Source organism: Mustela putorius, unplaced genomic scaffold (genome assembly GCF_011764305.1).
Source record: "Mustela putorius furo isolate JIRA1106 unplaced genomic scaffold, ASM1176430v1.1 tig00001130_pilon_pilon_pilon, whole genome shotgun sequence".
Taxonomy (NCBI): Eukaryota; Metazoa; Chordata; class Mammalia; order Carnivora; family Mustelidae; genus Mustela; species Mustela putorius.
In genome coordinates, this window is record NW_025421584.1 from 309,466 (window position 1) to 1,462,898 (window position 1,153,433).

General features: G+C 40.9%; 5 protein-coding genes and 4 long non-coding RNA genes across 26 annotated transcripts; 3 read left to right on the top strand and 6 right to left on the bottom strand.

The window, feature by feature from the left end:
* Positions 1-9,411: 9,411 nt before the first annotated feature.
* On the bottom strand, positions 9,412-194,924 carry ODAD2 (outer dynein arm docking complex subunit 2). Of its 3 annotated transcripts, none has more exons than XM_045087408.1 (20): positions 194,864-194,924; positions 190,932-191,194; positions 184,799-184,956; positions 182,460-182,652; positions 181,508-181,614; positions 181,191-181,327; positions 178,540-178,656; positions 165,680-165,882; positions 164,042-164,140; positions 161,018-161,165; positions 143,580-143,726; positions 142,971-143,180; positions 139,334-139,576; positions 138,893-139,003; positions 136,734-136,888; positions 134,926-135,168; positions 93,608-93,722; positions 61,207-61,395; positions 59,688-59,909; positions 9,412-9,790 (listed from the first exon to the last, which is right to left on the bottom strand). In XM_045087408.1, exons 2-20 carry the CDS (start codon positions 191,153-191,155, stop codon positions 9,677-9,679), a joined length of 3,135 nt encoding a protein of 1,044 aa, XP_044943343.1. In that variant the 5' UTR covers positions 191,156-191,194; positions 194,864-194,924; the 3' UTR covers positions 9,412-9,676. The 3 variants fall into 3 exon arrangements, with proteins under 3 accessions (XP_044943343.1, XP_044943342.1, XP_044943344.1); XM_045087407.1 differs by lacking the exon at positions 194,864-194,924 and adding an exon at positions 193,999-194,129; XM_045087409.1 differs by lacking the exons at positions 181,191-181,327; positions 181,508-181,614; positions 182,460-182,652; ... (1 more) ...; positions 190,932-191,194; positions 194,864-194,924 and adding an exon at positions 178,876-178,968.
* A 111-nt stretch (positions 194,925-195,035) lies between these two features.
* On the top strand, positions 195,036-292,006 carry LOC106004373. The gene is made up of 6 exons (XR_006608801.1): positions 195,036-195,201; positions 273,353-273,415; positions 274,270-274,401; positions 275,765-275,824; positions 279,602-279,802; positions 290,089-292,006. It is a non-coding gene; the product is annotated as an uncharacterized LOC106004373 (long non-coding RNA).
* On the bottom strand, positions 276,527-564,443 carry MPP7 (MAGUK p55 scaffold protein 7). 4 transcript variants are annotated; one of them, XM_045087411.1, is made up of 21 exons: positions 564,223-564,443; positions 522,933-523,043; positions 489,611-489,772; positions 447,908-448,026; positions 389,434-389,511; positions 386,921-387,001; positions 377,798-377,929; positions 362,065-362,146; positions 361,404-361,489; positions 358,629-358,703; positions 357,956-358,152; positions 357,410-357,474; positions 350,172-350,192; positions 350,052-350,063; positions 349,016-349,057; positions 326,836-327,006; positions 297,244-297,324; positions 282,799-282,892; positions 281,653-281,761; positions 279,946-280,089; positions 276,527-279,485 (listed from the first exon to the last, which is right to left on the bottom strand). In XM_045087411.1, exons 3-21 carry the CDS (start codon positions 489,645-489,647, stop codon positions 279,306-279,308), a joined length of 1,806 nt encoding a protein of 601 aa, XP_044943346.1. In that variant the 5' UTR covers positions 489,648-489,772; positions 522,933-523,043; positions 564,223-564,443; the 3' UTR covers positions 276,527-279,305. The 4 variants fall into 4 exon arrangements, with proteins under 4 accessions (XP_044943346.1, XP_044943345.1, XP_004779408.1 ...); XM_045087410.1 differs by lacking the exon at positions 522,933-523,043; XM_004779351.3 differs by lacking the exons at positions 349,016-349,057; positions 350,052-350,063; positions 350,172-350,192; positions 522,933-523,043.
* A 3,147-nt stretch (positions 564,444-567,590) lies between these two features.
* LOC123394001 lies at positions 567,591-575,549 on the bottom strand. 2 transcript variants are annotated; one of them, XR_006608803.1, is made up of 4 exons: positions 575,413-575,549; positions 572,056-572,256; positions 571,153-571,258; positions 567,591-568,444 (listed from the first exon to the last, which is right to left on the bottom strand). It is a non-coding gene; the product is annotated as an uncharacterized LOC123394001 (long non-coding RNA). The 2 variants fall into 2 exon arrangements; XR_006608802.1 differs by lacking the exon at positions 575,413-575,549 and having other exon boundaries at positions 572,056-573,269.
* Positions 575,550-575,562: 13 nt separating this feature from the next.
* LOC101676413 lies at positions 575,563-580,249 on the bottom strand. The gene is made up of 3 exons (XR_001177340.2): positions 579,897-580,249; positions 577,801-577,865; positions 575,563-577,052 (listed from the first exon to the last, which is right to left on the bottom strand). It is a non-coding gene; the product is annotated as an uncharacterized LOC101676413 (long non-coding RNA).
* A 102,602-nt stretch (positions 580,250-682,851) lies between these two features.
* On the bottom strand, positions 682,852-683,600 carry LOC101675829 (60S ribosomal protein L10a). The gene has a single exon (XM_013049357.2). The coding sequence runs from the start codon at positions 683,550-683,552 to the stop codon at positions 682,899-682,901; it is 654 nt and encodes a 217-aa protein (XP_012904811.1). The 5' UTR covers positions 683,553-683,600; the 3' UTR covers positions 682,852-682,898.
* Positions 683,601-754,056: 70,456 nt separating this feature from the next.
* On the top strand, positions 754,057-838,418 carry WAC (WW domain containing adaptor with coiled-coil). 10 transcript variants are annotated; one of them, XM_004779353.3, is made up of 14 exons: positions 754,057-754,155; positions 755,816-755,852; positions 757,447-757,642; positions 799,745-799,851; positions 806,755-806,870; positions 807,319-807,431; positions 811,677-811,985; positions 825,566-825,811; positions 827,234-827,356; positions 828,252-828,400; positions 831,810-831,928; positions 833,399-833,585; positions 834,687-834,814; positions 836,953-838,418. In XM_004779353.3, exons 3-14 carry the CDS (start codon positions 757,504-757,506, stop codon positions 837,020-837,022), a joined length of 1,806 nt encoding a protein of 601 aa, XP_004779410.2. In that variant the 5' UTR covers positions 754,057-754,155; positions 755,816-755,852; positions 757,447-757,503; the 3' UTR covers positions 837,023-838,418. The 10 variants fall into 10 exon arrangements, with proteins under 10 accessions (XP_004779410.2, XP_012904807.1, XP_044943353.1 ...); XM_013049353.2 differs by having other exon boundaries at positions 754,062-754,155; positions 757,429-757,642; XM_045087418.1 differs by lacking the exon at positions 754,057-754,155 and adding an exon at positions 754,663-754,796 and having other exon boundaries at positions 757,429-757,642.
* Positions 838,419-874,483: 36,065 nt separating this feature from the next.
* BAMBI (BMP and activin membrane bound inhibitor) lies at positions 874,484-879,509 on the top strand. Its single transcript, XM_004779350.3, has 3 exons — positions 874,484-874,613; positions 877,811-878,098; positions 878,543-879,509. The coding sequence occupies exons 1-3, from the start codon at positions 874,538-874,540 to the stop codon at positions 878,959-878,961; spliced, it is 783 nt and encodes a 260-aa protein (XP_004779407.1). The 5' UTR covers positions 874,484-874,537; the 3' UTR covers positions 878,962-879,509.
* Positions 879,510-1,088,738: 209,229 nt separating this feature from the next.
* On the bottom strand, positions 1,088,739-1,096,957 carry LOC101675327. Of its 3 annotated transcripts, none has more exons than XR_001177338.2 (5): positions 1,096,602-1,096,956; positions 1,095,368-1,095,525; positions 1,095,227-1,095,277; positions 1,094,884-1,095,068; positions 1,088,739-1,089,869 (listed from the first exon to the last, which is right to left on the bottom strand). It is a non-coding gene; the product is annotated as an uncharacterized LOC101675327 (long non-coding RNA). The 3 variants fall into 3 exon arrangements; XR_006608804.1 differs by lacking the exon at positions 1,088,739-1,089,869 and adding an exon at positions 1,093,901-1,094,527 and having other exon boundaries at positions 1,096,602-1,096,957; XR_201283.3 differs by lacking the exon at positions 1,088,739-1,089,869 and having other exon boundaries at positions 1,093,901-1,095,068; positions 1,096,602-1,096,952.
* Positions 1,096,958-1,153,433: the final 56,476 nt, after the last annotated feature.

The following is a 1,153,433-nucleotide window of genomic DNA, read 5'->3' on the forward strand; positions in this document are numbered from 1 at the left end:
ATTAAACTTAAAGACAGGCTGAGTGTGATAAACCAAACAGCAGACCAAATACTGCCTGGTTCCACTTCTGTGACATTCGTAGAGCTGTCAGATTCATAGAGACAGAGAGTAGAATGGAGATTCTCAGGGGCTGGGGGAGGGAGGAGGAAGAGTTACTGTGTAATGGGGGTAGCATTTCAGTTTGGGTTTCTGGAGATGGATGGTGGTGATGGTCACACAACAGTGTGAATGAACTTAATGCCAGGAGACCGTACGTTGAAAATGGCTACACTGGTACATTTTATGTCATGTATATTTTATCACAATAAAAAAAAAACACTTAAAAATAACTGTACCTGTGACATCTGTGTGGTTCAGTGGGTTTAGCATCTGCCTTCGGTCAGGTCCTGATGCCAGGGTCCTGGGATCGAGTCCCACATCGGGCTCCCTGCTCAGTAGAGTCTTCTCCCTCTCCCTCGGCCCCTCTGTTCCCCCTGCAAGCTCTCTCTCAAAGAAAATCTTCTAAAAAGATAACTGTACCCCAAATATAATGCTGACTATAGCCTTCTAGATGAATTGCACTGAAATTCATACAAACTAGAATTTTAAAAGTCATCATGCCAGTAGAAAGAGCATGACTCTGAGAAATCTGTCAAGAGGGAAAGCAGCATTCAGACAAGACAGCCAATGATCTGACATAAACCAAAGAAATAATGAAAACTCATATAAATGAACACCAGTATTGATGAAAGAAACCCTTTAGCCTAACCAAGTGCGTAGGCTAAGACTTATCCAACATGGTACCCCCTTGACTTTATAGGACTAGTGAGCCCTTGAATTGTAGCTGGTCTGAATTGAACTGTGCTGCAAGTGTAAAATACACATCGACTTCAAAGATTTAGTGAAAAAGAAAAGGTGATGTATCTCAATTTTTATATTGATTAAATGTTTAAAGGAGAATATTTTGGATGCATTGGTTTAAACAGATTAAAATTAATTTCACCTGTTTTAACATTTTTAAATAAGACTACTGGAAATTTTATTTTATTCATGTATTTATGTTTTCATTACTTTTTTTTAAAGTTTACTTATTTGTTTATTTAAGTAAATAAAGTCTACACCTTATGTGGGACACAAACTCATCACCCCAATATCAAGAGTCACATGCTCTTCCTACTGAGCCAGCCAGGCATCTGTCTTTGTTACTTTCTAATTGAGCTATAATTAACATACATTCATTAGTCTCAGAGGTACAACATAATGATCCAGTATTTGTATATATTGTGAAATGACCACCTCAATAAGTCTAGTTAACATCTGTCACCATACATGGTTACAGAAGAGTTTTTCTTGTTGTGAAAACTTTTACGATCTTCTCTCTTGGCAGCTTTCAAATATACAATACAGTATTTTTTTTTCATATACTTCTTTTTATTTTTTTATTTTTTAAATTTTATTTATTTTTTTAAAATTTTTTCAGTGTTCCAGAAATACAGTACTTTTAACTATAGTCACTATGTTGTACATCACATCCCATCATGACTCATTTTATAACCGAAAGTTTGTGCTTTTTGAATCCCTTCACCCATTTCACCCACACCCATTCTCCACTTCTGGAAATCGCCAGTCTGTTTTCTATCTATGAGCTTGGGCTTTTGTTTTGTTGTTTAGAGTCCCCATAGAAGTGAGAGCATATGGTATTTGTCTTTCTCCATCTGTCTTGCTTTACTTAGCATAATGCCCTCAAGGTCCATCCATATTGCCACAAATGGCAAGATTTCACTGTTTTTTTTTTTTTTTTATGGCTGAATAGTATTCTATTACACACACACACACACACACCCCATTTTCTTTATCCATTCATCCATCAATGGACAACTTAGCTTGGTTCCATATCTCAGCTATTATAAAAAATGCTGAAATGAACATGAGGGTGTGTTTATATTTTTGAATTAGTGTTTTTGTTTTCTTCAGATAAATACTCAGAAGTGGGATTGCTGATTCTAATTTTTTGAGAAAACCCCATATACTTTCCCAGTTTTTATTTCCACCAAAGAGCACGGGAGGGTTCCCTTCACATTCTCACCAGTATGTGTTATCTTTTTGAAACTATCTATTCTGATAGGTGTGAGCTAATATCTCATTGTGGTTTTGACTTGCATTTGCCTGATTGTGAGTGATGTTGAGCAGAAAATTTTAAAATACAGGGTGGCTTGTCTTTTATTTCTGTGGAACAGCACTGCTGTAGAAGTATACCAGGGCTCTTCCTAGGATAACAGAATAGAGGTAGAGTTCATTTCATGATCGTGGATTCATTCTCTAATGTATAAGGGACTGTTATTTGTAACTTTAAAGATTTTGTCAGTTCTGCCAATGTTTTCTTAACATTTTTTCTCATACTTGTTCCTTTCTATTCCTTTTTTTTCTTGTTTTTCTTAAATTTAAATTCAGTTAATTAACATATAATGTATTATTAGTTTCAGAGGTAGAGGTCAGTGATTCATCAATCTTGTATAATACCCAACACTAATTCCATCACGTGCCCTCCTTAATGTCCATCACCCATGTACACCATCCCCCTACCCGCCTTCCCCTCCAGCAACCCTCAGTTTACTTCCTATATTTAAGAGTCTCTTATGGTTTGTCTCCCTCTCTGATTTTGTCTTGTTTTATTTTTTCCTGTCTATTCCTATTCCTCAGTCTTGATCCTCTGCAGCTTTAAACTGGATCTTGTATAACAAATGTTTATTGGTTTGATTTCCTATCCTATAATCTATTTGCTATACCCTTACCAGATTAACTTTTAGGAAATCTTTGTGTAGCTATTTTTTTCTATGCTCAAAACCCAGTGACTACAGTCTGGGGAGTTTGCAGATTCTGGATTTCCCAAAGATTCTGCATCAGTCGGTTGGGGTGGGACCCAGACTTTGCATTGTAACAGGTACCCCAGATTGTTGTAAGCAGGGGGTCTGAGGAACAATAGCCTGTAGGATTAAGCTCAGATTCCTCAAAGCAAGTTTCAAGACTCTTTTTACCTTCATAATCTGGCTAATCCAATCTGTCTGAGGGAGAATGGTAAGAAAACCTAGAAAACCACTGGAAGAAAATAGGCTTCTGTTCTGAGTAGCTTTGATACTTGCCTAATTAAGGCAAGTGATTTGGCCCTGAAGACGTCTCCAGCACTGCTATCCTATAACCCTACACTTACCGTTATGATAATCTACCTCTCCAGCATAATTTTTCCAGGTTTCTATATGAATTTGAGGAAGTCAGCCTCTTCAGTACTGCATTTTGTAGTACTGCTATCATAATATGAATCTACACAGACCAAGATATTTTGACATGTGCCCTTTTGCACAAATTATTTTCTTTGGTTTTCTAGTGATTCATTCTAGGCATCTTTAGGGGGGTGCGATGGTCAGGATTTAATCAAATACGCTCCCATTCTAATAGATAAAGATTATGATGTTGCAGATTTGTAAACCATATCTCGTTCACAGAATCATTTTGGTTCTTCTGTGTGTTTGCTGTTACAGACTGTCTCCTAAAAATCCACATGTTGAAGCTCTTAACCTTTAATCTCAAAATATGGACATAGCCTTTTAAGGAGGTAATTGAGGTTGAATGAGGTTAGGGGGCAAGGCCCAAACCTACTGGACTAGGGTCCTTGTAAGAAGAGAAAGAGACACCAGAGACTGGTCTCTCTTTGCATGCACAGAGGAAAGGCCATATGAGGACATATGCATCTGTGTGCAAGCCAGAAAGAAAGGCCTCATCAGAAACCAACCTGCTGGCAGCCTGATCTTGCACTTCTAGCCCCTAGAACTGTGAGAAAATAAATGTCTGGTGTTTAAGCCACTGTGGTATTCTGTTATGGCAGCCTTAGCAGACTGATACCATAGCCAATATTTAAAGTTTGGGAGGATGCCTGTAAAAATCTGAATTTCTCTTGAGAAGTTGTAAAATTTAGCTAGAGATGAGCAGTAATTCGTCTGAGAGAACTTTCTAGTTCTCTAGTTTCCACCAGTCCCTTTGTCTCCTCGATGTGTAGGCTGAAGGTCAGTTGCCAGTTGTGTTTCTCTTACTTATTTTTTATTGTTTTAATTGTACTTCCAGTGTAGTTAGCACACAGTGTTATGTTAGTTTCAGGTGTACAATATAGTGATTCAGCACTTCTACACATCACCTGGTGCCCATCACGACAGGTGCCCTCCTTAATCCCCATCACCTATGTCCCCATCCCCCCAACCCACTTCATGTCTATATTTCAAAAACAACATATCTAGCTCTCTCTACTCATTTATGTTACTTGTCTAGCTCTTGTGAACACGTTGGTTTATAATTCCTAATGTAATAGATCTACTGAGGAAGGTCAGTTTTCTTTCCAGTAGTGAAAAGGGATTTGCGTTTAACTATGCACATATCTGAACTCCATTTTTTGATCTATAGTCACTCTCTGTGAGCAAGCCAACCAGCTATAGATTAAGCCTGTATGAACCATATGACATACACTAATATACCTTTCAATCGTTAAAAATAAATTGGGGCATAAATCTAAACTAATGACAAATCTTAACTCTGAACATCATGAGCCAATTATGTAATTTGCAAAGGATGTCTTTTTATCAACTAATCAGGGTGGCATGAACTGAAGAAAGAAAATCTCCCTTTGGTCTTGACAGATGCAAATAAAGAATAAATTATTTTTACTTGAAAATTTGAAAATAATAGAGTTATAAGGATTCCATCTGTTACATGATTTCAAGTCAGCCATGACAGTTGTGCATGGAAAACATATTGCAATGCTAACTTTGTATCTTGCATTTATAGAAATTAAAGTATAAAACTTTTTTAAGAGGCAGAAAATGTAATAACCATTTGTTAGAGAAGTGGGAACGGAAGCCGAAGACGTAGAGATTTGAATGCAGAGAAAAAAGGAAAACAATTGCTAGAGGGCAAGGAAATTAATCGAACAATTAGAGCATAAAAGAAGAGCACACAAAAGGGGAAATGAGAAGTCTTTCATAGTCTACTGTATTTACTTACTGGTGGGCATAATTTTGTTGGGAGTGTATTTCTATTAGATTTATACAGGAAAAATATATTAGTAAATTACAGTATTGTTTGTCTTAGGTATCTATAATAGAGTAAACAAAACAATGTTTTATGAAGCAATCTATCAATGACCTCTTGAGTTATTTCATTTATCTGCTTCCTACATGCTTGGAAAATAGAATTCATCTGCTTAATTTACAAAAACCAAGTAAGAAAATGTTCAGAATTTACTACGGGCCACCCCAGTATGTTTCAATTATACCATCCTGTTAATTAGCTGTAGTTGAGAGCTATTGCAAATATGCATTTTGCAGAAGAAAAATATTTTGATAGTGGTTTAGATGTTGAAGCTATAATTCTTATTTCATAAAAAAAAAATAAAAACAACCCTGCTCATTTATTTTATCTATGAGTTGTGTATTCCATTTGTTAACTGAGGATTTCTTTTTTAAAATTAGTATTAGGAAGAACGCCTGCCTTAGAAATATCCAAATAATAAAAAAGTAAAATTCACTGGGAGTGTTTTTATTGGAAAAAAAGTAATTCATGTTCTTGTGAACAGATTAGAAAACAGATGAGCAGAGAGAAAACAAAAACCATTCTTATTGTACCATTCAGATATAATCATTTGTTTAATCACAGTTTGGTATATTGAAATTGTATCTTCTTTCATTGTGACTAGCTACATGTGTATAATTTTCTAAAAATGTGCCCCCACTGTGTATATACTGCTTCAGAACCTGCTATCCAATTTAACAATATTTTACGAAAGGCCTTCTATGTCATTAGCTAGTATTCTACAACATAGTTTCATTATGTGGTTGGACCATAATTGAATTAACCAAAATTTCCCCTAACATTTGTACCATTATAAACAATGATGTGGTAAGGAGTCTTGTAGCATTAACTGGGTACCATCCAAAAGGCACACAAAATTATAAAGTTTTTGGTGTGCATTGCCAAATTGCTCTTGCAGAGTGATTGTACCCATTTAGATAGACCCTAGTATGATATGAGAGCCTCTATTTTGCCAATTCTGTATTTTAAATAAGATCATAAGTGGGAAGTACATAATACAGTGCCTGCATGTATTAGCATTATGTACAATTTGGTTCTTTTTCTACTCCAGTCTCCTTAAGAGACAGAATTCTACCTTCTACATTTGGGTACACGAGAAAGTATTCTTTGGGTGGGCATTTAGTGCATTTGAGTCACTGAGATTCTTAAATTAGTGGGTTTCCCTATTGTTTTTGCTGAATTGTAGGTATAAACATAGCCTATTCCATTCCCAAGTCTTCCATGGAATGAGATTAAACATCTTGATTATTTGGACTGTGAAATTACCTTTTAAACCTAATCCCATTAGGTCAAAGAAAAAAAAGATTTACTCAACGAATCTCGGTTGTCTGTTTATCAACAACTGAGATTTTCATTTTCCTACATGGAAATAATGGAGTGTTTTGGATCATAGTCTCTTAATTCCATGCAAAGGCTTAGAGAGGCATAATGATAATACCAAAGTCTATCAGAATAACAGGATTTGCAATGCCATTCCCCAAGGAAACCAACATTCTGTTAACTGTCAGAACCTAGGAAAGTCTTAAAAAGAAATGAGCATAAGGAATAACACAGAGAACATTGGGAGAAGCAGAGGAGAAGTGAGTTAGGGGAAGTCGGAGGGGGAGATGAACCATGAGAGACTATGGACTCTGAGAAACAAACTGTGGGTGTTGGAGGGAAGGGAGGTGGGGGTTTGTGAGAGCCTGGTGTAGGTATTAAGGAGGGCTCATATTGCATGGAGCACTGGGTGTGGTGCATAAACAATGAATCTTGGGACAATGAAAAACTATTAAATTAAAAAAAAAAGTTATTTTTAGTGCAAGTCATCTCGATAGTAGCAAAAGAACATTCACTATGAACAGCAAAATAGTCATGGCAAGGAATTCTAAAAGGAAGCCCTGCAAACCAAAGACAGTGGAAGATCAAAGAATATCTACTTAAAATTCCTTCCTCCTTAAACCCCTTTCAAATTGAAAACCCGGCTATCACCCAAGAGTATATTGGATTCCTAGGATGTCCTGGGGAAGAATAAAACCTAAAAAAGAACTGTTGCTGAAAACTTATAAGGAATTAAGTTTGCCAGCTTTAAATAACAGAAAATAAATTATAACACACAAAATCTTACAAAAAACTAATAAAAAAAAAAAGAAAGAAAAGTCAAGTTCTATCACAGCATGTAGTAACAAAGAGATGGTGTGTCTGTTCCCATGCTTGTTCTCGGGTAGCTCTGGGTGTTTTCACTATCTTTTCTTTTCTTTCTTTCTTTTTTTTTTTTTTTTTTTCAGATTCAGTTAGCCAACATATAGAACATCATTAGTTTCAGATGTAGGGTTCAATAATTCATCAGTTGCGTGTAACACCCAGTGCTGATCATATCATGTGCCCTCTTTAATACTTTCACTGTCTTTGACATTATTCTAGTGAGATCAGAGTTTTCTGTGTTGTTGTTTCTCTCTCTCTCTCTCTCTCTCTCACACACACACACACACACACACACACACAAACAGAGCCAAAAATTGCCCTTAACCTCAGGTTCTCTTTTGTGGTACCTAAAAATACTACCTTTCTGGTAGTATTTTTCTGGAGTTTAAAATTTAGAATTTAAAAAATTCTTAGGAACATACAAGATTATTTTCATGTTAATTTCCTTGATCTGTTTCCAAATGTCTAGTTTCCTTTCAAATGACACGTTGCTTTCCTTTTATGCATTTATTAATCATAAAAAACCATAAACCCCAGCTTCTTTCTGTGAAGCATATTATAAAGGAACAGTCATTCACTTGCAATTCTTTCTATGCTGCTGTTTTCTACCTGCTACTTCCTGTGGATCCTCGGACCCCATAATTCCAAGAAGATCTTGAAATCTTAAGACAGTGATAAAAGCTTCCTTTAATAAAAATATAACAATAATGTTTGCTCATTTTCTATGGCAGTCATAATTTGTGATTTCTTTTTTTTTTTAAAGATTTTATTTATTTATTTGACAGACAGAGATCCTAAGTAGGCAGAGAGGCAGGCAGAGAGAGAGAGGAGGAAGCAGGCTCCCTGCCGAGCAGAGAGCCCGATGTGGGGCTCCATCCCAGGACCCTGGGATCATGACCTGAGCTGAAGGCAGAGGCTTTAACCCACTGAGCCACCCAGGTGCCCCTAATTTGTGATTTCTGAGATGTACCTTTAATGTTCGTGAACCATGGTAAAACAGTTACTTTAACATTAGAAATATGTTGAAAGTTAAAGGATTTATACTATTATTTAAACTCAGTTCTTTTTGTTTTGTTTTGTTTTTTAAACTCAGTTCTTAATTAGAATTAATTACCTTGTTCCTATCATCTTATATAACCTCTTCTGGAAAAGCAGAGAAGATGAACTGGTGTTTTACAAAACCTTAAAATGCTCAGAAATGTCTAATCTTTTTATCAGAGAATCTATCAGTACTATAATTTTCATCCTGTACAGGCTTTTCATTTCATACAAATTATTTACATTTAATTCAATTAAGTTTATGATCCTCTGCAAATTATGACAAACATAGACAGTACTTAGTAATTTTTTAATGAAACCGCATAGACTGCTCTTCAAAGAATTAACCGAAATTGTCAGTTTATGGAACTGATGCATGCAAAGCTATTTTCCTGGCTAGTACTGGATACTTTTGGACAGTCAGTTCCCAAACATTTTAGCACACCGAGGTTACATAGGCGATTCTTTTAAGTGGCCTCTAATGTTTCCATAACCTGATAAAATGCTATTAATATTTTGTGGCCACTTTAAAAAAAGGTACTTGGTGTGCTAAAAGCAAGTTCAAAAATTCAAAGCAATTTTATGTGAAGTAATATTATCCTTAGAGCAGCATAAATTAATTCTTCAATAAAAGAGTTGGTCAGTCCTGTGAGGGAAATAAAACATAATTGTTTATGCTTTGTCAGTCTAAAAGTAAAGATCCCACTCATTGCTTATGTTTTTGTGATTTGCAGTATCTGGTACAGTGACAGTCACACATTATCTTCTCTAATGTTTGATAGGATGACCTCAGGATGATCTCTCTAGGTCCCGCTGCTTGACTCTAAATTCTATTTAATAACAGTTCGTGAAATCAGCACGTCTCCTTAGCGCTCTCCCGTGGGTTGCAAGTGATCAAACAGACAAAACCGTAATGACAGAGCAGTCAGATAGGTTTAACAGAAGGGGAATTCTTAAGACATTCTCGAATGACTGTTGAACTGCACACTGGGAAAGCCATATCTTTTATTAAAATCATCACAAATACAAAAGTATCCTCCCAAATAAGTATATGTATTGTACACATATATTCTCAAATTCTTGGAAAATTATCACAAATTTATTGGTTTTACATTTCTTTATATGGCATATCCCTAAAATATTAAACAGGACACAAATACCTATGCAATTTGTGGGTGAATAGCACCCTTTGACTTTTTAGTTCCTGTGTTTTCATCCAGACGTTTATCTGTTTGTAAAAAGCATTTGCTAGTCACTGCTTCCTGGTCTAGGCTCCCTGGCCATGGGACTGCCTGGTTCTCTGTCACGTAAAATTTGGTAGCTGTTAACATCTGATCACATTTCAAGTGTATCTTGCCTTTTCTGTAGCAAGAGCCAGTCTGCGTATGTTGGATATACAACCGGCAGCGGCTTCCTGGAGGTCCTGGTCTGGCGACCCAACCATATCCAGCAGAAGCTGTGACATGTAAAAGAGGATAAAAAGGGAAACAAGTATAAATTAATTAATTAAATTAACCTCAAGGCATAAAGTTAGGCTTTGAAAACAATTTTCAATATTAAATGTCTTTTAAAAGTTACCAAAAGAGAAAAAGCACAAGAAATTCCATTTAGGGAAATGCAAATATAAATGGTACTTAACCAGGTGCAGGGATTTCTCTTGAAACACTTACCTTTTTATTGGTTTGGAGCCGAGCTAGACCTGTTTCTCCCTCTTTTTTTTTTTTTTAAGATTTTATTTATTTATTTGACAGAGATCACAAGTAGGCAGAGAGAGAGGCAGGCAGAGAGAGAGAGAGGGAAGCAGGCTCCCCCCATGGCGGGGAGATAGCCCCGCTTGATTCCAGGGCTTGATCCCTGCTTGATGCAGGGCTTGATCCCAGGACCCTGGGATCATGACCGGAGCCAAAGGCAGAGGCTTAACCCACTGAGCCACCCAGGTGCCCCAGCACTTTTTTTGGGGGGTGGTCATCTAACTGCTCTGGATCCTGCTTTGAAATTTCTCTTGCATTCATTCTTTCTGGCTTTTCTGCCTCCAGGCCAAGCGAACAGCATACCATGCCTAGACTATTAGGGTGCACCCTTAGATTTAATTTCTCTGTATTTCAACCCACTTGATCATGTCACAACCTAATTATGTCAGTCCCCTAAATGCACTGACTCCCAGGGCTAAATAACTACAGCCCAGTCTGTTAACTTGTCCTTTAAAGGATATTTGTGCTCTGACCTCAGTTTACCTTTCTAGCCATGCATCTTTCTCTTGCTGTATCCTGTACTCCAAGGTCACACACTTCCTCATTTCTTTTGTTTTTGTTGATGCCATCCCTCTTCCTAAAAGTCTCTATCAGCCTCTTCTCTGACTTTCTAAATTTTATCCATCTTTCACAACCTAGTTAACTTTTCCACAAAGCCTCAATTGATTTCCCTCAAGTAAGATTACTGTATCTCCCTCATCAGAACTCTCCCAGCAGTTTACTCAAATGCCTGTTACTATCCTTGTATCTTCCCTTTTATTTTATTTTTTTCAATTTTTGTTCTTTCTTTATTTAAGTAATCTCTACACCCAACGAGGGACTCAAACTCATGACTCTGAGATCAAGAGTTGCATACTCTGCCACCTGAGCCAGCCGGGGCACTTCTATATCTTCTCTTTTAAACCCAGATATTTGGATTAATGTTTTCTGTCCTTTTGATTGTAAATTCTGAAATTTATAATACCATACTGTGCCTGATACACAGTGGATGCTAAATGTCATAAAAATGAATTAGAACTTTAAAAATCTATCACTTAAGATTCCGATGAGTGGGGCGCCTGGGTGGCTCAGTGGGTTAAGCCGCTGCCTTCGGCTCAGGTCATGATCTCAGGGTCCTGGGATTGAGTCCCGCATCGGGATCTCTGCTCAGCAGGGAGCCTGCTTCCTTCTCTCTCTCTCTGCCTGCCTCTCAGTGTACTTGTAATTTCTCTCTGTCAAATAAATAAATAAAAATCTTTAAAAAAAAAAAAAAAGATTCCGATGAGTGGTTCTGACAAAGGATTTGAACATTTGAGTTGTATATTTTCCACACAGTACCATTTGGGTACAAATGTTGATAGTGAAAGAAAAGGATGACTTGACAAGCAAAGACATATTGTAAAGAGAAATGTTGTGAAACCTCTTAAATATGGCGGGATTAGGGGTTGGACTTTCATTCTGTAGGAAAGGAAAAGAAGTTATTTAAGCACTTCAATCAGGAGAGTGGCATGGTCACGTTTGTATTTTAGAAAGATAACTTTCACAGCACCATGCAGAGTATGGAATGTAGAGAAAAGAACTGATGGATCCTGCAGCCCTTCAGGTCAGAGGTGATGAGGACTGTATACGGGAGGACCCAGGCATAGTGCAGCCAGAATGAATTTGAAGGACATTTGGGGGTTAAACCATTCAACAAATGGCCCAAGGATACCTGGTTATCCAAATAGAAGAAAATAAAGATGGCAATCTCTCATCATACACTTACATCATGTCCAGGTGGATTAATGGTTGAAATAAGGAAGGAAAAATATAAAACATTTGGAAGGTTATAGATAAGAAAACCCTGATAAAATTGAGTTACTGAAGTATGTCTGGTTTCTCAGGTCCTTGACCTCCTCATTGTCCATGATGTTCACCACCCATCCACACCCCACTTCCAGGGACACAGCCTGGTCCTTATTTTTCATCACTCTACCATTCCCATCTCCAAACTCTCTGACCACTGTTTCTTCTGTGATCTAGCCATTGAATAGCTCCTACTTGTCTTCTTCATGATCTCCACCAGTCCACTGGCCTGTATATTTTTTTCTCTAAGCATCTCCTGTCTTCTCCTCCTCAAGAACTGGTTTAGATTCCACAGACCATCTTTTCATTGGCATTCTCTTACCAGTGTCTTAAACCTCCTCATGACATCCATCTGGCAAAACTGTAACTGTAAATGTGCATAAATCCAGCTCTGTTTTCCTCCCATTCCACCACCAATAACTGAGCCCTCCTGGAGGCAGGCAGATGAATACAATATAAATCCAACCTCTACTCGATTTTCATCACTGCTCTACAGTTTAAATATATCTCTCTCTAAGTACGTCACTTTCTTACCCTTGTCAAGGCCTATTTCAAGTCTTCTTCATTCTTCTCCAATCTCCAACTCTTCCTTAAAGCTCCCATTCTCAACAGATAATGTGGAAGGGTTCCTTCATAAACTTGATAGAAGTCATCAGATAGGAATTACTCCAACCAAATCTGCAACACTATCTGCATCTTACCACACTTTTTTCTTCTTCCTTCCAGTCATAATGGATATTTCTTACTACCCGAGGTTCACCACACCACTTGTGTTCTCTATCCAGTCTCCTCTTTAGGACATTTTACAACCATGTACCAATTCCTTCTTACTTTATCTATAACCTCTCTCTTCTACTGATTCCTTCCTGTCATCATTTAAACCACGTCTTTGTATCTTAACCAACCCACTCCCCTGTTCCCACCACCACTGTGATTCCTTTTCCTTTCTTCATATCAGGATTTCTTTATTTTTTAAAAATTGTTATTAAGAGAGAAGGGGGGGGCAGTGGGAGGAGGAGACAGAATCTTAAGCAGGCTGCATGCTCAGTGTGGAGTCCCATGCAGGCCTCCATCTCACCACCCTGAGAGAGTGACCTGAGCAAAAATCAAAAGTGGATGCTTAACCAATTGAGCCACCTAGCCAGACATCTTTAAAGTGTTTTCTGGACTCTCTCTCCAGTCATAAGTTCTATTCAGCTCACTCCAGGTTGGCTTTTGACTTCATCTCTCCACTGAAACAGCCCTCTCGAGGTCATCAAAAACTTTCATCTTGCCAAGAACAGTAGACATTTTTTACTCATCTTATTTGACGCCTTAACAATGTTTGATATAACTGATCATTTTCTCCTTTTTGAAATGGTCTATGCCATTGGTTTCTTATATCACACTGTCCTTATACCCATGTGTCCTCATCTTTTGACTCTTCAGGGATGGTTCTTTCTCCTCCTCCCCTCCATAAATTGTTAAGCTCCTTAGAACAAATTCCTCTTCTGTCTTCATTCTGTTTTCTCTCCCTAAAGGGTTTCTTTCACTACCTGCCTTCAAGTATCATTTATATGGAGTCATCTTCTCAATTTATGTCTTCACCGTAGAACCTTCTTCTGGAGAGCACACCTCATATCCAGTTCTTCTTAGACATCTCCACTAGACAGCCTCAGAACTGTCTTGAATTTAATATGTTACAGGTGAAATTTCTTTTTTTTTTCTATCTAAACCTGGGATCCCCCCCCCCAATATTCTCCTGTATCAGTGAAGATATCACCACTTAGTTCCTCAAGCCAGAAATCTCCTCACCTCACACTCACTCCCACCTGCATTCCATCCAACAATTACCATATCTTTGCAATTCAACTGTCTACACTTACTCATTGTCACCACCCCTATAAAGCCTACAGCAGTCTCCCCACTGTCCTTGCACCCTCTCTTGCCTGGTCCCCAATCAATCATTCGTACTGCATCCAGAGTAGTGTCTTAAATTGTGAAGTTCACCAACAAGGGGCGAAATTCTGGAGAAGCAAAGGGAATAAGACATGATCAGTTTTCTGAGATTCAAGAAAGCAAATATTCTTTTCTGAGTAAGGGAATGAGGGCTGTTTGGGGGAGCTCCTGCCTTGGGAGTTTTGCATTGTTAAAGTAATTTAAAAAGGAGGCCATTAGACAAGATGGCTCGAAAGCTTTGATGGTTGATGTAAGCAAACCAAAATCTAACCCAGAGTCAACACACTTAAATCTAAGAAAATGAAACCTGAGGCCAACGAATTACAAATAGTCAACGAGCCTCTCCTATATATACGGCGACTGCTTACCTTACCTGCCAATCAAATAATTTCCTTGCTTTCCTTCTGTATGTTCTTTATTAAAAACCTTCCCCTAGCTCCTGGAGGTGGAGCACTCCTCACCACTTTCAGTTTGGTACTGCTGGTTTGAAGCCTGCCTCGGTTTACCTTTTAATAGCATTACTGAGTGTTTTGCTCAGTAACCGAAGTGTAAGATGGAGGAAATAGGTTGTAGGATTGTCGTTCATGTGAATAGCCTTGTAGTCTGAGCTGGGCTAGAAGCGAAGTACAAACAGAAGGCTACTGAGAATCTGGGAGATCGTCTGGAAAAATTAGAAAAGGAGATCTCCGTGAAGTGAGAAAACAACGTTAGCAGAATTGAAGCTCAAGAAGAAGTTGAAAAACAGGACATTAAAGTCCGCAAATGGATTATCTGGAGTTTAAGATAAAGATTTTATCTACAGATAAAGTTGTCTTGGTTATTGACAAGGTCCAGGATGTGACCATGGGAACATAGTCCATAGAAGATTCCTAGGCAATTTTATGCACACAAACATGCAGACACATACAACCCTATGAACACATTTATTTAACTTATATTCTCATTTTCTCTCTTTCTGCAGAAAGAGCAAAGGTAGAAAAATCATGAGAAGGAAGAACAGAGTAGCCAGCTCTCCTTGCTCTCTCCTTGGTGACTGTAACATGTGGCTTAGATGTCTCGGTATTGTAACTCACCCTTAAGTCCCTTTTCTAGCTTGCAACTTTTAACTCTTGATCTATAATTCCATATTTTTATCAACTTATTTGCTTATACCTCATTGTACTGTCCTATAAAAGCTGCTAAAGCAGATACAAAGCTTAGACTATTTCTTCTAAATATAGACTTAACATGGACTTTCACCCACCACTCTTTTTTCACACGTACACATTTTAGTTGTCTACCTCCCTCCTTATAACCTTCTGTCACTCTTGAGTATTGAGTATGAGCTATAAATGTGGAGATTTTGCTCCTTTGCATCATTACAAAATCGATAAAAAAGAGCAGTCCCACTCTTGACGCCAAGGGAGCCTGATATTAATACTTCTCCATTCTCAGATGGACCTCTTTTTTTCTTTCAATTCTGCTTTCCAAGCTTTAAATTGGTTCTTTAATCAAAACAAAACATTCCAATTTTTTGAGTAAATTACATAATCCCTTGAGGATTTTAGAAGAAATTATTAATAATTTCCCTTTACATAATGTATTTTCTTCTCCCTTCTCCCAAGTATATGATGATCCAAAAGAATTCATCAGTTCCCTCATTGATTCTATTGTTTTATAAATAGAGCATTAAACTCTTCCAACAGCCTGAGTCACTTTAATAGACAATATTTACCACTATATTAATTTTTTATTACAGACATGTCATTATAATGAGTAATGTGTGATTACCTGTATGCTTTTCTGGGCCCTGGATGAGGGAAGGCCTGAGGCTACATGAAAAGCTTGATTTCCACAAGCAGTTGGGATGAATTGGTTTTCTACTGTCTGAGTTCTCTGTATATGTTGTTCAGCAAGTTGGAGGAATATACATTGCCAGTTTCAACAACCCCAGCTAATGTCTACCCCACAAGGCCAGCCTGCCTTGCTTTGGCCCTGGTCCTTGGTCTCTCCTCCAGTAGATTCTGGAGGTATCTGTTGGTATTTTTTAAATCTAGCAAGAGGTGAAATAGAATTCTAGCTGTGAACCAACCCAGGCTATCTGAGCAGGGAACTAGACCCTTGCCTTATGCAGTTCAGCTGCTTTCTAGGAAAGGCAAACAGTAGTCAAGGAGTTGGGTTTTGAGGTCATAGCTCCTTGGATTTGTATCCTGACACTTCCACTCACTGGTTGGGTTACTGAACCTCTAAACCCGATCTTCTTCTAAGTTTAAGAGGATTACCTGCCTCTGAGGCTTCTTATGAAGATGAGTGAAATTATAATAGAGACCGTGAAAAAAATGTGTGAACACCTGTATTCATTGCTTCTTCCTGTCTTTACATCAGCAGCTTCCCCTGCTCTCCACTTCCCATTTTGTCTGACTGTTCCCGGAGCCTTGTTTGGATCTGACCATGCAGGGTGAGAGAGGAAAAACTGCAGAAGCACAGGCGGGGAGAATTCACACCAGAAAGGTGGAGGATTCCTTGTGGGAGAGAAAGAAACAACACGTAGAGGAGGAAGGTGGAGAGAGGGAAGAGCTTCCACCCTGTTTTTGAATAAAGTTTGGAAAAGTTGGAATGGGGGGGCTTATTTTAGGAGCAAGTTTAGGGTGAGACAGATGTACTGAGTATAAAAAAAGATAAGAGGATTTTAAAAGAAGTTTAACAGTGCACGATTGTGCTGTTTTCAAGAAAGTGCAACTAGGATTAAAATTGCTTTCAACTGCTCTTTGGTTGCCAGGCTTTTGTGTCTGACTGCATTTCCATGTCAGGACTAGACCACAAGGCCGCTTGGCTTCATATGGGTTATGCAGTTGAATCACAAAAACCCATGCTCCGCACAAAGTGAGAGCTCCATAAGTGGTATTCATTATCATGGTGATTATTTCGCCAGTTCTAAAGTCTGGTTCTGGCTTCTATTCCCTGGAGCCTAGCCCTGGTTAGTTTGGGAGGAATGAGGAAGCAGGAATTTGGGCCCTAAGGTCAGGCTAGCCCTGTCAGCATTTGCTGCAGTCCCCACCTCATCTCTGGTAGACCCCTATGGGCACCAATGGCCCAGGCCTCACTTGTCATCAGCCATTGCCACCACGCTTCACATGGTTCCCTTGGAAAGCAGCCCTTTGGCCTGATACCTGCCCAAACCGGACCTGCATTTTGCCCAGTATCCCTCAGATCTTGTTTTTGCTCTGTGGTTCCCCCTCCTCTGGTTTTCCAAGTCAGTTGCCTTTATCCCCAAACCCTTGATGCCAGTTATATAATTTCATATTACATAAACTAATGAACTGTGAGTGTGAAATGTACTAGTCATAATGTTTGGCAGGCTGTTGGCATCTCGGTGTTTCACAGCGAGCCTGTAGCATGTTGGCTCTGCCGGGAGTCAGCAAGATAAAGGTTGCAGAGGACAGGATCTCTTTTTTCATTCACATGCTTTACATTAGAACAGAATGTTAAATCAATGCAAGACCCTTTTTATGACTCTACTCTGTAAATGACTTTTTCTAGGACCTGAGAAACTTTTACCCCTGAACACAAGAAGAGGACTACCAAACTTTGGGGAATTAATTTAGCCTCAGTTTCTTACATGAACCACAAGGTTTCATTCTGTATCACGTGTAGTGGTTAGTAAATGTTTAATCTAAAAGCTCAACTAGTAGAACACAGCTGTCCAGTATCTTAAAGGCCTAAAGTAGAGGCAAGGGTGAAATTAAAAATAAATAAAAGGAGAAAAGGATGTCTTAGAACAGTACTTGTGGTAGGCAGTGAGAGTTTGGTAGGCAGTGAGAGTTTCTTCCTTTAATGTACCTGGAGTGACTCTCTGGCATCAGGCCTGTGAGTTACCTAACACACTCATACCATGTGAAATGATTTTATTAGCTACCAAGCCCAGTAGGTGCCAAGCACTGTGATTTATTCATCACTAGTTCATTTATCCTGCTCTACCCATTTTCCTTAGCCAGGAACATTCTCAATCAAGGGTATAGTGTTGGAAGTGTAGAATATTCTGTGTGCTCAGGGTATGAATGGCTTGATATTTGAGAAGCGCTCCTGAGACTCTCTTTTGGTGATGTTGCTTTCTGAATTTATTGGTTTTCCTGCTTTTTATTTATAGCTGTCAGTGAATGTTACTCATTGCTTTGTTAATACACCCAGAGGCTGTGTTGATAATGCTGCTTTACAAATTGAAAAAGGATGTGCTACTTGGCCAAACCACTATCTGAATAATGTGTACTATATATGTGTCTTGGTTTTGAATCAGACTCAGGATTATATGCTTTTGTTTTTCTTAAGAGCATAGTAAGCAAACCAAGGCACTCAGAGGAGTGTTTTAAAATGAACAGAAACATTCACATAATAGACACTTGGTGCAAAATTCTGCATTTGAGGGGCAGCTAACAGAAAATAAAGAGCAGCATGTGTTTTCCAATCACTAACACACGGGGCAAGGTGAGGGCAGTTTTTAATACTTTGCGATAATTACAGAAAAGGCACTTTTCTTGGGAAGGTGACATGCAAATTGGGTAGAAATGATCTGTAGACATTTTCCAACTATAAAAACATTTTTCATATTACAAGGGGGAAAAAACACCTCAGGTTTACCTTTTTGAAGTGTTTGTTCCTTTCAAAAACTTTCCTCTTTTTAATCTTTCCCTCCCCCAAACATACCCAAAGACCTTAAATTTATTGGGAGTTTCATACATACACTGAAGGAGAGCTAGCCCCCTTGCTTTCAAAGTTAATTGCATAGAGCACTTTAAAACATCATTCAAACACATTACTTTTTATAACGTTGGCGTGAACGAGGACAAGGGGAGGGGCACAAAGCATGGTTTGTGGATGAGGCTAACACGAATACTTCCTCCAGAGACAAAGGCTTTGATCTCGAGGCTCATGCCCTGACGACGCAGCTGTGACCTACGTTTCACATCCCTGGGAAGGTGAGATAAAGGTAGCATGGGGATTGCTGTCTGCATTCAATTTTTACTTTTATATCTAACAGTTCATGATTTTTTATAATATTTCAGTTGTATGAAAAATATGTACCCATTTGAGTGATAACAGATTTTCTTGTGGTTTGACTCAACATTGTTTGGGTGAACACAGACTGGAAATATGAATTTTAATTAGAGCCGGATGAGTTCGGAAATACCTGCATGCACACCAAGCTTAGCAGGTTTTCCAGAAAGATCTTGAGTTCCCAGAGCTCATTTGAACTGTGGACTGTTTTGCTGTTTTCCAGTTCACGGGGCACTGCGGTGTGGTTGTAGCACTGACGTGCAGCCCGGCAACACTTCGCACCGAGGCTGCCCTGCACAGTGGCTTCCCGGCTCTCCAGGTTGGCTGAGGCTCCACCGTGGTTTCTCTCACCGCCCGCCTTTGAGCCCCGGTAATTCATTTCATATGACAGCTCACCAGAGCCGTGGGCCTCAAAACACATTTTACATTTGCTGGTTGGGGCAAAACCTTTGATTCTGTTTGGTCAGTGAAGTGAATCAAGGGGCTTCCCTTTTAGTGGTGTCTGTCTGCCTCCAGGTGACAGGAGCGTGTGCCCTATTGACACCATCTGAGGTTCATGTCCGCAAAGCTTGAAAGCACGGCCTACTGGTTTGATCTGGTGGGGCCTCTGTGCAGATGCACGTTTACACTTGAGTAGGTTGGCCCTCGGGTTTTTCTTCCACGCTGTTTTTCCAGGAGCCTTCCAGTAAAGAGCTCTTGCGCCTGGACGTACGCGCGCACGCACCCGCGCACGCACCCACGCACGCACCCACGCACGCACCTATGCACGCGCATGCGCAGATACGAGTGCCGGACCTACAGTACTGGGAAGTAGTAAGGGGATGTATAATAAAGAGAACCCTAACCACCGTCTAAAGAATGCTAGAAATTCTAGAAATGGACAATGCCTTGATGACTGGCAGCATCAGGACATTGCGGGACCCTGCGCTCTTCGTCGGAGGAAAAGGAAACGGTAAATCTTCACGCGCCCTCCATGGAAGTTCGTGGTGTCCTTCGGAATGGCTTCAAGTTGCCCTTTGATGTTTTTCCCCCTATCAATTATAAAGAATATTTGTGTATATGGGAGTTCCATGGCTAAGAATGCTATAGAAATGGTAGGCTAGGAGTGGAGAAAAAGATTTGTGAGGATAGGGTTGTTTAGGATTGCATTTTGCTATTGGGTAGTTCAAAGTGACAATTCTCTGGAAGTAAAAAAAAAAAAAACAAAAACCAAATAGTATGTTCTTATGGATTATGGAGTGTAGTGACTGTGAGTGCGTGCTTTGAGTTCATAGTCTGGGTCTGAATCCTGGCTGCTTCTAACCGTGTATGACGTGTGGTGACTCTCTCCCTGACCCCCAGTTTTCTTATCAGTAAAATTAGGATTGCCCATAGTACCTTTCTTAACAGGATAGATGTGGGATTAAATGAAATAGTAAATGTAAAAGGATTGTTCCACATGCTCATGCACGATGATCGTTGTAGTTACCACCGTTGGTATTATCTGGTATTGGAGGTTGTTGTAGGGTAGGGAGAATAAAATAAAATTATTATTATTTTTCTGTCAGCTCACTTTGTCAGCTTGAGTTCCAATCAGATCGATTCAAATAAGCAATGTTGGTCTAGTTATATTGAGAATATTTTAAGAGAGGCTTGTCACATCCTGTGAAGTGAAAAAAACAAGGGAAGAAAGTACCACTAACACAACTCTGTATTCATGGTCATAGATTGATCAGTTCCTCAAATTACAGTTCCCTCCTGCTTCAGTCTCTAGTCCAGAAGGACATTAGCCCTGATGGGTAAATAAAGGCATGAAGTAGCTATTAATAAAGTTGAGATAAAAGCATTAGATATGGGATATGTTTGCAAGGGGGAAGAAGTTGGATGAATAGGGAAGTGGTTAGAATTCTAAATATTCACAAAAAGGTAAGGCTAAACTATATTATTTACTAATTTATATTATAGAGAACCAGAGTTCACTCACACCTACTTTGCTATTAGACTAATTGAATAAAACTACTCTACTTTCCTCTTGGAAAAGGTTATCCTATAAACTCATTTATGAGTCTGATCAGAATGCGGATGCTTTTTTGGTCAGGTTTTCTGCTTGTGTCTGTTGGGCTGGAAAATGTTGAAGTTAGAAAATTCAGTCTAAGCAAAGGAACATGGAGAAGACCATACAGAAATGAAATACACTCATAATATTTTAAATGACTAATATTAATCTCTTCCCCTGCCTGACTTTTCCAAGACCTGATAAGAAAAATATTTGCACCCGGGTTGTGCCTGCTCTCAGAGGAAGACAGTAAGTTGGGAAAAGATGGAGTATAGGATAAGGGCCAAGGGGAATGTAATGGGGAAGCCACCTATGATAATCCCATGTTTATTATTATCTATAATATTGTACATAAAGGAGGCAAAATTTTATCTGTAAGAATCTCAGATCAAGGGTTGGCTCACAATAACTGCTATTTGTTCGCCATTATTTTTCCAATAGAAAACATACTACAAGCACTGTCCACTTATCTTGATGCTCATAGCAAGTGGCACGTGACAAAACATGTCCAGCACTGTATTGGCTGGCATGATGTCCTCTCATGAAGAGGTCAGGTTGTTGCTACCCGTAGAGGCTGAGAGTCATGTGGGTGGCACCTCTATAAGGAATGGCAAGAGGCCCACAGGGGAAGGTCAGCAGGGAAGTCTCTCTGAGTCTCTATGAAATTCTGCTTCATTGGTAGGTTCTAAGAGTCCCTTCTGGATAAATGAGAGACAGGGCTCACAGCAGTTGGGACCCCTGGCAGGTTGTAATATGGACAGGTTACTATAGGTCCCACGGAAACATAGTAGAAGGAATAGACACTGTATTTTCTGCCTTGGGTTTCACTGTGGCTTTCTTCTGGTTATTGTAGTAGGTCAAAGAACTTTTGTGTGGTAAAATGATCTAGGACATAAAGCAGTCAGGAACTTCATCAATATGTGGTCAAAATAAAATCAAGTATGAGTTAGAATAACTCAACATTCTCTTTGAAGATTTAATGATATTGGCATAGTCACATCCCCCCGTAGCTTCATGAAATATGTGCAGAAAAGGTAAACTTAAGATTCACATGTCTTTTCTCTTACTGGATTAAGAGTTAGTCTAAATACAGAATTCTAGGTTAGAAGTAATTTTTGAAGAATTAGGAGAGGTGTTTTTTTAAATTTTTTATTTTTTATAAACATATATTTTTAATCCCAAGGGTACAGGTTTGTGAATCGCCAGGTTTACACACTTCACAGCACTCACCATAGCACATAACCCTCCCCAATGTCCATAACCCTAGCCCACTTCTCCCAACCCTCCTCTCCCCAGCAACCCTTAGTTTGTTTTGTGAGATTAAGAGTCACTTATAGTTTGTCTCCCTCCCAATCCTATCTTGTTTCATTTATTCTTCTCCTACCCCTTAAGCCCCCATGTTGCATCATCACTTCTTCATATCCGGGAGATCATATGATAGTTGTCTTTCTCCACTTGACTTATTTCACTAAGCATGATACCCTCTAGTTCCATCCAAGTTGTCACAAATGGCAACATAGTATTTTGGTGGCTGCATAGTATTCCATTGTGTATATATACCACATCTTCTTGATCCATTCATCTGTTGATGGACATCAAGGTTCTTTCCATAGTTTGGCTATTGTGGACATTGCTGCTATAAACATTCAGGTGCACGTGCCCCTTTAGATCACTACGTTTGTGTCTTTAGGGTAAATACCCAGTAGTGCAGTTGCTGGGTCATAGGGTAGTCCTATTTTCAACATTTTGAGGAACCTCCATGCTGTTTTCCAGAGTAGTTGCACCAGCTTGCATTCCCACCAACAGTGTAGGAGGGTCCCCCTTTCTCCGCATCCTCGCCAGCATCTGTCATTTCCTGACTTGTTAATTTTAGCCATTCTGACTGGTGTGAGGTGATATCTCATTGTGGTTTTGATTTGTATTTCCCTGATGCCAAGTGATATGGAACACTTTTTCATGTGTCTGTTGGCCATCTGGATGTCTTCTTTGCAGAAATGTCTGTTCATGTCCTCTGCCCATTTCTTGATTGGATTATTTATTCTTTGGGTGTTGAGTTTGCTAAGTTCTTTATAGATTTTGGACACTAGTCCTTTATCTGATATGTCTTTTGCAAATATCTTCTCCCATTCTGTCAGTTGTCTTTTGGTTTTGTTAACTGCTTCCTTTGCTGTGCACAAGCTATTGATCTTGATAAAATCCCAATAGTTCAGTTTTGCCCTTGCTTCCCTTGCCTTTAAATACAAACAATTATAAGAACATACTATGAGCAACTCTATGCCAACAAATTTGACAATCTGGAAGAATTAGAAGAGTTTTGAAGGCATTGCTCCATTTTCTTCTTACTTCCAGTGTTACTGTTGAGGAGGCCAAAGTGTTCCCAAGTTTTGGTTTCTCTTGCTCACTATCTTCTTTTTCTCTCCTTTCTCTTTTGAAGATTATAGAATCTTTTTATGAGTATTATACTTAATGTCCTAAAATTTTACAGTGCTATATCTTGTGATAGGTCTGCTTTTATCCATTTTATACAGGATACCTGATGCACGGTTTCAGTCTGGTAATTCATGCACTTCAATTCTGGGAAATTCTCTCAAATTATTTCATTTCATTTCCTCGTCTCCATTTTCTCAGTTACTCTTTGTGGAACTAATATTCTGAAGTTAGATCTTTTACACTGGTTCTCTCATTTTTATCTTTCCTATTTTCATCTCTACCTTTTTTCTCAACCTTCTGAAAGATTTCTTTTTTTGTCTTTTTAATTTTTATTTAAACTCTACTTAGTTAACATACAGTGCAATATTGGTTCCTGGAGTAGAATTCAGCAATTCATCACTTACATACAGCACCCAGTGCTCATCATAATAAGTACCCTCCTTAATCCCCATCACCCATCTAGCCCATTCCCCATCCACTTCCCTCCATCAATCCTTTGTTCTCTATGGTTGAGTTTATTATGGTTTGTTTTCTTCTCTCTTTTCCCATATATTCATATATTCATCTGTTTTGTTTCTTAAATTCACATATGAGTGAAGTCATATGGTATTTTTCTTTCTCTGACTGACTTATTTCACTTAGCATGCATAATACACTAGCTCTATCCACATCATTACAGATGGCAAGATTTCATTCTTTTTGATGGCTGAGTAATATTCCATTGCATATATATACCATCTCTTCTTTATCCATTCATCAGTTGATGGACATTTGGGCTCTTCCATAGTTTGGCTATTGTTTAAAATGTTGTTAAAAACATTGGGGTGCACACACCCCTTTGAATCTGTATTTTTTATATCCTTTAGGTAAATACCTAGTAGTGCAATTGCTGGATCATAGGGTAGTTCTATTTTTAACTTCTTGAGGAACATCCATACTATTTTCCAGAGTGACTGCACCAGTTCATATTCCCACCAACAGTGTAAGAGGGTTCTCCTTTCTTCAACATTATTGTTCCCTTGTTGTTAATTATTAATTAAAATGAGGTGGTAGCTCATCATGGTTTTGATTTGTATTTCCCTGATGATGAGTGATGTTGAGCATCTTTTCATGTGTGTGTTAGCCTTTTGGATGTTTTTGGAAAATGTCTATTTATGTCTTCTGCCTATTTCTTAACCGGATTATTTGTTTTTTGGGTGTTGAGTTTGATAAGTTCTTTATAGATTTTGGATACTAACCCTTTATCCAATATGTTATTTGCAAATATCTTCTCCCATTCTGTAGGCTGCCTTTTAGTTTTGTTGATTGTTTCCTTCACTGTGCAGAAGCTTCTTATCTTGATGAAGTCCCAAGAGTTCATTTTTTCTTTTGTTTCCCTTGTCTCTGGTGACATGTCTAGTAAGAAGTTGCTATGGCCAGTGGCAGAGAGGTTGCTGCCTGTGTTCTCCTCTAGGATTTTGATGGTTTCGGGTCTCACATTTAGGTCTTCTTTCCATTTTGAATCTATTTTTGTGTGTGGTGTAAGAAAGTGGTTCAGTTTAATTCTTCTGTATGTTGCTTTCGAGTTTCCAAACACCATGTGTTGAAGAAACTGTCTTTTTTCCATTGCATATTCTTTCCTGCTTTATTGAAGATTAGTTGACCGTAGAGTTGTGGGTCCATTTCTGGGTTTTCTTTTCTGTTCCATTGATCTATCTGTTTGTTTTTGTGCCAGTACCATACTGTCTTGATGACTACAGCTTTGTAATATAGCTTAAAGTCCAGAATTCTGATGCATCCATCTTTGCTTTGCTTTTTCAGGATTGTTTTGGGTATTCAGGGTCTTTTGTAGTTCCCTTAAAATTTTAAGATGTTTTGTTCTAGCTCTGTGAAAAATGCTGATGGTACTCTGAAAGAGATTGCATTAGATGTGTAGATTGCTTTGGGTAGTACAGACATTTTAACAATGTTTGTTCTTCCAATCCATGAGCATGGAATGTTTTTCCATTTCTTTGGTCTTCTTCAAATTCTTTCATTCATTTCCTCATTCTTTTCCTCTTTCTTTTATTAATGTGATGTATCTATCAGGTTGATTGATTTGTGAATATTGAACCAACCCTGCAGCCCAGGAATAAATCCCACTTGATTGTGGTGAATAATTCTTTTAATTTGCTTTTGGATTTGATTTGCTAGTATCTTGCTGAGAATTTCTGCATCCATTTTCATCAGGGATATTGGCCTGTAATTCTTTTTAATGGGGTTATATCTGGATTTGGAATCAAGGTAATGCTGGCTTCATAGAATGTGTTTGGAAGTTTTCCTTCCATTTCTGTTTTTTGGGAACAATTTGAGAAGAACAGGTATTAGCTCTCCTTTAAAAGTCTGGTAGAATTTGCCTGTGGAGCCATCTGGTCCTGGACTTCTGTTGGTTGGGAAATTTTTGATTACTGATTCAGTTTCTTTACTGGCTATGGATCTGTTCAAATTTTCTATTTCTTTCTCTTTCAGTTTTTGTAGTTTGTACATTCCTAGGAATTTATCATTTCTTCCATTTTGCCCAGTTTATTGGCATATAATTTTGCATAATATTCTAATTGTATTTCTGTGGTATTGTGATCTCTCCTCTTTCATTCATTATTTTATTTATTTGGGTCCTTTGTCTCTTCTTATTAATTCTTTCAAAGAACCAGCTCTTAGTTCCATTAATATGTTCTACTGGTTTTTTTTTTTTTAAATTCTGTATTGTTTATTTCTGCTCTAGTCCTTATTATTTTCCTTCTTCTGCTGGCTGTAGGCTTAGTTTGCTGTTCCTTTTTTAGCTCCTTAAGGTATAAGGTTAGGATGTGTATTTGAGACTGTTCTTGTTTCTTGAGGTAGGTGTGTACTGTAATATACTTCCCTCTTAGGATTACCTTTGCTATACCCTGAAGGTTTTGGACTGTCATGTTTTCATTTTCATTTGCTTCCATGTACTGTTTCATTTCTTCTCTAATTTCATTGTTAACTCATTCATTCTTTAGTAGGATGTTCTTTAAGCTTCATATATTTATGGTCTTTCCAAATTTTTTCTTGTGGTTGACTTCAAGTTTCATAGTATTGTGGTCTGAAAATATGCGTGGTATGTTCTCAATATTTTGTACTTGCTGAGGGCTGACTTGTGACCCAGTATGTGATAAATTCTGGAGAATGTTCTATGTGTGCCTGAAAATAATGTGTATTCATTCTGCTGCTTTAGGATGAAGTGTTCTGAATATATCTATTAAGTCTATCTGGTCCAGTGTGTCATTCAAAGCCATTGTTTCCTTGTTTATTTTGTGCTTAGATGATCTGTCCATTGCTTTTAGTGGAGTGTTAAAGTGCCCTACTATTATTGTATTATTATCAGTGGGTGTGTTATTAATTGACTTATATGTTTGGGTACTCTCATGTTGGGAGCATAATATTTTAAGATTTATTTATTTTAGAGAGAAAGCGAGAACAAGGGATTAAGGGGAGGAGCAGAGGGAGAGAATTCTCAAGCAGATTCCCTATTGCGCATGGAGTTTTATGTAGGACTTGATCCCATGACCCATGAAATCACAACCTAAGCCAAAACCAAGAGTTGGAGGCCTAACTAACTGTGCCACTCAGGCGCCCATATAATTGTTATATCTTCTTGAGGGATTGATGTCTCTTTAGAAATTTATCTTCCAGCTCTTCTATTCAGTTTGTGCTCCCTGAATGTTCTTTTTCTTATAGAACCCTGTTTGGTTTTATAGATGCAATAATGAACATTATTGTTCATTTTTGAACATAGAAGTAAACATCATCTATGTTCACTTCTATGTTCACTTCTTTTTCTTCTCTCTGCTACACTCTGCTTCTTCTGAGGACTGATTTGTTTCTATTTTTTTCAGTTTCTGTCTTCTTTGTTCAAAACATCCTTCATATATGACTTACTTGTTGGATGAATGGAAAGTTTGAGCACATAGGGCTTGTCGACTGTATATTTTACTGCAGGGTAATCTGTGTGGTCTCAGGGCTGCTCAGAGTTGTGCTCTCCATGAAGACAACAAATTAAAGGGGCCCAAAATGTAGATCTCACTTGCTCACCAATTCATGAATGCTTTTTAGGAGCTACATCTTCCTAGAAGAAGGGTGGCTTTTTCTTCCCACAAAAGTGGGAAATGTTATCTCCTTTTTAAGTCTAACACCAGCAAAGCTACATCTGTCCAGAAAGAACATCATTTTCTAATTCACACACAACAGTTTCCCATAAGCCATCAAAGACCCTGGAAAGGCTAGCTGGAATTCTCCCCAGGTCAATATCTTGAAATCTTTTGTGTTGAGCTAGTCAACTTCTCCAAGGAAGAGATTTTCAAACATAGAGTAAGGGACTGGTTTATAGGAGTTTGGGACTGAGTAAAGCCGATAGTCCATTCAGCTTTCAGTGGTCACTTAATCTCCCATCTTCAGTAGAATATCCCTAACTCACAGTGGCTGTTGTCCTGCAGTCAAGAGACCCTGTTTTATCTTCTCTGGGCATCTGCTGAGTTGGGAAGAGCAGTGACTCATGTGGAATTGGGAAGGGACCCTTTTACTCAGTCTTCCTCATTATAGCCTCCTTCCTGAACCATACCAACCAATTCCAGAGGCACTTAGGGCTACCAGGTCCTAATATTTTGAGACTTCCACATTGCACACTGGGTTTGTTCTCAGTTTCTCCCACTATTGGCTTTGCATTCTGATTCTTGAAGTCTGCTAGGCATTTGTCACTCTTCCACTGAATTTCAATTTATAAAATTTTGTTATTTTCTCCTCTCCAATTCTCCCTGTCTTTGTTGGTCCTTTTTTTTTTTTTTTTTTTCTTTTTAAGTCCCTTGAGTGTAATGTTAGATTTCAGAAGGAAGTAAAATTAGATTCAGGAGTTTAATCTGCTACTGTACTTGGGACCATCTTTAGGTTTTCTCCAGACTCCAGGAAAAATGCCCTGGCTACCAACTCTGGACACAATGCCTGCATTTAACATGGATTATCTCCCATGAAAAGAGTCTGAAAGTCTATGTGGTTGTCTGTGTTCTATTGTTAGATCAGGTTTGGTTTTTTAAAAATAGATTTTATTTATTTATTTGACAGGCAGAGATCTCAAGTTGGGGGAGAGGCAGGCAGAGAGAGAGAGGAGGAAGCATGCTCCCCGCTGAGCAGAGAGCCCAATGCTGGGCTTAATCCCAGGACCCTAAGATCATGACCAAAGGCAGAGGCTTTAACCCATGCAGGCACCTCTGTTAAACAGTTTTGTGAAAGAATATTTAGAAATAAATTTTCTGGACGGAGGTTGTATGTACACATATACATACATATATGAGTCTCTAGCTCAGATCATTCAGCTGCCTGCTTGACATATGCATTTGGATGTATACTAGGTTTCATATGAAGAGAGCTCAACTCCTAATCCTTTCTTCCAAAACTTGTTTTTCATGGCTTCCCCACCTCAGTCCATGTCAGCTCATCTCTCCAGTTGGTTGGGCCAGAAACCTTTGAGTATCCCTGATTTCTCTCTTTCTCTTACTGCCTTTGTCCAATCCATAAACAGATCCTATTGGCTTTACCTTCAAAATGTACCCAGAATCTGACCTCTTCTCTTTACCTCCACTGCTATGACCTGAGCCACCATCGTCTGCTTGGATTTAAGGATGAGGCCAAGTTTTTGATATGCAAGAAAACCTGGACCTGACTTTGAAAGGTACAACTTAGAGAAATCTAAGTCACTCAGATTGACAATTTGGGAGAGTCTTTCTTTTTTAAGAAGAAAATGCAGAGAAGAGAAGAAACAGTAAAGAGATCCTGGGATAATGAATGCCTAGTTCAGAAATGGCCACAGGACTTTTTATGAACTACCAAATGTAATACTTGAATTGGAAGTTGTTGGCATTGCTGCAATATATATTCCCTTCAATTGCTACAAATCTTTGGTTTTTTTAGTTAAGTAATTTTTTTTGTTTTGCATACAATGACCTTATAACAATGTACTTGTTTTGTTTGTTGTTTTCATCAAGGTAGAAGTTAGTGGGGAGGACAAGATAAAAGGGTGGAATTCCAAGTCTATGCCAGATCTCTATAATACAGGAACAAAATGCTTACAAGAGTGAAACAATCCATAATCTGCATCAAATCATCAGATGCTGAGTGATACATAGAATTCCCTCTAAATTAGACATTGTCCAGGGTATGGAAAGCAGGGGGACGTTTGAGCCAGTATTTCCTACATGGTTATGGGAATGGCAGCCTTAGCTCACATCTGAGCTACTGAATATGGTTTTGTTTTGGTTTTTGTAACATGAATAAACTGTATCTAACGATGACATCTCACCTCAAAATAAAAAAAAATTAAGTGTGATCCAAACAATAATGTCACCTGTAGCCTCAGAAATTGACCTCCTCAGTTCTATTGACTTTTATTCCTATGCCGTATCAACTAGTCACCTATTCTTGTGGTCATACCTGGGCCTTCCTAATACCAGCAGCTGTTTCATCTCTGCCTCTGATTGCCCTCTAGCAGAAGCTCCAGGTTCTGGAAGAGACAGGCTGGGATTGAGAACACAGGAGACACTTGTATATGCAGTCTCCCTCCTGTTGCCTACCTTCTGTGATCCACCGTGTCAGCTGCTTTTCTGTCTCTAGGTTTAGCTCTTTTTTCTCTACTGTTCTCCTATCATGCCAATACTACAGATTGAAATCCCAGATCTCAACCAGGATTCTGGGTAATGCACAAATGTTCATGATCTCTCATCTCAACTGGTTCTCCATTCTGGCAATACATGTAGATCTCTTTCTCATCAGCTTGCTTTCTCTGCAGCAGCTATTTAAAACTTTCTCTACTCTCCTCAAATTACCTAACTTACCACCTTCAGTTCCTTGCTCTCAGCCTGTGCCTTTGCCTCCTACTTGATGGGGAAAATAGAAATCACAAAAAGGGAAATTGCCCAACGCCCTGCCATCTCATGTACAGATTCCCACTGCAAGTGTACCCATCTTTTCCCCATTGCCATCTGTCATATACAAGGTGTGTCTCTCCTCCAGGCTAAACTCATCTCCATGCCCTCAAGCTCTGTGTTCCCCCACCTCTCTAGTCCTTTGGAAGCTTACTCCACCATCATTCCCACTCTGATATTTTCATTGTCTCCCCTCTCTTCCTGCTCTTGCCAATTAACACATAAGCACACTCCTGTCCCGCTGTCTCTGAACTTAAAACAAACAAAAGAAAAAAACAAACAAACCCAATTGCCTTTACTTCCCCTTTCAGCTATCATTCTTGCTCCCTTTTGTTCTCCACCAAACTTCTCAGAGTGGCCTCTCTTGCTGTCTTCATTTCCTCACCTCTTTTTCGGAGATCATTAGGAATTGCTTTGCTCCGAATCCAGTAAACACTTTTTTTTTTTTTTACTATCTTTCTTCCCTTTTCAGTTGATCATGTCCTTGCACTCAAAGTAATCTTTCTTCTTGACTTCCTTAAAATAGCACTTTCCTGATTTGTTTTGATTGTTTTCTCTTTAATACTCTAATTGCTTGTTTGGGGTTTTTGTTTGTTTGTTTGTTTATTTTTTTTGTTTCGTTTTGTGGAATCTTTCTCTGCCCATTGTGCTGTGACTTAGGATATCATATCAACTCTTTCATTTTTTCTTTTCTGTATTTACTCTCCAAAGGAAATGTTACCTACTCTCATTATTTTATTATTTTAAAAACCATAACAAGTGGATTAGCAAGAAAGAAGTGAGACAAGCAAAGGAGAAGAAGAGCCAACAAAGAGAATGGAGGAGGACCAGGAGACTGTGGAATCAAAGGAACTAAGGAAGGGTGGCACTTCATGAAGATGGTAGGCTCAATATTATAATGAGACTTGGGGAGAGCAAGTAATTTGAAAAGACTGCCTTGGATTTGGACACTTGGAAATCCTAGAGATTATCGATGGCGCAATCTCTGAATTTTTGAAGGTGAAAGCCAATGACAATCATCTGAAGAGTCGGGGACAGTGGGAGAAATGAGGATCTCCAGAGAATGATACTCCTCTGAAAGGTTGGGTTCCATAGGATGTGATCAGTTGATGGGGCATTAGGAAATGAGTAAGTAGGCAAGAAGACATTAAGATTGAATATGCAGAAGTTAGAAAGAATAGTCAATGTCAGAATTTCCAGTTTTTGGAGATAAAATGAGATAATGAGTACAGTGGGTGAGAACAGCTAGGAGAAGAAACCCTCAAAGACCAGAGAGATGTATAGACTGAATGTAGCTACAGTTAAGTTGTAGGTGTAGGACAGAAGTCAGAGTATTTTCTGCCAGTAACCTCAATTTTCTTTTTAATCTTGAAGACAAGATCATGTGAGTAATATCCCTATTTAATAGATAGGTCTGTAATTGATACAAGATCATGTGAGTAATATCCCTATTTAATAAATAGGTCTGTAATTGATAATTTCACATAGAGATATTTTAAAACATTAAGGATATGCACTATTTATAAGAAGATATTTACCTTAATTACCTAAAGAAATCTTCATTGGAAAGATTTTGTTTTGGTTTACAACTTTGCTCTAGGAAATGCTAAGAATTTATAAAAATCTGACATCAAACTATAAAATTAAATTTTGCCAAGCTAGGAAAAAATTTAAAATTGTTTAAAATAAAAAACAAGGCCAAGCATTATCTCAAAATGGATAAATTAAAATAGTTAATAATTTCCACAATATTCCTCAATACGAGAATCGGCCTGAATTATTAATGTTATATTGTTTGCATTTATATTTATCTCCAAAAACTGGCACATTAGTAGAAGGAATTCAAAACCAAAGACATGTTAATATATAAAATACTTTACTGGATATAGAATTCATCCCCTGTGGGAGCAAAAATGGAAAGATATCCAGAAGAGATGAAGCTAAAGAAGCGAGAAGAGGGGAGAAAAAAAGAAGAAAAAAAACTAAAAACCTTTAGTGAAACCACTTTCCCAAATTTTATTTTGATTTCTTTTCAGCTTCAAGAGCAGCTTAATATGGAAAAAATAAAGCAAAAGGCTGGAGAGAAGAACCACAGTTTTTCTTCTTCAATGTCAAAGAAATAGCTTTCCCTGCTCCTACTAAATTGGAACTAAGCTCTTAAGGATGAAAATAAATGACTAATTTCTTGGGAAATAACCTTAAATGAAAGATTCTTTTGGCCCAATGGTTGCTTTTCTTAAACTCCAGTTGACTTAACCTCATTCTCAAGGCCCCTTCTGCTCTTCCTTTCATTGCACCCTCCTGGTATCAAGTGTGCCTGAAAAGTCTGTTTCGTCACTTGCTACATCCTTGGGAAGTGTTTTCCTTTTCTGATACAATTTGTGGGAAGGAATAAGTCAAATGTGATTGTGCTTAATTACTTAATTTCTCTTTTAAAATCTTATTTCTAATGTTTAAAATTTTTAAAAATGCAAACTAAAAAATAGGACCATAAAATTTACAAAGTAATGTTTCCACCAACTCTGACAAAAGCCTTCATAATCCTTTAAAAGTTTTTTTAATATATACCTAAATATTAATTTTAGTCTTCTCTTTTTAGCTAAAATTATATGAAATGATGCTTCTTAGTGTCATCTGTGTAAGAACTTCCAACTCCAGTGAAAGAAACAGAACTAATTTTATAACAAAATGAGCTTTCTTCCTCTCTGGCAAAGATTGTGTTCAAAATCATACCCATCTCGCATGATTTTTTGCGAGGTTAGCTATTTAGAACTTTAGGGCTGGCCCTAAGCATAGTATGTAGGCCAGTGATTAAAATTTTGTTTTCAGCAGTGAAAATCTTTTCTTCCCCTACCCTCAAACATAACCTTAGCTATCAAATGAAATTCACATATACATAAATATATGTATATAAAATAAAATGGAACATCTGAAGAGAGAGTAAAGCATGGGTTCCTAGAACTCTGCCTATTTCTTTTTCTTCATATAGACTCTCATGGTACCTTCTTTGATTCTCTGATACACACAAAAACCCCTCATCTTCACGATAGGAAGAGGGCCAATCTTTGGTCTCCATGGCTCTCTATTTCCTAGAATTTCTCTCTCACTACAAAACACCTCAGTTGAGGAGTAACCTCAACTGGTGACATAAGTCCGCTCACAGTGTGTTCATTCCACACAGATCTGCCCAATCTACACTTACTCTTCCAAAAACTGCCCCAAACCACCACCTGCACCACAATCCCAAAAACTCAGTCCCTCCATTCCAATAGTCTCGGCTAGACATTTGGGAGAACACAGTTCAAACACGTAGCTACTGAGTTTTACATGATGGATAGCCTTGCTTACTCTTCCCAGATTCATAACTTTGTGTTTACAAATTTTAGAGAAATAATTTTTAAGCCAAATACTTAGTTTACAGAACTTCAAATTATACGCCAAAGCAATACATTTAGGCAGCACAAATAAAAGTGTTCCCTTTAGGAAAGTCTTCTGGGCCCTCCTGAAGTGGTATATGTAGAAAATGATTTATATGTTACATTAGCCTGTCTCAGTATCCTGAGAGAACTGGAATGGGTCACATCCTGAAGCCGGTTCCAGGACCGGCCCAGAGATCCTGATCAAATATTTTCATGAAGTCATTCCTTCAATCTTACTTTAAAATCTACTTGGACTGTGTTACTAAAGTAGCTCATTTGTATCAATACTTACTTTATGTTAACCCACACTCTTAAATATATATCTTACACTTCTGGAAAGATTTTACTTTTAAATCAATTTTTTCTCTATTACATCTCTTTGGATGTGATAAGCAGGTTGAGCAGGTCTTTGTCAGTCAGGCAGAGGTGTTGGTGATCACCTGTAATGTGATGTGAAAGACACTACAAGGAAGGCACAGTCTAGCCCTCGAGGAGTGTACAGGGTGAGGAGCAAGGTACGATGCAGCTTGTGGCCCAGGGGAGCAGCTCCCTCTCTGCCTTGTGGTGGAGGCCCCAGGAGACAGAGACAGATGACTGCCCAACTTTGTGGTGGTTGTTCCCAGTGACTCTGGATGGGTGTGGGGGAAGATCTCTGTCTTCACACACCAAAGCCCAGGCTGGACATAAGCGAGAGCTCAGGCAGGCTGTCTAAGATGATCATTACCTAGTCTCCACCAGAAATGGCATTCCCTCACCCATTCCACCATTACAGACCCAGGGGAGGCAGCGAGGATGGGTATCACTTGAGAAGGATGGGGCTAATGATAGCAGCTAACATTTCAACAAAGATTAGTGTTTACCAGGTCTCGGGTATTATTCAGAATGCCTTCTATATGCCAATTCATTTAATGCTTTCAACAAACACAGACATCCTAGAAACTTACAAGATTACTGGTCCACCTTCTGGGGCACTCGAGGAGCCCTAAGCACCTTTGGTGAATTACCAGAATACATGTGACTATCAAAGCTAATTTTTCCTCCTTGAGCTTTATGTCTTCACACAGGGTTAAAGGACTTACTTAATGCATTCCAAGTGGGGACACTCATAATGCGAATCTTACCCTCTCCATGATCAAAAGCTCTCATGTATCTCTTTTCAGTCTATCAGTTTCCACTGACATATGCCATTACTGTGAAAATTATCTTAATGAGCACTAAAGTTATAAGTGTAACTAACTAATAGTTTAAAAATTATTTCAGTAAAGTCAAGTGTATATGAAAAAAGTCTCATTGCAAAATGGTTTTCCTAACTTGGCAATGGCAGGTAAAATCTGTGATGAAATTTTTACCTCAGTGCAACAGACGAGCTTTCTCTCTTGCCCAGGAGTGCTTTTTGAAGTTTTTCATGTACCACAAAATACATAATAAGGGATAGTTAAATTCACTCTGAACCCCAGCTACAGGACCATGACATATTTGGAGGTGACTTTGAGGTGCATTCCCAAATATGGTGCAACGCTTTCTAAATTTCCAGTCTGATTTCCTGCTGCCAGTTGCTTCTGCCAAATGCTTCTGACAGTGCGGCCAGTTTGTGGTGTCCCTAAAAATCATCAGCAATTTAAAAACATTAGCGCCCGGCAATAGTCATACTTTGCAATGATTGCCTGTATTTATCACCTTACTTTTCCAGGGTACGAATGGAAAAAAAAAAAATCACAGAGAAAAATTAAACTTCTCTAGCAGTGGGGAAAATACAGAGTTGAAAAATCAAATGCCTGATAGGATCCCAGCCCCTTTCTGTATTGTTTAAAAAAAGAAAAAAAAAAAAAAACTGAGGCACTGGGCTGATGTGGCTACGGAGAAGAAAAATAGCATAAATATGTATCCCTCCTCAAATGCTACTTAGTTTGTCTGCACATTGGCAGAGTATTTTGATATTAGGATATTATGGTTATGTGGTAGTACTAAAAATGGGGAGACGTTCGTTGTTTCATTCAACAAATAGTCACTATATTCCGGTTGGCGGCGGGAACTGGGCTGGAAGTGCATAAGTACATGAGACAGGCCTGGCATCTGCCTTCAGGAATTCTATAGTCTCCTGAACAAACAGTGATGTCCATACAGAGGAGGGGAGGCAGTCTTAGGGGAGCACAGATGGATGCAGGGGTACGTGCAAACTTCCCCGAGGAGCAAGAGTGAATCTGAAGCCAAAGGATGGATGTGAGCAATGCAAAGCGTCATATGGGCCTTGGGAGAGCATTCCAGACACAGGAAGAAGAGGGGCGCCACCTACTAAGGATCTGTGGTTTGTACAGAGCACAGAGGTGCCAACAGAAGAGATGAGTAGCATTCAGCCCCCCGCTCTTCTCTCAACTTGTGTATCCTGACACTCTCTCCCAGTGTCTCCCACCCAAGACCGTGTTTCTCTCCACACGAGTAGCATGCTTAACCAGCCATCTCCTAGGAGTATGTTAACTTGGGTCCGGGATAAACTATTTTCACATAGAGACCCCCAAACATAGTGGTTTAAACAACCTAGAAGTTTGTTTCTGTTTATGCAGCACCGTAAGTGGCCCAGGATTAGTAACAGGGCTCTGCCACCTTCAGTGGGTTGGCTAATCTCTGAGTCCAGAGCTGCCCCGTGGTCTCTACCCTTCAGCCTTCAGGAATAGGGATGGGGCCTGAGGATATACATGCATCTCTTTATGTAGGGTGAGAAACACAAGTAGTGTGCATCACTTCTCACTTCTCCTTCATGACAACTTAGTCACACGGTCACACCAAGATTCAGGGGAGGCTGCGAGATGTATTCTGTGGCCGGAAGGCAGGTGGTATGCTAAAGCTGGCTTCAAAGAGTGGAGGAGGGCTGTCGGTGGGCGTGCAGCCGTCCATGCCACAATGGCAGTGGGGGAAGGGGGAGGGGCACAATGGCAGAGAGGCAGGCAGGAGTCCGATCCCATGAGGCCTTGTTCAGAGCAAAGGAGACCACATTAGTGTTTTTAAAAAGGGCTGCAGCAGATTTATGAGTACAGTATTTGTTCACAGAAAAGGCTTTGCAAAAAAAGCCTTTATTGATCAGGGCAGACACATGCCAAGGTTTTCCACAGCTTCTCCCACTTAATTATCACAAATCCTTGTTTACCAAGAACCCAAATTCACGTCCAAGGGACACATATCTGAGTCATATGGTCTCTGAAGAAATGGACTGTGAGCTTTTAACAGATAGTTGTGTGTAGACAGGGACAGAAACCTGAAGTATCCTGTGCTATTCAGCTTTATACAGTCAGTGACAGTAAAATGTGCTCTAAGTTTACATATAGTCAGCAGCTCCCAGCAGAACACACAAGCCACGGTGCAGAGGTGGCCACATCAGCACATTCGTATCTGCAGATACAAGTGTGGCCTCTGCACTGTTGTCAAGCCACAGGAGAGATGAACCACCTCGAGGGGGCATGGCCCTGCCCACAGCCTCTCTGGGGAGCATCAGATCCCACCACAGATACAGGACCATCCACATGGCATTCAGGCCAACACCCAAATTCTGTCTACACTGGAAACATCGGGGCCAAAGACTTAGCTGCTGTTTGAGTTGGTTCAGGATACAGGAACTGGACTTGAATCCAGGAAGGAGCATGTTAGAAAGCCTCCTGTCCCATACCCACAGCCTTGACTTGGTAGAGTTCTACTCTTGTGAGGACAGCAGCATTCTGACATACCCACTGTGAGGGAGGGTCTCTCTCTATATGTATAAATGTAAATGTGAATATAAATATATATATGTGTGTGTGTGTCTGTGTATATATGTATGTATGTGTATATTCTTGTCATTTTTATCCTCTTGGTAAGTATTTGAATTACATATTATCATCCTTATAGAACCACAGAGCCTGGGGAAGCTGGGTGCGTTGGCAGCTTCACCCATAGCCAGAATTCAAACCCAGTTATGTCTGCCACCAAACACATGCTCATTTCCCTGCCTCTTGTTTTGGTTATTTAATTAGTAGCTTTCTTCCTCAGTTTTAATCCATTTTCTAAATTGGATCAATGGACTCATTTGGGGACATCTGTCTAAATTAATGTATTATATATGTCTATAGTCTAAAATGATTTTTTCAAAACCTCCCTAAATTAACATGCAAATCACTGGCTATATCCTATTAAAAGTACATTGGAAAATTCTGATGTTCTTCTTTTAAAAAATGGCTTGTGGCAAGCTTTAGTGCCTATAGCCTGTCTGGACCCTTGTCTTAAAGCTTCATTATCAAATCATTCTATTTATGATAGGACATCATTTCTTTTAGGATTTCAATCAATGAGTATGAAAAATACAGATAAGTCGTGGTGGTGGTGGTGATTTAATTATTAATGTTATCAACTGATTAATACATAATTTCTGGTTAATAATCAATTATTAATTGAATTGGCAGAGCTAAAACTTCAAATGGAGCTAAAACACAGAGGACTGATTTAACAAAAGTCAAACCTCACCAGGAGAGTTAAGTGAATCAAAGCTAAGCCTCAAAACTAGGAAATGGGTCTTCTCTCCCTTTAGCCAACAGTTTTTGAGATGCGTCTGCATTGTTGCATGTGCCCGCAGCTTTTTCTTTCTCATTGCTGGGTAGTGTTCCATCGTATGAATGTACCTGTCTTTGTTCAGCCATTCACCTGTGGAGGGACATGTGGATTTTCTCTGTGTTTTGGTGAATAGGAAGAAAGCGGCTGTAAGTATTCACAGAGAGGTTTCTGTGGTACACATACGTTTTCATTTCTCTTGAATAGATACCTGGGAGCGGAGGGTTTGGGCCATATGGTAGGTGCATGTTTAATTTTGCAAGAAGCCAGTGAGCTGTTTCCCAAGGTGGCTGAATCATGTTATATCCTTAGTGTAGGAGCATTGTGTGGGTTCTGGTTCCTCCACATGCTTGTCAGCACTTAGTACTGTCAGGCTTTGGAATTTTCGCCATTCCGAAAGACATGTGCCAGTGTCTCAAGAGGTTTTGGTTTGCATTTCCCTGATGATTAGTGGTTTTGGTCTATCTTTGCTGAAGTGTCTATCAGACATTTTGCAAATTTTTCATTGAGTTGTGTATCTTGGTATTGAGTTGTAATAATTCTTTTTTTTTTAAAGATTTTATTTATTTGACAGAGATCACAAGTAGACAGAGAGGCAGACGGAGAGCAAGCAGGGGAAGCAGGCTCCCCAATGAACAAAGCCCAATGTGGGGCTCTATCCCCTGGGATCATGACCTGAGCCAAAGACAGAGTTGTAATAATTCTTTATGTAACTTGAATACAAGTCCACTGACAGATATGTAAAAGCACATATACATGTATGTAAAATCAAAGACTTTGTGCTCCAGTTTGGCAAAAGAGCTGGCTGAACCCAGTGATACCCAAGTCAGGATCTTGAGTACCCCACTTCCAGATCCAAACTCCTCCACTGTGAGGATTTCTGGGACTTGTACCAGCAAAACTGAGAGGACATTTTGGTGCAAGAAAAGTATATTCATCCAGATAGATATCCAGACCTACAACCATTGGTTGTCAACATGCCATTTCACCATAAAGGAAAGCAGTGTCTTTGCTGCCTCTCCTGGTCTCAGTAAGCACGCTGCATGTCCACCATGTGGCACTCCCAGACCTGGCCCTGGCTGATAGTGCAACACAACTTAGATGTGTTTCTACTTTTCTTTGGCAAAGATGTCAATTTTCAAAGAGATTTTCCTTTTCACTTCTCTCTATGCTAAATGGGGGTAAAAATGATCCAGTCAACATTCTTATAAGTAGTTGTACTGACAAGTGATCATCTGAGAAAAAAAAAATACCTTTAGGAATTTATTTTCGCAGAAATTTGATCAGATTTCCCCCCCAGTCACAAAAGTATCAACATTTGTAGTAGTCAGTGTGCATATTTTAAGTTACTTCTTACCATAAGCAGAGGTAAAAATACTAAGTCCCATGTCATAAAGAGACCGCCTCAAACTGCATGTCAGTTTTCATTGCCATACATGGAAAATTAGGGGTGCTTTTCTGATTTTTTCCCTCCTTGGGGATTCAGACTTTAAACTTGGGCTATAAAGAATAATAGCTTCAACGTTAAAAATATTTTTCTTACTTTTACTTATGGGTAACTAAAGACCTAGAGAATGAAGTGCTTTTTCCCAAAAGCATATTGCAAACTAGGACATTATAAACAAGTCTTGACTTGTTAACCATAAGGATAAGCCATTATGTTTGATCACTCCTGAACCACAGACATAGTTGCTTTGATTTTGATCTGTATAAGCTATAATTAATTTGATTTTAAAAATGTAACTTTTGTTTAGCACCTGTACTTTTAAATTTGTGTCCAAAGATATTTCAAAAAGACATCTTGCACCATGGCAATGGGTTAGAAAATACAGAGAACACAGCTCCTAAGAACCTAAGAGTTTTGTATTTTTTCTTTTAATAACAAAAACTGATTGATCCAGAAGGAAGTGAAAAAAAGGGAGCCTCAGAAGGGAATGTTAATGCATGCATATTTCTGGTACATTAAAGACTCTGACGTGCTAATTCAAACACTGTTTACTTTTTGTATATAACAGGATTGCTGTTTTCAAGTGAAAAACAGAAGATATTTTCTGAGTGCCAAAAACTACTCATTCATGCAGTCTGAAATACCATTATTATTATTATTAATTCTTACGTCTAGCATCTGTGAATAGCTTCTTATACGAGAAAACCATTTTGGGTCAGCCGAAGGCCAAAAATAATGAGCTGGCCTCCTGCCTCTGTGTATTGAGTCAAGTAGCTGCCAATGAATAAAACTGATATTTTTGTTGTTGTTCCTGGGATAAATTTCAGAAAATGAAAACAAACAGTTGTTGGTGCTTTTCATATATTTCCAGTGGAAAGAATATATTTTTCACAGGTTTAAAGACTGACTCCACTATAAGTAACCAAACAATTACGAGAAGCCACCCGGTGTATTTCTGTGGTTTAGCAAAAGGGCCAAGTCGGAAGGAAAAGACATTCCCGGCATTTTCTGAAGCTAGATAAATACAGAGAAGAAATATAGATGAAAGATGGAACTGCTCTCTACAGTCCCTGCCAGATTCCTCGACTTTTTGGCATACTGATTGAATTTGGCAAATGTAACCAGTAACAATCTTTTCCATTAAAAAGAGTAGCATATACTTTATTTTACCATACTGTTTGTGCATTTTTGACCCTCCAGAACTGTCTCTCTTTTTTAAAGAGTGATTCCTTCTGCAGAGTTGGCTGCAACTTCGTTTATTTGAAACGGATCATTTATCACCAAAAAAAAAAAAAAAAAAGCTGCAGGGCACAGCTACTGTTGAACAGCTCCAACCTACAGCTCGGCAGGAAAAGTGGCTTTTTCTGGGACCGAAAGATGCTTTACCATGTGCCAACAGCATCTCATGCCAACCTAATGCCTTGATATCCAAACCTGTGTAAATGTGAGGAATCCTGAACTGTACCATTTAGACAACATAAGATACCCGGTCCTGTCATTTTCTTGTATTTGTGATCAGAAAAGCTCTAATGTGGCCTGATGTTCCTAATTTTGGTAACATGATTATGTTAAGAAAAAGAGTACCTCTCCAGCCCCAAATCTAAATTTCATGGACTCCAACACTTCTTAACCCTAAAAGTTTTTTTTCTCATCTGGCAGTGATACAGAATTAAACTTATTCGGAGAGGTAAGTAGCAATCTCTGAAAATCTGATGCCGGGGAGCAAGGACCAATTCAGGGAAGAAAGGCTCCCACCTGGTAGGCCTCTTATTCAAACTCCGATGGAAATGACTTTTTTTTTTTTTTTTTTTTACCTTTCATTGGTTTCATCTACATTAAACAAAAATACAAGATTAGGGTGTCTACCTGTTGCTGTGAATTTCTGAATGCAATACAAAAGACATGTTTTGTTTTTTAAACAGCCAAAAATTCAAGCAGCCATTTTATAGTTGGCAGTGATGTGTGTACATTATTGCTCTAATGTTATTTGCCATCTCATACACCCTTTCTTAATCAGTAAGTAGCAGCTAATTTAAAGCAAGGGAAAAGCATTAGCTTGGTGAGAGTGCCAGGTAAACCCTGTGGTTTCAATTTAAAGTTTGGAACCAATAGTGACAGATATAAAAATGAGAATCTGTAATTTGCCAAGTTTAAAGTCCCAAAACCAACATGTGAACGCTTCACAGGTTTATACATCCATAAAATGAAGACTATTTTGCATAGATTCAAAATGCTGAGGGAGTGTTATTTTTTAAACTTAAGATGACAGTATAATAATAGACCTCATTTAATCACAAAGTATTTGACCAATAAATAAATAAATAAATAAATGCCAAAAGTCACTGTTTAAATTTCAGAATGTGAAATCCATACCAGCAGTTGGCAATAGGTAGTTCTGAAATATTTTCAACAAAAATTATAAATAATTACCTTTCACTTTTTATATTTACATCTATTTATCTTACAAAGTTTGCTTCATGAATGGGTTCTTTAATAATAATAATAATAATAATAAAATAGAGATAGCTAAAAGCAGTTAGCAAGAATTTATAATTTTAACAAATAAGGCACAATACTTTATGTGCTGCCGAAGCGAGCACAAGGTACAACACTTTAGAAATACTGGGCAGAATGACTTCTGTAGACCTTTAAAGGATTTTCAATAATAACCTCTCAACTAAAGTACATATAACTCTAAAAAACACTCTCAGAAACAGCATGATAATAAAAGACAGTGAATGTCAACTGACCTAACAGTTTCTCATGTTAGTTGGTCCAGAAATCAAAATCCTGGCTGGTCACATTAGTGCACACCTTTTACCTTGTCTTCCCAGCCCATCAGGGAGGCACTGGGCTATCCCTGTCCCTCACCCCCAGGGCAATCCTTGAAAGCCATTCTGTAAACAGCACACTCTTTCCTTGTCTACACTGGATGAGAAGTGGGTACTTTTCCTGAATGGGGCCAATCAGATTCCTTTCCCTGAAGTTTCTGAATTGAAGGTGGGAATAGTATGTGACCTCACTGGGGTGACTAGAGGGTGAAGCTGGGGGACACCGTGGAGAAAACCATGGAGAGAAACAGGGAAAGACAACTGACAGAGAAAGAATAAATTGAAATGGAGACAGAGGACAGATGAAAAAAGAAGAATGTGCTATAAAACCTGTGAAACTCTGTCCCAGCACTTCTTCTGGGCTCTGCTGCCTGCTTTCTTCTCTTCTTGCCTCCTTCGCTTCTCTCCCTCAGTCCTCCCTTTCCTTCCCACTCCCTTCCTTCCTTTTCCCTTTCTCTTTCTTTTTTTAAATCTCTCTCTCTTTTCCTTCCTTCCTTTCTCTCTTCCTTCCTCCCTCCCTCTCCCTCCCTCTGTTTCTCTCTCCCTTTTTCTTTCCTTCCCCAAGACAAAGCTAAGAGTCAGGTGCTCAGCTGACTGTGCCACCCAGGTGCTCCCATGGCTCTGCTGATTTCTTGCTCATGAGATCTGTCAACCATCTATGTATTCTCTTTGGTGCCCAAGCTTATTTGAGTTATGTTGCTTGCAATTTATTGTATTCTTATTGGTCCTGTACTCTATCTGTGGGACTTGGGACACATCACTTAGATTATTGAACTAAAACTTCCCAATCTTTAATATGGGTACAGTAATGCCTGTATCACAGGGTTATTGCAAAGACTAAACAAAATAAGAAATAAAGCACTTAGCCTAGCAGTGACCACTCAGCAATCGGCTGCTATTTTAAAAAGAGATTATCCTGTAATTTACAGTTTAGAAAATACATACTGCTATCTATAGTACATACTTGTTAGTCAAGGGCAAGCTCTGCAATATCTTATTACTAAGCTTAATATTCTAATATTTGTTGATTATTCATTTAATGGGTGATTCAAAATATTTGGTGAAATTTAAAATGAAAAGGGCTATTATCACTATGGTTATTTCCCTCTTCATAGTAGAAACCTTGGGGGGAAAAAAAGATTTGTGAATAAATCCATACTTCTTCCCGTTCCCTTATTCTCTCATCTAAACTATAATGAAGTCCTGTTGAGGCTGCCATGTTGTCCTGCACTGACAGCTCACCACCTTCCTAGGGAGCTTTTTGCTAACGCACTTTCTGACCTGCTCCCTGTGCACCTCCGAGAGTGATCTTCAAAAACAAAAATGGGACCATAGCACTGTTATCATTAAAATTTTTCAATGGCTTCTCAGTACAGTAGAACAAAATCTCAGTTCTTTATTGAGGTCTGGCACTGCCCCTGTAATCCAGGCCCCCACCTCGCCAGCTCTCCAGACAACTCTTGAGTCCCTCTCCCATTCTGCCACTCAGCCTGCACTACCTTGATCTTCTTGCAGGTCCTTGGAAACACTAAGCACATTCCCACCTTATGACCATAGCACATGCTTTCTGTAAATTCTTCTCCTGTCTTCATTCTTTGTATCTTAGTGTAGATGCACCTGCTCCAAGATGCTTTCTCTGACCTCCTGGTATAAAGTATGTTAACTCTCTGTTATTGTTCATCCAACCTCATTTGTATCCTTCATAGCAGTCCATACACTTAGTAATTATTTTGTCCATTTATTTGGTTTTGGCCTGTCCCTTCTTATGGTGCTTGAGAAAGCTATGAGTCCCTTGGTCCTCCTCTTTCTTCCTGAATTCTGGGAGGGATGACTAGGTCAAGTCCTGTGTGGAGAATCTATATGCTGTGTCTTTATTCTACCCCTTTGCAAAGGGATACCTTTGTGAAGAAGGAGTCATTTCCTGGATCAGCACTAATCATATGTGGTCATTCTTGGCTATATCTTCAAGAGGTCTTGTGCCCGTTAGCTGCATATTTTCCTCTGATTTTAGTAAGTGAATAACCAGTATATGGCATATGGGAATAAAGTAGGGTGGAATCACCTCTTTTCACAAAGAGTTATCAATATTCAAGCATTTGAAGGATTAATTTGCTAAAAGGGAAATTCAGAAGCATATAAAATTATCTTTAAATGGATTCTATAAAGCCATAGGCTATCTCCAGATAGATTAACTTAAAGTAAATTAAAAGATAATTTGCTGTGGCTAAGTCTTTAAATAAATTTAGATGGTAAACTGAAAGGGAAAGCCAAGTCAGTTAGTGATTAAAATTCTTAAAAAAAAAAAAAAAAGGTTTATTTATTTATTTGAGAGAGAAAGCAAGGGGAGAGGCAAACAAAAGAGGAAGAGAGAGAATCTCAAGTGCGCTCCATGGTGAGGGACGAGCCCCGCAGGGCTCAGTCTCAGAAACCTGAGATCAGTACCGGAGCTGAAATCAAGAGTTGGACACTTAATCAACTGAGCCACCCCTGCGCCAACTGATTAAAATTCTGAACAAAAAATATTTATCCAACTTTTACACTTAAATTTTCATCTGACATGAAATCAGTATGGTAAAAATAATCATTTAGTAATAATTATTAAAACCAATTATTGGTCAGTGCATAAGTCCACCAAAATCATGTCAAGACTGCTCCTTGCAACACTATTTTAATAGACCTAATTTATTCTCACTTTAATATATAGAAGATTATTTAGAAAGAGTCTTGTTCAAGTTATCCATTTTTAAGTTTCTCAGAATGTTGAAGATGTACTATATAATTTATAAACAATCTGCAATTACATGTAACATATTGTATATTCTCTAGAACAGATGAGAAACTAGTATCTAAAATAAATTAGAAAACAGTATCTAGAATAAATTAGAAACTGGTGTCATAGTTTAAATAATAAAAGGTTGAAGCCACTTATGGAATATTAAGACTTAGCAGGAACAAACATGCCTGCACACAAATCAGTGCAAAGATATGCCGAGGGTTAGGAAAGATAGAGCTGAATCAATAATAATTTACAAGTCACTCCAGTAATCTGAGTAAATATACAAAATTTGAATACAATTATGGTAGACGTTGTGGTGGTCAGAATCCAGGATATTAGAATAATGTCCCCTTGAAATATGAAGCAAGCAATATAAGGACAAATAAAAAGTTGCTTTACGCTCAAAGTAGAAGACTTACGGACTTTCTTTTCTAACTGGTGGTTTGGGATAATACTATGAAATAAATAAGGGTTAGAAAAGTTGTAGTGACCACATGTTCCGATCCCAAATCAGGAATTTTAGCAATTTATATAAAAAGTTTTATGAGGGTATGAAAATTAAATTACATTTATACATTTAGCATACATTTAGGGTCCATCTAAACTTTATAGAAAATGTTAAAACCATATCAAATTTGAATAGTTAATAAAGGCAGTCACAGAAGGAATATTTTAGCAGTATTCAATTCCTTTTTCTAAGTTTAAGTGTATTCCTTATCCAGAGCTTCTCAAACTTTACTATGAATATGAACTATCTGGGAGTCTTCTTAAAATGCAGATTCTGATCCAGTGGGTCTGGGGTGGAGTCTGAGGTTCAGAACTTCTAACAAAGCACCTTGGTGCTCCTGTTGCTGTCTGTCTGGGACCACATTTTGAATAGCAAGTCCTGAGCCCTTGGGCTGTTGGGAGAGACCAAAAACAAAAGGCCCCAGAGCAGTTGCCTCCAAGCCACAAGCAACTTTGTTCATTTATCCCAGTGTTCCCTAAAATATTCCATGCTTTCATGCTGACAGGGAAAAGATTAGGAAGCAGCATTGCAGAAGACAATCATATAACATAGATTTTGATACACTTTCACAGGTAACAGTTGGATTGGGTCTGGCATACTGGGTCAGGTCTTCCTATTTTCAAAGTTTACAGCTTTGAGGATAGTATTTTAAACAAGTTAACATGTCAATTGTCTTCTTTCACATATAGGAACTTACATTTTTTATAATATTAGCAGAAAGTTCTTGTTTTCTTTTATGAGGAGCAACGAAAGTGCTCTAGGGACTTTGTCTTCACACTCGCAGGGGTGCCGCAAAGCACAATTCTACAACTTTGTGCCCATGACAATTCCACAGGGGCCCAAGCCACCCTTCTGCTGTTCAGCATGACATCATACACTGGAACATTCTCCACGCAGAGTTGTATTTGTTAGGTGGATTAGTTTTCAATGCAATGGCTTAATCATCCTCTGGTGTTCTTTCATCTTTTCCTTTGAGAAGGTTGATTTTTGTTTCCCTTATATTCAATATCATGGACAAACTAATGTAAATGGCTCCTGGGGATCAGTGGCTCTTAAACTTTTGTGTGCTTCTCAGTTACCTTAGGAGCTTGGTTGAAATAGTTTCTTGGTTTTAGTCATAGAGACTCTGAGCCAGTCAATTTAGGGTATGGCCCAGCCACCTTTATTTATCTTTTTTCAAGCTCTGTATTGCTTTTGACAGGTGAATTGTAGACCACACCCTTTGAGAAACACTGCTGCATCAGACCAGAGTACATGAGCATGGCCAAGGAGTAACTATTGGGAATGTTCCATAATAAAGAGTATTGTGTAATGAGAGATGAAAGCTCTGACTTGTAAGAAGTTACAAGGTCTTAGCTTAGCATGAGCTTTTTGTCCCAGGTATCCGGTTTGAACTTAGGTTTTTAATTTAATTTCTTTAGCTAGGGGATTTTCTTTTCACTGTATAATAATTAATGGCATTTATAGTACCTAGAAGTCTGTCCTTTGGTGATGGGGGGTGTTTTTCGTATAAAAATAAGATACATGAAAGGTGGGTAGTTACAAAGATCTTAGACTTTTAGAATAGAGCTCATGTAAGTGGTAGTTATAGAAAATTGACATAGATTAGTGTAAAAGGCTTAAATTAAGCCAAAGCTCTTGTATTCAGGTTTTCTACTTTCAATTTTCTTAATTCTAAAAATGCAAATATATACATATATGTGTATATACATACACATACAAACATATACAACATAAATTGCCATTAAGATTAACTAATATATCACTACCTTTGGAAAATATAGCTACTCTTCTTAAAGTCCATGAAATAATAGAAATAATTGTTTTGAAAAAAAAATCACAAAATCATCTGGTTTTAACTTCATATACTATAACTCTTACTAGTAATGTTTAACGGGCATAAATCAAGAATACACAGAAGCTACAAACACAGCAAGCAAGGCTAGAAAATCCTGAAAACTAAGGAGAGAAAGAGAGCATTTGGGCTGCAGAAGGACCACAGCATTCCACCATAAAACAAGTACGATCTCTGCCAAGTCCTCTTCCCCCTGTGTGCTTTCCCAGACAGCTGCTCTGTCTCCTACAGCAGTTTCTCAACCAGGCTCAGTCTTCCAAACACAGCCTTACACACCAGCACCCACACCCACACACGCGCCATTAAGACCCTCCTGCTTTACCCTGCAGTGGGCGTTAAGAGAACAGACTATGGAACCAGATTTCTTGGGTTCTTTCCTTATGAGGGGTGATTCAGGGCAAATCACTTAATTTCTATGTAACTCAGTTTCCTTATCTGCAAAATGGAGATGATTCCCATCACACTGGAAAATGGAAAAGACTAAATAAAGGGATATGTGTGAATGTAGCTTTTGGAATGGTGGCTAGGCACTGAGGAAGCCGAATAAAATGAAAATAGTATTACTTTCATTATTATCTCTTTTGCTGTACTTACACGCAGCTCTGTTTTTCATCTTTTCTCGCCTTTAGCTTTCAAGAAAGGGAGGGAAATGTATTTTTCTGGGATGTGGCAGTGGTGACGTAGCCAAAGCATGAGATGGATTCATTATAGTGAAGCAGAGACAAGTATTCTATTAGCCCAGACCGTCCTAGACACATCTGATTTTTCCAAAGACTCCTTGGATATTTGAGAAGACTGAATCACCTCAAGGGCAAAAGCATTGCCTAGAGCTCTCCAAGGAAAACTTAAAAAGAAAAAAATAAGGTGGCTTTAAAGAATCATTCTTGTATCAGATTTTTAGAGGCACTACACTTATAAGATGCAAAGAATTAAGATTAAAATTCTTAATTCCTCCTGAAAAGATTATCTTATAAACCTTTCTGTCAAAGCCAAGTGCTAAATAAATATGAAAAAGATGACTCCTACTGTGTTCCATAAACAACTATTAAAGGGCAGCATGGCCTAGTACAGTAATTTTCAGTTCTTTCTAAAGCAGCAAAAAGCTGTTTTGAAACAAGATCCCATGCATAATTTAAATATATAAAATGGAAAAACTAGCTGGTCTAAGTAAAGTAAGTGACTGCCCCTCACACCAAGCATTGGCTTCTCCCTTTGCCTTGAGTACTAGGCCCTGATGTCTCCCAGGGGAACCCTCACAGTCCACAAGACATGGTTTGAAATTTGCTCATCGAGTGAAAACAGCCCTAAACTAGACATTACAATCATTTATGATGTTATGCCATGTGTTGATTGTGTGGTTTTTGGTACCTCACTGATCTCTGGGACTTAACATTCCTTGTCTGCAAAATGTGTGTTTAAAATGGATAACTCACCTCTATCTGCTCTCACTTTCCTTGAATTTATTGTATAAAGAAAGTAGGAAAAGAAAGTTAATTTTCTTCATGCCAAGACAGGGTAACAGGGAATGGATTTATCTTCCCATCTGAGACAAAAATGCTAAAATCTGTAAAGCAATGGGTTTTAAGACATTGGACATCAGGCAACTGTGATCCCCAAGAGAAGGAAAACTCCAGAGGTGAGTCTTATGATTGTCCCAGCCTACTGCCTGGAGCAAGTTGTAGCACAGAGAGAGGAAAGCCCAATGAAGTGCAGCAGCTCTCTGAGCTGGGAGGCCAAGCTTGGGGATCTGTGATGACTGGAGTCTTCAAGCAAGATTACTGGAGGGGCAAGAACTCTCTGAGCACCAAACTCTGGAGATTTGCTGTCAGTACCCCTGAAACTTCAGTGCAGATCAGACGAGCACTTGTGTGTGTGGAAACCACGGACGCAAGGACAGATCATCTGGAACAATCTCTGAAGCTCATACAGGTCCACTAATGCCTAATCTCACCACCCAGTCTGAAAGACTTCCTAATTCATGGGTTTCATGCAGAGTAACTGTGAGTCTCTTACCTCAGTAGTGGGTAAGAATTAGCTATACTCTAGTGTTGTTAACAAAACATGGAACTGAAAGGAGCAAACTGTTTGTGAGTAACATAATGGCATCCTAGGAAAAAACTCAAGAATATTTACAGAAACTATCTAGCACTTGACACATTAAAATTTGGTGTCTTCCAAGAAACAGACTCTTAACTATAGAGAACACACTGATGGTTAGCAGGAAGGAGATGGGAGGGTGGGGAGATGGGGGAGACAGGTGATGGGGATGGAGGAGGACACTTGCCGCGATGGGCACCGGGTGTTGTATGGAAGTGCTGAATCACTGCATTGTACACCTGAAACTAATACAACACTGTATGTTAACTACACTGGAATGAAAATGAAAAATAAAAAATCCTCCTCTGCCCCAAGGTCAGTGTCTGACATGACTCATGATAAAGAGAAAAATCAACCAACGGAAAGCAAACCAGAAACGACACTAGTTACTAGAACTGGATTTCATGAGCTACAGGAAAGACTCAGCATGTTTCGGAGAGACATGAAAGATATAGAAAGACTCAACTTTAATTTTGAGAGACGCAATTCTGCTGAGACGTAAAATAAAGGTAAATTGAACATGGAAAAAAATAAGATTTTCTGAACTTAAAGGCATAGAAATAAAAACATTCCAAATTGAAACAGAGCCATAAGGAGCTGTAGGAAAACATGAAGTAGCCAAATATAGGTGAAAACAGAGTTTCCAAAGGACAGTAGAAAGAGAAGACAGAGCAAATAGTTTTCTATTTGAAAAAAAAAAAAATGGCTCCACATTTTCCAAATTTGCTGAAAACTATAGCTTATCTAAGAAGTTCAATAAGCCCAAGCATAAGAAATATAAAGAAAATAGTATGAAGGTACATCATAATCAAATTGCTCAAAATCAGGGAAAGTGATAAAATTTCAGAAGCAGTAGTACAAAAAAATGACATACACGTTAACAAGCAGAAGAATGACAGCAGATTTCTTCTCAGAAACAACACAAGTGTGAATACAATGAAGCAACATGTTTTACCGAAGGGAAAAATGTCATCATAAAATTCTCTCTACCAAAAATATTTTTCAAACACAAAGCCTTTTCTAGACATACGAAAGATGAAAGAATTTGTCAATAGAGCTATACTAAAAGAAATTTTAAAAGTTCTTTGGGCAGAAAGAAAATGAGACCAGATGGAAATCTGAATCTACAGAAGGGAATAAATAGCACTTTTTCGTACTTATTTAAAGCTCTTTAATTGATAATTGATTATTTACAGCCAAAAACAAGAACAATATGGAATTTATAATACATTTTATATAATACATTATATAAAAAGCCAGGAAGACAAATGGAAGCTTAGTGCTGTAGGATTCTTTTTTTTTTTTTAATTTTTTTTTATAAACATATATTTTTATCCCCAGAGGTACAGGTCTGTGAATTGCCAGGTTTACACACTTCACAGCACTCACCAAAGCACATACCCTCCCCAATGTCCATAACCCCCCCCCCCTTCTCCCAACCCTCCTCCCCCCAGCAACCCTCAGTTTGTTTTTTGAGATTAAGAGTCACTTATGGTTTGTCTCCCTCCCAATCCCATCTTGTTTCATTTATTCTTCTCCTACCCACTTAAGCCCCCATGTTGCATCTCCACTTCCTCATATCAGGGAGATCATATGATAGTTGTCTTTCTCCGCTTGACTTATTTCGCTAAGCATGATACGCTCTAGTGCTGTATGATTCTTAAACTGTATGTTTCTGTGTGTAATAGAACTTGAAGATACACTGTGCTGAATTTTATATAGATATATACACATACACTGTAAACTCTAAAGCAAGCACTAAAGGAACAACAAAGAATCATAACTAACAAAAACTAAACAATAAATAATAAAAACAAAAAGGATAAAATAGAATGTTAAAAAAATTTTAATTAAGTCAAGGTGACAAAAAGAAACGAATAGATGGGGAAAAGAGGGAACAAATAAAATCACATTTAAAGCCAATCATGTCAGTAGCACATTAAATGTAAATAGTGTAGATACCCCATAACCTCCTTTCAAAAGGCAGAATTTGTGATTTGGATTTAAAAAAAAAAAAAAAAAAGCAAGTCCCTACTAAGTGCTGCCGATAGTTAATAAATAAAAATACACAAATGAGGTAAAAGTTTAGGAAGAACTATAGGATTTAGTATGCAATTTTAACCAAAAGAAAGGAGAAAAGGCAGATTTCAAAGCAAAGAATATGACAAGGGATGAAGGCGATTTCATACATATAAAGGTGTTGTCAAGAGGACATACTATTCCTAAATACTTATGCACTTAACAAAAGAGTTTCAAAATCCATGAAGATAAACTGATGAGATGGAACGGTGAGAAAAGTGGGTAAATCCACAGCAACTGGGGTATTTCTGTAGTATAGTGGTTAACACATTTGCCTCACAAAATAATAGAACAAGTAGTTACAAAATCAACAAAGATGTAAAATATTACTGAACAATATAAACCAACTTGGCCTTATTAAGCTTTATTCAACTACATCAGAAACTCTTTTTTTTTTTTTTCCAAGTGCATGTAGAACATCAATGGGTTAAACCATATTCTGGGTCACAGAACAAACGTCACATTAAAAAAGTAGTCAAGGATGGGGCACTGGGTGGCTCAGTGGGTTAAGCCTCTGCCTTTGGCTCAGGTCATGATCTCAGGGTCCCGGGATTGAGCCCAGCATCAGGCTCTCTGCTCAGCAGGGAGCCTGCTTCCCCCTCTCTCTCTGCCTGCATTTGATCTCTCTCTCTGTGTCAAATAAATAAAACCTTTTAAAAAAGAAAAAGATTTTAAAAAGTAGTCAAGGAGGGGGCCTGGGTGGCTCAGTTAGTTGTGCGTCTGCCTTTGGCTCAGGTCATGATCCCCAGGTCCTGGGGTTGAGCCCCACATCAGGCTCCTTGCCCAGTGTGGAGTCTGCTTCTCCCTCTGTGCCTCAACCCATTTGTGCTCTTGGCTTTCTCCCTCTCAAATAAGTAAATAAAATTAAAAAGAAATAGTCAAGTATATAATGTATGCTCTCTGACTACTGTGGAAGTAAATTAAAAATCAGTAACATAAAAGCCAATGAAAAATCCTCAAATACTTAAAAGCTAAATATAACACTTCTAAATAATGCACTTCTAAAGTATTTTTAACCAGGGACGCCTGGGTGGCTCAGTTGGTTAAGCAGCTGCCTTCGGTTCGGGTCATGATCCCAGCATCCTGGGATCGAGTCCCACTTCGGGCTCCTTGCTCGGCAGGGAGCCTGCTTCTGCCTCTGCCTCTGCCTGCCATTCTGTCTGCCTGTGCTCGCTCTCTCCCCCTCTCTCTTTCTGATAAATAAATAAAATCTTTAAAAAAAAAATAAAGTATTTTTAACCAAATGAAAATAAAAACGTAACTTACCAAAATTTCTGAGATGTAGCTAAAACAGTATTAGAAGGAAATTTATATGACTAAGAATCGTTTTTAGAAAAGATTAAGGTATCAAATCATGTTAGTTTCTACTTTAAGAAAGTAGACATAGAAGAACAAATGAAACCCCAAAGTAATCAAAAGAAAGGAAATAAGAAAGATCACAGTAGAAATCAGTGAAATAGAAAAAGAAAAAAATAAGGAAACAAAATCTAGTTAAGAAGATCAATAACATGGATAGATATCTAGCCACACTGATCAAGAGGAAACGAGAAGACAAAACTTACCAATAACAAGAGTGAAAAAAATGTCATAACTACAGATTATAAATATATATTAAGAGAATAAGGAATGTTATGAACAACTTTATGCCAATACATTTGACAATATAACTTAGATGAAATGAACTAACTCCTTGAAAGACACTACCAAAGCTCAGTCAAGAAGATAAAAACCTGAACAGCCCTATCTTGAGTAAAGAAATTGAATTTGAAGTTTAAAACCTCCTGAAAACAAAAATTTTGGGTTCAGGGGGCTTCACCTGTGATTTTTACCAAACATTTAAGGGAGAAATAATACTGGCACTATAAAGTTCTCCCAGAAAACTGAAGAGGAAGGAACACTTTGCAACTCATTTACTAAAGCATTACTGTGATAGCAAAACAAGAGACATTACAAGAAAAAAAATACTACAAATCAACATCCCTCAGAAACACAGGTGTAAAACTCCAAGCAACATTTTGGTACATTAGGGTCAACAATGTATAGAAAGGATAACACATTGTAACAAAGTAGGCTCATCCTAAGAATGCTGGGTTGGTTTCATTTAAAAACCAAATAAGTGTGATTCTCCATAATAACAAATTCTAAAAGAAAAATCATAATATAATCTCAATAGATAGAGTAAAAAGCATTCAATAGAATGCAGTATCCATTCCTGATTAAAAAAAAAAAATCTAATCAAAGTAGTAGAAGGGAACTTACCCAGCCTGATAAAAGTCACCTAACAGGGGTGCCTGGGTGGCTCAGTTGCTTAAATGTCCAACTCTTGATTTCAGCCTAGGTCTTAATCTCAGGGTGTTGTGAGTTCAGACCCCATGCTGGGAGCCTAAAGTATGGAGCTTAAAAACAAAAAGTTACCTAACAAAAACCTATACCCAACAGTAAACTGATTGGTAAAAGACCAAATGTATTACCTTCAAGATAAGGAATAAGACTGGGACATCTGCTCTTAATTGCTTTTTTCTCAGTATTGCATAGGAGTTTTTAGCCCATGCAATCAAGCAAGAAGAGTAAATAAAAGACATCCAGGTTAGAAAGGAAGGAAGACAAGTCCTACTTCATAGATGACACGATTGTTTATGTAAGACACTGGCAATCAACAATCTATTTTTGTATGGCTCAAAAAATGAATAATGGTTTTTACATTTTTGTACAGTTGTAAATGATAACAACAACAATAGAAGAAGAATCTGCAACAGAGACTTTATGTGGTCCATAAAGCCTAAAATATTTATTATCTGGCCCTTTAGAGAAAATGTTTGCTGACCCTGGCCTATATAGGAAATCTGCTGGAATCTCCAAAAGTCTACTAGATCAAATAAATGAATTTAGCAAGGTTGTAGGATATAAGATAAATACACAAAATCAATTAAGTTTCTATATATCAGTGAATAATCAGGAAATGGAAATTTTAAAATTAAATCTAAAGTAGCATCAAAAATATTTACATAGGAGTAAATGATAAAAGATGTACAAAAAAAACCCTATGTGACAAAAATCACATAATATTGCTGAAAAATTAACACATAAAAATAATGGATATTCCTTCTTTGTGATTCAGATGACAATAATATTAAGATAGCAATTTTCTCCTGTGATGTATAGATTTAATGCTCATCCCAATCAAAATCTCAGAAAGTATTTCTTGTAGAAATTAACAAATTGATTTAAAAATTCATATGGAAATGTAAAAAACTAGAAGAGCCAAAATAACTTTTTAAAAATATTTACTTATTCATGAGAAACAGAGAGAGAGAGAGAGAAAGGCAGAAGCAGAGGGAGAAACAGGCTCCCTGCAGAGCAGAAAGCCCAGAGACTAGATCCCAGGACCCTGGGATCATAACCTGAGCTGAAGACAGACGCATAACCAACTAAGCCACCCAGGCACCCCCAAAATAACTTTAAAGAAAAAGATAGGAACCCTGATACCACCTATCTTTATGGCTTATTATAAAGCTACAGTAATTAAGATAACGTGGTATTGGTGTAAATACAGATAAATGGAACAATGGAACAAAACATATATTCAACTATTTTTTTTTCAGGATTGCAAAAGAAATTCAGCAGGGAAAGGGCATTATTTCAATGAAGGATACTCATATGCTCCCCAAATGAACTGTAATTCATTCCTAGGATCATAAAAATTAACTCAAAATGGTTCATAGACTTAAATGTAAAACCAAAAGTTACAGAACTTCCAGAAGAAAACAAAGATCCTTGTGACCATGTGTTATGCAAATCTTTCTTAGACATAAACACCAAAAGCATGGTCCATTTAAAAAAAAAACCCACAATATTAATTGGACTTTATCTACTTTGGAGATGAAAATCATTATCCTGATCTGATCATGGCTTTGTGGTTATGCATATATATGGCACAATTTGTCACATCAACACTCTAGATATGTGCATGTGTATGTCAATTATAAAACTATTACATATTTTAAGTTAGAAATGAAATAAGGAAAACATTTGATGTGTATATAATATTAGAGTTAAAAATCGATCTCACTGGAATCCTTAAAAATCTTTCTCACTTTGAAGGATAAATGCAAAAACCCAAAAAAGTCAATCAGAAACATGTTTATATATGACTCTATATTTGGTATCAGAGTATAGTTACTGAAACCTAATAGTGCTAAGTAATTTAATGGCATATCACCAAGAGACTATCTCCAGCACTCCAGGGAATATCTGGACTGCAAGAAAAGTACACAAGACCATAAAGATGCAGAAAGAGTATTAATTAACAAAATACTATTGTTTGATCAAACAACAAGCATGTGGACTGCAGATAGACCCTGAAGGTTCTTGGGTGATCTCAGCCTCTGAAGTCCACTTACTTGGCTCAAAAGTGTTAGTGATATTTTTCTTTTTGGTGCCAGGCTTCAAAGACTATGGGGTGTGTATGCTCCTTGGGTTCATCTTCCCCACTCTCCCGAATGCTATTTCATGTGCTCAGTCTGGGAGGCTGCCAAGACAGCCTCTGCCATTCCACCCAATGTGAACTGTTCCTCTCTCTCTCCGTTGGACCCACTTCTGGTTGTATTTTCTGCAATCCCTTCAATTTCCTGCCTTCCAGAAAGTTATAAGGCCCTAATGTAGCTTTCACCTGCCTGGTATAGACATTTGCAAAACAAATCCAATGTCACCATGGGGAAGGGAACTTAATGCCTTTCATAGGTGCTCATCGTCTTTCTATCTGATCACTTTTTCTGTCTTAGGAAAGGGCTTGTCTTGCTCAGTTTTTCCTGCAACTTCATTCCCTCCTTGTATTACTTTCTTATGTTATGGCTTTGTTATAATTAGCAGTAACTTTGGTATATCTCCTAGAGTCCTCATGCTTTCAACAGAGTTGCAAACAGATCGGCATCCGTGTTCACAAGTCCGATCTGTGTAAAATCATAAAGAGGAAAAAGATTGCATTATTCCTCTCATGTCACATTTACTAGGGCAGGGGATTTATTAGTTCATATAGAAGAGAGCCCTACCTGGAAAGACTCTAACACCAGGATTATTTTTCAACATAACTGAATCAGGAAATCCTTGTTGCCTGCTTAGCAGCATTTAAACACAAACCCTTTGGAAACTTCCTCTTCCTCTGGATTCTAGAACTCCTGGGTAACCTGTTAACTTCCTGAAGTTACTCTGACAGCTCTTCCTCCTAGCCTACATGCTCTGCAAATGTAAAGGCAGACATTTCCCAGGCTTCTCTAAACTTTCTGCCAAAAACAACTTGTCCACCCTTGTTCATGATTTATTAGCTCTCACTGATACTTCCCAATCTTCCCTTCTCCTGCCTCTAGACTTGTGATGTCCAATAAGAAAGCCACTAGCCACTGGTGAGAACGTGAAATGTGGCCAGTCCAAATGGAGATTTGGACTGTATAAAACACAAATACTAGATAGATAGATAGATAATAGTTTATATAATATATATACACAGATAATAGTATACATAATAGTACTGATTATATATGTAACAGTATTGACTATATATAATAGTATTGATTATATGTATTATATATAATATTCATTATATATAATATATATAATAGTATTGATTAAATGTTGAAGTAAAAATATTTTGGATATATAGGGTTAAATAAAATATATCATGGAAATTAATTTCACCTGTTTCTTTTTATCTTTTTTGAAATTCTAGCTCCTAGAAAACTTAATATTAGATACGTGGGTTACATTACATTTGCACTGGACAGCCCTTCTCTAGACCTGAAATTCAAACTGACCATTTAAATCGAACACAGTAGAAAGTGAAACCAATCTATTCCAGACCCTCAAGCCTGCTTACTATTATTATGGAATAAACATCAGCTGGCACGAGACAGGTTGTGTAACATCAGCTGCTGCTGTCAAGGAAATTGTATAATGAAGGAACTAACTCTAGAATGAATTACTTATGACCTGGGTGACAGGATGACTCTGGTAATTGTCAGTGTTGCTTGTGGGTAGGTGCAGCGGGCTTGTACGTAGGACTGGGATATAACACTGGAAGCTTTCTACTAGGAAAGCACAGTAGCAATTAGGAATGAAAACAAACAGGGATCTGCCAAAATAGTGGATAGTTTGTAAGCATTTGGAGTCAGAAATGTTAGCAGTTACACGTTGTGACATACTCAGAACAGGTATTGTAACCATCCAAAGGTGCCAGATGTTCTCTTGCATGATCTTGGCTTCTGGAATCTTCTTCTTCACCCAGCCCCAAAGCTGGAGTCATTTTTGATTCAACCCTTTCCTTACTCCCCATAGCCAAGCACGACACCAAACCCTGTTTAATCCATTGACACCGACTTGCCACATCCACATTTCTTTCCTCCTTAAAGAACACCAGAGGATGGCTTAGTTGGTTAGTGTCTGACTCTTGATTTTGGCTCCAGTCATGATCTCAGGGTCCTAAGATCAAGCCCCATATCAGGGCTGGAGCCTGCTTAAGATTCTCTCCCTGCCTCTGCCTTCCTTCTTCTCCTGCTTGCATGCACTCTCTCTCTCTCTCAATAAATAAATGAATGAATGAATGGAAAGAAAAAAAAAAAGAAAAGAAGGAAAAAAGAAATGAAAAAACCAGAGAAAGGACACACAGGTCCATTTGCTGCCCCCACGGTCCCAAGAGGGAGAGCTCAGGATTAGGCTTGTCTTTATATTATGACAGAGTCATTTACAAAAAACAACATCCTGTTCTTTGTAGTTATTCGTCAGTAGAAATAGCAGGCAGTTAGGAAGGCAAACAGGGGAGATGGAGAGGCCCTAAAGAGACCTTAAGATGTTGGGGGAAAGGGCCTACGGCCGAACAAACCCAGTTTTCTTTCTTTGCTTTTCCTTTTCCTGTCCCCTCCCCCTGTCCATTTTGGTTGCCTTCTTTTTTTAGTACATATAAGATGTGTGGGTGGGTGAACAGAGTTTCATCACCTTTACATAGTAGCCTACAATTCCTAAGTGATTTTGGATTATCCATTGACTTGCCTTAGAAGAAATGATTCAGAATTACATGTGCAGCTGAGCTTTATGTCAATTAAACGATAAACCTTATTAAACTTTAAAACTTTGAGTAGCCTAGAAATTCTATTCTTAAACTAACTGGCAATTAAGCATATGTTGTATATCAGACGCTATATCAGGCTGCTTAATTGTTTTACAGTTTCATTTTTTTAAAGGCCCTACTGATGGAATGTTAGATTGGGCAAGTCCTGTTCAGGAAGAGAATGTATAGATATATTATAGTCTTTGTGCTTCTAGAAGCTCTCCTACCTGTGTGTTGATTAAAGGCAAAGAAAATCCTGATGCACAATTTTTTTGGAAAAAAAAAAGTGTCTTTGAATTGGTCCTTTGCTATTACAGTTAAGACCATCAAGTTGCCATCTAGCTGTTTCAGTCAGCTCCTTTGCTGTAGTTGTGCCTTTGTTATTTAAGTCCTAAGTAAATAAATTAAATAGACTTGTGAATGCCCCTGATTATTCATGCACTGTACATTTTTTTCAATCAAATTCAAATTATGGAGCAATTATTCAACTAAGTGTGTCTTATACTCTTCAGTTTAGAAAAAAATCGATCTCCAACTTTCCTGCTGCATACACCATGCTAACACATGGCTCAACAGCCGCCATGACCCAACAAAAAGGCAGTTTTGTGTGTCCAAATACTCCCCATCAGTGAAATCTTATTGCTATAGAAGTTTCTTTCCAACCACCATATACCTCATTTGGACTGAACCCCAAAGTCGATCAATCAACAGTACCTTTACTGCTCCATTCTCGTGCATGGTGATGCAGTTATCCGCATCTTCCGAGAGCTGGTACAAGGCTTGAGCTGTCGCTCGATGTACATTGGGGTCATTTGATTTCAGGTAACGCACTAATGGAGCCACTGCTTTGTACTCGCCGAAGGCCACTCTGTTTCTCCCCCACATACAGCAGCGTGAAATAGCTTCTGCTAGATGGCGCCTCAGTTTATCATTATTCTGCACAAAGGAAATGGATAGTGGTATATGCGTTGCAATGAACGTGTGAGGTCATGTTTCTGTGCGAGATGTTTATTACCCAATAAAAGGCCAAGGAGTCAAGGGAGAGCAGCTAGGAGGCTATTCAGGTGGTGTCTTGAAAGAAATGAGTATTTTGGTGGTTCCTAATTGGACCAAGGTTCAATCCCGAGTTTTCTTTTTATGACTTCAAATATTTTTAATTTCTTTTTATTGACTACTGAATGTAGTCAATACAGTCAAACATGATAAAGTGTCAAGCATTTGTTATTTGCTCAAGGCTTGATTTCCTTTGGAGAAGGGGCTGTAGGGAAAAAAATAGGTAAAAAATATTGGACATTCTTAAGGGAGCATTTCATCTGACTGGGATACATGCATTAATTCTACACCTTCACCCCAGGAATACTTCTACATCAGGAATACACCTTGGTTCCCAACAGGGAGAAGGCAGTGCAGCAAACAATGACATGCTTGAGTCTCCCATTTCCCTTTCTGTAGCCTTTGTCCAGACTATATCCTTTCTTTTTGTATGTAATTAACTTCTATGGGTAGAATATAACTAAATACGATACAGTTTTCTATTTGTTAATTGTATTGTTCTCTTGATTGAGGCAACAACTTGGTGTCCTTAACTGAATCTGGCAGTTATTCTTAGGAACTCAGTGTCAGACTGGCCCTAAAAAGTCTTCTAAACCAAGCATCCTTCCAGTGACTAAATTTCTGCTCTATGATTTTCCTGCCAAGAGGTAGCCCAAGCTGTGCTCAAATACTTCTCGTCATGGTGAAGTCATTATCTCTCAAGGCTGCTTATTCTATCTGGCACAGCTTTGGATAAATAATACATTGGTTACCAAAGTCTCCCAGCCCAAGAATGCCTTCAGTCCAAGCTTGCTAAGCCTGGGGAGGAGTTTTTAACTTCTATAGTTGGCATGAACAGTGCCAACTATATGAACAGGTGGTGATGGAAGAGGATAGTTAACACTTCTATAGTAACATTTATATTTGCCACCACTTTACGACTTGCCAGTAACAAATAAGAAACAGCCTCTGTTTTCTAAGGATCTTGCATATTAAATTGTACCGTTAGAATACACTTCCACGTTGACTGGTGTCAAAGAAATTAAATGAGGTGACCAAAATCTCATACCTCATAGGTCATGGATATTAAGCTTGAATCCAGGTCTCTGGACTCTAAGCTTATTGTTTTTACCACTACACCATGATATCTTATGATATCTTGTGATAAAACACATTTAAAATGAAAGGGTGTGTTACTTACTGTATTTGCTAGTTTGGACAATAAAGGGACAACTCCGTGATCTGTAATTACAGCTAAATTTTCTTGATCTTTTGCTATATTGGTAATAGCAGCACATACACTTGCCAAAACTTCTTTATTATCTGATTTCAGTAAATTGACAACAAGTTCCAAACCACCAACAAAGGAACGAACCATTTCTCCAGCATCCTAGAGAAAATTAAAAACAAAAGATGTCATCAAAAATAATTTTATGATCAGCGTTTTTTTTAAGCAAAAAGTAATGATAAGGCTGTGAGGTATACCCTTGGCATAAAAAACAAATTCAGTTTATTTATTATATGTGATTTCTATGCATGTATGTAGGTATATGTATACATGCACAATTCAGCTTCAACAGATATTTATTGAACTACTATTATGTGAGAGTTACTATGCTAACTGCTGGGGATATAGAAATTAGTAAAATACAGTTGTCTTATTATTTGTTGTAGTTCTGTTGTATAAAGTCATCACAAAAACTGAAATAGTAAATACTAAACCACTATTTCTAGGGGAAATGCAGCATTAGGTTCCTGTGAGCCTCTGGTCACAATTTGTCAACTGATCAATATATAAGCTTGTATTTTGTGTGTTTTTGCTTAAAGATGTCTTGTCTCAAATAATGTTAATTCATTAACATTGAACTCATAGACACCATACTATAAGTCATGCCTAAAGGGGGTTTATCTAACACCCGAACTTAGGAACACTATAGAGCACTTGGGTACTACATGCGTGTTCCATGTCAAATAGTGAAATCACCAACAAAACCCACAAAGATATGAAAAATTGGTTTTAAGTAGACTACAGAGTGGATGCTTATTAATAATATGAGAGCTAAAACGATAGAGTGTCATCTTTTTCAGCCCCAGCTGAGAACATGCATTTTGGATGACTCAAATTTTTCATCTCTGTGTGCATGTTCAAGAATGACCACAGAGGTGTTGTGAATATTGATTTGGGGATGACAAAGATTTTAGCAAGTAGGCAAAAATTCCCAAACCAAATACATGAAGAATATGGATTGATTGTGTATACTCTTGGGCGATTATGTTGCTTGCAGTCCAGTGGGCAGTGGGGGCATTAAGAAATACGTATAATGGGGACACCTGGGTGGCGCAGTCTGTTAAGTGACAGACTTAGTTTTGGCTCGGGTCATGATCTCAGGGTCATGAGATAGAGCCCTGCATTGTACTCCACACTCAGCGGGTAGTCTTCTCGAATTTCTCTCCCTGTGCCCCTCCTCCCATTATCTCTCTGAAATAAATAAATAAGTCTTTAAAAATAAAGAAATATGTATAATGAACAGCACACTAAGAGGAAAGATTCAAGGACGGCTCCCCAAGAGGATGTTTGTAAATGAAGTCTAAAAGGTGAGGAGTTACCAGTGTGAAGGGGGTTCAGGGTGGAGAAATCATCATGAAACAGACCTGAGAATGAGAGGAGGGAACTTTTTTTTCTCTTTCTTAGTGCAGAGTAGCATAAATAAGAAAGGGAGAAAAGGAGAAAATGAGACTTCCTGAGATCTTGATGGGTCTTCGCTGCATGCCTTGGTAGAAACTATGGAGTTCATTTTAAGGGCACAAGAAAGCCACTGAAAAGGTTTAAGTGTATGTGTAGTGGGGGGGGGGAGGGGATTTTATCAATTTTGTATCACCATAGATCTCTCAGAATTGGATTTGAGTTTGGGGCAAAGCCTGGTGCTGGGAACTCGGAGGCTATTTCATGAAGTTCAGATAAGAGGTGGTAGAAGTTTGGAAGGAGGTTACGGTCTAGACCTGCAGGAAAGGGTGTGGATTTGTGTGCTCTGACCGGAGTAGATAAGGACCAGTGACTCAATGATGAGTCCCCTGTTTCTGGTTTGACCTAATGGTGCTAATGTTGGAAAGAGAGGGTGTTGTTTTGTTTTCTTGGGATGAGAAAGGATGGTACTTGATATCAGGGGCCCAAATTGGATGAAGTGCCTGCACAACCTTTATGCGGAGACAGCCAGAAGGAAGTCAGCTGGATCTATGTGTTTGGAGCTCAGGAAAGGAAACCAGGATGGAGTCATAGATTTGGAAGTCGTCAGCATAAAGACTGTAACTGAAGTAATGCATGTGAGAGGTGGGGAGTGAGGGAAAAGCGGGCTCTCTGTGCCAGGGCTGCAAGTGTGGGCAGGAAAGGAACTTGTCAGAGGAACCTGAACACAGATTGTTGCTCGGAAATGCTCACCTCCCCTAATGTATGATGGTGGCTGGTGATGTCCAATTATTTGGCTCCATAGCTTTCTCAAGTAACAAAATTTAATATCTTTTGAATGCTAATTATATCTTGGGTACTTCGCATAAATTGTTAGATATTATTTCCATTTTATATTAAAAAAACTGAGGTATCAAAGATGTTGAACCACATAGACTGTATCCCTCAAGGGGCCATGTTATAGTAAACTTAGTGAACTTTGTAATCATAAATCTGAACATCTCATCCCCATAACCTCCAAATTCTTCCACTGCTCTCCCCTGCCCTTAGGATAAAATCCAAACTCCACATGATGTTTGTGCCTCTGGCTTCCTTGTCTCACCTTCTATGCCTTGATCCCCCTTCTCTAACCACACACACAAGCCCTAAGACAGGGTCTCCCCACCCCCAACCCTGGAGTTAATAATCAGAATTCCAACACTCATTTTCTGAGAATATGGCCCATTAAGTCTGGGGTAGGGCCTGTAATTTTTTTTTTTTTTTTAATTTAAAAAAATCTCTCCTGTGATTCTAAACTTCAGCTGGTATTGGTAACATTGCTTAAGCATCAGTCCTTCAAGTTCATGTCCTCAAACATGCACTTGCAGATCTCCATGTCTTTGCATATGGCTTTTTGGTCTATTCTCCCACTAGTTTGGGACTTTCCATGTGGTCTCAGCTACTGACTAGGGTACGATTCCCTTTAAGGAGCTTCCTTGAACTTCGAGAGTGGGTTGAGCTGTTCTATATTATAGTACTTCCTACTGTCTGCCATAGTGGCTTATTTATTTGCCTTTGACCTAGAACATACATTCCAGGAGGGCAGGGACACTTTTCTGTCTTGTTTATTGTTGTATGCCCAGTTTCTTTGAAAGTTTCTATGCCAGTTTCTAAAAACGACACTGACTTAATTTGTAAACTCACAGCTACAAAAGGAAGCTTTTGCCAAGGACCTAACAAGTCAAACCAAACCAAAGTTCTGGTGTATGGTGAATGATAGACCCCAGGCAGGCTCATCCCAAATATAAGTAGAAAGCATCTTCTCCACAACACGCTTCCTCTCCTGATTGCTATGGGAAGTGTGTGAGCAATATTACTGGTCCTTGATCTCAGTATCACATTTAAATACAATCTCTGCTAAGACAAACTTTTATATTCTGATGTATTAATAAAACTATTTTGAAAATATTTGCCATTTTCCCCTAAAATTCTACAATAAAACTTTTTATATAAAACAAAAGGAATGATACTTTCAATTGTATTCTACACTGCCACCTTACTACATTTCTGTACACTAGGATACAACCAAATCAAAAGATTGAAAGAGTTAATCTATTAACCTTCAGTCAAATAGCCCAAATAATTTAGTCCAAACGGCCCTTTTGAAGCACTTAGTGCTTAGCTGCTTAGCGGTAGTTGTTGTAGTACTCTTTCCATGTTGTAGGTAAGGAAAATCTTAGAGAAATTAATTAATATGTGACAAGTGAAATGAAAAATGGCAGAGAAGAATCTGAATCCATGTCTGTCTGACCCCAAAGCCACTCCACTATACTGCAGTTATGTGAATCCCGACCACACACTCGGCCCAGGTGAAATAAAAATCATAATTCTAACCATATTCTTGGTCCAGATGCACATGGATACTCAAAGGGAAAAAAATGGCTTTTAGAATTTCAGGGAACTTCAAAATGTAGCCCCTGAATTCCACTTTTCAGATGATGTTATTTGTGTCAGTAAGCTGTCAGTTAAGGAATTACAAAACAAATTCTTTTTCTCAAGAAAGACTGGAGAAATTGCAGGAAGATGATGGTGGCATATTCTTTGAATCTCCCTAAGAAAACAGAGGAATTAGTGGCAGTAAAATAAAAACACAGTAGGGGACAAGTTATCTTTATGGACCCTCAAGCACAAACAGATTGGGACAAACCACCAAAGCTACATGGTCTAAGAAATCAGAAGACTGCAGAGAGAAGGCAAAATGACTTGTGAAGGCTGTAGAACCAGGGAGCTCAGTATGCCATTAGGTTTCCCTGGAAAGCTCAGGAATAGCACAGTGGACTTACCAGGCTCTGATTAATGGATAAGACCAAAATGCCCTCAGGTTTGACAGTGCTGGAGCATTCTATGGTCTGAGTTCTCTGCATTCGCAGTACTACCAACTGAAGGCTCCTTCTGGGTTGAAGCCCCATACCAGAGAGGAACTCCTGGGAGTTGCATCCAAACAGAACAAGGCTAGGACAGTGGGATGAAGGAATGATAGAGTTCAGGTAAAAAGAAAGGAGAGGAGCAAACGAGTCTGAGTCTACTCTCCATCCTTGGGAAAATAACAGAAGTGGGATCTTGAGAAGCATGAAATTAGAAATGAAACTCTGGCCCACATCTCCCTCCTAAAACAACATGTGAACTTATTTCACTTAAAAATGAGCAAAACAAAAAGACCATGGTCAATTTCCATATAGAATTGTTATACGAAAAAGTATTAGCTGAAAGAAGATCACAGAAGCAATGGAAAGAAAATATCAATTAGAATTATCAAAGCTCATAAGTTAAGTGATTAATCAAGAAAAAAAAACAGTTTTTAAAGGCAGGTGAAACCCATCTACAAAGAGTTAGCAATGGAAGAAAAATTCATTTTGAAAATGAAAAGCAAATTAGAAGAAGTACAAAAATGAGCATACATAATGGGTAATATCTTTAAATAAATAGGATATGTGAAGAATCTGAAATGATGGGGAGAAAGCTAACAAAAAATTCAAAGACTAGGCAGAGAAAATAGCATGCATATAGTGAGTTCTTAAGAAGGAAACAGAGCAATAAAATAGAGCAAAATTTTAAAGCTATGATTCAAAACTCTCTCCTGAAATAAATAAAACCTGAGAGTATATTTAAAAGTCACCCTATATACCTGGGGTGCTAAGAATGTGCTAACATAGAGAAATATTCTAGTACAACTGCTGGACATTAATAAAAAAGAAAAAAATTATTTGCTCATCTAGGCAAAAAGACCAAGTTACTTGTCAGGGAAAGGATAAGATATTATCTTAAGCCTTTTCAGCAGCAGTGTTTTTATGCAGAGGGAAAGGGAGTAATGTATGTAAGCAACCTCAAGAGAAAATGTGAATCAATGTTCTAGTATCCAGCCCAAATGACCTTCAACTATTAAACTGTTATAAACATGGAAGACTTCAGGGGATGTGTTAACACAGGCCCTTCTGAGAAATCAACTCAAAATTGACTATCAGCTCTCCAAAGAGACTAGAAAGACATCAACAGAAGGATGGCAGTTTTCCTAAAATGCCCTTCTGGCTTCATTTCCTTCTGGATGAGGTTTAAATCATTAGCATGATTGAAGTATTTTCCCAGTTTGGCTCAACCTCACCCTCTGATCATGTTTCACATTGTACCCTCCTCCCCCACCCTTTTAAAAAGATTTTATTTATTTATTTGAAAGAGAGAGAATGAGAGAGAGAGAGAGAGGGAGAGCATGAAAAGAGGGAGGGTCAGAGGGAGAAGCAGGCTCCCTGCCAAGCAGGGAGCCTGATGTGGGACTGGATCCTGGGACTCCAGGATCATGAGCTAAGCTGAAGGCAGTGGCTTAACCAACTGAGCCACCCAGACACCCCCATTGTACGTTTTTATATAAACTATATTGCAGTCCCTAGGATTACTGGTGTTCCCTAAAGTGCCATGTTTTTGTACATCTTTGACTACATCATTTTCTTTACCTGGGTGCCCTTCTAAACTCCTAGAAATTCCTACTCAGTCCTGAACTGACTCCTTTTAATAGTAGCTTAAATAACATTTCCTCCATAAAATCCACACCCCTCCCCTTCTCAGTATGGTTCACTCCCTCCCCTGCACATTCCTATAGAGGTTTTTCTCTAAAATTCATTCCTTCATTCTCTCACATTTGCCAAGGCTTGATTTTGTTTGGGTGTCTAACTCTCACACAGAAGCACCTGCAAAAAGTGCTTCTATACCCCATAGGTAAAACTCGACTGGATTAAGCCTATCTCAGAAGTCTCATTCCCTCTACCATTGTTTGTTTAGTGGTGGACTAGATATGGCCCAATGATGGCCAGAGAGTTCTGAGATGATGTCTCCTAGGAATTTTCTAGAAGTTTAAGGACTAATCACAGGACACACTGATAATGGCAGAGCAGAAAAAAGAAAACAGCCTGGGTCTTTGATGACATTGTTGAGCTGTTGAATCAACCAGGCCCAAAATCTGCTTTGTCCATTTAAAACCAAAGGCAACCTGTAGCCACATTTTTCATTGTATTGTAATTGTTTTCTACTGGGTCCTTTCCCTATGAATTTGTAAGCTCTTCAAGAACAGAGCCGCTTGGTCTTGTTCTTTGACTCTCATTTGGAATATGGTCTGGTGTCTGTTACACAGTAGACTCCAATAAATGTTTGGTGAATTGTGAAAAAGTAAAAGTAATGAGGGACTATGACTTTAAGATCCTTGGCCACAGTCCCAAGTGCTAAAAAAAAAAAAAAAAGCATTAATTATGTATTAATAATGTAACTATGTAAAAGAAATATAAATGGTAAGGCCAATTCAACCCCATAGTCCAGTGACTTCCTGGTTGTCTCACTGTTTTATCAGTAGAGACAGTGAGTCACAGCACTGAGGACGTACTGGGAGAAGTAACAAAAGTGATCACATCTGCTTCTGCTCCAAGAACTTCCTAAGGTGCATGGTATGAGATAGAGGAAGCCAAAGTCGCAATGAGATCATGGGCATGGCTCACCGAGGTCTTGTAATGTTTACAATCTGGGACAGTGAAATGTTAGACTCAAGCCCACGGGTCCTGCCAAAGTTTGTTTATTTGTTTGGAAGGTGAGACATTTCTTTCTCTCTCTCTCTCTTTTAACTTTTTAGATTTAAAGATTCTAAACACATGACATCTTGCCTCACATAATTTCTATGGAAAGGGAGACAGTATATTTGAGGATGGAAAAAGTAATTATTCTGCCAAAACTGTCTTTCACTAATGCTAAACGACTGGGCATATTCAACACATTTTCCACCTTCTCACATATCTTAAAAACTAGTCTTTGCCAATTTGCCACTGGTGCGATACTGGTTGTGCACAATTCAAATTTTCATCTTTAATGCAAAACCCCCCAGATAGAATAATAATAGTAATAATAATGATAACAGTCCAGCGTTTTGCAGTTTACAAAGGCCTTCCACATAGGTATCTCTTCAGATCCTCACACCTCTGCCTTCGGGAGGCATGAAATCCCCATTTTACAGATGGGAAGGGTCAAGGTTTATGATAATTAGTAACTAAAACTAAAAATTAACCTTATGTTGCCTGATTTCTCATTTTCGCTCTATACTGTGTGCTTAGACTTGGAAGTGCCAACAATTCGATTTACCAGATTAGACCTAGTTTATAAACAGAAGACTCTTCACAATTTAGAGGGCTAATAGTACCAAAGAGATGAAGCTATTTTGCCAATGACAGTTCATGAGACAAACAAAAACAGTAACTGAAAGAGAGAATATGAAGCACCTTTATACTGTTATTCAAGTAAAGCTGGAATGGGTGAGTAAGTAGGAAAATGTGTCACATTCAAATTAACCAAAATCAAGTCAAATACACAAAATAGGACCAAAAATGTAAAGTAACAAAATACTTTTGGTTAAAATTCAACTAATAGGAAAATATTAAGTCCTTATTTACAGGTTGATGAATAAAACAGAAAATTGGATGTTTTGGCATAGAGCAATTAAACTAATGGGTATGAAATTCCTTCTTTTGCCTCCAGCGAAAAGAACTGGCAGTTTTCTGATGAGGTGAGATATACATAATGCAACTTTAAAGCACATACAAGGCAAGCGTAACATGACTTAAGAACAAAAATTTTTAACCAGAAGGGCTATAAAAACACTGTTTTATGCCATACAGAGACCATACAATGCATAATACAGTATTTGAAAAAGATTTAAATTTAGCACATTGCATATAAAAAATTCCAAAAATGCTACATTCACATTGGAACAGCATGTCAGAGAAACCAAAACTGAACTGGCAAATCTTGTCCTAAAAGTATATTCGTTCTATCAAATACTTTTAAAATTCTAAATACAACATATATACAGAAGAATAGACCGTTTGTCTAGCTCTATTACAGTAAGATCCTTGTTCTGTTTCTAGGAGTTAACAAGTCCCACAGCTTAAAACAAATTACTCATTTAGAACTATCTTACATTTTCAAATGTAGTTCTTCAAAAATCAGAGTTAGGATATCATTTATTACCTTTTTCATTCTGAACTGAAGGAAAAGTAAATTAATTTCAGGTAAAATAAATGAATCAATACTCATAGTGTAGACTTACATAGGTGAAAATGCATTGTACTTTGAAGGTGGCTTTATCAAATCGCAAAAAAAATAAAGAGAATAAATGTAATGGTTCTGATTTTCTTTACTTCTCTAGCCTAATTTAAGATAATTTTCTTAGGGGGCGCCTGGGTCGCTCAGTGGGTTAAAGCCTCTGCCTTCAGCTCAGGTCATGATCCCATGGTCCTGGGATCGAGCCCCACATCGGGCTCTCTGCTCAGCAGGGAGCCTGCTTCCTCCTCTCTTTCTCTGCCTGCCTCTCTGCGTACTGTGATCCCTGTCTGTAAAATAAATAAATAAAATCTTTTAAAAAAATTTAAAAAAAAAAGATAATTTTCTTAGGCATCATAGAGAACTGTGATTTTTTCCATTTTCCTATGTCCTGTGTTGATACCGTTTTAGATACAATATTCTGTTAATGAGGAGGTCTACATAGTGAGAAACTATTGTGTACCCAGAGGTTTAGAGTTAATTAAAAGACATTCTTAACCAATGATGTCTTTTTTTTTTTTAAAGATTTTATTGATTTATTTGACAGAGAGAACAGCGAGAGAAGGAGTACAAGCAGGGTGAGTGGAAGAGGGAGAAGAATGCTGCCCACCGAGCAGGGAGCCCGATGTGGGACTCTATCCCAGGACCCTGGGATCATGACCTGAGGAAGAAGGCAGATGCTTAATGACAGAGCCACCCAGTTGCCCCACCAATGCTGTCTTTGAAAAAAGCGTATAAATAGTACAAGGAGCTGAACAAATGTAAGTCATTTTATTATGAAATAGCTATTACATAGATCTGCGTGTGCCTATATCTATGCTTATATGTATATATATTGAATTTTTTTTTTGAATTGCTGGTCTACTCTTTTCATTTCATGGGTACAGGTCTGTGATTCATCAGCCTTACACAATTCACAGCGCTCACTACAGCACATACCTTCCCAATCAGTGTCCATGATCCAGCCACCCTATCCTTCTTAGCCACCTCCACTCCAGCAACCCTCATTTTGTTTCCTGACATTAAAAGTCTCCTATGATTTGTCTCAATCTCTGGTTTTGTCTTATTTCATTTTTCCTTCCCTTCCCCTATGATCCTCTGTCTTGTCTCTCCAATTCCTCATACAGTGAGGTCATACTATAGTTGTCTTTTTCTGATTGACTTATTTCATTCAGTGTAATACCCTCTAGTTCCATCCACATCATTGCAAATGACAACATTTCATTTTTTGATGACGGCATAATACTGATTGGCTATTGTGGACATTGCCTTTATAAACATTGGATGCATAAAGCCCTTTGGTTCACTACATTTGTATCTTTGGGGTGAATACCCAGCAATTGCTGGGTCATAGGTAGTAATATTTTCGACTTTTTGAGGAATTTCCATACTGTTTTCCAGAGTGTCTGCACCACCTTGCATTCCCAACAACACATCCTGGAAAACAGCTGTCATTTCCACAATTGTTAATTTTAGATCTTCTGACTGGTGTGAGTTGGTATCTCACTGTGGTTTTGATTTGTATTTCCCTGATGCCGAGTGATGTTGAGCACTTTGTCACCTGTTTGCCATTTGGATGACTTCTTTGCAGAAATGTCTGTTCATGTCCTCTGCCCATTTCCTGATTGGATTATTTGTTCTTTGAGTGTTGAGATTGATATGTTCTTTATAGATTTTGGATATTAGCCCTTTATCTGATATGTCATTTGCAAATATCTTCTCCCATTCTGTCAATTGTCTTTTGGTTTTGTTGACTGTTTCCTTTGCAGAGCAAAAGCTTTTAATCTTGATGAAGTCCTGATAGTTCATTTTTGCCCTTGCTCCCCTTGCCTTTGGCGATATTTCTAGGAAGAAGTTACTGAGGCTGAGGTTGAAGAGTTTGCTGCCTATGTTGTCCTCAAGGATTCTGACAAATTCCTATCTCACATTGAGGTCTTTCATCCATTTTGAGTCAATTTTTTGTATGTGGTGTAAGGAAATGATCCAGTTTCATTCTTCTGCATGAGGCTGTCCAATTTTTCCAACACCATTTGTTGAAGAGACTTTTTTTCTATTGCATATTCTTCCCTGCTTTGTTGAAGATTAGTTGACCGCAGAGTTGAGGGTCCATTTCTGGGCTCTCTATTCTGTTCCATTGATCTGCATATCTGTTTTTGTGCCAGTACCGTACTGTCTTGAGGATTACAGCTTTGTAGTAGAGCTTGGAGTCCGGAACAGTGATGCCACAAGCTTTGGTTTTCTTTTTCAACATTCTTCTAGCCATTTGGGGTCTTTTCTGGTTCCAAACAAATTTTAGGATTATGTGTCCCATTCCTATGAAAAAAGTTGATGGTGTTTTGATAGAGATTGCATTAACTGTATAGATTGCTCTATGTAGCATAAACATTTTTACAATATTGGTTCTTCCAATGGAATGTTTTTCCATTTCTTCATATCTTCCTCAATTTCCTTCATGAGTATTCTACAGTTTTCTGAGTACAGATTCTTTGCCTCTTTGGTTAGGCTTATTGCTAGGTATCTTATCATTTGGGGTGCGATTTAAATGGGATCAACTCCTTAATTTCTCTTCTCTCTTGCTGTTGGTGTATAGAAATGCAACTGCTTTCTGTGCATTGATTTTATATCCTGACATTTTAATGAATTCCGGTATGAGTTCTAGCAGTTTTGGAGTGGAGTCTTTTGGGTTTTCCACATAAAGTATCATATCATCTGCAAAGAGTGAGAGTTTGTCTTCTTTGCTGATTCATATGCCTTTTATTTCTTTTTGTTGTCTGATTGCTGAGGCTAGGACTTCTAGTACTGTGTTGAATAACAGTGGTGAGAGTGGCCATCCCTGCCTTAAGGGAAAAGCTATCAGTTTTTCTGCAGTGAGAATGATATTTGCTGTGAGTTTTTCATAGATGACTTTTATGATATTGAGGTATGTATGCTCTATCCCTACACTCTGAAGAGTTTTGATCAAGAAAGGATGCTGTACTTTGTCAGATGGTTTTTCTGCATCTATTCAGAGTATCATATGGTTCTTGTTCTTTCTTTTATTAATATATTGTATCATATTGACTGATTTGTGGATGTTGAACCAGTAAAGAATCCCACTTGGTCATGGTGAATAATTCTTTTAATATACTGTTGGATCCTATTGGCTAGTATTTTGGTGAAAATTTTTGCATCCATGTTCATCAGGGATATTGGTATATAATTCTTTTTGATGGCATCTTTGTCTGGTTTTGGGATCCAGGTAATGCTGGCCTCATAAAATGAATTTGGAAGTTTTGCATTTCTATTTGTTGAAACAGTTTCACAAGAATAGATATTAATTCTTCTTTAAATGTTTGGTAGGATTCCCCTGGGAAGCCATCTAGCTCTGGGTTCTTGTTTGTTGGGAGATTTCTTGATGACTGCTTCGATCTCCTTACTAGTTATGGGTCTGTTCAGGTTTTCTATTTCTTCCTGGTTCAGTTTTGGTAATTTATATATCTCTGGGAATGTATCCATTTCTTCCAGATTGTCAAATTTGCTGGTGTATAGATGCTCATAATATGTTCTTATAATTGTTTGTATTTCTTTGGTATTGGTTGTGATCTCTCCTCTTTCATTCATGATTTTATTAATTTGGGTCCTTTCTCTTTTCTTTTTGATAACTCTGGCCAGGACTTTATCAATTTTATTAAGTATTTCAAAGAAGAAGCTCCTGGTGTCTTTGATCTGTTCTACTGTTCTTTTGGTTTCTATTTCATTGGTTTCTGTTCTAATCTTTATTATTACTCTTCTTCTGCTGGGTTTAGGCTTTCTTTGCTGTCCTTTTTCCAGCTCCTGTGGGTGTAGGGTTAGGTTGTATACTTGAGATCTCTCTTGTTTCTTGAGAAAGTCTTGTATTGCTATATACTTTCTCTCAGGACTACCTTTGCTGCATCCCAAAGATTTTGAACAATTGTATTTTCATTTTCATATGTTTCCATGATTTTTAAAAATTCTTTAATTTCCTGGTTGACCTACTCATTCTTGAGTAGGATGCTTTTTAAACTCCATGTATTTTAGTTCTAATTTTCCTCTTGTGACTGAGTTCTAGTTTCAAGGTATTGTGGTCTGAAAACATGCAGGGGATGATCCCAATCTTTTGGTGCCAGTTGAGATATGATTTGTGACCCAGGATGTGATTTGTTCTGGTGAATGTTCCATGTGCACTAGAGAAGAATGTGTATTCTGTTGCTTTGGGATGGAATGTTCTGAATATATCTGTGAAGTTCATCTGGTCCAGTGTGTCATTTAAAGCCTTTATTTTCTTTTGCTTAAATGATCTGTCCATTTCAGTAAAGTGTTTGTTAAAGTCCCCTACTATTAATGTTTATTGTTGATGTGTTTCTTTGATTTTGTTATTAATTGGTTTATATAGTTGGCTGCTCCCATGTTAGGGGCATAGATATTTACAATTGTTAGATCTTCTTGTAGAGTGTGATATAGTGTCCTTCCACATCTCTTATTATAGTCTTTGGCTTAAAAGCTAATTTGTCTGATATAGGAATTGCCACCCCAGCTTTCCTTTGATGTCCATTAGCATGGTAAATTGTTTTCCACCCCCTTACTCTAAATCTGGAGGTGTCTTTGGGTCTAAAATGAGTTTCTTGTAGACAGCATTTTGGTGGGTCTTGTTTTTTCAACCATTCTGATACCATGTGTCTTTTGATTGGAATTTTGCTCATTTACACTCAGAGAAACTTTTGAAAGATATGAATTTAGTGCCATTGTATTGCCTATATAAGGTGACTATTACTGTATCTTGTCTCTCTTCCTTTCCAGTCTGTGTTACTTTTAGGTTCTCTCTTTGCTTAGAGGACCCCTTTCAATATTTCTTGTGGGGCTGGTTTGGTGTTTGCAAGTTCTTTTAGTTTTTGTTTTCCTGGAAGTTTTGTTTTGTTTTATTTTAATCTCTCCTTCTATTTTTCATGGCAGCCTAGCTGGATATAGTATTCTTGGCTCCATATTTTTCTTGTGTAGTGCTCTGAATATATCATGCCAGTTCTTTCTGGCCTGCCAGGTCTCTGTGGAGGTCTGCTGCCAGTCTAATGTTTCTACTGTTTTGGGTTACAGATCTTTTGTCTCAAGCTGCTTTCAGGATTTTATCCTTGTCTCTGAGATTTGTAAGTTTTACTATTAGATGTTGGGGTACTGACCTATTTTTATTGATATTGAGGGGGATTCTCTGTGCCTCCTGGATTTTTATGCCTGTTTCCTTCCCCAAATTAGGGAAGTTTTCTGGTATAATTTGCTTCAATATACCTTCTGCCACCCCTTTCTTTTTCTTCTGGGATCCCAATTATTCTAATACTATTTTGTCTTATGGTGTCACTTGTCTCGAATTCTCCCCCTCATAATCTAGTAGTTGTTTATTTCTCTTTTTCTTAACTTCTTTATTCTCCATCATTTGGTCTTCTGTATCACAAATTCTGTCTTCTGTCTCATTTATCCTAACAGTCAGAGCCTCCATTTTTTATTGCACCTCATTAATAGCTTTTTTCATTTTGACTTGGTTGTATTTTAGTTCTTTTATTACTCCAGAAAGGGATTCTTTAGTATCTTCCTTGCTTTTTCCCTCACACCCAGCAGTATCTTTATAATCATCATTCTGAACTCTAGTTCTGACATTTTATTAATATCCATATTAATTAGTTCCCTGGCAGTCAGTACTGCCTCTTGTTCTTTTTTTTAAGGTGGGTTTCTCCATTTTGTTATTTTGTCCAGAAAAGAATAGAAGAATGAGAGAACAAAATGCTAAAAGGGTAACAATGACCCCAGAAAAATATACACTACACAAATCAGAAGAGACCTGAAACTGGGGAGGGTGGTTGTGGGAGAAAGGAAAAAAAAGAAAGAAAGAAAGATGATCAGGATGGCGAAGAGAACAGAGCCACACACTAGAGTTTGGGTGTATTTTGGTCTTTTAGAAAAAACTGCCTCCCAAAAACTGAAAGAAAAACTTATATAAATATACAAAAATAAGGGTAAATATGACAAAGGGATGGAATATGACCATAATGATGAAAATTTAAAAATATTTTAAAGAATGAATTGGTAAATTGGTTGATAAAATAAAGAAAGAAAAAAGAAAGGGAGAATGTGATCTGGCAGGAGTCTAGAAAAAAGCCATACACTAGATTTAGGATATTTTGGTCTGTTAGAAGAAACTGTATCCCAAAATTTTGAGAGAAAGAAAGAAAGAAAGATAGATATGTGTGTGTGTGTATATCTATATCGATCTATCTATATATCTATATATATAAGGTTAAATACAATGAAGGGATAGAATATGACTGTAAAAATGAAAACTAAAAAAGATTTTAGGAAAGGAATTTATAAGATGTTGGCTAAAATAGGAAAGAAAATTTCAAGAAAAAATTAGAAAAATTAAAAATTAATTAAATTAATTAAAAAATTAAAAATTAAAAGAATTAACTTTGAAAGACTAAAGAACCATGGGGGAAACAAGAATTTTATGTGCTGTATTCCCATAGTGCTGAAGTTTTGCAGTTCTCATTCTCCCACTTGGCCACTAGAGCGACATCCATCCATGAAGCAGACTTCTACAAGTTCCAATTTTGTGCTCCGCTGTTCTGTCACTTGCTGGTAGCTTGCTGACAGAGGCTCCCCCGCACCATGGTCTGTCTTCCCAAATGTCACCCCTGATTCACTTCTCCACATGTCCTATGTTCCAGAAAGTGGTTGCTTTTCTGTTCATAGAATTGCTGCTCTTCTTTTCTTTTATCTCCTGTTGAGTTTGTAGGTGTCCAGAATGGTTTGATAACTCTAGCTAAATTCCTGGGACTAGACAAAATTTAGGTCTCCTACTCCTCTGCCATCTTGCTCCTCCCCCTACTTAATTTTTTAATATTAAATATATTGGGAACTTTTTCCCACTTGTACTCAATAACACACAAATTAAAATGAGTTAAGCAGTTTCAGGTCAAGATCCAGTCAGATGCCTCCAAAGAGCAAGTTGTGTTGACCAGCCTAAGAACAACACTTGAGACCATAATCTTGACAGAAAAAAAAGTCTAACTATATGAAATACTATACTCTAAAAGACCCAATAGTCTTCCATTTATGGAGAGCCTGTTTTCTAAAAGTTTACTTGTTGGGTCTATTATATCACACTTTTCTATAAATATGTGGTTAATATCTCAGTTTGACAAATAAGAATCCATTTAACTCATAATGAACCTAAAATATAACATACTAACTATAACCAATCCTCATTGTCATGCATGTTCTAATATTTGAAGCCAGATATCTTGTCTCTCTCATCTTCTGTGATGTGTATTTTTAACCAATTTTCACGTAAAATGATTTTCTTAGGTCTCCCTTCTCTGTTATCAAAGTTTCTCTTAAAACACACCCAGAGTTTAACACAATTCCAGATGTGGTCTGACTAGAGCAGAGCACATTGGAATTCTTATCTTTCATGAAGTAGACACATTACTTCTGCTAGTGTGGCCAACCACATGCACTATTGCAGGAATTACATTACCCTATTTGTTCACATTAAGCTTTGAAGTCAGTCCAAATACCTATATCTTTTCTAAGTGAATTATTACGCAGCCAGTACTCCCACATCCTGCATTTATGGGATTTCCAGCTTCCTTTTATTGCATAAATTGGATTGAACAATTTTTACATAAAATAGATAAGATTTGAGATGTAAATTTCACTTTGTAAAAGAAAATTTCTATGTAAAACTTAGAGAAACTAAGCAAGCCACCTGGCTATTTTGAGGTAACTAGTTTATCTACTAGTTAAGCATTCTTACATTTAAAAAAATTCCTTAGGGAGATATAAAATATAGTTTTTGAGGCAGTAGTTCTCACACTGTGTTGTACATTAGGATTCCAAAGGAAATTTTTAACTTTCTCTAAGCTCAGGTTGGACCTCATACCAATTAAATCAGAATTATCGTGGTGGGGATCCAGCATCCATAGATAGCTCTAGGTGGCCCCAATATACACCAAAGTTTGAGAACCACTGGTTTAAAAGTTTAAGTCATATGGTGAGAATACCTGGGGGCACATTCTAGTTTCATCATTATTAGCTATAAGACTTTGAGCAAGCTATGTAACTTTGCTAAGCTTCTCTTTCTTCATCTCTGAAATGGAGCTAATATCATTTCTCTCTTGAGGGTTGTTAAAAGGATACATATAAAACATATAACAAGGTGCTTGGCATATTATAATAGCTGTTCCTACTGTTATTATATTTTCTAATACTTTGATAGTTTGCACAACAAAATATCAAATTAAGGAATAACCACTTGGAATTTATTTGATTTCACAAGTCATTTACCCTTATGAATATATTCAATATACATAGCTTAGCAACACAATTAGTACATGTTCAGTCCTGTTTAAAACCCAAACAATGAGTTGGGTTTTACAGTACATTCTTGATTATTATTAGATAATAAATCTATGTTTATTTATATCATCAAAACCACTTTCATTCATGCATTCATTCATTTGGCAAATTAGGACCCTCAGAAATAGTAAGATATTATTTTATGTTGTGGGATTCAAAATAAATAATTTGGTTTCACATTATAATCACGTGGAGTAATTTTTTAAAAAGATTTATGTATTTATTTTAGAGACAGAGAGCAAAAGAAAGAGGTGCACATGTGGGGTGGGGCGTTGGGTAGAGGGAGAGGGAGAGAGAGAATCTCAAGCAGATTTCCTACTGAGGACAGAGCCCCGTCCTAGGATTTTGTGATCATGACCTGAGCTGAACTCAAGAGTCAGACACTTAACTGACTGAGCTACCTAGGCGCCCCACCTGGAGAGGTTTTTTTTTTTTTTAGCAGTATGAATGCCTAGACCTCAATTTCAATATATAGAATATATATAGAATGGGGAGGGGCTCTTGCATAAGAATATATTTTTTAAAACTCTTGAAGGTAAGGTGTATCTAGAATAGAGAATAATTGATGTGCACAAATCAGATTGTGTTGTTATTACTTACAGGGTCAGAGCATTGGTGGTGATCTCAAGTGCCCACATTTAGTTTAAAACTAGAGGAGAGAGGACACTTCTGGAATCTTCTCTAACAAGAATTAGAACACAAGCAAAATTCAGCAAAGGTAATTTTTTCAGAACTCTAGAATTTAATGAAAAGCTTATAACTCATCGTGTTTATGCAACAAAAATGGCTGAATCTCAGTAAGAACAGTGAGTTTCTGGCATTTAAAAACTTTCCCTATTCTCATCTCTCTCACTTCAGGTTAGTAGTAACCTTGAAACCATGCTTCTGGGAAAACCTTCAGCCTAGCAGCCATAGGAGGGTAAGAATGGGTTTGGAGCTCCTCCCAAAAACCCCCATTCCAACAGAATGGTTGCAATTTGCCTTGAAAGACAACTTCTAAGAAAAGCTCCTAAGGCTTGTCTTTACTTCAGGTCTCACTAAGGAAAGTCTTATTCTCAGGGCATGTCATTAAAAAGATCAGTGACGATTATTTAACATAAAACTTGTTTGAGATGGTAATATTAGTTGGGACAAATAAGAGGCTGGCTAAAACATAGTTAAAAGGAAAATATTAAAAATGGGATATCCACAGAGGATTTTGAAAAATTCCAACTTATTTGTAGGGATCTGAAATACCATAAATAAGTGCAGGGCTATGGGCATAGGCAGAAAAGAACTGAGATAGCCCTAAATGCTCACCTCTAGCTGACCTTGAGGCTCTACACGCAGAAATGAAGGGTAAAGCTGTAAATTATTGGAGTGTTTGATGTGTGCCATAAAGCACACACAGAACAACTCACCAAAGGATGAGAAACCTAATGGTGCAGGGAATTTAAGAAACTCTCTGTCAACTCATTAGCTGACCAATGAGGTAACTGAGCAGAAATCTCAGTGGCCACAATGACAAGAACACAGAGATTATAGAACTAGTCCAGGAAAATCACTAACAAACAAACAACAGCAAAAACAGCAACAAACAGCAAAAATACACCTCTAAGCTGGGGAACATCTGGAACATAGAGTTCCAGAGATTCTATATTATATTATATTATATTATATTATATTATATTATATTATTGTATTGTGAGACATACAAAGGAAGAAGAACATATACCACAAAATATAACCAAGGAAAGAAAACAGTCAATAAAACTGGACACTAAGGAAATCTGTACCAGCTTGGACTTAATAAAGACTTTAAATCAGCTATTAAAAATACATTCCAGGAACTAAAGGAAACCATACCTTAACAATAGAAGTTTGAGACCATATCCTGGGAAGTAGGGAATATTAATAAAGAGATTGATGTAGTGAAAAGAAGGGCCATGTGTACCCCAGTGTTTATAGCAGCAATGGCCACAGTCGCCAAACTGTGGAAAGAACCAAGATGCCCTTCAACGGAAAAATGGATAAGGAAGATGTGGTCCATATACACTATGGAGTATTATGCCTCCATCAGAAAGGATGAATACCCAACTTGTGTAGCAACATGGACGGGACTGGAAGAGATTATGCTGAGTGAAATAAGTCAAGCAGAGAGAGTCAATTATCATATGGTTTCACTTATTTGTGGAGCATAACAAATAGTATGGGGGACAAGGGGTGTTAGAGAGGAGAAGGGAGTTGGGGGAAATTGGAAGGAGAGGTGAACCATGAAAGACTATGGACTCTGAAAAACAATCTGAGGGGTTTGAAGTGGTGGGGGTGGGAGGTTGGGGGAACCAGGTGGTGGGTATTAGAGAGGGCACAGATTGCATGGAGCTGGGTGTGGTGCAAAAATAATGAATACTGTTATGCTGAAAATAAAAATAAATAAATAAATAAATAAATAAATAAAGAGATTGAAATAACATATAAAAAAAATTGTTAGAAATTTGGAGTTGAAAAGTATAATAATTGAGCATGCAGAAGACACTCAGTGAACTTGCAGATGGGCCAGATTATCCAATCTGAGGAAACAAAAGAAATGAATGAAGAAAAATGAACACATCCTCAGAGATCCGAGACACTAGCAAGCATACCATCATACATATATGAAAGTTTTGGAAAAAGAGGAGAGAGAGAAAGGGCAGAAAGAATACTTGAAGAAATAATGACAAACACTTCTCAAATTCGATGTAAAACTTTAACCTATATATTTATGTATCTTAATGAATTTCAAGTAGGATAAACTCAGATATACATACCTAATACATCATAATCAAATGATGAAGGAATATGAATATTTTATTTATTTTTATTTGTCAGAGAGAGAGAGAGAGAGAGAACACAAGCAGGGGGAGTGGCAGGCAGAGGGAGAAGCAAGCTCCCTGCTGAGCAGGGAGCCCAAAGTGGGACTCAGTCCAAGGACCCTGGGATCATGCGTGACCTGAGCTGGAGGCAGATGCTTAACTGACTGAGCCACCCAGGTGTCCCACCCTTATATGATTTTTTTTAAAAAGTCAACAAACTCAGACTAAAAGGAAACTATTTCAACATAATGAAAGCCACATAGAAAAAAACTCATAGCTCATATCATAATCAATGGTGAAAGACTGAAAATTTTTCTTCCAAGATCAGGAGCAACACAAGTATGCCTGTTTTCACCACTTCTATTTGAAATAATACTGGAAGTCCTAGCCAATTGGACTACCTGAGTCCAATTAGAAAAGAAAAAGAAATTTTATTTTTAAAAAATATTTACTTGAGAGAGAGAGAACACAAGAGTGTGTGTTCAAATGTGGGAAGCAGAGGGAAAGGGAGAAAATCTCAAACTCCATGCTGAGCCCCATGAGGGGCTTGATCTCACAATCCTGAGATCGAGACCTGAGCCAAAACGAAGAGTTGGACTTTTAAGCAACTTGCCACACAGGCACCCTAAGAAAAAGAAATTTTAAAATCCAAATTGGAAAGGAAGAAAAAAATTATCTCTGTTCACAAAAGACATGATCCTCTATGTAGAAAGCCCTAAATTCTACAATAAACTAGTAGAATAATTGAATTCAGCAACACTGTAGGTTACAAAATCAATATGTAAAAATCAGTTGTTTTTTTTTTAAATCAGTTGTTTTTATATACTAATAATGAACAATATGAAATGGAAATTAAGAAAACAGTACCAATTACAATAGCACCTAAAAGAATAAAATACTCAGGAATTAACTTTTAGCCAAAGATTTGCACTGAAAACTGTAAAACATTGCTAAAGAAATTAGATACAAATAAATGAAAAGATATCCATGATCATATATTGGAAGATGTAATACTGTTTAGATGTCAATACCACCCACAGTGATCTATAGATTCAAAGCAAGTGCTACCAAAAGCCCATTCTTTTGCATAAATAAATAGATTCGTCCTAAAATTTATATGGAATTTTAAGGGACCCTGAACTGCCAATACAATCTTGAAAAAGAAAGACAAGTTGGACTCCTCAGATGTCCTGATTTCAAAACTTACTACGAAGCTATGATAATTAAAGGAGTGAGGTACTGACATATAAACAGACATGTAGACCATAGAATAAAATAGAGACCCAGATACAAATCCTTAGGTATTTATTTTGTCGAATGGCTTTTGACAAGGTTGCCAAGACCGTTCAATGGGGGAAAGGACAGTTTTTCAACAAATAGTATTGTGAAAATTGGATATCTACATGCAAAAAGAATGAAGCTGGACCTTAACCTTTTACCATATTAAAAAAAAAAAAAATTAGAATGGGTAAAGGACCTGATATAAGGACCTGTTATAAGACTGAACGATAAAAATTCTAGGAGAAAAGAATCGAAAGGACAATGAAGCTAAAGTTATGAGCATGTTGAGTTCAGGTCTAGAAGCAGGATAATATAAGTATTCTGGGCACGGAACTCAGATCTATTTCACTTCTTAAAAATAGGAGTACACAAGGGCTTCCACATTCATGAAAGGAGGCAGGAAAACATTACTACTAACTACTGCCTGTGGCTACTTCTTTTTTTTTTTTTTTTAAAGATTTTATTTATTTGACAGAGAGAGATCACAGGTAGGCAGAGAGGCAAGCAGAGAGAGAGAGAGGAGGAAGCAGTCTCCCTGCCGAGCAGAGAGCCCAATGTAGGACTCGATCCCAGGACCCCGAGATCACGACCCGAGCTGAAGGCAGAGGCTTAACCCACTGTGCCATCCAGGTGTCCCTGTGGCTACTTCTTATATGATGATGTGTGTCTAGAGAAATGGAGGGATTTAAACTTGTGACTAGAAACTTGGGTCTCAGATGTCTGAGTCCGTGAATTTTGAGATGGTACAATATCTGATGGCAACAAAGTACAATGTGATCCTGGGAGTTTCTGGCTGAGGTGGACATAATGATGATCAATTTAATGGATGAGATCATTAATTTAATTAATAATTTAATAATATTTAATAAAATAATTTAATAAATTAATTTAATTTCATAATTAATAACTATACTTTCAAAATAAGATGGTTAAATGGTTTCACAAATAGCTAACTGTTGGCAGGATTTTGTACATGCCTGTTTAGAATAGGCTATACCTCAGCATTATCAACAATAGCCAAACTACAGAGAGAGACCAAATGTCCTTTGACTGATGAATGGATAGAGAATGGAATATTATTCAGCCATCAAAGAGAATGAAATCTTGCCATTTACAATGATGTGGATAGAGCTAGAGTGTATTATGCTAAGTGAAATAAGTCAGTCAGAAAAAGACAAATACCGTATGATCTCACTCATATGTGGAATTTAAGAAAGAAAATAGAGGAACATATGGGAATGGGGAGGAAAAAGAGAGAGGGAAACAAGCCACAAGAGAGTCTTAATGATAGAGAACAAATTGACAGGGCTGGGGGATGGGCTAGATGGGTGATGGGCATAAGGGTGTGTATGTAAGTGATGAATCACTGAATTCTACTCCAGAAACCCATATTGCCCTGTATGTTAACTAAAATTTAAATTAAAAAAAAAAAAAAGGTTATAGCTTTGGTTGTAACTTTCCATTTGGTGTATTAATACCTCTGTCAGTTCCATCCTTTCCGGGACCAGCAACCTGCCTTGCAGCCCTTTTTGGAGTAGGGTCTGAGAAGCACATGGAATGAGAGAGCAATAGTAGAGCAAGAGAAGAATCCAGGTGTAAGCAACAGATTTGACTTTAGATGATGGTTCTTCCAGCTGTATTCTGAAAATAAGCTGTTTAACACCCTCACTATTGTTTTGGTCCTTCATGTCCCCACTTGAAAATTTGGCATACAGAAAAGATATTTGTAATACGGTTCACTTTAATCTTTTAGGATTTTAAGAACTGGGGGCCAGATAAGTATATTTTGAACGATTTGGTGACTTAAAAATGATAGCAGACCCCAACGAAGCAGGCAGAACACAAACTCAGATAACTTTTAAAGAGATTTTAAATTAAAAAAAAAACAAAACAAAACAAAACAGTGCAGCCTGTTTGGCACATTGTTGGACAGCTCTACGTTCTAGGGCCCAAACCTGATCAAATCAAAGCTCACAAACTGTGCTTATGGCAGTATTCTTAAGTATGAAACTATACCCCTACACATGCCTTCTCCAGCTTCTCTTTGGCTTCCTGATTGGGCATGGGTCATTGGACGGCTGAAGTTAAACAAAGAGTGATGTCAGATTTCTGTCCTGTTTGATCAGCTGTGTTCTGTCACACCTGGAGTTAGGAAGCTGGCCTCATCCACACTCACGACTCAACATTCCTGGTTAAAATTACCTAAGCATGTATTCCAATCTCACAGAAAGTAACTTTTTCTCTTCTCTTTTGGGGAATCATTCTCAAATGTCTCTGATTAGCTGCTCTGCTTGGAGGAGATCCTTAGGCCACTGGTTTTGAAATTACTAGCAATTATTTTCCTCCAAGATCAAAATTCAGAAACAGACATTATTTTCTAAACAAGTAGCAAAATTAAGTTTAGGAAAGTTACAAAGCCAAATGATCTCATGGATATATTACTGATTTGGAAGACAGATTGAGTTTTCTTCTTAATTCTACAACTGGCTTACTATACATGCAGGGTATTTATTCTAAAATGAGAATACCCGTTTTCTATTTAATTTTTAAGTGGTGGTTATAACATAATATTTTAATATAATTTGCCTTATAAAAAGGCAAACAAACAACATAAAAATGCAATGATATTTTAAGAAAGAAAATGATTCTTACAAACGTTGGTAGAAGACAAGAAAGTAATTAGAAGTGATATATCAATTATATATTCTTCATATGAGTTTCTGTATTTTTCAATACCTTATTGTTCACAGAGCACAAATTTGAGCTGACTTTCTGCAGCAGAGTTTTGCTTCTTAAGAACAAAGAATTTAATGCATGGATTTTTGCCAGACTCAGCTGTTGCATTCTTTACATCACAAGTTTGTAATACTGAACACCTGTTCAACCAGTTTTTCCCAAAAAATGTGTTTGATCATTCAGCTTGAAAGGAACAGCTTTTCACTTCCATTTACAAATCTTTCACACTTTTCACAAAGTACTTAATTGTCTGCAACCATACTTGCGACTCATGAAATTTACTAAATAACATTACTATAGAAGTCATTAGGCTCTCTATCCTTTGTAGCAAGCTTAATTGGAAAAAAAAACCAAAACCCAAAAACAACAACCAACAACAAACTTTCCCTAAGCCTGACACAAAAAACTCCCCTTAAAATGGTACATGGTTAAATAAAATGACTTAGAAAAATATGCAGTGAATTTTTTGTGGTTAGTTCACTTTAGTTCAGCCTTCTGTTCCTCAGTTCTCGATAGATTGAAGAACACTAGGTAATTTTCTGGCACGCGATGCTTATTTTCTGTCTTAGTGTTTCAAGTTTTATATATGACCATAAAACTGATTCATATTTCACATTCTGATTTCCCAGTCATATAAAGAATGGGCAAATAATTATTAAGCTTACCAAACGTACCTTTTTCACCAAGCACATTTTCTTTACCATTGGGAAGCTTTTTTTACTATTTTTTTACTATTATAAAATAGTATAACTATTTTATACTAACCTTCTCAAAAATGAAGAACAATTTTATGCTTTCTAATTAAGACACTGGTCTAGTGGTGAAAGTGTCCAAACTCCTTACCACGAAGATCTCACATTCCATTTGTTTTATGTATCTAACAACTATAAGGCAGCAGCAATGCAAAATTACATTATGAATCTTTGTCTCAATGATCCCACAATTCGCTCTCATTCCCTTATCAGTAACTTTAAATATTCCTTTGTGAGAAAAGATGCAATACATTCACTAGGACTGATTTTCACATCTCATTTTCTTAACAGATAGATCTGAAAATGTGTTCTAATATACTTGCTGTTAAAAATATAAAAAAATGGGTAACATCTGTTTTGAACAGTTGACATTTCACCATATCCATGCCACATGGACTCAAACCTAGTGTGCTTAGGTTTCATGATGCCTGACAGACGTGGCAGGGACCCTGAAATAGCCATAATTTGTCTGAAGGCTTGGCTTGTGCTCTCTTCCCATTTGTGGTGCTCTTAGCCAAACTGACAATGGCTGATTTCTGCCGCATTTCTGTCAGTGCTGTTAATCCAGAAAGGAGGTTCTTTATTTCAGAATGGTGCCAAATCCTATCATTCATAAAAGTTAATCAGCCTAAATGACTTGCAAAACATCTTCTGTGAAAAAAAAATGTAGAAATCCTTTCTTAAAAATAAAAGGCAATCTTTCCTTGAAAGTTGAGTCATTAACTTACCTGTAAAGGGGAAGGGTGGGGAGGAGGAGGGAAGAATGGACCAAAATATCTGGCAAGATCTCTTCTGGTTCCATTATTTTACTGCAAGCTGGATGCCCAGCATATTAAAAAAAAATGTGTCCTGCCTCTATTCTCCTTCAGAACTTACAATCTCATTAGAAAACAACTTTAATTCACCTAAAAACAACTGCGTATCCAAACTGCTACTTGAAAATGCTAAATTGAATATAATTGAGTGGGATAAGTTTTGGATGGTGTTATAAAATAAGACACATGACACTCCAAGAGTTCCAAGTACACATAACCTCCCATACAGGCATTGACAAGTATCTTTACCCATATTATTTCAGCTAACCCAAAAGGCCGTTGATTATAAAATGTACAATTATTTTACATACCACTATGGAAAACAGTGCCCTTTAACTTATGACACAATGTCAATTATAAAACACTCCCTGACCTACTCGTTTGAATTTCTACCAATAGGTCAGAGGTAACTTTACTTTCTCTCTGTATGTGAAAGAACACTCTAGAAAGGCTCAATTGTTTTTTCTAACCTCATTCTGTAGTTTAACACTGGGAAACTTAATTGCTTAATGCTATGCATTCATGTTAAGATGACTTTAAAAAGGCATACAAAATGTAATGTATACCTACATAGGGTTTGGCGAACAATGCTAAATAATATTGTTGACTTAATGAAGTTATTTGATATGCCTGGAGATTAAGTGAAATCACTAACTTTTAATATTATTTAATTATATTACATTGATCTTAACTTTTAATTTTATTCTATTCATGTATTGTCACAAAACTCTTCCAAGCAAAAAACTCAAATGTAAGTGATTGAGAAGTATAAACCCAGTCCACTTGCTAATTATTAATAACTACAACATATTCCACTCGGGCATTATTTTTACTTTATAGTTTTCAGAGAACAGGTCTTCCACTTCTTTGATTTAGTTTATTCCTAAATATTTTATTATTTTTGGTACAATTGTGAATGGGTTTGTTTTCTGCTGCTTCATCACTGGTATATAGGAATACAACAGATTTCTGTACATTCATTTTATATACTGTGACTTTACTGAATTCATTTATCAGTTCTAGTAATTTTTTTTTTGTGGAATCTTTCTTAAAATTTGAATGCCTTTTATTTCTTTATATTGTCTAACTGCTGTGGCTAAGACTTCCAGTACCATGTTGAATAAAAGACATCCTTGTCTTGTTCCTGACCTTAGTGGAAGAGTGCTTAGTGTTTCAAATAAGCATGATGTTGGCTGTGGGCTTTTCATTTAAGGCCTTTATTATGTTGAAATATGTTCCCTCTAGACCTGCTTTGCAGAGAATTTATATCATGAATGGATGTTGTACTTTGTTGAATGTGAAAAAACATCTTTTAAAGTGATATGATTTTTATGCTTTCTCTTATTTATGTGACATATCACATTGATTATTTTGTGAATATTAGCCACCCTTGCATCCTAGGAATAAATCCCACTAGATCATGGCGTATGATTTTTAAAAATACATTGTTGGATTTGGTTTGTTAGTATTTTGTTGTATATTTTTGTATCTATTCTCATGAGAGATACTGGCCTGTTGTTCTTTTTGTGGTGTCTTCTTTTTTGTGGGGCCATACTTTTTAACTATTTAATGGAAACCATGGATTAAACCGTGGGAAACTGTGATTTACCAGTGGATCAGAGGTAACTTAATTTTCTCTCTATGTGAAAAGAATATTTTAGAAAAGCTTAAGTTAAAATTTTTGTTTCACTAACCTCATTCTTCTTTAACACTGGAAATCTGATTGCATAAAACATTATGATGTGGACATACAACAAAATACTATACAGCCAAGGAAACTAGACAGGGATATGGAAAGACATATGCAGAGAATAAGAGAGATGTTCACAATTCATTGTTAAGGAAAAAAACCCTGTCTAACTCTTAATGATGGTTAGCCCCAAGTACTGAAATTATGGGTATTTTTTTTCCCTTGCTTTTAATTATAAAACATTTTTAAATTGTGAGAATAAACTCATAAATCTCCTTGTTTTTATTTACTTTCTAAATTTTACATAGTGAACATGTAACCATACGTAACCATGTAAATCTTGAGGTTTACAGCTCTCTGTAGGGGTTGCCCTAAAGAAAACAACCCTCCATTATTTGTGTATCTTAGATTTGGGCTATCTAAAACAACAGCCACTAGCTACATGTGGCTATTTAAGTTCATTAAAGTTAATTTGAATAATTTAATTAAGTTAAAGCTTAATATAATTAAAAATTCAGTTCCTTAGTCATACTAGTTACATTTCAAGTGCTCAGTAGCCAGAGAGGGCTAATGGTTGCCATACTGAAGAGCACATTTCCATCATCACAGAAAGTTCTATTAGATAGAGCTATCTTAAATCATAAACTGGGATCTGTATATGTAAGGAGATGCTATTTTTCAATATTATAAATGTGCATTCTTCCTTTTGCCTTTCTGAGAACATGACCTTTTCTATACTCTACCCCTGAGATATCCTTCTACCTTGGGAAGATGAGTTTTGTTCTATAAAGATGCAAGGAGAGAGACCAATATAATATTCATTTACCCTGATCCTAGAAAAATAGGATTTTTCAAAAAGACAAAAGAGCCTTGCAAATCAGGCTATTTTCTTGAGGAAAGATGTTCTAAATTTCCTTCTAATTTCACAGGCCATACCTGATATATGAGACAAACAATCTTCAAAATTTTTGCTCACAGGAGTACCTGGGGGGCTCAGTTGGTTAAGCATCTGCCTCTGGCTCAGGTCCCAAGACCCTGGGATGGAACCCCATAACAGGCTCCCTGCTCAGTGGGGAGTCTGCTTCTCCCTCTCCCTCTGCCTGCTGCTACCTGCTTGTATTCTCTCTCACTCAATCTCTCTCCCGTAAATAAATAAAGTCTTCAAAAAAAATTTTTTTCTCACATATCCCAATGCACTTTTGAAAAGATATGTATCTCTCTATTGCAAATTGACATCTAAAACTGTTCACCATAAATTCAGTCCTAGAAGATATATTTTCTGACATATAGGTCATCAAAATGTTTACTTTGAATATTTAGTTAATTCAATTTATGAATATGTCTTCTATATTACCTAATCAGAAATACCAGTCCTCATTAAAATAATCATCCAAATTATACTTACTGTCAACTAGGAAAAGTCTGACTTAAATTTTTAAAATTTAGATAAAGGTATTAATCCAGATCTTTTTGACAATTTTCTGACTTTTAAATTCAGTGAGGACAGACAGACAGACTGGAGGTTGTTTATGTATATGTCACCTGAATGAAATAACACATTGCCGTTTTCAGTATTTATCGGAGTTCTCCTGGCTTGCTCTCAGTGGACTCACTCGTAGGAATTATGCATTCTAGGACTGTCCTTTTGGTTGGCACTCCACAAGTTTTTGTACACTACTCAGAGCAATGTGCTTGTAAAATTAAGGAATATTTAGAGCTCTTCCTTCCTTCCTCCCTCTTCCTCTTTCCTCCCTCCCTTCCTAGATCTGCTACACAAATACCCTCTCCCTCTCTCTCATACCTTTCCCATATTAATCATTCCCTTAAACCTGAGGTATCTTCTGGACTTCATACAGTCTCCTTTTAACAGCTGGTAAGAGCTTCTGGTAAGAACTACTAACCTTCTTTATATCTATTTCTGGTAAGAACTTCTAACTTTCTGGTAAGAACTACTAACTTCTGGTAAGAACTACTAACTTCTGGTAAGAACTTCTGGTAAGAACTACTAACCTTCTTTATATCTATTTCTGCCCTGAATTAATTTCTCACCCCACTGCCATCTGACTTAAATCCTTTCTTCTCAATTAAAATGTCTATGAACGATGACCCCGTTTCTCATATTTAATGTACTTGTTTCAATTTTCAAAGGTAAATGACCTCTGGGGCAAATCATATTTTTGAATATTACTACCCCCCCATTCTTGAATTTGTTTCCTTTCTTGGCTTTCTTGTCACCCTCTGTGATAGATATCTATCTTATCACTCTTTAGTCTTCTATGACTTCTCTTTGTCCTTCTCTTCTCACTCCCCACCCTCTGCCTGTCCTCTATTCTTCAGACTTCAGCTACTTCTGACATGCTGATAATCCTCACGTAGACATCTCTTGTCCTGAGTTCCTTCCAGATACCCAGGTTCGTATACTCAAATGACTGGATATCTCTACCTGGATGAAAACAAACCCACCATCTTTGCCTGACATCATGTTCTACTCATGTTTTGTAAAGTTATTATTTCTTAATTGTCAAAGTTAAAATACAACAATAAAAACAAAATTTCAAACTCTCTCTTGACCTTCTCACAGCCAACAACCAATCACTCACCAATATCTGAATCTACTTTACAAGCATTTTCTTTCCTTTTTATTTTTAGAGAAACAGAGTGGGGAAAGGGCAGAAGGGGAGAGAGAGAGAGAGAGATAGAATCTCCAGCAGGCTCCATGCCCAGGGTGGTTGATCTCCCAACCCAGAGATCATGACCTGAGCCGAAATCAAGAGTCGAAGCTTAACCAGTTGAACCACCCTGCACCCCTGCAATTATTTCTTATACTGACTCTTCCTCTTTGCCCACACTGCTGCTGTGTTAGGTCAGATTCTAATTATTTACACCTGGCCACTGCACAAGCCTAATTAATCACCCGCTCATATCTTCTAACTAATTAATCTGCTCACATCACTTCTTGTTTTAAAATTGTTCAGATGTTTGTGTTACCTAAATGATAATGCATAGAGTAGAGGAGTGTAGTTCTTGGTAAAAGTAGTGAGCAAGCAGATATCATGTCCCTGTATGGTGACTTGGACCAGTGGAGGCCTTGGGGCCAAGGGCTAAACAACACATATTGGGTTGTGTTTAGTGTGAGTGTGGTTCAGTTTAGGTTGCTGGCATTGTCAGATATTCAGGACAGAAATCCTGGGCAGGGATAATGAAAATGACAGTATTGGAATGTCTCTTACAGAATGTATTATAACAGGTAGTAATAGGTAAATAGGCAGATTTGTAGTTAAAATCCATAAGAATAAAGGACATAATTTACATATAATAACAGCACTGTGTAGAAATGTTCTCTATACACAAAATAGTATCTCACTGATGAAACAAAATTAAGTTCTGTATTTAAATTTAAATTTTCATGATGATTGAGAATGAACCAGTATCTATAACAACCTTCTCCAGGAAAAGAAAAGAACTTTAGTATGTATTTACCCAATACTTTACACTAATACATTTTTGGACTCATCTGGAAATTTAGATTCAGATTGTTACTGTGATAATACTATCTGCTTTATTTTTATTTTATGCCATTACTTTAAAATTCTTTCTTAAAAATTTTATAAAATTTGAGAGCCATATTAGCAACACAAATTTATATTTAACTATTAATTCCAGTGAGTTATTTGCTTCTTACTGTTTCTATAACTAATGTTATTCTCTTTTTTAAATCTTTTGTTTTGGTGGAAAATAGTCTAAATTTTTTTTTCCAGAAAAGTTTTATGGGGAATAAGCTTCCTGAGTCTTGACATTTCTGAAAGAAAAATGTCTTTATTCTGTCCTTACTCCACACTCATTTGAATGCTAGTTTTTATAGGATATAGAATTCCAGGATAAAAATACTTTCCTCTGAAGACAGTAAAGGATTTGTTCCATTTTCTTTTACAATTTATTGTGAATGATGTTAAATCTAATACCGGTATGATCCTAGTTCTTATGTAACTTTTTCCTTTCCTTTAATTTTCTGGAAATGTCAAATTTGAATTTATATCAAGGTATAGATAACTTTCTTTGTTTTTCGTGCTTGACACTAAGTAGATCTTCTCAATCTGAAGACTAGGATCTTTCTTCAACTCTTTAATTTACAGAAACTTTCCACATTTTTTTTTTAAACTATTTTTCTTCCTTCCAATTGCTTTCTTTCCTTTCATGTATTTTCTTGTCCTGTTTTCTTTTTACTTTTACTTTGCATTCTTAGTTATTTACTAGACTTTATCTTTGAGATAATTACTCAGTCAGACCTACTATTAGTCTCTTCTATTAAATTTATTGTATATTATTGATTCATTTATTGGTGTGGAGGTGTGGAGGGGGAGAGAGAGATATGCGTTTTATGATATTATATGACCATAGAATCATCCTGTTGTCCATCTTCCTGTAGGTTGACATTTGAGGTGTTTTTATTTTTACATTATAAAATATTGTTATGTTATATTTTATATTTATTTTGCTATTATAAAAATATTGTTCTATTGATTAATTTGTAATAGGTCTCCTCTATTATTAGTACATATAACAATTCACTTTTTACAAAAGATTATTTCAGTCACAAATACTTAGGATGATATTTAGAGTCATGTTAAATTGATTATAGGAGTAAAATCCTTTTAGATAAAAATATTCAACAGAGAAAAATATCTCTATCAACAAGGATCTGAAAAGGCAATTTCTAAATCAACAGAAAAAAATTTTAAAGAAAATAGAAAGAGGTTGAAAAGAGTTATTTACAGAAAATAATAAAGTTTACAAATGAAGAGCTAAAATTCTTCCAGTTCAATCTCTTTTTTGTCATGTAAAAATTTTATTTATGGATTTTATAGCTAGTCTTTACTGATAAAGAAAAGTGGGATTCATGAAATTATTTTCCTTTTTCAAGGTAACAAAGAACTTAGTTATCTTTCACTGTCAAATTTCAGGCAATTTTATGCTTCTTAAAGTAGCAGGTAAATACAATTTTCTGATCACCCAAGAGATAAGAACAGTCAACTTCTCTTCCTCTTGACTGGCATACCTGTTTCAGTTGCACCAGCCAGGTACAACTTGTTAAGCACTGCCACCTGAGCCCAGTTTCATTTGGCATTTAAAAACTAACCAGGAAAAGGAATTGCTCAAAAATTATTTTGGCACAAACATTCAACACTCTTTTCTACCACGTAGGGCAGACCAAAAGTAAGTCAAAAGCAAGTAGTGACTTGTGGTGACATTATTCAATATAGTATTAGAGATTCTAGAAGGGATTGATTTATAGTCTGTTCTTACCTTAGCATTTTGGATGCAGGGACAGAGGGCCCAAGCTGCACTGGCCTTCACATCTGGGTGAGGATTTTTCAACAGAGACCACAACAAACGAACTCCATCTAAGCGATCAATTATCCTGTTGTGAGACCAAAAAAGAAGTAAAAACTGTAATTAGTACGTAGAAATGAAAACTTAAATGGCCTATCTAGCCATACAATTCTAATTATTCTCCTTTTGACATTTTGACTTTAGACCTTCTTAAAAGATTTTATTTATTCATTTGAGACAGAAAGATACAGAGAGAAAGCATGAGTAGCAGACTCCTTGCTGGGCTGGGAGCCCAACACAGGGCTCCATCCCAGGACCTGGAGATCATGATCTGAGCCAAAGGCAGATGCTTAACCATCTCAGTGCCACCTCAGTGCCCCTTAGATTTTCTTTAAAAACTTCAACAACAGCAGGTGAGCCTGGGTGTCTCTGTCGGTTAAGTGGCTGACTTGGTTTCAGCTCAGTTCCTGATCTCAGGGTCTGAGTTCAGGCCCCATATTGGGTTCCATGCTGGGTGTGGAGCCAACTTAAAAAAACAAAAAACAAAAAAAACTCTAACAACAGCAGGAACAGAGGTGCTACTGAACTGTCAGCTCTCTGATTTCAGTTTTAATTTCATGACACCGAAAGCAAGCTCCATGATAATTACGATTCACATAAACTTAAAATCAAGTCATGTAATTTTTTAATTAGCTGTACACAGACTGTTACCTAAATGTCAAAATACTGGTTTCTTTCATATAGTAACATCTATATACTTTCCAAAACAAATATTTATGCCTCAAAATGTGAAGTTACATTTTTTATTTGGTCTATGTTTAATTGACTTACCTTACTGTATGACATATTTTAAACTCCTCCAGTCCTAATCTAGCATTAGGAATTAAAATCATTACACCACAGTGCACCCTTTGTTAGGCATGGATAACACGTAACTTGTTTTCCATGTGCTCCCTTCTCAGCAAGACTAACATTGCAGACTGTGTTATAATTACTTAAACACACTGTAATCAAAATATCTTCATGACTAGCTGAAAAATGAATTATCATCAGAGTCATCTCTACACCATCTGTCTTCTGTTTATATATCAATCAGTCCAGGGAGCATAACCTTGCATTAAGGTCCATTGAGTACACTTGCAGTTGAGAAGGTGGCCAAATGAAACTTAATATCCTTTACAAACATGGCTTTGTTCAGAAAGATATGTTAAACTGAAAGCAGATGAAAAATGATAAAGAGCATCAAAACTCCTTTGACTTTTAATCTCAGGTTGAGTTAAACACATGTAGTATTTAGCCACAGATAGAATAAATACTACTAGCTTAGAATGCCATTCAAATTCTTTCTTAAAAATTGACATAAAGACAACTACATTTCTTGATTATCTGAGATGAGTTTGCCAGGGGGAAAAATATGCTATTTCAAAGAGTCCAAGTATGAAATCAGCTTTGCATAACCTTATAAATTAGTTGGTAATGCAAATAACTTGTAGTAAGGTACAGATTGTCTCTTTAGAAAATGACTTTTAGTAAGAAAAAAACACACTGAGAAAGTATTTTAACTTGAAGTTTAACTAAATAACTTTCCAAATCTGAAGCTGTCAATATCAAGCTGAGAGAGAAAGTTTTATTTCTGAACTGATGGAAACTGTAAAGAATGATACTGAGCACTTCGTAATGAAGGATTTACTTTACAAAGGTCAACCACCTTACTGCTTTACATATAGTGCTGAAAGCATAATTGCTGATCTTGGATCTCTGTATTTTTTCACATGCAATTTCTCAATGAACAATAGGTCTGTCCTCCCTTCTTGCAAATGTAGCAGTAAAATTTGCATTAGTAATATTTAACTGTACAGAGTTGGATATAACTTCACAGTAGAGCAGAAGTCATTTGCATGGCACACATTTCCAGATTTTTTTTTTGAAGGGATAATTCAGTGTGGATCCACCTCACCCCAGGCAAAATTTCACAATTAACTTTAAAAATTCACTGTTGACTGTAAAACTACATCTACTGTTCACAGTCATCACCCCAAACCCTAGGCAACTAACTCATCGGATGCTTAGTTGTAACAGAGGAGGATTGTGACCCCATCAAAGATGCCTTAAAAGACTCAGCACAGCACAGAGTAATAAACTTAGATGAGGGAAACATGATTGGAAGACATTTGCTTACACAGGAGCTAACAAAATCGGGGGTAGCAAACTACGGGATTTAACTCTGTCCCTTCCATCTCCTTCATTCTCTGTATCAAGTTATTTACTGCTGACTTCATAATAAGCCAAGTATTGAGACACCTGGGTGGCTCAGTTGGTTGAGTGGCCAACTCTTGATTTCGGCTCAGGTCATGATCTTAGGGAGATGAGATCAAGATCTACAGTGGGGCCACACTCAGCACAGAGGCTGCTTGAGATCTTCTCTCCCTCTGTCCTCCCCCTGCTCACCTGTGTGTACTCTCTCTCAAATAAATAAACAAAATCTTTAAAGAAAAGAAAAGAAAGCCAGATAGTCTCCCCTTACTTCCCCCTTCCTCTTGCCAGCACCCTAGTTCTGGTCTTTATCACATCATGTCAGGATGGTGGTGGTAGAAATATCCTTGGATTCGCGTCTTCAGTTTCTCTCAGTTCTACCCATCCTATGATTTCCTGTGAAATTAATCTTCCTAAAGGGCCTTTGGAGCTTCTGTAGTAGCTCTTTGAGAGCAGGTCCCCAGGTATATTATATTCTCTCCATCACACCATCTGGCACATTCAATCAATGTTTGCAGTCCCGGGAGAAAATTTCCAATGGCTTCCCATTACCTGTGTGGTATTAAAACCCTGATTCCTGTGGGGGCATCTGGGTGGCTCAGTGGGTTAAGCTTCTCCCTTCAGCTCAGGTCATGATCTCAGAGTCCTGGGATTGAGCCCTGCATCAGGCTCTCTGTTTGGCAAGGAACCTTGTCCCCACCCCCATCTGCCTCTCTGCCTACTTGTGATCTCTGTCTGTCAAATAAATAAAATCTTTAAAAAACAAACAAACAAAACAACAACAACAACAATGACTCCTAAACTCAGTATTTTAACATTTTCAATGAGCTGGTTTTTCCTCCTCATTCCCAATATTCAGGCGTTTGCTCATAAATGCTAAGCATACAGAAATACTGGATAATCTGAAGGGGCACGTGCACCCGAATGTTTATAGCAGCAATGTCCACAATAGCCAAACTATGGAAAGAACCTAGATGTCCATCAACAGAAGAACAGATAAAGAAGACGTGGTATGTATATATATACAATGGAATGCTATGCAGCCATCAAAAGAAATGAAATCTTGCCATTTGTGACGACATGGATGGAACTAGAGGGTATTATGCTGAGCGAAGTAAGTCAATCAGAGAAAGACATTAATCATATGATCTCTCTGATATGAGGAAGTTGAGAGGCAACATGGAGGGTTTGGGGGGTAGGAAAAGAATAAATGAAACAAGATGGGATTGGGAGAGAGACAAACCATAAGAGACTCTTAATCTCACAAGACAAACTGAGGGTTTCCAGGGGTAGGGAAAGGGTGGTGGAGTTATGGACATTGGGGAGGGTATGTGCTATGAAGTGTGTAAACCTGGCGATTCATAGACCTGTACCCCTGGGGATAAAAATATATGTTTATAAAAAATAAAAAGGAATCATTTTAAACAGAAAAACCACCAACTCAAAACACAAACATGTGAAGCATATGGCACTTCACAGGCTGTAAAAAGACACTTGTTTGCAGTAGAAGAGCTGAAACAAGAGAGAGTCTAGTCTTGTTCACCGTCAGCTGGACAGCTGCATGAGAAGACTCAGATTTTTCCCTGCCCTGCACAGGTCTGTGAATAACAGCCAAAGTGCTCTATGTATCTATCTATGTATTGATTTGGAGTCTACCAATACATTTTTGCTGGGATATGAATTCACAAATACAGAATCTTCAAATACAGAGGATTTTAAGTATTTCAGGAAAGTACAGTCTAGTGGGAGACAAAGAAACCATTATATTTCATTATGATAAATGCTAAAATAGTTGGGTGCACGGAGTTCCATCAGAACACAAAGGGGAGACACTACTCATGGACTACAGAAATTCTCTCAAAATATAAGCCTTTCCCTATGCTGTTGCCCTCTTGCTGTAATAGTCCGTCTTGTAAGGTCTGTAACAAAACGTCTCCCATAGATCCTCTGCTTTCTCCCACCTTGAGCCTCTTTTGAGTTTTGCTGTTCCCCTTTCTGATATTCATGACACAGTGCTTTGCCTTGTAGCCATGTGTGTATGCTTACCTCCCCCTTAATTATTATTTTTTAAATTTTTTAAATTTTTAAAATTAAAAAAATTTTGATTTAAATTTAATTGGCCAACATATAGAACATCATTAGTTTCAGATGTAGTGTTCAATAATTCATCAGTTGTATATAACACCCAGAGTTTATCACATCCTGTGCCCTCCTTAATGCCTGTCACCTCCCCCCTTATTGTTATAATTATTGTGTCATTTCCTTGACTGCAGAACTCATGTACCACCTACTATACTTCCAGCATGCTACCACAGCCAGTGAATATTGGTTAAATGGACATGAAACAAGATAGACTTTGCTCCATGAATCAAAAATCTCTCCCACCACAAATACATTCATTTCTAACCTCATTTTTGCAAAGTACCTATTCAAGTTCTAAATCTAACCATTAGAGTAAGTCTTCACTTGAAGTCATCTTTAGTTGAAAGTGCATTTTCATAGAATTTCTTTATAATTCTATTGCTTTTTCATATACAACAATGGGCTTATAGGTGGCATTAATTAACACCCACTGTCCATTGCAACAGGTTTATCTCCTTTTGTATAGTTTTAAAAATCTGATTGGCATCTTGCTCTGAATTCACTTCCAGTAGTAGGTAAGCTCTTCCCATTTTTTTTATCAGTTGAATTTTACATTAATTCTTTGACATTATAAACAAAACTGAATTGTTTTCAAAACTTTCAATTTTATCATAGAAGTCAAACTGTGTGGCTGGCAGAATAATAGTTCTAGAAGGATGAATACATATTCATACTCTGGCTATTAAGCAAACCCAAACAAACCAAAAATGATGTAGCTGCTTGTTATCTTTCTCAGTTTTGTTGTTGTTGTTGTTATAATAACATTTGCTAAGATTGTTAAGAAGTCTGGCTAGCTTGCCTGCTCCTTGAGGACATATATATGAAGAAAAGTGAAGAGTTTGTGCCCACACAATAGGCACAGCCACAGTAGAGTTTCTTTTTGGCAATGTCAATGCAACTATTTTGAAACTATAATTTTATATCATTTCTAAAAATTTCACAATTTTCATTGAGAAGTTCACTGATAAATATTATTATCTGACAGTGATTCCCACTAAATGTGGTTAGCCTGGGAAAACATGATATTCTTACACCACATTAATGGATGCAGCTGAAATCTATACATTTTGAAGCCAAGTTGGCAACTCAGTAAAAATGGAAACATAAAAAGGATGTCAGAATGAAATGATCATCTCCATGAAAAGCTATAATTAGAAAAGAATTTTACTTTTTTATAATGATTCTCTACATTTTTATGATTACCTCTCTAGGTATTATGTTAAAGACTCTATGGGAGATCAAATTTGAAGGAAAGAAATAAGTGTGACAGCCTCTGGAAAGCTATGTCTCAGAATTTCTTGGCCCTCAAAGCACAGAATGATAATCTATCCTTTCATAGCTGTATAAACAATATGATTAGAAAAGTCCCAGAAACATTTTCTCAGAAAAAAAAATCACTCTTACAGTAAATATTAAAAGTGTGCCTATCAGGTACCAGCTAATTTTTGAGGCACTGGGGATTTTTCCACCTTGAAAGCAAACAGAAAATCCCTGCTTTCTTGGAACTAATATTCTTTTGGGAAAAGACATAGAATAAAAATGAAATCTGCACATTATATGAAATGTTGAAAGGTGACTGGAGAAAAATGAACCAGAAAAGTGTGGTGGGATGGAGCTAGGAGGGTGAAGGAGACTGTCCATGCAACAGTGACATGTGACAGTCACCCTGAAGGGGTGAGGAAAGCTAGCGTGGAGCTAAGATGGGTACTCTGGTCCTTGGGGGTAGTCCCTGGCACGGAGAACCATCTTTTTCAATCAACACTAAATGAAAGTTATGCAGTCATCATTGTATTCATCCAGTATTAGTATTGGATCTTAGAGAACATCTACTGTTGTAGATGAGAAAACGGAAGTAGAGTGCCTAACCAAGCCTGTATGATGTGTTGGTTGTATAAACAAATAAAACATAATTTATCTTTTCTTTCTTCTCTGAAAAAAATATGCATGATTTAGATGAGTTCTTTAAAGGCAGCTGAGGTATGGTTTACCCAAAACAGAGAGCAAAATGCACCAATGCAAATATTAATATTTATGGTCACCACAATGATGAGACACCCGTTCCACTCACTATAACTTGTTTTATAATGTCTTTTTAATTCAATATATGTAACAGAAATCCTATGTCAACGAATATGACATAGAATATGGATTTATAATAATCATTTTTAAATAAACATATAATGTATTTTTATCCCCAGGGGTACAGGTCTGTGAATCTCCAGGTTTACACATTTCACAGCACTCACCATAGCACATACCCTCCCCAATGTCCATATCCCCACCACCCTCTCCCGTCCCCCCTACCCCCAGCAACCCTCAGTCTGTTTTTTGAGATTGAGTCTTTTATGGTTTGTCTCCCTCCTGATCCCATCTTCTTTCATTTTTTCTTTTATAATAATCAGTTTTAATGACAAGATAGTATTGCTGTACTATAATATATTTGAACAATCCTTTATTAATTGAAATTAGGTTCCTTCTGGTTTTCATAATAATGGAATAAAAATAACATTGCAAAGGCCATCCTTGCATCCTTTTGCAATGCACTGATTATCTTCTGAGGACAAATACTGAGGAATGGAATTGCTCAGAAAAGATTCTATATATGTTAATTTTAATACAAAACAGAGTGTTCTCCATAAAATTTATGGCAGTTTGATTCCACATCCACAGATAATAAGAAAACTAGTTACCAGCATCAGTAACTAACCATTAAGAGCAAAAACTTCAATTTTTTGTCTTAATTTCTCTTCTCCTTGTCATTATGGAAAATCCCAAACATACTTAAGTTTTTAATGGTAAAATAAACACCAATAGACACAACATTCAAAACCTAATAAGTCTGTATCATCTATCAGTAGGTGTGTATTCATTTTTTCTAAACCATTTGCAAGTAAGTTAGAGCTAGAACAATTCACAACTCAAATTTTCATCTTTTAAAGTACGTATGACCTTTTATGCTATCATTGTACCACTGTTATACTTGAGAAACTTAAAAATAGTTCCGTAATTTAATCAAGTATCCAGTTCAGAGTCATTTCCAGTTGCTCCCAGAACATCCTTTAGAGCTTTATAAACAAATAAAACCTGGTTTCAAACAAGGATTGTGCCCTATATTTTTGATATGTCTTCTTAGTCTCTCTTATTATAGAACATTTATGACATTGACTTTTTAAATACATCAAGTGCTACAGAGTTTGTTTGCCTTCTCAAGGTATCATTAAATTTTTCCTTCTATTCTCTGTGTTTTCTCTGAATAGGAAATTAGAACTAAAATCTGACTTTGATTCAAATTACATATTTTGGGCACAATACATCACAGTTGATGTTATGTACCTCACATCACACAACACGTTCAGAGGCTCATAATATCAGTTGTCCCACTCAGTGATGCCAAGTTTGGTCATTTAATTACCCTGATAACCACTATGTATCTTCCTTATAAAGATATATCTTTCTATTTTCACTGAATAACAATCTGTGTGGTGACACTTTGTCATTCTAAGAAGGTCCTGTCCCAATAACATTTTCCCTACCTTAAAGTTTTGGCATCTATTAATTATCCTTGCCTAAAATAAGTACTTTATTGGGAATTATAGTGATTTTTGAATTTTGTATACTCTATTTATTAACTGGCATTCTATTATAAAGAAGAGCTTCCTCTCATCAACTGGGGGCTTAGTTATCCTATAGAAAGGCAGAATAAATGTTTAATTCTTTCCCTTTAGTTACTAATTTGTTCAGTAAGGAGTTACTATAATGGTCATTACCAGTGGAAGCAAAGGATATTTTTCTTTTCTCTTTCGTTCTTCTTCAGTATTTAAAATCCTATACAACTGGATCTATCAATTATTTCTTTAATGATTTTGATCTTTTACTTATGCAGTCCACATCCCAACATAATAAAACTGGAATATTTCTTTTGTTCTCTTATAACATTTTATTTATATTTAAATCTGTTAATTACCTGAAATTTCTATAAGAAGGAAGTAGGTGTCCAGCTTTTTTTTTTTTTTTACAATCACTATGATAATATCCCCAAATTTAAAAAATTTAAGTATAGTGGATCTTTCTCCTCAGGCAAAGAAAACAAAACCAAAAATGAATATTAGGACATTAAAAAGCTTTTGTACAACAAAGGAAACTATCAACAAAACAAAAAGGCAACCTACCAAATGGGAGAAAATGTATCAGATAAGGGATTAATATAAAAAATATTTAAAGAAATTTAAATCAACACCAAAAAGCCACAAATAATCTGATAAAAAGAAAAAATAGGCACAGTACCTGAATAGGCGTTTCTCCATAGGAGACAGCCAGATGGCCAAGAGACACATGAGAAGATACTCAATATCACTCATCATCAGAGAGATGCAAACCAAAACCACAATGACATATAACCTCATACCAGTCATAGTAACCTAAGTTTTCATATGTATCTATGTAGATATATATTGAGTGTATCTATTGTGTTCCATTAATCTGTCCATACCTTCACAATTAGTTGTTTTCTTTTATTTTGGGGGGAGGAGAGGGACAGAGGGAGAAGGAGAAAAAGAATCTTAAGTAGGCTCCATGCAGGTTGTTAAGACAACCCTGAGATTATGACCTGAGCCTAAATCAAGAGTCAGGTGCCTCTATTCATTTGTTTTTAATAGTACAAATATGAGTTCTAATGACTGAAAAATAATCTACCAAATGGGTACCCCTTCATTGTATAAAATAAGTTGTTTCCTGATTAAGAGGCACTTACATAATTTGATTAGGATAATGTATTTTTTAAATGTTTATAATAAATTCAAAAGAAAGAAAAGTCTGCAACCAGAGACAGGAAAACTATTTTAAAAAAGACTAAGTGGAAATGCTAGACTTGAAAACTCCAGTGAGAAATGAAGAATTTATTAGATGAGCTTAAGAACAAACTGGAAATAGCAGAGAAAGGAATCTTTGAACTTTAAGAAAAGGTATATCCAAACTGAAAAATAAGGAGAAAAAGTAAAAAAAAAAAAATAGAGTCCAATGTCTGTGGAATATTAAATGAAATGATATCTGTACAATTAGAGTTTTAGGAAGAGAAGAGAGAGCAAGAATGAGACCAAAGAATCTTTGTGAATAACTGAGATCTAAAACTGATGGAAGACATGAGTCCACAGGTCTGAGAAGCTCAGTGAACACTAAACAGAAAAAATACAAAGAAAACCACACCTTCAGCATGTCAAAATCAAACTGTTGAAATCCAAAGCTAAGGAGCATATCTCAAAACCAGCTAAAGAGGGGTGCCTGGGTGGCTCAGTGGGTTAAAGCCTCTCCCTTCGACTTAGGTCATGATCTCAGGGTCCTGGGATTGAGCCCCACATCGGGCTCTCTGCTCAGCAGGGAACCTGCTTCCCCCTCTCCCTCTCTCTGCCTGCCTCTCTGCCTACTTCTGATCTCTGTCTGTCAAACAAATAAATAAAATCTTTAAAAGAAAAAACAGCTAGGGGCACCTGGGTGGCTCAGTGGATTAAAGCCTCTGCCTTCGGCTCAGGTCATGATCCCAGAGTCCTGGGATTGAGCCCCGCATCGGGCTCTCTGCTCAGCAGGAGCCTCCTTCCTCCTCTCTCTCTCTCTGCCTGCCTCTCAGCCTACTTGTAATCTCTGCCTGTCAAATAAATAAATAAAATCTTTAAAGAAAGAAAGAAAAGAAAAGGAAAGGAAGGAAAAGAAAAAACAGCTAAAGAAAAAAAGATATATCAGGTATAGGGAATTTAAATAAAAACAAAAGCTGACTTCTCACAGAAACAATGAAAGCAAAAATACCAGAATAGCATTTATATTATGGTAGAAGAAAAATAGCTGTTCATCTAGACTTCTAAACTGAATAAAAATATCTTTCAAAAATAATGGTAAAACCCCTTCTGTGCCTCCTGAATAATTCAGCCCCCAAATCATTATGTGTGGGAGAACAATGAAAAAAGGTAAAAGTGTTTTAGTGGCTGCACATGAGGTGTTAGAGCCAAAGAAGATGAATAGGGAATCTCTAAGGATAGGGTAAAACAGGCATAGGTTATCTGAGCAACCTCTAGGTGTGCAACTCAATATGGGAAGATAGAACCCCAGCAGAAGGATAGCTCCCCTGAGCATCAGCCTGTTCTGTAATGATGAGCCTGAACAAGGTGAGGAGGGTAACAACACAGAGGAGCAGGCTGGCATGGGAATTGAGCAGGTTGAGAAATGAAAACATACAAGGGGAAGGTGACCTGGCATGAGGTACCAGTGCCTGAATAGGATAAAGAGAATATGCAGAAGTCTGGGCCATCCAGCATGTTGAATAGGAGCTAAAGCAGGGTGAGGATAGCAACTGCAAAGGGGACAAGAGAGGGTTGAACATGAAGGGCTGGTTACATACAGGGAAGCGGGTCTAATAAGTACAGATGAGAGTCAGTTTCTTACTGCCAATGGAGGAAATTACAAATACATAGAAAAAACTAGAAATAAATGGATAACCATGGTGGACAATTTGAACATCTCTTTCTCAAGAGTTGATAGAACAGGAAAAAAATGTGTAGAGATACAAAAGACTGAACAACACACTTAACCAATCTGACCTAAGCAACATTTTAAAGACACTACACCAAAAAAAAAACCTGTAGAATACACATTTTTTTCTCCCATGCAAACAGAATATTTACAAAAATGGACCATGTGGCCAGGCCATAAAACTAAATGTGATAAAGTTAAAATCTCAGAGAATATAATCTCTGACATGGTTTTAAAATAGAAATCAATAGTGATATAGCCTCTGGAAAATACCCCAATTTTTGGAAATTAGGCAACATTTGTAGGTAACCCCTGGGCCAAAGAGAATTCAGAAAGAAATTCAGGAAATATTTTAAATCAAATTAAAAGAAAACATCTGTGCAATGTGCTAAAATAGTCTGAGAGGGAAATATATAGCTTTAAATACATTGGCAAAAGAATGGACCTATAATATCAATTATCACAGCTTCTACATCAAGAGAGTAGAAAAAGCGGAGGAGTCAAGATGGCGGAGAAGTAGCAGGCTGAGACTACTTCAGCTAGCCGGACATCAGCTAGATAGCTTATCTAAAGATTGCAAACACCTGAAAATCCATCGGCAGATCGAAGAGAAGAAGAACAGCAATTCTGGAAACAGAAAACAACCACTTTCTGAAAGGTAGGACCAGCGGAGAAGTGAATCCAAAGCAACGGGAAGATAGACCCCGGGGGGAGGGGCCGGCTCCCGGCAAGCGGCGGAGCAACGGCGCACAAAATCAGGACTTTTAAAAGTCTGTTCCGCTGAGGGACATCGCTCCAGAGGCTACCCGGGGCAAAGCCCACACGGGGTCAGCGTGGCCTCAGGTCCCGCAGGGTCACAGAAGGATCGGGGGTGTCTGAGTGTCGCAGAGCTTGCGGGTATTGGAACGGGAAAGCCGGCTACAGAGACAGAGCTGACAGTAAGCTTGCAGCTCAGGGTGACCTTGAACCGGTCGCAGGCTCGGTGAGCTCGGAGCGCGGCCGGAGGTCAGGCAGACGGGAGTAACTGGGCATTGTTCTCTGAGGGCGCACTGAGGAGTGCGGCCCTGGGCTCTCGGCTCCTCCGGGCCGGAGACCAGGAGGCCGCCATTTGTATTCCCGTCCTCCGGAACTCTACAGAAAGTGCTTAGGGAACAAAAGCTCCTGAAAGCAAACCCAAGCGGATTACTCACCCCGGCCCCGGGTAAGGGCAGTGCAATTCCGCCTGGGGCAAAGACACTTGAGAATCACTACAACAGGCCCCTCCCCCAGAAGATCAACAAGAAATCCAGCCGAGACCAAGTTCACCTACCAAAGAGTGCGGTTTCAATACCAAGGAGAGCAGCAGAATTCCAGAGGAGGAGAAAGCCAAGCACGGAACTCCTGGCTTTTTTCCTGTGATTTTTTTTAGTCTTGCAGTTAATTTAATTTTTTCTTTTTCATTTTTTTTTTTCTCGCCTTCGGGTAAAATTTTTTTTTAACTGTTACCTTTTTCTTTTTTAACGATTTTTTACTAGTTTATCTAATACATATATTTTTTTCTTTTTTATATTTTTCTTAGGTGTTTTCTTTTTTTAAAAAATTCTTTTCTTTTTTTTTTCTTTCTTTTTTCTTTTTTTTTTTTTCTTTTTTCCTTTCTTCCTTTTAGAACCTCTTTTTATCCCCTTTCTCCCCCCTCACGATTTGGGATCTCTTCTAATTTGGTTAAAGCATATTTTCCCGGGGTTGTTGCCACCCTTTTAGTATTTTACTTGCCCCCCATATACTCTTCTCTGGACAAAATGACAAGACGGAAAAATTCAACACAAAAAAAAGAACAAGAGGCAGTACTGAAGGCTAGGGACCTAATCAATACAGACATTGGTAATATGTCAGATCTAGACTTCAGAATGACAATTCTCAAGGTTCTAGCTGGGCTCGAAAAAGGCATGGAAGATATTAGAGAAACCCTCTCGAGAGATATAAAAGCCCTTTCTGGAGAAATAAAAGAACTAAAATCTAACCAAGTTGAAATCAAAAAAGCTATTAATGAGGTGCAATAAAAAATGGAGGCTCTCACTGCTAGGATAAATGAGGCAGAAGAAAGAATTAGTGATCTAGAAGACCAAATGACAGAGAATAAAGAAGCTGAGCAAAAGAGGGACAAACAGATACTGGACCACGAGGGGAGAATTCGAGAGATAAGTGACACCATAAGACGAAACAACATTAGAATAATTGGGATTCCAGAAGAAGAAGAAAGAGAGAGGGGAGCAGAAGGTATACTAGAGAGAATTATTGGGGAGAATTTCCCCAATATGGCAAAGGGAACGAGCATCAAAATTCAGGAGGTTCAGAGAACACCCCTCAAAATCAATAAGAATCCACACCCCGTCACCTAATAGTAAAATTTACAAGTCTCAGTGACAAAGAGAAAATCCTGAAAGCAGCCCGGGAAAAGAAGTCTGTAACATACAATGGTAAAAATATTAGATTGGCAGCTGACTTATCCACAGAGACCTGGCAGGCCAGAAAGAGCTGGCATGATATTTTCAGAGCACTAAATGAGAAAAACATGCAGCCCAGAATACTATATCCAGCTAGGCTATCATTGAAAATAGAAGGAGAGATTAAAAGCTTTCAGGACAAACAACAACTGAAAGAATTTGCAAACACCAAACCAGCTCTACAGGAAATCTTGAAAGGGGTCCTCTAAGCAAAGAGAGAGCCTACAAGTGGTAGATCAGAAAGGAACAGAGACCATATACAGTAACAGTCACCTTACAGGCAAATCAATGGCACTAAATTCATATCTCTCAATAGTTACCCTGAATGTTAATGGGCTAAATGCCCCTGTCAAAAGACACAGGGTATCAGAATGGATAAAAAAACAAAACCCATCTATATGTTGCCTCCAAGAAAATCATTTTAAACCCGAAGACACCTCCAGATTTAAAGTGAGGGGGTGGAAAAGAATTTACCATGCTAATGGACATCAGAAGAAAGCAGGAGTGGCAATCCTTATATCAGATCAATTAGATTTTAAGCCAAAGACTATAATAAGAGATGAGGAAGGACACTATATCATACTCAAAGTGTCTGTCCAACAAGAAGATTTAATAATTTTAAATATCTATGCCCCCAACGTGGGAGCAGCCAACTATATAAACCAATTAATAACAAAATCAAAGAAACACATCAACAATAATACAATAATAGTAGGGGACTTTAACACTCCCCTCACTGAAATGGACAGATCATCCAAGCAAAAGATCAGCAAGGAAATAAAGGCCTTAAACGACACACTGGACCACATGGACATTACAGATATATTCAGAACATTTCATCCCAAAGCAACAGAATACACATTCTTCTCTAGTGCACATGGAACATTCTCCAGAATAGATCACATCCTGGGTCCTAAATCAGGACTCAACCGGTATCAAAAGATTGGGATCATTCCCTGCATATTTTCAGATCACAATGCTCTAAAGCTAGAACTCAACCACAAAAGGAAGTTTGAAAAGAACCAAAATACATGGAGACTAAACAGTATCCTTCTAAAGAATGAATGGGTCAACCGGGAAATTAAAGAAGAATTGAAAAAAATCATGGAAACAAATGATAATGAAAATACAACGGTTCAAAATCTGTGGGACACAACAAAGGCAGTCCTGAGAGGAAAATATATAGCGGTACAAGCCTTTCTCAAGAAACAAGAAAGGTCTCAGGTACACAATCTAACACTACACCCAAAGGAGCTGGAGAAAGAACAAGAAAGAAACCCTAAGCCTAGCAGGAGAAGAGAAATCATAAAGATCAGAGCAGAAATCAATGAAATAGAAACCAAAAAAACAATAGAACAAATCAACGAAAGTAGGAGCTGGTTCTTTAAAAGAATTAATAAAATTGATAAACCCCTGGCCAGACTTATCAAAAAGAAAAGAGAAAGGACCCTAATAAATAAAATCATGAATGAAAGAGGAGAGATCACAACTAACACCAAAGAAATACAAACTATTATAAGAACATACTATGAGCAACTCTACGGCAATAAATTTGACAATCTGGAAGAAATGGATGCACTCCTAGAAACATATAAACTACCACAACTGAACCAGGAAGAAATAGAAAGCCTGAACAGACCCATAACCAGTAAGGAGATTGAAACAGTCATTAAAAATCTCCAAACGAACAAAAGCCCAGGGCCAGACGGCTTCCCGGGGAAATTCTACCAAACATTTAAAGAAGAACTAATTCCTATTCTCCTGAAACTGTTCCAAAAAATAGAAATGGAAGGAAAACTTCCAAACTCATTTTATGAGGCCAGCATCACCTTGATCCCAAAACCAGACAAGGATCCCACCAAAAAAGAGAGCTATAGACCGATATCCTTGATGAACACAGATGCAAAAATACTCAACAAAATACTAGCCAATAGGATTCAACAGTACATTAAAAAGATTATTCACCACGACCAAGTGGGATTTATTCCAGGGCTGCAAGGTTGGTTCAACATCCGCAAATCAGTCAATGTGATACAACACATCAATAAAAGAAAGAACAAGAACCATATGATACTCTCAATAGATGCTGAAAAAGCATTTGACAAAGTACAGCATCCCTTCCTGATCAAAACTCTTCAAAGTGTAGGGATAGAGGGCACATACCTCAATATCATCAAAGCCATCTATGAAAAACCCACCGCAAATATCATTCTCAATGGAGAAAAACTGAAAGCTTTTCCACTAAGGTCAGGAACACGGCAGGGATGTCCATTATCACCACTGCTATTCGACATAGTACTAGAGGTCCTAGCCTCAGCAATCAGACAACAAAAGGAAATTAAAGGCATCCAAATCGGCAAAGAAGAAGTCAAATTATCACTCTTCGCAGATGATATGATACTATATGTGGAAAACCCAAAAGACTCCACTCCAAAACTGCTAGAACTTATACAGGAATTCAGTAAAGTGTCAGGATATAAAATCAATGCACAGAAATCAGTTGCATTTCTCTACACCAACAGCAAGACAGAAGAAAGGGAAATTAAGGAGTCAATCCCATTTACAATTGCACCCCAAACCATAAGATACCTAGGAATAAACCTAACCAAAGAGACACAGAATCTATACTCAGAAAACTATAAAGTACTCATGAAAGAAATTGAGGAAGACACAAAGAAATGGAAAAATGTTCCATGCTCCTGGATTGGAAGAATAAATATTGTGAAAATGTCTATGCTACCTAAAGCAATCTACACATTTAATGCAATTCCTATCAAAGTACCATCCATCTTTTTCAAAGAAATGGAACAAATAATTCTAAAATTTATATGGAACCAGAAAAGACCTCGAATAGCTAAAGGGATATTGAAAAAGAAAGCCAACGTTGGTGGCATCACAATCCCGGACTTCAAGCTCTATTACAAAGCTGTCATCATCAAGACAGCATGGTACTGGCACAAAAACAGACCCATAGAGCAATGGAACAGAATAGAGAGCCCAGAAATAGACTCTCAACTCTATGGTCAACTAATCTTCGACAAAGCAGGAAAGAATGTCCAATGGAAAAAAGACAGCCTTTTCAATAAATGGTGCTGGGAAAATTGGACAGCCACATGCAGAAAAATGAAATTGGACCATTTCCTTACACCACACACAAAAATAGACTCAAAATGGATGAAGGACCTCAATGTACGAAAGGAATCCATCAAAATCCTTGAGGAGAACACGGGCAGCAACCTCTTTGACCTCAGCCGCAGCAACATCTTCCTAGGAACAACGCCAAAGGCAAGGGAAGCAAGGGCAAAAATGAACTATTGGGATTTCATCAAGATCAAAAGCTTTTGCACAGCAAAGGAAACAGTTCACAAAATCAAAAGACAACTGACAGAATGGGAGAAGATATTTGCAAACGACATATCAGATAAAGGACTAGTGTCCAGAATCTATAAAGAACTTAGCAAACTCAACACCCAAAGAACAAATAATCCAATCAAGAAATGGGCAGAGGACATGAGCAGACATTTCTGCAAAGAAGACATCCAGATGGCCAACAGACACATGAAAAAGTGCTCCATATCACTCGGCATCAGGGAAATACAAATCAAAACCACAATGCGATATCACCTCTCACCAGTCAGAATGGCTAAAATCAACAAGTCAGGAAATGACAGATGCTGGCGAGGATGCGGAGAAAGGGGAACCCTCCTCCACTGTTGGTGGGAATGCAAGCTGGTGCAACCTCTCTGGAAAACAGCATGGAGGTTCCTCAAAATGTTGAAAATAGAACTGCCCTATAACCCAGCAATTGCACTATTGGGCATTTACCCTAAAGATACAAACGTAGTGATCCAAAGGGGCACGTGTACTCGAATGTTTATAGCAGCAATGTCCACAATAGCCAAACTATGGAAAGAACCTAGATGTCCATCAACAGATGAATGGATAAAGAAGATGTGGTATATATACACAATGGAATACTATGCAGCCATCAAAAGAAATGAAATCTTGCCATTTGCGACAACATGGATGGAACTAGAGCGTATCATGCTTAGTGAAATAAGTCAAGTGGAGAAAGACAACTATCATATGATCTCCCTGATATGAGGAAGTGGTGATGCAACATGGGGGCTTAAGTGGGTACGAGAAGAATAAATGAAAGAAGATGGGATTGGGAGGGAGACAAACCATAAGTGACTCTTAATCTCACAAAACAAACTGAGGGTTGTTGGGGGGAGGGGGTTTGGGAGAAGGGGGTGGTATTATGGACATTGGGGAGGGTATGTGTTTTGGTGAGTGCTGTGAAGTGTGTAAACCTGGTGATTCACAGACCTGTACCCCTGGGGATAAAAATATATGTTTATAAAAAATAAAAAAGTATATTAAAAAAAAAAAAGGCCATAAGTGAGAAACCCACATGTAACATTACATTAAACAATGAAAAGTTAACATATTTTCCTCTAAGATCAAGAGCAAGATAAGACTGCCCATGCTCACTACTCTTACTCAACATAGTACTGGAAGTCCTAGCTAGAGCAATTAGCCAAGATAAAGAAATAAAAGGCATCAAAATCAAAAAGGAAAAAGGAAAATTATTTTTCCAGTAAATGATATATCCTTATATCTAGAAAGTAATAAACAACTAAAAAATCTGTTAGAAGTAATTAACAAAGTCAGTACAGTTGCAATATATAAAAATCAACATATGGAAACAAGCTGTATTTTTACATACTAAGAATGCAACACCTGAAAAAGAAGTAAAATATATTTTACCATCACGATGATGTTGGAGGCTATGGCATGGTTGGAGTCGTGGATCAAACCAGGCCCTGACTTGTGTCTCCTTTAAAGTCTGGATGCCTTGATAAGGGGTTAAGGACAGGAAAGTTGAGTAACACTGAGGAAGGGTCTGTGCTATGTGTCGTGCACTTGCCTACGTGACTTCCCACATGCTCTCCCTACAGAAGGGAACAATGTGGTCAGGGTCATGAATTCTTAGTGGTCCTTGTTGTTCCTGTACCTCCCATAACCCACTCCATGGTTGATTGTCTTGCTAATGGCATTAGCCGTGACTACCTGGCATCACGAGGTTTGCTTGTAGTTAATGCGGTCATCTGACTAGATACTGATGTATTACTCCTTCTATTGTGGTCTGCCTTATAAATGATTGTAAGATGTGGAATAAAATTGGCACTGTTGGATATCCTCCTCAGTGCTCCTCTTGCCCCCCCCCAAAAAAAAAAAAAAGAGAGTAGAAAAAGCAGCAAAAACTTAAACCCAAGAAGAGTAAAATAAATAAAATAATAAAAATGAAATGAATCATACTAATAAAACACTAGAGCAATTATTCTTTACTTTTTATGTAAAGAGTGCATATTTTAGACTGTGTAAAAGAGTGCATATTTTAGACTGTGTAGACAACATATGATCTCTGTTGCATATTCTTGTTTTGTAAATATTTAAAAATGTAAAAACCATTTTTACCTCACGTTATTAAAAAAAATGAACCATGAGCTGCTTCAAAGACTGATCGAAAAAGAAACACAGAGAGAGAATGCAAATTACTATTATTACAGAACTTGTAAGTGATAAAATAATAGAAATAATAATACAAGGACATTATAAATTAGTACACCAATTAGCTAAACTTAAATGAAAACAAATATATCATTGAGAAAAACAAATTATCAAAATTGACCCAAGAAGACATGGAAAACCTAAAAATACCATATGTATTAAAGACATATAATTTACCTTTAACACTCAAAACAAATAAATCACCATCAACAAAAATCCTTTCCACAAAGAACTCCCAAGTCCACATGGTTTTGCTACTGAATTCTAGCAAACATTTAAGAAAGAAATAATCCTACACAAACTCTATTTGAAAATAGAAGGGAAAGACGATCTTTCAACTTGTTTTATAAGGCCAGCATAACCCATATACTAAAACTTGGCAAAAATATTACAAGAAGTTTATAAATCAGAATACCTCATCAACATAAACACAGAATACAAAGCACCAACTAGTAAAATCCAAGGACAGACAAAAAGGGTAATACAACATGATCAGAGTGATTTTACCCAAAAAATGGAGGGTTGACCTTCAAAAATCAATTCATATAATTCACCTGTTAAAGAACAAAGAAAGTTTATCTGATACTCTTAAAAGCTGCAGAAAAAGCATTTTACAAAATTCGAAACCCATTTATGGTTTAAAAAAACAAACAAACTTCAAAGTAAACTAGGAATAAACGGGACTTCCTCAATCTGATAAAAAGCATCTATGAAAACCAAATGGGGGCGTCTGGGTGGCTCAGTGGGTTGAGCCTCTGCCTTCAGCTCAGGTCATGATCCCAGGGTCCTGGGATCGAGCCTTGTGTCAGTCGGACTCTCTGCTCAGTGAGGAGCCTGCTTCCCCTTCTCTCTCTGCCAGCCTCTGTGCCTGCTTGTGATCTCTGTCAAATGAATAAATAAAATCTTAAAAAAAAAATTAAAAAAAAAGAAAGAAAACCAAATGTATGCTACAAATAGCATACATAATGGTAAGAAATTGAGTATTTTCTTCCCAAGATCAGGACAGCACACAGATGTCTAACCACTCACTTCACAGAGGTCCTGGCCTATGCAACAAAGATAAAGAAATAAAAGACATAAAGACTGGGGAGGGGAAGAGTAAACTGTCACTATTTGCAGATAACATAATTCTATATGTAAAAAACTTACAAAATCTATAAAAATTGTTAGAAAGAATGAAGTTAGCAAGGTTGTAAGAATACCCAAAGATACACTTGAATATATACAGGTGTATCAAACAATCACTTACATTTCCATTGTTTATAACAAATAGCTGGAAAATGAATTAAAAATAATTAGCAATCACAGAAGCATAAATAAGCAGGACCCTAGAAAAAAATGTCATGAAAAATATCTAAGACTTCTATTTTGATAGCTACAAAATATTGCTGAAATTAAAGAAGACCCAAGTAAATGGAGATGCATGCCATGTTAGTGGATTGGCAGTCTCAATGTTGCTAAGATTTCCATTCTATCTAAATTGATCTAGATAGTTTCCTAACAACATTTATTAAGTGTTACAATAACCTATAATTTTGAACAAAAATAAAAGTCAGACAAAACAAACACATACTATAGGCTTCCATTTGTTTCCAAATAGAGACAGCACAAAACTATACTCTATATGGAGGCATTCTCAAGAATAAAATTATGAAAACAAGGCAAGATAGGAATTGCCATAAAAGGCAAGAGAAGGGCGCTCTCCAGAGAGAAGAGAGGTCGCAGTGTGTACCCTACAGTAAGGAAGAATAGCCGGAGTTTTTAGGGTAATGACAAAATTCTACTTCTTGGCTTGGGCTGCAGTTATATGAATCTTCCCTTTTGAATAATTTAGAAATATGTACATCTGCATCATGTGCTTTCCTTTATAAATATTACATTTCACAAAATAAATGTTTAAAAATGTGTTTTAATTTCCATACACGTATATATTCTCTCTCTCACAGGAAATGGTACTGCACAACTCATTTAATTCAGCTATTAAACTAAGCACACATCACAGCTGGCTGGATGAAAGACATAATGTGGGTAAATAAAGTCCACATCATCCTCAAATTAAAAGCCCCTAGAGCTTGTTTTAAAATGAGAAAATGAAGACCTAGAAGATGAAATTATTCACATAATTACTTTGCATTTGTCATTTTGGTATCACAGGTAAATCCACGTGCTTTTAAAAGTATGCAGATGAGAAACAACAAAAAGAACGTGAAAGGAAGGAAAAATAGATAAAACATATGCTATTTTATGTCTTACATAAACCCTAAAAGGTCACAAAGACTGGTTCTGTGGTAAAAGAAATATCTGGGCAGCCACAAAGAGATTAAGTCTCTTTTGTATACAAACAAGCGTAGCTTTACTTTCCCTCCTCTTTTAAAAAGAACAAATAAACCCAATGTAAAAATAAAAAAAACTATGTGAATGCAACATAATTATGTTGAAACCACAGAAGACAGGAAATTTAGAGTTACAGATTCCATGGTAGGTTTTAATTCTATCCTTGTGTACATGTTTTATAAAAGAGTCTTTCATTACATGATCACATAACACTATACCATGTAACAATCAGTTCAGCAAATGTTTATTTTACAATGTGTGGAAGGAAAATATTTTATAGGATAAACTGTAGGCAATTAGTACATTATTGAAGTAGATTGTTATGTAAAATTTCTGAAAATCCTGGGCATTTACAAAATATTAATAGAAATATATTTTTTTTCTTATCTTCTAAAGAACATGAAATTCAACCTTTTTGTAGGCAGGCACTTATATTTGAAAGCTGGCCTTCAGATTTTAAGGTTATTCTGAAGTAATGAAAAGCTTAGGGCATTAGGATTTTAGCATGTTTTGAATTACATATGCCAGGCATTTTACATAAAAGAACAGTAGAGACTGAAGTAAATCATGACAACCCCTGAGTTCACAATAAATCCCTAGAGCAGCCCTTATTGTCACTACTAGAGTTTGCTAGGGCTCCTAACAATTCATATACCTTTTTTCAAAAGGAAGGAAAGGCATTTATCCTGCTGCCTTTCCTGTATTAACTATATTTCAGTTTTTTATTTTTTAACAAATTTATTTATTTATTAGACAGAAAGAGAGAGGGAGCATAAGCAGAGGGAGTGGAAGAGGGAGAGGGAGAAGCATGCTTCCCGCTGAGCAGGGAGCCAGGGATGAGGTGGGGCTCAATCCCAGGATTCTGGGATCATGACCTGAGCCAAAGGCAGATGCTTAATGACTGAGCCACCCAGGGCCCCTATATTTCAGTTTAACCAGATAGTTAGCAATCAACTCTGGGATAAACCTAATAAAAATATTATTTTATAAAGACTATCCCCCCAAATCTCAAGACCTCCAGAAAAAAGGTCAAATAACTTACAAAAACAAAAGAATCAGACTAGCATCAGACTTCAAAAAGAAAAGTTATGAAGCAGCACTTTTTTTTACTTCAATGAAAAAAGTGGAAATATAGATTTTATATCTAGCAAAGTTGTCTTTTGAGTATTTATAGGAAAATAGCTTCACTGGATATTCACATGTGCTTCTGCACAGCAAGGAAAAAATTAAGTGAGGAAGCAAGCTATGGAATGGGAGAAAGTATCTGCAAACCATAAATCTGATAAGGAGTTAAAATTCAGAATATATAAGGAGTTCATATAAGTCAGTAGCAAACAAACACCTTGATTAAAAAATTGGCAAAGGAATGGAACAGACATCTCTTCAGAGAAGACCTACAAACGGACAACCGGTATAGGAAAACATGTTCAGCATCACTAATCATCAGGGAAATGCAAACCCAAGCCACAATGAACTATTGTCTCATTCCTTGTAGAATGGTTATTCTGCAAAAGAGAAGAGATAAAAAAAATTGTTGGCAAGGATATGAAGAAAAGGGAACCCTTGCACAATGTTGGTGGGAATGTAGATTGGTACAGTAATTATGGAAAACTGTATAAAGGTTCCTCAAAAATGAAAAATAGAATTATTGTATGATCCAACAATCCCACTTCTGGGTATATATGCAGAAGAAATAAATTCAGTATCTCAAGAGATACCTGCACTGTCATGTTCGTTGCAGCATTATTCACAACAGCCAGGATATGGAAACAACCTAAGAGTCCCTTGACAGATGAATGGAAAGAAATTGTGAGTGTGTACACACACACACACACACACACACACACACAAAAACATAATGGAATATTATTTGGCCTTAAAACAGAAAGAAATACTGTAGTTTGTGATGTGGAAATTTGGAAGACATTATGCTTAGTGAAATAAGCCTGACACAGAAGGACAAATATTGCATGATATCACTTGTATATGGAATCTAAAAAAGTTGAAGTTAGATGTCCATTGATATATGGATGGATAAAGAGATGTAGTATATATGTACAATGGAGCGTTATTCAGCCATAGAAAGAATGAAGTCTTGCTATCTGCAACAACGTGGATGGAGTTAGACAGTATAACACTAAGCAAGATAAAAGACAAATAGCATTTGATTTCAGTCATATGTGGAATTTTAAGATACAAATGAACAAAGGGGGGAAAAGAGAGAGAGAGAGACAAACCAAGAAACAGACTCTTAGCTATCGAGAAAACAAACAGATGGCTACCAGAGGGGAGGTGGAAGGGGGGATGGGTGAAATAGGTGATGGGGATTAAAGAGTACACTTATTGTGGTGGGCACTGAATAATGTATAGAACTGTTGAATCACTATATTGTACACCTGAAACCAATATAACACTCACGGTCAGCTACACTGGAATTAAAATAAAAAACTTAAAAAAAAAAAAAGTTGAACTTAGAGGAACAGAGTAGAATGGTGGTTACCGGGGGTTGGGTGGAGGAAATGGGTCAAATGTACAATGTTTCAGTTATAAAGTGGATAAGTTCTAGAGATATAGTGTATAACATGATAAATATACTATTAATAATGTATATTTGAAATTTGCTAAGAGAATATATCTTGAATGTTCTCACCACATACCCCAAAACACTAGTAACTGTGAGGTAATACACTAGTTAGCTAGTTAGCTTGATTGTGGAATTTTTACACAAGGTATATTGTATCAAAATACCATGTTGTACATCTTAAATATACACAACTTAAAAAACTGTCAATTCTATCTCTAAAAACTTGAAAGAAGTGAAAATACTCAAACATTTAAGAACTTAGAGAATTCTGTCTGCACCCATGAGCCCTTTATGAAGATTCTACTACGGGATGGGTTCTCAACTAAAATATGACTAAAACTTCAGCAAAAAACTGGTGTATGTTTGTGTGTGTGTGCACATATGTGTGTATATATACACATACATATATGATTAAACAAGGGGGGCAAGGGGAAGGGTAGAATAATGTTCAAATGTTATATGTAATGATAAAGTAGAAATAATGCACTTAAAAATGGGATGAAAGGGGGTACCTGGGAGGCTTAGTCAGTTAAGCATCTGACTCTTGATCTCAGGGTTGTGAGTCTACTTAAAAAAGGGGGGATGGTAAGGAAAAGAAAGAGGGAAAGAGAAAAAACAGAATATGACCATTGACTACTATATAGATAAGAGGCGGGAGTTAAAAAATAACCAATAGGGGCACCTGGGTGGCTCAGTGGGTTAAAGCCTCTGCCTTTGGCTCGTGTCATGATCTCAGGGTCCTGGGATCGAGCCCCGCATCAGGCTCTCTGCTCATCGGGGAGCCTGTTTCCCCCTTTCTCTCTACCTGCCTCTCTGCCTACTTGGGAGCTCTCTCTCTGTGTCAAATAGGTCAATGAAATCTTTAAAAAAAAAAGTACACTTATTAAAAAAATAACCAATAAAAACTGAGAAACTTAATAGCAAATAACTATATAACAGAAAGTTAAAAGAGGGCAGTAGAAAAATGTATAGGTGGAAGACAATAACTAGAATAAAACAAAAATGAAAAGCTTAAGTAACAAAAATTAGAGAGCAAAGACCACAAATCTTATAAAGCAGAAGCAAATATAACAAAATGTAAATGATTATGAAATATTATTACATTGTTGAGACAAACATATCAGTCATATCAGTAAGTGTGACTACATTTAACTCATTAAAAGAACAAGTGTTCTGGGGCCCCTGGGTGGCTCAGTCCATTGAGTGTCCAACACGATGTCAAGGTTGTGAGACTGAGCCCCGTGTCAGACTCCCCACTGGGCATGGAGCCTGCTAAACCCCATTTGCATGCTCTCTCTCACTAAGAAACCAAACCAAACAAACAAACAAACAAACAACAAAAACAAGTATTCTTAATTTGGCTTGTGAAGCAAGGTCCATCCATATACTGTTTAAAAGGGAATATCTAAAAGAAAATGGGTCAAGAAAGACTAAAAATAAAGGGTTGACCAAGATATCCCAGGAAAATGCAAAAAGTTAGACAGCAGGACTAAAGATCCTGATATCAGACAAAGTCAAAATCAAGCCCAAACTCATTGAGACCTTGGAATATTAAAAGCCAAAATTCACAACTATTAAAAACACTTGTGTACCCAATTATATAGCACCTACCCTTAAGAAGTAAAAACTTCATGCGATGTGAGAAAATAAGATAGAAGCACACTAATGGCAAGAGGTTTTAAGACGCCATTTTTAATATAAGATCATATGCACAAAAAATGGCAAGTAGAGATAGAAGAGCTCAGTAACATAATAAAATCGATCTTTAGAATATACATCAAACTCTATTCCCTGTAAACAGGGAATATATTTTCATTACAAGTACCTATACAACCTATACATACTTTGTAAAAATTTTACTTTGTATTAACTCATAAAACATAAGTAACTTTTGTAAAAAGTAGAAATTGAAAAAATCAACACAGTCTGACCAAAACATGGTAGAAGTTTCTCCTGTTACCCAAAATTAGAGTGTTCCTATGAAACCACTCATTAGCCAAAAAGGTGTAGAGCAAAGAATTACTATTAATTTATATGAAAAAGTTTCTGAGTATTCTCAGATCCCAAAGTAACCTCTCTTAGGCTTTTGTGATTCCTTAGGACACATCTTGCTAACAGATGCCCCAAATTAATTGAGATGTGACAGAGATGTTCGTAAGACACAGTTCAAAGATATGATGGCTTGATGCTGAGATGCTGAGTGTGGTTCCTAGGGAAGAACTTTGACGCTGCAATTCTTACTGCTTGTGTAAGGGCTCACCAGGAAACAAATGCTAAATGTTATTTTTGTTTTCTACCTTTTTCCATAAAAGCAAAAATCTTCAGATTCCTTTTGATTAGTGAAAACAGGTACTAATGTAGGTCTTTCATAAACGTGAAGTGGCATCATGTTACCTTTCAAATAGTGGGTGATACCTATATAATGAGAAATAGCTAACCAAAACAAAAAAATAAAAATGTTCTTCTTTGTAGAATTACAAAAAAAAAAAAAACACAAAAAACAAACAAACAAACAAAAACTATTAATAAGTCCTGGGCTAAAATTAGGAAAATATAATCTGAAATAAAAGAATTTCTAAAAAAAAAAAAGATAATGAAATCACTTTATATCAGTAATACAAGGAATATTTAAAGCATATCAAAGAAAATTCATGTACAAATTACTTTTATTATTTAAACAAAGAATGAAAATAAATTACATAACTTCCCAGCTCAAAACATTAGGAAAAAACTACAAAATAAACCAAAAGAAAGCAATAAGGAATTAATAAAGATAAGAGATAAAAGAAATTTATGAGGCATAGAATGGTACATCTAATTAATAAACTATTTTAAAAAATAGAAACACTATACTAGACAACTAGATCAGGAAAATACTAGAAGGAAGATCATATATACAAAAGCAAAGAAATAAGTGGTGAATAACCATTGAAAAAAGTCAAAATTTAAAAATCATAAGGTATTACTTCATAGACTACTAACTCAAATAAATTTGATAGCACCATGAAATTCATCATTTTATAAGGAAATACAGATTGCCATAAATGACCATTAGAGTAGGGAACATAAATAGAATAGATTCTGTAGAAGAACTAGAGAAAGATAATAAGGAACTAAACACACACACGCGTGCGTGCACACACACACACACACACACACACACACATACAGAGTAGGGTCATATGATTGCATAGTAGACTTCCACTGAACCTTTAAAACTTAGCTGGTCCCATTGCTCAATAAATTATTCCAGAGTATTGAAATGAAAGAAAACTTCCTAACTCCTTTTGTGAAGCAAGTATAACATTGTTACCTAGAGTTTATAGGAAAAAAGAAAACAAAAAACAAACCCAAAGACCAATATCAGTCATGTCTTAAAATATTAAGAAACAAAAGTATATATCATACCAAGAAAACAGAACATTATAACCAAATGAAACTTATTTCTGGAATACAAGTTTGGTTCAGTGTTTGGAAACCCATTTAACAGCATTTACCATATTAGTAGATAAAAGGGAAAAATCATAATGAAGCATATAGAGCATAATCTCCATAAGTGTTTAAACAGCCTTTGACAAAATTCAATACTTTTCTGATTAAAAAAAAAAAATGAGTACTGTGAATTGTGTAAGACTGGTGATTCACAGACCTGTATCCCTGAAACAATACATTATCTGTTAATTTTAAAAAGTAATAAAATAAAAATTGATTTTAAGTTAAACTTAATATGATAAAATATACATACGTTAGTCCTCAAGACATTTTTTACTTACTTGAAAAATACTGGAGGCATTGCCACTAAAATCGGGAATAAATAGGGCAAAGAAGACCACTATCTATACCACGATCCAACATTATGCTAGGAAATTAGTTAACAAGAGAAATTTAAAGAATAAGAATTTATAAAGAAGAGGTAAAATTTTCTCTGGAATGCTCTAGAGCAGAGGTCAGCAGATTTCGTGGTAAAGGGCTAGATAGTATTTTAGTTTTTGTGGGTCATTTGGTCTCTGTCACAACTACTCAACACTGCCATTGTAGCATAAAAGCAGCTGAAAACAGTAATAAATGAATGAGCATGACTGAGATCTGGTAAAACTTTATTAAAAGATGGGATTTGGCCCAAGGGCTATATTGTGTCAACCACTGCACTTAGACAATTAACAATAAAATGAACTCAAATGAGAGAATTCTGTAAGGTAACAGCATATAGAATTAATATATAAACTTCAGTAGTGTTCATAGAGACAATAAATTGAGGGACAAAATGGCAGAATAAAAAACATGTATGCCATCAACAAAGACGATGAAATACGTAGGAATGACCCGCACAAAAATTAACAAAATCCACATGAAGGAAACTACTCTTCACAGTGAAAGAATGAAAGTTCAACAAATGAAGAGTTCCTATGATTTCACTATGGCTCTGGAGAATGACAAGGAAAGCTGGATGAGGGGTAAATGGGAAATCTCTGTACTCTGTACCCTCTTTCTTGCAACTCGTCCTTAAGTCTGGTGCTACGACAAAATAAAAGTTAAAAAGAAATATTTTTAAAAAGTGAAGTTCCTGACATGTAGAAATAAATCATATATATATGTGTGTGTGTGTATATATATATATATATACACATATATATATGTGTGTGTGTGTATATATATATATATATACATATATATATATGTATATTAAAGACTTTATTTATTTGACAGAGCGAGAGGGCACAGGCAGACAGAGCAGCAGAGGGAGAGGAAGAAGCAGGCTCCCCACTGAGCAGAGAGCCCGATGCGGGCCTTGATCCCAGGACCCTGGGATCATGACCTGAGCCGAAGGCAGAGGCTTAACCAACTGAGCCACCCAGGCGCCCCTAAATCATATATATTTCTTAAGTTTTTAGCTTCCATATTTTTTAGTTTGGAATTTTATAGTATTTTAATAGAAAATTACTTTCCCCAAAACTCAAGTGTTTTTTGCAATGTTGGTGTGATTTCATATACCTGAAAGCCAGATTACCTCCAGAAGAATTCTATATATTTAAAATAGATATTAAAAGTCAAGAAGAGAAAATTCAGCACAAATAAATCTACTTTTTCATGAACTTAGTGTGTCAGAATACCTATTGTTCCATTTTAGATCCTAGGGAAGGGCATAATCAATATGAAATTACTTATTTATTTTTAAGATTTTTATCTTCTTAGTTGACACAGAGAGAGAGAGAGAGAGAGCACAAGTAGGGGGAATAGCAGAGGGAGAGAAACAAGCAAGCTCCCCACCAAGCAAGGAGCCTGCTGCGGGGCTCGATCCCAGGACCCTAGGATCATAACCTGAGCCTAAGGCAGACACACTTAAGCACTGAGCCACTTGGGCACTCCCAATATGAAATGATTTATATTGAGTTTCTAGAAGCAATGAATTGAAGTATTGAAAAAAGTCAACAGAGCTTTAGGAAATCATTGGTTTCTTAAAAACCATTTTTGATTCAGTAGCTAAACTGTTATTATTAAGATCTTTCTGATTCTTGTTAAAAATATATATAAGGAGAACTGGGTATGCATTCTATTGTACAAAGTTAATAAAACTGTGAGTACATGTTTATCCCGCTATGTGACCTGAGTCTTAGCCACAGCCACAGACAAATCACTAAAACATAAAACTGCTAGTCGTTAAAATAAGTTCCTAACTTATGAATTACATAAGACTTAATGGGGGAGAGGTAATTGTTTGTCATTTCCTTACGCTTTAACGGAAAGCTCAAAGATGCAATAAATCCTGCAAATCTAGCAAGAACAGCCATGTCTGAAATATGATGCCAAGAGCAATGCTGTTTGGATTCTTACCAAACTCAAAATACTGTTTTCTGAAACTGCCTTAGTGCGTTTCTAAAAACATTTGTGGGAAAACCGTATTTACAAGTACAAACGGATCCATCGGCGACCTTGTTGCACAAGGAAGGACCATGTTGTCTTTCTCTTAGGAGGCCTTCTCAGAGAATTTGTCAATCTTGAACACTTTTTTCTTTGAAACACTTTCTTTGTTTTTTCAATACCTCGTTTAATTTTCTTCACAACTCTGACTGATCCATCTCAGTTTCTTTATAGGTACTTTGGTATGTTCCTTCTTCCTGAAAGACTGGATTCAACAGGCTTCTGTTCACTCTGCTTTCCCTTCTTCACAATCTTTCATGTACAGCCAGACTCCAGTTACCAAATATTATAACACTATGTCTGATCCGCATCTCTGTCCCGAGCTTTAGACACGAATATCCAACTGACTGGTTACCGTCACCACGTGAATGTGTCATGGGAACCTCCATGTCCTCCCAAACATACCTGAATTCACCATCCATCATTATGTAATAAATGTTGGTTGGGTGCTTACCTTGAGCCTAGGACTGCAGCTGGCACTATAATGATGAGCAAATTGACTTCATTTCTCCTCTAGTGAAGTTCATTCTTCCTTCACTAGCCCTGCACGCATATTCCCTATGTTGGTAAGTGATACCGTTATCCATCTAGTTGCCAAAGTTGGAAACCTTTATGCATATGATCTCAAAGTAACATACTGTACATCTTATACTTACACAATGTGACACATCAGATTTATTCAATTAAAAAAAAAAAAAAAGGATGCCTGGGTGGCTCAATGGGTTAAGCATCTGCCTTTGGTTCAGGTCAGGATCTCAGGGTCCTGGGATCCTGCTTCCTCCTCTCTCTCTGCCTGCCTTGCTGCCTACCTGTGATCTTTGTCAAATAAGTAAATAAAATCTTAAAAAAAAAAAAAAAAGAAACCTAAATATCATCCTGCGCTTCTTCTTTAATAACTCATGTTCAGTCATTGCCCCAGTTTTATTCATTCTTTCCCTTTATTTCTCTTTAATCTGTTGCTTTCTTTATTTTCTATTCTATTATATTCCACTGGCTTAGTTTAAGCCACCTTCACCTCTGGCCTGCAATGATCCCTTAACATGTCCCTTTGTCTCAGGTTTTACTTAAAACCCTTCATTAAACTCAATCAACTTTAAAATAAAAAACATATGTATTACCATGATACAAAAGCCTGAGTTATAACTGCCTATGTAAACATGTAAAATGTCAATGTCACACCCTCCAAGCTCCTAACTGCGGGTTGGAATTTAGAGTGAATTATTCACCAGGTAGGGGTCACTCTTCTCAATTTATAGCCAATTAAATAACATGATAAATTTGATGCAAAAAAAAAAACCACAGAAACAAGGAACGCATCTATAGATGAGTACAGACACTAGACAGTCTGGATTTAATTGTCTATTTACATATTATCATTTTAAATTGCTATTAATCAAAGCTACTGCTACATGACAAACACTGACCAACATTTACCCAGCACTTACTATGCATCAGGTCCTTGACACACACTGATTCGTATAATCATTACAACACCCCAATGAGACAGGTGTCCTTACCATTCCCAATTTTATCTATGCGGTAACCAAGGCACCAAGTAGTTTAATAATTTGCCAAAGGAAGCATTTGGTAAGTGGTAAGACTGGCATCTAAGCAATGGCTCCAGAACCAATGTTCTTTTTTTTTTTTTTTAAGATTTTATTTATTTATTTGACAGACAGAGATCACAAGTAGGCAGAGAGGCAGGCCCAAACCACTGAGCCACCCGGCACCCCCCAATATTCTTTTTTATTAAGATTTTTTTATTTGGGGGGAGGGCAGAGGGAGAGGGAGAGAAAGAATCTCAAGCAGACCCGCTGCTTAGCACGGGAGGTCTACTCAGGGCTCAATCTGGGGACCCTGAGATCATGACCTGAGCCGAAACCAAAGACTGGACGCTTCACTGACTGAACCACCCAGGCTCCCCTGGAATCTGTGTTGTTAATCAGTATACGATACAGAACAAAAGGGGATTGTGCAGGGTATTAAACAAGAACTGAGATTTTATAAAGATGATACATATTTGCCATATGGATTATATAGAAAAATAGAAAGGAAAAAAAAGAAATGATCACAAATCCTTCCATTCAGAAATAATAATCTTTGATAACTGATGTAAATGATTCTGGATCCTTGTTTATGTCTGAAGCTGGAGAACAGGATGGATGGGTAGATAAGAGAGGTAGAAAATGGATGGATAGATGATAAACAAATAGATAAGATGTTGTATATAGACCTCCTGATTCATTTATATGAAAGATGATAAAATTTGCACACTGATTCACCCACCTTGAATTTGTTTTTGTTTTTATTGTTGTCAGTTGTATTATTAAATTATTATTAGTAGCATCTATAAAATGTAGATGATTCCCCTAATGATAACTCCTCCATTATTTCTTAGTCTAATATTTAATTAAATTTCAGTGGTTTCCACTGATACCGTTTATCCATATATCCATATATCCATATATATATCCATATATACCATCAAGAAGATGTGGTATATATACACAATGGAATACTATGCAGCCATCAAAAGAAATGAAATCTTGCCATTTGCGACAACATGGATGGAACTAGAGCATATCATGCTTAGCGAAATAAGTCAAGCAGAGTAATTTCCTTTTTTTAAAAGATTTTATTTATTCATTTGACAGGCAGAGATCACAAGTAGGCAGAGAGGCAGGCAGAGAGAGAGAGGAAGAGAAGCAGGCCTCCTGCTGAGCAGAGGGCCCTATGCGGGGCTCGATCCCAGGACCCTGGGATCATGACCTGAGCCGAAAGCAGTGGCTTTAACCCACTGAGCCACCCAGGCACCCCGACGTTGAGTAATTTCTTGATTGACTTTCTGTAATTCGCAGTTTTTTCAAGAAGGGCTAGTATGGAACTCACTAATTCCTTGTGTGATTGAGAATGTGCTACTACCTTCATATTTGAAGAACAACTTGGATGTAACATTCTTGAGTAATAGTTTTCTATGTCAGAATGTTAATCTGAGGCATTTGATCCTCCCTTCAATGTCTTTTGACCTTTAAAGAAGTTGTGGAGAAGGGTGAAGACCTTCTGTCCTCATGGTTTGTTCTTTTGCCTAGCTATACTCACTTTCCCTTTCCTTTTGAAACGCAAGCAGATTTATCAGGATGCATTACTATTGGCCATTCTGTATCAATATTGCTGGGGTCTTTTTGGGTCTTCTGACCTACAGATTCACACAAAAATTTTTCTTCCATTCTTAACTTTAATTAAGATCATCGTCCATTGGTTCCAAACTCTTCTTAAAGAATACCCATTATGGGGACACCTGGGTGGCTCAGTTGGTTAAGCGGCTGCCTTCGGCTCAGGTCATGATCCCAGCGTCCTGGGATCGAGTCCCACATCAGGCTCCTTGCTTGGCGGGGAGCCTGCTTCTCTCTCTGCCTCTGTCTGCCTGTGCTTGCTCTTGCTTCTCTATGACAAATAAATAAAATCTTTAAAAAAAAAAAAAAAGAATACCCATTATGTTTAAGTTGGGTCTCCTTGAGTTCTGTATTTATCAACTCCTTTATTGTAATTTTAATATATTCTTCATTTTATGTTTCCTATATGCCACATGCCTGTGTTTGCGATTGTTTATCATACTTCTTTTGCATATATTCAGGCTTTAAGTTCAATAATTTTTTATTTCTCTTTTGAGCTCTGGCTACTAGCTTGTCACAACAATTTGTTATTTTATAAAGTCTTTTTGTAAAATTTGATGTGATTTCTTTTGGCTCTTTATTAAGAGGTAGTATACTGCCTTAATAGCCTTGTGATTGTGGGGAAATTATTTGTCTGAGTCTATCTGTTTCCTTTTATGATGGAATTACCTCAAAAACAATCCTATGAAAATCTGCAATTCTCTTTACCTTGTGAACACATCTCTTCCATTCAGTTTTGAGCATTCAAACAGTCAATCTGGCTTACTCCAGACCTCTAAAAATGTATAGCTTCATTGTGTTGCAATCCGGCAATCATCATCTCTAGTATCCCTTTCACTCCAAAGGGTCTCCAGCAGTCTCCTTGGGCTAGAAGACTGTTGTAGACAGTATAAAATGACAGGTCCACATGACTTTTCCTTAGGCTCCACTTCTGGTGTTTTGTAATGCAAAACTAGCTCTCTGATGGGAAATTTCTCACTTCTACCAAGGCCTATTCACTCCCCTAGTCTCTGCCATGAAGACAAAAGAAAAACGTTGGCTATGCATTTCATAGCCATGACACTTATTTGGGGGGAAATCTCAAGATACGAAGAGGCATGTGTTCGCTGTCAGCACATTACATGCAGATCAGTAATTTACCTACATTCTGAAAGTGTGTTTCACACATAAGGTTTGGAACTGTGGAGATTTCCTTGTTGTTGTTTTTTCCCCTATTTTTCTTCTTTTTTGTAGTTTTCATATTATTAAGCAGAAATCAAATGTTTTATAAAATTATTCAAACTACTACCATGTATTTACAAATAAATGCTGATTTACTGCCATTTCATCATCTACTCTAGCATTTGAAAATTACTTGTCTGTCTCCCCAACTCAGTCAAAAGTTCCTTGAGGCCTACTGTTTATTACTGAGTTGTTCTTTCATTACATTTTGTTGCTTTAAAACCTACATTAAGATTTGGAATAAGAAAAGCACGTAGCTGTTTTCTCAAGATTTTTCTTGAATGGGGTCAAGTGAAAAATCAATAAATATAATAATTTATAGTTATATTAAAAAGGGTTTGAAAGCTTGTTGTGAGGGGCACATGGGTGGCTCAGTGGGTTAAAGCCTCTGCCTTCAGCTCAGGTCATGATCTCCGGGTCCTGGGATCGAGCCCCAGATCAGGCTCTCTGCTCAGCAGGGAGCCTGCTTCCCTTCCTCTCTCTCTCTGCCTGCCTCTCTGCCTACTTGTGATCTCTGTCTGTCAAATAAATAAATAAAATCTTAAAAAAAAATAAAAAAGAAAGCTTGTTGTGAAAGTAATGTAATGATGAGATTTAGAAATAATTTGTGGGTGTCAACTAGATAACCTAGTAATGACTTATGTGGAAAACATTAAATCTGAGATATAGAATAGAAGAAGGGGCTTTTTTTTTTGCAAGAATGAATTCTAATCTATATATATGAAATGTGATATGTTTACTATTTATAATAGGAACAGAATAGAAAACCCAGAAATAAACCCACAATTTTGTGTTCAGTTAGTCTTTGACAAAGGAGGAAAGAATATGCAAAGGGAAAAACACAGTCTCTTCACCAAATGGTGTTGGGAGAGCTGGATAGTTACATGCAAAAGAATGAAACTGGACCACTTTCTTAAACTATATACAAAAGTAAACTCCAAATGGATGAAAAAACCTAAATGTGAGACCTGAAGCCATAAAAATTCTTGAAGAGAATGCAAGCAGTGATTTCTGACATCAGCCATAGCAACATTTTCTAGATATGTCTCCTGAGGCAAGGGAAATAAAAGCAAAAATAAACTATTGGGACCTCAGCAAAATAAAATCTTTTGCACAGCAAAGGAAACAATAAAACTAAAAGGCACCCTACTGAAAGAGAAGATGTTTGCAAATGACATATCCAATAAACAGTAAAGAAGATGCGGTTCATATATACAATGGAATATTACTCAGCCATCAGAAAGGATGAACACCCACCATTCACACCAACATGGATGGAATTAGAGGGGATTGTGTTAAGTGAAATAAGTCAAGCAGAGAAAGACAATTATCATATGGTCTCACTCATATGTGAAACATAAGGAATAGCGTAGAGTACCACAAGGGAAGGAAGGAAAAACTGAATGGGAAGAAATCAAAGGGAGACAAACCATGAGAGACTCTAGACTCTGGGAACCAAAGTGAAGGTTACAGAAGAGAGGGGAGTAGGAGGGTGGGGTAACCTGGTGATGGGTATTAAGGAGAGCATGTGTTGTGGTGAGCACTGGGTGTTATACACAACTAATGAATTGTTGAGCACTACATCAAAAACTAATGATGTACTACATGCCTTCTAACTGAATACAATTTTATACACACACACACACACACACACACACACACACACATATATATATATATATATAGAGAGAGAGAGAACTCAACAGTCAAAATTAAATAAATAAAATAACCTAATTTAGAAATAGGCAGAAGACATGAACAGATATTTCTCCAAAGAAGACATACAGATGGCCACCAGACTCATGAAAAGATGTTCGACATCACTCAGCATCAGCGAAATACAAATCAAAACCACATTGAGATACCATCTCATACCTGTCAGAATGGCTAAAATCAGAAATGAGAAAAAAATAAAAGGTGTTGGTAAGGATGTGGAGAAAAAGGAACACTCTTGCACTGTTAGTGGGAATGCGAACTGGAGCAGGCACTCTGCAAAACAGTATGGGGTCCCTCAAAAAAGTTAAAAATAGAACTACCCTGTGATCTAGGAATTACACTATTGGGTATTTACCCCCAAAATACAAAACCACTAATTCAAAGTGATACATGCACCTCTGTTTATTGTAGCATTGTTTACAGTAGCCAAACTACTGGAAGGAGCCTAAGTGTCCATCAATAGATGAATGGATAAAGAAGGAATGGTACACACACACACACACATACACACACACCCTGGAATATTATTCAGCCATAAAAAAACTAAAATTTTGCCATTTGCAATGATATTGATGGAGCTAGAGCATATAATGCTAAGTGAAATTAGAGAAAAATACCATATGACCTCACTCGTATGTAGAATTTAAGAAACAAAACAAGTAACAAAGGAAAAAGGAGAGAGAGAGAGAAAAACCAAGAAACAGACTCTTAACCATAGAGAACAATCTGACAGTGACCAAAGAGGAAGTGGGTGGGGGAGATGAGTGAAACAGCTGATGAGGATTAAGAAGGGCCCTTATCATGAACACAAGGTGATGTATGCAAGTGTTTGTTGAATTGCTACATTGTATACCTGACACTAATGTAACACTGTACATTAACTCTGCTGGAAGTAAAATTAAAAACTTAGTAAAAAAGAAATTAGTAATCATCAAGAGATAAAAAGATGATTTATGACACAGTCACACAGTGATACAGAAATCATACACTATTAACAAGGCAGACAATGGCAAAATATATATGAAATGTATGTAAAAAAACAAGCAAACATACCTCAAGGTGGCTTCTCAGGCAGAGCTCACTCCCATCCTAGGGCTTTTGTGTTCACTACTCCTTGTCAATGTGTTTTCATCCCTCAGGTGGTCTCATCTCAAAGGTCTTTTTTTTTTTTTTAAGATTTTATTTATTTTATTTGGCAGAGAGGAGATCACAAGTAGGCAGAGAGGCAGGCAGAGAGAGAGGGGGAAGCAGGCTCCCTGCTAAGCAGAGAGCCCGATGCGGGGCTCGATCCCAGGACCCTAAGATCCCAGGACCTGAGCCGAAGGCAGCGGCTTAATCCACTGAGCCACCCAGGCGCCCCTCATCTCTCAGGTCTTGATTCAGATAACCTCCCAGGGACTACTGTCCTCTCTCCCACTTTCTCCTTCCTCTTTCCACTGTAGCTAAAGTAACCACCTCCCACTCATTCACTCTCTTTCAGTCATGCTCTTTTCTTTTCTTTATAGCATTCAGCATTATCTGATATCATTTTATTTAAGAGTTTATAGTTTAGGGGTGCCTATAGTTTAGGCACCCCTAAACTCAGTGGGTTAAAGCCTCTTTCTGTGGGTACACTACTTTCAGTCGCTAGCACAAAAATGCTTGATAAATATTTGTTCAGTGAATAAGGAATAAACAATATAACTTTAGACATTTAACATTTGCAAGGAAAAGATGAAGCTTGAGAGGCAGGCTGGGGTCAGGAGGCAAATGTTCTGAATAGCAGGCTAAGGAACTTCAGTTTGTTTTTTGTTTATTTTTTGTTTTTTTTTTAATTTTAAAGATTTTTATTTATTTGACAGATCAGAAGTAGTCAGAGAGGCAGGCAGAGAGAGAGAGAGAGGAGGAAGCAGACTCCCCACTGAGCAGAGAGCCTGATGTGGGGCTAGATCCCAGGACCCTGAGACTATGACCTGAGCCGAAGGCAGAGGCTTTAACCCACTGAGCCACCCAGGCGCCCCTTCAGTTTGGTTTTTAAAGCTTGAGAGGTCACGGATGGTTCTTTAGAAAACAACCCTATAAGATCTACAGTTTAGAAGAATTAATTTCAGTGCCATTCAGGAAAGATCTGGAAGGGGAGAACTATGAGATGAGACCAAACAAGACTTGCTTCAGTAGTCCAGGTAGAAGGTGACAGAAGCTCAAATGAAGGCAGAGAGCCAGAGGATGCATTCAAAAAATGTTCAGAGGCAGTTGGTGGTGTTGGCAGACATGAGTGGACAAAAAGTAAGCAAGAGCCAAAGATCAAAAGATATATATAAAGCCATTTCTAACAAGTGATTATTATATGCTAATGAATGCTATGTGTGTGTGTGTGTGTGTGTGTGTGTGTGTTTAAAGATGAATACATTAGAAAATTGTTTTGTAGGCACAGTGGATGTTCTTCTCTTGGAAGTTATCCCAAGTAAGACTAGTGTTCCTTGGTGTCTGAAACACCAGAGCCTCAGGCTCCAGGAACCAAGTCGGAAGAGAGTTACAGAGGCCTTAGCACTTTGGTCCCAGACATGTGGTGAGATGGGACTCACATTAACAGAGCTCCAGGGCTGTCTTAGAGTTGCAGGCTTCCGGTAAAGAAAGGGGACCTGACCAAATACAAATGAGTCACAAAGGCCAGGAGAGTGGGCAGATGGAAGGAGGCATGACCAGAGACTACTGGCATCAGGTAGAAACTTCCTGTACCAATCAAATGGTGAAATAGATAGGAAAAGATACTTATCAGCAGGGCTGTATGTATGGTTCTGGGTATATGTCTGTGGGAACGGTGCTCCCTAGAGTTGTGCGGGTCACACACTGAAGAGTTGAATGAATGAGCCGAAGAGTTGAATGAATGAGCCAGTCAGAATGAAATGGTATAGGAGATATATAGGAGAATCATATCATATAAAGATTACAGGTGTGACTCCTGGATCCAATCAACCATCTCAAGAAACGCTGCTAGGACTGAAGGGGACAGAAATGGGATGAAATGAAGAAAGATTGTCAGATTCAGTCTATAGGACAGGCCAGTAGAGCCATCCAGCTGCCCAATAATGTGGTGTTATTTCTTACATAGCCAGGATTCCTGGGGGGCCAGGAATCAAGGGATGGAAATGAGAGTGGTACCTACTACTGACTCGCATCACTGGCGACCCACTAGCAAATGTTTTTTCTTCTTGTTCCTGTGACCTTACACTTTGCTGGTTTAGAGGTCTTGGTTCCAAAGCAGGGAATGCTTCCACCAGGAGACCCAACAACGATTCCAGTGAACTGCAAGTTAAACCTGCCTCCCAGCCACTTTGGCCTCCCCATGCCTCCAAACTAATAAGCAACAGAGAGAGTTACTGTGTTGGTTGGAGATTCTGATCCCAATTATCGAAGGGAAACTGGACTGCCACTGCACAATAGGGGTAAAGAACACTGTATCTGGAAAAGAGGAGATCCCTTAAGGCGTCTTAAGTATTACCATGCCCTGTGATTACAGTTGATGGAAAACTACAACAACCCCATCTAGGCAGGACTACTTATGGCCCAGACCCTCAGGAATGAAGGTTTGGGTTACCCCACCAGGTAAAGAACCACAATAAACTAAAGTGCTTGCTGAGAGCAAAGGGAATATTGAATGGGCAATGAAAGAGGGTACTTGTAAATACCAGCTATGACTCCATGGCCAGTTACAGAATGAGTATTGTAATTGTCATGAAGATTCCTTCCTTATTTTGTTATGAATATGTCTGTGTATATCTTTTTCCCCCTCTTTTATCCTTTTATCATGTAACTCAAGATATATTAACTTTATGTCATAGTTTTTAAGAATGGTCAACTTTACATCAGAGTATTTAAGTAACAGGACATCAAGGAGAAGAGTAAACATCATCTAAGAACTTTGCTTCCTCCTCTGGGAAAAGGGTTAGTGAGTTTTCAGTGACACACTGGATAGTTATCTAGTGTTAGGCAGGGATATGGCCTTATCATCTCTCTATAGAGATTAAGCATGGTTTAAGGAGATGCATGAATGGGGACCAAGTTGACAAAGGATGGATATGCGATGGTTAATGTTTATCTGTCAACTTCAACTGGTTTAAGGGCTGCCCAGACATTTGGTTACACTTTTGTTTGAGAGAGAGAAAGCACATGCCAGCAGGGCAGGGAGGGCCAGAGGGAGAGGGAGAGAGAGAATCCTAATCCACGCTGAGGAGGGGTCTCATGACCCTGAGGTTAAGACCTAAGCCAAGATCAAGAATCAGATACTCAACTCTCAGATGCACTCAGATACCCGTAGTCAAAAGTTAATTTGTATATTTCTGTGAAGGTGGCTTTTGGGATGAGATTGATACTTAAATTGGTGGACTTTGAATATAGCAGATTATCCTCCATAATGTAGGTGGGCCTCATCCAATCAGTTGAAGGCCTTAATAGAAAAGGGCTGGCTGCCTCTAAGCAAGAAGGAATTCTGCCAGCAGACTGCCTTTGACCTCAAAATGAAGCTCCTTCCTGAGTCTCCAGCCTGTCAGCCTCCCCCATCAGAAGGGGGAACTTTGTCAAGCCTCCACAATCATGTGAGCCAATTCCTTAAATCTGTCCCCCCTATGCCTCCCACCTTTCTCATCCTGTTGATTCTGGTTCTCTGGAGAACCCTCATGCAATAACTTTGGCCCATATGGTTCCTCCCTTTCTGGGCTTCATATATATATGAAGTATTAGTATATACTTCACACACACATATTTCTTATAAATATATGTAATCTATACACAAATACACGTTTATGTGTATGTGTGTGTGTGTGTGTATAAAATCTTGCTATTATGCTCAAGTTGTATAAAATTTAAGTCTTTTCTTCCTAATTAGAGAGGAATTTGCTCAAGGACCAAGATCACAGCTTAAAATCCTTTGTCTTCCTCCCTCATTGGTTTGCAGCTCTTGTTAGGTGCTCAAAATACGTTTGCTGAATTGAATTGAAAAACAAAGAAGATACTAGGGGAATGCTACCTAGTACTACCTAGGGTCTCAGTTAGAGAGAGAGAAAATTCTTCCTTAGGAAGCAGAGAAAAATTTTGTTGATTGTATGAAGGTTTCTGGGTGGGATATTAATTACTGGGAATGTTAAATCCTCCCGATATTAATTACTGCGAATGTTAAATTCTCCCAATAAGCCCAGTCTCAGCCCTCTAGCTCATCCAAGGGAACAATCTGGCTCTGTTAACTCATGATTGGTCAACTTGCGGTTATTTATATGGAAATCCACTTTACTTTCTCACCATTTGTGCATGCCAATTCTAAGTGATGACACTGTTCTATGACAACCTGTGTATTTCCCCTAAAACTCTCAAATAAAATCTTTCTGTGGCTAGGCTACTTACGCCATACTTTCGGGTTCTGCTGCACAAGCACCAACTGCTTTTGTGACGTTGACAAGAAGAGTTTGGTTTATTCCTACAAGGAGGTTCACAAGTGGTTGAATGCCACCACATTTCCGGACAAGGACTCGGTTTTCATATTCCTGACAACATTCCCCCAGTGCACCAACCACGTTCACAAGTACTTCTTCAGGCTGGTCAGTTAAAAGTCCCACCAACGTCTCAATGGCTTTGTATTCCCGAAACCTGTGCTCATCACAAGAAAAAGGGGGAGGAAAAGAGGAGAACAATATTACTTTTGGTGTAAAATTAGCTAATATTAATAGCACAAAATTGCTGAATGACAACTATACGCTCATTCAGTCCTTACAAAAACCCTATGATGCAGGTACTACTACAATCCCCACTATCAGAAAGCTAATTTGAAGCTTTGTAAATAGTGAAGCTGACATCGATATCCGGCCATCTGCACCTTTAATCTCTATATGGTACAGACTCTAAGAAAACTACAACTTCACATCAGTGTCAGTGATTCTACTATGCTATGGGTGTGCTCGCTTCGGCAGCACATATACTACTATGCTATGGGTGTTTCCTCATGTCACAGAAACTATTTAACAGGAACAAAACAACATAAGACTACTTTGTGTTAAATAAGACAATTTCTTGTTAGCATCATCACACTAAGGGGCTCCTGGAGGGCTCAGTCAATTGAGTGTCCAACTCTTCTTTTCAGGTCAGGTACTAATCTCAGGGTGATGAGATTGAGCCCCAAATTGGGCTCTGTTCTCAGAGGGGAGTCTGCTTGAGAGTTTCTCTCTCTCTCCCCCTTTGCCCTTCCTCCCACTCATGTGTACTCTTTCTTTCTCTCAAATAAACAAATAAATCTTTGAAAAAAAAATCATCACATTGAGACAAAGAGTTGCCTCAGAATATCCATCATTGAGTATGAGAACTCTAAAAGTACACAGGGATAAATTTGAATATTAAATAAATCTGGGGGTGCCTGGGTGGCTCAGTGGTTTAAGCCTCTGCCTTTGGCTCAGGTCATGATCTCAGGGTCCTGGGATCAAGACCCGCATCCGGCTCTCTGCTCGGCGAGGAGTCTGCTTCCTCCTCTCTCTCTCTGCCTGCCTCTCTGCCTACTTGTGATCTCTGTCTGTCAAATAAATAAATAAAATCTTAAAAAAAAATAAATCTGATGATCATAATGTTTACAAGTACTTTAAAAGTTAATGAAATCATTTGAAAATGGCTGTTCTTTAACAGATTAGTTAGCATTTCGCTGATTTATCTTGTTTATCTTTTAAAAAGGAATAAAGAGTGGAACCACTTCCATCTATAAAGATTCAGTGGGAAATTCATCCCTCATCTTCTTCAATTAGAGTTGCTTGTCATTTATATGGCTGCCCGTAAGTAAAAAGAGCCCATTTACACAGATAGATTACATGAGCAAGTCCCTTAGTACTTAGTACTGAGTGAGGCGCAAGAAACCATTGCCAGGTGGTGGGATGGGAAATAGAAGTCTTTCATTTAAAAAAAATACCTTAATCCTGCCAAATTAGTCTAGAATGTATGTGTATGAAAACTAGAGGTGTAGCATTAGGATTGACTCTATTAAAATAACATTACAGGAATGTGTTTCAGTGGCCATATTTTTTATGCATTTACACTTTATTTAGAAACATTTATATCTTAATGAGAGAAGACGTTAGTTGAAGGATACACAGTGTAGCTTCTGTGAGCTAAGAATACAGCTCTTCCTCAATGGCCATATTTTTATCACAGAATAACTGAATGGCTTCTCTTACTTGGTCACATTCTCTTTGCTGATGGAACATTTCCATATTGCCCCTGTGACCGCGGCCAACCGTTCTTTATTGTCAGTGTTATTGAGCAGACTGGCCAGGGGTTTAAGTCCTCCATGAAGTCTCACCAGGTCACGGGTTTCCTTATCTTCGGCACACTACGCAAAAAGTCAGGGCAGAGGCTGTCAGTGATGAGGGCATATCGAGCTTTCAGTGATTGCTAACGAGGCTGTCATTCTAGTGGCTATGAAACTTCTTTTCAGAGAGTATCATTTTCTGAAGGGGCCTCCAAGTAAAATATAATTCTTCTCTGTACTGGCAGCTCTCTGACAGTGTCTCTCTTCCCTTACATGATTTTGGCAATGTCTAGAAGTTTTTACATACTGAGAAATTCTGCCAAGCCATTCTGAGGTAGTGTGTGCTTTCACCAAGACAGAAAGAGAGGTTGGTAAGAGACCCAGAATGCCACATGCGTGGATGGAGGATTTCTGCAGTCATGCAACCCACAGTCTTAGGAAAATATAGTGAAGACACATGAGTGATAAAGCTTTCGTCTGATCTTCAATGACCCCCAAAAGCTAAGAGATGAGTATTTCCCTAATAGAGTTTCTATGCTCAGAGCAGTGAGTATATCAATAGCAAATGATATTATATTCACATATGTTTATCCATACATTTGTGTCATCCTTTGAAATAAATATGTACTGCACAGACATTCCCAGCTGACCACATTTCCCAGGTTACAGAGCAAAAAGATGATAAATTTAGTGTAGATATATTATCATCCGAGGCATACAGTGGTCTCTGAGGCCACATGATACAGGTGCATGTGATGCATCATCCCTGAGGGCCACCAGAAGAAATCCTCACTGGAATGCACCACAAGGCATCTGCCATGTTTATCTTCTATTTATGACTTTCGGTTTTGGTTCAGTTGCAACTTTTAAAAAATTAATCCCTATTTCCAACCAATCCTTTATAGTTACTCATACGGGGCATATATGCAAGTCAAGGCTATATATCCTCGTTATGAACTGAGTTCCGTTCCCTTAAAACTGATATATGTCGAATCATATAACCCCCATGCCTCAGAGTGTAACCATAATTGAAGATAAGGTCTTTAAAGAGGTAATTAAGGTTAAACAAGATCACTGAGGTAGGCTCTAATCCAATATGACTGGTGTCCTTAGAAGAAGAAAATACTAGGATACAGAGGAAGGAACATGTGGAGACAGAGGGAGAACAACATGTGAACGTGAAGATGGCCATCCATAAGCCAAGTGCTTAGAAGGAACCAATGCTGTTAACAGCTTGATCTCAAACTTGTAACCTCCAGAACTATAAGGAAATGAACTTCTGTTATTTAAGCCACCCAATGTGTGGTATTTTGCTATGACAGCCCTAGAAAACTAATACAATACTCTACTGACATGAACCTTTTTCTCTGACTCTGTCTTTTTGGGGTACCCTCACCGTGCATGTTTTAAAATGGATTCCTCTAGGAAACTTTCTCTGATAGGTAGAATCTAGAAACTTCCTCTGATGACCAATAACCAGCCATCTAATTTGTCAAAGCCATCTTTTCGTCTGTTTTCTCGTATACTATGAAATGCATAACTCACAGAAAGTTAATGAAGATTAAAATACATTAATAAAAGGATAAAACAGGAATACACATACACCCCCACACAAAAGCACACACTCAAGGGCAGGGATTGCATGGAGCACTGGGTGGGGTGCAAAAATAATGAATACTGTTATGCTGAAAATAAAAAATAAAAAAATAAAAAAATAAAAAATAAAAGCACACACTCCATCCATCTTGTTTTGGCAGAAGGTAAAGTTCCCAAGACCAGCATGTTTGAATAGGATAACTAAACAGCAATGTAAAGGCACCATGTATATATTTAGCTATTTTACACTAAGGAACTTGTTTGAGGAGACAAAGATATAGAAGTGGCTTCCAGAAATGTGAATAATCAAGACAAGTTGGAGCAGGTTTCTCTTTTACATATACAGGCATCTGTCATTAGCACAGAACAGTGGCTCACAGACCTGTATGTGTGGAAAAATCCCTTGGGGTTTCTTGTTAAAAATGAGGATTCCTGATTCCAATCCCCAGAGAATGAGACCTCACGTTAACTATCTAAAGTCCGCCGTACCTGATAGATGGCCATGGCACAGTGTTCCTGCAATTGTTCATTCTCACTATTTAGGTTCTTTACCAAATTTTCAATTATCCTTTCTGCTTTGATTGCAGCTCGGTAGTTTTCCTAGGAATACAAATTTAAATATTGACATGCATAATACATGAATAGAAGTATCTATATGTACTAATAATTATGCCAAACAAACTTTCTTAATAAACACTAAAGTCCAAGATTAACACAACTATATAGTAAGAGAATTTAGTCAGCATTTTCAGAAATACATCACACAGGTACCAATTTAATGTTCTATTAGTTTTAGCTTCTCTTTCTAAAAGACGACTGACTCTCAAAAAAAAAAAAATCCTTAGCAGTCATGATAACCTTAAGAATTGTTTTTCAGCTAAAGAAAGTTAAGGTAAATGAAAGCAAGGGAAGCAGAGCTGGCTTGAGTACCTCTGATGCACATTCTTGTAATGTCCCCACCACTGGAATTAGCATGTTCTCATGCGAAGTCTTCAGTAAGCCAGCCAACAAAGGAATGCCGCCAGCTTTACGAATGGCTTCTTTATTCGCATAACTCTTACTGCAGCTCCATAATGCCAGCGCCCCACAACGAGCTACTTCCACGTCTCTGGCATCATACAGACTTGACTGAGCCGGTTCTTGTGAATTGTGTGCACAGTCGAGTAGAGCGACCTACAAGAACAGATAATATATGATGTACATGGGAATCTTTAAAATAAAACAATGTACCCTGCAAATAGCTACAGGGCTGCTATCAGGCTAACCTCCATCAAACATAAGAATACTTTTATGGATTAGTTTTCATACTACACAGTAGTCAGTGAAAGCAAAGAAATAAACCCTTCAAAATACCTTCCTCCAGATTTGGGAGGCTTTATATTTCCTTCCTACAAGAAATTTAATCTCGCCAAGATTGTACTAATATAGCTGTAACATTGAGGTTAGGAAGAATTGTATACTACATCCTCAGCCCTGGTATCTCACAAAATGAGGCTCCCTAAAGCCATTAGGACTTTCTAATGAGAACGGAATGGCCTGTATATTCTCAAAACCATGGGACCTCTTCCGAGGTTATGGTTCTCTACCTGTACTACTGAAACCAACCGATCCACATGGCATAGCACCACAATCTTTTCTTTTCTTTCCAATAACCAAAGCCACCAGAGACCTTAAGGGAAAGGCAATTTGTATAGAAACAGCAGGATGTTAGGGTGCTCCACAGAGGAAATGAAGTCGGGGCTTCCAGGGCTGTTTTTATCCTATGCATGTCTACTCCATTCTTTTCCCTCTGCAGGCCAGGTTCCATGGATATGTCCACATAATCGTGACCACCAATCCTGAGTTTAGAAAAGAGTAGTCCAGACTGAGTAGAACCTCTGATTCCTAATTCCAAATTCCTGGGAGAGAAATCTGGTGGGACTGGCTTGAGTCAGGTGGATACTCCGCTGTACATTCATCATGTCAGGGACATATGTTTATTTATATTGATGTTCCTGCCACCTGTGTTTCTGTACTTGACATTTCAATAAATGTTTGAAATGGTTTTCAGTGAAAGAGTCAAGTACACCATACATCCAGAGGTATGTGGAAATGGCCACAGGGGTAACAACACTGAATCTTAAAATCTTTTCCTACCTGGATGTGTTCTCCACGCTTGCTCAGACACCCAAGTTTCTATTGGGTGTGTCTCTTCAGAGACTCAACCCCATCTAAGTGCCCAAACACTATGGCCACTATACCCCTTCCTGCTTGCTCTGATCTGACCTCCATTCCCTTGCTCTGATGTTGTAACCGGCTCACTGCTCTGTACTGAGTGACCTCCCTCACTTCCAGTTTTGGCTGGGGACTCATGTGTGTATGTCACCTACCCTCACTTAGTTAGCAAACCAAAAAAGGATCCCTAATCCTGGTCTTTCTCAGATGTGTTCTCAACCTAGCAATTATGAGTCTATTAATGCCTGATCCATTACCGTGCTTCCTGTTTCTAATTTAGCTATCATTTAAGATTATATTAAAACATGTGGCATTATCTAATGGACTAAGTAAGTGCAGTTGTCCAATTCTAGTTCCTTGAATGTGATATATAAGACTCCCATAAAAATAAATTTTAGTTTTAAGTTACATTATTCATTCTTATAATTTAATGTGAGAACTTCCATTAAACAGCCACATCAGTCAACCGTATGACTTCATTATTTAAGCAGAATACTGATAATCACTGTAATAATTACCTTTCCCCCAACATTTTATTATGAAAAAATTTCAAACATACACAAAGGCTAAAAGAACTATATGGTAATTATGCAGCAAATCATGTATTATACCACCTAGATTCTATAATTAACATTGTCATATCTGTTTTATCACATAGCTAACCATCTACTTATCCACCTACCCAGCCATAAGTCTGTCTTATTTTTGAAGCAAATAATTATATTCTATAGTACTCCATAGATTACATGTGGATTCAGAGGTCCCCAATTTACAATGGTTCAACTTATTTTTCAACTTCACCATGGTGTGAAAGTGGCATGCATTCAGTAGGAATCCTACTTGGAATTTCGATCTTTCAAGCTAGCAATATGCAGGTTACACTCTTGTGATGCTGGGCAGCGGCAGTGAGCCTCAGCTCTGTCAGCCACACCATCCCAAGGGTAAACACTGGTGCACTTACAGCCATCCTGCACCCATACAGCCATTCTGTTTTCACTTTCAGTACAGTTTTCCATAAGTCACAGGAGACATCAATACTTCATTATAAAATCAGCTTTGTGTTAGATGATTTTGCCCATGTTTAAGGCAAATACAGGTATTCTGAACACATTTACGGCAGGTAAGGTAATCCAGGATGTTCAGTAGATTAGCTGTATTAAATACATTTCTACTTATGATATTTTCAACTTCTAATGGGTTTATCGGGACATATAACTCCATTGTGAGTCAAGGAAGAGCTGTACACAGAATCTCTTAATTTCGGAAGACATGTCACTGTGTATGAATTCACCTCAAATGCATATTGATTCAATACATATTTATTAACCCTTCATATGTGTAAGATACTGGGCTACGTGTTGTGAATGACACTGAGATGAATAAGATATGTCTCTCCTCTTAAGGAGCTTTGAGCACAGAAGTGGAGACCGTCCAGTATGGTAAAAGCTGTAGGAGGAACATGGGATCTACTGTTCCTTCCAAAGGCGGATGAAAAGGCACTTCCATACTGCCCTGTATCTCCTTGACGTGAGTGTTGAGCAGAATGCTCACTTCTTTCTTTCAGGGATAGTTATTGATAGAACCATTTTTTTTAATGATATAGGTAACACTTATACAACATATTGGCAAATGTGGGAAATTATGGAGAAAAATTGATAGTTATTTCAGAGGAAAGTGAAAAACTGTGAGCTGTGAACAGTTTTGTGTATTTATTTCACATTTTTATAAAAAAGCTGTTACAGACTTATGAGGTAAGTCTCTGAAAATTTTGTTCATAGGTGTCAGTCAGTTTTTGATCCTGTCAGAGTTTTATATAATATTATTTATATGTTTATTCCTTGCCACTAAATATACTTTAAAAATGCAATGCTGATAGCTGACTACATGTTTCCTGGAGGCATTGTTCCTGGGACTTTCTGCTCTCATATTGTAAACACGCTGTTTTCAGTAACAATGAGATGACTAAGCATCTGCAGGTCTGATGGTCTCCTTGGGGGGCAGACCTCATAGTGAAGTCACCACGGCAGAGAAAATGGATGACCAGAGCCCTTTCTAACAGGGTCTCCACCCCCGCCCCCACTTTGCACGTGCCACACACAAATGTATTCCCACCAATGCGGTAGGTGCAAATTACATCTCTTTTTTAAACATATGTTTCTTTGAAAAAGAAGGTCAGACATGTTTTCTGGCCAGTTGCTAATGTAAATATACAACAATAATTTTCAAGGGCATTACACAAAAAGAAGGTTCCCAGAACACACATATTTAACATCCGGAAGAGGCCAGGAAGGACAGCAAGGAGGTGACATTTTGGTGGCGGGGGTGTGCTGGTGATGGTGCCAGCAGTACTCACCAGTTTGGTGATGCCCCCATGGCGTCTCACCGCCCGTCGGGCTCTTCTAAACTTGGCCACATTTGCGATTGTCTCAGCTGCCAGGCATTTCAGACTCTTATGTGGAGAATCAAGTATATTAACCATAATTGGTAAGCCCCCAAGGTCAACAATATTACGTCTGATTTGCGGATTATGACTGATTTCCTTCAGGATTTTTAATGAACCAATCTAATGAGAAAATAGAATTTAGAGGTGAAAATAAGGGCTTAATACATAACCAGTGCTAGAGTTCTAAAAATTCCAAGCTGGCCTCAAATCCTCCCCCAGTGACGTTTTTTTAAGGAAATACTTTCGATTCCCAGGTATTACCCATAGCCTCCTTACTTTTCTCCAATTATGCAGACAAACATTCATCATTTAAGAAGCACATACTAGTGGGAAAGAACCAAAAGATAAACAAGAACAGCCAAGAAGAGAAGAGCGGTGAATAGCCAAAGGAGCACGTTCTCAGTGAGACTAGCAGGCAAAGTCAAGAACGAGGCAGAAGTGACAGACACATATCAGTAAAAAAAGCAGCACGAGGAGGTATGGATGAGGTTCATCACCCGCATCACGTAAGCCACTCACCTTACACTTGACTTCGTCTGTATCAAGTAAATTTATCAAAACTTCAAGGCCTCCGACATCCCTGATCGCCAGCTGGCAGGTCTCCTGCGCTAAGTTGAAATCCTTCATTGAACACAACGCAATCACTGTAGCTGTCTGATTTCCTCCCTACAAAGAAGCCAAGCCACAAAAAGGTTAAATAAGATCGCGCATCCATTGAAATTTACTTAATGGCTATGAATCCACGAACTGGGAAATGTGTCTCCCCATACATGGTACGTTAAATTTTTTTAAGTTCTCTGAGTGGCTTATAATTTGTTAAATGAATCATGTAGAGTTGAAGCATGAAAAAGCTTTACAGAGTATCATAAAACATTATTCCAATTAAGAGTCAGTATTTAAAGGTGGTCTGTCTGCTTTACACAGCAAGGGCATTAGGCAGTATTAGTACGTTAAAGAGAGTCAAGGGGCAAGCCTTGAGAGACCCACGGAGGAATGTAAGTTTTATGTCGAGGTAACAGGCAGTCCCTGTAGTTCTTGAACAGAGTACTGTGCAGTCCAAACCATGTCTGGAAATGATTCTCACAGATGTGTGTGGAACAGTCTGGAACAGGGAAAACCTGGAGAAAGGGAAACCATGTGGGAAGTGGTACAGTGATCCCTCCTGGGACTGGGGAGTAAGTGGGAGAAGGGCCATGGGACTGGGAAGGGGGAGGTGATTCCATTAAGAACAGCAGATGACTCAGTGTGTGGATAAAGGGGAAAGAAAAAAAAAGAAGAAGAAGCCTTCAGTATCGAGAGCGCAATGCTGGCCCAATGTAGAGAATCACACAATCAACGTCTGCTTAGCAAATCACCAGATGTCAAGGGTAGTGGGGAATGGCTCCTTTAAGGTAAAACAATCTGGGAGATTTTTAAAAAATGAATGATGAATCAGTGAAACAGACCCGCCAGGAAATTATAATCAGAATTCACTTCAGGAGTTCTTGAGTGACGTCCACCCATCATTAATGTTTTGAAAACCTTCTGAAGGACACTGCATAGTACTTATTATTTCTCCTGCTTTTAAGACTGAATGGTAACTAAGAGTTCCAGTGTAAGTGCTGAAATAGTTCATAAGTCACAAGAGCAGGGGGCGCCTGGGTGGCTCAGTGGGTTAAGCCACTGCCTTTGACGCAGGTCATGATCTAAGGGTCCTGGGATTGAGCCCCATGTCAGGCTCTCAGCTCAGCGGGGAGCCTGCTCCCCCTGCCCCCCTGCCACCGCTTCTCTGCCTACTTGTGATCTCTCTGTCAAATAAATAAAATCTAAAAAAAAAAAAAAAAGACACAAGAGCACTATTTCTAATGGAGCTAAGAGTAAACTGTTTCTGTAAAAGGTGCTTATGAAAGACTGCCTTGGATCTTGACCTCAAAACATAGTATGAATGGCCCCAAATATATCTCTCTCTCCTTTTGGAGGAAAAGACACCTACAAATTATGTTTATTCTCGTTTGCTAATTATCACTTGATATTGTTATATCTATCATATACACATGTTCATAGATATAGTATATACACTTAAGACAAAAATGGAAATTATATTCAAGCTGCCCAAACCCCTCCTACATATCACACATGCACACATGCAAATCCTCTTGTGAATTCAACACAATGTGTTACTTTTAAAACAAGAAACTGAAGTGGGATTATTAGAGGGCAGGTATCAAAAAGATGAAAAAGTACAGACTTCAGCCTTCCTCTTAACCCTTCCAGAAAAGTCCCTCTACATCTCTAAAAATGTGCAGACACCACACTAATTTTCTTTCTGGGTAATCCAGGCTGTCCTCTGCATTCAAGATTAAGTTGAGAATGGCAAAAGCCTTCATTTTCTTATTTACATTGAAAATAATGAGTTTTGTTCTTGTAGCTTTTAATGACTTTTTCTCAATATTGAAAGAAATTTTTAACACTGCCAATTGTCCTACAGTTGGTTTTGAAACAAAAAATAGTAAGTCTTTCACTTATTACTTTCAATTTTATAATCTCCCTTGTTTGGGGGTACAGGACCCTCTCATAAACACACACAGTAGCACTTCTGGTGTCTTACTTTTAGAAAAACAGAAGACAGGTATTTCATAAACCATAGAGAAGAATCTAACTGCTAACCGAAATTCAAGAAAATAATATAGAAAAAAGAAAAAAAAATGAGAGAGAGCCAGAGAGCCAGAGAGAGACAATTATTTAACAAGGCCCTTTTGCGGAATTTCAATGGGTTAGAAGGAACCCAGAAATTCCCCTGGGGTACCCAAAAGAGCAGAGCTGGGCTCCCACATTAAAAGTTTAAAAGTGCAAACGCGGAGCTTCAGACAGAGTTCTTTAGGCAGTGGCTTCAGACTCAAGTGTGACTTGAAAGCGAGAAGACGTCAAAACATGTCATGCCTCACTCAAGCCAAGAGAGTCCACCCACGCATGTCAAACCCTGAAAGAGAATGTGCTGTCCCGACATTCTTAGTTCCACGTGATGGAGGACCTTCTTGACTGCTGTTCTTGCGTTGTATTTTCTTTGGTAGCATTTTTCTACTTACACATTCGGCACAGTCATTGTTTCCTATTTCATTTTGAGGGCTCTTAAATTTTTCTTTTCTAGATTATTTCTATCTTTCATACTTTATTTCATCATACGCATCATAACCAATGATACGACATTTTTAAAGAGTCTTGTGATTGTGGTAGATGCCCAAAAGGTAAGAGGTTATATTTTCCTGAGTTATCTCTAAGCCAATTTTGAAGCCAAAGGATGGAAATTTACATTTATCATTAAGAAGTTAGATCCTTACAGAAAAAAAAAAAATTCTGTAAATCATCAGCTTTTTCTGAAAATCTGGAAACATATTCATAGGCTTGAGAGATTTTTTTTAGAACAGTTTTATATTAGGGAAAGTTAGTTTTTCCACATTTCAGGATTTAGTTCTACTCTTGTCACTGACCACACTCCCCAAAGGATTATAAATCTTTCAGAATGAATACCAGGAGGATGGGAGCCAAAATATTCAACATACAGAGCCACAAATGTTAGCCAATTGCTATTCTTTAAATACCAGCTATGTCAAAGGATTTTCAAATGTTTGTTCTGCTTTGACCAGATGCCATAAACATCTTACTAAGGAGAAGCAGTGCAAATATGCTCATTTTTTCAATTAAATCTCCCCTGAGAATGTAATTAGTTGCCAATACTTATTTTCACATTTTATCACGTATTTGCATTTGTGAACTTTAAAGAGCTGGAGAAAACATAGTAAAATATTATTTTACTAGCTTCTGAAGGGTTTTGAAGAATGCTTCCAATAAGCTTTTCCACTTCTTAAATTAATACAAGTCTTCTGCTCGTTGTCTTCCGCCCCTGCTTCTCCTCAGACATCTCGAGGCTCTGTCAGCCTCCGGATACTTCGCAGTTTGCATTCCTTTCTAGGACCAGGAGGCTTATGTTCATTGTCAAAATCACGTTTCCAACACGCAAAAGTTGAATGAATGTTGCTTTCCTTCATTTTCCTCAAAATTTCTTTTAGAAAGAGAAGTTCAGTAGAGGACACTTTTCTAAATAATGTTTCTCATTGTTTTAAGTAAATCTTTGAAATAAAAAAGTATTACCATATCTGGTATATAGATTTAAACCTCCCTCCAGTCCCCTTACTGCTGACAACAGAGAAATAAACATTTACAAAGATGAGATGAAGAATGTATTTGAGACTAAATCAGGGAGCCAGCTGCCTCCAACCACTTCTTAATTCTTTTATTCAACAAATTTGCCCACTTATTATTCACTGAGTCTGATTCCAGCAACTAGAGACATCCTGGAGGATAAAAACAGACCTGGTCTTTGCCTTGTGGAGCTCATCAAGTTTTGTGGAGAAGAAAGATTTTAATTTTTGAAGCCCATCCAAATAAATGAAAAACACTGAGCAGTGCTATCCGGAGAGCAGCATGGGGCTATGGAAGCTTGCAGTAGGGGACTTTGGGCCTGGACCTCAGGAAAGTTTTCCCTGAGGAAAGCATGTCTGGACTGAGGTGTGGACAGAGTGGGAGCCTTCCCTGGAGGAAGAGGAGGGATGTGATGAAAGACATGCCAGTCAGAGGAAACAGTATGTGTAAAACCCCTGTGGAAGCGTGGAACGTGGCCTGTTTAAGACCTCACGAGGGCCAGTGTGGCGGAGACTCAGAGCATGGCAAATGGTCCAAGACCAGCTGAAAAACTAGGCGGGCAAAGGAATCTGCTGGGCCCATAGGCCAAGTGGAGGATTTTAAACTTTATTCAAGATTGATAGGAAATATTCAAGGATGTTGTTTTGGGGAAGTGGGGGAGGACTCACATGAGTTGAGCACATTTTTAAAAGATCATTCCAGCGGAAGAGCCTAGAGGGGGCAAGGAGGGGACAAATGGGTCATGTGGGGACCATGCAGGTCACTGCAGCCCTCCGGGCAAGAGGTAATTGGGATTAAGAGGTCAAGGTGACTCATTATGTATCACAAAGACTTCAAGTAATGTGCTTTAGAGAAGGATACTATAAAGCTAGCAGACAAAGCTCTGGTGGGCTACGTGCTCACAGGGCCATGATTCGGAGCTTCCCGTCAGAGTCCCATATGGTAACAGTGAGATAAGAAGGCAGGCAGAGGCACAATCCGGAGTGGGGACCCCTCTGTGCTCCCCACTGTCTGCAATCAAGGGGCAGCAGGTGAGACCCGGTGAGGTGACACAGCCATCACACAGCCATCCAGCTGGCTTTCAGTGTTCTCAGCGTTTTTTCCTCCAAACATGCCACTCTGAGAGCAAGAAAAGTGAAGGCCCGCCAGTGACTATTTATTGATGATGACAGAGGGCCTGGCACCCAGCACAGAGGTTGGCTTACAGATACTCTTCATCTCCCAGGGTCAGAGACAGTAAAAAGTCAATGCTCAAAGTGAGTTGCATATGACCACGTAAGTCAAGGTAGTAAAATGCATTGCTTTGCCTTCTGTTTATTTGCAAACCGACTTTATACTGATGATTCAGCACTCATAAACCTCAGACTCAAGCGATGAGACTCAAGAGGACTCCAGGAAAGAAAATGAGAAAATGCTGTGCCAGAAGAAAAAAGAAATTAGACTCAGACTGTTGCATTACAAGCTTGCTGAGAATTTTTATTGGGAATGGGTACGGAACAATGCAAGCATTCCCTACACATTCCTTTTAAATAGACATGGAACATTTACCGAAATAGATAATCTGCTGGAATGTCCTAGTCACTGCAATGAGGAAAAAGTTGTAGCAAATATGACTGTCTTCCTAAAAAATTCAGAAGAGTACACTGAATAATTATGATAATTAATAGAAGTAGCTCAATAAAGTGACTGGATATAAGGAAGACATTCAAAAATGAATAATTCCCCCAATATACTAAGAATGATAAATCAAAAGATGTAATTTGAAAAATATTCCTATGCCACTATTGGTAAAATAATAACAAAAATATCAAGGAGTAAATCTCACAAGAAATGTGTTGAAAATATATGGAAAAGAAGCTATTAATTTTTACTAAAATACATCAAAATTTAAAAATAAATGAATGGTCATACCGTGTTGCTGAATAGGATAATTGATGTTATTAAAATTTGCAGACCCACAACAATATGGTCAATTAATCTTTGACAACGCAGGAAAAAGTATCCAGTGGAAAAAAGACGGTCTCTTCAACAAATAGTGTTGGGAAAACTGGACAGCAACATGCAAAAGATTGAAAGTAGCCCACTTTTTTGCACCATCCACAGAAATAAATTCAAATGGATTAAAGACCTAAATGTGAGGCAGGAAACCATTAAAAATCCTAGAGGAGAACACAGACAGCAACATCTTTGACATCGACTGTAGGAACTTCTTACTAGATATGTCTCCCCAGGAAAGGGAAAGAAAAGCAAAAATAAACTATTGGAATTTCATAAAAATAAAAAGTTTCTGCACAGCAAAAGAAATAGTCAATAAAACTAGAAGTCAACCTATGGAATGGAAGAAGATTTTTGTAAGTGACATATCTGATAGAGTTAGTATCCAAAATCTATAAAGAACTTATAAAACTCAACACCCAAAAAACAAATAACCCAATTTAAAAATGGGCAGAAGATACAGACAGGCATTTCTCCAAGAAGACATCCAGATGGCCAACAGACACATGAAAAGGTGCTCAACATCACTCATCATCAGGAAATACAAATCAAAACTACAATGAAATACCACCTCACACCTGGCAGAATGGGTAAAATTAACAACACAGGAAACAACAGATGTTGGCGAAGATGTGGAGAAAGGGGAACCCTCTTACACTGTTGGTGAGAATGCAAGTTGGTGCAGCCACTCTGGAAAACAGTATGGGAGGTCCTCAGAAAGTTATAAATAGAACTACCCTATGATCCAGCAACTGCCCTACTAGATACTTACCCAAAGGATACAAAAATATGATCCAAAGGGGTACATGCTCCATTATCAACAACAGGCAAATTATGGAAAGAGCCCAAATGTCCATTGATTAATGAATAAAGACGTGGTGTGTGTGTGTGTGTGTGTATAATGAAATAAGTCAGAGAAAGATAAATACCATGTGATTTCACTCATATAAGCAATTTGAGAACAAAACAAATGAACATAGGGGAGGGAAAAGAAGGGAAAACTAAGAAACAGAGCCTTAACTAAGAGAATAAACTTACGGTTAACCGAGGGCAGTGGGAGGGAGAGAAGGGTTGAGTGGGGGATGGGCGTGTTGCGATGAGCTACTGGTGTTGTATGTAAGTGTTGATTCACTTAAGTAGTACACCTGAAACTAATATTACACCATGGTTAACTAACTGGAATTTAAATAAAAACTTGAAAAATATTACAATTTACCTAAAAGTAATTTATAAATTCATATAGACCGACCAAAATCCCCAACAGCATTTTTGAGGGTTTTTTTTTTTAATTCAATTTGCAACTTTTCTAAAAATGACCTGGAATGGAAAATATGCAAAAAGTAGTTTAAAAATTTTAAGAAAGCTCTCTGGCCGATCAAATATAAAATACACCGAAGTTACAGTAATTAAAACAGCATGGAACTGGCATGGGGAGCATTCAAATAACTCAATGTAATATAGATCCAGAAACAAACTCTCACATACGAGATGACAATACTTGATAAGGGTAATATCTCAGATCACTGAAAAAGTGGAGGAATGAATAATCTGTGTTGAAACAATGGACTCCCCATCAAAAAAAAAAAAAAAAAGAATAAGAAGAAGTAAAATTCGATCCCAACCTCACACTGTCCCTATGAAATAACATCAAGATGGATTCAGGATCTGAACATTTTTTTTTTTTTAAGCTATAAACCTACCAGGAAGAAATAGAAAATTTTTTGTTCTCTTAGAATGACTTCAGAAAAACCTTCCTAGCTCCTAAGACACAAAACTTTATAATAGAGCCATGAAGAAAAGTCAGTATAGTACAATGTACAGTTGTACAATGTACAATTTAAAAGTTTTCAAAGAGAAGAGTAGATAAAAAGACACGACAAACTAAGAGAAAATATTTGCAAATAATATAACAAAGGATTAATTTGCATTAAGAATCAAAAGACAACCACAGAAAAATAAGCGAGGTATACAATACAATGGCTATTAGACACATAAAAATATTTACCAACCTCACTAGTAATCAGGAATATGCAAATTCACACAAGATACATTCCCCGCCCAGTTGAAATTGACCAAAATAAAAAATAAAAAAAGACTGTAGGGTAGTGAGAATTTGTAACAGTGAATCTTATTTCTAGACAAACAATTTTAATACTCTGGAAAGATTTTAAAGACCATCGATGCCTAGACCTCATTTCAGACCAATTTGTTTAAAACCTCCACGAATGTGACCTGGGCATCAGGGTCTTTGTTTTGTTTTGTTTTTAGGAACCTGACTGATTTCACTCTGCATTCAAGGTTGAAAATCACTGATATTTATTAATTAAGTATAAATCGACATTTACTTTGTGTAAGGAGCCATCAAAATTTTTTATACAAACCAAGTCGGTTGGTTGATTACTTTTCATTATTTCCCTTTCAATTTAAAAGATTTTGGTGGAGTACTCAAACTTTGGTGTGCGTATATTTTTTTGTTTAAAATCCCTTTACTAAGGTGGAATTGATACACAAAAAATTTACATATTTATGTAACCAATTTAATGAGCTTGAGCATCTGCGTACACCTGTGAAACCATCTCCACAATCAAGGTAACAGACGCATCCATTACCTCCAAAAGTTTTCTTATGCTTCCTCCTTTTTGCGGTATTTACACTTACCATGCGATCAAATACCCTCTCACATATTTCAAATATACAATTCAATATTATTAACTATGCTGTGCAGCTTTCCAGAGCTTGTGAAACTAAAACTTTGCACCTATTTAACAACACCTCCCCATTAGAACTATCAAAATTTGAATGCCCATATTCTTTGACACAGGCAATTCCACTTCAGAGAATCTCTCCTACAGAAATAGGCTACATATCCAAAGAATATATAAAAAATATCTGCTGCAGCTATGTTGTAATAATAAAAGTCGATTTGGGGGACAAGGCAAAATGTTACCAGTAAGGGAACTGTTACAAGAGTTATTGACAGATACATATAGTAGCCTACTACGTGGTAATTAAAAGGACTGAGGCGGATATGGAAGATCACTGAGAAGACACGTATATACAATACAATAAGACATACAAAAATCAAAATGTCGCATAAGTAGTATGACTTCATTTTGTGTATAAAAATTATATATGTGTATGTATATACACAGAAACATCTGGAAGGGGGCTTTCCCTGTTATTCTTCTGCACGGCTTAAATTTTACCAAGGGCATATATTAATGTATTATTTTTATAAGATTTTACTGATTTAAATACAGGAAGGACTAGAAGAGGAACACATGCTTCTGCTAAGCCCTGCATGTCGCAGAAATATCAGGAGGCCACAGCCAGCCACATCCACCCAGAAGGCAGGAGCTGGGAAAGAAACTGCCGCCCTTGCTTGTGTGGAGTAGCACAGGCTAGTGGACCAAAAAGAAACCTGGAGCTTAATACTTTTCCTACAAATACACAACTTCTAATAATGAGTACAAGAGAAGTATATGCAGGAAGTAATATAAAACGAAAAGATCACTTATACCAAATCTGGTACCTTTTACTCCTGAACTCTTATATTTATAAATTCTTCAGTGTGCTTAGGCTTCTAGAAGAGGACATGAATATGTGTTTTTAAAATAAAAAGTAAAGCAGACTAGAGCATTATGTAAACTGGGACTAGGCAATGTGACTTTCCTACAATTTATTTAGCCTCTCAAATAAATTTGGGGGAAAGCATACTTTGAGGAACAAACTATAGTGTAGCTGCCAACACATCAGGGAACAAATTCCCCCAAAAGATTGAATACATTTTCAGAGTACATAAAACTGAACAGAATGCCACATAAAACTTAGATAGCAAAATTCTTTGCAACCAAAAATCATATGAGTAGCTGGATAGACAATATCATATCACTATACTCTAGCTGGACGAGCCCACAATATGCATTTATGAATGAATGAATGAATGAATGAGTTAAAGCTTCAGAAACCTCCCTTGAGATTTTTAATGTTATTTTTCTGTAGGTAAGTTGATGTGGTTGTACAATGCTAGCTAACGGTAGTATAAGCTGTTACGATTCAGTAGTGTTACTTTATCATACTTAGCCAATTCTCTTTGCCTTTCTCCACTCTTGTTTATGAGAGCCACAGGGCAAAAATAGTTTATATCTCAAAGACTAAAAAGCTTATTAGTTTATCTGTGGAGTATAGATTCCTCTGTGGAGATGAGGAGCCTCTCCATCACTTCCATTACCTCCTTTGTCATAAAAAAAAAGGGATAATTTTCTTTTGGGCCATATATAAACACACAAGTTACACACATCTCAAGTAATCCAAATTCTTAAAACGTGTTCATGACATACACTGCAGAATTTAAGAGTGCATTTGCATAAATGCAAACTCTACTAAGAAATTTTTTAGATGATGCAATTTAAAATATCTTACGATTTCTGACAGGCAGTGGTTTTGGGGATCTTTTTTTTTTCTTTTTAATACAAAACTCTCTTTTGTCATGGAGACATTTTCTTTTAAAGTTAACCCACATCAGTGCATTGTTTCATTGTTTCTCACGAAGGTGGGAGTAATTTTCCTTTCTAACTACTGGCGTTTATTTGAATATATAAACAGTGACCACTATTTTCCATTTTTGAAAGAGTCTGCTGAACACGACTAACACGGTCCTATCACCGTCTTCTCCAACTCTTTCATTTAGCAAAAGAGCAGATTCTCATACTGCCTTCCAGAAATGAACATTGAAGTCCTTTGTTAAGAAATGCTCCCTTTTGGGATGCCTGGGTGGCTCAGTTGGTTAAGCATCTGCCTTCAGCTCAGGTCATGATCCCAGGGTCCTTGGATAGAGTCCCATATCGGGCTCCTTGCTCAGAGGGGAGCCTGCTTCTCTCTCTGCCTCTGCCTGCCACTATGCCTGCTTGTGTGCTCTCTCTGACAAATAAACAAAATCTTAAAAAAAAAAAAAAAAAGAAAAGAAAAGAAAGAAAGAAAGAAATGCTCCCTTTATAATTAGTCTCTCACTCAAATGAAGAAAACCAAGTGAGAGAGAAAATAGGAGCACACAACAGCCAAGCCTGCAGGCCCTCTGGGCCCCGAGTTTCTTGACAGAGGGACAGAATAACCAGGCAACAGGCAGTAAAGATAGAAGCCTGGACACCAGCCTGGCCCGCAGCCGCCTCGCCTTCTGTGTGGCCCAGAGTGAACTATTTCTCAGCTTTTCCACCAATGAAACAAGGGTCACACTACCTGCTCCTCCATACCCAAAACCCGAGTAATGGGAAAGGAATTTAATTAACTGTAATTGATTGCAAAGTACATCAAATTCCTGCAGTGAAAAATCCTATAACTCCCAGTTACCACTTAGAAGAACTCCTTAACCAATTAAGATGGGTGTGTGTGTGTGTGTGTGTGTGTGTGTGTGTTTTTAATCAGTTCCTGAAAGATCATTAAGGAACTGAACACCACAAAAGGAGTCAAAGGTTTTAAAGTTTCAAAATGTCTCTGTGGTGAATCCCTTTCCAGAGGGGACATCCAAAACATGCCAAGGACAGAGCCCACAGTGTCTCTTGGGAAGTCTTGTGGAATTTCTGATGTGCGTCTTTGAGATGTCATGAAGTAGATGTCACAGCTAAGCGCGGGGTGGGAGAGGTTGCTGGGGAAGCCATCAAGTACCTTCACTTTTCATGGCCTGAGAAATCTGAATTTGTAGATCCCTAACAGAAGAATAACTAGCAAGACTCCTGGCACACATGCAAGGTGAAATCAACACCAGTGTTTCATGAGTTTGATCAAATACGACAACACAATTAGGCACTGCCCCTCACCAACACACGGTGGGTGGGGGAAGAGGATAAACGTGTGTCGACGCCCAGCTGCGATCACCCGCCGCCACTCAGCAGCCTACATTAGCCATTCTCCACTGAGTGACACGGGTCCGGGTCCGGACATCATCACCATCCCCCGGGGCTCGGGGATGAAAATCGCAGAGATCACAGACTCAGGAACGAAATCACATTTGGGAATTGGCAGTAAGAAGCGCATCGTTTCCCGATTTCATAGCTAGATCCCTAGGGTCTTAGTGTGTAGGAGCTTTCAGCTGGAAGGAAACTAAAAATGAACTTTTTTTTTTTTTTTGCTTCAAACTTTCCAGCTTAATTTTTTTTAATCAGTCTTTTTTATCTACTGGCTAGTTGCATAAAATTACCAAATAAAGTGTTACTTTCGCTAAGATTTTTTTTTTTTTTTTTTAAGGCTGATGAAGCAGTCTGTAAGATGGCAAACGAATACTTAAGGAAAGACTGCCTTCGGGATAACACTGGAATTCTGATCTAAAAATACTACCTTGGTTGCACTAACTCGAATGGGAGACAGCCGCTGTCCGAAGTGGTATAAAGAGGTTATATTCGGTCATGAATAAAAAGACAAAAACAAGCCCAGAGGCTCCACCCCCTCATTCATTTCCCTGCTTCTGAAGCAGTCCTTCGGTTTCTAATGAAGACCCTGCTCCTATTCTTCATTATGCATAATTCATGCCTCATATACTCAGTCCTTGATTTCTACCTACAGCACGGGCGTTTCTCTTTGGGTATTTCACTCTCTTCAAACTTAATGTGCCCCAAACCAAAGCCTCCTCATAAACTGGCCTGTTTTCTTTGCTAGCCATTTCTTTGCTGCTTCCAAGGACATCATCCTATTCCAGGACCCAGTGCAACCCCCTCACCCCCTCCCCTTGCTGGCTTTCTGTCTCTTCCCACTCTGACTCATTCTGCATACCACCTGCTGCTGGACTCTGCCTTCATCGTCCTGACGCCTGGCTGAGGTCTGATGAAAATCCCAGGTGTAGAAATAGGCCTCCTGTAGGGAGGAGACACACCTGGGAACACAGCCCTGGGGATTAACCCTAGATTCTTCCATCATTGCAGCCAGGAGTCAGGTAGAAGAGTGGCTGAATGAAGCACTTCAGGGCCAGACAGCTACAAGCTGCTGGCTAGTAATCTCCCATCTGAGCCTGGAGCTGATGTCAGAATAGGACTGACACCTTATCCTCAAGTGACAAGGAAATGCCTACAAGGGAGATAAGGCATGATTCTAGACCCACGCTCTGCCATCCCTCCAAACTACCTAAAATCTTGACCAACTGCATTCTGGGCATCACTCTATAATCTCCTCAATTTTCTCTCGGATTTATTTATCCTACAGTATTAAGTTCCATCCCCAACCCTCCTTCAACCTCCATAGAAATGGATTTCAGTAGGCTTGCAACCTTGTGTCCGGAAATTCATTCTTCAGTTTAATGACATGTACACTGTGTACGCGCTGTGATTGAAAGGCAGATCTACTTAGAGTTACAGCCTCTCAACATTTTCTCTCACTCTACTGAACAGAACCTATTTGTACTAATTTAGAATACTATAATACTTGTGACTAATCTACATTTCCAAACAAAATAAAATTCTGCAACTCTCTGATTTCACAAAGGCATTCTCCACATAATTGGTTGAGTAATGAGTAAAATGTCTGCGTTTTTACAAAAACTCACAGAATTAGTGTAGGGCACACATCTTAACAAACGATCTTCCCCGATCACTGGAATCGATCCAGAGCAAAACATTTTTAATTGCGAGAATTTAAAGCAGCCCTGGCCAGGGGGAGAAAATAATATTCACAGAAAGCTAGCAAATATAGCAACAAAACGGCATATCTACAAGAGAAAGGGAACAGGAGAAGGAGGAGAAAGAGTAAGAGAAAGTGGGGAAGACGTCAACAGCAGAAGGAAAGACTCTGGCTCAGAGGGAGGAAAAACAGTTCTCTAGGAGCTGAGCATGAAGAACAGCTCAGCCTCACCCCTTAGGAACCTACTCTCTCCCCCTCACACATTCTGAGCAGAGGATGGAGAAGTAGGCCTGTGCTCACTGGCTAGACACCCCGCAAGACACAGAAATGAGTTTAATATGGTCCTTCTATTCACGTAGCTGACGGGACAGACAAGCTGAACCATAAAGATAGCAGAAGGCAGAATGTAAGTGTTTCTCGCTAAGGAAGTTGAAAAGGTGGTTTATTGCTTCATTTAGAATTAGGGCACAGTGTCACCAGTCATTTGGGGGAACAGAAGTTGGAAGGTTGGTGAGTAAAAAATGCAAGGTCTTCATTAGTTTAAAAATTAAACTGTGTTCTAAAAATCCAGATTAAAAGAATATATATGTATATAAAACTTGTAAGTTGAAATGAATGTATGTCAAAGCCAAATAATTAAATACAAACTCCCTTTACTTACATGCCAAGATCTGAGCTCATAGCTTTGGATAAATAACAAGCTATAGTTCGTTGACCTGTTTGGGTATTAACGAGCTCATCAATTTTTTTTTTTTTTAAACAATCAGACATTGCTGTACTTGGAAAATGGTAAGTAGAAAGTCAGGTCAACATTAACATTTCTCTGCTAGTATAAGCCTACATTTAAGGCACAAGTTTGCAAATTAAAATGTCAGGTGTATTTATTTTGAGATTACCTGGAGACATTGAATTTTGCATTTCATAGACTTTTAATATCCTTTCGTGTCCCCACATAAAACATTTATCTGTGTCAAATAAGCTTGAAATCATTTGTAGATATACTTTTTCTTTTATTGGCTATGTTAAGAATATCTACCTGTGGGAACTATAATAATTCCAAGCAATTTACTGTCTGGCCAAAAGTATCACATTTGCACATGATTTATTGATGAGTAACTTGTGCAAGCTTAAGTAGCACTTCATCAATAAATGTTTTCCTTAGCTGTTCTGGGACAGAAATAGTGCATCCCTTTTTGGCTTCATATTAAATGGACTTATCCTAAATAGTTGAAAAACTCAAGACAGTTATTCAATAGTTAGGCTATTATGAGAAACTCTCATTGCCATGTTCACTGGGAGGATCTTATTAAGGATGTCATTCACTACCACACTCACTGTCTGCTTCATTAAGTCCTCGGGGAGAAAATTCTTTCTGCTCTTAGTCCCAGGATCAGTTACATGCGTTGGCAACTGGGCTATTTTTACCTTATGAGGGTAAGAGCCTTTCCCTCACTGTATTAACTCACTACAGTTCCCTCCTTTTATTGGTTACTAGAAAATTTAAAGCAAAAATTGAGGGCCAGATGTGCAAGTCAAGAAGACTCCACGCCATATGTTGTCTGCAGTAATAATTTGTAATAGAAGTCATAGTTATTGCTAACAAGTCTTGAGTACTTTCTGCAAAGCACTTAACGTGTGTTGGATTTTATTTGAAATTCATAATAATCCTAAAACATGAGAACTTTTATTTTTGCCACCTTGACCAGTGAGAAGACTGAAGCTTTGAGAGGTCAGTGAACTGCCCCAAGGCTGCTGAGCCAGTAAGAGGCCAGACCACGGACTCAAGCAGAGTGTTTCTAGCATGGAAGGTCATGCTTCTAACTGCTCTGTTAGTCTGCCGCCTGGCCCATCCCTGCTTCTTCCCCCATTGACTATTTCCTGTGACTAATGGAATAGAGTTAAGAGACCAGAATTCTTTGGATAAACACCAGGGCTCTTAACAATCTTCTTCCAAAAGGTGATGTCTGAGCCGCAGCACCCATCTGGCTCAAGGTGTTCCAAGGCTGGGTGGCAAAGTTTTCTAGTGCCATTTCTTGCCAGAGTGACATGTGCTTTATGAGAAAAGAGAGAATGGGAAGATCCACTGTTCAGTGAAGGAGCAGGGGTACCATTGGGAAGGTCTCCTGAGTCTGGACATTGGTGATAGGTGTGGTGGGTTCGGCCAGTGTTTTGACTGCATGGTTTGTAGGAGAAGATGCCTACCAGGGGGCTGTGTCTGACCATGGGGCCTGAACTGCAGCTTGTGCTCCTGCTAGAATTTCCAAATTCCCGATAGGTATGAATATTCAAGCTCCTGGAATAAGAAATCAAAATTCCCCCAAATTCTCAGGAATTCTTGAAATAATTAATTCCATGTCTTTTCTCAAATTTTATTTGTATGCTTTTAGGTAATAATGATGACCATAATAGTGAACATTTTCCATAATAATAAAAAGTAAATCATTTTTTTGTGATCAAGATGCTAAAAATTTCAGAGATTTTCTATTAAAAATTAAAAAAACCCTTAAATGTATCATTTGCAATAACATGTAAAAATGAACTCTACCTGATATCTGACAATACTAAAACAGGGCAAGATGACCACAAAATCCCAAGTCAAAGCCATTTTAAAATTGAAAGATGATCTAAAAATATTTACTATTTATAAGATATTATTATTATAAGATGAAATTTTAAAACAAAACATTAACTATCCCAATGGTCTTGATTTTTGTTTCACGACAAATATTCCAAACACACACAAAAAATTTCTTTTATTTTGCACTGACATTGGTCAAATTGTTAAGAAGCTTTCAAAAGTATAGCCAAGGGGGGCATTAGGATTTGCTTCATAGAAGCTCCTGTCCTTTTTTAACAATGTAAATATATTTTTTTAAGATTTTATTTATTTATTTGACAGAGAGAGATCACAAGTAGGCAGAGAGGCAGACAGAGAGAGGAGGAAGCCAGGCTCCCCACTGAGCAGAGAGCCCGATGCGGGACTCGATCCCAGGACCCTGAGATCATGACCTGAGCCGAAGGCAGTGGCTCAACCCACTGAGCCACCCAGGCACCCAACAATGTAAATATTTTATTTGCTTGCTCAGGTTCTGGTTTGGCCATTGACTATGTCACCATGGAGAATTAGAATACCTTTTCCCAATTTCCCAATTTCTTGACTAATTTTTCTTGGATTCAAGATTCAGGAAAACAGAATTTTTTCTGAGAAATGCAGGGAATTGCAGCTGGGGTCATGCTAAGAAAGGGGGCATATTTTTCTTGCAAAAGGAATTTTTCTCAGCTAGGCTGTGTCCCCTGCAGAGGGTGTTTGTTGAATTCACAAAAATGTGCATATAAACTATTTTACCTGTCAGCTTTGAAGGACCTCAAAGGCATCAGAAAAGTACCCTTCAGTAATTTAAGAGCCACATAATATCTTTACATATGCAAAGCCACTGGCAAATGCCCTTGGTTCATTTGATCAAAGACGTAGAAAAGCTGGAGGAATTATGAGGTAACTAAAAATGTTGTCTTTACAAGTACTTCTAAACTACAGCTTTAGACTTGGCCTACCTTAGACACCACCAGTATCAGTTATCCATTAATATTAATCTGGGTTTTGGCAAATCATTTCCCTTGCCCTGCTCATATTCAAGTCTTAAATACATTATATAGGCCATTATTATATAACATGTTTTCATACATGTTACATTGAGAGAAATGAAATGGAACTGATACATATCTTAAGCACCTACAATGTACCAAACATTATGCCACATCTTTCAAATATGTTTCCAACCCTAAAGAATTCCTATAGGGCAGGTATTAACTTTATTCCATAGGTTAAGAAAAATAAGGCTCAAAACCACAACCAATAGCCATACTGCTAGTAAGTGACACAGCCTAGAATTTAGTTGTAGTCCAGCTTCAAAAAAATCCAAGCTCTTGCCGCCACACTATACTACAAGTTGTAAAATGGTGGTTAAGTCAGTATCTGCTCACTACTGTGGCCCAGGGGAGAGGGCTGGTACCAGGCAGCCTGGCTGCAACATGAGAACTAACCTTGCTATCTTCAGGGTAATTGGACCTTCCCCCATGCACCTTATTTGAAAGAAACATAATAAACTTGGGAGCAGAATATACATTTTTGGCAGAAGAATTAAAATAATCATTGTAAACACAATACGAAAGGTCTGTCTTACCTTTAAATATTTCACCAGCTTCTGAATTTGCCAATATTCCGATGGCAAATCTGCATTTGCTTCCTGACGATGATCAGGTGGTTCTTCATCTTCCTCACTCTCTGAGGAGCTCTCACTGATAATCTCCTCAATCTTCTCAGCACTCTTACTAAGAGCAATAACAACCACCACATGTAATAAATATATTTATGCTACAACATGGATGTAGTTATAATCATTAATATTTCAGCAATATGAACATAAGCAATGAAAAAGATACCAACACCTGAGTTCTAGAAGATCTTTGGTAAGATCTAAGTGAGGAGATAAATGAACCCCTGTCTCTATATCAAGTACAGGTCATTATTATCGCTTTGCATGCAATAACTGTAAGGAAAATAGTAAGAAATGTACAAGGGCATCAAGTATTTGTCCAATGGCTGTGCTGTACAAAAGGGCAGCACCAGACATAGTGGCTAAATAACCTGGGTTATTTGTGTTTATATTTACTTAAATTTAGTTATTGAATTGTATTTGTATTTATTGACGTTTGCTTACTGAATTGAAACAATACAATTAAATATTGAGTTTCACCAGTTTTTAACATTCTCTGATTTTTAAAAAATTTCTCAAAGGTGCTGTGGCAGAGAGAGTCAGGCAGAATGGCACTGTTGTGCCATCTGCGCTACAGCGGGGAGAAATTGCAGTCCCGAACTGAAGTGCCTGTTCAATTCAGCAAGCTATGTGATGGGTGTCGGGGTAATGTATTCTCTGGTTCAACAAATGGCAGGAAATCGGTTAGAGAGCAAAATCTGGTAGATAAGGCTGACTTAAGAATCAGTGTAACGTAATTCAAAGGTATGAGATAGAAATATATTCTAAATTAACCTGTATTCCCTGGAGAATCTGTAAATGTACTTTCCCTTAGACTAAAAAGCTTCTGGAGTTAAGAGCAGAGTGCACTGAGTTTACCCCCCTTACCCCCACATCACATTAAAAAAAATCAGTACCCCAGAGGAAAGCTGTTCTCTTTTTCCATTGATGAATCTGTTGACCTATAACTTTAAATGGCTTTCCCTATTTTATAAGGTTCCCATCCTGTCCTGCCCCACAGCAACCATACATTCAGGAGGTAAAAAGAAGCAAACCTCAATATTTCTTTGAGCTAGCGACTCCACCTTAAGAAATACTTCTCTACCACATAATTATATCCCCTCAAGCAAGAAGAAACATGGAGAAGTTCTAATTTTTGTCAGAGTCATGGTTGTTGCTTGGATATACTACCCCTTTACCCTTATCTATCACTCTAGACTTCTCTGACTCACTAAAATTTGATTTAAAATTGAAACACTTATGGCCAAACATTTATTTCAGAAAAGATGAAGTAGATATACTTTTCCTTAATCCTCCCACTAAGTACATAAAAATCCTGGATATTGCATATAAAACAAACATGAGAGGGCTCTAACAGGTAGAAAGAAGAAGAAAGACTCTATCGAGATCTGCGGACTGGAGGAGCAACACAATGGTGAGTTACTTGGATTTTCTTTTTGTCTCATGTATCCCAGATTGGGTCCTGGAGAAGAGGGTGATGCAGAAACACCAGTGGGCACAGGAAAAAAACGACCTAAGAAAAGCCTGCTCTTTCTTCTCAGAGGACCAGAAAAAGAGCAACTTAATAAGAAAACTTTTAGGCAACAAATGATCTATTCTAGTCAACACCACAGAAAACACAGTGGCCTAACCCCACTTCTGCGAGCAATGGCCAAGCAGAGAGCTTGGTGTTCTAACTTTGTCAGACTACAGCAAAGCTCTCTAATCCCCATGTTGGGTGGTATCAGAGGAGGCCTAATGCCGAGTCAGGACTTTCACCAACCCCAACCCCCACTGACAAATTAACAGGGTGTTCCTCCCTCTCACAGACAGGGTGGTAACAACAGAGCTTGAACTTCCTTACCACTAAGAAATAATAAGGAGCCCCTCACCCACCTCCCCAAGTGTCAATGCAGGCCTACTTGAAAACTTGTAATTCCTTGTCTCACCTGAGGAGGCAGCACACACCTTATCCCACCAATGTGGTATCCCAGAAGGCCTGCTAAAACCCAAGATTTCAATAAGATCTAGAAGAACTAAGAGAATCATAGAATCTCAAAAATTGTTAAAAATTACCCATTCTCTTACCATGCTCCAAAATGGAATAGATTTAAAAAGACTTTCATGGTAGAGGGGGTTAGAGAGAATGGAGGGAGAAAAAGAAAATCACAGAATGAAAAACAAAGAATGAACAGAAAAATATATATATATATAATGACAAATTCAAGCCCTAAAATAATAATGACATTGAAGGTAAATGATCTAAATACACCAGTTGATAGAGTTTAGCTTAATAAACCAAAAAGAAAAAGGGAACCAACCAAATGCTACCTACAGGGAACTCATTTCAAATATAATGATATTATTAGTTTGAAGAAAAGGAGAAAAAAAAAAAGACCATGCAAGCAATCAAAGAAAGCAGAAGTGGCTCTATAATATTGGAGTAAGTCGACATCAATAAAAAGAAAAACGACAAGGGACATAGAGGGAAATTACATAATCATGGAGACGTATCAATCCCAAACATGTACACACCAAACAACAGAGTTGCAAAATGCATGAAGCTAAAATAGAACTAAAAGGAGAAACAGAAAAATTGCCATTATGGTTGGAGACTTCAGTACTACTCTCTCATTAATTTATGGAACAATTAGACTGAAAATAAGCTAGGAGATAGAAGAAACCAACACCACCAAGCAATGTGATTTAATTCACACTTCTAGAACACTCCAACAGCACCGGGTTATATCCATAGCTCCCTGTCTTTCAAAGAACTCTTCACTAAGAGGTTATCTTATAGGTTCATTTAAAGATTTTCAACATTATCATTTTTATAACCAGTAGCTGTCAGTACAGGTGTCTGAGGATCCTGCTCTAATGGAAAGAACACTAGTCTTGTGCATGTGAACTAGGCCAGGCTTTAAAGAAGGGCTCATGTTAACAGACACTTACCGGACTAACTGTGTTCTTCCTGCGGAAACAATTGGTCCAGACCTTTCAAGTTTTCCCCCGTGTCTTTCCTCTTGGGTGTCTCTCAGTACGTTTTTGTGACTGCAAATATATTAACTTTTTAAAATTAATTTATGTGGAGTAATAGGAAATTAAACATAGAAATATATACAAAGATCCCACTGTTTTCATGCACCCCAAGGATGTGTTTTCCTAATACAGAAAACTACACAAGTTCCAGCCCCATCTGACACCTGTGAGGCCCCTTCTGTCTTTCCAGCACAGCCATGTACTTTCTATAGTGGAGGAACTTTTCACCCCCCATTTCTTTTATGAGGAACAGGCGGCTGTCACTGTGCAGATCCGCCACTCTGAGCCTTCTACTCTCAGTGCTTCCTGCCCTGGGAGAGAGCTGCCTGGTCTCTTCCCGACTCCAACCAACTCCGCGGCAGTGCCTGGATCTGGTTGTCCAGCTGTTCCCAGGTTTAGCACAGGCCTTGGTACATCGCCATTAGGTAAATTCATAATTGAAAAATGTCAGCACCTGGGAAAGGGTATTTTAAAAATTCACCTCCCAGGTAACAGAGCAGCCCATTTATGTGTCATTTTCCCACTCCTTCAAATAGAGTCACAAAGATAAAACAGTTCAAGATTATGAGAATTAGAGGAGCGAGAGCATCTCTCTCCTCGGAACTTCTTCAAGCCTGCTCTCTGGGTTTGCTTGCAAAACATGATCAGCCTGCGGTTCTCAATCCCTGCAGGTGAGGGTCCCCTGTGACCAGCTGGAAGGCAGTTCTTTCTTTCTTTCTTTTTTAAATTTTATTTATTTATTTGACAGAGAGAAATCACAAGTAGACGGAGAGGCAGGCAGAGAGGGAAGCAGGCTCCCTGCTGAGCAGAGAGCCCGATGCGGGACTCGATCCCAGGACCCTGAGATTATGACCCAAGCCGAAGGCAGCGGCTCAACCCACTGAGCCACCCAGGCGCCCCAAAGATGGTTCTTTCTTAACCCAATCAGGTGACTGCATGGAACATTAAAAATGGGCTGAAACTTGTAAGCCTCTCTGCTAATTTAAAAAGTGCTCTTGATGTCACACTGGGTGTTAATCTGTGCATTGGCGCCTATTTATAGAGGGCCTAAATGGACCTAGTCTTGTATCTGTCAGACATTCATCAAATCAGTGTCCACTTCTCTTAGGCCTGTTGATTTTTGGAGGCTCTAGCTTTTCCATGGTATTTACTTAAAAGTTCTGTTAAAAGACACTGTCTCTCTCAAGACTTCCCTGATTAACTTCACATAATTTTAATCATTCTAAATTCTCCTAGAACTTACTTAATCAGGTCCCTACTGCTGTGTTTACATGGCCTGTGAGATTTCTCTGTGTCTTTTATCATCTTTTTCACGTGACATTTGCCCTGACTGAGTGAACTGGGTTCTGGTGCCCACATGTGACCCTCTTCGTGCCAAGTCCTTCTACCTGGAATATGAAGAGAAGCAGGGAGGGATCAACCTGTATTTTGGACGGAGATGTCAGTATCTCCTCTGTACGCTATTGCTCTGACATGAATCTAAGCTAAAAGTTAGGCAAACATGGTTACTGAGGATGTATCTGAAAACCCCTCGTGCAAATTTCTACATACTCTTTGAAATCGACAGTGGCCTTCCAGTTTAAACTTGGCTCTAATCTTTTGGTCATTTGATTCTTCCCAAAATTAATTTGGTTCTTCTCCAGCGCACTCTTGCCTGAAGCAGGAAGAGCTTTCTGAAGGGTGGGTTCTTCTTCCTTTTTAGGTGCCTCATTAAGCTCCTTTTCTTTGTCCCATTCTTCACTGAATCTAACATCCTTTATGTACAAAAAACAAAAATAATTTTTACAGTGATATCGCTTCTGAATTATCTGGTACTATCTGAAAATTAACACTGGTGATAACTTCAGAAAAGGAAGTCATTGACGCATCTAACTTGTGCTGTTTAAGACATACACTGGGGAACGGCCACCTTAGGATACTGGTTCCTGTTGGAGCTAGTCTGACAGAAATGTCATGTTCCTAAGCTTGCCTCTCCCTCCCCCTGCTGCAGCACATAAGGGTACAACAGCAGGGCTGGACCTATTCCTGCTCACCACCACCAGAAAAATCTAAACTCAGTGTATTGAAGGGGACACATCACGTACAAATGGTTGAAACCAAGGATAAAGAGAATATCTTGCCAGAGACAGAAAACACAGAGGGAGAAACAAAACAATTAAAAGAGACGTATCCAAAACAATGCAAGTCAAAAGAAAAGAGAATAAGACCTTTAAAGTATTAAAACAAAAGACCTGTCAACTCAAAATTCTAAACAGAGACCAAAAAAAAAAAAAAGCTTTCAAAAATAAAGACAAAATAAGACTTTTATTGATGAACAAAAGCAGAGAATTCACTGCCAGAAGGCCCACCCTAGAGAAATATCCATGAAGTTCTTCATTCAGAAGGAATATCATGCCACATCTACACAGAGAAATGAATATCTGTAGAAATTCTTTGAGCTGTTTTTGATCATTCTAAAATACAATTGACTCTCTAATGCGAAAATAGTGAGAAGGACCTGTGTTGTGATGAGCACTGGGTGTTATATGCAACTAATGAATCGTTGAACACTACATCAAAAACTAACGATGTGCTTTATGTTGGCTAATTGAACATAATAATAAAAAAGTTGTATCAATGTGTTGAGGAGTTAATACCATGCAAAAGTAAAATGCATGACAATAATGGCAAGGGAAGGGAGAGGCATTGAAGGTGCACCGTGTAAGGTTCTTAAACCAGTCATGAAACGGTAAGATAGCATTTAAAGTTGGACAGGATAAACTAGAGATATACATTAAATAACTGAGGGAAGCAACCATGAAACTTTTAAGAATATAACTGACAAAAAACATAAATAAAATAGAATCATTTCTAAAAGCTCAATTAATACCAAAAGGGCAAAAAAAGAGGAAAAAAGAACAAAGAACAAATGGGACAAATAAGAAAAGAAGACAGTAAATTTAAATTCAACTCTAACGGGGCACCTGGGCGGCTCAGTGGGTTAAAGCCTCTGCCTTCAGCTCAGATCATGATCTTGGGGTCCTGGGATCGAGCCCTGCATCGGGCTCTCTGCTCGCAGGGAGACTGTTTCCCTCTCTCTCTCTCTGCCTGCCTCTCTGCCTACTGGTGATTTCTGTCTGTCGAATAAATAAAATCTTTAAGAAAAAATAAATAAAAAATAAAATAAATTCAACTATCACTAATTACATTAAATAAAAATGATTTTAAAACTTCAGTTAAATCATCAGACTGGATGAAAAAGGAAAACCAAGTATTTGTGGTATTAAAAAACCCACTTTCCATGCAACCAACAATCAAAAAATGCAGGAGTGACTACATTAAAAATCAAACAAAATGGACTTCAAAACAAATCCTATCAGACCTGAAGAGGGAGATACATAACGACAGAGTCAATACAACTTTGTGTATTCACCAAACAATAGAATTTCAAAATACATAAAGCAAAAGTAAATCCAGAATTATGAGACTTCAAAACTCCTTGCTCAGTAATCAACAAAATAAGTACATAAAAAATTAATAATATAGAATACCTAAGTAATACTATCAACCAAATTGACAAAAGTTGATACAATGTACTACACAACAGCAACAGAACTTCCATTCTTCTCAAATGCACACAAAAAAAGAATCACCCAAAATGACCACATTCTGGGTATAAAACAAATATTCACAAAGCTAAAACAACTAAAATCATACAAAACATCTTCTCTTAATACAATGGAATTAAACTAGAAATCAGTAAAAGAAAGGTAACTGGAAAATCTTCAGATACATTAATTTGCATGAAAACATATCAAAATCTGTAGGATGTAGTTTAGGTAGTATTTATAAGGAAATTTACAGAATAAAACTTTATATAAGAAAAAATAAAGATCTCAAGACAATGGCTAATTAAGAGCTTAAAAATTAAGCAGTTAAATAAGAAGAGCAAATTAAACCTAAAAAAATCAGAAGGAAAAAATCATAAAGACCAGAAATAAAAAGGAAAGCAGCCAAACATAAAGGCAATCAATGAAACAAATAGCTGTTCTTTTAATAAAATTGATCACTTCAGGTGCTTGGGTGGCTCAGTTGTTAGGCTTCTGCCTCTGACTCAGGTCATGATCTCAGGGTCCTGGGATCAGCCCCCCATCGGGCTCCCTGCTCAGCAGGGAACATTTTTCTCTCTCTCCCACTCCCCCTGCTTGTGTTCCTTCTCTGTCTCTCTGCCTCTGTCAAATAAATAAATAAAATCTTTTTTAAAAGATCAATCACTTCTTTGCAGACTAATCAAAAATAAAAAGAGAGAAAACTCAAATGACCCATACTAGAAATGAAAGAGGGGTCATCACAAAAGATCTCCCAGACATTAAAGGATAATAATGGAATGTTGTATTTGAGGCCAATAAATTAGATAACTTAGGTAAAATGTATGAATTCATCAAAACACACAAACTACCAAAGCTTAACAAAAAAAAAAAAAAAAAAAGGAAATCTGAATAGTTATATATCAAAGAAATCAAATTCTCTGTATAAAAATACTCCAACAAGGAAAGCTCCAGGTACAGATGGGTTGACTGGCAAATTCTATCAAACATTTAAGAAAAATAATACCCAATCTACACAAAGAATTCCAAAAAGAAGAAAAATAAATAAATTATTTCCCAGTTCATTTTTTGAGGCCACATTGCCCAGATACCAAAACCAGACAAAGGTATTAGAAGATAACTACTAACCCATATCCTTCATGATTATAGATGCAAATATCCTCAGTAAAATATTACCAAATTTCATCCAGCAATACCAAGCAGGGTAAGCCATAAAGATCAAGTGGGATATTGATTGAATATCCCAGGGTTGAATGTTACTTCAAGACACAAAAATCAATGTAAATGGTCATCAACAGACAAAAGGATAATCATGTGATCATCTCAAGAGATGCAATAAAGTCATCACCTCCAAGTAGCAATGGGTTCATCTCCCATGGGTTAAGTGGAAACCCCATGGAAAAAAATGTAAGAAGGCACTCGCTCCCTCCCAGCCAGGGTAGAGTCAGAGTAGGTTTCATGGAAACTGAATTTCCACCCCTCTCCAATGGTGATGAGGCACCCTACACCACCAGAGTTGTCAATGGAAAATAAGTGAAGAACTCAGACTTCACAGAACCTCCAGACTCCGCCGCCAGTGAAGTGCCTAAGAAGGCCTGTTAAAAGATTTAAATAAAAACCAGAATTTCACAACATAAGGCCCCAAATGTCCAAGATAATAAAAGATCATTCATCCTACTAAGAACCAGGAAGATCACAACTTGAAGGAGAAAGGATGATGCACAGGTTAAAGCTTATACCAAGATGAAATAGATGTTGGAAAAATCTGATAAGAATTTAAAGCAGCCATCATATTTTATATGCTTCAGTGAGCAATTATGAAGACTTGAAACAAATAAAAAACTAGAAAGCCTCAACAATTAAACAGAAGATATGAAAAACAACCAAAAAGAAATTTCTGAAATGTATAAGCTAAAATAAAACTCACTGGGATAGGCCTAGCAATATGATGGAGAAGACAAAGGGGAAGAATCCATGAGCTTTCATGAAATTACCCAGTATGAATAAAAAGGGGGAAATTCATTGGAAAAAAAATGAAAAGAGCCTCAAGATCTGTGAGACTATAACAAAAATTCCAAAATTCATGTCATCAGAGTAACAGAAAGAAAGGAGGGAAAGAGTCAGACTAAAAATGTATTCTAACAAGATTTGAAATTTTCTCAACCGTGGTAAAAGACATAAATCTAAGATGCAAGAAGCTGAGGAAATCCTAAACAAATGAACTCAAAGAAATCCATGCCAAGACGCATGATGATAAAAGAAAAACTACAACAGCAGAAAAGAACAATGGAAAAGAATAAAAGTGTGGCTAAATACTTTCACTCTGCTCTTGAATTTTCTAAGTTTGATGGTTGAAGCAAAACAATGTCTCATACAGTTATCAATGTATATAGAAGAAATAAAGACAATTACAAGAGAGGGTAAGAGGATTTAAAGATTTTTATTTATTTATTTGACAGAGAGAGATCACAAGTAGGCAAAGAGGCAGGCAGAGAGAGAGGAGGAAGCAGGCTCCCCGTTGAGCAGAGAGTCCAACATGGGGCTCGATCCCAGGACCTTGGGACCATGACCTGAGCCGAAGGCAGAGGCTTAACCCACTGAGCCACCCAAACGCCCTGGGTAAGAGGATTTAAAAGGAGATATGATTTCCTTTTATTGGTACTAAAATTGTATTTTTTTCAGTCTCATCAGTATAATAGTATTAGAGCTTTTGCAACAAGTTTATGTTGAAAGAGAAATGACAAATTCTCACGGAGTATATTTGCAAAGGAAGAGTATGTTGACATTTTTTCTTTTTGTGACATATCAGGAGTTGCAAGGGATTGAGTCATGCAATTACTATTTGAAGGAGACATGGTTTCTATGCTTCACTCAAACTCGTATAATGTCAAACAGCAGATTATAATTAATTATGTTTGCATGATATGGTACAATATCCACAATAAACAAAGGCACAAAATCTATACAGAGAGGTATACCAAGACACTATGGATAAATTAAAGTAGAATTCTAAAAAATGTTCAAGTAATCTACTGAAATGCAGGGAAAAAAACAAAACAAAACAAAAACAAAAACTAAATGGAACAGAAACCAAAGTAAACTAGCAAGTGTAAACCCTAACATATCAATAATTAAATATAAATGATCTAAATACACCAGCAGATACATAAATAGAATTTCACAAATTTATTTTATTTTTAAGATTTTATTTATTTATTTGACAGAGATCACAACTAGGCAGAGAGGCAGGCAGAGAGAGAGGGGGGGAAGCTGAGCAGAGAGCCCGATGCAGGACTCAATCCCAGGACCCTGAGATCATGACCTGAGCTGAAGGCAGAAGCTTAACCCGCTGAGCCACCCAGGCACCCCACAAATTTATTTTATAAACAACTGAACTGAATGCAATCTACCAGAAACTCACTTCAAGTATAACAATATTGGTAGCTTGAAAGTAATAGGAGGAGTAAGATAGAACATGCAAACAGTAGTTAAAAGCAAGGTGGAGTGGCTATAAAAATATCCAATAAAAGTAGACTTCAGATAAAGAAAAATTACCAAGGAGAGAAAGGGACATCACATAATGATAAAGTGATCCGTCTATCAAGAAGATATAGCAATCTTAAATGCATATACAGAGCTGGAAAAACAAAAACAGAACTAAAAGAAAAATCCTACAAATCCACAATTACAGTTGAAACGTTTCAAAACCTCTCTCCAACAACTGCTAGAAAATCAGCAAAAATGTGGGAGACCTTAACATCAAAAACCACGTTTTAATCTACAAAGTAAAAATAAGAGAAGAAATAATAAATATCAAAGTGAAGTGGGGGGGGGGGAATCAATGAAACTAAAAGCTAAGTCTCTCGAGGAAATTGAGAAAATCAAGATACCTCTATCCAAATGGATCAAAAAAAAAAAAAAAAACAACACACACACCAATGACCAGTATCGACCAGTATCACAAATGAGAGAGGTAATAATAGCTACCAAAAATGAAAGGATAACTAGAACAAGGTTATGGCCATAAATTTGACAACTTAGATGAAATGGAGAATTTCCTTTAAAGAAGACCAGGGTGCCTGGCTGACTCAGATGGTAGAGCACATTGCTCTTAATATTGGAGTTTTATGTCCACACTGGGGGTCTCACACTGGGGGGTAGAGATTACTTAAATTAAAAAACAGAATTGTTAACATAGCAAAGGTTATGGGTATTTTATCCCAGTACAAAAAAATAAACAACGACAATCTATCAAAACACCCTCGAGAAGAAACAGATAACAGCATGGCTCTCACTATTAAAGACATTGAAATTTGTTGCTTAAAAACTTATCTACAAAGGACACTCCAGGCCCTGATGGCTTCACTACCAAACATGTAAGAAAGAAACAATATCAATTCTGCACAATCTCTACCAGAAATTGCAGAGGAAAAAAAACTACCCAACTCATTCTAGAAGGCCGGTATCACTCTGATAAGCAAAACCAAAGATATTAAGGAAAATTACAAACAAATAACCTTACGTAGATGTGAAACTTAAAATCTTAGCAAGTTAGATCCCATAAAATATAAGAAGGATACTATATCCTGAACAAATGAGATTTATTCTGGGAAGATAAGGTTAGTTTATGTTTGAAAACTCATCAATGTAATTTACTACATAAACTAAAAAAGAAAAAAAAAACACTATTATCTCAATAGGTAATCACTCAATAAAATCCAATATTCATTACTCTTTTGGGGCTTTATTTAAATTCAAGTTAGTTAACATATAGTGTCTTACTGATGTCAGGGTAGAAATAGGTGATTCATCAGTTGCATGTAACACCCGGTGCGCTCCTTAATGCCATCGCCCAGCTACCCCATTCCCACACCAGTCTCCCCTCCAGCAACCCTCAATTTGTTTTCTGCAGTTCAGATACTCTTAGGATTTGTCTCCTTCTCTGTTTTTATCCAATATACATTCCTAATAAAAGTTCTCAACAATATCAAATATCAAATAGATCAAATAATAATTTCGTCTGTGAGAAAGCTATAGTTAACATCATGCTTAATAGTAAGAAACCGAAAGGTTTCCCTTTTCCACTGGGAACAAGAGACTACTTCTATATAATTCTGTACTGGAGGTTCCAGCTAGTGCATTAAGGAAAGAAAAAAAAAAAAAAAGGAACTGAGTTTGGAAAGGAAGAGGCAAAATGATCTTTATACACAGACAATATGATCATCTACATAGGAAACCCTCTGGGATCCACAAAGCAGACACTAGAATTAATAAGTGTTTCAGAATATGAAAGCAATATATAAAAATCAAGTGTATTTTTATTTAATACAAACATATCACAAATTGAAATTTTAAAACTACCATTACTCATAGCCCTTGTTAAATAAACATTCAACAGAGTAAGTTTGAAGACTTAATGGGTTTTATGAATTGATTCATGAATCCAGCAGCATCCTGTCTAGCAAGCAAAGAAATGCTTCACAGAACTAAACAAAAGAAAGGTTTTTAAAGGCAGAGAGCATTAAAAAAAGGAATTTATTAGCAAGGAATGTATTGTTTAGGCAAGGGTAGGCAAGGGTACCCTCCTACAAAAAGCAGAAGGGATAAATCAGTAAATTTCTTCGTATGGACCAGGCAGCTGCAGTTGGTTGGTTATGGGTTATACTCCTGGGTGGCTGAAACTGCAGTTATTTAGGTATAAATAATATAATAATATATATATTATAAAATATAATATAATTCTTGGATGTTGACTTGGCCTAAGTGATGCCATTTTGAGCCTGTAGTTTTCTTTTTAACGCCTCTAAAATATGAAATACTTACAGGTAGGTTTCATAAGGGATGTGCAAGAGCTGTGCACTGAAAGTTACAAAATATTGCTGAGAAAATTAAAGACCTAAACAGATGGGAAGACATACTCTGCTCATAGATTGGAAACCTCAGTGCTGTCAAGACATTAGCTCTTTCCAAATTAAACTATAGACTAATCATAGTCTCAACCATAATTCTTTCAGGCTTTTCATGAAGAAATTGACAAACTGACCCTAACATTCTAATGGAGTTACAAAAGATGTAAAATACCCAAACAAGTTTGAAAAAGGAGAACATTGGAGAATTTATACTACCTGACTTCAAGATTTATTATAAAGCTACAGTAATCAGACATTGTGGTACTGGCATAAAAATAGACAAATCACTGGAACAGAAATACACCCACACAAATAGACAACTGATTTTTGAGAAAGGCATAAAGGTAATTCAATGGAGAAAGGATTTTTTTTCAACAAATGGCATTGGAAAAACTTGATATTAATATGTAAAAGAAAAAAACTTTGATCCATGCCTTATATCATGTACAAAAAATAAATTTTAAAAAGCCTAAATGTAAAACCTAATATTTGAAAACGTCTAGAAAAAGAAATTGGAGAAAACCTTTGTGACTCTGAGTTTGGCAAAGCTTTATCAGGTACAATGTTATAAAGAAAAAATTAGTAAGTTGGACTTCATCAAAATTAAGGACACTGGCTTTTTGGAAGACATGGGTTAGAGAATTAAATGACAAGCCACAAATTGGAAGAAAATACTTACAAGTCATATATCTGACAGAATATGTAAGCCAAGAGTATATATAAAGATCTTCCACAACTATCAAACAACCTAATAAAAAACTGGGCAAAAAATTGTAATAGACACATTATCACATATAATATAAGAGTGGCAAAATAAGCATATGAAAGAATGCATTCAAGAAATACAAATTAAAACCCAGTGGAATACCAGTACACACACCTATTAGAATGTCTAAATCGGAGGACTGACCATACCAATTATTGACAAATATGCAGAAGAACTGGAGTTCTCATACATTGCCAGTATGTATGTAAAATAATACAACCGCTTTGGAAAACCGTTTATGAATTGCTTAAGAAGTTAAAGATACAGCTACCCTATGACCTTGCTGTTTAACTCCTAGCTTTTACCCAAGAGAAAGGAAAACATAGGATAGGTAGAGAAAAACACCCAAAAACAAAATGTTGAAAATATGAGAGCTTAAATTTTAAAGATACATACAATGTCTTGAAGATAAGGTAAAAGAATATTTACAAAATGTGGGCAACAGAAAAGAAAATCAGAGAATGAGTCTCAGAGGCCCAACATTCAATTAGTGAGTTTCAAAAAGAGAGCAAAGAGAACAGAAAGGAAAGAATGATTAAAAATGTGATACCAAAAAAAGTATTTTTCTAGTTCTGAAGGACATATGTCGTCATTAATGAAAAACCAACAAAACCAGCACCAACCATATCATCATGAAAAGTACAGAACATCCTGAATAAGAGAAGATCCTAAAGACTTTTAGATGAGAAAAGTCAAAACAGACAGGCCACGTGGGGAAAAAATGCCTTTAAAATTCTAAGTAAAAGTTATTTTTGAACTATCATTATAGAAACAATAACTGAGAGAGAGAAATAAAGATATTTCACATGTTAACCTTCAATTTTTTCCCTGTTATATGCCTTCTTCACTCAGGAAGCTCCACCAAAAATTATGGGGTACACCAACAAAAGGAAAACTAAATGGAAGGGAACCTCCTCAAAATAATAAAGGTCATATATGAAAAGCCCACAGATAACATCACATTTAGTGGCAAAAGCCTGAAAGATTTTTCCCCTAATATCAGGAATAAGACAAGGAGCTAGCTTTCACTGCTTCTATTCAACACAGGCCTAAAAGGTATAGTAATTAGGCAAGAAAAAATTCTAAAAATATCCAAATTGAAAAAGAAGAAGTAAAACTATCTGTTTGCAGATGACATGATCTTATAGATAGAAAGAACTGAAGACTGGGGTACATGGGTGGTTCAGTCAAGTGTCTGACCCCTGATCTCAGTTATAAGTTCAAGCCCTGGGTTGGGCTCCATGTGGAGTCCACGTTAAAAAAAATATTATTTTAAAGATCATATTTATTTATTTGAGAGAGAGATTGAGAGAGAGAGAGAGTGCATGAGAGGGAGGGGGTGAAGCAAAATCTGCACTGAGCAGAGAGCCCAATGTGGGACTTGATCCCAGGACTCTGAGATCATGACCTGAGCCAAAGGCAGATGCTTAACCAACTGAGCCGGCCAGGAGCCCCAAAAAAGAAAAAGAGTAAATAAAAAGAAAGACTTAAAGATTTAAAAAAATGAGTTAATCAATGATTAACCTGCAAGATTTGATTTTGAATTTCACTTTCAAAAAAGCCAGATCTGATTTAAACACTCAAAAATCATTTCTCTTTCTCCACACTAGCTGTGAACAATTAGAACAGAAATTAAGGAAACAATTCTATTTATAATAGCATCAAAAAGAATGAAATGTTTAGAAATAAATTTAACCAAGGAGGCAAAGGCTTGACACAAAACTATAAAATACTGCTGAAAAAAAAATGAAAGGAGACAAAAACAAATGGAAAGACACTCCATGTTCATGACTGGAAAATTTAATATTAAGATGACAATGCTATACAAAGCATTCTACAAATTCAATATAATCTCTTATCAAAATCCCAATGCTGTTTTGTGCAGAAATGGTAAAACCAAACCTAAGATTTATATAGGAAGTAAACGGAGCCCAAATAGCTAAAACAGTCTAAAAAAACACCAACAAAGTCTGAGGATTTATACTTATCAATTTCAAAACTACCACAAAGATATAGTAGTCAAAATAGTATGGGACTTGTATAAGGATAGACAAGATAGAAGAGAACTGAGAGTCCAAATATAATCCCCTACATCTGTGGTAAATTGATTTGCAACATGGTTGCCAAGACCATTCAATGGGGAAAAGAACAATCCCTTCAACAAATGATGCTAGGAAAACAAAATATCTATAAGCAAAAGAATGAAACTCTATCCTTACTATACTCATACCATCTACAAAACTTAACTCAGAATAAATCAAAGACCTAAATTTAAGAGCAAAAACCATGAAATTTAAAAAAAAAAAAAAACACCAGGGACAAATCTTCATGACATTGGATTTGACAATGGTTTCCTAAGTACTGTACCAGAAATTCAGGCAACAAAAATATTTTCATTGGACTTCATCAAACTTAAAAATGTTTGTGGGTCAAAGGACACTATCAAGATGAGTGAAAAGACAACCCACAGAATGGGAGAAAATATTTGCAAATATTCTATCTGATAAGGGATTGATATTCACAATACATAAAGAATTCCTACAACTCAACAATGAAAAGACAACCCATTTTTTAAAATGGGCAAAGGAGGTAAATAGGCATTTCTTAAAAAAAAGAAAAACCCACAAATGCTTAATAAGCACATGAAAATATGCTTAACATCACTAATCATTAGGGAAACGCAAGTCAAAAGTACAATAGGATACCACACTTCATACTTACTAAGAGGTCTATAATAAACACACAAAGACACATACAGATAATAACAAGTATTGGTGAGAATGTGGAGAAACTGGAATCCTTGTACAGGAATATAAAATGGTCCAGTCTAGGCAGAAACAGTTTCGCAGTTCCTCTAAGAGTTAAACACAGAATTACCATATGACCCAGAAATTCCACCTCTAGGTATATACCCTCCAAAACTGAAACAGGAACTCAGATCCTTGTACGCCAATATTTATAGCATTTTTCACTGTAATCAAAAAGTGGAAACAAAGCAAGCGTCCACTGTAAATGAATAGATAAACAAAATGTGGTCATATCCCCAAGGAATGAAGTTCTGACACATGCTACAAAGATGGACCTGGAAAACATTATGCTAAATAAAATAAGCAAAACACCAAAGGACAAATATTGTATGATTCCACTTCTTGAGATACCTAGAAAAGGCAAATTTATAAAGACAGAGACTAGAGGTTCCTAGGAGCTGGGGAAGAAGGAAGTTACTGCTTAATCAGAACAGAGTTTTAGTTTGAGATGATGAAAAAAAATTGGAAATAGTAGTATTTGTTGCACATTATGAACATAATTAATGGCACTTGGTGATATACAAAGTGGTCAAAATGGCAAATTTAGTTTTGTATAGGTATTGTATGACAACAACAAAGAAAAACTGGAGTCCAGGAAATAGGTGATCAAACATCAGAAAATTAAAAAAAAAAAAAAAAAAAAAGGTCACAGCACAATGACAAAGAGAAGTTTTAGTACAAGAGCAGCAGCAGTATAGTAAGAAAATAGAATGCTCTGGAAGTGGCAGGGTCAGAAGGAAAGCAATGGACTGGGCAGATTATCTCATGCGGGGTTTGTGGAACTGACACGTCTTGACAATCAGCCTGGAGCTTAAGTGTATCACATTAGTATTTCTTGCATATTGTTTCTTACCCACATCAACTCCAATCAAAATTTTATTTCACAACTATATTAGCTGATTTCTTCATCCAACACGGATTCAAAAACCATGAAAGATACAAAGGAAGCCCAGTTCTTATGTATATGCAGTTGACACACTTATTGAGACAATCCAATTAGGTAGTGATCATGGGATGCCCAGAAAGGGTCAAAAATAATCAAAACATCTAGGCTTCATTAATGGGGCTGACTCCTTTGTTCTCAGTGTTATTAATTCAAAAGGGAAGATGAAAAGTGCTACTTAGGAAGCAATCTGAAATATTTTATACCTATTACCTAAAGAGAATCAGAAGTTTTCTGGAAGTACTCCACTTAAAATATTTCTTATTTTGTAAACTACTGTGAAAACATTCTAAAAATTAGAAGCAGAGGCAAAAAAAAAAAAAAAAAAAAAAAACCAGAATTACTCTCAACAGAAAGTTTAGTCAAGTGACATGAAATTTCAAAAGACTATAAACTTACCTGTTTAGACATATTTTCCAAGAATTTTGCTGATTTTTCTTTTAAAAATGTGACAAGGTCTTTATAAATTTCACTTTTTCTTTCATAATTAATTCCCCCCTCATCATCTGTTTTGCCCTTTGGGAGAGAAATTTTGGTGCTATCATTAGTTATTTACTGAACCTGATCAATACATCACAACCCAAGCCCACATACTGTTTTCTTCTATGAACAATCCATGTGGTAGTCTTTATACATCAAAAATACAGGCAAAACCCTTCCCTTTTAAAATTATCCATCTGTCTGTCCATCCATCCAACCATCCATCCCTCCATCCAGCATGCCTTTACTGAGTACCTCCTATATGCATGTAGGGCACTTTGCTAGTTAGCAAAGAATCAAGAGCTTTCTTCCCTCTGTACTCCCCTCATGCAAAAAAAGCATTCTGACTTCAAGAACCTCTGATGAAGTCATAAAAGACCCCAAGGTTAGAATGCCACCACAGAAAAGCCTCTGTTTGTCACACTCTGCTCTTGCTCTGTATGCAATGCCATTGCTGTAGGTGTATTTTCTAGACTTAGAGCCTCCATGTAACCATCTGTCCCTCCACCCTTTGTGTCTGTACCTCTTTCTTTTTGTCTCTTTCCTTTCCTCATTTTCATTTGCTTGCCCACCCTAACAGGGAAGATTTGGTTCTGCCTTAATCAAATGCATATATAAAAAACTGTAGTCTACTCTCTGTATACATAACCACATATATACAAAACATCATACATACCCATGTAACTCTCACGTGTTACACATTTTGTTGTAATTACTGAATAGTTTTGTGTTCCTTTCATTTTTGAAAATAAGAGGAGCGCTTAGAGATTTCCGAAACACAGTTATATGTAGGTCAATAGACTTTGATAGAAACGAAGTCTCCTTGCCCCACTCTAGAAAGTCAAAGTCTCTGATTTTCTAAACTGAAATTTCACTTTCTTAGACTATCAAAACAAACTGGAAGCAAAATCAGATTGAGGTTGTCTCCCTTCTCTGTGCAGACATAAGGCACAGTGTCCTTCTGAGAAGAAAAGCACAAGGCATGTCACAAGAGATGCCTGCTGGTCATTAAGAAAGTGGCACCAGGGGGCGCCTGGGTGGCTCAGTGGGTTAAGCCGCTGCCTTTGGCTCAGGTCAGGATCTCAGGGTCCTGGGATCGAGTCCCGCATGGGGCTCTCTGCTCAGCAGGGAGCCTGCTTCCTCCTCTCTCTCTGCCTGCCTCTCTGTCTGCTTGTGATCTCTGTCAAATAAATAAATAAAATCTTTAAAAAAAAAAGAAAAGAAAAGAAAAGAAAGTGGCACCAGTATTTTGACGACAAACCAAACCACGAGGTAGCCATGCTCCAAACAGTCCTCTGTGATAAAGGGTCCCCATTCAGGATTTGGGTTCTCCCTGCAGATGTTGCCTATGCGGCCCCAAATTACACTGAAGACACCAAGGGCAGGGTGTGGCCAAGGAGAAAGCCAGGCTCCTAGTTAAGTTCAGTGAGCAAGTATGAGCCTCAAAATTAAAATTTTTAATGTAGAAGGTTCAGAAGGCTCTCACTCTGCTTAGTGCTGCCCAGGGCTGGGAATCTGTCGCGCTGTTTCCCCTTTGCCAGCTTAGGTCAGCAGGAAGTAAAAGGGAGACTGAAAACCTGGAGGAGGAGGAAAGGGACATGCTGCCTCCTTCTTGCCTACTGTTCCTGTTAGCCTCAACCCAGCAGCGGCTCTTCCCCCCTGGCAGTGGCAGCTGCTGCTTCCAGTAGCAATAGCTGGCTCAAGTTCCCAGGGTTTTTTCCCTACACTCCCAGAACCTGCCTCATTAAGGTCCCTCAGAAATACCACTATAAGCTGACCAGGGCTCCATCTTCAAAGGTCTGGGTCTCAGCTCTGCCAGTTCTGCAAAGATCTTCCTGTGAGCCCCGAAGGCAGGAGCGCTAATGGGGCACTGCTCTCCTCAGAGGTCTGCGTGCCGGGCTCATGGAGACCTGCAGAGCTCCAAGGGGACCAGCACAGCCTGGAAGTGACCGTTCCTCACAGATATGGGTCCCAGTTCTGTAGGGAAGGGAGGGCCATCTCCCAAGGGACCATCACCAATGTAATCAGGGTCTACGGCTCAGAGGTCTAAGTCCCAGCTCTGCAAGGTCCATCTTCTGAGATCCTAAGGTTCCAGCACAGCCCAGTGACGCCGCCTCACTAGACATCTGGGTCCCAGCTTCAGAGGGCACTTTCTCCAAACTCCCACAATGTAATGCTTCCCCTTCCCTTTGTCCCTCCACTCTTAGGGTAAAAGCTATGGTTATGGCTCCTGTGTTACCTCGGGCCTCCTTTTCTTTCCCCTAATACTCATATAACTAATCAGTGAACTGACTGTTAAGGAGGTTTTCATTTTATAAAGTGGCGTGGGTCCCTCTGAAAGGCATTTCTTAGAAGACCGATTTAATGACCTACAATGGAGAACACTGGCACTAATTCTCAAACTATTTTGGATTTGCTCAGCAAACACAGAGCAAAGGGATCTGCGTCAATCCCACAGAACAGTATCGCATTTTCTGTGGTCGTTGGGATTCAGTGCTGGAGACGGGCCTGCGTTTAACAGAGACAGAGCTAAGCACCAAAGTCAACACGGTTCTTAAAAAATTACTTACACCATTTAAAAATACTCCTTCGGCACTACAGGTAATGCAGAGAGTTTCAACATCATGTGGTTTCACCACCACATAACAAATTTCCCCGTGAATCTGTCTCCAAGGTGGGGCTCGGCATCCATTTGAAAATTCATAATCTGAAACCAATCATCGATGAGTTAAGAGGAGCTCCAAAAATAAAATACGTTGGCTTTAAAAAAATAAATATGATTATATTTTCATTTTTTCAAATATTCAATCCTAATGTAGCCAGTGAAGCATTTATAAATGATCATTACTGTACATAACACACAACAAATTATGAGAATAATATGAACCTGAGGTGTAGTCGATAGATTCCAAGACGGTTTGTTCTCCTTTCCCTGAGAGATGTTTCAGCTGTTCTATATCGTTCTTAACAATTGCTGGGTTTAAACATATTTCTCTGAAATGAACAGTAAGAAATTCATTTTAACACTCTACAAGAGAATCCCCAGAAAACACATGAAAATATTTCATTTTGGGGAGGGGGTGTATTATTTTTTATAATTAAAACTGTAGTCAAAATTATACAACAACTAAAAGATTGCAGTTAGCTTTAAGCAGTGTTATAATCTTACAACACTCTCAAAACATCAAGAGATCAGTGATTCATATTTAACACAACATTAAATATACTCATTTAAATATTCACCTGATTTCTTAGTGGTAATACTAGAATACTAGGGGAAAAAATTAGAAAAATGAACAAGTTTTAAAATTTACAAACTCTACGTGATATCTGCATTACTATTTAATCATTTATCTGGTAGTCTGAAAATACCAAGGCTATTTCATGTCCTCAAAATCAGGTAAACGCCCACAGAAAGTTTTAGCAATGCTAACTGCAAATGTTTAAGTTTTCGAATTAGAGATACCCATGCAATAAACTAAAATCTTATTCCAATAGTATTTAATGTTAAGGGGCACCTGGTGGCTCAGTTGGTGAAGTGTTCGACTTGATTTTGGCTCAAATCATGATCTCAGGGTCCTGAGATCCTGCCCTGCATCAGGCTCCGAGCTTAGCAGGGAGTTCATGTAAATTCTCTGTCTCCTTCTCATCCCCCGCCCCCCGCATGCACACGAGCATGTTCTTTCTCTCTCTCAAAGAAATCTTAAGAAGAGATTAATGTTAAATCAGTCACAATAACTTCCATACTTTATTTTTTGTGTGTTTAAAAAAAAAAAAACAAATCTGAAAGCATTCTTTGTAACTAGTTGTTAGAGGTTTCTTTTCTCTAAAAGACTCACAATGAAATATGTTTCAGAGAATGATTCAGTAGGTGCAGATCCAGGTGCTTGAGCAGCACGCCAAGCTTCATCTTAATCTCACTTTCGGGATCTCCATCTTTGGTGATTTTATCAAGAATATTCACTACGGATGTGTCATCTTTCATCGCATTATAATCCAAACCCAGGATTTTTGTTACGGGATCTCTGTTAGCTGATCAAATAAGTAAATAAATAAAAATGACCCTCTTTGTCTTCTGTTGCAAGAAACATAAAGACTACAACATCCTCGGAAGCCCACCCAAATGTGCATCTTTCATTAAGCTTTTCTCTGATGGGTCCACTTTGAATTCAACTCTACTTTTCAGATTCTGCTCTATTTAGGAGCTTTTTTGTAGTCCTGGAGAGGCCCTGCCTCCTACTGCAGCACCAACTATCATCTAACGAGACAGAGAACAAGACATCCTTTTTTTTTAGTTGACTATGGAACACTGTGCAGAATGGGCATTCAATTAACATATTCAGGATTGATCTGAAGATAGAGAAATACTAGTCTTAGGAGAATCATCAGTAGAACTGTGTGTGTGAGTGTACATACGCGTGTGTGTGCACGTGCACCAGTGCTCAGTGTTCACAAATGCTTTCTTTCCAAAACTGCGTGTTTCTTTCAGTCAACAGATCTACTGCCAGCCTTTCCCACCTGTTCAAACTGCTTATATTTTCAGTGCCTTTTGATGTTCGAGTTGGAAAAACAAGTCTGGCCAGTACTTACACACATACCAAAGTTACACTGAAAAACTTCAATCCTAACTCACGATCGAGGCTGACATAGGTGTGAAAGTCCACCCTAGAGAGGCTGAAAACAGAATTTGGTAAAAGCCAAAGAATCATGACGTTGCAAGTGAGGAAGAAGGGGGGGAAGAAGGGAGCAAAGCCTTATTTGGGAAGGGGGAATTCAGGTAAGATAAAGTATGTGTGCATTTGGACAGGGAGGGAGAAAGGGCCTATGGGACTAGTCCAGAAAACTCAATCTGATTGATATGAAGAGAAGTGCATTAGCCCTGCAACAGGAAGGGGACTGTGGCACCAGGAAATAGCAGAAAAGACGTAGGGCCTCTTAGAAAAGCTCACAGGAGGGGAGGGTCGGGGGAAGGAGATCTAGGAATCACCCACTTCCTGAGCATCTCAACTTACCCTTACAGCAATCATTTCCTAAAGACTCATGAAAAAGGAAATGGAATTATTTGGGGGAAAGACAGAAACCTGACCTCCAAATTACCATGTACCATGGAATTTAGACCCAAAACTGAGAGTTGGACCTAGAACTCTTAAAGGACAAAACACAGCAGTGGATACACATTTAGCCAAACCAGATCTATAACAGCCAGTCTTTGTATTAGTTTCATATTTAAAATTGAATTTGATGCTAATAACAATCCCTTTGAATTCAGCTTTACTTTTAAGATTTCATTCCTCCTCAGCAGAGTAGCTATGATGTATAGATAGCCTAATAAAGAAGAGTAGGCAAGAGATAAGAAAAGGGTGCTGTCCTGAGGTTCACATCTTAATTTTTTTTTTTTTAAAGGATCATCTTGCCATGTCACAGGAATAGACACAGCGAAGAATGAGGGGAGGCGGGACCCAGGCACCTCATGTTTGGGACCTTCTAGTCACACGATTCCAAAGAAGCAAAACATGTAGATGACATCATTATCTACCGTTAGGTATTTCTAATCATAAGAAAAATTGAGAGTCTCATTACAGCAGGCAATTGATCAATTCCTTTTTCATGTTAGATGCTTAGACAATAATGAAATCTACATCCTTAATTAAGAGGAAAAACACTTCCCATTGAGTGAAAGAAACTATTCACAGAAGCCTATGTAGCCCACAGTGGAACGGGAGTGAGACCAATGAAAAGTGGGATTATTCTACACTATCTCTGCTACATTCACTGGAGAAGAAACACAGCACCATCCCTCCGAGCAGAGTAGAGGGGGTCCTCCAGGGATGCCCTTGCTTATCTGCCTTCTTTCCCATGTGGACCTCAAAGGCTACAGGCCGCCGGTCCTTCACAGAAGCTAGGAAGCCTCTCTTTAAACCACATGCTAAAATTAGAGAAATCTAGAAGCTTGCTAGTGGCAAAGTATTAGTCCTTTTCGTTTTAAAGTGGAAACTGGATATGAGTAGGACCTTCAGCCAAGAAAAATGAATGACATGTTTATGAAGTCGGACATAGGACTTTTAACCTTTTAGGTCACGGAACTTTTTCTAAGAGGCTGTAACAAATGACGACTCCTCCCAAGTTTGTGTTTCTAAAAGAAATCAAATCAAATCACAGACAGGAGCGGAGATATCACCTTCGATACAGGCCTGTGCTTCCTTCAGTTTTGTATCTTTGGCAGTAAGCAAGAAGCGGGACAGCTGCCCGAAGCTCCTGATCTTAATGTGAGGCACAGAGAGGAACAGCAAGGGCTGCCCATCTTTGTCAACTTCTTCTGATTTGACTGTTGTTTCACTAGGAAAATAAATTAAAAAAATACATGCATACATATATACATACATACACAAATTAATAAATAAATGTGTATTGAAAGCTTAAGATTACCTAGATGCTAGTGAAGTTAAATGCAAGACATTTTGACAGATTATTCCCAGATCTCATTAAAAAACACAAAATATAAATACTTCTGGTGAGAAACCCATCTCTTTTCCTACCTTGGCCACACTCAGACCCTTAAGTTCTCAGCCTTACTGGTGACCACAGAGAGCCATACAAGATATCCAGGAAGGAAAACTTCAGCAAGTTTCTGGAATACTTACATGAACTCAATCACAGTTTTTGTTTTTTGTTTTTCTAACAATGTGTTGGAGATCTTGTAAAAAAAAAAAAAATCACTGGTTCTACAGGACCATTCATGTTTTGGGGATTTCTAATGTTATATTATTTATAAAATTTACACCGCAGTAATTAGTGGTCAGGAATTTTCTTGGCTACTCTGTGTTTATGAAAAAAAAGCTATATAAAAAAAAAGAGGAAACAAACTAGATTCCCTCTGTGGACTGCTTTTCCCACTCTAAACCCCCTCATTTGGTTTACTTTAGGATAATAAGCAGTTTTTCTAAATGGACTTGTCCTGATCAGAAGTTACTGAGTCCCCTGGATTTGTGTTTCTGTCCATTTTAATTATTTTTTAGGTCGGCATTTAAAAGGTATTAAATGTTTTTATGGCAGTCATATTTTTGTAGGTTTCTACCACTTGCAACATTAACTAAACTGCCTAAGTTTTTATTATATATAGATATCCCTGGCAAAACTGTTCTCATCTTAAGACCTGACCTAACATACTTCACAGTGTAATGCAGATAAGCAGATGTGGAATTTTGCCGGTTCATCAGAAACAGTAAGCCTGACAGGCTTAGACTCAGATCTACTAAGAGCACTATTTCACTAGAAACGGAACTAGAGCATAGAGAATGTGGGGTGCAGAATGGTGGCTCCCCAAAGACGTCCATGTCCTAAACCCGAAACCCATAAATGTGTTGCCTCATGTGGCAAAAGGGCCTATGAAAATGGGTTAAGTTAAGGAGCTTGAGGTGGGAAGATTCTGAAATATGCAGGAGGGTCAAGTCAGAAGAGCCCACGTGACATGGAAGCAGAGGTCAGAGTTACACAGACCCAGGAGCCTGGGAACGTAGGTAGCCTCCAGAAGCTGGAAAAGGCAAGAATGGATTTTCCTCTAGCCCCCAGAAGGAACACAGCCCCGTGGACACCTTGATGTTAACCCTACAGATTCATTTTAGTCTTTCGCCTCCAGAACCATGAGTGATTAGATCTGCGTTGTTTTAAACCACTGAGTGTGTGATAATTTATTACAGCAGCAAAAGGAGGCTGAGACTTTTACCCACTGCTGTATGTGCAGTAACTTACATAGTAACTGCACATAGAAGGAGCTCAATAAAAAGAAGAGGAATAAATGAGTAAAAGATTTCTAGACTGACCAGTGCTGTGTGTTGGATACAGAATGTGTGTTTTCTCTAAAATGAAGCTTTTGGAAAAATGTCTAGAGGACCGAGGCGATTTCTTAAAGGTTTGTACCGGGCTGGCCATGCATGCTAAGTGGATGATGACAAGACTAAGTTATAAGCCGACTGAATGCCAACAATATCAAGCCACTGAACCCGAGAAGGTGAAACTCCTGGTGAGAAATGGGAGAAGTCAAGGGCACAGGACACAGATTTCATTGCTCCCACTGCTTGAAACCTGTAGCTCGCAGAGCACTAGGACCTGAACGCCAGCTATAAGGATACGGAAGAGCAGGTTTGTTTCTGGGTTCACAGTTTCTAATGCCCGAAGAAAGCACTCTGGAAAGAAAAATACAGCACCTGCCTCGTGAGGTCAAGATGAATGTGCTGTAAATGAAATCCACTGACCTGACCAAAAGACGTTTAAACTGGAATTGGGGAAGGCGGCTGAAAATACTAGAGCTCATACTATAAAGCGAGAGAGGAGGAGAATGTCTCACTTATTTCATCCCCAGTGCCTACTTTAGTGTCCGGAATACGGTAATTAATAAATGAGTCTAAATAGTAACAAGGGAAATGAAGCTATCGTTGAGAAACTAGTTAGTAATTCTCAGGAATGAAAGACAAAGAGCTCAGCTAACTAAAGTTATGGCCATTGATCTTAACAGCATGACATAGAAGTATCATCACAATATGGGGCATCTGGGTGGCTCAGTTGCTTGTGTCTGACTCTTGGTTTTGGCTGAGGGCGTGGTCTCAGGGTCATAAGTGCTGTCAGGCTCCGCGCTGAGTGCAGTCTACTTGTCCCTCTCCCTCTGCTTTTCCCCTGCTTGCTCATTCTCTTTCTCTCTCCAATAAATACATAAAATCTTTTAAAAAGAAGTTTTACCAAGACATAATAATTATTGATACAGTTTTAAGATCGGAGATCATGTAACTGAGCCTTCGTGACATTGATAAGAGAACTAGAACAAAAAGGCAAAAAGATCAAACAATGCCCATTACCAAGGAGTATGGGAAATAAGCATTAAAAGAGATGCCTGTGGAAATTTACAGAAGAATAAAAAAAGAAAACTAGAAACCAGAAAGGCACGAATTGAGAGGGAAGTGGGCAGGACCAGGGCCACTGCTCAGGGCCTGACTTCTCATCCACCCAGAAGTCCTACCAGAAGGGGACTTTATCCCAACTCAGAAATCACTGAGACAGGAGAGAGACATCAGCTGTCTGAAATACCACAAGATTAAAGCCGATATGATTCAAAAATCATAGTTCTCCCAAAGAAGGAGAGAAGAATACAGGTAGTAACATTTTCACTGAGTGATTCTGAACACTTACACGGTTTCTAAATTTCCCAAGGTCCAGTCTAATGAGTCAAAGCAACTCAACTCTGTGTGCCACCAACAGATGGTGTCAATCATTGGAGGGTGTCATCTGTCCTTAGCTTAGAGGGACTTAGGCTTCATTCTGAGGTACCTTAGAAAGATCAGTAATCTCATCCTGTCTGATGAGAACAAAAGCAATTGAAAATGGTAATACAAGGAGACCTAAGATTTCCATCAAAATGAAAGTGGAGCTATTTTCCCCAAAACATTGAATAAAGACGATGACAAGTGTTATTAAATGACAAAGAGCTGTACATTGGAAATGATTTTAAAGGAAAACAACGTGTCATCTAACGTGTGGAAAGTGACGTGTCTATCTACTCAACAATGACCCTCACAAAAGAAGATGGGCAATGAAATATAAAACCTTTCCAGTGCCGGATGAGTGGATTGGTTTCGACGTTAGATGCTTGTTAGACTAATTCAGGAGAAGGCTGATCACACTTTTACTGACTGTTACAAAGAGTGCATCTGGAGATGCACAACATCAAATGAGAAATCAGGCCATACGTATAAATACAAAAGACATCAACAGAAGGGCGTAGCTTGCTTCTTTCAACAGAATTTCCAAGCAGATATAACCAACTTGTTTTAGAACAAGAAGCTGAGAGAATATATATTCCCAAGAAGAAGAATTGGCCTAAATATTCTAAAATACCCAAGAACATTCTGGCTTTGGGAGAAACATACCCAGGGACTCCAAGCTCAAAGCTTTTATGATGACTAAGGTATCTGTATCTATGTGGACTTATAGACCTGAATCTTATTTGAAAGGATAGCAGTTTCCCTGCTTTAAATAAGTGAATATAAAGTGTTCTAAGGACCAACAGCTAAGCAAGAAGAGTGCATGTGGGCAAAGAATGAGGCAGCTGGGGCTCTTTTAATAATACATTCTTGGGGCATCAGGAAAGGGTGGTGGGGTTATGGACATTGGGGAGGGTATGAGCTATGGTGAGTGCTGTGAAGTGTGTAAACCTGGCAATTCACAGACCTGTACCCCTGGGGCTAATAATACATTATATGTTTATTAAAAATTTTAAAAATTAAAAAAAATAATAATCATACATTCTTCCAGCCATTGAAGGCATCTCTGGTCTATATCACTTGTTATATTACTAGACACAACATACCAAGTGGCTATGGGTTGCTAACAGTTCTTTGATTTGGGGAGTAGAGCAAGGAGAATGGTCAAGACTTGGATGTGTAAACATTTGGTATTTTCTACTAGTATCGAAATTTCAGCTGTATCCTTTGCTTTCTTCGGGACAATCAGTACCTACCTGTTTTCATCAAGCCACAAAGGGATGGTTTCCTTCAAATACAACAAGTGTTACTCTAAGATCCTTCTTTTCCCTTCTAACATCAGAGATATCAACCATAAAGGCCAGAAACAAGAACAATGGATAGAAAATGGATATATAGGCACAAGGAAAAGTTGCCCTGCCAATTTGACAGAAGGAAGATAATCAAGGGGCAGCTGGTTCAAAACACACATGGTGCCAAAATGTGGAGACATCCTGCTTAATAGGGACCAGTGTGTGTGAAGACTGGATGCAGAATTATAAGAATGGAAATAGAGCAAAAAAAAAAAAAAAATCAGACAAGGACAAAAAAAGAGAAATAGTGATTTAACTGAGGTGTGTGTAATAACCACCTAAGTAGGTCATAGATATGGTCATACATGTACTTGCAATGCAAAATAAGGACAGAGGCAAGATACAATGACAGTCATGATATTCCTCTGACATCTGCTTTAAATCCATCTTTGTGTTAAGTAGTTCCTATGTTTTTGAACTACAGGGTTTTGCAGATGAGTTCATCTTTCAAAGGTCAGGAAAAACGATGTGTGACACTAGACTGAACTAAAGTAGGAGCAATAAATAATGGCAAGCACTTTGGGAGGAAGTGACCGTAGGCACAGATAGATATAAAATACAATTAAAAAAAAAAAAGACACCAGGAAATTCAGAGAGAAGGTAATCATTAGGGCAGAACCAAAGCGCTCTTGAAATGCAATTCAAGAATGGCTTTTCAGTTCTAAGAATGAAATTCAGAGTTTATTCTCACAAATAACCCCAAAGGGAAAAAATGGAAAAGGCATTTCTAGGGAGCTGAGGCTGGTTAGTGACCTGTCTTGGATAAGGTCAGGCTTTAAAAGCTCACATGTGGGGGGCGCCTGGATGGCTCCTTGGGTTAAAGCCTCTGCCTTCGGCCTGGGTTATGATTCCAGGGTCCTGGGATACAGTCCCACATCGGGCTCTCTGCTCAGCAGGGGGCCTGCTTCCTCCTCTCTCTCTGCCTGCCTCTCTGCCTACTTGTGATCTGTATTTGTCAAATAAATAAATAAAATCTTTTAAAAAAATAAATAAAAGCTCACATGCAAAACCAGGGAGGAACACGGTGACAGAAAAGAAGCTCCTAGTGTCTGAAAGTAGAAAATAAACTGAAGCTGACCAGAACAACAGAAAAGATTTACATATGCATATGCAAATCAGTCTTTTATAATTATGATTACATTTACATAAATACATATATATTTTACCTATGTTCTTTGCAAGAGCTAAGTTGACAGCCCCCTGTTTGAGGTAGAGGTAGGATCTTTTTTAAAATCTCAGAGTTGGAAGGTTCTCATTTGAGGACAATACTAATTGTCAAAAATTTGTAGTAGTGAGCAGAATTTACCACTCTCTCTCCACCGCCCCAGGAATTAGGAGATTTAAATACCAGAGGGGATTTTGTCTCTATCCGAGATCACAAAACCAATGGCTACTTGCACCTGGAGGGTGGAATGGGTGAGCAGAACGCCCAACTATGAAGCAGAAGCTAATTCTGGGAGTGTGGTGACCTGGGGAAATGCATCCCATATCAAAAGAAATTCAGATAAAAATTTAAAAATTAGATGAATACTGTGTTGGCCAAACAAAATATCCTCAGATTCACCTGAGTGCCTCTCGTCCACCATCCCTGGGTCAGAATATTTCTTAGATTCACAGATGTTAAATAACTTGCCGGAAACCTACAAACCCATTAACAGAAATATGTACAATGACGATACTAGTTGCTAGAAGCGATTCACCGGCTTACCTGACTATATATCCCGATTCAAACGCTGAGGGGTCCAAGTTTGTTTTCCATTCAAGTGGTTCTACAAAAACATATTTTGCCTCTTGGGGATGTTTGTAGATAAAACTCTCCACGAAGATCATAATTTCTTTCAGTATCGCCTCATTGAGAGGAGTGATTTCCAAGGTTCTGGTTCCGTAACCTGCAGCAGTCCACTGCGCGGATTTCCTCAGAGCCACACCCATGGGATCCGTCAAGGCTCCGATCTGAGCTTAGCACACACACTGCAGGGGAATGGAAAGAGAAACAGAGGATCACAAGCCCCTTTTCCCCAGAACGGTTCTCATTTTCAAGCCTTTTATTTTCAAGCCATCCAACCCACATTCTGCTTATTAATTGTAGTGGCTGATTTTTTAATCTTCGAATTGCTCTTTAATGCAATAAAATAGTTCCTTGTTACTGAGCCAGATCTAAGGAAAAGTGATGGGCGGGGCGCTTGGGTTTTCCAATATCTGTCTGCCCTGAAGTTAAGTTACTTTCTCATTTCCCGGGGCCTAAGAGGGGAAATCCAAGTCACTGGGCAGCAAACAGAACTAGAGAACTCCAAGGGTGGAAGGAAGAACTGGAGGCTGGTCGCCTGGAGGCCTTTGGTCCGTAGGTGTGCGGGAGGCGGAGGTGGTGAACAGCACTCCTCCGAGCCAGGGCGGCTCATCGTTGAGAACCATGCTGTTAAACTGAACTCTGTTATTCTGACTTTTTTAAAAAATTCATTTTTATTTAAATTCAATTAACATATAATGTATTATTGCTTTCAGAGGTAGAGGTCAGTGATTCAGCAGTCTTCTATAAAACCCAGGGCGCATTACATCACCGGCCCTCCTTAATGTCTATCCTCTAGTTACCTCACCCCCACCCTCCCACCTCCAGCACTGACTTTCCTTTAAAAAGAAAATAGTATCTGTAACATTAAATAAGAGCCAAGTTAGAAAGCAAGTTCTCACTGTGAACATTCAATGCTTTGTCCCTTGATAGTCTATACTTTTTGCTTTTTAGGAATCATTAAAGCCCTCCTTCCAGAATATCAGGCCACTTATAAAGTCAAATATAGAATAGAATTAGCCTCCCCCCCCATCCCCCCCCCCCCCCGTCATTATGACTAAAGCTTAGAAGTACCAAGACTCTACAGAAATAACTTGGAGATGATGGGGTTTGCACTGTATTCAATCTTGATATCCAGTAACAGGACACCTAGATCAGTGGTTCTGCAGTACTCATAATACAGAAGTGTTATAAAAGACATTTCATTTTCAAAGTGATAAGAAGGGGACATCATTGACATTAATGATGAGGACCAAGCATGTAAGACGTCCAGCAATGTGCACGACAGAAAGAATTATGCCACAATCTCCAGGCATCTAGCAGGCGAAAAACTTCAGGTAAGTAATACCTGTGCTTAGAACCTAGCTCCACTTTACAGACAATCACAAAGTATTTTCCCCATAGTTTTGATATACACTGAATTTTCCGGATTGCAACTATCATGTAAGTCAAAGGAAGGTAGTACATACTTTGTTTTATATGGAAGTCTACCAAAAGGTCAGTGTTTTGGAAAAGCATGCCATTGATGGCCACGCTGATCACGCCATTTAAGTTTCAATGACATGTTTGTATCAGCCTACATCTGGAGCCACTGCATTCACAGTAGGTAATTCTATGTGAGGAGGGAGCCTCTGACTACTTCATTGCATATTCTAGTATAGTGGTACCTGAGCATTTCCATGCTGCTACTGTATTATGATGATTTACCTTTTAATTTTCCTTTATTTTACAGTCAGCATACTAACAGCATTTAAAACTGTGCATGTATGTAGAATTATTATCTAGGATTTTGATTTTGGAGTAGCAAAGTAGGCATTACAAGACATTTGTTATAAAAAATGATACTCCTCAGGGCTGAGAATGGCTGATATATGTGTATATAAATATGCATATATTTTTATATCTGTATATATATATATTTATGTCTGTATATATTGCTAGTAAAATAAGATGTATACAACTAGAATACAAACTTTTTTGTGCATTTATTCTAGTATTCCAGTAGTTTGTTTCTACTGCTTGATTCAGAACACAAAAGCATATATTGATCTTATATGTAACACTGTTGATTTGCCCAATATTATGAGAGTGCAAGGTAAGTACAAATAAGTTTATTGTGTAAGAAAGTCCTGGGTGCACAGTTCTGTTTTTAATCTTAACTATACCATTTGTTTCAATGGTTTTGTAAAACTATGGCGTTTGTATCATTTCCTTCTTGTACTATCTTAAAGGAAAATGTGGACGTACACAGATTACCCAAGAATGTAGCAGTGAACATCTCAGACAGCAACTTCCTGGGAGAACTTTAAAAAGAGCTAAGAAACGCAAAAAGGTCTTTTCATCATGATAAATTTTTATACAAAAGTAACTGTAAAAAAACTGTAACACTTTTGAATCATTTCAAACTGTTTCTCTAAATCTGGTAAACCAGGAGCTGCAAAAATGAACCAGTTTGATTTGAGAAGGCAGTTTAGCAGAAGGTCCAAGAAAATTTCAGGGGGGCCTAGGAGAATCCAGAAGGCATATAAAATATTATCGGGGGCGGGGGGGATAGAACAAAATCCCAAACAAGACAAGATAGGTTTAAAAAAAAAAAAAAGGCTTAAAAAAATACTTTGTAGGCTTAACTGAATAAATTTTAAAAAGAAAAAAGGGTAATCTAGTGTTTTTCATGCTAAGTCTAGGAAATTTCTAATGGTTTCATTTACCAAAGAACCAGAACTACAACATTTATTCCACTAATTCCAGAGGTGTTAAAAAATGGTCAGTATAATTCAGGTAAAAATACAAAACACTTTTTATCAAAACGGGTTGTTCCCCGGTTTCTCCCCACGGTCCACCCAGGTGTCCTTTTGGCCCAAGAACCATGGTTGCAACGAAAACATGTGAATACATAGTACATATCTTTCAGGTGCGATTGTTAAAAGTTTAATGATTAACAGGAAAAAAGTTTTTATGCATGTGTTTGCATAAATTGAAAATCACTTACATTCATTTTCTCTACGAATTCTCATTTTCTGTACTAATCAAATCGCTGTAAAGAATTTTTCTTTTTCAAGGGCTAGTGGCAAGCTTCCTGTTATCCTTAATAAAATGAAACCCGTCCGTGAATAATTTCTGTAACATTTGAGCAGAAGCAAACCCGAATTCTTTATGAGGCTCGGGGGAATGTGAGCCTCCACTCTGAGATCTAGAAATGCGGCTGGTAACATGGGCCGGGCGTCAGGGCGCACCCTGGCCTTGCGAGAATGATGAAGCTACAGAAAAAGTGACATTTCAGGAACTGGCATGAAGAGCGCTCTTAATCAAAGTACACTCAGCCCCTATGGGGAAACCCGCGCTGATGGCACCCACCAGGCGGGTGACGAGCGTTAGAACTGAGACTCCGTGTCTAGGGATGAGGGGTGAGGAGGACGGGCAGGAAGGGGCAGGCCACGAAGACGGGACAGCTAGAAGGAGGCACAGGCGCAAGGGCGGAGGAGAAAGGGGAAGAGAGGCAGGGAGTGGACCTGAGAAGCAGAGAGAACGGATAAGGAGGAGATGGGGTGCTGCAGGGGGATCGAGGGTGGGAGGGGGCTCGGGGGCGAAGGAGCAGGACGTGGCCGGGCAGGGGCCAGGTGTCGGCGGGGAGGCAGCGGCTCGGTGCGGGAGGGAAGGAGAAGGCGAGGGGACGGATCTCGGGCCCGAGGGGAAAAAAGCGAAGAGGCGGAGGAGACGCCCCCATCTCTCGAACCACGCGATAGGCTGCAAGCACCCCAGCGCGGGGCGAGCGCGAGCTGCGGGGCCCGGGGCCGCAGGAGCAGCGGCGAGTCCCCCCCCCGGGCGGCCGCCCTGCGCCCACCCGCCGCACTCACCTGCAGCGCCAGGCTCCGCGCCCCCTCCGCGCGCGGCCCGTTGCTAGGACGCCAGGTAAACACCCGGCGGCGCCGCGCGTCGCCGCTCCGCGGAGGGAAGCTCCGAGCCCGCCCACCGCGCCGCGCCCGCCGCGCAGCGGCGCCCAGAGCCCGCCCCGCCCGCAGCCGCGTGCGCCCCGGCCGCCCCGCGCTCCCGCACGCCCCGCCGCCGGCCCGGGGGACGCGCTGCCGCGCGGGGTTCCACCGACGCCCGCAGCCGCTGCTCCCCGCTGGCGCCCCCCTGGGAACCGTGCTTCCGACCTCCTCCTTCCAGGACGCGTCCTGACTCGCGCCACCAGGTGGGAAACGTTTACCTTCGCGAAGGCCCCCCCGCGGCGAGGGGCTTGAGCCGCAGATGAACGCGACGGAAAGCAAATAGCGTTCGGTAGAAACACCGTTTTATGTGCGTCCCCGCGTTTCTGGACAGGGGTTCTGCCGTGTTCCATACGGGGTTCTGTGTACCCTAAACCTTCACTGAGTTCGCAGAGTAACGCAGGGGCTCTCGCCGGACGTCTGGGGCCTCAGTGGGCTCCTCCGGAAAGCACCTGCGGTAGACAGACGCGAGGACTCCCTGCAGAAGCAGAAACTGATCTTCAGGGAAGATCAGGGAACTGACCCGAAATGAGAACGGTTCCCCCTGTTTTTAAATGCCTTTTACCTTTTACCAAGATGGCCTTAGCCTCACCTGTAGACACTTCTCCCAACAAGAGTCCCAGCTCTGAAAAACCAGAAGGGGCAGAAGGAGTGGAAAAAAGAAACTATTTGGAGAAAAAAAATAAATAAAAGCGAGCAAGAACAGTATACTGTCTTCAGGGGTAGAGTGTTTAGAGACGGGTCCTGGATCGTTTAGGGTGTTGGCGTGTTTAAGAACTAGAACTAGATTCTTTTTCTAAAGTCAAAGACACAGATACAAATGATTTTAAGTTATTACATGTTAGGGTATTGTCCTGGCTTAAAAGCAGAGCCTTTGCACAGACACACAGAGAAATGAAATAGATTAGGCTTTTGTTTGGAGTTTTCTTTTTTCTTTTGTTTTCTTTCTTTCTTTTCTTTTTTGTTGTCTTCTTCCTCCTCCTCCTCTTCTTCTTCTTCTTCTTTTTTGAGTGTAAAACTTGTTGGAAGTGGAATCATTTTGCCTAAAGTAGCCTCTGCCTCCAACAAAGCCTAGACTTGCAGTGAATCTGAAGGGAAGATTATATGCTAATAGGTATACAATCTGAAGGGAGCCCTTCCAGAAATGAACAGATGACACTCTGAGACAGCTGCAACACCGTATTTATAGAATGAGGCAGGTCACACATTGGTGAGGGTCAGAATCCACCCTTCAGAGGGTTGCTGAAACAGTCCTGGAGCAGAGAAATTTCTCTGGATGTTTTCTGTCACTTGCACATTTTAACCAGCTGTATTATGTGAGAGAGCATTACTGAGCCCGACGTAGAAATTAGTCAGAGATCTACAAATTCAGGACACCTGACCTTGATTTGCAAAGCTGGAGAAAGCCAGACCCACCAAGATCTGAGTAGCCGTGTCCTCATTTGTCAAATTCAGGCCAGGTGTTATGATCTACCATTGCTTAATCTGATGGCAAAATTTTAATTTATTAATCCTGAGTTGTGCAAGAAGGAAAGATCATGTAATAATATCTGTAGAATTCCCAGCTGGCTTCTTCCAGTTTTACCTTGCCTCGTTGGAGTTCTAAGTGGGCATGCCTCAGTTCTGGAGGCTGTGGACTGCCTAGACCCCAACCACCAACCATCCCCCTCCTCCATGCTCTGGGCTTAAATGACTACTTCTCAGAGAGTGCTGACCACCCAAACTAAAGAAGTCTCCCAGTAGGATTTGTCTTGACTAGTCTGTCTTACTGCCCGTTTGCTATCTCCACAGTAAGCTCCATGAAAGGGACCTTCCTGTCCTGCCTCAAGTCTCCATCTCTAAGATCTAGAAGAGTGACACATGGAAAGAGTAAAATTGGTGAATCCCCTAGACAAAGATCCCTTGCTACCTGGAATTCTTTGTTGAGCCAGGCACGGAAGGGTGAAGCTCGCATTTCCTCAGACATAGTTGATAGAACCCACGGGATGATTCTGAGTGGCTGTGTTCAGGAAAGAGCCTTCAACACCGAGAACCCAGCTAGGGGTTTGCTGCAGCCGAGGACCTCCTGGCACTGCCTTCCTAAAGTTTGGACATGGGACCCAGTTCTGCCCGCTGGAGCTTTACTCCTTTGGACAGAAAGTCTGTCAAGGATTCTGGGAAAGACTGGAGAGTAGTTGGCCCTTCCTGGCAGCTTTTCGTCAGCTACATATGCTCCCTGAGAAACCACCCACCCTGGCTCAGACCAGCTCAACTCCTCTGTAGAGTTCAGGCACAGATTCCGTGTTATAATCTGCAATGGCTGTCATAACAAGGCACCACACACTGGGTGGCTGAAGCCACAGAAATTTGTTGTCTCACAGTTTTGGAGGCTGGAAGTCCAAAATCAAGGTGTGAGCAGGGTTAGCTCCTTCTGAGGGCTGTAAGTGAGGGACCTATTCCAGGCTTCTCTCCTTGGCTTGTAGATGGCCATCTTCATGTCCACATGACTTCTCCCTGTACACCTGTCTCGGTGTGCAAACTTTTTGTAAATTTGCAAATTTTGTAAATCTATATTGGATTAGAGTACACGCTCATTATCTCATTCTAACATAATTCACTCTGTAAAAAGCCTAGTTTCTGGAAGGAGATACTGGGAATTCAACCTATGCATTGTAGGACTTCAGCCTAATTCAACACATAATATTACATAAACAAAAGCAGCTCTCCGGGGCCCATTCTTCTGTGTTGAAGTAGGGCCAACCGGTGTGAAGCAGCCAAGAGAAGCATGTACAGGCCTGCTTGAGTGTCCAGTACCTTAGTCACAAAGAGCCAACACAGGAGCAACTTCATAAGGCTTGTTGGAAAGTACCATCACTTACACTGTACAGTATTAGGGATAAGTCTCATTGAGGGGAAGGATTTTCTCTCCATGGAATTTTTCAAATTTCGACAGAAATTCTGATGACAGAAAATAGTTTGAAGTCTGAGGAAGTCCTAAGGACCAAATTTGCCAGATCCCGCCTTCCATTGTAAAGACCAGCCATCAGACAGCTTCAGTTGTCTTCCTGTGCACAAAGATAGCTCTCAGTGGATCACTTCTGACCAAGGTCCATGGTCTGGAAATGAAATGGCTCTTTCTCCTTAGATTCTCACTTTCTAGACCATCAATTTATTCCATTAATACTTGCTTTTGGCTCCCAACATGTGCCAGGCAGTCTTTTAGCAGATCTAGGGTGTCTAAATTTGGGTGTTGACCAAAAAATAAACAAACAAATAAATAAATAAAAATACTCCATTAAAGTCTATCGAGAATCTGGAATTGAAGGAAGGTCAGTGGCATGGAGCACAGTAAACAGTGGAAGCAGAGTGTAGGGCAGAAGAGGATGAACAGGTGGGCAAGATTACATAAAGTAGGTTTGAAGCCATGACAAAAGAGTTGGCTTTTATTCCAGGAGCAAATGAAAGTTGTTAGGAAGATTTTTTAAAAATTTTTTATTAACATAGAATGTATTATTTGCCCCAGGGGTACAGGTCTGTGAATCATCAGTCTTACACATTTCACAGCACTCACCATAGCACATACCCTCCCCAATGTCCAGAACCCAGCCACCCTATCCATCCCCCAACCCCAAGAAACCCTCAGTTTGTTTCATAAGTTTAAGAGTCTCTTATGATTTGTCTCTGTCCCGATCCCTTCTTGTTTCATTTTCTCCTTCCCTGCCCCTCCACAACCCCCAGCCCTGCCTCTCAAATTCCTCATATCAGAGAGATCATATGATAGTGGTCTTTTTCTGATTGACTCTTTTGTTCAGCATAATACCCTCTAGTTCCATCCATGTGGTTGCAAATGGCAAGGTTTCATTTCCCTTGATGGCTGCATAGTATTCCATTGTATATAATACCACATCTTTATCCAGTCATCTGTTGATGGACATCTAGGTTCTTTCCATTGTTTGGCTATTGTGGACATCGTTTCTATAAACAATGGGGTGCATATGCCCCTTCAGAACCCTACATTTGTATCTTTAGGGTAATACCCAGTAGTGGGATTGCTGGGTCATAGGGTAGCTTTATTTTCAACTTCGTGAGGAACCACCATACTGTTTTCCAGAGTGGCTGTACCAGCTTGCATTCCCACCAGCTGTGTAGGAGGGTTCCCCTTTCTCTGCATCCTCTCCAACACCTGTTGTTTCCTGACTTGTTAATTTTAGCCATTCTGACTGGTGTGAGGTGGTAGTTTTGATTCGTATTTCCCTGATGCCAGGAGATGTGGAACACTTTGTCATGGGTCTCTTGCAAGAAATTTGGTTGTCTTCTTTGCAGGAATGTCTGTTCATGTCCTCTACCCATTTCTTGATTGGATTATTTGTTCTTGGGTTGTTGAGTTTGATAAATTCTTTATAGATTTTGGATACTAGCCCTTTATCTGATAAGTCATTTGCACATATCTTCTCCCATTCTGTCAGTTGTCTTTTCTGGTTTTTTTTTTTTTTTTTGATGTTTTGGTTTTTTTGACTGTTTCCTTTGCTGTGCAAAAGATTTTGATCTTGATGAAGTCCCGATAGTTTATTTTTGCACTTGCTTCCCTTGCCTTTGGCAATGTTTCTAGAAAGAAGTTGTTGCTGCTGAGGTCAAAGAGGTTGCTGCCTGTGTTCTCCTCAAGGATTTTGGTGGATTCCTTTCCCACACTGAGGTCGTTCATCCATTTTGAGTCTTATTATTGTGTGTGGTGTAAGGAAATGGTCCATTTTCATTCTTCTGCATGTGGCTGTCCAATTTCACCAACACCCATTTGTTGAAGAGACTGTTTTTTTTCCACTGGACATTCTTTCCTGCGTTGTTGAAGATTAGTTGATCATAGAGTTAAGGGTCCATTTCTGGGATATCTATTCTGTTACATTGATCTATGTGTCTATTTTTGTGCCAGTACCATACTGTCCTGATGATTACAGCTTTGTCATAGAGCTTGAAGTCTGAAATTTTGATGTCACCAACTTTGGTTTTCTTTATCAGCATTCCTCTGGCTATTTGGGGTCTTTTTTGGTTCCATGTAAATTTTAGGATTATTTGTTCCATTTCTTTGAAAAAAAATGGATGGTATTTTGATAGGGATTGCATTAAATGTGTAGATTGCTTTAGGTAGCATCGACATTTTCACAATATTTATGGAATGTTTTTCCATTGCTTTGGGTCTTCCTCAATTTCTTTCATGAGTACTTTATAGTTTTTTGAGGACAGATTCTTTGCCTCTTTGGTTAGGTTTATTGCTAGGTATCTTATGCTTTGAGGTACAATTCAAATGAGATTGACTCCTTAATTTCTCTTTCTTCTGTCTTGCTGTTGGTATACGGAAATGCACCTGATTTCTGTGCACTGATTTTATATCCTGACACTTTACTGAATTCCTTTATGAGTTCTAGCAATTTTGGAGTGGAGTCTTTTGGGTTTTCCACATAAAGTGTCATATCATCTGCAAAGAGTAAGAATTTGACTTCTTCTTTCCTAATTCAGATGCCTTTTATTTCTTTTTGTTATCTGATCGCCAAGGCTAGGACTTGTAGTACTATGTTGAATTGCAGTGGTGATAGTGGACATCCCTGCTGTATTCCTGACCTTAGGGGAAAACCTCTCAGTTTTTCCCCATTATGAATGATATTCGCTGTGAGTTTTTCGTAGATGGCTTTGATGACATTTGGGTGTGTGCCCTCTATCCCTACTCTCTGAAGAGTTTTGATCAAGAATGGATGCTGTATTTTGTCAAATACTTTTTCAGCATCTATTGAGAGTAGCATATGGTTCTTGTTCTATCCTTTATTAATGTATTGTATCACATTGATTGATTTGTGGATGTTGAACCAACTTTGAGGCCCAGGAATAACTCCCACTTGGTCTTGGTGAATAATCCTTTTTAATGTACTGTTGCATCCAATTGGCTAGTATTTTGGTGAGAATTTTTTGCATCAGTGTTCATCAAGGATATTGGTCTCCTTTTTGATGGGGTCTTTCGTTTTGGGATCAAAGTAATGCTGGCCTCATAAAATGAGTTTAGCAGTTTTCCTTCCATTTCTATTTTTTGGAACAGTTTCAGGAGAATAGGTATTAATTCTTTAAATGTTTGTTAGAATTCCCCTGGGAAGCTGTCTGGCCCTGGGCTTTTGTTTTTTGGGAGATTTTTGATGACTACTTCAATCTCCTTACTGGTTATGGGTCTGTTCAGGTTTTCTGTTTCTTCTTGGTTCAGTTTTGGTAGTTTATATATCTCTGGGAATGCATATATTTCTTCCAAATTGTTAAATTTGCTGGTGTATAGTTGCTCATAATATGTTCTTATAATTGTTTGTATTTCTTTGGTGTTGGTTATGATCTCTCCTCTTTCATTCATGTTTTTTTTTTTTTTAATTTGAGTCCTTTCTCTTTTCTTTTTAATAACTCTGCCAGGGCTTTATCAATCTTATTAAGCATTTCAAAGAAGAAGCTCCTGGTGTCTTTGATCTGTTCTACTGTTCTTTTGGTTTCTATTTCATTGATTTCTGCTCTGATCTTTATTATTTCTCTTCTCCTCTGGGTTTAGGCTTTCTTAGCTGTCCTTTCTCCAGTTCCTTTAGGTATAGGGTTATGTTGTGTACTTGAGACCTTGTTTCATGAGAAAGGCTTGTGTTGGTATATATTTTCCTCTCAGGACTGCCTTTGCTGTGTCCCAAAGATTTTGAACAGTTGTGCTTTTGTTTTCATTTCTTTCCATGAATTGTTTAAATTCTTCTTTAATTTCCTGATTGATCCATTCATTCTTTAGTGGGATGCTCTTTAGCCTCCATGTGTTTGAATTATTTCCAACTTTCCTCTTGTGATTGAGTTCTAGTTTCCAAGCTTTGTGGTCTGAAAATATGCAGGGAATGATCCCAGTCTTTTGGTACTGGTTGAGATCGATATTTGACCCAGATTGTGATTTGTTCTGGAGAATGTTCCATATGCACTAGAGAAGAATGTTTATTCTGTTGCTTTGGGATGGAATGTTCTGAATATATCTGTGATGTCCATCTGTTCCAGTGTGCCATTTAAAGCCTTATTTCCTTGTTGGTCTTTTGCTTAGATGAACTGTCCAATTCAGTGAGGGGAGTGTTAAAGTCCCCTACTATTATTATGTTATTAATTACTATAATTAATTATTGATGTGTTTCTTTGATTTTGTCATTACTTGGTTTATATAGTTGGCAGCTCCCATGTTAGGGGCATAGATATTTACAATTGTTAGGTCTTCTTGTTGGACAAACCCTTTAAGTATGATACAGTGTCCTTCCTCATCTCTTATTATAGTCTTTGGCTTAAAATCTAATTTACCTGATATAAAGATTGCTGCCTCAGCTTTCTGTTAATGTCCATTAGAATGGTAAATGGTTTTTGACTCCCTCACTTTAAATCTGGAGGTGTCTTTGGGTCTAAAGTGAGTTCCTTGTAGACAGCATACCAATGGGTCTTCTTTATTTAGCCATTCTGATACCCTGTGTCTTTTGATTGAGGCATGTAGCCCATTAATATTCAAGGTAACTATTGAACAATATGAATTTAGCGCCCTTGTATTGCCTGTAAAGTGACTGTTACTGTAGATTGTCTCTGTTCTTTTCTGGTGTATTACTTTTAGGCTCTCTCTTTGCTTAGAGGACCCCTTTCAGTATTTCCTGTAGGGCTGGTTTGGTGTTTGCAAATTCTTTTAGTTTATGTTTGTCCTGAAAACTTTTTATCTCTCCTATTTTCAGTGGCAACCTAACTGGATATAGTATTCTTGGCTGTATATTTTTCCCCATTTAGTGCTCTGAATATATCATGCCAGTCCTTTCTGGCCTGACAGATCTCTGTGGATATGTCGGCTGCCAATCTAATATTTCTACCACTGTGATTTACAGACCTCTTGTCCCAAGCTGCTTTCAGGATTTTCACTAAGACTTGTAAGTTTTACTATTAGATGACAGGATGTGGACCTCTCTCTATTGATTTTGATAGGGGTTCTCTGTGCTTCCTGGACTTTGATGCTTGTTCCCTTTGCTGAATCAGGGAAATTCTCTGCTATAATTTGTTCCAATATGCCTTCTTCCCCCCCCTCTCTCTTTCATCTTTTTTGAGATCCCAATTGTAATATTGTTTTTTCTTATGGTATCACTTATCTCTCAAATTATCCCTATGTGGTCCAGCACTTGTTTGTCTCTTTTTTGCTGTGCTTCTTTATTCTCTATCATTGCGTCTTCTATATCACTAATTCTCTCTTCTGCCTCATTTATCCTAACAGTGAGAGCCTCTATTTTTTTATTGTACCTTATTAATAGCTTTTTAAAAATCTTAACTTGATTAGATTTTAGTTCTTTTGTTTCTCCAGAAAGGAATTTTATTTCTCCAGAAAGGGATTCTCTGATACCTTCCATGCTTTTTTTGAGCCCAGCTAGCACCTTGATAATCATCATTCTGAACTCTAGTTCTGACATAGTAGTAATGTCCGTATTGATTAGGTCCCTAGCCATTGGTCCTGCCTCTTGTTCTTTTTTTTTTTGTGTGGTGAATTTTTCCACATTGTCATTTTATCCAAATAAGAATAGATGAATGAGAGAACAGAATACTAAAAGAATGGCAAAGACCCAGAAAATTATATGCTAACCAAATCAGAAGAGACCTGAAACCAGGGGTAGAAGTGGAGGGGGGGGATAAAAAATAAATATAAATATATATTAAACTGTTGAATACAACAGAGATACCCACTTGCTTTTGGGTGTATTCTGGCTTCTTAGAAGAAACTACCTCCCAAAATTTTAAAGAAAGAAAAACATATATATACAAAAATAAGGGTAAACACGATGAAGGGATGGAATATGACTGTAAAGATGAAAATTAAAGGGGCACCTGGGTGGCTCAGAGGGTTAAGCCTCTGCCTTTGGATCAGGTCATGGTCTCAAGGTCCTGGGTTCGAGCTCTGCATCAGGCTCTCTGCTCAGCAGGGAGCCTGCTTCCCCCTTTCTCTCTGCCTGCCTCTCTCTCTGCCTACCTGTGATCTCTCTCTCTCTCTCTGTCTTTCAAATAAATAAATAAATAAAATCTTAAAGATGAAAATTAAAGATGATTTCAAAAAAAGGAATTGATAAGTTGGTTGGAAAAGGGGAAAAAAAAAAAAGAGGAGAGAATGTGATCAGGCTGGAGACCAGAACAAAGCCATGCACTAGTTTTAGGGTACATTTTGATCTATGAGAATAAATTGTATTCCAAAATTTTAAAGAAAAAAACCTATATGTATACAAAAAATAAGATTAAATACAATGAATGGATAAAACATGACTATAACAATGAAAATTTAAAGAGATTTTTAAAAAAATTTATTGATAAGATAAAATAGCTAAAAATGTTAAAAGAGGAAAGAGGAAAAGTAAAAAAAAATAGAATAAGAAAAAAATAAAATTAAATAATTTTAACTTTGAAAAACTAAAGGATCATGGGAAAAAAGTCATGAAATCTATGCATTGCTTTCCCCTAAATCTGGAGTTCCCAGTTCTCATTGATTGGTGAACTTGATCTTGGCTGGATGTTCTTGCTGATCTTCTGGGTTCTGTTGCTGTGATTCTCAAATGTCTTTGCCTGAGGTGGAATTGCACTGCCCTTGCCAGGGGTCAGGCTAAGTAATCTGCTCAGGTTTGCTCTCATAGCTTTTTTTACCTGAATGCTTTCTATACCACTTTGGAGGACAGGAATGAAGATGGCGGCCTCCCAGTCTCTGGCCTAGAGGAGCCGAGACCTTGGCCCCCATTCCTCAGTGCACCCTCGGAGAAAAGCAGTCAATTTCTCCTGTCTCCTTGGTCTCTGGCTGCACTCCGTGCTCACCCAGCCTGTGACCAAGCGTTTCTATCTCTGGCGCATGGCCTTGTTTGGAGTCTCCAAACCCAGCACATCCCTGCCGTGCCACTCCTCCCATGGGAGGAAGGTGAGTCTTCCTGGCTTTACTACTTGTGGAGTCCCTGCTCAAAGAGCAGTGGCTAGACTGTGCCCTCGGTCATGGTTTAAGGCAACCCTGAGCTGAGAGCCTGTCCTCAGTTCCATCTCTGCTGCTGGCTTCCCCCTTCCAATACCTGGGGGCCCTGCCACAATAAGGCACCCCTGGTCTTTCTGTGACCCCATGGGTCCTGAGACCACACTGTCCCCCCAAGGGCTCCACCCCCACTTAGCCTCTGGAGTGATGTTCCTCCATGGGGCAGACTTCTCAAAGTTCTGATTCTGTGCTCTGCTTTCCACTGCTTGCTGGGACCAACCCCTACCCCTGCAGTCTCTCTTTCCACCTATTGCCTTAGATTCACATCTCCACACACCCTACCTTCCAGAAAGTGGTTGATTTTCTATTCCTAGAATTGCTGCTCTTCTTCACTTCTATCTCCTGTTGCGTTTGTAGGTGTTCAGAATGGTTTGATAACTATCTAGCTGAACTTCTGGAACCTAATGATATTTTAGTCTCCTACTCCTCTGCCATCTTGCTTCCTCTCCCTGTAGTTCCTATTTTTAATGTTAAGTTAAAACAGATGCAATCCCCTGCCTAGAATAGGAGGATCTAGAGCGACTTCAAAATTTTCTTTTGTCTCCTCCATTTGCCCACATTTCCAATTCCTAGAGGATTTAAAAAAATATTTTTACTAACATAAAATGTATTATTTGTCTCAGGGGTACAGGTCTGTGATTCATCAGCTTTACACAATTCACAGCACTCAGCATTGCACATACCCTCCCCAATGTCCATCACCCAGCCTCCCCATCCCTCACACTCGCCTCCCCTCCAGTAACCCTCAGTTTGTTTCCTGAGATTAAGAGTCTCCTATGGTTTGTCTCCCTCTCTGGTTTCATCTTGTTTCATTTTTCCCTCCGTTCCCTATGATCCTCTAGCTTGTTTCTCAAATTCCTCATATCATTGGGATCATGTGATAATTGTTATTGGGGGATTTTAAGCAGGGTGTGACATGATCTGATTTGTGTTGTTAGCCATTCTGGCTATGTTGTGGAAGTAGGCTCTTAAAGTACCAGAGTTGAAGCCAAGAGACTATCAATCAGCCGTGTTGGGTCAAGTTCCCCAGGAGACAGACTCCAAGATGGAGAAATGCATGTGAACCATTTAGTGAGGAAAATGTGCAGGGAAATAAAGGCTGTGGGATTGGATGAGAGCAGCTGAATTGTAGCAGGGAGCTCTGGAGCTGGGGTGGTCCTGCAGAGTTTTTTCCATTCCAGGGGGCTGGACCTCTGTATTCCCACAGCAGCCCTTTGTTACTGGCCAGTCACTGGATTCAGGTTTTCAGCCCTTAAGTTAAGAGCTGTCTGCTGCAAACAATCCCCAGCAGGGGAGGACAAGCATGCCCTGGCCCTGGAGGAGTGGGATGGGGCTTAGGGTCTGGAGAGTCCACAGCACGCACTACGGTCCACCTCTTGCACAGGTGAGATTCACTGGCATTATGCAGTACATCTGGGAGCAGCTTCTCCGGGATTCTGGTGGGCTGCTTTCCCTGGGGAAACTTAACAAAAGGGAGAAATGAGAAAATTGCAGCCCCTGTCTGTGCAGCTGGTCTCGCAGCTACAACAGATACTCATCATCTCCCCTTCTCTTCTGCCTGTGCCAGATACCCCTCACCCTTCAGCAGGGCCTTGCTGATCTGGATGGCTTACCTGGTGGGTGATCGCTAGCTCTCCCTGCTAAGAGATCTGAGCCATTGGCATCAGCCCTTGTCCCGTGGTGGCTATTTTATTTGTGCCATTAGCATCAAAATTGGGCAAGGAAGTACCAAGCCATCCACAGGTGGACCACCCAAGTTCCAAACACATCCTTCCCTTACCCCACAGCAGCCCTGAGTCTTCCTATCCATCATGGTCGGTTGCTCTGACTGGGGTCATGCCTCCTTTACTTGCCTATTGGTCTCTTGCACAAAGTCATAAAGTTACCATGAGTTAAAGTTTAAGATTTACTTATTTATTTTAGAGAGATCCCAAGCAGGGGGAGGGGCAGAGAGAGAGAGAGAATCTCAAAAGACTCCCTAGTGAACAGGGAGCCCAAGATGGGGCTTGATCCCATGATCCTGAGATCATCACCTGTGCTGAAATCTAGACTCAGATGCTTAACCAACTGAGCCACCCAGGTGCCTCCCAAAAGCTAAAGTTTAATGTCCATTGCTAGAACATCCCCCCCCCCCCCCAGGAACCAGGACTTCTGAATGTACTGAGTCCAGCTCTGGAGTGACAGGAAGCACAAATTCCCCCAAGTGCTGGGTAAACATGGCCACTCCTCCTTCCCTCTCTGAATTCTAGAATCCATGCATTTGACCTCTGTGGGTCACCGTCCCATATCACGGCTGTTGATTTAGGGTATGCACTTCAGTATGGAGGACAGCACCCCATCCTTTTGAAGTATTCTCCAAAAGGCCACGTAGTTGTTCTGTTGGAATAGTTGTCCAAAGCCACTTTGGAGATTTTATGTGCTCTTCTACTGAACATATGGAGGCTGGAAGACCATCTCTAAGAAGAGATTTAGCAGAAGGCAGCAGGGATGGAGGCTCTGTGGGCCGGACAAAGATTTCCCTCTTGCTGTTGCTGTGTCTCCACTCTGTTAACAGCACGCACTGACACTAAACCTTTCACACCACACCTTCCTGGGAAGACTACCCAGGCCCTGGTGAGAGGTTGGGTACATTGGATTCCTTCCATTTTGAAGGGGGCAGAAAGAGTCCTCCTTACAAGGATCAGTACATACTCCAAATAGGGATTTGCCTTCCCTGCCTTGGCCAGAACCACAGTGCCTCAACCAGAACCACAATCAAAATGCCTCCATCATCAACATGGTGGTCCACACAACATTGCCTTGGAACAGGGGACTCGTTTGAGAGCAACAGAGAGGCAACAATAGGTTTATCACTGTGAAAGCCATTGCTCTCACCATGAACTGCATGACCTGGAGGCAGCCATCCTGATAGGATAGCGATGTGACCTGCTGACATTCCAACGAAGGTGCCAGTATGGCACAGCACCTCGAGGGGTCAGGTTTCCATCCTCCAGAATGTGGTTTATGCACTAAGTTAACAATCGACATGTAGCGCTGTTTTCTCTAGTAGCTGGAATTCTAGTTGTGCAAACCAAGGAGTGAACTTTCTCACCATAACCATCAAGGACCTACTTGTGGAGCTTGGGCTTCCCATTCCCACAGCCTTGGCATCTGCCAGTTAGAAGCCCTAGTTCTCATGGTGGGGAATTGCTTGCCTCAGGGAATACAGGGTGCCATTGAACTTGAAGCTGTGACTACCACCTGGCCACTTTGGGTCCTCATGCCAGTGAACCAATTAGAACAAAAATAAAAAGCAGGGACTTAATTATACTAGTTGGGTCATTGCTTGACCATAATTACTTCGGGGGCTAGGATGCTACCTTCACGAAGGAGAATGTTTATACCCCAGAGGACAAGGGTCTTGGCTCTTGGTACTTGGGCAGCTTTTAGTACCCCCATGGGTTGCAGTAGCTATGAATTGGAAATCATGCAACCACGGTCACATAAGACAACTAAGGGCTCAGAAGTAGAGGTCTGGGTCATCCCACCAGGCAAGCATCTCAGATCAGCCAAGGTGATAGCCATGGGACACTTGGAGTGCATGGTCAGCTTCTTGTTTCTACCCTATATTTTCTATTTCTTACCTGTAGTCCCACTCTAGCCCTTGAGGTGAGAAAGAAGAGGGAAGAGGCCAAGGAACCTTCAAAATTATCTCCCTGTCAGAAGCTAGCTTTGCATCCTCTGCATGAAGTCTAAACTGCCTCTTTCACTAGTGAGAGTTTTTCTCGGCTCTTCAAGAACCATAGACTGTTGGTGTCTTTCCCCTAGGGTGTTGCTCCCTCTCAGAACAAGTGTCTCCATTCTGGTTGTAGCTTCGGGAATCTAGCATTTCATACGTCTGTCTGCTGAGGTCTCATAGCTGTGGTTCCGCCTCTAGCCGAGTATTTCCGTCACCACACTCACATTATTTGCCAAAAAACTCGGGAAGTGCAGCTCAGTCCATCACAAGAGAAGTTTCCTCCACTCTGCTGCACTACCCAGCCTGTCTCTCACCTGCAGTCTTGTCCACTGTGTCCCCACATCCAGCTGCACGGGGCAAAGGATACAAGTTAGATCTCTAAGTGGTTTCCTTAAAGTCCTTTTCTCCCTCTCTGACTTGGGGTTGGGGGCAGGTGAATAGAGAAGAGATGGCCAGGACGACTCTCTCCGAAAAGCCCCTTCCTGGAAATCCACTCATTTCCCTTCTATAACTTCAGTGTGGGTGAGTCAGGTAATTGACTTTCCAGTTAGAGCCTTTACCATTTTACTTCTTGGCCTAGTTCCTCACTCTGGATCAATTGTCTATTATATCTTGAATCCCAATGTCTTGAATTAGTGAAACAGTTTTAACATATTATTTCTTAGGTATATGTACAGATTGTGGATGGTTACACAGCAGATCAATAATATACTTTGCCTTAAAAGGCGAGGAGGAATTAATCATTCTTTATTTATATACCTCTTTATCTTTTGATATAGTATGATGAACCTGTGTTCCTGTAGTAAAAAATCAGAATCATAAGAAACAACATAGGGCATAGAAGTAAATTCAAAATACATATACATACAAATCAATATTAGCCATTATTTTTCATATGTCAAATAACAACGTGTAATAATTATTTCATATATATCAAACAAAAGGACTTAGATTCTAAAGTAAAATTGTAGGATTGCCTTAAACATTCTGAAGCAACTTCATGGAGGAAAGGTGTTTTCGTTAATTTTTATCTTGTATTTACATGTGATGTAGTTGATTGACCTTTTGACTAGAAAATTTGAGGGCGAACATAAAATGACAGGGGAATCTCAAATCAAATTTGGGGGGATAAGGGAGAAGCAGGTTATAGCTTCAGTACTGTCAAAAAGAAAAAGAATAAACCTAGAGAGGCACATTCTCTTCTCAGTTTGGTCGACACCTCTAGAAATGATGAAAGCGGTCTATAGAATTAATTACCCCTATGTGCCATGTCACTAGCTTCCCAGGCAAACGTGTGCTTTATGTACCTCCCGAAAGCACACTAAGATCCATTGGGGACAGAGGAAGGGAGAGTAGGTAAAAAAAAAAAAAAAAAGTGAAACATGGAAACAAAATGTGGATAATGGAAAGCAGAGGAGTTGGAATGGCTTAGGAAAGAGGAAAAAGTGAAACCTAGTAGTCTGAAAGGGTCAAAGCCAATAAAAATAAAACATTTGCAAATAACAGACCCCGAAAAGACTCCGAACTAGGTAGCATCTCCGAAGTTGCAGAGTGGACTGAAAAGAGGAAGGCGGCTTGAAAGGCTTGGTGGAGTAGCCGGACCCCCGTATCCTTTTCCCCAATAGAAAGAGTCATAAGTCAGGGCTCCAGGAGCAGCCAAGAACTAAGTACAGATGGGCGCGCTGAATGCTGAGGCCATCTCTTCTCTTAGCCCCTTCTCCTGGCCGCCTTCCTCACAAGGGCGACCAGATCAGGCACAAGAACCGAGACTGACCAGCCTGATGACAAAAATCTACAGGCGTTGGCATTTAGGTGTCCTTACAGGCAAATGCGCAGGTGCTGAAGTAGGGAAAGTATGTAGGTGGCGGGGGGCAGGAGAGATGGGGAGAGAGTTCTACCCTCCTTCAGAGTAAAGAGTCACTAAAAATTTCTATAAGAAGAAAAACCAAGAAATAGCAGTTTAAACATGTTCTTTAGAAATCTGGGAATACTGGGCAGTACCAAAGACAAGTAAACGTTGTTGCCTATCACTGTGATTTTAAAGCAAATCACAATCAGGAGCTAATCAGCTTGTCAAGAAGAACCAGGGCCATCCGCTTGGTAGAAAGCTGATTCTCCATCTTCCAGGCTAGGCCAGTGATCACCCAGACTTAGAGACCTCCAGTGCTGATGAACACAGACCGTCAGAGGAGGTAAAGCTTCTGTGACAGTTGACAGTTGCCACCATAATGCCACATAACAGGTCACCCCAGAACTCAGTGGTCTACAGGTATTCTACTCACGCTCACAGCTGCAGGTTCAGTGGTATTTGGCTGGTCCAGGCTGAGCCTAACTGGCTCTGCCTCAGGCCACCTGCTTCTGGTCTCGATGTCAGGCTGTGAACCTGTAGGTCTAATTCTGGAACCCAGGCCGAGGAACAGTGGCTGCCTATTGCATGTTCTTGTCCCGGTGAATCACTTCCATGGACATTCCAAGTCTCTGACTACTTCATATCAAACGGATAGCCTGTTGACCCAATCAAGTCACAAGGCCAAGCACAAAGTCAACGGGCCGGCAGCTGTTACCTTCCCAGTATGAAACTGTAGCAAGGGTTGTATAAATGACGTAGTCCAGCAGAGTGAAGACATCACTGGAACTATCCAATCTGCCAGAACACCAACTTTACTTCTCACTCATTGTCCATCAAATGTATTCTAACTTTCGTCTTCATTCTCTTTATGTTATCAAGGTGGTGCAGTCACCTGTGATATCTCGGCTGCAAAACCAGAATTAATGGTTAATTGTTCTGATGCGCTTCTTTATTTTGGGGCAGTTATTCTAAACCTTTTTAATGTTTATGTAATTTTATTTCAAATCTTTCCTTTTTAACCTAAGCTCTCTCTCTTATGTGAGTAAGAATACAGAATCCTGTAGAAGTTGTTTAATCCCATTTTATGTCATGGAGCCCTTGGTCCCTTTTCTGGATTAAAAAAAAAAAAAAAACAAAAAAAACAGAAATTGAGAGCAAAGTAGACTGGAATGTAGGGAAGGTTATTTGATATAGAAAATATGTAGTCTAGCCAAGAAGTGATTACTCCAGAAATCCTCATGGAGAATAAAGGATTTAATGTGCGACTTGATATTTTGGAAAAACAAACTGAGGATTAATAATATCCGGGTGATGTCTCCCAAAAACACCAAAGGAAACAGCGAAGACGTCTTAAAAGAATGGCTTCCAGATGCCTAGTAAATCATGTGTCCCTAACAAACGAGAACATGGCTGAGGGAGGATATTACTTATTTTGAAAAGATACGCATTCTTTGGGTAACTAGTAGCATTTTGCACTTCGAATTTGTAATATTATGAAAGAGATAGAAGCCAAGAGCATCATCCTTTTCAAATAATGAAATGGTGGATAAATTATTTACAGCAAAAATCAGTTTTGCCATTCAGTGTGATTTGTTTGTTAGGAAAATAAATAAATCAGGGTTTTATGGTGAGGCGATCTGTCTATTTCATTGACTGGCCTATATCTCAAAGTCCTGTGAAATGGGAGAGGATGATTGAAAAGACAAAGTTAGAATAAGAAAACCAGGCTGGTGCCTTGCACATAGGTACATTTTCAGATCCGTAAGTTAGACTCTGGAATCTGGAAATTGATTTTTACAAACGGTCTACACCCCCATACTCTCTGGAAAAAGCTCATGTGTTCCCAGTTCGGAAACCACTTAGTTCATAGATAGAGCTCCCCAAATTTCTAATGCCCTTTGAGGTCTTAAATCGTTTCCTCTGATACACTCCAGTATGGATTCGCAGCAATCAAAATGTGCCAGAACCTATTAGCTTTCAGAGTTGGTATGATGAAGAGCATTTAGTAAGGTCACAGGCTTTGGTTTTTCATACTGAAATCTTCTTTCAATTTTCTCTGTGTTTATCTTATCCCGGTAATATTACCAGGCAAGTGTTTGTGTTTGACCTGTTTTTCTCTGCATCTTGTCACTGAATTGAAGACAACAGAAACAGCAACAGCAGCAGGAAAAAGAAACCAATGTCTAGGGACCACAAACATTGTAATCAGATATTACAAAAAGGAAGTAAGAATGTGTGCATTCTCTCTGAGGGATATTGCAGTTAACCAATTACATTTCCTATAGAGGATATTAAGCACAAATGGACCATCTCCCAATTTCTATGGACATTAAGTGCTTGAAGTACAAAAAAAAAAAAATTCTAAATGAACCAAATTAATCTTCTATTTCCTTCCTAACTGGCAAATTTGTTGAAAGTAGGAGGCAGAAGCATAGATTAATAAACCACATGCAATATATTGTCAGTTGTCATTTGAAGGAGCTGCTTTTTCCTCTGTCATACTAATTACCCAAGTGTTGCAATAACATCACAGGAACACTTGGGGATTAGGAAAGCCACGATGCTTTCCCTTTGCAGAAGTGTCTGTTGCCTTCGCTTCTGTAAACTTACTCTGACTTAGTTAAGTTTAGGTTCCAGTGTGAGAAACAAAGACTCTCAAAAACACTGGCTTACAGAAGGCAAATTTATGACAGCACGTCTGGAGTGAGCGGTGAGGGCCCGAGCAGTAGCTCTCCTCTGCGGAGTCCTGAGCGGCAGGCTCCCCCCTCATCATGCAGGGCCCACAAGTCCAAGATCGGCTCCATCGGCAGCCATCTTGACGGCATTCCAGCCGCAGGAAGGAGGAAAGGGGGAGGAAAAGGGGCAAGGGGCACATGCTGGCTTGCTCTTAAGGAAACTGCCACACTGCAGTTCTACTTAAGCTCATCCGCCCAAGTTAATCATATGGAAAATTTTGCCTTTGACCTTTTGAAGCTTTCTCAATAGGTACATAGAAATTTAAATTTGTTACATATTTTTTTCTTTCTTTCTTTTTTTAAAGATTTTATTTATTTATTTGACAGGCAGAGATCACAGGTAGGCAGAGTGACAGGCAGAGAGAGAGGGGGAAGCAGGCTCCCTGCTGAGCAGAGAGCCCGAAGTGGGGCTCGATCCCAGGACCCTGGGACCATGACCCGAGCTGAAGGCAGAGGCTTTAACCCACTGAGCTACCCCTGTTACATATTTTTTCTTAAGGTTTTACTCTTATCATTATGAAATGACCCTGTTTTTCTCTAGTAATGATTTTTATGTGATTTTTATGCAATTCTGGTTGCATCCAGACTTTGAATATGAAATCCCTTTCCTTCCATCTCCAGTACACTCTTTTTAGATCTTCCCTTAGGGAAGGTCTGCTAACGCGTAGCTCCCCTCAGTTTTTGATGGCCTGAGAATATCCCCATTTGGCTTCATGCAGCAAAGATTTTTTTCTAAAAATAGAGCTCTAGGTTCAAAATAGTTTTCCCTTTGCACATTGAATATACTGTTCCTCTGTCTCCTGGCTTCTTTTGTTGTCATCAGGGAATCAAAGTCAATTTGTTACCTCTTGGCAGTTAATATGTCTCGTTTAAATATCTTCTTTTTGGGCACCTGGATGGTTCAGTTGATTAAGCATCTGACTCTTGATTTCAGCTCAAGTCATGATCTCAGGGTTCTGATCTCAGCCCTCTGCGTCAGGCTCCATGCTGGGCGTGGAACTTGCTTGGGATGCGAGTCTCTCTCTCTCCCTCTGCCCTTCCTGGCCCTGCCTCTTTCCCTCTTAAAAAATAAAATAAAATAAAGATCTTAAATATATTGCAAAATATTCACCGTGGTAAGCGCAGTTAGCATTTGTCACCACACAAAGTTATAACAATATTAGTGACTGTGTTCCTTATACCATACTTTTTGTCCTTGTGACTTATTTCTTTTATAACTGGCGATTTGTACTTCTTATTCCCACCTATTTTGCATATTACTCTACCTCCCTTACCTTCTGGCAACCACCAGTTTTCTGTATTTATGAGTCTCTTTTTCCTTTTGTTTTGATCTTCTCTGTTTCTTTTGTTGATTCAACATATAAGTGAAATTGTATAGGATTATGTTTGACTTATTTCACTTAACGTAATACCCTCTTGGTCCAACCATGTCACAAGTGGCAAGATTTCATTCCTTTTTAAAGGCTTAGTAATATTCCATTGTTTGTATATAACATATCTTTGTTATACATTTATCAACATATAAGTTGCTTCCATATTTTGACTATTGTAAATAATGCTGCGAAGAACATAGGGATGCTTATAGCTTTTCAGTAATTAGTGTTTCCATTTTCTTTGGGTAAATACCCAGAAGTGGAATTACTGGATTATATGGTAGTTCTGCTTTTAATTTTTTAAGGAATCTCCATACAGTTTTTCATAGAGGTTGCATCAATTTACATTCCCCCCCCAACAGTGGACAAGGGTTCCCTTTTCTACATCCTTGCCAATAATTGTTATTTCTTGTCTTTTTTATTCTAGTCATTCTAACAGGTGCAGTGTGGTATCTTGTTTGTGGTTTTGATTTACATTTCCCTAATGATTAATGATGCTGAGCATCTTTTCATGTGTCTGTTGGCCATGTGTACATCTTTGTTGGAAAATGTCTTTTCTGGTTCTCCACCCACTGTTTTAATCAGATTGATTTTTAATCAGATTGTTTTAATCAGGGGTTCTTTAAACATTTTGGACATTAAACCCTTATTGCATATATCATTTGCAAATATCTTTTAAAAATATTTATTTATTTATTTATTTATTTATTTATTTGAGAGAGAGAGAGAGAGAGTGATAGAGCACAAACAGGGGAGTGGCAGGCAAAGGGAAAGAGAGAAGCAGGCTCCTCACTGAGCAAGGAGCCCAACGCAGAGCTTGATTCCAGGACCCTGGGATCGTAACCTGAGCTGAAGGCACATGCTTAACCCACTGAGCCACCCATGCACCCCTCATTTGCAAATATCTTCTCCTATTCAGTATATTGCCTTTTTGTTTCGTAGATGGTTTCCTTCACTGTGCAAAACCTTTTTATTTTGATGCAGTCCCAATAGTTTTTTTTTTTTTTAAGATTTTATTTATTTATTTGTCAGAGAGAATGAGCACAGGCAGAGGCAGAGGGAGAAGCAGGCCCCCTGCTGAGCAAAGAGTCCGATGTGGGACTCGATCCCAGGATACTGGGATCATGACCTGAGTGGAAGGCAGCTGCTTAACCAACTGAGCCACCCAGGCATCTCGCAGTCCCAATAGTTTATTTTTACTTTTGTTTCTCTTGCTTAGCTATAAAAACAGTGCTAAGACCAATACCTGAGAGTTTACTGTCTGTGTTTCCTTTTAGAAATTTTATGGCTTTAGGTCTTTCATTTAGGTCTTTAGTCCATTTTAAGTTTCTTTTTATGCATGGTATAAGAAAGTGGGTTAGTTTCATTTTTCTGAATGTAACTCTCAGTTTTCCCAGCATCAGTTATTGAAGAGACTGTCTTTCTCCATTATATATTTCCCCCTCCTTCATTGTAAATTAATTGACCATGTAATTGTGGATTTATTTCTGGGCTTTTTTATTCCATGGACTATGTATCTGATTTTGTGCCAGGACCATAATGTCTTGAATACGATAGCTTTGTAATATAGTTTCAATTCTGGGATTTTGATATGACCTTCTTTGTTCCTCTTAATATTGCTTTGGTTATTTGAAGTTTGTGGTTGCATACAAATTTTAGGAATATTTGTTCTAGTTCTGTGAAAAATGCTACTGTTATTATGATAGGGATTGTATTGGTCTGTAGATTGTTTTGGATAATATGGACATTTTTTTTAAAAACTAGATTCCACACCCAGTGTGTAGCCTAGTGTGGGGCTTGAACTCATGACCCTGAGATCCACACCTGAGCTGAGATCAAGAGCCAGACTCTTAAACCGACTGAGCCACCCAAGCACCCAGGTAGTATGGACATTTTAACAATATTGATTCATTCTGTCCATGAGCATGATGTATCTTTTAATTTATTTTTGTCATCTTTAATTTCTTTCATCAATGTCTTACAGTTTTCAGAATGTATGTCTTTCATCTACTGTTTAAATTTATTCCTAGGTATTTTATTCTTTTCGGATACAATTGTAAAGGGGATTATTTTCCTAATTTCTCTTTCTGATAGTTTATTATTAGTATAAGAAAAGCAGAAGATTCCTGAATATTAATTTATCCTAAACTTTACTGAATTCATGTATTCTTTTTTTTAATAGTTTTAAAAATATTTTATTTATTTATTTGCCTCTGTAGGCACAGAGGCAGGCAGAGAGAGAGGAGGAAGCAGGCTCCCTGATTAGCAGAGAGCCCCATGCAGGGCTCAATCCCAGGACCCTGGGATCATGACCTGAGCTGAAGGCAGAGGCTTAACCCACTGAGCCACCCAGGCACCCCATGAATTCATCTATTCTAATAGTTTTTTAAAGAGTCCTTGGGGTTTTCTATGTATAGTATCAGGTCATCTGCAAATATTGACAGTTTTAATTCTTCCTTACCTGTTTGGATGCCTTTTCTTTCTTTTTCTTGTCTGACTGTTGTGGCTAGGACTTCCAGAACTACATTGAATAAAAGTGATGAAAGTGGTCATCCTTGTCTTGTTCCCTATCTTAGGGGAAAACTCTCTTTTTCACCATTAAGTATAATGTTATCTGTGGTGTCATGTATGGCCTTTACTATGTTGATGTATGTTTCTTCTTTATGTACTTTGTTGAGAGTTTTTATGATGGGTGGATGTTGAATTTTGCCAGATGCTTTTTCTGTATCTATTGAGATAATAATATGATTTTTTTATTCTTCATTTTGTTAATGTGGTGTATCACAATGATTGATTTGTGGATATTGCACCATCTCGGCATCCCTGGAATAAATCTTACTTGGATGTGGTAAATGATCCTTTTAATGTATTTTTGAATTCAGTTTATTAATATTTGGTTGAGGATTTTTCTATCTGTGTTCATCAAGGGTATTGGTATTCAGTTTTTCATGTGCAGTAATGTCTTCATCTGGTTTTGGTAATGCTGCCCTTGTAGAATGGATTTGGAAGAATTCTGTCCTCTTCAATTTTTTTGCGATAGTTTGAGACAGAGAGGTATTAACTCTTACTTCACTCATGTATGATAGAATTTACCTGTGAAGCCATTTGGTCCTGGAGTTGTTTGCTGAGAGTTTTTTGATTTCCAGTTCAGTTTTGTTACTAGTAATCGGTCTGTCAGATTTTCCATTATTTCCTAATTCAGACTTGGAAGATTGCATATTTTTGGGAATTTATGATTTTATTCTAGATTGCCCAATATTTGGCATATAATTTTTTGTAGTTGTCTCTGTATTTCTGTGGTGTCAGTTTAACTTCTCCCCTTTCAGTTCTGATTTTATTTCAGTTCTCTCTATTTCTTATTGAGTCTGGCTTAAGATTTATAAATTTTGTTTCTCTTTTCTAAGAACTAGCTCTTAGCTTCATTGACCTTTTCTTTTGTATTTTTTAAGTCTCTTTTTCATTTATTCCTACTCTGATCTTTATTATTTCCTACCTTTTACTAACTTTGGGCTTTTCTGTTTTCCTTCTTCTAGTTCCTTTAAGTGTAAAGTTTGTTTGTTTATTTGAGACTTTTCCTTATGTAGGCCTGTATTATAATAAACTTCTCTCTTAGAACTGCTTTTGCTTTATCCCAAAGATATAGAACCATTGTTTTCATATTAATTCCTCTCCATGTATTTTTTTTTTACTTTTTCTTTGATTTTTTTCATTGATCTATTTGTTGTTTAATGGCTAATGTTTATTGTTCCATGTGTTTGTGTTTTTTCTAGTTTTTTTTCTTGTAATTGATTTCTAGTTTCATACCATTGTGGTTGGAAAATATACTTGATATGATTTCAGCCTTCTTTTCTTAATTACATTTTATTATTATTAATTTTTTATTTGAGAGATAAAATGAGAAAGAGAGCATAAGAAGGGGGAGGGTCAGAGGGAGAAACTGACTCCCTGCTGAGCATGGAGCCTGATCTGGACTCAATCCTGGGACTCCCAGATCACCATCTGAGCCAGAGACAGTTGCTTAACCAACTGAGCTACCCAGACACCCTGACTTCAGTCTTCTGAAATTTCAGACTTGTTTTGTGGTTTAACATGTGATCTATTCTGGAGAATGTTCCATGTGCACTTGAGAAGAATGTATAATCTACTTGCTGTTCTTGTCTGGAATGTTCTGTATATATCTGTTAAGTTCATCTGCCCTAATGTGTCATTCAAAACCACTTTTTCTTTATGGATTTTCTGTCTGTATGATCTATCCATTGATGTAAGAGAAGTGTTAAAGCCCCCTATCCTTACTGTCAATTCTGCTATGTCTGTTAATATTGGCTTTATTTATTTAGGTAATCCAATTTTGGGTGCATCTGTTATATCCCCTTGTAGGATTGATTGCTCATTCATCGTTATGTAATGCCCTTCTTTGTCTCCCGTAATAGTTTTTGCTTTAAAGTCCATTTCATCTGATCTAAGCACTGCTATGTCAGCTTTCCTTTTTCACCTCCATTTTCATGGAATATCTTTTTCTGTCCCTTCACTTTCAGTCTATATTTGTCTTTAGGTCTGAAATGAATCTCTTGTAGGCAGAATTAGAAGGGTCGGTCTCTCTCTCTCTCTCTCTCTCTCTTTAAATCCATTTAGTCACCCTGTGTCCTTTAATTGGAGCCTTTAATCCATGAATATACTGATAAATATGTACTTGCTACATATTATTTGTTCATTTTTTTGTAATTCTTTTGTAATTTCTTTCTCTCTTGCTCTCTTCTGTTGTGATATAATAACTTTATTGTTGTGTATGTATTTCTTTTTCTTTATTTTTTTGTGTATTATATGTTTTTGGATTGAAGTTCCTATTAACGTCTTATATTTATAGCAGTCTATGTTAAGTTGAAGGTTCCTTAAGTTTGAACACAGTCTAAAAGCACCAAATTTTACTCCATATCCCATGATTTGTGTATATATCATAACTTACACGTTTTTATTTCGTATAACCTTTGATGAGTTTCTTTATAATTGATTGTACTACTTGTATCTTTTGACCTTCATACTAGCTTTAAACATGACCTTACTGTATGTTTGCTTTACCAGTGTAATTTTTTCCTTTCATAGTTTTCTTCTAGTTCTGGCCTTTTTTTCCCCCCCACTTAGAGAAGTCCCTATAACCTTTCTGGTAAAACTAGTTTGGTAGTCATGTTTAACTTGTTTGCCTGGGAAACTTTATCTTTCCTTTGATTCCAAATAATAATCCTAATAGGTAGAGTATACTTGACAATAGGTTTTTTCCCTTTAACTCTTTCTGACCTGCAGACTTTCTGCAGAATTAGCTAATGGCCTTATAGGATTTCCCTTGTACATAACTGTTAGCTTTTCTCTTACTGCTTTTATGATTCCTTCTTTAATTATTGCCATTTTAATTATTATGTGTCTTGGTGTAGACCTCCTTGGGTTCATCTTGTTTAGGATTCTCTGTGCACCCTGGACCTGGATGTCTGTATCCTTCTCCAGATTAGACAAATTTCCAGCTATTATTTCTTCAAATAAATTTTTTGCCTTCTTTGTCTACTCCTCTGGGACCCTTAGAGTGCAAATATAATTGTGCTTGATATTGTCCTAGAGATCCCATTTTTAAAAATTCTTTTTAACTGTTCAGCTTGGAAAATTTCCACTACCTATCTTCCAGATTGCTGATCCACTGTTCTGCATCCTTTAATCTGCTATTGATTCCCTGTAGTGTATTTTTATTTCAGTTATTATAGCCTTTAGCTGTGCTGGGTTTTTTGTTTTGAGGAGGGGGTTGTATGTTATATCTCTTTGTTGAGGTTTTACTGAGTTCATCCACTCTGTCAATCTGGTATCTTTATGAACATTACTTTGAACTCTTTATCAGGGAGATTACTTATCTCCATTTCATTTCACTCTTCTTCTGAGGTTTTTTTTTTGTGTGTGTGTGTGTGTGTGTGTGTGTGCTTTTATTTGGAACATATTCCTTTGTCTCCTTATTTGTCTGAGTCTCTGTGTTTATTTCTGTGTATTAGGTAGGGCAGCTATGTCTCCTCCAGTAATGGCCTTATGTAGAAGGCATCCTGTGGTGTCCAGTAGAGCAATCACTCTGGTCACCAGAACCAGGTGCTCTACAGATGTTCTCCCTGTGGGCTGTGTGTGCCTTCCTGCTATGGCTGTGCAACCACTGCTGTAGGTATGCTAGTGGGCAGGGCTGGCCCTCAGCCTCATTGTCAGCTATGCCCAGCCGTGACTACTGTAGGCACACTGGTCGGGAAGGCTTATGGGTTCTACACGGGAATGCCAGAGCAGGGCAAGCAGTGCTAGCAAGGGAGATAGAGAGTATCAGAGCTGGCTCTCACAAGCTTCCCACCAGCTAGGCTGAAGGAGCTCAAGAAAAATGGCATCTGCTCCCAGAGAAAACTGCAGGTCCCCACCCCTCTGGCACATGTCCTAAAATTATTCAATAAATCTCTTTTATGTATAACCCAGCTGCTTTTCAAACTGGTGTCTCCATGCTGGGCCTGGGAGTAAGTGGTAGAACACACTGGCCCTTTAAGAGTGTAAGACTGAATTTCCTATAGCCCTGCCATCTCTCACAGTGAATCCCTGCTGATTTTCTGTCAAATATTGTGGAGCAGGTCCCCAAGGCTGGAGCTACCCAAGGGGACTTGATCTCCTTGCTCCTCCATACTGTGATTTCCCTCCTGGTTGTGGGAGCCCTCACTGGGGTTCGGCTCCAACCACGTCTCAGTCACTCTTACTCTTCTTGATGTGGCCTTCTCTTTATATCACTAGCTGTGGAAGATCTGTTCTGTTAGTGCTCAGGTTGTTTTCAAAGTGAGTTGTATTACATGTAGTTGTTGCTTTGTTTTGTCTGCTTGTGGGAGGAGGTGAATATCTATATTGCTTGTGGGAGGGAATACGTATATATGTATATGTATATATATACATACACACACACACACACACACACCAGAAACTGGGACTGCTATGGCAAAGACAATGTACACTTAAAAATATTTTTAGACATACTACATATGACTTTCTGAGGATTCTATCAATTTATAGCCTACCAATATATATAACCATGTCCTTGACAACACTGGATATCATCAATCTTTATTTTGTTGATCTGTTGAGAATCTTATTTAATCTGCTGATATCTTATGATTTAATGAGGCTGAACATTTTTGCTTACTTATGGTTTTCTCTTCTTTGTGATTGCTGTTTGTCTAATTAACCCATTTTCATAATCTTTTCTGGATCATTTTCCTGTCAATTTGTAGAATTTTTTTAATGTTATGAATTTTAATAATTGTCCTTTAAACATTTTATCCAGGAATAATTTTTTAAAATATAAATATGAACTAGTATAAATTAGAATCAAAATGTTTTCATAATAAATATTGTTCTTGTAGCAAATATATGCATTGTGTAATTGTTCTAAACAGTGAACATTGTGATCTTTCCCTCTATCAATTCTTTGCTATTCTCAAGTTTTATACTATGAGTATGATAGTGCTCTTTATGACTACTTTTAGAATTGATACTTTTTCATTTCCTGTCTCTAGTAATTACTCAAATTGAGTGCTTTACTTGCAATTTGTGGCTATTCAAATTGAAGCAAAAGAGCCTACCAGTGAGTAGTAATTGCATATTTTATTGTTGAGAAATTTAAATATAATTGCTTCCTCAATCTTTTTTTTAAAAAGTGTTGGAGATTTATTTACTCATAGTTATAATTAAGGAACTATTTCTAGTCAGATTTCTAATGCCTTACTAGAGCATTACTTATTTCCAGAGACTCTAATTTTTTTTTAATTTCAAGTGTTTAACATGTAATCAGTTTTCAACAGATAATTTCATCTTCATCATTTATTTAGAGCAGTTATATTTACATTTAACAATTATTGTTGGAGGGAGATTTTAGCATTGTTGGCATCTGAAAGTTTTACTAGTCTATATTTTACTATTTCGGAAAATGTGTTATTTCAATGACTACTGTAATCTGTTTCTTATAAAATTCATGTTTGACTTCCTCAATCAATTCTTTTGGGCTGTGAGTTTTTTGTAACTTATAGAGAAAGCCATTTTGTGATAACTATAAAACATTGTAGCTATTGGTGATTTTTTTAAATAGATCTTTATAATGTGAGAGGAATTGGTTGACTGTATAAATTGAAATAAGCTGAAAAATTATAAACATTTCCATTATCCCATAGGAATGCTTTCCTTAGTGGTAGAATACATATCATACAAAATTATTTAACATCGAATAGTTTTTTAAACTGCTTTGATTGCACAGCATTGATAATTGCCTTTTACTGCATGTTGCTTTAAATCAGGAACATTCAGGACTTCACATACTCAAGTTATATAAGCATTTAGAGGAGGAATGTGCAAATTGTCTTAAAAATCAAGCCTATACTTTGAGAAGTAAAATTGGTTAAGCCTCAGAGTTAAGAATCAGCATGACTTAGAAATTATATTTCTCAGGATTCTCCCAAAGACCTTGCTAATAAACATGCCAAACAAACTTAAGTTCATATGATTCAGGATTGATCCAAAAGTTAAAGTTAAAAGTCCACAATTTTGTATTTTGCTGAATATTAAATCAGTTAAAACATTCTTTAGTGTTTAATATTGAGTATTCTTTCTAATTGTTTCTACAACATATAATGTGACAAAAGTTTCTATTTTTTATATATCATATTCATTCAGCCATTCAAAATGAATGAAATAAGACAGGGTGGGAGGAGGTGATACTGAATTTTCATTCACAAATCTTTATGTAACTGGCCTGCAAGAACAAATGATTATACATAATTGGCTTTCTCAAAGTACTGATTAATAAGAACTATAAACCTGGAACTTCCTCAGTAAATTAAAGCTATTTGGCTGGTATGTTAAAAGTGATGTACTAGAGTCTATTAAACTGCTATAATCAGGTTATTTGGAACCTGAGCCCAGTCAAAGTTATCTACCTAAATTATCAGTCAAACCCTGGAATTCTCTAAATTTGGGATGCAAAGTATCATCAGCCATGGCCAGAAGAGAGCAAGTTCCAAATGGAAGACAACACAGCAAATGGAAGAAGAATTCAGGAGTATCTGTGTAGGAATCAGGTTAAGTCAAGAGTAGGAATTATACCAGCATACCAAGGGTAGAGGGAACTCCATGGGTATACATTTCTCCCAGCATCCTAGAAGACCAGAGATGTACTAGCATTGAAAAAAGAGAGAAAGAAGGCGTTACCTTGTAGTCTACCACTAGGTGAAATCTCTAGTTTCCCAGCAGAGTCTTGTTTTAAAATGTGTCCTATTCTTAGTAAAACTGGAAAGTTAACTTCTGTAACTGACCCTGAATTTTATAACAGATGTGTAAGTCACATTAAGTTTTGTGTGTGGAACACATAGCTATTTATGTATCATGAAGGTGATCATAGGTTTTTTTTTTAAAATCTTTTCATGATCTATGCTAAATATTTATTAGAGACAACTTCTAGTACTACTTATGATTCAGATATTTAACATGATTCATTTATTATTTGGCAGTCTAGTCAGTTCTATATTTTCCTTTGCAATCTAGTCAATTCTGTATTTTCCTTTGCAAAAGTAATTAACTTAGCTCTTAAGTCAGTACATAGAAAGTTCAATAAGGCACAAAATTCAATAAATAAAGCTACATTTTGGGAAAAAAACACCTTGGGGAGAAAGTATTATAGTCTTTCTTTTTCAGTATGACACTGGTTTAAACAAATATAGTATATCCATGTTAAGGACTATGATACATCTTTTAAAAAGATGTGAGAAAGAGCATACAGACTGATATATGAAAGCTCTAAAAGTATATTGTCTTTTAAAAAATCAGGATATGAAACAATCTTTCAGTAGTTTTCAGAGGGTGAAGGGCAAGCTGTCTACTAAACCAAAGACCCTAAAAAGAAAAGATGTCAGTGGAGAAGTAGTGTTGGTCCAAAGGCACAACTCAGCAACAAAGTCTCTGGGTGTTTATCAGCTTACAGAACACAGAGGAGGAAACAGTGCTTTTAAGAGATCTTCCTAACCTTCCCAGCCCAAGTGAGGTGGCCAAGTGATCTCCTTTTAGGAGATGCTGTCAGTCAAGTGGCTGACGTGATTGCCACAGCAGGTTGTCATAAAAGTAAGCAGATCTACCTCCACAGCCCGCCCTCCTCTTCCCCTGTTGTGACCCACATGGGGCAGTACCATGGCCAGGATGGGGGCAGACTGGGACCTGCCACAGAGGGAGGGTCTGGTGTATTCTGCCACGCTGTGCACTTTTCATTGCTTTGGCTTCATACATTCCTGTGTCTTGTGGAGAAGCCAGATGGACCCGATTTCTCTGGTGAGTTACCGTCAAACATGTGACCTGTGTTCTTTAGTTTCTTTCATTATATCCCTTTGAGATGCTGAAACATCAGCCCTGTACTTTAACAAATAGCACCTGGACTTTCTCATCTTGTTTCTTTCTGAAGCAATCGCAAAACACTTTAGTAAAAAAGATTTATGACAGCTCTTCTATTTTTTTCCGTTTTATATGTCTGCTAAATTCCATTTTTAAAACAGTTATGGAGAAAGCCACTGGTGGAATTGCAATGTCTAGAAATGTTAACTTCTCTGTAAAAATAAGGCCACTCAAATCTTGTTAAACTGATGTTGTATTCATTGTGCCTCTTAATGCTCACGTTCATTCCAAAGGACTTATAAAATGAAATCATCAAAAAGTTCCCAGCTGCACAAGTCTTTTGAAACTTTTCTATCGTAACAGAGTCTGTGTTACACATTACAAAAACACGCAAGGGGGCTTAAAGATAGTTTAACAAAAAGACTAGAAAGGGAGAATATCCAGGTGGCTTTTTAAGTGTGGAACATAATAAAATGGTGTTTGGAAAGTATTATGCCAAGATGTAATAACTAGAAAACAAGAAAGTCCATTTATAAGTTGAAGTGTAACTTTAAGTCATAAATAGAAGAAATGTTGAGAATGGGAAGGGGAGAAATAACATGAGCACTTATTAAATGTGAAACAAATAGACCAAAATCCTTTAGCTACGGAAGAGCAACAGGACAGTATATTTTGGACCCATCCTGAAGCTTTGTCCTGGGGCTTTGAGTTCTATATTATTTCAGTCTTCTCAGGGAAGGTAATCACTTGCATATTTAAAACAGAGAGCCCGATGCAGGAGATTGGTCACCCAGGGGGAAGGCAGAGCTGAAATGCCCAACTGCAGACTGGGACACAACCTGTAGATTAACACTGCCAGGAGGCCACGATTACCCCTGGACCAACCTGAGGAGTCAAAGGATGACGGTGATCACGGGGGAGCTGGAAATGTCTCAGCTATGGCCTCAGATGTTGCCAGGGACAGATAGGGAGCAGCAGAAATACTTGGCTTCTCCCTCTTGCCTCCCCCTATTTCCTGCGAGGGTCCTCACTGGCCATACCCAGCCTGGGGACCAGCCTGCAGGGCTCACCCTTCTTGCAGTGCAGAGCAAAGGAGGACTGAGGAATGGATCCCAGGGAAAATGGGCTTGGGCCCAGCACAAACGTTGTGTGCATTAGCAGAAGGACACTCTTCCTTCCTTATGTGCAGGTGAGAACGTCCCACTGGGAGGGACCCGCTTCACACCCTGTGATCACAGAACTCTCCTGCTGCACAGTTCCTTTGCTCAAAGCAAGTATGTTCAGCCCTGACTGTTCCTTGTGTCTTGACAGTATTGCTCTGCTGCATTACTTAAAGCAGTATTTCAGTTTGGCCATGCACATTTTTTAAAGGACCCATTTGACTTGTAGTCTGGGTGTCCTGCTGTAATGCATCCACTGGCCTTTGGGTAGAGCACGCTTTATAACAACATCAGAGGCAGGTTAAGTGGAAGTCCAGCTGGGCAGTTGTCCATGGCACCAACCTTTGAGGAGTACTAAGAGATCAATGGAGCATGAAAACATCTCTGGAAATGTCAGTATGTGGGGCAAAAAATACAACTAAGAAACAAAACAAAATAAAACAAAAAAACCAACTTGCATTCTTCAAAAATCCTCTAAAGAAGAAATGTATTTTATCTGGTTGAATTTTTTAATCCACTTGTAGACACTGCCTCTCCCCATTTCCCCAGTCAAAAGGCTGTTCTTTGTATTTGTTTGGAAACAAACAGAAAACTAAATCCAAACGGTAAAGGACCTCAGTTGGCTTATATAATTTAAAAAGAAGGCTCAGGGTAAACATCAGGCAAGTCTTGATCTACAGCCCAGTGATGTCCCCCAGTACCCTGCCTTCCCCTTGTTGGTATCATGGCTGTATTATGACCACCAGTGGCATGCCCACAAAGAGAGAGCGTTCTCTTCCCCGAACACCAGATCTTAAGGTCATCATTTATTGGCCAGGCCAGGGATTCTTTGGAAATACAATTTCCTTAAAAATGTTGGGTTTTATCCCATTCATCTGATATATAACCTAAGGTGTTTGAAATGTATATAGGAGGTGAGGGTGTTCAGGCCCAAGCTTATTTGCTTTTTTTTTTTTTTAAACGATTATTTATTTATTTATTTGACAGAGAGAGATCACAAGTAGGCACAGAGGCAGGCAGAGAGAGAGAGAGAGGCAGGCAGAAAGAGAGAAAGGGGAGGAAGCAGGCTCCCTGCTGAGCAGAGAGCCCGATGCGGGACTCGATCCCAGGACCCTGAGATCATGACCTGAGCCGAAGACAGCGGCTTAACCCACTGAGCCACCCAGGTGCCCCAGCTTATTTGCTTTTATAGGAAATTCCCACCTTCCTATTTTCTCTGGCACCAATTTCAGCTTGTGAAGGACAATTAAGCTTTTCTAACCTTGAAAAGCTTCAGATTATCAGGCCGCCAGACCCTATGGATAGTCAGGTCCATAGAACAGTATCTCCTGGCCAAGTCAGCAGAAGAAATCTCTTAACCATCATGGTAGAACTGCTTCTTGGTCAATTTAAATTCAAAAGGAAATATAAAAGGATAATAAATATTATAAACACTTTATTTTCACTCATCCATTCACTAATTCTTTGGTGTGAGGCCAAGGTCTTTTCTTCAAGTGTGGGTTTTTCTCATATAAACTTAATCCATAATGCATTGAGGCATCTAAGATTTACACTTTCTTTTTTAAGTAGAATGAGAATTCCACAAGAACCTTGTAAAGTATATGAGAGAAAAATCCTTTTAAATTTTACAATTTCCCCCAATTCTTACAGCTTGAGTGTAATTTTTAAGCAATTGACTTTTATCAAGTCATTCCAAAGTATTTAATTTAGTTTTCATAGGGAGAAAAAAAAGCCCATCTATTGTCATATTTATAGTTCATTGGTTTCTGTAATTCTATAATACTTAATTAAAGTATGTAATTGCAATAAGTGTAACTGGCATAAATAAGTTTAGGAAAAGAGACAAACTAGGTAGCCGTAAAACCCAATTGGTGGGAACAGCTCTGGTTGGTGGGTTAAGGTCAACACCCATAGCCACGAACATTCTGAGGACTACAGGCTTCTGTCAAGACATTTTATAGAAGAATGAATGTATTAATTGACCAAACAATCAGTTCATCAGAGGTTGGGTAACACAGCAACTATTATTTTATATTTCTTCTCTATTTTCAGAAAGGCTTACTTGCAGCCTAAGCTTGTATCATTCACATAAGACCTAACTCAAAGTTGGAATATATTGTCAAAAACTCCAAAATCCCGATTCATCCATCCATTCATTCATTCATTCATTCATTTAATATTTTTAATTTTTACTTTTTATTTATTTATTTTTTTTACCAGATATGTTACTGCTATAAGCCTTGTAGAAATGTGCCTAGAGTCCCAAAGTACAATAGGAAATATTTTAGCCTGGAATATATCTTCAAAATCTCCAAAATCTCAATTCATTCATTCATTCATTCATTCATTCATTATTTTTAATTTTTAATTAATTATTTATTTATTTTTAGATTGATTTCTTTTCAGCGTAACAGAATTCACTGGTTTTTTTACAAGATATGTTACTGCTGTAGCCTTGTAGAAATGTCTCAGAGTCCCAAAGTACAATAGGAAATATTTTAGCCAGTTGCAGCATAAAAATGTTGCCAACTTCCCTGTTTGGGATAGATTGAATCATCCTCATTAACTTCCAGCCTACCTTCTCAGCTTCATTTTAGAAGCTGAGTGTAACATCCCATTTTATGATAAATTCTGTGTGAGTTATACTTTTAATTGCAAGTAATAGAAGAGACTTACTCAAATGGGTTAATCAGCAAAGAAGATATATTGGTTCATGTAAAAAAAAAAAAAAAAAAAAAAAAAAAAAAAAAAAAAAAAAAAAAACTCCAGAGGATGAAACTAATGTAACATTCTATGTTAACTGTGTTTTAGAAAAAAAAAAAAGAAAGAAAGAAAACTCAGAGAATGAGCACATTTCAGGCAAATCTCAGAGATCCAGTATATAGTTGTGTAGATTGCCCACTGCTCAAAGCAGCATGGACAAGGAGGTAAGTGGGATCCGAGTTCAGCTTACCCACTCAGGCATGGAGCTGGATCTATTTGGAGAAGGGGGTGCCATTTTGTTTACATGAAGGAGCCTCTAATAGCAAAGCCATGCTCTTGCGGACCAAATTTGTTTTGTTTATCTACCCAGAGGTAATTTATGTTCTAATACTGGGAGCCTTGGAGGCTCAACAATGTCAGCCAAAAATTGGTTTATTTTTCCCTGTTATCCATTTTCTTACATCAGCAAGTGACATCCTTAGATTGGCTCTACTTGAGCTCACCAGATGAAGGCCAGCATCAGCCAAGTCATCCATTGTCTATATCAGTGGGAGAGTGAACTCCTCAGTCATTGAATATGTTAACCTCCATATTTGTTCAACCGGGGTCTTGTATCCATCACTAAGCCAATCACTGGGGCAGACATATTTAACATGTTGGCTAAAGGAGGATCTTTATCTGCCATTTTGATATTTTTCTTTTAAATGTCTTATGTCTCTTCTATTTCTCTATTTCTCCAGTAGTCCCTCTTTAATTTTAAATAAATTTTTTCTAGTATACCATTTTAATTTCCATGTAATTCTTTTAATAGACTTTTCCACTTAATTTCTTTTTGGTTTTCCTAGGGCTTACAATTCATATCTCAAGTTAAAGCAATCTAGCTCTGATTAATACCAGCTAATATACTTCTGTCTCTTCCCTCCGTCATGATATCGTTGTCATAGAAGTTAAGGTTTTATGTATTATAAACCCATCAACGGTTTTATTGCTTTATGTAGTCTTTAAATTTTTGACATAACTATAGATTTACAAGTGCTTATAAGAAATAGGGAAATTTTAGGTACCCTTTACACAATTTTCCTTTAAAACTATAGTCTGCATTTTTTAGGGATAAATGTCCAAGAATGCAATTGCTTGTTTGTATGGTAATTGCACATTTATTCTGTAAACTGCCGAACTGTCTTCCAAAACAATTGTACCATTTTACATTCCTATCAGCAATATATGGATAATCCTTTTTCTCTGTATCCTCACCAGTGTTTGATATTGTCACTCTCTTTTATTTTAGTCATTCTGATGGGTATGTAATGATATCTCATGTGGTTTTCATTTGTATTTGCATTGGCTAATGAGGTAAATTTTTTTCATTTATTTGTCCTTTATATGTCCTCTTGGGTGAAATATCACTTCATATCAATTGCCCACTTCATATTTGAATTGTTTGGGATTAAATTTCTTAATTTAAAAATTTAAATTTTTTAATAGACTTTATTTTTTAGAGGAGTTTTAGGTTCAAAATGAAATCAAGCTGAAAATACAGAGAGTTCTTCTATATTCCTTGCCGCTACACATGCCCAGGATCCCCCAGTATCAACATCTTCCAAAAGCGGGGTACATTTGTTACAATGAGTGAACCTACATTGATGCATCATAATTACCCAAAAGCCATAGACTACAAAGTCCAAGGTTCAGACCTGGTATTGTATATTCTATGGCTTTCAACAAATGTATGCGTAATGACATGTATGCACACTACGGTATCATACAAAGTAGTTTCAGTGTCCTAAAAGTCCTCGGTGCTCCCCCTACTCAACCCTTCCTCCCTGCTTACCATGGATTTTTTTTCTATTTTAACTCTCTCCATAGTTTTGCTTTTTCCAGAAAGTCATATAGTTGGGATCATACAGTATGTAGCCTTTTCATGTTTGCATCTTTCATTTAGTAATAAGCTGTTAAGTTTCCTCATGTCTTTTTATGGACTGATAACTTATTTCTTTATAGCACTGAATAGCATTCCATTGTCTGGGTGTATCACAGTTTGTTCATTTGCCTGCAGTTGTGAATTGAACTGCCATAAATACCTGTGTGAGGGTTTCTGTGTGACATTAGTTTTCAATTCATTTGGGTAAATACTGAAGAGTATGTTTGTTGGAGCATATGGTAGGAGTTTAGTTTTGTAAGAAACGCCCAACTGTCTTTCAAAGTGCCTCTGTCATTTTGCATTCCCATCAGCAGTGAATGAATGTTCTTGTTGCTCCATACCTTGCCAACGTCTGGTTTTCCTAGGGATTGGTGGTGTCAATGTTTTGAATGCCAATTATTCTAAGAGGTAGTTAGTAGTATCTCATTGTTGTTCTAATTTGCAGTTCCCTTATGACTTATTATAAGGAGCATTTTTTCATAGCTTATTTATCATCTCTGTATCTTCTTTGGTGAGGTGTCTGTTCAGGAATTTGCCCATTTTTTAAATCAGGTTTTTCAGTTTCAAGTTTCTTACACATTTTGAATAATAACCCATTACCAGATAAATCTTTTAAAATATTTTCTTCCAGCCAGTGGTTTATCTTCTCATTTTTTTTTGTCAGTGTCTTTTGCAGAGCAGAAGTTTTTGATAAAGTTCAGCTTATGAATTATTTTCTAGGTGATGCCTTTGGTTGTTTTTAATTTTTTTACTGTTGAATTTTGAGAATTTTTTACACATTCAAGACACTAGTCGTTAGTTATGTGGCTTGCAAAAATCATCTCCCACTCTTGTAACTTTTTTTTATACTCTTAGTGGGGTCTTATATAGAGCAAACTTTTAAAATTTAAAATTAGAAATCTAATTTAAAATAAGAAATTTAAAATTAGAAAGTGAAATCCACTTTGCCCAATTTCATTTTAGGGGTCATGGTTTTGGTGTCAAGTCTAAGAACTCACCAGATAACTGATTATTATCCTATTTTTTTTCCTCTAAATGTGTATGTAGTTTCATATTTTACATTAAAGGCTGATCCATTTTGATCAGTGTGAAGTATAAGATTTAGGTCAAGGTTTTTTTTCTTTTTTTCTCTCTTTTTCTTTTCTTTGCCCATAATGTCCAGCTGTTCCAGCACCTTGTGTTAAAAAGCTTATCTTTCCTTAATTGAATTGCTTTTTAAATTTTCTCTAAAATTAGTTGTGCATATTTTTATAAGTCTATTTCTGAGTTCTTTATTTTATACCATAAGTTTATGTGTCTGTCCTTCCAAAACTACCATATAGTCTTGATTACCATAACTCTAAAATAAGTTTTAAACCAGGTAGAGTAGGGACGCCTGGGTGGCTCAGTTGGTTAAGCAGCTGCCTTCGGCTCAGGTCATGATCCTGGCGTCCTGGGATCGAGTCCCGCATCGGGCTCCTTGCTTGGTGGGGAGCCTGCTTCTCCCTCTGCCTCTGCCTGCCATTCTATCTGCCTGTGCTCGCTCTCTCCCTCTCTCTCTCTGATAAATAAATAAAATCTTAAAAAAAAAAAAATAAAAAAATAAACCAGGTAGAGTAATTATTAATGCTTTATTCTTCTTTTTCCAAAAAGAAATCAGTTGTTTAAGTTCCTTGACTTTCCTTATAAATTTTGTAATCATTTTGTCTACAGTTACAAAAAGTCTTGCTGGAATTTTGGAATGACTTGCATTAAACCTGTAATTCAATTTAAGAAAAAACTGACGTCTTTATTATGTTAAGTCTTGCAGTCTTGAACCTGGTATGTTTCTCTACTTTTAGATTATTTTTTATTTCTTTCATCAGTGTTATATAGTTTTTGGCATACCAATACTGAACCAGTTTTGAAAGATTTATACCTAAGTATCTAATATATTGACTCTAAATGGCATTAGAACCTTAATTATTGTGTTTACATGCTCATTGTTGGTATATAGAAATATTCATATTTCTTCTTTCTCTTTCATAATATTTCTCTTTCATAATATTTCTTCTTTCTCTTATAACCTGTGTCATTTATTAATTCCTTTGGTTGTTCTGGTTCTTTCATCGAATCCTTGGGATATTCTATGCAGACAGTCATGTCATCTGTAAATAGATACTGCTTTATTTTTTCCTTTTACATGTGTACATCTTTTGTTTCCTTTTTTTGTCTTACTACTGAATAAAACTGCCAGCACTATGTTGAATGAATCACCAGAGCAGATATCCTCGCATGGTTCCAGATCTTAGAAGAAAAGATTCACTCTTTTATCATTAACTGTGATGTTAAATGAAGTTTTTATAATGTTCTTTATTGTTAGGATGTTCCCCCTCTCTTATTTTTCTGAGAGATTTTATTATAAATGGCTGTGGAATTTAATCAAATACTTTTTCTACATTAGTTGATATGATCATGTGAGTTTTCTATTTTAGTCTATTACTGTGGTGGTACATTGATTTGTGAAGATTGAACCAACCTTGCATCCTTGAAATAAATGCCACTTGGTCATGTGTACATGTATTTTTATATGTTGCTGAAATAATTAAAGATTTTTGTCTATAATCATGAGAGATACTCTTCTGTAGTATTTAATTGACTTTCTCTGGTTTTGATATCAAGGTATAATAAGAGATTAATACAGTGAATTGACAAGTGTTCCCTCTTTTTCTTTTTTTTTTTGGAAGAGATTTGTACCATTGGTATTAGTGTTTTACAGCATTTTTTAATGAAATGATCTGGTCCAGAGATTTCTTTCTTGACAGTTTTAAATTTTGAATTCCATTCTCTTAATAGTTATAAGGGATACTCAATTGTCTACTTTTTTTTTTTAGAGAGGGAGGGGTAGGGGCAAAGGGTGAGATAGAGAGATTCTTAAGCAGACTCCATGCCCAGCATGGAGCCTGAAGCTCAGTCTTAGAACCCTGAAATCATGACCTGAGCTGAAATCAAGAGTTGGATACTTGATTGACTGAGACACCCAGCTGTACCTCAATTGTCTATTTAATAATTGATGAATTGCATTTTTGGTTTTTGAAGAATTGATTTACCTAACTTGTCAAATTTACATATGTAAAATTATTCATAGTGTTCCTTTATTATCCTTTTGATGTCTGGAGGGCCTATGGTGATAGCTCCCTATTTCATTCCTCTCATTATTAACTCATGTCTTTACTCTTTTTTACCTTTCGTCAGTTTTATTGACCTTTTCAAAGATTACTATTGATCTTACTAAACTTTATTTGCTTTTCTTTATATATTTTTTGTTTCCAATTTTAGTGATTCCTCTTTAAACTTTATTATTTAAAAAAAAAACTATTATTTACCTCCTTGTATTTGCTTTGTGTTTCCTTTCCTCTTGTTTAGTTCTTAAAGCAAAATCTTAGATTATTAATTTGAGATTTTCCCTTTTTTCTAACATATGCATTAAGTGATACATATTTCCCTCTTGCACTGCTTCAGTTGCATCCCACATGTTTTGTTATATTCTATTTTTATTTTCATTCAGTTCAATGTATTTTCTTTAGTTTGTTTAGAAATGTGTTGTTTAGTCTTAAGTTTTTGGAGATTTTCTAGTTATCTTTTTGTTACTGATTTCTGTTTTGATTCTATTGTGATAAGAATATATTTTTATGATTTTAATTTTTTGAAATTTGTTTAAGTTTGTTTGGTAGCTCAGGATGTGATCTGTCTTGGTATATGTTTCATGGGTGCTTAAAAAGAGTGTGTATTCTGATATTGTTGGGTGTGAATACTCTAAAAATATGGATTATATCCTGGTGTTTGGTAGTATTTTCAGTTCTGTTACTTCTGTGTCTAGTTATTCTTTCAGTTGTTGGGAGAGGGACTTTGAAGTCTCCAACTGTAGTTGTGGAGTTGTCTACTTCTTCTTTCAGCTGTTTTAGTTTGACATCACCAGAGTCCTGTTTTTTAGGTCAGACATATTTTGGATTGTTTGGTGTTCTTGGTGCATTGATCTTTTTATCATTATGTAATATCCTTCTCTGTCTCTGCTAAAATTTTCTTTGCCCTGAAGTCTACTTTATCTGATATTAATTAAGCCACTCTTCTGTCATTCAATTAATATTTGTATTATATACGTTTTTCCATTCTTTCATTTTCATTCTACCTATATCATTACATGTACTGAAGTGAATTTTTGTTGACAGAATATAGTTAGGTCATGTTTTTTTTCAGTCCTCTCTGCTTTTTCTGGCCTTTCTGCAAGTTATTTGAACATGTTTTTTAATTTCATTTTAATTTATCTATAGGATTTTTGAGTGTATCTGTATGGGTTTTTAGTTGTCCTAGGTAATATGTTATATATACATAAGTTATCACAGTCTGCTGATGCCAACAATATACCAGTTCAAGTGAAATATAAAAACTCTTCACCTCCCTTACATCTATTTACTTTTAAAATAATTTCATTTTCTTATGTATTTTCTATATACATTTTCTTTTTATTTTTTATTCTATATACATTTAGAAACACATGAGAGAATGGTATAATTTTTGTTTTAAACACTAAATATGATTTAGAGAACTCAATAAGAAAAGCCTATTTATATATCTACACCTTTGCTTACTGTGTTTTTTCTTTCTTCCCGATGATTCAAAGTTCTTTAAGTGTTTCATTCTAATTAGAGAAATTTCTTTAGCTACATTTTTTTAGATTAACTCTCCTGTGACAAATTCTCTTAGTTTTCTTTAATTTGAAAACACCTTGGTTTCCCCCTTAATTCCTGAACTATATTTTTGCTCGTATAAGATCTGAGTTGAGAGTACTTTTCTTTCAACACTTGGAAAATATTTATCATTTCCTTCTGGCCTCATAGTTTCTGATGAGAAATGTATTGTTGCTGTAATCAGATGCCCACCTGTAAGTAATGTTTTGTTTTCCTCTGATTGCCTTCAAGATATATATATATATATATATATATACATATATATATATATATATATATTTATCTTTAGTTATATATATATATATGTCTTTAGTTTTATATATATATATTTGTCTTTAGTTTTCATCTTAGCATTGATTTCTGTGCCTGTTCCCTGTTTATGGTTTGCTTAGCTCTTGAACTATGTCTCTTAACAAATTTGGGGAGCTTGAGCCATTATTTGTTTGAATACTCTTTTTTTTTGAGATATTATTTATTTATTGGACAGACAGAGATCACAAGTAGGCAGAGAGGCAGGCAGAGAGAGAGGAGGAATCAGGCTCCCTGCTGAGCAGAGAGCCCAATGCGGGGCTAGGCAGAGACTTTAACCCACTGAGCCACCCAAGCACCCCAAGTCTGAGTACTTTTAAAATTGCACCTTCTTTTTCTTCTCTGGAATTCCAATAACTTATATTTAGATCTGTTGTTCTAAAATCTCTGAAGAGTTTTTCATTTTTTCCATACTACTTTCTCTGTTGTTTAGATTGGTTAATTTTTGTTTTATCATCCCCTTTGCTGATTCTTTTCTCTGTCCCTCCATTTGATTGTTGAATTTATCAACACTGACCTTTATATTTTTGGTTATATTTTATTTCTCTTATTTCAGTTCAATTTTTCTCTGTATATCCTGTCACATTTCTGTGACTTTTTATTTCCTTTCTTGGATTTTGTATTTTTTGTTTCCAGAATGTTTGTATTTGCTGTCAAAGCATTTTTATCATGACAACATTTCTAGCATCTCTTTCAGTGTTGTCACCTGTTGATTGTGTTTTTTCCATTATGTTTGAGACCTTCTTGGTTCTTGGTATTGTGATTTTTTAAATTAAAACTTGGACATTTAATATAAAAGACATTCTGGATCTTCTTTAAACCTTCTATTTTAATTGGTTTTCTCTGACACCACCTGGCAGAGAATGGGGTAGCACTACCTCATTATGGTTAAGTGTAGGTGGAAATCCCAGATTTCCCATGCAGTCTCCATTGTCCCCAATGAGTTATTCCTGGATAATGCTGTGTGGTGGGAATTCTAGTTCCCACTTGGTGTCCACAGACACAACTGGGGGGTGGCCTTGTTTACACTAAAAAATGGTGAAAATCCTAGCTCTCCACTAGCCTCCTCTGACCATATCCCAGCCGGGAGGGAAAAGAATGTTATGTTACTTCCCACTAGGGGGTGGAAGTTCAGGCTTCACACATTATCCACACTTGATACCACCTGGGCTTCATTACTGGCTGATGGAAAAGAAAGTCCTGGACCACCACTCAGCCTTTTCTTTTCCTTTCTTCTTCTTAATTTAATTTTATTTTTCAGTGTTCCAAGATTCATTGTTTATGCACCACATCCCATGCTCCATGCAATACATGCCCTCCTTAAAACCCACCACCAGGCTCACCCATTCCTCCACCCCACTCCCAATTCCCCCAATTCACTTTTCCTTTCTTTCTCCTAATGTCCTCCATGTTATTCCTTATGCTCCACAAGTAAGTGAAACTATATGATAATTGATTCTCTTTGCTTGACTTATTATCACTCAGCATAATCTCCTCCAGTCCCATCCATGTTGATAAAAAAAGTTGGGTAGTTGGGTATTCATCATTTCTGATGGAGGCATAATACTCCATTGTATATATGGACCATATCTTTATCCATTCATCTGTTGAAGGGCATCTTGGCTCTTTCCACAGGTTGGTGATTGTGGCCATTGCTGCTATGAATATTGGGGCACAGAAGGCCCTTCTTTTCACTACATCTGTATCTTTGTGTTAAATACCCAGTAGTGTAATTGCAGGGTCATAGGGTAATGCAATTTTTAGTTTCTTAAGGAATCTCCACATTGTTTTCCAAAGTGGCTGTACCAACTTGCATTCCCACTAACAGTGTAAGAGGATTCCCCTTTCTCCACATCCTCTCCAACACTTGTTGTTTACTGTCTTGTTAATTTTGGCCATTCTAACTGATGTAAGGTGGTATCTCAATGTGGTTTTGATTTGAATCTCCCTGTTGGCTAATAATGATGAACATTTTTTCATGTGTCTGTTAGCCATTTGGATGTCTTCTTTGGAGAAGTGTCTGTTCATGTCTTCTGCCCATTTTTGACATAATTATCTATTTTTTGAGTGTTGAGTTTGAAGAGTTCTTTATAGATCTTGGATATCAGCCCATTGTCTGTAGTGTCATTTGCAAATATCTTCTCCCATTCTGTGGGTTGCCTCTTTGTTTTGTTGACTGTTCCCTTTGCTATGCAGAAGCTTTTGATCTTGATGAAGTCCCAAAAGTTCATTTTCACATTTGTTTCCTTTGTCTTTAGCGACATGTCTTGAAAGAAGTTGCTGTGGCCATGTCGAAGAGGTTACTGCCTGTGTTCTCCTCCAGGATTTTGATAGATTCCTGCCTCATGTTGAGGTCTTTTATCTATTTCGAGTTTATCTTTGTGTATGGTATAAGAGAATGGTCGAGTTTCATTCTTCTACACATAACTGTCCAATTTTCCCAGCACTATTTATTGAAGAGACTATTTTTTTTCCACTGGATATTTTTTCCCTGCTTTGTTGAAGATTATTTGACCATAGAGTTGTAGTTCCATATCTGGGCTCACTACTCTGTTCCACTGGTCTATGTGTCTGTTTTTGTGCCAGTACCACGTTGTCTTGATGATCAGAGCTTTGTAATAAAGCTTGAAATCAGGCAACGTGATGCCCCTAGTTTTTATCTTCTTAAACATTTCCTTAGCAATTCGGGGTCTCTTCTGGTTCCATACAAATTTTAGGATTGTTTGTTCTAGCTCTTTGAAAAATGCCAGTGGAATTTTGATTGGGATGGCATTGAAAGTACAGATTGTTCTAGACAGTATAGACATTTTAACAATGTTTATTTTTCCAATCCATGAGCATGGAATGTTTTTCCATCTTTTTGTGTTTTCTTCAATTTCTTTCATGACTGTTCTATAGTTCCTTGAGTATAGATCCTTTACCTCTTTGGTAAGGTTTATTCCAATTTGTCTTATGGTTCTTGGTGCTATAGTAAATGGAATCAATTCTCTAATTTCCCTTTCTATATTTTCACTGTTAGTGTATAAGAAAGCAACTGATTTCTGTGCATTCATTTTGTATCCTGCCACATAACTGAATTGCTATATGAATTCTAGTAGTTTGGGGGTGGCGTCTTTTGGGTTTTCCACATAAAGTATCATGTCATCTGTGAAGAGAGAGGTTTGACTTCTTCTTTGCCAATTTGAACACATTTTATTTCTTTTTGTTGCTAGGACTTCTAGTACTCTCTTGAACAACAGTGGCAAGAGTGGGCATCCTTATCGTGTTCCTGATCTCAAAGGGAAGGCTGTGAGCTTTTCCCCACTGAGAATGATATTCGCTATGGGTTTTTCATAGATAGATTTTGTGAAGTTGAGGAATGTTCCCTCTATCCCTACTTTGAAGAGTCTTAATCAGGAATGGATGCTGTATTTTGTCAAATGCTTTTTCTGCATCAACTGAGAGGCCCATGTGGTTCTTCTCTCTTTTCTTATTGATTTGTTCTATCACATTGATTGATATGTGAATGTTGAACCACCCTTGCATCCCAGGGATAAACCCCACCTGGTCATATGGATAATCTTTTTAATGTACTGTTGGATCCTATTAGCTCGGATCTTGTTGAAAGCCTTGGCATCCATATTCATCAGGAATATTGGTCTGAAATTCTCCTTTTTGATGAGGTCTTTGCCTTGTTTGGGGATCAGGGTAATGCTGTCTTCATAGAAAGACTCTGGAAGGTTTCCTTCTGTTTCTATTTTTTGAAACAACTTCAGGAGAATAGGTATTATTTCTTCTTTGAAGATTTGGTAGAATTCCCCAGGGAATCCGTCAAATCCTGGACTCTTTTGGGATGTTTTTGATCACTGCTTCAGTCTCATTACTAGATATTGGTCTATTCAGGTTGTCAGTTTCTTCCTGTTTCAGTCTTGGAAGTTTATACGTTTCCAGGAATGCGTCCATTTCTTCTAGGTTGCTTAATTTATTGGCATATAACTGTTGATAATAATTTCTGATGATTGTTTCTATTTCCTTGGTGTTAGTAGTGATCTCTCCTCTTTTATTCATAATTTTATTAATTTGAGTCCTCTTTTCTTTTTGGTTAGTTTTGGCCAGTGGTTTATCAATCTTATTGATTCTTTTAAAGAACCAGCTTCAGTTTTGTCGATGTGTTCTACTATATCTCTGGTTTCTAACTCTTTGATCTCTGCTCTAATCTTGATTATTTCCCTTCTTGTGTATGGGGTTGGCTTAATTTGTTGTTGATTTTCCAGTTCATTAAGGTGTTAAGAGAGTTGGTGTATTTGGGATTTTTCCAGGTTTTTTGAAGGAGGCTTGAATGGTATGTATTCCCCCCTTAGGACTGTCTTTGTCATACCCCATAGGTTTTGGACCGCTGTGTCTTCTTTCTCATTGGTTTCCATGAATTATTTAAGTTATTCTTTGATTTCCTGGGTAGGCCAAACATTCTTGAGCAGAATGGTCTTTAGCTTCCAAGTGTTTGAATTCCTCCCCAAACTTTTCTTGTGGTTGAGTTCCAGTTTCGAAGCATTGTGGTCTGAGAATATGCAGGGAATAATCTCAGTCTTTTGGTATCAGTTGAGCCCTGATTTGTGACCCAGCATGTGTTCTACTCTGGAGAAAGTTTCATGTGCACTCAAGAAGAATGGTTATTCTGTTGTTTTAGGGTGGAATGTTCTATGGGTGGAATACATCTATGAGGTCTATCTGGTCCAATGTGTCATTCAAAGCTCTTGTTTCTTTATTGATTTTCTGCTTGGATGATCTGTCTGTTACTGAGAGTGGCATGTTCAGATCCCCTACAATTAATGTGGTCATATCAATATGGCTTTATTTTGATTAACAACAGTTGGCTTATGTAGTTGGTTTCTCCCATATTGGGGGCATAAATATTTAAATTGTTAGATCTTCTTGGTGGATAGACCTTTTTAAGAATGATGTAGTGTGCTTCTGTATCTCTGACTACAGTCTTAAGCTTAAAATCCAATTTGTCTGATATGAGAATCACTACCCCAGCTTTCTTTGGAGTCCTGTTGGCATGAAAGATGGTTCTCCATCCCTTCGCTTTCAGTCTGGATGTATCTTTAGGTTCCAAATTTGTCTCTTGTAGACAGCACGTGGACAGGTCCTGTCATTTTATCCAGTCTGCAACCCTGTGCCATTTTATGGGAGCATTTAAACCATTCATGTTGAGAGTGATTATTGAAAGATACGTTTTTATTGACATCATGTTGCCTGTGAAGTCCTTGTTTCTATAGATTACCTCTGTAAATTTCTGGTCTCTGTTACTCTTGGGTTCTTTCTTCTTTTGTAGACCACCCCCCCCCCTTAATATTTCTTGTAGTGCCAGCTTGGTGGTCACATACCCTTTTAAACTTTGCCAGTCTTGGAAGCTTTTTATCTTTCCATTCATTTTGAATGTCAGTCTTGCTGGATAAAGTATTCTTGGCTGCATATTCTTCTCATTTAGTGCCCTGAATATGTCTTTCCAGCCTTTTCTGGCTTGGTAGGTTTCTGTGGACACGTGTGATGTTATTCTGATGGTCCTTCCCCTTTACTTAAAGAATCTCTTTCCCCTAGCCCTTAAGACATCCTGTCTGAAATGATGATTTGTGAATTTCACAATTAAGTGTTTGGATGTCTTTCTAGACATTGATCTTGGGGGTGTCCTTTCTGCCTCTAGGACATGAAAACTTGTTCCATTCCCCAGATTAGGGAATTTTTCATCCAGAATTTGTTCAACTATATTTTCTAGTCTTCTCTCTTTCTCCACCCTCCCGGAGATCCCAATAATTCTTGATGTTGGAATATTTCATGGTGTCATTCATTTTCCTAATTCTGTTTTCATGGTTTCTAAGCTGTTTGTTCCAGTACTCCTCCTGATCTTTCTTTTCTATCAGTTTGTTTTCTAGATCACTATTCTATTTCTGCCTCAGTTACCCTAGCTGTTCGAGTATATTTAGATTAGATTGGATCTCATTGATAGCACTTTTAACTTTTTCTCAGGCAGCTTTTATTTCTGCCCTAATCGATTCCATGTTGTCATTAATGGTTTTCTCCAACTCAACCATTGCCTCAATAATTGTAACCCTGAATTCCCTTTCCAACATGCTGTTTATGTCCATACCCAATAGTTATGTGGCAGAGGGCACAGTTTCTGAATTTTTCCTCTGTTGGGTGTTCCTCCTTCTAGTCATTTTGGTGAGAGGTGTTTGAGGGGATGTATAGCTGAATATATCAACAATTATCCAGGCAAGGTGCACCCTGAAAGTTTCAGAGCAATCAGAAGTCACCACCAAAAAGAAAAAAAAAGAGAAAAAAGAGAGAAAAAGAAAAAAAAAAAGAGAAAACACAGCCAAAATGAGCTCCAAAAGTAAGATTTATAAGGTACATAAACAAAAATGAACAAACAAAAAGACTGACAAAAATAAGAGACAAGAAAAAAAAAAAAACGAAAAACCCAGCCAAAATGAACCCCAAGAATAAATAAGATTTATATAATACCAGAATAAAAACAAACACACAGAAATACTAACAGAAGAATAAGATGGGAGTATGTGGTTATAAATCCTCAGTGTGGGTGAGGAAGGTTATTTCAGTTCTTCCTGGGTGTATCTTGTCATCTTTGTTAAAGGACTCAACTTTCCAGAGATACAGGGAAATTAAAACTGGTTTATATATAGGGGTAGTATTGACTAGGGAAAAAGGATTACCTTGAAGCTTATATCTCTCCCTCTCTCTCTCTCTCTCTCTCTCTCTCTATATATATATATATATATATATATAGGAAAAGAAAAAGAAACTGGGTGTATGTATTTAAAAAGTTCAAGTTAAAAAGTTATTATGGAATATCTTGTATTAAAGCTCTAGTTGTAATGGTAAGTAGGTTAAAAAATTAAAAGAACAAGAATCATGAGAATGAATTAGAAAAAGAAAAAGAAAGAAAAGTTGTATCTATGAAATATACTGGTTTGGGGGCAATACCAGGATATTAACATATTGTTTTTCCCTCATGTTGGGGTTTTACAGTTTTGTGGGACCTCATGGTGGTTGTCCTCTTGTTCTTTTGACTTTCTTCTGGGGGAGGGACCTGCCGTATTGTTTTTCAGTCAGTCCTGCTTGGGCTGAGTCGTCCTACCCGCTATCAAGGGGCTTGGCTCTGTGGAAACCAGTTTTTCAGGCTTTTGTTCTCTAGACGTTTTTGATCTTTGGCAGCATTTTATGGTTTTTTGGCGGTTTAATGGAAAGTAAACTGTCCATACGCAGACCTAAGCCTCAGAGAGAAGCCTTGGTCTGCTCCCCATCCCTGGGTGGTCCAGAACATAGAGACTCCCCCTCTGCAAAACTCCACTAACACCATAGCCTCCCACAGGCAGTGCACACCCGCAGCCACTATCCCAATGGTTGCCAGAGGCCCCCGCTTGTCTCTGTACCCCCATGCCACTAAAACTGCAAGTGATATTGGTCCAGGAGAACCTGAACCCAAGTGGCTGCCATTGCTGAGACTGCTGTCTGGGGTCCATGCCCACACTGGGTGCACTCATCCCAGGTAGAGGTGCAGGTCGCAGAAGGCTGTGGGCCAAAGGACCCCAACCGGAGTTCACACCAGACTCTCTCAGACACCGGCAGGAGTGCCCCAGCCCAAGTGGTGGTGCAAGGAGGGGAAAGCCAGAGCTCAGGGACCATGGACTGGAGGCCCTGCTGGACTCTCTCTGGCATGGGTGGTTGTCAGTGGCGACCATCCTGGGACCGTGGGCTTAGGTCCATACCCATGACTGCCCAATTCCACCAGTTGCCCCTTGAGATCTTTTGCTGTTTTTGAGTGCTTTTAACCAGACTCCCAAGTTTATGCTGGTCCCTAACCACAGGGCATTTTCATATTGGGGTATTACTTTCCAATGTGTTACTTCTGGTGGCTCCCTCCCCTTTCTGTTTATCCTCTGATATCAGTCTGAGTGTTCCAACACCACTTTACCTCTCCACTGGTGTCATCTTAGAGATCCAGAAGTGTATAATCTTATATCTCAGGCCGATTTCATGGGTGTTCAGAGTGTTCTGGTAGATATTTATCTCACTTTCGGGGACCAGTTGAAACAGGGTCTCCTACTTCTCCGCCATCTTGCCCCTCCTCACTACTTAACCTTTTCTGACAACACCTTGGCAGGAGTGTTGGGGCACTCAGCCTTCTGAGTATAGAAGTCAGGACCCCTCACTTGAACTATGTTGGTATGGGTGGGAGTGGAGCCATAGTTTTTTCGATGGTGTTTAGCTGGAGTAAAGTGGTTATAATCTAAAAAGTTTCTATCTTGCTAGGCTTCTCCAATCCTGTTATGTCGGCAGTTGAGAGCAGGCTTAGGTTGAGGCTTTTTTTTTTTTTTTTTTTTTTTTTTTTGCCTTTGCTTATTGATGTTTCTGGATTGCTAGATTCTTCAGCTTCAAGTGTTGGATATATGAGGCAAAAAAGGAAAACCAAGGCTCTCACCACTTTGTCATATCAATTTGGATCATTTTTTATTTCTTCTTCTCATCTGATTGCTGTGGCTAGGATTTCCAGTACTATGTGGAATGAAAGTGGTGAGAGTGGGCACCCTTGTCTTGTTCCTCATCTTAGAGGAACAGCTTTCCCCTTTTGAGACATTGAAAATGCAATGTAAGGTAAGGTGCCAGTATGGAGCAGCACCTCGTGGGGTCAGATCTCCATCCTCCAAGACATGAAGTGCTGTTTTCTCTAACTAGCTGGAGCCAAAAGCAGAGTGAGCAACACTCTTCTGAGCTGGGCTGCACATCATTTAGAACCATGCTATTAAACTGAACTCTGTTATTCTCATTGTCTTTTAAAAAGATAACATTATCTGCAACATTGAATAAGAGCCAAGTTAGAAAGCAAGTTCTGACATTAATTGACTGTGAATATTCAAGGCTTTTTTCCTGATCGTCTATTACTTGTTTGCTTTCTCATTAAAGGGATCATTAAAGTCTTCCTTCCAGAATATTAGAATGGTTATAAAGTTAAATATAGAATAAAATTAGCTTTACCCCCATCATTATGACTAAAGCTCCAAAGTACCAAGACTCTACAGCAATGACTTGGAGATTTTTGCCTTTTGTACTGTATTCAGTCTTGATATCCAGTAACAGGACATCTAAACCAGTGGTTCTCAATGAGGCAGTACTCATAATACAGAAGTATTATAAAAGTATTTCATTTTCAAAATGATACAAAGGGACATCATTGACATTAATGATGAGGACCAAGAATGTCAGATGTCCTTGTTTCTTGATGTAGGCCTGTGTTGCTGTGAACATTCCTCTCAAAACTGCTTTTGCTGAATCTGTTAGATGTTGGAACATTGTCTTTGCATTTTCAATGTCTCAAGGTATTTTTTAATTTCCTCTTTGATTTCTTTGTTGACCCAGTGGTTGTTTAGTAACATATTTTTAGCCTTTATGTGTTTGTATTTTTTTTCCTCTTCATTGATTTTTAGTTTCGTATCATTGTGCTCAGAAAAGATGATGAACTTTCTTGAATTTATTGAGACACTGAGACATTTTGTTTTGTAAGTGGAGTGTTAAAGTTTCCTACTATGATTGTATTACTGTCAATTTCCCTTTTTATATCTCTTCATAGTTATTTTATATATTCAGGTGCCCCCATGATGGTGCATAGATATTTACAATCCTTATGTTTCTTGTTCGATATCTTTATCATTATGTAACATTCTTCTTTGTCTTGTCACAGTCTTTGTTTTAAAGTCTGTTTTGTCTGAATTGGTATCACTACCCCAGCTTTCTTTTTGTTTCCATTGCATATAGTACCTTTTTCCATCCCTTGACTTTCAGTGTGTGTTTATCTTTAGGTCTGAAGTTAGTCTCTTATAGGCAGCCTATAGATAGGTTTTGTTTGTTTGTCTGTTGTTTTTTCTTCTTTACCTGTTCAGTTACCCTAGATCTTTGATCAGAACATTTAGTTCATGTATATGTAAAGGAATTACTGATAGGTATGTACTTATTGCCATTTTGTTCATTGTTTTCTGGTTGTTTTTTTTATTACCTCTTCTCTTGCTATTCTCCATTGTTAATTTGATGACTTTCTTATTGTTATGTTTCAATTCTTTTCTGTTTATTTTTCGTATATCTAGTATAGGGTTTTTTTTGTAGTTAACATGAGGTTCATATATAACAACTTATGTGTGTAACAGTTTATATTGACAGTCACTTAAGTTTGAACACATTCTAAAAGCAGTATGTTTTTATTCCCCACCCCATTTTGTTTTGACGTCATATTCTACATATTTTTGATTTTGTATATTCCTTAATGCATTATTATATATGTAGTTCATTTTACTACTGTTGTCTCTTAATGTTCATAGTAACTTTATAAGTAGTTGATTCATTTACCTTTACTGTTAGTTTTTTTAAGTGGGATTTAAAAAAAAATTTTTTTTTATTTCCAATTATGGCCTTTCCCCCCCACCACTTAAAGAAGTCCCTTAACAGTTCTAGAAAGTTCAGTGTAGTGGTACCTTTTATTTTGTTGGGAAAACTATCTCTCCTTGAGTTGTGAATGATAATCTTGCCAAGAAGAATATTTGTGGTTGTAGGTTTTTTTCCTTTCAGCACTTTGAATATATAATTCCAGTCCCTTCAAGCCTACAACCTTTCTGCTGAAAATATAGATTTTGCCTTATAGATTTTGCCTTATACTGCTGCTTTTGAGTTTCTGTTTTTAATTTTTGACATTTTAGTTATTTGTGCCTTGGTGTGGACCTCTTTATTTTCATCTTGTTTGGGACTCTCTTCTTCCTGGACTTGGATGTCCGTTTCCTTTCTTAGGTAATGGAGGTTTTCTGCCTCTTTCCGTCTTTTTCTTCTGGGACTCCTGTAATGGAGTCCCAGATATCCTGCTTGATATTGTTCTAGAGGTCCCTTAAACTATTCTCACTTTTTAAAAAGATTTATTTATTTTTGAGAGAGAGAGAGAGTGTGTGTGTGTGTGTGTGTGAGCAAGGGAAGGGGCAGAAGAAGAAGGAGACAAGCTGACTCCCTGCTGAGTGCAGAGCCTGATGTGGGGCTCAACCACATAAACATGAGATCATGACCTGAGCTGAAATGAAGAGCCGGGTGCTCAGCCAGATGAGCTACCCAGGAGCCCCAACAATCCTCATTTTTAAAATTCTTTTTTCTTTCATCTTTCAGCGTGGCTGATTTCCATTACCCTGTCTTCCAGATTGCAGATCCATTCTTCCACATTTTCTAACCTGTTTTTGATTCCCTATAGTGTCTTTTTCATTTCAGTTACTGTATTCTTTAGCTCTGATTGGGCCTTTTTATGTTTTTTTAATCTGTTGTTGAAGTTCTCACTGGGTTTATCTATTCTCCTGAGTTTGGTGAGCATCTTATTATTTTGTACTCTTTGTCAGACTTATTGCTTATCTATTTCATTTAAGTCTTTTTCTGAGGTTTTTGTGTGTTCTTTCATTTGCAACACATTCCTGACTCCTCATTTGGCTGATTCTATGTGTTAATAAGTAAGCCAGCTATATCTCTTGGTCTTGAGTGAGTGGCCATATGTGGGGCCCAGAAGCACAATATCCTCTAGCCACTAGAACAAGACCCTCCAGGTATACCCTCTGCCTCTGTGTGTAGGCTCTGTGTGCTCTCCTGTTGTGGATGGGCCTCTACTGCTGCAAGCATGCTGGTGTGTGGGGCTGGCCCCCAGCCTGCCTGGTTTGTGTTGCTCACCCATGACTGTCACAAGCACAGTGGTGTGCAGGACTGGTTCCCCTACCCTACTCCAGGGCAAGAGCCATTTTGGAGTGGCACATGTCCAGTTGAGGCTATCTGTTGTGTGTGGCAGGATGAAAGCTGTTTTCAGAGCTGTTGGTCCCAGCTGAGGCCTCCTACTTGAATGTGGCAGGTTAGGAGTCACTATGGGAGGGCACCTACAGGAGCGGGCAGGTTGGGCTTGGCAGATCTGCAGGGGAATTCCAGGGCAGGGTGAGTGATACTAGTAAGGCAGATGGAGAGTATCAGAACTAGTACCTGCCAGGAGCACCTGGGTGGCTTAGTAGGTTGAGCATCTGCCTTTGGCTCATGTCATGATCCCAGGGTCCTGGAATTGAGCCCTGAGTTGGGATCCCTGCTGGGTAGGGAGCCTCCTTCTCCCTCGGTCCTTTCCCTTCCTTGTGTGCATGTTCTCTCTTTTTTTCTCTCTCTCTCAGAAAATAAAATAAAATAAGCTAGTACCTGCCAGCAATGGGTCAACTAGGCAGAATGAAGTTAAGAAAAATGGCAGCTGCCAGTGTTCCTAAACCTGGAGAGCGTCTCTACAGATTTCTGTCCCTTTGGCACATGGTGTAAAATCAGTCAATAGGTCTCCGTCTTGTATAGCTCAAGTATTTTTCAAACGGCTGTCTTCATGCTGAGTCTCAGAGCAAGTGAGTTTGTGCATGGGCCCTTTAGGAGTGGAGTCTCGATTTTCTTTAGTTTTCTAGCTCTCCCAGAATTAAGCCCCACTGATTTTCAAAGCCAGACATTTTGGCAGCTTGTCTTCCTGGTGAAAGTCCCCAGGACAGGTGGTGTTCATTGTGGGGCCTGAAACATCACAATAGTGGATTGTCATGTTGGGGGTGTTGGTCCCAATCAAACCATGTCTCTGCCTTTCCGACCCTTCTCAGTGTGTCTTTTTCTTTGTATATTTAACTGTGGAAAAAGCATTCTGCTGTCTTCACGTTGTTCTTAGAGATAGTTGCTCTGTATGTGGTTGCAGCCTTGGGGTGTATGTGGGAGGAGGTGAGCTCAGGATCTTTCCAGGATCTTTTTCCACTTCTCTATCTGATCAGGATCTTCTCTTGGTCATTTTACAGTCTGGCTATGATAATGTCCAGATATGGATCCCTGAGTTAATCTTACTTAGAGCTTGTTGAGCTTCTTGGATTTTTATTTTTTCATCAGATTTGGAACTTTAGAATATTCTTTCTGTCTCTTTCTCCAGTTCTTCTCAGTCCCCCTTTGTACTCATGCATCCTTGGTTATATTTTTTAGGACTCTGAAGCTCTGTTTATTTTTTCTTTTTTCTATCTGTTCTTTAGACTGGATAATCTCAACTGACCTTCTAGTTTGCTGATTCCTTCTTCTGTCAGCTCAAGTCTGCTGTTGACATCTTCTTGTGAATTTTTAACTTCAGCTATTGTTCTTTTTGGTACTTCACGAATTTCTATTATGTTCTTTTTTTAATAATTTCATAATTTCTGTCTCTTTAGTGGTCTTCTCTATTTGGTGAGATGTTCTTTAGTTCTTTAGATGTAGTTTTCTATAGTTCTCTGAACATATTTATGACAGTTTATTTAAAATTTTTGTCAGTTGGGTCCAATTTCTGGGCTTTGTCAGAGAAGGTTTCTACTAATTGCCTTTTGCATTTGTGTGGGAGGGAGAGGCATACTTTTATATTGTAATTTTTTGTTGTTGAAAATTGGACATTTAAAATAACAAAACATAGAGTCTCTGGAGATCAGATTCCCCATCCCCTCTCCAGGGTTTATTGTTGCTGTTTATTATTATTGTTGCTAGTTTTTATTTAGTGACTTTCCTTGACTAATTCTATAAAAATCTGTATTTTTTTTGTTGCATGTAACAAATGAAGTCTCTGTTCAGTTATCTTAATGTGCAGCAAATGACTGAACAGAGATTTCCTTAAATACCTTGAACTGCTAGGTCTGTCCTTTCCTGAGGGGGGTCTGTGTGTGGGGTAAGTTATCCATGCTATAGCATGCACGTTTTAACTATGCCTTACTCTTCCTTCCTGCTTGTGCAGTGCCTCCAGGTCAGCCAGAGGTGAAAGGTTAGGTCACCTCAGGCTTTTCCTGAGTATGTGCACAGCCCTGCACACGAATATGTCCTTCTAGAATTCCAGCAATCTCAGAGCTTTTCAAAGTCCCCTGTGAACATCTCATTTCCCAGTTTTTCCTTTTGAATTTTTGGTAACCTCTAATTAGCCCCAAATGGTATTGCTGCCTTAGGCAGTTGTTATGTTAAATAACCACCACTGATTGTATTCTACAGATGCCCTGGTGATAGGGCTGTTCACATTGAGTAAGCCCTCAATCAAGTTAAATAAAGACAAGATCCAGGAGCTATCAGGCACGTCGAAGAGTGACAATCATCGGTGAATTGGGCTTTAGGAGAGCTCCACTCCCATCCTGTGCCCTCTCCTGGGGCTGTAGGCTGCTGGTTTTCACTGTGATGGTGCAGCTGTTGACTTTGAGTTAAGGAGGAGCTGGGGCAAGGGTGATGGGGATGGGGTTGTTGGGTCCCCCAATAATGGGTCCATGGTCAAAAGAGCGAAACTGATACCAAGCAAAGGCTTTATTTCGTGCTAAGCATCAAGAATCAAACCGACTGTCAAATAGACGGGTTGGGGCCACCACTTACAAAGAGGGGCGACCTCTCTCTTCTTTACATACTAGCTTTTAAGGGCAAAGGCCATGTGGTTGGGCCTGGCCATGCACAGGTGACCAATGAGATTGTAACACAGAGAAAGCTGCACCATCTTGCTGGGTCACACATAAGTGAGCAATTGAATTACAGTTTACCCTATAGTAGATATTTGAACTAGCCTATCATGTTGGCCAGAATTGGCACCCAAAGGGCACCCAAAGGGCGGGGCCTATACTCCTTGGTAGCTAGGAGACAGTATGCGTTCCCACTGATTGAATACCTCCACCTGGCCTGACCCACCCTTGTATTTGGGCTTTGTTACCTGGGACTGGTTTCTGGGACTTGTTTTTAAGTAAGTTCCCTGAAGGGAGGGGGGCAGGGTCAGGATGGAGCTGCTCTGGCTAAATAGGCTCTTACAGGGTAAGTCCCAAAGCTTTTTATATTTACCTACATTCAGCTATTTTCCTTTAATAAACCCTCAAACTATTAAAATTCTTTGGTTAATATGAAATGTTTTAATGAAGTTAATGCTGAGCATTTCTGCCATTGTCTCACTGTGAATTTTCAGAGGTCCTTACCTCTACCCTCGAGAAATGCTTCACTTCAGTGTTATTTCAACGTGATTTACTCTGTTCCATCTCTCGCACTTCACAAGTCTCTCTCAGTAGTTGGCCTCCCTTCCCAGCTCAGAAGAAACTGAGTGGGAATTAACTGCAACCTCCTTGCTCTAACTTAGGAACTCACCATCCTCTTCCCGTCGTTATAGAAGAGATGTCCTTACTCCCAAATCAAACCCAGCACTGCTCTGCTAAACTTTCCAGTGGCTTTCCATCTCACTCAGAGCAAATCCAAAGCCCTTTCCATGGTCTAAGAGGAGTTCTAAAATACACTTACGATACTTATAAATACACTTATAAAATATACTTACTGGCTCTGTGATCTCATCTCCAGCCAACCTCCCCTTGCTCACACTCCTCCAGCTCATAGGTCTCCTTGCTATGCCTTTAGCAGTGAAATGTGCTCCCACCTCAGGGACTTTGTACTTACTGTTTTCTTTGTTTTGCTCACTTTGACCTTAGTGTCCACATGGTTCATGTCCTCAATTTCTTCAAGATTTGCTCAAATTATCAGAGAAATCTTCTCCAAGAACAAATGATTCTATCATCTTTTATCATATCAAGGTCTCTCTTTATTGGATATCTTCCCTTTCCTTCCTGTACCTTCAACTACAGATTTTAAGTGCTACATTCTATTCTTAAGATGAATCTTTTCTTTGCCCCCATTTTCCCTGCTAATTACCCTTCTTTGTCCTCTACTTCAAAGCTTAAATTTTGGAGATTTTTATAGTTTTTAAGATATTTTATACTTCCATCTTCCACTCTCTCACCTTGTACTCACTTCTTAACCCTCTACAACCTTACCTTTATGCCCGGCACCTCATTCAAATTGCTCAAGGTCACCAACAAGCCTCTTGCTGCCAGAAGCAATGGATGGTTTCACAGCCTAACATGACTTCACCTTTTGCCCTTATTTGGTATTAGTGGCCCCTCCCTCCTTTAAGTATTCACTCCAGGGACTCCAGTGACATTGTAGTCTCCTGATTCTCCTTTCATTGCTGCTATCACCCTGGGTCTCTTTTGCAGTTCCTTCTCTTCTGTCTGTCCCTTAAATGTAACTCTCAAAATTCCATCCCAGGCTTACCTTTATTGTCATTCTACATGCTCTCTGGGTGACTCTCCATCCTGGGATTCCCACTTGCATGCTGGTGGCTCCCAGATCTAAAACTCCAACCTGGTTCTTTGTCCAGAGTTCCAGGTCCATATATGTAGCTGTCACCTGGTCCCTGCACAGATGCCTTGGACTAAATATTTTAAAACTTGAATTCATGTTCCGCAGGCCCCTTTGCTAGTAGCTGCTCTCTCCTTTACCACCTATCCCAATAACACCATCATCTCTTGGTTTTAACTCCAAAATTGTCACCACCCTAATTTAGGCCAGCATTGTCTCTCATTAGCATTATTTTTCCCCATTTCCTCTGCTAAATCATTATCAGAGTTTATGAAGCCCAGCATGATACGACTCTTGCTTATTATCTCTTCACTTTCTTTTCCTCCACCTTTAAAAAAATAATTTTATTATTAATTATTTTTATTAACATATAATGTATTATTTGCCCCAGGGATACAGGTCCGTGAATCATCAGGCTTACACACGTAACAGCACTCACCATATCATATACCCTTCCCAATGTCCGTAACCCAACATCCCTCCATACCCCATCCCCCCAGTAACACTCAGTTTGTTTTGTGAGATTAAGAGTCTCTTATGGATTGTCTCCCTGCCAATCCCATCTTGTTTCATTTTTTCCTTCCCTATCCCCCAAGCCCCCCACTCTGCATCTCAAATTCCTCCTATCAGGGAAATCATATGATAATTATATTTCTCTGATTGATTTATTTTGCTCAGCATAATACCCTCTATCTATCTATCCATCCATGTCATTGCAGATGGCAAGATTTCATTTCTTTTGATGACTACATTGTATTCCATTGTATATATATACCACTTCTTCTTCATCCATTCATCTGTTGATGGACATCTAGGTTCTTCCTATAGTTTGGCTATTGTGGACGTTGTTGCTATAAACACTTGGGTGCACATGCCCCTTTGGATCCTTACATTTGTATCTTTAGGGTAGATACCCAATAGTGCGATTGCTGTGTCAGAGGGTAGCTCTATTTTCAACTTTTTGAGGAACTTCCATGCTGTTTTCCTGAGTGGCTGCACCAGCTTGCATTCCCACCAACAGCATAAGAGGGCTCCCCTTTCTCTGCATCCTCACCAACATCTGTCATTTTCTGACTTGTTAATTTTAGCCATTCTGACTGGTGTGAGGTGGTATCTCACTGTGGTTTTGATTTGTATTTCCCTGATGCCAACTGAGAGCACTTTTTCATGTATCTGTTGGCCATCTAGATGTCTTCTTTGCCAAAATATCTATTTATATCCTCTGCCCATTTCTTGACTGGATTATTTGGTCTTTGGGTGTTGAGTTTAAGCTTTTTATAGATTTTGGATACTAGCCCTCTTTATCTGATATGTCATTTGCAAATATCTTCTCCCATTCTGTCGGTTGTCTTTTGGTTTTGTTGACTGTTTCCTTTGCTATGCAAAAGCTTTTGATCTTGATGAAGTCCCAATAGTTCATTTTTGCCCTTGCTTCACTTGCCTCTGGCAATGTTCCTAGGAAGAAGTTGCTGTGGCTGAGGTCAAAGAGGTTGCTGCCTGTGTTCTCCTCAAGGATTTCGATGGATTCCTTTCTCACATTGAGGTCTTTCATCCATTTTGGGTCGTATTTTTGTGTGGTGTAAGGAAATGGTCCAGTTTCATTTTTCTGCATGTGGCTGTCCAGTTACACCAATACTCACTTGTTGAAAAGACTGTTGTTTTCCACTGGATGTTCTTTCCTGCTTTGTTGAAGATTAGTTGACCATAGAGTTGAGGGTCCATTTTGGGGCTCTCTGTTCTGTTCCATTGATCTGCGTGTCTGTTTTTGTGCCAGGACCATACCGTCTTGATGATTACAGCTTTGTCATAGAGCTTAAAGTCTGAAATTTTGATGTCAACAACTTTGGTTTTCTTTTTCAGCATTCCTCTGGTTATTTGAGATCTTTTTTGGTTCTATATACATTTTAGGATTATTTGTTACATTTATTTGGAAAAAATGGATGGGATTTTGATAGGGATTGCATTAAATGTGTAGATTGCTTTAGATGGCATAGACATTTTTACAATATTTGTTCTTCCAATCCATGAGCAAGGAACATTTTTCCATTGCTTTGGGTCTTCCTCAATTTCTTTCGTGAGAACTTTTTGGTTTTTTGAGTACAGATTCTTTGCCTCTTTGGTTAGGTTTATTCCTAGGTATCTTATGGTTTGGGGTGTAATTTAAATGAGACTGACTCCTTAATTTCTCTTTCTTCTGTCTTGCTGTTGGTATATGGAAGTGCAACTGATTTCTGTGCATTGATTTTATATCCTGACACTTTATTGAATTCCTTTATGAGTTCTAGCAATTTTGGAGTGGAGTCTTTTGGGTTTTCCACATAAAGTATCATATCATCTGCAAAGAGTGAGAATTTGACTTCTTCTTTCCCAATTCAGATGCATTTTATTTCTTTTGGATGTCTGATTGCCAAGGCTAGGACTTCTAGTACTATGTTGAATAGCAGTGGTGATAGTGGACATTCCTGCTGTATTCCTGACCTTAGGGGAAAATCTCTCAGTTTTCCCCAATTGAGAATGATATTCACTGTGGGTTTTTCGTAGATGGCTTTGATGACACTGAGGTATGTACCCTCTATCCCTACACTCTGATGAGTTTTGATCAAGAAAGGATGCTATCTTTTGTCAAATTCTTTTTAGCATCTATTGAAAGTATCATTTGGTTCTTGTTCTTTCTTTTATTAATGTATTGTGTCACATTGATTGATTTATGAATGTTGAACCAACTTTGAGGCCCAGGAATAAATCCCACTTAGTCATGGTGAATAATCCTTTTAGTGTACTATTGGATCCTATTGGCTGGTATTTTTGTGAGAATTTTTGCATCAGTGTTCATCAAGGATATTGGTCTGTAATTCTCCCTTTTGATGGGTTCTTTGGTTTTGGGATCAAGGTAATGCTGGCCTCATAAAATGCATTTGGAAGTATTCCTTCCATTTCTGTTTTTTGAAAAAGTTTTAGGAGAATAGGTATTAATTCTTCTTTAAATGTTTGTAGAATTTCCCTGGGAAGCCATGTGGCCCTGGGCTCTGGTTTATTAGGAGATTTTTGATGACTGCTTCAATCTACTTACTGGTTATGGGTTGAGACCTGATTTGTAACCTAGGATGTGATCTATTCTAGAGAATGTTTTATGTGCATTACAGAAGAATGTGTATTCTGTTGTTTTGGGATGGAATGTTCTGAATATATCTGTGATATCCATTTAGTCCAGTGTGTCATGTAAGGCCTTTATTTCCTTGTTAATCTTTTGCTTGGTGATTCTCCCCTGGATCAGCTGCTTATGGGGTCCCTACTCAAAGAGCAGTGGCCAGACTGTGCCTTGGATCATGGTTTAAGGTAACCCCAATCTGAAAGCTTACTCTTCAGCTCTGTGTCTGCTGCTGGCTTCCCTGCTCCAATACCTGGCAGCTCTGCCACACTCGAGACACCCCTGATTTTTTTGTGACCCCACAGGACCTGAGACCACACTGTCCCTGTGAGGACTACATTCCCGCTTAGCTTCTGGAGTGATGTCCCTCAGTGGAGCAGACTTCAAAGAAGTTCTGATTTTGTGCTCCGCTGCTCCACCACTTGCCAGGAACTGGCCCCTCCCCCCATGGTCTGTCTTCCCATAGCTTCAGATTTGCTTCTCCACAGGTCCTACCTTTCAGAAAGTGGTCAATTTTCTGTTCCTAGAATTGCTGCTGTTCTTCTCCTCCATCTCCTGTTGAGTTTGTACGTGTTCAGAATGGTTTCATACCTATTAGGCTGAACTCCTGGGATCTGATGTCATTTCAGTCTGCTACACCTCTGCCATCTTGCCTCCATTACCTATTTCTTCACTTTCATCTTGAGCCACAACACAAGTCATGCTGTGTTTCTTCACTCCTCTCATTCCTGAACTTTAGAGCAGTTCTCCCTCTCCTCTGGCTGAATCTTATGATTGTTTTCAGGTCTTGGTCTAGCTTTCCTTCCTCCAAGAAACATTTTCCAACTCCCCACATCTAGATTACATGCCTGTATTTGTGCCATATTATTATACAGGACTCTCTATTAAGCAGACTCTAATTGGGCAAGGGACAAAAGAGAGAAGTGATGAATCTATGGAACTGAAAACCCACTGGAGGTACATTATAAAAATCCCAGTAGAAGAATCCAGACCCTGTTCTTCAAAATAAAATGTTCAGATGTACTGGGGTGGCAATGACTAAGATCCACCAGCAGAACATGGAAAAGAGACCTCAGATATTTGGCCAGAGTGAGAATAACAGATTAGCAAGACTAGTGAAGGGGCCAGGATCCCAGGTGATGGGCAGAAGGAGCCAATCAGAGAACTACAAGTTCCAGGCACTTGATTTTGATTTAAAAATCTGGGGCAAGGGACGCCTGGGTGGCTCAGTGTGTTAAAACCTCTGCCTTTGGCTCAGGTCATGATACCAGGGTCCAGAGATCGTGTCCCACATCGGGCTCTCTGTGGGGAGCCTGCTTCCCCCTCTCTGCCTGCTTCTCTGCCTACTTGTAATCTCTATTCTGTCAAATAAATAAATAAAATCTTAAAAAAAAATCTGGGGCAAGAATGTCTTCCAGGTATCCACAAGGTGCTAAATCTCCATAATCACAATAATAAAAATCAAACCACAGATCCTATGCTCAGATTTGTCCTTATTTCTAGATCTAATAGATTAAGTCCAATAGGTCTTATGCATGGAATGGTTATCACTGAGTGACCAGCTCTCTTCCTCTTGCTGCTTGTGATGCATGCCTGACTAGAGAACCACACCTTAGTCAGAAAATGACTTTGTCCCTATCTGCCCACCATAGTACTAGATGGCTGCCTTATAGTTCATTCATCAACCACTAAAGATGACCCCACTTAGAGATGACCTTATCTTCCCTTAATGTGGAGATTAGAGATTAGACATTATTATTAGGATGGCAGAAAATCTATTCAAATATGAAATTAAGAAATTTGGAATTAAATTTGTACTAATTTACCTATGGGGTGTGTGTGTGTGTGTGTGTGTGTGTGTGTGTGTGTGTTTGAGAAGGCTTGCAAGTACACATTGATAAGAAATCAGCTTTTGGAAGTCATCCTCCCAACCAGTGTATTTTATTTTAAACTGTTAAATTAACTCAATGAAAACAGAAGACTGGATGAAATATCAGATGACAAGAATAGAAGATATCATTTGTAGGAATGCCAAAATTCACTGTCTACACTTCTTCAGTTGACTTAAAGAGCAGAAACCCACACATCAGGAGTATAACCAAAAAAAAAAAAAAAACACCTTTCATTGTGCCGCAGGCAAGCAGCCTGGAAGAATTCTTCAAAAACTCCAACTGTGAAGCAAGGTACTGTCATGTCATTTGAGTCCTTGCCACTCTGCTTTGTGCTTTGGCATTTCTCACCATCTTATTTCTAACTGCCTAAGCAGGTCTTTCATTCTATGTGGAAGAAGCGATGTTTCCCCAGCTTCACTTTACAGGACAAGCCAAATATATAATTAGAGACAGGCTCTGGAGAGCAGAGAATGGGTGTAGCAAGAATTTCCTCTTCTTGGGTAGCTGTACCCAAGTTGCCTGTGATCAAAGTGCAGTCCCAGGATTGGCAGCATCAGCCTCACTTGGGCTCATGTTAGAAATGAAAATGTCCAGACCCTCCCCCAGACTTACTGAATCGTACATTCTGACACAGAATCCAGAAATCTATTCTGACAGGCTCTCCAGGTAATTCTGATGCCACTACCATGGGGAACCACTCCCTTTGCTAATCTCACACATCCCAGGTCGGGGACAGAAAACAAGACCTCTGCTTGTCCAATTAGAGTAAATGTCAGGAATTTACCAGAAGCTCCCAGAAGACTCCTGTTCTTCCAGCTGTCTTGAAGACAGTTTCCTGTACAGCTGGCTTATAATCCCAAATGGAGAACCTGTCTGAGAATGAAGCCAACACATGGAAGAAAGCCCAGTGATCTGGGCCAAGCCCTTTGCCTCAAGGCAGAAAGAACCAGGTCCTGATAATGTTACTGGAGTCCAGACATCAAATAAGACTTCAAGCCAGCTCTACCATGGGCTATCCAGATACAAAATGGATTACCTTTTTACTGAAGCCAGTTTGGTCCAGGTATCTTGACACTTAAGACTGAAGGAATTCTGTGCCAGTCAGCAAAGATAAGCATTTTTTAAAAGCCACTAAACCGATGAGAACTCACTCTAAGCAGAGAACCTTGCCTCCTGAATTATGAAGAAAATTAAGGTCATTTGGACATTCTTATCAACATGGCCTTTCTCTTCACTCCGAGATGAGGAGGTAACTTCTCTGGAAGGTGACCTCATGCACCTTATCCTTGGTCCTTTATCGTCCCACATCTCCTAGGACTTTGCTCCTTAGGTCACTCCTTTTTCCTTCTATAGCCTCTCTTATATCCTTACTGTCATCAGTCTATGAATATGCCCAACTCTCTCAGCCTAAAAAATTCCTCTTTTGACACTAAGCTTTCTTGTGGTGTGGTCCAGCCACTTGACTGTCTTTCTCATTCAGACCTTGCAAGTGAATAAGATAGATTTACTGTTTTCATTGTGTCACCTCCCAGTGCATTTCAGTTTGACTTCTCCCTTTACCACTTGCCTGAAAATGCTTTAAGATTACCAATGGCCATACCATGCTGAATCCAATGGACATTGTACTAACCTGTCTTGAGTTCTCTTCTGTATTTTATATCATTGGTCATTCTTTCCTTCTTGATCTTTTCTACTTTTTGGCTTCTATGATACCACTCTCTTCTAATTCTCTTCACACATCTGGCTTCTCCATGTTCCTAGTAAACGGTGTAACCTGGCATTCTGTCCTTAGTACATTGTTCCTCTCCTTTTATATTCTCTTCATGGATGATGTCATCCATTCTCATGTTTCAACTAGCATCTATGTTCCATGGATTCAAGGATCTGGATACCTATCCCAAATCTCTCTCTAGACTTCAGACTCATACATCCAACTACCTACTGAATATTACATTGATGTTCTATAGTCTTCTGACATTCACCGTGTCCACTTAATGTCATTTGCTGTAAGGGACGTGCAAATCAAAACCACAGGGTGATACCACGTCACACATTAGGATGGCTAGTATCGAAAAAACAAAAACAAACCCCAAGAGAGACAACAAGTGTGGTAGATGTGGAGAAAGTGGAAAAATTGGAATCCTTCACATTGTTGATGAGGATAAAAAATGGTGCAGTTGTTATGGAAAGGAATGTGGAGGTTCCTTATAAAATTAAAAATAGAACTGCCATAGGACTTAATAATTCTACTTCTGGATATTTATCCAAAGGAATTGAAATCAGAATCTTAAAGAGATAGCTGCACACCCATGCTCATTGAGGCATTATTCACAGTAGCCAAGATGTGGGAACAACCTTAATGTCCATCAATGGAATAATGGATTTTTGGAAATGTGGTGCAGACATACAAGGGAGTATTTTTCAGCCTCAAAAAGGATAGAAATACTAGAACAAGTGGCAACATGTAGACATGCTAAGTGAAATAAGCCAATCACAAGACAAATACTGCACAATTCCACTTCCATGAGGCATCTAAAATAGTCAAATTCATTGAGGCAAAGAATAGAATGGTGGTTATCGGGGGCTGAGAGAAGTAAAAATGGAGAGTTGCTAATTAGTTGATATGAAATTTAAGTTTTTATTCCAAAAAGTAAAGAAGGAAGGAAGACTTCCAAATTCACTCCATAAGGCTAGTATCACCCTGATACCAAAACTAGATAACAACACTACAACAAAAGAGAACTACAGACCAATATCTCTGATGAACACAGATGCAAGAGTCCTCAACAAAATACTAGCAAACGGAATCCAACAATATAGTAAAAAAAAAAAAAAAAAAAAAAAATCATTCACCACAATCAAGTAGGTTTTATTCCTGGGATGCAAGCATGGCTCAATATTTGCAAATCAATCAATGCGATACATCACAACAAGAGAAAGGATAAAAACCATTTGATCATTTCAAGAGATGCAGAAAAAGCCCTTGACAAAGTACAATATCCATTTATGATAAAAAACCCTCAACAAAGTAGACTTCGAGGCAACATATCTCAACATAATAAAGGCCATCCATGAAAATTTGTGAAAATTTCACAGCTAATGTCATACTCAGTGGTGAAAAGTTGAGGGCTTTCCCCTTATTATCAGGAACAAGACAAGAATGCCCACTCTCACCACATTAGCCACAGCAATCAAATAAGAAATATAAGTCCTAACCAGAAAAATCAGACAAGGAAAAAGAAAAGGCATCCAAATGGGTAAGGAAGAAGGGAAACTCTCAGTATTTGCAGATAACATCATGCTCTGTATAGAAAACCCTGAACAGTCTACCAGTAAACTGATAAATGAACTCGGTAAGGTCATCAGATACAAAATCAATACATAGAAATCCATTGCATTTCTTTACACTAATAATAAAGTAGCAGAAAGAGAAATTAAAACACTCCCATTTATAGTTGCACCAAAAGCAGTACAAATACCTAGGAATGGATTTAAACAAGGAGGTGAAAACTGGACTGCACTCTGAAATCTCTGAGAGATTGACAAAAGAAATTGAAGGTGACACAAACAAATGGAAAGGTACTCCATGTTCTTGGTTAGAAAAGATATTGCTAAAACGTCCATACTGCCCAAAGCAATTACAGATTTAATGCAATCCCTATCAAAGTCCCAAGAACATTTTCCACAGAACTAGAACAAATAATTCTAAAAAATTGGGGGGACCACAAAAGCCCCCGAAAGCAGTGTTGGAAAGCCAAAGCAGTCTTGGAAAAAGAATGAAAGTGAAGGTATCACAATCCCAGATTTCAAAATATATGACACAGCTGTGGTAATCAAAACAGGTTGGTACTAGCACAGAGATCGCTAGGAAGCTGGTGGAGTAGGAGGGCCCTGGACTCACCTGTCTCCTGGGTATCCCTCTGTAATACTCACATAGGCGTAAATAACCCAAAGGGGACCTAAAGACTGGTAGAACAGACCCGCTAGCTAAATATAGGGAAGAGGCAAATCAGAGCAGGCAGGAAGGGTAGAGACACAGCACAGTTTAGTGCTGGATGGACTCACAGGACCTTCCTCACGAAAGGGGGCCAGCCGGGGGCTGGAAGGGGGAAAGAGAGACCCTCACACCAGGGGACCCCAGGCAGGGAAGACAAATCCTCATAACATTTGGCTTTGAAACCAAAGGGGCTGAATTTTGAATTTCATGAGTTCTTAGAACCAGCAGGGGTTAAAACCTGGAGTTTTAAAAATCAGCAGCTAGGCTCTCATAGAGACGGGAGGGTGACAGGAAGCAGAGTCCTTGCCCTTAAAGAGACAGCAGAACAAACAGCCAGTGGAGGTACTGGGTAGAACCAGAACCAGCCATTTGAACAATGCCTGGGGCATAGGGGAGAGAGAGTTGTTGACTCATCTCAGAGTGTGTCTAAGAGGGACAGACTCTAGCAACAAAGCAGGCAGGTGTCACTTCCCTCTCTTGCTGCTTGTGGCAACCAGTGCCAAGATTTGCCCCCTAACTTGCTTGCGTGGCTGTCCCCGGGCCCTGGAGCTCCGCTTCCATGGATCCACCCCTCTAGACTGGCCTGCTTCTGTTCTGGTGCTGCAGGGGCCTTCCGGCAGGGGACTGAGGGCCACAGACCTTGCTAACCCTACCCCTTCAGCCCCGGTGCACATTGTGGGCCTTCCCCTGACAAATGCTCTTGGTCAGATCCCATCAGAGCAGCACCACCCACCAGGCGGAGTGCAAACAGCCAGGCAGGGGTCAGACGACCCTAAAGTGAGTCCTGCCCCAGGGAGAGGGGGAAAAACCACACGCATCAGTCTGACTGTGGCCCTCGCAGCGAGCTGGGAGCAGGCATCTGGTCTGACTGGTAGGCCCTGCCCACCAGTAAAAGCTTCTCAGGGCGCGGCACAGTGAGAGTGCCCTGCAGCTTGGTGCTGCTTCATCTCTGGAAAATGCCTGGTCTGACTCAACTCAAGCCCAAGGCTTGCACAGTCCCTGGGAACGCAGACTGGGGCAGCCACTGTGCAAAACAGCGTGCAGGTGCCTCAAAACAATGCAAGTGGAAATAAATAAAATTGCCAGTAATTCTACTACTAGGTATTTATGCAAAGAAGAGGAAAACTAATTTGAAAAGATACATGTACCCCTATGTTTATTGCAGCATTATTTACCATAGCAAATTATGGAAGCAGCCCAAGCATCCATTGATAGACGAATGGATAAGGAAGAGGTGTGTACAATGGAGTAGTACTCAGTTATGAAAAGGAATGAAATCTTGCCATTTGCAAAAACATAGATGGTGCTAGAAAGTATAATGCTAAGTGGAATAAATCAACCAGAGAAAGACAAAAACCGCATGATTTCACTCACATGTGGACTTTAAGCAACAAAACAAAGAACAAAAGGATACAGACAGACTTTTAACCACCGAGAACGAACTGATGGTTGCCAGAGAGGAGGTGGGGTGGGGGGAAGGGGAGAACTAAATGATGGGGGTTAAAGAGGACACTTGCTGTGACGAGCACTGAGTCATGTGTGGAAGTGTTCAATCGCTACATTGTACACTTGACTCTAATGTAACAATTATACTGGAATTACAATTTTTAAAATTCCAGTTTTATAGGATAAATAAGTTTAGAGAAATCTTGTACCACCTTGTGCCTAGAGAGAATGATACTCTCTTGTACACTTAAAGATATATTAAGAAGGTCGACCTTATATTAAGTCTTGTCACCACATAAAACAAAAAGGGAGAGAGATGTTTGGATGCAGCTAAGAGATTTGGTAGAATTCAGCGGCAGAATGCATGTAGGAGGTGAACATCCTATTTCCTACTCCTGTATAACCCCCTAGCTCAGGGATGGGGCACAGCTGACGTCAGGGTTTAACACAGTGGTGCTTTGTGGCTCCCAATTCTGTAGGTCAGAAGCCCAGGCCTGGTGTGCTGAGTTCTCTGCTCAGGGTCTCAGAAGGCCAAAGTCAGGGTGTCAGCAGGGCTTACTGGCTCATCTCTTCTGGAGCTAGGGTCCATTTCCAAGTTCATGTGGTTGTGAGCAGGTTTCAGTCCTTGCAAGTGTAGGACGGCAGTCGCAGTTCTAGTTTTCTTGCTGTCAGCCAGGGGCTACTTTCTGCCCCTAGAAGCCACTTGCATTCGTTGACATGCGGTCCCCTCCATCCTCAGACCAGTGACAGAGACCGTCCTTAGTGTCAGATCCTTCTCACACACTTCAAATCTTTTTTTTTTTTTTTTTTTTTCATTCTTTTTTTCTTTTTTTCTCTTTCGGGAAGAGATTAGTCCCTTTTAAGGGCATGCCTGATTAGACCAGGCTCATCTCCTTTTCTTCAAGTCAGCTGATTGACTTAGTTACATGTACCAAATCCTCTTAGAGCAGCACCAAAATTGGTGCTCAGACAACTGGGAGAACGCGTATGTTCCCGTGTGTGGCGATTCCAAGGGTCATCTCAGAATTCTGCCCACTTCGGGGAAGAATCCGGAGGGTCTAGCTGGGCACATCTGAGGAACTGTGGAGCCATTAACTATGGCTGAGAATACAGAAGGTGGAAGAGTTTTGGTGGGATGGTGAGTTCAAGTTTGGATATATGAGGTGAAGAGTTTAAGAGAAAAAAAAAAAACTAAGTAATAGTTTGTATATAAGTATGTTTCCTGCCAGGTTTATAGGGGCTGAGCCCCCATAGTATTTTCTCATTTAGGAATTTTCGTCTATTGATGAAAAAGAAAAATGTTATAAAAAGGAAGTGTTCTTTAGGGACTATAGGGAGGAAAGAAGTGCACTTTAAAAAAATATTTTGTTCATCTCAGCTATCTGAAAGTTCTGAAGAGGATTCTCTAACTCATGATGGGTTATAAAATGTGCCCGAAAATGAAGGGCCAGGTTTTTATTCTCTAATAATTCTCGAGAGAACCTGGCCCTAAGTTTTCATTCCTGTTGGCATTTCTACCTCATAGCAGGAAATGGCAGTCTGCTGGGTAAGGGCTTTGCGTATTTCTGCCACCTGAAGATCTCCGTGTGGGGAGTTACAAGGCTAAATTTCCTTTTTCCTCAAGAAGCTCTCCATAAGTCGAAAATACCAGCTACACGGGGTCGCACGTCCAGAGCCTACCAAATGGTCTCCCATTGTCCAGCCAAATAAATCGCCATTGTGCCATTGTTTCTTCCACCTTCCTTCAAATTGCTGAGATGCCAAGCAGTGTGGGCGGGAGAGAGAGGCCCAGTGTAACCAAGCCTTCTCTGCCTTCATCCTACTGAGACCGGGATGCAGAGAAGACAGAGTTAAGGGCAGGTAAATACGATGAATCTAACCAATATTTCAGAGATATGTGTGACGGGCCAGAGAGATCCATGGATGGAAATGAAGGTCAAAATCTGGCCAATGGAGAGATCATAAAAGACATTTTATTCCAGGACTGGATTGCTTCATGTTGTGTTCTAGATGCCTGGCAGCGAGGTCTCTATGAATGGGATGGTTTTAGTCTTTCAAAATTTGGCTCATTTTTTATACAACTTTATCGAGATAAATGTTAATATTTAAAGTATAATTTGATCGGCTTGACAAATGTATATACCTATGAAATTATTACCACAATTAAAAATAATGAACATATCCATTTACCCCAAGAGTTTCCTCACACCTTTTATAACACCTCTCTTCCTTTCCATCTCCATACTCTGGAATCACTGAATGCTATCCGTATAAATTACTTGGAAATTTTCTATAAATGGAACTATATGTGACATTCTCTTTTCCTGTCTAGCTTCATTCATTCAGCATAATGGTTTTAAGATTCTTCCATATCCTTCCATGTATCATCCATTTACTCTTTTCTGTTCTGGAGTTCTCTTCCCTTTTATGGATATGTTAGAATTTAGTTCTCCTCTTGCCTCTTGATGGACATTGAGGTTTCCAGTTTGGGGCCATAATAAATAATACTTAGGTGGACATTAGTGAATCAATCTGTATGTGAACGTGTGCTTTTGTCTCCCTTCAGCGAAAACCTAGAAGTAGAATGACTACATTATATGATAAATTATGTTGAACTTCAGAAGCTGCAAAGTCATTTTCCAAAGCACCTTAGCATTTTTCCTTCCCTTCAGCAATGTATGAGCATTCCAGTAGTATAAATTAAATTAATGGCCGTACAGAAATTGTGGATTCGGTTTGCATTTCTCTGTTGGTGAGTGACGTCGAGCATCTTTTATGTGCTTACTGGCCATTTACATATTTTGTGAAGTGTTCACATTTTTTTGCTTTTTAAAAAAATTATTGAGTTCCAAGATGTCACAAGGGTTTAACCCAGAGAGTATCCTAACCAAATTTATGTTTTAGAAAAAGTACTCAAGCGGGGGGTATTGAGGATGACTCCCAGCAGAGCCGGATTGAAGAAGGGCCATTGGGGGAGACACTTGGCAGCCAAAGGATGCTGCCGTCCTTTGCAGTGCGTTAAGGGGAGATATCTCTGAGATAGAGCTGGCAGGTGCTGGGTACTGCTTTTACCTATGAGGGTTCATCAAGGAAATCCGACTCACTAGGAGTGAGGGTTTAGAATTCCAGGGGAAAACACCCACCACCAAATTCACAACCACATTTCTCTGTCGCCCTTACCGTGTGCCGAGCACAGTTCTGAGCGTTGTCAGAAATATTAACCAGGATTGACCCGCATAACAGTCCCAACGAGGTGGGCAATATTATTACCCACACTTTACAGAGGAGGAAACCGAGGCAGAGAGTGAAAAGGTGTCATGCCTGTAACACACACACACACACACACACACACACACCTCAGTCAGTGTGATTAAATGTATGGAAGACCAGGTGGTTTAAAGGGTAGAGAAACGTGGTTTTGGAATGAGACACTATTGGGCCTAGACGCTGTATGTACCACACACTGGCTGCATGACCGGCGACAAGTTTCTCAGACTCTGCATCTCTCTCTTCTGATTTGTAAAACAAGGATACTGCTTTTCCAGGAGACCGGTGCGAGCAGTCAATGAGGAAGCTTTTGCAAAGTTTCTAGAACAGACTGTGTGTCCAGTGAATGTTTGTGTTCGTCCTGTTTTCCAGTAGATGTAGCTATAGGAGCGAGGGAGATGGTTCTGGAAAGCCTGGAGAAAAGGATAGAGCGAAGAGGTAATAAGCCTAAGCAGTGCTCCCTTGGTGACAGTATCCGAGGCATAAAGGAAAGGAACTGGGAGAACACGTGCCGTGATGTTCACTGGAGATTGGGATTCCAAAACTGGGTGTGGCTGAAGGTCACGTCTTCCCAGCAAGGGCACGCAGGGAAAGTCTATTTTACCTCCTATGCTACTTTTTACACTCCAAAGCACTCTTAGGATCTACTGTGACCAAAGTCGAGATGTGATATTTGTGAGGCGTTTATTTACTTTGTAACACTTGAACTATAAATGTAGAATGTGCTCAACAAGAAAACAATTTGAATAATACAGACCGGGATGTACTAGGAATCGAGAATCTTTGGTACCTGCACGCCCACAGGTGCACCACCAGTACTGGTCAGTCTGGACCTTCCCAGATCTTTGTGTATGCCTTTGTACACAAGAATGTGGCACCCTTCATGTCAATATATACACACTCTTTAATATGTACATTATAATAATACAAAAAACCACATATTTTTAAATAGTGGTATAATAAAACTCTGTTATACCATTGTTTATCATTCTCTTACTGATGACAGGTTGATTATAATTTTTTCTATAATAAATTTGACTGTAGTTAACATTCCAGTGTAGGTAGGAGAATGCAAATGAAACTGTCTGATCTAAGGGCATGTGTATTTTAAATTGTGGTGTAGCTGCAAAATTGCCCTCCAAAAATAGATGAGCAGTTTGAAGCCCATAATAACTAATATGTATCGAATATTTACCAGATGCGAACACGATACTAAGGGCTTTACGGACAGCATCTCAACCAACTCTATTGGGTCCATCCTATCATTACTTTGACTGGGTAGATAAAGAAATGAAGGCCTGGGAAGGGTGAGTAAATTGAATGAGGTAACGTAGGTAGGAAGTCGTGTAGGGGTGATTTGAACCCAGGTCTTTGGTAGTGTCTATAAATCGTTTTGATTCTTTTACTTATCACTACGGGGTTGATTCATACCTTCCTCTTTCATCAACTCCTTTTCATCGCTAGAGTGCATTTTTGAATCCTTCTTCCTGGCAGAATATAGCATATAGGGGTGGTAAATAAGTCTAAGTTCTTGTATGTCGAAATGAGTTCATTTTATTGTCACTCTTGAATGATAGCCTGGAGGGAGCAGTGGCTGTTATAGAATTCTAGGTTCAGACCCATTTTTCCCACAGTACTTAATGGGTCCTTTTTCATCTGGTTCCGTGATGTACGTGAGATGCGTGATGCCCAACAGATTCCCTTTCCTCCCACCTTCTCACCCTCTGCCCCCTCTTTCTTCTCTTCGTCTCTGTCTTTCTCTAGTCATGGGATTCTTTCTCTATTGCTGAGTGTACAGATTTTCAACAGAAATATCTAGATCTGTGAATCTGAAGAGACCTTCTTTAATTTAGGTAGATAGATACTGGCTCTCTTGGATCTGTTTCCCACATCTCAATATTTTTTTCTGAATTTGCATCCCTATCTTTTTAAAGTTATGTTCTAGGGGTATCTATTAGCTCGATATCTGTCATTTTATTTATAACTTGATTAGATATTTTTTGAAAGTATTTCTGACCTTCAAGATGTCTTCTTCTTCGGTAGTCTGTTTCTAGCCGTAGTCTCTGTGGGGATGCTAGTTTATGCTGTTATGCACTGATCATATCACAATATAATATTAAATCAGGATGAGCACTGAAATTAAAAGAGTCTAAAATAGGTGGGATTTGAATGGCCAGTGCATCCAGTAATCAGCCCCATCATACTCGGTGGTCCCTTTCTGTAAGAGACATTTTGTATCGTCTCTTCTGCTGTCCTGACGTGTAATTCACAGATCGTGTAAACCTGCCGAATTAAGAGGAAACCCCACTGTAACATAAAGGAGAAATCCAGGGTAAGCAGTTGAGCACAGAGTATACATTTTGACATGTACACGCTCAGCGGCTCTTCTCTCAAGCGAGCGGTAGTCGGGGGCGCCTAGGTGGCGTGGCGGGTTGAGCGCCCAAGTCCTGGTTTTAGCTCAGGTCCTGATCTTAGGTCATGATCTCTGGATCAGGAGATGGAGCCCTGCGTCCGTTGGGCTCCACGCAGAGCTGGCTTAAAGACTTTCTCTCCCTCTCCCCCTACCCCTGCCACCCCATCCCCCAAGACTCTATCTGCCGTTCAAATAAGTAATTGTTTTTTAAAGGTAGCTGTCATTGAACACATGTACACACTCGCTGCACATGCCACAGCAAGGCGTTGGCACTGACGTGAGTCACAGGGGCCATGGGCGCTATTGGCGTTAATGACCCAAGGCTCCAGGACGGTGAAAAACTAATACTACAATCCGGGAAGAAAAAAAAAAAACAAAACGAAAAATACAACCTTCTTTTGATTTACATGGTAGTGCATTCCTGGAAAATGCCGTGTATATGCTAGCCTAGCCAAAACAGCACTCATGTCCTCATTGCCCAAGTCGCTTGAGCCAATGTTTATTTTTATTTTTTTCCTCAGCAAAGCTTTTAAGGCAACAAATGTTCCCGAGCTCAGTTTTCGTCCCGTTTCATAGATCGAGAGCTTCCCCGTTTTCCGAACAAGCTGCAGTTTCATTTTCATTTCCTCGGTGATCAGAATACTTACAAATTTTTCACAAAATTTTTCCAGGTGGCTCCCCTCCGCTTTGATTTCTATTTGTCGATCATTTTCAGTTCTGTGGGTCTGTGGCGATAAAATGTAATTTGAAGAATTTCAATATGTTGGGATTTAATGAGGTTTTCCTTGTGGCCTGTCAAGGATTGTGTTTCATAAACGCTGGTGGGGTCCTTCAGTAGAAGTGCAACGTCAGTTTGCAGGATAAAGCATTCTTTTCATGGCTGTGAGATCCGCCAGAGAAATTAAGACATGTGGACTTTCTACAACCATTTTTCTCCACAGTCTAAGAGAAGTGTTTCAAAAATAACCAAATAGGGCGCCTGGGTGGCTCAGTGGGTTAAGCCTCTGCCTTCAGCTCAGGTCATGATCTCAGGGTCCTGGGATCGAGTCCCGCATCGGGCTCTCTGCTCGGCAGGGAGCCTGCTTCCCCCTCTCTCTGCCTTCCTCTCTGACTACTTCTGATCTGTCTCTGTCAAAGAAAAAAATAAAATCTTTAAAAAAAATAACCAAATAATGTGGTTTTGTTGATTACGTTTCTCAAGGTTTTGCTTTATGTCTTCTGTCTGTGCTCTTCCTTTAGTGGCTTGTACCACTGTTTATTACAGGAGGACATTTGACCCAACTAATAAATTGAACTCAATTTTGATATTAATATTAATAATATTGCTATTATTATTAATATTATTATGTCCCTTGCTTTCTGTTTGCATCTGCCTGGCTTGTTGCCAGTCCTTTTACTTATACTATATAGATAGTTCATCTTTAACATTTACAGTAATTATATTCTATAGCCGCAGGGTTTTTTTGAAAAATGTTATTTATTCATTTGAGAGAGACAGAGACAGCACAAGCAGGGGGAGGGGGAGAGAGAGAGGGAGAAGCAGATTCTCCACTGAGCAGGGAGCCCAAAGCGGAACTTGATCTCAGGACCTTGGGATCATGACCTGAGCCAAAGGCAGATGCTTAATTGACTGAGCCACCCAGGTGTTCCCATAGCCATGGTTATTTAAATATATTCCTGTTTAGATATTTTATATGTTCACACACTACTGATTGGAGTGCCTGGAGCAGGGGTGCTTGGGTGGCTCAGTTGGCTAAGTTCTGACACTTGGTTTTGGCTCAGCTCATGATCTTAGAATCCCAGGATTGAGCCCTGCATCAGGCTCTGTGCTCAGCATGGATTCTGCTGGAGAGTCTCTCTCTCTCCCTCTCCTTCTCCCATTCATGGCACACATTCACTCTCTCTTGCTGAAATAGATAAAACCTTAAAAAAAAAAAAAAAAAAAGAAAAGAATGTGCCTGGGGCAGAGTAAAGACCCGACAGATGAAATCTTTGGTATTTCTTTTGCCCAAGTCAAGTAAAATAGGTATTACTTTGTTCAAAATGGTAGACCCACAAGCATGATAAATTTGTAAATCCAAAAAACATAAAAACAACTTGGTCCAAACTTTAAGGTTAAAATCTCATCCATGTTGTGGAGGAAAAAAGTGAAATCCAGGAAGAATAGAATTTAAATGTAGTCTCTTGGCTTTGGCCCACTCTATAGGTTCCAGAATTTTTTTTTTTTTTCAGATTAAAAAAAGTCCAGTGTAGTGACACACACGGTTACAGGTTATGGTTAGTTTCAGGTATTCAACAGTGATTTGACCCACTCGGTTCGTAAGGCTGTGCTCACCGCAAGTATAGCTACCATCTGTTACCACAGAACACTGTTATAATTCCACTGATTACATTTCCCATGCTGTGCCTTTCATCCCCGTGGCCTGTTCATTCCGTAACTAGAAGCCTGTATCTCGCTTCCTTCATTTTGCTCACACCTTCCACCCTGCTCTCTGGCAACTGTTGGTTCTATGTATTTATGGATCTATTACCTCATTATTATTTGTGATTTATTTTTAGATTCCATAAAACTGAAATCATATGGTATTTGTCTTTGCCTGACACACATCTCACTTAGCATAATACCCTGTAGGTCCATCTGTGTTGTCACAGGTAACAAGATCTCATTCTTTTTTATGGTTGAGTAATATTCCAGTGTGTGTGTGTGTGTGTGTGTGTGTGTACACATATATTGTTATCCACTCATGTATTGATGGACACTTGAGTTGCCTCCCTATTTTGGCTGTTGTAAATAATGCTGCAATAAACATAGGTGCATATATTTTTCTAAACTAGTGTTTTCATTTTCATTGAGTAAATACCCAGTAGTGGAATTACTGGGACCATAATATTTGGACTATATGGCATTTCTATTTTTACATTTTGAGGTATCGCCTTTCTGTTTTCCCACCACAGCTGCACTGATTTTTTAACATTCCCACCAACATTGCATAGGATTCCTTTTCCCCACATCCCCACCAACACTTGTTCTTTCTTGTCTTTTTGATTCTGGCCGTTCTTAGAGATGTAAGGTGGTATCACAATGGTATTGTGGTATTGATTGGTATTTCTCTTAATGATTAGTGATGTTGAGCATCTTTTCAAGTGTCTGTTGGCCATCTGTATGTCTTTGGAAAAATGTATATGTAAGTCCTCTTTCCATTTTTAATTGGATTACTTGTATTTTTGGTGTATAGTTGTAGAAGTTATTCATATGTTTTGGATTTTTAAAGAAGATTTTCTTTATTTATTTGTCAGAGAGAGAGCACACACAGGAAGAACAGCAGGCAAAGGGAGAAGCAGACCCCTACCTAAGCAGGGAGCCTGATGTGGGACTCGATCCCAGGATGCTGGGATCATGGCCTGAGCCAAAGGCAGACACCCAACCATCTGAGCCACCTAGGCATCCCTGTATTTTGAATATTAACCCCTTATCAGATATATCATTTGCAAACATTTTTTTTCCCATTTAGTAGGTTGCCTTTTTGTTTTGTTGATGGTTTCTTTTGATATGCAGAACTTTGTGTGTGTGTGTGTGTGGTACCAATAATTTATTTTTGCTTTTGTTTCCTTTGCCTGAGGAGACCAATCTAGAAAAATGCTGTTAAAACTGAGGTCAAAGAAATTGCTGCGTTTTCTTTTAGTTGTATGGTTTCCTATCTCACATTTAGGTCTTTAATTCGTTTTGAATTTATTTTTGTGCATGTTGTTAAGCGGTTCTTTTGCATGGAGCTGTCCAGTTTTCCCAGCACCACTGGCTGAAGAGACTGTTTTTTTTTTTTTTAAAGATTTTATTTATTCCTTTCACAGAGATGACAAGTAGGTAGAGAGGCGGGCAGAGAGAGGCAGGGTGGAGGGAAGTAGTCTCCCCACTAAGCAGAGAGCCCAATGTGGGACTTGATCCCAAGACCCTGGGATCACGACCTAAGCTGAAGGCAGAGGCTTTAAACCACTAAGCCACCCACGTGCCCCTGAAGAGACTGTTTTATCACCTTTGTATATTCATGCCTCTTTTGTTGTAGGTTAATGTGCCATGTAAGTGTGAGTATATTTCTGGGCTCTCTAGTTCTATAAAATCATTTTTTTCTACTTCTGTAAAAAAAAATGCTGTTGTTTTTTGATAGGGATTGCATTGAATCTGTAGTTTGCTTTGGACAGTGTGAACATTTTAACAATGTTAGTTCTTTCCAATTGTGCTATCTTCCATTTCTTTTGTCACTGTTTTATAGTTTTCCAACTACAGGTCTTTCACTCCTTGGTTAGGTTTATGCCTAGATATTTTAATTCTTTTTTGGTGCAACTGTCAGTGGAAATGTCTTAATCTCTCTGTTAGTTTGTTACTAGTGTTTAGAAACACAAACGATTTCTGAGTATTTTGTGTCCTGCATCTTTATTGAATTCATTTATTATTTCTCATAGGTTTTTTTTGTAGAGTGTTTAGGTTTTTCTATGTATAGTATCACATCATCTGCAAATAGTTTTACTTTCTTCCTTACCAATTTGGATGCCTTTTTTTTTTTTGCTGTGGCTAAGACTTCCTGTACTAAGTTGAATAAAAGTGGTGAGAATAGACATCCTTGTCTTGCTCCTGACCTTAGGGAAAAGTGCTTAGTTTTTCACCGTTGACTCTGATGTTAGCTGCGGGTTCTCATATAGACTTTATCCTTTTCAGGTATGTTCCCTCTAAACCCACTAGGAAGCGGGCGCCTGGGTGGCTCAGTGGGTTAAGCCGCTGCCTTCGGCTCAGGTCATGATCTCAGGGTCCTGAGATCGAGGCCCGCATCAGGCTCTCTGCTCAGCGGGGAGCCTGTTTCCTCCTCTCTCTCTGCCTGCCTCTCTGCCTGCTTGTGATCTCTCTCTCTGTCAAATAAATAAATAAAATCTTTAAACCCACTAGGAAGAAATTCAAGAGAGAGTTTTTAATAGGAATGGACTTTGAGTAGTAGTATCAAATGCTTTTCTGCATCTGTTGAGATGATCATGTTTTTTGTCATTCCAGGGTGTTTTCAAGTTCAATCACTGCGTCACTCAAGGGCACGTGCCGCTGAGAAGACCACCTTCGGTAAGTGAAAGCAGAGTGGGCGTGGCCTGAGTTCCTCATGGATGCTGCTTTCCCAGTGAACAGCCTACCAGTGACGGAAACCAGCAGAACCTCTGTATTTTTTTCACGGTGTGAGTTTAGGGTGTACAATGTGATTTAATACATGTATATATTGTGAGAGGGTTACCACAATAAGGTTAATATTTCCAACACCTCATAGAATTACCTTCTTTTTGGTGTATGTGGTGATAAAGTCTACTCTTAACTATACGCTATAATGTACCTGAGAGTTGTTAACGTATAACTGTTGCAGTATAACTTACATGGATTTAAGAGAAATGGCCCTTAATTGCATTAATGCCCTTTTTTTCTGCTACCACACTTCCTTCACAAATGCTTGCTCCCCTTACCCTCACTTACTACCAGGCCTGAGAGGCAAGGGATGGTGACTAGGGGATGGACACGTCTTGGAGGAGGAGCTGCAGAGAAGGATGCCCCCCCAGGAGCTCGGGGGAGCAGGGAGTGTTTTTGAAACCGCTGTGTACGCACGTGCTCCGACCAGGGCCAACCCCCGCCTCTTGATCCCCAGAATTTATCTCATTTATAACTGGAAGTTTGGACCCTTGACCAGCATCTCCCCATTTCCCTTACCCTCCAGGCCCAGGTAACTACAATTTTTCGTTCTGAGTTTGCCTTTTTCAGACGAGATCGGGCGCGTTCAGGGTGGTATGGCCATAGACCTGAGTGTGCCTTTTTCAGAATCCATATGTAAATGAGACCAAACAGTTATTGCCTTTCTCTTATTCCATTTAGGAGAAGACCCTCAGAGCCCATCAGTGTTGTTGCAACACGGAGAATCTCCTTCTTTTTCCTAGTTGAACAACACTGGTGTGTGTGCATTTCCATTCTTTATCCATTCATCTGCTGATGGACACTTGTTTCCTCGTCTGGCCTATCATGAGTAATGCTGCAATGAACCAGGAAGTCCAGACTTCATTTTCCTTCAGGTATATACTTAGAAGAAGTGGGCTTGCTGGATCATAATACAGTTGTTTTTAATTTCTTGTGGCCTCCATACAGTTTTCTGTAGTGTGTACACCAATTTATATTCCCGCCAACAGGCCATGAGAACCTTGAGTGTGTATTCAGCAGGTAGTGGACGGAGGTCCCAGGATTGATTCAACAATTTGATGCTATTATGGATTTAGGATCTTTTCTTTTGTCTACTCAGTCATTCTACAGACTGGCCTTTGGTATTCTGGTTTAAGGTTGGCATTATGGCAGTCACGTTGGCAAACATCACCAAATAATTGGGGTCGCGCCAACAGAAAGGATAGGGACGGGCATAAAAGATCTTTTACCACATGAAGTTTAATCTTTGACAAAGTAAATCAGGGGAACAACCCTTAGTCACAGCTTCTCCAACAGACATCACATGCCACTGGGCAGCATGACCAACTCAGGTTAATCCCCGCAAAGCGCAGACTGTCCCGATTCACCACTAAGGTCCAGGACTCGGGCGGCCTAAACCGAATTGCATATCACACTGCGCAGATTTGCTGCTGATAAACAGCCACTTTCTGTGGATTAACCAGTTCTTACAGGCAAGGTCTATCCGACTTCAAGCAGTAGAGTTTTGAGAAAATTATAAACTGTGCATGCATAAGAAGGGTAAACCTTCTCCAAGAGACCAAATCTCAGGTTTCCAGCTCTGGCTCAAGTGACAGCACCATTAGGAAGCGCGCCGCAGTGAAAATGGTGCGGGCGCGGGGAGGCGGACCCCGGTTCGCGTCCGGATTCCAGTGCTCGTGAGCCTTGGTCTCCTCAGCCGCGTGCTGAAGCCCCGCCCCTCCCTTCGAAGGTGTCTTTCAGGTAAGGGAGCTGTGGGGATTCAATGAGATAGCGAATGGAAACCAGACCGACGTCTGATGGTCAGGAAGTACAGTGGGGCGGCGGGGGTTGGCCCTGGTCGGAGCACGAGCATACACAGCAGTTTCAAAACCATTCCCTGCCCTCCCGGAGCTTGACGGTAAGGGGAGCATTTGTGAAGGAGGTGTGGTAACAGAATAAAGGGCATTAATGCAATTAAGGGACATTTCTCTTAAATCCATTTAAGTTACACTGCATACCAGTGGCTAAAATCTGTTCACTTCCCTATTGAGGATTACTTAATTAGGTCCTGATGTATCACTTGGAAGTAACGGATGCTTTTTACGTAATAGAACCTTCCTAGGAATTATTAGGAGACTTCCAGTGAGTTTGCTAATGGAGAACTGTTTATACGGGTGATCATTTATAGAGCGATTTTGAAATTGTGTGCTATGAGAATGATCACTGTAACACAGGAGTTACCAAATATTTCTGTCCCAGGGTTTTGTTCCAAGTACTTTCCATGGATCAGCTCTTCTGGGCCCACAACCATCCCATGAGGTAAGCAGAATTATTATGTCCATTTTCCTGCTCAGAGAGGTTAAAGGACTGTCTCAAGGCTGCAAAGCTGGTAATAGGCAAAACCAGAATTTGAACTCAGGAAGTGTGGCTCCAGATCCCAGGCTCCTGAGAGCTACCCTGTACAGTGTTTCAGCGGAAGCAGAGCTGGGGCTCATTGGCTCAACTGTTGAAGGAAGGGCCAGCGCTACTGAGCGCATGTACCTAAGCAGGAAGCCGTCTGTCCTCAGGTACAGCTAGATAAAAAAGCTGAGTTGTGCCTGACTGGAGTTCAGGAACAGGATGTGGAGAATGCTCTAGTTCCTGAGGGGGAACGATGGGCCCTGACTGTCCACCCCAGTCTTATTTCTCCTGGGGTCCCATGGGGAAAGCCCAGCTAGGGACCACCCTCAGGGTCTGGGCCAGGCTGGAGGTGGCTGTCACTTACTAACAGGCCTGAGGGGCAAGGGATGGTGACTAGGGGATGGACACGTCCTGGAGGAGGAGCTGCAGAGAAGGATGTCCCCCCAGGAGCTTGGGGACCAGCAGGTACCCCGAGGCCTGGCTGTGTCCACTGGACCAGAGGGATCCAGGGAGTGGGACCCTCGGGCAGAGAGAGGCCATCTCTTTAAATGGCTGCACTGTGTGGGTAGGAGCAGGACTGATGAAGTCCGTCTGTCCAACAACCTTGTTAAGACCAGTAACTTATTGATGGAAACAAATATGAAGTTTAATTTTAAACATGGCAAATTCAAATAAACCATTTGGTATCAGAGTAGAAAACAGAGTTTGTTCGACCATAAGAAACAATATCCTAAAGACCCAAGTGCAAGAACATTGTGCAAGTGCACATGTCCTCTGAAGGTACTTTATTAAGATCAAAGGTTTTCCATTACATTTATTTAGAAATCCTTAGCAGTCAAAAAGAAAATAAATAATAGAAATCTAGATCTTCAAGAAGTTTTTACTAACAGTTTTTGTAAATCTGTAAAGATTACAGGTTTGTCCATTTTAAATTATTACGATTCAGATACATTCAATCATTATATAATACCAGGAATGTCAGCCTTACAGCTATTGAGAACGTCTGTATGAGTAAGTAAAACAACAGGAAAAAATTTCAATTTCACCTTATTCTTTTTAATGGACTCCAGTGTAGTGATCATGGGAATACAGAATTTTCTAATCTTGGATTTTAAATATATGGACTTAAAAACAAACATTCCTCTTCTCTCAAATAGTGGCTGACACAGTCTTGGGAGCCGGCCGAGCTAGTACAGTGAGGGGCACCGTGTGCATCTCCTTGCTGAAGGAGGAGGGGGTCTGTCTGCAGACGCAAGTCTCGGGCCTTCTGCAGTAATTATCAGCGAGCCCCTGGCGCTGCCTTACTTGGTTTCTAGACATCAAAATGGCCGTGTAAGCATCACTTGCAAAGCCATGTATGTACCTAGTATTTCCCAAATTGCCAAGGGGCATATTTTCATTAAAAACAAACAAAAAAACCCTTGTTCAGTTCTAGTGTGAAAAGGGAGAGCGGTCTGGACACTTACATTTCATAGTAACACCCCATCGCTACCAACAGCCACAAGGACTCTGTTTCTACCCCATTCTGCTACCCTCTACCCTACCAGTAAAGAATTTGGACGCCAAAATTATTCAGGCAATTGCCTAGATAACTAATTACACGTTTCCCATTACTCTTTTTAGAGATTTTGATTTACAGGAGATTTTTAGCCAGCGTTCAAAGAGGAGTCTACTCTACCCAAACTCCGTGTAAGACTTGTATTTTCTTAGAGCAGCCCTATAACTAAGTACGGCAGCCCTCTTCCCCACTCTTTTTAAAAACTAAATGGCTTGCTATTGGGTTTATAAACTTAGAACTCACTGTTTGGATCATGTTAGGTAACACTTAATCTGACTGTTTAGTGTGCGTGTGTATCAAGGCCATTGCAGTAGTTTTTGTCTCTGTTTCTAACGTGAACTTTGACATGTCTGAAGGAAACCAAGCAGACAGCGCTACCAAATGCGTGGTGCGCATATAACACTTGTGGGTCGATCTGTGTATGAACAAAGGTCAAATATTTACATGGAATGTTGACCCTGACTTATAAAACTATTTTAAATTATGATATCTTTACATACAATTTATGAATAGCTCCATTTGAGAATTAAAAAAATATGCCTTTGAGAGATTTCATAAATATATAAAATTTCACTACATTCTATTTTTTCTTTAAACATGACCTCTAAACTCTCTTTACAAATCAACAAAAAATATTTTCGGTTTGAAAGTCACAGATGCAGTGATTTTTGAGGCAGGGTCTTAGTGCATACAAGAATGGCAGACATGTTCTCTTATACAACTTACGGCCCTCTCTAGTATCTTGAGCTATGCGATTTATTTGCTGAAGTTCAGGAGCAACAGGCAAAAATGAGAACCCATCTTAATATTTATAATACAGAGTCTTTCTTATAATTCTTTAAAAATGGTAAGATTAAGATGACCAGTGTTAAGAATTATTTTGATGATGAAGAGGTAAGTTAACATTACACAAAAAGTTTTCTAAAATACATCTTCGTGCAATTTAAAATATATCATCAGTTGCACATGTGAAAATTGATCACATTTTAACTGTATTGGTAACATGTAAAAACACCTGCTTTTGGAATAGGAATCACATTCTTATGATTTGTTGGATGGTGACTGCAGAAATCCTGTCGGATGATTTACAAATAAAAATGTCCTTTGTAATCATGACTTGCCCCAAGAGAATACCAACCTTACTTACAAAGACTAATTCCATTAAGGAAGGGTTTTAGTGACAAATATAATCATTTTAAAAAGTCTTACCTTCCCTCATTAAATATTTGAGACACTGATCTGTAGTCCTAAGAGGCCTTCTCAAGCTAGGACATGCAGGCCACTAAGGCAAATGTGTCATAATTCCTTAAATACACTGACTATATTGTAGATATGTAAGAAAAAGGTTGCGCTTTTAGAATAGTAAGAGGATGCCTTACTGTCAGCCCAGGTGAGCCCAGTGACCCATCCGAAGAACGGCAAAGCTGTCCTGTTTGCCTGGAGCTGCTCACGGCTGTGAAGGTCATACCTTCAGCTGTGAGCGTCCAGACTTGATGGAGGGACCACATCTGAGACCCAACGAAGCACAACTCCAGTATCAATTCCCTGGCTGTTTCTCCCAGAAAAGTCCAACCTCCTCTTGGAGATACAGCTGTATGTTAAAGACAACCAAACGGTTCAAAAGCTCTAAGATGGTACTATGCAAATTTTGATTCTGGATCTTCTACTCAAATACTGTGCTTGAAGTAAGGCTGGAGAAAGATACAAACAAAACCAACATTCAGTTTTAAAGCAAGACTGCACGTCTACAGCAGTGACATAGACTAACAAACCCTGCCACCGGGACAGTAACTGATTTCATCATGCACTCTACGAAACGCTGACCGTGGGAGTTTCCCTTAGTTACGAATGTAACCAGCTCACTGGAACCCAGTGGGCCTCTGTCTCTAATTTGTCAAAAGTTGTTTTCAGCTCATTGAATGCCACAGTGAGGTCATCATTTACTATGATTTTGTCAAAAAGATGACCATACTGATTTTCCATTATCTGTGCAGATTTAATCATTTCCTGAAAGTCTTCTTCCTGCAAAAGGAAATATTAAAAAAAAATTTTGGTTAACCAGGCAATTCTATCACTACATGGATGCAGACCTTTCCATAACTGGTTTATCAAATGCTATCCTGTGTTTTTTCTTTCAGCCGCAAATGAAAATGACCCTCTTGACCTGCAGGTTCTTCGGACATCATAACTTCATAACTCAACTGCTCACGCAAAGTTCCCACCTATCGTGAATTTCAGGATTATCACTCACTCATCATTACAGGAATATTTCAGTCAACAGAATAGGAAGATCTAGTCATAGAAGCACAGAAAGCCATTACCATGCAATCACTCAAAAGGTACGTACCTACATACAGTTCTGCTTTTATCGAGTTGTGGATCACACCATCTACTACACCATGTCTTCTGAAGGTAGTGGGGCTCCCGCATGCGTAATTTCAAGCACCACTTACATTTTCTTAATGAGCCTCACTGTACTTACTGTGAAAGGCTTTGCCGCCCCTTGGTCATCTCTGCTTGAAATAATCTTTGCATTTTTTCTTGTCTCCCTCAAGCGCTCTATTGATGGAGGCTTTATAAATATCACGTAGGGCTTAAATTCTAGGGTCCTTAAATGCTTCACTGTCTGCAAGGAAGAAAATAAGTTTTATTTCTTCATAAGGTCATGAGTGAATTTTATAGTAAAACCAAAGTTTCTTTCAAAGGAGAAAACTCCTTAAAATTAATTCCAGTAGCTCTTTCAATAGGTTATTCAATCAGTAGTTGCCAATTAAATGTCATAATTATATACCCCTGAAAACATGTTAACTTGCCTTTTAAGATGTTTTCAAATATTTTGAAATCTATCATAATTCATACTGAACAGAAGCAGCTAAAAATACCGTAAAACTGATTTTTAAATCAAATACTCAAAAGATGCTATGAGTTAAGTGTGTGTCTGCACAGGAAAATCTTCCAACCATCCCATCTAAGCCTCTTCCATATCTCACACAGGAGTCTGTCATTCTGTCTTGTATGCCATGCTATCCTTTGCAGTGTCCTAAAAGGACAAGCCTTCTGCTTTCCAGGAAGCTTGTCAGCATTCCCCTATCAAAATATCTTACATTATTTACACTATGCTGCTGAGGACTCACCTCCAGTTGAGGGGGAATGGTAAAAGGGTGGGAGTTGAGGGACCCTCTTGACCTATGTGTTAGGGCTCCCCCCAGAATGTGCGTACAAATCATAAACTCCCCTGAAAGGTTAGTGTGGGGGATGGGGCCAGAGGATCTGTATGTCCGGAGGGCTAGTGAGGCTCTGGGGACAGACAGCTGGACACACACCAAGGGAGCTGGACCCGACTAGACCCAGGGTTCCAGCAGAGAGACTGGGCACAAGTAGGAGTATCCTACACATGGCCGGTGCCTAAGGGAGGGGTCAGCTGCCCTTCTGATCCTTGGGACGCTTTCACTCCAGACTCATCTTCCTGAAGAGGAGTAAAGGGGCATCTCCAGGCCATCCTGGGTCTTGGAAGTTGTACACCCATCAGTGAGCCAGACACTGTGGCCCCTGGGTGACAAGGACAAAGCTGTGGGTTGGGTCTCTGCTGGAGCAGATGTAGTTCAGCAAGAATTGAATGGCTTCGCCCACTGGCATCCTCGGTCCCAAGCGTTCATAAGCATTCCCGGCCTCCCGGCGAGGATTCAGCCGACAGCTGCAGGAACAATCTCACTCAGCTCAGTTCCTGCGAAACGCCCCCCAATGCTATGCAGGGGGTGTGCACTTGTAGAATATGTAGAGAATCAAAATACAAGAGGGCCAAGAACCAAAATGCCCACTGTAAAAATTACAAGCACTTATAATCGTACTTAACACTTAAGAATACATGATACACGTAACAATGTATTTTTTTTTAATAAAAACTACACAGAAGAAATACCTAAGAGTCCTTGTACTTGGCAAATGCAGAACATAAACAAGAGTTACCAACAGGTCTTGAGGCTTCCCCTACTTCTCTAATATTATGGGTCTTTTCCCCCCCTCTCACCAGAGACCTCTCATATTACATTTAAAGGCTTTCATCACTAGGAAAGCCACTGTTAGGCCAAGAGTGAGCAGCCTTCAGATTTAGCCCCCGACTGAAAGGTTCCCGTGAAGTGTGGCAGCTCACACGGGCCAGAGGGCACTGAATAGCTCATTGTTCACTTACGTGAGGCTGAACATCCAACAAACAAACTTTGTTTTTAGCGAGGACAGACCGCACGGAGTCTATACTTGTGCCATAGTAGTTGTTTTTATATTCACCGTATTCAATAAACCTGTAGGAAATCAGATCTGCATCAGAGCCGTTCGTAAATTAATTACAGATATAACTGGAAAGACATAATTCAAATATATAAAAAGATTTTTGCTGAACATGTAATTTTTTTTTTTTACTGTGTTCAATAAAATAAGTAGGGCCAAGTCCTCCAGAATGTCAATTTTAAAAAATCTTGTATTTTACATTTTCAAATCAGTAACACTTGCTTGTATTACACTTAAGCAGAAAGAAAGTACTTCAGTCCAGCAGTACTGTTTTCCATCACCTCTTTTTCAGAACTAATGCAATGCAATAAAACAGTGAATAAGCCAAACAATAGAAACTACTGAAATTTCACTGCACGCTACAGAATAACCACACTCGGCTTTCCAGCGACAGGAGGAACTGCTTGGTGGCTAATGGAAGCAGGGCAGCCGATTACGTGCTATAAAAACACAATCGCTGTGCCAAACGCGGAAAAAAGCATTTTGATGTTTCAATAAAATCCCCAAATCCTGCATTAAAACACACACTGCTCCCTGATACCCGAAAATATTCAGGCTGGAGCAAATGGGGGACCTGCCGAGGTGGGGCGGTTAGAGCCGGCCGGAGGCCATGGTACAAGCAAGGCGACTAACAGCGTTTTAATTTGCTGAAGAGCCAGTGAGGGGGAGAGATGCGTGTAGAAGAGATGGTGGCACTAGGGATCTAGTACATCGTTGTTAGTTTTTTTAAAGAAAATTCTATTCAAATTCTGTGTTAAGATTCAAGGAGTGTGGTGGAAAGAGGCCACAATAACATATAAGCAACATTCCCTCATCCTTCAAAGTAACCCCTGCCCATTTAACTCATCAGAAACATAGCAGCTCTAGGTTATTAAAACATTACAGGTGAAGACTGGTAACACCTACTAACCAAATCCTCACCTTTTCATCTGTCTCAAATATTATAAAACTTAAAATTTATTTCAAACAGAAGGGAACCCTCATTTGCCTAAAACCAGGTAAGAGAGGCCCAGGCTTAAAAACAACAGTCATACAAAAACCTTCCACGTACTTGTTATTTTGTACATCTGTCTCAAACAAATGCTTGGAAATGAAAATATATTCCACACCATCGCTCTCCTGGCTTCTTCTTGCTCTGGTTGTGTCTGCGATTTAATTAAAAAGAGTTAACGAAAGTTGACATCAGCCATCCTAAGGAAGATACTAAAAAAGAAATAATCGTGTATTGAAGTATTTTTCAGAGCATCTGGGTGACTCAGTAGGTTAAGCATCTGCCTTCAGCTCAGGTCACGATCCCGAGTCCCGGGATCTAGTCCCACACATCGGGCTCCCTGCTCAGTGGAGAGCCTGCTTCTCCCTCTGCCCCTCACCCTGCTTGTGCTTGCTTATGCTCTCTCAAATATATAAAATATTAGGAAAAAAAAAGTATTTCTCATAAACCAGATTTAAAAACTTAGAAAAGAGCAAATTAGCTAATAAAGCGTCATTCCGATTTTCTACCAATAGGAAAGTACAGCACTGATGTGAATATGGATTCAAAATTAAATAGCTGTGTGTCTGTGCTATTCATTATTTTGAAGGCACTCTACTATGTTAAATAAAAATGGTATTTTAACCTTTGAACGAAAACTCCTGTCTTTTGCAAATAATATGCTTATTATCATATTTACTGATTGTTATTCACTAAGCAAGTTCAACGCCTACGAGGTTGTAAGGTAAACGCTGAAATTATTTTACTGTCTTCACACACAGCACATAGTGAGTATGTCATCAATGTTTTGTTTTACTGACTGAATTCGAAAACCTCTATGTGCTATTCATTCCTCCATTGCAAAATTATAAACACCTCAGAATATTCCTGAACTTCCAGACGTGCTGTAATGTTGCTGTCTGCTACTAAGTTATAATGGAGCAGAAAATACAGGGTTAACTATAAAAACATAACCAAACCATGCTGATTGAGGAAGTGCAAGTAGCCCATCTTTACTGCAGATTATAGCTAAAAACTCTGGGCCCAGCCAACTTTGCAAAGAAATTAAGCATGGAGACTGTGGAGAGGAATCAACCTGCAGGGCGCGGAGTTTTAACTTCTATTGCTTCTTAGCTTTGCCCGAGTATGGGAACATTTACAGAGCATCATGGTGTTCTGTGTGACTACATTTCCAGGAGGAGCCCTTTTTTGGTGAAAAGAACCAAGAAAAAACAAAAAAGCCCTTGCAAATTGAAGAGTATGGAGGTAATCCAGGAAGAGTGGTGAAGGAGATATTCTAAAGCGGAAGGGATCAATACCAGCTGAAGAATAATCCCTGAGCCATGCACTTGGCCAGTCAGACTCCAACTGACCCAGCAATGTTTTCAAACGCAAACTAAGATTAGAACAAGTCTCAGCCTAACCCGTGAATAAGAGACCCACAGAACACCCCCAAACCAAAGCAGAAAAGGCTTAGAGAACTGAGCTGAGATTTGAACCATGCACATGAGTATCAGACTTACCCCTGAGACACATGTGACAGGGAAGACCCAAACTAGTGTAGCAAAGACTTAACAGAATTGAACTCCAATTGAAACACAACTCACAGGAAATGGGACAGAACTTCTGTTGTAAATATAAAAAGGCGATTACTTGCTAAAACAAAAACTTTCTCCAAAATGTTGACTCCCCTCCAACACCTCCTGCTTTACTCATTTTCAGAGTGCTCAGAGAGCTGTCTCTGGCCCAGAGTTGTAAGTATAATCAGCAGTAGGATGGGCTATATCCAGGTTTTCACTTGCCAGGTTCGCACTGAAACTTCTCAGGGTTTTTGTTTGTTTTTAAAGTTAATCCTTTATTTTCTGCTCCACTGTAAGCAGGACCTAGAGTTGATAAAACGTTGCATTCATAACACCCCCAGTGCAACTTAAAAGAGTCAACAAATTTTGGCTAATTCTCAAGGGGAAAATGGCAGACGGCAACTCTGAATGATCCAGAAGTTAGAACTACTGGACAAAGACTTTAAGGCAACTATTTGTAACCGTGTTTTATAGGGTAAAGGAAAACACATCTGAAATGAATGAAAATATCAATTCTCAGAGAAATAGAAACTATAAACAAGAACCAAATGGAAAGTTTAGAAAAGAAATATACAGTATCTAACAGAAACAAGTTACTAGATGGGTAAGTTGCTAGAATGGGGAGGACAAAGAAAAAAGCTAAGGAACTTGAAGGTAGATCAATGGAAATTATAAAATCCGAGCAACAAAGGAAAAAAAAGATTGAAAAGATATAAATGGAACCCGAGGGATCTGTGTAGTGAGTAATCTGGATGCCAGAGAAGACAAAAAAGATATTGAGGCAAAAAAAAAAAAAAGTCTTTCAAGAAATAATGGCCCCAAATTGCTAAAATTTGGTGAAAGACGTACATTTCACATATTTCAGAAGCTCAACAAATCTCAAATAGATAAATTCAGAGAAAAACCATGCTAGACAGCAACAAAACCAGAGTACTAACAGCCAAAGATAAAGAAAAAAGTCTTGAAAGCATCTAGTAAAAATCAGTACAGTGCATATAAGGAATAATGATTTCTGTGACTACAGATTTATTATAAATCATAAAAACAAGGACTCAGTGAAATAATATCTACACTTAAAGTACTGAAAGATAAGAACTTCACCTAAAATATTGTTCAGGAGAAAAAGGCAAAACATCTTTTCAGAAGGAGAGAGACTAAGAGAATTCATCAGCATATCTGTTCTAAGAGAATATTCAAGGAAGGTTTTAGGCTAAAAGGAAATGTTAAGAAGGAAGTTTATATCTTTAAGGAATGAAGAAAGAACAAAAAGAATAGTTGAGTAGAAACAGAACTCTATTTTTTTCCCTCTTACATTCCATATATATGTATGTGTATATATATATATATAATATAAACATACTGTATATATAGATGCATATATGTATATGTGTATATATATATCTAATAGACATATTGTGTATATAAAATTATACAGACATGTTATATATATTATATATTAGACATTGATATGTCTATATATGATATATGTTATATATAACATATAATAAACATATATATATATATAAACTGATTTAGAAATTGTAATATCTAGTAGAGTTTTCAGTGTATGCAAACATAACCTTGTCAACTAGCACAAAAAGGATTAGGGAAAAAGACTCATATGATTGAAAGGTTTCTATATATTATGTGAAATGGCATGAAGTTAACTCTAGACTGTGACTGGTTAGACATTAAGCATATTGTAGTCCCTAGAGCACCCAGTAACAAATAATGCAAAGACGTATAAGCAGAGCACCAATAGGTAAATTGAAATGGAACATTAATAAACATTCAAATAATGAAAAAAAAAGGAGAAAAAAATAAAAAGCAAACCCGCCCCCAAAACCCAGGATAAATGAAAACATAATAGTAGCTTAAATTTAATCATTTCCACAATTCAATAAATGTTAACTGGTTTATATACTCAAATTAAAAGGCAGAGAGAACAGGTGAAAAAGCAAGACCCTACTACATGCTGTCTATAAGCTTGTAAGAAAGACACACTAAATATAAAGACACAAATAAGCTGAAAGTGAACAGATGGAAGACAGTGTATCTACCACGTAAACAATAAGGATAAGGCAGGGGCACCTGGGTGGCTCAGTGGGTTAAGCCTCTGCCTTCGGCCCAGGTCATGATCCCGGGGTCCTGGAATCCAGCCCCGCATCGGGCTCTCTCCTTGGTGGGGAGCCTGCTTCTCCCTCTCTCTCTCTCTCTGCCTGCCTCTCTGCCTACTTGTGACCTCTCTGTCTCTCTCTGTCAAATAAACAAATAAAATCTTTAAAAAAAAAAAAATTAAAAAAAAAAAAAAGAATGTGCCTTCAGCTCAGGTCATGGTCTCAGGGTCCTGGGATCGAGCTCCGCATTGGGCTCTCTGCTCGGCAGGAAGCCTGCTTCCCCCTCTCTCTCTACGTGCCTCTCTGCCTACTTGTGATCGCTCTGTCAAATAAATAAAATCTTAAAAAAAAAAACAAAACAGTAAGGATAAGGCAGCTAAAGTGGCTACTTCAGTATCAGACAAAAGAGACTTCAAGAAAAAGTATGATCAGAGATAAAGAAGAATGTTTCATAATAATAGACACTTAAAACAATGATAAATTTGTACACACAGTAACAAAACTTTAAAGTACATGAGGCAAAAATGGGCTTAAGTTAAATGGAGAAATGGACATGTTCACCATCAGAATACATTTTACTGATGGAACTAGACAAAATATCGGTAAGACACAGGATCTAAACATCACCAACCTTCAGGGGTCTATTTAATACCTGTCTAACATTGCATCCAGTAGCTGCAGAAAACACATGATTTTCAAGCATAGATGATGCATTTGTCAAAAGGTCGACCATATGCTGGTCTGTAAAAAGTCCCAGTCAATGTAAAAGAATCCAAATCATAAGGAGTAAATTCTCTAACCAAAAAATAACGAAAAATCCATAATAAGATATCTAGGAAAACCTCAAATATTAAATAACACACTTCCAAATAATTATGAATCAAAAATGGAACAATAAAAGTAAGCAAATACTGGGAAGTACACGACAAGGAAAATACAATCTATTAAAGTTACGGGATAGAGAAAGATAGTGCATAGCAGGAAACTTTGCCTTTACGTACTTCTATTAGAAAAGAAGACCTAAAATAAGTGACTGAAAGTTAATCTTAAAAATTGTGGGGCGCCTGGGTGGCTCAGTGGGTTAAAGCCTCTGCCTTCAGCTCAGGTCATGATCCCAGGGCCTGGGATCGAGCCCCGCATCGGGCTCTCTGCTCAGCGGGGAGCCTGCTTCCCCCACCCCCCATCTCTACCTGCCTCTGCCTCTTTGTGATCTCTCTCTCTGTCAAATAAATAAATAAAAATAAAATAAAATAAAATTGCAAGAGGGGTGCCTGAGTGGCTCAGTGGGTTAAACCTCTGCCTCCGGCTCAGATCATGATCCCAGGGTCCTGGGATCGAGCCCCGCATCAGGATCCCTGCTCAGCGGGGAGCCTGCTTCCCCCTCTCTCTCTGCCTGCCTCTCTGCCTACTCATGATCTCTGTCAAATAAATGAATAATATCTTTTTAAAAAATTGCTGGAAAGAAAAGATCAAAGTAAACTCAAGCCAAGGAGAAGTAAGAACAGAAATTAACAAAATAGAAAAAAATTAAGAAAAATGACAAAAATTTAAAATCTAATTACAGTGATTAAGAAAAAGAGAAAAAAAATCACCAATATAAATAATGAAATAGAAGTTATTACCAGAGATCCTAGCAACAACAAAAAGGATTAGAGGATATTATGCATACTTTATGCAACATATTTGCCAATTTAGATGACATGGATAAATTTCTTGAAAAGTATGAAGAATCAAAATTGAAACAAGAGGAGACAATATCTGAACAGCCCTGTATCTACTAAATAAATCCAATATATAAAGATTTTATTTATTTGAGAGAGCACACACAAGCAGGGGGAGGGCCAGGGAAAGAAGTGAACTTCCTGCTCATTGGATAGCCTGATGTGGGGTTTGATCCCCAGATCATGACCTGAGCCAAAGGCAGATGCCTGGCTGAGCCATCCAGGCGCCCCTGAATAAATCTGTTTTTCCAAACCTTCCCCAAAAGACTCCTGGCCTGGATGGCTGATGAAGTCTGTCCACCATAAAGAATGAAATAACACAAATCCTACAGCAACGTATTTTTGCATAAAGAGGAACTGCTGCTTAATTCATTTTATATTAGTATAACCCTAACAGCAAAATCTAACAAAGGCATTAGAAAACATTACAGACCAATCTCCATCATAAATTTAGGTGCAAAAGTCCTTAACAAAAATATCAGCAAGTCAATTTTGACAGTGTAATTTTTAGGGGCACCTGGGTGGCTCAGTGGGTTAAAGCCTCTGCCTTCGGCTCAGGTCATGATTCCAGGGTCCTGGGATGGAGCCCCGCATAGGGCTCTCTGCTCAGCAGGGAGCCTGCTTCCCCCCTCTCTCTCTGCCTGCCTCTCTGCATACTTGTGACCTCTCTCTCTCTGTCAAATAAATAAAAAATATCTTTTAAAAAATTTATTTTATAAAAAGATACAAGATCACAACCAAGTAGAGTTTCCTGAATAAGAGGTAGGCCAAACATTTGAAAATCAACGGAATTCACCATATTAACAGAAGGAAGGGCAATACATCATCATTTCAGTGTATCCAGAAAGAGCACTAGAAAAAGTTTCAACACCAATGCATGACAGAAAGTCTCCGCAAACAAGGAATTGCAGAGAATGCTTTCAAACAAATAACACGGCATCACTGATTCAACACCATACCTAATGGTAAAAGATGGGAGTTGTTTTCCCTTGAGATCAGGAACAAGGCAAGTCTGCTAAACAACACAAAAAAATAACCTGAAATGGATCAAGACCTAAATGTAAAATGTAAACTATAAAACTTCTAGAAAAAGCAGAATGTCTTTGTGACCCTGAGATAAAGGATTGTTAGAGCACCAAAAGCACAAAACATGAAATTACAGACTTTGTCGAAATTAAAAGCTTTTGGTTTTGAAAAACACTATTAAAAAAACGACAGGGTGGGATGCCTGGGTAGCTCAGTTGGTAAAACAGACGACTCTTGACTTTGGCTCAGGTCAGATCTCAGGACCCATGCCAGGCGCAGAGCCTGCTTAAGATCTTCTCTCTCCCTCTGCTCCTGCCCCACCTGGTATGCACACTCTTTGAAAAAGGAAAAAATAAAAAGGCAGTCCACAGACTGAGAAGAATATATGAATAACACATTCATCATAAAAGGGACACATATCCAGAATAAAGAATTCTCAAAACTCAGACAATACAATTTTGAATAGGCAAAATATTTGAATAAGCACTTCACCAAAGGAGGTGCATAAATGATGCTCGACATCATTAGTCATTAGTTAAATGCAAACAGAGACGCCTCTACAACATACAGGCACACCTTGTTTTGTTGTGCTTTGCCTTATGGTGCCTCACAGGTACTGTCTTCCGTTGTTTTGTTTTTAAAACAAATCGAAGATTTGTGGCAAGTCTAGCAGTGCCATTTTTCCAACAGCATTTGCTCATTTGTGTCTCTGTGTCACATTTTGGTAATTCTCACCATATTTCCAACTTTTGCATTATTATATCTGTTACGGCGACCTGCGATCAGTGGTCTTTGATGTTACTCTCATAGTTGTTTTGGGGTGCCATGACCTGCACCCACATGAGATCGTGAACTTAATCAACAAATGTGTGTGTTCGGACTGCTCCACTGACCAGCCATTTCCTCCATCTCTCCCCCTTCCCTCAGGCCTCCCCATGCCCTGAGACACAACAGTATTGAAATTAGGCCAATTCAGAATCCCACCATGGCTTCTAAGTGTTCAAGTGAAAGGAAGCGTCTCACATTCTCACCTTGAATCAGAAGCTGGACATGGTTAAGCTTAGCAAGGAAGGCGCGTGGCAAGCTGAAATTGGCTGCAAGCTCTCGCACAGTCAAGTTGTGAATGCAAAGAAAAATTCTTGGAATAAATTAAAAGTGCTACTCCAGTGAATGTACAAACAGCAAGAAAGTGAAAGGGCCTTGTTGCTGATGCGGAGAAAGCTCGAGTGGTCTGGAGAGACGGTGAAAGCAGCCATGACATTCTCCTAAGTGAAGGCCTGATCCAGAGCAAGACCCTCACTTGAGGCCCAGTTCTGGGAAGGCCGAGAGAGGTGAGGAAGCCCAGACGAAAAGCTGGAAGCGAGCAGAGGTTGGTTCAGGAGGTTTAAGGAAAGAAGCTGTCTCCGTAACAGAAGAGTGCACGGTGACTCAGCAAATGCTGACGTAGAAGCGGGAGCAAGTTATCCAGAAAGATCTAGCGAAGATCATTAATGAAGGTGGCTACACTAAGCAGATATTCACTTAAATTAAATAGAGATATTGGAAGAAGACTTTCATAGCCAGAGAGAAGTCAATGCCTCGCTTCAAGCTTCAAGGGACAGTCTGGCTTGTCAGGGGTGAATGTAGCTGATGACTTAAAGTTTGAAGCCAGTGCTCATGGACTCTTCTGAAAATCCCAGTGCCTTTAAGAATCATTCTGCCTGTGCTCTATAATTGGAATAACAAAGCCAGGATGACAGCACATCTGCTTACAACATGGCCTGCTGGGTATTTTAAGCCCGCTGTTCAAACCTAGTGCTCAGAAAGATTCCTTTTAAAAATGAGTACTCATTGACAGTGCACCTTGTCACCCAAGAACGCTGATGGAGACGTACAAGATTAATGTTACTTTCATGCCTGCTAACACAACATCCATTCTGCAGCCCACGGATCAAAGAGTAACTGTGACTTTTAATCCTTATTATTAAGAAATACATTTTTTTGCAAGGCTGTGATAGACCGTGATTCCTCTGATGGCTTCGGGTGAAGTAAATTGAAAACTGACTTATGGAAAGAAAACTTTCCTTTGGAAAGGATTCACCATTCTAGATGCCACTGAGAACATTTGGGATTCATGGGACGAGGTCAAAATATCAACATTAACAGTTTGGAAGAAGTTGACTTCAGTCCTCATGGATGACTTGGAGGCGTTCAAGACTTAAGTGGAGGAAGTCACTGCAGATGTGGTGGAAACAAGCACAAAAATTAGAATTTTAGAAGTGGAGCCTGAAGATGTGACTGAATCACTGCCATGTCATGATAAAATTTTAATGGATGAGGAGATGCTTCTTATGGATGAGCAAAGAAAGTGGTTTCTTGAGATGGTAACTGCGAAGGTTGCTGACAAAAAAAGATTTAAAATATCCCATAAATGGAGCTGATAAAGAAGTACAATGTTTGAGAGGCTTGAGTCCAATTTTGGAAGAAGTTCTGTGGGTAAAATACTATCAAACAGCACTGCTACAGAAAAACAGTTCATGAATGGAAGAGTTTACTGATGTGCCAAACCTCACTGTTGTCCTATTTTAGGAAGTTCCCATAGCCAATCGCCCCCCACCCCCGCCTTCAGCAGCCACTACCCTGATCAGTCAACAGCCAACCCCCTCAAGACCCTCCCCCAGCAAAAATATGACAACTCCCTGAAAGCTCAGAGGATGGTTAGCATTGTTTAACAATCAAGTATTTTGGGACGCCTGGGTGGCTCAGTTGGTTAAGCGGCTGCCTTCGGCTCAGGTCATGATCCCAGCGTCCTGGGATCGAGTCCCACATCGGGCTCCTTGCTCCGCAGGGAGCCTGCTTCTCCCTCTGCCACTCTGTCTGCCTGTGTGCTCTCTCTCTCTCTCACAAATAAATAAAATAAAAAAAAAAAAAAACAATCAAGTATTTTAAAATTAAGGTATGTACATTGTTCTCTCAGACATAATGCTATCGCACACTTGAGAGACTACAACATAAGCACAAATTTCATTTTTTCTAAAAATAATTTTTATATGTACTGGGAAGCCACAAAATTCATTTGAGCTGCTTCACTGTGCAGGATTCATTTTATTGTGGTGGTCGGGAACTGAACCCATAATATGCCTGAGATAGGTCTGTATCACACGGAGAAGATTCTGAAAGGCTGACTATACCAATTATCGACAAAGCTGTAAAAAATGAGATCTTGCACACAGAGCTAGTGGGTTGGAAAATGGTATAGCCATTTCAAAAATGGCTTGGTAGGTTCTTAAAAAATTAAATATGATCCAGCCATTCTATTACTCCTTATTTACCCAAAAGAAACAAAAACATATGTTCATCAGAATATCTAGCTTATGGGTTTATCTGTATTAACCAGAAATGGGGAGAAACCCCCAAGTATCCATCAGCAGGTAAATGAATGCATAAAGGAATTAGAGTATTTCCATACAGTGGAATACTACCAAGCAATGAAAAAGGATGAATTATTGATCTGTGAAACCATGTCAGTGAATATCAAACTCAACCTGGGTGAAATAAGCCAGGCAAAAAGAATGTGGGAACATACTGTATAATTTTATTTGTATAAAGTGCTAGAGGAGTCAAATCTATAGTTTCAGAGTGTAGATTCATGGTTGCCTGAAGCCAGGGGTAGAAGGATGGATTACAAAAGGCATGGGGAAATTTTTTTTAAGAAATGGAAATGTTCATTATGTTGATTGTGGTGATTTCATATGTATCTATGTATATTAAAATCAACCTAATTATACCTTTTAAATATGTGTAGCTTATTTATTTCAATTAAATGTTAATAACATAGAAAAGGAAAACTGAGGTAAGTGGGAAAAAACTCAATACAAGAAGTATTTATTTTATAAAACCTGATTAAATTATATCCAAAATTTAACTGACTTCTATTTAGTTACCAAGCATATTTTAATACAACATTCAGATCTCCTGAAACAGTTTTTCATATTTCTGCTGGTAAAACACCAAGAAATACCTTTTGCAGGAATAGCATGAAATACTAATAAATTTAATTCTATCATAAAAGCCAAGTATGAATTCCACAACAGAAATAGACTCTATTAAGTGTATAAAACATAATACACACCCAAGAGTTTGAATGATATTAAAATTAGTATGATGCCCTGCTTTGGAATTTAGGGTTAATATTCACTTATTACTTCTCTAACAGCTTCATTTTTGTGTACTGGTGTTCCTTTAGCAAATAGTAAGCTTCATAAAAATGTACTGTTGAAAATCAAAACTGAGAATTTGATGTGCATTAATTGGTCTCTGATGAACTGAGAAAAGGTTCAACTGAGGAAAAAACCTTTATTCGACTGTAATGGCACAACACTCTGAAAATGCAGTCCACAGTTTTAAGGATCACCGCCCTGACATACAGAGTCCCCTAGGGAGGGTTAAAAGTAGAACCACATCAAGTGGACAAGACATTTATGGCACTGCTAAACACATTTAAAAGAAAACATATCTACAGAGTGTTTGCTTTATCACGAACACCCCAAATTATCCAGGCCTGGCGTACTCTACCATTGAAAAATTTTAGTGTTAACTGCAGTGAGGGTCCACAGGAATCTCACAAACTCATTCTCAGTGAGGAATCCTGAATAAGGGACCTGAGAATTCTCAAGAGAAGGGAACTCAAAAGGAAAGATGGACATATTAACCACAATGCAGGCCACGATCTCCCTGTGGTTCACCGAGTACCCACTATGTCTACAGTGTAAGACAAACATCCAGCAAATATGAGACACACTCCAAACTCCGCCCTCTTCCCCTGCTTCTAACAAAATTCCCAAATAACTTCCATGGTGAGATAAGAAAAAAAAAATGTTTTTAAATTGGTACCTTCGTTTTTATATATATATTTTAGAAATCTCAACTGAGGTTTTTCTATGGACAAAGAAGTGTTACAGAACATGAGTTCCCTGAACCTATGAAAACATATAACTGTGATATATGCCTTCATGAGAAACCACAAAGTGATTAACAGGTGTGGTCGGCTATGAGTGCCCAAATTCCAGACCAGAAAGACTTTGGAATCTATCAAGTCTTTGACATCTACTGCAGTACTTTCTGCTAAGTACTTTATTTTAATTTACTGAGACAGCCTTTTGAAGGCCGGTTATATTAATAGTCACTTAAATTTTTTGATGATAAACTAAAGCTTTAAAACAGTGTTGATGCTGCTCATCGAGGATGAAAGTTGCCAGAGAAGCGAAGCAGCAGCAAAGAGACCTCGGCCAGCACGTTTTTTTAAAGTGACTTGGAATGTGTAACGTGGCAACATAGATATTTCGTAAAGATCATAAAATTGTTCTGCCATTTTAGCCCCAAAGAGGCAGTATTTACCTCACTTAGCTTCCCTTTAAATAATTTTTTTAAATTGCAGTGATTATAGAGTCACAGTAAGTTGCAAAAACAGCCAGAGAAGATCCCATGTAACCATCAGTCAGCTTTCTCCGAAAAAGAAAGATGTTCATCTTCCCTAATGGCGGTGCAGTCGAGACCAGCCCATCGACATGAGCAAAGCACAGCGAACTAAAGTACCAAGTAGTTCTTTTAACACTCAAAATCCTGAAGTGAGATACACGGAAAAGTTCACACCTAAGTGTGGTGAGTTTTCACAGATGGAACACACCTGCGTAAGCCGCCCCTCGGCACATGGTCCCGCTCCTGAACCAGTCTCTGGTTTCTGGGAGCACACGTTAGCCCTGCTCGTGTGGAGCTGGCAACCACAGGGCCATGGGCATATCTCTGTGTCTCCTCCACTCCCTGAAAAATTTGCCATCACGCCCCTCCCTACCCATCCACTGCTGCTAGGCACTGGGTCCTTTCCAGCGTGGGGCTGTTGCGAACAGGGTTTCTATGACTATCGGCTGCGGACAGGAGTAGAATCACGGGGTCGTGGGGTAGATGTTGGCTCAGCCTTAGCGAATACGTGGTAGATGCTTAGTTTTCCAGAGTGTGTGACATTAATTCACACCTCCTCCCGCAGTGTGTGAGAGTTCCACTGCGCTCCACTGTTTCCAACTTCCCCATTCTGGTGGAGATTTAGTGCATTTGGGGGAAAGACTGATAGCTAAACATGGAACAGAATACTGGTGGAGGAATCAAAGCAGTAATTTTTCTCTAGATAATAAAGAATCACCTGGAGTATTTTAAAAAGCAAAACAATCTAAAATTCCAACACCGTTCTTAAAATATATTCTTCTATAATTAATGGAATCATCCTGAGTTGATGCTATGGCTGTTATTTTCCAAAAATGTCTCGGGTTATGAGTCACTGGGGATACATAAAATAGATTTTCAGGCATTCTGTCAGGTTTCTTGAAGGAGGATGTCTTTGGAAAGGCCTTGGAATCTTTTCCTAAGAAGCCCCAGAGATTTTTATCATCAGGCGAGTCTGGAAAACACAGCTCTGTGGGGATCCTCTGACATTAACACCTGTTTAAAAGTGAATCTGAGTGGAAAATGACTCCTTCGGGGATTTCGTTGGAGAGTCCCAGGCCCAGAACTTTTCTGGATATTATCAATTTCTATAACAACCTCAGAGGCAAGTGTTGGATAGGTCGAGGCCCAAGTACGCTGCCCTAGGTCCTTGAATAACACCAAAACTATCATAAAGGCTTATGTCTGAGGGACAGTCTTATTGGTATTTATCAACTTCCAAATAAATCGATGTTCATGACGGACTGTGCGACAATAAAGAACATGCGTAGTTGGAAAAGACTGTGTAGTGTAGTCTTGGAGGAGGGACGTGAGAAGTGCAGTCATGGTGGGTGCGAGTATGACAAGGACAGCTCTGAGTAAGTCCCATACCCTTTCTCCCTGCTTCCCTCCTCTATGGCAGGTGGACGTCGCCCCCGTGGTTGGGACAATGAAATAAATCAAGGCAGATAAAGGAGATGAATACATGGCAGGAAATTCATACATGCATTTTTTCCCCTTTGTAGTGTTTCTTCACCTGCCAGGTGCTTTGTAACTGCTTCCCAGTAAGACAGACAATTGTTTTGTAAAATTCGCGAATTACCTGTATATTGCGAGTCAGCTTTTGCAAGAGAGGAGAATAATTAAAGTTAAAGAAAAAAAAAAAACGGGGAAAAAAACCACTGTTTAATTCCACATCTCCACATTTTTCCTTTCCTTTCATCTCTGTTGGTGGAAACCAACGGCCCTGTAATGTATGGCTGAAAATGACTATAAACAATAATTTGGAAAAATGCAGTAACAAGGAGTAACTTGAGGTAATAGAAAACTATAATTTTAAAATAAAGTTGAACTCTTTCAAAACTAGAGAACACTGCTCAGGGCCATACACAAACAGTTGTGTTTTTTGTTTTGTTTTTAACAGTACCAAAACCACTTGAAAAAGCCAACATTTCAATTTTAGCCTTTTAGACGGCTTTCTAACATCAACATATTAAGTAGTCAAATGGCATTTATTCTGGAGATCAAAATGCTTCCAGCATCACATTTCACTTGTAAGAAAGCCTATGAAAACTTCTTTTATAAAAATAGATCTAATTCTGTATACTGAAAAGAAACCCACCATATTTGGATTATATGGCCATGAAAGGCCCATTTAACACCATCTGCCAATTACTACATATAAAAAGTAATTAAGAAAGGCTTCTATTAGAAGAGGCCTCCTTTGGCTCTCTGTGGTTTGGGCCTTCTGATCTTAAACCTGGTGAAAACCTCTGGAAAACATTAGCACTTATTTTAGGAAGTCAAAGAGTCAGGCTTTTATTTAGGAGAAAATTTGTAAATACTAATTTAGTGTCATATGCGTATTAAAATTCACCATAAAAACTGAGAGTTAGAGAAGCTGTGATTAACAAATGTCCTGCCAACGGTCTCTGCATTCTGGGGCAACCCCTTCACTCCGTGCCTCAGTTTCCTCCACTCTCAAAGGCGGAGAGAGTCACCGCCCACTTGCTGTGGCTGCCGGTCGTCCGGAGGCTCAAGGCCGGGAGCCGCCGGGGGGTGGGGGGGGGGGGCCCACCCACGCTCCATCGGGGCGAGCGATCGCTACCGCGGGCGCAGGGGACTTACGGGGCACGGTCACTCCGTAGTGCTGGGTGTCGCTGATGAGCAGCTTTCGTTTCAGTTCATTCAGACCTACTCCCACGGGACCTGAAAAGCAGGAGAATACCGACGCGTTACGAAACAAAACACCGTAAGAACACGTCCATAATCCACCCGGGTCCGGGAGACAGAGAACACGGATCCCACTGGGCATCCCACGTGGAGAGCATCTCGGGTTCAGTCGGGCCTACAGAAAAGCTAGGTCTTCTGTTGCTTTTTTACTATGAACATTTAAATCCCTGCCTTTCCATTACAAAGGTGAGAAATACTGATGTTTTCGGTGAAACATAAGCACAACCGAATCTATCAACCAGAAGATCCTAAAAAGGTGTGTGCGCCCGAAGACGTCCAGGTGCGGGGTCTGGGCACCAGCTCTTTCCATCCCGGATGTTTTTAGAGCTTAATAAAAGAACATCTTGGAATGTTAACTTCATTTGATGATGCGCTTTAAATTTGCAAAACCGTCCGCCACGTGTACGTCGGTCAAGGTAACTCCCGGACCCTGGGCCTGCAGGGGGTCCCTCCGCGCGGGCCGCAGGTGTCCCTCAGCACCCGACGAGGTGCTGCGGCTGCTGCGGCGGACCACGGTGAACCCCGCCTCCAAAGACGGTCACTGGAGGCAGGGTTCACACAAAACGACGGGTGGAAAGCATCACACAAAACGACGATGAGAGGCAGGGCGAAACAAAAGCGGTTTCTGGGAGGGTCCCAAACAAGCCAGAAAGTCACAAGCCCCGAACGGTGTCTCACAACTCTGCCATCAGGGCCCATTTACGGTGCGGGCGCTGGGCAGAAGGCAGGCTGCGGCCCCGACGGCCTGGGTCAGAGCCCCCCACCCCACCCCCAGCTGCCCGGGTCTGAATGTGTGTCCCCCACCCCCAATTCACAAGTCACAATTCACAAGCCCAGTGCCCCAGCCCCAGCCGTGGAAGACGGGTCTTTCCGCGGGAGCCTAGGCCGCGAGGGTGGAGCCCCCGGGAAGGGCTCGGTGCACTTGTGGAAGAGCTTCCGGCACGTGGGGACCCCCAGCTGTGTGTGACCTGGCCAAGGGTCCTCGTGCGGCCGTGCTGGCTCCTTGACCGTCAAGTGCCCATCCTCCAGGACAGTGACAAGTCAATTCCCGGCGCGGACAGGCCACCCCAGCTGGGGTATGTCGTTCCGGCAGCCCTGGGAGCTACACCACCGACGAAGTTAACATCTTTGAACCTTGATTCGACTTCATGCTAATCTTGGAAGTAATCACTCCCCCTCTCTCAGGGAATCCATGAACCCAGGCCTTCGTGTTCATTCCCTCGCCTACTTCCTCTTCTGGGCTTTGAGAAGAACAAGGCTTTTGTTCTGGACAATGAGGAGCAGACGGGTGGCCGGAGAAGAGACTGGGGGCCTCCTGGGTGGAGGAAACGTGTGAGTGAAGATGAACGGAGAGTGAGGCTGTGCTTTCCTTGCTTTACTGACACTTTTAGGACTGTCCCTGTCCCCCTTTCTGGTCACTCACTAACACCTTCCATCTTTCCAGGAACTGCTGCCGAGTACCAACCCTGGCACTCCGCTGTCCCTTTTTACAGCGAATACTCTGGAATATCCCATTGATGCCCTGAGATGGAATTCAGAGCTAATGTCACACACGAGCCCTCCACATTAATAAAATAACCTCACTGTAATACGTGAAAGATAAAAAAAAAAAGTACTTATAACAAAGCAGTATGTACTTCAACATGTAAATCCTTGGACATGACTAGAAAACCTAATGACATCAGATGTTCGCACCCCCCCATACTAAGGCTGGATTTGAGAGTATTAAGCTCAGGAACCATCCTGATGAGGAAGTACCTGAAAACGGAAGTCCAAAGGTGCAGGAAAGTAGGAGAATAAACCTCAGCAAATGGACAGGAAGGACAAGGGAAACCTTCTGGAATACGGTAAAGGCAGGGGGAAACAGCCTCCACTGAAAGAGATAACAGGTCAAGACTATCGAAGTGAAGAAAATGATACTTTTGCAAATGGCCCTCACTTTAGATGGAAGTATAGTATAAAAATATAGGGGATGAGACAATGCTTCGCTGTCCCAGCTGGCAGACCTCTTGTCTTCAGCCTACACTGAACTGTTTGGTCTCAGAATGTCTATTACAAACATTTAAGAGAGAGTATGTGGGATGCAGAAATGGCGTGTCTACATTCCTGGCCCCCTCAGCCATTTGGACTTTAAAACAGAGTCAATGCCCATATGCTTCCCAGTAGGCAGCGCTGCCCCTGTCAAAAGTCATTGTTCTGAGACATGAGCCCCGGCTCTTGTCATTCTCTGTACTTCAATTCCTGCCATGGCCTTGGGTGACTCAGCATCCACGTGACGACCCTTGCAGGCTGCCGGCCTCCTCAGCTTCCCCACACCTGCTCACGAGCCACTTCCACCCCCCATCACCAGCAGCCAGAGGGCCTTCTAAGGAGCTCTCCTGATCCTGTTGCTCCCTTGCTTAACATTCTTGGAAGCGTAGTTTCCAGAGGCTCTTCCGAAAAAAATTAAAATTGTCCCGTGGTTACCCAGGCTCCACATGACCTGGTCCTTGCGTTGTCCTCCTGCCTTAAAGCATTTGCCCAAGTTCCCTCCTTCATCTGGAGCCTCAGTGAGTTCTGCTATGTCAGAGCTTGGCTCAAACACATCTTCCTCAATCAAGTCTAAAAAACTGCCCTGACCCTGTCAACCTTGTTTCTCATCTTTAGGTTTTCAGAGCCACCCATACATCTTCCTATCTTACAAGTCGCAATTCAACAACTGGGTAATACACTGCTTCATGGCCTGTCTTTCCCACTAGACAGAGGCGCCATGAGGGCAGGAATCCTATTATGTCACTTACATCCCCAGAAGGCAAGCCTCAATAAAAATCCGTGGAATGAGTGCAACGTGTAGTGTCACACCATCACCACCTCATCCACTCCAGAGAACACAGAGGCCAGCAAGTAGAAAGGTCTTCGAAGTCCTTTCTAGAAACTTCTATATCTAAACCCATCTAGACCATCATCTAGATGCTTCTCTGCAGTCATAGTCTCTTACGCCTTCTCTCGGAGATCAGTCTTCCTGAATCTTTACCTTTTATAGCTGGCTCATTTCTATCAGCATTTTAAACGAATAAATTCTCTCCTACCTTAAAACAACAACAAACTTCCCTTCCCCTTAAGATGTCCCTCAGCCACTGCTCCCTCCTGTCCCTGCCACCCTGGGTCTGGCTTCTGCCACTTGTCACGGGCATCTCACATTCTGCCTCTAGTGCCTACAGAGTCAAACAGCAGTTATCTGACACACCACGGTTTCCATGCAGCAGACACGTATTACAAGGTTAACACAAACCACTGCTAATTCTCTGGGATTGATCTCATCACCCTGAGATCACGATCTGAGGTGAAACCAAGAACCGGATGCTTAACTGACTGAGCCCCCCCCACCCGCCCCCGGTGCCTCTACATGTGCTAATTCATGTTTGTTGTTTCAGCTTAGGTACATTTTAGGGAATCTGCTCTAATGCTTTAAAGATGGGTTTAGTACCAAGTTCATGCGTTCCCTTTGCTCCCAATTCAAAGTACCAATCACACTATGCTCTGTTTACCTGTCTCTGTCCTCCGACAGACTGGAGCTCTGTGGAAGCAGGGCCGTCACCTGCTTGTTCACCAGCTGGTAAAGGGCAGGCACTCGTTAGTTAGTTTTATTCATTTCAATTACACTCAGTAATTGTACTGTTCTGGAGGTAAAACTATCTGCTGAATGACCGAAGGCATGGGAGCTGCACGTACTTAACGGCATCTGCATCTAGAAAGTCTGGACATGATGCTGAGGGACTGTGCTCTTGGTCCCTAAGAGGATTTGGTGGAGCTTTCATTTGAACTTGGCTCTCGGGATCTTAAAGGACAGAGAAGCAGCGGGGATGGTGATGATTCGGCTGTGGACCAGCACGTTTCAGGGAAGGGAATCTACCGCCCACGTCTGAGAAGGCCTGCAGCGTAACAGAGGGGCCAAGGCGAGCGTGCCTTGTGAGTGCAGACACGGCAAGGCACGACTCGGGACCACGAGGAGAAACGAGATCTCGGGGAGAGGGGAGGGAAGCGACGTAGCCTTGACCAACGGCGAAATGCCAGGCACCCTATGGGGTGCATGTATCTGATCTACTCTGAAGGTACCACAAATATTTAAAGTGCTCCAACTTACTCTTCAATAGAAAACGAAAAAGAAAAACAAGAATTACAAATGGAGCTGTGTGCTCTGTACAGATGCAGACTCCGTTATACACACGCGAAGAAAAAGACAGAAGCGAATAAAACACTCAAACTTAAAGAGCATGTCCGGGCCTGCCGTGCCCACTTCCAGTCCCAGCACCCAGGTCTAAAAGCGTGACATGAATTTCCTTATTTTTTTTTTTAGCAGGTCTCGGCTCTGGAGTGCTTCCCAGAGTGCAAGATACTTGCTGAGTGAGAGTCTAGCTTTTTTTTTTTGTTTTCTTTTTTTCATTCTTCTACTACCCAATGCCAAAAAACACAATGATTTATTTTAACTCTGGAAGAAAAAACTAGGTGTGTTTGAATTGGGGGAGGGGGCCGTATGCTGTCTCTAACAGGATACCCTGACATTCTGACTGTATTCAGTTTTACCCCTTTATATGATCTCTCTGTGGAGTGAGTTTGCTTCACTGCACACTCATGGGGTACGCCAAGAATGTTCAGTGGCAAAAGATTTTGTCTGAAAAATTTTTACTAGCTTTGAGGTCATCATCTTCAAAGGTGGGAGTTTTCTTACAAAAAAGGTTAAAATAGGGATACGGTTTCCATTATTATTTTTTTTTTTTTTTTAGATTTTATTTATTTGTCAGAGACAGAGTGTGAGACAAAGCACAAGCAGGGGAAGCAGCAGGCAGAGGAGGCAGCAGACTCCCCTCATTGGGCTGAGCAGGGAGCCCGATGCGGGACTCAGTCCCAGAAAACTGGGATCCTGACCTGGGCTGAAGGCAGCCGCCTCACCTCCTGAGCCACCCAGGCCGCAATGCAGTTTCCATTTCTTACTACAAAGTTATCCTGAGCGCCTCCAAACAGCATTTTCCCTGACAAGCTCTTGGACCAATTCTGTCATCCACACTGGTGAAGTTCTAGAATTGTTCTTTTTGGATCTTAATCTTAAGATCACCACCTCGCTCATACCCTTGCTCTCCTGTGAATAGGTGCAAGTTCACGGCCCTTTCGGGTGGCTGCTCTGGGTTTAGGGTACAGGGTCCGTTCACACCGCGGGCCACTTTCGGGATGCAGACTGAGTGAGGCTCCTTCTGCAAGGGGAGAGACTCGCTTCCATACAGCAGCTGTTGCCACAACTGGTGAAGTACACACACGTATGTATTTAAGTTGTTTTCAGTTGTGCTTGTTAATACTTAAAGAGAAAGATGATAATCTAAATAGCACATATTTAAATCACAGACAATAGGCTTTGGAAAAAGAGAAATGACGACACACCAAGGTTTCCATGCGGCAGACGTGCACTACAAGGTTAACATAAACCATCACTAATTCTCTAAAGATCCCTGCGAGGAAGACAGCTCCGTCCTCATCTTACAGACGAGAAATCGGACCATGAGAGGTGAAGGAATTTCCCTAAGGTTACACACATCTGAAGTGTGCCTCAGGGCGTGTTCAAAAGCCTTGTTGGACTCAAAAAGGTCTGAGTTCTTCCCATCCTGCCTTTTATCCAAAGAATGTCCAGGAACTGTCTGATGTTGCCTATGACCTGTGGCTTCAGTCCTTCACCCCGTTTCCAAGCCACCCCACACCTTGGACAGTAAGGACAACCTGTGCTTGTGGATTACAGAGAGATCGCAGCTACAAAAGTGGAAGTCAGATCTGGGGATCTCCAAGCTCGTTCTGTGCAGAACCTCGGAAAAGCCGATATGGAACTGACTGAAGACAACATATGCTAGGCCTGGCAGACATACACACAGCGTGCGTGCCAGCATTCTAGATTCGGGGCAAAGGAAATCAAATACAATGATGATAGGTAAGTCAAAGCCAAAAAAAAAAAAAAAAGGCACCTTAAAAAAACATTTTTGAGTTCATTAATTTGAAATTCAGGCAGTGAACTAAAATTAATGTTTTGCTAGCTTGAAAGTAACACAGAAGCATGTTTCTATTCAAACCAAAACACGTAAATAAGTAGATTTCTTTTTTTTTAATTCCATAAGAATTTATAAAATCAACTTTGTGTGCAAATTCCAGAAAGAAAAAAGCCATTAATTCCCATTAGTTGATGTTCTTGTAAAAACTGTACCAATTAGATAATTAAGATAACTAGGAAAGCATATTTTTTAAAAGCTTTTGTACATTTCATTAGTAACATTTCCTGAAAGTAAGCAAATGTGTTGTGTGTGATATTATATAAAGGTTCGTTCATTTCAGCCAAAGAAATACAGTCCATTTAGGGAGTCAATAGTGATGCTGTTAAAGTTTCTGTTTAAAACTTTACACGTAAGGATTCACAGACCTGTACCCCTGGAGATAAAAATATATGTTTATAAAAAATAAAAAATTAAAAAAAAAAACTTTACACGTAAGGAAATATTCACATTAAACTAAATGCAAAAATGCCTTCATTTTTATCTTTAAAAAAAGATTTTTTATCTTAAAAAGATTTTGATCTTAAAAAGAAGATTTTTTAAAAATCTATATGCAAATTTGTTTATGTACAGAGGAGAATTAACACATAAACGCCTTTGCCCCAAATGACCTCTACCTCCGTTGACATTACTGACACATTATCCATGTAATTCTAAGACACTGAATGTTTTCACGGTTGTATTTTCAGATTTTCTTCTTTTTATTCCATTTCATAACAATCTTGAGGGATGGAAAACAAGAAATAGGTTTTTACTGCTATGCTAGCACAATATATTTTAAAACTTAATTCATACAGTTGACGCACAGAAGTTTCTCGTTCTATAGACACGCTCCCTCCAAAAAAATCTGCTTTCTGAATCTGAAACAGACATATACAATTAAAAATAAAAATAACTGAAATGAGTGGAAAAAGCACTGAAGAAAGAAAACCAGTGCCCACAGCAGCAGTCTGAAACTGTAGGTACAGGGAAAGAATGCTCGAAAATATGGGCATAGTATTCTCATACAAAAAAAAAAAGAAAAGAAAAAAGAAGAAAAAAGAAATTTATGGACATACTCTGTGGTATTGTACTTGAAGTTTCAACCGTCTACTTATTTATGTTAGTACAGACCCTGAGTGAATACCTACCAGAGCAACAATGTCCTGCTACTGTGAAAATTATCTGATTGAAGTCAATGAAATGTGATATATTTTATTTATTTTTATTTCTGAAAGAGAGAAAAACAGAGAAAACCCCTGAGTGGGGCAGAGAGAGAAGGGAGAACTGGAGGCAGGCTGCACGCCCAGCACGGAGCCTGACGTGGGGCTCAACCTCGGAACCCTGATAGCATGACCTGAGCTGAAATCAAGAGTTAGACGTTTAACTGACTGAGCCACCCAGGCGCCCCGGAAATGTGTTTTTTTTTTTTTTGAAGACACTCATGTAGTCTTCAAAAAAAAAAAAAACCCAAAAAAACTATAGTAAAGTGAGTTTTATTTGTAAATGTCCTGCACAGTGTTTAGTTGTATTTTTTGGTTAAGCCTGATAAGGATCAAAATGAATTTAATAATGTAAATATAGATGAGTGGTACCTTCCACAGGAAAGGACAATCGTGCCAAAGATTACTGTGCTACTCATCAGTTACCAAAGAAGCTTCTCCGAAAGAGGTAGATACAGGTAGAGGAGATTGGCCAAATTAGTCTTAACACACGACGCATTCATGTAACAGAACACATTTAATAAAACCCATTCTTGTTTGGCTTTCTGGGCAGCATTCAGTTACATACGGGAGAGAAATCTATGGCTCTGACCGAGTACTATTCGCTTTTGCTCATGATCTTTGTACATCCTGACACAGACATAAAAATGGTGTACTTTGTGAAAGTTCCTCGCATGGATGCGGTTTTTACTATGTGTTTACCTCCAGTGGGCCTGTCCTGCTTAACATGAAAATTCTTCCACATTTTCCCCCAGACACTTTTATAGTATTGGCCAGACTTGTTCCTCTTACTATCCAGAGAAAAATATCAAAATTGCTGGAGTCTGCACTCAATATCCAAACAGCTTCTGTTACCTGAAAAAACACACTTACTCACTTGATTTATTACAAGACAAATCAAATGAAATCTCTAGGTATCCTTCAGCTCTGACACGTTATAAAAAGTCTACTTATCCTATTGTAGCACTACTATTTTAGTTGCTCTAGGCATAAAATAAAAACCACCATGCTATTATATTTGACTCACAATCTTACTATGATCACAATAGTGGGTGGCTGGATTTTGTGCTGGAGAGTGACAAATTTGTTTATAAAACTAAATTTAAAGTTCCCTTGAAATCAAACTGTATAGAAAAGATAGCAACTTAGCAGTTTGCAACAAGACCTACCAGAGTTCAGGGCTGTTGCTTTCCTAATGGAAGAAAAATCCTATTAATGAAGCATCAGCTTGTATGCAAATGTCAAAAAAAAAAAAAAAAGGAAAAAGGAAAAAAGGGTGGGAAGCTTGCTCACAGAGCATCATTTTTTCCAAAGTAGCTACGGACACCAGACTTCCACAGACTGACTCAAATTCTCATCTCCCCTCTATTTCAGGGGCATGACAAGTCAAAAAAATGAAAAGGTCAAAATAAACCCATTCCTAAGTTTTCTGAAGCTAAGGAGGAGAGAATACGGGTAACTTTCTTCAGAGTCTGTTCAAAAATGTGACCTTTTCACCAACGCTACCACAATCTGATTCGAAATCCTGATTCCTCTGAATCTGCCCTGCTGTTCCTGTCTTTCCCAGCATTTACCACCCTCGAGAACTGTACGACTGACTTTATATTACTAATTTATATTAAATCTGTTTTTCTATGTCCTCCCATTAGAAGGTAAACACCACAAGGGCAGAAACACTCGTGTTGTGTGCGAAGGGACCCATGTGCCTAGGACAGTGCCTGGCCACGGTTTGCGTGCCATAAAAATCAGCTGAATGAACTTAATTGTGGTTTATGCCCAGAAATTAAGCCCAAGTATAAACATTTAAGATACGCCAGTGGCATAAAAAAGCCAACTGTGATTCTAATAAAGATCATTTTTAACCTCCTGTATACAAGGATTATAATTTTAAATCCAGCACACGTTCATAAATCCAATTATGACTTTTGGGTTTACAGTTGTCTATATAAAATCCTCTAGCACAGACTCTAATTCCTACAAGCCTTCAATCAAAGTTCACCCAAAGTTATGAGAATTTTAATAAACATATTAACATTTATATTCCATTCTGAGGGCTTGTCTCTCTGCTTTATGTGCAAGACTTTTTGTTCTGCCATCGTTTTATGGAAAAATGATGACAGTCTCACAAAGGTCTGTTTACCCAGACCGACTCTACAAAGCAGTCTTCAGACAGCATATGAGATTCGGCACCACCGAGGGCAGAATCGTACTTAATGCTCGAGCTGGAAATGTGAAATATATAGAAAGATTTATTATTAGTTTCCTCTTATGCCTCATAACCAGACAGAACAAGTCACAAATTGTCTGAATATGCACATGATGAATTTTGCTCTTCTATTGGCTTAAGCTGTGAAGTGTTTTAGTAGGTCTTTAAACACCAAAGCTTTCTCTCCACTCCCTCCCCTACAAACACACAGACACATTATTTGGCTTCATTACTTTCCTTTTTAAAAAGTCAGGTCTCACTAAAGATAAAATTTATGCAGAAAAACGTACTAAGTGCCTGACATTTGGTTTTAACATACTTTTGGGAAAATACTTTTAAATGCAGAAAGGAGTAGAACAGAAAATGTCACTACACTATTTTTTGGTGGCAGAAATGTGGCTTTGGAAGAGTACCTTTAAAAATTGAAGAGAAAAAATTAAATACTTGTGAGCAAGGCTCGAAGTTCACAATCGTCAAAGTTTTGCTAAGTTAACAGCTTGGCCTGTTTTAATTTCTTGAACGTTAAGTCCAAGGATAAAAAGCGTGCAATGTTACGGTAAGAATGCAGAGCAAATAATACTGTGCAGCGCTTTAGCAATATTTACCTTACAGTTTCAAGGCAAATACCATTATTCCCAATGGCTTTGAAAACAGTGAGAAAAACAAACGAGGCTTGAGAAGGACCAGGCTGCTTACACTCTACCCCTTCCATCTTCGCACACATGTGGGAGCCAAGGCACTGCTTCCTTAGCATAGGATTTCTAACATCATGACCAGTTAAGTCAGGAACAATCCAAAATTTCTAAAATTTGAATCCACTGCTTGGTTACCTCTTGTAGATGATAAACTGCTGAACCATCTAGTTTAGCTTCTACGTGTTTCAGAGACTGAAAAAATAAGCAGAAGCCCACCCATATGTGAATATTTCATGTTTCTCTTGTTAGTATTTTTAGTTAACAATGTTGAAAAGAGACAAAGACCCCAAATGGAGTCACTTTTGCTAAGCCCACATCGTCAGATCCAGACTTAATACCTGACCTAATCAGCTGCAACCTCTCCCAGGAGTGGACTCTTAAACCAGTCAATGTAGGATGACCTGCTCAGTACCAGAAGGTAATCTGTCTGAGAGACCCCTGCCATCCCCCAAAGGAAGGTGACCATGCTTGAAACAATCCACACTTTTCTAGCAACTTGTTTTGCTCCTGCTGCCTATAGAGGTCTTCCATTTTGTGCAGCTCTTTGGAGTTCTGTCACCTAGATGGGATGCTGTCCAATGCACGGAATCACTGAATGAAGTCAGTAAGATCTTAAAGATTTACTCATTGTATTTTGTTATTTAACAGATTTTGTGGCAATGGTAGGCTCTGAAGGAAACTTCTGACACCTCTGGAGATGATGAGAAACACAGGTATCTGGGGAGATCTGTGAACCCTTCAAGTTCTCTGTTTCTCTCGTGGTTTTTGAGGGCCATGGGTAAGCTCCCCCCGGCTGGGCTCCGTTCTCTTTGCATCAAACTCCTGATCTAATTGGCTTTCCAATCCAAGACTTAGTGGGTTAGCTAGGTCTGGCAGATGGTTCTGCCCCAAACTCTAGTCCTAGCCTGTATTTAATCTAGTCTCCCGCTGCTGGGGTCTGCTGGTTCTTCCACAGTTCCACCTTGGGAATGGCTGGTGGGTACAACTAAGCCTCTTCTTTTTCTGGCCCGTCTGTCATCACATCTCTTTGCCTACTGCTGGTGCAGTAACATGCGCATCCTTGTCTGGCTGGTTTCTCAGAAGCCAAAAAACCACAAACTTGGTGGTGGACACGGATCAGTACTTAATAGCTGTTAGCGTGTTCAACACCTAACTCTGAGACTCTCAGGTTAGGATAGGATGGTCATGGAATAGGTTAGACTGACCCCAGGTCACCTGTAAACCTCAAGAAAATTTCTTGCACAGGGAGGGATGCTGTAAAAACACCATGCGATCCTCAAGCCAGTGGCACATCCCTCTGAGGTATGAGTTTGGCTCAAGGAGACCCAATGGCTTAGCTAAAGAAGTGAGATTCCGAGATTCCAAAGAGCTGAGTGTGCCACATCCCAGCACACCTGCTTATTCTATGTCTAAAGAACTATGGTCCCAGAAGCAACAGACAGCCACAAAATGGCAGTTCTTACTAAAGACAACCCAGAATTACAATGGCCATTATGGTGGCGCATTCCAGTTGGATGAGACTGTTCACTTAGGAAGTGCGCTTGAAAGCAAAGGTCCCCAAATCAAACAAACAGAATGGGAATACCTATCTTAACTGGTACGGAGAAGCTTCCAAAAGGCTTCAAGATGCCAAAATAGATTCATTGAAAAATTCATAGCAAAAGGCTAATGAAGAATTAAAGACACAGAGGTCCCTATCACAAAAGACAGACAGACTGACATAAGGCCTACTGCTCCCCTCTCCCCTCCTTTACCGCAGCACTCATGTCCTACTAACTCTCTATCCGAACTGCCCTTCCACTCTGAAGAGACTTACACAATTATATTTTAAAATAAAATCCCCCAAAGCTGCAGGAGATCCTCCTCAGGCATCTTTCACCCCTTGGTCAAAAACCAAACCAAAGTAAGGTCCGCAGCTAAAGAATTTCCTACACTTAAGGAGAAACCCCAGAAGTTTTCTGAAGAATTGTGTCATCATCACGGACTATGACTCCAGGCTGCCGGATCTTTGGGCACGTTCTGGTGGGACCAGATGAAGCCCGAAAATGTACACGAGAAGCAGAATGGCACAACCCCAAGGATGATATTTGAGATCTTCATCACGCTCCCATAATGGACCAGGAAAAAATTGCAAAATAGCAACGAATGTTTTAAAAGCCATTTCTAGAGTCTTTGCTGCCCACATTGATGGGCCTATGATCCAAACATGCCAATAAGATGAATCTGACAGGTTCTAAGCCCGTGTGCAAGCTCTCTTCCTACGGCTTCTAGGTTATACCCTATTTGTAAATCTTCTATGATTAGTGGATTGATAAATAAGACAAACAGGATGGGAGGCCATTGATTTGACTAAACTTGTGACTCTAGCTCATGATGACTTTGAAACAAGACCAAAATCAAAAGTCCACCAAGTTATTAGCCTCACAACTACAAAAGCTATGAGCTAGGCACCCGAATACCTGACAGCCCCCCACCCCACCCCCACCTGCCATTACACCCTCTTAGGAGTCTCATCAAAACACTAGATCAGGGCCCCTGGGTGGCTCAGTTGTTTAAGTGTCTGCCTTCAGTTCAGGTCATGATCCTGGGGTCCTGGGATCAAGTCCCACAAATGTTGGGTTCCCTGCTCAGTGGGGAGTCTGCTTCTTCCCTCTCCCGATGCCCCTTCTCCCCACTTGTGCACTCGTGCTTTCTCTTTCTCTCAAATAACAAATATTCTAAAAGAAAAACTAAAAACACTGGGCCAGCAGTCGATGTCTCATTTTTATTCAACTAGGGCAATTCTCTACTTTAAACCCAACTCTCATAGGACAACAAATCCCTTAGAGTGAAAAAGAAGTTTCTGTAGTGGGGTATCTAAAAAAATTGAGAGTTTCTAGCTCAACCTGCAGTACAGAGGACTCTGGGACCTTTTACTGAAAAAGTTTGTGTGGGATTTTTTGTTTGTTTTGCTACATAATATAGTACCAGTTGCCTTGTTAGGTAAAGATCTCCTTTCTAAAACTGAAAGGGCTAATGTTTTCCCTCCAATGGAAACCTCACCTTAGAACCTCCTGACCAATCTGAACCTTATCTTTTATGTCCCTTATAACTTGTCCCTGATACAGAAAAGAAACCATTCCAGCAAAAGATCCCTGATTTATCTGAGGTGCCTGAGAACCTGTGGGCTACTTCTAATACTGACATTGAGAGAATAGAGTACAGGGCCTATAAAAATTCAGACAGACACAAGTAAACCTCTTCCAAAACTGCCTCCATATCCACGAAGCCTGAGGCCATGCAAGACCTCACACCAACAAGACCTTAATCCCTACTCAGGGCTAATCATTCCCCCAGGCACCCCCTGTGACTGCTAGACTGGAAACCTGACAGGCAGGTTGGCGAATTATTAATAAGATAGTTATTCCCCATTTCCCAGTTGCTCTAAACCCAACAACTTTTTGTCACAAGCTTCACGGAGTCAAGATGGTTCGCTGCTATAGTTCAGCCTTCTTCAGCATCCCTGGAGACCCCCAAGAGCTAACATCTATTTGCCTTGCTTTGGAACAATCAACACTATACCTGGACAGTCATCTCTCACAGGCTCAGTGGGGCCCCATCTTACTCTCCCCAAGTGCTCCAGCAAGGTTTAGATCCCCTAGAGTTCCCTGGGAAACTGAGCCTTCTAGAGTATGTAGATGACCTCTCGCTCTGCCCAATGACCCAACAGGTGTCCATCAAAGATTCCATTTATTTGCCTCAACAGCTGAAAAAGGACAACTCTAAGGAACTACAATCATCTCTAGATCTTGTTCATTACCGAGGCCATAATCTAGGAGTTAACGGAGTCTGCTATCTCCAAAAAAGAAGTAAACTGATCCAACAATGTCCTAAGCCCACAGCTAAGCAACAACTTCACTGATTCCTAGGCCTAGCTGGCTACTGCAGACTCTGGGCTCCTAATTTTCCTCGACTGATTTCCCCAGTCTATGAACTTACTGAACTTTCAGTCCCTGAGCCCTTCCTTGGGCAGATAAACACAAGTAGGCCTTTATAAGACTAAAACAAGCCCAGAAAGAATTGCCAGTCCCAGGACTACCTAACGATTCAAAACTTTTCGCCTTATTTGTGCATGAAAGAGGTAGGCAAGCCCTGGGAACAACCACTCAAGAACACAGTGAACACAGACCTACCACCTCTAAGAGGACCCGACTCGATTCGGTTATCTGAGGTCATGCTAACTGTCTTAAGGCTACAGTTAATAGAAGCTTCCACAGATTCAACCCTAGGAAACGACATTCATTTACAAACTCCCTAAGTTGTCTAAAGTTTTCATTCTGAATGGACTGTTTTTCTCTGCAAGCAGACTCACTTCCTGTAAGATCCTTCTGCTTTTGCCACCCCATCTGCATCTTCAATGTTGCAATGTTCTTAATCCTGACACGTTACTACCCCTGCCTGACAAGGGTGAGCCCCATGACTAGGAGGCAACCCGTTTTGTGACACATCCTGATTTAGGAGCTACCTCCTTTGACTAACCCTGATCTAATTTGTCCGTTGATGGGTCATCCTGTAAAAATGAGAAAGGGAACTCCAGGCTGACAAAAACACTGTTTCTACCCAAAATGAAGTCCTTGGGAGAGGAAACCTCCCACAAGCTAAACTGGCCCAACAAACAGAGCTCCATGCCCTCACCCAAGTACACCCGTTATCGAAAGGACTGTTCATAGTCATACAGATAGCCAGTATGCCTTTGGGATCATCCATGATTTGAGGATGTTATGGGAAAAGAATAGTTTTCTTATGTCCACGGGGACCCCAATCAAAAATGGACAAATACAAGGCCTTCTTACTGCTATGCTTTTACCTTGCAAAATTGCTGTCATCAAAATTGAGGCCCACACTAAAAATGGAACCTGGTATCAGAGAAATGCCCTAGCTGACTTTCATGGAATGGCAGCACAACTGAACCTGTGAAGTTTGAGGCACGTGTGGACAAAGTCCACTTTGCTTCTGCAAAAAAATCACCTCTTGTTGCGAGACGTTAGCCTTCACGATGTCTATAACACAGAACAGTGTGCTCCTGAATCAGAGAAATGAAGACGAGCAAACAATGGTTATAAACTCAACGAATGGTTGGGGCGATGGGAAAACTAAGATGGCTACCAGGTCCTTCCCTGTTCCCTGGCACAGCCCATTTTTCAGTTTTGGCATTCCTTTACCAACTATGGTGCAACAAAGATGACTCAGATTATGAACTGACCTTGGTGGGGAGCCTGGTGACTGGGTGTTCTGGAAATGTCATCAGAGGAAGACAACTCCGTAATCCCATTGGAAGGGACCTTACCAAAGGCTCCTGACTACTGACATTGCTATGAAACTAGAAAGCACTGGATGCTGCTTACATATCTCACAGCTAGAGAACCCTCCACCTGACATCTGGTCTCGTACAGATGCTGGAGATGTCTAATTAAAACGATGAAGAAAGGGAGCTGACATCATTGTCTGCTTCCACCCGAGATGCCAGATCGAGACTTCATACTTCGACTAAACATGAAACCCTCTCTTCTTCTCTTTCTTTCTTTTACTCCGTCACTGGCCTGGAAAAGTAGCACCATCAGCTGTATCTCCCGGGTCACTGCTAAGGGGGGCAGCCCTTTGTTTTGATGGATTTTGTCATCAAAAACTCTGATCTGCCCATGATGCTAGAGATCCCCTGGTCCTCTCTGTGACCAGTTTCTCAGGAGAGAGTGCCAATGAGGCCCGATCAGGAATCCCACCTTAACTCCTGAAAGCACTGCAAAATCTGCAGAAATGACAGGTGCGCAACGGGAATTCTCAGACTCTGCAGCCAAGCCTGCTTCTGATGAGAGCACGGCCCCGAGCATCTTTCAGCTGAATAAGGAGGTGTCTGTTCTGGGGCCAACACCACCTGCTACCCTCGGATGACGCTTCTGGGGAAGCTGAACTCAGCAATGCAGGATCAGCAAAGAAGCCTCTTGGCTCAAGGAAGTGACGCCTTCAACAGGGACATTTTGGCTTCTTTGACTTTGATGGATTTGTGTCTTAGGGAGCACGGCTCAAAGTGCGCTCCAGACACCGGGAGTTATCCTGCTTATACAGTCACAGGACTCTCCCTGGTGCGCCGTGTTCTCTCCAAGGCGTTAAATGCATGTTCGCAGTCACTAAGCAACAAGCAAATGATCTCCCTCAGATCAGAGTGCCAGAAAAGAAACAAAGACAATGGCCAACTTTAAGAAAAAATGTGACCCTTTAGTCATGACCTGTCAATACCACAGAGACTCAAGCAAAAAATGTCACAACCTGTCATTACCACACAGAGGATCGAACAAAATCTGAGAATGTGAGAGCATCAGCTTGGAGTGGGGCTAGTGCCTTAAAGTTTGATCACATCCCCCAGTTAAGCTGAGAGTCTGATCAAAAGAAGTAAATTTTAAAAAAGAGACCACAGGCCCCAGATGGAGTCACTTGTGCTAACGCCACGTCACCAAGCCAATCATAATACCTCACTTAGTTTCTACTACTTCCAGGAGTGGACTCTTTTTTTTTTTTTAAACATTTCCTTCCTTCCCTTCTCCTTCCCCTTTCTCCTTTCCTTCTCTTCCCCATTCCTTCCCTTCCCATATTTGTGAAAGAGGAAGAGGGCACATGCGTCTGAATGGGGGGAGGGCAGAGGGGAAGAGAGAAGGAGAGAGAAAAGAATCTCAAGCAGACTCCATGCTGAGCATGGGGCCCAACACAGAGCTTGATCCCATGACCTCCGAGATCATGATGTGAGCTGAAACCAAGAGTCAGATGCTAAACCAACTGAGCCACCCACGTATCCCCCTCTAGAATTGGACTCTTAACCTAGTCCATCTGGAATTACCTGGTCAGCACCACCTGGATGACAGATCCCTGAGGTCCCCTAAACGGAAGTGACCTTGCCACAAGGACAATCCAGTCTTTCTAGCAACTTCCTTTTCCCATCGCCACTGCCTGTAAAAGTCTTTCATTTTGTACCACTTTTTGGAGTTCCTTTCTATCTGCTAGATGGGATGCTGCCCAACCCATGAATCAGTGAATAAAGCCAGTAAAATATTTAAAACTTAGTTCACTTTTGTTTTTTAACAAGACGGCAGAGCGACTTTTTATTAAAACCTTGCTAGGTGCCAGGAATTGGTCTACGTATTCGCAAATATCATTCATTTAGCCCTCAAACAAACCCGGAAAGCAGGGGGTCTTCTTATCCTCGTTTTTCAGAAGAAGAAACTGAAGGCCAGAGAAAATATAAAACGTGTAGCTATCACATGCTTACGAAGAACAGAGCAGGAGTAGATTGTACCTTTTCCTTCCCCAAAGGCCATTTATGACCATTTGCACAATCCCACTTTACAGGATATAATAAGATGGAGATTTTTCTAGGCAATGAACACTAAACTCCTGATACTTCAGCCATGCCATATACAAGCAGAAAGATTTTCTGAGCAAAGGCCACATGGAAAAAGAAAAGAGCTTTGAAGAAGGACAGTTATATACAATGACCTTGGCTGTCACTGGACAGTGCTATGGAATGCCACACTCCACCAAAGGCCACAGCAAGGGTAAGGGTAGGAGTAAATAATTAAAATTACATTATACCAGCAACTGCTCCCGGGCAAGAAAATGTAAGGGGCTCAAGAATTTCAAATAGGATTATTTTTTCCTATAAAAATAAGAAATTAGTTGATCACAACAGATAAACCAAGCCTAAAATATCACTGTGCAAATTCTGAACAGCAGATTAAGACAAAAAACAAAAATTTCAAAACCATCCTTACAGCACATGCATGACACAGCACAAAACTGGTATAAGTGGAAAAATCAAAATAAACTGCACCCAGTTCACAACCACTAACAAAGTGAGGTGATGGCAGCAGAACCCATTCAGACTCAGCAACAACACCCCCCACCCCCGCCCCAGGGCACAAACAGGCGCGCCCCACCACACCTGCACAGAACCAGCAGCAACAGGTGAAAAGCAAAACGCACTCTCTGATCAACCTGGGCTACAGCAGCATCTGGCCCTGCCTCAAGCTACACTGATCAGAAACCATGCATGGACAAAATCCCCAGGTGACTGGAATGGTGTTAAGGTTTGAAAAGTCCCTAGAGAAAGGGCTGGAGGCTGAGGGGAGAGGAAGGGCTCTTCTGTCTGAATATTCTAAGACTGCCTCCGTCTAGACCATCAAGAAGCTCCTGAGAGGCTGGGGCGCCTGGCTGGTTAAGTGTCTGACTCTTTTGATTTTGACTCAGGTCATGATCTCGGGGTCATGAGGTTGAGCCCCGAGTCGAGCTTCGTGCTCAAGGGGGAATCTGCTTGAGATTCTCTCTCTCCCTCTCCACCCCTCCTCATGCTACCCGGATACTTTCTCTCTTGAAAATAAATAAATACATTTTGTAAGAACCACCCCAAAGCCTAAAACAAAAAACAAAACAAAAAAAACCAAAAAAAAAAAAACAAACAAAAAAAACCCCCAAAACAAACAAAACAAAAACAACCTGAGAGGCAATCTCTGCAGCCTGAAGAGAGCGCAGACAGTAAGACAGTAAGATCAAGCCCAGAGCCCTTCCCCGGTAGCGGGGAGTTGCCCCAGGTGGGTTACTGAACATGTGAATGGATTTGAGGGGGAAAAGGCCAGGAAAAGCAACCAGGACACTCTGGGAAGAGTTGGCACATTTTAAGGAGAGGGAAGGTGAAACAGGAGCGCCGTGAGCCCAGAGGGTCTCTGCCCGCACAGCCCGCTGACCTGACCCAGGGAGGCCCACAGACGAAGCATCCAGCTCAAGGCCCTGAAGGTGGGCGGGATATACATGAACAGCGGATGCTTCGGGTGGGCTCAGATCTCAATTTTCACCAAATATGGAGGTATTGGGGTAGGACACTGAATGGACGGGTCCTAAATCCAAGAGAAAAAATGAAAAGTAGGATATTTAAATCCAGCCAATGGTGCTGGCACAGCCCTGATTTTCCCGACTGAAGCAACATTCCCCAGTGAGATGAGAAAGACTTCAAGGAGGGTTTGAACCACCTCCGCTTTGACCTCAATCTATGTTCTTCTTTCCAGCTTCTCTCTTAACTCAAGCAAAGGACCCCGTGGGCCAAGCATCCCATGACGGGAACCCAAACTCCCCCCGGAAGCAGTAAGGATGCCCTGAGCCAGCAAGACCCCACAGGAGTGGCCCCACGACAATACACCCCGACCTTCACTGGCCGCCGCACGGACCCACCGAGCTGTCCTACTCTTCCTTACGTAAACCTAGAAGTATTTCCAATGCTTTGGAGACTGTTTCTGAGACACAAGTCCGCTGACTTCAGGTGCTGGCCTCACTCGAATCTAATTCCTTTCTTGTTTCACCAGTGCTGGTCTCTGTGTGGATTCTGTCAACAGCGAGCGGCTGCACCCGGTGTGTCTGAGACCCCCAGAGCCGGGTGGCCACACTGTACTTCTGACTGGTCCAGCTCCCACGGGCCTCCCCAGGACAGAGCACTTGGCCGCAGGCTCACGGTCTAGTTCCCGAGCCAGGGGCTGCGGCAGGTCAGTCAGCTACTCCTGGCTAGTCCATCCCGGGCGGGGAGTACAGGAAGGAAGTCCTCTGCGGCTGCCAAAACCTGTTTCGTTTCGAGGACTGTCTTTCTTTCCCTGAACTGGCATCAACAGCCTTGACCGCATTTGGTGAAGCCGAGAAACGACTAAGCAGCAGGAGCAGACCCCAGAGATTTGGCTCCTGGTAAGTCTTGCTGATAAATGCACACCAGCTCCCGCCCTTGTCCTCGTGTTCCCTGCTGTTGGGTACTTCTGAACTTCGTAACCCATCTGCTCAGGCTTGTGCAGCCTGAGTTGTGACTATGGGTCCCTGTCAATTGTGAAGGGACCGCTGGAAAAAAGAGCAGATGAGAGGTAAAAGGGAAGCCAGCGTCCACATCTGGGGAGACCGCCACCAAGTTTGTGTGTACAAGATAGAATGCTCTTATCCCCTCCCCGAGCGCCCTAGAGAAAATATTGGCTGACTGGTCTCCTTTTAGTTGTAAGCCTATGACTAAGAAGAAAATGAATTTTCATTGTAACACCGCCTGACATGAGTATGTTACGCTCAGAGGAAAGATGGCCACTGAATGGCTCTCGGATTCCTTCCTCCCATTTTGCTGCCTCTAAACAGGGGGTTTGGCTTTGCTCTCTTAGCTTGTCTAGGAAGCCGTGTGGTGTAGTCGGTGGATACCCCCCACTTTGGGGGAAGAACAAATGCTAACAGGTACTCTGGGCTTCATGGAGTCACAGCTGTGCTGCTTCTGGGTCCTTCCTGAACCTCTGCCTAGGAAGACTCCTTCTGTTCCCAAAGGAAGCCCATGAAGACCTATTGTGAATTTATGGTGCACAGTGCTGAAAAGCAACCAGAGAAAACAGCTCTTTTGCAGGAGGGAGAGACAGGACATGGAGATAAAGGAACTTTAAATTCACCATCAGCCTTGCTGGTGGTACCCTGACACTTCCACCTCTGCCTTCCCCTCCTCCTGTCTCTGCAGCATCAGCTGCGTGGTTCCCGTGGATGGCCCCTACCCCAGCCTTGATGCCTCCAAAGCCACCAGCTCCTATGCCTCTTATCCTCACTATCGAGGATCAAAGACCACCCTTAGCTGTTGAGCTACTTCCTTAGGAGGTTCAGAGAGAAGCACGAAGGGTTCTTGAGGCTCCTCCGGACTTAAACTGCCCACTTCAGATCCTTCCACAGAAGCCCCAAGTGACACGGACCAGGGGGAACAAACTGATTAACTTTTTAGTGGACTTGGATGCCACATATTGGGGATTAAAGCTAATTCAGGATGGGCAGCTTAATTCAAACAGACACGTCTTTAGAGTTATCAGCATTAAATATAAAACTTGTGTTCTACCAAGGTTTACTAAAGGTCACATTGTATACCCAGGTTTACTGAAGGGTATCTCTACTGCAATCTGTCAGCAAAAAGAGGACTTAAAACGATGGTTAATTTGATCTATCTCATGCAGTTTTCATGGGTAAGTGTTAAGAGCAAGTAGGCTGAATGTTAAAAAAAGGTGTATAACTTTCAGAATCTTTGTTACGCTAAAATTCGAAGTTTTGCTCGGTTAAATGATATGTTGGTTTGAACCCCCTGGATTATCTACGTCTTTTCCAAATAAGAAAAACTACTGAAATCTTTATTAATGAATATAGGTTTATCTGCTTTGGGCTTCCGATGATAGAGAAACTGAAGATAAATTTGGGGCTGCCAGCAAACACATTTTATGCTTAGTCAAAAGACTGTATTATGAAAAAACACGTTTCCAGAAATTATGAAATATACTCATTAATTTCCAACCTGAAGAATTCTGATGTAGCAGTTCACAATTGCTTACCACCTGGTTTTTAGTAGAAATTAAAGTTTCTAAGCATGAAGAATTCTGATAAATATAACTGAAACTATTAGAAAAAAGGGAAGCTACTCCATATACAAGGGAAATAAGATGTATTTTTGATAAGAAAGGTAAAGGTACGAGGAATGGGAATACATTTTTGTTGAGGAAAAGAGAAAGTAATTTTGTCCTAAAATGGTAGTGGTTAGAAGGCTTTGGACATCTGATTGAAAAAGGAAGGTATAGAAGGTTTGTGAAGGGGAATCTTTGGAAAATAAGTTTATAAACAGTCAGGACTAACACTGGAATGAATGAGTTTTAAAAGTATACCTGTATAAGACTGAAATTTAGCTTTTCTGTCTGTTAAGATAAAATTTTCTTGGATTGTTGGTCTGCTCTGTAAGAAATTGTAACCAGAGTTCTTGGTTTTGTTTTTGTTTCTTTTTAATCTCTTCAGAAAACCAAAGTTTCTATGTCTTGTCTTTTTTAGGTCTTTGATTACTTAAGAAAGTTAAAGCTTCTCAATTTTAAAGGAGCTAAGATTTGCTCACAACTAGGTCACCTTCTCATTACAACCTTGATCAGACGGATAAAGACTGTTTTATAACCGACTATAATCCTATTTACATATGTGCTTTAAAACCTTCCGAGATTTTTACAAACTTCCCAAGCTTCATATTCTAAACAAAGTCTTCTTGACTAATTAAGCTTATTTATTAAGTTACATGGTAGTTAAGTTAGATGGGAAGCACTGTCATACAAATGATGCTAAGCTTTTTTAGGTTATATTGTATGGGTAAATGCTATAACTGTTGTAGAAATTATATGATAGATATTACATATACCATATATATCATACATTGTATCTTATATAATATATATATATAATTATATGTCCCTACAATTTTACTATGTCTCGGTATGTGGCTGGAATGGCAAAATCGCTCCTCAAAAGCCAGAGCTCACCCTATTCCATGGGGCTAGCTATGGAAATAAGGCCCTCCCTTCCTTACGATGGAACTGGACAAGGCACTTATGGATGCCGGTATCTCCTGGGAAGTCTGCCACTTATCAGTGATGCCTCATAACCGGGATATTATTGAAGCTAGACATTGGGCAGTGAGGGCTTCTTGATGATTCTATCCCTTGCCATATATATGTCCCAGAAGCCAGCTCTGTTGATGCAGAATTAACAGAGACTTAAACCAACCATTCAGTGGCCATCTTTAATCAAATCAGTACACAGTCACTCTGCTAAATGAGGAAACCACATGAATTCAAAAAGTCATCCTTCAAAACCAGATGGCCATTGGTATTTTGACTGCAGCCCAAGGAGGAACCTGTGCTCTCATTAAAACAGACTGTTGTAATATATATTCCAAATTACTCAAAGAACGTGTCTGAAGCCATGAAAGACTCAAGTAGACACATCATTGCTATAGATGCCATGGTTCTAGATCCTTTTAGCAGTTGACTTAATTGAGTTCTTTCCAAATGGAAATATACTCTGCTCGGCACTGTTATGCTTCTTGTCCTTTTCTCTTTGATTGTGGTTTGACTTTTTCTATTTGTGAAACAGGAGCCTGTGCCACTCATACCAGCATGGAGATGCCTTACTACCTTACTCTGCATCTCAGGAGAGACTCAAGCAGTGAAATTCCCCCACCCTGTCAAAATCCTCCATTCCAAAATCCCTATGTCATCCCTGGTCAGTAGGAAGTAACTGCAGAAGAAATGACCACTGTCCCTTTTCCCTCCATAGAAATGGAATGGTGTTTTGACAGTGGGGATCTGAAAGAGGACTTTACTTCCTTTAAAAAAAAAAATGCGTGGCCAATTTGGGGCTTGAACTCATGATCCTTAGATCAAGACCTGAGTTGAGATCAAAAGTTGGTCATTTAACTGACTGAACAACCCAGGTGCCCCAATTTCACCTCCATTTGTCCTACATTAAAAAAAAATAAATTTATGAGAGAAAGAGATAGAGAGAGTGTGAGATTGTGAGTGTGTGTGTGTGTGTGTGTGTGTGCGCGTGTGCACGCACGAATAGGGTAAGGGGCAGAAGGAGAGAGAAAATCTCAAGCAGATTCCCTGTTGAGCCTAGAGCCAGATGTGGGGTTCGGTCCCATAACCCTGAAATTAAAACCTGAGACAAAATCAAGATGCTCCACTGATTGAGCCACCCAGGCGCCTCTAAACTCATCTTTTGACTAAGGCAAAGCACCCCATGATGGGAACCCACACTACCCCTCAAGCAATAAGGATGCCTTGATGCCAGCCAGGCCCCGCATGACTGACCTGAAGACATTGACTGACCTCGTCTTCACTGTGCACTGACCTGTGTCCCACTACATTTTTCTTACATAAACCTAGAAGTTTTTCCAGCACTCTGGAGACAGGCTTTGAGATGTCAGTTCACTGTCCTCCCAGTGCTGGCCTCACTGAAATAAATTATTTTCCTGCTTCACCACCACTCTCTCTCTGCCTCTGGATTTTGTCAGTGTAAGTGGCCAAATCTGGTCTGTTTGGGACTCATGGAGCCAGGTGCTCTTGCACCGTGGGCTCCAGTTATAGAAGGTTCTGGTCTTGGGAGTATTCAGGTCTGAATCAGCTCTACAACTTCGCAGCTGCACAAGCTTGGGCAAAGTAACTCACTTCTCCTTTTTGTGCTTCAGTTTCTTCTTCTGGAGGATGATACAAGCTTTTACCTCACTCTCATGCCAAGGACTAGATGAAATACTACATGCGTAGCTCTTAACTCAATGTGTGGTACTCAATACACACTGGTTACTGTTATGACACAGGAGAGAGGAAGCACGGGACCCACTTGAGAAAAGACAGAGTTAAAAACTCAGCTGAGACTGTCTGAAAGCAGTTAGGAACAGCAGAGGGTAATGAAAATTATTGTTAGATATTACTGGTAGAGAAATCTAAGTAGTAAAAAGGGATATTTGGTTGTTATTGAAATAATGCAATTATTTACTTAAGACTGGAAAACTCCAAAGAGTAAGGAAACATGAGTGGGGGAGATGCTCATCGCAGAGGAACTGGGAATCTTCACTGGCCTTAACGAAAGGGTCAACATTCAGCATCTCCAGTTTAGGAATATCTTGAGGGCAACCCTCCTTCTGGGAGATAAAGGGTAAAATCTCTGCTGAGAACCAGGCCTCAGAAACTTAAGGAATTCCAAGCAGGAGACAGAGAAAGAATAGTCACTGCAGTATGAGTGACATCACAGGGCTTAAAAAAAAAGCTACAGGATCCTGCTGGGAGTGTAAAAATACAGTGAGAAGTGCAAGCAGCAGAATGTCTGTCAGAAAGTAAGGCATGAGGCCCACAGGACAGAGTCCATATTCAATCCACTATCAGGTGCCAGGAACCCAAAGATCAATAGGCAAAGGGGATTTAGGGCAACTTAAACGCAATTAACCTCTTCACTGAAGATTTCAGCCAGGTGAATTTTAATTCAGTGACTGTGGACCCAAACAACAAGCACTTATGGAAAGCTACAGCCAAAATACCTGTGATCACCTGTGACTTGGGGCTGACAATGGAATGCTGTGTTACATATTTTCAGGAGCCTGATTTTACTAAAAGGTAGTCTAGAAGGTGCTGTGGTATTCTGTCCTGATAACCCTTTAAAACTCTGAGCAGGAGACACGAGAGTCAGGGTAACAGCACTCAATTTTGAGAAGGCTGATTAAGATATACCAGTGACGAAGGGCAAATTGTATCTGGGACAGGAGTTTAAAGCTTTGAGGAGGTCTAGCTCCACTCTGGTGGGATAAGCACACTACAGCCTGTCTCCCACACTGATCACCATTACAACCTCTGGCCAGCACACAAAAAGCAACATAAAAATGTGCAGACTCTGAAAAAGCAAATGAAAGCAGGCAGAGTATAAAAGGATGTCAGATGTGGAGAGACGACCCCCAAAGTGATGAAGTTTCCCTGTTTCTCTTTCTTTGTTCTTAGGCTTTGCCGGAGGATGACTATCCATTCAGAGACGGCAGTGGACTGTGCTAAGACCCCACAAAAGTGGTGGGCTCACTCCTAAGATGTTCATACATGAGACAAATCCAAAACAGCATAACTAAGATTAAAACCACTGTGTAAGTGTCTGACACAAATGCCACATGCAAGAAATACACTCAAAACAGCACAGCAAAGTCTTGAAAACTGAACTAAGGCAAACAGAATAAGCCTAATCAGGCTGACAGTCTGCTAAAAAATGGAACATTTTTCCAGAGGAATATAGTAAGATCCAAAGTCTATACAAAGTAATGTTCAGAATGTCTAGGATACAGAACAAAGTTATTCAACACACACAGATGATGGATTCTAAAAAAAATAAAAATAAAATAAATTGACAGATGCCAACCACAAGATAAGCCTAACACTGGAATATCATTGGATAAACAATTGTAAGGGCCTATTTAGCCAGAGCAGCTCCACCCTACCCTGCCCCCCAACCCCAACCCCAGGGAACTTACTTAAAAACAAGTCCCAGAAACCAGTCCCAGGTAACCAAGCCCAAATACAAGGGTGGGTCAGGCCAAGTGGAGGTAGCCAATCAGTGGGGGCGCATACTGTCTCCCTAGCTACCAAGGAGTATGGGCTCCGCCCTTTGGGTGCCCTTTGGGCACCAATTCTGACCAAGGCGATAGGCTAGTTCAAATATCTACTATAGGGTAAACTGTAATTCAATTGGTCACTTATGTGTGACCTAACAGGACTGTGCAGCTTTCTCAGTATTACAATCTCATTGGTCACCTGTGTGTGGCCAGGCCCAACCACATGGCTTTTGCCCTTAAAAGCTAGTCTGTAAGGCAGAGAGTCGTCGCCTCTTTGCAAGAGATGGCCCTGGTCAATCAGTTTGATTCTCGATGCTTGGCACGAAATAAAGCTTTGCTTGACCTTCACTTTGTGTCAGTCTTGCTCCTTTGACCATGGACCCATTATTGGGGGACCCAACACAGTAGTTATCTTAACTAAGCTTCATGAGGCAAAACTAAACACACTTGAAATGAATGTAAAAATTAAGCTCTTACTTGAACTTGATAAAAAAAAAAAAACAATGAAAAAAGTTAGCAATTTCACAATAGAAAAAAAATACAATATCTGAAAGATAATTATTTGGCCAGCAGGAAACAGAGCAACACAGTGATGATGAAGGAGAGAGTCAGAGATCTTGAAGACAGACCAAATGAAATTGTCAAATTTGAAAAACAAAACCACTGAAAAAACAAAAATCAGAGCCTTAGGATCCTGTGAGACAATACTAAAGGGTCTAACACATGTGCTACCACAGTCCCAGAAGTGGAGGGGAAAGAGATTAGGGGGGAAAAAAAATCTTTGAAAAAATTATGGCCAAAAGTTTCCAAAATTTGGTGAAAGTCATAAATATTTAGATTTCAGATGTTAAGTAAACCCAGGCACATTAAACTCAAAGCACAAATAGATACATCATAATCCAACTTCTGAAAATCAAAGATTAAAAAACACTCAAAATCAATTAGAGAGAAATTACATTCAGAGGTAAAGCAAAAAAGTCATCAGATATATAAAAAATCAAATAAGAAAACAGATACCAAAAGAAGGCAGGAAAGAACAGAGAAACAAAATACAAAGGGACAAACAGAAAATAAATAGTAGGCCTAAAATAAAAATAATAGACCTAAATTCAACCATATCAATAGTTTATATTGATATAAATAGTCCATACATACCAATTAAAGATGTAGATTATTAGACTGGACAACTACAAGACCCAAGACTATGCTATCTGTAAAAAACAAACAACCCCACTTTAATAATAAACACATAGCTGGGTTAAAGTAAAAGGACAGGAAAAGATGTAGCATGCAAACAATAAGCAAAGGAAAACTTAGTGGCTATGTTATATATCACACAAAGCAGATTTCAGAACAATGAATATTACCAGGGATAAAAGAGGACATCACATAATAAGAAGGTCAACTCCTTGAGAAAACATAATACTCCCAAATGTACATATACTCAACAACAGAGTTTCTAAATGTCTTAAAAGCTAACTGATGTGAAAAGAGAAATAGACAAATCTATAACGACCGAGAATTTAACACTCCTCTCCCAACAATTAACAGAATAAGTGGACAAAAAATTAGTAAGAATATGGAAGACCTAAATAACATCATCAACAAACTTGACTTAAATAGCATACACCAAACACTCCATTCAGTAACAGCAGACTACACATTTTTTTTAAGTGCACACAGAACACCCAATGACATGGACCGTGTCCTGGTCAAAAAACAAAGTAACAAACAAAAATCTGATAAATTTAAAAGAATTGAAATCATACAAAGCATACTGTCTGACCATAATGAAATTAAGCAAGAAATCAATAACAGAAAGATATTTGGATAATCCTCAAGTATTTGGAAATTAAATAACACAATCTAAAGAACTTGAGGATCAAAGAAATCACAAAGGGAATTAGAAAGTATTCTTATTTGAGTGAAATGGTATAAAAATACAACAGATCAAAATTTGCTGGTTGCAGTGCTTAGAGGGAAACTGAAATTTATGCCTAATAACACTTAGATTTTTTTAAGTGTTTCTAGTCAATAGTCTAAGATTTAACTTTATAAAACTAGAAAAAAAGAAAAATAAGTCCAAAGTAAGCAGAACAAGGAAATAATAAAGAACACAAATCAGCAAAATTGAGAAAAGAAAAAAACAATTTCAATATACAAGTGGTCTTATAAAAGATCAATAAATTTAGAAAAAGGCAGGTAGACTCTATGAAGGCCAGCAATGATCCCCATCCTCCTGTTTTTTATACCTTTGTGCAATTCACTCTCCTTGATTGTGAGTAAAATCTGTGATTTGCTTCTAATCAACAGAATATGGAATGGTTTGTTCCTTTGCCTTCTCAGTTTATACACTCCAATGAAGCAAGCTACCACGCTGCAGAGGCCCACATCACAAGGAACTGAGGGTGGATTACTTGAAGTAGATCCTTCAATGGTCTAACATTCAAACTGAGAAACCTACCTGTGGTCAAGACTTGAGAAGCCTTATAAGAGATCCTGAAGCAGAGGACCCAGCCAAGTCAAGCCAGAATGCTCTAAATTCTAACCTGCAGAAACTTTCAAATAATAAGTATGTGCTATTTTAAAGTCACTAAGTTTGTAGTAAACTGGAGCAGATTATGAAGACTTAAACTTTGAATCCTACAGAATTCCACACGAGAACTCTAAGAACTTATTATGGAGCAATATACACCTGATTTAAGAGTGAAGACACAAATTATCAATAACAGGAAGGAAAGTGGAGACAATACTCCAGAACTTACATAGAGTTAAAGGATAATAAGTGAATATTGTGAACAACTTTATGCTTATACAATTGGCAACTTAGGTGAAATGGACAAATTCTTTCAAAGACACAAACTGCCAAAGCTCATTCAAGAAGACCGGCTAACGACATGGATGAAATGCATTGTGCTGAGCAAAATAAGTCAATCAGAGAAAGACAAGTATCATATGATATCCCTGATATGAGGAAGTTGAGAGGCAAAGTGGGGAGCTTGGGGGTTAGGGAAGGAAAAAATGAAACAAGATGGGATTGGGAGGGGACAAACCATAAGTGACTCTTAATCTCACCAAACAAACTGAGGGTTGCTGGGGGGAGGGAGGTTGGGAGAAGGGGGTGGGATTATGGACATTGGAGAGCATATGTGCTATGGTGAGTGCTGTGAAGTGTGTAAACCTGGCGATTCGCAGACCTGTACCCCTGGGGCTAATAATACATAATATGTTTATTTAAAAATTTTAAAATTTAAAAAAGATTTTCTTTGGTTTGAAATCTTCAAGCACCATGCTCTTTGAAGTTAAATTCTTCCTATCTCGCTTTCATCAGAATTAACCCAAAAGGCACACTTACCAACCAGGACTACAAGCCGGTATTTTTCGTTCGTTTGCCGCCGATACGGCGTCACTTCCTCGTATGTGGGCACATCAGCGGTGTCGTACTGGTCACTCTTCTTGCATTCATACATGGACTTATTTGTTTTCTTATCTTTCCTACTAAGACGAAAACTTCTCCTAAAACCAGCTGCAAAAAACCATATATATATATGCATTTTTAGTAATAAGAATTACAGAAAGAAACCTCCCAAAACACAAAAATGAAAAAACCCTCAAAAGGTGATTGGATTTTTGTCACAAGTACATTTAGTATGAAAAAACACACAGATACTACACAATTTCACTAAAGCAACAATTTATAAGAAAATTCTTGAACATTTATTTTTATAGTTGTAATAATATTGTATTTGGTTCCAAACCATAGAGTTCTCAGAAATCAATGAGTAAAATAATTGTGTAATAAAGCCAAATAAGTTGGAAATCATTTATCATGGACTGACTGAACACAGTTGATAAGAGAAAGTTAAAAGCACTAAAGAAACATTTAAAATATAAATGCTGAATTCCCTCATTCAAAAATACTGGAATATATTGGATTGTAAGCACAACCTAACAACATACCTGTGGCACAGACAAGCACCTATTATTAAATAAAAAGGAAACTAATTTAGGGAGAGCTCAGTGTCACACACACCAAACAGGGATCGGGCCAACAGAAGAGCAAGTTCTTTGACTTTTACAAGATTCCAGCATTGGGGGGCAGGGGCAGTAAATGACCATGTCCAGGTTCTTCTTCTCCTATGGAAAAGTCCATGGTTTTACAATTCGAAGCCTACTGAATTTTAGGAATAAGATTCATAGTCTCAAGTGTGTACTCTTATCAACAGATCATATGATCTTTTCCTAAAATAACTGTACAAGTACTTCAATAAATTTAAGTGCTTAAAGCTCAAGGCTGTCATTAAACACATGGGCTTAAAAAGCTAAGGCAAATGTTCTTGTTCCCAGTCAACCCCCATTTCATTCTACTTGCTCTTCATGTTGTTGCGTTGTTTGGGACTTATTTCCTTTCTAGAACAGTGATGTTTATCACACACAGCATGATTTCATCCATACAACACAGTATAAATTCGGTAAGATGTGAGTCAGTTCTTGACCTAACCCTCAAAATCCAGACTTTAAGGAAAACTGTTCTACCTACTGAAATATTATATATATTCATATCAGCTCCATGGTACAAAACAAAATGCAAGTACATTTTTAAGTATATAAAAATATATTCCCTTGGAAAAGAGAATATATTTGTTTGGGTATTGATATCATCAATCAGAGATTTCCCTAAACTCAGACCAAGAATCGCCTCTTTGGGTCCCTTTCTTTCTAGAAAGAAATGCAAGTATGTATTTAAGAAATTAAGCATTTAAGAAACTACCAGGATTTAAAATAAAGGCCAATATTAAAAGCAATGATCAGTAACCCTGGAGTCATAACACTCAATTTATGGATTCATAAATTCATATGGATTCAGTTTAATAGAAATCAGCCAAGATATTAAGAAGGGGGTGATAAGGGTGCCTGGGTGGCTCAGTGGGTTAAGCTGCTGCCTTCGGCTCAGGTCATGATCTCAGGGTCCTGGGATCGAGTCCCGCATCGGGCTCTCTGCTCAGCAGGGAGCCTGCTTCCTCCTCTCTCTCTCTGCCTGCCTCTCTGCCTACTTGTGATCTCTCTCTGTCAAATAAATAAATAAAATCTTAAAAAAAAAAAAAAAGAAGAAGAAGGGGGTGAAATGTTCACCTGATAATAGAGCTCTACGGCCCACCATGAATCATTCTGACGTTGAGCAGGTACTCAGATTATTTGAAGGAAAAGATTTACAAAGGATTTGGGACAAGAGTCCATCACTCTCAAGCTTTCGTATCAAAGGCAGAAGGCAAAGAGGAAAAGGCAAACAGGGCAGGGAATAAAGCACTGGTATCTCTCCAAGGACGAGACGCAGATATAGCAAATGAGGAATGTGCGGACCTGGCCCTAGGATGAGGAAGTGTCTATTCCAAAGCCACTCATGCAGGCAGAGTTCAAACTTCTCTATAAAGGGTCAAAGGGAAGCTGATTATTACTAATCTCTTGTTGTATTTTTTTTAGGACATTGGGGAATTAGTATTAATCTCTTATATTTTTTCGGATATTGGGAAAGACTCATGAGAACGTAGGAAAAGGGTTCCTTTACATGGGAGTCCTCGCAATGCTACGCCGGAAGTGGGGGAATCCCTACAACTGCTCCCAGTGCTTGAGTGACATGCTTCTCAGACAACTCTCGTACCAATTTGCAGAAATCAGTGATGACATCCTGACCCCGCCCCAGCTCTGTCACCTGTGACGGCTGGCCCACCCAGGAATGCAGCAGTAGATGGCGTCGGGTGTAGCGCACAGACTACACGCCAGCTCTCCTAACTCCTTGATGCTGCTATTCCAGCGTTTCTCACTTCAGGTTCCCACAGTTCTTGTCTCGTGGAAGGCAGTTATAGGGTAAGTGGGTGGAACTGGAAATTTCCTCATGATTATTCTTTGCACAGGGAGAGGAGGGTTTCCCTCAAGTCCCTACAAACTTACGACCCAGGAATGAATCTAACCAGGACAGAAATGTTTCATTCACAGCAAATGAAGTCCAGAAGGAAAAACCTGAAAATTTCTGAGCCACGAATCCCAGCTAAGTCCTGAATTTCAGTAAAGTGTTTACCTGATTGCATTTTTACAATTAACTGACGTTTTTGCTTTCATTATAAACAATAAAGAAATAGTAGGAGAAAGTATAGGTAATCGGATTTCTGATGTGAGATTCTCTGGACATCAAAGATGGGGACTATGGTCTCACAGGACGGTTTGGTGATGATACTTGCTGTCCAGGGCTTGGTACAGAACAGGTGATTGATAAAAGTCTTATAAATTCAAGTAATATAAAAAAGCAATTAACAAAACCCCACTTCACCCCTGTCACATCTTCATACTGTAAATTTCAACAAAGAAAGAAGGGCACATTTGCTATTTTCACAAGAGAAAATTCTAAGGGGCAGGCGTAATTACAAAACACGGCGTACGCAAAGGCAGAGAGCTAAAGGGAGCTCTGGAGACCATCCTGGCCTGCAGCGTCCTTGCTCCCTGGCCGCACAGATGGTACAGATGCCACCTGCCCATGCACGGTGACACGGTCCTGATCTCATTCCCACCAGTTTTCTAGGTGACGATGACTGAGCAACTGGAATTCCCACAGGTTGTGAAGGTTCAGCATCCTGACCCAGAATCCTCACAAAAACAAGGAGAAATGGCAGGTCACCACACCACGCCTATTAGAGCAGCAGTACCGAGTGTTAAAAATTGAAGGCCGGGGCGCCTGGGTGGCTCAGTGGGTTAAGCCTCTGCCTTCGGCTCAGGTCATGATCCCAGGGTCCTGGGATCGAGCCCCGCATTGGGCTCTCTGCTCGGCAGGGAGCCTGCTTCCTCCTCTCTCTCTGCCTGCCTCTCTACCTACTTTTGATCTCTATCTGTCAAATAAATAAATAAAAATCTTAAAAAAAAAAAAAATCGAAGGCCAGGCACGTCTGGGTGGCTCAGTCGGCTAAGCAACTGGGTTTTGGCTCAGATCTTATCTGAGAGTCACGCGATCCAGCACCGCATCGGGCTCTGCACTCAGCATGGAATCTGCTTGAGATTCTCTCCCCCTTCCTCTGCTCCTGCTCACTCTCTAAAAGAAATAAATAAAATCTTAAAAAAAAGAAACAAACAAACAAAAAAAACCCAACTTTGTTTTTGAGGACCAGAGGTGGCGAAGTCTGGGTCAGCGTCTAGATTCTGACACCTACTAGCTGTATGAGATTTGCCGACATTTAAAAAACTCCTCTAAGGCTCACTTCTCAACTTTAAAATGAGGATAAGAGTATCGACCTTAGGAGGTTGTTAAAAGATTAAACAAAGAATTCACATAAAGCATTTGGCCCAGTACCGGGCAGGTGGTAAATACCTACATATATTAGCTGTAGATTAGTACTTGATTATGTCTCCAACTAACTGAAAGCACCGGGAAGGCAGGAACTTCTACCTCCCTATACTCCCACCGCACACAGTCTAGCAAAAAAGGGAAAAACAAGGGGCTTGTTCATAAGGGTTTAAATGGCTGTTAGAGAAGAATATTTAAATATAAAGACTAGTATTAAAATTACAGCCAGGTTTAAATGTTAAATATTAAAAGTACCTATTAAAGTAGTAAAGCATTTTAACAAAACACGACAGAAAAATTTAGTATGCCCTATCTTTTCGCTATCCCCCGCTACAAGATACTCTAAGGTTATGTGTTCTATCTTGTACAATATTTACATGTAAATAGCCCCCTTCCCTCATGTCTTCTTGATTATGACCATGTGCTCTCCTGATCCACAGACACCTGTCTACTTTCCATATTTATAGCGCTCCATACACATAAATATACAGGATAAAACAAATTTTCCAACCCAGAGGAACCAATAAAACAGCCAGAACAGAGGATACAACAAAAGGCACAAAATTCAGAGTACATGCTTGTGACGGTTTCTCAAACCCAAACAAGCTATTTTCCTAGAATCTATCCTCCCCAGGACGTCAGGGGTGAGGGCTTGTTTGGCACACTGTTCAAGGCTCTGATTTTCAAACGTGGGTCCCATAATGAGCTACGTGCCAGCACACACCTTAGTAAGTAAGGTTAAAGGAAACTTAATTCTGTGTCTGGAAGGGGCAATTTCTTCCCTTCAGCTTTTATGTGGTTCTCTTATTAAAAGGAAGGTTTAAAAATATACACTTACAAGGAGAGTATGTATGCAAAGGGTTCGTTCAGGTACCTGCGAATAAACAACGTAGGACCTACTGAACCCGCGTTCATTTTCAACACGCAAGTCTTAGCAAGAGCTGGCTTTAAAAAAGTAAGGGGAAAGGAACGGTAACGAGGAATCTGGAATAAGAGAACGGTTTTACACAAAATATATTTTTCCTTATATTTCACATTTTTGTAATTTATAATTGGCTCAACATTTTTATGGACAGGCTTTTTCCAGCGAGCTTACCCACAGCTGTTAGAGATTTGCGTGTTTTAAAGGAACAACACGTTTACTTTACTACAATAGTAAAGGGACTCTAGAGTAGGACTGCAGCCGCAGGTCAGGCCCCTGATCACAAGGAGACACTTCTTATCTCGTATTTTCCAGTAGAAATCATTTATGATCCCTTATTAACTTAGCACATAATTGCAACACTTTATTTAAATAATTTTTTACTATAAAGAGAAACACTTAAGTTGCCTGGTGTTTGCTCCTTATTTCAAGAAGATCGCAATAAACATCCCCGAACATTCCCTTTATTCCATCTCGTGGACTATTAGGATAAATTGCCAGAAGCTAGACAGATCTGGTCCAAATGCTTCTCAGATCAGTGAATACCAATGTACATTTCCACCAGCAGAAAGTACGATTTCCCATATATTACACCAGTCTCTCATAAAGACATTTATAATTGCTTTGAAATCTTCAGAGATTTAAAAGTGAAAAACCTGTATGCCATTTCACCCTCACTGTTACAGAGGCTGGCCTTTTTTTTCAAGCTTATTATCCATTTGCATTTCTTATTTCCTTTGTAAATTGCTGCTTATTACATTTTGATCACTTTCTGAGTATGGTCTTCATAAATATATACACATACACATATCTTGTAAGGTCACAGCCCTTGGCCCTAAGTTATTGCAAACACTTTTTAAGATTTTCAATTTTCCATTTAGAAGAAATTTAAAATGTTTATGTAGTTGAGTCTGTTTCTTTCTTTTGTGATTTCTTTCACTGTTTTTAGGACTTTCCTATCCTTGGGTCTGATAAATATTCACCTATATTTTCTTAAGTTAGAAAAAAAAATGGGTTGCATGGCTTTACACTTACTTTTTTTTTTTTTTAATCCCATCTGGAATTACTCAGCTGTAATCATGAGATCAAGCTTGTGAGGTGAGGCTGTAACTTTATATTTTTCTAAGTAATTAACCAATGGTCCCAAAAATACTTACTGAATAATCCTTTCACTCCTTTATGTTGATACATACTTTGTACTGAAGTACCAGATGGCTTATTATTATGACAAGAAAGAAAGAAAGAAAGAAAGAAAGAAAGAAAGAAAGAAAGAAAAAGAAAGGGAGCCAAAAATGTGATTCTTGGTCTGAGTTTAGAGAATTCTCTTACTGATGATATCAATACCAAAACAACAGAAGTTATGATGGTGGTGGTTGATAAGTATTGAGAACTTATGAGATAACAGACACCCGCTGAAGCCTTTATGTGGTTTAATTCATTTACCTCCCATAGCAACCCAATGGGGGAGGCAGAATACTCCATAGGCTTAAGTGGTCCTTCTCTTAGTGATATAGGTCACTCAGAAAGACAAATATCGTATGATTTCACTCATATGTGGGATTTAAGAAACGAAACACATGAAATGGGGGGGAGGAAGAGAGGCAAACCATAAAACAGACTCTTAAGGATAGAGAACAAACTTAGGGTTGATGGAGGGGTGGTGCATGGGGGACAAGCAAGATGGGGGGTAGGTATTAATGTTGTGATGGATCACTAAAGTCTACTCCTCAAACTAATACTGCGCTATATGCTAACTGGAATCTAAATAAAAACTTGAAACAAAACAAGACAAAAGTGATTACCAAGGCTGTGGTTGAAATACTACATGATGAAAGAAGCAAGGTTGAAATACTGTTCCAAATATATAGATGTAGAACAGAAGAAGTGATGAGCCTTCTGTTACTTTATGTAGTAAGGAAATGAGAAAAGATGAACCAGCAGTGTATTTTGGGGTTTAAAAATTATAAGCTCCTTTCTGTTGGAGACTTTTTTTCAGATATAATTAAATGCATTTTTGATCCTCTTCTGTATTCAAGATGATGTGTACAATCTGAAAATATATACAATGGTGTCTCTGCTCCCCAAAAGCTACCGATCTATTAGAGGACATGGAAATATGCCCAAATACTTATAATAGAAGGGGTTTCACAACACAGGCTCATGACTAGAACTAAGATTTTTAGCAAGTTCTCTAATTTGACAATGACATTTCTATTAAGTGAAAAAAAAATTAAACTCAGCAAGTTGTGACTCGGTCATTTACAAAGCTACTTGACTTTATCCAGAGATTATAAATCTTAATGCTTATATATGTAAATTAAGAGTCATTTGTTATTAAAATAAGTTTCATACTGTAGATTAAGTAATATACCTATCCTATAGTTTCAAATATTAGTGATGTTTTAACAGCAAAAGAAGAAAAAACTTGAAGTATCTAACATGTACATAAATATGGGAATGATTAAATTATGCAACTTTTTCAAAGAAATGAGGTTAAGCCATTAAAATTATAATTCTAAAACTACAGAGCACCATAAAATACATTTGATATAATAATAAATGGAAAAAACTGGACAGAATGCAATAGTCATACCTATGAGTTTTACTTTTTTACTAATATAAAAGTTGGTATGGATACAAAATTGTGGAAGAAATAGCATGAAGACAGACAATGGTTGTGTTAGGGAGAGAGGGAGGTGAACAATTATTATTGTTCTATTTTTCAAACTTTCTGTAATGTTAATTTTAAAATTTGAAAAAAAGTCCACAAAACACAGTTCATAATATATGAACAATCAAATGAACTCCACTACGGACAGATGTATTTGTGTGTCATACCAATAGGTAAGACAAAATACGTTTGACTATGTCTTAGAGGCAGGGTCAGTCTTCTATATTTTGAAATAATTATGGTAACAGAGTACATTTTTATATTCTCAAGAGTTAGAAATAGCCAATAAGTTAAAATATTAAATTTTTTTAAATCATAAATTGTTATTATATTCATTGGCTCCCATAAATTAGTAACTTAAGTGTGAATTTACAATATAAATATTTATCATTTTAATAGCCTTACTTTTTCATAAAACTTTAAGACACTTAAGATGGCATTTTATTAAAAAACACATGATCATTTATTTTATGTCCAAACATGTTCATTACCACAAAAGGCCCTCCAACAGAATCAAGGCTACTCATCACCAACACTAACACAGCCCCAGAAATCACACACGTGAACAAGTAAAGTGACATCTGCCTTTCTGTTAATTCAAAGAAAAGAAATACAACTATGTTACCACTCACAATTTTCAAGTGGGACAGTTTCAGTCTTTGGTTACATAAAGTAACCAATTTGGTCTAAAAACATCAGATATTATATATCCTCAATGTTCTCAATAATAATGATCTTGTAATGTTTAAATATAGATGTTTGTAGAATGGGAAAAATATTTCAGTGAAATTGTTTGAATCATAAAATAGCAATATTGATCACAGGCACTTTAAAACTTAGAGATTTATGGAAGGATCTAAAGTTCCTAATTTTTAACAAAATACATTTATTTGATACCAACTCAATCAAGAAAACTGCTTACTTTCTTAAAAGGAGATAAAAACACTTCAATTCTTTTTTCTCTCCTTAAATACATGAAAATGTGGATTCTTTTTCTTTTTTTAACTTGGAAGAACTACCAAACATTGTGTAAAAATCATATTTTGCATCTTAAAACACTGGATTAATTTGATGAAGCTAATATTTACTAGTTCAATAGGTACCTCAGTTACAAGGAAGAAAATATTTTAATGTAAACGAAATTTTTAAGAAGATTAAAAAACTCATGTAGCCATTAATAAAAACTAAGCAGCTGGAAATTATTATACAGTGTTAGGCTCATGCCAACATAACATTGAAAATTTCCATTAAAATAAACATTTTTAATATAATGCCCATGTTGCTGTAATAAGTCATAATGGACATGTAAAAACTATGGGAACATGGTCCTAAGATAAAATTATTATTGAAATGATGGTTCCACAGTACTCCAATCATAAAATTGTCCCCAAAGACAACTAAGGATAATTGAGACCAAACAAATAATCAGATAAAAATCTTGGGAGGAGGTTTAAATTGAAAAGCAATACCAATACAAAACTATAAAAGTAACAGAAATCTAAAGAAGCTGGGTTAGTCAGCTTCTTGTATTCATCTTATAAAACACTGTCAGGGGGGAAAAAATCATCACAGACACAGGAACATTACCGTGAATTACATTAACCAACTTTACATATGCTAATTTTGTGTATAAAGTGGAACAAGGCTTTTGAATAAACAAATAATTTATCTCTGAAATGTTACAGGTTTCAAGATGCCCTCAAAAAAACTTAAAGAAATGTTCAAACACCATAAATATCCTTTAATCATTCAGCTCATCTCAAGCTAAAAATAAAAATAGAAACTCAAAAGTGCCTAGTGAAATCATGGAAGCTAATATAAGATATCAATTTGCAATTTCCAAGAAAAAAACTACTTAGGTCTTAAAAAGTTTTCCTGATACCACTGACAATTTCTTTTTAAAGCATAGCACAGGATTACCATAAAAAAGGAGAAACCACATGAGAATTTCATTTTCTGCCAGTCAGCTAATAAAGAATTGAGTTTTTACTTACACTTTCAAAATTATGAGAAAATACGGTACGCACACATAGAATTACATATAAAAAATACAGTTCTAAAAAGAGGGGAAGATTGGATTTTAAAATTGTAATATATTTTTTTTAAGTTGTGTCTATGCAACCAAAAATTCTCCAAGCAGGAATGGTTTCTTTCTGTCAGAGAAAATATTTCCAAGTAGTATTCCAGACATGTTGAGATTATGCAGAGTTCTTGTTCAAGAAAGAACCTGTACCATTTTTAAAAGAATGCTTCTAAATGTTCTCTTTGTATAAATTTTACTTTTTGGAAGAATATTAAGGCAGTATATTTTGACATAGCTACTTACCTACAAAACATTCCTTAATAAAATGACTCAATAATAGAGCAAATGGGAATTTCTACTAGATATATAAAATAGTGTAACTTGTTGAGAATCAATGGTGCTTAACACACAGAAAAGGATTAGGAAAAAAAAAACACACAGATATAGAGAAAGGTAAATAATAACATTTGAAAGAACAGCGAATGGGCACTTTTGTTTATATTGAACTTTATGGTAAACACTTCAGTTAAATAGAAAGAACAGTCTTCACTTACATAAGTCCCAAAACTGATCTTGTTTTAAAAGAATGCATGAAGGACTCCAGCAAGGGCAGAAGTGGAGAAAGTGTTGAGTTTTCAGGAAACCATTTGCAAGACGTTATGTTCGAAGACAGATGCCTGATAAGCAGTGCTTTGTTAATTGATTAAAGCAAGATTTTGATAATGAATTAACCAGAGGAAAAACATGCTGTAACTCTTGCCAATGTAAAAAGAAAAGTAATTCTTCACATGAACTATTTCGTACTGCGTGAGGAAAAAGGAGAGAATCTTCACAACTGGCTACTGTACTGAACAACTGTATGAAAGCCAGCACGCACACACACACACACACACACACACACACACACACACCCATATGCACATATACACGCACACCAGGAACTCCCACATGAGCCACCAAAGCTAAATGAAATTTTCAAGAGCTCATAGAAGGAAATGAATCACTCCTGCTAATTTACATACTCATATAAATATATATGGTTGGACAATCTTTACATATCTAGGCAGCCCTTGACTTACACAGATTCGACTTTAAAAAGGTCCTGTTTTTGCACTTCACAGTTACAGGATACTACCTACTTATCTTTGTATTACTGTCGTAAAATCGTATGTAATTAACACAACTTACACTGCCAACTCAGTGTGCCTTTTCCTTCCTTCAAGTAACAGCCCAATCTCTCTCCTTTTTTTAAAAAATATTTATTTGACAGAGAGCGATCAGAAGTAGGCAAAGCAGCAGGCAGAGAGAGAGGGGGAAGCAGGCTGCCCGCCGAGCAGAGAACCCAATGCAGGGCTCGATCCCAGGACCCTGAGATCATGACCCAAGCCGAAGGCAGAGGCCCAACCCACTGAGCCCAGTCTCTTTACTGATGAACAGACCCTTGAGAAATGCACCATGCTACACATCAACAAGAATCCTACCACAGAGTGAACATTCGTATCAGTGATTAAATACAGTTTTACGTTATAATTCTTACATAAACAGACATTCAATTCTTGGAGTATTAGGGGCGCCTGCGTGGCTCAGTGGGTTAAGCACCGGCCTCGGCTCAGGTCCTGGTCCCAGGGTCCTGGTACTGAACCCCACGTCAGGCTCCCTGCTCATCAGGGAGCCTGTTTCTCCCTCTCTTCCCTGTTCCTGTTCTGTCTCTCACTATCTTTCTCTCTCTCTAATAAATAAGTAAAATCTTTCAAAAAAAAAAAAAAAAAGGAAGCCTCTCTTTTTTTATTTCCTAAGAAAAGATTCTTGGACTATTATAATGTTACTTCTTTTGAAAGTCAAATTAGATCATTTTGACGTGGGTTGTCAGAAACGGTCATGAGGTTAAGGGCTACTTACATATGCTGTTTCATGTTTGATTTTATGCACATCAAAGAAAGTGAAAATCATCAAATATACTCACTGAGCTACTGGTCTGATTTAGATCAGCAGCGGTCCTGAAACTACTAGTAGACCCTGGGCGGCCCCATTTTTTTGGGTTCAAGGGTACCGTGTGTGTGCAGGGTACATCACTTCCCCTCTTCCTCTCCCTCTGTGGGCCCCCAAGATACAGAATCAGAAGGTGGATGAGGGCTGCAAGAGTAAGTTTCTAAAATAAGCCAGAATCTCAGAAATGCTTAACAGTTCTTGGAAAAGCCCTCAGGAGAAGGTTACATTTCTGGAAACTCTCTTGACTATTTTCCAGAGCTTTCCTAGAACTGGATAAAGGGGCCATGTGCCGAGGATGGCTATAGATCCATTCTGTGCATGTGGATATTCTTTAAAATCTGCAGCACCACAATGTATGTGTGAAAATAGTGGTATCTGTCAGGATTTGATGTGTACCAGGACACCACGGTCATTTGTATGATATGCAGTTAAGTGACTAAAATGTTACAAAACCATTTTTATTGACTTGAATTGTTTAAATGACTTCTTTTAGTAGAGAAGCAATTGATATGAAAGACATTATCAAATCTCCCAAGAGTAAATATGTCTTCAATGCTATAATTACCACAGGCATACTCAGAGTAGGAGAATATGACTGAGCCATAGTGCTCAGATATCTGATCAAACATTATTCTAGATGTTTCTGTGAAGGTATTTTTCTGGATCAGATTAACCTTTACATCAGTGAATTTTGAATAAAGAAGGTTACCCTCTAGAATGTGGGTGGGCCTCATCTAATCCCATGAAGAAAAAAACAATTAATCTCCCCTAAAAAAAGTGATTCCCCGCCAGATGGCCTTTGAACTCAAACTACAATTCGTCCCTGGGTCTCCAGCCTGCTGGGCTTTCCTGCAGATTTTGACTTACCAACATTCCACCATCATGTGAACCAACTCCTTAGACTCGTGTGTGTGTGTGTGTGTGTGTGTGTACACAGTTGTGTGAGTAATACAGAGGATTGGAGGGAAATGTTAAAATTTGAGAATAAACTAGCATTTCATAGTTAGCATAGAAATTTTAGTATCTCTTAGGATAGAGAAAATTAATAAAAAGCATTTTTTTTATTCTTTGAAAGGATCAACAAAACTGACAAACCTTTAACATACACAGACCAATAAAAAAAGAGAAGACCCAAATTATTAATTTAGGAATGAGAGAGGGGACACCATTACCAAGAAGAAACAAAAAGATTGTAACAGAGACTACTATGAACAGCTGGATGCCAGCAAATTGGATAATCAAAATCCAACAGACAAATTACTAGAGATGTACTACTAAAACTGAAAATCTGAATAAACCTTTAATAAGTAAAAGGATTGAGTCAGCAGTCAAAAAACTTCCCACAAAGAAAAGCCCTATATGAGATGGTTTCACTGGTGAATTCTAGCAGAAGTTTAGAGAACAATTAACACAATCAAAGTTTACAAATGCTTCCCAAAAAAGAGCAGGAACACCTCCCACCTCATCATATGAGGCCAGTATTACTCTGATACCAAAATCAGGCAAAGATATCACTAGAAAAAGAAAATCTAAAGACCAACATCCTTATTCCTCAAAATACTAGCAACCCAAATTCAGCAACATATATAAAGGATTAGACACCACAAGCAAGTGGCATTTATCTTAGAAATACAAGGTTGGGTCAATACAGAAAAATCAATCAATGTTATACGCCACATTATTGGTAGAATGAGGAAAAAAGCCACATGCAGAAAAAGGATTTCTCTATACAAGATAAAGTACTCTTTAAACAGAGATGGTTTCACCACTTCCTTTCCTATCTGGAAACTTCTATTTCTTTCCCTTGCCCAATTGCTCTGGCTTGCACTTCCAGGACTATGGTACCTTAAGTGACAAGAATGTCACTTGGTTTCTGGTCGTGAGGAGAAAGTTTTCAGGCTCTCACTATTAAGTACGCTGTTAACTTTTGGGTTTTAGTTCATGCCCTTTGTCAGGTTGAGGAAATTCCCCTCTATTCTTAGGTTAAGTTTTTATCACCAAAGGGTATTGCAAATGCTTTTCAACCCAGTCAAGGTACCAACCGTTTGGCAAGGTTGCTGGTAACATCCACACTGCTAAATCAAAGGTCAGCTTTCATTCCTCATCTTATTTGATCACTCTTTCCCTTCCTAAAACTTTACTTTTATTGGCTCCTAGAAGAATCACACCTGTACATTTTTTTCTACTTCACTTTGGGTTCTTTTCTTGCCCAAATCTACACCCACTCCCTGGTGATCTCATCCAGATTCCTAACTTTAAGTGTGATCTAACTCTGACAACTTCTAAATCAATAGCCTGAACTCAAAGCTGCCTACCCAGCTGCCTATTTAACACCTCTACATACGTATCATAAACTCAGTATATCCCAAACAGGTTCCCTGATCTCCCCCCTCAAACTTCTACTTCCATCTCAGGAAATGGCCACTTCACCCTTGCAGTTTTTGAAGTCCAAAAATGGTGTTTGACTCTCCAACTTGCCTCAAAATCTTGTGAGTCTTACCAGTAAAATGTATTCAGAATCTCACCTATTATCACTACCTCCACCAAGAATATTTTATTTCAAGCCACAATCATTTCTTGTCTGGATTCCCATATAGCTCCATGTTTCAGTCTTTGCTCCCTTATGGTTCCCTTCTCAAAAGACCAGCTGAGTAAACCTTAAAAATACGTCAGGTCACGTTGTTGCTCTGCTCAGAACCCTTCAATGATTTCAAATCTCACACATTATTATGAGCCCAAGAATCCCCTCTCTCCCCGTCCTCTCCACAACCATTCTATTACCTTGCCAACCTCGAATCCTATCAATTTCTCTCCTGTTCACACAGGTGTCCTTCCTGATTCTTGGAGGCATCAGGGTCCTGTCTCAGGGCCTTTGCACATGCATGTCCCATTCCTTGGAATTCTCATTCCTCAAGAGGCTCCTTCTCAGGTTTTTACTTAAATACAACCTCTTCAAAGAGGTCTTCATTAACCCCCTTAGAGATATTTGATATCCTGTTTCCCCAACTCCTCCATCACCCCATTCCTGTTTTACTTTACTTCTTAGCATTTATTATCACCTAAGATCTTATATAATTTACTTAGTTGTTGGTCCAAACCTACACCAAATATGGAAGCTGTATGAAAGGGTATTTGTTTTCATCTTTGTTGAAACCCCAGTGTCTAGAGCAGTCTAGAACATGAAAGGCATTCAAAAAATAGTAGGGAAAACTTCAGAAATATTAATATAAGACAGTTATATTCTGTACATACTAGAAGAAACAGCTAACCAGAGCTAATGTGTTGTCTCTTGAGGGAAAAGGTGGGACTGGAAAGGGAAGGGAAAGGGGAAGGTATACTTGTTTGGAGCTGCAAGACTCGCAAATACTGTTTGACTTTCCAAACAATTTATTAAATAAAGCCATATGAAACTGCTGGCATTCTGTTGCTTTCTGACCTACAGAACAGGAGTATGAAGCAATTTCATATGCTTAACCTAATGCATATGTTATTTTAATAAAAAAAAAAAATATTTGAGCCTAGGTGGCTCAGTGAGTTAAGCCTCTGCCTTGGGCTCAGGTCATGATCTCAGAGTCCTGGGATCGAGCCCCGCATCGGGCTCTCTGCTCAGCAGGGAGCCTGCTTCCTCCTCTCTCTGCCTGCCTCTCTGCCTACTTGTGACCTCTGTCAAATAAATAAATAAAATCTTAAAAATATATATTAGGGCACCTGGTTGGCTCAGTCAGTTAAGCATCTACCTTTGGCTCAGCTCATGCTCCCACATTGGGCTCTCCACTCAGCAGGGAGTCTGCTTCTCCTTCTTCCTACTTTCACTCTCTCTCAAATAAATAAAAATCTTCTAAAAAATTAAAAATTAGAATTATTTCAAAAATTTTTGTACAGGGAACACAAAAGAAAACTCAGAAGACAAAGGAAACAATTCACAGATGTGGTAATGTAAATACTGAAATATTTATACGCTGTGAATCTTGGAATAAAGGTAAAAACCCAAGCAAAAGAACAGGAAAGATATGCCCAACAGGGAGAACTAATATTCATGGCATAGAAAGAGCTCATCAAACTAACAAGAGACAGATAAAGAACTTGATAGGAAAAAAGGCAAAGATAGAAGTTGAAGGGCAAAAAAGGAGAAAAACCAAGAAAAAGTCACAGCATCATACTCACAGTATATTTTAAGGTTGTATACCAAATAATACTTCTACCATAAAACAGTTTGTCATTTATGTCAGCATATTACTTATGAGACCTCTTTTAAAAATCCACTCTTTTTTTTTCTTTCTTTTTTTTTTTTTTAAAGATTCCATCTATTTATTTGACAGACAGAGATCACAAGCAGGCAGAGAGGCAGGCAGAGAGAGAGAGAAGGAAGCAGGCTCCCTGCTGAGCAGAGAGCCCGATGCGGGACTCGATCCCAGGACCCCGAGACCACGACCTGAGGCGAAGGCAGTGGTTCAACCCACTGAGCCACCCAGGCGCCCTTAAAAATCCACTCTTAACTACAGAGAATACACTGATGGTTACCAGAGGGGAGGCAGTCGGGCCGTGGGTGAAACAGGTGACAGGGGTTAAGGAGGGGACTTGCTGTGACGAGCACAGGATGATATATGTGTTGAATCACTATACTGTACACCTGAAACTATTATTACATTGTATGTTAACTAGCTGGAAGGTAAATATAAACTTTAAAAAGAAAGAAAAATAAATAAAAAATAAAAATCCACTTGGTGTTATACGCAAGTAATGAATCATCAAACAATACATCACAAACAAATGATGTACTATATGTTGGCTAACTGAACATAAAAAAACAAAACAAAACAAAACACAAAATCCAGGAGCATTTTGAGGATTTGGCTTTTGAGGAAAACAGAATTCCACATGACATTCCATTTGTTCAATATATTTATAACAAAGTAATAATGTAACAAAGTACTAATATAATAGTATAATCATGTAATTTAAATTATATATAAAATAATCAGAGAGTATGATCAAACCGGGTTATCCCGTAAAAGACAGTTTCAAATCTGTGGTCATTGAATTTGAAGTGTTTCTTGAAAAGAAGAAACTTACCAGAAACAAGCTTAGTTTATGAAGCCTATTTTTTCATGCCCTTTTTAAAAACAAAGTCTTTTTTGTTACATGCTTCTTTTCTCAGACACCTTGCTAGACTCCCTTAACTCTCAACTCCTAGCTCAATGAACTTCACGGTCCATGGACCTATGGCAGTCTCCCGCTACACGTGTCAAAATAAACATTTAGAATGTTTAGAATGAAATGCTGTCATGACGTCATCTATTAAAACACACTGACCAGGTTTTTCCTCTTTGCCACAGGAAAGGACAATTTTCTCTCAGAGTGGAAGTTGAATGGAATGTATGGCTACAATCTGTACTCAGGGCTTGCAAATTCAAAAGCCTACAGAAGTCAGACAGGTGGAAAAAATCTTATCAATTGCCTTACACAAATATATTTTACACAAAAGTTAGTCCTCAGGGAAATAGTCATAACATTTGTCTGAAATACTCTTTGGTCACTTTTATTTCCCCTCACTGGAGAACATGGAGGCCAAGAAATACCTCCCTGTTATAAAACAAACACCAACACAGCGATTAGGAGAACGTCTACCAACATCCCCGTCAGCGCCAGCAAGACGATGAGGGGTGGAGACTGCGAGGAACCAGAGACCTTGGGCTCCACTGACAGAGTCGGTTCTAACTTAACTCCAGCAAATTATTAACACTGGGAAACGAAGCCCTCAGTTAGTCTTCTGTTTTGTCAAAGGAGTCAGAAATTTTTATGTAAAATTTACCAAATTTGTGGGACTAACAAAAATATGTATCTTTTGTCCAAACATGGTCTGAAGCTTGTCGGTGTGTGACCAGGTTGGATATGACTCATTGAGTGGTTCATAATATTCCCATTTTACCTAGGAGGTACCCTAGTTTCCTCTGTGACTGGGTGTTCAGTATGGTCCTCCGGGAGCACAAAGCCCACTCTGCCTTTTCCAAAAAATTATCATGGGTCATAGGGAATCTGCATGTTTAATCTCCCCTGCTAATGCCAAGTTCTTTACTCTAAAGCACTCCTGTTGTCTCAATCCCATCCAATGTAGTCTGCTGTGGCTTTATTCAACCAATTACTTTTGATTTCATGACTTTCAAACCTCGGGACACCTGGATGGCATATTCGGTTCAGCGTCTGGCTCCTGACTACAGCTCAGGTCATGATCTCAGGGTCGTAAGATCAAGCCCCATGTCAGGCTCTGAGGTTAGGCATGGAGCTTGCTTAAGATACTCTCTCTCTCTTTCTCCCTCTGCCGCTCCCCCCAACCTCTGCTCTAAAACAAAAAATCATGAAGATATTCAGTCCTTTACCATCAGTTTCACCATCTCTGTCTACAGAATGGATCCCATTTTCCTGTCCCACTAAAATATTTCTACTCTCAACTATAAAACCAGCTTTGAACTTGATCACTATCTTCCTTTCCCTGTCTGCTCTCACTCTTCAACACCTTGCCATCTGGCTTCCAGTAAAGCTGTTTGAGAAACAGCTATCAGTTATCAGTGACTCCAGATAACAATGGAGTTCTTACCAGATCCAATGGCATTTCACCCTATAATTTTCCTATAATTTCCTATAATTTTTCACCTTCCAGGAAGCCAGGCCATATTGTAGTCTCAGGGTTCCAGAGTGCAACAGAGAATGTAACAAAGAGCACATGCATCACCTCACCCAATCTCAAATATGCCTTATGCTCTCCAACAGTCACCTCTCTCCGTGTTACTGCTTCTACCTTCATGCCCCGCTGCTAAACTATAATCTCACCTAACCCTTGGTGCCCGGATCTCATGTCATTCCTTGTAGGACTGGATCATTAACTGTGTCAGGCTGGGGGGCTGTCCCCTCAACTCCTGAATTACAGCATTTATATGACTCTCATCAGATACTGCTTTAAGCCACAGTTACTTGGATATACACTCGCCATTTAACTGACCCAGTATACACCCTGGAAGTCGGGGAGAGTAGGTACCTCTCTATTTTAGAGAGCGGTAGAAGCTTATAGTAAAGTCAGTCCATCTCTTCACATCTCCCTAAATCCAAACTCCTGAACAGTCGCCTCACACACATATGCTGGCTTGGCCACGAGGCTGGTTTTGGCCAATGAGACATCAGCTTCACCAGCACTAACATACTCGAAATTGTTTTTTTCTGTTGCTCCCTGGAACTCTGAGATGAGTTATGAGCGAGCGTACTGGAGGATGAAAAACTATAGGACACAGAAACAGTTTTACTTCAGGTAAGCATCCCACCCACCAAACCAACCACAGGCTAGCCCAACTACCACTCTGATTCATCAAGCTGACAGAGCACAGCAGAGCCGCTCAGCTGACCACAGACTCAGGAAAAGAAACATTTGCTCCCTGAAGTCATTAAAGTTTCTGGGGGTATACCAAAGCTGCTAGGACTCATAGAGGAATTTAGTGAAGTGTCAGGATATAGAATCGGTGCACAGAAATCAGTTGCATTTCTATACACAATAGCAAGACAGAAGAAAGAGAAACTAAGGAGTCAATCCCACTTACAATTGCAAAACCATAAGATACCTAGGAATCAATCTAACCAAAGAGACAAAGAATCTATACTCAGAAAACTACAGATTACTCATGAAAGAAATTGAGGAAGACACAAAAAAATGGAAGAGCGTTCCATGCTCATGGATTGGAAGAAAAAATATTGTGAAAATGTCTATGTTAACTAGAGCAATTACAGATTTAACGCAATCCCTATCAAAACATCTTTTTTTTTAAATAAGAAATGGAACAAATAATCCTAAAATTTATATGGAACCAGGAAAGAGCCCAAATAGCCAGAAGAATGTTGAAAAAGAAAATCAAGGCTGGTGGCATCACAATTCCGGACTTCGAGCTCTATTACAAAGCTGTAATCATCAAGACAGTATGGTACTGGCAAAAAACAGAAACAAAGATCAATGGAACCGAATAGAGAAAACAGAAATGGACCCTCAACTCTATGGTCAACTAATCTTCGACAAAGCAGGAAAGAATGTACAATGGAAAAAAGTCTCTTCAACAAAGGATGTTGGGAAAATTGGACAGCCACATGCAGAAAAATGAAACCGGATCATTTCCTTACACCACACAGAAAAATAGACTCCAAATGGATGAAAGACCTCAATGTGAGATAGGAATCCCTCCAAATCCTTGAGATGAACACAGGCAGCAATTTCTTCAACCTCAGCCACAGCAACTTTTTCCTAGAAACATAGCCAAAGGCAAGGGAAGGACAAAAATGAACTATTGGGACTTCATCAAGATCAAAAGCTTTTGCACAGCAAAGGAAACAGTCAACAAAACCAAAAGACAACCGACATAATGGGAGAAGATATTTGCAAATGACGTAACATATAAAAGGCTAGTGTCCAAAATCCATAAAGAAATTATCAAACTCAACACCCAAAGAACAAATAATCCAGTCAGGAAATGGGCAGAAGACATGAGCAGACATTTCTGCAAAGAAGACATCCAAGTGACCAACAGAAACATGACAAAGTGCTCAATATCACTGGGCATCAGGGAAATACAAATCAAAACCACAGTGAGATACCACCTCACACCAATCAGAGTGGCTAAAATTAACAGGAAATGACAGATGCTGGTGAGGGTGAAAAGAAAGGGGAACCCTCCTACACTGTTGGTAGGAATGCAAGCTGGTGCAGCCACTCTGGAAAACAGTATAGAGGTTCCCTACAAAGTTGAAAATAGAGCTACCCTATGACCTAGCAACTGCACTACTGGGTATTTACCCCAATGATACAATGTAGTGATTCAAAAGGGCACGTGCACCTGAATGTTTACAGCAGCAATGTCCACAACAGCCAAACTATGGAAAGAACCCAGATGTCCATCAAGAGATGAATGGATAAAGATAAATGAGTTCTGGATGATTCCACACACACTGGAATATTATGCATCCATCAAAAAAAACCCCACAAAATCTTGCCATTTGCAATGACTTGGATGGAACTAGAGGGCATTATGCTGAGTGAAATAAGTCAATTAGAGAAAGACATTAACATAAGATCTCACTGCTATGAGGAACTTGAGAAACAAGGCAGAGGATCATAGGGGAAGGGAGGGAAAAGTGAAATAAGACAAAACCAGAGAGGGAGACAAACCATAAGAGACTCTTCATCTCAGGAAACAAACTGAGGGTTGCTGGAGGGGAGGGCATGGGAAGGATGGGGTGGCTGGGGGCTGGACACTGGGGAGGGTATGTGCTATGATGAGCGCTGTGAATTGTGTAAGACGGATGAATCACCGACCTGTACCCCTGAAACAAATAATACATCCTGTGTGAATTAAAAATAAATAAATAAAATGCAAACAGTTTCAAAAAATAAAAACACAAAGTTTCTGAGGGTCTAAGGAGAGGTGTGTTAAGCGATACAGAGTATCAGGCACACTGTACTGTTCTGAAATGAGTAAAGAATTAATGGAAGTTTAACCTCTCCTTGACCATCCGATTATAATTTTTCTAGCCTAAAAACTAGAATGTTCTACATTTCTGCATGGGGTTTGTTTTGTAGAATACAACACAAAAGGTATACTTTATCTTTGACAGCATGCTGTCAAAGATAAAGTATAGGCTTCATACATGCACAGATGTGAATGTGAAACTTGGGAGGCCCCATTCTCTACCTGTAGATTTGGAGATAATTCCTGCTAATTTTCTGACACTCAGTTTCCTTTCTGTAAAGTGGGAAAAAAAAATCCCCACCAATCTTACAGGAGTAGAGATAATATATATTAACTACCAAATACTATATCTGGCCAATTTCTTCAATAACCAAGAGATATCATATACATAAATACTAATCTAAAAATAAGGAGGTTGAAGCGGTTCTCTCTCAACCTGTGTTTCTATGCTATGACCCAGCACTCGTACAGGCGGGGACATGGTCACGGCAAGGGTGGGGAAGGTCTGAAGTGGGAGGCAGCTGACGAGAATTCTGATGCATTTAACAGCTTCTAGATACCTTGGTTTGGGTTTGTAACATCCCTTGGCCACTCTGGGAATGTCTCCTGGTGAAACAGAACAGCATGGCAATCACAGGCTTCATTATATTTGGGGATGTTCAGTCAATGGTTACACAAAGAGGCGCCATGTGATTAACCCATCATCAGGGAACAAAACCAAAAATGTTGGAAGAAGTTGTTTAGCTTTGGCTAATTAACAGCTAATCAGATAACTGAGAAAAGTGCAGACACGGTTAACTGAGTCAAATGACTTCGCCACAAACACTTTTCCTCTTCTACCCAAAAACAGATGAATGATTTACAAAAACAGAGCATCTGGGAAGCTTCTGGAACAACAACATGAAAGCACACTATGAATTCCTTTATGTTCAAGCCATGGAGCCTGTTTAACATAAAGGTTCATGCTACACACACACCCCCATCCCCACCAAACACGAGAGCATGCTAGTGCAAACACGCTCACTTAAGGTAAAACAACATCCTGGTTTTGGAGAAAGCAACAGAAAGAAAGAAATCCTCTTCCACGACCAGTTGCTCACCTATATACGTTCCACTGTGGTTACCAGCATATTCAGCATCTTCTGGATGGAGTATAAAAGCATACAGAACAAAAGCCAAGAAATAAAGCAGAACAGTTAGAAGCCCAGCCACAGATGCAAAAAATAAATTACTTAAAACAATTATGTAAAGCACAGCATAGAACAGCCCTCACAACGCCACTCTTAAACATAAAACGTTTTGTTTTACATTTAAGCTTCAAGTGATGTTTTAAGACATCATGCAATTTTGTGTTTCAGCCTCCTTCAGGGGTTCCTTGATGCAGTTCCAAGAAAATTGTAAAAGATCTGCCTGCACTGTTTATACTTTCCGTAGTTAAGAAAATTACAACACTTGATCCCCCAAAGTCAATTTGTTTTTGTAAATCAGGCTCTTTGATAATATGTAAAATATAGCACTGACTTTAGATTAGACAAAGACGTTGAGATTAAGATACATCCTTGCTTTGGAGGGGAAGAAATTCTGTGTTGGGAAGGAATCAAGGCATACTAGTTCTCTTTTTGTTTGGTTTTTGAAAAAAATGAACGGACGAAAACATTTTAAAATAAACAATGTGTTATTAATTATTCCTTGGAGTTAAGTGAAAACTGGGTTATGCATATCTTAAAAATTTAATTGAAGTAGTGGGTACTTATTACTATAGATCCCTTATCTTCACATAAATATGTTTCTGGAACTATTAGCACAGCATGTGCTGAAATCAAATAGTTGAGAAGATTCCCCTGACATCTTTATGTTAAACAAAGAATGCCGATAGATCTGAATAACATTGAGACTACCGACAGAGACAAAACCAATGTATTATCAGATTACTTTCCTTATTTCTGCTATATGAAGCAAAAACAGTACAGTTCTCAAACAGAGTCCAACCATGAGTTTTGGTACTGTAACATCAAGATGGAAGCTTGGATATATAATAATCTTCTATAAACTACTTGCTATATTCAATTTAACCCACACATAGTTGTACTAAAATAAAATTAGTAGACTGGGGCAGGGAAACTTTTATACATGTACCTTTAATTTCCTCTGAGAAGCACAAAGAAAATGAGAAAGGAAATGATTAAATGTGCAGAAAATACAATTAAAAGGAGGAAGAAGATGCATCTGAGGGAGGAAAAAAAAAAATCTACCTACCACACTCAACTGTTTCCTCATCTTAGAAAAGCCAAAGGGGAAAAAGAAATGTATTTTAAATATTTCAAAATTATTAGTCAACAAACAGAATTCATGATAAACTACGTTTTAGACTGCACTGTAGTCCTGGTCTGAAAAGAATACGTACACTAAAGCAGTAAAAGCGCAAAGCCTTCATTCAGCTTATTAAATGCCCAAATGGGAAAAATAATAAGGAAAAAAAAATTTCCAAAGTAATACCTTCAATGGGGGATTATTTTCATAGGACATTTCTGTTTATAAACTAATCTGTTTAACACTTAGAATATATATTTAGAAACAACCCTTAAAATGCCCTTAAAATGTCTCAATATCCTGTAAATTTAACAGTATTATCAATTTATTACACATATGAAATGAGTCAGGAAGAGCCCCTTTACTTCATTCTGGCTACAGTATTAATAAGAGGTATTTTAAAGAATAATTCTAAAAATCACTAATTGCTACTAATAGGAAAGAAATTTAAGAGTTCCATGTGACTGAGGACACTCGCCTTCAGTTAAAGGTGGAAAAAGAATTGGCAATTCAATAGAAGCAAAGTCGAACCACAAGTCAAGGTAGAACACATTTTGCTATGAGACTTTGGAGAACAAATAGAGCTGATCGGGACAGTTTTCCGCTCACTCCTCTCTCCAAACTATAGAGTGGCAGTCAAAGAAAACACTTAGGAGAGTGTGTGCACCACCACTGTAGTTTTCTTTTTCAAATACCTATGGGTCCTCCAACTGGATTGGATCTATTTGAACATATTCTATTGATATTGAATAGAATACTGAAATAGAATATTGAACATATTCTATTCAAATAGGATCTATTTGAAATATTCGCAAAAATGACAAGCAAAATCGTTATTATTTGGGCTCGTATTGAGCATCACCCAAGCTGTGAATTTATTTACACTCATTACCTTCATAGCTTTGAAATGCTACGTCCATCTAAAACAAATTAGCAGAAAAAGCACAATGAACTATGTGATACGGATTAGCCGAGCGAAGCAATCAGGCTTAGGAAAAATAATACGAGCAGAGTCTGCAATCGCAGACACCCCACCACAAAGCGGGTTATTAAACAGAAGGTGTATTTTCTGAAGGAACAACAGGATTGAATGAGTGTTGCACCCTGATTAAAGAACCAGTGTCAAGTCCAACAGATTTTATCATCTGATTAAAAAGCCATGTCTCTCACACACACGTGCATAAGAACAAAAATTAAAACACCAAGGTCAACCCACAATAAAAACAAACATCTCCATGTCACAAATAGTATGGCATGTTCCCTATTCTAATAATCTAATAAAAGGTGGTGAATATGCTGTGTACATTCTCAGAAGAGTGTTTCTTCCATGCTCTAAGTAGGAAGAGAAGCTCTTTTTTGTGCGATAACCCACATGCATATCTACCTCCAAGCCAGCAGCAAGCTTCATGGACAGCTGCAAGGAAAAGCAAAGAGCACTTTTCCTTACACTTAGCAAGTCTGAACAAAGAGGAAAACATAGAAAAGGTTGATTTCAGAGACATTTGGGACAACTGCACGATTCTGAACTATATTCTTAACGAAGGCACTGTTCTGTGTACACTAAATGCATAAACGCACTGAATTCTCGCACCGCTCCACGAAGCCAGTACTGTTCCCTCCGTGTCACAGATGGCAACCAGAGGGACAGAGAAACGAAGCACTCTGAAACAGGGGCCCACACGATCTGGCTTCAGAGTTTGCGTTTTTAAGTACCATGCTATACAATCAAGCCAAAATCACTCTTTAGTTACTCTAACTGTATGCTAGGAAATACAAGTTGGGGGGGGGGGGGGGGGGGGAGTCAAAAAAGTTAATTTCAAGCTTCCTGTCTGCTCTCCATACCCTCCCAGCACACCAGCCTCTTGTCTCTTCCCCCACAGCCTGACCCTCCCCGGCCTAAAAGGAGTTCACTCTCCAATCTTCAAGCACTGACGAGCAAGACAGGAAAACTACAGAACCACAGAAGAGAAGCCAAGAAGGTCACAGAGAGTAATTGTGGCTGTCTTCAGAGAACGGAGTGGTGATGCTTCGGCAAGATGAGCCCCATGCAAGAGGGCAGGGGGAGATTCTCCATGCTGCTGGCTGCCAGCTCCTCTGAGCAGGGCAACGTCAGATACTCTGGACAGTTGGAGACATTGTGTCTTTATAGGTGTGTGATCGCATTTACAGGGTCAAAGCTGTGCTTTCTTCTGCCTCCCTCTACCCACATCAATCTTCCTAAAAGTCTGCCATAACCTGTGACCACAGAGTACACCCTTAATAGTTAATCAGCCCTTTCTTACCTGCATAGCATTGGGTTCCCAAGACAAAGGCAAGAGACAGTATGGCTTGGAACCCTTCAAATGGAAAAGCGAAAAGCTGTACCTTCTGAGAGTGTTCTAGAAAGAGTATCTTCAATTTATATAAGAAGAACACAGTCGACTGAGATGAAAAGTGAGCAATAATAATTAGGCCATCACCTCAACCATCTCCTGACATAAACAGTCAGACATACAGTTTACAGCCTAATTCATCTGCACCTCTGTCCACACAAACTCTGAACTTTGGCATTTTCCAAAGAATATCAGTAAATATTGGGGTCGGGGGGCTACTTTCAGTATTTTTTAAAACCCCCTATGTTTCTGTTAACACAAAACCCCACCAATATTAAGAAATATTTGACAGAGTTTTAGGCATACAAATTTAATATAAGAACATAAGCAACCTACTTGTTAATTTCTTAATTAACTTTATATATGAGCACACTAAATAATTACTGTTTAAGGGGCACCTGGGTGGCTCAGTGGGTGAAAGTCTCTGCTTTCAGCTCAGGTCATGATCCCAGGGTACTGGGATCGGGCTCTCTGCTCAGCAGGGAGCCTGCTTCCTCCTCTCTTTCCACCTGCCTGTCTGCCTACTTGTGATCTTTGTCTGTCAAATAAAAAATAAATAAATCTTTAAAAAAAAAAATTACTGGTTAAGATGCCAGGAGAAAGGAGCTTACTCAGTTTGAATAGTTGTAACAGCCTAGAACATTGTATATATATTATTCTCAAATGCTTGGCCTTCCAAAACATTGACACCATGAAGAGTGAATTTGCTCATTCCGTGTTTAAACTGTACTGTTGGTAGATTGTGATCTTCAACCCACGAAATGCTTGTCTTTGAGTGGACTTGGTTATATGCTGCTTGAATGGACACCTCTGGCTCCAGTTAAATATTTTCTCTTGTACCCATACGACAGCAGTGACATTTGGTTAAAACAGATTCTAAGATACAGTATTTTGTATTTTTACCTTCAAATCTTTAAAAAAAAAATCATACCTTCAGGATTTTTTTTTAATTACAAAAATTCTGTAAGAACTGTTTTGTAAAAGAAAAATTTTTAATGGATATTATTCAATCAGCAGTATGAGATCTTTTAAGGTATTTATACTTCAATAACTAAAAAAAGAAACTAAGCACCATAAACAAAAATCATACCGGAATCTTCTCCTGTAACATACACTACTTGAATAAGAGGAGGTTTTTCTGCAAACCCTGTAAACTAGATTTAAAATGTTATATACTGTTGAAGTCTAAGTTACTAATGTTTGTATTATTAGGAAGACAAAAACTTATAAAGTTTAATTTCAACAGAAACGGAACAAAAGCATTTTAATTAATCAAAGAAAATCATATTTCTTTTTGAAGGCTAGGTAAGATCATATTGCTTTATATATGCAACTGAACTATAAAAAAATAAGCTTTTGGCAGAAAAATCACAGAGTACTTTCAGTAATATCGACACAAAAATTGCAAGCTGCCAAATGGCTGTCCTTAAAACTTCTATACGTTACTTAAGACAGGCTTTAAACTAATTTCCAAAACACTTAACCTGTGTCTTTCATGTAAAAATCTAAAAGTCGGTCATGTCAAAGAGAACTGATCAGACTTCTAGGCTGTTCTGTCTCTATTACTAAGGTAAATCCATTATGTGAGAGCCTCTCATCGGATGATGGAGAAAGGGAGGGAACACAGAATTCTATTACCAATTTCTTTGTTGGAGGAGGAAGTGGGGAAGAGTCCCCTCTACCAAGCTTCTAAGATTCATTTACGCTTTAGTTTTAAGAGTGCATATTTTTAAGGAATGTTTAATTACAAGAGGCAGATTATTTTGTTCGAGAAGCCTATTTTCTCAATCTGTATCAGATATGCCAAGATTCTTGAGGAGAGGAAATAACCAAGCATTAAGATGAATACCACAGTTTGGCGTAAAGATGCCAGTTTTAAAGCCTGAAGATGTCAGTTTTATGGCTCCTGTCTTTATCTACCATGGAGTCAGGATCTATAGCTCGATTCCACATAAATGCCTTCTCCAGTCCTTTCTGACTTTGATCTTGACATTGACTGAACCCTTAAATTTCCAGAGCTTTTCCTCCATGCGAACTTGAGTTATGATGATATACCGTGAGTCAAATAAAGAGTAAGACCACAGTAATGCAGGCAATTATTCTCTGAAAGAAGTTAACTGGCTAATATGATACATATTATTATCTGATTGAAGTCATTATTCTAAATTCACCGTTTAACACAATCTCATAGGTTTTAAGCGCACTTGTACAATTTAGTGCCAAAAATTATCAATATGACTATTTTATAATAAATTTATAAAACACCAGCATGACAGAATTATTTCTCTTTTAAAATATTTACATTAAATTAGAAACGTTTCTTAAAACCTAGTTTATGAATTATTATTCAAAGTCATATAAATAAAAGATTTTATGTTAACTTTCTGTTTTTCTTCATAATGTTATTCTGTAGTTTAGCAAAGGACAAGATGGATGTCCTATCCTAAAAATCTTCTAGGTACCAATTGAAGTCCAGAAAGTGTTGGGTTAGATGGCCTTTATAGTTTACAAGGGTAGTTATGTAAAGAATCACTATCAGATACACAGATTACAGAACAAAGTGAACAAAGTGCTTTTAAATGACCTTAAAAATATTCAGAACCAGTATAATAATTTTTGCAAAACTTTGGAGTTCAGGGGTTTAGGAGAAAACATTAAAAAAAAAAAACTTCAAATGGAACTCTGATTATTTGACAATAAAAGTACTAACTTTCTATTTAAGTTTCATAGACACAGACTGTCTCTCTGAATAAGGCCACATTTACTACACACTAGTGATCTGGATAATGTTGACCCGATTTGTTTTTATTTAAAAATAGAGAACATCCCTATATGAGAACCACCAATACACGAATGTCCATGAATTAAGTCTAATTAAAAAAAAAAAATAGAAAAGAAGGAAAGGAAGGAAGTGTGGATGGGAATCAGTAAACATTCCTAAATCGTCTTCAAGAGGCAGCAGAAACAAAACAAAACAAAAAAACAAACAGAAAACAAAAAACCCTAAAACATCCAGATAAGGACATGTTAGTAATTTTGGAATATTTTTCAGAGTCAAATATTAAAGACTATCACATAAAAACTCCTCATATTACCAGACAAACATTGCCCATTATAATTAAAAGCCCACAAACACTCCTTCTGACATTCACACACATTTATACTGCAACTAGTTTTAGGAGAGCTGTTAGAAAGACAATATACACATTTTATGTAGGTTTTTTTTTTTTTTTTTTTTTAAGAAACACATTTAGGGACGCCTGGGTGGCTCAGTTGGTTAAGCAGCTGCCTTCGGCTCAGGTCATGATCCCAGCGTCCTGGGATCGAGTCCCACATCGGGCTCCTTGCTCAGCAGGGAGCCTGCTTCTCCCTCTGCCTCTGCCTGCCATTCTGTCTGCCTGTGCTCTCTCTCTCCCCCCCTCTCTCTCTGATAAATAAATAAAAAATCTTTAAAAAAAAAAAAAAAAGAAACACATTTATAAAAACAAGTAAATGAAAATTCACAATTCTACCAACTGGACATCTCTAAGTGGCCTAAGACTCAAACAAATTGGGAGTAGGATTCAGATTCGAATAGAATCACACTGATTTCCTTCTCGTGTGACACACATTGTAACCCCCAGGCACCAAATGTGTAAAGAAGCCTGCAGGACCCCAATTTAGAAATCCCTCCAAGGGCCAGGGAGGTGGCCGCCGCGGAGGCTCTGCCAGCAAAAACTCATCGCAACTTAGGAACGATGCAACCTCTGGTTAAACTGTGCACTTTCCGATGTCACAATCCATGCGGCATTCTATGACAAGGGGGTTTTCCTTCGGCCCAGACTCAACGGAGCAAGAACAAGCAGGCTTTTGAATCAGTGCTCCACCTGAAGTATCCGCTTGCTTGTGAGATTTATACTATACTCGACCGTAGTTTGGCTCTCTTAAACTGTAATTGCTGCGCGATACGCGCCGACAAACTGACAGAAATAACAGGAGATGTGAAAAATGCGACAATACTAAAACCAGATGTTGGGGTAAGATTCCAGCACCATTTTACTTGTGCGTTCGTCTTTTAATGGACAATCTCTGTACTGAAAACAAAAGGCTTTTTTTTTTTTTTAACTCTTAAAAATACCTAGAAACCATGAAATGTTTAGGGAGATGGAGGAGGAAATTTATGGGATGGGGACTTGACAGGGCTGAGGGGGCGGGGCGTAGAGGGGAAGCTGAGACAACAGGAGTGTGAAGGAGGAAAAGAAGGCAGCCCGACCCGCACTATCTTTCTCTCAGTAACCCTACCTCCTCCTTTTCCTGCACTTGTTTTGTTTTAATCCTTTCTTGTAACAACTCCAAACAGGCGTGTTGAAGGTCAGAGTTACTCTGATTTCTGGACAAGCAAGGAGCTAAGAACAAGAACAACTCTTCTCAGGCCCAAGTGCCTTTGTGCCCAGGAAAGTAGCAGATTTCCTTCCCCTGATTTTACCAAGAAGTGTCTTACCCGAACCTTCTAGGTTTGGAGGAATAAAAGCGTTGCATTTGAGGTTACATTTATAAGAACACCCACGTTCAGAAGTCAAGAAGGGTAGCCTTGCTAGTTAGCTGCTTAAAGTGTGAGTCATGGGTTTATTACAAACAACCACAAACACCCCCTTTCTTCAAAAGATTCGCTTAAATATTCTACTGCGCGTTTCTTATTTGGTTGCCGTGAAATGATGATCCGAAAGCCATCACAAGGCACCACGAGCTCTCGTCCTCCCACAAACACCTGCTTTAATAGTCAAAAATAAACAGCGAGATTTAGTTACTCTGCATTTTTATGAACAAACTTACATGATTTCCTGTTGGAAACTTTCAAGGGCTGAACTAGTATTTCTGGTCGTCTCAGAGCCAATCTCCTGGGGGAAAAAGAAAGTCAATGCCTATCAATTTTCAGTACAGATCCAAGATTAATATAACACCAAAATATTAAAAGTCCCAAGGGAGGGGGGAACAGGAAGCCAGGGGGTAAAAATGAACACAATGCAATCTATTCAAATTAAAAAATAAATCCCCTCCTTTTCAAATTTTTATAAGTCATCCCCACTCCAAAATCACTCTTCTTTCCCCACCATCTTTCACATCAATAGAGTTTCAGACATTAATGTGCTATTTTTCCAGTTGCTTCATCACAAAAACCGAATATGACCGGGTCCTGTCGTATTATTTTTGGTCATTATTCATCCTTAGTTAGACAAAACAGAAATCCAAACCTGAGGGATAAAGGATTCTAAAGCAAGGTTTTAGTGCTCCTTTTATCACAACTCTCTTCCACTGCTATTTTGCAGAGAACAAAAGGTCATTTGAAGAGAGACCACTATTCGCGCGCCAGCAGCTCACCTTTCCTGGAAATGCTTTGAGGGAATCAAGCCTGCCCTGGGATTGGCATCATCCGCGTGCTTTGCCTGCCACCACGTTGCATCATCCTGGCTCATAATCTGAAGAATATCTCCCTTTTTGAAAGAAAGCCCAGCTTCCTTACATGGAATTGCTTTATCCTCATTAGGGTCATAGTCAAAGAGGGCTTTGATAAACATCTGGAAGAGAGTTTCATTTAAAAGGAATAAATATTAAATAAATAAATAAATAAATGGGAAAGGGCCAAGATTCTTCTTTGATTTAAGGATACTTTTTTTTTTTAAAGAAAAAAGAATAATTTTTATTTTATTTTTTAAAAAAGATTTTATTTATTTATTTATGAGAGAGAGAGAGAGAGAGAGAGAGCATGAGAGCATCAAGGGGGAGGAGGGAAGGCAGAGGGAGAAGCAGGCTCCCCGCTGAGCAGAGAGCCCGTTGTGGGACACGATCCCAGGACTCTGGGATCAAGACCCGAGCAGAAGACAGATGCTTAACCGACTGAGCCAAACAGGTGTCCCCCCCCCCAAAAAAATGACTTTTTCTCAAAAAGAGAATATGAAAATGAATTCACTGTGACAACGAGGATGGGAAAACATTAGCACCCGCCACCGCCAATAAAACAAAAACAAAAAAGGATTTTTTAAGGAATGATTACCTTGCCTTCTTTAGATGGAGTCTCCTCTTTGATGCTGGGTATAATCTTAAAGGTAATTGCTCCCTGAGACTGAGCCTGGTAACAGAGGAAAGACTTATCAGAGAACTTCTAGAGCCCAGGAGAAGGAAAGCAAAATAGATAGAAAAGGGAATGATGCTGAAAATTTATAAGCTTGAGGTTTCTACTCTTAGATAAACCAAACTGAGAAAACTATTTTTGTAGAAATTCCTGCAATATGAGAAAGCACTTGAGCTCAAGTAAGTTAAAAAACACGAAACGCTAAATGCACTTGACCTTCAGTGCACTTTCAAAATGTATCCGCATCCATGCTAAGCTACTTCAAAACAGAAGCACAGAATCTGCAGACTGCCTGATACAGACAATATTAAGGATGATGTGCAAAGTTCAGATGATACATTTTAGTAGTGGCATCCATGTTTTTAGGAATACCTGTACTGTCAGCAATGCAGTTGTATAATTCACTATATAATACACACACACACACACACTCACTCACTCACTCACACACACACACAATTAGCTGCAATGCTCAGCAGAAAAAAATAACGAGCATTCACTGCTATTAGTGAGTAAAATGCCAAATGTAATAGGTTAATTAAAAGACAAAAAGATTAACTATTAATTTAATTAAAGCAAGCAACAACAATACAGGCCATTCTTTTGCGACCGTCTCAGACCAGAGCAGATGTCCCTTTCATACCCTCTCATGTCTTTCTCGGTTTCTTTTTAGCATTTCTCCTAACCGTACGAAGTAATCATTTATATGGTTATTTCTTAGTATCTGTTATCCCTGCTAAATTCTAAGCTCCACGAAAGCACTAAGTATCTGGCACATACTGGAGAGGAAGGAAGGAAAAAAGAAAAGAGGAAGATGCCATCAGGCAGAGGAGAGGAAGGACACAGGAAGGAGAGGGTAGGGGAAGAGAGAGAGAGAGACAAGGGAGACTGGGTACTATCTCTGAGGTGCACTATCGTAAACCAGGGCTCTGTTCTGGGGGCAGCTGAGAGGAAGCCCTGATTTGTATTGTTTGTCAACGTCCATGGGCCACAGCCAACTTCCATTTACCAGTGGAAGCCCCTGAAAGCCCAGCTGGGAAAAGCTGCAGAGAAATCAGCTCTTGCAAATGTAAGGCAGCAGCACCAGGACAGAGACTCCAGTAAAAAGGGGGTTTAACAGTGTAAGTATCAAAATTTTCGAGCAGGAGTGATTTCAAACAGGTAATATCACTGTTATTACTTATCATAAAATAACAGACAAATCTTAAGAATTCAAAGAATACTGAACTGCAATGGGGAAAGAAAGCAAGTCTTCTCTATAATCTTTTCCCATTCTACAATGTGTGTGTGTGTGTGTGTGTGCGCGCATGCGTGCATGTGTTAATGTGTTCAAAGCCCTTAGAACAGTATCATTAAGCGCTCGACCACTGTAAGAATTACTAGGATTACAAGTCATATAGATCTACCAGCCATTGTGATTGCCATCATGTGGATGAGTGATTAGTCAATCAGTGCAACCCTCTTGCTATTTCTAAGTATTTTGTACAATCTTGCTCATATAGTACGCTTGCCAAATTATTTCCCATGGGTTAATTCCCAACAACTGAACTTCTTGATTAAAGGGTATGCAAATTTAAAATTCGAATGGTAGACAGCCATCTCATAAGATCTACTAAATTCATCCCACCACTGGAAACATATGAGTAGGGCTACATGCCCAGACTCTAGCCATTATCAGGCTTTCAAATCCCTCTAATCCAGTATTTTTCAGACCTCATGTTTTCTTTTGTAAACCTTTCTATAAATATTTTTTCTCTGATGTTTGTGAACTTTTTACACATTAAAATACCTCCTATCATATATATGGACAATATTTTTCCTAAGTGTCATGTGGTCTTTCAGGTAACATATGGCATCTTTTTCCATACAGAAAGTTTTCAATTCCTGCCATCACCTCAGTTATCTTTCTATTTGAATTTCACATCAAGTTTAAAAAGTCTTCCTTTACTTTTAAATATTTTAAAAAGTCAAATTCATTGGGATTTGTTTTGGGTATAGTGTAAAATAGGCACTTTCTTTTTTATAACTGAATCATCAATGTATCCAGTACCATTTATGAAATGACTTCCTGGTTTTCCCATGGATTTAAAATGCCATCTTAATCACATACTAAATATTCATATATACGGCGGTCTGCTGGAAGATACGAAACTCTTTCTCTGTATGTTTACATTTTCATACATTAAAAGCAACAAGTCTCCCTCATTTTATCCTTACAAATGAACTGGAAAATTAATACTGCCAAGGCCTCAAATAATTTTGTTCTGTTTTAGATTTCACGAGGCATCTAAATCAGTCTCACTGTTTTAGATACCTAGAAAGCATAGCCAAGAGTCTGCCCATGTCCATGGGAGAAGGAAAAAGAAAAATTCATCACGAGTAACAGAGTAGATGCCGTCTCTTAAGTGCCTATTTGAGACAGGCCCTGAAATAAACTCTTTATATACATGAGTCATTTAATCCTCAAAACACTGAGGCCATGAGGTATTTAACCTCTTCTTGCTCTCATTCCGTAAATGAAAACGCCAGCACAATGCAGAGAGTACGGTAATTTCCAAGGACTTACAGGGATTAAGTAATAAAGCTGGGATTACAGCTCTGGACAGCTAAATCCAAATTCTGCATTTGTAACCAAGTCTGAAACATACTAATTCAATTTCATTTTTATTGCAAGTTTAAAATACATTTTCAGCTTACCAAAATCTGAATTATTTCCTCGGGCCTTTTATCCTCGACTGGAATCCCATTCACTTCCCTAAGTTCATCACCAACATGTATAAGACCTGAGAAGTAGCAAATTGGATAAATTAGCTGAGTTACCTATGAAAGAACCGCAATTCTCAACTGTGTCCATACTCCGAGCATTGTTTGGTGCCCCGAATACATGAGGACACTTTTAGGCTTCTCTGGTTTCAGATTCCGTGCCTCTAAACAGCAATGAATCAAAGACTACCACGTTATAATGCTGCCAAAGAAATAACATCAGCAGCGCAGCCTTTGTCTAGAAACGTGTATTATTTTCACCTAACAAAAGAATTTTTATCTTGTTTTAAAGGCTGCACACATGCAGTCATCCTTTTCGAATCAGGAACACTTGAAACAGACTCTAATATCACTCTGGAAGCCCATGTAAACGGAGATTGTAAAGTTGAGTGAGATGTATCATGTATTTCAACAGGTTTTCACAGTTCAGCACAGAGCAAAGTATCTTACTGTTTTGATGTATTACATCAAAAAATCGTTATCCTCTTAATTACATGTTGGAAATGTTGCCCATGAAATGCAGCATGACTTGTTCACGTGGCTGGTGCTGAAACCCTTACCACTTCTCTCCCTCTTTTTTTAAAAAAATGCTTACCACTTCTATCCGCAGCGCCTCCTCTCATGATTCTAGCCACAACGATGGCTCCAGTCTGCTCGTCTTTCTTAATGGTAGCTCCCTTTGAAGGAAAACAAAAAAAAAAGTACCTGTGGGTAAAGGTGTGCACTGGGTGGCAGGAAAGGGAGCCGAAATAAGGACATTTATCCGGAAAAAGTGAAAACAATTACACAAAAATTAAAGGTACGAGGCAGGAGGAACAGACACCATGCCCCTCATCGTACAAACATTCCTGACTTGGAAAGATTTTCTATCAGACACAACCTCTCCAGTTTTCAGCACCATTTAAGGATTTTTCAAGTCTTTAACCTCTTCAACACAATGAAAAATACAAATATCTTTTTTTCCATTATAATGCCTTGTATTTGAATATGATTTGTTTTTGCCCCCTGACAGCATCTGCTCATCTCACTTTGTCTTTCTAATACCCCATGAAGAAGGTGGGCTCCACTGAGATTAAGTGAATACAAAAATCTCCTATAAACTAGAAAACTGAAACCCAGATCAACTGGCTTTTAGTTTCAGGATCCTTCATTACACTACTATGGTAAAAGAACTCAGCCATAATGACAAAAAAAGAGAAAAATTAAACTCCGAAATTAGTCATGTTTCTTGCCTAGTGGTAAGATAAACTAATGGAGAGAAGATCTGTTACTCCAAGGTCTTCACGTACTAGGACTGCACTTGGTACAAAGAGAACCAACATTCTGGCAGAAGATTAGGAAACAATTTCAAAAAGGATCCAGAAAGTCTTCACTTATGGATGTTCAGAAGCAAATTAACTGAATGTTGCTTTATAAGAACATCAGGCACAAATGGTTACTTTGAACACCTTTTTATGACTTTCCTTCGAAGAAACTGGCATCGGTGTAGGAAAGCATTCTACAATGGCAACACACATCGAAAAAGATGCACGTTAGATCATGGCAGAATTCACTGGAAAAAGAAAGTCGCATTTTTCTCACGTCAATACACACGTGTGTATCATTAAAAAAGGTATGTAAACAAAATTAGGAATACATTTATAATAAATATATTTTCTATGACAACTATCAGATACCTAATAATGGTTAAAAAAATCAAATACTTAAGTGATCAGATTTTGTGACATTTTTCTTCACCAAGCATGTGGTCATGTCCAAAGATTTAAATGAGCATCTCTCCACAATCGTAAACACCAGACCCATAAAGACCCGTCATTAACTTACTGTTAATGGTAAGTTCTGCTTTTCTTTAAAGTTTACTTACAGCCAAGATCACCAGAAATGTATTATTTTTTTTTTCTCCTAAATGTATTTTTTTTTAATTTTTTTTATTTTTTATAAACATATATTTTTATCCCCAGGGGTACAGGTCTGTGAATCACCAGGTTTACACACTTCACAGCACTCACCAAAGCACATACCCTCCCCAATGTCCATAATCCCACCCCCTTCTCCCAAACCCCCTCCCCCCGGCAACCCTCAGTTTGTTTTGTGAGATTAAAAGTCACTTATGGTTTGTCTCCCTCCCAATCCCATCTTGTTTCATTTATTCTTCTCCTACCCACTTAAGCCTCCATGTTGCATCACCACTTCCTCATATCAGGGAGATCATATGATAGTTGCCTTTCTCTGCTTGACTTATTTCGCTAAGCATGATACGCTCTAGTTCCATCCATGTTGTTGCAAATGGCAAGATTTCATTTCTTTTGATGGCTGCATAGTATTCCATTGTGTATATATACCACATCTTCTTGATCCATTCATCTGTTGATGGACATCTAGGTTCTTTCCATAGTTTGGCTATTGTGGACATTGCTGCTATAAACATTCGGGCGCATGTGTCCCTTTGGATCACTACATTTGTATCTTTAGGGTAAATACCCAATAGTGCAATTGCTGGGTCATAGGGCAGTTCTATTTTCAACATTTTGAGGAACCTCCATGCTGTTTTCCAGAGTGGCTGCACCAGCTTGCATTCCCACCAACAGTGTAGGAGGGTTCCCCTTTCTCCGCATCCTCGCCAGCATCTGTCATTTCCTGACTTGTTGATTTTAGCCATTCTGACTGGTGTGAGGTGATATCTCATTGTGGTTTTGATTTGTATTTCCCTGATGCCGAGTGATATGGAGCACTTTTTCATGTGTCTGTTCGCCATCTGGATGTCTTCTTTGCAGAAATGTCTGTTCATGTCTTCTGCCCATTTCTTGATTGGATTATTTGTTCTTTGGGTGTTGAGTTTGCTAAGTTCTTTATAGATTCTGGACACTAGTCCTTTATCTGATATGTCGTTTGCAAATATCTTCTGCCATTCTGTCAGTTGTCTTTTGATTTTGTTAACTGTTTCCTTTGCTGTGCAAAAGCTTTTGATCTTGATGAAATCCCAGTAGTTCATTTTTCTAATAAAACTAGTGTGATTACACAAACTTTCATTTGCCTTAACAATATCTCAAATCCTCCCATCAGAGTATGACTAATGGCAGAAGGGTCTGGTAACCTAATTTAAGATTAATTACCCATTTTTTCAGAGCATTCTTTTCCCCCCTTACTTTTCTGTTTTTAATTGAGGTAAAATTGGTATGCAACATTATTATGACTTTCAGGTATACGCCATTACAATTTGACATATGTATGGACTACAGAGATCACTAGTAGAAGTCCAGTTACCACCCATCACTATATGACCCCATTCACCCATTTTGTCCCCCAACCAACCTTCTGGTAGCTACCAATCAGTTGTCTGTATCTACGAGTTTGTTTTATTTGTTCATTTGCTTTTTTCTAGATTTCACAGATGAATAGAATTATATGGTATTTGTCATCCTCTAACTTCTTTCACTTAGCATAGCACCTTCAAGATCTCTCCATGTCCTTTTTAATGGTGGGGTAATACTCTGCGGTATATACGTACACACCATATCTCCTTCACCTGTTTGTCTACTACTGGACATTTAGGTTCTTTTCAGGTCTTGGTTATTATATATAATGGCACAATGAATATAGGGGAGCATGTATCTTTTTTTTCTTTTTAGAGTTTATTTTTTTAGTAGGGGGAGAGAGAGAAAGAGAGAGAGAGATATTATTATCATTTCTTTCTCCATTGTATGTTATTGGCTCTTTTGTTGCAAATTAACTGTCCATACTATGTGTGGGTTTAATTTTGGGCTCTCAGTTCAGTTCCATTGGTCAGTGTATCTGTTTTTATGCCCATACCAAATTGTTTTGATTACTATAGTTGTATGATTTCAAATCAAGGAGCATGAGGCCTCATACTTTGTTCTTCTTTCTCAAGATTACTGTGGACATTTGGGATCTTCTGTGGTTCCATACAAATTTTAGAATTGTTCTAGTTCCCTGAAAAATGCCCATGGAATTTTGAGAGGGGACTGCATTGAATCTGTAGATTGTTTTAGGTAGTCTGGACATTTTAACAACATTAATTCTTCCAATCCATGACCATGAACTATCTTTCCATTTATTTGTGTCTTCTTTTTCATCAATTTCATGGTTTTCCATACACAGATTTTTCACTTCCTTGGTTAAATTTATTCCTGAGTATTTTATTTGTTTTGGAGATTGTTTTCTTAATTGTTTTTCTGATAATTCATTATTCATGTATAGAAATGCCATATTTCTGTTGTGATAATTTTGTATCCCTGTACTTCACTAAATCCATTTATTAGTTCTAACAGTTTTGTTGCAGTCTTTGGACTTTCTACAAATAATATTATGTTAATATAATATTGTGCAAATAGTTATAGTTTTAGTTCTTCCTCCCCTGGATGGTTCCTACTTCTTTTTCTTGCTTTATTGCTATGCCTAGGACTTCCAGTACTGTGTTAAGCAAAAGTAGCAATAGGGTGTAATCCTCTTCTTGTTTCTGATTTTAGAGGAAAAATTGCCAGCTTTTTACCGTTGAGTATGATGTTAGCTGTGGGTCTGTCATATATGGCCTTTATTATCTCCCCTCACTTCATTGAGTTTGGATCATATAAATGGATGTTGAATTTTCTCAAATGATTTTTCTGCATCTACTAAGATCATATGATTTTTATCCTTTATTTTGTCAATGTGGTATGTCATGTTGATTGATCTATGGACATTGAACCATTCTTGATTCCCTAGACTAAATCCCACTTGATCGTGGTTTATGATCGATTTAATGTATTACTGAACTCAGTTTGCTAATATTTTGATGAGAATTTTTTCATCAGTGTCATTAATGATATTGGCCCATAACTTTGAGTATATGTGGTATTCTTATCTAGTTTTGGTATTAGGGTAAAGCTTTAAAACTCATCAAGTGCTCCCTCCCCTTCAATTTTTTGTAAGAGTTTTAAAAGTATGTATATTCAATCTTTGAATGTTTGATAATCTGTGAAACCATCTGGTCCTAGACTTTTACTGGGAAATTCTGATTATTAATTCAATATCCTTGCTAGTAATTGGTCTATACAGATTTTCTAGTTCTTTATCACTTGGTCTTAGAAAATTTTTTATGTTTCTAGGAATTTATCCATTTCTTCTAGGCTGTCCAGTTTGTTGGCATATAATTGTTCATAGTTTCATGATTCTTTGTATTTCTGTGGTGTTAGTTGGATCTCCTCTTTCATTTCTGATTTTATTTGAATCCTCTCTCTTGATGAGTCTGGCCAAAGGTTTGTCAACTTGCTTTATCTTTTCAAAGAACCAGCTCTTAGTTTCATTGACCTTTTCTATCGTTTTGTCTCTTTCCTTTATTCCTGCTCTGATCTTTAGTATTTCTTTCCTTCTACCAACTATGGGCTTCCTTTTTGTGTAAAATTAGATTATTTAAGATTTACTTGAGGTAGGCCTGTACTGCTATGAATTTCCCTTTTAGAATCACTTTCACAGATTTAAAATATTTGGATTTGTGGTGTTCCTATTTTCATTTCTATCCCTAGGTACTTCTTCACTTCTTATTTGGTTTCTTCAGTGATCCACTGATTGCTGAACAGCATGCTGTCTGATCTCTATATTGGGAGTTTTCCCAATTTTCTTCTTAAAATTGATTTCTAGTTTTATACCATTGTGGGTGAAGATGTTTGATATTTCATCTTCTTGAATTTGAGACTAGTTTTGTGGCCTAACATGATCTACCCTGGAGAATGTTCCATGTGCAGTTCAGAAGAATGTGTATTCTGTTCTTTTTTGATGGAATGTTCTGTACATATCTATTAAGTCCATCTGGTCTAATGTATTGTTCAAAGCCACGGTTTCCTCATGGAGTTTCTGTTTGGAAGATGTATCCACACTTACTGATGTAAGTGTGATTTTAAAAGTTTCCTACTATTATTGTATTACTGTCAATTTCTCCCTTTAGGTCTGTAATATTTGCTTTATTATATGCCTCTATATTTTGTGCATATATATTTATAAATGTTATGTCTTCTTGTTGGATTGAACTTTTTCACTACATAACACCCTTTTTCATTAACTATAGTTTTTGTTTTAAAGTCTATTTTGTCTGTTCTAAGTATAGCTATGCCAGCTTTTTGTTTCCATTTGCATAGAGTATCTTTCTCCATTCTTTCAGTTTATGTATGTCCTTACTTCTGAAGTGAGCCTCTTAAAGAGAGCATATGGATTTTTTTTTTTTAATCCACTCAACCACTGTCTTTGACTGGAATATTAAGTTCATTTAAAGTAATTACTGATAGGTACATACATACTCAATGCCATTTTGTTAATTGTCTTCGGGCTGTTTTCACGGTTCCCATCTGTTTTTCTTTTCTCTCTCTTCCCTTGCGATTCAATGATTTCCTTTTAAATTGTTTAGATTCCTTTCTCATTTTCTTTTGTGTATTCAGTATAAATTTTGCTTTGTGGTTATTGTGAAGTCCACCTATAACTTCCCGTGTATATAGTGGTCTGTTTTGAGTAGACAGCAACTTAACTTGAACATATTTTAAAACTTTACATTTTTTTTCTTCCTGCCTCCCTTGTTTTATATTTCTTATGTCACACTTTATACCTCTTTATTTTGCACCTCCCCTTAACTAATTACTTTAGTTTTAGTCAATTTTATTATTTTTGTAAGTAAACTTGCCTTATTAGCAGTTGATCCAATATCTTTACCATATATTTACCTTTTCCAGTGACATTTTTACTTTCATACACTTTCTTATTATTAGTGCCATTTCTTTTTCAATTTAGGGAAGTCCCTTTAACATTTCTGATAGAGCCAGTTTAATGATGATGAACTGTTTCTGCTTTTGCTTATATGTAAAAATTTTAATCTCTCCTTCAAATCTGAGTACTAAACCTACCAGTAGAGACATCTAGGTTAGAAGTTTTCTCCTTTAGCGCTTTGAATATGTCATGCCACTCTCTTCTGGCCTGCTAAGTTTCTGCTGAAAAATCTGCTGATAGTCTTACTTGACACAGTAAGTTGTTTGCAGCTTTTTGAGATTCTCTCTTTTACTTTTTTAATTATAATGTGTCCTGGTATGGATCTCTTTGGGTTCACCTTATTTGGAACTCTCTGGAATTCATGGAGCTCTAGATCTATTTTCTTATCCAGATTAGAAAAGTTTTCAGCCATTATTTTTTTCAAATAAGCTTTCTGGCCCTGTCTACTTTGTATTTGGAACCCTATAATGTGAATGTTATTCCATCTGACATTGATTCAAAGGTTCCTTAAATTATCTTCACTTTTTTTCATTCATTATTTTCTTTTTTGCTGCTCTGAGTGGCTTCTATTGTTTTTTCTTCCAGCATGCTGATCTGATCTTTGGCTTCATCCAGTCTGTTGAATTGCTCTAGTGTATTTTTCAGTTCAATTACTGTATTGTTCAGCTATGTACTTTCTGTTGGGAATTTTGTTATATTTTCTCTTTGTTGAGGATCTGTGTTTATCCAATTTTTTTCTGACTTCAGTGAGCATCTTTATGACCATTCCACTTTGAATTACCAGATATGTTGCTTCTTTCCATTTCATCAATGTCATTTTCTAATGTTTTGTCATGTTTTATTTGGAACATTTTATGTCTCATTTTTGCCTGATTCTCTGTGTTTATTTCTATGTACTAGGTAAATCAATCACTTCTCCTAGTATTGCAAGAGTGACCTTTCAAAGGAGATGTCATATGGCCTAGAAACTCAATCCCCTCTGACCAGCGCTAGGGGCTCAAGAAGCATCCCCTGTATGGGATGCATGAATCTTATGTCACACAGTAGATGTAACCCTGCCACATGTGATGCAGCAGTGTGGTGGGCTAGTGCCCAGCCTGGCTGTAATGCATGGCTGCCCTGAGCGGCACGAGGCTACACTGTGGCAAAGGGGTGGGCAGGGCTGTTGGCTGGCCCAGCTGGGACCCACAGTTGCAGTGTTGGGTTGGCAGGATTCTCAGCTGGCCACATCCTGCATCTCTAGCAGGTTAGAGGTCTAGTTCCCAAATGACTCCCACCCTCACCAACTTTAACAAGGTAGATAAGGTCACAAATACGGCACCTGCCAGTGTCTCCATTCCTGGGAAAAGTTCCAAAAGTTTTCTGCCTCTCTGACAAGCACTTTAAGATTAGTAAGTGGGTCTCCTTCATATATAGTCTAGGTGCTTTTCAAATTAGAATTTTCCCACTGAGTCCCTGGGTGAATGAGTCTACACATGAACCCTTAAGAGCCAGTTCTCCATTCCCTGTAGTTCCATGGTTTTCTTGAACATAATCTCTGTTTGTTTTCAAAGTCTGGCATTTATGGTCCTCATCTCTCTCATGTATGATCTAAGGGTTTGGGGTGCCTGATGTGGAACACAAACCCCTCACTCAGAGAAAACTTCTGTATTTTTTAGATTCTCCTTCACTGTGGATCACTGAACATACAGTGGATTGTTTCTGGCAAGATGGCCCTCTCCTATCCATCTCAATGCTGTCCTTTCTGCCCTTTATTTTAGAGGTTCTGTTCATCCAGTTTGCTGGTCTTTTTCAAATTATTCTATATGCAGTTGTGCATTTGTTGTATATATGGGAGAGAGGGTTGGAGTTCAGGATCTTCCTACACGCCCTCTTGAACCCAAATCCCTATTTATTCATATTTTATAGATGAGAAAGTAATCACAAATGGCTCTAATTTGTCTAAGATCAGAAAATTAGTGTGCAGTGAAGTCAGGACTTATCTAAGGCAAACTCATCAGAATTGCTTATTTTTAATCTTAACTATTATTTAATACTGCTTACCCTGTAGCTTTCCATAACCTTTACTCATAAATTTATAAGTTCATTGCCCTTGCAGTAGTTTATCTATGATGGAGATCAACAATTCCTTCCCTTTTTGTATGTGCATGCCATATTCCCATATCAAGTGGCAAAAATGGTTTTAAGTCATTTAAGGCTATGAGAAGAATTGCAGCTGCCTCCTAGGCCTCTTGAAATACTGGCTCTTTGGGAAGTCAGATACCATAAGAAATCATGACTCCTGCCATGCTGTGAGTCAGCTCACACTAGCCAAATGGAGGTACCACCTAGGAGATGACTGATCAGCCCCCAACTTCTCAGCCATCCCAACCCAGGCATTAATCCTAGGAATGAAATTCATAGACAATCCAGTCTCAACCACCACCTAACTGTACATGTGAGGGACTCTAAATAAGAATCACCTAAAAAAATAAATAAATAAAAATAAAAAAAATTAAAAAATAAAATAAAAAAAATAAAAAATAAAAATAAATAAAAAAAAATAAGAACCACCCACTGAGCCTATCAAACTCTAAAACTACAAAATATAATAATATATTATTGTCTTAGCCACAAAATTTGGGGTGATTTATAACACAGAATTAGGTAACTGGCATAAATCTCTTTCTTCACTAGAAATTATACTATTTTTCAATGTTGGACCATTCAGTTTGTTGTGCTTACTGCTAGTCCCCCCACCCCCGCTTTTTTAAAAAAAATATTTTATTTATTTACTTGAGAGAGAAAGAGAGCACACAAGCAGAGGGAGGGTCAGAGAAAGAGGGAGAAGCAGATTCCCTGCCGAGCAGTGAACCCGATGTGGGGCTCAATCCCAGGACCCCAGGATCATGACCTGAGCCCAAGGCAGACTTAACTGACTGAGCCACCCAGGCACCCCTTACTGCTAGTCCTTTTGACTTATTCTGTGACTCAGTGAAGTTGACAAATATTTACTGAGAACCTACTCTGTGCCAGGTTCTTTTTGAAGAGCTTGTAATACAGTCATGAAACAAACTAAGAATTTCTGGCCCCTTGTGGAGCTTACATCTAACAAGAGAGAACAATAAAAGATGAAATAATGAGATATAAGGGGCGTTAAAAAGTGGCCAACACCATGGGTATGAGAAAGGGCAAGGTGAGAAAGATCGGGAGTGCCAGGGCAGGAAGAAGAAAAACAGTGGAAAGACACGCCTCAATGAGAAAATGTCACTGAGTAAAGAAAAAAAAAAAAAAAAAGGAGAAGAAGGGGGGCAGTGTCTAGGTCCACCATTCAGCATTGTGAGACAGAGCCCTAAAAGAGGCTTTGTGCTGACCACGGAGCCTGCTTAATAGTCTCTCTCTTTGGGGCACCTGGGTGGCTCAGTGGGTTAAAGACTCTGCCTTTTGCTCAAGTCATGATCCCAGTGTCCTGAGATTGAGCCCTGCATCAGGCTCTCTGCTCAGCGGGGAGCCTGCTTCCTCCTCTCTCTGCCTGCCTCTCTGCCTACTTGTGGTCTCTGTCTGTCAAATAAATTAAAAAAAAAAATCCTCTCTCTTCCTCTCTCTGTCCCTCCCCGTCTCTTTCTTTAAAAAAAAAGAGAGAGAGAGAGATGGGAGTTAACCAAAGAGAAAGAACAGATGAAAATAGCATAAAAGTGCTGAGATGGGGCTATGAATAGAATGATCCAGAAAAGCAAAAAAACGCAGTGTGGCTGGACTAAAGAAAGAAGGGAAAAGCAGTAGGAACTGAGGCCAGATGGTTAACAGAGAGCCAGATCATGTAGATCCTTGTGAGGACTCTGGATTTTAATCTGAAAGAAACAGGGAGAACCTGAACAGCAGAACCGCTATAATCCAACAGCCTCACTCTGAGACCTATTGTCTAAGGGTGAAGGACTGTAAAAGCTAAAGTAAAGAAACAAACTGGAGGTTGTTAAAATACTCCAGGGCCAAAATGAAGGAGGCTTGGATCTGACTGGCAGGAGGAGAAGTGATGAATAGTCTGGATGTTATTGGCAGAGCCAAAAGTATTCCCAACGGACCCAAAAATGGGACATCAAAGAAGAAAGGTATCAAAGACTGACTCTGGGTTTTGGCTGAGCAGTGAGGAAGATGGGATTGTAATCAACTAAGAGGAGGAATCCTAGAAGGGGAATGGATTTGGGGGTAAGATCAGTTTACTTCTGGACATGTCAAGACAGAGATGTCCATCAGACATTCCAATGGAGATATCAAGTACACAGATGGACATACAAATTTAGAACTCAGAAAAAAGATCTGAGAGAAAAACAGACCTGGGAGTCACTGACACACAGATTACTTTTAAAGCCATGGGCTGGATGAAATCATTTCTAGACTACGTAGATAAAGAAGAGCACGCCAACACTGAAGGGTTACTCTGCTGGAGATAGGAATCTTGAAACAGAACTGCTTGCTATCTGCTGATTTTACCTTATCCCTCGAGGGTGAACTACAGACTCGGAGAAATCACCTCTCACTTTCTACATGACACCTGCACTTGACTCAATCTTCATTTTGATCCCTTCATTCTTAAAGAGTTCTACTTCTATATTGCTTCCCAAACCTCTTTTATCACAGTTGTTGGACGCATTCCCAGTGGAACGTAGTTGCATGAAAATCAAAACTCAATAAAAGAGAGCACATGACATGTCCTATTATACAAAAGTCTACAAAGGCAAAAATGAATTAAAATTGTATCAAATGTTTTAGTTCTTCCATATTCTCTTATGTAGGTATTCTAAGCTTATTCCATATGATTTTGGAGAGAGAGATAAAGGGCACACACACAAGCTGGGGAGGGGCAGAGAGGGCAGGGGAGAATCTCAAGCAGGCTTCACGCTCAGCACAGGGCCCTACACAGGGCTTGATCTCATCAACCCTGAGATCATGACCTGAACCAAAATCAAAGTTGGACACAGAACCGACTGAGCCCCCCAGGCATCCCATTATTCTCTAATTCTGCTTAAATGTGTCTTGTTACTGCTGTAAATCAGTTTACAAAAGAGGACTCCTGAGACTGGGCTATCATGATGTTCTACATAAAGACTGCATCTCCTACAAGACTGCCAATATTCTAAGACCTCCTCCTTCAGCTGGTAGCACAGGTGATTTCAGGTTGAACCTTTGAAATCAACATGATTTTAAGTATCATCTACCAAACACTTACATCAAGAATACTGGAGACATTTTTTAAAAATCTAGATTCCAGGCCCCCTATGAAACCTACTGATGCAGACTTTCTAGGGGATAGAAGCTGGGAAGTCTGCATTTTAGGTAATCACCTCAGGCAGTTCTTCGGATACTGAAGTTTGAGCACCGCAGTTCTGAAGGAAGAAAGGACAACCCATGCCAGAAACTGAATTCAGGATCATAATCCACTCACTAACAGAATGTCATTTTCTTAAGCTTGTTTAAAAATTAGTATTTATTATTATTTCTCTATAAAACGGATACAAATTATTCTACCATCATGGGGAGGGAGGACAGGTCTGCTCCCGGCATCCTGACCAGTGTCTTTCCTCTCCTCTTCTCCATTCATTTAACCATCGCTTCCCTCAAACTATCTCCCTCTCACCTTTCCATGGCAAATACCTGCATGATCTGTGTTCACTGCCTCTTTTCCCTGCAAATGGCCCTCTCCTTCAATAACTATCATCTAGAGCTCCTACCATGTCATCATTCTGTGAAACAGTCACATAATGTGTGGTAATGCATTAAAAACTTACAAAGCATTTCAAATACATTATGCTAGGGGATATTCAAAACACTCTTGTAGAGGCATATCTCCTGATGATCTAATAAGAAAGCTGGGGATGAGAGGCTAAATGACTTTTTCCTATAAGGATACAGAGCAAATATGTGATACCATAAAGCTTCCCATTTAGGTCATCTAATGCAAGCTTGGTATTTTTTTCACTGCATTATAACTCAGTCTAACAAACAAAATTATATTTTTTAAAAAGGTTTATTTATTTGAGAGAGAGTGTGTGTGGCAGGAGTGAGTGAGTGGGTGGGAGAGGGGCAGAGGGAGAAGGAGAGAATCCTCAAGTAGACTCCCTCCCCGAGCACAGAGCCTGATGCAGGACACAATCCCAGGACCCTGAGACCATGATCTAAGCTGAAATCAAGAGTCAGATCCTTAACCAAGTGAGACATCAGGCGCCCCCAAAATTACATTTTTTAAAGATTTTATTTATTTGACAGACAGAGATCACAAGTAGGCAGAGAGGCAGGCAAAGAGAGAGAGAGAGAGAGAGAGAGAGGAGGAAGCAGGCTCCCCACTGAGCAGAGAACCCGATGTGGGGCTCCATCCCAGGACCCTGGGATCACGACCTGAGCCGAAGGCAGAGGCTTCAACCCACTGAGCCACCCAGGTGCCCCCAAAATTACACTCTTAAATAACACTGATAAACCAACTCCCTGATTGCTAAATCTTATGGCCTTTCCTCCTGAATCATTTGCCAAACATTTATTATCCATCCAATCACTAGAATTTTATTTCAGCTTGGCGTCCCTCATTTCAACTATTTGATTCTTAACTGCTTGGATTCATTCTCCTAAGGATGCCTCAGACTCATTCTTCTCCCAGTGTCGTCTTCTCCCCCAACCCTCTACCCCTTTGGTGGTTGTGGCTTTTCCAATAACCTCTCCGAATGACAAATGACATTTGACAAATACAAAATGACAAGCTTGTTGAAAATGACTATTTTCTCCTTTTCTGACTAGTTCATTTTTTAAACTTTAAGTTTATTCATACAATACTCTTACTTTACAATAGCTGCCAAACTAAAAATAATACAATAATTATACATTTGGATGAAAAAAATTTCAAGACAAGTAATTTGCCTTCCTTGACCTCATATTCCAAGGTTGAAATGACATCCGAAATCTTAATACTGTTTTCAGGAATCCTAACAAATAATTTGGGGGAGTTCTCCATCCCATGTAGATGTTGTTTTCTATTTGCGGTTTTTTGTTTTGTTTTGTTTTTTAAATACAGCTCCTTGAACAAAAAAGATGCGAATTGTGGCTTACTAGGAAGACAAAGGACCAGTGACTAAAATAATTTTTTTTTAAGTAAAATAACTTAAAAGCACTTGAAATTGCCTTATATATGGAATATCAGTATAAAAAATAAACCTAGCATGCGAAGAAGTTAGCTGCATAAGTTTGGGGAAAAACTTTGATTATTAATTTACTTTTAAATAATGGAGAAATAGAGGGAAAAAAATTTTAATTTATGTAAAAATAGGCAAAAACCAGAATAAGAATAATGGATAAAAATGCAATGGAATTAAAATTTTTAAACACCCCACATAAGAGGGAGTAGAGAGAAAATGAAAAAATAGAAAGAAAATGCTCTTAAGCATACAAAATTGCCAAATTATATCATGATACAGGAATAAGAAACTGAACAATTCCAAGAAATATTTAAGGTATCTCCAGAATATACAAATGTTACAAATCCAGAAAAAATTCTCGTGCTTAAGAGAAATGATTTTTAAATTTTACTTATCTATCTACCTACCTATTTATTTATTTAGCATGGGGAGGCAGAGGAAGAAAGTGAGAGAGAGAAGGAATCCTAAGCAGGCTCCATGACTCTGAGATTATGACCTGAGCCAAAGTCAAGAGTCAGATACTCAACTGACTGAGCCAGGCTCCCCAAGAAATAATTAGTTTTTAAACAACTTAATGTAATTGTTAAGTTGTAATTAACAATTTCTAGCCTCTTCTTAGCACCTGCATAGTCCCACAGGCTCTGTCTAACCATAGGGAAACTCGAAATTTTTATTCCCATGCCTTTCCTTCTATTCTTGCTAACCAAACGTACAGTACTTCTCCCCCCTAAATAACATCCTGGGGTAGTTTTTACTTCTATAAACTTTAAGAAGCTAACCGACAAAGGGTGATGATGTCCACGTTAGGGCTAATTACTTCCGTGGTTACATACACACTAGCTAACGCACGTGGTATGTTCAGGAACAAAGTATGATAACACCACTTCAGGGTATTCTGTATAATTCATTCAATTGCTTGTTAGATGGAAACTGATTTTCAGCAGGCACAGTTAAAACTTTTGAAACATCTCAGTGCAGTGTACCCTAATTTCTCTGACAAACATCTGGAAGATTTAATTCGATCAGGAGAGGCTTGGGACTTACACGTCGCTGATGAGGGTTTAAATGTTAGCTCACCAAACCAACACACCCAAAACCTTGCTGAGGAAACTACGACTGATCCAAGAAATGATTACTAAGGAATTACTGAACTCCTTTCGATTATCTAAGAGCCTGAATTTATCAAAACAAAAAATGCACTTTTTATTGAGGGATACACAGAAGCCACCAAGAATTAGTCACTTCAGGGTGATAGGCCCTGAGGTAGATCTTTCTATATCCAAACTACATACTGTTTGGCCTTACTAAGTAAGTCACCTTCATAATAAATACCAAGAGATATTTAGGCTACCAGTACAGAGCTTATAACCACAGATGAAAAGCATAAATTATTATCGACATTAAATACAAAAATGTCTTAAGTAGACAAAATGAGCCACAACACACTTAAAATCAACTGCTAGACAATAACATTTACTTTTCTTCTGAACGTAGTTTCATCAAAATATGGATGCACTCTGTACTCATAGTCTACTGCTGTGACAAATGTGCCATACAAAGGTAGTGACTTAAAACAACCCAAATAAATTATCTTATAGTTCGGGAGGTCAAAATGAGTCTGGGGCTAAAATCAAGGTGTCAGCAGGGCTGTGTTCCTTCTGGAGGATCTAGGAGAGAATCTGATCCTTGAGCTTTTTCCAGTTTCTAGAAACTTCTGGCATTCCTTGGCTCATGGCAACATCAACCTTTGCTTTAAATCATTACCTCTTGTGACTCTGCCTCCCTGCCTCCCCTTTCCACTTTGGTAAAAATCCTTGTGATGACAGAAGGCCCACCATCTAAACCAGGATACTTTTCCCATCTCAAGATTCTTATCAAATCATGACAAGTCCCTTTGATATTTAAAGTAATATTTCACAGGTTCTGAAGGCTAGGACATGACATCACTGGGCATCATTCTGCCCAACATAACCCCCTTGATGTAATCTGACATTGTATAAATTCTAGTGCTAAAATAAATGGGGATATTTACATTTTGAAATAATAGACATTTGATAAATTTTGTCTCTTTACTTTAAAATAAATCATCTCTCTAGAAGAGCCATAAGCAATTATTTTTGGTTGCACCTTTTAAACTTTAATCAGCTGTGACTGGCACATTATGCTTTCTTTTATAAATGTCAAAATCCCATCTTACAAATTATTGCTATTTATAACCAAGAAAATGCATGCCATTTTATTTGGTTTTTTCCCCATTTTTCTAAATAATGTTTTTTAGACATGTATACTCTGTTTTCAAGTTTAACAACACAGGAAAGTTGTGCTACAAAGAGAGGAATAAATGGTATGTCCCCATCAGGTTTGGTTTTATCATGATATCTACTCATATCTAAGCACAAAATGTAGACCACAACTCACCAGGGGTTCTCTATTTTTGACCAGACGAATGATTTTTACTGAGTCTTCTTCATCATCGATATCATCCGGCATTGGTGGTAATACAGGATCGTAATTCTTCTGAGCCACAGTATCATGTACAGAGAGCAAAGCCTAGCAAAGTCAACATTGGGGAAAAAATTAATCAAATATAAAATCCCAAGCACATTCAACTATAAAGAAAATCAAACGTATTATAATTTTGAACTTAACAATCATAACAGAAAACTATTTGAAAAGGAGGCTCTTACGGGGTGCCTGGGTGGCTCAGTGGGTTAAAGCCTCTGCCTTTGGCTCAGGTCATGATCCCAGGGTCATGGGATCAAGCCCCCAGTCTGACTCTCTGCTCAGCATCAGAAACTAATGATGTACTATATGTTGACTAACTGAACATAAGAAAAAATTTAAATTTAACAACAACAACAAAAAGAAATAAAAAGAAACCCAAGATTAGATACATATTATAGTGAAACTACAGAATGCCAAAGACAGAAGATCTTAAAAATACAAGGGAAAAAAAAAAAAAAAACCAACAACTGAGAGCTGACTGATTAGCAGCAATGGAAACCAGAAGCCAGTGAAATATCTTGAAAGTGCTTAGAAAAAAAATAACAGCCCAGAAGTATGTATTAGCAAAAATACCATTCAGGAATGAGGATGAGAGCCAAGATGAAGTTAATAGAGACCCCACTGGAAAAAAGACAGAAAACCTAAAAATGAAAAAATAAAAGATGCAGCAGTGGTTTTGGAAGATACTGGACATCAGAACAATGAAGGATAGTGTTCCTGAGAGACAGGAAACAAATGTGAGAGTCATGAGCCCAGAGCTTCCTGGCCATGTAGGGGAAGAAGGTACCCAGGCAGAACCCAGTGGCCTCCCTAAGGTGAGACAATACAGTGAGGGATGCTGGGAGGTCAAGGCACTAAAGTTCTCAGGGGAGAGTATGGAAGAGAAGATGGTGGGACAGGTACAGGGCTTTGGAGATACGTAGGAGGTCCCCTTTGAGTCTTCAGCCAAGGCATATGCATATTAAAAAAATTACCAGAAACAATTAATGCAGTGGTTATCAGCTGAGAACAATTTTACTCCCCTGTAGCCACTTGGCAATGTCTGGAAACAGTTCAGATTGTCACAGAGTGGAAGATGCTGCTGCCATTTGGTGCAGAGGCCAGGGATGGTTCTAAACCTCTGACAGCATACAAGGCAGTTCCCTGCCTTCCTGGCCCTGTCCGCCCAATAATTTCCAGCTCCATATTGCCAATAGTTACAAGGTTAAGAAACACTGCCTTACAGGTAACAATTCCCAAAGCTCACACAGAGCAGGAATAACTTGTGCTTCCTTCAGTCAGAGGAGAAAAGCTTGGCCTTCACAGGGCATTCAGAACAGTTAACAAAGGGATATTGCCTTAATAGTAGGAAATACTTAATCCAAGATTAAACAACGCTAAGATCTCATCTAACAAAGCTTAAAAGCAAGTCTCTGAAGGATCAAAGTATTTCCACATAATTATATAACAGAAAAACAACCCTCAAGAATATCATCTATAAAAATATGAAAATATCACTCAAAGTAAAACTCATAACTGAGAGTAAATCAATTACTGACAGAAGTTATGAGGCATGTGAAGACAGAAGAAAACTACTCATAATGAAGAACAATGTAACATCATAGAACTAAACCCTGAAAATTACACAGATGGAAGAATTATTTAAAACCAAATCCTGAAATTACAGATAGACTGCAGACAAGGAAATTAAAATAATTACTGTAACTGTATCCCCAATGCTTAAAAACACTAGAAATTAGATTTGCCATATATATGGAAGATACAAACTTCTAGTGATAAAAGATACAAACTTCTAGTGATAAAAGACATAATGTATGAAATTTTTTAAAAAGCACACTGAATGAAATTAACACCTAGAGTTAAAACAATTTATAAACTCTCCAAAATGAAAACACAAAGAGAAAATAGAGTAAGAAATTGTAAACAGAACATTATTGGGCTACGGGACAACTTATATACACCTACCTGGCATCTCCAAAGAAAGGAGAGGTGCTAAAAAATATATGAAGAAATATGGCAGAAAATATTCCAAATTTGATAACGGGGGGGAAAAAAGCCCCTAGGTCCAAGAAGTTCAACATATCCAAGTACAAAAAAACAAACAAACAAAAAAAACAAGAAGAAGTAACATCAAATTGCTTAAAACCTCTGGGAAAGAAAAAAATCTTAAAATCAGCCAAAGAAAAAATGATTAAAATCACAACACACATCAGAAACAATGTGAACTACAAGATAAAAGAGCAACATCTTTTAAATATGTAAAGAAAACTGACAACCTAAAATTCTATACCCAGCAAAAATATCTTTTAATAATGAAGGGATAGAGAAGACTTTATGAAGACCTACAAAAGTTGAAGGAATTTATCACCAGAGAGACTTGCACTACAAAAAATGGTATATGAAGTCTTTCAGACAGGAAGACAGGAATGATAGTGGATGGATATAGATCTATAAAGAGTTGAATGAAGGACATCAGAAATGCTCACTACCTGGATATCTATGATAAGCTACCTTGGACATAGTTAAGACTCTTAGAGATCGCCAACAAACATCTTTTAAAATAGAGTGATTATTATAGTTGATAGGCAATATTAACAACAGCAGCTATGTATTTTTCCTCCTTAGCTTTATATTGATCTCCATGTCTGGATCCTAAAATACATTTTTAAGATTCATAGATATTGAGTTTCTAATTCTTAATAGTTTTGCTTTACAAATATTGTTGGTTAGCAACACTTCTATTTTGGACAACTAAAAGTAACTTTGTATTCTATTTGCCTGTTTTAACTGTGATGAATTTGTTCTTCAATATACAGATTGTCTTTTTGAAAGACAACACACCTAAATAAGAAAATTGAATTTCCATATGCCATAACCACCCCAATCACAACTGATGGGTTTACCTGTTGCCTAGAAGACTATAAAGGAAATTGAACACTAGGCCTTGTAACTCATCAGGCACACAGCCTTTCATTGCTCTGGACCCCCTGGAGTCAATTCTATGTTCTAAGAATCTGTCAAGTCCACAGAATTAAGTGTCTAACTTATAAGAATGAGTAACACTGATTTATTCCTCCAGAAGGAAGCTTCACTTTTCCCTTTTGCATGCTTAAACAAAGTCTCATCCATTCTACATGCTCAGGCAATGAGTAATTTCTGGTAAATGCACGTTTTGCAAAGCTGATAAACTACGACAAATCTTTTTATTTTATTGCCTTTTAAAACCCCACCAAATTTTCCCTTTCTAAATTGTAATACCATGTTCTAGAGATGATGCCACTTCACTGTTTTATCAAAAAGCGAGCCTGTGAATGGTGATTCACAGAGGCTGATTTGCCTTTAATGGGGCCATGTGACGCTTAGGAGTGGTTCTTATTATTATCGACTCTCTTTGCTTCCTGTAGAAACAAAGTCTCAGTAGAGATCCACATCCTTTCATCAGCTCCCCAAAGGCCACCATCTCCATTGCTGCAGGAAGCTCCTACACCCTATCTCATCTACTGAGGCCTTCTGCTATTCACTACCCTACTTCCTTTTTCTCACCATCTGTTGTTTCTTTGATTCTTCATTACTTTTCCTGGACTTTAAGATTTAGACAATAAGACTAGATTTAATAAACATTATTGAGTAATAAGAGTAATTATTGTTTGCATATGGCAACTGACAAATACACAGATTTTTTTTAAATGTTTGTTTGCTTATTTATTTATTTGGGGTGGGGAGAGAGAGCACACCCACAAGTGAGTTCAGAGGGAGAGCGAAACAGAATCTCAAGCAAACTCTGCACTGAGTCCAGAGCCCAAAGCAGGGCTCCATCTAAAAACCCTGAGATCGTGAGCTAAGCCAAAACCAAGAGTCAGATGCCTAACTGAATGAGCAACCCAGGCATCCCTCCATTCAGAGATTTAATGACTGGATGTAAGCTTTAACTCTTATAGTGGTTACAAAATGACAAGCATTTCCTAGCTGTTGGAGACTTGAAGGTGGCAAGCTCTATAGGGAAAGTGTTGACATATATTCCTGGGGTGATCAATTAACAAAACTGAAAAAGAATATTAATTAAATAGGGCTTGTGAGGACACAGGGGAAAGGACCTTCTCACGCACACCTGTGGGCACTGTACACTGAGAGGACCTGTCCAGATTATGGCAAAGGGCAAGCTGGCAATCACTATCAAAATTTTAAATTACAGATATTTTAATTCAGCAACTTATTGACTCAATAAAATTCTGAAATATGTGAGATGTGAATTATAGTGCTATTTAAAAAACAAAAAAATAAAAGCAGAGTTATCTAACTTATCTCTTAGAGGTGGACAATTATGTTGCTTCAAAGACAAGTCCACAAAATATCACAGTGTTAAAAATCCACAAAATAAAACAAAACAAAAAGTAGTACATTCTATTTATAATGGAAAAAATGCAGGAGCCCCTGGGTGACTAAGCTGGCTAAACATCCGAATCTTGATCAGCTCAGGTCATGATCTCAGGATTGCGGGATTGAAGCCCGTGTCGGGCTACATGCTCAGTAGAGGGTCTGCTTGAGATTCTATCTCTCCCTCTCCCTCTGCCCTTACCCCCCCCCCCCAGATCTCTCTTAATCTTTTGTTTGTTTGTTCTTGGAGAGAGAGAGTGAGAGAGAGCATAAGCAGGGTGCAGGGAGAGGGAGAGACAGGAGCCCAATAAGAAACTGGAACCCAGGATCCAAACTGAAGATTAACATCATGCCATATATGTAAGGACCTTCTATTTTGACTGTGAAACATGGGTCATCTTCCCAAACAGAGCAATGAAAATAGGAACTTCTACTTTCTCCATAGTTTGACCTAAAAATACAATTATGCATTACCAAGAAAATTTATTTTATTTGGTTTATCAAATCACTTTGTAAAAAGTAAAATTAAAATCAAAGTAATAAATGATTACAACCTTATTAAAGACAAATGTAGATTGTTTATATAAATAAGTAATTCCTTCTAACCACATTCATGGATTTTTTTTTTTTTTACTTCCTGTGTGTGTGTGTGTGTGTGTGTGTCTGTCTGTCTGTCTTCCTGAGGTTGTGTGAATATTTCTTCTCTACCCCATGATTAGGGTTCAATTCCTTTACACTCAAATCATTAATTTATTTGGAATTCATTGTATATTACATATAATATGCATTCTACATAGGGTATATTATTTTTTCTCAATAATTAACCACGTGTGCCAATACCATGTATTGAAGCCACATCCAGTTCCACCCATTCCCCACTTCCATCCATCCCTCACATCCTTCACTAAGGCCATAACCATGTTTCACCTGAATTACTTCCACCGGCTTCCAGATGGCCTCCCACCCTACCACCACCCCTCCACTCCAAGAATCTGTGTACTAGAGCAACTGTGTCATTTGCCTACTTAAATCCTTTCAATGACTTTCCACTGCTCTTAGCTTCCCTATGGCCCTGCAATTGCACTCCTAGATATTTACCCCAAAGATACAGATGTAGTGAAAAGAAGGGCCACCTGTACCCCAATGTTCATAGCAGCAATGGCCACAGTTGCCAAACTGTGGAAAGAACCAAGATGCCCTTCAGTGGTTGAACGGATAAGGAAGATATGGTCCATATATACAATGGAGTATTATGCCTCCATCAGAAAGGATGAACACCCAACTTTTGTATCAACAGGGACGGGACCGGAGAAGATTATGAAATAAGTCAAGCAGAAAGAGTCAGTAAACATATGGTTTCGCTTATTTGTGGAGCATAAGGAATAACACGGAGGACATGGGGAGATGGAGAGGAGAAGGGAGTTGGGGGAAATCGGAGGAGAGAAACCATGAGAAACTGTGGACTCTGAGAAGCAAACTGAGGGTTTTGGAGGGGAGGGGAGAAGGGTGGGGGGTTGGGTGAGCCTGGTGGTGGGTATTAAGGAGGGCACATATTGCATGGAGCACAGGATGTGGTGCGTAAACAATGACTCTTGGAACACCGAAAAAAATTAAATAAAATTTTTAAAAAAAATTTCAAATTAAAGTTTTTCAAAAAGGAATTTGCAGATCTGTGGGATACACATATTGCCCTTCTCATAGTGGATATATATTTGGTTGTATGTATCTCTGTGTGTTTACAAAAAAAATCATTATTATTTTGGACGTACACCTCAGGTTCCTTTTCACTATCGTGAACTGAATATTTTAAAAGGAACAGCCATCTTTAACAAGTCAATAATTACTTCCCTTGTCCACTAAAAATTCAAAACCAGTATTCAAGCTAACACCCTGGAGTTACACTTTCCATATTTAAACTGTCAGTTCAACTTGTAATTCATGTGTACCTGTCATATTCTACTACACCTTGCTTCTGCTTTCAGAGAAAAAAAAAGAAAAGCAAACATTTTAGTTTACTAAATGACTTCTTAAAGTAACTGCCTAAAAAAAAAAAAAAAAAGGTGAAATTCAAGTTGATGGTAGTTAATATAATTGATTTCAAGGAAAGCAGTGCTAAATGTTAGGTTATTTAGGTCCCTAAAGGGAAGAAAGATTGCTGTTCCCAAGACTGGTAACTAGAAATTGTCATTGCCAACTGCGACGTCAGGCATCTACAATCTTACCCACTTCCCACACATCACTCCCTGAAAATACATCTTTCATAATGGCTTCTCACCCATTCTCTTATCCCATGGCTACATAAACATAAAAAGTTTTTTTTGTTTTGTTTTGTTTTAAAGATTTTATTTATTTATTTGACAGACAGAGATCACAAGTAGGCAGAGAGGCAGGCAGAGAGAGAGGAAGGGAAGCAGGCTCCCTGCTGAGCAGAGAGCCAGACACAGGGCTGGATCCCAAGACCCAGGACCCAGGATCACGACCTGAGCCGAAGGCAGAGGCTTTAACTCGCTGAGCCACCCAGGTGCCCCAAACAGAAAAAGTTTAAAAAGTATTTATCTAAAATATTTTCAGCATAACAAAGTTTCAGGCTTTAATTATAAGGTTATATCCAAGAGTGCTAAATAAAATAAAAAATCATACCCCCCTCTCGAGCCAAATACCAGCTTCCACCCAGAATAACCTCTATTAGCTACTCCACTCCAAACATTCTTTAAAAAGAATACCAAAATCATGTTGTTTTGTTAGAAACCTTCTTCAATTCCTAATACGCAAACCAAGGTGGTGCTCTCAAGGAGTTTAACAAGTTGCTCAGAGCTAAGCTCACCATTCTTTGGTTCACATCAACTTCTCATGTGTACTCTGAGATGAAATGAAGACATTTCAGAACTTTCTCTAGCTATGACTCTCTTACTCTAAGCTCTTTAATTTCAAGCAACTATTTTGCTCTAAGTTGACCCTTATTCTTTTAGAACTAAAATCCAACCAATCTCCTCTGTACCAGTGTAAGTCAGTTACTCTAAATTACTAATTATAGCTCATTTATTAATTGACAGCACTCACTTTACTTCTAAGGATTAGGAATTAAAGCTGGTTCATGTTTTCAGTTCATCTTTTATTTAATACTATCTTTTTTGACCATCAATTGAAGCCATTATAGCACAGTTGCAAAGGAGATTTTTCAAGGAAGGCAGAAATCAATTTTTGCATCTAGACAGAAATATTCATCTGAGAGCCTAGATATGTTTAATAGAAACTGTCATAAGATAATTGATCATTCTGGGGTGCCTGGGTGGCTCAGTCAGTTGAGCCTCCATCTCTTGGTTTCAGTTCGGGTCATAATCTCAGGGTTGTGAGATTGAGCACCAAGTTGGGCTCTGTACTCAACAGGGAGTCTGCTGGAGAGTCTCCCTCTTCCTCCACCCCTCCCCCCAACTTGCACGCTCTCAAATAAATAAATCTTTAAAAAAAAGAAAAAGATAAAAAAAAAGATAACTGATCATTTGAATTACATAATCCACATATAATTCATTCATGGAATAATACCTCACATGTAACTGTGAAACAGTATCAAGTCCAAAATGTACAGGTTATAGGATTTAGTGCATTAATGAATTTAGAATTAGTAGGAAATGTTTGAAATGACTTCTGCTGACCAAGCACCTTTAGAGGAAAGATAAATGATATGCCTGGAAGAAAAAATGGCAAGGAAGGGATGAAACAGGTGAAGGAGATGAAGAGATTTTTCAGTTATAAAATATGTAAGACACAGGAATGTAATATACCACAGAGGGGAAAAAAAAAGTCAGTAATACTGTAACAACTTTGTATGACAGCAGACAGTAACTAGACTAATGGCAGTGACCATTTTGCAATGCATATAAATATCAGACCACTATGCTGTACACCTGAAACTAATACAATGTTGTTACGTCAACTATTCTTCAATAAAAAAATGGCAAGGAGAGGGGTCCCTGGGGGGCTCAGTGGGTTAAGCCTCTGCCTTCACTCAGGTCAGGATCTCAGGGTCCTGGGATCGAGCCCCGCATCAGGCTGTCTGCTCAGCAGGGAGCCTGCTTCCCCCTTCTCTCTATGCCTGTCTCTCTGCCTATCTATGATCTCTGTCAAATAAATAAATATTTTTTTAAAAAATGGCAAGGAGAATTGAAATCTGCCCACCAGGATTTTACTAGCCTTTTACACTGGAAAACTGCTCTGCTCTGCAAAATGGTAGTCTATATTAAAACATGAATCAGTAGAGGGAGAGGAGATGGGGAGAGCAAAGAGGAAAGATGAAATGATCATATAGCAAAATAGATCCAGGTGTCAAATATATTGGAATACCACTCAACAATGAAATAAAATGAACCTAAACAAAATCACTAATAGCTTGTATTCTGTACTCTTATCCTCATTTAAAAAGAAATTGACCTTGACATGACATTACATTCAACAACTTAAACCCTGAGCTGCCCAACTAAAGTCATCTGTAGTTGGTCCCGTTATCATCAAAAACTCAACTTTTTTTCCTTAATGGAATTTAGGTTATTAAAATACTACACACTGTTTGAAAATACATTCACTTGAAAATTGATGCTCAAAATAAAATTCATCTGAAGTCTCAGAAAGTGGCCCTTCTGGAAGGTATTTCTTACACGTCCTCACCTTCACATTGGGTTTTGACAGTAGTTTCAACAGCTCTCTGATCTCACTGTTTAATGGCTTGTTCTGAAGCTCTTCGGCCAGCTGCAAGGGAGATCACATGGACAGAGAGAACATTTAGCAAGAGTCTTGTGTAGTTCCACGTGTAACAACTGAGAATCTATGTTGCCACTTTCCAGTGATTAAGGAGAAGTCGGCATGAAAGAAAACAGACGATCAATCACTGCTCCTCTTTTCAGGTCCCTGGTAGCCCAGATCCCAGACCGGGATCTTGGCTGAGTATAATTCAAAAAATCCTATCAGCCAGCTCACCTTCTCTGATTTATGGCAATGAGGGTAAATCCCAGCACTTCATCTGAAGGAAAGGTCTTTTGCATGCAAACAAAGGACTACTTGTGAAAAGGATTGGATCAGGCTTTGCCACGATTTTTTAAAAAGAGAGAAAGAAAGAAAAAGGAAAAAAAAATGAAAGAAAAAATAAGTTTCTGAATGAGGTGGTGAAATCCAAAGGGTTTCCAAAAACCCACAGTAGCTTGCTGTTTAGAGCTGGAGGAAAAAAGAAGCAGAATGCCTCTGATAGAGCAAATGCTCTGAAACTTTTATTATGTTTACCTACACAGACTAAAAAATCCGTTACTTATAAACCAGGTTCATCACAAAATGACTTACAATAGGTTGACAAGTACTCTGGGGACAGAAAGGCTGACTATATTCTACTGTAACGATCAAGCATTTTTGCTGGTTTTAGTAAAGAAAGGATTGGAACTTTGAACATGCCTCATGTTCCTAAGAAGAGGTCTTCCTATCAACACTCTATTCCATTTTAGGCTATAGTAAAGATCATATAATTTCCTTAGAAGAAAAACAAGACCAAATAGAAAAAGGAATTACAATTGTGAAGTATGCAGTACAGAATTCAAAATATATGCATATATTTTCATTTAAAAACCCTTCGTAAAACACTGCATGAAATTTCTATTTGCTCCTATGGTTTCTACCAAGCTAAAAATAATCGTTCTTGTCTCTGGAGAAGGACTTTTCTCTAAAAGAAGGACATCATAGAATTATACTCCAAAACAAAACCTGATAAAATGGATATATTCATTGGTTATAATTCAAAAAGTGATTTTACTTTTCCAAGGTAAAATTTTTGTTTTTCAAGGTAAAATAATCGTTATATAATTGTTAACTTAAAAAAAGTCACAAAAGGCTCTTTGCATTCTTTAGTCGCTTGGTAACAATATTTTTTTAATTTAAATATATTGCTCTGATGAAATTAGAACATGCTACATTTTACCCTCTTTATAGAACAGTCTCTAATTTTTTAAAAAAGCAATATTGTCATCATATAATTGGGCCTCAATCACACTGGAAAGTAACAAATATTTCCCCAAACCCTCAACAGTAAATGTTTTTAAAGTGATAAATTTTAAGACTTTCTCAAGGGCCAATCGCAGCTTACTAGAACTCTCTCTATACCTTCACTCCCCTTCACTTCAAAAATTCTGGTTACTTCATAAATTCCTCATAAAACACAAATTGAAACATCCCTATAACTTGTAATCTCTGAATAAAACTGGAAGGGAGACAGGGGACTGAACAAATAAACCACTTAGAGATAGATTCCATGTGCTGTATTATCTAAATTAAAATAAAAAACATATATTAAGAAAATCAACTCCCGAAGATGGTCAGTTTTTTTTTCTTTTTTTTTCAATTCTAGGGCCCCGATATTTTACTAAACTGCACAATGGCCTGTTTTATCATAATCACAGATAAGCTACAGGGGATCGTTAAAACCCACCTTCACACGAGACCCATTTCTCGTCTGGCTCAGTGTCCTTTATAGTTTATCCAGGTGTGTTTCCAATTCATCCGAGTTTGAACGTTCACAGTAAGAATCAGCAAGGTAGTTCCTCCCCCAGATTGAAAATAAAATTATAGCTACAGGAAATTAACTACTCCATCAATGCCAACTGCTGCTAAAATTTATTTTTTGGTTATGAAGGTAATTTGGAAAGGTCTAATATCCATAAATCATTACTGTGCTTTATAATCCATTTTAAAAACAATCCTTTCTTTTTATGTACTTCAGAAGGCCTCGTTCCTATACTGGTATCTGTAATTTTTTAGCACTGTCAGCAATAGACCTATCTCATTTGTCTTTATTTCTCCAAAGCATTCCTCTTGCCTGTGACTTTCTCAGAACACTCCTAGCTGACAGCTTCTCTCTCTCTTTCTCCCTGGAGAGTTGCAGGCTAAAATTTCTAGTACGGAGTTACCCAGGGAGAATGAGAGGGTTAGTTATCTCCAGGCAAAATTTTTAGCGCAGGAGAGTGAATGAAAATCAGCCTAGTATCCGCAGAAGCTCTGTGATGACAGGCCTTCTGGAAACATTTGCAGTTTCTCCTGGTTTTCGCTCCTAGGATCGCACGCATCGGTCTGCGCCAGGATGAGCTCTGCCCGGGCCAGGCCTGGGGGAGCTGGTCCTGGGGAGCTCAGGAAAGCACACTTACGTCATCGGCCAAGACCGCTGCGCCGTGGAGGATGGGCACGGGGTTCTGCTTCTCGTAGTAGTGGAGTTTTTCGTGAATCTGGAAGAAACGCAAATGAATATAAGTTCACCTGCTAGCCAACAGCAAGATATTTGAAGATTTTTATCGCCGCAAATAAAAACTGATTCCAAAGAAAAATTCTATGTTACTATAAACCTATAGAGGACAAATGTGCGTGTGTAATTCACGTACGAGCCAGTGTTTCTAAGGCGATGTCAAATGGGGGGGCAAGGGGAAATCGTTATCAAAGTGAACCCACAGAAGACGTAAACCTTTGTTTTTCCCCTGAATAATTGTTAGTTTTATAAAACCCGTCATTTCTAAAACATAGCGTTTCAATACTTTAAGTTAAAGGTTGTAGTTTATATTCCTGCTAAACACATAAATTATGATTAAAGCCAAGTGATAAGCCGGCACCCCATCCTGACAGGTTGGTACCTGACCACCATCAAGAACATGGGAGCTGGTGCGCTCTGGGAACGCCTTTCCTAGCACGCTGTTCTTTTTAGACTTTTTTTTTCCCTTTATTGTCAACCTTCCCCCACAAATTCAAACTTCTAAGAAACAAAGGGATTGCTTATAGAGACATAACTGTGTCGCTGAAATAATTTTCTGCACTGTAAAACAAGAATAAAATTATATTATCAAATAAAATGTGATCCTTCCTTTCCCATCATCCCCCTCAAAAACACAAAGGCAAGAATATATCATAATACATTATAAGACAAACAGAGTTCCTTAAAAAAAAAAACTAGTATTATCATTAAGAAATGCAAGATGCTTAAAAAAAAAAAAAAGAAATGCAAGATGCTTTGACAAATGTGAAACTGTTGGCTCTTAAGTTTTATCCATTTCAACTCTTACATAGCTGCCCTTAAAATGTTATACTAGAAAACTTTCTTGACCCTCTTATTTATAATTGAAAAAATTACCCCCACTATATATTGAAACAACTCAGAATTTCCAGTTTTTAACAGGTATCACATAATACACTCACAGGTATCAAGTAATGAACTCTTTAATTAAACTCAAAGCCTAACCAAACTCTCTTGTAAAAAGTCTGGAAGATAGATTTTATTTTGATTAGCCAGATGCTATTGCTAAGAGAGGATTCTATTACCTCTTTGGCAACCTGGCCCTCAATGCAAAGTATCAGGGAAAGAATTTTGACACTTATGATATTACCAGAATTATCAGGGCCACATTTTTACTTAAAATCTTGGAACCTTCCAACATTAATCACCACAGGGTAATAAACCAATCTTTAAAGAATACAAGCTTTAAAAGGAGCAAGATTTGATGTGAGAAACTATTAAAAGTATAATTTAAAACAAAACTATCCAACTTGAGAGCTAAATTAATTTTGCTTGAGACATTATCAAAAATTAGATCACCCCAACAAATACTATCATAGAATACTGAGCTTAGCCTCTCCTACCACTCTTTTAGCTTTCTGATTTCAACATCCGCTTCCCTGCAACAGGAAGCATGGAGGCTCATACTTATTAGGTACCTACCAAGGGTCTGTGTTCCCTACATACTAGTGACCGGAAAGAGAAAAAAAAATAGTGATCGGTACTATCAGTAATATAGTCTTCAGTGAGTTTTGTATTTTAATCCCTTGCCTGCCTCTCAGACTTCCATCTCAGCTGCCTTCTTCACTGACCTCATTCACTGCTGGTGAGCAGGACAGAGAGGAGGCTTGGCGGGTACATGGTAAGTAATGCTGGCTGTTCCCAATGGCTACACGATTAGGGGTGGTTCCTCTCCACACACCCCCTGCCCCTGTATTTTTTCTTTTTAGCATTTCTTAATTTGTCCAAACTAATTTATATTGAGGCCATACTGTAATTACAATTTAAAACTATATGCCCCAAATTAAGCGTCTTCTGAGCATCTTTTAAAACAATGAGCCCCTCTTTCCACCTCATCTTCTTTAGATCTTCATCCAAGAGATCTGAGAGCATAACCCTACCCTGCCCACCTGGGGACTTTGTATTATATCAAGAGTTTTTAGGGAACATAGGGTGGCTCAGTTAAGCATCTGCCTTGGGCTCAGGTCATGATCTCAGGGTCCTTGGGTCGAGTCCAATATTGGACTCCCTACTCAGGGGGGTAGTCAGCTTCTCTCTCTCACTCTCCCTGTGTACTTTCCTTCTCTCTCTCAAATAAATAAGATCTTTAAAAAAAAAAAAAAGTTTGGGGGCACCTGGGTGGCTCAGTGGGTTAAAGCCTCTGCTTTGGTTCAGGTCACGAACTCAAGATCCTGGGATCGAGCCCTGCATCGGGCTCTCTGCTCAGCACGGAGCCTGCTTCCTCCTCTCTCTCTCTGCCTATCTCTCTACCTACTTGTGATCTCTGTCAAATAAATAAATAAAATCTAAAATAAAATAAAATAAAGGGGTGCCTGGGTGGCTCAGTGGGTTAAAGCCTCTGCCTTCGGCTCAGGTCATGATCCCGGGGTCATGGGATCGAGCCCCGCATCGGGCTCTCTGCTCAGCGGGGAGCCTGCTTCCCCTCTCTCTCTCTGCCTGCCTCTCTGTCTACTTGTGATTTCTGTCTCAAATAAATAAATAAATAAATAAATAATCTTTAAAAAAAATAAATAAAATAAAATAAAAGTTTTAAATGTTCTAGAATTTCTAAATGCTAGTAACCCTGCGTTGATTCATGTTTTGCTTCAGGACATAAGTTTAAATATTAAGTTGGTAGGAAAGTAAAAATTACTCTAAGTAATTTTGAAATGTTGACAGTTTCCATAATCAGTGACTTTTACTGGCATTTATAATATCCAGGAAGAAAATTAAAAACAAAAATGATTTTTAAATTCTAACAGAACAGGTAACACATATAAACTTCACTCCAAGGTCGTCCAACAGAACTCTTTGTGATGTTGAAAACGTTCTGTACCTGTTTGTCCAAGATGGTCAGACACTAGCCACGTGTGTCTACCAAGCACGTGAACTGTGGCTAGCTTACTGAAGGAACTGTATTTTTAATTTTATTTTTTTATTACTTCAAATTTAAACACCCTCATGAAGCTTGTGGCTTTCATATTCAATAACATGGCAAAACTCTATGTTAAATGTTCTGTAACTTGCCTTTACTCACCAGAAAACTTTATTCTGATATAGCCTGGCCAATTTCCCTGAAGGTCACCTTTTCGAACCCATCGGACAAATACGCAACCAAAGACACAGCATCTAATTACTAAATATCATGTATTGCCAAACCTGCAAAATCTCATTTGACTAAACACTTCCCTTTGCAAAGTCAACTGTGTAATAAAAGAATACTTCATTTTTCTCCCCGGAACAAAAAGAGAAGAGCAAAATGCAAGGAGTTGCCAAAAGAAAGGAGACAGAAGTAAAGAAGACTGGAGAGACAGGAGACTGAAGAGACAATTTCATACGATAGCAAAATAGGCAATTATTCAGAAATAAGCTCCTAAAAAAAATGGCATGCTAAAATATTTAGAATACACTAGTAAGAAAAGAGAACATTTCAAAAGAGCCATTTACGCTCCACTAAACTATGTGTTCGTAAGGGTTTGTTTTCTAGAATTACACTCATATCAGGAAATAAAAATTTTATACGCTACTGGCACTAAGGACTAGGTATCTAGTCAACCATAAAGTCAGAAAAGAAATAATAGGCTTCTCTCTTCCTCTTTTCATCTTTGTTTTCCATTCATGTGCTACTTCTAATAATAAGAAATGCCAAAAGTTGTTTTCATGTGTTTTTTTAAGTTTTGTTTTAAAGTCCAGTTAACTGAAAATATAGTATTAGTTTGAGGTGTACAGTACAGTGATCCGGCACTTCCATACGTCACCCAGTGCTCGTCAAAGCAAACCCCCTCCTTAATGCCCATTACCTATGTCACCCATTCCCCCTCTCCCTCGGGTCACCATCAGATTGTTCTCTATAGTTAAGAGTCTGTTTCTTGGTTTGCCTCTTTCTCTTTTTTTCTTTCGTTCATTTGTTTTGTTTCTTAAATTCCACGTATGAGTAAGATCCTATGGTATTTGTCTTTCTCTGACTGACTTCTTTCACTTAGCATAGTGCTCTCTAGCTCTGTCCACGTCACTGCAAATGGCAAGATTTCATTCTATTTTTACGGCTGAGTAGTATGCCATAGTATATAAACACACCACCCCTTCCCATTCATTCTTTCCCATTCTAAAAATTTTGAAATGTTCTAATTATTAATGGTCCATTTTAAACACTTAAAAAATTTACAAAAAATAAAATATGATAAACTGCAACCCACACCAAAATTAAATAGGTATTAGCCTTGTATATTTGCTTCAAATATCTTATAAAATAATTTATTAGTGGTAAGGCTAAAGACCCACACTCTTTCCTCTCTGCCAAGAAAAAAAAAATAAGTTGGAACTGCCAAATAAGATTTCCATATGTGTTTTCATCTTTTTAAACATATATGTATTGATAAACAATATAAGCTATTTTTGAAAGTACATAAATGCACTGTTCCCCCAACACCTGGGCTTTTCATTCAATACCACATTGAGAAATCTAGCTCCATACATGTAGATATGGTTCATTCATTTTAACAGGTGAATAATATTCTGTCATACTAATTAACAGTATCTGACATATCATTTTTTTTTTTTAACTGAGAAACAGGTGTTTGTTTCTGCTCTTTGCTGCCGAATATCCTTCCACACCACTCCTCCCTATGTTGTGATAGATACCTAATGGTGTTCGAAGGTTTCCTGAGCTCCCAGACCTTGCCAACACTTGGTGTTATCAGACATCTTGCTAATCAGATGGAAAGAAAATGGAAGCGCCGTACAGTTTTCCTTCATATCTTCTCCAATCTCTGACCGATGTTTTCACAATGGTTCTAGAGACAGAGACCGTTGCTCCCAACCTCAGTTCTCCTTGTCCACAGTATCTGAACCATAGCTACAAAGCATCTGCCTAGTGAAGAGCTACATTTCCTCCCACTTCTACCCTCCTCCCCTCTCCCTGAGGCTCCGGTAACACAGGACAGGAGCTGTCAAACACGATGTGTAAGTTGTAAGTGCCACTTCCTGGTGGAGGCTTTTATGAAACTGGCATGCTTCCTTCATACTCTCCCCTCCACCAGCTGCATGCAGACCATGGCAAGGCCTTAAGAGACAGCAAAGCCACCAGATGGAAGGACCTGGGTCCCCAAAACACCTTATGGAGGAGAGCAGTGCATCAACCTGACATTCCCTCTAAACGATCACTGAGCAGGAAATCAACTTCTATTGTACTTATGCTGTGACAATTTTGGGGGACTAATTGTCAATTGTCCATCCTACCTTATAAAACACAGTAGCCCTGGGCAAAAAGAAGTTATTTTAACATGGCCAAATATATCCCGATTTTTCTATAAGACCGTGCATTTTGTTTCTTAAGAAAACATTCTGTATCCTAATAAAGAGATTCTGGTGTGACTTCTCTAAAATTTTATAGTTTCACTTGGTATACTTAAGTATTGACTCACACCTACAAGAGCTCTAACTTAATCTTTTTCCAGAAGGACAGCACCATTTGATCTTCTCCCACTGATATGTAATATTACTTATTTATCAAACTTCCACACACAAGTATCTATACCTGGGCTCTCTATTTTGTTCCTTGATTTATCTGAATCCAATATTGTTACTATATTTTTATCTACACTCTTGACATTTAGAGTAAGGAAGAACTTCTTAGCCCTTCATTTTTCCACAAGGCTTTTGGGATAAGCTCTTCAGCTATCTGTATTCCATGAATAACCAAGTTGGAACATCTTAACCACATTCTCTCTCTGCATTCTGGAAGTTTCCTGAAATCTATCTTCCAAATCACTTTGCTCTAGTAAACGGCACCTCTCTAAAGAGCTGTCCACAGAAGCTTTCTGAGTGTGTGTTTTTTTCAAATGACTATACATCTTACTTTTATAATTCAGTATGGCTCTTTTTACGAATCTGTTTTTTTCCTAGCACCCAGTGTTTTTTCAACTTAAAATTAACACCTTCTTTTAAGACTAGTATCATTTAAGCAACCTTATTTTACAGGCTCTAAGACTGTATTACACAGAGTGTTTGGCTTTTAATCTTGTCATCTGCAGAGCCTGAGGCTAGACTGTATTCTCAAATGTTCTGTATCCTAGAGCTGTGCATAAATCTTCAGTTGGGTGTTATATGAAGGAGTCCTAGGCTGACGGACTATCTTTTCAGAAATACTTTCCATTTGCTTCTGATGGATAAGTCTGCCATATCACCAGCCACTACACTAATTTCACAGTTTGGGATTCCTGGACCATGTGGATTCAAACTCCAACTGTAGGAGAGATCTTGGGAAAATGGTGAAGAGGCTCCCACACTCACCTCTCACAGACACATCAATGCTACAACTACATAAGATGCAACTCACCCTGAAAACCACCTAAAGACTGGCAAAACAGATCTTCCACAGCTCAACAGCTAAAGGGGAAGCCAGTCAGGAAGGGGAACAGACATGGTTGGGAAGCAAACCCTCAACCCCATGACCCACCAGCAGGAGGGATATTACAAGTATAAAGATCCTCTCTTTGAGAAAAGAGGGAATCAGACCCATATCAAGCACCCCTGCAGTGGGGGACCTGCACTGACAACACTGGGAATATGAGCCTCCAAACCCCCCCGTGACACTCGGTTTGAAAACTGGCACTGGTTAATTGTGGGAGCACTGAAAATCCGGACCTAACTCCAGGCGAGCCAGAGGGCTATGGGGAACCAAGACCCCACTCTTAAAGGCCCAGTGCACTATACTGCTTAGTCTGAGACCCAGCCCAGAGGCAGCAGTTTGAAAAGCACCTGGGTTATACATGAAGGAAATTTATTGACTAATTTTATGGCGTGTGCTGGAGGAGCAGGGACTTCTACGCGTTTTCTCCACAACAGCGGTGCTGGCGGAAGCCATTTCTCTTGCCTTCTTCCAGCCAGCAGGCCAGACGCTTGAGTGAGCCAGTTCTGACAGTCTCCATCTACCTCGCCAGCACAGCGTGCTCTGCCATGGTGTTCCCTGAGAACCCACCCCACCCCACCCCAACCTGCCCACTCTAGTAAGTGCCCCTCTAAAGCTGGTCTGGATTTGACATACAAGGTGGGCAGCCTCAGTGAGTACCAGCAACCCTCTGAAGCAACTCCTGTCCCAGAGAAATGGGGTCAGCCTTGCGTACCCATATGCCTAAAGCAACTGAGCCAGGACTCTCAGCCAGCTGTGCTGGAAGCTATCCCTGCCCACCAGCAGGACTACAGCAGCCACAGCCCAGTCCTTACAGGGGGCAGATGGGGCAGATGCTGCCCACATGAGGACACTCCACAAGTGCCTGGTACTGGTGACCAAAGGGAGCTGTGCTTCAGGACCTACATGATGCCTTCTGCATAAGGCCATTACCTTCAAGACCAGGACACATAGCTACCTACCTACGAGGTAGGTCTCAGACAAAATGAGGAGACAAAGGAACATGCTCCAAACAAGAAAAAGATAAAAGTTGAGAAAGAGAACTAAAAGAAACAGAGAAAATGCATCTACCTAATAAATGGTTCAAAGTAATGGTCATTAAGATACTCACCAGACTCGAGAGGGAGGTAGATGAGCTCAGTGAGAAGTTCAACAAAAGATAGAGAATGTTAAAAGAGCTGAGAAATACAATAACTGAAATGAGAAATACATTACAGGGAAGCAAGAGCAGATGGGAAAATGCAGAAACACAGATCAGTGATCTGGAAGACAGGGAAATAGAAAGCTCCCAAGCTGAAGGGTAAAAGTGAAAAAAGAGTTTTGAAAAATGAAGACAGGTTAAGGGTCCTCTGTGACAAACTCAAGCATAATATTTACATTCTAGGGGTCATAGGAGGAGAAGACAGAAGGGACAGAGAACTTTTTTGAAGAAATAATAGCTGAAAACATCCTTAAGCTAGGGAAAGAAACAAACATCCAGGTCCACGAAGCACAGAAGCCTCAAACAAGATAAACCAAGGGATGTTCAAAAACATCTAGTGATTAAAAGGCCAAAAATTAAAGATGAAAAGGTTCTTAAAAGCAGCAGGAGTAAAGCAAATAATTACATACAAGGGAAGTGCCATTAGGCCATCAGCTGATATTCAGTAGAAATTCTCCAAGCCAGAAGAGAGTTACAGAATATATTTAAAGTGCTAAAAAGAAAAAAACCTACAACCAAGAATACCCTACCCAGTAAGGTTATTAAAAATTGAAGAGATAGTTTCCCAAACAAAAGTTGAAGGAGCTCGTCACCACTAAACAAGTCTTACAGGAAATATTAAAAGGACTTCTGAAAATGGAAATGAAATGATCATAACTAGGAAATTATGAAAGGAGAAAATTTCACTGGGGAAGGCAAATATACTAAAAGCAGAAAATCACTTATAAAGCTATTATGAAGGTTAAAAGACAACAGTAGTGAGATCAATTGTATCTACAAATATTAGCTAACAGATAAATTAAAAATAAAAGACATAAAATAAATATATAAAAAATTAAAAGTGATCTATGACATCAAATATACAAAAGACGAAGTGGGGAGCCAGAATGTGTTCAAACTTAAATGATCATCAACTTAACATAGACTGCTCCATACATAGCATGTTCTAGTTGAAACTCAAGGTATCCACAAAGCAAAAACCTATTACAGATACACACAAAAAAATAAAAAGAATGGGATCCAAGTATAACAGTAGAGAAAGCCATCGGATCACACAGGTAGAGAGGGCAAGATAAGAAGGAGCAAAGAACTAAAAAAAAAAAAAAGAAAGAAAGAAAAAGAAAACCCAGAAAATAACAAAATGGCAATAAGTACATACCTATCAACAATTACTTGAGATATAAATGGTCTAAATGCCCCAATCAAAACACATATGGTGACTGGATTAAACACACACACACACACACACACACAGATACACACACACACACACCCATCTATGTCCTGCCTACAAAAGACTCATTTCAGACCTAAAGACACATATAGACTGAAAGTGAAGGGACAGAAAAAGATATTCTAAGCAAATGGAAGAAAAAAAGGCTGGGGTAGCAATACTTAGACAAAACAGACATTAAGACAAAGATGTAACAGGAGACAAAAGCACATGTAACAATAAAAGGATCAATCCAACAAGAGGATATAACAATTTAAATATTTATGTACCTAAGACAGAAGCACATAAATATGTAAAGCAAATACTGAGACATAAAAGGAGAAACCGACAGTAATACCATTATACTAGAGGACTTTAATACCCCAATTATATCAATGGATATATCACTCAGACAGAAAACCCATAAAGAAACAGTGGCTCTGAATGACACATTATACCACATGGATTTAACAGATATATACAGAACATTCCATCCAAAAGCAGTAAAATACACATTCTTTTCAGGAGCACATGGAACATTCTCCCAAACTGATCACATGTTAAGCCACGAAACAAGTCTCAAGAAGTTCAAGAAGACTGAAATCAAACCAAGTGTTTTTTCTGACCATAATGCTATGAAACTAGAAATCCACTACAAGAAAAAACTGGGGGGAAAAACCCCACAAACATGTGTAGGCTAAACAACCAATAGGTCAACAAAGAAACTAAGGAGGAAATAAAAAAAAAATACCTGGAGACAAATGAAAATGAAATGCAGTGGATCAAAATCTTCGGCAAAAGTAGTTCGAAGAAGGAGTTTATAGACTACCTCAAGAAATAAGAAAAAGCTCAAATAAACAACCTAATCTTACACCTAAAAGGGCTAGAAAAAGAAGAACAAACAAAGCCCAATGCCAGCAGAAGGAAGGAAATAATAAAGATCAGGGTGGAAATAAATGAAATAGAGTTAAAAGAACAAAGAAAAGATTGATGAAACTAAACATGTTCTTTGGAAAAATTGATAAAACTTTGGTCAGACTCATCAAGGAAAAAAAGAGAAAGAAGTTGAATAAAATAAGAAATGAAAGAGAACCTACAACTGACACTACAGAAATAAAAAATTTTAAGAAACTATTATGAAAAATTATGCTCCAAGAAATTGGACAATCTTGAAAAAAAATGGATAAATTACTAGAAACATAGAACCTTCCAAGACTGAATTAGGAAGAAACAGAAGATCTGAAGAGACAAATTACTAGTAATGAAATTGAACCAGTAATAATAATAATAATAACAACAAAAACAAACAAGTACCAAAATCCAAAACCAAACAACTTCAAAGGTGAATTCGACCAATTATTTAGTTTCAAGTTTTTATTTAAATTCTAGTTAGTTAACATATAGTGTAATAATGGTTTCAGGAGTAGGATTTAGTGATTCATCATTTACACACAACACCTGTTGCTCATCACAATTAGTACTCCTTAATACCCATTTCCGCCACCCACCTCCCTTCCAGAAACCCTGTTTATTCTCTACAGTTGAGTCTCCTATGGTTTGCATCCCTTTTTTTTTCCTTCCCCTATGTTCATCTGTTTTGTTTCTTCAATTCCCTATATAAGTGAAATCATACAGTATTGTCTTTTTCTGACTTATTTCACTTAGCGTGATACACTCTAGTTCCATCCACGTTGTTGCAAATGGCAAGATTTCATTCTTTCTGACAGCTGATATTCCACTCTATATATACATACATACCGCATCTTTACCATTCATCAGTCATTGGACATTTGGGCTCGTTCCATAATCTGACTACTGTTGATAATGCTGTATAAACATTGGGGTGCATGTGCCCCTTCAAATAAGTATGTTTGTATCCTTTGAGTAAATACCTAGTAGTGCAATTGCTAGGTCATAGGGTAAACTCTATTTTCAACTTTTTGAGGAACCTCCATACTAATTTCCAGAGTGGCTGCACCAGTTTGCAATTCCTACCTATAGTGCAATAGGGTTCCCCTTTCTCCGCATCCTCACCAACACCTGTTGTTTCCTTTGTTACTTTTAGCCATTCTGACAGGTGTGAGGTGGTGTCTCATCATAATTTTGATTTGCATTTCCCTGATGGGTGATATTGAGCATCTTTTCATGTGTCTGTTAGACATGGAAAAATGTCTATTCCTGTCTTCTGCCCATTTCTTAACAGGGTTGTTTTTTGGGTGTTGAGTTTGGTAAGTTCTTTATAGATTTTGGATACTAATCCTCTATCAGATATGTCATTTGAAAATATCTTCTCCCATTCCATAGGTTGCCTTTTAGTTTTCTTGTTTCTTTCACAAACTTTTTATCTTAACAAAGTCTCAATAGTTCATTTTCGCTTTTGTTTCCCTTGCCTACAAGGGTGTCTAGGAAGAAGTTGCTAGAGCCAGTGTCAAAGAGGTTGCTCCCTGTGTTCCCCTCTAGGATTACTGACAGTTTCCGGTCTCATATTTAGATCTTTCACCTATTTTGAATTTATTTTTGTGTATGGTGAAAGAAGGTGGTCTAGTTTCATTTTTTTTCTTTGCATATGGCTAGCTGTCCAGTTTTCCCAACACTGTTTGTTCAAGAGATTGTCTTTTTTCCATTGGGTATTCTTTCTTTCTTTGTCAAAGATTAGTGGACCATATAGTTGTGGGTTTTACTGATCACTTAATTAAGAGTTAATACATATCCTTCCCAAAATGTTCCCAAAAAGTGAAGAGGAAGGAATGCTTCCAAACTCATTCTACAAGGACATTATCTTAATAACAAAACCAGACAAAGACACTATAAGAAAGGAAAATTACATGCCAATATTCCTGAATATAGATGCAAAAATGTTCAACAAAATATCAGCAAACCAAATGCAACAATATATTAATGGGATCATTCATCATGATCAAGTGGGACTAATTCTAGGGATCAAAGGATGGCTCAATATCCTCAATTCAACATGACATATCACATTAAAAATGAAGGGCAAAAATCATATGATCTTCCCAAGAGATGTGAAAAAAGCATTTGACAAAACTCAACATGCATTAGTCATAAAAACTCTCAACAAAGTGGATACAGACAGAACTCAACTGAAAATAATACAGGCCATGTGTGACAAACCCACAGCTAACAATATACTCAACAGTAAAAAAATAAAAGCTGTTCCTCTAAGATCAAGAACAAGACATGGAGGCCCACACTCTTGTCACTTTTATGCAACATAGTGCTGGAAGTCCTAGCCACAGCAATCGGACAAGAAACAAAAATTAAAGGCACCCGAACTGGTAAGGAAGAAGTAAAACTGTCACTATTTGTGGATGACATGATGCTATATATAGAAACCCCAATGGCTCCACCAAAAAACCTACAAAAAGACAAAACAACAACAACAAAACTATTAAAATGGGGCACCTGGCTGGCTCAGTAGGAGGAGGGAGTGATTCTGGATCTCAGGATCATGAGTTCAAACCCCACACTGTGAATACAGATTACTTAAATAAATAAACTTTAAAAAAAAACTATTAGAATAAATGAATTCAGTAAAGTTACAGGGCATAAAACTATATATTCAGAAATCTGTTGTGTTTTTATACATTAATAACAAACTGTCAAAGAAATTAAGAAAACAATCCCATTTACAACAACAAAAACCTAGAAATAAATTAAACCAAGGAGGTAAAAGACCTATATTCTGAAAACTATAGGACACTGGTGAAAGAAAGATACAAGTAAACGAATGAAGATACAAGTAAATGGAAATATATTTTGTGCTCATGGATTAAAAGAATTAATATTGTTAAAATGTTCATACTGCCCAAAGCAATCTACAGATTCAATGCAATCCCTATCAAAATACCAATACTATTTTTCATAGAACTAGAATAATCCTAAAGTTTTCATGGAACAATGAAAGATCCAGAATAGCCAAAGCTATCTTCAGAAAGAACTAAGCTGGAGGTATCACAATCCCAGATTTCATACTATACTACAAAGCTATAGGAACCAAAACAATATGGTACTAGCATAAAAAATGGACCCAAAGATCAATATAACAGCCCAGAAATAAACCCATGCATATAGGGTCAACTAATCAATAGCAAAGAAGGCAAAATATACAATGGGGAAAAGAGAATAATAAATTAATTACATTTTTAAATAAATAAATAAACAAACAAATAATATTGGGAAAACTGGACAGCCACATGCAGAAGAATGAAACTGGACCACTTCCCTGCACCATACACAAATGTTAACTCAAAGCAGATTAAAGACCTGAATTAACAAATGAAACCATAAAATTCCTAAAAGAAAATATAGGCAGAAAATTCTGGCACCATTTTTCTGGGTATGCTCCTTAAGCATACGAAACAAAAGCAAAAATAAACAAGTCGAACTACATCAAACTAAAAATTTTCTTCTACACAGCAAAAGAAACCATGAACTAAATGAAAAGGCAACTTCCTGCATGGGAGAAATGATTGGCAAAGGATATGTGCAGTAAGGGGTTAATATCCAAAATATTTAAAGAACTCATACAACTCAACACCACAAACCAATCTCATCTAAAAATGGGCAAGGAACCTATCTAGGCTTTTTTTTTTTTCTTTTAAGGAGACATCCAGATGGCTAATGGACACATGAAAAGATGCTCCACGTCACTCATCACCAGGGAGATGCAAATCGAAGCCACAATAAGATATCCCCTCACACCTGTAAGGATGGCTATCCCCAAAAAGACAAGAAATAAGTGTTGCCAAGGACATGGAGTACAGGGGACCCCTGTGCTCTGTTTAGTGGGAATGCACACTGGTGCAGCCACTATGGAAAACAGTGTAGAAGTTTCTTAAAAATGCTTAAATAGAACTACTGTATGATCTAGCAATTCCACTTCTGGACTTTATCTGAGGAAAATGAAAACACTAATCTGGAAAAGGCATAGGTACCCCTAATTTTATTATAGCATTATTTCCAACAGCCAAAATATGAAAGCAACCTATGGTTCCATCAACTGATGCATGGATAAAGAAAATACAGTGTGTACGCAAACACACACACAGAGTAATATTATTCAGCCATTAAAATAAGTTAAAATCTTGCCATTTGTGACAACATCGACAGACCTAGAGGGTACTATGCTAAGTGAAGTCAGTCAGTCTGGGAAAAACAAATGCCAGAGGATTTCACTTTTATCTGGAATATACAAAACAAAACAAGCAAACAGAAACAGACTAAAAAACACAAAGAAATTGTTTTGTGGGGGGTGGGGATTTTTGGAAAAAAAGGTGAAGGGCATTTGAGATAAAAACTTCCAGGTATGAAATAAATAAGTTTGGGGGTGGAAAGTACACGATACAGAATACAGTCAGTAACACTGTAATAACACTGTACGGACAGACGGTAACTATGCCCACTGTGGTGAGTGCTGCGTAATGTACGTAATAGTCAAATCACTAGAATGTACACCTGAAACAATCACACGCATCTCAACTACATTTCACTTAAAAATAAAAAATCGTTTCAAAAAGGCCCACATACACCATGCCATGGACCAACCAGTTTGTGGTTACAAATTCTGAAACTAGACTCTTCAAGAAAGCTTCTACCTAATCCTAAGAAAAGATAACCCAAATTCCTGGCCATCTCTCTAGAGAGGTAGTGGGTATTTTTCTCAACTTCCCATTCACGAACAGAGTAACCCTAGAAAAGGAGCCACTTTCTGTATGTGTCTCGGTAGTAACCACCCCCTTTACCTCGCCTAAATGTCAGGAGAGCATCATCCCCTCTCCAACTCCCCTCCAATCTCTGGGCAACCGCTCCAACACACAGCAGCATAAAGTTAAGCAGTTCCCAGAATTTACTTTTCTACCATTCTCCATCAAGTGGCTTTCCCTTACTCTCTTAGAGATTAGTTATGCATTTAAAAGAATGTTTGCATCTCAGTATTTACTGTAGGAAGTAGAAGGCTGGGTTGATTTTTATTTTTTAAGATTTTATTTATTTATTTAACAGACAGAGATCAGAAGTAGGCAGAGAGGCAGGCACAGAGAGGGGGAAGCAGGCTCCCCGCTGAGCAGAGCGCCCGATGGGGACTGGATCCCAGGACTCTGAGATCATGACCCAAGCCAAAGGCAGAGGCTTTAACCCACTGAGCCACCCAGGAGCCCCCTGGGTTAATTATTTAAATGTAAACTAATTCTGGCTCCTTGCACACTATTATGATAAAAGGGGGGGTGGGAATCGCTTTTTACTTGCAGGAGGAGATTCTAGGTACCTTTACATTTGAGACTCCATGAATTAGATGCATTTGGCTTGGGAGATCCATTTTGGCCTGTGTTTCTACCTGATCAGGATATGTCTTTTTAAAGTTGAAAATAATGGTTCCTCTAGTTTAGAATAACTCTTCCAGGGGTAGAGCAGAGATCCTTGTAACGCTTTGGTCTCTAGACCCTCTTCTGAATGATGTAGAATATAGAAGCGTACTTGCACTCACAAGCACAGTTAAAAAACAGAACTTTGAGGTTCTAACTTTGCTCAAAGGACACAGCCAAGGGTGGGGGGGGGGTGTAATAGGAAACTGGTACTCTGTCTGCAATTTAGGCCACAGTGTTTGCAGCATCTCCACAGAGATCAATTAAGGGACATGGCTATATAGTATTTATAAGCGCCAGTAAAAGTAGAAGTAAAGCACTTTTTAGGCTCAAGTTAAATGATCAAAACCAACAAACCATCAACCTTTTGATTTTTGGTTGCATATGCAGGGATTCCACTTGAAATCCTGTCCCAGAACCTTTCCCACAGATCCTACTACTTTAATTCCTCGAATGATATTCTGAAAGTAGCCAGGACACTAACTGTGTCTTTGTAACATATTTTTATAATTTCAGAAAAACTGAACCGGAATATTCCAACCCAGAAGCACCTGAACTGTCCTATTTTGAAATAACCTAGTATATGTACATACATCTTTCACTCTCCTCATTGTACGAGGATCAGATTTGTCTTGAAAAAAATAAATAAGTAAATAAATAAATAAGACAACACAGCCTGAATTCAATAACTACTGAAGAACTGGTGAAGTTTTGTCGGGGCGATGGTGGACATAAACCACAAATGGCAAGGAGGCTGCTTCGATGTCACCTAACTTGGACAGGTTTCGACATACAAGTAGCAATCAACTGTCTGTTAAAATTACATTTACAAAATTTACCTTTTAAGAAAAGCACTGTACATCTATGCTCAAGTAGAGAATACACATTTCTGAGGGACACTGAACAAAATGAAATCCTCCCCTCCTTGATACTAGAGTTTAAAGGAAAGTCTTTTTGTAACAAAAGAGGAAGGAACAGTCTTTAAAAAAAAGTAGCAAGTTGCGTATCTTGGGTCGATGCCTAGGAGTCGTGGATGGCTCTCGGCAGATCACGCCTTCCTGCCAACTGTACAGAAATTGTTTGCGTAGATTTTTTTCTAGGAAAGTAATCCAAAACATTCACCTAGAACAGTCAAAAGGGTCTGTGATGCGCAGAAAGATTAAAACTATTATTTTAGGTTTCCATATACAGATGGGTGATTCATGCCAAGAACAAGGAAAAGTCGGGGGATGAAACCCAAGGCTGAGTTTGGGCTTCCCTCGGTTTTCCCTGCAGAGATGGGAGGAGTGGTGTGGGGTCGGAGTCTAGAAAGAGGAAGCCAGTTAAGCGGATGTTGCTCTAATGGTAAGAAATTCCAAAGGACTTTTCACTGCTCAGTGCAGGTTACTTGCGGCATTCCTCAGGCTTTCCCTTCATTTTTGTAGCAGGTCCAATGGACTCCGACTCCGCTAGCGGCCACTACTACTTCCATCCCCAAGTTACTGTGAAATAGGATCCGTTCCTTCCCACTGCTCCTCTCCGGGCTGTCCCACTGTCCCCCCAAAGCAAACAGGTCTATCATGTTTAAGGGATTTGACTGCTACCCACATGGGAAAGGACAAAGAAAAATAAGCATGAATCATTTATAACCTTCTCACAGCGTCTCAAAATGAAGCATCAGTATAATTTATGAAGAGACTTTAACTCAAATATATCTGAGTTTGAATCCCAGTTCTGCCATTAGACAGATTTGCCTTTAAAAAAGAAAACCTATATTCTTCACTTAACTTCTGCAATGGACTAAATGTTTATATTCCCCCCCCAAATTCTTATGGTGAAACATTCCTCCAATGTGATGGTATAAGAATGTGGGTGATTAGGTCATGAGAGGTGATTAGGTCATGAGAGCAGAGCGCTCGTGAATGGGATTAGTGATTAGGTGATTAGGTCATGAGAGCAGAGCGCTCGTGAATGGGATTAGTGCCCTATAAAAGAGACCCCAAGGGCTCCCTCCTCCCTTCCACCATGTAAAGACAAGCAAAAAGCAGTGAACCAGGAAGCAGGCTGTCACCAGACACCAAATCTGGGGGCACCTTGATCTTGGACTTCCCAGCCTCCAGCACTGTGGGAAATGCACTTCTATTGCTTAACAGCTTTTTGTTACACCAAACCAAAAGGACTAAGAAAATTTCATAAACTTCAGTTTCCTCATATTTAGAATGGGATAATAATAGCACCTACCAATGACATTATTGTGAGAACTCCATAAAGTCACACTATAAGAGATCCACGCTCTCTAGAGAATACTCAGTGAGGGGCAGTATGTGTCTTGGCTCTCCCTAAGCCCCTCTATCGATATTCCTAGGAAAAGGAGATATTAGTCCCCCCTTAACTATATCACATTGCACATACAGGACCACATTGATGCTTAGAGAGAAAATTTAAAAAAAGAATTGGTACATTTATGCTCAAGTAGAGAATACACATTTCTGAGAGACACTGAGCAAAATGAAATCCTCCCCTCCTTGATGCTTTTTCAAAAACAGCCAAAGTAAAAGAAACACCTGAAAAGGACCTGAATGAAGGCAGGAAGTGGCTGAAGGGTCGAGAAAGACTGGATGGACAGAGAAAAGGCAGAAGCTGATTCTGACAACAGCAACGGGCAAATGCGGAGGAGAGTGCGAGATCAAGCTAAGAACATCACAATGAAATTTCAAGGCAGAGTGTGGTTTGTGATGAAAATTCTAGGTCTATGCATTTATTAATATGTGCAAAAAGGACCTGTCTTAAAGCAGCCAAACACTCTGGCTGCCCTCTTCCCAAAGGAGAGAGTTCTCTCTTTAGAAGGAAGAATGAAATCCTCACACAAGAAAAAGTGTGCTACAGCTAGACGGAAGGATTCTTAGGAAAAAAGAAAACCACCAGAATTACTTAAAATGTTGTCAGGTCTCATCTCCGTACAGGAATCTAAGGACCATTTGTCCACGACCTTAAACTCTGTTAAAGTTCATGAGGAGACACATAATTTTGAGATGATAGGATCCAATGAGGGAATGAAGAGTGCATTTCAATGTGACCACATGGAAAACAGGTGTTGGCCAGGAACCAGATTTCACTCATGGAGGAAACACCAAGCAATCACAAATGGTTGTCAATTTTTTATTCAAGTCCTCCAATGGCTTGCCCTTGCACCCAAGACTAAGGACAGGCTTGCGAATGCACACTGAAATTCAAGACAGCTCTAGGATTCCTCACGACCTAGCCCCTACAGGGTTCCAAGTTCCAACCACAGGGCCTAATGTTAATTCCTCAAGCCTACAGGGCCTCTCCAACATGAAGGCATTCTCTCTGTTTGCAATGTGTCTGCAATATGCCTCAGTTTGGGGGGCGCATACATTCATCTTTGGGTCTCAACTCAAATGGCATTTATACAAAGAAGTATTCCCTAACAGCCCTATCCAATCAAAATTAGCAGTCCCCCACTGTTCATTTGGATGTCTTCCTATTCTTTTGTCACTCTTATCAGATGCCGTATTTGTAGATTTATTATCTTTATCTGCTTTTAACCATCCCCACTAGAGAATGAATTTCACACGCTAGGGACAATGTCCCTGGAGTTAATAATACACCCCTTACTCATAGCCCAACACCTCACATAAAATAGAAGCCCTAATTACTGATTAGTGGATATATGAATCTTGTAATTCTAGCCAGCCAGTTGCATTCTGGAATCACAGCTTAAGAGGACAGCGAGTGTAACTGTTTCTTTCTTCCTGTCCTCAAACTGATGATGGCTATGCCCAAACTGAAAATAGTGTTAAGTCCCACATTCTAAAGAAAACTTCCAACAATTGGAAATATACCTGTTTTGAGCTTAAGAGATGAGGAAGATGTAACCATCAACCACCCTATCATCTCATCTACCACATCCCTGTGTGTATGTATATAGTATATGTATGCGTGTGCGTATGAAAAGGAGAAAAGGTTGTCTTATCAAGATAGAAAAAGAGAAACTGAAAGTAGTGTCTATAGCTTAGTGAAGAATAGAATAATAAGGGCAAGTCTCTAGAAGAATCCTTCCTAGAGAAGGGGAGTGCAGATTAGACAACTGAAAAGACACTCTCCAGCTCCGGCAGCAGACTAGCAATATACCCCCATGTCTATCTCATCAGAGGGAGAGAAGGAAATGAGCAGAATAACAGAATAAAGAAAGAGAGAAGCAGAGGACAGACTCTTGCTTGGTTGGCCAACAGAGAATGGTTGAGTGTCCTAGGGGTGCAGTGGACCCCGCTAAAGGTAGTTGGGCTTAGGCTGCCTTGATTATAATCCAGCCAAGAGCCAGCCCCCAACAGCACTGTCAAAGGCGTCAGGCGGCACCCACTGTGCACCCAGGAGAGATGCAACATTTGTGCATTTAACACAAAGAGGTAAGGGTGCCAGTAAGTGCTGACCTGAGAAGTAACAATGTGGAGAATTAGGTCTCTTTCCCTTTTTGTTTCTTCCAGCCCCATCACCCTGCAAGAGCTGTAACTCCAAGAACACCGGCCCATCTTCCAAGGTGTGTGGAGTGCTGGGGCTGGAGGACGACCAGGGGATGAAAGAACACACTATGTCCTATGACCGCCAACTCCACTACCCCTCGCTAGTGCTCAGGAAGGTAAAAGATGAGATTTAAATTAGACGTGACAAAGGAGTCTTGAATTAGAAGTTCTCAGGATCCCTTCATCCCCTTAAAATTCACGGAGAATCTCAAGGAGTTCTTCATGTGGGTTACACTTACTGATATGCGTAGCACTGAAATTAAAACTAAGAATTCTTTTTTTCAAAATTTGTCAATTCATTTAAAATATGAAGGGGCACCTGGGTGGCTCAGTAGGTTAAGCATCTGACTCTTGATTTCAGCTCAGGTCAAGATCTCAGGGTCCTGTGATCGAGCCCCATGTGGGGCTCCCCGCTCAGTGGGAAGTGGGCTTCAGGGTTCTCTCTTTCCCTCTGCCCCTCCCCCTGCTTGCTCTCACTTTCTCCCTAATCAATCAATCAATCAATCAAATGTTGTGTTAAAATAACATGACCTACACAAAATTCATTGTGCAGAATAAGAATTTTAGAAAGAAGAGTTATATTGTTTTACAAATCTGTAAATATCTTTAGAAAACAGCTGAATTTTCTTTGGCTCTTTCCTTGGCAGTTGATCTGTTGGGGTATGTTGCTTTGGGTAATTGAAGAGAGTAAATGAAGAGAATCAGGCCTCACACAGACTTATAGTTGGAAGAGGGAGTCAGATTTTAATAGTCTTTTTAGCTTACTGTATTTGCTACCACTACATCAAAACTCTACAGGCAGTAGTGCTTTTTGAGAGCCAAGTTGCAATGCGCCTTATCTGTAAGCCCTCCCTCCTCTGTTAAGAGTACCATCACGGTCTCTTTTGCACTGTACATGGCGCTCTCACCATTTTGCAAAATCATGCATTGGTCATTGGAAAATAGTTCTTAAATCAGTTTACACAGTGTGATACAATAACAAAAAAGTCCCACTTGTTAATATCACCAGCGATCTCATCCAAACAAGACTTTCAGTACCGGGAAACTGGCAATCTCAAAATGGCAGATACAGGTTTCCCAAAATTCTCACAACTGCTTCAAACCTTGAATTTCATCATTGGCAACAATATGGTTGGCGGCTATCTTTGAAGGGACCCACTCATTTTGCTCACATTTGAGGAAATGTCTTCCCACCCGGATAAACATAGGTTCTAGGTCAGTCATTCTAAGTCAAAAAGGTCACCTATGAAGAAAGGTATCTGGTTTCCTTCCTCAATCATGCAATCCAGTAACTGCTTTGTCCTCAGGGCAGAACTGTGATGCACAGCAAAGCAATTTCCAAATACGTCGCATTTCTTCTATGATCCAAAAAAAGGGTTTGAGAGTAAAAACACAGGGTGCTCAGCACTTAGAGGTTTAATGCTTTATTGTTTTTACTGCTTCATTAAGCATATTCTTAATTAACACTGGTATCTGTTTGTTCATTACTGGAGCGCTTGCTGGCGAACAGGATGACCCAGTAACCCAGTACCACTCTGGGGCCAGCACCTGGTGTGTGAGTGCGCGAGCACTTCTCTCTACCCACCGTGGCTTTTCTCTAACGGTGCACACGTCAAACCACTGGGGGGAAAAAAGCAAATATCATAATATTGCTAGGAAAGTAGCTGTGGTCTTGCAGACACATGAAATTGTCTCCGGGACCTCAGGGGTCCACAGACATACTTTGAGAACCACCACTCTATCCAGACTCTGAGTGCATGTAGTAAATGAAAGGAAATCCAACATTTCATTGTGGCTGCAGCCCTCACAGTGAAATCGTGACTCTCGCATGAGAACAGTCACACTTCTTACCTTCTGGACACTTCCCTTAGTCTAGCATTTTACCTGAAACCACAAGTCTAGCTTTGTGCTACTGTTACTCTCCGAACCAGGTGATGCCTTGCTATAAAAGGTGATGACGAGGGGCGCCTGGGTGAGTCTGCCTTCGGCTCTGGCCATGATCCCCAGGTCCTGGGATCGAGCCCCGCTTCAGGCTCCCTGCTTGGCGGGGAGACTGCTTCCCTTCTCCTCCCTGTACTCTGTCCCGCTATCTCTGTTTCTGTCTCTCTCAAATAAATAAATAAAAAGTTAAAAAAAGAAAAAGGTAAGAAAAAGACTAGTACACTTCTAAAGAATTAACTTCAATAGAGACACACAATAGGTTTTTAGCATTTCAGGAAACAAAACTTTGCCCAGTTCCTTCATGTTTTACTGGTCCTATTTTTTTTTCAAAGTTCTGCCTTCCGTGCCTTTCACGTGGCTTGACGGCGACAACTGTTAGTACATTTAAAACCTAAAGCAATTTATAACAGTGTCTCAGACCAAGTGCCTTTGGCATCAGCCCAGGACTGCCGGAACCATCTCGTATCTATTGCACCATTTCAAAACTGTTCTTGCCTTCACACATTTATACAAGTTTTTCAACTTTAGAGTTTTTACTTTTACATATTTTTATGCTTTAAAAATGCTATTCCACTTTTTTGCTTTGTATAATAACATGAAGAGTTATTTGCTTCTACTCCTACTATTACAGCTGGGACATTTTAATGCACTTTAATTGTATCTGCAATTGTTGCAAATCTAACTGCCATTGAAGCATATCTCAAAAATGGCATTCTTGACTTCCCTAAGTTTTATATAAAACACAGCTAACCTTTCCCCTCCTATTTCTGGCAGAGTTACTGAAAATGTTTGTCTTTCTATGAAAAATGTTTTTCACGGTGAATTCCTTTTTTTAATAGAAAAACAGTGCTTCTGTTATATAGGAGGTTCTGCAGACATGAGTAATCAGACAATAATAAATAATCTCCTCGTCAGTAAGAAACAAAAAGTTATAATGACTTTGCTTATAAGAAGAGGGTCCCTAGGTGGGCAGAGGAAACTCAGATCAAAATCAACTATTTTTATCTTGTTTCAAAACAAAATTTCCTACCATCTCAAAGTTAAACATCCTAGGCTTCTTAAGTATAAGCTAAAATATTTGCAATTTATCTCTAATTTTTAAAAATAAGAAAGAAACCTCAATTTTCTAAGATTATTGCCCCAACTTTTCACTCTAGTAAGTCTTTAGAATCATAGGAGTATATGTTAAAACTGTACAAAGATTTGAAGAGTCAAGGAATAGAAATGACAGCTACAGTGAACTGAAGTGAATGAAATCACCCCAGGAGAATGTACTGTGCACAGTTGGAGAAGAGAAGTGGCCGAGGATAAGGCCAGGGGACCTCCAACATTAAAGGATGGCTCAGTCAGAAGAGCATGAGACTCCTGATCTTGGGGTTGTGAATTCAAGCCCCATGCTGGGTGTAGAGATTGCTAAAAAAAAAAAAAAAAAATTAAAAAAAATAGGGGCACCTGAGTGGCTCAGTGAGTTAAGTCTCTGCCTTTGGCTTAGGTCATGACCTCAGGATCCTGGGATCGAGCCCTGCATTGGGCTCTCTGCTCAGCGGGGAGCCTGCCCCACCCCCCCGCCTGCCTACTGTGATCTCTCTCTGTCAAATAAATAAATAAAATCTTTTAAAAAATTAGATAAAACAATGCAAAATAAGTAACTTTTTTAAAAAGGGCAGGTAGAGAGGTGCCTACAAGAGAGAAGGTCGAGAGGGGTTGGGGAAACCTGGAAAACTCTGGTGTCTTGGACTCCACGGAAGAGTATTTTAAGGCTATCTATCAAGAGACAAACTGAAGGAATTCCAGAATCGAACTAGGACCTCTTCACATGGTTTGATAACTATCCACCCTCAGACTTTACTTTGTGGGACTGCTTGGTAATTAAAGGGGGTGTGGCAAGTAGAGGCTCCTAACAGGGGAAGACAGAGAAGGCACGCGGTCACTGGGCAATGACAGGCTTCCATTACAAAACCGGCAGGGCCAGGGAGGGCAGAGTAGGGAAGAGCACAACCCAAGACCCTGGGCATACCTTCAACTTCCCACTAGGATCTCCGGCTCCAAATGAACTTGGGTCATAGTCTCCAGCTGCAGAGACGACAGGAGATGTGCCGAGAAGGGGTGGGTGTGAGAGCTGAGGGACTCCCTCCCCCCTCCCCCGCCCCACCACCCAAAGACACCCGCATCCAAATCCCAGAACCCGGGCCCTGTTGCCCCTTGCATGGTACAGGGACTCTGCAGTGTGATTAAGCTAAGGATACTGAGATATGGGAACACTGTCGTGGATTATTCAGGTGGTCCCAATGTTATCACAGGGGTCCACGTAACAGAGATGCAGGGAAATTAGAGGACTGCTATGGGGGAATACAAGCACACAGAGAAAAGCAAAACAAAAGAAAAAAAAAACAATGTGGTGTGAGCCACCAACCAAGGACAGCCTCTGGAAGGACAGAAGAAACAATGGATTCTCCTCTAGAGAGTCTAGAACGAACAGCCCTGTGGACACCTAAATGTTAGCTCAGGGAGACTTCTCCGCACCAGACTGTGAAATAACGAATTTGTGGGGTTTTTTTTCTTTAAAAAAAAAAAAAAAAGATTTATTTATTTTAGAGAGAGAGAATGAGCGACGGGGTAAGAGAGCACGCATGTCCAAGTGGGGGTTAGAGAGATAGAATATCAAACAGACTCCCCACTGAGCATGGAGCCCAACGTGGGGCTCAAACTCACAACCCTGAGTCAAAACCAAGAGCTGGAGACTTAACTGACTGAGCCACCCAAGTGCCCCTAAATTTGTGTTCTTTTAAGCCAACAGGATTGTTGTAACTTGTTTTAACAGCAGTAGGAAGGTAACACAGAACACAGACTTAAGAAATTCATGAACTGTTTTAGTGTGGCAGACCGCAGCATTTACCCCTAATATTTACTCACCAAAGGAAACAAAGCATCCCAGGTTTTAGAAAAATCTCCCTGCCCACCAAGCACCTCAACCACTCATCCTAGGAAGCCACCACCTGCCATCCCATGGACACTTGTCAAACTAGACCCCATATTTATAAATGAAGGTTCTACCCAATAAATGAGGAAAAATCAAAGAAGGGTAAGGAAATAAAAGAATCTGGGGAAGGAAAAAAAAGAAAGAAAAAGATTTGGAAGAAATGATCCCCAACGGATTACATTAAAAATGAGTCCTACTCTACATTAAATGGACCAATGACTTTGGCCTCAAAACTTTTAAAGGCGGCCATTATCAGTTCATCACACCAAATACAAAGGAACATGGGCATGACGTTCTCCAAAAATAATTCTGACGAGTACAGACTCTGGTCATACTGATCAAAATGAAAGCATACCTCAGAATTTAGTTTCCCGCAAGGTCCCAAAGGTGTTTATCTTCCAGGCAAACCAACAAAATCGTTTCATTAAAAATCTGACTTTAGACCATTTAGGTGAATATCTCAGTAACACCAGGTTCTCCTTCAGTTTCGCTGATTTTGGGGCTTCACGACTGAACTTTAAATAGTTTCCTGGGACTTGCTTTTTATCTACCTCCCCAACATTATGTTTTAAAGATTACCCATTTTGTTCCATGTCCCACACGGTTTTTTTCTCTGCAGCATAAATACTTCATTGTGCAAAAGAAAAGCACAAATCATAGGACAATTTTCCCATAATGGGTATCTGCATTAGTTCCAGTTTTTCTATTAAGAACTCTGCTGCTATAAACATTCTTGTAAACATTCCCTAGTACACATATGCAAGGGGCTCCCTAAGGTATATTCCTATGAGAAAAAAATTGGATCATGGAGTCTGGTTATTTTTAACTTGGTTAGTTCATATCAAATTGTTTTCCAGGATGGTGGTATCTATTCACACCCCCACAAGCAAAATGTAGAACGATCCACACGTGCATCCATACGTGATACTAACAGATTTCTTCATTTTTGCCCATCTCTCCAAGTCTACTTTTGTGTAACATTTTAAAAGCCCATTTCACTTTACTTTGGTTTTTACCCCTCGTGGATCAGAAAGAATACCTAGCTCAGAGTGGTATTAATTCACTCTCATGCTTATTGGATTATATTGGATTTTATTGTACCAGCTCTACAAGTTGGCTGGTTTTACCCATTTTCTGTTGATTTTTTTTTTAACTTTTATAGATACTCTTTATATTTTCAGAAAATTAAATCTTTGTGAGTTATAAGGATTATGATTATCTTCTTTTAGTTTATTGCTCATCTTTTCACTTATTCATGGGATACTTGGATGAACTCAAGTCCTTCGTTCTGATATAATCAAATTTTTAATTTGAACAGAATAGTCTCCCATCGCCTCTTCGAAAAATCCTGAAGGTTTGCTTTGCATACTGAGATTTATCACCCACTGAAAACGGATTTTCACTAGGAAGTGACGTTCCTAAGTAGAAATCACGGTTTCTGTAAGTTTCTGTAGAAATCCAGATCCCCTCTTTATTTGGATACACTATTTGTCATCGTCGCTCTTGCTCTGTCCTCTCCAAGGCAGTCTCTTTCATTCTATTTTCTGGAAGAATCTGTAGAAGACTGGAAGGATCTGTTCCTTGAGGGTTTGGAGGAAGGCAACAAAAAAGCCTTCTGAGCCCGTTTTCTTTATCTAATTTGGACTGCATCACCTTCCTGACAATTTTGTCAGACAAGAAATCTGGGCAATCAATTCCAGAAGCTCTTACATTTCACCTAAGTGTTCAGATCAAGTGCCCTCGAGTGATTCATAGCATTCTCTTTTTCATCTCTGCCAACTCTGTAGCTATGTCCCCTTTGCACTGCTAATATACTTTACTTGCACTTTCTTTCCCTTTTTCCCCCTCAGCCGATTTAGCCATAGGACTATTTCATAAATCCTTCAAAAAAACAACTTCCGGCCTCATTAGTCCCCTATTTTCCACAGATACTTGCTCTTCTCTTCACAACGTCCTTCCTTCAACTTTGACTATTCTGTTGTTCTTTTAAAACATATGCTGACTGCTAAGCTCATTATTTTTATTCTTTCTTATTCTTCCTTAAAATAAGCCTTTAAGGCATTTTATGTGTCTCCTTAAAAACAGTTCATGTTTTACTTCATTCTGCAACTTTTGATTGAAATATCAGCATTCTCTTTTAAGGAGATTTTAACTCTCGTTATTTGTTTGGCCCATGAGCTGTAGAACGGTGCAGGTATTTTTAAATTTAAAATATATGGTCTGTCCTATTTCTAACTTCTACCTTAAATGCGCTGGGGTCTGGGTGGATTATTTTGCCTATTTTCTCTCTGCTCTTTGGTGGGGGTCCTGGAGCCGGGCTCCCTTGCCGGTGATCTCTGTTAGAGTTGCCAGTGGAAGCCAATTTCCATAATAACCAATCTAAGTTCCTTTCTTTGGTTTCTTGCAGCCCTCCAACATGTATGGAAGCAAATCTATCTGTCAAATTGCCTCTGAATTACTCACCATGGCTTCCATTCTCCTAAAATGACTCTGATAACAGGCTGGAGAATGTAGTGTGTGGGATACCTAGTCTATGGGATACCTTGTATCTGACCTTTGCTGAGACCCACTTTATGGATTTTTAGATGATTTTTATGTACGTTCCATGTGTTGAAATCCTCCTGTGATCACGCATTTGTTGACCGATCTCTGTTTAATAAACTAATGACCTTCTCTATCTCCAATAATGCTGCTGCTCTCCAAGTCTACTTTTGTGTGGTATTTTAAAAGCCCTCTTCACTTTTCTTTGGTTTGGTCTTTGCTCTAGTGATCATTTTCTATCTTCTTACTTTAATCCTTTTCATGACCTTATATGTTAGGTATGTTTTTTACAAATAGTATATATCACAATTTGGGTTTTTTTGAACAGTATCTGTGGTTTTTTTTTTAAACTCATAAGTTTAGGGGCACCTGGGTAGCTCAGTCGTTAAAGTGTCTACCTCTGGCTCAGGTACTGACCAAGGAATCATGACCTGAATCGAAAGCAGATGCTCAGCCACTCAGCCACCCAGGCGCCCCAGGATTTTAGTTTTACATCTAACTTTCTTTCTATTTATATTACTTTTTTTTTTTTTTGCCTTCACCTTTATATTGACTACCTCATTTTTCATGGGGTTTTTTTTTTCCTCCCATCAACCAATGGTTTGAAATTTACCAACTCTATGACATAAAGGGCCGCCTTGAATTTTTCCATGCATATTTAACTTAAGAAAGCTAAACACTATCTTAGACTCCCTCACAAACACTACAGGGACTTTAGAACTTTAAATCCCATCACTTACCTCTAACTCAATGAGTTTTGAGTTCCACTGTGGCACTCACGATATTCTGGCTCTGCCTTTATCTTAATCAAATCTGACTTTTTCAAAATTAGTTTACGCACACAATATTATTTTTATTTGATCATCGGGCCTTTTTGGATCCCAGGTCATCCATTCGGGATTTTTTTCCCCCTTCAGTTCACCATTCCCTTCAATTCATTCCTTTACTGCAACCTCCCATTGGCCAACTCTTCTGGTTCCAGTTATGTTTATTTTTTATTTCACCTTGGTTCTTAAAAATAGTTCTGCCTAAATATGCCGAGACTGACAGTACTTTGTTTACAGCACTTCTTTGAAGATTTGCTTTACTACCTTTGGCCTTACATTTTTGCTTTTGAGAAGTTTGCTCACATTCAAATTGCTGTTCTTTGTTCTTTCTCTCTGGATAGTTTTAAGATCTGCACTTTCCCACTAGGGCTCTATGAGCTCATAATGGTGCATGTATGCATAGAGATATATACTTTTTTTTAATGTATATAAACATATTTTTTCATATTTAAAACTTAGCTGATATTAATTTCGGGGTATGTTGTACTTCCTGAATCTGTGAGGTCACAGTTTTCCTGCAATTTTAGAAAACTTGTAGCTACTGTCTCTCTTAAGTCACTGCTCCTTCTCCCACTGTTGACTTTTGCTTCTCCAGCTGAGCATACGTTGGCCTTTCTCAATCTAGCCTGCACACCTCTTAGTAATTATTTTGCATTCTCCATCACTCTTTACTATGATAGAAATACATAGCGAAATGTATAATTATAGATATGTATCTTTCCGCTTTCTTGCTACTTTTAGATACATTTTAAACAAGTGTTTATTTTTAAAAAATTTATTCATCAAGAGATAGAACACAAGTGGGGATGGGGCAGAGGGAAAGACAATCCTCAAGCAGATTCTCAGTTGAGCGTGGAGCCCAACATGGGGCTGGATCCAGGACCCTGAGATCATGACCTGAGCCAAAACCAAGAGTCGGATGCTTTATCGACTGAGCCACCCAGGCGCCCCTAGATATATTTTAAAATTCACTAATTCTCCTGAGCTGTATCTAATTTGCAATTTAAGCCATTCAATCTACCGAGGTTTCATTTCAACAATGACAGTTTCAGAAGTTCCATTTTCCACCTAAATCTGCTTCTTCATGTCTAGTAATCACTAAATGCAGCTCCTCTTGGCCACAGTATCCTTTAGATCTTTATTCATTTCCTCCCTTTCAGTTTCTGACTCAGATAATAGCTTTAGAAAGGTATTCTCTAATATCAATTATATAGAATAGTTATATAATAAGAACCTGATCATTCGACGTGGATTTAAACAACTTCAGCATTCCACCATGATTCCAAAAGATAAAATAAGTTATAAAAAAATCTGAGACTGTCATATTATATATAAAAATCTAAGTTAATCAGAGTTTACTTGGCATCGAGTAATGTGCCCCATCAGCGAAGGTATCTTTGCTGGTATCTGGGAGGGAGAGAAGACAAATATAATACTTCCTTGAAGTTTATAGTACACTAGATGGAGAGACTGACAGATACTAAGCACCTGATAATAATTAATTAATTATAGTTGTTTTAACTTGCTTTTAACTGGTTTTCTCCAAAAAAGAAACAGATGTGAACAAAAGCAAAGGGAAATTAATGTTCATGAAACCCAAAAGCAGTGAAGTAAGGAAAAGCTTTGCAGACCTACCTCAACCTTTCCTTCCTTTTTAATTTTAAGCTCAGAATCCTATGCTGTGGGAAAATCAATTTTCCTTATGGTTTTATATTTTTAATAACTGAAGAAAAAAAAATGGTTGGGAGACTTAGTGGCAAAAAGTGCAGGAGGCCAAATTGTAAGTAAGGTCAATGGCATTTCAAGGAAGGCCCGAGATTTTTTTTTTTTTTAAGTTTTTTAAAAAGAGTTTATTTATTTGAGAGCGAGAGCACGCATGCACAAAGAGAGAGCACATGAGTGGTGGGAGTAGGCAGAGGGTGAGGGAGAAGCAGACTCTGCACTGATGAGGGAGCCCAATAGGGAACATGATCCAAGGACCCCAGAATCATGACCTGGGCCAAAGGCAGACTCGTAACAGACTGAGCCACCCAGGTGCCCCGGGAGGCCAGAGATTTTAAAAAGTACGTCATCTCACTGGCCAGATACTAGCATGTAGCTGGGGCTTCTCTACAAGTATACTGAAGCTTTTCACAAGTATGATGCTGCAAGAGTCTGCTTGGGACCGAGCTTTTGAAGCATCCCACATTTTAAATCTGGCAGGTGAAGTATTTTACAGAATCCTCAGATAAGTGAATTATGGCACTGGGCGCACAGTGTCTCTGTAAGTCTGGATTATGATCTCAAACACTTGCATTGCATGTCTGTAGTTCATTCTCTCTACACTCGTTCTATACAGCCAACTTTCTGTAGTTCGGTATTGTCTTTCCTTTCTGGTTTGTCTCATTTCTTGCGCCTGTCATGTTCCAGAAGGAGGTCTGCGGGAACGAGCATAAAGGCAGGATGGCCAGCCCCTCTGTGTCACTCAGCGGTTCCAGAACTAAACAGCTTTCCTTCTAGGTGGCTTCACCACCCCCGCAATCCTTAGAGCCCTTGCCTGGCTGCAATCTGTAATTTTGCCAAAGCGGCAATCATCGCCATGCCAGCGGCACAAGCCAGCGTGTGCGAACGTCTCTGCAAATCACACAGCCTGCCGGGACAACGATGACACAATGTACTTGCACTGGCTCGCGGAGAGGGTGACGTCACTGACTTTGGCAGCGCGGCTTCGTGCAGTTGCAAGCCACCGAATCAACCTGGCCTGTGAGTTTCTAGAACATATTTCCCCAAAATATAAGTCAGGCCCTCAACATACTGGGGATATTTTTCCAGTATAGTGGAAATAAATCACTTGCTACAATTTGTGATTTAGAAACAGATATGATTGGAACTGTAGGAAAAACCTAAAAAAACAAAAAAAGAAAAAAAAAAAGCTAGACATTATTCAATCCTCTCCCACTCTGATGTATACAGAAACGTTTAAAAAGCTCTATGCAGCATATGTATAGCTCTTACCTCATCCTAGACCCTTGCTCGCCCTAAATGTAACACATGCTGGATTTCTACTTCTGCCAAAGTAGCTACTGTCGAGGTATCAAGATTCTATTATGCCAATTCGGATTATGTGGGTCTAACAAATATTTACCAATGAGACGCGGCAGAAAGTTGCTTTCCCGGCTAAGATGAAATAATGCTTTTCAACAAGTTCCAATGGAGAAAAATAAATCTAATAAAACATTAACAAAGCTTCAAAAAAGGCCTTTCTGAGTTATAGAAATTATACCAATTACACTCCAGATTGCTCCTCACATATATTATCCTCACATATATTAATTATACACGTTTGGCCAAAAATGGAATTAAACTAGTAATAAATTAGACTCCTCCTCTGTATTTTTCTTTTAATCGCTACCAAATTTAATACTTTATTCAAAGAGTTATTTCATTTAATGCCTGAATATGGCATTTTGTTTTTTTAAAAAGATTTGAGAGAGCGTGTGCACAAGTGCGCGTGCATGCAAGTAGGGGGAGGGGCAGAAGGAGAGGGAGAAGCAGGTTCCCCACTGAGCAGGGAGCCCAACATGGGGCTGGATCCATCAGGACCTGAGCCAAAGGCAGGCGCTTAACTGACTGACTAAACCACCCAGGCGCCCCTCCCCCCGCTTTTTTTTTTTTTAATATTTGGCATTTTCTAATTATTACTACTAATTACAACACCAACAAACACTGAGTGCTTACTACAGCCAAACAGTGTCTCAAGGTACTTCATGTGGATTCGCCACTTTAATGTTTTCAGTAGTCCTATAAGCATAATGATTTCACACAGTATGAACTCTCTGAATATCATTAGGCTCAGTTGAGAGGAAATAAAATTTTTGTATTATTTTTAAATAAATATAAGCCAAGGGGAGCCAACACAGTGGTGGAAGTACCCTTCCAAAATGAGAGTGATGCCAGACAGGGAGAACCAATGTAAGCATAAGCAGGGCAGGAACCCTGGAAGTATGAAAGTCAAGGTTCAGATTCAATACAGGAGGGAAGCAGAAAAGGCTTATCTTATAAAATAATAAAATTATAACTATACAGAGAGGGCCATTTAAAAAAAAAATTCACGGTAACAGATAAGGAAGCAACAGGAGGCAAAAATCTAAAAGATACACTCACACATTACCAGCCCTTAGACAGCAGCGACCTCCTCTTATTCTGGAACACTCATTCCATTCAAACACGGAGAGCGATTAGAGAAACAAAAAGGATGAGTAGCATACAGAAACATGACATGACCAAAAAGCAGATGAAAACTGTAACCTAACATTTTTAAAGGAGTTAATGGAAGTAAAGAAAATACTGGAAGCTATTTAAAAATAGCATGATCAGAATTGGAAAAGGCTCAGTAATGAGATGATTAGAAAACAGGATGATAAATAGAGAGTTGGAACATACTAGAAATTTTTTTTAGTAATGGAGATTAAACTGGAAGCAACACTGAGGAGCAAAGACATGAGAAGTTACAGTAGGGGAAACAGATGATAGAGTAAGGAAATAAAACTCAAATTAAGTAGCAATGAAAGCAAATTCATGGGGAAAGAGCCCCATTATTAATTACAATGCCCACTCAACAATGCATTCGAGGTCCTGCATTGAACAACAGGGACAAATAATATATAGATTAGATAGTACAAGGATTGCAATGGAAAAAATAAAACTGCTATTATTTACAAACAAGAAAATGTACAGAAAAACGAAATCATTTTTCTTTTTTTAAATATTTTATTTATTCATTTGACAGAGAGAGAGAGAGATCACAAGTAGGCAAAGAGGCAGAGAGAGAGGGGGATACAGGCTCCCCGCTGAGCAGAGAGCCCGATGCGGGGCTCAATGCCAGGACCCTGGGATCATGACCCGAGCCGAAGGCAGAGGCTCAACCCACTGAGCACCGAGGTGCCCCTGAAATCCTATTTCTAAGAGAATTTAGCAAATTGCAGGGTACGAGGACACTAGACTTCATCAATACAGTGCAGTTCTAGGAAGCAAGAACAAACAATCAAAAAATAGAATTTTGATTCCTAAGGAAAAACTCTTAATGAGAGAGATGGAGGCTATATCAAAGAAAGTTATAAAACATCGAAGAGAGAAACTGAAAACCTAAATAAAGGAAAAGCTATACCATACTTGTGAATTTTAAGACTCTGTATAGTCAAGATAACCAACAGCCATTCCACCTAAATTGAACTATGACTCTAATGCAGTAACAGTCAAACCCAAACAGATTTTCCTGTAATCAAGACAGTAGTACTGACTTAAGGACACAACAACAGAAGGGAGGAGAAAGTCCATGCATATACGGACACAAGATGAATGAGGAAGTTAGTACTGCAGAGCTGTGGGGGACTTTCCTTAAATGGATTCCTACATCACACCAAATACTCCGATCAATTCAAGGTAGATTAGACACCTATATAGAAAGTGTGAAATTATAAGGCTTGCAGAAGTTAATACAGAAAAATATTGTCAGGATTTTGAAGTACACAGAGTTTTTCTAAATGAGGACACAGAAAGCACTGATCAGAAAGGAACAGATTAAAAAACTTTAATTATTAATGATTAATAGTTTGATTAAATTAATAATTAATAAACACGTCCACATGTTACAAACAGGAACTTCTGATCATCAAGACTTTATTTAGAAGAAAAGCCACAGAGGGGTAGAAGATATCTATAATTTATATAACCAACCAAGTGCATGAGCCACAATCCAGCACTAGGAAACCCCTAGACGGAATTCCTATAAATCCATGAGAAGGAGACAATCTCAAGGAAAACTGAGCAGAACCTTGGACAAGCACTTCCTTACAAGGTTACCCCAATGGCCAACAAACATACAAAAGTGTGCTCAATCATATTACTCATCCTGGATTCCAAATTTAAAACACAAGAAAATAGCAGAGCAACCCACCAAAGTGTGTGGAAAAAGCAAAAAAACAAAAATTCCTACTGTGCTATGGGCTAGTAAGCATGTGGAAGAGTGACTGTCGATGCTGCTGGTGGGGATGTACACTGAGCAAATACTTGGAACAATACCCTATCATGTAGCACCAGTATATACTACGTAGAAATACGTAGAGATGGGTGCCCGGGTAGCTCAGTCGGTTAAGCATCTGCCTTCGGCTCAGGTCATGATGCCAGGGTCCGAGGATCAAGCCCCGCTTCAGGCTCCCTGCTCAGCGGGAAGTCTGCTTCTCCCTCTGCCTCTGCCTGAGGCTCCCCACTGCTGTGCACTGGCTCTCTCTGTCAAATAAATAAAAAATCTTTTATATATATATAGATAGATGTAGATACAGATATAAATATAGAGATATATATAGATATAAATAAAGATATAGAGATATATCTATAGAGATAGAGAGATATCTATCTCTATATCTATTAAAGATATAGATATCTCTATATCTATCTAGCTCTAGATCTAGATCTATCTGTATATATATATCTATATATCTTTATCTATATCTATATCTATCTATCTATCTATATATATATATATAAAACACAAATAGCCAGTGAAAACCCTATGTCCCAACAGTTCCATTCCCTAATTGACACGAAATGTGGACACGTCCACATATAAACCAAAGACCCACGAAGCAATCTATACAGCAGTGGCATTATCCACAACAGTCCAAAATCAGAAACAGTCAAAATGTGCACAGGACAGTTGAACAGATGAATTGCGATACACGTACAGAATGACGGACCCCAGGGCAACAAAACCGAATGAGCTAATCACAACATGAGTGAATCCTGTAAACACTGTTTGAGTAAAAGAAGACAGCCACGGACAAACACGCACGGCATGTTCTATTTAAACTTCCAAGAACAGGCAAAAACTATTCATAAAGTTTAAAGGCAGAATAATGGCTCACCCCTGGGAAGGAGAATTGGGGAGGGAGAACACCCGAGAAGGGCACGGAAGAGTATTTGAGAGGAGGAAGATGGAATTTAAATGCTACCGTGAAGTAGCAGAATGTGGGTGTATATGATTAAAAGTGCACAGTGAGGGGCTCCTGGGTGGCTCAGTCGTTAAACGTCTGCCTTCGGCTCAGGTCATGATCCCAGGGTCCTGGGATCAAGCCCCGAGTCAGTCTCCCTGCTCTGCAGGAGGCCTGCTTCTCCATCTCCCACTCCCCCTGCTTGTGTTCCCTCTCTTGCTGTGTCTCTCTTTGTCAAATAAATAAATAATCTTAAAAAAAATAAAATAAAATAAAAGCCCCAATTGAGTATCTGTACTATCTGGAAGAGCCAGCAGGAGAATTGACACGGAGAAATGTTCTTTACAGATCTGAACATCAGAAGAAAATACCCTCCCCTACGAACATCAAGACAAAAACATCTATAAAGGGAAAAAGTTTTATTGCCAATGGACTTAGGAACACCTTAGCCAGGAATTGAATGAGTAACATACCTGTGACATTCAAAAAGCAACTGGAAACCCAGGATTTTCATTTCTGACAAACTGACCCTCTGATATTAGTAAAAAGACCACACACACACACACACACACACACACCGCTAGAACTCTGAGAAAACTGTTCTCGTGAGCCTTACCCACAAAAAGCAACTAGACAATGAATTTCTGAAACAGAGCAGCTCTTGGATAAGGGGCTGTTACTAGACAAGGACTGATGGTTGCCAAGCAACACACTCAACCAAGACCACAGGGGGCGCGTGGGGGTAAGATACAGATCCAGAAATTGAGCTTGAACACAAGAACCAAAAATTAGGAAGAGGAGGGGGAGAGAATATATGGAAAATAAAATGAGCTCATTGGTTACCTTCCTGGTACTAACTAGAAGTAAAAGATACTACATGAGGCTGGAAGTTGGAAAGAACAGGAGAAAGGAGTTTCTATGCCTCACCTGTTAGGAGTCAGTAGAAAGGATTGTCAGCCCGAATATCAAGGAAGGGATCAAAACTTCCCAGAGCCGGAGCAAACTCAGGAACCAACTTGATGGGTCTCCACGGGCCCAGGTAATTTGAGCATCAGGAAGAATGACTCTAATGGACACAGCAAGCCTATCAAAATCCCTGAGTTCATGACAATACAAAAAAAAAAAAAAAAAGCTAAAAAATACATATATATATTACTAACTTTATATAATATATATATATTATTGATTACTAACATATATATATAAGTTACTAATTGGGAAAATGCTGGAGTACCAAAAGAGTATTCTGATAATTAGTAAGTTAAAAGAAAGATTCAAGCATTTATCTTACTGCATTCTGTCAACTGTATCTCAAAGTAACCTCAGAGAGTCGAGAAGGAAGCCTTCTAACTATAAGAAACAATTAAATGATAGTATAAGCAGCTGATAATTTACAATAATGCCACTAAAACACAGGCTCCGAAACTTTAGTGTTTAATAACAGAGGAATCTCTTCTTCATCCTAAAATGCATTTAGATAATTTTTTAAAAAATAATTAAAATTGTGGAAATGAGCTCAGAAGAGTAATCTCTAGAGTTTCTAGAAAAAAGAATTAGAACGAACTGGGAGACCATGTAGGAAAGAGCCAATTTGGCCAGGAGGACACTGTGACCCTCGGGGCTCCGAGCTGCCGGGCGGGAGGGCTCCGAACCCCTGAACACTGACAGGGGCTCTTCTCCTTTCACACACCCGACCCCCACCCCTGGCAACAGATCCCGAAGCCGCAGGAAAGACGGCCGGTGCTCTACCATTTACAACCTCTCCTCCCACAACCAACAGTAACTGTGTTTCCACCCCTTCCCTCAAAAGCTAGGTTTCTCAATATTGGCACTGCTGACATTTGAGGCTGAATAACTTGTCATTATGGGGGGGCTGTCCTGTACATTACAGGATGTGTAACAGTGTCCCTGAGGTCTCCGAGCATTCCAAAATCACCCCTTTCCCCCTCCACCCTGTCCAATACCCCCACCCCCCTATTTGAAAACCACCGTTCTAAGGCCCCCAGTCACCACGCCCTGCCTCGCCACAAGGAACTTCCAATCAGCCTTTTATCACCTCCCTGCTAGATACAGCAGATGACCAAGAGTTAAGGGACATCTGACAAAAGCCTTCAAAGGATAAACACCAAGCGAACAGAAAAGAAGTCCCAGAGTAAATAAGCACTGTGAATGAAAAAGAATGCAAAATTTAAAAGCAAAACCACAGAACTGAGAATCCATCGAGGAGTAGAACAGCTTCATGGTAAATGCACAGAAACAACCCGAGTTGGGCCCGGTGGGGGGGGGGGGCAAGGTTCGCTCCACCACATAAGTAGTCGCATAACCTTAGTCAAAGCCATGAACAAGTCAAAGCCTTGTTCTTCTCATCTACACAGTGGGGAGGAAGATTAGTACTTATCTCTTAGGGTTCCCAGAAGTACTCAACAAGGTATTTAGAACTCTGAAAAGGACATAGCACCATATAAAGGAATCAATAAATAAGGGGTTTCTTTGTTTAGTTTAATTATTCTTAAAAACATTTGAGATTGTATCCATGAAATAAGACTGGGATGCTATGAAAAAGGAACAGACACACTCCAGCCCCACCGCCCCCCCCACAAAAAAATTCTGAATTAAAATTATGATAGCACATTCTTTAAAAATTAAATAGACACATGAAAGCTGAGGCAATCTCTCAGCAAAATGGGAAGGGAAAAAAAAAAGAATAGCCTACTATACCAGAAAGCTCAATATGCACCTGAAAGAATTTCTAGAAAGAGCGGAGGTAAGAAAGTTATTAAGGAAATGACAACTGAAGAACGCAAGTGTCCAAACCAAAAAGGCCCACAGGATCCCACCACTGCAATGACTACTATAGTGACCGGGTGTGTAGGGACAACCCCCAACACTGACACTTACTGAGAAATTTGTGCCTCACCCTTTGCGTACCTGATCTTCTTACACAACCTTCACATCTTGAGCCAGCTGAGGAGTCACTTCTTAACTGAGCCAACCCCAGACTGCGGGCAAACACTCCCCACCCATCCCCATTCTAAGTCCTAAGCGCCGCATACCTGATTTTATCTCAGCCGTAATTTTACACTCATTTCAGTGTTATAGGAGTACGGATTCCAAGAGTCATGTGGCTGAGGGTCCCCATGCCTGTTTTTTGCCACCATATCCCCCTCATGTAACACAAGTACAGTATGCACATAAGTAGTTTCTATACAAAAGGGCTATATAATAAAATCACTGATTCCTCGGAAATGTAATACATTATCATTCATACATACATCTGCTACACAAAGTGCTCTGTTCTTTCCATGACATAAGAAAATCTCACAGATTTTTTCATATTGTTTTGGCCTCAGTTTCATCAGTGGCATAACTGACAAGTTCCTTCAAGGAAGTCTCAGATTTCCTAAAGGAATGAGCACCATCTAGTGGAAGGACCCAAAATTTAAAAAGAAGCTTGCAGCAATTTTCTCAATTGACTAATAAGCACAGGACAGTGACCTAGCACGTATTTATTCAAATTAGAAATCCAAGATGTGTATCACTTTGGTCAACTAATGACAGTCAAGTTTTTAATCTTCTGTGTAACTTATAACATACCAATTTAAATGAAATTTATAAATATAATTTACTGTTAAAAGTTGTCAGTGAAGACCATTTAATGTAGCTTTGAACTAAACACAAATGACAATGAGGGGGGAAAAGCAATTATAGTTGCAATACTCCCAACGTGCAAAAGAAAGTGAAGTTACAATTGAGACGCTCACTGTACATGAAATACGCTATTTGGTACATTACAGGCTCTTTTGATGAGGAAAAGTTTTTATCAGAAGATATGGGGGGGGGGGGCTGTATGTTATACTTTGATACTGAAAGCCTTTGCTTGTGAAGTCAAAATAAGCTCATGAAATTCAGTAAGGAAACAAGGGAATCTTAAAGTAATATAGATATACTGCCTTCCGTTTCATTAGTGCTGAGAGAGAACACGAAAGGGACAAGGTCCGACCCAAGATGGCACACTCCAACGCTATTCCATCACCCCAGAAAAATCACGTCAAACAGTGAGATCTGGGCCAGCCTTTCTCAGGCCTCACCAGGGCAGTTAGGAGGGAAGTACATGGCTACGGAAAAAGTGCACATAAAAAACACAGTTTTGACAAGAAAATAAATACGAACTTTTTACAGTGCAAACTCTCAGACCAAGAGCCACCACTTAAAAATAACAACATGGAATGTTAATGACTGCATCTGTTCTAACTTCTACATCACTGAGCTACCCTGTCAGGAAAACAAGTAAAATAGAACATAGTGAAGGCACTCGCTAGGATTAAATAGGGAAACTATGGTCACGACCAACCCGCAAAGGTCAGTGGTGTGTGACGATGAAGATTTATTTTCTCACTCGTACTGTGTGGCCACCGCAGGTCGTCTGGGAACTCTGCTCCTCGTTTCTGCGCTCCTAGACCCTGGAGGGAGAGCTTCTGTCACCTGGAACATCACCAGTGACCAGTGGGGAGGGCATGTGGAGCAGGGAGGCAAACAGCTCACTGGCTCTCAGGAAATACCTGGGTGGCTCAGTCTGTTAAATGTCTGCCGCTCCACTCAGGTCATGATCCCAGGGTCCTGGGATCAAGTCCCGCATCAGACTCCTTGCTCTGCGGGGAGCCTGCTTCTCCCTCTGCCTGCTTGGGCGCTCACTCTCGCTCTGACAAATAAATGAATAAATGAAATCTTAAAAGAAAAAAAAAAGCACACTGGCTCTTCAAGGCTTCTTTCTGCCTTGCAGTGACACACTTCACATCTGCTCCCATTTTACTGACTGACAAGTCACGTGCTATAAGTGACATAACCTTGTATGTGTCTGTGAACAGCAATTATCAGAGAGCATATGGCAGGATGGATGGACACAACCACATATAAAATACTTCCTGATTCACAGTAAATCATTTCAAAGTAATTTTATGTTATATACACAAAAGCCTATGATCTCACTTTTAGATTTTTTTACAATAAATTTGCACTAATGTCTTGATTCCTAGAATTATACTAAAGTATTTTCAAATATCTTGAAACTCTTAAAAGTAGTTCATTTGAAATGTTAAAAGACTTCCCAAATATTTTATGTGACGAATTATAAAATCAATCCAATTCAATTTTTTTTTCCTTTATAGGACACTATTTACAAATCATGACCACCAGAGAACACTCATAAGTCCTACTACCTTTACTGACATGTAGAAATACTAACAATAACTTTCATTTTTAAACAGGTAGATAAAAAAGATCTTCCTTTATTGTCCTCTATCTGTAATAAACACAATGCAATTTAGGCAACCATTGGAGTTAACTGAAAGTGATTTTTTAAAAACTATCAACTATTGGGGTGCCTGGGTGGCTCAATGGGTTAAAGCCTGAGCCTTCAGCTCAGCTCATAATCCTAGGGTCTTGGGATCGAGCCCCACATGGGGCTCTCTGCTCAGTGGGGAGCCTGCTCCCTGACCCCCGCCTGCCTCTCTGCCTACTTGTGATCTCTGTCAAATAAATAAATAAAATCTTTTAAAAAATCAGCTATTTATGAAAAACCGTAAGAGCACAATACACAAATCCAATGAGATGTGAACACCTATTCCTATGGCCACAGAGAGCACTCAGGTATTTGTGAAATGAAGGGAAACAAACTGGGCAAGACAGACCCTGGAAGGGAAGGGTCCCAGCCGCTAACAGCAATCTTCCTTGAACACTTGCTACACTTCTAGGCAATGACGACTATATAGGGATGAACCACATACATCCTGCCTAAAGAACTATACTCAGTGAACACCCTAGAGCCATCATTGTAGCAGGTGCCAAAAATATGACATAGATGCTTACAACCAAATGGGAATATTAGATCCATGTAGACACTCCCAGAGGACCTCTCTAGAGCCAGCATATGAAAAAGTAAAGCAGACCTCAGAGTGGGCTGGGGATTATATACACCTGAGACCCTAATACATGCTCTCCCTAAAAATGCACTGAGCTAAGGATTCTCTACTGGACAGTGGCCTATCAGGATGCTTCTGTTTTATGCATTTAAGACAAAGAGAATCTGTGTCTATATATGCTTTAACATAATAAATTATAAGAGTAGACAGAACACAGACCGGACGATAATTGGAATACATATAAACAAAGATCCAGTAGCAGAACACCAGGAATTCCAACAAATCAACCAGAAAAAGACAAATAACCAAGGAACAGAAAACAGGCAAAGGATGTAAAAAGGCATTAAAAAAAAGAAATAGAGCAGCCCATAAACATACATTCAACCTCTAATAGTCAAATAAATATAAACTAAAAGGAGAGAGCATTTCAAATTGATCCTGTTGGCAAAAATTAAAATCTAACAATTCCAAGTGTTGACACGGGCATGAAGCAACTGGGACTCTAATCCTACTGGTGGGAGTGTAATAGGGTACAGTCTTAGAGGAGAAATGGGGCAACATCTAAAAAAGTGTGAGATGTGCATCTCTGTGGCCCAGCGACCCCATTCTCTGGTGGCCTATCTACAGAAGCAGACCCATACATGTACGAGGACAATCTACACATGGGCTGCTTACTGCTTTGTTTGTAACAGTGACATAGAGAAAAGGTGACTTCCAGAAGAAGGAATCTTATACCACAGGACACCTTTCAATGCAAATATCTATGGCCAGGAGAAGTAATCTGTGACCTAGTCCTAGAACACCATGTAACAATGAAAATGAATGGATCAAAACCATTTGCATAACCATAAATATATCTCAAAATATGTAACAAAATATTAAGTAAAAGGTTGCAGAAAGATAAATGTGTTAAGTATGAATCGAGGATGCCTGGGTGCCTCGGTGGGTTAAGCCTCTGCCTTTGGCTCAGGTCATGATTTCAGGGTCCTGGGATGAAGGTCCACATGGGGCTCTCTGCTCAGTGGGAAGCCTGCCTTCCCCCTACACCTGCCTCTCTGCCTACTTGTGATTTCTCTGTCAAATAAAGAAAAGCTTTTTTTTTAAACGTATAAACCAAATTATAAACAATTTTAAAACATACAAAATAATATCTCCTATTTTGGGGGGAATACAAACTCCAGACGACTACGGCCAGTGAGGGAAAGGAGTGTGACTAAGAAGGGATACTCAGGCTTCAAACGAATTGAATATTCATTCCTAAGCTGTATGGTGAATATGAGGGAGTTCAATATCTGTTACCTGCTTTTTTTTTTTTTAATTTTATTTATTTATTTGACAGAGAGAAATCACAAGTAGATGGAGAGGCAGACAGAGAGAGAGAGAGAGAGGGAAGCAGGCTCCCTGCTGAGCAGAGAGCCCGATGCGGGACTCGATCCCAGGACCCTGAGATCATGACCTGAGCCGAAGGCAGCGGCTTAACCCACTGAGCCACCCACGCGCCCCTGTTACCTGCCTTTTTAAGGCCCCAATATTCTGTAACCTTTCTTTAAATGAAGGAAAAGTTAACCCTAACACCTATTGCCAACTTAAGAATGTTTTCAAGAATTTCAAATCACAGGCCGTTGATTTTCATTACAATGTTGCAGAGTGAGAGCAAGGAAACAAGGACCGGAGCAAAAGTTTATTAAGGCAAGAAAGTATCTTCCTGAAAAAATAACAGACATGTAGCCAAAGGTTTACTGAAAAGCACCAATCCAGGGACAGAGCAGTGCCTGCAGCTAACCAAAAGAAGGAAAAATGGAGGATGGTGCTTAGGACAGTAATACCAATGATGTACCAGACGGTTTAAACCATGTCTCTTATACCAACTCATTTACTCCTAATAACAAGCATGCAAGGTAGGGCTACTATTATCACCATTTCATATACAGGAACAGGAGGTGCTGTGAGGTGAAATAATGTGGTATTATTATCTTACTGTCAGCATGATATTCTCGGCACAGCCAGAATCTGAGTCCAAGCAATGTGGCTCCCTAGCCCCAGCCCTGAACTCCTACCACAGATGTGTGTCCCCAAGAAGGGAGAGCCCGGGTGTCCGGACACACGAATGCTCCTCAGTACAGCGGAGGAGTACGAATACTCCTCCTTAATGACAGCTGCTCATCATTAAGGCACTCCAAGAGAGGTGACCACACACAATGAGAACGAAATGCCACAGAATGAAAGAAAAGGAGACAGAAGAAAAAAAGAGAAGAGGCAGCAAAAGGTCCCAACTTGATCTGGATGAAGAAACAAAGGTGTCCTGAGGTTACAGGGCTCCTCCCTCTAGAAAGTACCTTTAGCTCCTTTAGCCACATACTGGACTTGCTCTTTATTCATTCAATGATCACTCGCTGAGTATCTAAAGCACCAAACTGAACTTCAGGGAATATGACTCCATCCCTCGCCTGCAAACCAAATGGAGTGGATGCCAAAAGCTTATGTATAATTCTATTCCAGATTTTGGGACATATATTCCTGAAATACTGTTTAAAATGTGGGCAGATCTCCAAACCAGCCTATAAAAGCATGTTTAGATCTACCCTGTGAGGGGTGCCTGGGTGGCTCCATCAGTTAAGCAGCTGCCTTTGGCTCAGGTCATGATGTCAGGGTCCTGGGATCAAGCCCTGCGTTGGGCTCCCTGCTCAGCAGGGAGTCTGTTTCTCCCTCTCCCTGTGCCCCTCCCCCAGCTTGTGCTCCCTCTCACTCACCCTAAAATATATATTTTTTAAGTCTCTCCTGTGAAATTCTACCTGAACCTTGAGTTTCCTTCCACCAGAACTTGCGCTCTTACACTCGTTTTCATACAACTCAGAGACACGTGGACCTAGCCTCCTCACAACCTGCCACATCCCATTCCATCATGTCCCTGAGGAACGGGCCGCTCCCTTTTTTTATCCGGGTCCACAACGAATTGTGGTAAATGTACTTTGAGAACCAGTTCAGAATGTCCTAATAGGACCACGCTCATGGCCCAAACACCTTCCGGGCAACAGGACACGAGCCACCAGTGCCTGCCGCGGCATTAGAGCAAGGGTTCCAAGCACTGCCCAGCCCTCAGGCTGAGGTGAGAAAGGGAGACAGGCCAGGCCACCGCTACTGCCAGCCAGAGCTCAGCCAGCCAGTCACTTCCACACACGTGCAGGCACCTGCACCATGATTTGGCGAAACCTAGTCAAGTGGGAGATGCCCATCTCCATGGCCCAGCAAACCCACTGGTAGATAGAAGAGCTGAAGAAGCAGGCTAGTTCCCTACTAGAATTCCTAGTCTCTGGAAGTGGACAACAACAGGAATCACCTCCACAAGGGACATGGAAAAATGACTGCCTGCCTGACTCTACCCGTTCTAGTGAACGAACGGTTCGTAGCTGTTCCAAGGCAGGAAACTCCCCGTTTCTGTAGAGGAGGCAGACTCCCTGCTATTCAATGTGGAAGAAGCACAAATTTAAGGGAATCATTCTGAAACTAAGCCTATTTGAATAATCATTTATATCTCACAGTACCTTCCAGAAGGCACTGATCTATTGTGCTGAACACAGAGGACAGTGGTAGGACACAGCCTCACCGAGCCCTCACTTCAGGACATCTTGAAGAGAAACGGAGTATTTCCCATTACAACCTAGCTCTGAGTCACTCACCCCCGGCCCACGCAAATCTCTAAGAAGAGCTACATATGGCCTCTGTTTTGAGAGTATGAATTACAAAGGCAACAATTTACTCAGGGCCTCAGGAATGCCTATCTTCGGCAGACTTTGCATGTTTCTGGGCCGGAAAAAAATGTAAACTATAACGTAAGAAATAACTTTGTCTGGCTCCTTCAGCTGGCTGAACAATTACCTTTGATTGGCCAAGGAGCGTTACCAGCTGCTGATACCCAGGTCTCTACTGTCAGACCAGGTGGCCATGGATCATTGGCAGCGTCTGGCTGTCTTTTCCTTTTCCTCCCACCCAAGGCAAACAGTACTGCAGAGGCGAGTAACATAAGCTCCCCAACGGGTTTACTCTCTGAACCTAACACCACCTCTCCCCTCTCAAACAGCACAATTTGTCTCTAATGAGCCCTGTACCCACAAGTATCTTATAAAATAGTCTTTCAGCTTTGAATCTGATTTACTACTATGTAAATATCACCTTCCCCTCCCCCACCCGCCCACTATGATGCTTTTCATTGCTTCTGAATTCAAAGAGGAACCCAAAGGGCTACAGAAAATAAGTTTATAAAACCACTGCTCAAAACATGATCGCTTGTTTTTTTATAGCTTGACTGTATCAATTTATCCTGGAAATAGCTCCTTTCCGAGAAGTCCCATGGTACTAATTATTGAGAAAACTGGAATTATTAAGAGATTAAGGTCACACGTTACCTTCAAGTTGGTTTTGCATTTTCTAGAGTTTCCAGGTTGGAATTTTTTTAAGTATGTTCTTGTTCACAGGTTGCCTTCTGAACATCTGTTCAAGACTTATTTTTAGACCCGGACTAAGACAACCTTCACTTTTAAAATTCCACCTAAATCACAAACATTAAAAACTTAACAAATTCACGTTAACACGGAGATTTAAAATGAAGTCCCGCTAATTTATCCACCGTATCTTCCTCCCACCGATCAAGTACTCTGTCCATGCCTTCATGTGTTTCGTTAAAAACAAAACTTCAGGACATCTTTAAAAAAGAGAAACTGAATATCTCCAGTATAATTTGGTAGGGAGCGGTTATTCAAAATACCTGAAGACCTCTTTACAAATCAGTAGTAAAATAACCACCAAACAAAAAGTGGACAAAGCGAGATTTTCAGTTTCAGCTCAGATAATTAAGGAGAACAAAAGTCACAGAGCGAACAGTCCCTTGGAAATCAGAAAGAACAGGGGAAGAGAGGGATTCATGGCCAAGAGCAGCTTAGCAGAAAGAGAAGCTGCTGGAGCCCGGAAACTCGTACGAAACCTCCACCAGGAACTCTGATGACTTAATGGTGGCTGAATGTGGACTAGTTCGATAGTTTAAAAACTCCTAAGCCCCAGTCCTAGGGGAGGCTGCGGCGGTTTTCCTCCTACCAACTTCTCAGGGTGAAGAGGAAAAATCTCCTACTGTTTCAAATAGGAGATTAGAGAAACAACCATTTGGAAATACACAGGCCAAGAGCTTTTTCCACAACAGAGGCCTGCCCTCTAAGAGAGGCTGCTTTAAATAGAGCCCTATTTGACCTGGGGAAAGACTAGTGAGGTGAACTCCAGCCTCTGGTAGCCTGCCTGTCCCAAGTAAGGAAAGAAAGGAAAAGCCAAGTGGCTAAGAAATGCTTCTGAAGGTCATCAGAGCCCAGGGACTCAAGCCCACTAAATAACAGACACTTAATCATCAAGATCACAGAACAACTCACCACCTCCAGGGCTCCAGTGAAATAACAGTGGTTATGACTGAGAGCTGCATGCCACAGACTCAGAGAGGTCCTAAGTAAAGCCAGAGAAGGAGGCGGAGGAGGGAAGAGCCATGAAGGTTTGCAAACCCTCTGACCCTCACAGCTACAGCAAACAGCCCAGCCTGTAGCCAGATTAACATTAAAAACTCACTAAAAGCCTAATTCCTATTACCCAATACCTATGTCCCACTTTCAACAACAAAAAATTACAAGACATGATAAGAGAGAAAGAGTCTGAAGAGATAAAACAACCATCAGAACCAGACTCAGAAAGGACACAGATTTATGGAATCGGAAAACAGGGAGAGTAAAATAAGTATGATTAATATGCTAATGGCACTAATGGAAAAAGTGGACATCTGAGAGCCAGTGTATAATGTAAGCAGAGCGATGGAAACTCAGAGAATGAAAGTGAAGTGCTAGAAATCAAGAACACTGCACCAGGAATGAAGAATGCCTTTGATGTGCTCATCAGTGGACTGGACATGGCCAAGGAAAAAAATCAGTAAGATTAAAAATATGTTCATGGAAATTCCCAAAACTGAAATGCAAAAGGGAACAAAATATCCAAGAACTGTGGAATAATAATACAAAGGTATAACAAACACATAATGGAAACACCAGAAGAACAAAGAGAAAAAGGAAAAGAAGTACTCAAAGTAATAACAGCTGAGAATTCTCCAATATTAGTGATAAAACCCCAGACCACAGATCCAGGAAGCTCAGAGAACACCAAAGAGAATAAATGCAAAAAAGATCTACACCTTGCATTAATAGTCAAACAGCAAAAACCAAAAATAAAGATACTGAAAAGAGCCAGGGTGGGGGGTGGGATGCACAGAACACCTTGCCTACAGAGGACAAGGGTAAGAAATACATCAGATGCCTCATCAGAAATCATGCAAGCAAGAAAAAAGTGGCTGGGGAAAAAAAACACGTGTTAAAAGAAAAACCCACCACCCTAGAATTCGGCAGCTGGTGAAACTGAACTTCAAAAGTGAAAAAGAAATAAAAACAGAACAGTTAAACATAGGGCACCTGGGTGGCTCAGTTGGTTAAGCAAATTCCTTTGGCTCAGATCATGATCCCAGAGTCTTGGGATTGAATCCCACACTGGGCTCCCTGCTCAGCAAAGGATCTGCTTCTCCCTCTGACCTTCCCCCTCTCATGCTTTCTCTCTTAAATACATAAATAAAATCTTTTAAAAAAAAATAAAAGAACAGTTAAAAACAAATTCAAGGAATTTGTTGCCCAGTAGACCTGTCTTACAAGTATTTAAAGCAGATCTTCAGAGAGAAGGAAAATAATATAGATCAGGCACTCACAGAAGGAATAAGTAAACATAAAATAAAACTGGGGCACCTGGGTGGCTCAGTAGATTAAGGAACCAACTCTTGATTTCAGCTCAGGTCATGGTCTCAGGGTCCTGGAATCCAGCCCTCAGCACTCAGCTGTGAGTCTACTTGAAGATTCTCTCTCCCTCTCCCTTGGCCCCTTGCCACCATGCTCTCACTCTCTCTCTAAAATAAATAAATAAATCTTTAAAAAAAAAACACACAAATATAAAATTAAGTCTCTTATTTTTCTTATTCTTAAATGACCAGATAACTGTTCAAAATAGTAAGAATAGCAATGTGTTGAGTTATTAAAGAATATGGGTAAGTGAAATGAATTAAAACAATGTTATAAAGGACAGGAAAATAAGAATTGAATATATTCTCTTATAAGACACTGTACAATTTGTGAAAAGATATGATGTTATTTGAAAGTGGACCTACATCAGTTATAAATGAAGGTAGCAAATGCTACTTCTGGAAATACCTTTGTAAAACCTTTGTAGAAAGCATATGGAATAGGGGTGCCTGGGTGGCTCAGTTGGTTAAACATCTGCCTTTGGCTCAGGTCATGATGCCAGAGTCCTAGGACTGAGCTCCATGCTGGGCTTCTTGCCCTTCCGCCTGCTCCTGTTCTCTCTCTCTCTTTCAAATGATTAAATAAATAAATAAATAAACAAACAAAATCTTTTTTAAGAGTATATGCATATGCTAAGATAGAATAAATGGAATAATATAAAATGTTCATCTAAAAGCAGAGAAGGAAGAGAAAGAAAGGGTGATAAAATTTTAAAAAGAACAAGTGTAATGAGTGAAAATCAGTTGCGAACATGGTGAATATTAACCCAACTACAACAACAATTATTTTAAATGCAAATGGTCTAAATACGCCAATTAAAACAAGAGACTGTGATAGATAAAAAGAAGATCCAACTATATGTTGTCTACAAGAAATCCACTTTAAAAATAAACACACACAGGGGCGCCTGGATGGCTCAGTGGGTTAAGCCGCTGCCTTCGGCTCAGGTCATGATCTCAGGGTCCTGGGATCGAGTCCCGCATCGGGCTCTCTGCTCAGCGGGGAGCCTGCTTCCTCCTCTCTCTCTGCCTGCCTCTCTGCCTACTTGTGATCTGTCAAATAAATAAATAAAATCTTTAAAAATAAAATAAAATGGAAAAAAAATAAATAAAAATAAACACACACAGGTAGATGAAAAGTAAAGGAACGGAGAAAAGTCATGCTCACACTTACCAAAAGGAAGCTGAAGAACCCGCATCAATTTCACACAAAGCAGATGGCAGAACAAGGAAAATTATCAGAGATAAAAGAGGGTATTACATAATGAAAAAGGGGTCAATTCTTTGAGAGATTGCATAACAATCCTTAATGTGTTCATATGTACCTCACAAGAGAGTGTAAAATACATGAGACAAGGGGGCACCTGGGTGGCTCAGTGGTTTAAAGCCTCTGCCTTTGGCTCAGGTCATGATCCCAGAATCCTGGGATCGAGCCCCACATCAGGCTCTCTGCTTAGCAGAGAGCCTGCTTCCTCCTCTCTCTCTCTCTCTGCCTGCCTCTCTGCCTACTTGCAGTCTCTGTCTGTCGAATAAATAAATAAAATCTTTAAAAAAAAAATACATGAGACAAAACTCATAAAATAACAAGGGGAAATGGATAAACACATCATCTTTCTCAGAAACCTTAATACCCTTCTACATTGTAACCGACAGATCCACCAGGCAGAAAATCACTGGAGAAAAAAGTTGAACAAAACAGCACCAACCAACTGGACCTAACACTTAGAACAATAAAAGTATACACAGTCTTTCCAAACTCACACAGAACTAGACAGACCACATCCTGGGCCATAAAATACACCTTAACAATCTAAAAAATTGAAGTCAATTGAGAGAAATGAAGTGTTGAGAGAAACTGAAGTATTGAGAAAAATTGAAGTATTGAGAGAAATTTTTAAATTTTTTTAAGAAATTTTTAAATATTTTGAATTAAATAAAAACACAACTTATCAAAATTTGTGGGATGCTGCAAAAGAGTGGTTAGAGAAAATTCAAGCACTGAAGGCATATGTAAAATAAAAAATGAGAGAGAGAGAGAGAAAGAACTAGAATCAGTAACTTAAGCTTCTACCTTAGGAAACTAGAGCAAGAAAAGCCAAGAGAAGAAAATAAAGAATAAAATAGGTATCAATGGAATTAAAACAGGAAGAGTTGTTTAGGCGTCCAACTCTTGGTTTCAGCTCAGGTCATGATTTGGGGGTCATGGGATGGAGCCCAATGTCAGGCTCCATGCTCAGTGCAGGGTCTGCTTGAGATCCTCTCTCTCTCTTCCTCTCCTTCTCCCCCTTCCCCTGCTTGTACTGTTGGGGGGATGGAGGGAGGGAGGGAGGGAAGGAGGAAGGAAAGAAGGAAGGAAGGAAGGGGAGGGGTGGGGAAGGGCAACAACTGAGAAAGAACAACAAAATCAAAAGCTGGTTCTTTGAAAAGATTAATAAAACTGATAAACCTACAGCCAGGCTAGCCAAAAAAAAAAAAAAAAAAAAAAAAGACACAAATTATTAATATCAAAAATGAAAAAGGAGTCATCACTATGGAGCCTATGGAGATTTAAAAAAGATAATGAACAATTCTATGCCCTCAAATTTGATAACTTATATGATATGCACCAATTCCTTGAAAGACACAAGGGACAAAGACTCTCATAAAAAGAGAAATAGGTGATCTAAATAGACCTACATCTAACAGAGAAATTAAATCAACAATTAGTAACCTTCCAAAACAGCAAGGACTGAGTGAGCTCCGATGGTTTCACTGGCAAACTTAAGGGAAAAAATTATACCAATTCTCAAACTCTTCCAGAAAAAATAAAACCCAGGGCGCGCTTCCTAACTCATTCTATGAGGCCTGCCTTACCCTACTATCAAAACCAGATGAAGACATTACAAGAAAGGAAAATTACAGACTAGTATCTCCTATGAACAGAGATGCAAAAATCTTCAATAAAATATCAGCAAATCAAATCCAACAACATACAATATGAATTATATACAAAATCCAATGGGTTTTTTTTTCCAAGAATGCAAATCCTGGTTTAATATTCAGAAGTATTACTGTAATCCATCTCTCCAACAGGATAAAAAATACGTATGTGTGATCATATCAACAGATGCAAAAAAAAAAAAATCCAATACTCACTCATGATAAAAATTCTCAGGAAACACAGGTGACTGCCTCAATTTGATAAAGAATATATATAAAATACCTAGAGCTAACATCATACTTAATGGTGAAAAACTAGATTCTTTCCCCCACAAGATACGTAACCAGACAAGGATGTCCCTTCTCACCACTTTAACTAGAAGTGCTAGCTAATGCTCTAAGACAGGAAAAGGAAATAAAAGCTATACATACTGGGAAGGAAGAAGTAAAGCTGCCTTTGTTCACAGACAACATGATTATCTAAATTAAAATCCCATAGAATCAACTAGGAAAACTCCAGGAACTACTACTAAGTGATAGCAAGGATTTAGGATGCAAACCTAACATACCAAAATCAAGTACTTTTCTATATTCCTGTGGTCGATGAAAGAGAGGCATAAGCAAAACAAACTCCAAAGGCCAAAGATGTTGTAAGACTGAAGAAAAGGGCTGACAAGTCCAGGTTGACAAGAAATGGTTTATTAAGGGGACTTATGGACAGAAGCGTGTCTTGGGAGGCTGAAAGCTGAGCAGATCTCCATGACCCCACTTCCAACCAGTAAGACCTGCTTTTTTGGCCCAAGAACTTGGGGATTAAGTAAGTGCTGGGAGACCACCCGGGAGGGAATGTTTGAAAATCATAATCATATCTCCAGAGCAGATGAAGGACATTAAGGGTGTACTTAAGGGCTAGGCCAAAAGAAAGAATATGGGAGGGAGCTGTGCTCCCGAAGATGCTGGGTCACAGGGAGCGGTCATCATGGTGGGTCTGTCCAAGATGGCAGTGTTGACACTGCCACTGGTGAACAATTGGAATTTGAACTTAAAAACAGTTTTTACTAGTGCCAAAAACAAAATTTAGGTATAAATCTAATAAGATGTGTATAAAATCTAAATAAGTACAAAACTCTGATGAAAGAAATCAAAGATGATCTCAATAAAGAGAAACTCCCATGTTTACAGACAAGAATACATAATATGGTTAATATGACAGTTCTTCTCAAATTTATACATTTGAGGGGCACCTGCATGGCTCAGTGGGTTAAAGCCTCCGCCTTCAGTTCAGGTTATGATCCCAGGGTCCTGGGATCAAGCCCCACATTGGGCTCTCTGCTCAGCAGGGAGCCTGCTTCCTCCTCTCTCTGCCTGCCTCTCTGCCTACTTGTAATCTCTGTCTGTCAAATAAATAAATAAAATCTTAAAAAAAAATTATATATTCGACCCAATTCCAATCAAAATCCTAGCAAGTTACCATGTACATATGACAAGCAGATTCTCAAGTTCACATGAAGAAGCAAAAAACCCAGAACAGCTGACACAATACTGCGAAAAACGAAGTCAAAGGACTGATCCCTGCAAACTTCAAGACTTCCTGTAAAGCTACAGTAATGAAGACACAGTAGCGTCGGTGAAAGCACAGACATATAGATCAACAGAACACAACAGAGCCCAGAGTAAAACCCACACAATTACCATCAAATGGCCTTTGACAAAGGAGCAAAGACAGCTCAGCGAAGAAAGGCTAGTCTTTTCAAACACGGATGCTGGAACAACTGGATATTCACATGTAAAACTCTGAATCTAGACACAGAAACCCCTTTTCACAAAAACTAACTCAAAGTAGGACACCTACATGGCTCAGTCAGTTGAGTGAGTGCCTTCAGCTCAGGTCATGATCCTGGAGTCCTGAGATTGAGTCCTGCTTTGGGCTCCCTGCTCAGCAGGAGGTCTGCTTCTCCCTCTGACCTTCCCACTCTCATGCTCTCTCATTCTCTCTCTCTCCCCCCAAATAAATAAATAAAACCTTAAAAAAAGTTTTAACTCAAAGTAGACCACAGAACTAAATATAAATATAAAACTGTACAACTCCTAGGAGATAACAGAGGAAAAAATGTAGGTGACCTTGAGCATGGCAGTGACTTTTTCTATGCAACTCCAAAAACTCAATGAGAAATTGTTAAGCTGGATGTTATTAAAATGAGAAACTTCTGCTCTGTGAGAGAAAATGTTAAGAGAATGAAGAGACAAGCCAAGACTAGAATAAAATATCTTCAGAACACATATCTGATAAAGGACTCATATCCAAAAACACAAAAAACCGTTAAAACTCAACAACTAATGCCACTCAGTTAAAAAAAAGAAAGTGGGCAAAAAATTCTCAAAGACACTTCTGTAAATCTAAGACTTTTCTTAAAAATAGGCTATTATTGGGGCACCTGGGTGGCTCAGTAGGTTAAAGCCTCTGCCTTCAGCTCAGGTCATGATCTCAGGGTCTTGGGATCGAGCCCCACATCAGGCTCTCTGCTCAGCAGGGAATCTGCTTCCTCCTCTCTCTCTGCCTGCCTCTCTGCCTACTTGTCATCTCTGTCTGTCAAATAAATAAATAAAATCTTTAAAAAAAAAATAGGCTATTATTTCAAAGGAATCCAATGAGCAAAAAAATGGGCAAAGAATCCAAACAGACATTTTGCATCAAATGTCAACTGATGATCAGTTGACACTTCATCGATCATCAGGGAAATGCAAACCACAGCAACAAGGAGGTACCGTGTCACATCTTCTATAAAGGGGAGAATAACAAACCCAGGTAAAACCAAGTGTTAGCAGCACGGCTTGGTGGCTCAGTCCGTTAAGCAGCCATCTCTGGATTTTGACACCGGTCATGACCATGGTCACGGTCGTCAGATTGAACCCCAGTCAGGTTCTGTGCCCATGAGGAGTCTGCTTGAGTTCCCCTCCCCTGCTCCCCACCATCACCTGTCCCCTGCTTCTGTGCACAGTCTCTCTAAAATAAATAAATAAATTCTTAAAAAAAAAAAAGTGTTACCAAGGATACAGAAATCAGAAGCCTCATACATTGCTGGCGGGAATGTCCAATTGTAGAGCCACATTAGGATACTGTTTCCAGGTGCCCAGCAATTCCACCCACCCCCAGGCATGTACCCCCCAGAACTGAAATCATGTCCACATAAAACCCTGTATGTGAATGTTCTCTGCAGCATCATTCAGAACAGGCAATAGGTGGAAACAACCCAAAGGTCCAATACTGAATAAAAAGATACCCAAAACTGGTATATCCAGAAATACTACTGGGCCATAAAAAGGTATGAAGTACCGACACGTGTTATCACGTGGATTTGCGAAGTGACAGAAACCAGTCCCAAACAAATCCACATATTGTGTGACCCCATGTCCATGAACTGTGCACAATGGATAACACAGAGAGACAGAGAGCAGATGAGTGGTCGCTTCGGGCCGGAGTGAGGAAGGGTGCAAGGAAGCAGAGATTAGGGAATGACAGCTACATGGTAGAGGGGGTTTTCTGGAACACGAAAAATGAAGTTATTCCAAAATTACAGTGACGGTCGCACCACGCTGTTGAGATACCTAAAACCACTGCACGTGTACTTCAGATGGGTAAACCACTTGATACGGATCTCAATAAAGCTCTCACAAAACCCATTACTGTCTAAATACTGATGGCACCCCACTTAGACTCCCCAGATTTCACAAAGAGAAATATAAATACAGCATAGTTCATACTTGCACTCCCCCCCCCCAAAAAAAGGATTATTTACCTTAAATTCAAATTAAACTGGGCCTGGAGCCTACTTTAAAAAATAAAGGGGGGGGGGGGAGTTAAAATTACATAACTAAATAGGATAAGGGTCTGATTTGAGCATTACCATGACTCCTTTAAGACTGAAATCACAGAAATACAGTAATTAAACCACATCAAGAGAACGTTCTTGAAAATAATCAGCTTGAGTCTTGTTGAAATACTTCAGAATCCCCAAAACAGGGATAAAATACGAGCTGCTACTTTTTTTTCTCCTGCCCATACACATAAATACGATTATTCAAAAGGGTAAAGAAAACATAGGCAACTACTGAAGAAGTACTAAAAACTTGATACTCTTATCCTGATAATCCAACACAATTGTGAAATACGAACAAAAATGTGAGGAAACAGAAGTACCAACCTTATTTAAAATAAATAACTACATCTTTATGCCGTATCTTCTTCTAAAATAAACCGGATTACAAAAATACAAACAACACAAAGGAATAAAATCAAGAAATCTCGACAGGAAAAAACACCAGGGTAGAAGACGAATTTAGAAATGAGGCTGAAACACAAACTGGACGCTTCGTGGTTGTGCATATGTGCAAATGATGGGTCCAAAACGTGGCTTTCTACTTACTGATCACATTCACTGTGTTACATGAATACTGATAAGCCTTGTCTTGCCATTCCTTACAGATGACATTTCTCAGGTCTTCTATTTATACCATCTTTCTTTGGGTCCCTCTGAAATCTCATGCTCATGGTTTTTTGCTTTTATTTTTTTGTTTGTTTGTTTTTAGACTTTTTTTATCTGTTCATTTGAAAGAGAGAGCATAAGCACAGGGAAGGGAGAAGCAGACTCCTTGCTGAGCAGGGAGCTCAACGTGGGGCCCAAGCCCAGGACCCTGGGATCATGTGAAGGCAGATGCTTAACCGACTGAGCCACCCAGGAGCCCCTCTTGCTCTCGGTTTTGATTACTCAACTCTTCAATTCAGAAATGTCTTTAAAAAAAAATATATCCACAGCTAACACTCTCTAGAACCATAGTATTTCCTTTCCAGTGACAAGCTCATAACTGCAGTCTGCCTGCCAGAATGTGGCACACATCCTACGGCGGCATGTCATAGCTGTCACACACTCTAATCCCAACTGCCCCTCCTTAAGTATATGTAACATCAGACCAGAAAGTTACGAGCATTTAAAACCATGATGGGGCGTCCAGGTAGTTCATTCGGTTGAGCATCCAACTCTTGGTTTCAGCTCAGGTCATGATTTCAAGGTGGTGAGATCAAGCCCTGCATCAGGCTCCGCACTCAGTGGGCGTCTCTTTGAGGTGGTCTCTCCCCTGCCCCTCCACCTGGCTCAGACTTACTCTTTCTTAAATAAATCTTAAGAAACAAAACAAACAAATTAAAAAAAAAAACAAAACCCTGATGATTTAACAACCACTTTTATTTTTAAATCATAAACTAAGGTAATTAATTGTGAAAATTCTGTGCTAGAATAAAATCAAGTTTTGCCTTCACCCATCTTTCAATCACACACCAGCAGCTTCAACTGCCGGCAAGAGAGTCTAACATCAAAGCACCCTCTGATTCACTCTGAAACATCTTTTCCAATTCCTTTTGCTCTACCAAGATTTATGTACAAAAGCTGGAGGCTTCTCTCCTCCAACCTTCAATAGAAGCACTTGGAATAAAGTTAAGAGGATTGTTCCAGCTGCTTAAAGTGCGATCCCATGCGCTTGCCTCCTGGAGGCATTTTGGACTTTACATTTTGAAAATGAATAGAATGGGTCAGTCAAAGGACACAGTTGACGTCTGCTTGTGATCGAAGCTTGGAGTGGGGAGAATGAGTAAGAAACAGAACGGACTAGAGGGACACAGTAAACCTTATTTTAAAAGTACATTTGACAGCAATTACTGAAAGATAACTTGCAACAGTTCACATGCTACCGTGCTATTTAAATTGTAGCAACATCAATTTATTTATTCACTGCTTTTCTAAAACCACATACCAGTAACTGTATGCTTCCTGACCACTGACTATTTGCATTTACTTTGAAAAACCACCTATGCTTTTAAAACTCAAGAACTAGCGTAACTAAAAATTTTTTTTAAAAAACATTAGTGTTCTTTGACTGGAAAGAACACCCATCTCTGTCACTACTTTTTGGCCCTTCACATGCTATGATAATTAATTTTTTTCAATACTTAATGCCTGCTTATATTTGCCTAACCTACATTAACTATCAAAGAACTGAGATCTTCACTATTTTATCTGGAACTCACAAACAACCGTGTCAAAAGACATTGTAATTTCTCTCTTTTAGGAAGGAAACAGACAGTAGCCACATTACAAAAACAGAAACACACATGTGTGCATTGTTTGGGGCATTTTTATTTAATGACTAAGGGGTGACAATGTCATTTGAAACACATTTTATTCCTTCTAGATCAAACCCATTGGAACAAATCCAGAGCTAGACAACTTCCATACATTCAACATAAGAATGTGTTCGTGATTGCTTCAGTAAATTCTGAACTTCATCAATTATCATCTCAAGCCACTTCTTTTTTATTTTTATTTTTCTTAAGATTTTATTTATTTATTTGACAGAGAGCAAGAGAGCACAAGCGGGGGGAACAGTGGAGGGAGAAGGAAAAGCAGGCTCCCCTGCAGAGCAGGGAGCCCAATGTGGGGCTCAATCCCAGGACCCTGAGATCATGACGTGAGCTGAAGGCAGACACTTAACCACCTGAGCCTCCCAGACGCCCCTAAACCAATTCTAACACATCCCAACAGAGCAACTAAACAACCAAAAAATTTTCAGAACACAAAGAGGCCTTGGCAAGGATATAAAAACTAACTAAAGGCTCTAGTCTTTACATGTATTGCTAGGAAAATGTCACATCTCAACATTTTCATTTCTTGAGAGTTGCTCAAGGCATATGAATTTCAGTAAATCTGACAAGGTGGGGGGGATATCGTAAGAATCCTTCTATCCTGTGAAGCAACAGCACCCCAGAAGTGGCTCATTTTCAAACACACCCATCCGTAACAGACGGACAACCGTGTAACGCACTTAGCTGACCTAAGTGTCGGTCCACACAGCGCCAAGGCACCAGAGGTGTCCACCTCCTACATACTCAAGCTAAGGCTCACCATTATTTTTTTCAGCTTGAGTTAAATGAAAGAAAATGCATTTCATATTTCCAGAAGCAAAAGTGGCATAGTTTCCAGGAAGCTTCTTGTTCTCATTTTACTATTTTAAGAGTTCTGATCTCTCCCAGCATGACTGTGTGACAAGATCTCATTTCTGGTGGCTGATCATTTCCACGGCATGATGCTTTACCAAAACCGTCTGCAGAAGCTTGTTTTGATTCGTATTTTACTTCAGCGTATTTATACACAAAATGCCATCTCCATGGCGTTGTGCCAAGAAAGACATAGCTAGCTTGGATTTCAGTTGACTTCGTTAAAGGAAATTATTTTAAATTAATGTGGCCATTGAACTGCTGCCATCCTTAACCTCAGAAAATACAGTCCTTCTCATTTTTGCCGTGAACATTTATTTAAGTTAAATTCCAGCTCGTGAACGTTGACCATAGGGCGTCTAAACCTTCCTGCTACTATTTCATAGTCTTCTTCTAAACAAGGGCAGGCCCATGCCGGCCGCATTAGTACGCCCAGCCAGATCACCACCATTAAGTGAAATCATCTATGTATTTTTGGTGGAATCTTTAACAACTTCCACGCCCGTCAGGGAAATGGAACAAGGCTGTTTTGTTTTCAGACAGCAACAATTTGATCTCTGGTTTACTAGATGGCGCTCAAAATATTTTTCCATATGTTTTTCCGCAAAGAGAATCTGACATCAGCGTGGTTTACCTTTACCAGTGAATGCAGGCTTTTTTCACCAAACATATCCCAGAGGAAGGTCAGGTCTTCCTGGCTATCCACATGTGGCTGCAGCTGGGCTGGCAGAGCAGCCAACAGCTCATACAGACCTATAAAATGAAAATAAAACACAAAGCGTAATCTCAGAGTGAGCTCATTAATTTCGCTGAAGGTGTGTGTAAATGGCGGCTGCAACGTGTCGTTTTTACTGGATCTGTATTCTGGGCCATCAAGTAAAACACATCTCTCAAGCAGAAAATGAACCTTTTTGATTTTTTTAAATCCCAAACAAATTAAGTATTAAGAAGCTAGTTTTTACCTTTCGGTTGTCAACATTCTACCAGGCATCTGAGTTTACATCACCCGAGACACAAAATGTGTACAAGCTTTCAGAAAAAGAAGAAGAAAGCATACATTCCTTTCCTTAATCGTTATTACATTTCCCTCGATGTTTGCCAAAGAGTGAAATGAGTCATGAATAGGAAAAACTTCCTTAGAAGAGCAGAAAATTGATAGAGTGGCCCATTAAAAAAGGTTTTGTGGTTTCCAAATAGTTCCTAATAATATACAGCTTCGAAAACATTTGCGTTATCTAACATCCAAAATCAAAGTCTTAAACCATCCTTGGTGTTGTTTTAAAAACAGGTGTCGCCTGTTTTTAAAACAACAATGGGGCACCTGGGTGACTCAGACGGTTAAGCGTCTGCCTTCGACTCAGGTCATGGTCCCACAGGGTCCTGGGATCCAGCCCCGCATCAGGCGGGGAGCCTGCCTCTCCCTCTTACCGCTCCCCCTGCTTGTGCTCACTCAGTCAAACAAATAAATAAAATCTTTAAATTAATCAAGCAAGCAACACAGAATGGAGTTTAAACTGGACTCTAATCTGGGCATACGTGATACCCTCTGAAAGAGTTGGGGGAAAGACGTGGGTTACTTGAGGGCCTCCTCACTAGAAACTTCCTTGGGGTAGACAGTAGCGCCGTGTTCCACAGTAGCCTACTGCATAAACCATCCATCTCCTTCAGGAGCCGTCAGACTCCAGTCCAAGAAAAGTTGCGACAGTGCCTGCCAGGGACTCTTCAGGGAGGTGACCTGGCAGGAGTCAGTATCAACTCTTAGCACATGTTTCACTTTCCAGGGGGATTACATGAGGTAAAAAGGACAAAATTCCTTTTATTTCTGTCTGCTGTCTACAAAAACACCAAGACCTCCTGGGATCTACAACACACGGAGCTGTTGTTATTCCTGAGCTGAGTAAGTGCTGTTGTTCATCGGAGGGACAGTTTTACGGGATATTTAACCAGCAAAGAACCGTAGACTATGGCCTGTGGATTAGTGTGTCTATTATCTTCCGAAAGCATTATCAAATTCTGATAATCACTGATAATTCACAACCAAATGTATCAGCTCTTACTTGGAAAGTTGGATCTGTAACGTGAGAGGTTAGATTAAACGCAAACATTCCTGGGCCTGCATTTGGCCAAAAAGAACCATAATACTCTAGGAAAAAAAAAAAAAATTCTCCCTATTACATTCTTAAGTATTCTTGATGGCTTTTATTTATTCCCTTAAAACCCTGGCATTTTGCCTAAACTAGCTTTTATTTATAATTTCGTAAAAACATTTTTTAAGGTGTCCCAGCCTCATTCAATGTATAATAATACAGGTCTCACTTTACTCACATACATACACACACACACTTAAAGTAATGACAACTGCCAACATCAGTGGTTAAGGTCAGAGGTTCAAGTTGAAAATGATGTAGAAAGAAGGTAGAGTTTCACTATTTTATTACTGATTTCAGGAGCAGTAAAAATAACTCCTTATTCCTTGGTAATATGATTAATTAATGATACTAATTCAACTATAATATCATTTATGAGGTATAGTCTTTGGGGGGGGGTTAAATGAGGTAATATAGTAGAACAGCCCTGGCTCATGGTAGTCGGTTTCAGATGTAACATGGTGAGCTTCAGCCGTTGTTGTTACTAATGTTATTATCACTTCTATTATTTTATTAAATATTTATCTATTTATTTTAGAGAAGGGGAGGTAGGCCCAGAGGGAGAGAGAGAGTCTTAAGCAGACTAAGCGCTGAACATGGAACCCAATGCAGGACTCAATCTCACAACCCCTGCGAACATGACCTGAGATGAAACCAAGAGTTGGATGGTCATCCGACGGCACCACTCAGGTGCTCCTGTCATTACTATGATTGAAAAAGCAGAAGTCTGAGTCGAACAGACCTAGATTCAAACCAGGTTAACACTTCAGTTATTTGACATAACTTGACCTGTTGAAAAGGAAACGATCATCTGCACAGGTAATAAAACTGAAGAGAAAAGAAAACACACAAACATGTACGTATTCACAAATAATTGCCTGTGACACAGGGGAAACCTGAGAAAGAGTAATGGAATGCATCAGTGACAACAACGAGCCCCTTGTCATTACTATAGTTACACCAAGATGTTAGTTACCATTGGAGGAAGCAGGGTCAAGGGTACACGGGATCTGTATGATTTCTTACAACACATAAATCCACAATTATCTCAAAATACAATTAAAACCAAAGGAGACATTGTGGTAAATAGGACTTGTTACGAATTCAAGGGAACGATGCCCATAGTGGCACTGAGCCCTATGGCTAGCACAGAACAGGCATTTGATTAAAATATGCGTATATGTTCTTCTTTTCTTAATATGTCTCCTCTGGAATGAAAACCCCACTGCAATGGTACAAAGTCAAAACAACAGCTTAGCAAATACATTCCACTGGACCCAATACCATACGCAGAAAGAAAACCACCCTCATCTTTTACATATGGAAGGTGTTAACTTTATCCAAGTACCGCTGAACTTTATGGAAATAAACCATATGATGCTTACATTACAATAATAATTTCTCTGTTAGCAGTGGCTCATAAACTGAGTTTTCTGGGCTTTCCTAGCTTTATGCAATCCTAATTTGTACGTCACCCTCGTTTGGCACCCATGTGATGACAGCAGTCACTTCTCCTGAGCTCCCACATCTGGTAGCTACACCAAAGCCAGAAGAGACAGGACAATGCCAATCAGAAATGAAAAGAGGCTGAGGAGAGTTAGGAGGGCAGGCAAATGGCTTCAATGGAGGTAACATGGACCATCACTTCCTCTCCAGGGCATCAGAAAGGCCCCAGAAACCAGCTCAGTCCATGGCTAAAACCAGGTCCCTGTTCTCAGAGGTGCTTTTTATGTCCAGTTCCTAGGGCTCCAACAGTGAACACCACTAGGAAATCCAAATGTTTCTGGTTCTTGATGTTCAGAGAGTAAGTCATGAGAGTTTAGCTAACAAGGGATATCTTGAACAATCTTACCTACACCTACTTAATCTTACCTAAATCTGAGCAAGAGCTGGGACTACACTCCTCTGCAGTCATTCAACTTCACGAGTGCTCCATTCCAGTGCACCATTATGGTACCTATCTAAAGGTCTAAGACAGATCAGCCATGATCCCTGTCCTCAGGATGTCACAGTGTAGAGGACAAGCACAGACGGGTTGGTTGGAAGTATAGAGCAGGGCCAGACAGCATGGCGAGGCAAGGTAAGTGGTCAGTTCCTCTACAGGAGGAAGAAGACATCAGGGAAGGCTTCAGCAGAGAATCACACCTGAGTTGTGTCTTGAAAGCTTCTGCTCCTAAGAATCAGCATTTATGAGTTCTTCCGTTCCGAGCACTTCCTCAGCTCCTCTATACAAGCAAGTGTAGAATATGCCACCTCCTCTAGCCTGGAGGTCTTATACCTTGGATAACACAGAATACATAGCCTATCTGCCCAAAGAGAAAGCAAGCCTGTTTATAATGGTGTCCTATTTGGGGCAACTGGGTGGCACAGTCAGTTAAGGGATTGAATCTTGGTTCCAGCTCAGGTTGTGATCTCAGGATCAGGAGATCCAGCCCCGCATCAGGCTGTGTGCTCAGTGCAGAGTCTGCTTGAGATTCTCTCTCCCTTTCGCCCCTCCTCTGCCTGCTGTCATGTGCATGCACTCACTCTCTCTCTCTAAAATAAGTAAGTCTTTAAAAAAAAATAATGATCTCCTATTTGTCCAAGTAAAGATTCAAAATGTATATTCCTCCAAGTAAAATAAACAGATGTTTAGGGTGTGGACAAAATATTCAAACAGCAAATTAATTTTCAGGGATGCTGAAGAAATGTCCATGCCTGTTTATAGTTGTTAAACTTTAATTTGGTTAGGAACATACACTCTGAATTACCTATTAAGTACAAATATCAAAATTTAGATTTGGGGGTTGTCCCACTTGCACATTACATGCAACCACTTTATTTAAATTCTTCACAATGACTTATCCTGACTACCACCTGTAGAGGTGGAAGACATCATTTTTAATTCTAGTTATTTGAGATACAACACTTTTTCAAATGCATGGGAGATGCTTTCAGTAAGAATCTGGGTAAAGCTGGTTGCTTTTCCACTGGTTCTACACCTCCGTGTTTTTATCTCCACAACAAAACCACTTACCTACTAACTCTCTAAGCATCTCTAACATTCGCAGGTTTTTAACCCCTCTCCAAGAAATATTAACCTGGTGTAAACTTCCTTTTCTCTTTAAAAACAACAACAACAATCCTGTCAGATGATCTCTCAGTGACTCCAAGAACAGGAATCTGGGTTATAGGAAAATAACTGGGACTTCTCCAATCAACACATTTTTGTGTAAGTAACAGAGAAAACCGTCTATAAGAAATTTCGTAAGGGCTTGACTATAAGGCAGCTCCCTCTTCTCTGAGAGGTCATTTTAATAGTAGAAAAGAAATTTCACCTTCTATTTGGGGAGACACGATACAAGACACTGTCAAAGACACACACAAAAAAATTATCTCGTAAAAATGTTCCAGTAGGGAAAAAGGCAGTACTTCTGTATTAGGGATTTTATACACAGAGAGAAAAGGCAACAACAGCAAAACTAAAATACAACAAGGTTTGTTTAACAAGAATTATGACAAGTTAAAGAAGAGAACAATCAGTAAAGATCAAAGCAGGCTACGCGAAAGTTGGCAGGACATGAGCTAGGGTCTGGAGGAAGGAACCCAGGGCCTGGAAGGGTACGCAGCATTGTGGAGGACACTTAAGATGAAAAGTCACCAATAATCCTGCAAATGTATAGATTTTTAAAGGCACTAAAACTCTGCAAAGCTGAAGAAAAGACTAGGAAGTACTCAACCCCAAATTTCTGTTTCGTATGTTTGTCTCAGTCATGGTCCAATCCAGAGACAAGAGCTGTGCAGTAATCTGAACCAGGCAAGTTTAATATAAATCTGTAATGGAGATTATCTATACAGCGGTAAGGCAAATTCTCAAGAATACCTAGGGCTAAAGGAGAAGACCCAAAGGGAGACAACAGCAGAGGAGGAGCGCCCTCCCCAACACTAGGATTCTCAGCTCATTTGAGGTGGTGTGATTACGACCCACCAGACAGTTCGATCTCCAAGCCCAGAGCCTGCCCACTGTCACCGGACCAACAGGAAACACCCTTCCAGGGTACCGGTGTGCAGAAAACCATGGCTGGGACCAATGCTTCACCGGGGTATCGGTGGGGAGAGCCTGGGCAGCTGGAAACCGCCGCCAGGACTAGAAAGCCAAAATAATCCCTGCCGGTGGGCAGAAAAGTGTTAAAGGGACTGGCAAACAGAAATCACCCCGCTTTGGGGTGTTGGCTGGTCAAGACTGGGAAGGTGACTTCTGGGGTGCCTGAGAGACCCACCAGGAACTTCCGTAGAGGGGTGTCGCTGAAATTCAGGAGGAAACTGTCCACTAGGCTGCCACCAGAACTCAAAGGGGGCGTCAGCACCACCAGATGCCTCCCACATGTGCTGCTGCCAATCCAACGGGAAGAACAGAAACAAGCGGAAAACACCAGAACAAGGAAGGGCTACCTCTTCCTCCTGCAGCGGGCCACTAGTGACCTCCCATGACAAAGCCTGGGGTCATGCCTGATGCAAAGAAGAATAATGAAAGGGCCAAGCTTAACTTTCACAGAGCAGGCAGAAAGATATGGATTTGGAGCAGAGAGACGAAGAAAGGACACTTGGCCGCATCTTCTATACGTAGATGTAAGTGTGTGCGAGCGCCGGGTGGCTGCGGGGGTGGGGGGGAGGCGCATGTTCTCCTCTTTCGGGGAGGAAAGATGTCGCCTTTCTGCTTTCCGCTTTTATCCTGGTGTGGCTTTCTGTTGTTTGGCAGTGGGGACACAATGAGAAATATTTAATCATTGGTTAGTGAAGGTAAAGGGGTTACTAATACGGATTTTCAAAGAGAAATCGTATTACATCAAAGGCCTTGCATTTCCAATGTTTGCCGATTTTAACAGTACACTAAGCCTGGACCCAACAGCTCGGTTCGAGGATGTTCAGGAGTCAAAGTTCTAAGTTCAAAGGAGACAAAGGAAGAACGCTCATCCTAGCCACAGAGCACTAACTTCACCCTCCTCAAAAATGCCTCGTGTTTATAAAAGAGGGCAGAGAGAGAATGCTGTTTTCGAACAATTTAAAAAATAAAAATGCCTAAAACTAGGAAGACAATACAAAGTACAGAGAGCAACACTTTAGGAACTAAGGGGAGTGTTTAGAGCCAAGAGGAGCTAAATGCAGAGAGATGCACAGGTGCTTTAAGATTCTTAAATTGGTCACTGAAGCCTGCCATTTAGGAACCAAGTATTGTGCTCCACTCTCCCCTTCCCAAGAATGTCAGATGGCAAACGCTGGCTGTCTGAAATCATGAAAAATCATGTACTGATGAGAATATCCGAATACAGACTAACGCTCACTCCGCAAGCCAGTCCACTAAACCATCGCATATGCAGACCATGATCTTAACTCCATGGACTCACTCAAAGTTAACTGTGCCACAGTTGGCTTCTCTGCAGCCCTACTACACCGAAAACAAACATATGTCATTCTCCTTAAACCTAAATGCTTCCTCCCCACTTCCAACAACTTATGGTTGGAGTATGTTCTGGAGGCTTTTTGAGACCTGGACCATGCAAGTGACAGAGGGTCAGTGGTTGTGTTTCACACGCAGACTGAAATACTTTTGACACTTTAGCAATTTGGTTTTTTTTGCTGGGTGTGTGTGTGTGTGCACGCGTGTGTGTGTTTTAGTAAGTATAGTACTGTAAAACTAAAGCCATAATTCTATAATAATCTTATTATCTTGATATAAGATATATGTTCTGTAACAAGCCAATGATCTGACCGCGGTTTGGGGAAGGTAGACAACAATGACCTAATCCATAAGGAAATGGAACCATGTTGAATAAACAATTCACCCAATGTTATAATCAGAAGATTATTAGGAGTTGTTCTCTTCTGGGATTAAGATTTCATTACTTCGGGGCACCAAGGTAGCTCAGTGGGTTAAAGCCTCTGCCTTCAGCTCAGATCATGATCCCAGGGTCCTGGGATGGAGCCCCGCATCGGGCTCTTTGCTCAGCAGCGAGCCTGCTTCCTCCTCTCTCCCTCTCTGCCTGCTCTCTGCCTGGTTGTGATCTCTCTCTGTCAAATAAATAGATTTTTAAAAATCTTAAAAAAAAAAAAAAGATTTCATTACTTCATAAGATTACTCAAATTACTGGACTTTGGATAATAATTTTATTCTTTTAATATTTTTTTAATTTTAGAGTGAGAGAGAACGTATAAGCATGGGCAGGGCCAGAGGGAGGGAATCTCCAGCAGACTCCTCACGGACCCCAATGCAGGGGTCCATCTCAGAACCTTGAGATCCTGACCTGAGCCAAAATCAAGAGTCGGCCACTTAACAAACCGAGCCACCCAGGTGCCTACAGTCATTTCAACTGTAGGTAAAGAGAGATTCCCACCATCACAGTGAAACCCTCTATAGTTTTCACCTTGCCTAAAAAAGCTAGTTATTAAAAATTACGCCTATTTCTATTCTCTCTCCCATTCTTAATCTTTCCTTCCTACCACCAACTAATAAAGCTTCCTAAAATCATATTAATAATTATTACCAGATGCCAGTGCTAGTAGTAAGCCTACCTAATGCTTACGGAGCTAAGGGAAGTGCTCTGCAGGTTACCTCACCTCCTGCTCTACTTAAGTAGGTTCCATTACTACCTCCATTTTACAGGAGGAAACACATGGAGCCAAGTAAGTGGCACATTCAGGACTTAACCTCAGCTCTGCCTATGCTTCTGTATTAATCCCAACATTTCAATCTCCTACTCAAAAACCTTCAAGAGCTTCCTTAAAGAGAAAAGTTGAGGGCCTAACCTGATTAGCATTACAGATGGATCAAATATATCAAATGTAAACTAGCAGAACATTTCATAGAATATTTTGGCATGTTGCAGTTAAAGGTTTTTCTTCACATACAAAGAAACTTAAAAACTATAACTTGCCATCATTGATAGACTTTATAACAATTAAAATTTTCACACATCAAAAAAAAAAAAGAAGTTTGCAAAGAAACTACTAAAAATTATTTGCACCCAGCAAGTGATTGATATTTACAATGAGAGATGGATAAATTGACAGAAAAGTGGGGAAAAAAGTCAAACAAAACATTTCCTCCTACCAATTTAGGAAATAAATTTGCAAACACCCAGGGGTGCCTGGCTAGCTCAGTATGGGGAGCGCCTCTTGATCTCGAGGTCGTGAGTTTGAGTCCCACACTGGATGTAGAGATCAAATTAATTAATTAAAAAATAAATAAAATTACAAATACCCAGTCTTGGCAAAGGTATGGGAAAACAAGCCCGGCAGTCATTCGCTGAGATACATATTCATTCACTCAATGAGAATTTATCGACCACCTGAGTTGAAATGTGCCAGACGCTGATCAATGAGTTTGGATGGATCAGTGAACCAAAAAGACAGAGATCGCTACCTTTATGGAGCTGGTGCTGTAGGGGGAAGACAAGCAGTAAGCACTGGAAGTAGACCATACGGTATGGTGGACGGCGGCGAGTACTAACAGAAAAAGACAAAGCAGAGGCACCTGGGTAGCTCAGTCACTTGAGCACCCAACTCCTGGTTTTGGCTCAGGTTATGATGTCAGGGTCATGCGATCGAGCCCCACATTGGGCTCTGCCCTCAGCACAGAGCCTGCTTGAGATTCTCTCTCCCCTCCACGTTCTTTGCCCCTCCCCCCAGCTTATGCTCTCTAAATAAACAAATATTTTTTAAGAAGAAAGAAAAAGGAGAGTGGTTTAACGCCAATCCATTTCTGGGCCACTGGCATACGGCAATAACAAATTAGAAGGAGTCTGGGTGCGCTCCAGTGAGGAAGTGACAAATGAGCAAAGACTTGAAGTGATGGAGTTAGCCATGTGAATATCGTGAGGGACAAGCATTCCAGGCAGAGCGATCGACGATATAAAAACCCAGACCCCTATGAGACAGGGCATGCCTGCAGTATCTGAGGAAGGGCCAGAAGTCCAGCATGACTCAAGCAAAGCGGGGGAAGAAGGAGAGATGTAAGAACTGATATAATCAAGGGGGCACCGGGGTGGCTCAGTGGGTTAAAGCCTCTGCCTTCGGCTCCGGTCATGATCCCAAGGTCCTGGGATCGAGCCCCACATCGGCTGTCTGCTCAGCAGGGAGCCTGCTTCCTCCTCTCTCTCTGCCTGCCTCTCAGCCTACTTGTGATCTCTATCTGTCAAATAAATAAATAAAATCTTTAAAAAAAAAAAAAAAGAATTGATATAATCAGGGACCAGATCATGTAGAGTTTCATAGCACAAACATTGCAAAGAATTTAACTTTTACTTTAGGGGGAAAGAACCATTGCAGGGCTCTGAGTGAAGGAGTAACATGATCTTAACATTTTAAAAACATCACTCCAGCTGCTGAATTGAGAAGAGACAGCAGGGGAGCAAGGGCAGAGAACCATGTCCAAGGGTCAATGCATGATCCAGACACACGATGATGAGGGCCTGCACCCAAGCAGCAGCCAGTGGAAGTTATGGAAGTACTCCAATCCTGGAAATATTTCGAAGCGAGAGCTACTTATGAATTTCTGTCTGAATAAGGGGTATGGAAAAAAGAAAAAAGAATCACGTATCTCTCTAAGACTATTTGAAGTTGCCATCAGTGTGACAGGGAAGTTCAGTGTTGAACACGTTAAGTTCAAGGTCTCTATTCAGTATCCGGGTGGAGATGCAGCGGGAAGCTGGTACAGGAGTCAGGAGCTCAGCAGATCTAGACTGAGCAGCCGTTGGCATATGGAGTGTATTTAAAGCTATGAACCTAAAGAAGAGCCTCAAGGTCACGAGTATAGACATAAAAGAGGAGCCAAGGACTGAGGCCTTGGGTCTCCACTGTTAGATGTGGAGGATTCAAGCAGCCGATAAGCACTCAGAACAGCATCAGGAGGGTATCATCTAGGAAACCAAATGTGGCAAGGAAGAATGAAGGATCCAGATGTCAAATGTCACTGATGGCCATGCAGAGTAGAGTCCAGTCGGGATGGGGAACCCCCCATTGGATTTAGCAACATGGAGCTTATGAATTCTGGCATCGTGATGAGTGAGGAAGCCTGGATGAGGAGCCCTAAAAACAGAGACATGTTGGAAAAAGCAAATACAGACAACTCCTACAAGCACGGACAATCCTGACGGTCTCTCACCAGAGAGAACCGATGTTTGTACGGAATGGGGAGTAAAGAGGTTTTCAAGATGGGGAAAGAAAACAGCCCAGTGTATTTGTGCAGTAATGGCACTGATCCACGACAGACAAACTTTGACAACGTAAGAGACGGAGGAATCTGCCGCTGGAGCTCCGTCCCACGGCAGACGGGGACCGACAGCATTAGATCGAAGTGCGCCTGGTTCTCCCATGGTTCCAAGCAGGCAGGCAGAACACAGTGGAAATGGTACAGGGAACATGTGGCAAGTCACCTTGTGACCTCGGCTGTATTTTCAGTAAACTCTGAAGCAGTGGTCACCTGCTGAGAGTCGGGGAAGGGAAGAAAATGTTCGCATCTGAAAGAAAAGGCTGAAAGAGGCATGGGGAGAAGGGAAAAATGAGTAAAGCAGGGAAGTCATAAATTGGTGTACGTTATTGGCAATATGGAAATGGAAGGCCTGCGTTCCCTTTGATCCAGGGATCCCTCATTTATTCACTCACGCCTTGTACTTCCAGGGAGCCCCGAGGGCCAAATGCAGGACTGACCCCCCACTGGTATCCGTGTGTCATTTAGGAAGAGAAACCAGAACAGGAAGCACTTACTTTCATTTTTGCTGCATACATTTCTGCACTGCTTTGGTTTTTACAAAATCGATTATTACTTTCATAATTTTAAAAATTTCACTTGTGGGTAATAATCTGACATAAGCCTTGCCCCAGCCCTAGAGCTCACGACTTCTCCTGGAATTCCCTTCCAGCCACAGAGGACGGCTACTGGCTCTCCCCTGAAAGTCTGACTCCATCCATGCAATCGTAGCCCCATTCACTCAATAATTAACTTTCTGGTGACAGCTACTGCTGTCTTATTTCCCTCTTTGAGGACTCCGGAGATTATCTGAAAGACAAAACAATCGTGGTAACATACTTACCTCCAAGGTTCATGAGCAGACTTAACATAACATACTTCACAGTATTTCAGGTGGCGTGTGTAGGAAGCGGGCAAACTCCCGAGACCCTCTGCGTTTCTAGATGCCACCTGTTCGCCTCCGACCTCACTCTACAAATACTAGGTGCTGGCCACGTGCCAGGCACTGATAAGGAGGGGGCTACACAGCTGAGGGGAAGGGAAAAGGCAAATAGATTCATCCCCAAGGTGTGGTGTAGGCAACTCCGGGGAAAACAAAAAGCAACCTTGTAACTGTGACACGCGCTTTAATGAAGGCAGGGGACGAAGGCGCCTTGGAAGTTGAAACCATGGGAGATGAACGACGTTCCCCTGATGGAGTGACCAGTTTGCTGAACTGCAGGAAGCACACACATTAACTAAGAGGGCAGAAAAGTCTTGTAGGAGAAGAACCACACCTATGAAGGCCGGGGGGGCGGGGGAGAGTTGGATGCTTGGACTCCAGAGCCAAATGACAGAACTACAAACTCCGCCTCTGCCACTGATAATTAACATTTCTTTTTTTTTTTTAAGACTTTATTTATTTATTTGACAGAGAGAAATCACAAGTAGATGGAGAGGCAGGCAGAGAGAGAGAGGAGGAAGCAGGCTCCCTGCTGAGCAGAGAGCCCGATGCGGGACTCGATCCCAGGACTCTGAGATCATGACCTGAGCCGAAGGCAGCGGCTTAACCCACTGAGCCACCCAGGCGCCCAATAATTAACATTTCTGTGCAGCCATTTTTACTCTGTAGACAGAGGAGCACTAACCTTGCAGGACTGCAGTGAGGTTAAATGAGTTCTCTGAAAAGCTTAGAATGACTCCTCACTTGGCTGTTAAATGTATGTATGCGCTTTTTAAATAAAAATAAATTCTTCTTTATTTTTAAATAAAAATAAATTCTCTCTCCTGTGAGAGAATCTCAAGCAAACTCCCCACTGCGTGCAGAGCCTAATCTCAGGACCCTGAGATCATGCCCTGAGCTTAACTGAGCCACCTCAGCACCCTATGGTTGTTTTCTTAAAACAGATCTCGCAAAATTTTAAGCCTTTTAACATCAGATCTCCCTGTAGTTTTTAAAGAATTATTGATATGGTTAACATAATTCATAAGAAAAGTGTCAAGAACTCTTGCTTGATTTGTATTTACAGTTTAAGTGATTAAAACTTGACAAAACTTTAATCTTCCATTTCAAGGTTATACAGTTATATAGAAAAACAAAAGATTCTGAGAGTTGAAACTTAACAAGGAGAGCCTTCACACAAAAATAACATTCTCAGAAAACAAACTGCATCAGTCAGAAACGTACACCAACAAGTCACATTACCATTTGGTATAGACCCACTTCAAAAAATTCACCTTTGTAATAAAAATTACTTTCTGGGGGCACCTGGATGGCTCAGTGGGTTAAGCCTCTGCCTTCGGCTCAGGTCATGATCTCAGGGTCCTGGGATCGAGCCGTGCATCGGGCTCTCTGCTCGGCAGGGAGCCTGCTCCACCCCCCACCCCACCCCACCCCACCTGCCTCTCTGCCTACTTGTGACCTCTGTCTGTCAAATAAATAAAATCTTTTTTAAAAAATTACTTTCTGAACCTTTAAGATAGATGAAAGAGGGGAATAGGAAGTAAAGATGAAAAAGAAACCCGGAAACATATTTCTTTCCTACACAGACAAGAATAAAAAGTCATGGTGCTTTGGAAAAGAGGAAAATCAGCAGAGCTGTCACATTTGTCAAACAACAGAGACCTATCTTCTCATCAGGAAAACTGTCAAGGACAGACACACCGTCTGGACTACATCAAAACCAATCCAGGGGCAAAGAAAAAATAAAAGCCTCCAACTTATCCAACAGTTTGTGGCTCAGAAAACCTGAAGAGAATGAGGCCGACAGAGGATGTGAGTGAACTCTGATTTTGCTAACTTGTACTGGATGGAAGAGGGTTGCTATCTGCTAATGTAGACCTCGAGCTAAATGAAAATGATAATGCTTAATGCAATCCCGAGCGACTGGAGGGCCTTATCGAAGGGAGGAGCCGGTGTTGCTACTCCGACTGTTCGCTTCCCAACAGTCCGGAGAACATCCCAACAGTCCGCCTGGAGACATGGCTGCCGTTCATCTGAGAGGATGGAGAAGATGGGAAGGTGCTGGGGGGAGGAATGTGGCTGGGGGGAGGGGAGAATATTCAGCAGTAGAGGAAGGAACCTGCAGATTAAAGGATCAATAGGTTACGAAGACTGTCCACACCTTTGGAAAACCATGTCCCCACGCACCTGAGTAACAAAGCCAAGTATGGAAGGAAGAAATGCAACTTCATGGTGCCATGTTAGGGGGAGCTGATGACCCAACATTCGGTGAGGCAGATATGTACAAGGCTGACTAAACACCACTGATCTGAGTGGGCAAAGGAGATCCCATTTTAAGCAAACTACTGAATCAGAAACCTATGTTAGGTATCCACAGAACATGAGGGCACTAACGAGAAAGAACTAATACAAAATGTTCTCCAAGAATCTGGCCCATACCTTGGGCAGTGATACCTCCTCGCATGCAAACCAACCCAGCATTAGAATCAGCAACACTATACCCAAACACACGGTACAGTGTGTGTGTGTACACACATCAGGAGATTCTAATTCAGGATAAAAATGTGCTAAATAGAGGTAAAGTTTGTGCTAAGAAAAATTAAAAGGCTAGAATTAAAACAAAAAACCAAGCACAGAAAATTTATAACAAGTCATACTCATTTTGAATACCCATGGAATTGGCTGAGTTAAATTTGTAAATTCAAATAAATAAATTGTAGATATTAAGTACTCTCCATACGAAAAAAAAAAAAAATGACTCCCAACCTGAGAAATGTTTTAACCAAAATAGAGAACTTCACACATTCCTTTCCTCGACTTTTAGAGAAATACATTTATGCCACAATCAAGGTAAGGCACTAAGATACATATTGGAGCTACTCTGAAAATTCAAGGAAAAAGATGACCAAGTATAGATCATAGATCCATCTCTATAAACTATTTCATAACTATTTAATAGCTTATAGAGGGCATTGTTCTTGAGGGCAATTCATTTTTCTCTTGCTTTTTCACTGTATTTGAATAAACATAAGTTTATGCTATTAAACCAAAGACAATAAATTTAAAGCTAAAACGTGACATTAATCATCAAGAACATGTCTTAAATGTGAAATTGTACAAAAATACAGAAGTGTAAAGTGAAAAAATTTCCCAGTTCCAGAAAACTGCTTCTGTAAAAATGTAATATTCTGTACAGGACAGTAGTAGTTCCTAGGAGAGTAAGTGGCTCAGAATTTGATGAAAGTGTTCCCGCAGTGAACAATTCACTCTTCCTGCAGATTCCAGATGCTCCGCATTCCTGACATCAGAACGGAAAAATTTACTGTTAGTCTAGAGAAATTTAATATCACCATTCTTGTCATATCCTTCATAGCTTCATTATTAGAACAAGTCTGGGGAAGCCATAAACCTATGTTAAATGATAAAAAAGATGTTCTCTATGTTCAGTCATATTAGATCGTATAAGTAACCAAAATATTTAGAAATCCTATAGAAAAGGACTTGAGAACAAGAAAAACATATTTATTTGGTATTTTTCTTAGTTCTGATATTTGCATTCTGTACAGTATAGCCAGGCACAGGACCAAAACATTTAACTATAACCAAGGGCTAATAAACACTAAAGGACATATATCGACGCCCAGAGCAACACTATAAAATTTTATTATATTAATAAAATGGGATACACCAAGCTTTAAATTTTCCACTTTGTCAAAGGTAAAGTAATCAGCACTATTCGGTGCCATTCATAACAGGATTCAACTTTTCTCATTTAAAGTATGTTTCATTTCCAAGAGGGCCTATACTGAAGTACTTTCATACACCCCAGACAGAAGCATTCTCTTTCTTTCACGCTCCCCCAACTGCAAATAACTTGCTAAGGCCTTTGGGAAGCTCTGTTTTATATATGCAAAACAATTTAAATACTTGTAATAGTACAGTTTGTTAGCGACATTTTATACAATTACCCGAAAGTCCGTAATATCAGGGATGAGGTGCATCCACCTGTACGTAACCCCCATTTTTAAAAGCTACCTCTAAGCTTTGAACATATTCCAACATGTAATTAGCTCTGTGTTCGCAGTCTGGGACCCACAGAGGGTCTTCCCCCCTATCAAAGCAAGAGTGATAAGACAGCTGACTCTGCGACAAGATTGGTGTGACCTGCACGGGCCCACTTATTCCCGGATTTTTGAATTTTTAATTAATTAATTAATTAATTTAGCAGCACACTACTGTAAATGCATTTTCTCTTATGGCTTTCTCAACAACATTTTCTTTTCCCTAGCTAAGAATACAGTACAGAACACATACAACACACAAAGTATGTTAACTGGCTGTTTGTGTTATCGGTAAGGCTTCTGCTCAACCGTAGGCTATTAGTGAAGTTTTTGGAGAGTCAAAAGTTACACAGATTCTTTTAAACTGTGTTGGGGAGAGGCTCTGGGGAGGAGCTGGTGCCCCAACCCCCATTAAGGGTCACCTGTACTTTGATCCTTGAAAGTACTCAACCACAAGATAAAGCCATAGCAAAATCAAAATTCCCTCGAAAACGCTTATGAATTATGGCTTATAATGGTCTTTCAGAAAAATGAATTCCATTTACACTACATTTACCCAGTTAAAGAGCCTCCTAGCCTGGAACAGTAGGTATTAAAGGTAAAGTACTACTAATATTTGCTTTATTGTAGTTAAGAACACGATAGGATTTATTTTCATTGATTTCAATATCTATAATATTGTACCACTACTTATTAAATTTAAATTTAATAAAATCTTTTAAATTTAATAAATTTAAATAAATTTAATAAAAATGAAATTTAATAAAACTTATTAAATTTAAAATTTAAATCAATTTTATTAAAATTAAACCTAACATGTAGGGGCGCCTGGGTGGCTCAGTGGATTAAGCCGCTGCCTTCGGCTCAGGTCATGATCTCAGGGTCCTGGGATCGAGTCCCGCATCGGGCTCTCTGCTCAGCAGGGAGCCTGCTTCCCCCTCTGTCTCTGCCTGCCTCTCTGCCTACTTGTGATCTCTCTCTCTGTCAAATAAAATAAATAAAATCTTAAAAAAAAATTAAAAAACAACCAAAAAAAACCCCTAACATGTAGTTAAGCCAAGCCAAACAGAGTTTATCTGGATTTCCACTTTCCCTGCAGAGCAGCAACTTAAATCTTACCTCTCATCATCCTACATTCAGGGTATTAATGGTACGTAACGGACAGACTGACAGGCACTACTAGCCTTAATGAGAAGAAAAGCAACAGCAAGAGAAACCAAGTAAACACAAGAGGACCCGCTGGTTGTACATGTGGTGCTATGGACAGAGAAACAGGTGTTTCTCATAGGATGACAACAGTCAAAAGAGATGAAGAATGAGTTCTTAGCACCCATCTTGTGCCACCACGATCTGTAATGACATAAAGTACAAGCACCCAGAACAGGGATGCCCCGGAAGCTGGAGGAGTAACTTCCGTCCTCTCCATCATTTCCTCGCAGGAGCTCGTTAGTTGAATCAACAAGCAATCAAGTGAAGGAAAAGCTCCTGGAGGTGTTCAGAATGATTTATAATGGCTTTCTTCTCAGTACGCTTCTGAAATACCCTTCAGGATATTGCCCCCAAAACAATCTGCTACACAAAAATAACAAAAGTTGTGCTACGAAACTTCTTCACATGATCAAAATTGTATAAAAACTTCTTGTTTCATGAGGACAAGATGTGGCAGGTTCCAGAGTTCCCAATTTATGTTAACTATGGCATGAATTTTAATAATAAATGGAATGACCTAACTTTATTTTTTGTGTTTTCTTTTTAAGCGAAAAGTAGTAAATTGGTGGTTCACAACTGTTGACCACATACCTAAATGCTTCCTAGCCTTTCAATTCACATGATTTTAAACAGCTTGAAATTTTGTTCCTTATAGAAATCATAACCATCAGAGGTAAAATCCCTCAAAAACACTGGCCAGTTAGGTCTGCTAAAACATAACAGAATATCTGGAAAGAGATCTACTATAGATCTAGATCTATACTATAGTAGGTCTAGTACAGACCTAGAATTGATAAAGGTACCATTGCAAAGTCATTTAAACAGTGAAAATTTATTCTACTAGAAGTGCTGAATCTCTACATTACCATTCAAGAAAAAAATGAAATAAATCAACTAGTATTCCTACATAATGAAGCCAATCCCAAATTATCTCTCTACATGCAAACTGCATTATAAAAATTCAGTCTAAGAGACAGCTGCTATTACAAAAAAATCCTTGCATAATATTTACAGGGGTGATTTTTCCACAATCCTCACTTCTCAAGAAGCAGCAAAGCAAGATACAGAGGCCTTAGGTCCCATATCTTAACACATGTCCACTTCAGTTTCCTGAACAGCATTTAAAAATTCAGGAGGTTCAAATGCACTACACTGGAAAGAGAAGTTTAATATTTAATGTGAGTTCTGGCAAATAAAATATATTTTTTTAATTTTATCAATTTCAATGGCCCTGTAGGAGAGCTATTTAATTACATCTTAATGGCACGAAACCACCTTCTTAATTTCTACTGTAACTTGAAGAACATCTTTACTGTAACTGCTTACCATGAACCCCTCAACTTCTCAGAGTCATGTCTTCTGAATGACACATTCAGCGAGCAATATGAAGTTTATATTACCAGAGAGAAAAGAATTTATAGGTAAGCTAGGAATGCCTATCAAAAACTGAAGTGAGGTCCCATGACTAAGTGTTTAGCAGAGTTTCAAAAGTCACCAGAATGGGTGAAAGTTCATTTCTGTGGAACTCATTAGCTGTCTCCAGCTCATTTTCCTAAGGAAAATTATGTCTTTAGGAGAAATTTCTAAGTTTCTGCCATGTAAAATAATTTTATGTCTAAATCCTCTTCGTCCCTTAATTCCCAGATCAAGTGCCCCTCCACCTTCTACCCCAAAAGCTGGCACTAAACTCCTCTGACTCTGAACTTCATCTCACTTCATCCACCTCCCCTTCCCTGTAATAAGGAGCACAGTCTGGCTTGTTCTTGAAACACTGTGCTCCGTTCTGTAGGCATCTCCATAGAGAGGATGTCTGTCCCGCAACCTGCCGGCATGTGGGTGCTTAGTAAACACTTGCGGAGCTGATAATGAACTAATTCATAAATAAATATGCCTTCCCATAAGAACCAAGTACTGGCCTGGCATGAAGAATTTCTTAATTCAAAAAATATGATGGCTCTGGAAGTCACGGGAGCACACTGGGAAGCTCAGGCGGACACATATATATGCATAATGTATGAATACGCTAGTCTCCAAAAATGTTCCTGATGCTAAAATGCATCCTGTCATAGATTTTAATTTAAAGTGCTGCATAAGTGACTCTTAATCTCACAAAACAAACTGAGGGTTGCTGGGGGGAGGGGGTTTGGGAGAAGGGGGTGGGATTATGGACATTGGGGAGGGTGTGTGCTTTGGTGAGTGCTGTGAAGTGTGTAAACCTGGTGATTCACAGACCTGTACCCCGGGGGATAAAAATATGTTTATAAAAAATAAAAAATTAATTAAAAATTTAAAAAAAAAGTGCATGCTTCTACCTACGTGTCTTGATAATATTAGCATTTTTAGGGCTTTTTCAAAAAGGCATATTTTCTTTCAAAATGCAATTTGCATGCAGAAGTCTTAAAGAGACAGCCTCTCGTGTGCATTGAGGGACTGCCTCTCAGAAGGCATGTGACTGATGTGATTCATATGAATTCTCAAAGTGATGTCTGGTTTGCATTTTGATCTGAATATATAGCTAGTTATAATCCCAGTTATATATATAATAATCATATATAATCCCAGTTTAGAATTAGGAATGTATAAGAATTACAATTTTCCTCGATCAAATGCTGGTTTTGGCTTTTTGAAAATGCTTAAAGATAACCCCTTACTAGATTTTTTTTTTGGGGGGGGGGTCAAAGTCCTCTGAGCCCTCTTTTTTACTAGACCTGGACCTTGGTCCCTTGTCCTGTCTTTGGTGGGCCTCATCTAGGTTTTGTTCTTGTTTATTTTTGAGAAAAGAATATTTTACATTGAGCAATTCTGAACAACAGGGATCTGAAATCTTGAAATCAAGACAATCCTTGGGGTGCTTGGGTGGCTCAGTCATTAAACATCTGCCTTTGGCTCTGGTCATGATCCCGGGGTCCGCATCAGGCTCCCTGCTCAGCAGGAAGTCTGCTTCTCCCTCTCCTACTCCCCCTGCTTGTGTTCCCTTGCTCACTGTGTCTCTGTCAAATAAATAAAATCTTTAAAAAAAAAAAAAAAAAAGACAATCCTTAATAAATCCATAGGTCACTCAAACTGTCAATAAACCTTTTTAGGACTAAACCCTAAGAATATGCTCAGATTTAAAAAAAAAAAAAAAAAAAGCAAGTTGCCTTTTGGGACAATGAAGAGTATTAACACAAACCCAGCAATTTGGCTAATTTTAATCAGCATCATATGCACACAAACATATAAAGAAAACTGGGCTATAAAAATAGCCTCCTGGGGCGCCTGGGTGGCTCAGTGGGTTAAGCCGCTGCCTTCGGCTCAGGTCATGATCTCAGGGTCCTGGGATCGAGTCCCGCATCGGGCTCTCTGCTCAGCAGGGAGCCTGCTTCCTCCTCTCTCTCTCTGCCTGCCTCTCTGCCTACTTGTAATCTCTCTCTGTCAAATAAATAAATAAAATCTTTAAAAAAAAAAAAAATAGCCTCCTGATGTACCTACTCTTATTTCCTAAGAAGACCAGCAAGAAATATTCCCTTTAATTTAAATGTCATTTAATGTGGCATGTTCTCCCAATCAAGAAGCTGCTGTGAGACCAAGGAGAGACACTTTTCAAATTGCTAACTGAGCTCCAAGCCTCAGAGGAAACAGTGCAAAAGAACAGATTAATTCTTTTCTTTTCTTTTAAACTGATTGATTTTGATTGAACAGATTAATTCTTGTTTCCTAAGGTGCAGACCACTGAGCATTACAGGGTCCAGTGGTCTCTCATGAGGCCTACTGGTAGTTTCCACTGGCAACTCAGCACTATTGAAGGAAAGAAAAATCAAGTAAGATTTTGTTCAGCTGGGTTTGAATTTGCAAGAGGATTATGATGTCTGCATGAGTATTTCATAAGGCTGTGCCAGGGCTGCCAAGGCTATGCTTGTTGGAGTTCTTTATTAACTTCCACAGCATTTGCTGATCACCCTTGTATTTGGAAAATTTACACTACACAACTATATCAAGTCGTACACTCAATTAACTAAAATAGAAGAAAGACTTAAGATGAGTTCATAGAAGTCTTATCATTGACAAGAGTAATACAGGGGTACCTGGGGGACTCTGTCGCTTAAGCATCTGACTTGGTTTTGGCTGAGGTCATGATCTCAGGGTCATGAGATGGAGCCCTGCATCAGGCTCTGTGCTCAGTGGGGAGTCTGCTCAAGATTTCCTCTCCTGCTCCTTCTACCTTCCCCCAACTCCCTCTTGGTCTAAAACAAAATAAATTAAAAAAAATTAAAAAAAAAGAAAGAAAAGAAAATACTAAAAAAACATAGGGATTCCCATCTTCTGAATAATTATGATCTAAGCCCAAACATTAAAAAGTTATAGGAAAAAAGACATTTGATATTCACCAATAAACTGATAGTGTAAATAACAGCTCTCATTTAAACATTCCTTCCCACCTAACCCGTGCTAGGTATACGGTCATTGGTTTTTATCTTGGATGCCATAAACGTCACTGCAAAAATACAGGACTTCGCTAGGCTGGCGGAAGTAATGCTGAGGAGCTGCTCAACCCTGAGCAATGACTGTGGTGACTGAAAGAGGTCTGAAAGAGGTCTGCTAATCAACAACTGAGAAAAATATAACACACAGACAATACATTTCACTTCCAAAGGGAACAATGAGAATACCAAATTTTAAAAATGAACAAAACGCAAATACTACTGAAGAAACTAAAGACTTCAAATATTTTTCTTAAAATGCTCTTTTTTATTATCCCACTGCAAAAGTCAAAAAGCTATTATAAAATGTAGTCGGCAATATTAGGACAACAAAGGAATACGCCAGCAGGATGGATTACATTTATGCTAAGAATTAGCACAGTTATAACTAGAACCTACAATGTTCTTAATTACATTTAAAATATGATCACAATTTATATTTCCTTTTCTAGATAAAGTTCTGATGGCTTTCCCACCCCACCATTTTCTTGATCTTGTCATACTCTATTTAATGTGAATTTTAATTGGCCCTTACCTGCTATCTATTATTAATAAATAAGATGGACCTCAGAATAACAACATCAATATAGAAAGTTAACGGGATTTCAACCTTAATTGATAGTGAATGCTACCTATGCTAGAAGTGGAACTAAAAATGCACTTATTTCACAAAGACAACCAAAAAATAAGCCACCAAAACAAAGTCAGAATACAAAGCCTAATAATAAGCATTAGGTTTTATTTAACCTGAGAGGTAACTTCCCCTATCCCCAGTGCTTTGCGAGTTAAGAAATGCTGATAAACAGGGTCATGAAGCCACCAAAGTTTTCTAATAATTTTTAAACTAAGGACCCTGACTTCTTTTGCCAACTGTTTTCAGATAAACCACAAACTAACGCTAGAGGATAAAAACTGATAGTCACTAGGAAGTGGTGATGCAACATGGGGGCTTAAGTGGGTAGAAGAAGAATCAATGAAACAAGATGGAATTGGGAGGGAGACAAACCATAAGTGACTCTTAATCTCACAAAACAAACTGAGGGTTGCTGGGCGGAGGGGGGGTTGGGAGAAGGGGGTGGGATTATGGACATTGGGGAGGGTATGTGCTTTGGTGAGTGCTGTGAAGTGTGTAAACCTGGTGATTCACAGACCTGTACCCCCTGGGGATAAAAATATATGTTTGTAAAAAATAAAAAATTAAATAAAAAAAATTTTTAAAAATTAAAAAAAAAACGGATAGTCACTAAAAACAGAAATGGAAACAATACTAGGACAACCAAATTTCTACATGTGAAAGAATTAACTCAAATCCCTATCTCACACCATACACAAAAATTAACTCAAATTTTACATATTTTTAAAGATTTTATTTAATTATTTGTCAGAGAGAGAGCTTGCATAAGCAGGGGAAGCAGCAGGCAGAGGGAGAAGCAGGCTCCCCACTGAGCAGGGAGCTTGATCCAAGGACCCCGGGATCATGGCCTGAGCCAAAGGCAGATGCTTAACTGACTGAGCCACCCAGGTGTCCCTTAACTCAAATTTTAAGTCAAGGGATAACCCCTCATAGCCCTGGATTCGGCAACAGATTTTTAGATATGCCACCAAGAGCATAAGCAACAAAAGATAAAATGGACACTGATCTTCATCAAAATTATAATTTTTGTACAAAGGATATTATAAGGAAAGTAAAAAGATAACCTACACAATGGGGAAAAAATTGGAGGCTGAAAATCTGATAAGGGTTTAATATCCAAAATATATAAAGAACTCTAAAATTCAACAACAAAATGGCAATTTAATAATAAAAAGAAAATGGGCAAAGGACTTTAACAGACATTTCTCCGAGTAAGATACACAGATGGTCAAAGAGCACATGAAAAGATGCTCAACATCACTGGTCATTAGGGAAATGCAAATCAAAACCACAATGAAGTTTTATTTCACACCTACTAGAATGGATATAATCAAAAATTACAGAATGTAGTAAGGAGTGATAAGGATATGGCGAAATCAGAACCCTCCTACAATGCTGGTAGGAATGTAAAATGGGGCAGACTCCATGGAAACATTTTGATGGTTTCTCACGAAGCTAATACAGAATTATTATATAAGCAGGAACTTCAGCTCCTCGGTATATACCCAGAAGACCTGAAATTGGGGGCTGAAAACAGATACTCGTGCAGAAATGTACACTGCAGCATTACTCACAAAAGGTGGAAACACACAAGGGTCCATCAACAGATAAATGAATAAACACACACTGTGGAATATTATTCAACCATAAAGGAGAATGAAATTCTGACATGCTATAACATAGATGAAACTTGAAAACATTACATGAAGTGGTATAGTTACAAAATGACAAATATTGTGTAATTCCACTTCCAGGAAATATTTAAAACAGTTTAAATCTAGGGACAAAGTAGAATGGAAGTTGTCTGCAGCTGGGGGTTGGGGAACAAGTGAACTTACTGCTTAGGAGACACAAAATTTCTGTTGGACTGATGAAAAGCTTTTCGAAATAGACAGGGTGATGTTTACATGACATTTTGAATATATCTAATGCCACTAAACTGTACAACTAAAATAGTAAAAATGGCAAATGTTATATTCTATGTATTCTACCTTAAAGAAAAACTTAAAAAGTATATGTACATTCTGAGACATTGCTCTCCTTATAGCTAAAACAGAAATCACACTACTGCCATTAAGATTATAAAGCAAGTCTCAAAATGAAAAACAAATACTACATAATGAACGAAAATTACTGGCTAAATTCCTATACAAAACTGCTGCATATACAAAGTTCTGTACAATGCCATGAGATACAAAGTACTCAGCAACTTCTTTACATAGCATTTGTGTAAAGACCAAGATATAATCACAATGACATGATGTATGAAATCTAATGACCACAGTATAGCCAAAAGAATTTAATGTATGTATCCCCCTCTATAAATGGTGTAGTCTGATTTATCTACTTCTTTGGTGTATAAACTGTTAACTGTCTCCAATTAACAGTGTTTACTGAAGGTGACTTTTGTACTGAAGTATACTTCAGTACAAAGTATCCTACTGTTATTACCTGTTGTAATAAATAAAGGCATGCATTTGAAAAACAAAAAAAAAGAAATGCCTGCTGGACCTTTTTTTTTTTTTTAAAGATTTTATTTATTTATTTGACAGAGAGAGATAGAGAGGGAACACAGCAGGGGGAATGGGAGAGGTAGAAGCAGGCCTCCCCCTGAGCAGGGAGCCAGATGCAGGGCTGGATCCCAGGACTCTGGTCTGGGATCATGACTTAATGCCCAGGTGCCCCTGGACTTTTTTTAACAGCAAGAGCATGCAAGATAGAAGAGTAACCGCTAACATATAGTATGAGAGCAGATATTCACCTTACAAATAAACTAATAGCACAGAAGTAGAAACACACCGTGAAATGTGTTTCACTGTGAAAAAATGCCACTGAGTGATTTTTCTATTTAACACTGAAAAATCCATACTACATGCAGAAGACTTTTTCACCTCATACAGAAATACCTAATCAGCAGTACCAAGGACAAGAATAAGAGTCCTGATTCAATTTAAGGAACACAAGCTCTGTGTACTACCAAAAAAATAAAAAAGAAAAGAAAGAAAAAGAAAAAATTGTAACCAAATGCTAATTTACACACCACTTTTCGTTCACACAGAACAGCTAGCTGTCAGCCACATGCCTAATGATCCTGATTTGCTGTAGAAAAGAACTGCAGAAATAAAAATATGGTCAATTCAAACTTGCAGAGTATACTTAATTTTGGAAACAATTTGAAGACTGCACGTTGAAGACTTTGCTTTTCCACAATGAAATAAGGAAATAAGGAAAAATAATTCACCTTTTAAATGAAAGATGAGAACAAAACATTTGTAGGACACTGGCAAGGCCAATAAAGTCCATTTTTGGTTATTTGAAAAGGATTCAGTTGGGTGGTTGGGTTATGGACATTGGGGAAGGTATGTGTTATGGTGAGTGGTGTGAAGTATAAACCTGGCGATTCACAGACCTGTACCCCTGGGACAAGCAGAGAGCCGGATGCAGGGCTTGATCCCAGGATGCTGGGATCGTGACCTGAGCCGAAGGCAGAGGCTTTAACCCACTGAGCCACCCAGGCACCCCTCAAAACCTTTCTTAATTTGAATCTCTTGCTCTAAGGATCAAAGTTCATGATTTTGATGGTGGAAATAAGGTTAACCAGATTTCCTAAGACAGGCCAACTGTACAGACAGTTTGAATGCTGGCCAAACATTTTTAAAAGAACTAAACAGAACTTATTTTTAAAAATATATGTATGGATGTATTGAAGTCTTAAAAACAGCCAGAGAAAGAACATGGTTTGAAAGATTACTTCGGAAATGAGATCCTGACAGCTGACTTCTAAATACCAACTTTAAAGATATAATTTCATCATCATCTTTCATTATGCTGAAAACAAATGAATCAGTAACAATAGCCAACCAAGCATTCTTTGCTTAGTAAAAATACCTTCCAAGATAGAGGCAAACAGGGAGGTAATTCAAGATAGTGACATAAAAAACCATGAACTCCCCTCCCCCCAGCAGACTCAATAAAGCTACAGCTGCATCTAAAACAACTACCTCTGAGAAGAACCTGGAAACTAGCTGGACAGCTGCTCCACAACAAAGGATAAGAAACCACACTGAGACAGTTAAGAGAGAAAACGACACACTCCCACTAAAAACCCCAACCCCCATGTGAAAGCCCACAGAGGAAGGGGGCTCACAAATACAGAACTCCTCCCTGGGGAGGGATCTGTGCTACACCTCAGGCACCCTAACCCTTAGGACCTGTACCAGAAAGACAGCCCCACAAACATCTGGCTTTGAAAACCAATGGCTCTTACATCCAGGAGAATCATAGGGCTGAGGTGAATAGAGTCCGCTCTTGCAGGACTCCCACTCAGGCTCATTTAACTCAGGACCCAGTGTAAAAGTATCAGTCTGAAAAGAGCCTAGACCATATGTGAAGGAGTTTCATTTGCAAATCTTAAAGCATACACCAGAAGGGCAAAAGCCTACTCAGATTCCCTCCAACAACAGATACTCTGGAGGGTGCCATTTTTATGTTCTTTCTCTACCTTGCTATTGCCAATGTTGGCAGGAGCTATTTTTGCATTCTCAAAAAATTGTGCATTCTAAGACCTCCTCCCCCTCCACACAGTGCCACAGCTCTGCCAGAAGCAGCAGGCCAGTGCCCTGACCCCTACTGATACTCCCACTCCCAGAGGCCCCCATTCAGCAGGTGCATGCAACCCACACAGGGGATGCCTACTGAGTAGAAGACTCTGGTGGCCAGGGTGGATTGTGTTTCTGAGCCCCACAGGTCTAAAATAATTGGAGAGACAGAAAGAGACAATGAAAAATGAAGGCAAAGTTAAATAATCAGAATGATCACCCAGACAAGAACACCCCTTCAAGACTGGAAGAGATAGCTCTTTCACCTAACACAAAGACTAATACAAAGACAGGCAAAATGAGGAAACACAAACATGTTCCCAATGAAAGACCAGGATTAAACCCTGGGGCAGGGAGGGAAAAAAAGAACTTTAATGAAATGGAGTTAAATGATTTCCCTAATAGAAAGTTCAAAGAAATAGTCATAAACATGCTCACTGAACTCAGGAAAAGAATGGATGAACACAGAGAGGACTTAAAAAGATAGAAAATACATGACAGTAGCAAAGAGAAGTCCTAGAGCTAAAGAATAATTTAAAAAATACACTAGAGGGATTCAAAAACAGAACAGGTAAAGCAGAAGAAAGAATCAGTAATCTGGAAGAAATGGCAGCAAAAAGGATAAGAAGAAAAAATAATTTTAAAAAGTGAAAATAACTTAGGGCCTTTAGGACACCATCAAGCAGAACAGCAATTGCTTATAGGAATGTAGCAGAAGACCGAGGAAAAAAGGCAGAAAACTTATTTGAAGAAACAATGGCTAAAAACTTCCCTAACCTAAACAAGGAAACAAATTTTCAGATCCAGGAAGCCCAGAGAAATCCAAACAAGATAAAACAAAACAAACAAAATCCATACCAAAACACATTCTGATTAAAATGGAAAAAGTTGAGAGAGTATCTTTTTTTTTTTTTTTTTAATTTATTTGACAGACAAGAGATCACAAGTAGGCAGAGAGGCAGGCAGAGAGAGAGGAAGGGAAGTAGGCTCCCCGCCAAGCAGAGAGCAAGTAGCAGGGCTTGATCCCAGGACCCTGGGATCATGACCTGAGCTGAAGGCAGAGGCTTTAACCCACTGAGCCACCCAGGCACCTCTTGAGAGAGTATCTTGAAAGCAACAAGAGAAAAACTTGTTATATACAAGGAAACTTCTATAAGACTATTTCTTAGCAGAAACTTTAGATGTATTATACCATCCACTCTGGCAAGCAAAAAGCTGAAATCAAAAACTTCCAACTGAGATTAATCTATCCAGTAAGGTTATCATTCAGAATTGAAAGAGGAGGTTCCCAGATAAGCAAAAGCTAAAAGGGTTCATAACCACTAAACTGTCTCTACAAAAAATACTAAAGGAACTTCTTTAGGCTGAAAAGAAAGGAAACTAACTAACAATAAGAAAACATGAAAGTAGAAATCTCACTGCAAAGGTAAATATATAGTAAAGGAAGCAGATTAATCACATATAAAGCTAGCATGAAGGTTAAAAGAAAAAAGAACTAAATATAACTAACCACCATAACTAGAGATAGGCAAAATTTTAAAAATGTAAAAATTACATCAAAAACATAAAATATGGGGAAGGATGGAAAGTAAAAATGCAGTTTTAGAATTTAGCATTCAAATTTAATTTGCTACCAACTTAAAGGAGACCATAATATATGTGCTTTTACATGTGAGCTTCACAGTAACAAAGAGCAAAACTTATGGTAAATATGCAAAAGATAATGAAAAAGGAATCTAAACATTACAGTCATCACACCACAAGAGAAAAAAAAGAGAAAAAGAAAGGAACAAAGAGAAACTACAAAGTAGCCAAAAACAAACAACAAACTGAATATAAGGATATACCTACCAATAATTACTCTAAGTGTAAATGGACTAAATTCTCCAATTAAAAGATACAGAGTGGCTGAATGGATAAAAAACAAAACCCACCTATAGGCTGTCTACAAGATACTCATTTCAGAGGTAAGGACTAATGTGTGCAGACTAAAAGTGAAGGGACAGAAAAAGAGATTTCATGCAAATGGATCCAGAAGAAAGCTCAGCAGCTATATTTATATCAGAAAAAAACAGACTTTGAAACAAAGTCTGTAATAAAATACAAAGATGGGAATTACCTAATAATAAAGGAGATCAATCCAACAAGAAGATACAACATTTGCAAATGTTTACTTATAACACAGAAGCACCTAAATATATGAATTAAATGTCTGTATACATTCTGGAGAAATTGACAGCAATACACAACAGTAGGGAACTTTAATACTTATGTCAATGAATAAATCATCCAGACAGAAAAATCATTTTTTAAAAAAAATTATCTTTAAATGGCATATTAGAGCAGATGGACTTAACAGACCTATACAGAACATTCTACCCAAAAGGAGAATATACATTCTTCTCAGGTGCATATGAAACAATCTCCAGGATAGACCATATAGGAGGCCACAAAACAAATCTCAATAAATTTAAGATGGAAATTTATTAAGCATCTCTTCTGGCCACAATGGAATGAAGTTAAAAATGAAGTACAAGAAGGAAATGTGATTTTTCCCAAGTACATGAAGATTAAACATCTGAACAACCAATAGATCAACAAAGAAATCAAAAAGAATTTTTCAAAAGAATACCTTAATACAAATTTAAATGGAAATACAACATACCAAAAATCTATGGATACACACAAAAGCAGTTGTATAGGAACATCTATAGCAATACAGGCCTACATCAAGAAACAAGAAATGATATAACTTCACACCCAAAGCAACTAGAAAAAAAAGAGCCAGTAGTAGAAGGAAGGAAATAATAAATATCAGAGCAAAAATAAATGAGAAACTAAAAAGATAATAGAAAAGATCAATGAAACTAAGAGCTGGATCTCTGAGAAGATAAATTGGTAAAGACCAGAATGACTAAGGAAAAGGAGGACTAATACAAATAAAATCAGTAAAAAGAAAGGAGAAATTACAAGTGATACCAAAGAAATACATAGGATTTTAAGAGAATACTATAAACAATTATACACTAACCAACTAGACAACCTAGAAGGAACGGTAACTCCTAGAAACATACAATCTTCCAAGACTGGTCATGAACAAACAGAAAATCTTATTAGACCAATTACTAGTATGGACATTGAATCCATAATCAAAAAAATCTAAAATAAAAGAACAGATGACTTTCACTGGAAAGTTCTACCAAACATCCAAAGATTTGATATCTTATTATTCTCAAATTCTTCCCAAAAAATTGAATAAAAGAGAATGCTCCCAAACTCATTTTATGAGGCCAGTGTTACCCTGATACCAAAACCAGAAAAGAGGGGGAAAAAGTTAGCAGACCAAATTCAACAATACATCGAAGTATCATAAGTCATGATAAAGTGAGATTTACCCCAGGGATACAAAGATGGTTCAACATCTACAAAATCAATCAACCACCATTAACAAAATGAAGGATAAAAACCATATAATTATCTCAATAAATAAGGAAGTGCATTTAACAAAATTAACATCATTTATGGTTTAAAAAAAACAAACTCAACAAAGTGGGTATAGACAAAATGTACCTCAACATATAAGACCATACACGACAAGCCCACAGCTTGGATCATACTCAACAGGAAAAAGCTTCCCACTTTTAAGATTAGGAACAAGGCTAGGATGCCCAGCCTCACCACTTTTATTCAACACAGTATTGGAAATCTTAGCCACAGCAATCAATTAGGAAAAAGAAATTGGAATCCAAATTGTAAAGGAAGAAGTAAACCACCACTATTTGTGGATAACACAATTTTATACATAGAAAACCCTAAAGACTCCAGGAAAAAGATTGTTAGAATAAATGAATTCCGTAAAGTTGCATGTACAATAGTGATATATAAAATTCTGTTGCATTTGTGTCCACCAACAAAAAAAATATCAGGAAGAGAAATTAAGAAAACAAATGCCATTTAGAATTGCATTAAAAAAAATACCCAAGAATAAATTTCACCAAGGAGGTGAAGGATCTATACCCTGAAACCTAAAGGATGCTGAGAAGAGGTGACACAAATAAATGGAAATAAATTCTATGCTCATGGAATGAAAAACATTGCAAATTAACCAAAGCAATCTATAGACTCACTGCAATTCCTATCAAAATTCCAATGGCATTTTTCACAGAAACAAAACAGCCCCAATATTTGTATGGAACCACAAAAGATCCTGAATACCGAAAGCAAATCTTGAGAAAGAGGAACAAGTTGGGAGACATCACACCCCCCAATTTCAAGCGATAGTATCTAAAAACTAAAGGAATTAAAATGTATGGTATTAGCATAAAAAAACACACAGATCAGGGGGACAGAACAGAGAGTCCAGAAAAAAAGCCCAAGCATACATGGCCCATTACTTTATAACAAAAGAGGCAAAAATATTCAATGGGGAAAGGACAGTCTCTTCAATAAATGGTGCTGGGAAAACTAGACAGCTACATACAAAAGAATTAAACTGGACCACTACCTTACACCGTACATGGAAATTAACTCAAAATGGACCAAAGACTTGAATTAAAGACCTGAAATCATAGAACTCCTAAAGAAAACATGGGTGGTAAACTGTTTGACATCACTCTTGGAGATTTTTTTTTTTTTTAATATAATTCCAAAGGCAGTGGCAACAAAATGCAAAACTAAATAAATGGGACTACATAAAACTCAAAAGTTCCTGCACAGCAAAAAAAAACCATCAACAAAATAAAAGAGGCAATCTACTGAATGGGAGAAGAACTTGCAATTCATATCCAATAGGGGTTAACACCCAAAATATATTTTAAAAATTCATAAAGCTCAGTATCAACAAGAAACAAACAATTCAATTTTTTTAAAAAATGGGCAGAGGATCGGAATAGACATTTTTTTCCAAAGAAGACATACAGATCGCCAACAAGCACGTGAAAAGATGCTCAACATCACTAATCATCAGGGAAATGCAAATCAAAATCATAATAAGGTATCCTTTCACACCTGTGAAAATGGCTATTATCAAAAAGATAAGAAATAACAGGTGTTGACTATGGGCAACGGAGAGCCTTGCGCACTACTGGTGAGGTTATAAATTGGTGTAGCCACTACAGAAAACAAGTCTGGAAAAGAGTAAAAAAATTAAAAATAGAACTCGCATATGATCCAGCAATTCAACTTTTGGGTATTTATCCAAAGAAAAACTAATTCGGAAAGATACATGTGTCCCTATGTTCACTGCAGCATTATTTACAATAGTCAAGATGCGGAAATAACCAAAGTGAATGGAAAAAGAGTTACACACACACACACACACACACACACACACACACACACTCTAGAATAGTTCTCAGTCATAAAAAATAAATAAATCAATAAAATCTAGCTATTTGCAACTTGTATGAACCTTGAGGGCATTGTGCTAAGTGGAAAAAAGTCACACAGAGAAAGACAAGTACCATATGATTTCCCTTGTATCTGAAATCTAAAAAACAAACAAAAGTCAGAGATTCAGAGAATACACTGGTAGTTGCCAGAAGGCAAAGGGATAGGGAGGGTGGGTGAAATGGGTGAAGGGAATCAAGAAGTACAAACTTCCAGTTATAAAATGAACTCATGTACAGCAAGGTGACTAGAGTCAATAATACTGTATTTCAAATTTGGAAGTTTGCCTGAAGAAAATAAATCTTAAAAGTTCTCAGCACAAGAAAAAAAAAATGGTGTGACTTTGCATGAAGAGAGATGTTAACTAAATAAAACTTAATGTAGTGATCGTTCTGCCGTGTACACGAATGTCAAATCATTATGCTGTACACCTTATCTCGAGTATACTTTAATAAAATAAAAAGAAATGAAGAGAAATAAGAACATGTTCTGATATGCTGAAAGACATAGTTTGAGAGCCCTAAACCTTCAATTTAGTAGATTCTAAAGCTTTTTTTTTCTTTTACTTTAAACAGGTGAAACATAATCCTGTCTGAGAATGCTTGAGTTGTAAGATGGAGAGCAGAACAAACAAAATGGTCATACGTGAGGAACTCTACATGAATACTGACAATATAAAGCAAAATAAGAATGTCTTCAATGTTGTGGAGTGCTGTTGTTGTTTTTGGTTTTTTGTTTTTTGTTTTTTTCTGAGAGAGAGAATTAAAATACAAGACACAATAGCACTTAAGTTGGGAGGGAAGTATACAGAGTAGAAGTGTTCTAAGATTCCCTGGGATATTTTTCAGAAGACAATAAAGGTACAGATTAAGACAGGATTTTATAATAAAGGATTCATGTCGTAATTTCTAAGGTAGCCACTAGAAGAACATAATGTATTAACTTCAAAACTGTACATGGGGAAAACCAAAATGAAAAATGAAAACCTAGTCAATCCCAAAGAAGACATAACAGAAAAAGCAGCTTACAAATTTCAGGACAAGAAAACACAAAATACGTTAGATTCAGAATTTTAAAAATCAGACATTATAATTAAGTGTACTTAGCAAACTCTAGTTAAAAGCAAAAACTGTCCAACTTGTACCTCAGAAAGCTCCAACTTAAAGTAATTCATGAAAGCTCTAATACAGCAGGAATACAGAAAAGTTGACAATAAAAGGATAGGAAAAGATATACCATGCAAATGTTAACAGAAAAGATATTTACTTTTAAATAAAATGTATTAAAAAGTATAAATGTATTAACTCACAAGCAAAATAACAAATTTGTATTCAACAACAATTTTAAATATATACAACAAAAACTGAACCAAAGTGCAAGAAAAAAAACAGTCATAAAGGAAAACTTTTCACAATATTTCTCTTGGTAACTGAGAATAAACAAACAAAAACCAGTAAAAACAGTATTTGAATAACTTTACAAACCTGACCTACAGACAAAGACAGACAACTATACTCCATGACTGCAGAGTATGCCTTCTTTTTAGACACAGGATACTTAAAAATACTGATTATATAGCTGGCCATAAAGCCTAAACAAATTTCAGAGGGCTAGAATAATACAAATTAAGTCTTCTCACCTCAAAGCTATTAAGGTAGAAATCAGGAAAAAAGATAAATTAAAAATTCTTATTTGTAAATTCAAGAAAATTTTAAATAACCAATCACAAAATAATTCCAAGGTAATAAAACCAGGACCTAAGGAGAAATAGCCTTAAATGTTTACATGAAGAAAAGAAGGTTGAACATTTATGAATATTCCTAACTAGAAAAAGAGGGGCGCCTGGGTGGTTCAGTCAGTTAAGCAACTGCCTTCGGCTCAGGTCATGGTCCCAGGGTCCTGGAATTAAGTCCCACATCGGGCTCCCTGCTCTCCCCTCTCCTTCTGTCTGCCATGTGCTCTCTCTTTTCTCCCTAGAGAGAGAAAAAAATATCAAATAAATAAGAAAATCTTAAAAAAACTAGAAAAAGAATTTTTTTAAAAAAGAAAAATAAATGAAAAAAATGAAATAAAAATTAATACACCATAAAGAAAATTAATAAGGCCAAAGTTTTATATCTAAAAAGAATAATGAAATTGCCCAAACTCCAGCAATATTAAGGAAAGAAAGGACAATAAACACCAATATCAGAACCAAAAAGAAAAAAAATTAACATAGAAACTGCACATACATAATACTATAAGCAACTTTTTCAGTAATTTGAAATTTAGGTGAAATGGACCAAGTCTTAGAACAATATAAATCATTAAAACTAACTCAAGAAGAAATAAAAAGCCTGAACATTCCTGGAATCTTTAGAATAGTTACCCATATTCTTACCAAAAAGAAAGTGTCTGGGCCCAAGTAACCTAACAGGTTAAGTTCCCCTAAAGGACAAAGTAACTTCAGTTTTTCAAAAAATTGTCCACAGAGGAGTAAAGATTTCTCCCAACTCACTACCTGAGGCTAACATGATGTTGTGGAAATCTGATGAGAGAATGAGAAAGTAAAATTACAGGCTGAAGTCACTCACAGAAAGACATGTAACAGTTATAAAATATGTACCAATGAAATCCAGCAGAGTATATAAAAAGGGTAATAAATCTGAACAAATTGGGTTTCTCTCTAAAATATAAGTTGGTATAATGGTCAAAAATCCATTTCAAAAAAGTCAACAGCCAATGAAATTTGCTATGCTGAGATTCACAGGAAACAAATCACATGATTGTTATAATAAATAAATAAAATCACCTGACAATGTTCAATGGCTAGTCATTTAAAAAGTCATTTTGCAAACTAAAAATAAATGGTAACTTCCATAATCTAGTAAAGGGCATAGATGAAAAAATTCTAGAGCAAATAAGACAAAGAAGAAATGCTGAAATAATGTCTTTTGAGATCCAGAACTTTAAAAACAAAGATGTTCACAGTCACCACTGAAATTCGACGGAGTAATGAAGGTTCCAGGTGGTTACAAAGAAGAGGGAGGAAGAGTCTTTATTACATCATGGTGGGACAACTGGATACCCACATGGGAAAAATTACTATGAGCCCAACTTCACACCTTACAAAAACTAGAGTATCAAAATCAAACAAAAAACTAGAGTATCAAAATCAAAATGGAAAAGGGAATAACTTTTTGATCACAAGTTAAGAAACTATTTCATGAATACAGTTCAGAAATCACTAACCTAAAGGAAAATGGTGCTCAACTAGCAACTTCTGCATACATAATAGGGGAGGCCAGCACAAAGAATGAGAAGACAAGCCACAGAGCAAGAGAAGGGGGTTGTAACACACAGAACTACTCCAATTCGTACGCTATAATCCCATTTCTAAAGTTCAACAAGCATTTTAAACAAACATTTTGTTTTAATGTTTAAAACAAACATTTTGTTTTAATATTTTTAAGTTTTTTTTTTTTTTTAAATGTCCACCCATAAGGAGGTTGAGGAGATTGTGAATGGGAAGAAATATACAGGTTGGGGCACCTGGGTGGCTCAGCAGGTTAAAGCCTCTGTCTTCGGCTCAGGTCATGATCCCAGGGTCCTGGGATCAAGCCCCATATCGGGCTCTCTGCTCAGCAGGGAGCATGCTTCCCTTCCTCTCTCTCTGCCTGCCTCTCTGCCTTCTTGCAATCTCTGTCTATTAAATAAATAAAATCTTTAAAAAGAAAAAAGAAAAAAATATATATACAGGTTACTTTCAGGATGCTTGATTTTTTTTTAAGATTTTAATTTTATTTTTGCAGTGTTCCAAGATTGTTTATGCACCATGATTTCTTGAACCAGATGGTGATCTCTTAGCTATTGGCATTATAACCAGTTTTAAAACTGTCTTATAAAAGTTATGTGTATTTCTGTGTACAAAATACATATTAAATGATGTTTGAAAAAAATCACAATGAATTTATAAAACTAGAAATAACACAGGTACTATGCTCGAAAGGAATGATTCTGTAAGATTAACAACAGAATGGTACTATCAGAGGAATAAAAAACAAAGTCAACTCTCTAGTTGATCAAAGTGGTTTCCCATGAGGCATAGGTTAACAATTCTGATTCTGCTTCACATGTACACTGGAACTGATTATGTAAATGGATGGTAGATGGTCACAGCCAGGTTTCTCACTGTTAAGAATGGGAGTTTACAAAGAAGCAGGGGAAAGGACCTAAAATGACCCACTCGTTAATGAATCAGAGTTGACGACATCAATAAGAATTTATGTTTAGCCTAGTTACAGCTGATTGCACACAAAAATGTTTATAACGTGTGTATCTACATGGATTAGTGTACACGCGTGTATTTCTTTGCTCTGCCGGCTGAGAGCACCTAAAGTAACAACACTCTGGTAGCAATGGGCAAACCATCACCCAGATCCTGGGTCCTAATCCCATTCCCCAGGAAAAGGCACTAGGGCTCCCTGAGAAATGCAAGTCCAGGACTGGAGCACTATAAAAAGAGCCTGGGACACCTTGCAGTGTCAAAAGCAAGGAACTGTTAAAACTAAACAAGCAAGCCCACACTGATGGGAGCCGACTGAAAGGGCTCCCAACACCCAAAAATGGAACATTCTGAACAACAAAATAAATTTAGTATTGCATTATAACTCAAAATATCAATCAATATCCATGAGCCCACACTGATATCAATAAATGATTGATTAAATAAATGGTAGAAGAGAGACAAAATATGCCAAAGCTATTATACAGATAGTTTAGCTTCTAAAGGAGGGGAGCGTAACACACTACTCTAGTGGGGGCTGCACAGAGAGACCTCCTGGCATGCAGTACAGGACGGAAAGAATGGAAAAAGATGAACAGGAAAGGAGAATGGGAAGAGAGAGAAACTTGACAATGGAGAAACGGGACAAATACTGCTTTACCCTGTTGGCCAACATCAACAGTCACAGGTCAAGATGACAGTATATATTCCTACCCCTGATACAATAACAATGGTACTTTACATCAGACAAACTCCAAGAGAGGGGATTTCCACAACACACCTGACTAGTATTTGTAGAAGTGTCAAGGTCACCAAAGATAAGGAAAGTCTGAGAAACCTTCAGAGCCAAGGGGAGCCTAATGAAATTACACATACACACAATGAATTATATTATATTATATAATTATATATATAATATATATATATTATATATATATCATATTCCCTTTGTATTATATATATACAAAGGGAAAACAGAATATGTGAATAAAGTATAGACAGACTAGAGTTAATAATAGTGTATCAGTATTGATTCACTAACTGAAATGAATGTACCAAACTAAGGTAAGATGTTAATAATCAGCAAAAACAAGGTATAAGGTGTACTTGGGACTTTTTACTATCTTCATAATCTTTCTGTAAATCTGAAATTGCTCTGAAACATAAGGTCCATTAAAATTATTTTTTTTAAATCCAAGAAAGCCCAGAATGTATATGCAATATCGGTGTACAACAGAGGGGATATTACAATTTTATGTGGAAAGGACAAACTACTGAGTTAAGTGATTTGGAGACCACTGGCTATTCACGTGGGAAATAAAATTAGAATATGACTTCACTCCACATATAAATCACAGTTGGACTAAAATTCCAAAGGCATAAAAATTAACTATCTTCATTATCAGAAGAAAATCTTAGAGAACATCTTCATGACCTTGCAGTAGGTAGGAAAGCATGAGGGGCAAGAAAAACCATTAACCAGAGAGAAAAGATTGATTTGTACACATAAAAGTTATCAACTTCAATAAAAGAAATGATACTATTTAAGAACCAAAGGACAAACTGTTGACCAGTAAAAATGATGTTCAACCTAAAATGCTCCATAAGATACATTATACAAATAAAGACATTCTGTAAAAACGTTAAGAAAATGATAATCAGTAGAAAAAAGGAAAGGATATGAACTGACACATCAGAGGAACAAATGGCCATTCAACAAATGGAATTATGCTCAGTATCAATAGTAATGCACATTTAACACTTAAGATACCATGTTTTACCCATTTCTCCCATGGGGGAGAAGTATAAAGGCTTGTGGTATTGAAGCTCAGCAAGAACATGGGTGAAGGAATCTTTAAGGCACTGTCCACAGGACACTGAGTGCTTCAGTCACTCTGGGGGACAATTTGGCAACATCCATTCAAGGTTTACATCTTTTCTTCCAAAATATAACAAAAGGAGCAAATCCAAGTCTTTCGTCAACAGAAGTATGGTTCACTGAATTGTGATATTATGGAAGAGTATGCCTTGGTTTACTAGAATGAGGTAGAAAATAAATAAAATCCTAAAAACCGGGGGGGGGGGTGCCTGGGTGGCTCAGTGGGTTAAAGCCTCTGCCTTCAGCTCAGGTCATGATCCCAGGGTCCTGGGATCGAGTCCCTCATTGAGCCTCTGCTCAGCAGGGAGCCGGCTTCCCTCCCCACCCCCCCACCTACTTATGATCTCTGTCAAATAAATAAATAAAATCTTTAAAAAAGAAAAAAGAATGAGGTAGATAGATATACAGAGGTATGTACAGATAGAAAGTTATAAAGATACACACGTGTGCACACTCGCACACACATAGAAAGTTATAAAGATACACACGTGTGCACACTCGCACACACACACCCCCCAAGGAAATACAGTTCTGAGACATTACTTGATATAGGAAAGGACATTATAGAAAAACCCCGAGTATGACAGAATCTGATTAAAAAGTAAAGAACAAAACAACCTAAAAGAGTATTATTTCTGGACATCAATATAGAACTGCTGAACGTACAGAACGTTCTTGAAGGATATTCATCCAACGGAGAACGAAAAGGAGATTGGGGGCAGGGTAAGGTTGGGTAAAAACTCTCCTTCCTTTTTTATCTACACATCTTTGACAAGGAGGATGTTTTTATGGATTCCTTGTGTAATTAAACACTTTTTTCCTTCGTGAAATAAGTAGAAAGGGGAGAGGGAGAAATGGCCTACTAAGTTTTACACCGAAAGTATTTGGAAGTAGTTTCCCATGTTGAGTACTATGGGCACTGGAGTAGCTGTGAGCCACTCTCTCCTGCTGCATGAGCATCTGCTCTTCGGTTATGCTCTCCAGCTCAGTGCCCTGGAGAGAACATTGCTAAGCAACATTGTCTAGGGTGAGAAAGACCCCTGACTGGTAAACTGTATCTGGTCTGCAAGGAACTACAAGGGAACAGTAAGCATCTCCTGCGTGCACCACGCACTACAGCTTCCCTGAACGCTGGAGCTTCTCTTGCAACAGGCACATCTTCTTTGCTTGACTCTAACCCTGCTGGGACATATGGGTCAAAAAAGATCACAAAGCCAGGTGTGAGTCACATGGGCACTTGAGATTTGCACAATGTGAGCCAGTTACGTGGGGAAAGTCCTTTTCCAATTCTGAGTAGCCTCTGCTATTTTTATGAGTGACCCTTCGACTGCCCCCATGAACTACAAATACTCCATTTTATGAACTACAAATACTCCATTTTAATCATTCCTTGAGATAGCTGTAAGCAACAATATTTTGCATTCAATTAAATCGAGGCATTTTTGGCAAACAGCAAGGCATACAACTTACTCACTACACAACAGCAGTAAATTTATGGTTCAAATAAATTTCATCTATAATTTCCCAAACCACTATGGAAAGTTAAATCATTCATTTTATATAGTAGAACACAATGTGGGACTATATAAAAACTAAAACGAAGCAAAAAATTTTTTTCCAAAGGACCTGGCTTCCAAGCCAATGTCTTGAGAAAAAAAGAATTTTTATGTATTTGAAAATCAAAATCACTTCCTAAGAAAAACTAATCCTCAGTGTAAATTACAGTGGAAAAAATCATTACAGACGGATAAAGATGAGACAAAACTTGCCAAAAGGTAGGTACGGATATGCTTGAGAGAACAAGGAAGGGTAACTCCAAATTTGTGGCTCAGCTTTGTTAAAATTATGGTGCCAGTAACTGCCACATCGAAGACCGCCATCGCGCTGCTTACAGAACGGCACTGGCTTAAACCAAATTCAGGACAGTCAATGCAACACACAGAACATTTAGTCACACACTATGCCACTTCTTTTGAGGGGGTCTTAAAAATGCAAGGCACAGGGGCACCTGCGTGGCTCACTGGGTTAAAGCCTCTGTCTTCAGCTCCAGTCATGATCTCAGGGTCCTGGGATTGAGCCCCACATCAGGCTCTCTGCTCCCCAGGGAGCCTGCTTCCCTTCCTCTCTCTCTGCCTGCCTCTCTGCCTACTTGTGATCTCTGTCTGTCAAATAAATAAATAAAATATTAAAAAAAGAAAATGCAAGGCATAGCTCCTCATTCCTGCTCACATTCTGTTCTAATAATTCGGCAAAAGGTCCATGAATTTTTTTTTAAGTGCTGATTTTCACACTTATAAATACAGAAAACAAACTGATGGTTGCCAGAGGGGAGACGGCTGGGAAGATGGGCTAAATGGGGCAAGAGGCATGGGAGACGTAGGCGTCTAGTGATGGGATGAATGAGTCCCGGGAGCTTAAAGGCACAGCATAAGGAATACAGTCAATGACACTGTAACAGTGTTGGGTCGCAACGGATGGCAGCTACACTTGTGGGCCACACAGCATAACCTACAGAGAAGCCGAATCACTACTCTGTACACCTGAAACTAACGTAACATTGTGTGTTGACCAAACTTAAAAAAAAAAAAAATTAACTAATGAATTAAAATTTCTTTTAGATGAAAAATAAAAAGGCTGATCCTAGAATAAAACTTCCAAGGGGGCACCAACCTCCCTCACATACCTCCCTAAAACAGGTCAGGAGGACAGGATTCTGCACACACATACATATATACAGGAGTTTCTTCTCTTTCTTAGAACCCTTTATTCCAAGTACCACTAAATCTCGCCACTGATGATGAGGTGAACTATGTTTGTTTGTTTTAACTGAAACCCTTAACGACATATGTCAACTTCGGACTAGTTTTTTGACCTGTGGGGAGAGGAAGAAAGAAAATGCCAGAATGGTACAGAGACTGTGTTTCATTTCTTTTTGTTGTTGTTGTTTTGTTTTAAAGATTTTATTCAATTATTTGACAGAGACACAGCGAGAGAAGGAACACAAGCAGGGGGAGTGGGAGAGGGAGAAGCAGGCTTCCCACTGAGCAGAGAGCCTGATTTGGGGCTCGATCCCAGAACCCAGGGATCATGACCTGAGCTGAAGGCAGACGCTTAATAGCTGAGCCACCCAGGTGCCCTTGTTTGATTTCTTTAAAAAGTGAGGGGTCTGAAGTATGGCAGAAAAGTTCATACCTGTTATCAAATCTGAGTGAAGGATAATAAGACTATCACTGTATTTGGCACACTTTTTTGTATGCTTTAAAACATTCAATTGTTTTAAAAAAGCACTTTAAATGCATGGTAGTATTCCAAAAGGCAAGGCTGTAGAAGGGCATCATCACGAGCCACCAGGTCCTTTGACAACTCTTATCTCGGAAGGATGCGTCAGAGTTGATTTTGTGCCCCTCGCTCAGGTTACAGAAAAACAAGCCTGACCCATCTGTGATCCCTTAAAGCGATGCGGTTCTTCCCGGTGAACAAGAAAACTTCAGTAATGATGCACGGAAACCCGCCCCTCACGGGTTCACATACCTGCATCGCTCCCGGATCCTGTCGACAAGGCTGGCATGATGCACACCGCAGGCCGGGACAGCACACCCCAGACACCCGCCACTTAGAAAGCCACGGAGAATTCCAGTCCAGTGGCCTGCAGCCACGCTGTCGACCAAGATTTATATCTCAAGCAGGCCGTTTCTAAAAAAAGAAGAAAAACACTTTAAAAATAGTAATAGGGAGGCGACTAAATTGCAACGTTCTACAACTAATTCAGAGTTCTTATTCCAACACGCTTCACCAGTCTTCCAAATCTGTCTGCACGCTAGATGCACCTAGGGAAAAGGGTGAGAGTTTTTTATTTGGATGTGAAATTTCTAGTTAAAACCACGAAAGCTCCTCCTGCATGTATCAAGGCTTCCAGAAAGATTTTTGCAGTTGGTCTGAGGGCTGCTGAGTGCAGATTAAGAACGTAAAGAAGGTTTTGGGTTTTTTTTTTTAAGATTTTATTTATTTGACAGACAGAGATCACAAGCAGGCAGAGAGGCAGGCAGAGAGAGAGAGAGGAGGAAGCAGGCTCCCCGCTGAGCAGAGAGCCTGATCCGGGACTCGATTCCAGGACCCTGGGATCATGACCTGAGCTGAAGGCAGAGGCTTTAACCCACTGAGCCACCCAGGCGCCCCGTCAAGAAGGTTCTTCACGCCAGTGCTATTCTAAGATGCTCACAATCTATTACTGTGATTCCACACTATATTTCTTTTTTTTTTTTTAAAGATTTTATTTATTCATTTGACAGACAGAGATCTCAAGTATGCAGAGAGGCAGGCAGAGAGAGAGGAGGAAGCAGGCTCCCTGCCCACGCTATTTCTAATGCAGAACGGAGGCTCTGTCGATGGTCCATGACTTACAAACACACTTGTGATTTGTTAACTAGCTCATCCTAACATGCCACTGCCAAGTCCTCTAACTGAAACTGCCAATCACCTGGAGAAACTACTAGAATTGAAAATGTTAGGGAGTCGCAGAAGTGTTAGCAATCTAAACGAGGCCTCCCGGTCCATGCTTATACACAGAAGTCTGTTCTTTCAGTAAAAAGCTAAGCTTGATGCACTTCGAAAAAATAGCATTTTTTTTCAAAAGCTGTTTTAACTAACTACGGGTTATCCCACCATAAGCAGGAAGGCGCTGTTGTCTCCTATCGGAAGAGCAAGGACTCCAGAGTTTGGCCTAATCTTTCAACCTGCTAAACCGTGATCTTGGAGGATGTATTTGATCTTACTGCACCTTCACTTCCGTCTATACGAATGGAGATAACAACAATTTAGAATTGTTTGATAATTAAATACGCTAAGACTCACAACACACCGTCTGGCAGGTGACCAGCGAACAAGAAATGCTGGCTCTTGTGACTGGAGCTGTTTAATTGAGGCAATGAGATTATAAAATGAAAACATAAAAGAAAGTAGCGAGATTAAAATTTACGCTGGCCTGACACCTAGGAGAAGGCCATGTGGTTTAAATTTGGACCACTGCTGCCTAATAACGGAAAATACACTCCATTTACATTTTTTTTAGAAATCAGAAGACCCGCACAATGTGTTTAAGTCCATTTTTAATGCATTTTCCCCTAGTTCTCTATAAAGCAAATTCAGTAATTTAAAAGCATATTTTAACATATATTAACAAGAAAAACAGATATTATAAACACTCGAAAAACTGGCTCACTTCAACCCATAAAGTCCTTAAATTGCTGATTCATATTACAGAATAAGGAATAAAGGGCTTGCCAAATTTCACTTGAAAAAGTCTGAGCTGCAAAATTCTATTAAAACCTTCTAAATTAGCTTTTTAAGTATCAAAGCAAACGTTAGTATGAAAAAATTCACCAAAGTGACTATCTTGAACCAAACTAATGCAGTGGCCTGCATTTTGTTTCATATTACAAGGGTTGATAAAGTATGCAGAGAAGACTGTTAACTGAAAATATGAGGGCAGTTATTTTAAAAACCAAATAAACTCTAAATCACGAAGCTAAAAATAAGTGAGAAAGACAAAGTTTCATTAATGCCCATCTCTGAGGCTGTTTTCCCCAATAATTTTAAGAGGCAACTCTGCTTTGCTTTCATAAATTATTCTAACAATCAGGATTAAAATTCAACTCCATAAAAGTGTTCCTTAATTACAGTCTGTATGAAACAGACCATACATGATTTAAAGAAGGCACTCAGTAAGACTATTGTTTTGATGAGAAAAAAAAAAAAGAGGAAACAGTTGAAATTTGTAAAGCGTACGCACACTCCTTTCTACCATTAGGGCAATATGTATAAGCAAGTAGGTAGATAGTTATCGTGTGTGTGTATGTGTGTGTGTGTGTGTGTGTTACGTAGGTAATTTAAGCTCTTTAGGCCAAAAATCCTAATTTAAATAGTATAGATTGCTTAACTATAGAAATATTTGCACACCATGTCTACGCCATAGATACTAACCCCTTCTTCACACCTTAAAGATCTTACAGTGCTTCACTTTTATAAACCACAAACACCATATATAGTAAGTGATCTTATATCATTCTATTACTATTAAGACAACCTTACATCCCCACAGCAAAACATCCTTCTGAGTTGATATTGGTGCTGTACACATAAACCCATTTATGAAAGGCCTCGGCACTTCTCACTTTGTATTTTATGATGAACACTCAAGGTTAATTCTTTCCAAAGTCATATTACTTAAGAAATATATGCTACAGTGTAATTATCTCCTCAGAACATATCTATGTATACTAATAAAAAGCAAATGGTTTGATAAAATCCCAACCAGTAAAAAATGCTCACTATTTTGTGCAATGAAGCAGAGTTGCTGGGTTTAACTCTCAAACTGAGCTAAATTTTTGCAGTGATCATGTTATTTTCTTTGGCTAAATTTATTGAAAATACTTTGGAATTTGTCAGAACCCAGCTGTAATTATTACTGACTGTTGTATGGAATCGATTTACTACAACACCAAAATACCAGCTGTTACAGTACGTCCTGAGAGGGATTACCGAATATTCTTAAATTGAAGTTCAATCCATCTTTCCATAAAAAAGAGAGAGACCCAAACGCCAGGAACCCAACAGCGATATCAAGTGCACCTGAAACATTTACAATACCCAATAGAACTATTACAACCCTCCTTTAAAAAGGCTTATTTTTGAAATTTCATTATTCCAGTTGCACCTTGCTTCTATATATCACACAGTATCGGGTTCTTCTGGCATCGATCATGTGGAAACAGTGAAATATGTGAAGGTCTACAAGCTTACAATGTTCAGTTTCTACTGGCCTTGGGTAACCCTTAGGGCTCCCGTGGTACTCATGACATCTAATGGTCAACCATGGAAGTGCAAGTGTTTGTCGCAGAAAGTTTTGAGTTTTCAGTAAAGCAAAATGGTGTCATTGCACCCAGAGAAACAGCATATGCTGTTTCATATGCTGTTAAGAACTATTAAGTTCTTACACACAACTATTAAGAAATATACACTCTTCTTCCTCTCAATACTTCACTGTAACACCACTTCTGACACCAACGGCGGTGTTCCACACATCAGACAATTCTGCGGCACGAGCTGTGTCCTACAATTGAATTCAGTTCTGGCCCTCGCCACCTGCAGACGGCATCAGATCCCACAGGTTAAGGGCACAGCCCCACAAGACTGCCCCCACCCCCATGTCCATTGCAAGTTCAAGCGGTCACCTGTGCTTCTGATCAATTCACTATAAATCAGAGGTTCCCATGAATCCCTGCTTGATTTTTATTAATTTGGAAGAGCCACTCAGAGAACTCAGGAAAACATTTACTGACTAGATCACCGGTTTGTTACAAAAAGATGCAACTCCGGAATAGCCAGATAGAAGAGATACCAGGGCAAGTATGTGGGAAGGAGCACAGGGCCCCTGGGCCCACTCTCTTTCCTGGTGCATGACTCTCCACACCCCCCCCCACCACATCCCTTCTCCCACCTCCCCCCACCCACACCCTTCCCCCACCCCCCTGGCACCTCTACCCATTCACTAACCCACAAGCACTCTGAACTCTGTCCTTTTGGGGTTTTATGGACACTTCCTTATATAGGCATGACTGAGTCGATCCCTGGCCATCAGTGACTGACGCTGCCTCTAGCCCCTCACACATCTCCAGAGGTAGGACTGCAAGTTCAACTCTCTACCCAACGCTGGTCCACCGGCAACCAGTCTCCATTCTCAGCAGCTTTACAAAAGGCACTGGTGTTACCGCAATTGCAGGTATGACTGCAAGGGGCACATCACCAGTAACAAGATGACCTTTATTACTCTTATCACCTAGCGTTTTAGGAGCTCTGTGCCAAAAATGGGAGGCAAAACCAAATATAGCTTTCTTATCATACACTACAACATGACACAGACCCACAAAGTTTAAGCAGCTAAACAAGAAATCAATGCCGGACCTAGTTTCCAAACACATTTCCTCTCAATTTGACAGAATATGCAAGAACATGAAAAGATTTTTAAGATTTTATTTATGTATTTACAGAGAAAGAGAGAATATGAGAAGGGGGAGGGGTAGAGGGAGGAGGAGAGAACCTCAAGCAGATTCCACGCTGAGCACAGAGCCCTACATGGGGCTCAGTCTCAGGACCCTAAGATCACGACCTGAGCTGAAATCAAGAGTCAGACGCTCAGCGGACTGAGCCATCCAGGTGTCCCAAACATGAAAACTTTAAATTATCATATTTAAAAATCCTATTAATATGCTACTGTTTCAGGAGCCAGTAACTGCAGCCAGTAATCCAACCACAGGTTACTTCACCTGTTACAAGTATTCTAAGCTACACTTTCAAAATCGAATACAGCAATAAAATAACACAAAGAGTATACTTTTTCTAAAAAATTTATGATCCCAGGGTCCTAGGATCGAGTCCCACATCAGGCTTCTTGCTCAGCGGGGAGTCGGCTTCTCTGTCTGCTGCTTCCCCTCCTTATGCTGACAAAAATCTTTAGGAAAACCTCAAGATTTTTTTTAAAAGCTCGATATGAAAGATTTACAAGTTATATGTTAGCTAATGCAAGCAGCAAACCGGTATCTGTTAACATTATTGAAAACTTCATAAATCATACCTGTTAAGACAACAGAGGAGGCGACCCAGAGCTAAATGGCATAAATCCACTTGCCTAAAATGGTATTTATACCATTTACACCAGCAGCTCTCTGAGTGTGGTCTGCAGACCCCCAGTGGTCTCCCAGACCCTCTCAGAGGGGTTCATGAGGTCAGATTATTTTCATAAAAATACCGATATGCCATTTGCCTTTTGCACTGTGTCAACATCTGCACTGACGGTAAAAAGTAATGGTGGGAGAAACTGCTAGAACCAGACTGGAATTGTTCGTCCTTGCGCTCTTCCGTGCCAAGCCCTCACATTAAAACAGACGACGACAATGACAAGGGAGGAGGAGAAAGAGAAAAAATGTTCCCTCTAGAATGTTCTTAATCGAGTAAAAGATTCTTAAATCAAATTCCTATATAACTGCCTCTTCAGCATCCATCTTTTTAGTGTTCAGTGTGATGAAATGAGAAGTACACAGAGAGTGCTGTTGCCGTAAATGAAGTCATGTCTGTCTCAAAGAAAAACACCTGTGTGATCGTTACTGTAAACCAAACCAGTCGTTTTTCTCGTGGAAAACTATTTTTACTTAAAAGAACAACGGAAAGACAAGTTATTCAGCTATTCCCCTCACTTGAGTATTTGGGAAACATTTTCTTGAAAATGAATGAAATAAATCTGAGACTTTGGGGAAAAAACCTGACAGTATTCGTTGCTAACGATAGAATAGAAGCTTCGAGCAAAAAATGTAGTTGTATAAAACTCAGGTCCATGAGAGGCTGCCTCCTCGGCCTCACCTTGCGGGGGGCTGAGAAATGCAAACACACTAGAATCCAGTCCCCAGTTTGCATAGTTCCAGCAGCTTCCAACACACAAAGGCTCTTCTGAGATCAGTGGCGATATTAAGCCATGTGATTTTTTTTTTTTAAATAGTCTACATGCGGATTGTGAACCAATATTTTTTTAAATATCGATATGTGATATGAGAAAATCATGCACGAATAAAAGATTCATTCAAAGTGCAAGACGGAGCAATGGATTTCACAGTTGCTACATGATAAGTTAATTGGTACACTTTCAGATTCCACATTGCAACTCTCTTTAATAAACAACCATGCAACCAGTTTTGGTGTTGTATCAAAGAATCTCCACGATTCATTGAACAGGCCACCAACACACTCGGCCCTCTTCCACGTGCAGACCTGTGTCATTTTCTTCATAGCCACCACCCGAAACATACAGCAACAAATGGAAAGTATGCGCAGAATTGGAAATGGCGATCTACTAATCTAGGCACCGGAGAAATTTCCAATTTACCAAAGCTTTTGTTTTGGGAAACAAGTTATTTTTCATAGTAATGTTATTCTGGGGCACCCAGGTGGCTCAGGGAGTTAGATGTCCAACCCTTGATCTTGACTCAGGTCAGGATCACAAGGCCCCACCTCAGGCTCTGCGCTGGGCGTGGAGCCTGCTTAAGATTCTCTCCCTCATCTCTCTCAATCCACCTCTCTTTAAAAAAAAAAAAAAAATATATATATATATATATATATATATAAAATTTCTGTTAATAAGTAACAAGTTTAATATTGTTATTTTTTTTAAAGATTTTATTTATTTATTTGACAGAGATCACAGGCAGGCAGAGAAGCAGGCAGAGAGAGAGGGGAGGAAGCCGGCTCCCTGCTGAGCAGAGAGCCGATGTGGGGCTCGATCCCAAGACCCTGGGATCATGACCCCAGCCAAAGGCAGAGGCTTAACCCACTGAGCCACCCAGGCGCCCCTGTTATTTTATTTTTAAGTCATCCCTGCACCCAATGTGGGGCTGGGACTCACAACCCTGAGATCAAGAGTCACGTGCTCTGTTAACTAAGCCAGCCAGACATTCCTAATACCGTTATTTTTAAACGAATTGAAATAATCCTTTTCATGACTCAGTTTTAATTTCTAATATGGTAAACTTCAGCAAAATACATATAAATAAAATTCTTTGGAGTCCTTAATAATTTTTAAGAATGTAAAGATGTCCAGAGACCCTAAAAGTGGAAAGTACTATTCTATGCCAGGGAGAAGTACACATTTCCTGCAAAAGGAAGACAGTAACTATTTTAGCTTTTGTGGTCCCGATGGTCTCTGTCTCAAGGCAAGACATATATGAGTTTGGTTATGACCTTGTTCCTATAATATTTACAGAGACAGAGAGGGCAGAGTTCGCTGAGCACCATTCCAGGCCATGATACTCTATCTGCTGGTCCCTTAAAGATCTAAAAGTAGCATACTTTCCAGTAACATTTTTATTGATTATTTTTTAAATATTGAAAGGAAAGGAGTTTTTAAAAACAACTTCACCGTTTAATGTAGACATGTATGCAAAACAACTTATACAGGTTTTTAAACTATGCAGTTCCTAACCATACACAAAAATCACATTTGAATTTTGTCTATTCCAAGAATCCTAAAATCTGTGAGTACACCAAGAAAATTAAAACTTAAAACCGGCAACACGGTAGCTGCTATATGTAAGTAAATATGTTTTATACAACCAAACACAAAAAATCCTGGCTCTCAAGGAAAAGGGGAAAATTATGAAAGATTAAAAACACCCCACATTTCACCAACCCAAGAGGGTTCAATTATTGCATAACGCAAAACTCCTATTATCTCCTTTCTACAAATGGAAAGGAAAATACCAAAGCAAGAGAAAAAATAAAATTCCATTGATGGAATCCTATAAAACTCTGAAGACTTAAAAGAGGGGAAATGCTGCTTTATAACCCCCAGGTGAAGACACCCAAGCTTTAAAGCCATTAGGAAAGTCTGCAAGGAGACCTGGCACACTTGCCCGAAAGGGGCACTAACCTCACAGGTCAGGGTTGCTCTCGGTGAGGGTTCTCGGGGAGAAGGCACACACTGTCATGCCCGATCACTCAGGTTCCCCCACCTGGAAGCACGGGTATAATGAATGACATTCGCAAGCTAAGACCTCACTCTAGACTAGGCAAACCATCTACAGCAAATCAGTGCATCAAGACCCCAGGGTTTTCGCTCAGACCACCCTCAAGTAAAACCAGTGGCCTTTCTAGTGCTGTGCACTCCCCCGCCTCTCACAGTGGGACACTTCTTTTCTGATGATGACTTTTTTCCTTGTCTATGTTCTACCACCCACTACTAAAAAGTCTTGACTAGTCTTCAAGATTATACCATTAACCATCAATGGTTATTTGTGCCGTGTATTTTGGCACTCTCCTCTAACCGTTGGGAGCAGGGGAGAATGGGAACTTGGTCTTCTCCTTGACCAAGTCTCAACTAGATCCATCCCAGCATTCCATCAGCATTCCCTTAAGTCTCCCTATTGGAAAAACCAATCTTGTATCTACAACAACATAATTTTCTATTCTTCTTGAGCTTGGATCCCCCATGAGATTTTCCTAGGGATGGAACCCATATCATCATGTGCCCTTAAAAAGTACGTAACGAACCTCATTCAGAAGTCCTTCTTTGTGTGACCAGTCCCAACCCTCCAAGGGCTCCCTTTCCCTTCGATGTCAGAATAACCTCATTAGTTTACCTATGGGGAGAGAGCACTACCTAATGAGGAGAGCACAGATTGTGAAATGAGACAGACCAGCTCTGCCATACCGACCCCCTGGTCTTGGCCAGGCTATTTAATGAAATGAGATTAACTGTAATGACATAAGTAAAACACCCAACCTATAGCAGCCAATCAACAGATGACAGCTTTATTAGCACTCTTCGACCTCATTTTCATCACTCTACTTCTCATTTCCTCCAATCTAGCAAACTTTTCGAGGTTCTATAATGAAAGGAATACAGGCTTTGGTAAGAGACCAGCCTCCTGACTACGACGTACTACATGCTCCACTTACAAGGTATGAGACCTTGGGAAACCAATAAAACACCAATGTAAGTTATACATATGTGTGTGTACCTATATGTGATATATAAACATAGAAATACAAATATACATACATATATATTTATACATACACACTTATATATGTGTAAATATACATTTATATAAGTATAAATATATACATATATATATAAATGTTAGTGAAAAATAACATTGAGGGCATAGAGTTTCCCAGACATTAAGTTAAAAACTCAACGTGTATATATAGATAGATTTATAGATAAATATAATATTTGCTAGTGACAAATAACATTAATTGAGTGCATACAATTTCCCAGACATTGGGTTAAAAACTCATCATGCATGTTTTCATTTAATTCCTACAACAATCCTATAACGTAAGCACTATCGTAATTTTAAAGACAAGGACACTGAATTTTAAGCAACTTAAGCCCACAGCTTAAACGGATTCTCGTGCCAATATGTACGGATCTGATGCCCATTCCGCCAGTCACACTACCCAATGCTGCCCCTTAACTCTCTTATTTAACCTTTCCCATTCAGTCTTCTTAGCTGAATGGAAATACTAGAGGACTCACTCACTTTTTGTGATGGCTAAATGAACTCCATCTAAAGCACTAGAAACACACCAGATGCTCAGTGATTACCTCCCCGCTTTCCACAACCTCTCCTTTAATATCCTTGTTTTATTTTATGCTGTTTCTTTATAAGGAAACTACCCACTCCGTGTCCACAACCTCTAGGGTGCTCTTCAGTCCCCTGGTATCTTGCCTTCTCTGACTGACCACCCAAAACTTTAGGTAATTTCAGAAAACAATATTCCCAGGCTTCAATCCCTCGGTTTTGAACACTCAGGACTACACCACATCTTCGAAGACCATACCCTATTTATAGCCATAGATATTTCTGGAAAACTGTCACATCTGGCAAGGCAGCTAAGGATATTATTCCTCTATGTTCTGTAAACAAGGGACTCTGTTAGAAGTTCAAGAACGTGATTCAGACACTACTGAATCTTTCTTATTAACAAAATGTCACCATAGCACTGACTAGAATTTATAGTTAGTAATTTCAAAATTTCACAAAAAGCCTAAAAATAAACCAGCCAACAAAACAACCCTTATTAAAATTATCTATCACTTCCTATTCAAATTAAACACACACAGGGGTGCCTGCATGGCTGAGTCCATTATGCTTCTGCCTGCCGCTCAGGTCATGATCCCAGGATCCAGGAATCCAGCCCCGCATTAGGCTCCCTGCTCAGCGGGCAGCCAGCTTCTCCCTTTCCTTCTGCCCCTTCCCTGCTCGCGCTCTCTCTCCCAAATAAATAAAACCTTTAAAAGAAAAAAAATTAACATACCCCAAAACAGAATAAACTTGTGTTTATTAAAGAACTACATTTAACATCAAATTATAAGTTACCAAAAATAGCCCTTTACCAATAAGGCCTCTAATAGTAACACAGCTGTGATTATCCGTATAGGCATAGTGGGTAACACAGGTAAAATATCCTAACAGTGACTGGAGTTAAAAACCAAATGTGTACAGGGGCTGACATCAGCAAGACAGTGGAACAGAAAAACCCAGGCCCTTGTTTCCTTAGAAGAAGCTTAACAACAATACAAAGACCGAATGGTCTCAGACAACTCCAGAAACCAGTTAAGCAGCTGTATCAATCACCTAGGTGAGTAAAAGCCAAAAAGAGCCACAGTGAAGAGACCAGAGTTCACTGCATTTCCCTACCTTAATCCCCTTCTCTCATGCAATGAAGCACACTTAAGGGGGAAAAAACAACCAATACCTAGTTTCTCCCTATGGGAGGGGAAGAGAGAAGAGGAACATGCATTCAATGATTTGGCAAGCTAAAGGGGATGCCCAAAGAACTAGGTTTCTCTCTTGCCCGGCTATAATGCTCACAGGAAGGCAGCATCATCTGGAGGCTGCTTAGAAGAAGGTCGAGCACTGGGGCATGTGATAGCATCAGGGAGGCCTCATCGTCACAGGCAGATGCCAAAGAGAGGAAAGAGACTATGGCAGCTTAAGGAGAAAACAGAACTAAGCCTCAGAAACTACACACACAAGCCCAGAAAATATCTGTCCCCAGAAAGAGTTTGAGAGGTTCACAGGATCTTCAGCCAGCCTGACTAGTAAAGGTCTTAGACTCTGTGAAGCCAGTCAGTTAAGACTAGAAGAACTCAGTCTTCTCATACACCGAACCCTCAACAAAAGATCGATCAAAAAACCCACAAAGAAACAGGTAAAGATGGTTCAATCAAAGGAGCAAAATAAAGCACCACAACCAACCCTAAAGAAATGGAAAGCTATGAATTACCTGACAAATAATTTAAAATAATCCTTCTAAAGATGCTCAGTAAGCTAAAAGACAACACAAATAGATACCTAAATGAAATCAGAGAAACAATGCATGAACAAAATAATACCAACACAAAAATAGAAACTTCAATAAAAGGTAAAGAAACTTTGGAGTTGAAGAATACAACATTAAACTGAAAAATTCACTAGACAGATCCACCTTCAGACTTGATCAAGCAGAACAACAACAACAAAAAAAAATTAGCAAATTAGAAAACATCATGTGAAATTACTGAGTCAGAGGAATGAAAAAAAAAATGCAGGAAAGTAACGAGAGCCTATGAGCCATATAAGACACCACAGAAAGACTACATATGCATTAAGGAGACCCAGAAGGAAAGATAGGAAAGAAATAGAGCACCTATTTAAAGAAACAATGGCTGAAAATTTTCCAAATTTGAGGAAAAAATGGACATATATATTCAAGCAGCTAAATGAATTCCAATGAGGGTAAATGCAAAGAGACCCGCACGTTATAATTAAACTGTCAAAAATTACAGAAAAAAACGGTCTTGAAAGCAGCAAGAGAAAAGGGACTCATCATGTAAAAAGCAACATCTATGGACTAAAAGCCGATGTCTCTGTGGAAACTTTGCAGGTCAGAAGGCAGTGATATGGTATATTCAACATGCTTGAAAGAAAAGAACTGCCAACCAAGAATACTATATCTATAAACTTATCCTTTAAAGATGAAGGAGAAACTAAGACTTTCCCAGCCAGATAAGCAAGAGTCAACCACCATCAGATCTGCCCTTCAAAAAATACTAAAGGGAGGCTTTTAAGCTAAAACAACACAACACAAAACCATATGAAAATATAAAGCTCTCTGGTAAAGGCAAATATTTGGGCAAATATAGAATTCTATGACATTGTAATGTTGGTATATAAAGTCCTTTTTAAATTCTTTAATAGAATTTAAAAGGCAAAAGCATTAAAGTATAAATCTATGGTAAGAGACACACGATATAAGAAGGTGCGATTTGTGAAACCAGTAACAAAGTGGGGACATGGGGAGCAGAGATGAAAAGGAGTAGAGTTTTTGTATGCAATTAAAGTTATCAGTTTAAAATAGATTGTTAAAGCCTGAGCATGTTTTATGTAATCCCTATGGAAACCACACACACACACAAAATCTATAGAAAATACACAAAACCAATGTAAAGGGAATCAAAGCATGTGACTAGAAAGAAAAAAAAAAAAACACCTCATTAAAACACAAAGAAAAGGCAGTAATAAAGGAAACGAGGAGCAAAAAAATTACAAGACAGAAAACAATTAAGAAAATGGGAATTAAAAAACCTTCCTTTATCAGTAATTACTTTAAGTGTAGATGGAGTAAACTCCCTAATCAAAAGACATCGAGTAGCTGAATGGATTAAAGGGGAAACACACACCCAACCATATGCTGTCTACTAGAGACTCACTTTGGTAAAGATTCACACAGGCTGAAAATGAAAGGATGGAAAAAAGATATTGCATGCAAACGCTAACCAAAAGAGCGCAGAGTGGCCATATTAATAGACAAAATAGAATAATTCAAAAACTAACAAAACACAAAACAGGGCATTATATAACGACAAAAGGGTCCACTCACAAGAGGTTTGACAGTTGTAAATATGCACACACCTGACATCAGAACTCCTAAATATATGAAGCAAACACTGGCAGAATTGAAGGGTGAAACAGACATCAACACAGTAATATTAGAAGACTTCAATGTCATTACAACAGAAATAGAGAGAATGACCAGACAGAAAACCAAAAAGGAAACGGAGGACTTGAACAATACTATAAACCAAGTGCACCGAACCGTCAGAGACTGAACATTCTATTCAACAACAAAATACACATTTTTCTCAAGCACACATGGAACATTTTCCAGGACAGACCACATGTTAGACCACAAAACAAGTCTAAACAAATTTTAGAAGTCTGAATTCATACCAACTATCTTTTCTGACCTCAATGGAATGAAACCAGAAATCAAAAACAGAAGGAAAAATAAAAATCCACAAATATGTGGAAATTAAGCAACACACACTTAAACAACAGGGGGCCAAAGAATAAATCACAAAATAAATTAGAAAATATCTTCAGACAAATAAAAATGAATAGACAACATATTAAATCTTATGGGATATAATGAAGACAGTGCTAAGAGCGAAGTCTATAGCTGAAAACACATTTAAAAAAAAACGAAAAATCTAAATTCAATAAGCCAACTTTATAACTCAAAAACTAGAAAAAGAACAATGTTAGCAAAGAAAGGAAATTATTAGAGCAGAGCTATGAGAAAAAGAGAACAGATAATTAATGAAACAAAAGTTTTTTTCAAAAGATCAATGAAACTGACAAATGCTTAGCTAAGAATAAAAGATGACTTAAATAACTAAAATCAGAAGTGAAAAAAAGAGACATTATAACTAATGTCACAGAAATGAAAAGAATCATAACAGACTATTAACAACTATATACCGATAAGTTTGGTAACCTAGAATGGATAAATTCCTAGAAACATACAACCTACAAAGTGAACAACATAAATTTAAAATGCAAATAGACCAATATCTAATAAAGAGGCTGAAACAGTGATCAAAAACCTCCCAGCAAATTAAAGCCCAGGCCCAGATGACTTCACTAGAGAATTCTACTAAACATTTAAAGGATTAACAGCAAAGCTCCTCAAGCTCTTCTCCAAAATTGCAGAGCAAGGAACATTTCCAAGCTCATTCTGAAGCCAACATTACTCTGATAGCAAAGCCAAACAAAACACTACAAGAAAACTGTAGACCAAAATCCCTGATGAACAGCAATTTTAAAGTCCTTAAAAAAAAATACTAGCAAACCAAACTGAACAGCAAAAGAATTACACACTATTACCAAGTTGGATTTATCCTAGGGATGCAAGGATAGTTCAACATACGAAAATGTGATCTACGATGTCAAATGAATGAAGGACAAAACCACAAGAGATCATCTCAATTCAAGCAGAAAAACCGTTTGACTAAAACACCTTCCACAATTAAAACAAGAAACAAGAAACAGAAGGAAACTACCTCAATATCATAAAGGACATATATAAAAAGTTCACAGCTAACATCATACTCAATGGTCCAAAACTGAAAGCTTTTCTTCTAGAACAAAGCATGGACACCCACTCTCACTACTTCCATTCAACGTATCACTAGAAGGCATAATTGCTTTGCAATCTGGCAAGAAAAAAATAAATAAATAGAAGCCAGCCACATCAGAAAGCAAGAAGGAAAATTATCTCTATTCACAGATGACATTACATGATCTTATATGCAGAAAACCCCAAAGATTCCACATACAAATTATTAGACTTGACTAAACAAATTCAGCAAAGTGGCAGGATACAAAATCGACACAAAAAAAAAATCAACTGAGTTTTCAAACACAAACCATTAACAACCCTAAAAGGACTTTAAGAAAACACTCATATTGACAATAGCATCAAAAAGAATGAGATACTTAGGAAAAAACTCAACCAGGAAGGTCAAAGATTGAAAACCTGCAAATAAGTGCACAGATATCTGGGTTCACAAAATGGAAAACTTAAAATTGTTAAAAATGTCCATAGCACCCAAAGCAATCTACAGATTTATTATAACCCTTATTAAAAATCCTAATTTTTTTTTTTTTTTGCAGAAATGGAAGAACTGCCCTATAATTCATATGGGATCTCAATGAGATCTGAAAATCCAAAACAATATTAAAAAAGAAGAAAAAAAGTTCAAGGCCTCACAATTCCTGATTTCAAAACATATTACAAAGTTACGGTATCAAAACAATGTGGTACTGGTATAAAGACAGACATACAGACCAATGAAACAGAAATCAGAACCCAGGAAAAGAAATTCTCACACAGTTGAATGATCTTCAACCAAGGTGCCAGGACTACTCAGTAGGGAAAAGACAATCTCTTCCACAAGTGGTGTTGGCAAAACTGAATATTTACATGCAAAAGAACTATGTTGGATACTTAACAGACACCATATACAAAAATTAACATGAAATAAGACCTAAACATAAGATCTAAAACTACAGAACTCTTAAAAAGGAAACAGGGGAAAAGCTTCATGACATTGAATTTGGTAACGATTTCTTAGATAGGACACAAAAGCACAGGCAACAAAAGTAAACAAAAATAAATGGCATTACATAAAACCTTTAAAAAAAAACTTGTAAGAAACAAAGTAAGCAATCAGGGGCACCTGGGTGGTTCAGTGGGTTAAGCATCTGCCTTCGGCTCAGGTCAGGATCTCAGGGTCCTGGGATCCAGCTCTGCATCAGGCTCTCTGCTCAGCAGGGAGCCTGCTCCCTGCGCCACCGCCCCCCCCACTCCGCCACCTGCTGCTCTGCCTATTTGTAATCTCTCTCTCTCTCTCTCTCTTTCTCCATCAAATAAATAAATAAATCCTTTTTTTATATATAAAGGAAACAATCAACAGAATGAAAAGACAACCTACAGAATGGACAAAAATATCTGCATATCATTTATCTGATAAAAGGTAACCTTGACACTTGTGCTTGCCTGCTTTCTCTCTCTCTCCCTCAAATAAATAAAATCTTTTAAAAATAATCATTCTTGTAATTAAACTCACAATTAAACACTGTCAGAGAGCAGACACTAATACCACGGAATCAGATGATAAATTTGGGGTATAATAAAGGTTTCAACCATTGCTACCATTTTTAAATGACAACCCAATTGCTATACCGAAGTAGACAATGCAGTAAACATCATGACACCCATTTATTCTGGACAGTTTTCTAACTGTGGGTAGACAGAGATGCTACCCCACAATACTCCTATGATCTCTCCCCTTCAGGCATATGGGACCTGCCTGGACCAATAAGAAGAATAGTGTTTGTCACTCTCAGGAAGTCACATTTAAGAGCCACTGAGAGCATCTTACATGTCCTCTTTCCTGAGCAGTCCAATGTCCAAGAGAACAGCGCCTCCATCAGCTGAAGTCTGGACAGAGGACAACACGTGCCCCCCAGTGTGTACTGGACAGAGAGCATGACCCAGAAACGAACATCTGTGGTTTGAGTTGTTTGCTGCTAATCTATCCTGACATAGTGGCCAGTTGCAAAAATCAATGGTACAATTTTTAAATAATATAAATCATTTAGTCTAAGAATTTACATTGTTATTTACCAAATACTAATTAATACCGTGTGGTTCAACACAGTAGTTTCTAAAATTAGAGTCTCCTGAAAACATCTGCAATGAATCTGGGTATTTATAAACATGATATCACATTTACTCACTTGACAACAGAAATCATGCCAACTGTCTAGTTTTGTCAGTTTCTCAGGCCTAAAATAGGGCTATAAAAAACAAGCTTTCCAAAAATCAGTTTTTTTGAAGACTTTATTTTTTGAGAGAGAATAGAGATGGCGAGAAACAGAGAGGAGGGAACGGAGGGACCAGGAGAAGCAGACTCTCCACCGAGCAGGGAACCTGGTGCGGGGCTCGATCTCCGGATCCTGGGAGCATGACCTGAGCCAAAGGCAGACACTTAACCAACTGAGCCACCCAGGCACCCACAAAAATCAATTCTTATTTGTAAAATATTATTTAGAATGTCAACGTTAACTGTTATTTCCTTTTTTTATTTTTTTAATTTTTTATTTTTTATAAACATATATTTTTATCCCCAGGGGTACAGGTCTGTGAATCACCAGGTTTACACACTTCACAGCACTCACCAAAGCACATATCCTCCCCAATGTCCATAATCCCACCCTCTTCTCCCAAACCCCCTCCCCCCAGCAACCCTCAGTTTGTTTTGTGAGATTAAGAGTCACTTATGGTTTGTCTCCCTCCCAATCCCATCTTGTTTCATTTATTCTTCTCCTACCCACTTAAGCCCCCATGTTGCATCGCCACTTCCTCATATCAGGGAGATCATATGATAGTTGTCTTTCTCTGCTTGACTTATTTCACTAAGCATGATACGCTCTAGTTCCATCCATGTTGTCGCAAATGGCAAGATTTCATTTCTTTTGATGGCTGCATAGTATTCCATTGTGTATATATACCACATCTTCTTGATCCATTCATCTGTTGATGGACATCTAGGTTCTTTCCATCTACCACAACTGAACCAGGAAGAAATAGAAAGCCTGAACAGACCCATAACCAGTAAGGAGATTGAAACAGTCATTAAAAATCTCCAAACAAACAAAAGACCAGGGCCAGATGGCTTCCCGGGGGAATTCTACCAAACATTTAAAAAAGAACTAATTCCTATTCTCCTGAAACTGTTCCAAAAAATAGAAACGGAAGGAAAACTTCCAAACTCATTTTATGAGGCCAGCATCACCTTGATCCCAAAACCAGACAAGGATCCCACCAAAAAAGAGAGCTATAGACCAATATCCTTGATGAACACAGATGCGAAAATACTCAACAAAATAAGCCAATAGGATTCAACAGTACATCAAAAGGATTATTCACCACGACCAAGTGGGATTTATTCCAGGGCTGCAAGGTTGGTTCAACATCCGCAAATCAGTCAATGTGATACAACACATCAATAAAAGAAAGAACAAGAACCATATGATACTCTCAATAGATGCTGAAAAAGCATTTGACAAAGTACAGCATCCCTTCCTGATCAAAACTCTTCAAAGTGTAGGGATAGAGGGCACATACCTCAATATCATCAAAGCCATCTATGAAAAACCCACCACAAATATCATTCTCAATGGAGAAAAACTGAAAGCTTTTCCGCTAAGGTCAGGAACACGGCAGGGATGTCCATTATCACCACTGCTATTCAACATAATACTAGAGGTCCTAGCCTCAGCAATCAGACAACAAAAGGAAATTAAAGGCATCCAAATTGGCAAAGAAGAAGTCAAATTATCACTCTTCACAGATGATATAATACTATATGTGGAAAACCCAAAAGACTCCACTCCAAAACTGCTAGAACTTATACAGGAATTCAGTAAAGTGTCAGGATATAAAATCAATGCACAGAAATCAGTTGCATTTCTCTACACCAACAGCAAGACAGAAGAAAGAGAAATTAAGGAGTCAATCCCATTTACAATTGCACCCAAAACCATAAGATACCTAGGAATAAACCTAACCAAAGAGACACAGAACCTATACTCAGAAAACTATAGAGTACTCATGAAAGAAATTGAGGAAGACACAAAGAAATGGAAAAATGTTCCATGCTCCTGGATTGGAAGAATAAATATTGTGAAAATGTCTATGCTACCTAAAGCAATCTACACATTTAATGCAATTCCTATCAAAGTACCATCCATCTTTTTCAAAGAAATAGAACAAATAATTCTAAAATTTATATGGAACCAGAAAAGACCTCGAATAGCCAAAGGGATATTGAAAAAGAAAGCCAACGTTGGTGGCATCACGATTCCGGACTTCAAGCTCTATTACAAAACTGTCATCATCAAGACAGCATGGTACTGGCACAAAAACAGACACATAGATCAATGGAACAGAATAGAGAGCCCAGAAATAGACCCTCAACTCTATGGTCAACTCATCTTCGACAAAGCAGGAAAGAATGTCCAATGGAAAAAAGACAGCCTCTTCAATAAATGGTGCTGGGAAAATTGGACAGCCACATGCAGAAAAATGAAATTGGACCATTTCCTTACACCACACACAAATATAGACTCAAAATGGATGAAGGACCTCAATGTGCGAAAGGAATCCATCAAAATCCTTGAGGAGAACACAGGCAGCAACCTCTTTGACCTCAGCCGCAGCAACATCTTCCTAGGAACATCGCCAAAGGCAAGGGAAGCAAGGGCAAAAATGAACTACTGGGATTTCATCAAGATCAAAAGCTTTTGCACAGCAAAGGAAACAGTTAACAAAAACTGTTATTTCCTAATGAGGGACAGCACTAAAGAGGTAACCTAAACGTCATACCCAGTGGTGGTTAACGCATTATTTACATATGCATTTTTTAAAGCTATCACAGACAGTGATAAAAGAAGATATGCAACTCAAAAGCATCAGCCGTGTGTAATACAAACAACTTTAGATTAAATTTGGTTTTCCTCCACAGGAATCTCTCCTTACACTCTTAAAGGAAATCCTCACTTTCTTGCACAGGAGTTTATGTTGCTAACATACTCAGCTACTATAATGGTTTCCAAAACTGAAAATAAAAGGGAGTAAGTTCCTTAAAGAACAATTCAAAACCCTATTCTTATACGGAAAAATAGTAAATACTATATTAACTAAAAGGGAATCTGCTCTGTATTGGCCCTTCATAAATTACACGGTAGAGAATCTTGGCCTTGGAGTCTATTACACCCAAGGAAGCTTTGTGTTTCATTGTTCATATACCTTTGAATGCTCACTTCCTCAACTACGGCAATCTTTCAATTCCATTCATACTAGTTCTTGGAATCTACTGACCAGACTTTGCAAATCCTTAATTTGCATATCACAGCTCTGAAACGGATTACATTCATTTCCAGAGTGAAACAAATAAATGGAAAGGGGGAAAAGTTACCATTTCCAAAGTTTCCTGTGAAGATGGAACAAAAATTAAGTTGCCAAGGAAAGTAACACGCCAGTCATTGTTCAAAACCACAGGAAACGTTCACACAGGAGAACCTTCCACAGAACTGTGCAACGCCTTTGAGTGCATTCACAGACACAATGTCTTACACGCACGCACTCTGGAAAGATACGTACAATGCGACAGGGAGAAAACTTACTCTACGGTTCACTTAGGTCAAGAATTTTGAGGATTAGAGGAATCTGACTGAAAAGTCTGACTTAAAAAAAAAAAAAAAACAAAAAACAGTGTGTGCAGGAACAGAAAAAAAAAATTAAATTCCACATGGACGCCAGCTGTCGGTCACTTCCCAGTCACACACTCTTGAGACAGGCCACACAAGAAAAGGCAAGAGACACACTCTGTGCACATCGACACCGCTCAAATGGTCCAAGTTTCACAGGTCTTTCCCCAAATGGCATCTTAGTGGAGTCCTTGGGCCTCCGTTTTGGAAGTCTCCACCCAGACCCCCACACACACTTAATGTTGCCCAGGGCTTATCACAACCTGTGACGTGTACTTCATGTGTCTTGTATGTTGTTCTGTCCTTCCTAGTCGAACACAAGCCACAAGAGGGTAGGCTTTCACTGTGCTGCTCAATGCTGTGTGCCTACTGGTTGGATGAACGAGAGAATGAATGAGTGAACACTGGAATCTCCACCAATGTCAGCTATGATCTTAGCATAGCAGATGCTCTACGCCTTATCCCGGGTCCTGGTTGTCCTGCCCAGAGGAGGAAGACTTGCTGATCCCACTGATCGTACCGTACAACACTCAGTAGACCAAAGGTGGAGGAGGCAACTTCCCTAACTAATTAAAGACATTAAAGGCTGCCAGCTGTGTCCCGGGCCCTTTGGCATTTCCAGCTTCCTGCTCTCCCCACCACCAGTCTGCCTGCCTCCTTGGCACTCTCGGCCTCACACGTGGGTTGGATCACACCTGTGCTCGTCACACACCTGCTTTCTCCCACGCGCATCCACTGATCTGGGCCTTCGCACGGTTCAAGGGCCTTGGCAGGCCAGCTCCTCTATAATCACTGCTTTTTCCCTTCCTTTGGAAAGCCTGGCATAGACCACTGCCTCAGCCAAGAACACTGCCCACTGTCTACTCTTGTATTTGAAAAGGCTTTCTGATTAAAAAAGTTTTCAAAGTTTTTTTTAAGTTCTATTTAAAATTTAATAGCACTTACTGTATAACCATCGCCCCCCAAAAAATATATATATGTATGTATATATACATATATATGTGTGTGTGTATATCGATATATATATATGTATACATATCGATATATATACACATATATGTACATATATACATATATGTACATATATGTATACATATGTATACATATATGTACATGTGTACATATACATATATATGTACATATATATGTATATATACATATATATCGATATACACACACACACATATACATATATAACCACAAATTGGTCATTGTTAAACCAAGCCTTTGTCCTATGCAGCATCTTTTACTGATAAAACAGAATCCATTATCTTTACCCCCAAATGCTCCCTGAACATCTCTCCCCTGATGTCCTTATTTTGGAGGGAGGTTTGCTTAAGCAATTAGGGATGTGGAGTACAGAGCTCTGCGACTTACCTAAAACCCTTCAATAGACAGATGGGGGCGGGGGCAGAAGGAGAAAGGGACAGGAGCACAAGAGGCGCAGTGTTACCAATTGTTGGTTCTGAGGTGGGCACAGGGGTATTTCCGGTACTGTTCTACTTTTCTATATGTTTGGAATTTATGTGATTAAAAGCTTTCTCAAAAAGAAAAAAAAAGAAAGAAAAGAACAGAACATGCAAGTCTCCGGGCCTCTCCTATCTCAGAGCTGGGTGTCTCCTTCACACCGCACTCAGGGCACTTAGCAAATGCACTGATCCCGGAATTGGTCTGTCCCCGCTTCAACCCCCCTGCAGACTGCCGCCACCAGCATCTTTCTACGGAAACTGAATGAGGGCATCACTGTTCCAAGCGGAATTATCCGAGGACTCGACAGCCTTTCATGATAATTTAAACTCCCTATAACGACACCATGCCCTCTGTCCCCAACAGTTTTCTTTCACTGCCAAAATCACCCCAACACCCCCCCTCTCTCAAAGTTCCTATAAAACTAAGTGCAGATCCCTGAACACCCCATGTTATTTCACGCCGCTGCAGAACTCACTCGATCCGGTTCCTCTACTTGCTTCAACGTAGGGGCTGAATCGTACGTAGCTGCTGGTTTATTATCCCACCGCCTACCGCGGAGCAGGGTGAGAACAAAGGACCCCCGTGAGGGAAGAGAATGTCTAAATTGCCCATTTATTCGTTCTCTTATTCAAATTTGCATTCACTACCCAGCAATTCCTTTTGACATCAGCAGAGGGTGCCATAATTTCACTTTTGACAAGTAAATCACCATGCTAACAAAAGCAACTTTTAACACCAGATGCAGTGTTAAAGCCCTAAAAAATCTACCAAAATTTATCAAAGTCCTATGACTGGCATGGTACTACCAGGCTACAAAAGTTTATCAACCTATAAACATAGTTTAGAAACATACTTAGATTGGATTATCTTAAAATTAATTCCACTTCTAAAATTCTGAATCTGTACATCTAGATTTTCATTCTGTGGTTTTACCCGTGACCTTCAGGGCGTCAGGTAAGCTGCGGCACGTCTTACTTAGTGTATTCTGAAGCCAGGTGTCCTATACGAACTGTGATCACCGTTAGACCCATTCTCAATTCCAGGAAGCCAGCATCAGTTCTCATACATGCAGTCTCCCCATTAAGGTCCTCCATTGTCCAGACAATCTGCTACCAGTCATTGTTTTCTTTAACAGGCAATAAGTAAAAATGCAAGAAATCGGGTCTCTATGCCAAAGCATTAAGAGGCAACCAGACATGATTGTTTTCCAAGTCAGCAAAAATCATGTCTTACCAGTGATAACTCAACAGACACTTGGAGCTACCTGAAATCAGAAAAGGCAGAGGACATTAAAAAGTGAATAATCTGATAAGAAAAGTTTCCAAGTCCCACAAACCTGCCCGGCAGAAAGCCCCACTCACCCGATGGCTGCAAGTGTATTTGGTTTCCTAAAGAGAATCTCTTCTCATTTGCAGCTCTTTAGATATTTTTTATTTTTAGTAAATAATAATTATAATAATAACCCGACAAGAGGAAATGTACTAAAATGCCCAAGGGTGCTGCCAGTTTAAGAGCGACCGGGGAGAGTAGGATTTTATAGTATATAAAGGTTGCTGGAAAAACTCATGTGATTACCCAGATCAATGCAAAAAAGAAGAGACCTATAAAAAACCAGGACTCTACCTTCTCTACAGCCTAAGAAATTGGGCCAAACTGGAGGACTGGATTAATCAGAAAGAGGAAAAATAAGAAACCTGTGCTATCGCTACCTCAACATCAAGGAAACCTGTAAATATTGTAGAAAACAGGTCTGCTAATTACTTCCCCTTACCACTAGATAGGCTTCTATTAAGATTTACAATGGGGGCGCCGGGGTGGCTCAGTGGTTGGGCCGCTGCCCTTCGGCTCAGGTCATGATCTCAGGGTCCCACATCGGGGCTCTCTGCTCAGCAGGGAGCCTGCTTCCTCCTCTCTGCCTGCCTCTCTGCCTGCTTGTGATCTCTCTCTGTCAAATAAATAAATAAAAACTTTAAAAAAAAAAAAAAGATTTACAACAAAAAACTCTTCCTCCCTGATTTCTGCAACACTTACACCAAGTGAACCAACCAAGCAATTGTGTTCACTTGATGGCTCCAGACAGAATTTCCTATTAAAAACATTCTTTTACTAGGTCTTCTCCTTTATGAGTTATCTTCGGCTGCATTCTGATCTCTTTGGATTAAGAAAATATGACAAATGCCTCAAAAAGAGGTTTTTTTTTACTCTCCTCTAAACCGCCTTAGAACATTTCTAAAACTGTCAATTTCACCAACTAGCCAAGATTTCAAAGAGAAAAATCACAGCTGTCCAAATTCTGAAAATCTCGCTAAGCATGCCTTGTGGTTCAAGCGCTGTTTCTCTGCCCTAATCCTTGAAAGAGTAAATTGCCAGGTCGAGGAAAGACTAAAGAAAAGGATCTGATAAAAGGCCAGCATTCGGAAAGCAGTGACATTACTTTAACAAATGTCTCCGGGGGAGGGATTGCCTAAAACCATTGCACTTCTGGTCCTAAGTGCTCATTTTGCAAGGCTCTGGCAAATACAACTGACTCAATCAGTCCTGCATGACCCTGAGTTAGTAATTTCACCTTACCCTTCTTAGTATCAAGGATTCCTAGACTCACTCTACCTTAAGGAGTAAACAGAGAGACTAGAGATGATGACTTAAAACCTACCAGACAGAATGATCCCGAGTGGCAGTAGTAAGTATTATTATACAGACAGTCATAAAAGAGATCTACCTGGAAATGAAAACTTGGGCAGATTATACTGAATTGAGTAATCTTCTACCTGTCCTCTGAGTAAGTCTCCCAGCCACAAGCACAGGAATGGAGGAAGGGAAAAACAAGGTAAGACTTGCTATCTTACTCATCTCTGCAAAGTGCTGGCTATAAGTCAAGGCAGCCTGTCCAAACACACAAAACAATTTAATGACGATCTAAGAGAGAGCTGTTGGATTCATGCAATCAGGAAACCTGCCCAAAATTAAGGAATAAACTATTGGGGCCTCACATGTAATTGCTACTTTCTATGGATCTGAAGATGATTAAAGAATAGGAGCGGGGAGTGGGGGGAGGGGAAGGTTCCAGCAGGAAATCTGCAATCAAATACTACACACCTGCTTGCTGTAAAATGGCAACTAGAAATTACTGAATTTTCAGCATTTCTCCCTTTAATTCCCTAAATTTTCATTCACCTAATACAGTATAAAGGTACATTGGGAGAAAAAAAGATAGGAATGCATTTTTTTCTTAAGTCTGAAAATTTATTATTGAAATACTTTTTCCTAGTCAATTCTACAAATTTACAAAATTCTAATCACAGAGCTCACTGGATCAGAGCATCCTAATCCAGAAAAATAAAGGCACCGTCTCCTATTTGTGGGTTAAATAACTAGGAATATTTCTAGTAGTTGTTAGCTGAAGTACTGGGAGGAGGCAAGGGGAGGGGTGAGATAGTAAATATCACATCAAATTCAGGTACTTTACTTCTAAGACAAGTATCACTCTATAAAACTATTCTTTGGAGGGCGCCTGGGTGGCTCAGTGGGTTAAGCTGCTGCTGCCTTCGGCTCAGGTCATGATCTCAAGGTCCTGGGATCCAGCCCCGAGTTGGGCTCTCTGCTTGGCGGGGAGACTGCTTCCTCCTCCTCCCCTCTCTCTCTCTGTCTGCCTCTCTGCCTACTTGTGATCTCTGTCAAATAAATCAATAAAACCTTTAAAAAAAAAAAAAACTATTCTTTGGACTTCATGGAAGACCCTGGAAATGCTAGCCTCCGCAGAGACATGCACGGCTGATTTTCTCGCTCTGACAATCAGAAGCGTGACTACCTCCGGTCAGCTCAGGACACAAGGACTGTCAAAAGGGAGGGAGGTTCTGAAATTCAGGACACCTGGGGAAAGCATGTCTAGACAGGGAAGACTGGAGTGCAGTGGTGGCTCACGTGACAGGAAGCAGAGGTGACGGAGCAAAGAATCAGGGGCACATACAGCCACCCAGTAACTCCCCCAAGTGACAGACTCTGCAGGTGCTGCAGCTAAGGCATTAGGATTCCGGTCTTCCAGACCATTTCTGCCACTCCCAACACCTGAAAGCCCCCACCACATGGTTAGTTATCTTTAGAAGAAAAAACTATTGGGGTGCCTGGGTGATGCAGTCAGTTAAACATCCAAATCTTTGTTGCAGCTCAGGTCGTGATCTCAGGGTCATGAGATCGAGCCCTAAGTCGGGCTCCACACAGAGCAGGGAGCCTGCTCCCCCTCCATCAGCACCCCCTGCTTGTGCTCTCTCTCAAATAAATAAATCTTTACAAGAAAAATAAATAAAAGCAAAGCCTATTAATTCTAAGGATTCTGATAATAAGCAAATACACCAGAGAAATATTTTTCAGTCCAGATTTTACTCCTAGGAATTTTCACTATAGACATCACTTGCATGTGTTTGAAAATACAGAAGTACAAGAAAACTTACAAATCATCGCTGATGACCAAAAAGAGAAAAAAGAAAAAAGGTAATGACCTAAAATGTTCACCAATCAGGAAATGATTAAAAAAAAAAGAATGAAAAGCAGAGAGAGGGAAGAGGTTGGGACATAAAACGGAGATACATTTTTAGACTATACTATTTGTACTTTTTAAAATTCATCCGTACTGATTTCATTCTTACTTGCCTCATTAAAAACAAAGAATTACATGTTACAGCAATTTTTTGAACCTCAAATACCAAACCGTGGCCCACAATTCCATCCTGGGTCTCAAAGCCTATTTAAAGGATCATTGCACTTAATACATTTATATGAGCATCTAGGGGTCTTTCCCCTCCCTAGAAAACTACAAATTCTTAAGAACAAAGATAAATATATATTATCTTCCACAATGCCGGGCACAGAGATGTTCATTAAATGTACACTGAGCGCATAACTAAACAAAAACTCATCTGACCTAAGGCTACACGGGCCCTTGGCTAAAGTCATGACCAAGTCCTCTGAGCTAGGTCAGCCTGACCAATGAAAAGGGTAAAGATAGTTCTCAGAAACCGTATACATTTCAAAAACTTCCATAATCCCTTAGAAGATTCTAGGTTTCCGAGATCAAATTTATCCCTCACCAACACTTCCCATAGTAGATTAGAAACCAAATGACTCCTCTGGAGAGTCCATTTACACCGTGTTTAAAGGCAGCTAATACAGATCAGGGATTCAAGTCAGGGCACAGATTGTAAATAATATTATGTATCTGGTGTCTGGCAGGGAAATCAAGGCTTGGGTGATACAAATCAATCATATTTCCCTTATATTCTATAATTATGATCAGGAGACCAGAATATGAAGTATTAGGGAAGATGTTAATACAGAATTTGTATAAAACTCCCAAAAGAAACCTTCTCAGATTTTTTTCATGAGAAATGTAAGCTTGTTTCTATGAATGTAACTTTTTTTACATGTGGCTCTGCATGTATAGGGAATACATACTGATCGAGACAGAGGATTTCTTCAAATTTCTCATGGACCCCCATCAATAATAAACTTGTTCAGACATTGTCGTAAAACAGTTTAAATCATTTTCCCCATCATTCAGAAATTGTGAGAGGACTTCATATTTCTGATTTTTTCACTGATATATCCATTTCATGACGACGCATATAGATTTCAAATTCAATCCGACTTTTCATATCAGGTTGCTTAAAGTGACATTTTCCAAAGGCAAACTATGGAGACCATAAAACTCCCTGATTTTCAAAGGTGAAGGGGGGCGGAAGGGATAAATCACCAGAAAACAGGACTTGTCAGAGCTGTGAAACGATTGCCTGTAATCGACCTATAAACTGGGAACCCTGGCTGAAGACCATATGTCAGTGTGGGCTCATCAACTGTGACTAATACAACTTTCTGGCGGAATATGCTGGAAACAGAGGAGGCTATGCATGTGTGGGGCAGAGTATGTAAAGGCAATCTTTGCACCTTCCCCTCCATTTTGCTAGAAACCTAAATTTGCTCTGAAATAGTCGATCTTCAATTTTTTTAAGTATTTTTTCTTTAGACAGGCATAAATGCTTCATTTGCAAATCATTCTTTGTAGTATCTCCTGAACACCATTATAGTGAGCACTTGTAATCTAATTTTTCCTAAGTTTAATTTCTACTTTGAATTATCAATAAACATAATACATAATCTCCAGTTCCTGCAATTTTCTATTAAGTTCCTTAAGATGGTCCATCATGTATTTTTACTGAAACCATCTTTCAACTTAACACAACCATCTTCCTACAAACCTACAATGTGAGAAGCATTGGCCAAAAAAAACCCAAAAAACATTAACAACAAAAGTTCTTATATGCAAATTCTTGACGAAACCTTTCTTGTGGTCTGCTGACACTGAAGGTGTGAAACAGCAGAGACTAATACACTGATCTCATACTCACTAAGAATTTTTCGAAACTCAGTATTATGTTGGTGGTAGTTTGCAAATAACATCCTTCCAAGTGTCTTCAAGGATTCTGTAGAATGCTCTAAGTAAATCTTCGTCAGCGTCTGCTGATTTATCTTGAGATGAAACTTCTGATTTAATAACCTTCTGGAGAAACAGTCTCTACGTAATCTTATCAACAGGGCTACTAACAATATTACTCAGAAACAAAACATTTTAAATTTTCTTTTCTTCACTAGGTTCTAACAAAGTGTTCAAAATTTCCTGGCAGGCTGGCAAACGAAGCAATTCTGAATTCTATAATGTATCTGGACTTTAGTAAGGAATTGTGTGACCCTGTAACTAGCTGGTTGCATGAGTCATTCCAGGAGTTGTAACTGAATTCACGAAGGAATTTTGCTAATTTTGCCCTACCAGACCTTTAAAAAATTACAAATCTATGCAGCATAAGGTGGACATTGTGTTTAAAGGCACCAGAATAGTCTACTAGGTACCTCTAGTTCATCTAATAACATTCCATGCAAATGAGGTTTTCGGGTTAAGAAAGAATTATCAAGGTGCTCAAGTTCAAATGTGAGATCATCTTTTATTATATTACCTAATTAATGCCAAACTCTTAATTTTAAGCCTCTAAGTTTATCATGTTAATTTATCGCTTTCGGGCTTTAACTCAAAAGCTTTTCATTATGATGAGAGGATAAGTATCTCAAAGTTGAATCACTTAAAATATGCAGAATTTAAAGGGACTTTGGTATTTACAGTTTCAGAATATCATTTTTTCAACATATTTTTCAATGACCTTCATTTTAAGAATGTTTAAAATAATATATAAAATAGGGAAAGATAAACCATTCATTTTCATTTAACTTAATTACAATTCTGGAAACCTACATTATAAAATTACATTCTGTGTAATCAATACTTTGGGAAAATTACTTTTCTATGGCTTTGAGATTAATGGTCCCTTAAAATTTTTTAGGTCCCTTAATGAAATGAAATTCAATTTTTTTTTTTTTTTTTAAGAAATGAACAGTTTTGGGCGCCTGGGTGGCTCAGTGGGTTAAGCCGCTGCCTTCGGCTCAGGTCATGATCTCAGGGTCCTGGGATCGAGTCCTGCATCAGGCTCTCTGCTCGGCAGGGAGCCTGCTTCCTCCTCTCTCTCTCTGCCTGCTGCCTCTCTGCCTACTTGTGATCTCTGTCTGTCAAATAAATAAAATCTTTAAAAAAAAAAAAAAAGAAAGAAATGAACAGTTTTATTTCTTTAAAAAAAGTTCCTAAAACCTCATCAAAATCAGACTTTGGCTAACTGAACTTGTGAACTTCACAAGTCAAGCACAGTAACTGTAGCAGTTATGGAATTAACAGAATTCATGTGTCACTTAACATCACCTAATACCAAAGGAAAATGAGGAGGAAAAGAACTAGAAAAGCTGGATAAGTTTTTTGGTTTTTTGTTTTTTTAATGTCTGAAAGCTAAAGAAAAAAAAAAAACTTCCAAAGTGGGACCAGAATGACCAGATCTGGAAGAAAAGGGAAAAACCTGGAGATGTACCCACTATCCACACTGCCTTTGCCTGAACACACTCCCAACTCATAAGCAGCGGAGGTGAGAGGCTGAGAAGGTAGAACAAGGGTCAGAAATAGCCTCCGTCGGTCTAACGGGGCTGGGAAGACATGGACTGGAGTTCAGGGCGAGTAAAGCAGCTCGGACTTGGGTCAAGATTCCAGAGAGAAGAATCTGAGTCCGGCAATCCGAGCTACTTTTTGGCTCAAGTATTCGTGGATGCAAAAGCAAACAAAAGCCAGAGGAAGAGCAGTTGAACAGAACGCAGCTGCCAGGGGACTGAGAAGCTGAGCAGACATACAGTCGGTCTCCCCAGGCCCGGAAAATTAAAAAAAAAATGGAGTTTGGGACTAACAAGGCAGACACGCAGAGCTAAATCCCAGCAGCTTTCTGTTAGGAGCCCTAAAGGTATGTACCCAATTGAGATTTTGAAAGAACTCCAACCCATGGGACAAGGGAAAGCTGGAAAGACACAAGGCCTTCCAAAGGAGTCCTGGGCTCAAATGGATTTGACCTCTGGCTGCGTTAAGGTGACTGTCTCTATCTGGACAGCCTGGCACAAACTAAACTATCATCAGAGGCGCTTCAATTTCCCAAAATGACCAGTATTCACTCAAGAATTACTAGACTTGGGGGCGCCTGGGTGGCTCACCATTAAACGTCTGCCTTCGGTTCAGGCCATGATCCCAGGGTCCTGGGATGGAGCCCTTGCTCAGCAAGAAGCCTGCTTCTCCCTCTCCCACTCCCCCTGCCTGGGTTCCTTCTCTTGCTCGCTCGCTCTCTCTCTCACTGTCAAATAAATAAATAAATAATCTTTAAAAAAAAAAAAAAAAGAATTACTAGACTTGGAACACCTGGGTCAGTTAAGCAACTCCTGATTTCGGCTCAGCCCATGGTCTCAGGGTTGTGAGACAGGGCTCCGTGCTCAGTGAGTCTGCTTCTCTCCCTCTCCCTCCACCCCTCTCCCTACGCACACATGTGCGCACTCATGCACACACTCACTCTCAAAACTAAATAAATCTTTTTTAAAAATTACTAGCCTTTAAGAGCCGAGGTGTTCCTTCCACGCTCTCAGTCTCATGCTGCCTTTCCCGGCAAAGCCAATACCACCGAGATGACCGAAAGGTAAAACCAACCCCAAAACGGTCTTCTAGCTATTAGTCTGCAAGCGGGCCTGTACCTACAATGATCTGGTAAGCTCCACAGACGACAGGACAGTGAGCAAGAGGCTGTGTGTTATCACACACTAAGCAGCTAGCGGGAAATCAGAGCAGGCCCAGGAAACGTCGCCTCGGGACTTCTGATCGGCGGGGGCCCCTCACCTGTGCCCTCTCACCCTCCTCCCTGGTTCCCTTTTACTCTCTGCAGTCTCTCAGCTCAAAGTTAGAGAGCGAGCGACATGTCCCTAACGTACATCAGCAGTTCCCAAACCCCGGTCGTTCGTATCTCCGTCCTCCTAAGTTCGACGTGACACAAAAAACTCCTCTTAACATTTTTCTTAAATTGAGTTTGGTTTTTTAAAAAAAAACTTTGGACCCTTCTGAAGCCAAGAGTTTGAAGAGCTAGTTATGTTTTCCAGTGTATGTGAAAATAAAGGATCAGCATTTAACAAAAACTGTTTGGGGGCGCCTGGGTGGCTCAGTGGGTTAAGCGTCTGCCTTCAGCTCAGGTCATGAGCCCAGCGTCCTGGGATAAAGCTCCACATCAGGCTCCCGGCCTGCTGCTCCTCCAGCTTGTGAGCTCGCTCACTGTGTCAAATAAATAAATAACATCTTTTAAAACACACACACACACACACACACACACACACACAAATTGTTAAGAATAATGCTAAAATCACCCTGCGCTGTCTACACTTAGGAAACATTAGTTCTTTTACTAATTCTGTTAGCATTTGTTTGTATATTCTTTAAAAACTGTAAACACAGGGGGCGCCTGGGAGGCTCAGTGGGTTAAGCCTCTGTCTTCAGCTCGGGTAATGATCTCAGGGTCCTGGGATCGAGCCCTGCATTGGGCTCTCTGCTCAGCAGGGAGCCTGCTTTCCTCTCTCTCTCTGCCTGCCTCTCTGCCTACTTGTGATCTCTCTCTGTCAAATAAATAAAGTCTTAAAAAAAAAAAACTGTAAACACAGTAAATGTTTATAGCATTGTTATGTGACACATAGGTGTTGATTCCTTTTTCCAGCTGTGAATTAATACATGCTTTCTCACCTAAAAAGCAGTTACTTCTGGTGGCAATCCATTCTATTCCAATCTCCCTAGCTCTCCATAAAGGGCATGCTTTCTACATCCAGTTATTAACAACCTGAAACAATTATATGAATCTTACTCATGCCTATAGACAATTACAGATGGCTTCTCCCTTCAATCACCTGTCAAGATAGGGAAATCAAAAACATGAAAATACCAGATACCATATTTAATTATGGTCTCACCAAACATTATCTTTTTTTCTGATGCACTTAAGATGAAAAGAACCCATTGTTCTCATACATGATACATACAGGCTATGTAACTGGTACATTTGACTTCCATGCTGAGATTCATTTTATATGTCCAATTCCTTTTGGAGAAAGAATTTAAGTGATTTTTGCAAGTACCACTGCCAAAAAATTACCCCGGAAGGTTATTTTTTTAATTAGCCTAGTTTCTTACCAAAGCAAATTAATTTTATGCCAATTCAGCAAACCACAAAGCCAAATGCATACCCAATTCAATCATCTTTAATCTTTCAACTAAGAAAAATTGTCCTTATCTATTCTATCTCACTACTTCCCTGTCCAGAACAGAGCATTTTAGCAGCCAGAATAACATGCTCAAGAGCACAGCTGATCTTACACAGAGCTGAGAAACAGCTGTGAACACTTCCCTTATGAACAGAGCAGTGACACTGGACCCTGATTTGCAGAAGGCTCTACAAGTCACTCACTGGGTGCCCTCCCCATCAGCCCTGTGGCTTGCACTCTATTGGGCAGCGCTCTTTACAATGGAACAAGTTAAAGATCAGATTCAAAAGAGCCACCTGCTCTTTTGAGAGCAGAATGTAGTCAAGAGGGGCGCCTGGGTGGCTCAGAGAGTTAAGCCTCTGCCTTTACCTCAGGTCATGATCTCAGGTCCTGGGACTGAGCCCCACATCGGGCTCTCTGCTCAGCGAGGAGCCTGTTTCCCCACTCTCTCTGCCTGGCTCTCTGCCTACTTGTGATCTCTGTCTGTCAAATAAATAAATAAAATCTTAAAAAAAAAAAATAAAAGAATGTAGTCAGGAAATCACTGTCCCTCCTGTGATGTCCCGGAAATGGTCACACCTATACAATAAGTAACGAGACCAGGTCCAAGATGGTGTCGTTCATGCTAAGCCCCAACATGGGCAAACCAAAACTTAAGTTTCTATGCCTGGCTCTCCCCGAAGGCAGGCCTAGGTCAACCAGGCGGCACACATGACCTGACCCGGTTTCCTCGGAAGCAGGAAAGCAACCCTGCCTTAGCCAATCAGCAAAGGCCTCCGTGTGCCTTCCTTGTTCCTGCCCATCTTGGTCTGTGAAACCTCTTCAGAGCTCCTTTCTCTCTGCCCAATTCATGAGTCACTAAACAAAGCCAGTAAGAGCCTTAAAATGTATTCAGTTGAATTTTGTTAAGTCCAGGACCACCTGCAAAAAAGCCACAGCACCCGTTCACGGTCAACGGCACCTCCATCCCCCCCTCTCACCTCCGTGTCTGCTTCTCCTGCAGCGGTTCCTCCCTCAGGTGACGCCTGAATGTCAGAAACACTCCAGCGACAGTGACGGGGAACAGCTTCCAACTTGCTGAAGGACAGCGTCTGGTCAGGAGATACACAAATCAGTGTGTTCCTCCGCCCTGAGGGACAGGCTGTCCGTCTTCCTGTCGCTCCTTCCATTTGGCATTTCTGACTGAACGAGGAAACCAGGGTAAAACTAACAGTCCAGCTCAAAAGTCAACAGCAGGCATCGAACCAACGTGTCCTGGTCACAGGGCCTAACTCGGTGCCCTAAAAACAGTCATCTGCCTTTTGGGTTACTCTTCCGGCTTCACACATAATACTCTCCTTTCAGGAGCCACAGGCATGTTTGGATCACATGAGCACTGTGGGGCCTTCTGTCCTCAGGAACATCCACACAATATACAAAAAAGCCGCATCTAGTCTACGCAAGCCACGGAGCAAGAAGTCTGTTCGCGTACAGTTATAAAATCTTTATAAATTATAAAATATTTTCAAGAAAAATCAAATGTGCCACATGGAAAGGCTCCTACCAGCAGGCGGCAGCAGCTCTAGGATCTTAGACATTAGGGATGAGATGTGATGGGGCAGGGGAGGAGAGTCACGTGGTACAGACAAGGTGTCGCCATCGTTCTCCAAGTAAATAGCAAGAAAATGGCAAAACACGTGGGGGAGGGGTAGAATGGCCAGGAAAGAGGTAAAGGCCCAAAAGTGCCCATCTTGGTTCACCACTGTCCACTGGATCTTAAGAATATGGAGCCACATTTTTCCATCAATGCTTACTGGGATGAAAACTTAGATTGGCGCATGAGACTTATGCAGCAGATAGAGAAGGTCATGAAATCAACCCTGAAGTGTTCCCCTCCTTAGGACTTGGCTGTGAAGCAAGACCAAGGCAGCCAGAAAGGGGCGGGGGGACCCTGGAGCTGGCCCTTAAGCTGCAGACTAAAGAGGATGGGAGGTGAAGGGTCCAGATGACAAGTGTGGCCCAGCTCAGAGGCAGGGCTGCAGCAGAAGGAATGACAAAAACTCAGGCTCCCCTGAACGCTTTCTCAACTAGACCTGATTTCTGGACTTCCGTGTTGCTCTCTGCATTGTCCAATTTTAGCAAGAATCCTTATCTAGAACATCTCTCCATCCCCCAATACCTAACTGGGTTCATCCTCTACCATGCCCCAGGTGAGGTCTGATCGTGGCGGCCCGCCTTCAGAAGCAAGAATGCTGTTGGGTCAGTCGAGCCAGACTCTCCCCCGACCCCACCTCGATGTCTCCCCCTTTAGTAAGTCCCCATCCAGGGACCTCCACCCCATTCCTTGGCTATATAAACTGCCCCTGGCCGAGACTCCATTTCCTCTCCCACCGCAAGACCCGACTGCTGCGGCCACACAACCATCATGACGGCCTTCCCTTCAATAAAGCCTACCTCACTGTCAACAAAGCTTAAGAATAATTGTTCCTTTAAAGCTTGAGTATTTTTTTAAGAGGAGCAAGGAAAACATATGACCAATGTGGAAAGCTCAGGCATGTTTCAGGCAATGGTAGTAGGTTTTCAAGAGATGATTTATGTGACAAGGATGGAGAGAAGCAGAAAGTTCACGCTTAGCCCAGAAGCCTGACCATTAGCCTGCATCCTTCTGATAAGGATCAAATGTGCGCTGGTTGCTACATTCTCAAAGGCTCTGGTGACTGCCTATGTATCTCACTGTTATTATTGAGCTGAATGATAAGCACCAGAGAAATCTTGCCAAAGTACTTTTACAAGCAGAAATTCAAAGAAAACATTTATGATCTAACACTCTCCGCAGGTCTCCTCCCCCTTGGGCACCAAGCATATCACTGCCAGCGTCAAATAGCAAAAGCACAGTTCTTTCTGCCCCCAGGTCCGGTCCCGGTGATACTGAAATACACTTCCTAAGTCGCACCACACAACTTTGTGAGAACTGTGTCTTGCCCTTTGAGCTCCAGGACCCCACAGCAATATTGTGACTGATAATAAACATATATTTGGTCTTCTTCCTGATTCCTAGCACAGACCTCCAAAAACCCTTGGGATTTCCAAAGTGATAATAAGCAATAAAAGGGGGTGCCTGGGTGGCTCAGTGGGTTAAAGCCTCTGCCTTCAGCTCAGGTCATGATCCCAGGGTCCTGGGATCGAGCCCCACATCAGGCTCTCTGCTCAGCAGGGAGCCTGCTTCCTCCTCTGTCTGCTTCTCTACCTACTTGTGACCTCTGTCTGTCAAATAAATAAATAAAATCTTTAAAAAAAAAAAAAGCAATAAAAGCTTCTGTTATTCATAACAGTCCACACCCCTTTCAAACACACCTAAGATTATGTCAACGGGATGACTTCGAGAGAAGCCCTAAGTGTGGAGGGGAACCAACAAAGTGACTTGGGTTGGCACTCGTAGTCCCAACACTGACCTCCGAGGAGAAGGAGGGGCAGGAGACGGAGTCCTTCACCAAGGGCCAATGAAAGCCGCATGGACAGGGTTTAGAGAGTTTCCAGGTGGGTGGACCTATGGAGGGGGCGGGGGGATGCACCGGGAGAGAGCACAGAAGCTCCACGTCTCTTTCCCTGCACCTTGACCTATGCGTCGCTTCCACCTGGCTGCTCAGAGCTATAGCTTTTATAATCAACTGGTAATCTAGTAAGTAAAATTTTTCCTGAGTTTGGTGAACTACTCCAGCAAATTAATGGAACCTGAGGGAAGGGTGGCAGGAACCTCTGATTTATGGCTGCTGGGTCAGAAGAAAGGTCGACAACCTGAACCCCATCTGAAGGCGGGGAGCGGGGTGGGGGCTGAGGGGAGACTCCTGTGGGACTGACCTGGTGCTGCATCCAGGTAGTTTCAGAGCAGAGTTAGGGTGCAGTACCCCCAGCTGGTGGCACAGAATGGCTTCGTGTGTGAGCCCTGGACTCGAACCCAGATGCAGGGCTTCCGCCCCCAGAAAAGGCAGCTCCAGAGAAGACGGGGCTGCGGGGACCAAAGAAGAAGCCCCATCCTAGGGAGTACTGGGACTGGAGCAGCACCAGACGCTGGCCTGCTTAGCCAAGGAATAAGATGGTGAGGAAGTCCAGTGCTCCGCTCGAGACCACCAGAGCCCGGGGAACAGGCCTGATGGCACAGGCGGGGCTGCCCTTTGAAACTCCACCTGCCTGCTGCCGGCTGGGACAGCGGGATGAGAGCGGAGAGAAGACGGACACCGTCTGGGAGGGGTTTCTAAGCAGAACGGAATTTCAGATACAAAGCCAAGTACAGAGAGTCTAGCTGCAGAGCCCCACCCAGCATGGAGCTCTGCCGTCCCCAACAGCTTGAGCTGGCATATGGAAGTGGGAAGCAGAAGACACGTTAGGGAAACTGTTGATTACAGTTGGGATAAAATAAAAGGTAAATGTTGGAAGGAAAGTGGGAGATAAGATTAGAAAAGAATTGTCTCCATCGCCAGCCAGAGGAGTTGATGCGGGCGAAGGGGGAGCAGGAAGGAAAGGGCAGGTTCTAAACCGTGTCTGAGAGATTGATGCACTGGAACAAATGGTAGAAATGCCGTTATGTTCAGAAGTATAAGAAAGAAAAAAAAAAACACCACCACTTGGAAGACACCTTCTCTAGCAGGTTTATTAGTGTGGGGGTCGTGGGTGAGAAGGAGGAACCCAGTAGAGACATCTCTGCAGATTCTAAGTGGGAGGAGGGGTGGGAAACCACAGGGTCACGTGCTGTGAGGGGGTACTGAGTACACACAGCCCATCAGGAAGTGATGCAGAAAAAGAGGACGACAGATCCTTCCCGGATGTTCCCAACAGAGGTACTGGGTTTTCATTATCGGCATTCTTAAAGACAGGTACACCTGAGCTAACAGACTAGAGATGCAAAGAAGAAACCTGGGTAAATGACACACAAGGAGTACTTAAAGGGACAGAATCAGCAGCCCAGCTCACATCAAAATGTCTTTACACCTAAAAAATAAAATAAAATACATTCCACTCTGAATCTTTTTCTTCCAGAAAGTTTCTCAGCGTAAAATCCCTCTAACTTTCACAGTGTGTTAATGTATCTGCTCCACTGTCCAATAATCAAGAAATACAGGAGACCTTTTTTAACTTTATCAAGTCAAATCATAAATTTTAACACAAATTGTGTGTTGTAATGAAAATGTGATGAGCGGAACAAGTGTAGGAAGGAAAAGAATCAGTTTTCCAACTTTTCAGACCCACGTTTCATTGTATTTTTAACACATCAACACAACCACATCACCACTTGAGACATTCCAAGCTTAAGTACTTCCATGCTAAGTGATTTACAAGACCCAGCTGGCCTCCATTATGGCCCTCGGGAATCTAAAGGTTCAACCAATTGCCCAAGTGAATAAAGAGGCAAGGCAGTCGGGGCGTGTGGGTGGCTCTGTCGGTTAAGTGTCTGACTCTTGGTTTTGGCTCAGGTCACGCTCTCAGGGTCAGTGGAGCCCAGTTGGGCTCCCTGCTCAGAAAGAAGTCTGCTCTAGGATTCTCTCCCTCCGCCCCTCCCCCCACTCACACGCACGCTCTCTACAATAGGTAACTCTTAAAAAAATTTATTTTTTTCATTTAAAGACTTATAAAAGAGGCAAGGCAGGATCTGAACTGGGATCTGACAATCCCTTCAGCGTCGTCAGACTGCCAGCCTCTGTGTCCTCCCAGGACGCCCTGCACTTCCGGTCATCCTTACCCCTTCCTCGTAGTTCTTCTGTGAAGTCCAAAAGGTAGTACAGGGATAGCCCTCAGCACACAGAAGGTCCTCACTAGAAGCTGGTTTCCTCGGTTTCCTTTTGTAATCACTTTCTTAAAAACTTTGGTCTTCCTACTATGCAACAGTGCCTCTTCTCCGTCCCGGAGACCCCCTAAGTCTACCTCCAGCTGCACTGAAGATGTGGCATTACACATGTTGGCTTGTCTGCTAACAGGCCAGGCCTTTGCCCATTATCAATTTTGGGTCCCTAGTTTCCAGAGTGACCGCCACGTAGTAAGTGTTCAACAAATGGTTCTCATTTCAATTAATTCAGGTCAACATGCAATTCAAATGTGCTATCTGCATAGGTTACCTTAGATTTTAGGCTGAAGGCAACCCAGATATTCAATCCATAACAGGTGATCTGTTCTGCCACATCCATGAATTCAGAAGCCAGTGAACTACAGCCGAGTGGGCTGCCCCCAGTTCTCTAAATAGAGTTTTACTGGAACACACATAGCCACACGTACTCATCTGCATTCTGTCTACGTTCTTCTGTGTTAAAGGGGGAGAACTGAGTAGCTACAAAAGAGACCTAACAGCTCACCAAGTTTAATGTATTTACCATCTCACCCTTGACACAGAAACTTTGCAGACCTCTCTATTAGCTGGATCCACTGAGGAGTCAAATTTGAGAATATTTACCATGAGCTAATCACTACCTTCGGGTGCTGGGTATACTGTGGTGAACAAAAGAGATATGGCCCTTGCCTTCACAGAGCTGCTGAAGTACAAAAAAAACATACAAGGACTCAAATAAATGAATAACCAATAAACTCCTAACCGTGATAAACACAGTAAAGGAAAAGTGGGTTGGTTAATACCATGTGAAAGAAGAATGACTATGGTTGCGGGGGGACAGATCTTACGTTGGGTAAACGGGTGTTACAAAGAAAACCACAAGCCCAAAATGGCATCAGTTAGGCCAAGACCCTAAAATGGGGCTTAATTCCTAACCTAATGGCAGTTTCAACCTCTCTGAGAAATGCAGTCTTAGCTGGTCAGTCAGGAATTTCCAGGGGCGCCTGCATGGCTCAGTCAGTTAAGCGCCTGCCTTAGGCTCAGGCCATGATCCCAGGGTCCCAAGGGTCCCCTTCCTCGGGCTCCCCACTCAGTGGGGAATCTGCTTCTCCCTCTCCCTCTGCTCCTCCCCAGCCCTCTCTCCCTCTCTCAAATAAACAAATAAAATCTTAAAAAAGAAAAGAGAAAAAAGAAATTTTCCAATTAGGCCAATGGCCATACAGGCCCTCTCGATGCCACAAAGGAAGAGGTGCTTAGCTGCCTCGTAAGACCCCATCTTCCTCCCCCCAAGGGAAAACTACCTTGTCTGGAACCTTCCTGCGCCTTTGCTAATAACTATCTTCTCCACTTATAAAAACTCTCCATTTTGTACAAATCCTCAGAGCTCCCCTCTATTTGCTAGAAGGGATACTACCTGATTCTCAAATCATTTAATAAAGCCTACTAGATCCTGAAATTTACTCAAATTTTGTTTTTTAACAGGGGGGAAGTTTCTCTAAGGTGAAGTTAAATAGACCTCAATTAAGGGGGTGAGGAGGGGACAGTCAGGTCAGAGAGCACATTCTAGCCAAAGGTCCATCATGAGCTTAGGTTCGGAGGAAGACCACGGTACTGAAAGGACAGTGAGCCTGGAACATAATGAGCCAGAGAGAAATTCTGATAAAATCTGAAAGGAAACGTAGGCAGGTGTTGGATTATATTGCACCATGTAAGACATTTTATCACCTGTATTTCTACTGTCTGTATTTTAAAGTGTCTTAAAACCACTTATATTATAAAAACAGTTGGAAAAAGGTTGGGGGCTAATATTTCAGAGTCACACAACTATTCTCCCTTATTACTAATAATAGGGAACAAATCCATCTCTGATTACATCTGGCCTTTGCTCAAGAGTGAGGACTTTCTTTTCCTATAACTATCAGGACTTCCTCACACATTTTGATCACCTTTAATTATTGGCTCATAGTTATGATTCATAAAAATCATTAAAGCTCTCAAAAAAAAAAGCAACTATTGCAATGGCAATCATTTTTTTGAATTCCAGACTGATAGGTCTTGAATAGTAACGTCAAAGGTGTTCCCTAAAAACAAACCATGTTTAACTAATCTACATGATAAAAACACAAAAGTAATGCTTCCATTCAGGTAATACGTAAATATGGAAGGGCAGTATGACATCGAGACCAGTGTATTAAGATGAGACTTAGAGGCGCCTGGGTGGCTCAGCCGGTTGGGCATCTGCCTTAGGCTCAGGTCATGATCTCAGGGTCCTGGGATGGAGTCCCTGAGCCCCACATCGGGCTCCCTGCTCTGCAGGGAGGTTGCTACTCCCTCTCCCTCTGCTGTTCCCCCCTGCTTATGCTCTATCAAATAAATAAAGTCTTAAAAAAAAAAAAAAAGATGAGATTGAATTTTGTTACGAATTAACTCTGAAAACTTAAGATTTACTCTTATCAAAAATCAAGATTTTCTCAGTAACAAAAAATATTACTAACAAAAAATTGTTCTAAGCATCTCACCCATATAAACTCATTCAATCTCCATAAAAACACTATCCAATTGGCAAGGTTTTTCCGTAATTTTCAAATTAAGACTATTTAGGCTTAAGATGGGTTAAGTAGCTTGGCCAAGGTGGCTCAGCCCAGGGTCTTAACCACTGGGCACAATACCTCCCAGCAATGTCGTCACTCACACTCCGGTGCTTTCCTGAGAGGTGGGGTTCCAGCTGCTTTCCTGGATCCGTTCTTGGAAGCAGGGTATTATCCCCATGAGCTTTATTTGTGCCACAATAAAACAAAGACCGAGAAGGACGCTACTACAGGAAGAAAACACAAGCATGCCCTGATCTGTATTTCCACAACCATGCTGGCTTCCCCATGAGAGCCACGTGCAGTTACTGGGCAGCTCTTACTTGCCAGGCCAGTCGCAAGGAACTTGAACTTAGGAACTTCATTTGATATTCCTGACAAGCTATTACTAGACCTGATTCACAAAACAGAAAATGAGGTTAAGAGGTTCAGCATCTTATCCTAAAGCTCCTCTCCGGCTCCCAGCATGCTGTCTACAAGCCAAGGCAGTCTCCCCTGAGCTGCTGAGTCCATGGAGTCGGAGATTACATAAATACGACTTCATGTGTCTAAAACCTGGTTCATCTGACTGATTTAAGAGCTTTGTTGGAGGGACGAGAACCTACCATGTTGTTCTAATTCCATAGTTCAAGGGGAACCAATCCCTTCCCAAGAAAGTTCCGTGACAACAGGACTATGCCGGGTCCTCAGTGCCCAAAAAGCAGCTAGACTTCAGTTAACTGCTCAATAAATCGTGGTCAACTTTAACTGAATTTCATGAGCCTGGCTTACATGAGACCAACTCGGGCCCAAGTCCCCCCCTTCCTTAGATACTAAAGAACTAGAATCACGAAGCAAAGAAGTGAATCTGATGTCAGTCATAATAAAATCACCATCAACATAAAATCATGAATTATCCCATAGAAGTTGGTCTATACAATTTGAATATTTTAAAACTAGTAAGTGGTGCTTCGAATTGAAAAAAAAAAAAAATCAAATCCTTTTATTTCAAACTCTGATTCAGACTGCATAAGACTGTAATATTCAGAAAGGATGGAACCCCAGAAAGGAAGGAAACAGGAGTTGGACTTTGGGAATCCGGACTCTAGGGTTGGTTCTGGGGGTCTCCTAGTAACACAACATGGTCACAGACAGCCCTATGATCCCCAGGCCTGGTTTTCCCATAAGAAGGCTAAAGGGAGGAATCTGATGATCCAAGATCCAAGATCCCAAACAGCTTCTCCATTCAGTGACTCAAGGGAGTCACTGGGAGATGCCACTAGACTCTGTGATGGCCAGCGAAGCACATGATAAGCTCCAAGGATAAAGCGGTGTCTGCACTAGTCCTTGAGGGATGTGAAGACCTCAACCTGCATTAAGGATGAAGTTAAGGGACATCTCAGCCAAAAGTATCACTGACCATACCTTCATTTAGCAACAAGTCTAGGATTTTTCTCTAATGCTACATTCCCTATACATACATACATACATATATACACACATAGCTATCATCACAATACACAGGTAACCCAGCAGTCCAGACTTTAAATCATGTTTAAAAAATGTTCTTTTAATTTTAACAAAGAAAAAGAAACACCAAGGGTAGCAACCTGCACTTTCCTTCCTGGGCTGAGCGGAGTTGGGGAGGTTGGCGGCGGGAAGGATCTGTTTATAGGGCCCCGCTTCACGTGACTACCCTCCAGCCTGTTTTTCTTAAATGTTCAGGAGGAAATGAAAGTATTTGCTGTAGAAGATGTATAAAGATATGAAATGACCACAAGTTAGAAATGTCTCTGAGGAACCCACTGAATTGGAATTTATCAGAGAACACCAGCTGTTCTGTTTGGGCTCCTGGCTTAAAGAGTTTAAAGAGCTATCTGGGAGACCACAGTCCTTCGAAATAAGTGCATGTTACTTTTCCTCTTAGTGATGTTAAAAGCCACTGAGGATCTCCTCTTATGACTGCCCCCAACTCTGTTTTTTTGGATGTTTTATTACAACAGTAAGCTGAACTAAAGGCAGAATCATTTCACCTTGTCATGTACAAATTCTCCTTCACTGCTGGTAGGAATGCAAACCAGAAGAGCCCCTCTGGAAGACAGTCCAGCAGCTTCTTACAAAACTCAACACACTACTATTACACAAGCCAGCAATCACGCTCGTTGGTCGCTTCCCCAAGGGAGCTGAAAACTTACATCCCAGGGTTCTCTGCATCAGCTTTACGACCGCCCAAACCTTAAAGTGATCAAGACGTCATTCAGTGGGTAAATGGATTAATCAACCCTGGTACGTCTATAAGATGGAATCTTATTCAGCACTAAAAGAAATGGGCTATCAAGCTATGCAAATACATGGAGGAAAATTTTTAAGATTTATTTATTTGAGAGAGAGACAGCACACACGTGGGAAGGGCAGAGGGAGAAAGAGACTGTCTAGCAGACTCCGCAATGAGCACGCAGACCCCAGCGCAGACCCCAACGTGGCGGTCAATCCCACGACTCTGAGATCATGACCTGGGCCAAAACCAAGAGTCAGACGCTGAGCCAACGGCAGCATCCAGGAATCCCCACCAGGAGCAAACTTAAATGTGCATTACTAAGGGGAGGAAACCAATCGGAGCAGGCTACATACTGTGTAATTCCAACTACAGGCCGCTGTAAAAGAGTCAAAACTATGAAGACAGTAAAAAGATTACTGACTGCAGGGTTTCGGAGTGAACGGATAAGGAGGCAGAGCCCAGAGGGTCTGGAGAGCAGTGAGAATACCCTAATGAGGCCGTGATGATGTATACACGTCATCACACATTTGTCCAAACCCACAGGATGCGCAACACCAAGACCGAACCATAATGTGAACTACGGACCTTGGGTGATTATGACGTGTCACTGTTGGTTCATCAACAGTAGCAACGTACTAGTCTAGCAGGGGATGCTGGTGACAGGGAAGGCTCTGGTTCTGTGGGGGTTACAGAGTATATGGGATACTCGACACCTTTCCCCTCAATTTTGCTGTAAATCTGAAACTGCTCTTAAAAAAAAAAAAAAAAAAATGAGGTCTCACAAGTGTTTTCAATTGCATGTGCCTAATTCAAAAAGACACCAAAAAAGCTCACATAGGATTTCTAAGCAAAAAAGATTTAATCAAGATTTGAACTACGCCTCTTTGCAGATGTTCAGACTATCTTTCCGGAAGGAGCAGGGAAACTTTAGGAATATTTCATTTAAAGACAGATGACAGCCACAGACCATGGAGCCCTTCTGCTTTCACAGAGAAGGAAAAATATTAGGTGATGGGGCCAGGGATCTCTATCTAACACCTCTAGGGGATGTCCTGAGTTGGTCATGGTCACACCTACTATTATCACACCAACAATTCAATGAAAGTCTGTTGGCACGTCAGTAAAACAGGATGTAAGGATGCTGTACTGCTAATCTGACTTGATCCAAGAATATATTTAAAACTAATACAATGTATGCCCCGCATATCCTTTAAGCACTCCTCGCTAAACAGTGCTTCTTTCAAACAAGACTTTGATAAATATTGAATGGCAGGAAGCTTGTTTGTCCTCCCTTAGGGCCAAGTCTGGAGAGTAGCGAGACAAACACAAACCCACTTGCCTTAACAGGAAATCTAGGAGCAGAGCTGAGATTCCTCCGTAAAGCTGAGGGGCATTACAAGAATGCAGGCTTGAAGAAAAAGCCGACTCGCTGCACCTTTGGGGAAATGGAAATCTGTGAGGTCGAGACTCTCCTCTGAAAATGAGGCAGACTAAGGGATGATCAAAGTGTCCATGTTCTAGGACACAGAGCTCGCTCTTCAGTATCTAAGGCAGGAAAACACCCGAAGTGGAAATAACCAGACATCTTCAGCCAATCTAAAATGCACCTCCAGATTCACAACGTAGATCAGTGCTGCTGCTGCTGCTGCTGCTGCTACACAAACCAAGGATAATTATTTGTAAAACATCCTCCAAAATGTGTTTACACAGATGTAGCTAATGTGCAAACATGCAAGGTATACACATATATGGGCACCTTTCTGCAAGTATTTTACTTTAAAAAGTTTTATTATAGCTCTGTGTATATTAAATGTGTGTGTCTATTTATATACACATGTGTATGTAAACATAATAAACAGATATAATGTTAGGTATCAATAGTACTCAAATAATAAAAAGAAGTGATATATTTTGGAAATGTCATTTATCACCACTGAAAGGCTGAAAATATCTTCTCAAAAATAAGTTTGTTCCAGGTGCTCCTGGAACTGTTTTTAATGTTTTAATGTTTAATATTTTAAAATGTTTTTAAAGTCCACCAAATGGAACAATTAAAATGTCATTTTATGTCATTACAAAATTATACCCTATCATTCAGAACTGAAGGAGTAGTTTCCAAGACAAGGGAAATTAAAGGAGCTCCTTGCCACTAAACCAACCTTACAGAAAAGGTTAAAGGGCCTTCTTTAAGTGGAAAAGAGGCTGTAACTAGAAATAAGAAAATTAAGGCGGGAAAAAATCTCCCGGATAGAGGCAGATATATAGGAAAGACAGTGGATGAGTCACTTAAAACACTACTATAAAGGTTAAATGAGAAAAATAGTCAAATCACCTATAACGCCACTACGCGGTTAAGGGATACAAAAAAGGATGTAAAATATGATGTCAGGAACAGAAAATGTATATGGGGGAATAAAAATGCAGGACTTTTAGAATGCATTCCAACTTTAGCAACTATAGGCTTAAAACAGACTGCTGTATGTATAGGTAGATACATATGGGAAACTTAAAAACACAAACCAAAATCCCTAAAAGATATACAAAAACAAAAGAGAAAGGAACTCAAAATAACACTAAGGAAAACTGACAAAGCACAAGGGAAGAAACCAAAAGACAGAGAAGAACAACAAAAACAACCAGAAAACGATTAGCAGAACGGCAGCAAGTGCATACTTCCAGTAACCACCGGAAATGGGAAAGCTCCAATCACACGGCACAGAGAGACCGAACAGGTAAAAGAATGTCAGACCCAGGTACACTGCCTATGAGAGACTTGGTTCAGACCTAAAGACTCACAGACTGAAAGGGAAAGGATGGAAAAAAGATGTGCCACGCAAATGAACCCAAAAAGCAGGAGCAGCAACACTCTTACCAAACAAAAGAGACGACGTTAAAACAAAGATTATAAACAAAGGGCAAAGAAGGGCATTACAAGAGGAGACAACATCTGTGAACATGTGTGCACCCAGCCTAAGAACACCTACTCTAGATAAAGGGAGTATCTATTTGCTCATATTTGAACGGACATACAGGGAGAAGTCAAGAGCAATACAGTAACTTGGGGGACGCCAGGGCTCCACTTGCATCAAGGACAGACCAAACGGAACACGAACAAGGAAACGCTGGCCTTAAAAGACATGTTAGAGCAGATGGACTTAACAGATATTTACAGAACATCCCGTCCAAAAGCAGAATACACATTCCTCCCAAGTGCTCATGGAACATTCTCCAAGATAGAACACTTCTTTTTTTTTTTTTTTTTAAGATTTTATTTATTTATTTGACAGGTGGAGATCACAAGTAGGCAGAGGCAGGCAGAGAGAGAAAGGAAGGGAAACAGGCTTCCTGCTGAGCAGAGAGCCCGACACGGGGCTCAATCCCAGGACCCTGAGATCATGACCTGAGCTGAAGGCAGAGGCTTAACCCACTGAGCCACCCAGGCGCCCCAAGATAGAACACTTCTTAAGCAACAAAATAAGTTCCAACAGATTCAAGAGGCTGAAATTATATCAAACATCTTTTCTGACCACAACGGTATGAAACCAGAAACCAAGTATGAATAGAAAACTGCACAAAATAAATAAACGCAGGGAAACCAAACGACATGGTGCTAAACAACCAGAGGGCCAACTAAGAAATCAAAGGAGAGATAAAAAAATAATTGGAAACGAATGAAAATGGAAATACAACAGACCAAAATCTATGGACACAGCAAAATGTGAGAAGGAAGTTTATCGTGATACAGGCCTTCCTAAGAAACAAGATCTCTATCTCAAATAAACAGTCTAAGTTCAGACCTAAAGAACCAGGAAAAAAGAAAAAAGAAAAAAAAAAGAACAAATAAAGCCCAAAGTTAGTAGATGGAAATAATAAAGATCGCAGTGGAAATAAATGAAATAGTTTTAAAAAATTAGAAAAGATAATGGAGAATAAAAGCTGGTTCTCTGAAAAGATAAAAATTGATAAACCTGTAGCCAGAATCATCAAGAATAAAAGAAACATGGTCCCAATACAATCAAAAATGAAAAAGAAATTACAACTGACAACAAATACATAAGATCGTAACAGATTACTACAATTGTAGGCCAACAAATTGGAAAAACCAGAAGTGGGTAAATTCCTAAAAACACAGAGCCTTCTAAGACTGAATCATGAAAAAAAATAGAAAAAATGAATATACTGATTATGAGTAATAAAATTGAACCAGTGATTAAAAAAAAAAAGTCCAGGACCAGGTGAATTCTACCAAACAATTAAGAGTTAGTACCTATCTTACTCAAATTATTCCCAAAAAAAGTAATCAGGAAGGAATGCTTCCAAATTCCTTTTATGAGGCCAGCAGTAATGTGATACCAAAATCAGAAAAAGACAACATAAAAGAAGAAAATTACAGGCCAATAACCTTAATGAACACAGATGCAAAAATCCTGGGAAGGGTCCTGGGATCAAGCCCTGCATCTGGCTCTCTGCTCAGCAGGGAGCCTGCTCCCCGCCCCCCGCCTCCCCCCCCCCACTCTCGCTATCTGCCTTTCTGTCTACTTGTGATCTCTCTCTGTCAAATAAATAAAACCTTTTAAAAAAAATAAATTAAAAAAATATATTAGCAAACTAAACCCAACCATACATACATTAAAGGGTCATAAGCCATGATAAAATGGAATTTATTCCCGAGATGCAAAGATGGTTCAGCATCTATAAACCAATCAGTGTGATACAGCACATTAACAAAATGGAAGGATGAAAACCATATGATCATCTCAACAGATACAGAAAAAGCATTTGACAAAATTCAACATCTATTTCTGATAAAAACTCTCAGAGAAGCACGTGTAGAGGGAACATACCTCAACATAAAGGCCATATATGATAAACCCACAGCTATCATCATGCTCAATGGTGAAAGCTGAACGCCTTTTCTCTAAGATTAAAAATAAGACAAAGATGCCCACTCTCACCACTTTTATTCAAACATACTAGGAATTCCTAGCCACATCAATTAAGCAAGGAAAAGAAATAAGAGGCATCCAAATTGGTAAAGAAGAGGAAAACCATCACTATTCACAGGTGACACACTATATATATAGAAAACCCTTACAGATTCCACCAAAGAAATGATTAAAACTAGTAAATGAATTCAGTTAAGTCAAAGAATACAAAAATTAACATACAAAAATTGGCTGCGTTTCTATATACTAATAACAACCGATCAGAAAGGGAAATTAAGAAAACAATCCCATTTACAATTACATCAAGAAAATACTTAGGAATAAGACAGAGGTGAAACACCTATACTCTGAGAACTATGAGAGCGATGACAGAAACTGAAGACACAAATAAAAAGATGTATCACGCTCACGCATTGAAGAATACCGTTAAAATGTGCATACAACAGACTTGAAAACAGCCAAACCTGGGGATATCTCATCCCCCGATTTCAAACTATAAAACACAGCTATAGTGATCAAAATAGTATGGTACTGAAACAAAAAATACACTTGTAGATCAGCAGAACAGAACAGAGACCCCCAAAATAAACACATGCATCTATGGTCCGTTAATCCATAATAAAGGAGACAAGAATATACAAAGGGGAAAAGACACTTTTCAATAAACAGAGCTGCAAAAACTAGACAGGCACATGCAAAAGAGTGAAACACAATCACTCCCTTACACCTTGCAGAGAAATTAACTTAAAATGGATTAAAATACTTAAATGTAAGACCTGAAACCATAAATCTCCTAGAAGGAAACAGGCAGTAAGCTCTTTGATATTGGTCTTACCGACATTTTGGGGGGGCGGCGGGGGGGGGGGGGAATCAGTTGCCCCAGGCAAGAACAAAAAAAAAGCTAAATTAAATGAGATCACACCAAACTAAAACTCTTTTGCATAGCAAAGGAAACCATCAACAAAATAGAAAGACAGGGGCGCCTGGGTGGCTCAGTGGATTAAGCCGCTGCCTTCGGCTCAGGTCATGATCTCAGGATCCTGGGATCGAGTCCCGCATCGGGCTCTCTGCTCAGCAGGGAGCCTGCTTCCCTCTCTCTCTCTCTCTGGCTGCCTCTCTGTCTACTTGTGATTTCTCTCTGTCAAATAAATAAATCTTTAAAAAAAAAAAAAAAAAAAAATAGAAAGACAATCTACCAAATGGGAGAAGAGAGCTGCAAATCATACAGGCAAAATATATAAAGAACTTAACAAAACTCAACAGAAACAAACAAACAAAAACTGATTAAAAATGGGCAGAAGACTTTTCCCAAAGAAGACCTACAAGCTGTCAACAGGCACATGAAAAGATGCTCAACATCACCAATCATAAACAAAATGCAAATCAAAACTACAATGAGATATGACCTCACACTAGTCAGACTGGTTATTATCAAAACGAAAATAAAATAAAATAAGTTTTGGTGAGATGTAGAGAAAAGGGAACACTCTTATGTTAGTGGAAATGTTCACCGGTGCAGTCACTACAGAAAGCAGTATGGAGATTCCTCGAAAAACTAGAAGTAGAAGTACCCTCTGATCCAGCAATTCTACTTCTGGATATTTATCTAAAGAAAACAAAAACACCAATTCAAAGAGATACATGCACCCCTATGTTCAATGCAACACTATTTACAATGGCCAAGATATGGAAGCAACCTAAGTATATCAACAGATGACAGAAGAAGATGTAGACAGATAGACAGACAGATAAACACACACACACAATGGAATATTACTCAGCAATAAAAAAAAAAAAAAGAATGAGATCTCATCATTTGTGACAACATGGATGGATCTAGAGGCTATTATGCTAAGTCAGTCAGAGAAACACAAATCTGTATGATTTCTTACATGTGTCATCTAAAAAACCAAACAAATGAAGAAACAAAACAGACTCAAAAATCCAGGAACAAAGCACACAGGAGATAGGGAGTAAAGGGGCAGGTGAAACAGGTGAAGGAATTAAGAGATACAAACTTCCGGTTATCAAATAAATTAGTCAGGGGGAGGTAATGTTAAACATCAGGAATACTGTTGGTAATATTATAATCACTTTCTATGGTAACCGATGGTAACTAGACTTATCACAGAGACAACTTCACAATGTATCAGAAGAGCAAACCACGATGATGTACATCTGAAATGATGAGCATACTATATATCAACTATAGTTCAATTTTTTAAAAGTTAACCTATTTTTACTATATAATTATGTATAAAAATCTTTTTCTTTATATGATAACTTAATATACTCACAAAGATTTCTCTTTCACTAGTGCAAAAAAAAAAAGAAAAATTATCTGGTATTAATGGTTCAAAAGAAGTCTTGCTAGTCTAAATCTAAGAGAGACTGGTAAGCTCATGTGTTCTAAGTTAACCGGAAGGGGTGCCTGGGTAGCTCAGTCAGTTCAGTGTCTGCCTTCCACTCAGGTCATGATCCCAGGGTTCTGGGATCGAGTCCCACAATGGGCTCTCTGCTCAGCAGAAAGCCTGCTTCTCCCTCTCCCTCTGTCTGCTGCTCCACCTGCTTGAGCTCTCTCTCTCTCTTTGTGAATCAATCAATAAAATCCTAAAAAAAAAAAACCAACAACAAAAAACCTAAGTTAACCACGGAGTTTTTTCTGTCTTCTGGTACAATTACTAATGAATTCTAGCTCAAAAAACCAACAAAATTCACAGCTGAAGAACGATTAAAAGTATTCACATTAGTGTATTCTGTCACATTTCTTAGGCAACCTCTTTACTGATAAAGATTCAAGGTAACTGGAAACCTACATAAGCCATTACTCAGTAGCGCCTCTCCAATGGAAGAGAAAGCTCGATGAGATACGATATTCTTACCCACTCTTACACTTCACTCACCTACCACTACCGCAGTACTTAAGGGATAAGCATTCAGAGACTATGAAAGCAAAGAATTTTAAAAGTCTGTCTACTTTAAGATAAATGGCATCAAGAGCACAATCAAAAAATGCAAAGACATAAAAGAAATTTCTCTCCACCAGAACACAATTATTCTTGGCATTAACAACTGGAAGTTCTGCATTTGTTAGATCTCACAGATTTTTATTCTCATCCCTGTATGAATTATCAAAGCTATATATATCTCAGGATCTTGATTAGACAATACATTTATAGTCTAAGTTTCCCAAAGGAGTTTATTTTTAACATAAAATATTCTTCAACAATCAGAAGTATTTCACACATTTGACACCGTGGAAACAAAGGATATACAAAATCTCATAAAACACACCAATTTTCTAATGATCTAATAAACTAGAAGACTCTGGCTCTTGGAACCATGAAAACCAGTAAAACAGATTTATAGAACAATCACAGACATCCAGTGTTTACACAATGTCTACACCCAGAGACTGAAGCGTGACACTCTTGTATCACATGCCACGTAGGAGGCTGCCTGGAAAACCTGCTTCCTACTTCCTGCCCCCGAAACGTGAAGGAACCTAAACATCTTGAAAAATCAGCTAGCTTTGTCACCACCCTGTCCTAGTTTCCCATATGCCTTCAAATTCAACATCATAAATAAACCCCAACCACAGCTACCCTCAATGTTTATCTGTTAACCACATTTCATTCTGCTTTCATTCAATTTCTAGGTCCTTTGATGTGAGGTTCCCAGGACAGAAGCTGGATAATATGGCTCTTAGCATCAGCTCAGGGCCCAACATAATGCCCTTCAATAATGGGTATTCCATAAATCTTGACACAACAGCTAAAAAATCTTTATTAAAAAAATTCAGGTCCAGACTTAAGAGGCATCGTTGAACCTGAAAATGTTGTCACACAAATTCATCTGCAAGTGCCATCTGTAAACTGACATCTCCAGTTCCCTAACTTTACCCCACTCGCACCACAGTCAGGAGTCCTGTCCCAGACCGTGCAGGCATCTCAAACTCAACGTATTTTTTTTTAAAAAACGAGGGTTTTCTAGTTAGTTTCTTTTTCTTTCTTTTTTTTAAGATTTTATTTGTTTATTTGACAGACAGAGATCACAAGTAGACAGAGGCAGGCAGAGAGAGAGAGAGGGAAGCAGGCTCCCTGCTGAGCAGAGAGCCCAATATGGGGCTTGATCCCAGGACCCTGAGACCATGACCTGAGCCGAAGGCAGCGGCTTATCACACTGAGCCACCCAGGTGCCCCTCAAACTCAATGTATTTAAAAAGGAACCTCTCTTTCTGCTACTCCTTCCAAACGGATCTTCCGTCCCACGTCCTCTCTCAGGGAAAATCAGGACCAACCATCCAGATCTGATTACACAACAAGTTTATATTGTTAAAAGGTTAAACCAGAATACTTAGAGTAGCACCATATAAAGAACAATGAAATCTGGGTAAAAAGGATTAAGGCTTGATAGGATTAAGAATAACCGCCCTAAGACACCTCGGTGGCTCAGTTAAGTGACGACTCTTGGTTTCCACTCTTGGTTTCCACTTGGGTAGTGATTTCAGAGTCCTTGGATCCAGCCCCATGTTGGGCTCCCTGCCCAGCAAGGATCGTCAGTTTCTCTCTCTCTGCCAACCCCCCCACACCCCCTCCCCGACTTCAGCACGCAGGGACATGCTCTAAAATAAATATATCTTTAAAAAAAAAAAAAATACCAGCCCTAATATCTAACTGCACCAACTACCATGCTTTGTTCTCCAATTTAAAGCCTGCCACAGCCCTACAACCTAAATACTATCATGACTGCCTTGGTTTACCTATGAGGAAATGAAGTCTCAGATACATTCACAATTTTATATAAGATCCTAGAGTTGGTAACTGGCCAAAGTGGCTTTGAACAAAAATAGTCACTTCAGAGCCCCTAAAAATCCATGGGGAAGAAGTCCTCTTCAAAAATGAAGTCATGCAAGTAAGGTTCTAAAACTGGACACCAGGGTACGGGGCAAACTGAAGCCTGCATATTCAGCCAAGCAGCGGCCAGAGTATCGTAGGTCAAGGGTGAGCATCCCAGGACGAGACCAAGGGCAGGGAGGCTGGAGTACTAGAGATTAGTGTGGTACAGAATGGGAAGGGTAAAAACTTGGGCTCTCAGCATGAAACACAGGAGACATGCTGGGAATCAAAAGACTCCACAGGCCCTAATCTTAGATATACAAATGACAGTGGTGCCATAAGCAGGAACTGGGTATATGAAAAAGTGGAACCTGTTTTTCCACTTCTGATCTTTGAATAAGGTCAAGAGCAGCCACCCAAGTGAAAACACCCAAAAGACAGTGCCACGGAGGAGATCAGAGCTTGGTTAGTACAGGGCTGGACTTACACTGCTAATTAAATATTCATTTCATATTTACGTTTATTTCTTAAATCAAACGTGACACTATTTTAATATCGAAAACTAACAACTGCTACCCCCCCCCAAAAAAAATGGAGGCAGGGGGTACTTGCTAACACTTTCCCACTCAATGACAAGTTTCCCAAGGGGCCTAGCAACAGCTTTTCTGCATGTATTCATTCGTTCCAGCCAAACACTCTCTGCCACCTACTCACGTCCCTTGCAAACCATTTCACACCCACTGCAACATCTTTGCAGCATCTTTTCGGAACACAAAATATTGAGACTGTCTGCTAAAATGCATATGGAAATTTTAGCCAAAAACTGGGCTTTCAACTTATTAATGGTGTAAACTCTTAAAATGCTAAACAATTTAAGGCCCACAAACAGGAAAGAAATTGTATTCACTGTCAGGGAACCAATGAGAGAGCTACCTAAGCAACCAAATCCATAAAGAAGACCTCCGCAGACAATGCAAAAAAAATTAAAATTGAAAAGGTCATCGGGGGGCGCCTGGGTGGCTCAGTGGGTTGAGCCGCTGCCTTCGGCTCAGGTCATGATCTCAGGGTCCTGGGATCGAGTCCCACATCGGGCTCTCTGCTCAGCAGGGAGCCTGCTTCCTTCTGTCTCTCTCTGCCTGCCTCTCAGTGTACTTGTAATTTCTGTCAAATAAATAAATAAAATCTTTAAAAAAAAAAAAAAAAGAAAAGAAAAAAGAAAAGGTCATCGGGTAAATAAAAACTGAAAATACAATAAAGAAAAAAGGAAAATGTCCTCTGGTGTCTGTATCTATGGAACTAGATACCATCAAAACAAGACTTTTTTAAAAGCAAATAAAAGAAGATGGGCGGTATATGATTTCTGATTTCTGTTAATGGTCACTTTCCATCCCATATGCCCTTCAAATTATAGGAAAATCCACACATAAAGACATATTTAGAAAAAGATGGAAGGATTCGGTTACAATTTTTAAAAATGGGGGAGATGGAAGGATACGTACAAATTCATATTAGCAACTGCTTGTGCTCATCTGTGTTTTATTTCTTTCAATTAAAAAGAAAATCTGAAACAAGTATGCCAAAATGCTAACCTCTGTTAATTGGGATGAAGGTCATTTGGTATTTCTTATGTTTTCTTTGCTAGTCAGTATTTCTTCAATTTTAACCCAAATTGTTTAAAGGAAGGGGGGTGGAATTCAATTTTCTCACCCAATTAAAATACCACACGAACACAGCTGACGTACCACTCCAGGGTGAGCAGGGTGAGGGAAACTCACTTTCTTCACCAAGGAGCCAACTTCTATTTTGGACTCCTAACATAGTTCTGGAAATAGAAATGGCCTAACTAGAAACTCTAAACTCTGGCTCGATCTCCCCAAACTAACCTATGGAGTGGGGCTTAACCTTGGCAGAAACTAGAGAGGGGCCAGCTTTAGTGGAAGAAGAGAGGGACATACAAGATCCGAGAGAGGCTCCTGAATAAACCCCATGTCTCCCCTCGCACCCCAGACATGATCCTCATTCCCTCCTCCGACCCCATCCTCAAGAGATCTCGGCTCAGGTCACGACCCCTGGGTTGTGAGATCGAGCCTTGTGTTGGGCTACACAGTCAGCATGGAGTCTGCTTGAGGCTCTCTCTCTCCCTCTGCCCCACGTGTGCCCACGCGCGTGTGCCCTCTCCCTCTCTCTAAAATAAATAAATCTGAGACACACACACACACACACAAAATCCACACATTCACTCAACAACCATCCTACCACCAGGCCTCAGCATTTAAGAGCAAGGGCAGAACCCCTACCCTCAAAGGCACCGCTATTGATTCTTTGTCCTCTCAATTTCTTAGTCTTAAAAATGTGCCCGCCATCAAGTCCAAGAAAACTCAAGTCTCCCCTGTAGCTCAATAATCCCTTAGAATTATCATTACTGTTGTGAGCCCAGGAGAGCAGAATATGCCAAGTGGGACGAGGCGACCTGCACAGGCCAAACCCGTTGGCAGAGCTGGGCTCCCACGCTGTACCTAAAGCAAGAGGCAGGCCTGCCCCCAGCGGCTCCGGGCCCATGGAGATCTAAAGACAACCAGGGCAACACAGGCTCATACAGCCCGTAGCCCAATTTTTTTCTTTTTTTTTAAACCAACAAAAGATCCAGTTCAGCAACCACCAGACCCTTTAAAGTAAGAGGGCAAAAAATAAAATAAAAAGGTCCCATTCCTGGGCACCCACCCTACACATGCTGGTTTTAAGAGTAATGTTGCCAGTTACACATCAGGGAGGAAAATTCTATCTAACCGCGAATGTGCCTAAAGGAGGCCATTTCTAGTACTCCTGGCTCTAGATTATTAACAGCAATAGAACAATGGAATTTCTTAGAATCTAGACATCCAAAGGCAGGCTAAGGGCCACCAAGAGGAGGGTGTGACAACAGAGGCCGTGTGGAGGTAACAGGCAACCTCGGATGACAGGGTCAAACCAGGACCATCAGAGACAAATGGACATGTGCCTGTGAAGCAATCTGGATGTCAATCCCAGAGCAAACCTGTAGGTCTCTGAACACATCCTTATGTCCCGCCAGAGTAGAAGGTAGGTTAAAATGAGTAAAGAAAAATAACCACACATGGGGCCTGAATATAATAGGCTGTGAAGGTCCCACGGACCGATTTCGACTTAGGGTGGCACAGCCCAAGAGTCAAAAGCAAGACACTTGGGGCGCCTGGGTGGCTCAGTAGCTTAAGCATCTGCCTTTGGCTCAGGTCATGATCCCAGAGTCTGGGGATGGAGCCCCGCATCAGGCTCCCTGCTCAGTGGAGAGCCTGCTTCACACTCTGCCTCTCCCCGCACTCAAGTGTGCACACTCTCTCTCCAATAAATAAAATCTTAAAAAAAAGAAAAAAAGAAAAAAAAAAAGGACGCTGTCTGCTGAAAAACAAGAACCTACTAACGCTAATAAACCTAATGTTTATTAGCATTCCCTTAAAAGGAGGTACACAACCCAAATGTTTATAGCAGCAATGTTGACAATAGCCAAACGATGGAAAGAACCTAGATGTCCATCAACAGAATGAATGGGTAACGAAGATGTGGTATAGGGCACCTGGGTGGCTCAGTGGGTTAAGTAAGCCTCTGCCTTCAATTCAGGTCATGATCTCAGGCTCCTGGGATCGAGGCCAGCATCAGGTTCTCTGCTCAGCAGGAAGCCTGCTTCCCCTCTCTGTCTCCCTACTTGTGACCTCTCTCTGTCAAATAAATAAAATCTTTAAAAAAAAAAAAAGTTGTGATATATATACACACACACACACACACATACATACATACAGTAGAATACTATGCAGCCATCAAAAGAAATGAAATCTTGCCATTTGCGATGACGTGGATGGAACTAGAAGGTATTATGCTTAGCAAAATAAGTCAATTGGAGAAAGACAATTATCATATGAACTTCCTGATATGAATTTGAGAGACAGAGTCGGGAGTTTGGGGTACGGTAGGGAAGGAAAAAAATGAAACAAGACAGGATTGGGAGGAGACAAACCATAAGAGACTCTTAATCTCACAAAACAAACTAAGGGTTGCCAGGGTGAGAGGGGTAGGGCTGGGGTGGCAGGGTTATGGACATTGGGGAGGGTATGTGCTATGGTGAGTGCTGGTGAAGTGTGTAAGCCTGACGATTCACAGACCTGTACCCCTGGGGCTAATCAGACATTATAGTTACTAGTGGAACCATGATGTAATCTCTGCCATTATCACAGGCTGCATGCCTCACTGGGAATCAACGGGCCAAAGGAAAGAATACCACGCTACACTATGTCTGTTCTGGCCACTGTGACAGCCCACCTTCCAGTGAGTTCTAAACCCTTGGCTAATTCAACAGGGATTTGAGTCTAATCTACAATGGATAAGGAAATGTTCTACTCCAACCAATCTGTATACCACCTAAAAATGTCATTTTTTTCTTTAAAGATTTACTTATTTTAGAGAAAGAGCGCCCGAGCATGGGTAAGGAAGGACAGAGGGAGAGAGACAAAAACTCAAGCAGGTGCTGTACTGAACATGGGGCCTGATGCGGGGCCCGAACTCACGACCATGAGATCGCCATGGCATCATGACCTGAGCTGAAACCAAGAGTCTGACACTTCAGGGACTGGGCCGCCCAGGTGCCCCAGTGCTAGAGTTTTAGAGAAAAGAGCAGCTGAAATCAAACACACTAACTCTTATGACATTCCAACATCGAGGAGACATCAATGAGCAAATGCAAACTTGCTGCAGCAAATTAGGGCTCCGGTGGATCCACTGAACCAGAGCTCGCCGAGGCCCCAGCAGCTTGAAGTCACTCATGCAGAAAGGATAGCTGAAACCCAGATGATGGGCAGAGCTGCAACACCCAGGGTAAGGGGCAGGAATAAATGCGTCAAGGATTAAAGACACTCCCGCAGTTAAGGGACAGGAGCAAAAAAGAAACAAATGAAACAAGATGGGATTGGGAGGGAGACAAACCATAAGTGACTCTTAATCTCACAAAACAAACTGAGGGTTGCTGGGGGTGGGGGGGTTATGGACATTGGGGAGGGTATGTGCTATGGTGAGTGCTGTGAAGTGTGTAAACCTGGCGATTCACAGACCTGTACCCCTGGGGATAAAAATACATTATATGTTTATAAAAAATAAAATTAAAAATTAAAAATAAAAATAAAAGCTGGTGGCAGAAACCAACACAAAACCAGACTGAGGAGAAGAACAGAGCTTCCCAATATCCAATCATCAAATCCGTTCCATCACACCACCCAAAGCCTCTAGAATACTGACCCCTGTGCCTCGGCCCACCCCTCCTTCCAGCCCCTCCTCATTGCCCATCGGACCTTCCCACCTGACCCCCCCACCACCATACCAACATGGCGCATCATTGCCAATAGCCTTGTTTTTCAGCCTGAGGTACTTATTATGGAGGTTCAGGGGGCGCATAAAAAGGACCCGTCTTTCTGGAGCATCCTCTTTGAACAATGGAAAGTGGTACTTCATCGAGCGGATCAAACATAAAACCTCAGAACAACTTCATGCTCACCATGGGGGACTCTCCCTCAGACTTCTGGGCGAGCCGGTCACCCAGGGTGTGCCTCGGCAGACGCATTTCTAGCACACCGGCCAAAGCAGGTGAGACTCGTGCTTGTTCAGGTGAAAAGAAGGAGCCAGAGAGACTGAAGATGCGGGAGACAAATTCCAGAAAGAATTCGAATCCAAGGATCTGCTCACACGCACGGTCCAGTGCACAGAACAGCAAGCTGGAGTTTAAACCCCGGCTTCACCACCCCCTGATCGTGGGACTCCGGCAAAGTACTGAACGGCAGGACTCAGTTTTCCCCATTTGTAGGAGGAAAAAAGACAATTCTCCAAGGGCTGCGGTTAAGACAGGCCGTCAGGGAGCCCCGCTCAGCACTGCGCCGCGAAAGAGCCAAGGATCACCCGTTGGCAAAGGCAGCTACCGTCAATGGCAGCTAGGATCAGGTGAAAAACGACTGAGAGAGAGGTGGCCTGTCCCCATCCCAGTCACAGTCTCCCCAGGGGGATGTTTTAGGTTCCCTGTGTAAAAACCAGAGGAAATCCAATCACCCAGTTCTGGACCCCGCTGGAGATTAGAAACACCTAGAACAGAAGTCGAGTCAAGGGGCGCCTGGGTGGCTCAGTGGGTTAAAGCCTCTGCCTTAGGCTTGGGTCATGATCCCAGGGTCCTGGGATCGAGCCCCGCATCGGGCTCTCTGCTCAGAAGGGAGCCAGCTTCCCCTTCTCTCTCTCTCTCTCTCTCTGCCTACTTGTGATCTCTGTCAAATAGATAAATAATATCTTTAAAAAAAAAAAAAAAAAAAGAAGTCGGGTCAAGGTCACTTTACTAAACTGGGCTAACTGAGCAGAAGCCAGCAGTTAAGGGAGGAGTCGGGAGGTCGTGGCTAAGGAACCACGTCAACCAGGATACCACCCCGAAGTACGCCCCGGAGCCCCCGAAAAGCTGGAATTTGCGAACAACCCTACTGCTGCTCAGCAGGCCGTGAAGAAGGTCCCAGGAGGGGCCACAAACGAACACCAGGTGTATATAATCTGTGCGTGTGCAGTACTGCGTATCCGGCAATCACTCAAATTACGAGAAGGAATTCAGGAAGGGAGGAGCGGCTTAGAACAGGTCTGGCCTGAAGCAGAAGGACCTGTTTGACATCCCCACCGCGGCGGGAGTCTGCAGTTCACGACGAAAGGCCACTGCCTCCCGGGTTCTCGCCAGAACAGCAGCAGATGCTGCAGCTCCCTCTGACTCACCCTTCCCATAACCAGTTTCGCCTAGCACTGTCCTTTATCTCAAGAAAACTTCATTTTCCATCATCCATTTCTCGACATTATACATTTTAAAGAGGAAGTATTGTAATAAACACAACTTCTGTTTATCATTCAACCCACAAAATGCCAGGAAAAAATTTAGCTAGGGAAGGTCAACTTCTCACCTCCTCTATTCTACGGTGAACCCGGGGAGGCCGAGGACGCTTCATACACTTTCAGATGCGTGCTCAGAATACAACAGAGGATTGGTTAAAGGGTAACTGTATGCAATGAATACATTCTCAGAAGCAAGAAAAATCTTTTTTTTTTTTTTTAAAGAAATGTAGACTTCTTTTTTTTTTTTATGATTTTATTTATTTATTTGACAGACAGATCACAAGCAGGCAGAGAGGCAGGCAGAGAGAGAGAGAGAAGGAAGCAGGCTCCCTGCTGAGCAGAGAGCCCGATGTGGGGCTCGATCCCAGGACCCTGAGATCATGACCCGAGCCAAAGGCAGCGGCCTAACCCACTGAGCCACCCAGGCGCCCCAGAAGCAAGAAAAATCTTAATTTTTTAAAAAGATTTAAGAGAGAGAGGGGAAGTTCAGCAGGGAGAGGGCAAAGAGAGTGAGAGAATCTCAAGCCGACGCCCCGTTGAGCGCAGCCCCACGTGGGGCTCAATTTCATATCCCTGAGATCATGACGTGGGCCAAAATCAGGAGTTCCAGACGCTTAACCAAATGAGCCACCCAGGCGCCCCAAGACGAACAGCATTTTAATTTTTAAAAATTTCTCTTAATAGCATCAGTAAGTGTCTACCACATTTTTTTTATTTCAAATGAATTAAGTTACTTTCAGGATATAATAAAAGGGCTTCTTAATGGTTTCCTTTGGATTTACTTATTTCTAAAAATGAATGCAATTTTAGTTGGTGTTTCAAAGAGAAATGACTGAGACCAATTTAATCTACTCATCCTCAACAGACTTACTTTATAATCTCATGGACAAACTCACAATGTTGAAACTGATTTAAAACAAAAACAAAACAAAACAAAAAACAGGACACCTGGGTGGCTCAGTGGGTTAGGAGTCTGCCTTCAGCTCAGGCCATGATCCCAGGGTCCCAGAATCCAGTCCCGCACTGGGCTCTCTGCTCAGCCGGGAGTCTGCTTCTCCCTCTCCCTCTGCTGCTCCCCTCACTTGTGTGCTCACTCACTGTCAAATAAATTCATAAAATCTTTAAAAACAGAACAAAACAAAAAATTTAACCTGCCTTTTCTATACAATTATATCTCTAATAACTGATGAGGGAAATTTCCTCTTTATAAAAATACCCTATTAAATAAAGAAGGAAAACAGATCTAAAATATCACCATTTCACTAACAACTAATAAAACAAGAGATCTAGGTAATGATTCTCAATGACCAGGATCACCACAGAAGGAAAGACAATCAACACTGCCTGACTCCAGCTGGAAGTACACCTTACCACCCAGGAAGCAATTTTGCCAAAAAAAAAAAAAAAAAAAGAAAGAAAGAAAGAAAGAAAACTGAATCAAACCAAAATCTGATTACTATTTATAGGAAATAAAAGAAGAGAAGAGCAAGTTAAACCATTAACAAGTTAAAATTAAATTAAAAGATTAAAAGCATTACAACAGGTTACCACTTGTTATCATCCTTCCTAACGATGACATTACCAAACAAATATTTCTTGATAAATGTCCAGGACAGGTCTTCAACTTCTCTTTGTGATTATCTTCATCTTAAAAGATGTGGAAAGTAAACCACATGTTTATAGACATATTTATCGTGATAAGGCAGCAAAACTAACAGCTTCATGCAGGTCTGAAGATGCTGATCTCAGAAATATTTTCTTTCCTAGGGTTACCAAACTTTTCCTCACTTGGAAAAATACAGCACGGCTGAGCCAAGAAGTAGCAGGTCCCTGCTTCTAAGAAGATGGCTTTCGGAATAAGTAAGCGACAGAAAAGTTGGATCTGGCTGAGCAGCCTCAGAGGAGAGAGATCAATGTTAAGAACCTGGTCCTCGGGAAACCTGGGTGGTTCAGTGGGTTAAAGCCTCTGTCTTCGGCTCAGGTCATGGTCCCTGGGTCCTGGGATGGAGCCCTGCATCAGGCTGTCTGCTCGGCGGCGAGCCTGCTTCCCTTCCTCTCTCTCTGCCTGCCCCTCTGCCTACTTGTAAACTCTGTCAAATAAATAAAGTCTTTAAAAAAAAAAAAAAAAGAACTTGGTCTTCAATTGCACTGGCAAGAGATACAAAGAGCCAGCGGTTCTCAAGTGATCCTTAAACCCTGGGGGTCCTCAACAAGCTTTCGGTCCACCCATGAGGTCAAAATTATTTTTGTAATAATGGTGAAGAGGCGCCTGGGTGGCTCAGTCATTAAGCAGCTGCCCTTGGCTCAGGTCATGATCCCAGGGTCCTGGAATCGAACCCCACATGGGGCTCTCTGCTCAGCAGGAGACTGGCTTCCTCCCTCCCACTCCCTCTGCTTGTGTTCCTCTCTCACTGTACCTGTCAAATAAATAAAATCTTAAAAAAAAATAATTAAAATCATGCTGAGAGGTTACTTGTGATGTTCGCTGCACTGACATTTGTGCTGAGGATATAAAAGCAAGGCTGTCTAAAACTGCTGGCATCTTGGCAAGGGAAAAAAAAGTCAATGGTCCCAACCAGGCTGCCCTCCCCAGTATAAACTCAAGTGGGAAAAAAAGGCCAGCTTCACAGAAGAGTGTCCTTGAGGGAACGGTGAAAATTAATGATGATACTGAAATCGCAATTCTTGGATACAGTTCTTAATGTCTGTGACAAAATAGGAAGTCTAGGGAAGAAGGTATGCCATACACTGAAGGAGAATGGTTGTCTGATAGGAAAGGAGGAGCGCCATCTGTACGATTCGCAAGCTGAGCGAGAAGCCTTTTTTCCCCTGGAGTATCATTCTGATAGGAAATAACACCCGAAAGGCAAATGGAGTACTGAAGGCTGAGCATTTATTTGGCAGAACTTTTTTTTTTTTTTTTAACTGAATAAAGTGAACCTCTTGCTTCCAGGAAAACACCCAACCTATGTGTTGACCATAAGAAAATTCAAGCAAAAATTGGGTTTTTCAAAAAATTACATCTGCCACCAGGAACATGACAGCATTTTCAATAATCATCTTTCTGAAGGGATCATGGGTGATTTTAACAAATGTGACCTTTTCTAACGATATCACAAAAGGTGCCAACATTTGGGAGATTTAAATTCCATGAACCAATATTGTCCAAAACGTATATAAAGATTCAAAGTACAAAATAAGCCACTACAATTAAATTCCTAGAATGAGAAAAGTTTAACACGGGTTAAGATTCCAGTGTGCAATTGTATTTTTAAGGAATTGTTACTTACAAAGTTTTGGTGTGGTATCAAAGAGAATATCCATGATTACCTAAAAAGATCATTAAAACACTCCTCTCTTCCAACTACAGGTCTGTACAAGATTAAACTTCCTTCCTATATCCCAACCAAACAGCAAATCACAACAGACTGAACACAGAAACAGAAAAATCCAGCTGTCTTAGCAGACAAGTAGAGCTACAATCAAAAAGAACAAAATATGTAGGAATAAATGTAACCAAAGAGGTAAAAGATCTGTACTCAGAAAATGACAAGATACTGATGAAAGAAACTGAACAGGACACAAATGGAAAGATACCCCACGCTCACGAACTGGAAGACTATTGTTAAAATGCCCATACTACCCAAAGCAATCTACAAATTCAGTACAATCTCTATTACAATTCCAAAAGTATTCTTCACAGAAGACAAATATTCCTAAAATTTGTATGGAACCATGAAAGACCCCAAATAACCAAAACAATCTTGAGAAAGGAGAACAAAGCTGGAGGTATCATGATCACAGAGTTAAACTATCCTACAAAGCTACAGTAATCACAACAGTATAGTACTGACACAGAAACAGACGCTTAGATCAAAAGAATAGAATGAAGGGCGCCTGGGTGGCTCAGTGGGTTAAAGTCATGATCTCAGGGTCCTGGGATCGAGCCCCGCATTGGGCTCTCTACTCAGCGGGGAGCCTGCCTCCTCCTCTCTCTCTCTGCCTGCCTCTCTGCCTACTTGTGATCTCTCTCTCTGTCAAATAAATAAATAAAATCTTTAAAGGTAAGACCTGAAACTATAAAACTCCTAGAAGAAAACATGGGCAGTAATCTCTTAGACATCAGCTTTAGCAACATTTTTCTAGATATGTGTCCTCGGGCAAGGGAAACAAAAGCGATACCAAACTATTGGGACTCCATCAAAATAAAAAGCTGCTGCGCAGTGAAGGAAACCGTCGATGAAATGCAAAGACAACTTACTGAATGGGAGAAGATATATGCAAAGAATATATCTGATGAGTTCCTATCTAAAATATATAAAGAACTCACACGACACCAAAAAAAACCTACTTAACGGACTTAAAAATGGGCGGAGGACCCAATCAGACATTTTTCCGAAGAAGACATACAGATGGCCAATGGACACATGAAAAGATGCTCGACACCTTTAATCATCAGGGAAATGCTCATCAAAACCATGAGGAGATACTATCTCACCAGTCAGAAGGGCTAGTATCAAAAAGAAAAGAGGTAACACGTGTTGATAAAGATGTGGAGAAAAGAAAACCCTTGCGCACTGTTGGGGGGAATGCAAACTCATACAGCCACTGTGGGAAAGAGTATGGAGGTTCCTCAAAAAATTAAAAATAAAATAATACCATACGATCCAGTAATCCATTTGTGGGTATCCACCCAAAGCAAATGAAAACACTAATTCAAAAGGACATATGCACCTCTATTTTGACTGCAGCATTTTTTACAATAGCCAAGAAGCAGCCTAATGTCCATCAATAGATGAGAGAATGGCATACATGTAGAATGGAATCTTTTTTACTCAGCAGTAAAAAAAAAAAAAGAAAAAAAAAATTGTCATTCACAACACGGATGAACCTAGAGGGTATTGTGCTAAGTGAAATTGGAGAGAAAGACAAATACTTACATGGGAAAATACAAAAAGCAAAACAAATGAACAAAATGGACAAAGAACAAACCTAGCTGTGGGGGACGGGGGAGGGAGGTGATGGGTGAAACAGGTGAAGGGGATGAAGAGGTACAAAATTCCAGTCACAAAATAAATAAGCGATGAAAAGTACAGCACAGGGAAATCAGTCAATAACAACGTAATAACAATACAGTGACAGATGGTTACTACACTTACCCCGGTATTACATAATGGAGAGAACTGTCAAATGACTATCTTGTACACCTGAAACTAACACAGTAAGTCAATTATATTTCACTTTAGAAAAACAGTTACAAAAACATAAAATAATGCCTCTCTTTTCACTTACTTTGATATTTTTCATAAAGTGTTTTTATGTTTACATGTAATGGGATTATTTTCAGTGAGTTAATACTCTCAAATTTCGTGTTTGAATTTAATTTTTTTAAAGATTTTATTTATTTATTTATTTGTTTGTTTGTCAGAGATAACAGAGAGACAGGCGGCTCCCTGCTGAGCAGAGAGCCCGACATGGGGCTCAATCCCAGGACTCTGGGATCATGACCTGAGCCGAAGGCAGAGGCCTTAACCCACTGAGCCACCCAGGCGCCCCTCGTGTTTGAATTTCTAATACAGCAAATATTGTTAAATATCACCCACATAAAAAAAAGATCCTTAATTTTTCAGAGTATGAAGGACTGCAATCACATGTTTGAACACTGTAGCTCCAAAGATTACAGCCTCGGTCAAGGCTCTGATGTTCAAATGAACTTTCAGACACGACCTGAGCCTCTGATTTCCCTGATGAACAAAACACCTCAAGTCAGGAGTCCAGCAGGAGCCAACTGACAGACCATGACCACTAATCACCACACTCTTACAAGTCAAGGTCATAGAGAAGAGCAGCAGGGAGACTTCTGGGGTCCTACTAATGTTTCGTCTCTTCAGTCTGAATGCTGCTTAACAAGTGTTTTTGGTTTGGGATAATTCTGTGAGCTGCACACCTAAGATGTCTGCATATCCTAGTACACGCATTTTTCTAGGTATCTATGAGACTTCAATTTTCAAAAATTTCACAGTCTGGGTGGCTCCATTGGTGAAGTGTCTGACTTCGGCTCAGGTCATGATCTTGGGGTCCTGGGATCAAGCCCTGTGTCTGAGCTTTGCATTCAGAAGGGGAGTCTGCTTCTCCCTCTCCCTCTGCCCCTTCTCCCACTCGTGTGGACATGTGCAAACGTGCACTCTGCGCCCATGCTCTCTCCCCACCAAATAAATAAAAATCTTTTTAAAAAGTTCACACAGTATACAAACATGTGATGGCTTTCAACTAAGTTGAGTCACTACCCATCACTTACTTTGGAAAAGCCTGATTTAAAAAATTCAAATATGTAATTTAAAAACCTCAATATAAAAAAAAGTATATTTAGAATAAACGTAACAACTTCCCTAAACACAACTATAACTATTCAGAGTTTAGAGCTCTACATACCATCCATGACGGTTATCTTACCAAAATCTGAGAATTTAATAAGACTGCCCCCAAAGTATATTAAGTATAGACAGATTAACTGATAGATTTATATCAACAGACATACCTATCAACAAAGGGAAAAAAGGGGGGAAAAGGGGAAAAAATGTCACTCACAACAGAAACAAAAACTGAAGTACCTAGGAATTAATCTAACGAAGAAGACATAAGACAATGGAGAAAATATGTTTAAACTCTACTGAAAAAACAACTATCTTTAACACAGGTGTTAAAAACAAGAAAATGGGCACCTAAGTGGCTCATTCTGATAAGCATCTGCCTTCAGCTCAGGTCATGAACCCAGGGTCCTCGGATCTAGCCTAGGGCTACTTCCTGCTCACCGGGGAGCCGGGGAGCCGGCTTCTCCCTCTCCCACTACCCCTGCTTGTGCGCATGTGTGCACTCCGTCGAATAAAAAAAAAAAAACAAGCCCAACATAGAGTTACTTATGCTAAACCCCACATCACGAGAGACCATTTCAGCTCTCTCAGAAATGGAATCATAAACCAGTTCCTTAGGAACTTACCTGATCTACAGGAATGAGGTAACCTGCCTGACTCCTGTCCTCTGAAGGAAAGTGACCTTGCCACAGCCAGTCCACTTCTTTGCTACTAAAACTTCCCAATCCCACTTCCTTTTGTATGCAAAAGTCTTTCATGCCGTATCACTCCTTCCCATATCTCCTTTCTGTCTGCTGGTGACTGCCCAATTCATGAATCAACAAATAAAGCCAGTAAGATCTTTAAAATTGATTCAGTTGAACTTGTTTCTTAATGTATGGTTTAACCATGGTTCTAGATCACCAGAAGTGGTTCTAAAAAATACAACTGCTGCATCTCCACTCCCTCCAGAATATGATTCAGTTGATAGGGGGTAAACTGAGGCATGGGTTTCTAAAAGCTACTTTGTAAATTCTAATGTAAAGCAAGGAATGAAAACCACCAGGTTAAACATCTGAAAAAAATAAAGATGGGCCTCATACTTCTACATACCAATCACTATAAATAGGTTGTAGCAATAAAAGTGAAAATAAAAACCAGTGTGGAAGTAGAACAGGAAGAGACAGACTGTAAAAACATACCTTTGTTAACCAAGAATGCAAAATATGTCCTAAACAAAACCTAGATAGTGAAAAATGGATCTAATTATAACAAAATTATTCTGTTCAATAAAAGATTTCAAAGGAGAAACCCAATAAGTGGTAGGGGGAAAAAAAAGAAACCTAAAGACATTTGTGCCACATAAAATCCAACAAATTATCACCCAGAAGATACAAAAAAAAAAAAAATCCTGTAAATTAGGGGAGGAAAGGGATACAAAAATTTAATAGAAAAAGAGGCAAAGAATAAATAAATGGCAATTCACAAAAGGGGATTCCACACAGCTAATAAGCATCTGACAGGATACGCGCCCGCATCAGTAATTAGAGAACTGCAAATCAGAACAGTAATATATCACGTTGTGCCCAGTTCGCTCCATCTGTTGCATCAGATTGGAAAAAATTATAAGGTCAGAAAATATCAAGTGCTGGCAAGAATGTGGCAAACGACAGCTGGCAATAGTGTATATCAGCACAGCCATTCCAGAGAATAACCTGGCAAAATTAATGATGTACAAGCCCCAGAAAGGGTCGGATGGGGGGCGGGGGGAGGGGAAGAACAAGAATGGAACGGGGAGATGAAGGAGGAAGAGCAAGTGAAATTAACCGAGAGGCTTACATGGACCACAGCATCAGGACCACGGGCCACAAAGGGAGCATGAGCTCAAGCCTACACACCTGACCTGGGGAGGGAGTCCCCACCACACCTGGTCCTTCCTGGAACCAGCCTGTGCGAAATCCCTGCCCACCAGGTGCTGTATTCGGGCCCTGCCCTCACAGAGTTTGCAATCTAGTAAAGGAAACCGTATAAAGTAAACAAGTAACTTCGGAAGGTGGTGACAATGGAAGTAACGGGAATGGGTGCCAGCCAAAAGGCGGGCTCTTAGAGACCCGCAGAAGGAAAATTAACCAGGCACGCGGCCAAAGGTGGGGTAAGAATCTCCAGAAACTTCATTCAGGGTCTTCAGTCACCACAGGAAAAGTGAGATTTTCTAAAGATGACTTTCAGGTACTTCCTGTAACTGAACTCCCAGGAACAGCCCTGAAAATTCCCCGTTCTAGGGGAGCCTGGGTGGCTCAGTGGGTTAAAGCCTCTGCCTTCAGCTCAGGTATAATCTCAGGGTCCTGGGATAGAGCCCCACATGGGGCTCTCTGCCCAGCAAGGAGCCTGCTTCCCCCTCTCTGTGCCTGCCTCTCTGCCTACTTGTGATCTCTGTCTGTCAAATAAATAAATAAAATCTTAAAAAAAAATTTTTTTTTTTTGAAAAATTAGGGGCCGCTGGGTGGCTCAGTTATTAAGCATCTGCCTTCAGCTCAGGTCATGATCCCAGAGTCCCGGGATCGAGTCCTGCATCGGGCCCCCTGCTTGGCGGGAAGCCTGCTCTCCCTCTCCCACTCCCCCTGCTTGTGTTCCCTCTCTTGCTGTGTCTCTGTCAAATAAGATCTTTTTTTAAAAAATTTTTTTAATTAAAAGTTTCTAGCCTTTAGGAGCATAGCTCAACCTTATAAGATTCCAGACTTGATTTTTTAGGATTAAAAGACAACGTTTATTGCATGTTCGTCACCTAGCAGGCACTGTTCTATGAGCTTTTACACACATCTGAGTTTACTTAAGTACTCTACACAACATGATACTGTATTTCTACTTTAGAGAAGAACAGAGGTAAGAACGTGCCTGAAGTGGGGACAGAGCAGGGCTTCAAATCCAGATCTTCCAAACTTCAAAGCCTGTTTTCTTAACCATTCCCAATACTTATATTCCCCCTGGCATCTTTTCCGTGATTTTCTGAGTGTGGTCCCTGGGCCAGCAGCATCACCATTGTAACTTAACAGAAAGGCATGCTCAAAGGGGCCACCCCCAGACCCACTAAATCAGAAACTAAGAGTGGAAACAGCTGCCTATGTTTTAACAAGCCCTCCTGGTGAGCTGGAGGCACACAAAGGTTCAAGAACCACGGGTTTTCACACTGGATATATGTATGTTAAAGGGAAATGATCAACATTTTGGAAATTTCACAACATAAATGTTTGATTCTATGTTAAATGGCTAAAAAATCAAAATTATATTCACTCACTTTCTCAAGACCCAGCAACTCCTCCCCCAACCTGACAAAATGTCCAATGATTCAACCATCTAAAATATGAAATGTAAATAAAGGCCCCCACTCCTAGGGACTTTACTAGGAACTGGATTTAAAATTCCAAACATGAAAGAGCACAGAGGTCCAAACAGAATCTTCAGAAGTTGAATCAGAAGCCATATTAGGAAAAGGACAAAAATGTTTTGAGGAGCAGCAGCTGAAGCTTGACAAATCTGAGTCCATAGCTCTGTAAGCCTTTTTATCTCTGGCTCAACTCTAGATTTTTACAACACCCCTCCAACAAACTTCAACTGCCAAAAAAAAAAAGTTACAACTTTCAAAATATTTGTTTCTCAAGACTCAAACTGCTTTAAGTAAACATATATAGGCACCATCTTCCAAATACCCTTTTATCATGAGTCAAGCTAATCAGATATGCTAGTGCATAGAGACACTAATGCAAAAACGGCTCACACCTTCCCAACCCCTTACCTAGATTCCTCTACAGCATCCTGCCTGACTTTTCTCTATTCAAAGCAATATCGAGACCAGGCACCTTCTTTCCTACCCCAACTCAAGTCTTCAGTTTGAGTAATACAGCTCTATGTGTACTTAAATTTGAGATATATATATATATGTATATATATATATATGGTTCATATATATATATGAAGAAGCCACATATATATATATGGTTTTTTTTTTTTAAGATTTTATTTATTTGGAGAAGAGAGAGAGAGAAAGCATGAGACAGCATGAGTGCGGTGAGGGGCAGAGGGTGAAGCAGACTCCCTACTGAGCAGGAAACCAGACCAGTAGAGGCTCTATCCTGGGATTCTGGGATCATGACCTTAGCTAAAGGCACTTAGCCAGCTGAGTCACCCAGGCGCCCCTGTCCATTTCTATTCAACTTTTTTTTCAGGTACTGGAAGACAAGAGTATCAGAAGTATGTACAGATTCAAGCACCTACCACAATTTGAGAACCTACTGTATGTCAAATAACTCTTTTAAGCTATTCACTTGTATATTCAAATTATTAATTTCATAAAGTTCAGGATAGTACTTATTTTAAAGATTAAAAACATAAATTTGAAGATTGAAGAGTTAACTTGCCCAAGTCTGTACCATGGGATAGCTAGAAATCGGACCTAAATTGCATACTAACTTGATTCAAGTGGTCAAAGGTGCAAACAGCTCTGAGAAGCCCACACTCACGCAGTTTTTAATCGGCCTGGCTTTTTTTTTTTTTTTTTTTAAAGATACAGCATATGGCATGCATCTTTATGTTTTTGGTTTTTTTTATTTTTTTTATTTGACAGACAGAGATCACAAGTAGGCAGAGAGGCAGGCAGAGAGAGAGAGAGAGGAGGAAGCAGGCTTCCCGCTGAGCAGAGAGCCCGATGTGGGGCTCGATCCCAGGACCCTGGAATCATGACCTGAGCCAAAGGCAGAGGCTTTAACCCTCTGAGCCACCCAGGCGCCCTCGGCCTGGCTTCTTAAAACCATCCACCTTTCCGCGCCCAAGCTCACCTAAGAACTGGCAACACCGACAGGAGCCACCCTTCCAAAAGGAATAGCACCTATTTATTTTCCCTCTTCCAAATACCATCAAACCCACCCCCCCAACACACTCTTGGAACCACCCATGGTTCTGGAACAGCTAGGACTTCTCATCCCCCTTCTGTAACAGTAACAGCAATTAATGTAACAAACAAGCCTATTAGCCCTACAATCAGAGGGAGAATGTGCCCCGCTCCTTTAAGGTAAGCTGTTAATAATGTTCTCCTAAAGAGATTATGCGAGCTTTCAAGAAAGAAAAAATGAACTGCTACATGACTGAAAAAAAAATTTTTTTGTAACTTAAGTATTCACTCATATTCAAGATTTGAGTCATCTTGTTATATGTACCCACGTTATTCTACCACTTCTTTTGAGGAATCTGTAACCATCAAAAAGCAAAACATGAAACTATGCTCAAGGGTGCCTGGGTGGCTCAGTGGGTTAAAGCCTTTGCCTTCGGCTCATGATCCCAGCATCCTGGAATCAAGTCCCCCATGAGCAGGGAGCCTGCTTCCACCTCTCTCTGCCTGTCTCTCTGCCTGCTTGTGACCTCTGTCTGTCAAATAAATAAAATCTTTAAAAAAAAAAACAAAAAACAAAAAACAAAAAACTATGCTCAAATAGTTCATAGCTCATGAAAGATTTAAATAAAACACAGCCATTAAAAAAAAAAAAGTTCAATTGTGCATAAATAAGGACCAAAGATCCACATTCTGCTGTGGGTTCCTGATCACACGGAGAATCAGCTTTTTAGAAGTTATTTCTTTAAAATTACTGTGTCCTTTAAGTTAAGCTGTCCTTTCCTTCCAAATAACCTCACTTAATGAAACTGACCATTGCAATTCTGTCTGAATTGTAATTACAAGAGAAGCAGTTACAGTACACTTGTATCTTTGTCAATGAAATACTTATAATTAAGGAAAAAAATCTGATTGAACTCTCCTTTAAGTAGCACCCAGTGCACCACCTAGTGGAAGTTGGGTAACATTGTAATTAATTTTTTTTAAAGGACAGAAACCCTAGGTAAGAATTACAAATACAGTAAAAACAGCCTAAATCTCTTTCCAGTTTCCCACGCTGCAAGAGAGCTGTGTTCATAAGAGAGGACTCATTTCCTGTACAAACTAATAGGCTGATAAGGCTTTCTTAATGGAAATCCTTGGGCGTTAATCAAATGAAGACATTAATGCAAAAATAAATCCAAACAAATCAAAACAGAGATAGACAGGGGTTGTATAAGTGATGCCTTATATCCTACAAGAATAAGTTATGTCAAAATGGACATGTTATAGGCAACAGACGCATTTGTCATGAAAACGACTTCATGATTAGAACAGTTCCATTCAGTAATTCATAAGACATTTCCATATTCCTGATGACTAATAAGTTTAACATAACCTAGCAGTTCTCCAGAATTCCCCAAGCCCTGACACCATTCGAAGAGGTTCCTCCCAACTGGCCATCTAAGCCTGCTCTGCATTAACCCCCAAACTCCCTTGCTTGCACTGTTCTGAGGAATAAATGATTTTTACATTTTCAGCTTTTCTACTAAATTTATACTTTACCTTTCCCAAAAGGTCCTCAGCCATGACCAGAATACATCATGCTTCATTTTTATTTGCCTTATGTGTAGTAATTTCAGTTCAACTCAGAAAACAGCACTGAAATCCACTGCAAAGCTACAGATGCAAACAAAGAGAAGCTTCGGTTCTCTAATTTGGAAAACCTCCCAAAATTTAAAACAGAGATTTTCACATAGCACCACTAGGAATTTGTTTGTTTTGTTTTCCCTGTGTGAAAAATTACCTTTCTGGTGTGATTCAAAACTATGTCAGCAACCTCGAGGAGGAAAAAAAAACCAAAAACAAAAACCTAAGAGACACTATTTCTTTACTTAGAAAACACCATCTCCATCTGTGATTCTTGTACCACGTGATCGAACTGGTATACAGACGCTTACTTGATGGTGGGAACCTTAGTAGATCCTGGATTAAATCCATTTCGGGTACAGAATAAAGTAGGAGTCAGGTGACCTGGAGCAGAACTCTCTTCACCTCTAGGGCTTTCACTTTATGGACTTGTAGAGTAGGCATGATTATGTCCTACCTGCCTCCCAATAGGATTAAAAAACTGACAGCCTACGAGAGTCTCAATTAAAAGACCTAAATGGAAATAGAGGCATCCCCCGTTTTTCACCAGTTCACATTACACTACTTTGCTTTTACGACAGACCTTAGTATCTGGTTTCACTAACTGGGAGAAACGCACAGAGGTGTTTGTTCTGCATCAGCTGGAGAGGCAGCACACACCTGAACAGCAGGAGTGGCAGAGCCAAGCTCCTTCCCTGAGAACTCAACTCAGCGTCTCAGCAGCGAGCCCTGGCAGCTCTGACCTCTGTCTGAGCATCTGTGCTGTATCCTGACTTATTTTATGCATTCATTAGCAAAATGTTTATCCTAAGGTATCGGGAAAGCCTGGGGGGCGTGGCTGGAACACTAAAAAAAAATTTCCCATACACAGTAATAGTGGGGGTTTTTTGTTTTGTTGTTTTTTTGCTTTGCAGTACTCCAGTTTAGAAAAAATTTCATAGGAATGCTCTATTTTCAGAGAGCAGGGAAAACCTGTACTGGTTAGAACTGGAGTGCACCTAGAAGGGGAGAACACTGCTCCAAGAGTTCTCACTGTGCCATTACCGCCCCAAACCCAGTGACCTTCACCATTTCACTTGTTAACAAATCGTGAATGAAAACAAAGGTTATTAAGCTAGTCAAAGAGAAAGTAGTAATAATTCAAGGTGCAAATCAGGAATTAATTGCCTGGCTTGTCTACAAAGGATTACCTCCTGAGTACCAAGCAGGTGCATTCCCGAAACCTAAAACCCAGAAATTGTTTTTAGAGAAGCTTTTCTTTTTTCTTTTTTTTATTTGAATGCTAATGTTTAAAAAAAAAAAAATTAGAAGAAAAAAAAAATCACAATTCTACTCCCACCCTTGTCAGAGTGACAGAGACAAGGTTCCACCCCCACAACCCTTTCAAACCTGCGCAGGCATTCCTCATCAACATTCCTCCCCCCCCCCCCCCTGCTATCTCACCTTCCCCACTTCAGCCCAGACAAAGGTGAGTCACACTGCTGGGTCTACTTGTCACTTAAGGAAAGTCCCCAAACAAGTTCACGTTAAAGACTACTCTTAACTTAAAAAATAATAAATAACAGGTCAACAGTGTTAATGTGTAAATGGTACTGCAATGCGCCTGCCTCCAGAAAATATGTAATTAATAATACCCAAGACACCTTTCTGGCTTAAAAAAAAAAAAAAAAAAAAAAGCCACTCAGCTTATCCTCACTAATCAGTAGGTCCCTTTCCCTCGCGAGCCTGACTCTGACTCAACTCCGCAGTTTTCCTCCACCTGCACGTCCTAGCGCCCTCCATTGGGCCCGGCCGCCTCACTCCGAGTCCCCAGGGGGTCCCGCCGGCAGCTGCCCCCGCCCTTCCCCCTCGGGGTCCCCCGCCCGGCCCCGCCCCCACCTCCCCGCAAGGTGTCGCCGCCGCCGCCGCCGCCGCCGCGGGCTCCCGGGCGGAGGCGCCTTGAGGCGGGCGGGAGGCTCCGGGTGACGCGGCCCGGCTCGGCCCGGCAGCCGCCTGCGGGTGCAGTCGGGGGGGCAGACCCCACCGCCCGCGCCGCACCGGTGCTCCGACAGGGGCTGCAGCTACGGCACCCCATTACCTGCTCTGGGCAGCCGTGGCCCGCGGGAGGCGCGACCGCTCTGGTCCCTGCAGCCCCACGTCGGGAGGCAAAGAGACAGAGACCGCAGCCGCCGCAAAGGACAATCAGGAGCCAGCGGGCTCGGCACCGCCTCGGCGGGCGCAGAACACACGAGCCCAGCGGGAGCCCGGCCCCCACCTCCTGCCCAGTAAGTAACCGACTTGGCCCCCTCCCTCGGCGGGGCGGGGTCACGGCTGAAGGGGCGGGGAGGGGCAGGGCCGCACCGCCCACGAGGCGGGAGCTCCGCGGACGCTTCGTAAAAGGCGTGTGCTGATAGGCTGCGACAGGGGTAGGCGTCCCGGACTTGAAGGGAGCCTCGCCGGCAGAGCTTCCTCATTGGCCGGTAAGAGAAAACAAAGCGGAACTCTGATTGGTGAGAATTCTGTAGCTCCTCTCCCTCGGCCTTCAATCAACGGAAGCTCCGCCCCACACGCTCGTTCCCAGGTGGCTGCAGAATGGGCAGCTTTATGGACCTGAAACCTCTCTGAAGCGCAAAACCTGGGATAGTCGGGTTTCCTTGCCAGATGCGAGTGATTCTTTCATTCCCGGATGAACTTGATGAATAACAGCTAATCTTTAATATCGCTTGGCTTTAGGGAGGTCTCCTGGGTATTTTTTAAATGCTGCATAAAATTCAGAGGGAAATTGTCCTGTGCAAAGAAAAGGCATAAAGTGTTTTCAGTCTTGGCAAAATTATGCGTAACTTTCTTTTCGTTTTACCTGTGTTCCATATGGGGCATGCATTACTTAGAGTGCACCACGCGGTAATAGATTTATAGGAAAACTCCCGGACAGGAAGAATTTAGAATCCGAAGAACAAAATAAAGCATTAACAAAAGCCAAAACCAAAAAAGGTAGTATATGGAAAGAAATTCAGAGGGTACAAATTGGAAAACTCAACGAATGCAGGGAATTATAAGAAGAGGATGTGACAAAATTCCAAGATGTAACTTAGACTTTGGAAATTGAAAGTTGAGGGAGCAGGAGATAATGATCAATGACCCATGGTTAAGTAAGCTGAGCTCTCAGACCACAAAGCAAACCCCGTGTTCTCCTAGCCAGTTTAGAAGGGAGTGAAGTGTAACTCACCTGGGGACCACACTCCTTTAACTCTCTGGCTGCCTTACTATTCTGTTTGCTCTTCCTGCTATTCCCCTGAGGTTTTGAAATAGACTTTGGAAATAAAGCCCTTCCTCCAACAACTCCATAAATTATATAGGAGTGGGGAAAAAAAATGGGAATTGACAAAAAATCATACCTAAAGAAGGAAAAGAATATTAAGGTAAACATGAACTTGAAAAGGACAAGAAACTCAATACAAAGAATAGCGCAAATCCTCTTTTGTCTCTTTTTTCCTGAGAATAAGGTAAAACTCTTTGAAGGACAGTGACCTCATTATCTAACACTTTTTTTTAAAGATTTTATTTATTTATTTATTTATTTGTCAGAGAGAGAGTGCGGGAGAGCACAAGCAGGCAGAGTGGCAGGCAGAGGCAGAGAGAGAAGCAGGTTCCCCACTGAGCAAGGAGCCCGATGTGTGGCTCTGTCCCAGGACTCTGGGACCATGACCTGAGCTGAAGGCAGTGGCTTTATAGACTGAGCCACCCAGGCGTCCCTATCTAACACATTTTTAATAGAACCTTTATAATAAATGGAATCCTAAATGATAGTCTGAAAATAGGTGTCACAGCATACTCTGAGCAAGTAACTTAGTTTTAAGATCTAATTATGCTTAAATATGTAAGAAAAAAAAATAAGAACTTAACACTGTCCACTATGAACAAATTGGAAAGAAAACACTCCACATTTTTTCCCAATCGTGCCTAAAATTCCACCACTAACATTCTTTCTTTAGGATTGAGTGATTTATATCAAAAGTTATTCTTGTATTCATTTATGCAACAAATGTATAATAACATTAATCATCATATTCTAGGTCCTTCAATGAACTAGGCACTCTACTAAGCATTGTCCTGAATAAGGCAGACTGGAAGCTATTTATCCATAAAAGATGAACCAGCAAACGAACACATTTACAGAAAAGAATAAAGGCAGAGAATAAAAAAAGAGTGACCAAAGGGATGGAAGCACTACTTGAATTTGGAAAGGGAAAGAGAACTACTCTGGGGTGCCACTTAAATCAAAAAATGGTAGCTATGCACACTCGAGGGCAGCGGCATTCCTAGCAACAGGAAGAGCGAAGGCCCTAAAGGAGGAAGAAAAGTGATGTCGTAGGAACAGAGAAGACCTTTTTCAGAGTCACCAAAGAAGTGGGCCTTCATCCACCAAGCCAGTCTATCAGGCATAGATCTAGGAAACCAGCTAGTTTCAAGGGTTCCACTAGATGTGGAGGTCTAATAATGAGAATGACATGGACCCAGTTGGATCTACAAACTGTTACCTCACAGAGGATGGAGAAATCGAGGTGCTAAAGGGAACACAATCCAGAAGGGGCCAAGGAAATCATCCTGAAGGAAGTGAGTAGTCACCAAATCGGTAGGAGTCACCCCACTGAAAGGCTACAGGTTCTAGATCCAGGGAGCAACAAACGGAGGAACCTGGGACCATAGTCGGGTAGAAGGAAATCTAAGACAAAGCCTTGGAAACCACTGCATTTAAAAAAAAAAAAAAAAAAAATCAACTTTCCCCACATCAGAAGCTTGCCTAGCATGGATGAGCCCAGAATGTGGAAACAAAAATCCAATGAGAAACAGCATTCTGAAAGCATCAGAGTCGAGCAACGTAGAAGCAACACACTGATCATTTCACATCATCCTTACCTTTGTCTCTTAAACAACAGTCATTAAGCAGAGTGCACAGCCCCCTTTGAACTATGACATTCCTTTTGGAACTGTAATGAGTTAACAGTATTAATCCTATTCGTCCAGAATTAGGACAGAGCTGAAGCCCTTGGAGTTAGAGCTCTGTTCTACTAGTTCCCGCCTCTCCCCCTGCTTCTGGGCACGGCTTTCTCCTTACAGGTTGAACTCACACCATCCGCAGATGCCTATAGGAAGAGCGAGCCAGCCCCACTGTGGAGGGCCGGGGGACACTCAGGGGAACTGCGAAGTGTCTTGGTGGCAGCTGGCAGTGGCGGGTGAATCACAAGATGTGGCAACTAAATAAATTACAAAGTAAATAAAAATGTAACTGTTGAAATATATGGCACCATGCTTTAAAGCCACTGAAAAGTAATCTCTGTGTCCTAATAATAGAATTCAAAAATCAGGGTTGTTGTTTTTTTTTTAAGATTTTATTTATTTATTTGACAGAGGGAGAGAGAGAGAGAAAGAGAGAAAACACAAGCAAGGGGAATGGGAGAGGGAGAAGCAGGCTCTCCCCTGGGTAGGGAGCCTGACGTGGGGTTGGATCCCAGGACCCCAAGATCATGACCTGAGCCAAAGGCAGATGCTTAACTGACTGAGCCACCCAGGCGACCCTCAAAACTCAGTTCTAAAGACAGAGGAGTAACTTCGAGAATCCAAGGGCAGAAAGAAGTCAGTCCCCAAGAGGGCCAGGAGCTGGGACCTGAGAGACAAGAACTCGGCTACAGTTTCCTCCATCTCCAAACCTGCCTCTCTCTACTCTCCTGTTCTTCCCTGGAAAACAGCTTTCCTGGCTCCTAAGTCCAAGAGTGAAAATATAACCACCCCAGTGCCCCCCCATTCCTGACTAAATTAACCACCTTAGCCCGGTCCCAAATTCTAAGGAGAGAGTAAGAGTGGCCTGGCCTGGCCTCTCCCCCCACCCCCACCCCAGGTCTATCCCCCCACCCCCCCACTCCCCCACCCCCCCACCCCCATGATGAGGGAGGTGATAGGAGTGGGGAGGGTGGAGGCCGCCAACCTGGCTGCTGGGGCTCATCTCTGTTTACAGGCAGAGATTTCCCAGAGAACAGGCTCTGGACAGATTGCCAGAGAGGCTCGCATCCTGCCCCACCACGTTTTCTGTAGTCAGGCAGCGGGGCTCCATTTTCTGTTCAGTGACAGTCTTTGCCTGGCCTTTCACACCAACATGGAGACCTAATGGCCAAGGCCGATGTCTTCAACGGTGACTGCCAGCTCTCTTGGCATCTCTTTATTTCGGTTGGCTTCCAGACACCAAGTCCCCTCGTCTCTTCCAGTTTCAAGCTGCTGTTCCCATATAAGTCTTCTAATTCCCAATTTCCCTGTGTGACGTATACCTGTTGACACAGATTTCTTCAAAGAACAGAAGTACTGGCCAAGTTGGTGACTCTCTGTGAGAGCCGCACACAGAGCAAGCGCGTTGGCAGAAATAGAAAGCAAACCTCCACCTACCACTGTCCCTCCCATACCTATTCAGATGAAAATGTCCCATAACTTTTCTGATGGCTTTTAGGTAATAAAAAATCCTTTGATCAGTCAAGCCATAAAATACGGTTTGAAGTTCTTTTTTTTTTTTTTTTTTTTAAGATTTTATTTATTTAAGATTTTATTTATTTATTTATTTATTTTAAGATTTTATTTTTTAAGATCTTTATGAAGATCTCTCTCAGAGAGATCAGAGAGGCGGGCAGTGGGTGGGGGAGCAGGCTCCCTGCTGAGCAGAGAGCTCAATGTGGGGCTCCATCCCAGGACCCTGGGATCACGACCTGAGCCGAAGGCAGAGGCTTTAACCCACTGAGCCACCCAGGTGCCCCCATAAAATACGGTTTGAACTCAGAAACTGTACTGTGAATACCAATCCACTTTGCTCAACCACAAGCTTCATTCAGAGATAGGGCTTCCCTGCAGTCCCCCAGCTGGGGTCCCACGCAGGCGGACTGGGTCCTCCAGGAAAGGGGAAAGGAACCCCCTCCAAATTTATAACATAGGGATAAAGGAGGCCGAACTCACGCTCAAGTGTCCCTGCTGCAAGGAAACTGCTCTGGACCCGGCCAATGACCTAACCAAGCACTTGCTCTCTTGGGTGCTTTCTTTTCCTCTTTTTTTAAACAATTTTTTTAAGGGTCTTATTTATTTGAGACAGAGAGATAACATGGAGAGAGAGCATGAGCAGGGCAGAGGCAGAGGCAGAGGGAGAAGCAGACTCCCCCTAAGCCAAGAGCCTGATGCGGGGCTGGATCCCAGCACATTGCGATCATGACCTGAGCGAAAGGCAGACGCTTAACCGCTGAGCCACCCAGCGGCCCTCTTGGGTGCTTCCTAACCATCTTGACCAGAGCATCTCACTCTGCCTCTCCTGTCCTGGTCTATGCAGTTTGCTCCAGTTGCTACCTCCTCCCTTGGGGAACTTACTACAAATTCACCTATAGATCGCCTCTCCAGGAATAAATCCTCTGGGACAGGATCTATATGTCTGCAGCACAGCTCGCTCTCACCCAGTGGCTCTCTTCGGGTCCTCAAGAAACCTTCGCACATCCTGCGCTCCCCTCGATACTCAAACACACCCGACTCTCAGAGAACGTGGATCTTGAGGATTCTCTCTCCTCCTTCCTGGCTCACTCACTCAATCTCCTCTCTCTCTCTCTGGTACCTTCAGCCTCTCACTCTTAGATACCGTAGCCCAAAGTCAGGTACTCTCAGAACCAGAGAACACCAATCAAGTGGCCCTGGAGGCCCCCTGCTGCCCCTCCCCGACCAAATTAAGGAGGAAGACCTTGGACCAGAGGTTTGGTGGAACTCGGCCTTGCTTTCTTTGAAGAAAAATTCCTCCTAGAGCCTTCCCAAACTCCACTTCCGTTGCCCTTTAATGATCCTATTTTGAGTGAGGGACTTTTAGGAGTCAGCAAGGAGCTAAGATATTTCCTCTGAGATTTGCTTCCTGCTCGGGCGACTTGAGAAGTTGACATCTGCTGTCTCTTGGGGCCTCAATAAAAACTTGACTTTTACGTCTTGTCTGACTCACGCGAACCGGGAAAAACTGCTTTTGTTCATTAACACCAAGGACACAGGGCTAAGAAAACGTGTTCTCTAAAGTCACAGACTGCTGGAAACTTAGTTGAGTATCAGGGAGAATGAACTCCTCCACCCCAACTCCCCCCACCCCTACTGCCACGTGCCTGGGTGATGGGAGCCTGTGGGTCACTTTGACACAAAGAAGCAGCCTTGATTTTCAGCTGAGGTGCAGACTTTCAGGTAAAGGATTGGGAGACGCAGCACACCACCTTAATCCCCGATCTAGGACTCCAAGTTTGCCTTTCAGCCCAGACCTGATGTTAGTAAAAACATTACTAAATGTTACTCACAGCCTTGCTCTGCTTTGAGGTCATCATATCACTCTTTCATTTAGATCTTATGTAACGCCCAGCCTCCCTGCACACCCTATGATAACCTTGTCTCCTTTGTTTGGCGAGGCCCTCCGTGGGCCCCTTGGAGCACTCTCCCTTGCTACAAGTTCACCAGCCTAACTTAGACTTCGGCTTTGTCTTGGATGGTGTGTGACTGTTGGACTCTTGATCAACTCTTTCCAGATCACGTTACCAGCCCTCATCTCACTCTCCCAGGTTCTGTCTTCATAGCTGCATCTCCTTTTACCCTGGACCGGGTCATACAACCTTATCGCCACCACCAGCAAACTATCACCTGAGTCATCCAGAATCCTATAGCTACAATTGTGTCACGCTCAAAAAAACCATATACAGGGGCGCCTGGATGGCTCAGTCTGTTGAAGCATCCGATTCTGGATTTTGGCTCAAATCATGATCTCGGGGTCCTGGGATCAAGCTCCACATCGGGCTCTGAGCTCAGCAAGGAGTCGGCTTGAGGGCTTCTCTCTCTCTTCCCCTACCCCCAGTCGTGCACATGTTCTCTCTCTCTCAAATAAATAAATAAATCTTTTTTAAAAACCCATAAACATGTTCCTATATGGGAGCAATAACATCTATGGACTCTAGCAAAAGGAGAAATTATTAAAGGATATTAAAAGTACCTGAAAAACTTTTTCAACTCACAGAAACCCCGAGAAACGAATGCAGTCCTTCCTGCTGTTCTCCCCCGACACGTCCATAATTGACTAATTCGTTACAGCCGTGATCCTGAAAAGGAGGTAGAATACCTTTGGCTGTGTTTATGGGTGGAGGTTAAGAAACTCTGCTTTAGGGTGCCTGGGTGGCTCAGTGGGTTAAGCTGCTGCCTTCGGCTCAGGTCATGATCTCAGGGTCCTGGGATTGAGTCCCGCATCGGGCTCTCTGCTCAGCAGGGAGCCTGCTTCTCTCTGTCTCTCTGCCTGCCTCTCCGACTACTTGTGATTTCTCTCTGTCAAATAAATAAAATCTTTAAAAAAAAAAAAAAAAAGAAACTCTGCTTTAGCCCTCGCTCATCTAAAGGGCCCTTGATCAAAATTCTAAGGCCATAAGTTTGGGGAAATATTTTTTTCTCTTAGCTAAAAATACCAGCTTGACGTTGCTTATAAATGAAAGGGAAAAACTGGTCCCCGTGGTGACAGGGTGCTGTCTGACTCATTCTCTACGTTACTCCCGGTCGCATCCCCAGATCTGGCCCACAGTAAGTGTCCAGCAGACCTTGGCTACACTAATAAATTCAGAACTCATTTTAAAATGGGAGAGTTTTGATCCAGCAATCGTGGGAAGCAAGAAACATCCATCTAGATTATTAGGGGTGACTGTGCTCTGGTCTGTCCATATTTACTTAGCAATGCTTCAAGACTGGTTTCTGATGCAATCAGCAGTTGCCTGCTCCCTCAAGGACTTCTGTGCAGAAGCTGAGAGCCATGTAATAACTCCGAGGAGCCGGGGGGTGAGGAGTGACAGCAAGATATGTTGGGTGTGTGCACACTGAGCCCCAGTGATTCCGTGAAAGCCTTGGTACAAACCTGGAGATGGGCCTCAGCACAGCGTCATTCCATATGCGAAAAACCATCCAGGAGCCCTGGAATGATCGAGCTCTGATAATAGCTTATCATTAGGCTGAAAAGGAGACCTGCTGGTGTGCTAACCTCCGGAGTCTCAGCCCGTCTGATCTGTCCTCCGCTCGCTCAAGCCCAATGGGCCCTGAAATGTGTCTGATGCTCTCGCTGGGGATATAGGGAAAGAGACAGAGAGAGAGAGAGATGGACATGAATCCCTTCAAGTCTCTCCTACTGAACCAAGTAAGCCTCCATCCTCCCACACGCCCATGTCAGGAGTGCTGTCGGTCGGAAGGAGTCACTTTCCTGGTGCAAGAACCGACCCAAAGAACGAAGCCCGTGTGCACTCTGTGACCCGATCGGGGTAAGTATTTTGCATTCGGAAAGCAGGGCATCCATCCAAAAGTTGGCAGGAAAAAACCTCTTGTGCTTAAATGAGTTATGCACCACTTATATTTAATTAATCTCAGTCATCTCTGTACTTACCTCGCTGGGCTCACAAGGGAGCATTGGGAGCAAAATTGCTCTCGTGCTACTTGGATTCCCCAGAAACGACACCGTCATTCATTAATCAGCGCTGACCTAGAAAGCAGAAGCTCCCTCCTCTCACCACTTAAAACCTGACTCACTCTTCGTTGTGCAGCGAAGATTAAGACACATGGAAAAGAGAAGCAGTCGCGACACAGAAAGCCATAAAAACTGCGGCAGAAGAAACTGTTTAAGAATGTGCGACTCTGGGGTGCTCCCTGCACTCAGGGCCGCCATCAGCAAAGACAGGACTTGGGAGATCGGACTTTCCTGCTTGATTGCCTCTCTTAACTCTCCATGATTATACCTTTATCAAAAAATTCCTCACTCCCAGGTTTATGAGCAGGAAATAAAGGAACTTAATAAATAAGTCTCTGGTTCATGGAATAAATAAGTCTCTGGTTCTTAAATTCTAAGATTTAAGGAAGCCAGGTAACCAAGAGTATGTGTAGAGAAATGTACCAAATAATAATAAAGGACGCAAGATGTGTATAAGCTAGCTGAAGAATTGACAAAAGAGGTTAATGTCCTTACAGACAAGACTGCTATATGATATTCCTAATTTAAAGTTCTAGGGGTTTCTGGGTGGTTCAGTCAGTTGAGTGTTTGCCTTTGGCTCTGGTCATGGTCCCAGGGTCCTGGGATCTCACCCCATGTAGGGCTGCCTGCTCAGCGCCGAGCCTGCTTCTCTCTGTCCTCTGTCTCTCCCACAGCTCATGCTCTCTCTCTCTCTCTCTCTCTCAAATAGATAAACAAAGTCTTTAAATAAAAATAAAGTTCTAATAACACTCTGTAAAGAACTGAATAATAACTTCTTTAAACTTCTGAAAACAGCTTCTATGCTGTTAAGAATGGCGTAATGGTTGCCATTAACAAATGCCACATATTTTCATTTCCACACTATTGGGTTTGTTCTAGGAGCAGTCAATATTATTATGTGTTGAGAGGCACCTGGGTGTTTTAGTCAGTTAAGCATCCGATTCTTGAATTCAGCTCAGGGTCATGAGATCAAGCCTGACATCGGAATCCACACTCCATGTGGCAAAGCTGACTCACACTCTCCCACTCCCATATAGCAGCAACCCCCAAGGGCAGAGACTGTGCCCCCCTTAAGACTCTTAAGACTCTTAAGAGTCTCTCTCTGCCCCTCTCCCCCACTCACACGCTCAATTACCCCTCTCTCTCTCAAATAAATAAATAATTTTTTTAAAAGGCTTATTACTATGTGTTGGTATTTCATCTTACTAAAGACATTAATGACTGCCATTCAGTCAAGAAGCAATTATTGAGCACCCACTATATGCCAGTTATTGTGGTGAGTCCTGGGTTAGGGGAAAGGATAAGAAAATGTTTAAGGTGCAATTCATAGTCTCCAGAGGATTACAGGATTCTGATTTGTGCATTTGCAAATCATTGTTGCCACTGTGGGCATTTGCCTGAGCCCCTGTTCAACTCAAGTGTAACATGAATTAGACAAATGAATATGGACTCTAGCAAGGAACAAAAGAAAATAAGACAAACAGTGCATGAATGGAATTAATGGCATCAATTAATTGGAGTAGAATTGATGAAAGACATGGTGTCCTAGGAGTTCCAGTTCACATATTTCCTTAAAGGCAGTGAATTTAGAACAAAGTCCAGATGATTCTGAGAACGTGAACAAATTGTTGAAGATTCCCCAAAGGAGAGGATTATATAATAAGATTACAACCCTGAATGGCAGTCCCGGTTTAGCTCCCAAATCCAGTGGTATGACCTTGGACATCTTATCTACCTTTCTAAGGCTATTTCCTTACTGATAATATGTGTAGTTATTAATCTGCCCAAGAAGTCACAAACTACAGTCATGTTGGGTCAGCACAGATTTTGTAAAAATTTGGATTAGTTGCCAACCTTTCAAAATCAGGAGATTTCATGTAAACGTCCAATGTACTAGTGTGTGTGTGTATATATATATATATGTATATGTATATATTTAAAGAAACTACGGCAAAGCTGACCCACACTCCCATGTTGCAGCAACTGCCACAAGCAGACACCGCACCCCCGTTAGAGCTGCCATGTGCTTTGCAATCTGCCATGGACCACGGCCAACCTGCTTCACTCATCCTCTCGGCTACCTACCTGGCCTCTATAGGCATTTGAGTTTCTCTCTCCTGAAGTGGGTCATTTGTAAGGGGCTGTTGTTGTTGTTGTTGTTGAAAGCTGTTTGAACTGCTTCAATTTAATATAAATTTAAACTATCCGTTGTAGGGAGAAGAGACAGATCTCACATACAAAATTCCAAATAATACATGTAGAGGCTCCATGTTCGCAGAAGTGGCATATATTCTCATTCTAAGTGTGGGCTCTGCATGGTGACTGCCTTCCAAAGAGGTCAGTAAGTAAAGGGAGGGAAGGAAGAGTATCTCTGTAACTGAGAAACCTGATAACTGCTACCTGAGCCGGGTGACGAAGGCCAACATCAACAGTCATGATAATTCATGTTGACATTATTTATGGTCTCCCTCCCCAAATCCATAGCCTCAGTCTAATCATGAGAAAAACATCAGAGAAATCCCAAGAGAGGGACATTGTACAAAATACTTGACCGGTACTCCTCAAAGCTGTCAAGGTCAACAAAAACAAGACAAGTCTGAGACCATCACTACCAGAGGAAGCCAAGAAGATATAACAAGTCAATGTAATATGGTAGCCTAGATGGAATCCTGGCCCAGGAAAAAGACATGATGCATTAAATGAAGGAAATCTAATTAAACTGTGGACTTTAATTACCAAGTGTATGGATATTGTTACCTTAATTATAACGAATGTACCATACCAAAGCAAGAATGTTTCTACTAGGGGAAACTACAGGGCATATGGGAATGCTCTGTTCTATCTTCATATCTTCTCTATAAATCAGAAGTATTCTAAAAAAAAAAAAAAAAAGAAGTTACTTTTAGAATATTTTATATAAGCATGTGTATGTGTATATACATATATACAAAGGACATGGAAGTATCTCAAGGGATTGGTGGAAGATTTTGGACACTCAAGACTGGAAAAACCAGGTCAGGTTTCCCTACAGCACCACCTTTAGTGTGACTCAGCTCTGTCACGTCTCAGGCACCACATTTCTCAGTTCCACACTTTGCACTCTTCACAGACAGCCCATTGCTTCGGCCTGGGGAGGAGTCGAAGTCTGGAGCTACTCATCCTACCCAGCTACTCATCCTACCCCATCCTACCCAGGGTTCGTGTCGGAATCACAGCTGCCAAACTCGTGCCTGTGCATAGGAGACCATTTTCATAAAAGGAGGAAGAGCTGGGAGCCAGACAGGCCCCTCTCTGCTCTGCAGTTCCAGGTAAGATGGCAAAAGAGAAGAGGTTTAGCCAACAAAGTCAATGTCCTAAAACCCAAGGGCAGATATTCCACAGCAAAGGAGCAGCATCTTTGCCCTTTACACACACTAGAAAAATTCGGTGGCAATTACAAAATTTTATGAAATCAAGATTTACAAAAACTGCTTTCTGCAAAAAAATTGATTTTGTCCCCAAGGACTCAAGTTAACTCTCCTGACTTTTAACCACAGGGGCTCTTACTTTAAAAAAAAAAAAAAATTATATTTAGGGAAAGTCTACCAGTACTCACAGTAATTGGAAACTACGGATGTTTTGATACATTGATATGGTGGAAGGGAGACCAATCCAATGTAGGCCAGCTAGGAGTTTCACAGAATAGTTAGTGATTTAAGGATCACTGCCCTTAAACCAGCTCACATAGTCTGTGTCATGGCACCAAGTAGGAAAAGATGCCCTTCCTCAAGATGCTTCATTTCTGTTGGGAAACTATCATCATGGGCTGCTTTTGTTAGAACAAGACACTTCACAATCCTACCAGGATTTCATGAAAATAAAATTACAAATATGTGATACCTATGATGTGACCTTGGGTGCTTGTGTCCTGCAGAAGCTGTATAGCCATGTGCAGTCACTCTGGGTGCCACTGTCTGTTGTGAGCAAGTGTCAAAGTCTCTTACAGTCTTTTTAAGCTTGACCTTACTTTCATGTCTCGCTAGTCGCAAACCTTCCCCCACTCCCCGCGCCAGTGGAGTGAGCATTCCAACTGTCATGGGTAATCATTATTATATTTACCTTGGATTGAAATAGAGAATCTGACTCTTGGACTGATGCTACAATTGCACTTTCCTTAACCATCATGATGGGGATAAGAACGTCCATGGGGCTGGGGTGTTACAAACACTAAGTGAGAGGACATATCAAAGCTCGGAGCACAACGCCGGCCAGATCATGAGGCCTCCCTTGACACTGGGGTTCCTCCTTCCCGACTCACAAATCTTCCATGGCTCACCAGACCAGTCAGGAGTCTCTGTTGAAAGGCCTAGGGTTGTTTTTGCTCATTGAAGTGCTTTCAGATACATAGTTGCTCGTTTCTGTGTGCAGGAAGAGAGAATGGTTTTTACCTGCCTTGCTTCTGTGAAGTCAGATCCAAATTACACCATCTATAGACACGGTGTGGGTTTCCTCTTCACAAATGATATTGCAAGAAGCAGTTTATGACTTCTATGTGTTAGAGAACCAATTTCTAAATGGCATGTGATGAAGCTTCAGAAATTCATTTCAGAGAGGGGGGTGGGGTTATGGACATTGGGGAGGGTGTATGCTATGGTGAGTGCTGTGAAGTGTGTAAACCTGGCGATTCACAGACCTGTACCTCTGGGGCTAATAATACATTATATGTTTATAAAAAAAAATTAAAAATTAAAAAATAAAAGAAATTCATTTCGAAGAACTTTTTATCCTTAAAAAATATTTGCTTGCTTGATTTATCTACTCTGATTGAGATTACGTATCTTGAGTTAATGGTCTTATGAGTTACCTTGAAATAAAATTAAAACATAAATTCAGAACAATATTTAAATATGGAGAATTGAAAATGCCATTCATAAAAATATACATTTTCTCCATCTAAATTATTCTACCTGTGCCTTTCATTGTCTCAGGTAGGGAAACTGTATGTTTAAGGTACTGTGGGAGGCTTCTTACTTATATCCTCCAACCATACCTGGGTCATCTCTACATAAAGGGATGAGGCCACTGGAGGACAAAATATGAGAGATCAGCGTGAATTGGAGGAAGAGAAATGAGTTGAGCAAGAGAAATATACAGACTGACAAATACCTTGGAAGAGGGCCTTCCTCTTGGGGTTCAGGATGAATAAAATCTTTGAGGCAGCAACAAATTACCTATGTTTGGAGAAAAAGGAGGATTTGAGCTGGAACAGAAGATTTCTGTAGGGAAGGGTTGGAAAACAGTGAAATCACCTACATCACCAGGCTGAGATATTTGGACTAGATCTTAAGACCATTAGGGGTTGCCAGATATTTTTAGCTAGTGAGGAAAAAGGTATTTTAGGAAAACTTTATCTGATAGGAAAGAAAAAAGACTATTTCAAAATAAAATAATTGCAATTAATCTTATTTTATTTGTTATAATACTAGTGCAGAAGAGGACCCTTATAACAAGCCTACTTAAAAAAAATTATTGAAGTCACCAATTACTTATTGATACTGGGAAGGGGTCAAATTAAAATCATTGCAATGATTTAACACCCATTTCTCCCTCCATGCTCTTAATTATTCAGGGTGGGTCCCAAATCTTTGTTTCATGACTTATGACTTATAGTTTTAACTTTTCACAATTTAAAATATTTAATTTCCATCTCAAACCATCTGTTTCGGGGTGCCTGAGTGGCTCAGTGGGTTAAGCCTCTGGCTTCAGCTCAGGTCATAATCCCAGGGCCCTAGGATCGAGCCTGGCGTCGGGCTCTCTGCTCAGCGGGGAACCTGCTTCCTCCTCTCTCTGCCTGCTACTCTGCCTACTTGTGATCTCTGTCAAATTAATTAATTAATTTTTTAAAACCACCTGTTTCTCTGTTTTTGATTTTTTTTTTTTTAGCATGTTTTTTGTTTGATCGTTTTACTGTGGTTCATGGTAAAGGAGGGTCCCAGGAATGGCCTGTGGTGGGACTCTTCCCCTTCATGATAACTGAGAGGGCAATCCTAGGGAAGGCAGGGCTATGTACTCCAGGAGGAAGAGACCCGCCCTGAGATCTCAGGGCTCTGCCCCTTCTGAGATACTGTGCTCCGAGAAGCTTCCTCCCCACTCCTAGAGGACATGGGAAGCTCATCACTCCCGGAGTTTAACCCAGCCCAAAACTTGGATCTGGAAGGTCTGAAACCTTCGTGGTACAAGTAGAAACCAGAAAAAAGACCCGTCATTCAAACATGGAAGCAATTTTAAATACCACAAAAGCTAGAGACCAGGATATATCTTTGAGGCAGAATATTCTGGAAAACCAAGAAAAGGTTATAGATATGAAAATGAATGCCAACTGAGAAAAGATCTTTCTGTGCAATTGCTCCAAACATCTAACTTGCTCCAAGTTAAATATAAAGGTAATAGTAAAGACCTGTTAAGTATGTTACCTGGATTATGTCACTCAGTCCTCACAATAAATCCCATGGCGCTATATGTCACTATCACTACTTCACAGATAAGAAAACTGAGACTAGATATCAATGATAATAATCACTCAAATTTAGGCGATTAATAATTCACAGAACTGGGGATCAAACCTGTCTGCCTCACACCAAAGTCATACCCTTGTCTGTCACTCTCAACCCTGCAGATTAAATTTTCTTCACAAAGAAAGCTCAGTCCATTAAGCATCTACTCTTGGTTTTGGCTCACGTCTCAGGGTCCTGAGATCAAGCCTGGCGTGGGGCTCTACTCCCAGCCAGAAATCCGCTTGGGATTCTCTCTGCTCCTCCTCACTGTGCTCGCCTGTGCACACAGGCACTCTCTCCCTGTCTCTCCAAAATAAATCCTTTAAAAAACTATTTTTTTCTTCATAGACGTTTCTTAAAGAATTTATTTAGGGTCCCCTGGGTGGCTCAGTCAGGTAAGCATCTGCCTTCGGCTCAGGTCATGATCACAGCTTCCTGGGATTGAGACCCACATTGGGCTCCCTTCTCAGTGGAGAGCCTGCTTCTCCCTTTCTATCTTCGGCTTGTGTGGTCTCTCTCACTCTCTCTCTGTCAAATAAATAAATAAAATCTTTTAAAAAAAATTTATTTAGACTTCACTGTCCCTTCAACCCATTACTTGTTTTTGGAAGCATGTTTCTGTTTAGCTGTGAAGATACAGAAGACCAAAAAAAAAAAAAAAAAAAAAAAGAAAAAAAAAAGAAAAGAAGAAGAAAAAACCAAACCCACCTGCTTTTCTAAGAAACTTGGAGAGACCCTGGTTGCATTTTGTGCCAGCCGAGGGCCATGTGACAAAATGAATCACAGAGCCAGGGAGAACTCTAATCCTCCAAGTTTTGTAATAAGCCCTTCACGAAGGGACTTGAGAGCAATCTAGCAGGCAGCCGAGCCTGGAAAGGAGAATAAAAGTAGGAGAGAAGTGATGCGTGGAGACCTTGTGTTGACCAAAGTGGATGGGATAATTATAACCCATGTAAAAGCTGAAATGTCTTGTAGTCCCTGTCCTAAAGAAGTAGTATTAAACTAACCATAAGTTCAGAAGCTGAGCAATTAACATTCTTCTTTAAAAGAAATGCCCATGACTCAGTGGTAGGTAGGACAAAGGAGGCAAGAAGTTTTGCACAACAAAACTTTGAAAAATCCTCTCTTCCATCTCTAATAGCCATTTTATATTAAAACAAAAAAAAATGGTAGTCGGTCCCCAAAACTTTCTCTGTCATTGTCAGGTGTCCTTTGTGGATCTTATCTCTCCCTGTCACTGTCTCTTTCCTTCAGTTTCTACTCTGTGTCCTTTCCCATGGGTAAAAATTCTTCCTAGAACATATCCCTGTAACTTCTTCATTTTCTGTTAACTCAAATCCTATACTGTAAAATCCCAGGAACGAAGCTGGAATGGTTCGAATTCCCTTTAGCAGGTATGAGTGGAAAGCTATGACTCATATGCCAACATGACCTGATGAAATCTGGGTTACTCAGTTCTGTGTATCATCTGAAGATCTCCTTCTGCCTCCATTTCTCTGTCAAGAAGTCCCAACCAATGTATGGTGACTATGGTTAATAATACTGTGTTGCATATTTGAAAGTTGCTAAGAGAGTAAATCTTTTTTTTAAAGATTTTATTTATGTATGTATTTATTTGACAGAGACACAGTGAGAGAGGGAACACAAGCAGGGGGAGTGGGAGAGGGAGAAGCAGGCTTCCCTCAAAGTAGGGAGCCCGACGTGGGGTTTGATCTCAGGACATGATCAAATGTCCGGAGATCAGGTTTGTTCTCAGGACATTACATGAGCCAAAGGCAGACATGTAATGACTGAGCCACCCAGGCATGCCCAAGAGAGTAAATTTTAAAAGTTCTCATCACTAGAAAAAAAATTTTTGTAAGTATATGGTGACAGATGTTAACTAGACTTACTGTGATGATCATTTCACGATACAGTTGACCCTTGAACTATGCGGCTGTTAGGCACACTGACACCACACCCCCCACTCAAAAATCCACATTTAGACTTCCTGGGAAGATGAAAGAGTAGGAAAATCTTGAGCTCACCTTATCCCATGCATACAACTAGATAACACCCAGAACAATGTGAGTAACCTAGAACTCGGCCTGAAGACTGGCAGACCAAATTCTCCACAGCTAGTTGTGCAGAAGAGGCCACAACAAAGAGGATAGGAAAGGCAGACACATGGTCAGGAGTTAAACAGACCAGTGTGGGACTGTCTCCAGGAGGGAGGGACACTTCAGGTGCGGAAAGAAGAGTGAAACAGACCCAAGCACCAAGAATCCCACACTTGGAGAACACAAATCTCCATAACATTAGCCTTTGAAAACCAGAGGGGCCTAATTTCACAAGTTCTTTCAATCTGGGGGCTTAACATCTGGAACTTAAAAATCGCAGGCTCAGCTCTGAGACAGCCAGGAGGGTGACAGGAAACCAAATCCCTGCATAACCAACAGCCCCACAGAGACACACATCAAAGCAGGAGTTTAAAAAACACCTGGGGTATATGTGAAGGAGATTTACTTATAGATCTCGGAACATGTGCTGGAGGGACAAGGATCTTTAGGAGACTTCTCCAGGAAGAAAAGAGCTGGCTGGCTCCATTTCCCTACCCTGCCTCCCAGCCTAGATACATGGACACCTGTGGGAACCAGGGCAGCACCAACTTGCTCTATTTAGCTTGCTGACAGTGTGCTCTGCCCCCACATTCCCCTGCAGACATGCCCCCTCCAGCCAGGCCAGAACCTCTCCAAAGTATCTCCTGCCCCAGGGAAAGGAGATAACCACACACACCAGTCCGATGGTGGCCCTAGCTGTGGGCTGGAGGCGGACATCTGATCTGACTGGAGGCCCCACCCACCAACAGAAGCTTCTCAGGGGACAAAACAGGGAAAGTGCCCTGCAGGACCATGCCACTGCAGCCCTGGCAAACATTTGGTCTGACTCAACTCAAACCAGACTGGAACAAATCCTTCCCACAACAGGCAAGGAGACCAACTGCAAACAACTAGAGTGAAGGCAAACGTGACTCAGCCACAACAACAGGTTGCATACAACACACATAGGAGACACCCCTGAAACTCCAGGTTCTGAAGAACAGGGGTCATTGCCCTCCAGAGCACTACAGGATCTCTTCTTCATAAGGCCACCACTTTCAAGAGCAGGAGACATGGTTGACCTTCCTAACACTTAGAAACAGACAGAGACAAAATGAGAAGACAGAGGAATATGTCCCAAATGAAAGACCAGGACAAAAATCATAGCAAGAGAGTTAAATGAAATGGGGATAAGCAGTAGGCCTGATAGAGAATTTAAAGTAATGATCATAAAGATACTCCCTGAACTTGAGAAAAGAGTAGAGACCTCAGTAAGATCCTCAGCAAAGTTACACAACACATAAAAAAAAGAACCAATCAGAGAGGAAGAACTCAATAACTGAAACTAAAATTACACTAGAGGGGGTAAATAATAAGACTAGAGGAAGCAAAATGGGTCTGTGACCTGGAGGACAAAGTAATGGGAAAGCGATCAAGCCAAACAGAAGACAGGGAGGAAAATATAATAATCAAAAATGAAAATAGACTTAGGGAATTCATCAAGCATAATGTTTCACATTATAGAGATCCCAGAAGAAGAAGAAAGATAAAAGGGGGCAGAATATTTATTTGAGGAAATAACAGCTGAAAACTCCCTGAACCTGGGAAAAGAAACAGAAATCCAGATCTAGGAGGCACAGAGAGCTCCCAACAAAATCAACCAAAAGAAGCCCAAACCAAGATACATAGTAATCAAAATGGCAAAAAGTACTGATAAAGAGAGAATTAAAAGCAGAAAGAGTAAGCAATAACACACAAGGGAAACCCCACAAGGCTCCCAGATGATTTTGCAGCAAAAACTTTGTAGACCAGAAGGAAGTGACTTGATATATTCAAAGTGCTGAAAAACAAAAACAAAAACACCTGCAAACCTGGATATTCTATCCTGCAAAGTTCTCATTCAGAATAGAAGGAGACATAAAGAATTTCCCAGACAAACAAAAGTTAAAGGGATCCATGACCACTAAGCCAGCCCTACAAGAAATGTTAAGTTGGATTCTTTGAGTGGAAAGGAAAAACCCTTTCCTCTCTAAGAAAAGTAAGTATCACTTACTAAGAAAAGTAAGAAGCACAAAAGCAGTAAAATTAAGTGTACCTACAAAAATCAGTCAAGGGATTCACAAAATAAAAAAGATGTAAAATATAATACCATATACCTAAAACATGGGGAGAGGAATAAAGAATGGGTTCAAACTGAAGCAACTATTAATTTAATATAAACTGCTGTATGTATAAGATGCTATATGCAAACCTGATGGTAACAGAGGAGAGCAAGAGAAGAAAGGAACAAAGAAGAACTACAAAAACAACCATAAAATAATATGGCAATAAGTACATATTTATCTTTAATTATTCTGAATGTAAATGGACTAAATGCTCCAATCAAAATACACAGGGTCAGGGCACCCAGGTGGCTCAGTAGGTTAAGCATCCAAGTCTTAATTTCAGCTCAGGTCATGATCTCAGGGTTATGAGATCAAGCCCTGCGTCAGACTCCGTGCTGGGCATGGAACCTGCTTAAGATTCATTCTCTCTCTCTCTCTCTGTGTCTCCTCTGGGGGGGGGGACACAGAGTGATGGGCTGGATAAAAAATATAAGACCTATCTGTATGCTGCCTACAAGGGACTCATTTTAAATCTAAAGACACATACAGACTGAAAGTGAAGGGATGGAGGGGTTCCTGGGTGGCTTAGTCAGTTAAATGTCTGCCTTTGGCTCAGGTCATGATTCCAGGGACCAGGGATTGAACCCTGCATTGGGCTCCCTGCTCAGCAGGGAGTCTGCTTCTCCCTCTCCCTGTGTCCCTCCTCCCACTGGTGCATGCACGTGCTCTCTCTCTCTCTCTCACTTACTCTCTCTCTCTAATAAATAAATAAAAATCTAAAAAAAAATGAAGGAATGGAGAAGCACTTGTCATGTAAATAGGAGTGAAAAGAAAGCTGGAGTAGCAATATTATATCAGACAAAACACATTTTTTAAACAAAGACTAATAGGAGACCAAGGATAGTACCTAATGATAAAGGGAACAATCCAACAAGGAAGATAAAACAATTTTAAATATTTGTGTGCCCAACATGGGGCACCCAAATACATAAAACAGTTAATAACAAACATAAAGGTAGGAATCAATAGCAATACAATAACAGTAGGGAACTTGAACACCCCACTTACATCAATGGATAGATTATCCAAACAGAAGATCAATAAGGAAAAGTTGGCTTTGAATGACTTATTGGACCAGATGGCTCTAACAGATATATTCAGAACATTCCATCCCCAAAAAGCAGAATACACATTCTTTTCATGTGCCCATGGAACATTCCCCAGAATGGACTCAATCGTAAAAAAGAATGAAATCTTCCCATTGGCAACAACACGGATGGATCTAGAGAGTATAAAGGGAAATAAGTCCATCAGAGAAAGACAAGTACAGTATCATTTCACTCATATGTGGTGTTTAAGAAATAAAACAAATGAACAAAAAAAAAAAAAAAAAAGGAGACAAACCAAAAAACAGACTCTTAACTATAGAGAACATACTGATGGCTACCAGAAGGGAGGGGAGTTGCAGTGGGATGGGTGAGATAGGGGATGGGGATTAAGAGTGCACTTATTGGGGCACCTGGGTGGCTCAGTGGGTTAAAGCCTCTGCTTTCAGCTCAGGTCATGATCCCAGGGTCCTGGGATCGAGCCCCACGTCGGGCTCTCTGCTCAGCAGAGAACCTGCTTCCTCCTCTCTCTCTCTCTCTCTCTCTCTCTCTCTGCCTGCTTCTCTGCCTACTTGAGACTTCTGTCTGTCAAATAAATAAATAAAATCTTTAAAAAAAAAAAAGAGTGCACTTACTGTGATGAGCACTGAGTGCTGTGTAGAATTGTTGAATCACTATCTTTTGCCCCCAGGAATAGTAAAATCCTGTAGAGTAACTATACTGGAATTATTATTTTTTTTTAATCTTCATATAGCTATTGACTTCCCTGAAACTTTATTAATAGTCTACTGTTGACCAGAAGACTGATGGATAACACAAATAGTTATTAACACATATTCTGTATGTTATACATATTATATCCTGTTTTACCAAGAAAGTAAACTAGAGAAAAGAAAGTGTTATTAATAAAATCATAAGGAAGAGAAAATACATTTATAGTACTATACTGTATTTATAAAAAAAAAATCCATGTATAAGTGGACCCACACATTTCAAACCTATGTTACTCAAAGGTCAACTGTATATAGACATAAAATCACTACATTGAACACCAGAAGCTAATATAATGTTATATGTTAATTTTGCCTCAAATAAATCTTAACTCCCAGACAAAACTAGTTTTTGTCTTCCCCAAATACAAGTTCCAACCTTGAGAAGAACTGATGTTTTAAGAATTGTGAAATGGGGGCACCGGGGTGGCTCAGTCATTAAGCATCTGCTTTGGGCCTAGCTCATGATCCCAGGGTCCTGGGATCGAGTCCTGTGTTGGGCTCCCTGCTCAGCGGGGAGCCTGTTTCTCCATCTGCCTGCTGCTGCCCCTGCTTGTGCACTCTCTCTCTCTCTTTCTCACTATCAAATAAATAAAATCTTAAAAAGAGAGAGAGAGAGAGAATTGTGAAATGAGGGGCACCAGGTGGCTCAGTTGGTTAAGCATCAAACTCTTGCATTCTGCTCAGGTCATGATCTCAGGATTGTGGAATTGAGCCCCACATTGGGCTCCCCACTCAGCAGGGAGTCTGCTTATCTCTTTCTTCCTCTGCCCCTCCCCATGCTCACACATGCTCTCTATCTCTTTCTAAAATAAATAAGTAAATCTTCAAAAGAAAGAAAGAGAGAGAGAGAGAGAAAGGAATTATGAAATGACCAGGAGACAAGGGATGAAGAAATTTCATCTCCAGCCCAGGAGCTACATCAACCAGGGCTTGAGGACTTGGCTGCTGGATGGCTGGGGGCACTTTACCCCATCTCTCTAAGCCCTGCTGTCCTCATTTGCAAACTGGGATCTAGAGGTTCACGAAACAGATATTCACTGAATATCTCCTATATGCCATGTACATGTTGGGTTCAGGAGACAGACCATGAACCAAACAGAAAAAGAAATCTTGCCCTTGTAAGCATACATTCTGGTGGGATGATAACAGCCATATCTCCCTCTTAGGTTGTTTGAGAATTAAACAATAATAATGAACACATTTATGATGACTCTGTGCCAGGAAGAATTGTTAAGTACTTGGCACATTGTTTTAATTAAGGTTTCTTTGCTTTTTCTGTGCTGGAGTTCACTTGGGCAATCCAGTAGCGCCAACCAACTCCTTCTCAAAACAGCGTTTTTAAATGAATAAGAAAGTACACATGGGATAACCAGGGAAACAAAGTATGTGGAGACACAAAAGTTATATGGTAATAAAGTGCTTCTTTTTTAACATATTAAATGATGAGCTCTAGTGACAGGTTTAACAATACTGTAACTTTGAAAAACCAATGAGCTTAGATGTAATTAATACCCCTATTCAAGTTCACAGGCATCTGTAATGTCAATCCACTGGTTTGTAGACCCCAGGGTTAATTTAATCCTTGTTATAACTCTACAAAGTAGGTATTGTTATTATTATTCCATTTTTTTTTTAACGGATGAAGAAAATGATGTACCGGGAGGTTAAATGTCTTGCCAGTGGATATTAAGTTATGGGGCTGAGATCTGAGCCCATATTCTGGCTCCAAAGCCTGTGTTCTTACCACTACCCAGTGCATGGCTTAGCTCAGGGCTTGCCTCATGGTCAAGGTCAATAATATTAGCTGGTAGTTGGAAGCAGTAATTGCAATAAGTAGAAGCATTAGGAGGAGAGTATATCTAGGGGACAAAGAATAGATTGTACCAGCATTAAGAAAATCTTTAAAGGGAAAAATCTGGTAGGAAGCCATGAAATCTACTGTGTAGGATTCCGCGTATCCTGTTCTTCCAAGACCCATACAAATTTCATTTCTTTCTCTGCGTGATTACCCAATCCGGGACCCAATAGCTAAGACTTTGGAGGATGTGATAACATAGGGAAATGTTCTTGAGTCTACAACCATTTCTTCCTTTTAGTTGTATATCCCCCCTATCAGTTATTGGGTCTTTGCTACACTTCCAGTAGGCACTCTCCCCAAAAGACCCCGCGGACGTAAATCGGTGCTGCGGAATAAAAAGAACACTGTCGGTCTTTCAGAGGAGGGCTGCCCAGAATGAATGCAGCCGCAATTCTTCTCTGCTGACGTTTGCAAACGTGCAAAGTCAGAGGTCTGGATCCAATGTGGGTCCTTTGGGCACTATATAAATATTAATTAGCTGAAAGGTGTTGATAAGGTAAAGAAACTTACACTTCTCCAAATGGCGTCAGCCAACACTTCAGTTTCAGTGTTTTCAAGAAAAAGACCAACAATAGAGCCCAGATCCTTAGAAAGGCTTTCCTCCCGGGCTCGGTGACAGCCATCCCAGCTCTCTGTGACAGCGAGTCACCACCCACCCCCCGGCCCAGCCCCCAAAGGGGAATGGAGCAGAGTAAGATGATTCATCCCTTCTCCCAACTCTGCCTTGTAAAAGCATTTTTCTAATTGCCGGTCCACGGCCCATTTTTACTGTAACCGGCGCTCAGTTCCTTAACATTCCTCGGGCATGCTGTTCCCAAGAGCAAAGCAGAAAAGTGGCAGGAGGCGTCCTCGTCGCACCCCTGTAAATGCCACCTGATTCACCAGAGGGTTGGAGAACTCCAGCTCCCATGCTCTGTCTGTGCTGACATTCTGTTCGAGCCCAGAGGAAAGAAAAAGCATCAACACTCCGTTGCAAGAGATGGGTGCAGGGCTAGTGGTCACGAAGCCCAGAGCTCAGCCAGGGGGACCAAGGGTCTGGGGAGGACGTGGTGAGGTCACAGATGCCGGAGAGTCTCTGCACACATTCCTCCCCGGGCCACCGGCCTTGACTTGGGAAAACAGCCCATGTGACCCGCTGCACTGAAAAATACCACCGTGAACCTTCACAGATGGCTCCAGGCCGGGGGTAAAAATAGCTCCTCATACAGCACAGCCCAAACTGGGAGTCTGGGAGGCTTTGATTTCAGCTGGCCAAAAAGGTAAAAAATGTTTTCACTGAGCCATGAGAGGCTGCCTTATTTCAAATTCATTCAACTGTCCTCAGCAAAAGAATGAAAAATATTTGCAGATAGGGGGGGGAAAGTATTTGTCTTTTTTTTTTTTTCTTAAGATTTTTAAAATGTATTTGATAGAAAGAGACACAGCAAGAGAGAGAGGGAACACAAGCGGGGGGAATGGGAAAGGGAGAAGCAGGCTTCCAACTGAGCAGAGAACCAGATGCGGGGCTCGATCTCAGGACCTTGAGATCATGACCTAAGCCAAAGGCAGATGCTTAACCCACTGAGACTACCAGGTACTCCGGTATCTGTCTGTCTTATTTGACCATAGTGAGAAAACAGACAGACCAGCCTAGAAAGTCTTCAGTGCATGGACTCTTGGGAAGAGCCGAATAAAGAGAAAAATGAAAACCTGTGTTTTGTGTTCATTTTCAAAGACTTGGCTTTACAGAGTTAGTGGAGTCCTAATTGGTTTAATTACTTATTTTCAGCAAGTTGTTTCATCCATGTCCCCATTGTTCCACTGAGGTTTCTATTTTTACCCTTTGGGGGTGAATCACACTCTGACCACTTACAGACATGATTAGAACATGATTTTTCAAGTCAGAACCCAAGTGAAAGTTTGATTCCCAAACCAGAGCCTTGAGGCTCAGCACACTGGCAACCATTGTGCCCTGACATTATGTCGGCCTGTGTGCCCCAATTGTACCACAGAGTAGAGGTGATTGGAAGGGTTCCATGGACAAAAAATAGCTCAGATAATAACTCCTTACAAGATAAGAGGAAATAAATGGCATTTGACTTGGTGTTCCCTCAGTCCCCTGACCTGGTGAACAAGAAAATGCTTTTGTATCTTTCAGTTGTTGAAATTGATGCAATCAGTTTGCATCCAATCAGCAAAAGAAGTGTTTGTCTTCACGGACAGTGTTGTTCTGTCCTGAGAACCATGAATGCTTTTTCTTATTCAACTCAAAATTTCTAGTGCCTCATTAATATAATAGAGTCTTGATGCCTGGTTGATAAAAATTTCAGCTCTGTTGGATTTTCTTCTGAATTTTTTAATAAAAGGTAAAATTAAATCTGATTAGAACTTTCACCCACATGCAATATAAATAGGGTCAGTGTTCAAATTCACATCTTAAAATGTGTAGAGTAATTGTTCTTTTGGGTCCGACTTGCAGTTTTTAAAATTTGACTCCCTTGATATTGAACATAAATCCAAGTGTTGCCTTTTTCTCAGTGGGGCAGAATTTTAAATGACCTGGATTGAAGTGTATAAGTTTATAACAGCCCTGGTAGAATTCTTAGTTTTTTTCTGAGTGTCAGGAGCTTGTTCATAGTCAGTTCAGAGAAAAGAAATCTTGAGACTTTTCCTTAACCAGAGAGTGCTGTTTTGATTAAGAGTTGATTTCCATTCCAAATAGAGAAACTCATATTTTTTATCTTACTTGTCTATCTAACAGAAAAAGGTTTATATACTTTTCTCCTCCACTGGATGGATTTCCATGATTATAAATATAACTACGCATGTTTTCTTAGGATACCTTGCTCTTATCTTTTTAGCATTTACATTTTCTATATAGCTGGAATGGATTTTGGTAGGAAGTAGAAGTCTAGCTTTCTTTGATGGCTTTCCATTTGTCCAAATACAATATGGCACTGGTTTGAAATAGTTGTATTATATACTAAATTTACATATATATATATATGTATATATATATATACAGGCATCTCTTCTTCTCCATTATGGCTATTCTAGTTTTCACAGCTTTAGCCAATATATATTTTATATTTCCACATTGTTTTAGCCACTATAGTACATCACAATACATTTTATATTCATTATGCTACTATTAAAATGTATTATAAAGATACTGTTCATCTTTGCCATTCTTTTCCAAAATGGCTTTGGCTACTCCCTGAAACTCTTAATAATTTGTAGTTTCAAGTTTTCTTGCCTGCTCCCTCTCCTCTAATTAATTGGGATATCTTTTGATTTATTGATTAATTTAGATACTAGGAATACTCCAAAATGCTGCTTGTTCTAAAGCATACAAATCTTCAATATTCCTTGAATACTTCCTCATGATGTCTTCAGTTTGTTGTGTGACCCTCCTAGGATATTTTTTTGTTTTTTTTTTTAATTAGTTTAGTAAAGTACTGGTTTTTCCATATTACTTTAAAGACCAACTGCTTTAACGTATTTTTTACTATTTCTAAAAGTTTTTCAGCTGGATTTTCCTTAATAATGCAAAACTAAGTTATATTTGTAAAAAAAAAAAAGAAACATCAAAATATAGTTTATCAAGCTGTAGAGTCTGAAATGATGAGGTTTTGCTATAACAGAATATGGACATTTCTATACATCTTATTAAATTTAATAGCTTTACAGATTTTAACCTTGTCCAACAGGAACAAAATAAGTATCAGGTTTAGAGTGTATTCCCAGCTGACTAGCCAAAATTCTCTGATTATATCCACTTCCCTTCTCCCTTCTCTTTATTTTGGGTTGTCACTTTATGCAGTGAAAAGAGCAGTACTTCCTCTTTTCTGCCTAATTTTGGTGATATATGATAAATGAAACAATGAAACAAGGTACTAATAGCTTCCCAATAGACACTACACAGCATCCACCTAGCATACCTGACAGGACTCACCAATCAGAACAATGCCCACAGAATTTTAGTGTTGGTTAAGAATGGAGTAGTTTGGGGTGCCTGGGTGGCTCAGTGGGTTAAGCCTCTGCCTTTAGCTCAGGTCATGATCCCGGGGTCCTGGGATTGAGCCCCGCATCTGGCTCTCTGCTCAGCAGGGAATCTGCTTCCCCTCCACCCCCCGCCTGCCTCTCTGCCTACTTGTGATCTCTGTCAAATAAATAAGTAAAATCTTAAAAAAAAAGAAAAAAGAGAGAGAGTGGAGTAGTTTGTTTCATACTATCTTCACTTTTGATAACAATTAGTTGAAATCATTTTTAAAAATGATCTGAAGGCACTGGCAAATGACTGAAAGCAGGCAGGAAAGTGGAGGAAAGCTTCACACAATGTGAGGCAGCTGGAACTCAAGAAGAAAGCCACAGTCTTCTTGGATGGAGGTGTGCAAGATGGATTATGGGGCTGCTCATATGGTTGAATGTTGAGGGTTGGAATCCTGGAACAGAGGGAACCACAGAGGAGGAAGCCCTAAATCAGAATATAAACTCCTCTCCACCTCTCTGCTAATGGAAACTGTGCCTACATTGGGCAGGCTTCAAGAAGCCTACAGAAAGCAAAAGGTAGAAGGTCAAAAGAGCTAAGCAGAGACTCCAGCTGTGGCCCACTGTAGAGCAAACAATGTTTAGAAATTTTTTTTTTAAGATTTTGTTTATTTATTTAACAGAGAGAGATCACAGTAGACAGAGAGGCAGGTGGAGAGAGAGAGAGAGAGGGAAGCAGGCTCCCTACTGAGCAGAGAGCCTGATGCAGGACTTGATCCCAGGACCCTGAGATCATGACCTGAGTTGAAGGCAGCGGCTTAACCCACTGAGCCACCCAGGCACCCCAATGTTTAGAATTTTAAAACCTACCAAGTTAGAGGAGCTTGGTAAACATCTCAGAGTTATTCCAAAACCAGTGGGGGGGGGGGCTTGACTTACATGTAAACATGATGTCCCAGGACTGAGGGGTTGACCCTCAGAGTAAGGACAAAGCCCAAGTAGACCTGGCCTAAATACACATTAAGCCAAGCCTCCACTAGTTAAAGGAGATCAGTCAGGAATTTAGCTGCCTACCAGAACAAACAAATCAATACTCTTCAAGGAATATAATGGATTCCAAAGTGTAGACAATGTATCATGTACAATGTCTTTATAAGATTTAAAAATTACTATATATTTGAAGAAGCCGAGAGGTATAACCCAGAGTTAAGAGAAAAATCACAAAGATCATATTCTGAATGACCAAGATGTTGGAATGAACAAAGTTTAAGGCAGCTGTTATAAATATGTTCCAAGAAATAAGAGGGAAAGATGGTCATAATGGGTAAACAGGGAATCCCAGCAGAGAAATGGAAACTACATGTATTTTTAAACAACTGATTAGAAACTATATTTTATAAATATAAAAAAGAAGGAAGAGGAGGAGGAAATCCTAAAGCTGGCAAGTATGTGAAAGAAAATAAGTAATGAAAGAACTTTTCAGCTGGGCTTCACAGCAGATGAGGAGGCAGAAGAAAGGGTCTATGAATTTGGACACAAATTAATGGAAATTATCCAATCTGACCAAAAAAATCAAAGAAGAAATATCTGAAGAAAGACAAAAAAGACCTAAGAAAGTTAAGGGAAAAGTTATAGCTGGATAGTTTTTGAGGACTTCATCCAAATGGAGGGTTTCATCAATTCAGTTGGCAAACTGTCTCTCATGTCTCTCAAACATTCTCAAAGAGCTCTCTTCACACTACTTCCAGAAGACCTCACTTCCTGGATGAATAATTCAGGCCATGTCTCCACTTCCTTCCAACCCTGTGAATGACCCAATGGAAACTATCCTCAGTGAAGAGAAAAGGACCCGAGAAGCATATACATTTCCAGAGATGGCTTCCTGGTTTTATGAATGAAACTATCCCTCTACTTCCCCAATAAGGTAGGGCACTCTATAAAAAGTTGTTGAATGAAAGGTGTCTGGGTGGTTCAGTCAGTTAGGCATCTGGCTCCCAATCTCAGCTCTGGTCTTGATCTCAGGGTTTTGAGTTCAAGCCCTGCATTGGGCTCCTTGCTGGGCGTGGAGCCTATTTAAAAAAAAAAAAAAAAAAAAAAAGGTTGTTGAATGAATGATGGCATTGTCTGAAGGGGGGAATAAAAAACATGACAAATTGAGAGCACTACTGAGAAAGTGGCTCATTTTATTGACGACTGATTCATAGAAAATGGAGGTTTCAAAGAGTTCAAAGAATCATTGAAATAAGGCAGTAAAGGAACTGGGGGTGGAGGGAGGCTCTGCTCAAAGAGAGAGCAGAAGATTTGAGAAACAATACACTAACAGAGGACTTACAAGGCGTGGGGCTTGTCTAACCAGTTCCGGTTCTTTTCAATGAACATAGCACATCCATGCAGACTCCAGTACAGGAGCTTGTAAAACCAGCTAGCAAGCAACGCTTCTTCATCTCCAAAGCTACACTCTTGATTTCCTCCCCAAACCTGCTCCACCCCCATCTTAGCAAATGGTATCTCCAACTGCCTAGTCATGTCCTATCAGAAACCTGCACATATGTAACCTTTAGTCTTCTCTCTCCTCACCTCCGCATTCAGCCTTTCAGGAGCTGCTGGTTCTTCCATCTCCTCTGCTATCAGCCTGCTTCAGGCCGCCATCATCTTTGTCCTGAACTATTGAAATAGCTACTTATTAGATTTCCCAACACAAAACTTTTCTGTACTTACGCCAATTTGGAATTGTGTATTTTTTTAGTTGTTCATTTACCATCTTCCCACTAGAATAATAATTCTCCGAAGCCAGAACCAGAGCCATTTTGTTCAGTGCTGGTTACCTAGTTCGGGACCTTGCATATAGCAGGTGCTCAACAAATATTTGATAAATGAGTGAATGGATGGAACCATCTTGAGAGTTGCTTTAGACCTTCTCCCACTTACCAGCTCTGGATCCACTGGGCCTTGCCTTCAACCAATTTCCTTCTTCTCTTCCTCCCTACCCTAATCTCAAGGAAGTACAGCTATAAGGGTAAATTCCCAACATAAAATGTTGGGGAAGGTCTTTAGAAATGATTTGAAATAGGGGCGCCAGGGTGGATCAGTGGGTTAAAGCCTCTGCCTTCGGAGAGCCCACATTGGGCTCTCTGCTTATCAGGGAGCCTGCTTCCTCTTCTCTCTCTCTGCCTGCCTCTCTGCCTACTTGTGATCTCTGTCTGTCAAATAAATAAATAAAATCTTTAAAACAAATTTAAAAAAATGATTTGAAATAACATCAACTTAAAATCTTGATACGAATTACAAAGGAAGAAACTACATATTCAAGAGGAGAGGGCAATATTCAACCCCAGTAACTGGCCCTGTGCACCTGTCTTTTAGCAGATCAGCATGCAATGAAAATTATAATACAAGCTAAAGATGATATCCAACAAACTAATCTTCAGTTTGGAGTCTAAAAAAACAAAATAGTATCTTGACATAGAAAATTAGAACAATTATTATGTTCGTATTTCATCTCTTAGTATTACTGAGGTCACAGACACTAATTTCAGGTTTTAGACATTTGGAAATTATATGTTCAACCCTATTTAAGGGAATATGATGCTACTGACTCAGTGTTCATCGAGCAGGCACTTGCTGTGTTTACGCATCTGTGGTCCTAGTTGGGGTTACTCCACCAGTCCTTTCCTTGAGTTCCCTTTCTAGCCACCAGAAGACACTAGAAGTTTTTATTCTTAGAGAAATTAGATGAACTATAAATCTTAATTTCATTAGCACCATGTTTTAAACAGCTTGGATAATTTGGGGAGCACATATGTCAATTTGTGGTGTGTGTGTTTGTGTGTGTGTGTGTGTGTGTGTGAGATTAGCAAATTGCAAGTGGCTTACCTTGCTACTTCCTATTGCTAATTCCTATCCATTAGTATTGCTAATTCCTATCCATTCCCTAAGTGCTATCCTAACCACATTCCACCCGCCTTTCATTTAAATGGTTTATGATGTAAAATTAAAATTGGAAGGATATCATTTAATATTTTTTGAAGCATGGGAGTTTTGAAGTAATTATTTTACAGCTGACAGTTCATGCATATTTTGTAACCTAAATAGTAATTTAGGATATGACTAGTGTAAGCCTGTCAGAAAGAATTATAGCTAGAAAACCTTACAGTGTTTCTCACGTGTGTGTATACGATCAACATTTCTTATGCTCTTAAATTGTAGTGCATATTTTATAATATCACATTTAACTCGCAAATGAGCCTGCAAATGTATTAGCATTTGCTTTTACAGAGGAAGAAGGAGGGGCATATGGAGGGTAAGTACCAGGCCAAATGTCCAAAGCTGATACATCCACCCAAGATGTGAGCCTGTTTGCATCCGGATGCAAAGGCTATGCCCGTGGCACGGTTAGAGTTCTACTTTCAGTGCTCTGAAATGTACTTTTCTAATTCCTGAGTTCTGCGATTGTATGGCACCACTCAGCACACATTGTAAATTTGCAGCTGGAGTAAGTCCGCAGGTCAGAAGTAACAGGAAAGAGTTACCAGCAGCTCCAAGATGTTCCATTATGTAACATTATACATTTGCGAAACTAAAATAACACAGGAAATAATGTAACTAAGGTCTGGTAAAGATTTGGCCTTGCAAACAATTTTAATCTCCTTTCTTAGAATGTCATTTTTTCAAGCACTTTCAAAGAAGTCGTTTCCATTTGAAAAGAGACCCGTGGGGACACAGTTTTGAAAGAAATACATGTAGTGTCTTGAATTCTTTTCTTTTTTTTTAAGTCTATCTAGAAACAAAGGAAAAGCAGAGGGTTCCTCCCAAGCCTCTGAACTCAGCTATGCAAATAAAACTGGGGCTCAGAGAAACCTGCCTACGTTGGGGGGTGAGAGGGTTGGAGGGGGTGGTGGGGTCACCAGGGGGGAACGATGAAAGGAAATGAAAGCAGAATTCCTGAAACCAAGTTTTAGAACAACTGAAGAGAGGTCTGAGCAAAAGTTCCAATTCAAAGCACTAACCACAAGGAGAGAAGACAGAAGAAGACACACATAGTTGGGTTTTTTTTTTTTTTCCTCTCCCCTAAACCCTCAACCAACTGTTCACCACGACAACAGAACCCAGGATGAGACAACAGTGCTGGTATCTGATTGAAGCTGATGTTTTGTCTCTTTTTCTCTAGTTGCCAAGCAACATGTTCACCTCAAGGTTCTTTCCCGTTACCCTCAAGGTTTACATTCAGGTCTGCACTGCTGGGTACTTACGTGTTTTAAGACATACAATTCTATACCTTGGTAGAAATACAAATGTACAGGGGTTAAAGTGTTTTGTGAAATTCTAACATTCATGTTTTCTCTTTATGAACATCAATTTCTCCCCACCTTTTTCTCTTTACAAATATAAATATTTTGTCCAAATAGCTAGAACCTTGATAATAGGAATAATAGGAATAATTTCAAGTTCAAGATAAAGTGAGATTATGGTTCAAGATGGCAGACTGAACACACACATTTCTTTCTCACCTTTCCAAAATCTTATTGAAATGAAGTAATAAGCTTATATTAGTCACTTATGGTTGTATAGCAAATTATCCCCAAACTTGGAAGCTTAAAACAACGAACAGTTTTTGAATCCACAGTTTGTGTGGGCGTTAAGGAGCAGGTCAGCTAGGAGTGTCCGGCTCGGGGTCTCTCAGGAGGTTGTAACCAAGATGTCAGGGGTGGCTGGGCGCTGATGTCCTCTGAATGTAATGACTTAGAGGCTCCACTGTCAAGCTCACTCATGGCTTGGGGCAGGAAGCCTCAGTCCCTCACCATGTGGGCCCCTCTACAGGGCTGCTCCATGGTCCTCCCTTCTGGGTACCTGGCTTGCCTCCATGAGAGTGACCCAAAGGATAAAGGGCAAAGTGGAAGCCACCATGTCTTTTTTGACCTAGCCTTACAAGACACATGTCATCATTTCTGCCATCTTGGGTTGGTCACACAGATCAACACAGACCATCGTCACAGAGGACGATGTAGGGATGGGAACACCAGGGTGAGGGGTTCACTGGGGACTAACTGGAGGCTGGCGACCACAAAAAGATTAACCGCAAACATCAAAATAAAAAGGAAATTTTAGCCATCAGCAGATTATAGATACAAATGTATAGAGACTTTTGGGGGCATCTGGGGGGCTCAGTGGATTAAGCATCTGCTTTCAGCTCAGATCATGATCCCAGAGTCCCATGTCCAGCTTCCTGCTCAGCAGGGAGTCTGCTTCTCCCTCTCCTTCAGCCCCTCCCCCGACTTGTGCTCGCTCTCTTTCTCTCCCTCAAATAAATAAATAAAATCTTTAAAAAAGGAAAACCCAAATGTATAGATACTTTTTGAATGATAGAAAGGTAGTAAAACTATAGACTAATAGAGGAAAATTAAAAAATAATCCTGGGGGGTGCGCCTGGGTGGCTCAGCGGGTTAAGCCTCTGCCTTCAGCTCAGGTCATGATCCCGGGGTCCTGGGATCGAGCCCCACATCGGACTCTCTGCTCGGCAGGGAGCCTGCTTCCTCCCTCTCTCTGCCTGCCTCTCTGCCTGCTTGTGATCTCTCTCTGTCAAATAAATAAAGCCTTTAAAAAAAAAATAATCCTTGGGGCGCCTGGGTGGCTCAGTGGGTTGGGCAACTGCCTTCGTCTCAGGTCATGGTCCCGGACTTCTGGGATTGAGTCCCGCATTGGACTCTCAGTTCCTTGGGGAGTCGGCTTCTCCCTCTGAACTTCTCCTCTCTCATGCCCTCTCTCACTCATTCTCTCTCAAATAAATAAATAAATCTTAAAAAAATAATAATAATAATCCTGGATATAAAAACCTAGAGAAGTACACAGATTAAACTCAGAGGAAAACATATTGCCTTAGGTTATTATTAGAAAACACAGAATATGGGGAAATGTACTGACTAAATACTCAACTCAGATAATCATGAAAATTCATATTAATTTCAGGTTTTACCTGGCATAAGAGTTTTCAAAAGTACTATTGAACAGGGACGCCTGGGTGGCTTAGTCAGTTAAGCATCTGACTTCAGCTCAGGTCTTGATCCCAAGGTCCTGGGATTGAGTCCCACACTGGGCTCCATACTCAGTAGGGAGCCTGCATCTCCCTCTGCCTGCTGCTCCCCATGCTGTGTTCCCTCTCTCTGAAAAATAAACAAAAAAAATTTTTTTTAAAAGTACTTTTTAACAATAAAACCAAAAACTGTTTCTATAAAAAGACCACCAAAAAAATAAGCCAACCCCTAAGTTATCAGAAAAAATAAATCATCATTTTAAGCTATAATGTTTTGTGGTAGCTTGATACACAGCAATAGACAACTGAAATACACAGCATATAAACCTTGCCAATCTACGAGTTGTGACTGAGTCAACAACATCCTGGCAATTAGAATGATTGGCACATTTTTTTTTTTATAATGGACACCAAATAGTAACTATTTTAGGCTTTATGGGCCAAACAATCTCTGTGCAAATACTCATTTCTGCTGCTTAGCACAAAACCAGCTATAGACAAGATATAAATGAATTGAATGGCATTTTCCAATAAAACTTTATTTATAAAAACAGAAAGCACACTGGATTGCCTCATGGACTGCGGTTGTCAGACCCCCAATTAAAGCATCGCATTTCTCAGCCACAGGGTTTCATTCACAGAAGGGCACATTATACAATCAGACTTAATGAGACTCAATTCTAGGACTTTGTGAATCTGCTGAGAAGAGAAAATCACTGTTTTTTGCTGTGGTTGTCACCTAAACAAGGCAAGCTTGGGTGCGCTGCCAGCCATCTTGCTACGGTGAAGGGATCACAGCCTAGCCTTAAGGAACACGTGACCAAGCACTGAAAAGGGCAACCTGTTAATATTTGAAATCCTAGATCCAAGCGAGCCTGAAGAACATCTACCACTAGACTTTTCAAGTACTTGAGCCTATGTATATATTTTTATATACATAGTATATAGTATAAGTATAATTTACTTAAGTCTATTTGAGTTACTTGTCACCTGTAATCAAATAAGTCATTTACTTCTTTACTCCTTCTCTTACTCGACAAACATTGATCGAGTCCTCCTACACACCCGGCACTATGGCGCTGGAAACACTGTAGGGAAAGCATGATGAGGAAGGCTGAGGGAGATGTGAGGTAAGATTGGAGGGGTAGATGGGAAACTCATCAATGAGTTTGGATTTTTTTTTTTTTTTTGCAAAAGAAATCACATGAAATATATATATAGTAAGTTGCTAGGAGAGTAGATCTTAAAAATTATCATCACAAGAAAAAAAGTATAACTATGTATGGTGGTGGATATTAACTACACTGAGTGTGGTGATCATTTCACAATATATGTGGATATTGAATCGTTATATTGTACACCTGAAATTAATGTAACGTCCTATGTCTACATATATTCTGTGGCGGCTAGGGAAGGAGGAGGAATGGGAGCAGAGACTGCTGTATTCCGCGACCGTCCTAGCAGTCCAGGTAAGAGGGATTGGGGCCAGCAGGTGAAGCAAAGCGACCAGTGAGCAGTGATTGGATTTGGCATGCATTTTAAAAATAGAAAAAAAAACCCACTACTTACAGATGAGTTGTGTTGCAGAGGGGAAACCAAGAGAGGCATGCATTGTGATTTTTAAGTTGTGGTAGAAACAGTGATTGGTGCCACTAGCTGAGAAAGGAATGACCATAAAAGCCATGGATCTGGGGAAGAGGCTGAGAACTGAATGTGTGATTTCGGTTTGAGGTTGAAATGCCTATGGGATATCCAAGCAGATATAAGCATAATCATCTGAATACTGTAGATAGGAGTATGGCCAGGATGTAAACGGGGGAATCATCAGCAAATATGTTGTAGTCAGAGCCATGAATGGAATAGAAAGGAGGGTTGAAAAGTGAGCTCTGGGCATGCCTGTACAGTCCACATGTAGAGGCCAAAATGAGGAAGAGGAGCAAGCAAGTAAAGGAAACTAAAAGCCATCGCTGAGGATGTGGGAGCAAGACCAGAAGCGCATCGCATCCCAGATGCCAAGAAGAAGAAGGGATTCAAGGAGAGATAGTCAAGTCAAGTGTATTATAATACCAAGATGAAGACAAAGGATCGCCTGTTGGATTTAGCAAAATGGAGTCTCCAGTGACTTTGGCACGAGAGGTTTCAGTGGTGCTGGAGGTGGGGTCGGGGGACGAAAGAGGACAGGCCAGGAGGTAGAAACAATGAAGCCAGGCAAGTTTTTCAAGGAGCTATAAAGAGGTGTTTTCTTTAACTGTGAGATTGTGCCAGATGCTGCAAGGACTCTGGAATCCATATGGTCATAAAATTTTGGAAAGAAAACAGAGATTTGTAGAAAATGGAAGAATATTTTAAAACAGAAAATTTTACTAAGAACAGGCTGCTGAAGTTTCCTATTAGTGTGTAGGAAAGTATTCAAATGAAATGCCAGAGTTCTGACTAGTAGCTACAAGAAACCCAGAGCAAACATCATTCTTTTTTTTTTTTTAAGATTTATTTATTTATTCTAGAGATTAAGAGCATGAGCAGAAGAGGCAGAGGGAGAGGGAGAGAATCTTAAGCAGACCCCAAGCTGATCACAGAGCCTGACAATGGGGCTCGATCCCACAACCCTGGGATCACGACCTGAGCCAAAATCCAGAGTCAGATGTTTAACTGACGGCACTACCCAGGTACCCCTAGAAAACATCATTCTTAATGATAAAATAGAAATATTGAAGTAAGAATCAAATCAAGAGGGCGCCTGGGTGGCTCAGTGGGTTAGCCTCTGCCTTCAGCTCAGGTCATGATCTCAGGGTCCTGGGATTAAGCCCCGCATTGGACTCTCTGCTCAGCAGGGAGCCTGCTTCCCCTCTCTCTCTGCCTGTCTCTCTGCCTATTTAATTTCTCTCTTTCTCTCTGTGTCAAATAATTTTTTTTAAATCTTTAAAATATAAAAAAAAAAAGAATCAAATCAAGAATGCCAAGTAACACTACTTTATTCCACAATGTCCAAGAGTCTTAGCTCATGCAATAGATCCAAAAAATGAAAAGAGATGTAATTTTTGAAAAGAAGGGAGACTGTCCCCATTTATTTCCTTTAAGATCAGTGGTGTGATAATGAGTGTGAAACAACTAGGGTTCAGCACAAATGCTGGTTGATGCTCTCGTTTACAGGAGTGAGTAAAACAAAAGTGAAACAACTTGTCCTAACCATATTTGTTAGTCCATGATATGAACTACTGCTTGATGAAATCGAAAACAGTTTTTAAACATTGTCATTTTTTGGTGTTATTCACAATGTAATGACTAAGATATGATGCATTTTTCAGTTTAACCTCTACTATTGATATTTTTCTCCATTCCCTTAAGTCTAGACAATTAACAAACCACTAAATCAAGACCTGACTTGTAGCATTTGCTGATGTAAATGTTCCATGATTGCTTACAAGCTACCAATGTGAACTCATTCATCTTCATGTGAAGATGGTAGAGATAAACAGTAGCATGCTATTATAAAGAATTTCCATTGCATAGAAACATTAGAAATAAATAACTCGGGGCACCTGAGTGGCTCACTGGGTTGGGCCTCTGCCTTCAGCTGGGGTCGTGATCTCGGTGTCCTGGGATCGAGTCCTGCATCGGGCTCTCTGCTCGGCAGGGAGCCTACTTCCTTCTCTCCCTCTGCCTGCCTCTCTGCCTTCTTGTGACCTCTCTCTCTCTCTCCATCAAATACATAAATAAAAAATCTTAAAAAGAAAGAACTCTGGGGTGCCTGAGTGGCTCAGTCATTAAGTGTCTGCCTTTGGCTCAGGTCATGATCCCAGCACCCTAGGATGGAGCTCTGCATCGGGCTCCCTGCTTAGCAGGAAGCCTGCTTCCCCCTCTCCAACTCTCCCTGCGTCTGTTCTCTCTCTCACTTTGTCTCCCTCTGTCAAGTAAATAAATAAAATCTTAAAAAAAAAAAAAAGAACTTTAAGAGTAGAGATAAGTAAAATAATTAGGATACAATGAGTATTGGACATTATCTTTAATATAATCTATTTAACTATAAAGTCACACAACTTAATATTTAATAACAATTATGTTTAACAATCAATTTATAAATTTCCTGGATATCTAAAAAATGCACTCTCATGGGCTGGCATAAACCAGCGCTAGCTCATCATATAACTGTGTATCTAGAAAAGCAAAAAAAGTCAAGTGAAAAGCTAAGGGAACCAAAAAAGATTCAGTTAAGTAGGTTGGATACAAGATCAATGAACGTAGAGTAAAAACCATTGATTCACAATGTCAACAGGAACAATAAAATAATTAAGAAAAAGCCTAATACATAATGAGCAAGGCATACATTAAAAGATATGTAAAACTTTACAGGTTCACACTTTAAAAGACACCGATAAATTAAGAGGTATATCTTATTCCTACCTAGACATATTTAATATCATGAAGATTTAAGTTGTCTCCCAAAGTAATCTATACACTAATACAGTCTCAATAAAAATTTGAACAGGATCTTACACAGGCATTGGCAAGCTGATCCTGAAGTTTGTTGGAAGAGAAGGTGCCCATGAATGAATTTTTGAAAAAATTTGGCCTCCTAGATATAGAAACATTCTGTAAGACATTAGTAACTAAAATAATGAGATTCTGACCTAAGAATTATCAGATATATGGATGAAACAGAAGAAAGATTTCAAAATGTTTCATTTGTAATAGAAGTGTTGTAGTGTATGAGAAAGGAGGCAACTCAAATAAATAACCAATTATTTATCTTATGATTTACTAAAAAGTTTTAAAACTTCTTATCTCATATCAGAGAAAAAAAATTAATTCTAAATGCCTAAAAGAGGTTAATATTAAAGAAGAAAATAACTTTAAAGAAATACAAGAAGTTATTTTTGTTTTCCTAGCGTGAAAATATTTTCTTAGCAAGGCCAGAAGTGATAAATGAAAAGATGAACAGATTCTTAAAACTTTATAATTTTTGGATAAGAAGAAACCTGTAATTCAAATCAAAAATTAAGTTACAGACTGAGAAAAAATATTTGATATAATATAACACAGGATATGTACTAATTATATATCAAGAGGTCCTGGTGATAAATACTAGTAGTCTTTAACACAGCACTTACATCAATGGATGGATCATCCAGGCAGAAAATCAATAAAGGAAATACTACAAAACAGTTACATGCCAATGAGCTGGACAATCAAGAGGAAACTGGCAAATTTCTAAAAGCATACAGCTTTCCAAAACTGGTCCAGGAAGAAATAGAAAATCTGAACAGATAATTACTAGTAAACAACAACAACAACAACAAAAACCAAATCAGTAATTTAAAAACTACCAAAAAATAAAAATCCAGAACCGGATGGATTCACAGATGAATTCCACCATACATTAAAAAAAAAGAGTTAATACGGGGTGCCTGGGTGGCTCAGTGGATTCAGCCTCTGCCTTCAGCTCAGGTCATGATATCAGAGTCCTGGGATGGAGCCCCACATCAGACTATCTGCTCAGCAGGGAGCCTGCTTCACCCTCTCTCTCTCTGCCTGCTTCTCTGCCTACTTGTGGTCTTAGTCTGTCAAATAAATAAATAAATAAAAATCTTAAAAAAAAAAGAATTACTACCAATTCTCTTCAAACTATTCCAAAAAATAGAAGAGGAAGGAGATTTTCTAAATATGTTCTACAAGGCCAGCATTATCCTGATACCAAAACCAGACAAAGATACCACACAAAAAGAAAACTATAGTCCAATATACCTGATGAACATAGATACAAAAATCTTCAACAAAATCTAGAAACCACATTCAACGATACACCACAATCAAGCGGCGTTCATTTCAGAGACGAAAGGATGGTTCAGTATTCGCGGATCAGTCAATATGATATATCACTTCAAAAAAAGATAAAAATCATATAATCATCTCAATGGATGCAGAAGTTTGACGAAATTCAACATCTATTAATGATAAAAACTCTCAATTAGGTGCGTTTGGAGGGAAATACCTCAACATAATAAAGGCCACATATAAAAAACCCACAGTTGACATCAGACATAGTGGTGAAAACCTGAGAACTTGTCATTTATGATCAGGAACAAGACAAGGATGCCCACTCTTTCCACTTTTATTAAACATAATACTGGAAGTCCTAGCCACAGTGATCAGATAAGAAAAAGGAATAAGAGGATCTACATTGGTAAAGGAGTTCAACTGTAACTATTTGCACATGATACTGTACATAGATGACCCTAAAGACTACACCAAAAAAATTAGGAGAACTAATAAGTGAATTCAGTAAAGTTGCAGGATACAAAATAAATACTTAGAAATTGGTTATGTTTCTATACACTAATAATGAAGTAGCAGAAAGAGAAATTAAGAAAACAGTCCAATTTACAAACTGTGCTAAAGAGAACAAAATACCTAGAAATAAACTTAACCAAGAAGGTAAAAGACCTCTACTCTGAAAACTATAAAACACTGACGAAAGAAATTGAAGGTGACACGAACAAATGGAAAAATATTCATGCTCATGGATTGGAAGAATTATTATTGTTAAAATGTCCATACTGCCCAAAGCAATCTACAGAGTCAATGCAATTCCCATCAAATTACCAACAGCATTTTTATACAACTGTAACAGATAATCCTAAAATTTATATGGAACCACAAAAAGCCCCAATTTTGAGAAGGAAAAACAAAGCTGGAGGTATCACAATCACAGATTTCAAGGTATACTACAAAACAATAGTAATCAAAACAGTGCAGTACAGGCACAGAAACAAACACATAGATCAATAGAACAGAACAGAGAACCCAGACATAAACCCACACTTATATGGTCAATTAATCTATGATGAAGGAGGCAAGAATATAAATGCAGAAAAGAAAGTCTCTTCAACAAATGGTGTTGGGGAAATTGGACAGCCACATGCAAAAGAATGAAACTGGACCATTATCTTATACCATATACAAAAATAAATTCAAAATGGTTTAAAGACTTACACGTGAGACTTAAAACCATAAAAACCTTAAAAGAGAATATAGGTAGTAATTTCTTTGTCATCAACCTTAATGACATTTTCTAGATCTGTCTCAAAACAAAATCTGTCTCTCTAAAGAAAAATAAACTACTGAGAGTTTATCAAAATTAAAGCTTTTGCACAGCAAAAGGAAACTACCAAACAAAAAGGCAACCTACTGAATGGGAGAAAATATTTGCAAATGACAGACCCAATAAGGCGTTAATATCCAAAATACATAAATAACTTCTACAACTCAACACCAAAAAAAAAAAAACAAAACAAAACCCCAAATGATCCAATTTAAAAATGTGCAGAACACCTGAATAGACATTTTTCCAAAGAAGAAATATGGATGGCCAACAGGCACCTGAACAGATGCTCGAGATCACTAAGGATCCAGGAAATGCAGATCAAAACCACAAGGAGATATCATCGTACACCTGCCAGAATGGCTAAAATTAAAAAGACAAGAAATATTAAGTGTTGGTGAGGATGTAGAGAAGGAACCCTCGTGCACTGTTGGTGGAAACACAAGCGAGTGCAGCCACTGTGGAAAACAGCATGGAGGTTCCTCCAAAAATTAAAAATAGAATTACCACGTGATCCAATCATTCCACTACTTGGTATTTGCCCAAAGAAAACAAAACACCTGCTCCAAAAGACTTACACACCCTATGTTTATTGAAGCACTATTTATAACAGCCAAGATATGAAAGCAACCTGAGTGTCCGTCAATACAGGAATAAAGAAGATGATATATAAAATGGAAAAAAAGAAATATTGTGCATCCATAATATGGATGGACATAGAGGGTATTACTGTAAGTGAAATAAATCAGACAGAGAATACCATATGATTTCAATCATAGGCAAAGTCTAAAAAAACAAAACATGAATAAACATTGGTGATGGGCCAAATGGGTATGAGGAGTGGGAGATACAGGTTTCCAGTTACAGAGTGAATGAGTCACAGGAATAAAAGGCATAGCACTTTTATTATAAGTGCTATAATAAAACAATAAAACAATATTCCAATATTGTTTGTGTGGGGACAGACAGTGAACCTTCTGGAAAGCACAGCACATATAGTACACCCAAAACTAATGTAAGATGGTGTGCCACCAGCACTCAAATAAATAAATAAATAAACCAACAGATCAAGAGGTCCTATAAATCAATAAGAAAAAGATAATTAACTAAAAGGAAAATCCAAGCCATCTGCCCAACAGAACTAGCATGTGAGCTTTGGATGTCATCTGAATGTTTCCAGCAGCCATGCTCAAATTAGGGAAAGCAGCATGTCTATATTATAATTGAAAATATGATCCATATGAAAATGTTAGCAAGAGATTTTACACTCTTTTCCTTAGACTAAGTCTTCGGAATCTCTTGCGTATTTTTTACTAACGGCACATCTCAGCTGAGGCTGGCCACATGTCCAGAGCTTGACAGCCGTGTTTGGCTAGTGCCTGCCACTCCTGACTGCACAGGTCGAAGCAATTCACAAAAGCAATATAAATGGCCAAAAGACCAAACTCTGCCCCACCTCTAGCACCACGGGCGTGCCCATAAGAGAAACAAGTGGAGACCACACTTCACCCACCACACTGACAAACAAGGAAAGAACGGAAATTATTAGAAGCTAGTCCTAGGCACAAAGAATTCTATTACACGATCGCAACAGCAACAGGAAAAGGAGGAAAGAAACAAACAGGAGGGAGGGAACGAAACGGCTCAGGAAGCAGATGGGGGAAGCAGGCTAGAGTGCATTCGTGCACCAGAAACGGTACAGAGACTCCAAATAATTACTTGAACTATAGGTACTGATATGGAAAGCGCCTTAAAAAATAATAACAGAGAGAAACGAATTTGTGGAAATTTTTAGGTAATCGGATTTGTATAATATAAATCATTTTTTAGGTTGTGTATGTATATGTATTATATGCATATGTTTCTAAATGCATAGACCATTATCGGAAAGGATAATAACTCAAAATATTAATAGGTAGGGGGTGCCTGGTGTCTCAGTGGGTTAAAGCCTCTGCCTTCGGCTCAGGTCATGATCCCAGGGTCCTGGGATCGAGCCCCACATCGGGCTCTCTGCTCAGTGGGGAGCCTGCTTCCCTTCCTCCCTCTCTGCCTGCTTGTGATCTCTGTCGAATAAATAAATAAACTCTTTAAAAAATATATTTATAGGAGGGTCCTGCAATAGGGGATGGGGGGACGGGCTGGTTGATAGTGGAGAGAGAGAGTTTCTTTTACGTGAAGTGTAAATTTCTGCGGTAAGTACACGCTAGACTTGAAACTGGAGGAGGTTTTCTTTTTAGACATGGGAGACTCAATAAGCCACAATTAAGAATTCAAATTTCTCTAGCATCCATGTTCCACGGAGCTGGTTCTCTCAATTTTTCTTGTCCTTGAGAATGTGCTGAGGTCACTCTGGGGAGTGAGCGCTTGCAATATGTATTTTGACGGTTGTTGTAAATATTGCGTGATCAGTAGCTATTTTTTTTCATCATTCCGATCTAAATAGCTCTAAATAACATAATAAATAATAAATAGCTAATAATTAATAAATAATAAATAGTTTAAATATTATTAAACATAATAAATAATAAATAGCTCTAAATAACACTGAGAGTATTTCACTCCATCCAAATTTGGTATGTCCTTCGACAATCTTCATCCGGACAGATGCTGGAATGCAGCAGTGAGCACTGAGAGTATCAAGCTACCCAGACAGGAGCAAGAAGATTCAGTCCACTGAGCATCATCTGAGGAACAGAGAAGTAAACTGCAAACTTTGGTTTTCCTAACAGCAGAGCGAGGTTGGGGGTCTTCATGTCAGCAATCCAAACTGTTAATAAAAGGTGAGATTTAACTGGCGTGTACCTTTTGCTCTTCCTTCATCCTTCCTCGTTTCTTTTACTTCTTTGAGAGAGTGTGTACAAGCAGGGAGAGGGGCAGAGGGAGAAGCAGACGTCCCGCTGAGCAGGGAGCCCAGTGTGGGGCTCAATCCCAGGACCCTGAGATCGTGACCTGAGCTGAAGGCAGACAGATAACCGACTGAGCCACCCCGGCGTCCCTTTCATTTCTTGGAGCCTGGAATGAAGACATGTAATTTCCAAATGGCGACCGGAAGCCACAAGCTAAGGATAGTGTCAAAGTCCCCCAAATATCACCAGACAATCTGCTTAAGAAAGGGATGAAAGATTTACTAGAACTCATTGCAGGAAGGGAGAACAGAACCCTGCCAGCATCTCAGCAGCCATTCTCACTAAACTGTTGTTGGAAATGAGCTGTTGGCCCCAGAGAGCAGACTGTTGCCTCAAGTGTATGGATGTATGGAAATTTCCTGAAGCAATAGGGAAGTTACTTATTGGTCCCAGTCCTTTCCTTGAGCCAAGTATTCTAGAAACAAGACAAGGCATGCTTAGTTGGGCATTTCCGCGCTGAGTCTTTGTTGTCAAATGCTCATCTTTTAACCCAGCCGTGGTCATCAGCAGTCTCAGTTCTCATTCTTACTATCTATATGGCCGATTGTAGGTGGTTGCTGTTCTCAGTGGTGAGTGGGAGTCTAGAAGGAATCTGGGTACATTAAAACCGAACGGCTGAGCAAGCTCTGGAGTTCCCAGATTTCTTAGTATATGAAAAAAAATGTGTATTTAAGCCAATGTAGTTAAGTTTGCCTTACAGGCAGCAAAATTCAATTTGTAATTGATAAACCTTGAGAAGGAAGAGTGTTAAGAAGCCCCAGGCTCTTAAGGAATTTTCTGCAAAGAGAGAAGTGACCATGGGCCAAGGATGAGAGCCTTCTCAGCCATGCTAAGGAGAGTGATTGGGTTTGATCTGGGGCACGAGGGAGTCCCTTAAGAATTATGGGCCCAGGGGCACCTGGGTGGTTCAGTGGGTTGAGCCTCTGCCTTCGGCTCGGGTCATGATCCCAGAGTCCTGGGATCGAGTCCCACATCGGGCTCTCTGCTCTGCAGGGAGCCTGCTTCCTCCTCTCTCTCTGCCTGCCTTTCTGCCTACTTGTGATCTCTGTCAGATAAATAAAGAAAAAAATCTTTAAAAAAAAAAAAAAAAAAGAATTATGGGCCCAGCACGCTTCCGCTGCACCACTCTGCTCCTTAAGAATTAGTTAAAAAGTGACATGACCGGATCTGTGTTTTGGAAAACTCTGATGGCATTTTCGGGTATAAATCAGAGAGAAGCAAGACGGAAGTCAAGAAGACCCACTGCGGCGACAACCAAAAAAAAAGGACAAGAATCAGAGTTCCACCCCTCCCCCCACTTGTGCGGGCTCACTCTCTCTCATAAATGGGTGAAGAAATCTTTTAAAAGTATATATGTCCACAGTCTCTACATACTCTAAGTAAGCCAGACCGGAAGAATGACATATCCTACTTCTGCCTGCCATAGTCCTTCTTCAAATACACACACCATGTCTTTACCCTGTGTCCGTTCATTCTCTTACTCAACTGGGGTAACTCTGCACTGTCATTTTACCTTCCTAGCTCCAGCAACCATTTCGCATCTCAGTAAGAGGAAGACCTCCGTCTTTGTCCTTGGCCTGTGCGAGGGCACTGTGACAACGTTCCTCCAGCGGTCTTCCTCTTCTCTTTTAGAAACTCTTTAAGTAATAGATGGTCAGTTAGCCAACTCCTGAAATTCTTCTTCTCTCACGTCGGTTGACATCATGGGCTGTTGTGAAGCTGCCGCTTGGAATCATCCCATAGATCGCATGATGGGGATCTCTACAGCTGACCTCTTGGGAGCGCATTAGAAACAACAAATTGTCCTTTGAATTGTCCTATGGTCTGTCCCATTTTCCAGCCCCTTTTTTTTTTTTTTTAAACATCTGTTGAATTCCTTCTATCCATCTGGAACCGTAATGGAAGCAGCAGACACTAGACCAGTACTATTTCCTCTAACCTTTTGGACTCCCTGATATGCATGTCCTTCGTTCTCAGTTCCTCTCTGCATCATTTCCTCCGTGGCTGGCCCCTTGCCCAGCATGGTCCCTCCCTGTCCCAACCCTGTGCCTTCCTTCCTACACTGTACACACTGCTGCCCTCCCCAAGCTTCCAGATCTTTCTTCTCCAGTTTCATCCCCAATTCCTCAGTCACTTGCCTCCCTGACATCCCCAGTCCTCTCAGAACAGCTGTCAGCTCTCCGTCACATCACACCTTCCCTTTCCAAAATGAGTGGCATATTTTACTTTTTATAAAAATAGAACATGATGGACACCTGGGTGGTTCAGTGCGTTAATCCTCTGCCTTCGGCTCAGGTCATGATCTCAGGGTCCAAGGATCGAGCCCTGCATCGGGCTCTCTGCTTGGCAGGGAGCCCGCTTCCTCCCCCCCCCACGCCCGCCTCTCTACCTACTTGTGATCTCTGTCTGTCAAATAAATAAAATCTTTCTTTAAAAATAGAATATGAAAGAATAGGGGTTCCTGGGAGTCTCAGTCAGTTGAGCGTTCAACTCTTGGTTTCAGCTCAGGTCATGAGATCAAGCCTGCCTCTGCAAGATCAGTGGGATTCTCTCCTTCTCCCTCTGCCCCTCCCTCTCCATGCACACGCTCCCTCTCTCTCCCAAAGTAAATAAATAAATCTTTTAAAAAAGAGAAAATCTTATAAAAAAAAGATAAAAAAGAATATATATCATAAATATTCTATATTATGTACATATAATACATTTTAGATATAGGGATGCCTGGGTGGCTCAGCTGGTTAAGCATCAGCCTTCGCCTCAGGTTGTGATACCAGGGTCCTGGGATGGAGCCTTACATCCCGCTCCCTGCTCCACAGGGAACCTGCTCCTTCCATACTCCCTGCTTGTTCTCTCTCTCTCTCTCTGTCAAATAAATAAAATCTTTAATATGGGGTGCCTGGGTGGCTCAGTGGGTTAAGCCTCTGGGATCAAGCCCCGCATCAGGCTCTCTGCTTGGTGGGGAGCCTGCTTCCCCCCTTCTCTGCCAGCTGCTCTGCCTACTTCTGGTCTCTCTCTCTCTCTCTGAGTCAAATAAATAAATAAAATCTTTTAAAAAATCTTTAATATATATATGTGTGATATGCTTCTGTGAAACACACATTGAAAATATAAGAAAAATTAAAGATATTTTAAATCTTTGAATCCCAGACCAAAATATGCTTTATTGATAAACTCAATCATCAGTGTTTCAGTGAAATAGTAAGAGAAAACCATTCCCTTTGGTTAAAAAAACAGCCGAGGGCGCCTGGGTGGCTCAGTCGGTTAAGTGTCTGCCTTCTGCTCGGGTTGTAGCCCCGGGGTCCTGAGATTGAGCCCCACATCGGACTCCCTGCTCGGTGGAGAGCCTGCTTCTCCCTCTCCCTCTCCCCATGTTTGCTCTCTCTCTCTCTCTCTCTCTCTCTGTCTGTCACATAAATAAATAGAATCTTTAAAAAAAAAAGAAAAAAGAAAAGTTAGAAACAACAGCCAATATCTATACTATTTTGTATTTCTTTTTAAAGATTCTATTCATTTACCTGACAGAGATCATAAGTAGGTAGAGAGGCAGGCAGAGGGGTGTGGAGGGTAAGCTGGTTTCCTGCAGAGCAGAGAGCCCGATGCAGGGCTCAATTCCAGGACCCTGGGATCATGACCTGCACCGAAGGCAGAGGCTTTAACCCACTGAGCCACCCAGGCGCCCCTATACTATTTTGTATTATGCAGTATTTTTCTTTTCAGAATGACAAATTTGCTTTACTTTGCCCCCTAAAAGCCCCATTAATCTTTTGAAACCTTTTGTAGATAGATAACTAAATATTAATTAGATTATTTAAAAACAAACCCCAATAAAAACAAACATCAATCTGTTTTAATAAAGAATTCTCTAGTGGTCCCTGTGTGGCTCAGTTAGTTAAGCATCCAACTCTTAATTCTTGATTTTGGCTCAGATCATGATTGCAGGGTCCTGAGATGGAGCCCCACATCTGGCTCTGTGCTCAGTGGGGAGTCTGCTTCTCCTTCTTCTTTTACCCCTGCCCCCGGCTCTCTATCTCTCAAATAAGTAAATACACGTTAAAAAAATTCTCCAATAACGATTGGCCAATATCCAACAATAATTTGTTTTGTAGTTTAATTGATGATACCGTTTAAAGGTCCTCTATTTTCTTGTCAAAGTAAAAAATAAAATCCAATTAACTCAAGAATAAAAGAATAAAAACAGACCACAATCTGACAAACAGATCAATAGAACCAAATAGAAATTCTAGAAATAAAGCCGCACATACAGGGTCAATGGATTTTCAACAACAACAATAAAAACCTTCTAGAAGAAAATGTTCATGACCTTGGGCTAGACAATGTTTTCTTAGATAAAATCCATAAAAGAAAAAATTAATAAATTGGACTGCATAGAAATTAGGAACTTCTGTTCTTTGAAAGCCATTGTAATAGTAATATAAAGACAAACCCCAAACTGGAAGAAAACATTTGCAAACCATGTATCTGATAAAGGTCTCATATCCAGAAAATATAAGGAACTCTCAAAACTCAATAAAAAGAAAGTAAACATTACAGGGGTTTATTTTAAGATTTTATTTATTTATTTGACAGACATCACAAGTAGGCAGAGAGGCAGGCAGAAAGAGAGAGAGAGGAGGAAGCAGGCTCCCTGCTGAGCAGAGAGCCCAATGCGGGGCTTGATCCCAGGACCCTGGGATCATGACCTAAGCCGAAGGCAGAGGCTTTAACCCACTGAGCCACCCAGGCTCCCCAACATTACAGTTTTTAAAATAGGCAGAAGAGTTGAACAGACACTTCACCAAAGGAAATATATGAATGGCAAACAAACACACAGAAGACATTCAAATCCCAAGTCACTGGTAAAATGGAAATTAAAACCACAATGCGATACGACTGCCTGCTTACACGAAGGGTTGAAATTCAAGATCCAGGTCGTACCAAGTGCTGGAGCAGATGTGGAGTATGTGGAACTCACACATGCTGCTAGGGAGAATGCAAAACAGTACCACTGCTTTGGAAAACATCACATACAAATTGTCGATTTCTGGCTTGACTGGTAATAGCCTTAAATTGGAAACAACTCAAAGGTCCATCAATAGGTGAATGGATATATCGCGGTTATCTATGCAATGGGACATTGTCCAGCATTTAAAAGGAATGAACTATGGGTACACACAACAGCCAGGATGAATCCTAAAATAATGATACTGAATGAAAGAAATCAGACAAAGGAAGAGTACATACTGTAGGATTCTACTTACATAAAATTCTAGGGAATGCAAATTAATCTGTAATGACTAAAAAGCAGATCGGTGGTTGCCTGGGGAGTGAATGGACAGGGGCAGGAAGGAGAAACCTTAAGAGAAGGTGAGAAAACTTTGAAGGGTGGTGGATATATTCATTATCTTGACTGTGGTGATGACATCACTCATGTAAGCATGTATATATATGTGAAAAGGTATCAAATTGTATACTCTAGAATATATGAATATTATTTATCATAATATTCTTTATTCTTTATTTTTATTTATTTTATTTATTATTTGCTTATTTATTTTATTATTTATTATTTATTATTATTTATCATAATATTATTTATCATATATCAATTGCAACTATAATTAAGGTGTAAAAAAAATAGCCAGACAAGATGGTATCAGGAAGGAGACAAACCATAAGAGATCCTTAATCTCACAAAACCAGCTAAGGGTTGCTGCGGGGAGGGGGGGAGGGGGGACAGGGTGGTTGGGTTATGGACATTGGGGAAGGTGTGTGCTATGAAGTGTGTAAACCTGGTGATTCACAGACCTATACCCCTGGGGTTAATAATACATTATATGTTAATTTAAAAATTTTAAAAATTTAAAAAAATAGCCAGAGCACTTGTTAATATCATGTCATTTAATCCATCTAAGAAAGAAGTCTGTTATTGAACTCTATTTTTGCAATTAGTGTAATTTTTTTTTAAGATTTTATTTGTTTAATTGACAGAGAGAGACAGCGAGAGAGGGAACACGAGCAGGGGCAGTGGGAGAGGGAGAAGCAGGCTTCCTGCTGAGCAAGGGGACTGATGCGGGGCTGGATCCCAGGACCCTGAGATCATGACCTGAGCTGAAGGCAGACGTTAACGACTGAGCCACCTGGGCACCCCTTGTGTAATATTCTAAGTGAAAGCTTGTACGCTGATGATTTGTTTGACCTAATCATTTTGTTCATATGTAGTAAACAATGTCCTTAATCAGTATAAATAATTTTGATGCTGAAATGTTACTGTTCTGGCCTGTACTCTTTTCCTCTCTTTCCCCCTCCTCTTGTGCTCCTGAACTCTAGAATGTTGTCCGAATCTATTTATTTGATTTCATGCGTTCATTCAAATTTCGTGAAGGTCCTGTCATATTGCTTATACGTGTAAGGTCTGAGAGGACAAAGATGAGTCCAGCCATGAGTCTAAGGATTTATTGCCGGCATCGTGCTGTGTAAATAGCAGCTAATTTCAAAGAATACTTTATGTGGGTATTATCTTTGGAAGACGACATTGTATATTATCTGATTTTTGTATTTTTATTAGTCCACGGACATTCCTGTGACGATGAGGCAGGTATCAGACTCTTTACTGCAGGCAAAAGGACAACTACACCAGGGAGAATTAGGAGCGCTGACTTGGACCAATAGAATGCTGATGGGTTCCAGGACTCACCAACCACCCAAGGAGTCACACAGGGTCCCACACTGATGGCGCCCATCCTAGGTCCCTTGGGTAAGTGAGGAATAGTGGCGACCTCCATCTCTATTAGTTAGCGTTCTCCAGAGGACCAGAACCAAGAGGACATAGATACATAAATAGATAGATGATATAACATAGATATAGGAAAAATTAAATTATATATCATGTATATGGAGAGATTTGTGATAGGAATTGGCTCATGTAATTATAGAGGCCAAGAAGTCCCACCATCTGTGTCTGAGAAGCAGGTGCTGTAGGCCAGTCTGAGTCTGAAGGCCTGAGAACCAGGCAGCAGCCATGTCTGAGGGGAGGCAAAGATGAGGTCCTGACGTCAACAGAGAAAGCAAATTCATCCTTCTTTTACCTTTTTGTTCCCCTTAGGGGATTAGCGAATGCCCACCCACACTGGGAAGGGCCACGGGCTTTAGTCAGCTCATCCGTCCCAATGTTAATCTCTTCTGGAAGAGCCCTCACAGACACATCCAGAAATATTGCTCGTCCACTGTCTGGGCATCCCTTAATGCGGCCAAGTTGACACATGACATGAACCAGCACGCCATCAAGGCAGCAATCTGGAGGTCTGTAAATAAGGCGTGGGTAGTAGGCTACCCAGAGGCTATCATGGAAAATGGGGGAACTCCATACTCAGGACCAGTTTTCTGTGGGCAAAAGAGGGGGCTGTCCCAGAGCCCATGTGAGAGGGTCCTGCAACATGATTCATAAAATAGTCCAAAAGAAGAGTAAAATAGGGGCACCTGGGTGGCTCAGTCAGCCGTTAAGAATCTGCCTTCAGCTCAGGTCATGATCTCAGGGTCCTGGGATCAAGCCCCGCATCAGGCTCCCTGCTCAGTGGGAAGCCTGCTTCTCCCTCTCCCACTCCTCCTGCTTGTGTTCCCTCTCTTGCTGTCTCTTTCACTGTCAAATAAATAAATAAAATCTTTAAAAAGAAAAAAGAAAAGAAAATATACTGTCTTTTAACTACTGACATCATTGAATAATAAAACAAAAAATGAACAAGTAGCCAACTGAATGATTATAATTAAGAAACCTTTCCTAATACGAAGATTGCTGTGATGATTTCTTACACTAATTATTTTGAAAAGCTTAAATGAAACGAATAAAAAAAACCCTGAAAGTTGAAACAAAACCTAAATCTACTTGCAAGTATGAACCTCTCATGTAACTCAGCCTTGATTTATAAATAATACTGAAATATTTGCAAGCTGAAAATGCTTAAACCATGTTTTTAATAAATATTTTAACAGTGCAATTAAAAAAAAAATCCCAATGCAGGAGGCAAATATAGGGACATTAAAAGGGGTTTTATCCTAAGCCTTCCCGTGGGTCTCTGTAAAGGTTTAGGAAGACCCTGTTGCTGAACTAATGAACCCTGCAGACTTCTCAGTGTGTTTCAGTCTCAGGTTATGGGACACAAAATCCAGAACTTTCTCTCCCCTAATGCCTGCTGCGGGGGAGAGAAATTATGGAAGAAGGAGAAGTTAAAGGAGAAACTAAGGAAGGAGAATAAGGAAGAAAAAAGATAAGCAAGAAGTTGGTGGAGGAATCAAACGAAAAAGGTTGAGAAAAAAGGGAGAAGAAGAAGAAAGTAGGATGCAAACAACGTAGGAAGGAAACTGGAAACCCGGCTGTCTGCGTGGAGAGGTTTACACAAGATTTGCTTTTACCTTTACAGATGGGGACACGTGATCTGGGGCTTATCGAGTTTCCCTTTCATGAACACTGTTTAAAAAGCTAGAAAATCAGGGCTCCTGGGTGACTCAGCGGGTTAAGCCTCCAACCTGGGTTTTGGCTCAGGTCATGATCTCAGGGTCCGGAGATGGAGCCCTGTGCCGGGTTCCACGCTGGCTGTGGCGCCTGCTTCAGATTCTCGCTCTCTCTCTCTCTCCCTCTGCCCCTCCCCTCCCCTCCCATTACCCCCTCCTGCCACTCCTCTCCCTATGGCTCACACGCACGTTCCTCTCTTGCTCTCTAAAAATTAAAAAAAATAATAAAAATTAAAAAGTTTACAAATAAATAAATAAATAGAAATTCTTAGCAGTTTCCTTTACTTCCCTCTCTGCCTCTTCTTGCCCAGCCACAACATTAACCTCAAACTAGGTAGAGCAGGAAAAGAGAGGAATGAGAGAAGGAAGCAAAGGGATAATCTGGAAATTGCAGAGAGTCCCTAATGGGCGTTGGGTTCTCACAGAGAACCTCACCAGAACATTCTCCTGGAAGAGCTGAGCCTAATTGGAAACCCTCTTGTGACGTCAGCAGCTGAGACCACTGCCAGTTTCAAAAGTATAAGCCAAACGCATGTAGACACGTGGCCTCCTGGCTTTTGGGGCTGCCGTAACCTATCTGCTCTCCACAGGGGTTTTCCTTTGGAGAGCAAACTTCTTGCCAAACCGTCTTTCAGCCAAAAATCATTTTCCTCTAATTCACAGGAAAAAGAGGAAAACAGAATCCCACCCATCCTTTTCTGAACTGATTATTTTCCACTTGGAATTTAACGAGCTTTCCACAGTGAGGTCAAGTTGCTTGGTTCAGATAACAAAATCGCACTTTTGCTTCACACGAGACAATTCAGACTGATGTGGATCTCAGCTGTTTGGGGACGAAGCCCTTTGCATGACCAAAAAGAAGGAATGCCACTGTTACAAGTTAGATACAAGCTAGACTTGAAGTTCCCTCCAAATTTATCTGCCCATCACTGACAGAGGAATTCACAGTGAAAAGCTTAATATTCACTCAGGGTATTTCAGATACAAATCTGTATTTGAAACGTCTTCCTGTGGCTGGCCAGTGTTTCAGAACCTGCACTGAAAACATTAGAGAGAAGAGCGGTGATTCTGGGACAGATATCCATTACTGGCCCATATTACACACGTGGCAAACCTCCTGGGCAAAGCCACACCTCCCAGGGACATGGTACCAGGGGCATCTACCAAGTGGACAGATGTGAGCCCAGGCACCTGGTCATCACTGAGACTTCTGCCCTACAAGCAGCGACCGACAGACAAGACAGACAGAGAGAGGCCCAAGGGTAGAAATTCCTCTCTAGAGTTCCCACCAAGTGGGAGTTCTTTTTTTTTTTCTTTTTTTAAGATTTTATTTATTTATTTGAGAGAGAGCACAAGCAGCGGGAGTGGCAGGCAGAGGGAAAAGCAGGCTCCCTGCTAAGCAGGGAGCCTAATGTGGGACTTGACCCCAGGACCCTGGGATCATGACCTGAGCTGAAGGCAGAGGCTTTAACCCACTGAGGCACTCAGGAGCCCCTCAGGCACATATTTAATGAAAATACCCAAATCTGCAGGCACAATGACATTATCTTCTTTGGAAAAGAAGAGGAATAGTGAGCTTCTGCTTCCTGCCCACCTGAAGAGATACGCAGACCTAGTTCAAAGGGTCGGGGAATGGTAATGAAGGGTTTGGAGAGGAATAGGGCACACAAAGGAAAAATCTTGGCTCAGCCAAGGACAGGAGGCCAGGAGGCCAACAAACCAGGAGGCCTCTCTTCCACAGTGGGACTTGGGGTCTTGAAATAAAAATGATTACTTTTCAAATGATTACTTTTCAAATGATCATTATAAAACACAAACATTTTTCATTGATAAGCATGAGTATAATCTGACGAATTTGTAGTTTTGTAGACGAAGATGAACAGGTCAGGAAGTAGCCATGTTACATGGATCAATTGCGAGCAATTTTCATTTTGTTATATGTCTCATTAAGTCCTGGAAGATGGTGACACCAGTAAGAAGGGGACCAGAACAGATCCTGAAGCAACGCATGGGTCACCTTCACCTCTGTGCAGGGCCAAGGAGTAAAATTACATGCAAAAGAAAGAAAGGAAGAAAGAAAGAAGAAATCCCTATGAAACACCAGTGTCCTATTGCAGAAGGCAAGTTTACATGAGGAAAAAAGTTCATTCATTCAACAAGTATTTATTGAACACCTACTACGTGCTTAGTCAGATGGCTGAGGGTGTAACAAAGCCATCAAAACAATGTTCTCCTGTTTATGGGTCTTTGGTCTAGTGGAGGAAACACACAGTAAACAAATAAACAAGGCAGTGTTTGGTGGAGAGAAATAATATGAATAAAATTAAGTGGAGTAAGGTAAAAATGTGTAAGGGTGATGCTATTAAATAGAATGACCAATGAAGGAAGGACTCTGAATAAATGCCTTTCCAGGAGAGCCCTAAATGAAATAAGGAAGGGAGGCATGTGCTGGGTAAAGGAAACTGTGCAAAGGCCCTGAGGCAGCAGTTATATGCTTAAGGCAAGAAGCGTATGCAACAGGAAGTCTGCATGTGCTCCAGGCAAGAAGGCAAGCAGGGCTGGAGTGGAGTTAGTGAGGGTGAGTTCACCTCATCAGACCTCTCCCTTTCAGTAAAGGAACTGAACACAAAAGGGCTAATTACCTAATTAATTTGTAGCTTCTATCCCAAAGGATTATCAGTAACACACTTAGACAGCCCTGAGTGACTTATGTGAGTTCACCTCACTGGTCCGTGGTAGAATCAGGAGAAGTATAGGACTGCTGCTAATCCATCTGGCACCTTTGGGCCAATTAGGAAAATGTGTCTCTTCCTCTTGGAAAATGCCACTTCACACTGGCGTGCATGCATTGGCAGACCTTGCCTCCTCAGTCAGGTCCTCCTGGAGCTGGGCCCAACCTGTGCAGCAACACTCAGTGGCCCAGAATCAAGAGTTTCTTGCCTGGACCCTAACACCTCCCCTCATGATCAGATAATTTCACAAGACATTGGTTTTGTGTTTGAAGTTTTAGCAAATTCGACCTGAGAGCTCATTGTGCGGCTAGTACATGGCCATGTTTCTTGGACGCCCTTGGTCTATGCTGGAAATGGCTGACTCCGGGGAAAGATGGGTTTGCTTGACCACAGACGGAGGAGGAGCTGCTCCTCAGTTTCTGTTGCTGCTGTCACAAATTACCACACCCATCGTGGCTGGAAACAACATAAATGTATGACAGTTCTGGAGGCCGGAGGTCCTCAACTCAAGGTGTCAGCAGAGTCCCCTTCCCTCTGGAGGCCGCAGCGGAGAGCTCTTTTCCTTGTCTTTTCCAGCATCTAGAGGCCACCTGCATTCCTCGCTTTGTGACTCTATCTTCAGAGGCAGGAGCATAGCGTCTTCAAATTTTTCTTTCTCTCTTCCTCCCCCCCGTCACCCCTGCCTCCACTGTCACCTCCCCTCCTCTGACTCTGTCAGAGTGTCCTCTCATAGGACACTTGTGAATACATCGGGTCTGCATGGATAATCCAGGATAATCGCCCCATCTCGAGATCCTAAATTTAACCACTTCTGCAAAATTCCTTGGCCATGCTAAGCGACGTGGCAGTTTCCAGGAATTAGGACATGGACAGAGTTGCAGGGGCGTAATTCCATCCACCACAAGATATAATAAGGCAGTCCCATCACTGAGAAATCCCCTTGCCCTAGATGGTTCCTGGTCTTCAAACTTCCTTCAGAGACTCATTCTTCACCCCTGGAAGGCTTTCTGAGTTTTTAAGACTTCACTGGTAAGAGATAAATGGCCACTGGGAGATATGACAGGGTAAGCTTAATCTGTAGAGATTTCAGCAGGAGAAGGAAGACTGTGGGAAAATGATCTAAAAATATGAGGAGGGGGTGTTTGTGACCTGTAAGCAACAAGCCGTTACTTCCCAGTTTTTGCTAAAAGCCAACTTAGCCTCTGGAGAGAGCGCATTACTAGAAATCTCAAAGTCCAGGCTTTAGCTGTTAACCACCAAAATTGCCCTTTGTTTGTGCCTCGTTTTCCTCATTGTGAACTAAGAATCACAGCTGTCCTCCTGCACTGTGGCTTGGTGTGTGGATGACATTAAAAACCTGTCCATTAGGACAGGATGCCTGGGCGGCTCAGTCAGTTAAGCATCTGCCTTCAGCTCCAGTCCTGGTCCTGGTCCCGGGGTCCCGGGATCCCGGGATTGAGCCTCATGTCAGCTTCTCCCCTCAGCAGGGAGCCTCCCTCTTCCTCTGTCCCTCTGTGCCTGTTTCTTCAGGCTCTCAAACAAACACAATTTTTTTTTTATAAACATATATTTTTATCCCCGGGGGTACAGGTCTGTGAATCACCAGGTTTACACACTTCACAGCACTCACCAAAGCACATACCCTCCCCAATGTCCATAATCCTACCCCCTTCTCCCACCCCCCCCCCCCCCCCCCCCCCCCCCCCCCCGCAACCCTCAGTTTGTTTTGTGAGATTAAGAGTCACTTATGGTTTGTCTCCCTCCCAATCCCATCTTGTTTCATTTATTCTTCTCCTACCCACTTAAGCCCCCATGTTGCATCGCCACTTCCTCATATCAGGGAGATCATATGATAGTTGTCTTTCTCTGCTTGACTTATTTCACTAAGCATGATACGCTCTAGTTCCATCCATGTTGTCGCAAATGGCAAGATTTCATTTCTTTTGATGGCTGCATAGTATTCCATTGTGTATATATACCACATCTTCTTGATCCATTCATCTGTTGATGGACATCTAGGTTCTTACACAATTTTTAAAAAATAAAATAAAACCTATACACGGAAGCCCTTGGACAGGTGTAACACATGAGAAGAGCGAACACTCTTTTGATAAAGCTGCAACATGACCACTGGTAAGTGCTTTTTGACACAGGTACTCTCATCGCACCCACTGAACAGGTGAAGAGACCCCGGCTTGGGTCAGATAACCTGAGAGGGTCCCACAGTGAGGCGGCAGCACGACTGTGATGTGAACTTAATTCTAGAGTCTCTGCTTTTTATCTCAATAGATTATTCCGCGTGTGGGACAGCTGCGGGGCAACCGCAACCCGGCCCGGATCCCAGCGCTGGGCACGGCACTTGGCTGTGATTACAGAAAGGAGGCGGAAAAGATAAAGCCAAGCTGTCTTTAAAATTAGGAAAAGTGGTAATTTCAAGGCAAATGAGCTTTGCAAAGGGAATAATTGTAGTTGAGGGGTAAGCGCCATTTTAAACTTCAGGCATCTGTGATGCAATCAGCGGAGACCGGCCCTGCCTCCCCGCAACGCCCCTCCCACCTTCCTTCCCCGCCCCCCACTCTAGGGCAGATACTGCAATGGCCAGCTTTAGGCACCACACTTTATTTTGGCTTTTTTAAATAATTTTTTAAAGGTTTTATTATTTATTTATTTGCCAGCGAGAGAGAGCATGAGCACAAGCAGGGGGAGAGGCAGGCAGAGGGAGAAGCGGGCTCCCCGCTGAGCAGAGAGCCCAGTGCAGGACCCCATCCCAGGACCCTGAGATCATGACCTGAGCTGAAGGCAGTCGCTCAACAACTGAGGCAGCCAGGCATCCTTAGTTTGTTTTTAAGTTATTAAACACTCAAGACTTTAGAAGAGAAGAAAAGAAAAGAAAATCCCAAAGATATCAGAAGGAAGAAAGTAATCTGATTTATGAATGAACATATTAGAAACCAGGACATCACTCAAATTAACACATTCAAATGGGGCTCCTTTAATAAGAAAACGAGCCCCCTAAAATAGATGAATCCTGAAATTTCCACCAAGAAAAACACAAAAGAAAGAAGAAAAATTAATAAGAAAAAATACAAGAGAAACCACGGGCAGATTAAATAAATGAGACCATTATAAACAATACTTCAATCTAGGCAAATGTAATTTCCAAAAAAATTTTTTTTAAATTGACACTAGAAGAGATGCAAAACAGGAATAAACCCAGTAGGAATGTATTTCCCTGGCCTGGGTCCCATAAAAATCTTCCCATGAACATTTGAGAATGTCGCTCACATCTCTGCAGGCTGAACTCCTACCCCCTGCTTCCTCTTTTCTTTCAACCACCCCGCTTTCCCCGCAAGGACCCCTCCCGCTTCAGCCCTTCCTGTATCTCCACTCCCACTCCATCCACCCCAGCCCCGACCCCCTGCCCCCTGCACCACCCCACCCCTTGCACAACTCCGGCTCGATTCTGAACAAGCTTCCCTACAGCTTAATGTATTTTTAATTTGTTAATTAGTTGTAAACTCACTGTGTTAATCGTGAACAAAAGCCACGAAAGTCCCTGTTCTCAGATGACACATTTTGAGTGGGTGGGAGGCGGATCATTATTATAGCTCCCGAGGCATGAGGGGAGTGAAGAAAAATAAAGCGGGCCTTGAACCTCCCTGGTGCACGCTCGGCTTCCTGAATCGCTGATGAGTTGCAAGATGGATTTTCCTCTGCCTCTGTAGCTGGGTTTTTATTTTTTGTTTGTTTGTTTGTTTTTGTGTGTGTGTGTGTGTGTGTGTGTTTTAAGATTATCGGGCATGCTTTAGTCTGATGATCTAGGCTGAAAAGAGTGAAACATAGACATAGCAATACATTTAATTAATCCACATAACAAGCCGGTCAGGTAGATACTATAATGATATCATCACTTTTTTTTTCTCTTTCTCTTTCTTTTTTTTTTCTTTCTTTCTTTTTTTTAAACGGATGTAGACACTGAGCTGCAGAGATGAAGGGACTTCCTTCAGGTCTCAGGGCTAAGCAGTGGCTGACCTGACATGTGAAGCAGCCTGTGTGTCTCTGGAGTTCATGTTCTTAGTCTGTCCGCACTCCTGCCTGAGGTCACCTTACCCCAGCTCCCGCCACTCTGCTGCACCTGCGCCACTCTTTCCGCATCACAATTTTGGTGCAGTGTCTTTTCAGTCTTTGCTATATTCGTTCAAAAACCATCACTCTGGGCGCCTGGGTGGCTCAGTGGGTTAAGCTGCTGCCTTCGGCTCAGGTCCTGATCTCAGGGTCCTGGGATCGAGTCTGGCATCAGGCTCTCTGCTCAGCAGGGAGCCTGCTTCCTCCTCTCTCTCTCTGCCTGCCTCTCTGCCTATTTGTGATCTCTCTGTGTCAAATAAATAAATAAATAAATAAAATCTTTAAAAAAAAAAAAAAACACAAAACATCGCTCCGCTTTTCCAAGCCTCACCCCTGCTTCTCTGCCTTTCTCTTGCTCCTCCCAAGACCCTCTTTTGCCTCTATATATGCCCTTATTTTACCTTTTGAAAATAGAGATCAGAACCCTGCTGTGAAATTAACATGCTTTCTTTTTTGCCCTGCAGGGGGCACAGACCTTGGCCATCAGTTGTCTTGAGGTGTCTGTCCGTCTGGGAGGAGAGGAGGATCCTTACTAAAGGAACAGTAGCATAGGAGGGGCATAACCATCTTCTGACATGCAAAACATGACCGTGCCGCAGGAAGGTGGCCTTTACCCAGGCAGGCTCTGAAAGACCAACTCTTCGAAGTATAAGAAACAGTGTGTGGGGAAAGCCCTTGCCAACTGCAGGTGTCTCAGGGTTACGGGGAACTAGAGTCACAGACAGGAGAGTAGGACTTACCGGTCTGCAAGTAGAGCCAGGAGAGAAGAAAGAGAGCCCGGCAGCCGTCTGTGCTCACAGCCCCCTTCCCACGCTCCACCCCGAAAGAGGGCAAGGGTGTTGGAGGAATGGCCCTGGAGAACTCTGGAAGGCCACCCCTCCACGATGCTGCCCCAAGATACAGCTCAGCCACGTCAAGGAAGATTTAGCCGCTGTGAAAATCACCTTTTACAAGACCTTCCTTCTTCCTTGTTTCCCTCTCATTTCCTGTGTTAACTGTTCCCCCTCTACTTCCTCCTCTCATTCTTTACATGTGCATCTTCTCCAAAGTTCTGTCCTCACCGTTCCCCCCCCCCCGCCCCTTAGTGATCTCACTGTTTCTTATACTATTAATTGTCACCTCTGGGAAGAGGTCTTCCAATCCTCTCTGGGCTCCTGTATGTCTCTCCAAGCCCCTGAGTGTATTTCGACTCTTCTCTCTGCCTGTGATGACAGCTTGATACATTCAGAGCCACACATATTCCCTGTCATCTTCCAAACCACTCCTTCTGCCTTCCTACAAATGCTACTGACATCACCATTCTTCATGAATTTCCCTACATTCCATGCGAGGGAAAAGCCTCAGCTATCCCACACGTGTTTATAATAACTGAGTAGAGGACCTCACACACGTAAGAATCGCCATCTGCCAGATGCCGAGGGCTTTCCGTGTGTTAATTCCCTTACTCCTGGTAACGGGCCAGTGAAATTGTGACTATGATCGCTACCACTTTATAGCTATGGAAACTGAGGCACCAGGAGGCTGACGTCACACAGTTAGGAAAGGGCAGATGTCGGGATTCGAAACCAGGCAGCCGGTTCAGGAGTCGTTACTCTTCACCTCTGTACTATATCACTGCCCAGCACACTGCCAACAGAGGACGGATATCAGAAATGCATAATGGGGGCCCCTGGGTGGCTCAGTGGGTTAAAGCCTCTGCCCTTGGCTCAGGTCATGATCTCAGGGTCCTGGGATCGAGCCCCACATCAGGCTCTCTGCTCAGCAAGGAGCCTGCTTCCCCCTCTCTCTGCCTGCCTCTCTGCCTACTTGTGATCTCTGTCTGTCAAATAAATAAATAAAATCTTTTAAAAAATGCATAATGTCATCACAACTATGGAAAACAAATAAGCAAATGAATGATCTAAATAACTACATATAGAAAAAGGACTAGAATTGAAACGTGACCCTGGGTGCAGGGAGACCTAAGAGCAACTTTGCTTTCTACCCTCTTCTCTTCTGATTTTCCAAATTTCCTATTACAAGTATAATGTTCATAATGAAAGCATATCATATATGCAATATATAATTAATACATGATATACTTTATATTTCATTTTATTGGAGAGAAACAGAGAGTATGCAAGAGCAGGGCGGTGGGGCAGAGGGAGGGAAAAACAGACTTCCTGCTTAGTGGGGAGCCCTACGCAGGGCTCGATCCCAGGACCTTGGGATCATGACCTGAGCCCAAATAAAGAGTTGGACGCTCAACAACGGAGCCACCCAGGTGCCCCGAGATTTCATTATTAAATGAATTTTAAAATTGATTTGATTGCAACCCACTGAAACATGGAAAATGCAATCGCAGCATACCTCTCTCCTCCAAGAACAAAAAAATACCTTGTGGATCTCTAAGACACCTAAGTCTTCCATTCCGTCCCATGGTCTGGTTCTGGCTGTTATCTGCCATGATACAGTGACTTCTATGTGTATCACCATCCCACACACTAGATTAATTTTTTTAAGACAAAGTTTTCTATCACTTCCTTATTCAAGAGTTTTCTCCTTCTGTTACTCATAGAATTCAATTCAAGCTATGTAGACCAGCGTTAGACTTGCCCACAGCTTGCCCTAACCTTCTTCGTAGTCTTTTCTTCTGTTTTTTTCCTGATATGGTTCCTATGAGCCAATCAGCCCCAGGTCATTCCCTGCCTTGTGCTTCCTGAGCTCTCTCCAGGTCCCGAGGTAACCCTGACAGAAGGGAATCGGCAGCCTGAGGCCAGCGTCTGGGCTGGTTTGGAATTAGTGCCTGCTTCCCCCTGGTCAGTGTCCGCTCATCTGGTCTGATCTCCCCGGGCTCCTGGGCACTGCCTTGGCAGATCCCTTGGTGTTCAGCAACATTGGGAGCCAGGGAGCCGGGAGTGGGTCTCAGCATTGCCAGCTCTCCCAGATCAGCTCTGAGCCTAGTGTGTGGGCTTGTCCTGCTCTGTTCTCTTCTCTCTCTGTTCTGCTTATTTCTGCAACAGAAATGACGACCTCATGTTCTGCACAGCACTTGCCCGATTTACGCTGGATCCTGCCCAGCCCTCTTGACTTTTTTTTTTTTATTTTATTTATTTAGTGGACAGACAGAGATCACAAGTAGGCAGAAGGCAGGCGGAGAGAGAGAGGAGGAAGGAGGCTCCCTGCTGAGCAGAGACCCGATGCGGGTCTCTATCCCAGGACCCTGGGATCTGAGCCAAAGGCAGAGGCTTTAACCCACTGAGCCACCAAGGCGCCCCCCCTCTTGACTTCTACCTTGGACCAACAACTGAATTTCCCAGCACATTACTCTGCTCACTGAATTAGACCTCCCTTCTTTGAATCACCTGACCCACCTAAGACCCCTGGGTCCTGGGGATAGCATGACTTGACTTACTTAAGGGTCCCCACTGACCCCAAACTCTACTGTCTCACACCCTCTCTGCCAGACCTGCTCCATCATTCCACCAGCTTTAAGTTGCCAAAATTTCACATAAGGTACGGGGGTGGGGGAAATTCTTTCTGAGTTTTGACAGTTTCTGTCCAAAAAAATCTGTTCAATCTTGGGATGCCTGGGTGGCTCAGTTGGTTAAGCGGCTGCCTTCGGCTCAGGTCATGATCCCAGCGTCCTGGGATCGAGTCCCTCATCAGGCTCCTTGCTCGGTGGGGAGCCTGCTTCTCCCTCTGCCTCTGCCTGCCATTCTGTCTGCCTGTGCTCGCTCTCTCCCCCTCTCTCTCTGATAAAAAAAAAAAAAAAAAAATCTTAAAAAAAAAAATCCGTTCAATCTTTTCTGCCCCTTGAACCTTTAGTGACACTGTTCCTTCTGCCCATAAATCCCTGTGAAGGCTTATAGTCTCTACCCATCATTTTTGTGTGTGTGGTAAAATATGTATAATATAAAATTCACCATTTTAGCCATTTTTTAAAAGATTTTTTATTTATTTATTTGCCAGACAGAGATCACAAGTAGACAGAGAGAGACAGGAGGAAGCAGGCTCCCCGCTGAGCAGAGAGCCCGATACAGGGCTCAATCCCAGGACCCTGGGATTATGTCCTGAGCTGAAGGCAGAGGCTTTAACCCACTGAGCCATCCAGGCGCCCCATTTTAGCCATTTTTAAGTATATAGTTCAATAGCATTCACATCGTGAATTCACATAGAATTCACATCGTGTCCATCGTGAGAGCCATCACTCTATCCATTCCCAGAGGTTTTCATTGTTCCAGAAACTCAGTACCCATTAAATAATAACCCTCAACCCCATGCTTCCTCCCAGCGCCCTGGCCGGGACCACTCTCTCTGAATCTAACGCCTCTTCTAGGTACCTCAGGTGAATGGAATCATATACTATTTGCTACATTGACTATACTGAAATAGATACAATATCCATTTCATTTTTCATTTTTTTGAAGTATGATTTACATATGATATTACAACACTTCCATGTGTACCACATGGTGATTCAACACTTGTATGCATTGTGGACTGATAAAAAATATCCATTTTAAACACCATACCCTTGGGACGCCTGGGCGGCTCAGTCAGTTAAGCATCTGACTTTGGCTCAGGTTATGATCTCAGGGTCCTGGGATGGAGACCCCATCCCTCCCTCCCCTGTGTTACGCTCCCTGCCCAGGAGTCTGCTTTTTCCTCTCCCTCTACCCCTACACCCTCCTCATTTTTGCTCTCTCTCTCTCTTAAATAAATAAATAAATATTTAAAAATAAAATGCCACATCGTCTAGCAAGCCCCACTACATTATAAGCTTTGGAGAAAACACCATTTTCCTATCCCTAGGATGTCCAGCACAGAGCCTTTCACAAAGTAGGCACCCAGCAAATATTTAACGTACTTAATAGAAGAATGGGAAGTTAATGAGAGAGCATCATCATAAACACAAAAAAAGAATCCTTCACTTCTTCTACCTTTTCTCGGAAAGTAGCCAGTTTTTACTGACTAATTCCCACAATTTTGTTGTAAAAAACCTTCTTGAAGGAAGCACATGTACATTACCTATTGATCAGTTTGCCAAAAATAAAGAATCATTGAAATCATCTAGTTATCTAATGGGACTGTGAAGTTGAAATAAGCCAATGCTTTTGTCCAGAAAGAAAAATGGACCCTCGTGAGCGTTATTCCAAGAGTCTTACTTAACTGTGTAATCAGATATCTGATCTTCCAGATGATGGTCTGAATTCTCAGGCATCCTTCTAAGGAGCTACACACTCTGAGCAAAGTTTTTTTAACTGTGGAAAATGAAGAAGCCATGCCTTTACCCCGTGGAATTCAAAACCTTGCCTAATGTGCATGTTGCTCAACAAAGTGTCAGATTTTGCAAAACAAGCAATCCCTGGTAGCACTTCATGCACAAGTTTAACATTTTTAAAGGTGTATCAGAGAGTCAGCGGTAGGAAAGGAGAGGAGAAAAGCAATCAATACTGAAAATAACTGGAAATGTATCCTACTTCAGGTACCCTTGAATTCTAAGATTCCAATTCTGTAAATAGCCTTTCAGTTTAAAAAAAAAAAAAGTCAAAAACAATTCAAAGAGGAGTTCAAAAGATCTTGGGCAGGTGGAGCAGAGGAGACAGAGCTTCGTACTGGGATAGGCACTTCTGCCCGAACCCTACTATTGTTCCCAGGGTGGTATAATTATCTCAACAACTCCAGGTCAAGGCCAAACACTGACCGCTGCCTTTCTCGACAAATATATGGGACTGATATTTTTAGGTTCTCTTCCCCTAGGGCCAGCCACTGAACTCATTTATTGTAGCAGGCTGCCACCTGCTGGTTCCCTGCCAAGATTCCTGGGAAAGAAGGAGGGACCCTCAGAGCACCCTCTCCCGCCACCTCTCTCTCGCTCTCATCTGCCCCTCGGAGACCACAGTAAACTTGAAGAAGGAAGTGTGGAAGCCTTTTATCTCAGCACCCAGCAGGATAACTCAGCCTCTCAATACCAGAACAATTTTTTGAATAAATAAACGGTGCATTCTAAGACTACTGGGCGGCAAGAAAATCCTCCAGGACCCAGGGAATTCAGAAAACAAAGCTGGCTCTGGTTTCACCAGCATGGACTGGAGTTTCCAGAGAGACAAGGAGGGCACACAGGGAGCATGAGTCAAACCGGAGAAGACCACGTCGCCTTGCTACTCAATGGTGTTTTGTCGGCTAACTTGCCTATAAAATGGGATTAGCGGCAGGCTATGAGATTTTCCAGCTGGAATCCGGAATTTGTGACTGTCCTGAAGGAGTTCTGTGCAGTTAGGCTCATTCTGTGGGATTTAGGGACAGAAGTCAGGCTGGCTCTGTCCCATACAACAGCCACCAGCCCCCGGGGTTGGCGGTGGAGGGTGGGGGAGGCTGTGAGGCACTGGGACTGTGAGCGATCTGAATTGAGCAATGCTAAACCTGTACAATACCGGATTTCAAAGACTTAGTATGAAAAAAGAATGTAAAACATCTTGCTAATTATCTATATTGGTCTTATAGCAAAGTGATAATATTTTGGATAGATTGAATTAAAATACATTATTAAAATTAATTGCCTCTTTCATTTTTTAAATGTGGCTACTAGAAAAAAATTAGATTACAGATGTGGCTCAGTTATTTTTCTTCTCAGCAGCGCTGAGTTCCACAAATAATCGTGGCTCATGTTTCCTGAGCACTTACCAGGTAGAAAAGAAAGAAGAGAAGAGAAGACCTTGTAAGGATACTGTGCTAAGGGTTTTAGGCACATGGCTTTTTCACTTAATCCCAAGAGCCATATTAAAAATGTTTTATTATCGGTCCAATGTTACGTATCAGGAAACGGAGACTCAGAGAGAATAAGGAACATGGCTACACAGTTGGTGGCTTGCCATGTGTGGACTTGAATCCAGAAGCGTAAGAAGCCAAATCCAGAAAGATCTATTCCACAATAGGTCTCTCATTGGCCTGCCCTCTGTTGTGGTCCAATCCTCTCTCCTTCCCTGACCATATCTATGGCTTTGTATGTCATAGGCTTTTCTCCCCTCTATCAGACCACCTTGTTGTAAATTCTATAGTCAGGGAAAAAGAGGTCTCTCACCCTTGCATATTTTCCTAGGCCCATATTAAATAACAAATTTAGAGGTGGACTAGTATATAGAGGTAAAATTCTTTCCAACTACTGCTTCTAATTTTTGTCTATCTTGGCGTTCAGTGTCTCACGGTATAAAATTTTCAGACGTCATAAATCCTTGAGAAAGTGCTCTAAGAGGTTTTAGATGAAAACAGATTTTCCAGATTTGCCTGAAATTGTTTTAACTTTTTGCAAAGAAGGAAAATTCTGTTTATACAAAAGCACTAGGCAGAATTTCTGTGAGCCTCAAATCCTTCCGTTATTTGTGTATATGAGGACTGCATGTGTCTACACGCACATACACACGAGTCATTTATAATCACTCTTACAAGGAAATTAGGCTTTTGATCTTTTTAGTTTTGGTGAGGCAAATCTTAAATTTCTAAAACAACTCACACTGTTGTTTCTGGGATCATTGTTCAGGAACAAATAAATGTGTCCCATCACTTCCTGCTTTACCTCTAATCGGTTTTGGTTCTCTCCAGTTGGGAGTGGCCAAGAAATTTTTAGCAATGAACAGCAGAGCAAAATCCCAACAAACCCTATGATAAATAACCGTTTTGTGGTGTAGGCAAAAAAATAAAATAAAAACTAGCATTTAAAAGACACGGCCATGCATCCACCTGTCCAACGAGCCGTCCGTTTACCCACCCACGCTAGCATGGGGAATAGAGATGCCACAGTTAGCTTACCCGGGCCTCAGTGAACTTATATTCTTGCGAGAAAGGTAGCCCATAACCAGTCAACTAGTTAATCAAAACAACACATTGAGATGAGTCTCTCACAGAAGCGAATAGAGTGTGGCGACAGAGGGCCACCTGCTTTGAATGGAGTGGCCAAGGGAAGGATCTAGCTCAGGTGATGGCTGGTGAAGATAGCAGAGCAGGAGTCCAAGCAGAAGGAAACACCAGTGCTGTCCGGAGACTGCGGTTATAGGAAAGGAGTGGTGGATATGGATGGATACAAGGGAGCGAAGGCAAGCGTGCAGGAAACACACAGGGAGAAGCAGATCTCTCCCAAGTATGGGAGAGATCATCCAGGAACTTCAGCCCCAGTCAGGAGTTTGGGTTGTATCCAAAGCTATCCACAGAAAGCTACTGAGAGCTTCTAAGCAGAGGGGTGAAGCATGCAGGGTTTTTTGTTTTTGTTTTTAATATTTTATTTATTTATTTGACAGAGATCACAAATAGGCAGAGAGGCAGGCAGAGAGAGAGAGGGAAGCAGGCTCCCTGCTGAGCAGAGATCCGATGTGGGGCTCGATCCCATGACCCTGAGATCATGACCTAAGCAGAACGCAGAGGCTTAACCCACTGAGCCACCCAGGTGCCCCCAGGTTTGTACTTTTTAGAAGACTACTTTTCCTGCTGAGTGGAAAGGAGACGAGGCAGGATGCAAAGTCGGGGAGGTGTTTCCTGACTCAAGATTCCTTTACTTCCTGACATTACTATTCTCCAGGTTTGGTGGCTAACACTTTGTGTGTTTCGCCCAGATTCCCAAATGGTTCCATTCTTTTTTCAGGTTAAAACCTTTTCATTTCCTTTCTGGTTGTTTTTCAGTTGTATTTAGAGAGCGAGGGGGAGTGGCAAAGGGAGAAGGAGACTCTTAACCAGGCGCCACACACAGCGCAGAGCCCCACGCAGGGTCTTGATCTCACAACCTGGAGATCATGACCTGAGCCAAAATCACGAGCGGGTTGCTTAATGGACTGAGCCACCCAGGCGCTCCTTTCTTGTTATTTTTTAAAATTTAGATACAGTTGACATATAGCGTTACAATAACTACATGACAATTCAATATTTGTACATATTGTGGACTGATGACCACAGTAAGTCTAGTTAACATCCATCACCATACATAGAAATGTGTGTGTGTGTGTTATGAAAACCTTTAAGATCTACTCTCAGGGGTGCCTGGGTGGCTCAGTGGTTAAAGCCTCTGCCTTCGGCTCAGGTCATGATCCCAGGATCCTGGGATCGAGCCTCACATCCGGCTCTCTGCTCGGCAGGGAGCCTGCCTCCTCCTCTCTCTCTGCCTGCCTCTCTGCCTACTTGTGATCTGTCAAATAAATAAAAATCTTAAAAAAAAATCTACTTTCAGCAGTTTCCAAATCGACAATAAGATAATATGTTATTGGCTATAGACACTGCACTGGACATCACATCCCCAGGACTTATTTCTTTTATAGACGGGGTTTTGTACCTTTTAATCCACTTCACCATTTCTTCCCCCCCTCCGCACCCCACCCCCAGCTCTGTTTGTCAGCTTTCTGTTTGCTTATCTAGACTCTTAGATCTTGGATATGGAAGAATATTAATTAGATTAGGAAGAAAATTATTTCTTCCCTCAGAGCGTTCTAAACATCTGCAATAAAGAATAGCCTGGTGCCAGGTTTGCCTACAGCTCAAGGGCGCTGGCTTAGACCCAGCTTCTGCCTGGAGACACCTCTCCCCCCACTCACCCCACCCTCCCCCTCCAACCCAAACCTTCCGCATTTCAATGCTTCTTCCCTTCCAAGCTCCAGAGCTTCAAGCCCGAGCTCCACAGTAAAGGTCTTTTCGTAACAATGATGAAAGGCTGCGTGTGCCTCTGGGACAGAGGAGCTCAGGACTCCTGAGGACACGAGCCCACCAGGCTCGAGGTCAAGCACTGCCCCAAGGGGCCCCCTCCCTTAAATAGAGCGAACTCACAGGAGTCCCTTCAAAGGTCCCACTGGGGGTTACCCGGCTCCTCTGCCTTTCTCAAACAGCAGGCTGACCTGTTCCCGGGCTGCCCGTGCTCCCTTGGATTACTGCTCCCCCAGCAGTTTTTTAGGGCTGGCTGAGTCCCAGGATGGAGGGCAGCAACCCTCTCTCCAGGAGTGAAAATACCTCTCGACCTGGAGCTCTTCCGTTCGCCTCAACTTCCAAACCTGCTCTCCATCCTTCTCCGCCAGCCGGGCTCTGAGCCCCCCAGGGCAGCCTTGAGCAGACCGGCCACCTTCTGGCTTCCACCTGGGTTTGGCTCTGCCGACCCCGGCAGGAAATCAGAGGGACGGGAATGAAGTCAGTGTTTTTCTCCCCTCACTTCCTCCGTGCGGGGAGCCCTGGGTGGGCTGCACCCCTGGCCTGAAGCCCCTTCCACACCACTAGCTGTTTCGGCTCCTTCCCCATTCCCCTTCAGGCTCAAGGACAGTAACGGGAAGCTTGCTGTGACTGGTCCCCCGACTCCCTATTCCTCACCACCTTAGTCCCTTTCTTAAATGCGCCTACAATGATCCCAGTTTGAATGCGCCCTCTCTTTCCTGCTCAGACCCTGACAGATACAACCTTCCTCTGTAAGGGTCCCTCGGCCACTCCCACGGACAGGATGACCTTTAACTGAGCATGACCCATGCCTTGCCCCATCCCCTTCCTCCTTCCAGCAGGAGAGTCCTCCCCCACAGGACGGTATCCTAAAACCTCCACACCTGCAACCCTCCTACACCCTCCTTACGACCACCTGATTCACGCCCTCGAAGCACCTGTTGGGTGAGGCAGAAAATGAAGCAGCCAACGGCCACAGGCTGCCTGTGCTCCCTCTGTGCTCTCTCTCTGCCTGCTCGCCCTCCCGGACTATTCACAAAGGCAGGAATCAGTGTGGGGGTCACACACACGGACCCCTAACGCATAGCACTAATATACAAAGAGATGCAAACATGGTGAACCGTATTATTATCCAAGAATCGTAGCAGAAGCTAATTGAGTGTGCACCCTGTGGCCAGTGCTCGTGTTAGCGCTTTCCAGGTCTTAACTCACTCAGGGCTCACAACTTCTCTTAAGAGAAAGGGACTGGGGGTGCCTGGGTGGCTCAGTCGGTTAAGCGACTGCCTTCGCCTCAGGTCATGATCCCAGAGTCTTGGGATCGAGTCCCGAATCGCGCTCCCAGCTCCACGGAGAGTCTGCTTCTCCCTTGACTTCTCTCTCTCATTCTCTCTCTCTCTCTAATAAATAAAATCTAAAAAAGAGAGAGAGAGACGGGGGCTGTTATCATCCTCATTTCTTAGGTGAGAAAATCCAGACACAGAAGTTACACAGCTTACGCAAGTTTAAACAGCTCGTAAGTGGCAGATCAGGCCTTCAAACCTTAAACCACGCTAGTTGACCATAAAGCTAATGGTCTTAGCCACAATACTGTAAATAATTAAAGTCTGCTGTGAAATGTCAGTAAGCAATCCTGGCGCTCAGTGCTTACAGCTGGCTTATTTTGGTGTTCTTTATCATAAAACATGTTCGTAGGGAGGGAATAAAATAAATACTGGAGGGGCACCTGGGTGGCTCAGTGGGCTAAGCCTCTGCCTTTGACTCAGGTCGTGATCTCAGGGTCCTGGGATCGAGCCCCGCATTGGGCTCTCTGCTCAGCAGGGTGTCTGCTTCCCTTCTCTCTCTCTGCCTGCCTCTCTACCTACTTGTGATCTCTCTCTCTGTCAAATAGATAAATAAAATATTCTTTAAAAAAAAATAAATAAATAAATAAATAAATAAATACTGGAAACCTCCAGCAGAAAGAAAAAGTAGATGCGCAGGGTGTTGAAAACAGAACAAGAAGAAGTTTTAAAACACTGTCCAATCATCTGACATTAGAACATTAGGACAAAAGGCACACTTTGAAATCTTTTAATCGCTAAATTGGATAGCACACGATTAAATTTAAAATGGGTTGTTAAGGAAGATAGATGTCTTAGAATGCTTACCTTTAAAAGAGGGTGGGGCACCTGGGTGGCTCAGTGGGTTAAAGCCTCTGCCTTTGGCTCAGGTCCTGATCCCAGGGTCCTGGGATCAAGCCCCACATCGGGCTCTCTGCTCAGCAGGGAGCCTGCTTCCTTCTGTCTGTCTGCGTCTCTGCCTACTTGTCTGTCAAATAAATAAAATCTTTAAAAATAAAGTAAAAAAATAAAAAGAGGGTAGGGTGCCTGGGTGGCTCAGTGGGGAGGGTAGGGTGCCTGGGTGGCTCAGTGGGTTAAGCCTCTGCCTTGGGCTTAGGTTGTGATCTCAGGGTCCTGGGATTGAGTCCCACATCGGGATCTCTACTCAGTGGGGAGCCTGCTTCCTCCTCTCTCTCTCTACCTGCCTCTTTGCCTACTTGTGATCTCTCTGTTAAATAAATAAACTTTAAAAATCTTTTAATAAATAAATAAATAAATAGAGGGTATTAGGAGTTTCTGGGTGGTTCAGGCGGTTAATCACATCTGCCTTTGGCTCAGGTCATGATCCTGGAGATCCCGGATTGGGCCCACATCAGGCTCCCTGTTCGAAGGGCAGCCTGCTTCTCCCTCTGTCCCATACCCCACTTGTGTTCTCTCTCTCTCTCTCTCATTCTGTCTCTCTCTCAAATAAATAAATAAAATCTTAAAAAAAAACGAAAAGAGTAGGAGCCTGCCTGCTCAGCTCAGTCTGAACAACAAGCAACTCTTGATTTGCTTAACAAACAAACTCTTTTTTGCTTAACAAAAAAAAGTCAATAAATTTAAAAAGAGGGTATGTATTCATTTATAACAATGGTTCTCAAACGTTAGTGTGACAACCATTAGGAGCTTGTCACGTGAAGATTCCGGGGCCCCACATCAAACTTCTGAAAAAGAATCTCTAAGGCATTGTAGTGGACGAAATAATGGCCCCTAAAGGCATCCACGTCTTGATTCCCAGACCTGTGGACATGCTTCCTTATATGGCAAAGAGACATTGCCGATGTGGTTAAATTGAGTGAGCATCGTGGGATGAGACGATGATCCTGAATAATGTCCGCACAAGGGTCCTTATGTCGGCAGCTTCTAGAAACTGGAATAGGGGAGGAAACAGACTCTCCCCTAGATGGTCCAAAAAGCATGCATCCTGTCTGAGCCTTTCAGCTTCTGACCTCCAGAACTGTAGAGGCAATAAATTTCTGTTATTTAACACCACTAAGTCTGTGGTCATTTGTTACAGCAGCAATAGGAAACTGACATAACAGCCAATTCCGGAGTCTGCATTTGTAACAAGCTCTAGGCAACTCTGTTGCAAATGAACTTGAGCTCAGCCTACACAGGGGGCTCTGGCAACACCATAGGCCCGATCAGTGCTTCTTTCAGCCTTTCTTATTTAAAATGCGTCCCCCACTCCCTTTTGTAAAAATTTCAAATAATATTCTGGGTTTTTTTTTAATTTTAAAAACATGGGTCCGTAGCTTACCATGTATGTTAGTAACTGATAGGCATGAAATGAAGTGTGGTACAGTAGAGAAAGCCTGGCGTCTTAAGAGTCACTTGGACCCAGGACCCCATCTGTGCTGTGCAATCTTGTGTTAGTCCTTTTGCCTCCGTGAGCTTCAGTTGCAGACCTATTTGTGAGCTCTAGGGAGCATAACACCCCCAAATATGTATATTCAGAGGGCCAAGGCATAAGGGCAGGCACAGAATAGATGCTCAGGAAAGCGTCAGGTTCTCCCTGTCTCCCGTTTCTCCCTCCCTCCTTCCCCTCGTCCCACAGGGAGAAAGACAAAACGTCTAAGTTCTGCATCTTAGAATACTAAGAGTCTCTGTATGTGAATCTTCAGGGAACAGTTCATGATCAGTCTTTGTTTCTGCAGAAACCCCAAAAGAATAGGTGCTAACCGCTTCCCAAAGTGAGGCGCTACCTCACCGGCTGGAGCCTGCCAAGCTGATATTTAAAACCGGTTTGTTACTTTCATCCGGATCCCCTCTTGAGGGTGTAAAATACTTGCAGCTGGAGAGGAGACGAGATTTGTCGGGGGGTGCGGTGGGGGTTATAACTGATGTGCTGTGAACGTCCCCGATGGGAAGCTCATACATGTTCCCTGCAGATGGTGTCTCCTGCGTGTGCTGCGAAGACGGTCGGCAGACAAGAGCGGCGGGGCTGAAGCCGCCCGGGGCTGCGGGAACACGCGCGTTTGGGCAGTGACTGTGCGCCCTCTAGTGGCGCATTAGAGGACAGCGTTTTTCTGTAGGTCCGATGAGCGCCCGCCAGGCGGGGGGGCTGGGGGGTGGGTTTAAGTCCTGCAGGACAGCTTGACCTGGAGGGGCCAGGAGATCTCAGCAGAAAGAGAGTGGAACTATTCTCCCAGAATCAAAGACCTAGAGGATGTATTTTTGCTTTAATTTAAGAGAAAGGCTGATGAGAGATGCCCAGTGAGATGGGGAGGGGCTCTGAAGGACTGTGAGGTGACCCCACAAAGTGCGTGGAGAGGTGGTACCGGCCCGAGAGTGGAGAAGAAGAAAACTCTCCCTATATTGCACCCACGAGTCCTGCTTCTTCCATATAACGACTTTAAAAACAAATGTGTAAAGGGAAGGCTATACAATGTTTTTAAGACTTTTCAGAAAAAAATTATATTCTGAGAAACTGTTTTTGTAATTTCTGAAATAATATAAAGCCTCACGGCGCCTGGGTGGCTTGGTGGGTTGAGCATCTGCCTTCGACTTCAGGTTATGATCTCAGGGTCCTGGGACTGAGTCCCCCGTCAGGCCCTCTGCTCAGCAGGGAGCCTGCTTCTCCCTCTGCCTCTGCCTCTCCCGTGCTCATGCTCTCCCTCTCACACATAAATAAATAAAAATTTTAAATAATGTAAAGCTTATTCAATACCTACTAAAACATATAGAAACCATTTGTTCAGTTTTTGTGGACACATTCATATATCCTTTTCCTTTTCTCAGAAGGAAACGGCTCAAGTGTTTCTTGCTAATTTTAACAAGAACAGAAACTCCCTTAAAAAAAAAAAAAAAGAATGAAGTACAGGGACGCCTGGGTGGCTCAGTCCGTGACGAGTCTGGTTCTTGATCTGGCTTAGGCCATGATCTCGGGGTCCTGGGATTGAGCCCTGCGTCGGCCCCACGCTCATCACAGAGTCCGAGTGAGGATTCTCTCTCCCTCTCCTTTGGCCCTTCCTACTCGCTAAAATAAAATAATTGTTTAAAATCTTTAAAAAAAAATCACTGAGTACAAAGAAGTTTAAATAAAAAGTGAAAATGCCCTATAATCCCTGTAATCAGTGCTAAATACCAGTAGCATCTCGGAACACATTCTTTCAGACTTTCAAATTCAGAATTCTCAGAGTTATAAAAATACGCTGAGGAAGAATGTCCATCGATGTCCCTCTGAAACAAAGACGTGTCCTTAAGCCTCCCGGAGTACAACGCTGTGGGACAGCCTCTGTCCAGATACCACCTGGGAATGCAGGTTTATTATCTCACAGTTCCTTCCACACGGACAAGTGGGCTTGGGGCTCAGTCTTTCACTCAAGCTAGGACCCTGCCGTTTACTACTTGTGACCTTGGGCAAGCTATCTGATCTTTCCAGTCTTCATTTTTCTCATCTGTAAAATGGGAGTAATAATAAAAAATACTCAATCAGTTTGGGGCACGTTTGATGAGATGATATATATATATAGCTAACATTGTGTCTGGCCATCTAGCAGACTCTCAACGAATGTTGGCTTTTATAACTCGGCTGGGCTGTGGTCCTCTGCGTGCTTTCTGGACTTCTACAAGAGAAATTCAATTCCTGTTCCACATGAGACCTTCAAGTATTGGGTGATTTCCATCATGGCCTTTTCTCTCTCCTCTGAATGTTCACAAATTTGTCACTGTTCTTAAAATACGGCCCCTTGAGTGGGACCCAGTAACTAAGGCACATGCTGCGTGCTGAAGCCCATAGTAAATATTCGTGACTCCCACGTTCCGAATACCACTTCCAACCACAGATTCCTGAACCTTCTCCCGGGATCTGAGCCTATCCCTTTCTCTCTTTTTTGCAGTTGGTTTTGAAATCACATGCAACACTTTGGATCAATCTCTGTTCGTTTTCATGCTTAGACTTACTCCACTCTTCTTCGGGAACATGATTCTGTCGTAAAATGAAATGATAATTCTTTCCCACTCTGAGCTATCTACAACATTGTGATCACACCTTCCTTTTTTTTTTTTTCTTTTTAATTGGGGTGTAATCGACAGAACATAATATCAGTTTCAGGTATGCAACATCGTGATCTGATACTTGTACATATTATGAAATGACCATCACCATTGTCTAGTTAGCATCCAACACCTCACATTGTTACATTTTTTTCTTGTGATGAGAACTTTTAAGATCTATTCTCTTAGGCACTTTCAAATATATGATACAATATTACGTACAGCCACCACACAATACAGTACATCCCCATGACCTACTTATTTTATAACTGGACTTTTGTACCTTTTGATCCTGTCACCCATTTCGCCCCCTACCCCCTGCCCTAACCTCCTGCTTCTGGCAACCACCAACTTATTTCCTGTATCTATTAGCTTGTTTTTGTGTTTTGGTATTTTTTTTTAGATTCTACACATAAGTGAGATCTTACGGCATTTGTCTTTGTCTGACTTCTTTCATTTACCATAATGCCCTTAAGATCCATCTGTGTTGTCACAAATGGCAAGATTTCCTTCTTTCTATGGCTGATAGTCCAGTGTGTGTGTGTGTGTGTGTGTGTGTGTCTGTCTGTCTGTCTGTCTGTGTCTGTGTGTCTGTGTGTATTTTCTTTATCCATTCACCCACTGGTGTACATTTAGGCTGCTTCCATGTCCAGGCTATCGTCAATAATACTAAATAACCCGGGGGGTGCATACATCTTCTCCAGTTATAATTTTCATTTCCTTCGGGTAGATACCCAGAAGTGGATTTTCTGGATCATAAGGTAGTTCTATTTTTAATTTTTTGGGGAAACCCCCACAATGTTTTTCCACAGTGACTGCATCATACTATTTCCTTTTCTTAGCTTTGCAAATGGACTTTTCAACCACATGTTATATCTATTTTTCCAGGATTTGTATTATATTATTATATATAATATAATATTATATATTATATTATTATATATTTTTTTCCAGGATTTGAGCATAAGTTCACTGGACTTACATTTCTGGACTCTTTCTCTTCTTAAACAAAATTAGGGATGCTTGGGTGCCTCAGTCAGTTAAGCGTCTGTCTTTGGCTCAGGTCATGATCCCAGCATCCTTGGATCGGGCCCCACATCGGGTTCCCTGCTCAGTGGGGTGTCTGCTTCTCCCTTTCCCTCTGACTCTCCCCCCACTCATACTCTCTCTCTCAAATAAGTATATAAATCTTTAAAAAAGAATCAGAGTACTTGCCTCTGTTGGGCAACTTTTGAACCTCCCTGATCATTCAGAGATTATGTGTTTGGCAATGTGCCAGTGAATTCTTAGAGTAGCCAAGAGTGTTTGAAAAGTTCTCATCGTGAGAACTTGCTTGAAGCAAGGCTTTCTGAGCTCTGCCCTCATCCATCTGGAGTTCCATTTCTATTAATGAATCTACTTTCATTCTTCAGATACAGACACAAGATATTTCATTCATAGTTTCCTTATTTACTCAAATTTCTATGTAGGTATGAAGAGGTCATTTTATATATCATATTGTGAGATAATTGAATAATTGTATATTGGTCTCTGTCCTCAGTTCCTGGCACAGAGCTCCTAGAACCTTTGTGATTTCCAAAGTGACAAGAGCACTAAGAACATCTCTTGTTCTAAGATTTGGTCTTTGACCCCACCCCTGATGTGGGGCTCCTTAAGCTCTTATAAATTCCAAAGTGGTAAGAGCACTAGAAGCATCTTTTAAATTCCATTAAAAGTAATTTAATTTAATTGTGGGTGGGCTCCTGGGTGGGGAGTGGTCACCAGAAAGACTAAACCATGATTAGAGACTTGGACTCTTCAGCTGCCTGCCCATCGTCCACAGAGTGGGGAGGAGCTGGGCATGGAGTTAATAATTGATCGTGCCTACATGAGGAAGTCTCCTTAAAGTCCCAATAATAAATAGGAGGTTTGGAGAGCTTCCAGGCTGGCAAACACATCCAACACCAGGAGGGAGCTGTACCCCAATTCCACGGGGACGAAGTCCATCCTTTATGTTGAAAATGATGCATGTGGACCATACTTTCTTCCTCCTCCTTTAAGAGAGAAGTAGTGTCTCTATTGCTGTCTTCTGTCAGAGTATAATAAGGCCTACTGAATCTCTCACATCTTAATATATATTGCTTATAACAAAATTTTAAGGAAAAAAATCATTAAATATATACACTCTTTTTCTGGTTCATTCTGTCTTTGCAAGCTGGCTTATTGATTTATGCTGTGCAGACTCTCTGGCGTATAATGCTGGCTCTGGGGTCTTGAGTTTCTATGATACAGCGATACCAGCCGTACAGATAGACTAAACCAATCTCTCTGTTCTTTCCACATTCTTCCTGCTTTGTCGCCCACCTCCTTTTTCCCTTCCTTCTCTCTCTCTTCCTCTCTCATTCTTCCAAATCAAACTCCACGGAGAGACTCCGGCAGGAACCCCTCTGATCTAGTGCCCACCTGTTCAACAATTAGCCAACGATGCCCTAAGTTCCCCTTGTGAACTGGGAGGCGGGGGGAGGCAGGTGAGGACATTCACTGGGGACGGGCCAGACATCCCAGGAGTTGTCTGCTATGAGAGCACAGACACCTACATGTTCTTAACGCTCAAGATTTTTCATTGCATTGGACCAAGAAGAGAGCTTTCAAGAGTTTCACTAGTAATTCCTACAATGATCTAATTTCAAGGCCGATATCTTTTTGGACTGGTAGACACCAGGAATATTAAACAGTCAACACGTCTTCATTTTTTTCAAAAGATTTATTTATTTATTTGAGAGAGAGAGCACAAGCAGGGGGAGGGGCAGAGAAGGAGAGAGAGAGAGAGAATCTCAAGCAGACTCCTTGCTGAGCACCGAGTCCAATGACCCTGAGGTCACAACCTGAGCCCAAATCGAGAGGTGCCGCCCAGGCCCCCCATACGTCATCGGGTTGTCATTCATCATCCCAGATTGTGATTAAGTACATAAATGTAGTGATAAGTCAAAGTCCACATGTTTCCTTAAAAGCAAAATAATAAACCCCATAATTTTGGATGAACAAAAGTGGATTTCTTAGTTCTTGGAAAAAAACAAAAGCTTCAGCGTTTGTTAGGAAACTTGCAAGATTCTTGGCGTTCAGATTGCTTTTACGAAGCAATACAGGGATGAGTCAAGTATAACTGAATCAGGAGCATATGGATCCGATTCTCCCTTAAATATTCACGGGTATAAAAAGGAAGGGGAAAAGAATTTGCCAAATGTGTTACCAAAACAAAACACTTTCAAAATAACTTGAGACAGTCAACAGACCCCAAACACAGCTGTGTTCTCTTATGTCTAAAAAATGCATTTTCCTTTCAACGTCTTGATATGTTAATCTAATTTCTGTTGAGTGCCTCCAGCCCACGAGGCGTCTTCCCGAGCTCACCAAGTCTGACGAAAGGGCTTCCTATTTGGAAACACGAACTCTTAATGAAATGATTAGCATAATTCTCTTCTGGTTTTTCGCATCTATTTGAAATATGTTTTTTAAGTCTGTTCAGCAACAGGCATCGTTATCACTCCTGTTTCTGCAATGGATTTTTAGGGCTTTAACCCACTTAAGAGCAGTACGCTTCTTAGGGTTAATTTTGGTTATTATTATTATTATTATTATTATTTTAAGTAGGCTCCATGCCAAGCGTGAAGCTCTGTGCGGGCTTGAACTCCTGACTGTGAGATCAAGACCTGAGCTGAAATCAAGGGTAGACGCTTAACCGACTGAGCCACCCAGGCGCCCCGCCTCTGATTTGGTTTCAGCCGGAGAAGTGGTAGCCGGCAAGAGAGGCTGTGGCCTCGTCAGGAAGCAGCCCCCAGAGGAAGAAGCAGCACCCACACCAGGTCTGATGAAACGGAGTTTGCTGTGTTGTTTATCCACGCAATGCGGTGATCAGAGTTTAGCTTATTAGTGTTGCCTTTTTCTTTAATTTCTGAAACGTTAGATTTTCTCAGTTCGTCTGAGCCATGTTATGAGGTTCAGAATGTTTTTCGTCATTTGCACGTTTGTCTTTTAACACAGTCAGCTCTGATTGTGATCGTATCACACCGAATGATGTGTTTGTCTTTTAACACAGTCAGCTCTGATTGTGATCATATCACACCGAATGATCTAGCTCTTCGGAGATCAACCTGGACAACAGGGAGCTCACTCAGACAACGCTTCTGGAAAGGGAGTGGCTTACTCTGTTTGCTCACTGTGGTCACCAGAGTCCTGATAGCATCCGATAGTCAGGATCTGTCCAGACAAGTTTCAATACTCGTATTTCAGAGTGTTCCGTAACTCCAGGATTCATAAAGACAACAAAAGATAGGTTAGTCATAGCACACTCTTATGTTACATTTTATAATAACAATTGTTATAATTTTTGCTCTTCAAGAAACAAGAAGAAATTCGCATATCTAACTCTATCTAGCAGCCAGTGGAACTAGGGCATAAATTTCCAGCCCTGCCTTACTACAAAGCTGCTGGAACCCCTTAGTCAATGTGGCTAGGAGGACAGTTTTTCCTCTGGACAGAAATACTTTGGCTGTTTTTCCCTAGTTCTGCTGATGCTTATTTATTTGACAGAGAGAGAGAACACAAGCAGGGGGAGCAGCAGGTAGAGGGAGAAGCAGGCTTCCCGCTGAGCAAGGAGCCTGATGCCAGATTCAATCTCAGGACCCTGGGATCATGACCTGATCCGAAGGCAGATGCTTAACCAATGAAGCCACCCAGGTGTCCCTACGGAAATGCATTTAAGTAATCATCTTACTCTGGGACACTTTTCTCTTTCCATTGGAGAGACCCTGCATTCCGCTGGTTTACAATTTGAGTGCCATTTTCCTGTTCTGTTCTGCTGGGTTCTCCCTTCCTAGAGCAATAAAAATGGTGGTCATAGGAAGAATAACTTCTTGACCTAAAGGTAGATTTTTTTTTTTCCCTCCCTCAATACTCCCCTTGCTCTGCTTTTTAGCCTGTCAGGAAGTTCAAATCAATAAATATTTACAAGATGCCTATTATGTCCCAGGCACTGGGCTAGTTGCCAAGGCTATAAAGAGAAACGATACATGGTCCCTGGCTTCCAGGATTATATGACTTAACTGGGAAACAAGAAATATACAATTTGTACAACGTAGTGGCAGAATGCAGTGGGGTGATGGGTCCCGGGGAAAGGGGCGCTGAGCCCCCTGCGGGGTGGGAGACGGAGTGGGCTGGGAGTAGGGGAGGGGAGAGAGGAACGGTTAGTTCCCCACGACGGCTCTAAGAATAACCACAACCATTTACTCTCCTACAGTTCTGGAAGTCAGACGTCTGAAAGAGATTTCACTGGGTCAAAACCAAGGTCTTGAGAAGGCTACACCAGGGAGAATCCATTCTTCACCTATGCCGGCTTCTAGGGCTTTATTTCTTGCCTTGTTTGGCTCCTGGCCCCTTCCTCCATCGCCAAAGACAACTTCGTAGCATCTTCAAATTTTTCTCTTCTCCATTTTCGCATCACCTTTTTCTCCTGTGTAGTAAAATCTTCTATCTCCCTCTTATGTGATTGCTTTCAGTGGCCGCCAGATCACCTATGCCTGGGGGCCACCGTTCAGCCCGCCACAGGAGGTAACACAAAGAAGCTAGGAAAGGGTGTTACGACAGAAGGAGCAGCATAAGCAGGTGTGAACAGCACAACACAGTTCAGAGCATGTGGAAACTGCCGGCAATTTAGTGCTATTGGATCATCAAACTGCAAAGCCCAGAATGCCTGGGCAGGAAGGACGGGGCAGCAGGCAGAAGACGGCATGTGCTGGGCTAAGTCGCTTGGGGTTGATCTTGTGGGCTCTCGGGAGTCTTTGAAGGTTTATCAGTAAGCAATGATGTGGTCATATTGGCAATCAAGAGACATCATTCTGGAAGATCGATTCAAGCAGGTCAAGATGCAGGAGATAATGAGAGTCTGAACGGGAACAGAGATTAGGATGAGAAGACTTACTGGAAAAGTTCACTCTCCAGGTAAAATCAAGAGGAATAGTTATTAATTGGAGAGGGGGGTGAAAGACAGAGAGGAACTTGGCATGATCCCAAGCTTTTTGCCTGGTTAGACAATGGCACCATTAAAAATAATAAGTACAAGAGGAGAAACTGTGTCCACAGAACGGAACATGGGCATTTATCTTGAATTTGTACAATTTGAAGATAGCCTGTGGCCTCTCTTCCCGGGCTTCCCAGGCTTCTTGCCCTATGCAGTCACGGGGGACCCCACATGGAGAGGGACCTCACACTCTGCTGTCATCGCCTTGAACATCTCAATCATTTTTACCGGGGTAGGGGGCATATTTTTCTTTTGCACTGGGTCCCACAAATTATTTTGTCAGTTCTGCCTAAGACCCCAGAGTCAGAGAGAGATTTTCAGGGAAAGTTTTGCACAGGGCTTTCCTTAGGCAGAAATGTGGGTTCTAGCATCTCCCGGGTGGCACTGTCTGTTTTTCTCACTCCCCGTTAACCACTGCAAGCCTGGCTGGGCGCCATCCAAGTCCTGTACCCTAAATTATAGGGCTCTCGCATCAAACTTAGTGAATAAAAATCTCCCTGATTCAGGCTTTCCCTTCTCTACCAGCCGCAGCTCTGAGGCTCACCGATGTTAAATATTGGAGCCTGAGGGCTTTCCTAGGAGTCCATGTGGTAACTAGAAGAGCTCATTCTCATGGATTAAATGAATACTCAGGGCACCTCCCGCCAGAGGAGGGAAGGCTCAGATCTCTTTTGCGGTGAACTAGAGAGCTCCTAGAATTTTCAGTCTGAGACCCAGCCTTTTAGCTTCAGGTAAATATGTCCCAACCCTCCGCTGGGAACTCCTCCTGCAGAGAAATGTCTCCCAAATCTTGTTTTTCTTTCTGTGTTTACCTCCACAAAGCAGACGCGCCAATTTCCATTAGTTGACCTCACACCATTACTAGAGAAGTTTTTAGGTATCACTGGCACCTAGCCAAGAGCAAGATGCTGTAGGAAGTGACAGGTTTAGAGATGCCAGAGTGCAGTGAGACAGGGAGAGAGGAGGCCCTGTTGGCCAACTTCTCCCCACCATAATCTGTCTGGGTCCTGGGATCAAGTCCTGCATCAGGCTTCCTGTTTGGCTGGGGGTCTGCCTCTCCCCCTCCTTCCTGCTTAGGCTCTCTCTCGCTATCTCTCTATCAAATATATAAATTAAAATATTTTTTAAAAAAGTAAGGACACATATTCAGGATCTACTTGGTCTTAAATCCCCTACACCATCCAACCTCTCTAATGCCAAAGCCAGTTTACTTTTACTTTAAAAATATATATATTTACATGTGTGTGTTTTACAAAAGTAATATATTTCATATACAGAAAATAGAGAAAATAGTAAAAGAGCCCAAAGACAAACACTAAAAATCATCTTTAATCTTATCCTCAGCGATAAACCAGTATTAACTTTGGGTGAACAGCAGGCGTGTCCTTACAGTTTTTTAACTCACATATGTCAATGTGTTTATTCAAGCATTTATGCTTCTTGCTTTATTATGAGCATTCCTTCAAGTGCTGTGTTCTTCTACAAGATTCCTAAATTATAAGCTATAACTTATAAACTTACCAATTATTGTTATAAATTGCAACTGAAACCTGTTTCTAAAGGTGAAACATAGGTATTTTCTTTTTTAACTTCTGCTGGTAACACTGTGATGAGCACCGCCCCACCTCCGTGCAACCTCCGTGCACATCGGAACCCATACATCCGTCCCGGATTGTGTTCAAGGGTTGAGACTGTTGGATTAAAGAGTTTGTGCACTGTAAAAGCTTTTAACACAAACTTCTGAGTTGCCTTCCAGAAAATGTTACAATTTTATAACCCACTAGTAGTAAAGGAGGGAATGCCAATTTCCTCAACATTTTTTTAGTTGTCTCAATGGATGTTTCTATGATTTATTGATATGACTGAGCGTTTTGATTTGGGATTCTTTTGTGAATTGCTTGTTAAATCCCTTTTATTGTTCCTGTAGGAATATATTCTCTTACTGCTTACACTTTAATGTGCTTTAATATATACTATCTACTAATACTTGTAAGTCACTAATTTTATATATATATATATATACACACACACACATATATATGACTATATATATATGACTATATATGTGTGTATGTGTGTGTGTGTGTATATATATATATATATATATATATATATAACTAATCCCAACATTGTATCTATCTATCTTTTCACTCTGGCATATAGCAAATACTGTTTAATTGACAGAAGTTTAAAAATTTTATTTAGTTGAATCTATTATCTGTTTCCTTTATAATTTCTTCTTTTCATTCCTGAATTAAAAAAACAAAAACCTCAAATAAAAGGAAAGAATAATACCGTGAACATTTTGGAGAGAAAAAAATTTAAAAATTAGCTCAAGGAATTCTACTAGAATTCTGATCAAAACACAAAGAGATAGAAGGATGCCTGGGTGGCTCAGTAAGTTAAGCTTCTCACTCTTAATTTCAGCTTAGGTCATGATCTCCGGGTGGCGGAACTGAGCCCTGCCTCAGGCTCCGTGCTTGGCGTGGAGTCTGCTTGTCCTTCTCCCTCTGTTCCTCCCCTGTGGGCGCATGCTCTCTCTCTCTCTCTCTCTCTCTCAAATAAATAAAATCTTTAAAGAAAAAAAGACTCTGGGCGCCTGGGTGGCTCAGTGGGTTAAAGCCTCTGCCTTGGGTTCATGTCATGATCCCAGGGTCCTGGGATCGAGCCCTGCATCGGGTTCTCTGCTCAGTGGGGAGTCTGCTTCCTCCTCTCTCTCTGCCTGCTGCTCTGCCTACTTGTGATCTCTATCAAATAAATAAATAAAATTTTTTAAAAAATGCTATAAAGAAAAAAAGACTCTCCCTCCCTCCCTGCCCCTCCCCCCTAAAAAAAAACGAACACACACATACATAAAGAGGTAGAAATTATCAGGGAATTGCCATTGAAAAGGTAAGAGTGAAAGGAGAGGCTGGGTATTCCCAGGTGAGGTGGTAGGAGGGGTCACGGCAGAGTGGAGTGACCAGGAACTAGCTGGCGGGCAAGTGAGCTTTCCCTGAGCTCAGCTGGGAAGAGCCCTCCAGGGTACATGGTCTGTCCTCTACCCTGTCTTTCAGGGACCAACCCAGCAAAGCCTAAACGTTTATCTCCAGGAGCAGGGCTGTTTTCCAGGGGTGGAGGAGATGTGAAAACCTATACAGATTTTTCCTGGACACACAGATTCAGCTATATCACTGGGGAACAGAGAGAGAAACAAAGTATAGATGCCTTTTGAGAATTTTTTTTTTTTTTTTTAAGTAGGCAGCTCTACACCCAGCATGGAGCCCAACATGGGGCTTGAACTCATGACCCTGAGATCAAGACCCGAGCTGAGATTAAGAATCAGATGCCTAACTCACTGAGCCACCCAGGTGCCCCTAGAATTCTTTACTAGTTTTTGACCCTCCTTAATTTTGCTTTCATTACCTTAAAATTCAGGAGGCATTGTTCTGTCTGCTCCGTGTTTTGTATTGTTTTTTTTTTTTTTTAAGATTTTATTTATTTATTTGACAGACAGAAATTATAAGTAGGCAGAGAGGCAGGCAGAGGGAGAGGAGGAAACAGGCTCCCTGCTGAGCAGAAAGCCTGATGTGGGACTCAATCCCAGGACCCTGGGATCATGACCTGAGCGGAAGGCAGAGGCTTTAACCCACTGAGCCACCCAGGCGCCCCTGTTTTGTTTTTTTAATTACAGAAATCGGGAAGTACAGGTAAGCACGAAGATGTACCAATTAGTAATGATATGTTAGAAACTTCCGTATTTGCTGACTCTACTTCCCAAATCCAGCTTCGCATCATCAGCCTTACTCCCCCAATTCCTTTCATTTAAAGGAAAGAAAATAATGTATAAAAATAAAAAATACAAGGAAAATATAAAGGAAAGACATCAGAAATCAGGGCCAGAAGACAGGTTATCAGAAACCATAAAATCCCTTTTTTTTCTTCTTCTGTCCCCAACCCATGTTCTCCCCAGCACCCCACCCTCCCAAGAACCTTGAGCACCAGAGGGGGGTGTCTTCATGATACTTAAGCTGCATAAAGGGAATGGAATGAGCGGGATTCAGAGCTCAGAATGAGAACAGGGATCCGTGTGCGATCCCACATCAGTGTTCCTTCAGGAAAGAAAAGCTTCCGAGGAGCCAGGCCCAGGCAGATTATGGTGGGGAGAAGTTGGCCAGCAGGGCCTCCTCTCTCCCTGTCTCACTGCACTCTGGCATCTCTAAACCTGTCACTTCCTACAGCATCTTGCTCTTGGCTAGGTGCCAGTGATACCCAAAAACTTCTCTAGTAATGGTGTGAGGTCAACTAATGGAAATTGGTGCGTCTGCTTTGTGGAGGTAAACACAGAAAGAAAAACAAGATTTGGGAGACATTTCTCTGCAGGAGGAGTTCCCAGCGGAGGGTTGGGATATATTTACCTGAAGCTTAAAGGCTGGGTCTCGGACTGAAAATGGGGGGCAGGAGGGAAAGGATGAACCACTCAGAAAAATCAAGATCAGAGCAGGACCCGGGAACCGGGGGGTCCCATGCCTAAAACAGTTGAACTTACGGGAGAAGCCCAGATTTCTTTCTGCAGCCGGCCAGGGCCTTCCTAATCCGCTCCCTGGCTCACTGTTTCTCTCCACTCACTGCACGGCAATGCATCTCCGTTTTCAAAGTCTGTCGGAACAACTGGGCATCCTTTAGGAATTAACCAAATTATCGCCACTGCTGAGAGCCTCCGTGATTGCCTCTCTACAGGCATTCTGCCCTCTGCTGCGCTTTCCAAATACTAGGTATGTAGGTCAATTAATGCTTATCACTCTTTATGTCATTCTTCTTTTTTAAAAAAAAAAATTCTTTTAAAGATTTCATGTGTTTTTTGAGAGAGAGAGAGAGTGCACAAGCGGGTGGAAGTGCAGAAGCAGACTCCCCACCGAGGACGTGGGGTTCAATCCCAGGACCCAGGGGTCATGACCTGAACTGAAGGCAGACGCTTAACCGACTTGAGCTACCCAGGCGCCCCTCGTTCTTCCTTTGATCCGAGCTCAGCAACAGGCCCCCATGCTTTAGATTTGAGTATCCAGTCCCTGATATCATGCCTAGAAAGCAGTCGGGGGTCCAAGCGTTCTGGGTGAGTGAGGAGGCGAGGGGCACAGAAAGATTCTAGAAAAGGGAATCTTTTGCGACTGGATTTGATGAAAATTGTGATCCATGCCCTTGCTTTCATTTTCTTTTCCTTTCCTTCAAGGTGGTGACAGTGAGAGATTACTTAAGAGAAGGCCTGGCTCTTGAGTGACTCTGGGCGTTGATGGGGAAGACACCTGTAGTCCAGACGTGTTGGTACCTGTGGTGCAACAGCTCAGAGCAGCTGGGTGTGGCTTCCCCGGGAACGCCTTGCCCCAGTGCCAAAGGCCTTCCTACCCTCCACAAAAGCAGGCCGGGCAGACCATTCCCCAGAGCAGACCAGCTTGCACAATTCTTGAGAAGTAGCCCTGGAATGTGGTTCCTAAGCTACAAATCAGTGGTTCTCCACTAGAGATTTTGCTCCTTCCCTCCAAGAGATATTTGGAAAAGTCTGGAGATATTTCTGCTGTCATAACTAGCACATTGGGAGATGCGTCTGGCATCCCACGGATAGAGCCCCGGGTGCTACTAGACATCCTACGTGCACAGGACAGCCCCCCACAATGAAGGATTACGTAATCCCCGTATTAATTCTGAGATTGAGAAACTCCGCTCTCAGTAGTGATGTCATGGGAGAGGTCACCGATTCTGAGAAACATCATGCCTGAAACTCTGAGCTCAGAGCACCCCACCCAGGGACTCGGGATCAGCACACCCTAGAGCAGACTTCGGCACCTCCTCAGATACAGAGTCAGGTGACGGCATCACTCCAAACTGTCACGAGGGCCATACCTGCCCACTGTCCACTGTCTCCTTCACTCCCGCTTCTGGGGCCTCGCCTTACACTCCACTGAGGGTCCCTGGCCGTCAGGCTCAAGATCTCTCAGCGTTTGCCCTTCTCTTCCCAGTTCACTGGCAACAGCACCTACGCTGGCCTCTGCACCCTCAGTCTCCATGGCTAAGATCCTCATCTTGAACTAGAACTCATCGTCTCCTTGGGCTCCGCCAAGATCTTGTTCTACCAGTCAACCCCTCTCTTTTTGTCCAACCTCTCTCGAGTCTATGGTTCCCTCCCTTAGTCTAAAAATACACATGAGATTCTGCATCCTTTCTGAACAAATTAAAGAACGTTTTCTTCACCCAATGCCTCTCAAATTTTTTACCTCCCACCCCATTACCACCCAATTTATTTCATTTATCTAAATGTATATTCTTACTGTAAAAGATTGTCAAAAATTTGGAAAAAGCTCAAGTCTGTCTGTGATTCCCCCCCATACTAACCAGCAACAAAGTAACCACTAGTAATTAGTTTGGGTTTTCCTTCTAGAACTCTGTGCATTTATTCACTATAGAATACAAGATTTATTTTGTGAGGATTCATTCTCCCGAGAATGGCATTATTCTGCGCCACTGTTCCACAACTGTTTCCCCCATCCAGATCGACTTGTTATCTCAACACCATTCCTGTCCCTTTCTATGTGTTGTTGTTGTTGTTGTTGTTTTCCTTTTTCTTGCATTGCAAGGGTTGGAAATCTGGAAAGTATACTTCCCAGGCTCCCTTGCCAGCACATTCCCAGTTTAGCTTCCAAGAGTGCCAGGCTCTTGCTTGATATTTGGAAGGCGGAAGAGAAGCAGAGGCCATCACTGCTTTAGAAACAGGGGCAGGCTAGTGGGCAAATGTGGTTTTCTGGCATCCTCCTGGGAGGGGCCTATTTGGGTACCACAGGAAGCTAAGAACATCACCAACGTTTTCCTGTGATCCTGGGTCACCCTGATTTCCCAAGTGTTCGTATAGCCTTTCCTGACTTTGGCTCCTCCGGTCCTAATTTCAGCAGTTGTGTGAGCCTCCAGTACCTTAATGCAATGTTTTCCAGTTTAAGTGACCTGAATGATTTCTGTGTTCATCATTGAACCCTGACTGCTGGAGTACGGTGTTCAGAAGAGGTTTTAGGAAATAGACCCACAGGATGGGGCTCTAGGGTTAGGTATTTGATCTGGTTACATTCAAAGTCCACGCACAATGAAATACTGCCAGTCCGTGGCTTCGGGTAGGAAGCGCCTTTTCAAATTATCCCCTGCAGTTGCTTGGAATGAGGAGCATATTAAAAGGTGGGCTCTGGGGGCCACCCAGGTGGCTCAGTCAGTTGGACATCTGACTCTTGATCTCTCTGCTCAGGTCTTGATCTTAGGGTCATGAGTTCAAGCCTTGCATTGGAGTCCATGCTGGGTGTGGAGCCTACTTTAAAAAATTATAATAAAAATAAATAAATAGGGGCAACTGGGTGTCTCAGTTGGTTATGCATCTGCCTTTAGCTCAGGTCATGATCTCAGGGTCCTGGGATTGAGCCCCGCATTAGGCTTCCTGCTCAGCGGGAGTCTGCTTCTCCCTCTCCCTTTGCCCGTCCCCTGCTGCTTGTGTGCGCTTAGTGTATGCGCTCTCTCTCTCTCATAAATAAATAAAATCTCTAAAAAATGAATGAATGGGGGTGCCTGGGTGGCTCACTGGGTGCCTTAAGCCTCTGCCTTCAGCTCAGGTCATGGTCTCAGGGGTCTGGAATTGAGCCCTGCATCAGGCTCTCTGCTCAGGGCAGAGCCTGCTTCCCCCTTTCTCTCTCTCTGCCTGTTTCTCTGCCTACTTGTGATCTCTCTCTCTGTCAAATAAATAAGAACTTCAAAAAAATCAAAATGAATGAATGAATGACTAAAACAAAAGGTAGGCTTTGAGAGGCCAAGCAGCAGCCACAATACAGCAGTACGATGGAGACGAAGACAGACAGCCTTGTGCGCGGACTGGTCGCTGTGACTGCCCCCACAGTGAAAGGGGAAGAAAATGGCAAGCTCAGCGCTCGGGAATGTCTGCTAACGTCATGGTCAGAGGATTGCAGAGCTTCTGTGACGGCCCCAAAGGAACCCCTGGTCTCTTGCAACCACCAGGACAGTGTGTGTGAATGTCAGGCCCGGTGTCTTGGCCTTGGGATTGCAAAATTACAATCCACATTGATTGCACAGCTGCTCTGGGCCTTGTCTGCACTGAAGTTAAGGACTGTTCTGGAAAGAGTGGGAGCCTAGTGGTTACAAAGAATCTGAACAGAGTGGACCTGCTTATAGAAAGCAGCCCCTTTTCTCTGAAGGGAAACATCTTGTTGAAGACCATGCGGTGTCCTCATCTGAGAGAGTTTTCTGACAAGGAGACGCCACGGCATCCTTGAAACCTATGCTTCCACCTCCTAGGACCTCTCGACCCGTTACTAGAACCTTGGAAACTTTGGAAGACAAGTACAAATACTCGCCGTGAAGAGAGATGACGCTCTGAAGGATTTTGCGGATACGTGTGTGGAAACCAGAGGTAAATGTGAGGGGATGGATTCTAACAGTGACTGTGGCAGACTGTTCAGTACTTTCGTGCTTTCTGTTTCCTCACAACTAGACCACACTTCCGGGGTACCTGGGGGTTAGAAGTGGCCATGTGACTGAATTTTGGCCAGGGGCATATGGGCAGAAATAAGGACTATGCCTTCTAGGATGGCGCCATAAAAATGTCCCTCAGAATATTCCTCTGTTTTCCTTCATCCGTTGGCTGGATGCTTAGGTCCAGGGTGAGCTTAGAAACCATGGTGAAAGATTAGAGAGTCTCTGTCTGCGTGGAGCAGATGTACCCTCTCTTTTTTGGCTCACTGTATTTTACATGAAGTAAACAAAACAAAACAAAACAAAAAAACCTTGCGTTGTTAAGCCACTGAGATTACACCGTATGTAAGTTAAGTCTTTCCTTAACTTACATATACACTTAAGACTTTATCTTGGAGGGGCGCCTGGGCAGCTCAGTAGGTCAAGCGTCCAACTCTTGATTTTTGGCTCTGGTCATGATCTTGGGGTCATAAGATTGAGCCACGCGTCCGGCTCCAAGCTCAGTGGGGAGTCTGCGTCTCTCCTTCTCATTCTACCTCCTCCCCTGAAACACATGAGTGTATGCTCTCTCCCTCTCTCTCTAAAATAAATAAAAAAATCTTAAAAAACAAAAAACAATGTATCTTGGAAATCTTTCTTAGCCAGTACACAGATTGACTTCATTCCTTTAGGTACTACGTAATGTTTCACAACATAGACCTACAATCATTTATGTTACTATTTTTCTGTTTTTAGTTTTTTGCTATTAAAATGTTGGAATTAACACTTTTGTGCATGCCTCTTTATTTATAGCATTTCTTCATATCCAGACCTGGTACGGAGAAACGCAGTTGCTTCGAAAAACAGCAGGTTCGTGTTACTTTTTGGTTGATACTGCCATTTGTCTTCCAAATGTCTGTATAATCAGTCCTACCACCCACAGGACATGAGGGCAGCTGTTTCCCTGGCTTCTTGCCAACTTCAGTAATAGGAATAATATTTTGAGAATATTAAGCTAATGTGTTTTTCCTTTGAATGCCTTCCTTAAATCATATTCCTTTGCAGGCTTCCACCTCCAAGGCTGCTGCATGGGGCTTAATGCCCTAAGAAAGGGAAGGGGGGTATGGGGAAGGAAGTCATTAATCAAATCTGAATCTCACACCTGACTTTCCTGAATCAGAAACAAGTCTGTGAAGCCAGTTTGGCAATCTATTCATCTATTAATAGATTAAGAGTGCCCAGAAAGCTATGTTATCCATTAGCTTTTGCTGCATGACAAACAACCCCTGAAATTAGTGCTTTCGAGCACATTTATTTGCTCTTGATTTGACAGGCTGGCGATTCAAGTGGGCCTTGGCTAGGTGGCTTTCCTCTGCCCCATGTCCTGTCAATGAAGCTCACTCATGCATTTGGACCTTGGCTGGGAAACTAGGATGGCAGAGGCTCTCTCCCTGTGCTCTCAAACTCTAGAAGGCTGGGGCAGGATTGCACTTAGTGGAAAAAGGGTTTCTAGAAAGAAAAGAGGGCAACCCCAATGCCCAGGCACTTTTGAAGTTGCATTGGCCAAAGTTGTGCGGCCCAGCCCTATTTAAGAGGTGGAAAGATCTCTTGTTGGGAGGACCTGTAAGGGCACCCATAAAAACCACCATGCCCAACCTGAACACCCTCTCACAAGTCTCTACTCCAGACCTCCTAGTCCTCATTCTTTCAGTCCTTTCTCTTCAGGCTCTTGACCAGCCAACCAGGCCATTCAGCCTACCGTGAGCTCATATAAAGTCTCATCCTGGGCTACTTTTCTTCCCATGTAAAGTGGGTGATCAGGTGATTACTAAAAGCTCAACCCACTGGAAAAATATTTCCTTCAACACTCTCTTTTAAGGTTCCTATTGAAAATGACTGTGATGCATCTAATATCCATTTTGTCCATTTGCTAGTGGCACATCACAAAGCCAAGCCAATCCCTCTATAAACCAAGTCCAGGCTCTTCCCCCTCTTTCATCATCTCTTCCTTTGCCCTACGTAGCCAAACATGTGAGTTGAGGGAGACATGTTGGTGCAACTACCATGTGGAGGAGAGTGGGCTAACTTCTCGTGCATCTTAATGGTACCACTCAGACTCAGTCACTGACACAACATTTCCATCCTATTATGAATGCCACCGGCCTCCCTCTGTGACCGATGGGTTCAAGAGAACGCAGCTCATCATGAGCAGTTCCAGACACGTGGCCGCTTGATGCTTCCTGGTAAAGCATTCTGCCTTTACTGGGGCCCAGTAACACACCACAAATTATTTCTAGAAAGACAAAGGAGCTATTCCTCTGGAGCTTGCCATAAACTTCACATAGCATCTTTTCCCACCACTGGCCCTTCTAATACCATAGGGCCTGCCATGTGGAATGGCCCAAATGGCAAGGCTGCTTGTAGAGCAGAACACTTGAACCTGCTGCAGAACACTTTTCTGCACAAGGGTGCACTCCAAGCTGCCAGTCTTTTAGATCAGTCAGTACGTGACCTGGATCCAAGTGCCTAGGTGCAGAATGTGAAAAGGTCTACCAGGGATAGGACTTTCTACTCTGTGGTGAGAGATGCAAGATCCAGTCTTTTAATAAGGGATGTCCTGGTACAGTCCAACCCTTGGACACCCAAAATCTTTACCAAAGTAGCAGGTCTATAAATCTTCTTAGAGATAATCTCCTGCCCCATGGTGCACATGTGTCTTTACCAAGGCATCCTGCTGCTGGCACCTCTTTTTATCCTGTCCAAGCAGATGTCGTCAATGTGATAGAGTGACTTTATGATCTATAGGATGTTCATGGAATCCAGATCTCTTTGGACTATGACAGTCAGCAAGTGCATTAAATTAGCCATTTTCTTTTTCTGTAAATGTATATTGCCTATGTAGTATATAAATACATACTATAAAGCCATGTAATTACGAACTGTTTCAGATCTTCTTTTCTGATTGGGAAAAAAAGAGGGCATTTGACAAATCAATGGCTACATAACATGCACCTGAAACCATTCTAATCTTCCTTAGCAAAGACACCATGCTTGGCATGGCCGCTACACTTGAGGTTTGTAGTTGGTTTAGATTGTCACAGTCTACAGTAATTCCCCAGGATCCAGATTCTACAAGGACCATTCTGATAGATTAACTAGAGATCTGATAGGAGCCACCACAGCTCTTATGTTTCAGATCCTTAACATGGCACTAATCTCTGCCGTTCTACCCAGAATGCTATGTTGGTCTGGTTGCACTGTCCTGACCGGGGAATTCAGATCTATTTCAGAGACTTCCATATGACCTTCCCTACTGTAGTTGCTATTATGCCACAGGTCAAGCATGCAATATGGGGCTGACCCCAACAGCCCAGCATGTCTGCCCTACCTGTAGGTCAAGCACCCTACATTTTCTTTGTAGATCTCATCACACGTGACATTATTAAACTCAAACTTTGGTCAATCTGATGGAAGAAAAATAGTCTCTTTTGCTTGCACTTCCTCATTGTAAGGTTGACTCCATTTTTACATGACTATTGGCCTCTTTACAATCCTTTTCTGTGAATTGCATATAGACAGTCTTTGCCCCTTCTTGATTGGGTAGCACTTCTTTTTCTTATTGATCAGTAGTATTAATTACATTAAACAATGTAATTATTTAAGTAGTCATAGTTAATACATTAACGTATATTTATATTACCCAATATATTGATTGTGTCAGTCATATATCCATATAGACTAGTCCTTCCATATGTGTGGTTTCTTTCCTGCTTCCCATGGCTTCAATTATCCGTGGTCAAAGATGACCCTCCTTCTGATATATTGATAATTCCTGCTGATATATCTGTCAAAAGGTCAATAACAGCCTAATACCATGATACAATGCCTCCATCATTCACCTCACTTCATCTCATAAAGTAGACACTGTATCATCTTACATCATCACAAAAAGAAGGGTGAGTACAGTACAATATTTTTAGAGAGACAGAGGAGGACCACATTCACACATCTTTGATTACAGTATATTGTTAAGATTGTTCTATTTTATTATTAGTGATTGTTGTATAGTAAGTACCTAATTTAAAAATTAAATGTTATCATTGGGAAAAATATATATATATATAAATTCAGTATTATCCACAGTTTCAGACGTCCCAGACTGGGAGTCTTGGAATGTGTCCCTGCACATAGGAGGGATCACTGTAATGCGATGAATCACGTAATACAATGTATAAGTAATCTATACATTGTTAAAGAATCATGTATAGGGGCGCCTGGGTGGCTCAGTGGGTTAAGCCTCTACCTTCCGCTCAGGTCATGATCCCAGGGGCCTGGAATCGAGTCCCGCATAGGGCTCTCTGCTCAGCAGGGAGCCTGCTTCTCCTCATCTCTCTCTCTCTGTCTGTCTCTCTGCCTATTTGTGATCTCTCTCTCTGTCAAATAAATAAGTAAAATCTTTAAAAAAAAATCATGTATAGATTATTTAATGTGGACTATTTATAAAATGATTACATTAATTTACTAATATTAGCAGATATAAATTAATACTTAGTATAATTATATAGTTCTTTTAATTTAACTAATAGTAACATTAATAGATGCTTATTTTTAAGATTTTATTTCTTTATTTGAGAGACAGAGATCACAAGTAGGCAGAGAGGCGGGGGGGGGCGGTGGGGGAGGAAACAAGCTCCCCGCTGAGCAGAGAGTCCGATGCAGGGCTTGATCCCAGGACCCTGGGACCATGACCTGAGCTGAAAACAGAGGCTTTAACCCAGGTGCCCCTAATAGATGCTTTTAAAAATAGCATTATATTGATATTGTAGTAATGTATTAATATTACAAGTATTCATTGTTTTCCATTATATATGTTGCTAACTTTCTTTCATTAGAGTCAATGCTCATTGCTTTTATTTACCTAACTTCTCAATAATTTTTTTTTATATTTTAAAGATTTTTATTTATTTATTTGACAGAGAGAGAGATCACAAGTAGGTGGAGAGGCAGGCAGAGAGAGAGAGGAGGAAGCAGGCTTCCTGCTGAGCAAAGAGCCCAACGCAGGACTCAATCCCAGGACCCTGGGATCATGACCTGAGCCAAAGGCAGAGGCTTTAACCCACTGAGCCACCCAGGCGCCCAATTTTTAAACATTTTATTTATTTATTTGAGAGAGAGACTGAGCACACGTTGGGGGGAGGGGCAGAGAAAGAGGGAGAAGCAGACTCCCCATTGAGCAGGGAGCCCGATACGGGGCTCCATCCCGGGACCCTGAAATCATGAGATCATGACCTGAGCAGAAGGCAGACACTTAATTGACTGAACCACCCAGGCTCCCCGCTAACTTCTCCATATTTTAATGAACCCTTTATGATCTGGCTTCTAACTGTAAAACACAACAGAAATTTATCATACTAAAGTCTTAAATGACGTTCAAACGTTAAATCCAAAGATTGGTTTTTGATCTTGCTCTGACTTATTTGCAGCATTTTGCTCTTCCTGAAACTCCAGGCTTTCTAGCCTTCAAGCTCACGCTCTCCTGCTTTTCTTCCTGCCTCTCTGCCAATTATTCATCTCCCTGTCCCCAGGCTCTGCTTCTTTTGGCTTCCCCTTTAAGCATTTGCTTTGCTCTGTCTCCATTTCTGCCTTATGTTGCTGCGCCTCATGCTCTTTCTGGTAATTTCATCTAACCTCAGGTTTCCACACCGCTTACACTCTTGCAAACCGAATCTATTTCTGCATGCAAGACATGTCCATCAGCCATAGTTTTTTTCCCTAGATCTGGCTCTTTCTGGACTTCACCACTTCAACACCATATGAGCATATCCAGTTCAATGCGTCCAAAATGGAAATTTCACCCCTTCGCGGCCAACATTCTCGAATTCCCTTCCACTGGCTACATTCCTTGCCTCCTGTCACCTGCTATTCATTCTTCAACCCCCCGCAATCTGGCGTCTGCCCCCACGACTCGGTTAATTTCTTCCTTCATGAAGAACTGTTTTCCTTGCCTCTCTGATGCTATGCTGTCCTACTTTGGTTCTTAAATGCCCGGTTGCCCTTTCTTGGTATCACTTGTCGGCTTGTCCTCCTTGTCTTAACCTTATATATTGAAATGCCTTGAAGTATTTTGCTTCAGGTTTTTCCTTCATTTCTCCCACTGCAACAGAATCCCTTTCCTTGGCTCAAATTACATGCTAAGGACTTTGTAAGTTATATTTCCAGTCCAGGTCAAAATCCACACACATATAACTGGACTTCTGATCTGTCCCCCTCCCCCCAGTGCCAGCAAACCCGTTTGGTGCTCATGGCGTGCTCTCCACGCTGGTTCATCTGCTCCACGTTCCACTCTCGAGCCTTGCTTGCGAGTCAGTCTGGACCCTGTTCTTCTGGGTGGTCTCACTTTGTTATATTCTTGACTTCTTCTAATCCATTCTTCACACACCAGCTGCAGACTTTTATAGAAATGAAAATCCTTTTATGTTCTCTCCCAAAAACACTTTGATGCATTTAGATCAGGACCTTGCCATCAACATAACTTAAAATGCTGTGTCTGACTCCTAGCCTCTACCCACAGTCCAGCCTCTTCTAATGGTCCCTCTCCCTTGTTCGTTGAGTACCCTTTGGTTTCTTTATCCCAAAAAATTCCCTTCTGCTTTGCAGCTTTACCTAGGTCTGAGATGCTCTCCACTCAGTCACTGTTTGTGGAGAAAAATAGAGCTCCCCTCAGAAGTCCCTTTCTCAAGGTTGACTCCCTCAAGCAGGTTAGGTCTCACTCGTAGACTGTCTCCTGATTCTGAGCTTTCCCTCACATTTGTCACAGGTGTGATTAACTGTCCTAGTTTTCACAACTACGATGAATTAATTATGCAGTCATATTTTACCTAATATTAATAGTCCACAGTAGCCCGTGAACTTCACAAGGGCAGAGGCTGTCCGGTTCTCTCATGCTTGGCACAGTGTCTGGCACATTGGAAATCCTCAATAAACACTTATTAAATGAATGCATGTGCTTACTATAATGTCCCCTGAAACTTCCTTTTCCTGTTTTCTGTTCCCGAAGTGAAGACATCACCATCCACCAAGACCAGAGATCTCTGATTAATTCCTTCCATTTCTCTTCCATTTCCATACCCTGTATGGAGTCAGCTGTCAAATCCTAGCTAATCTGTTGCAGAAATACGTCCCAGGTCTGGTGTCTCTTTTCTCTCCTGCTACCACGTGCTGGTGGAGGCTGGCCTCACCCACCTGGGCTGCTGTAAGCCTCCCCACAGGCCTCCTGGGGCCTGGTCCCTCTCTCTGCATTCCATCCTCCAGAGTGTCCCTGTGAAGAGACCAGTGGAACTGAGCAACCTCCAGGTAGAGATGTTAGCTGCTTCTGTTCCGGGCAGATCGTTGTATTTGACGACTAAGAACGCCAGGGAAGGTTCCAGTATAGCTCCCTGGCATCATTGTCTGCCCCTGCCCTGCAAAACTCATGTTCTAACCACCCTGATGTCTTGCCATTTCCCAAAACACACCTTGCCTTTTTGTGGCTTCGTGACTTTGTGGCAGCCACTCTCTGTACTTCGAATACTTTCCTCTCCCCTTTTTGCATATCAAATATCTGCTAAACCATCAAAACTCGCTTGAAATTAATTCCCTCTTTGAATTATTTCCTTTTTCCGCCAGGAAGAGACAGATGTTTCCTTTCTCAGTCCCTACCGCTTGCTTGCTTGCTTCCATCCTTCCTTCCTTTCAATATTTTATTTATTTTAGAGAGAGCAAGCATGAAGGGGTAGAGAGAGGGAGAAAGAAACTGCACTAAGCATGGAGCCTGACTGGGGAAATGACCCCACGTCTGCGTGACCCCACGATTGTGAGATCATGACCTGAGCCGAAACTGCGTCAGCCTCTTAACCAACTGAGCCACTCAGGAGCCCCAGTCTCCACTGCTTTCAAAAAATCGCCTGATTTACTGTATTATCATGTTATTTTGTAGTTCTCTATTAACATGCCTGTGAAGGGGGCATATAATTTATAGTCACAATCCAATGTGTAGCAAAGGGAACTTTCTTTGCTTTCTGTAACAAAACTCAACTAACCATGGAGCCACAGAGCCATGCGTATCACGAAACACATATTGTCACCACTTTGGAGTCACCTCTGGATTAATCTACTCTTCTTTTTGTTTTGTTTTTTTAAGATTTTATTTATTTATTTGACAGAGAGAGAGAGATCACAAGTAGGCAGAGAGGCAGGCAGAGAGAGAGAGGGGGAAGCAGGCTCCCGCGGAACAGAGAGCCTGATGCGGGGCTCGATCCCAGGACCCCAAGATCATGAGCTGAGGCAAAGGCAGAGGCTTAACCCACTGAGCCACCCAGGTACCCCTAATCTACTCTTCTTGAGTAAACGTTCAGGCAGTTTTAAGATCTCATCCCTTTTGTTTCTGCTAACCTTTTTCTCTCCGTAGAATCGAAGTTTCCTGGTGACCCAGGTAACATCCTGACATTGAAGGAGGGAGTGTCTGGACCTTGTACCTTTCTCCAGTTCTCCTTGGCCTCTGAAGAGGAGGGGGAACTCTCACCATGGTTGGGGTGTCGAGGGCTGCCATTGGTGGCTGATATATATGGCCTCTGGTCAAACCATTGGGTTCACTCCCTTATTTTCATTCAGACCCTGTGTCCTGCTATAAGGGCCTACTTAGCCAGAGTGAATCCATCTCGGTTAAACAGTGATTTTGTTTAAACTGACCCTGCCCCCCCCCCCAACCAGGGGAACTTACTTAAAAGCAAGTCCGGGAAATCAGTAAAATATGGTCCACTTGTCCCTGATAACAGAGCCCAGAATACAAGGACGAGTCAGGTCAGGTGGAGACATCCAATCAGTAAAGCACACATACTATCTCCTAACTACCAAAGAATGCGGGCTCCGTCTTTTGTGCACCTTTTGGGTGCCTTTTGGGCGCCAATTCTGACCAAGGTGATAGGCTAGTTCAAATAGCGACTATAGGGTGAATTGTAATTCAATTGGCCACCCGAGTGTGACCTAGCATGACTATGCAATTTTCTCTCTGTGTTACAATCTCATTGGCCACCTGTGTGTGGCCAGGCCCAACCACATGGCCTTTGCTCTTTAAAAGTTAGTCTGTGAGGCTGGGAGGGGCCGCTCTCTCTGTAAGAGGTGGCCCCAACCGGTCAGTTTGATTGTCTGTGCTGGGGCGAAATAAAGCTTTGCTTGACCTTCGCTTTGTATCAGTCTCGCTTCTTTGATCACGGACCCTAGCCGCTGCCTCCTGGCATTTATACCTGCACTATCTCCCCCAGGGCTCTGGAGCTCTGACCTGTTTCCTTCATGTCACTGTGTGGGGTGCAGGATTCTTGTGGGCTGTTCTCGGGCCTAGCTGCTTGGATGACCCCATGAACCTATTGTTTTGTTACCCTGTGCTGGATGTGGGGCTTCCTTAGAGGTTAGCCAGCTGGGATGTACCTGGCTTGCAAGGCTCCTGTAAGCTTCTTGAACATCTAGGGTGTTTATGGCTCTCCTTTCCCAGGGGTTATTATCCTGGGAGGGGGAGTTTTAAACTTGAAGGTGGGAAGGGGCTCCTCGGGCACCCAACTTACTCTCACTTTAATTAGTCTCCCCAAGGTGCTCCCATGCGGCCCGGGAAGAACTGATTTCTTACTTCACGATAGGTATGATTTTTAATAGGCTAGATGCTCCAGTACTCTAGACTCTGGAGCCTTGATTTTCGAAGACATACATTTTCGCTCTGACCCAAATCTTACTTCTTGAAAATCAAAAGCGCTTGCCTCTCAGATGGATGTGTTAATGAAGGAGTTTAAAATTTTATTTCGAGGGGCGCCTGGCTGGCTCAGTCGGTTAAGCGTCTGCCTTTGGCTCAGGTCATGATCCCACAGCCCTGGGATGGAGCCCCGCATCAGGATCCCTGTTCAGCAAGGAATCTGCTTTTCTCTCTCCTTTTGTCCCTTGTGCTTGCTCACTCATTCTCTCTCTCTCTCTCTCTCTCCCTCCCTCTCAAATAAATAAATAAAATTGTATTTCAAAAGGCAAAGCTGACTAATGAGTGCTTCTAGCTAGCCTAGACCCACCCTTCCCCCAAGGACAAGGCAGAATAGAAAGCTACTGCTGCTTTCTTACTGGTAGGGGCATGGTAAGGTAAAAGAATAGAAAAACAATTTAAGAGCAAAACATTTCCCTACTGCATTTGTTTTCTCCACCAAACTATAAGCTTCCTGATGGTCTCCTACCTAGAGCTGGAATGTTCATAGAGGGCAGAAATCAGCAGTTCCGTGGGGGAAATTGACAGCAAGGGACAGAGTTCCAAAGCTGGGATAAGGCCTTGGCTGGCAAAAAGTTGTCATAAACCCATGGGTCATTCTCAAAACTCTCTTCTTTGGCTCTCCGCGCGAGAGAGCGGACATTTAAAATACTTATTTCCAGCCTTTCTTGCAGCTAGAGATCAGCGGTAAGACTTTGTCAGTGCGTGTCATTGCGTGACAACTTGGTAGGAAATACCTGGGCAAGTTTTTGCTTTCTGAATGGAAGAGCAGATGCAGCTAAGAGTCCTTCATCTTCCTTCCTGCCTTGCACAACTGGCAGAGCCTCCCACCCCCATTGCTCCCTGGTCTATGCCATAAGGACAATTATGGTGAGAAGAGCCAAGGGAAAGCCCTTTGAGTTCTTCCCCCCTGAAAATCATAAACAAAAAGCAACAGCACATCCCTGAGGAACTGCCAGAATTGATGCCTTCTTCAAAGCTTGGAAAGATCAAGTTATGTTCTTTCTATTAAATCCCTTTAAATTCAGCTATGGGGCCTTTGAGAAGAGAGGTCTTGGAAGATGACAGTGGATTATCCAAAGCCTCATTAGCTGGTATCTCTAATTAGAATTGCTCTTCTGGATATGATCTTTTACAGTAGCAAGTCAGCACAGGCCCAGGTACTTGGTATGCTGCTGTTAATCTAGAAAATGCTTTTCTGTTTCTGTTTGTTTGTTTCCCCTCCGACTCAATAAGCAGAGAAAACTAGCAGGGACAAGTAGTAACCTCACTTCCTCCCTGTCCTTATTCAAGGGAGTCCCCTGGGAACTTGATATTCCTACTGTCTATACAACATCCTTCAGGTCCACTGTTCTGATGACATTTATATGGATAGGACCTGGTGAGCTAGAATGAAGAACTTCCTCAGATGCCCAACTAGGATAAATGTCTGCTAAAGTGAGGGAGATAAACCCCATAAAAATACGGGCCCCCCAACCAGTAAGAAAGAGGCATAACGCTTGATGGGACATTGTAGATTTCAGGGGCTACTGCCTTCATCCATTTGGGTGGCTATAACAAAATACTAGAGCCTGGGACACTTATAAACAACAAATACCTATTTTTCATGGTTCTGGATGCTGGGAAGTCCAAGATCAAGGCATCAAGCGCGGCTGCATTCTGGTGAGAGCCCTCCTTCTGGTGCTTAGCCTGCACCTTCTTGTTGTGGCTTCCTATTATGGAAGGGGCGCAGGAGCTCTCAGGGATCTGTCTGGGACCCCTCATTCATGAGGTCTCCGCATCTCAGTAGCCCCACTTCTCAAAGGCCCTACCTCCTAATACCATCATCTTTGAGGGTTAGGATTTCAACACAAGAGATGAATGGGGCACAAACATTCAGACGGTAACAGCTACCTATATCACATTTACATGTCTTTCACGCAGCCCATATACTGTATAAACTTAAAGGTTGCCATCTTTGCATGTGACCCAGTACAAGAGAAGTCTATATGGAGCCGGAAGTTAACCATGATTGGGTAATAAGTTACAGATCAAAGTGATGGTCTGTTATGTTAGTTACAGTTACTGTTTAGAGAAAACAACTCCTCACTTGCCATTGAACCTTGGTGGGTACTGAACGCCTGACCATGGATCAGGAGGTGACCTTGTTTACAGAACTACTCATGACAAAATGGTTATTTCCAACGTACTTCTCCATATACTTGAGGCACCCAGAAGCACAAATGCAAGTAGCAGATATTTAACCCAAACCAAGCAGGTCCTGTAGACACAAATGAATTGCAGACATAAGTTGCTTCTATTTCCAGAAGACTCCTCCTGTCCACTTCAGTCTCCAAACACAGAGGACCTCATGGGCACTTTTACATCCAGTTGACTGATAGAGGACATTTCTGAACCTGGATTACAGGTGGGTCTGACTTGTCTGCTAACACCAGCTGAAAGACTGTTGACTGTAATGTTATAGCCTCATTATAGGATGTTGGTATGGACCTAGAACTAACAGTATATGGTGTTGATTTCCATAGAATGCTTGTGTCCCAGCAAAATTCATTTTCTGAAACCTAACCTCCCACTATGATGACATTTAGATTTGGGGCCTTTGAAACGTGGGTAGATCGTGAGGGCGGAGCCCTCAGGAATAGGATTCATGTTCTTACAGAAGAGAACTCAGAGAGCTTCTTCACCCCTCTTACCATGTGAGGTTACAATGAAAAGATGGCCATCTATGAACCAGAATGCAAGACTCACCAGATACCAAATTTGTCTGATTCCTTGACCTCAGACTTTCCTTAGACTTAGAACTGTGAGAAATACCTGTTTGTTGTTTAAGCCACCCAATACATGACATGTTGTTATAGCAGCCAGCATGGACCAACACACTGGTCTTCCCAAAGCCAGAGTGAAGGCGATGCTCATTGTTAGCGGATCCCATATCAGCACATTTGCCTACTTGCGATTTCTTTGTGACCACGACATCGACAGTGACCATACTCTCGCAGGCATCTGAGGACATGCACAGAGCGCTGAAACATTGGAGTTGCCCGGTGCATTTGTTGCCAGCTGAAACTGAACAAGGAATGCTGTCTTCTTGATTCAGCTCTCACACTGAACAAACGACCCTTTTGTGGCCTAAGTAGAACCACGTTTTTCACATTCTGTGCCTTTTGTTGGGATTTCACTGTTTGAAACAGCCCCCAAGCATAGTGCTGAAGCGTTGGCTAGCGTTCCTAAGCTCAGGAAGGCTGGGATGTGCCGTAGGGAGAAAAATGTGTGTGTAACAAGCTTTGTTCAGGCCTGAGTTACAGCCCTGTGTCTGAGGGTTCGGTGTTAAGGAATCAATAATATGGCTCATCCAAAAAAAGGGACAAGGAAGTTCTCTGATCTGTATGTCAGGCCACTCCAGAAAAGTGGCCTGGGTAGCATCTATAATGTGTGATGAAAACTACGCAAAGGGGCTACAACTGTGGATGTAGATTCAAAGATGACAACTAATTAAAAAAAAAAAAAAAAGAGCATCGTAGAAAGCATTGTAAGCCTGAAAGCCAAAGAAATGTACAGTCACAATGCCCAGGGTCAAGAAAATGTTACTTTTTTGGGCTACTGCCTCCTCACATATTTCAAAAAGCAATATAGCATGAAAAATGTGAACCTTGCATGAGGGGCAGGTTCTGCAGATCAAGAGGCTGTGGAAGAATTTTTAAAATGCCTGCTAAGTGTTATGTAGGAAAAGAATTATATGTAGAAGAACAGGTTTCCAATGCTGATGAAACTGACTTGTTTTCCAAGGATGTTGGCAAATGAATTCATAGAACGAGCGTTTTGGTTGATGAAAATGCTGTGACCAGAAGCTCGCAGGAACCTAACCATGTATTTCCCCTTGGAGTTTAGTATTGGCTAATTCGGGATTAGTGCTGACCTTACAGAACATAACTACCCTAAATACTGCGTGCCCCAAATATTTGACTGTATATGGATCGGAGAATCAAGAGGCAGGAGTGAGAGTAACACCCCTGCTTATGTGCTCAAGGACCCCCTCCAACAGTCTTGTTAAGATCTTCATCATCCTGGGCTCTAATGGTTTCAGAGTTAAATACCCCAAGGATGAATTTTTCTGCCAGGGGATACGAGGATATTCTCTCAAGTATTTTTAAGAAAGTCTATCGGTACTGCTATGTGTTTGTACTGTGGTGTGTTTGTGTGTGGGAGGGGTGTGTATAAGGGATGGGGTAAAAGAACATACAATGCCAGCTACAATGTACGTCACGACCTCTCATCTCTCACCTACCCTGAACTAGTTTCCATGCCCATTACTCAACTATATGGAAAGTGCTCATAAACTTCACCAATGCCCTTGGCGTTGAACCCCATCCATGTGTCTCCAACCTCAAACCTCCCTAATTCTCAAATGCTTTTGACTTAGTTGACTACTATCCTCTATCCAAACTCTTCTCTCCAGCTCTCTGATGCCCTATCTTCTTTCTACTTTTTCTCCTGTTACTACTCCCTTGTTAAGTGTCCTCAGCTTAAGCTCTCCTTCCTTGCTCAATTATTAATATTTGACATCTGATCCTCCTCCAAACTTGGTCCTGGGTCTTCTTCTCTTCACTATCTTCCGTATTTAAATATTCTCACCCCTCTAGTATCTTTATATACAGTTTATACGCTGCAACTCCCATTAATAGCTTCAGCTCAAATCTCTTCCCCTAACTCCAAAGTCCATATCCAACTGCATACCTAAGATCTCCACTTGCCTACCTCATAGATATCCTTAAAAGTCTACATGTACTCCTGACCATCACCCCACAGTGCTGGTATCATCTCCAATTGTGTCGCTGGTTCTCTCTTTATATTAAGAAACAGTAACACAGTCACGCAGGAAGCAAAATTAGAAACCTAGAAATTACTCTTCACTCCTCCATTTTGCTCATCTCTTGCCTCCAATTCAATCCTTCAGCAGATTTTACTTCCAAATATGTTTCAATTCCATCTGCTTCTCTCCATATCTACTATCCTGGGTGTCTACCATGAAGTGAAGTAGGTGGAGGTAGAAAAGCATCATGGACAGTTTCAAGCTTCCATAGTCCCAGATTTGTGATGCTAGAGAAAAGAGACATCTTCTCTCTACCAGCATTAACATATAAAATCCCAAAGAAGGAGTAAACAAGTTTGGGTCGTTTTCCAGTAATTTTGACCACAGGGAGGTGTGATATTGTCATTTTTCAGTTCTTGCTTCTATGTCCAACCCATGGCCAAGGATCCAAGGTGTGTGATTAAACCCCACCTAGAATCACATGGAGGAGAAAGGGCAGTTTCCCAACGTACAGTGGTGCTATTAGCAAAAGAGGGTGCCTGACAAAGAAAAACAAGTTTTGTAAAGAGAGAAGGCTAGTGGGGCACCTGGGTGGCTCAGTGGGGTAAGCGTCTGCTGTAGGCTCAGGTCATGATCCAAGGGTCCTGGGATCAAGTCCCACATCGGGTTTCCTACTCAGAGGGAAACCTGCTTCTCCCTCCCCCGCCCCCTGCTTGTATTCCTTCTCTTGCTGTCTCTCTCTCTTTGTTAAACAGATAAATAAAATCTTAAAAAAAAAAAAAAGGGTGAAGTCTGGTGTCAGGGCATATAACTGCCCTGTTTGTGCTTTGCTGTCCTGAGTACATTCTTCAGGCAGACCAGAACATGAAGTAATTGGTTCTCAAATGAATACTGTTATCATAATGCCTACATGCTTTGAGGATTTCCTAGAATAATACTGTATAGAATTTGGGTAAACTGGAGTCTTTTAGGGTTCTGAAAACATTCTATTACGTTTTGTTGAATTAATGAGTCTAGTAATAAGTACGAAATGTCAAGGTCTGTGGTTTTGGTTTTTTTTTTTTTTTCATTTTCTTGGGGTGCTTTCAGCTTTGGGATCCCCAGATTGGCAGGGTTCCAGAATATATATATCCCAGAATATATATATTCATGTGCATTCTGCTCCGCGAATTTATAATGTAAGTGCAGTTATGCATATGAAAAAATCCATAGCTGAAGATTAAACAGTAAGAGGTACATAAAAAGAGGTTAAGGAGGGTTTTCTTCTGCCCTATGTCAGATTTCCAAATATGCAGGGGAATTCAAATTAATCTAATCAAGTTAATATAATCCATTAAAATGCACATGTCTTCTTTCAACATCCTTTTTTCAAAAAGATTTTATTTGTTTATTTGAGAGACAGAGATAACGAGAGAGAGCACTAGGGTAGGGAGGAGAGGGAGAAGCAGGCTCCCCGCTGAGCTGGGAGCCTGACATAGGGCACTGATCCCACGACTCTGGGATCACGACCTGAGCTGAAGGCAGACCCTCAGGAGCCCCTCTTTCAACATCTTTCATGACTTGCCTGTGTGTGGTGGGTGTCAACTGGAATTTTGACTTCCCAAAACAAAAACAAAACAAGAAAAATGTAACAGCGTCAGAGAATCTAGTTCTTACCATTCGTGTTCTTCTTCTGAAAAACCAGCAGAGGGCGAACAAGATGGAAAATAAAGCCACTGGAACCGACTAGGCAGATGAGACCGGTTTTTCCTGTTTGCCCAAGTTCACATAGAACCTAAGTGGCAAAAATGATTCTTCAGTTAAGGACTTAGAAAGGAGTAAATGCATCCAGGAACACTAATTTGACTTAACCCTGGCCTTTTCAAGTTGTTTCTATAAGATTTTAGTCTGTGATAGAGATTAAATCCTTTGCAACCACGACTCATCCTGTCGTATAATTTCCTGGAGACCAATCCTGGAAAGGCAGGCACTCAGAAAATGTGTAAGGAAGGTAGAGAAAATCAACACATCTCTTCTTCTAATGACAGAATCACATACTTGTAGCAATTAGAACATAACTTCCCCTTAACACTTCAGTATTCACAATGTCTGTAGAATTTAAAAGGAAGAAAATCAAAGAAATAAAATGTACTTTATTTCATAGACCCTGGGTTCAAAATGAAGACACACAGAAGCATTACAGAAAGAAAAGAATAAGAATTTCATAAATCTCAATGTTAGAAAAATGTGAGATTGTTCTATTAAAAATTTAAAATATAGGGGTGCCTGGGTGGCTCAGTGGGTTAAAGACTCTGCCTTTGGCTCAGGTTATGGTCCCAGGGTCCTGGGATGGAGCCCCACATCAGGCTCTCTGCTCAGCAGGAGCCTGCTTCCTCCTCTCTCTCTCTGCCTGCCTCTCTGCCTACTTGTGACTCTCTCTTCCAAATAAATAAATAAAATCTTTAAAAATTTTTTTAAAATATATAATGTATGGCTTCTGCCCAATTTGGTTGCCTTATGGGTCTTTGGGGTAACATGCTCTTTATATTGGAACTCAATGTGTCAAAGATCAGTTACGGTGGTCTCCCCTTACTCACGGAGATTATGTTCCAAGACCCCCAGTCAGATCTCTGAAACCATGGATAGTATCAAATCCTATATATATACATGTTTTTTCCTATACACACATACCTATGATCAAGTATAATTTATAAATTAGGCAAAGTAAGAGATTAACAGTAACTAATAATAAAACAGAATAATTATTACAACACACTGTAAGAAAAGTTATATAACTGTGATCTCTCTCTCTCTCAAAACACCTTTTAAAAAAAAAAAAAAGATTTTATTAATTTATTTGATAGACAGAGATCACAAGTAGGCAGAGAGAGAGGGGGAAGTAGGCCCTCTGCTGAGTAGAAAGCCCAATGTGGGGTTCGATCCCAGGACCCTGGGATCATGACCTGAGCTGAAGACAGAGGCTTTAACCCACTGAACCACTCAGGTGCCCTCAAAACATCTTCTCTATGATACCCTTCTTGTTGTGATGATGTGAGATGATAAAATGCCTACATGATGGTTGAAGAGAAGTGGGTGATGTGGGCATGGCAACATGGTATTAGGTCACTATCGACCTTCCCATGAGATATCTGACAATATGTTAGAAAAAGGATCATCTGCTTCTGGACCCAGGTTGTCCTCAGGTAACAGAAATGGCAGAAAGTGCAATTATGGATAAGGGGAGAATAATGCACTTTCACATATTAGATGGAAAAGTTGTTTTCAATTTGAGCAAAAGTCTGAGGAAATGAACTGTCAGGTACCATGTTGGCTAGAGTGTAAAATGGTATGACTTTTGGAGAGCAATTAGGCAAATCTGTGTGAACATCCTACATGAACATTCTTATATACATAGTTTTGCACATTTTGCAGGTGTTTTTATAAGAGAGGAGTATATATGAGTATGCTCACCATAGCATTCTTTGTACTAGTTAAACTTCAAAAAGAACTCCAAACCCTACCAAGGACGTGATTGAGTAGGTTATGGACACAGGACACTTGCTATGCCCCAGTACTGTTCTTCATGCTTTATCTGCTTCCACTCATTTAATCCTTACAAAAAAACATTCTATTACAACACATTAAAATGTGATGAAGAAACTAAGACACAGAGAGGTGAAGTAATCTGGCCACATGCACACAGAACCTATTGGCAAAAATGAGTCACAAACCCAAGAGGTCTATGCTTTTAATCTCTGTACTCTACTGCTTCTCTTAAACTGTGCTGTTGTAAGAATTATGACAGTTTGTATTAACTAACCCAAGCTAGAGCTCTCCATAGGGAGCTACAAAGTCACTTAGCATGATCTCAAAGATGAATAGTCAGCAGAAGCTAGTTTTCCATGGAACTGCAATTGACTGCCTAAAAATTCTTAGGTAGTAATTCTTCAGACCTGGATCAGAATCAGCAATACAGAGTCACTTATCGACCTACCAACCCCTTGAATCAACAAATTTTATATCAACTGCTGATTCCAAACCAGACAGTTAGTTGGAGGTGGATCCGCATTTAAGTGCTGGCAAATGTAATTACCATAATGCCGATCTGATTGGGTGAACTATGCAACCCTTGCAACTTGATTCCCCAGTAGTATTGGAATTCCTTAATTAATGTAAACAGGAAATGAATATTCTACATTCATAAACAGTCTTTTTTTTCCCTTTTTTCCCCCATTAATGAGGCCATGGTGATGTTGAAAGTCGCCATTTTGAAAACTCTCTTTGCTGCAGCATGAAAGATGGTGGCTCTGGTAAGCTGACCAGTCCTGGCCCGTGTGCGGCTATGGAAGAGGTCACTTTCAGAGTGGGATAGCTCTGCCAGGTGAAAGTCTAATCTGCCTTTTTGTCGGGCAGCCTTCTCAATAGCACTCCTGTGTGCCTTATGTGATGTGCTCTGAAGTAAAATTGTTCTTCTCACACATTTTTAAAATTTATCCCTTGCTTTTCAGCCTTTGTTTTCACCCAACACATTCCTCCTATCTGGTTTTATTTTGTCTTAGCTTCTCCCCAAACAATCGAACAACAACTCCTGGAGTGTGGGAAAGAGTCCCAACACTAATGGGCATCTACTGAGTTTCAGGCACTGAGTAAGGTGTTTTTCATACATTTGTCACTTAATTTTCCTAACAACTCATCAAGATAGATCCTGTGACCCTCATTTTCCCGGGGAAAGAAAAAGTTCTGAGAAGCTCAATGTTAGCCTCAGGTCGTGCCACTTGCAAATGACAGAGCTGAGGTTTGACCCTGTGTCTGTCAGGCTCCGAAGTCTACACCCATTCCAATAAGCCACACTTCCTCACAAAAATGCATTTATATTTCTCATGTTTGTATCACTTGCTGTCTGGATCTCTCCATAGTTAATTCTTAGAATTTACAGAGCAATGAAGTCCAACAGGCAAATGTTAATCTAATCCCATGCCTTTTTCTAAGATCATGTTTAGGGTCTAAACAGAAAGCTGAGAAGTTTTCCAAACTTGAGGGCTTTCTTAGTACAAGGACTACAGCTTCATTCTTTTCCCATAAAGGAAGATTTATGTTACAGGATGGATTCTAAAACAAGAACATTAAAAAAAGAGTGGAGGTGGCAATAGTGGCTCAAGGCAGAGGGAGGGGGTGTTGAAATTTCGTTTCCCTGCACAGTACTTAATGTTCCAGAAACTCTTGTTTTGATCAATCTTCCTTTCCCTTGGAATGTGAATGATTTTTAACCTGCTGGTGGAACTCTGTTGATCTCAGGAAGGGAAGACCCACTAACACATTCTTAAACCAGGATGTGATAATATAAGCAGAAGGAAAGCAGGGCTCTGATGCTGACAACACGGTAACACTCACATGGCCATATATGTCCGCGTTCAGCATTTAAGACCAGGAAAAGGGCAGTAGGTCTCCTAAATGTAACAGAAGTGTAGAGACGTGTTTCTTGGAAAGCAATAATTACTAGTTCTTTAAAATACAAAACTCTCAGGGAAATCTAAATTTCTCAAGTTCTAAATGAAATCCTTATGACCAATCAATCACAGACAGGAGACTGTGGCTTGTAGTTTTACCATTATTGATGGACTGGTGGATCCCTATGTCTCTGCTGGGATATGAGCTTGACAAAAAACTCACAATAATGGTGGCTAAAGAGATTGGATTTTTTCAATTCCAAGACCATATTTTTTGCTTTGTCTTTTCCTTAAAAATAACTATTACCTTTCTTGTTGTTAATGGACATGATGAATGTTCACTGAGAAGATATCAAATTGAAAATTATCAAATAGAGGGATGCCTGGGTGGCTCAGTGGGTTAAGGCCTCTGCCCGTGGCTCGGGTCGTGATCCCAGGGTCCTGGGATCGAGCCCCACATCGGGCTTTCTGCTCAGCAGGGAGCCTGCTTCCTCTTCTCTCTCTGCCTGCCTCTCTGCCTACTTGGGATCTCTCTCTGTCAAATAAATAAATAAAATCTTTAAAAAAAGAAAGAAAGAAAGAAAAATTATCAAATAGAATAAAGATAAATACAAAAATTGCACTTAACACTACTACCTACAAATGACCACTCAACACTTTGGTGTTATCTCTCTAGGTCAATGTGTCTGTAAATATACTCATAGTATTTTGACTTACTTTTAGAAATTGGGATTGTGGCTTGGTGGTTTAAGCCTCTGCCTTCAGCTCAGGTTATGGTCTCAGGGTCCCATGTCAAGCTCTCTGTTCGGCAGGGAGCCTGCTTTCCCCCTCTCTCTGCCAGCCTCTCTGCCTACTTGTGATCTCTCTCCCTCTCTCTCTCAAATAAATAAATAAAATCTTAAAAAGAAAAAAAATTGGAATTATGTTGAGCATACTATTTTATTAGTAGCCTTTTCCACTTAATTTGTTTTGAACATTTTCTTATGTTCAGTACTTTCCTCTAATGTTAAAATAATTTATAATGGAAAAAATGGCAAAATAAAACTAAATGTTTCATTTTTATGGTGTGAACATCATCCATAAAGAAACAAACTTTGGGGTGCCTGGGTGGCTCAGTGGGTTAAGCTGCTGCCTTCGGCTCAGGTCGTGATCTCAGGGTCCTGGGATCAAGTCCCACATCGGGCTCTCTGCTCGGCTGCTCGGCAGGGAGCCTGTTTCCCTCTCTCTCTCTCTCTCTGCCAGCCTCTCTATCTACCTGTGATCTCTCTCTGTCAAATAAATAAATAAAATCTTTAAAAAAAAAAAAAAAAAGAAAAGAAAAGAAACAAACTTTGTCTGAGCACCATAATCTTGATGATATGAGTCAAGTTAATTCACCTCTGAACTATTTCACCAGCCTCAGGTACAAGATGAAGTCAAGTAACTCTTAATTGTCTAATTAAATTTCTCTGAAACCCCATCTCATCAGTTAAAGAATTTTTCTGCTCTTCAAGAGTCTTTTCTCTCATTATAACTCAAAGAACCCCAAGAATGCTGCAGGCAAGAGATCAGTTCTGGCTAGCAATGACTCAGGTAATAAAAAGCAGAAAGTTATGAATTAGCTAAGGGTTGCTAGCTGCTATAACAAACCCCCAAATTTGAGTGGTTTGATACAATATAAGGTTCTTTCTCATTTGCTTAGGAGTTCAAATGTATGGTCCTTGTTGGGAGGTAAATGGTGGGGAGGAGCTTTATTTTAGTCATCTTGAGCACTGATATCCAAACAACGAGAGGGAATATGCATGGAGGAGCAGATCCTCATGAGTCTACCACCACAACACGCTGGCCAGAAGTCATGACATGGTTATAGCTCACTGTCAGGCAGGCTAGGAAATGTGGTCCAACTTGTGCCCAGAAAGAAGAGAAATGAATCGGTATCTGCCACATTCTACTCTTGGCACCAAATACTCATTCGCAGTCTTTTTCCTACACCATAGAACACACCCACCTATCTCCCCAAGGGTGTTAGCAGAAAGCCCCTACATGCAGCTCATACTCCAGAACTTTGCTCTGATTTACAGTTTTCTTTTTCAGTTTTGGATGGGGCTCTTTGTGGCCTGGAGAGCTATGAACTAAGCTACAAATTATCTCACCTATATACATTCAACATAAAATGGTGGAACAGAGATATGTCAACCACAGTGAAAGCTCCCATTTGGAAATGTGAAGAATAACAGACAGCTATCGATTAATGACTCACGGCAGTGATGATATTTAGTGGGCAATCCTTGTGAAAACACCTGTCTTAGCAGTGGGAGAGGTTCCCTGATTAGACCCAGGTCTGCTAAATGGGAGGAACATCCATGTCCCTTGTTCTCACCTGGACTGGGCGTCAGGGAGAACATCCTCTTCAGAGGCTGTAGCAATCACACCCATCACTCATTGCCTTTGCAAATTTGGCCAGTCAAAAGATGTTTTAAAGTAGTAGGCTCCTTCTAGGTGAGATTCTTGGTGTGTTTGAACATGTAATTCCCTAAAAAAAAAAAAAAAAAAAAATGTAGCCAATCCTGGTCCATTTCTTTCTCAAAACCTAATTGTCAAGACTCTAATTTATTGGCTTTCTTACCTCCGTGTTTCTCTAACCCTTACCCTCATTGATCTTTGCAACAGGGTTGAATCCCTTTGTTCAATTAAGAAGTCATGGGCCTTTTTCTCCCAAAAAATGTTTTCCATCTTATTTGCTATTGGGGTCCCAAGGCAACAGGCTTTTCAACCCATGTCTTTCTTTTGTCATCATCAAAGCTTTATTGACCTTGCTGTCAATGCTCAGATGGCCTGGAGTGGTGTCTTCTGGATTCTTGTCTCATTTAGACAAGTCCCCTGGAATGGGACATCTTTCAATAAGGTTGTTTTCATTTATTTGGCCAAAATACTCGAAATGCCCACCAACTGGCACAAAGATAAATATTATACAGTGTCTGATTCTGGGAGGTCCAAAACCTCATTGGTAAACTGAAAGAATGCACGAGGAAGGAATGGGAGCACAACGAAGGAAGCACAGGTGTCTGGGAAGATCAGGAAATGTCTTTCAGAGGATGTGACGTTGGAATTAAGCTTGAAAACTAAGCCAAGGTTTTCCAGAAGTTCACAGGGGCAAAGGATTTTCCAGTCTGAATAAACAGTATGTGCAAGGTCGTAACAGCTAATTACAGGCAGCTTTTCTCTTTCTCTTGGCAATTTGCTCAAAGCTCAGATTTTAAGTACTGAGCACTCATAAATTTTGTTTTTTGACAGCAGTCTACCTCAATTCAGTGTCTCCATTGGTGTTTCTCCAATCTTGGAAGCTTTCCTTATACTCTTCTGCATAGGTTCTTCTATAATTTCTTTTTTTTTTTTTAAGATTTTATTTATTTATCTGACAGAGAGAGATCACAAGCAGGCAGAGAGGCAGGCAGAGAGAGAGGGGGAAGCAGGCTCCCCGTTGTGGGGCTTGATCCCAGGACCCTTAGTCCCTGACCTGAGCTGAAGGCAGAGGCTTAACCCACTGAGCTACCCAGGCACCCCATCTTCCATAATTTCTTAAGGGTTCTAATGGGTATAGATATTTATGCACCCTTGCCTGAAGAAGTGTCTTCCTGTGTCTGGGACTGTCAGCCGGCTCCATCAGGCAGGCCATTTTAAGAAAGAAGCATGCACAGCTGTGACATGGAAAGGTGTCTACCCAGATCAGTAGAATCAGCCTGGATAATCACTGAGGGTGATTGATGTTAAGACCAGATCACGCTTTCATCCAGCATTCTGCTTTGACTTTACCTATCTCCACTCCACTACCTTTTTTTTTTTTTTAGTTTATTTATTTATTTACATAATCTCTACTTCCAACATGGGGCTCAAACACCCAACCCCATGATCAGGAGTTGCATGCCCCTCCAGCTAAGCCAGCCAGGTGCCCTTACCTATCTCCACTCTCAGTGGTACAAAGTTGAGGAGAGCTCTTTTCCAGGATATTCTGTAAAATACCAATTGCCTAGAAAGGCCTGTCTCACTTCTAGTTATCTACATCTCCCCTTCACTGGAAGACATTTTGTCCATGTCTCTGTCCCCTCTCCTGTTACAACAGCAAGAATGGTGCTTTACAGCTCTTTTGAAGGAGAAAGAGTCTGAAAGAGAAATGGGTGAAAGGGGACAAAACATACAAACTTCTAGCTATAAAATAAGTCCTGGAGATATAATGTACAATACGGTTACTAAAGTTAATAATACTGCATCGCATATCTGAAAGTTGCTAAGAGAGTACCTTTTAAAAGTTTTCATCACATGAAAAAAACATGGTAATTACATACGATGGTAGACCTTAATTAGACTTATTGTAGTGATCATTTCACAATATATACAAATGTCAATTCTCTATGTTGTACACCTGAAACTAATATCATATATAAGTCAATTGTACCTCATCAAAAAAATGTGTTTTTAAAAAAGAGAAAGAATCCTGTAGATTGAGGACCTTTTGCAATTTCTGCCAGAAACATATTTTTCTCCCAAACACCCCCTCTGGCTAGTGTAGGCTCAGGTTTGACTACGAGGCTTTCACTTCTGAATGTTGTAGATGCATATTACCCTGATATATTTTTACCTATCTTTTTAAAAGTTTATTTATCTTCTTGTAGTAATTTCTACCCCCAATGTGGGGCCTGAACTCACAACCTAGATATCTAGAGTCTTGTGCTTTTCTGACTGAGCCACCCAGGTGCCCTTTTTTTAAACCTATTTTTAAGATGACAGAGGGAAGCTAGAGTATTTTATTTGCTTTTCAATGGATCTGGGTAAATTCTTAGAAGGAGATGAATTACTGAGCTGAAGTCAGGATCATTCGGGTACAAAGGACAGAGATTAAATTATGCCCGGAAAACAGAGACAAGGAGAGGCCTCAGATCCCAGGAACACAAGGAGAGTCGCTGGCAGGGCAGGGACCAGAGATTGCCATCCCATATTTTAGCTTCCAAAACCAATCTGCTTCCCTTTTCTAAATTTCCAAGAGAGGAAGGAGAGCATGCCAATTCACCTTTCCCACCAGGTCACCAGATTTTAGGTTTTAGGCCAGCCCGTGGATGACCCGTCCTGTCAGGTCTCCTCCCCTAGACAGCTAGCTATGGTCAGGTCCTGGAGAAGCCCTGTGGCTCTTGACCCGCAAGAGAAATGGGTGATGGAGACATCCCCAAATACATCTAATGGGTATGAGGAGAAGGGCAAAAATTCAGAGTTGTATTCTGGACCCAAAATGCCTACTTCCGGTGTTGGCTCCACCCCTTCCTTGCTGTGTGACCTTGAGCAAGTTACTTACTTGCTCTGTTCCTCAGCTTTTTTATTCTTAAAATAGGACATATAAATGGTATCTCCTCACAGGACTGGGGTAAGGATTAAATAAGACAGAGCAAAAAAGCACTCAAAGCTAGAAATGGCCTATCTGAATATCCAGTGGGTACTGCTATTATATTTTCCCCAGGAAAAGAGCACCTTCCTGGGCTCTAAGATTAATGCCATTAATATTCTCCCAAATATCAACACTACTATCATATATCACCCTCCACGGCTGGTTCAGCCTTCCTTTGTCGGTTTTTTACTTTATTACTGATTCATTTATTTATTGGATTTACAGTTCTTGAGCATCCGTTTACTACCTAAAAATAATTTTTTCCTCCCTAGTCTTGCTGGCATTTCTCCAACCTAAGCCCTTAATACTTCTCACTTGGATTGCTGCAATTAGCTCTCTGGTCTCCTTGGCTCCTGCATACCATAGCCAGATTAATTTTACTAACATCCCTTCTGATCATGTTATTCCCCAACTCAAAAGTTTTCAGTGTTCCCCTATTACTAGTATAAAGTCCACAGTTTGAAACTTGATACTTAGAACATTCTAAAGCTCAGAACTGATCTGCCATTGTAGGTTTATTTCCCACAGCTTCCTCGTATACAGATGAAACTGTTCAACTGGACTCTTCTTGTTTCTGGCTCCAGTGTAGCTCGTATTAAACTCTCCTACCTCTGGGCCTTTGCTCATGCTGTCCCATCCATCTGACATGCCTCATCCCTTGCTCCCTGAACCAGCAGCATCAGCATCACCCAGGAGTTTGTTAGAAATGTCATATTCATTGCCTACTGTATCAGAATCAGCATTTTAATAAGATCCTCCCGATGACTCATGTACATGTATTTTTCTTATATATTATGAGATAAAATATCTTGTATATTTATTATTAGCTTGTAAATAGATAAACCCACTACATCCCCTTTCCTGTTAACATTCTACCTTTGCCTCAGACCCCAGCTCAAGTAATATTGCCTCATCCAAGTGTCCTTGACTACTAGAGCTGAAAATAATCTCTTTAATATCTGAATTCCCATAGCTGCTTTCTGAATTCCTTGATTTCTCATGACTAAATTCTTTATACCTGCTTATGTAATTAGCACATACTTTTTTTTTAGCATGAACTAAGAATTTTGCAATTACTTTGCTACTGAAATATAATTGACATATAACAATATTATTTTCAACACACAACAAAATGATTCATTATTTGTATATAGTGTGAAATGATCACCGTAATAAGTCTAGTTTAAAATCCATCACCTCATTTAGTTACAAATTTTTTTCTTGTGATGAGAACTTTTAAGATCTACTCCTTCAGCAACATTCAAATACACAATATCATTAACTATGGTCTTCACACTGCATATTACATTTCCAGGGCTTATTTATTTTATCGCTGGAAGTTTATACCTTCGGATCCCCTTCACCCATGTTGATCACCACTCCCATCCCTTGCCTCCGGTCACTGCCAGTCTGTTCTCTGTATCTTTCAGTTCAGTTTTTTTCCCCTTTTTTCTTTTTTGTAGACTCCACAAACAACCAAGATCATATAGTATTTGTCTTTCTTTGTCTGACTTATCTCACTTAGCATAACGTTCTCATGATCCAACCATGTTGTCACAAATGGCAAGAGTTCAGTCTTTTTTTTTTTTTTAAGATTTTTATTTATTTATCTGACAGACAGAGATTACAAGTAAACAGAGAGGCAGGCAGAGAGAGAGGAGAAAGCAGGCTCCCTGCCAAGCAGAGAGCCCGATGCTGGGCTCGATCCCAGGACCCTGGGATCATGACCTGAGCTGAAGGCAGAGGCTTTAACCCACTGAGCCACCCAGGTGCCCCGAGTTTAGTCTTTTTTATGGCTGAAAAATATTGCTTTGTGTGTGTGTGTGCATTTCTGTGTGTATACACAAACACTATAGAATATTTTACGTATATATAACTTTTTCTTATCTCATAATTATATATAAACAATCCTTTCTTGATCTATTCATCCTCAATGGATGCAGATTGATTATATGTCTTGGCTATTGTAAATAATGTTGCAATAATCTTTTTGAGTTGATGTCTTTATTTCCTTGGATAAATACTCAGAAGTGGAGCTGCTCGATCATATGGTAGTTCTAGTTTTCATTTTTCAAGGAAGCGCTATACTGTCTTCCACAATGGCTGCACCAATTTACATTCCCATCAACAGCGCATGAGGGTTCCATCTTCCCCATCTTCTCACCAATAGTTATTTCTTCTCTTCTTGATAACAGCCATTCTAACATGTACGAAGTGATATCTCATTGTGTTTTTGAGCAATCTCTACACCCAACATGAGGCTTGAATTCATAACCCCCAAATTAAAAGTCACGTGCTCTACCAACTGAGCCACCTAGGTGCCCCTCATTGTGTTTTAGACTTGCATTTCCCTGATGATTACTGGTGTCAAGTTCCTTTTCATGTACTTGTTGGTCATATATGTGTCATCTTTGGAAAAATTTCTATTCAGATTCTCTGCCTATTTTTTAAATGGATTGTTTTTCTTTTGCTATGGGGTTGTGTAAATTCTTTATATATTTTGAGTGTTAACCGTTTATCAGATTATGAATTGCAAATATTTTCTCCTACTTGGTAGGGTGCCTTTTCACTTTTTTGATGATTTCCTTTGCTGTGCAGAAGCTTTTTATGTGATGTAGTCCTGCGCATTTATTTTTGCTTTTGTTTCCTTTGCTTTTGAAGTCAGGTCCAAAAAATCATTGCCAAGCCCAATGTCAAAGAACTGCTGCCTATAATTTCTTCCAGGAGTTTTATGGTTTCAGGCCTTGCAGTCAAGTCTTTAATCCATTTGAGTTAGTTTTTGTGTATGGCATAAGATAGCCGTCCAGTGTCATTCTTTTGCATGTGACTGTCCAGTTTTCCCAACACTTTTTATTGAAAAGATCATCCTTTTTCCTTGTATATTCTTGGCTCCTTTGTCATAAGTTAATTGACCTTATGTGCCTGATTTATTTCTGGGCTCTCTGTTCTTCTCCACTGATCTATGCATTGGTTTTAATGCTGATACCATACCATTTTGAACACTATAGCTTTGCAGGATAGTTTGAAATTAGGGAGACTGATGCCTCCAGCTTTGGTCTTTTTTCTCAAGATTCATACAGATTTTAAGATTGCAGTTTCATACAAATCTAAAGATTGTTTATCCCATTTCTGTGAAAAATGCCATTGGAATTTTGATAGGGATTGCACGGCATCTGTAGTGTGGACATTTTAACAATATTAAGTCTTCCAGTCCGTGAGCATGAATCTTTCCATGTATTTGTGTCTTCTTCCATTTCTTTCATCAATGTTTTATAGTTTTCACTGTATGGGTCTTTCACCTCCTTGGTTAAATTTAAAATTCTAGGTATTTTATTTTTTGATGCAATTGTAAATGTGATTATTTTAATTTATCATTTTGATAGTTTTTTATTCATGTATAGAAGTACATGTGATTTTTTTTTTTTTTTAACAGTAGCACTAGGATTTATTGAACTGTGCCTTAGTACAGGCGCTGGGGCTTGCCCATGGTGCTCTTGATGTACAAAGCCCGGACGTTCTGCCAATTCTTCTTGAGCAAGGACACCAGGAAATTGACTGCTAAGTGGATGTTGTACACGAGCTCATCATCTGTCATCTTCACATGGCCAACAGTCACTGCTAGACACAGCACCTTCTTCATCTGGAATTTGATGGTAGACTTCACTTCATCCACTTTGGCCACCATGTTCTCATTGTGGGTCAGCAAGGAAGGAAACTTGCCAGCCTTATTCAGGCCTGGGCCCAGGATTCGTGGGATCTGCTTGATCAGAGATTCTGAAGCCAAAAAGGCATCATACTTCTTGGCCAGCTTCTTGACTAACTTCTTATTCTTGTTGAGTTTCTTCAGCGCCTCAATGTCCATGTGGGGAATATCCACTGCCTTGGCCTCATCACAGTGCTGCTGGTCCCCCAAAACACACACGGAGAACTTGGGGCGGGGAGTGGACTTAAGCCTGACGGTGCCCGAGAAGCGTTTGTCCTTCTGAGGGTCGTAGTTCTTCAGGCTGATCTGCAGCTCCACCGTCTCCAAAAACTTCCGGCGCTTGCGCTGGTTCCCGTGCAGGACTTCCCGCACCGCCTCGTACAGGGTGTCGCGGGACACTTTGCTGCTCATGATTCTCGCGCCGCAGTAACCGGAAAAGAGGACATGTGATTTTTTTATATTGATTTTGTATCCTGCAAATATACCAAATTTCTTTATTCTAAAAGTTTTTTGGTGGAATCCTTAGGGTGATATAATATTTCATCTGCAAATAGTGCAAGTTTTACTTCCTCCTTTCTAATTTGAATAGCTTTTATTTCATTTTCTTACCTAATTGCTATGGCTAGGACTTCCAAAGCTCTGTTGAATAAAAGTGTTGAGAATGGGCATCTGTGTTTGAATTAGGATGTTTCAGCTTTTTACCACTGAGTATGACAGACTTGTTATATATGGCCTTTATTTTATTGAGGTAATTTCCCTCTACACTCACTTTGTTTAAAGTTTTTATCATAAATGGAATTTTGTCAAATTTTTTTCTGCATCTATTGAGATGGTCATGTGGGTTTTTTTTTTATTCTTTATTTTGTTAATGTGGTGATCAACTGATTTGTGGATGTTGAACCATTTTGCATCACTGGAATAAATCCCATTGATCATGGTTAATGATCTTAATGTATTGCTGTATTTGGTCTATTAATATTTTATTGAGGATTTTTACATCTATGTTCATCAGGGATATTGGCCTTTAATTTTCTTTTCTTATGGCATCCTTGTGTAAATGCCTTAGTTGACCACATAAAGTAAGTTTGGAAATGTTCCTTCCTCTTCTATTATTGGGGCGGGGGAGGAATAGTTTGAAAAGGATTGGTATTAAATCTTTGAATGTTTTGTAAAATTCACAGTGAAGTTGTCTGGTCCTGGACTTTTGTTTGTTTGGAGGTGATTGATTACTGATTCAATCTCCTTACAGATAATCAGTCTGTTCAGACTTTCTATTTCTTCATGATTCAGTCTTGATAGCTTGCATGTTTCTAGAAGTTTATCCATTTCTTCCAGATTGTTAAATTCATTGGCATATAATTATTCATAATAATCTATTATGATCCTTTGTATTTCTGTGATAACAGCAGAAATATCTAGTCTTTGATTCCAGATTTTTTTTTAAAGATTTTATTTATTTATTTGACAGACAGAGATTACAAGCAGACAGAGAGGCGGGCAGAGAGAGAGGATGAAGCAGGCTCCCAGCAGAGCAGAGAGCCCGACATGGGGCTCGATCCCAGGACCCTGGGATCATGACCTGAGCCGAAGGCAGAGGCTTTAACGCACTGAGCCACCCATGCACCCCTGATTCCAGATTTTTTTTGTGTTCTCTCTTTTCTTGGTGAGGCTAACTAAAGCTTTGTCAATTTTATCTTTTCCCAAATAACCAACTGCTCTTAACTTCATTGATCTTTTCTATTTTCTTCATAGTTTTTTCTCATCTATTACCACTCTGCTTTTTGTTATTTCCGTCCTTCTACTAACTTTGGGCTTCATTTGTTCTCCTTTTCTTAGTTTTTTGAGGGGTAAAGTTTTGTTTCTTTGAGATTTTTCTTGTGTATTCATGTAGGCATTTATCACTGTGAACTTCTCGGCTTTTTGTGTGTGTGTCCCATACATTTGATATGTTGCATTTCTATTTTCATTTGTCTCACGGTATTTTTTGGTTTCTCTTGATTTCTTCTTCTTTGACCCATTGGTTGCTCAATAACATGTTTAATCTCCACAAGATTTCTGAAATTTTTAGTTTTTTTCTTATAATTAATTTCTAGTTACATACGATTGTGTTCAAAGAAGATGCTTGATATGATTTCAATTTTCTTAAATGTATTAAGATTTGTTTTCTAGCCTAAGTACAATCCATCTGGAGGAATGTTTTGTGTGCACTTGGGAATATGTATTCCAGTACTTTTGGATAGAATGTTCTATAAATACCTGTTAGGTCAATCTAGTCTAACATGTCTTCTAAAATCAATGTTTTCTTATTAGATTTTCTGTCTGGATGATCTATCCATTGGTGTGAGTGGGGTATTAAAGTCTCCTACTATTATTTTACTGGTGTCAATTTCCCTCTTTAGGTTTGTTAATATATAACTAGACAGCAATACAATAATAGTAGGTGAATTTAAGAACATTTTAATGGGCATTTTCAAATATATACAAAAGTAGAAAAATATGAGCGCCTGGGTGGCTCAGTTGGTTAGGCAACTGCCTTCAGCTCAGGTCACGGTCTTGGAGTCCCGAGATCAAGTCCCGCATCAGGCTCCCAGCTCCATGGGGAGTCTGCTTCTCCCTCTGACCTTCTCGCCTCTCATGCTATCTCTCACTGTCTCTCTCTCAAATGAATAAATAAAAGATCTTTTTTAAAAAAAAAAGTAGAAAAATACAATAAGCCTCCCTTTATTTATCATTTAACTTCAACAATGATTAACAATTTGCCTATCTCTTTTTACCTATTTTTCTACTATACACACACATTTTTTCTGTAGTATTTACATTCTATAGTAAAGCATCTTATTTATTGATACTTTATTAATATCTCCAGAAGATGTGTTTTTTAAAAGGGAGCCACAATACCCTTATCACACACACAAAATAATAATTTTTAAAAATTCTTCCTTAGTTGGGGTGCCTGGGTGGCTCAGTGGATTAAGCCTCTTCCTTTGGCTCAGGTCATGATCTCAGCGTCCTGGGATCAAGCTCCACATTGGGCTCTCTGCTCAGCAGAGAGCCTGTTTCCCCCTCTCTCTCTGCCTGACTCTCAGCCTACTTGTGATCTCTCTGTCAAATAAATAAATAAAATCTTAAAAAAAAAAAAACTTCCCTTGTAAAATTCTGTTTCTTTTTCAAATATCCCCATTGTCTCATAAATATCTTTCATAGTTGTTTTATTCAAATCAGTATGCAAACAACATCCACCCTTTAAAATTGGCTTTGTCTACTTCCCATGCCACTTATTTGTTGAACAAACTGAACAAATAGATATATGTTCTACATATATGTGTTTAATGTATGTTTTTCAAAATAACTCTGGCTAGGGGCACCTGGGTGGCTCCGCCGGTTGGGCATCTGACTTCAGCAGGGGTCTTGATCCCAGGGTCCTGGGATCCATGCTCGCATCTAGCTCTCCACCCAGCCGGAAGTCTGAGTCTAAATAAACCGGAAGTCTGAGTCTAAATAAACAAACAAACAAAGAAAAATCACTGTGGCTAAACAAAAGGTGGCATATATCTACAATGGAATATTTTTCGGCCCTAAAAAAGGAAGGAAATTCTGTCACATGCCACGACATGGACGAACTTTGGCAACATTAGGCTAAGTGAAATAAGCCAGTCAAGAAAGGACAAATACCATGTGATTCCACTTACATGAGGTACACAGAGTCATCAGACTCACAGAGAGAGAAAGCAGAAGGGTGGTTGCCAGGGAGTTGGGGGAAGGGGAAAGGGGCTGCTGTTAATGGGTATAAACTTTCAGCTCTGCAAGATCTAAGTGTGGTGCTTGATTGCGCAAAGATGTGAACGTACTTAACACGGCTGAAAGGCACACCTAGAGATGGTTAAGACAGTGCCTGTTTATGTTATGTGCATTTTATCATCCTTCAAAAACATTTTTAAATCCCTGCTGTGCAGAGAATGGTTTGTAGCCAAGGCAAAGTGGAAGCGGGCTGACCAGCTGGGAGGACACTGCAGTGGGCCAGGTCAGATGACAGTGGCTTGGATTTTGGTGATAAGGGTGGAGGCAGTTAAAAAAAAAAAATCAGATTTGGGGTCCATTTAAAAAGGAGAAACAGGGGTGCCTGGGTGGCTCAGTCAGTTGAGCTTCTAACTCTCAGTTTTGGCTCAGGGCACAGACGCACGGGTCGTGGGACGGACCCCCATGTCAGGCTCCCTGCCCCGTAAGGAGTCCGCCTGAGGAGTCTCCTCCTTTGCCCTCTCTTCCACCCCCTCCCTGTCCCCCACCACTCTCGCCCTCTCTCTAAAATAAATAAATACATCTTTTAAAAAATTAAATAAAGGAAAAGGAGAAAGAGTAGGACCTGCTGGCGGGTTGGTGATTGAGTGTGAAGGAAAGGCGAGTGAGACAGAGGACTCCAAGGATTTGGGCCTGTTGAACTGAGCTCCCGGCGGTGCCGCTGAGTGCAGTGAGGCATCCTGGGGAGACAGCTTGGTTGTTCTCTTTGGAACCGGCGCTTATTCTGGATTTGGATTTGGTCTCCCTGGCTGTCGTCATGCGGCTGCCAGGACACTCTCTCTAGACTTGCTGGACAGCTGAGAGTCGTCATGGCCTCACACGACACTACAACTTCTGAGCAAGGAACTCACGTTATAGGGAAAAAGTAAGCCATGGGCAAATGCCCATGAGATTCCCTGATCCTGTTCTGTACCGGAACACCAGAAGCAGGAGGCTCGGTAGAGCGGGAATGGCCTATTGGCAGCCAGTTCCTGTGCCAGTTGGAGAAACACCTTGCCGAGAGGCAGCATATGGTCTCACAAGTGCTCCCGCTTCTCCCCAGCCGGGATGCACCTGGCCAGGACACGGAAGGTGGTCTTGGTGGTGAAGGCGACTTCTCAAGATCCTACCTACCGACATGACCAAAACCATTCGCCTCCTTTACTCAAGTTTCTGTTTGGGGGGTTTAGGCATCCAGAGAGACACATTTTCACCCAGAGACACAGCCTCCAAAAGAGGACAGGCTGGAATATTCTGTTAGCCAGCTCGGTAAACATTAAACCGGATCAGATTTTACCACAGTCTCCCATTATCAATGGGGGAGACGTTCCAAAACATGCGGCGGGGCCTCAAATTGCAGAGAGTACCAAACCATGTGTAGACTCTGAGTTTTATCTACACATACATACCTATGATAAGGTATAATTTATAAATTAGGCACCGTAAGAGATTAACAATTAATAATAAAAATAGAACAATTATAACAATATACTGTCATAAAAGTTATGTGAATGCAGTCTCTCTCTCTCTCTTTTAAAGATTTTATTTATTTATTTGAAAGAGAGAAGACACATGGAGAGAAGGAACACAAGCAAGGTGAGAGGAAGAAGCAGGCCTCCTGCTGAGCAGAGAGCCTAATGCAGGACTCGATCCCAGAACCCTGGGATCATGACCTGCTAAAGGCAGACACTTAACGAATGAGCCACCCATGCGCCCCAACAACCAAAACTTTAATAAACACCTTTTTCCTTAGGAATTCACATTGTGTTCATTTGTGTAAAGCCAAGACTCTCCCACTGGTCACACCCCAAATCAATAAAAGCCACTCACCTGGATGTGCAATGCACACTCCGAAGCTACACTTCTCATGTGCCTTCCAGTTAATGGTGACGCCCCACATTCTTGGACAGTAACAGGTACCCCTGTTGTAGTAAGAAAGGGCCTTTTCCAGCAAACGTCCTAAAAGAGAGTGGGTACCAATTACGCAGATCATAAACTCAGGTGCACAAGACATGTACATTTATTTTTTACAACACTGATTTTTGTCTGAGATAGCTCCTCATCCTCCAGGGTGGCAAAAGTGAGATCTTAGCTAATTCACATCACGATTTCTCAACAGGTCTACCGCCCTCCACCCCGACCTAGGACAGCATTTCACCTCTGGGAATGGGGGTCAGAGAAGACTTGCAAGATCATAGGAAGAGAAACCTGAACTCGGCTCCCTCTGAGAGTCCCAGGTGCTAGGACAGCACCCTCTTGGGTGCATGCTCCCTGCTAGGAGACACAGAGGGAAATAGGGAAATGTTCGGTGGCCCTGCTGCTCCCACTGGCCACAGGGCCCCGCACCTGACCACCCAGGGAGAGAGCCCACTGCTGCAGGCCCTGAGGTTCCTGAAGCCTTCGCTGACCAGCCCCTGCTTTGGAGGAGGATCCCACTTTCCAGTGCTTACCTGGGGGTCACTGCTAGCCCCTTTGCCAGGTGGAGCTGAGCGGTTGCCTTTCCTTTAAGAGAGCGAGGGATTCCATTGTGTATATATACCACATCTTCTTGATCCATTCATCTGTTGATGGACATATAGGTTCTTTCCATAGTTTGGCTATTGTGGACATTGCTGCTATAAACATTCGGGTGCACGTGCCCCTTTGGATCACTACGTTTGTATCTTTAGGGTAAATACCCAATAGCGCAATTGCTGGGTCATAGGGCAGTTCTATTTTCAACATTTTGAGGAACCTCCATGCTGTTTTCCAGAGTGGCTGCACCAGCTTGCATTCCCACCAACAGTGTAGGAGGGTTCCCCTTTCTCCGCATCCTCGCCAGCATCTGTCATTTCCTGACTTGTTTATTTTAGCCATTCTGACTGGTGTGAGGTGATATCTCATTGTGGTTTTGATTTTTATTTCCCTGATGCCGAGTGATATGGAGCACTTTTTCATGTGTCTGTTGGCCATCTGGATGTCTTCTTTGCAGAAATGTCTGTTCAGGCACATGCACCCGAATGTTTATAGCAGCAATGTCCACAATAGCCAAACTATGGAAAGAACCTAGATGTCCATCAACAGATGAATGGATCAAGAAGATGTGGTATATATACACAATGGAATACTATGCAGCCATCAAAAGAAATGAAATCTTGCCATTTGCGACAACATGGATGGAACTAGAGCGTATCATGCTTAGTGAAATAAGTCAAGCAGAGAAAGACAACTATCATATGATCTCCCTGATATGAGGAAGTGGTGATGCAACATGGGGGCTTAAGTGGGTAGGAGAAGAATAAATGAAAGAAGATGGGATTGGGAGGGAGACAAACCATAAGTGACTCTTAATCTCACAATACAAACTGAGGGTTGCTGGGGGGAGGGGGTTTGAGAGAAGGGGGTGGGATTATGGACATTGGGGAGGGTATGTGCTTTGGTGAGTGCTGTGAAGTGTGTAATCCTGGTGATTCACAGACCTGTAAATCATAAAAATATATGTTTATAAAAAATAAAAAATTAAAAAAAAAAAAAAAGAGAGCCCGCCTGCCCCACCAAGCCTTCCTTCCCGCCTCACTCCCCTCTGGGCCTCAGCCAGGGAAGGGGAGTAGGGTGAGCCTAGACTCTTGCTATTTTCAGGGTCTCTTCCAGCTTGCCCAAGTCCCACACCACTCTGAGCTTCTATCTAACAGTCCACTGTTCAATACTCCATTTCCCACGGACAGATTCAGGAGAAGCAGGAAGGCATTTGTTCTTCGGGAAACTTTGAAAGGTTGTCTCAGAGGCAAAAAAGAACAGAAATGGTATCCTTTTTAGGATGGGGGAGGCTTTTTCCCTCTGGCACTGGAAAGTGGGATCCTCCTCCAAAGCCGGGGCTGGTCTGCAGAGGCTTCAGGACCCTCAGGGCCTGCAGCAGTGGGCTCTCACCCTGGGTGGTCAGAGCTGGGGTACCCCAAGCCATGATGTGGAGCCAGGAACCACAAGCTACAAAGCTAGTCCAAACTACAAAGCAGGAAAAGGTCTTTCAAGAATTTTAAATTCTCCTTTTTTTGAAGATTTTTTCTTTTTTCTTTTCTTTCTTTTTTTTTAACGGAGAATGGGAAAGCACGAGCAAGGGAGCAGCGGGCAGAGGGAGAGGGAGACGCAGGCTCCTCGCAGAGCAGGGAGCCCGATACGGGGCTAAATTCCAGCACCCCAGGATCATGGTCTGAGCCAAAGGCAGTTGCTTAACTGACTGAGCCACCCTAGGCACCCTGAATTCTCTTTTTCTTACCCTTACATTTCTTCCTTTGCTGGCTGTTCTGCATAAACTCAGATGCTTTTTTTTTTTTTTTTCTCAAATTGGCCCACTGATACTTCTAGAACCACAGCGATTTCTGAGAAGCTTGCCTCAGCTCTACACAGCAGTTTTCTCATGTCCCGGAGTGACCTGCCCCAGATTCCATTCTATGGTTTGTCATCAGTCTGTAGGGCCAATGTATACTATGACCTTGGGCAATAGTTTAATCTCTCTGTGACTCTATTTTTTTCCATAAAATGGGACAAATAATATTATCTATGGCATAGTAACATGTGAAGTCCTTAGAACAAAGCATGTTAGAGTAGTCAATAAATTTTACTCTTGTATTATTATGACTATTACAAAGTGCATATGAATAAATATTATGTAATAAATATTATAAAATAAAATACAAAAAATAAATACAATTTATTTTTACATAAATGCATAAAATAAATACAAAAAATAAAATTTTTTAAAATGCAAAATAAAATAAAATATTACAAAATAAAATATTATGTGATAAATCTTATGCAATATTCGTAAAAATTATGAATATTACAAAGCCCATATGAATCCCTACATGCGGCAGAGGTAAGTCTTAGGTCACAACTCACAGAGGCAGAAACAGTATCTTGCTCTCTTTTTCTTTTTCTTTTATTTAAGATTTTATTTATTTATTTGATAGAGAGAGATCACAAGCAGGCAGAGAGGCAGGCAGAGAGAGAGAGAGAGAGAGGAAGCAGGCTCCCTGACAGGCAGAGAGTCTGATGAGGGGCTCAATCCCAGGACCCTGAGATTAGGACCTGAGCCGAAGGCAGAGGCTTAACCCACTGAGCCACCCAGGCACTCCTAACTTGCTTTATTTTTCTGTAAGTCTGTTTAGTTTCTATTTTGTATACCCCTTCCCCTGGGTAGCAGAAACTTCGTTCCAGTTAACTCAAAGTCTCTCTCTCTCTAGGGTTGTGTCTAACTTTTGGGCCTGGGTCCCAGGCCAGTGCTTCACCCAGGTGCCTACAGTGGAACTGACCTCCTCACGCATTCAACTTGGATCCAGTTCCCACTTCTTAGGAAGCGTGGGAGCAGAGAACACCTCTAGAAGAGGCCAACTTTCTTTGTAAGTTCAGAGGGAATTACAGGAGGGAGGGGGTTTGTGGTACGGTGAATTTTTGGAATCCTATCCAATTTTTTTTTCATTACAGCTACTTTATTTTTTACTCGATGGCCCTTTACCAGTCAAAGGAGACCATGAGGCAACCATTGTACATCCCAGGGAAGAGTTGTTACATCAGAGAAGCAGAGGAAATGCTTTTTGGAGGCTCAAACATCTGGATTTTTCAGTGTCAAAAGCCTGGCCTTGAAGGAGTTGCAGCATTAATTTTAGGCCAGAAACACTAGACTGGAAAGAATATGAGGTGATGGCAAAAGTCAGGTCTTGTAAGCCAAAATGAGATACAGCTTTGGTTGGTTGGAAGAGAGGAGAGTTAGAAAGGAAACAGGTAAATTAGATTCTGTGTGGGTAGGGAGAGCATAAAGTTTAGCATCCCAACTGGCTCACTTTTGAAAGTGAAAGGGAATGCTATTAATCCACTAGCTCCCCCTATCCACGGGGACACATTCCAAGACCCTCAGCGGATAGCTGAGACTGCTGATAGCACCAAAACTTATGTATACTATGCTTATTCCTACTACACATACATACCCACGATAAAGTTTAATTTAGAAAGTAGTTGCAATAAGAGATCAACAATAGCTAATAATAAAATAGAACAATTATAACAACACAGTATAATAAAAGTTAAGTGAATGAGGTCTCTGTGTGTGCCTCTCTCTCAAAAAATCTTATTGTACTGTACTTACCTTTCTTCTTCTTTTGATGACGAGATGTGACACAGCGTTAGGCCGCCATTGACTTTCTGATGATGGGTCAGGAGAAGGATCATTTTTTTCTGGGCCACGGTGGACCATGAGTAACTGAAACCAGGGAAAGCAAAGTCACAGATAATGGGAAACTATTGAATTATGCTGGGATCACAGACACAAACCAGGACTATCGAGGCAAACTAGCTCAGTCATAGATTCACCCTACATGTGGGTCACCCTCCCTATCCCCATACCTAGCCCAGGACCGAGTGGAGGTGAGGGTTTCCAGAAATTATCGATTTGCTTAGGGAATCTGAAAGAGAGCTCCGGTTCTTCTTTGATTATGAGAAAGCTCCCAGGGGTCAGACATGGCGAGGAAACAAGGCTACTTATTTTCTCTGCCCTAAAGAGGTCAGGGGTAGCTGAAAAAGAGCCAGGCCTGGCAAGGCCATGGGGTAGAGACACAAGGGTCAGGTGGGATGGAGCGCCCCAACAAGGGCCAAGACTAAAGACAGCGAGATAGTACACAACCTGCCCTCAAGCCATTCCCCCTAGGGCCCTCAGGCTCCCACCACAACCAAGCAACCTATTCTGGGAAATGAGAGGGCACCCCACACTACTGAGGTAACACATGGAATGGACAGACATCCTCTGAGACTTCGTTTCAGGAGCCAGGCAGAGCAGGGACTTGATACGGAAATGCTGTGGTTGTGAATATGGTACAAGTCTTGCATGTCTGAGTTGTGGCCTGAGGTTCACACCCACTTTATAATGACACAGAGAACCCGAAAGTTAGAATATCAAGTCCTGGGTGCCTGGGTGGCTCAGTTAGTTATGTGTCTGCCTTCAGCTTAGGTCATGATTCTAGAGTCCCAGATCATGTCCCTCATTGGGTTCCCTGCTCAGTGGGGAGTCTGCTTCTCCCTCTGACCTTACCCCTCCCCCACGCTCTCTCTCTCTCTCTCTCATTCACTCTCTTTCTCAAATAAATAAGTAAAATCTTTAAAAAAATTTTGTCGGGAAGCCTGGGTGGCTCAGTCAGCTGTGCGTCTGCCTTTGGCTCAGATCACGATCCCAGGGTCCTAGGATCAAATCCCACATCAGGCTCCTTGCTCAGCAGGAAGCCTGCCTCTCCCTCTGCCTGCTGTTCCCTCTGCTGGCACTCTCTCTTTCTGACAAATAAATAAATAAGATCTTAAAAAAATATATATGTCAGGTCCTAAAGACAGAAGTCTTGCAACTTTTAAATAAAATCCCCGTTTTAAAAAATACTGCCTTAGAGTCTAGTCTTCTAGGGCATTCTGTCATACAGACATGCAAATCTACAAACAGGAAAGGTCTGGCCTTTAGGGGAGGCACTTTGATATATAAACAAAATGAAACAAAAAAAATGCACTTAACCTTCAGCCCAGCGTTTTATTTCTCAGCATCTGCCTTAGAAAAATAATTGCCCACATAGTACACTGGAAAGAATGTGAAAGGATTTTCAGAGTTGTGTTGTTTATAATAGTGGAAAATTGGAAATACCCTTAATGTCAGTCAACAGGGTAGTGGTTAAATAAACAACTGCATCTTCACATTACTGAGCAGCAAGTTTTCAAAACATGTCAGATTTTATATTGTTCTGAAGTGGAAAAATCCTCAAAACAGAAATTTGAAAAGCAAGATATGGAATGATATGCACCGTATGGTTTTATTTATGTAAACGCACATGTATCAAATGGTTAACTCTGAGGCAGGGACTATAATTGGGAGATTGAAGGTTAAGGTAGATGTGTTCAGTTTGTGGGGATGGTTCAAATATTTTACAGCATGAATATATTCAGGTAATTTAACCATTTGTCTTTTAAAATTGCTGCCTTGTAGCAGATGGGAAACAGAGAGTACGAATGAGGATAATTTGAGGAAATTTTAACTAAGGGACCATTTGGAAAGTTACAGGTAGGGTTCAGGAGAACTACTTAGGAGATCATGTGGAAACAAGAAAGAGAAAGTTAGGTAGTGACATTTCCAGAAGGAGAACCGTGACCTGTGTTCAAAGGATACAGCCCATCAGAGGAGTTAGGAAATAAATCCCCTGACGTCATTCTCCTTCCCTCCAGTCACCTGCAGGAGCTGTCCACTGGCCAAAGCCAGAAATATTTGGCAATGTCTAGAGGCATTTTTGGTTGTCTCAGCTCAGTGGGAGGAGAGTGTGGTGTTCCTGGCATCAGTTGGGTTGAGGCCAGGAATGCTGCAAAACAGGACCGCCTCCTAAAATAAGAATTATCACACCCTAAGTGCCAATTGTACCAAAGTTGAGATATTCTGCCTCAAGACTTATCCATAAAATAGTTTTAATAATGCCAACCTGTTACAAGTTTTATGAGAACTAAACCATTTAATGTATACAAAGAACTTGCTGTATAGTATATGATAAGAATGAGAATAAGAAAAACAATGAAGAGGAATAATGAAGATGGATGGAAGAAGATGCTGAAGACAGAACTCTCGTTGCAATTGGGAATTGAGCATTTACTTGCCGGACACAGAAAGCCATCTTCTGTTTGGATTGCTGATCCTTAAAGTACAACATTGTAATAAGACCAGGCACTGGAGTCGTTATGTACCTGAAGTAAACCCCTCAGGGGCAAACCAGGATCAGCCAAGATCTTCAAACGGTCAATGTTGAGTTCACCCCTGTGAGAACAGAGAGGAAATGCTGTCAGGGTTCCGGTGGGAAGAGTCATGGGGTTGCGGGGAGGCCAGCTCTGTCCAATCCAACAAGATGGCGGCATCTGCTGTGCGTAACCCAGGGGTTGGCGGGAAGAGGCGGTGCCGCCTTTCATTTTAATAGTTGCAAAACACTAGGAACTCAAATCTGGCAGGGGGGAAAAATGGAAGTATTTATTGGCCAAATCAAAGTAACTCAATTTTTATTTATCTTTTCAATCTCTATGTAAGTCATTTTATGTTCATCATAGAGGGGAGGAAAAAGCCTGACCAAAAGAAAGAAGAGAGAAAGCACACATAGTCCTTCTGTTATTTTGGCATGACTTCCTTCCGTGTTTTTTCCTTTCTTTTTTTTTTTTTTTTTTTTTTCCTGTGCATGCAGGGCATTATGTATACCTTTGAAAATAAAATTGTTATGTCATTCAAAAACTTTGTAACATGCCTTTTAATTTAATAATACATTTAAAATAGTTGTAATGTCTTTAAGCATCCTTCTGTATTAACTCATCAAAATATAAACATCTTTTTTTTTCCTGATTACAAAAGGAATAAACACTAAATGTGAAAGAAATGCCAACAGTGTCTAGAAAAGAAAGGGAAGGGGGGGAAGTATTTGGGTTGGGAAACTGTGAGTTGAGTTGGCATGAGCAACTAAACAACAGAAGCCTCAGGGGCCGGACAGGCTCAAGAGCGTCATGAGGACACCAGGTGCTTTCCGTCTCTCCTCAGCTGTCTTTGGGGACCTCATCTGCAAGCCTGTTCTCCTGGGCATCACAAGATGGCTTCCTCTGTCAATCAGCACTGCATAGTCTCTTCTTACATCCCTCTCCTGGGGAATATCAATTTGTTCTTTAGGTCCAATGGCATCAACTTGTGTCATATGATCTCCCTGACCAACAACAGTCAGGGGGCAATCCTAATTGCTCAGGAACTAGGCCTGGTCAGATACAGAGCCCAGGGGTGGGGTCAGTTCTGAAGGGCATGACTATGTGAAGAGGGGTGCACACCTAAACCCTGTGGGAATTCTGTCAGGAAAGATGGAAGGGGAGTGTGTGTCAAGGGTGTTCACTTCAATATTCCCCTCTGGCTATCCAACATGCCTACACCCTTTCCCGTCTATCATTAAAAAAAAGAAAAAGAAAAAAAAAACATTTATTTATTTGTTTTAGAGAGACAGCATGAGCTGGGGGAGGGGCAGAAGGAGAGAGAGAGAGAGAGAGGATCCTCACGGAGACTTCCCGCTCAACAGGGAGCCCAACATGGGGCTCGACTCCATGACCCTGTGATCATGACCTGAGCTGAAATCAAGAGTTACCAACTGAGCCACCCAGGTGCCCCTCCCATCTAGTGGTTTTAAACAATAATCCCAGCTTCACAAAATGTCTGCAGCCCTTTTCTGAAGGGCTTCTGACTCCTGCATACATTTTAAGTCTGGGTCTCTGGGGGGGATCTGCAGACCTCTTCACTCTGTTATTTTAATCATATGTTGTGGTTCTGGTTGTGGAATTCAGGTAGGAATAGAAGGAATTTTCTGCAATTTTCTTCCAACAAACATCAGCTCATCTTTTTTCTGATGTGCTTTGAGCTCCACTCTTCCTTTTTTTTTTTCTTTTTTTCTTTTATGGGGTGTGGGGGTGGGCAGAATTATCACACAGACCCCAAGATGGGTTCTTTCTCACTTAGTCATTTTGACGTCATCACAGTTGTTCACAGGCCTGTGCCTCGCTCCCAAAACAATCCCCACGTGGTCTTTTGCTTATCTCCCTGCTTCCCTGAGCATGGCTTGCTTCTTCCCTGAGAAACATGATTTGGCTGGTTCTTGGAGCCCCATCATTTGTATAAAGGGGCCCCAAAGCTGCCTGAGGAGAGCAGGGAGGGCAGTGCTTCCATGAGCCATCAAAGCTGGGAACAATTTCCACATTCATTTTATTTTTTTTGTTGTATTGAAACCTTTGAGTAGAGGCTGGGTCCAAGGAACAGAGCGTCTACCTTGTCCCATGGATGGTGGTGGGTCTGGGGATTTGGTCTGTCTCCCTTCTTCTGCTGATCAAAGCTGGAGGCAGGGTCTTGCCAGGTGGTGTGAAAGTCATGTCTTGTGTGGCTGCCGGCACGTTCTTCCACCCAGCTCCCTCTGTCCCGGGCTGCCAGCCCCTCAGAGACATTTGCTGCTAAAAGCTTATTTCTGGACTCTCTCCCACCACTGTGGCCTTCGACTGATGTTTGGCTTTATGAGAAGGAAAAAGAGCCCCGAGTGGAACATTCCAGATCTTGTCTCTTGCCAACTCAAGCCCCTATTTCCTGTCCTTCCAAAGTGAGAATTATTTTTAGTGGGATTTTTAGAAATTCTGCCTCTTCTCACCACTTTGTGCATTTCACTCCAAAAAGGGAGTTGTCAGTTGATTCCCAGAATCTTATATCAAGTTAGGCTTAATTGTTTTGTATTTCTGGAGGTCTGTAATATGAGGTTAAGAAAATCCCCTAGATTCTTTGTTGGATGATGCTTTCCTTGCTGTATCTTGTTTTATTCATTCCAGTGAGCCTTGGAAGGAGATTTTTATAAACCCACTAATACACTGCTCTTTCTTGGATACTCCCAGAGCACGTTTGGTGGTTACACATCATCCCAATCACATGGGGAAAGCTGAATAAACTTCACCAATTTCCAACTGGCAACTGGTTAGGTGATTTCCAATTTTTCCATCACTATAAAAAAAAGTTACAAAAACCTTGTACATGATATTTGTGCATGTCTTTGATTATTTCATTAGTAAATGACCACATTTTCAAAATATGACAGGGAACTGAGCTCTATATGGCCCCTTCTTAGCATTGTCTTCATTTTTCCGTTAAGTGGTTCTAAATAAAAACCATCATAACACTCCTTGGCCATATTGTAGGTGCCTTTCAGCACTTTCTCTTCCCACCGGACCATATGTTGACCCAGATAAACTAACCCCAGTACCAGGAACATGATCGGTCTGCTAGGGATGCTCATTCTCCTCATTTCCACTCTCCTTCTGCAAACACTCTGAGTCCTTTATCATCCACAGCTTCTCTCCATGAACTTTCTACTTACTCGCTGGCATTTTCAGCTATTTTTCTCCACATACATCTGAAGTTTTCGGGTCCCTTTCTACCAAGGCTTTAGCTTGTGAAAATCAATGAGATAGAAGTAAAAGCCATCTGCTTCTTACCACTCTGCTCCTCAAAAGAAAATATCATATACACACACGCTCTCACACATGCTGAAATCCTGATGTACCACCGTCAATAAGGCAGAAACCAATAATCTTGTGTTTTATCAAACCATGAAGATCACCAGCACGAAAACTCTCAGAGGTGTTTGTTAAAATCCAAATTCCTGGGCTGTGCCTCCAGTTAACTGGATTAAAAATCTCTAGGGATAGAGGGGACCAGAAATTTATGTTTCATTGATTTCTCTAATGATTCTGGTACTTACTAATATAGGTCAACTTACAAGAATTCTTATATTAAAGCTCAACTCTGCATGAGCTGACACAGCAACTCCCTTTCTATCATGTTTTTTAAATAAAAATTCTATTAATCATGTGTCTAAATTGATGGTAGTACCAGGGAGCCTGGGAAGCTCAGTGGGTTGGACTTCTGACTCTTAATTTGGGCTCGGGCCATGAGGTCAGAGTCATGGGATCAAGCCCCACATGTGAGGCATAGATAGCCTGCTTGGGATTCTCTCCCTCTCTCTCTGCCCTTCACCCTGCCTCTCTCTCTCACTCTCTCTCTCTCTCAAAAATTAATTAGTTAGGGTGCCTGGGTGGCTCAGTGGGTTAATGCCTCTGCCTTCGGCTCAAGTCATGATCCCAGGGTCCTGGGATTGAGCCCTGCATTGGGCTCTCTGCTCAGCAGGGAGCCTGCTTCCCTTCCTCTATCTCTGCCTGCCTCTCTGCCTACTTGTGATCTCTGTCGAATAAATAAATAAAATCTTTTTTAAAAATTAATTGGTTAATCAACTAGTGGTAATACTGACACCATCTCCACAAATCCAAACAACCCTGGATGGTAGAGTTTACAAGAATCACCACATCTGGTACTCCTCTCCTTCCTACTTCCTTGCGTCTTGGTTGAGATCATGTGACCAATTCTGGCCACTGGGCTGTGAATAGGATTTAGATGAGTTCATACTGAGCCTTTGTATGGTGCCCGTGAAGCCATGTGCTAAGACTGAGGTATCATAAGATAGTGGAGCCAGTGTCAGCTTGAGTTTCTGAAGGTTTGTGGAACAAAACCGCTGTCAATCTTCAATGCAGCGTGAGCCAGAAATAAGTTATAGAGATTTTTAAGGTTATTTGTCATGCAGCCTAACCTAGTCCTATTCCGAACAATACTAAAACCCTTATTTCTGATTCGTCCATCAGTGTATTTTTTTAAGATTTTATTTATTTGAAAGAGAGAGAGAGAACTTGAGAGAGAGAGATCACAAGCAAGAGAGAGGGAGAGAGGGAAAAGGAGACCCCCCACCAAGGAGAGAGCCCAATGGAAGACTAGATCCCGGGACCCTAGGATCATGGCCTGAGCCGAAGGCAGATACTTAAGCGACTGAACCATCCAGGAACCCTCCATCAGTGTATCTGAGTGTCTTCTGATCATTTAAAATTTGGTTATAATAAGAAATCTCCAGTTCTATAAATCTGAGCTTTGTTCAAGTATTGACCTCCAAAAATCAATTTCTATCTTTATAAATGATTTTACCAATTTCAATTTGTGTAAATGAGAGAAAAATGTCTGTGGGTGATAGAAGGGTATTAGGAAACTTGATGACTTAGAAAAAGAAAGTGAGGTAAAGGGGTGCCTGGGTGGAGTCTGCTTCTCCCTCTGCCTTCGCCTCCCCCTGCTCATTCTCTCTCTCTCAAAGAAATAAAATCTTAACAAAATAAAAAAGGAAATGAGGTAAGAATGAGTCGGTCAGTGGTTGACCTGGAAAAAAAAACTCAGAACTTGCTCTGAGTTTTGACAACGATTCATTTTTGACAACAATTCATTTGTCTTCCTTTCTTCTTCTCCTCCCCCTCCCCCTCTTTCTTCTTCTTCTTCTTTACTTCTTCCTTACCACTAACCATGGTAGGAAACCTCAAATTTCTCTTCAGTCCAAAATGCATATGTACTATGATCACTCCATTTTATACAATATGCTAGAATTTTATATGTAACATCCTATAATATACATTTATCTTGCTGCACTATTAACGGTTCAATCCCACGGCCTGTGTGGTTTCTGATTGACTTACTCAGTTCTGGTTGTGGCTCAGTTCAGTCATATCTGCTGATATTTTAACTCAGGGCGAGTCTTAGAAACGGAGCCCCTGAAGTAGAAGGTAGAAGTGCTCTTCTGAATCCCTCAGCCCTATCCCCAGGTCTGTAAGACAGAGGAAAAGGACCTCGGATCCCTTTGCACCTCTTGACATGAGTTCTTTGATCTTGAGGCATCAGCAGCAGCAGCAGCTGACAAACATACAGGACAACGAAAAATGGGGACAGAGGGACAAAGAGGTGGTAAGAATTTCCTCGTGCTAGCCGTTCTCTTTTGGTCCTTCTTCATTTTCTTTTTCTTCTATTTGCCTTCCTTCTTTTCTGTGAGCATAATCTCTGGTTTCTACTTTCTGTTTGTCTTTGTCCTACTTCTCTGATCGTTTAGCATGTAACTTATTTAAATGTCGTGAGCATCATTTAGAATCTGACATGGTCTATGAACTCTCCCCTGGGAAAACTGCGCATAAACTCTATTTAGAGCCTCAAATTAAGTAAACTCTATAAGAAACAGATATTCTGCCCTCAACTAAAAGTCTCGAAATTCTCTCCTCCTACAGCATTCATCTGAAATCTATTTGCATTGTAAGACTCCACCCCTGGCATTTTCTTGGAATGTTTCAGTTGCATTTTCTGGGTCACAGATTCTTGATGGTTACTCAGAAAACTCCTCTCAGGAGTCAGGCTGGGGTGGTGGAAAGAGCATGAACTTCGGAACAGCCCGTGCCTGGATTAAATAGTGGCTTTCCTGCTTGTTAGCCGTGTGACAATGGAAAACATATGGGATTCCTTGCAGGTCCCTCACCTCATCTCTCATCGCTTGTCTTTCACACACAAGGTAAAATATGGAGTGAGGGTTATGGAACTCGTTTTGGCCTGCGGCTGTATCTCGCATTCTCTCTGGAATGAAGGGCGGCTCTTGGCACTCACTGTCACTCGCATGAAACTCAGTGGGAAACCTAAGACAACAAAAAAGTTGAAAAGCAGTATTTTCTCTCATAGGCAAGACAGAAATCATGCACATGAGGAGTGAGACTTAAGAGCTCAACCTGATGCCTCCAAAGGATTATTTCTTCCTTACCTTCTTTTTTTTTTTTTTTTTTAAGATTTTTTTTAATTTATTTGACAGACAGAGATCGCAAGCAGGCAGAGAAACAAGAGGAAGCAGGTTCCCTGCTGAGCAGAGAGCCCGATGTGGGGCTTGATCCCAGGACCCTGGGATCATGACCTGAGACGAAGGCAGAGGCTTTAACCCACTGAGCCACCCAGGTGCCCCTCTTCCTTACCTTCTTTTTTTTTTTTTAATTAATTAATTTATTTTCAGAAAAACAGTATTCATTATTTTTTCACCACACCCAGTGCTCCATGCAATCCATGCCCTCTATAATACCCACCACCTGGTACCCCAACCTCCCACCCCCCCTGCCACTTCAAACCCCTCAGATTGTTTTTCAGAGTCCATAGTCTCTCATGGTTCACCTCCCCTTCCAATTTACCCAACTCCCTTCTCCTCTCTAACACCCCTTGTCCTCCATGCTATTTGTCATGCTCCACAAATAAGTGAAACCATATGATAATTGACTCTCTCTGCTTGACTTATTTCACTCAGCATAATCTCTTCCAGTCCCGTCCATATTGCTACACAAGTTGGGTATTCATCCTTTCTGATGGAGGCATAATACTCCATAGTGTATATGGACCACATCTTCATATCCATTCGTCCATTGAAGGGCATCTTGGTTCTTTCCAGAGTTTGGTGACTGTGGCCATTGCTGCTATAAACATTGGGGTACAGATGGCCCTTCTTTTCACTACATCTGTATCTTTGGGGTAAATACCCAGGAGTGCAATGGCAGGGTCATAGGGAAGTTCTATTTTTAATTTCTTGAGGAATCTCCACACTGTTCTCCAAAGAGGCTGCACCAACTTGCATTCCCACCAACAGTGTAAGAGGGTTCCCCTTTCTCCACATCCTCTCCAACACATGTTGTTTCCTGTCTTGTTAATTTTGGCCATTCTAACAGGTGTAAGGTAGTATCTCAATGTGGTTTTAATTTGAATCTCCCTGAGGGCTAGTGATGATGAACATTTTTTCATGTGTCTGATAGCCATTTGTATGTCTTGATTGGAGAAGTGTCTGTTCATATTCTGCCCATTTTTTGATATGTTTGCCTGTTTCGTGTGTGTTGAGTTTGAGGAGTTCATTATAGATCCTGGATATCAACCTTTTGTCTGTACTGTCATTTGCAAATATCTTCTCCCTCTTCCTTACCTTCTTAATCTTTGGGAGATCCCTCCATAGGACTGATTTTCTGTCTCTCCATACTTCTTCTTATCATGTAACACTTGCTCTTCAGGATTCTTCTCTCTCATTACTTAAAAATTCTTTCTAAGTAGAAGAAAACCTTCTCATTTCAGCATGCTAGGCTTTAGTTCACCAAAGACTTTTCAGCTCCTCTAAATTTCCTATCTCACAAGTTATAAAGAAATCTGAATCCACACTCCTGTCTTCCGTACACACTAGTACCAACTGCTTTTGCATTGTATACACATAAAGCCACATTTGATTCTAGACAGACTATAGTTGGTGATGTATTATTATTACTCTGCCCTCAAAACCAAAAATTTCAAATAAGATATAGAATCAAAAATTCTTCTGTAAATATAAACAAGTCACAGAACCTGTAACACATTCTACTGTGCCTCTTTATAAAGCTCCACTCCAAAAGAAAACTTTAACGGGAATAGGAATACATTCTCTTTTCCTAACCTAAAAGAGTGATTTCTCCCAGATTTTAAATGATTTGGTCTTAATCTTCCATTTACCTCTGTGGGTTTAACACAAATCATTTCAGAACGTCAGAAGGTGGTACCGAGTTTGATATCCCTTCTCCAAAACGGTATTAGAAATTTCATGCAGGGGTTCCCACTGAGTGTGGAGAGGAAGTTTGAGAGCTGCACCCCATTCAAAGAGTGCTCAGCTCAGGGATCACTGGACAGAGGAGGGAGGAAAAAGAGAAGCAAAGACAATTATAGTTCCAGAAAAGTTGCCCCTTCCTCACCTTGGACCACATTTTCAGGTTTATCACAAAAGGACGGGAATCAGGACTTAAGTATGAGAACAGCAAAGGATTTGGTTGGTTGAAGCTTTAGGGCAGGTGTAACACTGGAGGAGGAGTAAATGCAGACATGAGGTCTGCCTTGGTCCCAGCTAGAAAGCCTTGTCCTGGGGAGGGGGTGGGGATTGGGGTCACCTGAGTTCCTTCCAGAGTTGTGTGACGAGTGGAAGAAACTTGGTGGGGAAGGGGCAGGAGGAAGGTTAAGCATAAACTTGCTTCTCTACTCTTCTTTGTCTGACAGCTATGGTCAGGTCTCACCTGGTAGCCATGGACCAGCTCTGCGGCACAGAGGCTTCTGTCTACACCACAGAGACTACCTTACCATAGGCTTCCATGAATTCACCCTTTCAGACTCACAATGCATGTGAGTCTTCTTGCAAAAGGACATCCTGATGATCTTGAACACTCTAGTACACTGCCCAAATATCCCTTAGGTGATGACCTTAGTCCCCCAGCTGTGGGAGGCTGCCCACAGACCGCTCTCTGCTATTGGCCTCCTGGGAAGTTGCCTCAGCTGAAGAGAAGAGCCTCACCCAAGGTTCTACACCCTTCCCAGTGGCCCATATCCAGTGACTCATTGACCTAAACTTTGACACAGATGGGGCAGCTCTGAGAAGCCATCACAAGTCCAGAGCTCTCCGTGGGGCCCACGGGAGATTCTGTGGAGACTGCATTCACCACAGCCCAGTTTTGCATCGGCCCAATCCCAGATTCCTTCCCTTCCTCTCCTTCCCTCAGATAAGTTGCCGGGATCATTCCTTAGTAAAGGTCCTGCCTGCTTGTCTGCGCCTCAGTCAGTTTCCTGACTGACACTGATGTTTGTGCTTCACTACACTGAAAACAGTAGGGGGCACGTTCAGAATTTTACAGAAAGCTCTGTCTTAAATAAGCTGCAATTTCTTGAGAGACTTCTGATTGTGGACTGTCAATAGTGAGCCAACCTTATAAAACAACTGGTGATAATTGTTTAGTTCCATGTTGAAAAGGATGACCTTTAAAATTTGAAGGCTTAGCCTTGAAGGCTTAGCAATAGGAAAGTGAACTTGGGAGTCTGAGGGGGTATGTCAGGGGTCCCTTACAAAGTCTCTCATATACTAATCAAGATGGAGGTCAGGGAACAGCCCTGGTCATGTGAACCCCGATACTTTGCCAGCCGTTTAAAAAAATTTTGAGTTGTCACTTAGTCTAACTCCTGTCTCCTCCTCCATGAGCAGGGGAGCGGAAGGGCACCCATTAGCACACTTCCCTCAGATAAAACAACACCTCCCAGCTGGCCCCAGCTCCCCTACAAAGACAGAAGGAAAAAACCTCCCAGCCCACAGGCGCCTGTGCTTGTATAGGAAGGAGGAGGAGGAAGGGAGATTGGGTGATTCCTGAGCAGTGACCCCTGGGGGCAGCACTGTTGGTGAACAGCAAAGATGGAACTAGAACGGGCAACTCCTTTACCCCCAGTAGAGAAAGCGAGAGGGAGGGGGAGGGGAAGGAATAAAGTGAGGAACAGGGAAGGAATTTTGAAAAAGCAAGAGCTGGGGGAAGCATGCAATGCAGGAAGCCCTCAGTTTGGGTAAAAACTGTCTATACTTCATGTCTGACTCTTTTGATAAAGTCCTGGTGTAACCAGAGGCATGTCAAGTAACAAAAAGCAAAAGGGTAGGTGCTAAGCCACTTTTTTTTTTAAGATTTTATTTATTTATTTGAGAGAGAGAACGAGCAAGTAGGGAAAGCAGCAGGCAGAGGGAGGGGGAGAAGCAGACTCCCCGCCGAGCAAGGAGCCTGATTCGGGGCTGGATCCCAGGATGCCAGAATCATGACCTGAGCTGAAGGCAGCCACTTAACAGACACCCCCCCACCCCCGGGGCGCCCTGATCCTTTTTTCTTTTCTTTTCTTTTCTTTTTTAACTTATTTTCTTGCTGATTGATTCCTTTCCACAGAAAGCAACTACTTAATATTGAGAAATAGCTAAAACTCTTCTGTAATATACTCTGGGGAAAGAAAAAAGAAGAGGAAGGAAAGCAGATACAATATTACCAAAAAAGCCCAGACAGTGTTAGCTTACACTGGAAACAGTTTGGTCTCTCAGAAGCAAAAGGAAGTTACAGGTTTCCACCGCTCTCCAAAAGTAAAGGGTTCCTAGGAAAACTTTTGTAAGCCAAAGGGAGTAGTAATGCAAAGAGCAACAACCATGCACGTGTATGGACATTTTGGGGGTGTTCCAGACTGCCAGAATCACCTCTTGTAGGCTTTTCCGACGTGATCTTAGGACACCTCTTGCTAATGGATGCACAAAATAAATCAAGAGAACAGCACAGGTGCTCACAGACACAGTTATAGCTTTGGCAGCTGGAGGCTCGGATGCCAAGTGGGGTCCCGGCGAAGGGCAGGCCTGCACCCGGGGTTCCCAGCGCCTCTCTGCCCCTCTCTCTCTAAGCTTCTTTGGATTCCTTTCAGTTAGCGAGAACAGGGACTAGCTAGATTCCGTCTTTTGTAAAAGCGATGTGGCAAAACATAAACTTTCCCATACAGGAAGAAATAGATGGCTAAATCAGACAGAAAAAAAGAAAACTCATTATACACAGAAAAAAATAAGCCACTTAAGAGAACTTATTGGGACAACTAGGCGGCTCAGTTGGTTAAGCAGCTGACTCTTGGTTTCCGCTCAGTTCATGATCTCAGGATCATCGGATCAAGTCCCATGTTGGGTTCTGTGTGTGGTCTGCCAGGAGTCTGCTTCTCTCTCTCCCTCTCCCTCTGCCCCTTCCACCACTCTCTCTCTCTCTCATTCATAAATAAATAAATCTTTTAAAAGAGAGAACTTTTTTTACATTTTATTCATTTGACACACAGAGATCGCAAGTAGACAGAGAGGCAGTCAGAGCGAGAGAGAGAAGCCGTCTCCCCGCTGAGCAGAGATCCCCGATGTGGGGCTCAATCCCAGGACCTTGGGATCATGACCTGAGCTGAAGGCAGAGGTTTTAACCCATTGAGCCACCCAGGTGCCCCAAGAGAGAGAACTTATTAAGAGCACATATGTTAGCACATTACTTTGGAAAGAAGTGGAAAATGTTATCATTTGGGTCTTCTCTATTTGCTCATGATCTTGTGCAGATCATAGGGCATTAGTAAATGGAGGGCATTGTAAGGGCTTTAGTAAAACAGCAGGCAGATGCTTCTGCTTTTTTTAAAAAAAATATTTTATTTATTTATTTGTCAGAGAGAGAGAGAGAGAGCACAAGCAGGGGAGAGGCAGGCAGAGGGAGCAGACTCCCCACTGAGCGAGGACTCTGAGGAGGGCTTGATTCCAGGACACTGGGATCATGACCTAAGCTGAAGGCAGACGCTTAACCAAGTAAGCCACCCAGGTGCCCCTGCTTCTGCTTATAATCAGCCCCAGCCCCCTCTGGCTAGGCCTATGACCACCCCCTTTCCAATCAGTGACTGAGGGGTTCACAGTGTTAAGTGTATGGAGATCACAGGAGAATTTATTAAGAGCCCCTCTAGAGTATGGTCTCTATATACACCTAGCAATTCAGGAAAACTGAGTAACAACTGAATTACAGTCTACACAGACTACAGTCTTTGTACAATGTGTGGCTACAACTCCTAATACAGTCACTAGGAACTTTGAATTGAAATCGTTAAAGGTAGAATATCTTTCTAAAAGAACCTTAACTCACTGAGTTTGGATGGAATATCATATCTCTTTATCAGTATTCTAAAGATTTGTTTTTTATTTTTAAAATTTTTTAAGTGAGAGATCACGTGTGGGGGTGGGGGATAAGGAGAGAGGAAGACTCTTAAACTGGCTCCACAAGTACTCTGTGCGAGCAGTTCATGTATTTTTCTATCTTTACACCCATTATGTCCACTCCAAAATGAAAGACTTTGAAAGGTGTGATGGTTTGAAAAATACATCCACAAATCTTTTTTGCGCCTTACCTCAGGAGGAAGAACTTAATTCTCTCCTTGAGTGTGAGCTGGATCTAGTCACTGACTTCTAGCGAATAGATTTTGGCAGAAATGATGGCACTTCTTTTTTTGTTGTTGTTTAAGTTTCTTTTTTTTTTTTTTTTAAGATTTTATTTGACAGAGAGAGAGAGATCACCAGTAAGCAGAGAGTCAGGAGGGGGCAGGGGGTGGTGGGGGAAGCAGGCTCCCTGCTGAGCAGAGACCTGATCCGAGGACCCTAAGATCATGACCTGAGCCGAAGGCAGTGGCTTAATCCACCGAGCCACCCAGGTGCCCCTGATGGCACTTCTTTATTTTTATTCTTTTTTAAATATTGTGTTTAAATATATATAATAGTGGCCATGTAACCATTTTTCAGCATATGGCTCAGTGTTCACTTTCACCTTGAGAGAGACCCAACCCAGAATCAGCCAGCAAAGCCATTCTCAGATTCTTGACTCAAGGGAACTGTGAGTGTAGTTGAGTGTAATGATCTTCCCGGTGTTGTGTAACCGACACCACCATCCACCTCCAGAACTTTCTCATCATCTCAAACTGAAACTCTATTCTCATTAAACAGCTCCCCACTCCCCTCCTGCCCCCAGCCTCTAGTGACCACCGTTCCTTCTTTCTCTGGGAGCTGGACTATTCCAGAGGAAGACTCTGACCAAACTTTCAGAGCAAACTTGTAGTGAAGTCAACATCACAGAACTAGCCCCGCAGGGGAACCTCAGTTCCAGTCAAGAATCCAGACACCCTGGGAGCTACTTCCCCACTGTGGGCTCTGAGGGGCACAGCCTTTGCTGGGGTTCACACCACAGAACAGATGCCCTCACCCTGCCCCTCAGCTACTCCGGCCTCAGAAAAATCAGATTTCTGCCTCTGCAGGGGCAGATTCCCTCCTCGCTAGTGTCTAGAGGGAGGACCACTCAAAGAGGTAGAATGGGGCAGAGGGAGCCAAACTAGAATATTCCCTACAGATGTGATGGATAAGGGTCGACAGTCAGGAATGAGAATGTTGCCGTCGCCGAGTCGCTGGGACAGACCCACTGTGTGGTGACCATTGTTCGAAGAGAAGTCAAAATGGGCAACTAAGGTACCCTGAGTAGCCGCTGTGTGGTTGGTACCAGATTATGAATTTTGTGTTGTATTTTACTTACTACAACCCTACGAAATAGGTATTATAATCCCCATTTTCAGGTGGGGAATCTGAGGCTCAGCCAGATTAAATAACTTGGGCAAGTTCCCATGACAGAGGGAGAAAAAAATATATATATATATAATGTATATATATTAAATTTGAAGAAAGATTTGTAGCAGGCATCTCCTTCTCCCAGGGCAAGAGACACTGCATTCTTAGTGCCACACAAGATAATGATGATAGTGAGAGTATGTGTTAGTGCTATCTTGGTCTCCGTTACGGACTAAATGTTTGAATCCCCCAACATTCTTTTGTGGAAGCCCTCAGCCCCTATGTGACTTTATTTGGAAATGAAGACTTTATGGAAGTAATTAAGATTCCATGAGGCAGTGGAGGGCAGAGGAATTGGAGAAAGTGGTCAAAAGGCACAAACTTTTAGTTATAAGGTAAATAAAGGATAGGAACGTGATGTACAACCTGATGACTAAAGCTGACCCTGCTGTGGATATGCAGGAAAGCTGTTGGGGAGGTAAATCCTAGGAATCCTCACCACAGGGAAAAAAAACATGAAAACACATCTTTCTTCCTTCCTTTCTTTATTTCCCCTTCCTTTCTTCTTTCCTTCTTTCCTTTTCTTCTCTCTCTCTTTCTTCCTCCCTCCCTCTCCCCTACCTTCCTTTCTATACAAGATGATGAATGTTAACTAAACTTATTGTGGTGATCATTTCACGGTATATGGAAGAAGAACATTATGCTATGTACCTTAAATTTCTACAGTGCTGCGTGTCAATTACATCTCAATAAAACTAGAAGGAAAAAAGATGAAATGAGATGCTAAGGTTGGGACTCTGATCTGACAGGATTAGTGGCTCCACTACTTTCTGACTCTGTGACTTAGGCCAGTGACCTCTGTGCCTATCAGGGAAAAATAATAGTGCCTATTTCATAGGCTTATTATGAGGATCAAACAAGTTGGTATTTGTGAAGCAAAGTCCCCAGCTCACGGGAAATATACAAGTGTGTGACAAATAAATAAGAAACGGAGAAGTCACATTCTGCTAGGAGAATAGGAGTCACCTAAGTGGTTTAAGTATGAAGTTTATTACTGGTAAGGTGGGACTTAAACAGCCTCTCAAGATAAGGAAGCTGGGATCGCATAAGGCATGGAATAGAGATTAAGACCAGCTCCTTATCTTCAATCCTTCAGTCCTGCAGGGGGCCAGTCCCAGAGAAAAACCGAAAACCACAGGCAAACACCCATGTCAGCTGTCTGCATCTGCAGATGTTCACACTGGCTTTGGAGAAGAGTCCCTGCTTACCTCCTGTCCCCCAGCACCTCTCAGATGTTTCCCTGGGCACAGGGGAGATTGGAAACCCAGGCTGAAACCCAGGCTGTCCACAACCCCTGGGAGAGTTCAGGAAGGCAGGGCCGGCACCAGGTCAAATTGATTTGGTTTCCTTCGCAATTCATTAGAAGCAGGAGGCTTTCACAACGAGATGCCACATCACGCCAGTCAGAACGGCTAAAATTAACCAGTCAGGAAACAACAGATGTTGGTGAGGGTGCAGAGAAAGGGGAACCCTCCTACACTGTTGGTGGGAATGCAAGCTGGTGCAGCCACTCTGGGAAACAGAGCTACCCTACAACCCAGCAATTGCTCTACCAGGAATATATCCAAAGGATACAAACAGTGATCTGAAGGGGCACCTGCACCCCAGTGTTTATAGCAGCAATGTCCACAATAGCCCAACTATGGAAAGAGCCCAGATGTCCATCAACAGATGAATGGATAAAGAAGATGTGGTATCTCTCTATCTATCTACTTACCTGCCTATCTATAGTGGAACATTACTATTTGGAATAATGTGAATGGAGCTAAGAGGGTATTATGCTAAACAAAATGAATCAACCAAAGAAAGACAAATATCACATGATTTCACTCATATGTAGAATTTAAGAAATAAAACAGAGGGAGGGAAGGAAAAACAAAATAAGATGAAAACAGAGAAGGAGGTAAAACCACGAGAGACTCTTACGATAGGAAACAAACTGAGGGTTGTTGGAGGGGAGGGTGGGAAGACGGGGTAACCGGGAGATGGGTGTTAAGGAGGGTACTTCGCAGGACGCCTGGGTGGCTCAGTGGGTTAAGCCACTGCCTTTGGCTCAGGTCATGATCCCAACGTCCTGGGATTGAGTCCCGCATCGGGCAGTTGTATGCAACTGATGAATCACTGAACTCTATCTCTGAAACTAATAATATATTATACATTAATTAATTTTAAACTAAAAAAAAAAAAAAGAAGTAAGAGGTTTTACTTGACTTCTGACTATCTTTGTATGTGCTTTGCCTTGATTTGTTATTCAACATCCAAAGAGCCCACAGAGGGGCGCCTGGGTGGCTCAGTTGGTTGAGCGTCTGCCTTTGGCTCACGTCTTGCTCTGCGGGGAGCCTGCTTCTCCCTCTCTCTCTCTCTCTGCCTACTTGTGATCTCTCTCTCTGTGTCAAATAAATAAATAAAATCTTAAAAAAAAAAAAAAGCAAAGAGCCCACAGAGATCTTCTGTCTAAAGGTATATTATCAATTCTTTAATGTAAGGAAAACCATAGTTTATACTTCTTTTACCTTTCCTTTGTGCCTTAAGAGAATTTTGCACTTGTGATGTGCTATGTATGTCCAGAAGTTTTTATTTATTGAAGGAAATAAACCTTTATAACCAAAGGACTATAAGCATTACAATTCAAGCAACAATAAATTCTTTCAGATAAAATTGGTATTTTTAAAAATCTGCTTTTACTTTTTTCCCCCATAATAACAGAATTTGTTATTAAAAATGCAGTCATTAAAACAAACAAACAAACCTATGGCATGTCATAAAGACAAAGAAGCCAGCCTAGTGGGGCACCCATAGGCCAAATCCAGAAAAATTTGAGCACCAAAATAATTAATAATATTAAAAAATCATTGGAAAAATAGTAATCAGTCCATACTGGTAATAATAGGTAATAACTAATAATAAAGAGAGAAATAAGTAACTGGGGATATAATACAGAGAAACAATAACTGGGGGTAAGGAGGACCCTGGCTCAGGGTTCATTGGTCAGCGTGAAAGTGTGCTGGAGTTGGACACTCATGTGGGGAAAGAATCATCAAAAGATGTTTAATCTAGGCATTTTGATGAGGAGTTTGGTCTTAAAGTGTCTCCGTTCAACATGCTTATTAGTTGCAAAAAGGGAAGAAAGAGCAATTAGACAATGGAGAAAGTGGACACCTTGCCTGGACACCAGGCCTGGTCGAAATCAACATTACCAATGGAGAACAGACGGGTGTCAGGTATGGCCAGAGGCGCTACGCTGAGAAAGGTACAACATCTGTGCAGTATTGTGGCCAAGAACGTACACGTGCATTTCATCATGAGGAACGCTAGTCAAACCCAAAGTGAAGAACATTCTATTTAAAAAAAAAAAAAAAGCGGGGGGGTGGATCTTCAAAAATGTCAAGGAAAGCTGTAGAAATGTTCTTGACTAAAGAGGCATGACAGCTCAATGCAATGTTACCCTAGCCTGGCTCCTCTATTGGAGGAAAAATCCTACAAAGGACGTTGTTGAGTTAACCAACAGCGCTGGATTCCAGTGCCCACCGCAGATTAGATTAGACAAAGGCTTTCTACGGTGTTAGGTTTACTGAGGGTAATACCTGTATGGTTGTTGGGAAATAAACACGGATGCATGTAGAGATAAAAAGCCTTCATGTCTGTCACTTACCCTCAAAATTTAGGAAAAAAAAATATAAGAAAGACAAAAATCAAGTGATAAAGGGAAGGTGGTAAAGTGTTAACAATGAGGGAACAGCACGGATGCCCTTAGTACTTGTCATATTCTTGCAACTTTTCTGCAAGTTTGAGATCGTTTCTATACAAACAAGGAAAACAAATTTTAAATCTATGTAAGCATTTTTCACTTCTGCCTAATTTTCATAGGACAAATTTCAAACAAATAAGAAATAGAAAGGAGGGACACCTGGCTGGCTCACCTCTGTCTTCGGCTCAGGTCATAACCCCAGGGTCCTGGGATCAAGCCCCACATATGTTCTTTAAAAAAAAAAAAAGAAAGAAAGAAAGAAATAGAAAGGAAACTATAACCAAATCCCATGTATCTATGTATGTACGTATGTATTTTTTAAAGATTTTATTTATTTATTTGACAACCAGATCACAAGGAGGCAGAGAGGCAGGCAGAGAGAGAGGAGGAGGAAGCAGGCTCTCTGCTGAGCAGAGAGCCCAATGAGGGGCTTGATTCCAGGACCCTGAGATCATGACCCGAGCCGAAGGCAGAGATTCAGCCCACTGAGCCACCCAAGTGTCCCCCATGTATTTATTTTTTACAAAAATATTTAATAAGAGATAAGGGTAAAGTAAGTTCCTGGACATCATCTGGAAACTTGGGAATCCTAGAGGTATGCTCTTTGATGGGCACCTGTGTTGTTAGCAAAAGGGAAAATGCAAAGTGATGGCTGGGAAGGATCTGCTTCTATCAGCCTCGAGGGCAAGGCTCTTGTCTGATCTCTGTTTTCTTCAGGGCCCACCACACTGCTCCCTGTAGAGCCCATGCTCAGTGGACTTTATTGTGTGGCTGAGTGGATTGATGACAAAAGGCTAACCTGGTCCCCAGAGCCCTATCAATCCCCAGCTAAGCTTTGGGACAGTGCTGTGGCTTCTAGGTTGCACACTATTCCTGCATGAGTTCATTCCAGTGCACAGGGAGAAGGAGAACTGGTCCCACAATTTTCCTTTTGGCTCTTCCAAGGGCTCTTCTAATCTGTGGGGCCTTGCTGAAGCTATTCAAGTTATCTAGACCTGGAATGTTCTTGTCTATGTTTCAGTCAACAGAGTTAACGGACTGCTATAATTCACACAAACTTTTTTCATTATTAGTTCTCCCTCCTTTTAATGAATGATACTTGGCCCTGAATTCAGAAATTATGCTTGGTTTTAAGTTATCCACGCAAAACAAAATAGTTAAATGATGATTTGGTCAGGGTTCTCTGGGAAGCAGATGCCGAGAAGGAATTGGATATGTAAGACACTTACTGGGGAAAACATCTGTGAGGGGTAACAGGGAGGGAGCAGGAGGTGACAGCGAGAACTCTTAGACGGTGAGGCAGGTCTGAGACCCATGAAGAAGACAGGGAAGGAGAAAAGGAAGAAGGTGGAAAGGGAGGAAAGAGGAAAGCCACAGCCTGCTTCTCGTTCTCAGAAAGTTTCAGCAAGGGTTAGAAGGGAACCCTTGAGCCAAACTCTCTCATCACTGGCACCTCCGTCTCCTTACTGTCTCTGCCATGTTCAGTCACTGGCCAGGAGCGGAACCTGAGAAGTGTGGCCGGCAGCTAGCGCTGGAGGCCTGTCATGCTTCCCGCAGTAGGAGATCTGAGAGGCATATCCCACTGGCTGCCACCGACAATAATTTGCGTGATTTAGGCTGAACCGCGCTCTGCTTTTACCTGAAACAGTGGTTTGTATGATCCAAGGCAAGTTTGGAGTTTCGGCCTTAATCGTCCATCTGGACTCTGCTGTCAGTGCTATGTTGCTTTGAACAGAGGCCGGGCATCCGAAGTAAAGACTGAGAAAAGGGATCCATGTTGTGCTGAAGACATTAAGCTATAGCTCTGTGGCAAAATAAGTTCTGGGGTGCCTGGGTGGCTCAGTGGGTTAAGCCTCTGCCTTCGGCTCAGGTCATGATCCCAGGGGCCTGGGATCGAGTCCCGAATAGGGCTCTCTGCTCAGCAGGGAGCCTGCTTCTCCTCATCTCTCTCTCTGTCTGTCTCTCTGCCTATTTGTGATATCTCTCTCTCTGTCAAATAAATAAAATCTTAAAAAAAAAAAAAAAGTTCTGCTTTCATTCCAAAATATATAGGTGCATTATTTTCCTTTTCCCTCAGAAAGACACTGATTCAAGATGTTGGATGCCTGTTGAATCCCAAAATCTAGAGGCTACCATTCCAAAGCCTCACTTATTTATTTATTTTAAATATTTATTTATGGGGTGCCGGGGTGGCTCAGATGGTTATGCACCTGCTTTTAGCTCAGGCCATGATCCCAGGGTCCTAGGATGTGGGGTTCCCTGCTCAGTGGGAAGCCTGCTTCTCCCTCTCTCTGCTGCTGCTGCTCCCCCTGCTTGTGCTCGCTTGCTCTCTCTCTCTCCCTGTCAGATAAATAAAACCTTTAGAAAAATAAAATAAAGCTTTGTTTATTTATTTGAGAAAGAGAGAGGGAAAGAAAGTAGGGGAAGGAGCAAGAGGCAAGGGAGGGAGAGAATCTTCAAGCAGTCTCCCTGCTAAGCGCAGAGCCCAAAGCAGACCCATGAGATCATGATCGGACCCCAAGCCTTATCCACCACGTATAGAGGATCTGAATTATTCCAGTGTGAGATGGAACTTTCTGACCTTACTCATAAGGACTAAGCAGCCCTAGATGCAAACCCCTAAGGTTCGGAATCCGGGAGACCATAGACCTCAAGAAACTAAGTCTACTTTTATGTGTTCATACTTTAAGATGATAATTTCTGTAATAAAAAAATTCACAAACAAATTGAATGTCAACTTACTCAAAAGTATAAGAGATTGTTAAAGAAATAACACAGTGATGACCCTATTATCAACACAGGCCTAAAATAGGATCCCAGAATAACTGCAAATTGGCTGTACTCACATGTCATCAATACCACTGAGAAATCCTCAGTTTTCATTACCTTTTTGACAACATGATGAGAATGAGAATGAACAGGACTTTCTGATTATTGATGTATTGCCCGCCGCTGCCATGCACAATCAAAGCCTGAAGTGAACACTATGTCAAGACTATGTTTTCACTATGTTTCCTATTTAGGACAAAGTATATCTTTAAAAAAGAAAACAACATCTGCTATTTTCTTATCTGGTAAATTTCATAGTTAGAGGTATTTCTAGATTATTCCTTTAAAGGTATTTAATCCTCTATTTAGCAAGGTTCATAGGGAGAGGTACTTCTGATCTTATAAATGTTTGGTTTAAATGCTTTTTGTTTTTCTTCAAGTTTTTTAAAATTATTTTTTATTTTATTTTTTCTTTTTTACAAATTATGGATCGTGACATGCATAATGCAGCAATCTTATCATTATTTTAAGGGAAAAGAACGCTTTATTCTTGACTTACCTTACATTAAATATGTAGGGAAAATTACTAAAATTATATGCTTAAGACCAAGTCTATGGAATTCTGGAAGAATGGGACATTGCGTATGTGCTCCACACCCTTTATCTCTTCCCCTGCCATGTGAAAAATTAATTATGGAGGTCTGATCATGTTGAAACGTTATTGAGGGGATTTTGATGGGGAAAGAAGGCAGTGAAGGGAAGGAAGCTTTGAGAGATAAGAAAATAGGAAATAGGCATGGTTATGTTACGGAGATTGTAAGGCCGCATTATGGAGTGATTTTATTTATATGTGTCTATTACCGCCTAAAGTCCTTTTTTCACTAACAGTTTACTGTGCTGTGTCCCATTCCCTAATTTAATACCTTCATGAGTCCAAGGCTTGGAGTCTGTGATAGTTGGGCTCTACAGCGTCGAGGTGGTCATTGTGTGGTTAACTCAGAGAAGCACCTACTCTTCAAAGTTCGGCTTGTGTCCAAGGCTACATCTTACCGTCACCAAACACCAGTCATGCTGATGATGAAGACAATGAGTTGGTTTTTTAATGAGATCGGGATAAAGATACCCTGTTTCTAGCCGTGTTATCTGAGACAAATCATTTAATGTTTGCGAGTCAGTTTCCTCATTACTAAAATGAAGGGGTCACACGAAGTATCTTTCAGTTTTCAATGTTTGTCTATGTATTTCATAGTTACCCTTTATTGTTAAGGTAGGTACTTGTTAGGGATTGATATTTTTGGAGAATAGTGTATAACTGTAGATATATTTAAAAATTCAATAACTGTGGGGCTCCTGGTTGGCTCAGTCACTTATGCCTCTGCCTGGAATCGAGCCCTGGGTTGAGCCCTGTGTGGAGCGCTCTCCCATCAACAGCGCCTTGAGCCTTGCCTTGAGCCCCATGAGGAGCTCAGGGAAGAGTCTGCTTCACCCTCTCCCTCTTCCCCCTTCCCTGCTCTTGTGTGCTCTCTCTCATACAAATAAATAAAATCTTTTTTAAAAATTCAGTAACTGCGGGACACCTGCATGATTCAGTCAATTGAGCAGCTGTCTTCAGCTCAGGCCGTGAACCCAGGATCCTAGGATCAAGCCCCATATCAGACTCCTACGCTCATCAGGGAGCCTGCTTCTCCCTCTGCCCTCTGCCTGAGGCTCCCCCTGCTTGTGCTCGCTCGCGCGCTCTCTCTCTCTGTGTCAAATAAATAAAATATTTTAAAAATTCAGTAACTGCTACTGCTATATAGAAAAGTAAGACATATTTGTTCAAAGTGGATGTTTCCATTTTGAAGTAGGCTGATAAGTTTATTTAACCACTGTGGACTCATTTAGACTCAGTTCAGAGTCCATATATTTTAATCTTACTCTGCCACTGGTTACTTTTTTTCTATATGACTTATTGATGACGTGAATATTCACAATCATCCAGGCTCTTCAGATCAGTTTCTCAACATGTAAATTTTTTTTTTTAAGATTTATTTATTTGTCAGAGAGAGAGCGAGCGAGAGCAAAATTTAGGAAAATTATTACAAAGTGTATATAAATGAAAATTATTACAAAGTGTATATTAATGTATCTTAACTGTGACAAGAGAAATGTGAACTATTGAGAGAGAATGTGGATATATCTGAAGTGAATTTCTTTTTATTTACATCATATTTATGGATTAAGAAGACAAGTCAAGATAAGCTTCCAGACGGGTAAAAAAAGTGAAAAATAGAAAATATGACTGCCCAGTTAAGAGACATGTAAGATCAATTCAAGAAGTCTAATGCAATTCTAGGAAGAGAAAAGAAAGGAAAAGGGAATAGATTAGTAACTAAAGATACAATAGAGAAAATCTCTCCAAGCTGAGATTGATAGGGCCATCAGGTGCCAAGCAGAATAAATTTTAGTAAGACTGACATTCCTCCTGTAATTTTATAAGAATGACAAAGAACTCTTGGAAGTTTTCTGATATAAAGAAAACAAAACAAACAATGGGTTAGAAGGCATAGAACCCATACTTTCAAATTTCTGAAAGACAGTGACTTTTATAGTCCAATTTTTATTGTACTCATCATTATATACATTTCAGTTCTTGGGTTCTTCTTATAAGTTTGTCATTCATAAAACCACCTGCATTTTCTCATATGCATGTTTTCTTAACTGAAGAATTGAAGGGCTCTGAAACTTAACTCCCTGGCCAAGTAGATTCTTTAAACATAGAAACATGTTTAACTTAAAACATAGAGCTTGGTGACGATTTAAATTGTATCTTTTTCTTCATTTCCAAAAACTTTGAATAGAATTTGGATTTACTTTTAAGAATTCATTTTTTTCCTAGGTATGAACTGTTCCAAATTGGCAAGATAAAGAGGACATACAGTCTTGCTTTGTGCTAATTGTGGACTTTGAACAAGGTCCTTAGGCACCACTCAATGCATAAAGCTCAGGCAACAAGTAACTTTTCCCCTTACCACTATTCAGAGCAAAGGTCAATTGGAAAGTAAGGGAAATGCTCAGGAGGAAAGAAGGAAGGAAGGAAGGAAGGAAGGAAGAAAGAAAGAAAGAAAGAAAAGAAAGGAAAGCAAGCATAAGCTAAATCTGTCTTGAAAGAATTTGCTGATTTCTGTAGACAGGAGGAGTGCAACAGCCACAGAGTAGGGTCAAAGACCCCACGTAAAATGAAAACCCTCAAGGGAGACCCCATAGTGGATAAACTGCAAATGATCCATCTCTAGAAAAAGGATATACAGTTAGCCGTTGAACACTTGTGGGTGTTAGGGATGCCAACCTCACATGTCATCAGAAATTTACCAAAACCTAATTTCTATTAGCCTATTGTTGGCTGGAAGCCTTACTGATGACATAAACATAACATAGACAGTCAGTTAACATGTATTTTCCATGCTACATATATGATATAAAGTAAGCTAGAGAAGGGTGGCTGGGTGGCTCAGTAGGTTAAAGCTTCTGCCTTGGGCTCAGGTCATGATCTCAGGATGCTGGGACCCAGGCCCACATCGGCCTCTCTGCTCTGCAGGGAGCCTGCTTCCCCCTCTCTCTGCCTGTTTCTCTGCCTACTTGCGATTTCTGTCAGTCAAATAAATAAATAAAATCTTAAAAAATAAAACAGTAAGCTAGAGCAAGGAAAATGTTACTAAGAAAGTCATAAGGAAGTACAGGGCTGTCCTGTATGTACTGAAAACAATCTGTGTCAAAGTGGACCCATACAGTTTAAACCCATGTTGTTCAAGGGCCAATTGTTCTTATACTAAAAAATTATTTCTTGTTTTCTGAAATTCAAATTTAACTGCTGTCCTATATTTTTATTTGCTAGCAGGCAACACTACCCTTCGAGTAAAACAGTGCTAGAGTTGGGCGCCTGGGTGGCTCAGTCGGTTAAGTGACTGCCTTCAGCTCTCCCAGGATCGAGTCCCACATTGGGCTCTCTGCTCAGCAGGGAGTCTCCTTTTCCCTCTGGCCTTCTCCCCTCTCATACGCTCTTTCTCTCTCTCTCTCTCTCATAAGGAAAAAAAAAAAAAGATAATGCTAGAACTTACCTCATTTGGCCTTGGCTCTGGCTGGAGGCAGGGAGGTAGGAAATTTCCCTGAGTTTCTTGCAACAAGCAGGTCCTCTTACGGTTTGAAGGCACAAATTCATACTACCTGTGAGTCCCTGGGTACCTGGAAGAAACAAATGCAAATCCATTCTGCAGGAATCCAACTTAAAACACAGACTTCAAAGAATTACAAGAGATAAATTTACAACAGTTCGCTCATAGAAAATACCAAACACATGAGGAAAACAGGCTATCATGGATGAGAGTTAACAGAAATAGTCATATTTATTTATTTATTTATTTCAAATAATAAATCAGAATCAGATTTGAAAGACTATAGGTGTTTAATTTTTCAGATTTGGAATATGAAGTAAGTAAGGTTAATTTGCATAAATAAGTAAAAGGGGTATTAGATGTTGACTAAGAAATGAGAGATTTGATTATTGAGTATATTCAAATTACTTAATTGGGTGAATCACTTAATTGTAGCTAGGTGTTGTTGTTGTTTTAAAGATTTTATTTATTTATTTGATGCAGAGAGAGAAAGAGAGAGAGAGAAAGTAAGAGCAGGAGTACAAGCAGGGGCAGTGGGAGAGAGAGAAGCAGGCTTCCCAATAAGCAGGGAGCCAGATGCGAGGCTCCATCCCAGGACCCTGGGATCATAACCTGAGCCAAAGGCAGATGCTTAAGGACTGAGCCACCCAGGCACCCCAGTGCTGTGGTATAACACTTGCTTTAAATTGTATTATTCTTTAAAATGTAAGATAAATTCATATAAAAAAGAAAGAAATGTTAAATTTATTTTAGTCTTCAAAAAGAAAAAAAGAAAAGGAATCCCCATATCGTTTGCTAAAGCCTTGTAACATTTTTTTATTTAGAAGATAGTAATTGGCATATACTCTTTGGTACTGGTGTTAGTTTTTGCTGTGTAACAAATCATCCCCCAAATGCTGTGTAACAAATCATCCCCCAAATGCTGTGTAACAAATCATCCCCCATCCCCCTCAGAGCAGAGTTTCATTGTTTGCTCACAATTATGTGGGTAAACAATTTGGGTCTCTTTTGCTCCAAGCAGGGTTGGCTTGACTCAGCTCACTCCATGTCATCTGAAGGGGCTGGATTGGTTGGGACGTCTGGGTGATGAGATGCCCTCTCACCATGGGCTCTTTAACTCTCTAGGAGACCGGCCTGGGCTCTTTCTGAGTAGGAATGGGCAGAATCCCTGAGAAAGGACAAACCTTTATGCATAAACTTCTCCAAGCCTTTCTTAAGTTGTATTTGCTAATGTCCCATTGGCCAAAGCAAGTCACATGGTCAAGCCCCGCTTTAAGAAGGGTGCCGTAGCCTGTCTCCCAAGGGGAGGAGCTGCAAAGCAGCCGGTAAAGGGGTATACATCCGCCTGCAGCGGAAAGAACCCATAGCTGTGTTTTGCTGTCAGCAATACATCGGAGTGGCTACAAACTGAGAGACCAGTAGGGGGTCAGTGTGCAGGGGCAGCTCAAAGAAGTAGGTTCCAGGGTGCAGTAAGGTTCATTCAAACATTCACTAAACCTTTACCGAGGACCCGGATAGTCGTGTGAGGAGCTCACGCTCTGCCCCCGGGATGTCGTTGGGATCGTGTCGTCTGTGCGGTTTGACTCCAGATCCATTTCACTGCTCTCCATGTAGGGTATGTCAACTAGCTGTCCATCCGGGCAAATCGTTAGTTACAAATTGTGTACAAAGGAGGTAAATAAGCCTGTGTGTTGCTTCAAGCCATTCAACTCTGGTCCCACAGTGCGCGGTCTTTCAGTTGTTTCCGGTTTCCATTCTAGTTCGCTTATTTCCACTGCCAGTCCAAGACCAGAGCCGTCTATTTATTTGGTTAGTTTAGATATATACCCTGACTGCTACTAAGATTTTGAAGCAGCTGCTAAATTTCTTTTTCTCAGTTCCCTTGGGTACCAGGGAAGCACATTCCTTTCTATCTGAGCCCTAAGTCTGGCTGCCCAGTGCAAGTGAAAAATGCACTCTTGATGGCCAAATAAACCCCTACCTAGTTTACCACGGATTCTTACAAAATGCTCTTAACTCTGCTTCCCTTTTTCCGGGAATATAGAGCTGGGTTTATCTCCTTTAAGCTGTTCTTGTTTTAAAAGGCTCACATCCACCCAGAAAGCATGGTTTCTCTGAAGCTTCCTATATTTCCATTCTTCTCCTAAACTGGCACCAGCCCACCTCAATGACACAAGACTCAGATCTCCATTTTCTTACAAAACATTGTTCTCTGGTTAAACTTTATCATATGCCCACTGCCAGGATATATTCCCAAATCTATACTAGTTTTCAAACAGAATTTGCAAAGACTATAGCTTTTCTTTAAAAATGTGATTATTCTTAATGCCAAAATTTTTATCAAAACATTTTCCAAATACAGAAACTCTTAGATTGTTGCTCTTCTGTAACGTAAGTACATACTATATATGTATTTTAAAACATACTCTCTGGGGCACCTGGGTGGCTCAGTGGGTTAAAGCCTATGCCTTTGGCTCAGGTCATGATCCCAGGGTCCTGGGATTGGGCTCCACATCAGGCTCTCTGCTCAGCAGGGAGCCTGCTTCCTCCTCTCTCTCTGTCTGCCTCTCTGCCTACTTGGAATCTCTGTCTGTCAAATAAATAAATAAAATCTTTAAAAATAAATAAATGCATATATAAATAAATAAAATATTTTAAAAAGGAGGGGGAGAAAAACACTCTTCTCAGAAAACAGTGAGATTTTTATCACAATCTGTTCCTTTCTACCTATCACTTCCTACTTTTGACTAGATCATAATCTTAGAGTTGGAGACAAAAATCTAGATGCATACTACCCTTAGCCTTTGTGTATTTATCTAATACAGCTATTCATTTTCAAAGCAGACTATAATTTAGGGGCTGTATAGACTTTTCAGGATTTCAGTAACCAGTGATTATGTTGCTGATTATGTTGACCAAGTTGTTGGTCAAGAGCAGTCCCTTTGGCTTAATCTCATCAAAGAAAAATTTGAAAAGCCAGCAGCTAAACCTAAGATTTTGTTTTAGCTGAACTGGAGGGAGAAGAGTCACAGAATACTTCTCCACAAAAGTACTTTGGTAAATTTCCTGGCAGGTCACAGTGTTCTGGGGCGGGTGACCTTGGGATGGCTTTACTGAGATGCCCTTTTTGAAAAAGCTTTGGGTACTGAAGAGAAAAAGGGAGTTGCAAGTTCTCAGTCACTGCTATCTTCTCTGTCCACCAGTGCTGCCACTGTCAGCGACCGCAGCTTTGTGGATTCCCATTTTGATAATGCAGGGAGGCTGTACTTGGTAGGAAGTGTCTGTCTGTCGATTCAGCCACAACCACAGAAAGTTCTATGGTATTATCTTCAAAGTCCTGATACTTAGTTTAGTTCGTTCAGTTTGCAGGGGAAAAAAAAAGTCACAAATTTGTTCAGGCCACTCTGTCTTTTGCCTATCACTCAGAATGGGTGAGAAACACTAAACTGCCCAATGTGATATGAAGATTTTGGGGCACAGAACTCCTGGATTCAAATTTTGTCTCTCTAGTTTTAACTAGCCATGTGTTCTCAGGCATATTATTAAAGATAATGCAAAATGCCTGCCATCACAGCTAAGCCAGCCCATGTGTGTAGACCCTTTACTATACACGTGTCATCTGTGCAGGTGTACCCCAGAGGTATTGCAGGCTTGGTTCCAGACCAGTGCAATAAAGGGAATATCAAAGCAAATCAAATGAATTTTTTTGGGTGCCCAGTGGATATGTGTCCACTCTACAGCAGTCTATTAAGTATACATTATCATCATGTCTAGAAAAACAATGTATATACCTTAATTTAAAAATAGTTTATTGCTGCACTACTTGGGTGGCTCAGCCAGTTAAGCCTCTGTCTTTGGCTCAGGTCATGATCTCACGGTCCTGGGATCGAGCCCCAGACTGGACGCCCTGCTCAATGGGGAATCAGCTTCTCCCTCTCCTTCTGTCCCTTCCCCAACTTGTGCTCACCAGCCCCCCCCCAAAATAAATAATTAAAAAATACTTCAGTGCTGAAAAATGCTAACTGCCATCTAAGCTTTCAGTGAGTCATCATCTTTCTGCCGATAGAGGGTCTTGCAGGGAGACTGATGGCTGCTGACTGATTTGGCAGCTAGCTGAAGGCTGGGGCGACCCGTGGAATTTCTTAAAATAAGACAGGAAAGTTTACCACATCAATGGACTCTTTCTTTCACAAATAATTTCCCTGTAGCATGCAATGCTGTTTGGTAGTATTTTACCCACAGTTGAACTTCTTTTCAAAATTGGAGTCAATTCTTTCCCACCCTGGTGCTGCCTTATCAACTTAGTTCATGTAAATTCTGAATCCTCTCTTGTCATTGCAACAGTCCTCAGACATCTTGCCCAGGAGTAGGTCCCACAGCAAGAAAACAATTTCTTTGCTACCCGTGAGAAACAATTTCTTATTTATCCAAGTTATGTCACAAGATTGCAGCAATCCAGTCCCATCTTCAGGCTCCACTTCTAATAATTCTAGATCTTGTGATGTTTCGGCCACATTTGCAGTGACTTCCTCTGAAGCCTTGAACTCCTCACAGTCATCCATGAGGGTTGGAATCAGCTTCTTCCAAACTCCTGATACTGTTGACGTTCTGACTTCTTCTCATGAATCATACATGTTCTCAATGGCATCTAGACTGGTGAATCCTTTTCAGGAGGGTTTCAATTGACTTTGCTCACATCTGTCAGAAGACTCACCATCTATGTCAGCCATAGTCTTTTGAAACACATTTCACGAATAATAAGACTTTAAAGTCAAAATTACTCCTTGATCCACAGGCTGCAGAATGGAGGTTGAGTTAGTAGTCAAGAAAACATTAGTCTTGTACATCTCCATGAGAGCTCATGGGTGACTAGGTGCTTTGTCAATGAGCAGTCATATTTTGAAAGGTATCTTTTTCTCCGGAGCAGTAGATCTCAACAGTGGGCTTAAAATATCCAGTAAACCATGCTGTAGACAGATGTGCTGTCTTCCACGCTCTGTTGTCCCATTTATAGACAGAGTGGGTCTAGCATAATTCTTTAGGGACCTGGAATTTCTGGAAAGCTCAATGAGCATCAGCTTCACTTTGGAGTCACCAGTTACATTAGCCCCTAATAAGCAAGTCAACCTGTCCTTTGAAGCTTTGAAGCTAGGCATTGACTTTTTCTCTCTAGCTATGAAAATCGTAGGTGGCATCTTTTTCCAGTAGAGGGCTGTTTCATCTTCATTGAGAATCTCCTGTTTAGGGCAGCCCCCATCATTGATGATCTTGGCTAGATCTTCTCGGTCATTTGCTGCCACTTCTACAACAGCATTTGCTGCCTCTCCATGCATTTTTGTGTCATGAAGATGGTTTCTTCCCTTAAACCTCACGAACAAACCTCTGCTAGCTTCAGACTTCTCTTCTGTAGCTTTCTCACCTCTCTCACCCTTTACAGAATTGAAGAGAGTTAGGGCCTTGCTCTGGATGAGGCTTTGGCTTAAGTGAATGTTATGGCTGGTTTGATATTCTGTCCAGATCACGAAAATGCTCTCCACATCAGCTATAAAGTTGTTTCACTTTTTTTATCATTCATGTGTTCTCTGGAGTAGCACCTTTAATTCCTTTCAAACACTTTTCCTTTGCATTCACAACTTGGCTAACTGTTCTGTGCAAGAGGCCTAGCTTTGACCTTATCTCAGCATTTAACATGCCTTCCTCACCAAGCTTAATCATTTTGAGTTTTTTACTTAAAGTGAGAGATAATGCAACTCTTCGCTTAAACACTTAGAGGCCATTGTGAGGTTACTGACTGGGCTAATTTCAATATTGTTGTATCTTAGGAAATAAGGAGGCCTAAGAAGAGGGAGAGAGATGGGGGAGTGGCTGGTCAGTGGAGCAGTCAGAACACACCCAACATTTGCCAGTTAAGTTACCCTCTTTTAAAAAAATATTTATTTATTTATCTGAGAGAGAGCTAGAGCACATGTGTGAGTTGGGGGCAGGGGGAGGAAGAGGGAGAAAATCCCCAAGTAGACTCCCTGCTGAGCACAGAACCCCAAATGGAGCTCTATCACACATCCCTGAAGTCATAACCTGAGTGGACACTGAGTCTAACGCTTAACCAACTGAGCCACCCAGGAGCCCCAAGGTTGCCTTCTCATATGGGTGCAGTTTGTGGCACCCACCCGCCCACAGCTACAATAGTAACAGCAAAGATCACTGATCACAGATTACTATAACAGATATAATAATAATAATAAATATGAAATATTGCTAAGATTACCAACATGTGGCAGAGAGACACTAAGTGAGCAAATGCTGTTGGAAAAATGGACTGAAAGACTTGCTCAATGCAGGGTCACCACAAGCCTCTCATCTGTAAAAAATGCAGCATCTGGGAAGTGCAATCGAGTGAGGCACAATAAAATGATGTGTTCAGTAGGCAGGTGAACTGTAGGCAACATTAAACACAAAAGGAAGGATAGCAGCCAATCCCATAGTTTTTCTCCTCTTATCTATTGCCTTAAGTTGGTTCTCAGGAAGGGAAAGGAGAGAGCGCTCTATTATTATTATTATTATTATTATTATTATTACTATTTTTACTATGAGGAACATCATTAAGGTTTGAATTACTTAATTAAATGGAGATGCCACGATTAGCCAAAATTAAACTTACAACACAATATGGTATATTTCTTTCCATATTTGAAAGCTGAATTAGCTATAAATAACAACTACAACAAAAATCTCAGATCACAGTAACTTAACAAAACAACAGGTTGACTGACTTCTCTCTCGTGAAGAAATCTGGAGGTCATCTCTCTAGGGCTGATAAACCATTCCATGATTCCAAGATTCTATGTTTTGTTCTATCACCCTTAGCACATGGCTCTCTCTTCAGAGCCCATGCTGGCTTATTCAGGCTCCAGATACCACATTCAAATCCTAGCCAGAGAAAGGAGAAAATTAGAACAGCCCTTTCCCTTTAAGGACATTTCCTGAAAGTTCCATGTGCTATTCCTGCTTATATCCTATTGGACAGAATGTGGTCACGTGGCCACGAGCTGCAGGAAGGTGAGGAAATACAGTCTTCTTCTGGACAGAAACGGACCTCATCAAAAATCAGGGATTCTACTCAGAAAGAAAGGGAGAAAAATTATCGGAAGAAAGCCTCTTTGCCACAGAGGGCCTTTAGGTTTGTAATGTTCCACAGGTAAATGTATTTATTATATAAAAAAGGTCAATATCCCTTCAAACAGGAAAGTAACTCTCATATGGTAAACATGAAAACTCTACTTTGGAATTTGGCAAACTAAACTTAACCTTCTAAAGGATGACTTGAGATGGCCTTTTTTGATATAACTGATGAATATTCCTTTGTCCAGAAGTATACTTTGTGATGAAGAGAGAATGAAAGCCAGATGGAAAACATTTTAAAAGGAAGGATTTTGAGTGGCTCAGTATGATAAGCAGCTGACTCTGGATTATGGCTCAGGTCATGATCTCAGGGTCCTGGGATTGAGTCCTGTATCGGGCTCCACACTCAGTGAGGAATCGGCTTGAGATTCTCTCTCTCTTCCTCTGCACCTCCCCCCAACTCGTGTGCACATGTGCACACACGCTCTCACTCTCTCTCAAATAAATAAATAAATCTTTTAAAAAAAGTTAGGAATTTGGTACTATCATAGAGTTGCATTTCATCTAGCCAGGAAACAACACTAAATAAGTTTGGAGCCCTGCTGAGGAAGTCATATGTTCCTACTAGACTGGGCTACAAGGCCACACACCTGTTTGTGTGGCAAGGGTGCTCCCTGGTGCAATGTATTTATTGCAGTGGCCTAAAAGCATATAATCTGTGCCAATGGTGAGCTTAAAGGAATATTCCTACATAAGTCATATCATCTCAATAGGATAATGAAGCCTGAATAGTTAGGAAATACTGGACATTAACATGAGTGAAATTATTATAGCATTTTCTGAAACCTGTGCATGTAAAACTGGGTACCTAGTCATTCTATCCCAAGTTGAATTCAACTGTAGCTCTCATGACACCTTTGATCTATCTCCCAGGAATTCACATTATGAATAAGCACTTGAATATGCATATTAGAAAGGTTTGGCAGAAGTGGACCCTTTGATGCTTTGATGGAGGATTATATTCTGTCAGGAGACAGTGTTGACCAGGTTAATGATTGCTAGTGACAGGCTCCAGAACTCTACTTTAATAACAATACTTTAGTAACAAAATAATTGCAGAAAGTATTAGAAAACTTCAGTGTTCTATATCACACTCTACCTATAAGCAAATTTTGCTTTGGCAAAGACCCCTCAAATGGGTTGGATCTTTCTAAAATTTAGGAAATAAAAGAGTCTGAAGAAACTACTTGTAGGATTTTCCTTTGCTTGGATTCAAACACAGGTAATAGCTAACGGATGATACAGAAGTCTTTGAAGGCAATGATAAACTCTTTTTTAAGGGGGCGGGGGAGAGAGAAATTTTGCTAGATTATGTAGTTCCTACATTATAAGAAATAAAACCATTCATTCTTTCCATTCACAAGAGTAATTGCAGGAATTTGGTAAAAGTAGATCAAATTATGAACTTTCTCAAAATAAAAATTGACTTTCCTATTTTAAAAAGTAGCCTACCATTCCCTTAAGATATTATACTGTTTTGCAAAAAGAAGTTTGCGAAGGGAAGTTTGCATTGCAAGCAATGTGGATAAAATAGGATCTGAATAGTAAGGACTGAGTCAATGTTACTGTAGCACTTGAACTCCCTGACTAAGGGGAGTTGCCTCATAGTTGGATAACTGGTGCTTCTGTTTTGGGGTAACTTCCTGGCACAACGGAGAGCTTCCCTTTTGGATACAGCTGCTCTATTGTAACATGACCAGGATTGCAAAAGAAAAGTAAAGCCTAAAATGGGGACCCAGCAGCAATGTTTCATCAGCCTAAAATTTTTCATCTGTGAGTAAATGAGCAAACAAATAAGTAGAAAATGTCATGTAAATTACATGGATGATCGTGGTTCAATATTGTGAAAACTGAGCAGGGCTTGATTCGTATCTTGGGGTCCTCTGCACTGTATGTCTGATTATTCATTTCATGTGAGACATGTGGTGTTATGATTCAGATTGTACTTTAAGTTATATAGATAAAAATTCCTTACACAGTGTTTTATTTTAATTGTGGTGACATCTTTAAGTGTTCTGTGCATTAAGTACATTCACATTGTTGCACAACCATCACTACCATGGATCTCCTGCTTTTCATCATATCATACTAAAACTCTGTACCCATTAAACACAGCTCTCTAAGAAACCCCCCTCCTTACTTCAAGCTAACCTCTACTCTATTTTCTGTTCCTGTGAACTTGACTAAAGTAGGTCCCTCATATAAATGGAATCATATAATATTTGTATGATTTGTGTAAATATGTAAAATTTTGTGACTGGTTTATTTCACTTAGCATAATGTCTTCGAGGATCATCCGTGTTGTAGCATGTTTCAGAATTTCTTTTTTAAGGGTGAATAATGTACTGTATTTTGTTTATCCACTGATCTGTCAGTAGACACTAGGTTGCTTCCACCTTCTGGCTGTTGTGAATAACGCTTCTGTGACTATTAGTGTGTAAATATCTGTTGGGGTGCCTGGGTGGCACAGTTGGTTAATCGTCCAACTCTTGGTTTTGGCTAGGGTTGTGATCTCGAGGTTGTGAAACTGAACCCCACGTCAGGTTCCATGCTCAGCACGGAGTCTGCTTAAGACCCTCTCTCCCTCTGCCCCTTTCCTTTCCTCTCGAAAATAAATAAATCTTAAATATATATATATATCTCCAGAAGTGGTATTGCTGGATGATATAATAATTCTATTTTTAATTTTTGGGGGACTCTCCAAATTATTTGCAGTAGTGGCTGCACTATTTTTTTTTTAAGATTTTATTTATTTATTTGACACAGAGAGAGAGAGATCACAAGAAGGCAGAGAGGCAGGCAGAGAGAGAGGGGGAAGCAGGCTCCCTACTGAGTAGAGAGCCCGAAGCGGGCCTCGAACCCAGGACCCTGAGATCATGACCTGAGCCAAAGGCAGAGGCCTCAACCCACTGAGCCACCCAGGCACCCTGCACCATTTTACATTTCCATCAGCAATGCACAGGTTTTCTAGTTTCTCTATATCTTCATCAACATTTACTACTTTCTGGGTTTTTTTCATAATAGCTATTTTAGTGGATGTGAAGTAGTATCTCATTGCAGGTTTGATTTGCTGTTCCTTAATAATTAATGATATTGAGCACCTTTTCACGTGCTTATTTGCCATTTGTTTGTCTACCTTGGGAAAATTTCTATTCTAGTTCTTTGTCCATTTTTAATCAGGTTTGTGGTTATTTTTGTTGTTGTATGGAGTTCTTTCTATATTCTAGAACTCAGTCCCTATCAGATACATGATTTCACTTAGTGTTTTAAGGGGTAATTAGGTCCATAATGGTCGCTGAGTATGGAAGACTCACGGGATGAACACAAGCTTGCTGAAAGTAAACAAAACATACTGATAAGCAGGTCACCTGGGGGAAAGAATAAGTAGCTTTGAAATCCCCCACAAGGGACACCTGGGTGGCTCCATTGGTTAAGCCGCTGCCTTAGGCTCAGGTCATAATCCCAGGGTCCTGGGATCGAGACCCACATTGTACTCCTTCCTTGGCAGGGAGCCTGCTTCTCTCTCTGCCTCTGCTTGCTTGTGTTCTCTCTCTCTCTAACAAATACATAAATAAATAAATAGAATCTTAAAAAAAATAAAAGTAATCCCCCACAATGTGAAAAGATCAAATGAGTTTTAGGCAGAGTTCTCCTTCCTTTTTTAATCCCCCTTGGTGTGTGGGCATGACATTACCTAAAGGTTCTCCCTCTTGTTCCCCAAACCCAACAACCATATCAAAGACCCCCCCCCACCCCGAGATAGATCAACGATTTGCTTTAGGGCAGTGTTTCTCAAACTTCCCTCACTTGACAATTTTTGCCATACTCACATAATATGTAACATTTTTTCTAACAATTTTCTTTAAATCAACTCAATTTTAAAAATTAAATTTATCTTAAAACTTTAAAATCAATATTGTAAATGGCAAACCAGAATCACATGCCCTTCCAGCCACAGCGGATTATAAACATCAGGTACTCCTTTGTCATCCAGGACATCCTTTGCTGGTGGCCCTAGATAAGCATGTCCTAGCCCTAGCAGTGGACAGTTACATCTGCCACTATGTTGGGGTGGGACTTTTTATTGGACAAAGGTGCTGTTCAATGAACAGTCTGTCCCATGCATAGATTTGTGCCCAGGGAGTGGAAATAGGCTGACGGTAGCAAGTACTATCACAAATGGTTTTCTGTAGTCATAACTACATGAAACACTACTTGAGCCTAAATGATATTTCTCAAGATTTTCTTCTTAGGGAGAAAAACCGCAGATTCCCACAAGATATGCTTTGTTTTTTCTTTTTTAAGATTTTATTTATTTGACAGAGAGAGATCACAAGCAGGCAGAGAGGCAGACAGAGAGAGAAAGAGGAGGAAGCAGGCTCCCCGCTGAGCAGAGAGCCCGATGCGGGACTCGTTCCCAGGACCCTGAGATCATGACCCGAGCGGAAGGCAGCGGCCCAACCCACTGAGCCACTCAGGCGCCCAAGATATGCTTTGTATAGGGGCGCCTGGGTGGCTCAGAGGGTGAAGCCTCTGCCTTCGGCCCAGGTCATGATCTCAGGGTTCTGGGATCGAGGCTCATATCGGGCTCTCAACTCAGTGGGGAGCCTGCTTCCCCCTCTCTGCCTGCTGCTCTGCCTACTTGCGATCTCTCTCCCTCTGTCAAATAAATAAAGTCTTAAAAAAAAAAAAAAGATAAGCTCTGTATATCTGAGAAAATTGTCAGTTGTCTGAGGTAATTCTTTAACTTGGTAGTCCTCAGACTTAGTGGTCTCAGGACCTCTTTATATCCTTAAAATTAGTAAGCTTTTGTTTATGTGAGTTTTAGCTATTGACATTTATCATGTAAGAAATGAAAACTGAGAAAATTTGAAAGTTTTTACTAATTCATTTTAAATGATAATAAGCTACATGTTAACATAAATATTTTTATGAAACATAACTTTTTTTTTTTTTCAAAACAAAAGACAAGTAGTTTTGTTTACATTTTGGTAAATCTAACATCTGGCTTAATGGAACTCAGCTGTATTTTCGTATCTGCTTCTGCATTCAGTCTTTTGCAACATTCATGTCATGTGGACTCAGTAGACTGCTCTGCACACTCATGAAAGAGAGTGAGAAAGTCAAATAATATTTTTTAATTATAAGAAGTTGTAACTCCATAGATCTTCTGTAGGAAGATCTTAACTACTCTCAGATCACAATGGAAAGCTCAGCTTTAATTCATTTGGAGCTAGCTAGTGGGGTAGGGTGGTTTAGAAGGCAGATCCTAGAGCTAAACTGCCCCATTTCTGCTGCCATTTTTATTATCCATTTGACTCTGGCCAACAAATTTAACTATTTTGTGCCCTGGGTAGAATAAAGATAATAAAGAGGTTATAAACATAAGGGTATATATCTATGAAATTAGTAAAATGAAACAGTATCTTGAAAGGGGGTTATATGCAGGTGCTCAGTTTAGTCTTGAACTAGAAGCTCATTATTACTTTCATTTCTTAGTTTTATGTGAAGCTGAATATTTTTTGGTATGTTTATCAGTCGTTTGTATTTCTTTTTTTTTACTCATTTATTAATATACTTTATATTTTTGTTGTTAGTCTTTTTTTTTTTTTAAAGATTTTATTTATTTGTCAGAGAGAGTGAGCGAGAGCGAGCACAGGCAGACAGAGTGGAAGGCAGAGTCAGACGGAGAAGCAGGCTCCCTGCGGAGCAAGGAGCCGGATATGGGACTCGATCCCAGGACGCTGGGATCATGACCTGAGCCGAAGGCAGCTGCTTAACCAACTGAGCCACCCAGGCGTCCCTGTTGTTAGTCTTTATACTAATTTTATGACCTCTTTACATAGTATACATATTAATTTCTCAATTCTTGTGTATATTGCTATTTTTTCTCCAAATCCATAATTTATCCTTTATTTATCCTTAACTTTATTTGTGGTGCATTTTTCATCATGAAGAAGTCTTAAATTTGTATGTGTAAAATTTGTTAATCTTTTTCCCTTGGCTTCTGGTTTTCATGTTTTCATTTTGTTTCTGTAGTTTATATTTTAATTTTTAATATTTAGATATATAATACACTAAGAATTTATTTTGGAGTATTATGTACAAGAGGGGATCTAATTATTCCTTCTCTGCAGAATGGGTAGCCAATTGTTTCAACATTATTTCTTTAATATTCCATTAATTTGCTGCTGACTTAGGAGGTCTTCTTTATAACACACTAACTTGTTATAATCATGTAGATCTACTTTGGGATTTCTCTATTTTGTTTCATATAGTATTTGTCTCTTCCAACATCCATAACATACATTTTAAATTACTTTAACTTTATAGTAAATTTTAATGTATGATATAAAAAGTTCCCCCTTAATTATTCTCCTTTCTCATAATTTTGATTTATGAATTTATTTCATGAATTTTAGAATGAATTTTTCAAATACAACCCTTACTTCCCCCAAATTGCAATTGTTATTGGAATTACATTACATTTATATATTAATTGGGAAGCACTGTCCTCCTTTACAATATTAAGTTATCCTGGATGCCTGGCTGGCTCAGACAGTGGAGTATGAGACTCTGATCTCAGGGTTGTGAGTTCAAGCCCCATATTGGAGTTTAATTAAAAAACAAACAAACAAATTAACTCATTCCATCCAGGAAATTAAACAGCTTTTAATTCAGTCCGATTATTTTTTACACCTTTCAGCAAACTCTTAAGATGTTCTCAATATAGGTCTTGCTATTTCTTTTAAAACTTATGTATCAAACAGGCTATTCTGTAAAGATTGTGATTATCACCCTCAATAGGGATAAAAACTATAAGGCAGATTGTGAATTATAAGACAATTGTGAATTTTCTTCTGCACCAAAGTTTGTTTTGCCTCATCTTGAAAAATAGAAGTTAAGGTATTCAAAATTTATATACATCAAGAATTAAAGATAATTTTGCACTAAGAAGGATGAACTGTTTGCTAAACTTGTTTGATCCATTAAATATGTCTCCTCAAGCAAGATAAAGTCTGGGTCAAATGTAGATTCTATTCCTCTACGTGGGTCTTGGAAAGAGAAAAGTAAGAAATAAGCTTCTTGATTTTAATGTATAGAATCTCCAACAATCATGTGCAACAGAATCAGTTGATGGGCTTATTAAAATAAAACTTGCTTTCTAACAAGTTTTCAGGCGATACTGATGCTGTTAGTCCAATGACTACACCTGGAGAACCACTGGTTTACTGTAATAACCCTGGGACAGAAATTCCAGGAGCCTTGCTGAGATAGATGCGGGAGGAGATGGTAGAGAGAGCATTAGAAGTTAGATCTCTGGTCTCAGTGATAATTATTCTCTTTGGCATTATAGTCCTTTAAATCTATGATGTTTTACTCTGAGGTTGGGTCTTATTCTTATCCCATATATTTTTGTATGAAATGTTCTGGTTTTTCAATTTGCATACAATGTGTTTATTTGTTTAATTATTTTTATTAACATATAATGTCTTATTAGCCCCAGGGGTACAGGTCTGTGAATTGCCAGACTTACACATTTCACAGCACTCACCATATCACATACCCTCCCCAATGTCCATAACCCAACCACCCTCTCCATACCCCTCAGCAACCCTCAGTTTGTTTTGTGAGATTAAGAGCCTCTTATGGTTTGTCTCCCTTCCAATCCCATCTTGTTTCATTTTTTCCTTCCCTACCTCTCAAGCCCCCAACTTTGCCTCTCAAATTCCTCATATCAGGGAGACCATTTGACCATATGAACAGTCTTTCTCTGACTGACTTATTTTGCTCAGCATAAAACTCTCTAATTCCATCCACGTCATTGCAAATGGCAAGATTTCACTTCTTTTGATGGCTGCATAGTATTCCATTGTGTATATATAACACATCTTCTCTATCCATTCATCTGTTCATGGATATCTAGATTCTTTCCACAGTTTGGCTATTGAGGACGTTGCTGCTATAGACATTCAGGTGCATGTGCCCCTTTGGATCACTACATTTGCATCTTTAGGGTAAATACGCAGTTGTCAATTTGCATACAATTTGTAATCTCAAATTTGACTTCTGCTGTAACCCAAAAATTGTGTAGTAGAGTACTTTAAAAACTATTAAGGTGTCACATCTTTTTGACTCATTTGTTCACTCATTCATTGTTGAGCAACATCTGTGAGTCACATGCTTGGGTTGTATCAGTGAGCAAAAGAGACAGATTTCCACATTATGGAGCTTATATTAGTGGACAAGAGATGAGCAGCACACAATAAACTAAGTAAATTATGTAGCATGCCAGAAGATGATAAATGCTATAGGTATAACAAAACAACAGCAGAACAGAGAAAGGGGAATCATGGATGCAGGGGGAGGGGTTGCAATTTTAAATATGCTAATCAAATTAAGTCCCAGTAATAAGGTGCAATTTGAGCAAGGACTTAAAGGAGGTGAAGGAGTCAGCCTCATGGATATGTAGCAGAAGAAAGCAGAGTAAATAGCCTGTGCAAAAGCCCTCAAGTAGTAGCATGTCTAGAGTTTCTGAAGAACAAGGTGGCCATGGAAGCAAGCAGGGGTGGAGAACTGGAGGTGAGGTCAAAAATATAAAAGGGGACAATTCATATATCGCTCTTGTAGGCTACTGCTATGACTTTAGGTTTCACCCTGAGTGAAATAGGGAGCCATTGAGGAATTCTAAGCAAATGAGTGACACAATATAATTTATATTTTGAATCAGTTGATGGGCTTATTAAAATAAAACTTGCTTTCTAACAACGGGCTGTTCAGCATAGACTATAGGGAGCAAGAGTCTAACCAGAGAGATCAAGTAATAGGCAACTGAGCAGTAATACAGGTGAGGGATAAAGTAGCTTGAATCAGAGTGGGGGCAGTGGAGGAACTGAGAAGTGGTCAGATTCTGGTTCCATTTCAAAGGTAGAGCCCACAGAATGTCTTGACAAAATGGATGTGTGTTCTAAAAGAGGGAAATCAAGGATGACTCTCAAGATTTTAGTCTTAGCAAGATGAAGGATGGAGTTAGCCACAATGAAATGAAAACAATAACTGAACAGGGTTAGGGTTGAATATCAGGAAATTGGTTTTTTATGTTAAGTTTCAGATATCCATTTGATATCCAAATGGAGATACTCTGTAGGCAGTTAGATATAGAAAACTGGATATCAGGATAAAAATCAAGGTAAGATAGAAATTTGGGAGTTAAGAGCAAAGAGATGGTTTTGAAAACCATGAAACTAGATATGATAACCAAGATATTTAAAGGGCCAAACCCTGGGACACTCTACTATGAAGAGATCAGAAGGAAGCATCAAACCGTGAAGGGAACACCAGTCTGTAAGGAAAAGAGATTTTGTTATTCTGGAAATCAAGTGGAGAAAGTATATAAAGAAGGAAGGAGTAACCCACTGTGTCAAATATTGCTGTTAGGTCAATTAATATTAGGAGTGAAGGTTAACCATTGGCATATTGAGAATATTAGTGACTTTAACAAGAGTGGTTTTGGTGATGGGATGAAAGCCTGATTGAAATAGGTTCAGGTAAGAAATGGAGGGGAGTGCAAAAACAATGAATACTGTTATGTTGAAAATAAAAAATAAATTAAAAAAAAAGAAATGGAGGGGAGGAATAGTATAGACTATTATTTCAAGAAGCTGTTTTGCAAAGGGAAGCAAAGAAATGAGACAGTAACTGGCAAGTGAGGTAGGGTCAAGAGTTTTGTACTTTTTTGAAAATGGGAGAAGTAGCAGAATGCTTTAATGATGGTGGAGAAAATCTAATATGGAGGCAGAAACTTGTTGATGTAGGAGAGAGAAGGGAGAATTTTTGAATCAATATCATTGAGTAGCTAAGAGGATAGGATCTAGTATAGGAATCAGCAAACTTTTTCTGTAAGGGGCCAGATAGTGACTATTTTAGACCTTACCAGCCACACTTGGTATCTGTTATATATTCTTCTTCTCCACCTGCAACTTTACAAAAATGTAAAAACCATTCTTGGCTCATATGTGTTATGTGGAAAAAAATAGCAGGATTTGGCCTATACATTGTAGTTTGCCAATCCTTGATCCAGTACACAGGCAGAAAGGCTGATTTTATTTTTATTTTCTTAAAGATTTTATTTTTAAGTAATATCACAACCCCAAGATCCAGAATCACATGTTCTACCAAGCCAGCTAGCCACTCCAAAAAGGCTGATTTTAGATAAGAGCATAGAGAGCATGCATAGTTTTTTGTATTTTAATAGTCTGGAAAACAGAGTATATCAAGTTCAGATGCTGGCAGGCAGACAGATGTAGTAGGATCTCTCTTCTGATTGCTTCAATTTTCTCCAGGAAATAGGAAAAGTTATCAGAAGGTAAGATTGAGAGCCAAAAATGCTGAATGTCTGAAGAGGAGAATTGTATAAAATAGTTGTCTATGAAAAAGAGAGTGAATAAAATTAGAGCTAATATAATTTGATTGCCTGGCAGCATTTTGAGATCACTTGAGGTTTGTGTTCATCAAATTTAAAGGGAGACCTCTTCACACTTGCATTTTTTTTTTAAGATTTTATTTATTTACTTGAGAGAGAGCATGAACGAGGAGAAGGTCAGAGAGAGAAGCAGACTCCCCATGGAGCTGGGAGTCCGATGCGGGACTCGATCCCGGGACTCCAGGATCATGACCTGAGCCGAAGGCAGTCGTCCAACCAACTGAGCCACCCAGGCGTCCCACACACACTTGCATTTTAATTCCAGTCATGGTTAGCTTTGTGGGAGCAAGAGTTAAGTAAGTAAAGACTGATCAGAGTTACAGTTTTACCAGGTGAGTATGATGAATTAAGAGAGAACATTAAAGAAATGTCCAAGAGAGTGATCAATCATAGATCATGAAATTTAAAGCAGAGTGAAAAGGGGAGAAAAAGGTGAAGGGCAGTGAAACAGTGATAGGATCAATATATTGGAATTTCCAATGAGTGTGAAGAATTATTGGGAATCAGGGATCTAGAGGGAGTAAGCTGGAAAGACAGAAGATGATCATGAAGGGGAATGCATGAAATTAAGATAGTGGTGGTTTATTGGTTATAAGAAGTAGCTCTATATAAGGAATGACCAAAGGAGTGATGTAGGTAGTATGAAAAGGAGAGGTAATTAAGAAGATGAAAGTCAAAGCATTAGAAAAATCATTGATATGCACATTAAGATCACCAAGAATTGAGGCAGGAATGTTGGAGAGGCTGACAGAGTTAAAGTCATCAAGAAATAAAGGTAACTTTTGTTGACTTGAAGTTCTTTTGCATTGACATCTGAAGAATAGGTTTTAAGATTTCTATCTTTTGAAATTCACTAAGGTTTTCTATGTGGCCAAACTTGGTTAGTATTTGGAAATGCTTCATAGACATAAGGCAGCATGAATTCCCTACTTGTTAAGATACAAAATAATATCTATAATTTTTTTCATTAGGTTTTTCTCAGTGAATATGGGGAGATCAATTAGGAGGACATTATATAGACAAAAAATGGTGGTTTAGTTGAGGCTGGTGGTAGTAGAGATGAAAGGAACTGGATGGACTAACAGAAACTGATGAAATCAAATCAAGCCCTAATGAATTGGATATGACATGTAAAGGAAGGAGGCGGCAAAGAGATCTTCTGCAGGGGGCCTTGGTGTCTCAGTTGGTAAAGTTGCTGCCTTTGACTCAGGTCATGATCCCAGTGTTTGGCATCAAGTCTTGCTTGGGTCTTCCCTGCTCAGGGAAGAGTCTGTTTCTCCATTTGCCCCTCCCCCCAACTCATGTGTACCCTCTCTCTCAAGTAAATAAATAAAATCTTAAAAAAAAAAAAGGGATTTTTTTGGGTTTCTATAAAAATGTAAATAACGAATGGTCTAGCATTATCATTGAGAAGTCAGGATACCTCTGTTTAAAGTTGGCCTTACTTAGAAGGGGTGTGATACCAACAAGTTATTTTTGCTTCTCAATTTTCTCATTTCAAAAAGCAAGTAATAACATATGAGGTTCTTGTGAAGGTTAAGTGAATTAATGGATACAAAAAACTTATTTCAGCCCTAATACATAGTGAGACTTCAATGAGTGTGAGCCATGTTTAGTCTTCACCGAAAACATTCAAAGATGATCCAGTTTGAAAGGCAAGTAATGAACTCAATTATGTATATTTCAAAGCATACATTTAAGGAACACATGTGGAGGTGTTAGGTAAATATGCAGTTGGATACTCAGGCATGGGACTCAGAAAAAAAGATCTGGGCTAGATCTACAAATTAGTCAGTCATCTGTATATAGATGGTAGCTATACACAGAAACCATGGGAGTGGATAAGACTGACTGAGGAAAAATATAGTGAGGAAAAGACCGATTTTTTTTTTTTTAGTTGAGATAAAATTAATATGACATAAAATACACCATTTTAACTATTTGAATGCACAATTCAGTGACTCCCAATATTCATTCACAATGTTTGCAATCATCACCACTAAATTTGAACATTTTTATCACTTACCAAAGAAAACCCATATCCATTAAGCGGTAACTCCCCAGTCCTGCCTCCCATTAACCCCTGGCAAATAGTAATACTGCTTTATACATCTATGGATTTGCCTACTCTTGACTTTTCACTTGAATGGAATCATACTCTATGTGGCTTTTTGAGCCTGGCTTCTTTTACTTAGCACATCTTTCAAGGAAGATCCATGTAGAAGCTTCATTCTGATTTATGGCTAAATAATTCCATTGTATGGATACCACAATGTGTTTATCTATTCATCTGTTGGTGGCCATTGAGACTGTTTCTACTTTTTGATTATTATTTGGCTATACACATTCATGTATAAGTTTAGTTCAGATATTTATTTTCAGTTCTCTGGAGTGTCTGCTTAGGAGTAGTATTGCTGGGTCATATGGTAATCCAATGTTTAAACTTTTAAGGTACTAAGAAACTGTTTTCCACAGTGGCTACACTATTCTACATTCCCTCTAGCAATTTATGAAGGTTCCAATTTCTCCACATTGTTGCCAATACTTGTTTTCAAATTATAGCCACTCCAGTGGGTGTGAAGTGGTATTTGTATTTACTTTGCATTTCTTTAGTGGCTTACAATATTGATCATCTTTCTATATACTTCTTGGCCGTTAGAATATCTTCCTTAGAGAAATATCTATTCAAGTCCTTGCACATTTTTACTTTGGGTTGTCTTTTTATTGATGACTTACTGGGTTAGAGACCGTCAACAGATACATGACTTGCAAATACTTTCTCACATTCAATGGGCTCTTTTTCTTTATAATGTTTTCTGATACATGTAAGCTTTAAATTTTAATAAAGTGCAACTTATCTACTTTTAATGTTGTCACTTGTGTTTTTGATGTCATATCTAAAAATCCATTGCTAAACCCAAAGTCATGAAGATTTACCCCAATATTAACAGAAATTTCTATAGTTTTCCTATTACACATAGGTTTTTGATTCATTTTGAGTTACTGTTGTGTGAAGTAGGGGTCCACATTCACTCCTTTGTAGGCTGATATGCAATTTTCTCCGCAGTATTTATTGAAAATACTATTCTTCCCTTAATGATGTCTTAATAGCTTTATCAAAAATCAGTTTGACCATAAATGCATGGCTTTATTTCTGGGCTTTCAATTCTGTTACATTGATTTATATATCTATCTTTCTGCTAGTACCACAGTGTTTTCATAACTGTACACTTATAGTAAGTTTTTTAAAAGATTTATTTATTTAGTTAGAGTGCATAAGCGGGTGGAAGGGCAAAGGGAGAGAAGAAAGAGAATCTCAAGTAGACTCTGCACTGAGCATGAAGTCCAACGGGGGCTTGATCTCACAGCCCTGAGATCATGACCTGAGCCAAAATCAAGAGGTGGCAACTTAACTAACTTATCCATCCAGATGCCCCTGTAGTAAGTTTTAAATTTACTACAATGAGTCCTCTAGATTTGTTCCTTTTTAAGGCTGTTGGGAGAATCTCTTGTTATTCCATATTAATTCCAGTGTCAACTTGTCAATTTCTGCAAAAAAAAAAAAAAAGCAGTTGGAATTTTGATAGGTATTGCAATGAATCTGTAGATCAATTCTAACAATATTAAGTCTTTCAATATATAAACACAGACACATCCTCTCATTCATTAGGTCTTCTTATATTTCTTTCAACAATGTTTTGTAGTTTTCAAAAAACAAAACAAAATGAAACAAAAAGACCCCAGTGTTTTGTAGTTTTCAGTGTGCATCTCCTATACCTCATTTATTTCTTCATATTTTATTCCCTTTGATGCTGTCAATGGAATTGTGTTGTTAATTTCATTTTTGGAATATTCATTGGAAATGGACAGAAAAACAACTGATTTTTTATGTTGATCTTGTATCTTACGATTTTACCAAATCTGTTTATTAGTGGAAATAATTTGTTCATGGATTCCATTTGGTCATGGTAGATAATCCTTTTACTGTGCTGCTGAATTTACTTTTTTCTTGAGTTCTTTGTAACCATATTTATTAGGGATCTTGGTCTGTAGTTTTATTTTCTTGTGCTGTCTTTGTCTGGCTTTGGTATCAGGGTAATGCTGAACTGATGGAATGAATTAGGAAGTGCTTCCTCTTCATTTACTTTTTGTGTGTGGGTGAGAGTTTGAGAATTTTTGTTTTTTTGTTGTTGTTGTTGTTTTAGAAGAAGAGAGGAGGTGGGTTGGGGAAGAGGCAGAGCATGAGAGAGAATCCCAAAAAGTCTCCACACTCAGCATGGAGCCCCATATGGGGCTTGATCCCACAACCCTGAGATCATGATCTGAGCCAAAGTGAAGAATCAAACGCTAAACCAACTGGGCCCCCCAGACTGGTGGTGGTGGTGGTGTTTTTAAATGTTTGATAGAAGCCACAAATGAAGACTTATGGTTCTCAGTTTTTCTTTTTTGGAAGTTTTTTGATTACTGATTCAGTCTCTTATACCGTTATGTCTATTCTAAGTCAGTTTCAGTAGTTTGTTTCTAGGAATTTGTTTCATTTAGATCACCTAATCTTTTGGCATATAATTGTTAACAATTCGTTTTATTTCTATGAAGTAGATAGTAGTAGTAGCAATGTTCCCACTTTATTTCTGATTGTAGTAATTTGAATTTTCTTTCTTTCTTGTTCATTCTCTTTAAAGGCTTGTTAGTTTCATTGATGTTTTCAAGGAACCAACATTTTGCTTTCATTGATTTTTTCTGTTTTCTATTGTCTATTTCACTTATCTCCCCTCTTATCTTCATTAGTTCCTTTCTTCTGCTTGCTTTGGGCTTCATTTGCTTTCCTTTTTTCAATTCCTTAAGGTAGAAGGTTAGGTTATTGTTTCTAGATCTTCTTATTAAATGTATGCATCTACAGCTATAAATTTCCCACTGAGCTCTGCTTTTGCTGCAGTCCATGTTTCAGTACGCTGTATTTTCTTTTTCATTCATCTTAGAGTATATTAAAATTTCTCTTGCGATTTATTCTTTGACACATTCATGGTTTAAAAATGTCTATTTGTAGTTTCATACCATTGTGGCCAGAGAAAATACTTGATGTGATTTCAGTCTTTTGAAATTTATTGAGACTTGTTTTATAGACCAACTGATACTCTATACTGGAGACTGTTCCACATACAATTGAACTATCTTGGAATATCTTCTTCTGTCTTTTCGCTTTCAACTCCTATGGTTCTTTAGTTCTAAAGTGAGTCTCTTGTAGATGGGATATAATTAGAACATTGAAAAAAAATCCATTCTGCCAATCTCTCTGTCTGCTACTTGGAATTTAATGTATTTACAATATTGTGATTAGTGATAAGGAAAAACTTACTTTGCCATTTGCTTTTTCACATGCTGTATATCTTTTATGTTGCTCAATTCCTCCACTACTGACTTCTTTTGTTTTAGATATTTTTTAGTCTGTCTTTTGTATTTCTTGTCATTTGTTTTACTACATTAGTTATTTTCTTAATAGTTGCTCTAGGGATTATAATTAGCAACCTATAATAATCTTAAGTAAAAACCAACTTAGTTTCAAGGGCATAAAACATCTTTGCTCTTATGCCTCATTCTCTCTTTTGTTATCACAAATTACATCTTTATACATAATATGCCCAGGGACAAAGATTTATAATTACTGTGTTAGTAGTTGTATTTTATTTTTTTATTATTTATTTATTTTTAAAAGATTGTATTTATTTATTTGACACAGAGAGAGAAATCACAAGTAGGTAGAGAGGCAGGCAGAGAGAGTGGGGGTAGCAGGCTCCCTGTTGAGCAGAGAGCCCAATGCAGGGCTCAATCCCAGGATTCTGAGATCATGACCTGAGCCAAAGACAGAGGCTCAACCCACTCAGCCACCAGGTGCCCCAGTAGTTGTATTTTAAATCATACAGAAAAAAAGAAGTTACTAACCAACAATGCATTAACTTTTTTTTTTTTTTTAAGATTTTATCCATCTATTTGACAGAGATCACAAGCAGGCAGAGAGGCAGGCAGAGAGAGAGAGAGAGAGAGAGAGAGAGAGAGAGAGAATGAGAGGAGGAAGCAGGCTCCCTGACAGGCAGAGAGCCTGATATGGGGCTCGATCCCAGGACACTGGGATCATGACCTGAGCTGAAAGTAGAGGCCTTAACTCGAGCCACCCAGGCGCCCCTAACTTTTTAATTATTAATTCCCACATAGTTACCTTTAACAGTGCTTCCTCATGTGGATTCAAGCTACTATCTAGTGTCCTCTAACTTCAGGTTAAAGAACTCTCTTTGGTATTTCTTGTAAGGCAGGTCTACTAATGATGAATTCTCTGTGTTTGCTTATCTGAGAATGTCTTAACTTCTTCATTTTTGAAGGGTAGTTTTGCTGCATACAGAATTCTTAGCTAACAGGGATGCCTCTGTGGCTCAGTCAGTTAAGTGTCTGCCTTCAGCTCAGGTCATGATCCTAGGGTCCTGGGATTGAGTCCTACTTCAGGCCCCTTGCTTAGCAGGGAGCCTGCTTCTCCCTCTGCCTGCTGTTCCCCCAGTTTGTGCTCTCTCCCTCTCCAACCCCTCTCTCTGACAAATAAATAAATCTTTTTAAAAAAAGAGAATTCTTAACTAACAGTATTTTTCTTTCAGCAGTTTGAATATGTCATTCCATTGTCTCCTGGCTTCTATAGTTTCGGTTGAGAAATTAAGTTAACCTTATTGTATGTGCACTTCTCACTTGCTGCTTTCAGGATTCTCTTTGTCATGGGACTTTCAGCAGTTTGAGTAATGTGCCTTGGTCTGTGCCTCTTTGAGTTTATCCTGCTTGGACTTTGTTGAGTTTCTTGGACATCTAGATTCATGTCTTTCATCAAATTTGGGAAAAATTTTTTTGCCATTATTTCTTCAAAAATTCTTACTGTCCCTTTCTTTCCTCTTCTTTTGGAATACCTATTTTGCATATATACATATGCCTGGTGCTGTCTCACAGGTCTCGTAGGCTCTGTTCATTTTTCTTCATTCTTTATCCTTTCTGCTCCTCCAGCTGGTAGTCTTAGTTGACCTATGTCTACTGATTCCTTTTCTGACAGAGCACATCTACTGGTTCATCTTTAGTGAATTTTCAGCTTCCTTTATTGTACTTTTCAACTCCAGAACTTCTATTTGCTTCCTTTTTATAATTTCAATCTCTTTATCAATATTCTCTACTTGGTGAGACATACTGTCCTGATTTTAATTCTTTGTCCATGGTTTCCTTTAGCTATTCCAGCATATTTAAAAGAGTTGGTGGGGGCACCTGGGTGGCTCAGTCATTAAGCATCTGCCTTCGGCTCAGGTCATGATCCCAGGGTCCTGGGATTGAGTCCCGCGTCAGGCTCCCTGCTCAGCAGGAAGCCAGCTTCTCCCTCTTCCACTCCCCCTGCTTGTGTTCCTGCTCTTGTTGTCTCTCTCTGTAAAATAAATAAAATATTTTTTAAAAATTTAAAAATAAAGGAGTTGGTGGAAAATCTTTGTCCAGTAAGCCCAATGTCTGTGCTTCCTTGGGAGCAGGTTCTATTAATTTTTTTTTTCTGTATATGGGCCAAACTGGTTTTTTTTTGTTGTTGTTGTTGTTGTTGGTTGTTTTTGCTGCCTCATTATTTTGTGTTGAAAAGTGGACATTTTGATTTTTATAATGTGTGAAGGGTAGAACCAAATTTGCCTCCCTCCCTAGAGTTTGTTGTAGCTGCTTACTGTGGTTGCAGTTGTCTAAGGATTTTTCTAAACTGATTCTGTGAAGTCTGTATCCTTCCTTATGTGTGACCACTGAAATGTCTGTTCTGTTGGCTCAGTGGTCAGCTAGTGATTCAACAGAGATTTCCTTAAATGTCTATAACTAAAAGAAAAAACTTCCATAAAAAATTTCCAGGTTTTGTCAGAGGGCTCTTTCCAGGTGTGTTTGGGCATGCCTTTATCATTCAAATGGGCAATTTATAAGTCTGCCTTATCTTTCACTTTCTATCTGAGCAAAGCCTGAATGTTAGTCAGAGGTGAGACTTTAGGAATTTTGAAGTTTTTTTCTGTGCATCTGCTCCACCCTAGATATATAAGTAGCCCTTTTTCAACATTTTATTTTTAAGTAATCTCTACACACAGCATGGGGCTTGGACTTAACAACCCTGAGATCAAGAGTCACATGCTCTACCAACTGAGATAGCCTCAGATAACCTTTTAGATTCCCAGGAATATGTAGGAGCTTTTCAAAGATTTTACTCTCCAAAGTATCTCACTCTTCAGCTTTTCTTCCCAGGCTTTGTGTTTGCCCCAATTGTCATTCCTTTCTCCAACTGGCAGCAGCTAATAAACTTACCTTTAATATCTCCTGGGTAGTCACTTCTGCCTCAGGAGAGTTCTAAGTTAGGCAAAATAAGGGCAAGCCCTTGCACCAGTCCTTCAGGGAGTCACCAGACAAGTCAAAATAAAATCTTACAATTCTTTGAAAAGAAGATGCATTCTGCTACCTCTGGCACCAGGAACCTACACCAGAAATGTAGGCTGTTGTCCAAAACTGCCACTGAACTGGGGATGAAGAAATGAGGCTAGGGTAAGTTTCACTAACATAAAGCTCTCCTACTGGGACCCAATCACCTTGTTCTTGATTAAATGTTTGCCTGGTTACTGTAATCTTTCACTAATTTCCAGAGTTCACATAAACTTGATTCTGATAATTTTGGCCAAATTATTTGCTGTTTATGTGGAGAGATAGGTCCTTGGAGTTCTAGAGTAGCCATTTTTAGTGATGTCACCCCCCAGGGACTGATTCTTGGAGGACCTCAACATTTGGTAGTGGAGCAGAGGAGGATGAGTCTGCAAAAAGGAATGAGAGGAGCTGCCAGAGGGAGAAAGGAAACAAGGAATGTGCAGTGTTGTAAAAGCCAAGAGAGAGATGTAATGCAAAGAGAGGAGATATCAAAGCCAATATTCTAAGATTCTAGGAAAAAGACTGTAAAATGTTTGGTGAATACAGGTACACAGAAGTCATTTATGACTTCAAGACTATTTTTCAAGAAATAGTCTTTTTTTTCTTTTCTTTTAAGTGATCTCTACATCCAACACGGGGCTCAAACTTATGACTTTGAGATCAAAAGTTGCATGCTCTACCAACTGAGCAAGCCAGGTGCCCAAGACTACTTTTCAACAGGCTGACGCTGGCATTTTGTGCAGGATAATTCTTAAATATGAGAGACTGTCCTACAGATTGCAGTATGTTAGGTATCCTTGACTTCTGACCACTAAACACCAGTAGCACCTTTCACCCTTAAGTCATAATCAGAAGTATACCAATCAAACCCAAAAAGTACTGCCACATATCTCAAAATGTCCCCTGGAGAATTAGCACTATCTCTTGAAGAACCACTACATTAGGAATCTCTATTTTGGTGATATTAAAGGGACAGGTGTCAGATGACTGTAACCTAGAATATTAGTAAAGGGATGAACAATGAAATTAGTGAGATGCCAGAGACAAGGCTTACTGGAAATTTGGCTGAAGTGAGGAATGGGACAGGGCAGTGTTTATTCTAATGCAGGATTCAGATGTGTTTAAAAACAATGGATGTGATCCAAATAAAAGGAAGAGTTTAAGTATACAAAGAAAGGGATACTTGTTAGTGTAAAGTAACTCAAGAGGTGGAAGGAAAGTACATGCAAAGGAAATGGCCTTAGAGAGGAAGCGTAACTCCTATTTTGAAACAGTGACCTTAGGACAATGCAATAGCATCCTAGGTAGTTTCCCTGCTTCCTTCCTTACCATATAGACTATTCTTAACACAGTAGCCAGCATCACTTTTCTGGTTTTAACTCTCCTAAGGCTTCTCATCTCACCCACAATGAAAGCCAAACTTCCTATAATGGCTTATTAAATCCTTCACAATCTACCCTGTCATCCCCTTCTTCAACCTATTTGATCTCATTTCCTAAAACTCTCCCCCTGCCGTCACATTTCACCCCACAGCTTTCCTTATTATTTTTACACACCAGGCTCATGCCTCTAGACATTTGTTCTTGCTGTTCCCTTTGCCAGGAGGAGTACGCCTCTCCAAACACCCATACAGCTTGCTCTCTCACTACCTTCAAGTGTTTGCTCAAATGTCATCTGCTCAGTGACTACTCCATTTAAAACAGTACTCTTTAATCATCTCCTTCCTATAACCTTCCATTTTTCTTCATAGTCCTTGCTACTTTCTGAGTCTTCCTATCACTTATTTTATTCCTGTCTTTCCCCACTAAAATATAAACTCAAAGGCCAGAGGGATCCTGGTTCTCTGGTTTCTTTATATGGTTCATTGATGTATCCCTGGCACATGGTGGGTACTCAATCCATTGTTGAGTAAGTAGGGAGAAGGATGACTATAGGTAGATTTGCAAATTTGGAAGCAGGAAGAAATTTCCCTTTGGTGGCTTCAGTTTGGAAGGAAAGTAGTGATGTTATCTGCTGAGGTAGAGGGGAGGTAGTAAATTGAGGGAAACTGAAATGGTGAGAGAGTTGAAGAGAGAAATAAAAGATTGCCTAGATGTACTGGGAATTCATTTGATTTCGGTGATCATGAGATTTTAGTTGAATCAATCTATTGTATTGTCCAATAGTCTTCAGCAGTGTGCGGTTGCTCACAGGCACTGAGAAAGTAAAAAATTAGGTTAATTCAGGCTGAAGTTTTGCTAGACACAGGCAAAGGGGTTAGGGTATAGTTCTCAGTATTGGCTGTACCTTACTAACAGTTGGAAGGACTTTAAAAAGTGGCCAGTTTGTACACATCCAGAGCTTATCTCTACTGCCTCTACCTGAGTAAATAAGGAACTGTGGATCTGTTCATCTTTACATTATTATCTCTGCTTAAAAAGATACATAATATACTGATATAGTGCTGTCCTGGAAAATTCTACTCCTCTTTTCTAAATAGTAATTTTTGTGGCAGTTTTCCTATTTTATCACATCCTTGAAGGAAAACCTCACATCACAACTCAGAACTCAAATTGGTCTCCTTTTAGTTATATATTAAAATATAAAAACCAAGGGCGCCTGGGTGGCTCAGTGGGTTAAGCCTCTGCCTTCAGCTTGGGTCATGATCCCATGATCCTGGGATTGAGCCACACCTGCTCAATCCCACGCATGCTCCCCTCCCATCTCTGCCTCTCTGCCTACTGGTGATCTCTGTCTGTCAAATAAACAAAATCTTTTAAAAATATATGAACTCCATAGAAGCAGAAACCAAGTGAATTTGCTGTATTGCCGAGACATGATACACAGGTCAATAATGTTGTTTTGAATGAATGAATGACAGTCACCAGGTGCCAGGTGCTGCACATTTAAGTGATTTCATTTACTTCTGACAAATAGCCCTATACCCTATCGAGCCAATTTTAGAGATTAGGACGCATTATCTCCGAAATTTCTGTATGTTGCCCAAAATCACACTGCTAGTCAGTCAATAATGTAGCCAGAGCTCTACTTTATGTCATTTTGATTCTAAAAGCCATGGTTTTAACCACTATACTATCCTGTTTGAGAGGAAGTTAAGGACAGAGGAAACAGAAATGAGTTTAGGTAGAGATCCCTGGGTGGCTCACCTGGTTAAGCATCTGTCTTTAGCTCCAATCATGACCCCAGAGTCCTGGGATTGACTCCCCACATCATGTTCCTTATTTGGCAGGGAACCTGCTCCTTCCACTTGCAGCTCCCCTGCTTTTGTATGCTCTCTCTCTCCTTCTCTGATAAATAAATAAAGAAAAGAGTAAGTAAAAATTTCAGAGAATACATTCTTATTTTGTGATCCTTTAGAAATTCTAGAAAAACATCACCTGGCTCCTTTTACAACCAAAAGCTTGAGAACTTCACTTTTTGATTCTCTATGAATAAGATCATATTAAGATCATGGTCACCTACAGCCTACATGGGCTGATAGTTCTCCCCCTCTATTGGTTAGGTGTTAATCTCTTCGTTGAAATATATGGGTCTTCTGCACACTTAAAAACTTGTAATCTCTCAGCAGAGAGGAATGAAAACAATCTAAGATTTGCTATATATGCAAGTTTATATAAATTTTCAAATGCTATCTAATACAGTATTTTATCTGTACTGGGAAGAGGACAGCTTTTACCTATTTATGATGGTAGGACTGGACTTAAAACATGTCATTTCCTCTTAACAATGAAAAATATTTTGCTAATTCCTTTGTAATTTTGTAGGCAAATATCCTTTCACTCAACAAATGTTTATCTGATGTCACAGAGATATCATTTTAGTGAGACACAACAAATAAATTAAATACATATTATATGGCAAATAGTGAAAGAAAAATAAGAGCAGGGTGAGAGAAAGATAGTAGTGGGGTACATTTATACAGAGTTCTCAGAGGAAAGACCTTTCTGAAAAGGTGAGATTTAAGTACAGACCTAAAATAATATACTGTGAACCAAGTAGGATCAAAGGGGAAGATCATTCCAGACAGGATAGTAGCACAAAGCTCCTCAGACATGCTTGTTATATTGGAGAAAAAGGAAAGAGAGTGGTGGGGGCGGGGGAGACTGAGCGAGTGAAAAAGTCACCGGATATGAAACCAGAGATAATGTGGATGGGGGTAGTTCATTACAGACCATGGTAAGAACTTTGGCTTTTATTCTGAGATGGGATACCATTGGTGGGGTTTGGGTTTTTTTTTTTTTTTTTCTTAATAAGATTTTATTTATTTATTAGATAGAGAGAGAGAGCACAAGTAGGCAGAGCGGCAGGGAGAGGGAGAAGCAGGCTCTCTGCAGAGCAGGAAGCCCATCCTGGGACTCCATCCCGGGACTCCATCCCCAGAACCCTGGGATCATGACCTGAGCCGAAGGCAGCTACTTAACTGACTGAGCAACCCAGGAACCCTACCATTGGTGGGTCGTAAGACAGAAATAATACTTTTAAGAGATCACTCTGACAGCTGTATAATCTAGTAAACCCTGTGAAAGCACGTATAGAAGTTGATGAGTTAGGAGGCCTTTACTACTACCTAGGAATAAGATGGCGACTTGGACCAGAGTGAATATGATGGAGGTAGTGAACAAAGATCAGACTCTGAGCCTATCTTGAAGATAATACTGGTGGCATTTGCTGATGGAGAGGATGAGGTATGAAATAATCAAGGACTCTAAAGTCTCTAATCTCAACTGGAAGAATGGAGTTGCCATTTCATGAAACAGGGAAGACTTAATCAGAATTTATTTGGGGGCAGTGGGAATGAAGAGTTTGATTGTGGGCGTATTAAGTCTGCGGTACCTGGACATTTGAGCGGTGCTGTAGAGTAGGCAGTTGATTGTGAGCCCAGTGTTTAGGGGAAAGTTACAAGCTGGAGATTCAAATATGAGTTTCCTTTAGCCAGAGACATGGGTAGGATTGCCTAGTGAAGGAGAGAGAGAGAAGCAGTCTGATCCTGATTTGAATCTTGGGGCACTCTAGCTAGCATTTTGAGGCTAGAAAATTAGGAGGAACCGGCAAGAGGGCTAAGCAACAATCATTTAGGAGGGAAGAGAAGAGAGAGAATGGAATCCTGGCAGGCCAGATAAGGAGCTTCAGGAAGAAAGTAATTCATCAGCTATGTCAAATGCTGCGGACAGGTTAAAGGATATGAAGATGAAGAAATAAAAATTGGATTTGAGCGCATGGAGGTTGCTGTTGATATTGAACAGTTTAACAGTGGAATATGGAGGCCAAGTCTGATTTGTGGACTTAAGAGACAGTAGCAGAAGTGGAGAAGTTTGTACGGAAGAGCAAATCAAAGCGGGGAAGGGGGAAGTATTTGGAGGGTGATACAGGTCAAGTTTTTTTTTTTTTTTTTTTAAATGATGGTGGCTATTAAGACATGTTTATAAGTGACAGAAGTGACCCAGTTGAGAGGAAAAATATTTGTAAGGAAATCATACAATTCCAAGAGTAAAATGGAACTCAAGGAAAAGGTGGCAACTTTGATTATAGGAATTTTGACAGTTTACCCATAGTTAGGAATGTAGCACCGTATTCAGATATAGAAAGGTTGGTAAGGTGCAATGGTGAAAAGGGAGCTGTTATTGATTTTTTTTTTCCTATTTCCCTAGAGAGATAAGAAGCAAGATAATGCCTTATTCAGAAAGGGGAGTGGGAGGTTTTCTTAGTTTAAAAGTATCACATAGCCATTTAAGAGAGCTGGGTAAATGGATTAAGGAAATTAGACTGGGTGGGGGTGTGTGTGAGGAACATAAGGAGCCCTTCCAGAGTTCGGAGGGCTGTTTTTCTCCAGCCAAGTTCCACTGCCGGCACACAGTGGATTAACCAGGATTGTGGTTTAGACAGGTAAAATGGAGGAAAAAAGAAGGGAAGGATGAAGGTATTTGTAAAGAATTTATAACAATGGATAATGGAATCTAAAATAGGCCATTTTAAAAAAATGGGCATAACATTTGGATAGGTCCTTTAGTACACAGTTCTTATTTGAGGTAGTTCTGTTAAGTCACTGTGAATACTGATCTGCTCCTAGGGAAAACAGGGTTAGGTTCCTGAAAGACTTAGGTCACATTTCCATCCATGTGTTTTTACTTAGATGGCTTATTTTATATATATTGTTGATTCCTTAACACTGAACTCATCATGGCCAAGCGCACTAATGATAAGCCTGAAAGTTCATCTAGAACACGTATTTTCTCCACCAGGCATAACGCATCCTTTGTTTCGGATTGATTACTAGACAGCACTTCAGCACCATGCTTGGAGGGCCATTTAGAAAAGCAAAACCACCGATAAGCATGGAAAGTGCAAAAACCCTGAAAGTATATATATTGTGAAAAGTACATTTATTTACAGTAGGAGAGCAGAATTAACCAGTGTTGTCTTGTTAAACTCAGCTGGGAATGCTACATTTTTCGCCACTCTGTGCATATCCATGACTGCTATGCATACTGGTGATTACAAAATTTAAGGAGTAGGCAAATTTGCAAATATAGGATCTATAAATAATGAAGACTATATTGCCTCCTACAGTTTCCTCATTTGCTGCTTTTGATCAAGTGTAAAATATCAGGGGCACCTGGCTGGCTCAGTCGGTTGAACCTCTCTCTGCCTTGGGCTTTGGTAGTGATCCCAAGGTCTTGGGATTGATCCCCCACATCTGGCTCCCTGTTCTGGGGGAGGGGGTTGGGCGTTGTCTGCTTCTCCCTCTGCCTGCTGCTCCGCCTGCTTGTCCTCTGTGTCAAATTAAAAAAAAAACCTTATATATCAAAATTTCAGCACACCATTACCATCAAGAAATTAGTAATAATTTTGCTGCCAGTTTTCAAGAAGTTTCTATATAAAATGTATGTACTACTTTGTGTACTCTGCAAAGCTGCTATCTTGTCTTCTATGTGTTACAAAAGCGTTAGAAATTGCACCCTAAGGGGTGGCTGGACGGTTCAGCCCCTCGGAGTTCAACTCTTGGTTTCAGCTCAGTGATCTCAGGGTCATGGTATCCAGCCCTGGGTGGGGCTCCCATCCCCAGGAATATGAGGGAAGAGTCTTTCCTCCATCTTCCTTCCCCTCTGCTCCTTCCTCCCCTCCCCCATGCTCTCTCCAAAAGAAATAAAATCTTAAATAAAAAAGAAATTGCACATAGGATTCTAGGTTTTTAATTTTTTTCCCCATTTCAGTCATTGGCAGTCTTTTTAATTACCGATAGCTCATGGGGGCATTAAGTAGGCTTTCACTGGTTCTCGAAAACAGCAGTCAATTATCCTAACATCTGGCAGGTGGATGTGACAAACTAGGCTACGTAAACATTTCTGTCAATTGTGATTTCAGGGCCTCTTCCCCACATCATACCTTCTCTTCATTAGGCCCAGCAGGAACGTTAACTTGTGGGATACCAAATCAGTCGGTTCCTTTTTTGATACTGGTGTTTGGTGGGATCTTCTCTCTTCTGGCTTGTTTCCTCTTTTACCTTTTTCTTCTATGCAAAAATGTATTTACTTTATTGCAATCTTTTCGTTAAATTAGTGCTGCCGTATAAGGAATTTAGAGCCGGGGGGGAAATCCCACCCGAGTATCCACCGCCACCCTTCCAGTAAAGCTTAATTTGGGGCGATATACTTGACTTTCCCCCTTTCCAATATGCCAACGCCCGTACTGTGCCCGCCGCGGTCTATAAAATCCAACTCGTCGCAGCTCCGCGTCGCACCCCCGGTGCCTTTATTCACATGCAGAACCTCCGACGCAATGAGCGCTCTTTCACCAAAAGGCTTCCGCGAGTTGGAGGAACTAGAAGAGAAAAATGGGAAATAAAGGAGAGGGTGGGGAGGACACAGCGGGGGGTGGGGGCGGGGGCGGGCGGAAAACAGGAAACAAGGATGAGGCGCTTCGCCACCTTCCCCCAGTAACCCATTCCCGCTCGCGGTCGGCCTCGCTTTCCATTCACCGCCCGGAGCGGCGCTCCCGCCTCACGCCGCGCGCGGCCTTCCCGCATTCGGTAGGCCCCCCCTTATCTGCGGCGTCTTTCCTCGCTCGGCAAGCTCGCCCTCCCGCACGCTTCTGGGGGTAAGACTTACTCCTAACGGGCGAGCTCCAGGCGGCCCCGGCCCCCCGAAGGCCGGCCGCCGGTCTGAGCCAAGTGCCCAGGCCCGGGCTCCGGCTGCCGGGAGCGGGCCGCACGGAGCAGCGGCGCGCTCCCCACCTCTCCGAGCGCAGCTGCCGTCGCTGCCGGCCGAGGAAGCGCCTCGGTACCCGCCCGCCAGCCGCCTCACCCGGGGTTTCCGACCACCCCGCCGGAGCCCCGAGGGGCGGGGGCGGGCGGCCGGAGAGCTCACCCAAGGGCACCCTCCCACCCCCGCGCCTCCGGGCGCACGCGCAGCAGCCGCAGCCGCCTTTATTTAGTCAGCGATGGCTCCTCTCGCGCCCCACCGTCCTCCTCCCGAAGGCGGCTCCCACCCCGCGCACCCCGGAGCCCCCGGGACCAGCCTCGAGCAGGTCCCCGAGCGGGACTATCCCTAAACTGGAAGGGCAGCGGCCGGACTTGGGCGTGAGGAAAAGAAGCGACAACCGGAAAGAGCTGACGGGTCGCGAGGAGGCGAGCCAGGCCTCAGAGGAAGAGGAAGGCCGGGCCGAGCCGAGGTTTGCCGAAGGCGGCGTTCCGGAGCCGCGCGGGGCGGGGAGGAAGGCAGAGGGTGGGAGAGGAGGGGCGCGGCGGAAACTGCCGAGGTTTTCCGAAGGCCGCGGCGTCCGAGTTGCCCGGATGTAGTTGGTGGAGCGGCAGCGGCGGCACCAGCGGCGGCGGCGGCGGCGGCAGGAGGCGGCGGCGAAGGACCAGGCAGCGGCGGCGACGGGGGGAGGAGGGGAGGAGGCGGAGGAGCAGGAGGAAGAGAAGGCGGAGGAGGCAGTAGCTCTCCGCGGGGCAGAGCCGGACGCGTCTTCTTGCCCCCCCTCCCCCCGTTCGCCGCTGCCGCCGTGTAGTTGGCGCGGCTGCCTGGGCTGAGAGTGAGCGTGGTGTCGGCGGAGGGAGATGGCCCGGGAACGCCGGCGCCAGTAACGGGGAGGTGCTGAGAGTCGCCGAGGGCGCGTCGGGCCCTGGTGCCGGTGCTGCCGCCCGCCCGCCGCCTGCGCGCCCGCCCGCCCGCCTCTCGCGGCCGCTCTCCCCCCTCCCCCGACACACACTCACAGGCCGGGCATTGATGGTAATGTATGCGAGGAAACAGCAGAGACTCAGTGATGGGTAAATTGTCTTTTCGTTTCGGGCCGGGCCGCAGCGCGGGCGGGGGGCGGTGGCGGCGGCGGCGGCGCGGGGAGGGGGGGCTGTTCCTCCTTATCTGGTGCTGGCTGAGCCGCCATTTTTGTTGTTAACCCTGATCCGGATCGGGCTGGGAGGAGGAGCAGCCGCGCGAGCAGGCGAGGACGGAGTGAGTGTGGAGGCAGCAGACGGCCGGGTTCTCGGCGTTTCGCCCTGGTTCCCGTCTTTCAGCCGGCTGTGTGTGTGCGGGGTGTGTGTGTGTGTGTGTGTGTGGGCTCGTTGCCGGTAGGTTTGGTAGGTCTCCCGCGGGGAGGGGCTCGGGGGAGGGGGGGGAACCCGTTTTCTTCCTACCCCCCCAGCCCCCACCGAGGTGTCTCATATCGCGTTCTCTCTTCCTGTTTTTCAGCTGTCACGACCGGAGGGGGGACTCGCAGCCTTACCAGGTACCAGCCGAGGCCGGGGTGGAGGGGTGGAGGGGTGGGTGGGGGGACGGAGGGGGAAGGGAGGAACTGCTACTCGAGCGCAGGCTTCAGAAGTCGCTACAGGCCCTTCGGTGCAACAAATCTGAAACTAGCACCGCGGGTCCCCTTAAAATTTTGTGTTTGGTTCTGTTAGCGCTCTCCAGCAACGTTTAGTGGCATATTTTGACAGGTGACTGGAGGAAGTTCAGGGTTTATTGTTTTATTTTATTTTATATTTTTTAAAGAAAAAAAAAAAAATCTAGCCAGGAAGGACCTAACTCGATCATTTCTGTGTGAAGGAATCGAAGAGATGAGATGATAGGTGATTTCTGAGCCATATTTATTGTATTTGGGAACTAAAAGTTAACGTAACGTTACTTAAGTTAGATGGAAAGCTTGAGAAGAAATAACTAATTGATTTTCAACTCTTAAATGAGTCTCCTAAACTATCCCTTCCCCATTGTAATTGTTTTTGGTGCAAATAGTTGAGTTACTAGTGAAAGAGCTTTTCTCTTTGTGAGAATTGAGATCTTTGAATACTTGGATAATTCGTTCCATGGTTAGAAGTCTTTTTATGGATAATTCATTCTAGCATAGATGGTTCTAGGTAGGTAGGTTCTTTTTTGTTACTGCGGTTTCTGCATGTAAAGTTGGGATAAAAGTGGGCCTTGTTCTGAGGTGGAAATATCATAATTGGTTGGGAACTATCAGATGTCGCCAGAAATAACACTCTCCACTTTCTACACCTTAAAGGAATTAAAGGAATTTCTAAGCTGATAGTTAAGTTACCGGTTAGCATGAGTTCTTAAAGCTCAACTTAAAAATCGTAGGTCCTTTGATGTGTAAAACATTGTTCATTATGTTTGCATAGCCAGAAGATTAAACCCTGTTGAATCTACTTTTCTGGAACCTACTAATTAACACTGGTTTATTATGGTTGTCTTAAATGTGTATTAGAATCAAACTAAACCATTGTAAGGAAGTTCCATTAAATTATGTTAGAGATATCCACCAACATTTTTATACCTCGAAATTATTTTCAATATCTGTGCAAGAGTAGGTAAGTTAGATGTGAAAGGGGTTTTTATGGATCAAAAATTGGTGAAACTGATGGTTGCTTTTTTTGGGGGGGGGGGCTTAGGTTTGTAGAAACATGCTTATTCTTAATGTATACTTGTATCTGTGTGTATCAGTTGTAGAACACAAGGTTACATTAGTACTCAAGATGAAACTAGTACACTAGTTTCTACTTTGGATTAAACTTTGTTATTCCCAGAAAAATTTATTAAGGAATTAATGTACCAAGGTGTTTTATTTTTTTATTTTTTTGTAGTTAAAAAAAATAACTTAATGAAAAAAAATTTTTTTGACCTGATTGATTCAGGAAGTCTTAGACTTAGTCTTAGATACTTAGGTGTCTGAATAACTTAAAGGCAGAATTAGAAGTAGAAATTTTAATTTTATTGGTAGAAGTTCATAAACTGAAGTTAATATGCCAATTTTTATGATAAAGTCATCTAAGAAGTTTAAAGTTTCATTTTTTTCTCTCTTTTTTTGGGGGGGTGATGTTTTACAGGCACTTAAGTATTCATCGAAGAGTCACCCCAGTAGCGGTGATCACAGACATGAAAAAATGCGAGACGCCGCAGATCCTTCACCACCAAATAAAATGTTGCGGAGATCTGATAGTCCTGAAAACAAATATAGTGACAGCACAGGTCACAGTAAGGCCAAAAATGTGCATATTCACAGAGTTAGAGAGAGGGATGGTGGTGAGTAGCTTTTTTGATGAAACTTCCACATATACTTAATAGCTCTCTGTAAAATAGTAGGTTGCAGTGATATTTCCCTGTATGGTTGTGTCATCAAAATATTTTATTTCTGTCAATTCACTTAATAAACAGGTCACTCTAGAAATAAGGTATTGAGCTGAGCATCTTAAAATGGATACCAATGGCTTATAAGAGAATGTGTTTATGAATATAACTTACTAAATGCTTTGTTAACGATGAGAGAAATACAGGACATTTTTCCAAGAAAAGAACTTTATCACCTTTTCAAGTAAAGTCTTCAATTTATTTGACTCCATTTGAGATTCTTAGGTTTAAATTTATTTTTATAAGGAGTTCAAATGTGATTCTTACTGATAAGTTATGAATTTAAAAGCTTAGTATGGTTTTGAGATCGTTTACAAGCTAAAAAAATGACCTGTGATCAGAAAATTCTTTTGGGTTTTTGTTGTTAGCATTTAAAATGTTGTTTTCCGTATTCTCCAGGATTTTATTAGTGTAATTTTTATACTGTGTTCATACAGACATTCAACTTTTTAAAAGTTAGTCTCCTTTCTTTTGTATAGTGCTGTTATTCAGTTATTACCCTGCCTCAAGCTCTTTGTGCTAGGAGGCTAAGAAAAAGTAAACACATTCTGTAACTATTTGCCTAGAATTTACCAAAAAATCAGATTTTAAGTCTAAAGCATGTATTGAGGCACAAACTATTTTCACTGCAGTAAGTAAAACATTGTGTTTTTTCCCCACTATAAGATCTTCTATTGATTATGTTTGAGATACATATATACAACAATTGTGCTTTCGGAAGCTTCTAAGGAAACTCAGATGAGTGCCATGTGGCTTTCTGTCCATGAGCTTCTCAATGCTTTGTTCACTTTTTAAAAATAGCCTGCATCTTCTGGTCCTCTTTTTCTGCCTCTTAGGATGGAGATAATTTTTATTCCGTGAAATCCAATAATCAGAAACACAGGTCTCCTCTGTCCATAGTTACTGGGTTGAGGAAATTAATAATGGTCAGAAGATAGCATTGAAATGAAAGAATCTTGGTGCTGTATGGAAGGGGGATACAGTTCTGTTGAATATAGCTATAACTTTGTGCTACTTACGCAGATAAATTAATATTTTGTATATAACCAGTAGGAGGTGGGTTTGGTTATTGAATTGTTAAAAGTTCTTTGATGGCAAAATTACTTAAACTATTAATATTTTTAATTTTGTGGGTAAATTTTCTAGTGTTAGGGTTCGAGATGATACTATTTTCGGTTATTCTTCTATAGTGAATTTCATTTTAAATGTTAGCTCTTGGAAGGCAGGTGCTGTTTGCATTGTACTCTGCTTTATTTTTAAAATTTTGGTAATTGTGACAGAATAGGATGCGGTACTTAATCTCCTTACAGATAAGTATCTTGAGTTTTCTTTTAATGATTGTGATCTTGTTCCTCTGTGTCCAGATCTGGGAAGAAGTCAGTTTAGGCACCCTGGGAAAGTTCTGTAAATGCTTTCTTCGAACATTCACAGTTAACCATACCTGATAATTCTTTTACAAATGAAATAACCCCAAGACTATTCTGTGGCTTATTCATTCAACAAACACAGGGCAACAATTTTACGGTATTCCTGAAAGGAAAGATAAAATGTCATCCTGGCCTTGAGAAGCTAGTTTGAAGGGCTTTGACTCTTGGCCAGCTAGTGGTGGTTCTAGCTGCTAACTTTTTCTGTACTCCTTTTTTTTTCTTTCCAATTTTGATTTTAATTTTGCTTCCTATATGAACTCTGTGTACTTACTTCTAGGCTTTTAGTTTTCTTTCTGTTTGCATCTGGTTGCTGATGGTTCATTTGTAAGAGACTTCTAATTTTTCTGATACAGTCATTTGCTAAGTTAGGCCCCACTTTCTGATTTGCTTTTTAACTGTTTATCTGCCTCCCTCTGGAACCTTTTAACTAGTAAAATAGCTCCATTTCTAGCTACCACTTCTGGTATGCCTGACTGCCGTATTCCTTAATTATGATGTATGAGTAGTAATAAATACGAAATAGAGATCTCCATCCCGGAGTTTGGAGTGTCTGTTAAGATGTGAAGTGGTCATTCTTTCCTCATTTAATACTTATTAGTCTTTATTCACTGGCTCCCATATTTTCTTTTATCGCTGATATATGTTTGAAACTTGATTTTTTAAAGTGTGTAAGTATGATTTTTTTTACAGCCATTTGTGTTCTTTTAGATTTTTAGATAAATTGTGATATATATGAGTATTTGTATATGTAAAGTCAGAACCATTTCCCGAAGTTCAGCACAGTGAGTTGGATTATCAGTGCACCCGTGTAAGTAACTTAATTTAAAAACAGGTTATGGGACACCTGGTTAACTCTGTCAATTTGACTCTTGATTTCAGCTCAGGTCACATCTCAGGGTTGTGAGAGCCAGCCCCACGTTGGACTACAACACTGGGTGCGGAGCCTGCTTAAGATTCATTCCCTTTTCCGCACCTTCCCCCTCTCCCTCTTTAAAAAAAACAAAAAATTCTGGGTGCCTGGGCTGCTCAGTTGGTTAAGTGTCTGCCTTTGGCTCAGGTCATGAGCCCGGAGACCTGTGATTGAGTCCCACATTGGGCTCCCTGCTCAGTGGGGAGTCTACTTCTCTCTCTCCTCCCCTTTCATGCTCTCTCTCTCTCAAATAAATAAAATCTTTAAAAAACAAACAAACAAACAAAAACCACAACAAAAATCCTGTAGAGGCCCCTGGGTAGCTCAGTGGGATCTCAGGGTTCCAGGATCGAGCCCTGCATTGCACATTTCGTTGGGCTCTCTGCTCATCGGGGAGCCTGCTTCCCCCCTTTCTCTGCCTGCCTGCTTGTGATCTCTGTCAAATAAATCTTTCAAAAAAAAACTATTAAGAACAGGATACTGTATTGTTTATTGGTCTAATATCAAATACATTATTTTCATTTTAGGGTTTAATTTTTTTTACTTTTTTTTTTTTTTAAAGATTTTATTTATTTGACAGATCACAAGTAGGCAGAGAGGCCAGTAGAGAGAGAGGGAAGCAGGCTCCCCGCTGAGCAGAGAGCCCAATGTGCAGGCTTGATCCCAGGGCCCTGGAATCATGACCTGAGCCGAAGGCAGAGGCTTTAACCCACTGAGCCACCCAGGCGTCCCCATTTTGGGGTATAAAAAAAAGACCTTAAGACTTTAGTAAATGTTTACTACCTTAAGAGCCTATGTGATCTATAACTTTTTATTTATTTATTTATTTATTTATTTATTTATTGTGACTTGCATTTTACAAAGCTGGTTAAACAAATGTGGGACTCAAAATCAAGGTTGGGCTTCACTGGCATCTGTCTACACCACAGTGTATTTTTTACATTGATGACTAGATTTCTTTTATGGCACATTGGCATTGGAAAGTGCCCGTTTGGAAGTAATGTATAAAAGGACTTCAAGTAATTTATTAGGAAACGTAAAAGCAAGGAGGTTTGTCAGTTGTAGAAATCTTTAGTTTAAAAAAAGACTTACTACAGGGGAACCTGGATGGCTCAGTCGTTAAGCAACTGCCTTCCGCTCAGGTCACAACTCTGGGGACCTGGGATCGAGTCCTGCATTGGACTCCTTTCAGGGCTGGCTGAGAGGAGCATCTCTGGCTCCTTGCTTAGCAGGAAGCCTGCCTCTCCCTCCCCCCCTCACTCTGCTTGTATTTCTTCTCTTGCTGTGTCTCTGTCAAATAAATAAAATCTTACAGTATGTATGATTTAGAGAATTAGATTTTGTCCTTTTTGGATTTATTAAAGAGAACGTAGGTTATTATAATTTAAGGGATGTTACATGAGTATAAATTAAACGATTCTTTAACTTGGTGAATCAAGTTATTCTTATATATTTGGGAGTTATTTGCAAAACAGTCTTCTAAAAAAAATAATCAGAAAGTAAGAATCTTAGGTACAATCATTAGGTCTGTTTTTATAGCTTAAACACGTTTTTAAAAGTGCAGCTGACATCCAAACCGCAGAAGTATGAGCATACAGTACGTGTTGAATTTGTACTCATGGAATTTTAAAAACACTTTCTCTTAACTTACTGAAGTATGTTTTTTTGAGGACTTGTTTTAAATGATGATTTTACCCACATAACTTTAAGAATGATGATAGTACAGATCAGTTTAGGAATGAAGGTATCTTTACAAAGATTCTGGAAAGCTGTTCCACAAAACTTAAACCTCTGGGGGGTTGTCCCATTTTTCACATCCCTTTCAGAACTATTTGTAAGAAACTTATTATAAGATACATTTGGAATACTTGTCAGAAATCTCTTTTTGGGGGGAGATAGCTTAACTCAGTTGACTCCTTGAAAAATACTCTTCATTGGTTCCCTGAGCATTTATTTAGATATCTTCGAGTACAAAGTAAAATTGCTTTTAGTGGTTTTAGTAACCATTGTTTCTACAGACTTGAAAAAATTACTAGCGTGCATAGTAAAAGTTTTTATCTTGTTTTGTCATTTAGCCATATTTGGAGATATTTGGAAATGTATTTTCATCTAATTTTCAAACAAAAGATACTATGTAACATTAGAAGAAATCGTTCTGTAGGGACTATTTGGGGATAATTGGTGCTTTTATAGTTTTTAAAATATAATTTAAGAATGTTTGAATCTCTTCACCTTGGGTGATAGGCTGATATTTGTGTAATATGCACAGCTTTTGGTTCTTCAGGCAACTTTATGCTTTGAATAAAATGAAATATGTTTTGCATTTGTAATGCTAGAAAGCCTTATAAAAATTAACAGTCACATTTGATCCTCCTGTTGCTCTTGGAAGGTAGAATAGATAAATCATCCGTTTTACAGTTTTACAAATGAGTGAAAATTTACTTGTGTAAAATTGAACAAATAGTGGCAGATCTGATTCTAGAAATTGGTATTCTCTGGTAAATTGTTTACAGTGTCAGGAGACATCTAGGCATATCGATAGCTTATTTGGTGGGTTTTTACTGTAGCACGAATTAAAGTCATATCCTCTTGTATCTTGATGCTTTCACCCAACTTCCTTGGTGGTTGTGTCTTAACTTAGTCCTTAACAAAGCCATAGCATTGACATTGGCACTATATGTGTGTGTAGTTTTGAACCAAGATAGCACATCAGTGTTTTACTTTTTAAGTGAGTTTGAACATGAAAGTGTGCCAATATTTTCGTTTGGAAGCAGCCATTTTTCTCAGGCCTTCATATTCAGACATTTGTACTCAGAGCAACTTGGGAGATTTCATACAGAAGCTAAAGTTTACTAAAAGCTTGGATTTCAGTCCAGTGAAATAGGAGATATTACCTATTTTTATTGACCGGTGCTTTATAATAAGATAATAGGCAGATATGTTTGCCTTGGATCTCCATAGTTCACTTAAAGACCACAGGAAATAGCTATTCCATTTCAAGAGAAACAGAATAAGCTTGGCAGGTTAGCGGTCCTTATATTTCAGTTTTTGTTTTAAGAAAATACATACATACACCCTAGACATATATGCATGTATTTGAACACATCCATCATTTGTCTTAATCATCACTTTTTAACATTTTTGTTGTTGTTTTTTTAAAAGATTTTTATTTATTTATTGGACAGAGAGATCACAAGTAGGCAGAGAGAGAGGAGGAAGCAGGCTCCCCGTTGAGCAGAGAGCCTGATGCGAGGCTCGATCCCAGCACCCTGGGATCATGACCTGAGCCGAAGGCAGAGGCTTAATCCACTGAGCCACCCAGGCGCCCTGACATTTTTGTTGTTTTTAAAGAGATGGTTGGTTATATATTGTTACTGATACAGTGGTATTTCTTTTTTTTTTTTTTTTTTAAGATTTTTATTTATTTGACAGATCACAAGTAGGCAGAAAGAGAAGGGAGGCGGGCTCCCCGCTGAGCAGAGAGCCCGATGCAAGGCTTGATCCCAGGATCCTGAGATCATGACCTGAGTGGAAGGCAGAGGCTTACCCACTGAGCCATCCAGGCACCCCTCACCTTGATCTTCTAAGGCAGTCTTAATTGAACTGTTTTTTAGTTGTGCAAGATATATTTAAAATATTTGGTATACCATACTAAGGATTTTTGGCCCATAATTCACAGAAAACTAGATTATTTCAATGTTAAGTGTTTGCTCATTGCCTTCTGTTGTGCAGAATGGTTGTGTATGTAGATTATCATTTTGTTATGATACTGGAAAGAGGGAAGTAGCAATGAATTGGGGCGTCTTTACAGGGATTCTGTATGTAGGACCACATCTGTAACTGTTCTGCTTCTGGAACTCTACTAAGTATTGGAGACACTATTCGTTAATCATTTCAAAACCAGTTATGTAGGTCTTGGAAATGTCTCAGAAGAGTCTCTTTTCTACTTCTTTATGGGATGCTTCATAATTTTGAAAACGCTTTTATACTGTTTTTCATCTGATCCCAGAACAACCCTTTGATGAAGATTTTTCCTGTTTAAATGGGAATACTTCGGACTGTTAATTGAAGGTAGAGCCAGGGTGTTATATATAGCTAAAAGCCTAGCTTTCCAGTTTTAGCAATTAATAGTAGCTTAAATACTTCACTTGGATTGTAGTTAAAACCACTTCTCAGTGCTTCAAATACAACCATTCAAATACAACTATTATACTCCTAGCTACCACATTCTCTTACCAGGACTCTGCAGAAGCCTTCGAATGGTGTTCTTTTTTGCATCACAGAGTTACTTCCCCCACGCAGTCCACAGTGGTCCAGTTAAAATGCCAGTCAGCTCACATCACTCTTTTTCTGAAAACCATCCAGTGACTCCCTGTTGTTAGGAAGGCGTATAAAAGACCCTGTGTAACGTGGTGTCTGGGTGTTTCTTTAGCTTCCTCACCTACCACTCTTGTCCTGGTTTGTGCTGCCCTGTCCATTCTGGCCTTAGAGAAAGAAGTTGTTTTTTGTTTTTTTGTTTTTTTTTTGTCTCAAGAGTACTGCATTTTATGCTCCTCTCTAGAACATTCATCTTTTTGTGTGTCCTTCTGGTGTGCTCTTCAGTGATGTGCTTAAATGTCACCATCTCCCAGGGGCCATTCCTGTCCTTCCTGATGACTCTGAAATAGCCATGTCCATCACTTTCTGTCCTTTTCACTGAGTATTGTGCCTTGTACTTCATAGGACTAGTGTGTTCCTGAAAGTCATCATGCTATGCAAAATCCCACCACAGGATTTACGGAAAAAATGTAGTTAGGGGCACATGAAAGAGACAGGAATCCAACGAAAATCATAGCATGACATATTAAATGATTAAGGAGTACAATTACAGTTCAGTAAACATAGTACTTTATGTTCATAAAGACCTGAAATGAGCTTGTGGGAGGTGGGCATCTTCTGAAAGGGCTGCAGCTTGTGAGTTGCTCTGAAGTGATGGAGGGAGGGGTATCTGAACCCTCTGAAAGTTGTTAAACTAACTGTGGATGGATATGATTCATAACTCATAGGATGAATTGAGGTAGCTGGCAGATGTTTGGGGTGTGTGCCTTGTAAATCCTATGTAGCTTGGTTCGTCTGGGTACAGCTAGTGTTTCTCACAGGTGAAACTGCTGATAAGTGGGAAATTTGTGTTCTGCTCAGATAATTTCTTGATTTATCAATAGTGCTGGAACAAATGTGCATTTTTCAAATACAGGTGTTAATAGCTGAACTGATTATATTTCAGCTTTTCTTTGCTTGTCTTCTGTGGAATATACTCTACCAGAAAGAACAGGGATTGAATTTATTTTGTTAACTTGTCTTACTCTTGCATAGAAGAGTGCCTGACATCTTGTAGCATTTCAGTAAATGGGTGGCTAGAATAATACTGGAATTGTTACTATGATTTAGGGAAATGAAATTGTAGTTTTCTGGAACAGTGCTTCTGAAACTTGAATGTGTAGAATATTCACCTGGGGATCTTGGCCAAAATGCATATTCTAGTTAATGTGAGCCACCAACACAAATTACATGTGTGGTTTTCTAGTAGTTCCGCTGAAGTAAAAGTAAAGCAAAATTAATTTTAGTGTGTTTTATAACCTGGTATGTCCAGAATATCATTTCAACATGTACTTGATATTTTTAAAGCTATTAATAAGATTCTTTACCCCCCCCGCCCCCATAAAGTCTTTGAAATCCAGTATTCTACACTTTGTAGCACCTTTCAGTTTGGACTAGCCACGTTTCATGTGCTTCCTTGCTATATGTAGTTAGTGGCTATTGATTGGACAGCACAGTTCTGGAGGATATGAAGACTGTTGGTCTAGCTTTACACATACCTCCCTATTTCCCTAAAATTTTTCATATGCCTGATTTCTGAAATACCATGTAAATGCAAGGTATGGTTAGAGTTCATGAATCCTTGAACTATACAGTGCTCTTGTACTAAAATTTTTCTCTGGTAGGACACATTTATCATAGAAAAATTAGAGAAAGGAGGAAAATAAAACTGCCTTAAATCCTGTCATTTGGAGTTAAAATAGTTATCATAAGACACTTACTGTTCTGAAATATCAGAAAGATTTTATAAATAGCTTTTCCAGAATTTTTATTAAAATGGTTTCATATTCTGTTATGCTTTTTCTTGGGGTTTTAATATTTGTGTAGTGGGTTCAGTGGACACTTAGTATGGATAGTATCAGAGGACTGAGTAAGAATACTTTCTAGTTGATTCTTAGATACTGCTACTTCTTTCTATTCTTAACAATGTATTGAAGTCTTTCAGCTAGATTGATGTTTAAATCTAATCTCTGATACTTCTAGCTCGGTACACTACAAAATCTGAGTTTCTGTGTCCACTCCCTTAGGATTGTTGTGGAAATTATGCATCTAAAACGCTTTGAAAGCACATAGCTAAGTGCCTGGACTGTGACACCCTAAATGATTAGGTTTACTCTTTTTCCTGTGACTAAGTTAGTATCAGGTCAGCCACTATAGGTCTCAAACTATTCTTTATAGAGTTAGGAGGGAAAACACTGGGTATTTCGGTTGCCAAACTGAAGAGCCTGGCAAGTGAGAGCTACATGAAGGGGGCTCCAGGGCAATTCTGACTTGGTGCCTGCTCAAGCCCAGGATCCCACAGTTCAGAAGATTTTTAGAATACATGTAAGGATAATTTCCTCCAGATTTGGCTGCTTTGTTGGAATCACCTGAGAAGCTTTTAAAATGACAGGTACTTTGACTCCCTCTGAATTACCATGAGTCAGAGCAGTAGGGGATATAGCCTAGAAAACTGAATTTTTAAATACAGATTTATTTTAGATACTTAATAAACCCGCAGGTCTAGGGAGAGTACATGGAAGAGGAGGAGGATCTCTTTGAGTGTGGGGCATTACAAAATTTTATCATTCGGGATCTAGAAGTCTAGTGAGGTGGTTTGCCAGATCATATGTTAATGTGTTGCATTTTAAATAATTTTCTTCTCTTTGATCTTCTTTCCTGATTTATAGATTATATAGTTTGTATGTAGTTACACATTACATAGCTAACTTAGTATCCTGTGGCACAGACATCTAATACCCCACTGTAGAACTAATTCTGGACAGTAGAGAAGTTTCTAACTGGTATCAGCAACTGGCAGACCAGTGAAATATATTTGGGTAGTATCAGGAGCTGTTGCTATTACTTTTTAGATAAAGAGCGGTCTCTGGCACTCTGTATCCTCCTCCTCCCCACCCCCACCCTCCTAGTCCCTGTGCTTTTCTGTTGTCTTGAGACTGTTGAGTAGTAAACTTCTTTTAGTTTTTGTTTGAAAAATAGGTTTCATCTGTTAGTAGTATACTGAGGCTGATTTTAGGTGTTAACAAATCATTTTCTTTAAGTAGATTTGTGAAGAATAATTTTGCAGACTCTTCCAACTTCATAAAAATGTGTGCGGGTTGATCATGAGAACACTGCTTGTAATAGGAAAAAGCTAGGAGGTTGCACAGTATGATAGGGTGCAGGAAGTAGGGTTTTCCAGTGCCTGGGTGGCTCAGTCGGTTTGGTGTCTACCTTGGGCTCAGGTCATCCAGGGATGCAGTCTCACATCAGGCTGCCTGCTTGGTGGGTAGTCAGCTTCTCCCTCTACTCATTCCCCCTGCTTGTGTGCATGCATATGAGCTCTGTCAAATAAAAGCTAAAAAAAAAAAAAAATCGTGTTCTTCACTACTTTTCTGTAGCGTTTTCTGTGGTGGTTTGGTTCAGTTTCTGTTCCTGCTGCTTTTTGGCTCTTTACCAGGGTTTTAAAGCAGTTGTATTTAATACTCTGTGCATAAATATATGAGTCTCTAAATCATGGGACATTTAAATTACAAAAAATACTAAGGGTTAAGTCACAAAGCTGTACTTAGTGAAACTATAGACTAACCTTAATTTTTTGTTTTTGTGTAATTATGATAGTTTCCTTTTGATATAACTGTTAAATGTCAGTGTTGATTATTTTGGAAAAACAGGACAAAGTGCTTAACCTTCAAAATCTCCCCATTGATTTGGGCCAGTTTTGTTACTACCTTGACAAGAAGTGGGTGAGTCCCAGACACTGACTCATATGTAGGGATGTTCTTGATTTCTTGGGAAGAACAGGCTTCAGAATGCAGCACGCATTTTAGTATTGCGATATTTAAACTGATTTTCAGTACAGACATTAGGAGGTGGAAAACTTACCTTACTGTTTAATTAATTTAGTGTATTAGTTGATTTTCATTGTAACTATAAAAGTAGCTCATGGAAAGTCTTAAAATAAATGTGGTCAGTCTTGAGCAGGAGAACTGTTGAGAGCTGTTACTTCTGCCTGTTTGTTTAATTGACTTCGTCAGCACGTTATTAGCATAGTTAAGGAAGCTACCTGCCCCCAATGCTCTTGCACATTGGCACATTACACATTTAGGATTTGAAATGGTTGTCTTTTATGCTGATTTTGGGCACATTAGCTAACTTTTGGTTATATAAAGCCATATGTTACTAGCATTGATTGTGGTTAGGATTTGGATTAAGATGGTGGAAGTAGAATTTAAAGAGAATTATAGTTGATATGAGTAGTTTGATATCATAATGTTTAGAAATGCTAAGGAAGAGCTCAAGCTTGAACCTGATACACTGGGAAAATCCAAGATACTGGGCATGGGAGCCTACAAAGTTAGATTTTAGACATGTTATTACTGGGTACTTCTGTTGGCTTTTATTATCCTGTTTAGAATTTTGCTATATGGGAACCACCATACCAAAATTTCACTAATGTGGGCACTTCTCATTTTTGTTTTGATAACATAGAATGGTTACGTTAAAAACATCTTACATTATCTATTTTAAAACAAAAAGGTTGCTTTAATTTTTATAAAATCAGTAGGACATTATCCAAAGAGAAAACAATTACAATGAAAACATGTTCAGGGTAGTCATTATACATTCCTACTAACTGCATGTTGTATTTCTTCATTAAAATTAGAACAGCTGGGCACCTGGGTGCCTCAGTTTGTTGAATGTCTGCCTTTGGCTCCAGTCTTGGTCCTGGGGTTCTGGGGTCAGGGAGTCTGTTGCTTACCCTGCATCCCGCAGCCCAGCTTGTGCTCACAGTCTCCATCTCAAATAAATAAATAAATAATTAGGACAGCAGTGTTGATGAAAGGTAGAATATACGATTCTGCTGCAGCCCTTCGCTATAGTTTTATATGAAGTTAAATCATACAATATTGCTGTTCTGTAAGTAAAAAAAAAAATCTCAGTTTCATGTGGTTCCACCTAAATTATAACAGATTTGTAGCATATTCTGCTTCTTGTTAGGGCAGTCCCCTTGTTTTTCAAAAACATCTAGATGTATTTATTTATTTATTTATTTTTAAAGTTTTTTTTTTTTTTTAAGATTTTATTTATTTATTTATTTGACAGAGATCACAAGTAGGCAGAGAGACAGGCAGAGAGAGAGAGAGAGGGGAGGAAGCAGGCTCCCTGCTGAGCAGAGAGCCTGATGGGGGATTCGATCCCAGGACCCTGAGATCATGACCTGAGCCAAAGGCAGAGGCTTAACCCACTGAGCCACCCAGGCGCCCCTCTAGATGTATTTAAATACATTTTCTTGCCTCGATAATTTTTTTTAATGTTTATTGCCAAAGGTAGGCATCCATATAAAGTGTATTGTGTTGATAATGTAACATTTTTGTTCCCGACTTTAATGGGTATACTAATATAGTTTCACCTTGGAGAATACTGCTTTTAACTTTTTTGGTAGATATTTTATTAAGACAGACATTTTCCATTTCCTAGTTTGCCAAGAGTTATTTATCAGGAATGAATCTTGAATCTTAGCTTTTTGTGTAACTGTTAAGAAAGATGCTCATATGGTTCTTTTTCAGTTTACTAATATAATAAATTACCAACAGATTTTTTTTTTAAGATTTTATTTGTCAGAGAGAGAGGGAGAACACAGGCAGAGCAGCAGGCAGAGGCAGAGAGAGAAGCAGTTATGATTTAAAGATGGTTCAGCTCATGATCCCCCCGGGTCCTGGGATCCCTGGGATGGAGTCCCGCATTGGGCTCCCTGCTCTGCAGGGGATTCTGTTTCTCTCTCTGCCTGTTGCTCCCCCTGCTTGTGCTCTCTCTCTCTTGCTGTCTCAGTCTCTCTTGGCTTATTTGCTTATTTTATTTATTTATAAAATCTAAATTTAAAAAGTGTTCATTTCACCTATTGAAAGTTTTATTTTGGACAGTCTGCTTTTTTAAAAACCTACAATTTTATGAATCTGAATCAGTAGAAATATTCTAGGAATTTAAGTTATATCTTCGTTTTTTTTCCATGTCAAATGTATTTCCTCAGAAGGTTTTCTCTTTGAGTTTGGTGCTTCCACATTATTGGGTTCCACAGACGTTTGCTGTTTGTAGTTGACTTTTTGCACTTGGGAATGAGAGTCTAGGTTAGCCACTGTTTCGTAGAACGTTTGTGTGGTTGAAAATGTAGAAAGTCTGAGCTGTTCATATGGTAGCCACTAGGCACATGTGCTCAATTGAACATTTCAAATGTGGCAAGTAGAACTACGAAATTCAGGTTTTAATGTTAATTAATTTAAATTTAGCCTGTTGCTATTAAGCTGCTTCTCTCCTCACTTGAGCTTCTTTTTTTGAGGCTGCTAATGATCTCTGGTTAACATAAGTCCACTTTCAGTTCATAAGTTGTTTGAATGATTTTTCCTTTGATGGATGTATATATGTAGGTATGTGTGTATACATACATCTTATGATGCCAGTTTTCTGTTCTATGCTGTTTTCATCTCATTACCTGCACTGAACACGTCGTATTCCCTGCGGTGTTGTCCCTGCTGCTGCTTTTTCTTTAAATCCTACCCTTTGGTATCTAGGGCCACTTGTCCTTTTGCTTACTCAGCATGTTTGATATGGCATCCCATAGAAAACTTTCCTTAAAATCTGTTCTGAATTGATTATTCTGGTGTTACTGCTTCTAGGAAGTCATCCTCGATTTCCTTTTCCTTTACTTCTATCTTCAGAGGGGAATTCTAGACCTAATTGTCCTCTTAATGATTGCAGCATCATTTTAACAGATCTTTTGTTTATTAATTCCTTATGCATTGCTGTCTGAGTAAAAACTTTTTAGACAAAATTTAAACCTACTGTTCTCTTCATTAACCACTGATACTTTTTTGGCAACATAATTGTCTCTAAATATATGATTTTTCTCCTTCCTCACGTATCTGATTGGGAAATATTCCTGTCTGGTGTACTTCGAGGACACAAATGAAAAGGAAACACTGTTACGTTCACACCAGAATCTGACATTTCGGAATAGATTTTTTTGCTTATAAATACAGCTTGAAAATTTGAAGAATTTAAAATCATCTGAGTCATCCTTGCCAGGAGTCCAAACTTCATCCCACCCACCCTCTCTCTCTACTACTGTCAGGTAAATCTACCTCCCCAGTCCTAGAACATCAAATTGCTGTTGCCCTCCTGTATGCTTTCAAAGCTAAAACTGTCCTTTGTCCTACCACATTTTTTTTTCTTGGCAAGCCTCTGAATCCTTCAAGATCCCAGTTCTTTATTGTGTGAAGACTTCCTTGAATCTTTTTCTATCAGTTCTTTTATAGGGAATTTTGATTGTTTGCATATGTGGTTTGCCTCCTATACTGTAAGCTCTGAGAAGGTAGAGACGGGTTTAATTTTTATTGTATCAGGACCAGGCGTGTAAATGTAGGTGTTCGATAATGGTAAATGTCTTACATGCCATTTGACATGTTTAGTACGTGTCAGAAATAAGTGAGTAGTAATAACATTCAGGGAATTAATTGGTTTCAAGTTAAAGTTAATTTTTCAGGTGCAGTTAAGAGTAAAATTAGAACTTCTAAAGTGGTTGAAGTTGCTTTTGTACTGTTTATGAAGGAAGCAAATTGTTTATTCAGACCTCCAGGAAAATACACATAAAGTTTTAGTTATGAACTTAAAAAATATTGTGTGCATAATTGGTAAGTTAATTCCACCACATTATTACTACTCCCTTAAGTAGTTCTGATTTTTAGACTAATATCAGTAAGTTTATTATAAAGATACATGTGATATTTTAAATTCTGCAACTTCTTATCAATTTTAACTGTTTGTTTCCTAAATTAGTGTTTCTCAAACCCTATTAAGTTTATGCCCCATTAAAGAGTTGTACTTTCTGTAGTATATTAGGCAGAATAATGGGTTGGATATTTTTGTTTTTTAATTGTTGTTAGTCCGTTTTCAAACTATAACCCTATATTTGAATAGTGAGTAGGTTTTTCAAGCTTATCGAAATTAAGAATTTCCTTAGACATTCTGCTATGCAGTGCTCCATTTCTCAAGGGTAAGCCCTTGAGAATTGCTGCTCTAATTATTTTTAATTAGTGATTCATTGTGTTGTGATTTTTATTCCTGAAAGTGACTAAAATGTTAACTGAAGATCATTTTGAATCTGGGAAGAAAAGGGATGCAGCTATAACATGGCATACTTTAGCTCTTATATTTGTGCATTTTGACAGTAAAACTATGATTTTTTTAAAAAACTCTTCGAGGGGCATCTGGGTGGCTCAGTCCATTAAGCATCCTACTCTGGATCACAGCTCAGTTCTTGATAGTGTGTTCAAGCCCTGTGTTGGGCAGACCACTGTGGAACCTACTTTAAAAAAATAAAAGGTAGGGGCGCCTGGGTGGCTCAGTGGGTTAAAGCCTCTGCCTTCATCTCAGGTCAGATCCCAGGGTCCTGGGATCAAGCCCTGCATGGGGCTTTCTGCTTGGTGGGGAGCCTGCTTCTTCCTCTGTCTCTGCCTATTTGTGATCTCTCTCTCTCTCTCTCTGTCAAATAAATAAATAAAAATCTTTAAAAAAAAAAATAAAAGGTAAACTCTTTGAAGGTGTGTATAAGCTATTCCTACCCAGCAATGACTCAGTTGAAAGCCTTTTGGAATTGAACTCAAATTTTGTTGAAAACAAGAGCCACAGTAGCAGATCATTCTTAATTTCTCTTAAATCTCACAGTTTTTGATAGGAAACATTAGCCAGCAATCTTTCTTATCAGTATTTTCATTGAATTACTCGTTGTCTTTAATACCCAAACCCATCTTGAGTGATTAAAGAATTAGCTTAAGATGTTTGAGTGAATGGTGCCTGGGTGGCTCCGTTGGTTAAATATCTGCCTTTAGCCCCAGTCATGGTCCCAGGGTCCTGGGATGGAGCCCTTCTCAGTGGGGAGCCTGCTTCTCCCTCTCCCTCTGCTGTTCCTGTTTGTGCTCTTTCTCGCTGTCAAATTAAATAAATACAGTTTTTAAAAAGAATGAGTGAATGTATTATAGGCTCAGAAATAGTTTCTCAAGGAGTAAAATTGAGAATTGACATTAGAGAGTCTTAAGGTGAATAATTGGAAGGCTCTTAATTTTTTTGTGTGTGAGTATTCTAATGTTTTTTAATCGCATTGTCACTTCACCAGTTTTTTCTTTGTGTTTATTCTGAAGGATATGTGTGGGTTTTCTGTCTTCTGGCTTTGAAAAGCACCATTTATTTTTGTAGATGGTGGAATGGTGTATCATAAGGTTTTTTTCCCTCTAGGCTCAGAATTGATCAAATTAAGTGGAGAAAAGTCTTTTTGTTGGGCAAAGTGGTAACTCAAGTTTTGGTTTGTTAGCCCTGTCTTTTTTTTTTTTAAACATTGTAATCCTTTTAATATCATTAAAATTATCTGTTAATTAGATTAGTATCAATTAAGATTAGTTATCAATCAATTAGTATCAATTGAGGAAGGCAGGGAAGCATATAGAGAGCTTCCATTATGTGTACTGTTATTTCAGAAGAACTTTATTGGTTGGCATTTGTTTTTCTGTTTTTGTTTTTTAAGATTTTATATATTTACTTGACAGAGAGACAGTGAGAGAAGGAACACAAGCAGGGGGAGTGGGGGAGTGGGAGAGGGAGAAGCAGGTTTCCTGCTGAGCAGGGAGCCCAATGTGGGGCTTGATCCTGCAGGACCTGGGATCATGACCTGAGCTGAAGACAGGCAGACACTTAACTGACTGAGCCACCCAGGGGCCCTGGCCTTTGAGTTTTTAATATACATGTCAAAGCATCATGTTAAGGAACTATAACCAGATAAAATTTAAAGCATCAAAAAAATAAATATTGAGTCATAGAGCCAGAACTCTTTGGATATTTACTGTATTCTAATTGTCTATGATAAAGTTCCTTTTGGGGTTTGGATATAATGTATCTTTCAGGATGCTTGCTGCTACAGAGGTAAAAGTGGAAAACATGCCTACTGGTCTTGATGTGAATATTCTAGTTTTTGCTTTGCTGGTTATTAGCCTTGTAATCAAGGGCAGATCATATTCATCTAACTTCTTAGCTACTGCTTTTGTTTTCTTTTCCCTTTTTTCACTAAGTTGAACTGATAATCTCCAAGGTCCTTTCCAGATAAATAGCCTGAGATGTGTACATGAGAACCTTCAGTTTCTTGTGATTTAATACGATTTTTGTTACTCGCTCTGTGCCCTGCCATTCCTTGGTAACTAAAACAGTCTTCCTGCCAGAAGTATGATATTTGTTTGTGTGGGGACCTTTAGAATGTTTTCCACCAGTGTTTATTTAGAGAAAGGTAGAAGAGAATGATAGTTTTCTTTGGTTTTTTTTTTTTTTTTTTTTTTTTTTTTAAAGATTTATTTATTTGACAGAGAGAAATCACAAGTAGGCAGAGAGGCAGCCAGAGAGAGAGAGGGAAGCAGGCTCCCTGCTGAGCAGAGAGCCCGATGCGGGACTCGATCCCAGGACCCTGAGATCATGACCTGAGCCGAAGGCAGCGGCTTAACCCACTGAGCCACCCAGGCGCCCTTCTTTGCGTTTTTTAAGTTTAAATTGAGAAACAAGGTCGACATTTTTGAAGAACGTTATAAACAAATCCCATTAGAAGTTTTTACTGTATATTTTACTGTGTGTATATATATATATACTGTATATTTACTGTATATAAGGTAGAAGTCATATTTTGTTTACATAAAAATGGTGTTTTTTTAGCCATATCAATAGAAATTTCCAGTTTATTAAGTCTTAAGTTGCCCACCAAATACAGATTCTCCAAATAAGACTATTAAACAATTTAAATTTAATCTACTGGTCAAACACTAGTTTCTTGTGGGTTGGGTTTACTTTTTAAAAAATGAAAGAGTTACTAATTCCATATTTTATAAAGTCTTTTTTATTCTTTATATTTTAAAAGTAGAGACTTTTCTGGTTTTTACTTGTTGGAGGAGATATGGGAATTATAAAACAGGCATTATGTTATGTAGTGCCATTTAAAACTGTGGGAAGAAACCTTACAGGTTTTACGTTTAATGTGTAAGTTAAAATTTGACAATTTATTTTTGGTGAAAATGAATTTTTCAAAATGCAGATATCTGGCATGAGTAAATACTTGTAATATTGTGTAGGTTTATGTAGCTTCGGAATGGAATGAGCACTGAGATTTGGGCTAAACGTCCTGGTTGTGTTTTTAGCAGTTGTATGAGCTTCACTTTTCTTTGCATCTTGGTTTCCTTTCCTTAGCTCTTGATTCTCTCAGTGCTGTTGACCTCCCTTATCCTGGGTATCCACTTACTGAGTCTGTTAGATCTTGCCTCTGAAATAGCTTTTGAATCTATTCATTTTTTTATCAGATCCTGATCCTCTGCTTTAATTAAAGCAGTGGCATACTGCCCCTTCCCTACCCCACAGTTCATTCTTCGCATCACAGCCCGAATCACCTTTTAAGGAAAGTACACGTTTGCTCCTTCCTTATGTAAAAATCTTTCAGTGTCTTCCCATTGCTCTTAAGATAAAGTACAAATGTACTGAACAGCTTGCTACATCTCTAATTTTCTAGCCCTCCTATATGCTTCAGTTTTTTGAAGATAATGAGTTCTGTCACACATGGGTACTTTACACATGCTGGTTCCTTTTAGAAAACAATCTCTCCTCCAGCCCCGTTTGCCTTGTTAATTCCTTCCTGTTTTTTAGGCTTCAGTTTAGAAGTTCACTTCCTCTAACCTCGCAGTCTCCAGTGTAGGTTGCTTAGCACATCTGTTATCACATGTAACACTTTATTTCTGGTGATTATATGGTAGTGCCCAGAGTTTAGCTTCTCATTTTTCCCTCTCAAACCTGCTTTTCCCAGTTTTCTGTATTTTGTTAAATAGGAAATGCAGCCTCTCAGTTGCTCAGGCCAGTAATCTTGAGCTTCCTAAGCCAGTCCGTCTGCTCTCCTACCTTCAGCTCTTCAGTTTATTCTCCATACAGCGATCATATCAAATTGCTCCTCTACTCAAAACCTTCTCAGATGTCCTTCCAGTGGCCCACTGGCCCAGTGTGATTTGTTCCTTTCCCCATTGTTACCTCTCCGGCTTTCATTTTACTTTTCATTTGCTCAGCTTTGACCCTACTGACATCATTGTAGTTCTTGAGCATTTCATGCACACTCCTGCTTCACAGCCTGTCTTTGCTTTTCCTTCTTACTGAATATCTGGTATCTTCTACTATTGTTTAGGTAGTTTGAAAATGATATATAAAATGTGTGATTTAGAGTAATTATTAGAGAATAATAATGAGCTGAATGAATTGACTGGAATAATCAGAAGGATTACAGTGACATCTGTGGTACTGTGGTTCTTATCCGGGACAGCAGCAGATGGTTCAAATGCTTGGTTTCTTATTAATCTTTTTTATCCTACCAGAGGACTAAATACTGAATCTTAAAGACTAAGTCAGATGCAGTAAATTAGAGTCTAGTTTTTTCTTTTTCATAGAAGGTGAACATACAGTATGAAATACATTACCAGTAACCTTAACTAGCCTACCAGTTTTTTCAGTGTTCTTTAGAACATTATTTCCGAGAAATCTGTATTTATTACATTTTTGGAGAAACATTCCAACTTCTTTTCCCCCCTTATGGTCAAAAGCATGTGCAACTGTGGTTCATAGACTTGTTCCAGAATTCTTGGAGTGTTGAAAAATGCCACTGAGTCCTCCTCAGCAATCAGCTGGATGAAACCTGGATGTCTCATATTTAACATGCTTCTGAAAGTCATGTAGGTGTACATAAAGTTTGACAACCCTTTCTTTGTGCTGCATGAATGAAAGGGTTAATAATGGAGTGGAGGAACTAAGAATTCTGTGGCATGATTTGTGGCAGAAAGTTTGGGATAGACTTTAATTTAAAACTTAACATTTAATTTAAACATATTGTAAAACTTTGAAAAAATTTAAGTTATAATTTTGATGCTAAGAGAACGTGGGCTCTTTCAAGAGTGCAGAAGTATCCTTGCCTTTTTTCCGGAGGCAAGTATGAAACATTTTGGGATTGATCCAGGATCTGTGAGCAGTTGTTGATACTCACATGCCTTCTAATTCTTTTTTTTTTTTTTTTTTAAAGATTTTATTTATTTGAGAGCTAGAGTGAGAGAGTGCACACGAGCAGAGAGGGAGAAGCAGGCCCCTTGCTGGGCAAGGAGCCTGATGTGGGGCTTGGTCCCAGGACCCTGGGATCCCAGGACCCTGGGATCATGACCTGAGCGGAAAGCAGATGCTTAACTGACCGAAAACACTCAGGTGCCCCTCGCCTTAGAATTCTTTTTTTTTTTTTTTTGAAATTTATTTTTTATTTATTTTCAGCATAACAGTATTCATTATTTTTGCACCACACCCAGTGCTCCATGCAATCTGTGCCCTCTGTAATACCCACCACCTGGTACCCCAACCTCCCACCCCCCCCCCCGCCCCTTCAAAACCCTCAGATTGTTTTTCAGAGTCCATAGTCTCTCATGGTTCACCCCTCCCCCCCACAATTTCCCCCTTGCCTTATAATTCTTAGTGATATTTGTAACTTGGGATTATACTAGAAAACCTTGGGAGTGGTCTGTGATTTGAACCACAGAAACATAATGTAGAGTATTGTAGCATCTACAAACCCCTTCTTTCTAGGGAAATGCCTCTTTTGTTTTAGTGCTTTGGTTGCATCAACAAATTTTAGGTGTGTGTTGGAGTAATTGAGAACTGTTTTACATTAGCACTCAGTTTTTAGCCTGAATGTGAATGGGTTATTTTGGGTTGAGGACAGCTATTTTTTTCCTACCTTCTCACAGTTTTAAGTGAAAACTTTGCTGTTTTAAGATCCATTTACTGTGTAAGAGTTTTAAGTTGGAGATTGTTCTAAACATTTGGGACTGGCACTTGGATACTTTAGTTATGTTTCTGAAAGGGTTACTTAAAGTCAAATTATTTAACTTGAAGCAGACTTTTTCTCTTAAAAACAGATGGTTATACCCTGAGGTGTTTAGAAATTAGCTTTGAGTACCTGTGTAGTTGACTTATAAATTATTAGGCATAATTTAATGCATTTTCAATGCCAGTGTAAATCATATTGGGGCAGTATAACAACAGCATTATAAGACTGTATTAATATCATACAGTATTATAATGAGCTATATAAGGTATATGAGATTTAGCAGGCTCAGTCTCAAGAGAGAAAACTACCTTTGTGAAATTATTTTTCTTTATTTTTTTCCCTGCTGTCATGTTACTTTGCTCCAGTGTTATATGTAGCAGTCTTCTCTTTTCTCTTCTCTTTTTTTTTCTAATCCTGTGCGAGGCTTGAATTCTCACAACGCTGAGATCAAGAGTCCAGCGTTTACCTGACTGAACCACCCAGGCATCCCAGCAGTCCACTTTTATAAAAATACAGTTTGATGTGAGCAGACCAACCTGTGTAAATTCAGGAATATTTCTTCTCATGATTCTCATTATTGTACTTTATTGTGTGTCTGTATCAAGGACTACAGTTATTTTAAGGAAAGCAAGTAAAATAAAAACCTGAATATATTTGAGAATCAGTAAAATCTGGCGCATTCAAGAAATTAAAGGCATCCCAAGGTAGGACTGTCCTGGGGCTTAAAGACACTGCAAAGAGTGGAGCAAAATTTTTACATACTGCAGGCTTTTTAGTTGACACAGTTGGCAGGCACTTAGAAGTCAGAGGTTGACTAGAAACGAAGTTAGAAGGTATTGAGGAATTGTAAAATGAATCTGTAGTCATGCATTGGTACAGATCAACTAACATGAATTTGTTACTATAACAAATGGAATATGTAAGGTAAAAAAACAAGAGGAAGAACGTGACATTTTTTGTAAGATACTCATGTAGGACATACAAGTATATTGGGCATTTACTGTGTGCCAGGCACTCTGGATACTCCAGAGAACAAGATATTTAAATCTGCTCTTAAGAAATTGACACTCTCTCTGCCTACTTGTGATCTCTGTCAAATAAATAAATAAAAATCTAAAAAAAAAAATTGACACTCACGGGAGAGCGATAATAAACTAATAATATATGAGTTCGAGGAAAGTGCCACCTCATAGAAAAGTAAAGCTGAATAAGAGGAAATAAAATAATCTAGGGAAGTGTAGGGGTTGTATAAAGAAATGAGGAATATGACTATGGGGTGAAGAAAGTTTGTTCCAGGCAGAGAATAGTAAATGACAAAGGCTTTACCTGAACATGTTTGTTGTGTTTGAACAAGATAGCCATGGATATTTTTAGGGTAGGTAAAGTAGTGATAGGTGAGGCAAGGCAAGGGCCAATCCAGCAGGGCCGTGTGGGCTTTTGAAAGGATTTGGGCTCTACTTTGAATATGATGAAAAACCATTGGAGGCTATTGAATGACTTAATCTATATGAGTAAGAGAAGCATCGAGGTCACTTAGGACACTATTGCATTAGTTGAAAGAGACAGTACTGGCTTGATTTAGGTTGATAAAGTAGAAGTGGTGTGATTCTGGCTGTATTTTTTTTTTCTCTATTATTTATTTGACAGAGAGAGAGAGAGAGAGATCGATCACAAGTAGGCAGAGAGGTGGGCGGGGGAGGGGGGGAAGCAGGCTCCTTGCCAAGCAGAAAGCCTGATGGGGGGCTGGATCCCAGGACCCTGAAATCATGACCTGAGATGAAGGCAGAGGCTTAACCCACTGAGCCACCCAGGCGCCCCCTCTGGCTCTATATTGAAAGAATCCACAGATAAACTAGAAGAAGTGGAGAATAACTCCTAGAGATTTCACCCAAGCATTTGTAAGCTAGAATTGTCATTTATTGAGATGAAGAAGACTATACAACAATAAAAACTAGGTCTGCAGCCTTTCCTCTCTGTAAAGGACCTAGATAAGTAAATATTTTCATCTTTGGCAGCCATAAGGTCTCCTGCAGATACTCAGTTCAGCCTGTGTAGTGTGGTGGAGCCATGGCATTTTGTAAAGGAATGGGTATGGTCAGCCAAACCCAGCAAGGTTTTGTACACCGCTGCTATCAAGAGATAACTGCAGACTGATCTGGTGGTTCACAATGTTTTGAAGTCAGGAACTTGAGGAGTGATTAATGAAGGAGATTGAGAAGGAGCAGCCAGTGGAGAGTAGAAGAGAGCCTTAGAGTATCTCCTGGAATCCAAGTGAAGAAAGTGTTCCATGAATGTGTGATGATTTAGTTGGGTCTACCAGTAGGTTGGGTCATGTGAGGACTGGCACTCTTGAGGGTTTAGACTTGGATGAGTAGTTTCATTGGGCTTGAGGGAATGAAGACCTTACTGGAGTGGGGAGAAGAGGTGAAGGTATTGACTAACACAGAAGAATTGAGAATAAAAGTGTGGCTGGAGTAGGATGTGGGTTTGCTTTCTTTCTCTTTGTTTTCATTTTCTTTTATTTCTTTCCTTTTCCCCCTCATTTCCATCCTTTCCATTCTTTCCCTTTCACTTCCATCGATGAGAGCCATATGCTGATGGAACTGCTCCAGTAGAGGAAGAGATTGGAAAAGGGGCAACTGCAGGAGCACGGTTGAGATTTAGTACACAGAATAAAAGGTTGGCCTTAGATTGGAGCATTAACAGGTCAGTGATAGTAAGAGGGCAGCTTCTTATTATTGCAATGTCTGTATTCGGATTATTCTTTGTCATTTCACTATAGCTGGAGATCACTGTAACACATTTTTTAAGTTAAAGGAAAATTTATTTGAAACTAGTTGTCGAATTGGTGTTCTCAGTGTTTTCAAACTACAGTCTTTGGTGCCATTGGTGTTCTGCAAAAGTACCTCGCAGGTCACTGTTAAAAGTAAGTGAAGAGAGACCAATTCTACTTTTTATTTGTTTAGATAGCTATTCTGAGAGGGTAAGATTTTGTTTTGGAAAGAGATTGTTTTTTAAAGTCCATTTGTCAAAATATATTCTGTTAATAAGAAGAAGCGATGTCAAAAGAACAGTAGTGGCAAGGTGATGATCTGTAGTTTTTCAGAACTGTGTGCTCCCCACTAAATTGAAGAAATACATAACAACAGATAAAGGAAGCCTCTTGTGTACTACCCTTTCTCAGTCATAGTATCCTCTGGACACCCCACCCTCAGCCCTGCCTGCTGCCTAGAACTATCCTGATTTCAGTTTTTGTTGTTCCCATGAATTTGACTTCTTTGTTTAGATATTGTGTTTACCTAAAATACACGTTTATAGATTTTCTTTTGACAAAAATTCAACCAGAAATGAAAAGTTCACTTTTAAATGGTGTTTTAAAAGCAGTAGTTTAAAACAGCTTACATTAGGGTGTGTGGGTGTGTGTGTGTTTTAATGGTGTTTGACCCTAAGGGGTAAACAAGAACTGCAGAACTTCTAAGTTTTTTAATTAGGTGGGATGGTGTGTGGAATATTATGGCTTCCTCTTCTAGACTGTTGTTATCAGAATCTTTTCTGGGAAGGGTTGATTGGGGAAGGGTTAACAGGAGAGTATAGGGGAACAGTGAACCAGGAACTAATTGTGATAAATGGTATGTCTCAGACATTTGAGAGGAGTTGTTTCCTAATAGAGTTCTAAGTGTTCTTCTCCCAAGCTCCTTAAAGACAGTGACATTGAAAATCTGATTCAGGTACAGTGAATGCATCATTTACAGCTTTTCCTCTGGAATGTGTTGTCCTTACATAGATGCTGAATAATATGGTGATTTAATGAGAAAATAATGTTGTGGTTAATAGTATTTCTAAATACGAAAGTAACTTTTAATATACTTTTAGGAGATGAGAAAGGTAACAAAAAATAAAATTTACAGTAGTTAAGCGAAGGGCTCAAACAAATTGAATTATTGGTTTTCCTGTACCATATGTCATTTAAGTAAATAGTGTAAATAGTAAAGTATATTAAGTAAATTAAGTTAAAAAAGTAAATTAAGTAAATAGTGTAAATCTATTAAGTAAATAGATACAGTAGTGGCATTATGTAGTAAATGAAGATAACATAAAATTAACATTAGGGCAGGGTGCCTGGGTGGCTCAGTGGGTTAAAGCCTCTGCCTTCTGCTCAGGTGTGGTCTCAGGGTCCTCCTGGGATCGAGCCCTGCATCGAGCTCTCTGCTCAGCAGGGAGCCTGCTTCCCCCGTCTCTGCCTGCCTCTCTGCCTACTTGTGATCTCTGTCTGTCATATAAATAAATAAAATCTTAAAAAAAAAAATTAACATTAGGGCAAAGGACACTAACCTGTGTTTGTCTTGTCTTTATTAACTCTGTAGCCCTGGACTCATTATTTAGAAGTTTTCTCTAAACTTTGAACTGTAAAATAAGGTTTTTTTTTTTTTTTTAAGGCTTATTTATTTTAGAGAACTTGTGCGTGTGTGTGTGTGTGTGTGTGTGTGTGTGCAGAAGGAGCATCTCAAGTGGATGAGCCCTGGGACCCAGGCCCGACCCTGAGATCATGACCTGATTTGAAACCAAGTCAGTTGCTTAACTTGCTGAGCCATCCAGGTGCCCTTAAAATACTTAATTTTACTACTCCTCCCTCAAAGATTTGCTTGAGGATTAAATGGAATAATTATCTGAAATCTGTAACAATCCCTAAAGTGTTCAAGGTAATTAAACAGTTCGCCTGTTTGTAAATAACATGTTGGCATAACTGTATACTATCAAAACCAGGAATTTCACATAGCTAAAGTTGCAGGGGTGGAAAGATTCCCGTTTTCTTTCTGAGGTTTTTTGACATAATAGGAGAAAAACAAGTGCCCCAAACATGGGAATCAAGGGTGAGTCCGGCAGTTGAGGCACATGTGACCCCATCCTGGGATGGGGCCTGGGGCTTCTTAGGGAAGGAGGGCAACTCAAGGCATGATAAGAGCAGATGTTTGTAATTAGAATTTTGCTCTGCCATACAGATAGTTCTTTTAGTTTAAAAAGTTACCTCAGGTAATTAGTCTTTTTCTGATTCATGCTCCCCAACTAATTCTTTTAGGAAGTTATGAGAGAGGGAAAAGTTTTCCTAGGTCTGTTGGGTCTTGATTACCTTCAGCTCAAAATGATCTGCATGCCACAGTGGCTTATTTTGGGGTGACATCCTGTTCTCCTTCACAGTCCCCTGGCCTGTTCAGATTTTTACCAATTTTACATGCAGTGTCGGTGTTTCATATGCAGTTTTATCACAAGACTAGATGAACAGGACTCCTGCCACAGTCGAGGTCCAGAACAGCTCATCACAATAATTTCTTGTGCTAGTCTTTATAGCCACAGCCTCTGTCTCCTTCCACTCTTCCTGACCTGTAGCAAGATAGCTGCTCTCAGTCATTTCAGTTTTGTCATTTCAAGAATGTTATGTAAATAGAAGCACAGTGTGTAACCTTTGAAATTGAAATTTTCACTCAGCATGATCCCCTAGAGAACCAAGAGGGTACTGTGTATCTGATGCTTTTCTCTTGTGTTGCTCGGAATACTCTATGGTAAGATGTATACCTCAGCTTGGTTAACCATTCACCTGGTGAAGGACGTTTGGGTGGTTTGCAGTTTGGGGCTCTTAACCAACATAGCTGTGCATTCATGTGCAAATTTTTGTGTGAAACGGCTTTTTTTTTTGGTTAGCTGCCTAACTTTAGTGACTTGTAATTATGCAGGAACATCTTCACTTGTAGTCAGTCATCAACTGTATTATTACAGATTATTACTTTTGCCAGAATTTAATCCTCTTCAATGGTCATGTTTCCGGTCACAGTCATCTTTTAAGTTGTTACACAAATATCTAACCTTTTTTTTTTCAGGAAAGGCTTAATTATTAGATGCCAATTTAATGTTTCAATATTTTTATCTAATGTAGAGTGATGCAAATGTATCCGATTTGCTTATTACTTTGCTCAGAAAATAGTATAAGCAGCTCTTCTGAATAACGTGTATTTTCATATTTGGTCAGTATATTCATTGAAACAAATATACTATTCGTTTAATCTACCAAACTCTGGAGCTGTTCTATTTTCACAGAAGTATATCTTGCTGCTGCTCTCCTTTTAAGAGATTTAAAAATTGTATTCAAAAAGCAGTGACACGGGACGCCTGGGTGGCTCAGTTGGTTAAGCCGCTGCCTTCAGCTCAGGTCATGATCCCAGGGGATGGAGTCCCGCACTCCTTGCTCAGTGGGGAGCCTGCTTCTCGCTCCGCCTCTGTCTGCCAGCTCTGCCTGCTTGTGCTTGCTCGCTCTCGCGCTCTCTCTTTCTCTCTCTGACAAATAAATAAATAAAATATTTTTAAAGAAAAAAAGCAGTGACACAATCTAGAATCTGACATTTATAGCAGAGTGCCAACACCTACTGAACTATAATTGTCAAAAACTTGAAATAGGATAAAATAAAGTCAGCAGTAAAATTACTGGATGTTACTTAATCTACCTTTGAAGATTGAGGAGACTTGAAGAAGTTATGTGTTACAGCTTTGGCAGGTATCTTGTCAGTCACCTAGGAAGTTCAGATAGACCTGAAATTTTTCTTTACTAAAAGTGGTGGTATGGGACCAGAATCCTAACAGTTTAAAAAGCACCCCAGTTTCTGTTGATATACATAGTTAAGTTTGGGAAACTAAAACTCTGGGGAAGAATGATTTCTGTTTGATTCTGTTAGTGTCTTGTACCGTCTAGGGCGTTTGCTGTTCAGTATTTGTCAGATGAGTACTCTGTGTGTTTGGGTAGGGGGTGGAGGGGTAACTCACTGTTACTGAGTGCTTTTATGAAATAAAATTACAATAAAGGAAAAATTTCAAGACCATATTTTGAGGAAATTAATATTTGCTCTATGACATCAGTCATTTGACATAAAAGTTCTCAAAGCAGTGACATAACTGGCTGTTGATTCCAGATATTAAGCAGGTGAGTTTAGGTGCATTGAGTGCATACTGCCACTTTAGTAGAAGTGTAGGGTCTCTCCATTTGCAAGATTTTTTAATTTGATTTTTCTTACGATTATTTTTGTTATTCTGTGTTAATCTAACCCCACCCCCAAGTTAATGAGTGCTTTGATTTTTGAATTCTTAAGCATTTGATAATGCCTGCCTATTACAGTTATGTATAAATGGCATCCTGGTTGGAAAAATAATTTCCTGGGTCACATCCATTTTTTTTGTTTTAGCATAAGACATTACTACTTTGTATTGTAGCATTTAGAATTTCTGTGGAGAAGTCCTAGGTCAGCACTTTTTTGCTTGTTTTATAAGTGACATGATTCTGTTGTCTGGGTGTTATAAGAATTTTTTATGTTTAAAATTCAGCAGCTTCACCAGACCATGAAGATATGTTTCAGTTTTTATGGATTCTTTATTTTTCCTGGTACATGGTAAACCCCCTTCAATCTCCAGATTGAGATTTTCCTATATTTCAGGGAAGATTTTTTAAAATTCTATTTTACTATTACTAGTTTTTTTAATACTCAAGTGTCCTGTGTTCTATTCTCTTCTTCAGTACCTCCAATTTTAGTATATGTGCTGCCGAAGCGAGCACTTCAGTACCTCCAGTTTTACACAAGTTGACTTCATTTTTCATTTGTAGCTCTTTATCTCTAAGTGTTTATCTCTGTCCTTTGATATTTTTCAGGTCAGTGTTGCTCTTAGAGTTGATATTGCTTTCAGCACTGTTGATTCTTTTATTACTTCAGAAACATTATTTGTTTCTTGTATGATTTCGTCTTTAAGTTCTTCCTCTTCTTCCAGCTCCCCCGCCCCTTTATTTATTTATTTTATTTCATAGAATTCCTGTTTTCTGTACTCTGGGATAGAAGAGAATTTGAAAGTTACTGGTTTCCTGATATTTATTTCAGAGTATTTTCTTTGCTGTATTAATGTTCATATCATCACTTCCGTCTCTGCACAGGCTGTATAGGGTGATTTCTGTGTATATACTTGTGTTGAGTGAATTTGAATATGTATGTGTGTGGATGTATATGTGTAAAGTGATTCAGTTCTCTTTGATTCTATTTCTTATTCTCCTGGACACTACATTAATTGTGCCCTTAGAAGTTGGTTGTTTACAATCTTCCTGGAAATCAGAGAAAGGAGGTATGGGTGGTACCATAATGTGGGAAAGACTAGTTCATTTATTCTGGTTTTTTCCTGAACTGGTACTGTACGTGATTATTAATCCTCTTCCCAGAGCTCACTCTCGGGGTCCAGGCAGAGGTTTAGAAACCCTGTTTCAGGTAGTTCTCTGCTTAATTGTGCCAAAAATTCAACTTGTTGGGTCAAGTGACCTTTCTCTCCCAGCTCTTTTTTTAATTCACTTGTGAATTCTCTTATTCTGTATTGCCTTATGGTTCTTGTTTTCTTTGTCAGAATTTTGTAATTGTTTCTTTTAGGATTAAGTCTGTTTCTGGAACAGATGCATTGCAGGAATGCTTTTTCCTTGAAGGTTTGAAACAGTTTCTAAAACCTGTATAATCTAATCTGGCTAGGGCTGTAAGCGGACAAAGAAGGTGGTGAGAAAAGGAAGATAGGATTAAAGGGAGAGTGAAGAGATGTAATATTTGTCCGAAGAATGTTGCCATAAAATTGGTATGTTGGTTCAACATTATCAGCAAAATGTGATCTGTCAAGCTTCTCCTTTTCTAATTATTGAGCTTCTGTTTTTAATTTTTAAAATCCCTCATAGTAAGCAGCATTTGCATCTGCTACTTGATGTGTGTAAAATTGACTTAGGCAATGTGGCAGTTTTTACTTTTCCCTTTAATAGACAACCATTTCACAGTTGGAGAACACCTAGACACAGTGTGTCCGATGTTGGATTACCAGTAGCAGCCCTGACTGTCTCAACACAAAAGTGGAATGACTAAGCAGCAGGGGCATGAAGTTTTTGAATAAATGCTGTTGCGTGCTTGTGTCTCTGACACACAAGAGCAATATTTAAAATAGTAAAATTTTAAAAAGTATTAAAAATACTGAAAAAACAATAAGGGAAAACCCATGTTTTCTATGAGGTAACACTGCTGTAATATGATGCCCTCTTCTTTCTAATACCTCATGATTTGGGGAGAAGCACTTTTCCAATATATATTAAGGGTACGGGTAAAAGAAGGGAGGAGAGTGTTTTATTTTTAACTTAGTAATTATAGTCAGTGGGTATAACAGCTAATGTCTTCTTAACACTTTTTTTTGCTGTGTCATATTAGTTACATTTAACAGGTGAGGTTTATATACATGCATGTAACACACGATTTGTTACTACTGCCCAGCTTTTTGGCAACTCATCTGTAGAAATGCTATCATTCTTTTAATGATGCTGTATGGAGGCTGGAGGTTCCAAGAATGGAACTGAGCATGTTGATCCTTAATCTCCCATTACCCTATTGCAGTAAAAGTGGCTCCTGTTTCAAGTATTGGGCTTCCATTCATGAATTTGTTTTACTTTAGTATATTGATGGACCCAGCACTGTTGTGATTAAGGGATTGTAGCCATGTGTTCAGGGAGGTTTTCTCTCCTGTTAGAAGTGGAAGAGATGGACAATATATGAAATAGACAAACAGGATAATTTTATATTGTGATTTAAGCCGTAAAGGAAGTAGTGATTTGAAATGGTAATGGCACGTGGTAGGACGTGGTCAGGGAGGAGAAGGTGTTTTAGGTGGTAGCTTGTGAATTAACCACTGAAGAATGAGCAGCCAGCCATGTAAGGAAAGAATTCTGTGGCTTAAAAGTTGGGGGGAAACATTAGACAACCATTTCCTTCAAAGAATTTTCTTTAGTCTTTGTGTCATCCTTAAAGATGCATACTTGAAAGTCTCCTTTTCTCATGGCCCACCCAGCACTGTTGAAAAGGATGGAAAGAACCCCAAATACTCAAAACCAAATAATCAGTTCTTAATTGTTCATTGGGAGACTTATTTTGTCCAAAAGATAAAATCTGTTTCTTCCTTAGCTTAGCTTCTAAGCCCCTTTTAGTAGTCTTTGGTTTTCTTTAGCTTTATATCCCTTTTATCTCATGTGTAGGAAATCTGTGTTCCTATCAGACTGATTTTACTCCTTGCCCTCTGAACCCTGTCACCCTGTGCCTTCCTATTCTTATGCCATTTCTCATACCTTTATCTTTTTATTTTTAAATATTTTATTTAGTTAGGGCGCCTGGGTAGCTCAGTGGTTTAAAGCCTCTGCCTTCGGCTCGGGTCATGATCCCAGGGTCCTGGGATCGAGCCCTGCATTGGGCTCTCGGCTCCATGGGGAGCCTGCTCCCTCCTCTCTCTCTGCCTGCCTCTCTGCCTACTTGTGATCTGTCTGTCAAATAGATAAATAAAATCTTTAAAAAAAATATTTTATTTAGTTATTTGACAGAGGGAGATCACAAGTAGACAGAGAGGCAGGCAGAGAGAGAGAGGGAAGCAGGGTCCCTGCTGAGCAGAGAGTCCGATGTGGGACTCGATCCCAGGACCCCTGAGATCATGACCTGAGCCGAAGGCAGCGGCTTAATCCACTGAGCCACCCAGGCGTCCCTCTCATACCTTTTTTTAAATTGATGTTTATTCTTCACTTCATTGTCCCCAGTTAAATCTCTTTTCATTAGGTGATCTTTGTAATTTCCTTTATTTTCTTAATATAAGTGAGAATTTTAAGTATGTGAAACATGAGAGCATAGCACATTCTTTTTTTTTTTTTTTTTAAAGATTTTATTTATTTATTTGACAGAGAGAAATCACAAGTAGATGGAGAGGCAGGCAGAGAGAGAGAGAGGGGGAAGCAGGCTCCCTGCTGAGCAGAGAGCCCGATGCGGGACTCGATCCCAGGACCCTGAGATCATGACCTGAGCCGAAGGCAGCGGCTTAACCCACTGAGCCACCCAGGCGCCCAGCATAGCACATTCTTGAAGATTCCCTTGGCTTCATTTTTCACCCATTTTTAGTTTGAGGGGTACAATGAGGCTTTCCTGAGTTGAATGAAATTGGTTACTTCTTGTGCGGTTGATTATAGTTAGGAGGTAAAATTACTTGGAGGGACATAAAGACATGGCAGGACCTGCCTCTTTCTCTTTTGGTGTACTGTCTCTCTAAAGGCATCAGTTTGAAAAAGGGTAATACTCAGTTTGCAGCTACGTTGTTGCCTGTCCATTCTTAATCTTAAGATAATTTGATACGTTTTCTTAAAGCTTTTTTTTATGTTAACTTTTTCTTTCGAAGGAGTATTTTTTCCTTCCTTTTGACAAACCCTGTAGTTAATATAAAAACAAGGAAACAGAATAGTGTGAGATGTAATCTAATTACACTGCATAAAAATAGCGGTTAAGGAGAGATAAGTGATATGGTAGGGGGCTTGTTTTAGATTGGAGGATCAGGAAGGCATTTCTAAGGATGTAGCATTTAAGCTAAGACCAAAGGATGACCAAGAAATAGGCAGAGTGAGAATGGGAGAGGTGAAGAGATAGAATGTAGGAAGGCTCTAGGATAGGAAGGAACTGGGCAGTATTGAAAGAACTGAAAGTGGCCAGAATAGGTAGGGTAGTGAGCAAGTTGTGAATGCGGCAGAATGAGGCAGGGGAGGGGGAGTAAGACATGAAGTGTACCCATTAAAATTCAAGACAGTTGTGCCTCAGAGATGCAGGCTTGAACGGTTACTTTGACTGCTGTAGAGATTGTTTTAAAACGAAGACAGGAATGAAAGTGGGAGAGTATTGAGAATATTATGGTGAATGCTGTGCATTTCTCCTGGAATCTCTAAGAATGAGGAGATCGTTACTCCAGGATTCTACATAGCTCTGAAATGACAGCTCTTTGTTCTTTGTGATACTGAATCAAATGGTTGAGATCACTGAGGGGTCTAGTTCTATGTTGATAATTTTTCTAAGTGAATGGAAGTAATTCTACACACTGTCCAATCAGTATCTTACCTTGACGATGAAGGTAACTGTAGAAGTTAGTGACCTCTTCACTTTAATAAGGCAGAGGCAGAATGTGGAGTAAAGCCCAGATTACTTGATGGAGTGCTCTTTTCACTGAGTGATTCTCATTTCAAATGTCTGTTTTTAAAAATAGAGGTATAATTCACATATTACACAATTATTACCACCACCACCACCCCACCGAAAGCCCCATACCTATTGGTAGTCACTCCCCATTTCTTCTCCCTGCCTGGTCCCGAACCATTGATTTGCTTTCTATCTTGATAGTTTCCTGTTTTGGATATTTCATATAAATGGATTGTATACATTCTTTGTGACTGGCCTCTTTGACTTAATATAGGGTTTTTTTTTTTGTGGTTCATATATGTTGTATCATGTATCCATACTTAGTTCTCTTTTTCTTCCCCTACCCCCAGGTTCAGAAATTCTTAGATCCTTTCAAGTACATGTAAAATTTTCTCTAAGAAGGTATCCCATACAACTTCTTCCAGATTTACATGGCTGTATGACATTTTTTGTTCAAAACATCTCATAGGAGTAGAGTTTGAGAAATGATGAATTAGGGATCTCTCTGTAAGCTAGACAAGTCAAAGTCACACATGTAAAGTATGGTAGCTTATTATTATTATTACTGTTATTTGGTAAGTTCTGTTTGGTAAGTTCGCCTCTCATACAGCTCACCAATTTGAGTGTGCAATTCGGTGGTTTTTAATGTATTCCCAGTTGTGCCACCATCACCACAATCAGTTTTAGAACAGTTTCATCACCCAGAAAGAAACTTCTGTAGTTTTCACTTCGCCCCCAGACTTAGGCAACCTCCTTTCTGTTTTACCTATTGTGGATGTTTCATATAAGTGGAATCCTACGATCTGTAGTCCTTTGTGAATGCTTTATAGGACTTAGCAAAGCATTTTCAAGGTTCATCCGTGTTATACCTTGCGGCAGTATTTCTTTCTTTTTATTTTTGAATAATCCATATTTATTTGTTAGACATTTGGTTTCCAACTTTCGGCTGTTAAGACTAATGTACTGTGAACATGTGTGGACATGTTTTCACCGCTCTTGGATATATACCTAGAATCACTCGGTCATACGATAAATCTTTGTTAAATCTTTTAAGGAAATACCATACTATTTCCCAAAGCAGCTGTGTATTTTATATTCACAACAGCAGTGTGTTATGAGGGTTTCAGTTTCTCTGCATCCTCCTCAACACTTGTTATAGTCTGTCTTTTTGACTGTAGCTATCCTAATAGATGTTGAGTGGTATCTTATCCAGATTTGATTTGCATTTCCCCAGTGACTAATATTGATGAGCATCTTTTCATGTGCTTTTTGGTCATTTGTATGCCTTCTTTGTAGAGGTGTTTGTTATCTTTCGGTCATTTAAAAAAATGTATTTATCTTTTATTGAGTTGTAATAGTAGAACTGGATAAAAGTCCTTTGCATAGGATATGCAGATATGTTTTCCTCTTCCGTGGATTGACTTCTCACTTTTTTGATGGTATCCTTTGAAGCACAAACGCTTTAAATTTTGACAAAACCTAATTTTTATATATATGTAATATGTATATTTTTAAGATTCTGTTCATTTGACAGACACAGTAAGAGAGGGAACACAGGCAGGGGGAGTGAGAGAGAGAGAAGCAGACTTCCTGCCAAGTAGGGAGCCAGATGTGGGGCTCCATCTCAGGACCCTGGGATCATGAGCCAAAGGCAGATGATTAACCAGCTGCTTTCTGCCCAGGCGCCCCTGTGTTTTTTTTTTTCACTTGAAATTTGGTGAACATTTATGTCTGTAATTCATTTTGTATTAGTCTTTGTGTATAGTGTGAGGAAAGGTCCAACTCACCTTGATTCTTTTGCATGTGCGCTGTTCCTTGAAGTATTTTGTAGAATTCCATTTCTAGTTTTCAGGTATACATAAATAATATATGTTACGTACACATGTAAGAGTAGGAAAGATGTGAGTAGTTCCAAAGGAAATATGTGATACATACGTTGCACAGAGTAGTTTGGATCACTGTGCAAAATGATAAAGAGCATATTAATTTGGGGTAAACATAAAGGATAGCAGTATTGTTTTTATTTAGTTTTTTAAAGACTTACTTGAGAGAGGGGGGTGCATGCTTATGTGAGCCCTGGGGGGAGGGGGGAGGGGAAGAGTTGAAGGGCAGAGGGAAAGAATCTCCAGTACACTCCTTGCTTAGCCCTGAGCCAGACATGTGGGGCTTGAGATACGACTGAGCCCATCCATCATCACAGCAATAATGTTTCTAAAACAAGCTTTATTAATCAAATTCAGTGTAAGCTGCATCTTTCATCTGTGCTAGTTTAATAATTTTTGGTCCTTACTGTGTTAACAAAGGAATATCCTTGATCCTATTGGAAAATGTAGCATATTGTGATAAGCAGAATTAGGTACTAGGCTCAGATAATTAGAAGCTGATTTTTAAGATGGGACAAGACTTGAGGAATATCCTCTGCTTAGTAGGCATCTCTGGCCCCATTCCACTAATTATCAGTGGATACCTTCATCTAGAATAGTGCCATCCAGTGAGCCACGTATGTGATTTTAAATTTTCTGCTAGCCAACATCTGGAGTTAATTTCAATAATAAATACTATTTAACATGTCTAAAATAGTTCGTGTAATCACTATAGAAATATTAATGTGCTATTTTACATTCTTTTTGTATTCAGTCTTTGAATCCAGTGTGTGTTTTACACATGTAGCATATTTGAATTTAGAGTAGCCAAATTTCAAGTGCTCGATAACATATGTGGCCTAGTGGGCTTAATTTGGATAACACTTACCTAGAGGGAGTAACTCAACTACAGGGCGCTGTCAGATACAAGTCTTTTGTTAACACATCTGAATCATTTCTACCCTCACCAGGAGACATAGTCTGGTTAGCTACATTTTGATTTTCCACCATTTATTGTAGCTCATAAACAGTTAGTAAATTGGAGAATGACATTAATAAATTGAAGCTGTATTGGTTTATATGCGGGATTTTTTTTTTTTTTTTTCTAGGCAAGGAGAATCAGAATAGCAGGAATAGGGTTATAATCTTAAAATAGAAAAGAAAAAGCTCTCATCCAGCTAGCTGTTGCCTAGGGTAAAGAAAATTAAAGTCTGCTCCCCCCCCTTGCCTGGCTCTCTGGCAAGTTGCACTTCTTCTCCATCCACTTAAACTGTAGCCTCAGTGCTTAGAACGTCACTTCTCTGTTCTCATTCATTCCCAGCAAGCCTCATTTCTACCCTATTTTTTTTTTCATTTTTAATATCCTCTGAAACAAATCTATAACTATGCTGAGCTGCTTGCCTGTGCTCTTCAAGTTTTTGTTAGTGCTTTAGTTATAATACAGTTGCATAATTTTTTTTTAATGATTTTATTTATTTATTCGACAGAGATCACAAGTAGGCAGAGAGTCAGGCAGAGAGAGAGGGGGAAGCTAGCTCCCTGCTAAGCAGAGAGCCCCATGTGGGACTTGATCCCAGGACACTGAGATCACGACTTGAGCTGAAGGCAGCGGCTCAATCCACTGAGCCACCCAGGCGCCCCTACAGTTGCATAATTTTAAGTGATTTGTTCCTACTCTATTTTTCCCATAAGGCTTATTTTTAGTGTGATTTTGCAGAATTTAAGGTTGGTCAGGAAGATATTTATGTTATGGTAAAAATACTCATTATAGATGTGGCTTTCTTTGTAAAAATCTCCTTATTTTTAACTGTTTGTGGTCTCTTGTTTTGGACTGATGAGAGGAAAACCAAAGTAGTGGAAGGCAGTAGACCATTTAAAATAAAGTGTGGTGCAGATACTGACCACATCAAAACCATGTCATTAAAAATTTACATGTTGGGGGTCCTGTCCCATATACTGTGAATCAGAATCTCTGTGAGATTCAACCTTGAAATCTAATCTACATTTTAAAAAATATACTGAAGTTTGAGATCCAGTGAACTTAATTAGTCATACCTACTGCCTACTTTTATTAGTTTGAATAGCAGTTTAGGGTGGTAGATGTCCTTGAAATCTTTAGTATTCTAGTTATGCCTTACTCATTATTTGTTATTTGTAGGTGGCATGAAGACTTAATTTCTGATGATCTGGTAGTGAATTCTAGTGGTTTTCATGTTCTGAATAAGGACCCAAATGCCATAGTATTTATCCCTAAATAGAATGAAAACTGTTGTTTCACTTTTTGAAAAGCTGGTTGTGTTTCCCAGTCTTGTTTGCTCATAGAGGAGTGTATATTCTTTGTTTTTCCTTTAATATCCAAGTTCCCTTTTCTAAATGAAGTACAGTGTAATTGCTTAATTTCTAGCTGAGTCAGGTGCATTTTGTTACATCCCCCCCCCCCCCGCCATTTCCCAGTGGCTCCATCTTTCTCAGTCTGAAGGTTCTAGCCTTTTTTATCCTTAAGACCTCACTTCTGAAGTTAGAGAGGTTGCTAAGTAGGGATTATTCTGCCTTTTAAACATTGAAGATTCTGTCAGGTTTGTATATTGCATTATGTTCATTAATTGCTTATCTTAGATTAATGTCTAATCCAGGAATCTGCAAAGTTTTCTTAAAAGACTGGGTAATGTTTTAGTCTCCTGGGTCCCACAGTTGCTGTCACAATTAAAAGAAAAAAATAGCTAAACATAGGTAATATAAATGATTGGCTGTCGCTATTTTTTAAAAATTATTTTTATTAACATATACTGTATTTAATTTGCCACAGGGGTACAGGTCTGTGAATCATCAGGCTTACACATTTCACAGCACTCACCATAGCACATGTGCTCCCCAGTGTCCGTAACCCAACCAACCTCTGCCTATCCCTGTCCCTGTGTTTTGATAAAACTTTATTAATGACTTCATTCATGAAAACATGCCCCCAGCAGATTGTAATTTGCTGATCCTTGGATTCCAGTCTGACATTAACATCCAGTTGAGTGAAAACATCTCCATTTTATATCCCTCTGGTTAAGCACTGGATGAGAGAACTTTGCCCAAGCATAAACCTGTAACCCCTTTATTCCACCCCCTCACCCCGCAAAACCCAAGTAATTCTCACTAGTATCCTTTTCTTTGTTTTTTTAAACAGTTTATTTATTTTTTAAGATTTTTATTTATTTAATTGACAGAGATTACACGTAGGCAGAGAGGCAAATACAGAGAGAGGGTGGGGAAGCAGGCGCCCTGCTGAGCAGAGAGCCCAATGCGGGGCTCCATCCCAGGACCCTGAGATCATGACCTGAGCTGAAGGCAGAGGCTTAAACCACTGATTCACCCAGGTGCCCCAGTAGTATCCTTTTCTTAGAAATCTTTAAGACTTGCTTCATTAGTCCTAAGTTTAATTCCTTTTGTTTTGTTTTAAAGATTTTATTTATTTATTTGACAGAGATCACAAGTAGGCAGAGAGGCAGGCGCAGAGAGAGGAGGGGAAGCAGGCTCCTTGCTGAGCAGAGAACCCGATTCAGGACTTGATCTCAGGACTGGGATCATGACCTGAGCTGAAGGCAGAGACTTTAACCCACTGAGCCACCCAGGCGCCCCCTAAGTTTAATTTCTTAAGTATCATTTAAAGCCAGTTGTTTCCCACCTAATCCATAAATCCTGCTTTCCTCAAAGAGACTTTCTTGGGCCAGATAGCATGCATGAGACTATCTCTTACCCGCATTTATATTAACTTCCTTTGTGCACTTGAATAATCACTGATTTAGTATTAGAATTCTGAGTTTCAGTTTTATGCATGGCTTTACTCTTAGCATATATTGGCATCCGCAGATCACTTGTTCTTTCTTTCAGTCTTAGACTCTACGTCATATCTTAAAAAAAAAAAAAAAAGATTTTATTTGACAGACACACCAAGGCAGGAAACACAAACAGGGGGAGTGGGAGAGGGTGAAGCAGGCTTCCTATCGAGCTCGGAGCCCCATGCAGGGCTAGATCCCAGAATCCTGAGCGCATGACCTGAGCTGAAGGCAGACACTTAACAACTGAGCCACCCAGACCTCCCTACATCATACTATTAATAAAAAGAACTTGTGTTCTTATCCTGAAATATGCAGACTAATTGTAGGGCAGGAAATAAAAATTTATGTGAATTTTTGAGATAAAAAGATTTCTGAGGAATTTTGTATTGTAGCACTTTGTATATTAGGTATGGAAAGTGTAGTCCTGGAAAATCATATCCAGCATCATTGTTACTCTGATGCTGGGTAGGCTGTGTATGTAATCACTTTTCTTCTCTACTTGGGTATTAACTTGAGTATGAAAAGAACTACCTGGAAGAATTTAAAGGCTCAAATGAGACACCACCCCCCCCCCCAAAATACTTTGGAAGGTAATATAAATTGTAGCTTTTATTAAGGAGAGTTTGCTGGAACTTTGTATTGTCGTGTTATTTAGGGGCAGATCTGCCCTGCATTCAGTTCTTAAGCACATCCTTCTGGCCAGAGTCTAAAGATTTATTGCTTGCCATCCCATACCATGCATTCTATAAAACCTCTTTTACTTAGTTTTGGATCCAATTTAAGAATGTCAGTTTATTCTTAGTCCCTTACCAGAATAATCTGTATCTTAATCTTGCTTCTCACTTCTTTTTTAAGGTTCAGTTGTTAGTTTTGCTAAGTGGTCTAGATAAATCTATTTCACAGGATGTAGACTCAGAAAGCTCCTGTCTCTGAAAATGTCTTCGTTCTTAATAGCTGAGTTTTCTCTTATCTCTAAAGCTTTAGGCCAGGGTGCCTCAGTACTTGTGTTTTTTCAGTATATTATGGCCTCTGAAAAAACATATATTAGGCCTAAAAGCTATCTGATAACCATCTGTCACACTGGTAGAATATTTACTGTTTCTGCAGAGGTAAGAGCTTAACTAAATTGGGTGCTTGTCAGTTTTTGAATTTTCATTGATACTAAGAACAACACTAAATGGAGTAGATGTCTGGATCTTAACCTCATGAGAGAGAGATTAGTAGACCTCGATGCCTAGTATACCTTCTGTTGGTAGAGTACTTCACTTCTCCAGTCTTGTAATAAATCTTTAGTGTGGCACTTTTATAGTCTAAGTGTAGGTCATCTTGCTTAAGAATATATGCATGTAAATGTAAAGGCATCTAACGCAGGCTTCTTAAAGGATTATTCTAGAATTCATTTCAGTCTATAAAATTGACCTTTTCTTCATTATTGCAAGCATATTTATGGAAATTTCAGTGGTATCCAAACTCTTAAGAGGGATGGATAATATGACCTTCTTTGTATATATTACTCAGTTTCTTAGCTCTATTTTCCTGTTAACCTGATTTTTCTTTAAAACAAACAAACTAGGAGTTACATATGAAAAGTGCAGATTTTGGCATAGGTTTTCTTAAAAACTTGGGAATATTAAGATTTCTTTGTGAAAGAGTGTTTTGGGGTTTGGTGATTGTCTAAGAGGGTCACAGCACCCATGCAAGTCATCATCGTGGCTATGACTTACTACTGCGAAAAGATACATAGTAGAGTCAGCTAAGAGAAAAAGAAAAGGTATGCAGAATAAAGCCTGGAGGAAGCCAGGTTGTAGGCTTCTGAGAGTCTTCCTAGTAGAGTCACACAAGACATACTTCATTCCTTCAGCAATGAATTAGACAGTATTTGTGAAATGTTGATTATAAAGGAGACTTACTAGAAATTTGGTACCCAAAATTGTTACTAGATTTGGTTTGTTACATAGGCCCCTTTACCTAGCATCTACCAAAAATGTGGATTCCCAGTAGGAAAGCATATGTTAAGCATAAACCATGTTTTATGCCCAAACAACTTGGGCACAGTGAGCAACTGTTAACTCTTATGGGAACTATATCTATCTAGGTTCCCACATGTCAGCCAAGGGCCACCTGTGCACAGGGGCCTTTCTGAGGATAGAGGTCTTAAGGCCAGCTATGTTAACTTTTCTTCCCGCTGAGTTTATCTTGACTAATTTCTCTTTGTGTTTGTTCTTACAATGTTTACTGAAGAATATTTTGTCTAAGTTTAGGGTGTTTTATATAAACGCATGCCATACAGCAAGGTAAAATTAAAAACAAGTAGGTGAAGAAGTCATCAAGCAGTGGTCTGGTTGAGATATTTCCTCTGTTACATCACCCACATTGTGCCACGTCCTTCAGTAACCCTCTCCTGTCTATATCACATTACTAGTGTTTCTGGGTCTTTGAATCTGCTTTTGGTTTCTTTTATAAACTGGCCCTTACCCAGGGTTTGATGTTGGCCATTGCCTTTTCTCTTGCCATACTCTTACTTCATTCCAAGCTCATACTGCTTGTTGATAGTATGCAAGGCAAAGTTGATATTATGCAAGGCAAAGTTGAGTCCCTCCCTTTGACTTCTAATGGAGGAGACTTGCCAATCACTTCTGAATTCCTAATGCTCTGTAGGTCTACTGACATTTCCACTTGGGTATCTGAAACTGTAAAGTCCGCTCTGTCTGTCCCATTTCACTTTTCTTACCTACTTAGTTTACCCTGCTGACTGAAATAGTTAATTCTCAGTCATTTATATTATTCTTCCCACATTTTGTTCATTACAGTGTAGACTTCTTACCATTGCCAGTGTAGTCTGTTTGTTAATTTTTAACCCACTGAGCCACCCAGGCGTCCCCAAGTTTGTTTGTTAATTTTTAAGGTGAATTATGGTTATGTTGTTGCTGGGGAAAAATGTAATGAAATTGAAATACAGTTAAGAAATTGTAATAGCAGTTAGACTTTGTGGTGAACCTTCTTTGAACTTGAATCGGTGTTTTTGCAAGTCTATTTTTATACCTTGGCTTTTCTTAAGACAATAAACACTATCATTCCTGATGGTCTTTGAGATGTGTGGATTATTCACAAGGCTCACGAATTACTTTTAAGCAATTCTTAGAGTTGGTCCTATTATTAGGAGACTTAGATGATACCATCTTCATCAGATACCTTCCCTAGGACTTAACTTTCTTAATACTGTTTTATTTGAAATATTGACAAAACTATTTAAAATCAAGTTGCAGAGTCTCTTTAAGAAATTGAAAAATAATTGTAAAAACATACTGGATATTTGTGACTTTTAGTTCTGTATCACTGAATTTTTGTGCTTTTTTTCTTTATATTGTGTTTCTGTCTTTCCCTAATAAATCTCTTATTTTTAAAAAATTGCAAGAAATGATACCGATGAGGTTTTGCTCATGTGATATACATAACATTTTTCCATAGGCTGTCAGCCATGCAAGCTATATGCTCTTTAAGCCACATCTTTTGTAGGCTCACAAATACTTTATAAGTAAGAAGTATGAATATGTATATATTCCAGATGCTTATGTAAAATGATTTTAGGGATACACAATAATCTGTAGTATGATAGAAAGCAGTTGAAATTAAACATGAAATACAACTTATAATTCACTTTGGTCTTTGTTTCTTTGCAGGGACCAGTTACTCTCCACAAGAAAATTCACACAACCACAGTGCTCTTCATAGTTCAAATTCACATTCTTCTAATCCAAGCAATAATCCAAGCAAAACTTCAGATACAGTGAGTATATAAACGTGCCCAATTTTGGTTTTGGAGGGGATTGTGTGTGTTTGTGTTTATTACCCTCCTCCCTCAAAAACGCCCCCCAAAACTCCTCCACCAAGTCTTGTTTAATCTGAAGTTGACCTTTTTTCAATGTATTTGAAGTAATGAGCTAAGCTTCGTAGAACTGAGAATAGTCAGGAGATAACTGGTATTTTTTCATAACTTTTCTATACAGAGCAAAATATGACTATTGCAGTGTCTGAGATAAAAAGAACTATGGATTGTGAAACTTATGTAGTTAAAGTGGTTTACCTTGTTCTCCTTTAGGAAAGTGTATACATTTCTTAAAACATATATTCAGAACATCTGCTGTGTATTATACACCCTACTAAATACTAATGATGTGAGAATTCCTGTCTTCAAGGCAATGAAAGTCAGGAATTTTAGGTATTTCTAAACTGAAGTAACTCAGCTTTGATTTTTTTTTTTTTTAAAGTCATGGTTCAAATGAAAGTTTTAATACATTCATTCAACAAAAGTTTAAGTTTTCAACTTGCCAAGTATATGCCAAATTGGAGAGACGTATAGTACTAAGAAAATGTGGCCCATCTCAGAGGAACTTTTGGACCTGTGGTGAAAATAGAAGAGTAAACAGTTAAAACAGTGCCTGTTAGAGTTGCATTGGGAACACTCAGAAGGGTAACACCGTCTTGGATGAGAGGAAAGTATTAAAGTACAAGTAACACTCCCCAGCGGATTGAATATAGCAGCTAGGTGAATTCATGTGGTATGCAAAGGGAGCAGCATCTGCAAAGACCTAGAAGTGTGAAATAACGTAGCGTTTTGGAGAACTGCAAAGGTTTTAAAAGTGTGAAAGAATGGTAAGAGCTCAGGTTACAGAGATAAGTGGAAACTAGCACCCCCAAAATTGCATATCTTACCAAGGAATATGAATTTTATATAAAGGCAGTGCAGAACTACTGAAGGATATAATTGGTGAAGTAACCTCCTACTTGGGATTTTAAAAATTGTGTCAGAGAGTAGCATGGAAAAGACCAGGAAGGAGCCACTAGAAGGCTATAAAAGTGTAGGTTGAATTCAGCAGATTCTGCCTTGGATATTTGGGTGATCATCATACCTTAATCAACATTGAAAGGTCTTTGGGATTTATTATTTCTTCTCCCTTATTGAAGCAGTGTGGGTAGTACATTTTCAGAGGAAATGTAGACATAAATGATAGCATTTTCATAAAGATAAATATAGAATAGTTTTAAATACTGTATCAGTCAGGGTCTAGGTAGGAAAACAAAACATGCTAGCTATTTTAGCACAGAAAATTTGGCAGCACAGAGAATTTTATATCCAGGATTGGCTAGGCAGATAGTGTATGTTATTGAGGACTGAAAAAACCAAAAAGGAACATGGAGGTGATACACCCATACTTTCAGCCTTAGAGCTGGAGTCCAATAGGAGGAGGTTGTGGTTATTAGAACCTAATAGCTTAGAGGAGGAGCCTTGCAGAACTGGTGATAGGACCTCTGAGTGGTACAGTGTATGATGAAGCTAGTTCTGGCAGATGGCAGAGAGCTGGAAATCGGAGATATCTGTGGCTGCTAGGCTTCTCATGCCTTTCGGTCTTCAGTGCCTACTATTGGCAGAATCTAACTGGTAGCTAGCTGAATAAATGATGCAATTCGCCCTAGTATCACAGATCAGTATAGAAGGCAGTGGTATTGAGGCTGAGACAACAGCTTGGTAAGCCTTAACAGGTGTTATCATCAAACTCTTTGGCATGAGTTACACAATAAGGTGTATATTCAGGATTTTAGAATGAATCTGTTTTTGTGGAAGGTGGCCCCATTAATTTACAAAGTAACAAACACTAACAAAGAGCTCCATTTATCACTCACAATCCCAAATTGGTATTTGTCTGCTGATAGTTGGAGTGGCAGGCCATGTGGACGTTGTTTTGACTTAAGAAAAATCTTAATTCACGGAGAACTAATTCTGGTTGATTGATTTCTAAGACATGGGTTAAACGTGGTAAAATCAGAAAGAGTAAATAATGGGCAGATAAGCTTGATCTACCCAAATCATAAATGGTGTCAGGGGATTTCGTTTTGTGGGTGGAAGCTGAAGACTGTTACCTGAATGGATTAAGTATTATATGTTTTAAGAATCAGGATTTCCCTTTCTGTAAATTGCAGCTGTAGGTATATAATTAATCTCCCAAGTAGTGGTCTTCTTATGATGTGCCCAGTGGGCATGATGCATATATTATTTTATAAACTACAAATTTAATCTTAACTGAAAAGTTAGCTTTTGAACTTTTCTGCAGATTGCTTACAAACTTTTTGTCTTTAAATCATGTTTAATGGAAGTTTTTGAGTAGTAAGTAAAACATAATTAGTTTTTTATCTGATACTTTCATAATGAAAGAATAAAAGAACAGGTGAAAATTAGAGAACTTAGGTCAACACATTTTAATCTAGGTTAAAATATGGAATAACTTTTTAAAAAAGTAGTTCTTTTTTTCCTCTTTGAGGTTTTCAGGTTTTAAATCTTGTCTTTGAAAGATCAGTAACAATATTACCTAGTTAACATCTACACAGACATTTGGTTGTATGGGTGATTTATATTTATCAGCTGTTGATAGTCGAGTTGAAGTTGCCTTCTTTTCTCAGTATTAAGATTTCACATTCATTGTGGTTTAACGCAGAGCCTAGCCCATGATAACTATTTAGGAAAAGCTTTTTGAATGCCTCCTCCTCCCTAATCTAAATATAACAGGACTTAACAAGCCTTGTTTTAGGTTAGTTATGCATATTTGTGATTTTTAAGAGACCTCTGAATTGCTTCATTTAGAAAAAATAATTTATTCCCATTTAAACACGTAACAGGTATCTTCCCCTTCTACATAGTCTCCAGTCTTGATTTGCTGGGAGGTACGTCAGTCTCAGTTGACTTGGCATTTATAGTCCAGCTCTACTTGTTACCACATAAATATCTTTCCTGTTTGGAGCTTTTCAGCTTGAGGCTCTCAAGATTTATTTCTGTAACCAATCTTTGCCTCTGAAGATACTCCACTTAATTTTAAAAAATCAGAAATTAATCAGAGCACTCTTAGGACTCCATGAAATTCTTTGTTAAAATAATTGCCATCTTTGATGGTGATATTGTTAGTCAGCAAAGGGGCTCCTTATTAAAAATTAATTCCAGGATTAACCAGTAACCATTTTAATTCTATAATTTAAAAAGTTAATTCCAGGATTAACAATTCCTTTTCCAATGTTTCCCATGGGGAAGAAGTAGTAGGATTCTGTATTTTAAGAGAGAGAGCAGAAGGGGATACACTTTTTTCAGGAGAAAAGCACACCTAAAAGACATTTTGAACTGAAGGAGAGCAGATGGTTACCGCCATAACTGTTTATTAGTACTGTTCTTCCAGAGCAGTCATTTTCATACTTTTTCATCTTGAGACCTCTGTTTACATTCATAAAAATTGAGAGCTTTTGTTCATCTTTTATCCGTATTTTCCATATTTAAAAATTATACCTTGGGGGAAGCACCTGGGTGGCTCAGTCATTAAGCCAAAGTTATTAAGCCTCTCTCTTCAGCTTCAGCTCTCAGGGTCCTGGGTTCGAGCCCTGCACTGGGCTCCCTGCTCAGTAAGAAGCCTGCTTCTTCCTCTCCCATTTCCCCTACTTCCCCCCACCCCCCGTTCGTCTCAGTCAAATAAATAAAATGTTTTTTTTTTTTTTTTTAAATAAGCCTTGATAAATATGAGGGCCACTCGGGTGACTCAGTTGGTTAAACATCTGCCTTTGACTCTAGGGTCCTGGGATCAAGCCCTGTGTCGTGGTCCGGTGCTAAGTGGGGAGCTTGTTTCTCCCTCTGCTCCTCCCCCTTGCTTGTGTGTTTTGGGTGCTTGTGCTCTTACAATCTCAATCACTCACTCAAAATCTTTATAAAACACCTTGAAAAATAATTTTACAAAGATTTGTAAATTTTTAAAAATTTGTAAACCCTTTACATGTTAGCATATGTAATGTTTTTATGAAAAAATACTTTGTAAAATAATAACTGTTAAAATAATAATGTAAAATAATAACTTTGTAAAACAAAAAGATGTGGAGTATCTCTTTAATATCTTCATAGGCGATACCTAGAACTTCACAAGTGCTGTGCATTCAGTCTTCCGTGATAACAAATCTCCTTTCACAGCATCTGGGGAAATTCCACTCCGTTCTTGTGATAGAATGAGGAAGAAAAAGACAAAATCATTTGTAGTAGTATTACGAAAATAGTTTTGATCTTTTGAAATGATTTTGAGGTCCTTCAAGGGTTCCTGGACAACACTGGGAAAACTGTTGACTTAATGCTTATGTTGGCAAATACATCAAGCCTAATTCAGAATATTTGAAGTGTTTGCAGGCCTTTTGGGGGTTTAGTTCTTAGTTGTAAATACTCCTTTTTTTACTCAAATTTAATAACAAGATCTAATGTCTAACATAGTGATGATAGTTGGTAACACCATATTGTGTGATTGAAATGGGCTGAGAGTGAAAAGTTCAGAATGTTTTCACAAAATCTGTGAGGTGGTGATGGATGTGTTAGTGAACCAGATAGGTGAAATCCTTTCACAGTGTCAAAACATCATAGCATACACTAAGTGTCTTTAATTTTGTCAACTATATCTTCCAATAAAGTTGAAAATACATAATGAAGAAAAGCAGTAACACCTGTTGCACATCAGCATTTTGAAAAATTCCCCATTACTGAAAGGGTTCCCTGCCCCCCTTACCTTTTTTGTGTGGTAGATGGAAGTGGGGTGAAAAGATAAGCTAAAGTTACTGGTATGTTATTTTAGTGCTATACCCTGAAACACATTTTGTAAGTAAGACATTAACTTGTACTAATCTGAGATTTGGTGGGCAAAATCAGTGCAGTGTCATAGACCCATACCGTTGAAGTTTCTGGTCTGTGAACTTTTAACTGTTGTGGAGGTTATGCCAGGATGTAAATGAACCATTGTCAAATAATACACTGTTTACTTGAGCTGAAAAATTTTTTTTTCTTAAAGTGGGACTCTTGATGAGGGAAAGAGTATGTCAGTATATATTTTGATGCCTGCTCCTTACCTTCTTCAGAACAAGGCACAGAACCATCACTTTGAAGAGCTCTGGTATATACCACTCTGCCCTACTCTGATGTCCTCTGTCCACCTGCCTCAAATCTTACTCTACTTCTTCAGACCAAACTAGTAATCAGTCCCATAAAACCACTTTCCAAGGAAACCAAATCTTTCAGATACATCCATAGAAATGTTCAGTTTATATAATAATTTAGGTACAAGGAGTGGTGAGTGGTGAAAGAGAACTTTTTGAGTTTGACTTTCTGTGATTGGGTTTCTACAACTTGGTTGTAGCCTATTTCTGAAAACTAGAAGCATTGAGGATTAACTTGCCCCTGATACGAGGGTTTTGGATGCACAGGGCTGATTACCGGTTGCTGCATTATTTTGAGGTATAATCCCAAGAGCATAAATGTGGCATCTGCATTTAGGAATCTGCAATATCTTTTCATCTACCCTTAAATTATTGTAGCATTTTGAGAATTGGTATTGATTTGTTGGAAATAATGGGCATCCTGAAACCTAGATTTTTTTTTTTTTTTAAGATTTTATTTATTTACTTGACAGAGATCACAAGTAGGCAGAGAGGAAGACAGAGAGAGAGGGGGAAGCAGGCTCCCTGCTGAGCTTGATCCCAGGACCCTGGGATCATGACCTGAGCTGAAGGCAGAGGCTTAAACCCACTGAGCCACCCAGGCGCCCCCTGAAACCTAGATGTTTTGATCCTTACGGTCTATCACCAGTTAGTTTTGTGACCTATAGCAAACTGATACATTCTGTAGGCTGTTTCTTACTTGGTAAAACTAAAGCCGAGTCAGCAGGGCATGAGAGTTTTCTTTCCTCAAGCTTGAGCCCAGAAGAGGTGTAGACTACCAAAGTAGAACATCATTTCAAGCTCATTTGAGAAAATAGTCAAATCCATCCGGAAGTGTACTTGGAATTCTACCAGATTTCCTGGGCCTAGTGCACTTAAACTTTACACTTTTTAGATCAGTACCATGGAAATTGGGCCTTCTTTCAGATTTTTCTAATTTCTTTATAATTTTCCAGTTCTTATAAAATACCTAAAGAGAATGTAGCTGAGAGTTTTTGAAAGGCTGGTTTTTGTTACAGAGAAATGAGTGATGACGCTGACCCATGTAGCATGTGAGAAGAAAAGGTCTAGATAACACTGGCCCCGCCTCATGGATTTTGCTGGTGAAACAGATACTACACTTTTAATTAGCTTTGTGTTCATGGTTTTATTAACATCGTGGTTTTTTTTTTTTTTTTTTTTTTTTTTTTACCCCCACTAAGTAACAGTAAATACAGGCAGATTGTTCTCTGTTAATACTATATATGAGTACTGTTGTGCATAGTGAGTTTAGAACTGATGTACTGTCATGTCATCAAATCAGTCAGTTGTCTGGGGGTTTTTTAAACCCCTCCTCCCCATTGCCATGTGACTGGATTTCAGCAAATAAAATTATTACAATGGAGAACTTCAGGAATGCTTTTCTGAAGTCAAGATGTTAATTTCACATTTTTCATTTTGTGCCTAATAAATATATATCTTCTGTTTAATTTCATATTTTACAGGATTTTCCACTGTTCTTTTTTAAGGTGTTCATAGACTAAGGTCTCCTAAGATACATACAAAGATAATTACATTCTAGATCTGGGTGTTATTATTTAATGGTCTTTTCCCTTATGTGTGCTTTGAAAACCATTGACCTTCTTGATGTTTCATATCAAGTGATTAAATAGTACTAATATTTTCTAATTTTTAAAAATGTATTTTTAAGCCTTATGATTCTGCAGATGACTGGTCTGAGCATATTAGCTCTTCTGGGAAAAAATACTACTACAATTGTCGAACAGAAGTTTCACAGTGGGAAAAACCAAAAGAGTGGCTTGAAAGGTATTTGCTCTTACTCATTAAAAAATATTTCTTACTCTTGATTTTACAGCTTAACATCTTAGAACATTCTGAGTTTAGATTTCTTAACAGCGAAACTCGTCATTAATTGTACCGGTTTTCTGTAATTACTTTTTACTTAAAAAACAAACAAAAACTTGACAGTTAAGCACCTGTCTATAAGGACCTTGTAAACCATCAACATATTTGAGATTTTAGGTCAGCCTATACTTACTGCATCTTCCTTATAATTTGTAGTAGAAATCTTCATAATTCTTAAAGTATAATAATATGTATCCTTCATATATGTAGGATTAATACTTGATATTATGGCTGTGTTCAGTTCTTTTATTTTCCATATACCATTTTATCGAGCATTTAACCAGAAAGTTACATGTAAACTCATTGTACTTGATGTAATTTTTATGGGTTTACCTATGTTTATTTTTAGAGAACAGAGACAAAAAGAAGCAAACAAGATGGCAGTTAATAGCTTCCCAAAAGATAGGGATTACAGAAGGGAGGTGATGCAGGCAACAGCCACTAGTGGGTTTGCCAGTGGAAGTAAGTATTAATTTTTTTCTTTGAGACAACATGATGTTTGATTCACTCCTGTAGTTCATATATTTGTATCTATATTCATAGATGTTTACATATGTAAAGTAAAATAATAGAAACAGGTTTCTTTTATGTTGGATACGTCTTCCTAACCTTTACCATTTTGTTTCCTGAAAAGGAAAAGGGTGCACAGAGGAATAGTACACATAGTATTCATCACTACTCAAAATGGCTATAATGCAGGTGGATTGGTAGAAAATAAAATTTCTACCAAAATTGTGGACTTTTTAAAAACAGGAGTTGTTTGGTTTATTTCCCCCCCTTTTCCTGAATTGTGTTCTATTAAACTGGACAGAGAAATCCCTTCCAGAACGCACTGAATCTTTCAGTCTAATAATTGAATTATAGTCACATACAGATAGTGACATCAGAGTGTCTGTTGGTGTTTTACGTTTATCAGTGAGAAACTTTTTTTATCATGATCATAGATCTAGATAACGTTTCCATGCTGCGGGCATACCTTAATGGTTTTTGAGGTCAGATTTTGTTTGAGTGGGCCAAAATGAGTAACATATATTTATTTCTTAATTCAAATTAAATTTGTATGTGAAGTTTTACTAAGCGTATTCTATTACCCATGACTTCCCTTGCCTAGAATAGAATTTAATTGCCACCGTAGAATTCTTAGGCTCTTCATCAGATGTTGGAACATTGAGAAGAATTTTTAAAAAGATGCGTTCAGGGAATTTATGGAATTAGGCATTTGAATCTTCCTCCTATAACTTAAGTAGGGGATGTATTTGGTCTCAGCAGGGGATACTGATTCTTTGACAGAAAAAACTCCCAAGATGAAACAGATCATAAATTAACACAGTTCTTCAGCACTGAATGTTTACGATATATTCCTTGGAATATTTAATTTTTTATATTAGTGAAATTGTGCTTAATTCTTAGAAAACAATGACTTAAAGTACTGAAGTGAAGAAAGTAAAACTATTGTATTTTGAGACAGAAGACTTGGGTTCTAGTTCCATTTTACTTAATATTTTAAGTAATTGTGATTTCTGGCAAACAGTCAGAAATGAGGTAAAGATTTTCCGCTCCAGGTAAAAAAAAATAGCACCCAGCTTGTGGTCCTCCTGAACAAACTGCAGAGGGATATTAGGGGGTATGGAGGAGTGGCAAATGGATGTAAAACTAATCACTTAGGTATTGAGCCATGCCTCTAATTTAGTGGGTGATGGTTCCCAGAGAGAAAAAAAGAAGAGCATAGTGTGTCTCCTTTATTCTTTCCAAAATATCCTATCATTTAAGTCTCTTCTCCTTTGAGGTAGAGTAAATGAAGGAAGTAATTAAAGATCTGATGGAAATATTGATGGAAATGAAAATAGTATTTTTTTGTCTTTTTGCTAAACCATCTTTAAGGAAATAAAATCAGAGATGGGTTTTTAAGTAAATTGTGTGCATATCTTTTTCTTTCAAAAATGAAGGTGTTCCTTTTCCTTTTTCTTTATAATTTCAAAAGTGAGTCACGTTTGTTACTAAAAAATAAGAGGAAACTTCCTAAATTCCATGAGCCAGGAGCATTTGGGGAGATACACTTTTTCCTGTGTATATATAAATCTGTATAAAATGTATGTATGTGTTTTACATCAAAAATGGGATTATATGTTATTGTCTTTAACCTTTTCTTTTCAGTAGTATTTCAAGGAAATGTTTCTCTATCAGTTTAGAAATCCATATGTGTTAGATTGCGTGGCTTTCCTTTTTTTGTTGTTAAATGTGCCCTCATTTATAAATGATCCTCTATTCCTGGATACTTGAGTGGTTTCCAACCTTTTCCTACTGTCAGCAGTACTAGGATTTCTATCTTTGCCCACTTACTACTCCTTAGCCAAATTCCTAGAAGTGCAAGTGACAAATCAGTAGGTCTGTGTGTGTTGAACTACAGTCATGTGTCTCACTTTTTCAGTTTTAAGTAATACTTAAGAAAAATCTTAGCTATATTTCCTTTTATTTTTCCTTAATTGGTCAACTGAGTTAAATACTTACTAAACACTTAAGCATGGTAGTAATGAAGTCATTAAGCCATTTAAGTGCTTAGCCTTTTCTATCCAAAAAGTGTTGGCAGAGTTTTCCATGTGTCCAATACATCATATTGGGTAAGACCTAAAGCTTTGTAGTTTGTAACTGCCAATAAAAGGTGTGTGGGTGGGTAGGGGGGTGTTGCTGAAAGATTTTATATGTAAAGAGGTAAACGTAGAAAAGTTATTTTTTGCTCTATAGAAAATAATGTTACCCAGAACTTGACATCGAAAACTTTATGGGTAAAATTTTTGGTTTGGTATTACTGCTACTAGATTATTTTCACGATCTTTAATTTGTGCCTCATAGAATGATTGTTCTGTGCTTAAAGAAGGGTTTCTCAACAGTAGCACTAATGACATTTTGCTTTAGGTGGTGCTGTGTTGAGGGTTGCCATCCTGTGACATAGGATGTAGAGGTCCAAACCTGGCCTCTACATGTTAGAGGCCAATAGCACCCCTCCCCTCTCCTAATCATGACAACCAAAAATGTCTCCAGACATTTGCTAAATGTCTTTATTGTGGGGGGTGTGCAGGTAGAGTCACTGCATTAACTGTTGTCGTCTAGAGTTGTGAATCATGGAAAGCTGTTGCAGCTACAGCTTCCTTAGTTCCTGTAATGCAGCTGCCATTTTTCTCCCCCAGAGCTTACAAGTGTTTGAAATAGTATCAGCTTTAATTTTTATCTGAGTACACTTGATATTCTTTGACTCTAGTCATACACAACTGAGAGGGATTTTTTGTGGTGTGCAGGGAGTAAAAGTTTTTGGTAGTCAGGGGACAGGATTTGTGGCAGTTGGGCCTGGTATGGTATTATTTCTGTTTTATCGATCCCTAAAAGTTTGTGTTGTAGCAGTATTCTTTTCAGGAAGAACTTGTAGAATATAAGTTTCTTGTGCATGCAAATGGTTAGTTTACCGAAGAGTTAATATCATGCAACAGATGTTTGTATTCTGTGATAGTTCGATCTATTTGTTCATTTTTTTCCTGTTGTTAGTATATGTGCAATTTATAATACTGAATTTCATTTATTAAGTCAGAAGACTTGTGTTTTTATATAACAAGTTTTTTGGCGGTATCCAGTACATTTTGTTTAGTATAACGTGGGAGCTGTGCACTGAAGGCTTTGGACTTGTAGTTTAAGCATAGTTCCTTCTTTGTGCTGTCTTGGTCTCTAGACTCGGAGGAACCATGAAATTGTGGAAAAAACTTAAAATACTCAACAGGGAGGGCATCCTTTGGTAATACTATTATTACGTATGTGCTTTTGAATCTTAAGATGTTTCTCTACTTGAAAGTTGTCTAATTTTTAGTTAATGATTAGATTATTACAGTTTTGGCTAGAGATTTTGATAAATACAAATTTTATCATGATTACTGAAATTTTCCTTATACTCTTTTTGGAAGCAGAAATACTTGAGGTTTAAATATTTCTCTGTGACTTTAAATTGGAAGAGGATGTTTTTAATGTAAATGGTAATAGCAAGTAGATTTTTTGACTGTGCTGCCAGATAGGCTTTCTGTTTTCAGCTAGCATTTTCTGTAACTTGAGGTTACAACTAACTGATAATTGTTAGCATTATCAAAAATATGAACTGTTTTACTTACACAGTTCATCATAAATTTCAGCCATCCCAAAATGAGGTCATATAAGCCCCAGCACAAACTACTTTCAGTTAGCTACTTGAGTATTATGAGAAATCAGGCTAGTAAAGCTAATACTCCTTTGCAGTTGAACCACTGTGGATAATTCAGTTATTGGAATCCATGGTCCATATTTTGTAAGAATGGACCATTTCCTTTTGATATTTTTAAAATACTTGGAAAAATTTTAATTTGAGTAAAATGTTACAGCTCCGTATATTGATGTATTTTTTCATTGTTTTGTTTGAACTGTGGTGTGGTTCTAAAGAATCCTCCTAAATCAGTAGCCCATTTGAAATCTGAGTATAGATTACTTTGAGTTGAACTAAAAATCCTCTTTCAGTATTTGGATATTTCTGTGCTGGTGGTGAAACTGCAGGTACTAACTGGGCTTGCAGTTTTATAACAAGATACAAATATGTTGCTAAATTAGCTGATGTTAAAGACAGGATTCTAACGTAATCTTTTTTCTTCCCCCCCTTCTGTCATTCCAACATCTCTTTTTTCGAACTGTGAACTAAAGTGGAAGACAAGCATTCCAGTGATGCCAGTAGTTTGCTCCCACAGAATATTTTGTCTCAAACAAGCAGACACAATGACAGAGACTACAGACTGCCAAGAGCAGAGACTCACAGTAGTTCTACGCCAGTACAGCACCCCATCAAACCAGTGGTTCATCCAACTGCTACCCCAAGCACTCTTCCTTCTAGTCCATTTACGCTACAGTCTGATCACCAGCCAAAGAAATCATTTGATGCTAATGGAGCATCTACTTTATCAAAACTGCCTACACCCACATCTTCTGTCCCTGCACAGAAAACAGAAAGAAAAGGTATGCCATTATTACCAGATGCTGCACGTTGAACTATAGTTTTTGAGTTTTTGATTATATTACATTATCTCCATTAGCTTGAATAAGACTCTTAATTATAAATTCTCTTTAAAAGTCTTTCAGAATGTTACTGCTTAGATTTAGGCCCTAGAGTTAGCCATATTTAGATTTTTTTCTTAATTTTTAATTATGAAGCCTTAGAACTGTTTTTTGCCTTTGACACTTTGAAGTCAGGTGCTTAATTTATAACAGTAATGGCTTAACTAACTCAAAAGACTGTCCCTTCATATTTGTATAAAGTAATTTTTAGTTTTTGTGGTAATTACCATGATGGTTTAGTTTAGATATTGTCTCAATTTTCTGTTAATTAAAATTTGATATGAATAGAGACATTTTAAACTTATCTCTGCATAACATGCAACTTTTGGTTTCAGTTTGTGAATTAAGAAAACTGTATCCTAGGCTACAAGATAGAGTCTTAATGTCTGAATTAGAATTTAAGTCTGAAGAGAAGTTAACTTCGTAACTCAAAACTGTGTTTATCCAGCTCAGTGCTGATAACTGTAGCTTGTTAAAAGAGAGAAAAATAGTGGCCAAACTGCTTTATGAGGTGACACATAACAGCAGCAGACTGATGAAATAAGTATATTTGCATAGACCACTCCCGTTCCAAACTTAACACATTATAATGTGTTTTAAGAAATAAAGGGGGAAAAATTGAGGAAGTTAAAAGGCAGTAAGTAAATAAATTATGGGCAGACCCATTAACAGACTAATTAGCAGATTAGCATCAGTAAACATTGAGAAACTTTTTTAAATGTCCTGTGGGTTTAGGAGATGCTATAGGGATCTAATGAGTCTTTAAGCTTTTAATCTGTTGTCTGATTTCATTATTTCACATTGATTTAATTTGCTGACAAAGGGTTCTCATAATCTATTCTCATAGATTTCTTCTGCTTCTCTTTTTCTTTTATGCATTTTATTTGAATATCTTCTGTAGTCCTCATTACATACTAAGCTACATACTTTCATCTATAGTGCTTAAATACCTTATAAACAGGTTGTTCCAAATGTTGTCACATTCCCCTAAGATCCTATTTACCCTGATGCAGAATTAGTATTGTAAAGAGAAGTCTTGAGAGATGAAATGTAAATTAATGCAGCAGTTGTTAGTGTGATAGTACTTTCCAAAGGATGCTAATGGTTCTTCAACTCTTAAAATTTTGATTATTTGGTCACAGAAATTTATTTATCTATCTATCTATCTATTTATTTATTTATTTTTTAAAGATTGTGTTTATTTTGACAGAGATCACAAGAAGGCAGAGAGGGAGGCAGAGAGTGGGAGGGGGTGAAGCAGGCTCCCTGCTGAGTAGAGAGCCTGATGTGGGGCTAGAGCCTGATGTGGGGCTAGAGCCTGATGTGGGGCTCGATCCCAAGACCCTGGGATCATGACCAGAGCCAAAGGCAGAGGCTTTAACCCACTGAGCCACCCAGGCGCCCCCAGAAATTTATTTTAAAATCCTGGTCAGTTAATTAAAAAAAAATCAGATGGCCTTTAAAAAGTCTTTATCTCATTTCATCTCTTGTTGACTTAACTCTTAGCTTTACCTCCTTTTTAAAATTCTTTTCCTTGGCTAGGATATTGCTAGCCTTCTTTCCTATTTCTCTTCTTGCCCCTTAAATACCAGTATTGTTCAGCCTTTTACTGTGTTTTGTTCTTTTTTTTCCTGGCTCAGCATGTTCTCTCACTGGGCAGTCTTGTCTACAAAAGTGACTCCCAGATCTATCTTTCTTCCTCTCTATATATTTTTAAAGATTTTATTTATTTGACAGATATCCCAAGTGGGCAGAGAGGCAGGCAGAGAGAGAGGAGGAAGCAGGCTCCCTGCTGAGCAGAGAGCCTGATGTGGGGCTCCATCTCAGGACCCTGAGATCACGACCTGAGCCGAAGGCAGAGGCTTCAACCCACTGAGCCACCCAGGCGTCCGCAGATCCTTATTTCTAACTCTTAACATGTATCTGCTTCCTTTCGATAGGCATTTGTTAGGTCCCAAATTCCTCCCTTTCCCCACAACTTATTCTCAGGTTCTCAGTACAGAACTACACTATCCTCCCAACTCTTGTTTTTCAACATTTGTCCCTCCTTATCAACAAATCTTGGATTCTGCCTTCTCTATCTTAATGTGTATATATCCTTTCTCTGGTTATTGTCATTACCATTATTGAAACTCAGGGCCTCTCTCTTGAAATAACCTGATACTTGCTCTGCTTCCTTCTACCCAGACTATTAAGTTACAGTGGCATCATTATAAAATACATGTTGGGGGGCGCCTGGGTGGCTCGGTGGGTTGGGCCGCTGCCTTCGGCTCGGGTCATGGTCTCAGAGTCCTGGGATCGAGTCCCGCATCGGGCTCTCTGCTCAGCGGAGAGCCTGCTTCCCTCTCTCTCTCTGCCTGCCTCTCCATCTACTTGTGTCAAATAAATAAATGGAATCTTTAAAAAAAAAAAAATAATACATGTTGGGTTGTGTTTTTTCCCTTTTAATAGTTTTCAATTATCCACAGGATAAAGTCCATACATACTTCTTAGTAAGATTATAGCAAGTACTTAACAGTCTGGTTGTGGCCTTTCTGACTAGTTTGATCTTCAGCATTCCAATCTCACATTCCTTATAATTCATCTTTGCAAACCTGTACATTTCTTTGGGCATGTTGTATTCGTTCTTGTTTTGAGCCTTTGCTCAAAAGGACATGTTCTTTCTTTTATTCTGTTGAACTCAGTACTCTTTATTTAAGAGCCAGCCCTAATGTCCTTGGGTTCTCATTGTCATTTAACCTCTCTTACATTGGTTTGTTAGAGCACTTACCAAATATAATTTTAGTTCATTTAATTAAACTGCTTACAGTTAGGTGTTAATTACATGTTGAACTTTGTTCGCTTTCTACCTTCTCCCTCCATTCTTCAAATCTGTTCCTGATAGACTTTTTAAATACTATTAAAAATTAACTATATACCAGGCTTGGTGCTAAGTATATACTATACATTTTATAGTTTATTTCTTAAAATAACATTGTAAGAGATGGTGGTGTATCTCTTAGATAAGAGCCTGAACATTGCCACTGTTAGATGGTAGAGGCAGCTTCTCCAGAATTCATGTTCTCGCCATAAAACTGTAGATAATGAAGACATAAATCTATATTAATTTGGACTCCCAGAAATTCAGAATTTCTAACAGATGAGTCATTTTTAGTTCTACGAAGTATGTTTGTTAATCCCAAACTTTATCTAAAACTTCTGTATATAATAATTTTAAACAGGAAAAGACTGTATTACCTTGCAGTTGACTATTGAAATAGGAAAAATTGGTATAGTCTTTCTGAGTACTCCTTATATATCAATGAAGGCAATATTACTTTTTTAAATAAATTGTATAACAATTCAGATCTTTCAGATTGTTTACCAATTAGTCTACATTTATGAAGTGTCCATTAATTTGAAATGTGTTTTTTTCCCTCAGTGGAGGCATTCATGTTATTCAAGTTAAGCTTCCTATTGACTCTTCTCATCAATACAGTGATTTCCTTGTTTGATTTTTCCTTAACAGCTAATTTATATTAAAATGTTGATGGTTAGGTAAGATCAGACCCTTCAGACTTTTGGTTGAAAGTGCCAGTAGTATATAGCTAAGCTCTATCTGGGGCTGTTAGTGGTAGGATGCTAAAATAATATGGGAGCAAGATCTTTGTCATTGTGTACCATCGCTCTGTCCCTAGTTGTTGACAGAATAACAAGTAGTCAGTAAGTACTTGTTGTAGGTGGGTAAATAACTGAAAGAATGGTAATAAGTGTGTTAAGGGGTTGGGGAAGTACCTGCAGAGGTCATGGTTTTAAAAATGTATTTGGAGAAAAAGAAAAGTATTAACATTTGTGGTGAAACTAATTAAAGGATACCAGCAGTAGATTTAGATCTGTTTAATAAGCCAGTGTGCCTTAAAAGAAAAAGAACCTGAGATAAATTCAGTCTGTGCTTGCTAGAAGAGAGTGTATAGAATTTGAAGTTCTGGTTTGGTAGGGAACAATCCTGGTGTTAGGTAGGGTGAAATGAGATCAGGTATCTTTTAGATCTTTATTTATTGTTAGGGTAACATTTGTACATCTATTGGCAAGGTTACTCTGTTGGACAACCAACCATGAAACAAAGTAATAGGGACAGTGATGTGCTTAAAAACCTAAAACATGGTTTTTTTTTTTTTTATCAGTTGGCATCCTGTTAACCATTTTTTTTTCCCCCGCCCCAAAGACTGATTTAGAGAGCAAGAGAGGAGGAGTATGAGGGAGAGGGAGAGAGAGAGACGGAATCTCTAGAAGACTTCGCACATAGCTCAGAGCCTGATGAGGGGCTTAATCTCATGACCCTGAGATCATGACCTGAGCTGAAACCAGGAGTCAAGAAGCTAAACTATCTGAGCCATCCAGGTGTATCTGCCTCCCCCTTTTCTTCCATTAACCATTCTAAATTATTAGTACTCTGCCCCTCCCCCCCAGATTCATGAAATGACAAATAAGCAAGAGACCATCACTTTGGCCAATTAACTGTCAAGAGTCAAAAGAGTTTGATGACCTTAATTAGCAAGTGTCTTATTTAGTAATTTAGAATTATGATTTATTAGCATAGATAAACTTGAAAAGTAAAGCAGAATAACTAAAGAAGCAAACCTATTCAGTGATTTATGCTAATCTTCTGAGGGCTAACCTGTATCTTAAATATTTGAGTGGTTACATAGTTCCACCCTCAACCTAATGGGAGGGGGGAATTAGTCAGTCATTAGCATGAGGTGTGAGTTAATCACTTGGAAGAAGCTTACCTTTTATGTTTTGATAGTATCTGTAGATTTGAATGAACTTGAGGACTTACATACGCATTCAGGCAGTAGCCTTTTACAGCCAGTCTAGAAGGTCATTAACTAGGTTTAGTGGGCCACGTTCAGCCCTCCTTCCGTTGCTTTGCTTTATAGTAATTTCTATGATTACTAACTATTCATGAAAATTAGGAAAATTGGCCACAGAGTTAGTCATTCGCATTTTGTTGAATAACCAAATACCTTCATGGAAGAATTTAGTCTGTTTTAGTAAGTTTAAAATAAAATTATGTTAGTCAACCTAATGGCACTTTGAACAATGAGACAGGGGAAATAGCTATGATGAAAAAATATTAGAAAATACTGTTTATAATTTGAGGGGCAGGGGAGGGCTTTTGAAATCAAGACCTAAATGTATTTGCCTTTTAAAAAAATGTTGATAGATTTGAATACATAAGACATTTAAAACTTTGACAGAGATAAGGTTTGAAAGACACATCTCAAATTGGTAGAACATAACTTGTAACATACATAACAGTATGTTAAGGGTACGTTAAGAATACATCAGAACGATAGGAAAAAGACAGTACAGTAGAAAAATGAGCAACAGATACGAATAAGCAGTTATGGAAGAGGAATTTAAGGTTGTCAGCCTTAGTTTACAGCTACAAAAATTAACTAAAAAATGGATCAAAGACCTAAACTTAGCAGCTAAAACTATAAAACTCTCAGAAGAAAACAGGTGAAAATGTTTATGACATTGGATTGGGTTGTGATTTCATAGATGTGACACAAAAAGCACAGGTAACAAAGGAAAAAATAGATGAACTGGACCATCAGAATTCAAAAACTGTAGCAGAGCACTCTAGAGGGAAAAGGCAATCCACCAAGTGATAGGAAATAAGCTGTGAATCCTTATCTATTAAGGGATGATATCCATATATATGAAATCCTATAACTGAACAATTAAATGAAACCACCTAGTTAAAAAATGGCCAAAGGACTTGAAAGACATTTTCTCTAAGGCCTGGCAGTAAACACATGAAAAGGGTTAAATCATCAGGGAAGGCAAATCAAAACTAAGTAAAACAACGGTTCACCCGCTTGGGATGATTATTAGAAAAATAGCAATGAAAATAAGTGTTTTTGAGGATGTTAGAACTCTAGTACATTGCTTGTAGGAGTGCAAAATGGTGCAGCTCTTACGGAATACAGTTTAGCAGTTCCTCAAATACAAACAGAATTGCTGTTCTTTGCCTAGGTGTATAACCAAAAGAAAGGGAATCAAACAGGTGTTAATAAAACTGATCTTTGTACCGGTGTTATTTACAATAGCCCAGTGGTGGAAACCGTCCCAAGTGTCCATCACCTGATAGAGAGTAAATAAATAAAACGTGTTAGACAGACATGTAATATTACTCCGCCTTAAAAAGGAATTAGATTCTCACACATGCTACTGCAACATAGTGAACCTTGAAGACCTTAGTGTAAGTGAGCCAGACAAATCACAAAGATGTGATTACACTTAATATGCAGTACTTAGAATGGGCAGATTAATAGAGGCAGAAAGAATAGTAGCTACTAGGGCGTGGGATGATGAGGAGCCCTTCTTTAATTGGTTATAGAATTTCTGTTTGGAGAGATAGAAAAAATTTGAGATAGATGGTGGTGAAATATTTGTACGATAATGTATAAATATTCAATGCCCTGAATTGTAAACTGGGAAGTAGTTAAAATGATAAGTTTTATGACATGTATCAGAGCAAAGGGAAAAAAACTTTCAACAGAAATATTATCAGTGTATACTGGAAATTAATATTAAAATAAGATTTTTCTCCCGTAAGATTAGTGACTTACCAGTTGAATATGGGGAAGCACAGTTGGTGGGAGTAAGTTGGTTAGTTAATAAAATCTGTTAATAAAATTGGTTAATGAAATCTGTTAAAAAGTTGCAAAATACGTTTATCCTTTATAGGTATTACCATAAAGATTTCCTCGGTTGAACAAAAAGTAGGTTGTAGAAATACATCTTAATGTATTTTACATCAGCACCATACTTAAATACCTTTGTAAATGCATAGTAAAGGTTCTGGGTGGATATATGATTTAATGTATTCATGAATTAGCAGATTAAAAGTAAATGAAAGTCACATTATATACCAGGTGCTTTCACCTTATTACAGTTTTTTCCTACATTGAAGTACTTCCTTTGTAATTTCTCCATATCCTAATCGTCCGTGTAACAGGACTACTACTAAATAGAACAAAACAGACTGCCCTTGTTGTGTCAGTGGTTTGAGCTTTGTTCACATGTCTCTGAGTATTACAGCAACTGTCTAAGCATCAGAGGAAATTATGATTAGAAATGCAATATGGTGGGGCACCTGGGTGGCTCAGTGGGTTGAGCCACTGCCTTCGGCTCAGGTCATGATCTCAGGGTCCTGGGATCGAGTCCCACGTCGGGTCTCTGCTCAGCGGGAGCCTGCTTCTTCCTCTCTCTCTGCCTGCCTCTCTGCCTACTTGTGATCTCTCTCTCTGTCAAATAAATAAATAAAATTCTTAAAAAAAAAAAAAAAAGAAATGCAGTATGGTACTTGTTTACTCTTTTAAGTTCAGTGTCTTTTATTTCTTTTTTTTAATCTTACTGTAGATCTAAAAGGAATTATTTGGCATACCAGAAAAATGTAGGTCAGAAATAGATTTTGACTTTGGTTTATACTCTTAGATACTTTGAATGGTGCCTAGAGTTAGAAGAGGTAAATATTACTTTCAACCTTAAAGAGTCAGGGTATGGTATATTAACAGATTTCTATTTGATTTATATGTGAAGTTTAGTCTTTGGTATTTTATGCCCCCTACTGGTAAGCATTGGAAATGTGAATGAATAATTCTATTTACAGGCATAAAGGGACAGTTTTGTTAAAGCATTTATTTAAAAAATCAGAGGATAGCATATTTTAAAGCTCATATGAAAGAGTTGGTTAGAGGTCTGTAAGTCTTAGAAATGTCAGATGGGAAAGTGACTTAATTTAAGTTTAAAAAGGTTAGGGAAGAGACAAAAAATGCTCAAAGGAAGCTAGTTTTTTTTTTTTTAATACTTGGGAAAGTATTCATTTAAGGAATGAGAATGGAGGATGGTATTCTTTAAAAGTGGAAGAGCCTATAGATATGGTTTGTAATACTACATTTATTACCTTATATATATTTAATTCTGCTTTAACTGTTTTCAAAGGTCCAAGTTTTTATTTTTTAATATTTAGTTTTGATACAAATTTGTATAAGTACGTTTAGTATGTTAGCCTGCTTTCTTAATGGATTCCAGATTAAGAGGTTTCAGATAAATAGAATTGTTAATTAAAATTAAACATACAGAAAAGTTTATTTGATGACTGTTTTTTTTTAATTATTTTTATTCCACATAGTTCTGTTTCCTTTCTGTGTTTTTTAAAAAAAGAATAGAGGTTTAGTATTTTGCAAGATTATTTAAAGTAAGCCTACATCAATCAAATTTAACTCTAAGACTATATACATTTATCTTTATGAAAGTAGCATAAAGTAAGCTGTTAATTGTCTGTTTTGTCAGTTATTTATGGATGGAGACCGTAGGCTTTCCTCCCCATTATCATAAGTTCTAAACCTACAGGTTAAGAGGGAGAGCACGTGTACATGACCCTGGGCCTTTATTGCAGAGTTGGGCACCCATTCAACAAGTACATGTTGATGCCGTCTTGGTGCCAAATCCTGTTTTTTACCAGGGGTACAGAGGGAGATAACAACAGAATCCCTCTCCTGAAGAAATTCAAGTTCTAATAGAAGGGGAAGATAAACTATATAATAGAAGATGCTGGACAGTGTAGTACACCTGTGTTAAGGCACGCAGAACACAGAGGAGAGGTACCCAACCAATACCTTTCTTTTGTTTTATATATATATGTATTTTTAAAAATTTGATTTATTCATTTGACAGAGAGATACAGTGAGAGAGGGAACACAAGCAGGGCTAGTGGGAGAGGGAGAAGTAGGCTTCCTGCTGAGCCAGAGCCTGGATCCCAGGACCCTGGGATCATGACCTGAGCCAAAGGCAGATGCTTAACAACTGAGCCACCCAGGCGCCCCCTTTTGTAATATTGTAATAGTAAAACTAACACTGCCGATTAGCATTTTATATTCATATTCTTAAACTCCATATGTTGTTCTCAATTACACATGTAGATTGAGGTAAGTAATAGGTAAAATGTTTAACATGTAACATGCTTTGGAAGGGCATTTGTATGGATGTGTCTTCTAGGGGAGTGGAGCCATTATTTAAAATAGTGTGGAAGTTCTGTGAAGAATCTAAAAAACAAAACAAAACCAAGCTTGCAGAGCCCAGATTGGTGGTGCCTGGGGCAAAATGAGTGAATGAAGTCAGAAGGTACAGACTTCAGTTAAAAAATAAAGCATGCAATGTGATGTCCAGTCTGGCAACTATGTGGTTAATAATTCTGTTGCATATTCGAAAGTTCTCATCTCAAGAAGTTCTCATCACAAGAAAAAAATTGCGTGACTATGTTGGGTGATTTTTTCACTGTATATACAGCTAACAGTGCTGAACACCTGAAACTCATTATAGTATTGTATGTCAGTTATACCTCAATAAGAAAATAGTGTGCTGAAGACCCCCCTTGGAAAAATGATATCGCACTTTCCTGTCTTGGAGCTTATCATTAATTTCACTCACTCCTGTATGTTTGTGCTGTGCTGCTTTATTTTGGTTTTGTTTCCTTTGGTTTTTAAAGTTAAAAGCAACCTTGGAAACTCTCTAATCTGTTTTTCAGAAATCAGTTAAGGGCATATAGGTATCTGTTGTTTTGTTTCGTTTATAGATGATTCTGATACACATTATTTTGAAAACTAATAATCACAATCAGACCTTTTAATAGAAAAATTCTGGCATTTAGATAAAGATGTTACCTGTTAAGAGTCTCATAGGTAGTATGTAGTATCAGCTGGTTTCCTACTAGTCATCAGTGATCATCTCTCAGAAAACCTCAAAGGAAATTTCTCCTGAGAGTGAATAAACTAGGAGTTAAGGATACTTAGTATTTGTTACTTTATTTCTTTATGGTGATAAGTATTTTCTATTGGATATTTCCTTTTCTTGGTTTGGAGGGCAACATTAAAGAGTTCTTAAGCTCTGCTAATTTTTGAAATCTGTGGGTAGATTTAGCAGCATCAAAGTACATTTGAAAACTGTTACACCTTCTCCCAACTCCTGTCATTAAAAACAGAAGAAAGCCACAATAAAGATAAAAAGAGTAATGATCATTTCAATGGTATGTAAGTACTAATTTGATTGTTCATGCAGAAAGTAAAAATACAGAACTACTTTCATTTTTTAAATTTTATTTATTTATTTGACAGAGATCGCAGGTAGGCAGAGAGGCAGACATAGAGTGGGAGGGGGTGAAGCACACTTCCTGCTGAGCAGAGAGCCCAATGCGGCGCTCGGAGCCTAGGACCCTGATCATGACCTGAGCCGAAGGCAGAGGCTTAACCATCTGAGCCACCCAGGCACCTAAGAACTTCTTTCAGTTTAAACATTAATTAAGAATGCCCCTAAGCTGTATATCCCCTAAGCTGACCCTTAAGGAATATGATCCTGGAGAAAACTCCTACTGTCATCTGTAATTACCCCATAAAATGCAATAATTGACAGGTTCACCTAGGGAAAATCTTAACGTCATTCAAGTTTCGGTATACTTCTCTCTGAATCCAGGACAGCAAAGTTGAACATACCAGAGGTCTGCCAGAGTGAATAATCTACCTTTGAAATGCATGATTTACAAAAATTAAAATGTTTTAGACTTTATGAGTTTTGATAGTAGTTGATAAACATAGCCATGAAATATATTTTAAAGCAGTTGTGAGGTCCATACGAGAGAGCTGTTGACCCTAGTTCTTTGATTAGTGGTGGTATAAAAAGGCTGATAGAGGAGTCCCTCTCTAGTAAGTTTGCTAGTAATTCCCAGCTTTGTGGGGATGTGAAGATTAATGAATGTTTAGTTCTTAGAATTGGAAATGAGGATTTATAGTTATTAGGTAGCAGTGTAATACTCCAATGCAGTGTTCCTGGAACTTTCATACATAATAATGGCAGTTTTAATTCAGGTTATATAATGTATATTTGAACTTGAAAATCTTCAAGAAATGGTTGCATATGGGAAATTAAAGATACTTCAGCAAATCTTCATACTTAGTCTTTGGGCCAGTATTGTAAGAATATATATAAACATCTTGAATAGTTGAGTCTTCATGTTTTTACCCAGAGGTTCTCTGTTTCCATGTTTCCAGCTTTTTTTTTTTTCCCCATTAAAGTTAACTATATTAGTAAAATTCCATGGTATGAAAATAGTTAAGTGTTCATCTTTCTATTGGTGGACATTTAGTTTGTTCATAGTTTTGTGTTAAAATCAAAACAAGCAGGGTTACCTGGGTTGCTCAGTGGGTTAAGTCTCTGCCTTTAGCTCAGGTCATGATCTCAGGGTCCTGGGATTGTGCTCAGCATCAGGCTATCTGCTCAGCAGGGAGCTTGCTTCCTCTCTGCCTGCCTCTCAGCGTATTTGTGATCTCTCTTTCTCTCTCTCTCTCAAGTAAATCTTTAAAAAAATAGAAAAACAATCTGAGGGTTTTGAAGGGGCGGGGGGTGGGAGGTTGGGGGAACCAGGTGGATGGGTATTAGGGCACGTATTGCATGGATCACTGGGTGTGGTGCAAAAACAATGAATACTGTTATGCTGAAAAAAAATAAAGTAAAAAAATAAGCATACTATTATAAAAATTGTTGAATGTTTCTCCCAATTTATATACATTATAGTTTCACTATGGGGAAATACTGGGTCATCGAGTGTTTGCATCTCCTAATTTCTTAGTTAATGCCAACTTACTTTGCTGTGTGGGTCTATCAATTTAGTCTCCACCAGAAATGTTAAGTTCCTGTTACACCTTTCTAATTTTTGCTGTTGTCAGAATTTAAAAATTTCTCTCACTCTGGTGAGCATAAAAGGATATCCTCTTGATTTAAATTTGCATTTTCCTGATTATCAGTGAAGTTGATCATCATCTTTGATTTTTTTTTTTTTTAAGATTTTATTTATTTATTTGAGAGAGAGCAAGAAAGAGAGCATGAGAAGGGGAAGGGTCAGAGGAAGGGGGGCAGAGTCCTGCCGAGCAGGGAGCCCAATATGGCACTCGATCCTGGGACTCCAGGATCATGACCTGAGCCAAAGGCAGTTGCTTAACCAACTGAGCCACCCAGGCGCCCCATCTTCTGTGATTTAAAAACCATTCAGGTTTCTTCTATGAAATGTCTTTATTTCATGCCCCCCCCCTTTTTGTTTTTCTACGGGATACGTTGTCTTTTCTGATTGATAGGAGTTCCTTAAGAGTACTTTGATGGTCAGTGATGTGAATGTGAGGTTTGCTTTTTGTGAATTTCCTGTGTACCTTCCTGTTTTCATCTCCTAGTTGTAAAGATTTCTGAACATAGGTGTAGAAGTTAAATCTACATTAAATTGGTTTTGTTTTAAATGTAAGTTTTTATACTGACAAGACACATTTTACTAGCTGTGGTCTTTTTCTTCATGAGTTTCATGACTGTACTAGCCCTTACCTTTTTCAAGTAAGTTAATAGAATCAGTTTGTCACATGCTGCCAGAACTGTGGCTGAGGTTTTGACCACAATTGTGTTGACTCTGTATACATAATTTGCAGTGACAGGTTTCAAATAATGTTAATTTTCCATGCATGTTTTACACTTTTTTTGTTGTTGTTGTTTATTTTTAAATACTGAATATAGAGTATCATGGGTGGGGTTGCTATTTAAAAAGGATCCTATTTAGTGCCAATAATTTTTAAACGCTACAGATAGAGCTTAGGTGCTTTATATTTTTAATTACCAAAGGAAAGTATGTAACCTGGAAACTCAGTTTTTGGTTTTGTGGGGTTTTTTTTTTTTTAAAGATTTTATTTATTTATTTGTTAGAGTGCCCCCAGGCTGAGGGAGAGGGAGAAAGAGGCTCCCCACTGAGCTGGGAGCTGGATGTGGGACTCCACCCTGGAAACCTTGGGTCATGACCTGAGCCAAAGGCCACAGCTTAACCAACTGAGCCACCCAGGTGTCCCTGGAAGCTCAGTTGTTTATAAAAAATACTGAAAGAGTCTCATTCATCTGATTCCCTTAGCGCATTTTTGGAGGTGCTTGTGATAGGGGCAGTCCTGATTTGTTTTCAGACCTTTGTTATGTTTAGAAGGGTTGTTATTATGATTATAAACATTTTCATCTTAAATGAAGTCCTGAGAACTGTATTGTCCCTTTATCATAATAGAAACTTACTTGAATGTGTAGTTAATACATAACTGGGTTTGAAACAGAGCAAGGTACTTTTAGAATCAGACACAAATACGGTTGAATCACTGCTTTACCAGGTTTTGTGATATCAAGCAAATTACTTATTCTTTCTTTTTCAAGAGACCTTTCTCACCTATGAAATTGGGATATAAAAATGTCTGCTTCATTATTCTAATCAGATATTTACTGAGCCCCGCTCTGTGCTACCTTGCAAAGATTAAATGAGGTTACTTGAGTTAGTTGTTTGGCATATGAAAGTTGCTTTTTTGATGTTCTAGTTTCCTCTATTCAAGTAATTTTTTCAGCCTTGTTATCTCCTTTTTACTTAGAGTCTACACCAGGAGACAAATCTGTATCACATTCTTGCACAACTCCTTCCACATCTTCTGCCTCTGGACTGAATCCCACATCTGCACCTCCAACATCTGCTTCAGCAATCCCTGTTTCTCCTGTTCCACAGTCACCAATACCTCCATTACTTCAGGACCCAAACCTTCTTAGACAGCTGCTGCCTGCTTTGCAAGCCACACTGCAACTTAATAATTCTAATGTGGACATATCCAAAATAAATGAAGGTAAATTTTTACAGTAACAAATTTTTAAATTCATTTGCATTGTGTAGAATTCTGTGATTAGTGAAATCCCCAGTTTAGGAATGATCTTTGTTTCATTTTGAAATTCACATTTGAGCTTAATTCTTTTGAGTTTATATCCTCCATTGTTTAAAGCCTTCGGTTTTGTAATTGAGTTAGCGATATATGGATTTTTCTGTATTTTTTAAGACTTGCTATGTACCTGGTGTACCTGGTAGTTACTGGAGATAAGCTGTTGTGTCTGCCTAATGTTTATGGTAAATTTTTTTTTAAGTTAAAACAAAGAGCATTTCCCAAAGCTGATACAAAAACACTTGAGTTCTAGCACATTTCAAGAAAAACCTCTGGTATATGGATAAACAATTATTTGGAATATTAAAAATAGGGTGACTACTAAAAGTGGGAATTCAGGTAGTTCCTTCTTAAAATACTTGAAAAAAAATTTGAGATGGGAGGTAATGGATAACATTTTCCTGGTTAATTGTTAATTCCAACTTTGCTTTTCATTATGCTACTAAATTACTTAACCTAGATTCAAAGAAGTCTGAGTAAAAGTGGATATAGTTTTAATTCACAAACTAAATAGTCCTAAGATCATTGCAAAGTTTTCTGTTTAGAATAGTCAATTTTGACTTGTGTACATTGTCACATAATGTATTTATCAGTAGTAGTCAGTGGTTAAGTTCTTCCTTTATCTTAAAAATGGAGCTATTTCAGGTATTGGTCAATAACTTTGCTTTTATTGTACTTTTCTGCATTTTGATTTTATTCTTTTTAGATAACTATGCCCTTCTCCTGTTTGATAGGTATATGTCTTACTAGGGAAAGTGGGGCTTTTAAACAGTTTGAAGAAGTCATAACATGAAAAAATTTCAATAATAAAAGATCTTGTACTCTAAAAATCCATGATGTTCTTAAATTACCTAGCTTTTTAATGTCTGTTTTTAAAAGATTGTTGGAGAGGGTGTTGGTAGGGTTTGAATGGTTAGCTTGTCTAATAAAGCATTTGCATGAAATAGCTACATTTGTAACTTACCTTTTGTAATATGAAGTTACATGTAATGCCATATTATATGTAAGTGTAATATATACATATTACATATGTAATATGTAAATGCCATATTAGCTATCAGTGAATAGGTTTCTGGTATAATCAGAAGTTCCAGTGAGCACTTAAAATTTTAGTGCAAAGGAAACCACTGTTTTTCCATGCTACAAACCATTAAGCTTTTTTCCTCTGCCTCAGATCATTTATCTCTAGACCCATTTTATTTTCTAGATTCCTGTTTTGAGAGTTCCAGTTTGAAACACGGCAGTTTTCTCTGGGGTTGCTTTAAGTTTTTGAGTCGTTACTAATGCCTTAATATGCCTCTGTTTTTATTTTAATTTAAGATATGTTTTTAGTTCTTACAGCAGCTGTGACACAAGCCTCATTGCAGTCCATAATTCATAAGTTTCTTACTGCTGGACCGTCTGCTTTCAACATAACTTCTTTGATTTCTCAAGCTGCTCAGCTCTCTACACAAGGTATTCATTTTCTTAGGTATCACTGGAATTGTATATTGATTTGGAGGGGGATTCATAGCATATTTTTCTTAGTCTTCGAAGAGATTAGCTGTAATGATTTGATGTTTGATTTTTTTTTTACACTAGTATATACAGTATTTTTATTTTTTGAGATGAGGCGAGCATTGACATTTATCTTGCAGTATTGCCATCAAATCTGTAATACATCCTTAAATCAGAGTTTGTCAATGAAATATTTTACCTCAAAGGTGAATGTAAACTGGTATGTCCTCAATCTTTGTGAAACATTGAATAAATTTTAAGAGTTGGAAGTTTGGTTCATGTTTGATGTTCGATGGTTTTTGACCAGAGGATACAGAAATGCTTAAGTCCTTACTTGAATGAGCTATTTCTCTTTTCTGTGAAAGCATCCAATGGAAAGAGACATACATAGGAACAAAGGAGAAATGAAAGGTTCACTTTGACTTGTCCCCCAGCCCCAATTCAGAAAATTGATAAACTGAGCCAGGAATACTTATTTTAAAATTGAAATATAGTAGTGAAAAAGACTTATAACCCTCAGGGTTAGCCTCATGAGGCAGGAGATACAGGCCTAAATGTAAATTAAGAAAGAAATAAGAATAGTGAGGATGCCTTCCATATGAGAATAGGTTCAGGCTTACTTTCTTGCTTCAACCTAAGAAGGCGGTTGGGAGAGGCACTCACTGGGTGTCCTTGGTTCTGATCCACAGCTCATTTTACTTCGTGTGGGCCCAGTGAGTACTTTCAGACTTTCTCAGATAAGTGAGTGTTCTCTTTTGGGGTTCAGGTGGCATGTGGAGAGATGGAAAGACCTCTGCACATGTATTACAGAAGTTTGGGTTTATTTAAAATTAATTGCTTCACTTTTTCACAGCCCAGCCATCTAATCAGTCTCCAATGTCTTTAACTTCTGATGCGTCATCCCCAAGATCGTATGTGTCTCCAAGAATAAGCACACCTCAGACTAACACAGTCCCAATCAAACCTTTGATTAGTACTCCTCCTGTTTCATCACAGCCAAAGGTATGTTGCCTTTGAGGGAAATTTGGAAAAGAAAGCACTCACTTTTGGAAAAAACAAGCTTAATGTTTTAGAATCTGTCGTGTAGAAAAAGCCCTCTTGAAGAATGTAGTGGTGGAGTGAATGATGGGTGAGAATAGAGACAGGTTAGAGTCTCAGTAAATTGAGGGGCTAGAGGAGGGGAATTGCACCTTTATTACTATTTTTTATTACTATTATTTTATTTTATTACTATTTTATTACTATTATTACTCAAGATTGTATTTGTTTGAGAGAGAGAGAGAATGAGCACAGTGGGTGGGTGGTAGAGGGACGAGCAGACTCCTCACTAAGCGAGGAGCCCAACGTGGGGCTTGATCCCAGAACCCTGAGATCATGACCTGAGCTGAAGTCAGATTGTTATCTGACTGAGCCACCCAGGTGTCCCCATCACCTGTGCTTTTACATGCTGATTGTTTTCTCTTCCTGACTTTGGGATTTGTGACATGGAGAGTGAAATAAGAAGAGTATACTATTAGCTCTAAAGGATAGGAGAGAACAGGTTTTCTCGTGGCTTTTCCTCCCATACTTTTATTTTAGAAAGGAGTCCATTTCTGTGCTAAGAGCTTTATATGTGTTATTTTTAACTTCCTATAATGAGAATCAACTACTGTTTGCTTCATTTATTAGATAAGAAAATGAAGCCTTCAGTTAAATCTGGGTTTTGTGGTGGAGTCAGAATTTGAGGCCTTGGTCTTACCTGAACACAGAACCCATTTTACTCAGCTGTACTACCTGTGTTTATCCAGGCAAGGTCTTTCATGGATGACTCCCCAGAGCACAGTTAAAAATTGTTGGTCTTTTCTGACTGGACTAGAAACAGGACCTTAACAATGCTACACTAAGATTTTGTATTACATCATTTAGTCTTGTACCTCCCACTTATGCTCATTCTTGGCTTTACAGTCCTACTGTACCAGCAAAACATTAAAAGATTTGGAAGTTGGCATATGCAAGTTGCAATTGTCGTCTTCTTAATTGTAAATTTAGGAAATCTAAAAGAGGGCTATTTTAATTCTTCATGCCAAAGATCCCCCCCCCCCCCCAAGCCCCAAGGTTTTATTTTTAAGCAGTCTACTCAGTGTGAGGCTCGAACTCATTGTGGGTAGTAGATTTGAATGCTCTACCTAGGCCAGCCAGGCGTCTCGCCAAAAATTTTATATTGCAATCAAATCAGAAACAGAAGCCTAAAAATAAAAATGCATTGAAACATGACTTGAAAGTGTTTGTAGGCACGGTTTAAGGCCTTCCTTTTGGCTTGTCCCTTTCCTGTTTATTTATCTAAGTACGTTTTAGGGTCAGTCTGGACTGAATTTTTTAATTCTGTGTTAAAAGTATTAGTTTAGGGTGCCTGGGTGGCTCAGTGGGTTAAACCTCTGCTTTCAGCTCAGGTCATGATCCCAGGGTCTTAGGCTCGCTGCTCAGCAGGGAGCCTGCTTCCCCCCTCTCTACCTGCCTCTGCCTACTTGTGATCTCTCAAATAAATAAAATCTTTTCAAATTTTTTTTTAATTTAATTTTTTATTTTTTATAAACATATATTTTTATCCCCAGGGGTACAGGTCTGTGAATCACCAGGTTTACACACTTCACAGCACTCACCAAAGCACATACCCTCCCCAGTGTCCATAATCCCACCCCCTTCTCCCAAACCCCCTCCCCCAAGTATTAGTTTATTATGTAATTTCTTACTGTTTACCTGCATTTTGATGGAGGAAGATAAAAATGTGAGTTTCAGCAATAGAGGCCTTACTACTAGAGCTTAAAACTCATCCTCAGGGTAGTATCTTCAGAGTACAATAAATGATGACTAAAAGTGAAGTAAGTGGTAGTGTTAGTTTTACAGTCATTGGTAAAATCAGCATTTCAAATCCTGTAAGCATATGGCTATCGGTTTTTTGCATTTGAAAATTTTTCCAAGTTTTTTTTTTGTTTGTTTGGTTTTTTTTAAGTGGGCATTCAATAAGTAATATGTAGACCTTGGGAAAATGTTCTTACCTTTCCTTTTCTTTTTTTTTAAAAGATTTTTATTTATTTATTTGACACAGAGAGAGCACAAGTAGGCAAAGTGGCAGGCAGAGACAGAGGGAAAAGCAGGCTCTCTGCTGAGCAGGGAGCCCGACTCGGTACTCGATCCCAGGACCCTGGGATCATGACTCGAGCTGAAGGCAGCCACTTAATCAGGTGCCCTGAAAAATGTTCTTTTATGTTTAGAAGTAGCCAGGATATTGAGATTTGTTTGAGAGAATATTAATCAAAAAAATAACTCAAAAAAAGGGGGTGCCAGGAGCACCTAGTTGGTTAAACATCTGCCTTCATGTTGGGTCATGACCTCAGGGTCCTCAGATCTAGCTCAGCAGGGAGTCCGCTTTCCCTTCCTCTGCCCCCCTCCCCCCTTATGTTCTCTCTCTTGCACAAATAACCTAAAAAGAAAAAAAAAATTTTTAAAGAACTGCTGTTGGAGGGTATGACTTAATTAGAAATGGCTTTCAATCTGCCTTTGTGCCTTAATTTGGGTCTTATATTTGAAACTACTTGGGTTTTCTCTTTGTGGCATCTGAATATATAGTATATATATCCCCACTGATAGTCACGGACCTCTATATATGGTTCAAATTTGAGCAGCTGTATTTGTAGAATGTGGTAACATTAATTTTTATTGATATAAAAGTAACAGTAAATCAGAAGAGCTGTTTTAGTGTATTGGAAAGAAAACTGAGCTCAACATTAGGAGAACTAGTGCTATTGTGCTAAGAAAGTAGTCTTATGGCCCTAGGCCATTTTATGAAGAAATTAGATTTTAGTCTCAAAACTAGACTCTTCTAACTGCATGAACTTTATTTGATTCTAATTCTTTAAATCTCTAGATTTTTCAGAGTTTAAGATTATCCAGCTAAATTTGGAGGGGTGTGTGGATTTGGGAACTTAATGAGCATGATTCACACAATTAAATATGTCTATATCGCTAATACTCATTTTATTATGAAACAGGTCAGCTCATGTTATATTAAGAATTATTAAAGAATAGAAATAACAGGGGGCGCCTGGGTGGCTCAGTGGGTTAAGCCGCTGCCTTCCGCTCAGGTCATGATCTCAGGGTCCTGGGATTGAGTCCCGCATCAGGCTCTCTGCTCAGCAGGGAGCCTGCTTCCTCCTCTCTCTCTGCCTGCCTCTCTGCCTACTTATAATCTCTCTCTGTCAAATAAATAAATAAAATCTTTAAAAAAAAAAAAAAAAGAAAGAATGATGTCATTTCTTAAAAAAAAAAAAAGAAGTAACAGGGACTTCTCATTGATAGTACTTTGCTATTATTTAATGACTGTGGTATTTATCTGTGTAATAGAAGCCTGTCTCACCAGATTTTGACATTGCAGGTTAGTACTCCAGTAGTTAAGCAAGGACCGGTTTCCCAATCGGCCACACAGCAGCCTGTAACTGCTGACAAGCAGCAAGGTCATGAGCCTGTCTCTCCTCGAAGTCTTCAGCGCTCAAAGTAAGTTGATAAGTGCTGAAATACTATTCTTTTCATTACTATTGCATGTGGCATTGTTTGAATATTATAAAATATATGTATAATATAATTTGATCTCATTAGAATCCATGGATAGGCTAAGTTTTATGTATTAAAAGATTGACAGAGGCAGATCTTATGTATAAATAAGTGGTTATCTCCAGTAGGGAAGCCTTGTTATTTTTGAAGAATTTTACTTATTAGGATATGATAGGATTAACAGTATGTGATTTATACCTGTAGGTAGAGGGCACCTGATGCTGTAATACTTGACTTGTTGGAAATGACCTCATTTTTAACTTCCTCATAGCAGTTTTAAATTTGAGTATTGGTGAAGCCAAAAATGTTAAATCTAAAACTTGGTCCAATATTTCCCAACTGGTATGTGTTAGGTTTTCCTCATAGCTTCAACTCTGACCCCTGTATGGAATGCTTGTCAGATAGGGCTGTATTGTGTTGTCACATTTCTTTGTTAATTAAAAATACAACTTTAAATGATTTTCATTTGATTGATTTTCCTATTTTTATTTCTTGCTATGAGGTGGCAAAATAATTCAACTGTTGTTTTTATTGTTGTTTTCTAAACAAGCATTTCAGAACTTATACATCCAAATGAGAGTTGTTCCCTTCAAAATAATCACCTTGGGAAGCTGTCTACTTACTCCAGCAATGTTGCCATTGCTCAGAACATTTTTGGGAAATTCTTCTTTTAAATTGTCTTTAGAGGCTGCAGTATTATTTTAAATATCCTCAGTGATGAAAACTCTTCATCCTTTGGGAGATTTAGTTTTTGGAAATAACTGAAATTCATTCAGAGCCAAGTCTGGTGAAGCAGGTAGGAAATCAACTTGGGTGATTAAATTTTTGGTTCTCACCACCATATCCCCAAACCCTGGCCCAAACCATATAGTATTTTAGAAGAATATAAATAGTCTCAGAGTGTTATGTTTTTGGTCTTATTTTGCCACTGAATTCATTCATTGCTGTCCAGTAAAATGCCTGTATTTTGCTTCACATTACCTACCCTCTGCTTCAGTACTTTGTTCTGATGTTAAACAAAGGCAATATATTTTTCCCCTCTTTATCCACATGTATTTAAGATAGAACGTTCAGTTGTGCTTTATATCTACAACTCTTAAAATGTGACCATTTCTTAGTTACATTCTTACTAGTGTTTCTGGTATACAAAATGAACAGGTCAAATTTGGAGAGCACTCTCTAAATTTAACTGACATTAGTGTTTATTAAAAGGGCTCTTTTTCCCCCAAAAGTGTGTTAGAGGAATACATGATATAAATACACTTTGGATTTTAAATTCTGTTTATTTGATGTTAATATAACAAATTTTTCTTAGGAATTTGGATATCTTTAATTTAGTAGAAGTTATGGACAATTTCTAGGATGCCTACTTGTTAAAACATTGTACACATTCAATTCTGTTTTTTCTTCCAGTAGCCAGAGAAGTCCATCACCTGGTCCAAACCATACTTCTAGTAGTAATGCATCAAATGCAACAGTTGTACCACAGAATTCATCAGCCCGACCTACATGTTCATTAACACCTACGCTAGCAGCACACTTCAATGAAAATCTCATAAAACATGTTCAAGGATGGCCTGCAGATCATGCAGAGAAGCAGGTATGACTCACAGCAGGTATTTTACCTGTGGATGAGTGACAAAAATACAACTTCTACTTTTAGAAAATCTAATCTAGGTCACTGAATTTAAGCTTTGTTTGAAATAACTAATTCCTAATTAGATTGTTTATAGTCACTCTATAAAATATTTTCTAAGTATTTGTTTTAAGGTATTTAGGAGATAATTTGTTACGGTTTCACATAAATTTTTTTTTTTTTTTTTTTTTTTTTAAGATTTAATTTATTTAGCAGAGAGAGGGAACACAAGCAGAGGGAGTGGAAGAATTAGAAAGAGGCTTCCCACCAAGCAGGGAGCCTGATGAGGGCTCGATCCTGGGATCATGACCTGAGCCAAAGGCACATGCCACCCAGGTGCCCCTCCCATAAAATATTTTAATATAATTATTGTTATAACTTCCATTACCAAGTACTCAGCATTTAGCACTGTGCCAAGTGTCTTCCACTTCTCAAAACTGTTAACTGGTACAGATAATGAGTTCTCCATTTTACCAGTGAGGCCCTTAGGACCAAATAAATTAGAATACCAAGATCACCCAGTTAAAACAGCGATAGGGCTCAAAGCCATGTGCTTTTCCATTCAGCCAGTTCTGCTTTGGAATGAGGGACCTTTGAACATTTCAGTAACTGCCATTGGCTTCTCTTCCCAGTGATTTACTGACTGAAACTTTCTCTAAGTTCACAGAGTTAATTTGTATCTTATGACACAAGGCCCTTTTATCAGTGTTACACCTGAACCTTACTCTGGCTGACTCAGCATCTTTTAAAAACCACAAATCATGAGTTCTTTTATCCTAGTGCTATCAAATACTAAAATAGGAAATACTGTTTTCTCCAGAAATTGAAGGGGACATTTTTGAAAATTATCTCCCACCAATAGAGACAGGTTGTTTTTTAATGTTTTTTGTTGTTGTTGTTGTTTTTTAAGAAAATAATTTCCCCCCTTAGATTCACTATCACTTTTGTGGATTTAAAGAAGAAGGATTCTGTAATCCTGGTATAAAGTTGTACTCAAATTTAATGATTGTTATTTTGTGATTGTGACTTATATTTTATGTGATCTTATAATCTCTCTAATTATAGGCATCGAGATTGCGAGAAGAAGCCCATAATATGGGAAGTGTTCACATGTCAGAAATTTGTACTGAATTAAAAAATTTAAGATCGTTAGTCCGAGTATGTGAAATTCAAGCAACTTTGCGAGAGCAAAGGTAAGGTTTTTGTGGTCAGAGTTTTTGTCTTAGCATTATATATCTTAAATCAGACTGAAGGATATAAATAAAATTTCATTTCTGAAATTTAAACTTCTCTTTGATACATCCTGTTCCTTAACACTGTAATTGCATTTTAAAAAAAGATTTAATTTGGGGAGGGCAGTGGACAAGGGGAGAGAATCTTGAAGCACACTTCCTTCTGAGCGCAGAACCTGACATGGGACTCTTTATCTCTAGACCCATGAGATCATGGCTTGAGTCGAAACCAAGAGTTGGCTCAACCAGCTAAGCCACCCAAGCACCCCACACTATGACTGCATTTTTATAATTTAATGATATGCCTGGTGAATGGTAATGGTGTCTAGATTTTAATTCTCTAACCCATGGTAAATGCTTCATTAGACTTTATTCTTACAACTCTGTAAGGTACAATAATATTTTAAAAGTGAAATGGTAGAACACTATTAACTATGCTGTAATCTTTTAAAAAAAATAAAAATACTTTTAAAAAGTGAATTGTTGGGCGCCTGGGTGGCTCAGTGGGTTAAGCTGCTGCCATCGGCTCAGGTCGTGATCTCAGAGTTCTGGAATCGAGCCCCGCATCGTGCTCTCTGCTCATCAGGGAGCCTGCTTCCTCCTCTCTCTCTGCCTGCCTCTCTGCCTGCTTTTGATCTCTCTGTGTCAACTAAATAAATAAATCTAAATCTAAAAAAAAAATAAAAAAATAAAAAGTGAATTGTTGACAGCAACTAATTATAAAGGATCTCTTCTTCGATTAAGGGTAGTACACAGTTGCTAAGTTTTAGTTGAAATTTCAAATCACTATTAACATTGTCTTTGGATCACCTAGAGATCTCTTAGAAATCTGATTGTCTAGCAAGTATACCTATTTTCTGAATTGTTTTCACCTAAACATTTATTGTCTCACATTTCTTAGTCTAGTATCCTACTCAAGGATATCTACATCCCAGTAAATAGTACAGATATTTTTTTAATGTGTCTTGCAAAATCAAGGACAAACTTTTAATGCCCTCTCACATCCTGTTTGTATAAGTTACTGGATCACAAGCAGAGTTAGTCTTAACATGAAACTGCAAATATTTAGTAAATACCAAGTAAGATTTTATCCAATCTTTCAATTATAAAAGTATCTGGAGTTATATTGTGAATAGGAAGTAGGATTTGTTGACTCTCTGTTCTGAAAGTACTTTAAGCATACGTAAAACTTGACTGAATTTTGGCTTACTAAGATAGGTGATTGGACTTTTGGAAATTATTTGCAGCCTCAGCTATTGACACTGTGCACTGGTAAATAGCAGGCCACTTTATGATTACGCCTAATTCTCTGGTACAGGCAGTATGTATCATACTTTACAGAAGAGAGGGGTCAAGGTCAAAAGGGGAATAGTTTTACGAAGTTCATGGAAATCTCTAGTTTGTTTTAAATATTCGTATCAGTTGGACATTGACTCAGCTCTGTTTTTCTGAGCCTATGTGTATATTGAGAATTGTTCTTCAAATTAAGCTTCTTGTATCTTGTTAATTCTAGGCTTACTCTGTTGTGGCCTAGAAAACACACAAAGTATAGGTTTGTCTCATATTTAATATCTGCTGCCGTGTGTGTGTGTGTGTGTGTGTGTGTGTGTGATTGATACAGCAAACAAACCACATTTTAAATCAGTCTTTATAGTCAGATTATTGAGAAATCGTTAGAGAACTAGGAAACATTCTAACTTTTGTTATCCTAGTTCTTTAATATGTCGTACATTCACTGGTCATTTTGTTTTAACTCTAATCCATATTTATTTATTTTTAAAGATTTATTTATCTGAGTGGGGAAGGGCAGAGAGGGGGAGAGAGAATTTCAAGCAGACTCTCTGCTGAGCACAGATGCCCCCATGGGGCTTGATCTCACAACCCTGAGATCAGGACCTGAGCCGAAACCAGAAGTCAGGACACCCAACTGTTTGAGCCACCCAGGTGCCCTTAGGTTAATCCACTTTTAATTACTTAGTCTTAATTATAGTTACTTATTTTATCTTTTTAAGATATTTTTGTAGTAAAGTTTTGTTTGTTTTTTCTGTAACATTTATATATGAACCACACAAGTTCTAATGCTTTCTTTTATTTTTCAGGATACTCTTTTTGAGACAACAAATTAAGGAACTCGAAAAGCTAAAAAATCAGAATTCCTTCATGGTGTGAAGATGTGAATAATTGCACATGGTTTTGCGTACAGGAACTGTAAATCTTATTGCCCAATCTTAACATTTTTGAGCTGCATTTAAGTAGACTTTGGACCGTTAAGCTGGGCAAAGGAAATGACAAGGGGATGGGGTCTGTGAGAGTCAATTCAGGGGAAAGATACAAGATTGATTTGTAAAACCCTTGAAATGTAGATTTCTTGTAGATGTATTCTTCACGTTGTAAATATGTTTTGTAGAGTGAAGCCATGGGAAGCCATGTGTAACAGAGCTTAGACATCCAAAACTAATCAATGCTGAGGTGGCTAAATACCTAGCCTTTTACATGTAAACCTGTCTGCAAAATTAGCTTTTTTAAAAAAAAAAAAAAAAATTGGGGGGTTAATTTATCATTCAGAAATCTTGCATTTTCAAAAATTCAGTGCAAGCGCCAGGCGATCTGTGTCTTAAGGATACGATTTTGAACCATATGGGCAGTGTACAAAATATCATGAAACAACTGTTTCCACACTTGCACCTGATCAAGAGCAGTGCTTCTCCATTTGTTTTGCAGAGAAATGTTTCTCATTTCCCGTGTGTTCCATTTCCCTCTGAAATCCTTGATCTGATTTTATCCATTTTTTTAAGGCTCCTCTTTTTCTCCTTTCTTAAGGCACTGTTGCTATGGCACTTTTCTATAACCTTTTCATTCCTGTGTACAGTAGCTTGAAATTGCAGTGATCGAGCATAACCCACTTGTTTGTATAAATTATTGAGATCCATTTGCACCCTGTAAGAATGGACTTAAAAGTACTGCTGGGCATGTGTGCTGAAAGTACATTGATTGCTCACATATAAGGAAATGGCCCAATGAACATGGTTGTGGGAGGGGAAAGAGGAAACAAAGCTAGTCAGATGTGAATTGTATCTGTTGTAATAAACATGTTAAAACAAACAAAAAATTGTTATTTTTCTTTTCCTTCGGTCAGTGCATATTAGAATTTGAACTACCTGGGGATTCTTTATCAGAACTATTCTTGTTGAATATTTATACTTAATTGAAATAATTCCTTAAGGGAGGTTTTGTTTAAAGCATATTAACAGGAAATTGTGTATAAGATATTTAATGAAATACAAAATTCAACAAGAATGATTAAGTCACTTCCCAAGTGGTTGTCATTTGTTATAAACCCTGGTTTAACCTGTCTTGCTATTATGACATTTCATTTTGAAGGATGTTTGTGTTGTAGCTAACTGTTCAAGTCTGGTGCTGACTGCTGTTCTTAGCCATCACAAAACGCTAAATTTGTGTAATTGGAGCTTCCTTCTGTTATCTGGAAATGGTGGGAAAGCTCAGCTTTGTATATTGTTTCCTAAAGTATATTAAAATAAAAAAAGAAACTATTGCTACTATAAAATTACCTTGGCTTTTTTTTTCTTTTCTAAAATATTGGTCACATGGCCTTAGCATGACACTGCCAGTATTTATCAAATCACAAGGGTTTCTTTATGCAGAAAATTTAATTTCAAAATCTTACCTGATCTAGAGACTTATATCCTGTTGAGGCAGATATATTTATGTGCTTTCAGAACTGCCAGCACCAAGGGCTTATTTTGTGATGTTAGACAATGTTGCATTTTTGGATATGAAAATCCCAAAATTGCTCATGTGCTTTAAGCATATTTAAAGTATAGATGATAATGCTCAGACCTTTCAGGAAACTCAAAAAGTAAAATGTAAGCAATAGTATGAATGATATTTTCTAAAATACGAAAAGAAAATGTTCCAGTGTAGTTAAGAGGAATTAAAATCTTACACTGGAAACTTTTTGTTGTTGTAACTTGAGCATACTTTTAAAATGTAAGAAAAGACAAATGTCAAATCCTATCATGAAATGTTCATACCTGTAAGATTGTTAATAACATTCTCTGGGCTTGATTAGTGCATGTAAAATTAACTCCAAAGAGCATTGTTAAATAGAACTCTCACTGATGGAGTCCTGTGTCTTTCCTGGGAAGAAGTGAGCAATTTGTGATGTAGTAGGCAAATGTTTCCTGATCAGAGGGCGACTTGACTTGTGATTTAAGGTAAATTTGAATTTTATTTGCTAATAGCTTATTGGTCTGTGTCCTCTTATTCCTTTGCTTTAAAAAATGTTTACGTCCCTAAGTGAATTGCTCACATATATATATAGGAGAAGATGCCTAAAATGAAATTTCTTGGTGAATTTTTAAACAAAATTAAAATTTTTGTGGAAATATTTTTACAATATTTGATTCACTTATTCTGTAGTAAATTATTTTAAGTATCACACTTTTAATACATTGTGTCCAGCTACTAACCTTGAGATAACCAGGGAATATTTATTAAAATAGGCATAATATCCTCAAATATTCTTTATATAGTTGCCATGGCTTTGAACGTGTGTCTCATTTTGATTTGCACCTTGGTTCCTATAATTTGGAAATAGAAATACAAAGAGCCCCTAGGAAACCTCAGGGTTTTTATTTTTAAAAAGGACGTTAGTAGTCTTCTATTCAAACCTTAAAAACTGATACTGTAATAAAATGTATTTTGTGAAGGGGGGATCTGTTAGAAAGTCTTTCCTCTTAACCAGCTTTACTACTTTTTTCCAGTTGTTTCCTGTTTAACTACTTTGACTACCTTTTAATTTTAAAACTTGGACTATAGTCCAACTCCAGTTTTTAAGCACACTGAAAACTCCATGCTTCAACTTTTCTTTAAAAAGACATGATGCTTCTTTTAATAGCTCAGATGAATGGTTTTATCTTCTAAATTTTATAGATCTTTCACACTTAGAAAACCTTGGAAAGGAGGTACTTAAAACTTTGGGAAGATGAATTGTACCCCATTTCAAACAATATTGTTTAAACCCAGTTAGCTGTAAGGGATTATTTCAAAGCGGGAGGTGTTGTGAAGTAATTTACTCTGCAAACCGGAACTACTGTAGGTCAGGACTTAAAGCTACTGTATTTAGATGTGGGGTTTGAATATACAGATTTCTTTTCGATACCTGTAAATACGGCTATATTCTTGTATTTGTACTGGAGTGTACAAAATGACACTTAAAGTAATAAATATGTTTTGACTATATTGTGCAGTTATTTCAGAACAGTCTTTTGAAAGTCTTAGAGTGCATGATTTGCATTTGAGTAAGAAAATGCTAAGTTACTGCTAAAATTACAGTGTTTCAGAAGTTTCAACATACTTTCTTAGCACTATTTTAATGAAAATTTTGGCTTAAAGGTCTTTAAAGATCTATAGATCCTCTTGCCATATCCCTTTTTCCTGATCTGAATTTTGGGAGTGCCCTCAAGTGGTCTGCCTAGAGCCCTTGGCTGTAAGAATTCTACTCTTAGGTCAATTTCATCCAGATTGTCTTTAGTATTGAACTCTCTTCATGAGCTCTAAACAGCAGTCAGTTTAGGTGACAAATTCTCTGAAGACAACTCTTGTACTTCAGAGTTTATTCTCCAGTGTCCCTGTTTCCAGAAACTGTTACTGTTACTCTCTTAATGCCCTCTATGTGATCCATCATCAAGACCCGTCCAAACTCTCTCCAAAATGTATTTTGGATCTGAGAGCTCACTATCTCCATGTTTACCCCTCTATTCCAATCCGCAATCCTCTTCTGAACCAGTCTGCTGCCACAGCCTCCTTCCTCTTTGCCACACATTCCTGTCTGTCCTCCAGACTGTTCACCAGAATGAAATTAAAAGAAAAAAAAAAAAAAAAAACACCACCATTCTGTTCATAATCTTAAATCAATGATTTCATATACTACAAAATTGAGATCTCTTACCATAGCTTGTGTTCAAGCCCTTGAATGCTACCACAATCTTGTCTGCTACATTGTCCCTCACTCACTGTAATCTCACTTCAGGATTTTTGTATTTTCTGTCTGGAAAATTTTGTTTTTAGACTTGCACAGTTAGCTGCCCATTCAGTCTCTGCTCAAAGGCCACCTCACGCTTATTCCTGATCTCCCATCTAAAAGAACACCATCACTGTTCCTTCACTTGTTTTCTTCAAAAGAACAGTGCCTGATACACTAAGTACTCCAGAAATACATGTCGAATATATGTTTCCATAGCCCTTCGGAAACAAGTGACTTAAAATCTGATTTACTTTCAGTTCTTCCACCTTGGGAAAGAAACAGCAACTAGTTACTTGGGTTTTTGTTTGTTTTCTGTTTTTAAAGAAATTACTGCAATTTACTAATGGTTACCAAAACCTAACTCCAAACCAGTTTTATTATTACCATTATGAAATTTGATCTAAGAAATTTAATCAACTGATCCAGTAATAATTCGAGCGCTTTCACAGTAGGATTCTTTGATAGGTCTGTTTGGTTCAGATGAAGCCTTCACATCCAGTCACACCGTTCTGACTTTATAGGGTAGGGTGTGAGGCAAGAAACATTCAAGTCAACATTCTAAGATGTGTCACTAATAGAACATCTCTACTACAAATAAAGTCCTGCAGGAAAATGGGATTTAGGAATACCCTGCTTTTGTGATGGGTGGAAAGATTTAAAAGATTTGACAGGCCCTTGATAACACTCTATGTACTTGATAAACAGGATCTTTTTCATTTTCTAAGGTGCCTAGTGTTTCATTTGTTCAGCCCGTGTGGCTGCATTTGGATCAAAAGTCTTACCTCTTTGGGTAGTTAACAGGATTATTAACCTTGGATGAGAAAGGCAGAATGCAAGGACAGAACTGTCTCTTGTGTATCTCCCAGACCTAGAAAAATGAGCACATACTAGGTGCTCAAGATGTTTGCATGAATGAGTGAATGAAATATATATTTTAAGTATTTAATCTTTAAACGAGTTTTTTGTTTGCTTTGTTTTAAATCGGAGAGGGAGTGAGCACACATGGGGATTGGTAGGCAGAGGGAGAAGGGGGCTCCGCAGGGAATCATCTCAGGACCTTAGCATCATGACCTGAGCCGAAGCCAGCCGCTTAACTGGCTGAACCACCCAGGCATGCCAAGCATAATGTTTTCAAACATTTTTTTAATTAAAAACTTATTATTAGGGACACCTGGCTGGCCTCGTTGGGGGAGCATGTGACTCTTGATCTCAGGTTTGTACATTCAAGCCCCGTGACAGGTGTAGAGATTACTTAAAAATCTTAAATTATAAGGAACCTTGAAAAGAGTCAATCCGAAATTTCAACAAGCCTCTTGCCTAAATGTCACTATTTTTTTTATTTTGATGCCTTGATAGTTTTCAATTTTATGAACTAAAACTTTAAAATGATAAAATATATTACCATCTTTGGCAAGACCTCTAATTTCAAAAATGCCAATTCAGTCCCAGTGTACATTTCTCTAGACCTGTTTCAGAAGCCCAAGGGTTCCAAAAATACCAAGTAAAATACTAGTAACAGAATTGCAGGATAAGCTAGCTGATGAAATACCACCCACTGCTTAACAAAAGCACTTAAAGAGCCAAAATATTTCTCCACAAACATCAAAACAAAGAAACATGAAACTTCTATGATTTTTCGGAAGGTGGGTGGATGGACATAAAGGAAGTTAGGACATTTTGGTGTGATTCAGCACATTTAATCAACCCAAATTAGAGTTCAGCCAGAAAATAGAAATCCCCTTAGTTATTTGAAAAGGCGAGCGTTTGAAACTAGCGGGGACTAAAACCAAGGCGGGCCGTATTGGAGGACATGATAAAGGAGAGCTGGGAATGTGGACAGAGGGCCAGTATGGAGGGAGCTGGATCCAAGGGAAATACAAAGCTGCTGCTGAAGAGGCCTTCTGAGGGTCGGGGAGAATCCCGGGCTTTCCTCGCTTTGTCCTCTAGTTCTGCCTACGTTGGCAGAACTTAGAAGCAAGAGGGTAAGAGAGTTGGGGACAGTCCCTGCAATGCTGAGAACGGTGGAGAAAGGGGGAGCAAATAACCAGTATAACCTCTGACCCTACCCATAGAGAAAGGGAAGACTGAAAGTATGCCAGTTCAAGTCACGTTTCCTGATGATAGGTAATGGAACCATGTTTATGAAGTTCTAGGAAATGTGTAAGAAAATGTATTGTGACCTGAATAGTATCTTCAGCAAATTGCTCAAATAAAAAAGCAACAGTGACTCCCAAAGGTAAAAGGGCTGAAGGTTGCACTCAGGAGACCTTGAAGAAAACAGTAACCGCCAAAAGCTAACCAAGAGGTGAACGGAGAATGAAGATAAAAGCATTATTGGTGACATGGAAGCAGTTTACACTGATGGGAATGTGGTACATCAATGTAGTAAAATGTGGCAAAGTGAAATGATAAAATGGGAGATGGTGAGAAGGTAGGAGGAAATATAAGTGCATTCATTTTTGTCTTAGGGGGAAAGTCCAAAAGTGACTGATCAAGAAATAAAAAGTTCTATGTACTAGTAGACCAGGTTCTCATTCTAGTTGAAGCTTCCATTTAAGTGAAAGAAAAAACAAATGTACAAAAAAATTCAGAATTCAATGCATAATGCATGATAAATACAGAAATAATTGTGAAGAATTTAAAACAAGGTAATAAAGACCCGCAAAGGAGTGAGTGTTAGCGATTTTAGATCATGTATTTAGGAAAAAACCTTGAAAGACATAGTTTTTGAGCTGAGATCTGAGGAATGAGAATAAGACAGTCATGTGAAGCTCATCATATCATGCTTAATGACAAAACACTAGAAGCAGTTCCATAACATTCAAAAACATTATCTCCTCTGCTACTTTTAATACTGTTTGGGAAATAGTAGTCAATGCAATTAGACAGGAAAAAGAAAAGAGCTACAAATATGGAAAGGAGGAAGAAAGTAATTGTTTTCAGTGATGTATATACAGAAAATTAAAAAAGCTATTAGACAAGAATTTAGTAGGAGGGCTAATTACAATTCTAATATGCAAACATTAATAGCTTTGTTACATAGAAAATAAAATGGAAGTATAGATTTAATTTACTATTGCAATAAAATTAAGACATTTAGGAACATCTCTTCAATAAGTAGTGTGAAAATTATATTCACATGCAAAATAATGAAATGGGGCTCCTCTTTTATACCACTTACGAAAATTTAACTTGAAATAGAATTATTTCAGGTCCTAAATGTAAGACCTGCAACTGTAAAAATCCTAGAAGAAAGCATAGAAAAAAATGACACTGGTCTGGGCTGTTTTTTTTTTTTTTAAGATTTTATTTATTTATTTGACAGATGGAGATCACAGAGAAGCAGGCAGAGAGAGAGGAGGAAGCAGTCTCCCCGCTGAGCAGAGAGCCCAATGCGGGGCTCGATCCCAGGACCCTGGGATCATGACCTGAGCCAAACGAAGGCAGAGGCTTTAACCCACTGAGCCACCCAGTTGCCCCTTGGCTGGTTTTTTAAAATATGATATCAAAAGTGACACAACAAAAACAAAAATGAAGTGGAACTAGCATCACCTGGGTAGCTCAGTTGAGTAAGCATCTGACTTAGGATTTTAGCTCCAGTCATGATCTCATGGGTGGTAAAATTGAGTCTGGCCTTGGGCCCTGCACTCAGCAGGGAGCCTGCTTGAGGTTCTCTCTCTGTCCCTCCGTCCTTCCCCCAACTTTCTCTCTCTCAAAAAAATAAGTCTTAAAAAAAAAAAAAAGTGGAACAATACTAAGCTACAAAGCTTCTGCACAGCAAAAGAAAAAAAAAATTTAATCTATGGAATGGGAGAAAAATCTTTGCAAATTATACATCTCACAAGAAGATGTTTGCAAATTACACATCTCACTGCATGTTGATAGAAAACGAACAAAGCAACCAAACACAATTAATTAAAAAATGGGCAAAGGACCTGAACAGAAACTTTTCTAACGAAGACATACAAATGGCTAACAGATACATGAAAAAGTGCTCATCACCACTAGTCATCAGGGAAATGCTAATCAAAACCACAGTGAGATGTCACCTCACACCTGTTTGAATGGCTGTTATCAACAAAACAAGAGATAAGGATTGGCGAGGACCGAGGACCGCTTGGGCACTGTTGGTAGGAGCATAAATTGGTTCAGCCACTGTGGAAAACAGTATGGATGTTCTTCAAAAAATTAAAGATCCAGTGATCTTACTTCTGAGTATCTGAAGGAAATATCACTATCTCAAAGAGATGTCTGTACTCTCATGTTCATTGAAGCATTATTCACAATAGCCAAAATATGTAAACAACCTAACTGTCCATCAATGCATGAGTGGACAAAGAAAATGTATTTATAAAATGGAATATTATTCAACCATAAGAAAAAAGGAAATCCGCCGTTTGCCACAATGTGGGCAAAACTTGAGGGCATTATACTAAGTAGAATAGGTCAGAGAAAGACACAGTCCACTTTCATGTGGACTCTAAAAAAGCTAAACCCATAGAAATACAGATTGGTAGTTCCCAGGGACTGAGGGGTGAGGAAATGAGGGAGTTGCTGATTAAAGGGTACAAACTTGTGATGAGAAGATAAGTTCTAGGCATCTAAAGTATTGTATGGTGACTATACTTAAAATTTTAGGGTATACCTGCAAGTTTCTGACTGTATGTTCTAACTACAAAAAAAAAAAAATCAGGTTAACTAATTAACTAAAAAAACTAGTTAACTAAAAAAAAATAAGTTAACTAATCTTATTGTGGTAATCATTGCATAACATACACATGTGTCAAGTCATATTGTATGCCTTAAATTTACACAATATTATATGCCAATTATTTCTCAATAAAATGGGGACAGAGAAAAATATGTATATGTCCATGTGAAAAAATTCTTTAAAGCTTTTCTGTGGGATACAGACTATAGCTTATGCAGCAAATATGCATGTTCTAGATTGGAAAACGCAATATTGAAAAAAGTGTCAAAATTCTCAATACGTTCAATGTAATTTCAATAAAATACCACCTTTTTAAGTGAGAATTTGTTAGAATAATACATATGATGGCCTCAAAAAATAAATGTACAAATTACTGGGGGAAAATTTTTTTAAAAGCCACTCAGGATGGCAGTTCAAGATGGTGACATAGGGAGATGCTGAGCTCAGCTCCTCCCATGGCAACATGGAATCTGTAGCTACAAACGAAACAAGAGGACATCTTTTTAAAATGTAAAAAAAAAAAAAACCCTAAAGGTTGGCCTAGAGACAACTGCACATTGGACAACAGGAAGAAAATCCCTTCAAAATGGGTAGGAGAGGCTAGGACGCAATCTTACCATAAATCCTACCCTCAGTGTGGCATCCCCACAATGCAGGGAACTCAGAATCCAGAGCTCCTAGAGCGGCAAGGCCTTTGGACCCCACATTGGGCATCCCAACTTTTGGGACATGCACTTGAAGATGAGCCCCCAAAGCATCTGACTTTGAAAACCACCGGGGCTTGGGTCCTGAGTCCCATAAATAAGTGCCTTGTGATCTGGAAAGGAGCTCAAAAGTCTTGGGCTCTTGGACTCATCTGTCCCCGTGCTTAGCCCAGAGGCAGTCAGTCTCACCCAGACTGGAGGAGGCCTGGAAAGGTGGCCCACCTGTTTATATTAAAAAGTCAGCCTGAGGGGCAGGTATCTAATTTAACACACACATCCAGGAACCTGCTGGAACCCTTGCGGTGGAGACTGGTACCATCTTTAAACGCTCCCTTTGCTGTGCTCCAGTTTTTTAAGAGGCAAACTTTTGACAGATCTGGTGCCCCAAGTTTTGTGACTGCTGCCAAGGGACACCTACCTCTCTGTCCACTGGCTCTAGTGGCTGGTGGCCCTTATGCTCATGGGTCCCCCAGAACTGTAATCAAAGGAGAAAGTTCTTCGACAGCTACAAGGTTCCAGGGAGGCAACAAGCCCACGAGCTCACTGTTTCCATGAAGGAGGCCTATTAGCGGATCCCCATGACTGTGGCTGGGCTGGGCTTCTGATCAGGCATGAATCTTGGGACTTACTGTAATCTTTGGCAGGGACCTTGGAGGGCCGGCTCTGTCTTTATGCTCACCCTCCGCGGAGCTCCCGAGCGCCAGTGTCTTCCGGAGGCAGGCTTTAGAAACGGCTGGTGCCTTGGTTTCTGTTACCCTTTCCCTCTCTACTCGCACATCCCATTGATGCTTGTGATTTTTTATTTGGGCAATCAAACATACGTACGGTTGAACAAACTGTGCAACGAACGTGTTAACTACTACTGTCTGGGTTCATTCCCACTACCTGCCTCTCTGCCCCTCCCCGCCCAACCATTTAAAAGCCAGTTGAAAGACTTTGTGGAAATTACACTTATAGACTTCAGAGTGACTCTCCTAAGAGTGAGGCTATTATCCTGCATAACCGTGACACCGTTATCGCAAGAACAGGTACAATTTGATGGCATTTGGGGTTAAGGACAATTAGGGAAATACCCATTTGGAGGTCAAAGCAGGGCTGGTTCGGCTTTCCACTATGTAAGCAAGCTTTCAGAGTCGTTCTTCACAAGCGCACTCAAAAGTGTTCCAATGAGGATGTTCTCTCGTAGCCAGAAAAAGAAAAAACAAAACAAAACAAAAAACAAAAAACGAAGACACAGGACAAGTAGGTCTCCAAGTCCTGTGGCCGGTTGGCTCTCGGGGGGGGGGGGGGGGGGGGGGGGGGTGCTGGGGGGGCTGCTGATCCCGCCACCGACGCTAGGTGGCGGTGTTGGGCTACATTCAGCCGCACCATCCGGACCCGGGAGCTGGCTCCCCAAGCAGCTCGAGGGAGGGAGCAAGAGAATGGTTACAGTTTCAAAGGAAATGTCAGAACCGCAAACAGACCCCGAAGAGACAGGAAGGGGCCAAACGACCAGAGAACTTGTATTCTTGAATGCATTTCTTTGGGGGCTTGTACAGAGCCCTGTCTCAGGAGTCCCACCTACTGAATTCAAACCCAGGTTCTGTCAATCCGATTTGTCCCAGACAATCAACTTGACCGGAGAAGTCTTGGTTTGGTCTTATCCTCCGTAGGACTGCAGGGCGGGGTTAACGTGCCGCGCTCGGAAAGCGGTGAGCACAGAGTGGGACAGGAAGCTGAGTCGGTGCTGGTTTTAGTCCCTTGAAGACCACTTGCGCCTCCAAAGCTCCCTGCGTGCTGGGTGCGCAGTGGCTGCGGCTGCTTCAGGGTTAGGTGGGTGGGCAGCACCCAGGCGTTCAGAAGCAGCACGGAAACCACAAGCCGCGGACAGCCTGTCCTGGAGCTTAAAAAAGGACAAAGGTCCTGTGCTAGGGTTCAGAAAACAGTGGCACAAAACCACCTGGAACTCACTGTGGCTGGAGACAGTCGAGGCCTATGCCTGCTTAACCGCGCCCCTTCCGGGAGCCCTCACCGCCTGCTTTGGCCCATGCGTGCAAGTAAGCTTCCCCAGTGGTAATGACTCCAAGGTCATGGGGAGGCTCATCCCAGCCCAGGTGCGGTCCCAGAGCCCCCTATACCAGCCCACGCTCCTGTCCACCTCCGCCTGGCTTTCCAGCCTGTTTCTCCTGACCTCACCACCTCTGGCTTTCAGCCGGGGCTGGGGGTGCCCTCCTCCCGCTCCATGCATTTGCCGCTTCTTACCCCCAATCCACTCTGCTCTCTCCAGCTGCTTCCTCTGCTGCCTGGAATTGGTCCCTTCCAGATTCTCACACGCGCTGGTCCTTCTCACCCTCCAGCTCCTCAATGGCATCTTCTCAAGGAGGCCCCTCCTGAGTTGCTCATCAGGCTCCCCCTCTGGAAACTTTCCTCATGACGTTTATCACCGTCTAAGTTTATAGTAATTCATCCAGGGGCCCCAGAAAAGGTTATCTCATTTTATTTTCTCTGTGTTTGTGGCTTCCCTCTCATGACTTGAGTACCGAGCTCCACAAGGGCAGAGGCGGTGTCTGTCTTGCTTGTTGCTGTTCAGCGCTCACTACCGCTTTCAGATGGGAACGTTCTGAGTGCCCATCCCGGGCATGTCAGTTCCTTGGTGGTTGGGAGCTATTTCTTTGGCTCCAGGTTTATCGTTCAGTGTTTAGATCATAGAGCTAGAGGTTTGGGAGTTGGAAACATCCTCAAGGCCACTATTCTGATGACCCTAAGAACAAACCGCTCAGATGTGCCCTTGAACATGAGCAGTCTAGTACAGCTCCTAGGACACAGGATAAGAACAGAGAGGAAATTTGGGGGGCCACACTGGACCCGCAGAAAGAATGTGCAGAAAGAAAGCTGTGTGCCTGCCCTTTTCCAGCTACTCTGAAAAATCCAAAGACTTGTAGCCGGCAGAGGCCCTCTAACTACCCGCTCTCATCATGCAAACAGGCCTTACGACGCTCAACTCAAGCTGATCCGGTCCATACTGGTTTGGAGGAAAAGCGGCCCATCTGATGAGTATGCCATTGGCCAATGGTTGGACACGGCCACGGTCCAGGAGGATGGTCGCCCAGGTGGACAGTGATCCAGACCCATGGGAAGACACCGGCCAGCAGCCAAAAGTGGGATCGGTCCTGAGGGTTGGGGGCCTGGATAAACCAGGAAAACGCCTAGAACATGGGCAAGGAGACTGAGGTCTCATTCAACAACCTGGCCTACAGTTGGGCCTGACTTGCAAGAAGCTCCCTGTGTAGTTGAGGGCAGGGATCTCTTTTCAGTGGGGTCTGGGTTGGAAGGCAGAGAAACTGAGGCAGGCCAGTGCCCTGAGAGGATACTGGGGACAAGCTTAAACTCAGCTGTACTGTGGGAGCCTGGGCTTTCTCTCCATGCTAGGTTTCTAGTACGGAGCAAGATGGCTTCAGTCTCCACTGAACCATCCGCCAGGCGGAGAGCTGGCGGGCTTGGGTTTGAATCTCAACCCTGTTGATTTCTAGCTGCGAGACTTGGGGCAAATCACTTCTCGGAGTAAAGCACTTCGCCCCGTGTCTGGCACATAGAAGGTATTAAATAAGTGGTATTTATGATCCAAATAATTTGGTGAAAAGCAGGCTTATTAAGATAGCGATGTTTGTGTTTCTCTGGAGCTGGTAGGAAATTCAAAGGGGGAACGGGACCCTCTAGGAAGCTGACAGTGTTGGTATGGGCCTGCTTAGTTCTGATCTTCGCCTTTTCTTTCTTTTAAGATTTATTTATTTATTTATTTATTTGACACAGAGAGAGAGATAGTGAGAAAGGGAATGCAAGCAGGGGGAGTGGGAGAGAGACAAGCAGGCTTCCCGCAGAGCAGGAGCCCGATGTGGGGCTCAATCCCAGGACCCTGGGATCATGACCTGAGCTGAAGGCAGAGACCTAACAACTGAGCCACCCAGGCACGCCATGATCTTTTTGCTTTTTGACTCCGATCCCAGAGGGGGACAAAAGGAAGCAGAATTCGGGGGGGGGGGCGGGGCGGACCCAAATCTGACAGAACCAACATTCCTCCCCTTTCTAAAGAGGGAGGTGTGTTAGCGAGTTGAACACAAGTAGCTAGTGCGTAGCTCCTATCTGTGCAAAGCTGCGAGCCGCGCGGGTGGCTGCTCTGAACATGAAGCTTGGGATTTTTTTTTTTTTAAACCTGATGAGAAAGAAAATGGAACACACTTCCTGAAAGGAAAAAGAATATGAGTTAGATTTAGCAGTTAATCCTTGAGGATGTTCAGCGTGAACCAGGAATGTGTGTCTGTGTGTTTAACTCTGTGTTGGATCTTCATTTACACCCACCAAGCTTCCCCAGTGAGAAGGCACAGAGAGCAGCGGCCTCATAACTAGCTGGTTATATTTATACAAGCGACTGCTTCCTGCACGACCTTTCTCTTATCTCTGGGCTCTCCCTGCCAGGCCGCGGGGGGGGGGGGGGGGGGGGGGGGGGGCGTCATTCACATGGGAACAGGACAACAGGAATGAGCCTTGGAAATGCAGAGCTGCCCTGTAAAGGCAAATGCAGCTATGCTTCCGGGGCTACAAAGGCAGATACTGGGGGGCTCAGTCTGTGAAGCGCCCAGCTCTTGATTTGGGCTCAGGTCATGATCCCTGGGTCCTGGCATCAAGCCCCACATGGGGCTCCTTGCAGAGTCTGCTTGAGATTTTTCTCTTTCTCCCTTCCTCTCTCTCACGCGCTCTCTAAAATAAAAATAAATCAGCGGCGTTTGGGTGGCTCAGTCATTGAGTGTCTACCTTCGGCTTAGGTAGTGATCCAAGGGTGCTGGGATCAAGTCCAGCATCGGATTCCTTGCTCAGCTGGAAGCCTGCTTCTCCCTCTCCCACTCGCCCTGCTTGTGTTCCCTCCCCACTCTGTTTGTCAAATAAATAAATAAATAAAATAAAAATAAATCAACTTTTTTTTTTTTTGGTGAAAGCAGATACTGAAGCTCAGTCATTTATCAGGTACCTACCATATATTACGTTATTACACAAAATCATCTGTCAAGCCAACGGGACAGCCTTGCGGGTGGATGTCACCCGCTTGCCCAAGCCCTACTGGGGGGCGGGGTGGAGGGGGAGGGGTGGAGAGTTTCATCCGGGGCTTTGAACTGGCCCCACCGCACCAGGCGTTCTGTGGTGCAGAACTACAACCCGGCCTCTTCTCGTATTTTCTTCCACCCTTGACATAACCCGGAGTTGCCAGTTTAGCCTTGGTTATGGAGCGTCTTGGAGATTCAGACAGACCTAGGATGCAGCAGGAAAGGGTGTTTTCACCAGGGACCCTGGAAGTCACCGGAGCAGGGTGGCTTCAGCGCCCAGGGACATGCTGTGACGTCTCTTAGCAAAGAGAGCTATTGCTCGGCCCACCCTTGCAACCTACATTAGTTGAGCATCTGTCTACTCACGTGCCAGAAAATGGCCTGGGTACTTGGGGCACGGGGGTGAACAAAGCATCGCCCGCCCCCACGGAGCAGGTAGGCTTGCGCGGGAGACAGACCATAAATGGCAAACATTACTGACAAGTAAATTCTCAGATGAGTTAGAAGGTGACAGGTGGTAAGAAGGAAGAAAAAGCAGAAACCAGGTTGAAGCCTCTGCCTTCAGCTCAGGTCATGATCCCAGAGTCCTGGAATCGTGCCCTGCAACAGGTTCCCTGCTCAGTGGGGAGCCTGCTTCCCCGCCCCCCCCCCCGCCGCCTGTCTCTCTGCCTACTTGGGATCTCTCTGTCAAATAAATAAATAAAAATCTTTAAAAGAAAAAGAAAAAAGCAGAAACCAGGTAAGAAAATCCAAAGGCCTTAGTGGGTGGCTGAGTGGACCGGCATTTTAGATAGAGTGAGCAGGGCAGATGGTCCAGAGGCGACGTGGAATATACGGCTGCAAGGAAATGGGCCGGCTGTGGCCGTGTCAGGGAACAGCAGGAAGAGGAACAGCAGGAACGGGGGCCCCGAGGCTGGCGCATGCGTAGTACGTGGTGGGTCGAGCGCCAGCGCCGGGACCTGCAGGAGGTCAGTTTGGCTCCGGATCCGGTCCCGAGCGCGTGGGGTCTTGGACCCACTTAAGAACTTTGACTTTTACTCTGAGTGAAATGGTCCCATGGGAGGGTTTGGGTCCGCTCAGTGATGTGACTCGACTTCCATTTTAAAGGACTGAGTGTGGAGAATAGACGGCGTGGGGTGGCGCTGGGGGGTGGGGGAGGGGGACGCAAGGGGACCCTTTCGGGGGCTGGTGCCACGATCCGGGTGTGATTGCTGGGGCCCGGAGCAGGGCCTGGCAGCCGCGGTAGTCACAAGAGGTAGGAGTCCGGGAAGACCGAGGGGGCGGCCGGATGGCACTGCCTGGTGAACGGGACGTGTGCTGCGAGGGAAGGACAGTCGGGATGACCCCGATGGCTTCAGAAGAACCGGGCTGCCAGGGCGGGCGGTTCTCCGTGCCCTGAAGGCTGCGAGCGGCCGGGTCACTCTGGGCAGCTTGCGGCACCGGGAGCGGCGGGAGCCCAGCAGAAGAACCAGCAGAAGGACCCCCTTTCCACCACCTTGTCCCAGTGGCTCTTAAGGGGCTCAGACAAGGAGTGAGAGTCTGTCCTTTAGAAAGTGACTGGGTGAACTTCCAGGCAGGTGAGGGGAGACCTCAAGGCCGTTCCAAGATTGGCCCTAGAAGCTGCACCATCTGGCTCTGGGGGCCCAGAGACCTGAGGGCATTCCCGGCCTCAGGGGGCAGCAGGGGTTTTCCGCCCTGGTGTGAGGAAGACTGCCCCGGACAGGGGTTCCCGGGTATCTGCCAAACCTCAAAACCAGGTTTGTTAAATAAGATAAAATAATAACCTACCTTTGTTCTTGTGAGCTCTTAATCGAGTCCTCGCTGTTAGATCCTAAAACCCCTGCTGACTCCAGCTGCCACGATGGCTCTTCTTCCAGAATTCCCGAGTGGGGCAGAACAGGTGGGACTGTGCTTCTTCGGATGCTACCCACAGCCCTTCCCTGTGCCATGGACCCCGTGTTCCCCCCGTTTCAGCTCGGAAGTCGTCAGCATCCTGGGGAGGGGTGCTCACACATCGGGGGTGTCTGGGGCAGCTTGGTTCATAGTTGTTGTCTTGGCACCTCAAGAAACCCCAGCTTTCCATGTTCAAGAGTTCCAGTTTGGATGATAGTCTACATGGCCGCTATTGGGGTGCCGGGTGCTACTGGCCTGGTGAGACCCTGGGCACCAGGCCAGACAGACGTTTCCTAACCCATTAGACTGCTGGTGTGAGCACCCTCTCCACCGACCGGGAAAAGGTCTGAATCAAGCTCATCTTGTCCTTGCTTCCGGCGGAATTCATTCATTTAATAATGGGATAGAATAAAATTTTTCTTTGTCTCCTCTGCCCCAGTGACTTAAGTTAGACTTAACTTACTTACTTACTTGACTTAAGTTAGAGTCAAGTAGCTGATTGTTTCTCAAGTTGAACCAACATGACCTTTACAGAAAAAGTGAGAGGGGCACGGGGGGGGGGTGAGATTCCTGGGGGACAACCCACTTTTAGAGGGGTTGGGGGCCAAGGGGATGAGTCACATGTGGCTTCTGGGTCTAGAAGCCCATCTGTGCCCAGAACAAGATCAGAACCATAAGAGGGAGGCTGTGGGGCAGAGCTGGGGGAGGCTGGGGAGCGACTCTGACACCTGCCACAGCTCTGCCCTTTCCTGTCTGCTCTCCGGCCGATCTGCTCCCTCCTCCTCCTAATGTGTTTGCATCAACTGGTGAGGGGACCCTTCAAGCAATTAGCACTTGGGTCTGAAAACTGATGACATTTTTATGACCCGAAAGCATAGACTGTTCTGGGGCACTAGAGTCTGAACTCAGGACTTTGTGTTTGTTCCTTTCAATAGGAAGCGACTTTTCCAGCAACTTACCTCTACCTGTTCTGCTGAGGGGCTAAATAGGTATTTGGCAGGAACACGGCTTCTTCTGGGCCCGGGGTCCCGGGGTGCTCCCTGGAGGAGTTGGGTTGGTGGAATGAGGGAGGGGGGCCTCCCTTGGCTCTTCCTGCCTCTGGGGGCTGAGTTCCCCTGCGCCGCCCCTCTTGCTGAAACCATTGGCGGGTGAGAGGTCCTCAGCCCTGGGCAGGGTGTGCTGGGCAGGTGTGTTCTCCTCGTGCACAGTGGCCGGGGCCGAGGGGATATGGGCGGGACTGGCCGAGGCAGTCCTCCCCAACAAGCCTGCCTCATACCTTCCAGCTCCTGCGCATTGCTCCGGAGACTCCACCTGACCCTGAGGCTAGTGGCCCCTGCAGCTGGGGAGTGGAAGTGGCCATTTCTGAGGCTGATATGATGCAGGGAGTTTGTCCTACAAAAGTTAAGGTCTGGTCATCTATGCCTGGCTGCAAAGGCCCTGAGGCAGCCAGCTGCTGAGGACTTCGCGCCCCATCTGGCACCAAGAGGGAAAACACATGGAATTCGTGTTGTTCACAATGCACTTGACTTCCCTCTTCCCCTGCTCCCCATCTCCCAACCTCTGCCACCAGTTCCGCCCCTTCATAGCTCTGCCAAACCGGAGTCACCCAGGCAGGTGGCATGGGGAGAAAGAACAGTGGCCACACACCGGGAGTTCAGAATTGCTCAGAGGAAGGCAGGACTAACCGTTTGGCTGAGGGTCGCCGCTTTTCCGTGCTGGTCAGAGAGCCTTACCAGGCAGAATAGCATAGAGCACTGAACTTTGCAAGAAGGGAGCGATACCCAGAGCAGGAGGAGAGGTCATGGGACAGCTGCAGCGGCGCCTGACTTTGGCGAGGAACTGGCACGATTAATGTAATAATGACAAGGGTCAGGCCACATCTTACCGTGGTCTTCCCATACCGGAGGGCTGTCCCTGGAAGGCTGGTGCTCCGCTCTTCTGCGTCCCAAAGATGATCCAACAGGAAATGTAATCTTGAAATCCTGTAAAATGCGCAGGTCCGATGAAAGGAAGACTTTCCAGGTAGTGAAGGTTGTTATGACCCCAAGAGGGGACGTAGAGGGAGGTAGGACCTCCTTGGGACAGGGTGGCCTGTTCAATGGAGGAGGGGCCTCCCTCTAGCTTGGGGAGGAGAGTCGGCGATCGGAGTTAACAAGGAAATGGGTTCAGGGGGAAGGAGAGCATGTGGAGACCGATGAGCAGCTGAGGCATGGGTGCCCCTGTGCGCGGGTGGCAAAACGAATGCCAGCACGGACCCCTGTCATTCCGAGGACAAGGGAGAAATATCACCTTTGCGATGATACTGTAATTAGAAGCTCTTTGTGCCTTGGCCTGTAGTCTTTGCTGGTGACACTTGAGCAGCACGGAGGCCCTGTCTTTCTTCCAGAAGCAAAGGCCCATCCCTGAGGCTCGTAGGCGCTTGGCGAACACTAAGTCGGGCCTCGGCTGTGAAGTCCTTCCTCGGGCAGCCCTGCCGTTGACGTCAGGTGAGGTCTGCTCAAGCCGAACCCCAGCCTCCAGTCTTGGGAGGGTTTATTTATCTAGAAAGCTGAGTCAGAGCTGGACCTAAAACCGAGAAACTGTGACGTATCGAGACCGGAGCTGGGGGGAACGACTCGTTCTTGTTTTCAGAACCTTATGGTGGCATCTCCTCGTTTGGAGCTTGCGCAGGACGGCGACAGCCACTGCAGCCGCCTTCAGCTCGTTTGCCCTGCGTGTCTTTTCCCATGCGTTTCCTTCGTGCTGAGATGTGTTTGTGGATTTAAGCTGCATTTGTAGGGGCGCCTGGCTGGCTCAGTCGGGGGGAGCACGTGACTCTTGATTTGGGGGTCGAGTTTGGGCCCCATGTTGGGTGTAAAGGTCACTTAAATTTAAACTTGGAAAAAAACAAACTGCATTTCTAGATAGTTGACACAGACACAGACACACACACACACACACACACACACATCTTATATATATCGATGTTGTATATATGATAAATACATGTTAAATCTCTGACAAAGCTTGTCTTTATTTGGCGGGTTTAATTCATTAATGTTTAATGTAACTATTGATACTTTTGGATTTGGACCTACTATCATATTACTTTTCTCTTGGTCTACTCTATTGTTCTTTTTTAAGATTTTACTTATTTATTTGACAGAGAGCAAGAGAGAGAGAGAGCGAGCACACAAGCAGGCAGAGCAGCAGGCAGAGGGAGAGAGAGAGAAGCAGGCTCACCGAGCAGGGAGCCTGATGCAGGACTTGATCCCAGGACCCTGGGATCATGACCTGAGCCAAAGGCAGACGCTTAACCGACTGAGCCACCCAGGCTTCCCCCATCCACTCTGTTGCTCTCTTTTTTGGTCTTTTTTCTTCCACACTCCTCCCTTTTTTTTTTTTTTAAAGGTTTTTTTATTTTTAAGCCATTTCTATATGCATCGTGGGGCTCAGGAGACCAGGTGTCACCACCTACTCCACCAACTGAGCCAGGCAGGCACCTCCCTCCCTTCTCCTTTTTTAGTATCTCTGCCATGTCTCATGTATGTTCATACCTCCAGTCTGGGTCTCTCTCCCCGTACTGCAGACTTCTAAATTCAATCCCCTACGGAACGTCTGTATCTGGACGCACACCCGACCTCTCAGACTTAACCTATCAAGCCCCAGCGCCCCAAGACAATGGCAACTCTCTCCTTCCAGTTCTTCCAGCCAAAACCTACCTGAGTCTTCTTCTTTCCCACCCACATTCAACGCATGCATATCCGGTCAGTCTCATCGTCAGAATCCATCCAGAACCCACTACTTCTCACCAGCCTCACGCCTGCCATCCCAGACCAAGCGCCATTTTGTCTCACCTGGGCCCTCGCAGTCCTCTCCAGCTTCTACAGTCTGTTCTCAACACCGTGGCCAGGATGCTTTTCTTTTTTTAAAAGATTTATTTATTTGTTTTGTAGAGAAAGAGAATGAGTGAGCAAGGTGTGGGGGTGGGGGGGCAGTGGGGGTAGAGGGAAAGGGAGAAAGAGACTCTCAGCCCCCAGAAGGGTTGGATCCCAGGACCCTGAGATGGTGACCTGAGCTGAAATCAACCCTCAGGCGCCCCAGAAGGTTCTTCTTAAAGCCAAGGCAAGTCACGCCACTCCTCTGTGAAACGCCTGCAGTGACTCTCATTTTCTTAGAGTAAAAGCCAAAAGGTTTCTAACCACCTAGAGGATGGCTCCCGATTCTTTTTCTGTCCTTTCCCCTTGATTCCCTTGTCCCCTCCGTTCTAGCCACTTTCCCGTTCCTCTAACTCAGTGTTTTTCTGCTTGTTTTCACGGGCCCCCAATAGGGGCAAAAGGGAAATGCCTTTTCAGACTTTTTTCCTAATTGACCCTGCCATTACCCCCATGAAATTTTACCACCAGACACACAGGCATACCTCGTTTTATTGTGCTTCGCGGATACTGCGTTTTTTTACAGACCGAAGGTCTGTGGCCGCCCTACGTCGAGTCAGTCTATGGTATCATTTTTCCAACGGCATTTGCTCGCTTCGTGCCTCTGGGTCACATTTTGGTAATTCTCACAATACTGTAAACTGTTTCATTATTATTATTGTATTTGTTATGATGATCTGTGATCAGTGATTATGACTTCTTGAGCGCTCAGATGATGGTCAGCATTTTTTAGCGATCGGTTATTTTTAAATTAAGCTACGTAGATCATTTTTTAGACGCAATGCTACCGCATACTTCATAGACCAGAGAATACTGTAAACATCACTTTTATATGCTCTGAGAAGCAAAAAAACAAACAAACAAACAAACACACAACTTGCCCCGTTATTGTGATAAATATTCACTTTATTGTGGTTGCTCTGAACCAAACCCACAATAGCTCCGAGGCGTGCCTGCACTATCCAGTTATGTTTATCTACTGTCTCTGCGGCTGTGTTCTTGTTTATTTATTTACTTATTTATTCATTTGCTTATTTTTAAAGATTTTGGTTTTTTGAGTCATCTCTACACCCAACCTGGGACTCAAACTTATAACCCTGAGATCGGGGGTCTCATGCTCTACCAGCAGAGCCAGCCAGGCACCCCTGAGTCTGTGCTCTACACATTAAAAGATTAAGATTTTCTTTACCCTCCAAGAATGAATTTTCTTTTTTTAAAGATTTTATTTATTTATTCGACAGACAGAGATCACAAGTAGGCAGAGAGGCAGGCAGAGAGAGAGAGGAGGAAGCAGGCTCCCTGCTGAGCAGAGAGCCTGATGTAGGCCTCTATCCCAGGACCCTGGGATCATGACCTGAGCCAATGACAGAGGCTTAACCCACTGAGCCACCCCGGCGCCCCAAGAATGAATTTCCATCCCCTTAGGAGGATGTTTCCCCTTTCACTGTCTGCATGTAGTTCGACCTCAGGGCCTTTCCACTTCCTGTACCTTCTGCCTAGAAAACTCTTGCCCCATAGAGTGGTACGACTTGCTGTCCTCTAGGCCTTACTAAGGCAATCACTTTATCAGAGAACCATCCCTTGGTTACTTTATATATATATATATTTTTTTTTTATTTTTGAGAGAGAGAGCGAGCGTGAGTGGAGAGGGGTTAGAGAGGGAGAGAGAATCTCAAGCAGGCTTCCCCTTCAGTGTGGAGCCTGGCACAGGGCTCAGTCTCACGACCCTGAGATCATGACCTGAGCCAAAATCAAGAGTCAGACGCTTAACCAGCTAAGCCACGCAGCTGCCCTTCTTGGTCACTTGATTTCATTTATTTATTTACTTATTAATTAATTAATTAATATTAAGATTTTATTTATTTGTTTTTCAGAGAGATAGAGCGAGCACAAGCAGGGGGAGTGACAGGCAGAGGGAGAAGCATGTTCCCCGCTGAGCAAGGAGCCCGATGTGGGACTTGATCTCAGGACTCTGGGATCATGAGCTGAGCCGAAGGCAGACACTCAACCAACGGAGCCACCCAGGCGTCCTAGATCATGCGATTTTGAAGCCCAGCTCCACGACTCAGGACTCCCTGTCTTCGCTCCCTGCTCTGTCCTTCTCCACGGCCCTTACGACCATCTGGCAGCTCTCTCCGGTACTTGGCTGGTTTCTGCGGTCCGTCTCCTTCTCGAGAATCTCATTCCAAAGGAGATAACGTGTGCTCCATGAGGCACCGCAGGTCTGGCCTGGTTCCCGGCGCAGAGCGCGTGAACTGCTCACGTTTGGGGAGGGCGCCCGGACCGTGCTCCCCTGCGTGTGCCCGCCTTCGCGTGGTGGCTCCGTGTGCCGGCGTGCCCTCTTTCCTCCTTCGTATCAACCAAGCCCCACCCTTGCTTTAAACCTCAAATCAAGTCCCACCTTCTCCCCGGCTGCTTTTCTGGTTTTAGGTCTCCAAGAATTTTATAACGTTCTTACACCTCACATTCCTGGCAGGAGTTCGAGAATTAGAATGAATTACTGAAGGCTGGCCTCTTTCCCCTTTGGTCTAATCTGTCTCAAAATGATTCAGGAACCTCCTTAAGCTCACTATTAACACTGCCTTTTAGCTTCCAGAGTCACTTGGTTTCTCCTAAAATTAGGCATGTTTATATGCCGTCAGAAGATGCGGGGGGAAAAGGAGCTTGAGAGTTGAACGTGTGGCCATGAAGAAAGGGGAGAAAAAAACACTGAGTCTTTAGGCTGATTAACACTGTTTAAGTATGCCTTGGGTAGCTTCAATTGGCCTTGTGCTACTGGAAATAAAGAATATATTTTTTTGCTGGTTTTCATTGCATTAGATCATGTTGTTTTAACCCAAGGGCCTCAGGAAGTGCACAGTAAATTGGGGCACTCCATCAAATAAAACAAGTGTGCTTAAACCGAGTTATAGTTGGTTGTGCCACAAATGCTAAAGTTCAAGTTGACATTCCAGCCTGAGCTCATAATGTTATTAGCAAGGAGCCCGTAGCAGGGGGGAAGAACGGGGAGGCGGGGGGGGGGGGATCAGACCCCAACACACGTGTTGTGACTTTTGTAACTTTAGAAGAAAATGAACTTTGGGATAATCTCACTCCTTCATGTTTCTTCATTTTCTCACGTGTTCGAGGGTCCGTTCCGGGCAGAACAGCAAGTGTCAGTAGGTTTTGCCACATGGACGGTTTGTTTGGAGGGCCTCATTTGACAGGATAGAAATGACCTACGGTGGGGGCGCCTGGGTGGCTCAGTGGGTTAAAGCCTCTGCCTTCGGCTCGGGTCATGATCTTAGGGTCCTGGAATCGAGCCCCACATCGGGCTCTCTGCTCAGCGGGGAGCCTGTTTCCCCCTCTCTCTGCCTGCCTCTCTGCCTACTTGTGATCTCTGTCAAATAAATAATAAAATCTTAAAAAAAAAAAAAAAGAAAAGAAAAGAAAAGAAAAGAAATGAGCTACGGAAAATCACACTCTAGCGCAGGAGTAAGGGCTTTGAGCTCTGGGTTCTACTGCATTGTGCGAGGAGACAGCTTTCTGAATAATATGGCCTCATGTGTATTAAGATGATACCTAATTAGGCGCGCCTGGGTGGCTTAGTGGGTTAAAGCCTCTGCCTTCGGCTCAAGTCATGATCCCGGGGTCCTGGGATCGAGCCCTGCATCAGGCTGTCTGCTCCGCGGGGAGCCTGCTTCCTCCTCTCTCTCTGTCTGCCTCTCTGCCTAGCTGTGATTTCTCTCTGTCAAATAAATAAAATATTTTTTTAAAAAAAGATGATACCTAATTAGCACTTTGAGGAAATAATTATTTGGTTAGAGACAGTGCTCCCATTACCTGGAAGAGGACACTCAAGGCTAGCTAGCTGTGCAAAGTCCGAAGGACACAAAAGACTTGAACGCTTTGGGTGAACAGTTGTCTTGAGTACCCCGCCCCCCACAGCTTTTGGGCTGGGTGATACTGATCAAACATGGGATCCCTCGGAACGGCAGGTTTGGCCTCAGAAACTGAGGATGGTATTATCTTCCTGATCCATATCAGAGGACTGTCTGGAGGAACAAATGAAGAAGAGCAAAGCCCTCTGAGAACTGGAGAGCAGCATTGAAATATCCATTATCATGCTATCCTCCCCCACGAGACTAAGCCTAGGAGACAGGGTACAGGTTATTTAGGGACCTGCTGGCAGGGCTGCATTTAGGTGTCTGGAGGAGCCTCTCTCTCGGCTGGCAGAGTGGGTTTTTCTCTCTGGGCGGTACCTCGGCATGTCTTCCAGAGCCTGGGTCCTCGATGCTCCTGGATAGCACAGGGCCAGAGGTTCTTGAAGTGTGCTCCCCCATCAGCAGCATCAGCGCTACTTGGCGAAACCTAGTAGAAATGCAAATTCTCAGGCCCCACCTCTGAAACCCAGAATCAGGCACTCTGGGGGAGGAACCCATTCATCTGTTTTAACAAGCCTTCCAGATGATTCTGAGGCTTGCTCAAGTTGGGGAACCCCTGAACGAGAGCTTGGAGCCTCTGCAGAAACCAAGACCAGGGCACCTTTAACAGCCTGTTGCTCGTCCTCCACAGTATGAGCAAGCGGTATGGGGCAGGCTTCGAGTTCTAGAGCTGGGAGGGACCTGAGAAGCCATTTTTCAGGTTGGTTCATCCTGTGGCTGAGGATTCTGGAGCGCCAAGGGGTCAAGTGAGATCTGACTGCAAGCCAGGCCAAGAGTTGGCGTCAGGATGATTCGGTGCTCAGTCCCGCTGCTCTCTCGCGCCCATACTCGAAGGTGGGGTACAAGACCGAGGAGCAAGGTCAGGTGGAGAAGCAGAGCATAGTTAGGCCCCCACGCCTCTAGCCCAGAGGGCAGGACTCCTGGCGAAGTCCCGGTTACCTTCCTTGTTCTTGGTCTGGAACATGATGTCATCTCAGGTTCTGTGTGATCAGTGGGACTCCCGTCCATTGTCCTCAAAACAGTATGGATTTCAGGGACCCCGAGGTGTCTCCTCCGCACAAGCCGCTTCCCTGATTGGTGTGAGCGGTCTGGTGGGTGTGAAGGCTGAGATCCCTCGTTGATTATGATCCCATAATCATGATTTCCATGATTATGCTTCTGTGCTTGATGAGCACTGAGGGGCAGGGGCAGGGAGTACCCAGAGCGCGTTTCCACAGGGGAAGGCCAAGGTCTGAGCAGAACGAGCCTGCAGATAAAATCGGCCATCAAGGCAAACAAACGATCACTGACAGCTGCCTGGGCAAGCTGCTTCCTGTAACAGCAACCGCCCTCCAAGAATGACCCCAGAACTCGTTCCCGGCAATCCTTACTTTGGGCTCATAGAAACCCCGGGAGGTTTGGGAACGGCGGGGAATCACCCCACTCATAAACAGTGCTTGTTCTCAGCAGTAAAATGTCTCTCTCTGTCTTCTTCTTTTTTCTCTCTCCCTCCAATTACTCCATTTGTCAAGAGGTAATTTTCCCTTTTAATGTGGCCAAAATGTTTCTAGGGAACCGTAGCTCAGAACACTAACCGTTTCTTTCCATCTTTGTTCAAGGAGAAACCGACCGCGATTTACCAGGGAATGCGGTGGTCACACGGTCCCACCTTCCCCGTGGGCCAGGAGGTGAGTTCCCTGACTCGGACTCTCGCTGAAGCTGGTGTGACCCCCGGAGAGCCACCGCACCTCCTCTCAGCTTCCTCAGCTGTGAAACCAGAGACGGAAGTGATGATTTCCATGATTTAATTTAAAAAGTGGCTGACGTGGCCTCACCTAGCTCTTAGTACACAGAAGAACTGCCTGATGGATTTGATCGGTCTAGACTGGCAGCGAGCGTGGAGCTGGAGGCGGAATTATCCTGTTAGTCTCTTGACTTTGATCTTGACCCGGAGGGGAGTCAGCTTTTCACATCTCGTGGGGGTAGGCGGGGCGGGGGTAGTTCCAGACAGTATCCATGCAAGGCTGCCGTGTGTGGTTCTGGGGGAAATGTCAGTCACCCATCAGCATTCTGTGGGTCAGGGAAGGAAGGGGTCTTTGTTGGACGCATCTCTGTGGAGGTTTTCTGTTTGTTTGCTTTTTAAAGTGGAAGCCGGCCCCAAACGGTCTATGGATTTGTAGAAACAATGCAGGCATTTAGACTTTAGGGATTAGAGGTAATGCTCTGTGCTGGTTCTGTTAACACATTTCCATTCGAAAATGCTAAAGACCGAGAAATAAACTGGGGTCTTTGAGAATAGGAGCTCCTCCTTGGCAAGAGTGCTGGCTTGCCTGGGGGTGACACAGACACTCTTAGGCAAGAACCAAGGTCACTGTTGTACTCCCCGGCATACCTGGACCTGATACCAGAACCTTCTCCTGGCCTTACGCACAGAGAGAAGCTTGTTCCTTATTGTCCAAAGCCCTAAGAAGATTCTGGAAACAGGGCTCACAGCCCTCTTCCTGATGTCCCTCCCCAACTTTGAGACCCGGTCATTAAAATATTGACTCTAAATTTTCCCTGCTTTGACCTCACTCACTACTTGTACCAACAGCAAACCCCAGGGTCCGGCTTCCCTGCTGGGTGCTGCTTCCCTGTCACCACAGGAGGGCGAGAGAGACATGCCACAGGTCAGCTCCCTTCCGCGGAGGGTGTCCACCGGACAGAGGAGGAGGCTCGGGGCTGCAAAGATGAATGCATCACGTTCTCTGAAAAATAAAAGTGATGATAGATGTGAATGTTCTAATGTTGGCTTAGGGGAAGAGGGTTAGCCGGGTGGGTTTTGTTTTTTTAACATAATTCTTCTCCAGGGGAAAAAACGCATTATTTTAAGTAGCTTTAATGATAACGTGTGTGAGAAAGCAAACGTGTGCTTAAAAGGACGGTCTGATGATTTGGAGCAGAGGTCCTCTTCCCAGTGCTGCTACTGTAGTTTCGGGACCTTGCGAGGGCATCTGGGGAGGATTTGAGGGAAGACAGGGCTTTTGACGAGCAGCAGAGACACGAGGCTGGGTGAGGGTGACTCTATTCCTGGTTTTGGGGTCCAGTTCCAGGCACACCTCCAGGTGTACTTATCAAGGAACTTAAAATAATGTGTTAGCAAAAGCTGGGAAAATAAACTATCGTTACGTCATGGAGAAAGGCAGGAGGGGCACCTGGCTGGTTCAGTTGGCAGAGCGTGTCACTCTTGACCTTGGAGTCCGGAGTTTGAGCTCCACGCTGGGTGTCAAGATTACTTCAATGGATAAATAAAACCGTTAAAAAAAAAAAAGATAGGAGAGCTTTGTGGGTTCTCTTCCTCTTTTTCTTTCTCTCTCCCTCTTCTACCTTTTTTGGGGGGTGGGGCGGGGAGTCAGGAATGATGATATGAGATGAAATAACTTAGGAGGAAGGTCATTAGGGCATGCCCAAGCTGAATTTGTCTTTATTCGTATTGAAAGTTAAATCTGCCCAGTTGTTGACTGAAAGAAGATGGGCAGGGCATTGCTTCAACACTTGTCAGGAAAGGGATATAGAATGCCTTTTGGTGACGCGCAGGACAGGGCTGGGAGAATCTGCATCTGTTTAAAACGCTTTTGAGATTTTTTCTCCTTGATCTTGTATGGCTCCCAGACTGGAATTAAGACCCCACTTCCTAGCTGTCTTCGGGTGGGCCATCTGCCCTTTGCAGCCGCAGCTAGAATTTCCTTCCCGTGAACCAGTCCGGCTAGGTGACCCAGCCCATCCTAGGCTCATTTTGTAAATTAGAAAGAGGCACCTCTCTCGGGCAGTCATGGCCAACCAGGGTACAGGGCTGGTTCTGAGAGCCATAGCTGAACCTCAGCCCTCATGCATCCCATCAGGGGAATGTCCTCGGTCTGGAGCAGCTCAGGGCAGCCTGTGTCAACTCGGAGGTCCTCACTCCTTAGCTCAGTTCCAGGGCTCAGCCTTCTTCCTACTTCTAGAAAATGACACAGCACCGTCGTCTTTAATATTAAAGGAAATAATAAGTAGAAGCTGTAGCTGTAATTATAGCATCTCAGTGTTGAAAGGGACATTAAAGGGTCACCTGCTCCAACAATTATCGCACATACCCATCACGGGCTTTCACCTAAGTGCTTGGGAACCACAGCCTCCCCAGGCCGCCTGTTCTGCCTCCAGGTGGCCTTACTGCCAGGAAGTTCTTCCTTATTTCAAGTCGACCTGACAACTTTTAGCTGGTGTAGCTGGCACCCACTGGTCCTCATTGTGCCCTCTGCAATTATACAAGCAAGTCTTTTTTTTTTTAAATCACTGCAAGTCTTTCCTTCACCTGTGTTCTGAAACATGGTATTAAGAGCCATTAACTCCCTGATCACTCTGTTTTATCAAAGACCTTCCCAGGTGCTCTACTCTGCATTGAGTTCACCAGCCCTGAGTGGTCCCGACAGTGCCGCCTCCCGGAGAGCAGGTCATCATTTTGAGCTGGACTCAAACCTGTATGAGCACCATGTCGCCCTAGCAAATACTTGTGTTAGGATTCACATCTGTTTTTAAGAAACAAAGTTCCTAAAGGACAGATTGGTCACGTGGCTGCTTTTTGAAGGCCTTCTTGAAGTATTTCTTGAGAAGTAGTGACTTTATTCGACTCAATAGAGAAGGCAATGTCACTTACTCTTTGCGGCCCTGATTTCATTTGTGAGGCTGTCTTTCACAGAACCTGGAAATGACCTTAGAGATCACTCTACTGGTCACATCTGATCGGTGACCATACACGTCTAGAAGGATGTAATGATGTTTGGCCCAAATCAAACACTGGTCCTTTCCCCTATGTTTATCTATTTTGTTTCCCACACGGCTTAATTTTAAGACCCCACTTACATTCCCCGAGTTAAGGGGACAAGAGGAACGGGGTGATGGTTGTGACTGGGAGGGGGGGGCAGGTAAGACAGAACTACAGCCTGAACAGACACGCAAGGGCACAAGGACAAGGCCAGCGTTGTTTCTAGCCCGGGGGAGGGGGGGAGGGGATCCGTCCACACCAGAAGGGTCTGCCCGCTGGCTTCACTCGGGCACCAGTCGGTGTCGCCGGACTTGCCACAAGTGAGGGGGGCGGCGGCGCGGGGCCCAGAAGGGCTGGGCGAGCCCCGCCCGGTGAGTCCGGCAGGTGAGCGCGGCCCGGCGGCGCGCACCTGAGCTTGAGCGCGGCGCCGCGGGGGCGCGGCCGAGCCACGCGGGCGGGGCGGGGCCCAGGAGCCCCCGGGGGCGTGGACTCGGCGCGGGAGGAGCCGAGCGCCGGTGCGGGTGCGTCTGGGCCGGGGCCGAATGATGTAAAACAGAGCGGAGCTCCTTGGCGCCTCGGCACCATTACCTTCAATTATAATAATTGGTGCCTCTGCAGCGCTTGCTTTCCCCCCCGAGGGAGCCCTCGCTCGGCCTCATTGTTTGCCCGCCTGGCGCTCTCGCTCTCCGCCGGTCCGTCCGCCTCGGTCCGCCGCTCCCAGCCTCGCCCTCCCCTCTCCACCTTCTCTTTCCGGACATTCTCCGGAGGGCGGGGGCGCAATTGCACCCCAGAACCCACATTAATATCCCACTGATTGGTCTGACGTGGGGCTGTCTCTGTTCCTCTGTTTTCAACGGGAACTTAAAGGGTCTTGCCTCTGCGCTCACCTTATCCTTGAACTAGTACGTCCAAGTGCTTCTCCGCTCCCATTCCAGGGCCGGAACTCACCTGTTTCCAGAAAAACTGTGCGGGTCTTCACAGGATGACTTGAAGGATTAGGAAAAAAGGAATGTCACCCCCCTCCAATACCCACCCCCCACCTCCCACCTGGCTGCCCTTTCTGCAAACCTTCGTTTAAATTCTGCCCTTTCTACAAACTGTGTTGAAATGAGGCGGTCATCTAAACGAATGACGGCAGGACGGTAAGCGTTGTGAGGGCAAGGAGCCGCTTCAGTCATCTTACTGATGACCCATAAAAAAGAGTAAGGTTCATGAGTACAGTCCATGGCAAATACGTCGATGTTCAATCAGGATTTTGTTGGAAATGCTTCTCTCTGACAGTGAGTAAGCAACATCGCACTTCTTTGAAAAATGCTATTGAACTAAAGATGGGTAGTCTTTTAAAGGAGTCTTTTACAGGGTAGGAGCTACTTCTTGGGTTTCCCAGAAGACTAGGGGCATGGATTCTGGCTCTTCCTTTAGTGAGCAGCTCCATTTCTTGCATAATGGTAAGTTAGCCGACCAATTTGTCTCTGCTGATTCTTGGACTACTCAGCCGTCCTGAGAGCTAACCTGTGTGGGCAAGATCGACGCTGTGTTTAGAGAGATATCGTCATCCTGCCAAGACTGGGTCGGCAGTGGCATTATTTCCACTTCAAACGATCAGCTCTGGGGAGAAGAAAGTCCTGAACCCAGCTGAAGACTCCTGAAGCTACCATAAATCTGTTCAGATGATTCAAAAACAGATTTGCATAAGCTCAATGTTTCTAAGAAAAATCATATAACATTTCTGTAGGGGTCCACCGTTAACATGCTGATCTTATGTTACTCCCTTGGTGATCTCTGGGACAGTGGGGGCGCCCAACACGCTCGTCCTCATTTTATGGAAGAGGAAGGAGGGGCACCGAGGGGACATCGGGTTTGTTGGGGACAACACACGAGTGGTGGAGCATGGATACAAATTCAGTTCTCATCTCGTGCTCCTGAATGAGTGTGTTCATTCAGAATTTCCTTGTTGACGTTAATTCCTTAAAAAAGAAAATTTATGCTGGATGACACTGTGAAAGGCATCAAAGGGAAGAGAAAGCGTAATGGAAGTATTTTCTGGTCTTTATTTATAATGTTTCTGAATAGCCAGAAGGAAAAGGGAAGCATAGTAACCATATAAACAATGCTGCTTCTCTGCTTCTTTAGAAAACTCTTTTCAGGGGCGCCTGGATGGCTCAGTGGGTTAAGCCTCTGCTTTCAGCTCCGGTCATGGTCTCAGGGTCCTGGAATCAAGACCTATATCGGGCTCTCTGCTTCAGGAAGGCTGCTTCTCCCCCAACCCCCCACCTCTCTGCCTACTTGTGAGCTCTGTCTGTCAAATAAATAAATAAAATCTTTAAGAAAAAGAACTTTTTATATTCCTATGATTTTATGGGGGAATAGCTAAGGGGTGGGGTGTGGGGGCAGTGGGAGTGGAAGGGCTCCAAGAGAGCTAGTGATTGTTTTGGCTTTTTGGTTCAAAGTTGATGAATTTTGTCCATGTATTACATAGAGACTGCTATACTGAAATCAGGAAGCCAGAGGGCCGATGCCATTTGCCATAGGGATGGAAGGCAAAAACCATTTATCTCGTGAGCATTGTCTCTACGTAAAGGGGGCTTATGTCTGGATAAAAGCAAGCAGAAGTTCTGTCAGAGCAAAAACCGGAGCTAAGGACAGGATGCCAGCTTTTGGGGAGAAAGGTGAGAAGAGACAACCTTAAAGAAAGGAGACCCCGGGGCGCTTGGGTGGCTCAGTGGGTTGTGCCGCTGCCTTTGGCTCAGGTCATGATCTCAGGGTCCTGGGATCGAGTCCCACATTGGGCTCTCTGCTCAGCAGGGAGCCTGCTTCCCTCTCTCTCTCTCTCTCTGCCTGCCTCTCCGTCTACTTGTGATCTCTCTCTGTCAAATAAATAAATAAAATCTTTAAAAAAAAAAAAAAAGAAAGGAGACCCCAATCTTCTCATTTCCTGTTTCAAGGAGGCTGGCTTCCCAACAAGATAAGGGATGCTCATTAATTCTCGATATAGCTGTATCCTTACAGTAAGCCTATTGTATCTGTACAAGAAACCCCTCCCAAATTAACTAATCTTGAGTGGGTCTCTCTCTTTTTTTTAATTAAACAAGTCTAACTGAACAGTGTACCATGAATGTGTATATTTTATTTATTTATTTATTTTTAAAGATTTTTTTTTTTTTAAAGTAATCTCTGCTCCCAGCATGGGGCTTGAACTCCAACCCTGAGATGGAGAGTGGCATGCTGCACCCATTGAGCCAGCCAGGTGCCCCCAATGTGCATATCGGGCTCTCTACTCAGCAGGGAGCTTGCTTCTTCCTCTCTCTCTGCCTACCTCTCTGTTTACTTATGATCTCTGTCTGTCAAATAAATAAATAAAATCTTAAAAAAAAAAAAAAGAACAAAAGGAATCAAACTGGTTATTTGACATCAGGTAGGCAAAACTTGCAGGTTATTGAAAAATTTCTAAAAGTTCTACTGGTTTAATATTAACATAACCAGGTAGGATAAAGGCTATGGCTTATGGTCAAGGATCACACAGAATAGGGGCGCCTGGGTGGCTCAGTGGGTTAAAGCCTCTGCCTTCAGCTCAGGTCATGATCCTGGAGTCCTGGGATTGAGCCCCACATCAGGTTCTCTGCTCTGCAGCGAGCCTGCTTCGCTTCCTTTCTCTCTGCCTGCCTCTCTGCCTACTTGTGATCTCTGTCTGTCGAAAAAATAATAAATAAAATCTTTAAAAAAAAGATCATACATAATGTATTTGATGCTCTTGGGTTATGAATAATACTCATTGTTAAGTTCATAAAGTAATGTTCTTTAAACAGGGACATTTCTTCGTGTATTCTAAACTTAGTTGCCTTAAAAATTCATTTTTTTAAAAAAGATTTATTTATTTATTTGAGAGGGGGGAGGGGCAGAGGGAGAGGAGGGAGAAAATGTCAAGCAGACTTCCCACTGAGCCCGGAGCCCATCCTGGGGCTTGATCCCACAACCCTGAGATCCCAATCTGAGCTGAAATCGAGAGTTGGGTGCTTAACCATCTGAGCCACCCAGGTGCCCCAAGTTGTTTTAAAAAATCTTAAGAAAACTTCAAGCCAACAAATCCTGCAGGGTTATTTGTAAGACTCCACAGCATCTTTGCTAGCTTGTGGGAGGATGGGCATTTTGGAATGTGACCTTCAGAGCTTTTTCTAGGTCCTATCACACTACCTCCCGGACTCTGCAGTCAGTTCATTTTGGAAAGAAGAAAAAAACTCTCCCACCCCTGCAAAACAAAACAAAACAAAACCCCACTTCACTAGATAGCCATTCCTTTAGGCTGGGCTAATCTCTCACCTTTGACTTTATTCCATTGAAAGCAAATTTCAGTTCTGAACTCCTAACTTCCACTGAGAACAAATGACTTCTTTTTTAAAAAGCTGCTACTATGAATTCAGAGTGTTATCTAACCTCTGTGGATTGTTAGTTGGTAGACGATTTGTATAACAGGCAGAAATGTTAGATTCTATCCCTAGACTCTAAGAGTTTTTTGCTTGCTAGCCAGGAACCTGAACACAAGTATTTCTCTTCGAACAAAATGTCCCGAGTTATTTTTCTTCTGCATTGTGAAGAGAGAGGCATTGCTGAAAATGGGGATCACATGTAACTTAGGGAAACAACAGCATTATTTGAGTAAGTGGAGATTGGTATTTACATCTATGTTAACAAAATGGGTTGGACATAAACCACCACCCTTTTTATTATTTATAAAAAATAAAATAACATTTAGTTATTCTGTGGTGTACAGCAACCATAAAATTATGTCACAGTGGTGTGTTGTGATTATATACATTATATACACTATATATGATATGTATCCATATATGTCCGAGGACAAAACATATCTACAACACTCTTTGAAAGTAATAATATTAAACTATTATGATGTTTAATTATTTCAGTCAGGCTCAGAATCAGCATTCTGTTCTTAGGTATGGGTAGCTGGTTTCAGCTTCTGTATTCAGAATTCCTTTCATAAGAGTAAAAAGAAATCTGGTCATTGATTCCCTTTCTTAATTTATATATCTAAAAGATACTAGCTTTTACTATTTTCTCTTCTACTTACCAACCTATGTGTCGGAAAGTAATAACTGAATTAGGTACAAAACGCAAGTAAAATTCCGTAAAGAAGCAATTTCCTTGAGTCTTAAATTGAATTAAAATTGTTACCTATTCTCTCAACTATTAAAATGGCCTCATAATTGACATATTATCCATAAACCAATTTTGACTTTCCACATTGATTCAAACACTCTCATACACTTTGTTGAAAAGCCCATGTCTGCTCCAAAACCATTAGACAAAGTACAGACTTGTTTCTCTTCAAACTAATTTCTGGCCATTTAAAAAGTCTGCCCATTAAACTAATAATAATAAACAAAAGAGTTGAAATCATTGTCTGAGGGATGGGTCATAAACTCTTATTCTGAATCGTGTTTGGAACAAAAATGTATTCACCCTAGAATGATAAAAATAAAAATTAATTCAATAAAATACAAGTATCATAGTTTGAATCCTTTGGCTGAAAGTACAGGAATCTTAAGTAAAGGGTGCCTGGGTGACTCAGTGGGTTAAAGCCTCTGCCTTCAGCTGGGGTCATGGTTTCAGGGTCCTGGGATTGAGCCCCACATCGGGCTCTCTGCTCAGCAGGGAGCCTGCTTCCTCCTCTCTCTCTGCCTGCCTCTCTGTCTACTTGTGATCTCTCTCTCTCTGTGTCAAATAAATAAATGATATCATTAAAAAAAAAGAATCTTAAGTAAAAAGGGGAACTTATTAAGGCGCCTCAGTTAACTTTAATAAGGAACCGAAGTGACACCAAGTGACTGGGACTCCATTTGGACTTACACGTTTGTCGTTTTTCTCTTTCTTTGCAGACAGGTGGACTCTGAATTTGAACGTCACCTGTGAATTGAGTTCTAGGAACGGACAGCATCTCTGGCCAACCACCCAGAAGAGAGTACTTCATTGGCCCAGCTAGGGTCATGTGACTACCTATGGCCAGAGGCGGGGAGGCCCCCAGTCTGGCTCTGGTGCGCCCTCCAGAGAAAGCAGATGTTCCTCTGAAGTGGGCTGGGAAGGCACTCCAAAAGTGTTTTCTGCAATACAACTTTCCTCAACCCATCCCCCACACTGCCTTCTGTTAAACAAGTATTTATCTGCATTACCAGTAAGTATCATTATTTCCTGATGCACCTCTGCCTGCCCCTTGCTTCACACTTTATGCTCCAGCAACAAAGAACCGCTTGCAGTCCTATCTCCCCATCCCCTACTGACCACCCACATCCCCCAACACAATCAATAAATGTCACACCTAAGTTCCTGTGGTCCTCTATGCTTGTAATGGTCTCCTCGTGATTCTCTTTTTTCTTTAGGAGTCATGCCGGATGTCACTGCTTCCGGCTGACCATCCAGACTTCTGTACCTTCCTGGGCCAGTTATCTCTTCTAACATTATGCACCTAAATCTCTATCATCGTCCCACTGCATTGTTTGTGATTTACTGTTTAGCTTCTGACAGCTTTACAACCCCAGAGTCTGGCCTATAGTGGGCGCTTTGAGATAGTTGAATGAATATGCTCTAGAAGTTTCCTTTTAGCTAATAATTGACTCTCTAGAGTTAAAAAAGAGTGTGTCATTACATGACATTCTAAGGGGCTCACGCATTGTCTGCATGAGCCCCTTAGAACTGTTAATTTGTCAAAGAATCCCATGTCAGGAAGTTCTAATCAAAGTCCTCCTCAGGACCAAGGGTCAGCCCACCACTTGAGAGATACTTGCTGTTTACCTGGTGCCCTAACCAGTTTAACTTCCTCTTAAAAGGTCCACTCAGTGTTCTCTCCCATCCTTGTAGATGCGATTTTGATCTAGTGAAGGAATGGGCAGAGCATCAATTCATGAAATTATTTTCTTCTTTCTGCATATAAACATTTTTTAAGGGCAATTTCATTAACTGTATTTTGTGTCCTCTGTGGACTTTCAACTTTAATTTACTGGGTTCACCTCGATTTTTGGTCCTCCAGACATGGATATTTTTTTTTTTTCTTAGCCTCAGAGCTCATTGCTGTACCATGGTCTAAAGGGATTTGACTTCACATCTGTCACCTTAGCATTAAATGCTTTTCTCTTCCTCTTCCCGCCACCCCTTGACATTTTATCTGGAAGGGAAATGTTGGCTGATCCTAAAAGGAAATTTCTCAAACAGTGGATTTTTGTTAATCTCAGGTTATGGGACGAAAGGATACAAGAGCATTCCTGCAGATAAGAGTTTTAAGTTGAATTTAGCCTTCAAAAAGTTAAAACAAAAGAAAACATAACACAACAATAGCGAAACCTCCAGGGCTGCCTTTGGGTAGTTGGGGGCCGGCAGCCCTGCAAGTCCTAATAAATGAATTAGTATCTCAGAAAGGAGATCACTGCGGGGCTGATATTGATCAGGGTCAGCCGGTGTGTTTGCCTGCGATTGTTTGGGGGGTGGTTAATTGAGTGTCAGTCTCGGCCTGTGTCGTCTCGCTGGCGCCGGGTGCTTTTGGATTTGCTAATTTTCGTTAAGTGTCTCTAGCCGGCTCCTCGTCCCCTGTCTCCCCAGGAGAACTTAGCGGCCCCCACTGATCAACAGTCTGCCTGTCTGGGCTTTATTGATCAGAGGGCGGGCGGCTCAAGGCGGATGCGCCCGAGAGGGAGAGGGGGGGAAAAGGCTGAAAGCAGACCCCGGCCCCCGGCCGCCCCCCTTCCAGGCTCCCCCGACGAAACCCCCTTCTCGGCCACACGCGAGCCCCCAGGGCTCGACAGGGGCGCCGTGGCAGATGGCGCACGCCGGGGGACCGCCACTTGTTCCTGGGGTTCCTAGAGCGCGCAGCGTGGCCCGGGAGGCCTTCCGCTAGCGACCCTTCGGTCCCTCGCGCGTTTCGGGGGCAACAAGAAAGTAGCCAGGGGATGGGGGACGCCGGCCCAAGTCTGAGTTTGTGAAGGTCCCGGAGGCGAGTGCCAGAGACCCCGCGGCCGGGATCGACCCGAGCCTCGCGAAGGTCACGGACGCGCAGGCCTCCGCGAGGGGGAGCGCGGGAGACGACATCCTCCCCGCCCGCAGCCCCAGACGCCGGCGCCGCTAGTAGCCGCGGGGCAGGTCCCACCCGGCCCCCCCTCTGGGCCCGCCTCCTGGCTGCGGAGATGATCGACTGGAGCCTGGCGGCCAATCGGGCGGCGCCGGCGCTGCCGGGGCGGGGCCGGGGGCGGGGCGGCGTCTGGCCGGCTCCAGGCGCCGGGCGCTATTTACGGCGCGGATCCGGGCGGGCAGAGGCGGGCGCAAGCTGGAGCTCGCGGGTGGCGGTCTGCGCGCGCGCTCGGGGAGCTGCTTCTTCGCGCAGTGGCCGGCCGAGGGGGAGCGAGGCCCATAGCCCACCCGGGACTGCGGCGCGGAGCCGAGCGAAGGGGCCCCCGGTGGCCGCGAAAGTCCTCTGGGCTGCTCGGCGCCCCTCCAGCCGCGCTCCATGCTCCGGCCGCGGCCCGGCTCCTCGCCCGGTCGCTGACGGCGCCCGCCGCCCCGGGGAGCCCCCATGCCCTGCGCGCTCCGGGAGCCGTAGGCTGCAGTTGCGCCGCGGCTCCGGGAGCCGGCGGGGGCGCCGCGGCCGTGGGGGGCGTCAATGGATCGCCATTCCAGCTACATCTTCATCTGGCTGCAGCTCGAACTCTGCGCCATGGCCGTGCTGCTCACCAAAGGTGGGTGCCCGCCGGCCGGCCGAGGCGCGGGCTCTCCGCGGAGGGGCGCGCGGGGGTCCTGGGGCGGCCGCTGCCGCGGGCCTTTGAAGGCGGCTGCCAAGGCTTTGTTAGCGGCGGGCGAGGCTTCCTCCTGCTGGAGCCCGCAGGTCGCGACAAGTTGCCTGTTCTTAGAAGTCGCGGCGGTGGCTTCGCGGCCGCCCCCCCTCGGGTGTCCCGGGGCCGGCGCGTGGAGGTGGAGTCAGACCTCGGGGCAAGTGGTTGTCAGAATGTTTTTGTAAGTCTGTCCGCGGCGAACTTTCCTGAACGTCTGCAGCCGGGAAGCGGGGCCGTGGTGCGCGCGGGGACGCAGCCGCCCTCCGCACCCCGCGGCTGGGGGCGGCCGCGACGAACCCCCGACCCTGCGGGCCGCCGCGCGGGGCCGGAGTGCGGGCGGTCAGCGCCGGTCCCCAAGTGTGCCTCGGTCCGCGCGTGTGCCTCCGTGTGTGTCTCTCCGTGTCTTTGTGAGCCGGCGAGTGTGAGAGAGGAGGTGCCCCAAGTGCGAGTCTCCGTGTGCAGGAGTCTGATGGGTGGCTTCGCGGGCTGGGAGGGCAGCGGTCCCATTTCCCACTCCCCTCAGGGCTTACACTACTACCGGGGGGAAAGAAAAGAAAGAAAGAAAGAAAGAAAAAGGTCGGTTTCTTTTTGCTTCCTGCAGTCTTTCGCCTTTTGGGTTGAAATAACCCAAACTCCTAGATTTCAAGGATTTCCCCCCCTCCCCCGCCATGAACTCTCTTTACTGTTCTCCGAACAGATAATTTTTCTTTTTAAATGGGAAGCGTTATTTAGCTTTTGCACTCCCCCCCCACCCCTTCTCTAATTGCCATGTAGCAGGCATGAGGTTAAAGGATAAGCTAGCCCAGAAGGATGCTGTGCTACGGTATTTATTTATTTTGAAAGGAAGGGTGTAATTAACCCTAAATAACAGCCCTGGTAGCCTGCAGAGGGAAGCCTCCTGGCCCTATCAAAGGCCGGCAGAACAGGGAGGGACTGAGGCTGACATGAAGTCACAGATACCGAAACTATGTGCCTGATAAATGATATAATTAGGGGATCAGAGATTTCTGACTGCTGCGGACTTCAAAAGCTTTAAAAGAAGCCAGCAGTCTCTCCTGTAGCCATCTTGACTAAAGCAGACATTTTTGTTTAATCACTACATACAGTAACAAGAAAGGGGGGGAACAGAAGAGCATTGTTCACTGTTTCCAAATACCAGTCCCCTTTCTGGGCCTTTTGCATGCCACAGGAAGAAACTTTATGAAACGACAGAAATATAGTTTTAATACAGTAATACAAAAGTCCATTCAACTTGTTGAAATGTGGCTCCAATTAAAAAAAAAAAGTTGTTAGAACTTTCGTAGTTACCTGTCAAAATTTTATTAGACTGTTTTAGGTCATTGAAAATTCAGTATTTTAAATAGGCTCTCATAAACATTTTACTCTTTTCATTCAGTGCTCTTTTTCTGCACTGGGCTTGAGGTGCATGGGATCAAAATGGACTTTGAATCTGGTTTATTTCTACTTTAAATCTGTTGGTGGAATTAGTCAGGCTAGGGATACGTAGTCATCACCACATAAGACTGGTGAGCTTTGTGCAAAGCATCAAGTAAACTTGGAAAGAGGAGAGAGAACCTCTAAAAAGCAAGGTTCCAACTTGAAGGTCTTTCTGGAGAAGGGACTTCGGCCCAGAGTGGGACAGACCAGGGAGCTCGCCAACCGATGCTAGAGCAGGACCTCCAGCTTTGGACAGTTAAACTCAGATTGCCAGAGATCTGTGATTAGCTGGAAGGTTTTTTTTTTTTTTTTTTAGAAGGAAAGCATTAGCGTCTGATGAAAGCTCGAGCATACCATACAGTGGCCTGGAATTTGGACAGATAATTAAATGAGACACCTCACTCAGGCGTTCACATTCGCAGAGAGGAGGAGGAAGAAGAAAGGAGAGGGTCTATAAAACCACAGTCCCTGGTGTTTAATTTCAGAGCCGGGGTTTCAGTAACTACTAGAACTTCTGATCGGGGAGCTGGGAAAAGGTGTGTGCCTCAGTTCTTTTTACGGTAGCATTAGTTGTGGCATCTGACAGTGACCAGAGCCCACAGGGTCAGATGCGCTATTGGTGATCGCTCTGAAACCCAGATCATTTCAACTAGAGGAGGGTGCTAGAAGCCTCAGAAGCATGCACTGCAGCAAAATGTTACCAGTGACTTGCAACTCCCCAAATAAGTTTTATAAAGGAAACTTTTAATCACTTCCTGGAGAAAAATTTGAGGTTTCCTTAAGGATTTTTCATTCAACCGGCAGAGGATTTTCAGTTTCAGTGTTTCCCCTTTTAGATCCGATGTTGAATTACATGTAAAACTGGGGAGTTAAGGGGAGGAGAAGTTCGCTTTTACACCCGCCTCCCCTCCTCACCCGCCCCCCACCCCGCCCCTGCCCCCAGTTTTATGACTTTCCATTTGGGCTGAAAGAAATTGACTTTGGCAAGCAAACCACTAATTGTAAACTGCCTAGTTCCTGTTTTACAATATACTGACTAAAAGCTCCTCTGCATGAAAAGATCTTTATAGGCAAAGTTTGCCTTTTCTAGAGAGGTTGCAAATAGCTGCCCAGTTTCATAGTTTTAAAACCTCCTGACCGGAGCAATTTCTAGATTGTTGTGTTTCTAGTTAATAACTTTATAAGGTGTTAGCTAAAGCTCTTAAATCTTGGCACAGCCCTTTAAGGTAGTAAACAATTCAGTAGTTCCGATCAAATATTTATACTGACAAAATCAAAAAGCCTGGCATTTTTATGTTGTATGGTCACGTAGGATTAAAATGAATAAACAGTGTAATTCACCTTACAGTAGGAGAATTTCTTGTGATGATTCTTTTCCTTCAGATCCAGAAGTAAGATTTTGAATTAACCCACTAACTCCTTAGAAATTGCAATTGAACTCTGATTCTCTGCAGTTGGGATTAGTACGTTTCTAAAATTACCTTTAACTGGGTGGAAATTTAAGCACTGCCTTGCACGCAGGGCTCTCCCAAGTCTGCTCCAGGCTGCCACTGCGGGCGCTCAGCTGAATATCCAGAAGTTCATGCCTTTGAACTTGAGCAGTTGCCCAGGTAGAGGCTTTATCTGGGCTCAGGAAGGCGCGTGACGCAATTTCTCATTGTCTTTAGGTGAAATCAGATGCTACTGTGATGCTGCCCACTGCGTGGCAACCGGCTATATGTGTAAATCCGAGCTGAACGCCTGCTTCTCGAGGCTTCTCGATCCTCAGAACACAAACTCCCCGCTCACCCATGGCTGCCTGGACTCTCTCGCAAGCACAGCAGACCTCTGCCAAGCCAAACAGGCCCGAAACCACTCTGGCACCGCCGTGCCCACATTGGAATGCTGTCACGAAGACATGTGCAATTACCGAGGGCTGCACGATGTGCTCGCCCCTCCCAAGGGGGAGGCCTCAGGTAGGTAGAAGCCCCCTCGGACCAGCACGCCGGCCTCCTCTGGTGCGCGGCGGCCACGACTTGTATGTCTGCTATTGATTTTGTTGTTAATGTAATTAGAGACACCAGGGGCAGAGGCCTGGCTGTGGATGCGAAGATGCATCTCTGTTGAGTAGCTTTTCTGTCTGCCTGAGCATGAGATGTCTGTCTGCATGATAGGTTTTGCCTGGCTTTTCCACTTTTGGAAGACCCAGAAGACCCTTCCTGTTCAGGAACCACAGTCCCTACACAGACTGTTCTCGGAAGCCCATCTTTGCACCGCTGGGCAGCGTGTCGTTTGTAAATAGTGTTGATTTCACCGTAAGCTGCTTTCTCACGGGGTGTCTCGTTGCAGATGGATAGATGATCGTAAGTCCCAGTGGGAGGGCGTAACCGCAGTCCACTCACGCGTTTCTGTTGCTCTAGGACAAGGAAACCGCTATCAGCACGACGGCGGCAGGAACCTCATCACCAAAGTGCAGGAGCTGACTTCCTCCAAAGAGCTGTGGTTCCGGGCGGCCGTGATCGCCGTGCCCATTGCCGGCGGCCTCATTCTGGTGTTGCTGATCATGCTGGCCTTGAGGATGCTCCGGAGTGAGAACAAGAGACTGCAGGATCAGCGGCAGCAGATGCTGTCCCGTTTGCACTACAGCTTCCACGGACACCATTCCAAAAAGGGGCAGGTGGCCAAGTTAGACTTGGAGTGCATGGTGCCGGTGAGCGGCCACGAGAACTGCTGCCTGACCTGTGACAAGATGAGACAAGCGGACCTCAGCAACGACAAGATCCTCTCGCTCGTCCACTGGGGCATGTACAGCGGGCACGGGAAGCTGGAGTTTGTATGACGGGGTCTGACCCCAAACCGAAGTTCTTGGACGCTGGAAGGCTTGGGGTTCTGCTGGACAGGAGCACTTTATCTGCAGAAAAAGGAACTCACCGAGTCCCCTTTGAGAGACGGAATGACCTCTGCAAACAGAATCTTGGATATTTCTTCTGAAGGATTATTTGCACAGACTCTTAAATACAGTCAAATGTATTATTTGCTTTAAAATTATAAAAAGCAAAGAGAAGACTTCATACACACTGTTACCAGGGTTTTGCATCTGAGCGAGCTGGAATTGAGTACCTAAATAAACTAAAATGTGCTCTGTGTAAGCTCCAACATCTTGATTTATTGTAAAGATTTAAAAATATATATATATATATTTTGTCTGAAACTTAGCGGTGTCTTGTCATAAATTAAAAACTAAGTGGGAGGTGTAAGAAACTTCATGTTAATTTTACAAATGAAGTTCTGTTGTTGCTCACAGTAGGGTCTCAACTATAGGATTTGGCTTGATTTTTGTTTGTTTGCTTTGTTTTGCCTTTTTTTTTTTTTTTTTTGGTATTTAAATAAGACCAAGATCTTGTTTGTCCTTACCTGCATATTTGTAGTTTTCTTACAGTGTGGAGAACTTCCAACTGTGTCCTGCCCATCATTCAGTATCTTACCCACGTGTTTTTTGTTAGGTGTTAGGATAACCCTGGTTTTTAGCTTTCACCTATGAGAAATCCTAAACTTTTTTAGACCAGGTGGGATATGGTGGATCAGTGTCTAGAGCTGAGAAAAGGTCATATTCATCAACTTCAGTTGCTCTGAAATGCTTTTTAAAAATGTGTCTACCTCCAACCAAATAAGAAAAACCAAACCAAGTCCGCTAAACGAAACTTCTCGTAGTTAGTCACTGTCTACTTTTACTACGTTTGGATTGATTTTTACCATATCAGTTGGCTTTTGTCTCAGACCAATTTAAGTATTTTGGATCCCAAATTAGCCAAACTCGATTGTGTTATGCTCCTAGTTTTCAAACCTTCCTTCAATGCAGTGTTATACTAATCTATTTTTTTTTTCAGTGTTTAGAAAGGGTTTCAATACTGAGGGTTATTTGTATCAACTGAGATTTAAAGAACACTAGGGTCCTATGGCCCCCACATCGACTTCAGCCACTGACACACTGAGTAACAGTGTTTTCACTCCTGTAGGACCTTCTGTCTGGCAAGACTGCTCAGCCTGAATTCAAACCCATGCCATGTTTGTGTACTTTCCCCCCCCAAATAGGTCTATGTTATCCTAAATGTGAGAAAAATTTGCCATCTAGGATTCTTTTTTTTTTTTCCTGATTCTCTTGTATATTTGAAACTTCTGCTTAAAAATGAACCTCTAGTCTGCATATGTGAGGATGGGGTTTTCTTTTACTGAGTGTTAAAAGATTGTGTGTGTGCATATTTGGGGGGTTATTTTACGATAAGCATAATTTGGGTCCTTTAAGACAGATGCAGTCGCCAAGTTCATGGGAGAATCAGTCGAAATGACTAGTCTAAAAAAACGAGTACCTAGATTATCCAATAATTAAGAGGCCACAGCCCCATACAAAGTAGGCTATGGAATAAATATACATTTTAATAAATGATGGCATTCGTATTGTGCTTTTTGAGAATGACAGTTCTTGCACGTGTGACTTCCAGTTCATAAAGCGTATGAACTTTTTGGTGTGTTGCTTTTCAAGGGAGCCGGAGAATTGTGGCCTAACTATCCAAACCCATCTAGAGAAGAAAATTCACTTGAGATTGCCCCTTGATGGAGTTTCGACCCTCACCTTCACGGTGAGCTCCAGATCAAATTACAGCAGTTTCATATCTTGAAGATGAAAAGCCTGCATGCTCAGGGATGCCTCGAGCAGCCGGTGTCTGTTAGTCTTACTCACCCCATTTCTTCTAAATACCAGTCAACTAAGAACTCAGCAACTCGTTAAGTAAAGGCAATGAAGGATTTGAAGTCCCATATTTTTTTTTTAAGATTTTATTTATTTATTTGGCAGAGATCACAAGCAGGCAGAGAGAGAGGAGGAAGCAGGCTCCCTGCTGAGCAGAGAGCCCCATACGGGGCTTGATCCCAGGACTCAAGAGATCATGACCTGAGCTGAAAGCAAAGGCTTTAACCCACTGAGCCACCCAGGTGCCCCTGAAGTCCCGTATTTTGAATCACTTGGAAACCAGTAAACCCCCAACCTCCAGGCACTGAAATCACATTTACTGGAAGATGAATGCAAAATGCCCCCACTTCTGTGTTCGGTGTTCGCTGCCCTGTGTCTTGTTTCTACTATAAATTCACGAGGCTGTTTACACCCATCCTGTTCCGGGAAGGGGGGTGGGCCATCATGTTGTGCACCTGCCACCCACCGCTGGACTGGGGGTCCGGGTGCTCACGTGCTTGCCGAATAATAGACTGGCTATTCCTATTCCCGTGTCTTCCTAGGACGAACCCTGTGCCCCTCGTGTGTTGTGTTCATAAATGAGATACTTACTCATGGAGTGTTTGCGCACCGCCCTCGCCGCCAGTCTTAAAAGGCAGTTCTGGGCATAACTCAGCCTTTCGACGAAAATACTGCGGGTCTCTCCGCTTTGATTTTTACCAAGAACTAAATATAGGTTCTCCTGTTGCTTTCCTGTGAGAGCGTAGAGGCTGCCAAGAGCAGAGATAAAGGGCCCTTCATGAAATAACTACCTACCTGAGTCGGTGATGTAAGTAAGGTGATGACTGCTGTGTTTGTTTTTCCCTCCTGGAGATGTTTACTGTTACTTTGAGGTGACAGGACAAGGCCGAGCTAACCAAGAACAGCCCTTGTTTAATATTGACATAGAACTACCCCCCCCCCCGCAAGTAAGATTCTTTTTCTAAGTGGAAATTTGCCCCAACCAGAGACAAATGGGACCAAATTTGCCATGATGTTTCTATATCTACCCCCCTCCCGTTCTCTCCCTTTTGAAAAAATTGATCTGCATGTGGTTATGTCTTTTATGTTATTTCCACCCCCGCCCCCCAACACACACACCCTTATTTTGAATGGCTCAGAGGCTTCCTAGGAATAGACTGGTGTGTCTCTAATTTCTGCTGAACTGATTTTATTAAAAACACTGCACCATAGGGGGTTTGACCTTCTAAAATACCAAACATGTCTGCTTTAGAAAATCACAAAGCTCTCCTCTGAAGAGCTCGTAAATCTGGTTTCAATATGGGCTGATTATAGGCTAAAAGCTTGAAGGCAGGGGCATCCAGTATCATGAGTCTGGAACTAGCCTTTTTGGGGCCAGGACAGCTTTTTTTCCTTATAACTTCTAATTGGTCCTCTTCTCTGTCTCGGCCCAAATAATGTCAAACCTCCACCAAAATTTACATGGCGGGATAAGGCCGAACTCAGAAGGGTAGCGGTCAAGTGCACTTGGGAGTTGCACAGCCAATGCTGTGTTCCAATGCTGCCTTCATCCTGCTAGCTCTGTGAACTTGGGCAAATTCCTTAAGCCCTTTGAATACTCAGTTTTGTTACCTATAAAATGGGGGCAGTGATAATGGTTTACAAGATTATTGTTTGGAGGTATGCTAGCTATTTCTGTCAACACACACAAGCGTCTTCAATGAACTAGAGGGGCCCAGCAAAATATTCCCCCAAATTTGATGGGCGCCTGGGTGGCTCAGTTGTTAAGTGGCTGCCTTTGGCTCAGGTCATGATCCTAGAGTCCTGGGATCGAGCCCCACATCAGGCTCCCTTCTCAGCAGGAAGCCTGTGTCTCCCTCTCCCCACTCTCCCTGCTTGTGTTCCCTCTCTCACTGTCTCTCTCCCTCTGTCAAATGAATGAATAAAATCTGTTTTGTTTTGTTTTTTTAAAGTTAAGAGCTTGGGGGACACCTGGGTGGCTCACTTGGCTAGGCATCTGCCTTAGCATTGGGTCCCTGCTCAGCAGGAGTCTGTTGTTTCTTCTGCCCCTCCCCCTGCTCATGCTTTCTCTCTTTCTCTCTCTCAAATAAATAAATGAAATCTTTAAAAAAAATTTTTTCAAAAAAAAATTTAAGAGCTTGGGCCCGTTACTTTTACAGTGGACATTTCCTCGACTTTTTTATACTTCGCTCTCTCATACCTGAGATTTTCAGCCCTTTCAAGCGACCTGCAGACTGCATGTAACCTTAATACAGGTTTTTAATGTATTGCTTTTAGCCTCTCATCTACTAATGACATTGGCTTGTCATTGTTTCCTTTCGGAATAATCTCGTGGCTGCTGATGGGAACACTTCAGTTTTATGGACCTTTTTTTTTTTTTGGTATTTGACAGAATGATGGTTAATCCAGGGAGAAAATCAAGGGAGTCCAGTCCGCTGACGGATCCTGTTTCAGAATCACTTGACCGGTTTGTGCGTGATTGATGCTTTCTAGACAATGGCCTCCATAGGTGCCCCCACCAAAACACAAGTAGTTCCGCAACCGGTTTTTAGGGCAGTGTGGACGTTTTCACACGGGGCAGGGGTCTAGTTAGTGACAAATCCGCTTAATTCCCCCAGATGAAGCTGATTTAGTTGGGGACTCTGAGGGTCCCCGTTGTGATGGAAAAGGAACTGCTTCCGAGACTGACCCACGCTTCTTCCCTCTCTTCCTTTGTCCCCGTTGCTCTCACTGTGCTGATAGAAAAAGGCAGGTCGCTGATCTGAGAATTTGAGACCCGACGAAATAACAAAATTAAACCCTTCTTGAAAATTTGACAACTCTTCCTTTGGAATGGTTTCAGGCTCTGAACACGTCCTGGCTGGTCGGCGCACGTCCTACCGTCCTGTGCGTGATGGCGTAATGCACTTGTCTGCCGTTCTGGGAATTTGGAGATCGGCCTGGGGAGGGGCTGGGGCTCGTGCAGCCGCAGAGGAGATAGACTTCTTACAGGAAGGTGGTGATTTTCCAGGGGATCTGCTTTGGAGAGTTCCAGTGCATTATAGGCCGAGGCCCATGAGCCATGTTTATACAAACTTTCCCCATTCTGTGAATATGAAAAGGGATTTCAGGAAAGGCATCAGAGAGGCAACCTGGGGAGATACTTTGGATAAGCAGGTAGACAATGTCTCCAGGCCTTGTCATTCCTCAAGACCTGGTGGAGTCCCCTATCTAGCAGCCTGTCGCCAGCTGGCCTCCTGGAGGCTCCTTCAAATTGCGTTTGGCAGCCTAGGCCTTGCAGACTGGATTGATGCTGGAGTGACCGGAGCGGAATCCTGAAGAGGTGAGCTGGTGACTGTTTCTGTGTGTGTGCATAGACGTACATAGCGTGGCGTGTGCACCTCTGTGCCGTGCTGGCCGGACAGTCTTGGAAATCCTGGAATAATTTCACAGCAAACCACTTTCAAGGCAGAGTGTAAGTAGATGTCGGAATTCATGGGAAGTCAGCAATTTGTTTTTCGACACGTGAAGACTGAGTTAGTTGTGATGAATTAATAAAGTCAGGGGCTGTTGTGTAAATTCACTCTGAGAGATCTCACATTACAAACCTAATGGAACAAAAATTGTTTCAGCAGTTAAAACCAAGAGAAATACAGAAAGCTCTTTATCCCTGGTCTCTTCCCCTTGGAATTTCCCTAGGGAACTGATGAGGACAGTGGAAAAACACCACACTTCTGAAAGCACTTTCTTACTTTTTCAAGTGTTGGAAGTCCACGCTGAGGCTTTTTTTTTTTTTTAAACTAAATGTAGTGGATGTGATTTTGATACCCGAGACTTTCATTCACAGTTGCCTTGCTAAATGGGGGTATTTCTCACCTGGATTTAGGGATTCAACTGTGAAATCCCGGTGGAGAGGAGGGAGGACTGACCCCTACAGCCTTTGTACCTCGCTGTGATCCAAGGAGAGCAGACCCGGAAGGGAGACCGAGCCCTCTTGCATTAGGCATCTGAATTCAGGTTGTCCGCAAATACCCAAATGTCTTCCTCATCACTTTTCTCCACTCCAAACTATTGTTTTGAAGATTTATAATTTTGTATGGGAACCCCAACGAAAATAAGTTGCCAGTGAAGGGAGTGGAGGAGAAACAATTCAAACGGATCTGAAAATTAATGGAGCGTTGCTAAGGTCAAACGTATCCCCACCTTTGAAATCTGGTGCGATCTGCAAGCGAACGACCAGACACCAGTTCTCACCGAGAAGCATTATCATCATTCCCCGTTAAACGAAGAGGTGGACTCTCCTTTTAGCACCGTGAAATATCCAGTTTTTATCAGTGTTTCTCTAAGGAATTTAAAAATAAACCACGGAGAGTTTTGTTGGTCCAAAAGGTGAAGGACATAAAATCAGCAGGCTATTTCATCTTGAGTTGGCTGGTTCTAGCCACACTGGGGTAACTTGGGGTAACTTTGTTCTCCTGGAACTGAACCTGTAACCAGAGGCTATAATAAAAGCAACAAGCAACAAGCAACAAGCAACCTTCTTTCAGGGACACAGCAAAGGTGAGTTTTATACTACCCGCCCCCTCCACAAACACCTAGCATCTTCATTAAAGGATTACCTTTTACTTCAAAATGCAACTGGCTCTTATGAACCCATATATAGTTTTATAATTGAGACTTTATATGTGTTTCTTTCATTATTAGAGCTCTCTCAAGGAAATTACTTATTGAATAGTAACTTTAAAGAAGGAGATGTAAATTTAGAAAATGTGTGTGCTTATGTGTGCCTGGGGGGTTGTGTGATCATTCATGACTTCCCAACCCTTATAACCCTTGTATTGTTTCTAGTGTCTCATAATCCTTTCATTTATTTAAACATATTTTATGCACACGCATATTTTTATTTTCCATGAGCCCTGGGTCAAACCTTTAACCAGCACCCAGTAACGTGTGATAAAAATATTAAGTTCGCGGGGCAGAGGGGCACCTGGGTGGCTCAGTGGTTAAGCGTCTGCCTTTGGCTCAGGTCATGATCCCAGGGCCTTGGAATCAATTCCCGAATCCAGCCCCTTGCTTAGCGGGCAGCCTGCTTCTCCCTCTCACACTCTCCCTGCTTGTGTTCCCTCTCTCTCTGTTGAATATCTAAGTAAAATCTTAAAAAAAAAAAAAAATATGAAGTGGGGAAAAAGAGTTTCTTTTTCTTTAAAAGCAGCACAGTTGTCCACCTTCAAAGGCAAAAACTTCTGGGCTGGAAAGAGGAAGTGTATCCTCTGGGCAAAACCTGGGGTAGCACCGGTGGGGCTGGATAGGGAGCTCGGTTTCCCCTGGGGTTCCTGGCTTCTGGCTGCCAATTTCACAGGCTGACAGAGCATGAAGGAGGCTGTGCAAAGAGGGGATTGTCTGTCCGTCTGGGATTGCTAAATGCTAAGTGTCCAGGGTCATTTCCCAGCCCGATACTTGATTGTGAAGCAGGCTCCGAGGGAAATCTTGGGAGGCCGAGGATTGTGACACACACTCTCTAGGTGGGCAGTAAAACCCGACAGCCCTCCGGGGCTGCTTGGACAATGGGAGGTTGTTTGTTGGCATTTATATGCAAATTATGGTGAGTGGCTAACCGGTTGCTTTGAAATGCTGAATTTGTTTATCCCAACGTGGGAAGCCCGACCTTTGCTTCTGGAGCAGGAGGTTGAAGGAGCTCTTTCTCAAGGCCGTCCGCATTGAATTGGGTCCAGCAGGGTCCCCGGCGTGGTCATTAACCCCGGTTGGGCTTCAGGACCGGAAGTGCGCTGTGGGTCCTCAGACTGACCCAGATGGAGGTGACCTGCTGGGAAGCTGCTGGCTTACCAAGTTCTGGAGTTTTCTCTAGGCCCCCTGGCTAGAGCTGAGCCACCCCAACAGCAAACAACTGAAAGGAAAAAATACTCCTGTCTTCAGAATATCCATCACATAAATACCTCCTCTGGAAAAAAATACATCGGCCATTTCCTTTGGCTTCATCTTCATGCCTATTCTGGGAAAGAGCACCTCCCTCCCAGGCCCAAAGAAAGACTAGCCACTGAGTCTCTCACTGGGTTGTGTCTTTGTATGACCTTTTTAAGTCAAAAGCATTTGTTCAAAACGCTCACCCTAACATTTTTTATAGTCTTTATAGCTGCTAAAGGTGTGCATATGGTTTTGGCTTCGGAGGGACGTGGGTTCAAGTTCAGACATGCCTTGTTACTAGTGATGTGACTTTGGGACAATTAATCTCTCAGTTAATTCACTTACATAATGGGGATAATATTATCAGCTTTTGGGGTTGTTGGGAGGGTTAAATGAGGTAAAGCAAATAAAGATTTAGTGCAATTCTTTGCAAAGTTGTAAATGGTAGCCATTACTACAAGGTACTGTTCCTTCAAAAGCCCTTTTACTTTCTAGACATCACACAGGTGGCCTGGGGGTCACCACTCCTACTCTGCAGACTGCATGGATTCAAAGATTTAGTGATGTTTAATCTTTTTTATCTGTGAGTGTCTTTAATTGGCCCAGTTTGACCTTTCCATGGTTATATTTTGCTCAAGACTGCGGGAAAGTACTTAATCTTGATATGAAAATACTGAAACTACCACATCCCTTGCAGGAAAACATTACTTATTAGGAAGAGTTATAGCGCTTAACCACAACACAGAACAGTTTGTGCAAACACTGTCCAAAATCGGGGAGGGATGTTATCTGCTCCCTGTTACAACAAACACCTGTTTTTGCACAACCTGTTAATGAATACACGCCTGTCGAGTGTGTTCGCTCGCCCTGCGGACTTGACTGACGGGCCAAGCCACAGCTCACTGCGCGGAGTCTAGGAGGTGGGAGCCCGTGGCACCGCCCACTGTCTGGCCACCACTGTGGGGTGGTGGCTGAAGGGCTGGCCAAGGTCACCCTTGCAGCAAGGCAAGCGGAGAATTAGAATTTTGTTCTAGACCATGCCCACCAAGATGGTTCTCACGATAATTTGTGCTTCCAGGAAAGTGGTGAGCATAAAACACGGTTGAGTTTGATAATAGTACCAGTTGTGAATCTACCAACCGGTGGTCACTTACGGTTCCTTCCTGAGAAGGTCGAGCCTTGCCTGGTGCTCCATCTTTTGATGTTCCTGTAAATTAGCCTCGTGTGGGTGTGACGCGAGCTAGTGACAGATCAGTGGGCCTTTGGCAAGCCCGGGGTTTCTCTGTGTGTCCCACCTCTGCACACAGCATCTCTAAGCAGGCACCTGACACTTCCAGGGGGACACTCGCTGAGGGAGACACAGCCGCGGGTTGCTGCTCATTTCCCAGCTGACCGGCTCTTAAACCCTTTCTGCTCTTAAACCCTTTTTCCCTTACCCTGCTTCTTCTGACCCCCTCCGTCGTGGGCGTTACTGCTCCTCGTAGACTTGAGGTTTCTTACCTGTCTCTGACTCTCCACACTCCAGCCACCTCTCCGGGTACTGCCTCCAGCTGGTTCTAACCCCTTTTGCTCTGGCTTCCTGTGTTTTCTCTCTCGATTACGGATTGCACTTTGCTTTTCTGTCCAGTGGGTTTGTTTCCCAGTGACTTGACTGGACGCTGGCTCTTGACCTAGGCTTTAACTGGGAAGCTCTCTGTGTCAACTTTGCCCATGGCGTCCTGAAGCAGACCTGGGTAATCCCTCCTACCTGGTTGTGTAGAGACAGCCTTGACTACAGACTCAAGAATCGCATTGTAACTCACTTCAGCAAGTTCCCAAGACGCGCTTTACCCAGACTTTCCGGGCGGGCATTCCTTACCCAGTAGTAACGTGGGCTTGGAACCTGTGGACTCAGGGGGCATGAGGCAAACTGTAGTGCTCAGGGCCAGGACGGTGGCTGAGAGAAGAGGCCGCCCCCCTCTGGACTGAGAACATACTGGCCATTTCTCTGGGGCCCCTGGGGCGCCAGGGCTCTGAGCTCATCCTCACCCTGGAAGTCGCTGTCCATCCCTCCAAGGCCCTCGCCTGATGGTTTTCACGGAAATCTGAAATAATTTCCCTAATTCTTGCAGCAGGCAGAACCATTGATGACCATCCATGCTTTGGTCGGATGAAGCTGAGGACGTGGCATTTCCAGTCTACTCCAGTCTGTGGATTCGACTGGAAAGATGAAGGAGGGCATCCTCTCGAAGAGGTCAAGGTGGGGTTCCTGGGGGCTGTGAGGTGGAGCCGGGTGCGTGCGCCTTACTGCTGCCTGCCGCCAGGGATGGAACTCGCCAGAGCCTCCTCCAAGAGCAGCGCTCCAGCTTAGCATGGGGCTAAGGCCCAGCAAAGGCCAACTGGGTACGGGGGTCATGGTTGGAAGAGCTGTCACGGGTACGGTAGCCAAACTGATGGCCCACGGCAGGCAGCTGGTGAGGCTGGCATCCTGGGGCTAACTGGCCTGAGGGCCAGCACAGGCCACCTGAGGGGGTGAGCGCACCTCTCTGGGCCCACCCAGTGGGCTGGGCACCACCGGAAGGTTCGCTCAGCTGCTGTCACAGGAGCCTTGCGTCCCCCCCAACCCCATGGCAGGCTGGGACCCAAGCAGCATTGGTTACTCTCCGGACATCATTCCTCTGGCTTCTGTTCCCCAGCTGCACAACGATGGTGAAGTCAGTTTTCAGTTTTGGAAAAAGGAGCAGTTTGGTCAAAGGTTCTGTAACAGCTAGCTGGAGTTCATAAATCAGGCCAACTTCCAGCTTCGTCTTTTTGGTTTTTATGTTATGTGTTTATTTCCTTTTTAGAGAGAGAGAGAAAAGGCTAGAGGGAGAGGGAAAGACAGAAGCCCCAAGCCAGCTCTAGACTACGTGTGGAGCCCGACTCAGGGCTCCATCCCAGGACCTTGGGATCATGACCTGAGCCACAAGGACTCCCCTCCATCTTTTTCATTTTCATACTGACAGTCACAAGAACACTGTTTTCCTTCTCCCTCAGCTGTCTGCTGTGGGAATTCGAGAGTGCTAGCAAGGCCCTTCAATGAATGTCCTTGGGAAAAGCACTAGAGCATAGGAATTACTATCAAAATGTTATTTTGGAATGAAGATAATTTTTTTTCTCATGGGTTTCCATGTTTTTATTTCCTTTACATTTTTAGTTCTGTGACTTTTTAAATGTAGGTTTTTGAATTGTGTCTCCTTTCTCTATGTTTATAATTAAACCAAAAAATTTGCTCCGAGAAGACAAAAAATGGAGTATACAACACTTACATTCTTATGACCATCTGTCCTTCCTTCCACCAGTAAAAAGACACCAGCCATTTGGATTATTGTTTATAATTGAATTTATATTTACAGTCAACCTCAGGCTTAGAATTGTGGCTAAGTGGGTAGGGAGAGAAGAGAGAAAAGTCCAAACAGTATAATTAACAAAAGTGGGAGTAGCACAGGTTGTGCACAGGTTGAAACAAACTTGTTGATTGCCCTAGTGTCTCAAATAAAATGGAACGATATAAAATATAAAGTTTACTCTCTCCCCTCCCCTACCAAAGAAATCCCAAAACCTTGGAGAAAAGTCTGCTTAAAAATAACCTTAGTCTGGGGCGCCTGGGTGGCTCAGTCATTAAGCATCTGCCTTTGGCTCAGGTCATGATCCCAGGATTCTGGGATTGAGCCCTGCATTGGACTCTCTGCTCGCGTGAAGCCTGCTTCTCCCTCTCCCGCTATCTCTCTGTCAAAGAAATAAATAAAATTTAAATTAAAAAAAAAAAAAAAGAACCTTCATCTTGGGGGTATCTGGGAGGCTCAGTCGGTTAAGCAACTGACTTGGGCTGGGGTTGTGATCTCCAGGTCCTGGGATGGAGCCCCGCATCTGGCTCCCAGCTCACAGAAGGGAGGCAAAGAGACAAGCAGATTCATGCTCTATCTCAGCTTAGGTCTTCATCTTGGGGTCCAGAGTTCAGGACCCTGCTTTGGGCTTCGAGCTGGGTGTGGAGCCTACCTAAAAAGAAAAAAGAAAAAAAAAACCCCAAAACAAACAAACCCTAATCTTCGTACTTTTCCCCTACTCAAGACAAATATTATGTAATAATAAAACTGGCTTTTCTTTTTGAAAGTTTTCTACAACTAGCTGAAATGTTAAGACAAGTAGACTGGATCTTGGTTAGAGACAGAGGAAGGAGTATTTGTATTTCTTATGGATCTATGCCTAAATGTTTGACATTTAAGTGGTACTTAATGATTGCAAATTTCGGGGTTCCTCTGCTTGCCTCATTGTTGGGAAAAAGTAGTGGAGTAGCTTGCTCAAGGCAATGTTGTGAACAGGGATTTCTGTCCAGGACCGCATTGCTGGGCCATCTTTTCTCCAAAAGATAGAGATAACTTGTGACAAAAATAAAACCAAGCCCACACAGTCTTACTTCTGAATGGAAACTTTATAGGAGCCCCTTGTCTCTACCTTTCAGGAAGGCGAAGCCACGCTACACACAAACCACATTATCTCTGCCAAGTCCTACCTTATCCCTCCCAGGGAAACCAGGAGAGAATTCTCTGCCTTGCTTGTTTCTGGGACCTGGGGGATGAGAAGACGTTTGTTCTGTTCTTTGCAGATTTAATTCCTTGAGGGAAGATTCCGCATTTATTTTTGAGTAATCTCTACGCCCAGTGTGGGGTTTGAACTTACAACCCCGAGATCAAGAGCTGCACGCTCTACCAACTGAGCCAGCCAGGCGCCCCGAACTGTACAGTTTATATATTGCTTTGGCAGCAATGGGGGAAAGATCTGTATTCTCCTCTCCAATGACACCCTTATTCTGGGAATTTAAAAAGGGCACTGTCAAATTTCCTTTCTCTAGCTCTTGGGAAGGATGTCGAAAGGGAGTGAATGTGCAGTCTTCTCCTCTCTCTTCCTTCTACGTGCTTCTTACCTTCCTCACCAAATGAAGCAGAAATCGACTGATTTGGGTGACTTTAAAAAAAATGGTTTAAGTGAAAATAATCTAATTTCAGTGTAATTAACATACAGTGTTGTATTAGTTTGAGGTGTACAATACAGTGACTCAACACTTCCACACCACACCTGGTGCCCATGACAGCAGGTGCTCCCCCCCCACCGCCCCGCTTCATCACCTGTGTCACCCATCCCCGCATCCACCTCCCCTCTGGTCACCATCAGATTGTTCTCTGTAGTTGAGAGCCTGTTTCTTGGTTTGTTTCTTTCTCTCTCTCTCTTTTTATTCCTTTGCTCATTTGTTTAAATCGTGTGGTATTTGTCTTTCTCTGATATATTTTGCTTAACATTATATTCTAGCTCCATTCATGCTGTTGCAATTCACTCTTTTAATAGTCTTGATTTTTATTTTTATTTATTTATTTATTTATTTTTAAAGATTTTTATTTATTTGACAGAAAGAGAGAGAGAGAGAGAGAGACAGCCAGAGAGGGAACACAAGCAGAGGGATTAGGTAAAAACAGACAGATTCTGGTGGAATTTCAGTGAATAGGACCAGGATATATTTTGGAAAGTCGTCAAATGTCAAACATTATGTAAATTATATTTCTGAAGCTTCACTCAAACTGTAATTATGTTTGCACAGTGTCTTTTTCAGCAAGAGAGACTCAACTTTCTTCATGGTTATGCTTTGACAACCCCATTCACTTTATTCATAACACTCTCCTAAAAGAATTTCCTTTCCAGAAAACAGTTAATGAACCCAGCATAATGGGAATTTTCTACACGATTGAATTCATGGAAGAGTAACATTCTATTCCAGAATAATCAACCAGTCCAGAGACACTCAGCTTCTCACTGAACAATGACCGTTTGGTAAATCAGAACTAAAGTCAACAATGTCGTAGCAGTTGTCAGACGCTGACAAAAATGTTGGGATCAGAAAGTGAAGACATCAGGTTACGTGGAACGCTCCGCTCAAGTCTAACTCACAAAAGGTCACCAGGATGACTAGCACATGAAAGGTCAATGTTTAACTTTTTCCAAGTGTCGCTTAAAAGAAATGTGTAAGAGAGGAACAGGAGGGAGAGAAACACAGAGGGAGAAACTTGGTTGGTTATATCAATGCATTAAAAGCTGTTCTGGACAAAGAACGAGAAGAAAGTCTTAATAATGTTCAAGAAGTCTTCATGTGCGGGCCTGTGGGTGGCTCCTTCGGTTAAGGATCTGCCTTTGTCTCAGGTCATGATCCCGGGGTCCTGGGATAGAGTCCCGCATTGTTTCCTTGCTCAGTGGGGAGACTGCTTCTCCTTCTGCCCCATCCCCTTGCTTGTGATCTCCCTCTCCCTCTTCCAACTAAATAAATAAAATCTTAAAAAAAAAAAAGTCTTCATGGGCTATACAGACCAATTCTTCTTGATTTACTATATTCTATGTTTACATACATGCTGAGAGAGAGAGAGAGAGATGAAAATAAACAAAAAGAATGAGAGGAAAAAAGAAAACATAAATAAATATTGGAAGAGTGGGTGTAGAACAGAGAAACAAATGGAACAGGTTAACATTTAATGAAACGAGCCCCAGGGTCACACGTGAGATCCAAGGGGTGGTTAACATCCAGCGTCTCCAGAGCTCAGACCAGCGTGTGAAGAAACGCAGGGTCTCCAGCAAGGGCTCTCTTGCCAGCATCCGGACTGATTCACAGCCCAGTTAGACCCCGGCTCCTCCTCCGCTGTCGCCTCCTCATCATTGCTGTTTCTGCTCCTTCCCTTTTCCCTGTCTCTGCGGCAAAGCGCTCAGACGAGGTGACTTTAAGTGTGGACCCGGGTGGGGCTGGTCCACAACCTGTTTTGTACTGGTTTATGGAGAGCGCGCGTCGAGAAACTTTTAAGCAATTCGATGGAATGATGCAATGTCTGTAGCATCTAATGAAAGACCAGGCTTCATTTTGTACATCTTTGGTTTTAATTTCTTTCAACTGGTAACTTACTTGTACTGTATTTTACAAAATACCGTTTGCGATGGTTTGGGAAGAAAGGGTCTGACATTACAGTCAGCTGGAAGCCCTGCCCTGGAGAACCAGGAGGTAGTGCATTGAAGGAAAGGCCATCCCGCTTTTCCAAATGCGGATGGAGTTGATATGAAGTGGAGGAAAGCCAAACCTTTCCCCTCCCGAAGAGCCTGGTTGGATGCAACAGCCTCTCGTTAATGTCGGGCTTCAGAGCAATGATTCTGCAACACAATTGTCTTAGGACTCCTCTGACCTTTAAAAACTTCAATTTCCAGGTGTTCATTGCTAGGATATAGAAATACAATTAAAAAAAAATTATTTAGGGACGCCTGGGTGGCTCAGTCACCTGCCTTTGGCTCAGGTCATGATCTCGGGGTCCTAGGATCAAGTCCTGCACTGTGCTCCTTGCTTAGCGGGGAGTCTGCTTCTCCCTCTGACTGCCACTCCTTCTGCTTGTACTCTCTCCCTCTCTCTCTGTCTGACAAACAAACAAATAAATAAAATCTACAACAATAACAACATTTTATTTATTTATTTGAGAGAGAGCATGAGTAGGGGGAAGGGCGGAGGCAGAGGGAGAAACAGACTCCCCGCTGAGCAGGGAGCCTAATCTGGGACTCAATCCCAGGACCCTGGGATCATGACTTGAGTCAAAGGCAGGTGCTTAACCGGCTGAGCCACCCATGTGCCCCAACCCATTTTAAATTTTAAGTGAAAAGTAACTGCATTTTCCAAAGCAAAAAATTAGTGAGAAGTGTGGTTGTGTATATTTTTGAAAATCTCTTTAATTCACGGATTAACAGAAGATGGCTGTATTCTCATATCTACTTTTTAAAAAAACATTGTATTTATTTGAGTGGAACAGAGAGACAGCACACGTGGGCGCTCATAAGAGGGGAGAGGCAGAAGGAAAAGCAGACTTCCTTAGCAGACAGCCTGATGCAGGGCTTGATCCCAAGACGCTAAGTTCATGACCCCAGGGGACAGCAGACGCTTAACCAACTGAACCACCCAGGCACCCCCTCGTACCTGCTTCTGCATTCAATCTGTTGCGGTATCATCCATCATGAAGTCTCTGGAATAATCCCTTATATGTTCATGAGAAAATGAGAGTCAAAAACCAAACAAACAAATAACATCTTATTAGGAGAATAGTTTTGACCTTGTAGAACCCAAAAAGTCTTGGAGACCTGTAGTGTCTCCAGACCAGAGACACTTTGAGAACTTCTGGTTTACAGCATCTGCTCAGACAATAATAGGTAATGTGTCCTGACTGTCTTCCAACGTATGTATGTTCATTTACAAATTATATATACATGTATATATATATAATTATATATATGACTATCATCAGTTTGTATATTATATAGAATAGTGAAGTAATGTCTTACTGTTAAACTAAAATAAAATGCAATAGAAAATACAGTGTTTTCCTCCTGAGTCTTTTCCTGCCATGCTGTGCACTCTCGACCCTAACTTGGAGGAGACCGCTTTGGAGCAGCAGCAGGAGACACGGAAATCTTGCCTCTGGGGCCGGTCCTATCCTGCAGGAAGCGCCCGCCCTGGGGAAAAAGGAGACTATGGGAGCACACACCCGTAGAAAGAGAAGTCACGCAAAGCTTGGTCTCATCAACTATTAACATACCTTGAAGCATCAATCCAAGGGGTTTTATGCTGTGATGAAATGCTCTATTTGAATAACCAGAATTCAGAGCCTCCTGGGGACAGCATCAAATTCAGCCCCTCAACCAGATTCTTTCAAGAAGGGGGGATTAACAGACAACTTTGCTTTGTTCCTTCCCAGCCCTAGAGCAGGGCCCTGGGTCCTAGAGTCATGGGAAGACTAGACTGTTCCTTGGCTGTTTCTCTAAGATTCCAATCCTTTTCTGGCTGGCTGTAAGCATATAGTTTATTTTTACCCAGTTTCTGAGGAAAGATCAGAGCCTTATAGCTCTCAAGTATGAGGAATGTATTAGGTATTTTTTGCTGAGTAACGAGTTACCCCCAAACTTGCAACTGAAAACCACAAACATTTGTCACTTCATAGTTTCTATAGGTCAAGAATAATGACAATTGGGGTTCAGAGATGCTCACAGGTGTGCGGTCCGGGAGTGGGCCGGGGCTGTCATCAACTCAAGGCTCAACTCGGGGAAGATCTGCTCCCAAGGTCATTGGTGTGGCTGTTGGCTGAAGACAGCAGCTCCATGCCATGTGGGCCTCTCCCTCAGGGAACACACGACAGGCAGCTGGCACACCTCAGAGAGAGCCAGCAAGAGAGCAAGGAAGGATGCTTGTAACAGAAGCCGCAGCCTTTTTTGTATGAAATCTCAGAAATAATATCCCACCATATTGCTGTATTCTTTTTTTTTTAAGATTTTATTTATTTATTTGACACAGAGAGAGAGAGAGATCACAAGTAGGCAGAGAGGCAGGCAGAGAGAGAGGAGGAAGCAGGCTCCCCACCAAGCAGAGAGCCTGATGTGGGGCTCAATCCCAGGACCCTGAGATCATGACCTGAGCCGAAGGCAGAGGCTTTAACCCACTGAGCCACCCAGGCACCCCATATTGCTGTATTCTATTTGTTAGAAGCAAGTCACTAGGTCCAGTCCACACTAAAGGGGAGGGGACTCCACGAGCAGAGAGATTTCAGGGGGGAGTGACCCCTGGGCTATCTTGGAGGCCACATACCGTAGGAGGAGAAATTCCCAACCACTTTTTGGATTAATTTCCCACTCTTGGTCACTGTGTACTAGAACAAAAAAGCTCTAGAAGGAAAGGATTTTTCTGACTTCAACACCCTGTGTACTTCCAGGTCCAGCAATAGTCCCAGGAGGAGGGCACACATATGTGTAGAATAAATATATATATCCATTAAATGATGGGAAGACAAGACTCATTATGGAGGTTCTCAGTCCTTTTGTATCTTGTTTTGCTGCTTAATTCTTATTCAGAGAATGTAGGCCCAAGGTGAATGGTATTTTCTTTTTTTTTTTTTCTCATTCATAAATACACAATTTTATGTGTTATTTTCAGGGGAAACTTAGGCATTAAACTGTAAGCTGATAAAATACGGGTACGTAAAAAAGTATAAAAATATAAATAACCCCTTACAATAAGTTTTAGTGAATTAAAGTCTTAATATCTTTAAATTTAAAAACCACAAGCCTATCTATTATGTCAAGGTCATAAATCAAAGGACGCTACGTGACCAGCAGCGCCCATGGGTACACGCCAAGGCCAACGAGGGGCTGTCCCCAACGCCGGCTCACCGGGAGGACTGGTCCCCGGGGCCTCAGTGCGCCATCTAGAAAGGTTGTGATGAAACTGAAGCCTAACATTTAACAACATACGAGAGACCTTACAGAGAAGCGGAGGTAAGTCCTGGGTGCCAGAGAACCTGGTCCATCTGGCTGCTGGCAAAGAAGAGGGCATAGACAAGAAGCCTCCGGAAGCACTGGAGACTCAGCACCCCCGAGCCAGCCCCAGGCTCTGACAGGCCCCCGACAGCTAGGGAAGGTCTGTCCTTAGAGCATGCGGGCGGCGCTGCTTACAGGGGTTCCGGTCGCTCCAGCGTCCTGTCCCGTGGGCAGAACCCGTGCAGGGCGCGTGAGTCTCAAACACCCCAAACTCCAGAGAGGACTGGGGTCAGGCAAAGAAAACGAGCCAGCCGGCAAGAGGGAGAGACTGGCGAGGCACTGTGAACAGAGAATGGTATTTTCAATCAGTCCTCACTGTAAACCTAAAAAAATTCTCAGAGTAAATTCATAATCCTGGTACCCTAATAGCACAGATCAGTGAGAAATCAAATGTTTGATCAATGGCCAATAAGCACGTGAAAAGATGCTCTGTGCCCCTCTAGCCAAGAGGGAAATGCCAAGTCAGAACCAAGATGAGATAGTCACACCCATTCGGATGACTATCTTTTTTTTTTTTTCTTTTTTAAAGATTTTATTTATTTATTTGACAGACAGAGATCACAAGTAGGCAGAGAGGCAGGCAGAGAGAGAGGAGGAAGCAGGCTCCCCTCTGAGTAGAGAGCCTGATGCGGGGCTCAATCCCAGGACCCTGAGATCAGGACCTGAGCTGAAGGCAGAGGCTTAACCCACTGAGCCACCCAGGCGCCTCTCGGATGACTGTTCTTACCAGCCCCAATAACAACCACAACAGCAGCAACAAGAAGAAGCTGGAAAAGAAATATTGGTGAAGGTGTGGGGAAAGGGGTGTCCCAGCACACTGCTGGTGGGGATGTAAAATGTGCAGCCATCGTGGAAAGCAGTTTGGGGGTTCTTTCCACAGTGAAACATAGAATTACCATAGGATCCAGCGATAAAGAACTGAAAGCAGGGACTCAAGCAGACACCTGTGCCCTAGCGTGCTCGGTGGGGTCCTTCACACGAGCCAGCAGGTGGGAACAACCCAAGTGTCCAGCAGCGGGTGAGTGGATAAACAGAACAAGCAGCTACATACAATAGATTACTGTTCATCTATAGAAGAAATGCAGGGGCGCCTGGGTGGCTCAGTGGGTTAAGGCTCTGCCTTTGGCTCAGGTCATGATCCCAGCGTCCTGGGATCGAGCCCCGCATCGGGCTCTCTGCTCAGCAGGGAGCCTGCTTCCTCCTCTCTCTCTGCCTGCCTCTCTGCCTACTTGTAAACTCTGTCTGTCAAATAAATAAATAAATAAATCATCAAAGGAATGCAGTTCCGACACTTGCTGTGGCACAGATGAACCTTGAAAACATGATGATACGTGAGATAAGCCAGACACTAAGGGCGAATGTTGCCCGCCTCCGGAAGCACACCGGGAAGGAGAGGCCGCTCCAGTCCACGGATTCTAATGCTAATCTCCTCCAGAGACACCCTCGCGGACATACCCAGAAACATTATTTGACCAAATATCTAGGCTCCCTGCGAGCCAGTCAAGTTGCCACAGACCATTAACCGTCACACGGGCAAAATAAGTTCCACATTCTAACCACGGCTGGTGGGGACTCCCAGGAGGAACCTCGTTCTGGTCAGGCCTGGGCCGGAGATGGGGAGAGGCCCGCGGAGACACTGGCTGACCCGGACAAATCAAAGGCTGACAGAATGGGACAGATTCGGTTCAGTTTCGCACAGAATTAACGGTTAAAAGGGAGGTTAAAAGCGCCCCAAATACTTAAATTTCTTTTTTTTAGAACTGGTTTACTGAGCTAATCGGCCATCTGTAAGACTCCTGGTTGATGTCCTCTGAGGATCTGTGGTAACTCTTCCCCCGCCTTCTGGTCCAAGCGCCTAGTCTTAGCAGTTTGGATTCGTGTGGTTTCAGGCATCAGTGACTTTATAGTTCTGACTTTCGGTCTTGTTCTCTTCCAGAGAAGCCCCATTTATGTATCCAGTTTTAGAATTCTGGGAGCGTGAAGAGGACTCAAGAGATTGACTTTGCCATTGTTTCTTCTGACTTCCGGCCTTCAATCCTGTGGAGACTTCCAGTGGACTCTGTCAAGCCTGTTCCTGAAAAATGGAGTTTGGTAAAAGGCCATATCATACTTAATACTTCAGATTCAGGACTCCCACTAATTATTGTTTCCTCTCCTCTGGAAATCTGGAAGTTCCTTAGGATGCGCGCTGGAGGCTGACCTGCTGTGTGAATAGTTGGTCTCCATCTGCGGCCACGGATTTGGGAGCAGGATGTCATTCTGGGTGGCGATCTGATTCTGGTATGCCTTCTCCTTTTTCATTATTTTCACCTTTAAACAGGTTTGGACAAAGCTTCACCACAGAGAAAGAAACCAGGATGGGTCTTTCTGTACATGTGGATAGTACAGTCGTCATACCTCTATGGTACTCAGCCGGCGGGACCAGGTCGAGCAAATGTGCCCCCCACTCACTGGGGGAGGGACTTCGGACAGACCCCACTGCATGCACTTCCCGTGAGACATCCTAGAGCCTCCCACTTGGATGCCTACTGGAGGCAGAAAGACAAAACAAAGAAACACCCCACAACCTCCAAACCAGGCCATATCAATCACGTCCAACCTACTCCAGACTTCCAGTACCAAAGTCGGAAAAGGAAGATATTTGGCTGTGGGAGCCTCACAGGTAGCCAAAGGCCTTCTCGCAACTGTAAGGGTAAAACTCATCCGGTAGAAATGCTGCCTGAAAAAGAGAAAAGAAAAACCGGGCAACTGACTGCAAGCTTGAAGGAAAAGAGCTATCTTTCTCCTTTTTACAAGCTTAGAGCTGAAAGGCAGTCATCCTGGGGATAAAAATCCATCACGAGGGCGGACAGAGTAGAGGCAGTTTGGGAGTGGAGAGGCCAGATGCCTGCACACAAAATAATAAAATGTTTTCCGTTGCTGTCATCTACATGGTGAGTGAAAAAGGATCCAGGGATAAGACAAACCCCCGAAGTGGTTTGGGGAAATTAGTGCTGATGTTTCCCATTAAAGTAGTAGAAATAATGGTCACAACCGAACATTTACAGAATTCATGTAATGCCTGGGATCCACTGGGCTTTAAAAGAGGATCTGATTCACACCTCCTACCAAGAGAATGAATTAATTTTTAGTTCTCAGGGGTGGCATGAGGGACTTCCCACAGGCGCTTGGACTCATCAGATTGTAAAGCCAAGCATAGTCAGAGGAAGCTAGTCAATGCCTTTTTCTGATGGCCCAGAGAGGTTGAGTGACTGGCCCAAGGTCACACAGCTACTTAGTAGAATTGCTAGGTCTTGCATTCGGTTATGTTTGCTTTGAATCCAAATGGTCACTTTCTAACTGTGCGCCTTTGGGAATGTCACCCAACCTTTCTGAGCCTCAGTTTCATTACGTATAAAATGTGGATAATAAAAGCACTGACCTCAAAGTCCTATCGTGAGGATTAAATGAGCTAATCCGTGCTTGAAACAATGCCCGGCACATAGTAAATATTCAATGCATGCTAGCTATTGTTAGCTATTCTTCTTTTTAAAGGTAGCATTCATTTAAAAAAACCACTGATTTGACAACTTCCCTTTTGCCACAGTTTTAATACAATGGCAGAGAGCACTGGTGGTCAAGTCGGGTTTTGCTGCAAATCTTGACCAACTTGGCAGCTAGATTGCTGGGAGTCTGAAGCTCAAGTGGGTCCCTTCACTTCCGGGGCAGTTAGATGTTTTGGCAAAGTGTCCGTCCTGCTTCCTGGCTAGGTCTTTGCCGGAGGTTCCTTGTGGTGACCAGGTTGGGTCTGGGAGACAGGTGAAGCACAGGCCCTCTGACTTTGTTCTGGCCAGGACTGTCTCACCTGGTTAGAGGCAAATAAATCACCGGACAGTCCTGGAAAGCACAATCAGGGGCTGTGTGTTTTGTAATTCCAGAAAGCTCTACCATTCCCTCCTGTTCAGGTCTCCTTACCTGTAGGCAGATGCTGGATCTTTGGAAACAATTCCTTTAGATAAGACACGGAATCCCTATTAATAAAAATTCCAAGGCAAGAGCTAATACTTTAGTTTATTATCAGTCTTACTTGAAGCAAGTAGGTGAAGAGGGAACTGGGCTCAGCGAATACTGGAGATACTGGAATGGGGAGGAAAAGATTCAGAATTCAAGGGAAATTTTTATAGTTTAGTCTAACCCAGGAGCTCCTGGAAACCAAAATATAATCAAGTCACCGTAACCTGTCGCCATTTTGAATTCTGTAACAAGCAGGGGTGAGCCATCTATGCCCTGTGGGTCTGGGTATTCTCCATAAACGCTGCTCTCCCAAACCAAATCTCCCCTTTAATAATTTATTTCCCTCCCTCTACCATTTGTCTGACATAATTTATCAAACAAAATTACTGACAAGGGGCGCCTGGGTGGCTCAACCAGTGAAGCATCTGCCTTCGGCTCAGGTCATGATCTGAGGGTCCTGGGATCGAGCCCCACATCGGGCTCTCTGCTCAGCGGAGAGCCTGCTTCTCCTTCTCCCTCTGCTTCTCCCTCTCCCTCTGCGCTTGGTAAAATTGTTTTGCTCTTCAATAAGTGCTTATTACTATACCTATTGAGGCCAAGTTAACACGTCTTTTCAACATAACTCAGATTTGCATTTATTACAAATACACACGATTAGCCAACACTCGTCTCTAGCCTTTTGTGAGGAAATCTCCAGCTTCGGATTTATTTTATTCCCCCCTCCCCCAATGGACTGAAGCCATGACTGGTGGGAATTTTGGTGAGTAAATAGTTTGGGGTCCACTTGGTCAAGCGTGTTCTGAGAATGGCTCTGAGTCTTGTTGCGTATGAATCCGCAGTGGCAACGATGCACCGTCGCGATTAAAGCCAAGAAGCATGGGGCATTCCATTAAAGGAAATAAGCATTAACTTTCCTTCCCAGCCTGGTTACTCGGGACATTAATCAGCCCATAAAAATGGGATTAAGTCAACTCTCAATTTAGTTTTGTAGTTCACCTTGAAAATGTAATGCTCTTTTGTTTCTTAATATCTGGTGATCACATTTTTCGAGGTAATGAAAGAGCAGGGATATTTTCCCACAAATTTTCATGGGGATTCGTGACTACAGATGGAACCCTCCCTGAAGACATAATGAACAATTATTCAATCTGGGAAATGGCTTTGGAGGAGCCCTTCCAGCTGGGGGTATATAAAGTGAGTTTCCTAAAAGCTGTATAAACGAGAGACCAGAACAACCCTCAAACACAGTCATTTATTTTCTCATTTATTGCCTAATGAATATGGCATAATATCATGAACCTATCAGCTTGAAACTGTTCTCACTCTGAGTCCCCCAAGGCAAACAGATGGGTTTTTAAATCCTTTTCTTAAAGACTTACTGGATTGCAAAGCCTTTGCTGACATGTGGGGCCTGAAATTTTCTTGAGTTCTAAAACAGCCTCCTCAGTTTTAAAGGAACTACCCCGATTCTCTCCTAAAGGTTTGCTTTTTCATTTTTCCTTTCCTAGGATACTCCGAGGGAAGCCATCTTAGCCTTCACCGCTGCTAGAGTGTCTACTGCTCCCAGCTACAGAGGACAGATTAAGGTTAATGGGGATTTTCCCAAGAAATGACTTTTATTCAATTTAAAATACTAGTCTTTACTCTAAGATTTTGTTCTTTCTCCATTTTGGTAATTAGGTAAGTAGGTGATTTTTTTGTTGTTGTTGTTGTTGAAGTATCTTTTGGAGATAAAATTTTTTCCAAAAAGCTTTTAAAAAAAATTTTATTTATTTACTTGACACAGAGAAAGAGAGAGATTACAAGTAGGCAGAGAGGCAGGCAGAGAGAGAGAGGGGAAAGCAGGCTCCCTGCTGAGCATGGAGCCCAATGTGGCTCTCGATCTCAGGGCTCTGGGATCATGATGTGAGCCAAAGGCAGACCCTTAAATGACTGAGTCGCCCAGGCGCCCCTCAAAAAAGGGGCTATGAATCTAAGAGTCTAGGAATCGCTGGTTTAGTGGAATCCGGCTACCTTGCAGGGCAAGGGCAAGGCCATTGCGCTCCCCGAAGGCTGATGGTTGAGCTGGTGGCTGAGCTGGGTCAGCCCCGGCTTCTGTCTTCCTGCTGTGTTGCTTTATCTCTATCAGGTTCGCTCTTGGAAATGGATAGAGAAGTGGCCCAGGGGAACTGGATATAGTTCTTGCCAGTAAGAAAGGTCATCAGGGTAATCCATGAGGTCCTGCTTTGTGGAGTGATTCTAAAAGTGGTCATGCCAAGAGCAGAGAAAGCCTCATGTGCTGATGAGGCCATGGCTGTGGTTAAATTCATTATCTCAGGCCTCCCTCCTGCTGACAGGTGTCTGCAGGTAGCCGAGGGCATGATCTGGTTCTGAAAGGCCGATGCTTGTGTGTGCACGTGTGTGCACTTCCACTGGGAGTGCGCAGTGGGGAGGGTGCTATTGAGGTGCTGTGGAGTGTTCTGGCCACCTTTCATAAAGTACTGTAAGGCTTGAGCTTGAACTGAGCTGACATTGTGCTGAGTGGTCCACAGCCCAGGATAAAATGATCCCATCTTGGACCAAACAGCACCGTCCCTTGGGTCAAAGCAGGGTGTCTAAGAGGGCCTTAGGCTCCTAAAGGATCTTTTAGTTTGCACTGAAATCCCCAGGGTGTAAGGAAAGGAGCCCAGGTGCAAGACATTGATACTGGTTTGCAAGCATGAGTCAAGAGCCTGGATGTGACATCCCAGGGCTCAGGCTGTGGAATGCAATGGAGAGATACTGGTCCCCCTCATTCCCTCCCATCCAAAGCACATCCTTATTCTGGATTGATTGGGAGAGGGTGGTATGAGGGTGAAGAACATCCGGAGAGATCTGGTGTCCCACATGAGGGAGGAGTTGGCACTTCTTGCAAAGCAGGGGGATGTCCACGGCCAGCAATAACCCCAAAGGGTCAAAGTGGTGCCTGGATTTGGTGTTGGCTGAGTGGGTTGCTCTGTTAAAGGGAAAGATATCTGACCATGAAGTTCAGACCAATTCAGGGTGGCTTTTCGGTCATCACCCTCTTAAAACAGCATGGACAGGCAAGCTCCTTTGCTTTCACTGGATGCCTGTGATTCTTAATAATATAAAATTCTTACGTATCTACAGCCAGATGCTCGTCCAGGTGAGGTGTCCGCAAAACATGTCATACGGAGTAATCTTCAGCCTGCCTAGTATGTTTCCCTCGAGATCCTACTGCTCTTACCATCCAGACTTCAAGACCACTAATCTCTCACCAGCTTATTCTAGATAGAAGGCTATTTTTTGTTTTAAAGGAATGCTACTTAGAAGGATCATCAAAAGGTCATCAAGCTTCTTGTTTATTTACTGGTTTGGAAGATCAAGTTTCCTGTTAATAGACGTGGGACTCCAAAAGAGAACAACACTCGGAGTCCAGCCCTTCCCGGAAGGATTGAAATTCACAAAATAGGTTGAAGGGAAAAGGCACTTTCTCCTTTAAGTGGAGGGAGGCATGTGGGAGCCGAATTTAATCTGTTACAGTTCCCAAAGTATTTTTTTTTTAATAGAGCTGAAACCTTTCCGAAACGGTCCAAGATCCAAATAATGTTCTTATCTGTAGTTTTCTTTGGAAACCGTACAGCAGTAGATATAGATGTCCAAACTCGTATCCAGCCCTGTCTTAGGGAGCTGGATATGGGAAGGCTCTTGCCAGCTGGTAACACACTGTTTCTCCGGCTCCCTTTCCTTCTCCAAGTTGAAAACTTTTTTTTTGGTTCACCAAGTTGACCTTCAAAATGCCAACTCCAAGGATGCCAATTCAAATTTGCTGTGTATTGAGCAAAGCGCCCCCAATTTCTCTTTGATCGCTTTTTATCTCTTCATTGACGGTGGGGACTTCAGGGCGCAGGAGAACGGGGAAGATATCAGGCTGCTCTGGGCCCACAGTCTGGACTCGGAAGCCAAGATACTGTTTCACGAAGCCCACTTATCTGAGCGGGGTGCATCTAATTGAAGCATTTAGGCTTCGGTACGGGCTTGTACTTAACAGCATCCAAATGGTTGTTCTTTCTAGTTTTATTAAAGGAGCCGGATCCTTCTCATAAGTTTTCCATTAATGGGATTATAAATTGATATAATTTTAAGTCCAAGAATGCAGAACTGGTATGTGGTAAACATAAACATGTGTTTGGTGTTAGATATAAACTAGTGTAGCCAAAGTGGGCAAGTGTTGTAAACTTCAAACATAAAACAGATGTCAGGTAATTAGAGACATGTAAGTGATGACAACAGCAGTGAGCTGTAGCAATGAAATGAATTGTTAGTTTAGGCAGGAATCACTGTGGCCCTGGTGGATTTATCACGTTTCTAGCTGCTGTGTGAACTTGATGTTACCCTTCTCCAGGAGAATACAAGAACTGCTTTTTTGATTCAAAGGCAGGAAGTCCAACTTGGAAGCATGCAAACCATGGTGCTCGTTTTCTGAGTCTGAAGAAATTGATTGGCATTGCCTATTGCAAAAATGGATGAGTTGGTGAGCAATTTGAAAGTGGTATTTCAGCTCATTCTCTCATGTTAGGAGCAAACTCTGAGACCCCTTTGGGAGAAGTCTGGTGGGATTGTCGGTGAAGTCTGGGTGGTGGGCTTCCTCCCAGCGATGTGGGAGGGTCTGCTTACTCTGCGCAGGTGACTGGTGTATTTTAGGGAGTCCTTTTAGCTTTGGAGCAAATTTTGCAGTTGGGTAAAGCCTAAATGAAAGAGACCCTGGCTGTAGTTTTCTGATGCCCAGAAAGTAAAATTTTAAGCAAAAAGTCTTGGATCTGGGGAGGAAGGGCATGAGGCTTCCTCCTACAGTACCAAACTGAAACCAACGCCTTTGCTTTAGCTTTTATGGAGTAGGAAATCACTATTAGCCAAAGGATCATTTAAACTTTTTTTAAAAAAAGATTTTAGTTATTATTTATTTGATAGACAGAGATCACAAATAGGCAGAGAGGCAGGCAGAGAGAGAGAGGGAGAAGCAGACTTCCTGCTGAGCAGAGAGCCCGATGCAGGGCTCGATCCCAGGACCCTGAGATCATAACCTAAATACAGAGGCTTTAACCCACTGAGCCACCCAGGCGCCGCTAAACTTTTTTTTTTTTAATTTAAATTCAATTTAATTAACAAATACTATATTATTTGTTTCAGAGGTAGAATTTCGTGATTTATTAGTTGCATAGAACACCCAGTGCTCATTCCTTCAAGTGCCTCCTTCATGCCACCACCCAGCTACCCCATCTCCCTATGTCCCTTTCAGCAATGCTCAGTTTGTTTCCTATAGTTAAGGGTCACTTATGGTTTGCCCCCCTCTCTGTTTTTGTCTTACTGTATTTTTCCTTCCCTTTCCCTGTGTTCACCTATTTCGTTTCTTAACTTTCACATATGAGTGAAATTATATGTTATTTGTCTTTCGCTGACTTATTTCACTTAGCATAACACCCTCTAGTTCCATCCACATTGTTGGAAATGGCAAGATTTCATTCTTTTTGATGGTTGAGTAATATTCCATTGTATGTGTACACCACATCTTCTTTATCCATTCATCTATCGATGGACATCTGGGTGCGATTGCTGGGGCATAGCATAGCTCTATTTTCAACTTTTTGAGGAACCTCCATGCTGTTTTCCAGGGTGGCTGCACCAGCTTGCATTCCCACCAACACTGAGCAGGGAGCCTGATGTGGAACTTGATCCCAGGACCCTGGGATCATGACCTGAGCTGAAGGCAAACACTGAACCAATTCAACCACCCAGGTGTCCCTCAATGGATCATTTTAACAAATCATTTCTGATTTAGTGATATCAAAATCTAACAACTCTGATGTCATCCGTGTATAACCAAGTTCACGTTCTAACAATCATACTTCAGCACAGCTGATTCATTTTTCGCATTAACTGGTATAAAAGTGTGTCCTTTGTCTAGCTAGATGTCCAGATCTTGAAAGCATCAAAGCCATACGCTGTTTTAACAATGAATTTGAAGAAGAGTCTTCAAGTGCTCAGGGGGACGAAAACGATGGATACCATTGACTTGTTATTGGCTGGCCAGAGGCCCAAACCAAGAAAGTCATGGAGTTAACACCAGCTTTAATTTCAGAGTGTGGTCCATTCTGGGGAGAATAAAAGCACTGTTGATGAAGTGGTCCTCCTTTCCGTTATGACACCTGGATGTGGCACATCCAACCAGAGACCCTCCAGCCTTCTACCTGCACGCAGAACATGACGAAGCCCCATTAAATTATGAACGTTCACTGACCCTTCTACCCTCTCCAGCTGCCAACTTTGAAGCAGTACGGTGTTCCTCTTGGGAGCAACATTTCTTCCGTGTCTTCAGAGGCTCATGTCTATCTTAGGTAAAGGAGCACTAGACTTGGAGGCAAATAGCCCAACGCTATTAATTTTTAGGATCGTGAAATATCCTGGTCTTCCACTTCCACCTTTATAAGATGGGGTTCATAATATGTGGCCTTCCTACCTCCTGAGTTGTTGAGTGAGCCATGAGAATGCATTGTTAGTACTATTTTGCCTGTTCATGCTGCTGGAATGCCCTTCCTCTGCTCTACCAGGCCATCTCCCATAGAGCCCTCAAGACCCTGTTAAAATGTCCCCTCATCTGCCAAGCTTCTGGACTCCTCAGTGCAGAGTGGCACCCTCTCCCATTCTGTGTCTGCCAGCCAACCACACTGGATTGCGTTGTTTACACGCGTGTCTCTACTGTTGGACTCCGAGCTCCTTGAGCAGTGGGACAGTGTCTTACTCGCTTTGTGTCCCCATCTCCAACATCATAGCTGGCTGTAGGGGACGCTCAAGAAAATTTTGTTAAGGGGCGCCTGGGTGGCTCAGTCTGTTAAGTGTCTGCCTTCGGCTCAGGTCATGATCCCGGGGTCCTGGGATCAAGTTCTGCGTCAGGCTCCCCACTCAGCAGGGAGTCTGCTTCTCTGTCTGCCTGCTGCTCCCTCTCTGTTTGTACTTTCTCTATCTGTCAAATAAATAGATAAAATCTAAAAAAAAAAAAAAAAAAAAAAGTCTGCTTAATTGATGCTTGGAGGACCCTGAATGGATCCCATGCTTTGGGTGGAGGATTCTAGACCACGGAAGAAGAGACACAGCCTTCTGTTTTGCCTTTTGTGCCAAAAGATGGCCAAGTGACAAAGCCTCACCTGGTCACGGTCAGATCCAGGCTGCTCAGGATCAAATCTTTTTCAAGGCTTCTTGGAACTGAAGGAAGGAAAAGCCCCATGAGCCGTCATGTTCATGCTACCCACAGAGAAACACAGCTTTCACTCTGTTGTGCTTAAGTTAGATAATATGTGTGAAAGGGCTTTGTAAAGTGCAAAGCATCAGGCAGACGCGAGGAATTGTTCTGTGTGCCTTCTGCCCAGTCTGATGGTGAGCTTTCGAAAGGCTAGAATCCTGTCTTTGTCTTCCCTTTGATGATAATTCCAATGACTCCCTTCAACTGATAATCAGTGCTTATATATTGAATACATCGGTCCTTGCTTTTACCTTTATAATTTCCCTTTATCTTAAGCCGCCATAACCTATGAGGGCGGCACCAACTACATGGTTCGCTCCTAGCTCATCCCTGTCTGCACATCTCCCCACAGAAGTCAATGGGTTGCAGAGTGTGGTCGTGCATGCGAGTTTGAGTGTTTGCAGCTGACTATCACATGTTCCCCTTCCAAATCAGTCTAAAAAATTCTCATCACCTAATTAGAAAATAAGGATATTTATTTGGAAGCCTCCGTCAGTGGTTCCAGTTACCCAAAGCGTTGGAAATGATCTTGATCTTTTCTTGCTGGGTATGTTACATTTCCTTGGATGAAAGGGAAAATGGTGGATAGTGTCTTCCAATGTTACTTGATATTTATTGATTGATTTGTTTTGAATTTAATTAAGGCTGACTATTGCACTTCAACTGGATATACATGCAAGCTATTGGGGGGTGGAGAGTGTCTAGGACGAGAGGTACGGTGTTGTTATAAAGGAGTTAAAAAAACGATTTTAGAGGATGACGCATAAAATAAAACACACTGGGGTGCCTGGGTGGCTCAGTGGGTTAAGCCTCTGCCCTCTGCTCAGGTCATGATCCCAGGGTCCTGGGATCGAGCCCGGCATCCAACTCTCTGCTCAGCGGGGAGCCTGCCCCCCCCACCCCTCTTCTGCCTGCCTCTCTGCCTAATTGTGATCTCTGTCTGTCAAATAAATAAATAAAATCTTAAAAAAAACCTTGTAATAAAAATTTATGTATAATTTATACACATACAAATCTACCAATGGATATACACAGACACACAAGTCTATAATGTGAAATAAATGCTCTGCCATTTAAGAAAAGGGAATCTGTTTGAGAAAAATGATCTTTAGGTTCTAAGGACAACAGGGTTGTTTATATGAGGTTTCTTACTTAAACATGTTCAATGTTATATACATATTTATACGTGGAAGATAAGAAAGAGGTGGGGCCCCGGAAGTAGAGAAAGAAAGTGATGTTTTGATTTAATAATAGGCTGCTGAGTCAAATTTCCTGAGTTTAAATCCCACTTCTAAGTGGACCTTGGCACATTTTTGAAATCTGAATCTCAGTTTGCTTCTCTGCAAAATGTGAATAAGAACAGGGTCTTCTTCATAATATTGTTGTAAATATTAAATAAGGTAAGAAATGCGAAGCATGGGACACAGGAAGTACAGACACTGAACTGTAGGTATAATATCTGGTATTTATCAATGCACTTGCACGGGAGGGGGTGGGGATGATGACGACAGCATTTTTTTTTTTTTAAAGATTTTATTTATTTATTTGACAGAGAGAGATTATAAGTAGGCAGAGAGGCAGGCAGAGAGAGAGGAGGAGGAAGCAGGCTCCCTGCTGAGCAGAGAGCCTGATGCGGGACTCAATCCCAGAACCCTGAGATCATGACCTGAGCTGAAGGTAGAGGCTTAACCCACTGAGCCACCCAAGCGCCAGCATTTGGGTTTTCCCCTGAACTACTGCATCCAGTCCCCAGCCGTCCTAGACGAGGCAGGTGCTCTGCTCTGTTCCCCAGGTGCCCTAACACAGGTGGCTGCTCTGCTGGGCATGGCCGCGTGAGTAGGTGCTCAATAAACTAGTCGTTTGTTCATTCACTGACTGCCGCAAATGAAACGGAAAGGACTTAGACCAAGCACTTATCGCAAAGGAGTGCTGTGGACGTGCCTGCCCTCCTTGTCCGTTCTCCCAGCCCTGCTGCCTTCTGCACATGGGAAGTCGGGCAGAGAACTGGGGGAACCACTGGGTGGAGGAGGGCTCTGGGTCTGGGGCAGGCGAGAGCTGCCATGACTGTCTAATGACGGTTTCCTGAGTCAGGCGGCAGATGCCGGGAAGCAGCACCTCCCTTGTAATTAACCGTTTGGCTGCTGAGCTGAGGGTGGCTTTGAAAGACACCCAGGTGACAGTGGGGTGCCTGTGGTCCCAGACTGCAAAATGACACTGAGTCAAAAGCTAAGTGGCCTCTCACATCTACTTATTTTCTCTTAAATTACATGTGATTAGGAATATAATTACCACTCCTTACTCTTTTCCCCCAAAACACTATTTTTCTTTGCCGTGCAGTGCCTCGATAGGGACGGGACACTCGGAGGTTGTGCTCAGGGGGTTGGGGTTGGGGAAGGCCCGGGATGAGAGGGAGAGGAGAAGCCTGGCGAGGGAGACGGAGCCCACCCTTCGTGGCCCTGGTGAGCTTGCAAGTTCAAAAACAAAAATCCAGGGGCAAGAGTGGTAATTAGAAAATGTAGGCAAAAGACTTTGATTATCGAAATCATACCTGCCCGGGGTTCCTGGGAGAGCCTGAAATGATATGTGTGCTTACATTAGAATTATAAAGCTCAGCTGTTGATCTTTTTATTTTTGGAATGTCTACCCCTCTAATTACTTTACAGTCCAAATGATTAAAAAAAGGAGCAGAGAGCAACAGATGAGCCCAAATTGCTGTGTTTAAAGGAAGCGGGGTTGTCTGTTTGCGTGGGGCTCTCCCTGTAATGAAAGCCACTGCTGGGAGCTGTTTAGACAAGCCCCCCAGCGGGGCTCCGCGCTCCGGAGCCATCCGGACTTCCAAATGCGAGGGTTTGCTGCGCTGGGGCAGCGTCTGTCGGGAAAGGGGCGGCGGGAGGGAGCTTCGAGCTGTGTTTTGAATTAATGGGTTCGACTTCATTTTGAGTACAAGTGGGAGGCTATTTTAGAAAAACCTTCCCAGGCCGGCCGTCACTGATGTGGCAAACCCGGCCTCGGAGCAGACAGTCTCGAAATAGCCATGTCTCAGCGTCTCGCAGGCACACGCCGGGGCCTCGGGTTCAAAGACCGCGGCCCCGCACGACCCCTTTGTCCTCCGAGGCTCCGCCCTGCAGGGCGCCCCGCCTCGCCCCCTAGCCCAGCTGGGCCGAGGCGCCCCTTCCCAGTAGATGAAAGAGGGTGCTCGGCGGCAGTGAGATCCCTCTGGAACAGGACAAACGGAGCTCGGGCACCGTCACGGCCAAGTGCGTGTCTCCCCAGGTGGGCGACGGCCAGCGTCTGCTCCGTGCAGCGCGCTCTACCGCCAGGTGCAAACGACTCGGTGCACGTGGCCTCACACTGCCCGGGAGGCCGCCTCCCTTCGCTGCAGACCACGCCCCTCGCCCGCAGCCACGTGGGGTCGGCGTTCATTTCCGCCCACCTAGGAGGGGCTCGCTGAAGAATTTGTGATTAAAGATAGCTTAGCCCTCACCGGTTTCCTCCCGTCTCTTAGCGACTGGAGCAGAAGTTAGACCAAAGGCATTTCGCTTTTGCACTGATTTCTTAATTAAAAAATATCTTTCTTTTCTTTTGACCCAGGCCAAATGACCTTTGAATTTTTTTGTCAAACTACGGGGGTATTTTTCAGAGTATTGAAGTCTTTCTTGCCTCGTAACCTGAAAGAGACCAGCCCCCCTTTCTTGGTGAGTAAGAAAGGGGACGAATTCTTTGTTTGCACAAATCTTTAGTGTTTCTGACTTGCTCTGGACAAGGAGTAGCAGATGAAGTCAGTACAATCTGGTCACTAAATTAATTCTCCAAGTTGATGAACTTGGCCACATTTCTACCATCATAGGTTTTCCTTTGATGTTTGAAGAATTAACTTTTTCTCCCACGTTAAGCATCTCCACATGTTGGTTGGTTTGTTTAGGGGACAATTCTGACATAGCAAATTTACAATCTCAATGACTGATATGCACTCTCCGTAAGGTTAGATAGATTCTCTATAGAACCTTAATCCAAATTCTCAACTTTGATGAGACAATACTTAAATCTTTCCATTTCTCCCCTTGAAAATAATGCTTTTGGTAGTAATATGGTATCATGCTTTGCAAAGGGCAGTCTTGGCTAATATTTTAGCCTCCTACCTTTCTCTTTAATCTTCTTGAAAAGAGTTTGTGCGATTAATTCCAGTTTATGGATGGGCAAGAGGGGGGCGAGATTGTTTGGGTGCTCAACTTACTTTTGCTTATGCCAGTGGAAATGAGGTTTGACACTACCCTTTGTGGGGTCTAGTTTGGGTGTTTCCACTGACCTGCGTTGCCAACCCTGACACGGCCCAGGACGTGCACCAGTTACACCTGAGATCAGTAGAGCTCTTCTGCTGGAGGTGTTCTCCTCAGATTAACAGTCTGTCAACAACAAGTATAACGGCAGGCTGCAGATTCCAGCCAAGAAAGAATTTTGCAGCACTGTAGGTTAAGGGGCGTAAAAGAAAGTTAAGCTTTTAAGATTCGTATCATGACATCCTATCACTAGGCAGAAATTTAGTGGATTTTCAAAGACCGTGTTTTTTCAAAGACAAAAACACAATTTGAAGTTGAATTTAATTTACATATTTAATGTTAAGACTGAGTGTAACTCTTTCTCTCCTTCTCCCTGTCCTTCCCCCAAGCCAAATTAACAACAACAGTGCTTTCAAATGATGGTAAAAAGAAAACAGATTTAAGACATTAAGTTGGGAGCTTTGGACTGTGGACATTTGAGAGCCCTATGAGAAGGACCAAAAGATGCTTCTATCATCTGATGTACCTCAGGAATGGCCTCATGTGGAGAAGCATGTGCCTTCTGTTTTATGGTAGATTTTGAATTTAGGGGAAAAAAAATTCTCGGGAGACAAACTATCCCCCATTTTCTGGGAACAGCTTTTATCTTCATTTGCATATTTGAGAGGGACAACACTGACCCCTTTCCCACTCCACTCCTGCTCACCCCTCCACATGTAAAGATCCACTTAAATATGGCCGCCACAGGCCTTTCCTCAGGAATCTGGCATCTTTCCTTTGCAAGAGAACAAAATATATTGTGGTAAAAATGGGTTCAGGTAAGGGGCGCCTGGGTTGCTCAGTGGGTTGAGGCCTCTGCCTTTGGCTCAGGTCATGGTCCCGGGGTCCTGGGATTGAGCCCCACCTCGGGCTCTCTGCTCGGTGGGGAGCCTGCTTCCTCCTCTCTCTCTCTGCCTACTTGTGATCTCTGCCTGTCAAATAAATAAAATCTTTAAAAAAAAATGGGTTCAGGTAAACCATCATAAAAAGAGTTCACGAGAAACGTCTGTGGACTGTAACTGTTGTAGGAATTTGACAGTAAAGAAAATGTCAGTGAAGACGATATAGTGTGGTGTACAGGCTTGGCAGTCAAAAGCTGGCATCAGCGGACAATTGTGGCAGGGGCTAATTGTGTAAGAAATGATTTTTCTTGTGCCACATATTGTAGTTTTAGGACAAGTTCAGTTTTGTCCCCCTCCCCAGGGCAGCACAGTAATATTGAGATATTTGGAAACCTTCACTGCAGAGCATGATTTCAGAAATAATGAAACAATAAACAAGAATCTGGTATTAATATTCTCTGGGTTTTAAATTTTATGCCATTAAAAGATGTAAGGATTAGTAATTTCATGTATCCTACAAAGTAGAACATGCCTTAGGACACAGGAGTAAATGATTCATTGGAGCTCGCACAGCTGACATCAAACACTTGGGCGCATAGATTGAGTCCCTGGTGCTTATTGGCTCGGTCACCATAATTCCTCATTAATTCAAACCCCGGAAAGCCGGGTTTGGGGATGAATCGGGCTGGAAAGACGCTCGGCTGAAGGTCACGTTTGCATATTTGACAGACTTTGGTGAGAAAAGTAAGAATTGCCCATAGTTGAGGCAAGGGTGATGAAAGGGAACACACAGGTCTTGAGAAGCACCAAACACAGACAGACCATTGAGAGGATAAATATAATTTATGTAACCTCGATGTCAGAACAGGTTTCCTACAGGCCTCCACAGAGCAACATTTTATGAACCTACAGTATGCTCTAGAAAGAGCTGCCTTTTCTTGTAAAATACCTTCTTTCCGCAGTATCTGAATTAACAAGGAATTGACTCATTCATCTTTGATAAAGGCCACGATTGGAAGAACTCTGCGAAGATGTATTTTAACCAAGGCGAGCAAGGAAAATTGCTCCTTGCCATGGGCAGACCAAGCACTTCCGCTAGGGGTGCCCAGGTTCCCGCTCTCAGACTGGTCATTAGCAGAATTCGCAAGCCCTTCTCTGGGACAGAGTTTGCCTTTCCAAGTGCCTCCCTTACTGAGGAGGAGGAGGAGGAGGATGAATATAGCTGGAATATTCTGGATCTTGTCGGCCAGAACATTCTCTCGTCCAGCCGGAGGGGAGGAGGGGAAGAGAGCCCGGGCCCTGACATCCCAGGACATATCACCTGGTGGCCTGGCAGGCCTGGCGATTGCCTGGCCTCCTCCCCAGAGGTAATTTGTCATTGTGTCTGTTTTTGTTCTTAAGAAATGCTAAGTGCCTTAGTGAAAAGCTGCAGTATGAATGCACACAGATCTGAGTGCTTTAAGTTTTTTTTAAATTAAATTTATTTATTAGAAGGTTTTTTTTTTTTTTTTAATTTCTTTTCAGTGTTCCTTGTTTTGAGGCTGGGGACACACCAAAGCCACTGAATGTCCCGCTGAATCGAAGAGTAGTCTGTGTAGCTCAGAGAAGCCAGGAACTCAGTTTCTAGCAATGCTTCTGAAATTCGGAACGAATTTCTCTTGCCTCCTGTTGCATAAATGGGACTCCAAAAATGCTTCTCAATGAGTAAGCGCTTTACTTTGCAATGGCAACATTTCACGGAGTAGAATCTTGTCATATTGTATATCCCGGCGAATCTTTCCAGTGAATTAATTGTCCAAATTCCTGCTCTACGAGAGACATAAATACTTCTGCAAAACATTTACCTTGCCTAATAGTCTAATCTTATGCCAACATTGCAGTAACACCTGCCAAGCAGAAAGCCCCTAATAATCCTGGATTAAGTAACATTAATATTATTTTTGGTAGACCAGCAGGATTGTCCAGAGGACCAGTGATAACAGGAATTTATGTGGGTGGGTAGACTCCGCAGACGATAACCTTGGAGGAATATTCTGTAGACACCATACGATCTAAGAGCAAAATTCGAAGTGGAAAATACAAATGCCTTGTCTTTGTAGAGCACATGCTAGTTTATGAGATGCCTTCATATACAAGTCAATATGCTTGCCCTCCCCAGCTGTAAGATTCCTGCGGAGTTCCGATCAGCTCCCTCTCTGGGATGAGAACATTGAGGTTTGGAAACAGTGAGAAACTCACCAAGTGGGTAGGAGAGCTGGGCTCAAAATCTGGGTATTTTAATTCTGACTTCCATATTATTTTTGTTATGTTTCCACTAATGGGAAATATGTTAGAATGCGTTGGTGTTGGGTTATGGGTTTCAGGTTAAGACTCTCCAAAGAAAACCAGTAGAATGAGAGAAACATTGAGGCCACTCCAGGAGCGTTTGCCTTTAAAGACCTCAGGAATGTCCTCCGCCTCCAGGAGGAGCATCTTGGTTGTGCTTACGCTAAAAAAAAAAAAAAAAAAAGAAAGAAAGAAAGAAAAGGAAAGGAAACAAGTCAAGGCCCAAGGCAAGGTCAGGTAGTAGGTAGGAAGCCTGGAGTGAGGGAGAAGGTGAGTTTGCAGAGACGGGCCCAGGTCAGCAGCTGGGGCGTCTGTGCTGGGTCCCCCGTCAGCGAGGAGAGTCTAAAGTGTGCAAGGGTGCGGGGACTTCTAAGAATGTGGGTTTTGAGTCGAAATAGAGACTTTTCCTTACATTCTGACTCACAGGGGATTAGAAAGTAGTGGATGGATTAGAAGAAAATGCTTCAGTTAAGAATTTAATCCTGTTAGGCAACAGTAAGTCACTTTTCTTAAAGGCTTGCTTGCCAAAAAGTCGAAAGAAAAAAACAAAGGGTGCACCCACAGTTTGTGAGGTAATTGTTTCTGAAGAGCTGCCTGCCTAAGGCCTCTGGAAGGCGACTTTTCTTCCAGTTTGCAGGACTTTCTCTTTTGAAGAGAACAATGGATTTTCTGCTGGAGTGTGAGTCATTAGCATAGGGCTTCCCCGCCGGGCTGTTCCTGCCTGATGTCTGTGTCCTGGGGGGTGGGGTGAGGGGGGCTGGAATAGAGTCAGGGTAGGGGGAGCCCTCTGGGAGGGTGGGGAATGACTCTGGCTCCATTCCTGTTGCCAGAGCTCAATTATGCAGGGGGAAGAAGATGGAAAACGAAACCAAATGGTTAAACCGATTTTTACTTTGTAGACTGGAAAGCGGATTCAAACTCTCCTAGTCCCCTTGCTTCGCAGAACTCCCCTTAAAGGGTGAGGACTTGGCTTAAGATCTGTTTTCTTCTATTGTTTCTGTTCTTATTTTTAAAAATGTCCCTTAGTGGAGGAGTTGCGGCAGACAGTCAAATTATTGGCAAATTATTGGTGTGAAGGAACTGGAGGGAGGCGTCATTACATGAGTGACTTTTGACACCAGAAACCTCATAAGTGTATATAAAAATTACCATTATGTGCCTAAAAGCCATTGCTGGGAGGAGCTCCTGTGGTTGAAGAGTCTGAGGACAGATTTCAGAGACAAATCAATCCAGTTTTTAATGGACCCAAGGAAATGCTGGAGATGAATGGTTGAAACTGCTGTTGTCTCCTGAGCCCAGGGTCAAATCCTACAGAGGTGCCCTGAGTCTTGGGTATGATGCCTCCTTCCAAGTTGTTGAGAATCTTGTTGGAGAGGCAAGAGAGAAATGACTGTGCTTTCATTGGCCATAAAGGCCATATTTAATATCGGGTTCTAAAGACAGTTCAGAGTTAATAACTGAATGTTCTTTGCCAAAAGACATTTGTCCTTTCGCTATATTGTCCCATTATATTGAGCAAGGGATCGTGAGAGGTTTTTCCTTGGATCTACTACCGTGGGAAAAATACATTACAATTATTATTCGGTCGGTATGGTGGTTAATTTTATATGTCAGTTGATTGGGCTCTGGTATGCCCCAGTGGTGGGTAAAATGTCATATCTGGGTTTGTGTGTGTGTCGGGGTGTTTACAGAAGAGATTAGCATTTGAGTGAATAGACAGAGTTAAGAAGATTGCCCTCACTCTGATGAGTGAGCCTCAAACAATCCTTTCAGGGCCTGAACAGAACTTAAAGGCAGAGACAGGGTGAGTTTGCTCTTTCTGCTAGAGCTGGGACATCCTGTCTTCTCCTGCCCTCAGACAAAGGTGCTCTTTGGGTTTGGACTGAAACTACAGTGCTGGCTTGCAGATGGTACATGACGGGACTTCTCAGCCTCCATAAACTCATGAGTCAGTCCCTTATAATAATCCTTTTCTAACTATCTCTATATATCCTATTGGTTCTGCTTCTCTGGAGATCCTTAATAGACTCAGTTCCTAAGAGGCGTCTGTGTCTACCAGGGGGTGGGAGTGGGGCTGTGGCACCCGTAATTCAGGACGGTGACAGACATTTTGGGGCTACGAAAGGAAGGCGCTAAATTTATAGAGTGAGTTTTACCTGCCAGATACTAAAAAGATACAGAAAAAATACTTACAGGTTGGGGTAAAAATAGTATTTCTCTTCCAAGAGTTCTGGATTTTTATCTGCTCAGATTAGGAGGATTCAATGTTGCCATCATCACTGATTCAGCAAATGTTTATGAACGTCTACTGAGTCGGCCCTTCCGGGACCCTCAAGCCGATATGCTCAAGCTTTCCCAGGGAGACTCACTCACCCTGGACTCCCAACCCGGTCATATTGGCCTCTTGCCAGGAGGGCAAATGCTCAGCACATCCCACCGGGCTGGCGGACTCCACAGCCAAGGGTGTGGAGCTGGATGGGTCTAGAAGCCGGCCACCAACATGGTACCCTTGCCGCTGCTGTTGCTTTGGGCACTGTGCGCCTGCATCTGGAAAGTGTCTACATCACCCAGATGCTGGGGTCCTTGGGGTCCTCCCACAAAGTGAGTAGAACATGGCTTCTTCTGAGTAATCTGTGGTTAAATCAGGGAGGTAGTAGAAATCCCAGAGATTTGGATGTCCAAAGTGTCCAGACACTCACCATAGTGGTGCTCTTGCTTTCAGCCCCACGGGTGTCTTCATTCATTCATTTGTTCATTTCCCTTCTTTTTACTAAGCATCTCCGTTCCGGGCGCTGGGGACACAATGAACAAGACATTGGCCTATGCCCTTTGGAAATGATATTCTAATAGAAGGAGGTGGGAAACAAGTAAGCAAATGCAGTAAATGGCATGTCTAAGACCCATGGTGGAAAACAGTTGGGGAAGAGTAGACTGACTGCTCTCAGACTAACCGTGACTGGCTGAGGGTGTGTGGGGGGTGAAGCTGTTGTTAGAAATAAGTAGACAGGAAAAGTCTCACAGGTAAATGGACATTTGATCAGACAGATGTGAGGGGGTGCACCACTGCACAGAAGATCTCTCCGGGCAGGAGGCGTCAGGAGGGCAAAGGCACCAGTGGGAGTGTGCAAGGGGCCAGTGTTCAGACAGGTGGGGGATACCATTGGTGTGTGTATGTGGAAAAGGGGGTAGCTTATCAAAGGCCCTGTAGGCTTCGTAACAACTAGGACAGTTACCCAAGAGAGCCATTACCCCTGACAAAATGGATTTCTGCCAGTGAGCCCAGGTAGCTGCAAGTTATCTGGGAATAGGACTGGACTATCCCTTCCTTTTATTACTATTGACCTCCTTCAAGGGAACCAAGACAGGCTGGCATCCCGGCTCTACAACTATTCTTTTTCCCTTCCCTTCTCTTCTGTTCCCTGTCTCTCTCTATCTATCCCTATCGCATCTATCTATCTGTCTATCTATCTACCTGTCATGTAGTGATAGATAATTTAATTTTTGGTTGTGTAATACATTCACACCCAATAGGTATAGAAAAAAGTATTTTTTTCTATGATGACGAGCTCTTTGATGTATTTACTAGTTCTATGACTTTTTTCTTTTAAATTTATTTCTGCTTTTCTATCTTGACTAATTCCTTTTGTCCAATTCTATCTGAGTTAGATGCTTTATTTATTTCACTTTTTCTTGTAAGTATTTAAGGCTATACATTTCCCCCTGAGCACTGCTTTGGATGTGCTTTGTAGGTATCATGTGGCTTCATTAAAGCCCTTCATATGGGCTCTTTCCTGGGCATAAGCCTGTCAGTGGGGCACCTGGGTCAGGACAGAGTTTGAGCCTCCCAGATCCAGGGAAAATGCTCATCATTGTTTCTCAGCCCTTAATAAGAAGATTTGCTTTTCTTCTCCAACCCTCATGAAGAATTCTCGGGGACCTTATAATTCTGTATTCTGTGTGATCAGGATTTGGTTGGTGCTTTCAAGCCTATCCAACATAGTTTAATGATTTTTAAAAAAGATTATTTATTTGAGAGAGAGAAAGAGAGAGCATGTGCACAATCTGCCATGGGGGGTGGGACGGAGGGAGAGAGAAGAGAAGCAGACTCCTCTCTGAGTAGGGAGCCCAATGCGGGGTTTGTTCCCAGGACCCTGAGATCATGACCTGAGCTCATGGTAGATGCACAACCAACTGAGACATCCGGGCACCCCTAAATGATTTTGAATAGCAAAGGGAAGCTATCCTTTTTCTTTCGGGGGGGTGTGTATCTTCCTATTTCTATGGGGCAAATAAGTTGATGGGCAGAAGAGTTCCATCTGAGTGCACTCAACAGCATTCATATCCAGATCCCAGGGGACTGGAAGAACGCTCCCCTGCCCAGAGTCAGTACCCACTTATGTTCTTGCACCTACATTAGTTCATGATGATTTTGCAAGGTAGTAATTTTTATGCCCACTTTCACACACAGACACAGGTGCTTAGGGAAGTCAAACACCTTACATGAGTTTATATGCTGAGGACAGAGATGAGATTCTCGAACTCAGGTCTGCCTTTGAATGTAGACCTTTTCCACTGTACAATGTTGCCTCCTCATAAGTTTTGCTGTGCTTCAATTACATAGCTATGTCAGGAAGTGATACCTCCTTTCTGAATTGGTTTTCAAGATAATCAAAGCTTAGCCCTTCAAGCACCAACAGTCTGAAAACCATTGTGGATATAAATATTTCTAGAATGTGCTATGTATTTTTTTATCTCCTTAAACAGCACATTCAACAGACTTTGATTTTTGGTTTGATGATTCACATCATCTTTATGAAGATTGATTATTATGTATTGCTATAATATAGGGAGTTTAAATATCTGCCCCAGGCTAGACAGCTGTTAAGTGGAAAGACCATTCAAATCCAGGCTATCTGGCTTCAAAGCCAGATTCTTAGCAACCACGTGAAGATGCCTCACTAAGTACCCAAGAAAGAGTCAGCATCATGTTGGGCTGAAAATGACTTGTTCCAAAAGGGTGGGTTGTAAAAAGCCAGGAGGCAGGATCTGGAGGCATCAAGCAATTCTACAGAGGGGGAGATGAGGGTCTACTGTGCTCATATTTCAAGCCAGAGGAATGCTGAGTCATATCCAAAGTCCAGAATGGACCAGGTCAGAGTTAGGGGTGTATCTCATTAAAATAGAAGGGAATGGAGGGCACCTGGGTGGTTCAGTCAGTTGAGTGCCTGACTCTTGATTTCAGCTCAGATCACGATCTCAGGGTCATGAGATGAAGCCCCACGTACGGCTCCTGGCTCAATGTGGAGTCTGCTTCTTTCTCTCTCTTACCCTCTCCCTCTGTCCCTCCCCCTGCTTGGGCTCTCTTTCTAAAATAAATAAAGAAATCTTTAAAAAAAAAAAAAAGCAAAACAACAAAGAAATGGATATCAAGGACTCTCTAAAGGGGAGCCTGAGATAAAAGCCATTTGTTAAGAATTTCTTAGAGGGACTGATTAATCCTCTTTTCTAAGAGGGACTGATATATCCTCTCTCCTGCTCAGGCTTTAAAAAAGCTAGGGGACCCAGAGTATCACTCAAGGCCGCAGTATTTCTTTATTATTGTTAAAGGCTAAACTAGAAGCCATAGCTCATTGTGAGAATCAAATGGGCCTGCAAATTAATTCCAAAATTTAATATACGTACCCCCCCCCCCATTCATGTGGGCATGGACCAGGTGAAAGTCTAGAGGAATAGAGGGCAAGGCAGATAGAGGGCAGGTAAGTTTGCTCCCAAGAGACAAAAGGATAGAGTTGAACCAAGAATGCCCTGTCCAGTCGTCTTAGAAGACTCTCTACCTCTTGGAGGGTGAAGGGGGGCTAAAAGTCACATTAATAAAAGCCCTTTCATGTGGAAGGAAACACAGGAAGTCCCTCTCGTGTTATTGGGAACCAACTCTAATCGTGCATCCTGCAACTTTTCAGCATTCCCGTGTTCAGCTAGAATTGAGAATCCTCATCCACCCTTCCTTGATGGTGGTGGTCCAGAAGTGCTGGTGGAAGAGATGGGAATTAAACTGGGATCTCAAAGATGGGAGGGTTTTAAATAAGTAGAGGAAGAATGTTAGTCCAGGTGGAAGAAATGATCAGGACCAAGAACTATTTGTTTCCTATTTAGGGGCACAAACATGGGAATTGACATGTTTGAAGAGGTTTGGGAAAGGTAAGTGTGTAAACCATCCCTGCTGAAGATTAGTCACAGGTTTCCAGAGCTCCTGTGTGCAATTAGTCCTGTAACTGAGCTTTCTGTCTGTGCAGGCAAACCAGCCAACCCACCACTGTAGGAATATCCAGTCCCTCTGTGGGAGTCACATGCCTGTTTGCTGCCACATTTATATTCTACCCTTCCCTCGCTCTGTTCTGCATCGCAGGGAGCTGAGTTTCCAAGGACCCCTTAGCAAACTTGGAGCTGGGTTTGGTTCAGAGGAGGGACTGGTATGAGATCAGAGAGCGAGATGTCGGGAGAAGCTAGATTTTTTTTGTTCTCTCTCTGCTGTGGGTGACATCTCCAGCAGTAACCGCATCTCTTCTAGTCTCCTGCTCCTGACAGATGTCCTTGCTGTGGTTCCAGCTTGGCTGGGTGGCCCCATATTCTGAACTCTAGCCACACTGCCTCCTTCATGCTGATGTCTTGATGGCATCCTTGTCTTCCAGATCCCCAGATCCTCCAGCACTTGCATAACCACTTCTCCTGTATGAAAGTCTCTCTGTGTGAAATATCTAGAGTTGTTTCTCCTTTGCTGGGCTGGGGCTGACCGAGCCACCACTCCCCATCACTCTTGAATTCATTAAGGTTTACACCATGATGACAGAGGTCTGCCCAACTGCTACTTCCCAATGCCGAACTTCCAAGTGAGACCCCAGGCTGAGGAGGAGCATGTTAAGATTTGCTCCCTGGAATGATTATTTTGATTGGGTGTGGAGAAGCATGGTAGATGCTGAGACTGGGAGGGAGAACTTGGTTGGAAATAATAGCCCAGGAGAACAACGATGAGGCTCAAAGTCAGGTTGTTGTAGTGCCGACGTAGGGGGAGGGTGGGAGGGAAGGGGACATGGGATATTCTATAGAGACACACAGGACCAGGTCCCTGACTAGATGGAGGTGTGTTAGTATGTGGAGGAGACTAGAATGATTCTCTGGGTTCTCCTGGGTGACTGGATGGAACTCACACTCTTGGCTGAGCTTGAAGACGCAAGAAGACAGGCAGGTCAGGATTGATGGGAAGAATCGCAGTTGACTATGAGGGGATAGCATTCTGGTCCCCAGGAGAGTAGGAGAGAAAAGATGTAAGTCACCAGTGCAGGAGATATGGAAGCCATGCATGTAGGTAGAGTCTGCGAAGCAAAAGGCAGAACATGGAGAGGGCCAACATGGAGAGGGAAGGCAGAGGACGGAGGCAGAGCAACCAAAGAAATCTGGGGAGATCCAGGAAAGAGTGACATCATAGAACCCATGGGAGAGAAAGCAAATTTCAAGAAGGGAACAGTCATCACAGTCATCACTGCAGTGATCCAGGAGGACCAGTCAATAGACATGATAATGAAAAGAGAAGGAACAGGGAAGTGGCAGGTACAGGGGCTTGAATTTGAGTAAGTTTAAGCCTGATGACCACACACATAGACACACACACACACACACACACACACACGCACGCACACACGCAACACAATTTATTGCTGAGAAATTGCTTTTCAGAGTTTTATTTTCCATAAGAAAGGCAGTGTCATGTATCAGCTGAGCAGTCTAAAGGAAAAGAACACGGCAATCTTGGGCTGCTGGTTTCATTGTCAGCTACACACATAGGATGCAGGGGCCCATCAGGAGGCCAGGAGAGACTCCGGGGCTCGGACCTCTAGTCCCAGTCTACAGCGTCCCAGTCTACAGCGAATCCCTAGAAGTCCACATCTATGGTGCCAGACCTGTCTGGCTACAAAGCACATCATACTCTCTCCCTTTCTGCTTCAGAGGCTTTGGCTCATTCAGTGGGCACTGTTCCTGTCTCTAAGAGTTCGGAGTGTTGCTTTGACTTTAGCTTTCGGTTCACGAGAGCAGCCCCGCCGGAGCAAGACCATCCTGGTGACATTTCCTGGTGTTGCCTGAGAAAATACTGGTGCTGTGCAGACAGACACACCTAGTTTTCCTTGTTGTCTGGGATGGTTTTCCATATTGTATAACCAAGACTGATGGGCCATATCCTCCTGGGTGACGTGAGGTGTGGTGGGTGTGGAGGAGTTTGTGAGGGGCAAGCAATGATGAGAGAATCATTGCCAATATCTGAGAGAATGCTGTTTTGAGCCCTCTTCCTCCCACATTGCCCCTGGGCCCACGGAACGGAGGTGCCAAGATAGGAGTTGAGCCCATTTGCTCACCTGCTCCCAAGTCTTGAAGAATATCTTGGGCCTTAGGCAGGTTAAGGTGTCTGTATCCCCAGGAAGCCCTTGGAGGGCCTGTCACAGAGGTCTCCCTGCAGCCCCAGTCAGCGTTCTTGCCTGGGCCATACATTGGCGCCCCCCCACCCCCCCACCAGCGCAACTCCCACAGCACCCAGGCCTGCTCTTTCTGTACTGCCCTGTCCCCCTGGACACCTGCATTTTCGTTCTGTTGTTCCCAGACAATCTTGATGTCAGGGGTTTCAAAAAACTGTCCTAGTGACACTGATGTGAAACCAGCTTGGCAAATTGCTAAGTTCTAGATGATTCCTTTGGGCTCTTAAGGAATATGAACCTTCTGGGGTTGGGTGGAGGTTTAGCGGTTGGCTCTAGGACACAGGCCTTGTGTGGATTTGTTTAATTAGCTCTTCTTTGCCTGACAACTGACTGTAGTCAGCTGCTCTGATGGGTTTCAGGGAGGGTAGAGGGGGCGGGGAAGGGCAACACCTCAGGCCGGAGGTGGAGTGGGCTGCTGGGGCAGTGGCTGGCTGGCAGGCCAGAGGGTTTAGGGGAGATGCCGTGGGCAGTGGGGACCTTAGTGACCAAACTCTGAGACCTTGTAATTCTTCCTTTGGAGCCATAAAGGTGGCTTTGAAAGGATACAGCAGCCTCAGAGCTTCCAGGGTCCAAGAAGAGAGAATTGGTACTTGATGAAGCAGTCCAGTGACCATTCCTTCCCCCTGCCCCTTGGATACAGTCACCGCTTCATGGGGGGTAAGGCAGGGGGCACTCAGTCACGGGGGTTGCTACAGGGAGATGGCCGAGGGCAGTTGGACTCTGAAGGAGGGAAGAGAGCAGAGCTCCAGCTGCAGAGAGGAAAGGTAAGAAAGGAATAGTTCATGAACTTGAACCTGGACTCTAGCAGCCGGTCGGGACCTGCCAGAGCATCCGGCCCTGCTCCCCCATCTGTCAAACGCTGGCGTCATTTGTAATTTCCTGGAAAATCACCAGCAGGTAAATGAAGGAGGGAAGAAAAGAACAAAATAAAATGAACCAGAGACTTCCAGGCTCCGAGGATGGGCAGATTCCAGCAGGAGGGAAGTTCTGTGTAAAATTGGGTTATGACAATAGTTCTTTCTTCAGCACTTGAAAAAGATTTTATCTGGTTAGTGTTTAAGAGAAACAAAGGTAGCTCCTGCAGGAGCTGTTTCCTCAGCCCAAGAGGCCCGCTGGCTCCTCATTCAGACCTTGGAGACCCAGCCTCACCCATTCACAGGAGATTTACTGGGCACCTACTATGTGCCTGACACTGTTCTAGATGCTGGAACAGAGTGGCGAACAAAGCAGGAGAGGATCCTAGCCAGCAGAAGCGCAGAGCCTGTGGGGTAGAGACAGACAGCAAATAAACTCTTAGGCGAAAGGCCGAGGTGGTGCGGGCAAAGTGAAACTGGGAGGCCACTGGTACAGCTGAGGTTGCTATTTGAAATTGGATGATGGGGGAAAGGCTTTCTAGCAGAGGATTCTGAGCAGAGCCCTGGATGATGTCAGCGAGCAAGGCACATGAACAGCCAGGGAGGGGCAGCAGGCAGAGGGGACAGGGCTGCAAAGTCCTTGAGGGGGAGACCAAGCATGTCAGATGTAGCAAGGAGGTCGGCATGGCAGGAGGAAGTGTGACCAAGGGTGCAGTGAGGGGGAGGGAGGTCTGTGAGGCAGGAGTCTCTCCTCACAAGGCCTGTGTAGTAAAGATTTAACTTACCCAAGGAAACCTCTGGTCTTTGCCCTTGACTCCTGGGAGATGATCTGTAAGGTCTCTGCTTGACTGGCTTTTTACTTAGGGTTTGGGGAGACTAATGATGTGATTTAGGATGGGTCTCCGGGGCGCATGGTATCAACTTGATCTCCAGAGGGGCTGGAGACTAAAGGTCAGCTCCGCGGGCAGTCAGTCATGTCTATGGGACCAAGACCCCGTAACAAATCCGGAGCCCAGGTTTCTTGGGGAGCTTCACTGAATGACAACACTCTATATGTGTCATCGCACGTCATTGCCGGGAGAAGTTAGCACTGTTCAGTGACTCCGCAGGGGGAGGACACATGGGGGCTCTGTGTGCGTAACTCTCCTGGACTCTGCCCCATGCACCTTTTCTCTTGGCTGGTTTAATTGGTATTCTCCTGCGGCATGAAACCAATCATGGGTGGAATGGCCGTCACTGAGTCCTCGGGGTCCTTCTCCTGAGTTACTGAATCTGGGCATGGTCTTGGGGCCTCTCCTCTGCTAGACAGGACAGGCCTGTAGGGCATTTTATGACTTTAGCTTTTGCTCCATAGGAGTTGGGGTCCATCAAAAATTTCTGGGCAGAGAAGTGTCACGGTATGGTTTATGGATTTTTTTTTATATTATTTATTTGAGGGAGAGAGAGAGAAAGAGAGAGAGCGAGAGCGAGCACTGATTGGGGGGGTGGCGCAGTGAGAAGCAGAGGGAGAGGTAGTAGGTTCCCCGCTGAGCAGGGAGCCCAATTCGGGGCTTGATCCCAGGACCCTGGGATCCTGACCTGAGCTGAAGGCAGATAACTTAACCCACTGAGCCACTCAGGTGCTCCTCTGACTTATGTTTTAATGAGATCCTGTGTAGGAAATAGGTTGAAAGCGAGATGAGAACATTTAGCAGCCTCTTAAAACACAGTTCAGGGGAATGCTGATGGCAGTTTGGACCAGAGTGGCAAGAATGATATTTGACTATGGTTGGAAGGTAGAGCCTGTGGGAGCTGATGGAATGGGCGTGTTCAGGATAACCCAGGTTTGGGGCTGAAGCAATTGGAGGAGAACAGGCAAAGTACATGACACAATGCACACAGGTGGGGAGTGGGACCAATGTCCTAATATCATTTAGAGTTTTTATGAAGTTTCCATGTGACACTATTGTTCAGTTGCTACATAGCTGACTTATTCCATAGGCACTGCCTTTACCCTCAGGAAAGCAGGGGGTATAGGGAATATAGAGGTACATGCCTGTGTCTGACAATATGTGTGTATATGTATCTAGAAAATGTTTCCTCCAGCTTAAAAGTCAGGTTTGTGACTTCTTTCTTTCTTTCTTTTTTTTTTTTTTTTTAAAGATTTTATTTATTTATTTATTTTGACAGAGAGAAATCACAAGTAGATGGAGAGGCAGGCAGAGAGAGACAGAGGGAAGCAGGCTCCCCGGCTGAGCAGAGAGCCCGATGCGGGACTCGATCCCAGCACCCCGAGATCATGACGTGAGCCGAAGGCAGCGGCTTAAACCACTGAGCCACCCAGGCACCCCATTTTGTGACTTCTTTCTATAGCAACTATTTATCCCCACAGATGACAAGAGGTGGACATGGAATCCTAGAAAAGTGATCAGAGCTGGCACCAGGGTTTAACTGGCTTTTCTGATGCCCATCTGCCCTCAGATGTGAGTGTTGGCCCTGTACAAGTCCCAGCATGTGGAGTGAGCACTGAGCGGGTCACATGACACTCAGCTCTAGATGTGACAGGACATGATGCTGTGGCTATAAAAAAGCAGGAGAAATAAAGTCCTGTTTAGGTTGTGGAGAGAAATACAAGATATGCTGGGAAAAGTAAAAGCAACTTTCCCAATTGCCCAATGATATAGATATGGTCTGTCATGATGGAAAATACCATTATAAATACGTGCTATGTGAGAAGATCTAAGTCCCAAAGGATAACCTTTTATATAACTGCCTCATTCAAGCAAAATCAGAGTCAGATGGTTTCTCTTTCTTTCTCTGTAATGGGTTTAACCAGTGGTGCATTGTATTGCACATTCATTCAATGTGTAGTTGTGGAGAAGAGGTAGAGTAAAGGAGGCATCAGAGGACAGTGAGTTAGGGGAGGTCTGCGGTTGGAATGATGACTTTGTAAGTGGTGTGAGGATAGGGTACCTTAGATCCAGGGGAGGGGCCAAGTTGGAGAAGGGCAGGGAAGGAGCCAGAAGATGGGAGGTCTTGAATGTTACCCCCCAGGGGACTCTCAAAAGGTAATAAATGTAGAAATGGAAAGGGAGAGGATGAGAATTTCAAGGGGCGTTGCCAATGAGGTGATGAAGGTGTGTTTGAGAGAAGTGAGTCAAACTTTTCCTTCCAGCATCAAAAATACGCAAAGGTTGAGAAATGAATGTAGTATTTGCTCATTTTCCCATGAGGAATAAGCCTGAATTTATGAAATGCACATAGCTTCTCTTGCCGATGGCAAGAACTTGGGTGTGTTGTGCACCCTCCAAGGTCATCAAGTGAAGAAAGTGAAATCATACAATCAAACAGGGCAAACACACAGCACAGCGAAGTAGGTGAGATAAAGCTACATAGAAGAGACAGGACAGCCCACTGTGGAAGAAGCAGTCTGTCGGGGGAGCTGGGCAGCTGTCTGTGGAGTAAGAAAAAAGGAAAGATGTAGGTTCTGCTTGGCACTTCTCTCCCCCTCTCTTTCCTTCCCCTCCCCTCCTCTCCTTTCCCCTGGCCCTTCTTTCTGTCTTTTCTTCTCCCTTCTCTTCCCTCTCTTACTCTTTGTTCCTTACTTTCTTCCCTCTTTCCTTCCATTCAAAAAATGAAGGCTACTATTTTCAGGATCTTGAGAACATTGAATTTTTTTGCTCAGGTCTGTCCGTCTTTCTGTCTATGACAGCATGACAAAATGAAAGCTCAATCAGAGACACAAGGAAATTGTTAATAGACTAGTGTCTCAGCCTGAATTTTCCAGAAAGCAGATGTGGCAACACAGTCAAGGCTCAAGTTGCATGTACTTGACTGGGGAGTGTGACCAAGGAGCAGACATGAAGGACAGGGTGTGAAGCAAGGAAGGAAGGAGAGCCAATTGCAAAGATGTGTTGTTGTTGAGCTTGGCACAGCTTCCATGCCTGATGCTATGGGACTGCCTATGATGTGTCTTGGGATCATCAGCCTAGGGGAAGAAAGGGGGATGTATTTATACATAGTTCTGTACACCCACTGTCAAAGGGTTGCCCCACAAGGCATCAATGGGCTCTTCAACTCCCAGTTTGCCCACGCTCAAATGCCAAGCTGTTTTCCGCATGTTGCCCGCCGCACTGGAGCTGGCAGTGGAGATCGTAGCCTGGGTGCTGTAGGGTTGCACCTGCTGGTCAGAGCCTACGCAGAACTTGTCCCAGCAGCAGGGGTTGCAAAAAGAAGCTGGTGAGGTTGGGAGAATGTGGAATGTTGCCTAAAGGGCACATTGACCAATTGCAAGTCATCGGATACACGTAATGACTTTAGGAAACCTCTTTTCTTGGAAAGACTACTATGTTATTGATGGAAATCCAGTCTGTGGGTTCCCTCCAAGTCTATTGGTAAGACCTGTGGTCTACTATAAAGTAATACCGGTGACAGACACAGATGGCTTTTGTCTATCATGGGCTATTCATTGTAATAGACTTCGCCCAACAGGATGGGGGTCTTTGTGGTTTCTTCTCTGTCAGAGGGCGAGAGTGTGGCTGGGGCTTGAGCTAAGGAAAAGCAGATGTTCAATCATCTTGAAAGCTGGCAGGGAACTACACTGAGACAAAGGCTAACTGAAGCCTGAATTGGCAGCTTCCCATATCTCTCTGTTAGACTCCTGGGGAAGACCTGGGTCTAGGTAAAAATTCTCTTTGTTGAATCACTTTAGAAAAACAACTAGAGAAACAAGAGCTGAACAAACCATACCCAATAGATTTATATTTTTTACCCATCCCACTCTCCAAGTGAATCATACAATTTAAAGTAGGGAAAAATAAACATTGGAGAGCAGAGAGGGAGATGTCAGACAAGGGAAGAATGAGCTAGTACATTATGGCTCATGTTTGGAAACCATCTGATTCTATTACTTTCTCCTTCATTTGTACCAGTAGCTTAGAATTCTTGAGACAATGTGCAGACACAGATGCCTTATTCCTGAGCAACTTGGAGGGTCTGCCCCGGGGGCCATGGTGAAACATTTTGTATCCCTGAGATGGCTCAGTCCCTGTACTTTGAAGCAGGACAGTTGCTGAGCTGTTCTTGTGATGATTTTTAGACCACATATGTCTATACCCAGAAGGCTGACATCTTCTAAGTGCATATGGTTCTTGTTCAAATGAATATACAGTTAGCACATGCTTGGCTAGAAGTTATAATGATAAATTTAACCCTACTGTCTGAATTGTCACCTTTATTTGGGTTAAGGTTGCTAAATGTCCATTCAAATTTTGTACTATAAAAACCTTCAGCTTGGTTTCAAAATCAGCCATGCTTGTTGACATAATAGGTAAATCCATATATATATATAGAGACTCATGCACTATAAAATGATTAAGGACTTGTTTTGCCTTATGATTGTTTACATCCACGTCTGATAAAATATATCCCATTTTTCTTCAGCTACTTTCCTGACTAAAAAATGCGGGATGTTCCAGTATGCTCTGTATCTTTGGAAGATCCTTATTTTTCCTACAAAAGAAAGTCCTATGTGGTGCCTGGGTGGCTCAGTCTCCCTTCTGCTTAGGTCATGATCCCAGGATCCTGGGATCGAGCCACATACTGGGCTCCCTGCTCAGTGGGGAGCCTTCTTCTTCCTCTGCTTGCTGCTCCTCTTGCTTTCTTTCTCTCTCTCTATGTCAAATAATAAATAACATCTTTTAAAAAAAAGAAAGAAAGAAACTCATACGTTTGGGATAATAAAATGAAATAATGTGAGTGGTGAAGATTTAAGAAATTACTCTTCCGAAGAAAAAACTATTCTGTAGACATGTGTTCAGGAAGGCCAAATGCTCTCCATCAGCATGACGAGGCCCCAGGAGAGGTGTCAGTGTTTTGTTTATTATTTTATTAAGCTGTTATTTTTAAGAGATGTTGTTCATGCATATGAAAACTTTTTCAGAGTGGTGGAATCTAATAAAAAATGTATAGCAATGAAGGGAATGTTTAATGAAGAGAAAGGCTGCTGAATTTTAGTAAAAAAAAAAAGCACTGCAGTTTTTGCTCACCTACCTGACATCATCCATTTCTTAGCATGGTGGCAGCTGCGGGTACAGTGACTAGTGTTCCTGATATGAATTGCCAGCATCCTGGGCTTAATGCAGACTTTGTTCTTAAAGGACTATGGCTGTATGTATTAACATCTCCAGTGGTTCTCTGATGGTCTGACACAGAGGCTGCTGCCCTTTTGTCTGTCTACTTTGGGCCAGAGTGGTTTTCTGGGCAGCAGCAGAATCTGTTGAAAATTCAACTCTAGCTATAGACAGCAACATGAATGAATTTCACAATGTTTAGCTTAAAAAAAAAAAAGTTTAAAAAACTGCCTGGAAAAGAGGAGGCTGAGGAGAAAGTTTCTTGGGGGCATAAAGGCTTGGAAGGGCTCTCACGTATAATTGGTGAGACTGGAGTGAAACATGTACACATAGGGCTGGGTATGTGCATGAAAAAGACCTGAGAACACCTTACACTTACACCTGTGGTAGATCTGTGGGCAGGAGGTGGAGGCTACCTGAGAGCTGTGGGTGGCCTGGCTTGTGTTGAAGGGATGCTCCAGCTCAGCGCCAGGATGCAAAGACCAGGAAAGTGGATTTTTTTTTCTTTTTCTTTTTAGCTCCATGTATTTCAGGAAGTCACTGTCATGTCACTGGTTGGCCACTGAGATAATGGAACAGGGCTGTCAATGACAACACATGACAAGGAATATGATCTTAAAAATTAGTTTGGAAAAGTGCCAAACCAATGGATGACTGCAACCATTGGTAATTAACAGCAAATCTGGGGAAAGAGAATCTGATTTCCATAGTTACCACATTATACTATTAAAAATGGTTAGCTTTTTAAAAAAAGAAATGACAAGGCACACAAAGAAACAAGAAAGTATAGCTCATTCACAGGAGGAATACATGATATCAGTGGTCACTGAGAAAGCCCAGATATTGGACTTACTAGAAAAAGACTCCAACTAGAAGGTCCTAATTATGATCAGAGAGCTAAAAAAAGCCAGGAGAATGAGTATGAACATACAGAGAATAACAACAAAGAGACAGAAATTATAGAACAGAGCCACGTAAGAATTCTGCAGCTGAAAAGTACAATAGCTGAAATGAATACCTCACTAGAGGGGTTCAACAGGAGATTTGAGTAGGCAGAATAAATCAGTAGGTAATTTGAAGATAATGCTATGTAAATTTTACCTCAGTAAAAAGAAAAATAATACTTTGTATGTTAGTACATATCTCAAGTCAAAGTAGAGGCAAGACTAATTTTTGGAGTCAGAAGTTAGGGTAGTGCTTGGAAAGAGGGACAGGGAGAGATTTTGGTATGTTCAAATCACAGTGGGGTCCTCTTAGACCCTGTACCTGTCCATTAGTACCTGGCTGTTGGATGACCTTAAGACAGCTTGATCCTTAACTTGAACCTGTTTAGAGCCAGGTGTGGTGCCCAAATGAGGTCACACTGGGATGGTGACTAATGCTTAGGAGAGATTTCTGAATCATATTCTCTAATCTATTACAAAGTGTCTTTGAGAAGACTTTGTTATTTAGAAGCAACTTTCTTTTTTCCCCTATATATACTCACACACACACTCAGAGAGACTAATGATCTTCTAGAGTGATGTGACTCTCGCTTGTTATGTAAGCTTGTGGATTCAGCCTCCATATAGACTCTATTGTGGTCTTTGGTTATCCTTTGAAACTCGTGATGTTCTATTTCTTGATCTGGATGGTGTTTACACAGGTATGCTTACTTTGAGATACTTCACTGAGCTGTATGAATTTAGGATTTGTGTATTTTTCTGGGTATGTGTTAGCCACCAATATAGGTTTATTTAAAAAAATAGAGTAAGACACAAGCAAAATTCAGATTTTCTGAAAATCTGTGCAACCAGACTCCTAATATATTGCTTGTTTCTTTATGACTCAGGTTTTGAGGTTGTGCTCTGACATGATATGAAGTGTTCTTATTTTGGTCTTATCCTTCCTGGTCATAGAGTGGCCTTGTTTGATGCTGATGTGAAATCAACACCAAGACTGAATGGTGAATATCAGGGTGGCTTTTAGCCACACCAAGTCTTGACTGACAGTACCAGGCCAGCTTCTACATGTCAGGGACTGCTTTTCTCTTTCTCAGCTATAGCGGAATATAGCTATAAATAGAATTTTAAAATCAGGTTAGGATATGTTAGTTAGGACTAGGTTTTGTCACATTAAATAAATGTCTCCAAATAATAGTGGCTTAAGCCATAAGGATGTTTATCTCTCTTTTGTATATGAAGTAGTTCTGGAAGTACGTCTTGCAAAACTGGAAAAGGAGCTCCATTATTACCAGGGAACCTGGGCTTCTGCTCCCTCAGTGCCCTGTCTTCCCTAGCTTTCGTTCCTCAGACTTGTGGTCCAAGATGGCTGCTGGAGCTCCAGCCATCACACTAAAATTCTATTCAGCACAAAGAGGAAGGGAAGAAGAAGGTCTGTGGGCTCCCTTGTAGGAAACGTCCTGCAAAAATTATCCCACACATCTATTCAAATTTCATTTGTTAGCACTTGATTATAGAGCAAAGATATTGGGGAAGTGTAATCATTTAGGTGGCAGTGGGTTTGCTAGAATAATTTTTTTTAATTAAAAGAAAAGTCATAATTGGCTATGACTTTGTTACCAAGTATCTGGAGTTGGAATAATGCAGTTGTCATATTGAGTTCCCTGGAGGGCAGTTCTATTGTGGCTTTTTTTGTATGCAAATATCCCTCTCGTTGGTAAAACAGCAAGCAGCTGATTATGTTAAAGGATGCCTCCTTTTCAGTCTCTCTTTTGTAACAATCTCAAGAGTTCAAGTTTCTAAAGTGGATTCGCTTTTCAGTCTTTTGAAGCTGTGTAGCTTGATCAAAAAGAATGCTCTGATTCAGCGGCCTGGTTGCTAGGCTGTCTAACAATTTACCTCTAGCAGCAGGGAAGAAATGGCTGCCTTGTTGGAAATTGTTCAGTTAAAAATGAATAAAAATCATTTTCGCAAATTTACTTGTAAGAACAGCTAAACTCCTTTGCTCAGAAGAACTGCAAAATTACTGTGCATTCTTCTGCTTTTTAAAAAGGAGGTAGTAAGTAAGGTGAATAAAATTGTAAACAAAACATTCACGTTAGCACGATAACCACATGCAGACATCTGGACTGGAAATGTGAGAAAATTGTAAAGAATTTGGAAAGGTTCAAAGGCTCAGGTTATTAAAGTTTTAATAATCTTCTTTTCTGCAGGGCTCACCCCCTGCTATTCTTTCAGTGCAGTAGAAAAACAAAATATGGACAAAATTGTTGTTAATTAGAGCTGAATCTTCCTTGGAAAACCTATAGAAATTGCTTGGGATTTTTATAGAGGCTCAGAGTGGAGAGCCTTGGGTCTCAAAAGGTGCAACTTCATTTTCATCTAAGGAACGTTAGATTTCAATAAAATAAGATACATTTAAAAAAAAAAAAGCTCTAGCAGCTATTCACTCATTGATTGAGAAAACACTATTTTGTAGAATCATCTATGAAAATAATCTCACTTAATATTTTAATTTTCCCCTTAATCAGAGCAAAATAAAATCTTTATTGCCCATGGTTATATGCTGATTGAATGAATGACATGTCTGTAGTGTTACCAAATTGTCTTAAAGAAACAGTATCCCCCTCACACTTGAAATATGGTGAAAATTATAAAAATGATTCCTCTTCTGATTCAGACATGTTATATTTTGCCATAGGCCTGTAATGTCAGTGCCTCTATTTTTTGGTTTGAAATTCGTTTTCTTTTAAAGGCATCTTAAAAGTATACAGCATACCAATATATGATGCAGCCATTGTGTTACTATATGTCGTATAAGACTATACTTAGTGTATGAAATTTTTATGATAGGTGTGTACTTATATATGCAAGAAACTCCGCGTACGTTCAGTCATGTGTATATATTTGAAATACACAGACCCACGAGAGACTTTAAATTGTGTCGCATCAAGGATGGGGAAGGAATTTTACTCATTAGGATCCAGCCATGAGCGCTGAAATATGATTTGCAAGAGATGAAGTTTGGAGTTGTTTTAATAGGCTAAGTGGTTCCAAATGCAAGTTCAGATCGTAGACTCCCAGGCTTTTTGTGAGACTAATTGACTTTGCTGTAGAGTTTTGGCAAAGCTCTTATTATTTTTACTACATTTTCCTTTTTAATAATGTAAAATTGAACTAACTTCTAAAATTCACGTTCCCCTTTATGAGTTTGTTAGCCCTTCCTTCACCAAATTAATGACTGACTAGGCAAGACGGCCAAGAATGCTTACCGCTCTGGGCATTTGTTAATTGGTTGTTCGTTGGACTATATATGAGGGAAAATTATTGCTACTATAAACCAAAGAGTGTAAAGGAAAAGTAGTGGTATAAATATGGAGCTGGAGTAGGCAGGGAAAGCTAGTGATGTAAAAGCTGTTTTTCTGCTAGATGGTTCCCTTAGGATGATTGCAAATACTGAAAATAAAATGCAGCAGACCAGATCGTAACGTAGAACTTTATTGTGGTAACGCTCAGAAAAGGAGATTCATTGTTTGGGTTAGTTCGTAAAGCTCTGATGATCAGCTTCTTCTGTTTTTTAAAGACAAGCTGGGCTTAGAGAGCAAACAATAAATAGCGAAATCTCTTTCACCTTGAGAATTGCTACAAGAGTGCTTTGAACCTCTGGACCAGGGTAGTTGATCAGAAGAAATGAAGATTCCACGATTGGAATTTTTGACCCTTCCAGACTGTGAGATGTGCCTTCACTCCACTTCCCTGAGGCTTGACCTTTCCTGGGAAACTCACCCCAACCCTCCCCTCCGGGGACATCCTGGGGGAAAACCTCAGGCTTCAGAACAGAACCCCCAAGTTCTCTCTCTCTTTGTCCACTTCCAACCCCATGCAGGCTGTTCTCCTAATTCTCCTTCTCAACGCCGATCAGACAGTTTTAACTCTTGTTTTAAGCTAGGGAATGAATCCAGGGGTTTGGCTCATGTTGCAAAGGTTTCCAACAGTATCAGGTAATTCACGATTAGCGGGGCTCCATTCAGACCTGAAAGGCTGCACGATTCATTACCAATTACCAATTCCCTGGGCCATCCGGTTCCCTGGCAGAAAGGCTTCCGACGAATTTGCGTTGCAAATTGAAAACATGCTGTCAACAGCAACAAGTCCAAAAGATGTTTACCTTAATTTTTCCAAGGCAGGCTTTTATATGTGGGTATTTTCTGTTTAAGGAGCAGCCCTCTAGGTGCCCTCCTGTTTCTGGGGTGGGTGGTATCCTTACCATGGGGTCGTCACAATCTGGTGACGGAGAGTAGGATCAAGCCGCTAAGGGAAGACTCACTGTGTTTGTGCCTTTTCAATGGAGCCTGCCACACAACTGCATTGGGTGTCAGGTAGCAGCTGTCAAGGCTGACACAGAGCCATTCAGTTTTCTTAAGGGCACAGAGACCTAGGAAATCACGCTGTTGAAGGGCTGCTTTTGTAGATGGGTAAACTGAGGTCCAGATTGGTTGTGTCACTTCCCCAAGGACAGCTGGTTAGCTAACATCACGGTTGAGTCTAGAAGCTAGGGTTTCTCATGCTTTCGCATAGTTTACAGCCACCGGCTGCATAGTTACTAATGATTGATGTGTATAAAATGATGTATGAGGCAGTAATTCATTTATAAGTTTCCATCAAAACTGAGAACATGGGGACACAGGCCCCCTTAAAAAAAAAAAAGTGACCTTTGAACCTTGTTTGAATCTTGATCGCCAGGTGACATCCATCCACTTTCAAAAAAGGACTATTGGAAGTAGCCCAGCGGTTCCGCTAGAGCGAAGATGTGTTTTCACCCTGGGTTATAGGACTGCCCGGATGCCCCTGCTTCGTGGGAAGCCTATTGGGGGCTGAGCAGAGGCAGTCCCAGCCAAACCCTGGGGCTTGTGGGGAGTCTCCAGTCTTCCTTTCAAAGCTTGTTTTAACTTCTGAGTCTCCCCCTCACGCATAGATTAGAGTCACGTGGTCTTATCTAGGTTGGATGCTGTCAAGTGACAAGTCCTCCTCAGAATCAGACAAGCATGTTGAGAAAAGGTGGAAAGGAAACTTTGTTCATTGTGAACTTTGGATGAAAAAACACTAACATTTCTAGAGCCACTGAGGGAAAGCTAAAGCTTTGGCTAAAGCAGGAAGTAAGAGTCCCATTCACAGTAGGCTGGTTTCATGGAGGGCTTTCCAGTCAGAGTCCAGGAACCAGAGGAGCTCTTCGAAATGGGTCTCTCAGGCCAGCCCGTATATGATGAAACTCCACATTCAGAGAGCATCCTGTGAAGCTGGAGAGAAATAAGCACCACCCAGAAAATTCCCAAGACACAGGAAACGGAAGTTGAGAAGTGCAGACCTGATGGGAGGCAGACCCCTAGAGATTATGTAATGAGAGAGTTGGAGATGAGATTTCACAAGAAAAACTGGGGGGCTTTCGTTGCATCAGGGTGGAAAGTTCTGGTCACCCTACCTGGTCTACTGTCAGCATCCCCGAAGCGCTCCTTGTGATCATGCCCTTACAGAAAAAGTGGACATGAGTATGGCTATTTCACATTCACATGGTGGCTCTTGGCAAGTCATTTAAATTTGGGGTACCTTGCTTTTTTTTTTCTGTTTATGGAAAGCAGGTAAATCTTCCTTATCACCAAGCAAGTGCCTTTCGAAAGGATTTCCCACAGCAGGTACTTGGGAGGCAGTGAGGGAAGATGTTGGGGTTTGGAGTCAAACAGATTTGGGGCTAGCATGTAGAAGCCATCTGTTGCTTATTTTGAGCATTTCATTGTTTGGATTAAAAAGAACTTCAGGGTTTTTCCTTTTAAAAGAAAAATCAATATGGGAAAGCAAAATATTGACCCAAAAGACCAGAAGAGACCTCATTTAAGCTTGACTTAGAATCACAATTTTATACTCTTTTTGTAGGAAAGTGAACCAGAACATTTTTACTAGAGGTGACAAAATTTCCCAAGTTAAGAAATGTGCCGACTTCTAGATGATGTTTATTCCCTACCAAGTTTGCACATCATAAAAGGTGACCTCGGCCACTTGGTGAAGTGTGGCTCTTGGGAGAGAGGAATTCACTAGTTTCATCCTTAAGAGGATATTTGTTATCTAGAGCAAACACTAACAGAAAGTGTGTCACCTCAGAGAATTGATCTAGGTTTGGCTTCTGGTTCACTCAGCAGCTATAACCTATCAGTATTTGGTGGCTCAGGACTAACCCTGACTGGGAAGCTTGGAAAATATTCTTTCTTTCAGGAAATGGACGGATTTGAAAGTGAGGGCTTAGACATTGGTTGGAGTGAAGCTTGGGGCTTCTAGAATTCTGTTTCCTGGCTTTTGTCACCAAGTTGTACCTTGCTTGAGTCAACATGCCTTGGGCATATTGTCACTGGAGTGCTGGTTGGACCAATGTCAAAAGATGTTAGAAGGAGCGAATGTTACATCATGGAATGAAATCCTTTAGGCTGATGACCTTCTCAGAAGGGTCAATAGGAATGAAAAAGTGGGAGAGTCATGTCAAGAATGCCTCAAGCTGGAGAGTGGTAGTGGAGTCAGTGAACACTAAAGGATAGCATGGGGGTAAAGGTGTAAGCCAACTTCTGCTGTGTCCTGGCCTTGCTGATCTTGTGGGTGAATTTTGGCATAAACCAAACAGTTAAGTGACATTCAGTAATTCTCTGCAAGTACAGCATGGTGAACCTGTCAAGACCCACCCACAGCAGTTTAATTTCCTATCAACCTTAATTACAAGTGTTCATATTATAAAATTTACAGAAATGAGATCTAAGACATCTTTTGGGGTCTACAGCTAACTTATTTCTATTTTAAAGAATAATTACAAGAGTGGTCACCATCTAAAAAGAACTTTGGAAGGTTCTATATCAAAGCCTGGGGTAGAGCTTCCCGCAAGGCAAAGCTTGGAGACTTGTGTTATAAGTGGTTCTTCATTTTAACTGAGCTGAGAAACAGTGGCTCGCAGAGCCATTACTGGGCATTTATATCTAGCTTCTTCTAAAAAGCATTCCAAGTGGTAGTAATGTGACATAAAAGGGGGTACATTGAGGACTGGCCCAGTTTGGGGGGACATAGGAATTGGTGACCTATGGAGGCCAAAAATAGGACACTGAAAACAAACAAGACTCCAGGCTCCTTCCTCATATTCCTGTCTGTGTCTGTCACAGATGTGCTGGCACGTTTTGTCTGGGGGACAAAGGACAGCACTGTTTAATCCTCCTGTCCATGCCAAAGTCCAAAGGGGATAATTACCTTCTGCCTCCTGAAATTCCCTTTGCAGCTTCATCTGGGTGAAGCTCTCTCAATTGCCTGGGGGGTGTTGCTGCACCCTGGGAAGGAGCTGCCACATTTTCTTCCCAGCTAGGTATTTCGGTCATGGCCAGGGTTAACACTGCACAGTTTGAGTTTGGCCCCAGTATATAAATCAGACTGGGGTCTTTTGCAGGAAAATGCATCGAGCTGGGCAGCAAGTGTCGGTTCACTGGAGCATTATGTGTCTGTCTCCTGTGCAAAACTGGTTTAATTGTGCCTGAAAAGTACAACCAATTGGCTAATCTTGTTTTTAAGAAAGGAATTATTTTAGAGCTTTTTTTTTTTTTTTGGACTGGTAAATATAATACAAGACAATGGTTTTGTGTTCAGGTGAAAAATAGTTTACTTAAAATGTTTCGACCCCACCAAAATCATTAAAACCAATTGGACTTCTCTGTGTAAGACCCAAAATAATTCCGCTTGGTTTTCTGGCAAGTAATTGTGCTTTTTCTAAACAGCACTGAAAGTAATGTAATTGTAAAGGGGATAAGAAGATTATTAGGAAAAGATTATACATGTTTGTTTAAATTCCTAGACAGACCTTCATAACATAAGGAAAAGGAACCAAGTTTGTTAGAATGAAATCCAGGTGACACGTTCTATTATTTCTCTGACTCTTTGGAGAAACAGATACTAAGATGATAATTTCAGTTCCCCAAGGGAATTAAGAAAACCTGGACAAGATGTTGGTTTTAATAATGGTATTTCAAGCTGGTCCTAACCTCAGTTGTAGTATGGGGTGGAACTCTAGTCAGGGAGTGGTGTATTTAAAAGCCACCAAGAGGTTTCAGCCTGAGAGCAGAACCAACGAAAGGGAATCATTAACCACAGAAGTGACTGAAGTGGTTTAATAATTATGTTATTTCAAGGGAAAAAAGGATCTGCCTAAAGTAAAAGGGGGGAAGAGAAGGGCTGATAAGTAGAACTTACTTCTACCCTAGGTAGTCAGCTCGTGAGACTACCAGTGGGAAAGGTCTATTAACTAATTGATCTGCTAGACTCGATAGGGAGCTCCAGCTGGAGATCAAAGAACATTCTCCGCAGCAAAGGCAAGCAGCAACCTTGGACCAGATGTTTTCCTTCCAGCTCTGTCATGCTTTATAACGGTAGAGTGCGGCTGAATCTGGCCATCGGCCTGGTCCACCCGGCCACTGACATAGAAAGCAAGGGGTAGGCGTGTGCACATATGTGCATGCGTGTGAGCGCACATGCTTGAAAAAGAGACAGGAGCAGCTTCAAAGTCAAAAAGGGTCAGAACTTAAGATTAGATTGGGAACTAAGAAATTATTTTTTCTTTATTTATTTGCAAAGTGAACGGGGCCAAATTATATCAATTGCCAGGTTTTCAAAAGGTTCCTGTATCTTAATTGTCCTACGATTCTATTTATAGGAGCTTAACACGAATGCATCGTAATACATGTCTGTTCAGGAAAACCAAGTATGTTTTGAATAATGGATGAAATTACAAAAATTCAACTATTAGCGTTAGCGTATGTGTTTTCCTTTACGATTAGAACAAAAGGGAGAGTTAACAGTGGAAGCGCGGTTTTCCTTTCGGTCATTACCCTGGAACGGTTTGTTTACATGTGTTGCCCACCTTTATCCTTTCCAGCTCTGTGTACTCTGGTTCTGGTTTTTTCACATCTGGGTAAGGTATTATTTATGATCAGGCAGGATATATTTGGTTTAGAAGTTTCTTTGAAATGTATGTATGTATAATTCTTTTCTATGCACTTTTCAAAGATTCCTACAGTATTAGACGTTTTGAAAAATGAGATGTCTAAAATTACCTTGATGTGGTTAGCTTGGTATGATCTATGGTCTTTCTTAAAATACTACCTTGCTTCCCTAGTTGATCAAAAATATCACTAAAAAGTCATTAGTTCATCTGATTGGGAGATGTATTGGGGTTCAGGAATGTTCAGATTGAAAATTCATTGATCACAGGCAGTCAGATTTCCCATAAAAGGAAAATTCCCCTTAAATGTTTGTACTTTTCTTTTTTCTTTTCTTTTCTTTTTTTTTTTTTTAAATTTTAGAGAGAGAGAAATATGGTATGCACACAACCAGGGGCAGGGGCAGAGGACAGGGAGAGAATCCTTGAGCAGACTCCGTGCTGAGTGTGGAGTCTACGTGGAGTTCCATCCCAGAACCTTGAGATCATGACCTGAGCCGAAATCAAGAGTCACCCACTTAACTGACTGAGGCACCCAAGCACCTCTGAAAGTTTGTACCTTCATGGTGCCCAAAATTCTAAAGTGATTCTTCTTTTTTTTTTTTTTTTAAGACAGAGGCTTTTGTTTCTATTAAAATTTAGCTTCTAAACTTTTCTATTCTTTTCATGTGTGTGTATGTATGTATATAAAAGAAGTATTTACTAAATGATATATTTATTGGATAATTTCCTGAAAATGTCATTTGATGGGGGGGAGGGGGGAAGTGTAAAGATGGATCCCCAAAAGACAAATTCTATGTACTTTAAACTTTGCTGACTGTCTGGTTCAAGATAGCGGACTGAGCATATATATCAACCTTCACCCTTTCTCAAGGTCCCATTGAAATGATTAACTGTCCATAGTCTGTCCATGTAAAAATCTATTTAGTGAAACCACAACAATGCTGGGCATCAATAAAGGAACCATAAAGTGTGAGTAAATGCTAGTAGATAGAAAACAGATGGATTTATTTGAAAAGCAAACAGACAAACAAAAGGCAGAGAAGGGGATTCCAGAGATAAGGGACTGCTGGAAAAGCTCCAAGCTTGGAGTTATCAAACAGAAATGACAAGAGTAGGTGGCAGATGGGGGAAAGATACTCACTAATTTAAAGTTCTGGATTCAGATCTTTGAGACACCTTTCTTCAACTAGAGCTCCTGTTCTCTGCTCCTTTCCTCCCCACTCTTCAATCCCAGAACAAACATGGGAAAATTGTGCCACTGGATGAAACCAAATAATTTTGAAAGACCGAAGAAGTGTGGGAGCTACGCTTAAAGGGAAATAGCTGAATTAACCCTCAGGCTTCCATAGCAAATGCTGGGGGTAGGCAGCTTGGCTCAGACATCTAAGCCAAAGTTCTGCAAGCCCTATGCAACCCTAGGGGGTCTCCAGATTTCCTGCTCTACACAGTCGGGAACCATGCCGGTCTGTACTTCTGCTTACCTGGGAGCCCACAGAACTCTGTCACTTAACAGAGTCCTGAGAAGCTTATGCCCCTGTGCAGGTCAGCTTTGTGCTTTGGTCACAGACATAACACTAGATATCTGATAACACCCTCTTCCTGAGAGAGAAGGACTAATATGAATAACAAAACAACCCATCCGGAAGAAAGCAGATTTAACTCAGAGAGCTAAAAAGAACTTAAAAATTGTCTTCTGCATTTTTAGAATAATTCAGGATGATATTATATCCTTAAAATAAGAATAAGCTCTAGGGCACCTGGGTGGCTTAGTTGGTTAAGCATCTGACTCTTGGTTTTGACTCAGGTCATGATCCAGGGTCCTGGGATGGAGCCCCATGTTGGGCTCCCTGCTCAGTGGGGAATCTGCTTATCTTCCTCTCCCTCTGTGCCTTCTCCTTCTTGGACTCTTTCTATCTCTCAAATAAATAACTATATTAAAAAAAGGAAGAGGGGCGCCTGGGTGGCTCAGTGGGTTAAAGCCTCTGCCTTCGGCTCAGGTCATGATCCCAGGGTCCTGGGATCGAGCCCCACATTGGGCTCTCTGCTCAGCAGGGAGCCTGCTTCCACCTCTCTCTCCCTGCCTGCCTCTCTGCCTATTTGTGATCTTTGCCTGTCAAATAAATAAATAATTCTTTAAAAAAAAAAAAAAGGAAGAATAAGTTATTATGACACAAGAGCAATCAGAAAACCAAAAGCACTCTGGATAATTAAAATTGTGATTGTTGAAATAAAAAACCAATAGCTGGATTGAAAAATACATTGGACTGGACTAATAAAATATCTTGGAATAAAAATAAAGGAAATCTTTTTATATATGAAACAAAACCCCCAAAATGTGAATGAGTGAAAAGCTGGCAAGTATGAAGACAGGAATAGAGATTGATATCCATCTCATAGGAAAGAAATGGCTAATACAAAAAACCAAAAAGGTTAAATTAAAATATAGGAGAGGAAAATTTCCTCATATAGAGGAAGATATGACTCTTTAATTGGAAAAGTCTGACCAAATACTAAAACAGGTAAATTAAAAACAAAATAAACCAACCCAAAAATCTAGTGATGCTTGAGGTATACAAGGGTAAAGAAAAAATTCAAAAAAGTTTCTGGAGAGGAAAAAAACAAGCTTACTATAGATGCTTAATAATCAGATTACATCAGCAATACAGGACAATAGAGCAGAATCCTTCAAGTCCTCATCAGCAAGAAAACAATTGAGTTGGGACTTGACATTTTGAGTTAGGATTTTAAATAAAGGGAGGCGGAGTTTTTCTGTAAGAGGCCAGAAAGTAAATATTTTGTGTTTTGTAGGTCATGTGGTTACTCACAGCTATTCAACCCTGCAGCTGTAGCATGAAAGGAGACATAAACGATGCTGTGTTCTAACAAAACTTTATTTACAAAAACAAGGTGTTTTTGGATTTGACCAGTGGGCCATAGTTTGCCAACACCTACTTTTGAATATAGAATTCTATACCCAGCTAAACCATCAATCAAGGATGAGGGCAAAATAAAGATATTTTTAGGCAAAAAAGAAAAAAAAAAAAACCTCAGAAAGTTTCATAACTGTGTGAAAAGAATATTTAAGAAGTTTTTTTTTTAGAGTTTTTTTTTTTGAAGATTTTATTTATTTATTTGACAGACAGAGATCACAAGTAGGCAGAGAGGCAGACAGAAAGAGAGAGGGGGGAAACAGGCTCCCTGCTGAGCAGAGAGTCTGATACAGGGCTCAATCCCAGAACCCTGGGATCACGACCTGAGCCGAAGGCAGAGGCTTTAACCCACTGAGCCACCCAGGTGCCCCTAAGAAGTTTTGTTGAAGTAAAAGAGAAAAGGAATAAATGAGGATGACACGAAGTAAAAGAAATAGTGGCAGCTGAGTGTGACCTAGAAGTTTGGAACATTCTCCTTATTTTTTAAAAATTTATTATTATTATTATATTTTTTATTAACATAGAATATCTTATTCGTTTCAGGGGTACAGGTCTGTGATTCATCAGTCTTACACAATTCACAGCACTCATTATAGCACATACCCTCCCCAGTGTCCATCACCCAGCCACCCTATCCCTCCCACCCCCACCCCTCCAGCAACCCTCAGTTTATTTCCTGAGATTAAGAGTTTCTTAGGGTTTGTCTCCCTCTCTGGTTTTGTCCCATTTCATTTTTTCCTCTCTTCCCCCTTGATCCTCTGCATTATATCTAAAATTCCACAAGATCATATGATAATTGTTCTCTGATTGACTTATTTCACTTAGCATAATACCCCCAGTCCCATCCACAATGTTGCAAAAGGCAAGATTTCATTTTCTGATGGCTGCATAATATTCCATGTATATATATACCATGTCTTCTTTATCCATTCATCTGTCGATGGATATGTAGGCCCTTTCCATCATTTGGTTATTGTGGACATTGCTGCTTTAAACATTGGGGTGCATGTGTCCCTTTTGATCACTACATTTGTATCTTTGGGTAAATACTCAGTAGTGCAATTGCTGGGTTGTAGGTAGCTCTAGTTTCAACTTTTTGAGGAAACTTGTCAGTGTTTTCCAGAGTGGCTGCACCAGCTTGCATTCCCACCAACAGTGTAGGAGGTTCCCCTTTCTCCGCATCCTCGCCAACACCTGTCATTTCCTCACTGGTTAATTTTAGCCATCCTTCTGGTGTGAGGTGGAACTTCATTGTGGTTTTTATTTGTGTTCTATTTTTATTTTTATTTTTATTTCCTTGCTGCCAAGTGATGTTGAGCATTTTCTTTTTTTCTTTTTTTTTTTTAAATTTATTTGTTTGACAGACAGAGAACACAAGTAGGTGGAAATGCAGGCCGAGAGAGAGGAGGAAGCAGGCTCCCCGCTGAGCAGAGAGCCTGATGCAGGGCTTGATCCCAGGACCCTGGGATCATGACCCGAGCCAAAGGCAGAGGCTTTAACCCACTGAGCCACCCAGGTGCCCCATGTTGAGCATTTGGCCACCTGGATGTCTTCTTTGCAGAAATGTCTGTTCATGTCTTCTGCCCATTTCTTGATTGGATTATTTGTTCCTTGGGTGTTGAGTTTGATAAATTCTTTATAGATTTTGGATACTAGCCCTTTATCTGATATATCACTTGCAAATATCTTCTCCCATTCTGTCTGTTATCTTTTGGTTTTGTTGACTCTTTCTTTTGCTGTGCAGAAGCCTTTGTCTTGATGAAGTCTTAATAGTTCATTTTTGCCCTTGCTTCCCTTGCGTTTGGCATTGTTTCTAGGAAGAAGTTACTGTGGCTGAGGTCAAACGGCTGCTGCCTATGTTCTCCTCAAGGATTTTGATGGATTCCTGTCTCACATTGAGGCCTTTCATCCATTTTGAGTCTTTTTTTGTGTGGGGTGTAAGGAAATGGTCCAATTTCATTCTTCTGCATGTGGCTGTCCAGTTTTCCCAACACCATTTGTTGACACGACTGTCTTTTTCTTTTTTTTTTTCCTTTCTTTCTTTCTTTTTTTTTTTTTTAAAGATTTTATTTAATTATTTGACAGATAGAGATCACAAGTAGGTAGAGAGATAGGCAGAGAGAGAGGAGGAAGCTGGCTTTCTCCTGAGCAGAGAGCCCAATGTGGGGGCTCAATCCCAGGACCCTGGGATCATGACCTGAGCCGAAGGCAGAGGCTTAAACCACTGAGCCACCCAGGCGCCCCAAGACTGTCTTTTTCTTATTGGATATTCTTTCCTACTTTGTCAAGGATTAGTTGACCAAAGAATTGAGGGTCCATTTCTGGTCTCTCTATTCTGTTCCATTGATCTATGTGTCTGTTTTTGTGCCAGTATTATACTATTCTGACGATTACAGCTGTGCCATAGAGCTTGAAGTCTGGAATTGTGATGCCGCCAACTTTGCTTTTCTTTTTCAACATTCCTTTGGTTATTCAGGGATTTTTTTCTGGTTCCATACAAATTTTAGCATTATTTTTTCCATTTCTTTGAAAAAAATTGATGGTATTTTGATAGGGATTGCATTTTGATGTGTAGATTGCTCTAGGTAGCATAGACGTTTTCACAATATTTGTTTTTCCAATCCATGAGCATGGAACATTTTTCCATTTCTTTTTTTCTTCCTAATTTCTTTCATGAGTGGTCTATAGTATTCTGAGTACAGCTTCTTTGCCTCTTTGGTGAGATTTATTCCTAGGTATCTTATGGGTTTGGATGCAATTGTAAATGGGATTGACTCCTAAATTTCTCTTTCTTCTGTCTTGTTGTTGGTGTATAGAATGCAACTGATTTCTGTGCATTGATTTTTATATCCTGACACTTTACTGAATTGCTGTAGGAGTTCTAGCAGTTTTGGCATAGAGTCTTTTGGGTTTTCCACATAAAGTATCATATCATCTGCAAAGAGTGAGAGTTTGACCTCTTCTTTGTCAATTGGGATACCTTTTCTTTCTTTTTGTTGCTGAGGCTAGGACTTCTAGTACTATGTTGAAAGCAGTGGCCATAGTGTACAACCCTGCCATGTTCCTGACCTTAGGGGCAAATTTCTCAGATTTTCCCCCTTGAGAATGATATTCCTGTGGGTTTTTCATAGGTGGCTTTTATGATATTGAAATATGTATCTTCAATCCCTACAATGTGAAGAGTTTTGGATAAGAAAGGATGCTGTACTTTGTCAAATGCTTTTTCTGCATCTATTGAGAGTATCATATGGTTCTTGTCCTTTCTTTTATTAATGTATTGTGTTACATTGATTGATTTGTAGATGATGAACCAAACTTGCAGTCCAGTTATAAATCCCACTTGGTCATGGTGAATAATCCTCTTAATGTGCTGTTGGATCCTATTGGTGAGTGTTTTGGTGAGAATTTTTGCAACCATGTTCATCAGGGATATTGATCTGTAATTCTCCTTTCTGATGGGGTCTTTGTCAGGTTTTGGGATCAAGGTAATGCTGACCTCATAAAATGAGTTTGGAAGTTTTCCTTCTGTTTTTATTTTTTGAACTGTCCCAGAAGAACAGATAGTAATTCTTTTTTATGTTTGGTAGAATTCCCCTGGGAAGCCGTCTGGTCCCAGGCTCTTGTTTGTTTGGAGAGTTTTGATTACTGCCTCCATTTCCTTGCTGGTTATGCATCTGTTCAAGTTTTCAGTTTATTTCTGGTTCAGTTTTGGTAGTTTATACATCCCTAGGAATGCATCCATTTCTTCCAGATTGTCAAATTTGCTGGCGTATAGATGCTCATAATATGTTCTCATAATTGTTTGTTTTCTTTGGTGTTGGTTGTGAGCTCTCCTGTTTCATTTATGACTTTATTAATTTGGGCCCTTTCTCTTTTCTTTTTGATAAGTCTGACCAGGGGCTTATCGATCTTATTCTTTCAAAGTACTGGCTCCTACTTTCATTGATCTGTTACTGTTCTTTTGGCTTCTGTTTCATTGATTTCTGCTCTGATCTTTATTATTTCTCTTCTCCTACTGGGTTTAGGCTTTATCTGATGTTCTTTTTCCAACTCCTTTAGGTGTAGGGTTTGATTGTGTATTTGAGACCTTTCTTGTTTCCCAGGAAAGCCTTGTATTGCTCTATACTTTCCTCTTAGGACTGCCTTTGCTGTGTCCCAAAGATTTTGAACAGTCATGTTTTCATTTTCATTTGTTTCCATGCATTTTTTTTAATTCTTTAATTTCCTGGTTGACACATCCATTCTTTAGTAGGATGCTCTTTAGTCTCCATGTATTTGAGTTCTTTCCAGCTTTCCTCTTGTGATTGAGTTTGAGTTTCAGTGCATTGTGATCTGAAAATATGCAGGGAATGATCCTTTTGGTACCAGTTGAGACCTGATTTGTGACCCAGGATGTGATTTGTTCTGGAGAATGTTCCAATGTTCCATGTGCACTAGAGAAGAATGTGTATTCTGTGGCTTTGGGATGGAATGTTCTGAATATATCTGTGGAGTCCGTCTGGTCCAGTGTGTCATTCAAAGCCCTTATGTCCTTTTTGATCTTCTGCTTAGATGCTCTGTCCATTGCAGTGAGTGGAGTATAAAATTCCCCTATTTATTTTATCATCATTGATGTGTTTCTTTAATTTTGTTATTAATTTACTTACATAGTTGGCCACTCCTATGTTAGGGGCATAAATATTTACAATTGTTAGATCTTCTTGTTGGAGAGACCCTTTAATTAGGATAGTGTCCTTCCTCATCTCTTATTACAGTCTTTGGCTTAAAATCTAATTTGATATAAGGATTGCTACCCCAGCTTTCTTTCGATGTCCATTAGCATGGTAAATGGTTTTCCACGCCCTCACTTAAAATCTGGAGGTGTCTTTGGGTCTAAAATGAGTCTCTTGAAGACAGCATACAGATAGATTTTTTTTAATCCAATCTGATACCCTGTGTCTTTTAATTGGGGCAATTAGCCCATTTACATTCAGGGTAACTATAGAAAGATATGAATTTAGTGCCATTGTATTTTCTGTAATGTGACTGTTATTGTATATTGTTTCTTTTCCTTCCTGGCACATGTTACTTTTAGGCTCTCTCTTTTGCTTAGAGGACAGCTTTCAGTATTTCCTATAGGGTTGGTTTGGTGTTTGCAAATTCTTTTAGTTTCTGTTTGTTCTGGAAGCTTTTTTTCTCTCCTTCTGTTTTCAATGATAGCCTAGCTGGATATAGTATTCTTGACTGCATATTTTTCTCATTTAGTACTCTGAATATAAGGATCATTCTGATCCTTTCTGGCCTACCAGTTCTCTGTGGATAGGTCTGCTGCCAATCTAATGATTCTACCATTGTAGATTACAGACCTCTTGTCTTGAGCTGCTTTCAGAATTTTCTCTTTGTCACTGAGACTTGTTAAGTTTTACTATTAGATGTTGGGGTGTTAACCTATTTTATTGATTTTGTGGGGGGGGGGTTCTCTGTGCCTCCTGGACTTTGATGCCTACTTCCTTTCCCAAATTAGGGAAGTTCTCTGCTATAATTTTTTCCAGTATACCTTTTGCTCCTTTCTTTCTTCCTTCTTCTTCTGGGATCCCAATTATTCTAATATTTTTTGCTTTAAGGTATCAGTTATCTTGAATTCTCCCCTCATGATCCAATAGTTGTTTATCTTTCTTTTTCTCAGTTTCTTCATTCTCTGTCATTTGGTATTCTATATCACTAATTCTCTCCCCTGCCTCTTTTCTTAGCAGTTAGAGCCTCCATTTTTGATTGTACCTCATTGATAGCTTTTTTGGTTTTGACTTGGTTGGATTTTATTTCTCCAGGAAGGGATTCCCTAGTATAGTCTAAGCTTTTTTCAAGCCCAGGGAACATTGTTTTTAAAATGGCATTGGTTTATGACCTAGAGTTGACCATCTTTCCTTCTCTAAGGACTCAATCACATTAATTAGTTCTGCCTGGAACCATATTTATAGAATCCTAATGTAAGTACTGTATTATCAGATCTAAATTTTAGAATCAATCTGTAGACAATGTCCTGATAACATTATCATAATCACTAAATGAGGTAAGTACACAAACTTTAACAAAATAAATGTAATAAAATGAACACAATTGGATGATTAACATGGGAGGTGAAGTGGGAAGTAGTGTGGGTGCACAAAATGTCTTACCTTTGGTACAGAGAGAGTGGAATCAAGGAATACATGTACATGTGTACTGTACTAGGATTATAATGGCCATCATCAGGAGGGCTGATTAACAATGTTTTGAACCTCTAGTGAATGAAGTGATGGTGGGCAAAGGGAAATGGAAGAATGGAACTTTTCTTTCTTTATACTTTGAATTTTTTATCACATACAGATATTACCTTAATTTACAACACAATACTTAAAAATATTTCTATGAAAAATCCATTTAGGGTTGGAGACTTTGTTAACTTACAGCTTAAAGGCCATTTAAAAATGTTTTAATCTGTCATCAGGAGTAAAGTCAATTTGTGAAACATATATTTATAATTTTTCATCGGGCAAGTTCACTGAAAAGAAAATTGACAGTTTTATAAAAATTTTTTCTGAACCACTCTGATCTTTGGTAAGTAAAATCTTCTCCCTCCTAAAAAAATAAATAAATAAAAAATAAAATCCTTTCCCTACTTTTTTCCAGGGTCTCTCTCTCTCTCTCTCTCTCTCTTTTTTTTTTTTTTTGGTATGTCTATGATTAAAAGCATTTTTTCCCTTTTTTATTGAAATATGGTTGATACACTATTAATTAAAACTTTTGCACTGAGCATGTTATATATCTTTAATAAAGTCATGTTTTGCCTTAGCTACTCTCAGAACACTTCTTATATAAGAATTACAGGGGTGGGTGGACCACAGCCCTCACGTTTGTAAATAAAGTTTGTACATAAAATTTTGTAAATAAGGCTTTATTGGAACAGTCATACATTTGTTTATATATCTTCTATGGCTGCTTCTGTAGATGCCTGCAATTCCAAAATATTTACTATCAGACCCTTTAGGAAAAACTGACTCCTTTAGAGCATCAGAATCACCTTGGAGGCCTTGTTAAACCCAGATTGTTGGGCCCCGCCCCCCAGTGCTGGAATGGGAGTGAAGAATTTGCATTTCTAACAAGTTCCACAGGCTGTTGATACTGCTGGTTGAGGGTGTAGACAAACCTCGATTTGAATTTTGGCTTTACCCTTTGCAGGTCAGAGTTTGGCCAAGTTACTGAATTTTTATGTATCTAGGTTTGTTCATCTGCGACACAAGGCTTTTCATGGTTCTTATCTTCTCAGATTATTCTGAGAATTCAAAGAGATAATGCATGTAAAGCACTTAGCATGGCTTCTAGCATATAGTAATGACTTAATGAAATGTTTACTATAATTATGATAAAAAGCATACCTCGTTGAGGGGTTGATCAGGCACGAGAGACTCTCATAGACTGGATAGGATGTCAGCTGTGGAGAAAATGGAATTTGAATAATTTTTCCAAGTCTCTAGATCTCATTCTTTGCATAAAAATTTCCCTAAATGTTGGACCAGCAGAAAAAAATAAACGACTGGCTTTAAATCATGTTTCTTGGAATGTAGTACAAATTGAAAAGATCACAAAGATCACAAAGGGAAAGTTATAGAAGTGCTTTCATATTTATTGCTCTCTTGCTTGGAGTAATTTCAAGTTTAAGAAGAAGTTCATAATTTTCCACATGTGAAGGTATGTAGTAATCCATGGTAATCAGGGAGGGGTATGTGGGGACACACATATGAAAGGAGTGGAAAAATAAACATTTTTGTCTTCAAAGAATTAGTTAGCTAATTTCAGATAACATAGACCCTCATGAAACAGTTACATGGAATGTCAGGCAGAGTCTGAGAGACACAGGTAATATGTACTCTCAGGTTATAGACAACAGGGTGGAAGAATCTGGGACCACTTAAAGATCAGGTGGGATTGGTGGGGTGGGGACAATCTCCCCAGTTAGTAGGAGAAATGCTTCAGCAAGGTATGAAGATGAGGTAGTGAGCACAGAACAGTTTAAATTTAACTGGGGAGAGGGGTTGAAAAACATATGTCACCACTGAAAACAATGCAGGCAAGTAACTTTTAGAAAAGCAAATTCCACTTTTCAAGCATGCACACACGTTATGACACCTGTTTTTTGGAAGTTGCCTTGAAAATACTAAAGTAGTCTAATGTTCAATAATTGTGACCAATAAAGCACCTGGCTAAAAAATAGAAAAGAAAAAACTTGCTAACTTTGAAAACTCTGTCAACAGATTCAGTGTACTCTTTGAAGTCATCAGAGGAGATGAACTGGAACAGGACCAGAATTTTCCCCATCTTTTCTTCTCAAGGCATAAAGGCTGAGACAGATCACGTTTGTGGCCAGAGAGAGCAGTGTGCTGGGAAACTTGGCTTGGATCTTGGATCTCAAAGTGGGTAATTATTCATCGACTGAGCTGCAGTTACAGACAACTTTTCCTGAGTGTCAACAAGGGGATGGTTGAGGAGAATGTTCTGATGGAGCCATTTATCTCTTTGTGCCTGTGTCAAGGGCTCATAACTATCTATATGCAGTGAAGACAACTTCTCCGTAGCTTGGGGTGGGGGTGTGGCTGCCTGTCTGAATGCTGGGTCCTGGGGTGGAACCCAGGCTTGTTCAAGCTCAATTCATCAAGAAAGGAAGGCACCTGGGTGGCTCAGGGGTTAGGCCTCTGCCTTCAGCTCAGGTCATGATCTCAGGGTCCTGGGATAGAGCCCGATGCAGGCGCTCTGCTCTTTGGGGAGCCTGCTTCCCTCTCTCTCTCTGCCTGCTCTCTGCCTACTTGTGATCTCTCTGTCAAATAAATAAATAAAATCTTAAAAAAAAAAAAAAGCAATGAGAATCATCTTCCTGATGCAGAGCAAGTCTAGCCACACCTCATCTCTGTGTGTAACAGAATCATAATTGTATCAGCTGATAACACTGGCGGGACTAATGAGGTGACCTCATGAAAGAGAAAGGGGGCGGTGCCTGGGTGTCTCAGCTGGTTGGGTATGGGACTCTTCATTTTGGCTCAGGTCATCATCTTGGGGTCTTGAGATCCAACACCCACTGGGCTCTGTGCTGGGTGTGGAGCCTGCTTGGGATTCTCTCTCCCTCTCCCTCTAGCCCTTCCCCCCACCTCCAGCTCACACTCTTGCTCTTTCTCTCAAATAAATAAAGAAAATAAAGTAAAAGAGAGAGGATACTATTTCCTGCTGATTAGAGGGATGTTACCCCTGGCTTAGTCCCAATGAAGACAGGCATAGTTTGTCATGGTCTGTCACTCATTTATCTCTGGTTTTTAAATTGCCAGGAGAGGAGATTTATGGAAAACCTCTGAGACTTCTCTTGGGGAGATCGTTTGGTCCACCCACCCTTCACAGAACCCACTCCAGACTAATCGCCTTAGCAGTCAGACAGATTACTAGAGACCCCGTTTCTTGGAGCTGTCTTTCTTTAACAAAGCAAATATTGTACAGTTTGATGCATTTTGTTCTCCCTGTGTTGTAAATTAATTTTAAGCATATTTCTAGGTGGAAGACTGGGACGATTTAGAAAACAACCACAGAAATACTTTAATGTCAACTCCTCAATTTTATTTCACTTTCATGGGCAGCAACTGCTAGTGAATCCTCCCATTTCTAGCAAGTTCTTCAAGGTCACTCTTTGATCATGACTTCTCTGCCACATGAGCAAAGCTATTGCTGGTTCTTGTCAACTTTTATTGTCAACAATTCTTTTTTTTTATTTTCCCCAAGAATTCATTTATTTATTTGACAGAGAGAGATCACAAGTAGGCAGAGAGGCAGGCAGAGAGAGAGAGAGGAGGAAGCTGGCTCTCTGCCGAGCAGAGAGCCCGTTGCGGGGCTCAATCCTAGGACCCTGAGATCATGACCTGAGCCGAAGACAGAGGCTTAACCCACTGAGCCACCCAGGTGCTCATATTGTCAACAATTCTTGAGAACTTTAATTGTCAACAATTGACAGTTGTTTTTGTCAACAATTATTCTTACTGTCCTCTCCACCAATAAATTAGATAATGAGGGATAGCTCTAGATTCATGTGTTTATCAAAGTCTGTCACCTGCTTTGGAACCTCACTTAAATTATCCATGTCTTGGGGCACCTGGGTGGCTCAGTGGGTTAAAGCCTCTGCCTTTGGCTCGGGTCATGATCCCAGGGTCCTGGGATTGAGCCCCATGTCGGGCTCTTTGCTCTGCAGGGAGCCTGCTTCCTCCTCTCTCTCTCTCTGCCTGCCTCTCTGCCTACCTGTGATCTGTGTCTGTAAAATAAATAAATAAAATCTTAAAAAAAAAAAAATTAACCATGTCTTAAGTTAAGCTTCTCAGAGACAGACTTAATAGTCCCTTAGTAAAGTTTTACCAATGGACTTACTAGAGGAAACCAATCCTCTCTATTTAAAATGTATATATACATTTATATATATATGTAAAATATGTAAAATGTATATTTTATATACATATAAAATATATATTTGTGTATATATATGCAGATACAAAAATGTGATTTTATGTTTATATATAAATGAATATATTTTATATAATATTATATACATGTTTCCATATAAAAATATAAATTTATATTTATGTGTAGAAATAAAATTATGTATATATTTGCATGTATATATATATAAATATAATTTGTCACTAAATAGTATATGTCTATCCACAAATCACTTAACCTCCCTCCCTAGCCTTATATTCCTGATCAGGAAGCAGAGGTGAATTCACTGAGTTTTCTTTCTTTCTCTTTCTTTCTTCCTTCTGTTCTTCCTTCCAACCCTTCCTTCCTTCTTCTTTCTTTTTAGTTATCTGAGTTTTCTTAGACATCTCAATATGTATCATATTTTCCTTGTATATCTCAAATTTTTATTTTATTATTAATTAATTAATTAATTTTAAAAGAAATTTTATTTATTTACTTGAGGGAGAGAGAGCACAAGGGGAAAGGGGCCAAGGACAAAGCAGACTCCCCACTGAGCAGGGAGCCGGGCACGGGGCTCAATCCCAGAACCTGAAGATCATCATCTGGGCAAACACCCAACTGACTGAGCCACCCAGGTGCCGCACAAAATTTTTTAAAAACATTACTTCAAATTTACATTTCTTCTGCAGTGCATTCTAATATTTAAGTCAGCAAGAGTCAAGCATTGAAAAATGCGGATCCAGCTTTTTCCATTTTGAATTTTCCAAGATTATTTTCTTCCTTCCGTGAAGCCCTCTGGGAGTACTGTTCAAAGAAGAGCTCAGTGAGGGCAGAACACAAGCTCTGGTGCACTCTTTGGCGGAGAGGGTTGACTGAGGTATTTTGACTGGCATTTTGCGGCTTTAATCAGGAAATGAGAGGGTTCCCCAAGAGGACACTCCAGGGACTTTCGACAAGAAGGTGGAGGCCCCTGGGTGTTGGCATCACTTCACTGGCTCACTCCATGCTTCTCTAGTTCAAGGAGGGGGCTTTGTGAGGTGACTATGATAGGTTGGAGGTTTGAGGTGACTTTTGGGGGGCATCTCACCAATAGGTCCCAAAGATGCTTCCTCATGATTGAAGTAAAAACAAGACAGAACAAAGTCCAGCCACCAGACTCTTGAGCTCTCCTGCTAATTGGTTCAGGTAAGTCACAAAGGAAAGCAACAAAAGATATGAAAATATTATTGAAGAGGGTGACACTCTCAAAAAAGCAGGAGTTTCCTGCCATCTTACCTCACGAAGAACACTCATTTTGATAAGGACCGCAGAGGAGAGTGCTGTGGTGGGGATCTGGGAGTCTGTGGAGGACACCAGCCTGAGATTGGATGCACTAAACAGGGTAAGAGGAACAGTTTCACTTCACCTGTGACTCCCTCAGCCAAGGGCCAAGAGGGCCCTTCTCGCCAGAGATTTCTCCAGAAAGAAAAAGTGAGAGTGTGGGAGTGGGTGTCTGGCTTTCCCAAGTGTATGTGGCACTGCTTGATACCCCCCCAGATTGCTGAGGGGGGCACAGAGAGGGGCCTGGGGTCAGGGCAACGGCTGCCACGGCTCATAGACGGAGGGCAACAACGGAACTAGAATCCTACTAACTGCTTTGCAGACTCAGTCAGGAGGGTCACCTTGCCTGTGACTCTCCCCAGCTGGCTCTCAGGCATCCCCAGTGCTGCATACATCTCATCTGGCACACCCCCACACTGTGGCTGGTGCTCCGTGCACCCTGAGGGCACTGCATTACAGCCTTTGTGGATGTTAGTGAGTCTGATTGTGAAGAAGCTCACAGAGCCGAGCACTAAGAACATGCAATCTTGAGCATTCCTTGCCAACAGCGGACAAAAGGTGTGAGGCAGGGGTAACTGTAGAAAAGATCTGCACAGCCTTGGGATCCCTCACGGAGCAGATAAGAGGGATTTCTCTTCTGAAATCAGTCAGTAAAGCCTGGAGGAGGGGACTGCTTCTTCAAATGGGAAGACTTCAAGGAACAGGAAAAACGAGGAAATATACCAAAGGTTAAAACAATTCAGAGAGAGTATGAGAAACCTGTACATCTCTGAATCTTTTAGAAAAATGAGACAGACAAGCCTGCCTTTCTACCTGGATCCCACTCTGAGGTTCTACTAGTTCAGCAGAAGCAGGAAGTTTTAGTGGTTTGGGGGTTAATAAGTTTAAATAACCTTAAAGATGGTCTCATATAACAAAATGTTGCCGAACATGAGATAGAGCCAGAAGAGTCTGCCATATTGACTTTTGTAATTGAAATGAATCCATTGCAAGTTTTTCTGAACCAATTGGTAAAGATTTTTTTCAGAGTGACTTGCATTTGTAGACTAGATTTAATTTTTTTTTTTTTAAGAACATTTTGTGTAAGTCTAAAACATGTCTTTTTTAAATGAAACTTTTCAGTTGGGATAAGTGCAAATTCAGCTCTGATTCGATAACTTCTAGTTAAACTAGACTAGCCAGACTAAACCAGGACTTGACAAACCTTAGCTAGTAGACGAAATCTGGCTTATCTCCTGATTTATACAGCCCCTGAGCTGAGACTAAAATTTTTAACGGATAGAGAAAAAGAAAAAAAAAGAATATTTTGACACAGGTGAAGATTATATGAAACTCAAATTTCCATAAATAATGTTATATTGGAACATGCAAAAAAACAAAACATAATTTAAGGCTATTTGACCATATTTATTACAATTTAGGGGCACCTGGCTGGCTCAGCTGGTGAAGCATGTGATTCTTGATCGTGAGTTCAAGCCCCATACTGAGCGTAGAGTTACCTTAAAAAAAAAAAAAAGTAATTCAGCAATTTCACTTTTTCTTACAAATATGCTCACCTGGATGCGTACATTTTATATATAGGTCATTCCTTACAGCATTATTTGTAATGGTAAAGCACAGAAACAACCTCAGTGCTCATGAATTGTGGGTCGGTCATACACATGAATGCTATATGGCCAGTAAAAAGTGCGGCAATGGATCCGTAGGTATAGAGTAACCCCCAGGGGTATTAGTTTCCTATTATTGCAGTAACGAAGGACCACAAACTTGGTAGTTTAAAACAAACAACTTTATTATAATTCATATACAGAGGTTAGAAGTCTAGAATCAGTTTCACCCGGCCAGAGTCAAGGTGTTGGCCATGCTGATTCCTTACGGAGCCTCCGGGGAAGAATCCTTTTCTTTGTCTTTTCGGCTTTTAACTGCCTGTGTTCCTTGGCCCGTAACTTCTTCCTTGATCTTCAAATCTTTGACCTTCTGATCTTCACTTCCATCCTCTGATCTTTTTCTCTGACTCCCTCCTGTGTTGGGCTGCCCAGATAATCCAGGCTAATCCACAATGATCTCTCCTCAGGATCTCTCATTCAATCATATCTACGAAGTTCTGTTTGCCAAGTAAAGTTCACGGGGTCTGAAAATGTGGGCATCTTTGGGGGGCTATTACTTAGTCTTACAAACTAGAACATACTTTTAGGCAAGCATAGCAAGGTACATAATGGCATGAATGGAATGCTATCATACGTGTTTAAAAAAATGGGATAGGTATCTAATCTATGTGTGTGTGTGTGTGTGTGTATACATAATATGTATATCTGTATTCCCAGATATATGTATATCTGTATTCTGTATTTTCAGAGAAAGTCTATATACATATGTATATATATATATATATATATATATATATATATATTCCCAGGTGTTTCTGAAAAGACAACTGGGAATCTGGGAACAGAGAATTTGGGGCTGAATTGGTCATGAATGGGAAGAAAAATTGCCTTTTGTAACTTTTTTACTTTTTAAATAGAACAGGCTTCTATTCTATACAAATTAAACCATGATTCTGGTCTCTTTCTTACCAAACCTTCACAAGAATTTTGATTGGCAGGTCCTTGTCGGTTTTACCTTTTGGTTATTAACTTATGATAATAAGAGAGAAACTAGGGGCACCTGGGTGGCTCAGACGGTTAAGTGTCTGCTTTCAGCTTGGGTCACGACACCAGGGTCCTGGGTTTGAGCCCCACGTTGGGCTCCCTGCTCAGCGGGGAGTCTGCTTCTCCCTCTCCCTCTGGCATTCCCCCCAAGCTCGCGCTCTTTTGCTCTCAAATAAATAAATAAATAAAATCTTAAAAAAAAAAGAGAGAGAGAGAGAGAAAATAAAAGAAAGGTAGAAAAACCCAGTTTAATGATAATCCTTGAACTGGTTTTCAGTACCAAGGATAACTGAATATTGACTTGCCTTTCTCCTTCAGGACTCCAGGTGGGAGACAACTGAAACCGTGCCCCACAGGGTTAAGGAGGTTGAAACTAAAAGAGAGTTTAAAGCTTGTTTTTCAGAGAACTGTTTCTCCCCAGTCCGCTATTGTGTGTCTTTTTTCAGAGCCCGCTAACAAGTCCACTAGCTGTCTCTGCAGAAGCCTGGACTCAAGGTCAACTGATAGGGTTCCGGCCTCTAAACCAGCGAGGAGGGCCTTGCATTCCTCCCCAGAGATAAGGAGCCCACAACCTGATCTGGTTTATACTGGCTCTCTGAGCTCGCCAGTAGTCCCCTCTCCCTGTCTCGAAATAATCCCCCGGCTCAGGGGATGAATTGAGCCTCCGTGTGATGTCGGTCTCTGCCTGAAACGAACATGGGATATCTGTTACAGGTGTTCCTCATGAATCGCCATATATCCCCACCACTTTCACCATGTTTGTAGTCTCAACCCCTAGGATCATAAAAAACTTGTCATTGCCCCCCTGCGGGGCAGCAGATCCGAGGCTTGCCCCCCAGTCTCCGGTTTGGCTGCCCTAGAATAAACTCCTTCCTTGCTACCAGCCTGATGTCCAGTTGGCTGATGAATGTGGGACCGGCTTTGCTGCACATCGGGCAGAGACCTGGGTTTGGTTATGCGGCTGCTCTCTATTGCACGGACCCTCTGTGAGGGCAGAGCTCTTGGGGCCTTCAGCCCAGTTTCTCTTGAAAGAGGCTCTTTGCCAAGATTCATCAGAAGGCAAAGAAAACCCTCTCCTGAGCTCTGGCGGATAGCACCGCTTTTCCCAAAATTCTTTGAGGAGTCGTAGGCAAGACGTTTTTTTCTAGTTGTCTTTCCATTGGAAGATCTGTGTCTTGGACGGTATTGTCATTTCAGAGGCAGGACGACTTTGCAGTCATCGTGTTCAGACTTCTCCTTTGAAAGCTGAGGAAGCAGATGGATATGGATGAGATGAGCTCATGCTCAGTGCCAAGTGCAGCCCATGAAGCACAGTGAGGACTCCCTGCGCGGGGACAGCGTGCCAGGCATTGGGCGGGCCGCAGAGCTGAGGAGGGTGACCTGCTCTGAAGGAGCTCCCAGTACCAGACTGCTGTCGCGAGGGGTGGCCAAGGGGGCCTGGGGCGAGAGACCTAGTTCCCAGTAAGTAAACGGCCGGTCTCACGGGGTGCACGGGGCTACGAATGAAGTGTGACCGATGAGTTCGCGTGCATCGGGAGCTGATGTCCCAGGACAGGGGAGCAGACCAGCACGAGGACACCTGGCGGATCGCGGGCTCTGTGGGCGGCTCGGTAGTTGCAGAGCAGAAAGAACAAGGAGGAAAGTCGGCGAGGAAGTTGAGAAGTAGAGGTGCAAGATCAGGAAAGGTCTTGTACCTGGGTGGGGTTTGTTTTCTTTACAGAAAGGTAAGCCCAAACTTTCTGGAAAGGGCCATACATCAAATGTTTTAGGCTTGGCAGTCAATACGTTATCTCTGTGTACCCGTAATCCTGTTGTATTCTTGTACAGCTCATGAAACATGAAAAACCATTTCCCCCCTCCTTTTTTTTTTTTAAGTGGGTTTCATGCCTAGCATAGGGCCGAAAGTGGAGCTTGAATTTACAACCTGAGCTGAGATCAAGAAGCTGAGGCTTGACCAACTGAGCAGCCCAGGCGCCCCCATGCAAAAACCATACGTACCTTGCAAGCCGGATTGAGCTCACAGGTCATAGTTTGCTAACCTGTGTAGGCAATGAAAAGCCATCGGAGATATTTTTTTTCTACTCTTAAAAAAACTGACGTGTAGGGGCACCTGGGTGGCTCAGTGGGTTAAAGCTTCTGCCTTTGGCTCGGGTCATGGTTCCAGGGTCCTGGGATGGAGCCCCGCATCGGGCTCTCTGCTTGGCAGGGAGCCTGCCTCCCGCTCTCTCTCTGCCTGCCTCTCTGCCTACTTGTGATTTCTGTCTGTCAGATAAATAAATAAAATCTTTAAAAAAAAAATTGAAGTGTAATTAACATACTGTGTTATATTAGTTTCAGATGTACCATAGAGTGATTCAACCATTCTGGATATTACGCAGCATCGAACATGATGGGATGACGAGTGTACGTACTTTTATTCCCCATCACCCATTTCTCCCATCCCCCCACCCACCTTCCCTCTGGGAACCATGGGTTTGTTCTCTATAGTTAAGAGTCTGGGTTTTTTCTTTTTCGTTCTTTTTTTGGGGGGTGTTGTCTCTTGTTTTTCCTTTGTTCATTTGCTTTTTTCTTAAATTCCACACATGAGTGAAATCGTACAGTATTCGTCTTTCTCTGACTTAATTCACCCAGTGTATTACTAATCTCTAGATCCATCCATGTTGTTGCAAACGGCAAGGTTTCATGCCTTTTTGTGGCTGAGAAATATTCCATCATACAGATACATACTTACACACCCCGCATCTTCTTTATCCATTCACCTATCAGCAGACACTGGGACTGCGTCCCGAACTTGGCTACTGTCAGGAATGCTGCAGTAAACATAAGGGTGTATATATCTTTTCAAATTAGTGTTTTCATTTTCTTGTACAATAGTGTGATTATGGGCTCATAGGAGGGGAAGGGCAGAGGCAGAGGGAGATGCTGAGGAGGGAGTCCGACGCAGGACTTGATCCCAGGACCCTGAGACCATGACCTGAGCTAAAGGTCGATACTTAACTACTGAGACACCCAGGTATCCCAGGATAATTCTATTTTTAATATTATGAGGAACCTCCATGCTGTCTTGCCCCGTGGCTGCACCGGCTTGCCTGGCCATTGGAGACTTCTAGGCAGGACGTGACGTGATCAGATCCGAGCTTTGGAAAGAGAACTTTGGTGACAGAGAGACTGGGGGCTGTAGGGACAGTTAGGTGGGAGGGGGTATGTCCAAGAAGACCTCTAAGGAGGTTCATCATGATAGTCCAGGGAGAAATAATGAGGACCAGAACCAGGGTGGTGACGTCACTTCTTGGCAGCTGGGTCCCTTGCAGATATGCAAGAATGACCAGATGTGGTGTTACCTTTCTCTCTCCCTCCTTCTCACAAGCTTCTTGGGACACTCTTCTTGTCTACTGGGAGTGAGGGGGACAAGTGTTGTCATGAGCTTCGGCCCCCTCTGTTTGGGCACAGCTTCACCCTGGGGGACAGCACAAGCCCTCTGAGCAGGACCCCCCCCCCCTTTTCTTAGTAGCCCCAGGAACATGGTGGGGTCTGGTTCAGATCTCCCGCCTCCTGCTCAGGCTCATACTGGGTTATGCTGACTCTTCTTTCCTTTGGGGGTCAAAGACGCTCGTTTTCTCTTTGAAATAAGCTTTTGCACAGAATTATCTTACTATGTCTGGCAGCACCACATTTGGGCATTTATTCCAACTTCATTCTAATTGCCTGGAGTGCAGCTCAAGTGTTGGGCTTTTCTCCCCATCTCTTTTGTTCAGGGCCAAGAAGAGTTTCCTGTTTCAGGTGTAAAAGATCGGGCAGGAGCAAAGGGACCCTGAAGAGGGTTTAAGTCCCGTCTTTTCCTTCGCCGGGCGCTGATTACATCGTCCCTGCTTGTGGGAACGGGGCCGCGTCCCAACAGACTGTTTGTGTACACGCTCTTTGCATGTTTTCTGTCACTTAGATTTCTGCTGCTATTTATTGACCCGTTTCCCTTTTATCCCGGGGACCATCTCTTCTTCCCTTATCTGTCCGTCCCTGTTTCTCTGTAACTGCCTCTTTCATCTCTTCGGGGTTATCTTTCTCCCCCCAGGACATGGATACTTTTTTCAAGATTTTCTTGCCGTTCCCAGGGTAGAATTCGTGCCCTTTTTACCTCTGTTTCCTCCTCAAATGCTTTATTGCAATTTCTTGAATTACATCTCTAATAAGTGGCTTAAACGTCTTGATCAGTGTGTGTTTTCGAATGCTTCAAATATAGAGGACCACAGAAGAGATTTTCTACTTTCCTTTTTTCTGCTGTTTCCCCGGTGGGGTTTGGGGATATAAGGATTTGCCTTCAGCTGAGTGGGAGAGGGGTGCCAGACTCAGAATACAGCCCCTGATCCTTGTAGATGGGTCTTTGTTTTGGTGGTGAGGTCCCTCATTTACGTAATAGGTAGCAAAGTTTTTGGCTGAGAATGTTCCTTCCTTTTGCCATACCTGCTTTAGTCAGGGCCAGTCTTTATTTTCCTTCTTGTTTATGTACTTGATTCTCGGGATCATTTTATGAATCTCTCCAAGCACGGAAGTCGGATATTCCAATCTGGACCTTAAACTCTTCATCCGAGACGGTACAGATAGGATGAGTGACCTCTTACCTAGCCAAGTAAGTTCCAAATAGGAACATTCTGTTCTGGGGTCCTCAGGGGTCCTGTGGTGACAGTAATGATGATGGTGACCATAAGCGCTTTCGGTGACATTTATTCCGTGCTTACCATAGGCCACATACTGTGCTAAGCTCTTTGTTCATGTTCTTTATGTGGCCCTCAAAGCAACCCTCTTAAAAAAAAAAAAGATTTTATTTATTTATGTGAGAGAGTGAGAGGAAGCATGAGCAGGGACATGAAGCAGAGGGAGAGGGAGAAGCAGACTTTCCGCTGAGCAGGGAGCTCAGTGCAGGGCTCCATCCTGGGACCCCAAGATCAGGACCTGAGCCAAAGGCAGATGCCCAACCAAATGAGCCATCCAGGCGCCCCTGAGTTACAGACTTTTATCCTGTCATTTTACAAATGAGGAAACAGCCTTAGAGAGATTAATGTAGTTAGCCAAGGCTGGATGATGGCGCCGGCATCCAACTGTACTTATCGCGACATTTGTCCCCAGTTTGGATCACCATGTATACAGATGCATTTTCTTTAGGCATCATCAAAGGTTTTATCAAGCACACGAATATTAGTCACAATGCTTGGGTTGGTCCCGTTTTGTGTTCTCAACACTCATCCCTCCCATGGAGTGTAATTCAGGATCTCCACTGTTTTCTGGGATTAAGCTTCCCTTTGGGTAAGGAGCAACCAAGGTTGACATTTCAGCAGGAGGCATAGTACCCCAGGCCCAGCAGACTTTCAGGGGCTGAAACAATGTTGCAATTTCTGTTAAGATCAGAAGAGGAAAAATGAACTTCTAGATTTAAAAAAAAAAAAAAATGTTTTAGGGGCGGCTGTGTGGCTCAGTGGGTTAAGCAGCTGCCTTTGGCTCAGGTCATGATCCCAGGGTCCTGGGTACGAGTCTCGCATCGGTCTCCTTGCTCAGTGGGGAGCTTGCTTCTGTCTCTGCCTCTGCCTGCTACCCTGCCTGCTTGTGCTCTTGGTCTCTGACAAACAAATAAATAAAATCTTTGAAAAATGTTTTAATATGTAATACTAATATATTTGTCTTTATACCGATGCAATCATAGATGATAATTTTGATGAACTGATTGATTGAAGAAGAAACCCGCGAAGGCAAAAACGCCAGGGCCCACGAAAGTCACAACAGGGCCCTGCCAGCCTTGCATGGAGCCCACATGGGGCTCTGGGCCTCCTAGTTTCACTTCTCTTCTCAGTGGTCTTCTCAGCATGGACGGGAGAGAAATCGCAGGGTCACACCCTGTTCCTGGAGCACTTCTATCAGGACAGCTGCTTATCTCCTCGGAGCACTCTCTTCCTCACTAGCATCAAGGCGAGATGAAACGCAACCATCCTAATCTGGAATAAGAGTTCAGCTGGTATTAGTTCTCTTTTCCAGCTGCCTCCTAGTTGCAGAAGTGGCCAGAAGCCGTATCTGAAATACAGACTACGCAGGAAAGTAGCATGTAAAAGTCATAACCAAATGACTTGACCAGAGCCACCCAAATAAAAAGGTATTTTATTTTCAGGCAACACTGAACTCATGCCCTGAATTTTTGCCTGTAATCTTTTGAAATGTATGTGGGGTCCTGGTTTAGGATTGAGTCACTGGGTCTAGAAACAGAGTGCTTGGGTTGGAACTTGGTTCAATCACTTACAAGCTGTGGAACTTGGGCAGTAAGTAGACTTCTCTGGGCCTCGGTTTTCTCATCTGTGTAGTGGGAGTATTCACTGTAATGGACCTTATCCAGTTGTTTTGAGGATTAAATGAGTTAAACAACGGGAGCTTCTAGAATAGAGCCCAGCATATGGTGTGAACTCAATAAATATTTGTTATATTTTTACTATTATTATGAATGACCAAGAAAATGAGCTTTTTTTTCAGAGCTTGGGTTCTTAGACTTTCCCTCTGTATTTATCTAGGATTCTTTGCTTTCTATGTCTGGTCATTTGCCAATCACATACGAGACCCCACTTTCTCTGATGGCTATTCTAGTTTTAAAAGTCTTTATTATGATTACTCTTTTTGCAATCCTTATCAAAACACCAACAACATTTTTCACAGACTACAATAAATAATCCTAAAATTTGTATGGAACCACAAGACCCCACATAGCCAAAGCAATCCTGAGAAGGAAAAAAACTGGAAGTAGCACAATCTCAGATTTCAAGATAAGCTACAAAGTTGTAGTAATCAGGGTGCCTGACTGGCTCAGTGGGTAGAGCATGTGACTCTTAATCTTGGGGTTGTAAGTTTGAGTCCCACATTGGGTCTAAAGATGACTTAAAAAATAAAAAAATAATTAAATGTTTAAATTATTAAAATTATTAAAAAACCCCACCAAAGAAAATCAAGGGTTGGCCACTTAACCAACTGAGTCACCCAGGTGCCCCTAAACACTTTTTTCTTTTGTTCTAGTTCTGTTGAAAACTGCACAATTTCAGATGCATTTCCAGGAAGTTTGTTTTCCCATTTCCTGAAATAGGTCAAGCATGCTGGGTGTGAGGTTTGAGCTGTCAGTGTCTTTGCCGCATCACCTCTGAAGGTCAAGGACGCGTGTCAAGGGCTTCATGAAATGGATGAAGGTCAGGCGGCCAACGTCAGACTTGCCTGAAGCTTCTCCCTCCCATTCGCTTACCTTTCAGGGTCTGTCCCTGATCATGAGAGTGGGTCCGTCATATGTTGGTCTAATTCTTTTCCTGTACGAATTCAGGGAAGGAAGTAGAAGGCGCGACGCGTAGGGCCCCCAGACGAAGGCTAATAATTTGGGTGGCGTCACAGTTAGGTGATTGGGTTTTACTGAGAGTTACAAGGTGACAGGGCTAGCTGATTACTTACCATCACGTGCACTTGGCCTAACGACGGTTTTCTCGCCTGGCTGCTCCGCCTTAAGGCATTAGACTGCTGAGGGACCCGGGACTGGGGTTTGCTGGGGTTGGCTCCTGGGAAGTGGAGGTGGATGAGAAACTAGCTGAAAGCCTAATGAATGGATTTCAGGAATTTCCAGGAATACATATTCAATATGCCACTTTTTGTTGGAAAAATGAATAAATATAGCATGTGGGAATGAATGAAGCACTTCGTGAGCGTTTCTCCATTGGCAGAGAGAGGTAGTGTGTGTGTGCTTGGAGCCTTTGGGAAATACAGAAACAAGGAAAGCTTTGTAAAGAACTGAGAACACACGGGGATGCTTTCTGTGTATCACGCAAGCCTCTGCATCATCACTCTGAATTCAACACATAGATTGTTTTATTTCCAAGATTTTTTTTTTTTTTTTTTTAACTCAACATAGCCCTTTGACTTGACTTGAGACCTCAATTTCAGGGCCAAAGCATACATCCTGGAGGAATAGTTACCTTTTCTTTACTTAAAACAAGGACAACAACAGTACGCTGGCTGAATGTTGCATTTATAAAATGACATTCCCACATCTGTCTTGTGAATTTCTTTCTTCGTCAAGTGGTCATGAAGAAGGGGAAGATAAAAACGAAAAGAAATAGGAGGAATTTAAGCAAAGAATAACTTCCTTTTTATTAGGTTTAGCTTGAAACCAGGTATCATATTTATATAAATACTGTGGAAAATATTTAACCTATTCATAAAGGTTAAGTAACTAACTGATAAGCTTTGCAGGGAAAGTAGGTTTAAAATGCTCCCATTAAACTCAGACCGTGCCAGGCTGTTGATCAAATTTTCACATGCATAACCTTTAGGAAACAGGAAAGAAGTCTGGGGAACAGAAAGAATTTCTGATGAACAAACACAGTTGTTCATTGTAGAAATTGTTGTTACTTTATATATTAGAGGGTGCAAAGGGAGTCAAAAAGTCAAAATAACAGGATTTAGATGAAAGCCTTAAATGATACAATTTAGTCTTCAGAAAAGGCTACGATAAATTACTGTAGCTGCTGGCTGGAGGGAATCAAAGGGGCAAGATAGTTTAGCTCGTTCTCTTTCTTTATAAATAGTACGTGAAATGATTGGAGTACAAGGTTGAGAGCTCTGGGGATGCAAACAGAACATCTGGGAGACCAGAAAAAACTGCTTGTGAGAATAAAAATTAGGCGATGATACATTTGTAGGTTTCTTCCTGGACTAGAATGTCATTTAACTAATCCTCCAACCAGTACTTGAGAGTGGAGGTGGACAGCTGCAGTAAATGTCAGGAGAGCAGGCGACCCCAGGTCTATCGCGGGGGATCTGGCCCATGTGGTCACCATTTCTTTGAACACAAAGGACTAGACAGACCATCATCGTTCAGTTTTGTTTCTCTTTGGGGGACTGGGGTTCTTATGAACATTTTTAAGGATCTGCATTATTTCTGCTGTAATGACGAAAAAAATGCTCATAAAAATCATCAGACAAACTGTGTAACTAAAAAAGTGAAAATCTCACACATGTTCGTTCTTTCTTCAGGAAGTGAAAGATCACATACGAGTCCGTCACCCAGAGACACCCATTATGGCCCTTGGTTATCTACCAATTGAATTTTAATTATTCCTATTATATATACATATAGTTATATAATCCTACCAACCTGAGCTTGGTCACTCTAATATTGTCAAGTTATTAATATTGTCAATATTGTGAATATCTTTCCATTCAATAAATGTTCTTTCTAGTGACTGCCTAGTTTTCTATTAGTTCAAAAAGTATTATAATTTATTTAACCAGTCCCCTATTTATGGACATTTGTTTCAATGTAATATAAACAATATTATATCAAATGCTTGGGATATGCATACTTTCAGGAAAATATTTATTTGATTATTTTCTTGGGATTTATTCCTAGAATTGAAATTGCTGGATTCCAACATATATGTATATATATGTATATATAAATATATGTGCATATATATTTGTTATTTTTCAACTGCCAATAATCAGTTTTCTCATTAAAGATTTTATAAATTTTCTTGTCCATCCACAGGGCATGAGAATTCCTGTTTTATCATATCAGGGCTAATATTAGATAGTAATAATTTTTTTTGCCATTCTGAAAGGTACAAAAGAGCATTTGGATTCAATATCCTTCTCTGTGATTGTTAGCAAAGTAAAACATCTTTTTAAATGTTTATTAGACACCTGGGTGGCTCAGTTGGTTAAATGTTTATTAGACATTAGTACTTCTTTTTTTTTTTTAAGATTGTCTTTATTCATTTTAGAGAAAGAGAGAGCAGGTGAGTGGGGTGGGGAGGGGCAGAAGGAGAGGGAGAGAGAGAGAGAATCACAATCCACTCAGTGGGGCTCAGTCTCACAACCCCAAGATCACGACCCTCAGATCATGACTTGAGCTAAATTCAAAAGTTGGACACTCGACTGATTGAAACACACAGGCACCTCTAATAAGAAATTAACATTTCTTGGGGGAACCTGGGTGTCTCAATGGTTATGTGTCTGCCTCCGACTAGATCATGATCCCAGGGTCCTGGGATCGAGCCCCGCATGCTGAGCAGGGAGCCTACTTGTCCCTCTCCCTCTGCCCTTCCACTCCACCAGAGCGCTCTCTCTCTCTCTCTCTCTTTCTCTCACCAATAAGTGAATAAAATCTTTTAAAAAGTTAATATTTCTTATGTGAGTTGTTTGTACCTGTCCTATAGGAATCTCAGACTTCGACAGATCTCAAAAAGAAAAACGCATATTACAGTTCTCTGAGTCAGCTCTGATTTTATTTATTTATTTTTTATTTTGAGTCAGCTCTTAATCTTCCATTTTGTTGTTAACATTACTCTCCATTCTGCTGCCAGGATATAGACCTCAGAGATGGCTTTCACCTCTCTCCACTTCTCCAGCCACTTTCAGACTGGGTCATGTTTATTTCATTTTCACCACATTTCTCATATAGGTTCCTCTTTGTCACTTTTTTACCTACTGATCTGGCTTGGAACGTTCTCTTGCTTTATTTTAGAAGGCTCCTAACTAGTATTAAAATCCCAGAGAAGCTGATGCCTGCTGGAGATAGACCTGAGGCTAGAGTTCAAGTTTCCCAAGTCTTGTAAAAGTCATTACTATTTCTCTTGCTAGACTATTGTTTATCATCTTTGTACCCAGTGACTGACACATAATAGGTACTTGATAAACAAAGGATGAAATTATTTTTCTCATCTCCTGTCTCTCTCCTCTCCCATGAATCTTCAATGTTGTTTTTAGAATTAACTCTCCAAAACAGAAATATGATTGGAACACTCTTCTTTTAAGAATTGTTGCCCATATCCCATTAACTATAGCAGATCTCTCCATCTGAGATAATTCTTCGATTTGTAGGACTATAGATGTCAGCAGCAGCACCCTGCTTAGGGTAACAACCAAAACATGGCTCCAGACATTGGCAAATATTCCTTGTAGGATGGGGGTGATGGGCAAAATATCACTACTGGTTCAAAAACACTGGCCTGTGGGAAGAAGTCAAAACTTAGCACGTCGGTCTTACTCTGCTATCTTTCCAGCTTCATTTTGGCCTCTCCTGAACTTCCTCGAATGTGCCCTCTACCTTAGCACCCGGGTGGCTTTTCATGTGCTGTGGTTTCAACACTTTATTCATAACGAAGGCCAGCCACCACATTGAATAGACAAATGCATAGATGTAAGAGAAGCTTGTTTTGGCTCACCTAACAGCATGGTATGGCTGAACATGTCTGTGACCCATCTATCCGGAACCTAGACTGGTTGAGGATCTGCCACGTTTGGTATATAGCTTCCAGAGTGGCCCTGGGGGTCACCTCCATTCTACTTCATGAAGAGAGAACAGAGCATTGAGGAGCACACCAAGGAGATTTTTTTTTTTTAAAGATTATTTATTTATTTATTTGACAGACAGAGATCACAAGTAGGCAGAGAGGCAGGCAGAGACAGAGAGAAGCGGACTCCCCACAGAGCAGAGAGCCCAATGTGGGGCTTGATCGCAGGACCCTGAGATCATGACCTGAGCTGAAGGCAGAGGCTTAATCCACTGAGCTACTCAGGCACCCCAAGAAGCACACCAAGGAGATTTTTATGGTGAGGACTGTATGATGTATATCCCTTCCACTCTCATTCTATTGGCTGGATCTCAATCACATGGCCACACTTGATTGCAAGGGAGGCTGGGAAATGTAGTCTAGCTGTGCAAGTAAGGGAAAAAGCAGATCATGAATATGCATGATTAGCTGGCCCTCTTGGCCACAATCAGCTTATCAGTTCAGCAGATTCTGGTTTTCCTTTAAGGCCTGGCTCAAATGTCACTCCTGGAATTATAAATTCTGATCTCTTCATTATAACCATTTTTATACCCCTTGTTCATACGATTGCACATTATGATATGATTCGTACGGCGTAAAAATAATTTTTAAAATCACTACTATCTATGATAGTTTCCAGTATGTGGTGGGTATATATTTGTTAAAAAAAAAAATGAATGGATGATATTTGATTATAGGAACGTACTGTGGGAATGTCCAAGTATTTACTGAAGTTTGTTCTTGTCGCTCTTTATATTTGCTTTTTGATCTCTGTCCCAGGAATCCGCACCAAAGATGAGACAAGGGCAGTCACAATCTCTTGAGGACTTGCAGCATCTTAGGAGACCCAGGTATGGGAAACTTCTCTTTCCTGGAGGCCAAATCTAATTCTGCTTCCAACCTCCCTGAGCCTCCAACAGTCATCTGCCCCCTCCCTGCGCTCTCCACAGATGATCTCCCCAACCTATCTGGCACACTTCCTTTATCCTCCCACCAGAGATCTGCCTTTGAAAAGGGGGTGAGTGTCCATCCCGAGGAATCATTGACTGATTAGTTGTATCGGGAAAAAATCTGGGGTCCTGATTCTGAAAAAAAGGCTGAAATGTGGGCAGTGGTGGTGTTTCAGCGACACTTGCACATTTTCCTTGGGAACAGAAGGTGGACTTAAAGCGAGACCTATGCCCACTATGTATAAATTCTAGAGAAGGTTTCTCTCTCTCTCCTTTCCTTTCTTTTCCTTTCCTTTCCTCTCCTTTTCTTTCTTTCTTTCTTTCTTTTTCTTTCTTTCTTTCTTTCTTTCTTTCTTTCTTTCCTCCTTTCTCTCTTCCCTCCCTTTCTTCCTTCCTTCCTTTAGCTTCAAATAGGAATTTTGTACCTTAGAAGCAAACAGTCTTCTTTTGAATCCCGACTGTGTAATTGCCAAGGTAAACAAGAGTCAAGCCTTCTGTGCCTTTGATTCTTGCTGTTCTTGCGAACTAAAATAGGTAAGAATGAACACATTTCTGCAATGAATGTGCAGGGCATTTGAGCACCCATTGAAGGCTCTAACCAGGCCAGGATTTCCTTTTTTGAGGCCATGCAGAATCCGGTCCAAAAACATGAACACAAGAGGAATGCTTCTGGTCATTTTTCTCAAATCCACCAGAGGGTTCCCACTGACGTTTCTGACAAACTAAGCCTCTGTGGTGCATCTGCCCGACAAGGGAGCGTTTATGTAAAATGTTATTTTTTTTTTTTTTCCCCTCTCCTCATTACTTTGACAGTTCCAGCCCTCACTCTCTCCTCTGCTCGGATCGACATCTGAGAAGGGAGACCACAACTGCATACCATTTTATAGATCCGCCTGATTAAAACCAGCTCTCCCTATAGGTCCCACCGCGTACGAGACACACGGTTTTTGTCAAGAGACCAGCTACTAGCTGAAAGAGTTCTGATGCTATTGCTAGTAAGAAATTAGTAACTAGATCCCTGGTCTGTTTTAAGCCAACTTTATAATTATACTGTTTTAGTGGTAAACCAGACCCTTGAGCCAAGCGTAATTTAGAAATTCTAGATCTGTATTCCTTCCCCCCCGTCTTAAATGTTCATCTTTGCTGCCTTGCTGTCGTCTTCTTTCAAACATATAATTTTCTTCCATTCCTTCCTCACCCCTGGCTCCTTGTCGATGTGACCCCCCTGTCACAAATGGATAAAGGCTTCTTGGTCCCCCGCGTCCTGGGACAGCATGGGTAACAAGCAAGGCTGTGTAAGTACAGATCCGGTTCTGGAACGTGTCGCCACTGTGGGAGGGCGTCACCAAGCAGGCTCACTGGTGTGCGCCTGGGCCTGGAGCCTCAGCCTGGGCTCCAGCCTGTGCGTCCAGAACTTAACCTTCTCTTCCTCAGACCAGAACCGCCCTGGAGATTACTTTCTCCAATTCTCAAGCTCTTCCTGACTCTGTCAACTTTTGGTCCTCAGAGCTCTTGTGATATGGAAAGATTTATTAAATATTAAAAATGAAAACCAGGGCTTCCTTGGGGGAAAATTTCAGGGTCTCACTTGCCTTTTTACATTGCTTTCTCTCTCCCTTTTTCTTCCTTCACCTCCCCCTTATTTTATTTTATTTTCCTGGTTGCAATTGTTTTTCTGCTCTTTCAAGCTATATTTTGGGACGGTTTAAAAAAAAATCTCTTAAGTATATCTTGAAAGCCTACATTTTCATTTCGGCTGAAAGTCATCCAAACCATATGCATTTCAGTGGAACGCTCCTCCAGCTGGCCTCTCTCTGCCAAAGACCCTTTTTTAAAATACCTGACCAAATTTCTACAGAATAGGGCTGAAATGATACCGATCCAAGATCTCTAAGGGATCATAAGCACTGGATTCTAGATCCTTCATTCACAAGCTTACTGGCTGGAGTTGTTCCGCCGTCCTGAGCTTGATAGCATTTTCCCTCCAGAATTGCTTTTTCTTGGTTTCTTCCTTTTTGTTTCTCTCTCAGGAACACTAATCCTCTGCGGGGAAAGCAGCCAGGAGGGGTAACTGTTGCTCGGCCGCCCTTGGTACCAAGGGGCAGCCAAAGTCTCCTTTAAAGACAGCTGCTTTCTATTTCAGGATTCTCAACATTGTGGCTGTGTGCATTGTCTTTTCACTTCCAGGTCTGGTCTTCGCCTGAGCTAAAACAAAAATCACCATTTTTACCAAGACCTTGAGGGCCACGGCTTGGGTCCCGTCAGCGGCAAGCCCTCCACGCAGTGTCCCTCAACGCAGATGGCATTGGGGTCCCTGTAAGCCACACCCCTCCCCACCCTCCCACCCAGGGGAGAAATGAAGGCCCACTAGTGAGGAAAACTGGCTGATTGAGTTATGACTAAACGGCTTTTCAAATCTTCTCATTATCCGGGGAGAAGAGAGCAAGTTCTGTAGCTTGTCAGAGCCTGGTCCCTTGCCCACAGATAAAGCCAAATCCTCAGGAATCCTGTGAATGGGGAGTCTTGGAGGCCTTACCTTGGAAACAAACCACAGGGCCTCACTCAGCAGGGCTGCCCCTTGGTGCCGAATGCAACCCATTCTTGCCTGTTTTAAGTGAAAACATCCCAGGATGGGAACGTGCATTCTAAGAGTGGAATGCTTTGTAGTTCCTTGTACTTGGGGGGGGGGAAGCATGGCGTGTTCATAAATGAGAGTGCTACTTAAAAGTTCACCCCTTTCTGCTCCCAGACTGCAGCTCCTCAGGGAGCCCCGTGATAAAGATCGCTAATATTTTCCCTCTAAGAAGGGAATCAAAGGGGAGCTTTGCTATCTGCCTTGACTGGATACCAAATTAGATTGTGCATTTATTCACTCTTTGATGGCCTCAGTTACCATGGAGACTTTTGCGGATATAATATGTATTTACAGACAGACACGCGTATGCATATAATGGAACTACATAGGGAGGTTATAAATATATAAGCTTCCTGCATTACGGATACAAACATGAACTTTCCTTGTATATTTCCATGTGCCCGCATATTTCCCTGGGCTCCTGGAGACCTGCGTGATCTCGGACACACCATGTGATGTCCCTGCCTCTCCGCTGGGGCCTCTGGAAGATATGGGAGTTGAAGGAGCTGGTGTTCTGGGTGGGGAGGTGCTTCCCCTCTGTTCCACTCCCTCCCTCTGCTGGAGCTGTGGTCTGCTCTCTGTGCAAATGTGTGAAATGATGTGCTTGCATGTTATGGCCACAACCTGGTTCCTCCGGTTGTGTTGAATCCCAACGGTCTATGATTTTAATATCTTTCAGCAGTTCCGTCCTGAAGTTACTGGGGGTGGGAGGGGGCAAGCAGCCACCACATCAGCCAGCGCGCATATTCTGAGAGACTCAGTCCTGTGAGTAACAACTCACCTAGCTTCAGAAACAAGGCCTGGGTCTGATGAGTTTTATCTCTTCGGTGGTTGTCTTGGTGCACCCGCTAGGTTGAAGGCCAGGGACAGCCCTAATCTAGCTTGACTGTGGTGAGACTTCTGACTCAGTCTTTTTTTTTTTTTTTTTTTTTTAATTTGACGGAGAGATCACAAGTAGGCAGAGAGGCAGGCAGAGAGAGAGAGGAGGAAGCAGGCTCCCAGGACCCTGAGATCATGACCTGAGCTGAAGTCAGAGGCTTAACCCACTGAGCCACCCAGGCGCCCCTGACTCAGTCTTAAGCCACACACTTATCGATAAACCTTGGTAGAGGTCCTTTAGCCTCAGACCCAGATGGCAAATTTGCTGGTGTTCTGATACATTGTGTGCTTGGCTGCCAGTGTGAGTCTCGTTACATGTCATTCTCTTCTTTAAAAGCCAGGAGTGCCTTCTCGGTTGCCTTCTGGATGATTCCCGAGGCCCTCAGCGTGGCATTCAGGCTTCACCAAGTTTTCAGCCTTTTCCTCTCATCTCTATTTCTAAGAGTCTCCCAGAGAAGGTCCACCTCTTGAACGAGAAGAGTCTTCTGACTGCTTTATTCCTTCCTGGGGCACCCTCACCCCCACCCCACATTCACTCGTGTCCCAGCGCTGCTGTGGGGCAAGCCTGGAGCACGTCCTGATGCAAAGCCAAGGTCCCCTCCCCACAGCCTAATCCTTCCTGTGAAGCCCACATTTGAATCTGCCTCATCTCTTGACGTCTTCCCAGTAGGGCCGTGGCGGAGGGAACCCACCTTTCTCTGACGTTCCCTGTCACTGATAGTCTGTGTGACAATGTCCCATCCTTGTCCCCACTAGCCTATCACGTGGTAGAGACCTCTCGATAAGTCTCATAGAATTTGAGGGTGTCTGAGGAGCCCAAGGGGATGGTGAAAGGCTGGAAGCCAAGATGGTTGCGAGTTTGGGAGCAGAAGGACCTCATTGGAAGGAGACAGAGCAGAAGGCAGTTTCATGAATCTAAGCATATTGTTCAGCATCCAGTCTGCATGTCCACAGAGGGACGCGTGCCTGAGCAGGAGGTCAAAAATCCTTGACTCTGTGTCTTTAAGTTTCAGGGAAGCTCTGACTAAAGACAGAAATTTGAAAACATGACCCCACCCTTCAAGGCTTCCCCCCCACCCCCACCCGCCAGTGCACACTCTGCCTGCCATGATCCACTGTAGCCAAACAATTTGGCTTTCAAGATAAGTTGGGCAGATATTTGATAAGTGAGGATTTAAAAATAAATTATAAACATTGTTATTTAAAAACCAATTTCACAATCCCAGGAAAATTCTCCTGTGTTTCTCTTAATCAAGCTAGGAAATGATAGCAATATTATATTTGCTTGGTTTGTAGATCTTGTATGAACATATGGTTATTTATGGGATTCATTATAAAAACAGATAATAGATGTGGCAGGACTTTCATATAGTTAAGTCTCAAAAGGAAAGAGATTTTTATTACTAGGAATCACTTTTCTGACCTGGGTTTTCTGTCACTTAGCCATTGGGTAAATGGCAGGCTCCCCAAGGGCAGGGTAAGTGGGGTGCCCTAAGTGACTCCCTGTGGCCCCTCACTCTGCTTGTCTCCAGATAAGACCCAGCCAGCCCAGTCTTCCATCTCTGGCAGGGGGCCTCCTGGCTCCTCTTCCATTGCAGTCTTGGGTCAGGTTTTTCTCTATCTCCATCACTTTCCCTCCTTTTCGTAGGGAGCTCGATTTGGGGACAAAGAATATCAACAGCAATTTAGGAGAAACAAAGGAAGTGGGAGAGGGAGGCTAAGCTATTTTGAGGGGAGGGTGATTCTAAAGTCATGAATCTCAGGGCACCTGGGTGGCCCAGTCGGTTAAGCGTCCAGCTCTTGGTTTTGGCCCAAGTGTGATCTCAGGGTGATGAGGTGGAGCCCCAGATGGGGCTCTGCGCTGAGCCTCTCTTTCTCTCCCTGTCCCCACCCCAATAAATAAAATAAATCTTTTTAAGAATCAAATAAAATCGTGGATCAAAAATCAAATAAAAAAATCAAATAAAATCGCAAAATAGCTGACCTCTGTTGTATCGGTGAGGGCTGGGACAAGACCCAGGTCCCAGGTGTGGGGACGGGGACACAGGAACCTGCTCTCTAGAATCCAGTCTGTTCAGCAGCTCTCACTGCTGACTGTGTCCCAGCGCCGCCCGGGTTCCTTTTGAACAATGCGCATGCCTGGGCCTTATTTAATGATGTAACAGGTGTGCCTCCCTGTTTGATAAGCCTGACATGTCTCCTGAGGTTCCAACAGCATCAAGAGCCATTGATTTAGGTTCCTGACACTTAGCGATCTTCTTAACTTGTTCCTTTTCCTCCACAGATAACATTTTTCAAAGAGCTCCAAAGTAAGAATTTGGTAAAATCCCAAAGCCAATGCTTTGACTGGTGAAAAACAAAGGGAAAATCTACCAAAATGAGATGACTTCAGAAAATAAGACTCCAGGGCACCTGGGTGGCTCAGTCATTAAGCGTCTGCCTTTGGCTCAGGTCATGGTCCCAGGGTCCTGGGATTGAGCCCCACGTCAGGCTCCCTGCTCAGCAGGAGGCCTGTTTCTCCCTCTCCCACTCCCCCCTGCTTGTGTTCCTTCTCTCGCTGTGTCTCTCTCTGTCAAATAAATAAATAAAATCTTAAAAAAAAAAAAAAAAAGGAAAGAAAAGAAGACTCCATAAATTTAATTATTTTGGAAGTGGTTTTTCCTCCTTGTACAATTTTCACACACACACACACACACATACACACACACTTACAGAGTCAGGGAGATGATTAAACAGGAAGGAAAGAATGACATTTATTGTTCTTTGGTTTAAAGTTGAAAACATTTTTTTTCCCTTTTATTTCGACTTCTTCCTTTTTTCCCTTAGAACTGCATCAAGCTATTTTTAGGAGGGATAGGTGGTTGGTTTTGGGGTGGGGGGGGCGATGAAAAGCGTGACATCACCATGCTATTTTGGTCGAGTAAGAACCCTCTGCCAGGTTAGGTCGGCTTAGGTTTGGTTCTCTGTATTTAGGAGCTGAATTGGGTCTTTTTCTAATTTGGCTGCAGCTCTTCTCTGGAGACGGGAAGGATAATATTTATTCAAAGCTAATTTGTAAACTTCATTTTCAGTTTCGGGTTCAAAATCTAAACTGCCATTCTGTTCTCGCAGACGGCAGCCCCGAGGCCGGCGGGGCATTGCCAAGGGGCCCGAGGGGCTGCGGGCTTCTTCCCGGGGCGCCGGTCTCCCCCACTCCCGAGGACCTGCTCTATTTCAGGTCCGCTGTGGGCTATCCGTTTGGAAAACAAATCCTTCACCTGCGCTTTTTTGTTGCCGATAAGGGCTCTGCGGATCGCAAGAGGGGAACTTACTCGCTTATTGAGAATTTGCCATGGGAACTTCTCCTCCTCCTCCGGGCGTGTGTGACCGTCAGCAACTCCTAATCCGGCCCCCACCACCCCGAGGTTTTGAAATGTTCCCTCTGAATGTTGAGTATGTTTATAACATTTCTCAAATGGAACTCCTCACTCCTAATAAACAGTCCGCGTTTGGAAAGCACTCCTGGACACACACACACACCTCGGTGCGGACGCGGTGTCCCCGGCGGCCCCAGTAGGTCCTGTTGTTTTCTAAACGAACTCGGATATTGTTTTATTATTCAAGGAGACGCTTTACTCTGATGTTTCTAACCTCTTTATGGGCCCCTGATAGATGGTTATTTTTTTGGCAGGCTTGAGATAAGCCCGGGTCAAGGAAACAGCTTGCACTCGTCTTTTCAAGTCTAGCTCGTCTTTGCCATATCATTTCATTATTTCCTTTCCTGTTATCTTCAAACATTCCCTCGGAGCAGAGCTTGACAAGAACAGGAAGGTTGGCAAAGGTCTGGCAAGGAGGTTGTTTTCCTTCGTGTTCTAGGATGGACGTTCCCCTCCCCCTCCCCTTTCTTCTTTATGACCCACTCCCGGGGCCCTCTCCAAAGCCCGTGGAAAAAAAGTTAAGAACGCCTTCCCCTCTTTAAAGAAGGGTCTCTAAGAGGTTTCTAATCAGCTCACTGTCAGCCTGTTTCCTCTGATCAGCTTAAATAGGTCCACTTGAAGTTCACAACTGCCAAAACCCGTGTTCAGATTGAAAGCCTGGGAGCATTTGAGAAGCATTTATGAACTTCTACCCAAGATTATCCAGGAATCTGAAAGCCCAGGGAAAATGCCAGGGCCCACAAACCCTTTCTTCTTGATTAAATTAGCGTTTCCCACTAACAGGAGGACTTCCCATTCCACAAGCTGATTTCTCTTCTCTTTCTACCCGCCCCTTCCCCCAACCCCCATTAACATGTAAACCTGATTCCTGAGGCGGGCTTTTGTGACCGAAGCCCCCTATAAGCCCATCATAAACATCTTGGTACAAATGAACCTTCTAACCTCCCATGCATGGTTTTCTGTCTAACTTTCTAGTGAACCACCAAACAAGAAAAACACGTTATCTCTGGCCGGTGCAGACATGTGGGGGCGGGAGCTGCGTTGCACTGTGTCCACTCAGGTCCTTTACTGGGATTTCCCTGCTCTGTCTTCAGAAAAGATTGGCTTTGTTAACTATTAGCCACTGGCAAGAGTGTGTCCATTTCAGCAAAATTAATAAGAGATAGCATTTTTCTTCCTTCTAAATGGCCCATGTCAGTAATTAACATCGCCTTTCATTACTCAACTTGAAAGCTGCCTTCTCAGGCTCCCCTTGACCTTGCCCTGGCTTTGTTAAACTGTGGCCTCCAGCCTGTGAGAGACCTAAATGCAGAAGAAACACCCTGAGACCCTTGCCAAGGTGCCTTGAAAGAATCATTCAACAAATATTTATGTGCCTACTGTGTTGGGCTGCCAGATTGAATGGGATGTAGACCCTGGTGGAAAGGAAGCTGGGAGGAAACATGAAACAGGTTCGTTTAAAGCCCCCCAGCTTAGCAGAAAGCAGTGATCACCGGCCGGAGCAGGAGCAGAGCCAGTTTGTAGGGAGGGGTGGGGGGAACGCGTGCTAACAGAGGGGACTCGGGATGTTTTACAGAGGAGGTGACATTAAAATGTTGGGAGTTCACTGCCAAAAAGGGATGTAAAGGTTCAGATGGTTTTCTTTCTTTCTTTCTTCCTCGGAGAAAGGGGAAAGAGCACTTTCATAGAGAAAGAGAGAATTTTTTTTTTTTCATTTTGGTGGGTTGTTTTCCTGTGTATCTAAGCCAACAAGATGCCAGTCATTGGCATTTTAAAAGTGGCACTAGATTCTGGTTTAGCCAAATCTCCTAGAAGTGTGTAAAATGTTTTCCTTTTATTGTTTTCCCCCATCAGGCCTCTGCCCCAAGAGGATTCTTGGTCACTGGGGTAGAAATATCCCTTTGGAGTGAATTAAGTTAGACTTTACATCGTGTACGACTTTAGCCATGACCTCTATGTTGACAAGAAAAACCCACATGCCCCGTGAGAAGGGATGAATTGAAGACATTCTGATGCAGCTTTCGATGGCATCTAACAGCAACCACAATGGTAAGGATTTTTACCCATTTATGAAAAAAACCAAAAATGGCATGTTCTCATTTTTGTGGGAGACTGAAAATACACTGAAACGTACAGGCCCAAAGACTCAACATTTAAACGTCAATAGTCAGTTAAGAACATTAATGGAGGAGTGCTGGAAGAGCAAGCAATTCGAATTTTTTCCTCCCTGGGATTTTCAGCATTTTGCAGAATGTCTAAGGGTACACGCGTTGCTTCTGTAGTCAGGTCCAACGCTGTTAAAGAATAAAGATGCCAAGGGGGAAAGAAAAAAAAGACTTCTTTATCAAGGTCAGGGTTTAAACAGAGCCGGTTATGAAAACGCTGGGAGGTTCTCCCTTCCCAAGCCACTTTGGGCGTCCTCAGATTTAAAAAAAGAAAAAACCATCTTACCCTGCAATCAGGAGTCTCCAAACAGAGGAGTCTGTTTTAAGGAACAATGACTGTCATTCACTGAACTCCACGGGAGAGCTCTCTTGGAGCTACTTGGGTTGAAAATTTGTTAGTTGATTCTTTTAGAAATTTTCGTAGTGGAAGAATCATCTCTCTCTATCTGTGATGAAATTTAGCTCCGCTAGTTTCCGGGTTCTGCATTATTCAAGGGTCAGAAATCTGTTGCAAAGGTTGTGGTGATCACTTTGGGGGGTGGGGGGGTGGGGGGTGTGTAAATCCTTTGTTATTGTCCTCTTGCTCCAGCCCAGTTGATAATGAAAGCCTAAAGGCCATTTATTCATCCAGTGACGACTTCCCCTGCATGCACAATAAATCTTTATTTTTATATATTATTTTGTAATTTTCTTTTACTCGTATGACATACATCCGATAAGCTCCTTTATTTCACAATTGGTGGTAAGTGTGCAAAATTTTTCAGATTGTGATGCAGTCTTCTGTAGGTCGGGAACAGAGGAAGTAGTTTCTGCTTTGATTCAAATCCCCGGTACCCGATCATTTGCAATAGAAAAGCTAAGTTGGGGGGGTGTGGATGGCAGGGTGGAGACAGGAAGGGAATGCAGAGACATGGAAAAATGCAAACCTGTAGCTCAGGTTGAAATTGGTCCCCAGCTTCTTTTCAGCATTTTCTGTCTCGTTGGCTTCACGATGTGAAAAATCTGCTAAATTAGGGCACGGGAGACCTTCCCCCAGATCGGAATTGGTTTTTGACGTCTGAGTCACTCGAAATTGTGGGGCCCAAACACATAAACAGAATGAGTAAAGCTATTTGCTGTGAACACGCAGCTTTGAAAGCTGTTTCGGGCCTGGACAGAAGGTTTTTTTCTCCTTAAAAACACCCAGAAAAATGAAAACAACAACAGCAACAAACAACTCAAGAAAATACTGTCTTCATGATGAAAGGGTTCAGGGCTGTCTGTCCTTCGTGGCTCCATGAGAACTTGGCTGCTGCCTGAGAAGCCAGAGGTAATTTGGGGCAAGAGGAGCAGCCCCAGACAGAGGGCCTTGTAGTCAGTACAGAGCAGCTCTCTGGTCTCCCTGAACCTGGGGGCTGGGTGGCAGTGGGGGGGCGCCTGAGACTGGGGAGTGGGGGGGGGGGAGGGCACAGAGCTGACTGACATTGTCCTCAAGTCTGTTTATACCGACTAGTGTCCTAGATGCTGAGAAATAGTTTCTCTTCTTTCCTTGCCTTGCTTCCCAGATCAAGCAATTTTATAGGAAATACACACTGAAAACATGAACAAAAGCAAACACTGGGCCGGGTAGGTGGGGAGGAGAGGGCTAGGGGTAATGGACACTCGCTGCGGTTGACCAAGCAAGTTAACTCGGAACTTCCTGGCATTGGATGCAGAAGAAAGGCGGGTTGGGGAAGAATATATGCCCTTGCATATTTTTGGTTCTTTGTGAGGAAAAAGCACATGACCACAGGGAAAGCAAAGCCTTTTCTACCACTCAGTAGTGAAGAAATGTCTACTGTCTGACTTTCTATAGAAGACACTAGAAATGAGCTTGAAATGTGCTCAAGAGGGTTTTTTTTTTTTTTTTAAGTCCTTTGTTTTTCTTTCAGCTTTCTGGCTCATGTATCCATCCAACCTGGGTTATTAAAATTTATTCACTGATGGGGCGCCTGGGTGGCTCAGTGCGTTAAGCCTCTGCCTTCGGCTCAGGTCATGATCCCAGGGTCCTGGGTTGGAGCCCCGCATCGGGCTCTCTGCTCAGCAGCCAGCCTGCTTCTCTCTCTCTCTCTCTCTCTGCCTACTAGTGATCTTTGTCAAATAAATAAAAAGTCTTAAAAAAATGTATTCACTGATATTTCATCCCATAGATTCTCTTATAGAGATTAATAATACTGTTAAATTCATGGAACAGGGAAGCCATTAGGCAGAGGTAGTTCTGATGCCTTCATAGTCTATGGAAGCAAAACCAAAAGCCAAGCTTGTGAATGTTTCAAGGTTAAGAGCTGGAAGCCAGAGGACAACCAATCACAAATAACCAAGTATGGCTTTTCCAAATAAGGCAAACACTTAAATTGTTGCCAGTCCAATTGTTTTTTTGCTTGACTTCCATAACGTCTGTGTAAATCTTTTCCGATCCTGTCAGTGGATCATTCCTGACCACTTCTGGTTTGGCTCGGCCTGATTTGAGTTGATTTCTGCAAAAATAAGCTCTTACACGTTTTTTAACGTGCCTCGGTTTATCTTTAAACAACACAGAAGTCAATGATTTGTCTGAACGCCTCCACTAGGTAATCAGGATTGTGCAGTGTCCCGGAGTAATCATTTAACAATAATTGCTGGGGGCATGGATGAAATTTTAGTAATCTCGTGTGACTCCAACACACAATTAGGAAATGTCACGAAAACATCTTAATGACAGTAGTAAATGAGTCTAGAAAAAAAACCCGGTATGAAGAACACTGTAACATCTTATTGAAGGACAAAAGAAAACTTGAATAAAAAGACATACACCATGTTGGATGGTAGACTCAAAATTGTGAAGGCTGTCAGTTCTTCTCTAAGTAATCTATTCATGCAGTGCAATTCTCAGAAAAATTACAAGGGGATATTCCATGAAACTTGACAAGCCCATGTACAAGTTCATGACAAATAGCTTGTTTCTAATAATCTTTTGATTCTTATTGAAAACAAGCTAACCGGGACAGAGTTATCCTACTTTATATCAAAACATACTCTAAAATGGTGGTAATTAAAGTAGTGTGTTTGTAACTCAAGAACACACTTTAATAGATTTAACTCAAGAACACACATTAATAGATTAATGGAATGAAGCTATACACGGTGCATGTACTATGTTTTCATAGGCATTTAGAGTATAACAAAGCTAACACTTCAAAGAAGAGGGGACCAATTCAGTAAATCATGTCAGGACAATAAAAAGGAAAGAACATTTCAATCTCCCATTATTTCATAAGGTTTAAAAAACTGAATCTAGAGGAAAAACTATATAAGCATTAGAAAAAGAGCTCAAAACCGTAGTGTAATTTTCAGCCTTTTTTTTTCTTTAGATTTTATTTATTTATTTGAGATAGAGAGCACAAGCAAAGGGAGCAACAGGCAGAGGAAAGGGAGAAGCAGACTCTGTTGAACAGGGAGCCAGACATGGGACTCAATCCCAGGACCCTAGGATCATGACCTGAGTCAAAGGCAGATGCTTAACTGAGTGAGCCACCTAGGCACCACTGCCCCCTGCCCCGCCCCTTCTCCCCAGTAATGACTTTTTAAGCATTAAGATCTAAAACACAGAAACCATACAGGAGAAAGTTTTTTTTAAAGTTACATTAAAAATCTGAAGTTTTAATACAGTGAAATGTTTAAGACATTAACAACAGTCTGAGTCAAGTGTTTGCAAGCTACACAATTAGATAAATATTATTATCCACCATACATAAAGAGCTCGTACAAATAAATAAGAAAAAGAAAAAAAGTGGAAAGATGGGGAGAATAGAAACAGCGAGGTCACAGACTTCAGAGTGACCAATTCAAATGTGAAAGATACTTAATCTAATTAGTAAGCAGTGAACAATGATCAAAGTTTCAGCCGTTAGATTGGAAATCAAAAAGAAAACAATTCTGTTGCGTTCAACATTGAGGGTGTATAAAATGTAGTCTTTTGGAGGTCAGTTTGGCCACGTATATCAAAAGTAAAAATGTGTATTTGGCAGGGTGCCTCAAAAGTCAAAATGATATCATTACTTCCAATTCTAGGCTTTTGACTGAGAGAATTCTTTGCACATGTGTACAAAAAGCATCGATAACCATTTTTAGGGCAGCATTGTTTATAATAGGAAAAAATTAGAAACCATTTAAATGTGTATCATTAGGGGAATAAGTTGTGATGTAGATAATACTATATAATAGTATGCCTCAGTGTTAGAGAACAGGTAGGTCTGCAGAACTGACACGGAAAGATTTATAAGAAATACTTTTAGGTGAAAAAGCGTACATAGAACCATCCATATGCTTTAATTCTATTCATAAACCTCATATAGATTCATATACCTTTATATAGATTTTGTAAATAAAACCTAGAGGATTTTATTTATCTGTGTGCACGGATGCATACATGGGTGTGTGCACATATCTGCGTGCCTGTATGCACGGGTACGGTTACAGGGAAGAATGTCTAGAAGTTACACACTGGCCTGCTACAGGGTTACCGTGGAGAAGGTAACGGAGGCTCTTTTTGTACGCCACCTAATTCTGCATTCTGGGAACATTTATTTTTATTTTTTTACCTATTTATTTGAGAGAAAGAGGGTGAGAGAGAGAGAGAGAGGGTGCACGTGCACAGGTGGGGGGAGGGGCAGAGGGAGAAGAAGACTCCCCGCTGAGCAGGGAGCCCCCTGTGGGCCTGATGCTGGGACCCTGGATCATGACCTAGTGGAAGACAGATGCTTAATGGGCTGAGCCACCCAGGGGCCCCCATTCTATAAACACTTAAAGGAATATATTCATTCTTAGTTAAGTAAGTAGACATTGTTTTAAGAAACAACATGTAAATAGCTGGTATATTTTTTTTTTTTATAAAGAAGACATTTTATCCAAATTTAAGCAATGTAAAGGGCTTCAGGAATTCTTAGTTGTTTGTACGTTATGCCTTTTTTTCTAGAGGATTTTATTTCCCTTGAGCATCTACCTCTGGTTCCTCTCCCCAGCCTAGCCCCGGGGCCCTTCTGGTCTCCTGGTAAGGCTGGGGAAGGCTCCCAGGAGATGAACTGACAATCCTGTAAGTTACAGAAGGATCTGGGGATTGAGGATAGCCCTAAGTCTTCTGCCCCTAACTCTCATTTTAGCCGGTGGATCTCCTTCCTCCCTGCCCAAGCTGATGTGTTAAAGCTTTACCTTTTCCTCTCCTGTGCTTTCCTCAGGATTATGTAATTGGGCGAAGTTGTCACCGAGGGAAAGGATTTTGGGTGGCTCACAGCAGAGCGGTTAGTGCCTGAGGGACTGGGGGTTGGCTAGTTGAATTTCATTCTCCTTTCAAAGGTAACAACCACATTTCCCAGAAAAAAAAAAAAAGAAAGAAAAGGAAGAAAACCCCAAACCCACAAAAAGTTACATTTGGTGGCCTTGTGCATAAATCAATATCTTACAAATCTCCCCCTCCCCCATGTGTGTAATGCCCACAAAAATGAGACACTTTTGGAGGTCTCTTGAGTATCTTTGTTTGAATGACTCTCCTTTTTTTCTCATGACCTGGACTCTCCACACTGTATTTCAGACCCAGAGGCTTTTCTTTTCCTAGCGTTGGGAAATTCATTTGTGTTTCATTCATTTCGTAAAACCCTTGCTTTTTTTGTCCTAAGCAGAAAGAGTTTAGGGTCTAAAAAAATGTCCCTTGAGCAAGACAGCACTGAAACCCATTCCCAGCCCAGCCCAAGGAGTGTTTCCCTCACAGCTTACACACAGTTTTAAAAAAAGAAGAGCTAGCTGACCCTGGTAGCTATGGAAGTCTCGCTGGATTTACATCCCTGTGAAATGCTTACCTGTACCCTTTCAAATGAATTTTTAAGTTAATACCTTTGCTGGAGTCTGTGTATTTGTGTGTGTGCGTGTGTGTGTAAAGGAAAAGTTCCTTTAAACATACTGAAACATCTGCCATTCTTTGCGGTGATGTGTACGCACACATGCATTGTAATTTCAGTTGCAAATCACAGAGAAAACCATTTTTATACATTAGAATAAGGACCTACAGGCAGCCAGTGTCTCCTACCCTTTTGTTGGACTCCGATGACCCCTCCCTTCTGGAATTTACTACGCTTGCACCCGTGCCATGGGTCAGTCAGGGAAGGGCTTGGAATGTCACTCTCCCCACGAGGTGACAGGGGATCCAAGCAGGCCAGACAGAAACCTTCCCCTCAGAATGATAAGGATTGTGAGAAGGGATAGTCTCTCCACGACAGATCAAAGCCCAGAGATGCTGGGCGTTGTCTTTCTTGCCATGTGGGTAGAATCTGTCTGAGAACGTCAACACAGAAGAAGGCCCTCCAAGAGATCAATGGGTGGGTGGATGGATGGATAGATGACAGACAGACAGACAGATACCTGATGGTATAATTTGAACTTGAAGTCACCCAGCGTCAGCTCTCACTTCTCACCTGGTGGGCGGTGTGCATTCCCCTTTTAGCTTAAGCCAGTCGGAGGCAGATTTCTGTTGCTTTCAACTTTGATGCATGTGGGCTGTTTTATATATTTACTGTTCATTTGGTTGGTTGAGGGGATATTGCGTTCTCTCTGAAAGCTGATGCAGCAGATACAGAGCCTAGTACCACGAAATGAGATGAATCGACAGTGCAGGGGCCCTGTCTTTTTTTTTTCTTTTTTCTTTTTCAGACTCTCTTTTCACAAGCAGTGTCATTCCAAGGAAGAGAACCCTGCTCAAATAAGCCGAAGGAAAAGAACTTCACTGAAGGGCTTTATTGATCTTCCAGACCCCTATTTTAGGAAGTCGGGCTGGAGCTTGTGGGTTCTGGAGCTGAATATTGGACAGTCAGGGACGAAAGCTCCTCCCAGGGTGAGATGAGCTTTTTAACCTCAGTTAGAGGCAACGCTCTTCTTCCAGCAACTGTGGCCAGAAAAACCTGTGGGGTCTTTACCTCCTCCCTCGGGTTTCTTTGGATCATGGGTCTCTTTTAAAGAATTTATTTATTTATTTGACAGACAGAGATCCAGAGATCTGGATCGTGGGTCTCTTTTAAAGAATTTATTTATTTATTTGAAGACAGAGGCTTTAACCCACTGAGCCACCCAGGTGCCCCTCATGGGTCTCTTTTATATGAGCTGTCTCCCTTTACTTCCAGGGTTGCAAATCAAGGAAATGTCAGTGTGACGGGGAAGTGGGGCGATCTGCCCTAGGCCAGTGATGGCAATTCTGTTGGCCCGAAATCTCAGACCCTGGGAGTTGTACTGACACCTGACTTGGACTCTCACGTTTTATCCTCAATCCAGAAAATCGTGTTGGCTCTCCCTCCAAAGTATACCCAGAGTTTTACCCTTCCCTATGGCTTCCCATGCAACCGCCTTAGTCCAAAGCACCAAAGTGATTGCAACGATGTCCTAGAAGATCTCCTTGCTCCTGCTGTGACCTCCCTGACAGTCAGTAGAAGGTTCTGGTGATAATCAGATCTTGTCACTTGTCTGCTCCAACCTGTCAGTGGCTTCCAAGGCCTTTGTGACCTCATTTCCTGTGTGTGTTGTTGCTATTTTCTATTATATTTCCTTATCATTATTGTTCTTTTTATTCCAGCATACTTAACATACAGTGTTATGTTAGGTTCAAGTGTACAGTATACTGAGTCAACATTTCCATACATTACTCAGTGCTCACTGCAGTAAGTGCCCTCCTGATCCCCAAGACCTTGTTCACCCATTCCCCCCACACACCTCCCCTCTGGTAACCACCAGTTTGTTCTCCATAGTTGAGTCAATTTTTTGGTTTGCCTCCTTATTTTCGATTTGTTCATTTGTTTTGATTCTTAAATTCTACCCGTGAGTGAAATCATATGGTATCTGTCTTTCTCTGGTTGACTTAATTCTGCTTAGTGTTATACTCTCTAGCTCCGTCTGTGTCATTGCAAATGGCAAGATTTCGTTCTTTTTCATGACTGAGTAATATTCCACTATCTGTCTATCTATCTCACCTCTCTTTCATCCTTTCATCTGTTGATCTTGTTCCCTCCATCCCAGCCACGTGGTCCCCTGCCATTTCTTTATCACATCAGGCATCTCTGCGCTCAGTGCTCTGCATCAGTGTTCTCTCTGCCTAGAATATTCTTCCCCTAGGTCTCCATGTGAGTGGCTCTTCCTTTTCTTTGGAACTTTAGTCAAGTCACCTCGTTGGGCAAAGGTTTCCTCATCGCTCCCCTTTCCCTGTCTCTTCGGGTGAGAGAGCTGATGCTGGGCTTACGTGGAGGTGGAGGGGACTAGAAGGCTAGCAGAGTTACTTTGTAGAACTCACGATCCCGAATGCAGCCTTGCACAGATTGGCTATTGCATGGATGGGAGATCCCTGGGGAGGCCCTCCACGTGGCTCTCCTGTTCAGTAGGCTTTTGAAGGACGGTGAAGGGGAGGAAGGTTGTTGGCTGAACGCGAGGGCTCTGAGAAGAGTGAGTAAGTGAGCTCCAGAGTGTTGCAGACAATTTTGCTTATCTAGAGTGAAAAGTATGTTCCCCATTCGACAGTGAGCAGGGGTAACAGAAGCACCAGTTGGCACGGGAACCCAGAGAGCCTTCATTAGGAATTTCAAGCCGGAACCACCCCCAGATTTCTGAGAAGCTTCTGGTGAGATGGATGATGAATTGATGCAGGGCAAGGAAATGCTGCAGACGCAGGCCCAGGGGATTCTGGGTGCTGGTTTAGACGTGATGGAAGAAGGTCCTTCTAGAAACTGGGAGAATGGAGACAGAGTACTATGAGCAGTTGTCTTGAAGAGTAAAAGATAGAAGTGATGGGAAGAAAGAAGAGTTGAGGGACGCTTGGGTGCCTCAGTCGGATAAGCATCTGCCTTCGGCTCATGTCATCATCCCAGGGTCCTGGGATCGAGTCCTGCATTGGGCTCCTTGCTCTGCAGGGAGCCTGCTTCTCCCTCTGCCTGCTGTGCTCTCTCTCTCTCTCTGACAAATAAATAAAGTCTTGAAAAAAAAAAAGAGTTGAATGAGGACGTGAAGAAAAACTGGGAAGAAAACAGATATTAATGCTTACTGGAAAGTTGAAACAGAGTTTCTGTTTATCAGGGAGGATGTCCTGGAGAGGAGTCATAGACTCCTTTAAGAGCCAGACCTGCTTTCTAGGTTATCCAGATATTCAGGTCCAGATTCAGTGACTAAACCAAAGGATCTATATCAGGGAGAACCATCAGGTGAGGAATTCTGCCTAACCAAATGGTTTCTTACTGGTCGGAGGCAAACTGACCCAACAGAATTCTCTTGGGCCAGGTCTCAAGTGACGTGGGACTAGAGCTCCGGGCATGTTTTGAACAGCATGGAGCCGGCACTGTTTGGACCTCCTGCTTGGCCCCAGGTTCAATTCGACTGGGAGTTGATGGAGCACTTCTATGGAAAAGACTGTTTTGTCAGGCTCTGGAAGATGCAAAACGGGTCAGGCATTGCACCTTCCCTCATGAGCTGGCAGCCTGAAGAGGACAGAATTCCAAAGACAAGTAACTTGGCTTCAAGTAGAGCAGGACTGGGACGCATGCTCGGTTTCTGTCGATGTTAACGGATACTAAATGCCTACGATGACTGGTGGATCTTGATGGGTCTCTTTGGCTCTGTGAGAACTCTGAGAATGTGCAGCTTTCCCTTTTCTCTTCCAGAAGCAAGAGTTCTCTTCATTGCTTCCTCATACTGTTGAGGGAGGAGGAGGCAGAAGTTGCCGCTTTGGGTGTCCAGATGATGGGTGGACTGCCTCCGTGCGGGCAGGCTTCCAGAGCTAGTGAGGGGTCTTCAGGCAGCTGGGGGGGGGCGGGGGGGCAGGAAGGGAACAGGAGGGCATGTGACACAGACTCTGAAAACTTATCTCGAAAAGTCATAGACAGCGAGCCAATCTGATGCAAGAGAAAGGAAATGCTTTTTACGTGATTTCCATTTCTCTATTCCTCTGCATCCTCCCAAAGACGCATTTTACAGCACAAGAAAACATTTGATTCTAAGTTTGTTTTGATTTTCAATCATGGGCAGTAAGTCTAGCACCCCACCACCCCCGGAGTCATTGACAGCTTGATCCAATTTTCAGCCAACCAAATACTTTTCCTAGGCAAGAGCGCGGGGGTGGGGGTGGATGCCCCTTTCATGAAACAGGCTGATGGGTAGACTCTTGGTTTGGCTTTTATAGGTTAAAACATGGTGGTTTTTGTTTGAGGATATGACAACAGCAGCAGCAGCAACACCACCACAGTGGTCATATAGTTCTTTCTTCAGCCAAAAGTTGTTTTGACTGGGTGTCTGTCTGCTCAGGCAGTTAGTTGGGTATAATCGTCCCTCTGTTCACTCAGTGTTTCAACACTAATTTCTTCAGTGACTAGTAAGTGGCAAGCTCTGCGATAGGGAGAGGTCCCCACTCCTATGGAACATCTTCTTGTTGGTAAGACAAATAAGCAAAGAATAAAAAAATAAACTAGATGATTTCAGATGTGCCATGAAGACAATGAAAGAAGTCAATGTGATCCAGACTTCTTCGTCTTTTTTTTTTTTAAGGATTTATTTATTTATTTGAGAGAGAGAGTGTGTGTGTGTGAGCTGGAGGAGGGGCAGAGGGAGAGGGAAAGAGAGAGAAGCTCAGAGACTCCTTGCTGAGCATAGAGCCAGATGTGGGGCTGCATTTCACGACCTTGAGACTGTGACTTGAACAGAAACCAAAAGTTGATGTTCATCTGACTGAGTCACCCAGAGGCCCCTCCAGACTTTCCAAAAAATAGAATCTCAAACTGAAATTTGTAGCCTAAAATACTGAAATTATAAAAGAAGGGAGGCTGACCAGGAATGAACTATGAATCTGTCTCAAGAAGACAGAAAAAAAAAACAAAACAAAACTGAATAAGCCCCAAAGAAAAAAAAAAAGAATAGAAGAAACTGAGATAGCAAACAAAAATTATCAAAGTCCATGTTGCTTAAAATGACACACTTCCCAACAAGACAGATCAAGGGAAAAAGAGAATTCACAAAAACATATCAGAATGGATAAAGGTCCTCAGTATTGCTGTAGCAGAGGTTAAATTTTAAGGGACTAGTATAACCAAGTTGATGTCAAATACTTTACAACTTCAGTGAAATTGAAAAATTCCTAAAGAAGTATAAATTATTAAAGTTGACTTTAGAAGTAATAAGCACCTATAGGATCCTGTAATTTTTAAAGAATTTGAGTCAGTAGTTAAAAATCTTTCCACAGAATAAATACCAGTACCAGATGTTTTTACAGGTAGTTTCTACTATATATTTAAGGAACAGATAGTTCCAAGCTTACACAAACTCTTTTAAAGAACAGGAAAAAAAAAGAGCTCTTCCCACTCATATTTATGAGACGAATATAATCTTGATTCCAAAAGCAGACAAGGACATTTGGGAAAAAGGAAAATCACAGACCAATCTCCTCCATCGATCTAAAGACAAGAATTCTAAATAAAGTGTTTGCAAACTAGACCTAGCAAAGATCAATCAGCATGCATTTTTGAAAGGATTGATTTGACATTATAAAATGTATTTGGTAATTCGTCGTATTGACAGTTTAAAGGAGAAAAATTGTGATCACAATAGATCGAGATAAACATCAGATGAAATTCATCAATAATTCGAGATAAAACCTTAGCAAGCTAGGTTTAGGGTGGAACTTCCTTGATCTACATTGAGCATCTTACTAGTAGAGAATTAGGAAGAACAATCCCTTTAAAATTTGGGCTAAAACAAAGGTAGCAGCTCTTGCCACTGCTAATGGACATTGCTCTGGGGTATAAGTCAATGTAGTAAGACAAAGAGAAAAAGTGTTAGGATCAAAAAGGAAACAATAAAATATCACTATTTGCAGATGATATGATTTTCCCTATAGAAAATGGAAAATAGGGGCTCCTGGGTGGCTCAGTTGGTTGGGCGGCTGCCTTCGGCTCAGGTCACGATCCCGGAGTCCTTGGATCGAGTCCTGCATAGGGCTCCCAGCTCCACGGGGAGTCTGCTTCTCTCTCTGACCTTCTCCCCTCTCGTGCTCTCTCTCACTGTCTCTCTCTCAACTAAATAAATGAAAATCTTAAAAAAAAAAAGAAAATGGAAAATAATCTATAAATTATGAAAAATTATACACACACAGACACTTACACACTGCTTTATTGGGTGGGCTTTCTACAAGAAACAGGTGGTAGCATTCTCAATGCAGACTTTAATGGCTGCAAAGATGTGTGCAAATTACAGAGAAACCAACAAAGACGGCCACACTCCAAGGGTAAGTAACACCAGAGGGCTGAGTGGGTAAAGGTGAGCAGTTCCCAGAACTGCAGAGAGTTGCAGGTCTAGGCAAGAATTGTGGGTGGAGGTATGAGTCTGTTTCAGTAGAAGAGCACAGCTCTTCTGCTTGAAGGAGAAGGGCCTAGGGAATAACACACACTTTCTAGGGTATAGCACTCACTCTCTTTCTGTTTTCCTGGCCATTGTTTCCTATTTCCAACTCTCTTGGGAGTCAGGACATAGGGACTTGTTGGTGTAGTCTCTGAAGTTCGTCTCCTGGACACAGGCCATGATGGGAAGAATGGAGGGTGCTCTTAAGGTTGGTGGGAGAAAAGAATACCCAGCGTACATCTAACATATGCCGCGCAGGTCCTTTATGTAGGAAATCATACAACTCTATTCGGTTATAAGAAAAAACTAAATAAATGGAGCAATAACCATGCTCATGGTAGAAAGATTTATAAAAAAATGTCAAATTTCCCTCCAGTGATTACAGATTTAATGCAGTTTTTTAAAAAAGATTTTATTTATTTATCTGGCAGACAGAGATCACAAGTAGACAGAGAGGCAGGGTGGCTCAGTGGGTTAAGCCTCTGCCTTCAGCTCAGGTCGTGATCCCAGAGTCCTGGGATCGAGTCCCGCATTGGGCTCTCTGCTCAGCAGGGAGCCTGCTTGCTCCTCTCTCTCTGCCTGCCTCTCTGCCTACTTGTGCTCTCTGTCTGTCAAATAAATAAATAAAATCTTAAAAAAATAAAATAAAAAGAAGAACCAGACAGGACACAGAACTCTATAAAATGTCAAGTATTCTTATGTAGTTTTAGCAATTAAGGTAGTGTCTGTTGGCAAGAGAAACCAAAAGAAGAGAGAAAGCCTGGCCCGGGGCCCATCAAACAGAAATCTGAGAGATGAAAGGAGCTGACAGCAGCTGATCAATGTGGACGTGACGGGTTATTCAACATTTGGAGCTGAGACTGGTTATGCATATGGGAGAATCTTAACAGCTCTCCTTTCGTTCCTATTCAAATGATAATACTGAAACCAGAAGGCAGGTGGATTAAAATCCAAAATATAAATGGTAAAACTTATAATTGTTTAGAAAAAAATATAGGAGAATATCTTTATGACCCTGGGGATAGAGTAGGATCTCTTGAGCACCAAGAGCACAAACATTAAGGTAAAGAGTGATAAATTCGACCAGAATAAAATTAAGATCTTTTGTCCTTCAAAAGACATCAAATAAGAGTGATAAAGCAAGTTATAATCTGGAACATTTCAACACGTAGCTGACAAAGGATTAGCATTCTGAAGATACATACAAACACTTACAAATTAATAAGGAAACAATAATACCCCAATAAAAAAGAGGCAGGTGATATGAACAGGTAAGACACAGGAGAGGACACAAGTGACCAATAAACACATGAAAAATGCTCAGCCTCATCAATTATCAGGACAGTCTGCTATGAAATATCATCATACATCCTCCAGATTGGTTGAAATTAAAATGTCTTCTTGTCCCAAACATTGTCTAGAGTATGGATCAAAGGAACTTTCAAACAGTTCTGTGTATATGCGGGTTGGTGAAACTGCTTTAGAAAACCATTTTAGAAAATGAATTATTAGCGGGTGCCTGGGTGGCTTAGTTGGTTAAGTGTCTGCCTTCAGCTCAGGTCATGGTCTCAGGGTCCTGGGTTTGAGTCCTATGTCCAGCTCCTTGCTCAGTGGGGAGCCTGCTTTTCATTTCGCCTGCCACTCCCCCTGTTTGTGCTCTCTCTCTGTCTGATGAATAAATAGATAAATAAATAAATAAACAAACAAATAAATAAAATCTTTTACTAAGAAAAAAAGGAAACGATTTATTGGGAATTAGGTCCAACTCATGCATCCCCTATATGCCAGTAATCCAACCACTTTTGACTCACAAAAGCCACTACTTCATGTGGTTCAATCTAATATACATCCTAAAGAAATCCTCACACTTTTTGAATGGGAGACAAAGATTACTCATCGCAACATTGCTTGTGATAGCTTTAAAAAGCAAACAACCTAAGCCCAAGTGTCTTATGTCAGTAGGGTGGATAAGTGTATTAGGGTGTGTTAAGTAACAGAAGACTTTACATCAGTGGAAATAAAGAGCCTCTACTCAACACAGTTCAAGTCAAAAACAATGTGCGCAAAACCAAAATAGAACAAAACCTAAAAAGCTAAATTGTGGGAGAACTTACACAGCCTTCAAAAACAGGCAAAACCAATAGTATGTGATACGGAGATACCTTCCCATCTTCACATATCAGTTACAAAGACAATCAAGGAGTGCTTTATGTAAAACTCAGTAGTTACCTCTTATTTATTTATTATTAACATATAATGTATTATTTGTTTCAGGGGTACAGGTCTGTGACTCATCAGTCTTACATAACTAACAGCACTTACCATAGCACATACCCTCCCCAATGTCTATAACCCAGCCACCCCATTCCTCCCACACACCTCCCCTCCATCACCCCTCAGTTTGTTTCCTGAGATTAAGAGTCTCTTATGGTTCGTCTCCCTCCCCGGTCCCATCTTGTTTCATTTTTCCCTCCCTTCCCTCCATGACCTCCTTCCCTGCCTCTCAGATTCCTCATATCAGAGAGATAATATAACTATCTTTCTCTGATTGACTTAATTTGCTTAGCATAATACCATCTAGTTCCATCCACATCGTTGCAAATGGTAAGGTAAGATTTCATTTCTTTTGATGGCTGCATAGTATTCCACTGTATGTGTATGTTTATATCTATATCTATCTATCTAGCTTCTTCATCCATTCAGCTATTGGTGAACACCTAGGCTCTTTCCATAGTTTGGCTATTGCTGCTATAATCATTGGGGTGCACATGGCCCTTTGGTTCACTACATTCATATCTTTGGGGTAAATACCCAATAGTGCAATTGCTGGGTCATAGGGTTTCTCTATTATCAACCTTTTGAGAAACTTCATGCTGTTTTCCAGAGTGGCTGCATCAGCTTGCATTCCCACCAACAGTGTAGGAAGGTTCCTCTTTCTCCACATCCTCACCAACATCTGTTGTTTCCTGATGGTTAATTTTAGCCATTATTGGTGTGAGGTGGAACTTCTTTGTGGTTTTGATTTGTAGTTCCCTGATGCTGAGTGATGTTGAGCACTTTTTTATGTGTCAGTTGGCCATTTGGATGTTTTCTTTGGAGAAATGTCTGTTCATGTCTTCTGCCCATTTCTTGATTGGAAATTTGTTCTTTGGGTGCTGAGTTTGGTTCTTTATAGATTTTGGATACTAACCCTTTATCTGATAAGTCATTTGCAAATATCTTCTCCCATTCTGTCGGTTGTCTTTGGTTTTGTTGACTGTTTCCTTTGCTGTGCAAAAGCTTTTGATCTTGATGAAGTCCTAAAAGTTCATTTTTGTCCTTGTTTCACTTGTCTTTGGCCATGTCTCTAGGAAGAAGTAGCTGCGACTGAGGTAGAAGGGGCTGCTGCCTGTGTTCTTCTCAAGGATTTTGATGGATTCCTTTCTCACATTGAAGTCTTTCATCCATTTTGAGTCTATTTTTGTGTGTGGTGTAAGGAAATGGTCTAGTTTCATTCTTCTGCATGTGGCTGTCCAGATTTCTAAACACCATTTGTTGAAGAGACTATCTATTAGACATTCTCTTCTGCTTTGTCGAAGATTAGTTGACCACAGAGTTGAGGGTCCATTTCTGGGCTCTCTATTCGGTTCCATTGATCTATGTGTCTGTTTTTGTGCCAGTACCATACCATCTTGATGATTACAGCTTTGTCATATAACTTGAAGTCTGGAATTGTGGTGCTGCCAGCTTTGCTTTTTTTGGCTCCAATATACCTTCTGTCCCTCTCTGTATTTCTTCTTCTGGGATCCCAATTATTCTAATATTATTTCATCTTATGGTATCACTTATCTCTTGAATTCCCCCCTCGTGGTCCAGTAGTTGTTTGTCTCTTTTTCTCTCAACTTCTTTATTCTCCATCATTTGGTCTTCTATATCACTAATTCTCTCTTCTGTCTCATTTTATCCTAGCAGAAAGAGCCTCCATTTTTTATTGTACCTCATTAATAGCTTTTCAAAATTTCAACTTGGTTAGATTTTAGTTATTTTGTTCAGAAAGGGATTCTCTAGTATCTTCTGTGCTTTTTTCAAACCCAGGTAGCATCTTTATAATTATCATTCTGAACTCTAGTTCTGACATCTTACTAATGTCTGTATTGATTAGGTCCCTAGCTGTTAGTACTGCCTCTTGTTTTTGTTTTTTTGTTTTTTTTTTAGGTGAGCTTTTCTGCCTTGTCATTTTGTCCAGAGAAGAATAGATGAATGAGAAAACAAAATACTAAAAAGGTAGCAATGCCCCCAGAAAATATATACTAACCAGATCAGAAGAGACCCAAAACCAGGGAAAGATATATATACAGATATATATATATATATATATATATCTGTATATATCTATATTCTTTTTTTTTATATATATCTGTATATATATCTGTATATATCTATATTCTTTTTTTATATAGATATATATCTGTATATATCTATATTCTTTTTTTTCCCTTTCTTCTCCCCCTGGTTTTGGGTCTCTTCTGATCTGGTTAGTATATATTTTCTGGGGGCATTGCTACCTTTTATATATATATATATATACACACACACATATATGTGTATATATATTTGGACTGGTGAATAGAACAGAGCCGCACACTTGATCACTTGATTTTGTGTGCATTTTGGTCTGTTAGAAGAAAATGCCTCCCAAAATTTTAAAGAAAGAAAAACTTATATATATACAAAACTTATATATATACAAGGCAGAAAAGCTTATATATATACACGGTTGAAGGGATGGAATATGACTATAGAGATGAAAATTTAAAAAAAGATTTTAAAAAAGGAATTGATATGAAGTTGGTTGATAAAGAAAAAAAAAAAAGGAGAGAATATGATCAGGCTGGAGACTAGAACAAAGCCATATGCTAGATTTAGGTTATACTTTGATCTGTTAGAAGAAACTATATCCCAAAATTTTAAAGAAAGAAAAACTTAAATGCATACAAAAAAGTTAAATACAATGAAGGGATAGAATATGAGTATAACAATGAAAATTACAAAAGATTTTTAAGAAGGTATTGATAAGATAAAATAGTTAAAGAGGTTAAAATAGGAAAAGGGAAAAATTTAAAAAACAGAATAAGAAAAAAATAAAATTAAAAAAATTTAACTTTGAAAGATTAAAGAATCATGGGGAAAGAGCCATGAATTCTATGTGTTGCTTTTCCTTAGCAGTTCTCATTGATCAGTGAACTTGGTCTTGGCTGGATGTTCTTGCTGATCTTCTGGGGTCTATTGCCATGATTCTCAAATGTCTTTGCCTGAGGCGGAATTGACCGCCCTTGCTGGGGGCCAGGCTAAGTCATCTGCCCCGCTTTGTTCTCCGGGCCTTTGTTCCTTGAGCGCTTTCCCTAGAGCTTTGGAGGATGGGAAAGAAGACGGCGGCTGCCCAGTCTCCAGCCTGGAGGAGCCCAGAGCTTGGCCCCTGCTCCTCAGTGCGCCCTCGGAGAAAAGCTGTCAGCCCCTCCCGTCTCCCTGGTCTCCGGCTGCGCTCTGAGCTCCCCCAGCCTGTGACCATTTCTATCTGTGGTGCGCGGCCCTCTTTGGAGGCTCCAAACCCAGCAGATTCCTGCTGCGCTGATTCTCCTGGAGGAGGAAGGAGAGGGTCTCTCCGGATCTGCCACTCGTGGGGTCCCTGCTTGAAGAGCAGGCTGGACTGCGCCTCGGATCACGGTTTAAGGTAAGCCCGAGCTGAGAGCCCCGCCTGGGCTCTGTCTCTCTGCCGGCTTCCCCACTCCCATACCTGGGAGCTCTGCCACACTCAGATACCCCCAGTCCTTCTGTGACCCCCAAGGGACCTGAGACCACACTGTTCCCGTGAGGGCTACCCCCCCCCCCCAGCTTAGCCTTGGGAGCAACATCCCTCAGTGCTCAGTCCGATTTTGTGCTCCCCTGATCTACAGCTTCCTGGGAGCCGGCCCCTCCCCCTGCAGTTTCTCTTCCCACCTGTTGCCTCGGATGCACTTCTCCGCTGGTCCTACCTTCCTGATAGTGGTCCTTTTTCTGTTCCTAAAATTGCTGCTCTTCTTCTCTTCTATCTCCTGTTGAGTGTGTAGGTGTTCAGAATGGTTTGATAACTAGCTGAACTCCAGACGGAAGAAATTTAGGTCTCCTACTCCTCCACCATCTTGCCCCTTGCCCCGTTCAGTAGTTACCTCTTGGAAGAAGAGGAAGGTGGCTTTTTGGAGGCATTCATAGGACTTCAGGGTAATCAGCCATGTTTGTTTGTTAAGCTGAGTAATAGGTACATAGGTATTTGTTTCATTTATTTTTAAATGATAATTCTTTAAAATGTGCACGTGCATTATATGCATTTTTTGGTATATAGTATATATACAAAACAGTTTAAAAATAGAGGGTACAAGGAGAAAAGAAATACATTTGTTCTAACTTTCTTTCTATATTGTAGCTATTGAAATGAGTGTCGCTTCTAAGTCTTATTTTCTTCATATTATACCTCCTGGTATTTGGTTATTCTTTACACGATTTGCAAACTGTTTATCTTTCCCAGTGCCTAGGATTGATTTGTCACATAGCAGGCCCAATAAATATCTTTCATTTTTCATTGAAGCAACAAGCTAGTGAAATGAGAAAAAGTAAAAATTTCCCAATAATTAAAAACACTGCAAATCAAAACAATGTATCATTTTTACCTAGCAAATTGATAAAAATTTTTAAAAAATGTTCAGCCTTTGCAAGAGTACAAGAAATCATATATTGTTGATGGGAATGTAAAAATATAAGTGGTGACTAAGGGCCCATGAGTGGCTTAGTCATTAAGCGTCTGCCTTCAGCACACGTCATGATCCCAGGGTTCTGGGATTGAGCCCTACATCAGACTCCCTGCTCTGCAGGAGGCCTGCTTCTCTCTCTCCTCCTGCTTGTGTTCCCTCTCTGTCAAATAAATAAACAAACAAACAAAAAAAAAGTGGTGGCTAATTTGGCAATAAGTTTGGAAAGTCCTAAAAAATGTATTCTTCGATGTCATAAGTCTACCTATAAGAATTTATGATCATACACCCATCATAGATATGTGTAAAATTTTCTACTTAGCATAGTACTTACATATTTACATAAAAGACATATACATGACAATGATGGTCTGCTTAAATAAGCTATTGTAGGGGTGCCTGGCTGGCTTAGTCAGTAGAGCACATAACTCTTGATCTCAGGGATGTGAGTTCAAGACCCACACGATGTAGAAATTACTTAAAAATAAAATCTTTCAAAAAATAAATAAGTAAACAGTGATAAATCTATACACTTAATGGAATAATATGGCACAAAATCAGTGATGAAATAAAATGTTCTTGATATAGTAGTACAAATCAGGTTTAAAAAGTATGCAAATTTATGTGTAGGCAAAGGACAGAAAGGATACACACAGTTCCTGGCCCGTAATGGATGCTAAATAAATAAATGAGTAATTGGGGAGCCTTGGTGGCTCAGTTGGTTGTGTCCAGCTCTTGATTTCAGCTCAGGTCATGATCTCAGGGTTGTGATATCAAGCCTTGTGTTGGGCTCCATGCTAGTTGCAGAACCTGCTTAAGGCTCTCTCTCTGTGCCCATTCTACCCACCCTCCAACTGATGCTCTCTCTCTGTCAAAAAAAAAAAAAAAAAAAAGAGTAATAAAGGGATTAAGGAATATATGGCATACATCAAAATGTTAACACTGGTTTCCTCTGTATCCTAAGATTAGGGTTGTTAACAATTTCCTCTTTTTTTGCGTGTCGGTATTTCCCCAAAGTCTATATTATGTTCATGTATTCCTGTTGAAATAAGAAAAGATCCAAATTATTAGAATTAAAACTTAAGACTACTATGTGTATACGCATCTTGTTTTGCATCGTGACTAGTAGAACATTGCCATGTATGAGCTTACTGATTGTCTTTGAAGCTAAGGTTGGCATTAAGATCTGCTCTTCCCCACTTCTCTTAAATACCTGTTTATTCAGTATCCTTCAGGTTTGAAACCTTTTAAAAGAAAAGATTATGTGTTCATACCCAGATGCTGAATGTGCCCACTTTAAGGTTACTGTTTGGCCAAAGTTTAACTAGCTGGCCCCATGTGTGCTTGGCTTTTATGAAGCTGCCAACCAGCATGAGCAGAGGGAGGGTTGGGAAGGGGTCAGGGGCTCAGAGATCCCCCTCTGTGTTTCACCCTGAGGCTGAAAATGGCCCCTGGGGCCAAGAGTTCTTGCTCAGGACCGTGACAGTTTAGGGGGTCTCATTTAGCAATTGGGGGGCTCCCTAATATTGGTCAGAAAATTTTGTTTAAGGGTCTAAACTCTCCTAAACTCCCTAACCTGAATGTCCTTAAAACGACCTTGGGTAGATCTTTCCAGGGCTGATTTCTATTAATGTGGCTATTGTTTTTTTTCAGATACGTTCATGGCAAGACTTGAAGAAATGTTAGATTCTTGTGAATCATGTTATTAGAAACATTACTGTGCTGTTGGACACACAGATCCAGGAAATTTGGCAAATCATTCTAGATCTCAAGGTCAGTCCTCTTCCTACAATGTCTTGTGCACACCCTTGGGTGCTGCCTTCCTTCTGGCATTTTTGTGGGTTTGAGGCAGGATCAAGTATTTCCACACCACCCACAGGTTTCACGCTCATTAGTTCCAATATAATTTGAGTCTTCCAGCAATTTACTTAGGAAGAGAAGAAGGAAAAGACAGGGTCTCTGTGATATTCAAGATTATGAGTTGTCTTGTGTGATAGGAATTTAAGAACCTGAAAGGGCATTATTGTTGTGTGGTTTGTTGAATTATGCCCAAGGCTGGAGAACTATCAAAAGCTTCCATCTTGAAAGGGTTGCACTTGTACTAAAAATATCTCAAAAAACTTGACTTTCCTTTGATGCTTTTAGAATATCTCCTCTGGGTCTTAGGAAGGAATCCCTGACCTGAAAGCCAAATTTACGTAAACTTTTGGAGTCAGATGATAATTTGAAATTGGTGCCTAACAACCTCCTTCTGGAAGAGCTATGGACTTTCTGTCATTTGCATAGGCATGAAATTATTTGGGACATTAAGGAAAGAGAACTGCCCCAGAGCCTGGAGTAAAATACAGACTGAAAAGCACACTTGTCTTACCGGCAAGACTAAAACCACGAGCTCCCAAATGGCACCAACACAGGAGGCAGAGTCCATGATAATAACTCGTTCTGGGGAGCATCAGGAAGAGACACTTGGGAGTCCTGCACGGTCCTGGGGATCCGTGATAATGAATTCCAGGATGAATACTGCATTGACATGAAGAGGGGAGAACTTTCCAGGGGGTTTTGTTTAAAGAGTGTAACATTTACCAGATTATCTGAACATAGTAAAACGTGTTCAACTACAGTCGTTATGGAATCCTCTCATCTCTCTGTGCTCTATGGGGAATGTATTAAAGTCAGTTCTTTAGATCAAGGCACAGGGCATTCTGGAGAAGTTCTGGTGAGGAAGCAGTGGATATGAGGAGCTGGGAGCATGGAAATCCAAGGTAATTGACTTGAGAGCCAAAAGGAGCCAGCTCAGAAATTTACAAATGCTTATCTCAACTCACAGGGGTGCCCTACAGCAAACCCGCAGCAGAGATCAGAAGGGCGCACTTTCCTTTTTAATCTGGGACCGTGTTTTGCTTCTAGTGGCTCTTGATGGCCCATCTGAAAGGTAGGAGTCCAGGTTTTGCCTGTAGGCAAATATTTGCAGCCACATCTGGCTTTGCTTTGCCATATTGTTAACCCCCCCTTTCCACTGCTACATTTGTTTTCTTTTTATTAAATTTCCCGTCTGGATCCTTGCGTCTGCATTTCTAATGTCAACAACTGCTTTTATCACAGATAATAACTTCCTTTTACAAAACGGCTGTATCATCCTACATGCATTTCAAATTACATTTTATGAACAAACACTGAAATAGGGTATTTGGCAGTGTGCACAATTGGGTATATTTATAGTAATCTAAATTTAAGTTGCGAGAGCCAAGAACCAAGTTGGTTGCAGTTTTCTTAATAATCTACTTCTTGAGAGCGTTGTGACTTCTCACCAGAACTTAATTAAGTTCACATTGGGATGTTTATGAAGTAAATCATGCGGTATGCCCAAACATGCTATAAAAACAATTATCAAAACACCAGAAATTCTTTAACACTCTAAAGTTTTCATAAGCAAGATCATTAAATGTTTCAAAATCAGTTGTTAATAGGCTGGAATAAGATTACAAATACGTGGCTGAGAAATAAAAAGAAAACCTGATCTTTGCAGTCTTCATGGCATAGGGCTAAGTGGGCTCCCTACATATATCTGTTTTTTGCCTGATTCCATGTCCTGTCCGGGTTCAGAGGCAGGGATATTGGGAAGGGCCCCACATTCAAGGTCTAGACTCTGCCACTGACTTGTTATGGGTTATTCAAATCTGTCTGACCCTTGTTGACCACTTGAATAAATACAGAGGACAGTTGGGAAGCCCTATGCCTAAATGGTATGAAAATGAATGTCTCGTTTCTAATACCAAAGGTATTGACGGTTTATTTACCATTTGTTATATTTAATCTAGGGACTAATGCTTCATGGCCTCATGAGGCTGTCCAATTCCATACTGACAGCTGAACAAATGATACTTCCATTGAAAACTTAAGCCATGAGCTTCTGATGTTTCTAGTTTTGAGATGTGGCCCGACAGGATGATGAGACTCATTCAGGAAAGTACACAGGCCATCATAATGTAGAAACAGATTTCATAGAATGGATCACATATTTTGTTATATTTTTGAAGATTTTATTTTTAAGTAATCTCTGCAACCACTGTGGAACTCGAACTCACAAACCTGAGATTAAGAGTCACATGCTCCCCCTGGCTGAGCCAGCCAGGAGCTCCCCGCCCCGGTTACATATTTTAATCTCAGATTTATATCATAATGTTTACGAGTGCAGATTTCAGTTTCCATTGCTTTCTTCATGCTGTGCAATTGATAGGAAAATAAATGTCTGGGTGTCAGACTCTGGACTGACCCAGCCTCAAGCCTCAGTCCTATTTAAGAGGAAATATAGCTTAGAAGCATTGTCCTGTGCAAATTAAGAACTTAAATTTCAGTGGCTATCAGGTTAGTTCTCAAACCTGTTTGAGTGGGAATTAGTGTTTAATTTTAAAGCTTCAGAAATAAGAACTGGTTGTATCATCCAAAGATACATTTTTACTTGCCCAGCCTGCATCTTGGAGGTGCTCAGACACCTTGGGGTACGGACACCTTGTGTGGTCGAAATATGAGTTTTGACTTCCCCCAAACTAGAAGACCTAGAAGGGTCCCCTCTTGGCCAGAAGCCATAACAATCGCGTAAGTAATGGATTAACGCATTTTGTATGTTACATGCATTATACACTCTATTCTTACACTAAAGTAAGCTAGAGAAAAGAAAATGTTATTATGAAAATCATAAGGAAGTGGGGCGCTTGGGCAGTGCAGTTGGTTAAGCCTCAGACTTTTGGGTCAGGCTCAGGTTGTGATCTCAGGGTCATGAGATTGAGTCCTGCATCAGGCTCTGCATTTAGCAGGGAGTTAGCTTCAGACTCTCTCTCTCCCTCTCCCTCAGTGCTTTCTCTCTCTCTCTCAAACAAATACATCTTAAAAAAAAGAGAATGACATCAGGAAGAGAAAAACATTTACGTACTGTATTTATATTAAAAAGATGTATAAGTGAACCCACACAGTTCAAACCCATGTTGTTCAATGCTCAACCGTACTTTATTCTCTTGGAGGGATGAAGACTTAGAACAGTGGTAGGATTTGGGTGGACGTTAGCTCACGCCGAGCCCAGTCTCTAAAGGGTGAATATCTGTGTTCTAGTCTCTGGCATATGACAGCAAATTCTTCTTTCTGCTTCAACTTTACCATATTGTATAAAATAACTTCAGCAGTCTTTCCTGATGGGTCGCTCATTCCACACGGATTTCCAAGTTGAATGTGGTAAGGAGATGCAAAAATAAAGACACAACCCTTGCCTTCTAGTTATTTACCCCCTAGTGGGAAAAGGCAGAGTGAGCATATGTAAAATACATAAAACGCCACGAGCCCACCGAACTATATATGTTAGGTACTGGCTTGGAAAATCGAAGTCAGTCAAGTGGATGATGATAGGAACTTGGCAGGAGGAAAGCACATAGCTTGTGGACATCGTATTTAAGCAATAGTAGTTAAAACAAAAATACTACAAGGATGATACTGAACAAGACCTAGAAGTTCAGGTCTTGGCCCTGGAATAAATGAATCGTTTAACCAAATATTCATCTTGATGATTGGAATTACTGATTGAACTCGATTTAACATTGTTATCGGAAGCTCCAAGTTCAGTAGGAGCTGAGACTCCAGTATAGAGGGGAGCGTGCACATGGCTGGTGTTAGAAAGATGAACCAGGAGCGAAGCGCTCTTGCGCTGAAGTGTAGTAGAAGAAGCAGACACTTACACAGGGTGCCAGTCCCAGGTTAGGACCATAAGGAGGAAGTGATGTGCTCTGCCTGGGGGAGAATATGTGTATTAAGGACACTGTACAAAACCAGGCAGGAAATCCCATGAATGTGGGGGCGCCGCCAATGTGTGTTGATTCTATCAGATTATTTTCCAACAATAGAAATGTTTTTTTTTTTTAAAAAAGATTTTATTTATTTATTTGACAGATAGAAAGATCACAGGCAGGCAGAGACAGGGAAGCAGGCTTCCTGTGAGCAGAGAGCCCCATGCAGGGCTCGATATCAGGACCCTGAGATCATGACCCCAGCCAAAGGCAGAGGCTTTAACCCACTGAGCCACCCAGGCACCCCTTGTATGGAATTTCTTAAAGCGGGAAAAAACCTCTTCTTTGCGAGACAAGGTTGAGGTGGCCCACTTCTCCAAAATAAGCACATTAAAAAAAAAGATTTTATTTATTTATTTGACAGAGATCCCAAGTAGGCAGAAAGGCAGGCAGAGAGAGAGAGAGGAGGAAGCAGGCTCCCTGCTGAGCAGAGAGCCCAATGCAGGGCTTGATCCCAGGACCACGAGATTATGACCCCAGCCCAAGGCAGAGGCTTTAAACCACTGAGGCACCCAGGCGCCCCAACAGAAATGATTCTTAACATCAGGAGGGAGATGGGACATTTCCAGCTGAGAGAACGGCCATCATCTGACAGATATTCAGGAGGAACCTACAGAAACGTCGTTGGTAATCCCATTCTTTTCTATGTTAGATGAGACTCTGACCCTGTGAACGACCCTTAAGAAAATTTGGGGGGAAATCTATCTTTTAAAATTAAATGTGGCACAGCATTTGAGTTTCTTGAAATGTGTCCTTCAGTTGAGTCTAGTGCTACGATTAAGAATGTAAAGGTGGTTTCTTGAATTAGAAGATCTGAAGCGCGTCCCTGGTGGGAGGAAGGCGCGGTCTCTAGCGCGCCCGGACCCGCGGACCCACGCAAGCTCCTTGCGAAGCATCCGCGCGTGGTGGGATAGTGTCACGTGATACCCCGCGAGTCCTTTGGTCAGTCATTCGACAAGCAGATTTACTAATTTAGAAAACATGAGATCACTTTCGCAGTTCTTGCAGGGACTCACGGGGAGCATTCTCTAGGATGGGCTGAGCGTGGGGGACGGGAGCTTTACGCTCTAGAGGACGTGTTAGGGCCCAGGATTTAAGACCATTCTGGGGCCGGGACAAGTGACTCATGTCTCCTGTGAGTTGACTTAGGAGCTGTTGGTAGTGTCTGCTGAGAGGTGAAGACCCTCTTGCTGACGGAGGGACAATAAAAACAAAAAGGCTCATTTGGAATTTGCGGTTGTTTCTGAGCTTGCCTGCTGGGCCGGGACAGTGGGTTAAATTTGCTCCCTGTATTAATGAGAAAAATGCCAAGAGAGGCCGAGAAGTACAGAAAAGAAGTGGCAGGGGGATCAAGCAGTTTCTTCTGATTATCTCATCAGCCTCGTTTAATTACAGAGGCAGAAAAGGAGCCTCTGCCCCCACCCCCGGCCCCCACCAAAAGTACTTGGCACATGTGTAACTTTGTGATAAAGGCTGAACCTAACCTTGAACAGAACTTTGCAGAGAAATGTGGACAGACAGACTAACTTCTTGGTAGCACGCGGGGTCTTTGCAAGCCACATCCATGAAATCTGGGCCTCCCCGTGGGAGTCTGCAGGGCCCGTGCCTGCAAGCATTTTCACTGGCCAGTGAAGAGATGGGGAGCTGCTGGTCTCTTGCAGCCTAGTGTTTTGACTATATCTGGGCTTAGATGCATTTGGGCTGCCCTTTGGGTTTGTGGAATGCTGTACACCCATGGCCTGTGTCAATTCCTTTTCTAGTCCTCTCCATGGGGAGTTTTGACTTGAAGTTGAGGGAAGCCCAGTGACTAGAGCTCACAGTTATTGTTAAGAGTCAGGAGCTGGTCTTTATTTGCCTGTTTAATCCAAATTCAATGAAGCCTCTCTGAGCCCTTTCTCTGGACTGTTCTTGGCTGCTCTAGGGAGCCCCGTCTTGCAAGACAGACACACAAATCCTGTCCAAAGTCGACCTTTGGAAATATGTCTCCTCCCCTCAAATGTCAATATTTACAAAAAAAAAAATCCTTCATATCATGCATGATGGATGCATGTAGGATTTTTTCCTAATGATTCATGGATTTGAGAAATAACATCTTCTGAGAGATTTTTGATACTTTTTTTTTATTGATTCATGGAGGGATTATTTTAATTCCATAAATTGAGCTTTAAAGTGATATATGTTCATTCAAAAAATTAGAAAGAATCAATGCCTCTGGCATCCTCTGTTAGGCCCTGGGACAGAGTTCTTTGAGCAAAAATGGAGACAACTTTCTGGCTTTATCGTCTTTGTGTTTTTTTTGTTTTTTTTTTTTGCTTTAATGATTAAATAGTTTTTCATCGCTTGGAAGCTTCGAGTTGGTTGACTTTGGGTAGGTGAGTATTTATCTTTTGTTCCTTCTGAGGAGCACAGCCTACCACCTTGGTGTGCTGTTGAGTGGTTGAAGAGTCATTAGTGTCGAACATTAACCCTGTGACCTGCTTGTTTATATACCTACTGTAACTATGTTTTACTTGAATTTCTGAGGTTAGTCAAAGCAAACAGATGTACCATCTGAGATGTGTAAACTAAAACATGTTTTGTCAAAATTGCTGACAATACATTCCTTCAGACAAAAGCCTTAAAGAAAACCGGGCCATGGATACTGACGGATGGGGTCTCTTGAAACCTTAGGAGGAATGACAAGATCTTTGGGTTACGTCTGTATACCACTTATCCTATAACGCTCAGATGGGGTCCTTCCCCTGTCCCAAGTGCACTGCGGGGTCATTTGCTACAAGGAGGTGCTATTGGATGAAATAGCAGATATTCTAAATAAATATCACATATTCTAAAATAAACATTAATTCCATTAGCTCATCCGGTATTGCCCATGACATCATGAAGTAGAACTATTTGTTTTCAAAGGAAGTATATATGCTAAATTTTCTATATGTATATAAATCTAATTATTGGCCAAGGTACATGAAGTGTTTAGCAAACCATTTTGGGGAGATATTAGACAAAACTTTAAACATCACATTGACATTGTTTTCCCATAAAAATGCCACAGCTTTAGGTGTGGTAATCTAATATCTGTATTTCCAGAATGGACTGTTCATATTTTAGGAAAGGGCGGAATGTGATTTGCACTAAAAGAAAGCCAACCACCAACTATTCTAGAAATCATATAGAGTGTTGCTAATAGTGGGTTTCAGTATTTTGTTTTGTTTTACTAAGTACTGCCCCTCCATATCAAAACTGTTAATGACAACAGTTTGAGCCGTATTGTTGAAGCCAGAAACATTCTTTGTAAGTCTGAGTCTCTGTTAGTAAAAACAAGGTCACATTCTTGGAGATGGACAGCAGTGCATCCTCTCCACTCTTGGAGGAACAACTGGACCTCAGAAGGTCCCTTTTTTCTTGGGGATTTTTCTCTAATTGCTCCCAGCATTTCCACGTCAAGGAATATGTGGGATTTCCTTATAGAGCTTCATATTAAAATGAACCATCAGGCAAATTGTTATCATTTAATCCTGCCTCTGCTTTACTCCCCAGAACTCCAGGAGAATCACCTAGAATTTTCTGCTTTGTCCCTATCCTTATGTGCATTTGTTTCTCTAGGATGCTACAGGATTTTGTGTGTGTGTGTGTGTGTGTGCCTGAAGTTAGTATAAAGAGTTGGTATATACTGCTTCCAGGAGGGAAATGGCCTTTTCTTTTTTTGTAATTTTGTAGCCAGAGTGGTGATTTAGCCCCTTAACGGATATATCTTTCTGTCCTTGATTTTCCTATTACATTTGCTTGTACCTCAGTTTTAACAATTTTCTACTTTGTGTTTATAGTTATCTGTTAATTTGCCTTCTCCCTCTACTATATCCTCACATCCTCATGGTGACGTAATTGCTTATTTGGTTCCATAGTATGACCGCCATGCTTTGCACGTAGTAGATACTCAACAAATTTTGTTGAACCAAAGAATGCGTGAAAAATGGTCATCTGTTATTATTAGGCTTTCTTTCTTATTAGGAAATTTAAAAGAGGGTCACTGTATCTCTATGCCTTGTCATATCTAACAAAGGTACACTTACATCAGTCCATTCATAGAAAGAGACCTCTCTTCCTCTGGGCTTGGAGTATGGCACCAAATAGCCCTTCTCTATTGTGGTTATGTCTTCTTTCATTCTGGACATCATTCACATTGGACTGACCACTAAAAAAGTCTTCTCTCCCCGGTTTCTGCCTTTCAGTTCTAGGTGGCATGGCGGAAGGGTCCCAGGAGTTGGGAGAGGATGGGAAAATGTCTCAAAGTGCCAGATGTGCAGAGCCTTCTGGTCATCGGAAAGTGGGGTGGGAGTTGGGGTGACTTGGGTGGGGAGGAAAAGCATGAATACAAATGTAAAGCACTTAGCTTGCATCGGCAAAGTAGTGAGCTCTCCATAAGTGTTAGCTTTTATTAGTTCTGTCGCAAATCAATGAATTATTGAGGAAGAGGGTATATCAGGAAAGGATCAATGGTGATACTTCTTTTTTTTTTTTTTTTTTTTTAAAGATTTTATTTATTTATTTGACAGAGAGAGATCACAAGCAGGCAGAGAGGCAGGCAGAGAGAGAGGAGGAAGCAGGCTCCCTGCTGAGCAGAGAGCCCGATGCGGGCCTCGATCCCAGGACCCTGAGATCATGACCTGAGCCGAAGGCAGCGGCTCAACCCACTGAGCCACCCAGGCGCCCAATGGTGATACTTCTAACTTCCAATCTATACTTTAGCTTTACATCTAATCAGTGTTATCAAAACCTGTATTGGCTCAAAGGGTTAGATAAAACTGTTTCGTGATCTATATGGCTCCCTAAAGGAATGGAGAGTACAGAACTCGGGCAATATTGGACTTTTCAATAACGCTTATCTGCCTACTTGCAAAACCAATATTGGAACATTTAAAAAAGACTCACACAGTTCCCACCTGGTAAGGGAAAAGGATTTTATTTTTTCATTTTCCTCTTGAGTGGATGTAATCTATTTTTAAAAAACTTACAACTTGGGGCGCTTGGGTGCCTTCGGCTCTGGTCATGGTCTTGGGGTCCTGGGATTGAGCACCATGTCACGCTCTCTGCTCAGCGGGGAGCCTGCTCCCCCCCCCCCTCTGCCCACTTGTGATCTCTATCTGTGTCAAATAAATAAATAAAATCTTAAAAAAAAAAAAAACAACTTACAACTTTATAAGGTATTTGGAGGAGTATGTGGGTGGGGGCAATTCTGTCCAGTCTCTTCTGGAGTGCTCTGTTTGTAAAGCAAACTATATCTGACTGTAGTTAATGTTAGAAGAAATAGGACATCCTCCAGAAATCTTTTCATATCCCAGACTCAGAGCTCCTGGGCCCAGAATCCCATCTGGCATATTTTACTACTTGAGTAAACCCTTAACTTCAAAAGGAGTAAGAGTGAAGACTTTTGGATTTAAAAGATAGGTTGAAAGATATTTTGGAGGAGATTAAGCCTGTCCTTATTCAGTAAAATTTCTTAGACATTTTCAGATCTCTATGACAACAGAAGTATTTTCCTTCCCCAATTGTTTTCTTTTTTTTTTTAAAGTGTATATATTTAGTTTTTCTTTCTTTCTTTATTCCTTTTTTTTTTTTTTTTTTTTAGTAATCTCTACACCCGACATAGGATTCAAACTCATGACCCTGAGATCAAGAGTTGCATGCTCCTCCGACAGAGCCAGCCAGGGGCCCCCATTCTTTCCCCAGCTGTGATTTCAGATTGCACGGGAACATCCCAGCTAGTGTTCCACAGAAGAGGATGTCTCTTAGTTTCACAGCTCTGTGGTGCAAAGGGTCATGTCCCGTCATAGGAACAACATTTTCCTCTGAAAAAGTACCTCCTGCTTCAGTTGGTCAAGATTCTCTGCAGCACTGGGTGCTGGGTACCATTTTCTCCTTCAGCCTTTCTTTTCTCTTGGCTTTGTGACTTTGGTTTCTCCTGATTCTCTTACGTTTGATTTTCCATCTTAGTTTCCTTCATTTGGCTTTTCCTCCTTTGTATCTCTGAAATTATGATTAATCTATGTAGTCATTTTCATGGGCTGAATTGTTTCCACTCCGCGCCTCCTCCCCCCATTCATATGTTGCCATTGTAACCACCACTGCCTCTGAAGGTGACTGTGTTTGGAGATGCGGTCTTTAAAGAAGGTAGTTAAGTTGAAATGTGGTCATTAGAGCGGCCCTAATCCATATGACTAGTGTCTTTATAAGAAGAGGCAGAAGGAGCACAGAGCACACAGAGGGAAGGCCATGTGAAGACACAGAACATCTACAAGCAAGGAAAGAGGCCTCAGAAGAGATCAACCCTTGTACTGCCTTGATCTTGAACTTCCAGCCTCCAGAACTGTGTGAAAATACATTTCTGATCTTTAATCGGCTCGATCTGTGGTCCTTTGTGACGGCTGTCCTAGCAAACTAAACAGTGATTCATTTGATAAATATTTAGAAGGCCCTGACGAAAAGACCCGTGAGACATGGTTCAAGGACAAAATAAATGTGTTGTTTCCTGGGAGAAGACAGATGTGTAAGCACGGGGCGTAAATCAGAGCTATGTGTCCTGGAAGCCCAGAGAAGAAAGTCTGCCCTATCCTCTCTGCTGCTCGGGCTGCCTTTTGGGGGCAAGACCGCTCTGTTGCTGTTACACCTCACATCCGTTGATCAGGAAATCAGTTTGGCTTAAATGGCTTGAAAATATCTCCTGAATGTGGCCACTTGTCCCCAGCTGTCTTTTGCCTGGACTAGTGCAAGCCTGACTGTTGCCCTGTGTCCACGATCCCGAGCCCGTCCTCAGCATGACAACCCGGAGATTCAAGTTCAAGTTCAGTCACGTCAGGCCTCTACAGAAGCACTGTACTGGCTTCTGTTTAAGTGACACCAGAAGCTGTGAATCTGCCCCCCACTGTCCCCACCCCTTGAATTCTGTGCTAATCCTTAACCCTCTAGCCCTACCTCGGCTTACGGACTTTTCCTTTAGCTGCTTCTTCTGCCTGGAATTCTCCACTTTCCATGTGTATTTCACCAACTCCCTCATCTCCATTAAATCTTTGCTCATGTGTCGCCTTCTCAGTATGGTCCATCTGGTCCCCTGATTTCATCTGACAACCTGACCCCTGGCCCACAGGTCCTGCTCCCCCTTGATAATCTCATTGTCCCCAAATTTGCTTTTCTTCTTCCTGGGGCATGGAAAATCTAACATGCTTTATATTTTTGTGTATTTATTGTCTGTCTCCTTTCCCACCACCGCTTGAAAACAGAGACTCCATAGAAAAAAGCTGAGGGCCCCTTGTCTGGTTTGCTCCTGGAGGCACCACGGAGAGCTGGCATGTACGTGGGGCTGGATACACACGGTGACTCTTGTGACGAGAAGGGCTGGATCCCACCCGTTGAGGGGGCCCATGCCGGAGGGAACGGCACCCACCAAAAGTCCCAGCGGCTGTGAGAAATTAGTGGGGAGAAGTGAGTGAGGCGGGTGGGCAGGGCCAGGTGCCCTGGAGCTCAGGGCAAGACGGAGGATTTGGATTTTGTCTTGGAGGCCAAGAGTCTTTGGAGGATGATGTGCAGGTAAGCAACAGGGACAGAGTAGTAGGTTGGAGTGATTATCCTGCTGGCTGAGACAAGGCAAGGAGGCCGGGTGCGAGGCTGATGCAGGAATCAGACAAACAAACCCGAGGCTGTGGCGTGGGGTCCATCTCCTTGGACGCGGGTCTCAACGACACAGGCGGGCGGGGCTCCTCCTGAGGTTTAACTCCTTCTGGGGTTGCCCTTGGCCCTACAGGGTGAACTTCAGTCTCCTTAACGCAGCCTTCAGGATCTGGTCTCTTCCTAGGGCTCCTCTTCCTAGACTCTGGGATCCAGGAAACAAACAAATCAAATCCAGCCAACCAACAGAAAACCCTCAAGGGACGTTCTTGGAAAACTCATCAAGTCCAGGTGACATGCTGACACGTCTGTATTTGTCTCACTTAAATCTGCAAAGTATGCTGCTGAGCCAAGGACTCCTCCTATCACTGTTCCTGCAGGACATCTGTAGGGCAGGGACAGTCTCCCTATTGGGAGGTTAAGGCATGTGCCTATGGTGGCAAAGCTGGTCAGCAGCAGAACTCGAATTCAAAGTCAGGTTTGTTTGATACCCAAGGCCTTGCGTAATTCTCAGAAAGCACAGGATTACTTCACATCTCTGATTCTTGGATTCTTGTATTTACCCTTTTATTCTCATCGTGCTCAATGATGGCAGATTTATTTATGTATCTACCTTTCCTTCTGGATTGTGGATCCCTTGAGACCAAGGATGTATCTTATTCATAGGGTGACCTCACCACCCAGTGTCCCCAAGAGGGCTCAGGCTTACCCCGGTTGTCCCAGCACAGGTGTGAAGCGCCCTCTTCCTCTCTTGCAAGTGTCCAGGTTGGGATGTTGACTCATATGGCCGCCTGCTTCCTTGTCTTGGTTCTCTCAGATCGAGTGTTGTTCCTGGTGTGTAGGAGATGCTTAGGGTAGTCTCTTACTGAAGATGCTGAGCTCCTTTATTCTGTGATGATGGGTGGGGACCGTATCGTCGTTTTAGTCATGGGTGTATGAACAGGGAAGGATGCGGGGATGCTGACTGCCATGTCTGACAGAGCTCCCTCAAACCAGAACCTCCCCAGTCAGCCCCACAGCCATGTGGTGGCCATGGAGGCCGGATGCTGGATCTCTCAAGAAAGGGCCTGTGTCCATTGCAAAGAGCTGTGGGAGCCTCCAGCATTTTCCTCTTTCAAGACCCGGCCACGACTTCCCTGGGTACCTGCCAGTCACTGACGGAACATGTCAGGGACTCTGGAGCCTGGCCCTTGGTGCCCGACGAGCGACTCCAACGGGTCCAGTCTCTATCTGGGGCTTCTGCTGCCAGGGTCTGATCACACTCTATATCCTTCATAGTTGCTCCCTGCACAAGCCTCTCGTATGCTTCACTGCCTAGTGTTTGCTTTCTGAAGGACCCAACTGGACACAGCTGGTACTAGGCAGGACCCGAGGAGAGGGGTGGCGGGATGGTGTTCGGGCCTGGGTCGCTCACCCAACTGGCAATGAGGACTCCCTCCCAGTGATACCTGGAGCACAGATCACTAAAACTTTCATGATGGTCACTTGGGAGAAGAGCCCAGCACGGGGGCAGCCTTGGCTGGAGAAAGGATGCAGGTATTGGAGGAGTCCCAGATGGAAGGTGCGCAGGACCATGGCTGGCTGGGCTAAGTCACACTGAGGCCCTACAGTGGGCTAAGGAGAAGCTGCAGACAGCTACGGGATAATTGAAAGCCAAGTGGGAAGGCCAGGGGGTCTCTTGGAGAGGCTTGTTCCTGGAGTCAGGGTAGAAAAAGGAGAAGACCAGACTCAGGACTTAGTGGACTTGCTTAGGTTCAAAGATGATTGAACCATTATGCCACGGTCAGGGCTCTGCCTGGGAACATGTGGGACCCTTACACTTGGGAGGGGACATCCGGGTGCATGCCTCCCAATATTTTGCCTCCTCAGGCCCCTCAGAAATGGTCACCCCTTCCCATTACAAGCTAGGACATTCCCAGTGAAGGATGACACTCTAGAGTCCTCTACCCACAAGGCAAAAAGGAGGCCCTTAATGTCCCTCTCTCCTGGTAAGTTAGAGAGAGAATATACCCCTTTCTCCTTGACTGCAAAAATTAGCCATCGTCAGGAATTGGGATTGGATTTTGAGGACGCTTGATCAAGGCAGCTGGAACACAAGACTGGAGAGGAGAGAGTTTATGGATTTTGGAGCCCTTTCTCAGATATGGAAAAACCCCCAGGGGATGGTGCAGACATGCCGTTTGTCTGGTTCCGAAAAGACTGGAGACAGGCCCACGCTGAGCAGAGTCAGAAAGTCTAAAATGTCGTGGCAGAATGGGTTAAGGATAGGAAAGGGTTAAGAGGCTCGGGGAAGGATATGCTGGAGGGGAGAGATTACATAAAGTAGAAGGTAACACGGGAGGACTATGATAGGTGTGAAGGCCTGGCTGTCCCGAAATTTGGTGGTGGCTTCTTTCTGCCTGGTGGGGGGATGGGCAGTCACTGAGCTGAGTCCGTGGATAGCAGTGATGACCCGGTGAAACAGATGGGAATCTAGTGAGGGTGCTTCTTAGTATCTATAACTCAAAAGAAAGCAAGAATGGATACCCTGGAGGCTGAGGGCTGCTCGGTCAAACACCTGCCATTCCTTGTCTAGTTTTGGATCTCCAGGGAAACCTGGAATCCACCCATTAATAAGGTAGCTGGGCTCCTACGAGGAAGGACCCAGCAACACCACAGAAGGTCTCTCATGGGGTGATCCCAGGGTCCTTCCCCCAAGGCCATGTATTCAGATGATTCTGCTTTGGAGAAAACTTCCCAAATATTTTGAGGGTGATTAGACATGTGCTCCAAGCAGGTACTGGTCCTTGGAGGCATTAAGTGTCTTCATAACCCAGTTGTTAGAAAGATGGCAGAGGCAACCCAGGTAATAAATGGAGTTCTGGCCAACGTCCAGCTTACAGTGGCTCATGGACCTCCTGCCCCGTGACATTTGTCCAGTCTCTGACTACATAATTGGTCTTGATATACTTGGCAGTTTGGATCATCTTGCCCCTGGGTCTTTGGCTAAACTTTGGTCATAGTGGGGAAGGTCAAGCTGAAGCTGCTGTAAGTGTTTCTTTTGTCCAAAATAGTAAAAATAAAACAATATTGCCTTCTGAGGTTCTATTAACCTCAGAATACTTCCTGTATTCTGATGCTTTGACGTCTTGGGGCCTAGAGGGACTGTCCCTTTCCTCCCAGGGCTAGCCAGTTTCTAGAGAGAGTAAACACCTTGTCTACTAGAGTGCTTTTCAAGTGCAAAGCCGCCAATCCACAACCCACCCCCCCAACCATCTCCTTTATCAGGTTGTCACATTCCAGGCCACCATCCACCTGTCACAATGACCCCAGAGCCAGGCATTGCACAACTAAGGGCGGTCCTTAGACCCCAGAGCCCACTGAAATTATTCAAGCTGCTTTCCCGGCCTCACTGATTCCTTCTCATGGAAACTAAAATAAAGGCTCTTGTCCACAATTTTCTGCTCTCCCTCTGCCTCCTAACTGACCCAGGGGCTTCTCCATGTTCTCAGAGGAACTGAGTTAGTAACTCTTTTTTCAGTGGCAGTTGTCTTTTGATCTGTTGGCCTTTCAGAACCTCACATTTCCTGTTAACGCAGGAGTGGAAGGAGTGTGGGGATTAATGTCACCTAGAAGGGTCTCTGTGACATTATGTCATGACGCAGGGGTGGTAGCTGTTATTATATCTCCACTTGCTTGACCACTGTGGGAACTGGCTAGATCCTGAAAAATGATTGTAAACGGCCAAGTATTCCACCAAGTGGTAGTGACCACAGCTGTGTGTCTGAGGGGACTTTTCTGCCACCACAGAATAATGGGGACTTCAGGACCACATGCACAACCACTGATTTGACAAATGCCTTCTTTTCTATTCCAGGCAAGAAGGAAGATCAGAAACAGGTCATAATCATGTGGAACAGCTAACAATATACAGAGACTAATTTGCCCTCAGGTTGTGTTAACTGCCCCATGCACCTTGTCATAATACAGTCTGAGATCTGGGCCACGGAGTTACACTTGAAAACAGCACATTAACTCATGACGTCAAAACCAGCAAGCTGGCCTGGCAGAATAAATGAGAGATGGCCGGAGACATGCTCCAGAGGTTGAGAGATAAACCTTTGCAGTGCAGGTTGAAGGTTTTTTTTTGTTTTTATTTATTTATTTATTCAAAAATTTTTATTTATTTATTTTTTAAAAAGATTTTATTTATTTATTTGACAGACGGAGATCACAAGTAGGCAAGAGAGGCAGGCAGGGAGAGAGAGGAGGAAGCAGGCTTTCTGCGGAGCTGAGAGCCCAATGTGGGGCTCGATCCCAGGACCCTGGGATCATGACCTGAGGCTTTAACCCACTGAGCCACCCAGGCGCCCCTGGTTTTTTTTTTTTTTTTTTTGAGAGAGAGTGAGCATGAGGGGAGTGGGAGGAGTGGACCAAGGGAGAGGAGGGAGACAATGTCCAGCAAGCTCCATGCCCAGCGCAGAGCTGGACATGGGGCAAGCATGTCCATGGCTTGGCTGGAATGTAAGATCTGAAAAAATGCATGAATCCACAACCCTGAGATCATGACCTGAGCTGAAATCAAGAGGGGATACTTGACTGACTGAGCCAACCAGGCGCCCCTCCAACTGGAAGTCTTTGCTCCAGTGCTCGCTATCAGGTTGGCCAGACCTTTGTCAGACCCACCATGATCCGAGGCTCTCCCTGTGCCATCGGGTTTCCTCTGCCGCCCCTCATGCAGGTGTCGGATCTGAACCACGGTCTGAACCATTGCCATCTTCATTCTCCCTTCTGTGTTTCTTACAAACATTACTCCCCCATCCTATAAACTTCTTGCCCTTCTGACTCAGCCTCACTGCCTGCTTTCCCCAAGACCTACTGACACAGCGCTCCGGTCAGCTGGTTATAGTGACTTTAGTCACAGATAAAAGCAGTAAGATGCCAAAAGTGGCTAGCAGAGGCACGCTAACACATGGAAATATTTATGCCCATTGAAAAAATTGATTCACAAAATAGTACCAGATTTTCTTATCACGGTTTTTTTTTTTTCTCCTTTAAATTCAGGGACTTTTACAGTTAAAATATTCTGGAAGTTGAACAGGAAAACTATATTGAAGGTAAATCTATGTTAATTACAGATGCAAAATTTTTGTTTTAAATATAAGCATCTACCCCACTTCTTTTACCCAGAGTCGGGTTAGTGTTCTGTGAATTGCACACAGACTTTAACTCACTTATTATGGAATTTGCTTTTTGTATTTCTGAAACAGCCACATTCAGGGGCAACAACCCCCAAACGGGTCTCACATTTTGATTCAACACCTTCTATGGCTGAGCCACTTCCTCCGGAAGGCGTGCCAGTCGCCCCAGATTAAAGATGGTCGTGGACAAACTCTTTGCCTTCCATTTCAACCTCTCTCGCCTTTCCGATTTCCTGGTACTATTATGGTGCCATGATCTTCAAAGCTCAGTAGGGTTCAGACAGTAGCATTAAAAGTGGCTGCCATTCTGCTCGGAGATCCTTCTTTTTTAAAGATTTTATTTATTTGACAGGGAGGGAGATCACAAGTAGGCAGAGAGGCAGTTAGAGAGAGAGGGGGAAGCAGGCTCCTCGCTGAGCAGGGAGCCCAATGCGGGGCTCAATCCCAGGACCCTGAGATCATGACCTGAGCTGAAGGCAGACGCTTAAGGACTGAGCCACCCAGGCACCCTTGCTTTGAGATCCTTGACAAGAGTCAATCTCTTGGGTTCCCTACAATGCGTGTGACAAGAGTGGAGTGGGCAGCTCTGTTTTGTGTCTCTTTTTTCAGATACTTTCCTGGATAACATCAGTTTTCCAAAATAACTTTTATACAGAAATATTATCGCTTACTTCAAATCATTTCATTGTCTTCCCTTCATCCAATTTCTTTTTCCTTTATGGTGTCTTAGTCTGTTTGGGCTGCTCTAGCGAAATGACACAGACTGGGTAGCTTGTAAACAACAGAAATTGATCGCTCACCATTCTGAAGGCTGGGAGTCCAAGATCAGGGTGTCGGCAAGGTGGGGAGAGGGTCCCCTTCTGGGCCTTATTGTGTCCTTACATGGCAGATGGGCTAGGGAGCCCCCATGGAGTCTTGTATAAGACACTAATCACATTTATGACCTAATTACCCCCCAAAGGTCCCACCTCCTGGTAACAATGCAGCGGACACAGGTTTTCAACATATGAATTTGGGGGCCGCGCACAAACGTTTGGACGATAGCACATGGACGGACTCTATTGCATCTTTACAGATCAGTCTCCTCCCCGTTTCTGGATTCATACATTTTTTTCAGATCTTACATTCCAGCCAAGCCAACTTTCTCAACATCCCCTGCCTTTTCTTCCAACGCTGACTCTTTCCAGACTGTTTCCGGCGCTCCTTGGTTATCAATACGTCTTCCAGGGTTTGGATCCCTTCTTAGGACCCATTTTCTCATAAACGTCTGTTCTAACTGCCTCCAAATGATTTCTTCTTTGTCATTATCTTAATGCTTCCTTAGTCTTCAGCTTGTTCGTACAAGTGCAATGACATATGTACTTGGCCCAAGCATAATGCCTGCACTTGAGAGAAGCAACTGGCAAAATCACCCATTTCTTGTTTTATATAACTACAGCCAAATTGCTCTGGCTTCCTTATCATCACAGGCGTGTGTATGAATACATGAGAAATTGCTTGAAAAGCACCGTCTTTTGGAGCACCTAGAGGGGCTCAGTTGGTTAAGCACCCGATTCCTGATTTTAGCTCAGGTCACGATCTTGGGGTCACAAGATTAAGTCCTGCATTGGGCTCTGCACTCAGCCGGGAGCCAGCTTGAGAGTCTCTCTCTCCCCCTCCCTCTTCCCCTCCTCTCCAAGAAATAAACAAAATCTAAAAAAAAAAAAAAAAAGAAAGAAAGAAAGAAAGAAAGAAAGAAAAGTACCCCCTTTTATTTGCAGATCGAGGGAAGAATTTGTCTTGTTTATGAGGATTTTCCAGTTTTTTGCGGCCAGAACTAAGGGCTCTATTTAAGTTAACCAGTAACTATACTCTAAGTAACCGGAGCACAACTACTCCTGTTCTGGGGTGTTAGCTGCTGCGTCCTCTGTAGTTAGAACACACCTATGAACACCAGCACGCGGAAGTTTCTGAGACGTTCGCCTATACCATGTGTTTGTACGTCCTGGTGTACTCAGAGCCCATTAAGCCAGACCTCTGGTGTCCTTTGTTGCCTTTTTTTCTAGTTCTTTCTAGTAGGCTGAATATTTGTGTCTGCCCAAAGTTGATGTTGAATTCTGATCCCCAGGGTGATGGTAGAGTGGGGCAGGACCTTGAGGGAGGGATCAGGGCATGAGGGTGGCGCCTTCATGAAGGGAATTAGTGCCCTCAGGGAAGAGAACCCAGAGAAGACTTTCATCCTTTCTGCCATGTGGTGACAGGGCGACAGGAGGGTCATTTGTGGACCAGGAAGTAAGTCCTCCCCTGACACCAAATCCTCCAGCACCTTGGTCTTGGACTTCTCAGGCTCCAGAACTCTAAGAAATACATTTAGGTTGTTTATAAGCTTCCCCGTCTATGGTATTTTTGCTACAACAGCTTGAGTGGACTAAGACACTGTCACAGTTCAGTAGATGTTTATTTATAAATCTTAGCTCTTGACTTCAGTGCCATGTAGCACCGTCATTCTGCACACCAGATATGTCCGCAAGTCAGCTTCAAGTTAAACAATGGTGAGAAAAATCTAGATTTCCGTGTTAACTCACAGCCCTAGCATCTGCACCTCAGGAACAGAAGACAAAAGTTGTAAGTGTCCTGTCAAAGGCAACCAGATGAAATGCTCAGGGACTCATTGAGACAGTTAGGTGATGATGATGGTCCTAAAGCGGGCTTCTGTGTAACTGGAATGCACGTTTCCTTTCCTGGTTTGTTCCTCTTTCAGTAAAGAAGTCACAGAGTGCCTTTTAGCCCAAGTGTTAAACTGTCCTCTTCGCCTTTTTGTCTATCGTAGTAATTGCTGCATTGGGCAAGGATTAAATTGGATTTGTGTGTTATGACCTACTTCAGAGCAAGGGAGGAAATGTTTCTGTCTTCCTGAGAGTCACCACTCCGTGAAACACTTAAAACTCTAGTAGACGAAATGCTGGAGAACATTCCACAGAGGACTCTTTTAATTGGTGATCTGCCTCCCTCCCATTTAAAATTACAAAGCGGATATGTGTTCTGCAGCCTTTAGGCTCCAGGCCTCTTTTAAATCTCAATCCCCAAATCCCAATGAGACTCAATGGCCTTTTGTTCTTACAAGTATGTAAAAGTTGTTCCCAAGCTTTTAGTTTTCACAGACCAATACATTTAAATAATTGTTTTGAACATATGCTTGGGGTTTTCATTTTTCTTTTCTTTTCTTTTCTTTTTTTTTACAGCCAGGTAAGAACAGATATTTATTGTGGCAGATATTATTACTTCCTTCCTTGTTGACACAATTCTAATTTTGTTTGCGGGTCTATCCCTCTCCCATGTGAGTTAAAGTTAAATGTTGGTTAAAGTTAGATCTTGTTTAGTCCGAGGCCCTAAGTAAACATCCTTGACAGTGATTGGTTTAAGGATAGGCACGTGGTCCTATTCTGAACAATGATCTATGTGGGGGAAGTCAGCGAGGGGATATGCTGGTCATTTTCCATTTGCTTCTCTCCTTCCAGAATAATTTTTCTGTCTTTGTCTGCCTTTCTGAATGCCCCAGGAGGCGGCAGTTAAAGATTTCATGAAGGCTACCTTGTCTGCTGTTTTGCATTGGGTTTGGCTAATGAAGGCATTGCCGGGAGCTAAGAGTTTTTATGACTCTATACTCCCCTCTTCCTGGCTGCAATCTTGCCAGCAACTTCATCCCTCTGAGGCATAGGCTCTGGCAGGCCACTTCTCTATCTCCCTAAGCCCTATAATGAGACAGCTCTCATTACAGGGGTAGGAACTTCAGTTCTTCTTGTCCCTTCAGGACCTGGAGTAATAATAGCTCCCTGATATTACTAATCCTTGGCACTTCATCATCCCTTGTTGGTCTGTCCCCTGAACTCTTCTCATGGCCTATACATTGTCTTATCAAATGCACTTCCATTAAATTCTGGGAGTGCTGCAGCTCTTCTCTGCCCAAACCTTGACTCATAGAGGGCCCTTTGGGTAATGGTTGTCAAAAAGAGACACAGAGGAAGACTCAGTTCTTTTTGTATGGGTGTCGTTGTGCCTGCAGGTGACCTCAGGACCTTTGTGGCTGCCATCTTGAAAAATGGGGGAGTTAGGTTGAGGGAAACAAACAGACTAGTGAAGCAGGTAGATGGAAGGAGCTGTGTCCTTGAGGCTGCCGTGCCTTTGAATGAAGCAGTTTTGGAGATGCCCTGCAATGAGACAGCATGCTGTATGAGCTAAGACATTCCCTTCTTGTTTATGCCACTTTGAGTGGTGGTCCTGTGTTCTGAGAAGCTGATAGTTTTCTCAAGATGGGTGAAACACTTGAATAGGATGCAATAACAGGATGATGGGGCAAATGTGGGGGGACACAGAATAACAGAGTGACTGGAGGGGGGAATCTGTTCAAGTAGAGTGAACAGAAATACAATCAAAATGACTTGGACGATGGAAAGAGATGAGCAGATGGGAAAATGATCAGCTCTATTTCATAGAGAAGAGGGATCATTTCAACTCTAAAAATATAGAAAGAACAGAAACAGAGAAAGTGGCAGGTGAGAAACTTAAATAGAATATTTGAGACACTGGGCTGATATTTCTCAGTGTTTGGTAGGTACTGATATATATGGTATCTTTATCCATGGTTTATTGACAAGATACTCTTCTGATAAATGACAAAACACTCACTGTAGTCTTCTAGGAGGGATTCACCCATTTTAGACATGGGGTGAGGTCAGTGAAACTTGGCCACGGCTTCCTGTCTCTACAGGGCCTGTCCACAGGAAATCATGTCCGGCCTCCCTGATCTGGCCCTCTGGGTAGTAGCCCCACTCTGGTCTGGCCTTACCTTGCTCTTGGCTGCTCTGTTGTGGTCCCACTCACAGGCCTGGGCTTCTCTCCTGCTTCTCCCCTGTCCTGCCCCCCCAGATTGGCTTGTTCTGTGATCTATGATGTGATCTGGGGCTGTGCCTTAACCCTCTTCTTCTTTACCTTTCCCTAGAGACTCCCCCCACCATCCTTGAACCATCATTGATTTTTGTTTTGGTAAGCATTACTCCTCAGAAAAATATTGTAATTTTCAAAAACCAGTATTTTTAAGTTTATTTTAAGCTAATTTTTAAAGTAATCTCTATACCCAGCATGGGGCTTGAATTCATAACCTGAAGATCAAGAGACTCACGCTCTACCCACTGAGCCGGCTCAATACTGCTATTTTAGGATGACTTTAATTTAATAAATTAAAGTGAAAGTATTTTTTCTAAATATTTTTGATACATGAAAGTATTTTTCCCAAGTTACACATGCCATCTGAGCTGACATAATGGAATAAATTCCCTTTATTCTAGGCCTCCATCTCTCTGACCCCCTTGTCCTGTCTCTGACTCTCAGCCTTCTCAATTCTGACTCCCTTTGACCCTTCCCTACCCAACCTCAGAAGGGAAGTGGGAAGGAGAAACAAGAACATGGGAAGAGCAAGAGTGACCAAAATGACCATTTCCCAATGAAAGTCTCAGAGGCTCAGGAGAGAATATCTGTGAGGCTTTGCTGTTTTTGTGATCCTACTAACCTCATATTAGACTGAATGAAGGAGCATAAGGTGTGCTTCTTGGGTGTGCTGTTTGCATGAACAATATGGGATTTGGAGGCCATGGGATGAAAATTATTCCATGAAAATTATAGAATAACCCCCCGATTCATCTAATTTATTGGGTAAGTCAAAGAAAATGATCCATTCATCCCCTATAAAGAAATTCTTTGCATTGGAAGATAGTGCACAGGTTGGCACTGAAGGAAAGCTTTCTGAAGGGGTGGGTGTAGGCAGGCCAGGAGCCACTGAAGTCTGGGGGCCTTCCCAGTTGGGCAGTTATGGAGCTCTTGGTCAAGAACACATGTGCTGAGAATCCATAGGGTCAGATACTTCTGCTGTAGGGGAGGATACTAAAGGGTATGGCTTCCAATCGAGAAACCCGCTTCTAGCCATGTATAATGCAAAAGGAGGGACAGCACTGAGGGCCCCCAGTCACAAAGATCTTGGCCATTGTCTTGGGTCCCTCTCTTTTACTTGGCTTTGGGAACTTCAAGAATTTGCCTAGCTTCTCTAGACTGCCAATGTCATTATCCACGACACTGACATAATCCTGTTCTGCCCACCTCTTTGGGTGGCCGGGATCAAGTGACACAAAATAATTTCATGTTCTGAAGTGGAACATTCTACATGTGCACACGGTACCATTGAGGTTTTTCTATGATATGTGACCCATTTACAAGGTTCTGGGGGATTGTGACCTCTACTGGTCAGCACCTCCTGCAGGGACGAGCTGGAACAATGCAGTCCTACCCCTGGGGAGCTTCCCTTGGCTGGAAGGAATCACTTAATCAGGGCTATGCACCCAGCACTAGGGAGGGGAAAGCTAGAGAGAGCTCAACCAGATCATTTATAGAGAGTTGCCTGCTTCTATGGTCAGACCTAGGAAAGGACAGGGAGTTTAATATATTTGATAATATAGCCACCTGACTTTCTAAAATCAAGTAAGAATTGTTTAAGAACATCATAAGTGATTTGGTTTTGATTCAGATTTTGTTGGCGCCTCCTTGTAGGTGTTTCTTACCCATCTCTCCCCACTATCCCCCACACCCCCAAACCCTGCTTCCCTCCATCAGTCCCACCACTCGATTCTGGGCCCACATCACCTCCCATGTTGGTCATTTGGCTTCTAGCTTTGTGTCTTCCCTCTAGCAAGCTATGGCCACCCATGCCCACCCAGAATATTCTCTAGGACTCCAGTCTGATTATGTCCCTTCCCTGCTTAACACCCTCCAGAATCTCCCCCATCGCCTTCAGGATAAAACCAAAATTCCTTACCATGGCATTCAAAGCTCTTACTTACTTCTCCAGCCACATACCTCATCCCTATTCCAGTGTACATGCAGGCCATCCTGAATGCTCTTAGCCTTTTTGTGCCCTGCCTTGTCTTGGACAGTCATACGTGCATCTTTCTCTGCCTTCCTCTACTTAGCCAGACTCCACTCCTCCTTCCCTAAGGAGTCCAGCTTTCCTGCATCCCCTAGTGCTGGATGAAGGCTGCTCTCTTGTGCTTCTTGAGCATGCTTGCCTGTCTTCCCCTCACCCTCAGCAGATGGCCTCGCCTCATGCTTCCTTGAGAAGTGGGGCTCTCAGCTTCCTACCAGAACCACAGCCCAGCCACCTCGTCTCTTCCTTCTTTCACCCAGTTAGAATCCTCAGAGTGTCCCTCCCTGTCCCGTCACCTTCTCAGGGGCTTCTGCATTTATTCTTCCCTCCATCTCCAACCTTGTCATTCCTTCTCTTTCTACTGGATAATTCCCATCAGAATGTAAACATTCTTAATGTTCTCCTTGGTTCTTTAGGGGATCCCCAGCTGCCATTCCATTTTTCTGCCTTTTCTGCCTAAAATTCTCACGGGTCAGGCTCCCCAACACCCCTCGCCCTCCCCAGCCCCACACAAGGTAAGCAGTGACCTCCACGTTGCATACTCTGGGCTCAGTTTTCTGCCTCACCCCCTGCGATCACCACCTTGTCTGGACTTCCTTCTGGCTCTCCTCCCACCCCAGCCCACCTAAACCCTGTGCCCACATCGTTCTTCTCTCGCCACGCTCTCAGTGGGTGGTCTCAACTTGACCCATACCTTTATCACATATCCCCATACCATACCATATTACATTTATTTGCTGGTGATTCCTAAATTGAAAGCCTCAGTTCAGACTGCTTGTTTGAACTCCAGACGGATGCATCCAGCTGCTTCCTCCACGTTCCCACTTGACAAGCATCTCAAATTTAATACATCCCCAAACGAACTCCTGATTCCCGCCACTTAAGTTGATGGCCGCCTTGTCTTCTCCATCTCGGTCAGTCACGCCTCCGCCCATCCAGGTGCTCCATCCAGAAACCCGGACCACCTGCTAGACTCTAGCAGACTCACCTACCTCACCAGACTCACATATCTTCGGAGTCCATTTGTCAGAAATTCCTGCCTCATCCAGCTCCAAAGGATATCTGAGTCTGTTCACTTAGCTCTCACTCCAGCCCAAGCCGCCCTCAGCTTCACAGGTGTGGCCCCCACTTCCATCTGGGGGAGACATCTCCAATCTATGCTGCACCGCGTCTGGGGAAAGTGGGATGCTTGCGTAAAACCTTCTGTAGCTCCCACTGGACTGCTCACACGGGGTCTGGCCCTTGCCTTTCTTCCATCTCTCCTTTTATTCCCTTGCCTCTGCCCTTCTTCAGCCCATGCAACCTGTGGCCGGCTCCCTTCACGTCCGCTCGGCTCACAGATGTGTACTCAGTCGCCAGTAACTGGCCCAGGCACAGAGATTGTGCAGATAAATACTTGCTTTGATTGTTGAATTTATTGCTATACTCCAGATAGCAATGAAGCAATGAAGATGAGTGAAGGAAAGTCCTTGCTAAACAGGAGCTCTCAGTATAATGGGTGACACTAAGGTACATGCAGAGAATACTGGCCATTCGACATGACAGGTGTGATTTAGGAAGAAGCCAAGTCAGGGGCCACAAAAGGCTTAGGAAAGATGTCTCTGGGAAGGGATCATTTGAAGTGAGTTGGTGAACCTCTACAGAAATCTAGAACAGCATGTGAAAACAATAACTGTAGACAGTCAAGTAATGGAAAAATATGCCAAAATAGTAATATTGGTGGCCTTTGGCTTTTAGCTTGGTGAAAATTGCTTTTTTCTATTTTGATATCTCCAAATATTCTGTCATGAATTTGTTATTTTTTTATAATTAAAAAAAAGTTAAAAAATAACTTGGTGGGGAAATAGCTTTTACACACACACATACACACGGACATGCACGTACACACACGAACACGCACATATTTTTATTGTAACACTGGACAGACGGAGGCATTTCACTGTGAGTTTTCTTGTCTGTTTTTGGAAGTCAACCACAGGTCCTGGAAATAAAAATTTTTCTTGAAATAAATTTTCCCCAAACAAGAAAAACAAAAAAGAGAGGAGAAAAATAAGGAAACTGACGAGAAATCCTTTTACTGAGTTTACGAGTTGAGTGGGTAGCAAGCAAGGGATAGGAGGAGAAAAGAAAATAGGATTTTCTTGTGATGTTCCACTTGTAAAAGTCAGTGGATATTTTTACAGGTACCAGCTAGTCCTTCCTGAAAATCCTCTAATGGGGACAGGCTGTGAAGTGGCAATGGGAAAGATAAATGCTTTTCTGGAGAGTAATTTTAGTGCAGTGTGGAAAATGTGAAGAGAAAAAAAATTAAAGATGGAATGGAAAATCCATCCGCAGGCCAACCCTGTGTCCTAATTAGCCCCTGTACCAGGCAGAAGTTTCTCCCTGGGCCAATGCCCCCGACCCCGATGCACCCCCCCCGGGTGGGGGCAGCCTGGGAGGGGGGCATTCATCTACATTATATGTCCTGCCAGTGCCTATCATTTGGGGTGAACAGAAGAATTGGAAACTATAAGAAACCAAGACCACCTAGCTGAGTCCCTTTCTTGTTATTCAACAATGCAAGTATAGTTTTCCCATAATGGGCTCTTAGATGTTTCCAGAGGGAGCATTTGGAAGGTAGGAACTGTGGGTTGGGGAGGGAGAGGCTACATTCAATCTCTGGTCCCTCCCCAACTCCGCTGCTTTTTTCACCCTAGTCCGTTTTCTTGTGATAACTACAAAGGGCACACAGACTTACTAAGACTTACGTCGTCTTCTGTTTTTTCCTCCATGCTGAGAAGATCCCCATTTAGGGCTCTTCTGAAGTTCAGCATTTTCCATGTTCCTCATGGCAAGCTTTAGTATTTCCAGTTGCCCTGACTTGCAGTTGCCAATAACCACCCAGCCCTGGGAAGCTAAAGGGGAACGGGCGGTGCTCTATGTAATTAGCTACGTCCTGTGTATACCCCGTACACGGGGGGTTTGGAGCTTTCTCCCAGACCTCCTTGCTCACCTAGCTTCCTTCTCTCATTCAGGGCTTCACAGAGAATCTGAAGTGACAAAGTATTCTGGAGAATTGTTGAGGGTTCTATATCTAAGAGAAATAGGGGACCCCCTAACTTCCTTCCTGAGATGGGCTCCCTGGATGGTACGGTCGTGTTTCAACAAGAGTGGCCAGTGGATGAGACAAGAGTCACATCCCATATCTGGAGCTGTGCCATGTTGAGCGTAGAGATCTTTCTCTTCCAGTCAAAGGGACTTTTTTTACGTCCACACTGGTAATCAGTAGGTTCTAATGATTGACCTTGAAGACACAAACAATAAAGTCTACAGCAGTAACTTCATATTTAATTGGAAAGAGTAGACAATTCCAAAGGACTTAGCATAAAAGAGCTGGTTACTGGTCCAATGTTAAGCCATTTGCTGGGTGTCCCCCAGACCCTGTTTGGTGGAGACTGTGTAGGTAATAAAAGGAATAGTCACTCCTCCTCTTTGATTTCCAGCCTGCAGGTTCGTCTGTTTCTTTGTTTTCATTGTTGTTCTTTGAGAAATTTGGTCAGATAATGGTTAAAACCTGGCTTGGAGTGGTTTTATTTATTTACTTTTTTTTTTGCTTTGGCTATAATTTAAAATGGTAGAAGGGGGTCAGGGGAGCACAAGCCAGAAGAGCTAGAGAAACAAAGTAGCGGTGAAATATTTTTTTTTGCCCTGAGACTGTACTTTCAAGGTAGCTGCTTCTTAATAGTGGCCGAATTTACGTAGTGCGTGAGAAGTGATTGCAACAGAGGTTGGGCCTAAGCAAAAAGAAAGCAAACTCTGCTAAAAAGTAATGGGATGGAGAGTGAGTCTCAGTGTAGAGAATCATCCTGAATTCTCAGGCAGTCTTAGACCTTTTTTTCCCTGTGCATCCTCATTTTGTACCCTATTCCGCATCAACAAACATAAATCCTCCAACTTCTGTATGTGTGTATGAACTCCTGGTGAGGAGAGCTGCATCTTTTCATCTGAGTATTTCAAGCATCAGACTCCAGCAGAACAGGACTGGTCCCCACACAGAAGGTGCACAGTGCCCTTAGAAGAGGGACTGTTGTATAGTGTACAACCCTTTCCTCCTTTCCAGAATGCCAGATATAGACTTTTTTTAGACTGAAATCTGGAAATGGAGAAATTAAATTGCTGCACACGTATGACTCTATGTTATCTAGAAGTCAGTTTACCCTTTTCTCGTAATAAAATCATATAGAATGATGTACCTTGAAGGGTTACTGAGATTTTCAGACTCTGAGCTGACCATGGAGATCTTCCTTCGTGAAGCTGTTTCCTAGCTGAATAATTTCTTGATAAATTATGAAAACAATGACCTCAGTGCTAAAACAAAATGATGAGGTTCTGGCTGCCCTTGACCTGGGAAGTTCTGGGGAGGTCTGTTCTCAAGATGGTGTGCTTTTGCTTTAAGTTGACCTAAAGAAAATAAAAATATACTTCACAATATTGGATGCCCATTGCTTCAGTGATCAAAAGGAAGAAGGTGTTGTTTTGAATGTGTAATCTGGTTTATACCGTGGCAAGATTGCAGATCTGCCCAGAACGTCATTTTGTACCCTTAGTCAACAATCCAGAAACTGCAAGGGTCTGAAGCCAAAAAGAGAACAGCAAAGCCATCAAAGCTGTTGTGAATCTGACACCACCACAGATTATGGCCACACTAAGAAAAAAATTCATTAGGCCAGACATGTTTGAAATACGGGGACGCCTCTTGGAACCACAAGGAAGAGAGATCAGACAGAGGCATTCTGTGTCCCTATTGTAAAACCCAGACTCTAGTTTGCAAAGAGAGTTGGGTAATAGGTTCATTATTCTAGCTAATTCTCACTTTGAACTGTGAAATGATGTTGAAATGTTAGGATTATGTGGAGGCCTGAATGAACAGATATTGAGTTTCCAAGAAATTGTTAGGGACATGTTTTATTTCCTTGATTAAAAAATTTAGATATTTCTTAAATAAGGTTGATCTCTGCTGGGTTTCCCATAGAAGCAATAGATAACTGAAAAACAACATCCAGCAGTTAATCTGAAGACTAAATGGTGTGTCCCAGACATAGAGCAGAAAGTGCGCTGCAGGATTTGTACTTAAAGTTGGGAGACATCACGGAGTCTGATAGGAATTGGGCAATTCTGGGCCTAGATGAGGTCCACAAATGAGTGCCATTGAAGTTCTCATTACATCAAATCAAAGCGTCTTAAAGACTATTTAAAAATTTTAAGGAAAACTGAAATTGACTAAAAACCTTGACAAATGAGTAGATTTTGTCCTGATTTGCTGGTGTCAAGCAGGACAAACTTTGCCTAATTGGACTTCTCTCTAAAGGAATCTCCAGAATTAAAATAATCATAGTAATAATAATACATAGCAGAAGAAAAATACTTGAAAATGAACTTGGAATGACCAACTTTAAGGAATTTCTTGGTAGTCTTAGGACCTTGGACATGGGCTTATTGCAAAATCATTCTTGGGATTATTGTGGGGCATGTTGGAACCTCAAATATCAGACATTCTAAATTTTAAGATTTTTTTCCTAAGTTTCTGTGATAAATTGTTAACATAGTGCTATTTAAAATACTTAACTAGAGCACCATGTTGTACAATAATAATAAATGTCACATCATTTTTTATAATCTTCAGAAGACTATTACCAAAAATGCTTGGTTTAACCACACAAAACCCTTGAAGGCTGGCAGTATTCTTTTTTACAGAAAATATAAGAAATGCAAGTTTTGGACTTGCCTAAGGCTGGAAGCTGCTCAGAGTGGGACCAGTTCTTCTGAGCCCTGGATCCATGCTTACTATGTTTCAATGATTGAAGAAGACATTTCTGGTTTGGGTTTTTTCCTGAATGAGACCTAAAACGTTAAAAATATTCTTTGCCTGGTTCCAGGTTACAAAATAACACACCATTGTTCCCTGGCATTTCCTGGTGAATCAATGGAATATAATTCTTCATTTTAATTTATAATTCATTTTAATTTATAAATTCCAGGCCCCAGGTTGTACTCTATCTCTGGAATTGTCTGGTTCATTTCATTTGCATTATATTTCAATCTGAGAGAATTCACACCCTGCTTCTATGAAGAATGAGTAGTTTACTAGTTACTACCACTGACTGGACATATGCTAAAAACAGGTGAAGTTGGCAAAGAACTGAAAATGAACTCCATATATTTAAAGAGCTTTTAGAGTAATGAACTCCATATATTTAAAGAGCTTTTAGAGTAATGGGGATTCTTTTTTTTTTTTTTAAGATTTTATTTATTTGAGAGAAAGAGCAGAGCAAGGGCGAGGGGCAGAGGGAGAGAGAAAGAGAGAGGAAGAGAAGCAGACATCCCACTGAGCAGAGAGCCCAATGCGGAGCTCGAACCCAGGAGTCTGAGATTATGACCCGAGGCGAAGGCAGATGCTGAACTGACTGAGCCCCCCATATGCCCCAGTAAGGTGGATTCTTATTGCCAAAAGGACTTTTTGGAAATTATTTTTCATTTAAAGAGGTTTGCCTAGTAGGCAGTGAAGCATTTAAAGTATGGAATTTGGGGAGAAGGTAAGGTGGAGACGTACACTTGAGAGTCACCAGCATGGGACGCATCATCTAGGAGATGGGTTTGGATGGAGAAGGTCAGAGCTACCAGAGCACCTTCGGCTAGCACATGCCACATTGTTCTTCTCGGAATCTACAGCACAATCATCTTCAGAGAGTTTTAAAAACATATAGTGGTATAGGGGCCTCCTCCTCAGTGCTGCTGGCTCACATAGCTAGTGTGGGATTGGGGGATTGGAAGACTGTAGACCCTTCCCAAGTGGTTCTCATGTGCTGGTGGGGCTGAGAACCAGTCTGATAAAGTCAGGAAGGGAGAAGGGAGCCGTCAAATGGGACTGAGAGACAGGAGGAGAAATAAAGCCTACGCATCTTGTAAGTCAACTGCAGAAAGTGTTCAGGAAAGGCATGTTCTACTGCATGCTGCTGATACAAGAAGGAAGATGAGGACATTGGCCATCTCTGCTGTCAGTGCGGAGGTCACTGTCAACCTTGACAAGGACAGCTTTTGTGGAATGGTGAACTCAAATCAGAAACCAGGTTCCCAAATATGGGTCTGCTTCAGGAAACAGGGAGACACATGGGCACCAACGGTCCTCAAATTGGGGCAGTGACATTGTCAGACACATTCCCCACATGGAGGCTGGGTCTCAATGGTGCAGGTTTAGGAGAACTTGAGAGAGGAGAACCTGGACAGTTTTTTGGAGAAGATTTGTTTGTTATAAAGGGGAACATAAATGGGAGGAAGTTGTTAGAAGGGGTTGAAAGTAAGGGAGTTTTTGTTTGTTTGTTTGTTTATTTTTGTTATTTTAAAGATGGCAGAAATGGCAGCGTGTTTTTAAGCTGATGGCAATAACCCAGGGAGGAAGTAGGAATCATGCGGAAGAAATAGAACATAGTTGTGGGAGATCCTGAGCACAGGAAAAGGCTCCAGGGAGGGGAGAGGGCAGCTCACCCTTTGAACCAGGAGGACAGGCAACATAGGTAAGAACCAAAGTGGTGGAGTTGCTGGTGGGAGTGACCCCAAATTCTTTGCTGCCCCCAAAGCAGCAAAGCCATTGCTTGTAAGTGGGAGCAGAGGGCAGAGGGATTGGAGGTCTGAGAAGAGAGGACATTTGAAATAGTTACCCTGAGAGATTGGCAGGCAGCTTTAAGGACTCATTTGAGCTGTGTGGTCATGGAATTAAGTGACATTATGGTCATGGGGACTCTTTTTTGCCCTCACGTCCCACTCTTGGGACTAGGCGTGGAGGAGGTGGAAAGCTGAGCTCAACTACAGTTGGATGGATACAATAGACAAAACAACAGGGTGACAGTATATACAAAAGTTTTAGATCTGGGAGCTGAATCGTACCTATAGACATGCTTTCTTAAAAATATTTTGAATAGAGTGACTATATTAAGAAATTGGAAGATTTACATGAAATAATCTGGATGTCTGGCTTCTGCTGGCATCACTGGTCTGTTCTCAAAGAGCAGAGCCAGCTGGGACCCACTTGACTTCCTCCATTTGCTGGTGGCAATTTGATTCCTTCCTTAGCCCACCTTTCTGTTACCTGCTCAGTGTGTTCATCCTCTGTTTGAGAAACATTCCAGCTCTCCATTCTGATGTGTTTGTGGTCACAGCCTCCATGTGGGGAATGTGTCTGACAATGTCACTGCCCCAGTTTGAGGACCGTTGGTGCCCATGTGTCTCCCTGTTTCCTGAAGCAGACCCATATTTGGGAACCTGGTTTCTGATTTGAGTTCAGCTTTATTTTGAGAATTCATCTTACTTTTTTTTGGGTGTCAGTCTCCTTGTTTATAAAAATAAATGGTCTGGATGGATGATCTGTAAGGTATTGATCGTCTATGATTACCGTGAATTTATTCTGAAATGTGTCTGAGAGTCATATGTCCTCTAGCTGAAAGATCCAGAACCAGCAGGAAGGGGACCTCGGTGGGAGTCTTGCCTGACAAGCCAATAATGGCTTGCCACCCTCCTGTCAAACCCCAGTGCCGAGTCAATGACTTAGCAGTGAAGGGCATTTCTGAAATACTGGACAAGCTCCCTTGGCTTCTGGCTCTGCGTCAGCTGTAAAATGTACACTCAACACTTGAAACTTTTCATTAAGATTAAAGTACCCTCAAGTGCAAGTGACAGAGTATGTTGATATATGATTATCGTCATAACACTGTGCTTTTTTGTCCTCAGAAGAAAATTTCCCAGTCATGGCTTTCACCTGACATTCAGACAGCAAAGCTCCCTGATTACATTTAATAAGAAAATTTAATAACCCCCTTATTGAGTATTTTTCCTGCAGCCTTGGATTAACCTTTAACAAATGAAGCTTTAGTTGCCACCCAGCCTCAAGAATGTTTCCCTGTGACGAATGTGTCTAAGTCTGTGTGTACTCGAGGACGCTGGGGGCTGGGAGAGTTACACTGTGTTTGGAACTACCCCTAAGAAGCCAGTTCTACTGATCTAACCATGCTCAGATACTAGGAATGATTTCCAGGACCCAGAGCCCTCTGATGGCCCTCTGTCACCAAACTACAGCATACAGAAAAACCTATTTCTCCAGAAATAAAAATACTAGATACATCTTAAAGGCAGGACTCCTTGAACCCAACACACACAAAACAGATAATCATGTCAAAAAATGGGCAGAAGACATGAACAGACACTTCTCCAAAGAAGACATTAAAATGGCTAACAGACACATGAAAAAATGTTCATCATCATTAGCCATTGGGGAGATTCAAATCAAAACCACATTGAGATACCACCTCACACCAGTTAGAATGGCCAAAATTAACAAGACAGTAAACCACAAGTGTTGGAGAGAATATGGATAAAGGCGAACCCTGTTACACTGTTGGTGGGAATGCAAGTTGGTGCAGCCGCTTTGGAAAACAGTGTGGAGATTCCATAGAGCTACCCTATGACCCTGCAATTGTACTACTGGGTATTTACTCCAAAGATACAGATGTAGTGAGAAGAAGGGCCATCCGTAAACTAATGTTCATAGCAGCAAGAGCCACAGTCACCAAACTGTGGAAGCCTAGATGCCCTTCAGTGGTCGAATGGATAAGGAAGATGTGGTCCATATATACAATGGAGTATTATGCCTCCATCAGAAAGGATGAATACCCAACTTTTGTATCAACATGGACGGGACTGGAGGAGATTATGCTGAGTGAAATAAGTCAAGCAGAGAGAGTCAATTATCATATAGTTTCACTTGTGGAGCATAAGGAATAACACAGAGGACTTTGGGAGATGGAGAGGAGAAGTGAGTTGGGGGAAACTGGAGGGGGAGATGAACCATGATAGACTGTGGACTCTGAGAAACAAACTGAAGGTTTTGGAGGGGAGGGGTGTGTGGGGGGGTGAGCCTGGTGATGGGTATTACGGAGGGCACGTATTGCATAGCACTAGGTATAGTGCATAAACAGTGAATTCTGGAACACTGAAAAGAAATTTAAAAAAATAAATAAAAATTTAAAAAAATATTAAACAAACAACAACAAAAAGACAGAACAGTTCCCAACAGGTTTCTTTATAAATGGCCATCTATGTAAAAATTGAATCATGGCTTGCTGTGGCTCATGGCATTTTGGGGGGCGATGATGGGACTGGTGTTGTCATGGAAACAAAGTAAAATAACACGGACAGGAGGAAATGGGTCAAAAATGTCCCTATTTCATGTGGTATCACGCAAGTGTTATGAAACAATGCTTATATACTGTTTGGCAAAAGATAGCCCAGGTGTACAAGCTTGAAGAGAATTTGGAAGAATTGAAAGGAAACCCTGTAGAAAGAAGAGGTAATACCGCAGAATCTTTCCAAATGCTTGTTCTATTGCTCTTGCCTCTGGTTTCGTTAGATGGTATCACAGCAAATCCTCCTTCCAGACTTTGCCATACTGCTCCCTGTAGGTCAGCAGGAATTTTGATTTACTATCGTGTTTATAATGATGGTTTTGAAGATCTCTTCAAGAAATGAGTATGTAATACAAATTTGTATATTTTTAAAGAAGATTTATTTATTGAGTTGAGAGAGGAAAGCAGGTGCAAGCATGGGGAACAGTGGGGGGAGGGAGAGAGAACCCCAAGCAGACTCCCCACCACTGAGCTTGGAGCCCAATGTGGGGCTCGGTCTCCTGACCTGAGCCCAGACCCAGACACTCAACCGACAAAGCTACCCAGGTGCCCCCAGATTTGTATTTTTTGGGGGTTAGATTGGATAATACAAAGTTTGAGTTCCTTTTAGTCTCTAATATATAGAGTTTACTGTTAATGAATTTTCTATCCTTTTCAGGTAAGTTTAGAATTTTATGATTGACACAAAATAACAGTAAGTACTTATCACATGCTTCAGTGCGTTTGCATGATACAAAAAAAGTTTTTCAGTATATATATACATAGTACATATATTATATATAGAATAGGTATGTAATAGATAATATATATAGTTAACACTTGCATGTTCTGACAAAACCTTACATTCCTTATTATGAAGTAGATCTTCTGTGCTGAAAGTTCTTTTCTGTATCATTGGGTCTGTTTGAAATCAGGATCTCTGGCTTCCAGATATATTTTTGATTGAGAGCAGATGTGCTCCTGGACATTCTGGGTAAATTATTTTTGGCTGTGGTGTGTGCTCTTCTAGACTCTGCACCTAAGTGCCTTTTTTCTGCTCCCCCAGGGAGGTGACTGGAAGTTTTAGGGAGGGGCCAGCTCAAAGGTCCCAAGGCCTGGGGAAGGCAAGTTATAGTTCAAGCGAACACAGAACATCGCCCAAGGAGCGCTGTCCTTCCAGGCTGGGCAGACAGCGAGGAAGGAGCCAGCCTTCCCTTGAGGGGGCGTCTGCCCCTCTGTATCTGCCCTCAGAGAAACCGGGGGACTATAGCCAAGACTGGACAAGCCCCAGAACGGAGTCTTCCCTTTAGCTTCCAGAGTTGATGTTTGCATCATCAATTCAGGGAAACTGCAGATCCGGTGTTCTACACCACATGCGGACAGGGAACAGCACAGTGCAAGCCTACAGCAGAACCAGGCCAACCGGGGGAAGGGGTGAGGGCCCTGGGTGCCCCTTCTCAGAGGAAAATAAAACCAAGGTCAGTGGAGGCAATCGCTTTACAGCTCAGTGTTCCCTAGACGATGGAAGGAAAATGGGTGCATGTTCTGACCCCTGATCTGGCCCTGCCTGGGGCTTTGTGACAGACAGTCACCTTGGCAACAATGACAGCTTCTGAGACCAGCTGGGTGACAAGAAAACAGCTGTCCTCTGAGCCGGGTCACACCTTCAGCTGCACTCATTCATGCAGCAAAGTGCGTGGGGCAGGGGTAGTGGGACTCGCCCAGTCTTGGGGGAGGGTGGCGGGTGAGGGGCGCCCGTGGCCTGCTGCAGTCTTCCCCCAAGTTCTCACTTGCTGATTCAGGTCAGACACTGCTATGGACTCCTCTCTCCTCTTTTCTCCATGTTTCAACTGAAAAACCCAAACCCAAACCAAGAACGCACTATTCCTTTCCTTACAGAAGGAGCCTCAAGGCCAGATGTCAGGAGTGAAGCTGGCTTGTTGGAAGTTCCTGTGCCCAAGGGAGAAATCTGCACCATTTCTGGGGTATGGTCGCAGAACTGTGGGTCTTTAGCTCCAACACACCTGTCCCGGCTTATTCAACAGAGCAGCCCGGCCTCACTGCGACTCAGGCCCTTAGCACGCCTGTCCTCCACTGGGCCTGGGGCTGTGTCTTCAGTGTGAGTGGTGGCCACCGAGCAAGGCCAAGGCCACAGTGACCTATTCCAGAGCCTGGGGCGGGGGGGGGGTAGGGCAGCAGCTCCAGCCAGCCCAGCGGGGCCAGCAAGCCTATCCTGGGCAACCTGCAGTCTGTGAAGTGACCCAGGAAAGAGCACAGCAGCAGAAATGGTCATCTTACATGAGCAGAGGGCATTCACCAGCTGCCAGTGTGATCTGGTCCCAGGATCCGGCTTGAAGTGGCTGAAGGTGGAATCATGAAGCACAGCGGGAGGTCCAAGTGCACTGGAACCGTGATTACACGATTGATCGTTCTTCCTCAGGCTCTCTGTTGGCGGGGACTGTGGACTTGAACTCTCTTAACGGTTTAAGGTTAGGGATGCCGGCCACTCCACTTCCGAAGTGTGAAAGACGTCCACGCATGGGGCCGCCCACCTTTACAAGGCTGATGCTCCAGTTTGATTTCAATTTTCTTCAACCTAAGAAACACCGCACATGTGAATGGAAGCGCTTTATCACTAGGCATTTATCCACTGAGGACCCACGCTGGCGACGATGCAGTCTGGTTGAAGCAACAGAAGCATTAAGGGAAACACTGTCAATAGTCCTATTGACATATGCATACCGATATGTATCTATAGATAGATAATGTCTATCTGTCCATCCGCCTATCTATCGATCTGTTGATAGATGGATATGTCAATATATAGGTATCCGAAAGCAGCGGCAATTTTTACAGATTTGTTGTTCAACTGGTCGGGGGCAATAAGCTTTATTAATGTGAACTTACCCCCTTAAGTTAATGAACTCTTGTATGGAGCTATGTGCTGAGGTGGTGAAAGGAAGCTCCTTAACCGCCAAGCTGCTGACGGATGCTCTCTCACTGTACCATTGTCCGGATTTTGCACACTAGTCACGCAGTATGGCTCTGATTTCTTTTCTCATCGAGATCGAAGACATTGTTCTGTTTCATAAAACTAAACAAGTAATTCATATACCTTTAACTGGAGATTTGAGTTTGTTGTTTCTCCTTGTTTTCGGGCTTAAAATTCAACATTTACCTAAGCATGCTTCTTGTGCCTGTAACCCAAAAAGGAAACATTGGATCATCTACACTTTGACTGATACTATTCCAGCGAAGGTGAAGGAAAGCTCCATAAGGAGGGTCTGTGGAAACCCCGGTTCCGTGGCCCCCAAGGCTGTTTTTAGTAATAAGTGAAGAGCTTACCAATCTAACCTCTGCATCTAATATTTGATAGAGTTAAGGAACTCCTTTAGGTGCATAATTTCCTGCCAGGGAATGAGCTTAAAACTCGAAATTTTAGGCATTTAAGTGTACGTATCGATTTAAATTCAGTTGTGGGAAAACAAAGGAGAACATTTGAGAATTCTCTTTATAATCTTGTGACCAACAGTATCAAACATTTTTTATAACACCTTATGGAGGTAAGTTTAAAATACAGTAAAGTGAACAAATCCCAAGTCTAAAGCCCAGTGTCATTATACGTGCTCACATAGGCCTGTGACCACCGCAACAGATCAAAAATTTAGAACTTTTCTGTCACCCTAGACAATTCCCTTTTCCATGTCATGCCACTTCGCCATGTAACTACTATTTTGATTTCTTTGACTATGGATTAGTTTGGTCTGTTTTTTTACTTTAAAGAAAAGGAATGGTATACTATGCTTTCTTTTGTGCGTCTGGCTTTTTTCAGTCAGTATAAATGGTTTTAAATTTACATGCAGTTGTGTTCATTTTTTCTTTTTTAAAGATTTATGTATTTATTTGAGAGAGAGAGCAAGTGTGTGCATGCATATGGGTAGAGAGAAGGGCAGAGGGAGACAATTTTTTTTTTTAAAAGATTTTATTTATTTATTTGACAGAGAGAGAGAGAGACAGTGAGAAAGGGAACACAGGCAGGGGGAGTGGAAGAGAGAGAAGCAGGCTTCCTGCAGAGCAGGGAGTGGGGCTCGATTCCAGGACACTGGGGTCAGGACCTGAGCCGAAAGCAGATGCTTAACCGACTGAGCCACCCAGGCGCCCTTTGCTGGTTTTTGTCACTTAATGCACTTGAAATTCTTCCATGTGTAGCAATAGTTTGTTCCTTTTTATTACTCAGTAGTATCCCACTGCATGACTGTATCATGGTTATTCATTCTGCTGTTGATGACCCTTGGTGCACTTACCATTTTTTGTCTTTATGCCTAAAGCTGCTATGAACATTTCTGTACAAGTTTGTCCCCGCCCCCTGCCCTGTGGATGTGTAGGTGAATTTCTTTTGCCATGAATCTAAGATGGAATTGCTAAATCGTAATCAAATGTAAGTATGTCTTTCTTAGCAGCATGTTTCCAAACTCTCATCAGCAATGTTCAAAATATCCAACTCTCCTAGGTCCTCACCAAAACTTGGTATTACCAGTCTTTTTCGTTTTATCATTCTGGCGGGTGTCTTTTGATATCTAACTGTGGTTTAATTTATGTTCTCTGATGACTAATGATGTTCAGTATCTTGTCATGATTATTAGCTATTCTTATATTTTTTGTGACTGTGTTTTTATTGTTGATCTATAAGAATTTTTCATGTATTTCTCATGCAGATCCTGTGTTAAAAATATCCATTGTGAATGTTTTTTTCCAGTGTGGAAAACTTTGACTTTCCACCCTCTAAATGATGTTTTTTGATGAACAAAAATTTTAAATTTTGATGGAGTCCATTTTGTCCTATTTTCCACTTGTAATTGGTACTTTTTGTGTCTTAGCCGAGAAATTCTTACCACAGTTCCCAAATACATCTTTCTATGATTTCTTCCAAAAGTTTTATAGCTCAGGGGCACCTGGGTGGTTCATTGGGTTAAGCCTCTGCCTTTGGCTCAGGTCATGATCCCAGGGTCCTGGGATCAAGCCCCCCATCAGGCTCTCTGCTCAGTGGGGAGCCTGCTTTCTCCTCTTTCTGCCTGCTTGTGATCTCTGTCTGTCAAATAAATAAATAAAATCTTTAAAAAAAAAAAGTTTTATAGTTTAGCCCTCACATTTATGTATTAGATCCATGTCCATTGAGAGTTATTTGTGTGTGTGTGTGCGTGTGTGCGCACGTGTGTGTGCGCCCACAATGTGAGGTAGTAAGACATCTAGTTGCTACCCACAGTTGCTGCTCTAGTAGACAGAGGAATTTTCTTTCCTACCGGTGCCTTTACTGAAAATCAAGTTGAGTATATGTATATGGGTTTATTTTGGGGCTTTTTATTCTGTTCCATTGATCTAGATGTCTATTCCTGTGCCAATACCACACAGTTTTAATGACTATAATTTTACAGCATGCCTTGAAATGTAGTAGTGCACAGTCTCCCTCCGTGTCCTCCTGCTCCTCCTAATCTTACTCTTCCTTCTTCTTCAACATCCTTTTGGTTATTTAGGTTGTTTTTATTTCTCATAAATTTTATGATATGCTTGTTTATTAAAAAAAAAAAAAATCCTGCACCGAGGTGGCTCAGTCCATTGGGCGTCTGCCTTCGGCCCAGGTCATGATCCTGGAGTCCTGGGGTCGGGCCCCGCATCGGGCTCCTGCCTCAGCAGGGAGCCAGCTTCTCCCTCTTTATCTGCTCCTCCCCCTACCTCCCGTTCATGCGCTCTCTCTCAAAATAAATAAATAAAATCTTAATAAAATAAATATCCTGCAAGGATTGTAATAGAAATTGCATTGGATCTAGAGATCAACTCAGGCAGACTTCACATCGTAATAATATTGACTCTGTCTCTTCACAGATGTGGTCGTTTATTTAGGTCCTTTAAAACTTCCCTTCACAATGTTGGTAGTAGTCAGCGTAGAGGGCTTGCCCATCTGTCCTTAATTTAATTGCTAGGTATGTGATGTTATTGTAAATGGTATTTTTCATTGTGATAAGAAGGACATAATGCAAATTTTACCATTTTGACCATTTTAAAATGTACCATTCAGTGGCATTAAGTACATTCCCATTGTGGTGCAATGGTCACCACTATCTGAAGAACTTTCTTTGAACTGAAACTCTGTCCTATTAAACAATACTGACCTATTTCCCACTCCCTGCCCACCCTCTGGCAGTCACAGTTCTACTTTCTGTTTCTAGGAATTTGACCACCGTAGGTGCCTCATATAAGCAGAATCATGAAGTATTTATCCCTTGGTGTCTGTTTCATTTCACTTAGCACAGCATCTTCAATGTCTTCCCACGTTGTAGCAGGGGTTGATATTTCACTCCTTGCACAGGCTGAATAACATCCATTACACGTATATATCACATTTTGTTTATGCACTCATCTGTCGATGGACGTTTAGCATATTTCCATCTTTTGTTGATTGTGAATAATGTTGCATGAACATTGGTGGTAAACACCGTTTGAGTCCCTGTGTTCAGTTCTATTGTTTATAGACCAGAGGTGGAATTATTGGATCATGTGGCCATTGTTTATTGTTTAATTTTTCAAGGATGTAAATAATACTCTAAAATTTCATTTTTTCAATTTAGAAGTAAAATGAAGTTTGTTTTTAAGATTTTATTTATTTATTTGACAGAGAGATAGCACAAATAGGCAAAGCAGCAAGCAGAGGGAGAAGCAGGCTCTCCATTGAGCAGGGAGCCTGATGCGGGACTTGATCCCAGGACCCTGGGATCATGACCTGAGAGCCGAAGGCAGCCATTTAACTGACTGAGCCACCCAGGCGCCCAGTAAAATGGATTTTTGATGTTGACTTTAAACCCCATGACCTTGCTAAGTTTCTTCAGTAGTTTTAATGTATTATAGATTCCTTTGGACTTTCTCCATGAATAATCATATCATCTTTGAATAAATACAATTTAGCTTTATTTTTGTTAATATGTATATTTTAAAATTTTTACCCTTATTCCACTAGTTAGGACCTCCAGGGCAATGTTGAGCAGAAATGGTGAGAGTGGACATCCTGGCATTCTTAACTGTAGAGGGAAGGAGTTCAATATTTCACTTTTTTTTTTTTTTAAGATTTTATTTATTTACTTGACAGATAGAGATTACAAGTAAGCAGAGAGAGAGGAGGAAGCAGGCCCCCTGCCTAGCAGAGAGCTCGATGCGGGGCTTGATCCCAGGACTCTGGGATCACGACCCGAGCCGAAGGCAGAGGCTTTAACCCACTGAGCCACCCAGGCACCCCTCAATATTTCACTATTAAGTGTAATGTTAGCTATAGAACATTTTTTGAGATATCCTTTATCAGATTAAGAGAGTTCCCTTATATTCCCAATTTGCAAAAGCTTTTTAAAAATATCATAAGTGGGTATTAAATTCAGTAAATTTTTAGTATTTTCGATTATATTCAGATTATATTCAGATACTCAGTATTGAGTATCTACTATATGCTAGTATATAGCAATAAACAAAGCTCATAAAACTATCCTCTCGGAGCTTATATTACAATGTATAGAGATGAACTGTAAACAGAAATAAACAGATACAATATTTATTATATCAGTAGGTGGTGATTGATAGAAACAGAAATAAAGCAGCGAATCTCCTGTTCGCCTTCACCCACAATCCCACATTCCTCAGCAGTATGCCAGTCTAGTCTTTAGGAGGTTTGTTTTTGAAAACAACATGATGTCTTAAGGAAGTCCAGTATTTTATCTGATATACTCTACCGTAGAGCTAAAACTATTCCACGCTGAGGAAAAATAGGCTGTGATTGGCTTTGCCAATAAATATTAAATTGGACTTTGTTTTCTACCTTCTTGTGGAATTTTGAAGGATAATTGTGGGCACAAAGTTTGCTATAAAGAATGACTTTACTCCATCAAAAGATATTGTTCCTCTATGATCTCAGAGCAAACGATAGTCCTTTAAAGAGAACATTTCAGCCTATAGAAACATATCTCCTCGCCTTTATTTTTCTCATGTTGTGGCACATGGGTAAAAATTTCATTATAGATATTTATCCATTCTCAGACCTGCAATGAAAAATCAGTTTATTTTATTTTTTATTATTTTTTTTTTAAGATTTTGTTTATTTATTTGACAGACAGAGATCACAAGTAGGCAGAAAGGCAGGCAGAGAGAGAGGAGGAAGCAGGCTCCCCGCTGAGCAGAGAGCCCGATGTGGGGCTCGATCCCAGGACCCTGGGATCATGACCTGAGCCGAAGGCAGAGGCTTTACCCCACTGAGCCACCCATGCGCCCCGAAAAATCAATTTAAGGGAATGGTTCAGTGTTTCCATTTGTAAAGACACTTGGGATCCTGGTGGATGAGTTACGAGTCCTAACTCAAGGTCTCAGAGAGTGGGTGTGTCATCTCCTCCATTGGTTTGGAAGCAGTAACACGTGTAAGGGCTGGGCACGGGCCAGGCACATAACAAGGGGAGAAACCAATGGGAGACCCTTCCTCTTCATCGTCCTTGCTCTCCTTGACCCTACTTCTAAATGTCCTAGCTGGATATTTGTAGCTGTGGCTAGATCATGAAATGCCAGAGGGTGGACATAGGTGAAGTCTAGAGTAAAGCAGAGGTCTTGCTGGGTGTCAGAATGGAGATGGCAGGCAAGTTCAGGGTCTAGAGGGAGAGTGAGCTTCTAGGATATAAGCCTTGATGGCAAATATGGGCAGGAGAAGGTCCAAGCAGTGGGTGCTGGTTGATATGAGGGACCAAACTGGTATCAGGACTGGTATCAGGCAAGCAGTGCAGATCAGCTGAGAATAGCTGTTCCATTCATTTGAACAAACATTATGGAGTGCGACTAAGTGCTCTAAGATTCCTGAGTTGGGAACAGCCTAGCACGTTCAGGTATAACTGATTGATATTTGATTGGTGATCTTGGGCAAGGACAGGTCTTGGCTCTGGTTGTAGTAACCTGTTTGGGCTGACAAATCTTTTTTTTTTTTTAAAGAAGATTTTATTTATTTATTTATTTGAGAGAGAGAGTGAGAGAGAGCATGAGAGGGAAGAAGGTCAGAGGGAGAAGCAGACTCCCTGCAGAGCTGGGAGCCCAACATGGGATTCGATCCCGAGACTACGGGATCATGACCTGAGCTGAAGGTAGTCGCTTAACCAACTGAGCCACCCAGGCACCCTGGGCTGATAAGTCTTACAGTGAGAATTGTGTTGAAGGTGGGGTGGGAATGATATATTTCTGCATGTGCTGATGGTTGTAACCAAAGACAGGGCGCCTGGAAGACCCACAATTTAAATGCTCCATCTGGGGGAGGACCATGCCCATTTGTGTCTGTCTCCCTCTGGTGCTAGAATTTTTTGTTTTTGTTTTTGTTTTGTTTTGTTTTGGTTTGGTTTGGTTCTATGTGTCTCTAAAACTAGAGTTTAGGTTTGGCTCTATGTGTCTGTAAAACTAGAGTTTAGGTTGGAAGGGACATGGTGTTGCAGTTTGGCATTGGACAATCATATCATTAAGTTCTGTTATTTGACTTGTATACTATCCCCCTCACTCTGAAGCAGCCATTGACTTCAAGACATTACAGAATATTACGCACAAGGAAGAAAACAGTTCAATTTTCTTTTTTCTTCCCTTTCCTTTCTTTGTCTTCTTACCGTTTACCGCCTAAACAACTAGCCACTTTATAAGTAGAACTGAACTAATCCCATCAGCAGTCGGCATTGGGTTTCTGGGAACCCCAGGGCCAGCAATCTTTCTTTGTACAGTGTGTTTGTCTAGGAATTGGGGCGAGAGAAACTTGAGTGTTGGTTTATTTTATGTTTCGAACTAAGAGAAAGTTCGTAAATACTTGTTCGCAGGGGGAAAACCCCTCTTTTTGCTACATGAGATTTAAGAGGTGTTTGGATGCGGCGACTCAGATTCTCTGAACTTTTTGCAAGCAGAACTTTTTATTCAGAAGCAATCCTCAACGTTTGGGAATTTGTTCCTGCTGAGAAACCTACTATTCAGACTAGTGCTGCCCTCTCATTAAAAAAATCCCCACCATTGCGTGCCTGCTGGAAGCATCAAGAGCCATACTCTTCGCCCTGTTCACCTGTGCGGGGCTAACCAACCCACGAAGGGGGTCCGACTGCACACCCACCTCTAGGCTGAGTGAGGGGTTTCCTGGTAGTAAGGCTGAGGCTGATTTTTGAGGACAGGGAACGATCTGCAAAATCTGATTTAGGAACCAATAAGCTAAATTTAAGATTATGAAAATAGATCGAAAGAAAAGCTTTTGGCGAGGAAGTTTAACCTGTGGGAGGGGAAACCCTCCCGTGCCTCCCTCGAAGAGGCCCAGTGAGAACCTCTGAGATGAGGCGGGCGAGGCCTGCGTACCCTGGGCACCTCCCCTAACCGCCCCCCCTCCGCCCCCACATCCACCCCTACCCCGCACTGCGGCTCCTGGCCTTGAGCCCGGGGAGTGCCCTTCCTGTCCTGGCAGCTGGTGCTGCGCGCTGACGTCACCGCGCAGGGTTTGTCCCTTGAGCCAGCTTCGCCAGGAGCCGGCTCAACATTCTGCATCCCCAGCCCGCACCGAGGGAGGCCTGCAGAGCGTTTCCAGGGGCACTTCCGTTTCAGCTTGTTTCTATTTTAAAGCCTGGAGACAATTAAAGACCAGTGTCTGGTGCCAGTATTTTTTTTTTTTTTTTCCCCACGGTTCACGCTATTCTTAGAAACAGTTGAGCGGGTGGTGGAGTCTCAAGGCTCTGGAATCTTTTCCTTCGTGTGGCAACAACTTATTTTTCCTGTGGAGGCTCAGTGCTGCTTTTCTTGGGCTCAGCAGTGCGGCTGATGCGGCCTGGATTGCATAGACCCTTTGGAAATGCAGCAGGACGGGGTTGGGAGCAGGCAAAGAGGAAAGAGCAGGACTGGCTCCCATAGGCAGCCGCTTTATTTATAGCTCCTAAAATGGTGTTTGTTCAGCTATCCTGAACTTTCGTGGAAGTTCAAATATGGGCACTGCGATCAGAATGCTGAAGTAAAGTGATAAAAATTGTATTTAAAAATTATTTTTAACTGCCTGTGAAGCTAAGGCTGTGTTTTGGTAAAATAAGCTGTGTTTAGTATGGCTAGATGTATTTAAAAAGTCATTCAGCCAGATTTTGTCACTCACTTACTATCTAGGACAAAAGGTTATTTAACCTGTGGTTTTTGTCTTTAAGAAGAAATAAGACACACCCATGGATTTTTATAATAAAAATAACAAGGGAACACTTTTACCCAGAGACATGTATTAGAAAGGCCATTCGCATGTTGATCTAGGAACTTTCCAGAACGGCTCAATGGGAAGCAATGTTCCCTTTTGTATATGTTTGAAGTTCTCCCTAATAAAAATTTAAAAACTATGAGAACAAAGGAGAGAATAATCTCTATTTTGAAATAATTAAAGTCAAACAGGAAAAGACCCCTGTAGAGTACAGCCCAAGTGAGACTTTGAATGAATATTTATAACCTCAGTTGCATCCATTAGAAAAGGAGAAAGATTGAAAACTCATGAGCTAAGTGCTGAAGGTAATGCAGTAAAAAAACAACCACAGAGCAAGCAGAAAGAATGCAGAAGGAAGGAAACCCATAAAGATAAGGTTAGCAATTAATGAGCTAGAAAACAAAGTAATAACACAGAAAATCAACTAAAGGAAAAACTAGTTCCTTGAAAAGAGTGATAAAGACTTCTGGTGAAAATGACCAAAGACACGGGGAGGGAGGGCATGAAACAGACATGACGTAGTTGCAGATGGAGATTTAAAAACCTATCAGAGAATATTATGGATGAGTTCCTGACAAAATGTTTGGAAACATAGAAATTGGACAATTTCCTAGGAAAATATCAATGACAAAAATTAATGAAATGAAAAAGACTGAATATACCACAAAAGAAGTGAATTGAGTAAAAAATCTGGCCCCTTCCCCTCTTTAGAACACAAGCCAGAGGCAGCCAAGATTACAAAATCTTCAAAGAACAGATAAGCACTACTTTGTATAAACATTTCTGAAGAGGGAAGAAGGACAGCTCCCCACACCATTTTATATGTCTAAACCTGACAGCAAAACTGAACAAGAGAGATAAAACCAGAAAGATAAAACGTAAAATCAGAGCTCACTGAAAATTGTGAACATGAATGCAATGATCTGAAGTAAAACATTAGCAAACCAAATCTACCAAAATATTTTAAAAGACATTTTTGCCCAATTGGTGTTTATCCCTTGTGTTGTAGAATGGCTTATGTTAGGAAATCGTGTAACTGACCTCATTTGTACATTTCAAGGTATAGGAATTGCTTCAAGTTTTTTTTTCCCCCAGTGATTTATTTTATTTTTGTTTTTTTGAATTTAAATTTAATTAGCCAACATATAATACATCATTGGTTTTTGATGTAATGTTCCATGATTCATTTGTTGTGTATACTCAGTCCATCAAGTGCCCTCCTTAATGCCGGGCACCCGTTTAGCCCATTCCCCCATCCATCTCCCTTTCCACAACCCTCAGCTTTTTTCCCAGAGTCCAGTTTTATGTCACCGTAAAATGTGAAACACAGTGAGGTTCTTCTGTTTCTGGGGATGAAAACTGAGGAATGAACTGAGCTGCTTCAACTGTCACTAAAATGTCTTATTTCTTTAAATAGAAAAAGATTACTGGAGCAGGGTTTCAGTTAAGGGTAACGTTTCTTAGAACCAGTGGATGAGCCAATTGCCAACTGTCATTTTTCTTCTTGATTTTTTTTCTGAGTTGTGGAAATATGACACAAGTAAACGTTTTCAATTAAAAAAAAAAAAAGACAAAAGACAGAATCCACAACAAATAAATGATGACTGGCGTGCTGTTCTCTGCCTCTTTTCCATTTTTGTTTTCTGATGTACTAGAAAATATTCAGTGTATACTTTAATTTGCTCATAAGACTAAGAAACTGAAGGGAATGTCTTCTTGCCTTTGGTCCATAAAATGTGTAATAGTAACAACTGTTGTGACGATATTTTTGATTTCTTGTTTTCCACCTAAGGGGGAAAAAAAAAAAAAAACCAAAATGGCATAGATACATGCAATAGAAAAGAAACCAATCCTCACATCAGTGGCAGCCCTGACCACACCAGACACAAACCTTCTATTCTCTCTGCCCCTTTTCGCTTCCTCCAGTCCCCCCACAGTCACCAAAGTGCTTCTGAGATGAAGTTTATTTCTCTCTGCTTCCTCAACTCTCTTAAAATCTCATCCACTTTGTCTCTTTTTATTCCCAACCTCTCTCCTTCCATAATTATCTCCAGCAGGGAGGTCACATGTATTAGAGTGTTTTACCCGATTGTTGAGGTGAAGTTTCAGGCAAGTACATTTGCATACAATAGTACATGTACACAGACGACCTTTGAACCCAGTGGGTGTTGCGGGTGGGGGCGGTGGTTAGAGATGCCAACCCCTGCCCCACTGGGGAATCTGCACAGAACTTTCTAGTCGTCCCAAGCTTAACTACTAATAGCTAACTATTGACCAGAAGCCTTGCTGATACCATAAACAGTGCGTTAACACATATTTTGTGTGTTATGTATGTCTTATGTCCTGTATTCTTAAAGTATGCTAGAAAAGAAAATGTTATTAAGAAAAGGAAGAGAGAATACATTTAAGTAGTGTCGTGTATGTAAGTGGACCTATGCAGTTCAAACCTGGGGAGTTCAGGGTCAACTCTGTAGACAGGTATTACGCAGAAAGGAGGAGGGCCCGTCAGTGTCTGCGCCTGCGCCTGCGCCGCCAGCTGCTGATGTCGGGGGCTCTGCCACTTGCAGGCAGGGGGCTGGAGGGTTGTCCTACGGGTCATGGAGCTGGGCACCAGCAGCAATGAGATCCGAAAGGGACTGAAAAGGAAGAGCAGGCTGCTGCTGAAAAGGCGGTGACCAAGGAGGAATTTCGGGGTGAATGGACTGCGCCAGCTTCCGAGATCGTGCAGGTGCCTCCGTCCTGGGGCGCTCAGCCGCCGCTGAAGACGGGTCTGTGGCTCCCACAGCTCAGGCCCCTGAACGGGCTCAGAACAGCTGCTGCGTGGGGGTTCAAGCTTTCCTCTCCAGACTTTTAGACAAAAATGGAAATAAAGTTGATGGAAAATAAAGTTTCTGAAAAAAACCCAGAGAGATGAGCATGGGGGGAAAGTGGCCAGGAACAGGATGTATGAAAATAATAAATGTATGCGTGTGCGGAGAAGGGAGCATCCATCCCCTTTGCCTGCGGAAATCAGGAAAGAGGACATGAAAGAAAAGACATCGGGGCGGAAGGATGGATAAGTTTGGGCAGGCACAAGGGCACGGAAGAAGTACGCCTATCGGGGTGACAGGATAACAAGGGTCAAGGCAAGAAAAGAAAACAGCAACGCAAAAAAATGGTTTGGTTAGAATCCCTCCAATTAGGAGACCCTGGTCCCCTCCCAGAAAGCCTGGGCTGTCTCTGTCTTTGTGCTGAACAGATCCCAGATCTGTTTTCTGAAGCTTCCGGGACCTCGCCTTTGAGATCACAGTTCCTTCTGCTGGAGAGACTTAAAGATAGGTCTCGTGATCTGGAGCTCTGCACACACACACACTAAATTCCCCCATCCGGGCCATACAGCCCTCTCGCCTCGACTCTTGCTTTTCTTTTTTTTTTCGAAAGATTTTATTATTTGAGAGAGAAGAGAGTGAGCACAAGCAGGGGCGAGGGGTGAAGGGAGAAGCAGACTCCCCACCAAGCAGGGAGCCTGATGCAGGACTCCATCCCAGGACCCCGGGATGAAGACCTGAGCTGAAGGCAGATGCTTAATGGACTGAGCCACCCAGGCGCCCACCTCAGCACTTTCTTAGATGCTGTGTTTTTTGCATCTCTTCTAAATGCTCTCTGGTTTGCAGTTCCCCTTCACTGCACGTGACTTTGAACACCTGACACTCTGGACCGGACAAGGTGCTGCAGGCACTGGAATGATGAAGAGGAATGGGATGTGTCCACGTCCGTTGTTCTAAGATTTTAAGTATCTGTCATCCTAGCCTGACATTGTTTCAGTGTTTAGATTGGTGACACCACAATGGTAACCCCAGAGTTCACTGTCAATAAGCGCAAATACATCTCTTTTTATTGACTTGTTTCCATGTGATACGTGTGCTGGGTCATCACTAGTTTATGTCATGTTGGCATGTGAATTAGAAAAAGTCGCCCTCTCTTGGGGCACTCAGGAAAAAGGCATCCCTGTGGGCTGATGTAGGCAATGGCCGCAGCGTGGCAAACAAAACAGGGCTGGGTTTGGGCCCTAGTTTGCTCCCTCGCTCTGGAGCTTTTGTGCAGTGCACATACCTCCCAGCTGAGCTCTGAACTTGATGGTGTCCTCTTACTATGTTGGTAAAATGTTTTTCTTCCCTCCCTCCCTTTTTTCTTTCCTTCTCTCCTTTTAGCTTTAGAATAAAGACTTACATTTCCAGTCCTTACATTTCATTTTGTTATAATATATCCATTTTTTTCAGCATTTCAAGACAGTTTTGCCCTCTCATTTGCATATATTTGCATCTCTTCTGCATCCTGTTATCCATCAGCTTGATGAACTTTCACTTTCCTTGTGCTTCTGAATTTTCTGTTTCTGCCTTTCCCTGCTGTAAGTGATATTTAAGTAACTATCTTTCAAGCTGAGAACTTAAAATTCTCTCTAGACTAAGGGTTCAAGAAAATGGACATCTTCTGAAAAGTTCTGTCTGATTTGCTTTGGAGATTAGCAGAAAAATTTAAAAAATGAAAAGATCTAAGGTGATAAGAGACAAAAGTTAAATAAATAACCTCAGCGTTCTCACGGATACTGTTTTAGTCTCTGGCTCCCAACCACTGTGTGTAGGGGAAACTCTGCTAGACTTCTGCTTCCTCCTTCAATTTTTGTAAGATTGTTGCCATCCGCCCTCTCTGTTCCCAGGGGTGGCCTTGATGCTGCCCACTAATCTCTGGGTGGGCGCTGGGGGATTCACATAGGGCAGTGAGTGGACAGCTTGGAGGACTGCAGGGAGCAGATCCTGGGCTAGACGCTTCCTCTTACCCTCTATCACTTACTATTCAGATCAGTCCTGGGAGCTAATGTATCCCATTGTACGGAGAGGTAAACTGAGGCTCAAAGAGGTACGTGATCTGTCCAGCTTCTAAGTGACAGGTCTCCTGGTTCCAGGTGTGAGCTCATGTTCACTACTTGAAATATTTGGTCCATTGAAGTTCACTTGTGCTCACTTTTGCCCAATTCTTGAAACTTTGATGTCCCAGACTGGAACGAAGTAGACCCATTGTCAACACTCACGGTGACGGCAAAGTCACCCATCACGGCCCCCAGTCTCAGTGTGACTGTAGCTGTGGTTTCTCTATTTGGAACAGGAGATAGTATTTTGAGTATCATATCCAAGGAATGAGGCAAGAGCTTTCTGAGGGTGGAAGTGTGGGGAAGACAGTGAAGAGTGTGTGTCTGCATTTCTCAAGCTCAGCACACACTTCAAAACGTGTGGGCTGCGACCCGTGTAGTCCGCTGAAAATGCTGGGGAGAGTAAGATCTACAATGGGCCCTGGAGGAAGTTGGCCTTTTTTGTCGGTGAGACAGATGAACTCTGAAGTTAGAAGCTATTTCTGCCACTACTACCTTTTTCATAGGATTTCTGGTTTATGTATTTCTTCCATCTTAATTCAGACTCTAGCTTTCTTGGAAAGACTTCCCAGATTCACCTCTCCTCTGGGCTCAAATAGGCATGTGCTCGTGTTGTTACTGTTACTCTACCCTGCAGGGTTTGGAGAGAACACCAGGGATGTGCAAAGGGACCTGGGTCCGCTCCCTCATCCCATATCTTCTTGGGTAGGTGAGTGTGCTTCTGCTCTGGTGTCCTCTCCATTCACTGCAAACGGAGGGTAACAAGTGTCCTTCACAGAACAGTCGTAAGAATCAAGGGAGAGAAGATACGTGAGATCACGCACCACACGTTATCTGCTTTATGGTAGCTGGTCATTAAAGATTAGTTTTCCCCTTTTCCCCATATCTTTATTTCCCCATTTATTAAAAACTTCATCTATCATTTCTAATTCCTCCTCTGCCTCCAAGAGGCTGAGATTCTGACAGATGGTTATTCGATGGTTAAACAATAGTTCTCATGTGTCTGTTTTGTTTTTCCAGGAATATTATAAGTTTCTTGAGAGCTGTTATAAGGTTGACATCCCCCGTGAGGGTCAAGGTAGTGGAGGAGGGCTCTCCATAGGTATCTAGTGGCTATCATTCATGTATGTGTCATTATAGATCCATCGTGTCCATTTGTCTGGTTTGTCTATCATGAAGTCCATCTGTTTGTCCATCATGAAGCCCAGACTCTTTGAGACAGTCTCCTGGCCCCATCATTTTGGTACCGTGCCTGCTACTCTTGTCCGAAGGGGTGTTTGATAAACCTCTAGTGTAGATGTGAATTACCAACTATTCTCCACCTTGGGTCATGTTTTCTTTACACACCAACTCTAGAATTACTTATATTCACTCTAATTAATCTTCCGCAGAGACTTCAGGTTAAAGTGAAACGTTCTTCAGATATCCCGTTCTGATAATGACATGATTCCAAGAGGTCGTCATTTTATCTATCTGATATATTCATGAAGAGTGCACCCATGAGCTGTTGAAATTTAAGTTCTTGCCATAATTGAATTTCAAATCTTATCTCTCTGTTATAATCTGATACAGTCCTACTGTGCTTTGGCTCCGAATATAATAAGAATCACATTTCAGGAATCCAGATTTGACCTCAAGGGATAGTTATACTCTTGCTAACGAATGGTGTGTGTACACTGAACTCTTTCGAAAAAGTGTAGTCAAATGGGCCTCAAGCCTCTCATTCTTTGAAAACTCATTATGGTACATACTAAATACAAAACAAACAGCCCATCTCTTGTTATTAGAAATCCTCCCTGGGGCCGAGTGAGATAAATATTTTAAAAAAAAACCGATTCCCTGCCACAGCACAGAAAACTTAATTCCATCAGCAAACACACACTCGCATATTGTTTTCATAGACCACAGATATGACGAAGGGATTATAGCATCTCCTTGTTTGTACTCAAATCGTAGAAGTACTACCTCCTTAAATGAGATCTTATTCCCTGTTAACAATTTAGTTAATAAGTAGTTAGATTAAACCTCTCCTAGCACTTAACACTCGATTTAAGTGGGCCCTTGGCCCCTGGGAGTCTCGAAGATATTTCTGGAGACTTCAAAAAAAAAAAAAATCTAAAGTTTAGGAACAGCTAAGAAGAGTGCTCTCACATAGGAACTTTTTTTCTTTTCTTTTCTTTTTTTTTTCTTTTTAAAAGACTAGTTAGAAGTTTGTTGGAGAAATAATCAAGCTGCAGATTATGTCTCTAAATTGCCTTGAAATCAGCCCGTTTCTGTCAAAGCTGATTCTGAACTCTTCGGCTTCTAATGGCTATAACTGATAGCTTAAAAAGATTGTGGTGTGTGTGTGTGTGTGTGTGTGTACTAGATATTAAAATAAGTGGTCTTGAAGTAGTCTGAGATATTAAGGGTTAAATTATGCATTTAAAAAAAGATCTTATTTATTTAAGACAGAGACTGTGTGAGCTTGCACAAGTATGGGAGAAGGGCAGAGGCAGAGGGAGAGCAGACTTCCCAATGAGTAGGGAGCCCAACATGGGGCTCCATTCCAAGCCAGAATCATGAACTGAGCCACAGGCAGATGCTTAACCTACTGAGCAACCCAGATGCCCCTAAATTATGCACTTGAATAGTGAAGCATGCTTAACTCCAGGTTCCTAAACAAAGAAATGAGTTGTCTTTATTAGATAAAAGAAGGAAAAATCCTGACTAACCCCCATCTCTCATCCTTCCCTGCTCTCATGACCTGATCATTCTTCCCAAGGAGGGAGCAGGCTAGAACTTTGAAGATCCATGCCTTTTGGGTCATGCCCTGCTTGTCCTGGTCACCCATGGTTTGGAATCCTTCGCTCGCTCTGTCTTACAAGAAAAAATTTCAGGGTCGAGATATGGTCATTTATTGCTTATAACCAACTCTGTGATTAGGAACTATCATTTTTCCCATTTTATAGATGAGGAAATTGAGGCTTAGGCTCAATAATTTGCCTCAGGTGCTACATACTGAAGCTGAAGGTTAAAAAAAGTGAATCTTGCTTCAAATCCCTGATTGCAACCGTTTTGTCACAGGTGACACATAAGATGTTTGAATCGAATTTTCCCTGACCACCTTCCCCAGAAACACCTGCTCTTATGAATTTTCCAAGTCTTCATTTTTATTGTGGGATTTAAAAAATACAAGTTATATCTCACTGTATGTTTTAATCTGTAACTTGGCTTTTAAATGTAAAAACACGTGGTAGAGATTTTTAGTTCAGCTCAAAGGTGGGGCTTTATTATTATTTTTTAAATGGTTACACAGTGTCCTATGTTATGGACCGACATTAGAATATTCAATCGCTTTTCTCCCAGAAAATGGTGATTAAACTTTTTTTTTTTTAATAAAACTGAAGTGTTACAATAAACATCCTTATGTGGGCTCCCTATGCAGACTCCGCATTATCTTTAAAAGGACAATATGCTAACATTCTGTAGTGTGGTCCCGAAAGCACTCACTAACTTCCCTCTTCTTATCTTTCCAACAGAAGAAATTCAGTCAGAACCTTAGAAAAGTTGTCTAAACAGGCGATTGATTGGTTTTTACATGTGATCAACTGATTGATTGATTTTTACATTCTTGCCCTTTACCGCCATAGCGTGGCAGAGTGCATCTGACCCAACTCAAGACCCAACACAGGGCCACAATGAGGTGAAGCCTTGCTCTTGGCTAAAAGCTCACTGGTTTCTTTTGCTGGGAGGAGAAAATGACCTGGCAAGGGATTTCCTCCACCATGTCAGTTTCGGTCTCCCCTGAACGCTAGCCTGTGACCCGTCTCCTGTAGGAACTACTTTTGCTTGGGAACAAACCTGTGTAGTATAGGCATCTTGTGTATGTTCTGTATTACCCAAGGAAGACTGGCTTCTGGCCTTCTCCATCTCACTGGTGGCCGGTTAAGAAGCAGCACCAGTGGATTTGCTCCTTGTGATTTCACTGAAATGTGCAAGCAGACCCTTGGCTTCTTTTGAAAACACATTTTCATGGAGAATCACACGTTTCCATTCTATATCTTCACCCCAGAAAATTTTCAACTTTCACTAAAATTTTTTTTCACCCAGTGAACAACTTTTCACATTGGATGGGTCACTTGCTAAAGCACTTCCCTAAAGCATTCTTTAAAAATGTCACTGTAAAGAATAAAGAGGACTTCTTTATACTGTAAATCTGAGCTAAGGGTAGAGCTTTGCCTCCTACTCTTTAATTTATCTAAAACTGCTTCTTAGGACCTTTGACTTTCTTAGGTACTGTCACCTCTTTGTCACGAGTGCTAATACCACTAACTTTCTAAAAACTAGCTAATTTGGCCATCTCTCCTCTTTTAAGAAGGACAGTTTGCTTTGCTTTTATGTCACTCAGGGCTTTGTCAATCTAGTAGAATATGCTAGTACCTTAGATTTGGTCATTTCTTTTTAGAGAGGCATAGAATTTGCATGTTTTAGCGATCATTTACTTTCCATACAAAACTGGCTACAGGGGTCCCCGAAGGATGAGCTCAGCTCCTGTCACTTGGGTCAGCGCTGTTCCATCCCCCTTCCGATGAGCTGAGTTACTGAGCCGGAACTTGGTGAACGGTTACCTTAGAAGGAGACCCAAGCTCGTTTGGCCAGTGGCTAGGATTTTCTGAGGGGGGAGAATGGGGCTTCAGAGAAGGAAAGAGTCGGTGGGGATTATGACACACAGTGAGCCCTAAACAGAAGTAAAGGACTCCTACCGGTTGTGGGGGCTGGTGGGTATTGAAGGCACCTAGAGCCGTACTGGGACAGTTTTCTCTTACCAGGGGGATGTATTGGAGGGCTAGAGGCACGGAGAAAAGGAAGCAAGGCAGGAGGAAACAGTCAAGGAGCAGACACGACTGTTAACGCCCCGTTTAGGAGGCAACACCACATCCTAGAGAAAAGGGAAAGGGAAAAACAACAAGAAAAATGCTGCTTCCAATAACTTCATTTTTAAAAATCTGTCCCGGGGCTCCCGTGTAGGTGAGCATTTTCCCTTCAGTACTGACGATATTGTAATTGCGATTGATAGATCTATTTTCCTCCAGCTCGACCACGAAAGGAAATGATTAATGATCATGACTTTGAGGAGATTAGACATTCCCAGAATATTCTTCTCATGACTGGCCTCTGTGCTTCAGGCCCCAGTGACCTCCGCCACTTTTGGACAGGGTTCGAAGGCCGTTCCCGAGAGCACAGAGTGCTGTGTCGGGGTGTGAATGCGGGCTAAAAGTAAATGTTCCTTTAATTAGTATGAAATCACGAGTCCGATGGTGCAAAGCATGGCCTTTCGGGCCACTCCAGATTCTTCATTATTGGGCTCTTTGGCCCCAGGATTCTCTTTTCTCAATTTCTCTTTCCCACTGAGCCTAATGGGCAGGATATAGTGTATCCTGTATTCACCAGTTATGGGTTTTGAGGTAAAATTTAAAAATGAAACATGGCTTCTCTGAGACTCTGGGTAATTGAATTTATCGATTTGCTTTTACCCTGTGGTCAAACACTTTGATTTATCTACCTTTTCAATCTTCTAATTTTGGCACCAAATGGAAGCGATAGACAAATGAGCTCCGAAAGGAGGGCACCAGCCCGGGCCTTTTTCCGTCCCCTTTTGGGCTGTGTAGGGGGAAGGGGCTGATGGGAAGAGATGACCTCCAGAGGTCATGACAATGCATGGGACTGACAGACAGCAGGACCCCGACGAGGAGGGAGCAGCGAGGGGCTGCTCAGTTCTGGAATGTGCTTTGTGGGGGCGCAAGGGGGGAAATCCATTCTGCCCCCATGTTTTCTCCTGCCAAGTCCCACAGCATCTGAGATGTCAAAATTTGAGACGACCTCTCCTAGGGTGAGCGCCTTTGCCCCTGTGTCCTTCCCGAAAGAGGGAAAATGAAGATGCTGGAATATATTGTCATGAATGCTTTGGTGTGAGTTTATTCCTCAGCCTTGGTAGCTGAGAACATGGAAAGTATTTAGAAATGGGTTCACAAAGCGAAAGCAGCCCCCTGTTTTTGTAAATCAAATCTCCTGGGAACACAGCCGTGGCCCTTGGTTTAAATATTTTCTGTGGCTGCTTTTTGCCCTGTAGTACAGGACTGAGTAGTTAAGAGAGAGACTACACAGATCTTGAAGCCTGAAATATTGATTATCTGACCCTTTACAGGAACACTATGCTGCCCCTTTGACCAAAGTTGTGATCTCTGATAGGGTAGCCCCTAGTAATTTGTGCCTCTTCAATTGTAAGTTCCTTAAATTAAATATAATGAAAAATTCAGTTCCTCATTTGCCCTAGCCACAGTTCAAGTACTTATTAGCCACTTGTGGCTCGTGGCTACCATTTGTGCAGTGTGATATAGAACATTTTCATCATTGCAGGAAGTTCTGTTGAAACTTAGGTATTAGTTAGTAAGTTATACATGAACATATATTAATCCTTTATATGGAATCCACTCACAACCCAAACATATCACGTTCTTTGATCTACATCACTTTCTTTGATCCAAGGTAAAAGTCATGTCAGGGAGCGAGAGCTAAACTCATTGACTGTCACTGGCCAGTATGGTATGTGTTGTCCCAGTAGTGATTGTCCATTGGGAATTCCCTCCAGGACACTCGTGATCTGATTTGTAAAAGTGATTATTTTCTTTTTCATATGTGAGCCTAAAAGCTATAGGCATTCTAGTAGTTTCCACATATTTCCTCTGGCTCCCGCATTCACAGTTCTCGCTGGCCTTTTGGGGAGAGGAACAGACTCCTTGGACCAGGAACTGGACTTCCCTCGCTCGGCAGGAAGGTCACTCCAGACTTCAGCATGAGAACCCAGGGCTGTGCCCTAGATGAGAGCTCACCCGCTTCCAAGGGGAGTATTGGAGACATCCTTGTTGCTAAAAGTGAGCTGCTTTCCTGAGGAAAGATGGTTGAGGCTGGGGGAATCACTGCCTTTGTTCTTGGCAAAGTTTTGGCTTTCTGTGAGACAACTTGTCATCTGTGTGGTTGAAGGTGGTTATAGGCATGTCCAGGTTTCACGGTGTGAGAAGGGGAGCAAGTATGGAGGTGGTAGGCCCACTCCACAGAGGCCTCGGCCCAGCTGTGTAGCTCCTTGCCTGCGCACGGTCCAGTGGCCTGGACAATGATGCCCAACTCCAAAGCGGGCTGGAAGCGCAGCCTAGACCTGTATGGAGAAGTGGGGAGTGGCTTTGGGGAGACCGCCGACTCTCTCCTTTGTATTTTTTGTTTGGCTTTCAAATATCAAGTCTCTACAACCACCCAGAAAATGTATCATTTCTTTTTTTCCTTTCCTTTTCTTTTTTTTTTTTTAAAAGATTGGTTTATTTGAGAGAGAAAGAGAGAGAGAGAGAGAGAATGCACGAGTGGGGGAAAGGGCGAGAATTTTCAAGCAGACTCCTGGCTGAGTGTGGAGCCCCATGTGGGACTACACGAGCGCTCCACATGGGGCTCGATCCCAGCACCCTGAGATCACGACCCAAGCACCCCCAAAACCAAGAGCCAAATGTTTAACTGACTGCGCCACTTAGGTGTCCCTCTTCTTTTTCCTTTCTACCTTCCTTTCTTCCTTCAAAACAAAAAATATTCCAAGAATGAAAGGGAATTAGCTTCTTCACTTTTTAATTATTAGTTTAAAAAAATGACAAATCCCCATACACAGATACTGAGCTGAAAACGTATTACATTTCTGCAGGAAATGAGCCCTTTCTGTAAGACTGCTAACCTCTCTGCCATGGGAGGTATTTGGTGATTTTCTGGAGCAGGGGTATTGTGGGATAGCGACCCTTGTCATCCTATCTTCAACAGCCGGAAACAGAGATTCAACCGGAATGTTCTTCAGAGCCCATCAGCTGTGGGCGGGTCCCGGAGCTGCTCATTACTTTGTTCCCTTCCTTCCACTACAGCAGCTCCTAGTCATGACAACCAGTGGGGATAATTGACGTGAAAACTCAGCCCCAAATGTCCAAGCTTCCCCCAAACAATTGCTGGATTGTTCCGGGACCTGCTGATACAACGAGCCTCCCGCTGAGAAGTTTGGCCCATAATTAGCAAGCAGCAGCTGTCAAGCCCATCAGATGGTTTTAGGTGATGAAGCCAAGGAGACAAAGAAATTTCTTCTTCCTCTCGGGCAGGGAAGACAGTCCCTATTTGAGTGGAGCTGACAGTTATGTAAAGGAAACTAAGTGAATTTGGCTTCCATTTCACACTCCTGCTTTCCAGACGGATACCGAACCTATGAGGCTCATCTCTCAAGCCTGGTTCCCTCACCCCCAGCTGATGGGGCGACAAAGTCTTAATGAAGCTCGGGAAAGGCAAGAAAGGCTGCGGGCTGGAAACCCCATCTGCTCTACGCTTGAATAACCCTTGAAGACCTCTGGGAATTTTCAAAACGGAGTGTGTTTTGCTCTCCCTCGACCCTGAAAGAAAGTTCAAAATGGGATAGTTTTCACCTTGACATTGACTTTTTGTATTTGGGGAAATGTGAAATGATGTCGGATGAAAAAAGAGTTGGTGCTGGATACTTGTGATTCAAATAAAGGTAGATTTTCTTCTGTTGTTTACCTGCATTTAACGGAAATGTCCTGGTGTGAGGGCAAGAGCCACAGATGAGGAGAAACTGGATGGAAGCTGTCTGATTTCTGGGAGCCTCGGCGGTCTCACCTGTACCTGGGAATATTCGTTAGATACTTAGAATCTCATCCAACTCCAAAAATATGTGAGTAGATGGATAGTGTCCTTTTTTTTGTTGTTGTTTAAGATTTTATTTATTTATTTGTCAGAGAGAGAGGACAAGCAGGCTAAGTGGCAGGTAGAGGCAGAGAAAGAAGCAGGCTCTTCCCTGAGCAAGGAGCCCGATGCAGGACTCAATCCCAGGACACTGGGATCATGACCTGAGCCGAAGGCAGCAGCTTAACCGACTGAGCCACCCAGGTGTCCCGATGGATAGTGTCCTTAACCAAATATTGTAACATACATGGTTACGTTCTTGAAGTGGTTTCATATAAAATCTCTCTTTATAAATACACATTAATGTTTATATGCTTATATATATGGATGTGATAAAGCTTTATGGGTACACTGATATATTAGCTATTGTCCTCATATGTCAATACCAGTTAGAAATACATGAGTTCAGCAGTGCCTGGGTAGCTCAGTTGGTTAAGCGTTCGACTTCTGATTTCAGCTCAGATCATGATTGCAGGGTCGTGAGATCTGGCTCCAGGCTGGGCATGGAGCCTGCTTAAGATTCCATCTCTCCCTCTGCCTTCCCCCCTAAAAGAAAAAGAAATACCTGAGCTCAAAATGTGATTCACAGGGGCGCCTGGGTGGCTCAGTGGGTTAAAGCATCTGCCTTCGGCTCAGGTCATGATCCCGGGGTCCTGGGTTTGAGCCCCACATTGGGCTCTTCCCCACTCAGTGGGGAGACTGCTTCCCCCCTTCTCTCTGCCTGCCTCTCTGTCTACTTGTGATCTGTCTGTCAAATAAATAAATAAAATCTTAAAAAAAAATGTGACTCACATGTCTCTGGGTTGAATGAGAATGGGAATGAGTTACTGAGCATTACATACACTGATATCCACAGAGTCATTGTCATTAATATCATTATGCTCATACCTGTGAGAATTATAACACTACAAATGAGTTACCGAAAAAGCAGAAATTCTGTTGACACTTTATGTGTGCTAAAGGAACTGTGATGGGGAACCTCTCAAGAGAGGAAAAGTCCCACTTGCTTTGACTCTCACTGTAAATTTAGTTCTTAAAAAGCCTGCAGCCGGGGCGCCTGGGTGGCTCAGTGAGTTAAAGCCTCTGCCTTCAGCTCCCAGGATCCCAGGGTCCTGGGATCGAGCCCCGCATCGGGCTGTCTGCTCAGTGGGGAGCCTGCTTCCTCCTCTCTCTTCCTGCCTGCCTCTCTGCCTACTTGTGATCTCTCTCTCTGTCAAATAAATAAATAAATGTTTATAAAAAAAAAAGCCTTCAGCCAATTGTGTCATTACAGAATTGGGAGAAAACATGCAGTGCATAATTGTTCATTGTTTATTATACTTTCCAAACCATGCCATCTCTTGGTAGGCTTTAAATTGTAACCAGGTGAAATGAAATCAAACCGCTGGCATCAACAGCACATGGGCACCTGTGGGCTGAATTGAATATGAATATGTATTTGGGAATTTTGTTTCTATTTCCTTCTGTTTCAGATTATCTAATGGCACAAAGTAACAGCTGCTGCATGGCCTCTGGGAGAATGTAGTGAGGCAAAATATCTTATTTATACATCTTATTTAACGTAGAAAATAGCCAATTTGCAGGCTAAAGGAATAAAGTTTTCCTATTTTTAAAAAAAATTTTTTTTTTTAAATTTTTTGAGATAGCAAGCAAGCTAGCACATGTCCATGAGCTGGGGGGTGGGGCAGAGAGAGAATCTTAAGCAGACTCCATGCTCAGCACAGAGCCCTCTGTGGGGCTCGATCTCACGACCCTGAGATCATGACCTGAGCTGAAATCAAGAGTTGGACGCTGAACTAACTGGGCCACCCAGGCGCCCCTAAAGTTTTATTTTTCAATTAGTGCATCTTTTATAATCTAGACTGTTAAGAATTGTAATGCTACTGATGGGATAAGTTAACGTAGCTATTCAGGAAATAAGTCCTTCTATTATTTTTTTCCCCATTATATTCCCGGCTTGTATCACTTGCCTGTGACACATAGAAGACTTTCGGTCAATATTTGTTAAGTAGAGTAATTAAAGAACAAATGAATGAATTTGGGAAGAGTTCTCTGTGAACCTGAGAGTTACATTTTTGTAAACCTGTCCGAGACCAAAAAGATGAAGAACATCTCATCTCTCTGGGGACTGTGGGAAGGAAGTGTTTCCTTGTCAGCTCAACCGAGCCCACAAAGTTGTCAGTCATGGAGGAGATCCAGATTCACTCACTTGGCCTCTCTAGAGACAATCTGCAGGATTGTGCTGGAATCTGGACATCCATCCTGCTTCTCTCTGAACCATGCAATTTAATATCCCTATTGGGACTAAACAATATTTGTTTTTTTTGATCAATTATCTCCAACTGTTTGCTGAATACCCCCCATGCATTGGGCACGGTGCTAAGTTCTAGAAATTCAGAAATGAATGTCATAGGTCATGTACTTCTTTTGGGGAACTCTCAGCTTGTTACAGGAAAAAAAACACATAAAGAGACTCAGGGATGAGCAAAAGATCTAGAACCCAGCTCTGACATTTTCTAGCCACATGGTTGTGACTAAATACTGTTTCAGTTTCTTCAGGAACAAAGTAGGAAGTGGCATACACACGTATTACTAGTAAATGGTATATTTGAACTCTGATCTCTTGGAATTCCAAGTCTTCTGTGTCCTTTCTATTGGGTATAGCTGTTTATTATTATTGTTTTTTAATTAAAAAAAATGTATTTGTTTATTTGAGAGAGTGAGTGAGCGAGACAGCAAGCAGGGGGAGGGGCAGAGGGAGAGGCAGACCCCCTGCTGAGATGGGAGCCCAATGCTGGGCTCAATCCCAGGACCCCAAGATCATGACCTGAGCCGAAGGCAGAGGCTTAACCCACTGAGCCACCCAGGTGTGCCTCTGTTCTGTACAGCTGTTTAAAGCAGAATGCGACGGAAGGATTTTACTACCATGTTTTGGTCCCTTCGGTTCCAGTTGGCTCCCCATCACCTCCTGTGCCCAGAGGACTCCAGGCTGGCTTTTCTGATCATTTCTGCATTTCTGCTTCTTGTTGTTTTATAACAGGATTTCTCTTGTTCTCCTTCTCCGCCTCATTGTAAAAACAGAACATAGTCTTACTTTCCTAGCCTCCTGTATCCGTAGTGAATTTACAGCTTGTTTGACATTTCTGATTCTTTTCCATAGTTCCTGGAAACAAAAGTGAAGGAAGGCTTGTGTGTGTGTGTGTGCATGGTGGGTTTAAAAGTTGGGTGTGAGAATGGGCGCCTTTTGGGCTTGTTTCTTCGTTTGGTCTTCCCCTACGGGTCCAATTTTTTTTTTTAAGATTTTTATTTATTTATTTGACACAGAGAGAGAGATCACAAGTAGGCAAAGAGGCAGGCAGAGAAGGGGAGGCAGACTCCTCACTGCGCAGGGAGCCCAGGACCCTGAGATCACGACCTGAGCTGAAGGCAGACACTTAACGACTGATCTATCCAGGCGCCCCAATCCCATTTTTTTTAAAGCCACAATTGTTGTTGTTATTTTGTACAAAGGAAAACCAGGTATATTGTGGAGAAAAATGAGACGTGAAATAAGTGTCCTGGGGTGAAGAGCATTAGATATATAGAGAGAGAGGAGAAGGACTTATGAAGGAATGGGAGTGAAGACACTGAGAATGTTGCCTTTGAGGAATGAGGTTGATCAATGTGGTAATTAAAAAAAAAAAAAGTCTGCAAATTTCTTGATAGTACTCTCATTGGGAGGCGGGGTCTATGTTCTCTCTCCTGAAATCTGGGTGGGCTTGTGACTCGTTTGTAGCCTGTAGAATACTCCATGATTTCCACGGCTAGGTGGAAAGTGCAATGCAGCTTTCCCTGTGCTAACTGCGACACCCACTGCTGGAGCTCTGAGCTGGCCGGAAGCCCAGGCCACCTGGAGAGGGCACTTGTAAGGACTTGTAAGGTCTCAGTGGACAGCCAACATCAACCACCAAATATAGGAGTGAAGGTGCCTCCAGAAGATTCCATGCCCAGCTGTTGAGTCCACCATAACTGTGGAGTTTTCCCAGTTGAGATTCTAGATATTACTGAGCGGACACAAAACAATTTTCATTGTACTCTGACCAAATTCCTGACCCGCCAAATTTGTGAGCATAAAGAAATGGTTGTTTTCAGCCGTTAAGTTTTGGGGTAATTTGTTATGGAGCAATGGGGCATGGGAATAAGGATGTGGAGAGGGAGGGTGTGACAGCTGGCATGAGGCATTACTCTCCCTTTTCCTTTGGCACCACATATTCGGCCACGGATGGTTTTGCCCTGAATAAACACTGGGGCAAAAAAAGAAAATTGGGGATAAACGTCCATAGAGGCCTTAGCATCAATTTCAAGGGGAAGAAGGCGATAGAGAGGAAGTTCCTGTGGCCAACGGCTCCAGGCAGCCATTTTAGGCAACCCAACACAAATCCAAGGTAAACAAATCGGTGGGTACCTCTACAAAAGTTCCTTTATAAAGAACCAAAGTTTCAGGAATGGCCACTCTATTTTTGTAAACGTGGAGATATTCATCGGTTTCCTGGTCCAGATTTTTCAGAAGGTGTGTTTCTATAGGGACTGTGGGAAGGGTCATTCTCTTGAGAATCTGATAGCAGAGAGGGATGGCACATGGGAAATTAAGTCAGGGATCGTCTGTCCAGGCCGAGTTAGGTCCATGGAACCGAAGCCGAGGGAGCGGCTATCATCCAAACCCGGAGCCGAGCCCTGCTATTGGGTATTGGCGCTCCAGAACTCTCCATCTCGAGGTACATGTTTCTCACAGGGCACCAAGATACCCCGCTGCACAAATAAAGAGACAAGAAGGATTCAGTGCCCACTATCCCCAGCATGAAGTTTTCCCCAGGATATAATTTATAAATTAATCTTTTTTTTTTAAAGCAAGAAAATGATCTCAATGAGGGGAGAAAGGCCTCCAACCCATTAGATTTCTTAGATTGTTCTTATGAATAGAACTGTTTTTCTAATTTCTTCCCTGAGTTTGTGTATGATATATTATTACACCAGAATGTGAAACCAGCCAAATGAGCCCCAGGAAAGAAATGTTGCTCCAAAGTAAATATAGGAACTTGGATAGTGCCATGTGATCAGATATCTTGCAAATAAGACACACAATTAAAAAATCATCGTATATGACATTGGGAGTTACAGATTATATGAGATAGTCCCTCCCCTACGCCGAAGTAGAAATCTGATATACTTATTGAGCCTTGAGAAGAATTCTGGGAAAATGGAAGGGAGGAGTGAGTGATTATGTAGAAACGTGGCAGAAAAGTAGGGTTCGCAGAGGAGCGAAAGCAGATCATAAATCTTGAGTAGAGCGAACGTTCAGCAAACCGTTGCAGCCGCATGAAGGGATATGACATTTGTGGACAGGAGGCAATTCTCAAATGTTAGTTAGCCCCCGTCGAAACAAAACTGCCCGGTTCAATTTGATTAAAGCATGCGTATGTATTTAAAGGGATCTTCTCAAGGAAAGGAAATGCAAAGAGAAATGGCAGTCTCCTTATTTTAAGTGAAACATTAAATTTCCACTCAATGAAAGAATTAAGGATGAGGTGGTATTTTTTCTTTTTTTTTTTTAAACCTTGCTGTACCGTGGCTTTTACTTTGCAAAATGTACAGTTTAAGAGAAGCATGAATACGTTTACCTTTCCATAGCATTAGAAAAATAAGTATAGCGTAGGGAAATGGAAACCTATGAGACAATAAAACAAACTATGAGAATCTTACTGCATGGCTTAGAATAAGTAATTGCCTGGGATTGGAAAAATCGTTTTGGTAAAACCTTTTTATATTGTGATATTATTTTACTTTAAAGAGCCAACTTAGACAACTTGGGATATACACTTAGGTAAAATGTTAGGAAGGGGCTGTCTTCAAATGAAGATCATTTGGTGCAAAAGGATATTCAAAGATTTCCTTAAAAAAACCATTTTCTAAGGGTTTCCTCTGGAGAAAAGTGAATGTAAATCGCTCCCCCCAGTTTTATGGGGAATGATCCGCTTTGTTCTTCGGTTCATGTAGATGGGACCCTACTTCTCTGACATTGAAGATCTTTACATTTTTAGGGACATTGAAGTTTTTTCCTCCTCTGGGGTCTTAAACATGATTGACAGTTGTCCAGCGAAATTGTGAACCCTGGTCTCAAAGGGCCAAAGACTGAAATGGAGTTCATTTCCGACAGTGATTCTATGGCCTGGCGAATTATCTGAGGAAAAACCTGCGTACTGCCATTTATTGAACTAATTAAAAATAAAAACATAGCTTTGAATACAAAGTATATCTCAAAGCATGATACTATTTAGTTTTTTTTTTCTTCCTTATAAAAAATGTAATCTGATCTTTCTCTTTTGAAGGCTTCCAATGCTCAGTAAATTTTGTTAACTGGTTTACTAAGTTTCCCGATTCTGGGATAGTTCACGTTCAGACTTTCTTATAAGGGTTCACCTTGATATCCTTGTGTCTCCTCTGGTCCCAGATTGGGTTTCCTTATTATAGACCATCCAAAACAGTAGGATCAGTGTTGGAAGAGAGCTTAAAGGGTGATCCGGTCTCATCTCTGCCTTCCAGCAAGTATACTGTAAGCCAGTAACTGAAGATGTGCAGCGTATAGAATAAGAGGCGACTGACTTGAGACCATGGGCAGCTAGCGAGGTCTAGATGAGACGAGACAGAATTATACCGCCTCGCTTCACAATCCAGAAATCCAATATTTACCTGTTTCAGTAATAATCATGCTATGGGGAAGAGGGCACAAACCCATAATGCAGATTTCCATCAGAATGATACCTGCTAGAATTACTTTAGGCCAGGGAGTGTGTTTCCAGCAACCTTTGATTGTGGGCCTCCCACTTACCAGCGCTGTGTGCGGAGGTCCTACAGGCCTTCTAGTCACCTTTTATAGGGGTTTTTAAGAGGATGTTTGAGGTAGGAGATATGCCCCAGCAGTCAGGTCTGTCAAGACCTTATATTCCATCTTTTAATATGGCGTTTGAATGGCTTTACTGGTCTTGGAGAAGTGTGTGACCTTGTGTAATAAAACCATGGGCCTTTGAGTAAAGAGACCTCTCTAGTTTTGACTCATTCAGGATGTCTAAGCGGAACACTTTTTCATGAAGATTTCCAGTTGTAACCAAGGAGCCCTGAGCTCGTAAGTAAGGTTTTCCCTAAATATTTGTAAGAAAGAGAGACAACCGTGGGACAGATTGTATCTGGTGCCTTGAGTACTTTTGAAGTCTTGGGTAAGACCGGACATTTTGTAGGCTTTCCTTTGTGGGTCAGGGAAATTTTTAACAAGGCAGGGAGCTAGATAAAAGAGAAACCCCAGCCTCATTGGAGATGAAAAGCCTTCAAACTGGGGCGTGCCAGATTCACTGGAGAATACTGCCTCAAAGGAAATTTTCACTTTCTTTTGAAAAATTCATTATTATAAAGCCCATGGTGTGATTAGGCCAATTATGTGATTACTGAGAAACAACTAAAAATAATAAATGCTTGTCTCCTCAGAGGCATATTAATGTCGGGTGACCTTTTTGGTGGAAATTGTGAGATGCGGTTATCCTCACTTCCTGGATGTCTGACAGGTACAACACAATCCATACCCATCAGTTTCTAACTAGGAAAGCTCCTCTCCAGCTATGGTATGGAGAAGAGTTGAGGTTTAAAAAAAAAAAGAAAATTCTTGGGAACATGGAAAATATTTTACATGTGAACTTCAGAAAAAGATCTATTTTTTTTTTTTTTTTGTTCTGGTTTTGGTTCACCAGAGTGGTCCTGCCCTTTCATAAATGCCAGTTACTTCATTAACCAGCACTGAGCACTGCTTGGACTCTGCTCTGGGCAGGAAGTGCCCCTCCTCACCCCACCCAGGCTAGATCTTATTTTCGTGACCAAATCTTGTGAGATCTTGAGGCACTAAATCCACAGCTTTTACTCACTCAGCCCTGGAAAGAGAGCATCAAAACGAGCACAGTTGAAGGCAGGTGACTGCGGATGAAACGGATCTTTTTCTGTCAAAGACCAGCCAGCTCTGGTCTGGTGATGTTTTTCTGACATTCCCCAGATCTTCTTCCTCAGGTCTAGTGTGGTGCCCTGCTGTGCTTGTCATCAGAATATGGTGTACAGTTTTGCTCTTGAGCCAGAAAAACAAGTAAAATACACCCACCCTACTTACCTAGTCAAAATGCACATTGAGCCTAAAATAGTGGCCTACTTTAAAAAGCAAGAAAAGTTATCTTGCATGGACATGAATGTCATGTCCCACAGAGCAAGGAGAACCTCTGTGATCAGACGTGGCTGACTTAAAGAAATGTCATCCCTCTGCAACCCCTGCCCCCACACTTGCATAAAATAAAGAAGTCAAACATAGGCACAGAGTTTTTAAAATCCAGAAAGGGCCTTTTGATTAAAATATACAAAGGAAGACACGTTGAAATAAGAATAAGGACCTGAAAATGGAAAGACCATTTCCACCAAGAAGTCATCCTGGATTTGGCAAGGGTAGCATTGGATATCTTACCCCTATCATAGCCGGTCTTCTGTTTCATGCTGAATGTTATGGCAGAGCCAAAGAAAATAGATTACGTAGGCCTTGATTTCAAAGGTTCAGGAAGCTCAGATCCCAAAATAGAGAGGGAGGAGAATTGAAGCATTTGCAAAAGTCAGATAACTATCAGACCCAATATATGTAAATGGGTCAAATTTCCCTATCACAACAAGGCTAAGCCTTTTTTCAGACCCTTTGTCCAGAAATACTTTCCTCACAGAACAGAGAAATTCACAGAGAGTTGTGTATACATCAAAAGTTTGTAGCTGCAATCACATTTTAATGTGTCCACTTTTTTTTTTTTTAAAGATTGTATTTATTTATTTGACAGACAGAGATCACAAGTAGGCAGAGAGGCAGGCAGAGAGAGAGAGGAGGAAGCAGCCTCCCTGCTGAGCGGAGAGCCCGATGAGCCTAGAATCATGACCCAAGCTGAAGGTAGAGGCTTTAACCCACTGAGCCACCCAGGCGCCCCTAATGTGTCCACTTTTCAAAAGGAAGTCTATGATGAATCCTTCCTACAGAGAAGGATTATTTTGTCACAGGCAAAACCACCTCTTAGAGATGTGACTTTTGGGTGCTTTTTATGTTCAAAAGGAGGCCCCGCTGTAACAAAGCTTTACTAAGTGGGGAGCTGTTTCTCTGATATGTGGTGATTACTTTCTCTTAAGTCCTTCCATTTAATTTAGTTTAATGCTGGTTTTACTGTTGATTAGGTTTAAGGCACTCAGGAAGATGGAAGTCAGTGGAGGCTATGCCTTGAAGTTGCTTCCAAACGAAAGGAAACATAACATTCAGCTTCTGTGTTTGCTTTATGAATGGATTTCCAGGTCTGTCTGTAACAGCTTCACACACCTTCAGAGACCAGATTTTAATCTATAAGGTATTGAAGATAAGAGGCACACACACGATTCAATCAATAGAACAAATGTATCCTAACATATAGATGAATTCATCTTGTCTAGACCACTGATAACCATAGTGCAATGTACTTTTACGGAATCGAGAAATCAGGACACTTAGTTCAAAAGTCAATAAAAGTCATATCACTGGGAACCTGAAGACACTCATACATATTTCTGAAGCTTGCAATGAAAACTTGCAGCCTGGTGAAGGGTCTTTTGGAAATATTTCCTTATAAAATCAGTGGCCTGTCTGTCATTCCCAAGACAGGGGATAGGATAATGTTGGGGAGCACAGGGAATGGGGCATTCTCTGCTTCGGGGAACCTGAGCGTGACACCAACGTCAGGGACCCAGGCCACTAGAGTCTGTTGGGGATGAAGCAGAAAGCCACCACATACTTAGCCTCAGAAGGGTATGAGACACAGAACTTAGTTCTGGGGCCAAGACCAGAGAGTTCTGGTACTGGGGGAGAGAAGATCCAAATAAACCAGAATGGATAAGTGGAAGCCATTTTTCTTTGCTCACTACAGACTCACATTTGCAACTGAGAGAGCAGTTTTTCCTTTCAAGGAATCCTGGGTAGAATGCATTCTGTTCAATGAAATCTTAAAAAAAAAAAAAAAAAAAAAAGTCAAGATCCCTGTGGTAGGTATCGGTCATTGGTTTCCAGTTACTCAACCTTTTTATAAGTCTTAAGGATCCTATAAACTTTGAAAGTTGTAGTAAAATATTTATAGAGCAAGTCAAAGAAAAGTATAAAACAGTAGTTAGGTGACATTTTGACATGACGAGAATTCCTTTCTACCTCTCTTACTTTTCGATTCGGGAGCGTATAGGTACCTGGCCTGTTGAAATTCCAGCTGCCTTCACCCCATAGACCTGGAGCTCGGTGATTCCCACGGCTGCTATGTTCTTTCACTTTCCTTCTTTCTAGTGTTTACTTTAGAAATCCAGGAGACGATTTTGATGAGAAGTGGCAGTCCCAATTCAGGGTGCCACAGCTGAAACCTCTCAGGTCATTACCCCTTCTGAATTTCCAGGGAAGGGGCATCGGAGCCACGTAACCACTGGGTACGAGAAAGCCTAGAGTAGCAATTGCTGTTGCAGGTTTTTAGGGCAGATATAAAATGGAGGCCTGAGTAGTAAAATCTGCAACCCCAAAGCCCCGAGATGCTCTTTATTCAAGCAGTCATAGGACCCCAGGGGAGCGCCATCTGGAGTAGTCATGTTTTGCCTTTGTGCCTTCGCTCTCCCGAAGCCAAGGCTTAGGGCCCTTCCCTTTCCAGCCAGGGCACGGGGCCTCTGATGATAGGGTGCTGCTCTCCAGCTGCTGCCACCCCACTACACAGCGGGGACTGGCTTTAAGCAAAGGAATCTGGGTTTGTAAACATGCACGGGCAGGAAAACGCTATCGCATATAAATGCGTGCAAAATTCTTCCAGGAAAAACATGTGAGTGTTTTGGAAGTCATAAGGGATTTCCTAAATAACGATGGTGCATGGCAGCCAAGAGGTTTTTGCTCAAAGAAAGTCCAAGATCATAACTGAAAGTGTGTTATGAGGCAAGAAAAGGTCAAGAACCCTCGAGCAAAAATAATGTCTTGTTTGGTCCTGCCACCATAACTCTAGGGGTGAAATTAAGTTCATGTCCCTTTATGCAAAAGTACGCTTCTAGAGTAAGGAGGCAGGTGCTTCAATGGATATGTCCGAAGGAATGCATCTGAATAAACTGGACTTCAAATTAGCCCATGGTGAAGACCCTAATCCTATGACATGCGCTGGCTAAAATTTCTTTTTGTTGTTGCTTCAGCCATTTTTAAAAAAAAATTCTTTGTTCAACCCCACTTACCCCCTAGATTTTTTCTTTTAAAGATTTTATTCATTTTTCATTTGAGAGAGGGAGAGAGAACAGGAGCAGGGGGAGGATCAAAGGGAGATGGAGAAGCAGGGAGCCCGATGCGGGGCTCGATCCTGGGACCCTGGGATCGTGACCTGGCAGACGCTTAACTGACTGAGCCACCAAGTGCCCCTCTCCCTAGCGTTTTAAGAGTTTTTATTTTTATTTTTATTTATTTGACAGACAGAGAGCACAAGTAGGCAGAGAGGCAGACAGAGAGAGAGGAGGAAGCAGGCCCCCTGCTGAGCAGAGAGCCCGATGTTGGACTCGATCCCAGGACCCCGGGATCATGACCTGAGCCGAAGGCAGAGGCCTTAACCCATTGAGCCACCAAGGCGCCCCCCCCCCCACTAGAGTTTTAAAAACCATTTTCCCCCTAGACTGTGCTACACACCCCTCCTCTGAGGTTTTGTATATATTACTATTGAAAATATACCTATTTAACTCTGTAATTAGTTATTTTCTGAGTTTATGCCCCACAAAGGAATGTATCCTGGCTCAGAGTAAAAGTGTGCAAAAGAGTGTGTTGGGTGAATGACCTTAAGATGTACTTTGTGAACCATGCAAAAAAATGTGCCTAATATTTTGGATTTCTATGTTGTTTCATACCAAAGTAGTGTCAGCCGATGTGATCACCTATATTCACCAGCTCTGTTTTCAAATGGTTTTTGGTTGACTTTAAGAATCAAATGCACCTTCTTGGTATAAAGATTTATAACCACTGAGACTATTTTAAAAGAATGTGCTCTTGGCTCTGGAGGCAATCCCAAAGGAGGAATTTCCAAAATATTTTGAGCCATGACTGTATCATTGTGTAGTGATGCCCAGTGGAAAAATATTTTTTAAAGCAATAGAACCATTCTGTAAGTGTTACTCAGAGTTACTAGCGGCCGAGAAATCAGCTCGCTGTTGGGGCCGACTTGCTTTGCTTGGGGGAAAATGGACAGAATTTCAATTTGTCCACGAACCATCATTTGTGTAATGAGAGCCATTGTTAATCTGATGTGTTTGATTTACTATAAATCATGTCTGGCTTTAGCAGGGCACTGTCCTGTGGCTTCTCTGAATATGGATTTAGATTTTGGTAATTGTCTCTAAAATTGTTTGAGGGAGACATACTGGCATGTGTGTGTGTGAGTATGCATTGGTTCTGAATGCACGTTCGTTTTGTCAAGTTGTTCGTTTGAGGGCATTGCAAAACCCGGAAGGGAGCCTGACCCCCTCTTCATTTCACACTGGGGAAGACTGGGAAGAGAAATTGAACCAGATTTGGTTAGGGCTCGCTGGGTCAGAGCCCCAGGTGTGGCGTTATTAAGACCTGTAGATGGAAATAAACCATTCATTATTGTGGTTGGTGTTTGGGGCCATAGAAGGTTCCCCTTAAAGGAGTGGGCTTAAAGTTTGCTCTTGTAGGAAGGGGAAGCTCCCTTATCAGTCATCTTGGGGTGAAGGAGGCAGGGCCGGCACTGAGAGCTGTACTGGGTTTGTGAGGCCAGTACTGGGTTTGGGGGTATGAAAGAGATCTGGGGATTTGTTGAGAAGAGGCTGAGCCCAGCGCTCACGGGAAAGTTAACCAAGAAGGATAGGGAGTGTCTGAGGTTGCCTTTGGAGCTTTGAACCCCTAGAGCAGCCACTTTTAATAAGTATGTATTTGTTTCTCTGAGCACAGTTGTGTCCACACTGACTCCTCAGTAAAATTTTATTAAACAATCCGACTGTTCCTCACTGTGCTTTGGGGAATCACAGGCAGAGTTGGTGCCTGTACTTGACTCATGGTAGGGAAGGCAGAGAGGCCTGGAAGAAGCCTTCTCTTTACACACAAATCTTCACTTCAAGCTCAAGGTGTCCCTCAATCAGAGTCCACTTTGGCTAGCGTTTGGGGGGTGACTACTCTACCTCAGCCAACACTCCCAACCAGCTCCTCAGTGGGCATTGTGGGTCATTATGCTTCATTCCTCAACTCTGGGGCTCTCACTTCCTCTCGATCTATTGGGGAGCCTCTCCCATGGGCCTTCCGGTATCGGTGGGTGTCTTCAACCTTGCTGGTCTGCACTCGGGGCCCCGCCCCCATCACTCATTGTTCTGTCTCTTCCTGTCTTCAGCCTTCCTATTGAAGTCTCACCCGTTGGGTGCCTGGGTGGCTCCATCAGTTAAGCATGTATGTACCTTCCACTCAGGTCATGACCCCCGGGTCCTGGGATCGAGCCCAGTATAGGGCTCCCTGCTCAGGGGGAAACCTGCTTCTCCCTCTCCCTATGCCTGGCGCTCCCTCTGCTTGCGCTCTTGCTCTCTCTGTCAAATAAATAAATAAAATCCTAGAAAAGAAATAAAGTCTCCCCCATTCCATTCTGTTTTTTCCTTTACCCATCGTACTGGTTGGAGTCGAAGGTTCAGCTTCATTTGCTTTTGGGAGGTTGAGGGTGAAAGACAGCAAGTTCCCAGTCTGGGCCGTGTAGATGACCCCCTGACTTTTCCACCGGCTGAGGACAACTGCTTCCTAGGGAAACTCTTGAGTGTGATTAAACTGAGTCTTTTTTGTCCACGTTAAGCTGTATTACAAAAGCCTCCCTAGGGTGACCATCAACAAGGAAAAATGCTTGCTTCCCACGGTACTGCCACGAACACAGAAGTCTCTTCAAGTTGGTAACTGTTGGATTTAAAAAAAAATCTCCACAAAACTCATGAGGTGCTTCATAAATATTATCTGGCACATTCCATGTCTCTGGATCTCCCAGGTACCTGGCAGAGTTGAGGAGTTTTGGCGAGGCAGTTTCCCTCTCCCCGCACCTGCCCCCCGAACCCCCGTGCCCCTCGCTGGGGCTCAGGAAACCAACTTGACACAATAAGGTTACATTTTTGGTAGAACTGCGTGGGAAGTGTCATCAGCAACTTTTCAGTGTACAGATTCCCAAACAGGGAGCAGTTTCTGTGGCATTATTTAAGATTTTATTTATCTGAGGGAGAGAGAGAGTATGAGAGAGAGCACGGGACGGGAGAGGGTCAGAGGGAGAAGCAGACTCCCCACTGAGCAGAGAGCCCGTTGCGGGACTTGATCCCAGGACTCAGGGATCGTGACCTGAGCCGAAGGCAGTCACTTAACCAACTGAGCCACCCAGTTTCTGTAGCATCTTATTAGTTTGGTTGCATTACCAAATCAGAAAATGGTCTGGCCCACTTAAACTGATTCTTCAAAAATAAAGGACAATTCACAGACATTTTCACTTTGTAAGAAACTCTTTGGAAACACCATGTCCTAGGAAGGGATTAGGATTGCCTGGTTCCGGCTGGCCAGCCTGTCGCTGAAGAGCTGAAAGGAGCACTTGAGTGTCCTACGTATATGATGGGCAGGACGGAGGCCCCCGTTAATGGTGACGCCACGTTCACGGCCTTCTTATGTTCCTATGTCCTGATTGCCAGGAACTCCAACTTCATAAAAATATTTCTTGCCCTTAAACTACCCATTAACCTTTCTGACAACTCAACAAGAAGTTATAGCACCCACAGAGCACTCTAGCCTGCTGTCCTCAGTCTGTCTGGGTGTGGAGATAATGATTTTACCCCTCCATTGGCGCCTTTTATTGCGGCCATAATTATGCATCTGTTCAGTTGCACCTGCCCTAGTAGCCAGGATTGAGAACCCAAAAAAGAAGGTCGAGTTTATCAGACCTGCGTGAGGTGGACATTGCAAGTGACGTGGCGACCTTGTGTGTGGGACCCAAAGTCTCCAGGTTCTGAGTCTGTTCTGATTCCCTTTATCCTCGGCCTCATTCTCTCAGGTTCAACTTTTAGGAGAGTGCCATTTGCATAGGTCAAAAATAACCCCAGTTCAGCAATTTCCTCGGGCTCGACCCAATAGGTTTTGTTCTCAGTTCACCTAGATCACAAGTCCCAGGTCAAAGGCAGTGAATGAGGAGAATAAGACCTAAGGGAGAGAAACCTCAGAGTTCGGCATAGTATGTTCATTGCGAAGGCTCTATGGTTTTTGTACACTTTGGCCCTAATGTTATATGCACATGGCTTTTGAACGGTTTCCACTTCTTGGGTTGAGACGTTTAAGGTAATGAGTTCGTATGGTTTCATGTCATGAAAGTGCCTCAAAATAGTTTCCCTGGTATTTTCATTAAGTTATGAGGGATAAGAGGGCTGTGTTTACAAAAGAAATGTTTGCGGTCTTAAAAGGCATGTGGGACCCTGCTAATAACAAAGGATGACTGTAGTCAGGAAGACTTGTTTGAATTAGTAGCAGGTGGATTTCGAGACAGCAAAAGTCATGGCTTGTCCCGCTCTTCAGTGATGGATAAGGGAAATGAGAAAGGAAGAATTAGCATTGCCTCCCTACCCTGTGACCCAGCTTTCCATGTATTTTATCTTTCCATCATCATAAAGATCCAGTGGGACAGGCATTGTTATCACCGTAAGGGACAGATGGTCTGAGCAGTGTTTAAAAAAAAAAAAAAAAGTGTCAAGGTCCAGGGGTGTCTGGCTGGCTCAGTTGGTAGAGCATCGGACTCTTGATTTCGGTTCAGGTCATGATATGGGGGCGGGGTGGGGTGGGGTTGGTTGGGATCCTGCCTGTGACAGGCTCTGTGCTCAGCAGAGAGCCTGCTGCAGATTCTTTCCCTCTGTCCCTTCCCTTGCTCTCTCTCTCTCTCTCTCAAATGAGTAAATAAATCTTTTTTTTTTTTTTTTTTAAGTGTCAAGGTCCACATCCGTAGATGTTGGCAGAGCCAGAATTTAAACCCAGGTCAATCTTATTCAAAGCCTCACCATTACCTTATGCCTAGAGTGTTCTAGGCTGCTTCTGGGTTGATGCCTTTGGTTCCAGCACACTCAGAAGTGTCCCAGTTGGGGACTATGCATACTGCTAGCACTTCCCTACCTCATTGGTCCTCTCAACACGGATTCAAGGGGGTCTCCTTCCTTAAAAACCCCATGTTTTGGGGTTGCATTAACATTTTTGCCTCTACACTGCTCCAGGCATTCTGCCTTTAGGGGCTGCTACCCCCAGGAGGGCTTAGAACTCAGAGTCAAGGAAGTATATTCTTTCAGTAGTGTCTCTGATGATTGTGTTAGCTGCATGTTCTTGTCAGAAATCCAGGATAACAAGGATTTCTAAATCACTTTTGTACAAGACAAAATGGAAGGGTGTTGGAACCTTAACTGTCAAATTGTTTTTGGGTCATGTGATTGCTCTAGGTTGATGAGCCATTAAAATAAGTGACAATCACACCAGGCACTTGAGAGGAGGTTGGGAGACAGGGAACAAACAGTTTCGATGCTGGCTTTTACGGGTGCGCTGGTTGTCAGAGTGATTGTTTCAATCAGCGCCCATGGTGAAGGTCATGGATAAACACCACTTTCGCAGGTACACGCAATTACTAAACTTGGAAATAATGAAGACTGATGTGGTAATTTAATACATATTAATCTGTTTGCTTACTTGTTCTGCACCTGTCACAGCCTATAAACCCCAGCAACCTAGAAGCTGCTAAATCGACTCTGTTGCTGGACACACAAAATAGAGAAATGTCAAGGAGAAATCATGGAAACTTCGCTTGTCCCTGGACGGGAAATGGATCCACTGTAGCTCACGTGGCTTATCTCTCCATTCTGTTTGAGCTTGAATCAGACACATGCACAGAATTTCCACCAGAAGGGAGAACAAATGTATATAAGGCAGCATTCATGGCATATTGTTGGCCATTTGCTCCTTGAATCATTGGGAGGTTCCAATAGATTCTATTCAATTCAGTCACTGAGTACAGGGTTTAGCATAGGAGGGGTTCAATGAACATTTGAATGGGAAACATCTGCTGAGTTCCTGTCCCTGTATGAATCAGAAAAAGTGTGAGTAAGTACTCACACTGTTTTTCTGGAGATGATGGAGATATTTATATGAAATCATTAGACCTAAGGCATTTGGAAAGCCAAACTAGAAAGGTTACAACAAAGTGAACCGAAGGTAATCACCAGCGGAGTTTGTTACCGCAGACCCCCAAATGGTCATAGCTGTCCAGCCGGCTGCATTCTGGGAAGCCCGTGTTTATGGGTCTGAGCTGCAGAGCAGAAAGGGCATGGACAGGGGAGTCTGGGGGACCTGCAGGGAGTAGCTGAAGCACTCTTCAGCCGGCTGCTTTTCTCCTGTCAGCAGTAAGGCTAACCTTTGGGGACTGTCTGTAGAGATTCGCAAAAAGGTAAGCAAGGCTGTGTGCGATGCATGGCACGAAGCAGGACTCAACGCGTGGTGGTCATTCGGTCCTTGCGGAGGACGTTGGACTTGACATGGGTCTCGGTGACTCTTCGGAGCTCCAGTACATGGTGAGAAAGGATAAAGGCATCTTCCATGCTGGTGTGGAGCTCTTACTCATTCATCATCATGGCCATGTAGTTTTGCATTATAGGAATCTTCTACAGTCTGTTTAGGTTTGTTTACATTGTTTCCACTTTCTGGCCCCTGTGAGCAGTATGATGCACGAGTTTCCTATGGGGCGGCCACAGCAAACTGGAGGGCTGTGAATAACAGACATTTACTCTTTCACAGTTCTACAGGGAAGTCCGAAATCAAGGTGTCTGGCAAGACCATGCGCTCTCTGAAGGCTCCCAGGGAGGACATATTCCACAACCTTCTTGTAGCTTCTGGTAGTAACATCAGTGGTCCCCAGTGTTCCTTAGTTTGCAGACTCATTCCCCTTTGTCTCTGCCCCCACTGTCCCATGGGAATCTCCCTGCGTGGATCTCTGTAGCTTTTCCTCTTTTTTCATAAGGACACCAGTCATACTGAATTGCAGGGTGACTTCACCCCAACTTAAATAATGGTGTTTGCAACTACCTTACTTCCAAGTAAAGTCACATTCTTATTCTTTAGAGAGAGCGAGAGAGCAAGACAGCATGAGCACGGGGAGGGAAGGGGCAGAAGGAGAGGGAGAGAGAGAATCCCATGCAGGCTCCACGTTCATTGCGGAGTCCGACGTGGAGCTCGATCTCATGACCCTGAGATCATGACCTGAGCTGAAATCAGAAGTCAGACACTTAACTGACTGAGCCACTCAGGTGTCCCCAAATAAGTCACATTGTGAAGCTCTGGGGAGGACCTGAATTTGAGGGGAGCACTGTTCGACCCAGTCTATATAGTTACGAGCATTCCCACACCTGCCTCCTGGTGTACCTGCACCAGGCGCTTGACCCTTCCGTGCAGATGTTCCTCTAGCCAGACAACCGGGTCCTAAAGTCTGTGCATCGTCACCTTCCGAACATTCAGCCAGATCGCTCTTCCAGTCAGTTTTGCCAAATCACTTTCCCACAAGGAGTGTGTCAGAGCTCCTGTTATGGTCAGAGCTAAAAGAAATGCCCCTAAACTTGTGTTTGTAAAGCGGGACGGAGGTATGGGTTTATTTGCATGTCCCTGATTAATACTCTCCTTTGCTTTTTTCTTCGTAAAATACCTACACGTGTCTTTCCCCCATTTGCTTCTTGGGTGGTTTATTTTATCCTCAACTTTTCTGGACAAACTCTTTCCTGGTTGCATAATTTTGTGAGCGTTTTCTTCTAGTCTGCCGCTTGGTTTTTATCTCGATGAGGTCTCTGATGAAAAGAAGCTCTTAATGTTAATGTACTGACCCTTAATAGTCCTTGCCTTTAAAGTTGGGTATTTTTGGCCTTAAGAGCCCCCTCCTTCTACTTTGAAGCCGCAGAGAGCTTTCCCTCTATTTTCTCCTGAAATGTTGAAGTCTATTTTTCACATTTAAGTCTGTAGCCCACCAGGAAGTGATTTTTGTAGAAAGTGTGAAATTGGGATGCAATTGACAATTTCCCCCCTGTATGGATGATCAGTCAGCTTTACACCGCTTTTCCCGGTGATCTTCAGTGTCGGTGCCGTCATCTTAATGAGCGCGTGCGTACTTAACTCATGTAAGTCCGCTTGGGTTCTCTCATCATTTGTCTTCCCATCGGTCCTTTGAGTTGTCTCCAAATTTTTGCTCTTATAATGATTGTGTGTGGCTCCCAATTCGGCATGTACGTACTTGGTACAGCCCTGCTATTTATTTCCTTAAAATGAATATCTAGATGTGATTTTGCCCTATCAGAGAGGTATTTAATCAGGTATGGACACCTTGCTCACCGTGCTGCCATGTCTATGTTCTTACCACGCTCAGGACCCAACTCCCTGCACCAGGCCAGCAGCCCCTGTGTGCGCAACCTCCTCACCTCTCTCTCGGGGCCTCCATAGATGAGCTGTGGAAGGAAGGAAAGGGACGACAAACAAGAAGAATTTAGGTGTCTTTACTATTTTTATTATTATTATTATTGCTATTATTATTTGTCTTTATTATTTTGGTGATAAATTGAGAAATCACTCTCACAAAGGCTGTACCAATTCCATCGCCTTCTACCACCTGTGTGTGAGGGGCCCAGGTGACTGAGGAGCAGCTCCAGAAGGCCAAGGCTGTATCCCTCACACATTCCCTGGCCTGTCGCTGATATTCAGTATGGATTTGTCAAATGAATGACTTTACCTCTCATTTTCTTGAGCTAGATTTTATCATTCATGGAAAAAAAAAAAGTCCACTTTGTCCATCTGTTGTCAAGATGGCGCCATCTCTAGACAAGGCAACACTCCACGGTGAGGCGGAGCAGAGCCCAGAGTCTGTGATATCCATGGGCTTCTGCCAAACCTTTTCTTGGACAGCGCCCTTTCCATGGCCCAGCATGCCTCTCTGTGAACTGTTTCTCCCGTGATTTCCAACACCCCAAATCAGAGCCCGTCTTCCCAGGTTTTCTGCTTCCCAAGTAAAACGTAAGATCCAAGTGTGCCCAGCATGTAACTGGTGACGTGATTATCCAACCAGAACCAGATCTCCTTTACGCCATTGTGGGTGAGGACCTAAGCCACAGACTCGAACAGATGTGGGTTAAATGCTGGCTCCACAGTTTGGTAGCTAAGGAACCTTGGGGAGTTGCCTCTCTCCCACCTTCGACCACAGTTTCCACATTTGTGTAATGTGGATAATAATGCCTGGCATGTAACAATAACAACATAGACAGCTTGTTACGCATAACAGCTAGGAGCCTGATAAGAACGTCATAGGCTTCACGGAGCCTCAGATGGTCTGTTTGCATCAGATTTCTTTACTGACTCAGTGGAAATGGAAATGTACTTCCAGGGGCGCAGAAGTTAAAAAAAAAAAAAAAAAAAAAAAGAGATTCCTCTTTAATTTGGTTGAACAAACTGCCTCTTAAAGTTGTTGTTGCTGTTATTGTGGTCTTTGATCCCCATACGTTTCTCCTGCCTTGCCCAGGAGTGGTGTACCAGGGGGCCAGTAATGACTTCATAAAGACAAGTGTTAGGATGGAGAGCAGGAGCTAACTCACTAATAAGCTTCCCCCCACCCCCAGGCAGGCTGCGCCCCTTCAAAGCCCCAAATCATCCGCAGTCCATCTCCCCCTCCTCTGTGGTTTTGCCTTAAAGCACGGTTCATCAAAAGCCATTATCCGGGACTTCCTGACACACAGCTAGATGATAATAAGCTACAGAGAATATAAACGAACCCAAAGACATCGCTCATTAAAGCTGAAACGGAACATAAGAAGAAATCAAGCTAATAAAAGGGTCTCCTTGTATAGTAAAATAGATGCTCTAAGAAGTTGGAGGAGATTTTGTGAGCTGTAATATCCTTAGGAGGAATTTTTTTTAAGTGTTTTTTTTTTTTTTTTTTTTTTTCAAAAACAATCTTTCATGTCTGACGAAAAGAAATAAAAATTCTCTTTCAATGTGACCCAGCAGAGATGAGGGACTCATTAGCAATGTCATCTTCTCCTCTGCCTCAGACTGAATGTGATAATTAGAATAAGAAACCAATTTTTTTTTTTTTCATTAGTGGAGAAGTGATAGGACTTCTAGGAACTTGGGGTAGTTGCAGTTCTGCGGACTTGGGAGACCGAAAACTCATTTTGCTGATCAAAGCCTCACTGAGCTTTTCCTCCACAGCTAGGATGACGATGATGAGCCCTTCCTAGAAGTATAAAAATTAACAATACTTGGCATCGTGTCGGTCTTGAAGCCTCTCAAAAGTTCTTCAGGACTAGCCCTGCTCCTTGCTCTCTTCACACTCTGTGTGGAGGCAGGAGACTTGGCTGGAGGCTTGGAGGGCAAGGAGGAGGAGGGAATGGCAGGCAGAAGAGTTCCGAGAACCCTTTTCTGTGCTCTTAGGTCTTCTCTAGGCTACTTGTCTGCGGCGGCGGCCCCTTTTCCTGGATTGTTCTGGAAGTGTCCCCTTCTCCCTCTATGATGCAGAGCACTTGAATGCTTTCCTACTAGGATTTTCAGGTGCCTCGAAGGCCAGGGCCCCAAGGCAGTGAGTGATTGTAGGGATCAGCTACCGCCTCTAGGATTAAGGCACCAAAAGCAAGGATTTAAGATTATGAACACACGGAAGCTTAAACATGGGCCTGGCGGGGCCGGTGTCTCTGAGTGCGGAGGAGGGATCCGAGGGGCTGAGACCTGACCTGCTGGGGAGGAGGCATCATCCAGCCGATGCTGGTGTCTCTGGCGCTGGGCTATGATGGAGATCCTTCCGCGTGTTGCAAAAACCTGTCAGCTGGGTTCAGCGGCTACTGCGGGAAGGAACTGCCTGGGCAGGGGTGAAGTGGGGTTGCCGGGGTGAGGCTCCCAAGAGCAGGAGACAGGCAGGGAGGAATGAGTCCCCTTCCCCCCCGCCCCCACCCTGCAGTCTCCTGCCTCAGTCCCCTGGTGGAGGAACCCGAGGCTCACTCTGACTAGCTCGAGCATCCCCAGCTGCGGATTCCATCCCACCCTGTCCCAGCACTCGGAATACGCACGTCCGAACTCTACAGGATATTGGATCATCCACTCTCACCGCGCACTTTTATTCTGTTCCCACCCCCTGGTCCACCTCCAGCCCGCCCTGCGCACCATCATCTTCCCAACTGCGCCCCTTGCTCCTTCCAGGATGTCCTCCTCCTTCTCCCAGCCCCACACACTTCTCCTTAGTTTTAGAATTTATTTCCTCCTTCATTAATCTGTTTGGGATTAAGGGAGAAAAGATAGAAGCCTTCTCTCCAGAAAAATACACGAAGTCACTACGTTTGCGTGCAGTTCTGGAGACCCGGTCCACGCCCCGCAAAGGCCGCCAAGCCTCTCGGGGCCGCCGAGCCTCTGGGAGCCGCCATGCCTCTGGGGGCCAGGCATGCTCAGATTAGGATGTCCCTCCGGAGCCTCAGGACAGGAGAGGTCTCCCCTCTCCGCAGAGCCTGCCTCCAACCACCAGCTACTCCTGCCCTTCTTTGTGCTTTGTGTCACACACCGTTTGCCCCTTGACTCTGTTAGAGTATATTGGGTGGATTTTACTAATAGTTTTGTGCATTGATGTTCCAGCTCCTCGAGCTCCTGTAACCCTCGGTGTCCTTCCTTGCCTCCCGCCGCCTCTCCTCCCTCCCTTTCTCTCTGATTCACACAGGATTTGCTTTCCCAAGAAGTACCAATAAGTAAGACATAGTTAAGGACATGATGTAAGTTTTAGTACCTTCTTGCAAGTGATACAACTACGTTCGTTTGAAAATAGTCCACGATTTCTCCTTTTTGCTAATCACATAGGCACGTCTCCTGATTCACAGTATTTCAGAGAAGCTTGAAGTGGTGGTATTTGTCATCAAGGGTGCTGTGTCTTTTTCTCAGTCTCCCAATGATGAATGAGAAGTTTGTTTCTGAGTCAAGGGAGTGGCGTCCAGCAGGGGCAGCAAAGCCTTGCCGTGCTACGCTTTGTTCTCGCATCTCCGGTACGCTGGGGGGTCCCCTCCCTCCCTCCCACCCTCCCTTCTTTCCTTCCTTCCTCTCTTTCTCTTTCTTTTTTCAGATTTTTATTCATGTATTGGAGAGAGACAGAGAGAGCTTGAGTGGGGGGAGGGGCAGAGGCAGAGGGAGAAGCAGGCTCCCCACTTAGCAGGGAGCCTGATGCAGGGCTCAACCCAGCTAGAGCTGAAGGCAGATGCTGAACGGACTGAGTCACCCAGACACCCCTGCTCTGGGTGTTTCCTGAGGCCAAGGCGGGGGGGGGGGCTGTCTTACCCTGAAGCCCCGTTCTGGGCTCTGCCCCAACCCCCCAGCTACTCTACTTGTCTCAGCTCCCCAGGTTATTCTAAGTAACAAAATGGCACTGTCCCAGCAGACAGAGGAGCGGTGCGAGGGAAGACGGCCCCTCTGAACAGAGTCCCTCGGCAGGCAGACTGCCTGGAAGACTCAGAGGGAGGGGACTGGACCATTGCAGCCATCTCGGTGTAGTTCAAAGGCAGCACAGGGAACACCTGGCTCCTTCTATTTCCTTCCGTTGGGTGCCGGTGGTCTGTCCCTGCCACGGAAACCTAGCTGGCCTCTAACTCTGGAGGAACTGGCTGTGTGAAGGGACAGAGAAGGGAGGGGGGGGGGGAGAAAGGGAATATTTAAAGCCCGCTTCCTCTGCTGGTGCCAGATCTTTAGGTCTGAGCGATGGAGACTTCTAAGCGCTCTTGGCATTCTTCAGGAGTCTTTTGAAAATCCCACCACACCCATCCACGCTAGGTGGGAAACACCTGTGCTCAGCCCCCCTCACCAGCTACATGGAACTGTGCTGGTTGCCTTTGTCCCCAGCCCTTCTGCTGGCCCTCTGCATCTGGCCCATCTCACTGCAGATCCCCCCCCCCCATCCCACCCCCGTAAGGACGGGGCTCTGCTAGTTGCCTTGTCATCCCTCTGCATCATGGCCATGACAGAGACATGATGGTCTCATAACCATCTGGCTTCAGGCCTGTGGACTGGCCTCTGCCTCTCAGCATTGGGGTCTTGACACTTTATAGATGTGAAACTGATCTCCTTCACAATAATTCCAAGTATGTTTCCTATTTCATCGTAAGGTTTCCTGAGACTCAGAGAGGTTAAGTATCTTGCCCAAGATCACACAGCCAGTAAGTGGTAAAACTAGGCTTCTAATGCTTGACAGTTTACCCCCAAGTCAGTGCTCTGTCTCCTTTGCAGAAGATGGCAATTACATGAACCCTTGTTACGACTTCCCCTTTCTCCCAGTCTCTCACCCATGGATGAAATTAGTGAAGGACGCACTCCTTCCTGCTGATTGAATTCAGCCTCACAGTACTCCAGGACGTCAGTACCAACTGAGTGCAGGTGACACCGGAGCTGAAATTTACTAACCCTTCTCGCCATGCATCCTGTTTCAGATGTAGAGGAATGACCCCACTGTGTTAATGAGCCAGGAAGCAGAGGCTACTGCTCATCAGTACTTTCTTTCTCCCATATACCTTTTTAAAGATTTATTTATTTATGTGAGGGGGGAGAGGGGGAGGGAGAGAAGGAATCTCCAGCAGACTCCCTGCTGAGTGCTCAGCTGGTGTGGGATTCGATCCCAAGATCCTGAAATCATGACCTTAGCCGAAATCAAAAGTCGAAGGCCCAACTGACTGAGCCCCCCGCCGCCCCTCACGCCCGGGTGCCCTCTCCCATATTTTAAGGCATGAATCCTTTCGGGTAGGATTTGAGGCTTGTTCTGTACTCTAGGTCAAAGCGGAGGAACTTGGGGAGAGGGAGATAGCTGGCAAAGGGAACAAGGTGACCACAAAGGAGAATGTTCCCCTGGCTCCCCAAGCAGGATCTTTCCCAGGATGCCCAAAGAAAGCCGTGATGTCTTCAGCTCTCCGTCTCTGGGCAGCCCAGGTTCCCTCCAGTGAAACCTGACGCCAATCAGACGGCCACCTCAAGCTAGAAAGGAAAGAGGAAAAGCAGACTGTGGCAAAGACCGATGACCGGCCCCTGCTACTAAACATGCCTGTTGGCTGTGGATTCTGAGCAAGGTATTGTAGACATCCTGGCGCCGCCCTCTAAGGATTTCTGGGGTTGCCCTCCTTCAGGGCACATGTCTGCAGAGGTAGAGGCCTGGGGAGCCCAGCTGCTTCCTGTCCCTCTCCTGCTCCCCCGGCTGGTGTCTGGGTGCCGTGCCAGTGAAGTCCTGGTGTGATGCACGCGGCATCTGTGACAAGACTGTACGTAGAGCAAAGCAAACACAGCCCTGGTGTGTGGGGCTCAGCCAAGGGAAACAATGCGCTGGGGCTGGGCTGCTCGCCGGAGCTGGAACCCGGGAACCGCGGTCCTTAACCCAGAGAGAATTAAGGAGAGAAGTAGCAGCAGACCCCCGTATTCAGGAGCTCATTTCACAGAGAGGTCACTGGAAGGCCTTGGCATTTTGGGAAATGTCACCCAACGCCAGTTAGCAGAGGAAGCCTGTCTCAAGAGCTGAGATGCGTGAATCAGGGAGGCTCAGCGGACAGCGCCCGAGGGGCCCGACCACGGCTCGGGCTGTGATTGGTTAATGTGGTCGGGACCTGCTGCCTTGAGTTTCCAGGTGCAAAAAGGGGGGTAATCCCAGAAACGGGGCTGTGTGGCTTCTCAAAGCCAATTTGGTGCAGAGACAGAACCGCGGGATTCAGTAAGTTGGAGACCAGGGCGTTTCAGCATTCCTGAGGAGTCACGCGTCAGGACGCGCGTTCGAAGGAGCCCGATGGACTCTGTCACCTGCCCTTGTGATTAGATCTGGGTTATTTATAGTCCACTGTTTGCTTTACAAGCCCTTGATCAAGTGATCAGGCCGGCAGTTTGCAAATGTGCGTGGCAGGATGTGTGTGTCTGGGTTGGGGGAGGGGTTCATCATTTCGCTCATTTTGTGATTCTCCGGGAAGCTAGATTTTTAAAATAAATACCTCAAATTCCCTGTGTTTTCCAGTTCTCGGGGAGGGGTTTGCTTGCTCACTTAACTCATATTTTTGGTGCCCGCTTAGATAGAACTCTGGAGGATGAACATGGTCCGTAGAAGCCCAGAAAAGGCAGAAAGGAGGGGATGGGCAAGTCCCCCCGCCACACCACTTTGAGCAAGGAGGGTCGTGTGACATGTGCTGCCGACAGTGAGCTCCTCTGTCTGCTAGGACAGTGCCATTTTGTTACTTAGAATGACCTTAAAGACATTCTGCGATCACTCCCTTTGCTTTGCTTTTGTTGTTGTGTTTTAAGTAGGCTTATTGTCCTGCATGAACTCACCAGCCAGAGATCAAGACTTGAGTTGAGATCAAGATCAAGATTAATTCCCTGAGCCACCCAGGCACCGATTCCCTTTACTTTGAATGAAAGTCATTTGTTAGTTTATAGGCCCTTAAGGAAAGAAGACTGTAGGGACACCGTATCAGGAATTTGTTGTGACGTCTCCGAGTTTCCCTCATTAGCTTCTTAGCTGTGTATGTTTTAATAGGATTCCTAACTTTTCTGGGTGTTAGTTGGCTCATCAATACACACACACACACACACGCGCACACACACACAGATAAATATACTCACGTACATGTATGTATATGTAAGCGTGCATACACCTATATTCATATCACTTACACATAAAAGCCAATTGCAATCATTATTATGGGAAACCATTGACTGAATTTGTGTACTGATTAGAAATAAAGGATTAAAAAATTTGCTCGTGCATTACCAGTGTTTGTTGGGAATTGAGACTATGGTTGATTGTGGTTAATAACAGAAGTGCAAGTTTCTGACAATCAACATTTCTGAATATTCTTTTTTTTTTTTTTAAGATTTTATTTATTTATTTACAGATAGAGGTCACAAGTAGGCAGAGAGGCAGGCAGAGGGAGAGGAAGGGAAGCAAGCTCCCTGCTGAGCAGAGCCAGATGAGGGGCTTGATCCCAGGACCCTGGGATCATCTGAGCCGAAGGCAGAGGCTTTAACCCACTGAGCCACCCAAGTGCCCCATTACTGAATATTCTTTCCTCTTAGGAAATTAACCAGTGGCCAGTAAACTTACGGAGTGTGAGTAAAATAATTGCCTTGTAAATTCTACTCTTGAATTTCAGGGAATAGTCCTTTGCTCCTATGCTTGGGGAGAGTAGAACTGGGTATCTGTGAGTATCGACTTTGGAGTTAGACAAACCAGAGTTCGGATTATGTTTCTACTGCTAATAGCTGTGTGGCCTGGGGCAAGTCACTTGACTTCTCTGAATTTACCTATAAACTTCCTTATCTATAAGTTTCCTTATCTATAATATAGAGATAATAGCGCTTAGCTCCTGGATGATTGTGACTAGATATCGTCTACTGGGTAGTGGCATGTCTGGTTGTGTCTGGTTGCAACCAACAGGAATCAAGCTGGTGATCGCAACATGCCAAGAATTCAGGTTCCTGATGACATTGTTGAGCTACTGAGTTAACTAGCCTTGAAGCCACTCAACTTTCAAGACTTCTTGGGATAGGGCATGGTATGACCCCTTTTTGGGTTAGGCCGGTTGAACTGTTCTTCCTTGTAGGTGAAAGCTTCTCGACCAATATAACCAAAAATTGGATAACTTCTTCTTAAGTGAAATTTAAGATCGTTCTGCAACCAAGTCCACAAACTACTTACAAAATTTTGCTAATTATAATGTAATTTGGACCAAATGCAGACGGGATGACTTGGTACATCCTGGATAACATTAAGGCCATAACAATTGAAGAGAATCACAAAGGATGTTCTTCTGAGGAGAGGGATCATGAAGGTCGTTACCTTTGCTTTTGTTTCAGGAAGCCCTTTAAAGGTTTGGATGGGGAGAGGGCCACGGTTGGAAATTTTCAGTGTGTTTTGCTCCTGAATTGTGTGAGTAGGGGGAATGGACAGGAGTGGGTAAAGAGTTCTGGCAGGGATATTTCCCAAAAGGCAGTTGTATTGGTCCCGTGAACAACAATGTGGGTTGGAATGGTTTCATGCCCAGGGGAACACAAGAGGAGATTTGAAGTTTTGGTGATCGAGCAAGAATGTAAGCAAAGATTTAAATTGAAGACTGGAAAATATCGTATCCCAGAAACCAAAGGAAGAGAGAAGAGGCTATCAAAGGAAACAAGGATCACCACCATTACCACTGCCAAGGACAACATCGGTGACCGAATAGTGAGGGCTGGCCACTTGCCAGACACTGTCGGGTAGTTTCCGTGTATCATCCTATTTAATCCTCACAAGAAACCCAAAACATTGTCCTCATTTTCAGAGAAGGGCGCCTGGATGTTGGAGAGTCCAAATCCCACTATTCATAAGATCTGGGATTCAGGGTAAGCGCTTGTGAAACGTATTGGTTTAGCCACGGGATAACCAGCTGATATGCAGTGATGCAGAATTTCAAGCAGGAGAGAAAGCTATTGGGCTTGGTGATTAGGAAGTCATTGGTGAGAGAAGCTTCACGTGTTGAAGTGTGAAAGAGTGGGAGGGGGCAGTGGGTCTTTGAAGAATCCTATGCATGCAGATCGCATGTTATTGGCTAGAGGGTGGATGAAGGCATAAAAAGATACTTTTTGCTGGGTGTGATGAGAATTGCTACTATATTTATTAATCATAATTATGGTGGTTTGGGAATTACATGCAGATCCTTCAACCCGATGTCACTTAGAAATCAAAATATTTTAACCCCGCCCCTCCCCCAAAGCAAAGTTTTCTTTCATTTCTTATTGAATCATAAATAAGAGATTCAGCTATTCTAAGTCTGGTTAGACTGGGAAGTCAGGAGAGCTGCTGGTCAGTAGTGCTTGGAAAAATAGGCTCCCTCTCACCATGGATGTTGAATGACCATCATCTGGTTAACCAAACAATTATCTAATCAAATTGATAATATCTAGTCAAAACAGAGAGCCTCTCAAACACTAGCCCAGCCATGATTCATATGTATGAGATTTCTCTTGTGGGGTGGACTGTTTTTGGCAACACCTTCTGGTTAAACCCGTCTTAGTGTATTAGAAAAACATTCTGGCTGGTTTGCTGACACTATGAGCCAATTACAAATGCCAAAATTGCTGTTGAATTGCTTTGGTATAAATGCCAGTTCTCTTCTGGGACTTCTGAAAAATCAGAATCCTTTTGGTATTCCCAGCTCTGCTCCTGACCCTTGGGAAACTGTCCACTTGGTCATGGGGAAAGGGTCTCACTTTCTTAGGATGAGATGAAGGAGAGAGATTGGAGACTGATTTCTAACACAGCTGCTTGTCGGCAGGGGTTTAAATGAATCAGAAGATATGGCTTTCTTGTTTCCTTGGATTGTGTGTTATTAGGGGAGAGGAACCTTTCTACTTCTGTAACCCCTCCTCCATTATCTGGAAACACTCCATGAAGAAGTGGAGGGCAAGTTGAGGGCATACTTTCCAATTAAACAGGAGGTTTCAACATGATGATGTAAATAACTAAATAATTATACTTCCCCAAGGCATTGTTAAACTTGTCCTTTAAGAAGAAGGCAGAACTTTGAGTTTCTTCGTTGATGAAACAAATTTTGTTTTAGCAGGCAAGCTTCTTGAGGCCAGAGACCAGGTCTTTTGGCTCTTCTATAGTTATAATAATCATTATTGCTGTTCATGAACTATTTCCAGGTCTTTCCCCTTCTGGGCACATGGTAGGATTCCACTTCCTGCTCCTTGTGGGTGGGCGGGGCCATGAGGCTAGTCTGGCCGAGGAGATAAGAGAGAAAACAACAGGAGGCAGATTTTAGTCTACTATCATTTTGGGAGATTCAGTCTCCTGTGATTTCACAATATACACAAATATTTAAACAATATATACAATATAAAAATATATATACATATTATATATATACACATTATATACAATATATGTACACAATATATACATTGTACATCTGAAGTGAATATAATATAATATAATATCATATATAATATAATATAATCAAGTTATACCTTAATGATAAAGTTAAAAATTATAGAAAATGATTTCGTCTCCTGTTTGAGATTCTCCAGAGCTTTCTTTTTCTCCCTGGCATGGCAACCAGTAATATTCAAGATGGTGACTGTCTTATCCACTTGGGTACCTGGATATTTATGAAGAACAGGCTCCCCACCCAAGCCTCCTGCTAACTCTCAGTGGACATGTGGCATGAATGAGAAAAAAGCTTTGGTACTTTTAAGCTACCCCAAATTTAAAGTCGTTTGCTGCAGCAGCATAAATCCTGATGAGTACGATGTAAGAGCTAACCTATATTTCAAGTATATATTACATCTGTATTATTTATCTAATATATTCTTAGGGCTACTAGACTATAACCACGTTGAGGGTAGACATGGCATGGTGTCCATTTTGTATCTCTATCATCTGGCAGAGATACACAATTTTCTTTTTAAGATTTTATTTATTTACTTGAGAGAGAAAGAGAGAGAGAGAATGAGTGGGGGGGGGGCAAGGGGAGAGGGAAAGATAATTTCGAGTAGGTGCCACTTGAGCATGGAGCCCAGTGTGGGGCTGAATCCCATGACCCTGAGATCTTGACCTGAGCTGAAACCAAGGATCAGTTGCTTACCTGACTGAACCCCCAGGTGCTCCACACAGTGTTTCTTTTTGTTTTAATTTTTAAATTTTTATTTTTTTAAAAAAAAGATTGTATTTATTTATTTGACAGAGAGAGGGAGATCACAAGTAGCCAGAGAAGCAGGCAGAGAGAGGGGGGGGAAGCAGGCTCCCTGCTGAGCAGAGAGCCCGATGCGGGGCTTGATCCCAGGACCCTGAGACCAGGACCTGAGCTGAAGGCAGAGGCTTAACCCACTGAGCCACCCAGGCACCCCCACACAATGTTTCTTGTTGAAAGATATGTTATCAATGTCTGGATACCTGAAAAGATGGGAAACATGAGGAGCATGAGTAACTGAAATTCAGCATTTCTCATAAATTTTATTTAAGCTAATCTTTTCAGCTTTTTTTCCTATCACGGCCCTTCAAAAGCGTAGCTTTTTTTTTTTTTTTTTTAAGATTTTATTTACTTATTTGTCAGAGAGAGAGAGAGAGAGTGAACACAAGCAGGGGAAATGGCAGAGGGAGAAGCAGTATTCCTCCTGAGCAAGGAGCCCAGAGTGGGTCTCAGTCCCAGGACCCTGGGATCATGACCTGAGCCAAAGGCAGATGCCTAACAACTGAGCCACCCAGGTGCCCCAAAAGAATGGCTTTTGAGACTAAAATCTCACTGAGTGTATTTCTTCAGTCCTTTCACAATCTCTGCAGTCTCTAGTGGGATCATAGTTGAGTTGCAGTAAAATAATCATTGGTGCCAGGGGGAGGGGAGAGGCGCAGGGGAGGGGGGAGTTGAGAGAGAGCCGAACTGGTTGCTGCATGGTTGAGAATGAACAAGTTATGTTTCAAACAAAGGCGTTATTTCTCTTTTGGATGAGAGGTACCCTTTCAAGATCCATTCTGGAGATGGAAGTGATCTGGTCTTAGGGACCCCAAAGATTTCATTTCAAATATTTACCACTCATAGACACCCAATAACTTCTTCAGTGATCATTCATTTTTTCCAAATTTTGATTGGTTGGAGTCTGTCAGGATCACTGGTTTGTTGGGTTGGAAGAGTGATAGGACAAGTCATCATGTATCCAATGGCTCTATTTGTAGCCCAAAGCTGAGAATCAGCTCCATTAACTTACACAGCCAGGATGCAGTTCCTACTGAACCTTCTGAAACACTGACAATAACTGGCTCGAAGGCTCTCCAACACTCCCTTAGTGAATAATAGCCTCGAATTTGCTGTGGCTCCCTCCCTGGCCTCCTTTAGACCCCTGGCTGTGCGACCTGACATCCCATAGCCTCGCCTCTTGGATATATATACCCTTCTATTCTTCTGACAGAATTTATGACCCCAAATTATGTTATCTATTGTACCTGCTTCCTGGGCTATTGTCTACTGTCTTTTCCCCATTAGAGTGTAAACTGCAGGAGGGCGGATGGGTGATTTGTCCTGTCCACTGCTTTAACTCTGGTACCTAGGACAGTGCCAGGCATGCTCTCACCACCCTATACAAGCTTGTTCAAAGAACAAACAAATGAATGAGTGAATGAATCCATCTATCCATGAATGGCTTGAATTACAGAATTCATGTCTTGATAGAAGCAAAAGGAAACCTAGACTTTTCCAGTCCAAAGTGATATCTATACCTGTATCTATCTATATATGTTTTAAAGAATTTATTTATTTGTCAGAGAGAGAGAGAGCTCAACAGGGGGAGCAGCAGGCAGAGGGAGAAGCAGGCTTCCTGCTGAGCAAGAAGCCTGATGTGGAACTTGATCCCAAGACCCCTGAATCATGACCTGAGCTGAAGGCAGATGCTTAATCAACTGCGCCACCCAGGTATCCCAAGTCCAAAGCCTTAGAGATCAGCCCTTGGGGGTCATGTCTAGGATCCCATAGGTTTGTGTTAGAGCATTCGTGATTCACAGTCCGGTGTTATTTCCATTTCAACACGCAAATGACCACTCCGCAGCTGGCGGAGGCTGGGTAGGCGGGAGGAGGTCTTTAGTGGGTCGCATCTTCCCAGTGCTGCCCAGCAGGCCATGAGCAAAGATGGTGACGAGAGGTATAAGGAGGCGGGAGGGGAGGAAGGAGACAGGTGAGGGCAGCAAATGGTGAGGACGATTAAGAAAGAAGCGTACTTTTTCTTTTATTTCCTTGCCATCACAAACTTAGCGTGCCTTTCCTTTTCCTTGTGGCTCTTTTTAAAATTACGAGCTACTGCGTATTTTAAATGAGCTTTCTGTTATGTCATAAATATTCAGACCAGGAATGGTAATTGTTCCCTGTGATTAATTCTGCTTACTCGGTAAGTTGTGCAAGGTTTTTACTGGAGGGCACGTCTTTTATGTTTTAATGTGACTCACGTAGAATACAATTTGTCCTCGACTGCAGTTGAGACCCTGGCGTTTGGGTAAGGGCTCTTGGGGTCTTTTTCTCTGATGGCCGTATTTGGAAGTACTTAAGTTGGTTGGTTTGTGTTATCCTTCCCCAGGGCTGAGATGAAGGTAATTGTTAGGGCTCACGGCCAGAAGTTCCTCCTGGCTGCTCGGGTCGCATTGGTCTGAGGTTAATGGAGAAAAGCGCCATGTTGAAGGTTACAGCATTTCCCTTTGCTTCCATTTTAATGATACTTGCCTGCCAGTGTTTTCTCTTTGAAGAGCAATTTAATAAACAATCACTGGCGTTTCATGTCGAGGGCAAGATGTGTAATGGCCTTCATCTCCCCAGGAGTTCTTCCTCAACATGGGACTGGATCAAGCCCCTTGCAGTGAGTGGGGAAGTGCTGAGGGCTCGGGGTACCACGGGTGTCCTCCTCCTGCCCAGGAGGACAGTGGGCCCAGGATGGGGGAGGGGGCCGCGTTCCAGAATGATTCTGGACTCTGCTGACATTTCCCTTGCTTTCAAACTATTTTCCGAAGAAGTCAAACGTGAGCCTGTAATCACACTCCTCAAGGGAGCTCTGAGGGGGGCAGGGGACACACGGAGTTCTGGAATGTCATCTTTGGGGGGCTGTGCATTTCTGGGTAAGAAGGAAGCTGAACGGCTGAAGGGCTTTCCTTGTGGACGATGGCAATTGAAGCTCGGAGTCTTGACGAGGAAGACTTACCGAACGGTGCTTATGAGGCGCCCACATGAGCCGGATGCTGTTCTGGGTGTTATACAAAGCAAGCCCAGGCAAGGAGTTGCATTGCATGCACCCATTTTTTATTAAAATCACATGTAAATTTACACAGCTTGTGAGGGTGGGCCTCTGGCTCCAGTGAACAAGCCTGAGTAGGGCTGGGCCTGGGCACCCACACTGAGAAGTGAGGAGCTGGAGCCCGGCTTCTCCTGGGTTCTAATGAACACCAGCGAGGCTCTAGGAATGATGTGCCGAAGTGGGGAGTGCCCCAAGGGAGACGGCGGCAAGCCACCAGGCTGTGGATGAGTTGGCCATTGGTCATTCACCTGCGGGACTGTGCGAGGCCACAGAGACCTACAGAGTTGGTCTTCAAGACCATTGCAGGGACCATTTCTGTAGGCTCGGAGGCTGGCAACATCTCCAATGTGGCAAGCCACCGCTCTTTTTTTTTTTCTTTGGCACGTTTGTATTAGAGAGAAAGTGTAACCAGACTTCACTGTTTCGGGTTCTTTGGTGAACAGGGGGTTTGACTTTTACCAGCAGGGAGGGCTGGCTGTGGCCAACATACAAATGCTTCTCGGAAGGGACGTTGATGGGCACACTGCTCTGGCAGCTCACCCACGTGGTTGATCGTGGCCGTTTCTGTGGTTGTTGACATGCATGCTGGAACTTTCTACATCCTGTTTATCTTTTAAGAAAAATTCCACCACAACAAAGTGATAGTCTAAGCTTTAGCCAGTGATATGCTTATTATAAGTAGCAATATACGAGTTAGGGCAGGGTGATTGCACAATAATGAGCGTGGCCCCTTGTTGATGGTGGAAATGAGTTGTGACTTATAGGTATGGAAGCCGATGTGCCCAGTGCATGTTGGGGATGGGGCTGGAGCTGCCAATGGTCTCCTGGAATAGCTTTATAGAGTTAGCCTGGAGCTTGTGTAGATGGCCTGGGTCTCAGCCAGTAAAGGCTGGCTGGTAGTTTCTTTGGCTTAGCCAGGCACAGTGGCCAATATAGAATAAAGAGTTAGGGTCAGGGTGACCTCACCTTCTTCCATCCTCAATTGCCATCCCGTCACTCATTTCTCTGCCTACGTATACACTTGGAGATTGTCCTCTAAGACTCTAATTATATGGAAGAAGAAGAATGTGTTTTCAGCTCTATTTTTCTGGGGATGAATCCATTCTGATTTTTGTGCATTCTTCTAGAGCAATAGTGTACAATCCATGCACCTGGGTTAAATGGATAAGAATAAGAAAGTTCTTAGGAGAGTCATAAAATGCTGAGTTTTCATGGCAAACCTGAGATCACTGGGTCTGGTAGAGATAGGCACTTGGGGAAGGATTCCAGAACTGTTCACCGGGGTTCTAACCCCATCTCTGCCACTTACTAGGGCTATGGCCTTAAAGTGCTGGACTTCTTCATGCCTCCACGTCTGCATCTGTAAAATGGGCCTAGCATTAGAACTTACCAAAGGCAAGTTACCATGAGAATTAAATGAGTATAATATGCAAAAAATACAGGCACGTACCTGGCATATGTAAAGACTTGATAAAAACTAGTATTCTTCCTTAATCCAGAACTGAAATAGGTATAACTCCTTCCCTTTCTCCTCTGTTGGCTAAAGTCAATTATATTATAGATAAATGCGTATTGGGCCCCAATGTTCTTCCTGAGGAGTCATATTTACTGGGTTTGCCAAAAAAAAAAAAAAAAAAAAAAAAAATCAGTACAAATCCTCATGCTCTAGGAGGCAAACAAACATCTGTTGAATGAGGAGCCCTGTGGCTCCTCCTCCTCCGGGACAGATGGTTCCCATTCCATGTCAGGGTAATAAAGTCAATGGAGGAAAAAATGTAGATCACCATATTTGTCTGGCAAAGTGGAAAAGACAGAACGACTCAGGGTTATCACACAAAGTATTTGCTCTTAAATATAGTTGTGTATCAGAAACAGCAGAAAAGCAGAATAAAAAATACCAGTATCTGGCCCCCCCCCCAATCCCAGATTGTGTCTGTGATGTGACCTGGTACCTGTACATCCAAGTTCTCCAGATGATTCTGAAGCACAACCAGGTGAGAACCACCGCTATAAGCAATTCTCAATGTAACAAGTGAGTGAGTACACAGTCCAGTCCGGTTTAGGTAAACAGACCTGAACGCAGTGTCCTGAACAGAGAACCACGTTCCCGTTGAAATCCACTCTTCCTGTTAATATGTCTCATTATAAAATTAATGATTTTCCTCTCTGTCTGGAGAGAGAGAGATTTGGCAAGAGGAATTTTAAAGAGATCAGGCACTGATTTGGAAGTTACAGAAGTCAAAGCCTGGGCTGGTTGTTCCTTGTAGGACTCGTGCTATCAACCGGGATGCAGTGTGAATTTCGTGAGCCGTCAAAAGCGTGCTGGCACCGGGCGACTCACTCAGTAAATATGAGTGGAAAGGGAGCCTGGAAACCACGCAAGTAAGTCTGTGATGGCCGGTGAGTTCTGAACTTTCAAGACACTTCCGTGGGGTCCCGCGGCCTCCCACGGCCTCCCACGGCCTCCCACGCTGCCCTGCTCCAGCCGCCCTGGTTGCATGCAGCTGAGTGAGGGCTGCGCCTCATGAAGGGCACTGGCTAGCCCTGCTGGGACAGGTCACGTGCTGATGGTCCCTACTGAGCACATGCCTGCCCTCACCCAGCTGGAGTCCAGCGGGGCTTCTCCCTGCTCTCACTCCCCTCCTCCCCGATCTCCGCCTTGTAGATTTTGGTAAGAAACTCACTATAAACGGTTTCCCTTTGAGAGTTCCAAATTCATCGATGGCCATGATCATCCAAAAAGGTCCGTCAATCCAAAGGTCATTCCTTGGCCCTGAGATGGGATGGTTGGGATCGTTTTAGGCCATTCAACCCCCCAACTAAGAGACCCTCTTTGAAAGGAACTCCTTTGGGAGGTGGCTTGCCTGTGTCCCTGCCAGGGTTCTTCCGGAGCCTTCCAGGCGGCTCACTGCAGTAAGCTGGAGGCCACCACCCTCATTGGGTCATGTTGACTGAAGGTGCTTGTTTCTGTCTCCATGCAGTCGGTGGCAGGACACTGACAGGACAAAGCGTGTTGTAACTGACCACCAATGGAGCAGGCTCTGTTCAGGGATTACGGTTGCCGTGGGAACCAGCTTTGCTGAACTCACCACAGCAAACATGGAATGAATGGCTGGGTCAACACCCCAGATAAAAAGAGGGTTATGCAACTGTTTGCTGAACCCTTGGCAGGATTTTTTTTTTTTTTTTTCTGGACGTTTCCCAGAATATCCCCATATTCACAAATTCCAAATGAAGAATTCTAATTTAAACTCATAACAAGTATGTTCATTGTTTGCCGAAAAGAGCTGTTGCTTTTGGAAATATAAATGAGGGTCTGTGGAAGGTTGAACTGGGTGTTGCATCAGTTTTGGTAGCGGCTAGGAAACATATTTAACGATAAGCTTTCCCTAGACAGGAAGCCAGGGAGGCCACTCATGTATTTCTAATGATCTACATAAATAATTTCATCTACTTAGATTCCAAACTTTAGTCATTAAATGGTTTTCTTCTCATCTCAGCTAAATAGAGTCTTGAAAATGAATTTTAAAATGCAGAAATAGGCTTTTGAAAAAATAAAATCAGAGACAGGATGGAGCCTCTCTTTGTGGAAAAGCAAATTGGCAAACAGGACAATTTATTTCAGACAGTGAGTACAAAGGAACAAGGTTCTGGGATCTCCTAGTCCCTCAAACCATTTAATTCTAGGCAAACAATTAAATGGTAACATAATCCAGGTGGCCAGAGTAGTTTGTGTTTCTGTCTCTCACTGGAAGGGAAGTATCTCACACAGTAAGATAGTAACAGTTGTTATGACTCCTACCTCCTACCTGGCTGCTTGACCTGCTTTTCCTTCTTTTTCTGTGACTTTCTCAGAGCCTTGAGTTCTGACTCCAGAGGATTTTTCTCTCTCAGTCTCTTCCTCATTCCAGTTTTCTTTCTCTTTTCCCCCCACCCCCCCGGTGGCCCCAGTCTGATTTTTTTTTTTTTGTTTAATTTATTTGACAGAGTGACCAGTCTGATGTTTTATACGACGTAGGCACTAAGAGCTGGTTGCTGTCTTCTTACACAGCTCCTTCTAGCTCATTCCTCAAAGCAGGTTTCCTGTCCTTCCCTTCTGTTTGCTCCTCAAAGCCCGGATGCTATCTCCAAAGGCGCGGGCCACCTTTCCTTAAACTCAGGTTTACCATCCTTAGTCCATACCACTTTGTCCTGTCTTTATGTCCACCTAGGAGAGGGGGACCAATGAAGTAGCTGGAAGACTACCTTTATATATATATATCTACATAGATATATATATCTTTATATACATATATAATATTATATTCATTAATATTAATATATCACTTACATTATTATATATGTACATATATTGCTTATAGCCCAGATAAATTATTTTAAATTGAGTGTTTTTCAGGTGTACCGAGGTCATAATTAACCACGTAATTTTAAGACGTCTTCCTTTTTATTGTGCTATTATTTCTCATTTGTATCCTGGATACAGTCTGTTTTTCTGGGAAATTCTAGAGAAAAATAATGAACATAAGTGCTGAAGAATATGTCTTTCTTCCTGAAGCAAATATTTCAAAAAGCACTTGTGAATATTTTTAGCTTTTCATTTGGCAATAACTATATAGATTCACAAGGAGCTCCAAGGAAACTTGCAGGGAGGTTTGGTGCACCTTCATCCAATCTCCTTCCAAGTTAACATCTCGCATGACTCTAGCTTAATAACAAAACCAGGAAACTGACATTGGTACGATCCACAGAGCTTATTCACATGGCATCAGTATACCGGTCCTTGTGAGAGTGTGAGTGTGTGTGTGTGTGTGTGTGGCTCTATGCAGTTCTGTCATATGCAGCTTTGCATAGCTACCACCACAAACAGGACACATGACTGAAACCTCCACCATGTTACTGTCATGTCATGGTCATGTCTACTCTTTCTCCTCACTCGGGCAAACTCTAATCCGTTCCCCATCTCTGTGATTATATTATTTCTGTAACCTAGGAGTGGAATCATGTGGTTTATATCCCTTTGAGACTGACTTTTTGACTCATTCGACATGATTTCCTTGAAATTCACCCAGCTTATTGCTTGTAGCAATAGTCCATTCCTTTTTATTGCTGAATGGGCTTCCATGATCTCGAGGTACCATAGTTTCTGCAACCATTCACCCATTGAAGTATACTTAGGTTAATTCCACTTTCTGGCTCTTATGAATAAAGCTGCTTTAAATTTCTTTAAGTCTTCTACATAAGTTTCTACATAAAAATAAATCCTCCTCCCCACCCCCACCACCTGGGAATGAATACCCAAGGGTGCGTCTGCTGGTTATATGGTAAGCCCATTTTTAGTTTTAAAAGAAACTGCAAACTATTTTCTAGAGTGGTTGTGGCATTTACATTCCCACCAGCAATGTATGAGTAATTCAGTTTTTCCTCATCCTTGCCAGCATTTGGTGTTGTAACTGCTTTTTAATTTTACCCATTTTTAATAGGTACATAGTAACATATCACTGTGATTTTAATTTGAGTTTTCCTAATGCTTAATGATGTTGAACATCTTTTTATAGGCCTATTTGCAATCTATATATCCTCTTCAGTGAAAAAAAAAAGTCTATGCAAGTCTTTTGCCTATTTTCTAATTGGATTTTTTAGAATATTGAGTTTTAAGTTCTTCACATATATTTTAGATATGAGTCCTCTATTGGATATATGATCTGCAGATATTTTCTCCAGTTCTGTAATTTGCTTTTTCATCTTAACAAGGTCACTCACAGAGCCAAGTTTTTAAAATTTTGATTTGGTCCAATTTATAAATTTTTATTTTTCTGGATTGTGCTTTCGGTAACAAATCTGAGAAATCTTTCCCTAGTCCTAGGTGCCAAAGATGTTCTATTTATTCCCCCAAATTTTATATTTTTACAATTTGTATTTAAGTCCATGATGCATTTTGAGTTCATTTCCTAAAAAAGAATTTATTTTTAAGTAATCACGATGCTCAATCTCTATACTAACAGTCATGAGGTCGAGAGTCATATGCTCCACCAACTGAGCCAGCCAGAAATACCTTGAATTCATTTTTGCATAAGGAACGAGATTTAGGTTGAGGTTTATTTTTTCTCCTATATGGATTTCCAATTTTCCAGTATCTTTTATTTATTTACTTATTTTTAGAAAGCTGCCTTTCTTTTATTCAATTATTTTTTTTCTCTGCCAAAAATTAAGTGGGTATATTTGTGTGGAACTATTTCTAGGTCCTCTTGTGCAGTCCACTAGTACATACTGTCTTGACTATCGTAGCATATGGTAGACCCTAATATCACAAAGAATGTCTCCTTCTCCTTTATTCTTTGTTTTCAAAATTGTTTGGGCTACTTTGGGGCCTCTTGCTTTCTGTATAAGCTTGAGAATAAGCTTGCCTATTTATATAAAACATTTTTTTTTTTTTTTTTTAGGATTTTGACAGGAATTATTTTATACCTATAGGTTAGTTCAGGGAGAACTGAAAACTTCATTATATTGAATCTTCTGATCCATTAACATGGTATATCTCTCCAATTATTTAGGTCTTTTAATTTTTTTTTTTAAATGAGCATTTTGTAATATTCAGCATACAGATCCTTACTTGTTTTGTTAAATTTACACCTATGTATTTAATTTTCTTAGAGTAATTGTGTATGGTATTGCACTTTTAAATTTGTTTGAACATGTTTCTTATTGGCATACAGAAATAAAATAGACTTTTATGCATTAATCTTGTATCCTATGATCTTAATGAACTAATTTATTTGTTCTAGAAGTTTGCAGATTTCTTGGAGGTTTCCATGTAGACACTCTTCTCCTCTGCAAACAGTTTTATGTTTTCCATTCCAATCTATATATATATTTTTTCCCTTTTTTTCTTTATTGCACTGACTAGATCTTCCATTACTATGTTGAGTAAGGGTAGTGAGAACAGATATCCTTGTCTTGTTCCTAATTCAGTCTTTAACCATTAAGCACGATGTTAACTGCAGGATTTTTGTAGATGTTCTTTATGAGGTTGACAATGTTCCCCTTTATTCTCAGTTTGTTGAGAGTTTTTATCATAATTGGGTGTTGAATTATGTCAAATGCTCTTTTTGTGTAAATTAGTGATCATGTGAATTTTCTTCTTTAACTTGTTAATATGTAATCTCACTTGGTGGTAGTATAGTGTTCCTTTGATACATTTCTGGATTTGATTTGCTAATATTTTGTGGAGGATTTTACATAAATTTATGAGATATATTGATCTGTAGGTTTTTGTTTTGTTTTATCTTTCCTGATTTTGTCTGGTTTTGATACCGGGGTAATACTGACCTCATAAAAAGAGTTGCAAGTGTTCCTTCTTCTTCAATTTTCTATAAAATTGGTGTGAGTTCTTTTAATGTTTGGTAAAAGTCTCCAGTGACCATTTTCAGGAGCTTTGAAATTATAAGTTCAATTCTTTTTAGTGTTCTAGAACTATTCAAATTACCCACTTACTCTGGGCTGAGTTATGATAGTTTGTGGTTTTGGAGGAATTGGTCTATTTCTTCTAAATTGTTGCATTTATGATCATAAAGTTGTTCATGGTATTCTTTATTATTATTTTAATGGTTGAAAGATCTGTTGTGGTTTTCCCTTCTTCATTACTGATATTGGTGATTTGTGTCTCCTCTTTTTATCTTTGTCTTATTAGACATTGGGTTTTCCCCAAAGGACCGGCTTTTTGTTTCATTAATTTTCTCTATTAGTTCCCTTTCCAAAATTTCATTTATTTCTGCTCTATCTTTACTATTTTCTTCCTTCTGCTTGCTTGGGGTTTATTTTGCACTTCTTTTTCTAGTTTCTTGAGATAGGAACTTAGATTCTTGATTTGAGAACTGTCCTGTTTTCAAATATAAGCATTTAGGATTGTAAATTTCCCTCCAGCATTGTTTTAGATGTGTTTCCAAGATTTTAATTTGTTGTATTTTCATTTTTATTCAGTTCTATGTACCAGCCATGGATTATTTAGAAATGTATTGTTAAATTTACATGTGTTTGAAAGCTTTTCTGTTGTCCTCCTATTGTTGATTTCTATTTTAACTTCCATTATGGATGGGAGTATACTCTGTATGATTTCAATTCTTTTACATTTTTAAATTTGTTTTACAAGTCATAATATGGTCTATCTCGGTGAACATTCCAGGGACTCTTGAAACTAATGTGCATTCTGCTACACCAAGGTGGAATGTTCTGTAAATGTCAATTATACCCTATTGGTTGATCATATTATTGAATTCTATATACTTGTATACTTGTTGGTGTTCTGTCTAGTAGTTCTATCAACTGGTAAGAGTGGGGTGTTGAAGTCTCCAACTATAATAATGTGTTTTTCTTTTCAGATTTATTAGTTTTATTTTATGTATTTGAAGCTCTGTTGTTTGATGCAGAGAGTTATTTTTGATAGACATTACTTATAGACAACATTTAGCTGTTTATGTTTTTAAAATACTTTGCCACTCACTTTTTTTTTTTTTTAAGATAGATCACAAGTAGGCAGAGAGGCAGGCAGAGAGAGAGAGAGGAGGAAGCAGGCTCCCTGCTGAGCAGAGAGCCCGATGCAGGACTCGATCCCAGGACCCTGAGATCATGACCTGAGCCGAAGGCAGTGGCTTAACCCACTGAGCCACCCAGGCGCCCCTGCCACTCACTTTTTTAATTGGTGTATTTTGATGATTTACATGTAAAGTAATTATTGATATTGGGACTTAGTTCTGCCATTTTATTCTTTTATTTTCTGCTTGTTCTTTGTTTCTCATTTCTCTGTTTCCTTTATCTTGTCTTATTGTGGACTACTTGAACATTTTTTGAAATTTTGATTTACTTATAGAGTTTTATAGCATTTTGTATATATAGTTTTCTTGAGGTGTATACACACACACACATATATATATTATCATTCATATATATATATATATCTTATCACAGCCTACAGGTATTGATGATTTACTGCTTAAAGTTTTGAAACCACTTAGGTCCCTTTACCTTCCCCATTTTTAAAAAATATTGGGAAGAAACAATTATCTTCAGTGTTTGCCCTATATACATTAAACACCACATAAGATGATGATGTGTTACAATTTTTGCTTTAACCATAAAGTGTAACTTAGGAATATCACAAGGTGAAGAATAGTCTATTATATTTACTCCTAAGTTTCACTCATTTGGATATTCTTTTTTCCTTTATGAAGGTCTGAGCCTCCCAGCCTCCTTCTGTTATTATTTCTTTGTATTTTGAGTGCTCTTTTTAGTAACTCTTTAAGGGTAGGTCTGCTAGTGACAAGTTCTATCAGTTTCCTTTCATTTGAGAATGTCTTTATGTCCCCTTTATTCTTAAAACATGTTGTTGCCACATAAAGAAATCACTGTTGACAATGTGTCTCTTTTAGCAACTGAAAAATATTGTGTCACTTCCTTCTGGCCTCCATGGTTTCAAATGAGAAATCTGCTTTCGTTCAATTTGCTGTCCCTCTATGGGTAATATAATATTTCTCTCTGAATGTTAACCAAGATTTTTTATCTTTTGTTTTCAGAAGTATCATTGTGATGTCTTTTGTGGCAATCTCTTTGAAGTTATGCTATTTGGCTTGCTCAGTTTCTTGGATCTATTTGTTTAAATCTTTCACCAAATTGGGGAAGTTTTCAGCCATTGTTTCTTTGAATACCTTCTTAGTTCTACGCTATTTCCTTTTGTTCTAGCACTTCAGTGATACATGTTTTTTAACTTTTATTTTTGCTTGTAAGTTCTAAGGATCTATTCATTAAAATTTTTTGTTTTTTACTTTATTTTCTTTTAGAATTAACTCTATTGATCTGTCTTCAGCTTCACTAATTCTATTATCTGCACTTTCCCACTGAGCCCATCCGGTGAATTTTTTATTGCAGTTATTTTATTTTGCAGTTCTACAATTTCAACTTGGTCCTTTTAAAAAGCTTATTTGCGGGACACCCGGGTGGCTCAGTTGGTTGGATGACTGCCTTTGGCTCAGGTCATGATCCCAGACTCTCGGGATCGAGTCCCGCATCAAGCTCCCAGCTTCACGGGGAGTCTGCTTCTCTCTCTGAACTTCTCCTCGCTCATGCTCTCTCTCACTGTCTCTCTCTCAAATAAATACATAAAAATCTTAAAAAAAAAAAAGCTTATTTGCTGGCATGCTGGAGTGGCTCAGTTGGTTAAGCATCTGTCTTCGCCTTGGGTCACGATCCCAGGGCCTTGGGGTTGAGTCCCATGTTGGGTTTCCCGCTCAACAGAGGTTCTGTTTCTCCCTTTCTCTCTCCCTCCGCATCTCTCCCTGCTTGTGCTCTTGCTCGCTCTCTCTTAAATAAGTAAGTAAAAATCTTTTTTTAAAAGAAAGCTTATTTGCTAGGGTTTTCCATTTTTTCAAATATTTCAAGAGAATTTATAATTGTTTATGAAATCATTTTTTAGTGGCTACTTTTAAATCCTTATCAGTGAAACCCATTATCTGCTTCCTCTCGATGTTGGTGTCAGATGATTGCCTTTTCTCATTCAAGTTGTGTTTTTCATGATTCTTTATTTGATGAGTGATTTTGACTGTATCTGGACTTTTTTTTAATTGGGGTAAAATGGTATATAACCTATAAATTTCAGGCATATAGCACAGTTAATTGATATTTACATATACTACAAAGTGGTCACCACCAGAAGTCTAGTTACCATCTATTATTTTTTTTGAAGATTTAATTTATTTATTAGAGAGATGGAGAGAATACAGATAGGCAGAGCAGCAGGCAGAGGGAGAGGGAGAAGCAGGCTCCCCGCTAAGCAGGGAGCCCGATGTGGGGCTCAATCCCAGAACCCTGGGATCATGACCTGAGCTGAAGAAAGTCACTTAACCAACTGAGCCACCCAGGCACCCCATCCATCATTTTTAATTAATTAATTAATTAGTTAGTTAATTAATTAATTTTTTGGAGGTAAAATCAGTACATAACAATCTATAAAATATCCTAGATATCTCGAATGTTATGTTCGAGACTTTTGATCTTATTCAGCTTCTAATAAGCAGCCACACTAGTTAGATTTAGGTCCTGGGCTGTTTTTGTGAGGTATAGTTTCAATGAAAATTTAATTTTCAGAGTCCTTGCAATGTTATTCTGGCTGACTTCATTCTTCTGGCTCTGTTCAGCTCTTACTTCATTCCTGTAGGGCTGCCCAGTATAAATGGATGGGTGGCTCTGGAAACACTGGGTTTGGGTTGTTGTGGCTGATGACTGAGCCTGCTGCTGCCTCAGGTATGGATTAGAGTAGATCTCTCCACTAGGTATTGCTGGGGTACCCCTCCCTTGGTTCTTTGTCCAGGGAGAGCAAACTTTTCTATTTGTCTGCCCGAGGGTCATTCCAGGTTGCAGATTTCTGACGCCCAGTCTGTGCTAGATCGACCATAGAAAGAAATTTCAAGAGACTCCCTGTGATGTTGATCTGGAAGACTTGAGGTCTCTAGTCAGTGCATCTTCTTATTCCAAGTTGAGGAATTGTTTTTTTGATTTTTCTGATGAATCAGTTCTAGGATATTTAGTTGTATTTACAGGGGAGGAGCAGGGAAAAGTGAGACTATGGCTTCTTGTACCTGAACTGGACAGAACTTACTATTTTTGAAATGAAGAGGGAAAAAAACTCTTTCTTCCTTCTAATAAGAGTAATCTCTTTTATTTGTTGGAAAACTAAAAAGTAAAGGCAAGCAAAAAGAAGGAAAAGAAGTAAATATGAATGTTTTCACAGATACATTATTAACTCTTTGATGTATGTCTTTCTTGATTCCTTTCTTGTAATTTTTGAAAAGTTATTGAGTTCCATACTTACTTTTATGCTAATATATCTTAAATCTATTTACAAGTCCATATATAATAATTTCTTTATATGGACCACTTTCAGTTTGCAAAGAAGACACACAGCTATCCTACTTAAGGAATAAAAGCTAAGATTAGAATATGGAGGAATCAGGAAAGCTGTCTTTGTGGTTGTTTAGACATTCTGGAGATGAAATTTCAAGAAAAATTGGGACAGTGGTTCATCTTTAGAAGGCAAGGCCCGTTCAATGGACCATTAGTGATTTGGTCTTTTTGTTTTTCCTGCAGGAATCCATTGTTCCCTGCTACTTTCTGCTCTCAGAAAAAGAATCTGTTTGGATCAGTTTTATTTATTTATGTATTCTATAAATTCATATGGAGCCTGTGCACTGGGCAGTCTTGAGCCAAACCACATGATAAAAATATGGTCTCCAAAATGACCATCTTACACAACTTCACCTTGATGTCTCGTGGCTCAGCTCCAAATATCATATATTGTGACCTGAGTATTCGGATTCATGTGACACAATATGTGACTGTACATGGGAAAAAAACAACCAAAACCAAAGTATCTGTAGTCAATTTTTCCATTAAGGAGACGTGGGAGGGAAGACACATAGAAAAATCCCAGGCCTGTATGTTCCAAATACATAGAACATTTGAGTTGATAGCAATTTTTTATGCTTTTGAATTATATTATAGCAAACAGCCCTGTGGCTAATCTTTGCAGTGGTTTTTTTTTAATATCCTCATTAATAGGAGTGACTTTCATAGGTCATAATAATAACAATAAGAATCATAATTGCTAATGTGACCTATAGACCCTCAATCTGTCATTTAAAGAAATTCACTCATTTTAAGAAATTTTTGCTGAATTTTTATGCCTAAACATCACATTATGAAGAATTAAATATATGTCAGTGGAAACTGAGGCCCGTAGAGGCATCTAAAGGAGCGTGACTAGACTAGAGAGAATTCTAGGGCTAAATTCCAGGTCTGGCAGCATCCTGATGTATGCTGCCTTTCTCTTCTTAGAAAAAGGTGTCCTCTGGATTAATATATGCAACAGATGAATCACTAAACTCTGCCCCTGAAACAAATAATACATTATATGTTAACTAAATTGAATTTAAATAAAACAAAAAAAAAAAAAAAAAGAAGAAAGAAAGAAAAAGAAAAAAGTGTCCTCTAGAAAGCCAGGTCATAGCATCTTCAGAAATCCTTTGCAATATTGATACTTTAGGAAGACTTTCAACAAAAAATTTAAAGCAAAAAAAAAGGGGGGGGGGTTTCTAGCTCTTTCTTAATTAAACAGGGATGAAATTGATGAGAATATTCCATTCCTAAATATTCTGGCAAATTGAAGATTTCCTCTAAATACAGTATTTCTTTGGTGTCTCCTGTTTGTAAGTCTGTTAGTCACAGCTGTTTGAATTCCCTGGGATGCTGTAGGATTCTCCATTTGCTGCACCATTAACCCCTCTGGTCATAGATATCCAGGAGCCCCGAGGGACATCATGATGATTACCCCAAAGTATCTACTTTTTTTTTGGGACTCTCTGGTGCTTTAGGTGTAGAAGCTTAATAAATGCATATATCAACATTTTACATTTGTGTTTGAGGTAGAAGTCCTGAAATAATGAGAGAAATAAACATTTTCTTCACATTGAGCACGTGTTCATAAGAGTCAAATAATTTAGTCCCAATTCACTTCTGAGAACTGACATGGTTATTCATGAAATTTTTCCTTCTTATTCAAATGTTTGGTTATTCCACAGCATTCATCTACTGGATAGTGGAAGAAAGTGAAAAGTAGAAATCCCAGTTGGGCACATTAAATCATTAAAAGAAAATTTGTCAGAGATAGGAGAAGGGGTGGGTGAGGAGAAACTAATATTTTTAAGCAGCCCGTGCATGCCAGTTACTTTAAATTGTCATCACTCTCAATCCTCAAAACAACACTTTGACTCATCAGTCCTCATCAGTCCTCATCAGTCCATTGCATGGAAGAGAGAACTTGAGGTTTTGAGAGGTTTGGTGTTTCTTGAAAGGCCCTTAGCTAAAAATCATAAGGAGAGAAGTAAAATCAGTCTGTGGATCTCTGGGACTCATATCTCTCTTTCCACAATATAAACTGCTTCCTGAAGTTTCCAGGATTAAAACACACTGGATTCTGGAAATACAGGCTATCTCTTTAAATTCATAGAGCATGAATCTTCCATAGGATTCTGCTCAGTGGAATTCTAATCAGTCCATCTTTAAAACACATGCAGGTTGGAAATTTGAGTCTTTAGTGTCATGAGAGAATAACAACCTGGGACTTGTTGGGTTTGTTGCAAGGCTCAAGGCTAATGTGCCTCTAAATCCCTTAAAGGCACATCAGTGGGTAATTACAACAAATAAAGGCTAATGGGAGAACCACATCTGTTTTGTTGATTTGGCTTAGGGAAGAATTCTGGGTTAGGAGATTTAGTCAAATTGCTTGACCCTCTTTAGCCACCCCAACCCCAATCCAAAAGCATACCTGCAAAGGGCCCATTGTCTAATGGAAAGATCTCTTGACCTCATGTGTGCGTAGGAGAAGCACAAGCAGCCACATACTGATTCTCATCCTATTTCTGACACAGTGACCTGGCTGTTGACTTTAGACAGGCCATGCATTTTCCTGACCCTGGAAAGGCCTTAGAATGTGCCTAGAAGGAGGAATGTCATGATAGATTTTTATCTTTGCTGCCTCCCAAGGGACCCAAAGTGTTTTGCAAATGAACTGACAAAAATCCATTTGAGAGAGAGACTTCTCTGCTTTAATTGCTCCCGAGGTATCTGTAGTCCAGGTGCTAATGGAGTGTAACTGTCCAGGTGGTCAAGCTTTTATTTTTTGAGAAGTTGGTGTAACAAAACTTTCACTTGGGATCTAGAGAACCCATTATTAATTTTTTAATGCATGGAGTAGTTGAAAACCTTCTTGTAGGCTTTCCCTATTATAGGATGTGATTCAATCTCTCTGTGTTAAAGACAGTGCTGCATGATCACTGAATTCCATTTAATCTTTCTCTTCTTGAGAAGAGAAACTATGATGACTACATTTCTTAACCTGCTTTCTAGTTAGAGTGGACCGTGTGACTGGTTCTCACCAATGGGGGGTATAGGCAGCAGAGCTGTAATCCATTCCCAGATCTGATCTTAGAAAATAGAAAATGTTATGTCTGAACATTCAGGCTGCTCTCCCCCTGACTCCGTAACCAGAGAAGCCATATGTTGAATTGTCCTCATTAAAAGAGGAAGGTGGCCTGAATCCCTGAGTTACCTGATGGAGGAGAGAGGCCCTACAGAGTCATCTTCCCCAGTGGACTTTAAGTGAATAGAATCAAACTTTCTCTTGTGTTAAGCCACTGAGATTGATGGATTTATTCATGCCATGGGATAGCCCAGCCTGTAGTGAATAGTGCATTCTCCTCTGCAGATGTGCCGTACTTTGTGTTTCCACTAAGATCTCACAGACTCTTGGCTTTTCATCCAGAGTTAAAGGTTCTTAGCCCAGACTTTCATCTGAGGCATGACCGTCCTCTGCCAGACCCTAGTCAAGGGGATTTCATCTCTTCCTCTAACTTCCATTTAGAACAGCACTGACTTCTAGATATTCTCTTTATATTGAGCTATAGATCAAATAGTGTCTGCTACTAGGCTTCCAACCAACATTTTCCTCACTCCCAACTAATCACATCTCAACTAGCCCACAGAAGAAAGTCACAAGTGCTAAGGGATATTATAAGCATTTGAACAGTATTCCCAAGTTAATACCATCATGTTTGGGCTTGTCCTTTTCACCAGTGCTCCAAACTTTACAAACATTAAATGTTAATGAAATGAAGCGAAATAAAATCTGTACTTAACTAATTATAAAAATAAATTCTGTCCAGATTATATGTAACATCTAAATGTAACATCTAGATATAAACATCGAAATGTAAAGAAAATAAAAATATAAAAACATTAGAAGAAAATATAGGCAAGTAGATTTGATTTTTAGAACAGGAAAGCATTCTTAAGTAAGATTCATAAAACCATCGAGGAAAAGCATGAGACATCTGTATCAAACAAAGAAAACAGTAATACTTAAAAAAATCTTCTGTGAGGTAAAATACATTATTAGCAAATTTAAGAGATAAGAGCAGAGTCAAAAATATTTGCAACATAGGCAAAAGATAAATTATTAGTTTGAAGAACTTTTACATATCAATAAGAAAAGAGCAACATGAGGATAAAAATGAGCAAAGGAAAGAACAAAGGCATTCAAGGAAGATCTTGAAATCTGAAAACCAGTATACAAATGAGAAGATGATTACACTAATGGAGTACTATTTTTTCATATAATTTGGTATGTTGCAAAGTGACTCATATGCAAAACTGGAGAGGATGTGGGAGTTTTGATGAACGTAAATTGGTACAGCCTCTTAGGAGAACAGTTTGCAATGTCAGTTAAAATGTGTGTATCCAAGACCTCGCAATTTCTCTCAGTATCTGCTGTAAGAAATTCTTGCAGATTTGCTGAAGGAAACATGAATGGGGATGTTCACTGCAGCACTGTGTGTATTAATAAAAAAGCAACCACAGTCAGAATGGCTATCAGTTGGGAACTGTTGGGATAAACTAACATTATAAAAAAATCTCAGAGAGGGGGCACCTGGGTGGCTCAGTCAGTTAAGCATCTGCCTTCTGCTAAGGTAATGATTCTGGGGTCCTGGTGTGGAGCCCTACATGAGGCTCCCTGCTCAGCGGGGGAGTCTTTCTCTCCCTCTGCTCCTTCCCAAAATTCACACTCTCTCACTCTCTCTCTCTCAAATAAATAAATAAAATCTTTAAAAAAAAAATAAAAAGATCCTCAAGATATGTCAAGGAGTAGTTATCACCATTGGGCTTGCCTTACAAGAAACACTAAAAGGGGTTCTTCAGGCTTATATGAAAGGACACTCATTTGTTCCATGAAAACATATTAAAATACAAAATTTGTTGATAAACATAAATATGTAGTAAAATTCAAAATACTCCAATATGCAGTGGTGGTGTATAAAGCACTTTGCATCTAGCATGTATGTTAAAAGACAAAAATGTTAAAACAAACAAGAGTAACAGTGTTTGGTTTATGGACACACAATGTAAAAACGTATAAATTGTGATGAAAACAACACAACATGTGAGATAGACAGTAAATGTGCAGAACTTACCTATAAAATTGAAGTTAAGTTGTTATCAGATTAAAATAGACTGTTAGGGGCACCTGTGTGGCTCATCGGGTTAAAGCCTCTGCCTTCTGCTCGGGTCATGGTTCCAGGGTCCTGGGATCGAGCCCCGCGTTGGGCTCTCTGCTCAGCGGGGAGCCTGCTTCCTCCTCTCTTTCTGCCTGCCTCTCTGCCTACTTGTGATCTCTGTCAAATAAATAAAATATTTTAAAAAATGGACTGTTAGAAGATGTATTACAAAAACCTCATGGTAGTCACAAAGCAAAAACCTATAACAGATACACAAATAATACAGCGAAAAGAATCAAAGAATACCACTACAAAAAGATCATCAGCTTACAAAGAAAAATAGGAAGAAAGTAATAAAGGAACTACAAAACAATAAAAAAAAACGAATAAAATGGTGTTATTGAGTTCTCACCTACCAATAATTACCCTAAGTGTGAATGATTTACATTCTCCAGTTAAAAGGTATAGAGTGGATGAATGGAAAAAAAGCAGAGAAGACCTAATTAATAAGATGCTAACAAGACACTCACTTAAGATTTTTTGGACTTTATTTATTTATTTGAGAGAGAGAAAGCAAGCAGGGGAGGAGCGGGGCGGCAGGCGGGGAGAGGAAGAGGGAGAGGGGAAAGAATCTTCAGGAGACTCTACACTGAGCACAGAGCCTGGTGCAGGGCCTGATATCACAACCCAGAGATCACGAGCTGAGCCAAAACCAAAAGTCAGAGCTTAACCAACTGAGCCACCCAGATGCCCCAGATACTCACTTAAGCTTTAAGGCACTCCTAGGTTGAAACTGAAGGGATGGAGAGCGGTATCCCTTGCGAACAGAAACAAGAAGAGACCAGCGATAGCTGAACTTAAATCAAACAAAAGAGCCTTTAAGTCAAAAATGTACTAAGAGACAAGGAAGGTCATTATATAATAATAAAGGGGTCAATTCATCAAGAGGATATAACAATTATAAATATACATTTAATCCAATATTGAAGCTCCTAAATGGATTATACAATTATTAATATATCTGAGAACAGAAATAGACAGCTCTGTCCTAATAGTAGGGAATTTCAGTATCCCACTTTCTCCAATGGATAGATCATACAGACAGAAAGTCAATAAGGAAATAATGGACTCGAACTACACTTTGAGGCCAAGTGAGCCCAACCGACATATACAGAACATTCCAACAGCGGCAGATATGCATTCTTCTCCAGTAGTTACAGAACATTCTCCAGCACACATCATACGCTGGCCACAAAACAAATCTCAAAAATTTAAGAGGACTGAAACCATATCAAATATATTTTATGATCAGAAGAGTAGGAAAGTAGAAATCAATAACAGGAAGAGAGCTGGAAAATTCAAAGTATGTGGAAATTAAACAACACACTCTTGAACAACCAATAAATCAAAGGAATAAAAAAAGAAATAACAAAAATCTTGAAAATGAAATGTAAACACAGCATACTAAAACTTATGGGATGTGCAAAATAATTCTGAGCCGAAGGCAGAGGCTTAACTCACTGAACCACCCAGGCGCCCAACCAATGTGCAAAATGATGCTAAGAGGGAAATTTATAGTGAAAAATGTCTATATTAAGAAAAAAAAAACTCAAGTAAACAACCTAGCCTTACATCCCAAGGAATAGACAAAGAACAGCCTAAACCCAAAGTTAGCAGAGAGAAGAGGATAATAGAGATATGAGTAGAAAGAAATGAAATAGAGACTTAAAAAATCAATAGAAAAGATCAATGAAACCGAGAGCTGGTTCTTTGAAAAGATAAGCAAAATTGACAAACATTTAGCTGGACTAAAAATAGAGGATTCCAATAAATAAAATTATAATCAAAGGGGAGACATCACAACTTATATCACAGATATACAAAAAATCATGAGACTACTGTGAAAACTGTAAGCCAACATTAGATAACTCAGAATAAAGGGATTCCTTCTTAGAAGCATACGACTTACCAAGACAGAATCATGAAGGCTAAGTCCAGATGAATTCACTGGTGAGTTGTTCCAAACATTTAAAGATTTAATACCACTCCTTTCAAATTCTTCCAAAAAACTGAAGAGGACAGACCACTTTTAGATTCATTTTATGGGCCAATTTTACCCTGACACTGAAGCTAAACTGAAGCATTAATAGGAAAGGGAAACTACAGGCTGGCATCCCTAATGAAGATAGATTTACAAATCCTTAACAAAATACTAGCAAAATGGAATTCAAGAGTACACTAAAGGGATCACATCCCATGATCAAGTGAGATTCACCCCTGAGTTGCAAGGGTAGTTGATCATCTCAACAGATGCAGCAAAAGCATTTGGCAAAATTCAACATCCTTTCATGATAAAAACTTTTCACAAATTAGTTATAAATGAAATGTACCTCGACATAATAAAGGCCATATATTACAAATACTATTAAGCTTACAGTAACATTGTACTGAATGTGAAAAGTTAAAAGCCTTTCCTCTAAGATCAGGAGCAAGACAAGGATGTCTGCTCTCAGCACTTCTATTCAGTAAAGTTCTGGGAGTTTGAGCCAGAACAATAACACACACACACACACACACACGTACACGTACACACACACCATCAAAATCAGAAAGGAAGAAGTAAAATGGGTTACATTTGCAGATGACATTATCTTACATATAGAAAACTTCTGCTTTCTTAAAACCTGACCAAAAATGGAAAATGCTTGCAAAACAGAGTGCAGGCTCTTTGTGGATTTTTCACAATTTTCTACCTGACCATCTTTAGTTATTTACTTCTCACCTAATCTGATGACAAATGCTGGTTTTAGCAACTCACTTTAATGTAGCTTTCTAAAATACTCCACTTAGTTTTAGGGACACCTGGGTGGCTCAGTCGGTTAAGTTGTCTGACCTTTGGTTGAGGTCTTGATCCCAGTGGCCTGAGATCAAGTCCACCATCTAGCTTCCTGCTCAGTGGGGAGTCTACTTCTCCCTCTGCCCCTCCTCCTTCTTGTGTGCGCACAAGCGCACACACTCTCTCTTTTTAAGTTCATTGAGACATCCAAGTGATTCTAGCGTGCCATCAGAGCTGAGAACCCTGGGGTTAGAGCAGTGGCCTCCCTCCCCCCAAAAGACTCTGAACATTAGAAAGACCCAGAAAAACTTTAAAAACTCCTGGTGTCCGTGGGCCACTCTCAGAAAGTGGGTTTTCATGGGGCATGGGTGTGGCCTGGGTACTTGAAAAGTTTCCCACGTGATTCCAAGGTGCAGACAAGCTCGGAACCATGGGCTTGGCGTGTCCATGGTTGAAGACCTCGTCCCGGCAGTTCGTATGCATGTTAAAGCTTGAGAGCCTCGGCTCTGGAAGGAAAGTCAAAGACAACTCTTTTGTTAGCATCAGGGGAAACTGCCTGCAAGGACTCTAGTTATAATTCTATGAGCCGTCTTAGAACGATGACTAAAACTTCAAACATGTGTTTGATTCACGGGGTGTAGGAGGATGCCGGTAAGCAACCGAAAGGCAAGGTAGAGAAATAAGACACATGCTCTAACTCTTCCAAAGGGACTTAACTCCAATAGGCTTGCACGGGGTAGCTGTTGGCTTGCTAGGAATTATTGATATGGTAGAAGATTAATACAGGAGGTATCTGGTTATAAGTAGGTGCTGTTCCTCCTTTGTGAATTACCTTTTCCATCTCCAGACTGGAAAGTAATAATGTTCCCTGGTGACAAGAATTTGTTTTAGTGAAGTGTTCTGTGCTCAGAGGAGAAAAACAAGCCCATAAAAATGGGTATATAGCTATTGTTTCTGACTGCCCAGCAGACTTTGTGTACTTCAAGAAAAGCATTCCCTTTTTTGAGCCAAATATTTGCTTGGGGCTAAAATGTTACACTTGAGTCGTATGTCCAACCCTGTGTCGTAGAACCTGAACTCATTCCTCAACATCAGACCTCGGCCAAGAGACCGAGGGTCCTTATATAGGATTTCTCAAACCAGAGGTGGTTTCTCTCTGGTTGTAAAGTGACATGCCATGGGCATCTCCTAGGGTGTGGAGGGAACCTGCCTGCCGTGGGAGAGAATTAGGCGAACCCAATGAGAGAAGCCAGATGAGCCTGGGAAGGAGACCCCATAGCTCCCAGTCCAGAGGTCCTTGTGCACAACGGCTTCTATTCTGTCTTATCTCCAGTTCTGTGAGCCATCCTACTACCATTTCAATAAATCACCTTTTTTGCTCAAGAGGGTTTGGGTAAGGTGTCTGTCACTTCCAAGCCAAAGGGTAATGTGTGGTTCAATATGGTGCCGTTCCCTTAGTATCTTCTTTACACATGCAGGAGGAGGCATCTACCTCCTAAAGCTAGGCTTTAACAAAGGATAAGTCTTGTTTACTCAAAATACGGAGGCACAGAATTTTTCTTCTTTCCATCCAAGATGGAAACGGAACAAATGGCTAGAAGTAAGAAACCCTCGAATGTGAGAAAGGAGGAAAAAAAAAACCTTTCTGTGGATACCAATGGGGAGAAGTAAGTCTGTGGGTTTTCCATGAGGCCTTCCAGAGCCATCTGGTTGCATAGCATGAGATCTGAATTATTAGACGAATGTCACTGGTACATCTTGCCGCATGCTGGGTTTTGGTGGGCTTTCAAGGCCATAAGCACCAATATTTCTAACACGCTTTAAAATTCACAGTGTTTTCAGAAATATTAGGTCATTGTCCAGAGGAGGAAAATTCCTTAGAGAGAGATGAAGTCTCCTCCACGAACCCAGCCCCAGAGAACTGGAAGCAAGAGTTTCTAAGTCCTGCCCTGTGGTCTTTATCAACTCACCATCTATCTGCCTCTAAGGAACAGATCTTATCACTGGGGAGACATCAGTGATTCAGTCTACTAGGGAGACATTTCCAGGAAAAGATTTCCCCAATGTTGTAATGAAAGCCAACAAGAAAACAGGAATTCTGTCACGATCGAGTGACAGATGTGTGTCCGATGACAGAAGCGAGCAAGGACTGCGATAGGAATCTCTGAACAAGTGTTTGTCCCAACAGATCAGGTCAACTGAACCAGGCAGAGTCAGCTCCACCACCAGAAAGGCCACAAGACAAGGAACTCAGGAGTCAGGATCTTCACCCCGTGCCATTAGATGCTTGTAGAAACCGCAGACAAGCTTCTTAACCTTCCTGGGCCTCAGTTTCTTCATTTGTAAAATGAAAGGGTTGGACTTGATGATCTCCGAGGGCTCTTCCAGCCCTGTAATTCTATGTTATTTACTAGAATGCTCGTAGCCAATATGCTACACCATGGTTTATGGTGCCCTGTAATTACAGGGTTCCGAGGAGGAGAGAACACGGGATCCTAAAACAACTCAACGTCTAATTCCTGTTCAGTCACGTCAGGCCAGATTGTTTTTATATACTGAAATTTATGGCCCTGCCCCCTTTTAGAGGAGGAGGTGAGGAATCTTCAGGTAACCTGTCCAAGTGAAGAAGTACAGAAAGCTGTAAATAATAATGAGAGTGAAACTCTCTACTCTTCAAGGCACGCTCATGGTAAATCCATAAGACACATGGGACAAGTGGTGGCTTTTTTTTTTTTTTTTTAAATTACCATTGTCAGATGGAGAAAGTGAGGCACAAGCCGGTTTATATGATTTGATCAAGGTCTGCTTATAAAAGAAGCCAAGACTAAGACCCAGATTTCTGGACTCTGATTCTAGAATTCCATCCAACAGCCACGAAGAGTGTGTCTCCTTCAGGGAGTCAAGGCTCATTATATTCTCATTAGCAGAAGGCTCCTTTCTGATGAGTAGGAGAAGGAGCTGGCAAGCATCACTTTTGTTGACAGGTGTTGGAGAGAGACCTCTCAGGGGGGTTGCAGAGGCCACTTTTGAATTTTTTTTCTCACTTCTTCAGTATTTACAGAGGCAAAGTATATATATATATATATATACTTGGGGTCTTTGTCCCATGAGCTGAAGTAAGAGGAGAACTTGGTTGCAATTAGATAGACCTATCATTATTTCAAATTGCATCTAGCCAAACAGAAATGGGTTTTTTAGGATGTCGTCATCTCTTCCATCCCCTCATTACAAGGTTGGAACTCTTGCTGACTCTTTCATCTGAACTCATTTGCGATTTTGCTTTACGTGACTCATCTTAAACTTTATTATCACATTCATTGTAATAACGCTGGTTGACAACACTTTAAATAGTTGGCTTCCCATGATACAAGGCAATTAATTTTTATATTGCATCTTTAACACAAGGTATTGAGACAAAGTCTTTAAATATAAAACCAAAGAGGTAAGGGTTTGGGGGCTGCAGGAATTGGATCCAGACAATATCAGAAAAATTAAAATACAGAAATAATGGAAAGAGACAGGGGAGGATAAAGGTTGATAAGCATGGGGAAGAGAGTGACTAAGGTTGTCTTGGGATTTCTTTCTTTCTTTCTTTCTCCTAGGCATTTCTTTCTAGAAGCTTTGAAATGTGGAATGGTCTGGTGGTTTTTATGATGAGGTAGTCAGTGTCTTTGAGGTTTATTTCTCCTTCTATTTTTCTGGAAAAGGGGTTTAAAAGTGACAAGACCTAGCTTAGAGGGATATTAGTAAAAAGGACCCATACAAGACAAAGAGGAGAGATTATAAATCATCCTGGGTAGAGATGGATTAGAAAAAAGAGGTTCAATGTCTAATCCAGAGAGAACTGCGTTCTTGCTACCTCAGGCTGTTGGTGGTGGTGGCGTAGGGCTTTACTGAGAGCCCAGGGTGCATGGCAAAGGCAGAGGTGGAGGCAGATAGAGGCCTGCAGGAGGTAATTACACCAAATAGACTCAAAGGCATGTTTGCTAAACCAGAACTTTCCAGTAAGGAAGGGAAGAAGTCTGGGAAGTTTGTAGAAGGAGATTTCTCTCCAGACTCTAGAGCCCACGTCTGAAGAGATTTGTTGTCCCAGTGATGGCTGGTGGTATTGGCGGGGTTCAGGACAAAACTATGGTAGAAGCCATTTGTCTTTTCAACTGCTCTACTCTGACGTTTCAGTAACCCATACCCTTCTCCCTTCAAATGTCTGGTGCCCATGAACTCTCTCAGATCAAAGATGATCCCATCAGCTCTACAGTTTCATTACAAGATTTGATTCGAACTCTCTAGATTTCCGATCTGCTTTCCCTCTGGTTCATTATCAACCATTTGAATGTTCAATGTAAGAGAACAAGCTCCCTCACTCAGGGGTATTTGCACTTTGATTTCACAGTTAGAGACAGTGGGTGAAGGCTTTTTCTCTTGGACTGTTCTAGAATCCTTTAAACGATGCAAGCCAGATTAATACCCATTCCACCTGGAGTAAGAAGGACTCTGTTACACAGCTCAGTTGCTTAGAGGATCTGGACCTGCCTCCTGCCTGTGACAATGTCCCCTCTCTGTCTTCTTGGACTCTAGGGACTTCTTACCACCCGGACTCCACCCCGAGGGCAGGGCTCCAGCAGCCATCCTGACGCCAGGGGCGACACTCAGACTGTGGAGGAACGAGTATGTCTCAGCCGGCTTCACGGGAGCTATTTCATCAACCTCAATTAATTTATGGACTGGAGCAGTGGTTTTCGGAAAGTTTTTTGAGTCATAGGATCTGTTCTTCAAATGAAGTGTAATATGGAAGTCTTCAATTATAAACCAGAAAGTGGTGATTGGCCATACTTAAAATGGGAGTCTGGGGTCTCCTCTGCTTCTCCCTCTCACTGTCCTCCCCTCCCCCATGGCTATGAGAAGCATGGCTTTGAAACCCTTGAACCAGAGGGTCCACACCTTCCTTGCTCAATTCCACCCACACCTGTGAATCAGCTGCCTGCTTGCACTGAAGTCGAAGTCACCATCTCCTCATCTTTATCCTGACTTCCCGTAATACATTTCCTCTTCCTTACTAGAATTTACCCCACAGAGGTCCATAGGTTCTGCAACATGTCTGGAATGGCACCTAGCTATCTTCCCTGCCACTTACCTCTTCAATTTCTTGTTTCCTATGTAAATTGATGGGATTTTAAGGAAGTCTGCAATTATCCTAGAGTGCTTCTGTGATCTCAACTCTGGCATAGCTAACCAGCCACCATTTGCGATGATTCTACCTCCAAAATCTCACTTGGATTTATGACCTATTCTCTCTCCCCACTCCACTGCCTGGGTTGGGCTTTTGTCCTCTTGGGTAGGGATCATGGATGGCATTGATGTCCTGACTTAGTGCCGCCCCTGAGCCATTCCTGATTCTGCAATAAAGAGGAAGCCTTCACAGAAGTGAGACTTGGATTTCCCACTGAAGAATGGGTAGGATATTTATAGGCCTCCCTTTGGCCAGTAATCATGATCTTGCCATATCCCAAGAGTATGAAGCTCATTTGAGAATATTTCTCATGCCAGGATCCACTGAGGGAAATACAAATATAGACCACTCATTGATGCGTTTTCTGAGTCTTCTCTTCTGTTAGAACGACTTTTTCCTTATGCATGGGTATTGTCTTGTTGAACAGCTGTTCTAGTGAGCAGGGACTCCCATGGGCAGCCTACCGCTAATGCCCGTCATTCACAGAAGACAATCTTGCTGTGTTTCTCTTTGTGCTTCACGATTAGCCCATTGCAAGAGAAAACTAACACACAGAAGTGATTGTTCTGTCTCCTGTAGGAAGGGTCCTTATTATGACAGAAAAGTTATTTTCTTTTCTGTGGTTTCTTAAGGGTTCTCTAATTGGGTAACCCTCTGCTGACCCCTGGCTATGGTAGTTTCTATGTCGACATCTTTGTTCCGCTCCTTGCGCACTGAAGCCAGAGACGAGTAATTCAAACCAATGCAGAGCATGAGATAATGGGGCTCTGTAACCCACCAGTATTTAAAAGGCAATGACCCCTTAAGTTCACTGGAGTTACCTTCCATTAAGAACTTTTCTCACCTGCATATAACAGACGGGTATGTGTTAGAGCCCTGTGTCTGGTCTGGGTGTGGACTGAATTAATCTGTCAGACTTTGGGGACTTGAACCGGATTGCTTTGGGATTCCTTCACACTCTACATACACGTGGAATGATAATTCAAAATAAGCACAGAAGTTTTCTTTTTTTTTTTTGGTGGGGGTGGCATCTAAGATATGGGAAAACATAGAAGATCATGTAATTAAAAACCTATGTATCCATCATCTAGAAATATTAGCTTTTCAATTTTGTCTTATTTGCTTGCAGTGTTTTTTTTCCTTAAAGATTTTAATTAATTAATTAATTAATTAATTCCAAGAGAGTGTGTGTATGTGAGCAGGGGGGAGGGGCAGAGGGAGAGAGAGAATCCCAAGCAGACTCTGCACTGAGCTTGGAGCCTGTAGTGGGACTCGGTCTCATGACCCTGAGATCACGACCTGAGTCAAACTCAAGAGTTGGACATTTAACCACCTGAGCCACCCAGGCGCCCCTAGTGTTTTCTGTTTTTTGTTTTTTAAAGGAAATAGGACATTAGAGATGAGATTGAAAGCCTCTTATGCCTCCAACCCTAGCCCTGTGTTCATTCCTGGTCCCCTCCCCAGAGGTCTCCATCAACAGGAGGTGGTGGGCGTCCATGCAACCCATTCATTTATTTTATTTTCTCCTAACACTATGGAGTTTATTTATTGTATTTTTGTTCTTTGAGCAGCAATATGATTTTAATACACAGACTTCTATTTTTCTTTCAAAGCCCAAGATCTGTCTTACCTCTATCGTCTGTCACAAGGTAGTGGGAACAGCGAGCTCTGTGTGCGACCGTCACATACTATCGTCTCAGCATTGTATTCTCTGCCACTGCTTACCTACTTCACACTATTTTCAACACCCCAACTTTTCTTTCTTTTCTTCCCTTCCTTTCTCTTTCTGTTACTCCTCTTATATTGATTTATTGAAAGATATTTCAGTAGGTGATTTCCCATGTTCTTCACATTTTGTTCTCACGATTGCGCCTCACAATGTATTCCTTCATTTTGAGGTTCCTTTCCTTTTGCGGAGGTATGCTCTTTTGTGGTTCTTCCCGCAAATATCCAAAAACAGATTCCTATTTTCTATGTCCTGTGTCTCTGACAAGGCTTTTATCTTGTCCTCATCTTTACAGGAGGATTAGTGTGGGCAGAGAGTTCTAAGTTCATTGTAATTTTGCCTTGGTCCTTTTAAGATAGGACTCCGTTTTCTTCTGAAAAAAAATTTTTCTTAAATTGTTCATGAGAAGTCTGTTATTGATCGTTCTAATTCTTTCTCTCATAGCTTCTATTGCTTTTTCTTTCTTCTTAAACTCTCTGCAGTCTCAAGAGGACATATACACATATTTAAAGTTGTTTCATTCCTACTGGGTATTTTTATTTAGACTCATATCTTTCTCTTTTTTTCTGGAAATCTCCCCAGTTTTAACATTTTCCATATTTTCTCTTCCTTATTCTTTCCGTATTCTCCTTTCTTTTTGGAAATCTGTTAATCACATTCTCATTCTGTATTTTAAATGATTCGTTTATTATTCCCATGTCTTTACCTCTCTGTGCTGTGATCTGGGACTTTTTTTTTTTCAGTTCTGATTGAATTCACTAATTTTTACTTTAGATGTGTTTAGTTCATCAATTAGCATGCCTATATTTTTCTTATGAAACAATGATTATTTCTTGCTTTTGACTATAGCTTTTTCTTTTCCTTTGGAATAATTTAGTATTTTTCTAAAATGGATATACATTTGGCACAAGAGGCATTCCTGCATATTGGGAACAGAAAAACAGGGGATTTCGTGTATACTCAACTATAATCTTGATTAGTTTTCTGGATGATAGTAAATTTTATCCTTTCCTGAATGATTGTATCTAGTATTGTTGCAATGACTGTATTTTCCAAACTAAATTCCAAGTTTCGTGGTCTGACAAAAGGGTTGTTTTATAAGTTGTCAATTTATTTAAATGAAAATTCTTACAGAAATATACAAACAGACCACATTTAACAATTTGTTGAAAATAATAAAATTACACGAACCATAATAATCCCACCAAAATCCTGACTGGAAAAGTCACTATGAGTAGAGTAAACATATCTGAATTTGCTTTTATGACTCAAGCCCCTAACAAGGCCTAGAAGATTCTTTCTTGTTCTGTTAAGTTTCTAGATGTAGGAAGTCAAGATGAAATGAATGGGCACGAAGTAGGCATATTTTATAGGGTTTCCTTAAAAATCTCAAAGTAAACTGTTTGCTTATGATTTACTTCTTTCTGATCAAAGTAAGGCCTAGCCAGACATTCCAGTTACTTGAAATTCCTCTGTGGGCTGATGGCAATTATAATGGTGGATTTTGTTTGTATTTGAGAACCGGTCACATTTATAAACATACAAACTGCATCCATTGTGAAATTCATGCCCCTTCATTAAAAGAAACTTTTTACAAAACATTTCTTCACATTGCCTCAAAATCATTTTTACATTGTTGCCAAAGCCAGAAGTCAGTAGCCTAAAGAGTTAAACAAAGGGAAAGGTAAGTTCGTTCTCTCTTTGTTTCTTTCTTTCTATACATGGGGAAAGGGATTGAATTTTCTTTGTTACTTTCAATACTCATGTTTGAAAAGTTTTGGTTATGAAGTCAGGGAATTGTGTTACACTTAAGAGCAAATATCGTATATAAATCTTCCTACGTCTTCTTGGTTATTAATTAATGTGCTAATCATGCCAAGAAGTTTCTTAGCTGGAACTTGTGGTTTAAAGTAACTGTTCTTCAAAAAAAAAAAAAAAAGAACCTTGGCCAGATTCCCTTTATAGACCCAAAGACTTTAGTACTTACCATACAATGGATGACTTGTCCCATTTTTGGAAAACTAATGAAATTAGTAACTTGTGATCATGTCTGTTACACTGAAAGAAATCACCATAAGGCCCATGTGCACCTTTGCAAAAGACAAATTGTGAAACTTGCAAGCAAACAGAACAGTACATTTCTTTCAAGACACTGCTAACCACATGTGTTCTGGGAGAGATCAGGGGAGGGCTCATCACACCCCCAAACCCCCTGAGGTAATGATTTGGTTGCAGGTACAGCCCTCTAGATCTGTTTGAAAAAAGATGTATGTGGGAGAGATCTGCTTAGACATTTGAGAAAAGAAGGAATCCCGCAAGCAGAGAGGTAATATCAACATAAGTAATATCTAAATCTTTATTCTTTGTATTCCTCGAGGTAGAGAATAAGTGGGCAATAGTCCTTTTTTTAAGAATTCGAGTTGAGCCTGGACCAGAAGGGAGTCTCTACTGCTACTCACAATTGCCTAGATCATTAGTCACGGGGATCTAACACTGAGCCACACTAGTCACAAAGATTGTGCAGGTTTTGATACTGGCAGTTGTCTTTCCAGTTCTTTTGAGTTTCTGTATCTGTGAAGATCTACACGGGTGCTGTTTTCCTTTCCAGATTTTTTCCTGGGAATATTTAGGACAAACATCCATAAATACACCATGTCCTATGGGATGTTGCCATTTTCCTCTTTTTGTCTTAGTTGAAGATAAAAGTTAAACAAAAGGAAGCTACATACTCCTAAACCTTGAGAGAGAGAGAGAGAAAAAAAAGAAAAATACCGTGGAATGCATGGAGTAACAGTCTTAACTAAGACTACTTAGTGTTTTCTGTGCATAACTTCAGACATCCTTGCAAACTTCTTTTGACCTTGGGAGCAAGAAGTTTCAATTCCTTTGCATTTATATAAGAAAGCTGAAGTATTCAGAAAAGAAATGACTTCTAAGAGGGATACCAGAAGTCAGAGAAGGCGCTAGAGATGGAAATCAGGTTTCAAAGACCCCACAACCAAAGGGAAAGCTGGCAGAACAGCTCAGAGGCCAGGGGGCCAGTGGCACTATCTGGAAGCAGATTTGCAGGATTTGGAAGCAGATGACATTGCAAGGTGTCTTGCACGAAGAGAGCAAATTCACATGTTTTGCGGAAGAAAGTGACAAAAGGTTACTGGAGTTACCCTCATGCAGCCTGGACAATAACGTGCATATGGAAAGCTCCTCATGTGAATTTTATGGCATTTTTTCATCGAAATGGAATCTCCCTCGCTTTATTGCAGCAGCAGATTTGAACTTCCTAGATATGTATTTTTAATGTTTCCGGAAACATTGGGTTGGGGAGAAGGGGGTTGGGCAGCTGCAAACGAATAGTTTTCTGCTGCCAAACCCTGGTTCAACTGAATAACCAGGGTATGAAATCCACTTCCTCATCACTAACCCCTTCCCCAGGGAGCCCGACAGGGGGCAAGACTTCAAGAACGGTGACCTGAGAGTTTTACCCGACCCCCCTCCCACTCCAGTGGCTCGGAGTCTCCACCTCCCCTTGGCATAATACCTTCATTTATTAAGTATGTGCCTGGAAAGTTTCCCCCAGAGCCACATTCACTTCTGTCCACATTATATCCACATTTTATAGTGGTGGGTTGTAGCGACAGAATGGGCTAGTGACCCACCTTCACGAGGATTTTGAGAAGCATTCCCAGTTTCACATCTCATTTTTAAATGTATACTTCGGGAATAAGGGCGCAGAATTAGGAAATCAGTGGGATTAACTAAATTCACTGCCCTCTTAGTCCTTATTTTTATAACACTTAAGGGTTTTTGTCTCATTAAGAAGCTGGCTGAGCACTGTGGTGAGGTGGTCCCACGGTCCAGAGAGGAGGAACGTTCTGCTTCAATCTGTGGCTCACTGGCTTTCAATGCTTCCTCAGCATCCCCTGGGTGAGCGCCAAGTCCCCTCCCCCGTGGAATGCAGAAGGAACCGGCTTCAGGAGAGCTTGTGCTAACATCATCGTTTTAGGTGTATAAAAATCCTTGCATCCTACTGTATTCTAATCTTTGCAGCCCGTGGTGTGCGCCCTGCCAAATTTTCATCAATATCGCCTTCTCTCCTGTCTCCTTCTGCTTCATCAGCCTGGAGCAACAAGCCAACAGACACAAAGACGCTTAATGCAGAAACGGAGACCTCCTTCTCCAGCAGCCCCTTCCTTTGGTCCCGGGAAGGGGGTTTCTGCTCCTGTTTCTGCCTGGGTTCACATCTCTAAGTAGACTGAAATAATTCAGAAGCTCTGTTTCAAAGACCCCAGGAAATACGGGGAAGAAAGGAAGGAAGCAAAGCGTGAGCCGCAACCCACAGCCTCGTGCAAAATGATGAGCCGTGCCGTGCAGCAGCTGGAGGCAGATCTCCAGTGTCAGAAGGAGCCCTGGAGGGCACAGGGGAAGCTGTTGCGGAGCACGAGGCCTCTGACATGAGCTCAGGGAGCTGCCCTCGTGTCTTTTGTGTTCATGAACTAGGTCTTCTGTAACAAGCTGCCATACTCTATCCTCTCCTAGTTCTGGAGACCAGGAAACCAAATCAGCTTAGACTGGCCCAAATCAAGGTGTTGGCAGGGCTGTGCTCCCTCCAGAAGGCCTAGAGGACAATCCGTACCTTGTCCCCTCCAGTTTCATGGGGGTTCCTGGAGATCCTTAACGTGGGGTCACATTGCTCAAATCTCTGCCTCTGTGTCACATCACCTTCTCCGCTTCTGTCTGAAGTCTCCCTCTGCCTCCCTCTTTAAACACTTAAGCTCGAAGCTGGGGCCCACCAGCTCACCCAGAATACCCTCTCTGGTTTTTTAAAATTTATTTTATTTTTTAAGATTTTATTTATTTATTTGACAGAGAGAGAGATCACAAGCAGGCAGAGAGGCAGGCAGAGAGAGAGGAGGAAGTAGGCTCCCTGCTGAGCAGAGAGCCTGATTCGGGGCTCGATCCCAGGACCCTGAGATCATGACCTGAGCCGAAGGCAGCGGCTTAACCACTGAGCCACCCAGGCGCCCCTACCCTCTCTGTTTTAAGAAGTGTATCTGGATTGCACTGGCAAAGTCTTTGCCATGTCCACCAACATTCACGCGTTCCAGAGATCGGGATGGGGACTTTCTGGGCAGCCATTACCCGGTTGACAGCCACCCCCGTCATTGCCCGGCACTCAGATTTCAGGGAAGTGGCCTCGTTCATCATCTCACTGAGGAGTAGGTCAGTCCAAATCCTGAGGAGCCCCCTTTTAGGAGCTGTGGTTCTCAGGCCAGATAGGGGGATTCCCTTAGGGGACGCTCGGTAGTAGGATTCCTAGACTAGGATTTGGTCTAGAGAAGGTGTGTTCATTATACTCACTTAAAGTTCCCCTTTCCTTTCCTGGGTATGCAGCAGGAGCCTGTGTGCTTTGAAGGATTTGGAATTATAGGATGTTTCCTATTGTCTGGAACTGAGTCTGTCTGTGGTGCTAAGACCCTTGCATGAGACAGAAAACCAGTATGAAAGTGGAAAATGGGAGACGGCCACAAGGGACGGACGGCATTTGTACGAAGGCTGATTCAGAAGACCCTACTTGGGGCGCCTGGGTCAGACACTCAGTTATTGAGTGTCAGTTACAGGAGTCAGACACTCAGCAACTGATTTCGGCTCAGGTCATGATCTCAGGGTCATGAGATCAAGTCCTATGTCAGGCTTTGAGCTAGGCGTGGACCCTGCTAAGATTCTCTCTTTAAAACAAACAAACAAACAAACAAACTTCTTTAGTATCTGGCTTTGCTTTTCTCCATCTTAGTCCTTCTCACACTGTCTCTAATCATCTGTCTACCTGTCTCCCTGATCAGGCTGAGGATGATCCTGTTTGTCCCTCGGAGATCCCAGGCCTGTGGCCTGGTGCCTGGCATGTAGTAGGAGCTCCATAAACGCACGGGAGATGGAATGAATGAGTGGAGAAGAGAGAGCTGGAGATTCTGGGTGGAGGGCTGGCCCGAGCAAATGCTTGGGGGCAGGGCAATTTTGAGCAAGTCCTGTGGTGACGGTCCCCGGGAGGCAAGTGGAGCCGTATGACTGACTTTGGCTCACAGGACGGCTTAGCGGCAGGACAGTGAGGAGGAAATGGCTGCTCTGTCCTCCCTGTGGCAGGCGGGACTCCTGGGGCTGCTCTTGGCAGCTATGCGGGAGGTGGGGGGTGCTGCTGGCCTCCCTTTGGGGCCACACGTGGGAAAGCGGGTCTTGCAGCCCCAGGCCTGTGTGACCGTGGGCATGTCACTTACACTCCCCGAGCTGTGGTTTTCTCGGCCATAAAATGAAGGGAGCTGCAAAGGCTTGAGCTGTGGGTGAATGAGACCATGTAAGGACAGCTGTCCCGTGTCTGGGCTTTAGGTAGAGCTCTTCTTGCTGTGACAATGGAGATGTGTCAGGCTTCCGCTGGGGGGCTCTGGTCACAGCGTGTGGCTGGGGGCCCCTCGCCCAGCAGTTCTGCAGCCGCTGACATCCGAGCCTTCTCTTCCTCCCTAGCTGCCCTGGGTGACCAGTGGCTTGTGTGTCTCTATTAGGACTCAGGGCAACCTTGATGAGAAACCTAGAGGTTCTTAATGTCTGTGATGCCCTCTGGGTAAGGAATAACGAGCAATCGGGCTGTTTCTAAGCACAAAGTTTTGGCCCTGGATCCATAGTTTCTCTTCAGCTTGCAAAACACTTGTCTCGTAGCCTTGAAAGGCTGAGGGAAGGGGCCTGGGGAGCTTCGAAGCAACCCAGCTCTGCTGGCAAACAAGGGTCAAATGAGGCAAGCTTCAGTGCCAGATCTGATTTCAGAGCCAGACCATGTCTTTGGACCTACCTCTCCAAGAGATTAGATCAGAGATTGGAGCCAATGGGAACTTTTCCAGTGTTAATTGGGATTAATTATAAAGAACAACACAGAAGCTCGTCACCTCTGTCTCTCCTGGTGTCTGTCTGACTCGCTGAAGTACAGAACTTGAACACAGATTTTGGACAAATGCCAGCTGGTTTAAAGCCTCTGCCCTCATCGTGAGGTTTGCATGGGGAGTTTCCTCCTGATCAAAAGGGTTAAAGGTCAGAAGGAGAAGGGCATTTCAAATTATCCCACGGCCCGGGTAAGACCCATTTACCAGTTGGAATCCTTTTTTTTTTTTTTTTTTAAAAGATGAGGCCCTCAACAGAGTTCTAATTAAAAATCAATGTAATATATAATTAAGTTCTAGTGATCACATATGCACCAGCTCGTCTCGTTAGCTTTTAGCCAGAGGCAGAGAAGGAATGTTCTTATTGATCGATTCAGGAGCCCTCGAGGTGGTCAATAGAGATGTCTCGTCTGAGGGCCGGTGGCCGCTCGGCTGGGCAGCGTCCGAACGCCCAGCCTGAAGGACACGTCACTGGCTCCAGCAAAGTGTCCCATGTGCCCCGACCACTTAAGTGCTCTGTCCGGAGGGTCAGGACCCCATCCCCACCCCTCTGTCTTCCATCTCTCTGAGTGGCGAGTTCCAAAGAGGAGGCTTGTCAAGAGAGAGAAAGCAGACCCAGGTTCTCTGCAGGCTCCAGGGGAGTCACTTCGGCTTCTCTTTCCCGTTTCCATCACGGCCAAGGCCCCCTCCTTACTCTCAGGGCAGGCTGGCAGGTACCGAAGAGGCAGTGGAATGACGTCAGAATGACGAAGGATCACCCTGGCCACACGCGTCCGTGGAGACAGCAGACGCCTTGGGATAGTTCAGGCCCGTCCTACGACCCGTCTGACCCTACCCCTTTTATGTGAAGAATATTATTGATATTTTCCTTTAAAAAAAATAATAAATAGGGATGCCTGGGTGGCTCAGTCAGTTAAGCCGCTGCCTTCGGCTCAGGTCATGATCCCAGCGTCCTGGGATCGAGTCCCGCATCGGGCTCCTTGCTCTGTAGGGAGCCTGCTTCCCCCTCTCTCTCTGCCTGCCACTCTGCCTGCTTGTGCACTCTCTTTCTCTCTCTGACAAATAAATAAATAAATAAATAAATAAGTAAATAAAATCTTAAAAAAAAAAAATAGAAAGAAAGAAATGAAAGAGGTGACTTTGTAGTAGCCGCTCAAGCAATTTAACAGCAAAGGTTCACGTGTGGCAAGTGCGTAGTCCTTTTCCAGAGACTTTCACATGTTGGATTTTTGTCCCCTCGTCGGGTCCCGGTCACAATACGGCGATGGGAGGCGTGATTTACATATGAGCCGGTTCTCTGAAGCACAGAGGGCTGCAGGGCTTCCCCAGGTTGCTGCAGCCGGACAGATTTCTGGAGTGGAAGGCTGGTCTTTGGGCTCCGCGTCCTGAACCACGTGGCTCAGCGATACTGTTGACCCACCTGTCCCTGACAGAGCCTCTTGCTCTCCAGAGAGAGCTTTCTGTCTCTCTTTTTACGCTGAATTTAATCAATGATTTTTAATTTATGGCTTTCCTCCTTTTTTTCTTTAGATTTTATCATTAAAATATTAACATATTTTTATGGTAAAAGATTTAAATTATGTGTGAGAATATAAGTGACATGAAAGGGCTCACCCAGGGCTTGGAACCCATTTGCTCCCACGGTCCTCCTGGGCCACCCCCCCACCCCTCCTTCTCTCCCCATGTCCCCTCCTCTTTCTTTTTTCTCCCTCCCCGCCTTTCCCTACCCTCTCTGTATATTTAGATAAAACAGGGATACTATTTTGCACAAAGAAAATGATGGTTTTTAGATGTCTGGCTTAGGGGAAAGCAGGAATTTTGTGAAGTTCTCTCCTTTATATGAAAGCGAAGGACTGAAAACCCTAGACCTCAGAATTCTCCCAGCACGTAGAGCTGGGGCTGACGCTGGAAAGGAGACGGCTGTAACATAGAGGAAGGATGGAAGAAGTTTCATGGTTCACCACCCTTGGCTTTGTGGGGAGGCAGGAAGCACGAGAAGTAAAACCCGACAAGGCACCTTTGGTTTCTCCCTTTCCCTCCCGTCCCATATGCTGTCTCCTAGCAAATTCTCTCAGCTCTACCTTCATAATATTCCCCAAATCCAACCCCCGTGGACCACCCCCCAGCTAACATTCCAAGGTCCAAGCTATGAGTATTTACCCTGGATTATTTCGATGGCCTCAGTGGAGAGCCAGAGCCAACCTCTTAAATCATCAGAGCCCATTTTTTTTTTTTTAATTTTTATTTATTTATCTATTTGACAGATGGCGCAAGTAGGCAGAGAGGCAGTCAGAGAGAGAGGAGGAAGCAGGCTCCCTGCTGAGCAGAGAGCCCGATGCGGGGCTCGATCCCAGGACCCTGAGATCATGACCTGAGCTGAAGGCAGAGGCTTAACCCAATGAGCCACCCAGGCGCCCCAATCAGAGCCCATTCTTAAATTGCCAAGAATTTTGCAAGGTGGTTGTCAAATACAGCCAGGGTTAAAAATTAAATAATGTCCATGTATATATTCAGCTACGAGAAAAAGGGAAGCCTGTCTTTTGCGACAGCATGGATGGACCTTGAGGACGTAAGGCACACGGAGAATGACAAACGCTGCATGATCTCACTTACATGGGGAATCTAAAAACACTGAGCTCATAGAAACAGAACAGAATGGTGGTTGCAGAGGCTGGGGCATGGGGGTAGATGGGGTATCGGTCAAAGGTGACAAACTTCCAGTCACAGGAGAAGTAGGTTCTGCAGATCGAATGTATAGCACGTTGACTGTAATAAACTGTACTGTATTGTATGCTGAAAATAGCTGAGAGAACAAATCTTAAATGTTCTTACCAAACCAATAACAAAATGTTCATTCTGTGTGTGGGGGGGTGAGTGGAGGTGTTCCCTGACCTCACTGTGGTAAACATTCTGTAATATATATACACGTATCAACTCATCGCATGGTTTGTCAAACTTGAATGATGTTCTATGTCAAGAGACCCGGAAAAAATTAAAAAATACACACTTATCATTAAATTATAAGAACAAGGTAATGAACATTCAGAAGTCCTCACTTCCTAATTTACTCCATTAACCTGTTCTCTGTACCTTTGAGGTGTTGGCACTGACTGAACTTGTGTGGCAGAAACGTTATGGCCACTTAGCATCTCTTCCCAATTCTGTCTTCAGTCTTAGCAGAGGCTTGAAACAACTAAGGTGGGCGTATTGACACCATGGAAATCAGCAAACACTGCAAATCAGTAGTAGTTAACACTTTATGGATACCTGCGGTGGCTGTTTCAGTCTGAATGAGAAGTCCCCCCAAGAAAGAGCTCCTGAGACCTGTCGTTTCTCTGTCCCCGACATCCACATATAACCCTTTTCTAAGCAGGCTCGGTCAATCCTGAAGTACTACTCTAGAAGCCTAGCGAAAGTCTCACCTCACTGATGAGACTTTCTATTTTATTTACCTGGTCTCCTCCTTTTCAAACCTTTTTCATTCCATAGACTGGTCTTACCCGTAACCTGTTCCTATATGTCCTTGGCGGCAGTGCAAATTCTTGGGACAGAGTCAGTACCCATTAGGTGCCAAATGGGACACAGAGATTGATTCAGACCTACGGACCTAGCCCAGGGGAGGAGAATGTTGTCCACAGTAGCAATAACAGATATTAAATACCTTTATTATTATCCTTGTCATTATAATCATCTGATGGAGCGGATAGGCTTCCTTTGTCCTTTGTTGCTCATTGACATAAAAAATCTATGAGGTAAGCAATATTACCTTCACTTTACAGATGAGGAAGTTACTTGCTCAGCTCAGACAGCTAGTAGGCAGAGCTGGGACTTAAATCTGTACTCTTTCTGAGAGGAGGAATTTCAGCAGACTTTATTTGGGGACAATATCGGAGGTCTTTATGAAAAGTCGAATTTTCTTGGGAACTTCAAATGATATTGGAGAATGTTCATTGTGGTACCATGGAAGCCCTGTTTTCCAGAGAAAGTGACCAAGAAAGGAGGCATAATGACTTTTCTCAGAGTTGCCAGGTCTATAGAAGGCTTTCTGTGTTCAAGACACTTGTGAGTAGGGGAATAGGCACTATCCTGTTGGGCAGGCCTATTGGAAGTGACTTGCCTTGGCTTCTCAGTAGGGGTCTCGAGCCAGGGGCAAAAAGGTCACTAAGGCAACCAGAGCCCTTCTTGCCATGGGTGCCATGACAAAAGATGACATGTATCATTCTCCACACCCTGAACAGGATTCATGGGGACTTCAGGGTTTTTGAGTAAAATGTGGGCTTTGATGGTCCTCTTCTTCTGGACCTGTTTGGATCATATACCAAGGCTGTCATGTTCTCAAAATCAAGTAATACAAGTTGACCCAGAAACATGGTGGGCCCCTTTGACCTTAAATTTTGCCTCCCTTTTTATAAATTCAGAGCATGTCTTAGGACGACCTCAAAAAAAGTACAGCGCTGTTGAGAAAGTCAGATTTAAACTTGAATTTGGATCATTGCCTGGAGGGCAGTTATATTGCCTCTCTTGGCCTCAGTTTCTTCATTTGCACAATGGGGATAATGTTGGAATTAAAAGAGATAAATATGTAAAGAGTCTGCTAACGTGCCTGGCACTTACGGTCCACGCACGTCAAGTCTGGGTTTCCTTCCAGAAGCGCAGGTCAGGGCCCCTCAGCAGGGATTTGTCTGGCCCCACCTGACGTCGTTCTTCCCACCAGTTTCAAACTGGGAGGCTCGCCTGTGGCCAGGGAGCGGATTCCAAAGCATTCCTGCTCGCCAGCTCAGGCCTCGGGGCCGCTGTGAAGTTGCAATTCCTTTCATGGAGCTCCTGTGTGTGACAGGGTGTGCCCAGCTCTTAAAGTGCTTTGATGAAAATGCCTTTGTGCTAAAAGCTCTATAAATATAAGGAGCAGACCTGGGCGTGGTGTTTCCAGAATACTCCCAATGTTAGCTGTCATCAAAGGCTCAGGTTGTAGAAAAGTTGGAAATGGAGGTGGTTTGCTAAGTCGGTGATTCTCCGCAGCAGAGATGGCTTTTCTTTTTCAACTTCTGTTTCTTGACTCATTTTGCTTGACTGTACAAGGCCCATCTTGCCTTTTTTGTATCTTCTGGGCTACAGAAACTTGATTTCAAGCATCATTCAAAAAAAACTGCTAATTAACATACTGTGCCCCTACCCACCTCTCCACTACCCAACCTACCTACCGCCCAACGGCACCCAACAGCACCCCCTGGTGGTCAGAAGGGGCTTCTCTGACCCCACACCTTTACCAACTCTCCTTATCCGTCAGTTAGGAAAGTACTCATTCATTCATTTATTCATTCATTCACTCACTCATTCATTCACTTGTTCATTCAACCATTTTTTACTGCTTCATTATGATGCTCCAGGTATTGTAGACACCGGAGATCCCAAATGAACAGATACGGTTCCTGTGGGCATCACAACTCAGTGAGGAACAGGTGGACAAGTAACTGATTATAATTGTAAAAGGATCACACCACAACAGAAGTGTTGCACAGCACCAGGGGAAGGAACCAGAAGCATACTTAATCTTGAAGGTAGAGGAGCCAAAGCTTGAAAGTGTGAACATTTTCATGGGCCTCTTTGGAGCCTCTACCAATGTATTCATATAGTAGTATGTTTTTATAAAATTCACCGAAATAATCAATTTTTTCTTTGTCTTTTCTTTTTTTAAAATTTTTTTTTATTTTTTATAAACATATAATATATTTTTATCCCCCAGGGTACAGGTATGTGAATCGCCAGGTTTACACACTTCGAAATAATCAATTTTAAAGATTTAATTAATTAATTAATTAATTTGAGAGAGAGAGAGAAAAAGAGAGAGCATGGCACATGAGCAGGGGGAGGAGCAGGGAGAGAGACAAGCAGACTCCGCTGCACACAGAGCCCGACTCCCGGCTCGAGCTCATGACCGAGGGTGGAAATCGAGAGTCTGTTGTTCAACCAACTGAGCCACCCAGGTGGCCCCCCCAAATAATCTATTTTAAAGGAACCAGCCAAAATTACTCTTCTCTTCTACTCTGATATTCTCCCTGTCATATTTCTCTTTGTATTAAGTGGTATGGAAGCAGCCAAGGGAGTTTTTATAACTGGCAAATGGAAGGTTGAGTTTGGGATACCTTTTGTTTGGGTTTGGTGAGATATTTTCATGTGGTTTATAGTGAAGCTGCTGTTAGCCCTCCTCATGCCGGAAGGGCCTCCAGAAACACTTTTGTCACTCCGTGCTGTGACTCACCAGACAGCTTCGTGATCTGAGGTTATATCACAATTTAAACATGTCTCCTCACTCCTGGCACCAGAACTCTGTGTGGAGTGGTGGAGAAATGCGATTTAGAAGTATGGAGCCGGCAGCCAGTCTGTGGAATGTTCCTTAAGTTATCAGACATGTCTGTCACGTTATAAGCAGAGGATTTGATTATGAAAACATTTGAGAGAGGTTTCCCTAGATTTGACAGCAATCTTAAAATTTTACATAACATTTCCAATAGTGAGCTGTGAAGCTGAGCAAAATGTGTTCAAACAGTGTATACAATACACCAAATTACTGTTCAGCTGTGTTTCAGGAAAGAAAATGGATCCTTCTCGTCTCTGTATCAAAAACAGAGGTCTTGGGCGCCTGGGTGGCTCAGTGGGTTAAGCCGCTGCCTTCGGCTCAGGTCATGATCTCAGGGTCCTGGGATCGAGTCCCGCATCGGGCTCTCTGCTCAGCAGGGAGCCTGCTTCCTTCTCTCTCTCTCTCTGCCTGCCTCTCAGTGTATTTGTAATTTCTCTCTGTCAAATAAATAAATAAAATCTTAAAAAAAAAAACAAAAACAGAGATCTTAAAATGCCTTATGAAGAAGTGGCCAAAGAGTACACAGACAGAAAGTGGAGGAGAAGTACTATAGAGGTACGTAGGGAAGGACTATTACAAAATCCGTGATATTCGTGAAAACTGTAATATTTGTGGTATTTGTCAGCTGTTGCCGATCTACACTTATGACACTCGTTTTTCTCATTCTATATGAACTTTCAGTCACCTGATTCTCTCAATTTGTATTCTCCCCTCCCATACCGTGTTCACTTCAGACCCTACAGAACTTGAATCAGGCCTCAGAAAGAGAGCCTGAGGTTGTCCGGGGGGCCTGGCACATAGTTGGGGCCCAGAGAGATAGAGGAGACACATGAGTTTGCCAAGTGGCAAGTGGTGAGGGGACTTTTCAGCCAGAAGGACAGAGGAGAAAGGCCCGGGAGAGCGTTTCCACCCAGCAGAGAGGGGCCTTGTGACTCGGGGTCCAGGAGGCTGGAGAGCCCGGGCCAGGGGACGAAGTGGGGTTCTGCTCCACAGAGAGGTGAGGCAGTAGAGAACCGCGGGTTTAGGCCAGGGAGAGGCAGGTGCAGGTTTGCGAGGTCCCTAACTTTGCTGTGTTTGTCAGCTTTTGGTTCATTCTACCTTTCTCATCTCTGTATGCACATCTTTTAACCTTCCTTCTTTCTTAGACTTGCAGTTAATTCGAGAAAGTGTTTCCTCCTCTCTGTCCTGTGCATGCAAATGGCTTCATCTTTTCCCAGTTCGTTTGTGAGATGGGAATGAGTATAGTCACCAAATGGAATGAAACAGTACGGACGAGCACTCGCTCTTGTCCTCTGTTCGGGCTCCTGTAACAAAAGACCACAGTCCGAGTAGCTTATACACGATGGAAAGCCATTTCTCACGGTTCTGGAAGCCAGAAGTCCATGATCAGGGTGCCGGCTCAGAGCCAGTGCCTCCTGGCTGTGACCTCACAAGGCGGAAGGAGCTGGGCGCCCTCCGGGGCCTCTTTCATAAGGCGCTACTCCTGTTTGTGAAGGTTCTACCCTCTGACCTTAAGCACTCCACCTCCTAGACCACTGTCTTTGGGGGTTAGGGTTTCTGCCTATGAATTTGGGGGCAACACAAACATTCAGACCATGTGTTATACACCGAGTGATCTGTTGATGATGAGAACAGCAAAGGCTCCGTCTTCAGGAATTAGCTTGTTATGCATACAGAAGCAGGTATCTTTGAGATTAAATGAGAAGAAAATGCAAAGAACATCATAGTTCAATGAAATGGAAGTTTCACCAAACAGGTAGAATAACCCCTTTCAAGCGTTTTAGAGTCCCATCAAGACCTTTGACTCTGTCTTCGGGACCGTGAAAGACAGTCCTGTAAGAGCTCTAGGGCGCGTCAGTGGAGGAGCTCCGATCCGTCCGGTTGCTGGAGTTCACGACTGTGCAGATGTCCCTTACCAAACACTGCACGTGAACTATGGACGACTGACAAGTTCAAAAAGGAGGTGAAGTCAACGTACTTTGAAGAAGCAGAAATATGTTTACCAGCAACTTTATATTTCAACAAATCTCTTATGCGTACACTCAAGAGCGCGGCTGCTTGCATCCAAGCTGTATTTGGAATCCCAAGCTTCTCGCCCTCCCTGGACTTCATCTCCTCCCCTCCCCCCATGTTACAGTTTCTTCCAGTTTTCTTTATTGGACAAGGTGTCCGTAGCCATGGTTTTGGGGAGCATGCTCGAGCCCTGGGATGCTTCCTTCATGCAAGGAAGCCGTGAATCCCTGTCCGCATGGGCTCGTCCTGCCGCCGACCTTCCTTGAAGTGCGTGTCCTGCGTTTGGTTTCAGTCTGTGCTGCCGGCCGCTGAGCAGCTCTTTGCAGCCACAGTCTGCAATTCTACCTCCTCAAACACATGCCGCCTGATCCTACCTACTCGGAGACACGGTCCTTCATTGATTCTTCCTGGCGGTGACTCCATTACCTCGTTCTGTTCTGACTCTGAAAGGGATTTGCGTCCATCACGTCTCCAGGATAAATGGCACAAGGGTCCTTGTCACTTAAGCGTTTCCTGCCTGTGGGCGAGTCCGGGCTTTCACAAAGGCTACCCCGGGAAGTTCCTGTCTCCCAGCATCAACGATTTCTGGGGTTTCAGGACTCCTTTGCTCTACTAATAAAGCCATGGACATTTTCTCTTCAAATGTATGTTTGATTTGATATGTCATTACATGAGAACGTGGACTGAGCAACTTGAGTCTATTGACGGGAGAGTTGCAGTGGCTTTTCTACAGAGGGATGGGAAAATCTGCATTTTCTTCTCATTTGATCCCCGTGTGTATGTGTGTGTGTGTGTGTGTGTGTGTGTGTTTAATGAAGGCCAAACAATTTGGGATCTTCAAGACTTGTGCATCTTGGCAGGACTGTAGCCTTGTATGTGTCTCTTTACCCAGGAGGAATTTGCTAATACATATTTCATCAGACAGGAAAACTGACCCTGTATTGTTATACCGGGGAAGGGGGGGTGTTGGGGTCCTAAAACCCCCGCACAGTTGAAAATCCACATGTAACATACGCAATCAATCCACACACATTCCGTACGTTGTATGTATCATATCCTGTATTCTTACCATCGAGTGAGCTAGAGAAAAGAACATGTTATTAAGAAAATCATAAAGAAGTGCAGGTACGTTTATGGGATGATGCTGTCGTTACTGGAAAAAATCCGCATACAAACGGACCCATGTGGTTCAATGCCATGTGGTTCAAGGGTCACCTGTAATTGCAGTTTGTACTCCAAATACTGTGCATTGTGTGAAGTCTCTGTTTCTCAAGAATGTGTCCACTGGACAAATATTTTCTGACGATCTATTCTGTGGGAAGCAGGGTGCTTCTCCTGGGCACACGGACGCTTGAGAGCCGGGCCTTGTGTCCTTAAAGAGCTTGCAAAGTTGCCAAAGGGGAAAAAGAAAAGAAAAATGTAATTGAAGGGCTATTTGCATACAAACACTAAGGGCAAGTTGGCAAATTTAATAATGGCATCCCCAAGTTAATAGTAAACAACTTTCCAGCCCCGAAGGCTTTCTTGCCCCTGCTGAGCCTGGATAAATGATTTTACCACAAAATATTGGATTAGAAGAAATTCATTTATGGTGTACGTGGGCTATAACAAGAATGCGAGTGCCAGTGAATGTCTTTCACTAGTTTAAACTCAGAGGAACCTCTGAGCCTTTTCCTTTGAGAGAAGAAGTGACTTTTCTCTCAGCTGCTTTTGGATCCGGAAGACACAGGCGAAGGGAAACCGGGGTTTAGCTTTGTTTGCCTACTTTTTCCCTCTCTTGACCCCTTCCAGGAAGCTGAGCACTAAGCCGTAGAAATGAAGAGATAGAGTTCACTGCCAGAGGTTACTTGGCCCTTCAGTAGTTTTGTTTTGAAGTCCGAAGTGCAGAAACAATCTTGTGGACCATTAGATCAAAAGCCACTGAGAAGCAGCTCACAGAGGAAGAAAGAACCAAATCACATTGCCCTCAGCAGATGACCGTTGGTTCCTTTTGGGGCAGAAAGGCGGCTTTCTGTATGGCTTGTGTTTTCCTCAGCACCTATGAGAAGTGTAATGTGGATAGGTAATCTGTATATCCACATTTATTTTTAGAAAGAAGTGGGGGCAGTCCCTGGGAGCAGTGACATACATACCTCCCTCTAATAGTCCATTAATCATGTTAACATTTTAAAAACCATAATGTTCCTACTGTTTGAGAGGAAAAATCTGAGAAGGGTCTTTATACGAATCTATTTTTTTTAATTTTTAAAAAAGATTTTATTTATTCATTTGACAGACAGAGATCACAAGTAGGCAGAGAGGCAGGCAGAGAGAGGAAGGGAAACAGGCTTCCTGCTGAGCAGAGAGCCCAATGTGGGTCTTGATCCCAGGACCTTGAGATCATGACCTGAGCCAAAGGCAGAGGCTTTAACCCACTGAGCCACCCAGGCGCCCCTCTACAAATCTATTTTTTAATGGGCCTTCACACCTGGAGGTGTGGCTGTTGAGAATAGCTACGCGACCTGCTTAGAACATGGTTGGGGTTTGAAGTCCTACAGTCGATGCCCAGTTCTCATGACTTCTCCTTTTCTCTCAACAGCCCACGAGTCCACCGAGGGTTTCCAGCGGCTCTTCCTTCCTTCGCATTCTCACTTCTGAAAGCGTTTCCGTAGTGTTTCCTCTCTTGGAAACCACATCGTTATAATTCACAGCCTAGGTGGAAAGTAGATTCTCTACCTTTTGGTCTTCCGTGAAGGCAGACCTTGAAGGAGAGGGTAAGGCTTGGGGAAGCAGATTTCATTCTGTTTTATACTTCCATGTGCCTCCAGTACCCAGGAACTTTTTACTTTGGATTTTTTACTGAAAAATCTTTCACTTTGACAATTTTTTAACTGCAGATTCCTGGCCACTTGGAGAAGCATGGCACCTCATGGAAAAGGACGCAGCTGTATTTGTATGTCTGGCATCTGTTCCTAGGGATCTTTTTCCCGCTTGTTGTCACTCGGATCTGTGGTGTAGACACTGCCTGCTATGGTCTGAATGTTAATTTGGCCTCAAAACACGTATGTTGAAATCCCACTTCCCAAAGTACTTAGTGGTGCGGCCTTAAGGGTAGAGCCCTCATGAGTGGGATTAGTGCCCTCACAAAAGAGACCCCAGAGAGTCCCCTTCGCCCTTTCGCTATGCCCTCTATGAACCAGAAGGTGGGCTCTCATGGAGTCGCCTTGATCTTGGACTTCCAGTATCCTGATATGTGAGAAGACAGTGTTGTTTACAAGCCACGAGTCTATGGGATTCTGCTGGGGCAGCCTGTGTAGACTGAGGCGGCCTAGCTTGACTTTGAGGACTGATGGGTGCGTGTCTGGTTTCCACACTCACACTCCCAGTTTAGCCATTCAGATGAACTGAGCCATCAGCTAGGTTAGGTAGCTGCTTAATCAGGCAAACGTCAGAGCAGATTCTCATATGGAGACTTGAGTCTGTCGGCTCTGAAGAAATGTCCCGAGTGTTAAGGTGTACGTTGGATTTACTGTATAGTGGGTGAGAGAGCTTTGGGAGGGGAGGAAGGCGGGAGATCGCTCATGGAGGGGAGGAGATAACCTGTCAAAGCTGTTGGAAGTGCAGTCCCGCTTCTAGGCTCTGGACAAGTATAAATTTGAATACGCAAAGTACTTTCTCCGCTCTTAGATATCCTGGGATAGCTTCCCCCAGGCCAGCGCAGACCATGTGGACTCAGCCACATTCTGGATCCTGCGGTGGAAACACTAGTGCTGTCTGAACTCTTGGTTCGGCAGCACCGAAACACCTCTTATGAGTTATAGCCCGGCTGCCTGGGGACACGTCCTTCTGATGCAGCTAATGCGGAACAAGACAGAATCTGCTAGAAGAATGCCCTGCAACCGGAGGTCACGGGTCTTCTTGATACTTTTAGAGCTTGTCCTTCTCTTGCAGGGAGTGGAGAGAATCAGCTCAGCCTTATCTCTACAACTGCCCCAGCCACCAGCCCCTCCCAGGCCCTCCACGCTCTTCTATCTGTCTCTGTCCTAGCACCCCTACTCAACCCCCAACAGCGCGTTTCTATAACTAACTCCAAGCCTAAACCATCAGTCTTTTGGGGGAGTTTTTTTTTACTGCCGCGCAGCCATAACTTGACTTCAGGGTTCAACGCATGTTATGATCTTCTGTTAGGTGATATATTTTATCTCCCTGTTGACAAAAATTGCCCGAAGAGATCTTTGCTTATTGTATGAGGAGTTATTCCCAATGAACACAGGAACACTGGTGGTGGTGGGGTCCATTATTTTCTGTTTCCAAAAGAAAGAATTCACTGCCGATCCACAAATGCAATCAGCTGTTTTCATTGTAAATACTTGCCTTTTAAAAAACAAAACAATATATATTTCTGTAGGTTTTGTGTTTTTATTTACGATGACACAATTATTATCTGTCATGCCCATTATCCCATGCCATTAAATATTTTTCTATAAAAAATATTTTCTTGCTTTTACTGTTATTTTGTTCCAGTTATGTACTGTAATCCACTGAATTCCTTATTGTTACGTACTCATGCTGTTTCCAATTTCCCTTTTTTAGCAATGCACAACTTACCCTTCTCCCAGAAACGTAGACTAACACCCATTTTCCCAAAAACTATTTACAGAAGGTGTAATCATTAAAACAATTTTAAAATTAATCTAATAGGTAAAGAAGGCATTCTATTGTTGCTTAAATTTGCATTTGTAATAACATTTAGGGCTAAGCATATTTTCTAAATGTTCATTGACCTTCTGTGTATTTTTGTGAATTTTCCCTTTTATTCTTTGCCTACTTGAGGAAAGGGAGTGACTTTTTCCTAATAAAATAGAAAAGCCTTTAAAATTATGTTATAGATGGGATAAGTTGCCAATAAATCGAGCCTTTTGTCATTTGCTCTTAAATTGCACTTACAATGTTGGTTGTTTCTGACATACAGAAAATTTTAACTTGAACACTGTCAGAACTGCTGGCGAATCCTGGGAGACACGGCCGATGTGCAGTCCATAGCCTGCGTCTTGAAGGAACTTAGCGTTCAATTGTGCAGCCAGGTATCCACGTGTTTACAAGAAACCACACAATACTTAGAGCAGCGGGCTTTTTAGCGGTTCTCCTGGCCACTAGGAGACGAGGCTGCTGCTCGCTCAGAGTGTGAAAAAGCCCCTTCCGGGCTCCTGATCATCACTAGTCCCCTCCCCGGCGGATAGTCACAGATTTGACTATCAGGCTGGGTCAGGATGAAGAGCATCTGCAGGCAGCGGGTGATCATTGGTACCCAAATGTGATAAACTCAGGCTGACCCTCCGGACAGTGTCTCTTCTCTCTTTTGGGCAACCGACTGCGTATTTGTGGCAGCACCTTTGATGAGATAGAAATGAGATAGTGATAGAAATTGTGTTTATCTCCGGTCTGTGGAAGCTTAGAAAAGTTTCTAGGGGAAAAAAAAGGGAGGGGTGGAGAATGAGAATAAACACTAGTGTTCATTATCTTTTTTTTTTTTTTTTTGGGTAGCACTCAAATTTGACTGTGCCGTCTGTTAGGTGCTGAAGTCTTGCTTGTCTCTGCATCTCTCCCAGCACCTTTGCTAGACTTTGCAATGCATTTTAAAGATCTCACTCTGTGTGTGTGTGTGTATGTGTGTGTGTATGTGTGGGTGCATGTGCGCATGTGCGTCTGTGGGGGTGGAGGGGCAGAGGGGGACGAGATGAAGATTGAAACCCCAGGAGGCTGCTGCCCGAGCTGACTCAGGCCCAGCGTGAAGGGGGGGCTGGCTGAGGGGCGTGGTGGGAAACGCCTCCCTGAATAGCCTGGCAAAGCAACAGGACATGTCCAGTGAGCAGGAGCTTTCCAGGTTCGGGTGGACTTCAGCCGATGTGCATTGGCAAGGTTTAACCACCAGGTCTCTGGGGGAACAGAGTCCTGCTGGGAAGCGTCTGCTGATGTCTGTGGTGTGAATACTTTCCTGGGGGTCAGCGGCAAGCTTCTGCTGTGAGGTCATGGAGTGTGGGGCTGGAGAGAGAGATGGGCCCTGTGGGCCCTCGTGAGCCAGTCAGTGAGAGCTGGCAGAGTTTCATTTCTGTGCAAGCCATCTATTTGCTCTTCCATGGCAGGACTCCCACCACGTCTTGAGACAGGTGCAGCAGAGGGGGCAGAACCCAGCACCACAAAGGCCACTAGCCCTACCAGCCAGCGGGTGAGGGAAGCAGCCCTCCAAGCTGGAATGGGCCTGGTGAGAGGCAGAAGGATTGGAGGTGAAACTGCAAAGCTGAGGCAGAAGTTCTGGCAAGGGAAAGGGGACACCTGCACTCAGGGAGGCTGCAGAGGTGCTGACAATCATCTCTGGCCAATTTCAAAGCTGACATCATGACTCGGTGATTGAGGCCTGGTGCCTGAGGCTGTGGAGTTCCTTCTTTTCTTGGTCAGACCTGGCTCAGACACAGACAGGGGGGAGTCCCCAGCTGATGACAAAGAACACCAGGGACTGCAAAACCAGGGCCCAGATGGGCCAAGGATTCAATGAGTGAATCTGAAGCCTTCATTTACCCACCGATGAGGAAGGACACAATCCTCTTGTTTCAGTATTCAGCCCTTATGAAGAGGAACATCATTTATTCCATCAGCAGATATTTTTTGGTAAATAAGGGTATGATTTGCTGTTAGTCCACATTCTTGTGGAAGAGACAGTTGCTAGACAATTCCATTTCAGGTTGAGGTGAAGTTACAAAGGCTAAGTTGTGACCAAGTGGGGATAGGCATGCTGCTTTAGATAGGATAGTCAGGTTTCTTTTAAGAAGGCAACATTTGAACTGAGGCCTGAAAGGTGAGAGGGGAGCAGTCATTCCAAGAGCTGTGAGCAAAGGCAGAAGGTAAGGAAAGTGCCAAGGTCCTGGGGCAGGAAGAAGGAATTGTGTTTATCTCTGGTCTATGAAAAGTGTCTGAAAAAAAAATTTAGGGAGAATGTAGCATTCAAATTTGATTGTGTTGTTTGTAAGAGTTGAGGTCTTGCTTGTCTCTGTGTCTCTCTATGCACCCTGAAGTACCCAGCACATTTGCTAGAATTTGCATTTAGGTCTTTAATCCACTTGAGTTTATTTTTGTGTGTGGTGTAAGAAAGTGGTCCAGTTTCATTCCATGTAGCTGTCCAGTTTTCCCAAACACCATTAAAAAAAAAAGATTTTATTTATTTATTTGACAGATAGAGAGCACAAGTAGGCAGAGAGGCAGGCAGAGAGAGAGAAGGAAGCAGGCTCCCTGCTGAGCAGAGAGCCCTATGCGGGGCTCCATCCCAGGACCCTGAGATCATGACCTGAGCCGAAGGTAGAGGCTTACCCACTGAGCCACCCAAGTGCCCCCCAAACACCACTTTTTTGAAGAGACTCTTTTTTCTATTGCATTTTCTTGCCTCCTTCGTTATAGATTAATTTACCATATAAGCGTGGATTTATTTCTGGACTCTGTTCTTTTCCACTGATCCTTGTGTCTCTTTTTGTGCCAGTACCATATTGTTTTGATTACCACAGCTTTGTAGTATCTCTTGAAATCTGGGACTGTGCTACCTCTAGCTTTGTTCTTTTTCTAGATTTCTTTGGCTGTTTGGGGTCTTTTGTGGTTCCACAAAAATTTTAGAAGTATTTGTTCTAGTTCTGTGAAAATTGCTGTTTGATATTTTGACAGGGACTGCATTTAATCTGTAGCTCGCTTTGGGTGGTATGGACATTTCAACAATGTTTGTTCTGCCAATCCATGAACATGAAATATCTTTCCATTTGATTGCGTCATCTTCAATTTTTTCATCAATGTTTTATAAGTTTTCGGAGTACAGGTCTTTCACCTTCTTGGCTGTCTTTCCTAGATATTTTATTCTTTTTGGTGCAATTGTAAATGAAATTGTTTTCTTAATTTCTCTTTCTGCTACTTCATTATTAATGTATAGAAATGCCACAGATTTCTGTTTATTGATTTTGTATATGGTGACTTTACTGAAATCATTTATCAGTTCTGATAGTAATTTTGGTGGAGGTTTTAGGGTATAGTATCACGGCATCTGCAAACAGAGAAAGTTTTGCTTCTTCCTTGTCATTGGATGACTTTAATTTCTTTTTCTTGTCTTATTGCTATGGCTAGTACTATGTTGAAGAAAAAGGTGAGAGTGGACATCCTTGTCTTGTTCCTGATCTTAGGGGGAAAGCCCTCAGTTTTTCACCATTGAGTATGATGGTAGTTGTGAGTTTTTCATGTATGGTCTTCATCATGTTAGTTATGTTCCCTCTCAATGCACTTCTTTGGGGTTTTTATCATGAATGGATGTTGTACTTTGTCACATGCTTTTTCTACATCTCTTGAAATGATCATGTGGTTTTTATCCTTTCTCTTGTTGATGTGATGTATCACAATGATTGATTTGTGAAGACTGATTGATTGATTGATTTGAGAATATTGAAGCACCCTTGCTTCCCAGGAATAAAACCAATTTGATCATGATAAATGGTTTCTTCATGTATTGTTGGGTTCAGTTTACTAATGTTTTGTTGAGAATTTTTGCATTTCTGTTCATCAGAGATATGGCCTAGAGTTCTCTTTTTTGGGTAGTGCCTTTATCTGGTTTTGGTATCAGGGTAAAGCTGGTCTTATAGAATGAATTTGGAAGCTTTCCTTCCTCTTCTATTTTTTTTTTTTTTTTGAAAGAATAGGTATTAACTCTTTTTTAAATGTTTGGCAGAATTTACCTATGGAGCCATCTGGTCCTGGGTTTCTGTTTGTGGGAGTTTTTTGGTTACTGATTCAATTTCATTGCTGGTAATTGGTCTGTTCAAATTTTCTCTTTTTTCCTGATTCAGTTTTGGGAGGTAATACGTTTCTAGGAATTTATCCATTTCTTCTAAGTTATGCAACTTTTTGGCATATAAGTTTTCATAATATTCTTTTATAATCCTTTGTATTTCTGTGATGTTGGTTGCTATTTCTCCTTCATTTCTGATTTTGTTTATTTGAGTTTTTTTTTTTTTTTATGAGTTTGGCTAAAGGCTTATCAATTTTGTTGATCTTTTCAAAGAACCAGCTTCTGGGTTCATTAATCTGTTCTATTCTTTTTTCTTTTAAGTTTCTATATCATGTATTTCTGCTCTAATCTTTATTATTTCCTTCCTTCTACAGATTTTGGGTTTGTTTGTTCTCCTTTTTGTAGCTCCTTTAGGTGAAGGTTAAGTTGTTTATTTGAGATTTTTCTTGCTTCTTGATGTAGCCCTGTATTGCTATAAACTTCTCTCCCAGAGCAGCTTTTGCTGGATCCCAGATTTTGGACCATTATGTTTTCATTTTCATTTGTCTCCATATATATTTTTTTCTTTTTGCTGAAAAATCAGCTGATAGTCTTTTCTTTCTTTTTCTTTTCTTTTTTTTTTTTTTTTTAGATTTGATTTATTTATTTGAGAGAGAGACAGTGAGAGAGAGCATGAAAGGGGAGAAGGTCAGAGGGAGAAGCAGACTCCCTGTGGAGCAGGGAGCCCGACATGGGACTTGATCCCAGCCAGGACTTAGTTCCTGAGTTTTCGGTGGGTCAGTCTGGGGTTGCCTTGGTCTTGAGTTGGATCAGACCAGACATTTACCAGAATTGCAGCTGCATCAGACTGTGGTGCACTCTCCCTGTGTTGCCCCCAAGAGGCTTTCATTGGTGAATAGAGCCTGTGATCAGACCAGATGTCTGCCCCCAGCCCAATGCTGGGGCCAGAGTGGAGCTGATGTGTGTGGTTATCTTCTTTTTCCAAGGCAGGAGTCTCTTCCAAATGATGCCAGCTCCTGGCACAGCGGCTTGCACAATACCAGGCTTGTGGTGACCCTTTGAATGGACCCTTGCCAAGGGCAGGTTAAAGGAAATGGATCTGCAAGAGAGTGCAAGGTTGGGATGCACTGTTAGCAAATGTTTTCCGTGTGCCCTCTTCTTTCCAAGTAGCTGTGGACAGTTTGTTCTGCCAGGCTTAGGTTATTTTCTGGATCATTTACACCAATGTGGGTGTAATTAACATGTAGCCATGAGGTGATGCAAGCTTAGGATCCTTCTACTCTGCCATCTTCCCCTGAAGTCCAAACTTAAAGAATTTTGATGATGATCAGGAGGGGCCATCAATGCCACAGAGAGGTTTTTCTTACATAACAGAAAATTTTTTAAATTAAATTTTTTATTTCGAGGTAATTTTAGACTCACATGTGGTTATAAGCAATAATACAGAGGGATCCCATAGGCACCTGATACTCACTTTCATCAATGGTAATATCTTATAAAACCATAGTACAATATCGTAATCAGGATATTGGTATTGATGTGGTCAAGATACAGAACATTTTCATCACCATAAGGATCTCTAATGTTTCCTTTTAAAGCCACCCCCACTACTTCCTGCCCCATTCCCACCATCATCCCTAGCAACCACTATTTTATCATTTAAAGAATGCTATTTGGAAGGAATCTTTCTGTATTTAACCTTTTAAAATTGATTTTTTTTTACTAAGCATAATCCACCATAATTGTCACATACATTCGACATAATCACAATAGTGAAACACAATTTCACTCACCACAATCCTAGATTTTTCTAGGATTGTGAATCAATAGTTCATTCCTTTTTATTATAAGTAATATTCCTCAGTATGGATGTACCATGTTCGTTTAACCATTCACCCATTGAAGGTTGCTTGTTTCTTTATAGGTTGGGGCTATCATGAACTAAGCTGCTAAAAACATCTGTGCACAGGTTTTTGTGTGCACAAAAGTCTTCCTTTCTCTGGGATAAACATCTAGGTATACAGTTCCTGGGTTATATAATAATTATAAGTTTAGATTCTTAAGAAACTACCAAGCTATTTTTCAGAGTGGCTGTACCAGTTTATACTCGGACTAGCAAGGTATAAGTGATCCAATCTCCCTGCATCCTTGCCAGCACTGGTTTTTGTCACTATTTTTAATTTTAGCCATTCTGATGGAGGGATAGTGATAGCTCATTGTGGTTTTAATTTGCGTTTCCCTAATGGCTGATGATGTTGAACATCTTTTCTTACACCTACTTGCCTTTCATGTATCTTCTTTAGTGGAATGTCTATTCATGGGTTTTGCCATGTTCTATTTGAATTGTTTGCTTTTTTACTGTCAAGACTTCAGTTCTTTGTATATTCTAGATACTAATTCTTTTTCTGACATGTGGTTTGCAATTCCCCCCCCCCCCAACTCTGTAGCTTCTCTTTTCATCTTCTGAACATTTCCCCCTCCACAGGGCAAGTTTTTAGTTTTGATGACATGCATTTATCAACTTTTTACATTATGAACAATGCATTTGCTGTCAAGTCCCAGGACTCTGTCTTGTCCTAGACCCTGAAGATTTTTTCCCCCAGTGTTTCATGGTTTTACATTTGAGTCCATGATACATTCTGAATTAGTTTTTATACAAAATGTGAGACCCAGGCTTGAGGTTTGTGGTTTTTTCTTTTGTTTCATTTTTTTTTTCTGTAAATGCCCAATTGCTCCAGCATTATTTCTTGAAACACTGATTCTTCCTCCATTGATTTGCTTTTGCATCTTTGTCAAAAGCAATTCGTTTATTTGTGTAGGTCTATTTCTAAATTCTGTATTCTATTTCCTTAATTTATGTGCTATTCCTCTGCCAATACAACACAGGTTTGATTACTGTAGTTATATAGTAAGTCTTGAAATTGGATAAACTGATCCCTCCACCTTTTTTCTTCTTTTAGAAAACTGTCTTGGCTATTCTAGTTCCTTTGAATTCCCATATAAATTTTAGCAAAATTTTGTCTATATATACAAAAAATCTTGCTGAGATCCTGATAGAAATAATATTAAGTGTCTATATCAATTTGGGGAGAGTTGACACCTTTACTATGTTAAATATGCCATGGACCCAGAAGAAGTGTCCATTTATTTAGATCTTGTCTGATTTCTTTCATCAGCATTGTATGGCATTCGGCATACTAAGTTACATACAAATTTTGTTAGATTTACACCAAAGTATTAATTTTTGCGAATTGTAAATGGTATTATATTTTTAAATTTCCATGTCCATGTGTTCCTTGCTAGTGTATATAAATACAATTTTTAAAAAGGTTTATTTATTTTAGAGAGAGAGTGAGCACAGCAGGGAGGGGCAGAGGGAGAGAGAGAGAGAGAGAGAATCTGAAGCAGACTCCATGCTGAGCGTGGAGCCTGATGCCAGACTTGATCTCACAACCTTGATACCATCATTCTGAGATCATTACCAGAGTTGAAACCAAGAATTGGACTCTTGACCATCTGCACCACCCTAGTGCCCCTAGAAATACAATTTTTAAAATGTTTATCTTGTATCCTGTAACAGCTGATCCCATATATTAGTTCTAGGGAGCATTTTGTTTTCTTTTTATTTTTTTGTATATTCTTTGGGATTGTCTGAGCAGTTACATCATCTGCAAACAGAGGTAGTTTCATTTTTCCCTTTCCAATCTGTATGCCTTTTATTTCTTTTTCTTGCCTTCTTGCATGGCCAGAGCCTCTAAGTAAGTACTATGTGGAGGAAGAGGGTGAGAACAGACTTTCTTGCCTTGCTCTGGAGTTCAGAAGGAAGAAGTCAGTGTTTTTGCTGAGTAGAGGAAGTTCTTCTCTAAGATATTTATTTTTATTAACAAGTTTAGCAAGTCAACATTTACAAACACTACAGGAGTTTGTTTCCCCTTTAAAATTGTTTTTCTTTCTTATATGATGGAAATAACATTTTTCAAGGCTTCTTTTTCAAGTTTACCAAAGGACTTTTGTTCTCTTTTCCCATGGAAAGGACGTCGTGTTGTTTTATCTCTCCTGGATTTGTTATGGAATGCACTCCTTACATGGAGAAAATGTCTGCTGCCAGTCTGAAGCTGACTTACTTAGAATGAAAATAAGTCCAGGGCCATAATTCGGCTAGTGAAGGAAACACGTGTTTACAGTGTTGGGTATAACAGATGGAAACTGTTGGGAAACAGCTGAGAATGGGACTTCGGTTTGGACTGGGCTCTAGCCCTCTGCTGGCCCCATCTTTCCCATCTCATGCCTCCCTGACCCACAGCAAGCTGGTGGTGTTCAGGTCAGAGATCTTTCCACTTCTAACTCTAGTTGCCTGGCTCCTCAGCCCTGCAGATCTCAGGAGAAGCCTTGGTTCTCCTCTGATCCTGCCTGATCTATTTGCTTCTAGGTCACGGTTTTTCACCCAGCCTGCTCAGTGGAGACTGCGGGACAAGAAGATAAGCAGTGTTCTTTTCCTTTGTAGATTGTCCAGGCCCTCGGGGTCCTGACACACCTCTACTGTGTACCCAGTCAGTCTTGCCCATTACAGACCTCTCCTGGGGTTACCTATTTGCTCTAAAAAAAAATGAGCCACAGAATGAACCACAGAATGAAATGAAAATCTGGACAATATATAATTTGGCCCTATAGATGTCAGGTAGGGTGGGCTCTGGCTTCAGTTTGTTTGCTTTGCTTGTACAGGTGACTTATCCACACTGATCAACCCTCTTTGTTAACTTCCGGTCCCTTCTTGTGCTCTGGCCAGCGTTAATGTAACTTACCATATGTCTCCAAGTCTTATTTTGTTCTCCATTTCTGCATTTTCTCTTTGAGAGTTGAAATTTCCAGTAGCATGGCTATCCAGGATCAACGTAGGAGGAGAGTAGTTCATAGCTGCACGGCATTCGGGAAACACCTTTGTGCCCCCTTTAACTGCACAGTACTCCTGGTTGATCTCTGGCGTTTTTAGTGACTTTCGTCAAGAGAAGCTCAAAGCACTCAGTCCTGATCCACGGATTTCGCAAGATGCAACATGTACTAGCTCTGACAGTCATTCCCATGGATAGTTCTGCATTTGATGCATAAGGGTGTTTTACATAATTTGGAATGAAAACAATTTTACGCGCTTTTAGCCCACAGACCCTTGGAGTATCCCAGGTTCTGGGAGGACCACTCAACATTTGTTGCTTTGGTTACTAACATTTCCCCAATTGCACAAAGTGATTTATGTCTTTAAAGTACAGTAACAAAGACCCTAGCCCTTGGGAACTGAGTAGAACCATAGGGGGAATGGCCAGTCCTTCTCAAGGAACAAGGCTGGAAAAGAGGTGGGTACCCTGTCACTGGGAAACAGCCTAAGTCCAACTGTGCCATCTTTTACCAAATTCGGCTCAATCAAGAGGTATCCATCAGGACGGGTAACTTCAGATATTACTGTGCATAGACTGTCTCCTCTAAGAAGCTCATGGAGACATAGTTTGAGTTTTGGAGGATTCGAGGGAAAACATTTAAATTGCTGTACTTAGAGGAGAATTGAGACGAAAAGGAGTCCAGCTTTAAAAGAACGGGCATTCTTATGGCTCAAGGCAACGTAATGGCAGAATGGTATTTCCTGGTCACTGCGCCCACGGTGACTGTAGGCAGTGACATTAATTGCCAGCCAGATAGGCTGGCCTGGTCTTTGTATGGTCAGCGACTAATGATTTAAGCAATCAATATTAGTTTTTGACTGAATTTGCACTTCTGGGACAGGAAAGGGAGGGGCAAGTCCCCAGAAAATCAACCATCTACGAGGCGTGTCCATTTATCCGTGTTCTTTTTACCAACAGCGAAAAGCGTGTATTCATAAGAGGTGCACACAAAAAAGATTTTTTTGTACGGACACCTTTCTGTATTTCTGTCTGATGATTTTTATCTGGAAAAACAGCCACTAATTGGTATTTCTGGTATTGAAAAAGCGCATGTGGAGAAGCCACAGCTCAAGTGGGTCCCCACGTCCAGAGACAGGGCTGAGAAGTTTGTGAAGATAAAATTCAAGAGAGACACTGGGGAAAGGTAGGGGATAGAAGGAAGCGTGAAAAGAAAAGAAAGGGTAGCTATAGCCATCAACACACAGACCAGAGATGTACATCTGCTTTCTGTGAAGGTTAGAAATGACCATAGCATATCCCATTACCTTTCTTAGAATATACAGGCACCGCTCCGTGTCTACCCTCTTCTCAACACAAACGGCCATCACACACTCACCTGATCACTCCAGCCCAGAGGAGGCAGATTCTGGACCAGGAATCTTACTCTAAAATAAACTGCTTTGGGCACATACATGAGATTTATATTTCTGTGTTCACACCTTCTTTATCTATGTTGTATACTTCCTAAGGTCAGGGCCAGTGTCTGCCACTTCTTCCCAGCATGGCACTTTGCATCAGTAAGTGCTACTAAATGTTTCGACTAATGACGGTTGGAATAAAAATGAACCGGGGAGAAAGCTGAAGACTTAAGGAAAAAAAAATGCTCAACCCCTTCGTTTATAAAATGTAACAATAAAGAAATGGAACGTGTTGCAGTGAGAGTGGTGCTCGCCCTCTGCCCACATGCACTGTGTTGTATCTAGAACGTCCCGGTAAAGCAGTACAAAAATACCACCACGGCTCTGTTTCATTAGGGTGAACATTTTTGACGTTTGCCAGCTGGTCTATGTGCCAAGTTATAGGATCGATTTAAGTGTAGTGATCGTATCTTGAGTCGTCAAAAGAGTAATTGGGGAAGGCAAGATTGGTTTTATGGCCAACGATTACAGGAAATCTTACCTGAATCTCTTCAGTTTATCATTTTCCTATGCAATGTTTCATTTAGCTAATTGTTATTGAGACAATGAAGGAGTCCTTTCCAAAACAGTCAATTACTTAGTCCAATTTGGGTAATAAAAACAGTCTATGAATTGAAATATAGTTTACTTTGAAAGGAAATCCTGTCTCCCTGGACGCTGTTAAATGGTTTGGGGAAAATGGTTCTACTACTCGCCTCTTTGTTGCAACATTATATGTTGGAAAAATATGCTTAATTACATTTGCTTGGCTCTAAAGACTTTCTGGTGCAAACGGCTCTGATATTAACAAGGAAAGCTTACATGTGAGAGTTTGCAGGGGCACCTGGGGCCCGGGGAGGGGGTGGGACACATTTAGTGTGCACACAGCATGTCGCAGAGTGTGACTCTGAATCCAGGCGCCCCCCCATTATTGTTTCAGGCATTAAAAACTGCAAACAACCAAACATTTAAAAGCATCCCCCGAGGTGTTTAGGTGATGCCTCTTATGTGAGGGCACCAGAGTACCGAGGCCTTCGGGAATTTCTACATCGTACGCTGTTTTTTTTTTTTTTTTTAATATAAATTTGACTTTTTCATAGTAAAAATGCATACTGTATTCAACATGTGAATGTCAACTACCATAACATTTATGCTTCTCTTTAAAAAGCTCTTTGATTGCTAAGGAAGACTTAGCAAATGAATCATTACCATAAAACAGTGTGTTTGGGAGGCATTCATGTTCTTGAAAGGTTTCTTTGGCCAGTTTTGTCTTTTCTGCCATGTATTTAGGAAAAATCTCTCTCCACACACTGTTGCTCACCACACAGCTTGAAAAGAGGGTTTTCTTGGGCATCAGGATGGCAGATGTGGTGGCCCAATTCCTTTTGCTTTTTAGAATCATTTAAATATTTCTCTCTTTAAAAAAAAAAATCGGTGTTTCCTCTAATCTCTAGGGCAGGAGGGTGAATGCATGTTCTCACCAGTACATGGGCACGCAACACGTGCATGCGCGTGCACACTCACACACACACACACATGGGCTCCTGACCCCCATTTGATGCTACAGCTGAGCTTTCTTTAGGACCTGACTGGTTGCACAGGAAAGATCTGGAGCTTTCCATGCCTTTATCAGCATGCCTCATCGGAAGGGGCCCAGGGCCGTGTTTGCTCACGAGGAGCCATGTCTACAAGTGACCTGTTTGTTTGAGGAGTCAGAGAGCTTGTCTGAGCGTGGAGGACACTATCCAAGCCTTTGCTCTTGCCTCCATCACGGGGCCCAGTAGCAATCCTCCCCATCTGGAATTCTCTGCTCAGTGAGAGCCCCTGAGACACATGCTGTTTTGATACCGTAATCAGTGCCAAACTGTCAAGCCTGCCTTTGTGAGCTGTCATCTCTGTGTCTGACTTTGGAGCCTGTCTCTGAATGAATAGAAACAGTTTCAAATAACCTTTATTTTTGTTACTATGTTGTTACCGTGATGAAGCTGGAAGCAGCACAATATTCTAGGGGCTTAAACTATTATTTCTCTGCATGATACCTTTTCCATCGTACCTATAGTCCCTTTAATACTGTTGAGCACGTAACAGATACTAAAGTTAATGTTGTTGGAACCGAGCTATTTACAAAGTAGAAAGTCATGTTGTGTACGCAGAGGGTATGGCTGCCTGGCACTTTTCAAAATTAACATAACATAAAATTATAGGTTCCAAAATACTCTCT

Bases quoted from the DNA above. Each gene is read 5' to 3' on its own strand.
- ODAD2 (XM_045087408.1), bottom strand. From the start codon at position 191,155: ATGGGTGTGGCTCTGAGGAAATCCGCGCAGTGGACTGCTGCAGGTTAC. The intron at 181,615-182,459 runs GTGAGTCTTTTA...TGTTCATTTCAG, and splicing joins TCTCTGAAACATATTTCATT to AGAAATATGTTTAAACCCAG. The intron at 139,004-139,333 runs GTACTCAAGCCA...TTGTATTCCTAG, and splicing joins TACAAGAATGTGCATCAGAG to GAAAACTACCGAGCTGCAAT.
- MPP7 (XM_045087410.1), bottom strand. From the start codon at position 489,647: ATGCCAGCCTTGTCGACAGGATCCGGGAGCGATGCAG. The intron at 377,930-386,920 runs GTGAGGACGTGT...TGACTTTGCTAG, and splicing joins TGTCAAAACCCAATGTGAAG to GCTTTGCTCTCTGTACATGA. The intron at 358,704-361,403 runs GTAAGCTGAAAA...CTCTGTTACCAG, and splicing joins AGGAAATAATTCAGATTTTG to GCTCAGTCTCAGGGAGCAAT.
- LOC101675829 (XM_013049357.2), bottom strand. From the start codon at position 683,552: ATGAGCAGCAAAGTGTCCCGCGACACCCTGTACGAGGCGGTGCGGGAA.
- WAC (XM_045087415.1), top strand. From the start codon at position 755,354: ATGGTAATGTATGCGAGGAAACAGCAGAGACTCAGTGATGG. The intron at 807,432-811,676 runs GTAAGTATTAAT...TGTGAACTAAAG, and splicing joins TAGTGGGTTTGCCAGTGGAA to TGGAAGACAAGCATTCCAGT. The intron at 834,815-836,952 runs GTAAGGTTTTTG...TTTATTTTTCAG, and splicing joins GCAACTTTGCGAGAGCAAAG to GATACTCTTTTTGAGACAAC.
- BAMBI (XM_004779350.3), top strand. From the start codon at position 874,538: ATGGATCGCCATTCCAGCTACATCTTCATCTGGCTGCAGCTCGAACTC. The intron at 874,614-877,810 runs GTGGGTGCCCGC...CATTGTCTTTAG, and splicing joins GGCCGTGCTGCTCACCAAAG to GTGAAATCAGATGCTACTGT. The intron at 878,099-878,542 runs GTAGGTAGAAGC...CTGTTGCTCTAG, and splicing joins TCCCAAGGGGGAGGCCTCAG to GACAAGGAAACCGCTATCAG.